The sequence below is a fragment of the Thermobia domestica genome, chromosome 17 (genome assembly GCF_964235325.1).
Source record: "Thermobia domestica chromosome 17, izTheDome1.hap1.1, whole genome shotgun sequence".
NCBI lineage: Eukaryota > Metazoa > Arthropoda > Insecta > Zygentoma > Lepismatidae > Thermobia > Thermobia domestica.
Window position 1 is genome coordinate 94,267,203 of NC_137470.1, and position 1,059,355 is coordinate 95,326,557.

A 1,059,355-nucleotide genomic window follows, 5' to 3' on the forward strand; every position below is an offset into this window, starting at 1 on the left:
TTATCATTTTTCGTTCTTTTATTAACTTTTTGTAAACGACTTAATTTCTTGTAAACTTTAGGGGGTTTCCAAACCCTTCTTGAGGTGCTGCACACACACACACACACATATATATATTATATTATATAAATATAAACAAGCATAGACCTCAATCAAATATTCCCTTCCTTTCTACGAGCCTATAAATCTGATGTTCGTAACAACGTATTTCATTGTTTCACAAAAACTTACAAGTAAGATTTGTTGCTGTTTTCTACAAATGAATAATTAATGCATTTGTAACTTTTAAATTTATTTAAAAATAATAACAACAATTTTTAGTATATTTTTACAATTACAATTTAATGTATATAACAAATTAATATAAAATACTCAAAACAAAGGAAAATATTTTCGTTTTCAGTTACATCAGTTATTCAATATTTGTGTAGTATAAAACGTTTTTCAGTACTGGATTTGCGACTGAGTGCAACAACCGTGCAATTAATGTTGCAAGCCTGTGCGCGTATAAGAGTTGAGCTGGTAACATGGCTGGTTTCTGGGAAAGAAAGAAAAATGGATATTGTAAAACAAATATATGTATATTTAATAATACAAAAATGAAACAAGAAATGAAATGAAATCTTTCAGTTTAATGTCTCACGATTATGCCCCTGAGACTAAGGGAAACGTATGATTGAGGCAAGTGAATGTTGATTGAATGATTGGTGGAATGAGATTATGTAAGGTAACGGAAGTACCCCGAGAAAACCAACGGACAAATGTTGTTCACCACAAACTTACTTGGACGGGGATCGAACTAGGAACCCCACACACCACAGGTAAGCGCTCTACCACTGAGCCACCATCCCCCCAAAATGGGACATAGTGGGTCAGTGATAGAGTGCCCATCTCTGGTGTGAGGGGTCACTTGTTCGATACAAGCCCATGTGAGTTTCTGGTGGATAGTGTTGTGTCAATGGGTTTTCTCGAGTCCCTGTTTCCTCTCACATTTTCATTCCACTAATTATTTTTTAATTAGTCACTTTCATTAATCATCCATTTTCTTTAGTTTGAAAGGCATAGCCATGGCGCATACAGCCAGTGTATCTTTCAGGGTGACCGGAAAGTATTACACCCCAGAAAATTGTTAAATTTTATTAAAGTACATATATACGAGAGAGGCTGAAAAGTTCCTGGCTTTGTTCCCTTAAATTGAATAGACAAATAAAATTGTTGGCATATGAAAGCCTCATATCTTAATAGGTAACTGAGTTAAAAATCAATTGATCCTAATTGTATATCTGTCATTGCAGGTAGAAGGTGAGGCACGAGGAAGTTTCACGTTGTCGGAGCTTAGGACCGTTATAAAGTTCTTATGGCTCCAGAAAAAGTACGCAAAAGAAATTCATATAGAGATGTGTCAAACACTGGGGCAGAAATGTCCTTCATACAGCCGAGTAAAAACCTGGATATTGCTTTTTAAGACTGGTCATTTCACGGTGGAAGAGGAGCCCCTTAGCAGACACCCGTCAACCTCAAAAGACCAGCAAACATGCGATGCTGTCCAAGGTTTGATTCTTGAGGACCATTGAATATCCATTAAAATGATTGTCCAGATATTGGACACCTCCAGGGAGCGAGTTTGTTATATTATTATCAGAATTCTACACATGTGCAAGCTTCCAGTAAAATGGGTGCCGAAACTTGGAGTACGGATCCAAAGAAGGAACTTGTTGAAGAAGTCAAAGCCAGCTTGGCCTATTTTGAAAAGACAAATCACTTTTGGCTAGACTAATGACAAAGGATAAAACTTGGCTTCATATTTCTGATCCCGAAATCAATCAACAGTCAAAGGAGTTGCGCCATAGCGGTTTCCCCCGTTCCAAAAAGTTCTATATCCAGAAATCGACCAAAAATGTCCTGGCGTCCGTTTCTTGGAACAAAGATCGCATTATAATTGTGGACTACCTACCGAATGGCGCTTCTATCACCGGAGAATTGTTACGTTAATCTTCTAGACTTGCTGAAAGAGGCAATTAAGAGGAAACGCCGTGGAAAGCCCACAAAAACATCATGATCTTGCACGATAATGCATCAGTACACAAGTCCAACATTGTTGCTGCCAAATTGGCTACTGTGGGATTCCAACTGGTCCTCTACCCACCTTACTCCCCAGCCCTGTCTCCTTCTGACTATTTCCTATTTCCCAACCTGAAAAAACACCTGAAGGATACCCGTTTTGAGGACATTTCTGGCGTCACACAGGCTGCTGAAAGCTGGTTTGAGGGACAATGATTTTTTTTTTTTTTTTTTTTTGCATAGGCTAGTTTCGTGACTGATTATTGTAATTTCATTTAGTGTAAAAAAGGGTTACTTTGAAAAACTTTAGTCATTAGCCCTAGTTCAAATTAAAATTTCTTTGATGTCTGCAATTCATTTAGAAAATTCAGAGCAAATAAAAAAGAAATGAAACAGTGTAGTTTCAAAATAAATACATGCTTGGAGGTGTTTGCGTTATAATAAAATTTATTACTTAATATTTACCAGTTTATTTTGTAATCACTTCGCTTTTTTATAAGGAGAATAAAATTAGTAAAAATGTACTTTTTTTATCTCTATCGAATATGTGGACAATCAAATTGTTCTGTCAATTTCGTTATTTTAAAACAGTAACACCGGTGCTATATTTAGAATTGTTTTTTTTTTTTTTTTCTGAAACGGGGGCTACATTCAAAATAGTAATCAACCTAGTTACTATTACGTATTACATATCAAATGAAAAAATGTTTAATTTTTTCTGGGGGAAGGGGGATCCTAAGTCTTATAGACCTTCGTAAATACACCTCTGAGTAATTCCTATTATTTCCCCCCACGCATCCTATAATATCCCCCGGGAAAGATTTTTCTGAAAGAAACCCTGCGTAGAACTACATTCATTTTCGTTTTAAAAATGAAATAATGAAGATAAATAAAAAAATATTTTCGACCTAATGTGTTTCTCACAAATTAGCATTCGAAATCCCCTTTTTTTATGTATTAGCGACCAACTTTCATACTCATACAATGCGAACCCAGAATTTTGTTTTCATTTATATATATATATATATATATATATATATATATATATATATATATATATATATATATATATAATTTCTTCGATGTTAGTCAGGACAATTAAGAAAACCTGTATTAATTCACGTTTTATTCTCTTCCTCACTTCATTCTTATTCGTTTGGTCTATACTAAGTACTTAAATATTCACACCTAATCTATATTATTATTATTATTATTATTATTATTATTGTCAACGATTTTCCTGTAGACATTAGTCGTGGTCGCTATACCGTGTTCAAACTATCTACGTTTACTTTGAGGTTGATTTCTTTGCATGCCACCAAAAGAAACCTAAAACAGTTCGGGTAATATCGAAAAGCACAAGTTGTAATTATAACTGCAAAGCAATTTAAAAAATAAATATGATGTATCGCATTAAAAACTACTATTATTATTGTTAATAATCTACTTACTGCTTGAGAATAGTCAAGATGGCACAGCTTGTAAGTCAGTCGTTGCAGTTTGTCTGGGTCCAAACCGACGGTGTTGCACCGAACTTCATACCTCACTGGAACTTTGGTGTCATTTTCACTTCCACTTGTAACCAGGAAAAAGTCGAGCCTGCAAGTTGGAAAATATTATATGATTTCTTTTTAATGCTTAGCATACACATTACTAACAAGAAAATACAACGCTAATAAACAGATGTACAAGTTCTACTTATTTAACTAATATTCAATGTTATTTACTTGTGAGTTGGCAACCTGAAAAAAGAAAATGAAATGAAATTTTTGAGTTTTACGTCCCACGGTTATGCCGGTTAGGCTAAAGGAGACGGTGATGATGAGAGATGAATGAAATGGTGGAATGAAGAAAGTGGGAGGAAACGGGAGAACCCCGATTAAACTCACGCACACGGTGTTTGTCCACCACAAAGTTCACTTGGCGGGAGCAGGGTTTGAACCTGAGACCCCTAGCACCAGAGGTGAACGCTCTACTGAGCCACCGGGGCCACCCCAATCGGAAAAATGAATATGTACAGAATAGAAGTGATGGTTCAAAACAGAACACGTGATACAGAGATCCACGACAAGTAATTGAGTTAGAAATGCACACTAATAATAATGCAGGTGATCTGTAAACCACGGAACTGGACATTAATTGCAAATATTTGTGAAATGTGAGCAGTTATAGCACTCTGGTGATATTACCGTAATTGTGGGACAGGAACCTAATACACTGCGAACAAGGCGAGTTCGCTTTCCATTTCTAGCAGTTAGCCTGCCGAACATCGAAATATTTTTATGATGACCATAAATGTTGTGTGGTAACCTCCAATGGTGTGCAGCACCCTCTATGTTGTGGACTAACTAAAAATTATTACAATTACAAATTTAGTGGAATATTTAAATCACTGTTAAAATCAAATCATTTAATTCATTAAGTCAGCTTCAAGAACATTTGACTACGGTTGTACATTGTCAGACAAGCATTTGTAAAATAATTCAGCGAAAGACTAGTGTTCCTTTTCCATCACGCCACATTCTTTTAGAATGCGTGAACCTTCTGGTTGAATGAATTACAACGTCATTGTCCTCTCCCAACAAAACTACTACACACCTCTCAAGGGTGGTAGTTGTGAACTGACCATACCTCTCATTATGACGTGTGAGGTAGTAGTAAACCAACACCTCTCATTATGACGTGTGAGTTGTCAGTTTTCATCCCATCTACATTTCTTTGTTTAAGTAATTTATAATAATTCATGAGTGAATTACAAGTTAACATCTGAGCTAATTGAACTTACTACCCTCACCGGCACAACTCGTTATTGCAAAATTATTATCTCCCTGTAGCGTTTAATGACAAAGCGCGTTTTATTCTAACAAAGTGATAATGAATTCTGTTTACAGGTAACTCGTAAAAGAAGTATTTTATTAATGTTACCAACCTTCCTGTTTTAGTAACACGACTGTCTACTACTGTTCCTGATCTTGGATTCCTGCCATTCGCGAAGAATCTAGTCTTCTGAGATGGATCTGCGGTTATGTAGGCCAATTTTACATTTTCAGCTCCATGATACATAATACCAAGAAGTTTCTATAAAAGAAAGAAATATTATAAAACAATTTTTATCCAACCATTTACTTACATTTTTAAAATTAACAACTAGTTTACAATTTACTTAAGATTTTTTTTTATTAGCGCTATCATCTGTTACATCTTTCCAAAAATAGAAAAAAAAAAGATCAATAACAAGTTTAAACTTCAATTATTACACTTATTTTAAGACAAATTCATGAAGCCACAATTATCTAATTCTCAAGATAAAATTATTATATAAAGAAAATCAGCTTGGGATACTCAGAATACGCAGTTTCATAATGCTAGAGTTAAAAGCCTGAACAGAGTTGCATGCAACGACATACTATTAATTTAATTATTGCGTTAAAGCTGTAAATTTCATATCGAATAATTTATTTAGTAGGAATAGTTTTCTAATCATAGTGATCAGTTGTGTACAAATTCTGTAATATATCAGTATAATACTAAGCGAATGAAATGTCCACTTTGAAGTCTGGTGGAGACCTCTCCTCAGCAACACAACACAAGGATGAACTAAGATCACGCATCTAACGACACAAACTGAGTACATAAACATCAAATAGACTGATGTACGTACATAGTCAGGAGGTAATGTGTTATTGAACAGGGTCGGGTGAAAGTGCGCTATAGAGGACACACAATTGCTGGTGATTTTCGTTACGAATTGAAACTGGAAAATTCTGCACAGCAAGCTGCAAAAGACATTAACAGTGTATTTGGGTCAGAAATGAACGCACCGTTCGTCGTTGACGACCAAATCAATGTTCGGATGAGCCACTGTGGAAGCTGACCTTCAGAAAAGTATTTGTGTTATTGCAGAGAAGTTAGCCTTAAACCGCACCACTATCCTTGGCAGCTCCGTGCAATCGGTAGGATAAAAATTTGGTCTCATGGATCCCACATGAGTTGACACCGGCGAACAGGAACCGTATGTAGTTCTTTGATTGTAAGGAGGATTCTATGGAGGTATGCATTACTTTGATTGTAAGGAATAATCGGGAAAATTTCCTGTGTCGGATTGCAGCCTCAGATGAAAATGGATCTGTTATAATAATCGTAAATGGTTGGGCCGTGGCCGAAGGCAAGGACGGTTTCCTGATCCACCTCTCCACCCATAGAAGGTGTTGCTGGTAAGGTTTTCTACACTGGGAGTGATCCATCATGTATTTCTCAGGCGAGGTGAAACCATCAATGTAGGTCGTTGCAGTGCTACACTCCGTGAAGGGCACAGGAAACTTTTCCGTGAATATCCAGCAATGTTCAACAGAAATGATGTCCTCAAGTTGCACGACAACGCACATTCACCTTCGCGCTAAGGACGTTGCAGGCTCGTAATGAGTTCAAGTGTAAAACTCGTTCTCACCGCCTGTATTGTTCAGATATATCTCCCCCTGACTAGAACCTCTTCTGGCATCTCGATCACTGCTTGGGAGGGAACACTTTCCGTGGTTGAAGATTTCTTTGCATCGTAGACTCACGAATTTTATCGCCACAGAACCCAATCATTGGCTGAACGATAACAAAAGTGTTTGGTTGCAGACAGCGTCCATTTTGATTAACCAGTACGCTTCATTTTTTTCTGGCATTTGGAAATGACGTAACTGGAGCGAACATTTTATTCGAGCCAACCTAATTAATTATCATTAAGTATCAAATAAATGGTACGAAATTTCGTGCACTACTCTATAAATTTATTAACAATTTTTCTTAATACTAAATAACTCCTGAACTTAATCATTGGCTTGATAAAAATTTAAATATATATTCATCACATCTTCCAAGTGCAAAATTTATACCGTCTTACTTACCCTAACATCAGCTTCTTCCTTCTCGAACTCAAACGTCAACCCTTTATCTGATGTTCCATCTCTATAGAGAAAAATCTTCTTAGGAAAGGTTCCATTTGCTTCAGAATATGCGTTCATAGCAGCTGAAAACGGAAACACAACGTGAGTGCAGGAATCCTTCTACTTGAACTACAGTACAGACAATACAAAACATACAGCTGTACAACAAAAAATTGATTTTAAATTATATATCGAGAATATATTAAAAAATATTGTGAAAATAAAGAAGTAAGATTTAAATTATGATACGATGCAATGCAGTACGCCCATGAAGTCATCTCTTCCCAAAGGAACCAAGAAAATTTGTCTACAAGTTATTTAGAAAAGTAGAATAATCAATTATCGCTAATGGAACAATGATTACCAACCGGACAACCACGTCTTCGGCGAGTATAGTGCAAAACGTAATTATCGGGCCTAGCATAAAAGGTGATTTATCATGTCAAAATTAATCAAATTCTTGTGTCGACGCATGTATATTCCGATTTTTAATTTACAGTGTAAAGTGTTTGTGTAGTGATTTTTAAGTGTTAAAAATATAAATTTTACATATCCTTTCTAAAATATAAAATATATACACATGACAGTCTAAATTTATAATTTAACGTATATAAATATTTAAGTTGTTCTTTCTCTTTTCAGCATATTTAAATTACTGTTATACGGTTCAACAATATTTATGTTGTTGAGCTGTATTGGCACTAGTTGAACAAGTATTTAGCACATATTCCTAAACGTTCTGACTCGAACTCTGTGTTCCAAACCGTGTTGTCCAGCGGCTATATTATTGTGTACCACAGTGTTAAGAAAAACATGTAATATATATGTATACATATAAATAGGCAATATATAATGAGGAAGCAGTTTGAATATTTCTTAAAATTCATAATCCAACAACAAATTTAAAGTGTCTTAACTTCTGCAATGCAAATAACCAGCTATAACTTTTAAAACTAGGAAGGTTCAAAAAATGTGCAAAAACATTAACATAACACAAAAATCATAAATACTACCAAATTCTCTTTCAAGTAATAAATAAATAAATAAATAAATAAATAAATAAATAAAACTAAAACTCTATAAATCAATTTATTCTTCATTAATAATTTCTACACCGGGATTCTGTCAATCAAAGGTTCTGCTCGTCACCATTACCAAAAAGTAAGTGATCATGTATTGTCTAGCCTAGTCTTAAAAATCATACCAGTCCTTCAAATGCTCTGTAATTATTCAATTATATTTCTTATTTTCTAAACATCAAATTATTAAATTCTTGTTCCAAATTATCTCTATGTTGTTGCATTTTATCTTTAAACTTTAAATTCCAGGTTTATAGTTAATTCTAAACTACGTTTTCTGCGCCCCCAAACGTACATTAATTTACATTACTTCTTAAAAAAACAGGATAAATGCCAAAGTCATTCAGTAATTTCATATACAAAAATAATTTGGGGTTTACATTCCAAACAAAAGTCTTTATTTAATATGCCTCCAAAAGGTTTGTAACTGTCTTTTGGATCCCAAAACCAGTCATGTTTAAAATAAATTACAAGCCTATTTTAGGTTTTAGCATGATGGAGTTCGCCGTCTTTGCAAACAGGAATTAAACCCAAGATACCTTACAAAATGGTCAATAACGAACAGGGTTGTTAGGAAACAAACCCAACTAATGTTGTAAAATGTCTTCCAGAGACAAAAAGGAAACAAACCCAAATAGTGTTATAACAGACATCTAAAAATCCCGTTCTCGGCACATAGGAGCCATAAAAATTGCAAGTATGTTGAAATCTGGAATTCGATTATTTTCTGCGATTACCATACTTTCTTTTCACCTCCTGTTGCTCGAATATGAAGTACGCATAAATAAAATAGCATACGAAAGAACATCCGACTTCCCATTTTCCTATCCTCTAGCAACTGGAAAACAAAAATACTTAAACCAACGCTGTTTTAAAAAAGAAATATGATCTTCCCTATTGCTTCTCATTGACTTGTCACTTGCTAGCTTCAAGACGCCTACCAAGAGACACGAAGATCATCCCAACCTTAGTCAAAAGTTGTTGCCGTTGACATTTGTTTTGTATCCTTTTCAAACTTTGATTTTTTCTAAATCCATATATGTTCTGTACCATTCTGCTCGTTCGATTACTGTCATTCAATTCCAACCGTTAAATCTATGATGTCACTGAGAAATTATCCGAGATATTTGTGTAGAAATTTCACTGAAAAGATAATTATTTTCCCCTTCTATCACTCGTTCCTAGCTGTTTTCTACATTTCTTCATCTCGTACTTTCCTAAACGGATTACAATTAATTTAAAATAAAGTACCTCTTACAGGCTAAATTGTATATTTTGTATTAATATAGCATATAATGACGCATTGTGGTCTGGGGGCCAAGAAAATTTTAGGGAATCAAGTCATCCGTTGGCTCCTCGCCTGCTACCCTTGTTCCAATGCGGCTCAGAGGATCCACCAATACTCCGTAAAATGGGGCAAACGTGGTCGGAGCGTGCTGATGAGAAATATGTAGAGTTTTCTCGAAAGATTTTAAGCCCCGTTCTAATGTTTCTGAAAACGCTATTTCAACAAACTATAACGGTTTCCGTAATTCTATACCTCGAGTAGAAGTCAATTCCAAATAATTCAAAATTTTTGTTTGTTTATTACATAATTCACATCATACAGAATTGCCTGTCGAATAGTAGCACTCTGCTATAGTGTCCAGAGATAACCCTATATTAAATGAACTATTCGTATTAGGAAAGATAATTAATAGTTACTTACAGAAAACACATTGAACAAGACCGTCGCACATTTCTTCCTCTCCTCTAAGGGTTATTGTACGAGAGTACCAAGTTGTAAATGTGTCATTCAAAGTTGCCACAACCGCTCCTACTAATATTCCTTTGCGGCTTAAATCGAAGCACGTTTCAAACCCCATTATTAGATGGCCCTGGGAAAAAAGTGAAATAGCCATTTGTAATATAATAGGCTCTTAAACTGGAATATATAATTTTGAAATTTAACCAAATACTATTGCTTAAACATGATCAACACAACATTTCTTAAACTTCTGAAAGGATTCTAGTAAAGCCTGACTAATACATTGTAGATGTTATCATGTGCATACTCTTCACAGTGTTCATACAGCACATGTTCTACATATTTCAGTCTTCTTAAAATGAAAAAAAAATTATTAAAAATATACTAATAAACAAACAAACAAATAAATAAAACTTTGAAGACCTCGTAACCACATTCCTAATGGAAATAGACAAGCTCGTAACTTATTTGACGTTTTTCAGTTATTACTTACAACGTATCAGACAATTTTCCTGTGAATGTAAGTAATGGCATACACGAACGAAATATTCTAAGCTTTAATCCCCCTTCAACAAGAAGCTACCATATTAAATTATATATAAAATTAAAGGGCAGTGAAATGATATGAGACTGGATGCTTGAAGTCCCTCTATGAAACTCTTTGTACGCTACTGAGTGGGAGTAGATTTGAAAGAACTGAAAATACTTATTCTTTAGTATGTACGGTTACCAGATTTCTGGAGACAAAAATACGTCTACTTTTGATTCTACAGAAAATTGTTGAAATAATTTAATTAACGAAAAATTACATACTTTTGTATATCTGTACATAAGTTCAACAATGAAAATAAAACTCTATTGTCACAAAATTAGTATTCTGAAAGTTGAAACAGCTTCACTAATCTGTTATTTAAACACACTTGAAAGAACCTTTTTCTTTCTTCTTTCTAAAGTTGATTGATTGGTTCATTACATGATACATTTGAAAATGTGTTAAGCAGAGAAAGATTAGGGGCAGCAAAGGGGTCACAAATCTATATCCGTGATTGGATTTTCAAGGTGAAGCTACTTGCCCGGGAATCGAAATACATATTTTCTATGAGACTTTTTCACCTCACACACAATTCTTTCCACCATTTGTAAATTTACCCGACAGGCCACTACGATTCTCTCACAGGAACACACAGTCTATTTGGTAAATTTTTACGTGTCTTTAAAGTAAAAGAGTACGAAACTCCTATTATACTTAATGAGTACTTTCGCTATATTGAAGCACACGTTCTATACAAGCTTGTAATTAATCCATTTAAAAAATAACGATTACATTAATGAAATATTTCTTTAAAAAAATAACCAACTAAATTTTCCAAGTTATTTCTTAAATTGATAATTGTTAAAGGAATAGTAATGATTAAAAACCTAATTTTAATTATTATTATTATTATTTTTTATTTTTTTATTTTTATTTTTATTTATTTTTTTTTTTTTTTTGTAAAAACTATGTGAAATGGATAATTTCATGGATTTTTTGTAACTTATTCCAATCACTTGCGGCTTTGTTTATTTTTTTAATTTTCTCTTTTTATTTATTTACTTATTTTTATTTATTTCTTGCCTTTTACTGCACCTATGTTTCTTAAAGGGAATACAGTGACCTAAGCCTGTTTTGAAATCTGGCTTAATATCTTTTTTCCTTAAAGATGAGCAAACAACCAGCGCCTGTAATAGTTTTCATTTGACACAATGTAGTCTCCGTGGTTTAACCGCTGTTTGGTAAAGGAGGCTGCTTGAGACGTGCCATCCGCCCTTTCGTTTCTTTATTTTTTTTTTCTAGTGTAGCGTTCACGTACTTTCCAAATCACTGTTCACTGCAATCTCGTACAGCTACCTCTGGTTCAAGAACAGCAGATGCCACTAGCTAACAAGGGCAGGAAACGCAAGAACTGTGGAAGAAAATGGCGCACTAATACCCCAAGGCTTATCACACAGGAAGTTCAACAAAGCTTATTTACATGTGAACTTTCTCGTGGCTATATGGTAGACACACGCGTCTTCAGCGCAGGAGACCCGAGTTGGATTCCCAGTGGAAGCTCATGTGGTTCAGCTCGCACACTAAGCTGTACACCCACGTCTCATAGAGCTTTAGTAGTGAACGAGATGCTAAATTCTAAATCAACGAACAAATGCGTTGTCATGTATTGTCTAAGTACTCAGCTTACTGGTCCGAGAAAGGAAACAAATAACTTTTCTTATATATTTAGAATAAGTGAAATTCTGTTTTCTCGTGACGTTGAGTCGACTCTTTACTGAATTCAGAAAGTATTACAAATTCTGAATGTCTCATCTATTTAGCTATTAATACTTCTTCCCCAGAGGTCTAGGGAACTTAAGAAACTTGAAGATTATTTAAAGGAAACTGTGGACTTAAGAACTTGAAGATTATTTCTAAATGTATATCTCGCTCCCTGGAATTTTACTAAATATCAATCTTTTTTATTATTATTATTACCAGATATTCAAACAAAGTTAAGTACTTTCAAACTTAGAAAGAATAAAAACTTCATGTCATTGTGATAAATAATTTAACGAGTTCTGAGGTGATAAATACGACATAAATTTAGTATTCCTGATTATTTACTTAGGCAGTCTTACAACAAAACTACTGAGGAGTCCGACAGATGCCTGATAATAGTTCTCGATTCAGTAAACATGGCTTGAAATCCGTAAGAGTACATGAAAATAGTAGGTACATGTACATGAAAATTTCGAATAGTAGATCCCTTCCCAAATCTTAACTATTTACTAACACTTTTTATAAACTACAAGTACAACAAGGAATATTGGAAATCTATAAAATAAAATTATATAAGATTCAAAGGAGGATATTAAAGATAAATCTGAAACTTACCTTCATAGGTACACGTATAGTCCAAGGTATTCCACCCATTTTACATAGAATTTCACGCGCCACTTTTGGAGCTAATTGCTGACGACCGACTGTACTGACAATATCCTCACTGTAGATTATTTGAACAGGAACTGAAACAGATAGAAAATGAAATTAATTACAAACAGAACTACGGTCCTTATTAAAACAAAACTAAGTGAGATGATTTACAGAGAGACTTTTATTATTTATTGATCTAGAAAAGGTTGCATGACGTGCCTGATAAAGGGGATGTTATGTTGCCGAAACTGATAGACAAATATTACTAATATATACATTTGGTGCTTTGATCAGTGTTCTTTTATTAATGTGGATAATGAACAATACTATAATAAACAAGATACAGTATTTCTTCCCTGAAAACTATAAAGTTTTTGCATGTTTCAAAACATGTTAAGGAATAGCATTTAGGTTATTTTTTTCAATAGAATAATACACTACCACCAGGAATAAACTATTACCTTATTCGTGTTATCTTACAAGAAAATAATGCAAAGGTCCAGCTTAATGTGTTGTTCATGAATTAACTCTACAAACACTCATCTTACTCTACTTTCTATTCTGTTATCGATTTATGAAATGATCACCAATAGTCGAATCACCAACCGCTTGATCATCTTATTCGACATTCCGATTGGATCATCGTGTTGATAGAGGAAAAGGCAGAAGGAAAACCAGGAAGAGAACACCAAGGATAGAATATCTAGATGCACTTACGAAGAAGAGACCTTATCAAAATATAAAACAGTTCTCCAAAGGGAGAGAAAAAGTTTTAAAATTTCCATGTTGTCCACCAACCTATGGTTGAAGTAAAAAAAAAAAATAATAATAATAATAATAATAAGAGTTAATCTTCATATAACTTACCCCCTGTGATATTAATGCTCTTCTTATATATGGCGCACAACCTGTCATTTTTGTTTTTGGGAATAACGCACAGCACCATCTCTAAGTTGTAGTTTCGCAAACCGTTGTCGAATTTTAAGACGTACTTCTCAGGTGAGTCCTGCACACAATACTCACTGGAAAGACAAGAGAACAAAGAAAGAATCAATGAAGACTGTCAACAAAGATATACAATTAAACAAAGATATACAAACTTATACAATTAAGCAAAATTTATTTTTAAAAAATTCAAGTTAACTTTAAGTTCTTAAAAATTGTTTACAGTATTACAGTGCAAGTACATTCAGATGAATTTTATTTTACTATTACATACTTTGCTTTAGCTCACAATGGTTGAGGGACATCCTCAAATCTTGCAGCGTTAATTTAACTTATTTCTTAACGTAGTAGAATAATTACATTTTGCATAGCGACTAAAATTGGATGAAAATACAATATTCCACTCTTACTTTCCTATATTTGTAAATATTTATATATTTTTAGGTAAGAATAGTTTTATTTGTACCATACGGACCGTGCTCTCTTTTTTAAAAAAATCTGCAACCTTAATTGGCCTCATTTCCGACATTTACAATGATGAAATTTTGCATAGCTATAGAAGTCAGATTACAATAATATTTTATTGTTACTTTCATTCTAAATTCATCTCCATCGGCATGGGGGTGAGGTTATGAAGGGGATGACTGATAAAATTAATCGAAAACTATCAATACTAATTTCCAATTCTTAGCTTTCGGGATCACTAAAATGAATAGTGACCTCCCCGATACCATTTAAATCCAAGTTCAGCCCCCATCAGCATGAGTGTAAAAAGATGTAAGGGATGGGAAGGAAAGTGTGAAATTACTAAATTTCTATGCTTTTATTTAACTTATAACGGTTGGAAATTGTTCTCAAACCTTGTAACCTTAATTTAACTCATTTCCCACTGTAACGAAATATTACAAAGCGACGGAAGTTAGGTGACAATACAATACTCCATAATTACTTTTATATATTTCTAAATATTTATACATTTCCTAAGTAAGAATAATTTTAGTTTGACTACAATATTTGTCCTAGATTGCCTAATATTCCATGTAGTTTTTCAATACTTTGTTTTAGATTACGATTTTCGATTCTCAAGTTGTTCTGATATTTTGGTTAGTACACTAACAGTATTTTCCAAACACGTGATTTCTTTCTAAAATTCATGAAATTTTGTAGCCATAAACGTTACACTTCGTTCCAGTTTAGTAACTTACTTGCTACACTAGTTTTCTCAAGTATATTTCTTAGTTTCGTATCGGGTCGCTATTTTCCGCTTTGCAATTATCGCACTTTCAACGTTCCCCTTTAGTTCGCAATTTACAAATATTTTCAGCTGGTTTTAACATAGAACACTTTGCATTGAAGTAATTATCGCATCTACCGTACAATAAATCACTTAGAAGCACCTCACAATTCAGACAAGGTTAATACGCATAATGATTACTTCAGTGTTTCCAACGAACTTCCTCAACGGCTGACGACGAAGTGTATACATATATATGAGCGGGTCGGGGAAGCAAAATGACGTCACAGTTTCTGACTTTCGAATAAACTGGAGAAGAAGACAACATTTCGATACAACTCAATGCAATGACACATACCAAACAAGCTTTCCCTGCCATCTGCAGGTACATTTTCGAAATTAAACTACCTACATACTGTTCTGTGGTTCGATCCTTAACCAATTTCATCTAATAGCCCAATTTCATCGGAAGTGGCGTTTACAATTATGTACCCTAAGCTGCTCATATCCAGTCAACCACGCACGCACACAAACAAACAAAAAACACTGAGCACAATTGTAGGGGGTGTTTCCTAATATGCAATGGATTGATTTGTGGATTGTAAGAACACTTAATATATAAAGATCAGGGTTTTCTTTTAATGTTCATATGGTACTATAATAGCAACACATAAGCATTAGGATACTATTAGAAGAACAAGAATAGTGTTAATATTAAAAATATAAGTTTTGTCAAAGTGGTGCTATTTCTTTCTGACGGACTGTATATACGTATATATATATATATATGGTGTAACAGGCGTTTTTGTAATGGATGACTTTCTAAAAAGTAAAATTCCTTCTATATGAGAGCCAATAATTTATTAACACTCCTCGAAAACCAGAAATAATGTTTTGCCATTTTAGAAAAAGTTTTAGATATAGAGTACTTACAATTTCGGCTTATGTAGAAGCAAATTAATTTTGCTCCCTTCAAACTGAACTGAGTTGACAAAGTCTTGTACGTGTTTCTTATATGCTGATGGCGCTATTACCATCCAACAATTAACTTCTTTTCCTATTAGCGCTGTAGTATCTGTAAGAAGTTAAAATATCTTCATTACGATCTTCAATTAAAACAAAACAACAACGTAGGAGAAAATGTAGGAGATACTAAATAGAAACACACTAACTTTCAAGCTAAAAACAACTCGTTGTTAAAAATATAATAACAGAATAACAAGCGGTTAAAGAATAGTAGAAAGAATCAAAGGCGTTTGGCAAGATAGCATAAAGAACACAACAAAGATAAAAACACAGCACGCAAAAATTAACTGCAGACAATTCTCTGCTTGGATCAATATTACTACCATTATTACTTGAAGCTGAGCAGGAAGTAAAACAAGAGAAGGTTACACGAGGTTTAATCTTGGTTTACTATTAGCAAACAGAAGAGAGGTATGCGTGAATTACTAATTTTTAAAATTAGTTAGTTTGAAAGAATGATTTTTAAGGTTATATCAATTAAAGTTACATTCGATCTATGGTGGAGTCAACGGCCAATGATTTTGTGTAAGTTTGTAGTTACTAGGGAGATATAAGAATCGTTATGCCTTGTAGAGGCCAAATTACGGGTACGTGGTTACTTATTGCAAGAGTATATAAGATGGTTAATGTGTTCAGTTGTTGGGAGGAACTCTGGAAAAGAACGTAAACGAAGAGTAATAATGGACGGAAGAGAATAGCCGAGCATTCAATAGGATTATTAGCAAGAATAAGCCAAAGCGATTATGGAAATCAATCAGTACGTGGAACAGCCTATTGCGGCTACCACAGTCCGGCGCAAGATGTATAGTCTGAACATTTACAGTCCGGTTGCATTGATCACTGCCGAAAATTCTTTAGCCTGAAGAAAACGGCTCCGAGAAGAAGCAAAGTGAACCGACTGACTGAAAATGCATAACATGCTTCGATCAGTTCTCTTTCACCTAATTTACAACTTATGTATCTCTCACGCCCAAAGAAGCTTAGGCTCTGAATTGTCTCTCCCACACCGTGAAACACGGTGGAGGCTCTGGATTTCCAGTCGGTCCTGCGTATACAATAGAATGAGCTCAGAATTAGGGTTAACTCTTAAACTTTATTTTTAGAAATTTATCGTATTATTCAAAGATCAGAGATATATCAATCGATCGAACACTTCAAGCTGAACAAAATGACATATTTGAGAGTATTTGCTGTTCTTCACTTTTTATGTCTTGTTCGTTGCCAATCTGATGCTATTGATAGTTTTTATACTGTTCCCATACATTGTTTCTTTATGCCTATATACTGTATATTGTTAAGTAGCAGATCCTCACTATTGATGTTTCATTTCTAGTCTTAGTGCCACACGGTGTACTATCAGTGGCAAATAAATTCCTAACAGTGATACTGTAACCTGAATAGTTCGGCTTCTGTTCGTTTCTTGGTTGTTCCTGTTCGCTAGGGAGCCATGTCGGTTACTGCATAGTTTGAAAACCCAATTTTAAGTAATTGGATAGGGTTTGGATCGAGTTCTCTCATGTTTGGACGACATTTCTGTAAGAGTAAGCTTCGGTTTTTGTTTCTCTCATTTAGTTCGAGAGCCACTTCTACAAGCAGATAGAGTTATACTTTGCCTGTACCTGTAAGAAATGTAGATTTGGGATTCTAACCTCGTACAGAGACCATCAGTGAACGACTCTCTCGAAACGTCGATACCTTAAAGTCACTCTATGCGAATGCCTGTACAAAATATCGGTCACGTTATTTTGTATAAACATTCGCACAGATTAACTTTAAGATATTAACGTTTCGAAAGGGCCGTTCACTGATGTTTTCTCTACAAAATTCGAATCCAAATTGGTTAAGACGTTCATATTTTATACGGTACAGGCTAAGTATAACCCTATCAGCTTATAGAAGTGACTCCCAAAATAACTAGGACAACAAGGAAATGAACCCTACCGTTATAGAAATAGCGTCCGAACATGAGACAGAACGAAAACCGATTCACTTCGGTTATCGGAATGACTTTCCGAACCCATCCTTATATCGAAAATCATAACCGAACTCTTAATTCTGTTATAACGCACACAATCGCAACAGTGAAAGCAAATTCCTAACAGGGACATACATAATTGAGACAGTGACACACATAGTACTTGCATCGTATGGGATCTGGGATTCTTGAAACACATCTATTATCAACTTTTCATTTTTATTTATTTATTTATTTATTTATTATTATTATTTTTATCTGGGGAAATTCTTTTGTTGCTATCAACTTCACGTTTATACAAACTTTAGGTGGTGTAACCAAACGGAAAAGATTATGTAACCATAAGTCAATCCCTTCAAGTGCTTTGTGTGCTCTAGTCGATACAACTCTTTTAGACATTAATTATATAAATAAAAGCTTAAATGTGTGAACATTCAAAAATATTACTTACAATTTGTTGTTCACTAACTTAAATTTACTTAATAATAAACAAATACATATAAACATATGTGTATGTCTGTTTAAGCAATTGGACTCAATCATAAAACAAACGTGCGGCAGAGGGTTAAATTTACCACTAGAATATGCCAATTAAAATGTAATAAACTTTATTAACTTGAATTCTAAAAAAATAAACACATATTTAGCAGTAGCGTCTTCTCTGGGTGTGCAAGTCGTGTGTTAACGCCCAACGAAAAATGAAGAAAAGAGTATTTTAATTTAATTAAACGGATCGTCACAACTTGGGATTTTATATTTTCAACGAGACAGAATTAACTGTTGAAGTGCAAAAGAACAGAGAAGTGCTGTGAAGTCTCCGTCATGTTCTGAGGAGGCAACTCTGCGAGTAAGTTGTTGGCAACGCTTTGGCTGAAGTTTCACTGCTTTAGAAGACTAATATTGTGCATCCGCTTCGTGTTCCTCACCTCGTGCTTGTGTGATCTAAGGCGTTGGTTAGGAAATCAACGTCTTGAGTTTTCTGCTTCTCTCAAGCGTTGCCAAGTCTGTAGATTTATTTGTGGATGTACAGATATTTTATAGCAATACGGAAAACATTTTTTTGGGGGAGAGGGGGTATGATCTACGCACTTTTTTATTGCTAAACATATCATTCAATTCAAAAGTTAATGGTGCAATCGAGTTCTTCCTAAAATACGTGTAAGGAGTACGGTGAAAAGAAACATCATTTTTTTCTCTATTATAGGTTGGCGTAAATAGGACATTATGCAGTGACGATCATGGTTCCTTACTTTCGAAAATTGCGAGAACTTCCAGGTACAGACTATATTCAGGAAATCGATGGGTGGGCAAAGTACAGTCACTATTAAATACTCTTATGCTGAATGCGAATGCCACTAAAATAGTTATGCGTAAATTGAGGTAAATTTATCACAATATTTTAGATCAGTAAAACAATGTGGGTGGGCCCATCTTTGCTCCTGGGAAGAGAGGGTTCTCCCTCTAGTATCGCCTATGGTTGTGAGGGTTAATATATTTTTCCTTTCTTACCAACGCCCTAACATCCACGTCAGGAGACGCTACTGATATTTAGCAAGGGTGGTTGGTTGTAGGTGGGTGGTATATCGTAAAATTACTTAATCTACTTAATATTTGGTATTTTTTACGAAGGCGTAAGCCTCACAGTTCTCCACCATGTCACTTTTTTTAAATCAAAAATTAGTGTTGGATATAGTAGATAATTTAATAGTCTCATGGGAAACAAAGTTTGATCCTGTTAGTATCTGGAACTAAAAGCATACTTTAACGCACATATGATGTGCAAACGAAAGGTTTTCATAACTTGAGGACCGTGATAAAATGAAAAAGCTAATTACTAAATTATTAAATGTATATTTATAATAAACTAAATTGAGTGTGTAATGTGTTGTTTGTGTAGGATGTATGTGAGATATTGTTGTAGGTGTGAGTGTCAGGTTTTAGAATGTTGTAGGTAGGTTCTTGGTTCAAAGGCACATACCTTCACGGCGTGTAGATTTTCTGACAATGGAATAAACGTATTTTGTTTTAGCGTTTTTTTTTCTGTTTTGTTTTTTTTTCTTTTAGAGTAATAAAGTCATAATTCTGTTACAATGAAGAGTACAGTGAAAGTATGAGCTTTTAAAACGGCGTAATATTTTTAATGTATTACTGAACATATCTTTATCGCTCTGAGCTTTTCAGGAAGTAAACTAAAGACTATATCCTATTGGAAAGCGCTGAATTTGTAGGAATACGGTTTTTATAAGTGGGTTTGAAATTTTACACGTGCTCTCACGATTTTTTGATGAAATTTTGATCAACTAAAAGTTTCCTTGACATCATTTATTTTGACATCACACTAAAGTGAAATACTTTTCAATATGTTGTCCGACGATTCTGTTATTATTTAGAAACTAATTATACAATTTCACAATAACGTAAAAAAATAGTTTACGGCACTGACTTACAATACCAGACATTTGTTTATGACATACAAATACACAAGAACAGAAATGAGAGTAATAAAATTTAAAAAAATAAAAAATAAACTAAAATTAGACTTATTGGTATGGTTCGAATAATATTCGTCGAACAGACACCCCTTTGGTGCACATCTTGCTGGGTTCTATTCCAAATGGGAGAGCGCAACAAATTTAATTTGACCATCCATCATAGAAAATATAATCTTGGGTCGTAAAACTTTAAAAAAAATAATCAATTTCACGAACAGACACTATTTACTAGTAGCTGGAATTGTCCAGTCACAGTTCGGCCCAGTAGGACATACGAAATTTTCGCCCATGAATATATCTTCCTGTGGCAATTCTCTGCCTTCTAATTCGAGAAGATTTTCCTCGAGGGTCAGTCTCCATTCGTGTAAGTTTGTCCTTGACTGCAAAGGAAATACATGAACTTATTAACATATTTTCTAATACTATATTTAATATTAAAATAATAAAAATTATGGACTGCTTCCCATCTGCATCTAAACTCTTTTCCATACATTTGATAAGTCTTAGCTTTCTTTGGTAATGGTGTAGACAAAGAGTAAGTAATAAAATTGAAATAGTCTGTTCTTCATCTTAGGTTTAGAAAATAGCAAAACAGAAGTGAAACAGCAAACTTCTATAATAATAATAATAATGATAATAATAATAATAATAATAATAATAATAATAATAATAATAATAATAATAATAATAATAATAATAATAATAATAATAATGAAAAATGAAATGAAATCTTTAAGTTTTACGTCCTACAGTTATACCGGTTAGGCTAAAGAAGACGGTGATGATGAGAAATGAATGAAGTGGTGGAATGGAGAAAGTGGGTGGAAACGGGAGAACCCCGAGAAAACCCACGAGCATGGTGTTTATTCAGATTATTATTATTATTATTATTATTATTATTATTATTATTATTATTATTATTATTATTATTATTATTATTATTATTATTATTATTATTATTATTATTTCAAAGCAGTTTATTAGCAACAACAGCTTGACAATCACTAGTGCGCCAAGAGAATACAAAGTACAGTGGAAACATTCAATCATAATTATAAAATAAGCAGTTTATACATAAAATCATAACACGTGAAATACATCATGATAATGAAGAAAAAAATAAAAGAAACAAGCATGTAGTATCTGTAATTAAAAACAACATTCATAGAGATTACATGCGGAAAAATTACATGCATACATGGTGAAATAACATGCATGAACATATATATACGCATATTAAAAACGAAAATTAAACGCATCCATCCGAAACAAAACTAACTACTTTTAAACAGTTTAAAAAATTGATGATGAACAGCTGAAAATTTAAATTCGAAAAGATCTAAATTAGAACACAATTTATTAGCCGTCTCAATACAGGTATAAATAGAAGATTTGGAAAATATCCGAGTGCAAACAAAAAGAATAAATTTCCTGGTTCTACAATAAGGAACTCTCATGTCCATGCAATAGATTATGTAAAAATTTTAGATCAAACCAACTGCGTCTTTCATTAAGAGTTAGTAAGTTTAAATCCTTGCGTATAGCACTTAAGCTCATATTATCATATTGCTTAAATTTCCATTTTAACCACACAAGAAAATTATGATCATCACCGTCTAGAACACAAATTTACTTTTAAGTTTTTAAATGGTTTTATACGACAGCATACTACTTCTTTCATTGTGTTCATTCTTTTAGCACATTCTTTTCATTTTATGTGTTTGTTTCGAATGCTCCCGAGACCCAAGTAAATGAAACGCTGTACATAAATAATTTAGTATTCATTTATTGTGATAGCGGTGGCGGAAATAAAGGAAACCCAGACCCTCACCCCTACTCGAACACTTTCTCCCAAGTACTCCTTCCTCCCAGTTGTGGTCATGTTGTTACTAACTATAACAATAAAAAACATAGTACAAATTGATAAATACTTTGTGAAATCAAACATTCGAAACACCTTTTTATCGCAATAACAACTACGGATAATCTTAACGTACCAATCTCTAAGTAGGCTACTAGAAACAACTCGTTTACTATAGTGAGTTTTTAGCACGTATTCATTATAAAACACTAGAAAAAATCGTTTACTTTGAGTTTGCAGCATACGTTCGTTGTAAAACTATGACTTTCTTTACATTCTTTTGGCCTGATATCAATATCTATTTGTTGGGCAGATATTACACTTAAAAGAAGAAGACCGGCGAAACGTCGCACGGCTGCTGCTTGAAAACGCCGCCGCGTTGGACCTACGTTTTTTTGAACTTTTTTCCTTATTTTGGTTGTAGAATCACCTCTCCAAATTTTTCGGTCTTGTACCCTTCCACTTCGTAGCCGGGAGCCAAAAATGATTCTGCTAACATAAACTAGTTCCACATTGTTGGCATGTTCAATGTCCAGCTTTTCAGCTATACCTTTCACCTGGGGTTTTGCAATTCCGAGTCACTAAAACAACTTCCTGTGTTTCTAAAACAGGTAATGTTTTCTGTAAACAGTGATTAGAGTGTTCTCTTTGTCACAAATCCGCCAGGAAGAAAAAAAAAAGTTAGTTGTTAAAACGAGATAAAAATAATTTTCTGATAATAGACGACTGTACCGATTAAAATAAATTTATAAGTTTACATCCCAGAGAAAACATTAGATTGTAATAATGAAAACTGGAACGAAACCTAACTGAATTTAAAATGGCGGGCCAAACCATGGCCCAGCATGCCAACACCCAATTTTCGGTAATTGACAATTAAAATAAAGTTTGAAACTGGAAATAAACTTAAGTAAAACTTTTAAAATAAAAATGTGCGTGGAAGCAGAGGAGTTCTTTCATTCCTTCATTCAGCCATCAACCGCAAACATCTTGCCAAACGAACAACAGATCCGAAGTTCTCACAGCAACACTCTTCTGGAAGAAGGGCCATGGGACTGGATGTGGCGTTTGCATTGTAAGTTGTCTCCCAATACTGTCTTTTCACGTTATTCGATAAGCTGTGCATTGGGTAGCATAACCGGTACCTCGTGAGGGGACAATCTTTGTACCACTATGTGTCATGGGCGGTAAACTCACTTGATCTAAAGCAAGATTTCTTAATTGTGTTTTGAACCTAAAGCTGTACTTACGTAGTCATCCAGTCGCTCCCTGAACCTTCCGTAGCGTTCTAGTGCTGTTTCCGGATGAACAACTGTATGCGGTTTGAGAAAGCTCTCCTGCCTATAATTAAATATTATATAATAAGTAAAATTTCTTTATTAAATATTCTATAGAAACTTAATTTACATATAAAATTTATCATACGTATAAAATACAGGGTATATATATATATATATATATATAAACTTTACAACTTTGAAAACTCGTATTGATTTATTTATTTAGCTTACAGACATGGTTTTGGTGTGATTTTGTAGCAAAATGCATTAAGTTTTTTTTTTATCTTATACCTAAAGAGATTCAATGTGGCTTCTATTGGTGATGCGACATACATCCGATCTGAAGTCGATTTCTGGCCAAACCCGCTGCAGCATTCTATCAGTGTCTTAATTCTTGCACCATTTCTAATTTGTATGGTTTGAGATGCAACCGTTTTCTCAACACACGCCAAATTGTTATGTGTGGAACGCTCAGCTATCGAGAAGCATGTCGAGTTGGTTTTGTAGGAATGTTCACAAAACTTTGTCTCACTTGCTCTACAACGTCTTCAGATGAACGGGGACGACCTGAAGGTTTGTTGTGTCTTACCGAACATCCAGTTTCAATGAAACACTTATGCCACTGATAAATAACAGGCTTTCTGGGAGGAACTTTACTATACTTTGTACGAAAATTACGTTGCAGAGTTATCGCAGACTTGGATTCTTCAAACCAAAACACACAGATCGCACGCTCAGGGGCCATTAAAGGCAGCTATCTTTGCTGCAAGTGCCGCTAGCACTTGCGGTGACTTGTTTCTGAACTAATGTACTACGTGAGTCAAAACATGATGTATTTTACTACAAAATGACACCAAAACCATGTCTGTAAGAAAAATGAATAAATCAATATGAGTTTCCAAAGTTGTAAAGTCCTTTATGATACACCCTGTATATTTTATTATATATAAAATTATACTTAATTTGAAACGACTCTAACTTTTAACCTTATAACTGAAAACGCTGGAGTTTTGTACCATGTCAATATCAACAGAAGGACATTGTCATACTCTTCAATACCATCAGGCTAATAGTGTTGCCAACATAAAGTTGTGTTTTTGAACATGTCAGGTTATTAGGAGCAAATCTACATATTAAACAAAAAACACGACACAATACCTGTTATTCAGTGTTGCAAACTAAGGACGCTACAGTTTCACGAACATTGAAAAACAAACAAACTTTCGGGATATTTACAACAATAATAGCGCAAGCGCAGGTCAATGCATGTCCACAGTACCTCAGTGTCGTACAGTATAGTCATGATACGAGATATTTTGAATAAACAGGAACAAAGTTACAACGAATTGAAAATTTTACGCTTTTTTAAAAAATGTTTTATTTCGAAAAACTACTTGTATAAATAGTCACATCCAGGGCCGGCTCTTCCATATGTGCAACACGTATATTTGCACGACGCGGCAAAATCTGTCACAACTATATTATTTAAAATAAATATTTCTTGTTGGAAACATACTTCATGACGATGGTAGTTAAATTTACTAAGCTGACCTATATGAATATTATATTCACAAATCATGTTTAGGTCGCATCAGTTTAAGGTCGTGTGGACAATGCTAAAGCAAATGGTCAAACAAATTCCAGTATAAATTGCTTGATTGTTGTCAAATACAAGAACTCAATTCTCGAACAGTAGCGAATACCAGTCCCACCTGTTCCATTTAGTTAGTTATCACAGTTTTGATTTGTTGAAGGTGGATACAATTTTAATTTTTAACAGACGTAGAAGGAAAATCAGGAAATAAAAGAGCTAGTTGCACCGGAATTGCAAACTGATATATTGAGATTGAAGCTCGATATTGTATTCTATAAAAAGGATTACCAACGTTCCTCTACAGGTGAGTTTGTTTTATCTTTCACTAACAAAATAGATTATTATTTAAAGAAAAACACCAGACACAACTATATTGTATTTGCAGTGTTTTAGCCTTTCTGAGTGCGAGTGGGCTTTCCCTCTCCTTCGTTGTTCATGATGGGATAGCATCTTAAAATCGTGGCTTTTAAGATTTATTCTTTCTGGACAAGGGGGCGGCAAATGGTACCATTGTACGGGGGGGGGGGGGGGCAAATTGCCTAGGATTTGCCCTGCCCACATCTAATCACACGGATGGTTTTGAACAGACGTAAACATTACAGCGTCGTTTACAGAAATTAGATATCTCCAACCGTTCAAGATATAGTCCTACGTAGACATCAAGCGGTTTGAGATACCCAATTGCTGTAAACGGCATTATGATCTTTGTGTCTATTGAAAATCATCTACATCATTAGATGGGATACTTATCTAAGCATTTTGTCAAAAAGAAAAAAAAGTCTCTCGAAAAGCGACATTTTCAATTCTTTGCAACTTTGCTCCTCGTTATTCAAAACACCTCATATCTGATCATAGTAGTTGACACTAAGGTATTTTACATGTTCGTCTCGTTTCGCTCGTTTCACTTGCGTTATTATTGTTGTAGAGATCTCAAAAATGAGGACGTTTGTGACATGAACCTCCTTAGGTCGCAACACTGAACCTCCTTAGTTGGAGTTGTATGTTTTCGGTTAATATGTACATTTGAAGTTGTAATAAGCAACCGTATTATCATTTGAGAAAACAAAACTCTATGTTGGTTTGGCAATACTGTTAGTCTAGTGGTATTACAGAGCATGCCAAACAATGTTCCCCTGGTGATAAATCTATGGTCCAAAATGTCATCGTCTTTTGTCTATTGAAAATTAAATCTTCAAGTTTTACATTCCACGGATTCCGGCTAGGCTAAAGGAAACGGTGAGAAATGAATGAAAATGGTGGAAAGAAGCAAGTGGGAGGAAGCGGGAGAACCCCGCGTAAACCAACCCACATGGTGTTTGTCCACCACAAAGTTCTTTTGGCGCGAGCTTGAATCGAACCAAGGATGCCATGTACAGTCCGCAGCAAAAAACCTGCAACATGCGAATGTAAGTTTATTGTGAAACGACGAAGTCTTTTGCTCCAAAATAAGTGTGCAGGGCAGGACGACGAGGTTTCTCCTGGCGTGATTCGTGCCACTTAGACGTTATGTTGATTCCCAGCACTGTTAGGCGTGATTTCACAATAAACTTACATGCTTATGTTGCAGGTTTTCTGCTGCGGACTGTACCAGAGGTGAACGCTCTACCACTGAGCCACCGAGGCCCTTCTTTTGTCTATTAGTTTGAAAGCTAGAAGGATGTACCAAGAGAAATGGTCCACCCTACAGTGACAATGATAATTTAATGGAAAAATCAGCTTAATTCGTAGCAACCACTCTCTCACCCTTCTAAAGTTGGGAAAACGTTATTATTATTATTATATGATTTTGAGTTTAACTTCGCTTTAAGCGGTGAGGCTATATGAGACGTGGACCTCCAGGCTAACGTGGAATCCGAATCACATGAGCTCCCGCCAGGAATCGAACCCGGGTCCTCCACGCCAAAGGTTATTATTATCACTCAACATATTAAGTACATGATAACTAAATAATAAATGGTACATTAAATGATGAAACTTTCGACTTCCACACATAAACCGATAATGATTTTTGCTTCATATTCAATGCGTGTGCAGGAAAATAAGAGAGTCTGGTTGGTAAGATTTTCACACAAGGTTCACTTTTTGCTTTAGAATGATATTGAACATTAGTACTTTACATAAAACCTTTATGATCTTAAATTCGACATTTAAAGGGCAAAAGGTCCATTATTTAAAAAAAAAAAAGTATTTCGAACAAAACTTCATTTGCTTTTGCACATTCCTAGTCTGAATTAAAAATCACAACCTTCCATTCAAAAAATTCAATTCTCAGCCTAAATATCTCACTCCTGGTGTGTTGACGAACTTACAAATTTCATCATTTAATTGAATGTTGACAATTTAGTTACAATATTATTTAATATTTTGATTAAGTTAACGTTACGCGAACTTTAGAAGAGATGAGTAAGAGGAATTTAACGTATAGTACGTCCGCTATCCTGGTATACAGTTGCTGTCCGATGCCGACACACCGCGGGTGGTGTAGGATGTCACCAAACTCAGTATGGGGGCTTATTTATGGCTGGTCGAAGGAAAGTCAGTGAGGGTGACAGATCTGTTGTTGCCACATTTTCCCTTTTGTGTTATTTCTAGAGGTCTTTTTCTTTAAAAAAAAGAAAAAAAAAAGAAAAACTACATTAAAACATAATACCTAAAAATGTTGTATACGAGGAAACGGTTGCAAAACTGCTAATATATAGAGAAGTGGTTAGCGATTGATAATAATTATCATCCATATTTAAGTATTACGTTTGTCCTACAAATTCCCTAAGTAGGTTTTAAATGAGCACATATGATTCTTTTATTAACTAGTGAATCCGTAATGACTAAGAAACAGGCAATTGGAATTGTGCAGACCAGGAAATAAACCTTCATAATTATAACAAAAGCACAATAACATGAATTCACGCAGATGTTCATTTCTAATTTATATTTCAGCCAAATGCTACTGGAACTTTTTTATTTTATATTTTTTCACTAGTTCCTAGAGTTTTTCCTAGTGTTGCTTTAATTGTGCATCTTTCCTACAAGGCTAATTAAGCGTAATTTATTGTTAGGATATATAGTATTAGACCAGTGTTGATGCCGAGATGAGAAATATCTTTTAAATTCGAGACGAGATTAGAAAAATGACAATTCTCGTCTCATTTTCGAGACTAGAATCGAGACGAGACGATAAATTTCACGAGTCTGGCGGGTAACTCTAGTTTACCCCAGTCTTAGTTCTCAAACTTTGTTTTATTGATCCATGAATCATAACATAAAATCATAAGTTGATAGAATGATTGTACGAACACAGTGTGGAACATTTTTTTTAAAGATACGCAAATCTTACGCCATATACTCAATGATAAATATGGTTTGAGTGTTATATCATTCCCTTCATGAACCTCTTGTTACGCTTAAGAATTCTGGTAACTTTTAGATGAAATTAAGACAAGTAAATGTTGTTTCACAGTTGAAACTATGTAATACTTCCAAACCATCCGATTACAATACTTAAAACTTCGAAGTAGTCGGATACATCTACAACTACTGGATGTAATAGAGGAATAATATCAAAGAAAGAATCTGTTCCTGAGTCCATATATAGAAAACATTTTTCGCTATTCCTTACTGTTTTGTTCAGTGGCGAAATGTTGAAACCAAAAATCGTTAATTTGGATCATTTCCAGTTTGAATAGAGGATTAAAGGAGAGTATAGAATCTACTCTTGGGACGCTGAATAGATTGTACAAGAAGTGCTTCTCAATATCTTTTCCAGTTCTTGCTCCATGAAAACCAGAAATACTATTGAAACCAGAAGTACTATAGATTGAACTACTTCCGGTTTCGATAGTGTTGTAGGTTGTGATTTTATATATATATATATATATATATATATATATATATATATATATATATATATATATATATATAGAGAGAGAGAGAGAGAGAGAGAGAGAGAGAGAGAGAGAGAGATGGTGATCAGAAAAATGGAAACACCTGTAGTTGGCAACACGTCAGATGTATGGGTTGGCAGTGGTGTCGTGGCGCCCACAGCGCCGGACCGCTGGTGGTGGTGTGTTAGGTCGGTCTCCATACTGCGTCAGGTGCAGTGTCCAGTGGCTGCGGCAGACGGAGGTAGTGTAAAATGGGAGACATCTCAGATTTTCAAAGAGGGCAAATTGTTGGTGCGCGGTTATGTGGAGTGAGTGTGACGGCAGTGGCTACTGTGTTAGGTGTGTCGCGTAAGACGGTGTCGAAGGTTATGACGGCCTACACAACACACGGAAAAACCACATCGGGGAAGCGGAACAGTGGGCGGAAGAAAATCATGAGTGAGAGGTCACGCCGGGTATTAAAGCGCATTGTCACGCAGAACCGTCGTGCCACTGCGGAGCAAGTGACGGAGGAGCTCAATCAGCACCTCCCCCACCCTGTTTCGACAATCACAGTCCGCCGCGAATTACATGACACGAACTTACGGGGTCGTGTTGCACGGGCCAAACCGCTCATCAGGGACCATAACGCTTTCGCACGCCGCAAATGGTGCCGCAACTTGGACCGTTGAGGACTGGAAACGTGTGATATGGTCGGATGAGTCATCCTTCACCCTATTCCCAACCACGGGTCGTGTTTATGGGTCGAGAACGCCCAAAGAAGCTTATGATCTGCAGTGTCTCTGCCCAACTGTGAAACATGGCGGCGGCTCCGTGATGCTGTGGGCCGTCATATCATGGTTTTCATTGGGTCCTGTGGTCACACTTAGCGGACAAATCACTGCCAACGATTATGTCGCAATTTTAGGGGACCACTTGCATCCTATGGTCCGGATGTTGTTCCTGGACAATGATGCCATCTTCCAGGATGATAATGCACCCATTCACACAGCTGGCGTAGTTGCAGCGTGGTTTGAGGAACATCGGGATGAAGTTCAACACCTCCCCTGGCCCGCCCAATTCCCAGATCCCAGCATAATTGAACATCTGTGGTCCGTGTTGGAAACACGACTCCGGCGACGATTTCCCCCTCCATCCTCTCTCACAGAACTGGCCGATGCCCTGCACGAGGAATGGTGTAAAATTCCACTTGCTACCATTCACGACCTCTATGCCTCCATCCCACGTCGCATCAAGGCTGTTCTGAAGGCGAAAGGTGGCCCGACACCATATTAATCTGGTAAGTTGCAATTTCGTTCAGGTGTTTCCATTTTTCTGATCACCATCTATATATATATATATACACAGTGTAACCTGTCAACTTGGCCACCTCTCTAAGTTGGCCACCTGCTTATCTTGGCCTAGTTCGTCTTGAACCTGTATTTCCCATAAGCCATTCGTTATTATTACTCTATAAGTTGGCCACCTGTCTATCTTGGAAGTTGGGCACACTGAAGCAATGTTTACCCTATGATGATAATGATATATTTAACTGCGTATCTTGGCCACGCAAAATACAGTTTTGTTATTTTTCTTAACTCTTTAGAATTCCCATATGAAAGGCAGATGTTCTGTATTTGTGACTGGACACAAAGAAGCATAGATTCGCACGATTTGTACTTGGAGGTCAATGGCCAGAACAGTACCCTCATAAAGGGGTGGTGAAGGAAGGTGTGAATAAGAAAAAGCATGTACAGGAATTCAGGACATGGTTGTACGTATTTGTTTACCCTGTCTGTTTTGGTAAAACCATTAGCTATATCAAGTCCTCTCATCAGTGGAGAGCTTTAGTAATTACGGAAAATTCTCAAGGTTAACACTAACCATCTCAATTGTCAACTATTGGCACCTGTCGGCTTGTCAAAAGATAGCGGAGTGTTTGAGATATCAATTCCCTCAAGAATTTCTCAAAACATCTTCTGCTCCGAGGGAAACACTTCTGGCTCATTAACAAGAGGTAGTTAACTAGAATATTAGAATGTGCATATCTCCCAAAAAGAATAAAACAAATACGTCTAGAATGAACCACCATTCAGTAACAACTGAAAAGATGTCATATAAATTGCATATGAATTTCTCAATTTATAACTAAGCTTTTCTTGTTTTCAATCTGAATAATTCAGTGTGCTATATCAATTTCAGTAAACTGCGTACATACGCTTCTATTTCATGGTTGTTTGTGTTATTGTGTTTTCAATCCGAATAATCCAATGTACCAGACTAGTTTTCAGGTAGAGAAAGGTATGCACATATATTAAACATACTATAGTAATATTTTCTAGTACTGTATATCTTAATGATTACTCTATATACATTATTTATAAGTAGCTGTCGTGCCACTGCTTATTAAAATTTTACAATCAAGTAATACTAGAAACCCTATTCTAAAAATACACAAATCACACTTATTTTCTGTAAGTTGGCCACTTTTCGATGGAACCGATGGTGGCCAACATAGACAGGTTTCACTGTATATATATATATATATATATATATATATATATATATATAATACTCCTGAGACCATGAATCGATTGCAGAAAAATGTTCCTCGCTGTCTATTATGTTTTTGTTCTTTGGCGATAAATATTGAAACCCGAAATGATTATTTTTAATTACTTCTGGTTTGAATAGAGGGTTAATGGAGAAGACAGGACCTGTTTCTGGGGTGCTGAATCGATTACAAAATCCGCATCTCGATATCTCCTATTGTTTTGGCTGTGTTAACTGACGACAGGCGAACGGACGGACAAACCCGTTCTTTAAGACTTCCGACACTTATGCATAACATAGTTTGAAAATCTAAAAGAATCAGGTCATAAATTTTGTATGTGAATTTACAAAATGAAACGAAACGAGGACATCTTTTTCGATAATCGAAACTAGAGAAAAAAATCTTCGAGAAGAGAGACGAGATGTGACTTACAAAATTTAGATAAGGAAACCCTATTTCTCGTGTCGACTCGTGAACACCACTATATCAGACGTATTTCTTATTATATTGGTAATAGTATTCGAACTGTGTTACACGATAGGTTTCAGTGTTTATCAAAATTGGAGAGTGCATCTATTACAGTACGTTCCTTAGGTTTTGCTACAGTCAATAATTACTATTTATATAACGCTTATATTCTATTGTTATAGTATTTAATCAGTGTTCAAGGGAGACGTTTATGCTTATTGTGTTACATTGCTCTAGTTTCCAGGAAAATGTTTACTTTATCTGAGTTACGGGAAAGTAATAGAAAAGTGTGTTGTGAATTAAAAAAAAAAAAAAATATGACCGAAAAAAGGAAGAAGGAAAAATAGTCACTGACCATCCCTTTCTTGACAATTTGAAAAGACATAAGGCAACGTCGTACAAGCATTGATGGATCGGTTTTGCCAGCAGGAGAGTTGTCCGCTGACGTTATTTGAGTGCTGTTTTGCGGTTTTTTGGGGAAAGGGACCATGCCTTTGAGTTTCTGAAACTGTATAAGAGGATAGTGAACAGAGTATACATAAGAGTCTTTTTACAATAATATTTTCAATTCGCTTTGAGCGCAGAAAGACACGCTCAAACAAAAACAAAAATTAAAACTTTTTTGAAAATTATTTTGTTGGTACATTCTGAATCCGAATAATAATAATAATAATAATAATAATAATAATAATAATAATAATAATAATAATAATAATAATAATAATAATAATAATAATAATAATAATATTTGGCGTGGGAGATCCGGGTTCGATTCCTGGCGGGAGCTCAAGTCGTTTGGATTCCACGTTAATCAGTAGGTCCCGTCTCATATAGCCTCGCTGCTAAAAGGAACGCTAAGCTCAAAATCATATAATAATAATAACTAAGTTTACACAACTTTAGAAGGATAAGGAAGTGGTTGCTACGAATTACATTTTCATTGTCACTTTAGGGTAGACCCTTTCTCTTGGTACACACTTGTAGCTTTCAAACTAATAGACAAAGGAGGGGCCGCGGTGGCTCAGTGGTAGATCGTTCACCTCTGGTACATGAGGTTCTTGGTTCGATCTCAGCTCGCGCCAAATGAGCTTTGTGGTGGACAAACACCGTGTGCGTTGGTTTTCTCGGGGTTCTCCCGCTTCCTCTCACTTGCTTCTTTGCACCATTTTCATTCATTTCTCATCACCGTTTCCTTTAGCCTAGCCTTCATAACCGCTTGAAGATTTCATTTTTAACAGACAAAAGACGATGAAATTTTGCACTATAGAAATATCACCAGGGGGACATTGTTTGACAAGCTCTGTAATACCACTAGACTAACAGTATTGCCAAACAGTATTGAGTTTTGTTTTCTCAAATGATAATACGGTTGCTTAATACAAACTTCAGATATACATATTAAGCGAAAACATACAACTCTAACTAAGGAGGTTCAGTGTTGCGATCTAAGGAGGCTACTATCACAGAGGAACGGTAAACTCAAAATCAACTTTACTCAATAATAATAATAATAATAATAATAATAATAATAATAATAATAATAATAATAATAATAATAATAATAATAATAATAATAATAATAATAATAATAATAATAATAATAATAATAATAATTATTATTATTATTATTATTATTATTATTATTATTATTATTATTATTATTATTATTATTATTATTATTATTATTATTATTATTATTTTAAAACTGGACTTCCAGTCTAAATCGGCCACCTCCAATGTTCTTGCTAAAGTTCCAGCTTCCACCATTTAAGAATTATTTAAGAGTTTAAGAATTTAATTATTATAAAATTTAATATTTTATCAAAATTCATCAACTGTAAAAAAGGTTTTACAAGTGAAAATACCATTATTAATTTGACACATACGATTTAATATATATATATCATGCTTTTGTTTCAGGACTGGACAATGAAAACCTCTGTTTTTAAGTGGTATCGCATCATACTTTACTACGTGCTACAAAACGACAGAAATGCCATGCTAACCAAAAATTGGATAGCGAAATGCGATACATCTATGGTCATAATTTATTACCGAAGTGACCTATTTTTCGAACAAGAACCTTATATCATAATCTTTTCTTCATGACAGAACGACTCCTTTTCGACTTCACGTATCGTAAAAATTCAATGAGAAACATCCCGATCTTTTTCTTTAAGCACCTTTCAAGTTCTCAACAACATGAAACAATCCACTACGGACTAAGCACTATGCTACTGGAGACTGGTGGTAGAATTGCACTAGACCTTATGCAGTTAATACTACATTCCATCTGGAAATAAGGACCCTCAATGGGCTTTTAATAAGAAACGCTCCAGCCTAATTTTCGGAAACTAGATTATTAGCAAAAACGCCGAGTTTTAATAGTACCTTCATTTCTATCATTCCTACATTGTAATAGCTGTCTCAAACTCTGGTAAGGGGTTCGTCAACGAAACGTTCATTGTTGAAGTGTTCTTCAATCAAGACTACTTCAGTAGAAGGTCAGATATGGCGTGATAGCTAACAAACAAGGCTTTCACATCGAGCACAACCGCTCATTTCTCAGTGAATTTCAACGAGGAAGCATAAAGTGACAAGTTTCTAACCACAAACATGAAAGAACCTTCTGTACAGAAGTTGTTTCAGTTGTACTGAGCCGAAGTAAAAATGTGCATCTGTACTGTGGATGTGCAACTGATCGCCCTGAGATTTCCACGAGGCAAGCAGCAGTATCTCGTCAATCGTGTAGTAGAGCAGCGTGGCCAAGCGTACTCTGATGACGCCGAAACTGAACAATTTCTGGGATGGGTTTATTGTGGCTCTTTTCTAAGTTCACGGCGTCGTACGTCGTAGAAGTGCGCCTTTAGTGAACGTGAACCGGGTTCGACCACGTGGGAGGGCACAAAAGTTTAATTTCATAAATCGTCCTTCTCCTTTAACCTATAGAGCATAAATGAAGAACGTTAAACTAGAAAACCTTCATTTCTTTCTCATACAATTAAGTTGTCTTACCTCATATCTTTGTCATTGTAGAGTAAAATACAAAGTTCTGGAACTAGATAGATGATGTCACATCTCCCGTCATCGTTGCCATCTGGCTTTCTCGAGATCAGCATCGGTTGATTGGGCTCCACAACTAACACTTCGTATTTCTGGAAATAAGAATTTGAATATTTAAAAAACTCAAAACATGGTTAAAATTCTACACAAAATTCAATACAAGACTAATTTCTGAAAGAGGGAGCGGATTTTAATAATAATTCTACATAGAAATACAGTTTCCATCACACAAGACGATCATATTACATACATATGGGGAGAGCAACAATGAAGAAGAAACTATCTTTACCTCATTAAGTTATTTCCGGATTTTTCTGGTGCAACTGAGGAATATTTTCCGAAAAATGTAGAAACAAAGAGTTTGAAATTCAGAGTGATCAGTTAGGAAAATACAATCCATAATGTTCAGCTCACACTATTCCATGTGTCCTTTTTTTACTATTTAAATTACTTATTTCGCTATTTTTTAATATACTGTTAGCTTCAATGAAGAAATCCCCATTCCCGTCTCCCTGGATATACGTAATGTACGTACAAAGCAAGGGAGGAGAAAACGTTGTTGTAAGTTAATATTTCGAAAGGTTCTGTACATCAATGATGTCAGCAATAGGGTTGACGAAAGGAGTAAGAGACATCTCTCATCGAAGAATAACCTCGGTATCCAGAAAATCCTCCCACCTTATTCTAAGGACTCATTTCTATTCATAACAACCATTCTCTTGAGATAATACAGGATGGTTAAAAACAAAACGGACAAGTTCCATGAGGTGATGCTACACACCAAAACAAGAGAAGTTGCAGTTCAAGTTGGGTCCAAATCTGCTTAGTTTAGACATTAGACAAGTGCGAGAATCTCGGCACAGATGTTCTGAGCGTAGGAACTGGTTGGGTTATTAAACAGAAGTCAAACGCCAGTCAGAGGAAAGAAAAACCACAGCAACCGTTGGTGTTACAAATGCGGACGATGGGTCACTGCGAAAGAAACTTCCCAAAGGACGTAAGCCTGTAGTTGCTATTTTTTAATAAATCGAAGTGAGACTGAATATCGCAACTACTGAAACAACGATGTTTCCATCGGATGCAAGAAATTTAGCAGTTGAGATTGTGATCAGAACACACTCCTTTCACAATCTGTTAAACGTAGGAAGATCTCGGTATTGCGTACTGATCTTAGTTATTATCTATGTGATTAATTCCCATGAATTCTATCCCCAATAAATCTTTTTTATCTATGTCATTACCAAGTTTAAGTTCGATGTTTATTCTAATTTTTATACGAATTTGTAACATGATACAGAAGAGTAATGCATCTATTGAGTTTCTCCATTGACAATTGTCGTATTTGGATCTCCACTCCACGTTCGATTCCACATCACACATGATGTTAAATAGTTGCATTGATCACATTGCTGTTTTGAAGTAGACAAACTATGAGATATGATTTTTGCAAACTATAGTCTTCACATTTCCTAAACAAATGCAAACAATTACTCACTTCCCAATAGTAGTCCATAAATGATATCTCATGACCGTTATATTTGAATGTTGAATTTGGAGTAAGATGAAAGGCGACCTCGTCTATGAGATGTATTTTTCCGTCATATAATGTTAAGGCATCTCGACCAACAACTTTATCTTTAAAATGGTGCTGAAAAAGACAATATTAAAGACGATTAACTAAATAGATGTAAACTATTAATTTTATTAGTACGTAAAAACTATAAGTTACGTGAGAATTTGTAGACTGCTTACGTTCACAAAATTATTTATCTCAAATGGATGTCTAATTTACTACTAATGTAGAATTTCGTATGAATAGCTGCTTTCCGACGAAGTTTCAATAACTTGTTCGAATGCAATAAGTTTAATCTTGATCTCGTATAATCACTTAAAGGGTCGATACATTATTTTAAAACAAAAGGCTCTGATAATTGTATGTGAACTAAAAGTCTGCATATTTCCCGTGTTTCTAAAAAAGCATTAGTTACGAACTTAAAGAAAACAAAATCTATTAATCTTTTTATGGATTGAGTCTAATCTGCAAAGGAGGATGGAGATGGTAGAAAATCTCTTCCATTTCCTGAAATTCAATATTCAATTAAGATATATAACAGCTTGAAACGGTTTACTATCCTGCAAAAGAGTAGAATTTACTAGCAAAAACTAGTTTATATATACCTTACATGTTCCATTGCTATGAACTTCCAATCAAACTGATCAACTCTAACATAGTTCCCGGTACTGTATAGAGTGTTACATCATTTCTACGTAATTGATCTGGATTAATATTTGTCGATTCATTCGAAGATTTGACAAAACAACAATTGAAATATCCAATTTTGCTGGTTGACTACACAACGTTACAAATTATTAACCCCTTAACTTACCATTTATTTTTCAGAAATCGATAAAAGTTAAACTATTTTTTATTGATAAAATTTTAATGATCGTTGTCCATGGATGCTATAACTATTGTACTGTTCAACGCTATGCCCAACAAAACTATTTATAGTGCTTCAAAAATAAATAAGCTCAAAATCCCAAATATATTCGTTTGGTCAAAACGTGAATACACAGACTGGAAAATAATTTTTGAAATGAACCTTTCACAGTAAATTACCATTGAAAATTACCATATGTTAAAAACAATACAGAGAAATACAAAGAAAATTAATGGAATTTACAATGCTTTAACCCTTTGACTACCTTTTTTTTTTTAATGTGAACCTTCTTTTATACGTAGGACTCCTTTAATGTGGGATATTCCTGATATCTGTACACAGTTTTGGAAACTAAACATAGTCTCCTGGTCACATCTGACCCGATGGGAGAAAAACATTCATTTTTTTTAGAATTTTCTAAAAACAAATTCCCAACGATGTTTAAATTATTCGCATGGGACACATGTATCCCGTTGGTAGTCAAAGGGTTAAGATAAATAACTTTTAAATGCAGAGAATATTCGTCTTTTCATTGTTGCTGACAGTACTCTGACTTTCTGATCCATTGTACTGTGAGTCTACATCAATACTCAATACTCAATGAGAATACTCTCATTTGTATGCAAAATAGGCAAATAAATAAAATAAAGATTTTTTAAATAATCTAGGAAAGTAAATCAGAGATTAGTAAGAAATATTTTCTTCTTCTCTCCAAATCAACAAACAAAGATAATTTACTGAAAACATTGCGTGATATGTTGATCTATCTGCTATACTCAGAAAAAAATTCATTTAGAAATATCATGTTCGAATAAATCAATTTTACACGAAAAACCTACCTTGTACGCCGTTACATCTCTCCGGTAAGCCTCTAAGAACAATTCATAAATTGTACGAGAGCCTGATCTTTTCTGCACAGTCTCCACACACAACAAGTTTCCGTCATCATTAACAGATGCAGATTCTGATATTCCGGGAAATAAATAAGCGTCCTCTACTTGTATGTATTCGACGTCATACTCGTGGACAAATATTCTGTTTCTAAATCTGAAGCCTATTTTCTCTGCAAATGACCCAATCAAACAATTTAGGTATTGGACCCACTTTTTGGATCTCGAGTCTACCATTCCACTGAACCTCAACTCGATTATAAAGTGTCGTTCATCTTTTTCTATCTTCGAGTATAACAGCTGGTTCTGGAAAAGATAGAACACATACCTAGATAATTATATTTAAAGAAATCTTATTGTGGGCGTAAGAAAATCAGTATAATGTACACTACTTGACAAATCCTAAGGAAAAGTGCAATTTTCGGAATAATTCAGAATACACATTGAGGTAAGAAATGTAACGCAGTACATACCCAATAGAGACAGTGCGCAATTATTCGAATGGAAAATGGTACAGATTGCGAAACATGGAAAAAGAAGAAAACAAGGATATGACGCTCTTTGGAGTATGTCCAAACAGCGACGAAAAATGGATCATCCTTCCAGAAGGACACAGATATAAGTACCCCAGCAAGATGTGTGACCTCCTCAGACACTAATGCACATTCTGCATCTGTAATACTGTCTACTAAACTAGTGAGGAGTCCTTGGGGGATATTGTCCCACTCCTCTCGTAAGGAGTTTGTGAGTTCTTGCTCGGTTCGGGGAGGGGGAGTTCGTTCAGAAATACGTCTGCGAAGGATATCCCAGACATTCTCAATAGGATTAAGGTCCGAAGAGTAAGTAGCCATTGCATACGTGTAATCTAAAGGTAACCAAGAAAGTTCTGTCATTTTTTCACCCACCACCTTCGAACATCGATATATCACCTAAAACGTACCTGGTAGATCTAAAATAGTCCCCATAAGCATCGACGACCTCCTGCCAACGTTCTGAAACGCCACGGATTTCATCGCGCTAGAACTTGGTGGGCCGTGAAGCGAAGAAGGTATCACGTGCACTTTGCATCTTTACTAGGGATTTAAACTGGCGTCCTCTAAGGTGATTTTCCAAGGAATGGAACAGGTGATAATCGGACGGTGCAATGTCCGGGAGTATGGCGGACGCAAAAGTATTTCTCATCCAAGGCGTAGAATGGTGTACTGGGTCATCGTAGCCACATGTGGCTTAGCGTTGTCCTGTAACAGGAGGACCCCTTTGTGATTCAAAGGTGCTGGTTCCAGAGTTTTGAGTTTTTCTTCAATACGGCTCAACTGCTGACAGTACACAGTTGCATTGATGCTCTGACCAGCTGGTGGTAGTTTCCGATGCACGATGCCACGAGCAGTCCACCAAACACACAGAAGGACCTTCTTCTGGTGCAGTGCTGGTTTCGCCTGTTTTGGAACCGGTTCATGGAATGTTAACCAATGATGACGGCACCGTGAAGCTTCGTACAAGACCCATTTCTCGTCAGATGTCAACATCCTGTCCAGAAATGGCTCCTTCCTCAGACGGGACAGCAAAGAAACACAGGTGTCTGCTTGCGTTGCCTTCTGGCCCGGAGTCAAATCATATGGGACCCATCGACCCAAATTGTAGTGCTTCCCAAGTTGATCTAGATGCTGCTGAATGGTTTCTCCACTCACAATGAATTGTTGTCCTAGTTCCTCACATGTTTGGGCACTGTTCGTCTCAATTGCCGCTTGAAGATCTTCATTTTGTACATGTGCTGGTCTTTCGGCACGTGGTGCATCTTCGAGTGTTTCGCCACCTTCCTTAAACTTGTTAAGCCACCGCTGAACTGTCCGATAGTCACGACACCCTCACCAAAGACCTGGCATATCTTCCGCCCCTCTGCAGCTGCGTTTGACCCCAGTTTGAGCTCGTACAGCATACACGCCCTTATGACGCTGTGTGGAGTTTCCATGTTCACTCTGTCCTTACGCAAGTTCAAGGTGTAAGTGAACTGCCACAACCAGGTAGTATGTTGGATATACCCAAAACAACAAAAGACCTTCGCCTTATATCCATTCGCATTCAACTCACGGCGTGACGGCCAACTGAACACGTTCAAGTGTGTCCGATACTTTAGCGGTACTGTGTGGGCGCGCATTGTCTCCATAAATAGGAAGTCCGGACATACTGCACCCCAAACATGAGGAACGTGATTCAGAAAAATCCCTCTGCAACACCGCTGTGATGTCACGCTACCTCGCTCAAAGGTGTGAAGCGGGGCTCTTCCAGCGTGCATAATGCTTGCCCACACGATCACGCCTTGGCCATAGCGATCACGTTCATGAACATTCTGTTGTGCATAACGCCTTCACAGCTCTCTCCGCAGTAACTAGTGGCCAGAATCACTTGTCACAGTGAAACGGGATTCGTCGGAAAACATCACTTTGGACCTCTATTGCTGATCCCAACCAACATGTTCCTGACATCACTGTAATCGTTCGCGACGATGGCGTGATTGAAGTGAGATGCATTTAACAGGCTTCCGTGCATACAAACCAGACTGATTTAAGCGCCGCGAAATGGTTCTAGCAGATACTGGTACTGTAGCGTTTGCGAGGTCTCCAGCTATCTGACGCAGAGTGCGCTGTCTGTTCTTTTTCGCCACAAGGGATACATATCGATCGTCTTGAAGTATGGTCTTCCTTCAACTACCACCAGCATACTTTCACATCGCATTTCCACCTTCCGTGGTTTTTTTCCAATCGCGAGATAACACCTTTTGACACTCCCATTACTGTCGCCACAGTAGTGGCATTTTGACCAGCTTTCAGCCTTCCAACTGCACGTCCACGATCGTACCACTTAAATATTGTCTTGAAGCCATTTTGCACTTAATTATTTCCCCATCACACTGAATTTCATACAACAGTACCACCACCTACGGCGCTATTAAGTCAAACATCTCACTGCATGCACTTTCGAGTAATACAGAGCTTTCGTGCACTGCCTTTTACACAAATAACGGGTCCTGCTCAAGTACGCCTTCTGCATTGCATTTGACTGTAATTGGTCGGCTGCCGGGAATGTTACGTGGTACAGATCAGTTGTTTCTTAGCAATTCTCAAGCAGTGTACATATATTCATATTATTCTCTAGAGAGAACATATAGTCACTAAATACAAACAAAGTGAGTCATCGTTGAAAGGCAGACAGGTGAGAGAAAATGCTAAACTAGAAAGTGACACAAAGCGTTCGGTATTTGTGCCACTTGTCAGTTCTTCTGGAAGTGTGATAGAAAAGCGTAGCTTCCACATGTCAGTTAACTATTTCAACCGAGAAAAAGAGGTAAACATCAGAAGGATGGAAATACGGCTGCAGAAGATACCCATGAACAATTTGTAGAAATATACACATACTAAAGAACATGTAATTATTCTTTTCCAACTCAAAAGAGAATTTACGTATAATACAATACTTTCGTATATTTTCAACAAATACTTAACAGGTAATCCGCACAACAGGCTACTCGTAAAATTCTAACTTTTCAACCATGCAAATGACACAAATCTTAGAATTATCGGTATATGAATATAGTCAGTTTTTCCAGAGGTTCTCATTTTTTTCTATAAGGTGATAAGAGCCGTTATAGATTGAATTTGACTATTCTGAAGTCAATAATTTAACATACGGTATCACAGATGCGAATTTCTTCATTAGAAAAGTAATAGATTAAACAGTGACTCAGCATATTTTGTGTTCTGCCGGTGGACCTAACGAGACAGTCCCAGTTCTGCGAACTAAAACGATGTTACAGTTTACTTACAGCTAGGAAATAATTCATAATATAATTAATTAACGTTGTTCAATAAATCGCAAGCAGTATACGTCAAAATTAATAATTCAAATAATATTTACAGTATTTTTCTAGTGAACTATGCATTTAACGCACAACTTTTGGCGCCTTCCGCCAAGATGTCTTCGACCTTTTCAATATGTAAAAAAAGTAACTTCATAAAACATTTTAATATAGATAAATCATATAAGATAAATTACAGTTGGCGAATAATTGCAAATGATAAGTTACTATCTTCAAAACACAGGAACAAAATATTTGTAATAAACACTGATTTTAAAAGAGTTTCACGCGTATCGTTGCGTATATTCGTATAGAAAAAGTTTACAATTAGTTTAATATTGTAACAAAATAAATACGATATTGATATAGTGGAATCATAATGTTAATTTTATGTAACGTTTTAATCAATGTTAGTTTCGCTTATTTTGGGTTTGTTCACTTCTAATCTATGCCATTATATAAGAGAGTAGAAGTAAGTGACTCATCATCCCCTAGACCATATTACTATAGCGATAAACGTGAAATACGGACGAATACACCTTTTATTACAAAAACAAGGATAAGGAATGATTTTTGGTAATACGGCTATTGTGATAGCCCCTGCAAGTACACTACAAGAAATATGCATAGCTTCCTGACAGCAGATGAAAGCACCAGAGAAATAGCGGAAAGAATTTAGACAAGTTCAAAGAATAACGACATGAAAATCCAGCCATTTTGAATCCTACAGAGTAATTATATTAATCTTAAAATATGATGTACACAAATGTTACCACCAGGTCTGAAAGGTTTAAACGATTTATCAAACATTGTTAGAGTCATCAAATCTAGGAGGCTCAGGTGGGCAGGTCATGGAACCAGGATGGAAGAAAGTAGGAACGCTTTCAAAGTCTTAACTGGAAGACCAATCGGAAAACGATCATTAGGAAGATTTACACGCAGATCGGAGGACAATATTAAAATGGATTTCGCAGAAATAGGAATTCAAAGTAGAAACTGGACCCAGTTGGCTAATGATAGAAGTCAGTGGAGAGCTTTTGTGAACGCGGCATTGAACCTTCGGGATCCATAGGCCATAGAGTTAGTTAGTTATAATGACACTTCCAGGTATAAGGAATTAAAATATTGAGTGAAAGTCAGGGAGGGGAGAAATAACTGAATGGAATGAAATCTGACAGATACAATATCATTTCTGAACAAAGAGCACAAGAAAGTGGAAAGTCAATGAAATTTTTAGAAATGGTCAGAAGGATTATTGTTGTACGTGGAATGCGAAAAACTAACAAATTTATTTCGAGGGGGGGGGGGGAATATCTTGATCCCGATAGCCCTCCATAAATACGATACTGAACAGGGACATTTCTAAAATACTCAAATTTCCCTTTGCTTAAGAAGAAAGTGCCGAATGGAAGACTCGCTTAAGTTGGAGATATGTATAGAAATCGGTATATAGACTTGAAATTAAAAATAAGGAAACTCGTATGCTTATTTTAGTGTTTCTGAGTATTTCTCTCGTAAGAGGAGAAAAGACACAATTTCTATAATACTGTAATTTCACTTTATTTATTCACAAAATGCCGAACATAGGGATTTGCTTAAGTTGGAGATGTGAAATTCGTTATATAAACTTATAAATAAAAATTACAAAATACGTTTTTTAGCGTTATCAAAACTTCCGTTCCTTTTATTCCTCCACAAAGTACGGAATGTAGGAAGAGAAAAGCGTGAAACATGTTTTTCGAAAATTTCGCCCGTCGTGGGTCACTCCTATAATATGTAAATTTTCCTTTATTGAGAATCTGCTCAATGTGAGGATTCACTTAAGTTGAAAACGTGAAATTCGGTATATAAACTGTTAAATAATATATATATATATATATATATATATATATATATATATATATATATATATATATATATATATATATATCTGTTTCACCGTTCTCGAATATTATATCCTTAAGGCTGTAAGAGGCCTAAGACCTATAATATTGAAGTTTACAGTATCTTTATTCACAAAGTGCGAACGTAGAGATTTTTTTTTTTTGAGATAAGAAATTCGGTAAATGAACCCTTTAGGCAAAATAATGGATCATCTGTTTCAGTTTTTGGGAAAATTCCACTTCTAAGGGGGGGGGGGAATTTTTTTAATATCCAAATTTCCATTTCTTTATTGAGGAACAACCATGTGAGGATTCGTTTAAATGAAATGAAATTATTGAGTTTTACGTCCCATGTTAATACCGGCTAGGCTAAAAGAGACGGTGATAATGAGAGATGAATGAAATGGTGGAATGAAGAAAGTGGGAGAAAACGGGAGAACCCCGAGGAAACCCACGCACACTGTGTTTGTCCACCACAAAGTTCACTTGGCAGGGGCTGGGATCAAACCCGGGACCCCTAGCACCAGAGGTGAACGCTCTACCACTGAGCCACTGCGGCCCCTTAGGATTCGTTTAAGTTGGAGACGTGATAGTCGGTATATGAACTCTTAAATAAAAGTAAGGGAATACGTATTTCGGCTTCTGCAAAAATTCCTCTTCTAAAGGAGAGAAAGGAAAGATCAACATTGACAATATTGAAATTTCACTTATTTATTCACAATGTGACGAATGTGGGATTCACTTAAGTTGCTTTGGAAGAAGTCGGACGTGTTTTGTGTGTGTTCCGCACTTATGTAACAAAAGGGGGTCAAAGGGGCACTGCCCTTCTAAACTTTGGTAGGAGATATTGGTGGTGCCGAAAGCGTGTAATGTTTATTCTGCGTAAATTTCCACCCGACTCAACAGTGTTCTTGGGACAGTGCCGAGCTTTCAACAAAATATAAAGTGCTTTCTACTATTATAATCAACGCACATTTTTCCCATTTCTTTTGTCGTCCCTGGTTGTCTAGGGCCGCCTTGGATAAAATAAAAAGCTACGTAATATAACAATCAAGGAGGAATGTAAACATACTTCTTAATCTTTTGTTACTCCTGATTGACTGATTGTGTCGGGATATCTTTGATACAATAAAAGGGAGGTAATACACAGTTAAAGGGCGCCGTAAACATATTAATTATTACTTTCGTTGCTCGTACTTGCCACGTGACGCCTTCGACAGAATAAAAGGAAATAATATTACAATCATGCGGTGTTGTAGATATATTAATTGTTCCTTTTGTCATCTCTGACTGCCTTAGGGCGTCTTTAAGAAAGGAGCTAATATTACAATCAATTGACTTTGTGGATATATTAATTACTCCAGTTGTCACTCCTGTCTCGGAGCGCCTTTGATAAAATAAAAAGAACAAATGTCCATACACATTTCAATCGTTATTCCAGACCTTGATGCTAAGAAAGTTCTTGGGACTGTACTTGACATTGTCGACAACGGGTGAAGCGCTTGTAAATAATAATCTCAACGTTTTGTGTCGATTTATCATTCTTCTTACAGGGTTTCGTGGACAGTGTTACTACGGAATCGCTAATATGTCTAGGGTTCAGAAGGTAGTTCAGGGAAGAATTACAGAATTGCAATCTTTGCCTCTAGACGTTCTCTGTGGGAATTATAGCGTAAATCTCGCAATTCAAAACAGTGCTTGGGTCCAGTCTCCAGGGGTCCTAGTGATATTTTGCATAAAACTAGTTGCTTATAGTTGCAAGATTAAAAACGAAAGTTGCAAGATAGTTACATATTATATTCATAAAAAGTTGCAAAATAGTTGCAAACTGTGCTTACAAAAAGTGGCAAGAACAATGAAATAGGGATCAAAGCATTTTAAACTTAGCAATATATTGTCCATGATATGAAGACCTGCCAAATCCCACACAAATTTTAGTGTTCTTCACTTGTCTTCTTAAAATATGCAGTTATTAGTGCTGACTGTTTACTGGTAATCACCTTCTGTATTTTATCTGTGACTGCTTGTTGATTTCTTTCATCATCTTTAACTGTTGCCATGTTCTTCTCTAAATCTGTTTTAAACCGTTTGTTGGCCTCCGAGAGAAGCTGGTCAGATGTTTTTCGTTTGGACAGTTCAACTTCCTTTGATTCCGCTAACTTCCTTTCCAAGTCAGTTATTGCTGCTTTGGACTTAGCTGCTTCCTTGGTGATTTTTTTTTCTGTTTCGAGTCGCTCGTGCTCCTGCCTTTTCTTTAGTTCCTCTTCTTCCTTTTTTCCCATCACCCTTTCTTCTGAGTCATTCTGATGAGTTCTTGACTTATAGGAAACACTGCTGGGTTGCTTCCATTCTTCTTCATTCCGTCGTACACAAGTCTTGCATTCAACATTCTCTCTCACATGCTGCTTCGTTCTTCAAACAGGACTCTCCTTGAGAAAGAATACCCACGTTCAAGGTCAGAATTTCCATGGGACAGTGTTAAGATGGACTTTACTATGTTCATGACAGTAGGATACTTTGGTGAGCCACTGGGGTTTTTCAGTGAGAAAATATTATCCACAAACGGTCGATTCTCTAATTCTCTTCAATACTGTATTGTTTTTAACTTCAACAGCTTCCACTCATCCAAAAGAACATCAACTGGAACTTTATATGGGATAGATGAAAGAGCAATATCTCTAATGTCACTGTCACTAATTACTTTTTGATATTCCATAGGGTGTACACAACACTGTTTCGGGATGTTCTTTTCGAAGATTTTGCATTTTTCGATCACATGTTTCCCAACTGCCTTTGTAATGCTTCTGACAAGGGAAGCTTCCGAAAATGATAGCTGCAGTGAAAGATGTGGCCTATGCCAATTGAAAAAGCTGTAACAGAGATGAGCATTCCCAAAAAATTAGCTGCCCATAGCAATAGGTTCAAGAAATATAAGGGGTGGAAGTTCGGGAAACAGCAAGGCTGGACAAGGGGGAAAAGTGCAAATTCCACAAAAAAAAAAAAAAAAAAAAAAAAAAAAAAGAAAAGAAAAAGAAAAAGAAAGGGGTCACGGCAAAATACAATGCTGACAAGTGATGTATAGAAAGAGACTTGCCACAATATGGAACAAATGAACGCTACCAGTGGGGTTAACAGTGTTGCCAACTGCAATGAAAAGTACATGTTTTGCAAAGAGCACTATATGAAGTGAGTGCAATATTCAGTGTCAACCTGTCATGTAGAACATAAGATATGACGTGTCTAATCAGTGGTACAATCTAACAAAAGAAAATAGAAAAAACAGAAGTACGAAAAATACGGAAAAAACGGAGTTGGCCATAATGCGCCACATTTGATCAGGGGCTGTACATATTAGAATGAACAAAACAAGAAGCACCGAATATGCAGGAAACCGACGTACCTAGAGGCGAAAAGAAAAATGAGTTCCAAAGTTGGCAAGACTGGCCATGGACATCCAGACAAGTCTAATATAGTTAGGCCACTCGCTTCAGAAAAAGAAAATTCCGGCAACAGGCATCACTCGGAATGCATCAATGTTAGAGTGATTGAGGCAATGTCAAGTCGGGGAACATGAAATGGTTGGGTTGAGCCAACAACCGATAATAGAAGTAAACATTGTGTCATGGTTGGGTCGTATGTGGGAATATACAGGGTGTCCCACCAAACTTTGTGACCTGAAAGATTTGAGAAACGAACAAAAATGTGACGGATCCAGTTGTGCAAGAATGTACCATTGTCAGGGGGTTATAAAAGTCTGTGAGAAGCAAGTGCCCCCAGGATCCCCAACATAGGGCCCCAGGAGCCAACTTCAAATTTTCAAATGGAAACAGGGACCGAGTGTTACCTCTCTCGATGGATCATGGAATGTGCAACAACATATATAGGAAACATTCGCTATATGAAACATGTTTTTCAAAATGGCCGCCACAAATATGTGCTGCCTTAACATGGCATCGAACAATGTGATCTCAAATTGCTGCGAAGCGAAAAGAGATGTTGCAAATCCAATTGCACAGGAATGTACTCATGTCGAGGGCCAAGAGAACTTTGTAAGAAGCAAGTTCTCCAGGGCCCCCATCATAAGGCTCAAGGGGGTCAACCGCAACATTTCAAATGGGAACAGGGGCGAATGATATTTTTCTGGATAGATACAACACCGTCTATAACAAAACATTTGCTATATGAAGCACGGGTTTCAAAATGGCCGCCAAAAATGCACGTTGTTCTTGTCACCCAGCAGATATTTTTGGCGGCCATTTTGAAATCCCATATAGTAAATATTTCTGATATGCGTTGTTGCATATTCCAAGATTTATCGAAAGAAATATAACTCTACCTATGGCGCTATTTGAAATTTTTAAGTTGGCCCCTGGGACCCTATGATGGGGGACTTGGGGGCACTTGCGTCTCACAAAAGTTTGTCGCCCGCTGACATGGGTACATTCCTGCACAACTCGATGTGTCACATTTTTTTCGCTTTGAAACTATTTCAGTCGCAGAGTTAGGTGGGATACTCTGGATATATCATATAGGCGGTGATAGTACTGCAGACAGCAACACACAGCAGATCAAGCCTTTGATTATGTTTGCTTTCTACAGGTGTGGATATGTGATAGAAAGACCACCAAAGGTTCCGACACCTCTAGAGTACTGTTTCGAGACATTCACAGGCGATCATTGTACCATGTGTGACGGATTGACAGTATTCCGCTGTGCTCACTGCAAATGTATCTTCTGTTTCGACCATAGTCTCATCGAACAATTGCACGTACAATGTGGACGAGCATGTACAAATGATGCGAAGGCTAATGCCTGTTGCCGGAATTTCCTTTTTGTGAAGCGAGTGGCCTAACTATATTAGAATTGTCTGCATTTTTATGGCCAGTGCTGCCAACTTTGGAACTCGTTTTTCTTTTCGACTCTAGGTACGTCGGTTTCCTGCATAGTTGGTGCTTTCTTGCTTTGTTCATTCTAGTATGCACAGCTCGTGATTAAATGTGGCGCATTACGGTCAACTTCGTCTTTTCCATATTTTTCGTACTTCTGTTTTTTCTATTTTCTTTTGTTAGATTGTACCACTGATTATACACGTCATATCTTATGTTCTACATGACAGATTGACACTGAATATTGCACTCACTTCATATAGTGCTCTTTGCAAAACATGTACTTTTCATTGCAGTTGGCAAAACTGTTAACCCCACTGGTGGCCTTCATTTGTTTTGTTACCTATTGTGGCAAGTCTCTTTCTATACATCACTTGTCAGTAGAGATGCAAGGGCTCGGAAAAAAACCGGCTTTTTTGGAAAAAAACTAGGTTTTTTCTGCTTTGCTTTTTTGCTTGGGAAATTTTGGGCTTTTTTCAAAATTGTGCTTTAAATCGATAAAGCAGACTTTGTTTCGCTTCTCTATGACACAGAAAGTCATTTAATTAGTGGTTGATGCCGATAATAATATAAAACCTCGAAAGTAAACCATAAATTTCGAAAAGATATTTTAAACAATTTTACTTCAACATTTTTACATTATGAATTCCAAAGGATTAACCAATGTATATAATAAACACATTTTAACCTCCTATATACAAAAGTAAGCAGAGCTGGCAAGAACCATGGTTGTTTCTGAAAATGCCAAAAACCCGCTTTTTTTTGGGGGGGGGCAGTTTAAACCTGGCTTTTTTGGGGTTTAAACCAGGTTTTTTGATTTAGATATTTTGCTTTATGTATTTATATTACATATTCACAGAAATAAGTTTGTTTCGCCTTGGTGTTATTATTCAACAACGGGGTTATGCTGGAAGAGGTCCCATAAGCTTAAAGAAGTCCGGTTAGTAAATTTCTTAAATTGAGAAACTCCCGTCCTAGCCATCGGGAAAATCCCGTCATTCTTTTAAATGTAAAACAATAACAGGAAAATCCTGTAAAATTTAATTTGCATGTAAAATTTAAAGGTCAACGTATTATAATCAGTACGCTAAAACTGAGAGAGACACAATCATAGTCAACGTCTTACGAATAAAATCAGAAAAATAAACACACTGCTGAACAAGACTGCACTTATTTAATATAAAAACACATTTACACGTGACGTTTCGATCTTCTATCCAAGATCCTCATCAGACGTGAGTGTACGTCTGATGAGGATCTTGGATAGAAGATCGAAACGTCACGTGTAAATGTGTTTTTATATTAAATAAGTGCAGTCTTGTTCAGCAGTGTGTTTATTTTTCTAAAACTGAGGTATTAAATTACAAATTTAGTATATAGGTATCATTGAAAGTCCAATCCAAGCTAATGTTGGAAGCTAAGTAGGCAATCGATAAATTTTACCAATTTTAATCAATATATTTAAGCAACCTTCGCTTCTTTATAAAACAACAGGCATGCAGAAATATATAATTTGGTTTCGTTTTGTATGTTTAGGCTTAACATCCTTACGTAATACCGAGGTTATCAAGGAGAAGACTTTCGCTTAAAGTGACATCCGAAAGAGAACTTGGTTTACACATGAAAAAAGGGTTGTGGTTCGACCGAGAATTGAACATGGGACACCTTGATTAAAAGGTGAAAAGGAAATAAGACTAATGCAGATGGTTTGACATGTGAAACGTCACCATGAAGTTCACACGATTCGCATTTTTGTTCTTTTAATTTTTTTTTTAGTTTAAACCAGTTATTTTTTTTAAAAAAAAAAGCTGGTGTAAACGAGCCAACCCTAAGAGTAAAAACTTCTTTCAAAAAATACACAAATAACTAGCAAAATTGTGTGTAGTATTTTTACTTCAAAATATTCCATACCCTCTTTTTGAAACAAAATAAAATTAAAATAGAACATAAGAGAAATACTTAGATTTGTATGATACAATTAAAGGCTGCACATGGTTCTGTATATTCTTGAAATTCTACAGTCAAGTTTTTTATAACCCCCATCAAGGGCGCCCATCAGGGGGGTTAAGGGGGCGCTTGCCCCCCCTAGAGGAAAATGTACTTCAGAATATTGAAAATCCAATAGGATTTTTACATTAGTTACAGCAAAATTTGAAACTATTTTTGAAACGTCGCTTATACTTGCCCCTCCTTGGAAACCACAACATGGGCGCCCTTGACCACCATCACGGTTTACCCAGTCCTCAAGGTTTCTGAATTTTTAACAAGAGGGATTTAACATATCATTACGGAACCAAAAAAAAAAAAAAAAAAAAAGACTACGGAATATATTTAAGTTAAGCTAAATACAACTGCACAACAAACGTGACTGAGTGGTTGGCTTTTGCGCTTCTATCGGGAAGTCCGGGATTCAACCCAGCATTCGACAATTCTGACAAAGCCTTCCTTCATTCCATCTGAGAATGTAGAAATAGTGCGTGTACTGGCCGACTAGGAGTGTAGGAGTTGGCCGACTTCCTTTCTTATTGTTTTTAAATCGTTATTATTACTAATTACCAGCAGTGACGGTTTTGCGAAGGTTAGAGGATCGGTCTTTCGGACTGAAGCCTGTTCTCCAAAGTTGTGGAATGTCTAAAACGAACGAAATATCTATTAGTTATGCCTTTACTCATAAACTTTAAGCTCCCGTCAAATAAAAATTACGAATGTTTAGAAAAACTAAACATTAGTAGTAAGAAAACCCCTCCCAAAACACTTTTTTAAATTGGCCACTGATTCTCAGTATAAAATGATCTTCAAGGTTGTATCCGGAAGATTATTGCTAAACATATAAACGAAACGAAATATTAGTTATGCCTGTACTCATAAACTTCAAGCTGCTCCCAAATAAAATTAGGACTTTTTAGAAAACGAAACAATCAAAGAAACCCCTCCCAAAGTACTTTTCTAAATCCGCTATTGATTATTTGTATAAACTGGTATTCAAGGTTGTATCTGGAAAATTATTGCTAAATCATTGCACAACTACAGTATAACAGAAATGTGGAAATACGGTTTGACGGACATATTGAAAAACGTATGCTTTGACGGATATATAGAAAAACGTAAGTTTAACTTTCGTGCTAGAAGCTGGAGTACTAAGCTCTTAGAAATGAAACACGGATGACAAACTAAAATGATCTAGAGAAGGAAAAAAATGTCCATAACTCAAAAGTTAAAATAAAGTTAAATAACCTGTAAAATTGCCCTCAAATACTACATTCTTCATGTTAGCTTTAATTCGTAAAATATGTGCTCCATCCATCTTGATGGTGAATTACAGAGCTAAATATGGCATTCAGGTCGTGGAAATATTATCTAACTATAGAATATACTATAAGAAAGCTATTTGGATAGAAAAATCATGAAAATGAAAAAAGCCAAAATTTCCAAAATTCTCGGTTTTTTTCCAAAAAAGCCGGCTTTTTATGTGAAAAAAACTATCGATTCAAAAAAGCCGGCTTTTTTGCATCTCTACTTGTCAGCATTGTATTTTGCCGTGCCCCCCTTTTTTTGTGGAATTTGCACTTTTCCCCCTTGTCCAGCCTTGCTGTTTCCCGAACTTCCACCCTTTATATTTCTTGAACCTATTTCTATGGGCAGCTAATTTTTGGGGAATGCTCATCTCTGTTACAGCTCTTTGAATTGGCATAGGTCACATCTTTCACTGCAACTATTATTTTCGGAAGGTTCCCTTGTGAGCCGGCTTTTTTGAATCGACGTTTTTTTTCACATAAAAAGCCGGGTTTTGGGGAAAAAGCGAGAATTTTGGAAATTTTGGCTTTTTTCATTTTCATGATTTTTCCACCTAAATAGCTTTCTTATGGTATACTTTATAGTTAGATAAGATTTGCATGACCTAAATGCCATATTTCGCTCTGGAATTCGCTATCAAGATGGATGGAGCACATGTTTTACGAATTAAAGCTAACATAAAGAAATAGTGTTTGAGGGCAATTTTAGAGGCTTTTTAACTTTTGAATTATCGACATATTTTCTTCTCTGGATCATTTCAGTTTGTCATCAGTGTTTCATTTCTAAGAGCTTAGTACTCTAGCTTTTAGCGCAAAAGTTAAAGTTATCCGTCAAACCGTACTTCCACATTTCTGTTATACTATAGCTGCGCAATGATTTAGCAATAATTTTCCGGATACAACCTTGAATACCATTTTATACAAATAATCAGTAGCGGATTTAGAAAAGTACTTTGGGACGCGTTTCTCTGATTGTTTCGTTTTTCTAAACATCCCTAATTTTTATTTGGGAGAAGCTTGAAGTTTATTAGTAACTAATATTTCCTTTCGTTTATATACTTAGCAATAATCTTCCAGATACAACCTTAAAGATCATTTAATACTGAGAATCAGTGGCGGATTTAGAAAAGTATTTTGAGAGGGCTTTTTCTTACTAATGTTTATTTTTTCTAAAAATTCTTAATTTTTATTTGAGGGAAGCTTAAAGTTTATGATATTTCGTTTGTTTCAAACATTCCGTAATTTTGGGGAACGGGCTTCAGTCCGACAGACCCCACCCCCACCCTAACCTTCGAAAACCGTCACTGCTGGTAATTAGTAATAACAGCGATTTAAAAACTATACGGAAGGAAGTCGGCCAAGGCTCACAGTACACGCACTATTTCTACATTCACAGATGGAATGAACAAGAACTTTTGTCAGAATGGTCGAATGCTGGGTTAGATCCCGGACTTCCCGATAGAAGCGCAAAGCTAACCACTCAGTCATGTTTGGTGTGCAGTTGTGTTTGGCTTAAATATATTCCGTAGTTTTTTTTTTTTTTTTTTTGAAGGAGGGGGGCGAGGGTTCCGTAATGATATGAAGGGTATGAGGCAAGAACACAGTAACCAACAAATTTTCAATTGTTGAATTATGCAGCACCCAATAGAGAGCAACGCATAGTGCTTCGTTTAATCTTGTCCGTTTAATCCTTCATGTATAGTCTTATGTGAAAAATCAGCTTTCCGACTTTGAAAATGAATTATGCAGCAGAAAACCTCTAATTTCTTAAAATAGTAAAATTGTGAGTTACCACTTTCTTGCCACACATCCTTCATATGTTGAATTCCTCTTGCTAAAAATTCAAAAACCTTGAAGACTGGGTAAACCGTGATGGTGGTTATATAAAACTGTAAAATTTCAACAATATATACAAAGCTCTAGATGTGCCGCCTTTAAGTTTATCATATAAATGGAAGTATTTCTCTTGTTTTATTTTAATTTTATTTTGTTTCAAAAAGGGAGTGTGAAATATTTTGAAGTAAAAATACTACATACAATTTTGCTAGTTATTTGTGTATTTTTTTTTTTTAAAGAAAAAGAAGTATTTACTTTCAGGGTTGGCAGGTATACACCAGCTGATTTAAAAAAAAAAAACTGGTTTAAACCAAAGAAACAAAAACAACGAAAAATGCGAATCGTGTGAACTACATGGTGACATTTTCACATATGAAAACATCTGCATTAGTTTTATCTCCTTTTCACCTTTTAATCAAGGTGCCCCATGTTCAATTCTCGGTCCGGATGTCACTTTAAGCGAGTTTTCTCTTTCATAACCTCGGTATTACGTAAGGATGTTAAGCATAAACATACGAAACGAAACCAAATTGTGTATTTCTGCTTGCCTGAATGCCTGTTGTTTTATAAAGAAGCCAAGGTTGCTTAAACATTTTGACAGAAATTGGCAAAATTTATCGACTGCCTACGTAGGTTCCAACATTAGCTTGGATTGGACTTTCAATGATATCTCCAGACAATTTGTAATATAATATTTCAGTTTTAGCGTACTGATTATGATACCTTTAAATTTTACATGCGAAGCAATAACAGGATTTTTCCGTTATTATTTTACATTTAAAGTAATGACGGGCCCGATGACTAAGGCGGGAGTTTCCCAATTTAAGAAGTTTACTGACCGGACTTCTTTAAGCTTATGTAACCGCTTCCAGCATAACCCCGTTGTTGCATAATAAGGCCAAGGCAAAACAAACTTATTTTTGTCAATATGTAACATAAATACATAGAGCAAAATATTTAAACCAAAAACCTGGTTTAAACAAAACAAACAAAAAATAAATAAATAAATAAATAAATAAATAAATAAATAAACGGGTTTTCAACTTTCTCAAAAATAACAGTGGTTCTTGCCAACCATGCTTACTTTTGCATATAAGAGGTTAAAAGAATTTTTATTATATACATTGGTTAATCCTTTGGAATTCATAATGTAAATATGTTAAGAATTAAAATTGTTTGAAATATCTTTTCGAAATTCATGGTTTATTTTCGAGGTTTTATATTATTATCGGCATCACCCACTAATTAAATAAGTTTTTGTGTTATAGAGAAGCGAAACAAAGCTACTTTATCAACTTAAAGCAGAATTTTGAAAAAAGCCCAAAATTTCCTAAGCAAGAAAGCGAAGCAGAAAAAACATTTTCTTTTTAAAAAAAAAACGTTTTTTTCCGAGCCCTTGCATTTCTAGGAAAGTTTCTCACCAAACTTCACTTCCTTCCATGGCAAAATATTTTCAGTACTAAAGACTTCGCCCTTTAATGTGTCAAAGTGTTCTTGAGATTCTGGCTTGGATACCTTACCAACTATCTTCAGAAGAACGTATAAAGCTTGTACAGCATGTATACAAGAGATTTTTTCTTTTTGGAATATAGTTAAGAATGGTGTGAATGAAGATGCACTTTCACATACAAAGGCCATTTCTGCTTTCACAATGGCTCCTTTCTTCAGCATCTTGGAAATCGATACGTAGTTTGAGGTGTTCATCAGGCTGCTTTGCTTTTTCGGAATAAACTGCAGGAAATAATATATATGGCTGGAAACTGTTCCGTAAAACGGTCCACAGAGGGCAATACTGTCAACTAGCGTGAAGGGACATGCTTGATGAAACGATCTCTTGGTGTTCCTGTCTTCTCTTGAATTCTTTCAAAATCTACCCACCGCGATGGTCATCCATGGAAAAAATTGTAAATCATGATGACAAGATTATAGTGATAATCAGCAAATATCTGCAAGCCTTTTCTGAACCCATTATGAATTGTATGAATATTGCAACTGCCAATATCCAGTAACGGAGAGCCAGCACATTTTGTACAAAATCAGATGTGATTCTGAACACTTTCTTGTTGACATTTGGTCCATCACTTCCCAACATAAGGTTATTGGGTGACAAATTGTATAAATCCAGCAATTCACAAATGTACTTATGGATGTATTCACCTTTTGCGTGTCCAATGAAAAATGAGTGCAAGTGGGCAAGTGGCGTACAATAACCTGTTGCAAAGTAGAGCTCCAATAACGAATTCCAAATTGTAGTTCTTTGCGAATTTGTCGTTTCATCATAGAGAAGTGTAAACGAAATATTCTTCAAATCTTCACAAAGTTGTTTGTGAAAAGATGGTCCTAAAGCATCAGTTAACACATGCGATAGTTTAGAATGTTTCAGACAAAAGTTTTTGGGAAAACTCTTTGGATCTGGAAACATGTATCGTATAACATAAGCTATATTATTTCACAATACCGTAGGTAAGTTTTGAGTAACAACATGTAAAGCCCAAACATTTCTGCTTTGGTAGCTGCATGACTCACTAAGCTTAACTGTAATTTGATCGGTGTTAATGCTTCAGTGAAAGGTGGTTGGTTTGGAGACGGCAGACACTGGATTTACCGAATTCGCAGTATCAGTTAAATCAGTACTCACGTAAATCATACTTTCGCTTCCTAAGCATATGCTAGTCGGGCAGATTTTCAACTGCAGCCCACTGAGTTTCTCCTTTGCATCAGAACCATGTGTTGGTGTTGACACATGCTGTGGCACAGTTTGAAATCCTCTACTTCCAATGTTTATTGTTGCACTACAAACGCCACAGAACACTTAAACTATCATCTTGGTTATCAAAGAAGAGTGAAGTGCAGTTTCCTAAAGCATCAGCTTGCTGAAACCAATCATCCAAAGCGCGATACCTCGACTTGGACATTCTGCACCGCTCAAATTACAATCTTTGTACTCAAAAAATACTGGCCTGCAGGGAAACACAACATGGCTCCATTACTGGCTGTTCCAATTAGAAGATTCAACCGTGAAATAAAATAAAAATGGAATGAAATGGAATGAATGGCCTCTGTAAAGCTTGGCAACTTTTAGCATATTATGAAAAGAGTAACAAATAAAGCAATTCACTTAGAAAAAGCAAATTCGTAGATATAACAAGTTGGAAGCAGGTTCTTTCACAGAGCGGACTCACTCCCTTCCAGAACACCAGTGACGAGGGAATGTACACAATAGAGGGAAATTCAAATGTAAGTTTGTTCATGAACAACTTGTGTTCTCGACATGCTTTACAGACAGTTTTACGGCGCTTTCTTTTAAATTTATAGACTATAACACTGGAAAAAGTTGCAAATAGATGCAAAATAATAAAAATAGTTGCATCCATGAAAAAAAAAAATAAAAAGTTGCAAATGGTTGCTTGCTGGGAGCCCTGAGTTTCTTATATGAGACAGTATGCAGTGGACGAACGTTGTTGGTATGTTCATTCGAAGTTCACCAAAAAACGAACCCAGTTCCGCAAATTTCCATCTTGCACGAGGAAAAAGTCTTAACTCCCTTCTTACTATGCCCAACAAAATGGACTTGAGAACAATTCGGTGGCCGCCCTTCTGAATTTGCACGCTCTTATTGTTGAGTATTTGGAGTAGTTGTCAGAAAAAATGACGGAGCCCGAAGTAAAGCAACGAGTCCTGCAGGCTGACTAAAGAAAAACAAGTTTTACTTTGATATATGACTCTGTAAACTAATTTTTCAGCCTTGTGAACGTGTAAGCACAGTTCTTCAGAAACCCACAATAACAGGTTCATTAGCTATTTAACAAAAACACTGAATTATTATTAAACTGAAATAAATCTCCTTATACATTTACACTTACTTTAATTTTTCTCGGAGTACACATGACGGAATAGCCATCAAATATGGCGACACCAATTTCAGTCTCGTGCACAGCCAGCAATTCTCTTTTAACTGGGGGAAAAACCTCTTGTGGATCGAAGTCCACGTGGTACACGTAGATCTTAAAATCTTCATCAGTTTTTATTTTGAAATAATTACAAAGTAAATTTACTTTTTTGCCCGTGTAACCTGAAATAAGAAAAACTTTATAAGAACTTTGGGTTAGTAGGATGGGGAACTTAATGTGAGTTATTTACAACTTGCATAATAATATTTATTATAATAACAGTAATGTAAATAATACACTAGTAATATCACATCTGAAATGACGCACTTTGAAGCACCTTAAATAAGAAAAATCACGTTTCGATGAATGACTTCCATCATCTTGGCAAATAAAACTTAGCTGCTTTCTTGATCACACGCTGAAATATCTTGTTACTTGTAGAAAAATTATAAATATGTACAAAGAAAGGAATCAATTCATGGAATAGTCTTTCATCAATTAGTCTTTGGAATAGTGTTTCTTGTGGGTAACTCTAGTATTTCTTATATCAAAGTTAACGTTTGAACAACACATACTATCTTCTATATGTTTACCATAAATATGATTTTAAATACTGTACAGAACACGTAAGAATGACGTAGAACAAGCCAATGCAGTAACTGACAGTTTTTTTAAAAGATAACCAAAACTATTTCGATTTCGCAAACAGCTTCACTCGTTTCTGGTAATTCAAATCAAGGGCAACTAAATAACGAAAGCGTATCTCTTTGAAGTAATCAACAGATCGAAGTCGAAAGTAATCAGGTATAATGTTAAACTAAACAGCTTTCGAACATTTTGTGGATTAGTTAAGAAGTTTTATGTATTTAAGATTTTGAATGATTTTGTTAAATTTCATGTAAGCAAAAGAGCTTAATAGAAAGAAAAATATCAATTGACTAATTCTTTCTTTACTGCCGTAAAATTTCTTCAACAGAGTTGATGATATTGTCCTATCTTGTGTCCAAGTTCCAAGTATCCAAATTTAATCTTGGATATTTGGTTATTTCTGACAGTTAACGAATACCTGTGAAGACTTTCCACCTCTTTATTGTGTGGTTAGAATCCTGAAGATGTTTTGGTTGTCCAGAAGAGGAAGGTTTGTCACCTTTGATGTCGCTCGTGTAGTCTTTTACTATTGTGAGCATGTTTCCTTTGGGCACGCCAACTAAAAACTCATCGCAGCTACAGTTCGTCTTGTAAACTCCAGAAGTTAACAGTCTTTTCATTGAAATAATTTTTGCACTTTGAACGAGATTTTCAACACTCTTCTGAAATATAATCGCAAAGTTTAAACAAGTTCTTTTTTCTAATTTTTGACCTTTGTGTGTAATGCCGGGCCAAATGAGAAAGTAAATCTATTTTATTCTTGAATAATCGGTACGTCTTATAAAATTTTTATTACTTTTTTCATACTTGATTTTTCCCTTTTTGAAATTAATCTCTCCTAACTCTATAATGGCGTCACATCATTTTAATCTTAGTCTTTCTGTTGAACGTCTTGAATGTCTTCAAGAAGTTTCTTAACACAGACCTTGACTAAGTGGATGTGAGTTGACTTTCCATACGCCAAATAATCATAAGCGTTAGGTTTCTATGAATGGACATCTGGAATTTATTGCTAAATTTTGTAAATATGTAAGCAAAAAAAAAAAAAAAAAAAAAAAAAATGCTACTGTTGGATTCAATTTCACATGTAAACTTTAATTTCTAATGTATGTTGTAAAACAGCAAGGAGCTCATGAAATTTGTATACCCCTTGTGGTATATCAAAAGTAATCATTTACGAACCTGTAGTACTTAATATATATTTATGTTTATATTTTTGTAGAATTTCTGTCTCAAAATGACTCATAACATAGCAAGAAGTGGAGATACTTGACTATCCATAAAAAGCCTTCAGATTGTTTATAAATATTTCTGAATAATAAATAAATAAATAAATAAATAAATAAGTAAAAATATCCACGCATACTTCCAAAATATTGGTAACCTCATCCATTACTAAATCTGGTAATTCATTATCTCTTAGCCAATGTTGAGTACATTGTATGGAGACGTCAATTGAAATAAAATTGAACTTATCAACTGTATCAATTGACGCTAATATAAAGTTCTTTGCGTTCATCAATGAACCTAAGTTAGGAATATAAGCTATTCCTAATTACATATTTAAAGCTTCTTGTGTTTAAGAAAAGACTTTGGTCAACCACATTCCAATTCGATATATTTGAAAATTCCTGTAACATAAGGTTGATATTGACACGAGTGAAATTACAGTTACTTGACTGAGATTTAATTTTTTATCTTTCTTTCTTTTTTCTTTAACGCATGCCAATAAAAGTCTTTTTCTTATTCAATTTTACATACCAACATCACCGATTGTTAGTCATTTTTTACTTTTGAGCGACGAAACGAGAGAAAAGTTTGATGGTCATGAAAGAAAGAAAGGTAAGAAAAACGAGATTTCAACGGATTTACACTTTTATGGATCATAGATACCAAAAAAGTGATCTCTCCGTCCATTTGTCCCTTCGTCTTGATATACATTCGCCTGGAGGCCATACCGATCAACATATCTCAATCAAATTTTAAACTTAAGATTTCTATGTGATTCTCCAGGGAAAATTTCCAATTTTCTTCCTACCTCTACAAATAAGGTTAGTGAGTTTCTTCGTGTCTAAGCGGCTAGCGTACACGCCTTTGGCATGGGAGACACAGGTTCGATTCCCGGCGAAAGCTCATGTCGTTCGGATTCCACGTTAATCATTGGGTCCCGTCTTATAAAACTGTTACAGACGCTGTAAACATCGCTGTTAAACTCAAAACTGAACTCAAATAAGGTTAGTTTACTAAAGGGTAAAAATTAAAAAAATCGGTTTTCTCGAAAACTGATCTAACGATATCCTTTATATTTCATCATTCAATATTTCAATAACAACCCTATACTGTGCTATAAGTCATTTTTTTGAAAAGTCAAAAACGGGTAGTTTATTTCTGGAGTGATTTTTTTCGGACAATTTTCTCAAAAATGATTCAAACGACCTTGTTCATATTTCATAAATAAATTTTATGTTAATAAACTGACAATGTGGATTAATTAATTTGTCCTTAAAACACCTACAATGAGTAATTTATTCTTGAAGTGAGTTTTTTCTCAGACGATTATTCACCTCTGGTACATGGGGTCCTTGGTTCCATCCCAGCTCGTGTCAAGTGAGCTTTATGGTGGACAAATATCGTGTCCGTTGGTTTTCTCGGGGTTCTTCCGTTTCTTCCCACTTTCTTTATTCCACCATTTCACCCACTTTTATCATCATCGTCTGCTTTAGTCTAGCCGACATAACCGTAGGACGTAAAACTTAAAGATTTAATTTAATTTTTTCAGACGATTTTCTCCAGAATGGCTGAAGCAATTTTGTTCATATTTCATAAATAAATACTTTATGATTACTTTTATAGTATTGCCTAAAACACTTGTGGTAGTTTAACCTTGGGGTGAGCTTTAAAAAAAACTGTAAAATGCCACTCATGCGATCTTGTTATTTTATAAACAAATATTTAAGTCATTTATTATGGAAAAATCTACAACGGATAGATTACTTTTGGGAATAAGTTTACTTTGGCCAATGTTTTCCAAACCGCCTTAGAATTGTGTTCGTATTTCACAAGAAAACGTTTCATTGATAACTGCAACACAACATGGTTTAGCTTAAGGAAGTGGAGTAAGAAAGCTTAGTGTGATGGCCCCTATCTTTTATTATTTTTTTAATCAAAAATTAATTTCCTCGGACTTGATTGATATTTTATAATTTTTTCCTAGTTAATGATATCCAGAACATAGGACAATATCGTAAAAATAGTTCTCTGATATAAGTTATGTTGATAAAGTGGTTTGGTCAACTGAAAAAGCTGAAACGAGGCGTTAGATGGTAAAGTGGCGTAAGTCACTCTTCAGACATTTTGAGATATCGAGACTTTTATCAGAATACATATAGAAAAATCGCACATAAAATACAAAGTTCTGTTGCGAATCTTTTATGTTGCTAAGGTACGTTACCAACTCGGAAAGTGCAAAGTGTCAGAATATATACAGAGAGTTCCTGTATTTTCAATGAAATAGCACATAATTGAGGGGTTGGAAGGAAAACTGGTGCTGGTCATTTCTAGATATTGAGATACATATTAAAATAAATACAGGAAACTCTACAAGTATTATAGATTTTTATCCCTATATAAGTAGACGTTTATCTGTGAAGACTCGTTATGTAGGTATAAGTTCATAAGTTTGTAGAATTACCCATTTACTCTAATAAACCCATCAGTATCTAAATTGACGAGTAATATTGACTTAAGACACTTTGCCATCCAAGCTCTTGTGTAACAGAACAGTATGATGACAAAAACAATGCACAGCAGTAAATGAACGTAAAACTATGTCATAAAAAACAAACTGGTAACATCAATGTAAACAGAAACATGAATAAGGAAGGCATACTGGAACATTATGCATCATCATCATCTCCATGCTGGTCACTGTCCTTTAAAGACAAGAAGTAGTGATGATGGATAGGTGGTATAAATGGTAACAAGTCAATTACGTTCTTCTTCTTTAGTTTGCTGATGACTCGAGGCCCTTTGTAAAGTGGTTCTTGTCGAATGTTGTCTGACTTACGCCAATTTGCTATGCAGGGTCATCGTGAATTCGAATTTACGACATTCTTTGTGCTGCCAACTCTTGGCCTATTTTAACTCTGAGATACGCAACTTTGCCATCCAACAAGTTATGGTTTCAAGTTTACGGAAATGATTTAACCTCATTAAAAAAAAAAAAAAAAAAAAAAAAAGTTACGCCAGTTTGCCACCCAACGTCTCAAATCAAGCTATAAACCTAATAGCCGATGGGGGTAGCTGAGCTGTCTAAAGTGTTAAATTTAGGGTTGTTAGGTGAAAATACTATTGGCTGGAAATCCATTTATATATATGAGTTTTTTATTACCTTAAAGTTTGCATATTCAGGTCCTGTCGTTAGAAGGTTCTTTAGAAATTTAACAAGTGCCAGTAAAGTACAACAAAGACAAGAAAATTAATAATAATAATAATAATAATAATAATAATAATAATAATAATAATAATAATAATAATAATAATAATAATAATAATAATAATAATAATAATGTTACAAACACTATTCAATATAATTATTAAATTTTATCCATAACTATATTTTAATTCATTACTCTTCAAATAACTTTCAAAAAACAGCAAATAAATAAATAAATGAATTTTTCTAAAAATTACAATATCTATAAAAATTACAATATAATTCCATCTTTAAAATCGTTGCCAAGCACTAAAGCCAACATGTAAATTCATGCATTAACAAATACTGTATAACAAAACAAATAAATTCATAAGTAAACATCCTTACAATTTCACACAATACAAAAAGTCCATAATCTCAGCTCAAGTCAAAAATCAAAACCACTTTGCTTTAAGAAGTCAAAATAATTACAGAAAAAAAAATCATTAAAAAGCTAGGTCCAACTTAATACTTATATTATATTTCATTACTCATCAATTCTCTACATCCATAATCTAAAGTATATACCTATTTCATACTTATCAATGCATGAACATAAATCAATGCTTAAAAATTTCAATAAACACAACTAAATGTAAAATTACACTCATTAAAAACATTCAAAAAATGCTCATAAATATTAATATACAAATTATCAGCATCTAAATGTCTAAAAAAATTAGTTATTACTATAATTACAATACCTCTCGCGTACGTCCCCTTCTATATAAATCATAAATAACGCATAATAATAATAATAATAATAATAGGAGGAGGTGCTGGTGATAAATTACAATAAAAGAAAACGGAAGAGGAAAGCGAAGGAAACGAATGTTATGGAATGTCAGATTTTCACAATTGCTCAGGGTACTGGGGGTTCTAATTCCAATAACAAAGAAGATAAAGTCATAAAGAATATGAGAGCCACTATTATCAATCACGAACAGAGAATCTTGTAAGATAGTGCAAGTGTTACGACAGAAGAGACGATATAAGGAAAGAAAAGAGACGAACGTTGGGATTAAGATGACCAATTGTGAAATCTTCAAAAATCGTAGATGATTTGCCCAACCAAGATGTTAGAATTTTGAAATCGAGTTTTACTATAGAAGCAAATAAGATCAAAGCAGAAGGCAATGTGAAATTAGTGGGATGGGCTGTAAACAGACTGAGAATAAATTTGTGAAGAGAAACTTCAAAATTACTCAAATGGAGGAAGAAATAATAAAACTGGAGAACGAGTTAATTTCAAGATGAGTTAGGAAAAGAAAATGATACTATTCAGATGTGAAAAGAGTACTATGAAGAAATGAAAGCGAAAGAATATTCTTGAAAAGGTTGGTCCTGATACTGAAATTTTAAAGAAACTTATGGGTAAATGTCGAGCAGTTTTAACTATCACAATGGGAGATGTTAAGCGGAAAATATTTATGTGCAGCACTGTCTCCAAATGAAGAAGAAGACTGTTGATGACAGAAACAACATAAGATTGGTTTTAAGCAGACCGAAAACAGTATGTATTTCTGAATTGTCTGAGTATTGGAAAATCATCGTATATCATGATCTGTAAGTTGCTGTTGAATTAAAGGTGTTGTAAAAATTTTTTTTTCGTATTTATCAGAAGGATGAAGTTTGTTTGTTTTATGAGGAAACCATCATAGGATCTACTCATGGAAAATTTCTTTGGTTTGCTTCAAGCTGGGATGTTACAATTGTACAAAGTTCATAGAATGTACGAGGACGTACGTATAACATAGGTATACCTGACTCTGAAGGAGAGACCGCCAAGTGAACTTTGTGGTGGACAAACACCGTGTGCGTGGGTTTCCTCGGGGTTGTCCCATTTCCTTCCACTTTCTTCATTCCACCATTTCATTCATTTCTCATAATCACCGTCTCCTTTAGCCTAACAAGCACAACCGTGGAATGTAAAACTCAAAGATTTCATTTCATTTTTTTCTGAAGGAGAGACTGTTTCTTTTTAGGAAGAGGTTCGAATTCTAATTTAGTTCTCATCAATCTTCTGCTTGGCTGCAAACTGTGCTTTGAATCAATAAAGGAAAGTTTTGCTGAGGTAACTTCTTTAGAGCCATACCTAACTTCAGTTGTCATAACCTGAATGTTAGCTACACTTTCTTCTTTCTCACCAAACTCTTCCTCCACTAACTCATCTGTATCAAGGCCTTGTAGATAATGAATTATTTGGTTCTTTGAGCTCTAAGACATATTTAGGGAATTTAATCTACAGAGGCAAAACAAAACCAAAGTGAACTACAGCACAGGTCTCAAGTAACATACTTTAGAAGAAACTATTTTTTTAGAAAAGTTTCCTTTTACAAAGCACGATAAAACAGGACACATGACTCTGAAGAAATTAACTAGAGATTTATTTCTATTTTCTCAAAAAAAAAAAAAAAAAAAAAAAAAAAAAAAAAAACTGAAGAATATATACACACAGAGTATGTCAACAGATAAACCAAAACATAATTCAGGTTTCCTACAACATCATGTAACATACTTCTAACTTTAAAATTGGCAATTTTTAAAACTTAACACTAATTTTATAGTCTAGAGCTTACCTTGCTTATCTAAAGGTGAATACCTTTCAACCATTCCAGTATCAGCTGGAGTGTTCATTTTGCGTGAACCTAAAAAGCAGAAAAAATACACTCACTAAACGTTAATTCTTTGATAAATTTACATTTCAATATTGAAATACATCTAACGAAGGAATTATAGATATTAATGAAAGAGGAAACAGCCGATTCTTTAACACACCATATCCTCTATAGATGTGAGTTCAATCACATACAAAGAGTGAAAAATTGACTGACTGGACCAGGGTTTGAAAAAACCCGAGTATTTTTGAAAAAAAAACAGAACCCACCTGGGCCCATATGGGTTTTTTGGGGTTCAATTGGGCTTTTTCGAAATATTTCAATGTCTTTGGGGTAAAAATATTAAAATGTGATTTATATTTCAAGATTGTCATTGTCTCAACTTGCAACAATTCCTTATTCATTGCTGTTTTAGAAGAAAATGGCCACCATTTTGAAATTTTACATTGGATAGCCGAGAAAATCTATATTGCAAATTTAGAATGTCTCGTGCTTCTACCCTCAATATTTGAACTTAGAAATTCGAAAATTGTACCCTGTAAAGTGGATACCCGATATTTTGAAAAATGGCCGCCATTTTGAAATTTTAATTTGGATTGCTTCCAAAATATATATGGCGGATTTAAAGTTTCTGGTGCTTCTACTCGGAAAATTTAAACTTAAAAGACCGAAAATTGCACTTTGTAGCGTACATACCCACTATTTTGGAAAAAAGGCCGCCATTTTGAAATTTTATGTTGGTATGCCACCAAAATCTATACAGGAAATTTTGAATGTCTCGTGCTTGTTCCCTGAAAATTTAAACTTAAAAGCCCGAAAGTTGTACCCTGTAGTGTGTGTGTGTGTGGTACAGGCAGACAAACGAACAAATGTAGATGTAACGTTCGACAAATAAGAATACCAAATACACTATATTAATTTAAACAAAAATATAATTCATATTTTATAAAAATAAATGTTTCAAAATGTCTTATATGAAACAAATATTTTCCAGCGTAAAATAAATGGTTTTATTGTTAAAGTTCACTTCCGATGCTTTCTGCGTTCAATTACGGCAATTTCCCGAGCATTTGTTGCAAGACGATTCTTTCCCGAAAATTAATTTAAAACAATTAACGAAGATATAATTCATATTTTATAAAGTAAATGTTTCAAAATGCCTTAAAATGAAATTAAATATCTTCCAGCGTAAAATAGTCTTATTGTTGAAGTATTCATTTGCGATGCTTTGTGTGTTCAATTGCGGGAATTTCCCGAGCACTTCTTTCACGACGGGTTTTTCCCGAAAACGCAGCTTTCTTTACTGTATATCGAAATTTCCACTAGTACGGAAGTTTGGATTCAGCACTTGAAATAGTAAGCATTACGTAGTGTTCGGAACTCCGAAATTTGACAAGAATTTTTACCATATTGCTGGTGTTGATTCTACAGAATGCTTATTTGAAAAGTAGCAACTAATGACTGAACTTAACTATTGTTGTTGGAAAACCAAATTTTACTGAAGAATACTTGTGTTATCGTCAAACATAGGAAAAAATACTAATAGCTTTACTAATGTATTTAAATATTTACTGGTAGTACTGGTGACTATGGCCTGAAATCCGTCAAACGTATGAAGGATAACGTCCCTCGGCTTCGCCGAGTCGGCGAGCACACTATTCACAGAAAGTATTTTCTAAAATATAAAATTGCATGTTTACTTCAAATAGACTGTAAGCATAATCCATACATTAATTTGTTCTACAATTATCTCAAGCTAAGTTTTTGTTTTTTTAATTCATTCAGTGCATTCAGTACTTTATAATGGTCTTATGTTGAATTTTGTATATCTTAACACGAAAGCATCTAATTTGCTCATAGGAAGCCCAAAATCTGATAAAAATCACTTTCAATGTGGTCACCATAGTTGTACCAATAATATAGTAACAAAAAGCTCAAAAACCCAGGTGGTTTTTTTCAGGTGGGTCCAACCCGAAAAAACCCGGTGGGATTTTTCGGGCTAGGCCCACTTGGGCAAACTCTGGACTGGACCGGGACTCGATTAACTGTATTTCAGGAAAACATTTACGAATATTTCGAATTTGCTTCGAGATACTATGGACATGTGAATACTCATTTAATATTATTATTATTTATTAACAGTCTCAGGCACAGCTGATAAAGCAATTTTACACTAGAAACGTTAATATTATTGTAATTTATTAACAAATACCCAGATGAAGCCATTTTACATTACAGACATTAATGATGTAAGATGAAAAAGAGTTTTGGTAATAGGCCAGGGCCTCAATGTTTGAAGGAACCATTCCACTATTCGCGTGCTAAGTTAGAAAAATCTCAACCAAATCCTACTTAGGATGTTAGGCTGCGAAATCTGAGTGAAGAACCTTGTAATTGCAGAGCAAAATGTCGAAAGCGCTAATATTCACTTAGTTTGGTCTGTATGGTAAGTTAATTTTTATGAAATACACAGAAAGAAAAAAGGATAACATGTGTATAGGGTACACCCATGCTCATTAAATCTTGCGCTTATACTGTAGTTTACAATTTTTCGCAATTATTTACTTTTCCTTCGGCCTTTGGATCAAGTTGAGAAATTAGTAAGTGGAGATGATAGAAAACATTCCTTGTATGAAAACGTTCCCAAAAAATATTAGAACAAAAAACATAAGCAAGAAAACAACATTAAGATTGATGGAGTGAATCCTGGCAATCGTGCTTTCGAGGGACTTTTTAGTAGCGAAAGAAAATTCAGAAATTGCATTCAACGAGCTGGGTAAGGGATGAAAAGGAAGGAGGGAAGAAAGTAAAATATTGAATCTATTGGTTTAAACCTAGTGTCTGGATTGTTTGCCAAACATATATTAAAGATTTCATACATATATATAGAAATAAAAAGTAAAACTCCCTTCTTCAGTCTCAAAGCGACGCGCTACGTCTAGGGAAGCTCAATGTACGGTGTAAACTAGGAAGCTTATTCAACACAGTCAACATGTCGAGTGAGTAGAATAAAAAATTACAAGTTCGCAAAGCATTTTGACACCGAATCGAATCCCATTCCCTCTTCTTTCTTTTATTTTTTCATTCTTTTTATAATAGTAAGATACCTGTAAAATTTTCATATTCATATCAACCGAAACAATATAGTAAAAACTAACTTTTGTTAAGCCTTTCTTTTAATCTACGTATCTACTTAGAAGCAAAGTAATATCGGCAACAGCTAATTTATACTTGCTCCTATCACCTTTTCCCCTTAGTTGCACAGCAGACAGATTCACTTTAAACTGACGTAAACAGAGAAAGAGAGAAACTAAAGCACAGACAAGCAGTAGTCTCACTAGCATAAATTAAATATAAAGGATTGTCGTTATCAAACTTTACTTTTAACTTTTCAGCATGTTAAAAAATATACTTTGTTTATAACTGCATACTAAGCAAGGAGTGCGGTCATACCCACAAGTTTGGCTACGGAGTAAAGGATGAATTTCCAAATAATTAAATAAATGAATAAATTTTATACATTCAGGTGCGTGAAATAGGAGTACTTCAAAGAATAGCATACGCACCCACGCACACGGTGTTTGTCCACCACAAAGTTCACTTGGCGCGAGCTGGGATCAAACCCAGGACCCTACGGACCAGAGGTGAGCGCTCTACGATTGAGCCACCGCGACCCAACAGGAAAATGAAATACTGATATTAAAAGGAAACAAGGAAATGGTGTAAGCAACCTTTCTTTTCTAGCTTGAGAAAACACTAACAATATTTCGTTGAATATCTTTGATCATAGATTATCAACTTATGCGTCGGCGCGTATCTTCTTATTCTACGGCGCGTTCTTTAGACACATCTTCGTATTCACAACATTCCTAACCAAATCGAAACGAAAAATCTGATTTGCCTCTTTGTGGCCAAGCAGGTAAATAGCATGGAGCCGGATTCGATTTCCGGTGGGAGCTAATGTACAAATTGATTCAGAGTTAAGATTTAGATATGACGTCAGCGCAAGAAATTGTGATCAACGAATCAAACCAGAAGTCTAACAAACAGAAACAGTGTTATTAAGGTTGATTATGAAAATATTGTTGCTGCGACTAAAAATGTCCTAGTAACATGTATCACTTCTAAAGCTAAACTTGCAAACTACAATACCATGCTAGTCAGTAATCCTAAGCTAAAGCTACAGATTTTTGCCATGTCTCAACGAAGAATTGGATTTCATGACGGAAGACGTCTGGAGTCTGCGTTGCGAAGTAGTGAACCACACGTTGCATCGTTCGGTCATCAGGCGAGCTCTTCCCTGACAGAAGTGATCGAATACCAGATGTAAGATCTCAGGAGAATACAGTGGGTTAAGAAATGTTTTATATTGCAACTTATGGACAGTCTGTCTCGTGCTTTGAGAGCGTGAATTGAAGTGCACAATGTAAGTGTGCACTGAAGTGAAACTTAGAACAGTGTCGACCATCATTGTCGGTTGCATGTGGACAAGTTTGCAGTGCATTTCACGGAGTTCAACGATATAACGATCCGAAGTAATAGTTTCACTTCAAATAAGAAAGATATGATGCTGTATTAGATTACGATAGCACCAACAAAACCTCCTACGGTTGAAGGGATGGTTATGGAATCTATCCTGGACATCGATCACGATCCAAAAACTGTCCTCATCTTTTGTGATTGTCGTAGCACATCCGTTTTCATCACAAGTGACAATAGAGATAGGAAACTTTTCCGATTATTTCGTACACTCCGATAATTTCACATCTTCAGACGGTGGTTCTTGTTTGCGATGTGAACTCATAAGGCAATTATGAGTCTTACTTTTCCATCTCAACTGTTGCACAGATCCGTCAAACAACTGTCATAGTGTATACATATTTCATCTTAAATAGCACGAATCTTTTCAGAAGGTCTGTTTCTACTGATCCTTAGAATCTGAGGTGGGAGGCAGGAGAGAGGCCTCATTGCATTCACTGATTCTCCGTCACTATTGGGAAAGCCATTGTCTAAGCCGCCGCCGCCGCCGCCACCTGCTCCTCCTCCTCCTGCTGCTGCTGCTACTGCTACTACTACTACTGCTACTACACTAATAATAATAATAATAATAATAATAATAATAATAGGTTGATTACAATATGCATTTATAACTTCTGTCGTAAAAAGCATCACTTCGGATCGTTATAATATTGAATTCCGTGAAATGTACTGTAAATCTGTCCATAAGCAATCAGTTATGATCGTATATATATATATATATATATATATATTTGGTCTAGGAATTAATTCGTGCGGGTGGACAAGAGATGGCGCAACGAACGGAGCGTCCCACAGTTCCGTGTATCCACACATGTGTTGCAAACCCCTGTCATCGCGTATCGTTCGTAGTATAGGGCAGTGGATTAAAGCGTCAACAACACCAGTTTGTAGTTAAGTGAACATGGCGCAATTTGTGCCTGATAAAGTGTTTAGCCTGATAAGGTGTCCTGCTGCATAACTTTAACATGCAGAAAAGTGCGACTGAAAGTTATCGTATTTTGGTGGAAGTGTATGGTGACCATGCTCTAGCTGAGCGAACGTGTCAGAAGTGGTTTGCACGGTTTAGAAGTGGTGATTTCGGCTTGGCAGACCAAGAGCGAGCTGGACAGCCAAAAACATTTCAAGACGAAGAATTGACAGCATTGCTCGAGCAGGATTCGTGTCAAACGCAGGAACAACTTGCAGCAGCATTAGGCGTTGATCAAACAACAGTCTCCAAACGCTTGAAAGCCATGGGAATGATTCAACAGATGTCACATTGGGTTCCACATGAATTGAAAGACAGAGACGTTGAAAGACGAAAAACCATTTGCGAATTGCTGCTTCAACGACAGAGCACGACAAAGGGGTTTCTGCATCGAATTATTACGGGTGATGAGAAGTGGATCTATTACGAGAACCCTAAACGAAAAAAGGCCTGGGTGAAACCAGGTGAACCAGGTCCATCACAACCAAAACGAGATATTCACTGTGCAAAGGTTATGCTGTGCATATGGTGGGATATGAAAGGTGTGGTGTACTATGAGCTGCTGCAACCGGGTGAAACTATGAATGGAGAACGTTATCGACGACAATTAATGCGTTTGAAGCAAGCTCTGGCCAGAACACGACCAGAATGGGAGAACAGACATGATAAACTTATTGTTCAACATGATAACGCTCGCCCACATGTCGCAAAACCGGTCAAAACCTATTTAGAAAATGTCGGATGGGAAGTTTTACCCCACCCGCCGTATTCACCAGACGTTGCTCCTTCGGACTACTACTTGTTCGATTGCATGAACAACGATTTGATTGGACAGCGGTTTACTTCTTCAGAAGATATCGAAACATGGGTCTCTGACTGGATCGCTTCCAAGGATGAGGACTTCTTTCGCCACGGAATCCGTACATTGCCTGACAGATGGGCGAAAGTGGTGGCTAGCGATGGACAATATTTTTCTTAAGGTATTTATGTATTTTGTGTTTGTACTACAGCTTCAATGTGTGCGTACCAACCGCACGAATTAATTCCTAGACCAAATATATATATATATATATATATATATATATATATATATATCTACTGTATATAATACTATATAATATAATACTTATAATACTATATATAAGTTTCACCTCAATGCACGCTTACATTATGCACTTCACTGCATGCTCTGAAAAGTCCATGATCTGCTATATAAAACTTCTTCATCCACCGTATTCTCCTGATAGCTGTCGCAGTAAATTACATCTTTCTGTACTTCGATTCAGTGGTGGATCCAGAAGTGAAAATGCAACTTTTTATGCTATTTCAGCGACACAAGTTTTTTTCTCTCTCTCAATATAGTAGATCAGTGGTTTTCACATCAGTTTATCCCCCACTTTATCACATCCTCTTGCCAGCGACCCCCTTATAATTTCTGGTTTCTAATAAGCTTATATGTGATTTTAATATACCTATTGCGGAGTTCTCATGATATCAGGGTTTGAAAAAAACCAACCAACCTGGGCCCATATGGTTATTTTCGGGTTTAATTGGGTTTCAATGTCTTTGGGGTAAAAGTTTTAAAAATTGTGATTTATATTTCAAGATTGTAATTGTCACAATTTGCAACAGTTTTCTATTCACTGCTGTTTTGAAAAAAAAAAATCACCGCCATTTCGAAATTTTACATTGGATCGCCGAGAAAATCTATACAGAAAATTTAGAATGTCTTGTGCTTCTACCCTCAAAATTTCAACTTAGAAGATCGAAAATTGCGCTCTGTAGCGTGATTATCCGCTATTTTGAAAAAAAAATGTCCGCCATTGTGAAATTTTACGTTGGAATGCCGCCAAAATCTATACTGAAAATTTAGAGTGTCTCGTGCTTGTACCCTGAAAATTTGAACTTAAAAGACCAAAAGTTGTACTCTGTAGTGTGAGGTACAGGCAGACAAACGAATAAATGTAGATCGAGTCATCCCAGGAGCCTCAGTGACGTTCGCCCAATATGAATAACAAATATATTAAATTAAAACAAAGATATAATTTATGTTTTATAAAATACATGTTTCAAAATGTGTTACATGAAATAAGTATTTTCCAGCGAAAAATAAATGGTTTTATTGTTGCAGTTCATTTCCGATACTTTGTACGTTCAATTACGGGAATTTTCCGGCGCTTGCTGCATGATGGTTCTTTCTCCAAAATAAATCTAAAACAATTAAAATCGCTATTAAACCAGTGGTGCTTGGGGTGAAAGAAGTCTTGAATTCATTAGGGAGGTTGGAAGACGCATTTCTTGTGTTTCCGGCAAAGTTCGCTCCACATCTTTTTTAATACAGAGCATATCTGTTTCTATCCAACGTGGTAACGTCTCGTCGGTCCTTGACACCTTACCTCCTGAAAATTAACTGGATGAGGTGTTTATACTCTGATAAGAATAGTTTTATATATATTAGTCCCTGAACAATACTTTTTCTTTGACCTTATATATTTAAACTAAATTTTATTGTTCCATCGCTTCAAGTGAAAATAGTAATACTGCATAGTATTTGTTATAATTTGTGATGTGGAACTGTAATTAGTTTTAATCCATGTATGTGTATTTATGGTTGCGATTATATTACTGTTAGATATCCGACTACATAAATTAACAGAGATATAATTCATATTTTAAAAAGTGATTCTCTTACTAATTACCAGAAAGTCTAGTGTGTGTCCTACATGACAAATCGATACACGCTAGATTTTTTCGTTCACTTGCAAGTTTACATACAAGCACAGGTCCGTCACTGTGCACAAAACACGAATAATGCGTAAAAAGAATATAAATTGAAGTAAAATAAAGATATTAAGACATTGTTGGAGAATAAATTATATTCCGAATGACATACAAGTATGGTAGAAGGAAAACAAGGAAGATAAAGAAAAAAACAAATTAATAGATAGTATTAAGAGTATAATTCGTATGTCAAGGCGAAGGAGTTAAGTAAAGACCATATTGTATGTAAACTAAAATTTGTGATAGTAATGGAAAAAATTACTTAATGCTGAATAGGTTGATTAAGTGATTTTATTACTACTGTGCTAAACATAAGTGCAAGGATCTAAAGTCACATTTTCGTGGATGTTTCACTTTATTTTCATGCAAATAATTTTCCCTCTCTTACTTATCTTTGATCAATTTGGACTTCAAAGTTCCTTCTTTCAGAAACATAAAAAAGTGGAATTCTCTCTTCCATTATAATACTTATAAGTCAATACAAAATATAACGACTGTAAGTTCCATATGGAACTCACGATTTTCGAAACCAGCGGAAACAAATGAACAACAAGTACTGGTGGAAATGTACTGTTTAGCCTATCAATATTGTTGGTAAAGGTAGTGGGACGATAAAGTTAGCTCATAATTCAAGTAAATTAACATTTATTCATAATTTTGATGTAAAATCAATTGGTGTCTAGTAACATTCTAGTTGTCCCCGTTCACCCAATTTTAACTTGCCAGAGACGTCCATGCAAGTGTTGATTCTACTAAATGCTTCTTTGAAGAGTAGCAACAAATAACTGAACTAAACTGTTGTTGGAAAACCAAATTTTACTGAAAAATTCTTGTGTTACTATCAAAGGTAAGAAACACACCATGTTCAGGTATCTTATTAGCTTTCAAGCTTAATTGTATTTCAATATGCAGGTTTTGTTGCATTTGTATTTTTCTGGTATATCACTATGCAGTTCTCATTAGTTTCATATCGTAACTCTTTTATTTAAATTGATTTTTAAACAACTCTGCACCTGTTGAAAATGTTTAGTAGATTTTTTTTGTTCTTAACAGTATGTATAAAAATAAAAATATGTCTATCAGAACAAAATTCAAAATAATAATTAAAAATATTTTCCGGTAAATTATGTTATTTCTTCCGCTCATATTCGCGACCCCCAGGTTGAGAAACCCTGTACTAGACTAATCATCAGCTCACAAAACTGTTGTTAGTACAAAGTAGCTAATACTTCCGAGTTTTACATTGGGTAAACAATTTTACGCTTCATGCATATTCATTCGTTCATACAAGAATGAAGAGATATAAAGCCTCTGTGGCAGATCTAGAAGGGGGAACACGCCCCTCAAGGGAAAAGATAAATCTTTCTTTGTTATTTCGTCAGACGACAAAAGCATTTTTTGTCAATATGTTAGACTAATAGTCTGCTCTCAGCCTATTGTTAGTTCAATTAGGTAATATCCTCAAGTGTAGCAGCGCCTAGTATTTAACGTTACTCGGAACATTCCACCCTTCTGTGAGAGAACGAAGAAATATAAACTTTAAGTGGCCCCGAATGGCAGACCAAGAAGGAGACGTGCATCCCTAAAGGGAAAATACAATTCCTTTTGTGTTTTTTTTTTTCTTTCTTACATGAGACGACATGAGTATTTTCTCTGTCAATATATTAGACTAATATAATTTGCTCTCAGTCTATTTTTACTATGAACTAGTTAACATTTCCAAAGTGTTACAGCGGATAATATTATGCGTCCCCCAATAATCTACCATTCTTTTCTACAAGAAGAAAAACAAACGTTCTGAAAGCGAACATCCAACTTACTGAAATAATATGTAAAAATTATTCGAAATCACTTTTGTGATATAGACCCCGTCATTCCCAGGATCAAAATGAACACAAACTTTCTAGACTGGCCAGATTTACATGTCCCTTTCACGATTTCCATTTTTTGAGGTAAAGTTTAGGCTTCCACTCAAACAACTACTGCTTCGTTATTATTTATCGTAGGATCATGGTTCATACCTCATTTCTTTTTTTCAGAACAGAGCATCCTTTCCAACCGTAACACTCGCTTGTCTGTATTATACGCCAGAAAAGGGAAAATCGGGAGGTTTTCGAAAAAACAATTCAAAATTTTTGCGACCCTCTGGCTAGGGCCTGTGTTCACATAAAACTCTTAAAATTACATAGTTATGTACACAATGTGTGTGCAAAATTTCAATCTGATATCTTGGAAACAAAGGGCAGAAAAAATTTTGAAAATCTGAAGATGACCCATTTATATATATACAGGGTGTTTCAAAACAACGCCGACAACGTTTGCGAGGTGACTCCTGACACCAAGATAAGACAAAAAGTATACACCAAGCTGGGTGCACCAATTCTTACTTTCGGAGTTATAGGCTCCCGAAAACATGAAAAAAAAAGTGAAATTTAGAGGTCCATAGCTCCAAATCCATGGGACCTACAGTAGTCGGGTCAAGACTTTACTTAGGAACCAGTATCCAAGCTCTATCCAAATATCCAAGTTTCAGAATCCTGCGGTACTTCCGCATCAATTCTTATAGAGGTGGTTGGTGAGTACTTGAAATTATATGCCCGTAGCAGAACTCCCTCTATAAAAATTGTCAAGTGAGTACCTTAGGTGAGCGCGAATGCTTTTTCCCTACCCTTCGTTGTTCATGATGGAGTAGCATACTTAAAATCGTAGCTTTTAAGATTTGTTTTTTCTAGAGAAAGGAGGCAGTTGCCTAGGCTCGGCTCTGCCACTACGATGTTCATATCATTGACGAAAATGAGTAATCTGGAAGTGAGTGTACCGTACATATCAGAGACTGTAAGATAATATGAACTGCATACGGAAAGATCCTCGTAACATTAGAAGAAGGACAGAAAGTGATTTTATCTAATCACTATCCAGAAAATGGAATAAGATAATGGAGGATTAATATGTCATCACATTTGCTAGGTGACAGTGGCGTACCGTTAAACAATGCCGGATTGCCTGACATCCCTGCTCACATGAAAAAATACATTATTTTTTATAAATAAAATTGTTTGCTTACAATTAATTTAGCACTATTATTTCTATTAAAATTTCCTGTTCTGGATGCAAGGGCCTCCCGCCTTGCTTGAACAATTGGAAACTGTATGTGCGCGTCACTCAGATGTATATTTTTCTTTCTTGCCTCTTGTATGCCAAGTTCTTTGGGCGTCCAAGAGCTGTTGAAAGCACCGGGGTTTTTGGCAAATATTTTCTGCTAGGATTAGAATGCGCATGTTATAAATATTTATTTATCTACCCCTAAACGTTCCTTACAACCCAAAGTTTGCCTTCGATAGATGATGCCATATTTTAGCATTACCATCTCTATGTATTTTAACTAAACTGAAGTTTTCTGTGCAGAACATACTGCAGAAGCAATAACGACAAGAAAACAGAAATGGCCAATTCAACGCCTTTCTGAAAGATGCTTCTTACACAAATGATAGCATAAAAGTAGTTTTGTGTGTGTTATATTGTATTCATAATTAACCTACATCGCACTTACATTATATACTCTCACGATGTTCTACTGTTTCTGTTTTGATTAGCAATACTGATCGTAGGAGCATAGAAATTGGTGGTATATCTACTTCTATAGTTTTATACTTGTGCTGAGTCTTTCATATGAAGTCAAATGTTGTCTAATCGTTTATCTGTAGTGCGAAGAAACGTACATTTGCAAAGGAGCAGTTCGAGTTAAAAAAAAAGTTTGGTGCAATAGAGTTTTAAAAAATAAGAGACACGTATTTTTTAAAATCTCGATAGGCCGTCTCGTTTAGCTTCTATAGGCGTTTGCTTTTTATGAATCGCAAATGCTGACGTCACACGTGGTCTAGCAAGGAATTCAATGTGAGTCAGCAACTACTCACTTGTGCGCAGCTCATAAACCTAGTGCAGTGGATTTTAAATAGATTGTTTTGGGTTCGTTAGCACTCTTCCTTTGTGCTGAATTCTTGAGGAACGTTTTTGTTAGTTGTTTTCCCTACAGCAGTAGTATTAGAACAGAGAGAGCAGTGATTACATACTGTTGTGCGAAGCAGTTTCTTTCATACATGTTGAGAGTGGCCCCACCCTCCCCCGGAGGGGACCAAAATAATACGTTTATAGAGTAGTACCGTGTGAAGATAATATCTTGCCTTCCGAATACTAAGTGTGCCCCCGGGAACATTTTTTTTTTAAAGAAACACTGGTGCGAAGTAGAAAACACATGTTAGTACAGCACGTGCTGTGTTTTCGGTTGTATTTCTTGTGCGGCTAAAGCCGAAGGATATAAAATATCTTTTTTTACGCTTCCAAGTCGTGAGAAATCACCAGATCGATATAAATTATGGCTCAAGAAAATTAATAAAAAGAAAATTGTGCCAAATAAAAACACTCGTGTTTCTTCCAAACATCTTGAAAAGTCCGACTTCGAGCAGTCATGTTTACTGAAAAAAAGCTAATGCCAGGAGAATCATTTACACGCAAACTGAGAAAGAATGCTGTTCCAAGTATATTATTGAAAGGTTTAGAATCCGAGCCATTGAACAAGTGCCGATGTACGTCCAGTTACCTACGTAAAAAAAAAAAAAAAAAAAAAAAAAAAAAAAAAAGTACAAAACGCAATTGACGGTTGTAGTCAAGACGGGGCATTAGAGGTTAATAGCGACGGTGTCATTCATGATTTTAAAGGTACTGTTTTAGAAATAAATACAAATACAATTACTATACAATGTAATTGGGGAGTGCAATATACCGGATTGTAGAAGGAACCAGTGGCAATAACAGTGTTCCTCAGGACATTGGTTCACCATTTCATTTTTCTGTATCAAGTGACAATGATGACGAAACGGGTGAAGAGAGTTGTTCCGCAGAGAGCAATGTGAATGAAACAAATTTAACCGGTAAAGTATTTTTTGTATTCTGGCAAACTTTAAAGATGTTATTTTATTTTTGCCGCATATGCCACGCTCCTGTACATACTTTCAAGCACAAAATTATAGGGTCATTATTAAAAATGCAACAAAACATGAAAATGAACATACTTATGTTTGGGAATCGGAACCATTATTAAAGAAATGGTATTTAGGTGTTGTAGCAATCTCGTCCATCATCTTTTTAAATAGTATTGGTATCGAAACTGTTAGTTCCTTTTCAAAATGCCGAACTTATGCTTTGTAGAAAAAACTACGTTTTATAATATTACAAAAACTTTTGTGTAGCCCACCATCAGATATTATTTTCTACATGCAAATGACATTTCTAAGTCTGCAATCAATTCTGGAAAAGGAAATATCACTTTAGAAATTGCCACCGTACCACTCATAAATGAAATACTTGGCACTGTGTGTATGGAAGAATGCTCTCACGGTTTCCTTACGTATGACGTCATCACAAAATCTCGCTAACTACTGAACGTATCGAGATCAAACAAATACCATTCCTTTTAGAATTTTCAACCCTACAAAAGGAATAATTTGTAAAAAATGCATTTCTAAGTCGAACTGCTCCTGTAAGTAAAAGACCTAGTTCTGGAAAGTGTTGAGCTTCAACAAGGTATCGTAGTCCTATTTCTATATTTTAGTACATGTCAGCGCTAATGGTACCACAAACAATTCGGATTTTTTAATTAACAACTCTCGTATATCGATTCACTTACGAACAACGCTGCTCTCTGAAACGGAGACGACCTACTACAATGCTTTTCATAAAAGTGACAACTAGTGATCCCTCATGAGCATTTCAGTCTTCGTGATATGACAATTTTTCTTGACTTTCTAAGTACTCTTTAACAAATAAAATGTATTGTTTTGTGTGTATTATGTTTTTAACAAAAGTGTGTCGGATCCAGTGGGAACAATGTGAGCGATCGTCCCTGAAAAGGCTGTCTTTTCATCGTCCTATACAGAGTGTTTCAAAACAACACCGACAACGTTTGGGACGTTATTTCTGACACAAAGATAAGACGAAAAGTATAGACCAACCTGGGTGCATAAATGCTTCCTTTCGGAGTTGTAGGCTGCAGAAAACATGTGAAAATGAACATCAAAGGTCCATAGCTCCAAAACTATGGAACCTACCGTAGTCGCATCAAGACGTCACTTTAATATGTGCTCAATCTAAATATCTAAGTTTCACAATCCTGTGGTACTTTCGCAATAATTTTTACAGAGGTAGTTGGTGAGTACTTCAAATAATATGCCCGTAGGCAAACTGCCTGTATAAAAATTGTTGCATGAGTACCTTAAGGATTCTGAAACATGTATATTTGGATAACGCACATATTAGTTCCTAAGTGAAGTCTTGATACGACTACGGTAGTCCCATAGTTTTGGAGCTATGGACCTTCAAAGTTCATTTTTTCATGTGTTTGGCAACCTATAACTCCGAAAGGAAGCATTTGTGCACTCAGATTGGTCTATACTTTTCGTCTTATCTTGGTGTCAGGAACAACGTCCCAAACGTTGTTGGTGTTGTTTCGAAACACCCTGTATATAAAATAATGTACTACTTTATTCTGATTAGATTAAAAACTCCACATTTCAAGCCTACATTATTTCGTCCAGGAGGCTATCCGTCTCCCCTTCCGGATCCACTAGTGAGAGTCTGAGTGGTGTTTCTGATTTGGGTAATTTCATAAAGGAAGCTGTGAAATATGAATCATCGAAACATTTGCTACACAGTAAACCTTTTACTTGTTGGGAAAAACGTTTTTCTTTAGTCGAAATAATAACCACGGTTCTGTCAAAATAAGAAAATATAAAATGTGAAATTCAAGTGAATAAAACATTAGATATCTCATATAAAAGTCAAATAAGCATAATACTGTATTTCTTTAATGCGTCAATAATAGAATAGAAGAAAGGTTTATGGTTTAGCTTTCACTATTGTTGAGAGGGGTATTTGATTCGATTCCAGCCCACGTGAATTTGTGCACAGAGATTCTCTTGTTGTTCTTTCATTTCCTTCCCCACTATTTCACAATCATTCACTTTAATTAACTACCCGTCTCCTTTAGCCTAAAGTATTTAATCATTGGACGTTAAATTAAAATTGTCAAATCTTTCTTATCTATAAAGGTAACCAAACAAGTTCTGTCGTTCCTTTTCACCAACCTAATTAGAACATCGATATGTCACCTAAGACGTACCTGGAAGATCAAAAATAGTCCCCATAAGCATCGACGACATTCTGTCAACGTTCTGGAAGGTAATGGATTCCATCGCGGCAGAATATGGTAGGCCGTGAAACGAAGAAGATGTCAAAATGATTTTTTTTTAATTTTACGTCCCACCGTTATGCCGGTTAGGCTAATGGAGACCGTGATGATGAGAGATGAATGAAATGGTGGAATGAAGAAAGTGGAAGGAAACGGGAGAACCCCGAGAAAACCCACGCACACGGTGTTTGTCCACCACAAAGTTCACTTGGCAGGAGCAGGTTTTGAACCTGGGACCCCAAGCACCAGAGGTGAACGCTCTACCACTCAGCCACCGCGGCCCCTAAAGAAGAAGATGTCAAGTGCATCTTGCACTTCTACTAAGGATTTGATCTGGCGTCCTCTATGGTGATTCGCAATGGAAAAGATGATAATCGGACAGTGCAATGTCCGGGGATTATGGCGGATGCAATAGTGTTTCCCATCCAATGCGTAGAATGGTGTCCCGGGTAATCCTAGCCACGTGGGGTTTAGCGTTGCCCTGTAACAGGAGGATCCCTTTGCGATTCAAAAGTGCTAGAGTTTTGAGGTTTTTTTTTTTTTTTAACACAGCTCAACGGCTTACAGTACACAGTTGCATTGATGCTCTGACCAGCTGGTAGCAGTTCTCGATGCACGATGAAGTGAGCAGTCCACCAAACACACCGGAGGATATTCTTCTGGTGCATTGCCGGTTTTGGAACCGGTTCATGAGATGCTGACCAATGATGATGGCGCCGTCGAGCTTCGTACAAGACCCACTTCTCATCACATATCAATACCTTGTCCAGAAATGGCTCCTTCCTCAGACGAGACAGCAAAGAAACACAGGTGTCTGCTTGCGTTGCCTTCTGGCCCGGAGTCAAATCATGTGGGACACATCGATCCAACTTGTAGTGCTTCCCAAGTTGATGGAGGTGCTACCGAATGGCTTCTCCACTCACATTGAATTGTAGTCCTAGTTCCTCACATGTCTGGCCACTGTTCGCCTCAATTGCTGCTTGAAGATCTTCATGTTGTATATGTGTTGGTCTTCCGGCACGTGGCGCGCCTTCGAGTGTTTCGACACCGTCCTTGAACTTGCTAAACCACCGCTGCTCTGTCCGCGTAGTCATGACACTCTCACGAAAGGCCTGGCATATTTTCCTCCCCGCTGCAGCGTCGTTTGACCTCAGTTTGAACTCGTACAGTATACACGCTCTTATGATGCTCTATGGAGGTCCCATGTTCTCTCTGTCGTTAACAAGTTCACGGTGTAACTGAACTGCCACAACCAGGTAGTATGCTGGCTATATCCACATTAACAACTTATCTTCGTCTTATCTCCATTCGCATTCAACTCATGGTGTGAGGGTAAATTGAACACAGGCCTCCACAAAAAGCGACAGAACTTTGTTGGTGACCTTTATACATCAGAGACTAACATGTTTCTTCCTTACTCATTTTTCTCCCTCTCTACATTTGATTTACATACAAAGAGAGCAGCATACTGTAACGTTATAAAGTAGACAGTGTTAAATTACTGCTATCTAGGGATGCGCACGAGACGAGTCGAGACAGGATTTTCCTGGCAAAATTCGAGTCGAGACACGGCTTTTCCAATAGAGGAATATACATTTTTCGAGTCGAGACATCACTTTCACAGCACATTTTCGAGACGAGACAGCCACAAATCTTGTCTCGTGCGCATCCCTACTACTATCAAGGGTTCACCTTCTCTTTGGTCAAAGAATGTGTTAAATTATCTCACTATTGATTATTCTCTCTCTCTCTCTCTCTCTCTCAATGATTTAAACAAAATGAACAGCGAGTTGTGGTGCCATACAGCACTTATTTGCAAATGATTGCTATTGAGGGTTCACCTTGTTATAGTCAGATAATAAATGTCAAGTTTCCTCTCTCCTTATTTTCTCTGTCTTTGTATGATTTACACATAAAAAGAACTTATAACCACTTCTATCCTTTAAGCACGTCCAATAAGTGTTACTAACCTTTATCGTAAAGAGGCTGTGCACCACTAGCGCTCTGAGTAATTCCCTGAAGACCGCCGAGTTTGCGGTCATCTTCCTTTAGGTCAGTTTGCGTGGCTCGGCTTCGACCGCGCGAAATTTTTAATATGCTTTCGGCCATTTCAATTTGAAATAATAAATATTTTTATTCTAATCATGTGACATATTGAACGTAATGATGAATTAATTTTTAATACTAAATGCTATCTACAGAGTCGAAAACTATATTTCTACAAGTTTCCAAAATAAGCAACATTTATTTAGAAAATAACTACAAATACAACATACGTAAAATGGAAATCCAAAGTCTTGTACATTAGTGTAAAACACAGTAAAAATATCTGAGACTATTTTATTTCATGTACATCCATTCGATTTTAGTGCAGAGAGTTTATACTGGTATATAATTCCCCCATTCTTTTGTTCTCTAAACAACCTTCCGGCGCTAGAGACCCCGGTTTGATTCCCGTTGTAGAGGAAAATTGGGTGAGTTCCACCTTTCGCTTTCCTCTTTCTTTCTTCAGAAATTAGCTTGACCAAAATCTAATGCACGTGTTCCATCTTTTACGTGAAGTAAGTTTTTCTACTTTCTTCAGAATTACTAAGTGAAAATACTAAATTGCATGGTCAATAACTCACAAACCAGAGCTTCAGTTCACAAGCAGGTCTTGACGAGCTTTCTGGGCATATGCAATATTTCTTTGTGCAGCTTTATTGGTTCTCGAGTTGTTGATCACTAAATTTGTGGTTAGAACTTAATCGAAAATCAATTCAAATCCCCACTCTCATGGCCAATAGCTCGGGAAACAAACATATGCAGCTCAAAATATTTCCAGGTGTTAACCTATCTCAATACTTCATGTTCGGTCTTTTATTTTTAAGCTATCTTAGTGGTTTATTATTGGGCCAAAAGATCCAATATATTTCAATCAAAAATTTTCTTGTAGGCTTTATATTTCGAGAAGTACATATAGTGTAGCCAAACCCAAACTATCATTTAACTTAGTATGATGTGCTTATTCCTCAGAAAACACGAAAACTCAATTTAGGAGCCGTTAAAAAATTGTTGTTGTCCCTGATCCAATTGACCTAAAAGATCCAATATATTTCAACAAAAAAATTTTTGTTGGCCTCACATCTCGAGAAATACACATAGTGTAGCCAAACCCAAACTATTAGTTAATTCAGTTTGATTTGCTTATCTCGTAGAAAATACGAAAACTCGATTTAGGGGCCGTTCAAAAATTTTGTGGGCCTTGATCTAAAAACTAATTATTGGCCCAAAAGATCCAAAATATTTCAACAAAAATATTCTTGTAGTCTTTATATCTGGAGAACTACATATAGTGTAGCCAAACTCAAACTATTAGTTAACTCAGTGTTATGAGCAAAGGTCACAGATAGTTTCCTGGAAGCAGTCATTAGAAGTCATGTAAAATTAATTATTGGCCAAGATCACAATCTTTTGATCCATTTTTTTGATCATTCCCAAAATTCTTGTTACTACCGCATTTGCGCGAATATAGGCCACACCTAAACTTTTGACACGAGATTATAGAAAAAGTAGGGGAGGCTGCTGTACCTACGGCCAGTGCTCATTAATAGTCGTGTGTTGTCGGGAAAGTTCGAGAATTAGTCAGAAAAGATTACGTTCTGGTAAAGTAAAGATGGCGAAGCGCTGTACCTACGGCCACAACACTAAGGCCCGTGAACAAGTAGCAGATGACAATGAAGCAAGAAAGCAAAACCATCCTCGAGGAACAAGGATGAACAGCATTTAGAACCAGCAATAGGAATAAATCAACAAGAGCCTTATATCTCGGAAACCACCATCATGCCTGGAGGTACATCAGTATCCTTGTTGATATCTCCAGAAGTTTTGAGGCCTTTCCCAAGACCCCTCCCCGAAAAATGAATTGGTGGGGGCGACAGAAAGGCAGTTCAACTATTCTGACAAGCTCACAAGAGATTAAGAAACTAGAAAAAAGCCTAACAGGGAAAACAGGGAAAGCTTCTGAAGACAACTTCAAAAGGAGCGCCACCAAAACTAGTAAATAAACAGATGACTGAACGAGCCTTGACATTCACGAGTTGATATCTTAAGAAGCTGCCATAACCAAAAACTGAATGCACTGGACGTCAATCCCATCTCTCATTTTCAGATGGTTTCAGCGATTTCAACTTGGGTTATAAATGAAAATTCTGTTTTCCAGACAAATGTGTGCAATTAACGAGCATAACCCTTGATAACGTTTGCTCAGAGATCTGTTTCCTTTACTACCTGTTTATTAACAGAAATAAAACGTTATTTGTGGCCTATTCTTGACTATTTTTTTCTCCATTTCAACCTGTTCGTGGGTACAAATAATAGGTGGCCATAGGTAAAACGGGCTGTTGTACCTACAGCCAAAAAAGGGGTCTTGGGAAAAGAAAAATAATTCTTATTGAACGACGTTTTGAACTAGACACAAATTTTGTGTATTCAAGAAACCCAAAACTATGTGCCTAAATTTTATATTTTGCGAAGAATGCGTTACAGGGATCAGAAAACACTCAAATCTAAATTTTGTCCGTAGGTACAGCAGCCTCCCTTACGCCTCGAATATATGCCGCACTACTAAATCTACGGGGAAGTTATGTTGCAGCTTTGGATGTGTGTATCAGCCATCCATTCTAAAACACTTCTATAGAAATTACATCATTAACACAGCAACTTCGACGTCAGGGAGCAGTTTGCAACGTGTATCTGTGTTAGAAATGTGCGGTTGGATTTTGGCAACTTGACGGTAATATCGGAAGAACTTGTCATGAAAAGTTTCAAAAGAACTGGATTTTCCAATAATCTTGATGGGATTGAAGATTACCTTCTTTGTTATAGTGACTGAACAGCATTGCGGATAGTGTAGCGAGGGTGAAGGATCAGATGCTGGTGATGCTGAGATGGTGGGAAGCGATTATGCTTGATTTAGCTGGGTACAAACAAGGTGACGCAATTTTGCTAAACAAAGTTGCTTTTTTTCCCTTCAAGAACAGGTACCGTATATAAATATATCGTATATATTATATATACTGTATAACAAAGATACGTATTCCTGTTAATAAAAATATTAAGTGTAAAAGTGTTTCTTGTGCCAATGTAAATTGTTACCGGTGCCCAATGAAGGTCACTTTTGAGAACAAGTTAAGTTTGCCTGCTATTTTCTTCCTAAGTCTTTGATGGTTTACAAAAGTAACTGCAGTAATTTATAATTTTATTAATTTTAACTCACAAGATACGTGTACATGTCATCTTGAAATTTATGATTTATTATCTGAGGGAAAAAAATTCGATTATAAAAAGCACCATGATTTTTCAAGCCAAAATTTAGGAAAAAAGTTGCGGTTTATATTCGCGCAAATACGTTACATAGCAGCAATTATTACCTGAGGACATTCTCCCACACTCCGGTAGCACGAAGAGCACTGGATTACAAAGCCATATTCTTACTTAAGTGTGTCTGCATAAGTTATTAAGTACTGATAACATAAATTATCCTAACGAACTTCTACTTCTGTGATAATTTAAATTTAATTTACTCTACCACAACATTACTTTACTTAAATCAAGACTGTTCATGGGCCCGTGTAGCCGAAATGTTAATCAAGTCTTGCGTGTAACGTACACACGTCTAGCATAAGCACATTCCCCATAAAACTGATACCAGTAAAGTAACGTGAGCCATTGCATTAAAACGGCTCATTGTGAAGTGCTTACCTGTCAATGAAAATTACGGAGGGTGATACTTCATGGAAATACACAATTACAGGGATTACACTAGACAGGTGTTACAGCATATTTCTGATTCCAATACAACCCCTACTTTTATGACAAAAGATTACAGAAAAATGCATCTACAGCACACACTAGGTATATTTTCAGTGTACTTAATATAAAACTACACAAAAAACCGAATCAGATATAGATTTCCTATAGTCTACTTTACTGGAAGGGGTTAGTGAATTTCAGAGCGTTCAATGATAATAATAATAAAAAAAAAAAAAAAAAGGATAGGTGAGAAAGAGGGTAAAGCTGGGGCGTAATGGAAGCTCGTGATTGTTTTTAGCAAAGAAACATTGCACATCACGTGTGGCGAAAGCAAGACTACCCCATATTTTTCAGCACGACATTTCGAAAAAAAAAAAAAAAAAATCACTTTACCATACTACTCCTACCACATTGAATATGGCCTGGTCTTCAGTCCAAATATAAGACAGTAGAAGACACAGAGAAAGGAACAGAACAATGAATGTGTTTATATCCTAATAATGATCTAGATTACGTACAAGTATTCTGGTAAACCAGTTTTCGAAGACGGTTATTCAGTGTACCAAATGCAAGTCTATATTTAGAAAGAAAAAATTCTCTGATACAATGGAAGTACAAAGGCACAAAAGACTACAAACATCACATAAGCATGAATTACAGTACAATACCAATCTTAAACTACAGCTCAACACGTGTAACCTCCTTTTTGGCTATATGGTTAGCGTAACGGACACGCGGGTAAGATTCACGGTGAGAGCTAATGTGGATCGGATTCCATGTTTAGCTACGCATCCACGCCTCAGGCTCGATGCCGAATGGGATGCTAAGGTCAAACCCAATCCAACCACCAATTTACTTATCATTCCCTGTTATTATTTTAATTGTATACGTTTCGATGACTCCACGTCATCATTATCAGTACGAGAACATTGAAGAATTTTTACATTGGTTTGTGGACTCACATAACGTTCTGTATTTTTTCTAAAAAAACACTATTATACTTCGTTAACACGAAAAGAAAAACACCTGTCAATATATTACTCCAATTGAAGAGTTGATGAACACTATCATCACTCACTCCTTGCTTGGCCTCTTGTTTACGTTTAGGTAAAATAATTCGTGGATGAGGAATGAACTATTTGTAGAATTATTATAAAATATTTATACCTGGGGATTCCGAAAGGTAAGAGACATGAAACTTGATATTTAAACTCAAATTCTGCGTAGTTGCAGGTTTTTGATGTGCGAAACCGTAGGCCGAGTAAACACGGGGTCTGGAGGCAAAGTGCACCTTGCAACTAGCCGAATGCTAATATAGCTACAAAAGCAAACATGTAACGTTATATTTTTCAAAAAAAAAAAAAAAAATCCTGACTTTTCCAGGTGCGCAGCAACCATGTTAAACTAACTACCGTACCTGTCCTGTAGACATAGATTCCTCATGCACAATTCTTTTACTAGTGTAAAAAAAAAAAAAAAAAAAAAAAAAAATGGATTTTGACTGGCGCAGGTTTTTTGGTTTATGAAGAATTAGGAGACTTCCATTCTGCACTCTTGAGTTTTTGTTGACGGGTCATATTGAAAATCCCATATCTCATCCATAATAAAGATATTCAGGAGGAAGTTAGAATCCGTATTGTCGGTAGCAATCAGCTCCTTGCAATAATCAACTCGGTTTCTTTGTTGGTTATTTGTTAAAGAATGAAACACAAAATGATCACATTTCCTCTTGTTGAGATATTATTTGCCGCACAATTTCTACATTCACTTCCAACTCCTCAGCAAGGATTCACATTGTGGCATTTAGGTCTTCCGTGATGAGTGTCCTCGCATTCTTTACCAATTTTTAGGTTTTCACTGTCCTTGCTGCACCTGGATGTCCATCGTCTTTAATTGATCCCCATTCCTCGCAGAAACGCCTGTGTCATCCGAATACGCGTACACGGAATAAATAAATGGCCTCATACACTTATTTGTTATTTCAACATATGACAAATCTTCGTAGCAATTTTACCCAGAAGCACACAAAACTTGATATTCGCTTTTTGTTCCATGTTGAACTCATAATACAGCTTAGCAACACCTGTCTACACTGATCACACCCATAAAAGTAACTGCCAGTTAAGAGCAATGAACTTGGTATCAGTTACTAATGAAACATTCCACTTTTAATTGCACCACAGATCGCTTGCACAACAGCGCCACATGTTGAGAAATAAAAAGATCAGTCTTGAATTTGAATTGCCGCACTGTCTAGGTAGCTATAGGTATTAACTTTAGTCAAATGGGTTATGTCGCATGCTAATTCAAAATTTACGGTTAAAATAATATATTACTCTTTGCCCTAACTTAACCCTACTTCACTCGAATCTATCGTACCCTAACCTTGCTTTGATCAACCCTACTCTACTTTACTGTACGCTAAACTAACCCTACTGTATGTTAATTTAACCATACCCTATTCTAAACTTACTAATTAGTCGTGGAAAGGCAGTGTGGAAATGGAACGTATAATTCTACACCATTGCACACGATTTTCTATTCGAAATTGGAGAAATTTACACGCCTCTGTTGTCAAGCTCTAACCTAACCCAACCTAATTTAGTTTTTTTTTAGGACTGCATTTAGTATCACCCGCAAACCCACACATAAGGTAAATATTTTTCATAAAAAATATTGTTTTGCGCTATCGTCGTTTATGAGTGTACCCACCGTCACTGATGTGCCTGCTACCTATGGACGTCTCCTCGCTATCCGTTGGGCCCCCTGCTGCGCGTCTACCCTGACTCGGTTAGATAGCATTTGTGCTTTTAGTGGCCATTTAGCACAAATTGGTTATTGTCTTTTGCATACTAGTTCTTGTCGCGTACGTACACTGAAGTTTTTCAAAAGTCAATCTGCACAGAGGAATGCAAGTCCACACCCACATCGAAGGCTCCGTAGCCGGTACTTGAGTCAGAGTCAGTACCAAACTGATTTGGGAGAGAAACTAAATATCTAATACATAGTTTTTCCTTTCCTCGAAAAGTTTACACGCCCCTTTTTTAAAGATCGAACCTAACCTAACTTAATATAAAATAATTTAGTATATTTCTTACCTAATCTACTACATTTTTCAAGTTTTCGTGTAATCCCGCCATACAGTACTAATGTCCATAAATGTAAGCATGCTCCCCTAAAATAGAATAGTACCGTGGATGAAACATATAGCCAAAACTAGCAATGCCTTCGGTCGCAATTGTAATTTTGATCAGTTATTCTGTTTATTAATTGGCATGGTTTAATGGAGTAAAAGTTAAGTTGAATTTGTCCCTTGGGCTTTCGTTTCAGTTACTTTTTATTTTAAGTCTCACTTTGCATATATGGAGGGTTGTTATGAGACGCATGCTGGATTAATCTATTTGAGAAATAACTGGAATCTATCTCTGTATCCATGTATATTAAGTTTAAGAAAAGCTGTATTCTGTGGTTTAGAAAGTCCTATAATCTTGTTTCTGAGTATCTTTCAGTCATAAACCTACATTATTTTGTTGAAAATAGCCTAGGCAGCATATAATATACTAAAGCATAAAGAAACAGAAGTAGCCTAAGTTTCTTTACTGAACAGACCAGAACTTGGTCTAAATTTGTTTCATAAGCATGTTTTGTAACCTGAAAGTAACCTATAGGCCTATTAAAATCAACTCATAAAAATGTTAGAATAACATTAGTAGCTATTTCCACTTACTTTCTTAGGTATTTTCTCTTAACTCAGCCAAATATTTGTATATCTTTATGTAATAAACACAAAATAACGAAGACTTCTTTATCTCACAGTTGGGCTCCTTCATATATCAATATCACATACAGAAAGTTGGGGACAACAGGTGCCCCATAATTACCGACCCGGTGTCTCAATTACCCTTTCGGTAGGAAATTATGAGACAGCACAAATTTGACATTTACTCATCAACTTATGAGATGACAGGAAACATTTGGCAGCAAATTGCTACTCTATTGATATAATATGCTGCCTAGGTTAAATGCTGAGTAACGTAAGCTGAGTATGTGGAAAAGTTGTGAAATCTTTCTCATGATTACCCTTACTAACCCTAATTTCATAACACTATAAACACTATTCTTCGCTTCGTTGTACTCTTTGTTTCAAATCATTAAATAAGATAACCCTACTTATCGTTTATTCATTACATCCAGTCAAGAATTCTATTTGACTTACAGTAAAATGGCGCCTTCGAGCAAAAGTTACGGCAGATAATTTATTTACATTTTTCTTGTATTTTCAAATTTTTTGTTAACTCCAATATTTTCTAAGAACTACCATATATTAAATTAACTTTTTATTATATTTTGATGCACAAGTAGTGTTAATATCAAATATTTTAAAGATCTTTTAGAATGCTTAACTTACAACTTATCTATCTCTCCCTTCTTCTTATTTGAAGATAAAAAGCTTTTACCTCCTTCTTTACGGAACGCTAAATTGTTAGCCGTCTTGTGCAGAGTCGTTTTGTCGTATGATTAGCGTCATATTAAAGGCCTCAATACTACAAGGACCATATGTTAGTCGAACTCTTTAGGATGGCACTAATCACGCTTCAAAATAACTCTGCATACGGCCTTGACATCTTAACATTTAAGTTCATTAGTTTCATTTTGTTTCCAATAAATTAAAATAATAATATTTCATCTCATCTATTTAAAATTTACAGCAAATTTAACAACTGGTACTATAATTTGTTCAAAAAATCGTAAAATTTGAATATATATATTCATAGTATTTATAAGTTCATATTAGAGGTTTGTACTGTGCAGATAAAGTATATGGGGGGGGGGGCTAAAAGTTCAAAGTTTTTATCACACTCTTTATGGAAAGCTGAATTTCTAAATCTCGTAACATTTATGTTCATTTGCTTTATTCAGCTTTCAATGAATGAAAAACTTTGCTTTATTCAGCTTTCAATTATCAACTACTACCATAATTTTTTCAAAAAATCATAAAACATGAATATTATATTTATTGCGTTTAGAAAGTCGCATTAGATATCTGTGCCATGCGTATTTTTTTTTTTTTTTTAGTTTTCCATCACTGTTCTTAACCAATACCTTAATGGACTCTAGTCTCTTATTTTCATGGTGGACGTCTGAATAGTTACACACAGGTTGATAATATAAGTGCAAATTAAAGCACCATAAAAACAATCAATCATGCGAAAAACACGTATCAACCTGTAATAATTTGTCATTAAAAGCAAGAATTAAGTTAGATGAGTAGGTTAGGTCAAGTCAGTATAATAAGCTTGATTAGTGGAGTAGGTTACCTGAGGTTAATAGAGTGTGTTAGGTTATAGTATACTAGGTCAGTAAGTACCGGTAGGTTAGGAAATGACAGCAGGGTAGTGTCTATACTTGATAATTAGAGTAGGTTAGGTGAGTAGAGTATGTGAGGTTGGTCAATTAGGGTAAATTAGGTTACTAGGGTAGGTTAATTTATGTTTGTATGCATGGGCGCCAATCCTAGGGGGGCCGAGGGGTATCGCCCCCCCAAAGCTCATGTGTGCTCCCTTATTGTATTTAAGAATATAAAATATTTGGAATAATTTGAACGTAATTTGTCTTAAAATCCTCATATATGCCTTCTTCATCTGAATGGGCTCCCCCAAATTCTCAGAGATATCGGCGCCCTTGTTTGTAGAGTAGTTAGGTTAATGCAATAGTTTATATTGGGTTAATAGAGTAGGTTAGATGTAGATAGAAGGGTAGATTATGTTAGTAGAGAAGGTTAGGTCAATCCCTGTATGTTGCATTTACAAGTACCTTAACCCCTTTAGGATTTTTGGTAACTTGCAGTAGCGTACCTAGAATTTTTAAGGGGGCCAAAGAAGGGCCCAAGAAAATTTTGAGGGAGCTATCTCCAATGAATGTATGCATATGTATATGTATACTGTGTGTATGTGTTCAAGGTGAATGTTTTCATCTTTGTTGTTCATGATTTTACTCTTTTACAGTGAAAATTTAAGAATTTACTACCTCGAATAACTAGCATACTACATTAATACAATTGATTTCTAATATAAGTAAGTAGTTATTTAATCATTACGTTTAAATATGTGTGGCTAGTTGCTTTAAGTGGAAGCAGAGAAATACACTTTTACTGATAAAGAAAATAACTTATAGGTTCATGCCTCTACTTAAAAGAGGATCTTTCTGTTCTTGTGGGCAGCAGCAAACTTATCAACTTCTTCAAGATCTAACGACTTAGCAATTTTCTTCAATATAAAGAAATCCTAAGTTTTTCAACCTACCATCAGTCATTGAATTGCACATATGTCTTTAACCTTTTCAACCATGAGAATGGCCTTTCACATGTAGCACTAGAAACTGGTATAGTCAGAGAGATGACATCTAAGGCGGGCTATACACTACGAGATCAATCCTAGGAAATATCTTAGTATTTATCTTCGGAAAAATGTTATGACATCTTGTAGGATATCCTACCCTTTTTGTGCCATACACGTGAAGAGTTTTCCTGTCTGACCGAATGATGTTTATCAACATTGTTAAATAGTTCTATTTAATAAAAGTACAAAGTTGAAGAATTACTATACTAACCACACTGCACATACAACTGATATTAATATCAGGCGCTATATTATTAAATTGGATACCTCTAAAAAAAAAAAGCATAAAAGTCAGAAGGGTGCTGGTATATTTTTGGCGCACCACATTTTAGAAAATTTACAAGTAAAATTTAATACTTTGCATGAAAATTTCTGCAAGCAACATAATTAAATACAAAGTAGTACACCTGTATTTTATGTTTACGACGAATAAAATAGGTGAGAGACAATGTTTAGCAGGAGGGTCCAGTAATGTTTAGCAGGAGGGTCCAGCTAATTTTTCTAAGAAATGTTACAATTTCGGTAGTTTCTATTAACATTAGTTTAGTTCAGGTTGGTTCAGTTTAGTTACGGTTATGTTACGTTGGATTATATTAGTATATGGGCCAAGCACAATTCTCAATAAGTGATAGAATTTCGCTTACTTCTATTAATATTAGGCTTGTTTAAGTTGGTTAATTTCACTGGGTAAGATTTGGTTAGGTTGTGTTAGGTCTAAGTACTTGCATCTTCCATTTCTCCTATAAATTTTGTGTTTTACCTACTTCTGGACCCCTTCTGCGGAACATTTACCTAAGTGAGTGCATATGAAAGATGACCGGTGATACTATTTTCCAACACCGGTGTGTTTCTGCATAGTTTACAGAAGCTATGATTTATGTTTACAAGTGGAGCGCTAATACCACGATACAATGACAAGTGCTATTCAAACTGGTATTATTGCCAAAACCCACTCGTTTTCACTACATTCACTGAGGCGCCTGACTCCTTCGCTCGCACCCCCTGGCTGACGCTCGGGTCCCCGCTTCGCCATGCCCTGACTCGCTTAGATAGCATTCGTACTTTCCAGAGGCCACCTAGCACAACTTTGTTTGCGTTTCTTGCACTATAGTTTTTATACTATATATCCGGACCCCGTATTTGTACGTGATCGTAAAAGAATCCCCAAATCGTGAAAGAATTGTAGTTTATCAACAATTGCTTTTGATGGTCCCCTTGAGAGATTTTATCTATGCTATGTGAGATATTTTCATGTCGGTGAACGCAAATCATTTAGGAAAGAATGAAAAATTATAATTTTTCAACAATTATTTCGAGTGGTACACCTAAAGTAAACCTGCGCGATCAGAAGATACCTCATCAGTTGTTTTCACTTGTTTTATTTTCACTTTCTCTCACCTGATGTCGCTTTAATCGAAATCTTACGAATTTTCTTTCCGAAATAGATCGTGCTCTAAACAAGAGAAATCTAATAGGATCGTTCAGAACATAGGAAATGACATGCGATCTGATGCCATACACGTTGAGATTTGGACTCTAGGACAAATCGTAAGAAGATTTCCCATGATCTATTCTATAGTGTAAAGCAGGCCTAACTTGTAGGTTTCTAAGAATGTGTTTTTCGTAGACAGAAAAGATGAATGAAATTCATCAAGAAATCAACTTTGGTTTTCTCTCTTCTCTGTGTAACTTAATTGTATTTGGGAGGATATTGAGTTCATATTTGAATATTTCCATGTCACTTCCATAATACTAGGCCATAAGCTCCACAATGTTGTAATTTAAAAAGTTAGCCCTTTTTGGATGTAGCGTGGTGATTGATCTAATGATTTTGCTACATATTCAAAGCGTTTTCCGTCTTAGTGATTGCCTTATCAATAGTAGACAGAAAAAATGTCTCTTAGTATATTACCTTTAGAAAATACGATTTCTGCCTCCAATGAAGGAAGAGATTCATCCAAAATGAATTTGTGATATGTGTCTAGTACGTTTCCGCGAGGAACCTCTATAGTCTATCTGTTTCCGGCTCTGGAATTTCAATACTATTTTCTTTGCATATCTCCAAACATTCTTGATAAATTTGTCTGAATGTTGTTCGTTAAAAGTCATATTCTCCAGACCTCATCTTCGACAGCGTTTGAACTAGTGAATGTACAACCTTTCGACAAGAATGAAACCTTTCGACATGTCTACATCTACTTGAGATAAGGTAAAGCTCAAAGTTATAGCATGGCAGCAGACATTTCAAATTTACCAGCACAAAACATTCCTTTTCGTACAGGTCACACTAATTTGCCGGGTGGAATGATGGAAGTAAATAAATATCACAAGCTCCAGATTTGGTTTTATGCCGCATAATAATATAAAAAGTTGTTTGGTAGATATACTGTATTATTATTATTATTAGAAATAATAATAATAATAATAATAATAATAATAATAATAATAATAATAATAATAATAATAATAATAATAATAAAGTAAAAATGTTCTTAAGAGACACGCACACAAACAGGAACTGAACTCTAATAGGACACTGATTTGCCGTCTCAGTCCACTTTAAATTTTAAGTCTTGCTCTTCAAGTTTAAGTTTCACTTTAAATTAAACTGCGAATAATTATTATGTATTATTAATATTTCAGAAAAATGTCCCGATTTCACGCTCTAAATATATGGTAGCCTAATCAGTAACGAAACTAGACATTTGGTACCCAGGGCAAATTTTACGATTACCATCTTCATCTACACTACACCCATAAACACACAGATTAGTTTGCTGGCGCCCGTGACAACTGCCCCAGTTGCAGCATCTTCTTTTGATCTGGTTGTAGTTCAATTATTTTTCGTTACTTTTACCCTTGATCTCTAAAACTGAGTAATGAATGTGCCTTTGAATTATTAAAATAATGAAGTGAACACTCTTTGAAGCAAAAATAGGATTTTTGTTTTGCCTAATATCAAATAGTGTTAGAACAGGCATTTCAATTGGGACTCCTTACACCAAAAGAAGTATATGTGGCCTTTTCCTTTCTTTCGTTTGTTCACCTTCACTAGTTTTTTAGAATTTTACGTGAATTCAAATACACAAACACTTCACACCCACACCGAATGGCCAAAACTCAGCGGTAGAACATCAGTTTAAGATTCAGAAGATGGTGTGATCGATCCCTCGTGGGTAAATATTTCGACTGAACATACTGAATGGAATATTTGTGGACCATCCGACAAACTCCTGATATATCTCTGATTACTAAACATTAGGGATGCGCACGAGACAAGTCCAGACAGGATTTTCCTGACAAAATTCGAGTCGAGACACGGCTCTTCCAATAGAGAAATATACATTTTTCGAGTCGAGATATCACTTTTACAGCACATTTTCGAGACGAGACAGCCATAAATCTTGTCTCGTGCGCATCCCTACTAAACATCAGATAACGGGATGATACAACCTTGTCACGGGAGTAACTACCAATTTTACACAAAATAACATTACTGCCGCGACTAAGTTGTATCACCTCGGTATCTTACCTCATGGTTATTAATCAGGAGATTGTAGCACTGGCTCTGTGATTAACTTCGGAATTTCTCTAGTAGTAGCAGTTTTGGGATTAAGCTACAGTTAAAATTCTTTAAAAGAAAATACTTCTGAGTGATTTATTTATAAAGAATCACTGATTTTTGTTAGCCTCATTTCCCCAGGCTTTACTTAGTAGTATGGGTCCACCAAGCGCTGACTCCGTTTTCCTTGAGATCGCTAGTATCACTTGTTAACATCGCAGCAGAAGGTTTCTACTGAGTTGCCAAAGGCCAAAACCGTTTGGAAACTAGACGTACTAGAGGCAAGTCCAGAAGGTAATCGAGAAGGTGAACTAGTATCATTAGCAAATAGTAGATGTTGGTAGTATTCAATAACTTAATTTTTACGAGCGATTGGGATACGAACAGCAGATAGAATGACAAAAATAATAAAAAAAAACTTCTGCTCTCTTCTTTTACTGTATATTAAACAAGACGGCTTGATATTATTTAATAATAATAATAATAATAATAATAATAATAATAATAATAATAATAATAATAATAACAAGTTGTTTAACGGATGCTATGCATTTGTTCTATATTACTATAATCAATGGAAATTAATTACTTAGTGTACAAAGGCTTCTTTCTTCCAACACAAGTGTAATATTTTACTGCAGTGCATGCTATTTGTAAGTAAGCATCTCTTATTTTAGTATGCCCTTCAACATCGAAGCGAATGAGAATGTCGACTGATTTTGTTTTTTTCTGGTTCTTTGTCGAAAATAAAGAAGATAACCAGATAAGGGACAGAGGTTAAAAGGAGCGGTCAGATACTGAGGTCAGTGCATGCACCTTAAACATTTCGATGAATTAGATCTTGCGTACTACAAACAAAAACGAGCCTGGAGCTTTTACTCGGAACGCAGACTATTCCAACATACGGTATTTTGCAGTTGGTAGCTCTGCTGTCGAAGGATGTTTCAGTAGTATTTTCACTTGTGGCCAAAATCAATTCACCGTTTGTCTACCTATAGCAGTATCACTCTGCGTGGGGCCACTAGGGTGGCTAAGAATTTGAGCAAGGGGGCTTGGCTCCCCAGGCCCTCCCTTGTTTCCGCCACTGAATTTTGTTACCGTGGCGTAGTATCACTTTGACTGCTTATTTAGGTTCTATAACAAATATTTAAGCCGGGTTATTTTTATTGGTCAAGCCAAGGATGGGCTAAAGAACATCCCAGATGCGTTTCGAAACCGGATGGTCAACTAGGCAGCGCCAATTGGGGGCGGAGTGTATGTGTCCCTCTTCTGTTTTTTAAGTCAAATTTCTAACGTTTTCCACGGCTTTAGTTTTCAAGATATCAGACTGAAACTTTGCATACGGATTGTGTATACCTTTGGGTATTTCTCAATTTTTTTGAGATTCCTACAAGAAACCGGGGCCGGGACCGAGGGGCGCAAGTGTTCCGAAAGGGTAATTATTTAGAAAAAATGATTTTTTTTGTTAATTTTTCGATTCATGAACGATACGGACATGTGAGCAGTAGCGTTAAAAAGGGCTCGTTATACTGAAGCAAATGGCGTTTGAACCATGACTCTAGTCCAATGAATCAGTATATTTTTATTCTATATATATATATATATATATATATATATATATATATATATATATATATATATATATAAGTAGAGTCCGACAAAATAATACACACGAAAGGAAAAAGTTAACGGTACATTACGTAATTAAGGTGCTATTATTACATCCTCCTTTAATGGATGTGTGCCGTTAGGTCATTAAGATGTTGATTACGTGACCGTTATGTGGTCTGTTTTGTTTTTGGAAAGTTCATGTCCTCTTTTTGAGTATGAATTCGTGTATGTACACGTTTGTATATTGGATATTTTAAAAATAAAAAATAATGGAAATTTAAATTTGAATTTTAATTGGGACGATTTGAACTAAATGTGAGCATGTGTTAGTTGATTAGAATATTGGTACATATTATGAAACGCTATTCCCTAGCACTCAAAACTTTTTTTTAGCATTAATTTATAGTATGATTAAATTAATAATATTGAATATAGTTACATTATTGAAGTACCTCCATTTGATCTTTGTATTATACAAGACCCCCGTTCGAATCTCGTATTATACAGATGGTTTTGACTAACAGAAACTCACATTGAGATATGTAACTTGAAAAAAAATGAAATCTTTGAGTTTTACGTTTCATGGTGATTGCTTCTATCTTTTAATTATTTCCTTTCCCATGGAAAGTTGTTGTTAATTAGTTATTAGTTAATTAGTTAATTATTAGTTAATTAGTTATAAAAGCTCTTGAAAGAGTATATAGAAAGTGGGAGGAAACTATTTTATGTTTTCGTTTTATAAAAGCTACTGAAAAAGTATATTATGAAAGTTTACATGGTGGAGGCTGGGATTGAACCCGGGACCCTTAGCACCAGAGGTGAACGCTCTATGAGAGAATTACCGCGATCCCCATATGTAACTTGGAGAGAAATAACATTGCGAGATGGGAAAATGGATGCGGATTGAATATTTTTATTTATTTCGTTTATATTCATTTTTATTGATTTTTTCTTGGCTTTTAGTTAACTCCCTTCTTATAGAAGTTTACCATGTTTCTAAGTTACAAATGCAGACACAGTGAAGGGTTCTTCTGTCTTTTAGAGAGGCTATCTGAGAAAAGAACAGTCATTGTTACTTTGCAAAGGATTTGCTTCCGGGTAGGCAAGTATGCACGCCCTCCCCTGCTAGCGTTAGAGAATAGCTGAAATTTAAATGGCGACCAACTTAATTTCCTTTGTATGGTTTGTGTGTGAACTTGCAAATACAAAAGTAAGACCGCTGACACGTTTGGTACACACCACAGATTGGAGACAGACTAATAAAAATAACTTTGTAGCCGTGGTAGGTGAAGAAAAGAGATTGGCGGCGAAGAATACAAAAGAAAAATTGGGGACGTGGTAGGTGAAAATGTTGAAACATGTCCGTATGGTATTTGACAATAGAAAAGAACTTTGATGTTGCGAATGCTGAACACGTGATTACCTTGCGAATATGAAAATACTTTAAATACGGACTATAGGGAGAAATATTTATATAGAGACACCATGCATCTTTTTGAGAAGGACGACCGCTACGAAGTTAACACTGAAGCAATATTCGATATTGAAACAGAAATATGCGAATCATCGTCAGATGAGGAATATGATTTTGATGCAATAGAATCACCGATGCTAACAGTTTCACCAACACCACCATCATCTCCAGTTGTATTATCAAGAACATCACGATTTTGGGCTTTAGATTGTTGTTGTAATCGTGAAAAAGTGGATCGCGAATGTATAAAAAGGCTATTGAAAAATGGAATTTTAACGAAACACTAATATGTGAGGGATGTACGGCAGGATCTAATCATGATTTTGCTCATGACTGTATGGCTGTGCGTCCAGAATTATTGGAAATCCGCGCTTGAAGTATTATAGCAAGTCCTAGTGTTGAAGATGATGTGTTTTATTTGTATGCAAACACGCATATTATCGGACTATTAACAAGAGAAAAATTTTATGATGCCTATGTGGAATTATTAAGTGATACAGACTGTTTACCGGAATTACTAGAGATTTTCATAAGAAAAGACAAACGGAAAGCGAATATTTCAGATTGAAAAATGTATTCGAATAGTGCTAGTGTTTCATGTGTGCTATGTAGTGGTGAAAACATTAATGTGAACTGTGTATTAAAAACTATAAAAGTATACTTACACAACAATAATCCAATGAAATGCATGGAATGCAAGTTAAATCTTCCTCATGAATTTACACATTTTCATAATACTGGAACATTTGCAGTGAAGTATTTATCTCTTGATAAAACTCTTAGTGAACTCTTTGAAGTGCTCGAACAAGAACATAGTAAAATCTCATTTTTATGCTTTATGCATAAAACTTATGATGTTTTAAATAATGCAGAATTTGTTGGACAGATAATTTCGTTTTTTATTTATCATACATATGAAATTTCAGCATGTGTAAATCAGTATATTTTCGATATTCAAGGTTTTAAAATGTCTCATAACGAATTTATCATTCCTGAGTTTTGTTTAACTGCATGCGATGATACTGTAAATTTACATTGCTTGGTAAAATCACCAGTAGAATATAATTTATTATCATTAGGATGTCAAAAACAAATTGACTGGTTAACATTAAATTTACATGGTTTGAAATGGAATAGCAAAACTGGATATACTGTATCATGCATACGAAACCTTGTATATCAATTATGCGCAAAGAATTCAACCTTTTATTGTAAAGGTTTAGAAAAATCTCTTTGGATCAAAAGAATATTTGCATTAGATAATGTCATTGATTTAGAAACAAAACATTGTCCTTCATTAAATGAATTATGTGGAAATACATTTAATGAATATTGTTCTCTTCATACAACTATTGTAAAGAAATCAGGATGTGCATATTGAATGCACAACAGTTGAATTATTGGTGGAAATATGAAAGATCAACAGCATTAACTAATGCATTGTCAAGATTGTAATGTTTTTTAGGAATTGTAAATTAAATACAGGGATGTAAGTTTTAAAAATGTATTGCAAATTAAAAAATTGTATATATGATAAAAAATAAAAAAATTGTAAATATATAATAAAAATTAAAAAAATAAAGAAATATTTGTGTTTTCTTTTTTAAAAAAACTTGTTCACATGTTTATAAACGATATCATCATTCTTTTTCAATTTTTTTGTTAAACATTTTTAAACACTTTTGAAATGATTGAATGCGGATAATATGATGCAAAAAGAATAAGATAAAATAACCGCACAACACAGAATTATCATGTTGATATTGATGATTATTTGTAAAGTACATTTTAGTATTTTTCGACAAAAAGTTTTTTATTCCCTTGGGAATGTCCATAGCAAGACTGTCAAAGTAGAAACTATGTTTTTCCTTATATACTGCAACCCTTTGGGAACCACAGAATCAGATGTATCAAGATTAATCACAAGTGCAGCAGGAGGTTTTACCGTTACAGGAAGTTTGTCAATAGGGTAAATTCCAGTAGCACTTGCACCAGTTACTTTATCACTTAGTAACACTTTTAACAATCCGTCACTATACATGATGAAGAGTATTATTTTTAATTGTAGTAGGTATGTAATTATCACTGTTATTCACATGTAACACATAGTCATACACTTTCACATATTTACTATACAGTAATGCTTCATGAACACTGCACCTATATTGTCCGAAACGATGCTTATTATGTGCACACCGATGAACGTGAAAACTTAATGCAGTATACTTTGGACAGTTTATTTCTTCTAAATTTGTAACTTTTCTTTAAAGAATTTCTTGAAGAAAACACTTTCTATTTATTCCGTATGTGTATATGGTCGTAGTATTTGAACGATATGTTTGAAGTATTTCCTTAAGATGGGAATATTCTACATCGCCTTCGTGCCAGGTAATGCCATACACATTCTCACCTAGATATTTGTTTGTACTTACGATTGGCTCAGCTAACTTATTTAAAGGAAATGGTGGTTTAAAAATCCAATTTTGGAAAAAGGGAACGTCAGGATTTACAATGGCTAGCTCTTTTGCAATAAAGTTTTTTTCGTTATCATGATACGCCGAGAAGTGTACAACAACCCTCATCGTACTCAACTGAATAAATTAGGTGTTATCAGTATAAATATTTCTGTCTTTGTCTACTTGTGCTAAAGAATCGAATTACGCGTACACAATGCATGTAACTGGTTCAGTTAAAATTTCTGAAAATGATACTTTTAAATTTACAGGGGAATCGCGTACGACATCCCACGTGTTATCATCCAAAGTTCCTGTTGGAGATAGAATAAAAGCATACAGAGCATATCCCTTTGGATACTCATCAAGAGTAACAGTATGTGAATAATTTTGATAATATATACCAGTGCCTGAAATCAAAGTATAGTAACTTAGAAGGTATGAATTATTATTAAAATCAGGAGTGAGGGAGTTGGGAGGAAATGATTTTGAGCCGACTTGTAAGTTAACTTTAAAGTTTCGAAATTCAAAGGGATAAAGATGTGATTTCCCATTGAAGGCTGTGTTGGAGATGATACCAATAACCAGGCCTTTAGGAACATTACCCAGAAAAAGATTATCAATGTTGTAAGACTTTACTTGTGCAGGTATAGTATAAGATCTTGTTTCCACTCTCGTCAGAGGTAACTTGGCAGTTTCCGAACACATTCGTGTATTTAATTGCATAGCTAAATCTGCAGCTACACCAATACGTCGTACATGAAGAATAACTTCTTCAAATGCAACTTTATAACTTGTATTTTCAGGAGACATTAAGCAAAAATTATCTTTACTACGATGTAGTTTTACACGCAAACTTACTTTGTTAGGGAGCATACGATATAAACTTACAATATCAGTATGAAGACGTCCATACATTTCAAAAGATTTACTATTTTTCACCTTATTAGCACGTTTTTGAAAACCAGCATTTGTATTATCTAATTTATTAAAATTTTTTGCAGTATCTTTATGCCACATGGCACATGCTAAATGTGTTTGAGAAGCATCATAAGAATAATTTAATAATGTTTCAATGTATGCACGATAAGGATAAAATCCTGATGAAGAACTAATTAATTTATCATTTAACGAAATATCAATTTGACTAAATAAAGAATGTAAGAAATTATTTACGGGTAAAACAGTATCATCATTAGCTAAAGTTGTACCATCAGCTTTAGTAATTTTACAACGTACATAAAGATATAGATATGCAGGATGAATAAATTCCCCTGTTTCTCCCGGAATAACAAATTCAATAGGTCCTTCTGAGGTTAATGTGGAAATAGGACGATATTCAGCATTTGTAGTTGCTTCAATAGCTGTTTTTGTCATTGGTATAGAAAAGAAATCAAATTCATTGGTACAACATTCAAAACTACTTGAATTTAAGGGCGCCATTATGAAAAGATGTCGTGTATATGTTTACGTTTTGTTGGTGGTCCAAACTTTACAATTGCAGGAGCTTTCCTCTTGCGTGACCGTCTCTTACCGTTACCAGTTAGCAACTGCCCAACTTTGTTAATTGCTTTTGTCTTTAAACAATTACCAGCTTCTTTCACGCGCCCACGAACCGATTCTTTAATTAAATGGTCGATTTTCTAATACATTATCCGCAACTTGCATACCGGTTTGTAATGCTTGACGTCCTACAGTTTTTGCACCTTGTTTAAGAAATGGTAAAGCAAAACGAAATAATCCTTTAAAGAAACTACCCATACCATGTCTCCTTTGATAAACAGGTCCTGAAAAATATGGTATTCCACGTCCACGTTGATAAGTAACACGTCTAACTCTCATCTTTTACTATTACTATCATTATTTAGCAAATGCAGGACAGTTTTTAAAATGTAGTGTTACGGTCAGTGTCCCAGAAAGAAATGGCAAATTTCGCCTTGCATGATCTTTTAATAGTATTTCAATTGTGTTAAAACAAAATTTTGCAAGTGGCATATAATGAATATCTTCAAAGGTAATTGTTTGAACTTTTCCGTATTTAATATGAAAGATTGTTGCTATACGTAATAATGGTGCTTTTGTAGCACCTAAAAATTGATATTGTATAATATCTGTATAAAAATTTGATGTGGATATCCGATATCTACGTGTGGTTGTTTGAATCCACGAGATTTTTTAACAAGATCTGATTTTTCAGAAAAACCTAATTGTAAAGCTAATGTAGGCGACAATGTAACTGATTCTACACGTTCATCACATTTAACATGTACAACATTTGAAAAACTAAAACTTATAAAACTCGATATTGCTTTTAATTCTTCTATTAAATGATGAATGGATGAATAATATCCAACAAGAATTTTACTTTTCATAGGAACTTCATTTTTAAATTTGTAGCATATAACATTTTCACCTTCGGTAGCATTGTAACATGTTAATGGAATACGCACTTCACTTTATTCTACATGCCAATCGAATTCTGATAAACGAATATTATTTTTTAATTTATTAATAAAATGTGTTGGACTATTTGTAGGATATACATCTGCACTAGCATTTGAAACTAATGTAATGTTAAAACTATCATCAATATTTTCAGAAATCATTTTCGTTTAAAGTGAAGTGTTAGGTTTGAAGTTCCAAAACGAAACGGTAATTTTAAACCGTGTTCATCTTTTAAGTTTACTTCTATCGTATCAAAATATTTCTTTTCAACTTTAACATAATGCGGTGTGTGAAACACAAAAGATTTTACATGACCGTTTTATACATTATATACACTAAGTTTTCGAACTAATGGACCTATATTTTGTTTTGTTTTACAATATCAATGCAAACACTAATTGTATTGGGAATATTATAATCTAAATCACATGGAAATTTTCCAAGTGCTAATATTAAATCAACATTTTTAACTTTTGTGTATATAACATTTTTAACATCAAGCGTATTTTCATTAATAAATCCAAAAATGTGTTGTAATCCTGGTGTAACACCAATCATACATTGATCTTCTAATTTGAAAGAATGTTTAATAACAATTTTATTTTTATTTTGTAAATAGTGTAACATACGAACATTTTCAGGAATTAATTGTAGAATCGATTCAATGAATAATATCCAGGTGTTATTAGAACATGGTGGCGTTCAACTTTATCATCGATAACATTAGTAATTATAATTTCTTCATTTTCACAAACATTGTAAAAACTTCACGGAATATTAATTTGTGCTAATGCAACAGCCCATTCCCCATCACTTAAATCAATAGGTTGTGCCAATTTAACACGAAATGATGATGTGGTATTATTATCAAAAGGATTGCTACTTGCATTTGAAGGAAGAGTAACGTAAAAGTCGTGTGTAAAGTTCGAATTCATTTTGCAGACTGAATAGAATCTGATCTAATCCACGAATTCATACTTGATGAATATCCTAACCATTTTGCATACATCCAACCATTTTTACGTTTCATTACTTTTTCAATGAGATATGTTTTCTTTGAATTTATAATTACTTTTTGTAATTCTTGTGCATAAAATATTCGTTTAATTTCTTCACCGTTCCAATCTTTTAATTTGTAAGTGACAGGATTTGACTTAATACATTTGTCAACAATAAATACTTCTTGTGACCATTTAGGTAAATATCCTTTTTCTAATACATGTTTATACTTACTAACACGTACATAATCACCCGGACTAAATTTACATGTTATATACTTTTTATTCTTTTTATTTCCGTATAATGTTTCCCACACTTGATTCACATTGGAATCATTTACTTGTGCAGGTGCCATTTTAATACTTGAATGGTATGAATGGTTATAATTTTTTACAATTTGATCTAATACATTAATATAACGATAAGTATTCTTTGCAGTAAAATAACGTTACAATCTTTCTTTTAATTTCCGTATAAAACGTTCTGCTAACGCGCATTTAATTTCGGAATGAACACTATAATGATTAATTTCATATTCTTTAAACAATTGTTTTACATGACGATTATAAAATTCACCGCCTAAATCTGTTTGTACGTTAAACACAGGTAACTTGAAATTTTTTTAAAAAAATTTTGTTATTGCTTTTACCATTTCAGGACCTTTGTTTTTAACGGAACACAATATGCATAGCGTGAAAAAATATTAATAAAACATAATATATATTTATAATTATTATACTTTGTAATATTTTGCATATCTGCTAAATCCATTTGTAATGTTTCATTTGGTGCACTAACATAATACTTTTTACGTTCAAAAACTTTACGAGCTGGTGCATGTAATGTATAAGCATCTTGAGAAGCTAACTAATTAATTTTCCTTTAGATAACTTTGTTTTGCGTTGTAATGTTTGTATACTTGATAAAGTATCAGGATTTGAATAATGATAATATATTTTTGATAATTTTGTCATTTTACATACTATATTCTTTCCAGTGTTTAAATAAATTAGCAACTACTGCAGGACTAGGAGATTTTCTTACTTTACGAATACGTTGTCTACTACTACTACTACTACTACTACTACTATTCACTTTTGATGCCGGTGTGCTAATAGGTGTACCAATAAATTTTTAGGAACATTAATATCTTCTAATATATTTTTAAAGTCATGAATACCTAAAGGATTTCTTGAATATTTTCTTGTACGAACAACATCATTTATTAAATCTATATTATTTGAACCTGGTATTGTTTTTCCATGAATACGTACATTACCAAACTTATCCCACTGAATTTTATCAGAACTTGTCAACTGTTTTAATAATAGATCTGTTTTCCTATGAAGTGTTTTCGGTGCTGATTGTAAAATGTCTGATACAAATGGTAAAATAGAAGTTTTGCTATCTTGTTGGAGCTTGATGATGATGATTATTATTTTTCTTCTTCTTCTTCTTGAATGATAGGTAAAGTAATAGGTTTATGTGAAGAAGATGTATACTGTAAATAACGATGCAAAGCTTGTTGATATAATTTCCACTTTTGTTGTACACTAAGATCACGACGTTTTAAGATGTTATTCATTTCTTCATCTAAACGTGACTGATGTGAATCTATGGATTTAAGATTCGATTGAATTTCATGTACAGCACTTTCAGGAACTAAAATCATTTTACGTAATTCTGACATATTTAACGACTAAAAATACTGCTTCCTACTGCTGCAAGAAGTGGTCCCAAGATTAACGGTAGAAGCGCACCACCTTATTGTAGTAACAACTTCTTCTTTTTATTCAATGCAGTACGCTGCTGAGATAGAGAACGTAAGATCTTTTTATGTCTACGTAAACGTTGCTTCTGACGAGAATTTAAAGGGATGTTTCCTTTAATCGTGTTTTTAGCTACTTGAGATATTGTTCTTATTAAATCTCCTGAAGCATTTTGTAAAATTTGTTTTCGTTTTGTATTCTTGCATTTGCACAGAGCACGGAGCGTGCTGTAGTGTTGTTTCACCTTCAACATCTTGATGCAGACTAAACAAAAATTTCTGTATGCATGTCTTTTACGTTAGCGTACACATACATGATTTCATTCCGAAAAATATTTGTACGTATTCGCAATGCATCGTTTGTTTTTTGTGTCAAGTCAAATAATAAGTAAGTGTGAGGCTCCCGTGTTACTTCTTCGAACACACTCATGACTTCTTTACTATACCGAGGCATAATTTGCCTTGCTAAATTTTAATTTATCACGTGGATTGCATTTGTACTATTGCATTTGTAATTTATCACGTGGATTTTTAAATACTATAATATAATGTGCATTTAAACTAATATCACGTGCATGTTTTTCTTTTGGAAATAAATTTTGAATAATAAATATTACAGTTAACTTTTTATGATGTGCATACTTTGTAAATAAATTAGCAACATCGTCATTAGTTTCTGACATTAAATCATCAAGTATTAATAATGAATTTTCTTTAATTTCAAAATTATTCATGTCAGATATTCCCTCTACTAAACGTATTTTTGCATTTGCATCTAATTTTGATATTACTGCACCATAACACCAAACAATATCATTAAACTTTATACTAAACATTTGATCACGTTCATTAAGTAAACGATTTACAAAACAAGTTTTTACCAGCCCTTGAAAGACCAGCGATTAAAATAGTACAGGGATGTTGAAACTTTAACATCATGTAATCAAATGAATGCATATAATAGAGACTCTGCTTTATATACACACTCACACTCATACATTAAATATTTTCACAATCAATTTTATGAAGGAATTTCCAAGGAAACGAAAGAATACAAAAGCAGAGTTTACACAGTAAACAAAATGGACAAAAATCACTGGGATATAAGATTAAAGCTTGAAATGACTAGTTTATATATTGTTTGCACAGCAAACGAAAATATAAAAATAAATTAGGAATAAAATAAAAATAAATTAGGAATAAATTAAAAAATTAATATTTTTACGGGGGGATTATTGTTCGGGGGGTTCATAGCACGAAAGAGACATTCATACAAGTCACATTCACTCATTCGTGGGTCTATAACCGTAAGGCACACTTGCACGTTTTTGTATTGGTTCATCGTCAGTTATGTCCGGTTCGTCAATACGTTTTCATTTTTTGTTGACCTCACGGTGTGTCTTTGTCTCTTTACAGCTGAAAATATGGAAACCCGGTCTGCGAACGATGCTATTTGTGTTTTCTATTACTGTGGAGTCTAATTGTCCCGACACTAATTTATAGAAACTCTCAAAGTTAATTTTTTGAGAGGTCCTATCATTTAGTGTTATCTCCCTAATTTTGAATATATGCCGAACATTCCCTTGGGCATTTGTTAGCCGCATTGCATAGTTTTTACGGCCTAGACCTATAAAGGTTGTAAACTCCCAACCTTCATGAATTTCATTTGTCAGTTCACCCAAATAGTTTCCGAGCGGTAACAAGGGTTCCTCATCTTTTTTCTGTAGGTACATGATACTGTCAGTGTCACAGTAGATTACTCTGTCAGGTCCTACAGTCGTCAGTAGTTCGTAAAGTCTAAGTCTAGCCCACGAAGTTATAAATGCGGCTAGTATCGCATTGGAAAACTCTAACGGAACGTTTTCATTTTCAATGTCTCTGTACGTGAGAATGAGATGGTCATCATCAATTGGCACAACACTTTGAATCTCATACCTTGCCGTAGTTAAATACCTAAGAAATGTGACCTCATCACTAACGATTATACTCTGTGACATGTCTGCGTTGCCCCCACTTTCCATACAATGAATTGAGGTATAGTTTCGCACATTGCCTCAATCCCGGGTGCATCCTAATATTGTCATAATTTAATCGTATGCCTTCATGGGCATAATATTCATCGATATATTTTTGTTTGTCTTCTTCAGTGGTACAGTAAGAAGGAAAATCAGAGGCTTCCTGTTTCATCTGAAGGAAAGAATTCACATAGGTCCCGAACAGCCCACCTGAATTCCTCTCTTCAGGATCTAAGAGTTCAAATTCCCATATCTCATGTATATCGAATATTTTGTAACCTTTTTAAAGAGCAAGTTGTAACTCTGGAGTGCAAAATGTTCCTGTGAGAGCTACCTCAACGTCACTATGGGTACATTCGTTAGTGTTTTCTTCTTCCATGCATGTGCGGCAAAGACCAAAAAGTAATCGACCTCCCGCAACGTATGGTAAGATCGGAAAATAGAGGTCCTTTGCAGGCAAGATTGTGCATTTTAGTACACCGTGAATACTTTCCACATCTGGAAAGTCCGGCCCCGTGTAAATCTTAGGTGCTTTAGCCTGCATAGGTTTACGCGACATCACCCATGGATAAAGACTAGTTACATCGGCGTAAGAAATTCGCTCATCACTCGCACAATTGACGTAGGAACGAAAGACCTCCGTGCGACCACCGTTGTAACAGTTCTTAGGAATAAGAAAATCAGGCAAATTACTACAACGTTCTTGAACAAACTTTTGCACTTCCTTGTCCGTCTTTACCTTATTGTCCCAAGAATATTCCCATATTTCATATAGGTTTACACCTATACTTTTTAGGTACCTACGGCGCCGCATGGTTTGTTCATATCGTTTTTCCATCGTATTGTACGAGTCTTGAGCATCGTGCAAAACCGCGTCACGGTTAAAGGGAAAGCAAAGCCTACAAGCATGGAAATAACATCCGTAAAAGTCGAAGGCAGCGTTGAGTCCTTCGTGCCATCCATCGAACTTGTACCTACCAATATACTTTTCCCCACCTCTCCTAGCATGCTGGATTTCTATCCCTAATTGGTCTTCCATATACATAAGCCATTGCATAGCTTTCGTACTATACTTGGTCTTATGATGAAATCCCAACGCGAAAATGATAGGAATAATATTTTCCGGTAAGTGCAAGGTACAATATGTCCGCATTGCAAGACTTGCGATGGTAGATGATGTTATGAAACATTGCAAACCCTCCGTTTTCTCTTCGATGATATCTCTAAACTTAATGATCGCTTCTCTTAGAATTCTAACGTCATTCGCACAATAAGCCAGCAATCCCCCTGCAGGTTAAACTCCTCGCCACTTTCCGCACGTTCTTGGTGCCAGGCTTCCAGTTGTTTTCTTTCTTCCGTGCTTCGCGCCTCAGGGTCGTAGTACTCAAGCGGAGGGTAGGGACCGACATAATTGTGATTCTCTTCAGTATTGAACAAGTATGGGAAATCTCCCTTCTTTAAATTTTTACTAAGGCCTAACGTTTTCGGTAATTTGGATAATTTAACGCCAATGAAAAGGAAAGAGTCGCGGAAAAATATACGGTTACCTATGTTGATATTAAAAATCTTTTGACCCTGGATAAGAACACTAGGTACAATATGCTGGTGTTCTATTAGAGTTCTAAGACAGAAAAGACCATCGTAGCGGCTACCATTATGGGCGATTGCCACGACTTTCTGAAAAACAGGACGCTCTACTAACACGTAGTTAATAAAATCCGTCATTGTCTTAAAAGAAAACGAACGATTTCCAATATTGTCACCGCACGTTTTACAAGGCTCATCGATACCTTTCCTTATACATGCATGACAAACATGATGACAACACACCAGTACAACTTTATGTTCCGTTTCACCGCGCTCATTCGGTGCCTTCAACATCGTCTCTACATCATAGGTGATGTACATAAAACTTGTCGTATGAGCAGGTGGCTGTGTCTGAACAAAACATGTATGGTTTGTATCAACTTGTGTGCGACACGTTGAACAAAAATGTTCACCACACATGGGTTCTAATTTTCGCCCCCTCTTATCAAAGATGATACCACAATTGATGCAGAGCTTTACAATATCACATACGGATCTACTCTCTTTATTACGTTTTAAATGGGTTTCAAAACATACACCCTCAGCAAACTCTCTATTGCATGCATTACATTTGATTTTGTTTGCCGTATAATCACGCTCCTGAGTATGTTCGCAAAAAGTACAACGAGTTTTACACTTGTGTTCACGTGACCTTTCATCATAACCTTTCAAGCAATAATAACAATACTTCCGTTTGCTAAGAAAACTTGTAATATTGGGATGGGTTCAAAATGACCAACACTGTTATCTCTTTCACACAGGATAAAAATCTTACTTTCAGCTGGCTCCCCCGCGTAACGTATTATATATTCCCGATTATTCTTTTCAACCTCCTCATAAATCACAATCTGATACTCCGCTTTCAAGTACGATTGAAAAGCCTCAATATTTGAAAAGTCACAACCTCCTTTACATTCAACGTCAACACCTGCCATTTCGCAGAGAACTTCTGCTTTAAGAATCCACATATCATAATCTCTTGTTCTTAAATTACATAAAACTTGCTTACTTAAGGTATATTTTGTTATCCAATATACTATAGCCATGGGGAGGCAATATATATTTTTATTTTCAATTCGAATTAAACGTTTTTCCAAGTAATCCTGGTATTTGCAATATTTTTGAACAGCACTCATTGCATTAGTTCTTCCTTGTCCATGCAAATTCTCCGCTATGTGAAATCTAAAAAGTACTTCTTGCCCCAAAAGGAACACCTCATTCGAATTTAGTACTCGTTCGATTGAAGTGAGGATTGTCCTAGCAGAAAAACTGCCTTTTCTTCTCCATGGAACATACACTGGCTTGTTGTTAGTACTATCACTACTCTCTATGTATAGGCTAATGTAGTCCGTGGGGCGTGCATTGGAGATCACATGTTCCAATGCGAAATCAAATAAGCTTTCAATATAGGCCTCTGGGTTATCGATATTCCGCTCAATACCCACAGGTCTAACAGCAATTTCATGGCCCGTACGATGAAATTTACGAAACATTTGCCTGCTTTCTCTAACAACTTCAAAATTACTATTTCTTTGATTTTGTCCGTCATTATTTTCACTACCACTACTACCATTTATATTACCACTATTAACCCTTTGGGGATCCTATGGTACAATTTGTACCATATGCACTTTTCATGGTACATTGCGTCATTTCTCTTCTATTTGAGCGTTTTCGCCCGGTTTTTTTTGTTTTCCAAGTCCAGAGGCCTTGTAGAAGACATTACGTATGGTTTCAGACCGTCCTGCGTCCCGACATAGGAGGTCATGACGTCATAAGTCAAAAATTTATTTTCTCATTTTCTAAGCCTATGTTCAATATTTTTTGGCGGGCTTATTTTTCTACGTAGAAGATTGAAATTTTGCACAAAAATTCAGTCCACCGAGTAGTATTTACAAGATTTTTTGTTCCGATGTCAGTGCCAAAACAGGGGGGAACCAGAGGGGAAAAGGGGTAAAAATAGGGATTTTTTTACCCCCAAAATCCCGTTTCTCGTCATTTTCCCGCCTCACATACAAGATAGGACCACGTGAGTCATACCGTCTGAAAGACCGTTCTATTCTGAAGAGAATGACGGTAGAATTATTATTCTAGGGTAATTAGGGACGTCTCAGGGATTTTTTGAAAAATTTGCTTCTATATAGGGAAATATGGGGCATTGTCGGTATATATATTTTTGGCGGGCTTATTTTTGAACGTAGAAGATTGAAATTTTGCACAAACATTCAGTCCACCGAGTACTATTTACCAGATTTTTTGTTCCGATGTCAGTGCTAAAACAGGGGGGGAACCAGAGGGGCAAAGGGGTAAAAATAGGGATTTTTTACCTCCAAAACCCCTTTTTTCGTCATTTTCCCGCCAAAAAACATGATAGAACCACGTGAGTCATACCGTCTGAAAGGCCGTTCCATTCTGAAGAGAACGACGGTCGAATTATTATTCTAGGGTAATTAGGGCCGTCTCAGTGAATTTTTATCCAAATATACTTCTGTATAGGGTAAAAGTGGGGCAAAGTAGGGAAATTTTCTCTGGCAGGCCTATTTTTTCACGTAGAAGATTGCACAAACATTCAGTCCAACGAGTAGTATTTACCAGAAGTTTTTTTCCGATTTCTGCGTAAAAACAGGGGGGCCAGAGGGGCAAAAGTTGGAAAAAGGGAAATTTTGCCCCCAAAAATTCCTTTTGTCAGGAATTTCCCGCCTTAGATACATGATGGAGACATATGAATGGTACCGCCTGAAAGACAGTTCTATTCTGAAGAGAATGATTGGCGGATTATAGTCCTAGGGTAATTAGGGATGTCTCAGGAATTTTTTTCCCTGAGATCATAGTGTTTTATGGTACTTTGGGGCACTGTGGGAATTTTTGATAAAAATTCTCCCGCCCTTACTATTCAAGATAGAAACTTGAAATTTGGCCCACACATTCAGTATACTAAGTACTATTTCTCAGATTTTTTTCAGATGGCTACGATCACACAGGGGGGGGTCCAGGGGGGGCAATGTTCGAGAAAAAAATTTTTCCCTCCAAAATTTTCACTTTGACATTTTTTCCCGCTTCTGGTATATGGTATGAGCACGCAAGTGGTATCATTTGAAAGCCAGCTCTATTCTGAAGAGAATGAGGTATGAACCATGATCCTAGGATAAATAGTGACGATACAGTAGCTGCTTGACTGAAAGTCTAAAAAATAGCCCAAAAAGCCAGGATCCCCAAAGGGTTAACACTACTCGTAGTACCACTTGTACTATTGTTGTTTACATTGCCATGTCCAACCATTGGTGGAACACTAGCATATGACGGACCAGGCTGAAGAGAAAAATCATTTGATTCCCATAGTCATGAATATCCTGTACACAGTGTTCAAACGGATTGTATAGAGGATTTTCTCCCTGGACCTGTTGCGTGAGTATAACCACAGCGTTGTCCTCATTTTCAACCAATCTCCTCATTTCTCCTTCAATTGGTATTTCAACGGAATTTAGATTGGCAATCCCATCTGCTTTATCATTTAGAAATGCTAAATCGTCATTATTTAACAATTGTAAATTATTATAACTTTAGTTATGACTTTCTTGAGGGGTCATGACTATGATGTTATTTTCAGATGGGATTATGCATGGTTCCGAAACAAACCGCGAGCCGAAATCAAAAAAGTTTGTAAGCTCAGTATTATTTATCCTATCCACCTGACCTTCCCCACAAGATAATAAATATAAAAGTTTTACTTGAGCCAATTCATAAGTTTCTTTTGTACGAAAAAAACCGTACACAAACAAGTCCAGTACGACCGCACTGGATACACAGTGCGGTAAAAGGAATATATCATTACCTTTAAGAGCACGAAGGGTCCGCAATATGGCGTCGCATCTCACCGATCCCCTATGGCCAAGCCGGTAAAGCTCCATAATGGCCTCCCAAGTGCTAAAGACCCTCGGGTACTCGTTGAGACCGCGCAGCACCTCTTGCAGGTAAATTTCATCAACAAGGTTCATTTCTTCAGTTGGGCAGAAAAAATCCATCTAAAAAATAAAACAAAGAAAAACTATTTTGAGTAATCAACTCCACTTTAATAAAAAGATCAAACAAATACTTTTAAACCAACGGTCACATGATAATATCCTGTAAAAAAGAAAGATTATTCATCTTTAGTTAATTATTGATTTGTAAAAGAAAACAATCAAGTTATTTTATGAAGAAAAAATGTGTAAATATTCACTTTATAGTTAGCTGTAATTTATTCTTTTTTTAAAATATCAAAAAACTCTCTCTCTCTGTTTATGAATATTAATTAAAATCAATTAAAATAAATAAAAAATCATTAAGTGTATATCTTATAAAATACACACCTCTGAAGTCTTAGTTGGTCTTATCAAGTCCACAAAAAAGAAAAAAATGTTATTTCTTCGTCCTTATCAATGGGTAAATAAGGTAACAGGCTCTCCTTAATGCAGCTCCTACTAATGGAATAGTAAGGCTTCCTTGTCTGCAATAGAACAGCCTTCAATAAATATAATGATAATCCAATGTACTTTATTTATTACGATTAAAATAGGTTTAATAATCAGGAAAGCTTCTCTGTGATCTTTAACGCACGCTGACGTAAAAAAAGATAAGCATACACGTCAAATGCAAGTTATATCATATTCTATCAAGTGTTCTCCCACCACCACTACCAGTGACACCTAACGGGAAAATTCTAAATTACACCTTAGTTCACTTCAAGCACATCTGTAGTGCTGACGTATATCATCGCTGCTCCCGAATATCTTTCTGTATTTTAAAGGTAAAGTATGCTATATTTCTTTTCAACCGTAAAAATACTAGTGATAGCAAAACTAACAATAATATAATAATAAAAAATAATTGCAATATTACATTAAATAAGTGGCATGAACCCTTCTCGCACTTGTGTTCTGTCAATAAAATACTTTGTGGGGCATAGCTTCTATCAGTAATCCAGCACACGTTCAATGTATCACAAAACCCTAGGGGGACCTACCTACCTACCAATACATATGGGGGAGGACTCCCATCAGTTGGACATAACCATCATGCTATTACAGTATACGTTTATTACCAAAGCATAAAGACGTTTACCTATCCGGAAAAAGCTAACGGGCAAAAGCCCCTTTTAACTTGGACATAGCCCCCTCTTGCAACATTACAGTGTACAATCAATCTATTTTTAATACTGTTAAATTCTAGGGTGGTGCCTAGCTAGCGGGCAACAGCCCCTCAGTTGGAGGGGACATGCTACGAATAGCCGTACATAATTTCCTTTCGCTCTAATACAATATATGTTTAATCTATTTTTTAATACTGTTAAAATCTAGGGTAAAACCTTGCTAGGGGCAACAGCTCCTCAGTTGGAGGGGACATGCTACGGATAGCCGCACATAATTTCCTTTCGCTGTAATACAATATATGTTTAATCTATTTTTTAATACTGTTAAAATCTAGGGGGAGCTATTTAAAAGGGTCCCATGCTACGAATAAGCATGCATAATTCTCTTTTGCTTCGAGGATACACACGAAGTTTTCAAGATCAAAAGACAGTCTTCAATAACCAATGTATTTATTTAAGGGATGGCCCCACTCGTAAAATTACCATCATCTCTCTTTCTTAACGTTAAAGCTAGTGTGCGCGTCATGGGGCACACGTCTACCACTCCACAAATAAATAACATTCAGTAATATTTACTATTAAAACACAAAAATAAAAAAGCCTTCTCTTAGCAAAACATGTTTTAAAATCTGCATCGCAACTTTATCTAGCTTCAAGTGTTTTTCACAGTAGACCAGTAATAGTACATACCTCTTAAGAAACAAATTTTCACAATCAGAAACGCAATTTTTATATATAAAATTACAACCGCAAAAAAAACAAGTTCCACTGTGTTACGCACCACAATGATTGCAAACGAAATGCACAAAAACAATGGAACAAGTCTCACTGCGTTACGCATTCCAATGAGTGCAATGAAAATACAAAAAAAAACGATGAGACAAGTTTCAATGCGTTAATCATTACGGTTTCTTCTATATGTGCATATAACACTAGACCAGTGGGCTCCCCCTCCCCCCAAACTGAAACTTTTTTCTTTCTTCGAATAATTCATTACTAATCCTTATATAAATGTGTTCAAACATTTGTTTTCCTAAGAGATTATCAAATATAGTAGCAACTGTACTCATATAACATCTAGCGGCAAAATTTTAAATTACATTTTTAATTAATTTCAGAACCGTCTGTAGTGCGGACATATATCGGGTGTAAGTGTTTTCAAAGTGTAAAGTGATCATATTTCGGTACACAATCGGTGTAACAATATACAATAGAGTTAAAATTCGTAACAAATCAGTCAAACACATTGTAATTAAGCACACTATAATTAAGCAAATAAAACTCTACAACTAAATGGTACGTTTTTAGCCCATGGTAAAATCAAAGTGGCGGTTCTTAAGGGAAAAATGCAAGTATATTCATTTACAAATAATTAAAAGGGAATCAGATGTTCATCAATATATTCTTAAGTAAAATATCTCAACTCCCCCAAAAATATGTACTCCTACAATAATAATAATAATAATAATAATAATAATAATAATAATAATAATAATAATAACTTTAGCAATAGAAAATCAAATTACATTTCCACTGGGGAATAACACCCCCGCATGGCACAGTTAATAAACCTCTTGCCTTTATTACAAATGGTCCCGGGTTGAATTCCTGATAGAGCTACAATGCAATTAATTCCGAGTTCAATTTCTCGAAAGCAAGTCGTGTGGTTCGGAAATAATTAGTCACGAAACTTCCATTATAATTAACTGGGTAATAAAGCAACTTTAGAATTAAAAGATCAGATTACATTTCCACTGGGAAATAACACCCCCGCCTGGCACAAATCCTAAACCTCTTGCCTTTATTGCAAATGGTCCCGGGTTCAATTCCTGATAGAGCTACAATGCAATTAATTCCGAGTTCAATTTCTCGAAAGCAAATCGTGGGTACAAATTCTACGTTAAGCTGTAAGTTCTCGTCTCATATACTCACATTGTTAAATTTATGTCATAATAAAATCAAATCAAATCAAGTTTAAACATATAAAAACTTAAATAATTCTCACCTTAAATCAGACTTCGTTCTAACCGTCAAAAATCAAAGACCAAAAAAACTTTAATACAAGTAGCTGTCAATACACGCAACAAATAAACTTCTTCAAACTGCACTCGTGCAGTAGCTAAATAAATAATAAAATTATCTTTGTTTGCGTAAATATTTATAAAGTATTTCAATGTGGTCCCCCGACCATTTCCCAATCTATATCCTATTACAAACATCTTTTCGTCATGTTTCAAAAACAAGAAAAGAAAATATAAACCGTTTTTCTTAATGCTTTTCATTAATTATAGTTGAAGTCAACATGTCCGATAACGTTCAATGTACATAATTTTTCCTTCTTTTCCTTATAAAGCTAGAGGGTCATAACGGGTATCGATCATTATTCATCATGTTTAAAAGTCGAAACGTTCAAAGTTATAAAGTATTCAGTCCTCCAGCAGGAAATCTAAAAATTTTTATTTACAAGTTCATCAACCGAGTTAGACACCTTAACAGTAAATCTACACTGAAAATTATCAACCATGTGTGAATGAACTTTAAAGGAAAGCTAGCATTTTTCCTTATTCCCGACAATCTGATGCCAAATCTCATGTACGGGCTAACACATCGTACGGTTCTCAATTGTTTAGCCAATATACACACTTTCTCAAGTAATTAAAGAAAAGGGGTTACAAGTAAAACTTTCACGTTGCCAAATCAGATATCACCAAAAACACATTCAAGTGTTTGTCCATAACAACTGTGGAGGGAGGAAAAAAGAAATGCTTATACATGTCGCAAACGTTAAGCGTGTGTCTGTCTTCAACGATGTAGATAAGCAAATCAATGTCAATCATGCATAATAAAAGTTGCTTCAGTACACATAAAGGGAAAAGGGGGATGAAAGTAGAAAATTGAATGACACTGTATAGCTATGCAAGTTCACACACAAACCATACAAAGGAAATTAAGTGGGTCGCCACTCAAATTTCAGCTATTCTCTAACGCTAGCAGGGGAGGGCGTGCATACTTCCTACCCGGAAGCAAATCCTTTGCAAAGTAACAATGACTGTTCGTTTCTCAGATAGCCTCTGTGAAAGACAGAAAAACCCTTCACTGTGTCTGCATTTGTAATTTAGAAACATGGTAAACTTCTATAAGAAGGGAGTTAAATAAAAGCCAAGAAAAAATCAATATAAATGAATATAAACGAATATAAATGAATATGAATGAATATAAAAATGAATAAATAAATAAATAAAAATATTTAATCCACATCCATTTTCCCATCTCCGAATGTTATTTCTCTCCAAGTTACATATGGGGATCGCGTTAATTCTCTGATAGACCGTTCACCACTGCTGCTAAGGGTCCCGGGTTCAATCCCAGCCTCCACCAAGTAAACTTTCATAATATACTTTTTCAATAGCTTTTATAAAACGAAAACATAAAATAGTTTCCTCCCACTTTCTATATACTCTTTCAAGAGCTTTTATAACTAATTAACTAATAATTAACTAATTAACTAATAACTAATTAACAACAACTTTCCATGGGAAAGGAAATAATTAAAAGATGGAAGCAATCACCATGAAACGTAAAACTCAAAGATTTCATTTTTTTTCAAGTTACATATTTCAATGTGAGTTTCTGTTAGTCAAAACCATCTGTATAATACGAGATTCGAACGGGGGTCTTGTATAATACAAAGATCAAATGGAGGTACTTCAATAATGTAACTATATTCAATATTATTAATTTAATCATACTATAAATTAATGCTAAAAAAGTTTTGAGTGCTACGAAATAGCGTTTCATAATATGTACCAATATTCTAATCAACTAACACATGCTCACATTTAATTCAAATCGTCCCAATTAAAATTCAAATTTAAATTTCCATTATTTTTTTATTTTTAAAATATCCAATATACAAACGTGTACATACACGAATTCACACTCAAAAAGAGGACACGAACTTTCCAAAAACAAAACATACCACATAACGGTCACGTAGTCAACATCCTAATGACCTAACGGTCCATGTGGCAACACATCCATTAAAGGAGGATGTAATAGCACCTTAATTACGTAATGTACCGTTAACTTTTTCCTTTTGGGTGTACCATTTTGTCGGACTCTACTTATATATATATATATATATATATATATATATATATGTGTGTGTGTGTGTGTGTGTGTGTCTGTGTGTGTGCGTGTGTGTGTGTGTGTGTGTCGTATATACAGAGCTAGGGATGTGCACGGGACAAGATTTGAGGCTGTCTCGACTCGAAAATGTGCTGTAAAAGTGATGTCTCGACTCGAAAAACGTGTATTTTTCTATTGGAAGAACTGTGTCTCGACTCGAAAAACGTGTATTTTTCTATTGGAAGTACTGTGTCTCGACTCGAATTTTTTCAGGAAAATGCTCTCTCGACTCGATTCGTGCGCATCCCTATACAGGGCCTAAATTCAGATTTTCAAAAAAATATTCCGCCCTTTGTTTTCAAGATACAAAATTGAAATTTTGCATACGTATTATGTATATACCAACGTATTTTTTTTTTAAAAAAACTTCAGATACCTACGTGAACCAAGACCCGACGAGCAAAGTGTTTTCGTCGGATTTAAAAAAAATCCGGGTTTCTCCCGAATTTCCGGTCAAGGTGTATGATACGAATATGTGAGTAGTGCCATTGGAAAGGGCCCGTTATACTGAATAAAATGGAGTTTGAGCCATGACTCTAGGTGAAATAGTAATGACACAGTACATTTTTTAAGTATATGCATACATTATATGGAAAAATGGGTCACCTTCAGACTTTCAAAAATTTCTTTCGACTTTAGTTTTCAAGATACAAGATTGAAATTTTGATACGTATCACGAACATAACAACATATTTAAAAAAAATCAGATCCCTACATGAACCCAGGCCCAGGCCAGAAGGGCGTAAAAATTTCGATTTTTTTCGAAAAAGATCCCAATTTTCCCATTCCTGGTGTATAATACGGACAAGCGAGTAACACTGTTGGAAAGTATGGTCCATCCTGAAAAATACAAGGTATGAACCACGATCTTACGATAAATAGTAAGGAAGCAGTAGCTGTTTGAGTAGAAGTCTAAACTTTACCTCAAAAAGTGGAAATCCTAAAAGGGATAATGGAAGATTTCGTACTGATACAAGTTGCCATAGCACTTGTAGTAGTTTCACAGCAGTAATGTTACAATTACGAACATAAAATACATCATTTGTACACTACAGATATACTACGCTAGCGGAAAATAGTATCGAATACAGTTTATAAATGATGTACTCACTTGTTTTAAATCTTAATTCATATGCACTCACTTGTTTTAAACCTTAACACTTGTAACGGTTGCAGACTACTTACCCTTCACTTGTGAACGAAAAATACAACTGTATTACAATGTGCAAAAATTGAGATGCCTTTATTATTATTATTATTATTATTATTATTATTATTATTATTATTATTATTATTATTATTATTATTATTATTATTATTATTATTATTATTATTGAGTTCCAAACGACGCTACGTATAAGTGTCGAAAGTTTTATGGATCGGCTTTGTTCGTCTATTTTCTGTCTGTCAACACTCGACAGGTTTCAGAGCAAAAATGGGTGAATATATTGAAAATCGATTTTTGTAATCGATTCATTGTTGTAAGAATAGGTTTCATCTTTTCTTTTAGTCCTCTACTTATAACCGAAGTGGTTCGAATTAGTGATTGCAACGTTTATGACCATAGAACGATAATGGTAACAGATATCGAGAAGCTCTTGTTTCGCTAATGAATCAGCGTCTCAATACAACGAACTACGAGAATACACAACACTCTACCAAAAGCAGAAGTGGTTCAAAGTTACTATTACTTACGGTTTCAATACTGATTTCCTTGGAGCTAAAACCGTAAAATATATCAAGAAACTACTTTTAGCAATCGATTCAGTGTCCTGAGAATAGGTTACGTCTCCTACATTAACCCTCTATTCAAACCGGAAGTGGTTCAAATTAACAATTTCCGGTTTATATGTTTATTCCTAAAGAACACAAGTGAGGATAGAAAAGAACAAGTGGTTTTCTGCAACCGATTCAGGTGTCAAGAGAACATATCATCACAACCCGCAACAGTCAATCAAAACCAGATGTGGAATTTACTAGTTCTCCCAGTTGCAACAATGATTTTCGTACAGGAAAAACTGTAAGAAATATCAAGAAGCGGTTTATGGAAATCGATTTAGCTTCCCAAGAGTGAACTCCATCTCCTACCTCAACCCCTATTTAAACCAAATTTGGTTGCAACGTTATTCGCCATAGATAGAAAATGGTATTAGAGAGTGAGAAGTAGTTTTCTGGGCCTCAAATATATTTATCATCACAACCCCCGAAGTGGTTGAAATTTATTAATACTTCCGGGCCCGAGAATGATTTCCATATAGAAAAATCTGTAGAAGACATCAAGAAGCGGTTTCTTGTATCTTAGTCTAATCCTTTTTCAAACCGGAAGTGGTATAATCAACCATTTTCGGTTCCATCGTTTATTGTAATAGAACAAAAACGGTAAAAGATACCGACAAGCAGTCTTTTGCAATAGGTTCTACAGGACTAACGGTTTCAATACTAATTTCCAAAGAGCAAAAACGGTAGGCCTAAATGAAGTCGAAAAATGCATTTTTGCAATCGAATCAGCGACCTCCGTGAAGTTTCCCCCCTCCAAAGGAGCGCTAAAGACCTTTTTGTTAGTACTTTATTAGTTATTTTTAGAGCACCAACTCCAAACATTAGTGCTTCAATAGCTTGGACACTACAATATAAAACCTTTGGAGGGATAACTTCATATTAGCCCTCCCAGAAAGCAATAATGATGAATTCTAGTGCAATCGATATTGCATCGTTACTGTTTCTAGAAAACACTAATAGTGTCATTAGTGCTTCACTATAAGTGTAAATATTGCCAATTATATGTCACGATACTTCCACAGGGATTTTTCGTTGGATCAGATTACCGCCAAATTTAAAAGCACTAACGATCTATTCTTGCGAAGCCTTAGTGCTTCTCAGAGTACCAACTCCTAACATTAGTGCTTCATACGGATTCTTTAATTGGGCCAAATTCGTGTGAAACACAAAACTAATGATGACTATATATCAGAGATGGAGTGGGTCAGTGGGTCAAGTGGGTCAAGTTTTCTGAGTGGGTCAGTGGGTCGTGGGTCAACGGCATGTGACCCACTGTGACCCACCACCCACCGTGACCCACTGCGACCCACCACCCACTCTGACCCACCGTGACCCACTGCGACCCACCACCCACCATGACCCACTGCGATCCACAGACTCAGTATGATCTACCGACTCTCTCTGCTGACTGTATGGTATACAGTATCCTCTGAAGACTGGTAAATTTGTCTTCGTTTTACTTTCAAGACCTTCATTTCCCTTCCTTTTCCATTTGTTTCGGTCTACTTACCTGAGGTGAGTATATCTAACCAAGTGAAAAAAGAACTTCAGGCACTTTTGGATATTGATATTTTTAATTGTAATAATAGCAATAGGACTTATACTACTACTTGGATTTCGAGATCTGTGAGTTGTTAGAGGAGCTAACTACTGGAAAAAATACATTTTTGAATGACTGTAATATATAAATTATTATATAAAAAATTGAATGTAACTATGTATCCCTGATCATCATGGTGAAATTGCAAACTCAAATGAAATTACTTTTGGTATATAGTTAGGCCTTAATCCAAATTGGGAGGTTATATTGCTTTCATTATAATACATAATATCCTAAGGAGGTAGTGAGGATCCGAATTCTTGCGAAAAAAATGAATATCTCGCAAGCCGTTAAACTTACGGAGCTGAAATTCAGTGCATTAACTCTTTATTGAAAATAAACAGAATGTGTTCTAGCATTTTTTTTAAATTCTCCTTTATGTGGGGGTGGGCACTTTCTATATAGGGAAAATTGGTAGTGAGTTGGTTTGTAAAAAGGATCGAAAACGATCGATGTTATTTCAGAAAAAAAAATCAGAAAAAAATACAATGCTTGGCTTCATATATCCATTGCTTTCTACTATAATAATTGCTGAAGCTTATGTTTATTATATGGAGCGCTTACAGCACAGGGCAATCAACCCAAAAACTTGTGACTAAAATAGGCATAAAATTTGTACTGTAAGCTTAATTACACAAAATTTTAAGTTTGGATTGTACGCATAATTATATGGAAAATTTTACATTCTTTTTCCTTTACGTTGGTCTACTTACCTTGATTTGAAACTTTCAAAGTTCATCCTTTTTTCCACTGAAAATATTGATAATTCAACAAGGAAATAATTATACTATGATAATTTAAATTCATCGTAATTTGGCACATGGCAAACAGCAGTGTGGTAATTGAAGGAGAAGAAGGAGGGAAATTCCCATTCACCTCTGAACACTTTCCAGGAACCTCATTCCCTTTCGCTTTCTAGACGGGGGAGGGAACTTGGTAATGGCATCAAACCTTCATGTCTAATTTAAAAAATTAAATTTATAAACAAATAAGAAGTCATCAGTTTATCAGGCTTTAATTGATAATTTATTCACAATATTCCCTATCGAAGGCGTCTTAGATGAAGTTTCTGTTCTCCATGAGTCGACATTGCCAACTGACATGGTCGATATGGAAAACGATGTTGTATGATGATAGAGAGATGATACTTGTTGCTGAGTATTTCAAAACTGACCAAGAAAAATCGTTATCAGACTTAAGTCTAACAAGCAGATTTTCGATGAGGAGTTGCAGAAATCGGGTAGAAATATTATCAATTTCCACGACAGTGTCCGAACGGGGATTTCCCCTTTGAATTTACAGATGACTGATATTAGAAATAGACTAAGTGCTCAAACATTGTCTAACTTGTTGATCATCAATGTTAATGGCCCACCGCTAGACAAGCTCAAAGTAGACGAGATATTTATTTCTTGGCTGAAGGATGGACATCATTCCGCTGCGGATGGTTTACCACATAAAAGTTGCCAACAGGAAATAAAAACGATTTCAGATTTGTTTTAAGGTGGAAAATTATGAGTTATAGAAAATGTATACTTGTATTACGAATGGCTTATTTGTGTTATTCAACTTTGTACCTATTTTTTTAGTAAGTATCTTCTTTGCTTTAGATAAACTACTTTGAATCAATATTCATAATAATTGCAATTATGCAGATTTGTAACTTAAATTTAACGTGGTGTTTTAGTGATTACACAAACTACAATTATGAGCATACTTTATGAAGATGCTCTCACATAGTACCCGAGCACCTTTATATACTATGAAAAACTGATTTTTCAAGTCTTTTGTGAGAAAAATACTGTGAACTGAGAAACCATAACCTTTTCCACATTGTAGAGGGGTATTTTCCTGCGAATAGAAGTTTCTTTTGGAATGCGTTCAGAAAGTAACACTTGCAAGAATACTCTCTTAGTACAAGTATATTTTAGGCACACACTAATTTCCCGCCACCTCGGACTGTTTCAATTTCCTCACTGACAAACACTTTACCATTTTATATCATAAAGGTCAGATCCACCGTTATTCTAACAGAATGGTCTTGTTTTATTACAAGTGTAAACTCTATAGTCAGTACGGAAGAGGCCGTGGTTCGTGTTCAGAGTTGATGACGATGGATTTTGATGAGAGAGCCCTGCACGGCCCCGGCGCGCCCGGTTCGGCCCAGCCCGGCCCGACCCGTTTCAAGTAATATCAAACTGGACCGGGCCCTAACCGGGCCGAACCGGGTCGAGCCGGGCCGGCCCGGCTCGGCCCGGATACTCTGAAAAACTGTTCGGAAACTAATGTTGTCAGCCTATTTGTTTTTTTAATGTCCTCCACTAGCTCTATTTTTGCCGTGTTTGTACGGTCTTACTGTCAGCCTATGTTAATCGTAATGTGTTTGGGAATCTGACTCTTTATTCAAGACTGCGATGTACTGGTAATACTATTACTATTACTACTTCTACTACTACTATTACTACTACTACTATTACTACTTCTACTATTACTACTACGACCATTGCTAATACTACTACAAGTGCTACGACTTCGCGTAAGAGTTGACATGTCTGGTGGTACCGAATTTACCTTCTAAGTACAGAATAAAATGGAGAAATGCTAGTTATTATGGCCGGTCTGCGTAGAATGTGAACCGATGCTTGATCTACGAGGGAGAACAGTGGCTCAGTAGAAAAAACACTCACATCTGGTGCTAGAGGTCGTCGGATCAATTCCTGCTCATGCTATGTGAGCTTTGTGGTGGACAAACATCGTGTGCGTGGGAGTTTCTGGGGTGGTCCCGCTTCTTCCCACGTTTTCTTTCCACCCATTCATCCCATCATCATCCATACAGCCGTAGTTACCTAAAGAACGTATGATACAGTCTAGTACTTGACCTAGTAAGTAGAATTTGGTACGCTACCATTGGACCACGGAGGCCAAAACCATGAACTGGCGTGCTCATAAGATCAGTGCAATTTGTAGTAATGTTCAATTAGCAAATCAGATATCGAATAGTGTTACATGTTCATGTATTGTTTATAGTATGATGCTACAAATATAACAAAATATAATGATCAAATAAATCACCAAATCGCCAGGGTCGATTAGGTGTTCCTGGAACGGTGGCTCAGTGGTTGAGCGTTCACCTCTGGTGTATGGGCTCCCTGGTTTGATCCGAGCTCTCACCAAGTGAACTTTGTGGTGGAAAAATACCGTGTGGGGGGTTCGCGGCGTTATTCTGTTTCCTTCCACTTTATTTATTCCACTATTTCATTTATTTCTCATCATCATCATCTCCTTTAGGCTAGTTGGCATAACTTGGAACCACCTACCAAGAAGAATAAACTAATGGATTGGGAAGATAGACATTCAGTCTCTGGTGAATTTGATGATGAAGTAGACATCTACCTCAACATGTCATCACGTGTAAGAGAACTAGATATACTGAAGTGGTGGAAGCAGCAAGAACAAATATTACCAAAATTGTGTAAATTAGCGCGTCAGTATCTCGTCATCACTGCTTCTAGTGCGTCTACTGAAAGAGCTTTCAGTACTCAGGAACGGAGAAGTGCTCTAAACCCTGAGACTGTTGACTCTGTTTCCGTGCTATTCGATGCGTACAAGGACATACAGTAAAGCGATGTTCATTTTGCACTATTGGTTTCTTAGGAAACCTTATATTTTCATTTTCTTAATATCAACTATCCCTTCTATTATATGTGATGTTAAGAGGCATTTTTGATAGCTGATATCTATACATTTTTCATTCAGGGGACTTTTGAGGTATTTTTCGTTCAACAATGATATGTGTGGATTTTGTTTTGATTTACTGCCTCGCATTCCGTCATATAGCTCTGTTATTTTCTTGTTACGAACCGTTCCAGGAACACTTCATCGATCCTGGGGTCTGGGTGATTTATTTGATCATTGTGTTTGTTATTATTATTGTAGCATCGAATTATAAAGAATACAGGAACATGTAATATGATTTGGAATCTGCCGTGCTAACTGAACATTACTACAAATTGCGCTAATCTTATGAACACGCCAGTTCATGGTTTCGGCCTCCGTGGTCTAATGGTAGCGGAACAAATTCTAATTAGTAGGTCAAGGACTTGACTTTCTCATATGTTCTTTAGGCAATTACGGCTCAAGACGTATGTATCATGATGGATGAATTGGTGGAATGAAGACAGTGGACGAAAACGGGCTAATCCAAAAACTCCCACGCTCACGGTGTTTGTCCACCACAAAGCTCACATAATACGAGGAGGGGTCGATCCGACGACCTCTAGCACCAGATGTGAATGCTTTACCTACTGAGCCACCATTGCTCCTCGTCAAGCATCTGTTCGCATTCTACGCAGACTGGCCATAATAACTAGTATTTCTTCGATTTTTTCTGTACTTAGATTATATAGTATGTACCACCAGACATGCCAACTCTGACGCGAAGTCGTAGCAGTTGTAGTAGTAGAAGTAGTAGTAGTAGTAGTAGTAATAGTAATAGTTGTAATTGTATTATTATTATTATTATTATTATTATTAATAATAATAATAATAATAATAATAATAATAATAATAATAATAATAATAATAATAATAATAGCAGTAGTAGTAATAATAAGAGTAGTAGAAGTACAGTACTTTACACTCCTGAATAAAGAGTTAATTTCCCAAACACACTACGATTAACACAGGCTGCCAACATTAGTTTCCGATCCGTCTTTCACAATGTTCGGGCCGAGCCGAGCCCGGCTCGAGCCGGGCACAGGGCTCTGTAAGGTCACAGTAGATGAGAGTGGTTCATGGTGGGTGGTGAGTCACGGTGGGTCAGAGTGGGTCGCCGTGGGTGGTGGGTCAAGTTTTCATTGACCCACGCCAACTCTGCCATATATAGTATAATCGATAGTGCTTCTTAGTGCACCAACTCTCAACATTAGTGCTTCAACACTAACAGCACAAGATGTACTAGGCATGTGCCATTTACGTGTCCCAGCTACTTTTTAGGTACCCGACACTTGGCACATATGACATTCATGTGCAAAGTATGTACTTCAGCTACCTACAGTTTTAGGTACTTGTTACACGTAATTGATATTTGCAACTATGTACCACAAATATAGCATTTATATACCTGGCTCAGTTTCGCACTCTTTAACAGTCATTTGTTTTTACGTCGTCACTTGGGACATATATCTATCATGTTCTAGGCACGTCCTTTAGGTATATACTGTTTCAGATACTCTAAAAGCACAAGATGTGCTACGTATGCGACATTTAGGTGTTTTAAATTCATATCTCACCTTTATACATTTGTTGTTTCTTTTTCTAAGTGATTGTCTACTAGAAGCAACAAACGCATCAACTTTATTAGATGGCAACTGTCATCGATCATTTGAAAGTGAATATGGAAGAACCATGAAATAAAGTAAATTGACACCCATCATTTTGTTATAAAATTACATGGCGAACAGATTTCATCTGATCCCAAACGGTTATCGTCGAATATACGTGGTTAAAGGAGCACTCTGATTAGCCAAATGCAAAAGATCTCAACAATTTATCCCTCTACGAGTGACTTTCTTAATTGCTTCCGTGGCCAAGTTGGAATAGCACGTGGCTAGTGGTGTGAGGATGTGAGGAATCGTGATGTGAGGAATCGCCTCCCGAAGTGGCACGTGGCACGTGGCTAAAAACTTCGGGAGGCGATTCCTCACATCAAAATAATAATAATAATAATAATAATAATAAAACGTTCATATGAACCTGGGGTCAAAAGTGCTTACTTTCGGAGAAAAGGCCGCCGAAAACGGGGGAAAAGGAAATTTAGACCGCTATAGCACCACGAGCGTGAGTGGTAGAGCTAGGGCGGTATGGTCCTCTCAAAGAAACCAAGAAAAGCTCTATGCAAAAATGCTTATTTCACAATCTTGAAATCCTTGTGAGAGGGATTCCTTACAGGTGCGTAGGGATTCTCGGAGAATATGTCAAGGAAAAAGACGTCAAAATAATCGCGAGTGAATAGATTTTCCACCTGACAATCAAAAATCCTGTGTGCTATGTTGAGATCTCAAACAGATATGAAATGGACATCATAATATCCGCTATGTGTGGTTGCATAACCACCAGGTGACCAAACAATGAAGAGGTGGATATGACGTGGAGGAAAGACACGTCGGGAGATGATTCCACAACTGAAAACAAGGAAACAAGCCCATATGAACATAGGTCGACAAAAGCAGCGTGGTCCAGCAGGAACCGGGCCAAAGAGCGCCACACACCGTCGGCGAAGTAGAATATCTCCCGTACAAAGAGAGATACTGACGTCGATCCCAAACAAAAGAATGAAAATCAGACCCAAGGGAAATGATGGTGCAAACCGAATGGCGTAGAGGGAACTGCGCAAGGGAACTCCACACAGAAAGACGGGGATTCACCAAAGCAGACATGGTAGGGGCAATGCAAAGTGACACAGACGTATGTATGATAAAGCGTGACGTAGTGGTTACGTACTAATGGTGGAGTGAGAGGTGTAAAATGGGGATTCCCAAGTGCAACATCGGGGAGCAAGGCAAAGGAACACCGCCGGAAATGGTGTGCGAGAGCAACGGTAATGCAACAAACAGAGTACGCAGACATTGCAGGGTCGAGAATCGCTATAGGCCCGACCGAGTAGGCAACCGAGGTGTGGAGGACATGAACAAAAGTACACATACGTACAGGCAAACATGGACTGTATTTGCAAGAACGGAGACTTGTATCCGTGATGAATAACTATCACACAGAATCAGTGACGGATCCAGGGGGATCGGGCTGATCGCCCCCCCCAAAAAAAAGAGAAAGTTTTCTTATTTTATATATATATATATATATATATATATATATATATATATATATATATATATATATATATAACCCATCCCAGAGTTTGAAGCTCTTAAATCTTTCTCTAGGTAGCAGTATTAGTACCCACCGCCCCCTCAGAAGTCCGTCCTGGATCCGCCCCTGCACAGAATGATACTAAAGGTTACTGAAGTCATATAACAGGCGTACCTGTAGCAATACTAAAGAAGATGTTCAAAATGACCTCCACCACTCTGAACATAGGCAATCATACGTCGTCGCACAGACTGGCTCACACGTCAAAACGTTGCTGACTCATCCCGCAAAGCGTCACAAGAGGCTCGGATTCGTTGTTCCAACGTGTGGACATCAGGTACCGGAGCAGCATAAACAACAGTTATGAGATGCTCTCATAAGCAAACATCCAGAGGGTTTAAATCAGGGGCGTCATTTAGGGGGGAAGAGAGGGGCAATTGCCCCCCCCTGAGTTTAAGATCTATATAGTTTTTGTCAAAACCTGAAATGACACTCCTGAATTAAATCCAGTGACTGGGCAGCCATGACATATGGCCGCCACGGCCGATCCACTTGCCCGAGAATACCCTGTTCAAATGGTCTCGCAGGGGACGACAGAAATTCGCTGGGGCACCATCGCGCATGTACCACATATGTTGTCGTAAGACCAACAGCACATTCTCCAGAAGTTAGGGAAGTATCCCGCGCAAGAAGTCCAGATTGATAGGCCGGGTGAGTCGTTGGGGAAGAACAACTGGTCCAATAAAATGGTCACCCAGAAGCTCTGCCCACACGTTAATACGAAATTGGTGTTGGTGGCGGGCCTGTACCATTCCATGATGACTACCCACAGACCACAGATGACTATTATGGTAATTGTGAATACCATCCCTTCCAAATTGGGCTTCATCGGTGAACAAAATGGAGGTGAGAAACCCAACAATTGTTGCCAGCAAATGGAGAACCTGAGTACAAAATCCAACATGGGACGGAAATTCCCCGGCGATAGACCCTGTACCTGTTGCAAGTGATAGGGTAAAAAGTATTGGCATGCAGGATCGACAACACCCTTTTAGAGTTGACATTATGCCTACGGGCAAGCTCCCTTGAACTTACACTCGAGTCATTGCGCAGATGTCGTAAAATACGTTCTTCGGCATGCATAGTGCGTTCCTCACGTGGTCTTCCCGTGTCATACATGGGGGGGCGGAACGTTCCCGTCGCGCACAAACTACAAAACAGCGCTGCAAACGTTGTATGATTGTCATCGTCTATTCGGATATCGTTTGTTGTATAACCGTGCTGCCTTCAAACCATTCCCATGTGCTTCCCCATACACAAAAACAATCTCAACTTGTTCCTGATTGGTGTAATCCGCCATTGTCACAACACACCAGACTAACACACAACACACGTGATGCACAATACACGACGTAGTGGTTACCTATTTCAGCTGCACGGATGACGTCGACAGACATGGTAGGTCTGCTCTCGGCGATTTATTGTTTGTTCGTTGTGCACTCAGTGTCTCTTCAGTATTAACCCCTTGTGCAACGCAGTGACCTGGACTGGAAATCTGGATCCCTCTCGCGGCAAATCAAGAAAGTACGTATGTAGTGTGTTTTATCCGTATACAAGCTATATAGCGCTTTGTTTGTGACCGTGCAATGTCCTTGAACCGTCCAAGTGTGACTGTCATTTTTCCTTTTTGAAAGCCACGTTGTTCCACCCGCGGTTGCCGAGTCCAGTCGTTCACAATCTTTACGAGTCTATCGCCTCTGTGCGTGCATGCGATTGCTCCCTCTGAAGCAAATCCACCCATGCACAAAGCTTAACGTAAGACTGTGACGACAATCCAGATAAACGATTTCAAGTCTTCAACTAAGCCTTGATTGGTTTGTGACGCACACAATCAGGGCCGTAGGCCGAGCCACGAACTGGGTCTCGGGCTACAGTCCCAAGCTAGCTATAGGAACTTGCGAGGAACGCTTGTTTGTCGTCATACAATACTCACCTTGTGCTCTCCTCCCTGAAAACGTCGAACAGGCCATCACATCTCTAACGTACCTTAATAGTCTCTCACCTCTATTCGCCTCTTTTTGTTCCCACGCCCCCTGAGGGAGATCTCGCCTACGTTGCGCATCGCCACAGTAACTAGAATAGCGCTTACTCTGCTTGTTGCGGTATCGACGCACCAACATACCATGTCCGGCGGTGTTCCTTTGCCTTGCTCCCCGACGCTGCGGTGGGGAATATCCCTCCGAAACTAAGCACTTTTGACCCCAGATTCATATGAACATTTTTTATTTTTATTTTGATGTGAGGAATCACCTCCCGAAGTTTTTCGGTGAAGTTCCCAACCACCCCCTCCCCTAGGTTCTACCTGTCAACATGATAATATAAAATATTTCTAGGACCGAACCTCCTCTATGTTGAAAATTTGATCGAGATCGATCAGGTGGTTCAACTGTTATTAAGTTTTATATATTTTTATGTCTCTTCCTTTATATATATTGTCCGAAGTGCCAAAAAACTAAATTTTTTATTAATTTCCCGGGTAAAAATTGAATTTTAGAAAAAAATTCAAATCAATAATGATCTATTTGTCAGTACGAGTCAATTGACACTTATGTATTTTCAGTCGACGTGTAGTCTGCATTCCCTAAATCTCGATTTTTTATTAATTTCTCGCGTAAAAATTAAATTTTAAGAAAAATTGTCAAATCAATAATTGATCTACTTGTAAATACGAATCGAACGACACTCACATCATAACAATCAACATCTCTTCCACATTGCCCAATTTACCAGAGAGTATTTTTATTGGTTTCCAGGGTAAAAGTTGAATTTTCGGAAAAATGTCATGCCAATTACTGAGCCACTTGTCAATACGAATCGATTAAGACCAACGTTGTTCCAGTTGAAAACTGGTCCCCATTGCTCGAAATCCCGACTTTCGATAATTTTTCAATGTAGAAATTATATTTTCGAAAAATGTCACATCAATAACACTGATCTAATTATCAGTATGAATCGAATGATACACATGATTTTCCAGTCGATGGTTGATCGCTATTGCCCAGATCCTGAAATTTTAATAATTTATCGGTTGAAAATTAAATTTTTTTGGAAAATCTACTTGTCAATACGAATCGAATGACACCAATGTCGTGCTAGTCAACAACTGGACCATACTGCCGCAAAGTCAGAATTTTTATTAGTTTCCGGGGTGAAAATTGAATTTTCGGGAAAATGCCTTTTATTGATCCACTTGTCAATACGAATCAAAGAACATTAAAGTCGTCCCAACCAGCCCACTGCTAGGACCAACCAGCCACTGATATAGGTCTACTTTGCCCAAAACCCTGTACTTTTTATTAATTTCCCGCGCAAAAATTTAATTTTCGGCAAAATATCATACCCATTTCCCAACTAAATATAGATTCTTTGTGAAAACGTCATACCAGGGTCGATCCAGGACGGATTTTGAGGGGGAATAGGTTGTAATAGCTCCACTTAGAGCTATTTTAAGAGCTCCAAACTCTTGGATGGGTTTTATTTATATATAAAATAATAAAGTTTCCTCTTCGGAGGGGGGGGAAGGGGGCGATTGCCCCCTGGACCAGCCTTGCGTCATAAGAATTCTTAATCTACTTGTCAATACAAATCAATTGACACCAATGGCGTCCCAATCAACGATTGGTCCACATTTCCCGAAATCCAGAATTTTTATTAATTTCCTGAGTAAAAATCAAATTTTCAGGAAAATATTTTACTAGCCATTGATCTATTTGTCAATTGTCAATCATTGATCGATTAAAACCAATGTCCTCCCAATTGACATGCGATCCGAATTGCTCTAATCTCGAATTTTTATTAATTTTCGGCGTAAAAATTAAATGTTTGGGAAGTCATACAATTAATGATCTACAAGTTAATAAGAAACGAATGACACCTATCTCGTCCTAGTCAACAACCGACTCGCATTGTCCAAGTCATCCGAAACAGTTTCATCTTTGTGATATCAAAACAAAAATAAATTATATCTTTTTAAGTGAATTTCAACAATGAAGATTGCTTTGTTGTTCTTGTAACGATGGAGTTCCTAATAAACAATAGAGAAATTTATTGAATTATTTTGATGTTTAAATGTGTAATGTGAATTTTCGGTGAGGTGGAGGAGTATTCAGCATTTCGTTCCGATATGTGGGAATATTTTATCAAAATTATTTCTCGCCTAGGCGCTGAGCTTTGGATGAAACTTGGTAATTTCTATATCTTATTATTACTTACAAATTTTCTTCTACTTACTAATTTTCATATAGAGTATTTAGTTAGCTATTTGGTTGTTAACTACCGTACGCAAGAGAGTTCTAAGTATTGAACTCCCATTCTTATATCATGTTAATGTATTTTTGACGTGCATTGCGCCGTCCGTTTTACTTGTGTTATTACTGTTATAGTGCCCCCCGCTCCCAAATTATTGTTTTTCGATGTTTGTGATACCATGGAGTCCTCAGTTTGCAATAGTTCATAACAAGTGTAGAACGGTATTGTAAACTTTCTTTTAATATAGTAAAACACGTCTTCAGCGGAATTGAACAGGATTCGCAAAAACTTCCGTTAAAAATAGGTTACCGGTTAACGAAGGTAGATCTATGCAAAAAAAAAAAAAAGTACATGCATGTAATGGACATACGGAGATAAAATAAGATTGTGTACGTACCTTTGTCAATTTATAGTATTTGTTTCTACTACGAATTAATACACACAAAGAGCTCCCTCGTGGCTAAGCGGTTAGCATACGTGCCTTTGACGTGGGAGACCAGGGTTCGATTCCCGGCGGAGATTACGTTGTTCGGATTCCACGTTAATCAGTAGGTCCTCGTTTCATATAGCCTCGCTGCTGAACGGGACGTTAAACTCAAAATCAACTCAACTCATTAATACACGCAAAACTAACAAAGAATAGACATGCGTTAACTTATTTTTTTCCAATAGTCAAGGAGGGTTTTCTGTAGACACCGATGCTTGTCTGCCCAACTTTTCACAGAGACTTTAGCCTGAGAAACCATGCTAAGTATACCAGAGTCATTTCGACGTACAAGCAGTGTTGGGTAAGTTACTTATAAATATGTTACAAGTTACTTTACTTTCTCTTAAAATGTAACGCGTTACTTGCCCCCCAAAAAAATGAAAATGAAAATGAAATCTTTGAGTTTTACGTCCCACGGATATGCCGGTTAGGCTAAAGGAGACGATGATAATGAGTAATGAATGAAATGGTGGAATGAAGAAAGTGGGAGGAAACGGGAGAACCCCGAGAAAACCCACGCACACGGTGTTTGTCCACCACAAAGTTCACTTGGCGGGGGCTGGGATCGAACCCGCGACCCCAAGCACCAGAGGTGAACGCTCTACCAATGAGCCACCGCGGCCCCTTGCCCCAAAAAAGTAACTGTTACTTTCCTCCTAAAGTAACGTGTTACTAACGCGTTACTTTTAAGTCCAAAGCTTTGAATATGTGAACAAAATCTTATTACTTCAATTTTCCGTACTACTATTACTGGTTTGCACGTCACTATCTGTTTTGCTAAAAATATATCTAACAACTTTTAGGCTGTCTAAAAGCTTTCTAAATGCTGTACTCAGAAACTTGAAATTTTCCGTTAAGAGATTTATTTTGATTTCCGTTGTCCACGTAATACAGTTTCCGTTTATGAAGGGAATTTAACACAATTTACGCTAGTAAATTCATGGGACCGTGAAATATTTCCGTTTAACACAAGTTTCCGTTGTTGATTGCACATAGCGCTCTTACCCTCGGTGCGAGAGGCCCCGGGTTCGATTCCTGGTGTCGCCACTCGGTCGAAAAAGTATAAAAAGATTTTCCAGGCCAGCCATCCTGAATGAGAAAAATGAAATGAAATCTTTGAGTTTTACGTCCCGCGGTTCTGCCGGTTAGGCTAAAGGATACGGTGATAATGAGTAATGAATGAAATGGTGGAATGAAGAAAGTGGGAGGAAACGGGAGAACCCCGAGAAAACCCACGCACACGGTGTTTGTCCACCACAAAGTTCACTTGGCGGGGGCTGGGATCGAACCCGCGACCCCAAGCACCAGAGGTGAACGCTCTACCACTGAGCCACCGCGGCCCCTTGCCCCAAAAAAGTAACTGTTACTTTCCTCCTAAAGTAACGTGTTACTAACGCGTTACTTTTAAGTCCAAAGCTTTGAATATGTGAACAAAATCTTATTACTTCAATTTTCCGTACTACTATTACTGGTTTGCACGTCACTATCTGTTTTGCTAAAAATATATCTAACAACTTTTAGGCTGTCTAAAAGCTTTCTAAATGCTGTACTCAGAAACTTGAAATTTTCCGTTAAGAGATTTATTTTGATTTCCGTTGTCCACGTAATACAGTTTCCGTTTAATGAAGGGAATTTAACACAATTTACGCTAGTAAATTCATGGGACCGTGAAATATTTCCGTTTAACACAAGTTTCCGTTGTTGATTGCACATAGCGCTCTTACCCTCGGTGCGAGAGGCCCCGGGTTCGATTCCTGGTGTCGCCACTCGGTCGAAAAAGTATAAAAAGATTTTCCAGGCCAGCCATCCTGAATGAGAAAAATGAAATGAAATCTTCGAGTTTTACGTCCCGCGGTTCTGGCGGTTAGGCTAAAGGAGACGGTGATGATGAGTAATGAAGGAAATGGTGGAATGAAGAAAGTGGGAGGAAACGGGAGAACCCCGAGAAAACCCACGCACACGATGTTTGTCCACCACAAAGTTCACTTGGCGGGGGCTGGGATCGAACCCGAGACCCCAAGCACCAGAGGTGAACGCTCTACCACTGAGCCACCGCGGCCTCTCCATCCTGAATGAGGTTTTCCTGGGTCTTTTCCTCATTGACACCAGACAAATGCCTGGGCGGTATCTAACTTATAGGTCCCACGCCGCTTCCTTTCTTCTCCAATCTTTTCTTGTTTCTATTTCCCAGATAGTGTGCTCGCCGAGAGACGTCATCCCTCATACGTGACAAACTAAATGACCATAGATGCTGAAAGCCGAGAAATCTAAATCCTAAATCCTAAGTTTCCGTTTGATAAACGGTCCGTTGAAGACAGGTTTCACTGTATATAAATTTGAAATATGTAATAACCTGAGGTAGTGCCATTTAAAGAAATACAATTTTATATTGGGTAGGTAAAATTTTTCATCTGGTGTTGTTGTATAGCATACCAAACAATGTTCCCTTGAGATGTTTGCATGATAAAAATTGCATATACAGATGGTGATCAATAAAGTGGAAACACCTGTAGTTGGCAACATGTCAGATGTATGGGTTGGCAGTGGTGTCGTGGCGCCCGCAGCGCCAGACAGCTGGTGGTGGTGTGTTAGGTCGGTCTCCATACTACGTCAGGCGCAGTGGAACAGCAGTGTCCAGAGGCTGCAGCAGACGGAGGTAGTGTAAAATGGGAGACCTCTCAGATTTTCAAAGAGGGCAAATTGTTGGTGCGCGGTTATGTGGAGTGAGTGTGACGGCAGTGGCTACTGTGTTAGGTGTGTCGCGTGGGACAGTGTTGAAGGTGATGGCGGTCTACACAACACACGGGAAAACCACATCGGGGAAGCGGAACAGTGGGCGGAAGAAAATCATGAGTGAGAGGTCACGCCGGGTATTAAAGCGCATTGTCACGCAGAACCGTCGTGCCACTGCGGAGCAAGTGACGGCGGAACTCAATCAGCATCTCCCCACCCTGTTTCGACAATCACAGTCCGCCGCGAATTACATGACATGAACTTACGGGGTCGTGTTGCACGGGCCAAACCGCTCATCAGGGACCATAACGGTTTCGCACGCCGCAAATGGTGCCGCGACCATGCAACTTGGACCGTTGAGGACTGGAAACGTGTGATATGGTCGGATGAGTCATCCTTCACCCTATTCCCAACCACGGGCTGTGTTTATGTGTGAAGAACGCCCAAAGAAGCTTATGATCTGCAGTGTCTCCGCCCAACGGTGAAACATGGCGGCGGCTCGGTGATGCTGTGGGCCGCCATATCATGGTTTTCATTGGGTCCTGTGGTCACACTTAGCTGAAGAATCACTGCCAACGATTATGTCGCAATTTTAGGAGACCACTTGCATCCTATGGTCCGGATATTGTTCCCGGACAATGACGCCATCTTCCAGGATGATAATGCACCCATTCACACAGCTGGCGTTGTTGCAGCGTGGTTTGAGGAACATCGGGATGAAGTTCAACACCTCCCCTGGCCCGCCCAATTCCCAGATCTCAACATAATTGAACATCTGTGGTCCGTCTTGGAAACACGACTCAGGCGACGATTTCCACCTCCATCCTCTCTCACAGAACTGGCCGATGCTCTGCACGAGGAATGGTGTAAAATTCCATTTGCTACCATTCACGACCTCTATGCCTGCATCCCACGTCGCATTAAGACTGTTCTGAAGGCGAAAGGTGGCCCGACACCATATTAATCTGGTAAGTTGCAATTTCGTTCAGGTGTTTCCAATTTTCTGATCACCATCTGTATATCCGAAACTGATATATTAAAAGAAAGTAGTATGACTCGAAAAATCTTCACGTTTACTTAAGAATGTCTCAAGATTGTCTAAAGATCCTTAATAGGTCCTCCACCAGTAGCATGAAAAATAGAAGAGCGGTACTCCAATTTTCCTGAACTCGGGTAAACGTATTCATTGTCACAGATGCAACAGCAATATTGATACAATTTTTCAGTTCTTTTAGATCTGTTGATAATTCTTAACAACGCTGCTTTTAGTGTACACCCAAACAGCGACGCAAATCTGTCTTCAACATTGGGGGGAAAGGTAATATCGTTCCCATAATATATATACAGGAGGTAGACAAAAAAAATCGAAAAGCACTTCATACAGGACCCGTAAGTTTGGCCCTCCACTGTACAACACGTGTTGCGGTTGCCGATCGTTTTTTTTTTTTTTTGTTTTTTTTGTTTTGTTTTCAATGTGTCATGTGTACCTTCCTCTTCCGTCAGCAGTAACCACCAGTTCACCTGTGAGGGTCATGGTGTGAAAGTGGTGCGGTAAATTGGGCGACCTGACAGACTTCCAAAGAGGCATGATCGTTGGTGCCAGGCTGGTTGGAGATTCATTGGCAACAGTGGCGAACATTGTGGGGGTATCGAAAGGCACTGTGTCCAATGTCACGAGGGCATACACAATTCATGAGCAAACGACGTCTGCAAAGCACAACAGTGGTTGAAAGACAATCCTGTCAGATAGGGACCGGAGGACATTAAAACGGATTGTAGCAGCTAAAAAGAAGACCACTGCAATGAAAATTACGTCTAAACTCAATTCCGGCCTACAGAACCCGGTTTCATCGAAAACAGTGCGACGGGGACTTCATAAAATGAAAATTCTTGGCAGGGCCGCTATCGCCAAACCCCTGGTCACAGCAAAAAAATGCGAAGAGGCGTATCCAGTGGTGCAAGTACCACAAAGCCTGGATTCCTGAGCAGTGGAAACACGTAATGTGGTCCGATGAATCGACCTTCACCTTGTTTCCAACAACTGGTCGTGTTTACGTATGGAGAACACCGTCGCAGGCCTATGATACAGACTGTCTGCTCTCAACTGTAAAGCATGGGGGTGGTTCTGTTACAGTATGGGCAGTGATATCGTGGTTTTCTGCAGATCCCATCATAGTCCTGCATGGAGTGATGAATGTTAAGGCGTATGAGGCCATTTTGGGGGGGGAAGGTCCTACCCATGGTGATGCATCTACCAAGATGATTTGGAACAATGTCACGCTGCAAAAGCGGTGAAATCATGGTTTGAGGAGCATGAAAAGGAGCTATCACACCTCTACTGGGTCCCACAATCACCAGATCTGAACATCATTGAGCCATCGTGATCTGAGTTAGGAAGGCGTGTTCGGTCTCATTACCCTTCACCAGCATCCCTTAAGGAACTGGAGCATGTTTTGGAGGAACAATGGTACAAAATATCACACACCATGATTCAGGAGCTGTATAGTCCATTCCACGTCGGATCCAAGCTGTTTTGAACGCAAAAGGAGGCCCCACACCATACTAAGTATGATTGTCATACATTTGCAAACGTTTTAGGTTTTTTTGTCCAACTCCTATATATATATTTGAGCGATCCAAAGTATTTATGAAGTTGAAAAACAATGCTATGGAGGATCAGGGGAGCAGAGTTGTCTTCAACATTGGGAGGCGAGCAGATTTGAAGCTTATTCTGGGGAGGGGGAGGATGAGACTTATATTACGGTAGATGAATTTGACTTCTGAGATAAACCCTGCAAAACGACACCGCATGTCCATGGCATATCACTCGCTGCGGATTGTCATTGTCGACACAGGCTATGAAGATGCTACATATGGAGCCCGAAGGACAAGGTATGGCATACAAAATATATGTCAAACCTGTCCGTAATAGGGCACACACACATGTTGTAATGATACTAAACACACTGCCAATAACGTGAATAATACTGCCACTAAACACACTGCAAGAAGACGCTAGAAATATTAATTTTAGTGGAAATAATGCTAGTTTAGTCACTATACAACATTTAAAAGGTGCTAAATTTCTATTCTAACAATATAAATGAACCAATTGTTTTTGAAAAAAATATCTTTAAAAATTTCTAGATCAAGCGACAAAGTGCTACATTGGTAACACTGATAACAAGAGACAAACGACAACCGCCTCACATTTCCGCGCATGTGTATACATTTTTGACGTAGTGATCAAAACATAACATACTAGTCTGTCAAAACTAATGAAAACAAGGCAGTAGATCATTTTGACATGCTATAGTTGCTCACATTTTTTATGTTCATGGCGGACATATCCGTAATGGCAAAAATCGACATATTTCCTTATGTCCACCATTAGAAGGCAATTCATTTATACACATTAAAGTATGTACAAATTTGAAGACATGCATTTTTGTGTCGTTTTGAGTCGTTTCGGGCTCTGTGTGTACTTTAGTTCCTCTATCTCTTGGACTACAGTCGTGCGGCTGTTCTGAGTGACAATTCGCTTTAGTGCTCGGCGAGTCTTATCGCTGAGGGTTTCCTTCCGACCTCTGTTCCTCTTTGCCGATGTGTTTTCTCCATGAGTTCTGTAAGCCGTGATTACTTTTAGTCACTATCCCAGCGAGAACCGAACGGCAACAATTTGCGCTTGGAAATCAGGGAGATTTTCCATTTTACACTATCACTGTCTGCTCAGTTCACTGAATATTTCCGCTCTATTTCTTCTCACATAGTACAGAGTTTTCCTAATACATTACCACTCATAGCCCGACGCTGTGGGTGCCGCCTGCCCGTAGCGAACCCACACATCTGATGTGTTAGAGGAAACTTGTTGCGAAAAGGTGGTTTTCAATCTAGAATCAAGAGGGTTTTTTTTTTCAATCGCAGCACCCATGTGGGCTCGACAATGGTATGGCTTGGTGTTAAATAAGAAAGCAGCATTACCAGTTTAGCAGGCTGTTCTTTTAGGCTCTTAAAGTAGCAACAACAATACAGCATTGTTGGGAAACGGATTCAAGCTGTTCCAGATTTCTCCACATAAAAATGTACAAGTTTGCTTTGACATTTTTGCGTACCCTTATTTTCCTTTTGATGTTGGGATTTGGACTATGACAGATTTCAAGTGGAAAATCTATACTTGGTAGTTTTAAAAAAGAGATGGATCAAACCTGCTACTAAAAGTTAATTTGATCAGTAGCGTAACACAAAAATGTCGGCCCCCCGCATGATTATTTTTGGGCCTCCCTTTCCATCTCCATTAACTTCCTACTATATTATGTTCCAGTAGAAGACAATGGTTCATAAATCATAATTAACATAGTGACCATGGAATATAATTAAAATTAATGCTCATCAAAAAAAAAAAAAAAAAGCAGACGAATTGCTGAATGTTCATTTGAAGCGGTGTAATGTTCTAGCATTTTTTTCCTGCAAATATTTCTGTTATATTAGTTACGCCTATTGCTCTTGTTCTCTCACATTGAACACTTAAAATACTGAGACTGGTCAACCGTTCTTGAGACATGGAATAGAATAGAATAGAATAGAATAGAATACTTTATTAGTCATTAGACAACATCTGCGTAAATAATATAATTTTGCAGTTTTAATTTTGAAAAAAGATCTCTCCGCTGCAGAAACACTCACTGGTAAGGTCAAAAATTAACAAAAAAGCTCTGCATACACCGGGAATGCTAAAATCCAAAGTATACTTACATATTAATAGGAGATATGCTAGATCCCGAATTGTTGTTTTCAACTTTATTTCATTGTGTAATACCAACTTGAAATCGCAACAATGTAAGTTATAAAGGTTCTGAACTGAATGTAGTAATAGGGATGCATATTATTTTGCTTATATTTTTGCGCCAAGAAAAGACATTCTGAGTACATTGTACAGTCAATAGCAAAATTATTTTTCCTTAATCCCCGAATGCTAAGATATTTTTTAAACTTATATTACCAGAATGGATAAATTTTCATCCAGAGCATATATTTCCTTTTCTAAATAAATAATATTATTTAGGGAAATGGATATTCCGTATTCAGCTCACTTTTTTGTTGCTTATAGTTTTCGACATTTTCTTCGCGGTGGGCCCCCAAACTCTGCGGGCCCCTTGGTACTGCAGACCCTGCGGGCCCCTCGGTTACGATACTGAATTTGATGCGTAAAAAAGTAAATGATGAGAACTGTGAGCGTTGTAAGTGCACCGTGTAGGGGAGTTGCCAAATTTAGATCGGTTTTGGATCAGACTGCAGGGGGCACGATGGATCAGGGGTAGAGTTCTTACCTCTAGAGCGTGGAGTCCCGGTTCGATCCCCGCCCAAGTATGTTTTGCGGTGGACAACATCGTATTCGTGAGTTTTCTCGGGGAGCTCCCACTTTCTTATTCCAGCAATTCTTTCATTACCATTCATTGATTTAATCATTGTCTCCCTTAGGCTAAAGGATATAAACGTGGGACAAACTGAAATATTTCATTTCATTTCGTTTGGATCAGACTGCGTAATATTGAAAAAAAAAATAGTTATTCGAAGAATAAAAGCAGGTTACGTTGCCCCCAGGGGAGGAAAGACAATGTTTTGAGATAAGTATGTAGTCGAGCGTACTTAGTACAGCTAAGACCTGCCAATAATGTGGGGTGATAATTACCTTTCATCGTGTAATTGTGAGATTGCATCAGTAACGTACAAGATTTAAAATTTGAAATTATCTTAAATTAAGTGTATTGTTTTAGCTTCTATATAATGTGCATGCTTAAAGATTACACTTTAACGTTAATGCTTAGAAATAGGTCTGTCAATCTCAACCAACCAGTTGCCTAAACTGAACGTTTTTTTTTTCCTGGATTGCACCGATGCAAAACTAAAAGATACCTTCTGTTTCTTGACGGACACGTTACATAGCAAATACCCAGCAGCCTGGAAAATTTGTTTTGGATTGATTTAAATTATATATATATATATATATATATATATATATATATATATATATATATATATATATATATATATATATATATATATATATATATATATATATATATATATATATATATTAGGGTGGCAACCAGTTATATGTGAAAATTTCGAAATTTATTTTAACAGAGTCCCACCCCTTAAATTTATTCCTTTTTATTACTTAATCTTGTTTGCAAAATTTCATGAAAGTAATATTTTAATATTTAAAGGTCGCTCAACGTGCTCAGACTTATAGCTACGTTTATGTTACGTAAGCACTACATGCGAACCTCAGCGTGTCTTAACCTTGATCAGCCCAACTTTCTCTTTTTGAGATATAGTTTTCACACTTACAATATATGACCTCCAGATCTATTCACGACGTATTGTAAAGTTTGACGATGATATATTTAGAGATCTCATATATAGGGTGCGTGACGAGTATATAACATTGGGCGCCTGTGAGTATATTATGCAGATCCGTTCCAAAGGCTGTCCGTTACAAAAAAGCCAAAGTTGTGTCGACCAGACAACACCATTACACCAGAGCTGTCTTCAGCACTGGATCGTGCAAAAATGAACGACAGAAATGCCACTCATGTCCTAGCTGCTGCAGCGGAAGCTTTGGGCCACAGCTCACGAGAAATCTGCATTAATAAGGAATTTATTAGAAGAACACGCAGAGAGTACCACAGGGAAATCGCAGGGGAAAATTGTTCGTCTTTTTCATCTGGTGGTCCACTTACAGTGCATTGGGATTAGAAGTTGTTACCTGCTCTTACTTCTAAGGAATCAGTTAATCGCATAGCGGTTCTCGTTTTGGGGAATGGCAAAAAATCTGCGAGTTTTACGTCCCACGGTTATGCCGGTTAGGCTAAAGGAGACGGTGATGATGATTAATGAATGAAATGGTGGAATGAAGAAAGTGGGAGGAAACGGGAGAACACCGAGAAAACCCACGCACACGGTGTTTGTCCACCACAAAGTTCACTTGGCGGGGGCTGGGATCGAACCCGGGACCCCAAGCACCAGAGGTGAACGCTCTACCACTGAGCCACCGCGGCCCCAGGGGGAATGGCAACACGAAACTATTAGGAGTACCTGTTATTCCAAATGGAAGTGGTACTTCCAGTCTGAAGCTGTTCTTAAATTGCTGGAAGATTGGAACTTAACCACATGTGTGTATTTCATCTGCTTTCAACAGCATCTAACACGGGTTCCCAAAATGGAGCTTGTACTCTGCTGGAACAGAAAATACAGAAGAATCTGGTCAGGGTCCCTTGCAGGCGTCATATAATGGAACTAATTATGGCGAGAGTGTTCGACATGGTTTTCGGTGTTTTCATAGGTCCATGCATAAAACTCTTTCAACGTTTCTCTGAGTCATGGAACTCAATTGACAAGCTAAAGTTCGACACCAGAATCCAGAACGAATTTGTCGCAGAGGTTTTGACCCCAGTAAAGTATGAACTGATATCTTTCTTCAAGCAGCAGCTGACGCACTATCAACACAGAGATGATTACAAAGAAATTTTGCAACTTGCTCTCCTGTTGTTGGTGAAGCTCTTCCAGGATCTATGTTCGTGGTGAAGGAGAATCACATTCTATGTTCCTGTGGTGAAATTGAAGATGTATCTTTCCCGGTCACAGTTTCACCTTACATCTCGACTTCAACATATTTGTCGCCGCAGTGTATTTGAAGACATGGTATTCCTCTCCTTTTGCGCTTTCAACTGCAAAGAACCTGAATCTCCTACAAGAATATTAATGCAAAAGTTGCAGAAGCAGTATTGCGCAATTTCTCACGACATCTGTGGTATTTGAGCGAACCACTTATTGGTCTCAGTTTCTTTGATCCTGACGTCCCAGCAGCAGTGAAGAAAGACATGGTTACAGCGTTTTTTAAGGGATGGAAGAGAAGAACTCGTGCGCTTAAGATATGAGGAGACTACGAAGGGTAAAGCCTTTATGACTTCGTTTCCAGGAACACAGAAAGCCTGTTTGAAGCACTGGAGATCACCAAGGACTTTTTTATTAGAAAACCCTGAAACATGGGAAACGAACGATGCTTTCCTTCAGACTTGAGAGTGTGTGAAAGGTCTGCTTATTATAAATGATCTCTCAGAGCAAGGAATTGCATTGATGCAAAACTTCAATGGAAAACTGACCAATCAGGAGGATCAGTCCCAATTTCTTCTCCAAGTTGTAGAGCAGCACAAAAAGAAAATTCTTCACCCCAAGTGAATTCATTCTCAATCAATTCTGTATTTCTGTATTTTTTGCTTGCTGTGTTGAATATACATATATTCGTGAAACATAAATATTACTAAACGATGGTTCCAAGGATATTTTTGAATTTCATAGTATTTATATGTGAAATTTTACATTTTATTGGTTTTAAGTGAATTTATGGATGTGTTGAGCGACCAATATATACACAAAAAAGTTTAGTAGATAGAAAAGGTAAGTATAACTGATGTTCGGTCATTTAGAGGAGCAGACTGTGACACGATCACTACCTAGTAACAGCCATAATAAGAGATAGAGATAATCGTTGAATAAAGGAAATATTCAATGTCTCAAAACGGAGAGTTTTAATTTAAAGAAATTAAAGGAGAGCCAGGTGAGATAAGAATACCAGATTCAAGTTTCGAACAAATTCTAGGTTTTAGAAGGTTCAGAGCGCACTACTGTTGAGGATACTTGGGATAAAAATAAATATAGCATTAAAATTTCAGTAGAAGAAAACCTGGGATACGCGGAAATACGTAGCAACAAACCATGGTTCGACCAGAAATGCACTAAACTAGCAGAGAAGAGAACACAGGCAAAATTGCATTGGCTACAAAATCCAAACAAAATAACTACAGAAAATTTCGTAGACATTAGGCGGAAAACTTCAAAAACGTTCAGAACAAAGAAACACGATTTTCTGAAAGCTAAAATTAAGGAACTTGAAGATAACAGTAAAAACAAAAACATTTGGGACACGTATAAGGGCATCAACGAATTTAAGAAAGGCTATCAACCTCGCGCTTATATATTAAGAAAGCCAACAGAACTGTTCTAACTACACTCACTACACCCAACCGAATAGAAGTAGAAATCGCTAGAGGTCTGCGCGGATACAAAATATCGCATCCGCATCCTTACCGCATCCGCAGCATCTCTATCCGCATCCGCAACATCTCTTTCCGCACCCGCATCCGCAGATAATGAGGTAGCAAATATGTACAACTTACATATTCTATAATACACGTACAAACGAAACAAACGAATCAAACGAAACAATATATCAGTTTCCTCGTGATCAAATACTAACTACGATAAATAAAATGTAATATAAACCGTGCAGATACAAATTAGAAATTAATGAACGATTTATATACTTACCCAAGATGTTCAAATGCAGATATCGGACCAAAATAATCCCACGTAGGTAATATCCCCTCAATTGACTAATTTTAGAGCACGTCACTAAGTTTTTAAATTTCATCATTACTCATAAAAAGGGGCATTTTTTCTAAGCTCAAAGGCCAAATAAAAATATTCGTTATTACGAAATAAAAATTAATCACAGTACCGCAAACACATCCACATATCCCGAACTGACACTAGCACCACTAATTGCACTAAATTAACGAAACTAACAACGCAGTACAATGCATGCTTTCAGGACCAAGCTCCTATGTGGCTAAGCGGTTAGCGTTCGCGCCTTTGGAGTGGGAGACCCGGGTTCAGTTCCCAGCGGGAGCTCATGTGGTTCGGATTCCACGTTAATCAGTAGGTCCTCGTCTCGTATAGTCTCGCTGCTGAACGGGACTTTAAACTCAAAATCAACTCAAGATTTCACGACCACGCTTTTACTGAAACTAGAAGTGAAAATAACTTCGAATACAAATAGGAAGTCTATACCGTTAATTTCGGGAAGAGGCAATAGAGGAAGTTTAGAATTTACTGCTTTTATTTGCAGCCCCCACTCATTGTTGGACACATTTAGGGTAGGAGAAACAACGCATTGGTTGTTCTTTCTTTCTTTACCAGAGGCCTAGAAGATACATACATATACACATACACACAAGAAGAAAGAGAGCGAGAGAAACAATTGCTGTTATAAAACTCCAATCCCTCGGTATGTTCATTGAGGTCCGTGGCACCTCTCCGAAGAGAGAAATCTGTGGGGTCGCAAAGGTGCATTCAGTATCTCTGTACTTCAAAGGAAACAGTGAAGAAGATTTTTTCTTTTTTTAAGAGAGAGGGAGAGAGAAAGATGGGCGTATGATATGATTTGTTTACTATTTCGGTGACCTACGCGCTTCTCAAGTTTGTCACAAAAGGCAAAGATAATTCTGCTGACCAGTTTTCAGTTTATGGAAGGGGATGCGGTGCGGTGCGGATGCGGTGTTTTAAATTAGGGTTTAGTTCCTGACCTCTCAAGCTAGAAAAACTTTATTTGAAGACATTTCTTCCTCTTCAAGGCGAATGGTCTGAAAATTTTCAGCTTTATCAGAGGGGCTTTGGCGGCAATTATTTTTCTTTTTTACAGCAAATAGCGGTACTTGAGGAGTGGCGATGGGGCCTGTCGTTTCTTTCTGTTTAGGTTAGAGATGTCATTCATCTACAAAACGGCTGCTAAAAATATTGAAAACAGCAATAAAAGGATAACTCTCCTGTCATTTTTTTGCCCTTTTGCTGTCAATGAGTCACAAGCTTCAAACACACTTTCATTTTGATTTTAGTAATTTTCAACTGGTCTTAAAACTTTTAATTCAAAACCAACGTTTCTAGTGCTCTTTCCACCATTATCAGAAAATTCACAGCATATTTTTAGGTAGAAAAAATGTAGGAAACATTATCCGCAACTTTATCCGCTATCCGCATAAAAAAGAGATATATATCCGCATCCGCGCAGACCTCTAGAAATCGCTATAAATAAATTAAAGAAACACAAATCTTCGGATGTAGATGAAATTCCGGCTGAGTTAATTTTACCTGGAGATGAAAAATTGTGAAACAAGATACACAAACTTATTCTCCTTATCTTGAACAAGGAGGAATTACCACAAGAATGGAAGGAATCAATAATTGTACCAATTCACAAGAAAGGCGACAAAACGGATTGTAATAGTTATCGAGGTATTCCTCTCCCGCCAACATCCAACAAAACACTCTAAACCAGGTATGTCAAACTCAAGTTATGCATGGGGCGAGCCAAATTAACGACGGGCCTCACCTCAGAGAAAAGTGATACATTATATTTCGATGTTACAAAATTTAATATCGATAACAAAAATTGTAAGTAGTAAAACATCTTACCGGTATTTTTTGTCGAAATGATATACATTTTGACAAATGTAGTAATTATGCTGTCTGCAAACAGTTAAATCGTACGAGCCATGCAAATTTTTATTAATCAGATCATTTTTAAAAAAAAATATTCGAATAGAGATGAAAAAATTACACACAGTCATGAAACAAGAACATATTGTTAAATAGCCAAATGAACAATTACAGAATTATACTTACATTACTGATTTTTCCTTGAGAATTCGCATCTTTTACGGGAAACAAGAGTTTCAATGTCAGCTACATGATTCTGTGAAGATGCTATTTTCAGGATGGAAGACAAACGCTCTGCTGTAAGTCTTGATCTATGAGGAATTTTGCTTGTGTTCATAAGGGGAAATAATTGTTCACAGCGTTAGGTGGGACCAAACATGGCTAGTATTCTCGCAACAAACTGACGCATTGCAGGGTATTGATTTGGCAAGTAAGAAAAGAACTTAGGGATTTATATTTCATTATATTTGTCTTTCAACACAGAATTGCACAGAATTTTAATCATTTCCATTTGGATGCTACTATCTGCCTTCTGAACGTCGAAGGAGAATGGAGCACTAAACAAAGAGAAATCACTCTCACACAATTCGAAATCTTCAAACCTATTCTCAAAGTCATTGATTAATGCCTTTATATGGGAACCATAACGAGTGAAATCATAATCACTGTGAGACTTCTTGAAATCCTGGCAGGTAGGAAAATGAATTAAGTTGCCAGTGCTCATCTGTCCTCCCCAAAGCCTGAGTTTTAATTTAAAGACCTTAATATTGTCATACAGGGAAACTACAACCTGATTTTTTCCTTGCAACTTCAAATTTATATCATTTAAATGCCCTGTTATGTCCACCATAAAGGCCAAATCCTGTACCCAAGTATCATCACAAAGTTTGTCAGGTCATTCGCCTTTCATTTCCAAGAACATGTTAATTTCTTCCAGAAGAAGCCAAAACCGCTTTAAAACACTGTAACATGAAAGCCAACGAGCCTATGCATAGTATGGTAGAATCTCAAATTCACTTCCGATGTCACGAAGTAAAGATGAAAACTGACGTTGATTCAACCTCCGAGAACGAATAAGGTTTACAACTTTTTTTCACAAATTTCAAAACGTGATCCATTCTTATAACTTTTGAACACAAAACTTCTTGATGAATAATGCAGTGGACATGATGAAATTTACTACTTGGAGATTCTTCTTTCTGTTTGGCCAGTAACATAGCAACAAATCCGTTCTGTTTTCCTGTCATGGAAGTAGCCCCGTCTGTTGCTACACACACAAGTTTTGATAATGGAAGATTGTATTTTTCCAAGAGACTAATTACTTCATGAAAGACTAGCAGCGTTCACCCCGCTTCGCTGCGGTCACCCCGGAACGCAATAAACTTTGTTACTTAGATAATTTTTACTTTTTCGCTTTCAAGTGATATGATAAAAACCATTATAACGCCTGTCATTTATGTTAACCCGCCGAGTGACACGGTCATGCGGGTTGCATATAAATACGTTTATTTTTATACCTATGATGAACTAACAAAGGATTTGTACGTAATGGACACCTGAATGGTCAATTATCTCAAGACACTGGTAATTGAAAATTAAAGTGATATGATAAAAACCATCTAGGGTCCAAATCCTAATAACCCCCCAAAAATAAAAGAAATTGGTTCAGCCGTATTAGCGTGATGAGCGGACAAAGGATTTGTACGTTCTCTTTTATATATATAGATGTCCTCGCCGGTTGTTGTATTTTTAAGAGAAACTATGTCCAGTAACTCCTCAGTTATATTTAACTCATTGTCACATGCCCGTAGGGATGCGGACGAGGCGAGTCGAGACAGGATTTTCCTGAAAAAATTCGAGTCGAGACACGGCTCTTCCAATAGAGAAATATACATTTTTCGAGTCGAGACATCACTTTTACAACACATTTTCGAGACGAGACAGCCACAAATCTTGTATCGTGCGGATCCCTACATGCCCGAATGAACGCAGCTAATTGTGCCACACCACAAGTATCTGAACTTTCATCGACTGCAAGGGAATATGACGTGAAACTTTCAACTTTTGAGAACAACTGCTCACTTAAATAAGTAGCAATATCATCAATCCTCTCTCCAACAGTATTTCGCGACAAGGAAATGTTTTTGAAAGTTTGAACTTTATCAGGACATACAATTTCAGCGGTTTTTACAAGACACTCTTTTACAAATTAACTTTCACTAAAACACTTAGAATTCTTTGCTATAAGTTCTGCAATGACGTAACTTGCTTTGAGAACGGCTTCATTGTCCTGTTTCACATTCGTGAACATAGATTGTTGCTTACCCGAGAGCAGCCTTAAAATCGCGCAATTTATCTTCCCTTGATTTCTCTTTATACTGGTCATATTTTGCACTGTATCTCTCGCAATGACGCCTTATATTGTATTCTTTTGGCACGCTTATAGTTTGTCCAAAAATCAAACAAGTAATTTTATCTTTAATTTCGCAACAGAAATAGGCGATATTCCACTTTTCTTGAAAAACACGGGGCTCACATTTTTTAATTTTTTTTATTTTTTATTTTATTTATTTATTTATTTATTTTTGGGTGCTTGAAAGTTTTGATAACGAAATTTACTGTAAAGCACAAGATAATTGTTTGCTTAGGTAAGCAAATGGCCAGTTCAGCGAGGTAGACTTGCACACGTTCGCTACAATTCATATACACTTCGCACTGTGTAAGAAGACACTGAGCTCGGCTACGGCTATGCCGAGACAAAGTAGAAACTCGAATACACATGTGACATTTCACAACCCCCACTGCAAGGGTGGAAATTGGACGAGGCTGTGACGACCAGTCCACTCCTTGTAATTGAAACTATTTTCCTTCTGTAAGGGGGAGACTGAGTGGAGAAATACATCACAGAAGTGCAGCAACAACAATCGGTTTTCTCATTGATGCTAAGAAAAAGTTTTAAAAAAACATTATTTCTTCTTAAAAAGTGCACAACAATCTTTCTCTTTCAGAAAGTAAAACTAAATATGGATTACTGGGAAACTTCGATATGCGAAAAACCTCAAGCAGTGAAATAGGCCAGCGGGCCTCAAATCACGGGCTTCCGGTACACATGCGGCCCGCGGGCCCCATGCTTGACATGCCTCCTCTAAACATTCTACTAAATATTAGCAAGATTAACCCCAAACGCAGATGAAATCATTGGAGATCGTCAGTGAAGACTTAGACGAAATCAATCAACTACCGACCGGATATATACCATTCCCAAATACACGAACCGAAGTGGGAATACGATACCCCGGTACAACAATTATAAAGGTAAGAAAGAAAGTTCTGTCGCTTTTTGTGGAGGTCTGTGTTCAATTGGCCCTCACACCGTGAGTTGAATACGAATGGAGATAAGGTCAGTGGTTGATGTGGGTATATCCAATATACTATCTGGTTGTGCCAGTTCAGTTACACCGTGAACTTGCGTAAGGACAGAGTGAACATGGGACCTCCACAGAGCGTCATAAGAGAGCATATGCAGTACCAGTTTAAACTGGGGTCAAACGCCGCTGCAGCGGGACAGAAGATATGCCAGGCCTTTGGTGAGGGTGTCATGACTACGCGGACACTGCAGCGATGGTTTAACAAGTTTAAGGACGGTCACGAAACATACCACGTGCCGGAAGAACAACACATATAGAAAATGAAGATCTTCAGGCAGCAATTGAGGCAAACAGTGGCCAGACATGTGAGAAACTGGGACTACAATTCAGTGTGAGTGGAGAAACCATTTGACACCACCTCCATCAACATGGAAAGCACAACAAGTTGGGTCGATGGGTCCCATATGATTTGATTCCGGGCCAGAAGACAACGCGAGCAAACACCTATGTTTCTTTGTTGTCTCGTTTGAGGAAGGAGCCATTTCTGGACAGGGTGTTGACATGTGATGAGAAGTGGATCTGGTACAAAGCTCCTCGGCGGCGTCATCATTGGTTAGCATCCTATGAACCGGTTCCAAAACAGCCGAAACGAGCACTGCCCTAAAGAATGTCCTCCTGTATGTTTCGTGAACTGCTCGTGGCATCGTGCATCGGGAACTGTATCAGCTGATCAGAGTATCAATGCAACTGTGTACTGTCAGCAGTTGAGCCGTTTAAAAAAAACTCAGAACTCTGGAGCCAGCACTTCTAAATCGCAAAGGGTCCTCCTGTTACAGGACAACGCTAAGCCCTATATGGCTAGCATGACACAGGACACCATTCTACGCCTTGGATGAGAAACACTATTGAATCCGCCATACTCCCCGGATATAGCACCGTCCGATTATCACCTGTTCCATTTCTTGGAATGTCACTTTAGAGGACGCCACTTCAAATCTCTAGTAGAGGAGCAAAATGCATTTGATACCTTCTTCACTTCACGGCCCACCAAGTTCTATCGCGACGGAATCCATGCCTTCCAGAAAGTCGGCAGGAGGTCGTCGATGCTGATGTGGACTATTTTTGATCTTCCAGGCACGTCTTAGGTGGCATATCGATATTCGAAGGTGGTGGGTGAAAAAGCGACAGAACTTTCTTGGTAACCTTATATTTATTGATTTTAGAGAGGCTTATGAATCAGTTAGGAGAGAAACATCATACAACTTTCTTAACAGAATTTGGAGTACCGAAAACTCTTTTTATATTAATTAAGATACGTTTAAATGAATCCCAAAGTAAAGTCCGGGTAGAGCAATTCTTGTCCACAAGATTTCAGGTTGAGAATGGCCTGAAACAAGGAGATATGTTGTCGCCATTATTATTCAACTTTGTCCTGGGGTATGTTATAAGGAAAATCAAAGATAGCAACCAGGGTCTAGAGCTAAAAGTACTCACCAGGTTATGGCTTATGCCGATGGTGTGAATCTAACAATGGATGATAGGGGAAAATAGAAAGAAGTGCAGAAATCTTATTAAGCGCTTGCAGGGACTTGGGGTTAGAAGTAAATGCACAGAAAACTAAATACATGGAAGTCCGTCAAGATCGTAATACTGCAAGTTATAGATACGTTAAAATATCGAACAATACTTTTGATAAAGTGAATACCTTCAAATATCTAGGATCAAGATTAACAGACCAAAACCATATTCACGAAGAAATTAAATGTTGACTTAAAGCAAGGAATTCGTGTTATCATTCAGTTCAAAACCTTTTGTCGTCGCGAATTCTGTCGAGGAATTTGGAGCTTAAAATATATAAAACGATAATCATGTCGGTTATGCTGCATGGTTGTGAAACATGGTCGCTTGCTCTGAGGGAAGAACGCAGAATAAAAGCGTTTGAGAACAGGATCGTAAGACGAATATTCAGACCCGAAAGAAAAGGAAATGGGGAATTGTGGAAACTTCATAACGAGGAACTACATAAATTATACCCGTTTACTAAACGTTGTTAGAGTCATCATATCTAGGAGGCTTAGGTGGGCAGGTCATATAGCCAGAATGGAAGAAAATAGTGACGCTTTCAAAGTTTTAACTGGAACTCCAATCGGAAAACGACCATTAGAAAAACCTAAGCGCAGATGGGAGGACAATATGAAGATGGATCTCACAGAAATAGGAATACAAAGTAAGAACTGGATCCAGTTGGCTAATGGAGAGCTTTTGGGAATACGGCATTGAACCTCTCGGTTCCATAGGGCATTATATAGCCCGACACCGTAATTTCCACTGTAGTAGGCTTCTCTGAAGAACTGTGAGGGGAATCTTATCCCATTCCCTTGGTACAGCTTTCCAAAGTTCTTCCACAGTTGTCACACGCTGTTTTCCCAAAGCCCGCTTCAGCAATCCAAACCCACAATAGTCCATAGGACTTGCATCTGGAGATTTAACAGGTACCTCATTGAAAGGTATCGCCTCTATATACCACTTGGCTCCGCCATCTACCTGCAGAATGCGAGGGACGATCGTAAGGTATGTGATGAGACCTTGTCAATGTGTATGAGCACCATATTGCCGTCATTTCCGTACATTGTTGGGATCTCATGCTCGTAGATCGGCCGCATAATCTGCTCCTGAAAATACTGCGAATTTATTTTGCAGTTCTTTGCCACCCTACGAATCTTTAGTTTACCTCGGTAACCGTCGCCAGTAACGACCATGAATCCTTTTGGGAAGCATTCTTTACAGACACGGACCCACCTTGTGAAGTTCTTGGCGCCTTTCTCTCGGTACAGGATGGCTCTCGGTTTACCGCAGTCAGAAAGGTAAATCCAAGCTTCATCGAGCGTTACGACGTATATCCACCTTTGTTTTGCCAGATGCCGATCGTACAGCTTCCGGGCGTTACACTTTCGTTCCTTTTGGTGGACATCCGAGAGAAGATGGCCGAGAGCTTTCATGACTTTTTCCAGCTTGAGTTGATGGTGTAACGTCCAGCTCACAGTCCTCAAGGACACGTTAAGACGATTAGCCATACACCTTTGTGTTGGCGGATTTTCTTGCATTGCCATTTTGTGAAGTTTCCGCTGCATGGTGGAGGTGGCCTTGGTGCATTCCCGCTTTCTAGGCAACTTCGTTGGTGATCCAAATGGTGGAGCTTCGTTGCCCTTGTACTTTTTAATAACATTTTTTATTCCCCTTAAACTGATGTTGCAAACATTCTTCTTGCATTGTTTTGTAATGACAGAAACATTAAAGTGGGCATCATAAAGAGCCGCAACGTAGCTTTCCCAAAACCGGCTTAGTTTGGGCGGCATTTTGGTCACAGAGCGGAAACCCACACACTTGGAAAAAATTTAACACAACACTCACAACAATGGTCCTGTTTTGTGCGTTATTGTCATCCGCGCGGAAAAAACAACTCCGTTCCCAGGAAGCCAGTGCCCAACACTGCAGGACGCCACAAGTCAGGTCGGGTGAGTTCATTCTGCCCGGGAGGGGGAAGGAAGGAAATCGGCCAAACGTAGGCTGAACAACCACTGTATATATATATATATATATATATATATATATATATATATACTTTTATACTATCTACCAAATGTCACTGGTCAGTCCGCTAGAACATCGCCGTAAGGAATCCAGAGCAACCTGCACGACGCCAGTCATTTGTTTCGGTGCAGAAGGCATTACATGTGATCGTGCGTCGTGCGAGGAGTCAGTTTGACTGAGAATGGCACACAGACAAGAACTTAGTGAGTTCGATACGGCAGTCATCATCGGCTGTCATATTGCGGGTTTGTCCAATCGTGCCATTAGTGCCCAATTACGCCACCCAAAATCAACGGTGGGTAATGTAAGCCTGAAATGGAAACGTCACGGTGTCACCAGTGTCCCTAAATGGCCAGAAAGACCCAAGAAATTGACGGACAAGGACCGGAGAGTGCTGAAGCGAGTGGTATCCAGCAATCGTCCTCAAACTGCAGCTGACATCCAGCACGATTTTCATATTGAATCGGGCACATCAGTTATACTGAACACTGTCAGGATAGAACTGCATGCACTTGGTTTTCATGGTAGAGCAGCTGTCCACAAGCCACACATCACTCCAACGAACAAAGCCAGGAAGTTGGCATGGTGGTTCATCGAAATTGGACCCTAGACCAATGGAAACATGTGTTACGAAGTGACGAATCACGCTACACGTGTTTCATATGAGATGGTCGGGCGTGGATGTGGCAACAACCCGGGTAACGCTTCTTACCAGACTGTTGTGCCAACAGTGAAATTTGGTGGTGGTGGCGTAATGGTGTGGGGTGCATTTGTTGGTTCGGCCTAGACCCGCTTGTTGTTGTGCCTGGTAACATGACGAGTGCAAATTATCTGGACATTTTAGAGAATTCAGTGCTTACCACATTGTGGAAATTCTTTGGAATGGACCCACGTTACTGTCAAGATGATAATGCCCCTTGCCATAAAACTGCCAATGTTATGTCGTGGTATTACGAGAACAATGTGCAACGACACCAGTGGCCTGCTCAATCGCCTGATTTGTACCCCGTAGAAAATCTGTGAGATGAATTGGAGCTGCGTTTAAGATCCAGACCAACTCGTCCAAATTCATCTGCGGCATTTGGAACCACCTTGCAGGAGGAGTGGGCTGCCATCCTACCTGATACCTATCAGCAACTGGTGGAAGGCCTTCCTCGCAGGATGCATGCTGTGATCCAGGCCAAAGGAGACCCTACCCGATATTAGGTATGTCATGATTTGCTTCATTCCGAAAGTTGTGTGGTGACCGGTGACGTTTTTGGTAGATAGTGTATATTTCGTTTGAATTTCTCTTAATGTATGAGATCCATTATTATCGTACCGTTCGTTTCTATTATCAAAGTATCGTTTTTGAATACCAAAGTAAATAGACGACCTTCATTTGATGTTTAAAATGATCCACTAAAAAGATGTGGTCCAACTTACGAAACTGCTTTCCATAAATAGATTGATGGTATTAGTTTCATATTTTCTGTCATGTAAATTTACCTAGTGACTTTTCCATTGTAAATGTGTACTATCAAACCTGGTATTACTGAGCTTCTTATTTCAATTATTATTTTGTCGCTACAATACTTTATTTGTGGCGAATACGAGAAATATGTGGAACTGGTTCAAACTCGGCAACTTTCCACTGTTTTCCTTTAAAAAATCAATGAAGGACAAATTTTATCGTTAATAGGGAAACTTACTGTTCGGTTATTTGTTGCCGAGGCATAGTTGACCATTTTGCACTGGGCTCACACTCACTTCTTTCAACTGGGATCGTGCTCACTAATCTTAACAAGGCTTGCGCCCACTTCTCTCGATTTGGCACGGGCTCATTTCTCTCAAATGGTCTCTCGCTCACTATTCTCAATTGGGATCGCGCTCACTCGTGCTTGGGTTCAGTTCCCTCAGTTGGGCTTTCGCTCACTCAGGCTTGCGCTCATTTATTTCAAATGGTCTCGCGATCACTTGCGATCAGGCTCACTTCCCTCAGTTGGGCTTGTGGTCACTTCACTCAGTTGGGTCCGCACTCGTTTGCGCTCGCACTGACTTATTTCATTGGGGCTCGAGCTCGCCTTACGTTTGGACACCTTAATGAGCAGATTTATGGCCCATTCGCAGTTGAACGAGGACTCCACCAGGGATCACCTTTTAGTTTTATTTTATACAGTTTAGCTATTATACAGTTTGTACACCTTTAGTGTACAAACTGCATCATTTTTTGCCGGTTCGAGCTTACAATGTCCATATTATTCTTAATTCATCTGCTCCAAACTGAGATAACTAATTTCCCCTGCTTTTCAGGATCTGTTAATTATTATGAAAGTAAACTTTTTCTTTTGTTTTCAATGTCAAGCTGAACAATTTTATCACACACTCTTTACTCTTGTAGATGGTTTTAAGCTTTTTGGTATTCACTGGCGACGAACATTACGAGAAACAGCAGATCATAATTATTCCCAAGTCACAGTTAAGGTAATTTTTCTCCCCTATGAACATAAGATGAGAGACCTTACTTTATATAACCACGTTTATTTTCTTAATGTATATGCCTTGACTTTGGTTTCACTTGGTTAACTTCTCCCTTGTCCGAGAAATATGAGTGTAAAATCACCAGTCATGCACGATATTTTCTCTGGCATAGGCATATACTTAAAGTTGCTCGTCACACTGTTTATGGACCTCTTCCTAGAGAAGGTTTAAAAATATTGAATATTCGGTAGCAATGTAGTAATTTATAGTTACATCATACTTGTGCTTTACTTTGTGTATTTCGTGCTTCAGGCACAGATGTGTTATTGAATGAATGTGTTTTTAATGTTACTTTAAAATTCACCAATCGGTATTCAACCTTGGTCTCAGTTTTACCTGCTTCTTACTAATGTACACTGCTTGCCATTAAAATTACAACACCCAGAAGAAGATGAGATAGAAATTAGGGATGGGCAAAACCGGTTTTCATAACAACCGGAAACCAGTTCCTAGAAAAACCGAAAACCGACATTTCGGTTTTCTCCAAAACCGGTTCGGTTTTTCACTAAAACCGGTTTCAGTCTTCTCCCCAAAACCGGTTCGTTTTTTCACCGAAACCGTTTTCGGTTTTCTCCAGAAACCAGTTCGGTTTTTCACCGAAACCAGTTTCGGTTTTCTCTAAAACCTGTTCGATTTTCACCGAAACTGCTTTCGGTGAAAACTTTTCGAAAACACATGGAACTTTTTCTGTGGAAACGGATTTAGTTTCCGGAGAACTAAGAAATACTATTCTGGTCAGAAATAGAACAAATTTTGCAAAAAAGCCGGAACCGGTTTTGAAGAAAAGCGAAACCGAATCCAATGAAAAACTGAACCGGTTTTGGAGAAAACCGATAACCGGTTTCGGTGAAAAACCGAACCGGTTTTTGAGAAAACCGAAACCTTTTTTTGAAAATTTTCAAAAACCCGATTTTTGTGCCCACCACTAGTAGAAATGCGAAACTTGGAAAACAGAGAGGTACTAATAAGAGTTGTACCCACAGAGGAATCCGCAGCATTGGGTGGCGAGAAAAAATTCCCCAGTCCGACAAACGACGCAGCAAGCAACGGAAATACTTTACTTATTACGTAAAATCCTATTATTGAATTTTATTTTCTAGCCTTTCAAATTGTCTAATATCTTGTACTGTCTTGTGTCTAATAAAATAGCTCATATTTGATTCCAAATAAAGAACATATTAAAAATAAAATTATTAGGGCGAAGGAACACCAACCCCAAGAGGAGCAGTTCGAATTCATAGACGGATTTCTTAAAATTATATATATAATTTTAAAAAATCCATCTATGAATTCGAACTGCTCCTCTTAGGATTGGTGTTCCTTCACCCTAATAATTTTATTTTTAATATGTACGGTAATGTTTAATTTAGTTCCTTGTCGTCCGTGTCACGTCAGAAAGGTCCAGACAAAAGGGCGAGGATAGAAAGGCCCGAGTCAAAACGCCCCGCGATAAAAGGGCCCGATTATAAAGATCTCGTGACGAAAGGATCCCGAGACAAAAGCTGAGATATAGGTTGAAAAGTATAAAAATACCTGTTTGATGAAAAATATTGTGTGGACAATACCTAATTTATTTGTGTCGAAAGAACATACGTGTGGTATATAGGTTAGCGAAATGTATTATCACAGACCAGTAATAACGATACACGTGGACGGAGGAAAAGTAAATGTTGCAGGTAGGTATTAATGCGAAAACTGCGTTGAATGGGTTATGGACATCATGTCAGATACCTTGGATTCAGCCATATTGGACATAACAAAATATTAAAAAAAAAAATAAACGGGGAATATTTGACACATCAATTTAGGCTAGAATCTCACTACAAGTGAATGTGAATTACTTTTATCTATCTTCATTCGTTTAGGAGATAGGATGTGCTACGTTCGACATTTGTCTCTAGTAGGCAAATGTATCTTGAAAGCAATTAATAACGAGACACATGGGCGGTGGAAAGGAAAAGGTTGTAAGTATGTATTGATGCAAAAACTGCATTGAATGAGGGCGTGGAAATCATGGCAGCCATCTTGGATTCCGTCACATTGGGTATCACACAATATTCTTTAAATAGAAAGGAACTGTTTGATACATTAATATTGCTAGGATCTTTCCTGAAACGAAATCTGAACTCACTTTTCACTTATCGCTAATTCTTTACGAGATAGAGTGTGCTATGTTTGACTATAAAAATTGAGATTTATCTCACAGAAGGTTTACTATATAACTGTACACTCCATATTATAGTGAGCTTGGACAAGAAAATATGACATTTACTTACATTTATTTGTTGATTGTCTGACAAAAGGTCACCCGTTAGTAAAGATTAGAAAGTGTATCCTGTACATACAATGAGGGATTCTTGTTGTTTCTTTCACAATGCAATGACGTAAGCCATTCCGAGTGTGTGGTTTGGTGTGATACGCCTTATCCTTAATGTACCTTTGTGGAAAGTATTTTTAGAACGATAGATCGGAAAATTTTGTAGGTCATTCGATCACACCTTGTTTCCCAATCCATCATTATGGAAAAGTTTTATTTCTTATGTAAGCATTGTCGAAAATTCAGTTCATATTGTGGCAGCACTTCGTCTTGTTAGAGCCAAACGTGATCAAAATTACATTTGGAGACTTGATGGCAGGAAGAATCTGTTTACGAAGCGTTATCAAATACTTCTCACCTGTCAGATTGCCGTCAGTGGAAAATGATCAATAATGATATTTCCTATAACATCCTACCCAAACATTCAGTTTATGTGAATACTGGGTATGATGTTTTAACATCCAATGCGGGTTTTCATCGCTCCAATTAGTCCAGCAGTCAGTAACACTTGTGTATGCAAGTCATTGCAGGGAGGAAATTATTGTTTAATTGGTTAATTGGATGCATAAGAAGGATAAAAATCGTGGATGCACACTAATCACCCCACACTATATTCAGGAATGACGTCATTCAAAATGGCTACCTGACATGGGCCAAATAAAACGTCTTATAGGCTTAAAATGAAGTAAATCTACCAGGATTTCCTCCCTGCCATGACTTGGGATTCATGTACATATCAGAGATGGAGTGGGTCAAGTGGGTCAAGTTTTCTGAGTGGGTAAGTGGGACGTGGGTCAACAGCATGTGACCCACTGCAACCCGCCGCCCACCGTGATCCACTGCGACCCACCGACTCAGTCTGACCTACCGACCCACTCTGCTAACAGCATTGTACACAGTATCTTCTGAAGATCGGTAAATTTGTCTGCGTTTTACTTTCAAGACCTTCATTTCCCTTCCTTTTCCATTTGTTTCTGTCTACTTACCTGCGATAAGTATATCTAAGTGAAAAAAAACTTCAGGCACTTTTGGATATTGATATTTGTAATTGTAATAATAGCAATAGGACTTATACTACTACTTGGCTTTCGAGGCCTGTGAATTTTTAGAGGAGCTAACTACTGAAAAAAAAATACATTTTTGAATCACTGTAATACATAAATTATTATATAAAAATGTAATGTATCTATGTGTGCCTGATCATCACGGCCAAATTGCAAACTCAAATGAAATGACTTTTGGTATATAGTTAGGCCTTAATCTAAACTGGGATGTTATATTGTTTTCACTATAATACATATCCTAAGGAGGTAGTGAGGATCCGAATTTTTGCGAAAAAAAAATGAGTATCTTGCAAGCCGTTAAACTTACGGAGCTGAAATTCAGTGCATTAACTCTTTATTGAAAATAAACAGTGTGTGTCCTAGCTTTTTTTTAAATTATTCTTTATGGGGCGGGTGGCACTTTCTTTATATGGAAAATTGGTAGTGAGTTCGTACGTAAAAATGATCGAAAACGATCGATATTAGTTAAGAAAAAAATTCCGGAACAAAAAATACAGTGCTTTGTTTAATATATCCATTGCTTTCTACTATAATAATTGCTGAAGCGTATGTTTATTATATGAAGCATAGCACAGGGCAATCAATCCATAAAGTTGTGAGAAAAATAAACATAAAATTTGTACTGTAAGCTTAATTACACGAAATTTTAAGTTTGGATTGTACGCATAATTATATGGAAAATTTTACACTTTTTTTCCTTTTACGTTGGTGTACTTACCTTGATTTAGAAGTTTCAAATTTCATCCTTTTTTCCACTCAAAACTATCGATATTTCAACAAGGAAATAATTATCCTATGATAATTTAATTGAAATTCATCGTAATTTGGCACATGGCAAACAGCAATGTGGTAATTGAAGGGGAAGAAGGAGGGAAATTCCCATTCACCTCTGAACACTTTCCAGGAACCTCGTTCCCTTTCGCTTTCTAGACGGGGGAGGGAACTTGGTAATGACATCAAACCTTCATGTCTAATTACAAAAATTAAATTTATAAACAAATAAGAAATCATCAGTTTATCAGGCTTTAATTGATAATTTATTCACAAGATTCCCTAACGAAGGCGTGGTAGATGAAGTTTCCGTTCTCCATGAGTCGACATTGCCAACTGACATGGTCGATATGGAAAAGATATCGTATGGTGATAGAGAGGTGATACTTCTTGCTGAGTATTTCAAAACTCACCGAAAAAAAATAATCATCAGACTTAAGTCTAACAAGCAGATTGTCTATGAGGAGTTGCTGGAATCGGATAGAAGTATATTTATTATTAATTTCCACGACACAGTGGGAACGGGGATTTTCCCTTATGAATTTACAGATGACTGATATTAGAAATAGACTAAGTGCTCAAACATTGTCTAACTTCTTGTTCATCAATGTTAATGGCTCACCGCTAGACAAACTTAAAGTAGACGAGGTAGTTATTTCTTGGCTGAAGGATGGACATCATTCCGCTGCGGATGATAAACCATGAAAAAGTTCTGGAGGCCAACAGGAAAGAAACCCGATTTCAGATGTGTTTTAAGGTGGCAAATTACGAGTTACGGAAAATGTATATTTGTATTACTAATGGCTTATTTGTGCTATTCAACTTTGTACCTAATTTTTAATAAGTCTCTTCTTTGTTTTTATAAACAAGAAGGTAAACTACTTTGAATAAATATTCATAATAATTGCAATTATGCATATTTGTAACTTAAATTTAGGCCTACCGGCCAACTCGCTAAATCCGCCACTGCTTATGTTGTATTATAGAGAATTATGCACTAAAATACCTAAAGCCTGATTTTTTTAAATATCAATTTTTAAACAATTTCCCGCGGGTAAACTCCCTTACTCCACTCGACTGAGGTTTTCCACGCCCCCGAAAGGTTGTTATCCAATTATTAGCACTCAAAAATACGCTCTAATGAAAATGCATACATAAGCTCCATCAATTTAATATGCTCTGACACCACACAACAACTGAACACTTAAGCAAAATGACAGATTTTTTATTCCATGAACTATATTTTTTCTCTTCTAAATACCGAACTCAGCTATGTACTTCTTTACCATTGTAGACACAAAAAAGATCCTGGGGCCGCGGTAGCTCAGTGTAGCCGGTGGGTGTAGCCGAGCGGTCTGAGGCGTTAGGCTGATGATCGTGAGCTGAAACCCATTGGGGTTTCGAGTCCCTCTGAAGAGCAAGGGTGGAATTTTAACTGTCCTCGATGCTTCTGTGTTCGTGTTCCTGTCGTGTCTAGTAGTCCTGAGAAGTGGTTAAAATAGAAAAAAATAGTCAGGAAGATTTTTTAAAAATAAAGTGGAAGAGCGTTGACCTCTGGTGCTTGGGGTCCCGGGTTCAATCCCAACCCCCGCCAAGTGAATTTTGTGGTGGACAAACACCGTGTGCGTGGGTTTACTCGGGGTTCTCCCGTTTCCTCCCACTTTCTTCATTCCACCATTTTATTCATTACTCATCATCACCGTCTCCTTTAGCCTAACCGGCATAACTGTGGGACGTAAAACTCAAAAGATTTCATTTCATTTACAAAACTGATCCCGACGAACTCATAACAATACTTTCCGATTTCAGCTTAAACGAGTCGCCTCAATGCACTTCTTTTTGTTTAGATTAGTCCCATCTTTGTAATGTGACCTTTATCTGCAACCAACACAACCAACACGAGTTCTTGTGTAGGAGCAAGGTGTGGACTTCTCTGCAGACACCTCATTTTAAAAACTAAAGATAGGAAAAATATAACAAAAATGTTGGTGTTGCCAACGTAGAAATTATTTCTACGTAAGAAATAAAATCTTTGACGTGCAAAGCAATTCGTCACTTATTGTGTATAAAAATGAACTTATTAAAGGTATATTAGCATCCACTTTCCAGTGACGGTTTGTTTTGATCACTGGAAAACCAGAGGCGGTATGGCATACCACCGAATACCGTCTCACTTCGACCACTATATATATATATATATATATATATATATATATATATATATAGAGAGAGAGAGAGAGAGAGAGAGAGAGAGAGATAAATGATCGAAAATGACCGATATTAGTATTGAATCTATAGTTTTCGGGGTCGCTGAGATAAACAGTTATCTTTCCGATGCTATTTAAATCGATGCCGAAACAAAAACAGCTTATTTCAAGGGTACCAAATACATGAGATATGGAGTTGTGCATTTAATTTATCATTCTAACCCAGCAAAGCGGATAATCGATGCTAGTAAACAAATAAAACTAAGCTGAGTTGCCGAATTCAACAAGCTACGTATCGTTACTATATGCGTTTCCTTACAGCTAGATTTTATCAGTTCTTGTAGCTCAAATAAACGAAAGTAAAATTAAGAGGTAGGGGATTTAGAACTGGCAAGTCATTCCAAGATTTTGGGAACTAAAACTTGTAGAGCAGAGGTAATGAGACCGGGATCGGGGTTGGTTTGTAAATGAAACAAAACAGATATATTTAGAAACAGATTGTGATGTAAAAAAAATAAAAAAAGAGGATAAAAGAAAATAAGGATATATCTGGGAATCTACACAGCACTTACCTGATGTTCTTGGCGATTCTCCAACGATAACTTCTTCGGTGTATTGTCATCCTCTCTGGTACATGTCCTCCATGTAATCTGTGGCTAGATGGCTAGAATATAAGTCTGGCGCGGATGTAGAGGAAAACTAGAGTTTCAGCGATGTTGACCTTAATCAATGCACGGACGCTTTCCTAAATTTAGTGTCATTCTTGACAAATATCCAAAGACATAAAAACAGATAGTACTCTTACTTAACTGGGTAAAATTCGGAATTTAAAACTCAAAATCATGATACGTGCGTCTACGTCTTCGTCGTAGCTTATGTAGCTCGTCGTAGCCTCGTCATCGGAAGCTTAGCACTTGTCACCAATTCCCCCGTGTCCTCATCCTTCCGTCGTTTTTGTTCGGTGGCCTCGGTCATTGTAATCTTAGTTCAATGAATTGCCATACGGATGATGAAATTTCAAAGTATGTAGATTAACGTCAAATGAGGTTATTTTTGGAACATAGAGCGAAGGCGAAAGATGGTCCAATGGTATATTAATCCTATAAGCAGCACTTTCTTTATATATATTCTTTTGAGATTCTAGATTTGATTCAAATCATATTATACCTTCTTTACAATTTGAAACGAAGGTAGAATCTCATCTGGGTTGGCCTATGTCCCTCTTGCACGTGTACAAGACAAAATTATTGAATGTATGAGTCCCTTCTAGAAATTCTATTTAAAAATACGACTAAAATAAAATCTTTTGCACTGTCCATAAATAGCAAATACTTCACTAAAACACGAGAGTTAAATATACTTATTGTTGGTAGCACAGTTTCATATTCGTTAAATGAAATAACAATTCCTACTTAAGACCAAATGAAAGTTAATTGAAATGGAAATTTAGATTTTGTAAGGTAATGTTTCTTGAAAAAGAATCTGTTTTATGAGGGAAAAGAATCATCTTTTGGAATAGCAAAGAGGGGAAGAATAGTAGAGTTTATTTTGATTGTCTTAACTTAGGTGGAATAATAGTAGTTAATTCAGTAATAACTATTAATTTTTCCTTTAAGAAACCTGTTGTATGTCATTAATAGCATATTGATGTGATTTTTCAGGAATTTCTGCACTGGACGTTAAGACTGTAATCATGTATACCTTGCCACTTGCTATATTTATTATAATTTATTTGGTTAAATCTTATTTTGAACTAAGCCCTACATTAAAGCTAGAAGGCTATTTTGATTTGGTTACAGTATCGAAATCACGGGAGAAGGAATGGCAACAATCAAATGACAATATTCAGAGAGAAATGATCCCCGTAATAAATGAACTTGTAAGAGTGAGTTTTTGTTTACAAAGCACTTTGGAAAGAATTGATCAAACAAGAAAGAATGTTTCAGAGCCTTTAGATAATAGTGGAGACTCCGAGAAACCGGAAAAAGCTATTCATGATGAAAGTTCTAATAATGTCCAAAAAAACCTTGAGCAACTAAAATCGACTCTAGATGAGGTTGAAGGTTCTAATAATGTGCATACGGAAGTTGAGCCAGTAAAGTCAAATCTAAATGAGGCTGAAGGTTCTAATAATATGAATACGGAAGTTGAGCAACTAAAATCAAATCTAGATGAGGCTGAAGGTTCTAATAATATGAATACGGAAGTTGAGCAACTAAAATCAAATCTAGATGAGGGTGAAGGTTCTAATAATGTGCATACGGAAGTTGAGTCAGTAAAGTCAAATCTAAATGAGGCTGAAGGTTCTAATAATATGAATACGGAAGTTGAGCAACTAAAATCCACTCTAGATAAGACTGAAAGCTCTAATAATGTGCATACGGAAGTTGAGCCACTAAAATCAAATCTAGATGAGGGTGAAGGTTCTAATAATGTGCATGCGGAAGTTGAGCAACTAAAATCAAATCTAGACGAGGCTGAAAGTTCTAATAATGTGCATACGGATGTTGAGCCAGTAAAGTCAAATCTAAATGAGGTTGAAGGCTCTGATAATGTGCAAGCGAAAGTTGAGCAACAAAAATCAACTCTAGATAAGGCTGAAGGTTCTAATAATGTGCAAACGATGGTCAAGCAACTAAAAGCAACTCTAGAAAAGGCAGAATATGAACGAACACTAGCCAATAATCAGAAGATGGAAATGGAGAAACAATTTGCGAATATCAAAGAGTGGCAAGAACGAGTTGAGAGCATGAAAAACACTTTCGAGACAATGCTAGCAGTAAAAGAGCTCTTGAAGAAAAATATTGTAAAAGAGGAACGTATAAAGCAGTCTCTAATTAACCAAATCAAAAAACAACAACAAGAGACAAATATATTAAGGAATGAGAAGGCGGAGGAGCATTACAGAAGATTACAAATACAAGCCTGGTTGAAACAAACTGCTCAGGAGTCATTGAAAACTTCTAGATCTCTTAATGAAGAACGCAAGAAAATCTTAAGTCTGGAAGAGAAAAACAAATTACTTGAGGAGCAACTACAACAGCAAAAGAATGAAAACGACTCTATTAAGACGCAAGTATTTGCTCTGTGCCAAAAGGTATCTGCGTTTGGTGATCGCAGGGGAAAGGATTCAGATAGTGGTATCTCAACAGATGATAATATAACCTCGGAATAATATAAAATGAACAAGTATGTACACATATACTATTTAAATTTTTTGTGTGTTTGCTCTTTCTACTGTGCTCTCTTTTTTAGCTGCGGGATGTTGAACTGATTATACTTGACATAAATCAATTTGTGATTCCTTTAATCAATTGAGATACAATACGATAAACTTACCCTTAAACTATACTACAAACAAAATGTTTAATAATTGAAATTGGCTGAAATTTCGTTGGTTATGCAGTTTAGCAACATATTTTGTTAAATATCTAATAAACATGTTTGAAGATTGACCAATTTATTAAATCAGTTATATTTCATATTTTATGTCTTACATTTTAAGTAAATATGTGTTGATTTAAGATAAATTTCTTGGGAGGTTCTGAACATACAGCCACTACAAGAATTCTCAATACTTTCATTACAAGATCGATAAAGCAGTCCATCTGGAATATCTATACATGATATTACTTGTGGCGACTCAAACAAGTATCCGGGTAGAAGAAATGAAAAAATATCCCTTTTCTTTTATACTTTACAGCGACGATAGTAAAGAAGCAAATGTAATAATCGTGAAAGGTAAGGTTTGAGATTTCGACGTTTCATATCTCTACATACAAATTTCATATTAAGATCTGTATGTCTGTTTTTCCCTCTCAATGTATTACACTCACCTAGAGGCGTATCAATACCCATTCAACGTATCCAGAGCAAATTATTTAAGGTTGTCATAAGATTCCTCAGGATTTATTTTGAATTTTCTTTTTATCCCGCCCAAAATAAGAACAGTTTACTAAAGGTGAAAAATTCTTAATTTCTTGAAAACAGCTTTAATTATTTTGTTCATATTTTATAAATCAATAATCAATCCTTTAATATGATATGTCATGTCTCCAGAAAAAATCCAGAACGGGTAATTTTTGTTTTGGAGGTAAGTCCATTTCTCAAAAAAGTACTAGGGTGATGTTGTTCATATTCATAAATAAATGTTAAATTAACAAGCCTATAATATGTCTTAAATCATTTCTTCTGACATATCCTGAAAAATCCATATGGAGTAATTTATACTTGAAGTAAGTACTTATATTTTCGGACGATTTTCTCAGAAAAGACTGATACAATTTTCTCTATATTTCACAAATAAATATTTCTATAACAACTAAAGTATGACACTACTTAGCTTTAAAAATAAAAGCGAGAGACCCTTAACTCTTATTCGTTTTTTATTTGCTTCTTTGCTCGAGATTGAATAAACTATTATCTTAGTTCCAGTTTATCGCTTATTGAGAAATATAAAACCAGATAAACACATACTTAAATGATGGTAAAATCAAATTATATTTATATAAAGCCATAAACTACGCAAACTGTATAAGTTTTTAGCTAAAAGAATTTTTCATGAAACTGTCAGATGACCAACCTAAATAATACAGAAAATTCTGTATTAATTTTCTTTACTGTAGGGCTATCATCGCTTATGTGGCAAATTGATACCAAAGTGCATACCTAGGTGTAGGCTATATAATATCTTTTAAGAACATACATATGTGTGCGGAAGAGATGTACAGACTTGCTCAAAAAACTGGCCTCCCATAGTATTCTTACTGGCATCTTCCAGGGGCAAATAAGGGAAGTTGCATAATCAAACGACGCTTTGTCTTCAATATGTTTGAGTGTTTTAAAATTCAATTTTGCTTCCTGTGCAAGTAATGGGACTCTGAAGAAGAAAACTAAATTTTAATATCATGGGTTGGATTTTCTTAGAATTTTCGCATCTGATTAATATTCAAAGTAATTTGTAATTTGTGAAATATATATTCATACCATAAATAATTCCAATATATGCATAATCAAATGTTCATATGTCCTATATGGATATTGAAGAATCACATTAATACGATTGTCATAGTTCATATATTTCATAAAATTATTTTGGAAAAGTGAAATCTCTGTGTATCGTATCCAGAATTTTTTTTCATTATTTTATAATTTCTAACTTACAGTACTTACGAGGAATACAAAGTGTTTCAAAAAGAATGACCTAAATTTAAAAGTCCATGTGTATTGATAAAAACATACTACAAATATGGAATAAATTGCAAAATACTCACAAAAAAGTTTTAGCTATGCTATTACAAATGTTCTGTGTGTCCACCAGCAGCAGCACGAACATGTAGACGATAGCTAAAATGGTGATAAACTTTACACAATGTATCTGCGTTTAGAGTAGTTTAGAGAACAAGCATCCTCTCTTCAAATTGGCGATACCAACGACGAATGTTTTTGGATGCAGGCGGATCAATGCCAAAACGCCGACGAAAAGCACGCTGGACCAAAATCACTGACTTAGTCTTTGCAAATTGCAGCACAGGAAACACTTTTTGTTGAGCGGACACCATCTTACTTCTGATTGACTGCAAACTGAGAAGGTAGATTGACTGACATCTGATGGCGATTTTCTGAAATTCTAGGCAACACCCATTCAAACAAGACTTATTTCCTTGCCAGCACGTCCCATCTTCCGTAATTATTACCGTCCAAAATCAGGTTATAATATTATGTTTCCGTAATTATTACCGTTTTGAAACACGGTAAATATTGTAATTCAGAAAGGTACATGTTTAAGAATCATTCATTTCCAAAAAGCTCTAGTCGTTAACTCCAATAATACTACAGCCCGGTAAAGGTCGTTGTTTACTATATATTAGTGAAACTAAATTGTTAATAAGACTCTTAAAGTTTGTAATATTAAATTTGGAGCAACAGTTTTAAACACATTTCTTTGATATATTACACATTGATCTCTTTTGTATTTTTTAGTTTAACGTCCCACGATTATGCACCGAGGCTAAGGAAGACGATGATAGTGAGATAGATGATTGCAGTGTAATGAAGTGGAAATAAATGAGAGAATCCCAAGAAACTCCCCACGCCGAGCTTTTCCACCATAAATTTCAATTGCCGTGGGCTGGGATCGAACCTGGGATCCAATGCACCAGAGGTGAACGCCTACAACTGAGCCACTGCTGCTCCTTTAACTTTCTCACTGCTATGAGTTTAGCGTAATGGTCTTTGAAGCGCACGACCTGTGGAGCTCATATGGTTCAGATACCACGTTAAACCGTAGATCCACGTTTCAGATACCCTCACTGGAGAACAGGACGCTAAACATTAATCAATCAACCAAACATTATTAGTTAAGAGCGTCTCAGAACTCTAGGATGCTTCTAATTTTCTTCGAAAGCTTTTGAGTGAAGATATATTTTCACAAGAATGTTACACATGATATGTGTATTTCAAGCAAATCGCTTTATTAGTTGCAGTCACTAATCTACCTTGGCTGTCGCTCACTCCTTCTCGGGCCCATTTCCATCAATTGAATTCCTGCTCTCTGGTGTTCGTGCTCATTAATTTTAGTTTGCCTCACGCGCACTCGCGCTTAAACTCACTTCTCTTAATTGGGCTCGCATTCACTCCCGCTTAAATTTATTTTATTTAACAGCACTTAAGAACTCTTTCCCTCTTGCTCGTGCTTTAAACATTCGTTATTTAAAGAAAAACAAAAGAAAACAAAAATAGAGAGCAATATAGTTAAATTTTCGGTTACCATGCTAGAAACAATGAATCACCTCAACTTGATGAGGTATAATGAACCGAAGAAAAGATAAAGGAAATAATGAAATATTACAGAAAAGAAAAAGGCAGGAGGTAAGTTGTGTCTGTAAGAGATAACACAAGGCAGGGGGAAGTATAGGCTATTAATAAACAAAAATAATAAATCCCATTCGGGCTCACTTCTCTCCACTTGGCTAGCGCTACCTAATGTCAATTGAGCTTGTTTATGCCACTCGGGTTCAGTTATCAGCTGTTACGATTTTATTTATTTTTTTTATAAATATATATTTATTAACAACTTTCCACCGTAGTATGAATCATTTTCTGAAAAAATGCATATGGTGTAATTTAGTGTATGGTATGCGTTCTTTTCGCACAATTTTCTCAACCACATTTCATAAATAAACGTATCATTAATAACCTAACAATATGACAACTTGTTCGTCATGCAAACATTCAGAAGGAATAGTTTACTCTTAAGGTGAGCTTTCCCCCGATGATTTTCCCATTAACGCCTCAGGCAATTTTGTTCATACTTCGTAAAGAAATGTTTCATTAATAAACTAACATACAGCATAAATTGTTTATCCCGATAACATACAGAAGGAGTGGTTTTCTCAAAGGTTGATTTTTTTGACAATTTTCTCAGTAATAACTGAGACAAATTTGTTCTAATTTCAGTAAAAATATTTTCTGCAGTAATCTTACAATATGGTATAACTCGCTTGTTCCGAAAAGAAAAATCCAAAAGAGATAGTTTACTTTGACAGTGAAATGTTTTCCGACGATTTGCTTAAAAATTACTCGAGCTACTTGGTGCAGATTTTATAAATAATTTACAATATGGCATAAATCGTTTATCATCAAAATTACAGATAGAATAATTTACCTTTGGGGGTAAGTTTTTTCGATGACCTTCCCAAAAACAACTCATTAGAAGTTTTTTGTTCATATTTCATAAATAAATGTTACATAAATAACCTAACTATATGGTATAATTCCCTCATCCTGAAAATCTAGAAGTGGTATATTATTTTGACGACAGCATTCTAAGTTTTACCCTGCAATTTTCTCAAGAACGACTCAGGCGATTGTGTTCGTATTTCATAAATAAATGTTTTATGAAAACACTAACAATATAGTATAGCTCGTTTGTTCTGAAAAGATCCACAACGGATAGTTTATTCTTGGAGGTGACTTTTTTCCTGATTTTCTCAGAAATTATTCAGACGCTTTTGTTTATAGTTCACATACAATTATATCCTTAATAATTCTAATATATGGCTTAAGTTATTTCTAACGGAAATATTACCAATGAGTACTTTACTTTTAGGCCTAAAGTTTCTTCTAGCAAAGTTTTCCAAAACACATTATTTTATTCGCAATTTCCCAAATAAATGTTTCAATAATAGCTGCAGTCTAACATGAGTCAGTGTAAGAAATTCGAGCGAGAAAGTTCAGTGCGTTTGCACCGTATCCTTTCTCAAATATATTTTTAAATGTTACACCTAACCACAATTGTCCAATTTTTGTGGTCAAATGGTTCAAGTGCATTGGTTCTAGATTTGATTTCCAGTGAGAGCTAGTGTATTTTCGTCCAGGAGATGTGACGCGTCGTTGCAAAGAAAAAAGTGTTTAAATAAACCTAACCAAGCTAATCAATAATACAAAAAAATAATAATACAATGTTACGAAATTATCAAAGAAACGTTGTTAATATTAGGTAGGTGCGACTGAAATGTCCAAACGATGATTGTCAATTCCAGAGGTAAAAAAGTGAAAAATGCAATGCCAGGTTAATCAGTGGCCTCTAGATAAAGCTAATTATCCTAAGAAGTGATTGAGATATCAAAAAATGTTGTAATCGCTGGGAGATATGTTAGGAGAATACAGAGGGTGAGAGAGAGTTTAATACTGCAAATCATGGATAGTCTGCACCTTCGTTTGAGGGCGAGTATTGAAGTCCGTAGGCCTACATAGGTTTGCATTGAAATGAACATTAGAACACAATATCTGTCTAATATTGCTAGGGGCTTACTGACAGGTTTGCAGTGCATTTGACGGGGTTCGATATTGTAACTAGCGAACTCCTAAGCCTTCCCCACTGTATACTGTAAGTTAAATTCGTGCTTAATTAAAACTATGTTTGTTTAAATTTAAAACTGTTGACCGTTATCACCTGTGCATCACTTACAGCAATCCGTCAGTAATTCTTTGTTTTGCCTTTGTTATAGCCCATAAATGTCTTTGTTCATGAGCTCCTTCGTGGCTAAGCGATTAGCGTACGCGCCTTTGGCGTGGGAGACCCGGGTTCGATTCCCAGCGAGAGCTCACGTGATTCGTAGTCCATGTTAATCAGTAGGTCGACGTCTCATATAGCTTCGTTGCTGAACGAGACGTTAAACTCAATGTCTTTGTTCATAAATTTCTTATGAACAAAGTATGGTTTTGCATATACATGGCGTGGACATTAAATTTTGACTTCTACGCCATATGTATCTAATTACATACACACCTATAGAACGAACACAACAAACTTGGAATATCTATATTGCTTGTGTATGGAAAATCACGCGGCGCTGCACGGGAGAGCCATGTGTATGGAATTACATACACATGGCAATCAACGTGTTAAGAAATGTATAATAATAAGAAATAATAATAATAATAATAATAATAATAATAATAATAATAATAATAATAATAATAATAATAATAATAATAATAATAAACAGAAAACGATACGATCACTTACATAATTTACAAATATAAGCTAACATTTATTAAAGCATATAACTGCAATGGAATTAACTCTTTGAGGCACGGGAGCCAGCGTTGCCTTGTACCCCTTGCTGCACGAAAAAAATTTCTTTTGAATTTAAAAAAAAATCATTAAAATTATGCATGTAGACTACCTTAAAACACACAAAATAAATTTAAATTTTTCAGTTAGTAGATGAACGAAAAAAATAATATCAAAGATGGTAAGCACAACTTCCCACCGTGCCTCAAAGAGTTAAGTCGTTTCTCTCTCTCAATGAACGCAAAAGCCCTTAGTGTGCCAAGGCATAGAAGAGAACTTGTGGCACTCACGACTTTGGGGCGGTGTGTGGTCAGAACATCGGATCCCTTTGTTGTTAGTCCTAGCTTTCTAGACGGATGCAGTTATTCCCGGTAGAATATACAAGCAAATAGACTTTTCTATTACTATTAAAATAAATAATTATATTCATTCCCTCAATGTGATACTTGTGGTTGCTTAACCGTATACAGACAGCTGATCCACGGAAGAATCGTTGATAATAATAATAATAATAATAATAATAATAATAATAATAATAATAATAATAATAATAATAATAATAATAATAATAATAATAATAATAATGATAATAATAATAATAATGACAGAAGCTCAACAAATATTCTTGCAAATAAGAGGAAAAAGTTTGCGCCACACTGTTCACTTTGCTGGATACACCAGTGTGCCGCTTTATACCGATTGTGGCACACTGGCTTTTTATTTTTTCCCAACTATTTCAACTGCTCATTCGATTTAGAAATAAGGTTCGCGAGAATTTCATTAAAAAATAATATACTGAGAATTTTATATAGTAGTTTGTTTTATTCGAAATTAATACTTCCTGCAACTGTTTTTTGATTGAAATTAGGCCTATTTGAAATAAAATCTTTAAATTTTACGTCCCACGTTTATGGCGGCTACGCTCAAGGAATTCTCTCTTAGGAATACACTCTTAGGTGGCTACCTGCGGGTCTGGTTCTCTTGATACCAGCTGTACCGGTTAATAATGCAGATTTTGTAACCAAAGAAAACACCATAAGTTTAAGAGCGTTAGCACATGTATTTGGTTCAAAATAATGGCCATCACTAGCCACACATTTCTTGCATCTTTCGGATAATTTGCTGATACAGCCCCAATAGAACTTTGCGTACTTGGAGGCACACTATTCAGATACACACTTTTCCTTTTCTTCATACGGTGTAAAGTGCTGCTTAGAAAGTACGTGTGCCATCGAACGGAACAATTAGTAATCTGAAGGGTCAAGTTCTGGTGAATACGGCAGATGATCTAATATTTCCCAGGCAAGGTCCTTTAACGTGTCGTTAGCACGTTTTGAATTGTGTGATGCTGCGTTATCCTGAAGAAAAATTACCTTGTCGTGTCTTGTTGTCCATTGTGGTCGTTTGACGATCAAAGTGTGGTACAGATTGACTATTTGTTGTCGGTAGCGATCACTGTTAAAGGTTTCACCGGGTTCTACCAGCTAATAATACACTACAATCGTTTGATCCCACCGCACACATAGGATTGTCTTCTTTCCGAACCGATTTGGCCGTACTGTCGATGTCGATGGTTGACCACGGTCAACTCACGCTTTTGTGCGTTGAGGATTTTCAAACTAAATCCACTTCTCATTACCAATCACTATTCGATGTAGAAAGTACTTTTCTTGCTGTCGTCGGACCAAGAGCTCAATGGTGACTTTTCGAGTTTCGATTTTTCTTTCGGTGAGCTGATGTGGCACATATTTCCCTTCCTTTAAAATCTTTCCCATTGCTTTCAAACGACTCAGAAATTGTTTTCTGAGAAACGTTTAATCGTTGTTTCTTAGTCTGACATGCATCTTCATCTAATAATGCTTGCAGTTTTTTGTCTTCAAACTTTTCCGGTTACCTGGCCGTCCATTGTCGTTCACATCAAAATAACCACTTGTAAAGCGTTTAACCCATTCCTGATACGTATCTTGGAATTGAGCATGTTCTCCATACGGTTCCCGGAGTATGCGATACCTTTCAAGAGCACTTTTCTTCAAAATAAAGTAATGAATCAATCCCTCCCGCATATGCCGTTTTTGTTGTCACGAACTTTGCCATGTTTCAGCGTAAACATCTCTATAAAGTTAACACCTTCGCCCCACTTGACATCTGAGGATTTCACGCTTTTTGTCACTGGAACGAAATAGCCCACACAGCACCTCGCATCTAAAACATTCTACTGCAATTTCATCTATTAACAACGATCGGCATTATCAACCGTTATAACTAGTATTCTCATCACAAAACAGCGTCATTATACATAGTATACATATTAGCATTATATTCTATATATATATATATATATATATATATATATATATATATATATATATATATATATATATATATATTTTACAACAAAGCAACACCGAGAAGTGCTATTAAAACGGAATATTCTACAAACTAAATCTTTAATTGATTGTCCATATTTCTTTCTGTACTTTCGCCAGTGTGACAGGCCTACACGATTAATAGAACTAAAAAATGGCAGATGGAATTCCGTTTTCTTCTCAAGCTAAAAGAAGTCGGCATTTTGCTGACACGGTTCTGTCTTTTGAAAGTAAAATTCCCAATTCCGGGCTGATTTTTAACCTTCAATCGATACCCAAACGTTTGCCGAATCTGGACATTTTCTTAGAATAACATTCACGTTTTTTTTCTTTTTTTTCTTTTTTTCTTTTTTTTTTTTTTTGTTCTTTGTTCCTTAGGAACTCACGTCTGATTGTCTGTTCGTAGTGAGTTGCTGTATTTGTATAATATTTGCAGTAATTGAACATGAAATATATTATTTGTAAACATAAAGATCATTACAGTTCAGTAGCGGGCAGTAGTAAACGCGTAAAACTAGAAAGGGAGCGAATTGGTTATTTGTTGATCTGTCCAAACTGCAAACCAAATATTATCCCATACTCTGTATTAGGGGGTTTCTAGATCGAGTGGCTGTTATCTGACTCCCCAGTTTGCCTCACGATGCTAAGCGGACACCGAAAATTTGGGTTACTGAAGCCGAAGATTCAGTCATAAAACAGACCATCTAATCTCAAGAATGTTTTCTTGAGTTACTCTAGCTGTATATATCCGGAGTGTCGTGTAATATGATGATGTTTTTGCAACTTGCGAATGCAGGACGCTTTTCATGAAGTTTCTCCTGCTACTGAACATATCTATCTGCATTAATAGTTAGATTTGACTTGAAACACTCGTGATGATTGATACCTTGACAATCAACCCATATACACAATAAAATCTTTTCCCATGAATGTTTGCTTTCAGGCTTGGTGGGGATGTTGATCCTTATCAAGCCAGTGTATGTTATGGACGATATTTTCGTAGGTAATCCCTTTCTCACTACCTGTTATAATCCTGTCAAAAAAGTGTTATATTTATCCGTGGGAGCAGACTTGTGGAGATTGACACGGGATGTGTTTTCTTCCGTTCACTGAGATTGTGAGGTACTCCGACTCCTACCTTGCTGACTTTCACTATTTCTACAGGTGACGGCAAACAGTTCACTGTGAGGTATTCAAACCTTCTTCTTTATCTCTTGTTGGTTGATGTTAATTTTGCTTTCATATTGCCTTTAAAAAGTTGTTGTTAAAGTCGGAAGGACATCCCGCCCACGGCCCATCCATTAAGGTTTTTTCTTCCGAATGAAATTTGGCAAGCCAAGTTTTAACAGACAGCTTGAACATCAGTTCTTTACAGTATACACTACATATTTTAGGTATTCGCCGTATCACTATTGCTTTGTTTACATTTCCAAAGCATCACATAATGAATATGCATGAATAAAGAATATGAGTCTGTCCGTCTGTCTGTTATTTGTGATTTTTTCAGCTTGGAGCGATTCCATTCGATAGAGCATCAAAAACTATCTGAAAAAGTGATGAAATATTTCGCGTTACTCTTAGCGTTCCCAAGATATTGGCCAAAAAATTGTTGATTTCCAGGGATTTAAGGAGTCATATCTCGGGAACCGTAAGTTATAGAGAGATGACATTGGTATAGATCAATACCTAAGAGGACGGTGAACATTTTGGTACTAAATAGTAACCAGTGGCCACTGGTTTGGACAGTGGCCAGTGGCCACCAGTTAATATCGGTACCAAAATGTTTATCGTCTTCTTTAGCCCACACGGCATAATCGTTGGACGTATAACTCAAAGATTCTTTCAAGTTCCATAAAGATGAGGAGTAGGTAACAAGTTTTTACTGCAGTGTAATCTGGTGATATTCTGTCTTGTATTGAACTGCGCTTCCTGGTTACTATTTCGTACTGGTAAGAATTTCTTTCTTTTGTGTATATCTTTCGGTTGTTAATTCAGCATACAACAACATTATAATGAAGTACGAATAACAATTATTGGTATTGTTTGAGTGAATAGATATGTTTTGACACTCAAACTTTATGTATTGAAGTACATATTGAGTGTTTGGTACACTACAGTGGAGCACCAATACTCAACTGACTGAAGTTTTCTTTATTTTAATGATTATGGTAGTTTACACAATTGTGAGAAAATGTTAATTTCGTAATACATTAACGTATGCATTTCAGCGCACTACTTTCTATTAAAAATGAAAATTTGTTTACCGGAGTGCTGTATTACGGCATATGAAAAAACTGCACTACATCTTGACTTTATTCCTGTCAATATTGACGAGCATTTTATTACTGTGCGATTATTTCTTAAATTGCTACTTACTAAGCTCACGCTTGTTTGCCTTATAAGGTTATAATATTAATATGTTCGTTACTCCAAACGAGAACTCTTGACTGGAAGCGAATTTTTAGAACTGTGATTTTACAATAGACAACTAGAGCCATTATCTTGGTTGAGGACACAGATGGAGTCAATCCGTTAATCTCTCTACGAGTAACGGTGGCCATCCATATCCCGTTCAAAATTTAAACATTTCCTGGCTTCTCTGCAACCTGTACAGTAGCAAAGAAATGTTGGTTGCCTATAAAGAAGGATATGTTCTTTTGCTTGTGTAGTTATCTGGGCCGAGTTCGTTAGCGTAGCCAATCCGTTAACTACTTTATGGGGTAACGGTCTTTAACGGTGGCTACTCATATTCCGTTAAAATTTATAGCATTCTCTGGCTTCTGTGCAACCTATACAGTAGCAATGTTGGTTTCTTATAATAGAAAGATATGTCTTTTTGTGTGTGCAGTTATCTCGGCCGAGTTTTTCAGTGAAGTCAATTCGTTAACAATTTTACGGGTAACGATGCCTTTTACGGTGACTATCCATATCCCATTTTTTAAAAAATGGCCGTTATTTCTTTATTACATCTTTTAGGATTATACTGGGAGTGTTGAAATTTAAAAAAAAAAAAGTAAAGCATCATATCCTACGAGTTATACATTCCAACACAACACATTTGTATATGGGGTTAGTATATGTTTCCGTTGTTCGTTTCATGGCCAGATGATAATGAAAAATAACCATTTTCCAGTCTAAGATGAATCTTTATTGTTTGGAGTATTTTAGGGAGGTTAGTAATAAGTTTGACTGGAATAGTGGTGCACAAAATGTATATTATCATATTATTATTTATTAAAAGCTGAAACACCCCTTTTTCGAATCGGGAAAAAAGGATTATAGAAAATATTTGAATCCCTTTCCCCATTTAGATACACACTTTAATGAGAATTTAATGATAAAAATCGGTAATGTCACCTTCTTTCCATCTCCACCATGCCAATGGGAGACGGTTTTCTACTTTAAACGGCATCAGGAGTATCCTCATCTCATCGACCACAAAAACTATGGATTCGGCACTAATATCAGTCGTTTTTGATTATTTTTGCATCTCCTACTCAATTTTTCGCGTAAATTATGACTCCATTTGCTCCCCTACCTTAGGATATGCATTTTAATCAATTTAACGTCATAAGATCCTTGGGAAGACTAATGTTGATAATCACACCGATTATATATTATTTTTAATTGATCATCAGGCAGAGACTCGTATTCGCTCTTAGACAGTAGAACCTGGATATTTAGATAGAACTTGCACTAGTTCGTATGTAGTTTCTTTACCCGACTACGATTGATCCCATAATTCTCGAGCTATGAAGCTTTAAAGTTTATTTTTCGTCGTTTTCGGTGGCTTATAACTTTAGAAGGACGCAGTTTTCACCCTATATTTACAAGACGTTTTTCTGTTTCTTTCAAGATTTGCTACAAGATTAGTATCATTGCTGTTGCCATTATTTCAGCACCTCATATACCTACTTTTACTCTATCGTTTTGGATTCATTTTTATTACATATTATATTTTTTTACCTTTTTAATTTTATATATCTATTTTTTGTTACAACTTTCGCACCTGATATTGTTTTTCTTTTTGTTACTATAGTTATTGACATGTTTTGTTTTATGACACCACTTCAAGATTTTTTTGTATATAAGTATGTCCTGAGAGCATGTATAAATACTGTGGAAAATGTCAGTATAATTAATTCTAAGCATATTTGAAAATGGGTTCCGTTCCTAACGGTTTGAGTGCTATAGGTTGTGAACTAATGTTGGTCGTATGTTCTTTACTGCCCATCCTGCAGTTATTCTACACACATTTGGATGGAATAGACTTTCCAAAGGTTTGCAGCATGTGAGAACGGTATCTTTGAAAGGGGAGTTATTGAGGGAAATTTAGGAAAATCAAGATTATTTAAGAGCATTATATGGCAACACTGATTCTCTAATTTCTCTCAATAGCTTCCTTTCCAAAGACACCATTCGCACATACTGCACGCTATTGGAAAGCTCAATCCATCATCATTCAAGTGCGCTGTTTCACCTCTGTAGAGTAATCACAGGATGAACACTAAACAACATAAGACCAAAAATGGTTTACAACCTGTAGCACTCAAACCGTTGATAATAGGACTCATGTTCGTATGAACTTTTTGTCAAGCCAGCCTTTCTTTGAGCTTGGCCTTCAAATATAGTTATCTTTTAGTTCCTACGCGATGGGCTACTTGCCCACGGAATTTAGTTCATATCTGGCCAGTAGTTACCGAGGAAGTGACACATATAAGACGAACCGAGCCTGTCCTTGGCTTACTCCGATCACAAAATATAACAATTTTTATTCCCTAGACAATGGGCTACTTACACATCAGATTTACTTTACATCTGGCCAATAGCTACCGGGAAATAAAACGTCATATATATATACACACACACACACATTCACATACACCTGGAGTGAAACTATAAGCTCCAATTTGTTCATGCCGAGAGCTGAAAATAAACAAGCCGAGGTGAACCGATCTCAGAAGATTCGGGCGTGCAAAGCTGTGGAACACAGTCCCTATTGTCGAGCCGAGCCTGTTGCTTCGAAACTTGGCTTCCTTGGCCTCCAAAACTAGCTATCTTTAATGACGACTGGCTACTTGCGTACCTAATGTCATTCAGATCCGGCCAGTAGTTGTCAAGAAATAAAGTACCACATACAAAGCGATTCGAGCCAAACCTGTCCCTCACGCCAAGCCCACCCAGCCAGCAATGGATCATTTTTATTTGTTTGGCCGTGGGTTATTTACCTATCAAATTGTGTTCAGGTCCAGCCAGTAGTTGCCGAGAAGTGAAGTACCACATACATGCACACACACATGCACCTGGAGTAAAACTATAAGCCACCGTATGCTTACACCGGAAGCCAAAATTATGAAAACATGGTAATATATTTATGATAATATTTTCGTATTTTTAATTGTTTTTATAATCCTCACTTTTCAAGATTTTTTTCTTTATTTATTATTTTTCGCTTTCTTGTATTTCTATCAATCTACACGTCCCATTCGCTCTGTCTTCTTCAATAAACTCCATCTAGTGGCCCACGTAGCGTAGTTGCTAACGCTCTCGCATTTGCGGTCGGTTGGTGGCAGATTCGATTCCTCGTGGTTGCACTCGGTCGAAAGGATGTAACAACTTTGCCAGGCCAGCCATCCTGAATGAGGTTTTCCCTCATTCACATCAGATAAATACCAGGATGGTACCTTACTACATATCTCACGCCTTTTCCTACTTCTTGTATTAATTCCTTCCTTCTCCACTCCCCGGAAAGTGTGCTTGTCCATGGACATGAGGGACTGAAGCCCATAAATACTGGTAATGCCCTCGTATGTATAAATAAATGAAACTAAACTCATCTACTTTCAGTCTGGCAACAATATGATGTGAGCACCTGACTATATTTCAGCATGGTGTCCACCTAGACCATTCTCTGCATTTTCTTTGTTCTTATATGTTTTGTTAAACCCCTCCCCTATCTGATAAAACATTTAGAGAAAGTGCTCATAGTAATCGTTTTCCATGTTGTAATCATGTTTTCATGTTTTTCCCCCTCGAGATTCCTTTGTTTCAGCCATATGTTGTACTCATAAGTCTGCTTGTTGTTATTACACCAATTGTAGTTGGGGCCGCGGTGTTTCAGTGGTAGAGTGTTCGTCTCTGGTGCATGGGATCTTTGGTTCGATCCCAGCTAGCGCCAAGTGAACTTTGTGGTGGACAAACACCGTGTGTGTTTCTCGCGGTTCTCCTGTTTCTTCCCACTTTCTTCATTCCACCATTTCATTCATTTCTCATCATCATCGTCTCCTTTAGCCTAGCTGTCATAACTGTGGGACGTATGATTTCATTTCATTTCACCAAATGTAGTTACTCTGCTACTATTCTGGGATTTGACTTAATTTCTGTTCTACTATTACTGCAGCTAGAAGTAGTAAGTAGGGTACACCAAAAATATTTCACTTGTTGAATCTTGTTCGCGCAGAGAGGAATCTAACGCCTGAAATACCAAACAGACTTTTGTAGAGTTTTCCCTAGTAGTTATTTATGTAATCTCGTTTCTACCAACTGTTACTGTTACATTTTTTACTTTCGAGCGACGAAAGGACAGAAAGTTTGGTGATCATCAAAAAAACTGAATTCGAGATTTCAACGGATTTACACGTTTCATGGGTCATACATATCGAACAAGTAATTTTTCAACATCTGTCTGTTCCTTCTGATGTACTTTCACCTAGAGGCCATATTGGTCATTATGTCGAGACCAGATTTTGAACTTAAGGTTTTTGTGTGATTCTCTTTTTTTTTTTTTTTTTTTTTTTCAAATTTTCGTCCTATCCCTAAAAATAACAAGTACGGACCACCACATTAAACTTTCTTGTTCCAATTCCTTAAACTAAACTGTCCGTATGTTGTGCTGCAGTTATTAATGAATTTTGAACACGAACAAAATTCTAAGGCGTTTTCGGGAACCTTCACCGAAAGAAAAGTCTCCAAAAGTACACTACCAATTGTAGATTTTTCTATAAGAAATAACTTAGTTAAGGTACTTGTTTATAAAATAGTAATAAAATACTATGAGTGATTTAAAAAAAAAAAACACCCGAAAAGTAGACTTTCCCTTATGGATTTACAGATGTTCTCATGCAAGTGATTTATTCAGCATTATGAATATGTATTATTGAAATATGACCCGTGTCGTTTTTGAGAAAGTAGTCTGAAAAGAAACTTATCCCCAAGAGCAAACTATCCCTTGTGATCTTTTTTCGTAAGGAATAATTTACTCAATATTATAGAGTTATTATTGACATATTTGTTTATGAATTATCAACAAAATGGCGTGACTCGCTATTGAGAAAATCGTCCGAAATAATACCCAACCCCAAACTCAGGCGCAATCCAACTGTTCTATACTTTGTCGCTGTTACTCCCGGCCTGGCTCAACCTACTTGTTTACTCTTGCTGACCTGCAAGCACATGGAGTTAATGCGGTGTTTTAATTTAACGCACACCTCTGAACTTGCCAATCAGTTACGACTGAACAGCTTTTGCTTAGTGGCGCGACGTGGCAACGGGGGAGTTCTTTTAAGGACATGAAAGTCATCAGCAGCTAACGACAAGCGCGCTGTCTTCTGCTGTAGACAGTAGTTCTACGTGATTGAGAGATGGTTCATACAGCGACACGACTATACAGTAGTTGTGCACTTGTAAAAAAGTTTCCCGAATTTCTTCCAGGTTGATCCCATTTTGAACTTATTTCTATAAAATTACAGGTGTGCATGACTTTAAAAAATACAGACACTGGCACTCTGTGAGATTAGATTTGCATAGTGAATTTCAAGGACTAGTCGTACATTTAAGTTACAAATAAATTTTTACTTAGTAACTGCTATATAATAGTCGAGTGAATTTTGGGATATCATGTAGACAAGCTTACATATTAAGTGTTAGAGAATGGGATAATTTCTGTGGTGTTTCAGGTGAGTTTTCTTTTTTATTATTATTTTTTTTCTATAAATGACAATCAAGTTTTTATTATCAGAAATGCGGGCTGTATATAGATTTGTTTTACCAGGTTTCGGTGGCAGCTACTTCCAGAAGGACATACTTAATTTGGTATACATATGCGAATGTTTGAACTTACCAGAAGTAACAGCGTATTGGCAACAGGTAAGAAAGCTCGGAATTGTTAATAAATGTTCAGAAGCGATTTGTATTATTTATTTTGCAATATGCACTCTCACCTGCAAAATTAATATTCTATACATATTCTTCGTCTGTGATATTCAATGAACTTAAAAAGTTCGTTACTGAATTATCTGTGTGTGTTTACCTGTCTGTTTGTTATGTGCGATTTTTTTACTTTTGATCCCTCCAATCGATAGAGCATCAAAAACTATCTTAGCAAGTGATGGAATTTTTCGCGTCACTCTTACTGTTCTTAAGATATTGGCCCAAAAAGTCCCGATTTCGGGAGATTTAAGGAGCCATATTTCGAGAACAGTAAGTCATAGAGAGACCACATTGGTGTTGATCAATACCTAAGAAGATAATAAACATTTTGGTACAAAATAGTAACCGGTGTCCACTGTCCAAGTGGCCACCGTTCATCAGATATTCCCAACATCTTTGGTTGTACCAAGACGAACTTTTCTCAACTTGACTTTGGCTCTTGTGCCGTACGCAGATCAATCAACTTTCTCTTCAGGATGGTAACAACTATTTCGTTCCTTCTCAGGAAATATTTCGTTACCTCGCATGCCCAACCTTATACCTTAAGAGTCTGGTGCAACTTCTACGCTAGTTCGGGTTTCCACTGGTCACTTAGATTTGTTTCTAGGACAAACTTTTCCGAGCCAATTATAAACTGCTGTTTTCGGATCTATCGGCATCTTGTGCCTATGGAGTCACTCTTGGATGTCGTGCACATGGTGGGAGTACGCAATTGCCTAGGCACGACTGACCCAATTGGACATTCTCACTGCTCTTGGATCTTCAAGGTCGTACTATCTAGACGCAGTCCGCAATATCTTAGGACCCAGAGCTCCGAGCTTGACTCCTGGTAAATCCTTGCTGTCACTCTGCCCGATTTCCTAGCGAAGTTATCCGATCTTGTTGTCTTGGCTAACTTAATACTCTGTTTAATACCAGTTATTGATTCAGTAATTATGCGTCATGAGTTATTGACTAAATAATTATTGTGTCATTAGTAATTGATTCAATAAATACTGAGTCAATAACTAATAACGCACTAATTATTGAATCAGTATTGGTATTGAAAAAATTAATTCTTTTTAAGTTCGTTCTGGCTCTTCGAGCATTCTCAACTGGTTCACTCTCCACTTTAGAGGTACGAACAACCAAGTCCGTATTTATATATTGTTCGCCCCTGTACTCTAAATAATTTGCCGCCCCGCGCACGAAATACCCCCTCCCCCCGAAAACGATAAATATTAAAGTTGAATTCACAGTTTTCGGGATCGGTGAGTTGAATAGTGACAGTTTTAATGCAATTCAACTTCAAGTTCATACTCCACTCCCCAGGGAGGGGGCGAGATTTTAAAAGTAATCGAAAACGACAGATATTAGAGCTAAATTCATTGTTTCGAGGTCGCTGAGTTTAACAGTATCAGTTTTCATGATATTCAAGTTCATCCTCATCCCTTGGGATGGGGTTGGGAGAGTAGACTTTTAAAAATAATCAGATAAGCTACTAATTAGTAACTACTCTAATTAGAGCAAATTAAATACATTAACATATTTCTCGCGCTTGCGTGGGACTCTGTGGGTTGCTAGTTTTAAAATTACTTTATTGTGAATCTTTAAAAAAAAATCCAAAATTTTGCCGCTCCTATATTCTGCCGCCCTGTGCTCGAGCACAGAATAGCACTTTCCTAAATACGGAATGACGAACAACACTTTAATATACCGTGCACCACACACTACACTTGACAGAACACTCGCTGAACCCTTTTCTATTTACGGAAAGCAACAACGCATTAGTCTCGTTGACTCATAATAGGTAGACACACACAACATATTCTGACTACTTCCATCGGAAGGTCTTTGACTCGACCTCATACTACTAATCACTAGTACTATGACTAGTATAGTAGTAATAGTAATAGTAGTAGTAGTCACTCGTAGTAGGAAGTCAGAAGTACTAGTATACTGATTAACAATGTGTCTACCAGCTATTGTTTTCTATCAAAGCTGTAAGGCGATTCTGCATGCTATACACCTATCTCTCACACGTTCGTTGTCTGTTACGGATACTATCTCACGTTTCTATCACATGTTGTGGCAATTTATCCTTTGTTCTCTTCTATCTGCAACCCCATACCCTTACAATGATGCCCCAAAGTTTCTGTATTGGATTTCAGTCTGGAGATTAGGCTGGCCAGTCCAAAACCAAAAATTCAGGGTGTGAATTTAACTATTCCGTAGTAACTCGTGCCTTATGAACGCTGCTATTATCATGCATAAAAGTTATTCTTGGCATTTCTTCAGCAGGATAGGGTCAGCGCACTGATGGCAACATACAGTCCTCAAAAATTTGAACATACTCGTTAGCGTTCATTTTAGATGATACATCAACTAGTCCACCAGCCCCATCTGCACTCATTCATGCCCAAACGCATACAGGGACATGGCCTTGTCTACGTGTTGGCTGAACGTTCTGTGGTAGATATCCTGTGTTATCCTGCCGCCACACTTCCTCCGTCATCTAAACTAAATACTTTCTCATCACTCCAGATTACACGGTTCCAGAACTCTTGCGACTTGTTGATGTCCGCCCTTACGAACTCTAAGTGAGCATGTATATGTGTATTTGTTAGTTTAACCTTCTAAACAGAACAAATAATATGAGTACAGTTACATACAATGTTCTAGTAGTGCATTTTCTAGAGAGAAAAAAGTTTGGTGGACATGTTCTAGAGGGCACAAACCAATGAAGTCCATATCAAATACTGACTATTTTCATGAGTGTATTTATTTATATATTAATCCTTTAAATTCTGATATTTATTATTATTATTATTGAGTTGAGTTCTGTTGATTTTGAGTTTAACGTCCCTTTCAGCAGCGCGGCTATATAAGACAGGGCCTACTGATTAACGTGGAATCCGATCCACATGAGCTCCCGCTGAGAATCGAACCCGGGTCTCCCTCGCCAAAGCCGAGTACTTTATTATTATTATTATTATTATTATTATTATTATTATTATTATTATTATTATTATTATTATTATTATTATTATTATTATTAGCAGTAGTAGTTTAGCTATGTTGCTAATTCTTTATTCGTTGAGATGTGAATTCTACTCATAATATCTATGACAATTGTTAAGAAAAGTTCTAGAGGTGTAGAAAACATTCTTTTCAGCCTGAGAAAGCAGTAGTTTAGTTAGTGCCACAAAAGAAAAAGTTAGAGGGGAAATTTCCCAGGCTTACCCTGTACAAATATATCATTGGTTACATGTATTGAAATGTGAGGTTATAGTTTACTAAGAGTTACTAACATGGTAAAACGTCTTGTAAAGATAAATATTGTTAGACTAATTTATCACAGTTCTAAATAACATAATGTTTCTCTACGTGTTATATTAACTAATAATATTGAACTTATGTTGAATAGTTTACAAAGAATTCAACAAATGTTTCCAGAATTTGTGCATAAATAAATTATTGGTAGTATACAGTGATTTATTTCAAGCCGGGAATCCAGGGAAAGTCCCACCCTCTAGCTTTCCCTTCCCTGGCACTAACTTAGGCACTAACTTAATTACTCCTTTTCCAAACTGGGAAGAATATTTTCCACCTCTCGAGAAATTGTTTTGTATAATACATTTCATAAAATTTATCATCAGTTACAGTAGCTCAGGTGTAAATGATTTTTTTAAGAACATACTGAGATTATCGTTTGAATCTCAACTAATATATAACCAACATACATGCATGCATTAAATTTTAATAATAATATCAAATGTTGAAGGATTTGTATATAATACATATACAATACTCATTAAAATATGCACTATTTGATACGGACTGTTGATCTTCCCCCTGTGGAAAATTCCCAAATAAAACACTGAGCATACATGATATATTCTGTAGCAATTTTTCAATGTAATTGTTTGCGACTTGTCTTCATTATTATGATGGGATCTTCCATTCAAAGCCCAAGGTGCGTTTAATATCAGATCGATGTTTACGTGACGAATGACGACGTCTGTGTCGTAACGAGGGTCGTGGAATTGTGACCTCCCTAGATTTTTCCCAAAATTTCTGGAGCTCCTGATCCATAGATGTTAGCTGTGTAATGAATCTTCCAGTTTGGTCAATCGTCTAGTACAACGCTTCTTCTTCTTCCTATTTTTTTTTCAGTTGCGGAGCACTTTTTCAAGCAAACTTTTCTTCTAGAGCACAAAAAATGTTTAGTTCTATCTGTCTATGTTGTGCAATTTAAAAAAAAAGAAAGAAAGAAAGAAAGCTATTATGTCGATTATGAATAAAATATGAACGCAGTTTTCATTCTTTTATCTTCATTAGAAACAATAGTACAAAATGAGGGACAATATTATTTTTTATTTCATATTGTAATCCTCTTATTTGAAACGTAATATTTTAGTAACGTTATTACTAACAATAGGATATCAGAGAACATTTTTTTTTCTTGATCGAAGTGATCTGCTTTTTAACGAAACAGGGAGGAAGAAATTCATTTTTTGTCATGTTATATTGTTTAGCAGCTAAAAATGATCATTTCCATCACTGCTGCTGAAGTAGGCCCTGAGAATCACTCGTGGGGTCCCATGGAATCTGCGGAGCACAGTTTGGGAAAGACTGCCGTAGTGAATGTAGATTTCAGTTTTAGATTCAAGCACTATTTATACTTTTCTGCACACATTATTCTTATATTTTGACCAAGTAATAGAAATATCAGTTAGGTACTCGTAAATTTGCTTGAGCAGTTGTCAATCCTAACCTCCATAGGAAGAAACCAAGGAATAAACATGAGTTGTTTGTTCTTTCTCTTGTATTGTCATGTTATTGTAACATCAAATCTCCAAGTTTCCAATTTTCGAAAATATAGTTGTCCTCTTCTTACTATCTCGTTTACACATTAACTCCTTATTTTGAACTCAGAATGTTTCGTTAAATATATAAAGATCTAGAGTGTGTAAACACATTTTTAATTTAGAAAACCAGAATTATCAAAATAGAAACAATTTGTCAAATGAACGTTTTCTGTAATGTAAAAGTGAACAAAAAGTAAAAAACTTTTGTTTTCAGTTTCCAAAGTGAAGTTATCTATTATATTCTAATTCTTAAAGAGGGCCATGCTACACAAACATACTCTACGCAAGTTTAATAGTAGTATTCGTATTTTACAAAGCAAACAATAGAAGAAACTTAAAGATATTTTTATTATAAGCTTTCATTCACCATTTGAATTTGTCATGTTCATTAAACGCATATATCGTACATTATCGTAAATTATGCATCAATTTAATATTTTATTCTTTCTTGTAACATCTTGTTCCGTGTTCATCTTTAACACAGTAATTTTAAGAGTTGTCTCATTTTCATATCGCATGTCTCTAATATTGTATATTAATATAATAAACGTGTTCCAAAAATAGTATTAAAACATAATAACATGCCACCTACACAAATATTGAACTGGAAACAAAGGTGGTCTCTAGAAGAGTACATATTATGATTTTATACTATGTTCTTTTGATATTACATTGTTTCTTATCTTTAATTTCCTGCAGCAAGCGTTTGCATCGAAGTACGCTCCATTTCGTTATCACCCGCCCTTGGAAAACATAATCTTCGGGAGAGAGTTTGGTTTTATACTTTGAAACAGCTACAGCGCATTGAATTCGTTCCTCAGTGCATGTATCATCCTCCTCTTCGGTAGAATTTCCTCCATCTTCTGAAAAATACTTATCCCTCTTCTGGAATCTCAACGCCCTGACACTCTTCCGTTTTGAGTTATAAGTGGAGCTGATTTCCTCATTACTCTGACTTGCATGAGGAAGAGGAGCGTATTTATTACAAAAGTTTAAAGCTTTGCGTAGCTGTTCAGCTGACTTAGCATTACGAATAAATGGTGCCCGAAACATAATTGGAGGGATATTTATTTTGCCTTGTTTTATCTTCTCTAAATCCCTTTGGAACTGATTTTGAGTATCAAGAACTTTCTGAAATAAGGAAAATACAAGGGTCAGTATTTTTTTCTAAGTTTCTACATTTTTACTATATTATTTATAGTATATGTAGGACAAAGTAGGAGAAACGCTTCTTATAATCAAGAGTCACACATCCATACCTGAGAAAAGGAAATGAACTGATAACATTTGGATAGTAAAGAAACAACGTCCAAGAATATGTTAGAAATTTAATTACTTCCATTTCGCTGGTAGAATACGTTTTTTATCTTCTGGTGTACTGTTCACTGGCAGAGAAAACGTGTTCCACATTAATTTTCTTACTATTCCCCATTGGGCAAGTTATATGGTGTTCTTAGTGGGTAATAATATGATGATATTGGGGTATGCCGCGGCAAAATATGACTATTACCATCCATTTTATTAATTGTCGGTGAACATTATGTGCTCTATTTATGTCCTAATATTCTGATTCCGTTAATTAAGGAGCATATGGGGAAGCCTCGCTAGCACGCTCGCCAAACAGTTTCAGCATACGCCGTCTTTTTTTGTCTTCATATTATAATGCTTCATGATGCATCGTTTTACATGTGGTAGTAGTGGTATAGAATGTGCCCCCACAAAAAGTATATAATGCGGTTGTATGCTCAAAATATGAATGCTACGACTTGGGGATGAGATGGTATGTTCATTTTTGTGGGGAATCCCAGGAAAATTGGCCCAATAAAGTATAAGTATAAAATCGTTGCTTACTAAAGCATTAATAATTCGAAAAAGTTACACACATCGTTACTTGAAGATATATAATATGTGTGACTTGGCTGTTTAAGAGTGATTTGTAGTAGTTTTATTATATGACTAACGACCACTTCTAATCTACTAAAAGCAAAGCGGCTTACACACACTACTATGCCAAGGCACTGTTAAACACAAAAAATTCATTATCAAATCCGTAGCTGGATGTTGAAAGAAGCGCTGATCTCTCTTGACGCTTCAAACGAATTGAAACGGCCGTACAGCAAATTGTGGCAAAAGTAGTTGCACCAAAGCATGAAAACATATATTTTTCCTATCCCTTAAGTCAAATTTAGTACCATTCCATTAAAAATTAGTTGTCACTACCGAGGTAGTGAGACGACGTTACAAAAATGATATACAAAAGGTAGGACTAAAGAGAATAAAGAGACATAATTTCCCTAATAAGGAGGATTAATGATAGCACAACTCGTAATACACATTTGCAACTGATCACTCCTTCCAAACACCGTAAAAACGAAGAATATAACTTGTTAATATCTATCAACACTTAACACAAATGAAGTATCCGATTGGTTTTGTGTATAAGGCATATTGAATACATGGGACACTGACCAAAATATAAATAACTTTGCTCTTGACATCCTAGCAATTGTGAAATTCTTCGTTCCTTTTGCTAGTTAAAAAAAGATGCAGAACTCACTTGACATTGATTAAACTGATTTGAACTGGATTGAATCATACTGGATTGAATCTATTGACAAAACAGTTACAAAGAAGATAAATTTGAAGGCCCGGCGGAAAACTCGCAATCTTCAACGAGCAGTGAGTGGAGGTTCCTAAATTGAAGAGGGAGTCCTCAGAAATTGATGAATACAGACATAGTTCTATCTCTGAGGTCGCGGAGTGTGTGGAAGATGAATACAAACCAAGGACATCGACTGGAAAACCCCAGTAGCAGAAGAGAATTCAAGTTAGATCAACAGTGCTAAACAGTTATTAATTCGGAGTCTCTCATCGGGCAAGAGCTGCCGTAGCGTTAAGTGTTCTACAAGATGTTGGGATGAAAACTGATACAAATTTTTCCTCTGTAGTTGATAAGTGTAAAGTAAGAAGAGAACAGAGTCATGTTAGAACTAATCTGAAAAGTGAATTCAGACCTCCCTAGGAAAGTTGGGATCTCTTCTTTGATGGACGAAAATATACTTTTGTCATAAAAAAGTTTAATGTCAAGTAATTTCATAAAATTGTGCAAGAAGAACACTATTCTCTTATCCAGAAACCTGGATAAATTTATATTGGACATGTATTTCCTTTCTCGATTATGTGAAATGATATAACTCAAACAATAATTTCTTGCTTGTCTGAACTAACAATATCAATTGAAAAATTAGAAGTAGTAGGGTGTGATAGCACTGTACTTAACACTGGATGGAAGAACGGTGTCATCCTCTGACTAGAAAATCATGTAGGACGCCCGCTATGATAGAGCATCTGGCTCCAGCATTTTATTGAGCTTCTTTCTCGCCACATTTTTCTACATATTGGTGGTCATACTACAAGGCCTAAATCTTTTACTGGGCCAACAGGGCAGCAGCTCTCTTGCTGTGAAAAACTCCTTGTGGTAGATTATGAACCCATAGCTTGTTTGATTCCTGATATAGATAGGAATTTGTTGAGCAAAGACTAACAATATCTGTTGGACATTTCAAAAGCACTTACTTCGGGACATTGTCCAGAAGACTTGACAAACGGGATCCTGGTCCTTTGTCCCATTCCAGATGGCTAACTGCAGCAAACCAAGTCTTGAGATTGTAAGTGAGATCGTCAGATCCATTTGAAAACTTAAAAGAAATGGTTAGGTTCATTTTCAAATCACACATGCCTGTCTGGTTTGTTATAAAAAAGAACCCATATTTTACTGACGGACTAAAACGTGTCTTTGAAGTAATCCAAACAACACGATATTTATCTGACGAATTACTTCAAGTTATTGACTCAGTAATCGAACAAAATGTGTTCTTTGCACACCCAGATAATCTTCTGTTGGCAATGCTAGTTGATGACATAGAACATATTCGGAAGCTTATTTACAGAAGGATCCTAAAAGCAAAACAAATTGCCCGCAGAAAGAAGACTGTTCCAAATTTTTATCACCAAAGATAAACTTCCAGGCTTCCAATTATTTTGAAATAATTAATTGGAATTCTTGTATGTTGTATCCTCCTCCAATTCTGCGCAACCTAAGTGAAGATGATACAAAACCATTCATAAGTCTGACACTACACTTATCAGAGAAATATGAAAGTTTCCCTATCACACCCAGGCTGTGGAAAGGTGTGTCAAACATGTGACAGAGGCCTCGAATAAAGTATGTGGACATGAAGCTAGAGATGGCTATATCCTAGCAACAGTGAAGTCTAGATCAGTCATGCCTCATTTCTCCAAAAAACTCAGACTTTAAATGTGTGTAGATATAAAAAAGAAAGAGTAAATTTACAGCAAGTCAAAAATCTACTGCACGAAAAATATTTTTACATAGTATATTGTAAAATGAAAATAGTTGTAAATAGCACACTCAGCAATTGGATGGTTGGTTGGGTAGGGTGTGGGTGGAACTCGACGTGCAACCACCTTCACGTGGTAAGTTTTGGGTCGTTTTGTTTTAGAAAAAACGAGCGAAGAGTTGCACAGTGAAGATCTCCGAAAATTGTAAAATTTGAGCTTTTTCTCAGACCTTGCGCGAACGGAAGACGTAATATTATTGATCAGAATTTAACTTATTTAGGTTCTTTAAACCTTAGAAAATTTTAAAAAGTTAGAGCTTTTTTATGTTAAAAGTTCAAAGTAATTTTAAAAATTTACAAAAAAAGCGCATTTTTTAAAATTTTCAAATATCTTAAGTGCGATGCGCGAACGGAACATGTTAACCGATTTTAATTTTCTTTATGTCAATTTTTTTCTTATTATAATAGGCAACCTTTTTGCACTAGAGCACTTCGAAGAAAAGAAAAACATTTTTTTCGACCCATCCTAATACACATATCGCTGTAATGATGTCACAGTTAAATTTAATATCGTCGTTTAAGATGTGATGCCTCGTATGTCCAATTTTTGCGATTTTGAGTGTTTGGCATAAACCTGATGAGGAAATAATAACTCGTGTTCTAACAAACCCTCGTGCGTCACAAGACATCGAATGCTGAGAAACAATCGATTACAGCGTTTGCTTGCATTTCCTTGGCAACTTCAGGTGATACCTCGTATGCCATTGAGTTCAATGTATTATAGCCATATATGCTGTGACGACAGCAGCTGTATCAGCGCATTTTTGAAGTATAAAGCACACGCTTTTTCGTCTCCTGAAAACGTAACAAATTGGACATACGAAGTTTCACATCTTGAACAACGATATATTTTTAAGAATAATATGAAATTGCCTTTCTTGTCTCTTTTCTTTATAAACTTACCTAATAATACTTACTAATTATACATATAGCTGAAAGAGAAAATATTTAAAAATTAAATGATTAACACATTTCTGAATTTAGATCAATAGTCGTGGTGTATTAGCACAATGGTGTATTAGCGTACAATTTAGAAATACAGGATGGTGGAATTCTTACCTACGTTTAACATATTGTGGCGCATTTAGAACTTTGGAGAACGTCAGAGATTTTAATCAATACACAACGCTGGAATTCCATTATTGATGAAAATTTAAGCTTTAGAAAGTAGTAGAAATTTTGTGTTCTGCTGACTCGTTTGGCTAGCCAGAACCTTTGTGTAACATGAGGGACTTTCTTGGGGTACACTTTGGTCAAACGGAGGCTGAGAGAGACTGTTCATTTAAAAGAAGGAAGAAAGTTTCAGTGGATACCTGGCAATCTTATGAAATACGCAGCCTACATAAGATAGGTAGAACTTATATGGAGTATGACCCTAACAAGTTTTGTGCAAAAACGTTGGAATTAAGCCATCGGCCTAAAAGCAAATGGGAACAGATGTATTGCAACGAACTGATATTGGGCATTTCATATTAGATAGATAATTATAGCAGCCGAAATCGGTCAAAATTACGAACAACATACATTGATAGTTCATTTGATATTCATAGACAATGAAAAGGAAAGTAATTAAAAAGCCATATTTGGCAAGTTTATGGTGACTAAATTATATATATATATATATGCGGGAAATGACAAACAGTGGCAAGTTTTCCATTTAATGGCAGTAAATTTCCTCAATGAATATTTTTGTAAAATATTAAAATTGTAGTGTTTCATCGTCATAACTTTGAATTAATTTTATTACGTATGGCGAGAACCAAACAGAAACTTAAATCAGTATTATGCTGATTGTGTTGTGAAATAATTTTCAAAGTTTTAATTTATGTATCTTCATGATTCAAACGACTCCTAATTGTGTAAGAAAAAAATGTTTAATAAAATCAAAGGTTCCTTTGATTAAAGTCTGGAAAAGTAACATCTGTTTCACCTCCTTCTTGATTTAATACTAGAGTTCCAAATTGTTAAATTTACAATTCTATTTGACAATTATTTTGTAAAGCGATCACGAAAGCAATATTTAGTTTACAACACGTTTAAAAGGTAAAATGGATTCACGGTAGCTCAGTGATAGAGCACTTCCCCCTGGTGCGTGAAGTCCCTGATTCGATCCCTGTCCACGTAAGTTTGTAGTGGACAACATCGTGTCCGTGGATTTTCTCAGGGTCCCGTTGTCTTGATTGACGTACTGGTAGCGTACCCGTTTGATTCATTGCAGTAGATGTTCCATTATTTCCACGTATGTAGCGGCAATCAATGGACTCAGGAAGAAACTTCCTATGGATGAGATCCTCACAGTCGAAGAACACCACGCGACCCTGGACCCCACCACTCCATACTTTGGCGCTTGCCTTCGAGGTTGTACTTCAGGCACCAGATCTCATCGTCCCTGACGATGGTTTTTCAGGAAATTTGGGTCTCGATTCGCCATGTCGATGAGCTTTCCAGAGGCGTCAAGACGAAGTTTTTCTGGTTGAAAGTGTGGGGCATGAGACGGGAGCAAAGCTTGCGTTTACCCAACTTCTCGGTCACTATGAGGTGGACCCTTTCATGACCAATTCCCACTTCCTACGCTAGCATTCCCACTATCACACGAGGATCCTGGACCAAAAGTTCCTTCACTTTCTGTACGTTGTCCGGGATGAGTGTAGTTGTAAGTCTGCCAGTTTGAGGGGAGTTCTCCACAGTGGCCCGCCCTTCTAGGAAAGAAAAGTGTAAATCACTCATAAACACACTTCAAGGTGGCATACGTTCTTCGTAAAATGTTGTCAGCATTTTAAGAGTCTCTTTCTCTGATTTTCCAAGCTTGAAAGAGAACAGCATATTCGTTCGCTGCTCCATTTTGTTATCCATTTTCGGTTTCGACCGCGCATTACACCTTCACTTTACAATGTGCTGTTTACACACGATAAGCACACACACAGCACCTGGAACTTGTTCAGACATGTCGTGACCTGTCCGGTGTGGGATGTGGCGGTAGCACACTTTTACGACTGCGAGTAGTATAACATCATTCACCGAACGTTCTGGACAGAGATTGTATCATCTTTGATGAGGGTTTATCACGTTAAATAGTTATATAGTTGAGTATAGTTAAGAAAAAACAGGAGTACATTGATGCACTCTTCTAAATTTTTGGGAGGAGTACAATGGTGGACTACTTAAGCTTGAGAATTGTCAAAAAAAGAAAGAAATAAAAATGGTTAGTATTCTCTGGGACCCAAATATACATAACTGTAAATTTGGGTGATTTTGCTTATCTCCATTTATGGGTTAAAAATTGCCAAATTATTCACATTACCATGTGGAAGATTATTGACCTATTTTCTTCTTAGATGAGCCTTTACTACAACATATGGCGATAGAGTGCAGTACAGGGACAATTCTCTTTTCATAAGAAATAGGGACACTGATAATTTTGTAAGGGTGCATTGGCCCCACTTGGGAATTGTGAAAAACAAAATCTGGTGAATGTTCCACAGAACTCGAATATATATATATATATATATATATATATATATATATATATATATATATATATATCTGTAAATTTGGTTCGTACTCCTTGTTTCCAATTATGGGTTCAAAATTATCAGAAATTTTGAAGACTTTTGACCCGTTATATCCTCTTCAATAAAGCTTTGGTGTAATATATGCTTATATAGATAAGTACAAGGGTCAGTTCTCTTTCGTAGGATATGGGTATTTATGTTTTCCTTTTAAAAATTGGGAGGGGTACATTGGCTCACCTCTTAAATTTGAGAATTGTCAAAAAACATAGATTGGTAAATATTTTCTAGAACTGAATAATTCTCTAAACCTAATTGGTCCTACTTTATGGGTAAAAAATTGTAAAAAAAAAAAAGTCAAAATGTAATATTTGACATTTTAGCAGGAATTTTGAATTTTTGACCGGAAAACAGAATTAGAATAAAGCGCAAATTTTGAATCATGTGCTTAATGTTCATTAAGATAGGTTGTAATATATGACTATATGGATTAATACTTGGTACTATTGTGTTTTATTGGGTATGAGTACCTTTAAACATTCTTTTTTTTTAATTCTGGGAGGAGTAGATTTGTACTCTCTTAAATTTAGGAGATGTAAAAGTAAAAATTTGTAATTATTCTCTACGACTTGTATATGTATTTATACATATATATATATACGAGGAGAAGTCAAAAAGTAAAGGGACTTGCAATTTCTCGCACTAGGGTTTAGTAACTCTGCTAGTATCCAGCGCTGAAATAATGTCGTCTGCAACACTTATGTGCAACGTGTCACTCTTACTTAGTCATTAGAGTGTAGCAATCCGCTAAACATGGCAGCTGCATTGTCGATCTGCAACAAGGAGGAAATGAGAGCAGTGATTCGCTTTTTATTTGCAGAAGATGTTAAACCTGCCGAAATTATTCGTCGAATGCAAGTGCAGTATGGTGACAGCTGTTTATCATGAAGCAAGATCTACGAATGGATAGAGCGTTTCAAACATGGAAGAACTTCTTTTTGTGACGAGGAAAGATCGGATAGGCCACCGACGTCAACGACTGAGGACAATTTGAAAGTCGTTAAGGGGATGGTGATGGAAAACAGAGGAATCACAGTGCACGAAATCGCCAATACTTTACATATCAGTCACGGTTGGGCGTATTCCACCTTACACGACAGGCTAAATTTTCGGAAAGTGTATGCAAGATGGGTCCCGAAAGAATTGTCAGCGCAGCATAAGGCACAAAGGTTGATCATCTCTCGTAAACATTTTGCTCCAAGCGATTTTTATACGATTGGACCATTGAAGGAAGCGCTCAGGAGACGATTTGCAACCGATGCAGAAGTCATTGATGCGATGCAAAATTGATTACACCTGGAACCGAAAAATTTTTTCCGACGGAATCAAAGAACTTGTGAAACGTTGGAAAAAGTGCGCTGAAGTGCAGGGAGACTATACAGAAAAATAATATGTGATTCAGTTTTCTATCATTAGAATAAATGTATCTTTTCTCAAGTCCCTTTACTTTTTGACTTCACCTCGCATTAGTTTGAATGGTTTAGGTTGATCCTTTGCATCAACAAATCATTACCGAAATTAAATTTGTGGGATTTTGACCTCACCTAAGATATGAGATTTTATTATGTCGCATGATCATATGAATGAGTATAAGTCATACTGTAAGGTCGTTGATAGAAAGTTATCTTTTATGTAATTTGATTGGTTATTCCCTATCTCTAACTTCAATTTTGTATTTGAAACCCGATTGCCACTGAAATACATCAACAATTTCACACTTTGAGTCTTAGGATTGTAGTTGCGACTCATAGTCGAAGTTATTAGTAGAGAACTTACTCTTGGTGCAATCTTATTTTTTTTATCATTTTCAAATCTTTATTTGAATTTTTAGAAAAGATTTCTAAAGTTTCAAACCTTTTCTTAGTTTGAAAATTTGAACCTTATTATTGTAGTTACGACTCACAGTCTAAGGTCCTTAATGAAAGATTTTAGGACTTGAAACCTGATAGGTAATTACTAAAACTTATTGGTGCAACAAAAAATTAACACTTTTATCCCTAGGGTTTGTAGTCATGACTCAGTCTGTGATCATAGATGTACTTCAATAATTGAAAATCATTTATTTGTTAATCGTGTAGTTGAAAACCGGATAAAGTTTGGCAATTAACCGTGAAATGTTTTTCTTATCACAATATTTTTGCTTCACTGTTTGAGTTTTTTCGAAAGTTTTTTATTTCAAAATTTTGGTTTAAGAACACTTCGTTTGAAAACTTTTAGTTTGAAAATTTTATTTGAAAATTTTACCATAAAAATTTTCTCTTTAAATACTTTAGTTTAAAATTTTTCTTATGAATTAAGTTTTGATCAGATTTTAAATTGTTTTCTTTGAACATCTAAGTTTGAAAAAAAAAATTTTTTTTAATCATTATATGTTTCAGTTTGAAAATTGTTCGTACTTTTTGAAAGGTTTGCAAAGAACATTTTAGTCACCTGTAAACTTTCAGATAGAGAAAAACAAAATTTTCAAACTAAAAAGTACACTTCTGCGTCTTGGATGACAGGTTATCAACAGTCTCCATGAAAACGTTTACAAGAGGTTGAATCCTTTTTAATTGTGAACTCGTGACGTAAAAGCTAGAGTCAATCCTCAGTTTCTTTAGCAGATTTCACAAACATAATGATGTCTAATTTACGGTACTTAATCCGAGGCACAAAAAAATAATGTTTGCACCCACAGTCCTATGTTCACTTTTAAAATAAAGATGCAACTCATCTCTCTTCCTTCAAATGATGTCATTATAAGTTTCTTCGGGGTCCTGCTGTAATTAGTTTGCACTCCCTTGAGTTGACTTCCTGTTAAATTCGTGGCGATTGTTTATTTCAGGTCTATTCTGTTGTACTCAATTCACGGAATGTGTTAAAGTAATGGGTATATTAGTTGACACAGCATTCAAGCAATGCCTTTCGGCTTGATTAAGGTTGTAGCTCAAGGCCAATATGTTAAGGTTTGCCTCTACTGAAATACACAATGACCTTAAAAATGCAGGGCAAAAGATATTTTAGACATATGTGCAATATTTATTCTTAGAATAATAAAATTAGACGCTCAGCGAATCGTGAGTTGAAATGAACATTTGCTTGAAATGCTTGCTAAGCTCTTCTTCCCTTTAAGGCTGTTCATACCAGACTTTATTTTATTTGAGTAAGGGTAATTTCAAGTAGTCTCTTATTCGTAGAGCATAGATAAAATTCTTTTTCTCGGTGAGTTCTGTCACCATGATTAATTTCTCCATAGCTTCAGTGTTCCACAAGTTACATTTCACTAGTTTACATTTCTTCTCTACTTACCACTACTTGAAATGTTTGTGGTAATACTTTGTTTTTATTAGGCGTTACATCAGCCTTGTTGCTATTGAGAGTCAATGATTGTTTACTTTATATTAGCATATTGATACACTATTGATCGGCAAGGGACTATTTGTGGCATTTAAACAATAACAACACTTCTTATTAACTAACGAATTTTGAATAAGTGGAGATGAATTTCTATTGATCTGGTTGTTCAGATTCCTTGCAATTTTAAGATATATTAACCGTGATAATAACACAAAATGTATTAACAAAGCAACTGACTGTTTAGTATGAAAATAATAAGATAGACTACATTCAAATTTTGATTTGATCAGTCACATTAATTTTATTTTTATTTTTTTGCTTTCCTCTTCTTGGAAAAATCGCAGAGACCGTAAAAACCAGCAAGAGATATTATAAAGAAGTATTATTCAAAATTTTCAAGTAATAACCCGTTTCTAAAATTACAAACCCTGTGTCCTAGGCCCACACACTTAATTTCTATGTTGTTCCTCCATAGTGCAGTATTTTGGTCTGTGAATTCCATTCCTGTCAATCATACACGTATGTTCAATTTTCAAAACGCTTCAAAACTAACACGATAGGATAGGGCGATGTTGGACATTATTCTTTCCCTTAGGTGACATTGGGGCCGCGGTGGCTCAGTGGTAGAGCGTTCACTTCTGGTGCATGGGGTTCCGGGTTCAAAGTATGCTCCCGCCAATTGAACTTTGTGGTGGACAAACACCGTTTGCGTGGGTTTCCTCGGGGTTCTCCAGTTTCCTCCTACTTTCTTCATTCCACCATTTCATTCATTTCTCATCGTCGCCGTCTCTTTTATCCTAGCCAGCACAACCGTGAGACGTAAAACTCAAAAATTTCATTTTATTTCATTTTTTTAAGTGACATTAGTTTCGCAAATTTTTGGAGTTCACCCTTGTTCAGCAAACCGTTAAAGGAACATCAACTTGAAGATCCAGGCCTCCGGAACATTATTCACGAAGTGCCACGAGGCCAACGAGAGAATGAATTCTGCATCAAGAATGGAATCTTAATGAAGACCCGTGGCAGACAAGACCATGGTTGGAGTATATTATCCCGAGGAAAATGGTGTATCCTATTATGAAGTATTTTCACAAGATTTAGGGATAGGAATAAGATTTAGGGATAGCAAATTGTACTAAGTCATTTTGGGGTCTAAAATATAATATGTTGAATTATATTCTTTCGCAAATTTGTGCAAATCGTGAAGGAAGTTTCATGGTACCATTCTGGCATAAAAAGGACAAAATTATTCATATATTTGGTCATGTAAACCTTGAAAATAATTAGTTAACATTACTTTGTCACGAGGCACTTTTACCAGGTATCGTTTGTGCTCTCTATTTATACTCAAGTTCAAGTGTTGTTTTTATATTTTTCTCGGTATTATGGAAAACATATTTATGGTAAAGAGTATTACAAATAATACGATTTATATATTATTATTTCTTATCTTCGATTACTTCGGAACACTTTTTTTTGAAAGAACAGAAGAGGGTTGCCTTCTTAATCAACGTGTAAAGAAACATTCTTTTACTTGTTAATAAACTATTTGTTATTTTGCAAAGTTTCTTTATCTAATTCACACGATATATACATTTATTTTGACCCGTGCTGGCCTCAGTCTATTTTTAAAATTACTAGAGGCATTGCACGCTACATCCTTTAACCATAAATTTAGTTTGATAAATAAAACAATATATTTTCGAACTATAACAAGTAGCATTTTTACTGATATGGGAACAGATATATTAAATATTGAGTTCAAAAATTTAATCATGTCAAAAATATTTTAAGCTTAGATTGAGAGCAGCTTATAAGAACAACTAAAAGAAGGACACGGAAAAACGAAACCTTTTTATAGACACGCTTTATCTGTTATTATTCATGCCATTTGACTTCTATTAAACAGCACCCTGCCCAAATCCACGCATATCAAACGTGGCTGAGCGAATCACGTGGAGCTAGCTAGTCATATCTTTTAGAAGAGAAACGGAATCGGGAAACCAAAAACCAAATAACAAGAAATAAAAATAGCATTCCGAAGATTTTGTACGATGCAAGCCAAATACATATTTTACATCGATCTTCTTTAACGGCTAAAATGGTGACATCAATGTCACATAAAATAAACTACCAATAACTCACTCGGATTCACTGTTTTAGGAGGTATCCTACTCCCTGTGTAAGTAAGAAATACACTGGACGATTTCGAAGTGCAGGATTGAACTAACTATTTTTATGGCTTATGAAACCCAAAGTTACCATTTCTCATGCACAAGAGCTCGCCATTGACTTCTGCCCTGCGCCAGCTGAATCCAGTTTCTATTTTGGGTTCCTGTTTCTGCGAGGTATATCTACATATTGTCCTCCCATCTGCACCTAGATCTTCATAATGCTCTCTTTCCGATTGACTTTCCAATTAAAATTTCGAAAGTATAAGGTGAAGAATTATCTGAATATATTTGAACTCTATGGACTGATATAGTGTGACGTTACAGCTCTCTTGTTCCTATGGTGATCGCCATTTTATTTTTTAAACAACAAGTAGCCTAAATACGTAAAGAACCTATATGAAAAGCGTAAACAGTGATAAAACACTTCGGAATTGTAAACATTAGAGTGAAAATGTATTTATGTTTCTTTTCAAATGTTTCTAATCAATGAAACTGAAAGAGACAGAAAAGGTAGTTAGGTAATGAATATGTTAAACACTGTTACGTGCTGACAAGCATTGAAGTCAGCAAGTTCACACGTCTTGTGAAATTTTCCCTCTGATATCGTATATTTTGAGAATTTCTACATTTTCAGGCTAAATTAAATTTTAAAGTGTACTTACCTTGTTCACAATCAGATATTATCTTTAAATAATTCTGGAAAATTTTTGATTCATTAATATAATATCATATATAACATGACATACGTGAACAGGGTTACTGTTTAACAGTTGTTTAAAATACATGCTGAACCATTCATAATTGACTGTTCTATTATTGAACTGTTTCTATTTTTTTTTTTTTTTTTTTTTTACGAAAAACTTGATAGGGAATATAAAAAAAAGGTCTGATCTATATTCACTGATGCTTCGGATTGAAAATTTTCTAAGGTTAGTTTTTTCTTCTTTTTGTAATATTGTAGATATTAATATTGTGCACTCCCATTATAAAGACTGGCATAAGAAGTCTAAATGCTTAAATAACATTAATATTATTCTAAAGTTTTTTTTCTTTTAAATAATGGTATATATTCTTACAGCGTTTTTTGTGCCGACAGTTCATCAATTTGCAATTTAGGAAATTTTCATTGTGAATAATTACTTCTTATTGTGAATTACATGGTAACGGCGCTTACATTAATTATTCGATTTCTACCTTATCACGAAAAGATGTGGCGCTTTTAGAAATAAGTTTCTTAGATGTTACTCTTTCTTTGTGAATTTATTTCACTCGTAAGTTTTCTAAACGCAGCCTTCCATATTCTAATTGTTTAACCTTTTCCACCAACTTTATTAGTCTTTAAAACATTTTATAATTGTAAATAAATTTACAGCCGTTGTCCTTGTTTGTACTAGGCTTTAAAATACACTATTCACTTCACGCGTTTGTATACAAAAAAATATGGCGATCACCATGGTAACGGGAAGGAAATGACGACATCACTGTTTCAGTCTATTAAGATTTCCAAATATTTTGTCAGTAAAGTATTTCTTTTTTTTTCTATTTTTTTTTTACTTCGAGCAAAAATATAACTCAATACTACAAATATCGAAGGTATACATTCTAGCTGGTTCAGTAAGTATTTATTCTTCTGTGTATTTTCGAACTAGAAGAATGCTCTCAAACTGACATTCTTTGAACAGCAACAAATTTAGCATTCATAGTACAGTCCGGGTAGAAAGAAAATATTTTGTACGTACAATTTACATCTGAACTTTACTATATTATTTTCTCGATGGCTGCAAATAACGGTGTAAAATTTCTTGAAGGTTATGCACCAAAGTTCTATGCAAAACTGTCGAGAAAGTTTTGACATTGATTATGTAGAATTGAACTGAAACGACAAACAAGACTTACTTTTTTATAATCATCCAAGTTGACAGAAAATTGCAGGGAAACATTTATAGCAAGTGGGTGGCTAGTGTCCTGAAGAGAAGCAAATTTAACAGGAAAAGACTCCTCTATAGCTTTATGTGCCTGAAAATAAACAAGTAGTTTTAGTACACTATATATTACATAGATAGATATAGATATTCTTAATAGATCGTCCTCTAATTATTCCAAAACATTCAATTAATTAAGAATTGCCTTGTACTTATTACTTATTTTCGGTAGAAAAAAATATTTAATTATAGTTAAATTTTATAGGTTACTGTATGCTTATCAATATATAGAAGTTCGATATACGTGTTTAACCTGCACACAAGCAGAGTTTCACCTAGTGTTATTTAGTGTGAAAATCATACATAGAATGATAATGAAAAGAATTTAAACTTTAAATACTTTCAATTTTACATATGCAGAACACATGAATTATTGTACATATACAGGTGTATGAATAAGGAGCTTATTTCCAACCACCGCCTAAATCACTTTTTTCAATTTTCGGTTTTTGCGCTTTTTTTTTACTTGTTAGAACTATATACACATGCCTGAGTATATAACCACTCAAAACTCGCATAAGTCGTCTTGAAGTTAAATGTAAACAGTCCTAAATATACCTAAGTCATTAAAAATATGTTTTTCCAAACTCCACTTAAGTCACTTCGGTATAATTTCTCTCCTTTGAAAATTTGATACCCATTGTTACCATTTCTATGATTGGTGTTTATTTTTAAATCTGGAAGGAAAATGCATTTACTGTTGAGAGTGTGCTTAAAACATTTGTTATTGTAACAGTTAACAATTAGTAAGAAGGTGCTTTTAAGAGGTGTCATCTCGTGTTTACAAGAAAGTACTATGTTGTTAATAGGACTGTCTGAAACCAACATAACTGTAATGAAAATTGAAAGAGAGTTACTAGAACATGTGAAGGAAGGAAGGGGACGGAAGTGGTCAAGAAATTCAGGAAACTGGGTAAAGAAGAAACAGCAAGTAGGCAGAAATAGTAAAGAAGCTCGTGTACTCTCTACACTGAATTGCCAGTATAATCATAGAGTATTAAATAGTGACATCTTGTACTTTTCAAACCAAATATATGCTAATAAAACAAAGATTGAGAAGGACAACGTCTTGTTGAGGTTTATAAGACAAAATGAGGAAAAGCAAGAACGACCAAGAAAGCAAAATCCTAGAAATTGAATAGTCCTATAGCAAGAAAGAAAATGGTGAGCAAGTTCCAGTTTGTGTGATTTTTTTCTTTTATTAGCCGGTATCTCTGTCGACAGACTGAAGAGCCTGAGGAAATTTAACCAGTCACGTCAAGGAGTTGAACGAAAAGAAAACAGACATGGTTCAAGAATGAAGAAAACAAATGTTTCAATCACAAGCATATGGTGAAGCATATAAAAAATTTAAAACTATAGTGTCACATTATTCAAGGGAAAAAAGTGTGCGTTAATATTTGCCATCTCCATTGAACGTTAGAGAAATGTACATATGTGGAAGAAAGAGCAACGTAACTCTAGGATGAAGTGTTCATACACAAAGTATTACAGAAGTTTCATGAGTAAATTCAATATTGGATTCGGTTCCCCCAAAACAGATGCATGTTCTTTTTGTGTTAGAAAGAGCGCAGAAATTAGCAAAACTACTGACGGAAACTACAAACAAAAACACTAACAATACATGTTACATTGTTTGTAAGCTAAAAAGTTTTACCAAATAATGAAATCAGATGAGCCGTTAACTTTAAAAGGAGTTTTGGACATGCAGCAGAATAAACTTATTGTGGGTGAGGCAGACTATGCCCGCCGGATCTGGTTATACAATCTGGCAATTATTATTCACAATGGTGCACTTGACAAGAACAATATTTTCTTTTATACCTGGACTGAAAAGGATCTTCCAAAAGGATTTAATAAATTGGTGTTTGCATTGTCATAATTTTAAATGCTACTAGAGTAAAAATGTCAGTTCAGGCACTACACTACTTTGAAATTATTGCGGATTCATTCCCTGATCAGGATAAAAATAGAGCAGTGATGACATTTTAATTATATTATGTTCAACAAAATACTTTATTTGATGTGATTCAAGAAATATTCCCAACTAGTAGACACTCATATCTGCCTGCAGATAAACTATTCGTACTAATTGAAAAGGAGTACAGAAAGCACGAAATTTTGAAAGGTCCAGCAGATTACTATCTGATTTTGAACAAATACGGACAAGTAATGAAGTATGGAAAGCATTGGGTATGCAAAGATCTTAAGAAATTTTCCAAAGATGCATTGAAATCACTGATGCCAGTGTGTATACTTAGATACTGTAAAGAATATAAATCTATTGGGCACAGAAATACAGGGCAAAACTTCAGCTCAGCTGCTTTAAGAGGAGCCTTAGAAAAGTCACAAGCTCGAGAAATGAAACAACTTTTCCAAGTGTAAATTGTGTAAGTGATCAAAAGAAAGAAGATGTAAAACCCCTGTTAAAGTTTGTAGAACTCAGTGACGACGACAAAGTTTTCTATGCAGAGGCACTTAATAGGAAAAACACACAGATTGCGAATGAACTGTTATACAAAAATTTTGAAGAGCCTTTCCTATAAAGACTGTGAGTGTCTTTGAAAAAAAAAAAGTTCCATTGTTCGTAGATAACAAAAGCCTAATATTTCTTCTTTGTTGTATTGAGTACGAACTTTGCTCTTACCCAAAACTTTGTAAAATCTGTGTAATCGGTTACTTATGTTTTCGTTCTAATATCCAAAGAAATAATAAAGTACAATACAATAGAATGTAAAAATACACTAAAAACAATAAAAATTAGAAATACACATCTTAAATTCTAAAATAAACACATTTTCATTTAAAAAAGAAAGAAATCATGTTGGTGTTAGTATAGTTTAAATTCTAATATAAGTAATCACACAGTACGAGCAGCAGCAATATTATTATTATTATTATTATTATTATTATTATTATTATTATTATTATTATTATTATTATTATTATTATTATTATTATTATTATTATTATTTATTGATAGCAGTGACCACAGCTTAAGCCATAAATGGTCACAGATATACAAATAAAATACAATGGAGGATTACATCAAAGTAAATACAAAATAAATTAAAAAGAAATGGTACATTAAAATATTTCAATCAGATACAAAATTATATGTCATACATGAATTTAATGAAAGCTTTGATTACAAAGTAAAATTTCAACATTACCTCCATTCGCATATCTATTAAATTGAAAACTGTGATGTAATGTATAACAAAGTAAAATATGATGAACACTAATAAAAATAAACGTACATCAAACGAAAGAGAATTGCAATTTCATAGACAATAGAATAACGGCGAATTTATATATTTACTTTATAACACATTTTAAATGTTTTTTTTAAGTAGAGCAAAATTTTCATTGAATAGATCGATTCTTAGAGATATTTTGTTTATATTCTCTACACTAATAAATAGTGCATTACCAATTAATTTGTTATTATAATATTTGTTATAATAATAATAATAATTTATATCTTATTATACAGTACAATGATAATATATAGTATAATTAGTGTGCAGTAGCTGATTTAAATAAATAACATATGACTTAAGTGGTTTCTGCACGGAAATAAAACTTTATACTGCCATTTAGGCCCAAACCTAAAATCAGACATTTCTTATATTTTTGCATGTTGTTATGTGCATATAAACATAAAAGATATTATTAAAATATTTTACATTAAAAGAAGAATAATAGCAACATATGTTTTTCGCTTCTCTTGTAAAATTACAAAAAAATGACTTACGTGGAATTTGGAAACAAGCTCCTCATATATTGTGAACTTTTATTGTTTTTATTATATATAAAAGTTAGGTTTCACTTTTCTTATGTTATTTAAAATTTTACTTTAAAGTTCATAAAGTATCAGCTCATCCCATAATTAATGTCCTCTTTTCGATGACCGCTGCAATGACGCAATCTGACGAGCGAATTGTGAAGTAGATGGTATGTGCTATATCTGTGTCGTATAGAGCGCTTCATTGTGCCTTATTGTGTAGAAGAAGTACGCTCTACTTCATGTTTTAGAATTGTGTCTTGGGTTTGACCATGGCTACGTCGGAGAACCACATACTGTTTTTCATACTGTATAAATTTCACCAAGGGACATTCAGCCAGCACAGTGACATGAAACAACAATGTTGTGTACGGTCAGAGTGCTATGGATGTGAAGAACTACTAGCGGTGGTTCCAAACGTCTCGGTCTGGAGACATCACCTATATCGATAAGCTACAGTGACAGGGGATCAAAAACGGGTTCTCTATCATAACGTGGGAGGGAGCAGAGGTAATATGCCAAGACAGAACCTCCAGGCCTCCAAAGTGATGTTAAGTGTTTGGTGCGATATCCGTGGGATAATAAATTTTGAACTCTTGGCACGTAACGAGACAAGCAACCTAGTGCCAACAGCTTAAACGCTTACGGGCTAAATAGTTGGAGAAACGTCCTGCTCTGGTTTATCGCAGGCTTATGTTCATCCACGGTGATAATAATTGCCCACAGACGGAAATTAGAACCTCTGATAAGATCGAGGAATGACGTGGCTGGGAGAAAATCCTCGACCCGGCGTTTTCACCAGATTTTCACGAATATACTACTGCCTTTTCGCAGCCTCCAAATTAAACTTTACGGGAAAACATTTCAAAATGAGCATGACATGCGACGAACCGTGACCCAGTTCTTTCAGCTCGTGATTCAACAACTGGTTGACAGGTGGCAGAATGTTGTGGAGTCTAAGGGAGATTATTTTCCTGACTAATGGTAGTGTTCCACAGCTTAAGTGATCGTTCTTTTCATCACGATGTAAAAATACGACATGACTTATGGGATACTGAAATAGCATTAAAGGGTACAAATGAAAGAAAGGAACATAAAGTATTTCATTATAGTACCCACTTAACTCAGGTGAAGTCTGTAGGTCATTTAGACTATACACAGATCCTTGAAACAACGACTGAAAATTAAATCTTAAATAAAATTTGGTTGATTGATTGATTTTGAGTTTAGCGTCCCTTTCAGCAACGAGGCTATAAGAGACGTGGACCTACTGATTAACATGGAATCCGAACCACATGAGCTCACGCCGGGAATCGAACCGGCACTCCCACGCCAAAGGCGCGTACGCTAACCGCTGAGCCACGAGAGAGCTCTTAAATAATATTTGGTTAGTACAGAAACATAAAGGGTGTTTCAAAACAACAACGACAACGTTTAGGAGGTGATTTCTGACACCAAAATAAGACGAAAAGTATAGACCAACCTGGGTACACAAATGCTTCCTATCGGAGTTATAGGCTGCCGAAAACGTGAAAAAATGAACTTTAAAGTTCCATGCCTCCACAACTATGGGGTCTACCGTATTCGGGTCAGGACTTCACACAGAAACTAGTATGTGCACTATCCAAAAATACATGTTTCAGAATAGTAAGGTACTCACCCAACAATTTTTATACAGGCAGTGTTACGGGCATATAATTTGAAGTACTCACCAACTACCTCTATAAAACTTGTTGCGGAAGTACCGCAGAATTCTGAAACATAGATATTTTAATAGGGCACTCTAGTTTCTAAATAAAGTCTTGGCCATACTACGGTAACTCCCATAGTATTTGAGCTATGGGTCTTTCAAGTTCATTTTTTTTTCTTGTTTTCGGCAGCCTGTAACTCCGAAAGGGAGCATTTGTGCATCCAGGTTGGTCTATAGTTTTCGTCTTATCTTGATGCCAGCAATCACCTCCCAAACATTGTTGGTGTTGTTTCGAAACACCCTGTGTGATATATTGGTAATCACTAATTTGAAATCTGGTTTATCTTACATATGTGAACAATTTTTGGTTCATACCACACTAAAATAAATACATTAAACACCATTAATTCAGTTGACAATTGTTGCAGAAGATGTAAAGAGAGTTAAGAATGGAATATGATCACAATATGAGTCAAGAAAGAGTGTTTCTGTTCAACAGGTAATGCATATTTTCAACTTTTTCATAGTTCGAAGTTCTATGGAAATATTGTTTGTTTGTTTATTTATTTGATGTGTATATCCCGACCAGCGAATGAGTGCAGACATCCAATTTGTAACTAAAATGTAAATAGCAGTGGTACCAACCAGTTTACTTGTAATTAATCTATCACAGTTTCTTGTCCTGTTCGTAATAAACCATTTCATGCACGCGTTCAGTATTGTAATAATAATGATAATAATAATAATAAGCCACAGGTGCACGGTGGCTGAGTGGTAGATTGCTTACTTCTAATTCGTGGGGCCCGTGGTTCGATCCCCGGCCAAGTAAGTTTGTGGTGGACAACATCGTGTCCGTGGATTTTGTCGGGGTACTTCCGTTTCCTCCCACTTTCTCATTCTACCAATTCATCCATCAGTTGCTATGATCATTGTCTCCCTTAGACTAAAGGGCATTCATAGTGAATCAGTCGCTATGCTAATTTGTCAATCTTCCTTTTTGAAACTGGGTTATAACATTTGAAATAAAGTTTTATTTCATGGTTTTATTAAAAAACGGAAAAAGAGTTGAGAGTATACATTTTTTATTGGTTAAGAGTCATCATCATAGGTATTCTACCCTACTGGAGGTCACTAGCGGCAGCTGAGAAGCTTTCTTCCTCCACGGTCATCCGCTAACATCTTTGTCTTCACGTGTGATCTTTCTATTTTTATATCATCCACTAATTGTAGTCTCTTTCGCACCCTCCCTCTCTTTCCCGCCACCATACCCTCTAGGACGTCCCTCATGATACTATTTCTTCTTAGGCAATGTCCCAACCAGTTTCTCTTCCGCTTCTTAACAATATCTAAAAGTGTTCTTTTCTCCCCCACCATTTCTAACACCCTCTCTTTCGTTTTCCGCTCGACCCAACTAATTCTTCCCATTCTTCTCCACATCCACATTTCGAAGGCTTCCAGTCGTTTTTCATCACTTTTACATAACGTCCTCGTTTCCACTCCACAAGTAAGGATGAAAAAAGAGAGTTATTAACAATTTGTATTTCGACTATTCTCGATTGTAGTACGAGTAACTTCAATAATACTTATTAATTCCATCCTTTAATGATTTTTCATGGTTATTCTGTAAGATAGAAAGTTCCATTCAAGATCTTAGTTTATTAGAAGATTGCAGTTTATTGTTAATATTGATTTTATATTGGAATTTGCTTCAGTCAATACACTGACTATTACGCGCTCATGACAGTTTCACTATATGTGACAATATCTGTGATACAGATATGTGTAGTCAGAGAACAAAAACTTGCTTACTTCCATATGGTTAAAGTTAGTTATTCATAAAATGTGAATTATCGCCCAGTCGTAGAAATTTCACAAATTCATAATAGTTCTCCTATAAATGTGTGATATAACGATTAAAAGAAAGATTTAGATGTTTATTCATAATTTCACTTTTGTTATAAAAAGTCAACATTTCTTTAGAATTATATTGTTTATTTCCGATGTAGGTATTGATATTAATCATTATGAATCATAATCATCAAACTCTTTATAATTTCACAAATGCAGTAAGAGAAAAATTAAAAGTTTCTTGTTTCGAAAGAAAGGAACTTACTTTATTCGTTGTTTTATCGTTTTATCAGAGGAGAGGACTTTGTTTTATTCAGAGTGCTCATTCAGGAAGAGACCCAAAAGACTTTTATTTAAGTTTTTATTTGTTCACGTTAAAGTAAATACTAGGGACGGAAAACCTAAAATTATTCTGAGTTAGCAAAATGTTGCTTTGAGTGAAAGTTTATGTTTTGATACATATAGTAGGAATGAGGGAAACCTCATAGTTCCATTTAATTTATTATATACTTGTTAACGACTTTTGAGTAACGACATTTTCGTAATATTTCTGATCAACATTTTGAGTTTAGAAAAGTTTCGTGCTGAAAGAAATATTTTGTTTATCTTGCACTCGTAGCAATGTAAAGCATAAATTGTAAAACATTTAACTGGTTTAGTTAACAATTTCGTCTCGTGAATACATGTCCATAGTATTAGTTGTGAACGAAAATGGCGTATGAGTACTGATAGTCATAATTTGGCGAACAAAAGTATCATATTTTAGGACATGCTCAATATTCGTGGCTGAGCGAAAGTGAAGGCAGTATTAATGTAGAATAAATATTTTCACATACAGGGAAATCTTCGGGATACCAACAGGTGTTAGAGCGATATCTTTGTTATAAGAGATTCTTAATGGAATGGACATTCGTTTAGATACTAGGCACAGTGCAAAAGGCAAGTAAGGCAGCACTTGTGCTCTCGAGATTGATTTTATCCCTCAGTTGTTCTTAAATCCCAAGCCCAGAATGCTAGAAGAGATCAAGAACCTGTACTTCGGTACGTTCATAATGTTGATGCATGAGAATTGTTGAGAGGTCGTTGAGTATCCCTCTTATTTTTTTATTTGTTTGTGTTTAATGCCCATGAATGGCTTCAACGCCCGCGAAGAAGCGTATGTTTGCTTCGTTGTAAGCAAATTGTCATTTCTAAGACAGTGTCGTTTATACCTACCCTGATCCGAACCTTTGAATATGTTCACTAATGATTTGGAAGCGCCCGTGGTTACATAATCACCAATAAGCCATCTTTAATCGACGTGAAACCAGATTTACATTGTTACGGAACATAATATATATATATATATATATATATATTTTAAAAAAAAGGTTATATTGTTTGAAATTAAAGAACACGAAAGAAAGAGAAAAGATTTTCGTTTAGGAAATCAGTTAGAATAATACACTACATTTATATTTTATTATTCTAAAGGAGGGATTTTGACTCTCATAGTATTTTTCATTATTTTGTCATTTTATTGTCATGTCTTTACTTATTATTTAGTGTTTATTAAATTGTTACTTTATTTTTAAAGTATTTGTATACTCGTAGATAAATAATTTAAATAATTTGGGTATTATTTGTGAAACTACTTTTTTTTTTTTTTTTTTTTTTTTTTTTTAGGTTTATTAGCATGAGACATCATTATATGTATTTTAATGTGTTAACGTTCAAAGATGCAAACAAAGGTTAAATTCTTCAATGTGTGGAGACAAATAAAAATAATTTCAATTTAGTTGTTAGTCGGATATTATTGTAAGAAGGTGCATAATCACTCTTCTATCCAACACACTATACATCTCATAACTTTCAGACTTCCGTTACTACCGTTATCGGGCATCAATTTCCGTAATAAACACCCATGCGCTTACACTCCCTCAACATTCAAATGTTTTGTTGTGTTTATTTTATGTGTCTATGATATTGATTCATTTCACATTACTTTTTTTTGTTATTATGTATAAAATTTACGTAATATGTTTATTGAAAAAGATTAGAAGATTTATCGAAACGTATGCAGGTGAGGGAAACCAATAGTTTGCGTGAAAAGTAAAAAAGAAAGAAAAAGGACTTTGAAATAGACTTCTGTTTTAATAAAGAAGACGAATATAAACATAAGATAAAACTTTATTAATAATGGCTTTACAACGAAAAAAAAAATGGCCGTAAGTCATACAGAGTGAAATAACTACAAATCAGATTGGTGCAGCGACAAAATTATGTGCAGCTTCCGAAATCGTGATAGTGCATGTAATACGATTTAGCATATACAGTACAACTTCGATATAGCGTCACCCCCACAGTGAATTCTAGTGCATCGATTTTGTATATACACAGGGTGTTCCAAGATTCAATGACTTCTCAAGTAACACTTATATACCTTTCAACGGTCAGGATTCTCATCGAAATTTTCATCTGGACAAATTTCTTGTTCCTGATGGGCCTCATGGACGAGATCATCATTTTGGACACTCAGAATAAAGAAAAAACTAATTCAAAGTTCTTTGGACACTACATTTTTGGTCGACTGTACCTGGACTATCTTTCGTCGCCGTCAACCCGGCACCGAACGATGAGGTAACTTCTTGAAATACACAGTTAGAACAATAGAGAGACAGTTTCTATTTGTGAGAAAGTTTTTCTTTCCCATGAAGTAAGTTTGCTATTCAGGTCATAGCAAAAGGAAATAATAATAAAAATATTTAAAATTATACGAGCTCGTTCTAAAGGTTGTTCATGTTTGCATAATGTTAATTTAATGTTTTCCTTGTGTAGTAAAGCGTATGTGTCACATTTTCATTCATTGCATCTAATTTTCTAATATAGCAATCTTCAATTTTAATCATCGCATTTTATTCTTACACTACACCAATTTTGCATGATATCAGAGAACGGTGGAGTCATAGATATTGTAGTCTAATTTATAATTTTTTTTTTTTTTTTTTTTTTTTTTTTTTTTTTTTTTTTTGCGTTGGATATTATCTTTCTCCTTTTGGAATTGTAGTCTACGAAGGGACAGGAATACTCATGGGAATGCCACCTTCATTCGTGATCGGCTAGAATGTTGAGACAATAAGGTGAAGAGAGAGAGAGATTAATCTGGTTTCTTATTTATGCCGTGTTTACTTTCCAGATTACACGAAGGACCAGAAATGGGCGGTAGACTTTTACATATTTGTTAGTCTTTTTAATCTACGTTTTTCTTATACATTGATTTGTGTCTTTAACAAATGGTAATTCCTATCGTAACTTCTCAAATATTTTTTAAATGTTTAATGTTATTCTTCTTTGACTTTTAAAAATAAATATTAACATTTATATCATGTTTTCTTAATAACCAATTCAAAAGACACTTAATATTCATAAAAGCCTTTCTACTTACCTAAAGTTAGCAAAAGATTAAAAACAACTTTTCAAACTCATACAGGGGCAGAGGTGGCTCAGTAGTAGAGCGTTCACCTCTGATGCATGGGGTTCTTGGTTCGATCCCAGATTGTGCTAAGTGAACTTTGTGGTGGACAAACACCGTATGCGTAGGTTTTCCCGGGGTTCTTGCGTTTCATCCCACTTTCTTCATTCCACCAATTCATTCATTTCTCAACATCACCGTCTCCTTTAGCCTAGCCTGCATAAACGTGGGACGTAAAACTGAAGATTTCATTTTCTCAAATTCATACTCAAGTGTTTCTTTCGTGTATAGTAAGAGTAATCGTTTTTGATCTGTAAAGTGGTGGTATAATAAATAAGCATCGTCATAATATTTTGAATATTTTTATTTCTAAAACTAACTTCTAATGCATCTTACACCAATATTTGACACTTTAATTTGTTTTGAAAAATTTTATCTTATACGTTATAAATATTTTTGAATTTATGTTGCAACTTAAATCTTTCTGCATTATCATACTATGGTTTCTTTATCCTACAAGCACTTGCCTCAGAAGTTATTAGAGTGGAGTCCCGCTAATCCGAACAAATTGGGACCGAACCCTGTTCTGATTACGTAATTGTTCGGATTAACCGAAATAACATTAAATCGCGGTTTGAAGCGAGTGAACGGATCTATTATGTTGTAGTACATATCATATAGTATTTTAAAACCCATTTTCCGACCACAATATATGTACTGTACTGGAAAGTGTTTAAAATGTTGGAAAAAGTTGATGCCTTTATTTTTCCACGTACTGTACGTACAGTAGTTACAAATCTTTGCGTTAGGGGTATTATTATCTTTGTGTAGTTCAATCTACGAGAACATACACCCATTTTCATCCTTTTAGTTATTAATTTCCTAAAACTGCCTATTTTCGCCACAATAAATAAATAAATAAATAAATAAATTATTAGACAAAATGTTATTACACAAGAGCTCCAAACTAGAATATTTTTTTGTCACGACTTTCCAAGCTTTCAGCCCATTCTGCATTTTATTTATTAAGGGCTTCATTTGGAATGCCGAGATTATTTTATTTCCTTCGATGCTCTCCATCTTGGAAGGAAGATGTCCTATTGGAAAAGTTTGACGATACTCTTAAAACTGGACTGGAATCCATCCTCAATTGTTCTCTTGGATACAAGCTTCATTACCAATCAAAATTAGGAGGTCTTGGAATCCGTCGCGCTACAGATATGGCTATTCCGTCTTTTCTTGCGTCTTTCTATGGTGCAAGTCAATTAATTAGCTCTCTTCTTCAATGGGATAACGACGAAATCACCAATCCAGATGTGCTGGACTGCATAGCTAAATGGACAAATTTAGTTAGGTTAGACCCTCCGGCTCTCGAAAATCGTAACAATCAGTCGGCCTGGGACGAGCCCATCGTTAATTACCATGTAGCTTCTTTATTGCAGACTACAAATAACATTGAAGATAAGGCCAGGCTTCTCGCGGTCATGTCCCCTGAAAATGGTGCATGCCTTCAAGCTCTACCATCACCTTCTCTGGGCCTACATCTATCCAATGAGAGCTTCCGAGTATCCGTCTCTCTACGGTTGGAAGCAGATATATGTGAACCACACCACTGCCCCAATTGCAACACCTTAGTAGATAAAAAAAAAAAAAAAAAGATTACACGGGTTGTCGTGCAAAAGTAGCGCCGGCAGACATCTACGTCACTCAAGTGTGAATGATATAATATTAAGAGATTTAATATCTGCGGGGCTCTCAGCAGTGAGGGAACCGAATGGATGTAGCCGCTCAGACGGAAAAAGACCTGATGGTATGACATTAGTACCATGGAAGAAAGGAAAGGCATCAATTTGGGATTTCACGTGTTCAGACACTTATTCCCTCTCCAACCTTCGATATTCCTCAGTACAAAATTGACTCTTAGCTGCTCGAAGAGCAAAAGAAAAAAGGAATAAATATAGTAATCTACTCAATAACTATTGCTTTGTTGCAATAGCAATTGAGTTTAGCGGTTCTTGGGAAGAAGGCGGCTTCAAATTTATAAATGAAATCGGTCACCGTCTATCAATTAAATCAGGAGATACCCAAGCAAAATCTTTCCTGATTCAACGCATTAGCATGGCCATTCAACGTGGGAACGTGTCGGCTATTATGGGAACGTTACCCATCGATAAAGAGCTAGAAGATGTCTTTCTTCTGTGATTGCAGAGCAGGGACGTTTTGAGTAAAAACAAATCATTGGTGCAACAATTTATGTAACAACCGAGCAAGGAGTAGGGAGAGGCAGCTCACAGTCCATAAGTTTATATGAAAAATTACGTCAGAATGCTGTACCGTACGTCAAGACAGTGACATAACATGACCTGTTGAAGCCATTGAAAGCAGAAGATTTAGTACTACCTGCCAAACAGTATGGGAACAAAGGTGTGAATGCGAGCTCTGGTTTCTTGGAAAATGTCTCCGATGATGCTGAACGGGTAGCAATTCGAGGAGTCATGTATGTTTGGAAGCTTTCTGAGGCCAGCAAAGCGAAACAAGAGGCACGTAAAACAAGCAAATAAGAAAGTAGAGACAAAAGAGTTTAAGCGTTCTTGATGTTAGTAAATTTGTAAATCATGAAAAATTTTGTAAAATGTTTCCAATATTATTGTTTTCATAGCCTATCTTTCTACACATATATTGTTAAATTGTCTTGCATTGTTAAATTTATCTACATGCTTGTGTTGAGTTCCTTTTTCTAGTATAAACATTTCTGTAATCTCTTGAATTCTAATCAAATAAATAAATAAAATTTTCCTCCAAGACCTGTTCGGATTAACCGGATGTTCGGATTAAACGTGTTCGGATTACCTGGACTCCACTGTATTCTTTCTTCTATATAAATAATATTTATTGCACAAGAATTACGACAACAATTTTCTTCATTTATGTTATTAAAATATCTTCATTTCCACAATGAAACATTTTGGGGTACGATACCACTTTATCTACGTTATTTTATCATTTAATCTATATCGTGATCATTCACGACAAGCCCTTTATTTATTAAGGGCTTTATTTGGAATGCCGAGATTATTTTATTTCCTTCAATTCAATACATATCGTAATTATATAGATTTACATCTGGATCAGAGCTCATTCCTGGCTAAGCGGTTAGCATACGCGCCTTTGGCATGAGAGTTCCGGGTTCGATTCCCGGTGAGAGTTCATGTGGTTCGGATTCCACGTTAATCAGTAAGTCCACGTCTCATATAGCCTCGCTGCTGATAGGGACGTTAAAGTCAAAATCAACTCATTACATCTGTATCATATGTATATTTCTCGAAATATTTAACTATCTTCCATGTTTAAGGACGAACATTTTATGGATAAACATTATTAAAACTAATAAATTTGTAAGTTGTTTTCAGTTTTGAAATTGGATCTATGAAAGAATGAGCTTCAGCCAACAATTTTAAAGCTTTAACACACCAGATTCGTTAATATATATATTTTCAGGACGAATATTTCTACAATGCCTCTAACACAGGACTTTTTCAACTCGTTTCAATCTTTCTGTCATTTTTGCCTGGCGTTGTTTTGCACAGGATTTGTAAACGCTCTACATACTAAAATCTCAGCAACATCTTCATTTTCCAAATATGTCCATTGTGATCTCTAACTGCAAATAACTCTTGATCTTGATATTCAAATCATCTCATCTTTCTATATTTTTATACAGAAATTTCTCCATTTAAACATTCATTTTTCAGTTTCATTAGTATAGAATCAGTATTGTTTTAAAAAATAAAACATTTATGAGTAATTATCATAAAAATTATTAAACCTATAATTTTTCATTTTTTCATTTTTCAAATTCGCACATTACATTGCTAAAAAGAATAACCTTTACTAACATTTTGAAAACTTTAACACAAAGATGCCAGTGTATGGCTAAATTAAAATCTTGTTTGCAATTATAATTACAAGAGGTTTTCAAGTACAAGATGTCGTATTAATGGTTTAGTTGTAAGAATCAAACACATATTTAACATTGTGTTATCTTTCCAACAACATATCCAATGCGTTCCAATGTTATCTGATTTGTCCAAATTTACAATACCACACTCTCGATCTTTAGATAATTCATCGCTCATAAACACTCCTTTAAAATGCTTTATGTTTAATTTTCTCACCATCCTCTCTATGTCGAAATTGGTTAAAGGTATATTATTCTTTAATTTACCCGTCTTTCTCTAACTTTTCCACGTTTTCCTTCCATTGCTCAGTTATGTCCTTTTTGTTCTTCCAATTCTTGTTTATTCATTTCCGCATCAGTTACAGTTTTAGCTCCTTCTCCTTCTGCTAAAGAACCAACAGCTTCTAACGTTTCGACAGTAGCGGGCATTGCAAAAATACAACCGCAAAATTACCATACGGGTGCTTATGATACATTGCATTATAACTCTTCTATTTGAGCATTTTTGTCCTTTCTTTCAAGTCCAGAGGCATTGTAGAACACGTTACGTATGGTTTCACACCTTCCTGCGTCGAGATATAGGAGGTGATGACTGTCATAACTTAAAACAATATATTTTCTTTTATTAGGCCCATGTTCATTATTTTTTGGCGGGCTTATTTTTGTACCTAGAAGATTGAAATTTTGCACAAACATTCAGTCCACCGAGTGGTATTTATCAGTTTGTTTCAGATCTCTGCGTTAGACAGGAGGGTCCAGAGGGGCAAAAAGGTAAAAAAAAAAAAAAAAAAAAGATAATTTTTACCCAAAAATTCCTTTTTCACTATTTTTACGCCTTAGCTACATGATGGAGACACGTAAATGGTACCGTCTGAAAGGCAATTCTATTCTGAAGAGAATGATGGGCGAACCATGATCCTAGGGTAATTAGGGATGTCTCAGGGAATTTTTACAAAATATCCTTCTGTATAGGGGAATACGGGGTATTGCCGGTATATTTTTTGGCGGGCTTACTTTTGAACCTAGAAGATTTAAATTTTGCACAAACATTTAGTCCACCGAGTAGTATTTATCAGATTATTTTCAGATCTCTGCGTTAAAACAGGGAAGGGGGAGTCTAGAGAGGAAAAAAGTTGAAAAAAGGGATATTTTAACTAAAAATCCCTTTCTTCGGGATTTTCCCGCCTCAGATACATGATGGAGACTTGTGAGTGGTACCGTGTGAAAGGCAGTTCTATTCTGAAGAGAATGATTGGCGGATTATGATCCTAGGGTAGATAGGGATGTCTCAGGAATTTTTTTTACTTGAGATCAGGTTCTTTTACGGTAATCTGGGACATTGTTGGGATTCTTGATACAATTTCTCCCGGCCTTACTATTCAAGTTAGAAGCTTGAAATTTGGTACACACATTTAGTCTACCGAGTAGTATTTATCACATTTTTTGAGATCTATACGTTTACACAGGGCCGTTCTAGAGGGGCCCAAAGCGTGTCATAAAATTCCCCCAAATTTTCCCTTTGACCTCACTTTTCCCTCTCCTGGTGTATGGTATGGGCATGTAGGTGATACAATTTGAAAGCCTACTCTATTCTAAAGAGAATGAGGTATGAACCATGATCCTAGGATAAATAGTGACGATGCAGTAGCTGCTTGACTGAAAGTCTAAAAAATACCCAAAAAACTCAAGATCCTAAAAGGGTTAATTAAACACATTCTATACAGAAAGAGAGAATCTACAAACCCAATTCTGATTTTAATCCTAATCCTAAGCTCACTTTGGCTTTCGTCACTAAAGCAGTTCCTAAATTCCTAAACCGAGTGTTTTTTTCAGCAATTAATGACGCATCCTTAGCAAACATTCTTTCTCCACTTAATGTTCTAATTCTATATCCGCAATATGTCTCGAGATCGTATCTTTATTAACTAAAAAAAACTAACTCTATGGCCTATGGAACCCGGAGGTTCAGTGCCGCGTTCACAAAAGCTCTCCACTGACTTCTATCCTTAGCTAATTGCATCCAGTTTCTACTTTGTATTCCTATCTCTGCGAGATCCATCTTAATATTGTCCTCCCATCTGCGCCTAGGTCTTCCTAATGGTCGTTTTCCTATGGGTCTACCAGTCAAGACTTTGAAAGCGTTTCTACTTTCTTCCATTCTATTACCTGACCAGGATATTAGTGCGGTTTTTCGTGGAGGGCGCTAGTGTTGTGTTTACATCAGTTTCTAGGTAAGCGCGGTGGGACAGGGGAACGGAGAGCGTCACTCTGCAGTGTATCCAACGATTTTCAAAAGTTGCAGTTTACATGTTATAAGTAGCCTAATCTGTTTCGCTTAATAAAGAACGCCATAAATTATATAGTTGTTATTGAATGCAGTAATGGTTATTCCTGCAGTAATGCAGATGTATTGTGGATAATGGCATATGCATGGAAATTAACAATTCAAGAACAAGATAGCACCCAAGTGAATTTCTACCGTGTATTAAGCAGATTATGTAAAAAAAATGATTACGTTTTATTTGATTTCATTATAAAACAGTAGAAACCTGTAAAACTCAGTAATAAGATGTTAATGACTAAAAGATTAATTATGGGTTGGTAGCTTAGATACTTGCGCAATATCTTGTAACTGTAAGTTTAAATCAAGTTAAGGCTCGCGATGCTTGTATTTGTTTTAATGTAGGTCTATCGATTGACAACTAAATTATTTTCTTGAGATGTAGCCAAGAAAGAATTCCGATACGTTTCCACTCGAGAACTGTGGAAGTTCTCTTCGTTGGTCTATTGGCTAGCGCATGTGTCTTTGTTGTACGTGGTTCTGTGAGAGTCCAACAATTAATTTTACAATCTTTCACTTTCATTAATCATCTGTCTCCTCTAGCATAAAGAGCATAATCATGGGACGTTAAACTAAAGAAATTTCATTTCATTTTTTCGATCAATGTAAACCCTTTGGGGGAAAAGGAAGTAAAGAAGAAATTTTTCCTGAATTTTTTAAAGGGCTACGGGATTGGATAGCTTGTCTTTCGGGATTGCCTTGTAAAACCTGATTACGATGCATCTTTCTTTTAGGATTATTATCGTAATCCAGCCTTTTGTTAAATGTGAAATAAAAGTATCGATAACACATCAGCGTATGGGTAATGTAAGCATAAATATCATTGGTTCAATACACAATAAATTCACAACTTTTATTTATGAGTATAGAAATTCCCTTTGAACTCCCTCCAAATTTCTTTCAGACGCTAGGTCTCTTGTGACAAAGAATTAATTCTACTATCTGTTTTCATACACAATATAATTTTGAAACTTGGGAGCCTAGTGTTGTCTTTGTGTCTGTAATACATAATCATTTGTCGATTGACTTCAGAAGACTGAGTTTAGCCCGTGAGCATAAGTTGCATATAGTTCAAACATATCAGATGTACGGTCTTGTTTAACAAATCCTGTGTGCACATATGAAATTCAAAGACAGAGGCAATCAATCGTCTTTAAACAACTGTATTTTTATTTCAGGTGTAAGTACTAAACTGAGCTACGTATAGTTCCAAGAGGGGATCCTTAAAAAAAAAAAAACTGAACTTACGTACCTAACATTGGCACTCATCTTCTTCTTCATGATTTGATGTAAGAAGCGGCCGCATGATTTCCGGCCAATTGTTTCATCGCCGGTATCTTTGAGCAATGAGATGGCAGTGGAAGACAAACTTCGTTCTTCTAACTTGATATTTTGAAAAACTTACGCAAGTGGTTTTGTTACTTAAATACATATCTATTCACTCTAATCAATTTCAAAAGTACCATTAACTTTATAATAACATAATGAATATAAGAGTTACCATGAAAATGTATTTTGTATTTCTTTTTTAATATGAAATTCATTTTTTTTTTCTGAATTTCACTGGAGCTATAAGAAATCAATTGTCAGGCTCCCCACTTTAAATTTTAATCGCTCCCCTACCGCCCCCAATGTAACATTGGGTTTATTTCTTTTAAATATTTTTTTTCAAAATACGGTAGAAATACTGGATTTTTAAATTACCAAACCATGCTAAATAATGACAGGTTAGATATCAGAGAAAGTTATCTTTATCTACCATCTTAACTAGGGGCGGATCCGAATCTCCTTCGGAGGCGGTTAGATTATCAGTTTCTCTGTCACCAGTCTTTTGCAGCACATCCGAAAATGATCTCAATGTAAATTTGTTACTGAAGGTACTGCCAATCAATCGATCACATGGTCCACATTGGTAGCGATTTCGAAGACGCCTTATCTCAAAACTACACAATAAAACTTGCTTTAAACAATGAAAGCGCAGTTGCCAAAGTATAACTTTGATTCACAAAGATGAACTTCGAGGTTTTGTTAACAGATGTTAGGTATTCCTTACACTCTAATGCTACGAAGTTTTCAGTATTCCTTTGTACAACACTGAGGTTAGTTTATTCGCAAGTTATTGCCAAATTAATATGGAGGGGAGGGTGTATGTACTTTTTTTGCAGTCCCTTAAAATGTTCTGAAAATAACTTACATAACTTTTGAAATTGTGTTTGTCTTAACTTGAACATATGCGTGAAGTGGTTTATTATGAACAGGGCAAAAACAACTGTAATAGATTAATTACAAGTAATCCGGTTAGAAACACTGTTGTTTGTATTTTAGTTCCAAACCGGCCGCCCGCACTCGTTCGCTGGTCAGGATATAGCTACATGACCTGCCCACCTAAGCCTCCTAGACTTGACGACCCTAACAATGTTGGGTAAACCGTATAAACTATGTAGTTCCTCGTTATGAAGCTTCCGCCATTCCCCATTCTCGTTCCTCTTGGGTCCGAATATTCTTCTCAGGATCCTGTTCTCAAATACTTTCAGTCTATGTTCTTCCCTCAGAGTAAGCGACCATGTTTCACAACCATACAGAACAACAGGCATGATTATCGTTTTATATATTTTAAGCTTCAAATTCCTCGACAGAATTCGCGACGACAAGAGATTTTGAACCGAATAGTAACACGAATTCCCTGCTTTTAGTCGACATTTAATTTCTTCGTGAATATGATTTTCGTCTGTTAATATTGATCCTAAATATTTGAAAGTATCCACTTTATCAAAAGCATTATTTAATATTTTAACGCCTCCACAATTTGCCGTATTACGGTCAGGACGCACTTCCATGTATCTAGTTTTATCTGCATTTACTTCTAAACCCATGTCCCTGCAAGCGTTTAATAAGATCTCTGCATTTATTTCTACTGTTCTCCTATCATCCCCTATTAAATTTACATGATCAGCATATGCCATAGCCTGGTGAATGCCGTTCAACGCTAGGCCCTGGTTGCTATTTTTGATTTTCCTTATGGCGTATTCCAGCACAAAGTTAAATAATAATGGCGACAACGCATCTCCTTGTTTCAGGCCATTTTCGACGTGTAGGCTCGTGGACAAAAATTTTCCTACCCGGACTTTACTTTGGGATTCACTTAAACATATCTTAATTAATCTAATTAGCTTTCTCGGTATTCCAAGCTCTGTAAGAACGTTGTATAATGTTTCTCCCCTAACCGAGTCGTAAGCCTTTCTAAAATCAAGAAATAGTTGATGTACCGGGGTATTGTATTCCCACTTCTTTTCGAGTATTTGGCGAATGGTATCGTATCTTTATTATCTCTGATATATTATCGTTTTCCAGTGTTCTGGATTATTACCTTCATCTCCTCTTTCTAATCGTTCTTGTAGTTTAGTACCTGGCAGAAAGCCTTTAAGTTTCCCTTAACTCTGGAGTGTATCTCAATAAATCATGAGAGGTTGTTAAACTCTTCACTACCACACCCTTCGCCGGTCAAACCCTTCACCGTTCAGTCTCTGAGACGCTCCATATTAGACTGACCATTATATTTAATTTTTTCTAACGCAGGAGCTCGCTTGCGGATTATCCAATCCTAACCGCTATTACTATTGTGTTCGCTCATTAGCTGAGTTCCCTCTGAAAGTCTCCGAATATAGGTGATAAGTTACGCTCTAAGAACTTTCACGCAACAAGGTATGTATTGCCTTGTTCCTTTAAAATATGACAGATTCCCAAAGGTTGGCCACAAGAACTGAATACTGGAGTATGTAATTCAAATGGAAGTTTATTAAACAAATCGTTTTCTAATCCTTTATCTTATTTCTCGTTTTTCCAAAATCTTGGTGCTAATATGTTCAATATCTTTATAAAATAACCTATACTTTTGGATTCTTTGGAATAAATTGTGAGAGTTTAAAATTGATTATGTCTATTATATCCACTTTCTCGTTGTAAATAATATTATTACCAGCTTTTTCTTCTCCACCAATAATAACCAATCTATCAATTTTTGGCATCCACCCAGATATATTCCTTTAGAAATTCCATGTATTGTTTTATACCTTTACCCGTCTTTTGTTTTCTTGAAGTTCATTTTCTTTTCTATTTCATCCTAAATAGGTTTAATGTACGTATCATATTCAAGACCGAAATTCGATTTAACTCCTTTAGTTCATGAATCATTGTTTTCACATATAGCTTTTGTAAATAACACAGTATTATATATTTATAGCTTTATTCGTTTTCTTTTGTAAAAACTTCAAATTCATTATTATTCTCACGCGTCATTTTGGTTAACCCTCGCACTACCTAAATATTTTTTGTAGCTTGGACTAACAATGAGGGTATTTTGTTCCCACCCCTTAAGATTAAATATATATCTCGCAAAAGAAACTAATTAGAAACTCTCACAAAAATCACAGGGATTGAAGTGAACAGTACAGAGGATGAGACTAACAGCGATTTATTATGCTGCAATCTACAATGAGAAAAATCCGTTCTCTGAACAGCGGTATATTGTACAAATATACGAAATTCTCTTGCTTACTACAGAAATCAGTATGGAGCATACAGGGTGAACGATACCCGTATGCTACATAGGCACTGCCCTTAGGTGTTACATCATGCCGTTCCAGGATATCTGATATCTAACAGTCTTCCTTATATTACATACATATATGTATGTTATCTTCGTCAGCTCTATGTTATATACGTCCATTTGTATGTGAGATCCAGACGGCCTATACTGTTTCATATGGAAAGTACGTACAGATGGAACATTTTATACAGAAAGTATTATAAAACACGCGTTTTCAGTTATACGTCTGCTGTACGTTAAGTCCAAAAACTACAGGATTTACAAATATAACATACGATTTTACGTACGCCACATACATTTTTTCTCAGTGTACAAGTGACAATTCTAAATGTCAGTCACATCGCCTACCAACCGCCGGGGGGAGGGGGTACTTTGTGCCCACCAACTTAAAATAGCAAATTTTATGAGACACAATAACATTCAATTTTAACTACCGTAAAGTATTCGCTTTAGTTAAACATCTTGAGCAATAACATATTTTCTTACAATTTTTAAAGAAACGATTAGAAGAGTAATTACAAAAAATATACTGAGGTGTGCACAAAGTACTTCCCCGTTGGTAGTCCGAGGGTTAAATCATCTGTTGCCGCAAATACTTTATCATCAACAAATATGTTATCTCTCATTCGCAATTCTTCATTGCCAATTCCATAGTAACCAATTTTTACTTGAAGCTCTTGTAAATTAAAAGTATAATCACAGTTTCACTTAGGTTGATATAAGTACTCGACTTTCCTTTTAGAAATTATAAGTTTGGATTTTATATTTTCTATATCTTGAAATATTCCAAGAAATATTATTTTCTTTGGAAGTGGAGTTTTTTCATCCTTAAATAATTCTCGTTGAAATGTTGTTTCTGATCGTTTATCAGTAATATAAATTTTCTTTTACAACAGTAACAAGTTCTGTTATTAGATTTTATTTTGTTCTGTTAGTTATTTAACCTTATTTCCTAAAGCGTGAATAGCATCTATCATGCTCTGTTCTTGCTTTCACTATTTGTCATAAATTCCTTGTTTTTAACTCTTCCAGTTTTTAAAGGCTTTTAATATGGAATTCTTTTAAATTAATTTTTTTCTCAATTTCATTCTCATTCATTTATTACACTGAGAAAAAAACGTATGTGGCATACGTAAAAACGTAGGTTTTATGTGTAAATCCTGTAGGTTTTGGACTTAACATATGGCAAATGTATAACTGAAAAAGTATATTTTATACGTACTTTCCTTATAAATATTCCAAATAAACGTATTCCATACGAACGAAAGAGCTGTATATAGGCGGTCAGGATCTCACATACAGATGGACGTATGTAACATATAGCTGATGTATGCAGTATACGGAAAACTGTTAGATGTCAGACATCCTGCAACTGCATGATGTAACATCTAAGCGGGAAAAGTAGGTAGCATACAGATAACGTATGCTTTGTAATGATTTCCGTAGTAAACAAAAGGATTCCGTATATTTGTATAATATACCGCCGTCCGGATAACGGATTTTTCTCAGTGTATATATATAGAAAATCTTCCTCACTACATGTAGAAGGTTTACACTTGCACGTTCCATGTTGAAGGTTGACATTCGCACGTCCGATGTTGATATTTGGATGTTGATAAAAAAATTTATGAAAATTACTATAAAAATTTATGTAATATGTTAAATGTTTACAAGATTTTCAAACTTGTTCCTGCTTTTTCCATTGTTCATTTCCCTTGTCATATCAATTGCTATAAAACCACGATCTTTTTTTCCAACTAGTACAACATATCTATTTAAATTTTTCATAAGAAATATCTCCCCAATAACAAAACTACATTAGAAATTAACGTTATCTCTTACTAATTGTGTTCGCACTTTGAATGTGTTTGTGCAACATAAAACAATCTAAATGTCTTCCTCTTGTAAAATACTTTCTAAAGATTTCCTATATAATAAATAAGAAATGGTATCAGAATTGAACAAGAAAACGATATTGAAGTCCTAAGAATTGCTACTTTATAAGATCTAGAGGAAGCTATGGTTGATCTCTACTTCTTCTAATTTGAATACAGGGTCAGTAAAGGAGATTGAACCTCTTCTTTGGACGCTAATCTTTCATAAAGAACAGTTTCTTAATATCCCTCACCACTTTTGGTCTGATACTTCTCAATAGACGAACGGAGGGGCATAGCTGTTCCATAATACTTCCGACACTTATGCTTAACATAATTTGGAAGTCTAGGAATAAACTTTCGGTACTACAATGCACAGCATCACTAATTAATGAACAAAGGACATTCCTTAATATATATGTCGTCTTTCCTATATCTCTAACTTTATGAATGTTTAAAATTATTCTCTGCTGCGCTACTTTCATTTCATTAATTGAAGTTTCTATTTCACTACTTTTAAAAAGTAATTAACAGAATTTATTTTGCGCTATAGCTAATATCTAATGTATGGGCTGTCGGTCACACAATTTAAACAAAATATTATTATTATTATTATTATTATTATTATTATTATTATTATTATTATTATTATTATTATTATTATTATTATTATTATTATTATCTTTCATGTAAAGTATGCACATATTCTGTTGTTTTCAAGAGTGGATGAGGGCCTAGTGAATGCTTTCAAATCGTTAGCTGCAAACCCGTATGCACAAAGTCCTTTACCTGTTGTACATTCCTGTAACCCAATATCTTCAATTTCTTTATATATTTTTTCTTTAAATTTAAAATGTATCAGGAATTTAATGTACATTATCAAATTACAAAACTTTCTATGAAATATATATGATATATGATAAGACATTTTGATTTAATATATGATCGACTTAAAGTAATTCATAATGATCATAAGCTCTTAACAGAATTAATAAAAAAACAAATACTATTAAGAGAAGACGAAATTGTGGCAAAATAACAAGAAATGCTAAAAGAACAAGAAATGATTGCAAAAGAATTCTTTATAATTGTAGTGTTTGCTTCTGTGTGTTTGCTTTACAGGCAGATATAAATAGAACAGGAGAGAATGTTGGTGCTGGAATACTAATTAATTATTTAAATAGAATCAAAAATTTCAAACTTCCAAAATTTTTTACAATATTTGAAGGAGAGGCTTTCGCAATACGACAAGCTCTTTAACTCATTAGAACTCTGAAATTATATCAGTCATGTATATGCTCTGTTGCCTAAGTATACTCCATGCTTTACAACAGACTAATTGGACTATCAAAACTACATGGCTTTTGCTTAATATCAACATTTTGTATAAACAATTACAAGGAAAAGGGTATATAATCAATGTTTCACATACAAAGTCGCACTCAAACATAAAGTTACATGATGAAATTGCGAAATCTTCATGTGACGAAGGTCAACCTGCATTAATCAAGACTTGTCATCTAAATCTCAAAACAATAGTCACTCTACAACAAATTGAATTAATAAATGATTGGAAATCAGCTAATAGACAAGGATCAGCATATATTACTGGAAACCATGGAATATCATACATAACTTGACAAGACATCAAATCATTTTGCTCTACCGATTACTCTTTAATACTCCACTAAGGCCCTCCAAATTATATCAAATAAACAAAATTGAAACTAACCTATGTTGGTGCAAAAGAGATTATAATTTTTGCTTTCGAAAAAAACTGGAAAAGGAAAGAACTATCTATTCGACAAAATTTCTAGCCATTTTGGATATGGACCTTACTCTCTACAAAATCTTTTAGCAACAAACAATTGGAATCTAATTAATATCATTATAGAATTCTTACATCTCAATGAAATTCAATTATTTAAAAAAAGCATATGATAAAGTATTTAGCGAAAACCTATACAAACAAGATTATAATAAAACTTTATTAATTTTAAACTCACTTCAAAATCAATGATTTTTTCAGACCAGTCCGTAAATCCAAATATAATATATATCTATTCAAAGTAGTTACATTTCAATAATTTTAATTTTATACATATCAACAGATGATAATAAAATTAGAGAAGACATTCAATAAACTTATTTCAAGGATTTTACGGAATATCATCGATAAGGACTATCAACTCGAATTAGATTATTGAGCCAGCACCTTCAACATATCCTACGTATAACAATGCAGTGTAATAGGAAATACAACCTTAAGGCTGCCTAAAATCAACTAAAATCCTAGGACTAAGTTTCAGAATTAGAATAAGAATTAGAACAGGAGAGTATGGGAGAAGATAATATACGTTATATTTCTTTTGTGAGACTAAACGTATCGTAAACCAAGTAATATGTAACCATCCCAATAGTTTATCTTAGTGAAAGGATTATGGGCTTAAGCATTGTCAAAGTTTTGTAGTATCATATTATTATTATTATTACTACTTCTACTACTACTACTACTACTACTACTACTACTACTACTACTACTACTAATAATAATAATAATAATAATAATAATAATAATAATAAGAAGAAGAAGAAGAAGAAGAAGAAGAAGACAAAGAAGAGGGTTAGGATTCGAACCAGGGTTAACATATTTTCTTTTTTCAAAATTCTGGTTCAATACCACATTTCTTTTTTAAGATCAATTTGGTGAAAGTTAATTTCGCAGTTTCTTTTCCTCTCTTCCTTGAAAAATCCCTCAAAAGCATAATTACCATGAAACATTCAACAAAGCTTCATCTTTTTATTATATTTTTATTATTTCGTAATATTCCTTGGGAGTATTTCTCTACAGGAATACCTTTCTATAATCTTCATTCACTACTCACTCAACTTTAGCCAGAGGTAAAAGGAAATATGTAATAGATGCAAAAGTTCGTTAACTACAGTAAACACGCAAAATTCTCTGCGTATGGGTGTACATATGTGAAGTTTTGCTACCTCGCAGAAGGCTCCACTCGTATGCAGCCACCCTTCAAGTGCGGACGTGTAGTGAGAGCTAGTCGTATTTTTAATTTGTGCCAAATGAGGAAATAGCATAAGCAGCGAATGTCCTTCAAGTTCTGTTAAAAGTTAGGCGATATCCAAGTAGAGACCTTTTGAAAGATCATGTAGACGTGACGGTGTGATGCCATAAACATCTCACGGATCAAGAAGTGTGAATGACGTCATATCAGTGAATAGTAAACCACGTAAGGTAGAGCCTCAACAAACCGAAATGCAACAGTCATGGTACATGTGGTTTTTAGCTCCTTCTAAAGTAAGCATGCCACTTAAAAGGATCGAATTTGATTCCACACAAGACATTATGAGGAATACGAGCGGCCAACTGAGTACTATTCTTAAAGTGCGTTTCAGAAGCGTTACCAACATTGGCAGGAACGTTCGGTTAAGCGAGTGCATTACAAAGGGGACTTATTTCAAGAAGATAATAATTATTGCATGCTATCTGAATGAATGTATTTTTGCCGACTAAAGGTTTGATATGTATCGAGCACGCCTCATATTTAAACTACTAAGTTTAGTGAGAAGTGGTGTGAACTTTTTTTTTTTTTAAGAGGATGTGTGTATATAATAATAAAATATCTGCACACTGATTACCACCGTAAGGAAAATTGTGTCATCTACAAACCTCAACATTTTCTATTTTTCAATCTTTATCCATCTGACGTGTATAACGTGCAAATAGTTAAGAAAATAATGTGAACACATAAAGACAATGCTACTTGCCTAATTAACAGGGATAGATACCACCATCTACATAATAGCTGTGATTCGTTGTGAAGTGGAGGCAAATACATCATGAATAGTTAAAGAGGAACTTTGTAACACTCTTTGTGCAATGTAGACTTTGTTCTGTCATCAAAGATCTTGGTGTTGTGGACTCTGAGCTCTAGAATTGACTGCATTAGATCAATAATGCTGAGGTTTGAAGTCTAGGGAATGGTCAAGCCGAGGGAGGTATAGGAGTTCAACCCAATGTTCGTGAAACTGCGCCTTTAATCCTTCAGCAAGGTGAGTTTACGAATTATCATATTGGAAAATCGTGTATTTGTAGAAAAAATCAGGATCATAGGATGCACGTCAACACACAAAATGCGCACACAATCAGTGGTATTAATGTATCCCGTGAGATTAATCACATATTTCATTTAATACCAGAAAATTGTGGCCCACCGTATCAGAGAGGCGCTATCTTTCACAGTGGGAAGGAGGCAGTTCAAACAATGGCCTCTTTTGTCATCCACTCTCAGTAAATACTTTCTGCTGTTGAAAATTAGGTGGAAGATGATTATTGGATCATATTACGTGTTTCCAATCATCAGAAGTACAACTTTGTATGTCCTCGTAATCATATTATTTGAGGTAAACAAAAGCTGAATCTATGTTGGCGGTGATCAATGGTTTTCATATTGTGCTGTGACCGCGCAGGGTCAGGTTATGGAATTCGCGTCCGACTGTGATTATCTCAATAAGTTATTTGAGTGCTTATTGAGTTCCACCATCTCCTTCACCACTTTCAGTGTACAGTTATTAGTAATACTCTCAATCAATGTTCAGCGATTTCTGTCATTGAGGTTTAACTTCGGTTCATTATTACTCCTCACTGGTGTTGTTTTGCAATGAGTTCTGTACACCGACATCACCTCTGCCATTGTTACTCGCAATATTCTTAATATACTTGGCATCTTTGACACATGTATAAGCTAACCAAGATGTCTCATATATTGCATCATCACCGTCTGCAACCTCCAATACATATATCGTTCTACCTCGCCACATGTACCACAGGCGATCACCTAAATCATCACTAACAACAGCTAGGCGCTGGTAAGTCAATTCAATATTACCATATAACATGTTTTAGGTTTTTCCATTCTTTTGATAATCATCTGTACATATACAAAAGCTCCTAAGTGATGTTTTTACTTGTAAATGTACATCAATAAACATTCAGTTATAACTACTAACATTTCACATAAAATTAATTACTTATTTCTACATTTGAAAGTGAATAATAAACAAACTCCATAAGATAAAGGCAAGAATTACCTCTGCAGAGAGAAACAAATAATCTCTTACCTCTGCAGTCATAAAAGCAATGTCCTCTTGAAAGTTTTTCGTATGGGAGACTATCAGATTGTTCAGCTCGAGAAACTCCTTCCCCGTTACAGCACTTAACAATGCTATATCAGTCTTCAGTTTTGTCATTTCTTGTCGAACTTCAGAAATCTTCTCTGTTAATAGGAACAAGGCATTGTACTATAGATAACACAAGGAACAACTTCTACATTAGAAAGAAAGCATAAAGTGGCCGTTGAAAGATTTTACAGAACCCAAAGATTAGCCATAGTGAAACATGCTTTTCAAAACAATTAGATCTACTACATAAGTAATAGTTTTGTATGTTGTATTGTATGTATGAGATTATAAAATGACAAATTAAATAAATATTATACCAGGTGCTTCGGATAAAAGTTCCAGTGCTTATAAATGGTTCGGGATGAAAGGATGGAACGATTAGGGCTAAAAGAATGGAACACAAAATAAGATAGGAGAATGTCAAAGAGTGCATCGAATGGAGTGCTCGGCTTGACCCATATGGCCCACTATTATAGGACGCTGGGCCAAAAATTTTAAACGGCAAGGTGTGTAATTTAGTTCAATCATTAGAAAGATAATGTGAAAAGCAAAGATCTTTTGTTGGAAAAAACTTCCCGTGTGGGGCATCGTTTATTTCATATATTTATTATAAATATAATCTATAATACTTGTATGTTAAAATTAGAAGTATTAGTATTCAATGAAGAACTGGAACCATGAAATAAACAAGTTAAATTTATGATGTGAATCATTTATCTTGCAATGTCGTAGTAAATTTTAAACTAATAAATAACCAGTTGAGAATGCTCCAAGAGCATTGCCAGAACGAACTTAAAAAGAATGGAGAGATGGAGAGGTAAGGATAACTGTCATTGTTCCTACATGTAAAACTAGATATTTTTATCCGCACTTTCTTCTGTTTCTCGCAAAAATGAGCAAAATATCATCTCTCTATGACTTACGGTTCCCGAGATATGGCTCCTTAAATCTCCCGAAATCGGAACTATTTTTTGACCAATATCTCGGGAACGGTAAGTCACAGAGTGATGATATTGGCGTTAATCAATACCTAAGGGGATGCTAAAAACTTCATTATCGATATTAACTGGTGGCCACTGTTTACTATTTGGTACCAAAATATTTAGCATCCTCTTAGGTATTGATCAATACCAATATCATCTCTCTATAACTTACGGTTCCCGAGATATGGCTCCTTAAATCTCCAGAAATCGGCCGTTTTCTGGCCAGTCTCGAGAACGGTAAGAGTGACGCGAAAAATTCCATCACTTCCTCAGATAGTTTTTGATACTCCATCGAGTGCAGAGCTCAAACTTAAAAAATCGCAAATAACAGACAGACAGGCACATACATACATACATACATACATACATACATACATACATACATACATACATACATACATACACACACACACACACACACACACAGAGAGAGAGAGAGAGAGAGAGAGAGAGAGAGAGAGAGAGAGAATTCAGTAACGATTTTTTTAAGTTCGTTGAAAATCACTGAAACTTCATACGGATCAGATATCAGCAGGGGAAGATGGTTTGACTTACTTTGTTCCTCCAGATTAACAGTGTTACAAATTCTATACTAAGTCCTATCTTTTCGTCACTAAGTCAGGTTAATACATAAATATTTCAAATCTACATGCTAAACGAAAACTTACAATACCACATTTATTCAGTGTTACAAACTAAGGGCACTGTAGTGTCGCAAACGACCAGATTTTAGAAGTTTCCACAACAATAATAACGCATCTGAGAAGAGTGTAGCAATAAACATCCAAAGCATCTTGGTGTCAAATGTCAACAACAATCATGATGTGTCTTATAGCGAATATATAAGATCGAAGGACTAGAAATTTTACTTCTTTTAAAAGACCTTATATAAAAAGAATTGCTTAGACAAATATCAGATCTAAAAAGTTTTGCGGTTCTCAATAGACGAAAAGTTTTAACGCAGATTACAGTAATTTTATATATCAGCTCATTCCGTAGTTATGACAAACATTACTAAAGTTGGAGGCATTGCTTAGAGTATATAATTGCAAGATATTGTAATTAAAACTGCCAAAAATTTATTGCTGTAATGCTATAGAGACAAAGGAAAGCAACAACCATTTTAAACATTTCTCGAAAAATCTTGTCATTGAAAGAAGTTTAGACATTATGTATTTCATTTCTCCGGAATGGATTGAAATATCAAATTGCTGTATAATATTTTATTATCTTTATGTCAATTGTCAACTATGTATGATACTTAATTAACCTTGTGCCACCAGTGACCCACTTTATTTTTCACTACGTTACATGGGCTATATCATTCAGTTAGCCAAACCCCCGTTGTTCCACTTCAGGCACACTACCCGTTCTCTTGTTGTACGAATTTCGTTCAGTTTTCTTCTCAGGTTTTCGATGTAACACGGTATTGTTCAAGGCAGTTGCTAACGAATAAAACTGGTCTTGGACGTTTGTGGGTTAAAGTGATATTTACCTAACCGCTTATTGGAAATAAAGAACTTTAAAAATGTTAAATTTACACCTACTTTGCAAATTGTTCCTATTCATTTATAATACGATATACACAGAATGTCGGGAAAAGTAACGGAACTTTTTTTTTTACAGATAACCACTAGCTCCATCTATTGATGCAACATATCATCGGAAAGTTGGTTATCTGCACAACGAAACGAGACCACAATCATGAGAAATGATTAACGGAGTGTCAAGTTATAGCAAGAAAATTGAGTGTATTTGGTGACACATCGTCCCAAAAACTCTATGGAGCAAAGAGCCAATATTAAATTTTGTTTCGAGCTAGGTAAAACATTTACACAAACATCGGAAATGATCAAACTAAAATATGGTGATGAATGCTTATATTGTACATGTGTGTTCGAGTGGTATACGCGATTTCGAGACGATAGTGAGTCCCTGGAAGACGACCCAAAGCCAGGCAGACCGAAAAACAAAAATCGTGATGAGTTGATTGAACAAGTGCGTAAAATGATTGCCCACGATGCGAATTCGACTGTGAGATGGATGGCAGATACGACATGATTCACGAAATGTTGACAAAGGATTTAAAGAAACGGAAAGTCTGTGCTCGATTTGTTCCGCACATCTTAACTGAGACCAAAAAATCGCTCGCGTTGAACATTGCAAAGACCTGATTAAAACAGCCGGACAGAACAGAGCATTCGAAGAATCGATTGAAACTGATTGTGAGACTATTGCGACCCGCAAACAAAACGCCAAAGTGCTATGTGGAAATCCACAGGTTCTCCGAAAGCGAAAAAATTGCATTTACAAAAGTCACGTCAGAAAGCAATGTTGATTTGTTTTTACGATTCGAATGGTATTATACTTCGGAAATTCGTTCAGAGGGTCAAACTATTAATGGTAAATATTATCTGGGTGTTATGGAGCATTTGTGGAAACTAATCGTTCGCAAAAGGCCCAGGTATTGAGCGCCAGCCGGTTGGTCTTTATTGCAAAACAAAGCACCACATCACAGAGTCGTTGCAGTTCGTGACTTTTTGGCTAAAAAAAAATAAATCTGTGTGTTTTCACATCCCCTGTATTCGCCTGATTTATCGCCATGTGACTATTTCCTATTCCCAAAATTAAAATTGGCAATGAAAGGAACACTTTATGACAATGTTACACAAGTCCAGTCTGGCGTGACCAGAATCATTGAGGCTATTCCAAAATAGAACATTAAAAACTCCATGCTTGCATTGGTTGAATATGCCCAGCGGTGTATTGATGCGGAAGGGATGTATTTTGAATAAAAAGAACTATAGTTGGTAAAATACCTAATTCGTTTTGTTTGATTTAGAAGGTTCCGTTATTTTCTTGATCAGTGTGTATGTGAAGCGAATACAACACCAAGGCACAGAAAGCGAAACACTTCTATGTAGTGGGAGATGTGACGAATAGATCGAGCAAGTCTGAAGGCTATGACATCAGGAATGTCGCCTTGGCAGCCGTTCAAACACATGTCATTTCAGTTCCACATAAGGCAGCATGGAAGTGATACGCGAAGAACAGTACAGAAATTCAGTTGACTATCTGTCAAAGATCAACGTTCCATGTGTACCCCATCCTCCATATAGCCATGATTTAGTCCCTTTTGATTTCTTTCTTTTTCCAATTTTGAAGAAATGCCTCCGGGGACGGCGTTTTGCATCTTCAGAGGCAGTAGAGAAAGCTGTAGAGGCGATTTTGAAGGATTTGTCCAAAAAAGTCTTCCAACATGTCCTTTATGACTGGCAAAAGTGTTGGGACAATTACGTTGTATGCAATAGGAGATATTTTAAACAGACATCAACATTTGGAGGATTAGTACACGTAATTATGTTTTATTCATTTATGATAATTTTTATAGATCATACCTTATACAGGGTGGCCCATTTAAATCTTTCCACGAAAATATCTTGAAAACGGCTGAACATAAATGAACTGAACAAAAGCTCAAATAAGAAATACCATAGGGCAAATCGAATGGTGATGTCGCGATGCCTCCCAGGGCCGCTCTTCAAGGGAACCCAGCGCCCAACTTTAAAATTTTAAATGGAAACATGGGCCGAGTGATACCTCCTTCGATAGATCCTTAAAAACTAAAACGCGTTGTGGCAAAAGATTTTTCATATCGGTCACCGTATTCAAAATGGTCGCGAAGATATGTTACCTGTATCAGATAAACGTCCAGTAGCACTAATATGAAAACGGTTGAATATAAATGAACCGAACAAAAACTCAAATAGGAAATGCCATGGGGCAAATCAAATGATGATGTCATGGTGCCCCTAGGGCCGCATTTCATGGGGGCCAGGGCCAAACTTTGAAATTTTAAACGAAAATATGGGTCAAGAGATACCTATTTCGATAGATCTTCATACACTAAACAACGTCGTTGCAAAAGATTGTTCATATGGGTCACCGTTTTCAAAATGGCCGCAAAGACATGGTGCCTGTATCAGATAAAACTTCCAGTACCACTAATATGAAAACGTTTGGAGATAGGTCTAAGTGAACAGAATAAAACTCGTGTGGGAAATCACAGAGGGTATTTATCATTCCACGGCTCGAGAATACTGCAAAAAGAAAAGGATTATTAAAGTATAAGTGACATAATGCAAAAGAAGATATCTAATTCTTAGAAAATTATCTTTCAGGTCTCCCTCCTTAAGTGATTGAAGCGGGAATGAATGGTAGAATCTCAAATAAGAACCCCACTTTTATTTGCAATAGGTATGGTTTGTCTGAAACACTAGTGTGTACAAGTGGCTGGTACTGTAATGAATAAAAATAAGGTGAAATTCACTTTCAAGTTTAACACCCATTTATATTGCAAAGTGTGATTGGATGGGAGAAAAGAAGCAACTGAAATGAGAAGCAAAGGTTTTAATAATACATTTTTGGAACTTACAAGTATTTTGCCCGGTGCGTGCAAGATGTTTGGGAGGCATCAGTATGAACCATTTCGTTAGTGAGGATCACAACTGAAATTACCGCTGAAAGTTATTCGGGAAGTAACTATGGACAACATCTCAGTTAAGCTCATATTCCATCAGATGCAAGCAGGCATAGAAGGAAAAGAACCGAACCAATATTGTGCAGATGTTCTAAAATTGCATTGTTCGACAAATTTGTTCTTCATTTCAGTTGATTCATTTTGCACAAATCATTGCCTGCAATTAAATTGGAAGGCACAATTTAACAAGCATTCAGCTACTTTTTCGTATTACAGACATCTCTTATAAAAACACATTTCAGATAATTGTAGATACAATTTGCAAAAACTAAGGTTCTCACTTGCAATTTCACAGTTCCTTCCCTTCCTGCTTCACCCACTTACGGAGAAGGTTGGAATGATGATTTTCTAGGAATTAGATTTCCTCTTTTGCATTATGTCACTTATACTTTAATAATCTTTTTCTTCGTCACATTATTCTCGAGCCGTGGAATGATAAATACTCTCTGTGATTTTCTATACGAGTTTTATTCTGTTCATTTGTCTCCAAACGTTTTCATATTAGTGGTACTGGACGTTTTATCTGATACAGGCACCATTTCTTTGCTGCCATTTTGAAAACGGTGACCCATATGAACAATCTTTTGCAACAACGTTGTTTAGTGTATGAAGATCTACCGAAATAGGTATCACTTGACCCATATTTTCGTTCGAAATTTCTAAGTTGGGCCCTGGGCCCCCATTAAATTCGGACCTGGGGGCACCGCGATAACATCATTTGATTTGCCCCATGGAATTTCCTATTTGAATATTTGTTCGGTTCATTTATGTTCAACTGTTTTCGAGATATATCCGTGGAAAGATTAAAATGGGCCACCTATATATATATATATATATATATATATATATATATATATATATACTTAGAAAATACTTATAATACTAGAAATTAAATAACCTTGTAATTTATCTCCTTCTTCAATGTTCATTTCGACTTGTTTGCGACGTAGTGCAAATTCCTTTTCTGTTTGTGTTATTATCGTGGTGTTTGTAGGACTCTGAAATAAAATAACAAATTAGTTAGTAATATTTTATTATCTATCTGTTATATTATTATCCCTCTACATATAATAAAGTATATATATTTTAACGTGGAATGATACAAGCATATATCACAAAATGAACAAACATATTAGGATAAAATTAAATGAAATCTTTCCGTTTAACGTCCCACGATTATGCACTTTAGACTAAAGGAGACGGATGATTAAGGGACGTGAATGATGATGATAAATCGGTAGAATGAGAATGTAGGAGGAAAGGGGAGCACCCAGAGAAAACCTTCTTGGTCGGAGATCGAAGCAAGGACTCCACACGCCAAAGGTATGCGTCTGTAGGTCCTTTGAGAGCAGAATGAGAAATTAGGCAAACCATGTATTCATTGCAAAACTGAAAAGTCGTTCCTTTCCCCTGCACGTTAATGTAATATGTGCGCTGTGGTGTTGAGAACGCAAAGCAGGCATGTATCTTTACTGGTAACTAGATGTGATGCATGGGTGATACGATATATCAGTATGTGCGAATTACATGCGACAGAGAGCAGATAAGAGTCTGTGCAAAGAAACACAACGTTATATTGACTGTTGGTGAGATAAAGAAGTGATATTGCTTACACGAGAGCATGCCATTCAGTGCAATTATTCACTCATAATGACAATAATGAGTTGCAAAGACAAGCAGATTGTTGTAATTAATCCTACTTAACTTCATACTGCCTTTGACGCAATGCTTCTTTTTGCATACGCTATTTACTCCGCAGGAAAGACACGTATCAAATGCTCTACAAATTGTGCTGGACGACTGGATGAAAAGAGGTGCTGCGTTTCAGCCAGGAAAGTTACAACGTTAGTTCTCGGAAATGACGATGAAAGACAAGAACTGAACGGCATGGATTATTCTCTGGAGGATGTCGTGGAAGAGTGTGTTGTACTCGGAACTGCATCTGAAGGTGATGTCACTTCGAGTAGAAAGGAATCGCAATTACGTATTTTAAAAGAGTAAGAAGAGAAATCCGTCCGTGATTCTGACCATCCCAAATAGAAAGAGGTGAGATCAAAGGATCAGCTTCGGCGATGGGAGAAACATTTTCCTAGCTTCCCAGAAGTCCCAAAGTTTATAAAAGAAAACGTTCAAACTTGGTTCGATGAACTGTATTTTCCTACAACATAACGAGGCTATGAAATGTCGAGTGTGAAAATGCAATGTGAGAACGTTACTCACAATTCCGCAGGAACTAACCTGAAAACTACAACCATTATATATATATATATATATATATATATATATATATATATATATATATATATATATATATATATATATATATATATATATCCAAAATATCATAAAACTACGATCATTGACGCATAATCAATTCTCCTCGTCATGATATCAAGACACCCTTAAATACGCTTGGTTTAATAACAGAAAGACCGGAAAAGTCTCAGATCCCTGAGAATTACTCCATCGACACGACTAGTGTACCAGGAGTTGCTATTTCTGGACACGCTGTGATTCATTATACTTACTGTAAGACGTAGTTGTGCTTACAACATTATTACTGTGAAACCTTTATTGCGTAAAAACAGTACATATAACTACTACTGCTCATAAACTTTTTGTATGCTTGTGTAAAACATTCTCACTAAATCTTGCACGTATACTGTAGTCCATTACATTTTGCACTTCGTACATTGTCTTTCCGCCTTTGGTGAAAGTTGAATGATTAGTAACCCTTTGGGGATACTATGGTACAAATTTGTACAGCGGGGGACACTTCTAAATGGTACACCTTAGCCGTAAATCTCCATATGGCTGTACCATTTAGAAGTGTCCCCCGCTGTACCATACGCATTTTTCATGGTACATTGCGTTATTTCTCTTCTATTTGAGCTTTTTCGTCCGGGTTTTTTTTGTTTTCCAAGTCCAGAGGCCTTGTAGAAGACGCTACGTATGGTTTCAGACCTTCCTGCGTCCAGACATAGGAGGTGATGACGTCATAAGTCAAAAATTTATTTTCTCATTTACTAAGCCTATGTTCAATATTTTTTGGCTGGCTTATTTTTCCACGTAGAAGATTGAAATTTTGCACAAACATTCAGTCCACCGAGTAGTATTCACCAGATTTTTTGTTCCGATGTCAGTGCTAAAACAGGGGGGGAACCAGAGGGGCAAAAGGTTGAAAAAAGGAATATTTTTACCCCCAAAATCCCGTTTTTCGTCATTTTCCCGCCTCACATACATGATGGGGACACGTGAGTCATACCGTCTGAAAGGCAGTTCCATTCTGAAGAGAATGACGGTAGAATCATTGTCCTAGGGTAATTAGGGATGTCCCAGGGATTTTTTGAAAAATATACTTCTATATAGGGAAAAATGGGACATGGTGGGTATATTTTTTTTGGGCGGGCTTACTTTTGCACCTAGAAGATTGAAATTGTGCACAAACATTCAGCCTACCTAGTAGTATTTATCAGATTTTTTCCAGATCTCTGCATTAAAACAGGGGGGCTCCAGAGGGGGAAAAACCGAAAAAAGGGATTTTTAGACCAAAAAATCCCGTTTTCCAGGATTTTTCCGCCTCGCATACATGATGGAGACACGTGAGTCATACCGTCTGAAAGGCAGTTCCATTCTGAAGAGAATGACGGTCGAATTATTATTCTAGGGTAATTAGGGACGTCTCAGTGAATTTTTTTCAAAATATACTTCTGTATAGGGTAACATGGGGAAATTTCTGATTTTTTTCTGGCGGGCTTATTTTTGCACCTAGAAGATTGAAATTGTGCACAAACATTCAGTCCACAGAGTAGTATTTAACAGATTTTTTCAGATTTCTGCGTTAAAACAGGGGGTCCAGAGGTGCTAAAAGTTGAAAAAAGGGAATTTTAGACCAAAAAATCCCTTTTTCTGGAATTTCCCGCCTTAGATACATGATGGAGACATGTGAATGGTACCGCCTGAAATGCAGTTCTATTCAGAAGAGAATATGGGCGACACATGACCCTAGGGTAATTAGGGATATCTCAGGAATTTTTTCCCTGAGATCATAGTGTTTTGTGGTAATTTGGGGCATTGTGGAAAATTTTGATAAAATTTCTCCCTCCCTTACTATTCAAGATAGAAACTTTAAATTTGGCACACACATTCAGTATACCAAGTACTATTTCTCAGATTGTTTTAGATGGCTACGTTCACACAGGGGGGGGTCCAGGGGGGCCAAAGTTCGACAAAAAAAATTCCCTCCGAAATTTTCACTTTGACATTTTTTCCCGCTCCTGGTATATGGTATGAGCATGCAAGTGGTACCATTTGAAAGCCAGCTCTATTCTGAAGAGAATGAGATATGAACCATGATCCTAGGATAAATAGTGACGATACAGTAGCTGCTTGACTGAAAGTCTAAAAAATAGCCCAAAAAGCCAGGATCCGGAAAGGGGTAAATGTAGACTATAGAAACATTCCTTGTATGAACGTGTTTTCAAAAAGGTAAAAATAACATAATTAAGAGCAAAAAATAGTTTAATTGAATGAGTCCTAGCAACTGTGCTTTTGGTGGATTTTTGTAGTAGTGAAGGAAAATTTACAAAATTTCTAGTAAAAACGCTGAGTAAAGAACAGTAGGAAGAGAGGTAAAGGAGTAAAATGTTAAATATATTTGTTAAAACTTAGTGTGTATATTGCCTGATAAATAGATATTAGCTTCTGAAATAAAGATTTCCTACCCAAATATGGAAACAAACAGAAATAGTAGGCTTGAGGCTCAAAGGGGCTCGCTAGGGCTAAAAAAGCTCAATGTATTGCATAAAGTAGGATACTATTTCAAAGGAATCCCCATGAATGAGTGAGAAGAGTGAAAGATCCAAACTTGAAAAGCAATAAGACACTGGATCGAACCACATTCCCTTTTCTTTCCTTCCCTTTTAGACTTCCACACTTTGTTATGGATATGTCTCGGAAGTCTTAAAGAACGACCTTGTTCATCCGTCCTATGTCCGTTCGTCTATTGACAGATATCAGAGAAAAAACGGTAAAAGAAATCGAGAAGCTGATTTTTGCAATTGATTCAAGGTCCCACAGATAAGTTCTATCTCCTGCATTAACCTTTTGTTCAAATCAGAAGTAGTTCAGATTAACCATTTCCGGCTTCCATATTTATCGTTATAGAATGGAAGCGGCATAAGATAACACAAATAGTTTTTTGTAAACGATTCAGTATCTCAGGACAACATATTATGACCATCCACAACATTCTACCAAAACCGGAAAAGCTTTAAACTTACTATTACTTTCGGTTTTAATATTAATTTCCATAAAGCAAAAACCGTAAGAAGTAGTGGGTAAATGTTTGTGTAGTCAGCCCCCAGATAAGTCTGCGACGGTTTTGCGTACTATGCTTTTGCCTATAATAAATGAAGAAGCGTAAAGTTTGTGGTGCATTGAAACAGTTCCAAGAGCTTCCTAGAGATTGAAAGACTAGACGAAGTGATTGCAAGACTTGAAGAATCTTCTATAGGTTGTGTAATGATTAATGTTATATTTTTTAATCAATTCTTTAAAGTCTACACACATCCGTTAGTAATAATTGAAGAGAGTATATACTTCCGAATCTGAGCTCCAGAACTGACCACGTTTATGTTGAAGTCTGGGGATTGTGCAGGCGAATGCAGTTCATCGTTATATGACTTATATGCCTCCATTCCATAACAAATGAGAAATAGTGTATCCGGAGCAAATATCCTCCTACAGTTTAATTCCATCAACGATGTTAGAGGTTATTTGCTCCGGTGTTTGAGCTCCAGAGCTGAATCAAAGTATTTAATAACAGTTCTGAGGTTTGGGTATCGGGCGGGTTTTGAAGAATGTGTTACGTTATCGTCTGTATAGTCATCCCAATGTTAACAATACCACATCTCAGCAATTCTAGCAGTATTAATTGGCGCATTGTGATGATGAAACTTGCATCATTGGCGGGAAGCAACTATACCATATGGTACTGGTAGTCACCTAAAGTGTCGACATAAATACTGGTAGTAATAGAACGTGTGAGCGTATTCACAGCACTCACATAACATGATAAAATTGTGATCCATAGTACTCACATTGTGGCCGCCATGAGTCATGGTAGAGAGAAGGGAATTTGGAGTGTAAGCTTGTTTTCGATTCTTCAATACACACATATTGTCTGTTGTTAGAAACAAAGTTACATACATCTTGTAGCGTGCACGTAGGTGCTTGAGGGGAACATGCACCACGAGGACTACTGGTAGGAAAATTTATTGATTCGTAGTTTATAGAACACTGCTTCTATCACTTGCATTCAAACAAATGAATAGTTTGTTTCACTCTCTCAAGTTTTTCTTTGATCTTAAGGTCTTAATGTAGGCCAGAGGTGACAGATTGACACAAGCGCTTAACAACAAGAAATTTAATTTAGGCGTACTAAATAAGGTGCTTAAGGCACTAACTAAAAGATTAACACAAATTTGGATAACTACGTGTATCCAAACCACCGGATAAAAATATATTATATATATATATATATATCACAATTTAATTCGCTATAACTTACCACAAGGACCTTCAGGCGTAACACAAGAAAATAAGCAAATAGTCTTGAAAAAGACTGTTTATAAGAGGACTTCAAATAGGTCCGTATTCTGAACGAGCCAATCAGCTCTCCAGGTGGAAAGTGATTTAACACCTTCAACTAGACAATAAATTAGATATGGCCCAATAGGCGTAACACATACAAACACACAAGTTGTCTTAAACTACTCTTTACAAGGGGACTGTGATTATGTACAGATTCAATACAAAGTGGGCTATACTAGGCGGCTATTACACAGATGACAGAAATCGTTCAAAGGACGACGGAAGATGCCTTCACTTGAGAATCGAGTGGCTGAAACACAAGCGACGTTCCTAGAAATCTTCTCACAGGACTTCGTACAGGATGAGATAGTCTCTTGGTCATAGGGTCAAAGATGGAAGTGGTGCCAGCGAACAGTAGAGGCGAAGCACTCAACTGGGCGAAGGACAGTTAGTATCTTGTCCCAAAGCTGTTACGCTCAACCCAGTAGGCTTGCAGCTATACGACAACGAAGTCGGAGACGGTAACTCTTGGTGTTAAAGCGAAAGGTATTGGTGATGTTTCGTTATGGAAGTCCAAAAATGTAGGCGACTCCGGAGGTTTGGTGTTATTAAAAATTTATTAAATTGAAGTTTGAGTCCATAGACCAAGATACATGGTAGATATCGTGTCAACTTTTGAGCCCTAAGGAAAGATTAATGGAAGGTAAGTATCAACATAACCTTGTTATTGAATAATAAGGCGTGGCACTAAGAAACACTCAAAGATAAAATTCATTGAAGAGAAATATCGTGGACCCCCAAGTAGTGGAGTTAATAGTGAGTCGCGGTATGAGAGAGATTCTCCATGAAGTAAAATAGGACCTCTCAGAACTTGGGCTTCGTTAGCGACGTGAGTTAACTCCTTTTTACTAAAAACGGAACTTGATATAGTATATGAATATTGGTAACTCTGAAGCACAACACTAAAAAATGTAATGAAATTGTTAGCGGTACGTGACGAATGTTTCAGTCCGCTTTATAAATGACACGCACACAGAATTCACTCAAGTATAAGATGTGGTAAGGTTTGAGAGTCGATGGTTGAGAAAGATTGTTGTACAGCATTATAAGTCGTATCATCGACAAGTCGCAGTTGAGCTTTAAGAAGCTCGAAAAAGAAACTAAATCTACATTGAAAGTGTGATGTTAGTTTTCACCGAACGATGACGGCAGTTGATTAGTAGTGTCTGCGTGTTGACGAGGACACAGAGTCGGCGTCTCACCGTTGACGGATTATTTTCTCCAACGATCAATAGAGATCCAAAAGTTTTAAGGAACCCTTATCTTTTGCAGACGGTACTAGACAGTATCGTGCGAACGAGGGTACTCTCTTCGAGAACTAGGATTGGAGCTTCGGAATTGGTTCACTTTGTTAAATACTAGCTCAGTATACCCATTCTTCGCATGGGGGCTGTATTTGAAAGTCAACGCCTGTGGGAACATCACTATTCATTTCAGCGACAGCAAAAACTATGGATTTAACACTAATATCGGTCATTTTAGGCTATTTTTACATGTCTCAGTATCCCCCCGGTGATCCCCGGCCCGCAGCGAAATAGGGTGAATTTGGAAGTTATTGCGATAAGAGTTTCACCATTGATCTCAGCGACCGCGAAAACTATGAATTCGACTCTAATATCGATCATTTTCTACTCCTGTTACATGTCCAGGTAAACTTCCCCTGAAACTCCCCTGATACGATTTTTTTTAAAAAAAGCTTCGCGTTTGTCTGGGGCCTGGACCAAGGTATCCGTGACCAACATTTGGTAACTCTCGGTCCACTCGTCTGGTCCCAAGGCCACACACAGACAGACACACAAACAAACTCTTTATTTTATTTATATTAGATTATGCGCTGTGCAATTAAGATTCGGCGGTTCTTTGAGAGAGGTACCCATAATTGATATTTTTATACACACCGATAATTTTGTGAGGTTTAAGGGTAGGAACCAAGATTATTAGGAAGACCTTTTATATGTTACATTTTGTTACATTTGTTACATTAAAACAGGAAATCAAAATTTAGTGTGACACGTACATTTGAGTTGAAATTACAAGGAATCATAAGTGTTCATAAATGTCAGACAGTTGTCTGGTCAAGCACTGTAACTGTAGGATATATCAATAACAAATTTTACATACTTTGACAGTTTCACTGAAAGATGTCAAGAACGAAGGGAACAACTTAATTTATGTAATTAAACTTCTGATGCAAGTGGAGAGGAGAAGTAAAATTTAGATTAATACACTTGTTTAGTTTGCTTAGTGAAATAACCTTTAACTTTTACTCAGACATACTGTCATTGCGCTGAAAATATCTTTCCTCTTTTCTATAGTAGCTGTGCAATAAGGAGTTATTTGGACAGAATAGTCTTTCTTTTCTAAAAAGAAATAGCCACAGATAATTTATGGGGACTGGCAGAAAGAAGGAGAGAATATGTGAGTCGTTAGGCTAGTGAGAAGAATATGTGAGATTTGAAGATTTCAACACGCATTACAGCTATCTTACGTTTTGATTGTTAAAGAAATACAACAGCTCGTAATCTGAACAAAAATGAATAAAATTAATATTTAAGGAAGAAGATATTTTAAGAAAGATTTCTTAATCTCTTGTGTTCTTATTAACGGTTACTTAGTGTATGAAGATTGGTATTGAATACTTGGTCGTAATTAGCGAAGCTAATTGTCGGGAGAAAGAAAAAGTGGAGTGAGGCAAACATTTTCTTAAAAATTTGGTGTAGAAATTTCCGACTCACTACAATCTGATTGAACCATGTTATACGTTTTCAATCATCGTCGATTCAGTTTACATGCTCCTAACACTATTTTTGTCGCACTAAAGTGTTATTAACGGTAAATAATGATATGAAGATTGCAACCCGACCGTAAATGTTCTGACTGTGCAAACCACGTTGGATTTCGTTTCACTAGGCTGTTCAAAGTGCTGATTGAGTTAAGCAGTCACTTGTGATGGATTTTCTCCATGGTTCTAGGTAAAAACAATATGAAATGTTCTGCAGTCCGTCACTGTGTTTTCCTTTTCCTTCAATATTACTCTCCACTCATGGTTCGGTGTTCTGTAGGTTCCGATCATCTTGAGTACTGATCCTCAAGACACACTGAACACATTGATCGCATACCTAGATACTTTTGTACCACCAACCAACCTCGCATTCACGATTTATCTTCTGTGAAACTCAGAAAGGTTTAATTTCGCAACATTTCACAACACTTGATGTGATACTCGCCTTACACCGCCTGATGTACTATAGCGGGTGATCTACTATAAAATTAATAACGTCCAGACACTGTACACACACCTTTAGTATCACCATCTTACACGTGTTATGTGTTACGAACTAAAAGTCATAAGGGTTTAAGTGACATTTTGGTCGTTTGCAGTTTGTAATAAATTTTTGACCAGAGAAAGACTATCTTTTATTTGATATTATGGACGCGTGACTGGCTGCAATAAGGAATGTGTCTGTAACCATATTTCATAGCATTTTGTCGGTTTTAATGCCTTATAACGATATATTCTGAAGCTTGTTTAGGCTCATCTGATTCTTTTTTTTTTTTTTACTTAAGCCCTTATGACTATCAATCAAAAACATATAAAGAGATAGCGGCAATTTTCTTACCTTATTGTATTGTTCAATGCATTTCTCGAGAAGCTTCATTTTTCCATAGTTCTTTGGATCTGAAACAAAGTAACTTGTAAATATTCTTAGAAAAGAATATTATTCCCGAAGAAGCTAATATTATACTACTAACAAACCATATGGATTAACAACTGGCTGTGCGAAGAATCATGGAGTACGCTTCTTATAGAGCGAAGTATAAATCCATCTTTGCTGTCATGATGAATGCTACTGACACTACTAACATTGTGATATATAAGATTTTGAGTGTGTTCTTTGTAATAACATATAACTGCGTGCTGAAGAACAGCGATTTATTCCTGGCTTAGTAACAACACTAGAACCTGTTCTCACTGACCACTGGAACTTTTTAAAAGTAATTAATTACAACGAAAGAGAACTATCTCTTTTACGGACATGCACAGTCTTGTTCTCATAGTTTTAATGATCTCTTCAGAATGAAGAGGAATTATCCTCTTTTCGTTCGTTTTAGCACAGAAATACTTCCCATAGTTTGAAAGTAGTACATGTGTGATCCAATAGAGCAGGTAGAATATTCTTTCCCCGTAAAATGTGCCATAAGTCGACTTGATAAACCAGCATCCAGAACAGTTGAGTTGATTTAGTTTAGCGTCCCTTTCAGCAGCGAGGCTATATGAGACGTGGACCTACTGATTAATGTGGAATCCGAACCACATGAGCTCCCGCCGGGAGCATCCAGAACAAATGCATACTGAAATTGGTTTCCTTTCCTTATCCAGAATAGATTTTCAGTATTTTATCGCACAGAGAAAAAATAGGCACGTGGCGTACATAAGAACGTAGATTACATGCATAAATCAAGTAGTTTTTGTATTTAACGTACGACTACCCCGAACCCTAACAGCGCAATAACATAGCAGGCATATGCCTATCATGTTCCCTCAGGTACATAAGAATGTGTCCAGTATGTGCTTTATATACTTCTGAGACAGAAATGACATGCACGGCAAGTGATACTCACAGTCTATGTCCGCCCCTAGCCACATGCCTGACAAGTACCTGGAGAACGTGCCTAGTATGTTCTAGGTATGTTCCACATGCCGTAAGCGTCAATGAACCACATAAAATTCCCCCAAAATATGTTAAATCGCCTATATGCGTAATGTGCTTACATTAAGGTGAATCCAAACAAGACTTTAAACAACTAAAAAAAAAAGGTAAGGTTACCCTATGGTGGGCGTGAACCAAAGACCTTTGGATTACTAACCGCGAGCCCTTCCGACTTGGCCACACAGGCGATAAAGTAAATGTCGCTTGTAGAGGGACAAATTATTGAGGTCTTTTGTATTCGGCTAATTAGAGTGCTCCTTTAACCGCATATATTCGGCTATAACCGTTTGGGATCAGATAAAAACTGCTCACCATGTAATTTTATAACAAATTGATAAGTGTCTATTTACTTTATTTCATGGTTCTTCCATATTCACTTTCAAATGGTCGGCGACAGTTGTCATCTAATAAAGTTGATGCGTTTATTGCTTCTAGTACACAATCACTTAGAAAAAGAAGCAACAAATGCATCAAATGTTGTAGATGAATTTAGAATACCTAAATGGCGAATGCCTAGCACATCTTGTGTGTTAGGGTATCTGAAACAATATGTACACTCCGCATCAAAAAAATTGCGACAGCTAACGCCGTGCAGTTAGGCCACCCAATATACACCTTCTTATCCCATAATAGTGTCAGGTAAAGAGACCCCCTCTCTCTCTCCTCCATTCTTCTCTCTCATCTAAAACGAACTAACAACATGAGCGCAATTCTAATTTCAAACTATACATGTATTAGCTTCGATAAAATGAAATAAAACCGAGACGAAACAAGATTCATAAGTTGATATAGGGAAAAACTGAAACACACACAGTGAAAAGTTGAAGCCAATGGATGTCTATTACACAGAGATTCAAAAATGAAGCACACACAGAGAGAGAGAGAGAGAGAGAGAGAGAAGAAAAAGAAAAGGAGAACAGATAAAACTGTGGAATTCAAACGTAGTAAGAAAAGAACCTAACATTATAAGGTTCCGTTTCCAGAAATCCAACAGTAATATAGAAATAACGTTTTTTTACACATATTATTTCAGAACTATTCGAATACATAGAGGATGATTCAAACATTCATTATGTCACTTTCATAATGGATAGCATACTCAATTTCCAGTAGAACTGTATAACTCCGAGACACATTTAGGATAATGTCAAAAGTTTAACACACATGATTTGTTTACGCGTGGTTCGATTGCAAATTCGGTAGTGTTCATTGAATGTACTGATTCAAAAACACATTCTAATATACCCAGTAGATAGCGTTGGTCATATCCTCCATTTCAGACTACTAATGCAAAGTGAACAAACAAAAAAACGAAAAGAAAAAAAAAAGAAAGAGAAAGAGAAAATTGAAGAATGCTATTTCATGCTAAATTTTTATCAGAAATACCCTATATCAACAGTCCAAGCTCTATCGTAATGAAAAGTTACAAATGTTCGAAAGCAAAAGTTTATGTTCCTCATAGATGTAGTATGTTTCAAATTTCAACGTGAATAAAACACATTGAATTACAGGATGGAAATAAATTCTTTGTCGAACTAGTATAAATAAAATTCTGTTTTCAAATAACCAAAGAGGGTAACATTTTCTAGTCTTCTCCGAAGATTTATCTGTTCCGAACATCCAGCACTGATTTCATCTCTTCTGGATATAACGTAATTTACACAGATAGAATGAACACGTTAAGAGCTTAAACGTACCATCGTGTCAGTCGGATGATGTAGACCACCACTGGGCCGAGAATTGAAATCCGTAGTGACCCGGTAATTCGACTGAGATTCGGTAACCTAGAGGATTAAAAAAAGAGATTTTACTTATTTCTTTGCGTTTAAACATTATTTCTGTCAAAGGTGACCAGGACTGGAGATGTTATCCCCAGAGTACGAAAAACACGACGCCGAAGTTCCTGGTTAATTAGATTCTCCACACCACGTATATCGAGCTCTTGCTCCGTTTTAATTTTGGAACATGAAGTGCGTGTGTGCGTGAGAGAGAGAGGGGAAGAAGTGAAAGATGCAAAGACATGATAGGAAAACGTCAAGAAAGAGAGAGGGAGGGGGACGAATATAAATATGAAACATTCTTATCATTGCAGTGTATGATGTAGAATGCACACACTGTTTACTCAACTTATCACCAGTAATGCCTTGTAAGTTCTCCATCAGAAGATAAATCTCTGTTTGCAGCCATTATTTTATGCGAAAAATCGTACTACCTGATGGGAAATCAAACCGAGATTTTCCATTTGGAAGTCTACCACGCTACCACTACCACTACACTGTAAGTTCTCCATCAGAAGATAAATCTCTGTTTGCAGCCATTATTTTATGCGAAAAATCGTACTACCTGATGGGAAATCAAACCGAGATTTTCCATTTGGAAGTCTACCACGCTACCACTACCACTACACTGTAAGTTCTCCATCAGAAGATAAATCTCTGTTTGCAGCCATTATTTTATGCGAAAAATCGTACTACCTGATGGGAAATCAAACCGAGATTTTCCATTTGGAAGTCTACCACGCTACCACTACACCACCGATTGCTTTAGCCAAACTTTGTTTAACAAATGCTGTACTGTTTCTTTATGAGAACGATAACACGAAAAGTTTATACTGCAGATCAATGATCTATTTGGAATGTTCTGGTAATTCCCTTGCCCTTTCCCAACCAACATTCGTAAATCGTTTCTATCCTGATGCAGGTGTTTGTTTCCACATTCTTATGTATTGCTTGTCCAGTATGATAAGTCGATTCTTCACAATCACTTTGTAAAAAAATAACTTTGGGGTGAACAGGATTTGAACCTATGTTAGATAGCTGTATTATTCATAAGTCCATTACGTTACCCTTACACTATCGGGCAACCTGAAATTACAAGCCAAATATTGCTTACTTTAGCCCTGATCTTTGGAACGAACCAAAGTACACAACGAAATTCATTTATTCGATGGCCTAGAGAGAAATTAATGCCCATCAATAAAGTAAAAACATACAATCCAAGAAAAAATACAGAAATAAAACATATTTTGCAGTAATTTCGCCGTGCAAGTTATTTATACTAGTTCGACATAAAATTTATTTCCATCCTATAATTCAATGTGTTTTGTTCACGTTGAAATTTGAAACATGCTACATCTATGAGGAACATAAACTTTTGCTTTCGAACATTTGTAACAGTTGGACTGTTAATATAGGATATTTCTGATTTTCTCATTCTTCAATTTTCTCTTTCTCTTTCTTTTTTGCTTTTTCTTTTCGTTTTTCTTTGTTCAGTTTGCATTAGTAGTCTGAAATGGAGGATATGACCAACGCTATCTACTGGGTATATTAGAATGTGTTTTTGAATCAGTACGTCCAATGAACACTACCGAATTTGCGGAAACAAATCATGTGTGTTAAACTTTTGACATTATCCTAAATGTGTCTCGGAGTTATACAGTTCTACTGGAAATTAAGTATGCTATCCATTATGAAAGTGACATAATGAATGTTTAAAGCATCCTAGTTTTATCTGTTCTCTTTTTCTTTTTCTTTTCTCTCTCTCTTTCTCTCTCTCTCTGTGCTTCATTTTTGAATCTCTGTGTAATAGACATCCATTGGTTTCAACTTTTCATTGTGTGTTTCAGTTTTTCCCTATATCAACTTATGAATCTTGTTTCGTCTCGATTTTGTTATTTCATTTTATCGAAACTAATACATGTATAGTTTGAAATTAGAATTGCGCTCATGTTGTTAGTTCGTTTTAGTATGGAAGAGAAGAAAGGAGGAGAGAGGGGGGGTCTCCTTACCTGACACTATTATGGGATAAGAAGGTGTATATTGGGTGGCCTAACTGCACGGCGTTAGCTGTCGCAATTTTTTGATGCGGAGTGTTCCTAAAGGACGTACCTAGAACTTGACAGATGTATGTCACACGTGACGAGATAAAACAAATGACTGTTAGAGTGAGAAACTGAACCAGATATATAAATGATATATTTGTGGTACATAGTTGCAAATATTAATCAGGTGTAACAAGTACCTAAAAGAGTAGGTAGCTGAAGTACATACTTAGCACATGAATATCATATGTGTCAAGTGTCAAGTACCTAAAAAGTAGTTGGAACACCTAAATGGCACATGCCTAGCACATCTTGTGCTGTTAGGGAAGCAAACATATAACTGAAAACGTATGTTTAATAATATTTTCAATATAAGTGTTCCATCAATACGCACTTTCCATATGAAAGAAAGAACTGTATATAGACGGTGAGGATCTCACATGTAGATGGGCGTATATAACATATAGCTGACGTATGTAATATACGTATACGTATGTAATACACGGAAGACTGTTATATGTCAGACATCCTGCAACGGCAAGATGTAACATTTAAGCGGGAGAAAGGCAGTACGTAAGTAGCATATGGATAACGTATGCTCGGTACAGATTTCCGTAGTAAACATAAGTATTCTATATATTTGTGCAGTATACCGCTGTCAGGATAACGGATTTTTCTCAGTGTGGGTGCTTTTATTACATTATTTTTACTTTTAGTATGGTCAATATGCAAAGTATGGGAGTTCTGAATGAGAATGATATGTACTGGAGAAGAATATTAGCACACTTGTAGCATACGTATTTTGCAACTCACATAAAAGCCCTTTCCCGGCGATATCATTATTTCTTTAAAGAGGTAGACATTTCCCTTACCTCCTCAGTAATTCGAACACCGAGTACAATATTTCGATAATAGCCTACATTTATATTTATAACTAATGTGATGTACTGAAAAATAAATGTAATATCGTAAAAACTCTGTCTTTTACAAAATTAAGTACGTTCCAATGCGTTTTCGCAGGGAAGAATTTACCATTAATATTACTTTTGGCAGCAATATTTTGTTTTATGAGCTGGCTTTCGTTCCTGTATACATCGAAACAGATGACAGAATGTAACTACAGAAAATTTTACAGTATTTCTTTCACGTGTAATAATATAGTTCTACACTTATGATTTATAAAAAGTTCGCATTAATATACTTCTAAAACAATTATATTATCTCTTTAAATTCTACTTTAGAATTAGTGTGCACTAATTGTACAAAGATAAGATATACATATTAATCGATAAATTTCATTCGACTGAAGCAAGTGACATGCATGAGGATAAGGATAAAGACATACCGAAGATATCTCACGGTTTAGGTCGCGGTCGCTGCCACAATCGTTTCGCAAACACAAATATTCAAATGAGTAAGCACATGCCGAAAATATACGCTACAACACGACCTAGAGGTCGAACGCGATTGTGAATTAGTGTCGCGATTATAAACAACCGAGTTTATTTTTATAAAGGTAACCAAGAAAGTTCTGTAGCTTTTGAGGAGTTCTGCGTTCAATTGGCCCTCACACCGTGAGTTGAATGCGAATGGAGATAAGGGGGAGGTCAGTTGTTGGCGTGGGGATATCCAACATACTACTTTGTTGTGGCAGTTCAGTTACACCGTGAACTAGCGTAAGGACAGAGTGAATATAGGACCTCCATAGAGCGTCATAAGGGCGTGTCTGCTGTACGAGTTCAAATTGGGGTCAAACGCTACTGCAGCGGAGCGGAACATATGCAAGGCTTTTGGTAAGGGTGTCGTGACTATGCGGACAGTGCAGCGGTGGTTTAACAAGTTTAAGGACGGTGACGAAACACTCGAAGACGCACCACGTGCCGGAAGAACAACACACGTAAGAAACGAAGATCTTCAGGCAGCAATTGAGGCGAACAGTTGCCAGACATATGAGGGACTGGAACTACAATTCAGTGTGAGTGGATAAACCCTTCGGCAGCACCTCCATCAACTTGGAAAGGACTACAAGTTGGGCCAGTGTGTCCCACATGATTTGACTCCGGGCCAGAAGCCAACGCGAACAGACACCTGTGTTTCTTTGCTGTCTCGTCTGAGGAAGGAGCCATTTCTGGACAGGATGTTGACATGTGATGAGAAGTGGGTCCTATACTAAGCTTCACAGGGCCGTCATCATTGGTTAGCATCCCATGAACCAATTTCTAAACAGCCCAAACCAGCACTGCACAAGAACAAGGTCCTCCTTTGTGTTTGGTGGGTGCTCGCGGCATCGTGCATCGGGAACTGCTACCAGCTGGTCAGAACATTAATGCAACTATGTACTCTCTGCAGTTAATCTGCGTTCAAGAAAAACTCAAAACTCTGGAGCCAACACTTCTGAATCGCAAAGGGGTTCTCCTGTAAGAGGACAACGCTAAACCCCACATGGCTAGGAGGATCCGGGACACCATTCTACGCCTTGGATGGGAAACACTGGTGCATTGGTCATACTCCCGGACATTGTACCGTCCGATTATCACCTCTTTCAATCCTTGGACAATCAGCTTAGAGGACGCCAGTTTAAATCCCTAGTAGAGGTGCAAAATGCACTTGATACTTTTTTCACTTCACGGAACACCAAGTTCTAGCACGATGGAATCCATGGCCTTCCAGAACGTTAGCAGAAGGTCGTCAATGTTGATGGGGACTACGTTTGATCTTCCAGGTACGTCTTAGGTGACATATCGATGTTCGAAGGTGGTGAGTGAAAAAGCGACAGAACTTTCTTGGTTACCTTTATATCTCCCCAACCCGATAATAATAGAAAACGGATAAAGAATCAGTGAAATAAATAAATGAGGAAAATCAATGTCTGGCGTTACCTTTGTCAATATGAGTGTAACAAATGATTTTTGAAGAGTATTTTCAGCGTTGCCCCTATTACTCTCCAGGACAGCTGAAATATGCCTTCTGGTGTAAACTTGGGCTTAAAGATCGTGCCACCTGCTACTAAACAACTTACCGATCCCGTAAAGTATTAATTCCACAATAATACAAAGTATGTCCGGAAAGTAAGGTCACCAAGACAGCAAGTATGAAAAACATTAATTGCATAATAATACGAAGCGTGTCCAGAAAGTAAGTAATATTCCGAAAAAAATATAAAATAGGTTTATTCAAGCCAAATTTATTTTTATATGAAAGATCACACAAACTACTTTTCTACATAGCTTCCACCAATGTTCAAGCAATTGTCAAAGTGGGTGACCAACTTGTCTAAACCAATCTCAAAGAAACATCCTGCCAGTGTCCGGCAAGTACGGAACGATACTATAAAACTCGGAGAAATCTTCGTCGTGCAATCCAAAACAAAAAGAGAGCAATGCTTAATAAAGGTGTTGTGTTGCTTCATGACAACGTTCGTCCCCACATTGCTGGTGCCACCCAAACGTTAATCCGACAGTTCAGTTGAGAGCAGTTCGACCACCCGCCGTACATCCCAGACATGGCGCCGTCTGATTACCACTTGTTCCTGCACCTGAAGCGCGAGTCCGGTGGTAAGGGCTTTGTAAGTGACAATGACGCAAAAAAAAAAATGCTCTGGAGTTGTGGTTGTCTTCACTGGCGGGATGTTTCTTTGAGGAAGGTTTGGACAAGGTGGTCACCCACTATGAAAAATGTTTGAACTGGTGGAAATTATGTCGAAAAATATGCTAAGCTGTGCTCTTTCGTGTAAAAATAAATCTGGGTTGAACTAACCTGTTTTTATATTTCTTTTTTCAAAACGGTACTTGCTTTGCGAACACGACTCGTAAGAACTATAATACCTGTTGATTAATTCTTTTCAAAATATTGTCCTCTTGTGTCGATATATCTTTGCCATCGGTGTTTTCAACCTGCAAAGGCATTCTCGGAGGTCTGTTTAGGAAGTACGATTAAAGCCATTTTACAAGCTGCTTTCTCGTCGTCAATTCTTGTGTAACGATGTCCTTTCATCGGGAATTCAAACGGAAAAAACAAAAGAAAGCTGCGGGAGTGAAATCGGTACTGTAAGATAGGTGGTGCAGTGTTGCCACGTTAGATTTGACAAGGTAGTTGTCATGATAAAGGCAGTGTGGGCTGGTGCGTTGTCGTGATGAAGTTCCAGTGGCCGCTGATGTCTGGTCTGACGCTCCGGATCCTTGATCTCTTCGAGTTAACGCATGTCCCTTGAGGTGCAAACTCACGGTGAACGATCCCCCTGATGTCAGAAAATACAATGAGCGTGGTCTTGATCTTTATTTTGCTCACTCTAGTATTGTTGGGTAGAGAGGACACCGAGGTGTTCCATTGGGCACTTTTCCTCTTCGGTCATAATGGAATATCCATGTTTCGTTACCCGTGATAGCATTGTCCAAAAATTAAAGATCATTTTCACAGATTTTCAAAATGTTTTGACAAATTTGCACTCAGTGATATATTCGGTTGTCACTGAAACTTCTTAGGACAAGCTTTGTGCACATTTTTCTCACGTAAAAATCCTTGGTTACAATCTTGTGGACGATAGTTTCTGGAGTATTTAACATGCCAGCCATTAAACGACCACTCATTCAACTTTCTGTTTGCAAATGGTCTTTCAGACGTGTCACATTTTTGTCGTTTGAGGAGGTTGACGGGCGTCCAGGGCGGGTTTCGTCGTCGAACTCTTCACAGCCTTCGAAAAACGCCTTGTATCATCTGTGAATTTTCCGTTGTGATAAGCATTCATTCTCGAAGGCTTGTTGAACCATCGGAAAAGTTTCAGGAACAGATTTTCCCAGTTTAATACTAAGGTTGATCGCGCATCTTCATTGCAGTGAACGTTGCATCGCGACTTGTACAAGAGACGAAACAGTGGTTTACGAATTCACCTGTCCTTCGCCACCGAGGGCTCGGAGACAACTAAGTAAGCACTTGGTCGTTACCGGTGGATAGAGCGCCTGCAACATACAACCGCATCACAATAAAATGTATCACATTACTTTCCGGGGAGACCTTGTATGGTCATCTTGGACATGTTATATTTCACTCCCCGCGACGATAAAGATGAAGCCAAAAATTGGACTTGAACGACGTCGGGTGTGTAACTATTCATCTCAGCAAAGATGAAAAGTATGAATTTGACAGTAATATCCATCGGTAACTCTATACTGGCTATATGGTTAGCGCACGCCCCTTTGGCTGATTCGGGTTCGATTCTGGGCGGCATCTCATGTGGTTTGAATCCCACATTAAACTGTAGGCGTGAGTCTCATACAGCCTTCCTGCTGAAAGGAACTCTAATCCACCGATCTGGGCATTTATCCTGACTTTTTATTGATACATTTTCTTTCCTCCAAATCGAACCCCCAAGCCGAAAATCGAAAACAAGGCTATGTACGTGATTAGATCTGGGGAAGATGTATCCTGTACAAAGTTTGGTGGCTGTAGGTAAATAGTTTTTATGTAATAATATGATGACTTACACACACGCAACACACACAATAAAGTAGTCACTCAAGAAAGATTTGCTACCACTGTTTCTTCTGTAATATCTTCTGTAAAAGGTCATTTTAATTTATGCAGATTGGATAACTGTATTCTCTCGTGGCTAAATATATATAACGTATATATCCTTGGTGAGGGTGACCCAGATTCTATTCCCGGTGGAAGCTCATGTGATTTAGATCCCCCGTTAAGTTGTAAGTCCACATCGCACATAACCTTGGTGCTGAAAAGTATAATCTTATCTAACCTGCCAACTAACTTTAAACTACAATAAATATAGTACACTAGACCTATAATAATATAGTATTTAATGTAAGCATTGTATTATCAAAATTAGAAACACCCGCTGAATTTCCAAGGGGGCAAAAGACCGGCAGACAAGGGAACTCGCGAATATAAACGCCTTGATACATTAATACATGATGTAAAATAATTATCATTGAAAACTATTAAAACTTTATTAACTATGGTAAATACGAGCGGCGTCCAATAAATTATCTACCTAGACAGGAAGGAATGCAGAGTGACTAACCTTGTCATCACTGTTTTTTGATGTAGTCCCCATGGAGGTCTATGCATGTCGCCAATTCGTGGACAGCGAAGAAATTCCAGAGAAAAAATAGTCTTTGTCATGGCCCGAAAACCACTGGGAAACAGACTGTCGGACCTCGTTGTCCGACGAAAGACGTTGTCCCCATAAGTGATGGAAGAGGTCTCGGAAGAGGAAATAGTCACTAGGGGTCATGTCCAAACTATAGGGAGGATGGTTCAACACTTGGAAACCACAGCCTGGACCTCCTCAAAGAAGTCCAACAAGTCTTGGGACAGCTGCATCCGGCACTGCTTCTGTGCAGGCTTGAGCATTCTGGAGACCCAACGAGCACAGACCTTTGATATGCCCAAGCGATCACGCAGAATCGTCGGGACTGATCCTTTGGATATGTCACATGCTGCTGCAATCTCGGTGACGTTCATACGGCGATCCTGCAGGACCATGTCCTCAACTTTGCGGCAGATTTCCGTGGTGACTGCATCCGCATGTCTCCCAGAGGGGGTGTCATCCTCAATGGACTTCCGTTCCCACTTGAATTGTTTTGACCAGTATTTGACCTGGAATTCTGATGGTACTGCATCCTGGTACACTTTCACAAATCACTCGTGGATCTCCTTTAGTCCCTTCCCTTCTTTAGTAAGAAAATTGACCGAGCAGTGCTCCAACTTCTGCAAATCCATTGTTCGCGGCGTAACACAAACACTGCTCGTGGCCACTGTATTTCCCGAATGATCTCAAATTGTGCAGCGGGCTTCTCCACAAAGGCCTTGGCGTGCGTGTCAGGCGTCACTATGCTCCGCCCCTCCCTTTCTGTCTAGGTAGATAACTTATTGAACGTCCCTCGTATATTAAATAGTGTAGTCGATAAGTAACTAAATCCAATATGTTTTGACATGTATTTCGAAGAACGGGGCCCCTTTCCAAAATGTAGGGGCGCAATTGCCCCTACTTGTAGCCTACTGCGGACATCCATGAACACAATTGCTGTCAGTAGCCAAATCTCATTTGTAACTCGAACAACTGAACACTCTTTAAGAATCCAGAGAGAGGTTACTGCTTTCCCTTGCCCCAATCCTTGCAGACGGCTATGCAGGGGAGTAAAGAATGGGGAGGTGAATGCAGGAAATTTCATTTCCTCGAGGAAAATTCTCCCTGTCAACCACCTGAAATCATCACTTGTGTTCAGCTTGTCCGTCCAAGACGGCATCTTCACTCTCCACATGTCCTTTGAAAGAAAGAAAGAAAGAAGGAGTTTTGGCAGATCTGCAGATCTCCTTGCCTGTCCCTCCATCATTAGAAAGCTAAGTGTATCAATACTCTACCAAATAATTCATAAGACTCATAAATTGAAGGTTCCTGATGTATAAATACACAATCCATACATTTCCCATTTTCTTACAATTAAACTAGAATAATGTACTTACCGTTTCTGTAGGAAGAAAACTCTATCAATTTCAGATTTTGCACATCAGTATTTTTTTTTCTTCGCACTTTGGTTTATTAAACTTTCATTGAGCGTATACATATATCGAAATTATAGTTCCTTCTCTGAAGTGGGGGCTTAGTAGTTCAGTGAAGGGCAACTGGCCCCTAGTGCAAGGGGTCCCTGGTTCGATGCGAGGCTATGAGAATTTGTGAGCTAAGCATCATGTTCGTTAGCTCTTTCCGCATTCTCCCATTTCCTTCCAAAGATAGCGTGGGTCAATGAAAACTTGACCCAAGACTCACTGACCCACCACCCACAATGATCCACGACCCACTGGACCCACGACTCACCGTGACACACTGACTTCAACCCATCATGGTTCACCACCCACCGTGACCCACTCTGACCCACCACAGCCATGCCCTTCTCTGACTCACCATGACCCCCTCCGACCCATGATCCGCGCCCTCCTCTCCACTGACTAAAGAAAATGAAAAATGAAATCTTTGAGTTTTACGTCCCACGGTTATGCCGGTTTGGCTAATGGAGACGGTGATGATGAATAATGAATGAAATGATGGAATGAAGAAAGTGGGAGGAAACGGGAGAACCCCGAGAAAACCCACGAACACGGTGTTTGTCCACCACAAGGTTCACTTGGCGGGGGCGGGGATCGAACCCGGGACCCCAAGCACCAGAGGTGAGCGCTCTACCACTGAGCCACCGCGGGAAAAATAGTAATATGTTTCGTTAGTCAGTCACTTTTTACTATTACTAAGCGCTTCTTGATATTGGTCATTTTCGATTATTTTTATATATCTCCTTTTCTCCCCATGTTGTGGGGCACGGCATCGGAAGTGTCATTGTTCATCTCAGCAACTCCGAAAACTGAATTCGACACTGATATTGGTCATCTTGATTATATATATATATATATATATATATATATATATATATATATATATATATATATATATATATATATACAGATAGATAGATAGATAGATATAGATATAGATATATATCCCCTTCCTTCCCACAATTTTTGCGGGGTTCAACTTGGGTTTAAATGGCATCAGAATTGTCACTGTTCATCTCAGCGACCTCAAAAACTCTAGATTCGACACTAATATCGGTCATTTTCGATCATTTGTAAATGTCCTTCCCATCCTTTAAGTTACATCGTCAAAGTGATATGAGAAAGATCATCTCATGTTCGAACTTGATCTAGGTTGGAAACAAGGGCGTCATTTAGGGAGAGCAGGAGGGAGCAATTCCCCCCTCCAAGAGTTTGAGGAATACATAAACATTAATAGATCGTTTACTAATATACTAGTACGAAACGTGAAAGTCCTATGTCTGTGGTGCTCTTGCCAGCCTCAAGCGAAGTCTGAAATGACACCCCTGGTTGGAAATTTGATCGAGATCGGTCCGGTGGTTCAAGAATTATTAAGTTCTATTTGTTTTTATATATCTCCCCCTTCTATCTCCCTCCCCTAAGTTCTACCACCAAAGTGAAATGATAAAAACATCTCAGGTCCGAACCTTCTCTATGTTAAAAATTTGATCGAGATCGGTCATGTGGTTCAAGAGTGAAGTCACATAGACAGTCACTCTCATTTTTATTTTTTACATATATCTCCGCCTCCCCCTCTCTTACGATGCACCGTCAAAGTTAAATGATAAAAAATATCCAAGCCCGAACGTCATCTATGTTGAAAATTTGATCGAGATCGGTTGGGCGGTTCAAGAGTTATTAAGTTTTATTTATTTTTTTATATATTTGTCCCCTTCCTCCACCACCTCTAAAGTCTACCGTCAAAGTGATATGATAAAAGCCACCCGAGATCCGAACTTCATCCATATTGAAAATTTGATTAAGATCTACCCTGTGGTTAAAGTGTGATGAAGTCACAAAGGCGGTCACTTTTATTTTTATTCTTTTTACAGGTCCGAACCTTATCTATGTTGAAAGTTTGATCGAGATCGGTCGGGTGGTTAAAGAGTTACTAAGCTTTATTTATTTTTTATAGATTTCTCCCCTCCCAAACCCCTCTCCTAGGTTCTACAGTTAAAGTGATATGGCAGAAACCACCTCATATCTGAACCTCATCTATGTTGAAAATTTGGTTAAGATCGGTCTGGTGGTTTAAATGTGATGAAGTCACAAAGACCTCACTTTTATTCTTACTTTTTTCACATATATCTCCTTCCTCCCCCTCCCCTTCGTTGCATTGTAAAAGTGAAATTTAGAAAACATTTCAGGCCCGAACCTTATCTAGGTTGAAAGTTTGATCGAGATCGGTCGGGTCGTTCAAGAGTTGTTTTTTATATATTTCCCCTACTCCCCTCCCCCTCCCCTAAGATCTACTGTCAAAATGAAATAACAGAAAACTTCCCAGGTTTGAACTTCATATATGCTGAAAATTTGATTGAGATCGATCAGGTGGTTCAAAAGTAAGTAATTCACGAACATAGTCACATTTATTTTTATATTTATTGATTTTTGTATATCTCCCCCTCCATCCCCTTCCCTACGTTGCTCCGTCAAAGTGAAATGATAAAAATCGTCCCAGTTACGAACCTCATCTACATTGAAAATTTTATCAAGATCGGTCGGGTAGTCCAAGAGTTATTAAGTTTTATTTATTTTTTCTATGTCCCCCTCATCCCCCTCCCCTAAGTTGTACCATCAAAGTAAATAGCTGAAAGCACTCCCAGGCCAGAGCCGCATCTACGTTGAAAATTTGATCGAGATCGGGCGGCGGTTCAAGAGATTAAGAGTCACAAACATAATCACTTTCAATTTTATAATATAGATTAATAATAATAATAATAATAATAATAATAATAATAATAATAATAATAATAATAATAATAATAATAAATTTATTCTAAAACATTTATATACTCTGCGTTATATAAATATCTCTGATAATTTGGCTATTTGTATAAGCTGGCCTGCTATTTAACATTTCTTTTTCTTATATAACATGTGTTTTCCCTTAAAATTTGTATTACTAAGTACTCTGTGGGCTATCCATCAATCAAACTTGAAACTTGGTCACAATGCAGTATCATTATTCTTATAATATTAGTGTTAAGTCATGTACAGGATGGCCACAAAGATCCGTTACCCTTGAAGAAAAAGTAACATAAACCACTCAACTTACGTAAATAACTACACGTAAAGAACTGAGTGACATGAACAACAATGCTTTCGAGAAGTTTTATTGAGATAGGAAACATTAAGTGTCCAAAGAATCAGTCTGTCGACCGTCATTCTAATGGCAAAAGATAATACGCCGCCAGGTTCAGTGCGACATCTTGCGGGACATTGCACGTGTAACATGAGTGAAGGCTTCTTTCACAGCTTCTGCCAGTTCGGCAGTGATATCGTAATGGTTTTGTGAAACGATGCCATTTATGAACCAAGGACTCCATGCACCAATGGCAATGTGAAATGAAATGAAATCTTTAAGTTTAACGTCCCACGGATATGCCGGTTAGGCTAAAGGAGACGGTGATAATGAGAAATGAGTGAAATGGTGGAATGAAGAAAGTGGGAGGAAACGGGAGAACCCCGAGAAAACCCACTGGCACGGTGTTTGTCCACCACAAAGTCCACACGACGCGAGCTGGGATCGAACCAGGGTCCCCAAGCACCGGAGGTGAAAGCTCTACCACAGGTGAGATCGGGGTTCGTGTGATGGCCGGGCAAGTGGTGCGGGCGGACTACTACAACCAATCCAACGCCCAAGAAAGACTTCCGTAAGATACACGCGTACGGCGAGGGCATAATGGGCAGGTGCTCCATCATGATGAAACCTACATTAGCATTTATTAAGGGGTAATTGGAAACTTACATTAGTATTTATCAGGGATAACGGGACATTGTGGCCACCCTGTAAGTTTGAACCTACATGATTACATTTCTTCGAAACTCTCTCAGAACTATTTTTTTTCTGCAATTGTATCTCTCGGAAGGTCATAAAACCAAAATAAAAGGAGTATATATTGTCAATTGAGAATATATTTATAGTGAAATAAAATCTTTAAGTTTAACGTCCCACGAATATGCCGTGTACGCTAAAGGAGATGGTGATGATGAGAAATGAATGAAATGGTGGAATGAAGAAAGTGAGAGGAAACGGGAGAAATCCGGGAAACCCACGCACACGGTGTTTGTCTACTTGGCGCGAGCTGGGATCGGACCAAGGACTCCATGCACCAAAGGTGAACGCTCTACCACTGAGGCACCGCGGCCCCTATATTTCCAAAGAGTACAGTGGTAGTGTTTATTGGTTTTATGTCTCTTGCCGCCCAGTATATTAAAAGGTTAGGGGCATTTTGACTTCCCGTTCATATTCTAAATTGCAAGATAATTGGTAGTTTATAGCTCATGGATTTGGTCAAGTATTAGAATTATTTTCTTTGTGGAGGGGAAGCTTGCAGCAAATGTAATACAAGTAGATACAAACTGCAAAGTATTAGAAACAAAGAGGAATAAAGTAACAGGTCAAGTCGTACTGCAATCAGCTGCTCGCTAGTCAGCTCACATTAGCAAATCAAAAGTAGCTGTTAGCAAATTAACGAAAGGTAAATTTTGATGTTTCGCTACTAACGTGTAAGACGGGTGAAATAATAGAAAACCTGCGGACATTTCCCGGAAAGGCTGACATACCTGAACCTACCGTGATAGGTGGACGGAAGAAAAGAATGACAAGTACATAGTACGTTGTAGCTAATTAGCATAACGAAATTACAACGTTTAGATTGTATCTATAATTTTACTATATAATATCATCACACTATAAAATGCAAACTAATATACAATGTGAAATGAAATGAAATCTTTAAGTTTAACGTCCCACGGTTATGCCGGTTAGGCTAAAGGAGACGGTGATAATGAGAAATGAGTGAAATGGTGGAATGAAGAAAGTGGGAGGAAACGGGAGAACCCCGAGAAAACCCACTGGCACGGTGTTTGTCCACCACAAAGTCCACACGACACGAGCTGGGATCGAACCAGGGTCCCCAAGCACCGGAGGTGAAAGCTCTACCACTGAGCCACCTCGTCCCTAAATAATATATAATGTGAATGAATATGTAAGACTAGGGACACGGTGGCTCAACGACATAGCGCTCATATTCTTACCTCTTATTCAAAGGGTCGCGGTGGCTCAGTGGTAGAGCGTTCACGTCTGGTGTGTGGAGTCCTTGGTTTTATGCCAGCTCATGCCAAGTGAGCTTTCTGGTGGACAAACACCGAGTGCGTGGGTTTCTCGGGGTTCTTCCGTTTCCTCCCACGTGGCTAAGCGGTTAGCGTACGCGCCTCTGGCGTGGGAGACCCGGGTTCGATTCCCGACGGGAGCTCATGTGGTTCAGATTCCACGTTAATCAGTAGGTCCACGTCTCATATAACCTCGCTTCTGAAAGGGACATTAAACTTAAAACCAACTCAACTCCGTTTCCTCCCACGTTCTTCATTTCGCAATTTCATTCATTTCTCATCATCACCGTCTCCTCTACCCTAGCTGGCATAATCGTCGGATGTAAAACTTAAAAATTTCATTTCGTTACCTCTTATTCTTACCTCTGGCTCAGGGACCTCTGGTTGTGTAATGCGGGAATCACCTTAAGTATGTTGTTTTCAATAGAACCGAAGTTATTCAATGTACGTGGGTTTCGTTTTAAACCCTTTGTATGTCATGTTCAGCTGCCTTATTGCCTACATAGTTGTTCCCAGCGCTTCAACAATTATCTTTATTATTAATGTTGGTTAGCATACGGGCCTTTGGCGTGGGAGACCCGGGTTTAATTCCCGGCAGGGGCTCATGTGGTTTGGATTCCACGTTAAGCTTTAGGTACATGTCCCATATAACCTCGCTGTTGAAAGGGACGGTAAACTGAAAATCAAATATAATTAGTATTAATGTTATTAAGTGTTCTCAAACTTACCTAGCTTTGAAAACGTGGAAGATTCAGCATCAGTTTCCAAATCGAAATAGGTATCCTCCAAGAACCCACCAAAACAATCGTCACCAGCACCGCAACGTCCAATGGCTATGTCTTCCAGCTGAAAGCGTTTACTTTTAGAAGCAGTGTCTCCCTTTCCATCCAGTAGCACCAAATCAGCCATTTTCGATTTCTTCATTTCGAAAGCTTTTGAAAGGTTTTTCGTTGTTTCATTTCCGAAATCATTATTTTCATTCCCTAATTCTATTTTATGCTCATCATTAACTTCATCGTTGTTGGATTCTGTAGCTTGCTTTCCTCTTTCTTCATTATTACAAAAAATATTACCGGAAACAGTCTCCATTTTGTCCTTTTGTCTAGTTAAAGTGCTTTATACGTAAACAGGCAAGGAAGTTAATTCAAAATAAGATAATAAAATTCTCGTTTAATCATTTATCAGTTTCAATAGATATAGTTTAATTGTTGATATATTGTTGAATTGTTAAATTATTTATTATTATGTCTTTATTTACACATTGTTGGACATGAGGAAAATTGGCAGTTACTGCAGAATTTATTTTATATATATATATATATATATATATATATATATATATATATATATATATATATATATATATATATATATATATATATATATATATATATGTATGTATGTATGTATAGGGTGTCCCATAACTCCATTTACATAGGCCATTTCGGTAACTATTGAAGATACGAAAAAATTATAAGAGAGCAATGTTGTTGGAAAGTATGTGTTTTCAATCTAAAATGTTGAAATTTTCGGAATTGGGCCAACCATTTGGGCTCTACACTGGTAGAGTGTCCAATAGTAAAGAAAAATGCAAACTTGCCACGTCTTTGTTGGACAACAATGAAGGTAAGTGCGTGTGGTTTGAAGTATCCTAAACCAAGGAGAATAGAAGGGACGGCAAAAATGAAGGATATGAAGAAGGATCATACGCAATGTTAATCCAAGACAGTGGCGTCACCATCACAAGGGGAGGGGCAGGTACGAGAAAAAAATTGAATTTATTCACGGCAAACTGATATTAATTGCTTAGTGATGAGACAAGAGGACAATTGAATAACATTAGAAAGGGCCTAAGTGCCAAAACACAAAAACCAGAGTAAAGTCGATAAACATGAGTTATCGCAATACAAGTTAAAAGGATACTACGACCATATGAGTGCTTCTAAATAGAAGCAACAACTTTTAAGCTATGAACTCCTTACAAACGTATTCTGCTTGGTACTAAGAAAACTTTAAACCATACAATTCAATTCTACTTATTGCGGCAATTAGATTCTGTCTGATCATTCAATTGTTGTCTCGTCTTGAAACAGAAGCGCCAGTATCGTCACATTTCCAGACGAGTTCAAACGAAACAGACTACTTATCTCGTACCAACCACTGGTGTAGGGGTAGTGTTTCTGCCTGCCACATGGCATTTGGGTAAGTCGAACTTGGCACGAAACCTCCTCCGACGGGCCATACTGACTAAGGTTTCTCCTGGTATCCTCAGTTCCCCCAGGTACATGCCGGGATGGTCCCTTCTCTCAGCTCAGTGCCGCTTCCATTTCCAGTTCTAGACTCACCTACCTGTTGGAAAATCCTTTAACAGATAAAACAATGCTTCAGCTGTGCTCAGCGTAGATCTTGGAATTTATGGCCATCTTTGTGTGCACAAATTGCCATACAATGTCGCAAACTGGCCTAGCCCGTTGCAGAATCTCAGTGGTAGTAGCAGCGCAGGCCTAGCAAATATTGTGTTGTAGAGCAGCAATTGTACGCTGGAGATCCCTGTAAATAACGGAGTTTACATGGCCCCATAAAAAAGAAATGAAATGAAATTTTTGAGTTTTACGTCCCACGGTTATGCCGGTTAGGCTAAAGGAGACGGTGATGATGTGAGATGAATGAAATGGTGGAATGAAGTAAGTGGGAGGAAATGGGAGAACCCCGAGAAAACCTACGCACAGAAAAAGAATTAAGTCGTGTCAAATCAGACGCTCTAGGTGACCATTCCACCATACCTCGACGACCGATCCGATATTCACTAACTGCTGCATCCAACCATTGTCGAACATCGACACTGAAGTGCGGTGGCACACCATTGTGTTGGCAGTAAACGTGTTGGCGGTTTGCGAGAGGCAAGTTGTCCAAATAAGGTTCCAGTATTGCTTCTAGCAGGTTTTGATAGGTTTCACCTGTTAATCTCCCCTCTAGGAACACAGGACCCACTACAACATAACCGTGAATTGCACACCACACATTTATACGAGGGTCAACTTTATTATGAGAAACTTCGGAAACATGGGGGTTGCTGTCTGTGCAATACACGTAGTTATGTCTGTTAACAGTTCCATTAAGATTAAATATATGGCCTCGTCGGAAAACATGATGTTAGCCGCAAGGTTGGGTTGTTTATGTTGTGTGTGTGTAAACCATTCACAGAATTAATGTCGTCGCACAGTGGTCGGAAACTGGGAAAAAGCGGTCAAAAATCGATTTTGTCAACATAACCGCCTTTGAAATCGGTATTGATATTTGATTATAAGTATCTCTCCTGCTTCCAAACCCGAAGTTTTAGGACATAGGAATATTTTTGCTGTCTATGAAATGCATGTAAACATGAACAAAAAAAGAGCAGTAAAATCAGTTAAAAAAAATGGATCAAGCAATATGATATGTTTTAACCATTTATATAGTTTCTGAGGTCGATGAAAGTGGTTAAATGGTACATTGGACTGAAATACTGTGTGTTTAATTAAGAGTTTTACTTGTTATCTATTGTCATATCATTTATATGATAGTTTTGTTGATTGTTACCGAAAAGTCACATATACACTGATGTTAGTAGCTCTGCAGTCTAAGCTTATTCTTGCTTATCTGCAAAATTGAGTTTATTGAGTTGACCATGAGTAGTAGAAAGGTTGAGCATTGGAAGTAGCTGCAGCCAAGTGCAGCTGGAGGACTCATCCTATCTAGCTGCAAATGCGTGATGAGTAATGTTGTTATGATCGCAATCGAGATCCGATATCTGTGCCTTACAAAGGGAAAAGACTTTCCGCCTTATGCAGAGTCGTTTTGACAAATGATTAGCGTCATGCTAAACGCCCGGCTTCTGCAGGAAGCATATGTAAGTCGAACGCTTTAGTATGGCACTAATCACGCGTCAGAAGGACTCTGCATATGGCCCATATTGTCTTGTACGTAATTAGGATTGTAGCGAAAGCCTCATACATATTGCAGTGATAAACTATCAGTCATGTGAAGCTGCCATATTACACGTCACTGCAGTAGTATATAGGAAGATTCTATACTGAATACTTTGATCTCACCGAAACAACGTTATCCTAAACTAAATTATATTCCGTAAGTATTAGTGTTTCTTCAAAGATGGTGTCAATGCAAGTGCAAAACCACGAACTTGCAGAAGTATTAAGTACATCCAAAGTTCGTGATGTAAATGTTTTGGTTAAATATGTTTTAACATAGTTTAAATTGTCCCAAAAGTGGGAAGCATCGTTGGGTGAGAATTTAAGAAAAACAGTACTGCCACAATTCAATAAAAAGTGGACTAAATGTCATCATGTAGAATCAAGGTTTTTGAATAACAATGATAGTTTGCTACATGATTGTCATTTTGAATGGTCACCTCCAAAAGAAGACATCCCTCCTTTTGTTGATGATCAAACAAGTTCAAAACGTGGTCGGCCACAAAAAGAGTTTACGTCCATTTCTGAATGTTCCAAACGAAGAAAAGCTCATTTGCTTACAGAAAAATATTCAATCAGTGAACTACAATGCGCTATAGAATATAATCTGCATATGTCAGGCAAGAAACCAATTGCAGATGCCATTAATAAATCTATGACTGCAATGGATGAATTAGTTGATAGTGAAGACATGGAAACACAGACCTCTACAACGTTGTCTAAGGAGGAAGAGGTACTTTTGGACCACCCTGTATATATAACTGCACGTATTGCAGCAGGGGTTCATCGATCCACTTTCGTAGTAGTTGCAATCGATCTAGAAAGAATAATTACGTACAGAAGGATAGACAGACGTCCTTCAACTTCCATTGTTTCGGAATAAACTGTTTTTGTCCGCTTTCTCCCAGTTTCCGACCACTGTGCGTCGGTCGGCATCATCTCCGTGCTACTCCTACGCGAAATGTAACTTGAAGCATGGGCGCCCGAGCTCCCCCCCCCCTGGCTCACGAAAAGGTATTAAATTTCTTAAGATTTTCTTAAAACAAATACAAAATACCAAACGTAATATAGCAACCAGGGAGTTGAGACCCCTTAGAAAATTTTCTTCAGGCGTTTATGCCTTGAAGGGATGAAAATTATGCTTGCGCAGAATTCTTTGGCCAGACATTCGGCTAGTATTACTCTCTTAGGCCACCTTTCGTATCGACCGCGTTGGACTGCACGTAACTTTAGCCAGAATGTCAACAAGTGTGCCATCGTCGGTTTCAAATTGCGGTCTGCCAGAGCGAGGTCGGTCCCAGGCACTGATAGTATCCTTGAAGCGTGTCAATAACTTTCCAATTATTGTATGTGATGAAAATGGGAGCTGTGGATGGCCGTGACGAAACTGTTCCACAGCCGCACGTATATTCAAACCGGATGCGTGAAGAACCATTTCCGCTTTGTTTGCAGGTGAATACATTGTCACTCTTCTTCATCCTGCTAAAGGGAGGAAACTCTGTGGGATATGGGCCGCCACCAAACTCAAATGGTGACTTAACACGTACCATTGGGTCCGGGATGAGATACGGGAGTATCTCGACGTGTGCGTGGTACCTCTACACGACAAGGCGGTTGCCAGTTGAACGATAAAGGTAGGCAGGGCCGGGATTGAACAAGCCCCCTCGGGCATAGCCTGGGGCCCCGGATTTGGGTTGGACTCTGCCGTGCTGTGGTAATACCGTGGGATTCGGTACCATGCGGGAGCTAATCCTAGGTATCTGGGTAACGGTGAGCGTATGGGGGAGGTGAGCTTACCTTGAAACGCTCGGGCACCATGCCTGCAAAGCATGGTAGGACTGACTCGCTAGCAGTCTGCCTCAACCAGTAGGTTTACTGGTAGGCACTGAGGACTTTGGTCTGGCCGCGCAGTGGGCGTATCCCACTCCATCAGAGAATGGGAGTTACATCGCTTCGGCGAGTCAGAATTAGGGGACAAATTCTGACGGTGCACTTCGTGCACGAGAATACGTAGCGTATTGAGGAACTACGGGCGGGGTGCCTTACATTCTTGCGGAACCCATCCATTAAATAGACCAAACATTTGCGGGCATGCTCACCATGCATGCAACTAAGCGTGGCATAGTAGACCACTAGCGAACAATGTCACTCTCCTTCATAGACTCGGAGACGTACGGACGCCAATTCACCACACAATTTGAATGCAGCACACACTTGAACACACAAAAGCACAAACAGAACAAAACCGGAAGTGAGAGATGAGTGGCGTGTTGCCCATGCTTGATTACGTGAGACACTGCCACTTGGGCAAAATATGCATATCATGGCCCTATGCACATTTTAAAAAATTGCTCAGAGACGCTTTTTGCAAATTTGACGTTTTCCTTCCTTCCTGCATCTATCTACCTTCAACGGAATTCCCGTCAAATAACGCACATTCGAATAGTTACTGTGTCCCAATTCAGGCATTTCCTTTTTCTTTCTTCATTTATTTCATTTCGACTATTTCCAAGTTCCTATACAGTTCGCCGTAGCTGAGTCGGTAACGCGTCTGACTACGATTCAGACTATACAGGCGGTCATGGTTGAAACCTCGGTCAGGATATTGGTTCATTTTTAAGCGCTCTTGTGTCTGACGACACTGACAAGGGAACCTTCCGAAAATGATAGCTGCAGTGAAAGGTGTGACCTATGCCAATTGAAAGACCTGTAACAGAGATGAGCATTCCCTAAAAATTAGCTGCCCATAGCAATAGGCTCAAGAAATATAAGGGGTGAAAGTTCGGGAAACAGCAAGGTTGGACAAAGGGGAAAAGTGCAAATTCCACAAAAAAGAGGGGGGCACGGCAAAATACAATGCTGACAAGTGATGTATAGAAAGAGACTTGCCACAATATGTTAACAAATGAAGGCCATCAGTGGGGTTAACAGTGTTGCCAACTGCAATGAAAAGTGCATGTTTTGCAAAGAGCACTATATGAAGTGAGTGCAATATTCAGTGTCAACCTGTCATGTAGAACATGAGATATGGCGGATCTAATCAGTGGTACAATCTAACAAAAGAAAATAGAAAAAAACAGAAGTACGAAAAATACGGAAAAAACGGAGTTGGCCATAATGCGCCACATTTGATCACGGGCTGTACATATTAGAATGAACAAAACAAGAAGCACCGAATATGCAGGAAACCGACGTACCTAGAGTCGAAAAGAAAAATGAGTTCCAAAGTTGGCAAGACTGGCCATGGACATCCAGACAAGTCTAATATAGTTAGGCCACTCGCTTCAGAAAAAGAAAATTCCGGCAACAGGCATCACTCGGAAGGCATCAATGTTAGAGTGATTGAGGCAATGTCAAGTCGGGGAACATGAAATGGTTGGGTTGAGCCAACAACCAATAATAGAAGTAGTGAACATTATGTCATGGTTGGGTCGTGTGTGGGAATATACAGGGTGTCCCACCAAACTTAGTGACCTGAAAGATTTGCGAAACGAACAAAAATGTGACGGATCCAGTTGTCCAGGAATGTACCAATGTCAGGGGGTGATAAAAGTCTGTGAGAAGCAAGTGCGCACAGGATTCCCAACATAGGGCCCCAGGAGCCAACTTCAAATTTTCAAGTGGAAACAGGGACCGAGTGTTACCTCTCTCGATTGATCATGGAATGTGCAACAACATATATAGGAAACATTTGCTATATGAAACATGTTTTTCAAAATGGCCGCCACAAATATGTGCTGTCTTAACATATCATCGAACAATGTGATCTCGAAATGCTGCGAAGCGAAAAGAGATGTAGCAAATCCAATTGCACAGGAATGTACTCATGTCGAGGGCCAAGAGAACTTTGTAAGAAGCAAGTCCCCCAGGGCCCTCATCATAAAGCTCAAGGGGGTTAACCGCAACATTTCAAATGGGAACAGGGGCGGATGATATTTCTCTGGATAGATACAACACCGTCTATAAAAAAAAAAAAACATTTGCTATATGAAGCACGGGTTTCAAAATGGCAGCCAAAAATGCACGTTGTTCTTGTCACCCAGCAGATATTTTTGGCGGCCATTTTGAAATCCCATATAGTAAATATTTCTGATATGCGTTGTTGCATATTCCAAGATTTATCGAAAGAAATATAACTCTACCGATGGTGCTATTTGAAATTTTTAAGTTGGCCCCTGGGACCCTATGATGGGGGACTTGGGGGCACTTGCGTCTCACAAAAGTTTGTTGCCCGCTGACATGGGTACATTCCTGCACAACTGTATGTGTCACATTTTTTTCGCTTTGAAACTATTTCAGTCGCAGAGTTAGGCGGGATACTCTGGATATATCATATAGGCGGTGATAGTACTGCAGACAGCAACACACAGCAGATCAAGCCTTTGATTATGTTTGCTTTCTACAGGTGTGGATATGTGATAGAAAGACCACCAAAGGTTCCGACACCTCTAGAGTACTGTTTCGAGACATTCACAGGCGATCATTGTACCATGTGTGACGGATTGACAGTATTCCGCTGTGGTCACTGCAAATGTATCTTCTGTTTGGACCATAGTCTCATCGAACAATTGCACGTACAATGTGGACGAGCATGTTCAAATGATGCGAAGGCTAATGGCTGTTGCCGGAAATTCCTTTTTGTGAAGCGAGTGGCCTAACTATATTAGAATTGTCTGGATTTTCATGGCCAGTCTTCCCAACTTTGGAACTCGTTCTTTTCGACTCTAGGTACGACGGTTTCCTGCATAGTTGGTGCTTTCTTGTTTTGTTCATTCTAATATGCACAGCTCGTGATTAAATGTGGCGCATTATGGCCAACTTCGTCTTTTCCATATTTTTCGTACTTCTGTTTTTTCTATTTTCTTTTGTTAGATTGTACCACTGATTATACACGTCATATCTTATGTTCTACATGACAGATTGACACTGAATATTGCACTCACTTCATAGAGTGCTCTTTGCAAAACATGTACTTTTCATTGCAGTTGGCAACACTGTTAACCCCACTGGCGGCCTTCATTTGTTCCATATTGTGGCAAGTCTCTTTCTATACATCACTTGTCAGCATTGTATTTTGCCGTGCCCCCTTTTTTTGTGGAATTTGCACTTTTCCCCCTTGTCCAGTTTTGCTGTTTCCCGAACTTCCACCCTTTATATTTCTTGAACCTATTTCTATGGGCAGCTAATTTTTTGGGAATGCTCATCTCTGTTACAGCTCTTTCAATTGGCATAGGTCACATCTTTCACTGCAACTATCATTTTCGGAAGGTTCCCTTGTGAGATGAATTCAACCTCCTATTAAATTGCTTAACAGTGTTTTTTGAACCACTGCTCTTTTTATGTTCTTTCATTTATTTAACAAGTAGATGATGAGCACTTGCATTCTCTTGATGTCATTCATTTGCCAAGGAACAAGGATGGTATGCCATTGTCGCCCATCAGACGAATGCTGGATTGGTACATCTCAAACAGCTGGCTTCTACATTTTTTAATTCCTTTGCAATTACATAAGCAATATTGCTCATGAGACCATAACGTTTTTGTGCCTTGTCTCGTTTCGAAACCTCATACACGACACTAGACATAGTAGACAATCATTCAATGAAATGAGATAAGGCAACAATTTTACGAGCCGAGACGAGACCTACAAATGAATAATGATGCAACTTTATTTATTTATTTATTTATTCAAGGAAATAACACAGGGAGAGTTTGGGCCTATACTCTAAGGCCACATCTACCCTTTAGGTGAGTCTAGGACTGGAAATGGAAGCGACCCTGGCCTGAAAGAAGGAACCATCCCGGCATTTACCCAGGGGAACTGAGGATACCAGGAGAAACCTTAGTATGGCCCGTCGGAGGAGGTTTCGTGCCAAGTTCGACCTATCCAAATGCCATGTGGCAGACAGGCACGCTACCCCTACATCAGTGGTTGGGGACGAGATACTTAATCTGTCTCGTTTGAACTCGTCTGGAAACGTGACGATTTCTGTTTCAAGACGAGATAACATTTGAATAATCAGACAGAATCTAATTGCCGCAATAAGTAGAATTGAATTGTATGGTTTAAAATTCTCTTAGTACCAAGCAGAATACGTTTGTAAGGAGTTTATAGCTTAAAAGTTGATGTTTCTGTTTTAAAGCACTCACATGGTTGCAGTACCCGCTTAACATGTATTGCGATAACTCATGTTTATCGACTTTTCTCTGGTTTTGGAGTTGGCATTTAGGCCCTTTCTAATTTTATTCAATTGTCCTCTTATCTCGTCTCGTTGACATCACTAAGCAATTAATACCAGTTTGCCGTGATTAAATTCAATTTTCGTACCTGTTCCTCCCTTGTAATGGTGGCGCCACTGTCTTGGATTGACGTTGCGTGTGATCCCTCTTCATATTCTTCGTTGTGCCCTTCCCTTCTTTTCTCCTTTGTCCAGGATACTTCAAATTACACACTCTTTCCTTCATTGTTATCCAACAAAGGCGTGGCAACGTTGCATTTTTCTTTACCATTGGACGCTATACCAGTGTAGAGCCCAAATGGTTGGTCCAATTCCGAAAATTCCAACATTTTAGATGGAAAACACATACTTTCCAACAGCATTGCTCTCTTGTCATTTTTTCGTATCTACAATAGTTACCGAGATGGCCTATGTAAACGGACTTATGGGACACCCTATATATTAGTAGTTTTGCCATATTCTCAATGAATATGCTAAAATATGCCTATTTTGAATTTTACAATATAACACTTTTGAGATATTAGAATTTTTAAGGTAAATTTTAGACTTTTAGTCAAGCAGAAACTGCATCATCACTATTTACCCTAGGTTTAGGGTTTGTACCTTTTTCTCTTTAGAATGAAGCAACCTTTCAGAAAGTGTCATTCGCGTGTATGTATCATATACATGAAAAGGGTAATTTGAGGAAAAATCGGATTTTTTCTGAAAAAAAAATCCTTTTTTAAAAGTCTAGTTCTCTCTGGACCGGCCCTGTGTTAACGTACAGGTTAAAAGTTACTTGAAAAGTACTACGTGGTGTGCACAATGCGTGTACAAAATATCAATCTGATATCTTGATACCTAAAGATGGGAAAATATTCCTTAGGTATAAAAAAATATATTAGATGATGCAGAAAACTAAGGAGGGAAATATTTTCCCTTATAAATAGAACATTAGACAAAGCAGAAATTTTACTTACTTTATGATGAGTGTTTGCAACTCCTGCCAGCAGACCCCGGTCATTTAACAAATCTATAGGAGCGTGACATTCACTGCACATGTATATGATCCTTTTAATCTTTATCCTTCTGTTATAGCAATATTTGTAATTCCTTTGCTTTCCAGGTCTCACAATCGCATGCCGAGCAACATCACGGATATGACTCTTTGATGTGCTGGAGACATACGATCGTGACGGATCAGCACGCACAGCCTTCCCAAATCCAGAAACAGTTCCACTAGAAGTTCCCAGATCTTATCATGGGACTTCTTCATCCCACTGCTCATTACGAAGCAGTTGACGATCACCAACACGTCGAGCAAGTGAAAGAAGAATATGGTTGCCAATATGATTGTTCTCCCCTTCATAGCAACTGTTGTGGCCATTTGACTAGCTTTGTTGACATATCTCATACAGCTATTATAATCCAAAACTATATGGGGATTAGAACAGTTGCCATGCTGATCTCGGAAATTCCCAGAGTCTAGTGGAACATGTATGTTGGACAGCATGTGCAGTTCGCGGCACAGAAAATGTTACAAAACGTCCAAATTACAAACGAACTCTCGCGCCGTGTGCTTATGAACTCGGTAACACACGTCCCGAGCGACCATTTGCTACTCGTATTCAATCCAACTCGTCCTCCTCTTCTTGTCTAAAACCGTCTCTTTCATTCGTTTGTTCTGAAATCCTTTGTAGACCCCGAATAAAAATGTCACAAAAGATTCCCATAGTTTCATAAACGCCTTTACTTGCGTTCTTTTCCTTCTTCAAAGACTACATATTGCCTCAAGCTAGGAAATTGCTCCTTGTGAAATCTATGAAAATTGTCAATCTCGGCAGTATGTTTTGTGCTTCCCAAAGTCTATAATGCGGGCGCAGAGCTATAAAAAATACTGACAGAAATGAGTATTATTCAATGATCAATTTCATTTTGTTTCTAGTCCGGCCGTCAAACCCCTGATTTTGAGTGTACCGTGCATTCACGTTTGCGTAAAATATTTTCACGTTTTCATAATTTTTTAACCCTGCCAAGTAATATTAAGAAGGGTGTCGCCCTAACACCCTTGGGCAATTTGTATTTATATAAAACACATTAATATAAAATGGCTGCCGCCATTAACGGAATTTCTAGTTTCATTAATCTCTCTTCAACTTTTTGTTCTATCACATGAATATAGCTGTGTATACCTATGTTTTAATGGTCAAAAAATACTTTGAGCAGTTTAACATTGTTGTTGAGTCCATATTTAATAATGTAAAATTTATGTATGTACAAAAAGCTACCACCATTAACGGAATTTCTATTTTCATTTATATCTCTCCAAGATCTTGTTCTATCATAGAAATATAGGTGTCTACACCTATATTTTAATGGTCAAAGAATACTTTGAGCAATGTGCCATTGTTGTTGAGTCCATAATGTAAAATTTATGTATGTACAAAAAGCTACCACCATTAACGGAATTTCTATTTTCACTTATATCTCTCCAAGATCTTGTTCTATCATAGAAATATAGGTGTCTACACCTATATTTTAATGGTCAAAGAATACTTTGAGCAGTGTACCATTGTTATTGAGTCCATATTTAATAATGTAAAATTTACGTATATACAGAAAATTTAAAAAAAAATATATTAACCATAGGAAATACAGTATGCGTGGGACGAGAAAACATTAATTTTCCAGTAAGAAAAAATATTTCTATAGACAATCATTTTAGGACACACCCTTATCTAGATGTAGAGACTTTGATTTCGAATTTATAAAACGGATAGTAACTGAGCACGATACCCTAGAATTTGCTAGATTTAATACATGATTGTGCCGCCAGCAAGGACAAGACTCTCTAACAGCCACAAGGGCCATATATACCACCTTAATAGATATGGATCCTGCAGATCTCGACACCATGTTCACAGCAATAGTTGAGGACATACGACTTACCAATATGTGTGGACAAAAAGTGACTATATTCACAAACGACCAGCAACTGTACAAGTTGGCTGTGCACATCAGCTGGTTTTACCCCAAACGGTTTTCAACTTTCATTCCAAAACTTGGGGGAATGCACAGACTAATGATCTTTATTGGTTGCGTTGGATGTCTGGACATGAAATGGACTCGAAGATATTTTGAAGGCAGCATTTGGAAGTGTTCCAAAAATGCTATCTGGTAATATGTTCCCATAGAATTTCAGAGCTCTTCAATTGATTGTTGAAGAAGTTTAGAGGCCTATTTTTCTTGCGGTAAATTCAAAGGAAGAGCTTATATTAAAAAAAAAGCATCAAGCATCTTTACATCCAAACTATGGTGTGGAAAATTTAGTAAACTCTGTTTTTTTTTTTTTTTGTATTTTTTTTTCATTATGATGGTGTTTGTGAGAGCTGAACGTGAAAGTGAATGGCCACTACACCTGTGGGCAGTAAAGCAAATGCTGCTGTATTTCTTTTCTGCTGGTCATCACAATTATACAGGGTACGGTTTGTATTATTTGTAGTCAATGCAAAAATATCATGGTGATGTACTAATGAAATTAATGGAAGGGGAGCACGTCGTCCACCACAAGGAAGGGCTGTGGAACGGCATCTGGTCTGACATGTATATCAAAACGACATTTACGAGATACGGTAAAGGATCCCGTGGAATCATCGGAATGACAATGAAACCAGAAAGTATGAAGACGTGGGCACACAGCATGCGCATTTTTAGTCGTATTTTGCAAGATCTATCCGACTTGACCAACGACAGTCAGAGAGATGAAGTCACTACTCACAAAAAAGAGAAACCAGCAAGGATTCGAGCAGATAGAATTGACAGAGAGAAACTCAGGAGTAAGCTAGAAACGTTTATTGATCCGTTTGACACGAAGGACCATTCCCAATCTCTTACCAACGTACTCACTGGCAGAATCGTGTCAGGAAAAGTGAATATTCACAATGCGTTGAATATTGGAATGGATCAAATGGTTTAATATTCACCTTCTTGGCAGGCAGGTTTCTCCATACCAAAGAAATTTATAACGACGACTATTAACAGGAAGTCCATATGCTTTGGAACTACAGATGTATGTGATGCCACGTTGAACTGCTCTCGTGTCCCTGTATTACAAGGGCCAAGAGACATCAATTTTCAACCTATCCTCAAACATGAACTTGCCCCGGTACCAATTGCCATGTTTGATGACTACCGGGAGATGAGAATAACAAAGGCGAAATCACTCATGATGAATCAGCTAAAAGTTGATGCATCTGCAAGAGTAATCCTCAGATCAGAAGATACAATGATTGATGGAAGTGCTATACTGTGGGTAGTAGACTGTCCGAACAATGGAACTGTTCATGACTATTCCAGTAACGTATGTGAATACGTGTTTCAGAAGACAAGGTTCTCTAATGTGTATTTGGTATTCGATAGATACTGCAACTACAGCATTAAGAGTGGCACACGATTGGCCCGAGCTGGCCAGTTTGGTAGCAGGAGGCAAAAGCCGAGTTTGAGAACATCACTTTCATCCCGGAAAATGTACTTACTGTCACTGAAAACAAGATATAACTGACAGAGTTAATTATCCAGCAACTTCTAACTGATGTTCATATCAGAAATGGACTATAAATTGGTCATAACTGGAAAGGACCTCACTCCAAAGAGATAGCACACAGAACTGATTTGCGGAAAACATACGAAGAAGCAGGTGTGATCATAGTGCAGCAAGTAGTGAGGATTGCCCAAAAGGGAGGAGAGGCAGTTACGTGCGACCATACCGATGTGTTCATACTTCTCATGTGCTTCCTTCTCACGCTTAAACTGTCGGGAGTGTTAACTATAGAAAACAGTGGGACTATCAGGACCGTTATCGACGTTGGTGCACGCGTAGTAAAAGATAAGGCATTTCTTCCAGATATTCCAGGTGCACATGCTCTCTCAGGGTGGGACACGGTTGCCCAGTGTTTTGGCATCGAAAAGGGAGTGCACTGCAGCAACAAACTCAAGCTACTTGGAAAATTTCATGCAAATATCGGTAATGATGTAAAAGAAACTTAGTATTTCATGTTCGTTTCTACGAAAGCAAAAGGAGAGAAAATATATCTGATGTACTAGTTGATGCGTGGATGGCAAAGATATCAAGGCGAAAGACTACGTCATCTCCTGATTTGAAAAGTCTCTCATCTACAACGGGAGTGTTCGAGTTAAATGTGCGTAGAGCACACATTCAAACTGTCATATGGATGTCAGGGTGCGAATTTTAGCCTCCCAAGTTTGATCCCCCTTTGTATGGCTGGAAACGTGAAGATGCGTCGAAATCTCTTGTTCTTGTGCTACTGCTATCAAACACTGCTTTGGCATCTCCAGAAGTGTTTGATATGATTCATTGTCGTTGTTCATCTGATGAACCATTCTTAACAGCTTGTTGTCGCTGCAATGCAGCTAAACTGTCATGTACTGTGTTTTATCTCCGTCATGACGAAGCACGGTGTAATAACGAAAAAAAAAATAAATAAATAAAACAATCGCTGCTGCAAATACAAACGTAAACGAAGAGGAGACCGAATATTTTATTCATGACTTGTAGACTCTTTTTGCTCGCAGCGACTGTGAAAATGAAAGTGTTGTTTAGTTTCATACACAAGTGTTCAGGTCAGTGCTAAAGACCACATAATTCGTTCAATGCTTTCAGGAAGCCAAGGATATTTTTTTTACAGAAACTATATATATATATACTTTTAAAACATATTCTTCAACACTTTTAAAATGTTTAAAGCAACTTGTGATCAATAAAAAACCTTGAGTGTTACACAGCGCTAAGTTTCTGGTAGGATAATAACTTTGAGGTGTATGCACAAAATTTGATTTATCAGTAATAGCAGCACTTAGTTTCCATAGTAACCCTTTCGAATCCAATGACGACAAGACAACGTCGTGAAGTACTACAGACAATTAGTATCAAACATTAGCTGCTTACTTGTACCAAAGCCTGTAGTTTACATCAAAACCTAACCTACGCACCAGTGAAACCTGTTTTTTTTTTTTTTTTTTTTTTTACTTGCACAGAGAATTGAGAAATTTTTTTTTATAACGACGTCATTATATAGGATATCAAAATAATAAATGGCATGATCATTACCAATATCTCAATGTACATTGGAGTACCGTGCTTTCACCCAGGGTCCCAAACGTCGAAAAAGGGATTTTTTTTAGAGTAATTTTCCGATTTTTTACTAAATTTCCCTTTTCTCGTACGTTGTAAGAGTATGATCTTTATAGCATTTGAAAGACTGCATTATTTTAAAGAGAATGACATATGAACCATAGAATTCTAATGAATTGTGTTGAAGCAGTAGATACTTGAAAAGAAAAGTCCTAAAAATTGCTTAACGTCGTTGGATTCGAAAGGGTTAATGGGTATTATGCAAAATGCCTAAGGGTGTAAGAGCGACACCCTTCCTAATATTGTTTAGGAGGATGTAAAGGACATGAAAATTCAAAAATATTTTATGCGTACGCACATGCACGGTACCATGGACTGACTGCAAGCAAAGGTTCAGGGGCATCATTTGGGCAGGACAGGAGGTGTAATTCCCCCCTCCATTGAGTGTGAGGGAGGAACACATATTGAGTCATCAAATATATACTAAAACACTGATATAAAAAGTAAAACTGTTATGTAGACGGAGAATCCTCCTCCCCCCAAAACAAAATCTAAAATGACACTGCTTTTAATAAAAAGCCGATCGAGTTACGATAGCGCATTGCCTAGAGCGCTAACATTTGGTTTCAGGATCGAAGGTTTGATCCCAAGTGATGTCCGATCATAGTGGACGGCATGGAGAGAGACAGAGAGAGAGAGAGAGAGAGAGAGATTCAAACATGAAGACAAAGGGATTTACATATGCAAGTTTAGAATTGGAGAAAAAAATGATCGGACAGTATCCGTATTATGACGAAATTTGTGATTTTGGGAAACAAAAGGAAGTTTCCGAACTGTGAGGATCACATCAAGCAATTATCGAATTAAGGTAAAGAACTCTTTTTAGAGCATCAGATGATTGCAAAGGGAGAGAAAGATCTTAAGATCTGAGGAATTAAGAATTTTAAAAATCTTCAGCATCTGAGACGGGTTTCGAACCACGAACTCTTAGCTATCGAACCATGATTTTATCCATTCAGCCACGGAGAACTCTACGCAGTCATTCGTATACTTGTCCTTTAGCTACGTTGAGAAACTAATAGAATGGAATATTCCAAAAGATGACTCGGTGGGGGCTGTAAAAGTTTGTTACTAGTGTGTTGAGTTCTATATATGATAGAACTGTCTGATAACGAAGTATCAAATACTCAGATATAAATCATCTTTTGCGAAGCTCTAGTGGAAAATGAAAGAAATCGTCCAAACATGTTAGACTTTTGAAAAGCACAAGTTAAAAAAGCAATATAAAACCTAATAAGAGTATCACTTGGATGCGAACATATAACTTTAAAAAACAGCGTGTTTACGTCATTGTGTATAGATGAATGGCTAGTGTAAGGGACATCTACGTAAACGGTCCTAGCTTCGAATCCAGACCGTTCTTATTGTTTTTCTTGTTTTAGCTACGCTCATATCGTGCATTCCAAAAGTTCAATTTTGAATTAAACGTAGTCGCAGTTAGTTTGAGCCGAAATTACTTTCAAATATGAGAATTGTTATTACATAATTTGCTTTAATTTGTGGTGTTTCAACTTTAATATTAAATCTTACAACCTTAATTTACAAACAAAGTTGGAAGTTCTCTTGTCCAAAAAAAAAAAAAAAAAAAAAATCGAATTTATTATTGGAAATATTTTTTGTGTGTTTCATCATATGTTTTCCTTTATCTTTTCATGGTATTTCAGCATATTCATTTGCATTTGCAAGCGCATATCATAGTAATATGAACAAAATTTTATTGGTATAGCATATTATGGGAAAAAGAAAAATCCATGTATATTTTATTATTTATTTCATCGAAAGATACGTATTATGTAAATGTTTTAATGAAAATCAGTGAAGCGCATATAAACTTGTAGCAAATGATGAAATGAAAAATGAAGAAAGAACTTTATACAAAAGAGCTCCTCCTCGTTTTTGGTTTTATCGACGATAAGCCCCAGCGTTTTCCTTTTTGTCGTCATCAAATAGAAGTTCTTTCCTGATGAAGCTGTTACCTGGCGAAAGTTTTCAATATGCTTTTACTTGGTCATACTGAATGTGGATGCGTTGTTGGAATGGTGATCCTGTATGGAAATGAAACACGATACACTGTTCTTGAACACTTACTCCCATTTCTTAGTGCGCCCTCAGCCCGCCGAGCGCCACTATAACTGATCTGGTTTAGACTAATAATTTTATTTCATCTACCGACGTGGAAAATCAGTGAACTTAACTGTTTCTCTATAAAGTATTTATATGGATTGTTTTATGATAGTGTTCTGTTTTTCTATTAAACTGCCACCTTGTGACAAAAGCTAAATTAAAGCAGAAGAAAAAGAGAGACGAGAGCTACTCCAAAGTTTTAGTATAAATGTGTGCATGTGTGTGGCAACTGACGTATGTTCCAAAAATGATGAAGCGTCTTTGATTACTAAAGTGGCGTGGGAAACTAACAGTATCTTTCCCAAAAACGATTCGTCTATACTTGTTAAATAAGAATTAGTTAAGACCAATTTTAAAAGTGATATACATATTTAATAATGGCAGTCAATTCATAATGTTATACTAAAAACTAATGTTTGCCATATGATGTCGTATATAGTGCCGCACCCAACGATAATCTACGAAAAACTGACATGTGGCAAGACTTCACAAAAATTAGCGCACTATTGCGCCACTTGGAGTTTTCGAGGAAGGACACGTATCAAGAATTGTCCTAAAGAACGAAAGTTCCTTCCAGCATGGGAGTTAGGCATTAACAAAACTGGTGTCTTCCGATTAACGAGTGAAAGATACTCTAGAAAGTGAAAGTGATAATAGCTAATTATAAAATGTACCGTGTTCCATAATTACTGAGTGCGTTGTCTCCAGAAAGACAAAAACTGGGACAAATTACGTAATCCAAAACACTATAGTAAGTTTGTTAATATTCCATCTGTATAAATTCATTGAATTACCTCTTTATTCAATAAATAAGTGGAAGGAAGCAGTGTTTTAATTTAAATCATGTTATGTAAGAAATAGCTTCCAAACTAACTATGGAAGCTAGTAACAAGCGTGAGTGGATAAGAATGGGTAAGCACATTGCCTGTTCTCTTCTAGCTAATCACTAAACCGTCTAGCGATTGTTGAGTCCCTTATCATAGCATTATTTGTGTTAGGTTTACTCCCTAGGATATCATCACGGAGTGAGGACCCGGCTAATTATTAAGAAGGTGAGGTAAAGGGTGGCTTCTAGCTGATGTTCTCTGAGTCATGACGACAAGCCCTTAACTGATAAATTATTTTCCTATGTATGGTGTAACAAAAAGGATAATGACTATCGAGTAATTTGTGGTTGTTCCGAGTGGTGTGCTTTAAAAATGTCTATGTCACACATCATTCTTTCACAAGTGACGAACACTAGAATTTAAAAAAAAAAATTAAAAAAAAAAAAGGATCTTAGCACAGTACTGGTGAACCTGACTTTACAGCAATATTTTCATATGCAGTTTTCGCCTACTAAAATCAATATTTTGAAATTTATGTTAATGGGAAGCTTTATACTATATTAAAGACACTACTGATTGGATGGGTTCTTACCCTGCTGATAATACGAAGATTTATGCTTCAAGAGGCGACAAAACATGTTGGTCACCTTGTTAAATATGTACCATGCTATGATGACATTTTGCTTTGAGTAATACTACCTGTGTAATGCAACCCACAGAATTGCTAATGTCTATTATCTCCAGAAATCATATCACTATACAAAAATAAATATGTCAATATTATCTTTCTGTTTCTAGAATCAAACTAGTTCTTGCTTACCTTACCAACTGGCGCTACAACTCTTTGAGAGCCTTGGCCTCCCTTAACGATGTGCCTCCATGCTTTTCTATCCTTGTCGATCTCCCACCATCTCTTCACTTTTAATCGTTTTAGGTCTTCCGTTACGTCGTCTATCCACCTTGTCATTGGTCTTCCTTTCTTTCTTACAGAATATATTTGCTCTTTCATTATTTTCCTTTGTATTCTCGATTCTGGCATTCTCTATACGTGGCCTAGCCATCTTATTCCTTGAGATTTAATACACTTTACAATATCTTCATTTTCTAATATACTGTTTACTTCTTCATTGCTCCTTATTCTCCATATATCATCTTCTTTCACTGGGCCGTATATCTTGCGTATTATTCTTCTTCTGCCTTGCTCATGACCAGGGCCGTGCCGTGGGGGGGAGCGGGGTGACGGCCCCGGGCGCCGAAGTAAGGAGGCGAAAAAATAAGGAGAAAGAGAGACAAAAGAAAGGAAAAAATACTTGGAATATATGTATGGGGGCGCCGTCGTATACTCTCGCCCCGGGCGCTGATTTCCACGGCACGGCCCTGGTCATAACAAATATTTCTGCTCCGTACGTTACGATTGACCTGATTAATGTTCTGTAGATGGTAACCTTGGTTTTCCTGTTTATGAGTTTGCTTCTGATTAGTTGCATATTAGCGTAGTAAGCCTTGTTTCCCATGTTTATCCTTTCTCTTATCGTTAATTCCTTTTTGTTTTGTTCGTTGACTGAAATACCTAAATATTTAAACGAGCTTACTCTTCCGAATTCTTTCCCATGTATAACTATGCTTTTCTTCTTAAATTTCTCTGGTTTCCTAGTGACAATCATGTATTTTGTTTTGTTGACGTTTGTTTCTAATCCAAGTTTATTTGCTTCTTCTTCTAATCTTTGATATGTTTCCGTCAGATCTTTTTCTGTTTTAGCCACTATTGAAATATCATCTGCGTATGTGCATATCTGGGTGCTTTTGGTGAAAATTGAGCCTCTTTTGTCTACTTCCTGTACAGCTGCGTGCAGTGCTATAATAAAGAGGTGGTGGATAGCCCGTCTCCTTGCTTGACACCTTTGTAATACTGAAATTCTCGACTTACAACATTTCCTATTCTTACTTTAGCGCTTGTTTGGCGCATTATCATTTGTGTTAAATTAATCAGCTTATTGGGAATGCCCATTTGCTGCATCACCTTAATGATTTGGTTTCTATTTACACTTTCAAAGGCTCTGCGATAGTCAACAAATAGAATTATAAGGTCAAGTCCGTATTCGTAGTGTTTTTCTATAATTTGCTGTAGAACGAATAGCTGATCAGTCGTGCCTCTTCCAGGTCTAAATCCACACTGGTATTCTCCGATTATTGTTTCTGTGTACTTTTTCATTCTTTTGTTAATAATGTTCGTTAATATTTTGTACACCGTGCTCAGTAACATTATCGGCCTGTAATTGCTGCATTCTGTGCGGTCTCCTTTCTTGTGTATTGGGCAAATAATTCCTCCTTGCCAATCCTTAAGCATTCGTTTTTCTTCCCAGATGCGCTTAAGGAGTACATGAATTTCTCTCTTCATTGTAATGCCTGCCATCTTTAATAATAGAATAATAAAGATGGCAGAATAGAATTAATAATCTCATCTTCGCCTGGGGCCTTATTGTTCTTCATTTGGTTTAAGATTGTTTCCATTTCTTCATATGTTGGCTGCTTTTCTGTGACGTCCCTTGTATTCTTCCCTATGTTTGCAGTGGGTGTGAGTTCCAGTTCTTGTGTCTCTTCCTTTCCGAATTGTTCCTGGTAATATTCAGCCCACCTTTCTAGTATGCTGTGTGTATCTCCTAATAATTCTCCATTTTTGTCTTTGTAGCCAATTTCTTTGGGATCATAGCCTTTATTTATCTTTTTGATGGCTGCGTACATTTTACTTGTCTCGTTCTTTTGTTCGCTCAGATTATTTATCTCCATTATCTGCTCCATAATCATCTCCTTTTTTTTCTGCATGTGTTGTTGGCTATTCTTCTCTTCTCTTTATAGTTATCAACGTTTCCTCTTGTTTCCTTTTGTAGCATTTTCATCATTGCCTCATTTTTCTCTTTTATCGCCCTCTCGCACTCTTCATCGAACCATCTGTTTCCCTTTATAGTCTGTATCTGTTCCCCTATTATTTCTTTAGTCGATTTCTTCAGAGTTCCTTTAATTTTTCCCCGATGTGTATGTATTGTTTCTCTTTCCGTTTCCGTCCATCCTTCTATTTCTTGCTTTATACTTTCTTGATATCGTTGTCTATTTTCTGTTTTTTCCAGTTCTTTTGTGTTCCATTTTGTTCTATCAAGTCTATTTCTCGTATGTGTTCTTCTTATCTTTTCTCGTAGCTTTACTTTCAATGGAAAGTGATGGGAACCACAGTTTGTTCCTCTAGAGTTTTTGACGTCTATTACTGCTGATGCGTTTCTTTGACAGATCAGTGCATAGTCAATTTGGCTGACTGAGTTCCCACTTGGATTCTTCCAGGTTCCTAGATGTATACATTTACGTCGAAAGCCTGTACTTTTTATTATAAATTTCCGTCCGATTGCCAGCTGGCATATCACCATTACTGTTACTTTCTTCGTGTATTGTATGTTTTCCACTTACTCATTTTATGCTATCGTTCTCACCTATCTGGGCATTGAAATCTCTCATGATTGTCTGTATGCCGTATTTAGGTGTTCTGTCCAGAGCTGCTTCTAACTTGTCGTAGAATTTTTCCTTTTCATAGTCTTCCTTCTTTTCTGTCGGGGTGTGGACTGTTAAAATAGTTATGTTTCTCCATTTACCTTTTAATCTGAGTGAACTGATTCTTTCGTTGATTGGTTTATATTGGTGGACGCTTCCTCTCACTTCTTTTCAAACGATGAATCCTGTTCCGTATTGGCCAGTTCTTTGCTCCGTTCCACAGTAGAACATTGTGAAGTCTTTATCCTCTATTTTTCCTGTGCCTTGCCATCTTATTCTTGTAAGGCCGCCAGATCAGCCTAATATGGGCTACCGAAGTATCTGTCGTATCTGTCGCGTAGACAATCTTTATTTCAAGATGTTTCCCTTAGTGGTAACCGCTATGCATGACGTCCAAAGTGGAATACTGATATCATACCAACAACAGTGTATTCAGATACCACGCCTATGCGATTTGGGGAATTCCCGATTTTTAAGGTGTTAAGTTTACCAAACTTCTTTATATACTCTGTATTTCCCCTGTCCATGTATCCATCTGTTTGTTTGTCAGAGGAAAAAATCTCAAAAACTATTTGATTTAGTCAAATGTAGAGGGTCGAAAGTTAAAAATTGAGTTCGTTTTTTAGAACTAATATTCAACCTGGAAATGTTACAAATAAAAAATTTCCGGTTTATACGTTAATCACTACAGATTAAACGCAGTTATAGATAGAGAAAACGTGTTTGCTGCAATCAATTAAGTGTCTCAAGAATTAATTTCACCTCCATCCTTAACTCTCTACCAAAACCGAAAGTGTAGAAATTCACTATAACTTCTGGTTTCAATATTGACCTACCTAGAAGATAAACTATACGAAATAGCAAGAAGAGGATTCTTCGAATCGATTTAGCGTTCTAAGAATAGATAAGATCTTTTTTCTTAAACCCCATATTCAAATCGGAAGTGGCACACTTCAACCACTTCTCTTTTCAACGTAGATTATCATAGAATCAGAAGCGATTTTCTCTAGTGAATTGAGTGTTTCAAGAATATATTTAATCTCCAAAATAATATTTCTATTGAAATCGCAAGTGACTTCGACTACCTACTGATAAAGTTCAAAATGAAAAGCTTCTATGTGTGAACTCAAAATGTATTAAAACTTCCCTACATTTTTCTTTATGTGGCAATATAGACATGATTACTTTTCCTAAAGGAAATTAGGTCAGATGGACATGACTCACTTTTTCAATTCCAAAAGTCATTCATTGTCTAATTTAAACCCGTTGTTGGGAAAGTCCTACTATAAAAGGATTCAAATACCATTTTTTCTGGACAGGGTGATGTTTTGTGAAGAATTTTGATATCATTAATAGTGCGTTTAAAGTAAATGCTTCGATAACCCAGACACATCAGATACCCCTTCTTTCGTATGCCTAATTTTTGTGTCGATATATCTTTCTATCATACTTGTGTGTGTTTGCTCTCAAACGCACGTTACTTCATAAATTCCTGAGTGTACTTCGTGCTTACGAAATGACTTTCAAATTTTGTTAGGCGCTTTTGTAACTTTCTGATTGCTTTGAGTGATATGCGTAATCCGTATTTTCGCGTAATCATCTGTAATTTGTACGACAATCTAGACCATAATGGGAAGAAAACTCAATTCTAATGCTATATTTCTCCATTTTTTAACGTATTCTTAGCGTAATAACGCTCCATTTAACGTAATAACTACTTTTACCTCTAAATTGTGCCCAACATTTGGATAAATTTATTCTTGATGGTGTACAAATTAGTGTCGCAACAGGAAAATGCTAGTAGACGATTAGAAGTATACAATATAGGGGCACAAATTGGTTATCCTAGGAATATATTATAAAAATGGAACAACAAAAGCACCATAAATTTTCACAAAAGGCAAAGAGGAAAACAATACAAATCCGCACCACAACAACTGAGTTTCCTTCCCATTATGGACAAGGTTGTCACAAATTACAGAAGGTGTAACAAAATTACGTATTCCAGGTATCACTCAAAACATCTAGAAATTTAGAACAGCATCTAAAGCTCGTCTATGTGGCAACAAATATTCATGTTCCATACACCATGAAGCTAGCTCGTTATTTATCCTATTTATAAAAGACAAATATGTCAGTGCATCAATAATAGTAACACTGCATAGTCATTCATAGTAGTAAACTGTCACGCTAATAGATGTCGCAAACGGCACTGCACTGCCTAGTGGCAATGGGTGTCGCTAGCGTGCAGAAAATTTGCGAATTTAAAACTATGATGATGATTTCATTGCAACTGCATTGTTTAATTCAGAATAGGACAAGGGCGATAATGTATTTAATACAATATATTGTGACGATGTAACTGCCGACATAAACCGTAATGTCTCAGTTTAACTATTTCAAAGTGGATGGTGAAGGTACTCAACATAAACGTGCTTTACGGAAGTTGGTACAAAAAAAAAAAAAAAAAAAAAAAGTTAAATGTAAACCATCAGAGCTCTAAATTAAGCATTATTTTAATCTAAAGTATACAGCGGCCAAATGGCTTGGGCACAACAACTAAGAAAAAGCGAGCACTAATCGCCGAGGAATATTAGAAATAGTTGCCATTGTACTGCTGCACATGCTAACTTGTACTCACAGAAAAAGAGATGTAATACATACGGAGATACATTCAGACAAATTCTCGAGCATAATACAGCAGTGATTACGATTTAATTTACGTAATACGTATATACAGGGTGTTATGGGAATAGGCCGACAAACTTCGCATACGTTGAGTTGAGTTGAACTTGAGTTTAGTGTCCCTTTCATGAGCGAAGCTATATGGTATGGACCTACTGATTAACGTGAAATCCGAACCACATGAGCTCCCGCCGGGAATCGAACCCGGGTCTCGACGCCAAAGACGCGCATGCTAACCGTTTAGCCACGAAGGAGCTCTAACTTCGCATGTGTCTTCAATACAAGAACACAGTTGATTTACGACTTTTGTCGAAAACCCCTAATTACGGAGATGGACGGATGTATTTAAGATAATTAGCGGAATTGCTCGTAAAGTGGATACGCTGAAGAAAATAACCGCAGAAGAACTTCTACTTGTATTGAGTTTCTGAACACGTGTGCAGAGTTTGTCGGTTATTTTCTTCAGTGTAATCACTTTACGACCAATTCCGCTAATTACCGTAAATTAGCCTTTTCTCCGTAATTATGCGATTACGACTAAGGTCGTAGATGAAATTTTCTCTTGTTTTAAAGGTCCTGGACACGTATGCAAAGTTTGTTAGTTTATTTCCCGGAACACTCTCTATGTTGAAACAATATTATATAGCCGTGATATAGTCAATAATTTCCTTAGATTCGTACACGCATGCTTTTGACCAGAAAAAGCAAATCCTTAAAAATATATAGAAAAGATTTGAACGCATGCCAAAAATATATATATCTGCTAACGGAGAGATCTTACTGATTGCACCATGAAGGCACATTCTTTTTTCTTTTTCTTTTTTTTTTTTCTATTCTTACCTTGGTTCTCGCGCCCTCTCCACAGGCTTAGATCATCTGTCATGTAGTATATGCGAATGTTTTTTTTTTTCTTTCTTATTATTTCTCATGACTGCTCTATACGAGTCAATTATACATTTGTTAGTGGCAACTGCAGACGGTCTGTTCTTACATATTCTGCATGTTGCTCTATGTGCCAAAGTGCAGAGAAAAATAATTTCGCTGTAAGCAGGTCTGAGGATTTAGAAGGTCTGAGGATCTTTAGGATTTAAACTCTGGAATTCTGTCCAGGTTTCTGTGACCAGTGGCGTACAAAGCCTTGTAAATGTCGCTAGAGAGTTTTGCAAATTGAAGTAAGTAGCCTTTTTTAATTTTCTTTCGTTCTTTACTAAGTAGGGTTGCCAACTGGTCAGTTTTTCACTGGCCAACTGGCCAGAAATATTGCTGTTATTTTGATTAAAGCCGGTGACCAGTACAAACTTCTTACCAGCACATTTATGGCTTTTTTTTAATGTATCTAGTTCGAAGTATAGATTTAAAAAGTTACTTTTATTCTGTAAATCCAAAATTGTCACCTTTCACCATCTATCAACGATTAATATACTTTGTTCATCTGTTTAGATAATTTTAAAGTGATGACAGTGACTGTGTCAGGAAAAATTTGAAACCTACTTGTAAGGAATTTTATACATTTATTAAGAGTGAAAAAGGACTTATTAAAGCAATTTTTCCTGTAGTTGAAGTATAAGTTTGAAGAATAAATTTCATTTTCCAAATCCAAAATTGTCACGTAAATATACTTTTGTTCATCTGTTTCAATAATTTTAAAGAAGTGGCAGTTACTGGTAAATACAATAAAATGATCAATGCCGATTTCAGTTTCTCATTTATAGCACAATGTATCTATTAAGCTTATCAGTGAATGTACTAAGGATATGCAGAATACAAGTGCTAATGCACTTTCGTTCATGATAGTACATTTCCTTTCCATGGATGGGTCCCAACAGAGGTACTTCACACTTAGACCTATATCATAGGGAATTTTGAAGAGGTATCAGTTCTTTTATTTTCTAGAGTTGGCAACTCTATTAATAAGGCTTTAACATAAGGTTGTTATTTAGATAATACTTAAATAAAACCACACATTTGTTTTGAAATGTATTTACATTTCTGTGAAAACATTCTATACATATTTTGCATCCCATTTTTATATATTTACAAGCAATCATTAAATCATCACAGGCATTAACTAGTAACATTTAAATACTCTTCTTAAAGAGTTGGTTGTTCCTTTTTTATTTTTAAACTAGAAAATACATATATTCAATATCCGAAGTCTTCCAACTTTTTCATTCTGAAATTAACCTATATTGGACCTTATATTTCACTTCATACTCAAAACTTCTATTTCATTCTATATATGAAACAAAAAGAAAAATACATTGGAATCTTTAATTTGCAGATACGAGCTAATAATGTAGATTACAAAAAATCGAAAAACAAAAATAACTAACATTTGATATGCACTAGTTTAAGTATACCGTGATATATTTCATGTAAGATAACTGTAAGTAACTTTGAGAGTTCTGTGTTTATATAATGATTTAAGACTAGAAATTGTTACAGGCTTCTTTCTTGTCTCTAGAAAACCTGTAATTTACTCAGTGGTGCCCACCCCCCCTTATGTCTATGACGCACCCCCCCAATTGTCTATCCGTAGGTGTTCTTCCATGAAAAAAATCTTCTTTTCGATTAATTTTACCCCCCCTCATCAAACATATTTATATAGATTTTAACCCCCGCCAAATATTTCAATGACGCAGTTTGCGTCATAGCCCCCCCTTGTGGGCACCCCTGATTTACTTTTTAAATCGTTGTTGAATCTGGAGTAAAGTTACAAAACTCTTAGAAAACATAAGAGGTTTGCATGTTATGTTCAGTCACGTTCAAAACTATTGCCATCTTCATTAACATGTTACTTATTCTATATGCGTATCCTTATTTAGGCTTACAAAATTCAATGGTATTATGTGTTATCTTTCATAAATGTTTATTACGAGCTTCGAGCTACTTTATCATACATAAGAGCTGGGTTAAAATTCTACTTAAACATATTTGATGATTGCAGTACTTTTAAACGTGACTTACATTTATATTTGCTATCGTTTACCGAGTTTTGTACTAACTGTTCTTTTATAGCATCATTAAAGACCAATATACCAGCAAGTTTATCCAGGACAAAAACATATCCATATAGGAAAAAAGTAGAGAATATCACCATTTAACTGTAATGCAGTTTTCTTTATGGGTGCTTGATTTTTTCCCCAAAATCTGATTTATTGTGTACATGTCTACATACGTAATACTTGATTTAGGAAACTCAGTAGGTCAAAAGCTAACTTTCTCTCTTTTATACATATTCAAATAAGTTTAAATCATAATGTAATATGTACGACGGAATCATATGGATAAAAAATACTCAGCATAATCAACTCATAAATTTCCGAACCAAACAATTAATATATTTTGAACATTTATGGCAGCAAAACAATCCCTTACCTTTGTGAACCTACACAGAAAATACTTGTTATCTCAAGATAGTTCACTGTAATGATCAATATTCCTTCTGATGATATGAACGGAAAGGTTCAGTGGAATCATATGGAAAAATAAAGTGCAGAAATGTGGAGATAATATCTCTGTTTTCAATACTTCTTAAATCAGTAACGATTTATACTCCAAAACATGATCATATGCTTTATCTAATAACAGTAATACAAATTTCTAATTTTTAATATATAGTACAAAGGTTATAACTTATTATTTAATAAATTACATGCCATTGAACATATTATTACTTATTTACGCATTAAACATATCGTAGTGAAAAAATATAATTAACCGCTTATTTTGAAATATACAACAAATAGTACGCACTCAGTGTTGACCATTAGCCAATTACTTCCAAGAAAATCTACATTTTCCTTGCGAAAAAAAAAATATAACTTTATTCTTACTTTTCAAATGCTACTTTAAGAAATACTGATAAAACTGGGATTACCAATATTTACATGTTACACTTTTTGTACTAACCTCAAACTGGTAATGTGCATGAGCAAACTTCACTTTTGATGAAGTGTTTGGTCTCCTCAGTACAACTCTCAGTGACAGACCCAAAATCCCACTTCTTTTAGAATTATACACAAGTATCTTTTTCCTTAAGACTGTTGAGTTCTTGCATCATCTTTTCCCAAGCCCATTGATTTATATGGGGAGGAATTTTTTCTTACTTTCAAAATAAGAGGATTAGAATTTACTGGTTTCTTTCTCGTATCTACATACAATACCGCTAAAAAGTTTTCGAACACCCTGGATTTTTGTAAGCATCCACTGTGAACATATTAATTTGACAGGAGAACTTTACCACCCTCTGTCAAAGGTACTCATGCCTAAAGCATAGAACTTGACAGCTGAATCGAAATTTGACAGGTACTGCGGATGATATGTCAAATTATAATTCTTAAAACTGAAGTCAAAAAAGGAAATTTCGTATAGACATTACATAGAATAAACAAGACTGTGGAAGGTGAGGCAACATATTAGTTTTGCTTGGAAAGTGTAGACATAGAGGGTAATGCAGTACAGAAATTTTAAAGAAAAAGTAGTTTTTCAAATTTTGGAGTTCTTTATAGCTTGTTGATATGCTAACGTTTAGGAAACCAAAAATATCATGCTTTGAAAAATGTTTACGACGGTCAATATACATCCTTTTCTGGTCAACTGTTGCTTAGTGGAAGCGTATATGTAATATTCGTGTTACTATTTCAACGAGCAACAATCGAGCATACAAAACCATCGTAAACACTTTGCAAAGAATGGTATTTTTGGCTTTTTACACGTTAGCATATCAACAAGCTATAAAGAACTGCAAAATTTGTAAAACTACTTTTTCTTTAAAATTTTTGCATTCACCCTCTATGTCTACACTTTCAATCGAAACTAATATATTCCTTCACCTTCTACACTTTTGTTTCTACTATCCAATATGTATGTCACATTGTCTTTTTTGGTTTCAATTTTAAAAATTATAATTTGACATCATCTGAAGTACGTCTCAGACCTTGATTCAGTTGTCATCAAATTGTCTGCTATAGGAAGGAGTACCTCTGATACATAGCAGCAAAGTTCTCGTGCTAAAATAATATGGTCACAGTAGTTGCTTACAAAAATCTAGGATGTTCCAAAACTTTTGAGCGGTAATGTATATGTTTGATACTTTGTGGAAATGAAATGCCATTTTCCATGATTTTAGTATTTATAAGTCAAACTTAATTTAAGGACATTACAAATTCATTTTCACAAAGCAAAATAGATTTAAATAGTCTCGAACAAGATATCATTAAAACCTCAAGAGTTTAAAATTACCAAGGAAAGAAGGAATATTTTCCCAGGGCTGAAAAAACAAGATGGTGCAGGTATCCTATAGCCTCAAAATAAAATTACATTATTTTTATCTTCGTCCAGTAAGTTCTATGCTCCTTTTTTTTATTTTAATGATACTAATGTAAGCCAGGCGCGGACCCAGAAATTTCTCTTGAGTGGGGAAGTTCAAAGTAGAAGAATTAGGAGAGGATTCAGACCGGATTGGCACTCCTTGAGTGCAGCCTGGCGAAGAAAAAACATAAAAAATAGAACTTAAAACCAGTTACGAAGATTTGGAGGACGATTCTGCACCCGGTGGACCCTCCCCGTGGGTGCTCCCTCGATATAAGCAATGATCTATAATACGCATAAGCAGATAAATTCAATTCTGAGAATGAAGTTTAAAGTGAATATTTACATAGGTTTTAGTGCATAGGTTGTTGCCCACCGAGTAAGCGCAGGTTAGTGGTAAGTACTCTTGCATTGCAATATGGAGGCACCATCGTTGAACACGACGACCGATCATTCTGAGTGAGGTTTCCCAAGTTCTTTACTCAGTTCCGCCAGGAGAAGGCCAGGAAGGCATCTATAAATATAGCCTCTGGATAACTTCATTTCCGGTTATTGTTCTCGTTGCTGATTATCAAAAATTCCATTGTAAATTGGCCTCGTAGGCTGTATCTGAAAGTGTCTTTGATAAATAAAGAATACTAGCTGAACCTGCGCTCCTACACAGCGCATCATTCACATATGCGCATGAATCTCCTTTTCATTCCTCACAGCTTCTGTACATGTACCTTTGTAGACACAAGTAAAAGACGTCTTGATAAAAGTCGGCAAGGAATACCATAAAGGAAAGATTTTCTCGATTATTTTTTCAATATCTCGCACCGTTTGCAAGATTTGAGCCTACTTCCGGTTGGAGTTTTTAATTCATGTTTGATCAGTGGTTTCTTTCTTCTTGCATGCAGTATGTAATAAGCAAATACATTACACACACAATTCATTATAATGTCAGTCATATATGGTGTTCATTGAGCAAAACGTTCCAAACAATAAAGATTTATCTTAGCCTCGAGAAATGATTATCCTTCGTTTTTTATCATCATTTGGTCATGAAACAAACGCATGAGAGACATACAAACCCTGTATACAAATATGTTGTGTTGCAATGTATAACTCTCAGGATATGATGCTTTACTTTTTTAAAAAATTTCAACACTTCCAGTGTACCCCCTAAAAATGTAATAAAGAAATAACGGCAACGTTTTTTTTTTTAAATATTCAAACAGGGCCGTACCGTGGGGGGGCGAGCGGGGCAACGGCCCCGGGCGCCGAAGTAAGGGGGGACGAAAAATTTGGGAGAAAAAAGGAAAAAAGATAGGAAAAATTGCTTGGAATATATGTATGGGGGTCGCCGTCGTATACTCTCGCCCCGGGCGCTGATTTTCCACGGCACAGCCCTGTATTCAATTAAAACTGAACAATCTTCACAAAATTTGGAATCGATCAGCGAAAACGGCCGTTTCTAGCACTTGTGGTTTTCGAGATCTCATTGTCGAAAAGATTGGAGATAAACATATGAACCTAGCATTTTAATATATAGATAGAAAAACTTAATTATTGTCAGTATAATTAGGATTTTTAAATACTTTAAAAAAAAAACTGAAGTAGCATAATAAGAGTGAAACCAACAGAATATAACGAATATGGCGTAGCTGAAGGGCATTAATTTAACTACTTATTTCAATAAATAATATGTTTTAAATACAATGTTCTTGTGACTCTTACTTAAGTACTTAGGTTCCTTAACAGTTACCTGCACATATATGCATGCAAGCAGAAGATGAATATTGAAAATTGACATTAGATAAATATTTTTTTTATTAATTTGCGAAATTTCTTTAAAATTAAAGAATATATTTATCTTGATATTTTAAGGTTAAAGCATGCACTGGCAGGATAACGAAGCATACAAAATTACCAACAAGTATACATGCTTTCATGCAAACCATAATATGAGGAACCGGATCCCAAGGCAAATAATATACTGAAAATGAAATATGGTACAGTAAATATACTGCTTTGAAATACAGCTTTCACAAATTCTCAAAACAATAAAGATATGTCTTTTTTATTTATTTATTTACTAGTTGAAATGCCCGTTCTTTGTACAAGCGAATAGATTTATTGAAAATAATTGAACTCTCTACCTCCATAGGACACGCCCTTTAATTAATGTGGCATAATAAAAACCCTTAAAGAAGGTACGAATTATGTTCCAAAATTCATTTCAAACGCGTAAGTTGTATGCAGTGATGCTATCACAACCAACAGACATCATCGACTCAAATGTGGAGAACCCGGCGGGAGCTCATGTGGTTCGGATTCCACGTTAATCAGTAGGTCCACGTCTCATATAGCCTCGCTGCTGAAAAGGGACGTTAAACTCCAAATCAACTCAACTCAAATGTGGAGAACTCAACATCGTTTCCTTTAGCCTAACCGACATAACCGTGGGACCAGGGGCGGTGGGTTGTCATGCTGCTACTTTTAAGGGCTCCAAATTTTGGGATGAGTTTTATTTATATATATAAAATTAGAAAATTTCTTCTTCTGGGGATGAGGAATCGCCCCGATCACCCCCCCTTGATCCGCCCCTGTGTGGGACGTAAAATTAACGGTTTTATTTCATTTTTCAAATGTGGGGGGAAAAAATATAGAAACTGGTCTTTCCCTTTCCTTGAAACTGGAATTTTGGAAAATGTTGGGTTACATATCGGCTTATTTGCAATGAGAAGATTATATAGCGAGTTTCATTTTTTTTTTTTTTTTTTTTGAACTTTCAATCACCTTAAGATATTCCCTTTAATCAAACACTGATTGAAACCCAGCTGGAGGCAAGTACTATGATCCAAGTTTATCTCAAAATTTTCAGTTGTTTTCGAGACGAAAATCTTCAATGACTCTGGGTCACATGCCCACTTATTTTTAATGATAAGCTTAATTGCCTAACTTACGGATTCAGTAGTGCTATATTCTGCATGACCGCTTGTGCATGTCAAAGGTCTGTGCTCGATGGGTCCCCAGAATGCTCACGAATGCAAAGAAGCAGATCCAAATGCAGCTGTCCCAAGACTTGTTGAACTCCTTTGAGGAGGATCAGGACAAGTTCCTGGCTGTGAGTTCCAAGTGTTCAATCATCCTCCCTATAGTTTGGACATGGCCCCTAGTGATTATTTTCTCTTCCGAGACCTGAAGAAACACATGCGGTGACGTTTTTCGTCGGACAACGAGGTCCAACACGCTGTTTCCCAGTAGTTTGCAGGCCATGACAAAGATTACCTTTTCTCTGAGATTTCTTCACTACCCACAACGTGGAGACGGTGCATAGACCTCATGGGGTCTACATCGAAAAACAGTGATGATCAGGTGAGCCTATTTGCATTCGTTCCTTCTAGGTAATAACTTATTGGACGCTCCTCGTACCTATAGTAAATGACCTGGGCGATGGTAAGTCAGACACTTCTACTTGTTTTTATATAATAGATTAGCAGATACTGGACCTTTTCTTTTCTGAACATAATTCACTGTATTTTATGGTACTGATAGAGCTACAAACTACAACATGACACTAAGTCTCAAGTCAAAATATGGATGCAAATTAAATCGGGTTAACCATTTACCTACATGCATTGCTCATGAAATGCAAATTACATTGAATCAAACTTTGAAATATTATTGTATGTATGAGGGAAAAAAAAACTGCAATGCTTGCATGATGGCTGTTTACTAACTTAATACAGATTAAATAATGTTAAGAAGATGTATGTCTTAATGGGTTGCATACCTCTCAGGCGTTTGTTTCCTGGCCAAATGATAATGAAAAACGAAGAATAACCATTTCTTCACTCTAACAGTAACTTGAATCTTTATTGTTTGGAGTGTTTTGTCCAATGAACACCATATATCACTGACATTATAATTAATTATGTAATGTATTTGCTTATTACATACTGCATGCAAGAAGAAAAAAAAACACTGATCATACATGAAATAGAAACTTCAACCGGAAGTAGGCTCAAATCTTGCAAACGGTGCGAGATATTGAAAAAGTAATCGACAAAATCTCCCCTTTTTGGTATCTCTTGCCAATAAGACGTCTTTCACTTGTGTCTGTAAAGGGACATGTACAGATGTGAGGAATAACAAGGAGATTCATGCTCATACGTGAATGATGCGCTGTGTAGAGAGCGCAGGTTCAGCTAGTATATCTTAAAATGCTAGGCTTGTATGTTTGTCTGCAATCCTTTCGACAATGAGATCTCGAAAACCACAAGGGCTAGAAACATACCGTTTCCACTGATCGATTGCAAATTTTGTGCAGATTATTCAGTTCTAATTGAATATTTGAAAAACGTAGTCGTTATTTCTTTATTATGTGTTTTAGGGTTACACTGGAAGTGTTGAATTTTTTTTTAAAAAAGTATAAAAGCATCAAATCCTATAAGTTATACATTGAAACACCACATAGTTGTATACAGGAATACTATATCTCTCAGGTGTTTGTTTCATGACGAAATAATAATGAAAAACGGAGGATAACAATTTCTCCAGTCTAAGATGAATTTTTATTGTTTGGAGTGTTTTGCTCAATGTACAACATATATCATTGACATTATAATTAATTCAGTGTGTAATGTATATTTGCTTATTACATACTGCACGCAAGAAGAAAGAAATTACTGATCATACATGAATTAGAAACTCCAACCGGATTTAATCTCGCAAACGGTACGAGATAATAAAAAAAAAATAATAGAAAAGAATCTCCCCTTTATGATAACCCTTGCCAATTTTTATCAAGACGTCTTTCACTTGTGTCTGTAAAGGGACATGTACAGATGTTGTGAGAAATGACAAGGAGATTCTTGCTCATATCTGAATAATACGCTGTGTAGAGAGCGCAAGTTCAGCTAGTATATATATAAAACGGACAAGATGTTCTCTATTACAAAATTACATGGCTGGGATTATACCAGGGATCCTTCGCACTAGAAAATAAAGTTCTCTTACTGAGCAACCATACTCCCCCGTCTCCCAGCATCTGATCAAAGGAACCAGTTTACTTCTTTATATTCACGTTATGTAAAAATGTGTATGTAATGTATTGCAAAGATTAATAATTAATATGTAACTCGAAAATATCGAGTTTTATAGTAAGTAAAAATAATCTAATTATTCCGAGTATTTTAAGTTTCCTTTTTCAAATATACCGTTTTGAAAAATAAGGAAAACGAGTAAAACAATGAGTCAAAATACATTGTCATTCTACTTACATATTTCTGTAATTCCTGAATTTATATAGTTCCAAGCTTTCGACTCTCTCCTGCAGTCTTGGTCACGGAGGTTAAAAACAGGAAGAAAAAGAATAGAAACGTCAAAGAATAAAAAGGGACGGATTTACCAAGGAAAGAGTTGTGTTGTACAAACAACACGTTGTCCAATACGTCAGCGATCTTCAGATGAAGTGAAGCAAACTAAACTATGACGGAATCAATATGCGCCTTTTCTGTTCCTTGTTGGGAGCTTTGCCAACTCATGTTATTTTTTATTGTCATACCAATGCTGTGAAAATTTTGTAGTTACCGCCTCCCATTTATGACTCAATTATCTCTTGTCTAAATTTAATTTTGTTTTTTTTAAAATGAATAAATTAATTTTCAAAACCAGTCTCTACTTCACTTCTAGCTTCAAATAAAATTTTTTAATCTTCTACCCTGTGTTGCGTTTCTTTTAAATGTTTCGATAAACCTGACACTGGATTTTTTGCTTTTGAATGCCAAATGTGTTTCTTTACTTAAACAATTTTTTTTTTGTTTTGTTTTGCGCATATAACTCTTTTGGCAACTGCATTTTATTTCGTAAATACCCCAGTTTTCATTGGGATCCGTGTAATAACTCTTAAATTGGGTGATTTTTTTCCCTAAAGTTTTGGGGGTTTTAAGGCTGTGCAAAAACCATATTGTGTATAGATTCTATTGAATGCGGTTTTCAATCTGGTAAAAATAGGCAATCCAATCCATTTTTTATCCTTTAAGTCGGTTTCAGGTTTATCGGAACTTAAATTCCTTTTAACCTGATTATACCAATAATTTAATAATGAAGCTGGGTACCCATTCAAACTACCCAGTTTCATCAGGTGTTCAATCTCGGTTTGTAAATCTGCTTTTAAGGAAGTGAGACGTATGACACGCAAAAAAAAAAAAAAAAAAAAAAAAATCTTCCAAATGTTTGCTTTGGTACCTGCTGAATGTGTAGCTTTGTAATGACTGTACTGTGTACCTGCTGTTGACTTGTGGTAGACACTGATGATGGATTTGTTGTTATGCCTTCTTACATTAAAATATACTGGACTAACAAGAATGCTTAAATTTAACATACACAAAGCACAAAATTAATATGTTACACTTCTTTCTAACTCTGATAGATGGCAGAACATGATGAAGATTGAAAACCACGTTCAAACCTAATATTTAAGCCATAGAAGCTAGCTTTCTAACACATAGCTGTTCCCCCGTCAACACGATAGCGGCCGCAATGTTGGCGCTAAATTCCGCAGCCGTCACTGTCACGATTGTAGCAGTGAGAAAGTTAAAAGAAAAATTAACAACAAAGTGTTCTAGTTATATTGTGCATGGAAACAAATTTAAAAATTACCGCCGTTTGAAAAGTAAACAAATTATTAATTCTGTAAGTATGAAGGTACAATATGTAGGAGGATGCTGACGTCAAGTAGTCCTGTTTAACATGTGTTACAAATTATGTTGTTCCTGATTTCATACTACCATTCTCTGATATGTATTAAAATATACGCGACAGATTTATAAAGTATTAAAATATATTGATCATAAGAATTATATGCGATAAGTATTACTATTATATGCGATACAGAATGTACGAACATTTTGCTGATTTTTCTAAATACGGTAAGAAGTTATATTTATTTATTTATTTATCTGTTCAAATCAATCTCTTATGATATATACTGCCAGAATGCAGGTAGGTTTCGCCAGGCCGCTTTAATTATATCCATGGTCATTTCTGCGCACCCATATTCAAACAGAAGTTATGAACTAGTGTATTCGTATTCTTTTCTGATCCTTCAAATCATAGTTATTTATGAATGTACGATATGCATTAAGGTGGTAGCGATGCACACAACCGACAGCCAACGAAACTAATTTAAAAGGAACAGAACGTGCCAAATTACTTGTATACATCAAGAGAGGGTCCCCGCTTGTCTAGTAGGTAGTGCGCACGCCTTTGATACATGTGGTCCTGGGTTAGGTTTCCAGTGGAAGACCATTGAAGGCATCGTGGTTGTTCGGAATCAGTCTTAAACTACGGATTAATGTCTCATATAGCCCTGTTGCTGAAAGGAGACCTAAACTTTAATAAACGAAAACAGCGAGAGGAGTAATATCATGTTACAATATATATATACATTTTTAATATTGCACTCTATCACATACACTCAAAAACCCATTTGCAGTTCAGCTCCGGGGACTACTACTGAACAGATACTTGTGCATGTTGGTCTGATTAAAAAAAAAAAAAAAATCCTTTCTATCATCATCACTGTTAACATATTTCTTGAGAGGAGCGATATTAATGATATTTTACTATTATTAATTATTTTAAGTTTTCTTAGTAATAGTAGCCTAATACAATTTCAAGTGAACCCTCTAGCTGGCGAATTTTGACACAAGAAACTAATTTTAGATTTTAGAAAAATATTGCAACTTTGTAATAAACAATAAGGGAATATATTGCATCTTCCCTTTATAAAACATTTTACATAGTATTTACAACAAAAAAATTATTAAATAATTTTCTACAGCGGACTTTCCATCATCAGCTCTCTTCAACTTTCATTCACTCAATTTGCATTCATTCATACTCTTTCTCTACTATTTACATCATTTTCTGAAGATTATTGTCCAACTGATAATACAAAAGATTTCTTTATGATAAACTTTTAAGTGGAATTAAAGAAGTCTCCACAGTTCAAGCTGGTACTTATATAAAGTGCCTGACACTCGATACCATAAGGAATATAAGACAATATACAGAAGCTTATAGACAGTTGTGATGCTCTTGTTTTCATTTTTGTCAATATCTTATGTTTACTCCAGAAAGATCATATTCCCATATCACGCTCCTCACGTACTTCAATCGGTTCAAGCTTGTGCATACAGTGTTTAATATTAAAAAAATATTCTGGTTGAAAAAAAAAGAACACCAGATAAAACAACTCTACAAACCTTACAAAATCCGAATTCAACGATTATATTTAATTGTAAATTATGTAACAATCAATTAGCATATATTCACTTATTATGTGCACTTCCATAATAAAGGGCAAAAAAATATCATGACATCTATCTTTTATATATAAACAAGTGTGTATATGTGCGTACTGTCAAAAATAGCCAGTTTATATAAATTAAATAATACCTGGTATCTAAAATGTTTAATTGACTATGTTGATTTAAATTTGGAGGAGTTAGTTCAGATATTATAGGAGAATATATATTACAAAGGAAGGTATACTCAACAGCTTACTGGTATAATGAGATAGATTTAACTACTTATGTCTTATTTCTAGATGTACTAAATGAAGAGCCCTATACAAGACATGAAAGAGGGCTATTCAAATCCTAGGAAAGGAAAAAAAGAGCATCTCAAAAAGGACTCAAACCAAACCATTATTAAATCGATGTGAACTATAATACAACAGACGGAACAGTTTAATGATATTGTGAAGATAAATGAAAGCAAAATGGGTTGATTGTTTGAAGATAAATGTCCCTTTTCATCACGGAGGCTATATAAGATGGCTTCTACTGTTAATGTAGCATGTGAATCACTACTCAGGTTTGTATTAGAGGTAAGTGCTCTCTCTGGAAATGAACGTCAAATTGAACAGAAGCCTTACCTTTGTACCCGTAAATATTATAATATTGATTGTTTTCTAGCAAATTGTTTCTATTTTGAAACATCTTCTAATACTTTAAGTAATTGTTAATAAAAAGCATTAATTTCCACATTTGATCAGCAAAGAGTGAGGAAAGGAGCATACAAAATGGAAAAGCATTTTTGTTTCCGAATTGGGTAATTAGAGATGAGGCACCATTATTCTCCCTAATTGATGACAAAATTCTACTGATAGTAGTAGTATGAATTTCTACACTTAAATGACAATAACATTATGAACAAAAGTTGCAAAGAAAGAAGAAAAATATATTAACATTGCCTGAATAGATGTAACATGTAAATTTATTAATACGGGATAATAGCAGGGATATAATGGAGCGTATACGAGAGTATACGGCGTATACCCACCTAAATTTTTCATAGCCCAGCGTATACTTACCTTAAATTTACGAAAGAATGAGCGTATATTGGTATGCGTATACGCCTAGTAGACGTGCGTATACGCTTTACTGTTTTAAACGATCGAGCGTATACCTGCCAAAAGTTCTAGCATTACATCACTGGATAATAGTGATAATTTGGCTCGTTATTGTAGAAGCATTTGTGTAAGAATAGTGAGGCTAAACAAGCATTCAACAGGAAAAGAGGACTGCTAACATCAGGAAATGTGTCGTTGGACGTTCGAAAACAATTTATTAAGATTCTGGTGTGCACCATGGTGCTTTACCGATCAGAGATGTGGAGATTAAAACAAGCTGAAATATCCAAGCTGGAAGCATTTGAAATATGGTATTTGCGCAGAGTGCTGCGCATATCATGGCCAGAAAGGAAAAGGAATGAAGACGTATTAAAGGAAGCTAATGAAGGACGACTGATCATAAAGTTAATAGGAAAAAGAAGAAACAGCATGCTTGGCCATCTCATTCGACATTCCGACTGGATCACCGTGTTGATAGAGGGAAAGGCAGGAAGAAGACCGAGAATAGAATACCTACATGCAGTTACGAAGAAGAGATCTTACCAAAGTTTAAAACAGCTCTCCCAAGGGAGAGAAATGTTTTAAAATTTCCATGTTGCCCACCAACCTATGGTTGAGGTTAGAAAGAAGATGATTGTAGGAGATTAGTTGAAGATGAACATCTACACAGTTTGCAAGCATGTAAAAAAGGATTATTAGTGTAGTCAAGAAGTTCATGGATATTTATGAAACTATTAATGCAGCAAGCCTGTCATAATGTATGAATTTTCTGACAGCTGACTAGTAGCACACACTTACATTGAAATGGAAACGGAAACCAAATCTTTAGTTAAACACTCCATGGTTATGACCTTCATGCCAAAGGAGATGCATGATAAATGCAAGTAAATTATTGTAGAAGAATTCATATAATGAAAATATTGGAGGAAACACGAGAATATTGATAAAACTCACAGACTGATGTTGTCTACCACAAGACCACATGATTTTTGATTGAAACAAAGTTCTGTTGCACCAAAAGTGAGCGATCTAGCATTAAGCTGCCACCCAGATATGTATCTGACCATCTTTAAATCTGACATGGTTTGTATCAGATGCCTAAAAACTGTGACAAAACTACAAAGGCAACAGTTAGATTAACTTCTGAAAACATGGTATTTTGCTGCTGTAATATTAAATATTTTCAATGCACTGGCTCCAAAAGCAACAGATGACATCATTAAATTTCACTCAATATTAGTGAGTTTAATACTTCTCAACGTCATATAATGTTCTCACTTATAAAGAAATGTGGTATATATATTCTAAACACGAGAGAGATTCTCCTAGAAAATTTTATTTTCTCTCCAACTTCAATTGTAGAACCTTGTAAATTTCACAATGTGAAACATCCCCAAGACCGATGTTGTAATATATTCATGCACTTAAAAAACTAATGATTCATTTCTAGATTATGGTAGTAAGACATCTAATCGTATCCAGAGTAAGGTATCTAGAATGAATCTTTTAGCGATATTCTAAACATTGTCGAAAGAAACAAGTAAATAATAAATCAAGTTGAATAGTTGGAATAAGATTGCTGTAGAAAGAGATCGCTATGGTTGAACGGCTACGATACATATAGTAGTTTTCTATGAATAGCTAACAAGAATATTCACAGCATAACCAAATTTTACCTCAATACAAAGCATGTCGAAAGGTCCACGTACTATAGAAGTGCCATGCATTTTACTTTAATACTTTCCTTGTGAGAACCTCGTAGGTCTAGAAAGCTCCCGATAGGCTGGTTATCGATGGAGAGACGCTGCGCGCTGACCACACGCTCGTCGCTTCGCTGGACGTAGTTCCACCAATCTCTAACAGATGGCGTGGAGAGGCTCAAGCCCACAATCGGGCCGTTACGTTCAGTTTTTTGTTTTTATGTTAAACAAAAAACTTAACGTAACGATCGTTTCATACAGTGGTTTCAAATATAAAAGTCAAACAATGGAATATTTTACATGATATATAACAAGAAGTAGTCTCCATAAACATGGAAAGCAGAGTAGTGGTATGAGCGGAGGAGTACAGTAATGTTAACCTTAGTTTCTTATATATTCAGGACAATGATCCATCCATACCAAGTGAAGATCCTTCTTCATTTAGTTGTCTGAAGATAAAACCGTTTCCCGGCACACATAACCTTGCGTCCTATGAAAGTTTTATATAAATAAGTTGTGGTTACATTCAATTACCGATCAACGCAAAGTAATTATACAGCCATCTGAATTCATACCGGATATGAAAACCCATAACAAATTATTGGATTAGTCCTAAGACCAACGCTTCACAGGCAAAACAAAAAATATTTCCTTTTTCAATAATGACTCGAACCTAGATGGAAACTGATTATCATCCTTAGAATAAACATTCTTCAGTAGAGGTGCAATATTATCAAATAATAGGAATGAAGCAATTGTATAAGTTGTGCATCAACCAAGAGAGGGGAAAACACTAGAAGAGAACTAGTCAGAAGACTATTCATATGAATTGAATTTTAACACCTGAAGAGTCAATGAAATGTCAAGAGAGTAGAAGAAGTGAGATAGATATGAAGGAATTTATCATGGATATATCATTAGGGAAAATCCGAAGTTTCGGATTCAGAGACACGAGATGATCGTCCGGTAATGTAATAAAAGGTAGTCAGTAACAACTTGACTTACAGTTGAGCTAGTGAACAAAAAATATATAAGAGAGAAAGCGAGACAAGGAGGAGGAGGAGGAGGATAAATATTGATGGAATAGGAGTCTTTTGCTAGTAGTGGATGCAAAATGCCATGGAGGTTGTCAGATGTCCTATTAGAAAAAAAAAAGTGATACAGTGTGTTTTTGTCGTAGTGAAGATTAATTATTGATATCATTTCACACACATACACACACGCACAAAGTAATTTTCATATAGAACTAGCTCATAATGAATGAAATGAAAAATTAAACTAGTTGAGAATGCTCCAACAGCATTGCCATAACGAACTTAAAAAGAATGGAGAGACGGAACGGGAAGAATAACTGTCATTGCTCCTAGATGTAAAACTAAATTTTTTTATCCGTACCTTCTTTTTATAGCAAAAATTAGCAAAATGTCGTCTCTCTATGACTTACAGTTCTCGAGATATGGCTGCTTAAATATCCAGAAATTCGAACTTTTTGACCAATATCTGGGAAACGGTGGCCAGTTGGCCAGTGGCCACCGGTTACTATTTGGTACCAAAATATTTACCATCCTCTCAGGTATTGATCAACATCATTACTCTACAACTTATGGTTTCCGAGCTGTCTTAAAAATCTAGAAATTGGCCATTTTTGGCCAATATCAGGGGAACGGTAAGTCATAGAGAGATTATATTGATGTTAATCAATACCTAAGAATGTGGTAAACGTTTTGGTACCGATACTAATTGGTGGCCACTGGCCAACTGACCATTGGCCAAACCAGTGGCCATTAATTACTATTTGTACCAAAATATTTACCATCCTTTTAGATATTGATCAAGACCAATATAATCTCTCTATGACTTGCGGTTCCCGAAATATGGCTCCTTAAATCTCTGGAAATCGGCCATTTTTTGGCCAATATCTCGAGAACGGTAAGAGTGATGCGATTTAATTATTTTCTCTGGTGGTTTTTGATGCTCTATCGAATGCAGGGTTCAAAATTGAAAAAATCGCAAATAACAGACAGACGGACACACAGACACACAGACATAGAGAATTCAGTAACGAACTTTTTAAGTTGGTTGAAAAGTGTGAATGATAACATTATGGACAAATTAGACTGATGAACAAAGTAAATCAATTAAAACAGAACTTGGAACGTTTTGGCTAACTGAAGAAACTAAAGAAATATGAGGAGAAAATGGAAAGATTGCACATTACACTGCAATATGAACGTAATCGGCAGCAGACTAACCAAAGAGTTGAGGGACAAAAGTGTTGTTTTGCTTGGCGTAGTACATTAGAAATTGTGTCAAGTAGATAAAATCAAGCAATATGGATACATTTACTTAATGCTTGAAATAAGAAGTAGCCAAGTTGTATGGTGGACGCTAATTATGTATCATACCCGAGATTCCACCATCTGGACGCCGAAGTGTATTTGGTAACTTAATCGGCATACAGGAAAGAAAGGACCATGTTACACTAGTACCATCGGCGTAATTTGAAAGCTCCCCACGCGTAGAACAGAAAAAACTCCAACTGCTTGCAGATAATTAGCGCCTCAACTAGCACATGTGACATTGCCCAACAGTTGGTGAAGCCACCAGACAGTGACCAATATTGCATACCTGTTGTTATTCAAAACTACGCAATATAGAGAGGAATATTTTTTCTTAGGATTTACAGAAACACACTGAAATTTCACTTGAAGTTCATAAAGAATTAAATAGGGAATTTGAAAACAGTGATAATATCACCACAGAGCAATAGACCATTTTGGAAAACTAAGTAAAGCACTTAATTTATAAGTATATGATAAAATAAACTAACTAGAGGAGGACGAGAAGGAAGTGCAAGATTGCACACGCTTGTTACAATCCGAATCTCTATTCCGGCGGACTGCTCAGTAGTTGAACGATAAACATGTTTTCTTGCTTGCCTAAACTTCGTCATCATGACATTAGTGTCGCTCGAATATTTAGTCAATGTGTATTAACCCTGTCTACATTGCACCAGCACCGTCGTCGGATAGAGACCACAGGAAATCTAGAGGGCTTCAAATGCAAAAGAGGGAGACAGGCAATTCGTGACTCAAAGCACGTCAGGTTCCAGACGCGTTGGTTAACCATAAAATAGTGGATTTGATCGTCCAAGAAGACAGCATTTACCAATATTGCTGCTTTCTTGCCTGACGATTTTCCATGACTTACGAGTTCTATCAATTATATTAAAGACGAAAATAAATTTCAAAAGTTTCCTTCAACATGTCTTTCTACGAGGAATGCGCTATTCACTTAATATAGTAGTCCTGCAATCAGAATGCCTATTTCTGAGCTTCGGAAATCCATACACGACAATAAGCAATGTCATCAAGTGCGTTAATAATAAAATGTTTGAGCTGGTAACATCAGTACTAGAATTACTGGACTTTTTTCTAAGCATCCAACATTTGGAGTGTAGTGTGTACATCCGAGATGTACTTCCTATGTCTCTCGAGAACGCACATAATAAGTTAAGCGACTGCAAATTAACAGAACGCAATCTTATAGCTCAGCAGCAAGATGCGCAGTCAGATGTCAATTTGGATAATGATAGATTGGGCAAGTTAAACTCATCTTTTGGCCAGAAAAATCATCAAATATCATCCCTTTGGACTGTAATTAATGATTTTTTTTTCTACAAGAAAATCATAAATCATCCAGATTTAATTGCAACTCATGAAGTTGCTGATGACACTATTAGTGAACTGCAGTTGTAACATACCTAAGACGCTTATGAACGCTGTATTATAGAACTTAGACATGGGTGTAAAACATTTTAGCCTAATCAGCTGTATTTGATGTGCATTTGTTTGTTTGTTCTCTGGCATGAACACGTTTCTCGGGATAGTATCAAGAATGAATAGATAGTAACGAGTTTGCCAGTTTTTTTTTTTTTTTTTTTTTTGTCTGATATTTAAACAGCTGTTTTTTCAATCATTAACATTATTCAGTATTTTTTAGTGAAATGGTTGTGCCTCACTTGAACTTCATTATTTCTCTATTTTTCCAACATCTCTGTTAATTTATTCCGTAGCATTACTTTCTTATCTTTATTTGGGTTCTCAAGTACTCTTCTTAGGAGTCAAATTTGTATGTTCTCATACCCTACAGTGTATGTTTTCAACTTCTAACCATTCTTAACGAAAATTCTTGATGTATACCTAAATGTACAAAGTATGATCAGAAGGTGAAACCTGTATCAAGACTTCACCATCTCTCCCTCTCTCTCTGAAAAAAACCTACAATCTGTAATGCAGTATCTTTTACTCTAATCTCGATAACATGAAATTTGTCCTTAGTCTGGTTAGCATTGTCATAGGCGGACAAAAGTTAGGAGCTCTTTAGTTAGGAGCGCTTTATAATTGAATTTTTCATCACTTGTTACGTTACTTCATAGTTACTCAAAATTAGTGCAACATTTGAAACATGGTTACATTCTTTTGTCATCAAATGATACATTTCAATTTTGGTTCAACTATTCGTGGAAGTTGAAGTTACGACAAACATATTTATTAACATTATGTTTGAACTAGTCACAGATGAAAATTTCCAACAAAAAATCAAACACTGTAAAAATTTATTGTCCGATTTTTAGTAAGGTTTGTAGAAGGAAAATACTATCTTTTATTACTTCTCAACATACTCTATATATAAAAAACGGACACATTAATTTTAATTTAATTAAATTAAGAACTGATTTACTTCCTACATGGATTTAGTTTAACACATATTCGAACTTAAGGATACCTAAGGTATTAAACTATAACTTCCATGTTCATTTTTTTCTCTCTCTGAGTACAACTGTAAAAATAGTAGATCAACACAAATATTGTGTTGAGACAATCAGTATAAATTAGCAGTTTTGTTGTCAGAAAAAAGTAATAATATTAAAGGCCAACTAGACGGAAACATACTTCTTGTCAGAATTGGTTATGAAGTACGTGAGAAGCGTAACGCCAATTATTGAATTTAATTGCTTATAGTATACACAAGAAAAATATCACACACACACACAAATACATTTTTTGGCACTTTCGCCAACTATAAACCTAAAAAAAATCTATGTATCTATTACATTATAACTCTGTTATTCTTTAATATAACGGAATGGTAGTATATATTACATTGTATTTTCTAAAAAAATAAACTAACAATCTAATAAAAACTCAAGTAACTATAATACACAAAGTTTTCTCATGAACTATTTCGGAAAAATACAACATAGAATAAACAACAAAATAATACAACAAACATAAGAAACAATAGATTTCAAACTATTAGCTTTGAAACTAATTTATCATTATCTCATGCTATACCAGCAAGGTAATTAAGATATTGACAGCGCTTCTGAGAATATTTCTATTTGTGTACAATATACTCAGTGAGTTGATGTTGAGTCAAATTGTGTATTTCAAGTTCCAATTGCATTTATACACTCATTGCAGTCAAAGAGCAAAGTACAAACATTTTTTAAAGTCATCTACAACATTCTCTTTCTGTTATGAATGACCCGCTGTTATATCTGGAATACCGTGTAGTTGACTACGTTTATTTTTTCAATCTCTCTCTCTCTCTCTCAAAAACAACACACACACACATATATATATATATATCCACAGGAACACATACAAACTTGTATACTCATGTATTGGCTTCAAAATGTCTTCCCACTAAGAAACTACTACATGATAAGCAAACAAACTTTAATTCTGTGTAACATTTACAATAAAACTTAAAATTAAACCTGAATATTAAAATAACACAGATAATTTCCTAACGTGTGAAGGTTACATTGTTTTAAATAATTTCGTATTAACATTTCTAAACATGAGATAATGTTCACTGATTATAATTATTATTGTTAAAAGAAACATTTTTCAAAAATAAATAAATAATCAAATCCATTAATTCAGGAATATTTCTTGCCTTACTTCAAATTCATTTAAATTAAAACAATAAGCTACTGTATTGATATATCCATTTAAGCTTAAGTTAAAGAAGTATAATCTTTCAGATTCTTTTACTTTTACTGCATATTAAAACAGTTCGATTTTTTTTTCGAATGGTTATTTTGTTTATTCATCGCTAGAACCTGATTACTAGAAGATCATTATAAGTACACAAAAATTTATTAATATAAACAGAATAACTGGTATCTGTTAAGCATTCTTAAAGTCTCGTACTGTAAAAAGTTGTAAAACAAAACTGGTTAGCACATGATTTGCGGTTTTGTACCATACACACAACACAAATTACAAGGAAATGCCATTGGACCTTGAATATTTTCAGTACTTACTATATGAAGGGCATTAACCATTCAAAGCAATAACTTACCAGTGTCATATGATAATTTCACATTCTTAAATGTCAACGAACAATTTGAAGTACGTGAATTGCTTTTCAAGCACTAAAACAACTTTTCATTTTTGTCCTTTTCTCTGCACTCATCACTTATTTCTTATTTTCCTATGTGCCAAATTGTCACAGCCTAGTAACTTCCGACGTATCGGATTTCCTTGGTAACGGTTTATCAGTCTGACTAGCTTTGTCGGTTTGGTTCTTGTGACCTGAATTAGAGCTGCATATATTTGGATTGGAGGCACCCGACGGCCCAGGACGAGGAAAAAAAAGATTGTCCGTCGATTTCCTAGGAACAAAATGCGTTTTCTCGTTGACTGGTGAGGTAGCATCCAAACAATCACAACTGAGACTCGAGTCAGATAACGTAGGATCTGAATATTTCGGCAGTCCCAACAAACTCTCCGTGGATTTTGGTGTTATTCTACTCGGATAACTGGAGACATGATGAGGATTGTAGAACATATGCGCTTGTTTCTTAATGTTCTCTCTGTAGTCGTAATGCTTCTGTGAAGAACTTTTATAGCTTTTGTGGACGGACTTTCCTTTGGGTGTTGCCGTGTCCAGATATCCATAACCAAATCCGTACCCACCGAAGGCTTTTGTTGTCAAGTTATCCCATGACTTGGGTTTCACCGAAGTGTAAGATGCTGGAAGAGGCTGCTGCGATGTCATGTATTGACGTTCTGTTGTTCCTTTCTGGTGAGAGGAAGATGACCGCTTGGTAGATTTCGACCGTTGCCTTCCATGAGGAGGTCCCATCCCAGTGTCCGAGAGAGCTGAAAAGTTCATACCACCTTCATTGTCCCAGTACAAAGTATCAGTACTGATAGAGGTAGTGTAAGAAGCTGTAGTGTCTTCTAAGCTACTGTCTCTACCTGTGCTGAGGTCACTTGAGGTGCATGAGTGAAGGCTGCAGTGACTAGCTGGAGTGCCAAAATACCGGCTACGCTGATAAGAGGGCTGTGAAATGATCGGATGAACAGGGCTTGTGGGGGGGATTCGATTTCCTTTCTCCTTCCAAGCTAAAAGAATCAAACAAAAAAATTAATTGCAACTACACAAGCATAGAAGGAAATGGCTGCTTTAACCCCTTTACTAAAGATTTCTTAAGTAATTTTCGAAACGCGAAAAGAATTTTAAAATGTTAAGTATCTATTTCTGAAGGAAATTCGATAGTAACAGAGCAACGAAATAAGAAAGATCACACACACATATATATATATATATATATAATTACAAAAATAGTTAATAAAGTAATATCTGCGTAATAGGTTAGAGGTCCGAAATTAAAGGCCAATCATTATGTTTTGAAAATATATATATATAAGATCATTTATAGAATATATGTCATTTTGGGTATTATCAATTTTGTTCTTGTTAATTATAATACTAGTAACTGGAAAATCAAGAGATCATTTATAATTCTTAACGGTACGTTTGTTTATATTTGTACTGTTGAGAACAATGTTCATTGTGTTTTAGTTTTATCATATTATTATTTCTCATAATTAATTTTGCAATTCACGGTAATTACAAGAGAAATTTAACATAAATATTTATGAATTCAAATAATAAACTGCTAAGTAGTTTTAAGCAAGTGATATGTAATTTAGTGATTTAATCTTAACTAAATTTACACCCTTGAATTTATGAAAATGAATTTCGTCGCAGAACATTAATAGATGATTTCCCTTTTAGTAACTTTTTATTAGTGAATTTATAATATCAACTTACTTAATTATTTATGAACACCATTTTCCTTTAGTTTTTAATGAATTTTTCAAAAATTTGACATTTTGAGACCTGAAGATATTTTATGTTGATTAATATTTCTTGTCTTCGCTTTTATTTATTAATAATTCTGCATGTATTTTAATGATATTAAATATGACTAAATTTTTAAATGACAGTTTGAGAGCATTTACCAGGCTCACAAGAACAAAAAAACAAGTATGGTCTTTGATTCACTCTTGTTTAGCTCATGAAAAACTGTGTGAAAGATCTTGTTTAAGTTAAACAAATTTAGATAGTACCTATAATAAGAAATAAGAAAACCTTTAAAAGGACTACGAATTTTTTAATATATTATATATAGAGCTAAGAAAATGTTACACATATTTTCAGTTTTTCTGATCTTGAAAATAGACAGTACATTCTCATATGACATGAATTTTCTTTATAGTTCTTTATAATAATAACGTTATCTTCATTGTTTTATTCACCATATATTAATAACTAAAATTCAGTAATAAATTTATTAAAAAGAATAACAGTAGTTGTTAGAATCGTGAAAAAGCCGATTATCTACTTTTGTCTAGTGAAGGGGTTAACGATTTTAATGGTGGCAAAAGGTCAGGATGCTAAGCTCTTCATTCAAAATGAAAGGTAAGTGCCTTGGGTTGATGTATTGGGTTATTATAAAAAAAATATAAACGTCAAAAAAGCATTTAAAATAGCTACAGGAGATTGGAAAGGCTAAGAGAAAGCAAACGTAAACAGGCCACATAAAGATACACATTTTCTTTCAACTTACTTGACTGGACCTCAGAATTACAAACCATTTTTAGTATTAGAGCTCACATAGATAGATTTAATTCAGTCTAAAGTTGTAGATTAACTTTTGTTAGGGTGGCCAAATATTGAAAATTGAATAAAGAGCAATTTGTAATTTTCTTGACTAAAAGAGGATTAAAAATGGAACACTTGTGGTGCACAAAATAATATGGTAAACGCTATATATTAAGCGAATTTTGTCCTTTATAATTTGTTATGAACTATTACCAAGAGGAAATTGTGTTTTAAAAAAGCAGTTACTTAAAAATGGAACATATACATAGCAATGCGTCGATAACATATTTCTTTTCTTCTAAATGAGTTGAGTTGATTTTGAGTTTAACGTTCCGTTCAGCAGCGAGGCTATATGAGACGTGGACCTACTGATTAACGTGGAATCCAAACCACATGAGCTCCCGCCGGGAATTGAACCCGGGTCTACCACGCCAAAGGCGCGTACGCTAACCGCTTAGCCACGAAGGAGCTCTTTTCTTCTAAATGAATATTCAATGATGTCGATGGGAAGCAATACTTTTACTGAACACCTTTTCAAATTGCACTATTCTTTCTCATTTCTTCCGCTATTCTCTCTCTTCATAGTTGGTTCATTTAAATTAAAATAAGTGGGAGACGGAGGTTCAGTGGCACAGCGCTTACCTCTGATGCGTGGGATCTCTCGTTCGATTTCCGGTGAAGTAAGTTTGTGGTCAAGGCCAGTGCAATGGCATCATTTGCCGTCCCCCCTCTCTCCAGAAAGAATAAACCTTAAAAGCAACGATTTTAAGTATGCTACCCCATCATGAACAACGAGGGAAGAAGAGTACTCGCACTCAAAAGGGCCTAAACACTACAAACACAATCTCTCTGTGTTTGCTTTTCATCTTTAAATATTACATGTAATCTGCTGTGTTAATGAAAGATAAAGCAAACACATATGCAGAGGAAAGGTTGTAATCCTTTTTGCAGAATTCAATATCGAGTTTCAATCTCAACATATCAGTTAGCAATCACAGTGCAACTAGCTATTTTTTCTTTATTTCATGATTTTCCTTCTACGTCTGTTAAAAATAAAAAAAAGAAACTTGTTTCCACCTTCAATCATAAGGAGCTTGTTGGTGATAAAGACAAGACTATCAAAACTGTGATGAGTGAATGGAACAGGTGTTGGCTACTATTCGAGAATTGAGTTTTAGTATTTGACAACAATCAAGCAATTCATGCTGGAAATTGTTTGACCATTTGCTTTATCACTGTCCATGTGACCATACACAAATGCAACGTAAACATGATATATGAATGTAGTATTCAAATAGGTCAGCTTACTAAATTTCACTACCATCTTCATGAAGTCTGTTTCCAACAAGAAATATTTATTTTAAATAATATGACAGATTTTGCCTCCCCGTGCAAATACACGTATTGCACATATGGAAAAGCCGACCCTGTTTGCGATGGACAACATCGTGTCCGAGACTTTTCTCGGGGGTTCTCCCGTTTCATTCCACATTCTCATTCCACCAATTCTTTTATCATCATTTAGTTGCCTTAATCATCATCTTCCTTAGCCTAAAGGGCATAATCGTTGGACATAAAACTGAAAGATTTTATTTTAAATAAAAATAAAATGTTACCAAACCAAACACTTATTATCACTAACCTGTGTTACAGTTTCAATAATATACAATTAATTGCGTTCATCAGACAAATGAAGGTAATGATATCCTCCCGAAACTGTAACACAGACTAGTCAGAATAGGTGTTTGCTTTGGTCACATTTTATTTTTATTTAAGTTGTAAAAGTTCCAAAGCTAGAATGAGCAACATTTAGGTTTATTCACATGTATCCCTCTTCCAGGTTTTTGATCTCTCAATTTCGTCCCAATCTTCTTTCCTACCTCCATGAAAATTACCTACTTCATGTAGTTAAAAGCTTTTCCTGAATCAATGAACATTATACATGCTATACATGCTTCCTTCTATCTGTCCAGGAAGCTTTCATCTATTACTCGATTGCAATCTAATGGCATCTTTTAGTGCCTTTTCCTTCCAAAGTCAGTGGTATTCTTTTCTTTAATCTTATTTCTTTATATCTCCACATAATTCTCCAATATTCAAAGCTAGTACATAAGAATTCATAGAATTTAAGAATCTATGGAATATAAATATAGCCATGTAATAAAAGAACTCTTTATAGGACAGTTGCATTAACATCCCTAACAAGTGACAGAAATATATGATGGACCTTATAGGAGTTCAAGAAGCTAAATGGGAAAGAAAGGGAGCAGTGCAAACCTGAAATTTTACATTTTCTTGGGGAAGGAAATAAGTGCCACCAACTAGGAACAAGGTTTTTTGTCCACAAGCGAAATATTAGCAATTAAAAGTGCTGAATTTGTTAATGATAAACTTTCTTTTATTACCTTCAGGATCGGTGGTGCGATATTATTCTTCTAAATGTACATTCACCAACACACGAGAATGACGATATAAAGGACAGTTTTCACGATAAAACATGTATTTGACCAACCCGTGATACCACATGAAAATTCTATTATGGGATCTCAATGCAGGGAAATAGGATAGGACGAGAGGATATTTTCAAACCGACCCCGGTACATCATCCGTTTATTAATTTTAGAAAGGCTTACGACTCTGTTAGAACAGAAACATTATACAACGTTCTTACACAACTTGGAATACCGAGAAAGCTAATTAGATTAAGATATGTTTAAATGAATCCCAAAGTAAAGTCCGGGTAGGAAAATTTTTGTCCATGAGCTTTCACGTCGAAAATGGCCTGAAACGAGGACATGCATTGTCGCCATTATTATGCAACTTTGTTCTGGAATAAGCTATAAAGAAAATCAAAGATAGCAACCAGGGCCTAGAATTGAACAGTATTCACCACGTTATGGCATATGCTGATGATGTAAATTTAATAGGGGATGATAGGAGAACAATAGAAAGAAATGCAGAGATCTTATTAAACACTTGCAGGGACATGGGTTTAGAAGTAAATGCAAAGAAAACTAAATACATGGAAGTGCGTCGGGACCGTAATACGGCAAATTATGGATGCGCTAAAATATTAAATAATACTTTTGAAAAAGTGGATACTTTGAAATATCTAGGATCAATATTAACAGACGAAAATCATATTCACGAAGAAATTAAATGTCGACTAAAAGCAGGAAATTCGTGTTATTATTCAGTTCAAAATCTGTTTTTGTCGCGAATTTTGTCGAGGAATTTGAAGCTTAAAATATATAAAACGATAATAATGCCTGTTGTTCTGTATGATTGCGAAACATGGTCTCTTACTTTGAGGGAGAACATAGACTGAAAGTATTTGAGAACAAGACCCTGAGACGAATATTCGGACCCAAGAGGAACGGAAATGGGGAATGGCGGAAACTTCATAACGAGAAACTACATAATCTATACGGTTTACCAAACATTGTTACGGGTCATCATATCTAGGAGGCTTAGGTGGGCAGGTTATGTAGCTAGGATGGAAGAAAGTAGAAATGCTTTCAAAATCTTAACTGGAAGACCAATTGGAAAACGATCATTAGAAGACCTAGACGCAGATGGGAGGACAATATTAACATGGATCTCGCAGAGATAGAAAAACAAAGTAGAAACTGAATCAAGTTGGCTAAGGATAGGAGTCAGTGGAGAGCTTTTGTGAACGCTGCATTGAACCTCAGGGTTCCATAGGTCATAGAGTTAATTAGTTTTTATAGGAAACGAAAGTCTGCATAAGGAAAAGAATGACAACGGAGTCAGACTCGTCAACTTTTCAACATCCAAAAACCTTACCGTGCAGAGCAGAAAATTTCCGCATGGCGACGTTTATGTACAGGGTGTAAAGGTACGGCAAAATTTTAGGGATGTATTCTTTATGGGTAGACAAGAAAAAAAGTTCATATGACCATATGTCGGGAAATGCATCGTTACAGAGTTACGGTCATTGAGCCGCCTGACAGTGTGAAATAGTCACATTTTGGTCGCTCCTTAACGTGAATCCATTTAAACCTCAAAAGCTCAGCCCCTGATTAAGCTGGGAATATAGTTTTGGTATCAATGTGTTTCTGAAGGATGATGCTTTCGGTCGATATATATTTGATGTATGTCGGGAGGAACCACGGTGGACGTGGAGGGTAATTACTTTTTTCCATCAGGATTTGGGGGATGGCATTCCTTCTCCCTTGGGGGTACACTCATAAAAATTGGTATGTGAAGCAATTAAGTAGTCCACTATATGGTAATACCCTGTGTGTGTACTTGTTGCATATATGGGGGCAGGAGGAGGAGGGCAAAATTGGCCAATTTTTTGAGTCTCAGTTTTTGACGTAAATTAAATTTATTTTCAGGACGGCTCCATATAAGACTTCTACGAATATCGCTGGAATTGTACAAATGTTATCTTGCTGAAATTTGTGTTCCATATGCTTTCCAACGATGTATTAATCATGGCTCTGTGATAATTAGAGGGGTCACCAGGGACCCCAACGTGAAAGTCTAAGATTCCGTTCAAATCACTGGCAGGCGTTTGAAGGTTAATTTCCCGAATGTTAAAGTGCAGCAATACTGCAAATAGAAATGTGACAAAAGCACAACTACATTTGCTTGTCAGAAGCAAAATTCGGAAGAAAAGCTCATCATGCATCCGACTTACAACCACGAACACAAAATGTTGTGTGTCATCAGAGCCAAAAGTCAATGCACATGTTTCCTCCCCCATATAAGCAACAAGTACATATACAGGGTATTACCATACAGTGGACTATTTCATTGCTTCACATACCAATTTTTGTGAGTATACCCCCAAGGGAGAAGAAATGCCATCCTCCAAATCCTGATGAAAAGAAAAACGTAGTTACCCTTCTCCGTCCCCCGGATACTTCCCCACATAGATCAAATACATATCGTCCGAAAGCTTCATCTTTCAGAAACACAATATACTTGATACCAAAATTATATTCCTAGCTTAACTAGGGGGTGAGTTATTGAGGTTTAAGTTGAGTCACATTGAGGGACCACCAGAATGTCACCGTCAGGCAGCTCAATGGGCGTAACTCTACAACGATGCATTTCCCGACATAAGATCATATGAACTTTTTTTGCTTGTCTACCCATAAGGAATCCATCTCTAAAATTTTGCCGTACCTTTTTGTTACACCCTGTACATACTTGGACCTAATCACATGGAAAAACACAATCAAATTTATCACCTTTTAGTAGATCGAAGAAGATACTCTAGCATAATTGATCTGCGGTCGTTTAAAGGAAGTGACTATGACATTGGCTACTACCTGGTAGCAGCGATAATGAGAGCGAGTTTATCGTTGAAAGAAGAAAACTTTCAACATCTGATATTCAGTCCAAATCTTTTGTCTTCGTGAATTCTGTCAGAAAATTTGAAGCTTGAAATATATAAAACAATAATTATGGCTGTTGTAATGTATGTTCGAATTCTGTTTGGGTTAGTAGGTAACTACGATGATGTTGGTCTATCTAGGGCTTGGTATGAGATATTTGTAACGAGGAAGAAACCGTTCCCGGTGAACACTATTGTTCAATATATATATATATTGGTGACATATGGTTGAACGAGGTATATGTAATGGTGTCGTGAATTGAACCAGAATATTTTAAATGGTTATGTAAAATAATGGCTGAGCGTGTATGTCGCTAACCAGTAAAGGTAGTTCATGATTTATTCTTTGTTACCTGAATAAAAACTCATCACAATGACGGCCCGCTATAAGTGCAAACCATCAAATTCCCATCCAAATGAAAATCGAACCCAGACATGTCCTCACATCCAGACCATACACTAACCCTTTAACGTTATAGTATGAGTAAATATATATTTGTAAATTTGTAGTGGGTTGTTGGCAGCTTAGCTAGGTAGTGAAATACAGTGGAAGAACTCTTTAATTAATAATAATAATTGAAGTGGGGTTATTTAAGCGCCTTCTCGAAATTAATTACATTTGATACGACAGTCTATAAGAAAAAATTCTAAGAAAATACTATATCAGTTGCTAAGTGGCTTTATGTACTGTATTGCTAGTTTCATGAAAGTTGATATGTTTTGAAGAAAATAAGGATGACAAAAGAAGACTAGGATTTCTTTAAACCAAAGAAATTGAAACAGAGTTGTGAGATTACGGAGGTGTAAAGACAATGAGGGATGAGATGATTATTCTTATTAACTTTAAAACATATGAACTGTTATGTCTACACAATACTTAAATGTCACTGCTTATTCAAGAGATATAATATATAGACAGTCATCAGAATAATGGAAATGCCTGACGAAAATTCAACTTATCTGATTAATACGGCGTGAGACCTCTGTTATCAGGTAGAACAGCGCTGATTCGTTGTGGAATGGATTCATATAACTCAGGAATGGTTTACAAAGGAATATATCATTTCTCATGCAATGGAGCACTCAGTTACGTTAACGAGGATACAGAAGGATATCTGCTTGGAAGTTAACTCCAGAAATGATAACAGGTGTTTAATAATGTTAAGATCTAAGGATTGGGGAAGTCAAAGGAAGCATTGTAGTTCATCTGGATATACAAGAAACCACACCTCAACACCTCCAGCAGTGTGAACTGCTGCATTTCCATCTTGGAAAATCGCATCATTTGCCGAGAACAATACCTGGACTATATGATGCACCTTGTCACTTAAAATGTTTACATAACCACTGCTTGTAACGCGTCCTGCCAGAGTGATCACAGTACCCACAAAATACCAGGAAGCTGTGACCCACAGCATCATAGAACCGCCGTCGCGCTGCATGGTAGGAATGGGACAGTTCGGAACATCCGGCATACATAAACGTCACCTGTTTTTAGAAATAAGGTGAAACAAGACTCACGTATCATGTTACGCATTTCCGATCATTGCGACAACTTGGCCCCTTTGAAAGTTACAGAGATTTTCCATTTTGTATCAGCACTATCTACTCGCTTCAACACGTGCCTCTGTTCACCCCACCTGATGCATTATATAGATGAGTTAACATCACTAACAATGGCCACAAGCTGCACGGATATCCACAGTTTTACTACTTTACATTTTACGATCTACGATGTTTCCATTCTTTTGATAAATATCTGTATTTGTCTTTCCTATTACTTTATTTGTTCTATATGCATAAGTACTTTTATCTTTGACCAACATCATTTCGTATACAAGATATTCGAAAGGAACACGTTTCCTTGTTTCTTCCGTCAAAGATACCGTGAATATTACGTTTTATGATACTATAGCGAGTCTTCAAACTTTCTAACATTAGTAACATGACCCACAAGTGCTAAGTTATATCCTAAAACACAGTACGTGTAAATGTGTTTTTATATTAAATAAGTGCAGTCTTGTTCAGCAGTGTGTTTATTTTTCTGATTTTATTCGCAAGACGTTGACTATGATTGTGTGTCAGTTTCAAATTTCCATGTTAGTGCCTTCACCATGTTTCTTAACAATTTAACAAAATTGGGTCTTGATATGCATTTACGTTACAAATAAAAATCTAATTTTCAATACCCATTCTCTCATGATAAAATGGAGTAATATCAAATAACATACCTTGCGTTAGGTGATATGAAGCAAGGAATGAGGGAGAGGACGAAGGAGGTTACAGTAGAACGGTATCAAAAGAGAAAAATAGTACGTGAAGACAAGAAGGTTATCTGAAGACAGTGGTACATGGAAGCTTCTCAGTTGTCGCGGAAAGTGACCTATCAATAGTGGCAGAATAAATTAACTCTATGGCCTATTGAACGCAGAGGTTCAATGCCGCGTTCAGAAAAAGCTCTCCATTAACTTCTATACTTAGCCAGCTGGATCCAGTTTCTACTTTGTATTCCTATTTCTGCAAGATCCATCTTAACATTATCCTCCAGTTGCGCCTAGGTCTTCCTAATGGTCGTTTTCCAATTGGATTTCCAGTTATAACTTTGAACGCACTCCTACTTTCTTCCATCCTGGCTACATGACCTACTCACCTAAGTCTCCTAGATTTGATGACCCCTAACATTTTTTGGCAAACTATATAAATTCTGTATTTCCTCGTTCTGAAGTTTCCACCATTCACCATTACCGTTCCTCTTGGGTCCGAATGTTCGTCTCAGGATCTTGTTCTCAAACACTTTCAGTCTGCGTTCTTCCCTCAAAGTAAGCGATCATGTTTCGCAACCATACAGCACAACAGGCATGATTATCGTTTTATATATTTTAAGCTTCAAATTCTTCGACAGAATCCGCGACGACCAAAGGTTTTTAACTGAATAATAACACGAATTCCCTGCATTAAGTTGACATTTAATTTCTTCGTAAATATGGTTTTGGTCTGTAATAATATCAGAATACCTACGGTAATGGTATCTTATACAAAGAATATAAGCCAAACTTGTAATCTGCCAATTTTTTCAATACTCAATATCCCTCCCATTTTGGTGTTTCTCAGCAGATTGCAACATTTTTTCTATTGCACAGTAGTAAAGTTTCGTGGTAATTTGACGAAGAAAGAATATAGTAGCGAGTAAGAATGGAAATTTACAACAAGTAAAGTATTTGAACCCTTTCCCAAATTACCATCTTCTCCTCTATCACAGAAGTAGAAATCATATGCTTAACTCGTATTCTAAAATTGACAATTACAAGAATCTATTGGAAAATTATCCTGATAAAATGTTCAAACACTTTAGAAAAGATAGAAGTGTCATCTATTTGTCTTTTCACTAGATCTTACTGTGCAATAAAATTAACTCCAAAAATTTACTTCATCAAACACGTGTCTAGTAAACAAATCTGTCCTTGCAAAACAAAATTTTGTTTGATGAAAAAAAAAAAAAGGTAAATGTTTTCAGCGCGGCAGCCATTAGAAGAGTGTATATAATTCATCACTGGAAATTGGGAGTAACTTAGATATATTTTCTATGAGTGAGCAATAATTTCATATTATAAATATGAAGCTTAAGGATTAATTTGCTTATTTTGCAATATGTTATGATTACTAAGTAATTATTTAATAAAGTTCACATACACAAATTTCGTTGAACTGTAAAACAAGTGCGCAAATAACCGTATTTTTATAAACTGCTTAAGATTTAATTTAATGTTAGAATCTGAGTATGTAATTTATGAGCAGATTTTTATAGAATAAGCTTAACGATTTATTTGACGATTCCTTAAATAAATATTATTTATCATCAAGAAAGTATTACGAACAGGACACTCCGAAAATAATTATTGGACTACAATGTGTCTGACGTGAAAAATCTTGTAAAGCATTTCCACAAGGCATGCCGGAATCTACTGTCCTTATGATCAATTAAACAAAAAAAGGCAGTTGAACACGTTATCACTTTATTTAAAAGAACCACCACTATATATTGATAATGTAATTATTCTTTTCCGGATGAATTAGGAAGAAAGATTAATTTCCAGTACCATAGGTATACGTCAACCTTCGTCTTTTTTTTTTTTTTTTTTTTTCAATATCAAAAGATTCAACATACTTCAGGCAAAAAATTTCTTGTAGGTCTTACATCTGCAGAACCACAGTGCAGCCAAACCCGAACTATCACTTAACTCAGTAAGATGTGCTTATTCCGTAGAAAATACGGAAACTCTAATTAGGATCCGTTCAAAAATTTTGTGGCCCCTCCTCCAAAAACTAATTCTTGGCCAAGATCGCAATCCTTTGATCACTTTTTTTTTTTTATATATATATATATATAATCATTCCTAAAATTCTTGTTTTTGTTACTTTACCTTTTCACCTGTCTCAGCTGGCCTAACTAATTAGGTACAGCATTTTATCTTTTTCTCTTTAACAAAGTTTCATAAAGGTCAATTTTACTGTGTTTAAAAGATTTAAACTTCATCTGATATTCACCTAATTGCATTTTGTCACAAAAAAAAAAAAAAAAAAAAAATCAATAGATCCAGTCAAGTATTAAGTTCAAAAACTAGAAAAAATCGTTCATTTGATAGCATTCAGAACTAAAAGCATCTATAGTGGGCTGTCTGTTACCACTATAGTATTCAACATTGGACTACATTTGAATGGTAAATAACAGAGAGAGCCATTAAACGGTAGGAAGGAAGTTTGATGCTATGCTGAAACACATTCCAAAGAACGTTAGTTATGAACAACAATGGACAGCAAAGAAATAGGAAAGTTCTGTATTCAAATACGAATAGTTTGCAGGATGGTTCTTTCGACCTTGCCTTGAATGACTTAAATGTCTCTCTTTAATATAATTTTGATACCTATATAAAATGATATCGAATTATATGAAGCTATGTTGTGTAAAAGCAGAGGATATCACCACATAAAATACGTAAAGTGCGTTCGTTGCAATGTATTCTGGTCTACGATATGGGTTTGCTGTTTCTCTTGCTTACCAAACTAATCTAACATGATAGTTTGCTGATGGAGTGTAAGTTAACCAGTCTCTCAAATAGTCTATCAAGTAAAGATCTAATAATTCATACAAATTTAAAGACGATATATTGCAGAACAGTGTTGGATAGGGAGTTATGTGTAAAAGAGCCTATCCGGTTGCAATGGAACAGACTGGGGGAGATGGCTGAAATTCAGCTCAAATGTAGAAGAGACTATGCAGATTCTAATTCTAAAAGCAAATTGTCCTAAAATGGATGGAACATGAAGCATGAATATTAAAGTCAATGGCAAGTAAAATAAAATAAAATAAAATAGAGTAGTCCAGATATCTCAAAAACTATAATGAGATCGCTAATTGAAAGCTTATTGCAAAGACATAATGAAGGGCTTAAAAATGATGTATAGTACGTAAGGTAAATATGAATAGAACATTGTCAAAAGTCAAGTTGTTCGAGTAAAATTAATAATAATGATAAAGAATATGCATCTTCTTCGAATTACCCAGGATGCTCCATGCGAAGGTTAAGTGCTTGATATATATATATGTAATCACATCTGGATTTGGAATCTCCAGACACGATTTAGCACGCAACGTGACTTCTGACCTGATCATGTGACACAGTCTTGTCCTTATAGCAAACCGGATAGGCTCTTTACCACAGAATTGAGTGTTTTGGCAAAAGGGTGAGTTGAGAAACCTCAAACGAAGGAATGACTATGATTAATGAAAAACAAATAAGAAACAAATGCCAGTTTTCTTACTATCTAACAAACCCATCTCTTTCGTAAAGTAATGCCGTAACGCTATATCAAACAATTTCTTAGTCGTTCCATTTTAAATGTACATTTTTCTTATTTTTCGTGCTTAGTACGAATAAACTCTAAAAACAATGTTAATCTTTTCTCTTTTAAGGATGACTTGCTGTAACATGTTTCTAAACTTTTCAGAATCATTTTGGTGGAATTTGTTGAACCTTCTGAATGATATCAATGAAGGCTACTGCAATGTAACCAAATAAAAGATTTGAAAAAGTAACAAAGTAACAGAAATGTTCATTTAAAAAAGTAACTATTTACATTCTCAGAACTAAAGCATGGTAGTCTTGTAATCTGTATAAATTTTTGGATGAAGAATTACGATTTTGTTCTATCAGCATACTTGAATTCATTTCATGATCTACTGTTACTACTAAATCTATACAGAATTATATTTTTTATTTTTAATTTAAAGAAGTCTTACATATTGCGCGTACTTCTTTCAATAATATCTCGTATACTTCATTTTTAATACAACTATAAGTAAAATTGAAATAAAATGTAAGTTCGCATGTATATTATATTGCAAATTGAAGTATTCATTACATTACGGCATGTTGTTAAAAAAGCACCGATGGTTGTGGCGATAGACTAAGAAAGATATCCAGAACTGAAGTCAAATGATGCAGCAAGTTGTAAAACAACAAATATACAAGGTGTTTCAAAACAACACCGACAACGTTTGGCAGGTGAATCCTGACACCAAGATGAGACAAAAAGTATAGGCTAACCTGGGTGCACAAATGCTTCGTTTCGGAGTTACAGGCTGCCGAAAACAAAGAAAATTAACTTTAAAGGTTCATAGCTCCAATGTTAAAGAACTTACCGTAGTCGGGTCAAAACTTTATTTAGTAACTAGTATGTGTCCTATCCAAATATCCATGTTTCAAAATCTTGCGGTACTTCCGCAACAATTTTTATAGACGTAGTTGGTGAGTATTTCAAATTATATGCCCGAGCCAAAGTGCCTCTATAAAAATTGTTGCGTGAGTACCTTAGAATTCTGAAACATGAATTTTTTAAAAATAGCGCACATATTAATTCCTAAGTAGTCTTCACCCGACTACGGTAGGTCCCGTAGTTTTGGAGCTATGGACCTTTAAAGTTCAGTTTTCCATGTTTTCGGCAGTCTATAACTCCGAAAGGAAGCATTTGTGCACCCAGGTTAGCCTATACTTTTCGTCTTATCTTAGTGTCAGGAATCACCTCCCAAACGTTGTCGGAGTTGTTTTGAAACATCCTGTATATTTCCTAGGCAGAAGATGGATCTATGATCTATATGAATTATAGGGCGAAGAAGCTCAGACCACTCAATAACCAGCCAGCAAGATGGAAAGGAAATTAAGAATTACATGTAATCTAAATATGTAATTAATGAATAAATGAAAGGAAATGTGTTTATTTAAAATGGAAACTAATCGTAAAGAAACATAAAGCAACTAACATTTATTAAAAATGTCCTCTGCATTTTCTGCAATTATATTGTTCTCCATTCTTGCTGATGTAATTTAAAAAATTACATAAAATAAATTAACTCAATCCAATACTTTAGTTTGGTTTTGTATCTTTTTGATAACTTAAACTCTCTCTTTTTTCATCTTATATAGGTAAAACAACCATCCTGTGAATGAATACATGCTAAGGTACATTATTACATATTAAAGTTAGTCAATCCAATGATAAATAGCCTTGTCAGTAGTAGTTAAACACTGGGTGAACATGTAGATACTACAAAAGATAATACCTGTAAAGATCTTTCAGCTAAACATGGAACAATATAATTTATTAGTATTTATAGAAAATATGAAAACAACAAAGACATGATTCTGAAAAAGAAAGTGAGCATAATTAAGTATATGTTGCTAACAGACATTAAAAATGAGAACACATTCACCAATTAATTCAATAAAAAGAAGGAAATAACTTCAACAGCAGGAGCTTTCGCTCGGAGGTATCAAAAATATTCATTCCTTTGTAATTTTAAATGATGTTCTTAATGAATATTTCAGATCATTTGAACAATTTAGATTATTACATGTCTTAATATCTTACAAAGCACGTCACATACAAGAAAGACAACGAATTTCCTTTCTTCTCACTGACCAAAAGCGTTGCCCCAAATTTAACTTTCGCAGGGTGTGGGTGGAGGACTGAACTTGAAGCATTTCTAGGTTAAGTAAAGAAACTTCGTATATGTAATTCTGTACATATAAGATATCATTTCCTATGCTATTATTATTACTGAACTTTCATATGAATAAATCGTTCATTTACGTAAGTAAGAAAAATATTCAGTCACATGATGCTTATTTTAGCATAAATATTAAGATTTGCAACAAGAGCTACAAATTTGCCTTACAACTCTCAACTGAAAATATCCACAGAACACTATGGATATTAAAATAAAGTTACTGATTCTGACAACAGACTAATTACTATTAGACTTAATCTCGACTCTGTACTTAATAAACATTAGTTTGCTGCCGATTTGGAGGAATTCAAATGTCTTAAAAAAAAAAAAAAAAAACTTGACTACACTAGAGCTGGTTAAAAATAATCCGTTGTTTAAAACATTAAATGGGCCACAGTGGCACAGTGGTAGAGCGTTCACCTCTGGTGCGTAGGATTTCTGGTTCGATTCTAGCTCGCGCCAAGTAGGCTTTGTGGTGGACAAACACCATGTTCGTGGGTTTTCCTGAGGTTCTCTTGTTTCCTCTCACTTTCTTCATTCTACCGTTTCATTCATTTCTCGCCATCACCGTCTCCTTTAGCCTACACATTATACCGGTTCATTTTCAAAATTAAAAATAATGTGGTTCGCGAAACTCTGATAATTATTTTTGAAGAAACAAAAGCCACCTATCTTACCACATCGCAATCCAATTCGAACAAGGTTATCCATTTTCTTATGAGTAATCTTATATATTTTTTCCTCCTTTTATTTCCCATACTCTCTAAGTCATACCTTAACCTTACATATCTCTTATTTATTCATTCATCTATTACTTATTCATCTCTTATTGTAGCATATATTTTCTCCTAGAATCTGTTTCAGAACTTTTCAGTCGTGTTTCTTGCGAGTTGAATTATCTCCTTCTTTGTTTTTAAAACAAAATAAAATAAAATCTTTGCAAACAAATACATATTTTACCTTTGTCTGTGCATCAGAAAATAAGTGTTAATATAATACATTCCCAGCATATTAGCTCATTATGCTTAACATAAATTTGAAACTAGTACTAGTACAAGACTCTTCAACATAAAATACATCACATAGTAACAGAAGAAAATACTTTAAATAACTCTGGCAGTAACTGTCTGTAAGTAACTCTCTAATTTAATTCGTTTTCCATTTGGGTATGCTAGAAGAAACAACATATCCAATTATGAACACAATAGTAATTTTAAGTCATGCTAGAAATAATAAAAGAAATTGGTGATCCATGAAATCATTTGCGCTTTATATTTTTTAAGTAATTCAAGTATGTGTCAAGTGAGATGAAGACACATTAACAGCCTGACATACTACAAATAAAAAATACAATTTTTCCTTTGCTTGTTTTTCATAAGTGAAAGGAAATAATGAAATGCAACTTACCACAATTATATATAATTATTCTACAACAGAAAATATGAACCCGAAGAATTTCCATAGAAATTACAGTGTTGGCAGAATAACATATCCCCCAAAATCTAAGTTAAGACAGCGACAAGAGGAACGAGCACAACTGCATTTGATTACGTATCTATTTTTTAAATAATATTATTATTTAATAACTGTATGTTAAAACTATTTTGTTTATTACAAACAAAGTACAACTATTATTTAAAAAGTAGTTCACAGGACTCCAAAACAACATGTTACGTAATCAAGTGCAGTTGAGTTCATTCCTCTAGTCGCTGCCTTAACTTAGATTTTGGAGGAAATGTTATTCTGGCAATACTGTAACTTCTATGGATGGCAACACTGAAAATTCTTCAGGTTCATATTTTCAGTTGTAGAATAACATTATGTATGATGGTGGTAAGTTGCATTCCATTATCTCCTTTCACTTATAAGAAACAAGCAAAACAAAAATTGTAAATGTATTATTCTTGGTAAGTCAGGCTGTTAAGACAATACAATGTTTGTAAATTTTTGAAGTCTAGGGCGGAAACGGACAGGAAAACGACTTCGAGTTAAGACATACAATAAACTCAAAGTTATTTCCATCCATTGTACCACCGAAATGGTAAAGAGTTATACTTGTTTTCGCAAATGTATTTTATAGCTCACTAAGATAAATCAATTAAGCATCGTCGTGTTAAAACTTTCATGTTGTATACACACACACGCACACAACAGTTTCCTCAAATATCCAGTTTTAAGAGTTAGCTAGAATGTTCAATTTGAGAGCTTACGGATTATTTTTTCTACATTCAAACATGCATGGAATTGTACAATTTTCCAAGTTCTTGCCAGTATCGTCAGAAGCATTTTATGTTATACATATGACGAAGGATAAGCTGAGTACTATATTCTACCAGCAGTTGGGTATGCTATTAATAAATTTCCGACGTTCAGATATTAAGTCAGTTCATGATAGACCATACCTAGGAATTACTTAAGAAATTATTTTTCGTGTACGGAAAGGTAATTGTATTAAAATAAATAAATATAAAACTGTGTTAGATGCATTAAGTAATATGTTTTCCAGATATTAGTTTGAGAGAATGTTGGAGGTAAAACTTTATTTATTTATTTATTTATGCTATTTCATTTATTTCCACCGCTTTAAGCTTCACTACCTCTGATGAGTACTTAATAAAAAATATAAAACATTTTAGTACTGACTCGTTGCATAATATCACAACTTACAAAATTATTGTGTTATATCATGTAACATCGTGTTAACTTACATGCCACAATAACTCACAGAAGAAATTACACCTTAAAATTCTATTTTAGAAGCTATGCAATATGAAAAACTGCGAAAATAATTCTAATATACTATTCATAAGTGTTATACACTAAATGGTTAAAAAGTATTTAGACATTCCCCACGTCAAACGAGTAAATTTTTTCTTAGAGATACGAGTGATATGCACACTGCAATATCTAATCAGGAGAAAGATACACAGAACAAATAAAATGATAGACAGTGCAGGGTTAAGTGTAGCGTTCCTGATTATGTTTACAGCATCAGTTCTGAACAGCAAAACACTCAAAATAACTCATTTGAAGTGACGAATTCAGGTATCAACTTTTTCGCTGTAATAGACGTGTGAGAATATGGCGTCTCTCAGGATAATGTTTGCTGAAAGTGCATCATGTCAACTATGAAATAAAGTGGAGATGGAATTCTAGCGTGGGATTGCTTCTTCTCGTGTAGATCATATTATTGGTTGATGCTTATGACATAGTTACAGCAGAGATATGCTGTAACATTCTAGGTAATGAAATATTTCAAACGAGGTGGAATTTTATGCTATAAACAATTGTTAGTTCAACGACGATACAAAATAGTTAGTACGCAATGGTATTTGGAAGTGACCAGTATTTGACACAGCAAAACTTTAAACTGAATCCTATCGAACACTTGTGAGATGAATTAGAATGAAGGTTCACGGTCAGGCCAATGCATCCCATATCTGTGACCCTTTTAGTTGATACAGTGTGCAAAGGATTTGTAGTCTTCCTCCAACTTGAGGAAAGTTGACGTCATAAAGTGGCTGTCGTGACAGAGCATGTCTAGAGTTCAAAAAGTACTCATATCTCAGAGCACTCCAGAGGGTACATAACATAGGATGCATCATTTGTTGATACTAATGAAAAATATATACATATAATTCTTAAATATTGGCGTTCTTCGTACTTACGAAATACTATGAACTTATTTAAAGAAATATGAATGTTGAGAGTGGTACTATATTCTCCCATCATATTTCTAAATCCATGACTTAAGAAGCAAATAATTCACCACCATAGAAACGAAACTTCGTCATTGGGTTCTATTCCGTGCAATATAAATTGTCATGATGGTTATTCACCTTCCTATGACCTTGATTTACATTATTCATGTATTTTCTTCTTGTTCTAGTTAAAAGTCCCTTTCCCACAGGTTTTCCAACAAGAGCTCTACACAAGATATTTGAAAGCTACCTGAACAAATTGTAAGGGGTAAGAGAGGGCACCAAAATGAACATTTACTGTCATAAATACTGCGTTTAACCGCTGGTGACGAAAACAGATGGGTAACGTGAAATCAAAGCCAGGCCACATGCAATGTAACAAACCTTTTATTTAGTCCTATTTTTACAGATGCTCAAACAAGCGACCACTAACAGAATCGCGGAAACGCTTCATTTAAATAATGATAGATGGCACTGGGGAAGTGAGGCGATAATCGCTGGCAGTGGCGTGAGGCGTTAATGTCAGCTAGGAACTTCTGCAGCATGCATCAATACACTAATGTGAGCATGCAGACATCCATCAGATGTGTGAGGCAGCACACGACAATGGAGCTGCTCAATGTTTGAAGGAGAACACTTCCTGAACAAACAACTGACGAATTACCACAGATTCAAACGTGTCCGGCGGCAGCTTTGTGAAAGTGGATTCTTTGATACTAGCAGACGGGATAAGAACCGGCCACTAATGACCAGAGTTCCTCGAGTGAAGAAAATGTTTTAGATGCTGTTGAAAAATATTCACTCACAACCACGAGAGTTACGCCCATAGCCTGAGTCTGAAACATTTACTCGTATGCGAGATTCTGCATTACGACAGAATGCACCCATTCTATTTACAGCGAGTGCAGAATTTGAGAGTGGAAGATTATTCTCACCGTGAACACTTCATCCGTTGTCATTTGCAAGAGACTGCCATACAGCCTGACTTCCCTTTATACATATTACTTACAGATAAACCTACATTCATACGGAAGAGTCTGTTCAGCAGTAGCAATGCTTATGATTCAGTGCTGGAAATCCACATGATACATGACCACATGCCTACCAATAAAGATTCTCGATCAAAGTGTGGTCAGAGATGGTGCACGATTATTAGATTAGTTTGTACATACTTCCTCGTCGCTTGAACAGGCAAACCTATGGTATCTTACTACAAGAGACCTTACCCGAATTGCTGGCAAATATTCCTGAGTTTATTCCCCAACAAATCTCCTTTCGTCATGATAGTGCACCTTCACACTGATGTCGGAACTAACCTATCCGTATTGCTGAATTGATCGAAGAGGTCTTGTTCCCTGACAACCACAATCATCTGATCTGTCATGTTTGGATTTCTTTATGTGGGGGCACCTGAAGAGCACCAGGTGCAATGCCCCCATTAACTTCGAGCAAGATGTCGTCGACAGACTCACTGCTATAGCTGGGGAAGTTCAAGACATACTAACTGTTTTGAACATGTACGGGTACACATGCGCCGAAGATTTGAAGCTTGTGTTTGTATTGATGGCCGCTTTTAAAGCACCTGTTACAAAAACAGAACGAAACAAAAAGTTTATTATATCGTCCGTGGCTTGTCTTTCATTTCACTCTTCCCATTTGTGTTCGCTACTAGCAGTTAAACGTGGCATTTCTGGACCCAAAGTCTATGGCAATAAATTCTTATATCAGTTATTTTATTTGGTGGCCTGTATCCCTTCTCACAATTTGACCAGATAGCTTCCGAGTACCCTTTATATATAAATATAAATATCCGTACACGTATTTCCAAAGTAATCAGAGTCTATTTTGTCTTAAATATGTCAATGCGACGTATACCTAGTGCGCAGTCTCTCAGTGTTACTTTCTTCATTTATCTGTTTTTTTTTCTCTCTGTATCTCTTTTTTCATCAAATATTTTTCTCAATATATAGTTTTCATTTTGCGTCGCCTTATACACTGCTATCTTAAAAATCTTTTTTTTTAAAATATTTATATTGCATACTTCTACATAAATAGAATATAGAAGGCTAGCTTTTCTGTTGTAAGTACTATGAAACAGTACTAATAGTTTTGTGAAGTAGAAACTTTTATCAGGTATTCCACCACATAATAAACTTGAAAATAAGCAGAAAAATGTTAGGACTTAATTTTACAACTATACAATTTACAAAAGGCATCAGGAAAATTTAAATATTTCCTATATAAACTATCCTCATCTAGTTTGAAAATGGTATGAAATTCATTCATGGTATTATATGTCTTTGTATCAGAAGAAATATGACATTTTTATTTCTTTGCAAAGAATAGTATGAAATTTCGAGCGAATCTTCACTCTCCGAAACAAATATTAGGAAAAAAAGATAAATATAACAACGAAGATCCTCAGAGTATAGTCAAAAAAACATATTTTTTTTTTACTCTTCTACAAATAACTATGGTAGGTAAATAATAGATTACACAAGTCCTTGAAGTACCAAAAATAAATGAAACTAACGTTATTAAAAGAAAAATAATTTGAATTTGATATTTCAAATACGTAAGAATTGTCATTCCGAAAATAACTTTTGAATATAACTGTGTGACATTACTTCAACATTTTGTATGAATTGACCTGACAGTAAAAGCTGTTTTAGTCAACAAGACGAATTTATTGATATTATGTAAAATAAAAGGGAAACATAATGTAAGAAATAATTCGCATCATAAAATCACCTTTGAAGATATAATTCAACTTTAGTTCCTGAAATATATCTTTTTATAAAGCACTCTACTAAATACACTGGTGTCCAAAACTTAAGCATAATGAATATTCAAGGGCATAGGATAGAAATAACATAAATGAATCGCACCAAAGATAGTCACCATACTACTAAATCAAGACACCATACTATACTCTACACGGAGCAGGCAACCACACCAGAACTCATGTACCACAAGAACCATGCCAGTGGGCTGCACAACGCAAACGAAAAAATGGACCAGAACTTATATACCACAAAAACACTGTCAGACGCATTAGTGGGTTAAGATGGGATATAGTTACCCCTAATAGCCACACATGTCTGGCACCGACGCTCCATGTTGAAGATTACCTTGTTTAGAAACTCTTGGGTAGCTGACTTCACTCCTCATGAAGAGAAGTGTAGAGCTCCCCGTGTGTTCTGGCGGGCACCTATCGGCATCCAACATGTCTTTCTAGTCTCTTCCAAGCATGTTTAATCGGATTTAGGCCGGAAAATTGCGCTGGCTACTCGTTGCATTGGACATTATCCGTAGCTAGGTAGTCGTCCACTAGGCTATTACGATGAGAATGGGCATTTTCAACCATAAGAAGAAACGGTAGGCCGACTGTGCCCCGAAAAGTTGCACATAGGTATGTAGACCCTCGTCTCTGTACTTCTAGCCAGTGCTGAATCCTACACCGAAGATGTTCAGGTCTGTATGGCCATCACCATAATGCCTGTGCAGACCACTACGTCACTACCTTCATACCGATAATTTTCCACAATATTCATGGAATGAAAGGGGACTCTTTGTTTGCGTCCGATCGGTGTACGATTGGAATCGCTCTGGGAACTGTATCGGCATTCATCTGGGAACAGCACGTGGCTTCATTCATTGTGTCCACCAGCGTTCCTGACACCACTGTAATTGGATTCTTTTGTGCAGTGGAACCACGGTGGAACGCATGTTGCTGGTCTTGAGCATACAGACCACTAGCACCCAGTCTCCGGTACACAGTTTAGCGACACACTATCATCCCTGAAGCGGTTGAAAATGGCAATTGTCCTGTAGGCATAGTTCAATTGCGACGTGCTGTTACAGTCAGATATCTGTCCTGTTGTGGGGTTGCCAACATGTGGATGGCCTGACATATCTTGTGTCATTAAACTGTCTCCACAAAATGAACATGATACTTTGTGGCACATTGTTGGCTTGTGCTACTGTTGCCTGTGTGCCACCTTTTTCCAAGTGTCCGATAATGTGACCCTTGGTAAACGCATTCAAATGACGTCTTCGTGTCATATTCCTGCTGCCTATTGCCACATTGAACTCGGTAGTACTCTCCACTCACTAAAGTAGACTTATACAGAATGCGTGCATTTCGGTTTCAAGCATTAGTGTTCAATTCTTCCCATATAGGACCAGGCTGACGCTTGCTACTGCTACTTCAATGAGCGTCACAAGGAATACGCGGAATCCACCAGATTTCCCGCCTTTACATGAGACTTCTCGCATTGCTCAAGTTTTGGACACCAGTGTACTAAGATTAATGCTTTTTCTTTAGTATTAAATTATGGTATTAAGTAATGACGTGCATGTATTAATGTTAGTAGTAGAGAAATTAGCATGATATATGATGAGTATATGAATGTAATGATATATTTTTTATTTTTAATTATAGTTTTATTTCGAAGCACGTTTTTCGTATTATTTCGTGAGAGCGAGACATGAAAATATTCTTTTTTACCTTTAGAATCATGATGAGAACTAGATTTAGATGACTTATGTTCTTTTGATTTGTGTTCACCGTGACGAGATCTCCTCTTACTGGAAGGCACGCATCTAGGATCACAGCAAGGACTTGCTAGGTCATATGCTTCTAGGCTCGAACTGTCTTTGTTTTTCACGCAGGGATTACATGAGTGAGTTTTATCATATTCCTGATATTTGGTAGATTTCGTGGCAACTGAGGAACTTGCCGTTTGATAATATCCCTTAACGACATTATGGATATCACAGGCTTTTCTTCGGGCATGAGACCAGTCAAAGTATTCAGCACCACTCGGCATATACGCTCGATATCGTTGCTCATGTTCGTAAGTTCTTGGTGGTCTCGCAACATCCTCGGTTGAAAAGGTTGATCTGCATAATTCTTGATTCCAGGCACCCATACTTTGTGAATAGTCCACGTTTCCTCCTTTCTTTCGAGCTGGTAGACTATGACTCTTCCACTTGCCTTGAAGGAGTTCCTGCTCTTTGCGACACAATCGTTCTAATTCATTCATCTTTCCTTGTAGCATTCTTTGTAATTGGATATATCTCATGTGCAGCTCAACCTGAAAATAGATATTTTGATTTACACATGATATGAAACAATGCACAATCATTCAATTCGTAAAATGATAATTAGTAACTAAAAAAAGAGTATATGGGTAATAATAATAATAATAATAATAATAATAATAATAATAATAATAATAATAATAATAATAATAATAATAATATTAATAATAATAATAATAATAATAATAATAATAATAATAATAATAATATAACGTGATCATAATAGAATATATTAAAGCACTGTCTTAGTCTCTTGGGCTGATTTTAAAAGATCTATTCAAATTAAGAAAGTAATTATAACATATTAAATGTTAAATGATTTCAGTAATATTTGAGCTGTCTATGCACTGGCTAAAATTGTTATAGCGAGAAAGTTTTCTTTCTTGTAATTTATTGACTCTCGCTTTCTTAAACAACAACAACAAAAAAAGTTCTGTATCATGGTCTACTCTTTAATATCCGTAATCGTATTCGACTTGCTTGGTAAATCATTTAAATAGTTTCCTAACCATGATTAATGTATTAGCTGTAAATTTCTGAACACTGGCCAAAGAAGAGTTCTGTTCAACTATCATTTGTTTCCACTTAATTTAGTCATGTGAATTTTTTTTGGTACTTATTCTGCAAATTTTCGTTTATTTCTTTACAGCTAAATTCCTCCACCACTAAAATATCCGGAAATCTATTAACACCAAAATATAAGACAAAAATGCATTTTGTACTGTGCATTTTTAGTACGTAATGATGACTCACTTTTCATATCTCAACTGTACAAAGATATACTTTACATAATTCTTATTCCATACACAGGGCTCATTTCTATGGATTTTTCAGTTAATATCATATTCGCATTTGGTACTATCTTTTCGGGTTTGATTTTCGCAGAAGACAAAAGGAGTTTCACAAGTGACACACAATATACGAGGGATGTACTATAATGATTTACACTTTTATCTCTTCAGACATATTCACACAGGTTACACAGCAACTGATGTGGCCACCTTCTCAATATAATCTCCACGCACCCATGTTTAGACAGCTTATTCAAGTTCATGAGTATCTACAAACCAACGACCACGCGGAGGTTTTTTCATTGCCCCGAACAAGTGGTAATCTCTGACAGCCAAGTCCGGAGAGTAGGAAGGGTGTGACAGCACTGCAAACCCTAGTTGATCAATGCCAGCAGTGGTTTCATGCCTATGTGAAGAGGTGCATTATCATGTTGCAGAAGCACTCCTTTGACTCACTTTCCTGGCCACTTCCTTTGAATGGCACAACGTAAGCGTCTGACGGTCCCCACATAAGCTGCACGGTTAATCTTGGCTTCACCTTCCAGCTAGTCGATCAGGATAATGCCTTTTGTGTCCCAGAACACTGTACTTATATGCTTTCCAACTGAAAGTATTATTCGAAATTTCTTCGGCGGTGGATTGTCATTTTACACTGCATTGACTAATGCTTCGTCCTAGGTTCATGGTAATGGAGACAGGTGTCATCACCAGTCACAAGCCTAGACATGACATCTTCGGAGTCATGATCATGGCGTCGCTAAATTTCCGTGCACGCGTTCACACGGCATTGTTTTTGTTCTGTAGACAAGAGTTTTGAGCCTATCTTGCACTGTAAGCGGTTGTGCACTGATGTTCGCCCTCAAAACAGCTCTGATAAAATGTGGAATGGAAACTCGCTTTCCTTATGTTCAATTTCCACGATTATGCTCTTTAAGCTAAGGGAGACGATTATTAAAGCAAGTGAATGATGATGGAAGAATTAGTGGAACGAGAAAGTTGATAAAAGGGGAGTATCTTGAGAAAACCCAAGGACACGATGTTGTCTACCACAAACTTACTTGGCCGAGGATCGAACTAAGGACCTCAACATTCCAGAGGTAGGCGCTCTACCATTGAGCCATCGTTCCCTCCTGGACGAGGAATGGAGTCATAGAGATAGTGAATTGTAGCAAATGGAACATTACGCCATTCTGCGTGCAGTGCACCAATCAGTTCCGGGAGAGAGGATTGAGGCGGAAATTTGTGCCGGATTTGTCTCTCCAAAACGGGCCATAGATGTTTAATTATGTTCAGGTCCGGGTAGTGGGCGCGTCAGGAAAGATTTCAGCTTCATCCCAATGTTCTTTAAACCACGTCGCAAGTTCTACAGCTGCATGAATACACGTATTATCATCCTGGAATACAGTTTCATCGTCCGGAAGCAACACGTGGATCATGTCATGCACTCGGTCCCCTAACATGGAGACACAATCACGGGTAGTGACGCGACCGTTTAATGTCAGCACAGGACTCACTAAAAACCAAGATATTGCAGCCCACAGCATCATAGAGCTGTTTCATGGTTGAGCGAAGACACTGCGGATATACGCTTCTTTGGACGTACACCACACAGAAACACGATACGTGGTTTGAAATAAGATGAACTATGACTCATTCAACTATAATGCACGTTTCCAGTCATCAGCGATCTGTGTTGCACGTTCATAGCACCATTAGCGTCGTGCTAAGCGTTATTAGCGGTTTTCGCCCTTCAACCCAACCCCGTATGTCAAATAACTCTGAGCAGACGTGGTTTGTGGCTGTAGACACAGGCTGTAGGGGATGCTGCTTTTCCTCCGTCATTTGCACCGCAGTAACACGACAGTTTTAGTGACAATTCGCTTCAATGCTTGTTGGGACCTGTCACTGGAAGTTTTTCTTTCTACCCACTGCTCCTCTTTGCCGATGTGGATTGTCTTGAGTTTTGTAAACCATCATCACCTTGGACACTGTCTCTCGGAACGCACTCGACACACTTGCCACCTTCGTCACACTCGCAACACATAACCAGAGTTGCCCTCTTTGGAAATCAGAAAGGAAGCCCATTTTACTTATCACAGTCTTCTCAGTTCATTGCACACTGTCGTTCTACTTCTTCTCACGTAATACGGATTTTGCACTAACATACCACCATTAGCAGCTCGGCGCTGCGACATATATGTTATTACTTCTAACCTGATCCTCAAACAGTAGCAGATGGTGCTCTATTGAATTGGCAGTCTAACCACAAAATGCTACTTTCTTTTTTGAGCGTACTTCCTTTACTATTACTACTTCCTTGATACTTTTAATAAACAATAAGTTTGCCTTTTTGATATTCTAAAAAAAGTGTATATGTAATAAACAATGTGTCTTACTGAAAGTGTGAAGTGAAATACGTGTGCATATGTAATTGCCCTAAATCCAGATCATTCGTTTCTGTCCATCTCGTTTCGATAACTCTATGTCGAGCAGGAAGGAAGAGAAGCGAAATATAAATCTACAAATATAAATGTACTCATTTGTCTTATATCAACATTTAAAAATCTTCGCATTTATTTATTTATTTTTATATATATATACTGAATTTCAAGTATGGCATATGTTGATGTGCTACACATTTTATGTTCTTTTCATGTGACAAGAAGAGAATGGATACTTAAAGATGCTCTGCAGCGAGTTCCATGGTTGTCAATTGCACACTCACCCACATATGCCTCCAGTCGCTAAGTTTAGAACCGGTCTCGCAGGTTCGAAGGCGAAGTGAAACGGAACATTTGACGACTTCATTCACAGCCAGCACATTCAACCTTACGCTTCGTTGAGCTTGCAATAGAAATATTGGTAAAATCCCTGCCACAAACTCACTAGTCTTAAACACAGGTTTCCTAAGTTTAGTTTATAAACACTGAAACATTTAGTCTAGTGATGCTTTAGTAGCACTAGAAGTTAAACTAAAGCACCAGCCCAAGTGTCAAAACGTACAACTACCATTGTTAAACCTAAATTACGTAAATCTAGGTACTACTCTCTTTTTCCTTAAACACACACACACACATTTTATATATATATATATACAGATAGGGTGACCAGACGTACTGATTTTCGCAGTACTGTTTTTCAAAGAGCTGTCCTGCGTGTTAAGGAAGACGCCTAGAAAATCGAGGAATGTCCGTGTTTTTAAAAATGTTCTGCGAAATGTTCTGAGTTATTTGCAACATTTTAATCCTTCATTCTTCATTCACAACATTTTGAATCGCAGGCACTCTTTTCTTAAGTGATGAACCATTGTGTTTTTGAACACTCCTCAAAAGATTAGGAAGGAGAACAATCAACAAACCATTGTTTTACAATACATTGCTTTTACTAAGAAGGCCTTGTTAGATGTCGGTAAAGCAGGAAAGGTTTCTTCTTAGAGTTACGATAGTGATGATAACCAAGTTAAGTAGTTCCTTCTTGCCAGTCTAAACCTCGTTCCTTACAATTATCCCACACTCCGAAAAGTGATTTAAAAAAGTCCTTAGCCCTACACGAAGTTTCACAGTACGTTCATAAAAATAAGCCACTCTGTCATGAATCAAAGCATTCGGAGTCGTGTTGAATTCCTTCAATACTTTTGTTCAGTATTTTTCTTTTTTAACAAAAATGACTAACTTAGGTTAACGTTAAATGAAATAAGGACGCAATAAACCATCATATATAAATGAAATAAGGATATGCGTATTGTCTATGCAGTAAACTATCATATACTATTATATTTGTGTCCTACTTTTCGCTTATCAGAATCTGGTCACCGTATATACAGGATGTCTCAAAAGTCCCCTAACATAGGGTAACTCTGTTATTATCAGAAAATGAAATGAAATGAAATCTTTGAGTTTTACGTCCCACGGTTATGTCGGTTAGGCTAAAGGAGACGGTGATGATGAGTAATGAATGAAATGGTGGAATGAAGGAAGTGGGAGGAAACGGGACAGCCCCGAGGAAACCCACGCACACGGCGTTTGTCCACCACAAAGTTCACTTGACCGGGGCTGGAATCGAACCCAGGACCCCAAGCGCCAGAGGTGAGCGTTCTACCACTGAGCCACCGCGGCCCCCTGTTATTATCAGAGTTACAACAAAATGTAAGAGGGGAAACCGTCTCCAAATATGATGTTTTAATCTAAAGTGAAGGATTTTTTAAAATCGGATAAGCAGTTTGAGCTGTACACTCTTTATGCGCCTAATGTTAAAAAAATGCAACGCCATTTACCTGGACCCAAAACACAAGTGAATAAAGTGACTGTTTGAAATGGAGGCTGGTCATCGACACGTTAGCACAAAAGACAGTAACTTCATTCACTTATGTTGTGGGTCCAGGTAAATGGCAACGTTGCATTTTCATTTAACATTGGGCGCATAAAGAGTATACAGCCCAAACGGTTCGTCCGATTTACAAAATTCCTTCACTTTAGATTGGAAACATCATATTTGGAGACGGTTTCCCCTCTTACATTTTGTTGTAACTGATGATAACAGTTACCCTATGTCAAAGGGAATTTTCTGAAATATTCAAGTTTGGCTCAGCTCACCTACAAAATCTTTCAATTTAGATTAACTTAAACGTTGTGAGTTTTTTGGATCTAAAGATCCAATATCAAAAATTTTCTTGTAGGCTTTTTATCTGGAGAACTACATATAGTGTAGCCTAGCCCTCAGTATGACGTGTTTGTTCCGTAGAAAATACGAAAACTCCATTTAGGGGCCATTCAAAAATTTTGTGACCCTTGATACAAAAACTAATTATTGGCCAAGATTGCAGTCTTTTATTTATTTATTTATTTATTTATTTATTTTTATTTTATTTTTTTTTTGCATTCCTAAAATTCTTGTTATATCATCGTCTTCTGTACCTGAGGCGGACTTGAGGATAAAGTGGACTCAGTTCCAATCTTCGGCAAAGTAATTTCCAATTGCACTATATGATCTGCATGGTACAGGTCGTATTGCTGATGGTAGATTTAGGTAACCAAGGATTTTATTGTTTGTTTTCTTATTCAACCAGCTATGTTACAAACACGAAAATAATGACCACTGTAATGATTAGGTTGTTGACCCCAAGCCATTGGAATATGAAAAGTACGAAAAACTATTCTCTACAGTAGAGTTTTTCTACACAAGCTGCAAACATTTGTGGATCCAACGTTTTATCCAGACCTATCACCTTCATTTTGAAATATGATAAATATGAATACTTGAGAAATGAGTATGTGTAACTTACTGAAGCCGAACATTCTCCATCATCACATTCATATCAGGACCCTTTGTTCTGAATTTTGTCCCCTAGGTCGGGGTTTCTTACCATGATTTCCTATTTTTGTAAAAAAAAGATCTAGAAGCTTTTGGATAATCTAATATTTATTTTATGAAAATATACACGTAGAAATACATAATACACTCTATGGAAGCCATTTGTACACTTCTATATATTTTTCTTTGTATTATATAATTGATGCTTTTTTGCATAGAAAGATGAAGTCCGACGAACAATACAAAAAAATGATTGGATGATTTTAGTTGCATTTTGTCAGTATGAGAGTCTGTGTAATGCTAAGTGACAAGCAATAATTTACAAAGTATTTCCAAGATGCAAAGTTGTTAGTACTTTCATTTAAGACCAAGGACAGACCCTTTCCGTTTTTCCAATTTTCGTCAATTACATTTTTCGGTAAATTCTTTCTGTTCTTCGAAACTGTCCCGAAATCATTCATGTCATGTCCCCAAAATTTATAAAAGAAAGAGTAGTATAAAATCGACCTATATATATCACGTCTCTTTTCCAAATAATCACTAGATAAAATGATTCTACTAGGTTAGGTACATTTCCTAAGAAACATGTGTATGTCTTGTTTTTGTTTCGTGTATATCATGTTTCAGCATGAGATAGAACACACAACTTTAGACCACATTTGTTTCGTCTATTGTATTTATCCTGAAAGAAAAGGGGCAGCAAAATGGAGAAATTCCTTCATCAATACATTGCCTACAGTACAATCAAAATTTGCTCTATACCGGCAGCACTGCGAATATTTTTTTTTTCTTTTTTTTTTCTAGCACTAAGATGATCAATTTTTAACTCAGAAGTCGAAAGATGCCAGCAAATATTCATGAGGCATTGAAACTAACGGAATAAAAATAATCACGCCCAGGTGGTGCGGGAAGAGTCTTGTGTGTTATACCATCTTTTCTTCTTATATTATATATATATATATATATATATATATATATATATATATATATATATATATATATATATATATATATTATTACATATTCTGCCTTTTGGCAGGTCCTGGGACTAATGAGTTTTTTTCTTTTTCTCTTGATTTTAATTTTGGGCCTGGAAATGTTTCCTCCACGTTTCTCGATTTTCAGCTTCCTCTTCTAAGTCCCAATATTTTCTTCTATTTTTCAAATCATCGATCAGTTGTATTCTTCTTCCTACTTCTCGCTTTTCTTCCATTCTTCCTTCTATGGAGGTATGAAGAAGACATTTTCTTCGCAAGATGTGTCCAATTTAATTGGCTTTCTTACAAAGGATGGTGGCTAGAAGCGTCCTCTGCTCTCCTGTCCGTTTAAAATATCTTCGTTTGTTATTTTCTTTGCCCATTTTATCTTCTCTCTCTTCCTCTAACACCATATTTCGTAGATCTCTAAATATTTTCTTCCCTAACTTCCGTAATATCCAAGTCTCTGGACAACACAGTCAAATGCTCCATATATATCACGTGACCAATTTCTTCCTTAGTCCAATATTAAGGCTGCTAGTTAAGAGTGATCTTTTCTTGTTGAATGCTTCTTTGGCTATGGTAATTCTCGACCTGATCTCTTTAGTGCAGTATGCGTCTTTTTCGTCAAAATACTTATCAGATATTTGAAATGGTCGACCTCTTCAAGTACTCTTTGTTCTACTCTGACCCGTAAGGCGCATTTCTACGGGATATTCTCATGACTTTAGACTTTTCGATGTCGATTTCCATTCCATATAGATTTCCAGTGTCAACTATTTTGTCAATAATCTCCTGTAGCCCTTCTTCGGTTCTAGCTATAATAACCGTATCATCCGAATACATAATCTTGTTAATGATCTGTCCTCCAATCTTGAAATCTCCAATTCACACTATAACTAAATTATCAACTAATCGCTGAGCAAAGCAGACCAACATTAGTTATAAGAGTACATAGGTTGTGCAAAATATAGTGTCAATTGTTCTCACTTCACAGTGCTGTGTCTCAGCACTACAAGAGTTCCATAGGTGACAAAGGAATATGAGGCAATAAAGTGTGGTGAGTGGTAACCACTCTGCGTTTATAGTGATCTTTATTATGAATTAATTTTGAGAATATTCATTTTATTTTATGCATTGGACTTAAAAAAAGTGAATTTCGTTTCATTTCTGCGTTTCCTTTCATTTTACGTTACAATGCACTCTTTATTCACATTTCAACCTCATCAGTGGGAACTATTGTGATAACGTACATTCACATACCTTTCTCATACGTCATGATAATGCTGCAGCCAATGAGAGTACATGTGCAGACGAAATGAATAAAAATTCACATGTTATGAGAAGTCTGAAACTTCATTTTACGCGTGGGTTCTAGACCCATGGGCAAGGCTTCGTCAGGAAAGCGGGAAGAAGTGAGAGCATTCTGCAAGACGGTGGAATACTGAAAGGAACTGCATTGTGCTAGCTACTAAATTCTTTTTTATTTTAATATTTTTATTCATTCATTCTTTTTCAACTTTTTGTTAACTAAGAACAAATAGAGTAAGTAACTGTTATAAGCTTCTCAAATACAATCAATTGAACTGAGGATGCATTTTATTTAATAATTTGCTCGGTGTTCGTGTGCATACTCCGCCTATTAGAGGTTTCTTTATATTATGCTCCCTATAATAGAATCAAATTGCTGAAGTATATTGTTTTTAAGGTAACTCCTATATTGTGGTTGTTGCGGTTGTTCGAACAAAACTTCGTTTTGTATGAATCACATCACAACTTGCATGGTAACAGCATTTGTGTGAGGATAGTTTTGTATGCAATCAGGTTGTTTTTGGCGAAGCTGTCAATGCACGGGCGCTGGACGGATTCCAAGTTCGATTCTCGAGCTTGATTATTACATTGGCATCCTTTGCTATCCGCAGTAATCATAATATGTTGTTAAATCAAAGGCAGGAGTGGCGTAAAGTAGAGGAAGAAAGTGGAAGCACAATAATAATATGTTTCAGAAAAACGAAGAAAACGTGATGGATCAATATTAATGTGGCACGTAGGCGTAGTGCATAGCAAGACCTTCAGGGACTTCGTGGCGATGTCTTCACTAAAATAAAAGAAACACTTTACGGGAAGTAAAGAAGCCATCTTCCGCGCCATATGACGGTCCTTGAAGGACATCGACAAACATTGACGCGCTGACGGTGTACATCGCCTTCCATAAGTGTGGCAGAGGATGATAGAGATGTAAGGCGATCACATTGAAAGAATGTAACAGATATTGTTCTGTGCATAAGGCGGGTACGAATTATTGCCATGTTGCCATTACGTTTTATCCAATGCTTGTAATATCGTGTAACAGTTTCGCCAACTAAACACTTGGCTTCATCAGACACTATGATCTACATGAGATATAATAGAAGATTAAATACTACTAGACAGCTAATGTCTTCCTGTAACCTGATTGGTAGCTGACAGCCAATCACCTTACGGTATACACGAACAAACCAAAACACACAAAAACTGTTCAATCCCTGCTGAGACTGTATAAACAAATCCTCAGTAATGAAGAAATCACTAACTACGCTGAATTTACAAAACCAAATTAACAAATAAATTTGTCTCTTAAGGTTTATTGATAACTTCCAGTTCATCACTTTGTCATCTTTAATTTCAATGAATCTTGCCTCTTTTCATCTTCTGCTCATCTTTCTGTCCATTTTGACTTACTTTCACTTCATTCCAATTAATTGCACTACCCGTGTCCCTTATGTGTAATCCATCCATCAGGTAAAGTAGTATTCCATACGTTGTGATACCACAAGGTAAATTTCTTAGTTTCGATGAACATTTTTCATAAAATGAGGCTCAGTTTAAAAGAATGTTTTATTCTCGATGTGGTAGTCCGGAAAAAGCTATTGAGGAATGATTCGTTTATTCTAGTTATCTACATTCGCGTCACAAATTGTTCACAAATGAATTAAGATAGCTGTTTCTAGTCAACATATTAACATTTCCTACGCAACAATATAAGCTTTGAAAGAAAGGTCAGTAGCTTTTTTTTTCTATACAAGACTGAACCTGATTTTTCACTCTAATAAATTTTGATTTGTATTGAAGAAGTTTTAAGCTCTCAACAATTAGTTGTGATTACCCTCAAACGAGTTTTGTACACATAAAAAACTACAGCTGTCGCTAATGCTAATAACGAAAGGGTATCCATGCTTGGACAAATTTATAATTGCACTTTTTGTAATAATTTGAGAACGATGAATCCAGTCAAACTATTTTTAACCATCGTCATTGGGATCACAAGAAAATGACCTCAAAGTGAAAAGTTTAAACTAATCCTCATGCTAATCGTACAAGTAACCAAGGTTGGATAAATATTTAATTGTGTTACTTATCGTAACTAGCTGGAATATCCATTTTTGCACGGGAATAACAGTATTTAGATAATATTTTATAATCACCGTACCCGTTTAAGTACACATTTCAATGAAAATTTAATGACAAGGATCCACAAAATATTACTTTAGGATAATTTTTGAACTCCTCTATTCTCTTAGGATGCAATCTTTAATTAAAGTGACATAATAAAAGCCTAGTTTAAGCTAGTTATTATGTTTCAAGCTTCATTTCAAACGGTTCAGACATTTTATTGTGATACGATCACAAATAGTAGACAACGTTGATTTTGATGTGATGAAAAATATAGATATTTCCCCCTCGTATTTTTTTACTTAAATTTTCAACCCCTCTACCTCCTTAGGATACTCCCCCTTTCGTCAAAGTAACATGATAAATAGACAGCTCGACATGCTGTTCCAAGATTCATTTGAAACTGTTTAAACGTTTCCACGTAATATGATCACAACAACAGGCAAGTTCACTTTCAACGTCAAGAAAGAAATTATAGAGAATACCTCCTCCCCTCCAAATCGACATTTTATTTTTTAAATAAAAACTCCGAGACACGGGTCTTTATTTTTAATGCATATTTTATATACCGAGTTTCATCTTCCTCACTTGACGGGCTCGAAAAATACTCAAATTATCGCATAAATTATCACTCCCACTTCTCGTTAGGATACGCTTTCTAACCCAGTTTGAGGTAGTGATTTAACTATATCCAAATATTTATATCAAACAGTTCAGTCGCTTTCCCTCGATCCGATCACCCACAAGATCAATTTCATTTTTATGTATTAGATTTGAGAACGCTGTAAACAACGGAACTATTTTTAAACCCCAAATGATCTCAAAGTTGGGATATTTATTTACGAGGATCATTCAAAAAGTAAGTTGCACTACTTCAGAAAATAAAGCAGGATAGAAATTTTACAGCAACTTTATTTGTATCGTAAAGTTCCATTTACAATCTACTTTTCAACATAATTACCTTCGTTAGTTAAGTATTTTGTAGAGGCATGGTACAAGTTTTTCTACGCCTTCTGCAAAGAAATCCCGTCTATTGCCCGTTAACCATTCTTGGCCTGCAGCTTTATCTTCGTCATCCCAGTGGTATCGTCGCTGTGAAACTTCGTCTTTCATGGGATTAAACACATGGAAGTCATACAGTGAAAGGTCTGGGCTATAAGGAGGGTGATGATCTTCCCTCGCGCTCAGCATCGTCAATATATGTACTTCCGTTCTCAAACATGTTGCACTACTTCGCGATAGCTTGACATGACATTGCATTTTCACCATACAGTTCATGCTACTAATGATAAATATCAGTGCAGTTACACCTTTGCGCCCACAAAAAACGAATCATTGCAAGCATTTTCAATTTGGACGCTATTTGCAGCTGTCGAGATTTGTTTACGACTGATTATCAGAACACCTCCACTTGCCTAATGTAAGCCGCTACGTCACACGATACATCCACATGTCTGCAGTGTTGTCACACACTTCCATCAAAATAGCTTTTCACCGAAAATATTTACGAAGAAGTGCAACTTTCTGACTGAGCCACGTATATTCCAATTTTGAAGTAATTTTTCTCTTAACCCCATGAACGCAATTCTATTCAACTTCCTCAAATTAACATAAAAAGATGCAACTAGAAATTTATCCCAAGCATTGGCACTTTTATTATTGGCGTGAATGACATTTCTTCAGCTTACTGTTAGAATGACTAACGTTGTAAAACACTGTTTAGAAAAGTCTAACTTCTTGTATTGCACCAAAATAAAGTATTTTCTTTTAGCCAGGTTTCGGGAAAACGCAGTTTTAAGACGGAGGAAGGAGAAGTCACTCCTCATTTTTGACACATTTCAGCTGCAAGCAGTGAGAATTATAAGCCTCGAAAAGCATAAATTGGCATACTATATTGATTAAAATAGATTTTTTTTTAACGACAGTTACCGTGGAATATATATATATATATATATTAATCCTGAGGGTAACTTCAAATATCTTCATTCCCTCACTTTCAACTGATTTTAATCGCAAGCAGTGAAGGTGATTTCAAGCCAAGCACACACACAGCCACGAAGCCACATTGCATCAAAATTAGATACATTTTGTAAAGATAATTGTGGAGTAGACAGACACACGAATGTCGCAGAAGCTTGCTGCTATCTTTTCAATAAATGCATTGCTTTTACTGCTAGTATTGTATTTTGTGATGCGTGGTATTTTTGCAGTTGGGAACAGCCGGAAAGAGAAAGTCTCAGTCAATTTTGTTATGCGTCAAAAGAGGATATTTTGGCGCAACTATCGTCAACATTCTGAAAGTAGTAGACAATAACTCCTTCTTCCCTGAATTTCCCACCCTTCCTCAACCACTCTCCCTCTACTTCAATGCATGCATTTCTTTCTAAGCCCTTCATTTTCCTCCAGAGTTTCCAAGTCAGCTCTACAAGTTTTCTTTCATACTTGTTACAGACGCGAGTAATAGAAAAAGTTTAGACTTCTTCTGTTTGCCAGAAAAGCGTACACCTTTAGCCGGGAAAGAGGTCTTATCTATACAACAACCTTAAATGAAGAAAAGTTTTATTCTACAACTGGCACAGAATTAGTATTTTTAAATTTCGTTTACGTATTGTAATGTGCTTCTGTTTAATATAGCGTAACGTTTTCTTCCACTTTTAGCAATAAAACAAGCGATTTTCTTACTAAATTTGGACAAAACGGTTAATTAATTATTAAATACTATTGTGCATAATGTAACTAAAATTTATCGTAGTAACGTGTAAATCAACTGTATGAATGATGTAAATTACCTCAAGATATATAATAGTTATATGATTCATAATTGAGAGCAACTTTTTTTTTTTTTTTTTTTTTTTTTTTTTTTTTTGTGGCCGCCATAATCAGAGGTTTAGTTCTATGAATATCTCCATAAAATTCTTCGTTCAGAAACACATCATGATGATATCCATAAATTCAGCATTTGCAGTGTTTCAAAATATCTGGGAAAATTTTCTTCGTCTGGACCTTTTTTGAGCGTTCAGAAAATCGTCATGAGAATAAAACCTACAAATTCAAATTTTTCGCTAAGAACTTCGCACTGCGTAAGCACAAAAATAAACAAACAACAAAAAGAGAATATGTTTACTACGTTATGATATGAATTACTTCTACAGAAAATATTTGAGAGAAGAAATGGACTGTAAAATATACGGTAAAACTGAACGCTAATTATTTATTAGTTATGGATTATGTAAACTACACTCATAAGCGCCGGTGTCTGACAATTGGCGTACAAATCACAGGTTGTGAATTTATGTGATGCTGGCTAATTTTATTGACACTATATTTTCATGCCGTTGATATAATCTTCGCACAAAGTGATCTTTCACAAATATAATGCATAGCACAAGTAGGTAACTCTATTTAATAGAATAGAGCTGAGTATAGGTATTATTTAATATGACACTACCACTGGTAGGATTCGAACTCAAAACCATTTGTTCCAAACTTCAAGGTTATACTGCTGAGCTGCTATAACTTATTGCTTTTTGACCTCCTTCGTGGCTATGTGGATAGCGTACGTGGCTTTGGCGCAGAACACCCGAGTTGGATTCCCAGCGGAAGGTCATGTGATTCGAATCCCACGTTAAGCTGTAGGTTCATGTCTCCTATATCTTCGCTACTTGAACAGAATGCTAAACTTGAATCCAAACTTATTGCTTTTCTAACTTCTAGCACAAGATAATACAATCATACTGTACAGTAGATCAAGAAAGTTCCTTGACACTGACGACATTTATATGTTTTCATATTAGAAGTGGTTGCTTAGTATATCTAAAATCCGTGAAATTTTAACGTATTCTCTCTCGTTGTTGAGTTTCCTTATCCAATCAAAGTTGTGAAGATTTCATATAGAGTGGGTAATTAAACACATAAAATAAACGCACTAAAACTCATGATTGAAGGAAACATAAGCTTTATATACTGTAAGTTATGATTAATATCTTTCTGCTTTTAGAGGCAGTGCAGAGCTACAGATGATGGTAGTAGAACTTCAACTTTTGGGTAAAATTTGGGTGACTACATTTACCATCTCCTCACTTTCTCTTTCTATTTCCAATATTGATAAACTGAACTTGTAAAATTGAGTATAAGCTAGATGAATAACGCTCAAAAGGAGAATGAGGAGAACATATTCCCAGACTTTGAAACCCTGCAAAACTCTTAGTAAGAAAATTGAATTTATGGGTGTCATCATGACGTCTTTTGGAACGAAGAATTTTTAGGTATTCATAGAAGTAAATCTCTGATTGTGGCAGCCACAAAGGAAGTGTAAGATATAACATTTGTCCTTAGTTATGAATCATGTAGCTATTATTTCTCCTGAGGTAATTCAGATCGTTTAAGTGATTTATACATCATTGGAATGAGTTTTAATTATATTATGTACTTTGTAATTATTCTTTTGTTCAAATTTAATAATAAATCGCTTATTTATTTGTTAGAAGTGGAAGAAAATATTACACTATATGTAAATAAAAGTACATTGCAGTATATAAACATAATTTAAAAATACTAATTATATATCACTTGTATAGTTATGTACAACTTGTTTTCATTTACATAAATTAAAAGTTAGAAATACAATTTAAGTTAATTTCTTACAAAGCAGAGGAATGATGCATCTTTTAGAAGAAAATACGAACAAACAGGTGAATTTAGAAGCTTACATAGTGAGAAATTTCACAACAGCTATAAGTCATCGACTACTATACAGCAAATACAATGATGGGACATGTTGTGAGCAAGGGGAATGCATTTGTATTATACACAATTGTCAAGAGGTTTAGGAAAAGAAGGATTTTGAACAGACTAAGATGTTAGGAGATTAATATTATATAAAATAAGATTTTATATGGGTGGTTAATAACCCCAACTGGTTGTTCGCTGCAGAGGATAGTATTTAATGGAGATGTGTTGCTTCTGTTGCGCTGAACCTTACGACATAATTTTAATTCTTTCGTTATGAAGAGGGAGAGAACTCCACAACACTCGTCTAAAAACATTAACTGTTGTCATTATAACGACAGGAACATATGTGGAATTTACGAGAAAGATATATATAAAAGACAAACATACAGAATTTTGCAGTTGTCATATTAATATTGATAAAACAACATAGTAGTGTACTATTTTCTTATAAAATGATTCACTCCACAAAATAATGAAATCCTATTTTGCAAATACAGTGAAACCTCTCTAAACCGGACACCCGTGGGGAATCAAAAATTATCCGCTATGGAGAGGTGTCCGCCTTACAGAGGTTTCAATATCTTCTTACGTAAATTAGTAATCAAGGTGATACATAATTAGAAAACAATATTTTTGCATGAATCGTGTACTTACGAATATTACCAAATGTTACGATACCTGGATTATCCTCCGCCATCCAATACTCTATGTCCGAGGCACAACATTGAAATAAGATGCTATGGTTCTCTGTACTTTACATTTATCACTACTTACTACGTTTTCAGGATGTTACTTTAATTTGTGGGTTAATTGCAGTCCAGAAGTGTCTTTTTTGAGACAATATGAGTACCCGCGGGGGAAAAAAAATACCAAACTTATCTTCTGCTTGGTTCGAGATTTCAGAGGGACAGTAGCATAACATTCATTCCAAATGGCGGGCAACTGTCAATCACTTTTGTGTCTAAAACAGCTTGTGTGGGAGTGGGATGCAAGCAAAGAACATGAGAGTGTTGATAAACACACAGAGATGCATAATCTGAGTTGCTGAGCAGACATTTGAGGAAGCTAAATGTCACATTGCTTCCTTGATGACACATATATAAATTACTAAAATGAATTTTTACTATACATTTAACTTGTTTCTAGAGAAAGTGTCCGTAATACGGAGGTAAATAATACCCATAAGACTGTCCGTGTTCGTACTAGAGAGTGTCCGCTTTAGAGAGATTTGCCATTGTTTTTTCCTATTGCAGTGTTTGGAGATTACAAAATATGTCCGTTACGGGAGGTGTCCGCTTTATAGAGGTGTCCGTTAGTAGATGTTTCATTGTACTTATGTACTTATCTACTTTATTTTTGTTGATGAGTATACTTTAGAAACAAACGAAAAAGAGTTATAATTTTGTTTATGTAAAATATAAATGTGTTATATTTTAGAATCCATAGTTCTGACATATTTCATAATTTATTTCTTCCAGTCGTGTTAAAGAAAACTAACCATATACTTTCGTTTTAAATATTGCATTTATGGTATTTAATACCTCGACTGGAAATAAAGATTTCAGTTGGTCAAAGAAGATCAAAATCTGCTTAACTCCGCCTACGGATAAGAATTATAAGACTTTTCAAACGGAGATGAGTGATGGAATATGTATATGCCCAAGTAACTGTCGAGCATAGTTTTTTTTTTCTTCGTGTGTGTGTCACCATCATGTAGTCTATTGTTATTTATATTTTTAGGTTAACCTAATGTAACGTAATGGAGTGTTGATAAATGATAATATTGTTGTATGTATGGATTATGTGTTGTCATATGTGTGTTTCATTCATATTGATTTAAAAACAGAAAAATTGAAAACATCCAAGGACAGAAAATGGATGTGTTTTAGACGTATTTCTTTCCCGCTCCTGACAATCTTTATAATCTTACTTAGAAATGTTCCCTCTCGTTTTCTGCATTTTACAACTTACTAGAAAAAGAAATAAAGGTAAAGACAGGTAGTTATTTAACTCAGTTATCCCGATGTAGTAAAGTTATTCGCGTATTTTTCACATCGGATATTGCTTTCTCGTTATTTTAATTGTTTATAAATCTTTCTCTGGTCTGAAAAGGGATCGAATAGCTGTTTCCTTGAATGCCTTTGAGCTTTTACCCTGAATGTCTATCATTAGCTTTTACGCTAATTCCTCCAAAGTCTACAGCGAAATCGATGTGAACGCTGATTAGACAGAATTGATTGAGTATGGACAATGAGATGACGGAAAGGAAGTTTGTGGAGCTTGATTTTCAGAACTATTAGAGGTAGACAGGATCTTTCGCTTTCTCTCCTCGAATCGTAACATTCGCAACGCAAGTGATAAACTCGAACCAAGAGAGAGAGAGAGAGAGAGAGAGAGAGAGAGAGAGAGAGAGAGAGAGAGAGAGAGAGAGAAGAAAGAAAGAAAGAAAGAGAGAGTGTGTGTGTGTGTGTGTGTGTGTGTGTGTGTGTGTGCGAGAGAGAGAGAGAGAGAAAGAGAGAGTGAGAGAGAGAGAAAGAGTGAGTGAGTGAGTGAAAAAATGAAATGAAATCTTTGAGTTTTACGTCCCACGGTTATGCCGGTTAGGCTAAAGGAGACGGTGATGATGAGTGATGAATGAAAATGGTGGAATGAAGAAAGTGGGAGGAAACGGGAGAACCCCGAGAAAACCCACGAACACGGTGTTTGTCCACCACAAAGTTCACTTGGCGAGGGCTGGGATCGAACCCGGGACCCCAAGCACCAGAGGTGAACGCTCTACCACTGAGCCACCGCGGCCCCGAGTGAGTGAGTGAGTGTGTGTGTGTGTGTGTGTGTGTGTGTGAGAGAGAGAGAGAGAGAGAGAGAGAGGACAATGAGGAGAAAAACCTGACTTACTGTACACCAGGGCAACTTAGAAACAATATACTTCAATAGTTTTAAAGAGAAACATTTATAAAAGTAATTCCTACTCCAAATTCAATCATATTTCAGATATTTTGATCCGGCAACTCTGATTAACCGTTCATCACCAATGCTATTCAACACTGGCTAGTATCAAATTATCTCTGTATATTTTCGAGTAAATTCCTACCTTATCTTAGTAGCATGTAAATCTTTCACTCTATCCCCTCCTTATTCAACCAGTAGATAGATTCAGGAAAAGTTTGGAAATTAGGAATATATCCAAACGAATCAAATTTTGAAGTTTTAGTATGGTCTCGTATTCTGAATGTTTTATTACGAACTTCGAAATAAACAAGTTATTTCTGGGTTTCAATTTTAAAAGTTGACCCTGTTAATCCATAAGGAGGACAATGTGAGAACGCATTACCAGGAATCCGCTGTATGGTGTTTTTAAGAGCGTACTATATTTTTGCATCTTTGTTTATCCTAAATATCTGTAAATGAATAAAATTAACATTATTGTTATTATGAACCCAGAAGCTACATCTTGAGACTACCAGCTTTTCTGTCAGTTCTACGATATATTCTAATATTATATTCGTAATCATTACTGTTTTCTAAGTATGCTGTCGTCACTAACAGATTGAAGCAGCGTATTCACAAAATGTCTATGCACATGGCCTGACGATAGTGTTTATGGCTTGATGTAAGAATTTTCCTTTTAATACTTGACGAACAATTGTAGTTAACTTCTTTCTGTTCTTGCTTCTTCCTTTCATCACAGCTTTCAGACATACATCAAAATAGTTTTTGTTTTCCTCAACGTCCAACTTCTTTTCCTTTTCAATCTTAAAATAGTTTTTCTCTATGTCACTATTTCTAAGAATTTCACCTTGTTTTCTCCGCCTACCTAGTTAATTTTATTAGTTTTTTTTTTTAACCTTATTCAGATTTCGAAGGCTTTCACTAGGTATTGTTCCATCACTTTTTCGTATTGTACTTCCCATGCAGTATACTACTACTTCAAAAATGACTGAGTAGTGTTTACCTTAATTTCTTCTTCAAGAACTCACAAATTACGCTTTTCTTCCCCTTAAATTACGAGGGAAAGTCAAAAAGTAAGGGGACTTGCAATTCCTCGCACTAGGGTTTGGTAACACTGCTAGTATCCAGCGTTGAATTAGTGTCGTCTGCAACATTTCTATACAACGTGTCACTCTTATTTCCGCGTTAGTCGTTGGAGTGTAGCAGACCACTAAACATGGCAGCTCCATTGTCGATCTGCACCAAGGAAGAAATGAGGGCAGTGATTCGCTTTTTGTTTGCGGAAAGTGTTAAACCTACGGAAATTATTCGTCGAATGCAAGCGCAGTATAGTGATAGCTGTTTATAGCGAAGCATAAGGCACAAAGGTTGGACGTCTCTTGTAATCATTTGGCCCGTTATCGTCGCGAGGGAGATGGATTTTTACAGCAAATCGTTACTGTAGATGAAACCTGAGTACATAATCACGAACCGGAAAAGTAAGGCTGGAAACCCTCATCATCATCAGAAGTTAAGAAATTTAAAGGCAACCATCAGCTAGTAATTGATGCGGTGCAAAATTGGTTACAGGTGCAACCGTAAAACTTCTTTTTTTTTTTCGTCGGAATCAAAAACCTTGTGATACGTTGGGAAAAGTGCGTTGAAGTGCAGGGAGATTATGTAGAAAAATAATGTTTCAGTTTTCTATTATTAGAATAAATGTACCTTTTCTCAAACGTTCCTTTACTTTTTGACTTCTCTTCGTAGTTTTTCCAAATTTCTATCTTTGATTTTGTTAAATTCCATATTTTATCTTTACTAGCAAAGATAGCTAATTACGGCAAACTATTGTAAATAGTTTGATCGGAAATATTTGATTAACTACAATGTTTAAGAAACATACCTTTCTAACACAGTCTTCGAAAAGCACCACCATTCTCATACGTGAATCACAATTCTTTATAAAATTGACTAATGTTTTGTGATCTGCTTTCTCCATATCATGTCCATTGATGGACAGTATCACATCACCTGTGAACATAAATGAAAGAAACTGATCATAATATGATACAGAACAAACAAACAAACAAACAAAAAGGACATTAAAACGAGCAAGCTAAACCAAGTTTGTCTCGAAACTTTAATGTTGGTATAAATTCACACACACACATTCACTATACAGGATGTTTCAAAACAACACTAACAACGTTTGGGAGGTGATTCCTAACACCAAGATAAGTATAGACTAACCTGGGTGTACAAGTGCTTCCTTACGAAGTTATAGGCTGCCGAAAACATGAAAAAATGAACTTTAAAGGCCCATAGCTCCAAAATGATGGGACCTACCGTTGTCGAGTCAAGACTTCACTTAGGAACTGATATGTGCACTATCAAAAAATAAACGTTTCAGAATCCTAAAGTACTCATGCAACAATTTTTTATAGAGGCAGTTCGGCTACGAGCATATAATTTGAAGTAGTCACCAACTACGTTAGAAAGACTGTGTTAGAAAGGAAGCATTTGTTCACCGAGGTTGGTCTATGCTTTTCGTCTTATTTTGGTGTCAGGAATCACCTCCCAAACGTTGTTGGTGTTGTTTTGAAACACCCTGTATAGATGTGTCAAAATATATTACTTAGTAAAGATTTATTAGACTTTTCGATGCAGAACAAGCAAACATATTCCAGACAGAAAAAAAAGAAAGAAAATGGATAAGACAACGAGTCTATACATACATGGATATTCATTTTATTTTTCGTTGTACTTTGTACTGCTTTATTAATTTTTTCTTTGATTTAAAGACGTAAAAGAGAAGCACACATTTATCCATTTGTTGATCAAATAAGAGCTTAAGTCAAATTAAGGACTTTTTGCTAATTATATTTAGTTTTAACTTAATCTTCCAAAAAGAAAGTAACAAAATTAGGTTTCGTATTTTACTTAACAGAGTTTAGAGTTAATACATTCCAAGAATTTGCAGTGCCACTAAAACCGTACAAATTCACTGTTTGTCAAGAAGCACTATAGAGAAACAATAGAAGGTAAGAAATGTTTTCAAACCGACACCACCGAAGTACGCACGCATTTTTCGAGACCAATTCCAAGGAACAGAAGACCGTGAACTGAGGCACAAGCTTCGCTTTCGCGTTTCGGACCCAGTGTTTTCCGACTGTTATAATCATGCTATTCAGTATAACAGAGACTTAGCAAATTACTCTGCGAATACAAAACCCCAACTCAACTGACTGAAGTGCAATGAACAAGATATTCGAACTAATAGTTTCTAAGTTCGATTTCAAGGACAAGACCTTGATTACGATGCTACAAGTCGCCGACAAAGAAAGAAAGAAAATGAAATGAAAGTTTTAAGTCCCACGGTTATGCAGGCTAGGCTAAAGGAGACGGTGATGATGAGAAATGAATGAAATGAAGAAAGTGGGAGGAAACGGGAGAACCCTGAGAAAACTCACGCAGACGGTTTGTCCACCACAAGGCTTCCTTGGTGCGAACTGGGATCGAACCACGGACCCCATACACCAGAGATGAACGCTCTACTACTAAACCACCGCGGCCCCTGAAAGAAAGAAATAGTTAATCTCCCTGTTATGTCGACAAGATAGAGAAGATGAAGCTGTCCATCCTATCAAGTAAAGGAAACTGTTCTTTTCATAGGCAAACATTAGGCAGAATTGAAGACAGCCAATCAATTACGCGAGTGATGGTATATTTTTATGTGCCATGTGTGTTTTGGTGGTTGTAGTAAACTGGATAATTCAACTCCTACAACATCGTTCAGGACAACTTCCGGAAACAATAGCATGTGCAAAATTAATGCTATTGATCTCTTAAAATTGTAGCTACTGCTGTTGGCTTTATATCTATGAAGCATGTTGACTCTTGAGCTTAGAAGATTAGAAACTTTTAATTCACTTATTAGAATGGAAACCCTTTTACTCTTTTCGACGAGCATATAAATATTAGTCACGCTTAGTGTTGTAAAATTTCCGGAAATTTTGAACCCGCTGGTAAAAAACAGTTTTTTCCGGTTTCTTTCCGGAAAAATTGAAAAAACTGGGAAAATAACAAAAATCTTTGTATTAGGTTAGTTTTACTAGTAATGGGACCTTTTTTTTCGCACGCGTGAAAAATGCAAGTTGAGAAATTTCAATATAGCGAATATTAAAAAAAAAAAAAAAAATTGAAAATAATAATATTGTAATTATTCTTGAAAATTAATAGTCTGCACTCTTTTCCTTTATGTGCCTTTTAGTCGTTTACACCTGGATGTTCATTAATTACAGAACTTTTACAATTTCATACACGTCTACCATCATGAAGCGTTTCTGTTTTGCAACAAATGAATGAATAAGGACTCTTGAATGAAACTGAGTCCTTAATGTGCTCTTTGATCTGGTGAAATTTTGTTAATTTTAACCAAATTATTTCTTAAAAGAAAGAGCAGTAGGCAAATTTTTCTATTACTCATGCACTTAAATATATAATTACTATCATTTAATATTCAAATACAGAATTTACTATAAACTTTAAGTACAAAATTTTGTAAGTAAACAAATACCTGTTTTCTACTGCGACAAATTATCTATATATATAAAAATGAAAGTGAATATATTTGTAATTTAAAAACTCTAGAACCACCATACTGATCTCAATAAAACTTTTCAACATGGATCAATTTAGGGCCTGGGTTGAATTTTAGCGTTTCCCTTTGAAGGTGCAACTTGGAGGAAGGAAGTGCGAATATATATTGAAAATTACCGATCTTGGTGTCGAACCCATAGTTTTCGGGGTTGCTAAGATGAACAGAGGCATTTCCGATGAAGCTTAAATTCAAATTCAGCTCTGCAACTTGGGGGAAGGGGAGGTATATAAAAAAATGGAAAATAGCCGATATCAGTATCGAATCCATAGTTTTCGGGGACGCTGAGGTGAACAGTGACATTTCCGATGCGGTTTAAATCCAAATTCATCCCCGTAACTAGGGGGAGAGGAGATATATAAATATGATCGTAAATGACCGATATTAGTGTCGAGTCCATAGTTTTTAGGGTCGCTGAAATGAACAGTAACACTTTCGATGCCGTTTAAATCCAAATTCATCCTCGTAACTTGGAGGCGCGGAGAGGTGCCTGATATTAGTGTCGAATCCATGGTTTTAGGGGTTCTGAGATAAACATTAACACTTCCGAAGCTGTTTAAATCCAGATTCAGCCTCATTAGTACTAGTAAAGGGGGAGGGTGACATATAAAAGTAATTGAAAATGACTGATACTAGTGTCGAATTCATAGTTTTTGGGGTTCCTAAGTTCATTGGTGACAGTTTTGGTGCCCTTTATACCCAAAATGGAACGTATTATCCCCGTGCGAAGAACGGGTATTCTGCTAGTCTTTAATGATAACGAACGGAAGTTACTCATGTTAAATTTATTAATATATTTGTCGCTGCTCAAATTTACGCACTTGTACGGCGTATGTGTGTATATTTAAGTAAGATCATCTCTCTTTTTGAGTTGTTCGAAAAATATACAAATAATAAAGAGGGATTTTTATCAGAAATAAGAAAAGTAAAAAGTAAAATTAAAAGCTGTTGCTTTAAGTATTTTTCCTGCTAGCGAAATACATTGTATACATTCTGCAGACACGTTACAGCAAATAAAATTAGCATCAGGCGAAGAAATAGTTTTTAAATTATATTTTCCTGGTTTTGCCAATATTTCCGAACGAAAGATTTTTTCTAATGGGTTCAAAATTTCCGGAAATTTTATACAGCACAAGGAATATACGTATCTCCATAAAATATATATTTGATTTTAACACACTGGTTATAACTGAAATGATTCTGGCCCTGTTATTTTAACACTTCCCTGCCATAAAACAGTAACTTTCTAATATTACTTAAGATAATTTAAATATGTCTATATTAATTAATCTAACTAGGATTATATTTTAGTATCTTTTGTAGCCATAACTCCATTCTATCACGGTGCTTACTTTAAAGGAGTGGTGCAAATATATTTGTTGCCACAAATTTCTCTATTCTAGTAGAAGAAATATAACTACTCACTGGTCTTAACTGTAAACTAGTAAATATAAAATAGTTTTCATTTTAAAAGCATAACGTAGTAAAATATTCGAAAATTTCAATTTTTCCCAATTTTTCCGTTTTTTTTTTTTCAAGCTCGGAAAAGAAACGGTAAAAAACTGGTTTTCTACACAAAATTTCCGGTTTTTTTTTCAGGCCTTTACAACATTAGTCACGCTATCCAAATTTACACTTTGTGATTTGATTTATTTACAAATAACTGATTGCATAAACTGGTTATTAGTAACAAAGCCACACACACACACACACACACAAAAAAAAAAAAAAAAAAAAAACTGAAGTTCTCTGCACCGGACCCTAAGGTATGATTTAACGTATTTTGTTACACAGAATCCAAATTTCGAGACCCCAGGACGATCGATCGTGTCAATTTTTTTTATGGGCGAAAAACTTAAGCGATATTAGATAGGGAGGATACATGTAACAAAGTCATATAAAAAACGAAAGTTGTGTACAGCGTACCCCAGGATATGGATTCGATGTATTTTGGTACACAGAATCCAAATTTTGAAACCCCAGGACGATTGAAAATGAAATGAAATCTTTGAGTTTTACGTCCCACGGTTATGCCGGTTAGGCTAAAGGAGACGGTGATGATCAGTAATGAGTGAAATGGTGGAATGAAGAAAGTGGGAGGAAACGGGAGAACCCCGAGAAAACCCACGCACACGGTGTTTTTCCACCACAAAGTTCACTTGGCGGGGGCTAGGATCGAACCCGAGACCCCTAGCACCATAGGTGAACGCTCTACCACTGAGCCACCGCGGCCCTACCCAGGACGATTGAGTATGTCAATTTAGTTTTATGGGCGAAAAACGTATGTGCTCTATTACGTACCAAAATTCGCACCAAAATTCGCTGAAGTTTATCGCCCATAAATAAAAATGGACACAGTTGAATCGTCTTGGGGTTTCGAAATCTGGATTCTGTGTAACCAAATACATCGAATCCATACCCTGGGGTCCACTGCATAGAACTTTTTAAATTTTTTTTTATGGTTGTCTTATGTGTATTCTTCCTATGAAAAATCGCTAGTTTGTTGCCCATAAAAAATGGACACGGTCGATTGTCTTGGGGTTTCGAAATTTGGACTCTACATAACAAAATACATCGAATCCATATTCTGGGGTCTGGTGCACAGAACTTTTACTTATTTATTTATTCATTTGTGTGTGCGTGTGTGTTTGTTTGTTTGTTATCTTTAGGACGCCGATTTTCGATACTTTTGACAGAACGAGGAAGTCACGGATTCGTGGGTGACTTGCTTTTGTAGGACACAAAATGAAGTGAACATACATACAAGCAAACCATTTATCTTGAAACACCCTTTACACCTGACATTGAAATCTTAAACCATACGAACATCGACAGAGACATTGTTTGACATAATCTGCAATACCACCAGATTAACAATGTTACGAACCCATTATAAAGTGAAAATGAAATGAAATCGTTGAGTTTTACGTCCCACGGTTATGCCAGTTAGGCTAAAGGAGATGATGATGATGGGTAATGAATGAAACGGTGGAATGAAGAAAGTGGGAGGAAACGGGAGAGCCACGAGTTAACCCGCGCACACGGTGTTTGTTCACCACAAAGTTCACTTGGCGAGGGCTTGGATCAAACCCAGGACCCCAAGCACCAGAGGTGAACTCTCTACCACTGAGCCACCGCGGCCCCTATTACCACATTTATTATTCAGTGTTACAAACTAAAGATGATACAGTATCATAAATATATTTTCGGAAACAAATTTTGGAGGTCTGTGAGGGAGGGGAGAATGCGTGGTAAATACCTTACAGTTGAATACTATGATCATGATATGAGTATTTCGAATGAATAGGAGAAGTTATAGAAAGACTAAAAATTTGACTTTTCTAAAAAGGTTTTGTTTCAAAAAACTGCTTAAATAACAATAACATCCAATCAGATAAATGGTTTTCAATGATTGTAAAGATCATAATGTCGTTTCCACAGTCTGATATCTCATACCATTCCGAGATATAATAAACATTGGTAAGTTGTGATATGTACAATTCCTTTGTTACTTATGTTAGAAGTAACAATAGGTGAGAAAGAAGTATAGTGATAGTGAAAAAAAATGAATTCGAGATTTCAACGGATTTACACATTTCATGACCTTTTTCTACCAAAAAAGTAATTTTTAGATGTTCATTCGTCCTTCCCAATCTAACGTGTTCAGTCGGGGGGCAGAAGTCATAACGAATCCGCACTAAATTTTAAACTTAAGATTCTCTAGGAGAGTTTCTATCGAATTTTTTTCCTACCCCAAAAATAAGGTTATTGAAGAGTCAAAAAATTGTAGAAAATGGGTCTGACGATCTTATTTATACTTCATACAGCAATATTGCATTAACTACTTTATACTGTGGTAAAAGTCATTTTATGGTGAAAATATGGGAGTGGTAATTTATACACGGCGCGGTGGTGAGCTCTTTTCGCACGATTCTCTCAAAACTTATAGTGATCTTTATTATGAACTAATTTTGAGGATATTTATTTTATTTTATGCATTGGACTTAAAGAAGTGCACTTCGTTTCATTTCTTCGTTCGTTTTCTTTTATTTTACATTATAATCCACTCTTTGTTCACATTTGAACCTCACCCGTTGGAACTATTCTGATAACATATTCTAACATACCTTTTTTATACGTCATGATAATGCTCCAGTCAATGAGAATACGTGTGCAGACGAAATAAATAAAAATTCGTATGTTATGAGGAGTTTGAGACTTCATTTTACCCTTGGGTTCTAGACTCATGGTCGGGGTTTCCTCATGGAAACAGGAAGAAAGAGAAACCATTCTACAACATGGCGGTATAACACACAGACCTGCGTTGTGTATCGTGTTCAATTGCTCTGTTATTAATTTTTTTCATTCATTTTTTAAAACTTTTCTGTAAGTATGTAGAAAGCTAAGAATATGAATAATACAAATATAGTAAATTAGACGATGTGTGTATTTGATTCAGATGTTTCCTCTATACATGTTACGTACATAGTTCGCCGTAGTAGGTTTTGTCTATAATTGCTTAATCCAGAACATCTAACATAGTGGTTTACTGCGGTTGTTTGTGGTGAGGTCGGAACAAAACTTCCGTTTTGTTTGAATCGCATCACAATTTGGGGGAAAAACAGCATTTGTGTACAGATAGCTTTGTATGCATTCAAGTTGACATCAGCAAAGCTGTCAATGCACGGGTGCTGAAGGGATTCCAAGTTCGGTTCCGGAGCTTGGTTATCACGTTGGTTTCTTTTTCTATCCGTAGTAATCATTATAAACTGATTCTCATGGTTCTGTTTATCTTTTATAAGTATATATTTAATTAATCATTTGACTAGAAGCGGCTTGTGAGGGAAGTCACATGTAATAATTAAAGTTTTATTGCTTCAAACTAAGGAAAGAAAACTTACCAGACGTGGTAATTCTTGTATACAACAACAAGCACATCAGGTAACTTCTCTTCTTTTAGGTCGAAGCAAAAGACTAAATTTTGCCGATGTGACTTCCATCACAAGCTGCCTCTGAACCTGACAAGATGGTATATCTGATTTGTTCTGAACAAATCTCGTTGGGTTCATATTTCATAAATAAACATTTAATTAATAACTATAATGCTGACTAAATTATTTCTTACGATGATATCACAATGGATAGTTTACTCTTCGGAGTGAGTGCTTTTTTTGTCTGAAAGTTTTCACAAATACGATTCATGCGAGTTTGTTGATATATGGCAAACAAATATTTGATTAATATCCCTAACAAATGGTATATGTAATTTCCCATGAAAAATCCAAAAAGAATAGCTTACTTCTGAGGGTGAATTTTCTTCGGGTAAAGTTTATCGAAAATGTCTTATAATTTAGTTCGTATTTCCCAAGTAAATGGTTAGTTAGATCTGCAGCACATGATTTAGTGTAAGGAATACTGGTCAGTACCTTTTATTTATTTTTCTTCAATTCGTATAAAAATACAACAAATTTCCACTCCATTTACTAATTTCAATTGTGGGAAATTCAATAGCTACAACCCATCTATTCTGTATCGAATATATACAACGGCCAAACCACTCGTAAACACACTTCAAAGGACACTGCTTGATCTTCATAAACCTGTTCCAGCGTATCATGGGTTTCTTTCGGTGCTTTGCCAAGCTTAAAACAAAACCTCAAATTTATCCTTTGTTCATTCATTTTACTATCATCAGTTTGGAAACGGACACGCTAACATTCACTTGGTATAACGCGTCTCACACAGACCACAGTTGACTCACAACTGAACAACGGTGGGTCCACAATGGCGGCACCTGTCGCTACTCGTGTGCAGTGTTTCGTTGCGCCAGTGTTGCTAGGTCGAGCACAGTGACTTCAATCATCGAACTTTATTGTCAGAGGTTGTATTTGTTTTCAGAGAACGCATGGCTAGGAATTGAATTGTGTCAAGAATGAGGGTATGAATTTATACACCCTCTACATTCAGTCATTATCAACTGGATACTCTGAAATGCATTTCTACTCGTTGTATTCGCAGTAAACCATACACAAGAGCAAACCTAGCTATAATAGAACATAGAAGACAGTAATTATTGGTAAACAATGCGTTGTCGTAGATTTTTAGATTCACTGCTCTACCTTCATGAGTAGCCTACTCAGACACAAGTTTTATTCCATCCCACCTATCTCATTTCCTCTCCATTTTCGCACAACCCATTCACCCTGTCCTGTTTATAATCCTCATTCCTTGGCCAGTATGAAATGGATGTTCCAGACTTCGAATTTTATGTACGTAATCAAGCACCTTCCTACTTTACCACTCATGATTTCCATATCAAAGAGGCTGAGTGAATCTTAAATCTGCAGTGAAAACAAGATATAAGAAAACAAAATTACCAGCCCACATCTGGGATCGAACTCGGATCTTCTAGTTGATAGGCAAACGTCATACTGACTGTGCTGCTGCACCTCCTTTCAAGACGTAAGGTGTATGTTTTCTTAAAGGTAAAAGAAATTACTTCTGTTCGTGGGAATGGCAATTTGTGAACTGCAAGGTGAATAAAGCGGCGGTCCTTGCTCTATTTCCATTTCAGTTACCATTTAAATAAATAAAAAAAAAAAAAAAAAAAAATCTTGAACAGTAAGTTTAAGGGAGTTCAACATTCTAAGTGAGGTTGAAACTAAAATTAAGGCATTAATAAATGTTTTGGAACATTTCTCAGATTCATGGTATCATGTCAAAAATTCTGGAATGTCTTTAAAAGCAATTTTGAATATAAATCATACATATTGGTTTATGTATTTACTGTAGTTACTTAAAGTTCAATGATGTGATAATTTATAATAGTTACGCAGAAACTATTATAGACATATAAATATATTGGAAAATAGTGATTGTGACTTCGGAATTGTTATTTAGTATAAACTTGGGAAGAAGTTTTTTTTTTTTTTCCCACACAGGTAGAATTTTAAATATTTTGTCTAGTTATGTTTTATTGATAATGCGACTATATCATATCTCAGAGATTTAAATAACGCAATGGCATAATAGCTTTTAATAGTGATAAAATAAGAATGTAAGTTAGTCCATAATAGCTACAGCAATTTTATATTTAAAAATCTAAAAAAGTAGTAAACGAAGCAAGCAAGGTATTGGTATTACTACTAGTATACGGATTCATGTGTTACTTTAGGGGGGTCGCAGTGGCTCAGTGGTAGAGCGTTCACATCCGGTGCTTGGGATCCCTGGTTCGATGCCAGCTCGCGCCGTATGGACTTTGTGGTGGACAAACACCGTGCTCGTGGGTTTTCTCGGGGTTCTCCCGTTTCTTATGACTTTCTTTATTCCACCATTTCATTCACATCTCATCATCATCGTCTCCTTTAGCCTAACCGGCATAACTGTGGGACGTAAAACTTAAAGATTTAATTTCACTTTCATGTGTTACTTTCTTAATATTGGTATTTTTACAAGTAGCCCTGATCGTTTTAGAAAAAGCCTCTTCATGTTCATATATATATATATAATCGCAAACAGGCTTTATCCTTAAGGGCATTATAACCCATTGGATGAAGTATTTGGCGAAAGTATTTTTCAGTCGCCAATTTGGATATCTCCCTATTTGTGTAAACGGTATTTACCAAGACTTACTTTCAGTAAATCTCAACATGTAAAATATTGACGACCAATGTCAAATTTTAAACTTTAAGTTAATTTCAGTGCTTTGTCAAAAATTTATGTAGAGATTTTTGACAGTGGCTACCAATCGCAGTATACTTTATATAGTGTTATTAAAATGGTGGACCAGAGTTCTTGAAAATATTCCCATAACTGAAAAAACTCTTTAGTCTCTACGACCGCCTATGTGACACTTTAGTTTTTCAACTCTTATCAAAATAGTAAATTGTACAACTATTTTGGTGCGTCTTTCATTTGTCTCCAGATCTGGTACCATAGTAGACGATGAGTTGCAACATTAATTAGTGGTGTCGTCTAGTGTGTGCAAATGGAAAAGCAATGCTATAAAATTATGTATATGTGTGAGTGAGTTTAAAAAGTAACGCTAAATATCCTTATAAAGACGACAGAAGGTAAAATTCCCAAAGAAAATAAATTCTAAAATCTAAGTGCGAAAAACGAAGAAAACTAATACTGTTCTCTATTAATACTCAACCGATAATTGTGTATTTTATTATACGATATTGATAAAGCGTGTCACATGTTTATGTTTTTCTTTTCAGTAATTATACTGAATATGATTATTATACTTTTCGGCAGTGGTCGAAGTGAGACGGTATGCGGTGGTATGCCATACCGCCTCTGGTTTTACTGTGATGAAGGCATACCACCTCTGTTTTTTCAGTGATCAAGACATACCGTCACTGGAGAGTAGATACTAAATATCTTTAATAAATCCATTTTTATGCTTAAACAAAAACAAACTATTTGCTGAGCAAAACAATATATTCACATAAAAAACTACATACGTGTTACAGTTTCGCCAACTAACATTTTGGCTTCATCAGACACTATCTGAGATAGACATTTTGGCTTCATCAGACACACAGACAGAGATAGTGTCTGATGAAGCCAAAATGTTAGTTGGCGAAACTGTAACACGTATGTAGTTTTTTATGTGAATATATTGTTTTGCTCAGCAATTAGTTTGTTTTTGTTTAAGTATATACAAAGCAAAGCTTCTACTTATGGAAAATATTACATTTTTATGCACAGTAATTGATGAATAGCTTTGAACTTAAAAAGATTTTATTTTTTATATAGAAATAATTTCTGAGTTGATAACACAACATTTTTGTTATTTTTCCTATCTTTTGTTTTTAAAATAAGGCGTCATCAAAGACGTTCATCTAGCTTATATTTTGATGTGTCATATTGAATTCTTTCTTTCCTGTGTGTGTCTTCTTGCCTTTGTGCATGTAAATATCGTGTTTAGAGCATGGATGAATTTAGGTGTTGTCTACTGTGGAGGTGGATCTTCAGGGGATTGGAATACCCGTCAGTCGAGTAGGGGCCCGGGAGTTTTTCCGCAGGAAATTGTTAATATAAAAACTCGGTTTCTGAGCATTTACGTTTATAATGCCCTGTAATACAAGATACGGGGACATTTTTAAAATTTTTTCCAGGAAGTTGTTGGCGAAAGACCAAGGTCTCTTCATGCCCCGCCCCGTATCTACAGAGAAGCTCTTAATCATTATGTAAATAGAAATGCAATCTTTTAGCCAACATACCCTCATTGTATTTCAACATTTAGATAGCCGGTATGTCGAGTCGAAATCGTAATAAAGCATACCGCCTCTGCTTTTTTTCCACTTCGAACACTGCTTTTCGGAACATGTTTTTCCCAACGACCTAGGCAATATATGAAGGAGAATGCGCCGTTCTGAGATAGACAAGACACAGTAGGAGACAATGTGAGTGTGTGTGTGTTAGAACTTGGGCGAATGTTATCTAATAATTCTTTTAAGTGAATTATGAACCGATAACAGAAAAAAACTACGACTGCCAGTTTTTAGTGAATTAAAATGTAATATTTTTATTGATTAAACAATATAAAACCTTCGCATAAACTATCCACGTTCTGTCGTTCTCTCGTGTTGTGTACTAATAGGGGCAAAAGACAAAACACGAAGAAAATAAGATGTGATATGTTTTTCTAATGTAAAAGAACAAATTGTGTGTAGTGCGCTTCTATTAAGTATTTAGTTATAAGGCACATTTAAGTAAGATAGTGCAGTTTTATATTGCAAATCATATTTCCGTAGTATAGAACTACATGGGGCTACGACACTCTCCCGACCTCTGACAGGGGTACGTCGGAAAGTTGCGACATGTGTAAATAAACTTTGTGGTTGTCTCCACGTATACGTCTTACCGTCCGCGACAAATAATACAGCACTTGTATTAATTGGCGAGAACGGGCGGATAGAAGCTGGAGGGTCCTGTTTGGACACTACTGTAAAATTACCTTGATAAGCAATTTAGCGAACGGGATTCGGTTTTCTCCCTCAACCTTTTATTATGAATATTCCTGTTATAAACAATATAACACTAAGTACTATAATTATGGTCCTAAGACCAGGCAGCCAAGGAAAAGATTCCCATAAAGCTTCAGGCAAATTGTGTGGAGGTGGGTTAGGGTTCTCTGGGCTCCAGGCAAGCAAAGAGAAGCTGCAGTTCCGCAAAGCTCTATACAAGCTAGGCGGGTAGGAAATATCACAAAGCTCCACGCAAACTAGGTGGTTACGATTAGGATTCTCTCAGAGCTCCATGGAAGCTAAGAGAGTGGTTGAGTTCTCACAAAGCTCCAGGCAAGCTAGGAGGCTTGGGTTAGGGTTAAATCAATAAGAGCTCCAGGCAAGTTAAGAGAGAATTGACCAGCCGAAACTGATGTCGATTAAGGCTCTGAGAAACGGTGGCGCTGTTTTTCCTGTTCTGTCACATGATTAAATGATGCTGAGGATTTGTTTCATGTAGTAATTATAGAAGAAGAACACGTGGTTTTGTTTATAAATAAAAATCACGTGCTGGTGTACAAAAATATAAACCACGTGTGGGATATTACAATATTGAATGCTAGGCTCTAACAGGTGCCTTTCTGAACATAAATGAAACTGCAGTAAAAGCTGTATATGGAAATGGAATAAACAAATATTTTTCTGCAACCATTTCTTAGAGAACTTCGGTAAACGGTATTGGGAAAAGACGCGATCGCGAACCGACCAACTAACCTAACAGATGGTTTGCCCTTCACAAAGATTAAGTCTGTTGCTCTAATAATAGACTAAATCACAGGAATGCAGATTGTTGCAAATATTTCTTGCACTGAACTTTACAGTATGAAAATCACGGAGTGCGATATGCGCACAGCCAACCACTATTTGTAATATCGTAAAAAAACTATAAGAGTGCTTTCCGTATTATATATATTTTAAAATATGTTGTATATTTGATACCATTACATTAAGAACCGCTGTGTTCATTTCCAGTTTTATGACTGGTCTGTATTTATACAAGTTTTCTTTCAGTTAACAGCTAATGATATTACAAAGAGTATTTGTATTATTTACACGTATTTAGACAAATTGCCCAAAGATAGTATCATGTTTCTATCCATCTTTCACCTGGAGTTGGAAAAGAGAAAAGGGAAGAAGAAGAAGAAAGCACTAGAAAAGCTGTTGTATGTGTGAATGTGTGTGTGTGATGGACATATAAGGGAATTGAAAAGAAAAATTACATGGTTTCTGTAAGTCACGGTTCCAACGAAACGTGTGTGGGAGTTTATTATTCTCGAAACCAAAAACTATTAGTGTTATTTACTTTTCGAAAAGTGCACTATAATACGAATTGTAAATGATAACAAAAAAATTAGTGTCGTAAAGTATTAATAAATTATAATGTCAATACATTAATTACTTTTCTCCTTTAAAAGGAGAGAAGATTAATTTTACGATCGGAAGTTTTAAAAACAAATGAACAATGAGAATGATGACTTGGGCATTGTGCGATGAGTAATGATGCGAACAGGATATAATGTACAGTTCATAAGCAAATATCAGATTAAATCCTCATATACAAGCAGTCATAGACAAGAAGTCCTGGATTCCATAGTTAATAATAATAGTCGTAAACGAAGAAATACTGTTTCGTTGTTACGAGTGCACTGAATAACGTTTGTTTGCAAGTATTACGGACTCCATGCGTTTTGGAGACGCTAATAACATTTTAATCACCACGGCATGAAGGGAAAACGACGAAAATTATAAAATACAGTTAAGACATAAAGTGTTATGTTTATCCTTGTAGTAAATTATGTAGTGCTTCAGTTTGTTGTTATGATTAATAAATATGGCGATAAACACATTTTAATCGACACCCAAGTAAGGGTATTGTAGATGCAAAGTGTTTGTATGGAGAAAAGATGATATGAATTCACTTCACCTTATCTCATCTCTCTACAATGTAGGTTAGTCGTTGGTTATGTCACTTCCAGTGCCTTGGATCTACAGTGTTGGGTCCTTCCATTTCATACGAATAGACTAGTGTTGCTTTAGTTCGCATATCATTCCAGCATCCAGGTACGAAATTTTTCCAGACCTGGTTGGAGGTGCATTACTGGGTGGAGTATAGCTGGCTGTATTGATGTTGGGCTTGAAGAAGGTCATAAAGACGGAGAAAACTTAAGTACTGTGACATATGGGGCCCTTACACAGAGCAATCCCAGAATCGTAATATGTGGCTTGCCCAAACAAACAGGGGGACCAATCACAAATAATATTGAATCATTAATATTATTCCTTGTGGGTGAGGTAATCAGGATTGGTCGATTCAATATAGAAATGTTTATTCAGTGTTGTATTAATAAATATTTCCAAGATATCATCATTGTCTGAACTAATTAAAAATTTAAACAACAAATATTAAAAATGAACCTCAGTATAAAATTGAGTTGATTTTGAGTTTAACGTCCCGTTCAGCAGCGAGGCAATATGAGACGTGGACCTACTGATTAACGTAAAATCCAAACCACATGAGCTCCCACCGAGAATCGAACCCGGGTCTCCCACGCGAAAGGCGTGTACGCTAACCGACTCAGTATAAAATTGTGACACATATATATATATATATCTATATATGTGTGTGTGTGTGTGTGTGTGTGTGTGTCACAATTTTATATTATGCAACAGGAGATGTATTATGTCAGAACTTGAAAATGATTTAGGTGCACATAGAGAATGCAACCAGTATCGTAGAAAAGCTATTTCACCATTAGGTAGAGAGATACTACCTAATGGTGAAGTGCACAATATAGTTACCCAAAAATGTATGTTTGAAAAGAAAATAAGTTGTTAGTTGAAAGTAAATCTACTAGAAGGAACATATAAGGTGTAAATTTAGAATAGGCCAATCAAAAACATTTCAAAATACAGTCATGTAGAATGCAAAAGTTAACACGACAGTGACACGACTTGTAAACGAACGTTACTTAGTGTGCACATAATAACGAAACAGTATTTCTTCGTTTAAGACTATTATATGAACTATTAAATCAAGATGACTGTATATGAGGATTTAACCTGATATTACTTTATTAACGGTACATTATATTCTATCCACGTCACCACTCATCGCACAAAGGACAAATCTTTTCATGTGTCTTTTACATCATTCTCATTCTTCACCCGTTTCTACAACTTCCGACCGTAAAATTAATATTACAATGTACAACGTTATTCGCAGGAAATAATATTAAATGTTACAATGTGTGATATAAAATATTCGAACAATTGCAATTGCGAGACCATTTCGATGTCAAAATAGAATGAATTATTTTATTCCACAGACAATAGAGCGTGCATATATTTTCATAGAGACAGCCCGATTAGTTAATTTGAAGCTCTACTTTCAGAAATAGTGAAAATAGCATTTTAATCTATATTATAAAATTGAAAGTGACTATGTTCGTGACTCTTAATCTCTTGAACCACTCGGCCGATCTTGATCAAATTTTTAACTTAGATGAGGTTCTGGCCTGGGAGTCTTTTGTTTATTCACTTTGACAGTAGACCTTAGGTGAGGGGGAGAAGGATATATATATATATATATATATATATATATATATATATATATATATATATATATTATATATATATAAATTAATAAAACTTAATAACTCTTAACCACCTGACCGTTCTCGAATAAATTTTCAACATAGATGAGGTTCGGACTTGGGATGTTTTTACCATATCACTTTGACGGTGCAACTTAGAGGAGGAGGAGGAGAAGTGACATGTAGAAATTTTCCAAAATGACCGATGTTAGTGTCCAGTCTATAGTTTTCGGGGTCACTGAGATGAACTTCCGATGCTGTTTAAATCCAAATTCAGCCTCGCAACTCGGGAGAGGAGGGGTAGACATATATAATCATTGAAAATGACCGATATTAGTGCCGAATTCATAGTTTTCGGGGTCACTATGATGAACAGTGACACTTCCGATGCCGTTTAAATTCAAATCCAGGCACGCAATATGGGAGAGGGAGGGGGAGAAATAAAAAAATGATTGAAAATGACCGATATCAGAGAGCGCTTTAGTAAGAGTAAAAAAAAATGACTGACTAACGGAACATATTGCTATTTTTTCTTAGTTTAACCCAACGAAGGGTGATTGATGCTCTTAATATTATAAAATAGTGTTTCAGTACATAGTCATTAATAGACGAAAAGATATCTCGTGCGAATCCTAACACAGGTCAAGTAGACGCGCGTCCTTACAGGTGAAATTGAAATATGTATCAGGAATAAAATTTATAGTGAAGTCTTTTCCGGTTAATTCGAGTGAAATTTAATTTAAATAAATTTAACGTGAGAAGCTAAGTCGGCTATAGATTGCACGTAATTAGATCGGACATTCTGCCCAAGAGTCTGAGGATTTCAATTTTGGTAATCGATCTATGTCTCTTTGGAATTCATCAAACACTGATTACTGGAATTCATCATTTGGCGGCGGTAGAGTTTCCCTGCTGAGTGCACATTTGAAACGTTAACATTACGAAAACAAATTACTTGTTTAAAACTGCCATTAGTTAATTCACGGCGAAAATATACTTAGATTTTGGAAGGTGTTTCAATTAAATAATTACCGTTCAATTAACTTTCTTTTGCCTTGCCTCTTTCTTAAGTTTATTAAGAACTAGCAGAATATGGCAGTTCATCGAAAGGGGAAAATACGTTTCATTTTGCGGCATCGGAAGATTCACTATTCATCTCAGCGATCTCGAAAACTATATATTCGACACTATATATCGGTCATTTTCAATAACTTTTACGTATCTCCCTCTTCCCCTCCCCTAAGTTGCACCGTCAAAGTGAAGTCATAAAAATCATCCCAGGCCTGAACCACGTGTGTCAAGTTAGCATACACACATTTAACCAACACGACAAAAAGTATACAATCGTTAGTGCTACGTTAGTGCTGGTTAGTGCCAGCTTCCCAACGTTAGTGCTGCTATACTTACGAAATAGAGCGACTTTTTTGTTGTATACCAACTTGACGTCAAGTTAGCATACGCATATTCAAAAATTAAAGCACTAACGAAAGTAACTATATCAATCGTTAGTGCTAGCTTCCCAACGTTAGTGCTGCTACATCTAAAAAATAGAGCGACTTTCATGCTGTATGCCATTTTGACGTCAAGTTCGCAGACGCAAAAACAAAAAATAAAGCACTAATGGAAGTAACTATGCCAATCGTTAGTGCTACGTTAGTGCTGGCTTGTGCTAGCTTCCAAGGGTTAGTGCTGCTATACTTAAAAAATAGAGCGACTTCTTAGCAAACGTAACTACTAACGGGATACGACTCTCTCTGACTAGAATGCTTCTTTTTTGTAGGTGAAATATTAAAAAATAACAATTTCATTACTTTGTTAGAAATTATCATTTCATTTATTAAATGTAATTGTTGAAACAATTTTTTATAGTATAATCTTATTCCTAGCAAATTTCTAATGTTAATTACGTATTTAAAATTATGACACAGTTATGTCAAAGTTGACAATACTAGTATCACGATATAAATGAATTAAGTTGGCCCAGAGAAAGGCGATACTTTTAGCGCAAAATCAGTATTTTTTTAAAATTAAAATATCTTTTTTGTTTGCTTTATTAATGGTGGACCTATTTACCGATCTATCTAACGTAAGGCTTGCATATTTTTTTCGTATTGGTGTGAAGGGAACACTGAAACATCCTGATGCGATAATTTGGAGAACGACGATCAGAAATCTAAACCTTATTTTTCTCTTTATCTGACAACTTTTAATAGCAACGTGACTGTGTGATGCTTTTATTTTAATGCTTACAACTTGTTTTCAGCACAATACAATACGGCAAGTTTCAAAAGTTACGGGACGCGTTCCATATTGATTTACACTTTTTTTCTTTTTTCTTTCAAGGCCCACCATTGAGCTCGTCATTACATTGGAATTAAGTAGTACTGAGGTCTGCCTTCGGGTGAAAGAACAATACAGAGACTTCCTGGAAACTACAGCACATTTCACCAACATCTGTAGGTACGTGAGTGGACAACATGGAAGGTGATCAGCTGGACAAAGTGGTGGGAATGGGGTGTACAGACTGCGAAAATTCACAGGCGATTGGTGGCCGTGTGTGGAGAGTGCTAACCATCACTCAAAACCGTATACAACTGGGTGGATAGCTGGAAAAGTGCCCGCACATCAACGGAGAAGGAAACCAATTGTGGAAGGAAAGTGACTGTGACAACACCAGTGAACATTTCAAAAGTGGAGCGGCTTATTGATGGCAACAGATGCATCACGTTTACGGAACTGGAGGTGGCCACATGACTTGCCAAAATCACTCTGGACCGCATAGTGCACGAGATCTTAAAATTGGTAAGGTGTCTGTGAGGTGGGTTTCCAAATCACTGAATGCAGCACAAAGACAACAGCGCAAGGACAACAGAGCAGTGATCTTACGCAACGCTACAGCCAGACTCCAGAAGGGTTCACGTCCAAATTCTTTACTGGCGACGAGACTTGGCTGCACTACCATGAGCCAAAAACCAAATACCAATGAATGACAGTGAAAACACATAGGCAACCCTACTCCAAAAATGTTCCGTACACAGTCCTCCGTAGGGAAATGCATGGCTACAGTCGTCTGGGACAAGGATGGAATCATCCTCATTGACTGGCTGCACCTCGGGACCACCATCAAAAGCGAGTCATATATGACAACGATTCGGAGTTTGTACTGTGCAATTCAGAGAAAACTACTAGGGAAATGGGCAAAAGATGTGCTCCTGCAACACGACAACGCTCGTCCCCACACGAGTCGGTCAACAACGACTGCCATTATTGAGTTGGGGTTTCAGGTGCTACCACACCCACATTATTCTCCTTGACTTGGCTCTTCTGATTACCACCTATTCGGGGCATTGAAGAAACCGCTGCTTGGACATCATTTCGACGACTTCCAGGAACTGCAAGACGCTGTCCGGAAGTGGATGCGACAGATTCCGAAAAAGTATTGGCAGAGAGCCCAGAGAAGTTCCTACATTGGTGGCGCAAGTGTGTAGTTCTTAATGGAGACTATGTTGAGAAAGTTAATGTATCTGCGTGGGCATAAAGATTCTTATAAGTGTAAAAGAAAAAGTGTAAAGCAATATGAAACGCTCCTCGTAAATGAGCCAATCAATTTTAAAGCGTCTCTTGTCCATTTCTCTAAAAATCCTTTTTTTTTAATGTTTTTTGATTTGCCAATACTTCAAATGATTTATCCCATTTAATGTGTTGTCAAATAATCCAATAATTATTTGACATTTTACAAAACTAATTTAGCTTAATTGCAGGTGTAGAAATTAAGGTGATTGAAACAGTCAGATGCTCCCTTCAGCGTCAAGAAGATGCCGATTCCTCAGAAAGAACAAAGGATTCCCACACAGCAGGATTGAGCTCAAGCACAGAATTATTGGCGATCCCAAAAGATCCTTATCAACGGATTTAAGAGCTTTGTAAATGAGAGATGAGAAAAAGGAGTTCACGGTACTTTTGTCAATTACCTCGAAAGAATGCTTTACAACTTAAACATTCGTTGCAGGTGTTGATTGACCAACCAACGTCAGAGCTGTGTGAAGAAACAGTGCTATGTATTCTCGTGTCGGAAGTATCACAGAAGATAAATTTTTGGTTCCGCTTTCAATACACAAATATTAATGCGAAGAAAAAAATCACCCCACTGTGCATTATTTTTAATAAATACTTATCTGAAACTAATGTCATATTGATATACTAAAAGTCTCGGAAGCTAGCACTAACCAGCACTAACGTAGCACTAACGATTGGTATAGTTACTTTCGTTAATGCTTTAATTTTTGAATATGCGTATGCTAACTTGACGTCAAGTTGGTATACAACAAAAAAGTCGCTCTATTTTTAAAGTATAGCAGCACTAACGTTGGGAAGATAGCACTAACCAGCACTAACGAAGCACTAACGATTGGTATAGTTACTTTCGATAGTGCTTTAGTTTTTGAATATGCGTATGCTAACTTGACGTCAAGTTGGCATACAACAATAAAGTCGTTCTATTGTTTTAAGTATAGCAGCATTAACATTGGGAAGCTGGCACTAACCACCACTAACGTAGCACTAACGATTGTATAGTTTTGGTCGTGTTGGCTAAATGTGTGTATGCTAACTTGACACACGTGCCTGAACCTTATTTATGTTGAAACTTTGATGGAGATCGGTCGGATGGTTCAAGATGTATGAAGTTACATAATCATTTTCATTTTCATTTTCATTTATATATATATATATATATATATATATATATATATATATATATATATATAGATAGATAGATAGATAGATAGATAGATATAGATAGATATAGATATAGATAGATAGATAGATAGATATAGATATAGATATAGATAGATAGATATAGATAATGTTTCCTATTGGCTTAGCTAATTGCTCTAATAGAAGATTAGTTAATTGTTATAATTAGAGACCGGATGTTTAGGCACTAAAAACCTGGAAAATAGGCAGGCAAATAGGCACTTAAAATTTAAAAAATAGGCAGTAAAATAGGCACTAAAATGTAACTCGAAACAATGAAGATAAATACTCAATACCATTAAAAAATAGATTCAAGTCATAGATAATGTTCAAAGAATATAGAAACATACTTGTTTGTTAAATAATATCTTCTTTTACTGTATATACAAAAACGAGGCATGTTATACATTGCACATACTGGGTGAATCTGAAAGATGTGCACATACTTAGGGAGGTGGTTCGTGACATGAAAAGACAAAAAGTGCTGTTGCATGTTGTCGAATTCTGCGTCGTGTTCGAGTGACAGGGGTGCCAAATTGGAGTCGAAATCGAATCCTGACAATTGGAACGGGACATAAAGGTGCGCACATACTTCAGATGATGATTCGTGAAATTCAAGAGGACTTTTATCTTTTCATGTCACGAATCACCTCCCGAAGTATGTGAACATCTTTGAAGTTCATCCTGTATACATATTGTAACGTACCACGAGCTTGTGTTTAAATCACATAACATAAGTAAATATGTGTGCATTATGTTACGTAAATTATATATTTTCCCAATGAAGGCTTATTTTGAAGAAAATGCATAGAATAGGCAATATTAGGCACTAAAGCAATTATTTAGGCCATAAGGGTCGAAATAGGCAAAATAGGCAAAATAGGCAAAATAAAATTGGCTTAAATCGAAACTATAATCCCCCATATAAACTTTAAAACGTTATTTTTGATCATATCTTTAATATTAAAGAATAGGCATTTTGCCTAACATCCGGTCTCTAGTTATAATAGAGGAAGTACGTTAATTATCTCTAAATAGTGTTAACTCTGAGAAGCTGTTGATCAGATTCTTTTGGCCTCTTGTTATACGAATTTCTGTTTGAACCCTGTAATTCTGCAAACTGAGCTCTTCAGTTGAAGTATCTTATTTAAGAAATTCTTTTCGCCTGAGCATTTTTCTTTTGTACTTTCATTTTTCTCTATCTTCTATTTTCTCTTTAGTATAATAATGTTTTTCGGAAAATGAAAAACAATAAAAAAAAAATCATGGAATATTTACCATTAGCTGAACCTAGAATCAAAAGGACATAGCAGCTCGTGTAAGCCAGATTATTAATCAACGTGATAGAGAATAGGCCGACGAAATAACAGTAACTATATTAAAGATCTATGTAAAATCTATTACTATTTCTTGACTTTCTGTTACTAGGTTTCTAGTTATTTTTACGTGCTTTACAGACCAGTTAAAATATCATTGAAATTATCCAATACTTTTTCTTTAAACAGTGTGGCACTGAGGAACAGCACTTAAGGAAAAAAAGAAGTGATATCAGATAGTAAAAGCTTCCCATTTCCATGATTATTAGATCGTTGTTTACATTATACAAATGTACTGTTTCTCTGTGTATCGTACATAAATGATCATTGTATGGTTTGATCTAATTCCAATTATACTAGTATTCAATGACAGTATTGGTAACGTCAAAGAAACTGACACACAATTTGTTTATTTAATCATATTCCCATACGTAAGAAATTCACAAAGTATATACTAGAATTTATTATATATTTAAGTTTCCTTTGTTGCTGAATTCGTTACTATACTGCTTATCTTTGATGCTATATATAATGCTCTTCCTTCACTTGACTTTTGTGAAAGGAAATCAACATTAGGAGGTCAGTATATATCGTACACGTTCGACGAAACGATCAGATTTAGACCAAAGTTAAAATGGGGGTAGAACTTTACGAACTTATTCCACACATGGTGTGCAAGCTTTTGGTTCCTGAGTTTTGACTTTTAAAGTTGGGGTTGGATTTAGTGAAAGGATATTATATATGGTATTCTATCGACGATGCCGATCCGATCTTGGCAAAATGTGTCATTGGGATAATGATATGCATGCTATTGGTTCTGGAGTTATTGACAGTGGAATTTGGGTCTGGAATTAGCGAAACGAGAAAATTTCATTAAATCTTGATCAATGAAATCTATCCGATCTTTACCAAACTTTGCATGGTGGTGGACATAGGCGAGCTTTTGCACATTTGAACATAGCATGAAATATTACTGTGTACTGATCTTTATTTTCCGAGTTATTGTCCATAAAAGATGGATTTGGTCTTAGTGAAATGAAGAAATTTCACAAAAATGCGATTTAGGAACTCATCCGAGTTTGGCCAAAATTGGGATAGTGATAGAGCTATACGAGCTTAGTAAATATATAAAACAGTGTTGTATTCAGACCTTTGGTCCCTGAATTATTAGTCACCGAATTTAAGGTTTGGACTTGTTTGAGTTTAAACTGCAAGTTTAATGGCAAATAACTCAAGAATCTAAGCCTACACAGCATGATATTTCACACGCACATTAAGCTTCTAACGGTCTACCACCATTTCAATTTTGGTTAAGTTGAAATCTTTAGATTCCGAGTTATTGGGCACCAAATTTCGAGCTTGGACTTAAGGAACCTTCTACGAGAAGTAAGTGCAGTGGGTATTTATGATGAAAATTTGTTAAAAATCAATGAAATACACTTTATTTCCACCAGAAGGAAATTTATTAATCTTGCTTATTTTTCAATGTCTTATCTCAATCTTTTATAAACCTCAACACTCGTCAAGAATAATTCTACTCTCTCTATTACACTTATTGTCCTCGTTATTACTTTTCTTCCTGATTCTCTCTGTGGACTTTGTTCCAGCTCTGAATAATTCTGCGTCATCATAGGAAAGAAAAAATGTTCTTGCACGATGGACTGTTCTGCTACTTACTTTCCCAAAAGCCATATTTGAGCCCTTTATGTATATTCTACTCGTATTTTCATATTTTGTTAAACTGTTCAGTCAGTTTTTCTTAAGTAACACATTCTACATTCTTATTACATTTCTGAGCATTGAGCATCTATAGTCTTTAAATCCCGTCACATCTATGGGATGACATCCCTCAGTGATCACACTACTCGGGGAGGTGGGGTAGGAAGGAAGCGGCCTGAGACTTTTATGTTAGGATCCATACCGACATTTGCCTGCTGTGAATGAGGAAAATCTGGGAAAAACCTCACTCAGGGTGGCTGGCCTGAAAAGACTTCCACACCTTCCCGACCGAAAGTCGTCACCGGGAATCGAACCCAGAGCTGCTTTCATTAAGACCTTCACATTCATACTTTTTATCCTGTATCTGATCAGATTACTTAATAAAGTTTAAGTGACCTTGATCTTTCTTGTACAGGGTGGACATAAAGTCTCTCCCTGATAACAAACATTAATAACAAGAAAACAAACAATGATAGAAGCATGCGGTCTGAAAACATCACTTCTATGATACTTCAAGATTTCGCCACAGTCTGTGCTGCCATCTACTGCAGCTGACCGCAGCGCGACAGTCATTTATTTAAAAATGGCGTCAGCACGCAGAAAGCGAAGTGTCTGTTTGGTATCATGAAACAAAATCTCCCGTCAGAGTTCAGCGAACACTCAGCAGAGAGTATGGACAGCCACCAGATGTTAAGAGCATAAAGGAATGGTATAGCAAGGTTATTGCAACAGGATGTGTTTTAGATCGTGATAGAAGCGGTAGACAGAGTGTTAGTGAGGAACGTGTGGAAACTGTTCGTGTTGTTTTAACCCAAAGCCCACGGAAATGCTGTGGGTTATGTTAAAGACAGGATTTACGCAACACCTGTCCGTGATATTGCAACACTCAAAAATAGGATAAGGGACGCAATAGATACAATGACTCCTGAAATGTTGAGTAACACATGGATGGAAATCGAATATTGCATGAATGTCTTGAGGGCAACTAATGGAGTACATGTTGAAATTCTCTAAATCAGATAAAAACTTTTTTTAAATTTTCCTATTATTTGCCGCAAACCGCATGCTTCTATCATTCTTAGTTTTCTTATTATTAATGTTTGATATCAGGAGGAGACTTTATGTTCACCCTGTATTTGTTTGTAGGAACGAACACGTTTATCATATTGTTTAATATCCTGATTATATTGTTGCTCAATCATATTATGTACAAAACATCTCTACGATCCCGAGATTTTTGACTGACATATTTTTCCTTATTCTTCAGCACTGCAATTCTCTTTCACGGACTTGCTTGTTGATAGTTCTCATCCAGCAAAATCGTATCACGACTCCCAATTTGGCTTGACCTAGTTTGCAGAAAGAAGCTCAAGTAATTAAAACTGAAACGGTTACATTTTTGAAAGAGTAAAACAGAGGAAAACCAATTATTAAAGGCTGGTGCTTAAAAATATTAGAAGCAAAGATATTTCTATTTCATCGGCTGGTAAAGACGAAGAAGAAAAAAAAATAAGTGGATAATTATAAATGAAGGTTACATGAAGAAAGAAGATGAGTTACTTAGTGATCCGGATTATGCGAGACTCATACAAATTATCTTTTGTAATGCATAAACAAGAGTAACATTAATCTACAAACGTACTGTACCAACATAAGTGTAAAGAAGAAAAATTTTACAATATGGAGTACAGCCAAGAACATGTAAACTACCGGAAATGCGCAAAAGCAATAAAGCTCTTGGACTTGTTTTGAATGTCGTAATTAGCTCTACGATATTTGATATAGCCAAATATTGAAATGCTTCCTTACACAGGACAAACTGAAAATAATAAAAAAATCATTAACACCTTGAAGACAATCGGAACAAACCTAAAAGATAAGTAAGTGAGTTTTCATATGACTCTTTTATTTACGAGGGTCCCACTACAGGACACTCTGGAAAGATTAAGGAAAAACTTTCTGAAGCAATAACATTTGTCTTTCGTCGTATGTTAATGTGTACATATTTATTTTAGTACAACGGTCAATTTTATGAACAGACCGATGGGATAGTAATGGGACTACTCTTTCGTCAGTGCTAACACACTTGCACACACATACTTTATATATATACGAGGTGTATCCAAAAAGTATCGAACCTTATTTTTCCCGCGTAAACCAATGAAGCGCGGGAGATTTTCTTAATTATAAATATAAAGGAGACACTCATGCGGAGTCGTGATTTTTTCCCTGCCCTCACGAAAGCGTCACTGGCTGGCAGTCGGCCAACGAGTGAAAACGTGTAGTGAGCAGTGATATTGCAGCAAATTTTGTTTCTGCAAAATTCCGAAAACTGCGTTGCAGAAGTGTTTCCAACAATGGTGGGACCGCTGGGAAAAGGTGTGCATTACCAAGAAGACTACTTTGAGGTTTCGGATTTCAAAATCAATGTATTTTTGACAACCGAAGGTTCGATACCTTTTGAACACACCTCGTATATATCAGATTAACAAAACGTTTATATATATATATATATATATACTAGCAGCGTTCACCCCGCTTCGCTGCGGTCACCCCGGAACGCAATAAACTTTGTTACTTAGATAATTTTTACTTTTTCGCTTTCAAGTGATTTATAGCGCCTGTCAGTTATGTTAACCCGCCGAGTCACAGGGTCATGCGGGTTGCATATAAATACGTTTATTTTTATACCTATGATGAACTAATAACAAAGGATTTGTACGTATGGACACCTGAATGGTCAATTATCTCAAGACACTGGTAATTGAAAATTAAAGTGATATGATAAAAACCATCTAGGGTCCACATCCTAACAACCCCCCAAAAATGAAAGAAATCGGTTCAGCCGTATTAGCGTGATGAGCGGACAAAGGATTTTTTTTACGTATTGACACCTGATTGGTCAATTATCTCAAGACACTGGTAATTGAAAATTAAAGTGATATGATAAAAACCATCTAGGGTCCAAATCCTAACAACCCCCCAAAAATGAAAGAAATCGGTTCAGCCGTATTAGCGTGATGAGCGGACAAAGGATTTTGTGCGTTCTCTTTTATATATATATATATATATATATATATATATATATATATATATATATATATATATATATATAACAAAATTTTCAATAAAATATGTGTTGTGTCCATCGTTGTTCTATTTATTTTAACTGATGTTTCGAAGGCAATTAACTGCCTTTATCATCAGAGTTGAAGTAATTTAGGAAATTGTTGTGCAATCATTGAGGTATAATTTTAATTGTTACAACTTTATACTTGAATATGTAACAATCAAATATACAACTTATAGTTTAACTCAAATGTATAATTTTAAGTTTCTTTTATTATTATTATTATTACTATTATTATTATTATTTCTTCCCAATTTTTGCTATAGTAAGATTTACCAAATTTCACTTAATTTCAAACGTTCCTCTCTATTCAAGGTGCTACCCCGCAATTATATTTCTATTGCTTCTCTTAATAACATCCTTTTTTTATCCGAGAGTGGATCTATATTTAACAGACTCATTTCCAAACAAAATTTACTTCTAGTGCATGTTGTGCTAACGCTGCCTTTTTCGGCTGATTTAATCATGTATCTTGTATGCTTCTTACATCTGGTCTTTATTGTACATTCCGTTTGTCCAATGTATGCTAGGCCACATTCATGGGGCTAGGCCACAGTAATGGAAATGTAAAATCTGGGCTCAGGAGTGAAAAGAGTGGAAATGAAAATAGTGGAAAGCTGAGACAAGCCAATGAAAACATTGATGACCTAAGAACAAAATACTGTACACATTCTAATATGATATATGAATATCCATTATATGAGTTATATCGTGCGTCTGTGTAGTAGCTAATCTCCAGTATTCAACTTAAGTAAACAGATAACTCAATATATGAATTAAGGTGTGTTAAAAATACTTCCAAGTGCATTGATATAAATTTTGTAGGCTATGAATACTTTAATGTTTTTCGTGGACATATTCATTACATATTTCAAGAAATTGTGCATACCTTCACCAATGATTAAGAGCTGTTTGACTAATAATGACTCAGGTTAAATTTTCGTCTATAATCCGAAATAGCTATATAATTTACTTTCGCTTGATACCTCATTTGATTCAGAGCAGCTGAGGTGAATGGTTAATGTTCTTGATCCGTACTACCGCTCCAATCCCAGATTCGGTCATCTACACTGGTATATATATATAATATTTTTCAATTTCTGAGGTTAATAATGCAACATAACTTGAAAAACACATATCACATACAAATATTCTCTTCACTTACATTGTTAATACTTTTGGAGAGCGTTAGGAACATTTAGTACAGTTAACTAATAATGGTTATACTAATGGAAGGCGGAAACAACCGATTTCTTTTCTACACACTAGATCCTCTATAGGTGCGAATTCTATAACACACAAAGAGAGAAAAAGTGATTGACTGACCGCGACTCGAATATGGGACCTCCAGCATACCGTGCTGATGCGTTAATCACTACGCCACTCAGTCCGTTTCCCAAGATTGTCTAATCACATCAGGGGTCTGTGGTACAACCCACGTGGTCTGAGAGGAGAGAACCGACCTCGAGAGTGAGTGAATGTTCTACGAAGCGGACTGGGGGCGTAGTGATTAACGCATCGGCACGGTATGCTGGAGGTCTCAGGTTCAAGTCTCGGTCCAGTCAATCACTTATTCACGCTTTGTGTGTTATAATAATGGTTAGCTAGTTGATTAGTATCTAGCACCTCGTTTTGCAGCAAAGCTAAATGAGACGTGAGCCTACAGCTTAACGTGGGATCTTAACCAAATGAGCTCCCAAAGAGAATCGAACCCAGATCTTTTGCATCAAAGATCTGTACGCTAACCATATAGACACAAGGGAGTTCAATTTCTTAAGTAATAAAAATGTAGTATATCAGAAAATGTATTTTACAACCACTGCTATAAATTGCTCCAAGTATTTCAATAACTTTAAGAGTCTTATTAATAATTTATTTTCACTAACACTGTCAGGAACAACATTTTCAGAGCTTTGGTATTTATGAATTTAACAATTCTGGCTCTATGGAGAATATGATTCTTAAACTAGTATCTTCCTGAATTTCAATGTATGTGTAGGTTAGGAGAATATATGAAATAGTTATTTTATTTCTACGCATACATACGGTACACGGAGACTTTCCAAAAAGAATTATATGTAATATATGAATTATAAGAATTGGAATAATTTAACTCTTCTATATCTATATATGACATATGAACAGCTTGATATATTTATATATTGAAATTATTTATACGAATATATTTCGTAAATTATTGTTAACATTAATGAAAAGTATAAATTTAAAAGAAAATCAGGCGTACGTTATTTCAGATATTAGTCTTCTTTTCCAGAGTTCCATTACATGGACAGCAAACAAGATTAAACCTTAAAACAGTCGAATATATTAGAGAAACGCTGTTTGCGTATGCAACCTTCCTTATTTACCCCTGGAAGATTGTACCATGGGTAGTCAGTTTATATTGAATAGGACTGTATATCAATAGACTGTATAAGACTCTGTAGGTTACAGTAATGCCTTACCAGGTTTTAACCCCAAAAGTTAATAAAATGGGGAAACCAAACCTACAGAGGCACATGCTCCGGTCCTCTACCATGTCAATTTTTTAAATTTGGCTATTTCCAAAATTTAAGGGAAACCAATCAAATTGCACCAAAGATAAATTTCCACGAATTATCTTAGACTATATTCCTTAAGGTTCAAGTGTGATATTGTGAAACAGATGCGGAGATCAATCAATCTGATTGCACCAATGACCTTAGCCTATGAGTTTTAAAGTTTCGAAAGTATTAAGATGATATATTAGATGAACATCCTCAAATTTTAATTTTGGTAGTTTTTTTAGCCACGGAAGGACACAAATTAGACAATCCAAATTGACAGAATGTATATACCGGAATCCTAGAGAAAAAATTGCGAATTTTTATTTATTTAATTTTTTTATTTATTTTATCATTTTTTTTCTACTCCAAAGTTTAAGGTTAGGCCAAATATACTCGTCCCGAAGTTTGAGAAGAGTGTCTGAAAGTACTCATGACCAACGAAAGACAATGGGATCCTGTATGTATCCATATCATCATATGTTACAATCTTCTTAGTGAACATTAAGCACAACATTCACAATCTTCGCGCCATGTTAATTTAATTTTCCCGTCAAATTTTGAAATTCCCGTCAAACATAAAGTGTTTCTTTTGACAACATATTTTTGACAATTTTGTACCCATGAAAAGAGCAAGTATGACGAACAAAATTTACAGGAGTACATTGGAGTGCTAGAGAACATTTTTCGAATATTTATTTTCGGACAATTCTGAAATTTAAGAGGTGGGGGAATGTACCCATCCCAAAATATTGAATGGAGAGCATCAATACACCAATGCCCTATGAAATAGAAATGACCCTTGTAAATTATTCATTGTAGCTTTGGAAAATTCAATATTACTAATAAAACTCCAACTGACCAAAGCAGTATATATATTTTAAGTTTATACAGGGTGGCCCATTTTAATCTTTACACGGAAATATCTCGAAAACGGTTGAACATAAATGAACCAAAGAAAAACTGAAATAGAAAATGTCATGGGGCACAACAATTGGTGTTGTCGCGGTGCCTCCCAGGGCTGCTCTTCTTGGGGGCCCGAGACTCAACTTTAAAATTTTAAATGGAAACATGGGGCGAGTGATACCTCGTTCAAAAAAATCTTTAAAAACTGAAAAGCTTTCTGGCAAAAGATTTTTCATAACGGTCACCGTATTCAAAATGGCCGCTAGGACATGGTGCCTGTATCAGATAAAACGTCCAGTACCCTAACATGAAAACGTTTGAACAGAAATGAACCGAACAAAAACTCAAATAGAAAATGTCATGGGGCACAACGATTGGTGTTGTCACGGTGCCTCCCAGGGCCGCCCTTTATGTGGGCCCGGGGCTCAACATTAAAATTTTAAATGGAAACAAGGGACAAGTGATACATCGTTCGACAAATCTTTAAAAACTAAAAAGCGTTATGGCAAAAGATTTTTTATATGAGTTACCGTTTTCAAAATGACCATCAAGATATGGTGTCTGTATCAGATAAAACTTCCAGTACCACTGATATGAAAGCGGTTAAAGATAAATGAACAGAACAAAAATTCGAATAGGAAATCACAGAAAGTATTTATCATTCCACGGTTAGAGAATAACGCAACGGAGAAAAAGATTATTAAAGTATAATTGACATAATGCAAAAGATGAAATGTAGTTCTTAGAAAATCATCTTTCCTTCCGTAAGTGGATGAAGCGGGAATGAATGGTAAAATCTCAAAGGAGAACCCCACTTTTACTTGCAATAGGTATGGTTTGTCTGAAACACTTGTATGTACAAGTGACTGGTACTGTAATGAATAAAAATAAGGTGAAATTCAAGTTTAACACCCATTTGTGTTGCAAAGTGTGATTGGATGAGATAAAAGAAGCAACTGAAATGAGAAGGAAAGGTTTTAATAATACATTTTTGGAACTTGCATACATTTTTTTTTGTTTGGTTCATTTATGTTCAACCGTTTTCATATTAGTGGTATTGGACGTTTTGTCTGATACAGTCAACTTATCTTGGCGGCTATTTTTTATACGGTGACCGATATAAAAAATCTTTTGCTACAACACTTATTAGTTTTTAAAGATCTATCGAACGAGATATCACTCGCACCTTGTTTCTATTTAAAATTTTAAAGTTGGGCCCCGGGCCCCCATGAAGAGCGGCCCTGGGTGGCATCGCGACATCATAATTCGATTTGCCCCATGGTATTTCCTATTTGAGTTCTTGTTTGGTTAATTTATGTTCAATCAGTTTTGAGATATTTCCGTGGAAAGATCAAAATGGGTCACCCTGTATATTTGTGTTACAGTTTCGACTATGTAACAATCTTCCTCAGACACATTATGAGGTAGGCTATTTGGATATTTCCCTCATAATGTGTCTGAGGAAGGTTATGTTACATAGCCGAAACTGTAACGCAAATATATAATCTTAATATATATATATATATATATATATATATACTGCTTTGGTCAGTTGGAGTTTTGTTAGTAATGTGGAAATGACCCTTGTAGTCATCTACATAAGCACATAGTACCACAGAGCTGCATCAAGGAGTATAGAATAAAAAAAAAAAAATCCAACTTTTGAATTTTTGACATTTTTTACTCATAAAAAAGAACAAGAGCAGCCCAAATTTAAAATATATAAATTTGCGTCCTAGAGAGCGTTTACCAAATTTTGTTTTATGACATTTCCCATACTTATAGTATAGTTCTAGGTATCCTTTTCACAATTTTAGGGAGAGGGTGTCAATGTACCCATGAGCTATGAAAGAGTGGACCCCAATATTCAACTATATAACCATAGAACGTGATAAAGCCTCATCAAAGAGGACAAAATAGATCAACCCCTCCTATTTTAATTTTTGGCAGTTTTTTTAATCCATAAAGGGGAACAAGATGTACCAGCCAATCATACCCCAGTTCTATAGTAGCGTACCAAAATTTTAGTTTTGGTAATTTCCAAAATTTTAGAACGGTCCTGTACATCTCTCACGAAATTTAAGGGATTGGGCGAACGTACACATTGCCAAAATTTAGAGGGGGTGATCCTTTGCAGCCTTACCTCATAGCCCATAGACCACGCTCATAGCCCCTAAGTTAGGGACCCAGAGGAACAAAAATAAGACCAGATACTACTGTCTTGAGTACTATGTGGTTATAGAGTGTAAGATGTAAGGTCGTAGAAAATTATTGCCTGTATAATTGTTACTGAAGTTAAAAAAAAAAGAAAAAGAAAAATGAAACACTATTGAATTTATGCAATTCTCTTGTTTTGGTTCATTCCCATGATCTCCAATTTATAAGTTAGGTTTACAAATAATTACACACTGAATAAAATATTTTCTTTAAAAAAAACAGGTTTTGTTTAAAATACAACATGGAAAATAAAAACAAATTGTATTAAAGAGTAAAAATTGTAGTGTTTTGAGGAAAATTTTAAACATTTTGTTGTGCATGACTAAAGCGAGAAGCATGGGGAGCGCTGTGATATACTAATAAAAAAGAGAATATTATGTTATAATATCGTTAGATTTGAAAAATTTATCAAGTGATTGTATATCAAAGCCCACGCTTTTCTTTTTTATCTTGCATAATAGTTTTGTATTGTAAAAAAGTAAGTGTTTAGAATTTTTTTTTTTTTTTTTAGATTTTTGTATGATTTGTGTTACTTTTTCTGATTTTGTTTAAAGAATATCTTTTAAATTAACTTTTTTCTTTTACTTTTTAATACGATTTGTTTTATTTTGTTCGTTAATTGAAGATTCGCCGTAGAAAACAATGTAAGTGCAATCTTGAATTGTTTCAATGATTTTAACTTTTTAATACGTTTATGCCTTAGTTAGATTTTCATACCTCGTTATATGCTATGTTGTACAGTATGCGGCAAAACAAACAGTACTGAAATCACGTCGTTGACATTTATTTATTTATTGTACAACATAATGAAACATAAGAAAGGTTGTCAAATGGATGTTAACTAAAAGTTACTCAACACATATTGTAAATTTACAAGGAATCATTCCTGTACACCATGTGTTCAAAATGTTGAACATTATGTCGCACATATTCTTCATAGCTGTCCTGTAGATCGATGAACATATTAGAGAATACGGTTTGCTGGAATGACAAAGCAAATGACCGAATCTTTTCTCTTAACTCCGGTATAGTGGTAGGAAGTTATCTGTTCGGAAAATCGCTTCCTTCAGCATATAGTCCAGGATCTGACAATGGTTCTGTAGGAAAGTTTGAGTATGGAGGAATTTTCTTTAGAAATGTTTAGTAGGTATCTTACTAATTATTTTTTACTTGGGTGGACATCCGACGTCTGGTCCGTTTTCCGGCTATGACGTCAGCGGCTGCTTAATCACAGAAATGTTTATACATCGACTAATATTGGACTGATTAACATGTAATTTCCTTTTCTTTTTTCAGGGTTGCTTAGCAGGGGTCCTAGTGCGTATGTTTCTTACTAATGAATACATTCGACGCATTTCCCTGGGATGACGTCATCCAAGATGGCAGCTGATTAATCAAAAAAATGTTCGTATCTCCGCTAATATTGGACTGATTAACATGCAATTTCGTTTTTTTTTTTTTTCAGTATTGCTTAGCAAGGATCCTAGTAAGTTTTTTTCTTACTAAGGTGAACATCCTACACATTCCCTGCGATGGCGTCATAAAATATGGCGGCCGCTGAATTACAAAAATGTTCATACTTCTGGTAATATTTTACTGAAATTAACACAGAATTTCGTTATAATTTTTCATTATCGTTAAACAAATATTCTTGTAGTTGTAATTTAGGTGGTCATCCGACAAATTTTCCACATATCACATCATCTAAGATGGCGGCTGGTCAATCACAGAAATCTTTATATCTTTGGTAATATTTGATTAATCACATTGTATTTTGGTTAGTAGTTTAGACATTTTGACGAAGCGAATATCTCTAAAGTCACAATTCCACCATAATTCTAACATAATTCCAATTGAGCTACAAATATATTATTTAAATAGTATTTAAAATATACTAAACCATTTCTTAAAATTGGATTAAATATTTAATCATACTTAAACTATATTAACATTCAACATTTACATACAAAATAACACATACATCCGTTCCTCTTATTAATATCGAGAACTAAAAAATCCAACTCAGTTTTTAATCCAGTAAACTATGTGCTCAATCAAATCCTTTTAGCTAAAATATGTTTCAACATAATAATTAATTAATAAGTATTTAGTGAATAATAATGAAATAATTACAAACAGCTGCGTTCATTCTGATATTATAAATATTATTAACATATGTCAATACCCTTTCCTACAAAAAATTCCGTTTATAATATGAGGTGTATGAGAAGTTTTGAATTATAGTAGATATATGATAAACAAATCAATGTAATATACAATGAACGTCATCACCACCTTTTTAAGATTTAATCTAAAAAGAATTTTAGATGTTGAATCCGACTCCTTACACTCCTACACTTGCAAAAGGAACATGTTACCGTATTTTTTTCCAAACCCATGAGGAATTTGTAGATGTCAAACAAATACATGTCCCAATAAAAATCATTAGAATACTGCCGTAAGTTTTGTTTTGGCATCAAGCAAGTCTTCTGTCACTTCGAAACCAAAATCACCAGGGTCTAAGTGAACAACTCTGTCATCAATACAGTCCGTTCAAAGTGATCTTAATAAGAATCCTATAACACTCTTGCTTCAAGGTGACAAGTCGTTAACGTCTACATTTTTTCCATGATGATACTAACAAGATGTGCAATGGGATCCTTTCTTCAGTAGCTGTACTAAGTATTCTTCTGCAGTTTTAAGTCTTTTCTCTACATCATTCCAGTCAGGCGGCAGTCCAAAATTGCCCAAATATATGCTCGATGCAGAATGAGTAACTGGTTTCTTTGTACCGAACTTACTAGTGTACTAAATGGCTGGAAGCAGTTTGTACAGGTCTTCTCACATTTTTCGGTAAACGGCACCAACCGGCAGAAGTTGTGTGGAATCACCAACTCCAGTGTGCATCCACATTTCTTGTAAAGTAATTTGATGAAGAGTAGGCCAATGAAACAATGCTAATACAATTATGTTAGTGTCAGCACTAATGAGAACAATTTTGGTGAACTCACATTGGGATGCATACTTGGAATGAATCATCATTCTAAAATCAGCTTCTTCTAATAATAAGCAATTTATTTCTGGATGATTAACTTGCATTCCATTTTACACAGATCTACAGTTGAATATAATCTAACCTTCACTACTACAGACGGCACTATTGGTAGCAATGGCGCTTGAAGAAAGACATAAATTATTTCGCAATAAACTCTTGTATAATAGCAGTTTGTAGTGGCTTTGGAGTTGGAGGCTATATCTATAACAGAAGCTCTATTTTGCCTTCGCATTCTCTCGTGGTTTTTTTTTTTTTTTTTTTTTTTTTTTTTTTTTTTTTTACAATTTGTGGTAGCTGCCGAACACACAATGGACCCTTCCACAGTTCTTCGTGATGTTCTGAATATGCATATGTAAAGTAACAAGAAGCTACTTCACCACAAGTTTTCTTGTCAGTTTTCATCACTTTCCAGATATAATTCATAACATCCACAATGTGACAAGTTTTCTGATCCTTCTGGAACATGAGACGATCATTGGTGATGCTCAAAGATGTTTCGAGCTCTTCCAATAACGTACTCTTTCCGTAGCTTTCTCATAAACCCTTCTTCATTGAAGAGTAGAGAATTATTAGACAGATCATACTTGAGAAATTCTTGCGTGTTATATCCACGAGCTTGACCAACCTGTATCATCCTATAGGCAAAACTGACTTATTTCTCTTGCTTTTTCCTGTACTTGATGCTACGTAACTATGAAATAATACTAGCATTAATTTGTGAATAGTATTGGAGACCATTCTTGTTTTCTCTTCACATAGTGTCTTACCCAACGTAGAATAGGCCTCATTAACTATTTGGGAAACGTTAAGATTTTTTCTTTTACATATTGTGGAACTAGTGTTTTCGTTAGGACACATTTCAAACAGATTACCTTTCTGCAAAATGTATTGAAACATTGAAGTTACCTTTTCATCTACGCTCTGTATCTGTTTTTTTTCGGGGGGGGGGGGGGGATCATGGTGAACATTTAACTCTTCGACAAAAGATCTACAATATTTAATGACATAATTCTTGGAAAATGGGTCGAATGTCCAGCTAAGTTAACAGCACCGTCACATACTAAGTTTCCCTTTTAAAAAATGAAACAAACTTTCATGATGATCAGTCAAATATTACCAGAGATATGAAGATTTCTGTGATTGAGCAGGCGACATCTTGGATGATGTGATATGTGGAAAATTTGTCGAATGACCACCTAAATTACAACTACAAGAATATTTGTTTAGCGATAATGAAAAATTATAACGAAATTCTGTTAATTTCAGTAAAATATTACCAGAAGTATGAACATTTTTGTAATTGAGCAGCCGCCATCTTGGATGATGTCATCGCAGAGAATGTGTAGGATGTTCACCTTAGTAAGAAAAAAACTTACTAGGATCCTTGCTAAGCAATACTGAAAAAAAAAAAAACGAAATTGCATGTTAATCAGTCCAATATTAGCGGAGATACGAACATTTTTTTGATTAATCAGCTGCCATCTTGGATGACGTCATCCCAGGGAAATGCGTCGAATGTATTCATTAGTAAGAAACATACGTACTAGGACCCCTGCTAAGCAACCCTGAAAGAAAAAAAGGAAATAACATGTTAATCAGTCCAATATTAGTCGATATATAAACATTTCTGTGATTAAGCAGCCTCCATCTTTGATGGCGTCATAGCCAGAAAACGTACCAGATGTCGGATGTCCACCCAAGTAAGACACCTACTAAACATTTCTGAAGAAAAATTCTCCATACTCAAACTTTCCTACAGAACCACAGCTAGATCCAGGACTAATACCCCGTATGTAGGCATCTGGAGTCATGAGGTGAGGGGATTGAAAAGGATATGGAAATCCCGTTCTACAGCAAATCAAGCGATGTCCAAACTCCTGTGAGCAGAAGGGTAAGTGACTCACTTGCAGTGTGGGAAATAGCTCAGTCTTGCTTCATCCATTGTTGTTATAACGACAGAGTTTTCGTGCGGTAAAATCTGCACAAATTATGCATGACAGGGTCAATAATCAACTGCCGATTGATGTGGCGATCAAAGTACACATGGGCTTTCATCACTGAACCATATGTTACTGATGAAATCTAAATTTTCATATGCCACAGTTAACACTCCAGAGCAATACAGTAGACGTCCACGCTAATCTCCTGCAGTGAGACGCTGCCCCACACCGTATGAGCGGAAATATTGCTCGACAATAAGTACCTCCTCCTCTGTTGTGAGTAACATTATCTTCTCACCAACTGCACACTACGCTAGTCCACACACAACTGAGCACACACATGGCACTCACAGCTCATACCACATACCATCTGAGCGCCATCCGTACGTGAATTTCAGTACTGTTTGTTTTGCCGCATACTGTATTTCTAAGCAACAGTATTTTCTATTTTGTGACGCTTTACAATTTACTATCTTTTGTCTCTATTGTTACAGTAACTATAGTTTTTGGCACTTACATTGTTTTCCATAGCGCGTCTTCAATTTTTTAAAAGAAAGTATGATTAAAAAACTTTTTATTTGATTTTTTTCAAATGTGTTTTGAAAAATAGTGCAGAAATCTGAAATTTTGTTCGAACTTGCTAGACAATCTCGTTTTAGTGAAGAGTAAAGCTGATTGCATATGAAGAGCTTGGTATCGATGTTTAAAAATCAAACAAGAGGTCTAACTTTAAAATATATATACAATAAAAGGAATAATGGAATATTGCATTGTCACTGGACTTTTGTCGTTGTGAAAAATTTCATCGGGAAAGGACAACTTTGATGACTTATAACTTGGGAAAGAAGATCTGCAAAGAAAGAAATTTCACATTCGCACTAAACAAGTTAACGTCTTCTACTATGCTGTTTATGGAGATCAGCTGAGTTCACCTAAGATCATGCAACATATACTATACTTCTGACTCATTTTCTAACCAGTTGAGAATGCTCCAAGAGCATTGCTAGAACGAACTTAAAAAGAATTAATTTTTCTTATTAACTTCTGCAGCCTTTATACAAATTGTTCTATGTACTTTATTATTATACGCATTAAACAATTTTTGTAATATATCTATCCATTTTTAATTTCCTTGACTACGACATTTTTCCCACATGTTTTGGTTAAGAGTTCTGTTAAAACGATCTACGATATGTTGTTTTACGAAGACACATGCTCAAAATTGGAAAATTCGCAAAATATCATCTATGACTTATGGTTCCTGAGATACGCCTCCTCAAATCTCCCGAAATACGAATCTTTTTGGTCAATATCTGGGAACAGTGGCCATTTGGCCAGTGGCCCCGGTTACCATTTGGCAACAAAATGTCCACCATTCTGTTAAGCATTGATCAACACCAATATCATCTCTCTATAACTTATGGTTCCGGAGATATGGCTCCTTAAATCTCCGAAATCGGAACGTTTTGGCCAGATATCGGAACATTTTGGAACGGTTAGGGTGACGCTAAAAATTTCATCACTTTCTCAGATAGGTTTTGATGCTCTATCGAATGGGGGGCTCAAAATTTAAAAAATTAAAATAACAGACACACACACAAAGACATCGAGAATTCAGTAACGAACTTTTTAAGTTCATTGAAAATATCAAATAAAAGGGAAAATATTGTTACTGCAAAAAACATGCCGATAAAAAGGGGGCAGACTTTTGAAACGGGTGGAATCAAGTATTAACGTACTGCATATACTAGCATTCTACATCTTTCCCTGCCGCCTTATTGATGGATTGTAGCAAACGTCCTCTTCAGTACTGAAGCTATATGAGACAGGGCTCTTTATCTTAGCGTGGAATCCAAACCACATAAATTCCTATGGGGACTCAAACCCAAACCTCATCTTCTCCTGTACTGAAGGCGCGTATGCTAATTATATAGTCACAGAGGCCCTCATCCGCTTTATTTTTCAAATCACCAACAGTGATTTCTAAGACTGAGGATCCGCCGGGTACAGAAACATGGAAAAACAGCCCAAAGTGCCAACGTTTGTACATTAGAAGCGTTTTGTTACATATTTCCGAGAAGATTGACCATGTTTTACAGTTATATTTTTATCATTGTATGGAACTGATAACATTTACGTATAAATTGGTGTCTAGGTTCCATTAGTCTTGAGGCTAAATAATAGAACATATGGGGCCTTATGCAGAGTCCTTTTGACGTATGATTAACGTCATACTAGAGGCCTGACTACTGCAGGAAAGATATTTTAGTCGAACTCTTTAGTATGGCACTAATGACGCGTCAGAACGACTCTGCATAAGGTAGATAATTTCTAAATTAAGTATCATGGAATTAATGACCATTCTCTTACAGTTTTTCAAGTGCATTATAAACTTGAAATATCATCTTAATAGACAGCATTGAAATCTTTAGTAATTGGAAAATAAGAAACTGCTAAAATGGAGATTATACTTTTATCATACCTTCTCTCATCCCAGCACGAAAAGCAGGTCCATCATAATCTACGTAGTCCACGTACGTGATCACCTCTATCTCTTGTTCCTTTTTATAATGTATACCGTAGCTCTGAAACAAAAGAATAAGAAAATGTTTAATGCACAGATCCTTATAAAACTGCATAGGTAAGTAATCTTTAAATTACAGTTTTCATAACCATGACTGCTACGAACGAAATTCCAAAGCCCTATACCGAAGAATTGTTACGTAACAACGCAATCAGCATCAGCTGCAAGTTAAACATGAAACTAAGCCGTCAATTTTATAGACGGGTTAATGTATATATATTTGGTATTAACACTATCTGTATTGTTCACAAGATTCAACAACCATTGAATGACAAAGATGGGATAAAAATAACAAATGTTTCATAAGCAGGCCAGCAGCACTTTTTATACTTATATTTATCACACACATAAACACACACATAAATACATAATACATAATATCCGGACCTTAAAGGCAGAGGGGAGTAAGTAATTTTTTTCTGAAAATGAGTTACTGCCAGATTTGAAACGCGTGTTCTGATATCTCTTATTCTTAGAAAGCTTGTAGTTGTATTATGAATACTTTATCAAATAGCAATAATAAAATTGGATATAAGTCCGAAGGCACTTAAAGGCAAAAAGAAAGTAAGTCTCTGTTTTCTGTCTCTCCTGAAAATTTAATAAAAATGACTTACTCCTCTCTGCCTTTAAGGTCCGGATATTTTATATATATGTATGTATGTATGTATGTGTGAAAATTGTAGAAACCGGAACTTGAGTGAAGTGAAAATCTGTCTGTAACGGAAACTTCGAAATCCTGGCAGTTATTATGATAATTTATTTATAAATATTTTGTATAGAACAGAAACACCCCTATAACCCGAAACCGAAAAGAAAAGGTAATCTCCAGGAGCTTTCATAGCTTGTATAATGAAACCTTTGTTTCACAAATCCAAGTCAGTAAGATGTTTCTGTATCTTTTACCGTGTATTTGTCTTATTCGGAGATTAAGAGATCAACATAGAAATGTCGCTTGATAGCAAATGTGGTTCCTCCTCTGCTTCTCCTTGTTTCTAAATAGCGCATCACAGGACACTGTCAGAAAGCATTCCTTCTGTCGCTTTTTTTCATAATGCTCTTTGTTTTACTGCAGGATAAGAAACCCTGTAGCAACGTGATTCACTGATTATTTTAGTTGTACCCATTTTTCTACTTGCAGTTGTTTTTAATTCTCCAACTTGTCCTGGACATGAGAACTTTAAAACAGACGCAGCCTTGAACACTGGAACCCACAACTCTTTCTATCGATAGTTTACCAAAATCTGAGACTCTTTAAATTTTCCTTTGGCCTGTGTACATTCACTAATTTTATCCCAAGCATAAATATCTAGAGCATTATGGATGAAAACCTGTCAACATTAAAACACAAACAAACAAACAAACACAGATATATATATATATATATATATATATATATATATATATATATATATATATATATATATATATATATATATATATATATATATATCGGGTGTTGCAAAATAAGTGTTACAACTCTTGGGAGGTGACTCCTGCCACTGAAACAAGAAAAAAAGTTCTCTTCAACTTTCTGCTATCGGACATAGTTTCAGATCTACAAGGTGCCGAAACCGTGGGAAAATGACTTTCGGACGCCAATAGTTCGGAAACTATCCAACATAAAGAGGGCGGGTAAAAAATTCACTGAAGAAGTCATACCTGCTCTATTGAATTTTGCATGTTTCACAATCCTACCGTGCACACGCAAGGGATTCCCCAAAGGAACGTAGGGAGTCCCGGATAATCTGCCAAATGAAACTTGGTCTAAATGGATATGAATTGATAGGTTTTCTACCAGGTAACAATAATTCGTTTGTCTTAAGTCGATATCTGGAACAAATACAAAATGGCGGACACCTTTAAGCACGTTGTGTGTGGTTGCATAATCGCCAGGTACGGATGCTGGCCAACAATGACGTTCTGAGTATTAATTGTAGCGAATTTGTACTCAAATGCTCTAGAAAGACATCTGGAGTGTCGGTAGAGCATAACAGACGAAGCAGGGTGATTCACATGTGTGGAAACACTTAACGAAAAATGCCAAGAAATGAACTCATACTCAGTAAACGTGAATTCAAAGTGTCGGAAATGTAAGGATTAGCGTCAAAAACATGAAAGCCATTGCCAATTTACCAATAATATTCCCTCAAACCGATGCAATATGATGTGCATGATTGCATACCAATAAGGATGGAACAACTGAGGCCAAGTTCAAATTGTGCAATGGACTCAGTAAGAAACTGGGTAAACTAAATGAATGTCACTAGTGGGATCGCATGATCGATATTGAAATGTGGCCAATGTGTGTTGATATCAACATGTAGCTAATGGACAAATGTCAACATGTCCCACTACTGCCGGGACATCGTCCCACGTGGGAAAAATAGGAAAATAACTACTCGGGTCTTGAATCTGATGCCGTGGGCTCCCAGTAGGATTGGAAACTGCGACCACGCGAGCAAAAGCGAGCGCTCTAGCCCTGAGGTTCGAAGGAGCCTCACTTTCTCTGTATTCGTTTCTTTGAGGAGTACCCATTTTGTTTGGCAAGCCCTCTTGTACAGCCTCCAGACATACTTGTGTGTTTCATTTTGTTACTCTTACTGCACAGTTGTAAACAATCAGAGCTTTAAGACGTTTCTTCCTATTTCTCATGTCGTTTTATTTTCCATATGTATGGTGTTCCTGCTGTAGTGTTAAATGTGCCAAATCGGCTCATTTTCGTCTTTGTCTCGGCATGTGCACTGTGTGTAAGATACGAATTTCTAGAGATATTTTCCTATATTTCGAGTACGTCATATGTCTCAGAAGACGTGGGACATGATATATATTTGTTATTTTCACGCTCTATCAGAATTTGAACCATGCATTAAGAGATTTCTTTTCATATGTGTCGACTGTGGGACAATGTCCTAAACAAAGAGGGACATTGATACAATCGTGTTCTAGTTACGTTCTACCAAAAGGTGCAGCAATGTGTAATAGCAGAATGTAATAGCAGAATGTACAACGTTATTTTCCTAGTTTTCGCACGTGAGATGGTGTCCCAGCAGTAGTGGGACATGTTGACATTTGTCCATTAGCTACATGTTGATATCAACACACACATTGGCACATTTCAATATCGATCATGCGATCCCTCTAGTGACATTCATTTAGTTTACCCAGTTTCTTACTGAGTCCATTGCACAATTTGAACTTGGCCTCAGTTGTTGCATCCTTATTGGTATGCAATCATGCACATCATATTGCATCGGTTTGAGGGAATATTATTGGTGAATTGGCAATGGCTTTCATGTTTTTGACGCTAATCCTTACATTTCCGACGCTTTGAATTCACGTTTACTGAGTATGAGTGCATTTCTTGGCATTTTTCGTTAAGTGTTTCCACACATGTGAATCACCCTGCTTCGTCTGTTATGCTCTACCGACACTCCAGATATCTTTCTGGAGGATTTAAGTACAAATTCGCTACAATTAATACTCAGAACGTCACTGTTGGCCAGCATCCGTACCTGGCGATTATGCAACCACACACAACGTGCTTAAAGGTGTCCGCCATTTTGTATTTGTTCCAGATATCGACTTAAGACAAACGAATTATTGTTACCTGGTAGAAAACCTATCAATTCATATCCATTTAGACCAAGTTTCATTTGGCAGATTATCCGGGACTCCCTACGTTCCTTTGGGGAATCCCTTGCGCGTGCACGGTAGGATTGTGAAACATGCAAAATTCAATAGAGCAGGTATGACTTCTTCAGTGAATTTTTTACCCGCCCTCTTTATGTTGGATAGTTTCCGAACTATTGGCTTCCGAAAGTCATTTTCCCACGGTTTCGGCACCTTGTAGATCTGAAACTATGTCCGATAGCAGAAAGTTGAAGAGAACTTTTTTTCTTGTTTCAGTGGCAGGAGTCACCTCCCAAGAGTTGTAACACTTATTTTGCAACACCCGATATATATATATATATATATATATATATATATATATATATATATATATACACAAACAAACAAACAAACACATAGATATAGGTTATGAAAGTTATTTAATAAAATTTTTCAGTGTTTTGTGTTTGAGATGAGTATTAAGTGTGCTGTTTTCTTTTTCCTGTGCGCTATAGAGACAATGCCTAAAAAACATGTAACTGTTACTTTAGACTATAAAGCAAAAGATTGATGCCAGGAAAGGACAAAATTTTAGTTAAAAAATCATGTGTCGTTTTGTCAAAAAAAAAAAAAAAAAAACGGTTAGACACAAGGACAAAATACTGAAATGATAGATGAAAGGGAATGATAACGTGAAACGAGTCGGAAAAGTAGCAGACAGTGAGAAAATTACTGTGTTCATATGCAAATGATTTGTAAGTGCTCCATTGAGAAACTTTGCCCATTTCCGGTCGTGCGTGTCTCACAAGCTCGATCTCTTTCGATTTGAAAACCCTGGAGAAGACTGATCCAAAGCGTCGTCTCTGCTTGTACAGTTTTATGTCCAGGCATAACGTCGTGTGAAAAGAAGCTCTTGGTAAGTAAAAACATGTCGATTCGATTATTATTGTTAACATCATTATTATGCAATAAACCCTAAGTGGAACAATAACAGCTTGTGGGATAAGGATACCATGTCATGATAGTACAAAACAATTAAGCTTAAATTCTATCGTATATAACTTTACAAAATAAAATTATTCCAAACGAGATTTATAATAATTATTCAGATAAAGCTTTACAAAAGAAAATGAAAAATCAAATATCAGTGGAAGACACATTAAGAATTTCAAAGAATAGAAGTATCCAAAATATTATGACGATGCTATTTTAATAAACAAAGAAATTACAGATGAAAACCCATCAAGCTTACAACATGTGGAAGAAACACTTGTAGATGAGTTTGAGAAGGTGTATTTACATTTTTGAGAACTTTACAAAGGTAGAAAGGACTTTATAAACATGAAGTGTGTTATGTTGGTTATTAAGAAAACAACAGATTTTGATGGTGAATTTAGAATATCCGAGAAGAGTAACACTATAATGAAAATGTTATTCAAGAAATTAGGCAATTCAAGTAATATCAACACTGGTAAAGAACAATTAAAACTACTAAAGAATTTTAATGATGTTGTTAAGAAGTAATTGATAAACATAAAACAGAAATCTATTACACACATCCAACTTTTACAACTCGTCAAGCCTTTAAACCTGATATAAATAGTCTATACTACAAAATAAAATGAAATCTTTCAGTCTAATGTCTCACGATTATGCCCATTAGGCTAAGGAAGACAATGATTAAGGCAAGTGAATGATGATGGAAAAATTGGAGGAACGACAATATGGGAGGAAACTGCTGTACCTGGAGAAAACTCACGGACAGAATGTTGCCTACCAAAAATTTACATGGCCAGGGGTTGAACCAGGGACATCACGAACCAGATGTAAGCGCTTCACCACTGAGCCCCCGTGCCCGTGTTATACAAGTTCAAGTTATCATAGTTCACGTTTTTTTTTTTATATATATAAACAAGAAGAATTATTAATATCGGCAATGGTATCCGATCTAAAAGTTGCTGGAAGAGAACAACTTGCATCAACTGAAGATAATATTAAAAATATAATTATAAGTGATAGAAAAAGATCTGAAGATGTTTTAAAATTATTACAAGACACGTATATAAAGAAGGACGAGTTTGATATTTTAACTGTCGGATTAACATTTTTAAGAATGAATATAGAGAAGTAAATAATATTATGAATCAATATATAGAAGAAATTATAAAATAAATATTATATAATCATTCTAATTAACGTGAAAGTTAATGTTTCAGAGTTTAATAGATATAATCATTTTAAATTATGGCTTTCTAAAGGTAAATTATAGATTTTCAGTCAAACAGCAACAGGATCATTACTATTTAACCTAAATCATGGTTTGTATACTTCATTGTCTTCAGAATGAAACAGCCTTTTAAACAGTAATATTCAAATTTCCCTATTATGTCCCCGAGGCCAGAAATTTGAGAGAAATTGGAATTTTTCTGATTTTTTTCAAATTTTAATCCCTTCTGTACCTCCCTGTGTTAACGCACAGATTTCAAAATCAACTGAAAAATATTAATGGGTGTACTAAATGTGTGTACAAAATTTCAAGCTTCTATCTTGAATAGTAAGGGCGGGAAAAATATTTACCAGTGAGTTAAGAATGTCCCCAATGCCCAGATGACCCGAATGTAATATAAACATTTTCTGAGACACCCCTTTTATCCTAGGATCATGGTTCGTACATCATTCTCTTTAGAATAGATTAGATTAGATTAGATTTATTAATCATTCTCTGGACCATGTTACATGTACATTTGTACAAAATGGTATAGAACTCGTCAGTACATAATTTCAATACAATATTTAAAACAAATACAATGCTCTTGTGTTCAACAACTTGTGAAAATAGATATAGGTTAAACGAATTAATTACTATTTTAATTACTGTATATTTGTATTTACCATCTTAACTATATATAAAACTACATGAACTGATATAAATCTAGTATATACAATTGGAATATAATTACTTTTGGAAGTTTCAAAGTTTGCTGCTAAAATATTCATTTACAGTATAAAATGTGTTTTCTAATAGTAGTTTGCGCACTGAGTTCACAAAGAAACTCTTTCCATGACTATTTTTTATGTACTCAGGTAGTTTATTATACAACTTTACACCCATATAGATGTGTGATTTTCCGTATGCAGATGTTCTATGATACACAGTGGATAAGTTATCTTTTCCACGTGTAAGATAGTTGTGAGTATCACCATCTCTTTTAATATTATCTAAATGATCCCAGGTAAATTCCAGAAGTTCAAATATGTATAAAGAACGAACTGTTATCATATTCAATGATTCAAAAAGTTTCGGTGATTTAGTAATGATTCTTAAGACACATTTTTGTTGTTTAAATATATTCTGAAGCTTCGGCGAAGACCCCCAGAACAAAATTCCGTATTTAATATGGAAAAAGAATATGGTATAGTACAGGGACAGAATTGATTGCAGATTAAGTATTGGGACTAGAGTTCGTATTATGTACATAATCTGGGCTAATTTTTTGCTTAGTTTCTCTACGTGTTCTTGCCATGAAAATTATCATTCAGATACATACCTAAAATTTTACAGTATTAGTAAATGTACATATTTCATTATTCAATGATATCTGTGGCATTTGGTGTGATATTCTGTGAGATAAAAGGTAGAAAACACACTTTGTTTTATCTGCATTTAGTTTTAATTTATTTGAAGAAAACCAATGCGTAAGTTGGGATGTTGTAAGATCAATGGTGAACGACAGTATTTGTTATTATTGAGATTATACTTTCAAATCCACCGACACACAGAATAATAGATTTAGGCGACGAAATGTTAGATGTTATTAACCAAATTTTTAAAAACTAAATATAATGATGAGTATCTTATACAAATATATTAAGATAGAGAGATGATAAAGTGTCAGATAAATGGTCCGAGTTTGATTACTCGCATAATAGTTGTATATATAAAAGTAATGTAATGTAATTCAACGTGTTTAGCTTTTTTGTGCATTTACATATAAATTATAAAAAAAATGGTTTTGAAAAGTAAGAAAGATGATCTATTAATTTGTTTCATAGAAAAAAAAATGAAGTTGTGGGAAAACTATTATAAAATTGTGAACAAATGTTACCTATATATATAGTAAAATATAGAAGGGTGTTGAGACTTAATGTATGAGCAATTTAAACTTCAGAATAATGTTAAAATACTAGAGGCGCTAACAGAAAAATACTATTGTTCAAGTAAAAATAATTATTGTTAATACAAAGATATATACCAGAATTAAATTGGAATAGTAAAAATAAAAATGAATCCGACAATAACAGAGACAGTCATGACGAGGTAGATCCTTAGCTGTATATATTTAAAAATCAAATAATTCTTAATAACATATTTGTGAGTATGAAGGGTATGGGAATGAAACGCTCAAAATTTTTATATAATAATTAAAATATGAATTTCATTAATCGTAGTGTTAAGAGAGAGATGGAAAATAGAAATAAAACGATTAAAGTAGAAAACAAGAAGATGAGTAAAAATGTTAAGAATAAAAGTATGAAATATTAAATGAGATCACACGATCAAAAGAGAAAACAGTAATATGAAAGTTTTAATAACTATACGGTAATTGAATTGAAAAATGTTATGTAAAGAAAAGAGGATATGAGATTATTCCCAATCAAGAAAACCTGAACTAATTGACTGTATTAAACATGAACTAAAACAATTACAAAAAGACAAATATAACAAATAAAAGTTGTTAAAACTTTCCCAATTAAAGGAATTTTAGAAAAATAAAAGCCAGAGAGAATTTAACTAAAATTTAAATCAAAATAAATATAATTTAAGAATAGACTGTAAACATCTAGAATACAAAATGTTGGAGGATATAAAGATCCTACTAAATGTTTAAATGCGAAAGGTAGAGTTCCTAAAAATTAACGTAGTTTCGAACTTTTTAATGTGCTTAAAGTAAATATATTATTTGTTTGCACATTTAAACAGGAAATAAAATAGAAAAACACAACCTTAAAACAACAAATGAAATAACTTTTGAATTACAGACTTAAATGAATTTTACAAAGACGCTGTAATTAAAATCAAAATAGAAATAGAAACATTTCAAGACAGGGGATCGAAATGGACGTTGCATGCTATAGATTTGTTTTCAATTAAGAACTAATAAATACATTCCAATATTGGTCTTCTTAATCAGAACTACTCAATATAATTTAGAAAAGCCTGTGCTAATGTTAAGAACAAAGATTAAAGAATGTTTCTTATGGTCAAACATATCTGCGTTGTATCCTGTTAATAAAGATGAACAAAGAATTCCTAAATATGGACATTATGAGGATAAGATTGAAAATGTCATTAAAGACATTCCTATTCCTTTTTGAATCTATATTATAAAATTGAAAGTGGCTATGTTTGTAACTCTTAATCTCTTCAACCACCAAATCGATCTCAATCAAACTTTTAACGTAGATGCAGTTTTGGCCTGGAAGTGTTTTTAGCTATTCACTTAGACAGTTGAACTTAGGGGGGGGGGGGGAAATAGAAAAAAAATAAATAAAACATAATAACTCTTGAGCCACCCAACCGATCTTGATCAAATTTTCCATGTAGTTGATGTTCGGAACTGGCATGATTTTTATCATTTCAATTTGACGGAGCAACGTAGGGAAGGGGGGAGGGGAAGATGTACAAAAATCAATAAATATAAAAATAAAAGTGACTATGTTCGTAAATTAATAACTCTTGAGTCACCCGATCGATCTCAATGAAATTTTCAACATATATGAAGTTTGAACCTGGGAAGTTTTTTATCATTTCATTTTGACAGTAGATCTTAGGGGAGGGGTAGAGGAGAAATATATATGAAAACGAATAAAACTTAACAACTCTTGAACAACCCAACCGATCTCGATCAAATTTTCAACATAGATAAGGTTCAAGCCTGGGATGTTTTCTTCATTTCACTTTTACAGTGCAACGAAGGGGAGGGGGAGGAGGTAGATATATGTAAAAAAAAAAAAGTAAAAATAATAGTGACTGTCTTTGTGATTTTATCACGCTTAAACCACCCGACCGATCTTAATCAAATTTTTAATATGGATGAGGTTCGGACCTGGGATGGTTTTTATTATATCAATTTGGCAGTAGAACTTAGGGGGGGGAGGAGAGGGGGCAGATATATAAAAATAAATAAAACTTAATAACTCTTGAACCACCCGACCAATCTCAATCAAATTTTCAACATAGATGACGTTCGGGCTTTGGATAATTGTTATTATTTAAATTTGATGGTGCAACGTAGGCAAGGGAGAGGGGGAGGCGGATATATATGTAGAAAAAAATTAAACTAACTGTCCTTGTGACTTCACTCTTGAACCACTTGACCGATCTGAATCAAATTTTGAACATAGATCAGGTTCGGGCCTGGGATGGTATTTATCTATTCACTTTGACGATAAAACTTAGGGGAGGGAAAGGAGGGGGAGATATATATAAAAGTAATTAAAACTTAATTACTGTTCAACCATAGGACCGATCTCGATCAAATTTTCAACCTAGATGAAGTACGAACATGGGATAATTTTTGTCATATCACTTTGACGATGTAACTTAAAGGAGGGGGAAAGACATTTACAAATGATCGAAAATGACCGATATTAGTATCGAATCTATAGTTTTTGAGGTCGCTGAGATGAACAATGACAATTCTGATGCCTTTTAAATCCAAATTCAGCCTCGAAAATTGTGGAAGGGGAGAGGATATATATCATCGAAAATGACCAATATCAAGAAGCGCTTAGTAATAGTAAAACGTGACTGACTAACGAAACATATTACTATTTTCTCTTAATTTAACCCAGCCAAGCGGGTAATTGATGCTAGTTATAGATAAGTTTGAAAATAGAAAGGATATGTGTATTGCTGTATTTGGCTCTGGTAAGAAATTTTCAATTTTTCCACTATGAATTGCAAGAGAAAAAAGAAAATCATATTCGTCTGTTATATTTTAAAGACAAAAGGAATAGTCATTATTGTTGGATTAAAACAATTAACTACAAATTAACACACGAGATTTTTATGTGAAAGATGGCGGCAAAACATTTTGAATCAGAATTAGTAAAGAACATGAAAAATATTATGGATTATAATTCTGCTGCATAAATAATATTACCAAAAGAATGGAATACAATTCTTAAATTTATTCATCACAAACGCTCTTTAAGATTTCCACTTACAACAATTGCACTTTGAATCGATATAAAAGCAAATTAATACATCTCACAACCTGATCCAAGAATATTTTATTCAATTGCATATCAAGCACACAAACTGAACAATTTCACTTATTACGTTAAAAGTACTTTCAGGTTCTTATGAAACCGAACTTGTTTAATATAGAGGTGATGAAGTGAATGTATTTATAGAAAAATTAAAAGAAGCGATTCAAATTCAAACAATTGAGAATGCTCGAAGAGTCACTTTTTAGAATTCATTTTGAATCAATAACTAATGACGCAATAATTACTGAATCAAAAACTGGTATTGTTATTGTATCAATATTGGTATTGATCAACAGCAATATCATCTCTCTATGACTTACGTTTTCCGAGATATGGCTCCTTAAATCTCCTGGAATCGGAACTTTTTTTTGGCCAATACCTTGGAAACGGTCAGAGTGACGAAAAATTCCATCACTTATTTGAGATAGTTTTTGATACTCTATGAATAGAGGGCTCAAAATTGAATCATCAACATCAATATCATCTCTCTATGACTTACGGTTTCCGAGATATGGCTCCTTAAATCTCCTGGAATCGGAACATTTTTTTGGCCAATACCTTGGAAACGGTCAGTGACGAAAAATTCCATCACTTATTTGAAATAGTTTTTGATGATCTATGAATAGAGGGCTCAGAATTGAAAAAAATGCAACTAAGAGGCTGACAGACACACACACACAGACATAGAGAATACAGTAACGAACTTTTTAAGTTCGTTGAACATTTATGATAGTATAAACCTATGGATTTCTTTACAGAAGAAGAAAAATATATTTAAATCTGCTGAAAATTATCATATTTGTAAAGATCATTTGATAAAATTCCACGCTATTAGACAAGAAAAAAAAGAGTTTTAAGATTTTAATTAAGTATTAAAAAATTGAAGGAGGATTAGAGCATTTAAATGTATATAGAAAAAGAAAATGCTGATATAGATTATGTAGATGAATTATTAATACAAATAAGAGAAAACAGTGTAAAAGATTTATTTGGTAAATGTAGGAAAGAATTAGTTAAAACTCACAGTAATAAACAATTGTGAAAAAAAAATTACTGATCTATTAACAGGACAATTTTGGAGCAGCTCATTCGTATTGCAGTTTAAATATACAAACCCGATATTTATTTCAGTGCTTATGTACAATTTATCAGAATACAAAACTGATTTTTCATTAAAAGTTCAGCTGATGGATTATAAAAGAAAAAATAGATATAATATCTAACACAGAAGAAAAATACATTACATTCTCAAAGACAATAAAATACAATGATAAAAAAATAAAGATCAATTCAGTTAAGATTAATCGAATCGTGTATTTGTTTTTCAAGAAGTTTAGCAGAATTAGCGCATAATTTAAAACCAGGACAATTAAGAGAAACATTGAAATACTTTCCTACAAAAGTAATTAATTTGATAAAAACAATGATTCAATTGAAAAGTTAGAAGAAACTGTTCCATTATCCAGAGACAAATTAAAAAGATTAACAGTAGAAGAAATAGAAGATGACGATTATAATCATCATATAGAAATCTGTAAAGCAGTCAACTTTTTAAAAAAAATGAGAAAATACAATTTTACAACAGATGTTCTTCAGTTAACAGACATTATTGAAAATTTTATACATACGGCTCTTAAAGCATCTAAATCAGATCCAGCATAGTGTTTCACGCGTCCAGGATTTCTTGGGGTGCGATGTTAAAAATTACAAAAATTGGAATTGTTAATATTTTGACAAAGTACTCTAAACAATATTATATATATATATATATATATATATATATATATATATATATATATATATATATATATATAAAAGGAGGAATATACGTGTTCAAGTTGATGTGCTGTAGCAAATATTAAGTATTTATAAAATTGCAGTCCTACTGAAAAGTTCATACATAATGTACACTTCTCCAAATATATAATTGCGTGCCTGAACTTTTCTAACAGGGAACCTTTACAAAGTGTTACACTCCGATTTTCATGAAATTTTGTAGGCAGAAAGAAACCTAAAATGACCGAATACGAGTATTTTCTTTTGTGCCGAAAAAAGGCTTAAGGGAACAAAAGCTACATCCAAAATTGTTTCTAACCATTGCTGAAATCCAATAAAAACATAAGCACTTGAAATGACACTTCGTACTCAAATAGGAGACATAGAATAGACATAGGAGACATAGAAGAACGCCACTATTCACCTTAGCAACCCCGAAAACTACAAATTGGACACTAACTTCGGTCGTTTTTGTTTAATTTACATGTCACCAATCAATTTTTTTAAAAAGATATTACAATGATTCACATTCCTTGATAGAATACGCATTTTAATCAGTTTAATATCATAATCATCGGGAGGCCTAACAAGGTACATTCGCGAAGTGTCCCTTCGGGATTCCTGTAAAATTGATTCAAATGCAAAGTTCTCCGTGGTCCAATGTGTATTGTACTAATTTTAGCGGCCCATACCAGTAATCTGCATATTTATGGACCTTCGTATATTTGGAATTCAATCATACACTACTATAACGCTCGGACACAAAATTGCTTTTAGTTTCTTTATATGTAACTGAATATGAATGTGGGCATATGCGAAACAAATTTGATCAAGTACTGCTTGTCTGACACATGATACCCATCCCGTCCACCATTTTGGATCTGCCATATTGGATTCAACTTTCGTTTTTTTTTCAAATGGGAATAGGTGCAAATGTTACATCAAATTCATGTACAATTTTCTCCGAAATTCACTCGTGTAGTGAATTTTACCGTAGCTTGTAACGTTTGAAAAGTATTGCATATTAAATCCCTGCAGGAATCAGATGGAGAATTAGGAATGTCATTCGGAAGCGTTCGTTACATTGTGCACGACATTCTACAGTACCAGAAAGTTTGTTCCGATGAGTTCCACGCAATCTGTCTAACAACACAAGGAGAAGCGCATGGGGACAAGACTGCAACTTTTGGAACGGTTCTCCACAGAAGGGAACTATTTTCTTCACAGCATTGTCACGAGTGACAAAAAATTGATTCGCCATTACACCCTCAGCAGTAAGCAGTCATCAATGGAGTGGAAACACCTCTTCTTTCTAAAGACAAAGAAGTTTAAGGTGACACCATCTGCCGAGAAGGTGGTGGCCACAGTGTTTTGGGACAGCTGGTGTTATACTCGTGGAGTTTTTGGAAAGAGGGCGCACAGTGACCGCTGACCGATACCGTGAGACCTTGACACGATTGCGCGAAGCAATCAGGAGGAAGCGACCAGAACTTCTCACCGAGGACGTCCTCTCCCTTCACGACAACGCGCACCCGCATACAACCAGAAGACCACCACGCTGTTGAAGCAGTTTCGCTGGGACACCATCAACTAACCTCCCTACAGTCCGGATCTCGCTACAAGCGACATTCACCTGTTCCCGCACTTTAAGGGGCACCAAGGGAGCCGTCGCTTTGCTTCAGATGAGGTGAAACACTTCGTGACAACGTGGTTGAACACACAAGGACAGTATTTGTACCAGAAGGGAATCTTCAAACTCATCCCACAATGCGACAAGTGCCTCAGCCGATATGGAGACTGTATCGAAAAGTAACCTAATGTATGTATTATCTGTTCGCCGAATTGTTTGTATGAAATAATACACACATTTCACTGCAGGCTTTGTAACCTTACTTTCTGATCACCCTTCGTATTTGAGTATGAACAATTGCTAAACTATGTAAGGTTAGGGATACCAAAAACCACTCGCTCACCCATTATTTAACCGTATATGTAAATATATCTACTTACCCCTATATATGACTTACTGTAATTAATTTGAAAACATCTGACAATAGTATCATTTTATTCAAACACTGTAATAAGTTTTTAGGAAGGCGAATTTTATTCCAAAAATATTAAGTAGGGCGAATTCATTTTCTTCCTTCACGATTTCGCACCCTGGAAATATACTTCTCTTCATGTATGTACACTACGCTACCAGCTACGAAGGAATAAACCCTGCAGTTTAATCACTTGAAGATAACACGAAGCAGATCCCTTTGTGTCAGCCAAGCACATTAAAAATGCGGTAACTCGTTAAATGCTTGAGATTTAGGCCTACACTCTCCGTACGTTTGCTAAAATAACCGTGATAGGCATTGTATTATGAGTATCGTTTAAATTATACAGGAGAACTAGTAATCTCTACCCAAGCAAATCATGGGGCAATTTATAATAATCTACTTTATATTTGGCTCGTATCTGCACGTAACTTGAATTTCGCTTTAAAGTAACTGTAGACTATCTTGCTCTGTGAAATATGATGCCAATCCGATGTTTATGAAAATTTTGAAATGAAATTTGAGAACAAGTCACAAGTTCTTATAAATCTTCAAGATGTGTAAAACACTTTTCGATCTGTCAAATAGTTTATACACACTGTTCCCTCAATATTGTAATTCGTTTGCATGTCATAGTTGGTACGTCTGGTCCCTGGTTCCACTTCCGGTGGGGCCGAATGATTTGGAACCTACGTTAAACCGTAGGTCTCGTCTTTATATAGATGGGGGCACGGTGGCTCAGTGGTAGAGCGTTCACCTTCGGTGCTTGGGGTCCCTGGTTCGATCCCAGCTCGCACCGTGTGGGCTTTATGGTGGACAAACACCGTACTCGTGGGTTTTCTCGGGTTCTCCCGTTTCCTCCCACTTTCTTCATTCCACCATTTTACTCATCTCTCATTATCACCGCCCCCTTTAGCTTAACCGACATAACCATGGGAAGTAAAACTTAAAGATTTAATTTTCGTCTCTATATAGTATCAATGCGAAAAAACGCAAAATAACAAATATCTAACCATGCCAAAGTTTGGAGCAGCCAGATCAAATTTTTTGAGAGTTCTACACGCAAGAGATTACATTAAACGTTACTATATTCATGATCACTCAAACTTAATTTTCATCATCACAATTCTATCGTCAACAACAACAGTACGTATATCTTACTTCGGAACAAAATAATAAATCGTTTGGCATCGCCTATTAAGCACTGAAAAAATAAAAAAAATCCTTCTATGGATCCTAACTGCTGCTGTTTGGACAAGCAGTATGTTGCCTTAATCATCAGATCATGACCACGCTACCCTGAAAGTGGGTGTCATTGATGTCTCTACAAGCAATTTTTAATCTATCCCACTACTTCTGATCGGCTAGGACGTTTTTCTTTGTTTCATAGATTTTCCGCATCTGCTTCATGTTGTAGCCACCTATCTTTACTAACCATAATTTGTGTTTACAACTTCTATCCCTCTTAAGCATGTGCTTCACATATTCCCTCTCAGCACCAAACTACAAATTTGACTGATTTACTGTAATTCTCATATTCTCCACAGCAGTCGTTGCAAGAATGCCAGACGCAGAAACAGGTGTACACTTATTTGTTTGATAGATAGCATACTAAAACTACACCATTTTTGCATACAACCTTAACAAAAGTCATTCATAATGTTATCCATGAGCATGGGCGACGATTAGAGGGGTAAAGGGGGGCATTTGCCCCCTCTACTTTTTTGAAGTGACCCACTAATGTATATATTATTTCATTTGGAAATATAAAGTTACTGTATGTATTACTGGTTCATAAAATAAATGATGCCATATATTTTCCATTGCGTGAGTATGTATTGGTTGTCTTCCCGTGGATTTAAGAAAGCTGCAGTAATTGTGTTTTAATTGCCACGGAAAATGGCCCAAAAATTAACCTATTGGAGCGCAATTTTAAGCGTATTTTGATTTCTTCTTACAAGGGCTCGATATGTTAGTCAGCAGCTTTGAAACTAATTGAGATAATACTTCGCAAAAAAAAGAAAAAAGAACAAAGAAAAAGAAAAGAAAAATGGTTCCAAGTTATTCTTTAATTGTACAAAAATTAATTGTACCTCAATTAATACACAACGTTTCCACAGTTGCCAAATTTAAAAAAAATCTGTAAATTCCCTTCTCTTAAGTAAAGATAAGGATACTGGTAGCACATGAGACATCTTCGTTTTACCAGATTATTAATAACCCACATATGAACACACAACCAATAGGTAACCTATGTTAATTTGTACTGCTTATATATTCATACTTCTAGGTTTCTCCATGGTATTTTGTTTCCTCTATTTGTATATTATTTTCAATTTTTGTTTTTGAAGTGTTCAACTATTTTTTATTTACTTAAGTACTATATTCTTTTTTATGTGGTTAAATATTTTTCTTTTGTAATTGTTAATATTTTCTATGTATTGGTGCTTTTTTTTAATGTATGCACGTGGTTAAGTGCTCGGAGAAGGCTGCAGAGCCTTAACTTCGCCACGTAAAAGAAGTCATAAATAAATAAAGAAATAAAAATTAGCAGTTCCTAAAATGTGGTTTATTCTTTCTAATAGTAAGGAATATTGATTAAAAAGAGAGTAATAAGAAACAATTTCTACCTTTTCCATTGTGAATTCAACATAATTCTAGGTTTTAGGATTATTTTGTATAGCTGGAGACTGAAGTGATTCTAAGTATTGTTGAGTTTTGGTGTATTCCAAGAAAGTGAAAATTGCACCTAATGACAACGAATATTTTACGGGAAGCTGCAGAGTATTTCGTTAAATGTCGTAGCATATGCTTGTAGAATTTACGTCTTTCTAAGAGTAATAACACACATTTAATAGCATGTGTTGAATTAAAAATATAAGTTGTTCATTAATCCCCAGTTTCAATATGACTCTTGCAAAACAAGCCTTATCATTCATTACTATGATTAATATTATCCTTTCTATTTATTTGTTTTTGCAAATTTGTTATTAAACAATCTGATCACACAATTTTCCAGACAGGATTTTAAGATGTTCATGAGCAAGGAGTCAAATCTCTTCTTACACTTTCGTTGTTTAAGAGTACAAAGGTCTAGTACCTACTTGTGTTGCTCTTGTCAATTTACTTAATAAAATGTGAAATACGATATACGGTATTTTAACTGAAAAAGATAGTATCCTATTGGCTATGCAACCTTTTGACAAACTAAGTGTTAGCATCAACCAGGGAAACTAAAATTGATATACAAATATTCAGATCATGTCTTGCCTCCCACTTTTAACGTCCAATCGCCGCCACTGTCTATGTATTGAATAGAACCATGATACAACCCTCATATTAGGCTTGTTCTGCAGCTAAAGGAAAATTATTTTTAATTAAAAATATTAAATATTGCAGTTTTAATTTCGAGTATCGTGAATTGATCTTCAATACTGCTGGCTGGCTTGATTAAATTAAATGAAATCTTTAATATATTTTGCCACGGCTGTCTCCTTTACGCTAGAGGAGATGGATATAAATCATAATGAACGATTATGATGGATTTAGTGAAATGAGAATGTGGGAGGAAACTGGAGAAATATGAAGAAACCAACGGAAACAATGTTGTCCAGCAGAAATTCATACGGTCTGGAGCCAGGTACCAAGGTAAGCGTTACACCGCTGAGCCACGTTGCCGCCTATGCTGAGTTGTCATATTCATCCTTGACAGTAACGCGATTTAAGCTTCACAGTAATCTATAATGAAGGAACTCCTTTATCCTTTCTCGTAGATACGAGTAAGATAAGTATTATAACGAGTAATTGGAGGTACAATTTCGTTTATCTTTTTAAGTCCTCGTTAGAAATGTACACATCAAATCATGCCCTCTTGACAACCAAAGGATGGATTCATCCGCTGAATATCATACATTAATTACTAACTAATCGAAGTTGGTTGTGTAATTAAGTAATGTTGTTTACGCCTGGCATACTGACAACATTGTGCTGATATGACACATCAAGGTCCAAAATTAATTGACTCAGAAGGGATACTGACAATCATCCATACTTCCTGCAGTTTTCACAGCCATTATCTAGAAAGCTGTAGTTTATAGCTATATTTAGTACACTGAAAAATTCAACAGACAAACATATACAGTTTTGGCGACATATTTTTGATTACAAATGAGAATACTGATTCTGCTTGTAAGATGTGAAAAGAGGAACATATATATTGTGTAAACATTGAAAAATCACTGGTAGCAAGTTAGCAAGTTCCAATGCTTTGTTAACCTCTTTTATATCAATGTTAAACATTAGCCTTTTACAAGCTAATGATCAGCTACAATATTAATCTTTCCCTTCCCATTATTTTATCACATTAAACAGTAAACATTTTCTTCTCAAAGTATTGTTGTAACCAGTCGTATTTCCACTTAGTTCACATTCTTCGTTATTATTCTTTTCCCATAATTATCCGAACACTTCATTGTTTTTTTTTCTTCTGCACAGAAAATCATCTTCACTTTTCTTCGTATACATCTTACGATAGTTGCTAGTAAATTTCATCATCTCTTCTTAGTGCTCATGTATAGCATTATACTAGATGCAATACCTTTGATATTGAGGGCACAGTGGCTAAGTGGTACACCATCCACTTTTGGTATGAGATGTGTTGGGTTGGATCCCAGGCTGAGAGAGTTTGTGGTCGACAACATCGTGCCAGTGAGTTTCTTCGGGGTTCTCTCATTGTCTCCTACATACTTATTCCACCAAATCTTCCATAACCAGTAACTTTCAATGATCACCTGTCTTTGTGAGCCTAAAGGGCATAATCGCGCGACATTAAATATGTTATTTCATCATCTACTTTTGTATACATTTGATGCATTTTTCTTATTTTGTGTACAAGGCTAACAAGTTGCACTTCCCGTCTTCATAAATGGTTGTTTTGGTATTCTTGTTCTCGCGAACATTTTTCATTCATACTTTATACCTTACCTGTCAGTATATTAAGGTGTTGCCGAAAAGTATACAGCAGAAATGTCGTTACGAAACAGTACTTAAAATAAAATCAGCATTAGCGACGGGAGAGCCGGGTGCGATTCCCGGTGGGAGCTCATATGGTTCAGAATTCACATTAAGCTGCAGGTCCACGTCTCATATAGCATCGGTGCTGAAAGGGGCGGATACACTCCAATTCAACGAACTAACCGACAGTATTACCGAAACAGCAAAGCATAGAACACTGACGATGAAAATAGCGAATCTCCAATAGAAAAGAGGATAATATATTACAATGAAAGCGAGCAGCAACGAGGTAATATACAACTCCGTCACTGTTATCCACTGCTTTTTGTTTTGAATCAGAACTACGAGAGGCTGTTACTGTGGCCAGTGACAGGTATAACCGGTAAAAGCTATGTCGCATGGATTACAGGCCACCCGTTTTACTGTTATAAAAATCTATTTTATGAACTGCTTATAGAATTGATGTAACAAATTTAATATTTGAAGATTAACAGGCCTCTGCATAATCAAAATTGTCTAGACGTTAGCTTGACAAATCACATAATTCAAACAAGGAACAGTATACCCAGGATGTAAGAGTTGCTGATATCAAATCGTTCATTAAGATAACATTCAAAGAATAAAGAAAAGCTTTCATTGTTGTTTCGTCCTCTTAATTAAAAAGTTACTGATGATAGATTTCATTCTTTGTTTAAACCAGTTGTTTCCTACTCTGTGCTTTGTGACGTCATGGGTTTGTTTTCTGCATCTTTAGCAAACCAAATAAATGTCAAAAAACAGTAAACGACAAACTTGACATTGATAACAGGAATAGTGACAAGAAAACAAGAACATTGATAACGTAGTCTATGATGTTTCTGCAGATAGACCTGTCATGTATCCGTCGCCACTTGTCCACTGCCAACAGTTTCCTCCCGCCTCACTAACTCTGTTCCTTTGTTCTATCCACTTCCCTGTGTCGCCGCTCTGAGTGTAAGCCTACACAGTTAAAAAAGGCTGTGTTCATTCAATACAATGACCTTGGCCCTAGTAGTTTTCCATTTTGATACACGCCTGGTTTTACTTCAACTCCTTCGGATTTCAAAATAAATTGTTAAAATGGTAGTCGTTAAGTGAATTGCGTAACATGGTCTTTATAATTTCACACCAAAAACAAGTTGAAGAACATCATACACAGATGAGAACGCTTTTACTCATGTAAATTGTGGCAATAAATTCATATTCCCAGAGAAGTATTTTCCTGAAAGAACACAGAAAATATAATACGTGATTTGTTACTTGGTATAAATCCAAATTAAACTGCTCTCTGAGTAAGACGATACGTTTATTGTAAAAATATTAACGTGTAAAAGTTTGATAAATACTATATGATGAAGCCGTTACAAGTTTATATATATATATATATATATAATAAACAAACATATTGTTTTGCTCAGCGAGTAGTCTAATTTGGATTTGAATCTGCTAAAGCAAAGCTCGTACAATGGAAAATACTACAGTTGGTATAAATGTCAAACATACCATACCGTACACCTTTGGCCGTATCCAAAATACAGAAATTCCCAATGTCAGTTACTTATATTAGATATTTATGATATTCTTGAAAGCCTATGTGCATGCTTAAAAGCACAGTATAATGCATGGGCATCATATAGAAGATTTTGAGGTGACTGCAGGGGCGGATCCAGGGGGAGCGATCGGGGCGATCCCTCCCCCTGAAGAGGAAACTTTCTTATTTTATATATAAATAAAACACATCCCAGAGTTTGGAGCTCTTAAAAGTAGCTCTAAGTAGCAGTATTACAACCCACCGCCCTTCTCCCCAAGAAGTCCGTCCTGGATCCGCTCCTGGGTGACTATGATACCTTTCTAAGTCATTCTTCTTAGCACATGAAATGTTTTACTGAACATTGACGAGTAATACAATTATTAGTATTTCGATGGCTTCCGTTCAGTATGCTAACTCGAGTGTTATAATAACACATTGTGTATGTATAGAAAGACCACCGTTGTCCTGTTCCTATTTACGCATTAATTTGCTCAATCACCTAGTTCAATAATACTGTCGCGATATTATCTTTGCACCGTTCAACACTGGCTCAGCATCGAACTGGTAACACACGGCGTGTATTAATCGCAACACTGCATTCCTGTAGTTGAAATAACACGCTTAATTGGTAGTCACCATGACTTTTCACTGTGTAAGGAAGTGCTTCAGCATTATAGAAGAATATTGTAAACGATCTTCCCCATTTAAAAGTTCAACAACTCACGTTTATATGTTTAAAATGACCCGCAACTGAATGCCACTTAGAGTAACAGTCAATCAAGATGGCAGGAAACAAAGACAGGAGAGAATTTTGTATTCTCGAATGTCATGTAAAACAGTCTGTACAGAATATACAGTGAAGGTTCAGTGAGGTTTCGGGACGAATTTAAGTTAGATCCACAAAGCGGATACTCAATTCGAAAGTAGTAGACAATATAAAGAAAATGAGTATGTCTACAAGAGAAAATCAACGGGAGTTGTTGAAAAAACAGTTGATCTTATGTGTACGATTTTCGCCAGAAGCTCACGAAAATCAAATGTTCGTGTAAGCAAAGAATTGAACTTTCAACAGGCTATCTGAAAACATTTGAAATTTCACCCACATCGACTGAAATTATTGCAGGCGCTTAAAGCTACTGACAATGATAAATGATTTAAGCGTCGTGATGCAAAACCTTATAAAAAGAGATGGTTTAATTAAGACTGTTGTATTTAATGATGAAGCTACCTTCCATCTTTCGGGGAAAGTAAACGAACAAAATGGGAGGATATGAGCTTTAAAAAATCCCCATGGTTATGAAGAACATATCCCTGATTCCCCCTAGGTGGACGTATTTTGTACAGTCACATGCAAAAATTGCATGGATCTATGTTTCTCGAGGAGGACACTGTAAACTAATTTCGTGCCTTCACATTATACAAATATGGTTTTTCTTGCAGCTGGAGGAGATCAAAAATTTTATTTTCCAGCAGGCCGGGGCACCTCCACATTCACACCAGGATGCCAGGAGGAAACTCAACAAAAGGTTACAAAATAAATGTATAAGACGAGCTAATCATAAGGGTCAAGTTCTGTTTCGTTGCCTCCCCCAGTCGCCAGATATAATCCCGTGTGACCTTTTCTCATGAGGTTATGTTAAAAACCAACCGTATCAGCCATCGCTACCTAAGAATTTCCATCAACTTCCAGTACGCATTCAAGAAGCAGTTGCATCTATTCACTCTGAGATGTTGAAGAAAATGAAATGAAATATTTGAGTTTTACGTCCCGCGGTTATGCCGGTTAGGCTAAAGGAGGCGGTGATGATGAGTAATGAATGAAATGGTGGAATGAAGAAAGTGGGAGGAAACGGGAGAACCCTGAGAAAACCCACGCACACGGTGTTTGTCCACCACAAAGTTCACTTGGCGGGGGCTGGGATTGAACCCGGGACCCCAAGTGAGATGTTGAAGAGAATTTGGGAAGAATTCGACTATTGGATTAATGTGTGTCGAACTAGAAAAGTTACTCATAGCTTTTTTGTCAATGTATCTTAAAAGAAACTTTTTGAGTTTTTCTTTCATTAAATGTAACTTGCATGTCATTGTTAACAAAGAAACATGACCTACTAACTTTGAATCGGGAAGATAATTTACAATAGCTATCCACATTGACCCGTTAGAAATGATTGGTTTAACTTTTAAAATTATTAAATACAAGAAAACTGTAGACTTTCACTCAGACAACTGTTTGTACCCACAATACCAGAGATTTGTGCTCGGTACATCATTGTCTTTAAGATAAATTAGAAACTCGATTGACACCAATCATACCTCTGGCGATTATAATTCGAAAGAAATTCTGGATTTTTTGGATTTCTTTTAATTTGTGTGCCCTTAGGGAGGTATCAGGCTGAAAAGTATCTCAGAAAATATTACATTTCTTTGGCTAGATATCTGCCAAATTTTGTTGAAATATAATTAGTAAGTATGATATTTCAAATGCGAATTTGAAAAAAAAAAAAACTCAAGAAGTTGCTGCAGTACCCTAGTCACCTTAGATTTATCACTCGAAGGTTGCTGTCTTTAAAACAAATTGGGCTTTTGCACAAAATCATACAAATGTATCACGGGTTCATATATTTGGGAGAAATTGAGAAAAACTTCTGAAAGTTTTCGTAGAAGTCATATTTTCAACGAACTTAAGAAGTTTGTTACTGAATTCTCTCTGTATATGTGTCTGTCTGTTATTAGCTATTTTTTTTTTATTTTGAGCCCTCTGTTCGATAGACCATCAAAAACTCTCTGAGAAGGTGGGGAAATTTTTCGTGTCTCTTACCATTCCCGAGATATTGGCCAAAAATGCCCGATTTTTGGAGATTTAAGAAGCCATATCTCGGCAACTATAAGTCATAGAAAAATGATACTGCTGTTGATCAACACCTAAGAGGATGGTGAACATTTTGGTATCAAACAGTAACCGGTGGCCGCTGTCTAACTGGCTATTAGTTTGACCAGTGGCCACCACTTAATATGAGTACCAAATGTTTACCATCCTCTTAGGTATTGACTAACACCAATATCACCTCTCTCTGACTTACCGTTCCCGTGATATTGGCCAAGAAATAGTTCCGATTTTGGGAGATTTAAGGAGCCATATCTCGGGAACCGTAAGTCATAGAGAGTTCATGTTGGTGTTGATCAATACCTAAGAGGATGGTGAAAATTTTGGTGCCAAACAGTAACCGGTGGCCACTGACAAACTGGCCACCATTCCTCAGATGTTGGCTAAAAAACTCGAATTTCGAGAGATTTGAGGAGCCATATCTCGGGAAGTGTAAGTCATAGAGAGAAGATATTTATCGAATTTTTGGAAGAAACAGAAAAAGTGCGGATAAAAAGATTTACTTTTACATGTAGGTACAATTACAGTTATTCTTCCCGCTCCGTGTCTCCATTATTTTTAAGTTCCTTTCTAACAATGATTTTTGAGCATTCTCAACTGGTTACTTTTGGACACCTTTGTCAGCTACCTGCACGACTAGCACCTCGAAAAAAATACTACGTGTACTATTCTAGACTTTCTAGACTTTGCCAACTTTCGCTGAAACACTTATTAGGTATGAGATTAAAAAGCATTCGGAAACTGCATTGCAACATTCTGAAAAACAATAATAATAGTAATAATAAAAATAATTATTAAGCAACTTCTCGTAACCTAATTATTCTGTATGCATCCTTTGTATGGCATTGCCTTTGGAATGGAGTAGGATTCCGCATATCATACGCATGTGTCACGATATATAAGTTTTTCTTAAAAAAACGGAAATTTTACCGAAAGTTTTCTGTAAAAGTATTTTTCTTCCTTTAGTTCGAATACTTTTATTGGAGCCCGAGATTGAAGTGCTTGCAAAAAATATATTTTCGAAAAGAAGCAAAAAATTAAAACTTTATGTCCTAAGCTGTATTTACCATCTTTTGTTGATGTGCAGTTAGAAGGTATGAAGATACTGACTACAAAGTAGGCCAAAAATTAATTTTTGGCGCTGGTATGACTGCAAGATAAAGGGGAAGGAAGAGAAACAGAAAGAGAGAAAATTATATTTAGAGGATAAGTCAGAAATCCCTTTTTATCCTTTATAAAATGAGAGTGAGTGTATATAGCGGGAATTGGTGGTTGTAGGGTCATATCAGGCCGAGAAGGTTAGTGCATTTCAGGTAAACGGCTGCCATTTTGAATCTCATTCAAAAAGTGTAAATGGGAAGGCGGTCATGGTGCAATCAGATTTACCAATCCCAAGATCGCCCAAAGAGATTACCAAAGAGAAATCCAATGGTGCAATCAGATTTAACACATTTGTAATAACTATGAACTTATAATCACATAAATCTCAGATTACCTCTTGCAAAATGTGTTCAACGTGCTGTCCATTTTGCACTATGCAATGTTTGCAGACGTGTCTCCCAAGCTGTGTGAACACGGAGCTACGTCTCAGGTGTGAGTTGTGCACATGCATCCTGTACCTGTTGCTCCAAATGATGTAGATCCCTAATATTTTCGCCGTATATTACTGCTTTCAGGTAAAAGTTCAATGGTGATAAATCAGGTATCTGGCCGGTCATTCCACAGGTCCACATCGACCAATCCATCGACCAGGAAATTGTTTATCCAAATGCTGACGAACTGCAGTCCATAATGAAGTGGCGACCCATCATGTTGGTAAAACAAGGGAAAGCTGCCATCCGGGGCCGAAACTGAACGAACAATGTCTTGTTCTAACATGTCCTAGTAACGCTCTGCAGTTCAGGTGCCAGGGATAACAAATGGGCCAACTTTACTTGTCACCCAGATCACTGCCAACACTATATTTTTTCCAGCATCAACCGTTTTTCCCGAATCTGTCCAATTGAGGTTATCTGGAAACCTGCAGCGTAGATTTTGCTTGTTCTTTCACATATAACACAAAACTTTACTTCATCGACGTGTAAAATTTGCATTGCAAGGCTGGATTTCTGCTCCAATTCTTCCATTGCCCACTCACAAAATTTCACTCTCGATCTTGGTCATTCTAAGATTTTGCTACAGCTGCACCTTGTAAGGACCGGATACCACTTTTGATTCTGTAACACGCTGCAAATGGAGATTTGGCTGGCGTGGAATCCCCGTTATTCGGCATGTGCTGCGTTGTGTCTGTCCACAAACGACACTAGCACTGCCGTCAGTGGTAATTCTGAGCCTACCTGATCATGACCTGTCCTCGATTGTACCTGTCTTTTCGAACTTGGTCAGTAACTGTAACACTGCAACATGTGAAACTGGAGCATGTTGAGGATGTTTTTAATTGAAATCACGAGCTACAGCACGGGCACTTCTATTATTCCGTATATTGACGATCGTGATGCGGTCAGCTTTGGCTAATGGCATGGTTCAGTACCTGGAAATTTGAGTTGCACGTGATTACAACTTAAAAGTTATTACAGTTACTGTATGTTAAATCTAATTACACCATTGAGTTTTTTTTTAATTCTAGCTCTATTACATGTACCACATGACCCCTTTCTTATTTATTTTTTTTTAGCGAGATTCAAAATGGCAGAGAGCAAAGTGGCGGGCGTTCACCTGACACCCATCATAAGATTCCCCTCGGATTAACGTGTTCCTACAATTGCCAATTCTGGATATGTACATTCGCTTTCATTTTAAAAGGAGTGGTAAGGAACTTTTGACTCACCATATATACCTATCTATTATCTATATTATATATATATATATATATATATATATATATATATATATATATATAGATAGATAGATAGATAGATAGATAGATAGATAGATAGATAGACTGGTGAAACTTCTCGCATTGCCACGCCCACAAATACGTAGCTCCGATTACTTGCATTACGGTTATAAATAGGCAGGATCTGTGGCTGCAAGGCGAAGTAGTCGTGAGAAGAGGAAATTCAGAAGCTCGGAACTTACACGTGTTCGGATGAGGGCAGATTGTTGGTGTTCCACGATAGGGCACTCTATTTTAAGGATTGCGAATCAACTTGGGTTCTCGCGTAGCACAGTTGCAAAGGTGTGTCGAGATTATGCAAATTCATGGAAGATATCCAGGAACTGGTCATAGTGCAAAGGTCAGTGCGCCCTTAGTGAACGTGTACGACGCCAGTTAATCCGTATCGTACGAACCAGTAGGGGCCAGATCTTATCGCAAATCACATTCCAGCTAAATAAGGGATCCATCCGAAATGTTAATGCACGGACAGTTCAATGTTCCCTGCATCGCCTTGGGCTTAGGAGCCGCAGGTCAAACTGAGTGTCTCTACTTACAGGCCGCCATCGGGCTCGAAGGCACAGTGATTGGACCATGGCACAGTGGAAGAGGGTAGTCTGGAGTGACGATTCCCGATCCCGATTGTATCGTACTAATGGAAGGTTTCGAATTTGGTGACAACAGCATGTACCCATTTATCCCGCATGCCAGGTATAGTGCAAGGTGATAGGGCATCCATAATGGCCTAGGATATCTTCAGTTGTCCAAATTGGAACCGTTAGTATGCGTAACAGAATACCTTAAGGCCGACCAATATGTAGACATCCTAGGGGATTACGTACCTCATTTATGACCATGATTAATGCCAATGGGTCAGTAATTTTCTAGCAAGACAACTGTCCACCCACAGATTCCAGACAATCTCAGAGTGATTCGAGGAACATTCTACCGGTCCCCAGTTAATGTAGTGCCCACCTCCTGCAGTACAGATTTCAATTTAGCGGGACTTTAATGGGACACAAGAAAAGGGATTATGGAGCAGTCTCCAAGGTGAACATGAGAAAGCTGTGGCCACTGTGGAGGATGCATGGTTTGCAATTTCTTCAGGTGACGTCCAGATGCTGCTGGAGTTATTACTTCACTGTAGTTCTTAAGGTAAAAGGGACTTGGTTTATGTCATTATACTCCAAAACCTTTTTTTTTAGACAACTCCATTATGACTCAATGTGTGCACCTGTGGTCATCCTGGACACATCCCAACGAAACTCTATTTCCTGCCAAACAGCAGCCAGCATTTCCGGGGGTAACGTCCTCGAAGGCTATTGTGATGCGATGTTTCAGTTCATTATCAGGTAGAAGAGTGGTATAAACCTTATCTTTCACAAACCCGCACAGAAAGTAGTCAAGTGGCGTGTAATGTGGAGACCGTGGCGGCCAGGCAATTGATCCACCATGACTTATCTGGGAAATGCTGATCAAGAAATTTCCGTAAATCTATTTTTAGTGCGGCGGGGAGCCATCTTGTAGCCACCATAAGCGGCCATCGTGGTCATCTTCATTTAACTGTGGAACAAGGAAGTTCTGGAGCATAACAAGAGAGGCGATGCCAGTGATGGTGCTCTCAGCAAAGAAGAATGATCCATACACCTTTGCTCTGGAAACAGCGCAAAACACATTCACTTTGGGGCTGTCACGAACCAGTTCCATGTGCGCATTTGGATTTTCCGTGCCCCAATTGTACGACAATTGTGTGTGTTGACTCGGTCGGAAAGGTGAAAAGTTGATTCGTCACTGAATACTACATTGTTTAAGAATGACTCATCACCACTAATGCGATCCAACATGATAACACAGAATTCATGTCTTATATGTCTATTCGCTTCACTCAATGCTTGAACCAAGGACAGTCTGTATGGCTTCATGGACAAACGTCTACGCAATACATGCCAAACAGTGGCCTGAGGGATACCAGTTTCTTGTGATGCACGTCGCGTAGATTTTCGAGAATTGCGGACAAAACTCTCCTTACTGCTTCCACCACATCATCAGTCACGGGTGAGCACCCTGGAGCCATTGTGTGTCGTACAGAACAACTTGTTTCAACAAATGTCTGATGCCATTTGTACACTGTTTGTCTGCTGGGTATTGTGTGCAAACCTTACGCTGTACACTCGTTGCTGACTTCGTTTCTTCAAACCAAAACATACAATTAGCTCTTTCCGCACCAGTGAAAGTCTCCATTTTCAACGACTGACTGGTGGCATTGTATGGTCAACTCTGTAACTACTCACTACATGAGTCGAACTTGAAGTGTTTTGCAGTATAATGACATAAACCAAGCATGTATGCGATTCCAATAAAGAATTATAACTGATTGAGGTTGTAAACCCTATAAAGAATCGCCCTGTACATATAATCTGTGTATGTGTATGTAAATGGTACAGCATATCCTTATAAGGAAGACGGGTGGCAAAAAAGCACTAAGAAAGTAAGTTCTCCACTGAAGCTGATTACCAGCCACTAAAAATTTCAACCACCACCATTATATAATTAACTGATTTTAAAAGGTTACTTATTTCGAAAACATGAGGATTTTTAGAGCTAACATTTATTAACTTCAATTTTATAATTGAATTTGACTCAGAAATGAATTTATCTTTCGCAAAGTCACTAAAACAACGAAATGAAATTTTTAGTTTTACGTTTCACGTTGCACATTTTAGGCTAAAGAAGCGAGATGAAATAATGAAAGTGAATGTTTATGAAGTAACTGGTGGAATGATAATGAGGAAAGAAATGGGGAAAAACAGAGAACACTTCCACTAGAGACAAGACGACTTCTAGTTATTCAAAAGGAATAAAAGAAAAAAAAAAGAGATGCGTGGCAACCTTTACCTTTTACATGAAGTGTGAGTGAATCTTCACGATAGTGACATCTGATAAAACAGGAATACAAACACTGTGGCAAAATCGTGGCAAACGACACCAAAATCGAGTTGTGGCAAACACCAAAATAGAATTGTGGCAAACAACACGCCACCAATCTCCAAAGGTATGTTTTATACGGCAACAATAAAGTTTATATATATATATATATATATATATATATATATATATATATATATATATATATATATATATATATATATATAAAGTTTATTGTTGCAGTAGCCATGTCTCCAGAGCACGCCTTACAAAGTGCAGCGCTTATCAATGAGGACTTAGAGATATTTAGCGATCGGCGCTTCTCCAATTCCTTGAAAATAAACGCAAGTAAATGCATATTTACAGTCATGGGAACAAGAGAAAATCTTAGAAAATTGGAAACTGAACAAATTAGTATTTCCCTTCGAGACACGCCGTCAGATTAATCACCTTCAGTAAAAGAATCTCGGATTAATACTAGATGATGAGCTGAACTGGAAGCGACATACAGTATATCTACTGTATCTAATAAATCAATATCAATTTTGCGATTATTATATAAATATAATGATTTTCTAAATGAGAACAAAAAAAAACTGTATTTAGTGAACACGCTTATTTTTCCACTATTCGACTATTGAGATTCTGTATATGGACCAGCCATTACTAAATCCTTAGCAATATCAATTCAAAAAGTTCAAATGCCTGCATAAGATTTCTCTATAACCAGCGAAAATGTTAACATATACTGCCCTTACTAAATCAAAACAATATTCTAACAATGTCAAGGAAGCGTTTGTTGCATCTGTACTGCCAGATACATAAGGTCATACACAATAATGGGCCCCTTTATCTTAAAAGTAAGCTGACGTTCCGAAATGAAATCCACACATACCAAACAAAACGTTCCCGTACACTTGACATCCCGCGGCACACATTAACAAAAGCAGCGAAATCTTCCTCTATTTCAGCTGTGAGAGCCTGGAATTCATTACCTCCCGACATAATCGAGTGCAAAGTATTCTTGGCCTTCAAACGGAGGATAAATGATCATCTTTTATATCACCAGAAACTTAGCTCGAGTACCTACACCTTAGACTGCAGCAAATAAACCAATTTTGTGTGCATATTGTAGTATAGAGGACAAGTATTACTGTATCTAAACAACTATTATATTGTTACTTCATATTAGTTTTATATATATATAATTAGTTTGTAGACAACCAAACGCTATTTGCTTACTATCGTTATATATGTACGGGTAAAATATCTTTATATATATTCCATGTAACATTCCTAATTTTACTTTTGTTAGGTTAAGTGGTACAGCAGCCTACGGCTGAACCTCGCTTCATGAATAAAGGCATTTTTCAATCAATCAATCAATATATAGTTATAGGCCAACAAGGACAAAAGTCCAGTATCTTATGATAGCCAATCTTGTGGCCAGACTAGTTTAAACTTGTTTTATTTATGCTTTTAAATATATCATAAGTGAGAAGGCCATAGTTGATTGACGTGTATTTTCAACGAACTTAAAAAGTTCGTTACTGAATTCTCTATGTCTGTGTGTGTCTGTCTGTCTGTCCGCTATTTACGATTTTTTCAATTTTGAACCCTGCATTTGATAGAGCATCAAAAACTATCAGAGAAAGTAATTACATTTTTCGGGTCACTCTTACGGTTTCCGAGATATTGGTCAAAAATGGCCGATTTCCATAGATTTAAGGAGCAATATCTCCCGAACCGTAAGTCATAGAGAGAACATATTGATGTTGGTCAATATCTAAAAGGATGGTAAATGTTTTGGTACTAAATAGTAACCGGTGGCCACCGTCCAACTGGCCACTGGTTTAGTCAATGGCCAGTTAGCCAGTGGCCACCAATAATTATCGGTACCAAAATGTTTATCATTCTCTTATGTATTGATTTACACCAATACCATCTCACTATGACTTATCGTTCCAGTGATATTGGCCAAAAATGGCCAATTTCTAAATATTTAACGAGCCATGGATCGAGAACCATAAGTTGTAGAGAGATTATATTGGTGTTGATCAATGCGTAAGAGGATGGTGAACATCTTGGTACCAAATAGCAACCGGTGACCACTAATTAAATGTCCACTGGCCAGGTGGCAACCTTTCCCCAGATATTGGTCAAAAAGTTCGAATTTCTAGATATTTAAGCAGCCATATCTCGAGAAGTGTAAGTCATAGAGAGATAATATTTTACTAATTTTTGCGAGAGAGAGAAGGTGCGGATAAAAAGATTTACTTTTACATGTAGGAACAATGAAGTTATCTTTCCCGCTTCATTTCTCTATTCTTTTTAAGTTCGTTCTGGCAATGCTCTTGGAGCATTCTCAACTGGTTAATTACTGTGAAATGAATCATAAGTATTAAGGAAATACAAAGTTTAAAAGTAATAAAAAAATAGTTTAATTTATTGAAATAATGATCGTGATGAATTTGAGATATTACTAAAGTAATTTTAATCGAACTCGGACTGCAATATTTAATTTATATATATATATAATGCTGCAACACATTCTTTCCGTATAAATGTAATGACGTCAGTTACAGTTATAGTATATACGTATACAATCTATTCGTGTACGAATGAATGAGAATGTAGCATCATTACAAGAAGCATTGTTGCATTGCATACGTCCTGTACGTGTGTTTGCTACGTTCATTACTCAGACAGCATCAACACTGTACGTATGGCCCTTACATACAATTAGGGTAAAGACATACCGAAGATACCTCGCGATCGAGGTCGAGGTTTAAGTTGCGGTCGCTATCTCGATACTGGAACAAACACATGGATTCAAACGGGTAAGCGGATGCCGAGGATGTAAGCTTAGAGATGCAAAAAGCCGGCTTTTTTGAATCGATGGTTTTTTCACATAAAAAGACGGCTTTTTTGGGAAAAAAACGAGAATTTTGGAAACTTTGGCTTTTTTCATTTTCATGATTTTTCTATCTAAATAGCTTTCTTATAGTATATTCTATACTTAGATAAGAATTCCATGACTAAATGCCATATTTCGCTCTAAAATTCACCATCAAGATGGATGGAGCACATGTTTTACGAATTAAAGCTAAAATGAAGAATGTAGTATTTGAGGGCAATTTTAGAGGCTATTTAACTTTATTTTAACTTTTGAGTTATCGATATTTTTTCTTCTCGATATCATTTCAGTTTGTCGTCTGTTTCATTTCTAAGAGCTTAGTACTCTAGCTTCTAACGCAGAAGTTAAACTTACGTTTTTCTATATATCCGTCAAAGCGTACGTTTTTAAATATATCCGTCTAACCGTACTTCCACATTTCTGTTATATGTAGCTGTGCAACGATTTATCAATAATTTTCCGGATACAACCTTGAATACTAATTTATACAAATAATCAGTAGCGGATTTAGAAACGTACTTTGGGACGGGTTTCTCTGATTGTTTCATTTTCTAAAATCTCCTTATTTTATTTGGGAGGAGCTTGAAGTTTATGAGTACAGGCATAACTAATACTGTATTTCGTTTCGTTTATATATTTAGCGATAATCTTCCGGATACAACCTTGAAGATCATTTTATACTGAGAATCAGTGGCGGATTTAGAAAAGTATTTTGGGAGGGTTTTTTTCTTACTAATGTTTAGTTTTTCTAAACATTCGTAATTTTTATTTGACGGCAGCTTAAAGTTTATGAGTAAAGGCACAACTAATAGATATTTCGTTTGTTTTAGACATTCCGTAATTTTGGGGAACAGGCTTCAGTCCGAAAGACCGCCCCCCTAACCCTCGCAAAACCGTCACTGCTGGTAATTAGTAATAATAACGATTTAAAAACAATAAGAAATGAAGTCAGCCAACTCACAGTACACGCACTATTTCAACTTCATAGATGGAAAGAAGAAAAGTTTTGTCAGAATGGTCGAATGCTGAGTTGAATTCCGGACTTCTCGATAGAAGCGCAAAAGCTCCAGTCAATCATGTTTGTTGTGCAGTTGTATTTATCTTAACTTAAATATATTCCGTAGTCCTTCTTTTGTGTGTGTTGGTGGGGTGGGGAGAGTTCCATAATGATATGAAGGGTGTGAGCCAAGAACATGGTAACTAACAAATTTTCAATTGCTGAGTTACGCAGCATCAGATAGGCAGCAACGCATACCGCTTTGTTTAATCCCTCATGTATAGACTTATGTGAAAAATCAGCTTTCCGACTTTCAAAATGGATTGTGCAGCAGAAAATTTCTAATTTCTTAAAATAGTAAAATTATGGGTTACCATGTTCTTATCTCACACCCTTCATGTTCAATCCCTCTTGTTAAAAATACAGAAAACTTGAGGACTGAATAAACCGTGATGGTGCTTATATAAAACTGTAGAATTTCAAGAATATACAAAACCAAAAGCTCTAGGTGTACAGCCTTTAAGTGTATCATATAAATGTAAGTATTTTTCTTATGTTTTATTTTAATTTTATTTTGTTTCAAAAAGAGGGTATGGAATATTTTGAAGTAAAAATACTACATAGAATTTTGCTACTTATTTGAGTATTTTTTTAAAAGAAGTATTTACTTTTAGGGTTGGCTGGTTTACACCAGCTGTTTTTCTTCTTTTTTTTAAATAAACAACTGGTTTAAACCGAAAAAAAATAAAAGGTACGAAAAATGCGAATCGTGTGAACTTCATGGTGACGTTTCCATACATCAAACCATCTGCATTAGTTTTATTTCCTTTTCACCTTTTAATCAAGGTGTCCCATGTTTAATTCTCGGTCGAACCGCCAACCCTTCTTTCATGCGTAAACAAAGTAGCGGTTTGGATGTCACTTTAAGCGAAAGTCTTCTCCTTGATAACCTTGGTACTACGTAAGGATGTTAAGCCTGAACATACGAAACGAAACTAAATTGTATATTTCTGCATGCCTGAATGCCTGTTTTATAAAGAAGCCAAGGTTGCTTAAATATACTGATATAAATTGACAAAATTTATCGATTGCCTACGTAGCTTCCAACATTAGCTTGGATTGTACTTTCAATGATATGTACGTACTAAATTTGTAATTTAATACCTCAGCTTTAGCGTACTGATTATGATACGTTGACCTTTAAATTTTACATGCAAAGCAATAACAGGATGTTATTGTTTTACATTTAAAGTAATGACGGGATTTTCCCGATGGCTAGGGCGGGAGTTTCTCAATTTAAGAAATTTACTGACCGGACTTCTTTAAGCTTATGTGACCTCTTCCAGCATAACCCCGTTGTTGCATAATAACACCAAGGCGAAACAAACTTATTTCTGTCAATATGTAATATAAATACATAAAGCAAAATATGTAAACCCAAAAAAACCTGGTTTAAACTAAAAAAGCCTAGTTTAAACTCCCCCCAAAAAACGGGTTTTTGACATTTTCAAAAACAACCATGGCTCTTGCCAACCCTGCTTACTTTTGTATGTAGGAGGTTAAAAAATTCTTATTATATACATTGGTTAATCCTTTGGAATTTATAATGTAAATATGTTGAGAAGTAAAACTGTTTGAAATATCTTTTCGAAATTCACGTTTTATTTTCGAGGTTTTATATTGTTATCGCCATCAACCACTAATTAAATGACTTTTTGTGTTGTAGAGAAGCGAAAAAAAATCTGGTTTATCAATTTAAAGCAGAATTTAAAAAAAAAGCCCAAAATTTCCCAAGCAAAAAAGCGAAGCAGAAAAAACCGAGTTTTTTTTCCAAAAAAGCCGGTTTTTTTCCGAGCCCTTGCATCTCTATGCAAGCTACATCGCGACCTAGAGGTCGACCGCGAGGATGAATTTGTGGTCGCGATGATAAACAACCAAGTTTGTTTTTACATCGATGTTGAGCGGAAGCATCGCTGTGGCTCGTGTTCTCATTGGTTCTCCATGAAACGCTGCAGGGAATAAAGTCTTCATTTGTTTGGAATTTCGTCTATGCTCGAGAGGTTTTTCTGCACTATTAAATTTGATTATGAGAGACATATTAATAGAACTAGTGAGGAATGTTCCAGCAATATGAGATAAGAAACACAAACAACATCATAATAGACACATTTTAAATAGACAATAGAAGAAAATAGCAACTGAAATGGGAATGTCAGATGAGTTATTCATATTTATTTGAGATTTATACTGAAGCTTATTATTATATAAGACAGTGGCGGTTAAAGTGAGGGAGCTTTCGGACTGAAGTTCGTAAATTGTTGAATTTCTAAAGAAAAATAAAAGCTACTGTTAATCATATCTATGCTTAAAAAGTCCCCCCCCCCAATTCCGAGATTCATAGAAAAGTGTTTCTTCTAAATTCGTTACTAATATAAGGTAAAGAAAAACTTGTAAATACAGACACGTATCCCTAGGGAGGAAACGTCGAATAATAGAATTGTATTGACGAAACTTCATTTGCTGAAGTTAATACCCCCTCTACCTCGAAACCTAGATTTTTAATTGTAAGTGTGCTGGGAAATGATTTCCCACCGGAGTGCTGAAAGAGGGTATTTGTTCACAGGAAATTAAAAAAAAAATTTTGTTTTACTGAAAGAGATGGATAAGAGATGAGACAAATATCTTTGCGAAACAAGAGACAAGACTGGTATTTCTCATATCTCGTCTTTCGTGCAACCCTATTTCTAAACTGTTTGGTTCTTTCAATTTCAAAATGTGGTTTTGCAGTGATTTTTATGCACCGACGGAATAATCTCACTCGAGTCACAGTAATGTTTCTCGTCAAACTGAGAACTTACAGCGAGGGTGCAACCTCCTCGCTATGTGCGCCCTTCATCCATCGCGACCTAGACATCGAGGTAGTGACCGTGACTTAAACCCCGACCTTGATCGCAAAAAATCTTCGGTATGTCTTTACCTTTAGATACATAGTGCATACTTTACCTATGAATTATACAGATTTTTCATATGTCGCACACGACTTGTCTGTATACAGCATACAAAATAATTAATACAAGCACGCGATGTTAAAAGAGGATTTTACACATCATGGAATCTCCTTCGAATTATAAGATAAATAGCGTGTGTCCACTCCCTGATTTGAACTGATTGTACAATGAAACCTTTTTGCAATATATTTGTAGCTAAGGTGTCAGAAGGTGTAGTAACTCAAAATATTTTTGTTTCTTCCCTACGGATTGTAACATTTACCCATTTTTCCGCTAGAGGGTAGTAAATTCAAGATGGCGCTCTTCAAACAGCAACGCAGCTGGTGTGTGTAAACTCCACACAACGAAGAGTGTTGTGACTGCTCAACGTACGTTCAGGCACAAATTTGATGTGGAATCACCTTCGAACAAGTCAATTTTGAAGTGGTACAAGGATTTCGTTGAAGAAGGGTGCATCTGTGACAAGTGGAAAGGGAACTATGACCGACCAACAGTCTCTGCTGTTGTTGTTGATCGTATGACGGAAACCTTTCTCCTAGATGCTTGCCGTGTGACAGGTGGGGCACACATTGAATGCCTGTAATGAACATATATCACACGAAACTTTATGAGCTGTAACACGTCTACCCCAAAAATTAACACAATATTCCCCAAGATTTTCATTTTATAACCAAATAAAATCGAGGAACGTTTTTGTGGACACACTGTATATACCGCCTCATGTAGAGTTCTTTTGATGTATGATTAATGTCAAGGCCTGACTACTGCAGGAAACTCTTCAGTATGCCGCTAATCACGCGTCAGAATGACTCTGCATAAGACCCATTGTAACTGTTACTGAGAATTTGTGTTAGTTTTATTGTTATTATTATTGCAACGAGCAAAGTTTTACGCGGTATAGATCTATTTGACATTTATAGCAAGGAACGAACAACGTATTAAATTTCCCGTAATCCTTGATAAAAATAGTGTTGTAAGGTTATGCATTTTCTGGCATTTACGTGAGTAGAAGTGCTGCCATCTGTCCTTGTTATGCGCACTAGGAATATAGTGTGAACTGTAACGCGATAACTGATGAAACGATACCGATACCAGTTAATTATTTGCACTTGAATAATATGACACAGGTGATAACTACAACAGGCAATGGGAAAAATACAGTAGGCCTATGTGATTCAGTGGGATAAACTCACCTTGTTGTAATTTATTTAGATGACCTCACACGTGACGAAAGAAAGTATGTGCTGTACACAAGGCGTTCAGGGTGCCAGGCCCGTATCCACGGGGGGCTAGCCCCCCTAAATTTTCACTGCCCCCCTAAAATTTTCACGGTAGGATTGCAAAGGAACTATAATATGATGAACTATAATATGGTTGAGTTGCCTCCCCTAAATTCTACCGCCCCCTTACATTTTTGGGCTGGCTGCCGGCCTGCAGGGTGTCACATATAGATGGCCTATGTAAGATATGCCTGACATATGTAACATATGGGAGACCGTTAATGTCAGATACATTGCAGCGGTTTGATGTAACATGCAAGCAGGAAACAGGCAGTACGTATGTAGCATAAGGTAACGTATGCTCTATACAAATTTATTTAGTAAACATACATATTCTGTATATTCCTCAAATATACCACTCTATATAACTGATTTATATCAATGTGTCTTACATGGAATTTTTTTTCCTAGAAATCGTTAATCTGATTGAAAGGGTTTAGTTTGATAAGAGAATTTCATAACTTAACGTTTCCTGAAGATTTATGAATAAGTAACGACGACATACAAGTTAGAACACTTGAAATGTGAAAAAGTTTAAATCAATGATTAAATTATGTGAAAAAAAAAAACGAGTCGTTAATTTATTTTTCGCTATATAAAACTATACTTTGTATTTAATGAAAATAGAGTCATTTGGATGATTCCTTCTTCCATCTCTAACAGATCCCAGTCTATATTTTATGTTAGGACTTCCACTACATTTAGCTTTAATATAATTGTTTCCATATTTCCTTCGTCTTTCTTGGGACTGTCTGAGAACCAACTGAATAGCGTCTGGAACTAGAAGGAGAGAGCAATCACATAAAGAGCTCGACGGGCACCAATATATAGTCATAAAACTGCCTTTCCTAACCATTCAGAAGACTTCGACGCAACACAAAGCCATTTAAAATTGAACTGAGTCACAGAGAAAGCAGAGAGAGAGAGAGAGAGAGAGAGCGAGAGAGAGAGAGAGAGAGAGAGAGAGTCGGAACATTAAAAGCAGCTGCATTCGAACAATTAGTGTATATTATTGAAAGATTAGAATCAAGGGATCAGAATAGTAACTACAAGCTCAACTTCATACTCATGGGCTCCCAAGTTCGATTCTGGCTAAGCTGCGAGTGGACAGAAACACAGTTCTTGCAGAAGAGCAAATAATTTTCTTTTTCTTCTTCTTCTTCTTCTTCTTCTTCTTGACTATAGACCAATGCATTAAGAGCCTGACATACTAAAAATAATACAAAATTTACCATTTTTCTTTTGCTTGTTTTTCGTAAGTAAAAGGAGATAATGAAATGCAACTTACCAGAATCATACATAATGTTATTCTACAACAGAAAATATGAACCTGAAGAATTTTTAGTGTTGTCGTCCATAGAAATTACAGTGTTGCCAGAACAACGTTTTCCCCAAAATCTAAGTTAAGCGATCAGAGGAACGAGCTTGACTGCATTTGATTACGTTTTATATTGTCTTGGTGTCTTGTGAACTACTTTTTAAATAACTTTATTATTTAATTTTAATAATTGCATGTTAAAACTATTTTGTTTATTACAAACTAATACAACTATTATTTAAAAAGTAGTTCACGGGATTCCAAAACAACATAATACGTAATCAAATGCAGTTGAGTTCATTCCTCTAGTCGCTGCCTTAACTTAGATTTTGGGGGAAATGTTATTCTGGCAACACTGTAATTTCTATGGATAGCTACACTCAAAATTCTTCAGGCTCATATTTTCTGTTGTAGAATAACATTGTTTATGATTGTGGTAAGTTGCATTTCACTTTCACTTATGCAGTGGTGCCCCCCCCTCATGTCCATGACGCACCCCCCCCTCAATTGTCTATCCGTAAGTGTTCTTCCATGAAAAAAAAATCTTTTCGATTAATTTTTACACACCCTCAAACATATTTATATATATTTTTTTAACCCCCCCAAATATTTCAATGACGCAGTTTGCGTCATAGCCCCCCCCTTGTGGGCACCCCTGACTTATGAAAAACAAGCAAAAGAAAAATGGGAAATTTTATATTATTTTTAGTAAGTCAGGTCTTGAGGGTCATTTTTGCTTTCTAGCGCATTGATTAACATGGATAATTATTATTCTTTCTTTGAAATGAACTTGATTTTAATTTCTTCTTCCAGACTGTTTGGATGCCCCTTACTTCCTTATGGCATGGTCTTAATATTTAATAATCAAACGTAATTGTTGATTAGTAAATATTAACTAGTTGTTCCGCCAAAGATTTCGTCCCGCTATGCAATACACGGTACGTTAAAATTGTGCTTAACCAAGAACACTTAAATTCTTCACATTTAACAAAGAGCATGGACAAAATTCCAAATCCTCCTACGATAGCATAGGCAGAGCTATGGGGGCATTGTCCCCCAACTTTTGAAAAAAAAATAAAATTGCCACCTGTAAGATCTTTCAATTCTCATTTGTATTTACTGTGCCCCCAGGAGACAATTCCTAACTCCGCCCGTGTATAGTAGGGAAACCGTGTTAGATTTGCATGCAGATGTATCGTTCTAAAAACTGCTAGAATTTAAATGTTACAGCTAGAAATTAAGCCTTTATTAATATTATAGATGTCCTGACAATTTTGGCGTCAAGTTAGCCAGGATACACTCCCAAAATCTTGGACTTTGATAACCTTAGTATACATATCAATCTGCTACGTTTATGCTGAAGACTGCTCGAATTTGAAACTTATTCATCAGTATATAACGCTGTTATGGCGACGCCCATGATACAAAGCATTTGAGATTCCTCTGATATTGCCCTGTGAAAAATCAAAATATTTAATGGAATCACCCGAAGATGCATATAGTGCATACAATTTTCATTTGAAGCAGTGTGTGATCTCTTTATCTATCTATATAAATAAAATTGAAAGTAACTATGTTTGTGACTTAATAACTCTTGAACCATCCGACTGATCTCGATCAAATTTTCAATATTGATGAGATTCGGGTCTGAGATAGCTTTTATCATTTCGCTTGTACGGTGTAACTTAGGGGAGGGGAGGCATATATATAAGTATTCTCCCTTCCGGCAGGTCCTAGGACTAGGCCTAATGAGGATTTTTTTCAATTTTAGATTTGGGCCTGGAAATGTTTCTTATATATGATTGAAAATGGCAGATATTAGTGTGGAATCCATAGTTTTCGGTGTCGCTGAGACGAACAGTGACACTTCCGATACCGTTTAAATCCAAATTCAGCTCACAATAATAATATTTAATTTTTATTTATATACGTTACTTACTTTTCCCCTTTCTCATATTTTCTTTGTTTCTATCGACTTAGATTTTTCTATCGATTAAAATTCTTATTTTAATCCAGCGAAGCGGACAATTGACGCTAGAATTATACAAAAAAGAAGTGGAAATAACAATTTTACTTGATCAGTAATTCCGAGAACAAAAAGTGGGAATAACAAAATATGTCAAATACTTTTTCTTGAAAACTATGGTTTTGTTTGTATTTAACTTTTGTTTAATTATACTGCAGAATGTACAGTGATTGAAAATTTAAAAAAATAGTGAACGAATCCTTATTATAAAAGAAAACACATCAGTATGTAGGGCCTACTGTACGTAACCCCAACTCGTTATAATTAAATTTTTGCTAACAGGTATTGCTATAAGTCTGCCTGCCTCATGCCAGTAGATGACGGTAGAATGCAGGCAATTTGCAAATTTCAAACTGTTGTGACGATACAAAGGGCCGAAGGCTTGGGCGCAGCAACTCGTTACATTGCAATTACATTACAGGAAAGGAATATATGCCTTTTGTAATCAAGTTACCAAACATTGGAATATATTTTTTTAAAGGAAACCACAGGAAGAAAATATCTGGGCATGTATGCTACAGGATAAGGTTGTCTAATATAGCTTAATAATTGCTTTGAAGCACACACACACTTAAAAAAACTGGTAATCGGTTTGAAAGGAAAATAAACTGTAGGATGATCAATGGTATACGGTAATAGGTATCGGTTAATATCCGCACAATTTGATCATTGCTAAATGGTTAGGGTTTTCATTGTGGATAAGCTATTTGGAATCCGTTAGGAGTGAGTATACGTGATTTGTATCAAATGTTAAGCTGTGTTCTAGGCCACGTATTATACAGCCTCACTGCTGAAAAGGGACGTAGATAAAAATGAACTAAAATAATAATATCCGTAATCAGAATAATATCAGTAATAATCTTATTCTCAATTACAGAATATCTATTATTAGTCATACTATCGATTATTTCGATGTTGCCAATCAGTATAAATTTAAATACAATATGCATATTCAACTATCTTATGAGATCACTGAAAAGCTAAAAGTCCTTGGTTGTTCAGAGTGTTTTTATTTATTTACTGTAGTTTTTATTCGAAGTTTAAAAAGATTTGTGGAGAAGTTACAATTAATTCAATGATAGGTAGAAAAGACAGAAACAAAAAAATGTTATGAGGAAAAATAAATTGATTCTGCACAGTTAGTTATATAAGGAAAACCTATATTTTGCCAGGAGATAGTGGAGGTAAGATGGAAGCCACACTGCCTCGTTGAATTGCTCTAGTCTTTATTTAAGGCTAGAAAATTGTTATAACTACGTTTTAGGAATATAAGGAGTAACTACACTCTGTATTGTTTGATTGTTTGCCGCAGGCAGATTCTAGCATGTTTACCTAGTGAAGCTAATCATAGTAATTAAGGTAGTAGAGCAGGTTAGGCTAGCTAGCTTTTTTCTCTTCAGACTGAAAGAGTAGATGATGAACTGGGACATTAGGTAGCTGGAATGAAGAGCTAGATTGAGAATTCTAATTCGAATATCACTATCTAGGTTTAGTTAGTTTATATTGCGATGTTTATGTGGGTAGAAACAACGACAGTCCGGGATTTAGCCCTTCACCTAATTTATTTTACAAAATACTACACAATAGTCTTTGTATCTACAAAGTGAATATCTTAGATCTCCCTTACGACCAGAGACGTGAAGAGGGGAAATATATTATACGGGAATCCCTTTAGCTCATAGCAGCCTCCAGGGCGTCTTGCAGCGACTTCAGGATACGGTACTTTTTGGTAACCTCTTTAGCTCATTTCAGCCCCCAGGGATTTTAGGAAAGGTAGTACTCCTTCGTCCAGGGTGACCTCAGGAGCAGGTGTACTGGTAGGTTAAGTGATCAGTGGTCAACTAATACTTCTGTCCTTTTTGGGTCCATTTTTATACGTCATTTCTGGGTGTCTCGTTCCTCTTCGGTTCCCGTCGAGCTGTTTTCGTGTCCTCCTGGTTTTATGTGTATCATCTGCTGTACTGATATTTGTAAACAATAGCATGTGTTGCGTGAATAACACGTACTCGCACTGAAAGGTGGGGATCCTTACAATATTAAAATTTCCATAGCCCAATATTCAAATGTTTGATCAACACATTCTTCAAATATCCTTTATCTGAATATGTAAACAAACAAATTAATCGAATATTGTTCAAACAATTAATTAAAAGCTGTGACAATTGTCGAACAATTACTAAATAACAAATATTCAAATAACAAAAATCATTCGGACAACTATTCGAATAATGTTAGCAATGCAAGTTCAACCCCTTTAACACTAGAACGGCGGCTGGGTCATTTTTGACCCATTTCAAACTTTACGTGTTAACAACTTTTCTATTTTCTTACGAATCGCATCGAACTTTTGTGACTTTTACTCATTCTCTTGAAGAAATATTTGTACTAAGTATCACTCTTATCCACACTTTGCCTTTTGAAATAACAAACAATTATACTAGAACGGCGGCATGGGTCAATTTTGACCCACCTCTTTTGTTAGTGATATTTTGTTGAATTGTAGCAACACTACTGGCTAGCGTCTTTATTTTGCGACCGTCCTTTCTCATAATACTCTCCCATTTCACCTCGTGTTCAAGACCAGCTTCTCAGCAATTTTGTCAGTTTAGCTGGAGTTAGTATTACTTTAGAAAGTCTGTTGATTAGGAAAATCTCATTATTTTCGGACTGATGTGCTATTTCAAATACTCATTATGAGCAAGAATCTGATGACACTGGATGAAATACTTGCAAGTTTCAATGACATAAGTGAGGCCGGGTCTGACGCTGAATGCCTTAATATTTCTTCAGATGAAGAGTACCTGCCGAATAATAACGAATATGATGATTCGGATGAAATATTGAAAGAGGAAGAAATAAGCACAGAAAACCATACTTCTGCAAATAAGTATGGTTTTCTGTTGGTAAGACTATTATTATTATTATTATTATTATTATTATTATTATTATTATTATTATTATTATTATTATTATTATTATTAAACACAAATTATATGTCTTACATCGTAACAAAATATTCATAATATTTTCAATCATTTTAACAAAAAATTTGCAAACAATTTGCATTGAAATATATAGCTAGTGTCTTTGTTTTTTTGGTATCACTATGTTGAAATGTTTCATGGGAAGACGTTTATAGCACAAATAAATACTAATAAAATTACCCACTATTGGATGAGGCCTCTCCCCGGAGGGAGAACTTGGTCTACTGCGCCCACGCTGACCAGACGGATTGGGACAAGGTTCCTATATACCAGACGGGTTGCGAGAAGAAAGCCGAAGCTCTCACTGTGATCGCCACTATATGACCGCCCCGCTGGTCTAGTGGTGAACGTGGCTGACTACAATTGAGGGATCCCCAGTTCAATTTCCGGCGCTGCCAAGAATTCTTTGACTACTAGCCTGTGGAGTAATCAGAAATTTCAAAGCTACCGAAACAAAAATTTTAGAGGTCTAAATGGGAGACAACGAACTTTCTCTTATGTTTGGATAAATTATGTTTCAACCAAAGAAGTAGAATCTCTAAAGGAGTTTTTCGAAAGAAGAGGTAGTTTACCAACTTTTCATGTCAGAGCTTTCATGATTAGAACCTAGCAAATCTTACCTATGCTATTTTAGCTATTTTAGGTTATGTCAGGTTAAGTTTCCACAAATTCTAAATAGAAGAGAGAAGTTATAGAAACGCATAGATGGCTATTACAACCATATTAGTAAAATATTTTTTTGTGTAATACGTCACGTTTTTATTTGTGAACAATGTTTTTGTATGACACTTAGCCTTGTAGAGGGGTGACTGAACTTTGTTCTGTGTAAGACTGCAAGTTTAGATGTGTGTAGATTAGGTTAGTTTAGTTCAGTTAGGTCATGCGCTTGAACAAATTATCTAAGAATAATAACTATCTAGGAATTAGAATGCTATATAACATTACTATATAATAAACTGACATTGTATATAATACATAAAATATTATCATTCTAATAATATTGTATTCATAAAAATAGCATGTTTCTTAAATTTGTATTATTGGCAAAAAAACACATTTATCAATAAATATTAAGCTAGAGTTCAAAGAAGTTTTTTTGTTTTATTGAATGAAAGTTACGTTTTATTATGCAATAAATATTAGTGGTTTAGTATACAAATATTTAATAAAAATGGAATGGGTCATTTTTGACCCACTCCCGCCGTTCTAGGGAGTATCAAAAACCCCGCCGTTCTAGTGTTAAACCGAAAACTAAATTTTCGAAATCACTAACGTACAGCTAAGTATGGCATCCGAACTATATGTGCTTCCATTGGGAATCGAATCCGGTCTTCCGTGATGAAGGTACGTACGCTAACCACATAGCCACATGGGAGCTTATTACGAGCTATCTGTATTGAGTAGTGTGCATAGAAGTCCATATTGTATGCAATCTGTGCCAATATTGTCTGTGTTCTAACGCTAACCATATAGCCAAGAAGGAGCTATCTCAACCAAAGCCATGAAATCTTTATTCCCAATAAATTGTACTGATATTCAAGCACTGAACATTTTCATTTTACTTTTAAGATTCGCGCTGAATGCATTTACCATTGCATTCAGAATACTAACGATCAGAATACCAAGGAAAGAATACTAACAATCTAGCTTCTTATAAGATGAATTTTTAATATCCTTTTATTAATAATGGAGTGTGAAACGTTTGCACGTGGTTTACTGTTTTCTTGTAGTATTTGTTACTTTGGATGTTTAGACGTATCGTTCGTTGCCCTGGATTGATCAATACAAGAACAAGGTTGCCAGGCAAATCTTACTTTCATCTGAAAAACACTTCAAAACTTGCACAGTTCAAAACGTATTATTTCTTCGTCGCAAGTATTGTAAAATATGTGAAAATATTACATACAATATACAATTGAGGAGTTTCAGTCGAATGTAAACTCCAATTGCACAACTGTGTACTCTAAGTATGTGAAAGTTAACACTTTGAAAGCCGGCGTGTTTGTTTTAAAAGTTACTTAGAAAACCAGCCATTTTTGGTATTTTTCAATAAAGAATTTAAAAATATTCTACAGGTTAATATGTGTGTTTATCACACCACATGAAAGATCAGTGCTTCCTCTACATTCACAAACAAACATTACAAGCATACATGTGTCATAAGGCGAGCTATAATGGTTTATCTTGGATATGATTTTCGATATAGGAAAAAAGTCCGTACCTAGCCTTGGTATGATAAACACGGAAACATTCTGGCATGCAGAGACCCACATCATAATCAGGACACATCCATGTCGAGTTCTTTTGCTTCCGTTTGCCATCATATACCTTTCCTACATCAGAACGGACCTTACAATATCTAGTAGGTCTCTTTTTTCCGTAGCGGGAACCTTCTTTGCAAAATGTCTCCCGGTCAATCTGTTGGTTCCAGTTGAGATTTGAGGAACTCGTTGAGCTTCGACACATGCTTTTTCACTCAAAGCTTCCCCCACTTTCTGCAGAAAGTCTGCTAAATGCACATTGTTCTTCTCTTCTAGTTTTCTTGTATAGTATCCATGCATTTGCTCATGACATATTGAACAATTGGAAGAATAGTTTCTTCCACCACTTCAGTTGCTTCCGATTGAAGGGGTAATACGCCACTAATTGATCACTTTTGTCCGCACCAACTTTGTTTATATTGTAGTCTAACACTACGTTCGGTTTTATCTTCCCTACAGGCTCGTTCTTTGATTTTACGGTAACTTCAGTGGATGTAGCTTGATGTTTAGTTGAAAGCATCAAGACATCCCTTGTGTCTTTCCATTTCACACACAAAAGATGATCTTTACGCTGAAACACCATATCACCTTATTGTTCTCCCTTCCTGCCTACAAAGGACTTCATTTTTTGCCGACCAGGGTATAGCAGCATGCAGAGGTATCCCTACAGATTCTGCAAAATCATCTTGCACGTCTCTGGCATGCAATAAGGAATCCTATATAATAACATTTGCTTGCACGTCCATAGCACGTGCATGGCCAGCTTGGCCAAAATACCGTGCACGTGCTATGCACGCGCATGGCTTTCAATGTGTTAAATTGCTTTTTGCCCACCGGTGTCCCCAAGGGAATGCTTTGGTGGGTCGTAGATCAGACTCACTCATCCTCATGAAATGTATATATCATGATATAATTTAAAAGAAATATTTTATTGAGCTGTTGCAATATTAATGTATAGTATGCTCACAAGATATTCAATATTACCTACGTAAAACTATATAGACTATATCATACGTTCTCTTCTTAAATCAACGAATTTGTCGTTGTTTTCCTTAGAAAACAGAAATAATTTAAAAGTTAGCAAATTAAGCTGCTTTCGTGACTTCTTTAAAAATTCATTTCTTTTGTCCAGCCAACTGGTGTCCTCCGTTGTTTGTAAAAGGCAAACACAATACACATTTCACCTAAAACAAATTAATACAAACTGTTCATGGCATCACTTTCCTCCTATATCATTCCCATCATCCATATTCCCAGAACATAAAATTCGTATACGACTCTAAGCGCTTCGACGATGGTAATTTCAAATGGCTTTAATTTTGACGCACAGTGGTAAGTTTTTGTTACCTTCCGAGACAAAATTATTTTATGTTTTCAAGGTGTTCATATCAACTTTGTTGATAAACAAATGTATACGTTGCACAGTAATATGTATTTTTAAGTGTCGTTTTTTTCCCTCTGCCTCGTTGCGTTTAGGATATCAGACAGATTGGTTAAAAAAAATACACAAATAATATCATCTTAGACGTAAATGATTTATTAAATACACTAATTTCCAATTTTATCTACAAAGAAACGAATAGCTCATTAGAATTGCTATTTACAGGGAAAATCAAATTTATAAAACGATAAATGTAAAGCTTAACTCATTCAGCACCGCTATATGACGAAACCACAATCGAAAGTTTTATCAAACAGGTGTTCTTTATCGTTTGCCAGAACAATTGTCTATAAAAAATATAACACTTTTAGGAGATGGAGTATACAAACGACCTAGAGACATTGTGTTACCATAGAGTAGAAACAAGCCTCTACACAATAAAAAAATAAAATAAAAAAATAAAATTGTGATGTTAAAACAACTCCATGAGATTATACTTACGTGTGTTATTTTAATACTCTTGTACCCATATCTGAAGTATCTCATAACTGACAGGAAAAAATGTATGTATATTTTCTCCTACGAGCAAAACTTTATGAAGAATATTTGACATTTATACCAAGTAACATGCAATGCAAATTTCCTGTGATCTTTCACGAAAACAGTGTTGACAGCGTATGAATTTTCTGACAATATATACGTAACTAGCAGTTCTACTATCTTATGTGCAATGTGTTCATTATACAAATGAAAACAAAAGATGAATGCATTGCTACTTATGTTAACGCTTTCAGAAAATTCATACACTCACAACACCATTTTAAGAAAAAAGAAATGCCAATTACAATTAGGAAATATATTCCTGGGCTTTCAGAATCTATGGACATGTTAGCCCGTCACACATATGAGGGATGACGTCTCTCGGCGATCACGTTGCTCAAGGAATTGACGAGGAAGAAAGGAACGAAAAAGGAAGGAAGAGACTTGGACAATTTTTTAGGTACCATCCTGGCAGGGCTGGATTAACACATCTGGAGGCCCGGAGCTAGAAAAAATATGTGGAACCTGCTGACTTCACTTAGTGCATTTCTGTGGAAGTACGTAGTAAATTTAAGGGAATGTGTTTCATATTTTTGGTCATATTTTATCTTATGATTATTACTGTATCTTGTATTTTTCTTTTTAGACAGACAGTTGAGATTTTGATCAGAGTGGAGGCCGCCGTTCGCCTGAAGGCCCGGAGCTACAGCTCCCCTAAGCCCCTCCCTTAATCCGGCCCTGCATCTCGGCAAGTTGCCTGTGAGGAAATCCCAGGCAAATATCATTCACGATGGCTGGCCCGAAAAACCGTTTATACTCTCCCGACCGAGTGTCCCCATCGGAAATAGAACCCGAGACTGCTAGTACCAAAGGCGAGAGCGTGAGGAACTACGCTACGCAGAGTCACTTATAAATGTGAAATATACGGCGTAAAGTTCTGCTTTTGGAAAACAAAAGAAGCTAATACAAATTCTCAGTGTCACTTATGAGATACTTCTAATATGGGTCCAAGGGTATTTAGTCTATGCGCCAGACAAGATTTAAGTATAAATTGGAGTTACCACATTTCCTTCGAACCACAATTTAATTTATGACTGAGTAACACCAAAAATTCATGGTCATCTCGAAACGGTAGATTTTCAACATGGCATTGAGTCAAAGATGGGGCTCTAGTCTATTCATAAAACTGGCAATATCTCAGCTCTTAATTACACAAATTTAGAGCTCACCTTTTAAATGAAACTTTGTTATATTTGCATCAAATTTTATTATTATTATTATTATTATTGATGTATCTTTAATGGTTTGTAAAGAAAACAAACAGAAAATGAATTTCGCTTTCTTTTAAGTTTCATGTAATCTATAATATCCGTACCAAGCACAAATTTTGTAAAAAAAAAAAAAAAAAACCTTTATATAAAAAAGAAAGCGAAATTAATGTGCTCTCGTTTGATGCAATTCTCAATATTCTAACTGCAACACACCCGGAAATATATGGATTTGAACACTGAGAGGCGTGGACGCTAGCATAGGCTATTCAATGTAAATAATTCATTCTGAGGCAGACTATTTTAATACACAATCGCACATCGCTTGTGCGTCGTGTAACAGCCAGACAGCAGTAACACTTTATAACTGATATATGTTGCAAAATAGTTATGAAATATATGAAATCAAAATTTTACAAATTATTATTGCTTTCGAAGTCCATTTAAACCGTTCAAAGCAAGCTAATGGGTTACTTTCGTCTTTCTGGATGTTTACATACATTCGGTGGAGTTATTATTGACTTAATTCAAGCTTATAGGGAGGTAATTAGTTATCATGTCTTTCTTTACAGGAAATGAACCCATGGTTTTGCTTTAATCGAAATATAAACTACGCTAGGTACTTGTCAGTTCATTTGGCTGAGAAGTCCCCATTGAAAAATACGAATCCTTCCATTTTTTAATTTTTTTTTTCTTGCTTCGTGAGTTTTCTGTCCAGTTTAAATGAAATCAATTTGCAAGAATTCCAGTTGATCAGACTGTAAAGATATGCAGACAGGAGGCGAGACAAAATCATTCAGTTTAAATCTTCGAGCAGTCAGTAAATACTATTTAACTGCAGAATATGGAGATTAAACACGTGCAAAAATGCGAGAAATTGTAAAAGTCATTCCTAACATGATATACTACCATCCGGATCTCCAGAGGACTCGTATTTCTAAAAACAAGGAACAAGTCTCGGCCTTAGTTGAGCTTTTACAAAATGAGTGAACCAATTCTTCTGAGAAAAATTCTTTGATTATTAGGTACATTTCGGTAGGCTTAGAAGCGCCGACGGAGGTTCGAAATTGACAAGACAGAGAGCGGAGAAAGCTTGCAAAGACTTCAAACATAATCGTTTGGAAAAGAATGGATTTCTTTGATGCTTTTTAAAAATTCAGTCGCAAACTTTCAAAAATAACAGAGATAAAGTATAGAACAACCAACAAAGAATTAATTTTAAAAGCGGATAGAAATATTTTTGGAAGTATGATTTTGATAGCTGAAAACCAAAACCTAAATACGGAGATTCCAGGGCCTAATGCTGTCAAATGGAGTGAGAGGAAGTGGGTACGGTCAATCCCAAAGCAGACTGACGCTGAGGTGTTTGCTGCTCCTCCTTTTAAACCTGATCTTCGGGTCCCTCATTGAATCTTCGGCACTGGCGCTACTGTACATGACGTGTTCTTTTATCGGTGGCATATAAAATCAGGTAAAGCTTAGTTTGCTTCTTCTGACAGGTAGCAGGTGGCTGGCAGGCGTCACATGGCTGGGCACATTAAATATATTTTAGTCGAAGAGTATTTAAGAATACCTTTTATAATAGGTACGGTTATCATCATAAGCCAAGTAAATAAATTTTCGTCCTCTATTGATTTTTTCCTGAAACTCAATGACACTAGATAGCCTATACACAGTACGTATTAAACCAAACTCATCCGATCTGGATAAAACTTGGCATGGTGTTTGTTAGATCATGACCTGGTATACAAGCTTGTGAAATATTATGCTGCTGTTTCCCGAGTTATGAGAATACGGTGTGCGGACTTTGGTGTGAGTAAAATTTTCGCAAAGCAATTTTGATAAGGTTTTTCTTTTTTTATATAAAAAAAACAATGATGGCCGACTTTTACGCAATTGCAGAATTTCCGCAGAAGTGGTACAATTCTACAGTATATACAGTTAGTAAAAAAGTACTCATGTCTCATGCACAAGAATGCTGGTTAGTGAGCTTCAGGTTGAATACATCGTATTTGTAACGGTGAGAGGAGTTCTCACTTATTTATCTCATCATCATTACACAAAATGCACAAGGCACTACGTTAGAAGTTCAATTTATGGTATAGGTAAGTGCCAGTAATTCTAGTTGGATAAAACCGACTCTACCTCGGATAATGAGAAGCTCGGATTATAGGAAAAGAAGATAACTCTTTAAATTTTAAAAATTTTGTACACGTGCAGTTTATTGCAAATAAAATATTTTGCATTTATTTCTACACCAACTTATTATTACGGCTAATTCATAACATAGCTTTATATCACTATTTAGGAAAAACTTGTACTGTTTTTAACTGTTTACTGAATCATACGGAATTGCTCAGATCAGAAATGTTCAATTTTGTTCCTATTTCGACACCAGTCTTCTACGGCTAATTCACTAACATATTCTTTAGGAATATTTTCTTGTTGTTTAACCTCAATCTAATTTTCTGACTGCTTGTAATATTGTTAATACAGGAACATACTTCCTTTTATTTTTAGCCTCATTCTTTAATCAAATACTCGGATTAAACCTTACTGTAACACAAAACAAAAATGGAGCATAGGTCTCTCACAAGGGAACATTCCGATTTGGTGAATTCAATAGCTGAAAATGGTTGCCAGCACTGGATTTGGCACCAAAAGAAACAAGGAAAAAGAGGGTGTTTAGTGGCAGACCGTATACAGGGTGGGAGATAAGTAAGAGGAAGGTGCGAAGATAGAACGGAGAAAATGTCTAGAGGTGCCATGTTATTTTGAAACGAGTAGAGGGATTGAGGTCAAACGTTGGATATGAGGAATGGATATGAATCATGGGGGACATATGAAAAGCCGTCATGTTGGATTTAGCGCAAGAATAATATACAGGAAAGGGGTCATGTGACACATGGCACTTGACGCCACCGTCTATTGAAATCAATAATGGCCAATACAGTTTGAAACCTCTGTAACAGGAGGTGTTCAACGCTATGGCAATGTAGCAACTGTCGTAAAGGTGACGTGAATGAGGAACAACCATAAACGTGAATGAGGCTACTTTCCATCCAACAAACGTCCCAATCCTCCCAATATTCGTTCCCATGTTGGTAAAAGTACAAATATGACCAAGGACAACCTGAAAGAGTTCATGACTGATTTTTTCTGGCCTTATATCGAGCAGATAAAACTGCTGCTCCTCGCTGATTCATGGAGAACCAATAAAGATGAAGAGTTGGTGCAGAAACCGGATAATGTTGAACTTACCCGACTCCTTATCCCTGTGGAGGCAACTATAATCCACCAAGAGGTAGTCTAACAACACCTCGAGGTTCGTACAAACGAAGTTGAGAAAATGTGGTGAGGAACTATTTATGTAATGACAGGTGACGTTAGAATTGATAATTCGATAAGTGTATCTCCATTTTATAATCATAACGCACAGATCTATTTCTCTCTTAGAAAACGCAGACACTTAAAATGTTTCACGGAGTTTATAAACACAGTGTAGACATTACCGAATTACTATTATTATTGTTGACTTTTTTCGAGATCCTATGAATTATATAGTCGATCATAAACTTCAGTTGAAACAACTTCCCCAAATCACCCTAGTGAAACTTAATAAATTTAACATTTAGTTAAATTGCACAGAATCATTTGAAAACTGCGACTAAGAAAATTTACATCACTAAATGGCTGCTAATTCCGAACAACAATTCTTGTTGATACGACTGTGTTTGGCCTTTGCACCACTTTATAGAATGACAACTGTAAGAACATGAAGCTCTAATGTATGTATCAACGAAATGTCTAGTACCATTTACGGAATTTCGTTTCCCCATCCCTTCCATCGCATTGTGCGTTAATGGACAAATCACTTACACATTTGACATTTTGACGTCTTTGAAATTTGGTAATGGAAGTTTAATTTGTTGAGACAAAAGATATGCAGATTGTATTGCGTAGTTCTATTTTTAGAAAAGACGTTTTCAGTAGCAGTTTCATTGTAAGGGAGTAATATAAACAGTACAAGCTTGTAATTCGGTTCCTGCATTTAACGAGTTAGTTTATCTGTCTATGGAAAGCAGGTCCTTTATGAGGCAGAAACTTTGAGTTTTCTACAGTTGAATAAACGACAAGATACACTTTGTAAAAGGATAGAAACAAAAAGATGGAAGAGTTCAAATAGCATTTCAAAGTGTCATGTAGGTGGTTGGGCTTCAAGCTATTCACTTCTGGCGCTCCATATACAAAGCTGTTGAATTATTCAAGACAACTTACGAAGTAGCAATCGATCAAAGGAGCGCCATGGGCCAACGAGAAGACACTGATAAGTTGATGCAAAATACAGAAACGTTCTACTGTTCTCCCATTCAAGTTTTGCAAATTCAAATAAATCACGTATTCCCTTTCCCCAGGCGCCTACTTTTTTCTCAGATTTGTTTATGAAGTTTCGTTCAGACGAATTTCTTAACCAGACTTCGACAAGGAAAGTAATAGTTTCCTTGAAATATACATCGTGAGGTTCATACTTTTCTACGGATAAGAACTTTCATAGTTATAATTATTTTCCGACGACAACGACTCTTCGAAGGCCAAAAGAATCAGTTTAGTGTTTAAACCATACCAAGTTAATAAGCAAATATACTGAAAAGAGCTTGTTTTCAAGGAATCAGTTTCATTAGGTTCAGGTAAATCTAGCTTCACTAAGTGTAAGAAAAATATCTAGTCAAGTGTTCGGTAGCAGCAGCAGAAGGAAATTTAAAACCTTTTAAAATAAATAAATAAATAGTAAGTTGTTACAAAGTTCCAAATACAAAGTTCCAGACAAATTCATGGTTCGCATTGCTATATTTCCAATATTTTAGGTTTCAGTATTATATCACTGGTATCTATAACGATTCAAAAATGTGCAAGCAATTCAAAACATATTCCACAAAATGTATTGTTTAACAATATCAGAGCCACTAGTGGGATCTAGGGTCAAGTACTTGTACCAAATGTACGAACAGACATATTACATATTCTAGACTGAATTTGTAACAAATTTTTATTAATGTACAGTTAATTAGTAGGTATGTCACCACCAGCATCATAGATATTCTGTCATTACTGGTACTTGCCGCAACTGGCGTGTGAGAAGCTTTCATGCTCTACGGTCTTCCGCTAGCCTCTTCATCCTTACGTACAATTTTTCAGTTTTGATACCGTCCATCAATTGTTGCCTTCTTCCCTCTTCCCTGCTACCATACTTTCTAGCACGCTCCTCATGATACAGTTCTTTCTTAGCCAATGTCCAAACCAGTTTTCCTTCCTCTTCTCAATAATATCTAAATTTTTGTTTCCCCACCGTTTCTAACACCCTCTCATTTGTTTCGCGCTCGACCCAGCTAATTTTCTCCATTCTTCTCCACACATACATTTCGAAAAGTTCCAATCATCCTTCATCCTCTTTGTGTAATGTCTGTTTCTGTCCCTTACAATACAGTATTCCACATGAAGTATTTTATGAGCCTTTTCTCAAATCTTTATTCAAGGTTCCGCAAAATAGACTTTTCTTCCTTCTAAATCATCCTTTCACCATTGCTATTTTTTGCTTTCATTTTACGTTTTCACTTCATATTGTCACTAATAATGATACTCATGTATCGAAAATTAGTCACCTGTTCTATTTTCTCTCCTCCAACTTCTATATTTGAGACCGATCGCTTCGTTCCAATCACCATGGCTTTTGTCTTCTAACATTTATTTTCATCCAATAGACTTCACAGCCTTTCCTTAAGTTTTGCAATATCTTATTGACTTTCTTTTCGATTCCACAACAAGCGCCATATTATCTGCAAACCCTATACACACCTGACCATCCTACTTCCTACCGAAATGCCGTTCTCATTATATAGGCTCTTTTACACTATCTGTTCTAGATAGATACTAAAATTTAATAATGTTGACAAGAGACCCTGTCCGATTCCCCTTCCAATTACGCTTTCCTTTGTCATTTCTTCCTTTATTCTAACACTTATTTTTTGGCACATATACAAGTTTCTTATGAGTTTCCAATCTTTCCGTTCCTATCTAGAAAAGATTCCTTTAATATATTAAGATCTTTTGATATAAAAAACACTTAAAAAGCTTCTACTCGTATCCTAATTACTGTAGGTTCAGTGCTCGTACATCATTAATCTTTAGAATAATGTAGGCTTACAAATGACATTAGACGCAAGTGTAACGATCCATATATTCAGTAAACCATTTTGGGAAGAATTCTCGACATTTTTCTTAAAAAAAAAAAAAAACAAAAAAAAACTATATTTTTAATTTGCGTGCTTCTACCGGAGCCCCAAGATCAGATAGGCCTACTTATACAAAATATATATCCTGAAAATTTTAATAAATCTTACGTTATAATACCTAACTATATTTATTAAGTTATATTCAAATATAATTAATAAAATTATAGGTTTTCAAACCAAGAACAATAACTTTTGAAGAATATGACTTTTGAAAGAGAGATGAACAAGGGAGACTGGAGGTGAGAAAAACGAAGACAGACAGAGTACATTTTTAGATGAAAATATAAACTTCTTAATAAAGTAGAGGTGCTCAGCGCTTCCGAAAACTTAACTCCTAAGGAGAAGAAAGAGAAGAGGGGAAGTTGTATAATAGTTTTCTCAATATTTAAAAATGATATCAACATTGTCTCTCTCACTACCACGGGAAAACTTTTGAATTGTACCAGGTGAATTTTATAAAGTAGTTAGCATTTATTGTAATTCATGTACGTATTTTAAAGAGGAGAAAAGAGGTTCAAGTATATCTTTCAAATATTTTGTATAAATATATTTTTCTCGTGAAAAGAACAGAGATTTCAGCTAGTCTTTCTATAATGCTTTCTGATCAAGGGTATACGTTAGAGAAAGTTACAATTTTGTTTAGAAAATACGTATGTTCAAAAGTACGTTTTATAGTCGAGATGTATTTTATAATATTTTAACCCTTTAAAGATTTATGGTAACTTTTGTTACCAAGGTGTAGTATTGTCTTTGACGGCTTATTTAGGTCCTGTAACAGGTATTTAAGCCAGTATTTTTATTGGTCAAGTGAAGCATGCATCAAAGAACACTCCAGATGTGTTTTGGAACCGGATGGTCAACTTGGCGACGCCAAATGGGGGCGGAGAGGTGAGACTTTTTTCTTAAGGCAAATTTTTAAAAGTACGCCCTTACGCCCTTAGTTTCCAAGATATCAGATTGAAATTTTGCATACTGATTGAGTGTACCTTTGAGTATTTCTATTTTTTTCTGAAATTCCTACGTGAACCCGGGCCCGAGGGGGTAATGTTTTCAGAAAAGTTTGAGTTTTCTCGAATTTCCCGGTTCAGAAATATATGGACATGTGAGTGGTATTGTTGGTAAGGGTGCGTTATACTGAAGAAAATGGCGTTTAATCCATGACTGTAGGACAAAGAGGAATGATGCAGTAAATTTATCCTTCAGACTTTCAAAAAATTTTGCAACCTTAATTTGCAAGATTGAAATTTTTCACAGGCACTCTACACATAATTACGTATTTTTCAGAAGATTTTCAGATCGCTACGTAAACCCAGGCCCGGGTCAGCGGGACAAAAATTTTGAAAACAAATCGAAAAAACTCCCGTTTTTTCCAAATTTTGCCGTTTTTGGTATATAATACGGACAAGCGTATGGTACCGTTGGAAAGGATGCTCTATTCTATATATATATATATATATATATATATATATAAACTAGGTATGAACCATTATCCTACGATACATATTAAGGAAGCAATAGCTGTTTTACTGAAAGTCTAAAATTTACCTCAAAAAGTGGAAATCCTAAAAGGGATACAAACTTTCTTATTGCAATATTTGACAAATATATTAGTGAAAAAATATTTATACCAAAGTATCTTCTTTGATCTAGTGGTAGAAAAATGAATTTCGTCACAGTTTGGCGTTTATTAGTTTTATTATTTCGTGAGTTTTCAAATGCATTTCCCTTACATTTCTTTAGTTTTCCAGTTTTCGTTCCTTATTTTTATTTTTTTCTATTTTACCTTTTTCTTTCTTTCTTTTTTTCTTCTATTTATTTTGTTGATGGTATGATTTCAATCACATTTCTAAACAAGATTGCCAGACAGAACGCTCCTTAAAATGCCATCACTGAAAATATACCACATACAAAATTTCAAATAAATGAACCGAAAATTCAGAGCATGATGTATTCTTCTTCTTCTTCTTCTTCTTTTTTTTTGGAAAAAGATCCGCTGCCCACCTCTGCCGTCAGAAGCTATTAGCCCATCGCCCAATAATAGGATGTAAATTATTTACCAAGAAATAAGAGTGTATCACAGAAGCATAGGGATTATTGAAAAATGAGTAATCTAAAAATGATATTGTGTGCATTCAGTTCAATTTTCCTTTTTGTTTGAAGATGATGATAGAGGCCAATGGAAACTTATTATATGAACAACTTTCAAAGATGTGAAGGAAAGGATTCAACTAAGTATTCAGAAAACTGAATCGATTTCGGACAACCCTTCTCCCGCTCACCCGCCAGTTTGATCGATACTGCATTTTCACCCTACGAAACGGGTTGATCTGAAAGGTTCGTGACCGGTTAGACCCGTTTAGGGCATACAGATGAAAAAGTTGTTTGAAAAATTTTTCGGTTTCTTCAAATATACAAAACTCAAAATGGATATGAATTTTCGTGCTTTATACAATATGTGTTAACCATTTCTAGAAGCTCAAGCAGAAATTTGAGGTGCATTTCATCGAGTTCAACAATTTAATGAAACCCAGTAATATTTTCACCTGGACGAAGAGACATATGATGAATTATCCCAATCACAGATCACCATATACTGTAAGCAACAAAACTTTCTGCAAGCTTTGGAAACCGTCGTGGACATTGATCGCAATCCAATCATTATCCTGACAGGTTACCATTGTCATAACAAATCAATTTTTCATCTGAAGTGGCAAGAATGCGATGCAGGAAATCTCGGTTACTCTGTATAACCGGAGAGATGCACAACTTCAGATGACAATCTCAGGCTTTCCAATACTAATGAAAAGCATATAGGAAATCACGATGAAAAAACTATAGGAGGTTTCGTGAAGCTGTGAAAAAGGAACATTTCAATTATCCAATAGGTAGAAATAAGAAAATCACATGGAAATTACACCAATTGTTAGATGAACATACCTTCTACTCAGTGTTGGGAAGTAACGTAACGCAAGTAACGCGTTACTTGTAACGCGTTACTTTTTAAGTAACGTTTCCTAGTAACGCGTTACATCTTTTCCAAAGTAACTGTAACGGTAACGCGTTACAAATTTTTAAGTAACGTACCTAGTTTGCGTTACTTTTTCCGCGTTACATTTCGGATGAGTAACTACAATATATGTATATTTTATTCGGAAACAAATGTTTCTTTCCTGTAAGTGAATTTCTCAGAATGAAACAATCGAGCATGAATTACGTATGTCAGTGACCGACAGTCATAGACACACAGAGAAGCAGATAAGTATGTAGTGCCACTTGCTGTTTTTTTTAAAGATGAGGACAGCCTTAGGGAAATCACGTGTACTGATTGCAAGCACCTGGAAGATTTTGTCGTAGATTTTGACAGCTCCAAATCAATACATTCAGTGAGTGAACTAGGAGTGCAATGATACCGGTAGTCTATTTTACTTTGATTGGTGTTGTTTTTATAAAGATGGAGAACGAAAATATTTTACTGTTCGAACATTTGAAAGAATACTTTTTCTTAAGAGCTGAGGATGATGGTGGACAGAATTTAAAAGTAAACTGTCTGAAGTGCCCTGGCGGAAAATATTTATCAACAACTAGGGTGCCATAATTAACGATTTACAGTAAGGGGTTAATATGAATAAACTGTATTCTGATGAGCAGGCCTACTTTATTACTAGAAAATAGTTTGCTGATGGTATGTAATATTGGAGTTCTTTCAGATCAGTTTGCTTATCATAGAGTCCCGTTGATTATAGAGCAGTGTAATGTTTCTCTATATTCTGTGTTTTTAATTTTACAACATTGTTATTATTATATAATTAGTTTAGCAGAATAATAATAAGCAACAATTTTTTCTAACGCATAGAGATGAGCACGAGTTAACTTAAAACTCGACTCGACTCGAATTCAAGTCGAGTTTAGAGTCAAATCAAGGGTAATATCCTCGAGTCGAGTTCCGAGCCGATTCAGTTTTCCCGTCGAGTTTCGAGTCCAGTCGAGTTTGATAAATGGCTCCTTTGTTTTAATCGTCTTGAAATCATGGCCTGATTACACTGGAAAACGAAAGCCATGAGAAATGTAAGCTAAACAGTAAAATGAAATACTTTTAGTGTTGCTCACGAGAGGGGACACTGCTCGCATCTCGTCTCGTCTCGATAGCGGGACCACATGAGATTTTTTTATAACAAGCTCAGCTCGGCTCGGTTCAACTGAGAAGATGGCTCATGCCAGCTCACTTGGGGTGAACCATAGGCTCGAGTTAGCTCGGTAGGGATGAGCCATTTGCTCGGTTCGGCTCAACTGAGCCAAGGGCTCTAGCCGAGTCGGTTGGGTGAGCTGTTGGTTCGGCTCACTTCTCGATTCGGTTCGATAGTGAATGAGCTGTGAGCCGAGTTTCTCGAGTCGTTGACAATTCTAAACTCGGGCTGAGCAGTTTTGAAGATATTTGGCCAGTGCCCTATAACGTTTAACAGTGTTTGGCTCGAGTCCGAATACTCAACCTAGACCCTGAACCCAAATTCAGAAGCTCGTGAACAATGTCCTTGACTCCTAGACTTCACGACTACCGAGGTTGGTAATCAATTAGTTTTTTAGTATTCAAATACAAACCGCCCATCTTTCATTTTTTATACAGTGTTGTTATGATTAATTAATACTACTACTACTACTACTAATAATAATAATAAAAGTTGTAGTAGTAGCAGTGTCGTTGATAATAATTATACTGTCTATGTAATATACTTGAAGAAGTACTCGAAACTGCACACCGGATTTGGCTCGAGTCGACTCGAAACTCGACCCCAATTAGAGTCGAGTTAGAGGAAATTTTTCGAGCCTAGTTCTCGGTTCGAGCTCAAAGATGTCTGTTTCTAGTCGAATCAAGTTTCAAAGAAAACTCGCTCGAACTTGGACGTGTCCATCTCTACGAGTAACGCAGTATGGCATTTTATCAATGTTACATTATATTGAAATGTTCATATGTCAAGTAAAAATTTGTCCTTGCATTTACATAAAGCGATTCAGAACGTGCAATAATAATAATAATAATAATAATAATAATAATAATAATAATAATAATAATAGCGGTAGTAATAGTAGTACGGAAAATTGAAGTCATATTTTTTTTCACATTTTTAAAGTCTCGGACCTAAAAGTAACGCGTTAGTAACGCGTTACTTTCGAAGTAAAGTAACAGTTACTTTTTGGGGGCAAGTAACGCGTTACTAACGCGTTACATTTTAAGAGAAAGTAAAGTAACTTGTAACGCGTTACATTTTTACAAGTAACTTACCCAACACTGCTTCTACTCTAAATATAACTAAATGGGTAATTATCTCGTTGCAAAATTTTATACGAGTTTCTTAGTACAGAAAATGCAGAAATGACAATGAAATACTGAAAACGCTACGAAGACGACGCAGAAATACAGTTGCACCCTTCCTGGAAGAATTATCTGAAATGTAAAATAAAATCTAAAATGCGAACATTCTGCAGTTGGCGCGCGGGGTGTAACATATTCTACAATTATTAGCCTACAGTTAGTGCAAAAAGTACTGATACACCTAAATAAATTGTTTGTAAGTCTTTAAAATCCCCACTCCATAGAACTTTTTAATGAATACGACGAAACTAGTTTATTTTTTGTTCCATTTTGTAGGTGTATGAATACTTTTTGCGCTAACTGTATATTGTTTGGTGTAATTATCTTTAGACAATAAACAGGAAAGGACGAAACACAGAAAAGTCTCCATTCAACCACCCTACTGTGAAGACAAAGGGCCCTCCTACCACCCACACCTCATTTCCTTACGTTATTTTCACAAGTGGAAGTAGCAATGCAAGAAAAATATAGGTGGTTTCGTTAAAATGTAGGAAATATAGGAGTTTATAGGAAGAGACGCAAATATATAGGAAAAATAGGAAATACAGGAGCATTGGAAAGCTTGCAATCTTTGTTGGCCGGTATCAACTTACGTTGTACGCACACGATTACCACTTTCTAACCTTACTGATTGAAAGGAGCCACCGATCAACAATGGTACAGTGTATGCCAAGCTCGTTTGTAACGGAACGAACGCTTTCGCAAAGTCCGATTCGACAGTGCTCCTAATGAGCTCATCCGAACATGGTGATCTGTGCCTACCATGTTCATTTTGCAAAGCTGCGTCATCGGAACAAACTATGAAAAACAAACGGAGAACGGAATGGTTATTCGCCATTTCTAGTACAAATGCATGGTTAATGTCTTTCGCAGTTTATTGTAGCGAATGTTCGACTTTGAACTCGTAAAGAAAAATCACTAGCAATGGAAACAACCAGAAAAATGCAATTCGTCAGATTAATATGGTACTAACACTCTTTCATGCTACGTGGAATGGAAAATGAAATTGTTAAGTTTTACGTCCCACGGTTATGCCGGCTAGGCTAAAGGAGACGGTGATGATGAGAAATGAATGAAATGGTGGAATGAATAAAGTGGGAGCAAATGGAAGAACCCCGACAAAACCCACGCACATGGTGTTTGTCCACCAGACGTGGAATGGAATCATAGAGGTTTGTATTGATAGACAAAATAGATATAAGAGAAAAGGTTGTATACCAATACACGCTTTCTCCTTATATCTATTCTGTTTATCAATATAAAACTTGGTACACACATTTCTTATACCCCATAGCATTTTTCAAGATACATTTGGTTTGTGTGCTTTTACCCCGGGGTCACAGCAGAGGGATCCAAAGTTGATGGGAGGGATTTGTGGAGGGAATTTTCCCGACATTCTTCCAATTTTTTCTGTTCAAGTATGTTATGGGGCCCAATACATAGCACCTCTGGAGAGCTTGTTTAATGGTGAAGTGAATGAACTATAAACCATAACTTTCCAATGGACAGTGTTGACGCAATAGCTATTTCACTGCGAGTCTACAATTTTCTTTATACTAACAGGGTTAATGGGCCCCAGGAACTTACTCCGTTATCCATGGCATCTAATTTTTTGTGCGTGAACATCTTTTTGTTATGTTTATCGAATGGAATAGGTTTGATTCAGATGTTCGGATGACACGTTCGTGTCCGTTCCTTATGAGTAAATTCCATTGGAACATCTTCAGCTTTTCTTAGATGAAGGTTCAGGCCACAGAAAAACGGAAGTCACCGGACCATGCCTCAGTAAGTTATAATAACAAAATAAGCATTAGAGTCAAAGTAGTCCCTTGATTGTTTAAACATGTTGGATTTTATGACATGATCACAGATAAACAAAGGATTGACAAAATAAAATAATAATAGTAAATAAAAATGCACCCTTCTTTCCAGTGTTGGGAAGTAACGTAACGCAAGTAACGCGTTACTTGTAACGCGTTACTTTTTAAGTAACATTTCCTAGTAACGCGTTATATTTTTCCCAAAGTAACTGTAACGGTAACGCGTTACAAATTTTTAAGTAATGTACCTACTTTGCGTTACTTTTTTCGCGTTACATTTCGGATGAGTAACCACAATATATGTATATTTTTTTTCGGAAACAAATGTTTCTTTCCTGTAAGTGAATTTCTCAGAATGAAACAATCGAGCATGAACTACGTATGTCAGTGACCGACAGTCACAGACACACAGAGAAACAGATAAGCAGTGTTGGGAAGTAACGTAACGCAAGTAACGCGTTACTTGTAACGCGTTACTTTTTAAGTAACGTTTCCTAGTAACGCGTTACATTTTTTCCAAAGTAACTGTAACGGTAACGCGTTACAAATTTTTAAGTAACGTACCTAGTTTGCGTTACTTTTTTCGCGTTACATTTCGGATGAGCAACTATAATATATGTATATTATTTTTCGGAAACAAAACGTTTCTTTCCTTAAGTTAATTTCTCGGAATGGAGCAATGGAGCATGAACGATGTCACTGACCGACAGTCAGTCACCGGCACTCAAAGAATCAGATAAGATCATAGTACCACTTGCTGTTTTTGGAAGATGAGAACAGTCAGGGAAATCACGTGTACTGATTGCAAGCACCTGGAAAGTTTTGTCATAGATTTTGACAGCTCCAATCCATTTACTGAGTGAACTACGAGTGCAATTGTACCGATAGTCTATTTTACTTTGATTGGTTGTTTTTATAAAGATGGAGAACGAAAATATCTTACCGTTCGAACATTTGAAAGATACTTCTTCTTAAAAGCTCAAGATGATGGTGGACAGAATTTAAAAGTAAAGTGGTGCCCCGACGGGAAATTTTGTCAACAACTAGGGTGCCATAATTTAACGATATAGAGTAAGGGGTTAATATGAATAAACAGTATTCTGATGAGCAGGCTTACTTTATTACTATAAAATAGTTTGTTGTTGGTTTGTAATATTGGAGTTCTTTCAGATCAGTTTGCGGATCCTAGAGTCCCGTGGATTATAGAGTTTGGAACAACTAGCTTTAAAAAGCATTATCGATTTTAGAATTACTGGCAAGTTTTGATTCACCTTCAGTTAATGTGTTCTCATTTTATTAGTTGTAGTGTAATGTTTCTCAATATTCTGTATTTTCAATATTACATAACAACATTGTTATTATTATATAATTAGTTTAGCAAAATAATAATAAGCAATCATTTTTTCTAACGCATATTGATGGGCAAGTCGAGCTAAAACTCGACTCAGATTCAAGTCGAGTTTTGAGTTGAGTCGAAGGTAATATTGTCGAGTCTAGTTCCGAGCCGACTCACTGTTTTTGGCGCCTAGTTTCGAGTCGAGTTGAGTTTGATAAGTGGTTCGCTCGTTTTAACTCGTTTTGAAATCATGGCCTGATTACACTGGAAAGCGAAAGCCATGAGAAATGTAAGCTAAGCAGTAATATGGAATACTTTTAGTGTTGCTCACGAGGGGGGACACTGCTCGCATCTCTTCTCGTCTCAATATCAAGACCACAATAAATTATTTTATAACAAGCTCAGCTAGGCTCGGCTCAACTGAGCCGATGGCTCGAGCCGGCTTGCTTCGGGTGAACCATCGGCTCGAGCTGGCTTGGTTGGGATGAGCCATTTGCTGGTTCGGCTCATCTGGACCGAAGGCTCTAGCCGACTCGGTTGGGTGAGCTGTTGACTCGGCTCACTTCTCGGTTCGGGTCGATAGTGAATGAGCTGTGAGCCGAGCTGCTCAAGTCATTGACAATTCTAAACCTGGGCCGAGCAGTTTTGAAGATCTTTGGCCAGTGCCCTATAACTTTTAAAAAAATTTTTCTCGAGCCCGAATACTCAATCTAGACCCTCAACCCAAATTCAGAAGCTCGTGAACGATGTCTTTGACTCCTAGACTTCACGACTACCGAGGTTGGCAATCAAATAGCTTTTTAGTATTCAAATAGAAACCGCCTACCTTTCATGTTTAAACACAGTGTTGTTATAATAATAATAATAACAATAATAATAATAATAATAATAATAATAATAATAATAATAATAATAATAATAATAATAATTGTAGTAGTAGTAGTAGTAGTAGTAGTAGTAGTAGTAGTAGTAGTATCATTGATAACCTATATTGTCTATGCAAGATACTTGAAGAGAGTACTCGAAACTACACACCAGATTTGGCTCGATTCCACTTGAAACTCGACCCGAATTCGAGTCGAGTTGGAGGAAATTTTTCGAGCCGAGTTCTCGAGTCGAGCTCAAAGGTGTCTGTTTCTACTCGAATCGAGTTTCAAAGAAAACTCGCCCATCCTAGAGTGACCAGATTCTAACAAACGAAAAGTAGAACACAAGTATAACAGTATGTGGTAGTTTACTGCGTCGGCAATACGCATATCCTTATTTCATTTAATGTTAATCAACATTTTATTAAAAAGAAGAAGCACTGAACTAAATATTCCAGGAATTCAACACAACTCCAAATGCTTTGACGAATGACAAAATGGTTTATTATTATGTACATACAGTGAAACTTCGTGTTGGGCTAAAAAAATATTTTCGAAGCGTGGTATTATTTTAAGAAATGAGAGAAAATTTAGTCCGGCACAAGGGAACTTCTACAGGTACTTAACTTGATCATCACTAAAATAAGTTGAAAAATAAACTTTTCCTATCTTACCGATATCTCAACAAGCCCTTCTCAGTAAAAGCAATGTATTGTAAAAAAAAAAAAAAGGTTTGTTGATTGTTCTCCATCCCTAATCTTTTGAGGAGTGTTAAAAAAACAGCGGCTCATCATTCAGGAAAAGAGTGCATTTGATTCAAAATGTTGTGAATAAAGAGTGAAACATTAAGATATTGCAAATAAATTAACTCTGGACATTTCGCAGAACATTTAAAAGAATAATATTTCTCGATTTTCTAGGCGTCTTCGCAACACGCAGGACAGCTCTTTGAAAAACAGTACTATACTGCGAAAATCAGTACGTCTGATCACCGTAGCCCATCCCTATGAGTAACGCAGTATGGCATTTTAGTCAATGTTACATTATATGAAAATATTCATATAGCTGTCAAGTAAAAATTTACATAAAGCAATTCAGAACGTGCAATAATAATAATAATAATAATAATAATAATAATAATAATAATAATAAAATAGCGGTAGTAATAGTAGTACGGAAAATTGAAGTAATAAGATTTTTTCACATATTCAAAGTTTCGGACCTAAAAGTAACGCGTTAGTAACGCGTTACTTTCGAAGTAAAGTAACAGTTACTTTTTTGGGGCAAGTAATGCGTTACTAACGCGTTACATTTTATGAGAAAGTAAAGTAACTTGTAACGCGTTACATTTTTACAAGTAACTTACCCAACACTGCAGATAAGTTCGTAGTGCCACTTGCTGGTTTTTGAAGATGAGGACAGCCTTAGGGAAATCACGTGTACTGATTGCAAGCACCTGGAAGATTTTGTCGTAGATTTTGACAGCTCAAAATCAATACATTCAGTGAGTGAACTAGGAGTGCAATGATACCGGTAGTCTATTTTACTTTGATTGGTGTTGTTTTTATAAAGATGGAGAACGAAAATATTTTACCGTTCGAACATTTGAAAGAATACTTTTTTCTTAAGATTTGAGGATGATGGTGGACAGAATTTAGAAGTAAAGTGTCTGAAGTGCCCCGGCGGATAATATTTATCAACAACTAGGGTGCCATAATTAAAGATTTACAGTAAGATGTTAATATGAATAAACTGTGTTCTGATGAGCAGGCCTACTTTATTACTAGAAAATAGTTTGCTGATGGTATGTAATATTGCAGTCCTTTCAGATCAGTTTGCTTATCCTAGAGTCCCGTTGATTAGAGAGTACTGTAATGTTTCTCTATATACGTTATTTTTAATTTTACATAACAACATTGTAATTATTATATAATTAGTTTAACAGAATATTTTTTCTATTTTTTCTAACGTATAGGGATGAGCACGAGTCAAGCTAAAACTCGACTCGACTCGACTCGAATTCAAGTCGAGTTCTTGGGTCGAGCTCAAAGATGTCTGTTTCTAGTCGAATCGAGTGTCAAAGAAAACTCGCTCGGACTCGCTCGAGTCCATCCCTACGAGTAACGCAGTATGGCATATTATCAATGTTACATTATATGAAAATGTTCATATATCAAGTAAATCTTTGTCCTTGCATTCACATAAAGCGATTCAGAACGTGCATTAATAATAATAATAATAATAATAATAATAATAATAATAATAATAGCGGTAGTAATAGTACTACGGAAAATTGAAGTCATATTTTTTTCACATTTTTAAAGTTTCGGACCTAAAAGTAACGCGTTAGTAACGCGTTACTTTCGAAGTAAAGTAACAGTTACTTTTTGGGGGCAAGTAACGCGTTACTAACGCGTTACATTTTAAGAGAAAGTAAAGTAACTTGTAACGCGTTACATTTTTACAAGTAACTTACCCAACACTGCTTCTTTCAAAAAACGCATAGCCAGTGTTCCTGTATCCCAGTGGAACACTGAATTACAGTCACTCAGGAATGTTGTATATTTTCTGATTCTCTCATGGAACAAAAACGTTGCCTTCTGTAATCGATTTCAGAAGAGAAGCGTTCATGATACATAGGATACATTCAGCGCAGCAGGAATGCTGGGCTTACAATATCTCGACTGAGCACTGTAAAATGTAGTCTGCATGACGTACGAAGTCCTAATCTTACCACTTGCTTTTAAATGACAAATAATATATTAACTCTGGTTCTGTTAACAAACCTCTCATTGAAAAGTCGAAAGAACAATTGAAAGAAATTCAATTTTAAAAACTACTTCTGTCGCTGGTATGCGTGAAGAACTGAATATGAGTTTCACAATTCCATCTATGCAACTTCCACTGGATCTGTATATACTAAGGACATAAGTTGTCTTTTAGCATATAAAACAGTTTACATCAGGTTTGATTTATGACAGCTCTTGCTATTTTAGAGGAAGAACAATGTACAGATGTCATTTAAATGAATCTATTAAAATGCTGTGACCAGAATTTACGCAATAAGCCATTGCAAAAAGAAATAGAAAAGCAATTTTTTTTTGGAGAGAGCAATATTCAAGAGATATATATTAACACTCAGTTCAGTAGTGCAGCTTCGTCGCTGCCAACAAAATAGAAATGAAATGAAATCAAACATTTCAGTTTAACGTTCCATGATTATGCTCTTTAGGTTAAGGGAGATGATGGTTAATGCAAGGGAATGATGATGAAAGAATTGATGGAATCAAAAAGTGGGAGGAAACGGGAGTACCCTGAGAAAACCCACGGACATAATCTTGTCCACCACAAACTTACTTGGACGGGAATCGAATCAGAGACTCCACGCACCAGAAGCAAGCGCTGTGCGACTGAGCCACCGTGCCCCCCAAGAGAAAGAAAAGCCGGAAGTATTATATAAAGTTTTCTCTTTAATTGATTGGTTACTGTTATTTTGAGGAAGCATTATAGTATTTTAAGAGGTAGTAAAAATTCTTCTTCTTCCATTAAATTTGTTATTAGATTTCCATCTCATCCAGTTTAAAATTGTTATATTTATGAAAAACAACTATTTAATGAACTATTTTCAGAATTACAAGATCAAAGCGAAAATAGATCGGAAACATTTCATGCAGAGTCTGGTATTTGAAAATTATCCAAAGGAATGTGTCGACAATATTTTCACATAAGACCTGTTATCATTATAACTTAACTCTTTAAAAAATGTAATAATAATAATACACTCATATTATCATAACAGCGTTACTAGTGTAGAAGGCCGATGTCCTTCTCCATCATCTGCATATCGAAATGCAGATGAGGGGCACATTTGCATATTGATATGTAAATATAATGAATTTTGTGGTATAATTAATTGCTTAACATTAGCATATTCTATGCATATTATTTTAATATTATGAGTAATGAAGTGTGAAACATCGAGCATAGTACGTAAATATTAATACAATATTGTATTTATTTCATTTGTGTTTATTTCATTTATAGGCATTATATAGTGTATTAAATAGTTGCATCTAATTACTGCGTCGTTGCATAATGTATAGCTTACAGGGGATGATGGAAGATATGATATTAAAAGCATAGATGAAGGATTAATTAAATAGGAAATGAGCAGATTCCATGGGAATCATACATGAAAGTTCAGAACGCTGGAAGAGAGCTAGTGCTGAGAGAAGTTTTTTTTTTTTTCCCGACTTGCTGTCGCCTAGACTTCAAGATGTGACGTCCTTCACAACTCACCATGGAAAGAAATAACCAGTATAGGAACTAAATAAGTATCTTTATACACAGGAAGTAGCCTACGGACTTCCTTGGTGGAACTACACTGAAGTTGATACAGTGTGTTGAAACACAGCGTTCGTATTGTTTCAAAAGCCATAAACTTTTTCGCTTCTACATGCGAAATTTTAGTTTTCTATAGGTGTGATTTCCAATGCAGCGAGCTCAAGCGTCACTTCCTCCCCCCTTCTCACCAAAGACCAGTAAACCTGGCTAGCGAGTCTTTAGTTAGTTCCCGAAATGCAACACCAATTTGAAAATGTATACTCTGATTTGACTTATTTTCTATGTTTAATATTAATATTTACGTACTAAGCTAAACACGTTCTTGGAAATACCGCATAAAATTCTGATTTATTTTATCATCGTGTTTCCCTTATCGAACAAGACACTTGGATCTTGTATTTGGTAAAAGTAAATAATTAACAAAGATGTTTCCTCAATCTCTCTCCAAGCAAACATGGCTGCATTAGTAGCAGACAGTTTTGAAAGACAGCCACAGGAATTGGGTGTACTGCTGCTTCTGAGAGAGATGACAGTTCATGAATTTTATATATATGTATTCTGTGTATATTTTTCTTTAATTTTATGTATAATAACCAATGTTTCTCATATTAGTTTGTGTATAACAAGTGAAGAAAAACAAAATTTGTGTTAAAAACTCTCATAGCTTCTGCTGCGAGCAAAAGCTTCAGTGTTGACCGTCCTTGGTGTAGGGGCAGCACATGTAAGCAGGGTCAAGGTGAAGTTGGCTACGGAAGGTAGCTGAACAAGTGCAGTGGCAAATCGCACCACCCAGAATATCGCTTCAAGGCAGGGAATCTTTTGTCAAAGGTTGCTTGAGGAAGCGAGTTTCTTCGTTTCCTTGTTTTTGGTAAAGACATATACTCGTTTTCATGAGAGAACGGGGGTAGTTCAAGTTAGAATCGAGAGGCGACAAGATATAGTTTTTCGGTTAGAAGGAAGTCACCTGACTTCTCTTACAGAGAGTTTGATACCCGGGACAAGGTGTGAACAAATTCCGGTTCCCCTGGATGGTCCTGTGAACAACTGTATACGCGAGTGTGTAGAACTCAGTTTTTCAACATGAAGTTACAATCAATTCACAGAATGTGTGAGCCCTACACATATCTGTAGTTAATACGTATCAGTGGTGATTATTAAATCTAGTGAAAAAAAATGAAAGTTAACTTTTACGTTCAGTGAATCTTCACTCATTCTCTGAGTGCTACGGACACTCAATAGAGACTATTTGTTTTGAATCTCTTCAAACATCCCATTTTTAATATGGGAAAGCCTAGCTCTTCCAATATGGGAGAAATATATAACTTAAGATATCTCAAGTAGAGATATTAAACATAGGCCGGTAACGCCTTTATGCCGTGCCTGTCCTTGGACATTTAGAACAAGGCTCCAAGCAATTATTTTGCTTGTTGATAGGAGCTACTAAAAGTTCCCTCATAGAACATCAGTAATCCAGTGTACCATATCTTATACAGAACTTTTCCCTTTTCGGTGGAATGAGAATCCAGAAGGACACTGTGACATTCAACCTAGAACTTGTGAACGTCGAGTGAATATCTGAACAGTGAATCAGTATATTAAATTTGTTTATTTTATCTTCTATTTGTTTTGTTTATCTACGCAGGTATTTAAATATGTTTTAAATTTTAAATATGTCTCTCCTCTATAAACTGTTAGAGACCAGAAACTCATGAATATGAGGAGATAAAAGAAAGCTATATATATATATATCTATAATTTTTTTTATTTTAAAGGTCAGACAGACCTTTCTAACTTCAGGTTCATCCTACGTTATTTTTTTTTTTAGAAAAGGAAATTGTGTTAAATATATCACATATCAAGTGTATCAATATATATTAAAGTGTGTGTGTGTGGTAGTGCACTACGTAAAGGTGATAAATAAATAGTGTATCGAAGTGTGGATATCAACACATCTATCAGATTTCTGTTCCTGTTTCCTATGTGGAAAATAAAACTACCATCTCTTACCAGAATCAATGTCTACTCAATTTGCTGTAGGGTGAGTACCTGTGCTAATGATATGTTTGTTTTCAGGAGTGTGATTCAAGGAGGCATTTTCCCCTTGTTTGTGTATGTATGACCACCTCTCTGTATGGGGGCTCAGAGAGAGTATTTTGACCAAGGAACCATATAACAGTCATGAGATAGTGAGATCACATACAGGCTGCTACCTGTAAATTTTAATTTTAGAATTTTTTTTTAACCTTATTTGAAAGTTCAAACTGACTCACTATTGTAGCATCTTTGAGCATGGCTGTTATGCAGATGGCCCTGAGATCTGCTGTTCCACAAAACTAAATAATATTGCTCTACCGACTTCATAAGGGAGTGGCGGCCCCTTACAGGAGAGTACCTTATCTCCAAGAGGGAATAGATCTTTTTCTCAAGTTTGGTAATTTGCATTCTATGCAAATATTTCAGTTAATTTGAATATTCCCAGCCACTCCACTACTTATGTTATTTTATTTTTTTTTGTGTTGGTGTTCTTAGGTGACCATAGTTTCGGCTCTGGCTACCTGGCACCTCACAATAAACGTGGCGCCCAGCGTGGGGCACGATACTTCACGCTTTTGCGCCAAAAACTTGGCGCCATCAGCGTAAAGGGCATGAAGTATATTTTATATACTCGCTGGTCAACATACAGTCTGTAGTAAAATTTTCGGTATATGTTTTGTTTCTCTTCCCGAAAAATTTCCAAGAACGTAGGTGTCTTGTGTGTTGAAATTTATTTGTGTCTTGAATATTTTTGATTACCATATCTGTGTTTTAGAGAATTCAGTTTTTTTAGAACTTTGGGGGGAAGAAACCTTGTAATTCCGTTTGTTTTTGTAAATGGTCGTAACGCGAGCACAGGCTCGAAGATTAGGAAATATGGACACAGATTTAGTATTTGAAGAGTTCGCTCAGAGAGCTGGGGAGCTCTCAGAGGAGAATAGTGTTGTTGACGCGCAGAGCGCTAGCGAGCGTCCAGTCAGCGTTGTGGGAGACGCTGATGCGGTGGATACGGTTCCGCCAGTCCCTGGTAGGGAAACGGAAGTACCATTGCGGGAGGAAAGGGAGGTAACCACGGAAATTGCAGAACGATGTGTTAGCCCAACCTTTAATGCATGTAGCTCTAAGGGAAACGGAAGTAATGAAAATTTAGCCGCCATGCTAAGTGAACTTTTTCAGGGATTAGAGAGAAAGTTAGAAGCAAAACTTGAAGAGAATAGTAGAAGCTTAAAGGAAGATTTGAAATCGGAACTGGAAGAAAGTAATAGGAAATTAGGAGAAAGTTCAAAGGGCCTGGAAAAGTTAGAAAAGAAATTAGAAGAAAGCTCCAGGGGCCTAGAGAAATTAGATAAAAGTCTTGAACAAGTTCATAATGAAACTAGGCAGAATAGTGTAAGACTTGAACAGGCCATCGAGTCAGTCAATGCTCGTCTTGAAGTTCGTTTAGATTCGATGACGTCAAGACTTGAGCAGAGTGAGCGGGAATTGACAGAGCGACTTGAAATCACTACAGAAGAGCTGAGGGGGGAGATTGAAGGCGCTCGGGAAGATCTCAATTCACGTGTCACTGAAACAACTAGAAGATTAGAGGAGAATTACTCAGAGCTTTCTGAAAATGTTAAACAGGTCTCGTCTCGTGTCGAACAGACCACACTTACTCTAAATAATCAGGTCAGGCGAGTGGAAGTGAGTTTCGCTTCCCAACTAGCCAGGATCCGGGGGGAACTAGAGCAGGAAACGCCACTCGATGAGATCAGGTCGGAATGTAACGGTAGCATCCAACAGATGCAAGACACCGTTCAAGACGTGTGTGCACAACTTGAGAAGAAAATGGAGGAGTGGAAGAACTCCATACAAAAGGAGACGAGCGAGGTGATTGAGGGGAGACTCGCAAGCATCTCTGTCTCCAGTGCACCAGAACGCCCTAAGTCACCAAACGACATCTCGAGTCGCGATCTGCCTGGTTCTCAACCTGGGAACCTCGCTACTTCCCACGAGACAGATCCTGTCCCGTCGACGTCTCGCTCATGTAATCATGAGACGAGACAGCATCTCGCAACTGCATTTGGTCTCATACACAGGGACGTCACCTTACCTGTGTATGCTGGACACGAATCTGAAACCGAAACCTATAACTTCCTACAAGATCTCGACCGGTACTTTGAGGTCACTGGAGTACCGGAGGAGATGAGGCTCAGCTTCATACCTCGAGCAATTCGGAATACTTGTTATCAGTGGTTTCAAGTCAACCGGAACAAAATCCACACCTATGAAGATTTTGTACAAAATTTTAAGCAGTGTTACCTTAGCGAAGAGCGGCTGGCTAACCTAAGGGCGACTATTCTCACCTCCCACTTCGACAATCGTGTACACAAATCCCCCGCAGAGTATCTGCTGGATTTGTTACACAAGAATAGTATATTAGAGCCAAGAATGTCTGATGCAACATTACTTAAGGTACTTCCGCGGCATTTCCCGAACTGGCTATTTAGGGCGATAGTCTCGTCTCGCCCTAAGACCATAGCAGAACTTTTAAATCTGGTACAGGAACTGCAGTCGTCGATGACGAATCGCGACCAGTTTTACCAGAGCAACCAGAGGAAAGGGGTCAACATGCTCCAAGTGATCGTGGAAAATGAAGACAATAACCCCTCTGGCCATAGTGGTAAGCACGCTGCTCGTAAGAAAAACAGAACTAGAGAAAACCAGCGTCCTTACCAGAGACAGAGACATCCAAACACGAATCAAAACAACCACCAGCGATCCCCGCCTCGCCACCAGAGCAGCGGAAGTGGGTCGTCTGGCTGGTCACGTGGGGGAACTCCCACTCCTCTCACAACAACAACATTCGTGGAGCCCGCGGTAGGAGGGGTGGAATGCGCAACACGGATAGACCACAAGGAAATTCCTTCCGTCACGAGGACGAGGAAATCCAGCTGTTGGAACGTTATGACCGTGCGCCTCCTCCTACCAGCCAAAACCAAAACAATACCAGGAGTAACCAATCCTCTTCTTCTGCTCCCAGAGAATGAGGATTGTCCGCATGTGCTTGGAACAACGGTAAGATGGAAATGGAGAAAACGAGTACATCTGAGTTGTCAAATTTAAATTCCAAGTATGTGCGAAATATAGAAGAGAACGTAGAAAATATACACTTATATGAAAATTCATGTGAAACCGCAGTTAAAGAAATTTTTGAAAATGTAGAAGAAAAGGAAGAAGGAAATTGTAAAATTTGTTTAGAAATTAAGGCAAAGAAGCATTTCAGCGAAGGCATGTTAGAAAATAAGATAACTTTGTTGAGTAGGAACGGAGAACACATCAATTTAGATAGGGCTGTATATGAAGAGGCCAATGGCATTTTTAAGAATTTATTTGATTCAAGTAATGAGGAACTACCTAGTAATAACGTCATCTCACTGCCAGAGATTAATGTACTTTTGTTTGGAAAGGAAGTTAATTCTTTATTAGATACAGGGGCTACTTGCTCCGCCATTTCAAAAGAAATTTGGGACTCCGTCTCAAATAGCCACCCCACACCCGCATTTTTGAGTGCTAAGAATATACGGGTTACGTCTGCTTTTGGAAGTAAATCAGCGACGATCATAGGCCAAACGCTGTTAGTCATTCAGATACATGGGAAGGAATTTCATACGCTAGGCATTATTATTTCGGGTCTGAACAGATCTTTTATTTTAGGTTCCAACTTCTTTACAGAATCTCGTGCCGTGTTAGACTATGACACCGGCCTTCTACATCTCAAACATCCTCATGATGTAGAAGTGAAGTTTAGATCAGTAGATTGCGAGACTGAGGATCTAGTAGTTCGTTGTTTAGAATTGAATGGAGAGTGCGAGAAACCTTATAGTTTTATAGAGGAAGTAGATACTGTTGAGTGTAATTTTTCCCCGTCAGACGAAAGACGGAAGGCCATACGGGTTAGCGCACAGAATGAGCATAAGACCTGCAGAGAAAAGGCCGCTCGTGCCCCGAACTTGGATGATGGTAGATTCCCAAGTGCCCAAGAAATGGCAGTTCATGTATTCCCACCAGAAGAGTGGATGAAAGTGAACACACGTGCCTCCCATTCAGATATAGAGGAGTTTGTCTCGAACTACTCAGATCTCTCAACCTCCCAAAGAGAGAGTTTGAAAGCTGTTCTTTTAAAGCACCAGGCGCTTTTTGATGTCAAGCCAGGTTGCATAGCTAACTACGAGCATGAGATTGGAGTAACGGACGAACGTCCCATCAAAACTAAATTGTATCCTTACCCAAAGAAATTCAGGAATTTAGTATCGAATGAAATTTCGCGTTGGGAGGCCTGGGGTGTGATCAAGAAAATGCCTACAGCATACATAAACCCTCTGGTAGTGACGCCGAAGAGTGACGGACGCATTCGAGTTTGTATTGATGGAAGAGCTCTGGCCAAAATTTCTGGGGATCTCTCCGACAGACCTATGCCACCCCTATCTGTTCTCCAAGACATCTGCGACAACTCTTGGTTCAGCTGCGTCGATGCAACTGAGATGTTTTTGCAGATAAAAGTGAAAGAAAGTGACCAGAAATATCTTGGGTTCCTACATGAAGGCATTTCGTATGTTTTTCAAAAACTACCGTTTGGGACAAAACAGAGCCTTGCTTCTTGCGTTAGAGCATTAGATATGCTGATTGTATCAGAAGCTAGAGAGTACTGTGGCGCTTATGTTGACGATTTAATTTTAGCCGACAGGAGCTTCGATGATCACTTAGTACACCTCGACAGAGTGTTGGGTTTACTCACTGCGGGTGGCCTAACTCTCAGGCTGAAAAAGTGCAATTTCGCCAGAAAATCATTGAACATACTTGGTTTCCATCTTTCGCAATCCGGTATCGGCAAAGATCCGGCGAAAGTGAAGGCGGTGTTAGATTTTAGGACACCACGGAACGTAAAGGAACTGTGTTCCTCATTCAACTAACTGCAATCTTATAGATGCTCCAGCATGAAAACTCGGAAGTTCTCCATCCGTTGTTCCAACTACCACCCAAAGAAGAAGAAATAGAGGTGAAACAGATCACACATATAGCATCACTTAACCGGATTTGACAACCTGTGTATATAGTGTTAGTGTTAGTGTATATTTCAGTGAACTAGTGTATTAGTGTATGTATGGGAAACTATGTCATTTATGTTTACGTAACTTAGGGAACACTGAATTCTCAATATTTAGCTTTGTATATTGATATTTCATTTATTATGGTTACTGTGTGTTTAACTTTGATTTTTTTTTAACCTTGGATGTATTGTGTACCTATAATATTTCAGGAACGAAAATGTGCCCTCCGTATGATCTACGTCCTGTACTAGAAAGTACAGCACCTAGAATCATAGGGGGGAAATTACTGTAGAAGGCCGATGTCCTTCTCCATCATCTGCATATCGAAATGCAGATGAGGGGCACATTTGCATATTGATATGTAAATATAATGAATTTTGTGGTATAATTAATTGCTTAACATTAGCATATTCTATGCATATTATTTTAATATTATGAGTAATGAAGTGTGAAACACCGAGCATAGTACGTAAATATTAATACAATATTGTATTATATTGTATTTATTTCATTTGTGTTTATTTCATTTATAGGCATTATATAGTGTATTAAATAGTTGCATCTAATTACTGCGTCGTTGCATAATGTATAGCTTACAGGGGATGATGGAAGATATGATATTAAAAGCATAGATGAAGGATTAATTAAATAGGAAATGAGCAGATTCCATGGGAATCATACATGAAAGTTCAGAACGCTGGAAGAGAGCTAGTGCTGAGAGAAGTTTTTTTTTCTTTCCCGACTTGCTGTCGCCTAGACTTCAAGATGTGACGTCCTTCACAACTCACCATGGAAAGAAATAACCAGTATAGGAACTAAATAAGTATCTTTATACACAGGAAGTAGCCTACGGACTTCCTTGGTGGAACTACACTGAAGTTGATACAGTGTGTTGAAACACAGCGTTCGTATTGTTTCAAAAGCCATGAACTTTTTCGCTTCTACATGCGAAATTTTAGTTTTCTATAGGTGTGATTTCCAATGCAGCGAGCTCAAGCGTCACTTCCTCCCCCCTTCTCACCAAAGACCAGTAAACCTGGCTAGCGAGTCTTTAGTTAGTTCCCGAAATGCAACACCAATTTGAAAATGTATACTCTGATTTGACTTATTTTCTATGTTTAATATTAATATTTACGTACTAAGCTAAACACGTTCTTGGAAATACCGCATAAAATTCTGATTTATTTTATCATCGTGTTTCCCTTATCGAACAAGACACTTGGATCTTGTATTTGGTAAAAGTAAATAATTAACAAAGATGTTTCCTCAATCTCTCTCCAAGCAAACATGGCTGCATTAGTAGCAGACAGTTTTGAAAGACAGCCACAGGAATTGGGTGTACTGCTGCTTCTGAGAGAGATGACAGTTCATGAATTTTATATATATGTATTCTGTGTATATTTTTCTTTAATTTTATGTATAATAACCAATGTTTCTCATATTAGTTTGTGTATAACAAGTGAAGAAAAACAAAATTTGTGTTAAACACTCTCATAGCTTCTGCTGCGAGCAAAAGCTTCAGTGTTGACCGTCCTTGGTGTAGGGGCAGCACATGTCAGCAGGGTCAAGGTGAAGTTGGCTACGGAAGGTAGCTGAACAAGTGCAGTGGCAAATCGCACCACCCAGAATATCGCTTCAAGGCAGGGAATCTTTTGTCAAAGGTTGCTTGAGGAAGCGAGTTTCTTCGTTTCCTTGTTTTTGGTAAAGACATATACTCGTTTTCATGAGAGAACGGGGGTAGTTCAAGTTAGAATCGAGAGGCGACAAGATATAGTTTTTCGGTTAGAAGGAAGTCACCTGACTTCTCTTACAGAGAGTTTGATACCCGGGACAAGGTGTGAACAAATTCCGGTTCCCCTGGATGGTCCTGTGAACAACTGTATACGCGAGTGTGTAGAACTCAGTTTTTCAACATGAAGTTACAATCAATTCACAGAATGTGTGAGCCCTACACATATCTGTAGTTAATACGTATCAGTGGTGATTATTAAATCTAGTGAAAAAAAATGAAAGTTAACTTTTACGTTCAGTGAATCTTCACTCATTCTCTGAGTGCTACGGACACTCAATAGAGACTATTTGTTTTGAATCTCTTCAAACATCCCATTTTTAATATGGGAAAGCCTAGCTCTTCCAATATGGGAGAAATATATAACTTAAGATATCTCAAGTAGAGATATTAAACATAGGCCGGTAACGCCTTTATGCCGTGCCTGTCCTTGGACATTTAGAACAAGGCTCCAAGCAATTATTTTGCTTGTTGATAGGAGCTACTAAAAGTTCCCTCATAGAACATCAGTAATCCAGTGTACCATATCTTATACAGAACTTTTCCCTTTTCGGTGGAATGAGAATCCAGAAGGACACTGTGACATTCAACCTAGAACTTGTGAACGTCGAGTGAATATCTGAACAGTGAATCAGTATATTAAATTTGTTTATTTTATCTTCTATTTGTTTTGTTTATCTACGCAGGTATTTAAATATGTTTTAAATTTTAAATATGTCTCTCCTCTATAAACTGTTAGAGACCAGAAACTCATGAATATGAGGAGATAAAAGAAAGCTATATATATATATCTATAATTTTTTTTATTTTAAAGGTCAGACAGACCTTTCTAACTTCAGGTTCATCCTACGTTATTTTTTTTTTTAGAAAAGGAAATTGTGTTAAATATATCACATATCAAGTGTATCAATATATATTAAAGTGTGTGTGTGTGGTAGTGCACTACGTAAAGGTGATAAATAAATAGTGTATCGAAGTGTGGATATCAACACATCTATCAGATTTCTGTTCCTGTTTCCTATGTGGAAAATAAAACTACCATCTCTTACCAGAATCAATGTCTACTCAATTTGCTGTAGGGTGAGTACCTGTGCTAATGATATGTTTGTTTTCAGGAGTGTGATTCAAGGAGGCATTTTCCCCTTGTTTGTGTATGTATGACCACCTCTCTGTATGGGGGCTCAGAGAGAGTATTTTGACCAAGGAACCATATAACAGTCATGAGATAGTGAGATCACATACAGGCTGCTACCTGTAAATTTTAATTTTAGAATTTTTTTTTTAACCTTATTTGAAAGTTCAAACTGACTCACTATTGTAGCATCTTTGAGCATGGCTGTTATGCAGATGGCCCTGAGATCTGCTGTTCCACAAAACTAAATAATATTGCTCTACCGACTTCATAAGGGAGTGGCGGCCCCTTACAGGAGAGTACCTTATCTCCAAGAGGGAATAGATCTTTTTCTCAAGTTTGGTAATTTGCATTCTATGCAAATATTTCAGTTAATTTGAATATTCCCAGCCACTCCACTACTTATGTTATTTTATTTTTTTTTGTGTTGGTGTTCTTAGGTGACCATAGTTTCGGCTCTGGCTACCTGGCACCTCACACTAGATGTAGGTAATTCACGAGAGCTATATAATTTTGTATAGTCGCTACCAAAACAAAACGCAGCCTAACTATATATTGTATCATTAACTTCAATACAAATACTCTGTATAAATAATTCAGTTAATTCAGTGTGTATACTTGCAACTTTAAATTTTTTTTCTTTCTTTTGCAGCAAACAATACTCAAATTGACACTCATTTCAAAGTTTCAGAGAAAAGAAAGTATACAGAAATTCTAAAAGAAATTATCTACCTCCCTAAGACCCAATTTTATACGATAATCCCGTCATCATCTTGCTATTCCTACCCTTGCGAAAAGTCAGCAAACGAAAAAGGAACCTAAAAGAACTCGTATCATTTTTTAAAAATTATAAGAAGCGCGTTTCGTTTCACAGTTGTGAAACTTCGGTCGAGTTCCAAACGATGCGAATTTAATATTATATATATAAAAGTGAGTATGTTTGTGACTTACTAACTCTTTATATATATATAATTAAAATGCTACAAAAACTATAAAAACGCCGAAACTCCAACCTCTAACTTTGGATTTCAAATCTTTAACTTACGGTATTTTGCGATTTCACGTTTAACAAAGACAATACTTTAAAGCATGTACTAGGTATACTTTAAATAAATTATTATTTAAATACATATTTTTTTTTATAGGGGGGCCCATTCATAAGAAATATATGTAACAATAAAAATGCATATGAACATACATATTCATAAAAATACATGGGGCCCACATGAGTTTGGTGGGGACGGGCCCCCCCATGATCGGCGCCCTTGACGACAGTCGTTGTGTAATAAATGTTCTTGTCGCTTCGTGTCTACATCTGTTAACAGTGTGCGAATTGCAAAGGAGGGGGAAATCCCCTTTGCTAATACTGGATGCTGCTATAACCAAAGAAGATTTCCTCCTCATTCCCCTTGTAATTCTCACACTGTCAACAGATGTAAACACGAAGCTTCAAGAACGTGTTTTACACAACGAATGCAGTAACAATCATATTTACGGAAGAGATTAAATTTTGTTCCTAGTTAACATGGAACATCAAAAGAATTTACAAGTGATTGAAAATTTCTATTGTTTTATTCATTATAAACATATAGTGAATTAATATTTTACTTACAACTAGCAGCGTTCACCCCGCTTCGCTGGGGTCACCCCGGAACGCAATAAACCTTGTTAATTAGATAATTTTTACTTTTTCGCTTTCAATTGATATGATAAAAACCATAGAAGATTGCAGTAAATGTTAACATTATATCGCCTGTCATTTATGTTAACCCGCCGAGTGACACGGTCATGTGGGTTGCATATAAATACGTTTATTTTTACCTATGATGAACTAACAAAGGATTTGTACGTTATGGACACTTGAATGGTCAATTATCTCAAGACACTGGTAATTGAAAATTAAAGTGATATGATGAAAACCATCTAGAGTCCAAATCATAATAACCCCCCAAAAATGAAAGAAATTGGTTCAGCCATATTAGCGTGATGAGGGAACAAAGGATTTGTGCGTTCTCTTTTATATATATAGATTACAAATGCGTACTTTATTGGTTGAAGCAAAAAGCAAGAAAAAAAATTTGCCTCCAACGAGAATCGAACCCGCGACCCTTTGCACTTGAGTCGCTGATTCTTCTCACTCTGCCACGCCGTCACTTGATAAGTTTGCGCGTCGTCAAATATATGCGTCGACTAGAAAACTTTAAGACGGTTTTTCTCCGTCATTTTTGTCCATTGCGCTCTCCCAGTTTGTAATATTAACTCTTTAAATGTGCACTACCACCTCGCCAAAAAAAAAAAAAAAAAAAAAAAAAAAAACCCTGAAGTTCACTTACCAAAGTGTGCCTTCTCCTTGTAAGATGAATCTTTACTTTTGGGATGTTTTGCGCCATGAACAGCATATATCACGGACATTATAATTAATTGTGTAATGTATTTGCTTCTTACATACTGCATGCAAGAAGAAAGAAAACACTGGTCATACATGAATTAGAAACTCCAACCGGAAGTAGGGTCAAATCTTGCAAACGGTGCGAGATATTGAAAAAAGTAATCGACAAAATCTCCCCTTTATGGTATCTATTGCCAATTTTTATCAAGACGTGTTTCACTTGTGTCTGTAAAGGGACATGTACAGATGTGAGGAATAACAAGGAGATTCATGCTCATATGTGAATGATGCGTTGTGTAGAGAGCACAGGTTCAGCTAGTATATCTAAAAAAAAAAAAAAAAAAGAAAAAAAAATGAAAATGAAAATGACCTATATTAGTGTCGAGTCCATAGTTTTCGGAGTCACTGAGACGAACTGTGGCACTTCCGATGCCGTTTAAATCCAAATTCAGCCATTATTAGTACTTTATGGCAGGAATGAAACATATTATCCGCATGCGAAGAACAGGCATTCTACTATTAATCTATAACTTCGGTTACAGCACAGGGATAATGTGAGAGATAAAAGCTGCTCATCTGACGCTGAATGCGTATCAGGAACAATTTCTTCCTATGTCTTACATTTACTATTATATAGAACTCAACGTAAAAACCGTTCTCACTACTGCCGGTTTCAGTAGAAAAATAAAACAGATCAAATCCATTTTTCGGATACGGAATTAATGTAAAAATGCGCTTCTCGCCTTTTATGCCCGTTTTTGCTCTATGGGAATCAACATTAAAACCAAAAGTAATAGTAAAATTTCTGCAATTTTGGTTCCAATAGAGGAGTAAAATAGCAGCCTGTAACTATCCTTGCAGTACTGAATCATATCGGAAACCTACTTCTCGCTATATATTACCGTTTTTCACTACGATGATAAGCGCTGAAAGAGGAAACTATAAATGTGTACTACTTCTGATTGCAATAGATAGATAAATTCGAAGATGGAACCATTCTTACAGTATTCAATACTTAAAAATTGCTTTTATCTATTATTATTATTTGGACTATTGTGATAAGTGTTAAAACGGAAAATTATAGATTTTCCCCAGTTCCGGTCGACATTGCAGAGGAAGGGTAGAAATGGAAGTTTTTGTTGGGACTCTCAATTCGCTTTTCGATATTTCTTGTTTTTGCTCTATGGAGATTAATATTAAGATCAGAAGTAGTAAATTAGTACAATTTCCGGTCTTAGTAGAGAGATACAGGGGAAGAAGGAATACTTTCTTAGGACACTGAATAGATTCCTCCGAAAAATATTTATTGCTATTTCATATTATATATATATATATATATATATATATATATATATATATATATATATATATATATATATATATATATATATATATATGCAACGAAAAGGTACGGAAAAATTTCAGGGGTGAATTCCTTATGAGTAGATAAGCAGAAAAGTTCATATGACATATGTTGGGAAAAACATCGTTACGGAGTTAAGGCCACCTGACGGTGTAAAATAATCACATTCTAGTCGCCCTTTAATGTGGCTCAATTTAAATCTCAATAATGCAGCTCCTGGTTAAGGCAGAAAGATAATTTTGGTATCTATGTATTCCTGAAGAACGACCCTTTCCGACGATATGTATTTTATGTATGCGGGGGTACCACGTCGGATGAGAGAGGGTAATTAGGTGTTTCTTTGTTTTTTGCATCCGCCCTAGCTTAATTAAGGGCGGAGTTATTGAGGCTTAAATTTAGTCACGTTAAGGGGTGACCAGAACGTGACTCTTTTTACCATCAGACGGCTCAATGGCCGTAACTCTGTAACGATGCATTTCCCGACATATGGTCATATGAACTTTTTTGCTTGTCTACTCATAAGGAATCCACCCTTTAAATTTTGACGTACCTTTTTGTTACACATTATATATATTAAGCCTATTCTGTCGTCCTTATGATTATATATGTATACACACACACACACACATTATATATCATAAGGGCGACACAATAGGCTTAATGTCCAGTTACAGTATCCTGTACATAATAATAACAAACATATTTGATACTATTAAACATATACAATCTTTAAGTATGAGAAAGTGTTTGAATAGGAACCAGATTCCCTTTCGCCCAACCTATCGACTAGAGCAGCGTTTCCCAACCGGTGTGCCGCGAATGGGCCGCTGGTGTGCCGCGAGGAAATCGAAACAAATTATTAACTTTATAGGAACCAAATTGCAAGACATAGGGAAAAAATGTATATTTGTATTTCACATTACTATGAACCTCTACTATAAATCTACAATTTTAAGTTTCATACTGTGTTACTTTTCTGTACATTTTTAATGTTAAAAAACGTATTTATCATTGTCATGACCATTATTGCTTCTTTATTCTTGCAGACTATTTCGTAACTTGAAATTTTAACATATCATTCAATAAATTCAACAAAGTAAACATGCATACAAATTACCTACATTGTGTTTTTTAAAAGTATATTTATTTATTTGTTCGTTATATAGTGATCTTCACTTTTAGTTAAAGGTTAGATACAGTTTTCGAAAGAGAAAGTGGATTTTTAAAAACCCGAGTCCTATATTTCATTGCAATTGTTTTTTATTTTAAAATTAGAATGAAAAATAAGCATAATGATTTACCACGGGTAAAAATCAGTGATCGAGCACCACGATATTTTATAGTATCAATAATAATAGTAATATATATTATATATATATTATATAATAGTATTATATATATATATATATATATATATATATATATATATATATATATATATATATATATATATTACTATATATGGGTGTGCCGCGAGAATTCAAGTTACACTTGTAGTGTGCCGCAAGTTGAAAAAGGTTGGGAAACGCTGGACTAGAGGCTCTTCACCTTGGAGGCCTGATGTGGATATGAGTATGATTGGGCGTGACACTTCCACGTGCCCTTCGCTCGGATTTTCAAGGTCCATCGGGACTCTCTTCACACCGCTGCAACTGGGGTGCCCTTCGCGTTCTATTCTCTATCTCCATGCGAAATGCTTCCAGGGAATGAACGCTCAAACAGAAAAGAAAACTGTTCCCAGATCTCCCGACAGCATCTCCGAGTCCCGTTAGGTTACCCTAACAAACCTGTGAGGATCCGTAAAATACGGTTCCACTGCTCGGTACTTGAATAGGAACTAGATTCCCGTTCGCCCAATCTATCGAGTAGAGGCTCTTCACCTTGGAGATCTTCTGCGGGTATGGATACGATCGGGTGCGACACCTCCACCTCCTCCGCTCTTCAAGGTCCATTGGGACTCTCTGGACATACTGAATATATCTACTACATGAAATTAAAACATTTCATTATGTGAAGCACAGATTCTCCAGAAAGAATTATGTAATATGTTAGTTCTTACTTTCATACAGCAGAATATTCTCCTATATGCTATTCTAGTTCTCTCTTTTCGAACACGCAGGAACACTTTTGAAACTAATTTTGGGCAGTCAATTTTATGTTTAACTACTTACGTAAGAACAACAGATCAAATACCAATCTCTTTTTTCTAGTATCTAAAAATTAAAATTAGTTACTAACTCTACATGATACATACACTTTGAATAGATATAAGTTTTTTTTTGACTCATTGCTTGCAAGAAGTTCCAAGAATTATACTGGGTCCTTTGTATTGCTTCAGAGTAGGTCTATCGAACAGCATTTGGTGTGCAAACAGTATTCTAATTTTGACCACACATACAGGAAACAAAGCGTTATGAATGTTAATTCTTTACAAAAAAAAAAAAAAAAAAAAAAACTATTTTTGTTCTACGGCGACCAACACTGAAACAGGAACTGGTTTATTTCTAACACTTTTGGTTTTAGTAGTGCTATTGGAGGGTATAATATTTCACTAGCACACACAATAGATTCAAAAAAAACCGCTAGTCGCTATCTATTAATGTTTTTGTTCTATGGCAAAAAAAGTTAAAACTGGAAGTATTTATATTTTTCAACTTCTGGTTTTAGTACGCTAATGCGGTAGTGAGCTGCTGAATAGATTCTAAGAAAACCGCTTGTCACTGTCTATTACCGGTTTTGCTGTATAGCAATTGACGTTGAAACCGATAACGGTTGATTTGTTAGATTTTGAGATAGCTTGTAGACACAAAGTGAAGTTGCAAACATTATGTAATTTAATATTAATGGCTTCTAATTGCCATAATATTGGTATCTGAGACGTTACTAAAATCACATGGTAATGATATACAGGGTGTTTCGAAAGAACACCATCAACGTCTGGGAGGTAATTCCTGACACCGAGATAAGACAAAAAGTATAGACCATCCTGGGTGCACAATTGCTTCCTTTCGGTTATAGGCTGCCGAAAACATGAAAAAAAGGAAATTTAACGGCCCCCGTACTTCCAAAACTATGATAGCTACCGTAGTCGGGTGAAGACTTCATTTAGGAACTAGTACGTGCCCTATCCAAATATCATCAGAACCCTACGGTACATCCGTAACAAGTTTTATAGAGGGAGTTGGAGAGTACTTCAAATTATAGACCTTAGCTAAACTCCCTCTATAAAAATTGCTTCGTGAGTACCTTAAGATTCTGAAACAATTATTTTTGGATAGGGCACGTATTACTTCATAAGTGAAGTCCTGACCCGAGTACGGTAGGTCCTATAGTTTTGGAGCTATGGGCGTTTAAAGTTCATTTTTTCATGTTTTCGGCAGCCTATAACTCCGAAAAGCATTTGTGCACCCAGGACTGTCTATACCTTTTGTCTTACCTTGGTGTCAGGAATCACCTGCCAAACGTGGTCGGTGTTGTTTTCAAACACCCTTATATGCATAAAAAGATCACCGTCAAGCTGTTCTTCCTTCCGTATTCCTTTCTTCATTCACCTAGTTCTTAAGCACAGCTCGTGTGTCAAATTGTAACATAGAGCCTGTGCTATCCGCAATATCAAACCACTGGTCTTGAAATAACTGCCACACGCAAAAATGATAGTGGCACTGTTAAAATTGTGTTAGCACCATTATTTTTTCTTGTGTATCGCCTCCAGGTGAATTTTCATAATGAGGAGGAACAGGCATCTAGAAATCTCGTTTTACGGTATGTAGTGTCTATAAAAATGTTTAATTCGTTGAAATGTCAGTTTTTTCTCGCGACCACCGTAGTTTCTTTTTCCTATCGTCGTCCGAAAGTATTTTGTAATAAGAATTTTGGACCATTCTATAGCGTTGTATCCTTTGTTTTTGTGACCAATTAGAAACAGACGTTAATGACGTAAAGAGATATGAGATCTGACGTCAGGGACTTTTTAAAAAAGGAAAGAAAGAAAAGAAAAAGAAACTCATACCTACTTATGTGGAAGGAAGATTGGGATCTTTCTCTGAGTACGGAGAACTTATTTCGTAAACTCCACTGTAGTATTATTTACCACCTTAAAACACAAGTTCCATAAAGTAGCAAAGTTTTTCTTTTTAATGTTTTGATTCTCATGAAGAACGTATGAGGTAAGTCCTTCTCTTCCCTATTATACGCTTTTTATTACATTTACTCAGTTGTTTATTATTTTCTGTGATTGTCATGCGTTTGGAATTCAATGACTACAATCAAGAAAATTGTTATGCTATACAATACAGCACACACGATGTGAAGAAGTAAAACCGTGTGCGGACGACCCATAGTCGTTTCGGTGCTATGACCAAAAATGTCCATACAGATACATCACGTAAAGACTACCTGACCAACACAATGCATTCATGACACGGTTGCTGAAGAAGCAAATATTTCCTGCCATTTTAGATGCGTTTAAATTACTTAGTTTTCCGCTATATTAGCAGCTTAGAAAGAATATGTATTGAGGCTGAAATCTATATTTATTCTAGGAGCAAAAACGGATATGATTTAAATAATATGTTTAAAATAGCCTATGTAATGTCCGTAATTTGTAAACATGTCTGTAATTCGCATTTTCTGTTTATCACTATTATATTGGTTTATATTGGCCTAATCACGGTTTATATTTATCCAACGATGTCTAAATTTCAGTATTTGCAAATCGCGAAAAATAGAATTGTATGGACCGAGAAACCACTTTTTTTTTATTTATTTACTTCATTTTTGTCGCATGTGAAGAAGTATACACTGGAAACAATCCGTGCAGATAACTGATATGAGACTGAAACATCAGAATCGCTTAAATAACTTCACGAAAAAATGGTTTAAAATATATATAACAATAAAGAATGGTGTGATTTGTTTAGCAGATGATTAACGTTTATGTTGTCAGGTGATATCTAATAAACCGAATAATGGAATATATTCGAAGTACACAGAAAAATATGGTGTTTCAATTGACATGTTAGATGATTAGTTATATGCAGCTCTAGAAGTAAGCTGTAAACAAAAGTTTTCTCCTCTACCTGTTGAGAGATCAGATGTTTCCACAACATTATTCCATACTAATTCATATTTTGTTGCATTCATGATTTATTGATGTAACTTCATTGATGCTAGAGATGTGGAAGCCCGTTAAGCAACTATACATATGTTCAATAACGATGGAACTAAAGAAATGAATTCCAGATAGTTGTATCAAGTTGTCTAAAACATATTGAGGCTTTGGAGATCAAAATTGAGAATACATTTATTGTAATTTGAAGATAATATGAAGCCGCGTATGCACCATTTTAGTCGATGGTATGACATTTTCCGCCAATATCATAATAGCGTCGCTATAGGACTTGGGTTTTCTGGTCAAAATATTGTGACGCGTGGTTTCCACACACCTCGTTTGAAACTAACTCAACACCATTCAGGGAGCTCTGCAGAGACCCTACAAGTAATAGTCTGACAGTAAGATGTTTGGGCTATACGGTGAGTGTATTGAAACCTCCCAGCCAAGTTCTCCCAATCTCTGACAGGTCGCTAAAGATGCATTCTGTCTGGTTTTGTCAGGGTGGCATGCAACTCCCTTTCTGTTGACCAGTTCCGGGAGTTATTTGTCAATTGATAGGTGCACTCGCGCAAATTTTCGACAGTATGGGATCGAATCTATCGTTCTATCTGGCAGCAGCAGCTTGTGATCCATGACACCCTTCCAATCCGACAAAACGCACAGCATAACCTTTTTGGGCATCAGTTTCGGATTTGAACCAGACCCTGGGGCTCCTTGTCATTTCGATCACAATCTTATCTGCATATTGTTGTTGTAGCTTACTTACTTTCATCACTCGTGATCAACCGCTTCAGAAATGACTCGATTTCATTATGTTTCAGTAGAGATTCGCAGATAGGAATTTGATCGAGTAAATGATTTTGAGTCAGATCATGTAGCACTTAATATCGGGATTCTTATTTAGGCTAGCTTTCTCCAAATTGTTTAACACTGGTTGGTGATGGACATTAGGGTCAATGGCAATGTTGTGACTGCATATAAGTTGGTCATGCTCGACTATTATTCACATTTGCTGTGACTGGTCGGAGTTTCTTGGACATCAACAGTTCCAGAACCAAAGCAATTGAACCATCTTTCGACTGTCGCTTTTCATAACATACCTTGCCCATAAACTTCTTCACGGGCCTGTGCAGCATTTGCACCTTTTCCACAATTCAATTGTAAAATATAGTGCTGTTTTGCAGAAATTTCACTTAACTTCACAGGGTAATGCCTTATGTCTAATTACAAGAATTTTAACATTTTTTAGACGTCTACTAGCTTGAACTGTCAACTATCAAATCACATTAGCACCCGCAGCAACTCATGTGTTCTGAGTTTTGAGACGCAAAAGACATCTCGTGCGTGAAAAGCTCAATAGTTTTAGAGTAATCGTGAGTGTAAATTTTTATTTTTTTAATACATGAAAGAATATTACTTTCGACAATAGAAATACAGCTTATGATAAGAATGTTCACAAAACACAGATTGTTTTGAAATTTGTCAACCAGTCTTTAAGGAAAAAGAGTTCATCTGGAATTTTAGTGACATGGTTGATTTGAATAAAGCGGAAATATGACACAGAAATGCATAGATGTGAATGCACAAAGACCTTATCAATTATACAGATACGCCGCTAGTGCACAAAGCAATTTTATCTTGAACACAATAGTTCTCAGGCTAACAACCAGGTAAACTGAACGTCATCCGACGTTTGGAGAACTGACTATATTGTGCTAATTTTCAGAATATGTTATGAGAGAAACTAATAAAATATAAATAAATAAATAAAATAATGTCGGTTTGACTGTCCTGGATTGTTGTCTGAAATGCTACTTTGTCCAGTGTTTAGTGTTTATGTGTGTGTGTGTGTGTGTTGGGGTAAGGCAAGTAGGTTAAGGATTCGGGGATAATGAGTGAAGTTTTAGGGTGTAGAGTGGCACATTTGCTGAGGCAGCCCTTGTAGAATTGGTATGGTTCTTCTCTGTGGCTTCTTTGTGTAGCTGTTGGCTACTCATGGAGATGAGTGCTGCATCGTTCTTGTAGGATACGCTTGCAGAAAGTTTTTTTTTTTTTTTTTAAATACCAGTTATGATTTTCCTCATGATTTCTGTGTTCGGAATACTTTCATTGTCTGGTTTAATGTGATCCTCGTAGAATTCAGACGTGTTAAGACTGCAAGCGAATTTCTTCGTTATAGAGGCTGTGTGTTCTGAGAGTGTGGTTAGTTTATTCTTTCTGTAGATGTTTCCAGTTGTTTTATTTCTCCGAGTTTGCTAGTCGTAGTTTTCTCTAGGAATTTTATATTGTCCTCTATGCGGCGCTCCGTTGGTATATGGACATTTTGTATGTACGAGTTTTAATTTCGCTGGACGTATGTGCGTTCTGAATAGTGAATTAATGATGTTTATCGTTTACTGCTTTAGTCTTGTTACATAGTCGTTTAGGTTTTCTGTGTAGTTTAGGCTTTATTCTAGGTATGTGACAGGTTTACTGAAATGAACGTAGAAATTGCCGACTCCTAAAGCTTTTTGGATTGTCCTTCTTGTTCTCTTGGTGTTCGAATGCATAACGATCAGCTGCGCTTTATTGGAGTTGACTTCGTGCTGCCATTCTTCAAATCATTTGCTGAAATTAGCACTTCGTTTCTGTAGTCTGCTGGGTGCTTTTGGGTATGATCATTAAGCGGTATCGTCCCCATACAATCCTAGCTTGAAGGTTCTGACATGTATGGGCGTTTCATTCACATAAATTGAGCGCAGTAACGGTGACAGTGTTGATCCTTGCAGTATCCCTCGTCTTTGTTTCTCGTTCGTATAGAAACTAATACACCCATCGTATAAGAATGGATGACATGTTCATTACCATGAGCTTCTACACAGGAGCCCTTCATGCCATGTTGTATCAAATGTACTCGTGATGTCAAAGAGTATGACACCTATTCTGTGTTTTTTCATGAAGGTTTGTTGTGTGTCCTGTTTGATTCTTAGCGCTTGGTATGCTTAGGACGAAAGCGTGCTTGGCTTGGGGCGAGCTGTTTACTATCTTTGAAGTACGCATGTAGTCTTGTTACTAGAATATTCTCTATTACTTTGATGGTGGTGGTAAGTGTAATGGGTCAGTAGCTCTCAGAATCCGTGCAGTTTTTCCCAGACTTCGGTAGGAGAATAATATGGGTTTTTTTGCCCAGTTGGCCGGTATGTGTGGTGTAGATTTTCATAAGATACATTTTTTCCTATAACTATTTTCCTCGAAAAATTTATAATTTTCAAGATAATTGCCAGAAACTATAGAATTCATCCCATGAAACAAAAAGTGTTCAAATTATGGGCTCTTGTCAGGATATACTGAAGAGGACAAAAATAAAAGTCTCAACAAAAATTCAGCTTGATGGGACTTTTAAGATCAAAGTGTACTTTTAGTGGGTTATATTTATTTCAAGACTAATTTAAAGAATATTTTTTGTTGCCAAATGAAAACGAAATCTAAGTTTTACGTCCCACATTTATGCCGGCTAGGCTAAAGGAGACAGTGATAATGAGAAATGAATGAAAATGGAGGAATTAAGAAAGTGGGAAGAAACGGAAGAACCCCGAGAAAACCCACGCACACGGTGTTTGTCCACCACAAGCTCACTTGGCGCGATCTGGGATCAAACCAAGGACCCCATGCATAAGAGGTGAGTGTTTGTTGCCAAGTAGTACCTCTCATTTCGGGCAAGTCCGAACGCCATATTCCAGCAAGACAATCCTGCTGTATGCACATTGCAATGTGCAAGCCTTTGCCTGGTAAAGACAAGCCCTGCTGCTACATTGTGTTCACGATCGTCTGGTCACTGAACATATCGTCACATGAGAGCCAGAGTAACGTAACTCCATTTTTGTAGGTTTACCGGCGAGAGGACAAAAATATTATTTTCTTAGAAAGATGTGTTTCTTAATAAGATGGTAATTGAGATAGACAACACAACAGATGATCGACAAGGAGAACAGATGGCGTTACATTCCATTTACATCAAGTGGACTTTCAAAATTATGTCCAAACATGAAGAAAGCTAAAACCACATTTTTGGAGTTCTGTTCCTCTGGTTCTCATGCGACGATATGTGCTACGTGGTTGACCGGTATCTTGTTCGGTATGGTTCGGCAGTTGACTCGCGTACAAGCAACGTTGCATGAGATTTCTCAAGAACATATCCATGTTTTCTTGATTTCATGTCACTACGTGTAGAAGATCGGGTTGCAGCACGTGGAGACTTTACACTATACTGATTTATAATGTGTTGCATACTTCTAAAGTTCTAATAATTTTCGTATGACCATATAACAAATCTGTAACATAAATTTCATCCCACTCACTCGTGTATGTCTTGGTGTTGGAATCTTCACTAGAGGATGGTAAGAAACTATTTGAACAAACTTCGGGAGCTGATTTCCGACACCGAAACCAGCAAAAAAAAAAAAAAAAAAAAAAAAAGTCCTCTGTAACTTTGGTCTGTGAGGAATAGTTTCGGCGAAATAAGGTGCCGAAAGCGTGGAGATATGAACTTCAGAGGGCTGTAATTCAAAAACAACGCAACGTAGAGAGTGCAGTTTAGAACATGACACTCGAAGTCATACCTGCTCAATTGAAAAAATTATTTTTCAAATCTCCGCAACATGTGTGCGAGGGATTACCCAAAGAAACATAGGGATTACTTGCTAGGTTATAGGGAAACTACAAGAAACCCATGAGAGCGAGAGCTTTGGAGAGTTCTGAGGTGACAGTTTGACAACAATGATAGGTTTTCTTTTAATTTTATTTTCAAATTTGGATTTATAACTCACATGGACATTTTTCCTTCCCTTTAATTACAAAGACTAACTCCAGACACTTCAGTATTTCCAACTGGAGAGCTAATACCAACTAACATTATGAACAGATGAACCGTAGCTGAGTGAGAAAAGTAATTTTGGTTTGCCAAATTAAGTTGGTGTTTATTGCATCACAGATAACGAACATTTTTTTACTTCGTTATTCTTCTCTTTTGTCTGTCATATTTCTGTAGGAAATGCAGTTATCCCCATCTTCTTTTACACACACATTACGAATAATATCATTTGCAGCTAAAATATGTTCTCGGTTTTATATGAGGTCATTACTAGTTTTTTTTTTTAATTTTCTTCATGGCCTGTTTTTCGATACTTTTTTTTCATCATAAGTTTTCTCTAAGCGCGTTCATTACTAACCCTGATAAGTTAATGCAATTATGTGTGTCACTTTCATCTTTAGCAGGGGGAAAACAGAATTTTTAGTCTGTAGTAGAGTTGTAGACTGCTGAAAAGATTTAAATTCTAAAATCATTGGTCATTACTAGAGCTGTACGCAGATGCAGCTATATTTTTAGTTCCTGTGTGGATGTCGGATAAAAATGCGGATATTCCTGCAAAGACAAGAATTTTTGTAATTATTCTTCTAGGTGTTATTAATTATTTACATTTTGCAATAAAATGTGATTACTCTTTCGAAACAAATAACCGTCAGAATAAAATTGAGTTACCTTCTTCTTTTCTGCTTTTACAGGCAATAATAAATATGACGTGATAATCTGATTTTATGAAGGTTTGAGTGAGGTGGCTTACTCTTCTTTCTGGAGTTTTTAAAATATGATTTTATAATATTTTCATTTTACGTTAGCGACCTGAGTCTTATGAGTAAGAAGGGAGGGAGGGAGGGGGAGGGAGAGAGAGAGAGAGAGAGAGAGAGGGAGAGAGGGAGAGAGAGAGAAATAATATGGTCTGACATTAATTGACATATATTGTATTACCAGATTGACAATTTTCTGGTCAGAAATATGAATTCGAGGTTGTTTTTTTTAAGTAAGTAGGTTATTTTCCAGTTTTTTGTTTGCATGGATTTTATTGCGTTTTTTTTCACGGTGGTTAACTTACAATAGGAAGAGGTAGTATTGAAAGTTTACCTTGAATTTTATTGATATTATACCATAGGAGTGTTTGAAATTATAAAGGAGGAAATTATAAAGAAGATGGAGAATGTCCCATTTTCAGACAAGAAAGATAGCAAGATATCTTCTTTCAACATTCGACAATAAAGGAGTCACAATACTGGTCTCCCACAGAGCACACCACACCACCACTCTTCCAGGAATACCAACAGATGCGTCACACCACTGAGGATGTGTCCGACCAATAGCGAACATTCTGTTTGTTCACCTTACCAGAAACGTAAAAGTTGGCCTGATCTATGAATAAGACGTCGTAGGTGAAACAGAGATTTTTGCGTATTTGCTCTGTTGCTCATTCTGCGAATTCCAAACGCCGATCGGAATGATGCACTGATGCACTTGTAGCTTGTGGGAGTGCCATTTATGCAGAGACAAAACACGCATGTTGGATGTGCGACTAACACCACTTTTCTGGAAAAAACGACAATTGCTTCGTTTTGAACTCTGGCTAAATACTGCCAACACAGCTATTGACGTTGCTTCGTCAGTCGCCGTGCATGGCTTGCCTGATTTTCGTTTGTTGGCCAAGGACCCTGTTTCCTCGAATTTCTTGATCAACTTGCTTATTATTGTATGGTTAATTGGTGCCCTATCTCGGTGATGGTTGCTAAAACATCAGCGAAGACTCTTGTACTTCTCTCTATTGATATTAAAATGACCTTAATGCGTTTTCCTGCATCAAAGCCATGTTATCTTAGTAAACTTAAACGATACCAAGAAAGAAAAAAAGAGAGTTAACTTTGTTATGGCAAGAAAACAGCAAAATAAAAAAAGCGCTGACTTTATGAGAAAATTTCAGAAGATTTAGGATTTAGATTTCTGGGCTTTCGGCATCTAAGGCCATTTAGCCCTTCACGTTTTGAGGGATGACGTCCCTCGGCGAATACACAACCCGGGGAAAGGGAAGGAAGAAAGGATTGGGGAAGGAAGGAATCGGCCTGGAACCTATAAGTTAGATACCACCTCGGCATTTCCTGGTGTGAATGAGGAAAATCTCATTCATGGTGGCTGGCCTGAAAAAGCGTTTTACACTTTTTCGACCGAGTGTCCCCACCGGGAATCGAATCCGGGACCGCTAAAATTTCAGAAGAGAACAAGGTATCGGAATATATGGTTTCAATTTAAGAAAATAAAAGTGAATACAAAATGTCCGTTGACATCACATGTACTAAAAGGCTCCCTCCTCACCTGTACTACTAACCTACAATGTTGCTTTAGCAATTCTTTTAAAATCCTGCCTTTTATTTGGATGTTTCCGCACTTTTGGACCACTCTGTACTTGATTTTGCACTGTATTTTAGCTCTCTCTCTTTTAATTATATATATTTCTTTTAATTCCTTTGTACTTTTCTGTTCATGTTCTATCATGCCTTTAAATAACCATTTCATCCTGCTTTAAGTTTGTTCACTGATCATGATATACTGTTTACCTCAGTCTTTCCAACACAAATTCTGTACCTATTTTGCCACATCCCACATCATTGCAAACGTGATTTATCATATTTCTGTCTGTTGTTTCCGAGATGCTGTGATCTTTTCTTACGGGGAAAATACATACATATATTAAAAAACGCGAGATAGTATTTTGGAAGGTCGTTTGGATGCTAAATATGTTTTTCTATTTCATCTTCCAGCGAAAATACTCCTCCTGGGATAATAAAGCACAGACATAAATAAGAGCGTGTATTCATTATCAAAACGCATGGGTTCCCACACCTCAGGAACACATGAAATATTGCTCAAATGTTAGGGGAGTTAGAAACCAGAGAAACTGGAATATGCTTTAGAGACAAACTTTATGGTTAGTCAGAAGTTCGATAGTGCAGAAGCTCACATAATGATATAAAAGAACGAAAACTGCCACAACAACAAAGAACCATTATCCATCAGTTAGTCTTGCAATGTCAAATATTCATAATTAGATTTGACGGTAGTCAAATAAGTTTGTACAACAGCAATAAAAACCGAAACAACAGTAATCTTGAAAACATCTGCATGTAGTTGTTTCTTAACTTTGGATTAGTTGAGGAAGAGAAAATTATAATTATTAGCTTTATGAATGATGAAAACAACGTAGAATGAAGGGAAGTTTGTAAATATCGAGAAACAATACAGGGTTTTCATAAAGTCTGGACGGAATTAATTCGCTTATAATTTACATAAAAAGGCTCATATTAAAATCAAATAAAGTGCAAACGGTAGCGGAAGGATTAAATTTTTACCTGTAATCTGCACCAGCTCAGTTCATTCACCGCCACATCTCCAACTGGGCGCCATTTACGTCCACACATTCTGTGGGCTGTTGATGATGTTTTCCCTTACCCTGCTCACTGTTGCAGGCGATGTTGGCGGCCTCCCACTTCGAGGACGGTCCAGGACGCTTCCTGTCTCCAAGAACTTAGCATGCCACTTTCGGATTGCACTCTCAGTCGGTGCCGGCTTTTTGAACTCTTTGGTGAACTTTCGACACACCAGTTGGTGATTTTAGCTCTGCGTACCACAGAACACATTGCGCTTTCTCTTTCACCGACGCCATCTTTGATACGGTAAAAAAAATAGTCTTCTCAGAGGAGTTTTTCATTTATTTATTTCTTTAAAAGACACACACACCAATACAGCTTACAACTTACTTTTAACAGTCAACATTGAAACAACAATGAAAACAACAATGGATGGAATTTGGTAAGAAACTGACCCTTGCCCTCCCTCTCTCTCTCTCTCTCAACGTGTTCAGAGTTGCCGCTTATCTAACAGTGTTGCCAACTAAAAATTTAATCCTTCCGCTACCGTTTGCACTTTATTTGATTTCATTATGAGCATTTTTATGAAAATTATAAGCAAATTAAATCCGTCCAGACTTTATGAAAATCCTGTATTGGAGAAAACTAAAAGAAGAAACGAAATAGATAGAGTACTTCTTAAGAATAAACTGCATTTTTAGGAATATGATGGGAGTGGAGCAACAAGAGAAGATTGCAGTTGACGGATTACATTATAGCAGTTCATTTCTATGTCAATACTAAGAGGTTAGCAGAATACTGTGGTACATGCAAATAATTTGAAAATGGTAACTAACCAGTGATATAAAAATAATAATCATAAAATAATAATAAACTTTACTGTGAGTGCTGAGAACAACTTATAAGTGGAAATATGGCCCTTCTAAAATATTAAATAGTACTCTATCCTGAATCCTATTATCGTATGACTTGTTCATTTGATTTAATTAAAGAATGTTGCTTAACTCCACTAACTTTTATCCTTTTTTCTTGCCGTGAAAATTGTCAGAGGTTACAGTACCTGTTCCCAGTCAATTCCTCCTGCACGAAAACCTAATATTAGAAAATTACCATTTTTTTGTAACAAGTAAGAACTTAACCAGTGACAACTATCTATAAAATTCTTTAACGGTAATGTAGGAGGAAAATAATGTAAACATATTAAAAATGGTTCGTTGTCCGGGCATAAATGTTTATTGTCATAACGTCTAGACTATTGTCAGGGAATTTCATCAACGTGTTGGAGTATTTTTTTTTATTATTTAGTCTACCCATTAGTTTTATTTACTGGTGATCAGGAACGTAATGGGGCGTATACTGGAGTATACGGCGTATATAATCTACAATTTTTATAGTCCAGCGTATACTTACCTTAAATTTACGAAAGAATGATCCTATGTTGGTGTGCGTAAACGCCAATTAGTCTTGCGTATACGCTATAATTTTGAAAACGATCGAGCGTATACCTACCAACAATTCTAGCATTACACACTGCTGGTGACATATTTCTGTCCTTTGTAATGATATTATATCTATCAGATAATTGCATGAAATGTTTGTTTCTTTAAACCATGTTTTAGTGATACAATACAAATCATAGTCTTCACAATTCATTTCATTTGTAAATGAATATTTCTCTCCATTAAAACCATTTATGTTATAATACAAGTGCAAGTTGATCATGTTTTTGCTTATGTTACTTTAATAATAATAATAATAATAATAATAATAATAATAATAATAATAATAATAATAATAATAATAATAATAATAAAAGATAAACGTCTCAGTCTGTTCGTCACATTAATTCCTAATACTAAACAGTAACGCTAATACATGTCGCTGCCTGAGCTATTGTTTGTTATTCAGTTATTTAAATAAACACTGGTTAAATAAACTTTGGTGGTTACTAAAGTTAGTTTTATCGAACTGTGGACTTAATAATCAATTGTGTACATAGGATACGATTTCCAATATGGAGGAATAAAATTGTAGTTTGTTGTGGTGTGATTCGGCATTTTAAAACTTATTTTTCGTATACGCTATCCGCAAATTATGCAGTAGCTTTCGTAGCAAACTTTGTTCAAATATCTTCTATTCGTAAAGCTATGTAAAGAAATAGTGTCGAACAAAGACTACGAACATATTTAGACACTGAATATATGCACTTTTGTATATTTTAGTCTTAAAACAGGTGTCTTATTCTATTATTTTTCTTACAATATTGCAAAGCGTTAAAGAAAATCTACACTAAAATCTGCAAATGTGAATACACGAGATAATATTATTTTAGCATTTACACAAGATAATGTTAGTTATCAAAGTACAGTCTGATTCTAGAATATAAAATTATACTGTATTGAATACTAGGTAGAATGTCAGTTCTGCGTCTGAAGATTAGCTTTACGGAAAATATTTCAAATTCGTATTTGAACCCCCTTTTTTTCTTTCTTAGAATGAATATTTGAATCAAAATGAAAGTATCAAATTCCAAGTTGACGGAAGTCCTAACTTTTTTGAAAAATGTATTTCAAGCGGTATCTCGTTATTCCTCAGTTCCCATGCACTTAATCCCTTTGAATATATTTGGAAACATTTGCGATTGCTTCGTTTCCTTTGTATGCAACTCAGGCCACCATCGAATGAGCATGTTGCATAACACAGTTACATAGTAGTTGTAAGAAGGCAATGAATGCTACGATACTATTATGATTTAACTCCGACAGATGTTTACTTAAGGGGGTTATGTGGATGCAAAATATCGCATCCGCAACATTGTTATCCATGTCTGCATCTGCAACATCTCTATGCACATCTGCACATAAGAAGTTAACGCATATACAGCTAACTTGTTCTGAAAATTATTCTGAAAATAATTATAATATACAAAATAATCTCTAATAAAATTATTTTAAATATATCACTTATTGTTTTTTGAATCCTATGATACTAATGAAATTCAAGCTCGACATTCAATAGGATTCCTTCCGTTTCTAAACAACTATGATAAGTAAAATGCAATAAGATCCATGCAAAACAAATTACAAAAATCAATGAGAAACAATACAAGCTTACTTAAGGTTCTCTCAAATATAGATTTCTGATAAGGAAATTGCCAAGTTGTAATGTAATTAAAACAATTTCAGAGTACATCACTTTTTTTATTTATTTCATCACTTGTAATGCACATGTCTTTGCTCAGGACGCAAAGGTGCATTGAAGTAAAAAGATATTCAAGAAAGCAGAATAAATCAGCTTTCATAAACACATAAAACTACATTAACATTTTGCACGTATGATAAAGTCTTAAAGAAAAAGAGAAAATTGGTTTGACTCACGCAGAAAAAATCGACCTTCATTGATTTTAGCTTCACTTTATTTTGACTATACAATGCAACAAATAGCTACTAATCAACACAATTTTCATAAGCGTAAATGGTACTATTCCCCAACTAGAGATGCATTTGGGTGAACAATTTATAATGAATTAAAATGGACTTCAATACAGTATGCATTCCTATCGTTTAAATTGTTGCCGTGTCTTGCGGGTATTTTATGTTGTGAAGGGTAGGGGTAAGGATAGACGTTGATGTGCAAAACGTATGTAAACAACCCTGTCTACAGGAATGTTCAATCTCAGAATAAATTACGACATTTTCTATTAATTATTTATAAATTTCCAGTAGCCAAATGCGAAATAATGAATTATTAATTTAGGTCGGTGGAGCCAAAGATTAAACTGCTTACTTAATTAACACTTCTGCTTGCGTGAGGTCCACATCTATTGTTTGATTACCCCTTTCAGACTTTCCTTGATACGTAGACTTACTCATATGATAATCTACCATCTTAATATTAAAGAGATTTGTATGAATTAATAAATTAATCTCGCAACAACTTTTAGAGATCACAAGTGCTCCTGAAAGAAACAGTCAACATCAAAATCGGTCCTAACTATCACACGAAGAATACTGTTAGACGAAAATGGTAACTGCACGTACTGTATACCAAAACACTTCTATTTGACAGCACACTTATATCATCTACATCACAATATAACTATATACACTGAATAGATATACTGCCGTTAATGAAATTAGTAATTATTTTCTTTCCAGACATTTTCACTGAAAAGTTAGCTTAAAATTATTATTTATCTGAAAATAATTATTATATTTACATACAGATGGTGATCAGAAAATTGGAAACACCTGTAGTTGGCAACACGTCAGATGTATGGGTTGGCATTGGTGTCATGGCGCCCGCAGTGCCGGACCGCTGGTGGTGGTGTGTTAGGTCGGTCTCCATACTACGTCAGGCGCAGTGGAACAGCAGTGTCCAGTGGCTGCAGCAGACGGAGGTAGTGTAAAATGGGAAACCTCTCAGATTTTCAAAGAGGGCAAATTGTTGGTGCGCGGTTATGTGGAGTGTGTGTGACGGCAGTGGCTACTGTGTTAGGTGTGTCGCGTGGGACAGTGTCGAAGGTGATGACGGCCTACACAACACACGGGAAAACCACATCGGGGAAGCGAAACAGTGGGCGGAAGAAAATCATGAGTGACAGGTCACGCCGGGTATTAAAGCGCATTGTCACGCAGAACCGTCGTGCCACTGCGGAGCAAGTGACGGAGGAACTCAATCAGCACCTCCCCCACACTGTTTCGACAATCACAGTCCGCCGCGAATTACATGACATGAACTTACGGGGTCGTGTTGCACCGGCCAAACCGCTCATCAGGGACCATAACGCTTTCGCACGCCGCAAATGGTGCCGCGACCATGCAACTTGGACCGTTGAGGACTGGAAACGTGTGATAGGGTCGGATGAATCATCCTTCACCCTATTCCCAACCACGGGCCGTGTTTATGTGTGGAGAACGCCCAAAGAAGCTTTATGATATGCAGTGTCTCCGCCCAACTGTGAAACATGGCGGCGGCTCGGTGATGCTGTGGGCCGCCATATCATGGTTTCATTGGGTCCTGTGGTCACACTTAGCGGACGAATCACTGCCAACGATTATGTCGAAATTTTAGGAGACACTTGCATCCTATGGTCCGGATGTTGTTCCCGGACAATGACGCCATCTTCCAGGATGATAATGCACCCATTCACACAGCTGGCTTTGTTGCAGCGTGGTTTGAGGAACATCGGGATGAAGTTCAACACCTCGTCTGGCCCGCCCAATCCCCAGATCTCAACATAATTGAACATCTGGGGTCCGTCTTGGAAACACGACTCCAGCGACGATTTCCATCTCCATCCTCTCTCACAGAACTGGCCGATGCCCTGCACGAGGAATGGTGTAAAATTCCACTTGCTACCATTCACGACCTCTATGCCTGCATCCCACGTCGCATCAAGGCTGTTCTGAAGACGAAAGATGGCCCGACATCATATTAATCTGGTAAGTTGCAATTTCGTTCAGGTGTTTCCATTTTTCTGATCACCATCTGTATCTCTGGCTTCTTCTAGATTCACATTAACACCACTTCACTTGTATATCTGTCCGTTACTCCACCTGGATAATGCTGCAAGGTATTGCATCAAACCACTAAATAAGACGAGTAAAATTTTCTTCACAATTGTTACATTATTATAAAGAAGTGTCAACGTTATAATAAAGTTCTTCCTGCCTTAGTTGTATGTTTTTTTATACTCCTGTTCTTTTATTAGAATCATATCACTATTTATAATCACTAGTCACAGATTATCCACATTCTGTAAATAATATATTGAAGTAGGCTTTAATTTGTAGATACTGTAGATTGTTGCGCTAAAGAGATCCACTTATTATGTGAGTTTATCATGAAAATTAGAAATACTAAGTTTTACTCGGATAGTTAGTTGACACTGACTATAATAAATTTAAACTTTACATTTAAACTTAAATACATAATTTTAAACTTTAGTGTTCTGTATACATTTTTGTATTGTCACCATGACGTATAGAGATGCAAAGTTTTATTTAACAACCCTTTATGTTTCTTAGCACAAATAGCTGTTTTGGGGAAAATAATACATGACTAACTATGACGAAAAAGAATTTGACTTCATTTTTTGGGGGGGGGGGTTCAAAAGATCCAATATATTTTAGGCAATTTTTTTTGTACGCCCCATATCTGGAGAACTACATATAACATAAGCAAACCAAAACTATTACTTAACTCAGTATGACGTGCTAATTTCGTAAAAAAAAAAAACGAAAACTCGATTTAGGGGCCGCTCAAAAATTTTGTGACCCGTGATCCAATATATTTCATTCAATCAAAAAAATTTTTTTTGCATGCCCCATATCTAGAGAACTACATACAGTGTAGCCAAACCAAAACTATCACTTAACTCAGTATGATGTGCTTATTCCGTAAAAACAAACAACAACAAAAAAAAAAAAAAAAAAAACGAAAACTCGATTTAGGGACTGTTCAAAAATTTTGTGGCCTCTGATCCAAAAACTAATTATTGGCGAATATCGCAATCTTTGGATCCATTTTTTGGATCATTCCTAAATGTTTTTTTTATACTCCATAGTCGAATTGGTAAATCACTACCGTCAAATGGGGTGAATAGAAACACATTTTTGGCTATATGAGAATATAAGTCTGGTAATGTTAAAGATTTCGCGTATCAGATTATTCCAAAAGAAAGGTCTTAATATGCTAATGAATTTCAGTAAACGCCATATTAATTTATCAACTCCACTTTTCTTCACCTTGATTTTTCTTAATGTTTCTATTCACCCCTACCCATGGGGTGAATAGAAACAATTACTTTATTTTCATTGTTGTTTCTTTTATACTATTAAAAAGGTAAAAAAGAAACAGCGTATTTGTTGAAACGAACGATTTATTTGATACCTGCAAGATATTAGTTCAATAAGACCAGTATTACATAAGTTACAAACTTATAAAACAATACAATGCACAATATAGGTATAAACGACCATATAGTTTTGATGATATTTGAATAAGATTTAAACCACTGAAATCATCAGGGAAACTTATCATGAGTTGAGTTGATTTTGAGGTTTACGTCCCGTTCAGCAGCGAGGCTATATGAGACGTGGACCTACTGATTAACGTAGAATCAGAACTACATGAGCTCCCTCCGGGAATCGAACCCGGGTCTCCCACGCCAAAGGCGCGTACGCTAACCGCTTAGTCACGAAGGGGCCCGAAAGTTATCATATAATTAAAGTGTGCTGACGAACTCCTAATAAAACCCAACAGTTTCGTTCTGAAAATTTCATTGTTTATGTGCTCTCTTATAAAACACTCCCACATATGCATTATGTTCCCATTTTTGCACTTGGGTGCTGAATAGTCTCATCGAGTTTTAGCTTCTCATTTTACCACAGCAAAATCACCAGCTTTAGAAAACCATCATCTAGTTCGTGATCGTCTGGAATGTTGTCTTCTGGAGTGTTGTCTTTCTCCTCTTCCGACAATACAAAGGTAGGTTGAGTTTCGTTGTGATTTGATGAAAATGTATCATTTTCAGAAAACAAACCAAAACTCTTACCAGAAACATCTATTCGTACTCTCTTCTACCCTTATTTAATTTTTTCATCTTCTCTCATGCTCCTGAGAAGATCCATAAGGGAACGGTTTACAGTCTGAGATGACTTTTGCTGTTCTGTTTCTTCTCGTTCATTGTCTTTTTTTTTGGCAACATCCTCAGTTTTTGGTCTCGACAAAGGGGAAAAATTCCACACTTTTCAAATCCAGCCCTGATATTTTCCTTCTTCAGTTTCACACTTTTTTTTTTTCAGAAGACTTGGAAATTTGTTCTTAGAGATGGTTGATACATTCCTATCAGGTCCTTTTTTCTGCTCCTCAAGAATTTTCCACTCCTTGAGGAATTTCAAGAATTTTCGAGGAAGTGTTTCTATTCACCCCACTAATTAAAAATCATAACAATAACCCAGTAAAGTTAAATTTTGATTAAAAATAATTTACAAAAGGAAAACTTTTACTATGAACGTCAGTAAATGAAACAACAAACTACAAAATAGGCATATGCTCAAATGCAACAAATATGAAAATGTCATACTTACCAAGAAAGTTTAAGGAGCGCTAAAATACCGTGTAAGATTTCAGTAACACATTAATGCTACTGCCGTCTACCTCAGTGTTCCCAACTCAGTAAAACATTTTGTCTCTGCCCTGGACACTTTAGCCGTATAAGACTATGTTAAGAAATTTCAGTTTTCTTGATTAATTTATCGTCCAGATAAATCCAAAACTAATCTGGGAGTTTTGTTTCTATTCACCCCCATGTTTCTATTCACCCCATTTGACGGTATTTACTCCCATAAATAAGGTTGACGTAGAGAGGTTCTTAGACTGAGAATAAGACTATGAACCCTCTTTACGGAACATATTAAATAAATAAAAAATTGTGGGTCTCAATAATAAATTGGAGAAAGACTCGCAAAATACTCTCGACAACGAACTGACTCAAAACTGGAGAAAGATTAGAGAAAGACCGACTGTACTACCACTTTTCTCTTGCTTTTGACAACTACTGAGTACCTTGAAAAACGGAAGCTCGCTCCCTGCATTATCACTTTGCAAATAGGTCAGAGCCGTCTGTCTGTATCTGCGAAGTAACTATTTTCTTCTCTGAGCTTTACTTCTATATATAACTATCATGAATGTTTCCTTTAATGTCTTCATAACAATGAAATGTCAGTTAATTTCAACGACTTGACAAACTACAAACTTGTAAGTTCAGTTTTATACGTTACACACCTTTCACACTTTCTGTTTTATTCTCTAATATGTATTCACATTTTATTTGTAGTAATCTATCATGTGAATGCGAGGCAAGGGTAGGCGAGGCGAGTACCTGCTCAAAGCATGGCTTAGTTTTGTTTCTACAAATATTCTTACAAATTCTTATCGATATATAAAACTAGGTTACATGTATGAAATACTTGAATACAATTATATACTCTAATTTTACTGCGGCGGGAGCTCATGTGGTTCGGAATCACGTTAATCAGTAGGTCCCGTCTCACATAGCCTCGCTGCTGAAAGAGACGTTAAACTGAAAATCAACTCAACTCCAACTCTAATTTTACTATGCATTTCAATTAAATATGGAGTTGTCATTCTCTAATAACTCTAAAAAACAGTATATTTCCTCGATGGCTGGTGGATGGTTGGTTGCTTTCTCAGGTATGTTTGAAAACTCTACCCACCGTTGTCAGAATTATCTCTGTAATTCTTTAAAAATAGAACGGCTAAAAGAAAAGGCTTTTCAAAACTATTATCGAAGGATGGTACCGTAATGAGACACAAAATACAATTTCCACGACACTTTTCCGTGAGCATTAGTGTTACTATCAAGTATAAAGTAATTAATAATAATATTTTAAATACTACATCTTGTATCCTTGTCTCAAAACCTAATAAGGTTTTCCTAGTTCCACTGCACCAGCAGGGCCTAACAGACACTAACCCTTTAAAATGTGCGAAAATCTTGGTTGAGAAAGGAATTTAGCACTTATTACTTTTGTTGTACCTCGAACGGAGATGTGCAGTTTCAACAACAGTTGAACTTCATGCTTACTGTCGCCTTTATTACAGGTTTCTATCTTTTAAGGATAACCTCTGTTTCCCTTTCAGTCTTTAAGTATCTCGGATTTCTTCATAAAATTGCCATTCTTAGCTCCTGGTTTGCAAGTCAGATTTGGTAATTTCTTACTCTGTCTTGGTCATTGACCTTTGCTTTTAGTCTTCCTAGTCAGCTTCGCTGTTTACGGCAAAGATGTTTCGAAATTTCTCAAGATGATTTCTTGATAGAATAGGAAATACAACACTTATTAAATATTATTAATCAAATAGTGGTAAACTATTCTTATATATGAACCTACCTACTCGAATTATAAAATCTCTTATAATTATATTCAAATTAAATAAGGGTGCGGTGACTCAGTGGTAGAGCGTTTACCTCCGGTGCTTGGGGTCCCTGGTTCGATCCCAGCTCGCGCCGTGTGGACTTTGTGGAGGACAAACATCAAACACCGTGCTCGTGGGTTTTCTCCAAGTTCTCCCGTTTCTTCCCACTTTCTTCATTCCACCATTTCACTTATTTCTCATTATCACCGTCTCCCTTAGCCTAACCGGCATAATCGTGGGACGTTAGACTTAAAGATTTCATTTTTTTTTTCAAACTGAATATGCTTATTAGATGCTCAAATGTGCTAGTTTAAATATTGAATGAGAATTTAATATTGAAATGGAAAAATTGAAGTACGCACATCTGCAAGTAACAATATCTTAACTGATTCATTGAATGACTCTCAACCATAATGATTCGGCATGTCAGGGCCGTGCCGTGGGGGGAGGGGGAGTGGAGCGACGGCCCCGGGTGCCGAAGTAAGGGGGCGACAAATTCGGGAGAAAAGAGAGAGAAAAAATTGCTTGGAATATATGTATGGGGACGCCGTCGTATACTCTCGCCCCGGGCGCTGATTTTCCACGGCACGGCCCTGCGGCATGCAAAGCAAGAAAATCAGAGTCTACCATTATGTTAAATTCAATGAAGATCAGAAGTTTTATCGATCGAATTTTAATAAAATTTCTTGATTCGACTAAACCCAAATACCAGCTTTTATGGCCAACGACACTTGGGATCCAAACGTTTGCGAGTTTTCAAATGCACACTAAATTTATGGAGATCTACCACCATAACGTATTTTCTGAAGATTGAAAGAATTTTACTTACTGCTTCATACTGATTTGTTTTTACAAGAAAAAATGTTGGTCATAAACTCAAGAACCAATGGTGTACATGCTATGATATGTATGCTTACTAAGCACATCAAGGTCTACCACGAAACCGAATTTGGTCATGATTGAATGAGTTTAATCGATCACGTTTGATAAATATATACTGCTCTTGTGATTGATTTTGTTTAGGAAAAAATAAAAGACGTAAAGTGAAAAGAAATCCAACGAAACAATACTGTTGGCAATTATATGTCTTAAAAGGGTAATGACCATTTTAATACAAGAAGTCAATAGTGCTTCGAAGAATGACAACATAAATTATTCTTTTTTCTACCTTTTCCAGATATATTTATGATTTTATTGTGGATGGCGGATGAAATAGCGGATGCAAGTGAAAAGAGTAATTCACGTTGTTTGGGGAAACACAATGAAAACTGGAAAAGGAAGTTCAACCTTTTCATGCAATGCAATGAGTCATACCGAACAATCTTCTTCTATCATTCGCAAATACATTTCCGATTTAAACTACTACTATTCTGTGGTTCGATCGCAGCCCATTCCACCTAGCAAGTCAGTTTCATCAGAAGTGGCGCTTACGTTACAGTTCCCCGAGTTACTCATTTATGATTGTGCAAGATTAAGGGCCTAATTTTTGACACCAATTAGAAGACTATGAAAGAAAATTTCAAAAAAAAAGAAAGAAAAAGAAATGAGTAGTCTATAGATGGATAATAGATAAACAAAATAAAAATTACATCCATAGACTTAACTCATAGTAAAATGATTTACTAATAAACGTTATACAAGGATTTCCAACTATCTTCCCAGGACTACTTATTAAAACGATTGTACAGTAAGAAAGCATAATTTTCTTTAAATTTTAACGCTAAAAAGTTATCCATTATTTTAGCCAGCAGCTTAAGCACAGGCGATTTTTAAAGAATTTTGGCAGGTAATAGTAGACAAAATTTATATTATTATTTTCGTGCTCCTAACATTCCTTTCTCCTCTACTCCAACGTGCCGTTATTCACAGTGTTACAATGAAACAAAATGTTATGTTCATGGCTATCTCCTGTGTTCTGAGTTATTCGGTAAGCGAAAACATAAATATTATAAATACGGTACAAACAAGAAGTCAATAGTCAATAGTTGTCAGTTGTTAGAAATATTATTATGAGAGCTACGCACAAGGGTATTACGAAACGAAACTGGTATTAATAGTAAGTGACAGAAGAATATTAATAAGCTTATGTCTGAAATCAAGTGTATCATCATCCCTCGACAAGGGTAAAATATGCATGAAACATAGACTCGCAATTACAACAGCCGATACCAACTTCGCCAGAGTATTTCCATTATCCTGCAGCCTGATACAATGCCTAATGGGTGAAAAGGAGAACAATAATGGAAAGAAAAATTAGTATTAATATTTCTTCCATGCATAAAAAGCTAAAGATTTTGACAATTATAAAATAGAATAGTCATAGACAGCAGTAATATTGTATTACTCTCGTCTTAGGTTTTTTTTTTTACTAATGAATTTCGAACTCAAGACATTTAAAATAGGAGGGTTATACCTATGTAATTTGTATTTTTATTTCAACAATTTATAAACCATTAAGGCAGAAGCGAAGTAACCTTGACGCATGATCAACATCTGATAATACAATTTTTTATTGTCCTAACATGTCCTCTTTTATCCTTTTTTAAACAAATGCTTTTAACTGTGTTCTTATATTCACTGTTTTTTTAGGACTTTTTCATTGTTTTGTCCTCCACCCACTTAATGTTCTCCATACGCACAACGAAAAAAATAAATTTTCTCTGTCAACTCATTGAACTTCACTTTAAGCTAACCGTTTTCAAACAAGTTCTGTAAGCGTGAAGTACTTTATTGGAAAAGAAATATGTTTCTTATGAAAACACTTAGATGTATTTGGATCAACAAATGGTTATAGAAGTCATTCCGAACTGTCTTGTACGACGTCGGAGCATACTTCCGCGACAGACAAACGACGAAGAGAAAAAGCGGAGCAAACAAAGCGAGAGGAAGCCACGTGACTTATAAAGCCAGCAGACGCCAATTGTCCAACGAGGTCAGTCGTGTTGTGAACAGTGTAATAATGAAGTGGAGGCGTCAAAGGAAGAGCAAAGAGGTGTTGCTCGTTTTCTGACGGCGGAAAGAGTAGGGGGAACGGACATTCATCGAAGAATGTCACAAGTGTACGGTGAACACTGCATGTCCCTTGCAAGGGTCAAGGAGTGGCACAAGCGCTTCAGGGAAGGAAGGGTGTCGGTAGCCGATGATGCACGATTTGGAACACCACACCGCATTACCGATGACATCGTCCAGCTGATTGGTGCACTCGTTACCCAAGACCGCAGAGTTACAGTAAATGTCACAGCCGCCGAGGTCAACTTGAGCGTCGGAAGTGTACACACCATCATGACGGAAATACTGAACTCGCGCAAAGTGTGCGCGCAATGGGTGCCCCACAATCTTCAACCACAACAGGAAGCATGTCGGATGGTCCACTGTCTTGATCATCTACAGCGTTATGCCAGGAGAGGGAATGAGTTCCTAGCACGAGTAGTGGCTGGAGATGAGTTTTGGTGTCACCACTTCGAACTAGAATCGAAACGGGAAAGTCTCCAGAGGAAGCACCCAAGGTCAGCATCATCAAAAGAATCCAAGGCCATCCACGTAGGTGCAAAAAACGTTATGCTGACGCTCTTCTTTGACCAAGCCGACCTTCTCCTAATAACTTCCTGCAGCACGGAACAACAGTGAATGCCCAGTAGGGTGGAGCGTTTTGCACTTCTGTTGGAAATTCGATGACGGCTAGTGCGGAATAGGTGCCATTAGTGGCACCGACCTTACTGATTTATTTTATTTTTTGCACAACCCCTTACCCTGACCCAACGGGCTTAAAGTTTTTTAAGTGTTTGGTTATGCAACACGCACAACACCAATGACAGAAAAGCTACTTGTGGTCGTTTTTTAGAGTTACCTGATGGCTATAATACAATCATTTTATTAAAAGAAACTTGTAGCAATGCCAGTAAATAATTTTAAAATGTTTATGAGTCAAAGTACAGCCATATTAGCTCAGTTGTTGGAATTGATGTCCAGATTTTGTTTGGAATGCCACGTTAACGATGATTATAGGCATAGCTCTTGAATAACTCGATTTGCTTTTGGCAACTCTTTGCTTGTTATGTACACCGACAGCAAATCCCATCCAGCGGCAGGCTACACAACTTCGTGGTTGCTTACTTTGGCCATGCTCTTCGAGCGTCGTCGCAACGTCCGGCTCCGCCCAGAAGATTCGAGCACCTCCCGCTCGCCTCGCTGGCTCCAGAACCTACGCCGACGTTTCTATAATATTCTCACTCGAAGTTCGGCGGTGGTATAAATATTGCGTACTTCGGCCAACCAATCCAACAGGCCGGTTTATTGCAGCGTAAGCTTTAACAGTTTTAGTTCGCTACTGTTTCTGTTAAGACAGAGTGTTACTGCATTGTACCTAAAGTTAGTCTTCTTAGTGCGATGCGATTCAGAGACATTTTGCATACTTTGGTTTCCAAGTTCAGAAGCAATGGAAAGCAAGATGAAGAAAGAGCCTCATAGCAGAACAACGCGGGAAAGTGTGAAACGAGGCTAATTTGGCACTCCAAGTGAAATGAGTGAAGTGCAGTTACCCACGTACGCTGACGTTGTGCGACATTACCATTGGTTTCGAAGTGGTTTAAGTGATGACGAAAGTATAACTAAATTACCAGTGACAGACATTTGTAAACTAGTTGTTCAAAGAGTTGTACACATTTGGCGTAAAGCAATCATTCCTGTGGTTTCAGAAAAGAGAGTTTTTAAAATACTGAAAACATTTTATAATAAGTGTCGCACCAAGGAAAAACATTCAGTCGACAAGGACAAGAAGCAACACTTCGTGCAGGTTTTGTTGCACACGCGGAAAAGTCTCTTTTTGATATTGTGTCTTGCAAATGCAAAACCGCCGAAGATTGCAACTGTGAGAGGACACGCAAGATTCCAAAACGATAATTCAAGTTTCTTTTGGACCAGAGAACATCACGGAAAATGAGCATTGGTAACAGTGACGTCCGAACAAGCAAATCTTTGTCAAAGATGTTTTCCCGTAAAGTGAGCAGATTTAAGGTGCAGACAACCAAGAAAGACGCTGGAAGTGTTGAAGCAAGTCCATCAACTAGTGGGATTAGGCATTGGTTTCGAAGCTGTTGAATCGGGAAGCACGTCGGGATCTGACTTCGAAGCGCGACCAAGAAGGAAACATAGCCTAAAGCGCATCTGTCTTCAAAATACAGCAGAGGCAGCGTTTAGAACTGGAGCTTCAGACAGACAGGTTGCTTTGATCGCTTCTGCCGTACTTCAGGACGCGAGACTCATAACGCCAAAGGACAAAAATGTTGTTGTTGACATATCTAAGGTACGAAGAGGAAAATATAAACTGGGTGAGAATATACAGACAGAGAAGGCTCACCTAGGCCGGGCGATTATAAGTATCTACTTCGGCGGAAAAAATGACGCAACTCTTGTGCGAGAAAAAATTAACGGCAAACTACGAAGACGAGAGGTCACAGAAAAGCATATCACAGTTCTATCGGAGCCCGGTTCAGAATACTTGGGTCATGCCACACCTAAGTCAGGCACAGGCAAGGATATTGCCGACTCCATATTAGAGCTTTTAAAGAAGAACCGGTACGACGTGTCAAGTCTTGAGGCAGTCGGCAGCGATGGTGAAGCTATGAACATAGCATGGGATAACAGCGTGATAAGTCAGATACAAAGATCCCTAGGAAAGGAGCTGCAGCATCTAATTTGCCTTCTTCATACCAATGAGTTGCCATTTCGACACCTGGTTTCCGAATTGGATGATGGGACGACCCGACCCAATGCTTTTTCCGGCCCCATCGAAAAGAAATTAAAGGATTGTGAACGTTCACCGATCATCTCCTTTACATCCATTCTCGTTGAATGAGTGTCTGAAATGGAAAAAACAGATGGTTTAAGCAGTGATCAGAATTCTCTCTTTGAAATTTGTAAGGCTGTTGCTACAGGAATGTGTACTACCGATCTAGCAAACAGAAAACCAGGACCATTATCACATTCACGATGGCTTACATTGGCCTGTAGGATGCTTCGCCACTACATCAGTACTGATAAACCTAGTTCAAATTTGTGTTTACTTTGCCAGTACATTGTTAAAGTATACGCTCCCGTCTGGTTTTCAATACGGCGAAATCCTTCGTGCGAAATGGGCGCCATGCATCTGTTTAGCATAGTTAAGCTATCACATGTTCTGCCAGAAAATCTACAACACATGGTTCATTATGTTCTACAAACAAACGGATACTACGCTCATCATGAAAACCTGCTGACAGCAGATGAAAATCTGCATTTCGAACGTTAGGTTGGAGAAGGATAAAAAAAAGTACCGCAGCCAGAACACTCCGAGATCAAGCCGCCCACGTGACTTCATTGTTCCGAAATTAAACTTTACAGCTGAAAATTACTACAACATGATTAATTGGCCTAAATATCTAACAGTCACATGAAACATAACGGATCAGCAGATTGAAGAAAACATCCGAATTTCAGCTACTCTAACAACAACATTCCCTTGCCATAATCAAACTGTGGAACGCACAGTGAAGCTGGTGTCCGAGGCAGCGTCGAAAAGTGCAGCCAGAACGCAAGAGAGATCTACGTTAGAGCCAAACTGAAGTCTTGAACAAGAATGCCTCGGTTCGAGACCAAGAAGAACTATGTGATCTAAGGTCAAATGTCAACGTATGCCTAGTGTGTGGATGGGTGGGCGGAACTCGATGTGCAACCACCTTCCCGTGGCCTATAATCATCGTTAACGTGGCATTCCAAACAAAATCTGGACATTAATTCCAACAACTGAGCTAATATGGCTGTACTCTGACTCATAAACATTTTAAAATTATTTACTGGCATTGCTACAAGTTTCTTTTAATAAAATAATTGTATTATAGCCATCAGGTAACTCTGAAAACGACCACAAGTAGCTTTTCTGTCATTGGTGTTGTGCGTGTTGCATAACCAAACACTTAAAAAACTTAAAGTCCGCTGGGGCAGGGTAAGGAGTTGGCCAAAAAAGATATAAAAAATCAGTAAGGTCGGTGCCACTAATGGCACCTATTCCGCACTAGCCGTCATCGAATTTCCAACAAAAGTGCAAAACGCTCCACCTTAATGCCCAGTGTTACGTGCAAATGTTGACCAACCTTCTCCAAGCGATCAAATCGAAACGACCAGACAAGCTCACCCGTGGGGTCATTTTGCTCCTTGACAATGCCCGACATCATACGGCCAACACAGTCAGGGCAGTCGTGCAGAAATTCAAGTGGGAGGTTCTTGGTCACCTTCCATACAGTCTAGACCTTTTCCTGAGACTACTCCATTTTTGGTCCCCTTAAAAAGGCTCTGAGGGGGCAAACTATTCACCTCGGACGACGATGTCCAGCAGTACGTTCGGGACTGGTTTCCAACGCAGCCCAGGGAATTTTACGAGACAGTCATTCACCACCTCGTGTCGCAGTGGGACAAGTGCCTCAACTTGTCACAGTGGGACAAGTGCAATACTTCTAACATACAAGTAAGAGTTTCTGTTCCTTGGCCTCTGCCTCGTTTCTTTCTGAACATTCTTTGTAGTTTGCCTTCTACCACTGTCTTTCTCAACATGTTTCCCGTCTTCTGCTCCTCATTTACACCATGTGGTTTACTGAGAATTTGTATTTTATATATCCTGCATAATGAGCTCGAGCTGAATACAATGGTGATCATTCGGGCCTGGATATTTATGTGCTAAAAAACTGTAAAATATTTTTATGCGCTAAAAATGAAAAAATATTTGCTAAAAATTAGAATAAATATATTTAACAAAAAATAACAAGGAAACGGATCGGAAAACACCCAACGTAAGAAAAATAAATACATGTGCCCACAAATAGATCCTTTTCATCAGATGTCGAAATTCCACAGGCATTGCAGTGAATGACTAACGTCTTTTCCAAATTGTCAATCGTAAAGTCATGCCTACTGTCACGAAATAATGTCTTAAATTGAGAAAAGGAACGTTCTACGTATATTATACCATATTAACCTCACGTATTTTAAAAGTAACATATCACGAATAATTCACACCATCAATTCACTTGTATTTTGGCCTTCCAATACTTCGGATATTTCACAGGGTTTTATAACCAATGTTTTTTCAAATAATTCCTTATTTTTTACTTATGATTTCAGCTTTCGAAGCAGAAAGAACATTCAGCTTTCTTTCAATGCACTGAACTTCTTGTACTTCTTTAACCGAAGTACACAATAAATCCCCTGTAGTTTCTAGTTTCTTTATAGAGTGAGTGAAGAAACCGAAATTGACAGATATGAAAGCAAAGTCACATTTCAAGCCACTGTCATTTACTAAATTTTGAACAATTTCAATGGATAAAGTATCGCCTGGGATTAGTTTAGTTACTACAGATACAAATGTTTCAAAATTCTTCACATAACATAGTACTACATTAAGGCAGGTACTCCACCGTGTAATTACTTGTGTTGAAGAGAGCTAAAGATCGGAATTTGTTTCTTCGAAAAGTTAAATTCTAGTTGGCGATTTTACGGTTTTTTTTTTTTTTTTTTTGCCATTTGACAAGAGCTTGTTCACTTTAGTACAAAGCGCTCCTTTAGAAGTTCTTTGTTTGGCGCAAGTTACCCCAACGTTGATCAACAGAATTTGACAACGCTGTTTCTGTAGGTGGGAAATTACTTATAAATACGATGGATAAATTTATGTAGCCTATTCTTTTCCCTATGTTAATTTCTTTCAAGAGAAATTTTTAAAAAATCGTTGTGAAATTTAGAATAAAATAACGGAAAATTATTTAAAATATGAATTTATTACCAAAATGTCCAAAATATTTATTTACACAACTTTTTTCATTAAATATGTATTTTTATGTGAAATAAGATTTGCAATTTACACTTGCAAACTCCTAATTGAGATAATAAACTTTGTTTTGGGCTTGTATGTGTGGGGGAAAAATATGTTTTACATACCAATCCGGGCCTTAGTGATCATATTATCTTACGCATGCTGTACTCTTACAGTATCATTTTTCAGTTACATCTTAAGTCAGTTAAAGTTACTTTTCCAAATTTTGTCTGATTTCCCTTCGCATTTCACTTCGTGTATGTCTAACTTGGCTGCAATTGTACGAACAGTTTTCCAAGGGTTCGCTTTTACGGCATTCCTGAGGAGTTCATCAGATCACGCTGTTGTTCGGCGACCGCAGAGCTCACTTTTCAATGTAAGTAATCATACGAAATTTTGCAAACCAGCAGCGTATGTTGCGTTGATTCACTCCTCATGGCACTTGATTTTTTTCGCGCCTAGATCTGCAGAATATCTCAGTTTGAATCCGTAAAGGAAATCATTCGCAATCGTATGTTATTTATGGAACATTTTTACAAGTTCCTGTTCAACAACATTGCGTCTTGACTTACTCGTAAAACCAACCTGTTTTCTGAACATGTACAGCGTTTGTAACGGCGTAAGCGCGACTTCGATCCATATACTGGTTGTGTTACAGAATGGGTTTCCCCTGAGACATAAAATCGCGTATTTCAAAAGGAAAACCCAATATATACTGCATATATTAAATCTTCCAGGGTAGGGTATTGGTATAAGCCATATTAACGTTTGTAAGAGACGTAAGGAGATAAGAGGTAAGTTTTGTTTCCACAATATTCTCGACAACAGCATTAGCAATTTCATACATCCATATCAATCTACCTATCAGAGTGTTACACAAAAATTTCTCACAATATTTTGGGAATAGATTCCTCATATCAAAATAGGAAAAAAAGTTTACATGGACCTGTGGTCGGAAGTCCATAGTTTCGTAGTTATAGGGTGCCAAAAACGTGAAAAAAAGAACTTTAAAACGTCTATAGTTCCACTACTATAGGAGCGATCGTATTCGGGTCAAAACATCACTGAGGAACTAGTATGTGAACTATCCAAATATCCGTCTTTCAAAATCTTCGGTATTTGCACAATCATTTTTAGATAGGCTGTTTGGGAGTACTTGATCACTCTCCACCTACCTCTCTAAAAATTGGTGTGCAAATACTGGAGCATTCTTAAACATGGATATTTGCATAGTATACATACCAGTTCCGCAGTGTTGTCTTTATCCGACTACAATAGGTCCCATAGTAGTGGAGCTACGAACTTTTAAATAGAGATGCAAAAAAGCCGGCTTTTTTGAATCGATGGTTTTTTTCACATAAAAAGCCGGCTTTTTTGGAAAAAAAACGAGAATTTTGGAAATTTTGGCTTTTTTCAACTTCATGATTTTTCTATCTAAATAGCTTTCTTATAGTATATTCTATAGTTAGATAAGAATTCCATGACCTGAATGTGATATTTCGCTCTGAAATTCACCATCAAGATGGATGGAGCACATGTTTTACGAATTAAAGCTAACATGAAGAATGTAGTATTTGAGGGTAATTTTAGAGGCTATTTAACTTTATTTTAACTTTTGAGTTATCGACATCTTTTTTCTTCTCTAGTTTGTCATCCGTGTTTCATTTCTAAGAGCTTTTAGTACTCTAGCTTCTAGCGCAAAAGTTAAACTTGCCCGTTTTTCTATTTATCCGTCAAAGCGTACGTTTTTCAATATATCCGTCAAACCGTACTTCCACATTTCTGTTATACTGTAGCTGTGAAGTGATTTAGCAATAATTTTCCGGACACAACCTTGAATACCAATTTATACAAATAATCAGTAGCGGATTTAGAAAAGTACTTTAGGAGGGTTTTTTCTGATTGTTCGTTTCCTAAAAAGTCCTAATTTTATTTGGGAAGTGCTTGAAGTTTATGAGTACAGGCATGAATAATATTTCGTTTCGTTTATATGTTTAGCAATAATCTTCCGGATACAACTTTAAAAATCATTTTATATTGAGAATCAGTGGCGGATTTAGAAAAGTATTTTGGGAAGGGTTTCTTACTAATGTTTAGTTTTTTTAAACATTCGTAATTTTTATTTGACGGGAGCTTAAAGTTTATGAGTAAAGCCATAAATAATAGATATTTCGTTTGTTGCAGACATTCCGTAACTTTGGGGAACGGGCTTCAGTCCGAAAGACCGCTCCCCTAATCTTCGCAAAACCGTCACTGCTGGTAATTAGTAATAATAACGATTTAAAAACAATAAAAAAGGAAGTCGCCCAACTCACAGTACACGCACTATTTCTACATTCACAGATGGAATGGAGAAAAGCTTTGTCAGAATGGTCGAATGCTGGTTGAATCCCGGACTTCCCGATAGAAGCTCAAAAGCTAATAACTCAGTCATGTTTGTTGTGCAGTTGTATTTAGCTTAACTTAAATATATTCCGTAGTCTTTTTTTTTGTGGGGGGGGGGGGGGAGTTCCGTAATGATATGTTGAATCCCTCTTGTTAAAAATTCAGAAAACTTGAGGATTGGGTAAACTGTGATGGTGGTTCTATAAAACTTAACTGTAGAATTTCAAGAATATACAGAACCAAAAGCTCTAGATGTGCAGCCTTTAAGTGTATCATATAAATCTAAGTATTTCTCTTATGTTTTATTTTAATTTTATTTTGTTTCAAAAAGAGGGTATGGAATATTTTGAAGTAAAAATACTACATACTATTTTGCTAGTTATTTGTGTATTCTTTAAAAAGAAGTGTTTACTTTTAGGGTTGGCTGATTTACACCAACTTTTTTTTTAATAACTGGTTTAAACCACAAAGATAAAAAGAATGAAAAATGCGAATCGTGTGAACTTCATGGTAACGTTTCCAGATATCAAACCACCTGCAATAGTGATTTTATTTCCCTTTCACCTTTTAATCAAGGTGTCCCATGTTCAATTCTCGGTCGAACCACAAACCTTCTTTCATGCGTAACCCAAGTAGCGGTTCGGATGTCAGTTTAAGCGAAAGTATTCTCCTTGATAACCTCGGTATTTCGTAAGGATGTTAAGCCTAAATATACGAAACAAACCAAATTGTATATATCTGCATGCCTAAATGCGTGTTGTTTTATAAAGAAGCCAATATTGCTTAAATATATTGATAGAAATTGGCAAAATTTATCGATTGCCTACGTAGCTTCCACCATTAGCTTGGATTGGACTTTCAATGATATCTACGTACCGGTACTAAATTTGTAATTTAATACCTCAGTTTTAGCGTACTTATTATGGTACGTTGACCTTTAAATTTTACATGCAAAGCAATAACAGGATTTTCCCGTTATTGTCTTACATTTCAAGTAATGACGGGATTTTCCCAATGGCTAGGGCGGGAGATTCTCAACTTAAGAAATTTACTGACCGCACTTCTTTAAGCTTATGGGAGTTCTTCCGGCATAACCCCGCTGTTGCATAATAACATCAAGGCGAAACAAACTTAGGCTATTTCTGTGGATATGTAATATAAATACATAAAGCAAAAAATCTAAATAAAAAAAACCTGGTTTAAACCAAAAAAGCCTGGTTTAAACATCCCCCAAAAAACGGGTTTTTGGCATATTCAAAAACAACCACGGTTCTTGCCAACTCTGCTTACTTTTGTATATAGGAGGTTAAAAAATTCTTATTATATACATTGGTTAATCCTGTAGAATTCATAATGTAAATATGTTGAAGAAAAATTGTTTGAAATATTTTTTCGAAATTCATAGTTTATTTTCGATGTTTTATATTATTATCAGCATCAACCACTAATTAAATGATTTTTTGTGTTATAGAGAAGCGATACAAAGTCTGTTTTATCAATTTAAAGCAGTATTTTGAAAAAAGCCCAAAATTTCCGAAGCAAAAAAGCAAAGCAGAAAAAACCGAGTTTTTTTCCAAAAAAGCCGTTTTTTTTCCGAGCCCTTGCATCTCTACTTTTAAAGTTCACTTGTTTCACGTTTTCGGCACCCTATAAGTTCGAAACTATCCACTTTTGAGCACAGATCAATATGAACTTTTTTCTTATTTTGATGTGAGGAATCTGTTTTATATATATATATATATTACACTTAATAAATATTTCATTATGACAATTTCCTCACAAAAAATATATCACTAGTCAATGATCTGATGGATTTTCTTTTACGAAACTATTCGGAAACGTAAATAATTCATAAATAAAAATTTCAGTAACAATTCTTTAGTATAATATGGTTCATGATTTAATTCAGAAGATGGGATGAGAGAGTTTGTAGTGGTAAACCGTAAGTTTTAAATAAATTTTATGTTATGTAATGCAACCAGTGAGACAAAGAATTTATCACTCAGCAGTAGAAGTAAAGTAACCATATAACCTACAAAATGCTGTCCTCATATATTTATATAATAATTTCATGTACTACTAATGCATTATCAATTAAATTATTACCTAGCCAAGCACAGAAAACTATTACACACGACGTTTGAAGTATATACTAAAAATTACGGTGTCCACATACTGCACTGCGTCTTATGTTCCATACCTAAACAGTATTTTATACTATCTGAATTCATTATTTCTTTGTCTCCTTCTCCCAACTCTGCTTTTGTGAGGTATATACTAACAAAAGAATATTCATTTCTGCTACAGATTGTACTGAGTCTCCTTCAGTACATCAGTATACAATATACTTCGAACCACCGTACTTGTTGCTGTTGTTTTGCTACTGGCCTATATAGCTAGCAATATCTATACTAAATATTTAAAAGAAAATGTAATATCTAGTTTTTTAAAAATAAAAACAGTGAAATTTTGGTTATCAAAACATTAGATGTCTATAAAAATATGTGTATAGTACATGTACTATACATCATGTGAATGAAATAAATTACTACGTCAACTAATTCTTCCACCAGAAATTGGTTTTGACAAAACTGAAAAATTCATGTAATAGAATCACACTTGTCACAAGTAAATTGTAATTAAATGAATCTTCTCTCATCAGTGATATCAATATAAAATTGTGAAGAAAATTGATAAAGCCTATATAGAATTCCACTTTCGCCTTGATCTTATTTTAAGATAAAGTCTGATTTTTGTGTCTAAAAATATAAATCATGTAGATAGTGAGAAGATAGAGATGCCCATTTTACCATAGTTAGGTTCACATGAGGAAGAAAGGGAGAAGAACAGTATACAATATTAATCCGATTGCATTGAAACAAACTGTTCTTAAGACAAATTTTCTTAATATTGTCGATTAGGACTTGTTAAAATTCTTTTCTCTTGATGGAGACGAAACATACACAGAACAACTAATCATTTTCTACCGTCAGGAACTCATGAGCCTACTATTTATCATGACTACTATTTGAAATACCGGGCTCCAATTTGAGAAACTTTATGAAAATGTCTCGTACATACAACTTTACGATTAATGGTTCTATAATAGCAACGAAATACACAGCGTAAAACACCTGATTAAATGAACATCCCTCGAAAATATTGAATCAACTACTACAAAAATGCTTTACAAGGGCTGATTCCATTGCAGTCAAACTACTTAAGGCAAGAAGAACTACAAATATTTCTTAAGAAAAAAATAATGTTAATCTGCTTAATGCGACAGACAAAGTAAAATTCTTAAGGAACGGGAAGAATCGGTAATACTGCCTATATACTACAAAATGAACTGCAAAATAACGAGGAAAATTGACGCTGTCATCGTACTACAATATGTGGTTTGACAAACATTCTTATACCATAGTTAATTCCGTATGAAGGTGAAAAAATCAGAGTTCATAAGCATGAAGGAATTAACAGATGAGATTAACCCTCGGAATGCCAAGTTCCTTTAGTTTCGCGAAAACCCAGTGGGGTACATTTTGTACCCCAACTTATTTTTTACTTTAATATTGGGGGGAAAAGAATTAAGATTATTCTTTTGTTTGGGTCCACAGCTTTTATTGATAATATCGATAAATTCAAACAATATGATACAATATTTTGAAAAACAAAAAGAGAATTAAGATTACTATTATAACAGGAGATTTTTTTAAATAAATAAATGCATGGATCTAGAAAAGTAAACTCCAAGAAACAAAAATGCAAAAGACTGAAGCGAATATTCATTTATATTAAATTTTGTAAAGTTCTCAAATGTTTGTGTTACTGGTGAACAACATTTACTAATATCACAAAGAATAGAGCTATCTGTTTTAATAATAATAATAATAATAATAATAATAATAATAATAATAATAATAATAATAATAATAATAATAATTCTACATGGAAGTTCATAGGGTACATGTTGGACCCCAGTAGTATAAATTTCCAGTTATTTCAATAATTAATTATATTCACTGGAGCTTTCCTGTAGAAAATGCAGAAGGGGCAAAAATATTCAGCTAGAAAAAGAACAGCCAAAATCGAAGAAAAATACAGGAAACAGAAGCAAATTTGAAAGTGTGGGGTACAAAATGTACCCTCATTGGGCTTCCGAGACGACAGCTTAGTACCGGACCAGGTACTCTACATCAGACAGAATAAACAAATTGGGAATATGATGGTATGTTTCAAATAATTATTTCTTAAAGGGAGAAATTATACGAAGTCCTGGAATAATTAGGAATCCCATAGAATGCTGTAATGTTGTGAAGTTCTACATGTGAAATATAGACTCGAAAGGAATTCAATGTAAGAAAAATAATGTCAGTTCTCCAGATGAATTGGTGATATATATATATATATATATATATATATATATATATATATATATATAAAACTGCCTATGGTAGCAGAAGAAAAGTGCCGAAAACCAACATCATATTTTATATTTACACCATAGCGGATTGAAACTTAAGGTCCAGAATGAAATTATATCGGGATCTTGTCAAGAAACGTGTTTATTCTGTCAAAATATATACTAATTTATAAAACAGAGTGCCTGTTGACATAAAGAGACCTATTAGTTTGTATGACACTTTTAGAAAGCAGGCCCAAAACCGACATATCTGACAAGTAAGACACCTACTGAATGTTATCACAAAAATAAAGGAATGAAAATATATCCCTTGACACACTTCATTACGTATCTTATTATTTTATCTACAAATTTTCCACGTTTTTCCAAATAGTTGGCCTAATACTTGTAAAATGCAGGCAATAAACAATATTAGTCTACGTAATCCAATCAAGGAACACAAATAATTGCTACCCCAAAATTCACGTCATGGAATGTAGGAAGAATCGAAATAACTGAAATAATTTATGCAACTTGATTACATTGATATTAATAATATAATATTTAATAAATAATATTCTAGGCTACCACCAGTAGACCACAAAATACGCCACTGACTGATCGTATTCTTCACAGTTCCTGTCTTGTGAACAGAATCGTTTACAAAATGTGCATTCCGTAGCTTATCTCTGTGCACTGGACACTAATTGCTCATTGGATGATGAGCAGTTGTATGTTCTTCCAAAGTGTAGCTGCTTCTTTGTTCTTCAAGTAGTTAACCTGACGGTCCATTTGTATGGCTAAATTAACTTCCGTAGCCATTTTGCATCCATATTGCCGAACAATAATAATAATAATAATAATAATAATATAATAATAATAATAATAATAATAATAATAATAATAATAATAATAATAATAATAATAATAATAATAACCTGAATAATAAAATTTGCTGATGAAAAGTAATGGACATAGTGGGATCTGAATCCAGGTTTATGGCTTGGCAATTTCGTGCGTTTTCACTACGTCACAAACTTTTCAAGCAAAGCTAACAATATAAACTGATAAATAGGGAAGTTATACGCTTGCGTTTCATAATTGACCTTATAATTTATCGAAATCGAACTAATATTTCTAAACTTCTTGATACATTTCAAGGAATTCTAAAATTTCATCCGCAATCTATTTTCCTTTTAAAGTAGAAGCTAGGCTGCAGAACCAACCTCAAAACCTCCACCACAACTCATTGAACGTTTTAATATATTTTCCTTATGGAGAAAGGTCTATGTGACCTGTTTGGATTTCAAGGAAAGAATGATGAGTAATTCATTGTTACTCACCTAAAGATCTCTTCATACAGACCTATTAGTATCTCATCTAGTCTAACATGAAATATTTTTAGCTAGCTAACAGTTTTCGTGCGACATTAAGTGACGGATTGGCGTAGATAGGTGATTCCCACATTAAACTCCTACCGACAAGGCCCGAATTAAATCCCGTCAGCTTCGAACTTTTTAAAAAATGCTTCCATTTCATTTAGAATTCATACTCAATGTGATAAGCAAGGTCTTCTGTGGAGAAGGAAAGGAGTATTCGAATGAGGAGAATGAAGGGCAATTGAAAGAGGTCAATGAATGGAAACGGATTTACAAATTTATTTCCGTCAATTGTTCTGGATTTGTTTTCAGTTTATTTCAAAAATTTTCTAACATGTATAATCAGTGCTTTCTTTTTTTACACATGCAGTGTGTAATGAAATAATACACGCACAACGAGTTAAAACGTACAATATAAATTCATGTTAATATGACGAAGTTGTTCGTGCATCATAACAGTAAGTGCTCGTTTCAGTCTTCCCAAACGTAGAATTTCTTGTGTGTTTGGCTGCATACCTGTCCAGGCGTTCGGAAGCAAAACAGAAAGTGATGGACATCACCTAATGGAATTATAAATCTCAGGGAACCAGATGCTTATGTAAGTGACTACTTTCAGTAGCCCCACAAGGATATATTGATACATTTCCATAAAATAGTTTGGTCAAATTAAGAAAAACACATTCTCAGATACAATATTAAGCATAGAACTCCCACCTGTAAAGTGAATCCATAGGATCCATTCTTCTTCTCTACGATGATGGTCCTACGTCGCCGATCCTCTTCTGGTTTAGTGACAATCACTCGGTCTGGTTTTACTCTTTCCAGAATCTGAGACTGAAAAGATAAATAAAAACATAGTTGAGAATGGAAGTACACGTGTTTGCAAAACAGTAAAATTGAAATTATGTGTATACGTTAAGTGAGGGAGAAGCAATTGAACTAATCAGTATACAAAGTCTTCGCAAAATAACAAGGTTTAAAATAAGTTTTTTTTTTTCCTGTCATGATACAAAGAGACAGAGATTCGAAATGAAATTCAAATTCAATAATTAAACTAAAACTAACTTTTATGGTGTCCAGTTGTTCTTACTTGTGCAATGAGGGACTTTTCACTTTTTTCATGTTTCAGCGTTGTCAAAAAAAAAAAAAAAAAAAAAAAACTTTCCTGATCTAATATTCTCCGAGCGTTTTTAGATCGCATTCAGCAAATCCTTTTCAAATATTCTGGCAAGGAAAGCAAAATATAAACTAAACATTTCCAATGATTATGCTACTTTTTGCCAGTAAATGTGCATAATTCTACATGTTTATGAATGTTATATGCTTGTTGTCTTCCACTTTCCCCTTTCTATCGCCAGGATTCATTTTCTACTCTACTTTCGTACAGTATTAAAATAATACCAGGTGCATCATAATTTATATTTCACATATGTAATATCTTAATTTGGTATATGGACATATTTTAGTGGATCCTCAAAGAAATTACTTACATCAACGATTCTCTGCCTATTAGTTGCGACCTACTGGTGGGTCACAATGAACTGTTCGGAAACTTTACAAGTTTTCTTAACGGAATAAATCCTTATATTAAGCTTGACAATTTTCTTACATATCGTTCAGAGGTATAAATTCTAACATTTTCGATGATGAAGCACTAAATAACAGTAGGACTTCATGTTTGAAGAGATATATTAAGGCCCTTTACTTCAGGCGAAAGACAACTATACAAAGAGATTTAACGAACTTTCAGACAATGGCGAATCTAGGCCAGGGCTGGGGTCCTAGGCCCCCAGTTTTTCGGGTGACAAAAATAATTTAAGCTGTTTATATATTTTTGAAATTTCATAGTAAACTCATGTTATACCTGTTATAGTCTATCTGCTGAGTGCCCCCTCCCAGTTTTTACCTTCTAGATCCGCCACTGCTTTCAGGTAAACAAGTTCAGTTAGTAGTTGTTGAGCAAGCATACTCAGCCTATGCAAGAAGAAAGAAAGTTAAAAAAAAGTAGAACATGGAACCCTAAGAGTAACACTCATTACGACGTATGAAAATATTTGACATTAAATTTCATCGTCTGGATAATTTCAGGAATAATAGTGGTTGAAATGTTTTAGTTTTGTAAAGTTTAAAATCTTTTGCAATAGGTTCCAGTTTTGTGAAGGTTGAGAAGCTTTGGTCTACATCAGTAGTTCTCAAAGAGGGGTTCGTGGAACCTAGCCAGGGGGTCCGGGACGCCCAAAAATTGAAAGGTCTTGTAATAAAATAGAACTCACAGATGTTAAACTGTTATTTTTTTCAGTTACTAAAAAGAAATTAATAAGAAATTATACATACGTTTGCAAATTTAAATGTACTACTTTACTAAATTTCTGCCCTGAAGCCGGTCAACAGTTATATAGGACTACTTCAAGTGAGAGAAATTCCTTTTTTAGGGCACTTTTTCAAAAGCAGTTGTAGGGGTCTAAATTAACTGTACGGCGCCTCGGAATTTCATGGATTTCATCTTCAAGTGGCAGATAGCTTTCACCAGTACCACCAATTCCAGATTTTTTTTTTAAAATAAAGAAGTAAATGTTAGTCATTCCTATGCTTATAAACATCAACCCCCCAATTATGGGACTTTTTTTTAAAAAAGATGAGAAACCCCTCCCAAAATATTTTTCAAGATCCGCCACTGCGGGTAACCCTAGACTCAAATTGGTTTGCGTGTGTGCTGTGAGTATAAAGTATTGTCTAAAGAGGCATTGCAACATTTGATGCCTTTCCGTAACACTTACTTATGTGACCAAATCTTTTCTGGTCTTTGCAGTATTAAAACTTTAAAGCGAAATATTCTTAATGTGGAATCGGACCTAAGATTGATGGTCACAAAAATTATTCCAAATTTCAATGCAATTATGAAAAATAAAAAACAAAGAATTTCATTCCTTACATTAGTGACCCTACATTTGAGAAAGTTGTTTATCAAGTGGACTTCCTTAAAAATAAAAGAAAAAAAAGATTGATTTTCAATCTTGAAAGTTACTGTATTTTCAATTGAAATTTATCTTTACTAGAAAACAATCATGTATCTTTAGAATAAATTACTTATTGCATTACTTTTCTTGATCTTTTTCTTGTCAGTGGTAATTCTAATTAGTATATTTTAATACCATGTGAAATTTCAGATAGCATTGCAAGGGGTCCCCAGATCACTTCCCGAATGAACAGGAGGTCCACGCTATCGGAAAGTTTAGAACCACTAGTCTACATGAACAAGAGTCAAAAGCTATACAAGACTGAGCCGTAAGTCTTGCAATATTCTGGTACGGAACACACCTGTATTCATTATATTACAATGAAAGCAGGTGAACATAAAAAGTATAGCCACTCGTGATGGACTGTCTTCTTTGCCTCTAAGGACAAGACGTGGTATTGACGTGGAATGTAGGAACTGGCAGGAAGGTGGCTCCGGTCAGTCACTAGGGTCATTCCATGTCAACTCACCTAGAGGAATGTGCTTCAATGTCTCAGATTGTCTTCAAATTTTTTTTCATACATAAATACCAATGAAATTATGCTCAATTAATTTTTTCCGATTTTTTGGATGAGAAATGAGCCGGGGAGAAATTGTTGGAAATGTGAATTTGGCGCCAATTTCACATTCCGGCACTCACGTCAGCACTATGGAACTAAAATTATCATAACTTTCTTATTTTTCAAGCTATTGGGCTCATCCAGATGTCAAATGAAAGCTTAATTTTATCTCTTTCAGTAGATCTTAAGAAATTTTGCAAAAGGTTACACTGTCAAACATTAATGGGCATACACAACAAAATTTAGGGTTTTTTACAAATTGTGCCATTGCTCAAAAGTTACAACTATGAAGCTTTTGAAATTTTTTGTTTTGTAAATTCATCTTAACACGTATATGGTATGGTTTAAAAATAAGGTAAGCAGGGTGTCTTTTGTATTTTTGTAATTATTTTTTGGTATTTTACATGTACGGAAATATACAGTTTTAGGTTTTGTTACATATTGTGTCATTGCTCGAAAGTTACAACTATGAAATTTTTGAAACTTCTTTTATATATAGAATCATAGCACATACATGATATGGTTACACTTTTGGTATTTTTGTAATTATTATTTTTGTACCTCAGACTGCAATTAATGAATCGCTCTGGGCCTTCTATATTCTATTGGCCAGAAAATGAAGACTTTTGTTGGGTATCTTTTTAAAATATCTTCTGGAAAGTTCCTGTCCGATTTCTTACAAGGTAATCAGCCCGGACTTACGAAATTGAAAGCAAAATTTCAAAAGGCGACATATCATCAGTAAAAACAATGAGCTGTGAAATATAGGACACAATATTTTGTGTGTAAAACTGTGTAATTCTGAGAAGTATTAAGGGTATGTATGTTTATTGCTTTCACCTATGTACACTCATGTCCAAAATGATTGTCGGATATCTATAAGTGTCTTCTTGTAAGAATATAATTTGATAATGATTTTGCAGGGTACTTTTAACACTGATACTATGTGTATTTGTGGTAAATTTTATAGGAAAAGAATTATAAATACGAAAATTAGAATGAGTAAAACAAAATGTTGCTAAATGAACAAGAAATATTTATTTTCGTTTTATTGTTTTTATTTACTGTTCTTTTAACATGAAATTTGCAACATACATGTCTTTGCCAATTATACACATACTAGCATTATAAGAAATACCGGGTGAATTCGTTATCAAATTATATTCCTACAACAACATATTTATAGACATGCGACAATAATTTTGGACATGACTGTATATTAGTCTATTATTTCTTATTTTTGTTGATAGGTTTTGTCATAATCACTCAACTTATATTGCTAGGTCTACATTTTCCATTCATAAAATCACAAAATTATTATAAGAAAAGGACAACCTTTTTGTTATTTAACCATACCAATTCAATGCAAACTAATCCTATAAAAAGTTACAAAAGCTTGATGTTGTAAGCAGTGGTACAATTGGGAAAAAAGAAAGGCATAATTAAAGTACAAAAAATAATAATATTATGGTAATACCAAAACTACACATTCCAAACTACACTTCCTGTAATAAACTCCTATTAAAAGAGTTAAATTTTTAATTTCATGTAACATGTTTTCTATTGTTCTACATACGTTATACGCCATTAAGGTACTTAGGATATGCATTGCCCCGTCCGGCTCAGTTGTGTTATTACTGTTACAGAGGCCTTTAAAATTTGTGATTTTTTATATTGTATAGTGCCTTTAATTTGGAACACTGAATTATAAATCTGGCATTGCAAGTTTTTGTTTAAATTTATGTAGATTTGAAATACGTAATAACTGACATACTGCCTTTGAAAAAACTCTACGCTGGGTTGACAACCCTGTTAATAACCTGGTTGTGTTGCAGTATGTGACAAACAATGTCCCCTGTCAGTATTTGCATGGTAGAAAATTTCAACGTTTTGTACCTATTAGATTAAAAGCTATAAGGGCGTGCCAAGATAAATGGTCCACCCTATGTTACATATTACTTGTGAAGCATTTATCCATACATTATATAATATGTAACATATATTGTGTTATATATACACACAACGAATGTATCAAAACTCCGAGTTCATAGATCAACTCCGATATAATACATGGATATATAATATGATATGGATGGGTGATCAGGTGTTTTCAAACAAAGCTCTACATTAAAATTAATCTTCCAGAAATAGGCTTATATGACTCCTCACATAGTCTCCCAATTCTTGACTCCACATCGGTATATCATAATAATTTATCACTTGTAAGCGAAGATAAAGTTAGCTGTAGTACATTTTGACTTCATCGTATAAAATTCATAATAAATCTAAAAGAAATTTGGGTGAATGCAGAAGAAAGTATTAACCATGATTCTCATATCAGCTTTAATTAAAGCAACTAGTTACTTGGTCCAGTAGCAAACTTCTGAGCTGAAAACAGAAAATTTCGGTATATCCCTCGCTGTCTTGGTCTCTGATCTTTCATCCGACTGCAGGATATTCAAGGAAGATGAATTGTTTTTTCTGAGATAACTGCAACGGCTGAGAAAGACAGAGGCTCCAGCACGAAGGGATCGAAGCAGACAAAGAGAATAAATGAGAAACAAAGGGACAGAAATCACAAAAATAAAAGGCAAGTAAGCGACCGAGGAGTCTCTCGTACTAAATATTTCACTAGGACAACTACGGCAAAAATAAAATAATGTTGCATTCCTTTTTCAATTGACGATTCTCGCATTTTAAAGAGCTAAAAGCTATCACGAAAACTATTTACTAACTCGTGACATAGTTAATTTCACTTCTTTATTTTCGAATAGGTTAAATGCAAGCACTAGAGATGTGAAATATCAGAAAAATATATATCATATTCCACAAAGTTTGGACCATTTTCAACGAACTTACAAAGTTCGTTACTGAATTCTCTATGTCTGTTTGTTTGTATGCCTGTCTGTCTGTTATTTGCGAATTTTTTTTTCAATTTTGAGCGCTCCATTCGATAGAGCATAAAAACTGTTTGAGAAAGTGATGGAATTTTTCGCGTCACTCTTACCATTCCCGAGATATTGGACAAAAAATAGCTCCGATTTCGAGAGATTTATGGAGCCTATCTCGGGAACCGGAAGTCATAGAGAGATCATACTGGTATTGATCAATACCTAAGAGGATGGTGAACATTTTGGTACCAAATAGTAACCGGTGGCCACCGACCAACTGCTCACTGTTCCCCAGATATTGGCCAAAGAAGTTCGAATTTCGGGAGATTTAAGGAGCCATATCTCGGGAACCGTAAGTCATAGAGAAACGATATTTTGCAAATTTTGCGAGAAACAGAAGGGCGGATAAAATGATTTACTTTTACATGTAGGAAAAATCACCGCTATCCTTCCCACTCCATCTCTATTCTTTTTAAGTTCGTTCTGGCAATGCTCTTGGGGCATTCTCAACTGGTTTCATTATAATGAGGGCCGGCTCTGTTATATGTGCAACACGTGCTTTCGCACAGGGCGGCAAAATCCGTCGTAAGTATATTATTTAAAATAAATATTTCTTATTGGAAACAGACTTCATGATGATGGTAGTTACATTTACTAAGCTGACCTATTTTGAATACTACATTTTAGGTCGCTTTACTTGAAGGTAACATGGACAGTGCTAAGGCAAATAGTCAAACAAATCCTAGCATGAATTTCTTGATTGTTGACAGATACGAGAACTCAATTCTCGAATAGTAGCGAACATCTGTTCCATTAGTTAGGTATTACAGTTTTGATATGAAAAGTTGTCTTGTCTTTATCACAAACAAGTTGTTTTCGTTGAAGGTAGAATAAAGTTTCTTGTTTTTTTTTAACAAATATACAAGGAAAATCAAAAAATAAAGATAAAAGAGCTCGTTGCACTGGAATTGCAAACTGACATACTGAGATTGAAGCTCGATATTGAATTACATGAAAATTATTACCATCTTTCCTATGTGTTTGCCTGCGAGACTGTATCGAGACACAACGAGATTGTGTTTGCAGTGTTGGGCCTTTCTGAGTGCGAGTGCTATTTCCATCTCCTTCGTTGTTCATGATAGGATAGCATACTTAAAATCGTGGCTTTTAAGATTTGTTATTTCTGGAGAAACGGAGAAGGCAAATGATGCCATTCCATGGGCGGCAAATTGCCTAGAACAGGCCCTGGTTATAGTGGAATGTATTTGTTTTCAACATGAATCCATCCTTTTATTAGTAACTGATTTTCACTCCACGCAGTAAGGCCAATTGGGAAGACCCAAAGAAATTATACACTATATTGCATTAAAATCGAATAACTGTGGTAAACGTCGCAGAAAAATGTTATTTAATTAAGGAAATCTTAAAGTTTCAGAGATTTAATTCCCCTTTATCCGCTTTCTCTTCTCTGGCTTCTAGGGCGGATCCAGGATGGACTTCTGGGGGCAGCGGTGGGTTGTACTACTGGTACTTAGAGCTACTTTTAAGAGCTCCAAACTCTGCGATGGGTTTTGTTTATATGTAAAATAAGAAAGCTTCCTCTTCTGGGGGGATCTGGATCCGCCCCTGCTGGCTTCAATAGCAATCATTAGAGATAATTGCAGTACCTTTAAGTGTCGAAAAATATTTAGTGTTGACCACAAAACGACAAATTTCTTATCTGGTCTCGACTTTTAACTTGAGAACTAGGGGAGAATTACATGTTCAAATTCGAGATGAGATGTATTTCTTGTCTAGTTTTCGAAGTGAGAATCGAAACGAACCATGAAATTTCTCGTTTCGTGGACAACACTACTTACTTACAAATCTCAGATTTCAAACACTGCTTTTAGCGTTACATGATTTATGCAAAAAGAGCGTAAGAACATTTATAAAAAATTAGAGATCTGCAAGTCATTACAAAATAAACATAGTAAAATTATATACAGCGTGAAACATTTACCTTGATATGCCTTTGTAACAAACTAAAAAAAAAAAAAAAATACAGAATGCTGAAACTTTGTACCATGCAAACATCATCATGCATGTTCGACATACTCCTTAGTACCACAAGATTAACAGTGTTGCCAACCAAATGCAAAGTTCTTTTTTAAAAAAATTATACTACGTCAGGTTGTTACATATTTCAATTCTACATGTACAACGAAAACTACAATTTCATTCTCATTATGTATTGTTGCAAACTAAGGACGCTACAGTATCGTAAACATCTAAAAGCAGCCAAATTTCGGAGGGTTCTACAACAGTAATTCCACTACTACCGCCACCATACGGCGTATTTCGAACAAGTAGACGCAAAGTTGTAACAAGAAACCGAAACTTTGACTTCTTTCTCAAAAGACTTTATTCCGATAAAGTGAATAGATAAGTATCACATCTAATTACGCATATGGTTTCAAAAGACACAGATTATAAAACCGTTTACGGCAGTTTGTAATCTCATACCATTCCGGAAATATGAAAAAATGGTTAAATTTGATATATTGCTTAAAATGGTTTAAGGGATCTTTTTAAAACACTTTCTAATTTAGTTTGGTTCTATGATATTCCAACAACACTTTTTGGTAGATATACAGTAATTCCAAGTTGTCCAAATTACATAATTTAAGCAGTGGTGCAAACTATAACGACCACTAAATGAGTATTACTATGAAAAACACCAGTTTGTAATTAGCTTAATGTTTGTTTTGCATATGTTATATCGTTATAACCCTTAGTCCGTATATTTATATAATCTATGTTACTGTTTTATCAAAATCCATCTTAACACTTTATTTAGATATTATCTTTTTTATTGTAGTACGTAATAAATTAAACATTTACATACTTTTAAATATTGTACATGTATATATCACAAGATGGATTCTCTATACATTATATGCTTTTATTCGTTGCTATGACGACTTACAAAGCATATCATATCACCAGGGCCCGGATTTTGTTGACAAGTCAACTTTTCTCTGTTACGCATAAGACAAGGCATATTCTATAAGTAAAAAAGTTTGTAAACAGAACGCTGCAGCCTAGCTGTTGCGCACCTAATCCTACATTTCCCCACTCCCTTCTCCGCGACGATGATGTTTTGCAGTGTTGCAATCTGCAAGGAGAGGAATGGTCTGAGGATTTTCTACGACATTTGAAAAAATGAAATCTTTGAGTTTTACGTCCCACGGTTATGCCGGTTAGGCTAAAGAAGACGGTGATAATGAATAATGAATGAAATGGTGGAATGAAGAAAGTGGGAGGAAACGGGAGAACCAAGAGAAAACCCACGCACACGGTGTTTGTCCACCACAAAGTTCACTTGGCGGGGGCTGGGATCGAACCCGGGACCCTAAGCACCAGAGGTGAACGCTCTACCACTGAGCCACCGCGGCCCCCTCTACGATATTTGAGTGTAAATGCTGTATATTGACTGTGCCAGTTCGTACCAATGAAAAAATAATAACAGAAAGAGAAATTTTCCTTTCAGAAGGCGTGAAGGGATCGCCCCGTCGGAAAGCGTCACTGCTTACAGTGTATCCATGAGGTAGTCTGCACGGGCCCGGCCCGTGAATTAATAATATGAGGCCCGACCCGAGTAAGAAATATGTTTTAGCATTTAGGCAAGACCCTATATGATAATCAAATGAGCCCGAAATAAGCCCGAATTACAAAAACTTAACAATTAAGGCAAAATTGTATTTTTTATTTGCAACAATTAGATGTTTAATTTTGCAGTTTAAAAGTTTTCATGATTCAGAGACAACAAGGAAATAAAGGTTATCCTTTACATTTAGTTAACTATGAATTCTCTTTAAACAAAAGTCATTATATAAATTCTCATATAATATAAACTGACATTGTCTTGAAGAAAAAACCAAGACACGTTGTTCCCAATGCTCTTGTTCCTTTAATTCAGTGTAAGAAGCAGTATTTTCACTCAGACAAGCTAAGCATATTTATTTCTGTTACTTTTAGTTTTTTTTTCTCTATTACACAGCTTTTCTCTCAATTGCACAGTGATTTTAAGTGTGGGCATCTTAAGTTACAAATTTAGGTGTGCGTTAAAAGTTCTCCAGAAAATATCGTTGTATTATGCTCGGAAAGGTCCCGAGAAATATGATTGTTTATTTAAAAATTTACGGCCCGGACCCGGCCCTAGGCCCGAGCTCGTGCAGACCTCTACCATGAGGTTGCTTACCTACTAAAAAAGTAAGATTCGGACTTCAAACATTTTAGCAGGTGATATTTGTTGTAACAGAAGTTTGCTGAGTTAGTATCACTGGAACTTTCAAAGCCAGACAAGTGGATGGAAGAGTAGTGGGGAGGATGGCGGAATACGAAGTGCTCCGCAGCGATCTGCGCATCTTGGTTTGAAACTTGTCGAGTTATAATAAAAACGTTATCCATCAACACTAGGTTCTAAAAAATATATATTTTTAGGGTCAACTTTTGGTCACTTTTTGCCGTTTTGAAGTTTCAGGTCAGTTTTTAATATTTTAAGGTAAATTTTAGGTAACTTATGGTCTTTTTATTCTTTTTCTTCTACATAAGGAAATTTTAAAATGAACACTGTTTACGGATGTGAAAAAGACGAAGTTAAATAATCTCTTTTCATGCTTCCTGACTATTCGGGTGGAAAAACTGCATTCTTAACAAACTAATAAAAACTAAGCTGTAGCTGGTTGACGAAAGGTGGAGGTTGGTAGGTGGCCGAATGGATAGTTTTGGGTTGTTGACCACAAAGGATGTGATCACATGAATAAGTAAAAATGAATTAAAAGGCGTACAAAGATTTTAAACAGGGTTTTTATCTATTATTCTCATGTAGTCTACACTTGCGAACTTTTATTGTTTAAGAGTGCTTCCTAGTTTCAACTCGGGAGTGAATTGACGCTTTCAGTACGTACAATGTCGTACAATGGACTGATCAACGAACATAAATGATCAATGGACTGCAACTAACTGAAACAAAACTTTTTGAATATGAGTGACAAACGTTAATTAAAATCCAATGGATATTTAAAAAATGTCAATGTTTTACGAATTAAACATTTAAGAAAACACAAGTTTTAAGGTCAGTTTTTGTGAATTTTAGGGGCATTTTACAGGAATTTTAATGTCATTTTATAGGTCACTTTCTAGAAAATTTTAGGTAAACAAGATCCGGGCCCTGCATATCACTATCACAAGAGAACATCAATCATAATAACAAAAAAGAAATTACATCTATTTCTCTCTATCTTTTCTTCTTCTTCCTTTTGAACAGCTTGTGCATATTTTAAAAGCACATTTTGCCCGTAAATACAAGTTATTATATAAAAATTACACAATACCGTTACAAAACTTTACCAGTATTTTCCATATCTCTAGAACATCTTGAGATATCAAGTTCATGTAATCGGCACTGTGATCTCCTCAACCACAGAGAGTTATCTATGGAACTGGATGAGTAGTCATACTGTGATTTACTATATTTGCTACTATATCGTTACTATATTTGTTTTCTATATTGTAAGGAGCGTATTTGATGTTCTGAGTTGACTGAAGACGCAAGTAGACTTGCAAGACTGGTCAATATGTGTCTTTATTTCCTTTTCCTTCTTTTTACCGCTGACGTTGAAATTGAAGAATTATAAGTATACAATTTCCGCATGGTTATTTTGGTATTCATTTATCAACAGTGACAAGACTCCACTGCCAGCAAGATATAACTACCGAAGCACTAATACGCTAAATCAATGGACTCGGACTTCGGATTCAGGTTCAGATCCTGATTCAATTTCGGATCTAGATGCAGGTTCAAAATCCGCATCTTCCAATTTAACGAGTTCCTGATTTGGCTATCCCTAATAATAGTTACATATCACTTTCAATGTAAGAGAAAATTCTCCTCGCACATTTAGTATGTGCTTCAATACTTATCTTTACTGGCCGCGCAATGCATGGACATCAAATGTGTTAGCTTCCAAATATCAAGAAATAGATTCTTAACCATCAAATTGTATAAATAACACAATGGTAAATCTCACAATTTACTACACTGCTTCAGTAAGGGGGTAGAACTGGGTACCCTTCCTGAAGGTGAATGAACGTTTCTCTCGCCTCCTAAGTGGCTGAGAGTATTAATGATCATAAAGCCTAAATATTGAAGGAAACAGATTTCCGGTACTTTTGGGTCAAATAAACTGAAATTTAATGTTTTCCGTGGGTTTTATGCCAACTGACGGTGTTTAGCACGTATTTCTTATGAAAAAGTAACCAGATTCAGTTATTTTTTCAATAATACCATGCACTGGGAGCATACTTATGCTGTATGTAACGTAATGGGATTGTACTTATATATTGCAATTGAAGAAACTAATTACGAATTATTCTTGCACTTCACTTTATCTTTTCTGCGAAATCGCCTTGTACTTCATTTACCCTTCATTTACTTTAGAAACACACAATGTATTAATAACATTATAATAAAAGCTTATATTTGAAAAAGTAATAACTATTTTTTTATTTATTCAAGCCATAGGTAAAATCTATAACGAAATAAATGTGTAAAACATGTCATAAAAGCTTGGGCGCACCGCGCATTTTGCCCAGTTGGACGGCGGGCTAGTCCACTCCTGGCCTACTGACAATTTTTGCGTTGGCATCATAAAGTTATCCAGGAAGCTTCGATACTTTAATACCAGTTTATTCATATTCTACTGATTTATTTAAAGTACAACGTTGTAGTTCTTTTTTTCTTTTAATCAGAAGTTCATATCCCTGGAAATATATCTAGATACTAATCAGCAAAGAGCTAATAACGCCATCGGGTTCAGTGGAAACAAAACTTTACTGCTGCCCTGCGTGATGATGATATTGTCAATAGTAAACAAAAATGATATAGAGTTCCTGTCCCCATTTCACTTCAATACAAATGCTGTTGCATATCTTAAACACAATCAATAATTAAAACACACTTTATTTAAAAGTATCTATGCACAGTATTTAAAATTCTGTGCATATTTGACCTGTAGCATTTATAGCTTCGTATTCATTGAAGAATTGGGATTTGTAGAGAATCGGGAGTTCTGCTGGATAAAGATAAATTGCCGGGTATTTGTTATGGAGATGGGGAGTATAAAGAACCCTTTTACTCACCTATCCCTGACTGATTTTAACTGCAAGTGCCGGAATGATTTGAAACATCTGAATAAAATATGTAGTATATTTTGTGAAAATCGAATAACTGTACGTAGGTATATTATTTTCTTTTCATATTATGTATAAGGGGAAACTTGTAACAAGAAACGGATCTCACCCTCTCTCACGGATTTCAAGGGTTATTTATAAAGCTGAAGGAATGTACCTACCAAGTCTCATTCAGATCACGTGGGTTTTAGGAGTTACAGGTATTATGCAACAGACAAATATATGAACACAGAAATGACATTTGAATACAATGGTAGAAGCTCGCTTACGCTCGAATAAGTAATATCATAAAAGAAATACACACTAACAATCGTAGAAATTATTTGATTTCCGCGTAATAAGACCAGGGGTGGACTGGCCATAATCAAGTACCGGCCCGGTGGCCGCTGCGCCCTCCTCACATCAATGCCTTTACGCCCTCCTCGGGAGGGCTAAGACCCGTCTTAGCCTCGAGAAGGCGCAGTTTCTTCTCTGAACACATTAATAATTTTAAGAATTCTTACATCATCTTTAAGAATTTTACCATTTATCGCGTTGCTTTCAATTTAATATTCACACATTCCGTATCTTCGTTAATAGTACTATCTAGGTATTGAAAAATACGCATCTATTCTACTTTCTTGCTGAGACGTCTAGAATTGTCCCAGGCTCAATCATCTCAGCCATTATTGCTTTAATGTTATTCATATTTATTTTTATATTATTTTTAGACCTTTTCTCATGATTTCTGGTATCATGCTAATTTTTGATTCAGAGTTCGCAGTAACAACTGACTCATTTGAAACTAAACACATTCGTCCTTTCACCTTCAATAGTCAACGTGTTCTCCTAATCAAACTGCCCTTCGCTACTCTCCTCGAAGGTAATCATTGTCACCACTCTATATCATTTCTTGTATTCAAATTTTTCATGTTTGGTTCATATGTAATTTCTTCCGAATTCTTGATCTTTTATTCCAAGCTTCTTTAGTATCTTCATTCAAATTACCAGGGTAAAACAGTTAAAACCCCCTACAAAATCGACGAAAACTCCATATGCTTAGTTTGTCTAAAAAGCGTTCGTCTACTTTACTCGACGAAAGCTAATTGCATCGTTGAGCTATGTCCCCCATTATCCTAAATCAAAACTGTTCAACTTCGTTGTTTTTCGTCCATAGACACACTTTTATATTTAGTGTTGTCCACGAGACGAGAGAGACGAGAAATAAGATTTTTTCGTTTTTTTTTTCGAATTCTCTTTTCTCGATTCTCGAAGAATTCTTACTCGTCTCGATTCTCGGAACCCCTTTCCTCGTCTGTTTCGAATTTTGTTAAATCTTGTTTTGTAAATTTACGTACAAAATGTACTCCCTCATTTTCCTCTCAATTTCATCTAGAAGTTGTGAAAATTCTCCCACGTCACGAGAACTCCACAAAGGGTGTTATGTAAGAACATTTAAGCAAAATTTATTATTGGAATATATTGTGTAATGACTTGCGGATCTCTGAACATTGGTGAACGCTCTTCGTTGTGTTCATACATTCGCTTTATCAATTTATATTGTAATGTCCCACGCGATGTTGTGTATAAACAACTCTTCACGCTAATGTTTACAAAACCACCACATGGTTTTGCAAGAGGATTCTACACACCAGATGGATCCACTATCACCTGCAGACGACGGACTTCTGGCACCTCCCACGAAGCAGACGACGACGACGAAGCAGAAGCGCCACCACCGTCTGAGGACCTCTATAAATTTGATGGATGACGAGAAAACCTGTACCAGTTCTCTGGTGCCCCTCCTATTGTTTGCTTCGGAACATTAGGAGTAACCTAACCCCAGGCCTCTAGTCTCATTCGGAACTACGCCTTTCCTATCTCCTAGCCTAGCCTGCATCGGCGCTTTGTTGGGAATCCCAACCTCAGCCGCTTAGCCTGTTTAGGGGCTCTGTTTTCACCTAACCAACCCACTGCTTGCTGTTGATTTTAATTTAGCGTCCGTTTCAGCAGCGAGGCTGTATGAGACGTGGACCTACTGATTAACGTGGAATCCGAACCGCATGAATTCCTGCCGGGAATCGAACCCGGGTCTCCCACGCCAAAGGCGCGTAAGCTAATTGCTTAGCCACGAGGGAGCTCAACCCACTGCTTGCATCGGAGCTTTGAGTCCCTAACGGCACTCTGTTTAGCCTGCTTCGGGCCTCTGTAGAGATTCTGTCTGCGACCTCTCGGTCAAGGACTACCTATATCTAACCCTGCAAACTTAGAGAAATTATCTGTATAGTATTATTGTAAAATACTTTTATAGTGGAATTTTTATAATAAAAGCCGGTAGCGGGAGTCGATTCCGGACGCTTTATCAGCAACCTATATAAAACAAAATTTTACAATATTTATTATGCTATGAATCATATAACGATAAAACAGTGTTTGAGAGCTAACACGGGAGGTTCCCACATGTTGTCGCTAAAATCTGATTGCCACACAGCTCATCTGATAGAGCATCATGAGAAATGAACATGAGTAAAATTTAAGGTGCTATCGACCAAAAGGATAGGAGTTACGGGGCTTCAAAATTTGAATATCCTAAAAATTATATAAGGGAATTATGTACGTTTAAAGTAAATATCTTGAAAACAGTTAAAGCAATCGAAACAAATGTTGCACAATATAATGAGAACAAAATGTCCGATCGAAAACCACAAACAATGTTGCCATAGATGAAGCAGTGTTTCCAACTCAGCATAAAATATTTTATTTGAAATTGCATCATATACAAATGTGCACAGATTTAAAATGCACTATTATCACTAAACATAACATTGAAGTGTAGTGGTACAGTGTTGCACACTATTGGAGCTACGTGTGCTGAAAATGTACAATGGAGAAGTCTGATACGTGGCAACAGATGGTAATAAAAGAATATGGGTCTCATACTATGAATTTAGTTCAAATGCATAACACAGATAATACGTATGACATAGCAAAATGTCACAAAATATTGATATATTTGAAAAACGAAATTGCATGATGCTATTTTTATGTCCTGTGTCAGCTGCGAAGCTATATAGGAGTGTAAAGTGGGATCTGAATCACTATGAAAGAAAAAGATAACGATGGAATGTAAGGTGAAAAGTACAACAAAAACATGTCCGAGGCCTGAGATGCCTAATATGTCGGTTGTCTAGCCTTCTAGACCACACGGATATCCTGGTCGACTAAAAACGAAATGAGGTAGTAATAAAATATTTTCAATGTGAATATGGTAATATTACAGTGTACAAACATAATCATGTGGTATGTAGGAGAGGAAATAAAAGAATATGTCACTCAACGCGAAAGACAGAAACCAAGAAATTACTCTTCCAAATATTGATAAGATAATCGAGAACCAGTTTACAGAATTAGAAAACACGTATTTTTTTCCTCGCGTGTATCATTTTGTTTTCGCTAGTTGGCTACAGAAGTATAATGCAAAATCCTCACTTGTTTCTAATGCATTCCTTTATTACCCTTTGTTGCCACATATCAGACTTCTCTATTGTACATTTTCAGTACATGTAGCTCCAATAGTATGCAACACTGGACCACTACACTTCACAGTTATGTTTAGTGATAATAGTGCATTTTAAATCTGTGCACACTTATGTATATGGTGCTATTTCAAATAAAATATTATGCTGAGTTGGCAACACTGCTTCATCTAAGGCATCACTATTTGTGGTATTCTATAGGACATTTCGTTCTCATTATATTGTGCAACTTTTGTTTTAATTCCTTTACCGGTTTTCAAGATATTTATTTTAAATGTACATAATTTCATGATATAATTTTTTGGATATTCAAATTTTGAAGCCCCGTAGCTACTATCCTTCTGGTCCATAGCAGAGCCTTGCACGTGCCGGGCGCGCCCGGTTCGGCCCGGTGCCCGACCCGACCCGTTTCAAGTAATATCAAACTGGACCGGGCCCTAACCGGGCCGGGCACATTTCGGGCCGAATCGGGCCGAACCGGGCCGGGCACATTTCGGGCGGAATCGGGCCGAACCGGGCCGAGCACATATCGGCCCGGATACTCTGAAAGACGGTTCGGAAACTAATGTTGTCAGCCTATTTGTTTTTTTAATGTCCTCCACTACCTCTATTTTTGCCGTGTTTGTGCGGTCTTACTGTCAGCCTATGTTAATCGTAATGTGTTTGGGAAACTGACTCTTTATTCAAGACTGCGATGTACTGGTAATACTATTACTAATACTACTTCTACTACTACTATTACTACTTTTACTATTACTACTACGACCACTGCTAATACTACTACAAGTGCTACGACTTCGCGTCAGAGTTGACATGTCTGGTGGTACCGAATTTACCTTCTAAGTACAGAATAAAATTGAGAAATGCTAGTTATTATGGCCGGTCTGCGTAGAATGTGAACCGATGCTTGATCTACGAGGGAGAATAGTGGCTCAATAGAAAAAACACACACATCTGGTGCTAGAGGTCGTCGGATCAATCCCTGCTCATGCTATGTGAGCTTTGTTGTGGACAAATATCGTGTGCATGGGAGTTTCTGGGGTGGTCCCGCTTCCTCCCACTGTTTTCTTTCCACCAATTCATCCCATCATCATCCATTCAGCCTGAGCGGTAGTTACCTAAAGAACGTATGATAAAGTCAAGTACTTGACCTAGTAAGTAAAATTTGGTACGCTACCATTGGACCACGGAGGGCAAAACCATAAACTTGCGTGCTCATAAGATCAGTGCAATTTGTAGTACTGTTCAATTAGCAAGGCAAATATCGAATGGTGTTACATGTTTATGTATTGTTTATAGTATGATGCTACAAATATAACAAAATATAATGATCAAATAAATCACCAAATCGCCAGGGTCGATTAGGTGTTCCTGGAACGGTGGCTCAGCGGTTGAGCGTTCACCTCTGGTGTATGGGGTCCCTGGTTTGATCCTAGCTCTCGCCAAGTGAACTTTGTGGTGGACAAACACCGTGTGGGGGGTTCGCGGCGTTCTCCTGTTTCTTTATACTTTATTTAATCTACTATTTCATTTATTTCTCACCATCGTCTCCTTTAGGCTAGTTGGCATAACTTGGAACCACCTACCAAGAAGAATAAACTAATGGATTGGGAAGATAGACATTCAGTCTCTGGTGAATTTGATGATGAAGTAGACATCTACCTCAACATGTCATCATGTGTAAGAGAACTAGATATACTGCAGTGGTGGAAGCAACAAGAACAAACATTACCAAAATTGTGTAAATTAACGCGTCAGTATCTCGTCATCCCTGCTTCTAGTGCGTCTACTGAAAGAGATTTTAGTACTCAGGAACGGAGAAATGCTCTAAAGCCTGAAACTGTTGAATCTGTTTCCGGGCTATTCGATGCGTACAAGGACATACAGTAAAGCGATGTTCATTTTGCACTATTGGTTTCTTAGGAAACCTTATATTTTCATTTTCTTAATATCAACTATCCCTTCTATTATATGTGATGTTAAGAGGCATTTTTGATAGCTGATATCTATACATTTTTCATTCAGGGGACTTTTGAGGTATTTTTTGATCAACAATGATATGTGTGGATTTTGTTTTGATTTACTGCCTCGCATTCCGTCATATAGCTCTGTTATTTACTTGTTACGCACCGTTCCAGGAACACTTCATCGATCCTGGGGTCTGGGTGATTTATTTGATCATTGTTTTTTGTTATTATTATTGTAGCATCGAATTATAAAGAATACAGGAACATGTAATATGATTTGGAATCTGCCGTGCTAATTGAACATTACTACAAATTGCGCTAATCTTATGAACACGCCAGTTCATGGTTTCGGTCTCCGTGGTCTAATGGTAGCGGAACAAATTCTAATTAGTAGGTCAAGGACTTGACTTTCTCATATGTTCTTTAGGCAATTACGGCTCAAGACGTATGGATGATGATGGATGAATTGGTGGAATGAAGACAGTGGACGAAAACGGGCTAATCCAAAAACTCCCACGCTCACGATGTTTGTCCACCACAAAGCTCACATAACACGAGGAGGGATCGATCCGACGACCTCTAGCACCAGATGTGAATGCATTCTACTGGCCAGACTACGCAGACTGGCCATAATAACTAGTATTTCTTCGATTTTTTCTGTACTTAGATTGTAAAGTATGTACCACCAGACATGTCAACTCTGACGCTCGTAGCAGTTATAGTAGTAGAAGTAATAATAATAATAATAATAATAATAATAATAATAATAATAATAATAATAATAATAATAATAATAGCAGTAGCAGTAGTAGTAGTAATAAGAGTAGTAGAAGTACAGTACTTTACAGTCTTGAATAAAGAGTTAATTTCCCAAACACAAACACATTACGATTAACATAGGCTGCCAACATTAGTTTCCGATCCGTCTTTCACAGTGTTCGGGCCGAGTCGGGCCGGCCCGGCTCGTCCCGATTTGTGCCCGGCCCGTTTCGGCCCGGCTCGGCCCGAAATGTGCCCGGCCCGGTTAGAGCCCGGCTCGAGATTCGGGCCGGGCCGGGTCGAGCCGGGCACAGAATTCAGATCCATTCGGGTCGGGCCGGGCCGTCTTCGGGTCTGGGTTTGCAGGGCTCTGGTCCATAGCATCTTAAATTTTACTCATGTTCATTTCTCATGATGCTCTATCAGATGTGCTATGCGGCAATCAGATTTTAGCGACAACTTGTGGGACCCTCCCATGTAAGACTTGGGTGAGTAGTGATGGCCACAAGACTCGAGACATTTCTCCTCTAGACGCAATTCTCATCTTGAAAACGAGACGAGAATTGTCACGTTTCTCGTCTCATCTAGAATTTTAGATGCACTGCTCGTCTCATGGGCAACACTATTTATCTTTAAATTTCAATTTTCGGGGTGTGAAACGTGAAACTAAGATACTGGTGGAAACGCATTTTAGTTCACTCCGTACACATCGCTCATTCAAACGAAATACGCATACCGGTCACCCTAAACTGCAAGTTGATTGTAGTGTCTGTAGAGTAGATGTGCTAGCAGTACTCAGGAAACGAGACGATCATAATTAAGTGTGATTACATTGTATGTATGCAATCCCATTGCAACGCGAGCGAACGCCTACTATACATGTAAGTGTCTCCGAGCGTAGCCTTATACTGAGACAATGGTAGGACCGGTGGTCGATCCGTTGAACTGCCGCTAATGTGGGTAATGACCATCGGTGAGCCATTAATGGTATACATGATGAAAGACGGAGGATTCTCATAGCAAACGTGCTCCTGCGACGTACTGAAAAACTACTGGAAAAAAAGGATCTTTCGAACCGCTCTAACTCGAAGGACGGCAACTGCCAGTGCAGTCAAGAGCTACCACGGTTCCCAAACACGAACGCTAAATAATCGTTTGTTGAAGATTGATGAACCAGCTCGAGTTCCAGAGCTCCTTTTTCAGGATTACTCCTGGCACCTGTTCATCACTAAGAATGTTTCCAGTGATATCGGGAGAGACTGCAATGACAAGGAGAATGGAGAATGATGGTATTCAGCGATGAGAGTAGTTTCCATTTTCGGCACAGTGACGGTCGTCTGCTCGTATGTAAACTTGCAAGTGAGCGGGAAATTACAGTGCGTTTGCATTTGACATAAAGGACCCACAGTTGACCTTCTGGTATTTTGTGTGATTGGGAAGTTTAGTATAAGCTACACATTCACCTTCGTTCAGAAAAATAGCACTAGTATGTCGTACCTTCGTAGTGTTGTCAATCCTACCCTCCGAGCTTATGTAGACACTTATTTCCAGCAGCATAACAGGTGTCTTTATACCGTCAGGTGAACCCAAGATAATTACCTGGAACATGCCTTCTACCCTGGTTTACTAGACCCCGGGACTAAGGACATGGACACCACCCGGGCTTTGCAACGACCAACGCCCGGAAAAACATACAGTAAGTCTAAAAGGTGTCTGCTCAGAGTAGTTATAAGTACTATTAAGGAGTACTGTGTATTTTTGAACACACTGTATAACATTCAGGATATTTCATGGGTGCCATGTTGGGAATAATACTATCTACCGTCACTTTCCTCTTGTGTACAACTTTGAGCAAAGCCTGTGAATTCCTACTCGGTGTTCTTAAACTCATTTCCACTAGTGAAGCCTATGGTTCTAATGTATTTTGATTTTTTAGACTTTCAAACTATGCTATGCATAAGTATGGGAAGTCTTATAGAACTGCTTTGTCCGTCTGTGGACAGGTATCAGAGCAAACAACGGTAAGAGATATCGAGATGCGGTTTCTTGCAATTGATTCAGGCTCCTAAGGATATGTTTCATCTCCTTCATTAACTCTTTATTCAAACCGAAATTGGTTCAAATTAGTCATTGCCGGTTTCAAAGTTTGTCTCCATAGAACGAAAACAGTAACAGACAATGAGAAGCGTTTTCTTTTTTCGCGAACGATTTAACACCTCAAGGTAATGTATCATGGCTATCCTGAAAACTCGACCAACAGTGCAACTGGTTCAAATTTAATTATACTTCCGGTTTCAATACTGATTTTCACAGAACAAAACGGTAAGATACATCGCAATGCGGTTCTCTGCAATCGACCCACTGTTCCAACAATAGGTTTTAGTTTTATTAATCCTGTATTCAAACCAGAAGTGTTTCAAATTAGCCATTTCAACACTTATCGCAATATAAGAAAGGTAGTAATAGACAGCGCCAAGCAGTTTTCTGTAATCGATTCAATTTCTCAAAAGAACATATCGTCATAATCCACAAAACACTACCAAAATCGGAAATGGTTTAAATTTACTAGTGCTTCCAGTTTCAATACTGATTTTAAACACAGAAAACAGTAAGAAGTGTGGAGATGCAATTATTTCTAATTGATTCAGCGTCCCAAGAATAGGTTCCAAGTCCTCTATTCAAACTGGAAGTAATTCAAATTAACCATTTCCGGTTTCAATATTTATCGTCATAGAACAAGAATGGTATTAGATAGCAACAAGTTGATTTCTACAAACGATTTAGAAGCTCAAGAGATTATACCATCGAAACCAGCAACAATATACTAAAATCGGATGTGGATGAAATTTATTATTTCCGGTTTCATGCTGATTTCGTTAGAACAAAACCGGTAAGAGGTATCAAGTTTTTTTTTTCAATTTATTCATCCTACCCAGAAAAGATTCTGCCTTCTCCATTAAACCTCTATTCTAACCGGAAATGGTTCAAATCAACGATTTCGAGTTTCAACATCTATCGCCATAAAACGAAAATGGTAAATATAGCGAGAAGTGTTTTTCTGCAACCGGGTTAGGGTGTCAAGAGAACCTGCCATCACAACCCACAATACTCTACCAAAATCCGAACTGGTTGAAATTTACTATTACTTCCGATTTCAACACTAATTTACGTAGATTAAAAACAAAAACGATGTAGTTTCTCGGAATCAATTCAGGTTCTCATGACTAAGTTCCATCTGCTTCCTTAACCATCTATTCAATTGGGCAGTGATTCAAATTAAAGATTTCCGGCTTCAAACTTTATCGTTATAAAACAAAAACAGTAAGACATAGCGAGTAATGGCTTTTTGATACGGATTGAGCATCCGAGGAATAGATTCTGTTTCTGATCTTGTTAATTCATTGCAGACAGTAGTTATATATGTACTACATCAAGTTTGAGTATTGAGTTTGAGTACGGTTTGGAAGTCTCCTGTAGTTTCCAACTGTGAAACGAAAATCACTTGTTCTTATCTCCCTGTAAGAAGTCTTATTTTGACGACTCTCTTCATTTAATTACATATTCTGAATATTTCTTTTCCTCTTTCGCCTATATTCTTAAACTCAGTAAGTGATATATTATTTACCTTTGTTCTTTATTTCGCTATATATCTTTGAACTTGCCTCTCAGCATCGCAATTCCTTTATCATTTTCGTTTACTTCGTTTATTTCGTTTTCCGTTGTAATGCCTAAAATACACGGTTTATTTTTGCTGGCTTTCTTTCCATCCTCATTACGTTGCAGTTTGCTCAACGAAAGCTCCTTTTCGTCTTTAGATCTTACGTTTATATTCTGTAACAGTAGTTCTTCTGTGCTATCTTTGTATTTCCAAGGAATATACCTCTATATATGAGGTGTGATTGGAAAGTTTTAAGACAGGTGGCACCACTGTTCAAGAAGAGTAGATGTAATTGCTAGTTAGCGTGGCTTGGTGTGACTTTGATAGGTGCTGCAAGAATCACTGCGATATATTTGTTCAATACAGCGTAGCAACCTGTTGAATGAGGGCGTATGTGTTTGTGCCGTAACAGATTGCTCAAAAATTCATGAAAAACTGGAACAACGCGCTTGTGTCAAATTTTGTTTTAAAACCGATAAATCTGCTTCGAAGACTTACGAACTCTCAAAAACAGCTTTTGGAGATAAATGTCTGAGCCGGCCAAAGGTGTCTGTCTGGTTTAACCTTTTTGAAAATGGTCGCGACTCGGTCGAAATGACCCCCGGTCCAGCAGGCCTTTCACTTCAAAAACCAAGGAAAACATTATGAAAGTTTGCGATTTAGTGCGCTCGGACCTATTTACAATTAGGGAGATGACTGACGATCGAATTTAAATTTCTATGTCGTTCAGTCAATCTTAACTCACGATTTGAACATCCATCGAGTGTCCGCGAAATTCATTCTAAAATTGTTGTCACACGAAAAGACAATACGACTTGAAGTGTCCCAAGACCTGCTTAGTAGGGCCAAAACTGACCAGAATTGTTAAATAGGGCAATAACACGTGATGAAACATGGGTTTATGGGTACGACACAGAAACAAAGGCCCAATCTTCTCAGTGAAAGAGCCCAGATTCACCACAACGGGAGAAAGTGCGACATAGTCGGTCGAATGTTGGTGTTTTTCCTATTTCGATTCTACGGATATCGTGCATCATGAGTTTGCCCGTAGGGGGCAGACATTTAACCACAAATACTACAAAAGTGTCCATCAGTGTTTGCGCTAAAATTTGCGACGGCTAAAGGTCTGGCTTCTGGAAAGACAAGAATTAGGTCCTCCACCACGACAACACATCGGCGCATTGTGCGTTATCGATTCATGAATATGTGGCCAAATTCAACATTTCTGTGCTTCTGCAGCCCCCCTTATCTTCTTATTTGGCCCCTGCCTACTTCTGTGTGTTTTCTAAATTAAAATTGTCACTGAAAGGGAATATATTTGACTCAATTGAAAACATTCAGGCAAATATGGAGAGAGTTCGTCACACTCTTCCGAATGTTAATTTTCAGGAATGCTTCAAGAAATGGAAACACCGTTGAAATCAGTGTGTTCAGGCAGCAGGGGAGTACTTTGAAGGAGATCCATTGCAATAGCCTGTAAGTACTACCACTTTTTAAATTACAAGCCCAGTTTTAAAACACACCTCGTACATTATTTAAATATCTCTTATTTTTAATTCTATTCGTCACCTTTACGATTATTGTAAATGTCCTTGTCTTTGTAGATGTAACTTCATAATTCGAATATCAACTTTCTATACATTGTTTTCGCTTCTGCTGTGTTCGGCGACGCAACTACGCTAGTTCTCGCCCGGGGCAAGAACGCGTCTTAGCGCTTCCTGTCCAACCAAACCAAAACACTTCCCTAAATATCTGCCCAATCTTTCGCCCTCCCAAGCCGGCGCCCGGGGCGCAAACCCCGTTTACCCCCCTAGTTACGTCACTGCCTGTATTCTTTCGTCATGGAAACTAGTCATTGGTTGACCGATGACTCCAGCCGACACATGTTGGACATTTCAATCGCACCAACTTAATACTTAACAACAGATGTAATATTACCTTTTCTGTGTGTTTTTTTTTACTTCATCCATATAGATCTAAATAGTTTTGGCATACACAATATATTGGGGGACGGGTGCCCCCTGTCCCTCCGGCAGAAACGACCGTGACTTTGGCCGACAGCAATCGCGCAAATGTACGAGATATTCGCATGCATAGAATTAGGGATGGCCAGAAAGTTCCGGTTCCGGAGGAACCGGTTCCTAATCTCGAAGATCCGGTTCCTAAGATCCGGTTCCAGAGCCGGATCTTAGGTACCGGTTCCACACCTGGATCCAAAAACCCGGTTCCAGAACAGGATCTTAGGAACCGGTTCCAGACCTGTATCCGAAGAACCGGTTCCAGACCTGGATCTAAAAAATCGGTTCCAGACATGGATCCGAAAAACCAGTTCCGGAACCGGATCTTCTAAAACCGGATCCGTTCAAACCCGAAAACCGGTTCCACCAGGAACCGGTTCTGGCCATTACTACATAGAATCTCTTTATGGTAGCATGGTATAAAATACATTTTTAAAAATCCAATTTCAATCAATTACATTTCTTGATTTTCCCATGTATAAGTATGGCCCAACGTTATTCATTCTGCATTCGTTCTCCAACAATAAAAGCTTACCATTACTCTACTGGTCCAGTCTATACAGTTTTTAAATTCTACACGCACTTTGATATTTGCCATCTTATAATAAAGCGTACAACAATGTTTAATATTTTAAAACTGACAATGACTAACATAGCAACGAAGAAAATAGATTGTTGATGACACATACACCTATCAGCTAGTTAAATTTAATATATTACGGAAGTTTCGAAATTAGTTGGATAAATGTATGAAGCAATCAAAATATATCAGTTTGGAATGATTATAATAAATTTTCCTAAAATGTATGAAACATTCAATATGTAGAAATACTATTTTAATATGATTCTTATCAGCATAAAAAAACATGAGATATTTTATCCGTGATGTAACATTGAAGAAATTCTGCTTGTAAGCTAGGAAAGCAATGGAAGAGGAGGCAAAACAAAAGCAGTCGGAACTCGGCGAAACGACAATACAATCTTGTGAACAAGTTGAGACGCTTATTTCTTATTTGTTTATGATTTCCGGATTTGTGTTTCTGATGTACACAATTGTCACTGAAGACATGCTACCAGGATGTGATCCTAACAGATACAAAATCTTTGGGTTTATTGTGGCCTGCCTCTTAATTGGATCGTTTGCTTTTTCTGCATATTGCTGTCCATGTTTTCGTTGGATTATCAAACCTTTAATGATGGGACTGGTTGCGATGTTCATAGCTTATAAGTTGTTCACCTCTATAGTGCGTTACTGTCGTGGTGAAAGAAATTGATTTGTTCTAGAAATATCAAATCTGATTTTAAGGTCAAAAGTTACTGAAATCCTCTTCATGTCTTTGCTCATTTAATTGGCTTGCAAGCATTATGCTTCATAAAACTACTACAAAGTCATGGATATAGATGTATGGACTGGATACAAGTAAATAATGTAAATTGAAATGTTTAATTTAAAGTATTTAATGAAGTATCAGTTTCTTTTAGCATTTACTAAACTCAGTGATAAATGTCTAGAAGTATTCCTCTTGGTTAAAAAATAAACATTAAAAAGAATTACAAAGTACTCAAACAAACAAACAAGCCAAAGCAATCAATTAGTTTCCAATGAACCCAATCTAGCAGAGAGTTTCTTTCAAGTAATACAGTAGTAAACATTTCCTCGTTAGGCCACCATACACTATAGGAAATCTCCTAGGAAATCTCTTACAATTTTTCACAGTCAAAATCTCAACGTGTCAGATCCCATGTCATTTTCTGTTCTGAACGATCCTATGAGATTTCTCTTGTATAGAGCACGCTCTATTTCGGAAAGAAAATTCGTAAGATTTCGGTTTAAGCGACCTCAGGTGAGAGAAAGTCAAAACAAATTTGTTTTCTCCCCGCCAGCCGTATGTGGGTAAAAGAGCAAAAATACTCGACAAAATGGAGAGTGATGTAGGGACTGATGAGATATATTTTGCTAATTTATATTTGTTTTTTATGCTTTTTAGAGGTGTGTAATTTAACAATGCAGCATCTGGTATCAATATCAGTAGGATGTGCAGTGTAGTTACATGTAGGGCACAAAAGGGTAGGATTTCGCACGAGACATGTTAACATTTTTCCTAAGTTATTTCCTAGGACTTATAAGGCCTTATGCAGAGTCGTTCTGACGCGTGATTAGAGCCATACTAAAGAGTTCGACTAACATATGTTCCTGTAGTGATCAAGCCTTTAGTATGACGCTAATCATACGCCAAAACGACTCTGCATAAGGCCCATAGTGTATAGCAGGCCTTAGTTCTTTATTAGTGTTTATCCAAGAAAGAAAACAATAGTACCGGCCCGAGAGTGTCATATACTCTTTTCATAATTCAGAAGGTTCTGGTCCAATATTCTATCAGATAACATAGATTTCCCTTCATTTCAACGAATTCCTGTTAAAATAGACCACGGTACTTCTAAAGAGTTACGAATACATTCTTCTCATATTCTTTTCGGCTAACTATAACAAAATCTTGTAACATATCAAACCTAGAACATAAGATCACATAACTTGGGCATTAGCCAGTGGTGGATCTATAAGGTAGTGGTTCTCAAAGTGGGGTCCGTGGACCCCTGGGAGTCCGCGGAACCTAGCCAGGGGGTCCGCGATGCCTAAATATTGAAATTTGTTGTAATAAAATGGAACTCACAGCTGTACTTACGTTTGTAAATTTAATGTTTTCCTACTTTACTAAATTTCTGCCTGTGAGTATGAAGAGTTATCTAAAAATACATTGTAACATTTGATGCCTTTCCCTACCAATTACTTATGTGAACAGACCTTTTCTGCTCTTTCCAGCATTAAAATCTTAAAGTGAAATCGTCTTAAAGTGGAATAGGACCTAAGATTGATGGTTACGAAACTTATTACAGATGCATTTATGAAAAAACAGAAATAATTTAATTTCTCACATTAGTGACCCCACATTTGGGAATACTTTTATCAACTGGATTACTTAAAAAAAAAAAAGACATTGATTTTCAGTCTTGAAAGTTACTGTATTTTAAGCTGAAATTTCGTTCACTAGGAAACAATTATGTATCACTTTCCAACACATCCACTTTCTATATCGATTTTCAGCATTATTGGTTGGTAAATATTAATGAGCTACTATACACTCTGAAGCGGAGACATAAGGGGCACTTTCCCTTCGAAAGAAGGCTCATTCTACTAATAACCGAAAAAGTTGTATAAAAATTATAAATATGACTGTGATTGTTACATGGTTGATATTGTTTGCTGGTGTTCTACAACTATTCACAGATGGAGCTACCATGCATGTGCCATGCACATGACGTTGGAAAATAGCTACACAACATGGCGGCAACCTCTCCAAGATTACTTCAAGCTTCAACAGCAACGTGTCATTAGGTTTCTGTTGGACCGACATCGCAGCATGAGTGTTCAATACAATGAAAATTTTATGAGTTTAATCTGTTTCTCCAGTTACAATATGATGCCTAACCCATGAGTCCCGAACCTGTGGGCCCAAGGAGGCCAGGGCCCTCCTTAAGTTTGCTTCAGCCGATTTATTTCTACAAACATTCCCATTAATGTCTTTTAGATTATATCTGGAAAATTTGAATGTCCCTTCCTACCCTAAATTATACAGAAATCGGCCTCACTGACCTGTCAGTTTCATGACTACCTAAAAGATCCTTACACATAACAACACCTCTTTTCTTTCTTTTCCGGTGCAAATGTTTCAGAGCTCATCTAGCATATACCCTGCTGAACTTTAGTACGGTATGTCATAAACAATATGCTGTGCTGATCCTACACTTAATTCCATCTGTGAAGCAATTTCAAAGATAGAAATGTCTTCCTTAGCTTAACCTTTCTACGCCCGCCAGGGATTTGAACGAAATCGTAGACTCTCACGTTGGGGGCCCTGGTGAGCCTCCTAATTACCACAGAGTCATGATTTATAAATCGATGAAAAGCTTATAAAACACAAATTCTAACAAGGTAACATTTGTGCAATTCCCGTCCTATTCGTAGAAGAAAAAGAAGAAAAAAGTGTCCTAAAATATAAAAAAATAGCATTTGAGTGAACCTGGCAACACTTGCAGTCACTCTACGCTGACAAAAATATAGAAATTGTAGCTATTACTGGAACACAAAGCAACATAAAAATTAAGAACGAAATTCCAAAAAGAAAAAAAAAAGTATATCATTTTCGAAGGGCTGTTGCAGACCTGCTCGTTGATGGCTCTGGTGACCCCTAATTGTCACAGAGTCATGACTTGTACACCGTTGGAAATCTTATGAAACTTATTCCAACGAGATAACATTTTTGCAATTTCAAGCCTATTCGTAGAAAAAGAAGAAAAAAGTCCTAAAAATATGAAAAAAAAAAGAATTTGAGAGGCTCTGCCAACACTTGCAGTCACCCTACGCTGACAAAATGATGTTAATGTGTAGACAACACACTTGTGACAATAATATAAAAATAGTAGCTATTGCTGCAATACAAAGCGAGATAAAAATTCAGAACGAAACTCATAGCAAAAAAAAGAAAGAAAGAAAAGAAAAGAAAGAATAAAAAGAAAAAAGAAAGAAAAAGAAAAAAGATATACGTATTTAGCACTATTGGGGACTGGATCTGTCGATAGCAGTCTGGAACGTAGAGCGGGAGATTGCAGCTAGTACAAAACATCCAGGTTATCTTTATGAACATTTTTACCCTCACAAACTCGACAGGGTCTACGGCTGTCTGAGTTTGGTTGGAATGTGTTCAAAGATGTCCCTGGATGGATCGTTTCTAGCTATGGATCCGCGCCCTAAGACAAAGTTGCGAACGGTTAACCCCTCTCTCCCAAGCGCCACCAATCCACGCACGACTTGCTCCGAGAACTCCGAATGTGCTGATACAGCGTTGGGACATATTACGAGTGTGTTCACCATAATGACATGCAGAGATTCAACTTTCTGGTTCTTCTTGCTGCCGAGTACGAATTGGCCATCCGATCCATTGATAAACATATACCACATGCAAGTTGTAGCCCTGAAGTACATCAGGCTTTTGTGCATCTTCATCTGTAGATTGGAATGTCCCGATTTGTTGTGCAGGGTGCATATTTGTAAGAACGTTTATCCTTCCGCCGTACTGCGGTAAAATCACCTCAAACGTATATATCCACATCATCTTTTTTTCAACCTGTTAGAAGAATGGTTACGTGGCACGTTCTTACGTCGAGGTGTAACCGTACCGCAGCAATAAATATTCAAGAGCTTTACTTCATTAATCAATTTAGGAGAATGAAAAACTGGAAGATTAGAAGACTGGAATTGAACACAAACACGTGGACAAACTTCGGGAGGTGATTTCTGAGATCAAACAAGAGAAAAAAGTCTTTTTGCACTCTATCTATTTCAGCCCCGATTTCTAGATACAGGGTTGCCAACTTGGAATCCAAAATCGACTGCAAAAACGAATACACTAACTATAACTCTCTGACTAGCTTTTTTACAGATTCCATGCTCATGCTCATGTTCATGCAAAAGCGTTGGAGTCCGGTTTGAAATCTCCTTTGCCGTCTTTCAGTAATGCAGACTAGCGCCTGGACCTAAGTAGGTGCAGAGAAACTGCTTTCGAGTACTGTACCGGGTGTCCCAGAAATAGTGACTCACCTGTTGCTAGGTGCTGTAGGTTAGGCTGTATGATTGATGATGTTGTTTGTTTGTTTCTTGTGATACCTATGTTGCAAGAGAGGGATGATTTTGACACATTGTGGTGGCAGCAAGACGGTGCTCCACCACACTTTCCCCGGATTGTCCATGACTTTTCGAATAACACCTTCCCGGGGCGAAGGATTGGTCTCAGGAAGCAGTGGAGTGGCCGCCACGGCCACCAGACCTCACACCTCCCGACTTCTTCCTATGGGGACAATTGAAGGACAGGGTATGTGCAAGACCCATAAACAGTGTTGCGGAATCGACGGCGCGTTCAGATGTGCCTAGATGCGTGCAAAAATGTGCGTCTCCGAATGCAGGCATGCATCGATGTTAATGGTCGACAGGTGGACCCCCAAATGGAGAATAGGGGAGTACTGTAAAGCACTTGATTTTTACATCATTCCTCTGTACTACAATTTTGTTTCATGCCATTCTTGTTTATAAAAAAATGTACTGATCACTCAAAAGATGAGTCACTACTGTTGGTACACCCTGTATTTGGGCAATATCCTAACGCGATAGTGAAGACGGCAGGCTGTTTCCATTTACACGTACTTAGCTTCCTCCCTAGTGTAGATGTTGTTGCCTTAATGAAAGCAGAAGGAACGAACTTGCTTCCGATTTAGCAGTAACGACTCGGATATATTGGTCATTTCAGTTTGTTACTTCGCTCCATGTAAGGAATTCACGTTACTTTTACTATGTACTGCAGTTCATTATAAACCGTTCCTTCCTAACGTAAGACCCACCAGTACATAAACTGATGTACGGTTTCTATCTTGTTTCACCCAAGGCTTCCGTCTCTACATATTGTGTAAATTCCTTTACGAAAGTCCCTTTTTGATCTTTGACGTGGTATGTTTCCAGGCTGCAACGCTGTATTCTCTGCTTCATATGTTGCATACACTCATTAGTGAATACTTGGACTCCTAATAATATGAAATATGCAAACCAAACTCGATATACCAGGATGGCAACCGTGACAATCTGACGGCATAACTTGTTCTTCCCTAATCCCCAGCATACTGGTATACTTTACTTTCTGACAACCAACTTTTCTGATAATGTTTCGCTTCTGATTCATACTGAAGTATTTTCGTGTATTCCCATTGAACGCCATTGCTAGTTGGACACTGTATCTGAAAACCGAAGTTGAAATCGAGAAATTGCAAGAGGACTGTCTCTCTTGTTTTGATCTCAGAAATCACCTCCCGAAGTTTATAACGACCTTTTCTTTCCACCCTATATATATATATATATAGGGTGGAAATATAAAATGAAATATGAAATATGAAATATAAACAAAATTGGTGAGTTTTGAGAAAAACGTCCAGAAAGAATTCACCGCCATTAATAAATTACTACTACTAGATACTCCCAGAAAATGGCATATACCACAGTATGGGTTTGTCAATGCAATATTCGTGTATGAAATTAAAGAAAATTGTTAGTACTTTCCATTAATCAACCAATTATCGTTATTTTGGGACAGGGATAAAATTCGAGAAACTCTTAGAGAATTTTAAGTTTTAATTTGATGCAGATTCGTTGAGCAATATGATTTCCAGGCGAGTGAAGTTGGATTATTACGGACGAACTGATATTCAAAAAATAATTTTTTCGGTATGTGGAGGCCATAAAACGTGCAAATCGGTTGGAATCTCGAATTCCTTCCTTTTTCTTCCACAGTCACCATACATTTTATACCGTTTCTCGAAAGTAATATGGGACTGTGTGCGTATCACATGGAGCATGTTTCTTGTTCCCTCAACTTCAAATTAAAAAGAGTGGAAGGAGCAACAAAATGTTCATCTGAAAGCATGAAATGCTTTACCTAAATGCCTCTATTGAAATAGGAGCGATGATTTTGCATCACCTATTGTATTATTACTTCCGTTACTAGTCTGACACGAAATATTTCAACTAGTTAAAAGTTCTTGTGCAACGCCACGTAAGTGATCGGTATAGGTAAGTGGTTACCGCATTGGATATCTACCCAGCTGGTCCGGGTTTGAATTCCGGAAGGTCGGAATTTTTTAACGGTTTGGGTAAAAAACCTCGCGGCGACAACCTCGCGGACCAAAACGTCGCCTGGCCAAAACCTTGCCTCCCAAAACCTCGCGGCCCAAAATCTCGCCGGGCCGAAACCTCGCCTGGCCAAAACCTCGCCACCCAAAACTTCGCGGGACAAAATCTCGCCTGGCCAAAACCCCGCCTGACCAAAACGTCGCGGGGCCAAAACCTCGCGGACCAAAATCTCGCCGGGCCAAAACCTCGCCTTGCCAAAACCTCGCGCCCCAAAATATCGCCATACCCAAAATCTCGCCTGACAGAAATGTAAATGTTCCAACAGATGATAAGGATGACGGTATAAAAGACGCTGTTTCAGAAGAAGTATCACGGGTATTTGACCAAGTCCCGCGATACCATATGAAAATTCTATTTCTGTATTAGAGGATTTCAATGTGAAGGTAGGGCGACAGGATGTTTCTAACTGGTTATAGGGAAAGAAAGTCTGCATAAGGAAAGTAATAACTAACGGGGTTACTTTCGTGAACTTTGGAACATCCAAAAACTTAAAATTTTAACAAAAATATAACAACATTTATGAAAGTATGAAAGAATATATGAGTTTTTACGACGTCCCTTGATTATGTCCTGTAGGTTAAAGGAGACGTAAATGACCAGGATGAAGGAAATGATCGAATAAAGAAAGTGGGAGAAAACGGGAATAACCCGAGAAAGCCCACGCACACTGTTTTGTTTCATCTTTTTATTATTATTATTATTATTATTATTATTATTATTATTATTATTATTATTATTATTTGTAATGTGGAATTGCATATTAAGAAATTCATTGGCTAAATTTTAAAGAAAAGTTTCATTCGCGGCGAGGTTTTGGCCACGTGATGTTTTGGGTGGCGAGGTTTTGGCCCGGCGAGATTTTGGCAACGCGAGGTTTTGGGTGGCGAGGTTTTGGGTGGCGAGGTTTTGGGTGGCGAGGTTTTGGGCGGTGAGGTTTTGACCACGCGAGGTTTTGGCCCGACGAGATTTTGTCCCGCGAGGTTTTGGGCGGCGAGGTTTTGGGCGGCGAGGTTTTGGCCACGCGAGGTTTTGGCCCGGCGAGATTTTGTCCCGCGAGGTTTTGGCCGGCGAGGTTTCAGCCGCGAGATTTTGTCCGTATCCCTTTTTTAACATATTTCAATTTCAATTTCAATCCATACTCAGTGTGATATGTAAGATCTCCTCTGAGGAAGGAGAGAGATGTTAACGTTTTCCATCAATTACTTTAAAAGTTAAAGTGCGCTCCAACATAAATTGTTTGGGAAAAATCTTTAAGCGTAACATTCCACGATTATGCCTGTTATGCTAAGGAGGACGCAAGTGAATGGTGATGGAATAATTGGTGGAATGATAAAGTGGGATGAAACGGGAGTACCCCAAGAAAACGCACAAGCATGATGTTGTCTACCACAAACTTAATTGGCCGGGGATCGAACCATGGATACCACGCACAAGAGGTAAATGTTCTACCACTGAGCCACCGTGTCCCGCATATAAATTGTTTGGTTATGGCAGGAAATTAACTGACTTTTCTCTCTCCTCGGAGAAATTCTAGTCATACGACGTTGTACAGTAGTTCGGTTTCTGTATAATGAAAACAGTGAAAATTGAAAAGTTTACAACCTAAAGGTAATTTTAGAATGCGCATACTTTGTGTGTAATGTGTACGTGCAGAATAAGGTACCTCGAGCTCTGGGACATAAAAATAAGACACCTTTATTCTCCACCCTTTTTGTTTTCGACAAAACACTAAAAGAAGTTTGTCATCGAATAACAGAAAATACAAAAAAACAAACTTGTATCATCCCTAATTCTTCTTTACTCTCGATTGTATAAAAGTATTCTGCGACACTGCGCATTTTCTATTATCAACAGATCCACTAAGACAGTAAGATCACGTGATAATAAACAGCTGCTGAAGACAGATGTACTGTCAGTAGCGAACTCGAAGGAAATGAAACAAACGCAAAGAAAAACGGCGAAAGAAAATTAACTGTGAAAATAGTCCGGGTTCATCCAAGAATAAAGAACTTGGCATCAAAAGCACGCAAAGAGAATGGCCACGTGAAATGAATTGGAACATTTTTCTTCACTATTTGCCATAAACTAATGACAAAATCTGGCCACGTTGAGAGCAATTTTGCTCGTTGCATTTGGGTCTTTCATTCCCATAGAAGGCTACATTGGTGCCAAATACGAAGTACAGTATATTGATCACATCTTGCTTTCTTTCTAATTTGAAAATTTATTTGAAAGATAACTACTGTCTGTGTTAAGACGAAACTCTAGATGTTGCTCTCTATTGTTGTCGCTATGTTTACACATACAACGTCTTTGATGTTCAAGGCACAAGCTACAATATTTGTGGCATGTTGCATACAATAAAAACACCTTTTCAATACATTGTATAAAACTATTTGTGCTATGGTAACAAAGATACGAAAAACAAAGTGTAGGCTAATATTCATGCAGATTTCTATACATTATTAAATATTTTAGAATACTTAATAATACGTAAGACCTTTGTAAGAACAAGACTTGCATCGTAAGTTCTACCCTATAGAAATGGCTTTTAGTCTTCAAACCTTTGCAGTATAGTATAAGCAACTTCCGTTTCTACAATCTATTCCAAATTTAACTTGAATGGATTGCATAGTATTTCATCTATCATAGCAAATGCTTCGAACTGAAACAATATCTAGAACTACTACGTAAGCTGACAGGTTTCCATACAAACGATTATGAAGTGTTCAATAATTTCAGCACATGCAAACTAGCCCATTTGCACAACGTTTTGTGAAGGAAATTCAACGTTTCCGCAGTACATTACATTTCCCATACGATTATACTTGAACCTGCAGTTGCACATCCGAATTTAATATTGGGTCTTTATAGGGAAATTTAGTACTGTTTGAAGTGGATTCATTGTATCAAAAGCAGATTTTAATTTCATTATTATCCCATTCTAGAAATGGTGAATAACATATCACTCTCGGAGACAATATTGGATCCCCGAATAGCAAAATTAACTAACCAACTAACTCTATGGCCTATGGAACCCGTAGGTTCAATGCCGCGTTCACAAAAACTCTCCACTGACTTCTATCCTTAGTCAACTGGATCTAGTTTCTATTTTGTATTCCTATTTCTGCTAGATCCATCTTAATTTTGTCCTCCCATCTGCGCCTAGGTCTTCCTAATGGTCGTTTCCCCATTGGTCTTTCAGTTAGTGATGAGCAAATGCAAGACTAAGATCAAGACAACCCTTGCACATCCAGTCTTGGTCCTAGTCTTGCACTGGAACTCTTGGTCTTGCTCTTCCTTGCAAGAGTCTTGCAAGTCTTGCTTGTAAGAAATCTTATGCTTTAATAGGCAAATGTTACACTGGATATAAGGGATAATATGTTCTATAATGCGCCAATAGTAACGGAAATACAATGTATGTTTCTAAATATAATATAGTTTACCTTCGTGTAAGTGATGATAGTGTATGACCCTTATGTTTTTTGTTGTTTTTTTTAATGGGTGCTCACGCTTCACTACTTTTAAGATAAATCACAACGTTTCGTACTCTTTTTATATTTTTTAAAAGATCCAATACTCCACTGGTTTCCAAACTGGGGAGGCTACCGTTGACACATATGAAAGAAAATCAAGACGGCACAAATTACTGAAATACCATGAATTCCAAAATTATTTTTACACTCTAAAGGCATTTTTTCTCTCTTTTCAACCACGATTAGCTAATCGTTGTATTGAACAAACTTCCAATTAAATATTGAAAGTTTGTTTTACTGATTCCAATATGTACTCTATGGGACAGAAACATGGACATTACACAAAAGTGATGGAAAAATGCAGGCTTTCCAAATGTGGGCATGGAGAAAAAAAAGGAGAGAATTAGCTGTGTTGAACGGAAAACGAATGAGGTATTACAAATAGTAGCAGTAGTGGAGAAAAGAAGAATATTAGACGTAATTAGGAGGAGGAAAAGGAACTGGTTGGGACATTGACTGAGGAGGAACTGTATTATAAGGGAGTGCTAGGGGGTACGGTGGAAGGATAGGGAGGGAGGAGGCGAAGGAGACTGTAGTAGAAATAAGGTATTAAAACAGGAAATTGCTACATAAAGACGAAAAGACTAGCTGAGGACCACCGTACATCGAAGCTTCTCAATTGTAGCAGGTAACCTGTCAATAATGGCAGAATAGCTACGATGATGATCATGATATTAATGATATGTTTAGCAATATTGGCCAAAAAAGAGAAAAAAATTAAAATATTAATGATATAATCAAACCTCTTAATAGTTTAGAATAATTTGAGTGAAAACTGAAAACGACTAAACTGTCTATATTTTTTGTGTAAACTCAATTTATATAAATACTTTTGACTTACATTAGAAATACAAAATAACTGGATCAAACTCCAAGATATTTCAAATAACTACAAAATCACTCTCACTTGTGAATATTGATTATTTATTGTTGTATAATGTTATGTTTCTCAATCCTCGATGTGCCGTATACCTAAGGAGGCTAAAAGTTATATTGATAAACAATTATTAAACGTATAATCATCCACCCATGAAACCAAACTTGCGGTACATGCACTAATTTTTTGTCAATGTCATGAAAATGTTATTTATATTAATTTTATGAGCACACACTAAAAATTTCCAACGGATGCTTGAACCTCGGAGCCTAGGCCATACCCATGTAGTCGGCACCTATGGTGTACGGAATTACCGATGTTCATTACTACATTTCTCTCTAGCTTTGGAAGAACACCACTAATATGTTTTGAAATGAAACAAAGTATTTAGTTTAACGTCTCATGATTATGCACCGAGGCTAAGGGAGGCAGTGATGATGAGAAATGAATGAAATGGTAGAATGAAGAAAGTAGGAGGTAACGGGAAAACTCCGAGAAGACCCACGCGCCCGGTGTTTGTCCACCAAAGAAAGCTCATATGGCGCAAGTTGGGATCGAACCAGGGACTCCATGCTCCAGAGGTAAACGCTTTACCATTGAGCCACCACAGCCACAACATATTTTAGTTTACTCTTCGTTTATCCGCATCTTATGGACACAAATATTCTTCGTATGATTTCCCAAAATCCAATCATGGACTATCGTAAATGAATCAAATGATGACCAAAGGAAATCAGACACTGAAGTTCTTATATCTTGTAACAATTCATAGAATTAAACACCGTGCGCGTGGGTTTTCTCGGGGTTCTCCCGTTTCCTCCCACTTTCTTCATTCCACCATTTCATTCATCTCTCATCATCACCGTCTTCTTTAGCCTAACCGGCATAATCGTGGGACGTAAAACTCAAAAATTTCATTTCATTTCAATTCATAGAATTATGCTCTCGGTCGTCTTCTAAACACAGGAATGCATCGTAATTCAGCACCAATGACACATTTCTTTGTGTGCAATAAGCTTTGATTAGAATGACACTTGTGTGGCTTGAAAACGAGTAAACTACAGAAAACGCGACAACCGATTCAGAAAACGACATACTGTAGCTATATGTTTCAAGGGCAGATCGACTCACATGGATTGCATAGCTACTGGACATCCTTGCTGCAGTGCATTTTTACTGCAGCCAAGAAATTCAAGTGAAAGATGTAATGATTTTTCTAGGGATGGTACCGAGACCGAGACGGACTTTTATATACCGAGACAAGACCGAGACAGACCTCTATAAATCGAGACGAGACCGAGACGAGACTTAGGTCAGTCTCGAAAGTCTCGGTCTCGTCTCGAATATTAATATTAATAGATACTAAAATTGCCTTCACTCAAAATTTCTTTCGTTGCTGTGTTAGATAAGATAAGAACAGTTGACTGATGTACAGTGGCGTTTTTAGGGGGTAGTTATCGGGCTCAAACCCCTCCCGACATAAATTTGTGATCATTTTTTGCATTGCACGTACAACGCAAATGTTTCTTACTCGTTTCTCAAGCCTCTCCCAAAACAAAATCCACTGCTGATGCAAATAGAATTCTCTCTATCTCTCTATTATATATATATATATATATATATATATATATATATATATATATATATATATATATATATGGTCGCGGTGCCCCCCCCCCCCAGGGCCGCCCTGCATAGGTCCCCGGGCCCCAACTTTAATTTTAAATGGAAGCAAGGGGTGAGTGGTACCTCGTTCGATAGATCTTTAAAAACTAAAAAGCGTTGTGGCAAAAAATCTTTCATATCGGGCACTGTATTCAAAATGGCCGCCAAGACATGTCTCTATCAGATACAGTAAAACGTGCAGTACCACTAATATGAAAACGGTTGAACATAAATGAACTGAACAAAAACTCAAATAGAAAATGTCATGTGGCACATCGATTGATATTGTCGCGGAGGCTTCCAGAGCCACCTTTCATGGGCGCCCAGGGCGCAACTTCAAAATTGTAAATGGAAACATGGGGTGAGTGATATCTCGTTCGATATATCTTTAAAAAACTAAAGAGTGCTTTTGCAAAAGATTGTTCATATGGGTCACCGTTTTCAAAATTACCACCAAGACATAGTACCTGCATAAGATAAAACGTCCAGTATCACTAATATGAAAACATCAGAACAAATATTCGAATAGGAAATCACAGAGGGTATTTATAATTCTATAGCTCGGGAATGTTGCAACAGTTGAAAAGATGATTAGAGTGAAAGTGTCATAATGGAAAGGAAGAAATCTAACTCTTAGAAAATTATCACTCCAACCTCACTCCGTGAGTGAGTGAAGCGGGAAGGATCGGTGAAATTGGAAATGAGAGCCTTAGTTTTTGTAAATTGTATCTACGAAACAAAGTTATTTGAAATGTATTTTTATAAGGGATAAATGTCTCTGTAATGGGATAAAGTCAATGAAGAGCTAAGAATAGAAGTCAATGGAGAGATTTGTGAACGCGGCATTGAACCTCCGGGTTCCATAGAACATAGAGTTAGTTAGTTAATGGGACAAAGTATGTAAAATTCTTGTTAAATGGTATCTTCCATTTTGATTGCAGGCAATGGTTTGATGCAAAAATGAATCAACTGAAATGCGAAACAAATTTGTCTTACAATGCAATTTTAGAACAATGTTTACAAACGTTGGTTTTGTTCAACAGTCGTCTGCATGATATTGGTTCGCTTCTTTTCCTTGTATGTCTTCTTGCATGTGATAGACTATGAGTTTCACTGAGATGTCCACAGTTACATTCCGAATAACTTTCAACGGTAATTTCAGTTGTGATCCTTTGTAACGAAACGGTACATACTGATGCAGATATGTCTCAAAAATCTTGCACGCATTGCGTTAAATTATCAGGGGCGGGCAAAATGTTGTTAAACTTGAGTTTCACCTTATTTTTATTCACCTTATTTCAGTTTATTTTTATTCATTATAGTACCAGTCATTTGTACACACAAGTGTTTCAGACAAACCATATCTATTGCAAATAAAAGTGAGGTTCTCATTTGAAATTTTACCATTCATTCCCGCTTCACCTACTTACGGACAGAGATCGGAAAGATAATTTTCTATCATTTACTCTTTTGCATCATATCAATTACGCTTTCATAATCCTTTTCTCCGTTGCATTATACTCCAGCCGTGAAATGATAAATACCCTCTGTGCTTTCCTATACGAGTTTTATTCTGTTCATTTATCTCCAACTATTTTCATATTAGGGGTCTAGTGGTACTGGACGTTTTATGTGATATAGGCACCATGTCTTGGCGGCCATCTTGAATACGGTGACCGATATGAAAAATCTTTTGCCACAACGCTTTTTACTTTTTAAAGATCTATGGAACGAGGTATTACTCACCCCATGTTTCCATTTAAAATTTTAAAGTTTGGCCCTGGGACCCCATGAACGGCGGCCCCGGGAGGCGCCGCGATAACACCATCCGGTGTGTCCCATGGCATTTCCTATTTGAGTTTTTGTTCGGTTCATTTATGTTCAACCGTTTTCGAGATATCTCCGTGGAAAGATTAAAATGGATCATCCTGTATATATATATATACAGCCGCGGACCCAGTAAGTGTATACCTGAGCGTTAAGAGCGGCTATAGTCCCTATAGCCCTCCCCTAGGATCTGCGATATATATATATATATATATATATATATATATATATATATATATATATATATATATATATATATATATATATAAATGCTGAAATTTTGTACCAAGTTGGGAAATTCTTCTAAATACTCTGCAATACCACTAGATAAACAAGCAATGTTGCTAAAGCAAAATAAAGTTGTATTTTCTCAAATTGCACTACGTAAAATATTACATATTTCTAATTTAGTTATTTAACAAAACCACAATAGCCCATACATTATTTAGTGTAACAAAGGACAACACAGTATCACTAACATCAACATTTTGGAAATCTCTAATAACTCAAATGGCATAGCCGGTGTAATGCGCATCAACTGTATCTTAGCGTCAAATACTATGATCATGGAATAATATATTTCGAATGAATGAAGGAACAAAGTTACAAGAAACGGAAAATTTAAATGTTTCTAAAGACTTTACTTCGAAAACGCGCTGACATATCACGTCTCATCATGCAGATGCTTCCAAAAGACTTAAATGCTTATAATGCCATTTATAACAATTGCTATTTCAAATCATTTCAGAGATCCAAACACATTGGTAGTGATTGTATACTGCTTAAAATGACATATTTGTATTAAATTTTTATAATGATTATTGCTTTCCTTTGCTCCTATAACATTACAACAATAGTTTTTGGTGGTTTTAATTACAAGTCGCAGTTACATTATTTTAAGCACTGTTGCCCACTTAAATATATTGCTAAATATTATTCTAAATATGTGCAAATAACGTAGATAAACTGCAAAATATTTTAGAATTACTCGTAATTTGTATTATGGTGCAAGAATGCTTTCAAGAGACGACGTTTTTCATAGTCATAGCTACTTATAATGTTAATGTTTAAGTCTTCGTTCCAGCAATACATGTAAATGCAACTTGTAACTCAATTTAAATGTAACTGATAAATTTTCAGTAACACTAGTTGTTCCCCCTAAGCCTTAGGCCTGGTGTACACTTTATATTAAGACCGTGCTTAATTAAAAGTTCTAATTACACCCTAATTACATTTCACTTGTTTTAGTTTGACCACCGACCACCTCAAACTCGATCCATACCATATAGCTATATACAATTATTCAAGGACTTACAGTTAGTAATACACAGTATTCATTATTGTTTTGTTTTGTTTTAGTTTGACGTCCCACAGTTTTGCTAGGGCGGCCAAAGGAGACGTGGAGCTAATGATTATAGTGGAATCCGAACCACTTGGGTCGTTCAACTTTACCCCTACCGGAAATCGAACTCGGGACCAAGTGAACCGAAATCAAGCGTGCTAGCCGCTAGACCAAATGGGGGTCCTCACATTGTGTTGATTTAAATCATTCAGTCAGTGTTGCCAGATTCGAAGATTAAAAAGTAGCGTGTCTGTGCTCCGAAAGTACCGAATTCGAACTATTTGTAGCCCAAATATATAGAAATGAATACTGATGGTGCCAATGAAATAATTTAATATGAGCTGGAAGATGTGCTGCACGTATTGCAAGAAGAAATTATGATCGACGGACGGAAACAATTCTAGAGTGGATATCACGAGACAAAAAGAGTCTAGGAAACTTCCGCATACAAGAAGGTGTGACGAAATCAAGCACCACTGAGAAGTAAATTTAACCTGGAAAAGAATTGCCCAAGTTAGATAGTTGTTGGAGAAGACTTGAAAAGACGTTCATCCAGCAATGGATTGATAATAGTTGATTATGATGATGGTGATTATTTTATTATATCTGGACCTCGGACGTAAACTAAACCAAGTCATAATTTCGTAATTTTAGAGAAGCGAAAAACCGGTTTCTCAACTAAGACCTATAGTACTGTTTTTGAAACTTACTAAGTAGTTACAAAGTAGTAAGATGCTTTCAGACTTACATTATTACACCACTAGAAAGAACATAGTCTATTAAAAAAAGTATTGTTAACTCAATTTCGACCAAAAATTGACTTAGCATAGTCTACCTCTAAAGTCATGTAAATATATAACTTTTACTAGGTAAGGTAGGGTAAAAATGGATCCAAAATTTAATGAAAATCATAGAGCGAAAAAAGTATTTTTGACTATTCAATCCATCATGTTGCAGCAAAACTACGAAAATTAATACAAAAGAAAACTAGAAAGTTAAGAATCACTTGTTTTGGCGAATGAGAAAAAATAGATACAGATAACTCGAATTACCTATATACTTATATAATATGTATGTCCATGTTTCGCAAGTAATTTTCAATCAATATAAAATTTCAACGTAATGAACGCACGATTAGTTTTCTCGAATAAAGATCACATGCACCGTTGAGAGCTCAGGAATAAGCTTAATCTATGTTGGAGCACTGGATATATGCTTATGCAATACAATACGACCTTATGAACTTGTATAAGAAACGGAATGCACTTAAAATGAGACGCGAACTATGCGAAACATCGGACTTTGAATCTAACTTGTTTTGTGATCCAACTCGAGACCTCACATAGCAAAGATGAGTGTAGTAGCTCCCACCACAAGGTTCAGGACGTTCGTGTTATAAAGTGTCAATTAAACACGGAGATGTGAAACGGTAATAAAGCATTTCATCAATTTGAAACAAAATACGTATATTGTAGTAATAATTTACCCTATTTGTTAAGATAATGGGCGTTATATTCTGTTTTTAAAATGACAGTCAATGCAGAATGTATTAAATAATAAATGAGAAATTGTAAAATTTTAATTTCGGTACGATTTAATAGACCTACATTCGTGCTGCTATGTGTTGCGTTATCCGTTAGGAGGTATTGAACAATTCTGATTCAAAGGAAGGAAATGAACTACTGTATAGTACTGGTGTTAATAGAGTTTAATTGTATAGGCAGTACTGAGGCTATATGAGACAAAGTCTATTGCTGAAAGTGAAATATGTGTTACTATTAGGGTCTAGGGTTTAGGGTGATATACCCACTAATCATTGAACCTGGAATACAGACATGGAAAGCATTAGCACTAGCAACTTAGCTATGAAGAGGTACACCATATCATAATTCTAAGTCAAAGTGAAAGGAAAAAATAAACGGAAACGACATACTATACGAGAATAATACTTTCACTATTTTAATTTCACACTATTTATTTCGAGACTTTCGAGACGAGACCGAGACTTGGTACTCGAGACCGAGATCGAGACAAGCATCTGTTGACCGAGACGAGACCGAGACCGTTATTTATCAACTGAGACGAGGACGAGACCGAGACTGTACAAAGTCTCGTCTCGTCTCGATACCATCCCTAGATTTTTCACACTTTCTTCCTACATTTTATATAAAAAAATCAAGTAGTACCGGTACTTGTGCAAGACTCTTGCGCAAGAGTCTTGGTCTTGCATCGGGATTCCTGGTCTTGGTCTTGCATACAAGACTTTTGCACGAACTGCAAGACCAAAACTCTTGCACTCATCACTACTTCCAGTTAAGACTTTGAAAGCGTTCCCACTTTCTTCCATTCTGGTTACATGACCTGCTCACCTGAGCCTCCTAGACTTGATGACCCTACCAATATTTGGTAAACCGTATAAATTATGTAGTTCTTCGTTATAAAGTTTCCGCCATTTCCATTCCTCTTCGATCCGAATATTCGTCTCCAAAATAGTAAAGGGAATAATTTTTCTTATGGATGTAGATTATTATTATTATTCCCTCAATGAAAAAGCAATTTACCTCGGTGACCACTGCAAAAATTTGATTTATGGTGCCTGTAGACTCTTCTACGTGACGCCAAAATTTATCTTCCCAACGACTATAATGATTTTCGTAATGATTTTGTATCCACTTTCCGATATAAGAAAGTGATCTGTTTAAGTCCTGACGTTCTGAAAACTAACTTAGTGGTGTCTGAAGATGGAATATGTTCGGAGTGCATATACATTTTGTCTTGTATTTTCATCTAACGATTACCATATAATTATTGTAACTGAATGTCATTTTCTTGATACACCAGAAGAAACAGACATTTCCCATCGCAAAGTACATAGGAAAAACGATATTCTCAGGTTATCGTTTGAGAAAATTGTCCGAAAAGAACTGACCCAAACAATAAATTAGAACTCGTAGATTTTTCTGAGAAAAATATTTATATCCTTTTTAATGAAATCTTGAGATATATATATAACTTGTTCAAGCCCTTTTCGAGAAAAGCTTTTTTTTATACTTTCGACAAATAAACTATCCTTATATGTGGGAGTAGAAAGAAAATTCGACACCGTAGAAAATCTTTTAAATCAAGACGAACGGAGAGAAATTTAAGAATCACTTTTCAATGGACTTGAAAAGTTCGTTACTGAATTCTCTGTCTGTGTGTCTGTCTGTTATTTGCGAATTTTTCAATTTTGAGCCCTCCATTCGATAGAACATCAAAAACTATCTGGAAGAGCTGATGGAATTTTTTCGCGTCACTCTTACCGTTCCCGAGATATTGGCCAAAAAATTTCCGATTTCGGGAGGTTTAAGGAGCCATATCTTTTGAACGGTAAGTCATAGAGAGATGATATTTTACATTTTTTTAAATTTTGAGTCCTCCATTTTAAGCAAGTGTCTTCGTAAAACAACAACATCGTAGAAAGTTTTAACATAACTCTTAAAGAAAACAAGTGGAAAAGATTAGTACTCAAGGAAATTATAAATGGATAGATATATTACAAGAATTGTTTAATGAGTATAAGAATGAAGTACATAGAACAATTCTATATATTAATAGCGGTGTCTATGAACAAAAAACTTCAGATTCAAACTGAAAGTGACTATGTTCATGACTCTTAATCTCTTGGACCACCCAACCGATCTCGATCAAATTTTTGAGGTAGATGCAGTTCTGACCTGGGAGTGTTTTTAGCTATTTACTTTGACGGGAGAACTTAGGGGAGGGGGAATTATAAGAAAATAAATAAAACTTAATAACTCTTGAACCAAACGACCAATCTCGATCAAATTTTCAACACAGATGACGCTCGTGCCTGGGATGGATTTTATTATTTCAGTTTGACGGAGCAACGTAGGGGTTTGGGGAGGAGGGGGAGATAAACAAAAATCAATAAATATAAAAATAAAAGTCATTATGTTCGTGAGTTAACAACTCTTGAACCACCCGATCGGTCTCAATCAAATTTTCAACATAGATGAAGTTCGAATCTAATTTTTTTTATTATTTCACTTTGATGGTACAACTTAGAGGAGGGTAAATATATGAAAATGAATAAAACTAAACTCATGAACCATCCGACCGACCTCGATCAAACTTTCAACATAGATAAAGTTCGGACCAGAGATGTTTTCGTCCTTTTACTTTGACGGCACAATGTAGGGGAGGAGAAGGGGTAACATATATGTTTAAAAAATAACAATAAAAATGACTGTCTTTGTGACTTCATCACGCTTAAACCACCGAACCGATCTTAATCAAATTATCAACATAGATGAGGTTTGGACCTGCAGTAGTTTTTATAATATATTTTTGGTGATAGAACTTAGCTTAGGAGGAGGGGAAGGGAAAGATATATAAAAATAAATAGAACTTAACTCTTGAACCACCCAACCGATCTTCATCAAATTTTCAACATACATGGCATTCGGGCCTGGGATAATTTTCATCGTGTCGTGCCCTGCAACATGGGGAGGGAGAGGGATATATATAAAAATCACCGAAAATGACCAATATCAAAGAACGCTTTGGTAATAGTAGAAACGAACATATTACTATTTTGTCTTAATTTAACCCAGTGAAATCGGGGTGCGTCATAGATTCGAGGACGTCTTATATTCGAGGAATTATCGAGAAATTCTTAATTAAAGATATTATTAACGTGTTATTAAAACTACCTAGGTACTTTGCTAGCCATAAATATTTTCAATTTTATATCATATTCAATCATTCAGACAAAAATTGCGGATTTGCTAATTGATATAAAGCCTGTAGAAGTTAATAAGAAAAAAATATTTTTAAGTTCATTCTGGGAATGCTCTTAGAGCATTCTCAACTGGGTTGTTATGTAAGGGTTATGGTACATAAACCCGTTGAAATTTCGAGTTCGATTTTCTTTCCACGATCACTATTTTTCCTCCTCTACTATCGTCGCTCGAAAGCTCCCCGAAACTTTATGCGTCTTTACTAACCGTAATATATTTCAGAATTACAGATTAAGAAAATTGTCTTAGTTTAAATGAGTAGTGGAAATTGTGGTAAGGACAACTTCTGCTACTTCAATCGAAAGCAGTACCGAACTAGTTGACTAAAGTCTTTTTAATTAAAAGATACCTTTTGTTTATCTCTTTTAGTAAAGATTTGTTTTAAATTTAACACACTTAAATAGTGTATCCAAATATTTAGTTAAACTTGACTTTAGGAAAATAAACAAAATGCTTCTGTTTAGGATTACGACAGATAATTTTGTCGTGGAACGCAGAATGACACTCACAGTACGTCAATATTTATTTGGGAACTTGGCATGAATGGGCAAGCAGCCCACTGGCACCTTGCCTTCTGCATAACAGGGAAGCCCCTTCACAAGGCTCTCATGTGATTGTTGTGAGAAGGAAACTACGTGTATTATGATCAACAACTTCACAATCTGCCAGGCTCGTACACCCAAACCTGTAGTCAAGAGTATGTTGAGGGTCTAGTTGTTACCATTATTATTAATTTAAAACGTTCTGTCTTATAAATTAAGTAGAACGCACGTGATGATACTTTACAACTTCAGCATTATGTGGAATTCGTTAGTCAAAATATACAGTATTAAAATTATTCTGGAATTGCAGTTCAACTTACAATCTACTAAAATACAAGAATTTCTATCCCTGAACTTCAGACATTGTATTCATTTGCAATGATTACTATTTTTCACAAGTCATAAACTATGTTGTTACATGAATGCCGATCATTCTAGCTTTGGAATTATTTTGCCTTAATTAATACTAATATCTGACCAAAGCAAATCACTTTTAATAAATACTGGTGTTGCATATGTATCATCGCCGAAACTACAACACTATTATTGACAAAGAAATGATTAGCTTTGGCCACATTTTAATTTTAATTAAGACAAAAAATGTTGTCACAATATACAGTGAAATCTCTATTTAGTGATCACCGCTAGTTTCACTGACAACTAGCTGTTCAGAGCTATATTAGTTAGCGACGTAGCCAAGGGGGAGGAGCGAAGAACATGTCCCTAAAATTTTAGTTAAGGACAAAAGTGGAAAAGGGGAGGATTTAGGATTTAGATTTCTGGGCTTTCGGCATCTATAGCCATGTTAACCCCTCACGTATGAGGGATGACGTCCCTCGGCGATCACATTATATAAGGAAAGAGAAGGAAGGATTTGGGAAGGAAGGAAGCGGCCTGGGACATGTATGTTAGGTACAGTCCGCAGCAAAAAAACCTGCAACATGAGCATGTAAGTTTATTGTGAAACGACGAAGTTTTTTGCTTCAAAATAAGTGTGCGAGGGAGGACGCCAAGGTTTCTCCTAGCATGATTCGTGCCACTTAGACGTTATGTTGATTCCCTGCGCTGTTAGGCGTAGTTTCACAATAAACTTACATGCTCATGTTGCAGTTTTTTTTTTTGCTGCGGATTGTACCATCCAGGCATTTGCCTGGTGTGAATGAGGAAAACCTAAGAAAACCTCATACAGCATGGTTGGCCTGAAAAAGCTTTTTACACTTTTTCGACCGAGTGTCCCCACCGGAAATCGAACCCGGGACCGCTCGTACCAAAGGCGAGAGGAAAGTGGAAAGGGGTTAAAAAAACTGAGGAAAGAGAAAAGAAGGATAATAGAACACAAAACAATAATCCTAACCAAATCTACTATCAGATTTATTATTATGAAAGTAGAGTGGAATTTAATACCCTTAGGACGAGTTTCTTCAAACTAGATTAAGCTGTTACTCTGGAATAAATAGGTACTTAATCAGGAGTAGGACACAGTTATGTTTTTTGGCGTGATTACTCTGAGTAAATCGAATACTCTAGGAACAACATTTACTCCGCTAAATTTGGACAAGTAAGTGCAAAGTCCGCGAGTAAAATGTGAATTCCTGCAAAACACGTTTATGTGGGGAGATTGAGACAGTCAGTGTTTGCTAATAATTCGAGTAAAGACATGTTTATGGTGGAATTCTGCGAGCAATATGAATCAGGGAAAGAGCACATTTGTTTGAGGATTACAATGATGCTGAATTTGTATTGTTTTCGGTTGAATAAAGATAGTAACCTGTACCTACTCAGCATCATTTAAAATAAGTTAGAATTTTCTTCTGACATGTAATTTATTCCTTGTTTTCTTTGGTGCTATTTTGTTGTAGTAATAGGGAATCTATACAGTAATTCAATATTTTTCTTTTAACAGAGCTATATATTTAAGTTTGAATCGTGAATGTAGAATGATGATTACTGAGTTATTCACTTCCAAATATTGTACACTCATGTCCAAAATGATTGTTGCATATTTATAACTGTCTTTTTGTGGAAATATAATTAGAGTAATTTTGCAGGGTACTCCTAATATTGTTACTGTGTGTGTAATCGGAAAACGTATATTTGTGGTAAATTTCACAGGAAAAGAATTATAAATACGAAAATTAGAATGAGTAAAACAAAATATTGCTAAATGGACAAGGAAGATTTTTTTTCATTATATTGTTCTTATTTACTGCTCTTTTGACATGAAATTTACCACATACATGTCTTTGCCGATTATACACATACTAACATTATAAGAAATACCGGGCGAAATCGTTATCAAATTATATTCCTACAAAATATTTATAGACATGCGACAATAATTTTGCACATGTCTGTACATTGTAATACTTAAAGAGGACTGCTTAGGAAAGCATCTCACATTAAGAATTGACTTGTACACAATTTTTAAGAAATGTACCAGACGAGGTTGTATTTTTAATGTTGAATGGATTGAACGCTAAGTACTTGGGTGGATGTTTGATTTTAAACAATGAGTGCAAGTATAATCCAATGTGAGGTGCTTTGCTAAGAAGTTTCTCTCCATAGAAATTACCAAACCTAATATTTGGAAGTAAATAATACGGTAACTAATAAAATCCAAGATCACAAACATTTTCAGTGGTATTCAGAAACGTGTTTTTGGGTGACAAGTGGCGCGCCGTACTAACCGAGTGACAAACACGTTATTATTTATATTGGTACAGTAGAGCGTCGATTATCTGAACGTCGGTCAACCGAACGACCGCTTAACCGAACTGTGTACTCGCTCGCACCTGTTACTCTCCCACCCTACCGTCCATCATCCCCCTCACTCCCAAACCAAGTTTCCCACAGTAGTCGCCGCACTGAGCCACCGCTGGCGGAACATTGCTTCTAATGGGGCCTTCATAAGGCGCTGCTGACCGGCCAAGCCGCCAGTCGCTGTGTTTCAACAATCAGCACACTTCTGTCGGTTTGGCACTGGCTGTAGAAGTAGCGGCAGTATCAAGCTGTTCACAGCAACAGCTGCGCCAGCTTAGAGTTGAGGCGTGCCGCTCCGCGCATGGCAAATAAACATGTACAGTTCGATTATCCGAACAAACCAGTTTTCCGAACACCCATGTCCCCCAATTACTGTACTTCGGATAATCGACGCTCTACTGTACTCAGAAACGAATTTCGTGTGCTAGTAATCTCAATAGTTTAAACAAGAGGGCGGCGTAGTTTTCAGGTTTTACGAGTTTTTCTGTATCTGGAATGCTTTTGGTGATATTTTCAAAACTTGTTCTAAACTAGCAAAAGCAATTCTTGAGAGTGAAATTTATTCCCCACCGAGTGAGGGATAAACAAACGAAAAGACCAAATTTATCAAGCAATTCCCCGGAAGAGTACTTCAGCAGATCAGTCTTTGTGTCGTATTTAGATGATTTTATCTGCGGTATTAAAACAAGATTTTGCCATTACAAGGAAGGGTTATGTTCTCTAGAAATACTCCAAGACACGCTGAGGAAGGAAGACAAAGATTTTGTAACAGTTCAGAATTGTTGGACTGATCTTGCTTCAGAATTTGGCCTCAAAGCTGAGTATAGTAGGTGGTAGGCCCATGAAACAAATAGCAGCATGAACCAAAAATATCTAGCGAAACACTATGAATGTACTCGATTCCTGTAATCCAGCCTTTATTCCAAATTTGCCTGTTACATCGTGTCGGTGCAGAGACCATTTTCTTCAATGAAAATAATCAAATCCTATCTCTCAAACAGAATTGTGGAAGTAGCTTACAGGACTTGTGCTCCTATCAATCCACTCCCACCTGTCACCTTATGTTGAGAAGGTGATTGATATTACGGCCGCTAGCGCACACAGGAAATTGCTCTTGCAAATGAACAAATTTCATTGAGTTGAGTTGATTTTGAGTTTATCGTCCCGTTCAGCAGCGAGGCTATATGAGACGTGGACCTACTGATTAACGTGGAATCCGAACCACATGAGCTCCCGCCGGGAATCGAACCCGGGTCTCCCGCGCCAAAGGCGCGTATGCTAACCGCTTAGCCACGGAGGAGCTCCACAAATTTCATTGTTTTGTAGTAATTGTAAAAGAGAAATTAGAGGTTCATTTTTTTAAATCAATAGGATGTTAACAAATTGAAATATAATGAATTTGGGTGTGTGTGCTTTCCAGTCGCAATGTGCAGACCTACATACTTTAAAAGAAGTTCATGAAGTAGAAACCTAGAAAGATATTCCTGTTTTTGTCCGTTCCCGAAATGATATTCTGGCTACGTGCCTGTTAGTAGCTTAGTACATAAATGTTCATTTTACTTCGACCTCACTCGCCCTCGCCCTCGCAGTGGCAGTTAGCTCTCGCCCTCGTTCACCCTCACCCTCGTGCTGCAAACTTGTCCTCGCCCTCGCGCACCCTCGCCCTCGCGAAGGAAGTTGTCCATCACCCTCGCCCTCGCAGTGAAAGTTGGCCCTCACCCTCGTTCACCCTCGCCCTCGTGATGGGAGTTGTCCATCGCCCTTGCCTTCTTGCTGGAAACTTATCCTTGCCCTCACGCACCCTCGCCCTCGCGAAGGGAGTTGTTCATCACCCTCGCCTTCACAGTGAAAGTTGGCTCTTGCCCTCGTTCACCCTCGCCCTCGCTAGGATGGTTGTCCATCGCACTCCTCCCGTACTGGAAACTTCTCCTCGCCCTCGCGAAGGGAGTACTCCATTGCCTTCGCTCGCCCTGGTCCTCATATCATTGAGGGCGAGGTTATTTGAGGGTGAGGAAGCCCTCGCGACCATGAGATCCTCAATTTTCCAGCCTATTTGCTGAATTATTTCCTTAACATACGTCCTAAATAAAGAAAACTAAACATACCATCGTATAATTTACTACGGATCACCTAAAATGGAACAAATCATTGACTACTCTACGCTTAATATTACCATGAATATGTTCAGATAAAATATGAATTTCCTTTACATCTCTCGGTGCAAACTGGTGTTGCCCATGAGACGAGACGAGACGAAAAATACGGTTTATCACCTCGTTTCATAAATTTTATAGGTCTCGTCTCGTTTCAATTCTCGGAAACTTCTTTATTGTCTCGATTCTCGAAGTCTACTTCTCGTCTCGTTCTGTAAATTTACGTACAAAATGTATTCCTTTATCTAGAAGTTCTCAGAATCCTTCTGCGTCATGAAAGTTGTAAGAAGGGTGTATCTAACAACATTTAAATTATATATATTATTGGAACATATTGTGATTTGAGTATCTTTAAAAGCTCATAAATAGTGTTTGAGACCTAAAACTTGAGTGAACTTGTGTTGCTCACTTGATTCGAAATAAATCCAAGAAATGCGTATTGGTTGGTGAGTAAGTAATATTGTCTATTGTCTAATAATAATAAAAAAGATAAGAACATGTGTCCAACCGAACTTTATTTCTACTGCAAAAATAAACAAATTAAGAAATTATCATATTTAATGTATTTTAGCAAGACAATATGTCTTCGAACACATAATTAAAAGTAGAGGCTGCTCCTGAGGGAAGTCATAAAATTAAAAATTTAAAGCTTTCTTGCTTCAAAGTAAGGGGGGGGAAAGTAATCTAATGGACTTAGAAGGGCAGGACTCGTTTGGGAACACTATTGCGGGACTCGAGGTTCCCAACTAACCTGCATATATATTGCATATGAAGGTTAAGGGGAAAAAGAAGGAATGTCACAAAACTACATTTTCGAGAAAACGGCGTTTTAACATTGAAAACCGTGTAAAAAGAATAGGATTATTAAATCTTGCGCCTTTTTTACATGGACATTTTTACATCTAGGCATGCATGGCATATACAGTCAAATAGTACCAAGAGTCGCCAACAGATAGGACAAAGCACCCGAAAAAGCACATACATGGACATTCCTTGTTTTTTCCCCTTACCCTTCAATTGCCCCAACACACACACACACACACACTTTTATATATATATATATATATATATATATATATATATATATATATATATATATATATATATATATGTGTGTGTGTGTGTGTGTGTGTGGGTGTGTGTGTGTGCGTGTATGTGTCTGAGTATATAAAACTTGGTTTTGGTTGGGAGAAGATAAAAAAAAAACAAAGAAATCGCACCGAGGCTATACCATCCGGGTGTTGTATCATATCACTTAATATCTATTTTTACAGCTGAAGTTGGAAACGTAAAGAAATAAACTAGTACTCAATTAACTTCAGAACATATTGCTTGGTTCCAGAAACTTAATACTAGTGCTGTTGAATTTTTGTGAAATTTGCGGTTTTCGGTTTTTGAGAAAACCGGTTTTCTGAAAACCGAAACCGCAAATGCGGTTTTCAAAACCGAAACCGCAAACGCGGTTTTCAAAACCGAAACCGCAAACGCGGTTTTCAAAACCGAAACCGCAAATGCGGTTTTCAAAACCGAAACCGCAAATGCGGTTTTCAAAACGGAAACCGCAAAAGCGGTTTTCAAAACCGAAACCGCAAAAGCGGTTTTCAAAACCGAAACCGCAAATGCGGTTTTCAAAACGGAAACCAATGTTTTTAATTACACCTTTTAAGAATTGTGAAAGCATCTATCGATCGAGACAATTGTATTGATTTATGTCTGTGATTCAACTTTTTTTTATTTGCTCCCGTTTCCTCCCACTTTCTTACGGTTTAGAACTCCGTAAGTACTGATGTGAACTTATGTGTTACAAATACTGACCTGGGATCATTTGCACTTTTTTTTAGTTACTTCTTTGATGACACTTCCAAGGTACTTTTCGGTTGCAGGGAAGCAAACTGGACCCCACCTGATTTTTATATATTTTGTAAAGTAGAGCACGAGGAACACGAATCTTAAGAAATTTTGACATTCCGACTTCCCGAACTCGAGATACTAGAACTTATACAGTAGTTTTACATAGTATGTATAAAATTAACGAAGAAAGTTCTGTCGCTTTTTGACCTATCACCTTAGAACATCGATATGTCACCTAAGACCAGGGGTGTAGCCAGCAGGTTTCTGTAGGAGGGGCCCGTCGTTTTTGAAGGGGGGAGCTACAATCTAAAAAAAAAATGTGTTACAGCTAGTGTTTTTGAAGCCTGAAAAAAACTGGAAAATTTTGGTTTCCTTCCGGAAAACTAAAAACACTGTTTTAGCTTATTATTATTATTATTATTATTATTATTATTATTATTATTATTATTATTAATAGTAATTTTATAAATTATATTACAGATAGTTTGTATTATGTTTAACCAAGAACTACTGCCCCCGACCAAACATTATACCTTTGTGCATAACTATTTCAATACACAGAACCGATCTGTATAGGTAAACAAGAAAGTTCTATCGCTTTCTCACCCACCACCTCCGGACATTCATGTGTCACCTAACACGTATCTGGAAGATCAAGAATAGATCGACAACCTTCTGCAAACGTTCTGGAAGGCCATTTATCCCATCGCGGTAGAGGTTGGTGTTCCGTGAAGTGAAGAAGTTATCAAGTGCATTTTGCACCTCTACTTGGGATTTGAGCTGGCATCCTTTAAAGTGATTGTCCAAGGAAGGGAACAGATGATAATCGGACGGTGCAATGTCCAGGGAGTATGGCGGATGCAATAGTGTTTCCTATCCAAGGCGTAAAATGGTGTCCCGGGTCATCCTAGCCACGAGGGGCTTAGCGTTATCCTGTAACATAAGGACCCCTTTGGGATTCAGAAGTGCTGGCTCCAGAGTTTTGAGTTTCTCTTGAACACGGCTCAACTGCTGACAGTACACAGTTGGATTGATGCGATGACCAGCTGGTAGCAGTTCCCGATGCACGATGCCACGAGCAGTTCATCAACACACAGGAGGACTTTCTCCTGGTGTAGTACTGGTTTCGGCTGTCTTGGAACCGTTTATGGGATGCTAACCAATTATGACGGCGCCGTGGAACTTCGTACAGGACCCATTTCTCATCACATGACAACACCTTGTCCATAAATGGCTCCTTCCTCAGACGAGACAGCAAAGAAACACAGGTGTCTGCTTGCGTTGCCTTTTGACCCGGAATCAAGTTATGTGGGACCCATCGACCCAACTTCTAGTGTTTCCTCAGTTGATGAAGGTGCTGCTGAATGGTTTCGCCACTCACACTGAATTGTCCCCATGCCGTAAGCGTCGGTGGACCACAAATGGGCAATTAGCTACATCACGCCAAACATTGGCGGCGCCGCAGCGACGATCCCCGGTGGCCCCTCTACCGTTTTGAAAATTATGCCACCAGCGGCAGAGATGCGACAAAACGCCAATGAACCACAAAATTACTCCCCAAAAATGTTAAACGGCTATATGTGTGATTTAGTTACATTAAGGTGAGTCTAAAAAACACTTTTAAAAAGTACCAAAAAATTACCCCGAAGGGGACTCAAACCACCAACCTTATGATTACTAGGCAAGTGTTCTTCCTACTTCGCTACGATGGCGATGAAGGAAACGTCGCTTGTAAAGGGATAAATCGTTAAGATCTTTTTAATTTGGTCAATCACAGTGCTCCTTTAACCGTGTATATTCGACGATAACTGTTTGGAATTAGATAAAATGTGTTCGCCATGTAATTTTGTAACAAAATGACGCGTGTCTATTTACTTTATTTCATAGTTCTCGCATACTCACTTTCTAATGATCGACGACAGTTGTAATCTAAATTCATACAATTATCGCACTTATCTCAAGATTTTTCACGTCATGATGTTGAGGCAGAGGTTATTCTTGACCCTCGGAGCTCACTTTAGGAACAATTCGTCAGCAAAAAATAATATATAATAATAACCGCATGCACATGACTGGCGACAGTTCGTGTTGGTCCCTTCACGATTCTCCGAGAAGAATCTAAGAAGTGCGGACCAAGACGAAGTTCTCGCTGGTCGCTGCTACGCGGTGGTACTTCAACACCCCGACGCGAGATATATGTTTCGACTCGACGAAACCCGGCCGCCAGTTAGGGCCAACTATCGCAGACCTACGCAAAAAGCGACAGAACTTTCTTGGTTAATTTTATACATAAGGCTGATTTTCTTTGAAATTGCACTTAATTTATTTTAAGATTTTCTGAAAAAAAATGTTTATTTATTATTCGTGACTAAAAAGACGTAATTATTTTATTAACAGCTATATCTCACTTCCTGTTTTACAAGAAATAGCATTTTAAAAAGCGAATGAAATCCAAACTGAAAAACTGAATAAAAACGTTGCTTTTCACCAAATTTTCCATCTGATAAAAAGTTTTCTTGAACCACTAATTACAGCATATAAATAATATAATGTACTTACGATTTAGTATAGTACCATTGTTTTATGATAGAATTTATAGTGGGGGGCGCGGTGGCTCAGGGGTCCCTGGTTCGATCCCAGCTCGCGCCGTGTGGACTTTGTGGTGGACAAACACCCTGCTCATGGGTTTTCTCGGGGTTCCGTTTCCTCCCACTTTCTTCATTCCACCATTTCATTCATTTCTCATAATCACCGTCTCCTTTGGCCTAGGGCATAGGCGTGGGACGTTAAACTCAAAGATGTCATTTCATTTCATAGAATTTATAGTACCTTGTCAAAACGTTTGTCTTCAAACTGTCAAATACAAATCGCCGTAAATTGTGTAATCTACTGTCACAAAAAGTATACCATACTATTTTCGGATCGCTATAAGGAAGAAATACCATACTATTTTGTGATCGGTATGGTAAAATACTATTTTTCCGTACTATTTTACCGTAAATCATTAATTATATGTAAACATCGTTATTTTTAAATGACTGAAGCGAAGTAATCTCACGATGATGTTTTAACATCTGGTCATTAGGGGGGCCAGGAAATCATTTGGGGAGCCTGGCACCGATGGGCCCCCCGTGGCTACACCCCTGCCTAAGACGTACCTGGAAGATCAAAAATAGTACCCATCAGTATCAACGACCTTCTGAAAAATGTTCGGGATGGGCATGGATTCCTTCGCGGTAGAACTTGGTTTGCCGTGAAGCAAAGAAGGTATCAAGTGCATTTTGCACCTTTACTACGGAGTTGAACTTTAGTTCTCTAATGTGAGTGTCCAAGAAATGGTTCAGGGATAATCGGACGGTGCGCTGTCCAGGGAGTATGGCGGTTGCAATAGTGTTTCCCATTTAAGGCGTAGGATGGTGTCCCGGGTCACTATAATCATGTGGGGCTTAGCCCTTAGCGTAACGGGAGAACCCCTTAGCGATTGAGAAGTGCTGGCTCCAGGGTTTTGAGTTTTTCTTGAACACGGCTCAACTGCTGACAGTAGACAGTTGCATTAATGTTCTGCTCTGACCAGCCGGTAGCAGTTCCCGATGCACGATGTCGCGAGCAGTCCACCAAACACACAGCAGGACTTTCTACTGCATTACTGGTTTCAGCTGTTTTGGAACAAGTTCATGGGATTTTAACGAATGATGACGACGCCATGAAGCTTCTCATCACATGTCAACATCCTGTCCAGAAATGGCTTCTTCCTCAGACGAGACAGCAAAAAAACACAGGTGTCTGCACGCGTAGTCTTCTGGCCCGGAGTTAATTCATGTGGGACCAATAGACTCAAATTGTAGTGTTTCCCAAGTTGATGGAGGTGCTGCCGGATGGTTTCTCCACTCACATTGAATGTTAGCCCTAGTTCCTCACAGGTCTCTCCACTGTTCGCCTCAATTGCTACCTGAAGATCTTCATTTTGTAAATGTGTTGGTCTTCCGGCACGTGGTGCGTCTTTCGTGAGTGTTTTGTCACCGTCCTTAAATTTTCTAAACCACCCTTGCACTGTCTGCGTAATCACGACACCCTCACGAAAGGCCTGAGATATCTTCCGCCCCACTGCAGTGGCGTTTGATCCAAGTTTGAACTCGTACAGCATACACACCCTTATGACGCTCTGTGGAGGTTCCATATTCACTCTGTCCTTACACAAGTTCACGTTGTAACTGAACTGCCACAAGCAGGTAGAATGTTGGATATGCCCACACCAACATCTGACCTTCGCCTTTTCTCCATTCACATTCAACTCACGGTGTAAGGATCAATTGAACACAGACCTCCACAAAAAGCGACAGAACTTTCTTGGTTACCCTTATATATCTCACAGGACATAATATGTTTCGTATAGAGAATATATCTATATTAAACTTAGTTTTAATATCTCGAGCTCCGGAAGTCGGAATGTCAAAACTCCAGATTCGTGTTCCTCGTGATCTAGTTTACAAAATATATAAAAATCAGGTGGGGTCCACTTTGCTTCCCTGCAGCCTACTTTTCAAACGAAACTAAGTTTTCCAGAGTGTACATTTTGCTTCAAACTGAGTTCTGCCCTGGCTAACATACGTAAATTCGCTTCTATAAGTGTCGTTAAAGTTACACTTGAAATTGTCGTTCGGCATTCTTGTAGCTTATGAAGGCATGAATAATTCAAGTATGTTTGTCACAACATCTACAAAAGAATATTCATTCGTATAGAACCTCCAATACATTACATTAAAAACACATGAATTACACAAAGAAAACTATTGTGCATTAGAGCAGATCTCTTATTAGCGAATGGCCCTACACCCGCGCACTGCTCAGATAGCTCACAGCCTGAGCCTGAGCGCAATTCCAAATTTAACTCAATCGCGATTAAGATTGTCAAAGGTGTAGCGGTTTACGTTGAATATACCAACACTTTATTCACTAAGTCGTCTTAGATATTTCTCCAATCCCAAAAAGCAGGTGGTTTTTCGTGATTAAGATAGCGAGGGACGAATATAGAACCTGACAATCGGGTGGTACCCTCAAAAATCGGGTAATATGACAACACTAAGCTAAATAGAAAATAAGGTATATCCCTATTTAAGATCACTACACCTGCAACTCATGAAATTCAATTTGAAATCTCATCCACTTAGACTGAGATCTTTTATATTATCATTACTCTTTAACTTTGTTTCTAAATAGTACTGCCACTCTTTCTTTTGTTAACAAAAAAACACCACCTCCCTTTCTTAGAAAAAAGAAAAGAAAAAAATTTAGATCGCAATTCACAATTTTATTGTTGATTTGTTGCCACTCCGATAAATGTGAATATTGTGGTTTTGCATGTGTTGACTGGTTTCTTATCGCAAGTCCCAGACACCTGCAATAGTTCATACGTGAAGGGAACACCGATCATATTTTATTCTATATCTTTTAACTTCCCAATAACGATAGCCGTGCCTCTTTGTGAGAAACTGCAACTTATCTTTTTTATTCTGCCAATTGTAAAAGAATACTAAACAAGAATTTCCCTACACGTTAAGACATTTTAAGAAAAAATATCTTCTTTCACCTCTGCAAATTTTGAGCATTTTTTCCCTACGCCGGGGAAAATTTCCCTCCATCTGGCAACTGAGAGCCGAAGATGGGAAAGATTCTTTGCTGTTTCCTCGTCGTTACTTGATATCAGTGCTGTCGAATTTTTGTGACTTCTGCAGTTTTCGGTTTTTGAGAAAATCGGTTTTCAGAAACCGAAACCGCAAATGCGGTTTTCAGAAACCGAAACCGCAAATGCGGTTTTCAGAAACCGAAACCGCAAAAGCGGTTTTCAAAACCGAAACCGCAAATGCGGTTTTGAAAACCGAAACCGCAAATGCGGTTTTCAAAACCGACATTTCGGTTTTATGAAATTTCACTTTTTTCAAAAACCGGTTTTCGGTTTTTTCAAAAACCGATTTCGACAGCACTACTTAATACAAACTATTCATTTAATAATTATGCGCTACCCCGAGCGCAAGCGAGCACGAGCCAAACTGAGAGAACTGAGCCCGAGCACGAGCCCAGTTCAAAGAAATGTGCCCGAGCCCGAGTGAATGCGAGCCCAGTTGAGAGAAGTGGGGGCGAACCCAATACAAACTGGCCATCTATGAAAAAAAGTCATTCCGTCAAGTCTTTTTAAATCTGACTCTTTAAACATGACGGTGTAGACACTTTTTATCCAAAAAGTCTCTACCATAGGCAGCGTAACAATGAGGCACACTTGCTTCTAAACGTCGAGCTATTTCTATCCGGAAACATTCATGAGAAACATGCAAATATTATATTTATTTGCATTATTATTTTTTAATAATTACGTGGAAGTGCACAAGAGAAATTGTCTACTGCAATTAAATGAAAGGAAGAATATGCCCAATCTATAATCTTGCTATGACATCAACTTTTCATCTAGGGGACATGGCAAATTTTATTTTAAATATTATATTCCTCCAAAAATGGCCAAACACCAAATTCAAAATAGTTATTGTTAAGGAAGCTTGTCCTCCTCCCTCGCGTGCCCTCGTTCTCGCGAAGGAAATTGCTCCTCACCCTCGCCATCGCAGTGGAAGTTGATCCTCGCCTTCGTACACTCTCGCCCTCGCAGTGACAGTTGGTCCTCGCCCTCGTTCACCCTCGCCATCGTGAAGGGAGTTGTACATCGTCCTCGCGCAACATCGCCCTCGTGTTGGGAATTTCTCCTCGCCCTCGCGTACCCTCGGCATCGCTGTCGAAACTTGTCCGTGCCTTCGTTCACCCCCGCCCTCGCAGTGACAGTTGGCTCTCGCCCTCGTTCACCCTCGCCCTCACAGTGACATTTGGCCCTCGCGAAGGTAGTTATCCATCGCCCTCGCTCGCCCTCGCGTTGGGAATTTATCCTCGCCCTCGCGTTGGGAATTTATCCTCGCCCTCGCGCACCTTTGCTCTCGCGTCATTATGGAGAGGGAATTTGAGGGTGAGAACGCCCTCGAGAGGGTTACCCTCGCGAGGGTGAACATCTCTGGCTTAGTAGGGGTTGACATTTCTTTTTCGTTATTTTTTTATTAAATTTAGTACCGTACCGTTCTAAAGGAAACAAAACACTCGCAGTACAGTAATGTGAATGTGTACAGGTCTCTAGGAAGAAAAGTTTCGAATCAAAACTTTAACATATTTAGTTCTCTTACAACTACAATAGACTCTCTTACTGTTCCTGTTGGTTCAGTGACTAGCACACATTTCTTTTCCTCATAGGGTCCAGGGTTCGATTCCTTGTGCGAAAGCCTTGAGACTTTGACACAACTCTTGAAAGTTAGGGTGGTTCGCATTCCACTTAAATATGCAATTTGATGTCTTAAATAGCCTTGGCAGTGGTGGATCTAGGCCAAGGCCGGGGGACTAGGCCCTCCCAGGCTTTTCAGTGACAAAATAATTTAAGCTATTATTTATATATTTTTGAAAGTTTATATATACCTATCATAGTCTGGGTACTGGCTGCCTCCCCCCAGTTTTTACCTTCTAGATCCGCCACTGAGCCTTGGTGTTGAAAAGGGACGCTAAACTACAACTAACCATAACATGTTTTAGACTATCTGGAATATACTGTTTACAATGAAGGAACGAATTGTAAACTGTCATTGCTTCCTACATTTTCATGAGTTTACCTTCTCGAATGTGTTTATAAACTTTGAAGTGATGAATACATGTCCTATCACCATACTTCATTACTTTTCAGTTTTACGCAATTGCTCTACAGTTTCCATTGCCTTCTTCCTCAATGTGGAGTAAGTGAGCTGATTTCTCTTCACTCTCCTCATTACCCTCATCTGATTTTTTTTAAAGGGAAGAGAATTATATTACAGTATTCTCAGGATTCAATTTAGGAAACTTTTTACACTATACCTGTAATATGACTTCAGTTTTCCCAGTGGTTAGACTGAAAGATGATCACTGAACAGGTGCTTAGAATACACTAAGGATATGAGATTTCGTATCGGTTCCTATAGCAATGCTCATTAACAGGAATAGTTGCTTCAAAGGAGTGGTCTATGTGTGAAGTTTCTCTGTATTTAATTTTTGAGGATTGGGCAGAGATGGTAGAAAATTCTCTCAGTCTACTAATCCGAGAACAATTTGGTTGCTCAGATTACACAATTTATGATATAATAGTAACAGCCCACGTAAGTATTATAATTATCTTCACAGTAATACCTATTGTATACCTGGAGATTTCTGTAATTGGCTAGCAACATTAATATAAGGAGCCCCATGATATAACACTTATTCATCTTAATTATGTAAGATTTTGACCCTCATTTTTAACTCTACTATTAACTGAAAGAATTGTAGAAACTGGAGCAGTAACTGGACGAATAGTTGTTCTCTTACTTTCTAGAGCTGTTGCCAATCCAGATGCCTAAGTGGACCAATTTTGTGATTACACTTTGTAGTTGTATCTTCAATTTTAATTGTAGTCAGGATCCCACACTCCCAGAAATAAAATTTTCGTAGCTCGACACACATTTGTACATTTTCCAACGATAATTTCCAACGAATCAACAAAGTAGGAAAAGGAAAAAGAGTGGAAGGAAGTGGACTTTAATGTTTTAGGGATAATTTATGATATCCGTTATAATCCTATCATTTGTGATTTGCGTGCATGATATCTTTTTCATTTGTACAGACGTTGATATTCGTACATACTTCACAGCAGCAACGGTAATTATTGCTATCTGTAAAAAGATGAAGGTATTTCTATCGATTGTATTGTTTACACATACCACCAGGAAAGGGTCCGAATGGGGCACTTGAGTTGCCGGACGACATGTATCAGACATGAAAGAAGGTGTGAAACTATGTTCTTGTGCAAATTTATAGCGGCTGATGGCAACATGGAAAAGCAGGACAGCCGGAAGAAATATGGCCAGCAAAAGAGAAAGCTAAGGAATCTACCGTTCTACGCGTGAATGGCTACAGAAATTAAGGTCAAGTGCTTAGTAGTAGATGCATGATAAGATCTGCTACATCTGTACTTAACATCACGACCGCCATATTGAGTGACCATCTTGAATTTGGATTCACAATGTAAACGAGAAAGTGGGTCATGTGGCATATGAAATAGCACTGACATTTTCTCAGGAATTCATTGGTATTAACCATTTTGTGGTAACTTTATTGGGAGTTGAGAAGTAACATGCAAGAAAGTCGTGAGAGGATATTTGAACAAACTGCGGAATAATCTGTCGGAATAATGTTGGCACATGTTACACATCTACAAAAAGATTACAAAGAGCATTTGCACGTGCAAAGAGCTGGTAATATTGTAGCATAAAAGATGGATAGTTGTTGTCACGTTAAAACACCTGACACAAAGGAGGGTTGAGGATTACAGGTACAATTATTACCGTGGTTCTTCTCAAAGGAAGTCAAAAATATCATCACATAAGCAAGTATAATGATAAAAATACAGAAGGACAGTTGATGTGAACAGTGTCTATAAGAGTGTGATGAAAACACAAGAGCTGTTCTCACCTGACACGCTATCATCTATGTCTAACTGATATTCTTCGGCTACTGTATCAATATTCACTAATAACTACATTTTTGATCTTCTGTACAGGGATTATTGTAGCACGTCCTAAACTCAAGCACTAATAATGACACAACAACCTGGGGATTCATGTTCATGCCCACAAGAAGAAATAATTTTTTCGTATGATGAATTAGAATATACCTTTTCATTTTCTAGCACTTCCTCAACAGTGGCTCACCGACCAACGGCACATTTACCTTCCTACCAACCATTCTATCTTACTTGACTACATTGATAACGCAGATACTAGCTAATGACCTTTCTCGCGTATTTTCTGTCTGCAAACTGGATACAAAGTAGGTGGCACGCGGTCTCTTCTTTCTCTGTCGTCAATGACTATCTTTCTTTTACTCGCAACCATTCTGCATGTAAACACACTTTTCCTTTGGTCAGTATACAAACCAGAGTTCTCCAAGCTCTAGCTTTGCGTCATACTAGTGAGTCTATATCTATATCACACAGTTTATATGCGTCCTTCTCGCATGTTACTTCTCCACTTACAACAGTTACTACAGAATGGTTAACACCAATGTATTCATGGTAAAATTTCAGTGTTATTTCTTATGCCATATGACCCACTTTCTCTTTTATACTGTGAATCCAAATTCAAGATAGCCACTTTCGATATGGCGGCCATGATGTTAATTACGTTTAGCAGATTTTATGCATCTACTACTAAACATTTAGCTTCATTTCTGTAGCCATTCACGCGCAGAACAAGTGATTCCTTAGCTTTCTCTGTTGCTGAGCCTTACGGTCGGCCATATTTCTTCCGGCTCTCCTGCTTTTCCATGTTGCCCTCAGCCGCTATAAATCTGCATATGAACATAGTTTCACACCATCTTTCATATCTGATACATGTCGTTCGGCAACTCGAGTGCATTTTTCGGATCCTTCCCTGGTCAGAACTGTGATTTCTTCACCATTACATAAGCTCTAGATTTCATTTCACTATCCAGTGTTGGAGGATTACTGAAATAATATTGGCTAATTCATTATTAGATACTATTGTACTCCACAATGCTTACTATGCAATAGCTCATTTTCACTTCGTATTATCAACAAGAGCTCTATTTCTTATTACAGCAGGTATCTATATATTAAAATGCAAGGTTTATATGTTTGTAGTCAAGAAAAGTTTATATTTTTGTGGACGTTTATACATTTGTAGCCAATTCTTTTGACAATGATATCTCGGAAACCACAAGATCTAGAAAGATGCCATTTTCACTGATCGCTTGCAAATTTTGTATAGATTGTTGTTTTAATTGAATATTTAAAAATGACCGTTATTTCTTTATTACATTTTTAGGGTTACACTGGAAATATTGAAATTTTAAAAAGTAAAACATCATATCCTACGAGTTACACATTCCAACATCACACATTTGTATATGGGGTTAGTATATCTCTCCGGTGTTTGTTTCATGGCCAAACGATAAAGAAATGCGAAGGATAACCATTTATTCAGTCTACGATGAATCTTTACTGTTTCGAGTGTTTTGCCCAATGAACATCATATATCACTAACATTGTCTAATGTATTTGCTTATTATAATTGTGTGTCTAATGTATTTGCTTATTACATACTGCAGACAAGAAGAAAACACTGATCATACATGAATTGGAAACTCCATCCGGAAGTGGGCTCAAATCTTGCAAACGGTGTGAGATATTGATAAAATAATCGAAAAAAATCGCCCCTTTATGATAGACCTTGCCGATTTTTATCAAGACGTCTTTCACTTGTGTCTGTAAAGGGACATGTACAGATGTTGTGAGGAACGACAAGAATAATAATGCTCATATGTGAATGATGCGCTGTGTAGAGAGCGCAGGTTCAGCTATTTATTTATTAATTTTCTCCATTTACAGATACCAGTGTAAGTCCAACACAACTATATCTTTATTTTTTAATAATATTTCTAGGTGTAAAATATATTTTTTCACATCTCTTAGGACTTAGTGATATCTCATACTCAAACTAGTTGATCCTTCAAAAGTCTCTCTCCAGCTAAGAATAGCTGTGCTGAATTACATTACTAATATATTTCTAAAATAATAGATACGTTCATTGGGCCTATTCTCTAAATGTAAGATCTCTAATGTAAGATTCTCTAATGTTTGAAATTGCTACCCGAAAACAATTAGGATGACAAGATACACTATATCCCGTTACACAGCAACAAGTTCCTTCCATGGTCATACCATCTTAACTGTAACCGTCATTACAGTCTTAGTAGGATACCACTTCTTCCAAATACCTATATGAATAGGAACTTGTTAGAGGACCGAAGACCAGAAACAATTTGAAACATTCAACCAGCCATTACTTTAATATTCGTTGTTTTACTTTTCTTCTGACTTTAGATGAAATCCAAAACCCGGCAGGTATCTGGTCCATACGCATGAGCACTGAGATTTTTCAAGATAATTTGATTTCTACGTAATACTAACCAATAAAATAGAAAATAACTCCTTTCGCCTTCTAGATGTATAGAGGAGGCTCTAGCTTACATTGAGCATGCAAAATTTTACTGGAGCTAATGTTTTTTCTATCCCATTCCTCATAAGATGGTGATGTTAGAAAGAGATTATATGTTTCTAGGTGGTGCAAAACCAAGATGGCGGCCAAAATCCAATATGGCTACTATGCCGTTCGATAGAATTGTAGACTTTCATTTAAGTAGACACTGCTGCTGTATTAATTATCTTACAATTATGTTTCACACATGCTTTCCTTCAGTCTTAAACGTGCTTTCAAGTGGTACTACTCGTGTTACACTATGACGTAAGAGAGAGGAGCTGTGAGGGAATTTCAACAAAAATTCCCTTTGAAATTTCCCTTTTCACGAATTTCGCGACCCATAGCTCAGCTCTCCTTGTAGTCATTATAAATCCAAATACTTAGAAAAATATAATACTTAATGTATGAGAAATTCACTAACTTTCGCTTCATTCGGAGCAATGTGTGGGAAGAAAATATTATTATTTCAAGTTCCTCCTATTTGTAATTTTGTCATTTTCACTGTAAGGAAGCAGATTTTTTTAAATTATCTAATGGTGCATTACTTTACCAGAGCCAATGTTCCTTAGGTTGTATTTCCTATGGCATGGTAATGTTAGAAATCGACGACGTCATTTTCGAAAATAGAGTAAATCCAAGATGGAGGTCAAAATTTAATATTACTAGTACGAAGATGAATATTTCATGAAAATTGAAAATACATTGAGAGTTTTTGAAAAACAACTCTTTAAAATTAGAGAATAGAGTACAAATCGATACAGCTACACAATAACCTTTCAGCTGACAACACAGATGAAAGAAAACTCAAGGAACTCTAACAAAAAATGTCTAAATGTATGTGCAGAAATGTATATAAAGAATAAATGCAATTTCAGTTTGTGAAGAAATACTAGTTCTCACTTAAGCCTCACAACCGCTCGTGATTCAGAGTAATCACCAAGTCTGGTTATTATGGTTTGACAAATTCACGAACTGTTTCTGAATTTTTAAACAAAATACCACATTTATCGGTTGTCAACGTTTCCACATTGTTCTACATTATAAGTACAAAATGTACAAATCTGAGTGGTACACTTTCGGCATTTGCAAGGCTACACAAGACCAGGCGGACTCGAACTTCCTGTCATAAGTGTAGGTTGAAGCCCATACATATAACTTTTAGATAATCCATAGAGGGTTGAATCCCGAGTGGGAATAATCGGTGTTAAAGCATTTCAACACAAGGATGTCTGGTACACTGCACGCAAAATGTTTTACAGAAAACATTGTGAGGTGGCTGATAGCTTAGATTATTAATCCATCACTGACGTCTTTTTCATAAGTTCTTGAAACCGAGAGTCGTCATTACTGGTTCCTTTCTTCTTCCGAATTGCCACATAAAGCATTTCAAGTTGTAGTACATCCGCTGGGGTTGGAATAGCATGTCCCTCAAGAGATTTGAGCGGCTTTAAAGCTGCATCGCGCATCTTCTTTAATATTTTAAATGCAATTACTTTTATTCCAATCCTGCCGTTCCAAACCCACAACCAGTAAAACTGTGGAAAGATGGAATTATATCACACACACACACACACACACACACACACACACACACACACACACACATTACCCAACGCTTCAGAAGCTCAACGTATGGCTCGATCTTGTCGTTTTGCTGTGCCGTAAGTCATCCACATGGCTTGACATCCAGGCCTTCAAAAGTTTTGCCACATGTGGATACCGAGAATAAATACGTTAGTGTCAGGACTGTATACGATTACTGACATGTTATTATTGTTAGAACCCTGGATAGCATGATGCGCATGTAAATATATCCTGGTGTCAGCATCTACATGTTTGTTTTCTAATTCCGGGACAGGGTCCATGCTGATTTTGTTGTATTCCATATACCACTGATCACTAATTTTTGTCCATCTTGGAGATATTATTTTCAGTAGATAGCCTCCATAGTCACAGTATGCATTAAATTCGGAAACTTTCTGAAGTGAATATACTAAGCGCAATGCCGTCATATATGTGAACTATATTTTATTAGTAGGAACTTTTAAGTCTGCTTCTTCTCTCGTTCTGTACATAGTTTCTATTGCTATTGCATTCACTAACGATGGCTTGCTTGCTTTTCTCATTACGTCAAACCCATCAAATAAAGCTGGAAGGTATTATTTGAACAATCCCTTAAAGGAGTAATTTCGCTCTGAAGCTGAGAAGTGTATTCCTAAATGTTTGCAATGTTTTCTCAGTCACTACATTAATGACTTTAGATCTGGGAGAAATAGCATGACTTTTAGTGAAGGTGTATAGTTTTGTTCTTTCGATGGGATCGTGCTAGCTTTTAATTGGATTAATGGGTCTCTACTCTCTGAATTCTCCATGCTATTTCTCCCATTCTTTTCCAGATTTAACAACAACAACAAAAAAAATCAGTTTCAGAGTTAAACGACGAAAGCTCAATGGGATTTGCACTCATATCTCTTTCAAATTCGTCTTTTACAGGTGCTTCGAGCACCTGATCACGTTTCTTGTCTGACTCTTCTCATAATTCACACTTGAAGTACTTTCTGAGATACTGATTGTGATATAAGACATCAGCAGCAAATATGGATTTAGTATTTTCATACAAACTTAATCCGATAAATAAACGATCTTTTTCACGTCTACAGCATTCAAAAGCTTCTGAGCCATTCCTTCTTCGCATGTTCTATACAAAGTTCTTTCTTTCTTCTTTCTCTTGCTGGCAGAAGATATACTTCTTCCTATCCGTTCCAACACTCCTTATCCGTGCACCTTTTCTATCTGCAATAAGATTATTACTCGCTCGAGGTTGTTCGATGAGTCCCTCTGTAGTTGCCGTTCTCTTTGTGTTTACTATTGTCTTCACTGGCAAACAAACAAAAACACTGCCTGTGCCACACTAATACAAGTTGAGCACCTGCTTCTTCTCTGCTAAAAATACTCTGAAGGTATGCATCCTGTCGTCGTTCTGCTGCAACTTGGAGTTTGCTGAAACTCGTAGCCTTTGGATCGGTGACTAATTGTCCGTTTCACGTATGACAAATGATGCAAGGATAGCTATCTGATACTTTCTGCCTCTTGGAACGCTGCATAATTTCAGATGTTGTACTTACTTTGCAATGGTAGAAATTTCAAATCTGGGAAGAGAAAGAAACATAACATCAGCAACTAGTAGAAACCACAAATTATGCCAAATGAAAAAAGAACATCAGTAATATTTTGTATACGCTTTATACAGAAGGACCTAGTTTGCACTGAGTAATCAATGCAAGTTCAATTCAATTAAGTTTATAGTTTCTGTCCTCCGAGACAAAAACAAACTAAACACTTCTACAGCTAACTTGTTTTACCAAGTCGTTGTAGTAATATTACATTTTAAACGCTATCTTGAATTTGCACTATCTTCGAACATGACATCACCATGGCATAGGAAATACAACCTAAGGAACATTGGCTCTGGTAAAGTAATGCACCATTAGGTAATTTTGTAAAAATTCTGCTTCCTTACAGTGGAAATGACAAAATTACAAATAGAAGGAACTTGAAATAATAATATTTTCTTCCCACACATTGCTCCGAATGAAGCGAGAGTTGGTGAATTTGTCATCCATTAAGTGTTATATTTTTCTAATTATTTGGATTTATAATGACTACAAGGAGAGCTGAGCTATTGGTCGCGAAATTCGTGAAAAGGAAAATTTCAGAGGGAATTTTTGTTGAAATTCCCTTACAGCTTCTCTCTCTTACGTCATAGTGTAACACGAGTAGTGCCACTTAAAAGTCGGTTTAAAACTGAAGGAAACCATATGCAAATTATAATTGTAAGATAATTAATACAGCAGCAGTGTCTATTTAAATGAAAGTCTACAATTCTATCGAACGGCATAGTAGCCATATTGGATTTTGCACCACTTAGGAACATGACATCATCGCTTTCTAACATCACCATCATAGGAGGAACAGGATAGAAGAAACATTAGCTCCGGTAAAATTTTGCATGCTCAATGTAAGCTAGCGCCTGGTCTGGTAGATAGTTGAATGATTTTAAAACGAGAGTAGCGTCAGTGGAAAGTGTGGAAGTGTTGCTACCCCAAAAGCTATAAAAAATATGCATTAATCTTAATATTATTATTCAAAATTGATTCATGTAAAACTTCGTTACTCTGAAGTAGCACGATAAGCTGTAGCACTTCTTCGTAAAGTCGTCAGGGCCCTCAGTTTAAGTAACTTCACAAGTGTCCCATACTAGGTCGTCTGAAAGAAAACAACCATTTCTCCATATATTCTTGAATGTGAATTTGTTATGTCTAAACTCGTGACCCCAGCGCTACGAGCCAGAGACTCGTTCTCATTTGGGCTCGCACTCAATGAAAGTGATCCCAAATGAAACTAATAAGAGCGAGTCCGATCTCCAAGTAGATTAGTAAGCGAGTATACTGAGGGTAGTGAAATCAAGTCCTAAAGACGTTAGAGAGTGTGAGCTTCAAACGGTTAGTAAGCAAGAGTCTAAGTAAGCGCGATGCCCATTGATGATAGTGAGTGCAAGCCTGAGTGAACTAGATCCCCAGCAAGGTTAGTGACTGCGAGCCATACTGAGAGTAGTGAGACCAAAAACCCAAGTGAATGCAAGCCCGAAAGACGTTAGTAAGCGCGAATCCCGTTGACAGTAGCAAGCTCGAGCGCCGGTGAGTAGGAGCATCATTGTGATGAAAAAGACCAAGCTCCAGCAAGCATGAACCCCAACGACAATAATGAGCCGAAGCTTAGGTGAACACAAGCCCCATTCACAAACAGTTTGATCTATTGATAAAAGTGCAGTATTTACTAGGGATGGCCAGAACCGGTTCCTAGTGGAACCGGTTTTCGGGTCTGAACGGATCCGGTTCTAGAAGATCCGGTTTTTCGGATCCAGGTCTGGAACCGGTTTTTCGGATCCAGGTCTAGAACCGGTTCTTCGGATCCAGGTCTGGAACCGGTTCTTCGGATCCAGGTCTGGAACCGGTTCTGAAACAGAACCGGTTCCGCTGAAACCGAAACTTTGTGACCATCCCTACGCTAAACCCGAGCTGCTGGCAAGCTGTGAACAGTATACTAGATGAAATGGTGGAAGCGATAGACAGGCGCCCAGGCGGCGGCAGCTTGTCTCTTTGGCTAAATAAAGTGGGTAACTGGCAAACTCATTGGTTAAACAGGCAAACTGGCCAACTCATTTGGCTAAACACTCACTGGTGGACCAAATTTTTTTTTCTGGGGGCACAAGCGGGTCTGGGCGAGGAAGGCACAAGCGCATGGTCCTCTTTGCATTATTTTTGAAGGTGATCTTTATGCCTCCTTTACGGGTCTTTGGGGGCTTTCGGATCCAGGTCTGGAACCGGTTCCTCAGATCCGGTTCTGGAACCGGGTTTTCAGATCCAGATCTGGAACCGAGTTTTCGGATCCAGGTCCGGAACCGGTTCCAGAACCGGTTCTGAAAACCGGATCTCCAAGAACCGGTTCCGCCGGAACCGGAACTTTGTGGCCATCCCTAGTATTTACCGAACATCTCGTGCTGAGAGAATGTTATCAATAGTTTTGAACATTTTCACAAAGCGATCTGCAGTCACCCAGGTGACAGCTTTTAGAGTTATGGAGTACACCAAGTTTCTGTGATCATTTTGTATATAAGTTTTGGATGTTGTTTTATGAGGTGCATCGTGCTAAAACAACAGAATCCTGAATCTTCTAATAAATAAATATGTTATTATAAAAGCCAGATGACAATATGCCAAGTTGCTACACTCTATGCTACAAATACACCGATCGTGTAATTTCTAAGGAACTCTAATTGATTTTGATAATAAAAGAAGAAAGAAGCAGCTTCGTTTATACTTTGCTTTATGTCTCTAAGGTAAAGGGTTCTACTATGAAAGTAAAACCTAAACGCTTCTTTTATTTATATCCAAGACATCGTATTCCCACCCGTGTATGAACCTAAGAACATGTGAACAGAAAGCAAGAGCGCTAGCAACGAAGCTACAAGGAAGACTAAGAAATGGGTCTAATATATTAAAATAGTAAAAGAGAAACTACTGGAAACATTCCGATACACAACGTTATATTATTTATAATCTACTTGGAATATTAGACTCATTATTTTCTTTGAAAGCTACTATTTACACAAAACGTACACAAAGCTTCAATTTGAATTGCTTAAAACTGCTGCGCAGTGGGTTTAGCTATAAATAGTTTGGAAACGAGAGTCAACTCGAAGAAGCAACCGTGCCACGGTGTTAATTCAGGGATAAGAACAGTGCTGTTGCAGGGTAGTGAAGTGCATAATCAGATGAAATGCTCCCCTGACTTTCATCCTGAGAAGCTGCATTGGATAGATTTTCTCTTTTTAGGTTTCTAAATTTCAGAAAATATCCTTCAAGCGTTAACACAAGTTAGCTATGAACATCTGAAATTGTGTGTGTTTAAACTTTTGTTATTCTCTTCTCCCGTCCTTTCTCCTCTAGTTTCAGTAAGAGTTCTTTTCTTTCGAGAAAAGTGAAGGAGGTAAAATAAAAAAGAAATTCTTACCCTGTAGCGAAAATGTATATTAACCGTTAACAGAATGATACTGTTGTAGAGAAAAGAAAACAGAAAAATATCTCAAGCATCACCATTTGCTTCCGATTAAGTAAAAATAATATAATCAAATTGATTTGTGCATTTGTGTATTTATTTAATATTATTTGTTTCTTAAGCATGCCGCATGTGATGTTTGCTCTGCACAATGCGTCCAATTTGTTCAGTAACATTTAATTCAATTATTCCTGTATATATGCTGGCCTTAAATCATCGGTACAAAGTAAACATAGTGCCATACTCTCTCTCTCTCTCTCTCTCTCTCTCTCTCTCTCTCTATATATATATATATATATATATATATATATATATATATGAGGGGTGCCCACAAGGGGGGGCTATGACGCAAAGTGCGTCATTGAAATATTTGGGGGGGGTTAAAAATCTGTATAAATATGTTTTAGGGAATGTAAAAATTAATCGAAAAGATGTTTTTATGGAAGAACACCTACGGGTAGACAATTGGGGGGGGGGGGGTGCGTCATGGACATAAGGGGGGTGGGCACCACTGTCTATATATATATATATGCAGGGTGTGTCAAAAGTCCCTTACCAACCAAATTAAAATCCAAATGGATGTACTTTCAGCAAATTTGATGTGTAGGTGAACTTGAGGGTTAGCGGGATACTTTCTGGCGTAGGTTACGCGGACGACCGCCATCTTGGTGCCGCCATCTTGAATTTAACTCTTTTATTACAAACGCTACGTGGATCATGTGATACATGACCATAGGCTAGAATTTCACCAGAAAACCGAATCTGAAAACAAAATGCATTTATCTTTATGTGGTAAACAGTTATCCACAATTGAAGTTGTGAATTTGACTGCGTTTCTTTTGTGTTGCAGGTTGTGAATCATGCCGTTAACGAGAGACGAACGCATCCAGATCATCAAAATATGGGGCGGGAGGAGTGCCCGCGCAGTGGCTGCTGATTTCAATGCGCGTCATCCACAACGAACACCGGCATCGCATGTTGCAGTGGCACGGTTATTGACCAAATTCGAGGAAACGAGAACAGTTGTGGATAGACCCTGTAGTGGACAGCCAAGGACAGCCACGGACGAAGAAACAGCTACTGCCGTGCTGGCCTCCTTCTCTCGAAGTCGCCGCAGCGAAGCACACGTCGTTTAGCAATGCAGTGTGCCGTGAGTCACAGTTCAGTGTACAGGGTGCTCCAAAGTTATAAGTGGCATCCATATAAGATGCACCTGCAGCAACATTTGTCGGAGGACTATCCCGATCGTCGCGTCCAGTTTTGCGAGTGGGCTATTGAGCAATTGAGGGTAAATCCGCAGTTCGCTATGCAGATACTTTTTTCGGATGAAGCCCATTTCTACGTGAATGGTGAGGTCAATAGGCAAAACATGCGCTATTGGTCCAGTGACAACCCCGCTTGGACAGATCCCTCGAAAATGACCGGTGCAGGGAAAACTATGGTATGGGCAGGCATATGGGGAACAAAGATCGTCGGTCCGTTTTTCACTCCAGGAACGTTAAATGCAGACCGATACCTCGCGTTGTTGCAGGAAAACATAATGCCGGCTCTGATGTCCGAGGATGGTACCTTTCCCAGGTTCTTCCAACAAAATGGTGCACCTCCCTATTATGGCATCCAGGTGCGTCAGTTCCTGGATGAACAATTCCCTGGGACGTGGATTGGTCGACGTGGACCAGTGGAATGGCCTGCCCGATCACCAGACTTAACCTCCCTTGACTTATATCTGTGGGGACATGTGAAGGCTATGGTGTATGCTGTGAAAATTCGTGATGTTCGCCATCTGGAACAACGTATCATGGCTGCCTGTGAACAAATATCCCCAGAAACCTTAATACGTGTCCATAGCAATTGGGAGAAGGTCTGAACACTTGCATTGCCCAGCACGGACAACATGTTGAGCACATTATGTAATACGAAAGTCACACCTGCAATTGTGGATAACTGTTTACCGCATAAAGATAAATACATTTTGACTTCAGATTCGGTTTTCTGGTGAAATTCTAGCCTATGGTCATGCATCACATGACCCGCGTAGCGTTTGTAATAAAAAAGTTAAATTCAAGATGGCGGCCGTCCGCGTAACGTACGCCAGAAAGTGTCCCCGTAACCCTCAAGTTCACCTACAACATCAAATTCGCTGAAAGTACATCCATTTGGATTTTAGCAGGATTGAAGCCCATTTCATCCAGTGTAAACTTGCGTCAAGGGCACCCCTATTCCCCCCTTGAATCCGCGCCTATATATATATAATGCCACTTTAATTCATAACATATTCTTTCCAATGTAGAAAATAAAATTTCAAGCACTGCCTAATCCGTTTTGGCACACTGATAACAAATTTTGGACTTACGGCAGCGAAAACCATCCAAAACCTGCCTCACAACTCCCTAAAGAGAAAGATCTTCCTTTGGGGTTATTCTCTGTTAAATTCAAGTCTACTAACCAAAATATTCGAGTGTATAGTTAATTATGTTACCATTAATTTTAGAAATAAAAATATATCATTCTTATTCTCAAAAATCGAAGAGACTAGTTTCTTATATTTAATCAATCCAGAATTGGAAGAAACTCTCCCTTCCAACACACTTTAAAATGAACTAAATACAGGGTAAGTTTTGATAAAGGTTTCGCACACGAAAGAAAAAAAATTCTATTTTACGTTGATGTAGTGAATTAACATAGAACGAAGTAGACAGAGTTAAGAGGATCAAATTTGATTTTCTTTTCCTGATATCGACCAGTTTTAGAGGTCATAATATTTAAGATTAGCAGTTCTATTTAGCTTCACTTCACATATGAAGTAATACAGTTACAAACCATTCATATTATTTGACGCAACCAGAAAATCAAGTTACATACTACATAATGCATTGCAACCCTATAAAGTATATAAGAGACAGAATCTACTTAAAAGGAGATCCGAACTATGTAAGTTATCTGAGATTGAATTTAACCCATTTGAGGATTCACACAGTAAACAAAAGTGGTGTAGCAATTATACTCTCAAGAACTGAAGTAACCATAAACAAGTTGCAGAAGTGTGTGGTATAAAATATCTATTAAACTTCAGAAAGGTTTGCAATAAACGTATGTGTCTGTCTCAGTTTGGAGTTTTTCTCATGAAAGCATACATAAAATTTAGAGGAAAACAAACTGTTACACTTCAATCTCCGACGTGCAATGTTCAATGTTATATAAGCTTAAACTAACTCCGTCCTTGTATAAAAAGGACTCACAAGGAAAGGTCATGAACTGGCTTCGCAAAGATCCGAACGAGACAACTGTGTTTGCATTTGATATAACTAGAGGAATCCCAAAGTTATACGTGCCACCAGTCGGGATATCGTGAGTTAGAACATATTTTATAACGTAAAAGCTATTAGCTGGCAGAATAGTTTGAACCGAGTCATTTGTTATGCAAATCTCTCGTACGACAGTGCACAGGGTGCTCTGAAAGCGTCTTCATGTGTTTCTGTACAGGCTCTAATTTATAACAGTTAGACGTTCAACTCCATACGTCTCTGAGAAGAGTAAGACATTTTGTAGCGTGTTCTACCTTTGAATCCTGTTAGTTCCTATTTGGGAATCGGCAGTTTTCTAACGATAGATTAGTTTCAGCGTTGGCTTGGAAATACCAACAAGGCCGACTGTTTACCCACTTGACTGTTTGGAACACAGAGTTTGGATCAGAATGTTTGGGCAATATACGCTAAAGACAGAGTCTAATTGTACCACGAGTGCCGATACTGCTAAATAACAAATATTGTTGAGCTCTATGAGGAATGCTGAAATGGGAAGAACAAGTTAAATATTATGCCTTACAACATAAATTTATATTATGTTATATGTAATTATATGATTTTGAAATGATACGTAAAGCTTGTATTTTTATAATTTAATTCACACTATTTTAAGTTATAAATTGGAATATTATATATATTTTGGCATATGAATTTGATTGACGTAACAAAATATTTCACGTAATAGATCCAAATATTACTTATCTTAAATCACTCGCGGGAGACGCGGGTCACCGATTGAGTCACTGTTCCACTATCCCTTACGATTTTACTTTTACAAATAACATTTAGATGAATTTTCTGAGTTTCTTCGCATTCTAAATGATGTACTCTTGCTCTTCGGAAAGAGATTACTTCTTTGGCGTACCACTTTATGTCGTAACATATACTTTTGTTTCATTATTCCTTTTTGTGACTGGATAAACTAAATATTATTGATGATGGGGTCATTTTTTTAAAATTAGAACACTAGTCGTATATAACAATTTGACGTTGATAGTTTCAGCACCTACTTGGAAGGCGTAATCCACAAGCTACATCATGCACTGACTGTTAGTCGCACAGCAACTGCAGATCGACTGAATCTTGTTTCTACATAGGATTACCAGATTTGTAAAATCAGAAAGGAGGATACTTTGACTTTAAAAAATCACTAAAAAAATTACTTTTACTGAAACTTAAGTTTGCTTCCAGATTACTTCAAACAGCACATTTTAAAGAAAAAGAAAAAATAATATAGAAATTAATACATTATAGTACAAATAGTACAATATGCATAACGATTACCTTTTGCACTTTTCGGTCAAAAGTGCATGGGAATTCATTTTCCCACAGTTCAGAATAATTGCAAGCTCTCTACGGCATGTTGTTGAATTCTTTCCGTTTATATTCGATTTCTTGAGCGCTATATGGCAAAGTTGACTTATCTTCTTTCTTTGTCGTTATTAAGAAATAGGACTAAAATTATATTCTGGATCACAGTTCATAGATGCACTTGAGTGACAATTGCGGGTTTTCAGATCAAAGCCGAACTGTTTACGTAAATTAATCGTCAGTCAATATCTTATACGAACAAATGACAATCGATATTATTTCAATGTTCCCACTATTGTTTTCAAAAATATACATTGGGTTCACCATATACAGCACTGTACTGTCCCGCGATCAAGAATTAAATAAAGTAATGGTACTAATACTTATTTATCCTATCTCCATTCTGGCAATATTTTATGCATCTTGAAACTTTGTTGACCTGTTTTATTAATTGGCCTCCAACCCCAAAAAGGAGGACAAAAGTGCGTCCAGCTTGGGTACAAAGCCGGACATCAATTTTTATGTCCAAAAGCCGGACGTCTGGCAACCCTATTTCTATAGCATGTCTTGTCATGCTTTTACCAAAAGGAAGTTTCCGATTTTACTGACAATGCAAACTGAATACCTGAATTTCTGATGTGATTGTTAACCCGAGAAAGCCCATGCTAATTTTACCCTTGAAAGGCCCAGGGGGTGCCTCTGAGGCTCCCTGCTGCATATACAAGCTACCTGAACTCACAGCGACTATTTGTATTTTCCGTCATTAATAGGAAAGGCTAGTTACTACTCTGCTATGAAATCATATGTCAATAGTAATAAATAATGAACAGTATCAAATAATTAGAAAAGTACATAATTCAATAGGAGCCTGAGAGGCACCCCTTTGGCCTTTACGTTAGTATAAAAAATAACGCTATTTTTTCTGAGGTAAAGTAAAAGAATGCTTAGGAAACGCAATCAGACGGTGTATTTCAGAGAGACAGAAGAATTCTACAGCGCAGGACACGGGATGAAATATCTTTTAAGAATAATGGCATTAAAAATTGACCAGGGTGCCTCCGAGGCACCCCTTGGGCCTTTACATCAATATAAAGAATAACCCTATTTTTTTCTGAAGTAAAATAAGAAAACGTATGAACAATTCAATCAGGGGGCATATTCCAAAGAGATAGAAGAATTCTAGAGCGGAAGACACGCGACGAAACATCTACCTTAATTTTAATTCCCATCTAACTGATTTTGCTGCTAATTTAGCCTATGATTTAAGTGAGAAAGTGAACGCCTTCTTTAAATTTCTAACGCTAGTTATATTTTTTCACACATTTTGTACGCGTAAGAGTCTACAAAATGTTCTAGTGATAAAATTTCTGAAAATATGAACTTACAATTCTCTAATTTGATGCGATTACGCTTTTGTTGCAGATAGTTGTCACCAGCTTTTGCGCTATCATATACACTTATTACACTTCATGTAATATTAATCCGATGTTGACACTTTGTTGTCTCGTGGCTGTAGGGTTAGCATACGACCTGCGTTTGATTCCTGTTAATAGCTTATGTGCTTCGGATTTCACGTTAAGCTGTAGGCTGATATAACGTCGGTGGTGAGATGGATGTTGAACTCCAAACAAACCGACTAACCGACCTCGACGCTAGGGATGCGCACGAATCGAGTCGAGATTTAAGCCTGTCTCGATTCGTCTCGAGAAAATGTTGTCTCGACTCGTGTCTCGACTCGAAAATATTTCTGTCTCGACTCGTCTCGAAATTCGAATCGAGACAAAATATAAGAGTTAAAATATACGCACACATCAGTCAGAACATTGTGACTACCTACATAATTGTCAGTATATCCACCTTTGGCACGAGTTAACAACGGTGACGCGTCTTGGCATGGTCGCAATGATCCTTAGTAGGTCGCTGGAGAGAGTTGGCACTACATGTGGATACATACGTCACGTTCAATCACATCCCAAATCACTTTATCGCAATAGTTTTATACAAACTAGATATAGGCTACGGATAATAGTTTTATACAAACTAGATAATCAAATATTATTATTATTATACTTGAAGTACAATCAAATACCACCACATCAATTATTAGTTTTCATTAACTGAACTGGGCTAAAATTAAATCTTGATCTCGAAAAATTAAATATTGAGTTAATGAGTTGTGTACCTTTCTAAAGTAATAAATGCTGGAATTGGTTTCAAGGCTTTTTCTGAGTGAATACTTTCTGCAAATTAATATTAAAAATTATAAAAAGATTTTCGAGACATTCGAGTCGAGTCGAGACTTTTATGAGCAGTCTCGTCTCGACTCGAAAATTCGAATCGAGAAATACGTTTATTACGACTCGTCTCGAATTTTACAAAGTGTGTCTCGAGTCGTGCGCATCCCTACTCGACACCTGAATATCTCTTCTGAATGTCATGTAAATGAAATGTTATGTATGTAAATATTATACAATATAACAGAGAGAGATGCAGAATTTCATCCAGTACGTGTTGAAATGCCCCAGTTCACTTCAATATAATAATAATAATAATAATAATAATAATAATAATAATAATAATAATAATAATAATACTATTATTGCAGCAGTAATGGTATAAATTTAAATCCATTGAAAGAATAATAATTTATGTTGACGTCAATTATGATCATTTGTAATCTCTATTGAAATATTGTTTCGCGTAGAAACATAATCCAGTGCCAGATGACTAGGAATGTGCAGAGATGAGGCGTGTCTCAGAAACGAGACGAAATTCGTAGAATGGCACTATTTCTATTCAGATAAAACGAGGTGCAATGTTTAAGCAATTCTGCTATGTATAGCATAATGACATAATTCGAAGACACTATCCCCTTAATTCTTTCGAGATAAAACAGTTGTCCATCTGACTTGGGGAAAAATAAGTAAAATTATTAAATAACAATAATGAGATATCTGTCATTTTCTAACAAAAGAAGAAAATTTCACATTAATCTCATCAAAATATGCACTCCTAGTTTTGTCAAATGGGTATTGGTAATATTTTCTCCCCTCTGAGCGAACATTGTTAATAATAGAATGAAAAAAGTACAACATAACTTGCTATGAATAAAATTAATCCTTATAATCAATTAAAAATATTTTATACCTCACAACCATTAATCAAGAGATAGATTGTTTATTTGTTAAATTCGTTATTCCCAATCTTACATTCTAAAATTACAGTTCAAACACTTTTCACGTGCACTGCCTTTGGAATCTTTAGGAAAGGTAAAGAAGAAAAAAGGGAAGAATTAGGGAAAAGAACTGTAAATTGGACCACTTTCTCTGCATCCGTTGCTATAGCAACGAACAGCATCACTGAAGGTCAATACTGCAAGGAGGGGTAAACGCTGAAATTCTCTTGCTATGCTTTAGCAAAGTAAGCGTAGGCGAGGCTCTTCAGCGGTAAAAAAATTGTCACTTTATTTTTTTAAAAGCGTTCAAGTACAGACAGTTCTCATTAGTATTATTGGAAAGCTTTTAGAAGGAAAACTGCTCGTAGTCTCTCTCAAAATGAAACCACATTTTCCAGTTTTCTATTTTCTTTGTAGCCTTTCTTATAATTCGTAGTGGAAACGCATTTGAATACACCGACAATATTATTGTCAACAACATGACAATTAAGTCTCATTAAATATTCAATTCATATTAAATATCTAACCAGAAAATATAGCCTATTTTTACATTACCAGAGTCTCGTTGTACACTAATATTGGATGCAAATAGAAGAGCTACATGTGTACAGGGTGTTACATGTGCCACCACATCAAAATAAGTACAAAAGTTCATATGGGCCCGTGCTCAAAAGTAGATACTTTCGGAATTATAGGGTACTGAAAACTTGAAAGAAGGGAAAGTTAAAAGTTCATAACTCCACTACTATGGGACCTATCGTAGTCGGATCAAAACATCACTGAGGAACTAGTATAAATATCCATGTTTAAGAATGCTCCAGTACTTGTGCGTCAATTTTTAGAGTGTGATCAACATGGCCCGGATCTTGTTGACCTAAAATTTTCTAGAAAGCGACCTATAAAATGACACTAAAATTCCTGTAGAATGCCTCTAAAATTCACAAAAATTGACATTAAAACTTGCGTTTTCTTAAATGTTTATTTCGTAAAACACTGACATTTTTCAAATATCCACTGGATTTTAATTAACGTTTGACACTCATATTCAAAAAGTTTTGTTTCAGTTAGTTGCAGTCTATTGATCATTTATATCCGTTGATCAGTCCATTGTACGGCATTGTAAGTATTGAAAGCGTCAATTCACTCCCGAGTTGAAACTAGGAAGCACTCTTAAACAATAAAAGTTCGCAAGTGTAGACTACATGAGAATAATAGATAAAAACCCTGTTTAAAATCTTTGTACACCTTCTAATTCATTTTTAGTTATTCATGTGATCACATCCTTTGTGGTCAACAACCCAAAACTATCTGTTTGGACACCTAGCAACCCCCACCTTTCGTTAACCAGTTACAGTTTAGTTTTCATTAGCTTGTTAAGAATGCAGTTTTTCCACCCCCAATAGTCAGGAAGCAAGAAAAGAGATTATTCAACTTCGTCTTTTTCACAATTGTAAACCGTGTTCATTTAAAGATTTCCTTATGTGGAAGAAAAAGAATAAAAAGACCATATGTGACCTAAAAGTTACCTTAAAATATTAAAAAATGACCTGAAATTTCAAAACGGCAAAAAGTGACCAAAAGTTGACCCTAAAAATATGTATATTTAGAACCTAGAGTTGATGGATAAAGTTTTTATTAGAATTTGCCTTGTCTTATTCGTAACAGAAAAAAGTTGATTTGTCAACAAAATCCGCGCCCTGGTGATCAAGTGCTTCCAAACAGCCTTTCAAAAACTAATTGTGCAAGTACTGAGGGTTCTAAAAGATGGGTATTTGGATAGTTCACATACTATTCCTCAGTGATCTCTTGACCCGACTACGATAGGTCCCATAGTAGTGGAGCTTTGAACTTTTCAAGTTCACTTACTTCAAATTTTTGGTACCCCATAACTCCGAAAGTATCCATTTTGATCACAAGTCCATAAGAACTTTTTTTTTCTTATTTTGATGTGAGGTATCTATTCGCAAAATATTCTCACACATTTATGTAACACCCTGTATAAGATTTCATATGTGACCTAACTTTTGTTACGGAACCTGAACCTCATATTAACTAATGTTAGAAAATGTGATAAAGGATCAGACAAAAATAATTGCTTGGAAGACAAATACAACGATGACTGAAATGAAGAAGTTTGTGTTAATTATAGAAGTACATGAGAAGGAAATGGAATCAGTGATATTTTTCCCCAAAATAGTATAGTTTTAGTAAAAATATATAAAAAAGCAAGAAAGGAATAGCTACAAAAGCTTTGAGGAAGAACATCAATCTTTACGTCTTTGGACAAGCGTAATAATAATAATAATAAAAAACTCATGTTTCGTATATAGTATTTGTGAAGTTCACCGAGTAGAAGCACTGACAATACGAGAAATCGAAGAAGAAGTATGATCGTTCAAAATGCTGATATCCAGAAGATGAAGATTATTGTAGAAGTACAGTAAGAAGACTAAGGCATTTTTGAAAACTAGGAAAACCAAGTCATTGAGATTAACAAAATGGGCATTCCTTGAGGCAAAAATATTCAAAGTTACGTCATAAAAGTGACTGGTGATAGGGAAAGAGGGAGGGAAGAAAACACTGTAATTGATGAGTGTTAAGGAAGTAAGGGTAAGGGATATTTTAACTTCTCAACTTGTGGGGCAAGTAGTGTTAGTACATTGAATCATAATGATGGTTGACTGAGTTTAGTGTTGCATTCAGCAGTGAGACTACATGAAATATCTGAACCACACGAGCATCACTGAGAATGGAATCCGAATTTTCCGCGCCAAGGGGCGTACAGTAATCATATAGCCACGAGGGAGTCCAATAATGATGGTGAATCAAAGGGAAATTAAATGGGTATAGTAGCTTACAAAGAAAACTTCCCTACTGCAACGTATTTAGATACTCTGAAAGGTCAGTTTAGCAGAGGCCTTGAAATGTGATTTTTTCAATGTTTTAGCTGCTAATGGACATAAATAACAAAATTATAGGGTTACCAAGATTATAACAAAATTTGTAGAAATTAAAATAGCTACAACTTCATGTAAGCTATCTTCCAGAAACTTAATATAGTAAATACTATACACGCTATCTAGAAGCATTATTCATAATGTCAGAAGAAATGCAGTGTTGACTACTTGGTCAAATTTATTTTTATACTGCAAAAGTCAAGTTATTACATATTCAGAAAGACTACACAATGGTGAGCAATATACGTATGCCTTACAGAAAGCAATATTGCAAACTTGCCGAATCTCTGGAAGCTTTCATGAGCACGGAATTTACTCATGACACCTGTCTAAGGCTATTACGCGGTAAAGACAATTTAACCTTTATTCCGAGGACACTTGTGTATGCCGAGGACTTTTGAATTCTGAAAACTTTTGTAGACTTACAAGATCTTTGCAGAAACTTTTCTAAGACTTTATTTTTATAATGAAAGGTGGTGAGTTAAATCCTGGTTTCGTTATTTAAGACTCCACCAACAAAGCATTGCAATATGTATCTTTAACATTTAATAGAAACGATAATCATTGGTTAATGAAAATGAAAATTATTGTCTTAGCACAGTTTCACTGATGTAATGGCTAGCACATGCCTTTGTTGCACGTGATCCCGGATTCGATTACAGGTGGGAGAGCACTGAACGCGCCACAGTGTTTTAGATTCCACCTCAAATTATAGATCCATATCTTATACAGCCTCCGGACTAAGAGAAGGTAAACTTCAATAGACAAACAAACAATGCTGCTTTCGTGCAATAATGGAACAGGAAGCGACAATTTATCGTTTAGAAGAAAAGTTGCAAAATGTATTCATGGATTGGTGCCCATCAGAAAGCTGCAGCAGAGAGGGATTCTAGCCCTCCTTTTCTAATATATTCGTTGCATCATTACATAGATGCTATTTACAGACTTCGCTCTTAAAGTTTAAATTGTGCCTATATTTTTCTTCTAAATTAAGCTTTTTCATAAATTAATTATGCTTTTAATAAAATAATTATATAGCTTTTTCATAATTAAATTTATAGTTTTACGTGCCATGATATGCTCCCTAGGCTAGAGGAGTCGGATGGCAGACAAATTTAATGCTTATGGAATAATTGGTGGAATAATAATATGGTTGGAAAACGGGAGAACCTCGAGAAAACCCACAGACACGGTGCTGTCAACCACAAAGTTTCGTGGACGGTGATGAGACAAGGAACGTTCGTGCCATAGGTGAGCGTTCTATCACTATACCACCCTTGTATTACTGTACATATATTCCACATCCAAGTTAAATTCAGTTCTCTGTTGCAACAGTATCGGAGATAAAAATGTAACTTAAAAAAAAGAAAACCGAAAATTATTAGGCCCAGTACTAATAATTTTTCTTTACAAAATATAAAATAACGTTTTGTATAAGGGTACCACACGTCCCGCTTTAGTATAGACAATTTTCTCTTTATGGTCATAGTCCCCATTATTTCAACTCAAAACGGGACGCGCCAATGTTCCTGTTTTTCCTAAAGAATCGGTTATTTGACTTTACATTTTCTCCTCAACCATACGTTGGTGGCCAGCATGGAAATTTTAGAACTTTTCTCTCCCTTTGGAGAGCTGTTTTAATAAGGTATTTTCTTCGTAACTGCATCTAGATATTCTATCACTGGTCTTCCTCTTCCTGGCTTTCCTTCTGCCTTTCCCTCTATCAACATGGTGATCCAATCGCAGTGCCGAATAAGACGGCCAAGCATGCTGTTTTTTTTACATGCTCATTGTTATTTTTCCTTACTAAAGATAAGAGCCCTATACAGAGTAATTGTTATCGTTATATTAAGAGCTTACGAACGTGTGAGCCTAACTTCCGTATTTAGAAACACGTTAGTCACGTTAACAACGGTTTGTATCGAAGAAGGCCAGCCACGATATCTCAGCAGGGTTGTAAAAACACTTTAGAAGAAATCAATGCAGAAGACTTAAGGCCTATTTCAATATTACCTGCCCTATCTAAAGCTCTTGAATATATTGTAAGTGATCAAATATGTGAGCACCTTCGAACTTATAACCTTTTAGACACTTTTCAATCCGGGTTTCGTAAACATTGCAGCACTTCTACAGCCCTTACTAGTATTACTGATGATATACGTTCTGCTTTGGACAAGAGAGAGATAACCATACTTACCTTACTGGATTATAGCAAAGCATTCCAGTCAGTAAACCATGACATTTTGCTACAGAAACTTGTACAAAAATTTCGTTTCTCTACTTCAGCTGCTAAGTGGGTCCAAAATTACTTATGCGACCGAAAACAGTATGTGGTGGTTGCCAACTTAGTTTCTGGTCAGCGTGACCTTCCTTGTGGGGTTCCTCAAGGTAGTGTTTTAGGGCCTCTTCTTTTCTGCCTTTATATTAATGACTTAGCACAATCTCTAAAACACTGTAAGTATCACATGTATGCGGACGATGTTCAATTGTATCTATCTTCTTCACCAAAGCAAATAGATACTTGTATAACAAAGATGAACGAAGACTTGAGTAATTTGGCTAAATGGTCAGCAAATAATTGTTTGATTATAAATCCAGTCAAATCAAAGTCAATTTTAATTACTTCCAAACGTGCAACGACGTTAATAGATGCTTCACTTGTTCCCAATATAACTTTAGAAGGCGTAAATATTCCCTTCTCTTCCTCTGTGAAAAATCTTGGCGTCATACTTAACAAATATTTAACTTGGTCCGATCAAATTAACGCATCATGCAAGAAGGCTTTTGGAATTCTTCATTCTCTCAGCAAATTAAAAAACTTTTTACCAACACAGTTGAAAAAAACTCTTGTTCAAACCCTAGTGGTACCACATTTGGAGTACTGTGACACCGCCTTAACTGACGCTGATATACATTTACAAAAGCGTTTGCAGCGAGTACAAAATGCTTGTATACGTTTTATTTTTAACTTAAAATTCTCAAATCATGTTACGCCATTCTTTGAAAAGCTGCAATGGCTGAAGATGCAGCAACGGCGAAAATTGCACTCGTTGGTACTGCTGTATAAAACACTTACTTTTACAGAACCTTCCTATCTTCTAAAACATCTTAATTTTTTAAGCGATTTCCATGAGAGGGATACAAGATCACGTTTTAATAGCCAACTTGCAATTCCTATTCATAGATCAACTTATTCCTCCAAATCATTTATAATTTCGACGTGTCGTGATTGGAATACTTTGCCAACCTCGGTACGTGAGTCAAAATCTTTAGCATCTTTTAAAAGAGCAGTTTATAACTTATTGTTATCGAAGCAGGGTTGAATGGACACAGAGACAAAAGAGCCAATAGAGAAGCTTGTCATAAAGATATGAAACCCAATACTTATTACATATTATAACATGTATGTACTTTCGTGTAGCAGTATATTATATTTGTGTGTGTGTTTGTGTGTGTGTGTTTGTGTGTGTGTGTGTGTGTGTGTGTTCAAGTGACAGTCTGTTTCTTGTGTTTTTTTTTTACTTTCTAACTTTTTTTTCTTTTGCTATTGTTAGCTATATCCTTTGATTTTTCAATTTTGTGTCATGTTTAGGTGGTAGATAAGGCTACATATAGCCTTAACCTCGACATGTAAAATGAGTCAAAATAAATAAATAAATAAAAATGTAAGAAAAACACCTATTCTCTCTTACATTGATTTCTCCAATTGCCTTTCCACAATCTTGCGGAAAAGTCGTGGCTGGCCTCAAAGCCGGCTCTACCATATGTACAACACATGCATTTGCACGGGGTGGTAAGTTTCGATGAGCACCAAAATCTGTCATAACTATATTATTTAAAATAAATATTTCTTGTTGGTAAAATAAACGCTTGCAGGGATATGAGTTTAGAAGTAAATGCAGAGAAAACTAAATACATAGAAGTTCGTCGGGATTGTAATACGGCAAATTATGGATGCATTAAAATATCAAATAATACTTTTGATAAAGTGGATACTTTCAAATATCTAGGATCAATATTAACAGACAAAAACCATATTCACGAAGAAATTAAATGTCCACTAAAAGCAGAGAATTCGTATTATTATTCTTTCAAAATTCAGTATTATTATTATTCAGTGTTTCCAAACAACACTGAAAACTTTTGGGAGGTGATTCCTGACACCAAAATAGGACAAAATGTATAGACCAACGTGGATGCACAAATGTTTCCTTCCGGAGTCATAGGCTGCCGAAAACATGAAAAAATGAACTTTAAAGTTCGATAGCTCCGTATACTATACTATAGGACCTACCGTAGTCGGGCGAAGACTTCATTTAGGAACTAGTATGTGTTCTATTCGCTATAGAAATTTTAAAATCCTGCGTTATTTCCGAAATAACTTTTTGAGAGGTAATTGGTGAGTACTTCGAATTATATACCAGTAGCAAACTCCCTCTATATAAATTGTTGCGTGAGTACCGCAGGATTCTGAAACATGGATATTTGAATAGGACACATACTAGTTCCTAAGTAAAGTCTTGACCCGACTACAGTAGGTCAAGTAGTATTAGAGCCATGGACATTTAAAGTTCATTTTTTACGTTTTCGGCAGCATATAACTCCGAAAGGAAGCATTTATGCACCCAAGTTGGTCTATACCTTTTGTCTTGTCTTGGTATCAGGAATCACCTCGCAAACGTTGATGGTGTTGTTTTGAAACATCCTGTAAAAAATGACAATCGTGCCTGTTGTTCTGTATAGTTGCGAAACATGGTCGCTTACTCTGAGGGAAGAATGTAGACAGCGCATTTGCGAACAAGATCCTGCGACGAATATTCGGACCCAAGAGAAACGGGAATGGGGAATGTCGGAAACTTCATAACGAGGAACTGCATAATTTATACAGTTTACCAAACATTGCTAGGGTAATCAAATCTAAGAGGCTCAGGTGGGTAGGCCATTTAACCAGAATGGAAGAAACTAGGAACGCTTTCGAAGTTTTAACTGGAAGATCAATTCGAAAACGACCATTAGGAAGACCTAGGTACAGATGAGAGGACAATATTAAGATGGATCTCGGAGAAATGGGAATACAAAGTACAAACTGGATCCCGTTGACTAAAGATAGAAGTCTGTGGAGAGCTTTTGTGGACGCGGCATTGAACCTTCTGGTTCCATAGGCTATAAAGTTGGTTAGTTATTTATTTCTTGTTGGAAACAGACTTCACGATGATTTTAGTTAAATTTACTTAGCTGACCTCGTAAATCATGTTTAGGCCGCATTAGTTAAAGGTCACATGGGTAGTGCTAAAGCAAATTGTCAAACAAATCCCAGATGAATTGCTTGATTGTTGTCGAATACAAGAACTCATTTCTCCAATAGCGAACACCTGTTCCATTTAATTAGTTATCATAGTTTTAATACAAAAACTAGTGTTGTCTTTGTCACAAACAGGTTCCTTATCAATAAAGTGGAAACAAATTTTTTAAATTTTTTTTTAAAGAGATGCAGAAGGAAAATCAAAAATAAAGATAAAACAGCTAGTTGCACTGGAATTGCAAACTGATATGCTGAGATTCAAGCTCGATATTGAATTCTATAAAAAGGATTAGCACTTTTCCTTGGCAGGTGTGTGCTTTATCTTTCACTAACATACATACACAACGATATTGTATTTATAGTGTTTAATCCTTTCTGAATGCTCCTTCCCTCCCCTTCGTTATTCATGATGCGGTACAATACTTGAAATCGTGGCTTTTAAGACTTATTCCTTTTGGGGAAAGGATGGGGGTGACAAATAATGCCATTGCACGAGGCCGCAAATTGCATAGGGCCGGCCCTGGCTGGCCTCCTTCGATACAAGTCGTTGTTTACTTCAATAACGTGTTTCTAAATACCGAGGTTGACATCACGCATTAGTCAAGCTCTTAATACAACGATAAAAAATAACCCTGCGTAGGGTCCATAGTGTGGATTGGTAACACGTTTAATTTAAATCGTGACATATACACACGATATCAAAAATCATTAAAGTATGTTTTAAAGTGATATACAATAACTACAGTACTCTGTAGTGATGATTAAAAAAAATCAGAAAAAGTAATTGTTTAATATAGAGGGTGTTACAAAAGTGACACAATATTTCGGGAACAGATTCCTCACATCAAAATAATAATAAAAATTTCACATTGACCTCTGCTCAAAAGTGAATAGTTTCGTGGTTATAGGGTGCCGAAAACGTACAATAATGAACTTTAAAGGCCCATAGTTCCACTACTGTAAGAACGATCGTAGTCGGGTCAAGGCATCACTGAGGAATTAGTATGTGCACCAGGGGCGGATCCAGGACCGACTTCTGGGGGGGGCGGTGGGTTGTCATACTACTACTTTTAAGGGCTCCAAACTTTGGGATGGGTTTTATTTTTATTTATATATATAAAATAAGAAAGCCTCCTCTTCTGGGTGGAGGCGATCGCCCCGATCGCCCTCCCTGGATCCCCCCTGATGTGCTCTATCCAAATATCCATCTTTCAGAATCTTCGGTATTTACACAATCATTTTTAGAGAGGTTGTTTGGGAGTACTTGATCACTCTCCACCTATGGAACTATGCACTTCCGACCACAGGTCCATATCATTTTTAATAATAATAATGGGCCATATGCAGAGTTCTTCTGACGTATGATTAGTGCCATACTAAAGCGTTCGACTTACATATGCTTCCTGCAGAATTCGGGCGTTTAGCATCACGCTAATCATTTGTCAAAACGATTCTGCATAAGGCGGAATAATAATAATAATAATAATAATAATATCAAGGAATTGCCTAAGAGTCGTTAAGAGAAATATAGGACAGGGATTTATTTATGATAGGACATTGATTGCCACGAATTAAGGGGGGTACGTGGTTCAGTGGTAGAGCGCTTAGTTCTGGTGCGTGGGATCCCTGACTCAATCCGTGGCCAAGTAAGTTTGTGGTGGACAACAACGTGTCCGTGGGTTTCCTTGAGGTACCCCTGTTTCCTCCCACATTCTCATTCCATCATAATTCACTTGCGTTCATCATCCGTCTCCCTTTAGTCTAAAGGGCATAATTGTGGCACGTTGAACTGAAAGCTTATGCAGGATCTAATCCAGTACGTCACGGCCCACTTCAACCTTTCCTCTTGTAGGCAAAGTTCTAAAAATAATGTATTTTCCGATTGCACCCTCTGAAAATATGGTAACCTTAATTTTATATTATTATTATATGAAGTTATAATTTAGATGCAGAACTTCAAGTAATACTATTATAATGTATCAGTCTTAGTAATATTGCTAAGTTCACACACGCAAAAAGCAAAGAAAATTGATGATAGACTGCTTGCGTAAAGGTCCAAGAATTGTTACTAACGTCATAGTTTTGATGTAGTTAGTTGATATCATCTAATACAAAGTAGAAGCTCAAGGTTGTAAGCATATCTTTCATTACACACACAATTAAGGTCATCATTAAGTTCACAAAACATGAAATATTTTCCCAGATGTAACAACAGGAAAGTGATTAAACAATACCTTTCGTGAGAGTATTTACTTTCAGTTTCTTTTTATTATGGCGGAAAGAAACCATACCTCCGAGAACAAAATAACATCAAAAACATGTTTATGCCTGCTACATTATCGAATTGTTTTCTGTATTTAGTAAATCGTATAAGGTACAAAATAACCAACAAGTAACTAGGAATAAACTATTTTCATTCTGCTTTTTGGAAATATTTCAACTACCCAAAAGAGTATATTTAGAAAATGGATAAATAGAGAGTTTAAATAAGGCTACCAGACGTCTCTATTTAGTCAGGACAGCCCGTTCTTTTTTGTCCTACTCCCGACCTTTGGTCAAATAAAACTTCAACCTTTTGTCAGTGAAATATTAATTTATAAACTGTGAACAAAATCACATGAGTCGTTTCTGAGAAAATCGCCCGAAAAATAATTACCCGCAAGAATAAATCACCCTCTTTAGATATTGTCAGGACAAATGATTAGTATTAGAAATTAGATTTCTGGGCTTTCGGTATCTAAGGCCATTTAGCCCATATATGTATATGAAGGAAGACGTCCCTCGGCGAGAACACTATCCGGGGAAAGGGAAGGAAGGAAGCGGCCTGCGACCATTAAGTAAGGTACCATCCCAGCATTCACCTGGTGTGAATAAGGGAAACCTAGGAAAAACCTCACTGAAGATGGCTGGCCTGAAAAAGCGGTTACACTTTGTTGACCGAGTGTCAGGACAAATGAGTTACGCCACATTATTAGTGTGTTAACGAGATATCTATGACATATGAACAAACCACACAGTCGTTGTGAAAATTCTCCGAAGAAATCTTACCCTTAAGAGTAAACTGCCCCTTCTCGATTTTTCCCAGAGAAATTAATTATATACATTAAGAAGTTGTTACTGAAATATTGGTATGTAAAATATAAATAAAATCGTTATAGCCGTTTTTGAGAAAATTGATTTAAAAAAAAAAAATCATCCTTCAGTTTAAACTACCTTCATATTTTGGCGTAGGAAGAAAATCCGAAAATCCCGCCTGAAAAATCACACGAATATCTTAAGTTTAAAATTTGGTTCAGATACGTTGAGCGGTATGGCCTCTAGGCGAGTGTACATCAGGATGAACGGACAAACTGATGTCGAAAAATCACTTTTTGCAGTATCTATATAGGCCATGAAAGGTTTAAATCCACTGAAATCTCGAATTCAATTTCTTTTTTCACAATCACCACACTTTCCTCTCTGTTTTCGTCGTTCGAGAGTAAAAAAGGAATTCTGGATACTTGTTCAACTGTTCCTTAGTGTGCTCATTCCGGCGTATATAAACTCGTTTCTAGGCGAACGTAGGCCACATAGTCGAACATATCCAGGTCAAATTTTAAATCGACCGTTTATGAAAAAAAAATCTAAGTTTTCGAGCTTTCTTCTTAGCCCCGATAATAAGGGGTAAATTACTAGACAGTGACAATACAAATTTTTCGTTTTCTTAAAAGACAACTATAACGATTTGTTTATATTTCATAAATCAATATTCTATTAACATTTCTGTAATTTAAGTTGAAACTGAAAAATGAAATCTTTGAGTTTTACGTCCCACGTTTATGCCGGCTAGGCTAAAGGAGACGGTGATGATGAGAGATGAATGAAATGGTGGAATGAAGAAAGTGAGAGGAAACGGGAGAACCACGAGGAAACCCACGCACACGGTGTTTGTCCACCACAAAGTTCACTTGGCACGCTGATGATATAACTCGACTCTCCAGGAAAAGTCCAGAAGGAATGACTCATTCCTGGGAGTAATTTCTTTTTGGACGATTTCTACCGAAAACAACTTGGGTGATTTTTTCATACTTCATTAAAAAAAAATATTTCATTAAGAACCCTACAATATGGCGTAAGTAGTTCATCATCTAAGGCGATTTTTTTCGTACTTCAGAAGCGTATGTCTTAATAATAATAATACAATGCGACGTATGTTATTTTCATTTAAAAATTCACGAAGAATAGTTTACTTCTGGGTGAGAGTTTTCTCGGACAATTTTCTGAAAAACAACTAAGGGGATTTTGTTCACACGCCATGAATACATATTGCTATTTTCGCAACAAATGACCTATTGCGCTCTATCTATCCCAATTAGTGACCTATCTTGTATTTGTCTTGGTTGTGAATATGGACCACTTGATTTGTATATGGGTGCAACTTGGACCGTTTCGACATTTTATATCATGGTGATTCACAACATTGTCGTTAACACACACACCCTCAGAAAAAAGTCAAATCTATCTGTGAAGGTGAAATGTGTCATTTTATGAATGGGAACAGTGCTATTAAAAGGATAATCATTGTATTATACGTATAATTGCAGCTGAGCAATCTCCATTACAGTATCTTTATGACCAACACTCGATGCAAACATCTAGCCAAGGCAGCAAGTGTAGTGAAGAAATTGTTAGCTGATGGAAGTTATTAGGCAAAACGTGTCAATGGGCAGCATAAAGAACACAGGGGTCCCAGGTTTGATAAGAGCACGCGCTAAGTAGATTTTGTGATAGGCAAACACCGTGGATGTGGGTCTTCTCGAGGATCTTCCGTTTCATCCCACTTTCTTTATTCCACCGTTTCATTCACGCTTTCATTTTACACGGCATAACCGTAGGACACGTACAGCTGAAAGATTTTATTCATTTGATTTCATAAATGGCATAGAGGACAAATGCGAAAGTAAGCCATGTTAAATATGCCAATCATTGTCAAAGACAGATCGTAATATCGTATAACAATTTCATTAACACTCCTATTGAATGTGCCGTGTTTGGTCCCGACATCTGCGAAAGGTCAGCAGTTGGTACTCAATTTTCCAATGTGGTGAATGTATATGAAAAATACCATAAACTCTTAAAAGATATTTATTTATATAATGTTATATTTCTCGTCTTGACTAAAAATTAATTTCTCAGATTTCGATCATGGTTCATGGGCGGTAGGTCACGAAGAGGACAGTAATACCTACATACGAGGGGTCATCCAAAAATAATAACTAGTATGTAGTGCAACGATTATAGTTTAAAGTTATATTTATTTTTTTTACATACTTTCCCTACAAGTCAATATACTTAGTCTGTCTTTTTCTAAACCGCGAATACCTTAGAAAAAATCTTTGCTTTGATCCTTTCAAAGTACTACCACAACGGCCATCACCAAGCTATCAATCTTCAAATTTCTTGCCCCTGAGATTTCCCTTGAGCTAGGGAAAGAGGTAAAAGCTACTGGGGGTAAATTTGGAGTGGACCGTTCGAGCAATTCGAAGCCTACTTTTCCTATGGTAAGCACTGCAACTTAAGCTTTTTGTACGTGTACGTTGTGCTCTCTGGCTAATATTCTCCGAATCTAAAAGGCGGACACCTTTTTTTATGTTCAGTTCTTTGGTCAGAATCAGCTGAGTGCTACCGTATGAGATCCACATGACCTCACCTAAATGTCTGATGGTCAATCTTTGGTCTGCTAGAACACCATCTTGGACTTTTTTGACGTTCCTCGGTAAGGTACGTCAAAGGGCGACCTTCATGATATCGCGTTCCGTGGGCGTTCTGCCCAGCTTAAACTCATCGCATCATAGTCGAAGTGTCGTACATGCAGGAGCAGAGTTCCCCAGTCATCTATCGCAGACATTCTTTTGAAGCAAAACTAATTAATGACAGATCTTACTTCGTTGTTCCTAACTTCCATGTCAACACCTTGATTACTCCCCAAAATTACCTACTTTATATACAATTATCGTCACTTTTGGATTACTTCTTGTATCTAATTTACAACATCACAATCCGGTGGACGTCTCTTCCTGTGAAAAAGTACGGAAAGGATACTCCTGAGGATTTGAATTTTTCGGAAGATTTTCGGAGTACAGTGTATCCACCATTGTATTTACAGGAAATAATAGTGCAGAGATGTACAGAAGAAGATGGTATATGGGTACGATATAGAAGAGTTGAGTATTTTCGCTTTACAGATGATATGTCTCTGATTGCAGAATGGACGTTTTCACCGATTTTCTTTATTATTCTACAAAAAAAAAAGTAATTTAGAGCCAGCTTATTACGTGAATCCCTTTTTCTTTCGGTCATGTGTTGATTGTAACTGGTCAAAATTTGCGATTAAATTTCAGTCTCTTACTCAGCGCTTAAAACAATGACCACCGTGTTTGTACAGCCACCAGCGAAAGTATACTCCCCCTAATTACTCTAATTCCATTACGTGGGGTCCAGGTCATTTGCAGTTCTGAAAACGCCTGGACAGATGCAACCCAACTTACACGAAACATTTCTCGGCACTAGGAGCAGCTGGTAGAACTGATCCTCGTATGTGTGCAGATAAGATTGTAAAAATAGGTGACTAACGAAACAGTTCTCCATTCTGAGATGAATCTCTATGATTTGGATCGTGTTGTCCAATGAACATCACATATTAATCTCAATATTGATGTCTATGTGATGTATTATTTCATTATATACTGTATGTTCAAAGAAAAAAAAACACTGGGTACGCATGAATCAGAAAATGCTTGAAAGTAGCTGAAAATATCAAATCTAGAAAAACTGCTGGAAATAAGTTTGTAAATCCTTGTTTCCATTAACAGATCTTCCCCAATATTCCTCATTCCAACAGCTGTTTCTTTCTGGAGAGGAGAATCATTTCGCTTGCCACACTGAGTATGCAATGAAGTTGACATTGAAGCAATTGAAAAAGTTTGAACCTTGCCGGGATTTGAACCCGGGTTCGCCGAATAGAAGTTCAATACGCTAACCACTTACCTACCGCTTCACTTCAAATTCCACCCACATTACTAGGCAGTTAAAATCGTTGTATGTAAGACTATACACAAGATACTAATGCTCGTATAAGAAGAAGTTCTTTATGTGAGTGTCACAATGACTTACCCGATATTTCCCTCTTTAACTCAAAAACAAGTTATATAGGCATTTGTCAATGACGAAAATATCAATGTCAATGAATGCGTGGGTTTAATCGGGGTTCTCTCGTTTCCTCATACTTTATTCATTCCACCATTTCATTTATTTCTCATAATCATCGTCTCCTTTAGCCTAGCCGGCCAATTAAAAGAATGAAAGCAGAGTTCTTCCAAAAATCACTTTTTCAAAGACGTGACAAACTTCTTGTAAAAGTTAAATAACAATATCTGAGGTTTAGTAGTTGTCTCAATTTTAGAAGTAGTTAATATTAATTTAAAACTTTACTCTGTTGGAATTTATATGGAAAAGTGGCAAATTTGAAAGTATTCTTGTATTAACATTTTTTTTTTCAATAATGGATATCATTAATACAAATGTTATTTATTTCAGAACTATTTCAGCTTTCTTTGGATTGTAAAAGCCAATGGCTTCAGTTTCAGGGTGTTTACATTGAGGAGTACTCTGATTCACCAAATTAAAAAGACTTCAACGATTTATTTCTCTATATGCGGCATCTCCTTCATTCCCTCCGTGGCGCAGTGGGAAGAAAACCCGCCTACTTATCAAAAGGTTGGTGGTTCCCGCATACTCCGGAGTACCTTTTTTTTAGTGTTTTCTAGATTCTCTTTAATGTAAACAAATCACGCATAAAGACGATTCAACATATTTGGGTGAGTAATTTTGTAGTTCATTGGCGTTTCGACGCGCCTCTGCCGCTGGTGGTATAATTTTCAAAACGGAAGTAGGGCTACAGCGTAACGTCGCTGCAGGGCATCCAATTTTTGCCCGGAGGTCGCTAGTTGTCTATCGCTAGTCCACCGATTCTTTCGGCATGAGGTAGCTTGAGTTTCAGGTTGTTTACAAGTTATCTTTTTCTACATTTTCACAACAACAAAACATCCATAAAAATAACGTTATAAACAGAAAATATTTATAAAAAATACGTTTGAGAGCGCGGGCCACACATCACGTCTTCGCGGGCCAACGGTTAGATATTATGATTTCCCCAATATCGAGTACACAGGATAAAATGTTGAACTCGACAATCTGCAATGTATATTATTGGCTCGTGAAATAATATAATTGAAAAGAAATGTGGAAGGATTAGGGAACACATGGAGAAGACTTTCTTCTAAAATAATATGTGGGAGAATTAGAAGTCAGTTACTTCAACGCCTTTCTCCACACCAACTAGTAGTAGGCATTCAACATAGGGCTGAAGTTGCAGCACATGCTGCATGTATGTATTATTCCCACCCTCATCAAAAGCCTAAAGCCTTCCTAAAGATTGATTTTAAAAATGCCTTTAACGAAATAGACCGGAATGCAATGCTCACTGCCGTTAAGGACAATTTTCCATCCATTTATCCTTACGTAATCCAGAGTTATGCTCAAGTCAGTTATTTATTATACGGCACATACATTATCTTATCCCAAAGAGGAGTTCAGCAAGGAGACCCTTTAGGTCCTGCATTATTTACCTTAACGCTACAACCAATCGTCAACACTATAAATACATATCTAAATATATGGTGATTGGACGATGGCACTATAGCTGGAGACCCGAATACCATACTAAATACATTAAATGATATCGATACAAAGGCATCTTTAATAGGCCTCCAACTGAACTACTCGAAATGTGAGATTAGTTTACTGGAAACACCTCCAGAACAGACAAATATATTTTTCACCATATTTAATGAGGCGGCTCCAGGCATTCAATTAATGATGCCTTCAAGCGCTTTTGTTTTGGGTTCTGCCCTTTTCTTCTGAAGCAAGGAAAGCTTTATTAATTGTGAAGATTGCCAAGCTGGAGAATTATTTCCAACGATTGTCATCAATGTCGGCACACTCCGCTTTTATTTATTAAGAACTTCTTTTACCATGTAAAGGCTGCTGTATTTTCTACGATGTTCACCATCTTGGAGAGAAGATCTACTTGAACGTTAAGATAACTCCATCAAATCTGGATTGGAATCCATCATTGTTTTCTTCCTCACAATGCATGGCTACAGGCTTCTCTTTCGATCTGTTTTGGAGGATTAGGCATCCGACGAGCCTTAGATACGGCTATTTCCGCCTTCTTGGCATCATTCTATGTTCCAAGTGCCTAATCGAATCGCTTCTCCAACACGATATAATTTCTCACGGAATTACTGAAGGAATTCTCAACAACTTTGTCAATTTTAGTAGGCTTAGAATTATAAGAAATCAACCCCAGATCAAAACAAATCACATGGGATATGCCTATCATTAAATCACACCTCTCCTTTTTACTCCAGTCGGCAGACAACTTAGAAGACAAAGCTAGACTAATCTCTGCTTCCTTCTTAGAAGCAGGTGCTTGGCTCAAAGCCCTGCCTTCGCCCACGCTCGGCCTTCACCTAAGTAATGAATGCTTCCGAATAGCCATTGCGTTACGACTAGGGGCAGATATATGTGAAGACCACAAATGTCAAGCATGTAAGGGCGAAGTAAGTAAAAAAGTTTACATGGCCTTTCATGTTCCAAAAGCGCAGGTAGACATTCTCGCCACTCAAATGTTAATGACATTATGAGACCACTAATCTCAGCCGGCATCCCTACAACAAGAAAACCCATTGGGTGTAGCAGAACATATGGAAAAAAACAGATGGATGATTGTTACCGTGGAAGAGAGGTAAAGAGCTAATTTGGGACTTTGCATGTTCAGATACGTTCGCTCCTTCCAATCTCCCCTTTCCTTCGATTCATGCGGAAAATATAGCCAGCCAAAATTAAACGGAAAAAAGGAGAAAATACAGTAATCTTGCGGAGAAATATCATTTTGTAACTATCACTATTGAATCCAGTGGCGCATGGGGCAGAGAAAGTATTAACTTTATAAAAGAAATAGGTAGACGGATCACGCAGTTATCTGGCGATGACAGAACAATCACCTTCCTTATACAAAGAATAAGTATGGCAGTTCTAAGAGGAAATGTCGCCTCAATACAGGATACCATACCCAAAGGCAGAGAACTAGAAGAAGTATTCCTACTGTAAGAATATGTTTATTCCATTATGTTTTTATTTAATGCTACCATTTTATGTCCATTCAAATATTTTCCATTTGTTTGTTTTTCATTTTGTTTTGCTGCTTTCATCATTGTAAAAGTTATAGGGTTTGCTAGATTTACCTATTGTGTTGTTAAGCTTAGACTAAAAATATTGTGGACAAAATATGTGTAAAATTTCGTATTTCAGTCATTACGCTTTCAAATTAAAAAGAAATACCCAAAGATATATGAGTCTCCTTTAGCCTAGCCGGCTGAATCATGAGACGTAAAACAAAGATTTCATTTCCGAAGAGATACATTTAAACTGTAGTTTCACGTAACATTTAGTCTCGATGCTCAAGCAGGGCGTTAAATTTCCTCATATCTAAATTCTACTATAACATCCACTTATTCTACTTCTATCACTCATTTTCAACAATTTACTTTGACAATTTACATTTGAATTCCCTTGACTGTTGTTTCTACATAACACTTTCTATTTTATTATGGTAGAAACAAGAGTTTTACAACATTGAAACTGTAAAAGTGTGCACTTTGCTGAAGACACGTTCCATTACCAAGTTTTCCCCACTATTAAACAATTATATATTTGAGTATTGGGATAAGCAATGGTTTCGTATCCCGTTGTTCTTTGTTCGATTCTGGTGTAATTAAATGAAATTTTTATCATTTGTGATATTGATACTTCCAATGTAAGATAACATGGAAAATATTCAGTTTCTCTCGGTCGTAGTGTTGAAATGACTTCAGTGTACTTACAATAGAAAAGGGAACCGCGAAAAACAACTACAAGATGATGTCAGCCGTATCAACCTTAATTCGTACTGTCTGGGAACGTAACGTTTAGCGAACAATACCTGAGGCATATTGTTAGTATGGGTAAAAAATACGACTGATAAAAAAACTTTTTTGTTTCCCACCAATTCCTTGTAAGTTTCTAATACTTCTTCTACTACTGCTAGAAAAATTAATGTTCTAAGCAATTCTTCATTTCAGATACGTTCCATAGCTATAAAAAGACTTGAAATGCCATCAAAAACTTCATAAAATATAACATATGTAGCCAAGTCTCGACATTCCAATAATAATAGCAATAACAATAATGATAATAATAATACAGAAATAACATAATTACAATACGAATTATGTAAACAATACCTAACAATAAAGAAAAAATAGTTGCCACGAAGGGATTTGAACCCGGGTCTCTGTCATACGATTTCCATACTTTAACAATCTACTACTGCAAATTCCTCAAAGATAAGAAGATAAACTAGTAGTTACGGAAGATTAAAATAGTACTTTCTATTTCTACACATGTTTGTACAATTTAAAGAACGAGAAAATAATGTCTGTCCATTTTTCTTCTTTGGAAATTACAAGTTAAGGTGAGCAAAGAAATTAATGTTAATCGGGACCATCGTTAAGAACGATGAGGTAGCCTCAACTTTAGGAACGTTTCGTGATATCTTTCTCAGTGATGAAGGTCTATATGACTTGTTTCTGAGTTAAGCCTTTCACTACCAATTTTTTTCGGAGTGACAAACAATATATGGTTACTTTAAGTTGTTTTCAAACGTATAAATATAAAAATGATCCGCCGTTTCATTTTTAGACGTGGGAAGGGTGTTACATATGGTACATACGAACGATCATGCAAGAAGTAGAACGACCTCTGCAACTCACTTGTCAATTTGTGGTATATTCTGTAATGCCGTTGTCACAGCTCCTTGTATATTTTCAACATTGTCAAAAAGTCGTCCTTTTAATGGTAACTTCAGTCTAGTGAACAGAAAATAGTCACAGGTGGACATATCTGAAGAATAGGGGTATGCTGCAGCGCACACACTTGTTTTATGGCCAAATATTCCTAACCAAGTACTGCCCGGTGAGCGAGTGCATTGTCATGGATAAGGAATCAATTATCTGGTGCTAATTATTCCGGCAGACCACGATGAATTATCTTCATGAAACGATCCAAAACGCTTAAATAAAACTTGGCATTTGCTATGTGACTTTCTGGTATAAATTCATGATGAATAATACCCTTACTCTCATTTAAAAAACACAGGAGCATTGCGTTGTCTTCACATTCGGCTTCTAAAGTCGGTTTCTTGCCTTTTGGAGATCCTGGGGACTTCCATTCGACACTGACATTTAGTAGCTGGATCATAACGATAACACCAACATTCGTCCTCCGCAACAATGGTAATTAGGAAATTTTTATTTCTAGGGGCCTTTTCCAATATGTATAGTTCATTAACACCCTGTATATATATATATATATATGAGAGAGAGAGAGAGAGAGAGAGAGAGATAAATACAGTGTGTCTCAAAAGTCCCCTGACATAGGGTACCTGTTATTATCAGTTACAACAAAATGTAAGAGGGGAAACCGTCTCCAAATATGATGTTTTGAATCTAAAGTAAGGAATTTTGTAAATCGGACGAGCCGTTTGGGCTGTATACACTTTATGCGCCCAATGTTAAGTGAAAATGCAACGTTGCCATTTACTTGGACCCATAACATAAGTGAATGAAGTTACTGTCTTTTACACTAACGTGTAGATGGCCAGACCCAATTTCAAACATGCCCCCATTCACCATAATCTTACAAAATGTCTCCACCTCCAGCCCCTCTATTAATGGCAACGTTGCACTTTCATTTAACATTGGGCATATAAAGAGTGTACAGCCCAAACGGCTCGTGCGGTTTATTTATTTATTTAATTTATTTACTTTAGATTGAAAACATCATAGTTGGAGACGGTTTCCCCTTTTACATTTTGTTGTAACTCTGATATTAACAGAGTTACCCTATGTCAGGGGACTTTTGAGATGCCCTGCACATATATTAGAGAGAGAGAGAGAGAGAGAGAGAGAGAGATTGGATACTATTGTACAAGAACGAGACAACCTACATGAAGTTGAATGTGAAAAATCTGCGAAGTTGAACATTACAGTCTCCAGAAGTAAATAACTTCGAACATGTTTACGTCTTTAATCCATTTGTGATGCTGAATTTCTTCTACCAACATACAACTGATCAAATATACTATAATCTGTAGTTTCATTGTATACGACATTCTGGCAACTATTTAGTTTTCCTTCATGTTCTATTTTCTTTCTCATCAGCATGTCGGCCAACAGGAGCTGTTCGTGAATGACTTTATAGTCATGGCATGAAAACATGAATTTGTGACCCTCTTCAGCACATTGTTAATCCTGTAGTTATGACATTGTTCTGAATATTTTAGTCAATTGTGGGGGCAATTTCTTTCTTACTTTTCGTTACTGGTAAGCCGAAATGTAAAAAGACGTAAAACAAAACGTATTTCCAATGTATAACATCTGAACAACATACAATAATCCAACTCATCAGCTGACTCATAACTACAGTAAGCCTACTGCTACAAGACAAAACCATACATAAAGATTTAAAGATTTTGAAACAATCTAAATAAACATAATGCTACAACATAAAAAATAAATAAATTAACACCACAACATACTAAATAATTGCAGATTATTAATATAGGCTGTGTAAGTTCCATTATTTTATGTACTGTACACTCCTAATTTTCTTTCAAGTATGAAATCGTGTGGTCGGGCACTCAGAAACTTATTACTCCAACCAATAACAAAACAGTTTCGAATAATTTCTAACAGTCAAATTGTACATATAAAACCAAAAATAATGTGAATTACGCTTAGAAAATAATTTGAAGACTTCTATTGGACAAGGTAATAGTAAAAAATAGCTGAACTATAGTTGTTTTCTACAGAATGAACATACTATAAGCTTAACATGCTATAAGCTTATATTGTAAATCTTCAACTTGTCTTTTTAATGTTTAATTTGGTCATTGGTGTATCCTAGAGCATGAAAAGTACCTTTCCCAAGTACCACTGTATAAACTAAATCAGAACTATTGACATGAAATAGGTTTGCTTGAAACATATAACAATAGTTTCTGGAGAGAGTCTTTAACTTCTATAAGTGAAATTAGGATAAACTATTTTAAATCAATCATATAACTGAGTAGATTTCAAATTATTAGCGATACTTGAATTATTAAATGGAAATATGTTGTCCTCGTACTTCGGAAGTTGTTAATCTTCTATCTATTATTACTGTAACAGCCGTGGCACTGGAGTCATATACAAAACTTTCAGGATAAAAATTGTATTGGTTAATTAAATATTACGAGTCATTTCCAGCGTTAAACTAAGTGTTTCTACTAATAAGATGTTATCAGTTTTGGAGTATGTTACAGAAATATTAAAAATAAAATTCCCTAACAACCATGATATTATGAATTTAACATATTATATCCGATGAGATGGTCAGACAACTAACATAGTATTTAATAATAATGTGAAGACTAAAGACAAAAAGTAACAAATCAGAAATAATCTTAAATATGTGATGATATTTACTGAAATTACCAAATCAGCGAAGAGCTATCATAAATTTCAGGCATCTTAGTGGGACCAAACTTTTGAAAATAGTGACTTTTCAGCAACCAATTTAGAATGACAATTCAATGCGATGAATAATGAAAAGAAAGGTGAAGCTCTTCAAATTTACTTACATCTTGAAAATACCACTCTTGACAATAACAACAAGGATCACACATACCTGTAAAAAAAAGAGATTTTGTTTTAGCATACATTTATTTGGTGATGTTAATTAAAATAGGAGCGTTACACTTGATATGCAACACCTACCAACAACTAGATTTTGTCGTTACACACGTTTTAAACAACGTAATGATTAAAAATTAACTATTTTCAAAAGTAATATAAAACAAGGAATCTGAAAATTCAATTAATTAAGTTATATCATAGAAACCTACAAGGCTCTAAGAAATACGTTAACTAGCTTCTACGCTAAACTTTGTAAATACTATATACATTATTCGGTACGTTTTCTGTTACATGACATTTACTGAAAAACTATATTGTAAACTTCTGCTTGTGGAGGTGTTTGGTAGAGCAAATTACAGTCCAAATTGCTTCCTCACTGTCGGTTTTTGTTACAAAACCCAGTACATAACCAGTATATTACAGAACATTACTATAGTGTAAGTTCTCTAACATTGGGTTAATAGAAGAGTCACTCAAAGCCCGAGCAGTCTAGAGCAGGATCTCCATAGAAGTCTGAAGCAAGCTAGGTGGAGTGGATTTTTAATGTCTCCAATGCTCCAATAAATCAGTGAGGGGTTTAAGCTTCACAGAACTCCGAGAAACCTAGGCGACTGGGGTTAGGATGCCCAACAGAGCACCGAGGATGCTAAGAGGGCAGATAAGAAGCCTAGAGTTCCGAAGCAAACTAGAGGCTTTGGGATAGTTATCTTCTAGGATCGTTATGGCCAGTCGCAGACTGATGACTTTTCGTTTCGTTTCGTTTCGTTTGTATTGGTGGTTTTGAGTGAACGAAGTTCCGGTCAAATGTCCTTGCCTTCCATTTCCTTTTGAATTTTTGAATTAGCTTTTGATTGCAAGCATGTTGTGGTTGGAGGACTGCAACTGTCATAGGCCCTCTTATTTTATTTGGCTTTTGCTGTTATTTCATGGCGGGCGCGGCATCCTGTAGACTCGTCGTGGGTCTCCCGTGCCTATGTTTGTCACAAACTGGTTGTCATATTGTGCTTCTGTATGCCAGAATCGTCTGGATAGGATTTCCTTTGTTTCTCGGTGGAGCGGTAGTTTCAAGTCTTCATGGGTTTAGGCTATTCGCGTGTCTCGTGAGTGACCCCTTATAGCAAGTGCTGCTGGGTTTTGGATTATCTGAAGTGTTTGATGGTGAGCTTCGGCTGCATGCTCCCATGTCGGGTGTGCATACAGTATCGTCGGTCTTATGAAGGTTGAGTTAGATGTTTCTTCGAACTGCGGTCTCAGGAGGATTGGTAGGAACCATCGTACTTTTTGTGCTGCTCTGTCGGCTTTGTTGGAGATGTGCTTAGCGAAAGTGAGTTTGCTGTCCAGAGTTACCCCCAGGTATTTTGTTTCGTTTTGGAGAGTGAGCGGGTTGCCTGACCAGGTTAGATGGTAGTTCTTATTCTTTGTTTTTCTTGTGAAGTCATCCAAGGTTGTCTTCGTAGGGTTGATTTTGGTTTTCCATCTTCGTGTCCACTTTTCCAGCAGATTTGTGTGTCGTTGCATGGCGACTTCTATGGTAGCGATGGTTGTGGTTGCTAGCAAAAATCGCCGTGTCATCCGCACCATTGTGGAGTTGGTAGTGGTTATATCTGCTGTGAAGAGTGAGTGCAACAGTCGCGATAAGCATGACCCCTGTGGCACTCCTGTTTCAATCGGTCTTGAATCTGATATGTGTCCTAGGTGCGAGTCTCTGACTTCTTCCGGTAAGGTAACTGTATAAGTCTGACTTGGTATGTTGGGAAGCCGCCTGATGGAGCTTGTGAAGAAGTCCCTGGTGCCACACCCTGTCGAAGGCCTTCTCGATATCTAGGAATAGTCCTAGGGTGTAGCCGCCGTCGTTGAATTGGTGTGTAATACGATCCACGACGCGGACTAGCTGGAATGTTGTGCTATGTCCTGGTCGGAATCCAAATTGGTGAGATGGCAGCAGAGTCTGCGTTGGATAACTCTCTCTACCACCTTGCTAAGGTGAGAGAGGAGACTGTCCGGGTGGTAGTTTTTCAACTCCGTTCAGATTCCTTTAGCCTTCGGGATCATCTTGAGGCAGGCTTCCTTCCATTCAGCTGGGATGTGGCTATGTTGTAGTATTGCAGTAATCCGGGTCAAGAGGACGATGGCTCTTCTTGGTGCTTTCTTTAGAGCTTGTGGTGGCATTCTGTCTGGGCCCGCAGATCGGTGGTTGTGCAGTTTCCGGATGGTTTGCTGGATCTCTCGTTGGGTTGCCAAGTTTTCTTGTGGAAAAGGTGCATCGTCTTGGATGGTGCGTATACTCTGGACTGCCTCTTCCGTCACAGCATCCGGGGGGTGGTGTTCTCCTTGAAGGTTTCCTGGAGGTGATCAGTGAAGAGCGTGACTTGGGCTTCTGGCTCGTGTACTAAGCCCTGTGGGCTGCGGAGTGATTGGATGCGTGGTGGTGCTTGCGGTCTGGCCAGGTTACGTAGTAACTTCCAGTATTCCGGTGACGGTACATCCATTGCGAGGTGTTTGGTGTTCCATTCGTTGGATGCTACGCGGTTCAATCTGTTTTTGACTCAAGGAGTTCCACAGAGTCTTGTACTGCGGATGTCTTGTTATTTGCCACTTTCGCCTTGCCCATCGCTTCATTTGGATCAATGCGGTGGTGCGAAGATTCTCTGGCTTCTTCGTGTCCGTGGCCTGCTGCTCCCTTGTTGCACGGCGATATGCCACCTTGATGGATGTGGTGAGATGTTGGACTGCTGCGTCGATGTCTTCCGGTGTGTTGGGTGGTAGTCTTGGATCGACCAACTCGGCTGCTTGGCGGGTATACTCGTTCCAATCTGTTTCAAACCTTCTTGGAAATCGGCGAACCGGAACGTGATGTCTTGTTGCCACAGTGAACATGACCGGGGATGTGGTCTGACTGTAGGCCATTGAGTACGGTGGGTCTCTCTAGGATTGCTGTGTAGGCCGATAGGGTCATATCCAAAACGTCCGGGACCCATCGGTTTCTTGGGAAGAACGTCTGTTCCGGAGGTGCAGCAGGTAGGAGATCAATCTGCCGTAGAGCAGTGTGGAGTATGCGCCCATTTACATTTGAGGTTCTTGGATTCCATGCCGGGTGCTTACAGTTGAGGTCTCCTGCTATAATCACACGGTGTCCCAGTCGTCGGAGAAGTTGAAGGTCTGGTGGATGAATTCTGGCGTCTGGTGGTTTGTATGCTGCTACTATGTGTAGCGGTCCGTCTGGAGAGTAAAGCGTGATGGCGGTCTCTTCGATGGATTGCATTGCTGGTAGTGGCAGTCTGTCGTGGGCGATCTGGTTTTTCACCAGGATCGCCGTGCCCCCTTTCTCCTGTCTAGACAATCCGTCCGATGAATGGTGTAGTTTCTGATTCTGAAACTGTGCTGGAGTTTCAGGAAGGTTTCGCTTAGCAGAGCCACATCCACGTTTTCCCTCTGAAGAAAATCGGTGAATTCTGCTTGTTGCCTGCTCACGCTTTCTCAGTTCCAGCAGGCCACTCGGATGTCTCGGTTTATTCTTGAGTTAGTTTGCGCCATCATCTAGTAATCTAGCTGGAACTTCTAGGATGGTGGTGAATTTGATGATTTGGTCTTTGGCGTCTTTGATCTTTTTGAGCCCTGCCTTCAGCTTCTCCAAGAAGATCTTGCGGTTATATAGGTGCTTCAGGTGAGACGGTGGCGCTGTTGTTCCCTTGTCGTCATGTGACCAGTGGTGTCGTGGTTTCTCTGTTGTCTGCAGCCCTAATAATCCATAGTAAGATGCACATGGTTGATGCTTGTAAATATAACACGTTCAATGTTTGTAAACACAACCATACAGAATATTACAATATATACACTTATGATTGGGCTGTACACTCTTTATGCGCACAATGTTACATGAAAATGCAACGTTGCCATTTACCTGGACCCACAACGTAAGTGAATGAAGTTACTGTCTTTTACGCTAACATGTCGATGGCCAGCCCCCATTTCAAACAGCAACTTCATTCACTTATGTTGTGGGTTCAGGTAAATGGCAACGTTGCATTTTCATTTTAAAATTGGGCGCATAAAGAGTGTACAGCCCAAACGGATCGTCCGATTTAAAAAATTCCTTCTCTTTAGATTGAATCCATCACATTTGGAGACTGCTTTTTCTCTTATATTTTGTTGTAACTCTGATAACAGAGCTACCCTATGTCAGGGCACTTTTGAGATACCGTGTGCAATATTCTTTATTTTATATGGGGTAAAGGATATCTTCTTCAAAATAATTCGTGTCTGTCCGTCAAGCTCCTAATAATTCATAGTAAGGGTAATAGTTGTCGCTCTGTGCGGTGGCTCCCACCTCCTACCAGACACCAAGGGACAGTGCTAGTTGGGAGACAGTTTGATGTTTCAAAAATTTGATGATTTAATTCCAAGTTAAAAACTGCATTGTTTCAATTTAGTTACTTCAAAATAGAACAAGGGTCATGAACGCCCCAATATGTTATTCTTTCTTGTTAATGCCATTTACAGTTTACATTCCATGTTATGTATTTATTTGTCCTCAATTGTGTCATTCTGCAGAGGTGGTTCTAATAATTCATCGCTTTATGTATTTATATTGTCACAGTTAAACCCGTAAGTACTCGCGCCCTTTCTGTGACACTAGTACTCAAGCGGGGGTACAGTAGACCCCCAAATTGATATGTTTTATTACAATAAAAATATATTTTTTTAAAATAATTAAGACAATGTGGAGTAACTCTAGACATGTTTTTAAAAGTATTTGCTGCAATCAGATTTTTTGAACTCGATTTGAGACAGTTTTAATATATTTTCATCAGAACTTCTGGCTAGCAACACAAAAGTTACCTGGTTGGGGTTTGTGAACACCCCGCGCGAGTACTTAAGGGTTTAAATACATGTATATATTGCATTTTACTTGGAATTCGAACTACCTATATTACGGAATATTTATTACTGTGTAAATTTTTATCCATGATTTCTTGCATTGAAAAAATAATATATGGACACTGGTTAAAAAAGTACTAGTTAATATAACAAAATATTGCAATATATTGAAGCAGTATGCGGTAGACACTTATGGCTATAAAAAAATATGTTTCAGCAGAAATAACAATTATTATTGGCAAGGAACGAAACACTTTTTAGTGCCACAAAAGTTCGCTTTTGCCAATTTTCTCGGACACTACGCATCAGAAATATTATTCAGCAGGCTATTGTTCAGATCGATGTGTTCTATCGATTGGTGTATGTTTTATCTTTGGACAATATTTTAATGAAATAGAGATTAAAATTTAAATGTTAATCCTGCTCATCAAAGATTAGGTCTTCTACTCTCTTCTGCCAAATATTAACGTAAGTGACAATTCTTCTCTTATCCTAGAATATGGATAAGAATCTATTTGTGATTTTTCAAATAGGAAATGTTCAAGATTCTTAATATGTAATAGGAAATGTCTCCCATTTAGGTCTCACCATTGTCTTGATGTGTCTAAATCAAGTACTTCCTATCAATTTACGTTTTATATTGTTTTTATATAATCAATAAATTATTGTAGCAATTTAATTATTCTAGTATCTTTTCGTCGCATCACTTGCATTTGCTTAGTGAAGTTTCCTATACTTAAAACTAAAGGTGTAAATTATGAAGTAGTGGCAGGCATTTTGGAAAACCTATGCTCTCTCCAAGAAAATTTCTTTACATTTATGTATTTATTAGTGGTATTAGTAGTAACAGAATTCTATAATTACACCTCTTTTAACTATACCACCTTTTAAGTACACTACACTAGTGTTATAAGGTAGGTCTTCGTGATGGTATATTTCAGATCACTTTTACTGTAATACTTGGCGTGATTTTTATTCAGGATTAATTTTTAGGCTTAAAAATAATTGGCTTATATCATTTTTTTTTTCGAAAATTACGCAAGAGCCCTTACACTGACGCATATAATTTTCTTCAGCTCAATAATTGATTGGGTAATTTTGTGTTTGTTAAATGTTCATAATGTCCTAAAATTGATAATCTCATTCTCAACGTGCAATCACATTGTGTTACATGTCTTTAACGCACCACGAAATAACACATACTATATTACTGATGCTCTGTGCGTAATCCTTTCTTCGTGGAATACCACATGAGTTCATTTCCTGATTTTCACACTCCTGTGCAATTTTGTTCCTCTTCTCAATTATTGCCGTTTCTCACATTGTTTTTTAGTATGTTATCATTAGAAATTCCACCTATCAACAGTACATGGCTCGTTCTCCGTTCGATCCTACACACATTATTCATAACTTTTGCATATGAGAGTACGGAAGATCACTGTATACATCATACGCGTTTCTTTTGTTTAATTTCAGGCCTTTCTTTATGGACGAACAGGAAACTTTCTGGAAAATATAACTAACTAACTAATTTTATGCCTATGGAACCCAGAGGTTCAATGCAGCATTAACAAAAGCTCTCCACTGACTTCTATTCTTAGCCAACTGGACCAGTTTCAACTTTGTATTAATATTTCTGCGAGAATGTAAATCGAATTATTTATTTAAGAGTGGAGAGATTTCTGGAAAATGAAATATAGCTGGAAAATATAAATCGAGAATTACAAATTCCAGATTTACTTAATATACCTATTTAGTTGTGCAACAGTGGAGTTGATACTTGATCGGATATTTTTCCTGAAGAGGGGATATTCTCGGGAAAATATTCAAGTACGAAACTGCAATTTAAACAACTGTCCAATATGGTTATGCAATTCTGTCATGTAATGAATGAAACTTTCGACCTTTCTTTAGGATCAAAAATTTTTCTTGAGAAATTAACGGATTGTTTTCTACGAAAGCTTTCATCTTAACATTACTAGTTTTACTATTATTTCCCTCAAGTTAAAGAAAAATATATAATAATCGAAGAAATGACACCACCTCCAAAAATCATATGATGTTAACCAACAAGGAAACCGATAGAGGGGATCAAGTACTCAAACTTGAAACATGCGTGTTACAGGTGACGCACTTCAATAAGAGATCGCTACATTGTATAAAGAGGCATCTTAGGCAGTAATTAATATTTAACAAAGAAGTAAACCTTTATTAAATTTGAACATGAATATGTATTAAATGATTATCTCTCCTACCGCATGGAAACATCTTATAATTATCTTAATTTGACCTTCAACCGAAGCAATAAGTTGCAGTACTAAACATAAAAAAATATTAAGAAGAGAGTACCATAATTTTAGAATAAGTGGACTATGAATAACTTAATTATCAATAAGTACCCTGTTTACGAAGACTCATGACTATAAATTTAGAGCAAATGTACTCATGAAGATTATAAGTGGTACTTAAAGCCCTTGTGAGGAAAAAGTCGATTTTATCTTGGTGTTTCCTGTCTCTGCATCAATGCCTCTCTTCTGCAACCATCATGATGCTACCGGCAGCTGCAGAATTGAGGACACTTTGCTCCCAGGGCACGCGTCAACTAGAACCCATCGATTTGTCCCTCAGTAGGAATTAAAGAGGATAACACTGATTGTGATTACGGAAAGAGAAAGGGAGGAAAACAGACCATCCATAGTAAAGAAGGTTGGAGCTCTGATTTATGAAAAAGCAAAGTGAAAGTAGACGAGCTACTCACGCAGCATAATGAATGATCTTCTAGAAGTTATTGAGCGAAATCTGAATTAGGTTTCGTTTCATGATCTAGGGCAGTGTATTTCAGGATGCCTTTCCGAGACAAATTCTCAACAAAATTACGGTTCAAAATTTATTTGCGATAGACAAGGGTTTACGCATCAATGCAATCATTTATACTTTTTTTTTTAACTCATGAGCAGCCATGCTTTTAAATCACAAATTAATAGCAAGCAATGGTAGTTGGGTCTCTACTAGCTTACAACACTTTGCTTCTTGTTAACACTTTTTTGTGTGTATAACGTGTTACTTATATTTATGAGTAAAAGTAATTCAGTGATACTGGATAGTTGCTCAAGTGTCTTTTTCTCAAGTGTCCCGAAGAAGGACATTTCCTACAGTGTTTACCTTTCTTCTTTATCTCATGATCATTAACCAAAAGAGAAAGGACAACTTCTGCATTCTTAACTAATACCACAAAGCAGAGGAGAGGTATACCTGTGCTCACTAAATCTTGCGTGTATACAGCAGTTCACGACTTTTAGCATTTATTACATTTTTCATTCCGTCTTTGGTTAAAGTTAAGTGGTTAGTAAGTGGAGATGATAGAAAGCATTTCTTATATTAAAATGTCTCCAAAACATATTAAAAATATCAAAATGTAAGCGAAAAACCAAAATTAAACTCAATTGAGTGAATTCTTCAAATCGTACTTTCGAGGGATTTTTCCACTAGTGAAACGAGATTCACAAGTTTCCAGTAAAGGAGCTGCATAAGGAAAGAAAAGGGGGAAAGAAGTAAAATGTTGACTCCATTGGTATAAATCTAATGATCAGAATGTCTGCCAAATATTATTAGCTTCTGTAATCTACATTACGTACTCGAATAAAGAAACAAACAGAAAAAAAAACATCTGAGATTCGAAGCGGAGCGTTACGGTTAGGAGAGTTTAATGCTTGGTATGAAGTACAAAGTTCTTTCAAAGGAGTTCCCTCTGGATGAATGAGTAAAGTAAGGGACTACAAAATATTAAAGTATTATGATACCGGATCGATTTCCATTTTTTTTATTTGTTTTAGAATAGTAGAATATCCGTAAGATATTAATAAGAACTAAGAAAACTACTTTCGTTAAGTTCTTTGTTTAATCTACTCAGAACCATAGTATTATCGGTAATGGCTCTTGTATACTTGCTCCCCTACATCTTCCCTTTCGTTGCAAAGCAAACAGATCATATCGAAATCAGGTAAACAGAGAAAGAGGAAATGTGAGGCATAGCCGTGTTTCAGTCTCACTACCATGAATGAAATATATTATACTAGCAGCGTTCACCCCGCTTCGCTGCGGTCACCCCGGAACGCAATAAACTTTGTTACTTAGATAATTTTTACTTTTTCGCTTTCAAATTGCAGTAAATGTTAACATTATAGCGCCTGTCATTTATGTTAACCCGCCGAGTGACACGGTCATGCGGGTTGCATATAAATACGTTTATTTTTACCTATGATGAACTAACAAAGGATTTGTACGTATGGACACTTGAATGGTCAATTATCTCAAGACACTGGTAATTAAAAATTAAAGTGATATGATAAAAACCATCTAGGGTCCAAATCCTAATAACCCCCCAAAAATAAAAGAAATTGGTTCAGCCGTATTAGCGTGATGAGGGAACAAAGGATTTGTACGTTCTCTTTTATAATATAGATAGAGTGGTCCAAAAGTGTGGAAACACCCAAATAAAATCCAAATCGTTCAGAATTGGGGAAAAAAGGGAAAAGTGATTATAACAGACGAAAGGAAAATCTTTTGAGAGATATGGCATCATCGGCCGGCATCTTGAAATTGCGGGAACTTTATTAAATGGGAATCCTACCGTGTGATACATCAAATGGGACCGTTTTTTTTTTCTCAGAAATCCAATGGTGAAATGTTTTTGGCTCTACGACCAACCGTTGCAAAGTTTTAACCGATTATCTTTAGTTTCAGGTGGCGTAACACGGAATGACACTAACAAGGGATGAGCGGATAGAGATTGTGTTGATCTCAGGAGAGCGTAGCAGTAGACAGATCGCAGACGATTTCAACGCTTGTCACCCAGAACGGAAGCCCATTTCCCATAGTGCAGTGTACAAAGTTATAGCGAAATTTAAGGAAACCGGGTCGGTGGAAAACAAACCAAAAACAGGCAGGCCTTGCACAGCGACGGACGAAGCTACATCCACTGCTGTGTTGGCATCATTCGCGAAAAGTCCCATTCGCAGTACCCGTCGCCTAGCCCAAGAATAAGGTGTATCCTGTAGGTCCATCCTGCGAATCATATCTGTGCATAAGCGGCACACACATACAAGATACAGATATTCTAACAACATCTAACCGAAGATGATCCAGACCACCGAGTCGAATTCTGTGATTGGGCCGCGGAACAAATCAGGCAGAATCCTTGCTTTGCATATCCCGTGCTATTCTCGGACGAGGTCAGTTTTTTGTCAGGCGAGGTGAACAATCAAAATCATCCATATTGGTATGACAACAATTCACACTGGTACGAAGATTCTCGGGTCGTTTACTGTGACAAACTGATGGTTTGGTGCGGTGTGGGGGGTATCCGTGTGGTGGGTCCATTCTTCATCGAGGGCAATTGAAATGCAATTACTTACCTTGAGGAAGAGATCCTGCAGTCCGTCGCATTAGTGTGTGTTCGTGAGTACCTCAATAAGCAATTCCCACAGAAATGGGTAGGCCGGCGAGGACCCGTGGAATCGCCACCGCGTTCCCCAGACCTCACTCCATTGGAATTTTTCTGTGGAGATACATGAAATCCCCTGTGTATGCTACCAAGATCACAGACATTAACCACCTTCAACGCAGGATTATTGGCCATTTCTGATTACATGCTGGGCAGGGTAATGAGTGACTGGCAGCAGCGGATACATTTAATGATTGTTCAGGAGGGACGAAAAATTGCTGTAACTTTGGTCAGTGGGCCACACATTGCCCGTAATGTTATCTGCAGGTATGTGCAGAAAATCGGCTAAAAATTTGCAACGGTTGGTCGTAAAGCCAAAGAATATTACATCAATAGATTTCTGGAAAAATTTCAGTCCTGTTTGATGTATTACGCGGTAGGATTCCCAATTTAGAAATATCCCGCCATTTCAAGTTGGTGGCCGACGGTGCCATGGGTCTCAAGAAATTTTTCCCCTTGTCTGTTATTCTTTCTCTCTCTCTCTCTCTTTTTTATTTTTTTTCCTAATTCTGAACGGTTTGGATTTTATTTGGGTGTTTCCACACTTTTGGAGCGACCTGTACGTATGAACCTATACGTTTAGGCGTGAAATACAAGTACTTAGAGAGAATAGCATACGTACGAACCAAAACCATACCATTCTAAAACAACTAAGAGAGTGAAACAATGATATTAAAAGATTACAACGAAAAGGGGTAGGCAACCTTTTTTCTCTAGCATGAGAAAACACTAACAATATTTTTTTTTTGGGGGGGGGGTTACGGATTATCAACTTATAAGTCGATGTGTATTCTTACTTTAAACATATTTTTAAAGTTCACTCATAATCACAATATTTCTAACCAAATCAATTCGAAAAATCCTATAAACCCCTTTTACGGTCAAGTGGCTAAAGCGCATGGTCCCGAAGTCGACTCGCGGTGGGAGCTAATATACTTAGATTTATCGTTAAGTATTGGATATCATCTCGGCGAAAAACAAAAAAAAATGTTAAAGGAACCAAACTAAAATAGTCAAACAAACAAAAACAATGTTGCAAAAGTAGGTTATCAAAATAGGGCTGGTGCGAGTGAAATGTCATTCACATGTATCACTTTGAAAGTTGAGGAAAAAACTGAAAACTACAACACCATGTCAGTGAGTAGTCTCAGACTAAAGCTACACATTTTGTCCTGCTTCAACCAACGATTGAATTACATGGTGAGATTGATTTGGAGTCTGCAATGCGAAGTAGTTGCACAGTGCGCTCAACAGATAGGTTCTTCCCTGACAAAAAGTGATCGAAATAACGAAGGACTTAAATTGGTGGGGGAGATGTCAGAAGAATACAGTGGGTGAAGAAGGATTTTGTACTGCAGATCACGGACACACAGTCCTTTCCTTTGAGGGTGTGAACTGAAGTGTATAATGTAACTATGCTTTAAAGCGAAACTTTAATCATCAACGATTATTACTGTTTCCTTGCGGAAGATTTCCAGTGCATTTTATGGAGTTCAGGATTGTAACGATCTACAGTAATGGTTTCATTTCGAATGTGAAAGACATTTTGCTACCATAGATTACGATAGTAGCAACAAAACTATCTGCAATTGGAGGGATGGTTGTGGAATCTATCCTGAAGGTTGATTACGATCCGAAAACTATCCTGACCTTCTACGACTGTCGTAGCAGGTTTATTTTCATCAAGAGTTAAACACAAACACGAAATATTTCCAGTTAGTCCGTACACTCGAGGAATTTTACAACTTCAGACAGTGGTCCAACTCATTTGGCAATCATGGATCCTATTTTCTCATCTTATCTGTTGAAAGATCCGTCAAATCGTTGTTGTGGTATATAGTTATTTTGTCTTCAATAACAGGAATATTTCTCAATGGTTCGTTTCTGTTGTTCCTCAGGATCTATGGCAGGAGGCGTCAAACCGACCATCTTGCTATTGACTAGTAGCAGTGGATCTCAGTTTTCAATGTTATGTCACTAGCACGAAAGTTTATACACCAGCGGCGTATGGTGATTCATTCACTACTACTAGAAGAAATCCACTCTTGAGGTTTCTTATAGGAACTCCTAAAGGAAAATCACTCAGAATTGAAAGGTTTCCATCCAGCGTTTTGCAATTAGTGTGCACATCGAGGTAAAAGATGTGACGCAAACTTTTACCTATACTAAGAAATTAACTGTGTATTTGTTATTACTATTATTTTATCTCAGCTACTGTGTTTCACATAGTTGTACAGTATTTCATCCTCTGAATTTGTTTGTTTTCTTTAACAATATTTCAGTCGATTGCTGAAACCAAACAGAAATAAATAACTTTCATGACTGTTGCACTATTCGTTTCGGAAAAAAGTAAAGGGAATCAATTGTAAGATCCTTGGAGGCGCGGTGGCTAGTAATAGAGCATTCATCTCTGGTGCTCGAGGTCATTGAGTCGATTTCTAGCGAGGAGAATTTGTTGCCGACATCATCGTGTCCGTAGAGTTTTCTCAGAGTTCTCCCCTTCACATATTCTTATTCCACCAACTATTTATTAATTATTGACTTATGTTATTCATAATCAATAATCGTGGAACGTAACACTAGCAACTTGTCTTCATGTTTCACTTCATGAAGTGTCCGAACTTACCGTCAAGCTGTCCGCATATTGGCCAGAAAATGGCCAGCAACCAAGACACAGAGAGGTGGGAGACGATCGGGAGAGAAACGCTACCACGTGCTTCAGTGAATACATGATACGAGGCTTTCTTGTATAGCTTGCAGTACTGAACCTTGCCTCGAATGTCCTGTCCTCAGGTCAACATATAGCCGGCCTGAATTCCCATGTAAATAAAGTGATTTGATATGAAATAGCTTCCCATGCTTTTATTATTCATGCATAAATTGCTTTTTTTTTCAAGTGTAAGTTTTCGGAAAACTGAATTATTTATTTTACTTTTTAGTACGACTCGTTTTATTTTATTTATTATTATCATTTTAAGGAGACAGCATGTTCTGAAAAATATTCTATTTATTTACTTTTTAGTACGATGCTTTATTTTGTTTAACTTTTAAAAAAATCATTTGAGAAAAACTTTTTAAATTTCAATTTTACGAAAACTACTGAAAATCTGAAATTTTGTTCGAATTTGTCAATATTAACTGTAGTACTAGATAATCCCGCTATACTCACAAGCGACCATTCCGATTTGGTGAATTCAACTGCGGAAAATGATTGCTAGCACTGGATTCAGCATCGAAAGAAACAGGGAAAATTAGGGTATTTAGTGCAGACCCAGTGGTGCTATACAGCCGGTTTGCACCGCTTCGTTAGAACCGGTTGTTAAAATATTTCGAGTTCGTAGAACCGTTTGTTATACCAAGTCATAAACTCTCTCACACACATACAGGCAGCTGAAAGTAAGAGCTTGTTGGATACAAATTTTTCACAGCCAAAAACAAATGACCTATTAAAAAAAAAAAAAAAAAAAAAAACTGCTTCGCTCTGTACATATCAGATTACTGGCGGAGCGGCGAAACGGTAAATTTTATTTTATCTTTGCTTTTAGAAATTCTTTATGGGGTGAAACATATGATCTCTCAGAACAAGGTATAAGCGTTTATTCCTAATATATCAGGAATGAGAACTAGGGTTATATGAGTGACGTAGTTAGGGTTATTTATATTTTAAACATATACCTATCGTCAATTACCAATCCATTGCTGGATGAAGGTCTTTTCAATAGTTTTTGACAACCAACTAGGGCCTTGGACAATTCGTTTTCAATATATTCGCAGTGCAATAAATTCGTCACACCACCTTGTATTAGGATGCTGTATATGTCGCTGTTTGTCACTTGTGATGTTTTTCTCTACCTTGTATGATTTGTTTCCTAAGAGAATCATATATATCTACCTATCCATCTATTATCTCTCTCTCTCTTTCTCTCATATATATATATATATATATATATATATATATATATATATATATATGAGAGAGAGAGGAAGAAAGAGAGACCCGGTTGTAAAAAAAATAGAATAGCACCACTGGGCAGACCGTATACAGGGTGATATATATATATATATATATGAGGGCAAAGTGCGTAGATAGAACGTAGAAATTGTCTAGAAACACAATATTTATTTTGAAACGAGTAGAGGGATTGAGGTCAAATGTTGGATATGAGGAATGCATGTAGAGCTCCACTGAATAGGCGTAATGTGAACAATGTTTTAACTGCCAATTGTATGTAACTGGTTGTGAGAAGAGTCACCAGTATTACAACCGGTACGTTTTGTTGGAGGGGTCATTAATATATCGGAACGCTCAATGGAATAAATGTCTTTGTGCAAAGTACCACATCAGCATTCATCCAGTGGAACTACTTCCCATTACGTTACACGATGCAAGAAGTATTCTTCTTGATGTTCCAGGATTTGATTCTATCTCTTTCTACCCCTCATGCATACAACGTGCTCACGGACCGTACTACAGGATCTCTAGTTCCTCATTCACGTCACTTTTACGATAGTATTGACACATTGCCAAAACGTGGAACGCCTCCCGTTACAGGTCTCAAACTGTATTGGCCACTATTAATTTCAATAGACGGTGTGGATCAAGAGCCACATGTCACATGATCCCTATCCCGTATATTCTTCTTGCATTAATTCCAACATGGCGGGTTTTCAGATGTCCTCCATGATTCACATTACGCCTATGCAGTGGAGCTCTACATGCATTTCTCATATCTAACATTTGACCTCAATCCCTCAACTAGTTTCAAAATTAACATGATATTTCTAGACATTTTCTATAAGTAAAAAAGTTTGTAAACAGAACGCTGCAGCCTAGCTGTTGCGCACCTAATCCTACATTTCCCCACTCCCTTCTCCGCGACGATGATGTTTTGCAGTGTTGCAATCTGCAGGGAGCGGAATGGTCTGAGGATTTTCTACAACATTTGAGTGTAAATGCTGTATATTGACTGTGCCAGTTCGTACCAATGAAAAAATAATAACAACAAGAGAAATTTTCCTTTCAGAAGGCGTGAAGGGATCGCCCCGTCGGAAAGCGTCACTGCTTACAGTGTATCCATGAGGTAGTCTGCACGGGCCCGGCCCGTGAATTAATAATATGAGGCCCGACCCGAGTTAGAAATATGTTTTAGCATTTTGGCCCGACCCCATGTGATAATCAAATGAGCCCGAAATAAGCCCGAATTACAAAAACTTAACAATTAAGGCAAAATTGTATTTTTTATTTGCAACAATTAGATGTTTAATTTTGCAGTTAAAAAGCTTTCATGATTCAGAGAACAAGGAAATAAAGGTTATCCTGTACATTTAGTTTACTATGAATTAAAAAAAAAGTTATATAAATTCTCATATAATATAAACTGACATTGTCTTGAAGAAAAAACCAAGACACATTGTTCCCAATGCTCTTGTTCTTTTAATTCAGTGTAAGAAGCAGTATTTTCACTCAGACAAGCTAAGCATATTTATTTCTGTTACTTTAGTTTTTTTCTCCATTACACAGCTTTTCTTTCAATTGCACAGTGATTTTAAGTGTGGGCGTCTTAAGTTACAAATTTAGGTCTGCGTTAAAAGCTCTTTAGAAAATATCGTTGTATTATGCCCGAAAAGGTCCCGAGAAATATGATTGTTTATTTAAAAATTTACGGCCCGGGCCCGGCCCTAGGCCCGAGCTCGTGCAAACCTCTACCATGAGGTTGCTAACCTACTAAAAAAAAAGTAAGATTCGGACTTTAAACATTTTAGCAGGTGATATTTGTTGTAACATAAGTTTGCTGAGTTAGTATCACTGGAACTTTCAAAGCCAGACCAGTGGATGGAAGAGTAGTGGGGAGGATGGCGGAATACGAAGTGCTCCGCAGCGTTCTGCGCATCTTGGTTTGAAACTTGTCGAGTTATAGTTCTATCTTCGCACTTTGCCGTCATTTATCTCCCACCCTGTATTCGGTCCGCCACTAAACACCCTCTTTTTCTCTATTTCTTTTGGTGCTGAATCCAGTGCTAGCAACCACTTTCAGCAATTGAATTCACCAAATCAGAATGGTCCCTTGTCAGGAGCAAAACATATAGTACAGGAATATTATATGACTTTGAAAGCATTCCTAATTTCTTTCATTCTGGTTACATGACTTGCCCACCTGAGCCTCCTATACTTCACAACCCTAAGAATGTGTGGTAAACGGTGTAAATTATGCAATTACTCATTATGAATTTTCCGCCAATCCCCATTACTGTGCGTCTTCAGTCTGAATATTCGTCTCAGGATTTTATTCCAAAATACCTTCCGTCTGCGTTCTTCCCTCACAGTAAGCGACCACGTTTCAGAACCATACAGCACGGACAGGCAAGTTTCTTGATAAAAATAGAAGGCGCGGTGGCTCAGCGGTACAGCGTTCACCTCCGGTGCTTGGGGTCCCTGGTTCGATCCCAGCTCGCGCCGTGTGGACTTTGTGGTGGACAAACACCATGCTCGTGGGTTTTCTCGGGGTTCTTCCGTCTCCTCCCACATGATCACCGTCTCCTTTAGCCTAACTGGCATAACCGTGCGACGTAAAGTCAATAAAAATATGAAACTCACTTGCATGTTTAAAAATTATCACAGGAGTTCAGTATGTGGACATGTGGATGGTGTGTGTGTGTGTGTGTGTGTGTGTGTGTGTGTGTGTGCCCCTCTTTCTTTCTTTCTTTCTTTCTTTCTTTCTCTCTCTCTCTCTGTGTCGAAGGAATAGCTGTAAGAAACTAATATTACACTTTAGATTTGGTGTCGTACTTTTTTTTCGTAAGATATATATGGAAACAAATATGATTCTAGACCAGAAGTATAGTTGTTTTAGATCTTTCTTCTATTAATAAAATAAAAAATAGGTTTACAACTGAAACTACAGTAAATAAACACTGAAACGAACGTATTGTTTTTCTAACGTTTGACAAGCGGAATTTGCTTGTTCGATTGTCTGTTTCACCCTAATTGTCGTAAACCTTGTTCGATTTTAATAAAACTTGACATACATCATCCTAAATTTTTCGATATAACCTTATATTTTGACATTGTAAGAATCCATCAAGAGTAAGGGAGTAAAAGAAAAAAAAACATTATGTTGCAAGTTTTGACATATAAAAAAGAAAAACATTTTATGGCATAAACTACGTAAACATTATTCGAGTTCGATTAAACATATTGCATATTCTTTTTAGGGTATATCTCACGTTAAGTATAGTTTGTGGTGGACAAACATCGTATGTATGTATATGTCCGTTTGCCTATTCGACGTAAAAGTCACGTTTTTTATTATCATTATTATGTTCAATTTTAATGAAGGTCGGCTTGTTGTTTCCACCAATCATTCAAAGTAGTCTTATTGTTTGGGATTATATTACCAAGAATGAGGGAGGTAAAGATCGGTAATATCGACTCTATGTTGAAAGTTTGCACATACAGTGTATATGCAAAGCAAATTTGCAGTATAAACTACGTGAAAATTATTTCATCTTCATAAAACATTGTGTATGTTTTTCTCTAAGTCATCCTAAACATCCGAGTTTGCTGCGATTGAAATCGGTACAGGAAAGCGCATAAAAAGAGGAAGTTTCCCGAAATTCGAAACTTTATTTAAGTAATATAATTTTCCTCGACAATTTTAACCAAAAGGACTCAATTTTGATGTAATATGGCGTATATGTTCTTTAAGCCTTCCCAATAATTCCCACTAAGTGGAGTTACAGAGACACAAAAATTTAAGTCTGAATTTTTGCTACCTACCCTGCTATTTTAAATAGTGTTCCGCGATAGCGTCTTTAAATATTATTTAATTCTTAAACAATATGGCATGTACAGTACTTCCGGTTTATCTAGAATCGTCAGTTCTTGGGGCTAATCAGTTTAGAATAAGCAGGGAACCCCTCCCCCTCTCTCGATTAAATAAACTCATATTTCTCGGCAACTTTCGTTAAAATAATAAATTTTAGTGCAATATGCCATATATTGTTTCTGGAGCTTCGCTGTCATCCTCACTTATGGAGTTTGAAAACAGAAACAAAGGTGTGAATTTAATCTGCCTCTCCGGATTCAAAAAATAGGTTTCATGATGACCTCCGTATATAAAAAATAAGTTTTATTTTGGTGCAATATTTCTGAGACTTCCCAATCATCTCTGCTGCTTGGAGCCGTAATTGGTCAATAATGGAGTAAATTTCATCCGTTCTTCATGTAACAAGAAATATTTCGTGAAAATTAGAATTTTGTGAAACACACGTGTACTTTTTAAAATTACAGCTGTTTTTTGGAGTTGAAATTAGTCAGAGGAAAAACGGGTGAATTTATTTTATGAAAGTGTTGATGATAACTTTACTCCAAAGTTCCCGATTTTCATGAAATATTGGGTATAATTTCTTTTGAAGCTTAGTTCGACCTATATCTTATGGCTGGTGTTATGCAAGAATAACGGGGCAATTTAAGATTATCCTGTACTTCAAGAACAAAATCTTTCGTTTTTTTCTTGTTTCATGAAGCAATATGTGTATTTTTTTGGAAGGTTAAGAATTACTGTTGTTGGTAAGAATTGAAATCGATAAAGAGAAAAGCGATATACATGAAAAACTCGCTCGCTTTTTCAATGCATAGCACTAATGATATAAAACTTACTTTTGTGAAGAAATAAAATACGTAATTCTAGCACCAACTAAAAGTTGAACATTAATTAGGAAGAGATTAAAATTAAAATTGAATTTTGTCAAGACAGATTAAAGTATGTAACCCTAGATTGAAAGTTCCGTCAGGAGCTCATGTGGTTCGAATTCCACGTCAATCAGTAGGTCCCGTCTCATATAGCCTCTCTACTGAAACGGACGTTAAACAAACTCAAAATCAAATCGAAATCTAGCTTGAAAGGTCTCCGTGCATTAGTTTAAGGAAAATAAAATCAAAGTTGAATTTAATTAAAAATAAAATATGGAGACATTTAACTCACTTTCAGATGTCTTTTAGGCATTAATTGCAAACAAAGTTCTTTATTATTTATTAAAAAAGGAAATATTAAGAAAAGGCAAACTTTTTAAAATAAAAAAAATTCAAGAATTCTGTGAAGTTACCTAGACGATTCTATAACATCACCCAACGATTAAGTATGCTGGTTGCAAGATTCGAGCATATAGCTGTGTGTTGGAAATTGTTCCAGGGTCCCATTACATGCGCCTGGAGAATTTCTTCGTTACGGTCTCACGGTAGCAAACAACTACTTGTTGATTGAGCCACCACTGAGCGCTAGAGACCAAGAGGAAAACAATATTACCTCAGACATTCTTTGAAATGAGTACCTTATCTCTGTTTTAGCTCCAAAGAAATTTTCCCATTTTATAGACGAAATTCTGGCATGCATTATGACAATGGAATATTAGTCTGTCTGTGAAAATGTAAACAGAATACGAAGGAATGAAAAAATAGTTAGATCCTATCCACGTGATGCTACTATTAGATCTTTCAATATCTTGGAGAAAGAAGTTATGTCCGCTATTTAATCAAAGTACATTTAATAAACTAACGTTAATATTGAATAGAAAGACAGTATACTTATAATGTAAACAATTCTTTTTAATTCTGGAACTTTGTATTCTATTTTGAAAGTAGGTGTGAGATGCGAAAGGAATGTAACTTTTAGTGTAACATTTTATGATTATGATATTCGGGAAAGGAAGACAATGAGTAATAATAAACTTAGAAATAGTTCTTACAACGATGAAGTGGCAGAAACTGAAGTATATTCTGTCTTAGAGTTCGGTGCGGGAGACCCGGGTTCGATTCCTGGTGGGAGTTCATTTGATTCGGATCCTACGTTAGTTGTAGGTCCTTATCCCATATAGTCTCGATGCTGAAAGGGATACCAAACTCCCAACCAATTAGTCTTAGAGCTCGCAAGATTGAGGGAGATTGATTGATTTGAGATCCGTAAAGGGTTACAATTAATTTAAAACCCTCGCACAGAGTAATTTCCAAGTAAATCCAAAAATACATTAAAGTCGCAAGTTTGGGCTATAGGAGTTCAACGCTTGCTTAACCATTGTGGCCCACAATCAAACGTCGGAGTTCTAGCTTCCAGAATGGTGCTTCTAAGTTCCTAACATACGTTAGAAAAACCCTTAGATATTCAAAAATTGTAATAATAATAATAATAATAATAATAATAATAATAATAATAATAATAATAATAATAATAATAATAATAATAATAATAATAATAATAATGATTATGATAATGATAATGATGATGATGATGATGATGAAGCAGAAAAACTTTTCTTTTAAAATATTAATTGCATAAATGTTTAAAAGCCTTGAACTAGAAAGCAAGTTACTGAACGAAGCAACTTTTATTATAAAATAATAACTGTGACCGTTTCGCCGACTAACAACCCATTGGCTTCATCTGACACTGACAGTGTCTTATGAAGTCAATATGTTTAGTTAGTTGGACAACCTGTCACACAGTTATTATTTTAAAATAAACGTTGCTTCCTTCAGTAACTTGTTTTTCTAGTTTAAGTTATTTAAGATATCAAAGCTAAAATGAACTAATTACTTTAAAAGTCAGATTTTGAAAAGAAATATGTAAAAATAATTAAGACACATAATAGAACTCATCTGGATTTTGAAACCACATTCTGATTGAGTAGGCTCCTACGTCATTTTTAAAATTATCGTAAAAGTAGTCGAAATGTTCCTTCTTGAACTGAAAGAATGTGATCGTGTAAAAAAATCTTTGCGAAATATTTAAACCTGTTTCACTCAATAGGATATACATTTCAATCAACGTGAAATGATAAAAACTCAAGTCAATCCAGTGCCAACTATGTTCAAGAATTCTTTAGAGCAGTAGAAATGTTTGCAATCTTTGATCATTTTATAAAATATAAAATGCGAAACTAAGATACTGTAGTCTTTGCCCTCCAGAAGCGATTTTTTTTAACGATGGAACAAGTGGTCACATTTTTAATAAGAAGATTAATATTGGGTTTCATCTTCCCATGATGAGGTGTTCGTGAGATTATTTTACTTTTGTGTATATTTTTAATCCTCCTTCCCACTTATGATACGCATTGTAGTAAAAGTAACATGACGAAAACTCGTCCCGAGCTAAGCATTAACAATGTTCGAAAATTCATTCCAAACTTTCACAAGAATGAAAATAACATTTTAGCCATCTACCGCCGGGAATTGACCCCATAACTACATTCACCATGAGCACAGTTAGGAATTGTCTGCGGGGCAGATCTTTTGGTCTGTCTTGGATCTGTGGAATACTTCCTAGCCGTGAGTGGAGTTATTATGAATAATTCATTTTTGATCATTTTCTTACTGTTATTTAGTTGTATTTACTACAACTGACCTTCTTTCATTGGTAGGTGGCCATCTTATAGGTTGTATTTTTATTTGTCAAAAAGTTCGGGAGGACAATGCCATTCTATGGCCCCCACAGCTCCTCCCATGACATGCACCAAAGGTGCATCCGTAGTCGCTCCCCATTATATGGCGGAATTACGTCATCTCTGGGTCTTCTTGGGTCAAAACCGGCTCATGGATTTGACTGCTGGTCACAAAATTTGTAAGCAGTTCGATCACTGCTTTTCAATACCAAGTATAATATAACGTTGGTTGCAGCCATGCAATCATGTAAGAACTGACTAGTCAGATACCTAAAATGGATATCCAAAAATGGATATCTAGAAGGGCTCTGCAGATTATTTTGTTCATAATGAAGAACAAATGGTTGTGTGTAACAACAACAGTCCTGTAAAAGCTTCAAAAATACTCAGAAACTTCAAAAAATAAACTTTGATGCTGGCATATCTAACAAAAATAGGTTATAACAAGCGAAGTAAATTATCATATTTTAGGTATTATCAATCTACATTTCTTCATGAAACAGTGACATTATTTGTTTTCTCTTAAATATTGTATATGCAAATGAAAAAAAGGTTTATGAGTTTTGACCTAAAATTCAATAAGTAGTAATAATGTAATTACTTGCAGTTATGTTGATTTATAAACAACTCGGGAAAGAGGTGGTAATTCAGGCAGGCACTCCCTGGAATAATCGCTACTTTAGTAAATTTTAATGACAATATTATTGCCACAAGACATCACACTTCTGTTAAGTTCCTCAAGGTCTAAAATTCATAATATACATACGTATATTTCAGATTCTGTCGAGAATCGAATTCAAGATGTATATTTCAAGGTAAAATATACATATCAATTAAAAAATCTCGTGTTTCAGCATATCATTATCATCATAGGTATTCTGTCATTAGTGGCAGGCCACTTAACGCAACTGACAAGGAAAGCTATCCAACTCCTCGACGAGTATCGCATTCAAACTTGCACAAGTGGAAGGACATATTAAAAGATGGAAATACGCTTACTCCTACGATTCGCAACGACAGGAAGTAGAATGATCTTCACCTATAGCACCTGAAAGTTATGTACTCTAGTCATACATGCCAGAATATGATACACTGGAATTTGTTTTCTCACGAAGACAAATATTGCTAACTCAACATGATAACAGTCGGTGGTGATTGGAATCTCTAGTACGTCATCGGTGTTAATCGATGTCAAATGGAACACGATACGCGATCGTAAGTTTCAAACGAACACGTTTACCCGGTGGAGGAAAGGGACACGCTGAAAGCACAACGCAAAAATGGCTTGCAATTATATTATTATTATTATTATTATTATTATTATTAGTAGTAGTAGTAGTAGTAGTAGTAGTAGTAGTAGTAGTAGTAGTAGTAGTAGTAGTAGTAGTAGTAGTAGTAGTAGTAGTAGTATGATGAGTAAAAATAATAATGAAGAAAAAGAAAACAATTATATTGTTGGGCTCGTTAAGTAACGAAAGACTTCGACCCGTATTGAGTGTGCTGTAACACTGTTATAAAGGTTTTAAAATCCACAAACAATCATACCCCAGGCGGGATTCAAAGTCGGGACAATTGAGTCGCTGGCTTGACGCCTCAACCCATGCGGACACGAAGTCGGCAAGAAGAAGAAATAGCATAGGACAGGGTTTCTCAACCTAGGGATCGCGAAGATAAACGAAAGAGATAAACATAATTAGAATCTGATACCGAAAAATATTTTTAAATATTATTTTGAATTTTGTTCTCATAGGCAATGTTTACACACTGGCAGGAATAATAAAAAATTGGTCTACTAAACATTGTCAATAGGTGCAAAGTTGGTTTAAAATCAATTTAAATGAAAGATGTATGATATGAAACTAATGAGAACTGCATATTGAAATATCAGAAGAATGCAAACGCACATTATTATTTTTTATCATATGACCAAAAATTAAGGGAGTTATGAAGTTCTAAAAATTTTCAAATGTCCTCCATTTTGATACAATATGACGGAATGGATTCGATATTTGTAATATGAATGAACTGACCAAATTTCTTTTTAATCCATTCGCTTTTAGGGAAGTTACTGTATCCAGTATATACAAAAAATGGATTCTACTATTATAGAAGTAGATGCATATAGTTAGATCTTCGTAATAGGTTAATTAAATAGGATCGCTGGCAAGAGGATGTGATAATATAGGGGTCGTGATCGGAAGTAAGTTGAGAACCACAGGTATGGGATTATTATTATTATTATTATTATTTGTCATCTTTTTCGTCTTATTACCGACCTCATGTTGGTGGTGGTTGAGGCGTCAAGCCAGCGACTCAAGGGTCCCGACTTCGAATCTCGCCTGGGGAATGGTTGGTTGTAGATTTTAAAACCTTTATAGCAGTGGCACAGGACACTCAAGACGGGTCGAAATCCTTCGTTACTTAACGGGCCTAACAATATATTTGTTTTCTTCTTCTTCTTCATTATTATTATTTTTACTCATCATACTGCTCATATTAATAAACAAACTACTACCACTACTACTACTACCACCACTAATAATAATAATAATAATAATAATTGAATGCCAAATTAGCGTGATGCTTTCAGCGTGTGTCTTTTCTCAACCGGGTAAACGTGTTCGTTTGGAACTTACAATCGCATATCGTGTTCCATTTGACATCGATTAGCATAATGACGTATCAGAGGTCCCAATCACCACCTACTGTTATGTTGAGTTAGCAATATTTGTCTTCGTAAGAAAACAAATTCCAGTGTATCATATTCTGGCATGTATGACTAGAGTACATAACTTTCAGGGGCTATGGGGGAAGATCATTCTACTTCCTGTTCGAGGATGTTGCGAATCGTAGGAGTAAGCATATTTCAATCTTTCAATATGTCCTTCCACTTGTGCAAGTTTGAATGCGATACCCGTCGAGGAGTTGGATAGCTTTCCTTGTGAGAAGCTTTCACGTTTGATGGTCTTTAACTGACCTCTTCGTCTTCAGGTACGATTTCTCTATTTTGATATCGTCCATCAATTGTAGCCACCTTCGCCCTCTCTCTCTTTTTCCTGCTACAACATCCTCTAGCACATCTCTCGTGGTACATTTCCTTCTCAGACAATGTCCCAATCGGTTTCTTTTCCTCTTTTTCAATAATATCTAAAAGTATTCTTTTTTTCATCATTTCTAACACACTTTCATTCGTTTTCCACACAAACCAACAAATTCTCTCCAGCCTCTTCCACTTTTACATTTCGAAAGCTTCCAGTTGCTTTTCATCATTTTGCATAAAATCGATGTTTCTGCCCCATACAGTACAATACTCAACATTATACATGTTGAGTCTTTTCTCAACCCTTTATTCAAGGACCCACAAAATAGATTTTCCTTCCTCCTGAAGGCTTCTTTTGCATTCCTATCCTTGTTTTTATTTCACGTTTGCACTTCATATTAACACTAATAATATCACCCTGGTATCGAAAACTAGTCACCTGTTCTATTTTCTTCCCTCCTACTTCTATATTTGACATCGACAGCTTCGTTTCAATCACCATTGTTTTTGTCTCTCTAACGTTTATTTTCATATCATATTCGTCACAGTCCTTTCTCAAGTTTTCAATCATCTTATTGATTTTCTCTTCAGATTCGGCTACAAGTGTCATATCATCTGCAAACCATATACACATAATAATTCTACCTCTTATTGAAATGTCGTACTCATTAGGTAGGCTCTTTTTCAGTATCTCTTCCAGATAAATATTAAATAATGTTGGCGAGGGACAGCATCCCTGTAGATCTTTCCTTCTAATTACACTCTCCTCTGTCATTTTTCCCCTATTCTAACACTTACTTGTTGGTTCATATATAAATTTCTTACGAGTCTTCGATCTTTCCATTTCAACTCAACCTTCTTTAGAGCTCCGAACAATAATTCCCAATTCGCATGGTCAAAAGCCACTTCTACATGAATAAATACTACATATCTTTCCATTTTTGTATAAAATTTTCATTGATTACCCATAATAATCCATTTTCACCTCTTGTGTCCTTATCTCTCCTGATCCCGAACTATTCCTCCTGAACTTATTCATCTGTTCTTCCATACAACCTTCTGTTCAGTATTGGAAGCACTATCTTTGCTTCATGAGATATGAGACTAATAGTTCTATAATTCTCACATCTCTCTGGGTTCGGTTTCTTAGCCATCGGTATCATGATCATCTTCAAGAAATCTTTTGCCCCTCTCCTGTTTCACGTATTTCACTGGAGAGTTGGAGCAATTTATTCTTGCCCTTGTCTCTCATATTCTTAATGAATTCGATTAGTATGTTATATATTTCGAACACCTTTCCATTCCTAATCTTGGATATAGCATTTTCAAACTCATCCTAGAGAATACTGAATTCTTAATCGTTTTTGTGTACTTCATTTTATACCTCAACATCCAGGCCACACGGTCTATCCCTACTCCCATACAAGTCCTCAACATATTCTTTCCATCTTCCTATGATTTAACTTCTCTTGCTGACTATCTTCCGATTCTTATTTTATACTCTCATCGTAATATCCTCTTTTTTCCTCCGAAGTTTCATACATTTCACCTCCTTGTATATTTCCTCATATTTCCGAACTCTAGTTCTTTTATGTTCTCATATTTTCTTTTGTAAAGCTCTTTCCTGTTCTGTCTGTCTACCTTCGTAACTCGTTGTTTAACTTCCTGTATATCTTTCTGTCTTCATCTGTATTAATCTGTTTCCACGCCCTCCTTTCTTTCACTTTCACCAACATCTGTTGTGTAACCCATGCTTTCTTAGCTATTTTGTGTTCGCGGTTACCTACTACTTCTGCAGCCTACTGTATGCGAAGTTTAATATGCTCCCACCGTCTGTTACTACATCGAGTATTTTTGTTCAAATGTTTCAATGAAAAGATTTCTTACTTTCTTGTTTTTCACCTTTTCAGTATTCAAATTATTGCTGCCTACTTTTCTTCTGTCTACATTTTTCGTTTGAATATCCACTTCGGCCAGCACAAGGTTATGATCAGAGAAATTGTCGGCCCCAGGAAGGGTATTCGAGATCTTCAAGCTATTCCGATACCTGGCCTGATACTAGTGTATTTAATATCTTCGGCCGTCTATTGAGGATTTCCATGTATATCTTCTTTTCTTGTGCTGACTGAACCAATTATTCCCTATTACTAGTGAATTGTGTCTACAGAAAGTCCTTACTGTAGTAAGGTAGAATTCCCTATTCCTCCTCTCAGCATATAAGGAAGAATATTTTTGCTAACTTCCAATATGTTGCATGTACTTTGCACTTTATTTTAGTATAAACCATTGCTTCATGTACAAAGTGGCACAAAAGTCGTCACTACAGTGTCAGATGCTCGCATGTTAGCAAATAGTTGTTGTTTTCATGTATTAATCAATTGATTTTCACTCTTCACAGATCCAAGATATACGTGGATAAGCCATTGACCGCTATACTCTGCAGGAACGCGGAATAATTGTGTCAATGTTTGAGTAACAACGAATTGGTGATTTTGGCTCAGCGTGAATTTCATCGTCGATTTCCTGGGCGTGCGTCACCAACTGGCCAAACACACGTCTAGCCGCACGCCCCGAATGAACTGGCTCAACATGGGACAGCAGAAGAAGTGGTCGGCTCCGTAGCGTCCGCTCGGCCGACAATATTGCTGCTGTAGCTGCAGATGTTCAAAAGGATACTCAAACATCATCCAGACGACGGTCATCAACAGACGGTTGTTACAACAAATTCAGTGCAAGAGTCACAGATATTCCCATACAAAGTGTAAACATCAAAACAGTTATTGCCTGCACACCGGCATGCACGTCTGCAGTTTAGCCAAGCTCTCCTAAACGTCAGCCAAGAAAATGAAGATATAGTACTACATATCATAAGCGAGGAAGCGCATTTTCACCTCTACAGATGTATGAATAAGCACAATTTTTATTTCTGAGGCACCCGCGTGTAATCCACTAGAAGCCATTGAATTTTCTCAAAATAAGGAGAAAAATATCATTGGCTGCTATATCTTTAAGACGGTATTGTCAACACTGTGATTCTGACTAGTACAAGTTACAGAACCATGATGAATGACTTCTTGCTGCCTCAAAATGTTGAATTAGGCTTGACAAATACATGGTTCCAGCAGGGCGGTGCGACCGCACACACAGCACGAGCAACAACGGACATTCTGAAGTAAGTACTTTCTGGCCACTCAACCCCTTTCTGCATGATTTATTTTCTTTTAGCGAAAAAAAGTAATCAGTATTGGAAATCCTCATATGGGAACTTGAAAAGTGAATTAAAACTTGAATTTTAAATTTTTCCAACGAGAAATAAGTTAGTGCCATATATGACACACCTACAACTTACAAAGAACATGCCAGATGACACCAAAATATCTTATTCATACATGTCAATATCTCACACAGCAGACAAAACAGTCATTTGATGCCTTTGATAAATCACAGAAAAGCTAAAGTGGAAAAATGGTATGTGCCATATATGGCACGGCATGCGGTAAGGGGTTAATTTAATATTTCGCTTTGGTGGTTTGAATTGGCCCGCGAGATCACCCAAGTGAATACTACAGATTTCTTTCTTTGTTTTTTTTTTTTTTCCTAAGTCAAGGGTGTCTACAAGAACAAGCCCCAGACTTTGGCGGCCATAAAGAAGAATATCCAACAACAAGTAGATAATGTTTTGCTAAACGTTTTAAAGAAAGTAACGGAAAATGTTGTGAAAAGAGTCTGACTTTGTATGAACTCTGATGGTGCCCAATCGGCCAATACTATCCTGTCGACTTAATGACACAAAATGTAGTCTTAAATGTAATCAAATGACAATCGATTTTTCTTTTTTCATTTTCAAAGTTACAAAATAGAATGGGTACTTTTGCGCCACCCTGCAGTCTATATCACAGAATTGTTCATAATGTTCGTCACATTATTCTCGACATTTTCAAGAATAAATATATTCATTTTTCCGATCTGTTTATGTTATGAAACGTATTGGCATAGTGACATTTTGAACTATTCTCCCTGCTTTGTTTAGAATTGAGTGCTATTTCTAAAGAAAAATAATTAACTATATTTAGCTCCAGAAAGAAAGATGATGGAAGCCGATATCCTGGCCACACATCAAATATCCGAAATTCATCTCATCGATAATAGCTGTTTATAGACTATACAGGAAGAAAACTTAATTTTCAGCTGTAAACCCATTTCATTTGTAATAATAGAAAAGTTTAGAACGGTCTTTGTGCTTGTAAAATCCTATTTCATCCTCTTTACTTTAAGCTGCAGAAAGCCAAATCACAACTAAAATTATAATCATTATTTTCTTTTTGCTGCTGCACTACCTGGTCAATGAAAAAACAAAAGAAAGACTCATATCGAACACAAGTCGAGCAGGTGCTAAAGAATATGAATTTAATGAGTCACGGAACAAAACGTAGCAGGGCTTCTGTACTTTGAAAATATATGGCCAATAGCCATAAGTTGTGGAAAAACGTAGTTTTCTTTTCTTTCTTTTTTATTAAGTTTTATGATATATCTATAGCGTCTTCCATGAACTGCGAATAGAAAGGCAATACTTTCTCGATTTTGTTACGGATTGTGATCTTTTAAAGCTGTAAACATTTAATTAAATTGCGAGGTGGTAGGATACATATGCGCATTGATTTCATTTTCATAGTAAAGATCAAAAGACACTATCCCTTGAAAAGCACGTATTTTTATGCTGAAATATAGTATACACTCTATCTCCTGTGGGACATAGATTTTTCAAGTGTTGTGAAACGAGCCCAACTGTGAGGAGGTGGTCGTATTAAGAAATGACAGACTGTTGATTAGGGTAACCAAAAATATTTTGACCAAAAAGGCATGAGAACAGTATACAGGGTGTTTCAAAACAACACCGACAACGTTTGGGAGGTGATTCCTGACACCAAGAAGACAAAAACCATAAATCAATATGGGTGCACAAATGATTCCTTTCGGAGTAATAGGCTGCCGAAAACATGAAAAAATGAAATTTAAAGGCCCATAGCTGCAAAACAATAGGACCTACCGTAGTCGCTTCAAGACTTCACTTAGGGACTAGTATGTGCCCTATCCAAATATCCAAGTTTCAGAATACTGCGGTACTTCTGCAACAATTTTTATAGAGGTAGTTGGTGACTACTTCAAATCAGGGGCGGATCCAGGACCGACTTCTGGGGGGGCGGTGGGTTGTCATACAGCTACTTTTAAGGGCTCCAAACTTAGGGATGGGTTTTATTTATATATGTAAAATAAGAAAGTCGCCTCTTCTGGGGGGCTATCGCCCCGATCGCCCCCCTGTTTCAAATGATATGCCCGTAGCCAAACTCCTTTTATGAAAATTGTTGCGTGGGTACCTTAGGATTCTGAAACATGGATTTTTGGATAGGACACATATTAGTTCCTAAGTGAAGTCTTGACCCGACTATGGTAGGTCCCATAGTTTTGGATCTATGAACCTTTAAAGTTCATTTTCTCATGTTTTCGACAGCCTAAAATTCCAAAAGAAAACATTTTTGCAACCAGGTTGGTCTATACCTTTTGTCTTATTTGGTGTTAGTAATCACCTCCCAAACGTTGTTCGAGTTGTTTTGAAACACCCTGTATAATCTAATTCATTCATTGTGTCTCTTGATAGAAAGAAATCTACTGTTAGTGGTTCCTGTATTACATAGTCATGAAAGCGACACAGAGCATGACCACTTGATACAAGCGATAAGCTAGCAATCTTCGCTCCTCTATTGGCAACCGCGCGCTTTGGATTCAAGAGGTTCCGGGTTATTCGATTGGGAAAGGTTGAAAAAATTTGAACGCATTCTGGTGGTTCTGATTTCACTTTAAAATATAAGTCCACGTCTCGTATAGCTTCGGTTCTGAAAGAGACGCTAACCGACAATCTAACTAAGAAACGATAAACTGACATTCGCATAGCAGATTCTATTTCTTTCAGTCTTAACATTGGAATACACACACAAAAATGCTAACGTGAATACACACGTGGGGTGCCGGAGCACCCCATTTAATTAAATATACTAAAAGCAATAATAGTCGAACTTTAACAAATCTATATCACTTTATCTCATACATGAATTGAGAATAGAAATATCCTTGCATTTTCAAAACATACAGTTACTTTTTACTGCATCAAATTCATACTCCGCTTTTTTGCTCAGCACAAAGTTATCTTGTACTTGGTACAAAAATATCTGGTCGTATTCACAGTCGTTCTGACGCGTGACTAGCGCCATACTAAAGTGTTCGACTAACATGTGTTTCATGCAGTAGTCAGGCCTTTAACATGACGCTAATCACAAGCGAAAATGACTTTGCATAAGGGCCAATTTGCTTTTTGTTCTTGTTCCTGCCTCAGGACACATTCGACATCCTGCTTGCTTCAGAAGACCAGGTGTTGAACCACGTATAAATGAAGGTTGGTCTTCAATACTAAGAATATTTTTGATGCCAGTAGACAAATCCGTAGGAAGATTCAACTTTAGGCGCTCCTTCATGCGAGATAGGAAAATGCATCCCCAGTTCCTTGAGAAACTCCTTCCATAAGATTTCCTATATTTTATCATCATTATTGAAGAACAGAAGCATTGCGTTAACACCAGCCTGATTCACCAAACCATAAAGAAAATTCAGAGATGATCGACGCGTTTTTCTGCAGACCTATATATGTGAAATAACTGATCGAAACGGGCAGTATATCCTTTGTTTCGTTGTAGTGGTATAGTGCAGTGGTTCTCAAACTTGTTGTTACTGTTGTTACTCACATTAAATAATAAAGTATTTTTTGGCCCACCTACTTTTATTCAAATACACATAACATTCTACGTACTGGTTGTGTATTTCAAAGCAATTCCATTTCGTAAATAATATCTAATTGCAGTTCGTTCAATAACAGTCCATATGGCTGATTAACATGAAATTTATTTACGAGTGTTGTGAACACACTGAGCGACCATGAAAGTTACAAAGTAGAACTCGATGCTTAAATTTTAAGAAATCGAAATTCAGTTAGTTTCTTTTATGTCTATCGTAAATATCTTATTTTCAAACTAAATTGTAATGAAAATTTATGAATATAGTGACCATGTCGGTACGAGAATATCAGTCGGTGACGATCGAGCTAGTGTAACGTAAATTTCTTTCTCAATATCTGTATCGTATGAAATTGTACGCATGCGCAAAGAGAGTCAAAGTGTTTCCATTAGTGATGGGCACAAAAACCGGTTTTTCGGTTTTCGGTTTTTGAAAAAAACTGTTTTCGCCAAAACTGGTATTCGTGGAAACCGGTTATCGGTTTTCTTCAAAACTCGGTTCGGTTTTCTCCAAAACCAGTTTCCGCTTTTCCAAAACTGATTCTATTTCTGACCAGAATAGTGCTTCGTTGTTCTCCGGAAACAGATTCCGTTTTCACAGAAATAGTTTTATGTATTTTCCAAAACAGTTTTCACCGAAACCAGTTTCGGTAAAAACCGAGCCGGTTTTTTGAGAAAACCGAAACCGGTTTTGATTTCAATTTTTCTAGAAACCAGTTTCCGGTTTTTTTTAAAAATCGGTTTTGCCCATCCCTAGTTTTCATAGCAAGGTAGCACAAAGCTAATACTACTCCCTACAATGCCCCACCCCCTGACAGATTTTGATTCACCCACCCTCCATCCTGACCTAGAATCTCTACTGTACAACAGGCCAGGGCTCTGAGTAACCATTTACTCTTCATCTTATTAACAAACCGTTTCAACGTTTATTTTCTTAATAGTAATTCACAACATATGTTTCTGCAACACAAAATTTTCATAGTTAAAAACTTCTCGCAAACCACCAAAAAACAACCCGCGAACCACACTTTGAGAAACACTTGTTTAGTGTGTTCAGTACAAAGTCTGTAAACTTACTTCAACCTGCTTATTTCCGCCATCAGAGAATATCACAAACACACGTAAAGTACTTAAAAGATTTTCGACAACACTGGATTTCACAAACGTAAATACAACAAATATGGGGTGCTGCAGAAACCCACCTCTTATTTATCTCCTGTTCTAAAACGAAAGAAGAAAGGGCTTCACAACTACTACCGAAATTGTCATTATCTAAAATGAAAATATACAGAAGTACCAGCGTCACAGTGAAGTTAAGTATAACAACTAGGGTGCTCCAGCACCCCAGTGTGTACATATTCCTATGATAAGATGTTCGAATTATTTCCTTACCTGAGTTAGAGCTGCTTCGTGGCTAAGCAATTAGTGTACACGCTTTTGGCGTGGGAGACCCGGGTTCGATTCCCGGCAGGAACTCATGTGGTTCGGATTCCATGTTAATCAGTAGATCCCATCTCATATAGCTTCGCCGCTGAAAGGCACTCAAAATCACCTCAACCGACCTGAGTGAGGCTGCATGAATGAAATGTGAATCCAAATTTCTGTTAAGAGAACTCACTTTTTGGTATCACTAAAAGTGATTAATAATAACTTTGGACTTTTGAATGTTTTGCCAAAACAGTATGATGTAACGATTACGTGTTGTTTGCCACGATGTAGCTTGTCACGGTATTGTCCTCTCTGATTTATGTCATAATCCTGAAGATTTATACAAAATCGACTCGTAAGTTGAGGGTTGCCAGATGACTATATTATAACAATCAAATCTGTTATGTTTATACAAAGAATACATGCAATACGTACAAACAGTCCCAAACACGTTGGGTTACTGCTCCTATTCCGTAACCGTAGTTCTTGGTATTCATTAAACATTTCTCTTCAAAATCATTTTAGGAATGTTTTAGTTTATTCTCAAAATTTAAATTATATCTGAATTTTCCATTTCTGACTTTGAACGTAAGCCATTTTAGTGGATTTATGTTCTTAGTCTGACATTAGACAGCACTCGATTGCTTATTAATTGATGTTTTGGCCCTTTTAGGATTTCCACTTTTTGAGGTAAATTTTAGACTTTCAGTCAAACAGCTACAGCTTCAGCTTCTTTACTATTTATCGTGGGATCAGGGTTTACACCTTTTTTTTTTTAAGAATAGAGTACTACGGTACTTTCGGTACTTCGGTACTACGGTACTACGGTACTTTCCAACGGTACTACTCGCTTGTCCATATTATACACCAGAAATGGGAAAGTAGGGAGATTTTTTAAAAAAGTCAGAATTTTTCTGCCCCTCTGGCCCGGGTTTGGGTTCATGTAGGGATCTGATTAATTTTTGAAGATAGTTATGTACACAACACGTGTGCAAAATTTCAGTCTTGTATTTTGAAAACTAAAAGCGGAAAACATTTTTGAAAGTCTGAAAGTGACCCATTTTTTATCCGATTCATACATTTTTTAAAATTTAGTGCATTATAAATGTCTGACCTAGAGTCATGGTTCAAACGCCATTTTCTTCAGTGTAACAGGCCAATTTTAACGAGATCAATCACATGTCCGTATCATACATTTGAACCGGAAAATTCGGTGAAAACCGCATTTTTTTCTGAAAAATCACCCTCAGGAATTAGTTGCGCCCCGCGGGCTCGGGCCCGGGTTCACGTAGGGATCTCAAAAAAACAGAGATACTCAAAAGGTCTGCACAATCCGTATGCAAGGTTTCAATCTGATATCTTGAAAATTAAAGGCGCGAAAAAGTTTCGAAACTTGCCCTAAGGAAAGAATTCACAGCCCCTTCGTCCCCCTTGGAGCCTCCAAGTTGACCATCTGGTTCCAAAACGCATCTGAGGTGTTCTTTATTCCATCCTGGACTTGACGAATAAAAATGCCGGCTTAACATGTATTCTTAACAAGCAGAACATTATGTAATAGGCGATGATATTAATAAATTCGTTAAAAGAGAAAATACAATTATAGGGTTATCAATTTACTAAGATACTGTGATATTAATCATGTTTTGTGTTCATTTATTTGGAGCTTAATGTTCTCTTTCAGCAGCGAGTCTAGTGAGACCTCTCTTATTTCAAAGGCGAGAACATTTGCACTTGTCCCAGGGAATCAAAAACAAAAGTGCCTGGCAACCCTTCCTTTCACTCTTAACCCCTTTCTGCATGATTTTTTTTTAGCGAAAAAAATAATCAGTATTGGGAATCCTCATATGGGAACTTGAAAAATGAATTAAAACTTTAAATTTCAGATTTTTCACTTAATTCCGACGAGAAATACATGCTAAATGACACCAAAATCTTTTATACACGTCAATATCTCACACAGAAGACAAAACAGTCATTTGATGCTTTTGATAAATTACAAAAAAGCTAAAATAAAAAAAGGGTATGTGCCATATATGGTACGGCATGCGGTAAGGGGTTAAGTGTGTGTGTATATCCACGATAATCAGGTCTGATAAGATCGGAATGCAAAGACTGTTTCAAAATCGTGGCAAACAACACAAAAATCGAGTCGTGGCAAACAACACGCCACTGATGTAACAGAAAAAATATATAAAATAACGATTTTGACCAGAAAAAAGATTACAGACTCTTGAATACTATTAAAAAGAGTACATCTGATCATTCTACTATTGGTTAAGGTTGTGCGAAATATTGGGATTCCGCATTATGAATGCAACGTGTACCATATCGCTGGCCAGAACCTTTCATAGCTACAAAGATATCACACTATTTATAACAATATACTAGTTAACTGCATATTTATTTATATTTCTGAACATCTAATGGTCATAAGCACGTCACGTCTGAAGGATGACATCCCTGAACGAAAACGAAGAAAAAACCTCAATCAGGATGACTGGAAGAAATTTCATTGGCCTGGAAAAGCTGTTACAGCATTTCGATCGAGTGTCCCCACCCGAAGTCGAAGCAAAGACCGCTCGTACCAAAGGTGAGAGCGCTAGCGACACGTTACGCGGAGCTAGAGTTAAACTCGAAGATGTTATCTTTCTATCATTGGAAATACTTAGACAAAGCACTATTTTTGTGTTTATTATATACCGGTACATTAATAAGAAACTACATCCAATCCATTCTAACAACTGCTACCTATTTAGACTACAGTACAATACTATATAAAGTACTGTAGGTATATGCAGATGTGTTAAGTAAGCCCCAGTTCCGGCTGTGTGCCAATTGACGCTAGTAAATATCGTGGGACTCTGCTTGCACCTGGTGTTTCAGAACAACTCGCGTCACAAGCAGGAGACAAGCGGGATATTTTGTAACAAAATGACAGTGCCAGTTACGTAAACACGTCACGTAACAATGTGTACAATCGCACAATACATAAATACATAATGATTTCAAGTCTTCAACGGAAGTATCATGAAATTCTTTGCTTGGAAGTCGTTTGATGTAGTAACTACTGTTTGGTTCATAACAAGAAAGTGCAGCAAAATGAACGATGACCTCTCTTTGTTTCAGTAGTCAGCGTGCTTAACTTTGGTGCACGAGGTCCTCGCCTCGAGTTCCGATTGGTGCTCATCGAACGACTACAGCGCTTCAGATTCAACTTTAAACCATAAATAGGAGGCAACGATCAGTGTTCTACATTCAATAGTTCATCCAAGTAACGTATTCCCAAATAGTGACGAGGTACAGTAAACGATAATAATAATAATTAATAATGATGATCCTTTACACTATAAAATTTGGAGAATGTTTCGTCATTTTTAATTGGGCACTTTCATTGTCTCACTCTTTACCAATTTTAATGTCATTTTAATGTCATACAAAAATTTCTAATGGTTATGAATAAAAAAAACCGTGATTCTGAACTGAGTCCATCTACTTAGTCTGTCATATATTTCTGTCATATGACACATTCTACCGATATTACCTACATTTTGGCTGAGAATAAGATGTTCGTAGTCGCCTGTACAGTACAGAAAACATACATTCAGTTCTCTTTATCATACTACGAAGTAATTCAAAAACACGAATTGACTCTCATACAGTTTAATTAGTTGCTAATGAATCGCCTACTAGAAACAACACCTGCTGTGGGCAATGGTGCTGAAGGAACCTTCAAACCATTATGGCCTAACTCCCACTAGAAGCATTACCGATTCGGTGATACCAATGCGTGGGAAAAATCCCATTTCGTGGGATTTTTTGACTAATTATTCGGAATGGGATAAAGGATATTTTGTGGAAATTGAGAACATATCAGCACCTTGGAAGAGAAAGGGCAAACCCTGAAATAATGGTGTTGGGAAATCAAGGTGAAAGTTTAACAAGTACATTAAGATAGCAATGGCGAATCTTTGTTTATCTTGAAACTGTGAGAATACTAAGGAGCGAATCAGGGCAAAACGCGGTATATGTGTCCAGACCTGCTCGGTGCGAGGAAAAAGCAAAAAAGGAGGTGATTCCTGACACCAAAATAAGACAAAAAGTAGAGACCAACCTGGGTGCACAAATACTTCCTTTCGGAGTTATAGGCTGCCGAAAACATGAAAAAATGAATTTTAAAGGTCCATAGCTTCAAAACTGTGGAACATACCGTAGTCGGAGCAAGATTTCTCGTAGGAACTAGTATGTTCCCTATCCAAATATTCAAGTTTCAGAATCCTGTGGTACTTCCGCAACAATTTTTATAGAGGTAGTTGGAGAGTACTTAAAATTATATGGCTGTAGCCAAACTCCCTCTATAAAAGTTGCTTCGTGAGTACCTTAGGATTCTGAAACATGGATTTTTGGACAGAGTATATATTAGTTTCTAGGTGAAGTCTTGACCCGACTACGGTATGTCCCATAGTTTTGGAGTTATAGACCTCTAAATTTCATTTTTCTTTCATGCTTTTGGCAGCCTATAATTCCGAAAGGAAGTATTTGTGCACCCAGGTTGGTCTGTACTTTTTGTCTTATCTTGGTGTCAGGAATCACCTCCCAAACGTTTTCGGTGCTGTTTGAAACCCTCTGTATACATACACACACACACACATTATATATATATATATATATATATATATATATATATATATATATATATATATATAAAATCCCTTCCACAAAATTCTCTACGAGCAAGAAGCAGACAAAGAGAGTCAGCAATAAGCGTGTCAGTGGTGTGAACTCTTAGTCTGAAGTTCACTCTTTGTTATTGACAAAGTCGATACTAGTTAGAAACAACTATCACATTTCACTTAAACATCAAGCACCAAGAAAGGAAATTTCTGCTCTAGTATTTGAAGAAAGGTGAAAACAAAACAATGAACCAATGACAGAAAGAATGTAAGATATCAAACGAGAAACAATTCATTTCCAAACGTTCCATATGAAATGTATGGAGAACAATGTGATATCATTCGGCTCAGTGTAAGGAAATGATTCAAGGGAGTCACTGCACTTCTAACAACATAACAAAATATACTTGTTCTCGACTAAGGAAAATAGTTATTTACGAACTATTCTATATACGTACAAGATCAAAATTTACTGATAATTCATTCTGAAATGGAAAAAAAGAAAAGAAAAACATGTCATATTGACATTTAATTTCTATATTATTATTATTAATAATAATAATAATAATAATAATAATAATAATAATAATAATAATAATAATAATAATACAAGGAGGGAAATTCAGATGAACAAGGGGATTTTGTTGTATCTTGAGATAGGACTTGATAAGTTTTAGGTTCCCATCACTATACCGATCTGCCCATTCTTAAAACCATCTTCAATTACGAAGAGTGAACTTTGCAGATAGTCCATATATAATAACAGTACTTTCTCATTGTTAAAGTGAATTATTTTGACAATATTAACAAACGTTCATTATGCCCAGGTTGCAGAGAAAAAGAAATTACTTATAGGGCCCATACACGGTCCACGGTTTGTGCAAACAAGGCTGTTCGTGCAAACAGTTTGATCGTGTATGGTGCTGTATGAAACGTTTGTGCAAACATTATCCACATCGAACTCGTTCGAAAATTGTTTACATGAACATGATGTTTGCGCAATCACGTGGACCGTCTATGGGCATGTTTGTGCAAACACGAGGTATTTTTCCGAGTAGGAGGCCTAGTGTACAAACGCTTATTTCTTGCGCAGTGGCGTCAATGAATAGGATTCCAGAATTCTGGCGAGAGTTCATTGAACTTTATCGAAATTTACCTGAACTGTGGAAGGTAAAGAATGAAGATTATAAAAACAGGAATCTTCAAAATGCGGCTATAGATGTTTCTATAATATTTGCCCAAGTGTCTGGGGTGTAATGGTTGTTTCAAATTTTAGACCTCGTACATGTCTCCGCACACAAGATAGCGCAAAGTGGCAAACAACCTCTGCTCGGGAGATATCACATCTCTGATATTTGTATCCAGTTTTCGAATAAGTGGTAAAACCATCTCCAATATTTCATCAAATATAATTGAATCCATTCGTAAATAAGTCCAAAGTCGAACTTATCTCAAGATCGGCTATTATATTTTGATGACTAAACCAGACCGTTTCTTGAACCACTCTTTCATCCACACCCTCTTCTTCCTTTTTGGTTTCACGGGTCTTTCCCCTTCCAAAGCACAAGCAATTACTATCGCTAAACAAGCTTCTTCAGTGGACATGTTTACGCGATCAAACTAAAAATTGAACTGAAGTTTGTGCAAACAGTTGAATCGTGTATGGCCGAGTGTTGGCGCAAACACAGTGTTTGCAAAAACATGATGTTTGCACAAACCATGGATCGTCTATAGGCCCCTTTAGAGTGTAGTTCTTAGAAAGTTGATAAAAGAAGATTGAAATGTAGTAGATAATCATCATAGGTATTCTGGCATTATTGGCAGGTCACTTGCTGCAACTGAGAAGCTTCCATGCTCCACGGTCTTCCGCTAACCTCTTCGCCTTTACGTACAATTTTTCTGTTTTAATATCGTCCATTAATCGTAGTCTCCTTCGCCCCCTCCCTGTCTTTCCCACCACCATACCCTCTAGCACGTCCTTCAATATACTGCACCTTTTTAGCCAATGTCCCAACTAGTTTCTCTCCCTCTTCTTAATAATATTTAAAATTGTTCTTTTCTCACCTACTATTTCTAACACCGTCTCATTCGTTTTCCGCTCGACCCAGCTAATTCGCTCCATTCTTCTCCAAACTCAGGTTTCGAAAGCTTCCAGTCGTTTCTCATCATTTTTGCGTAATGTCCATGTTTCTGACCCATACAGTACAATATGTACTCCACACGAAGCATTTTATGAGTCTTTTTCTCAACTCTTTACTCAAGGACCCACAAAACAGTATTTTCTTTCTCCTGAAAGCTACTTTCGCCATTCCTATCCTTGCTTTTATTTCACGTTCACATTTCGTATCATTACTAATAATAATACCCAGGTAACGAAAACTAGTCAGGTGTTCTATTTTCTTCCCCCTACTTCTATATTTGACACCGACCGCTTCGTTCCAGTCACCATGACTTTTGTCTTTCTAACATTTATTTTCATCCCATATTCTTCACAGCTCTTTCTCAAGTTTTCTATCATCTTATTCATTTTGTCTTCAGATTCTGCAATAAGCGCCATATTACCTGCAAACCGTATACACGTAATCATTCTACCTCTACTATACTCGCCGCGACCTTATCCTGATAGCCGAGATACGCAACTTCAATTCGGGTGACTCCGCGCATGTTACATAGTTCTTCACGTTACACACGTAAAACATTACTTAGGAGATCAATTCAAAGAGCTAATTGAGTTCAAGTATATAAAAATGCTAATACAGACACAATATTTAAAATAAAAGGCATTAGATTTATTAGTAACGGGTTATGAAAATGACGTCACGACTCAGAATCGGAAAGAGAGAAGGAAAGAAAGAAGTGAAAAGCCGGCAGCTAAGATGCGAGTCTCTTGCAAGTGTTGCAAGATTATAAACTTGAAAAATCTTATATCAAAAACAGAAGACCAGTAAAATTAGTTAATTGATCAATGTTAGAAATCGTCCACAATGGATAGGAAATGGTTTGATATTTTTATATGATATATAAATTAAATAGAGTTCCGTAAGAAACTTCTATGCCTGCTAATAAATGAAACAAAAGAAAGAACGGGACTCACATGTAACCTGCAACTTTTGTGCAGAGAGTAACACTGCTCTGCCAAATATCGTCTTCGCGCGTGCGTTTGTGTGGGTACGTGGGTGTAGTGAAACTGAAACCATGGAGAATGTTAAGCGCGAAATTAAAATCATGAATGAATGCGAATTATCTTCTCAGTGTTATCGCAAACACGAGGAAGGGAAACCTCTTTAAAGTCAAGCAAAGTAAATTGTCAACAATGTGTACTCTCGACTAACAGAAAAATATGCAGACAAAACTGTTGAAGAAATTGTTGATATGATTGTTGCCGGTTCGCAGCTGGTTTACTCATTGCTAACGTAGAGTTGCTGTGCTTTAAGGGGAAAAAAAATCGTATTTTTAATTTATTGTGTGGGAGGGTGGCTGCTTGTGTGTTTCTGTTTATGATTGACCTTTTCCAGGTAGATATATGAGAGTAACTTCGTTTCTTATCCTTTCTTACCTTAATCAATTGAAATGAATAATCAAAATAGTTTTCATGCTCTCGAGTTTTAATTGTGAGGATTGCAAATACATCACATGCGAATTTCCAATATATTTATTACTATTGTCGTGTCTTCATGAATTATTATAAACAAATAAACCAAGAAACATTTTTCGTAGCGGCAGGAAAAGAACGAGAAATCACCGCTCCGCGCATATCAGCTGAGACCCAGAGCAGCGCCAGTTGAAACCCTGGCGAATGAGAACCCAACCAAAAAAAACACACACACATACAAAGGCTTCCCTGCGAAAAGGTTCGCGCGCCAACATGTACTAATGCGCTTGTGATTCGGCTCTCAAGTTAACATTGCGTTTAGTATAGGCAGGTTCTTTTTCACTCTCTTCTAGATACTTATTAAATAATGTAGGCAAGAGACAGGATCCCTGTCGAACTCCTCTTGCAATTGCACTCTCCTCTGTGTTTTCCTCCTTTTTCCAACACTTACTTGTTGATTCATATACAGTGATTAGCAGAATTATTCGGACAGTTCTAATGAAATACATGTAACGGATTGTAGCTCCGAAATGAAAACATTTTGTACACAACAATACATAAGAGAAAAGGAGCTGTATGTCTATATCTGAAAAAGACAATGAAGCGTGCAGTTGCTGTCAACAGTACGGATATAAGTAATCATAATGAAAACCATGCCTAAATTTTTCGCAACAAAATTATTCGGACACTACATCTGAGAATGACGCCAGTACTGCGGAAGATGGCGCTAGTGTTGAGGGTTGTGTTAGGCACTGCAGTCATTATCGGGGCAGTAAGATACAACAATTGTTGTCAACACGAAGAATGGATCGAAAAGGAAAGAACATGACATTTGAACAGCGGCAATTAGCAATTTTTCATAGAAAAGGAAAAAGTTGCAGAAAAATTGCAGAGATGATGCAAATTAAAAAAGTACAGTATGTGATATTATCAAGCGATACAAGGTTGAAGATTGAGTTGATTTAGTCCCTAAAACGGGACATTCAAGGACATTTTCGGAAACAGGAATCCGCAATAGTCCGGAGAGTGAAAAAGGATCTACGAATAAGTGCTCTGAAAATCACTGCCGAGGTTAGAGAAGAAATGGTGCCCGACGTGAGTGCCGATACAATTAGAAGGGTGCTGGGAAGAGCTAATTTTCATGGCTACATAGGACGCAGAAAGCCGTATATCAACAAAACAAACCGCAGGAAAAGACTGGCTTTAGCGAGAGCATATCAGTATATGGGTGTCAACTGGTGGAACCACGTGATTTTTTCTGATGAAAGCAAGTTCAATATCTTCTGTTCTGTGGGAATGTAATGGTGTGGAGAAGACCCAATGCAAGCTAGAGGAACAAAATCTGCAGCCGTCAGTAAAATACGGAGGAAGAACTGTAATGGTATGGGGCTGCACGTCAGCCGTTGGAGTAGGTGAGCTGGTGTTCATCGAACAGTCAATCGTCAAACACCTCTATCTGCAAAATCTCAAAGATAATTTGAAGAAGAGCACAGAAAAAATGGGGTATTAGATACATTCAAATTCTACCAAGACAACGATCCGAAACACACAGCTCATACTGTACAACTGTGGTTACTATACAACTGCCCAAAGGTACTCCATCCGACTCCACAGTTCTCAGATATGAATCCCATTTAACATTTGTGGGATAAACTAGAGAAACAAGTTCAGAAAACATCCATAACCTCAAAGGCACATCTGAACAATGTGCTTCGTCAAGAATGGGCCAAGATACACTCGCAGACTTGCGAACAGTATGCCAAATGACTACGCTCAGTTTTTAAGCACAAAGGACTGCTTACGAGCTATTGACTTTTCTTTATTTTATTATTTTTTTTTATTTTCTCGATTAGTGGGATTTCTGTTCTGGTGTCCGAATAATTTTGCAACACCCGAATTCGCATTGTGTTTGTTTTGATTTCCGTACTTTACATTGTTTGCTATTTTATTTTTGAAGTGTAAAATTGCTTGTGTTTGTTGGATGTCAGAGAAAATAATAAATTATTTACATTTGCTTTCTCTTTTAAATAAACCGAAACTTTTGTTCAAACACTGCAGTGTCCGAATAAGGCTGGGTTGCCATGTTGCCAAAATCTCGTAGTTGTCATTTAAAAAAATCTTGTAACCCCATCTTTCTATTTTCTATTTACACATTACAACTTTCTGAAAGCAAGAAAGATATCTCCACTCATGCAGCACTGCACTCTAGTGGACAAATAGTGAACCTTCTCAGTAAAAACGTGTATTTTGGGGCGTTTCCTTTCCCCGTTCAAAACAATCCGTTGTTTCGGAAGCAGCCAAACTGTTGTTTTCTTTGTCAGTGGGAGGGCGATAGCAGGTAGTAAGCAAGACGACCCAGAAAGGAACATCATTTGTCTCCTTGCAAGATGAAAAAATTGTTGCATGCCCATTTCAAGATTATGTTTACATGGAGAAATTTTGTAGGGTTGCAAAATTTTTTAAATGTCAGTTACAAGATTCTTGCAGCATGGCAACTTAGCTTTAGATTTTTTAAATACATTCTTATGGAAAATCCCTATATATGTCATCACTTTTGCTGTAAGTTTCTTAAAAATAGGTCAAATTTGATTACGCTCTACTTAAACGCGATCAATATCAAATTGAACACCACGTTGAGTGCTACGCTTGAGTCCGATTAATAACTGTGGATACATCGTGAGAACATATTTGACGTGGCCACTTTTGATTGAGTACTACAAAGACAACTTTCAATCTCCAGGACAGTCAGTTTACTTTTAATTCAAGTCTGTGGCAATATTTGACGTCGGAAGTTAATCTTGATGATAAACAACAAGGAAGGGGAAATGTGATATGTGGGCTGAGGAGATGATTGACATAATCCAATAATCGATCAAGCTCAACTCTTCTTTATTTCCAGTGATTGCTAAAGAATGTCTGGTGGTTTTGTCAATATCTAACGTTCTTTGTTTACTTTCGATTTTATCCTTAGTTCTTGCTCTTGTAACGGTGGCTGAGAATCTGCATCAAACAGGTAATAAAGTGGAGAATTCATGGGGTTGAAAGCTCACAAAATCCATATTTCGTGGATACAGTTTATGTGTCTTTCTTTTTCAAAGAACTTAAAAAGTTCGTTACTGAATTCTCTCTGTCTGTGTATGTGTTACTTGCGAATTTTTCAATTTTGAGCCCTCCGTTCTATAGAGCATCAAAATCTATCTGAGAAAGTGATGAAATTTTTCGCGTTATTCTTGCCGTTCCCGAGATATTGGCCAAAACAGTAGCCAAATATTGAGAGATTTAAGAAGCCATCTCTCTCGAACCGTAAGTCATAGAGAGATGATATTTTGCGAACATTTTTCAATTTTGAGTCCTCCATTTTGAGCATGTCTCTTCGTAAAACAATAAATCTCAGAACGTTTTAACAGAACTTTTAAACAAAACACGTAGAAAAAATAATGTGTATAATAATAAAGTACATAGAGCAATTGGTATAAAGCATGTAGAGGTTAATAAGAAAAATTAACTCTTTTCAAGTTCATTCTGGCAATGCTCTTGGAGCATTCTCAACCGGTTTTATTACTGATTTCGACGTTCAAATAAGGTTTGTAATCAGGGCCGGTTCTAGACATTTCTTAATTGTAAGCAAACAATATTTAGGCGCACCCATCTAAATGATAATAGAAGAGTAGAAAATTGTAATGGACAAAACTTCTTCAAATAATCGTGGCCAGTGGCCAGTTGGACAGTGGCCACCGGTTACTGTTTGATACCAAAATATTTACCATTGTTTTAAATAATGATCTACACCAGTATGATCTCTCTATGGCTTACGGTTCCCGAGATATGGCTCCTTAAATCTCTTAAAATCGGCCATTTTTTGGTGAATATCTCAGGAACGATAAGAGTGACGCGAAAAATTTAACCACTTTTTCTGATAGTTTTTTATGTTCTATCGAAAGTAGGCTTCAAAGTTGAAAAAATCGCACATAACAGACAGACAGACAGACAGACGGACAGACACACAGACATAGAGAATTCAGTAACGAACTTTTTAAGTTCGTTGATAATTTTAATTCAGATAATGGGCCACATGAATAGTCCCAAAAGCATTTTCAATGCAGTTAGATTACTATGTTTAAACATTTCGATTACGAAGGTTCGACACTCAAGTACATTATTAACAGTGCAGTAACAAATGTGCGTAATTAAAATGAATAAAAAGCGTGTCAAACCAAGAATTAGCATGTAGAAGATACGAAGACGGTGGCGAAGGAGTGAACAAAAGGAACTGATTGCAGAATATGATTCTTGCCAACAATTGGGCAAACGCAAGAATCTTTGTAGGAACTTCCAATACAATTTAAAATGACCTAAGCAGTTTTATTGCTAATGTAATGTTTGACAAATTAGGGCGTGAAATTTTGATAAAATAACAGGCGTAGCAAGCAAGTAGTAATTTTTGAGCACTGTATGTAACAATGGTGGTGGAAGAAAGATTGCTATGATTTACAGATGTTACTGGAAATCGATCAGCTGGGGCTTTGGATGAGCACACGTAAAAAAGGAAATACATGCTTGACGTCCAACGAATACGCAATTTAGCCAAACTGATAATTAATCACAGTAAATGATTATGAAAGAGCTGGTGGAATGGGAATCTGGGAGGAAACAGGAAAATGCCAAGAAAACCCACACACATGATGATGTCTATTAGTACTAATGAATGCTAAGAAAAATCTTTGATTTCTTTTTAGTTTAAAGTGCCACGGTTATGCCCTTTAGGCTAAGGGAGACGGGTGATTAATGAAAGTGAGTGATTGTGAAATTAAGTTTTGTGTACTTTCCCACCTGCAATCGAACTTGGAACGACGTCAACCAAAAGCACACGCGTTAACCACTACGCCAGCGGGGAAAGCTTATATTACCTTAGTGTTTGTTCTCTTGACGAATTTGTTGTCATTTATGACCTGCACTCCGGCCACAAACAACAACACACGCAAAAGAAATTTATGCATCACATGCGCGCGCGTGTGTGTATAAACAAACGACACACACATACACACACACACAGAGATAAACTGGTCATAATGGTAGCGTTAATCATCATCAGAGACCGGATCTTTACGCAATAAAAGCTTGGAAAATAGGCAGGCAAATAGGCACTTAAATTTTAAAAATTAGGCAGTTAAATATATACTATAATGTAATTGGAAATAAAGATAAATACTTAATACAATTAAAAAATACATTCAAGCCACAGATGGTGTTCAAAGAGTATATAAACATACTGGTGGTTAATATATTACTTTCTTTTACTATATTGTATATATATATATATATATATATATATATATATATATATATATATATATATATATATATATATATATGTGTGTGTGTGTGTGTGTGTAGGGTATATAGGGTGACGTAATTCAATGCATTCCTTGCAAGGGAATATTCTACAAGTACTTTCAAACATTTTCACCTATACGAATCTTGAGTCATGCGAGCAGGGTTGCTGTGCAACTGAAGAAACAAAATCTTGAAACTCTTATCGTGTTGTGGTGGTAACAATGGCCAGACGCAAAAAATGTCTTCTACTCGCCTTGTTAAGACAGAGAGCAATAAATAAATTTTAAAAGAAACAAGAAAACAAGAGAAACATATGTTTTTTTTCTTTTTAAGAGAAGTGGTACCTTGAAAGAGATTTTTCTATACTGTTTCTACAATTGATAGACTTGAGCAAAATAGCGGCATGGTTCTGGATATTGCAAATACCATCCCGATATTTACCTGTTGTGACTGGGGAAACCAGGATAAAGTCCTTTCGGGATAGTCGGTGGTTGAGATCTGTCCGAGAACCCCAAGTCAACACTGAACCTCTGAACCCAAGGCTGGTCTGTTGGTATTATATTATTATTATTATTATTATTATTATAGTATTTCAGGTTTATTCATTTGTTTTAAGCGTTCCGACTATTGGCTCAAGTCTCTTTAAAGCACTGTTCTAGTCCCTGAATTCAAAGGACTATTCAAGAAATTACAACCATAGAAGTATTAAGATAATTATAAAATATATAAAACACGGTATATTTATCAAATGTCACATAATGGATTCTCTCTTGTTTTGCTAAGGTACATTACTGTATTATTACTAAAATCCGGGTTACGAATTTATATGTAACAATATATAGGCCTATATATATATATATATATATATATATATATATATATATATATATATATATATATATATATATATATATATATATATAGCAACATAGTTCATAAATATATAGAAAAAGCCTGTAAAATATGTAATATTGTTGAAATATTTGATAGTACATATTTCAATTTTGGGGTACCAGAAATTTATAAAATTAGAAGCTCGTTTGCCCAGCGTTACCCGCACATTTATCTCAATCTTCTATTGCATAGAAAAAAAAAAGTAATTTGTATTGATTTGGACTCTTTTTTATCAACGATCTTTGGATTCGACACTTCGGTAGTATCGGTCGTTTTCGATTATTATTACATGTCTTTTCCCACATATTGTATGTAACAAGTTCGGTTAAAAGCACTCGAGGTGTCCTAGGCTAGAACATAAAAACATATATAAATACACAAACACACGCATATGTATATGTAAAACACACACACATACAAATTATTGCAACCACTCTCTACTCTTTCCTGGCAACACTTGCTCCCTCCTCCAACACCCAAGCGGCAAATAGCCGCCTATATGTAAAGAGATCCATTGCTTGCAATGTCTCGCTTGGTTATACGCGGCAATCTGCCGCGCCGCTTTCTAGCAGGAAGAGGCGGCTGTTTCTCCTCGCCGCGAAAATTTCCGGCAACCGCCGCGCATATATGAAAAGCTTCATTGCTTGCAATGTGTTTCTACCCTGCGGGGTAATTCGCCGCCGCCGCGCACGGCAGTTCGCCGCCAAATGGGAAAGGGTTGTAACTCTGCACCGTTGCTGTGTTAAAGGTCCAGGGTTGAAAAAAAAACACCTTTAAAAAAAGAACGTCTTTCATGTTTAAAACATGTTTTTGTGTTTAAAAAGTTTTTAACGTTTAAAATGTTTATTTTGTTTAAAACAATAATCTAAATAGGCACACACACACACACACACACATTATATATATATATAACATTTTTACACGCTCACATGTATTGCTGGCCATCTATATTGAACCACTAGATCAAATTTCGAGAACTTTCCTAATCTCGGTCCGTCCAAATGTTCAATTCCGGAGAAAGAAGTCGGGATTTTTCAGATCTCCGTCCACGGAATATGTAGTTTAGTTTTCTCGTGTTACGTTCTACTGGTCGTCAGCATTCTTAGTTTTAAACGTCCATTGACGCAACTTCTGTCTCAGGAATTTAAACCTCAATGGCTCAGCCCCTAATTAATGTAGGAAGATGATTTGGTACCAAAATATTCCTGAGGGATGAAGCTTTCCGCCAGTATGCATTTTATGTATGTAGGGGTACGTATGTACGGCCGAGAGAGGGAGGATGAAGTTCGTTTTTTTTTTAATTTTTCATCATTTTTTTCATCAGATATTGGAGACCATTCCTCCACCTTTGTGGTACATCCATAAAAATTGATATGTGAAGCAATCAAGTAGTCCCCTACATGATAGTAACCTGTATATGTACTTGTTGTTTATAGAGGAAGAGGGGGTCAAATTTGGCTAATTTACATTTATTTTCATGACAGTTCCATATAAGACAAGATAAGATATATTTCACTGAAGTGGTCTAGAAGCATAATTATTGTTCGTATACATGATGTTTGCAGCAAAAATGATTTTCATACGGACGTGGTACTATGGTGGAGGAGGGGAGAGAATGTCTAATTCAATGAATGTTTTTCTGCGCATAACATTTTTTTTTTAATTTCCTACATAAAATGAATTCATTACGAAATGACAGCTATGGCATCCATTTCTTATATTATTGTCACAAGTATGTGGCCTACACATTAGCATCATTTTGTCAGCGTAGGGTGACTGCAAGGGTTGTCAGGGCCCCGCAAAGTCAATATGTTCATATTTTTAATGAATTTTTATGTCAGTTCTTTTGCTACAGATAAGGTGGGAATTTCACGAATGTTACCTTGTTGGAATCCGTGGTCTATACACTTTCCAACGGTGTATAAATTATAACTCTGTGATAATTAGAGGGGTCACCAGAGCCCCGAAGACACTAATCATTGTTAGCTATCCATGTTGCAGACAGAGATGTATCTTGAAAACTGTTTAGTTAAAATATGTCATTTGCTCCTTGTAGGCTAGTCACTGCTCTTTTCTATGAATTGTATTGTATTTGTCAGAGTATTTCTTCTAGCTTATAATGTGAGAACTGTTCATTATTATGGAAATAATAGTGACCAAAAAATACTGAAGTTTTGAATTTGTGAATTTGGATCTTATAATAGTGTATAATGTGTTTAACATCCATTATTCTTGGAAATTAAGAAATGTTCAAATACTTCACCTGAATTTCTATTGGTTTAGTTATACGCAAATTGATGTGCAGAATTTCGTTCAGTAATTGGTATTATAATAAGAATATAAATCTGCTTGTAATTTACTCCATGCACAAATCCTGCGAAGGATGGGTTGTTTGTTAGAAAATTAAATTAGCTTCTTCAATCTGATATTTTAGTTGTTTTAAACATGTCAACCACCATCGGAAAAAAAAAAAACGTTTAAAACAATTTGTTTCAATCGTTTAAAACAAACTGACTAAAACACAACAATAGTTTTAAACACTTATTATAAACATTTCGTTTTAAACATATCAACCCTGTAAAAGTCCCAATGTGAAATAAGATGTAGTGGTCCAGAATCCATTACTGCACCTCAGAAAGCAGAGTTACAACACCGCTGATGTACTTGCTCCTAGGAAATGACTGGGAAGAGGCGGAATGAAGATGGTGTGCGGTCAAGAGAAAACGCGAACTATGACGGATTTCAAACCCAGGTTCGTGCATCTGTCTAGCCAACATTCGAACAGTGAACGGGAGGTTGTTTTCCAGTACGCGGACACCTTTTGTCAGCATGCCACGATCTGCTTCTATTTTTCACAAGCTTTTGTTAGTGCTACAGTGCTAAATGTGTTATATTGTTATGATATTTCAAGGTTTGCATTTTTAACTTTGTAGAAAGCTTATAATTAGGTTGTCATTGTTGCAATTCGTGCAGCAATGATTGTAATTTTGCTTTGAGTTATTAAAGCGAGGTACTCGATTGCTATTTATTTATTTATTTATGAAAGGGAATGACTGAAGGAAGGGTTCGGACCTCCAACTCTGGGGTCATATCGGTCTTTTAGGTAGGGCTAGGATTTGGGAAGGAACTGGCATTGGCCTTCTAGAAGGTACCATTTCTGCCTTCGCTTAGTGGAAGTGAAGAAAACTAGGGAGAACCTAGTCAAACCAATGACAGCGTGGCTATGTGCCACCACCAAAGAAAATCGTGTTCAACCCTGAGCGACCAAAGTGATGATTATTTTATTTGGGATCAGTATGGGGTGTTACTACTTGCTTTCCAGATAACGGGTACCACAATTACCAGGACATACTATGTCTCACTGCTGCGTGCATTGCGGCATTCTGTGAAATCACAGAACATGGCATATTGACAAAAAGTGTCCCCCTCCTGGAAAAGAATGCACTTGTTCACTGTTCAAATGTTGAACAGACAGGTGCACGACCCTGGGTATGAAATCCATCATAGTTCGCGTTTCTCTTGACCGCACACCATCTTCATTCCACCTCCTCCCAACCATGCAGCCATTTCCTAGGAGCAAGTATTTCTGCGATGATGAGAAGCTGCTTTCTGAGATGCAGTAATAGATTTCGGAGAATTATACCTTGCTTCACGTTCGGACCTATAACACAACAACGATGCAGAGTTACGAGCTGTGCATTGCCACAACACCTACACAGGTATGCAGAATTGCACGTGTAAAATTTCATCGCTCTACGATATGTGAAAGTGAGTCAGGGTAAAACTTACTTACACACCTCTTGTTAGCCGCCAAAGTTCAAAGAAATCACACATGTACAAATTACTCAGAAACTATTGATTAGCGACCCCAGTTCATATATATGAAAATGTTCCAAAATACTTGTAGAAGGTCCCTTTGCAAGGAACGTATCGAATTACGTCACCCGACAAACTTTAAGAGGCGATTCCTCACATCAAAATAAGACAAATGTTCATATGAATCTATGGCGAAAAGTGCATAGTTTCAGAGGAGAGGGGCTGTCCAAAATCACGAAAAACCCAAATTTCAAGAGGTCCTATTTCAAATGCAAGACACTGTGGATGGTGGTCCTTATCAGCGTAAAGAAAGTCATACATACGCAGTCCAAAAAGGCACATTTCATTAATGTTCAAGAGTATACAGAGTATTCCCTGCAGGGCGAACTTCCCAGACATTCCATCAACCGAATTTTGAGATATGCTCTGATTTTATGATTGGTCCAAAGTAGGTAAACGATAAGTCTTGATAGCAATGAGCATGAAATCCTTTGGCGCGATGTTGGAAGTGTTAAGGATCGTCACGAGCATGGTCTCTCGTGTTCGGAAAACGCATGTTGCAGTGTTTTCTTTTACGTTTATTAATGAAGAAAACGTAAAATATACATGACGAAATATATCGCATCACATGTTATTCTTAACACAAGGAAACATGGAGCTTCCGATTCCTAAGATTTCCAACTTTCCACCGAAGCACTGGATATCCATTATTGTCAAGGCTTACCTCCTGCCTACTTTGGACCCCCTTGAAAACAGGGTATATCTGAGAGCATATCTGAGAATTACACCCCGTAAAGAATACCCTGTACACCTATTGAAAACTGATGAAATATGCACTTTTGGATTATGTATGCATGGCTTCCCTTACGCCGAAAAGGACCACTAGGCACAACTTCTGGAACTTGAAATAGGACCTGTCGAAATTTAACTTTTTTGCGATTTTGGACAGCCCTAGCTCTGAAACTATGCACTTTTCGCCATAGATCCATACGAACTGTTTTTTCTTAATTTGGTGTGAGGAATCGCCTCTTACAGTTTGTCGGTATAGTTCACTAACACCCTATATATATATATATATATATATATATATATATATATATATATATATAGACAGATAGATAGATAGATAGATAGATAGATAGATAGATATGAAGATTAACATATATTCCATATGTATTTGATAAATACATTCTCTACAGCACTTTATCAGTACACATAGTAGTCCAAAATTTTACATCACTACATACAGCACTTATCTAAGAAGAGGCAGTATTCTTTCTTGAAATACTAAATTATAGACCCTATATTTTTCCCCAATAAAGTTTTATTTTGAGGAAAATGCACAGAATAGGCAACATTAGGCACTAAAGCAATTATTTTGGCTTAAATTGAAACTATAACCTCCTATATAAACTTTAAAACGTTATTTTTGATCATAACTTTAATATTAAAGAAGAGGCATTTTGCCTAACATCCGGTTTCTAGTCATCATCATCACAAACAAGTGTTCTGCCGTTATCGGCAGGTCACTTGTCGCAACTGAGAAATTTCCATGCTCCACGGTCTTCCGCTAACCTCTTTGTCTTCATGTACGAATTTTGTTTTGATACCGTCCATTAATTGTTGTCTCCTTCGTCCTCTTCCTTTCTTCCCTGCCACCATACCATCTAACACGTCCGTCATGATAGTTTTAACGTTAGTAGCTCCGTGAAATTTGGAAAACTCGGCACCGGTATACTTGATAACTATTCTGACATTTCAATGAATACATCGATGAAGATGTTACTGAAATAAACCCAGTATTTGTTGCTGTTGTTGTTGTTTTGTAATTCGACAGCTGAACAAAACATGCATATGTTACTTTTTTCTTATATTCGTATACATTAGTTAATGGAGTAGGTGAAATATTAACAGATTAACCAAGTGAAAGATACAAAGGACACCTTACTAATTTTGTTTTATTCTTTTTAAAGAAGTAACTTAATTTTCAAGAACAAAGCAGTTTCGTTCTCAATGTCAAGAACCCAAAGCGCTATGACTAAAATCAAAGTTGTAGTTTTACGGAAATATCACACGGCAGGGACATTACGAGATTGAACAGAAAAGACGGATACTGTTTTGAGTTGAAAATTCATTTTGAGATACCTCGCCTCCTATAGCTATTATTATTGGTCGGTTAAGTTTAAAGCCCTTTTCAGTATTAAAAATATATGAAGTATGGACCTACAGCATAACGTGAAATTCAAACCAGACGAGGTCCCACCGCGCATCCAACACTCGTTTCCCACGTAGTCACTATGTATTATTATTATTATTATTATTATTATTATTATTATTATTATTATTATTATTATTTTCTATATATCAAAATGCTAGGTTTATATGTTTGTCTCCAGTCTTTTCCACAATGAGATCTCGAAAACCAAAAGTGCTGGAAACGTGCCGTTTTCACTGGTCGATTCTATTTTTTTTTTTTTTTTTTTTTTTTGTAGATTGTCCAGTTCTAATTGAGTATTTTTTTTTTAAAAAACATAGCCGTTATTTCTTCATTACTTTTTTTTTAAAAGATACACTGGAAGTGTTGAAATTTTATAAAAGTAAAGCATCATATCCTACGAGTGATACATTCCAACATCACATAGGTGTACACAGGGCTTGTATAACTCAGACTTTTGTTTCATAGGCAAATGATGATGAAAAACGAAGGATAACCATTTTCTCCCGTTTAACAAGGAGGGTGTCCGAAGTGTAAATCTCAGATTTCAAAAATGTCTGTGCAGATCGTTAGGGGGGGGGGCTCATGGAAAAAAGATCGGCACAACAAATTTCGGTGGAGCCCCAAATTTGAGTGGGCAGTGCCCTATTTGCGATTTTCGGCTTTCGTAGTAAAAATCGGCCTTTTGATTTGAAAATTGACTTATTGTTCTGGATAATCGTTGTCATTCGTCTTCGTTTGCGTAAAGATACTTCAATAGACATTTCCTTTTTGAGCAAAGGTTGTAATCTCATCATCTCTAAGACACCATCGTGTGGAACTTGTCTTCAATATACCACATACCAAAAATTTCAAAAAAAAATATTTCTTCGTTGCGGAGATACAACGCTTCAAACAATGGAAAAATGAGCTGCTTACGTCACGGCAACACTGACAAGGGGTTTTGGTGGCGTGACGTCACAGGTCCGTATCGCTCTGAGAGTTGCATTGGAAGCTTCTGGGAAGTTTTTCATATTACAGTTTCTTACTGCAAACTACAAATAAATTTAGTAGAATAGTGAAAGGAAAAATGACAAAATAAGTAATACACTTACTCTATATAAACGTAACGTGTTAATAAGACGTAGTTTTCTAGTTTGAAGTACATTAATGGGCATTTGTAATGTTCTATCATTACAAATATTTTAAATACTTATACACTTAAGCAGGATTACTTTACTATTGTATTACCCCAAAAACATTATATCAGTTCATGCGCAGATTGAGAATATCTAGGCCATCATATTATATCTTTTCTTTATTTTGAAGATTTGTCAAATCTCCATGCTATTATAGCCTACTACGGCAACAAATAAGCACTTCCTGCACCAAAAAGCTCTTAATCCCTTTTAAAATATTCATATCCTATTACATCATTTCATTTTTCTACTATTTACTCTGCATATTAGCAATTGGTCACTCCACACCATTGCCACAACTATTCTTATCTTAATTCTACAGGGATTGTATTATACAGCGCTTTACTTTCTTACTATATTTCTACAGGGGAAATGCTATTGCGGTGGTTTGAAGCTGAAGAAAGCTGTAGCGAATAAAGGCAGACAGATGATTAGGCTGCCGAAAGACTATCATAAACAAAATAAGTGATCGAGAATTTTTCTTGTGACCTAGGTGCCGGTTCTCAAACCTAGGCACCATAATAATACAATTTCATACATGGATCTTCATAATTTTATTTTTGATTTAACTTATTTAGGAGCCAGACTCCTATTTCCAATCGCCTTGACTACCTGGCCTCCAGGACTTTTCGAACCTGAAAACGAAGAATATTGACAGAAATTTATTGTGTTACTTATGTTGTTAATTTGAAACTTCAGCTTTTTCTTTTCAATAACTTCACACGAAATAGTGTTCTAAGTATACAAACATAAGTTTATTTACATTCTTTCTCCCCTTCAGATAGGCCCATATCCATGGGAGGCTGCCACCCCCCTAAATTTTTACTGCCCCCTAAAATTTTCAAGGAGGCTTGCAAATAAACTATAATATGGTTGGATTACTCCCCTAAATTCTACCGGGTCCCCCTTCATATTTTGTGTGTCTACAAGCCTGCCCTCTGTTCTGAGATGATTAATGTTTGGTATATAATGGTACATTTCCAAAAGATTATATCGTGAAAGTATTGTGTTTTGTGTTCTCAGGTTCACAAGAAAAAAAATCATACAAGCAAACATTTGAAGATTTCAGCCTTTAATAAGTTTCTTCCAGCAGATTGGTTTCTCTTATATTGTTTCACTCACTGGAACAGAATACTGTGTTCATTACTCGTCATGACATATCACATTCATTATCAAAGGACACAGTGGATCAATTGTGGAGCGCTCACCTCTAGTGTGAAAGGTACCTGGTTCAAATTCAATCCATATGAATTTGTGGTGGACAACATCGTGTGCGTGGGTTTTCTCGCGATTCAGACGTTTCCTTCTACATGACCATTCCACAGATTATTTTATCATCATTCTCCCTCGTTAATCATCCGTCTTCCTTTGCCTACAGGACATATTCGCGGAACACAAAAGTAGAAATTTCATTTTATTTTATTCAGTAATAAACCACTGTATTTAGTTTATTATTATTACTGTGAGACCACATTTGTTTATTTGTCGGTTTAAATGTTAACTCATGTGCTCAAAACACTTCAGCCAATTTGTAAATGTTCACATGGACTAATATAAACAATTTACGAGTATGTTCCGTGGGCTAAAGAAAACTACAGTAAGCGCGAAGATATTATGATGAAATATTGCTAATGTGTAAAGTAGTTCGATAATAGCACTGGTAAATTATCAGTATGCTCATGAACATAATTATCATCGTAAGTTTGTGCGTCCTTGTGTTGAATTCAATAAAGAATTTAGATTATTTTACTTGAAGCAATGTTCCTTCATGTATTAATTCCTTGAGCTTCCTCCTGAGCGCATAACTATCGAATCCACGATGAACTTGCATATAAGAAATAAGCACTCTACTATCAAATAACTATGCTTTTATAATGTTGATTTTTTTTTCTTAAGGATGAATAAAGTTCGCTTCGTAAGGTCGGTCGGTGACCGAAACATGAGAATATTAATTAATTTCTTACCTCAGGCTGCAAACAAGGTCAATAATATAGCAAATTAGTACACTTCAACTTTGTCCTAAGATATTCAAGTATATTCAAGTAATTGGTAATAAATACATAAATAGCTTGCTTTTTAAATAATCTTAAATTCTATTACTTTTCTTATTCTTTGTGTTATTAGCAACGTAGTACACATTTGAAAAACATGCATCGTATCTTTCGCTAAGCCGTTTCCCTAGTGAGCGGCGCAGACCTTTTCCCCTGTACCGACCTGTGACGTACAAACATAGTGGTCGTTTTAAGCGCACGAGTAGCAGACCGGAATTCAATCGCTTTCGACTGCTTAGAATCATCGCATGAGCGAAAGGAAGTGTTCTCCGTAATCAGCTAGATCCTAAGTTTTTCTTTTTATCAATAAAAAAAATCAGTGGAAATGCATTGTGGGTCAGGGATCTCTGTGTGGGGGGGCGGTCCCCCTCACAAGTGTGATACATGTTCCCCCTTCATTTTGACGAGCTGAATTCAAATATGTCATTAATAGTACTTTGTAGAGCACATGTGCGGCACAGGTCTTTATTTAGTTTCTGGGATACTAAATTCAGGGCCGTGCCGTGGGGGGGGGGGGGGGCGAACGCGGCGACGGCCCCGGGCGCCGAAGTAAGGGGCGAAAAAAATAAGGAGAAAAAAGTAAAAAATAGGAAAAATTACTTGGAATATATGTATGGAGGCGCCGTCGTATACTCTCGCTCCGGGCGCTGATTTTCCACGGTGGCACTGACTAAATCACAAGTTGAAAGAGAACTGAAGGGTTTGCAATAGGAATTTGGCGGAATCCGTGCTTACTTTATGGATTGTATGTTTTACAGAAATGAAACGCTCATCCGGAATTAGTAGCAAGTACGATACCACAATGTAGTTGATGTCATATTCACTTTAAATTGTGTTAATATTTGATATTTTGTAATTAACGATTAGCAATTATGTACCTGCAGAACCTTTTGATACGTATACTAGAAAGCCTGTTAAGTGACTTCGTGACTAATAGAAATAGTGTAGGGAACATAACTAAGAAACAAAATACGAAAGAAAACTACTGAGACGTCAGCTAATCCAATGACTTTGGATTACCCAGAGTGCGGGAGCGAGGACCCCTCTCCACTTGCTTACCCAACTACTGCTTCAACGAAGCCTCTCTGACCATAACCAATGCATAAACTAATTTAGACATGGACAAACTTTATGCATGCAGGGCCGGCGCGGGGGGGGGGTCGAGCCGTGCCACCGCCCAGTGCTGCAAGTCTAATGGGCCGCAAAATTTAAAAAAGAAAGAATACTATCAAAATATAATGATTCGTAATAGGCCCACAAATGGAACATAAAACTGTATTTACCTGAGAATGTAATTGAACTTACTTCACTCACATTCAGGAAATCACTTACTAAGAAAATTCACAGCATTTCCCCTCATTTTCAATTATCGAACTACTAGCCACAGGTATCTCGTTCAATACTTCCCTTGCAGCGGCGAAGATTTTCATCTAGGGTGGATAAGATTTTCAAGGTGTCTTTTATATTTTTTCCTATTCAGCAATGTTCTAACGCTCCACTCCAAATATGCAAAAGGTACACTTCCACTTGAGACAGGTCGTTAGCCTACAGAAATCTAGAGACATTTACGTTCTAGCAGCAAGTTTTTAACTAATTTACAAATTGGTTGAAAACTCATTGGTTTCGTACCGGTAACAGACACCGCTGGCCTAGGACTGACGGAAGTACTAATAATAAACATATAAAGAAAATGAACATTCCTATCGAAGACATGAGGGGCCAAGGATCTGACAATGGTTCCAATATGAAAGGCAAACATTCAGGTATTCAGAAGAGAATTTTAGAAATATATTCCCGAGCCTTCTATGTTCCTTGCAGTAGTCATTCATTAAACCTTGTTAACGATGCAGCCACAGCACCTCAGTATGCCGTTTCAGTTTTTGTATAGTTCAACGTTGGGCCATTAAGCACCACAAGGTGGGAGAGCCGAATTGATGCTCTGACTCAACTTACGTGTTAGATATCAAATAGGGAAGGTTTATGATGCCTTACTTCTAATAAGTAACGACAATAGTTCAGATAGAATGGTCACCCATGATGCTCTGTGTATAGCAAACCAGCTACGTGGCTACTTTCCTTTGCTCACTCGTTATCTGGTATGACTTTTTACTCCACATAAACATAGTAAGCCAAAGTCTCCAAAGCATTGATTGTCATGTGCTGGATGCAGTCGGGTTTCTTGAAAATGTATTTGAGTACTTTGAGAGGAGCAGAAATGGTGCAAAGTTTCAATCTTAGTTGATGCGATGGAGTTGGCATCAGTATTAGATATGGATGATCAACGGATAGGAAATACAGTGCAAGCTCTAAGTCGAAAGAAGAGACAGTTTCAGTACGAGGCAGAGGATGAAGTTATTGAAGATCCACAAATAAAATACAAGATAGATTTTTGTTACGAAGTTCTACACGTGATTGTGTTAGCTTTAAGAGAAAGGTTTGAGCAACTTAAACATCACAGCGAGTATTTCGATTTTCTTTACGATATAACGCTTTTTGGCTCGCGATAGCAGCTGCATTTACATGTTTTAACCGAATGAAACCAAACTGCATGATACTCGTGAGAGGCAGAAAAACGCCCCGTTTCATGAGTCAAATTAATGTAGGGCTTGGGGACTATGCCCCCCAACATTCCATGTTAATATTTAATTTTCTCTTTTGACTTCATTTCTTAACAGAATGAAACCAAATTTACAGAGGATTAGTATGGGTTAGAAATTTGGTTTCTTTTGAAGATAATCCAAATCGGCGGCGGTGGGATAGGGATGTTTCTACGTCTACTTAATCCTCCTAAATATTGTATATTTAACTTATATTATCGGTTACACTTCTTCACCGAATCAAACCAAACTTTGTGCAAAAATTGTATTGGGCAGAAATTATGTTCCTTTCGAAGATAACCAAAACCAGTGCAGAGCCGCGGAGCTATGCTCTCCAAAATATATCTTATCATTAACGTGGCTGCATTCCTTAACCAAGTCAACTTGATATCCTCACTGCAATTAATGTTTGTGCTGTATTGCCATTGCGAGTGAAAAATCAAATGCCAGTGCTAATATTTGCTTAAATCTAAACAGACAGGGAAACAAGAATTTACTTGTTTTTTGTGCAAAGTAGTAATTTTCCGTTTATTTGTATGTGGTTATTAGATGTAAGTTGAGCCACATAACTCAGCCCACTAAAACAAAAGGCTCCATTCTGTCATTTCACTACACAAACCTACATATTCTGTTGAGGTAGTATCAACACTTCCCTATTTCTTTGGATTTGCTTAAGTATTATAATATCCATTATTAGGTGCACTATTTATGACTTAGAACCTTTTTAAATTGATTTCATAAGCAAAACTGAATAATGGTATAAGACGTAACCTTTAGCCTAAATTTAATGAAAACATCAACACCTTTAGATATGAGTTTGCATCAAACCAATAACAAGAACCTCTCCATTTCATGTCGGAGATGTCACGTCTTTGCGTAAAGCTCTTTAATACAAAAAGATTATCAATTTAATAATAACATGAAAGAGATTGATCGCGTGCTTTTTTTACTTGGATATTAAAATAGAATACTACAAAAGAATAAGTCCAAGTGTTAAATTTTTTAAAACCAACTGATTAACTTAAAATAACACAAACACATACAACGCACACACAGAGAAAAATGAACAATAACTATCTTGTTTAGAAATATGCCTATTAGCACTGAGTTTTCAACTAAAAATGTATGATGCATTGAAGTTCATGACACTGCTATTTAGGAACGAGCTTTTTTATTCATGGAAAGAAAATCAGTTGTTTCGCATGTTCTTCACTATGAGCATCAGTTACGATATTGCATCCACAACTAAATACTCTTTCCGATAGAACGCTGGTACCTACACAAATACTTACGAGCCAGAAGAGTTAATTTTGGAAAGCCACTGTCATGAGATTTCCTCCAGTGAAGGAGGTTTTCTTCCATATCTGTAGGCAGTGGTGCTATTCTAATTTTTTAACAACTGGTTATATATATGAGAAAGAGACAGTAGATGGATAGATAGAAATATCTCTCCTCCTCTCTCTTAGGAAACAAATCATACAAAATAGACAAATGCAAATTTTTCACTGGATACCACAAGTGACAAGTAGAGACCTACACAGCAACCTAATATAAGGTGTTGTGATGAAATTAGATAGCACTGCGAATATCTTGGAAACGAATTATCCAAAATAGATGCTTGTCAAGAAGTATTGGAAACACCTTAACCCAGCAATGGATCAACAATTGTTGATAATAGTATGTATGCGTTTCAAATGTAAATAACCCTCACCACTGCACTCATGTGATCCCAGTTTTCATTCTTGATATCTAACAAGCCCATTTAAAATTAAGAAAAAAATGCTTACACCTTATTCTGAGAGATCATATATCTAACCCTGTAGTTGTAAGAATTTCTAAGAACAGAGCTAAACAAACTGAGACTTGCTCGTTCCTGTGTATAACTGGGTAAAATTTATTTTTATGTCTCGGTATAACAAACGGTTTAGCAAACTCGAAATATATTAACAACCGGTTCTAGCGAACCGGTGCGAACCGGCTGAATAGCACCACTGTCCGTAGATGGCACTGAAAGATATGCATCGATTTCCTGTTGCAGTAAGGCATCAAATGTTTAGCACAAAAGAGAAACGGGGATTCCCCGATTTTGCTTTTGTTGATCGGGTACGTCATTTGTCCGTATCTGAAATGAAATGAAATTTTTGAGTTTTACGTCCCACGGTTATGCCGGTTAGGCTAAAGGAGACTGTGATAATGAGAAATGAATGAAAATGGTGAAATGAGGAAAGTGTAAGGAAACGGGAGAACCCCGAGGAAACCCACGCAACGGTGTTTGTCCACCACAAAGTTCACTTGGCGGGAGCAGGGTTTGAACCCAGGACCTCATGCACCGGAGGTGAACGCTCTACCAGTGAGCCACAGCGGCCCCTATCGTCTATATCTGGATCAAGTATTGTTTGTGCGTGAACTTAAAATACATCGCACGCACGTGTTATGTTACAGAAAGAACTTCTCTCTCTCTCTCTCAAACGCATACCGCCACACGTGTACATTCACAAATGCACAAACATGAAATAAACACCTATACACAAATAAAACAAGCATATTCTATGTCACCCTGTGGAGCTCCTTCGTGGCTAAGCGGTTAGCGTACGCGCCTTTGGCGCGGGAGACCCGGATTCGATTCCCGGCGGAAGCTCATGTGGTTCGGATTCCACGTTAATCAGTAGGTCCACGTCTCATATAGCCTCGCTGCTGAACGGGACGTAAAACTCAAAATCAATCAATCAATCAATCTATGTCACCCTGTTTCACTCTCATTATTTCCGCAATGATGACCAATATGATAGCTGGGAAAGACAATTAAATGAATATTTTTATTAACTTTTTCTGAGGAAAGAGTGGTGGATTACAAGAAACACAAGTCTGTTTTCTCTGACTAACAAGTATTCTGAGACCAGATTGAAACGTTTTGAGGCCAGATTGTCTATATCAACATGAATATTCAAGACCAATCAATATGTTGAATATCCATATTTGATGTTGTCGATACCCATATTGAATGTTGTCGATATATCAGAAAAATATCGAATGTCGATATCGAAATTTCGATATCGCACAGCCCTAGAGAATGCAGGTTCAACTAGTTATTATTATGTTGCCTGGAAATATAATGTAACTCGCTTACACAAACTAATTGGAATCCAGGGAGCACACTGTAAAAAGTGAGGTGTTGAAACAACACTAGATGACTACCGCTTTAGCGTGTTACTTGTGTGTTAATTCAGCACCAAGCGCATCGCCTTCTGAGCATTTTAATATGAGCAAAGTTTTGCGAAATATATTTAGCATTTGTGCCAAGTAACGAATAATGTTCTATGTTTCCTGCTATCGATTACAATAATATTGTAAACCTGTGAATCGTCTGACAACAGTTACATAAGCAACAGTTCTGCCATCTTCTGTTCATACGTGCTAAGACAGAAGAATAACAAATAAACAAAATAGATGGAAGCATTGCTATCTGTGTAAATGTTGTCAGAGGATTCACAGGTTAACAACAATATTACTGTGACCAACTACAGAAAACATAGAATGTTAGTAGTCACTTACCATAAATACGAAATGTATTTCGCAAAGCTTTACTCATACCAAACAGTAAAAAACGATGCAAATACTCACAGCAAGTAACAAGGTATTTTTGATATGCTCTGAAGGCGATGTGTTGGTGTCAAATTGACACACAAGTAACACGCTAAATTGGAAGTCATTTGTATTGTTTCAACACCTCATTTTTTGCTGTGCAGATAAAGTGACTAGGACAATCTTTTTATTTGTTAGAATCAATAGCAGAAATGTAATCTATGAAAAATATGACCGCTGGAAAAGGAGGAGTCCATGATTGAAGTGTCGTCCTTCCCGATAATATCGCTGATAAAATCTTGTTAAATCGCACAACCCATCTAATGAGTAATAAATCCAGGCTTTCAAAACTCTCACAATTAGGCTTTTTTAACACTTTCTCTTCGTACACCTGTTTAACTAATCTAATTATGCATTCCGGGATGCTTCTCACGGTCTTCTCTGTGAATGTCCACCATTTGTTCAACAGAGATCTATTCTCATTATTGATTCAAACCCTCTAAATGAGTTCAAATGGACGGATTTCACTCTCTCCCTCTTTTTTAATTCTAAACCAATTCACTGTTACGTCAAATTTATAGAACGAGAGAAAACCAAAAAAAGTACTCATACTTTTTTGTTATCTTGATAGAGAACGAAAAGTCCATTCGTTTGAATAAGAGTTCTTTGAAAATAACTAAAATTCGAAGAGTTCATTTAAAAGAGCTCCATAAAATTTACGAGCAAAATGAGCGAAAATAGAATGCAATTGCCAGAGCTTCCTATGAGATTATGACGACAAACTGTAAGATTATAAGATTATTTTTTAAAAAAATCTCGCTAATACAGTATAACTCCAATTATTCGAATCAATAGGGACCGGACCACATTCGGATAATTGGATTTTTCCAAGAAAAAAATCTATTTTAATTAATTATACTGTCTATTTTAATTATAAAAATCTATTACTGTGTGTATGTTGAGAAGGGGAGAAAAAAAACTATTTATAAAGAAAAAGTGCTTTCAATTAATTAAATGAAAAGGCAAAATTTGTACATGTTAAGCGTACTTACAAGTGCTGTACATACTGTACTAATCCTTATCAACAGAAGGGGTATTATGGCTTCCCGTAGAGTTCGCACAGTTAAGCACAGTAACACAGTCTTTACTAACTTTATGTCCTGGAACTAGATACTAAAATGGTTTTAGGCAGAGCTTTCTAAACAAGACCGGGTTCATCGGCATTGTACAAATACTCAGAACCGTAGGAGTCTCCTACAACTTTAATTTTTTCAATAAAATCTTCTGCAGCTTTGGAGTCTGCTGATAACTTCTCGTGACTTAAATCTAATTCAGAGACACCGTGCCTGGATTAAACATTTCTTAGTCAGCCATTACTTGCTTTAAATGATGAACAACCAAGCTTCAGAGATAAAGTCTTAGCTTTCTCACAAAGAATCGGGCCCGAAATTCGGTTTCCCATAGAACATTGCTGCAAAAACCACTTTGAAAGCGGCATCTTCTAAATCTTTGTTGCTGCCTTCATTGATTTTCTTGAAAAACTTCCGTCTTCGGTTTCAAGTACTTACACGAAGTTTAGAGGTGTAGGTTTGTTTCTTTTAATGTCTAAAATCGTTGATTGTCCTACACCGTACATCTCAGCAAATTGTTTACCCTTAACTCCTTTACCTGATTGCTCTATAATTTTTAGTTTACTCGCTAACGATAACACAACACGTTTCCGTTTAGAAGACATGCTGAACGACGAAACGCACTCACAAACAAAACAACGCATCGACGCGAAAGAGTACCGTCACAGTAGCACGTCAACGACGTCATCCTTTCTTTAGCTTGGCCTAGAGCTCTAGGAGATACTTATCAAAAAAACCTCTAGTTTGGTTCGGAACTCTAGGCTTCCCATCTGCTCTCTTTACTTGCTCGGAGCCCTGTTGGGCATCCTAACCTCAGTCGCCTAGCTTGCTCGGAGTTCTATAACTCTTAACCCCCTCACTGTTTGCACGGAGCACTGGGGATCCTAAAATCCACTCCACCTTGTTTGCTTCGGAGCTCTGTGGAGATCCTGCTCTAGGCTGCTCAAGCCTTGGGTCACCTCTCTTTACCCAGTATTGGAGAATTTATATTGTAGTAATACTTTTGTAATATATTGTTTATAGTGGATATTGTAATAAAAACCCGTAGTGAGAAAACGATTCCGGACTCTAATTTCCTCTATCTATTCTCTTACCAACACCTGTGCAAACAAAACTTTACAATATTTTCTTCCTTTCGTTATTTTTATAAAAGAAGTCATTAAAGTATTTCTCATAAGATACATATTGCCTTTTATCGTCCATAATTATATGTATGATCACGCATAACTTCCAAATTGGTGAACTGATTTTCATCTTCTTTCTTCTGTTTAAAAGGGTTTGCTTTTGTAGTAATTCCATATAAATTTCATTTGGGCCTGATGATAGTCTTTGGAACTAAACTACGAAATTCCTTAACGAATATCGGTGTTAATGAATTTAATGCTCACGCGTAACTCCAACACAAATGTACCGATTTTGATTATTCCTTTTTCAGTTTTAAAAGGACTCATAGGTTTCTTGGAGTTAGACCATGAAAATTTTCTACAAATGATATTGTTAATACCATGTGAATTTTCACGTATCATTCTGTAAAACTAGACCAACCAATTTATAAATCACTATAGAAAAGAGAGATTTCCCTTACTTAAATTGGTATAAATTTTATATCAAGAAAAGATGAGACATTGCTATTTTGGCAGACGTCGTCATGTGCCAGCCGTCGAGATGAAGTGATACTGGCTAGATTGCGTGTCGGACATTTTCATGTCACACATTCATATTTAATGAATGACAGTATCTCTCCGTATTATAAAGATTGTATCTTCTCACTGAGTATTCAGCAGATTCTAATACAATGTCCAGATTCCTCAGAAAACGTTCAGGATTAACTAATTGTATCAGTCAGGTCTTGGAGAATAGTCAAGTTTTAGAGAATGCGTTCTAATATTTGTTCTGACAATTGCAACAGTTCAAGTTTTCTGAGGTCTCTGTTTTCATATTATTCTTTTACGTCTTGCTCTTACTGTCATTTTTTGAATTTTTCCTCTTATATACACACAGTAAATATATACTTCTTTTGAATTTCTTTTAGTCATTTCTTGATCCCTGTTTTAAGTTTTGAAGATTGTTTTGTTTTAATCTCTTATGTTGTAGACCTCAATTATGTACACACTTTTAGAAGTTTTATTTGAAATATTAAATGTATAGCATGTGTTGGACATTGGCCTTATCGTGATGGAGTTGAATAGCCTTCCTGTTGAAATCTCCATTATGTCACAAAAAATTAACCAATCATTTCAGATTCAAATATTTCGGTTTAAAAATAATGCAGCACGGCAACTGATAATGTTTTGAGATTTAATTTGATTTATAATAGACATATAAATCACAGATAGGGCAGGGTGGCTCAGTGATAGAGCGTTCACCAATGGTGCGCGGGATACCCTGGTTCGATTTCCGCTCACGCTAAGAACTTTGTGGTGGACAAACACCGTGCTCGTGGGTTTTCTCGGGGCTCTCCGTTTCCTCCCACTTTCTTCTTTCTATCATTTCATTCATTTCTCATCACCACCGTCTCTTTTAGCCTAGCCGGCATAACCGTGGGACGTAAAACTGAAAGATTTCCCTTCATTTCGTAAACCCCAGATATTTAAAAATTATTAAACAACAGAATTTCTGATTATTTCAGTTTCAATTTGGTCATCAGAATCAAAATATTTAATATATGAACAAAATTCAACGCAAAAGTAATTAATGTTTCAATTTTTATATAGTTCTTCACTACGAAAGTCCATGTGGAGAACAGTCACTAGTTGCAGTTCGACCAGTTAGAACAAAGTAGAGCGCCTGCCCTTTTGATCCACAGTGTTCAGAATTCGATTTCCAGGAGAGTGTTTGAATGTATTACGGTGATTTGGATTCCACCTTAAATTCAGGTCCCTTTGTCGTATAGCATCGATGCTTAAAAGAGGTGTTAAAGTTCAATCAACAAACAACCAAAAAGGAAGTTGTTATTATATATACATTCCTGAAAATGATACATTCGAGATTTTATAAACAAACCTAACTGGCCGGTTTTTGCCCAGCAATAGCTTACGTTAATAGTAATCATTATATATAATGTTTTCTGTAAGTCTAGACATATAAATTATATGTAACCGTTAGTTTCTGATTCAGAAATTTTGTTGATACGAGTTTGAACTCAATGAATTTCAATCCGTCTCCGTTAGCCTAAAGGGCATAATTGTGGGACGTTAAACTGAAATATTTCATTTCTTTCAATGAACTTCAATAATCTACTATCATGGTCCTCAGTTCAGCTGTTTACAAACAAAAAAAAAAAAAATCTTCTGCGACATTGAACTCGCCTTTCCATATTCCCATCCCTTCACAGTGGACTTTTCAAGCTTAATTTCAATGAATGAGATGTTAAATATTCTATTTATTATTTCCGTTTATCATTTTGACCTCTTGAGAACATGTAGAAACTGTTAATTCCTCATACGTAGGAATACAAATTTCAAAAAGATAAAATTGCGATCGACATTTTGTCCGCGTCCTCGCGAGAAATAAAACTTTAATACACACAATATTTCTATTTATCGAGTTTGGTGAAAGTGACTGAGTTGGCACCAGTTATACTTTATACTTCGTTATTTTGAGACTGAGTTGTAACAAAAGCGGGAAATAGTTATCTATGTGTATGTGTTTGCAGAATAAAGGCTCACATGGTTAAAAGGGGGTTACCGTGGCACCGTATTCTTCAACATGTTTGCGTTTAAAATGTAGATTTCGATTAGCTCTGTCCAATGGCACTACCATTTAATTTCTAGAACCGACCGTTCCAAAGCCAAATTAGGAGTCAAAAATAAAAAGTGGAACAATTCGAGCAATGCAGACCAGTGACCGACAAGGACGAGATGAGTCATTTGATTTGTATCCACACGTACATGAATAATTGATATACCGGTACAATTTTCCCGAAAATTAACGTACGTCCGGGATTTTGAGCAATGTGGAGCAGTGACCGACTGCGACAAAATGGGTGTCATTCGATTAGTATTCACACATTATACGAATAACTGATATGCCATTTATCCGAAAATTCAATTTTGATCCGGAAAAATTAACGAAAGTTCACGATTCAAAATTCCAGATTTTCGTTAATTTTCGGGGTCAAAGTAAAATTTTCGCAAAAACGATATATCAATTATTCATGTACGCGTAAATATGAATCGAATGACATCCATTTCGTCCCAGTCTGAATTGCCCAAATGGTTACATTTCCTATTTGGGACCTCTAATTTGTCTTTGAAGCGGTCAGTTCTGGAAATAAAAAGTGGTGCCACTACACAGAACTCATCGAATTTGACATTTTAAACCCAAAAAGGTTGAAAAATACGGGACAACGGTAACTCCCTTTTAACCGGTTCACATTTATAAAGTACTAAGATCAATTACCCGCTTCGCTGGATTAAATTTATTTTTTTAAAAACCAGCTTTTAGTATTACTAAAGCTCTTTCTCTCTCTCTCTCTCTATATATATATATATTATATATATATATATATACCCCTCTCCCAAGTAGCATGGCTGAATTTGGATTTAAACGGCATTATCTCAGTGGCCTCAAAAACTACGTATTTGGAACCAATATCTGTCATATTCGATCATTTCTATGTATGAAAGTTAAGTGAAGATGCCCCATCTAAATCTTATTGCGAGTAAATTGCTGGAACGCACGAATCATTCCATGATTGCTCGCTTTGTAAACGATGGTCTTAAAGTGTTGTAACCGGGAGGAGTTCAGGAAGAAAAAGTCCTTGTACTCTATACAGACACTGCAGCGTACATGTTAAAAGCGGCTAGAGCCCTTACAGTTTTTTACCCTCACTTAATTCAATTCAGCTGTATGGCCCATGCTCTTCAGCGTGTTGCTGAAGAGGTGAGAGACAACTTTTGCGAAGAAAATCAACTAGTTTCTTCCACGAAGAAACTGTTTGTTAAGGCGCCACAATGTGTTAAAGTTTACAGAGATCAACTGCCAGACGTACCACTTCCTCCGGCGCCTGTGCTAACGCGATGGGGCACTTGTATGCAGGCAATATATTTCTACAATGAACATTTTGTAAAAATTAAGCCTGTTGTTCATTCATTTCCATCGGAGTCTGCTGTGTCAGTTGGCATTGCTCAGAAACTGTTTAGTGACTCAAAAGTAGCGTGTGATATCGCATACATAGACAGCAATTTTGGTTGGCTACCTACAAGCATTAAAAAGCTAGAGACTGTTGGGTGGCCTCTTCCGGAATCCATGGAAATCATAGAGGATGCAAAGAGACTGCTGCAAGGTGTGTGTGGAGATGTAGGAGAAAAAGTTCGAAAGAAACTAAATGCAGTGCTGGAGGCTGTGTATGAGATTCTCAGTAATGAAACAAGAACCCCCTCTGAAGATATTTCCCCCAACTACATCCCCCTGTTGAAATACGCTCCTGTTACCTCATGTGATGTGATGTGGAGAGATCATTCTCTGCATACAAGAATATTTTATCCGATCGCCGACAAAATTTTACTTCTGATCATTTGGAAATATACCTTCTAACCCATTGTGCAACAACACACAGTTGAATTGCAGGCACATATTTTGTGAGTACTTTATTTCAAATTAAAAATGTTCAATAGTGGAAATATTCTTCAATCTTAGTTCAGCTGGTATTGTTTAAAAGGTATTGGACTGCTTTTCCCTTCATGAAATAAATATATATAAAACTATACATTTCGTCTTAAGTTGCTTTTAGTATTTACATTTGTATATTGGGTATAATTCATTTCAAGATTGGGCGGTGGTGACGGATGCGCATTTAGTGTAAAAGGTTCTAGATTTGAAACGGGACCACACCACATGAGATTTTTGACGTGCAAATGCCGTATGCATTGTTTTTCTCGGGGCTTTCCTGTTTCTGTCTGGCCGATTCACATCTTCCTTCATTCGCGTCTGATTTTTATTATCCTGCAATCAGTCACGTCAGTGACGTATGGTTGTCTCAGCTATTCCAGCATTTCACTTCATTGGGGAACTTGCATTAAGCAGGATAAAGTGTAGTAGATTCTCTTTTTTATTTTCATAATTTGTTTAAATATTGCATACTTACACGCGTGTTAATATTACGTTTTCATAAATATGTAACATATGTAATATTACAGTTTCTTATATAATCTTACATATTTCTTACATTTTAAGCGATTTATGTTACATATTCATGTACATATTTAGGGGTTGATATTACATAAAAATCCGGACTCTAATGATAAACATGCAAGGTCCAAACCTCATCTATGTTGAAAATTTGATCGAGATTGGTCGGGTGGTTTTAGAGTGATGAAGCCACAAAGACAATCGCTTTTATTTTAATTTTTTGTATATATCTCCCTCCTCCCTTACGTTGCACCGTCAAAGTGAAATGAAGAAAACATTCCAGGCACGAACCTTACCTATGTTGAAAGTTTGATCGAGATCGGTCAGGGGGCTCAAGAGTTATTAAGTTTTGTTCATTTTCATATATTCCCCCTCCTCCTCTCCCCCGTCAAAGTGAAATGATAAAAAACTTTCCAGGTTCAAACTTCACTTATACTATGTTGAAAATCTGACGGAGATCAGTAAAGTGGTTCAAGAGTCATTAACTCACAAGCATAGTTAATTTTATTTTTATATTTATTTTTGTAATCTCCCCCTCCCCTACCTTGACCTGTCAAAGTGAAATTATAAAAACACTCCCAGGCTCAAACCTCATGAATGTTGAAAATTTGACCGAGATCGGTTGGGTGGTTCAACAGATTAGGAGTCACATAGTCACTTTCAATTTTATAATATAGATAGAATAGTCTTTTGCGTTCTCTCACACGGTTTTGGGATACAAATACAACGCAATTTCCACTCTATCCCGTACGGTTAAAACTGACTCTTGATTGGACAGATCACGGCAGTACGCAATTAACCAACCAAGCATAATATTTCTTAATGTTGGACTGTCATACGTTATGGCTATTGGCCACTCTGCTGCTTGAAGAACGTCGACCAGAGACACACGGTGGTGGTTTCGTCTGATGAATGATATAGTAGACTGAGAACAAGGAATTCAGGTATTTGAAGCCTAAAATATATAAAACGATAATCATGCCTGTTGGTTGTAGGGTTGCGAAACATGGTCGCTTACTCTGAGGGAATAACACAGACAGAAAGTATCTGACAAAATTCCGAGACGACTGTTCGGACCCAAAAGGAACGGAAATAGGGAATGGCGAAAACTTCATAATGAGGAACTACATAATTTATACAGTTTACGAAACACTGTTAGGGTATCCAAGTCTAGAAAGCTCAGGTGGGCAGGTCACGTAGCTATGAAGATAACCAGGAAAGTTCTGTTGCATTTTCACCCACCACCTTCAAACATCGATGTCACCAAATACGTACCTGGAAGATCAAAAAAGAGTCCCCATCTTCATCGACGACCTTCTGCCAACGTTCTGGAAGGCCGTGGATTCCATCGCGGTAGAACTTGGTGGGCCGTGAAGCGAGGAAGGTATCAAGTGCATTTTGCACGTCTACTACGGATTTGAACTGGCGTCCTCTAAGGTGTCAAACGAATAGAACAGGTGATAATCGGACAGTGCCATGCCCGGGGAGTATAGCGTATGCAATAATGATTACCATCCAAGGCGTAGAATAGTGTCCCAGGTCATCCTAACCACGTGGACTTAGCGTTATCCTGTAACAGGAGGATCCCTTTGCGATTCAGAAGTGCTGGCTCCAGAGTTTTGAGCTTTTCTTGAGCACGGCTCAACTGCTGGCAGTACAAAGTTGCATTGATGCTCTGACCAGTTGGTAATAGTTCCCGATGCACGATACCTCGAGCAGTCCACCAATCACACAGGAGGGCCTTCTGGTGCAGTGCTGGTTTCGGCCGTCTTGGAACTGGTTCACGGGATGCTAACCAATGATGACGGCGCCATTGAGCTTCGTACAGGACTTACTTCTCATCACATGTCAACACCCTGTCCAGAAATGGGCCCTTCCTCAGACGAGACAGCAAAAAAAAAAAAAAGTGTCTGCTCGCGTTGCCTTCTAGCCCGGAGTCAAATCATATGAGACCCATCAACCCAACTTGTAGTGGTCCCCAAATTGACGGACGTGCTGCCTAATAGTTTCTCCATTCACACTGAATTGTAGTCCCAGTTTCTCACATGTCTGGCCCACTGTTCGCCTCAATTGGTGCCTGAAGATTTTCATTTTGTACATGTGTTGGTCTTCTGGCACGTGGTGCGTCTTCAACTGTTTCGTTACCGTCCTTAAACTTCTTAAAGTACCCCTGTACTGTCTGTGTAGTCACGACACCCCCACCGAGGGCTGGAACAGCGTTTGACCCCAGTTTGAACTCGTACAGCATACACGCCCTTATGACGCTCTGTGGAGGTTCAATGTTCACTCTGTCCTTACGCAAGTTCAAGATATAACTGAACTGCCACAACCAGGTAGCATGTTGGATATACCCACACCAACTGACCCTCGCCTTATCACCATTCGTATTCAACTCATGGTGTGAGAGCCAATGGAACACAGACCTCCACAAAAAGCGTCAGCACTTTCTTGGTTACCTTCATAGAATGGAAGAAATCATAAACGCTTTCAAATATTTGACTGGAAATCCAATGGGAAAATGATCATTAGGGAGATCCAGGTGCATATGGGAGGACAATATTAAGACGGATCTCCCAGAGACAGGAATACAAAGTAGAAACTGGATCCAGTTGACTAAGGAAAAATCTATGGAAAGCTTTTCTGATCGCGGCATTGAGTTTCCGAGTTCCATAGGGCATAGTGTTAATTTAGCTGCAAGAATATAGTACAATTTACATTTCTTTAAAAAAAATACGATACTCATCATGGGAACTCATTAGTAATACGTAGTTATCTTGGCCTCATTAGAAAGTTTACAAGTTTGTGAATAAAAATATCATCTGGGATTTGTAAAAACCCATTTGCTAATTACATTGTAGCCGTCATCAAGGAATGTCATACCAGCACGTCTAATTAACAGCTGTTTCATGAAGCACATTGATTTTGAAAGACTACAGTAACAAAATATTGATAGGACCGCAACTGAATTAGCGTTATCATGTTGCGTAGTTAGGAAAAAAGAAAGAAATTGTATCAAAACATAGCACTTACGAAATAAATTCAGGGTTACGAAACTACGATATATATATACAGGGTGCGGCAGCGTTAATAGCGTAATCTGACTTGCGTAGTACAATGACGTACTGCATGAATGCGCGCCAGCTCGTGCCGCATTCGTGTACTAATGAGCTGCCATTTCGAGTGTAACAGTGATATGGAGCGGTGGAGTGCACAGCATCGTGCCTTTGCTGTTGAAAGTTATTTCAAGAATAACGACTCTGTTATTGCTACTCAGCATCTTTTTTGGCAACATTTCAACTTGGGACATCATGGGAAAGTTCCAGATGGACGGACCATTGTGAGGTGGGTACGTGCATTTCGAACAACAGGTTCTGTTTGCAATGGTAAACGGGAAGAACTGTGCGGACACCAGAAACCGTGGAAAATGTTCGTGCTGCAATATTGCGTAGCCCAAAAAGATCTGCTCGTCGTCATTCGCAAACTGTGCATATTCTCCGATCGATCATTCAGGAGAATATTGCACGAAGATCTCCATTTTCACCCATATAAGCTGCAGATTGTTCAGGAAATTAGGCCTCGCGATTGGGTTTCACGAGAAACATTTTGCTTAACCATGCGTGATCTCCTTCGCCAAAATCCACAAATGTTGCACACCATCTTGATGTCAGATGAAGCTCATTTCGAGTTATGTAGTTCAGTGAATAAACAGAATATGCGTTATTGGAGTGATGTAAACCCGAATGAACTGCACATCAAGCCCTTGCACAGTTCTCATGTCACAGTGTGGTGCGGAGTTGTTTCCTTTGGGATTATTGGCCCTTACTTCTTTGAGGATGACAGCGGTGTGGCTGTAACTGTCACCAGTGAACGCTAACTAAAGATGCTGCAAGACTTCGTTTTTCCCCAATTGGGTAGGCCGATGTGGATGTGGAACAATTATGGTTTCAACAAGACGGAGCGACCTCGCATACAGCCAGAATTTGCATGGATTTCTTGCGACAGACATTTCCAGGTAGAGTAATTTCCCGTTTTGGTGACATTTCCTGGCCGCCTCGCTCACCTGATCTTTCATGTGCAGACTTTTTCCTTTGGGGCTACCTGAAGCAAGAAGTTTTCCGAACACGTGCCACCATTCCTGAGTTGAAGGATCGCATCAGAACTGCCGTCGGCAATGTTCCAGGGAATATGTTACGTCGAGTTATGGAAAGCTTCCAACGCCGCCTAGATGAATGTGTTGTGCAGAGGGGGCATCATTTGACAGGAGTCATATTCAAAAAGTAATCCACGCAATCAACAATGACTTACACATTAGTAAATGGCATACCTTTAACTATTAATTGACATAAGAGGTAATAAATAAATTACAGTTACTGCCTGATCGTTTGTCTTTAATATCCTACTATGAACGCTGCCGCACCCTATATAAGTTGGTCCAAATAAAAGGCAGAATTTAAAAGGATTGCGAAAGTAACAGTATAGTATATTAATACAGGTGGGGGAACTTTTAGGACATGTGAAGTCGATGACCAGAATCTTGAAATCCGCCATTTTAGATTCACTTTCATTTTCTTAAATGGAAACGATATGTTATGATCCTTTCTTCTAATCTAAAATTTTTATTTGCTGCCTTTTGTTTGGATATTTCCACACGTTTGGACCACCGTGTATACCCTAGGTATTATTCATGCTGATCTTTGATATATGTGATGATCTTTGAAATAAGAAAGCGTTATTTCTATTTGTGTTTTGTAGTTTAATATGCTTATAGTTCTTGCATGAATGTAATTATAAATCAAAGTATATCTATGAACATTATTATCTGAAAAGAGTCGAGAAAGTGTAAAAGAAGTGTAGTGTTAACAATGTTTTGAAAGTATGATCTTTTAAACTATAAAATAGCGTTATATATAGTATTTTGTCGAGATTACAGTTTAATTCAGTACGATGGGTTAGGTCGTGGCACTTATTTTCTAATGGAAATAGTAGGATATTAAAACGAAAGTCTGGGAGAGGGAAAAACAAGTTACCGTCATCTTATTCACTGAAAACCCAAACGTGACCAAACATTACTACCAACCATTATTCATTTTTTCCCAAACTTGTAAAATGATTTGGAATGCACTATTTGTTATCGTAGTGCGCGAGGTGATTGGGAGTACTACACTAATTTCTTTCTCTCGTTATAAGACTGCAGTTTGATGAAGGTTTTATTACTTTAGGAGAAATTGATAGAATTATAAATTGAAATGGAAGATAATTTTCCCTTACATACCAACGATCTCAAAATCTTTCATTTGGGACTGATAGATGATTGAAATGAATATTTGTAATAACATGTGGTTAAGTGGAATCTAAAGATGATTTATATATATAGTATACGGCAAAACAAACAGTACTGAAATTCGCGTACGGGTGGCGCGCAGGTACAATTTAGTATTACCTTTCAGCGCCACATGCGTGCTTAATTGTTCGTGGACTAGCGCTGTGTATAGTTAGCACGAAGATAATGTTACAACGGAGGAGAAAGTATTTATTGTTGAGCACTGTTTCCGCTAGTACGGTGTGGGGCAGCATCTCACTACAAGAGATGAGCGCGTCCGTCTACTGTATTGCTCTGGAGCTATGGCATATGAAGATGAAGATTTCATCAGCAACATATGGTTCAGTGATGAAAGCCAGGTGTACCTTGATCGCTACTCAATCGACAGCTGATTATTGATCCATTCTTGCATGACTCGGGCGGTTTTGCCGCACCAAAAATCTGTCGTTAGTACAACAATGGATGCAGCAAGATGGGACTACTGCCCACACTGCAACTGAGTGACTTATACTTGTGCCCACAAGAATTTGGACATCGCTTGATTTCCTGTGGAACGGATTTTGCATATCCTCTCCACTCCCTTGATCTCACGGCTCCAGGTGCCTACATATGGGGTATGGTAAAGGAAGCAATTTTCCGAACAGATAGCCCCCTACCACTATACCGGAGTTAAGAGAGAACATTTGGTCATTTGTTTTGTCGTTCCAGCAACCAGTGTTTAGTAACATGTTCACTTATCTACAAGACCGCTGTGAAGAATGAGTGCGATGTAATGGTCAACATTTTGAACACATGATGTACAGGCACGATAACTTTTAAATTTACAATATATGTTGAGTACCATTTAGTTCACATCCGATTGACATTTCTAATTCATTATTTTGTACAATAAATAAATAAACAAATAAGTGTAAATGATATGATTTCACTACTGTTTGTTTTGCCGTATACTGTATTAGGTAGTATAAAACTTATTGAGCCTCTTGCACACGAGATGGTGTTAGTTTCACTAAACTAACGTTATATGGGTTGCAACGAGACAAGACCTAAAGTCATTTGACACCTGGCAGTAGAAGCTAGCAGATATGCAAAAAGTGTTGAAATTCTTATAACCGGATGTAAGATATTGCGCTACGAATTTGAGTGAACTTAGCAGAAAACTGCGCTACATTTTACAATTTTATTTCAATCAAGATGCAATGCTCTGCTGGCCCGAAAAAAATGTTTTTTTTTGTTTATATATATATATATATATATAGATAAGATACGTTCAAAAGCTTCAGTCAAAAGATGGTTCAGTCTCTCTCGTTTTAGAAATTTCGATGTTCTTGCAGTGGGCTACCAATCATAGATGAAATGGATGAGATTCCGTTGCGCAAAAGTCGAACAAGACCGGCATGCTGGCAATCATGACCAGAGCCGTAGCTAGAAATTTTGACGCCCAGGCCGAATTCGGCGCCCCCTACACTCACCACACCAAGCTCCTCTTTCCCTTAATTAACCCAATGTTCTCGGGATTGCTGCCAGAGTGAGTGTTGCTGTGCTGAGCTTTCGTTACCATACAGCGGCAACATCACATGTCTCTGAAGATGTTGCCGCTGTATGTTAACGAAAGCTCAGCACAGCAACACTCACTCTGGCAGCAATCCCGAGAACATTGGATTAATAGTAGACGCCAGCAAAGCTTCAAGATCGTATTCTCTTTCCCTTTTTATTTATAAGAAAAACAGCAGCTATTGTTATACTACACTGAATTTTTATTAAGCTGCTTCGACAGACCATTATACAGCCAAAACCGATCATTATGTATTCTTTATCAAATAAGAGCTGTTTTCAAGATGCGTATTATGGACTTTTTGTTAAACTTGACAAAAATATCTTTGGTTGTACGCAAAAACACTTGAACTGTTACGGAAATTTACAATACAACTATTTGTAAAGTTTCATAGTGCAGTCTTGTTCAGCAGTGTGTTTATTTTTCTATTAGAAACCATATACTTTTAAAATGTTCAAAAAAGGTGACAGCATTAATTTCCATTAATAAACTTTTGTAATTTTATTCTGTATGTGACCATACAAATAGCATTTTAATATTCTGTATGTGACCATACAAATAGCATTTTAATTTAGATTCTTTTAATATCAGCAATTAAACGGATTGAACTTGTTAATAGACTCTCTTTTATTACTTTCAGTGGTGTGATACTATTGTTTTAAATGTATATACCCCAACAGAATATAAGGATGACGATATAAAAGAAACATTTTAAGAAGAAGTATCACGGGTATTCGACAAGTCCCGCTATACCATATGAAAATTCTATTAGAGGATTTCAATGCGAAGGTAGGGCGACAGGATGTTTTCAGACCGGTTATAGAGAAAGAAAGCCTGCATAGCGAAAGTAAGGGCAACGGGGTTTGTTTCGTGAACTTTGGAACATCCAAAAACCATATAGTGAAGAGTACAAAATTCCCACATCGCGACGTTCATAAATACACATGGACCTCACCAGATGGAAGAACATACAATCAAATTGATCACGTTTCAGTAGATAGAAGAAAGTCTAGCATAATTGATATTCACTCGTTCAGAGGACCCGAACAATAATAAAGGGAGAATGAGATTATCATTGAATAAAGAGAATATCCAACATCTGAAAACCAAGAGGTTTAGTTTAAAGAAATTAGAGGAGAACCAGGCGAGAGGGGAATACCAGATTGAAGTGTAATAAATTATCGTTTTTAGGTTTCGAGAGCTCTAATATTGAGAATACTTGGGTTCAAATTAGGGATAACATTACAATTTCAGCGATTCGGAATGTACTACTATGGAGGATACTTGGATTGCAATTAGAGACAGCATTATAATTTCAGCAAAAGAAAACTTAGGACACGCGGAAATACGTAGGAATAAACCATGGTTCGACCAGGAATGCATTTAACTAGCGGAGAAGAGAAAGCAGGCAAAATTACGTTGGCTACAAAATCCGAATGAAACAAGTCCACAAAATTTAGTAGACATCAGGTGAAAAACTTCCAAAACTTTTAGAACAAAGAAACACAATTTTATGAAAGCTAAAATTACGGAACTTGAAGATAATAGTAAAAATAAAAACATTCGGGACATGTATAAGAGGATCAACGAATTTAAGAAAGGCTATCAACCTCGTGCCTATATATTAAAGAAAGCTGACGGAACAGTTCTCACTGACAAAGACTGCATCTTAAATAGATGGAAAGATTTCTTTGACGAATTGCTTAACATGCAGCCAAAAACTAATGTGCGTAGAGAAAGAGAAATACACATGGCAGAACCGTATATCCCAGAACCTAACCGAATAGAAGTATAAATCGCTATAAAGAAATTAAACACAAATCTCCGGGTGTAGACGAAATTCTGGCTGAGATAATTTTAGCTGGAGGCGAAAAATTGTGGAACAAGATACACAAGCTCATTCTCCTTATCTGGAATAAGGAAGAATTGCCACAAGAGTGGAAAGAAACAATCATTGTTCCAATTCACAAGAAAAGCGACAAAACTGACTGTAATAATTATCGAGGCATTTCTCTTCTGTCAACATCCAATAAAATACTTTCAAATATTCTATTAGCAAGATTGACCCCATACGCAGATGAAATTATTGGAGATTATCAGTGCGGATTTAGACGAAATCGATCAAATATCGACCAGATATTAACCATTCGACAAACACTCGAAAAGAAGTAGGAATATAATACCCCGGTACACCAACTATTTATTGATTTTGGAAAGGTTTACGACTCGGTTAGAGGAGAAGCATTGTACATTCTTACAGAATTTGGATTACCGAAAAAGCTACTTAGATTAATCAAGATATGTTTAAATGAATCCCAAAGTCCGGTAGGAAAATTTTTGTCCACGAGCTTTCACGTCGAAAATGGCCTGAAACAAGGAGATGCGTTGTCGCCATTATTACTCAACTTTGTTCTGGAATACGCTATCAGGAAAATCAAAGACAGCAACCAGGGCCTCGAGTTGAATGGGGTTCACCAGGTTATGGCATATGCTGATGATGTATATTTAATAGAACAATAGAAAGAAATGCAGAGATCTTACTAAATGCTTGCAGGGACATGGGTTTAGAAGTAAGTGCAGAGAAAACTAAATACATGGAAGTGCGTCGGGATCGTAATATGGCAAATTATGGATGCGTTAAAATATCGAATAATACTTTTGACAAAGTGGATTCTTTCAAATATCTAGGATCAATATTACCAGATGAAAACCATATTCACGAAGAAACTAAATGTCGACTAAAAGCAGGGAATTCGTTTTATTATTCAGTTCAAAGTCTCTTATCGTCGCGAATTCTGTCGAGGAAATTGAAGCTTAAAATATATAAAACGATAATTATGCATGTTGTTCTGTATGGTTGCGAAACATGGTCGCTTACTCGGAAGGAAGAACATAGATTGAAAGTATTTGAGAACAAAATCCTGAGACGATTATTCGGACCCAAGAGAAATGGGAATGGGGAATGGCGGAAACTTCATAACGAGGAACTAAATAATTTATACGGTTTACTCAACATTGTTAGGGTCATCAAGTCCAGGAGGCTCAGGGGGGCAGATCATGCAGCCAGGATGGAAGAAAGTAGGAACGCTTTCAAAATTTTTACCTGGAAGACCAACCAGAAAACGACCATTAGGAAGACCTAGGCGCAGATGGGATTACAATATTAAGATGGATCTCGCAGAAATAGGAATACAAAGTAGAAACTGGATCCAGTTGGCCAAGGATAGAAGTCAATGGAGAGCTTTTCTGAACGCGGCATTGAACCTCCGGATTCCATAGGCTATAGAGTTAGTTAGTTTTAATTATAATTTCAGCAAAAGAAAAATTGGAACACGCGAAAATACATAGGAACAAATCATTGTTCGACCAGGAATGCACCAAGCTAATGGAGAAGGGAAAATATGCGAATATATATAACTACACTAAATTTCGTTGATTTCAGACGGGAAACTTCCAAAATGTTTAGAAGAGAAAGATGAGATTTCATGACTAAATTAATGAACTTGAAGATAATAGTAAAATAAAAAATCAATACATGTTCAAGAGCATCAACGAATTTAAGAAAGGTATCAACCTCGCGCGTATATATTAAATAAAGATAACAGAACAGTTCTTACTGATACAAATAGCATCTTGAACAGGTGGAAATATTTCTTTGACGATTTGCTTAACACATAACCAAAAAGTAATGTTCATGGGGAAAGGGAAATGCACAGAAGAACCATAAATTTCAGAACCTAGCCGAACAGAAGTACAAATTGCAATAAATAAATTAAAGAAAAACAAATCTCCGGGTGTAGACGAAATTCTGGCTAAGTTAATTTTAGTTAGAGGGGAAAATTGTGAAACAAGATACACAAACTCATTTTCCTTATCTGGAACAACGAGGAATTACCACAGAAGTTTAAAGAATGAATCATTGTTCCAATTCACAAGAAACGCGCTAAAGCGGATTGTAATAATTTTTGAGGCATTTCTCTTGTGTCAACATCCTATAAAATCCTCTCAAACATTTTATTAACAAGACTGATCCCATACGCGACTGAAATTATTGGACGAAACCAATCGCTATGGACCACATATTTACCAATCGACAAATGCTCGAAAAGAAATTGGAATGCAATACTCCGGTACATCAATTATTTATTGATTTTGGAAAGGTTTACGATTCTATTAGGAGATAAATATTAGGGTCTATACAACATTCCTCAGAATTTGGAATACCAAGAAAAGCTAGTTAGATTAATTAAGGTGTGTTTAAATGAATCCAAAAGTAAAGTTCGAGTAGGAAAATTATTGTCCACGAGCTTCATTGTCGAGAATAGTCTGAAGCAAGGAGATGCGTTTTCGAGATTATTCAACTTTGTCATACTTTCATACTTTCATTCTCGCCATCGTGATTAATCGGATTGCGTAGAAAAGTGTGATTAACTTTGCAAACTTATCACCATCACAACGCTGAACACGTATTCAGACTTGGACCGTTTCCGATTTTGAAAACGCTCCTGCGTACACTATAAGTCATTGCTCGACACCTTGTATATCACATCGTCATTAACAAATCGAATATAATAACTTTCTTTAAGTAATAAGTAAAAACTTGAGACTCTTAGGGTAGGGGCACGCTGAAGATACCTCCCGATCGAGCTCGAGCTTTAAGTCGCGGTCGCTACCTCGATGTCTAGGTCGCGATGGATGAAGGGCGCACATAGCGAGGGGGTTGCACCCTCGCTGTTAAGTTGTCAGTTTAAGGAGAAACATTGCTGTGACACATGTGAAATTATTCCGTCAGTGACAAAAACCACTGCGAAACCACATTCTGAAATTGAAAGGACCAAACAGTTTATAAATAGAGAAGGACGCCAGACGAGATATGAGAAATGCCAAAGTCTCGTCTCTTGTTTCGCAAAAATATTTGAGTCTCATATCTTGTTCATCTCTATTAATATTCTAAATCAAAGACTTTTACATTTTATTCAGTTTTCTGTGAAGAAATGCCCTCTTTTAGCACTCAGGTGAGAAATCGTTTCCCAGTAAAATTTAATAAATAAATTAATCAGGTATGTCTTCAGGTTTCGAGGTGGAGGGGGTATTAACTGCAGCAAATTAAGTTTCGGCACTGCAATTCCATTATTCGACTTTTCCTCCCTATGGATACGTTGCTGTCCTTACAGGTATTTCTTTACCTTATATCAATAACGAATTTAGAAGAAACTCTTTTTATTCTCGGAAATGGGGAGGGGACGTGGAGTTTTTAAACATATTCTCTTTCCAGCCTTAGAAAAAAAGTAGATGTAAACAAACCCACCTGACTACCAGTGGGTCGATGACTAGTGATTGGTTGTTGGTCTCACTGCACTAGTATCCTTCCGCAATAAAATCCCTACTAAAATATTAATTTGAATAAAAATATCTGAATTTATCCTTTATTTTGTGATAAGAAACGCAGTAAATGTAATATTTAACAACAGACGTAGCTTTATTTCAACCTCATCCGTATTTGGACATATAGTATTTACTGCGCATGCGTATGCGTTCGCTCGCCGACCCTACTCATTTGAAAATGTAGAATGCAGTTTCATATTGACGATGAGTGACAATAATCCATATTCGTCTCATGCTATAAAATACAAAAGAGGACAACAGGAACAAAGACAATCTCGTTTATATAACGCTTTAAGAGAATGCATATTTCCAACATTAGTCAGTGTCAGTGCGTTTATTATTTACCAACCAACCGTAGCCTTACACTTTGCAAATTATGCGACATTAAGCTAGCAGACGATTTTGCTGTTCACGTCTCTCACTGCCGAAGCACGTGTGAGCCGCGGAGCAATACATTTCGCTTTGTTTACTTCAACTTTGTTCTAAGGCTGGAAAGACTATAGATATGATTAACAGTAGATCTTTTTTTTTTTTAAAAAAAAAAAAAAAGATACAATTTATGGACTTCAACCCGAAAACCCCCTCCCTGTGACCGCCATTGCCTTATATAATACTAAGCTACAGTATAATTTTCAAATAAATAACTTATCTGACATTCCCATTTCAGTTGCTATTTTCTTCCATTCTCTATTTAAAACGTGCCGATTATGATGTTGTTTGTGTTTCTTATTCCATATTGCTGGAACATTCCTCATTATTTCTATTAACATGTCTTTCATAATCAAATATAATATTCCAGCAAAAGCTATCGAGCATAGACACACACAATCCTCTGCAGACGAAATTCTAAACAAATGAAGACTTTATTCCGTGTAACGCTTCAGGGAGAGCCAATGAGAACACGGGCCACAGCGATGCTTCCGCTGAACATCGATGTAAAAACGAACTCAGTTGTTCATCATCGCGGTCGACCTTTAGGTCGCGATGTAGCGTACATCTTCGGCATGCGCTTACTTATTTGAATATATGGGTTTGTACCAGTATCGAGGGTACGACCGCGACTTAAACCTCGACATCGATCGCGAGGTATCTTCGGCATGTCCCTACCCTAAAGGAAATGTTTGGGTTGCAAGCGGAGCGGGCAAGAAAACTTTTAACAAGTGTATTTCTTTGCAAACTGATAACAATATTGATTTAATAAGACGCTAATTCTTTTAGGGAGCTGCGTCATTGACTCTTTTCCGATATTTTTCTTTCTTCTTCCTCGTTCGGCGCCCCTTTTCTATCAGCGCCTGGGACAACCGCCCCGCTGGCCCTCCCCCCTGTAGCTACAGCTCTGATCATGACATCGCCAAGGACCTAAACATCCATAATCTAATAGTATTACACCACTTGGGAGAAAGCCGACAGCAAAGAGGAGTTCTACCTTTGGGTGTCACATGATCTTACTTCTTTAAAAAACATTTACTCGATTTAATTTCTATCTGCGAATCTACACTGAAACAACAAACCCAAGCCATGTCTGTAGCAGTTGCTTATGAGTGAGGAAAGGTGAGTAACCTATCAACAATAACGTGCGAGAAATATAATGATCGAAGCGAAGATAAGCAGAACCGGTTTTAGGCAATTTGCAACCCATGCAATGGCATCATTTGCCGCTCCCCATTTTTCCAGAAAGAACAAGTCTTAAAAGACATGATTTTAAGTATGTTACCCCATCATAAACAACAAAGGGGAGGACAAATGCACTCGCACTCAGAAAGGCCTAAACACTACAAATACAATCTCGCTTCTCTTCTTTAAACAATGCTCTATTACGTTAGTGAAAGTTACAGCAAACACACTTGAGGAAAGATGGTATTCGTTTTTGTATTTTAGAATTTAATATCGAGCTTCAATCTCAATATATGTTTACAATTCCAGTGCAACTAGCTCTTTTATCTTTATTACTCCATTTTCCTTCTACGTCTGTTATTTTTTTTATGTTTCCATCTTCGATGATAAGGAACTTGTTTGAGACAAAGACAAGACTAATTTTCATATCAAAACTGTGATAATTAACTAATTGAAACAGGTGTTCGATAATTGAGTTCTTGTATTTGACAATTAATAATTCATGTTGGGATTTGTTTGGCCGTTTGCTTTAGCACTGTCCATACTACCTTAAACTACTGTGACCTAAACATGATTTATGAATGTAGTATTCAAATAAGGTCAGCTTAGTAAATTTAACAACCATCATCATGAAGTCTGTTTCCAACAAGAAATATTTATTCTAAATAATATATTTATGACAGATTTTCCTGCTCCTCCCGTTACAGATATGGTAGAGCCAGCCCCGAGGATAAGCTCTCCATTCTCTGTTAAAGCCAACACTGACGCTCAGGAAGTTTATGTTACGTGTTTGGTGGGAATAGAACGGCATAATGCATCACGAACTGCTGCTCCCGACGAGAATGATAGACTCAACTTGTACTGCCGACAATTAGCACCAGCGCGCCTAGCAGTTGGAAAGAAACGAGAGGAACTGGTCAACAGAAAGGATGTTGTGCTCCACGTTAACAACGCCTCACCGTATACATCTTTAACGACCCGTCAGAAATTGCAAGAACTTGGCTGGGAGACGTTTTGCGTCTACCGTATACCCCGGATCTATCATCCTCAAACTATCATCTGAAACTATCATTTTCGGTCTCTGTAGAACTCTCTGAATAGTGTTAAGTTAGTTTCAGAAGAGGTCTGTGACAACCATGTCACTTTCTTTTTTTTTTAACCAGAAACCAGAGAAGTTCTATAGTAACGGGATCATAAGGTTACCGGAAAAATGGCAGAAGTTTATGAAAGAAAATTGTGTATATGTAATCTCTTAATGTTATTTTCAAATTACTATAATTGCATTCTCAATGTTGATCTCCAAACGCTCAATACTTCTTATACAACTGTACATAAAGAGGAGGGAGGAAAGTCAACACATGAAGCTGATCCTAACACACACAAAGTTTGTTTAATGAAGCACTGGAATACAAGTGTCATATATTTTGGAATTATTTTGACTAACAGTTCGTCCTGTACCTATTTGTGTGTCACTATGTTATTCTAGAATGTTGCAACAACTACTGTATTGCTTTAAGTAAGGTCATTTAAGGACATTTCGACACGTTAAGGAACAACTCGACACTGTTCTGAAAGTTACGTTAATTTTATTCTGCAAAAGCCATAATCCTTCAGTAATCCTTGCCCTACCTATAAAATACAACATCTTCCCCTTAAATGCAGTATTTGCAAATGCAAGAACACATAAACGGAATGGTGCGGATCAGTAGATTTTGGAAGTTTTGAGGGAGATGTCGACACTGCATAAACAATGAAATCCTTCACATCTTTGAAAACACTGTCCTTTACAACAAAATAGAACGCAATTAGATGTAAGATTTCTACTATCTACATATGACTTATTTGCAAACTTTCCTGCGATTCATTACAACCTGAGTTGAAATACAGTAACACTGAACCAATGTAAGCTCGTTAATAACAAACTTTGTTTTCAACCCGTTTTGCAACATATTGCTTTCAATATTTCACTACGCATAATAACCAATAATTGAAAATCACAATTTAACACAATCATTTTTGGAATCCAAAGAAAGAATCCAACAGAGGCTGATTTCTCCCAACTGAAACGGACTTTCTCATAGTCTCCTTTCACATTATTTTGCCAGGGTTCCTACGAACAAAGTTGCCATAACTTGAAATTGTTTTTCAAACTGCGGAAGAAACATACACTAAGGATAGGCAATTTTGAACATTGTAGTGGGAGACATTTCTATACCAGCATTAGATTCTTTCTTTAATACATCAGGATCTTTGACACATGTATTGTGCTCATCTAAAACCAAAGGTACTTTACGATTAGGCTTATACCGGGACTAAATGACCCAGAAGCTGAGAAATCGTGTTTGTTATGTAACCTAAACCTATTATATATACACTAAGACAGTAGCGTAGCCAGGATGTGTGTTTGGGGGGGGGCAAGTGCTGTTATAGGTACATATAGAAAAATTACAAACAAAAAGATATATGAACATAAATATATATAAAAAATTACAAACATCAAAGTACCAAAGTACATTGTCGGACCTTGTGAACGTCACATTATCTGTGTTATAAGATGATTTGCATATTCAAATTTTTCGTGAAATTATGAATAATATTTCAATTTAATTAGGAATTTGCATATAAAGAATTTTGAGATTTAAATAATTACCAGCGGGAGCATATAACTTTTATTAATATTTCTATGTATATTTATGGTTATTGTGTAATGTAAATGAATAGTAATGAACAACAGGGCAGGACTTAAGTGAGAAGCAATGAGAATTTGATATTACTTAATATTAACGTATAAGAAGATAGCGAATTTTGTATTTTGATATGCTAGTTTGCATGGATAGAGGCAGAGAAAGCTTCGCAGAAAAAAAAAACTCAAAGAAAGCAGGTGTACTTAACGGAGCGTAGGACACCCAAGTTGAGAAGATTTTTGAAATCAATATAACCATCCGAATAAGGATAGAAAATCTATGAGATTCAGATTTTGCTTAGATGTATTGCTAGTTGAATTTCTTAGTGTTGTTATAGGGAGTAGCATACACTATCACTACCGAGACACAAATCCTGCGGATACAATACTTGAAAAAATCATAAAATTTTTAGCATGTCTACGAGAGAAATCCGAATACAAAGAGGTGTTATTTTTTTTAAACACGCCCATTTTTAGCGTGTTCGACTTGCGAAGCGTCGTTTTGCCAACGGAACTTTCTCAGAGAAAGAAAAGTTGACTATTTTAAAATTATTGACGAGTCCACTTGAACTAGAGGGGAAGCCGTCTAGAACGTTGTTTGTAATGGTTCCATGACATCCGCTAGATGTCTCTGTAAAAATATAGTTATCGTCTGCACCACTGATATGATTTGAATGATAATATGTGTTATGTTATGTAAATAAACTTTCTGGGTGCTCCCGTAGTATTAGACATATGTAGTTCGATATATATATATTTTGTTTTGTCAAATTGGCTTGTACTAATACCAGTTTAGGCCTAGTTTGTGGTTGTGGAAGGTATGCAGGGAGACGAACACATACCGTTGTTTTTTTTTTTTAAATATAACCGAGAAGGCAATACTGTTGCAAAGGAAAAGCGACCTTCCAATCAGTAATATTATGTTGTTTATCATGTGTCAGGCTACTTCAGCCTTATCTAAAGTCATTTTAATTTGTTTGCATTCTGCATAGTTCATTTAATTTGTTTAATTAACACCATTAATTTGTTCAGAAACCAAATCCTTCAATGCATCCGTTTTTTGCAATTCATCATATTCAATGTCACTTGTTCAAGCAGCTCCTGGTGTCGCCGATAGATGGTGTCACCTGACAAAGGTGTTTAAGTAAACATGTCAAGTGACAGAGTTTAAATAATGTAGGTGTTTGTGTTAATATTTCTCGTAATTACGACACAGTGTGTGTGCGTAACAGATACTAAATTGAAGCTTGATTATTAAGCAAGTTAACAAACATAGTGACAGACAACGATGCCATTGAAGTGATAGACAAAGTGGAAAAGAACATGAACAAGTGTGTTTTTTTTAAGTTATTTAGGTCACTGGAAACTCGCAAGTGAGGGATGCACCCTCACCCCTATTCCAGTGGAGCGGGCTACTTTGGTTCGGCCCAACCCAGCAGTTGAAAGAAACAATGAAACTGCAAAGGAATATAACAGTACTCGGGACAACCAAAGAGTTAGTTATTGATAAATCGCGAGACAGTGCAGATCAAGGCACTGCAAGTCGAAATAGTGTTGACCGTCAGCTATTTGGTACTCTTATCATTCAGAGATGTGTGTACAAGAATAGTGCGTGAGTTACACACTGATATTCTGTGCGTGTGTGCTGTAGAATGGGCAATCATAGATAGTTTACTTTCAGTATTTCCTCGTTTTTCTCCGGACTAACATTCTTGTGGTGGATTGGGAGAGTAGGAGATACCGATTATATATATATTTAAAAGTGTGTTTTCACAAAAGTGATATGAGACAAAGTGCGACATATATCACAATTTACTAGTGAGAAGAGACAAAGCTTTACATCATATTTCGTAAAGTGCTTCGCACCAGTGTCAATTTTGTGCCATGTCTACGTCACACGCTATATCACTTGTTCACGCTACTAACAGTGAAATCGAAAGCGAGTAACATTCTTAGTGAAGAAAAAGCATTGCCGTGTTCTGTAGGAAATCTCCAATGCTATCATATAGTATAGTTTAATTAAAACCCATTAAATACAAGAACTGAGCTAGTTTTGCTTGTATTAAGTAGGCGGGTTTTGTGCAAGAGAACGTCATGAGAACTTTCGTCAAATAACAAATGTATTTTATAGTTGTATCACACCAAGGACTACCCAGTTGAACCGCCTCTGATGTCTACTGAAATTCCATGGCAGAGGAAACCTGACAGTTAGCAGAACCTAGGAAGAGGATGGTCCACAACTTTGGAAGAAACTCGACCCGGAAGCGCATTCAATCGTGAAACTAGAGACACTTCAAGAAAGAAGAGTGCGGCGTGATGAAAACAAAAGTGCACAAACAGTATTAATTGAGAGCTCAAAGTGTGAGAAAGAAATATTAAAAGAAATATTTTTTTTCTTTTCTTTTGCTCAGGTCTCTTAGCAAGACCACGCGCGCGAGTGCTTTTTGTAAATATAATCTCTGTGTGCTCTGGAATTACGGAAGTGGTGCATTAAAGCAGGATTACCACTGGAATGTTGACTTCTTTTATTGTTGCAGTTGGCCGCAAGGTAATGTGTTACCCTTTTTGTCTTTCTTGTTTGCTTTTCAGGCCAGAAGCTGGGTCTATCAATGGATCGTAATTGCGATGAGCATATTGTGGGTATCTTTCGCATACAGGATGGGTGTTAAAACCATATTAACCTGTAAATTAGAGTGTCATGCTTAGCAGGAATCTTATTTACTTTTTTTCAAAATTTTAACTTTTATTCATTCTAAGACTCTACCGACTGACTAAATTCACTAAATTAACTTTGTGGCAGGAGGTTACAGTAATTTAAAGTAAATATCAGTTTAAATATTAAGATTCCTACCGCATTTGCATTTTTGCATATTAATTATTTAAGTAATTTATTCAGATTATGCAAACTCACAGTCCTCCGCTCACAAAGAACTTGGCGCCCAGCGTGGGGCACGACACACACACCATCCTGGATGTTTGTTTTGTTTTTAGAGATGTCCCTTGCTAAATTTTGCTTTTAATAGTAAATTGTGGCAAGAGAATTAAAGTAAAGTCTTGTTTTCTTTTTCATTTTATGGTCAGTAAAGAATGTTGCCACAAGAAATGAAAGATACCCAACGTTTTTACGATATTTAGTGCAAGCCAGACGCGGGTACCAGTAGATGTGTTTTTCTTTCAGGTTGTCGCGCTGCCATCCAGAAAGTTTATTATTTCTGTGTGTATTATTGTTGTGTTATATGCATTTATTTTGTTGAAGTGTATTGCCAATTTTTAAACCTTTTTGGAGGGGAATAACATTTAGCGAATCAAGTTTAGGCATATTAGAGAACCTAGTTACTTATTTAGAGTTCATAATCACTTGACGGTAGTAACGCGAAGTCAAGCTAGAGCGATGGAAGGCTTTGTAGGCGACAACATTATTGACGATCAATTTGCGCAAATAATGGAATTTCCATCGGAGTCTCAGGACACCGGAAGCGATTCAGTAGGAAATGTAAACACCTCTCTCCAGGAAGTAGTTCCGCCTGGAGAAGGTACAGTTGGTAATGAGAGGGCTAATGAATCGGAGCAGGTTAGGGAACCGGTTCCTAGCACCTCAGCGCAAGTCACATCTGTACCTGACCCGTGTCTCGCGTCATTATTTAGCATGTTGAGAGAAATAGCAGGCAAGTTAGAAAATCAAGAAAAGAAGCAGGATAAATCACTTCTAGACATTTCGAATAAGCTTGATTAACAAGAAAAGAAGTTAGAGAGTCAAGAAAAGAAGCAGGATAAATCACTTCTAGAGATTGCGAATAAGCTTGAGAATCAAGAAAAGATTCATGAAAAGTCACTTTTAGAAATTTCAAGTAAATTAGAAACCCAAGAAAAGACGCATCAGAGAACCTTTTCGGAATTAGCAAGTAGGCAGGAGAACGCTAGCAGAACCATGCTAGATAAGTTGGAGGCTGTTGAAAAACAGATCACTGACAGTTTCCGGCGTGAAATGATGCAAAACGTGACAGAGCTAGAAGCAAGGATCGATTCCTCAGCGGAAGCTCTGGAATCCAAGATAACAGCATCCTGCCAGGAACTAAAATCATCAGTTGAGGCAACAGAGAATAAAATTAATGAATTAGAGGCTCACACTGAAAGCAGGATAGGCGAGATATCTGAGGTCCTTGGTTCGGATCTCGCTCAGGTCTCTCGAGATGTCAACCATTTACGTGGTGACATGGAGAGAGTGGGGGAAAATGTAGCCGCCGTTTCTACAGAAATTGACAGAGTAAAAGCTACAGTAGATAGTTCGGTGGGCCACTTACAATCTAAGTTGCGTAGAGCAGAACTGAGATGGGAGGAACAGCTGGAACTGTTAAAGGAGTCGGTGCGAGAAAACAGTTCCAGTTGTCAAAACACAGCTTCTGTCTCGCATGAGAGAATCGAAACGCCGGTCGCTGGACCGAGCCATGCGGGACAGTTCCCTGAGCTTCCCAGGCGTGAGAACTCAGACGAGCAGGCTGCCCCTCCCCCTCCAAACATAAACAACATCAGCAGTAGCAATAGTAGTGTTGCGAATTGCCAGGTAGCGTCAGCCTTAGGGCTAATACATCGAGATCTGTCACTTCCTGTTTTTACAGGAGTTGAATCAGAAATACAGGCCCATAATTTTCTAGTAGAGCTAGATAATTACTTCGATTTAACGGGTGTACCAGAAGAGAGACGGTTGGCCTTCTCCTCCCACTGCTTCCGTGGCATCTCACGCCAGTGGATGCAGGTGACTTTGAAGAAATGCGCTAATTACCAAGATCTCGTTAGACATTTCAAGAACGCCTATCTTAGCGAGGAGAAACTTGCTAATCTCCGTGCCTCTATTTTGACGTCACGCTTCGAGACACGGGGAAGCAAGAAGCCGACAGAATACTTGTTGGAATTACTGCATACCAACAGTATTCTCGACCCCCCGTTACCGCCCCAGGTACTTTTGCGAGTTCTTCCACGGCAATTGCCATTCTCCATCTATAGATGTATTGTGTCATCTAAACCTCGATCTATAGATGAATTGTTGAACATTGTTGGTGAGCTGCAGTCCACCTATCAGCCACCAAGTAACAACAACAATAGGAGGGGAATAAATTCACTTACTGTAGAGGAAGAAGAAGAAGATGTAGGACGATCTTCCCCTCCCCCACGAAACAGTAGGCCGAGTAACCCCACCAGAGACAGGAGGTTCCACAGGGACAATGGGCCTTATTATAATAGGGGTTCACGAAGAGGCAATGGAACCAGAAATAACAATAATAGTGGCAATTGGCGTTCGAGAAATTCCAATGGTCAGGAGCGTGACACTGGAGATTCTCGAACGAGAAATCAGGGAAATCGAGGACAACGACGTGGAAGGAATAGGGGTCGTGCACAAACTCGTAATAATAATAATAGAAATAGTGACTATGCTGCGGAGGTTAATGAGCTCCGAGTTCATAACGATAGGACTGAACAGTCCACGAGACAAGTCTCGTCTCGTGGGAATTCACGTTCGAATAGCCCTGGAACTAGTCAACGCCACTGAGAACTGTCCGCATGTTCTCAGAGCGGTGACTTGAATACTGGAGTACTGAATATTCAGGATAAACCGGCGAAAAGTATTTCTGAGGATATGCGTAATTGTGTTATTGCATGCAACAATGTTGTAGAAGAAGAAAAAGAAGAAAGTAGTGAGACATTTGTAAAGACTTTAGAGACACTTGAGAATGGGGATTGTGAAACCTGTAGACGTATAATCAGCACGACACATTTCGATCGTGAAGGAAATAACGACATTCGTCAGCCCGAAATTATGCTTTTACAGAGAAATGGGGACAAAATTAAAATAAACAAAGAGTTGTTTGACGAGACGAATGCGATGTTTAGGAACCTTTGAGATAGTTCGACCGAAAAGCTACCCAATAACAATTTAGTAACACTTCCGGAGGTAGAAGTAGGTCTATTTAATAGCAAAATTCTGGCATTATTGGACAGTGGCGCGAGCATCTCGGCTATCTCATTGCAATGTTGGGAAGAAATACGTAAGCGAGACCCCCCACCAGCGTTCATTAAGTCAGCGAACATTAGAGTCAGTTCAGCGTTCGGTCGCGCCGTCGCTTCGATCATCGGCCAAGTATTGTTAGAATTAGTGATTGCAGAAAAGGAGTACTATACTTCAGCAATAGTAGTGAAAGGGCTGAACCGTGAACTCATTTTGGGTTCACAGTTCTTTGTAGAAAGTAGAGCGATCCTAGATTATGAGAGAAACGTCCTTTCGCTTAACCATCCCCACCATATAGAAGTTTCTTTTCGAGACATCGAAATAGAGGAAGAAGACCTTTTCATAAGAAAATTATCCTGGGAGTTCGAAGAGGATGTGGTTGATTGTGAGAATCCCACACTTAGTAGTATGTGCGTGTCGAGGAGAGGACCGCTGACTACAGAGCAGTTCGAGCGAGCGTCAGCAGGCGGAGGCCACCAGGGAGAGTTGGCTACCCTGCGCAGCCAGTTGGACGATGGGAAGTTCCCAACTGCAGCCGAACTTGCAAACGTCGTTTACTCGCCACAGGAATGGGCGAAGGTTCGAACCCAGGCTACCCCAGAAGAAATTAGAGATCATGTCGAAAAGTATACTGATTTGAGTGGGGAGGAAAAGCAAAAGTTGTACGGCGTGCTCTACAAACATCGAAGCATATTTGACGAGAAGCCCGGTACCATTAGGGATTACCAGCATTCCATTGAGGTGACCGATGATCGACCCATGAAGACAAGGATGTATCCTTATCCTCTGCGACACCGAACGGCTGTATCTAACACCATTAATCGTTGGTTGACGTGGGGTATAATCAAGAAGCATCCCACTTCTTATCTAAGTCCACTCGTGATTGTGCCGAAAAAGAATGGGACCTTGAGAACTTGTTTGGATGCGAGAAAGCTCGGTGCTATTACGCGCGCAGAATTCGACCAGCCAATCCCTGCACTGTGCACACTGCAAGACTTATGTGAACGGCGTTGGTTCTCTAGTTTAGATGCAGTGGATTCTTTCATGCAAATTCTAGTTGAGGAAAACAGCCAGAAATATTTAGGTTTCCTTCACGACGGAATTACGTATGTATTCAAGAAGCTTCCCTTTGGGACCAAGCAGAGCTTAGCTTCATGTGTGCGTGCGATCAACTCCATTCTCGGGGATGAGTGTCGTGAATTTTGTGGCCATTATGTTGATGATGTAACCATATCGTCATTTTCTTTTGATGAGCATCTATGCCATCTTGATATTGTGTTAAGGAAGTTGAAAGTAGGTGGCCTAACTTTAAGATTGAAAAAGTGCCAATTTGCCCGCCGGAGAATTTCCATTCTTGGCTATGACCTCTCCCCTGCTGGAATTGAGAAGTCGCAGGAGAAACTGGAGAAGGTCATGGAATTTCGCAAACCGAGAAACGTGAAAGAATTGAGAAGTTTTATTGGGTACTGTCAATTCTATAGAATATTCAGTACACAGTATTCAGAAATTTTATACCCATTGTTTCAGTTGTTAAAGAAGGGAGTGAAATATCAATGGTTGCCTTGTCACGACGTAGCGTTTCAAAGGATACGCGAAGTCTTCAGAGAGAAAGTAGTGCTGAAGAAGCCGCTCCCTGACAAACAACTTATTTTGGAATGTGACGCTTCCGATGTAAGTTGTTCGTCGCATCTTTATCAACTGGACGACAATGGCGAGGTCCGTGTAATAGGAATGACGTCACGCATCTTTAATGCAGCAGAACGTAACTATGGAATTTCAGAGAAAGAGATGGCTGGTGTAATTGATGGCGTGTGTAAGTTTAAACACTATTTGGTAGGCAATTTCTTCAAAATTCGCAGCGACCATCAATCGATACGTTTTCTGCTGTTATGTAGGCTTACGTCACAGCGTCTGATGCGTTGGGTACTAACTTTGAATATGTTGACATTCGAATTTGAGTATGTAAAGTCTAAGGACAATTTAAGCGACTACCATTCCAGGTACCCACCAAATACAGGAGTTCAATTCGATAAGGCAAAGAAATTGGTATTGAATGAATCTCTGATGACAATACTGACCCACATTCCGAGTCAGTTAAGGGAACTTATTGCAGTGTTGCCAGAGCTGCAAACTTCTGACCCTGTATTTGGCGACGTCAAGAGAAAGCTGCAGAACCAGGAAAACTCAGGGAAAACAGCCAGCGAGAACCACCAGTACTTGCTCTCAAATGGACGGCTATGTAAACGTGACCGTTCCGGTCTACGGATTTGCATACCGGAAGTGCTTGTGCAGCCATTGTTGGAATATTACCACAATGAGAGAGGACATCTGTCTGCTAGCAAGCTTGTGCCAATGTTAACTGAATATTTTGTTTGGCCGAAGATGAGGAATGCCATAAAGAAATTCTCAGCTTCCTGTGGTCTGTGTCAGAAAGCATCCCCCCCTCACATGTATCGTTCGGGACCACTGAACCCTGTTTTAGTGCGTCGCCCTGGGTACATGGTTTGTCTGGACTGGTTGGGGCCTCTCCCTGTGGGGGTAGGCAACGTGTCATACATCCTTGTATGCGTGGATGCTTTCTCCAAGTTGATTGGACTCTATGCGTGCAGAAGGGCCACCACAGACACAGCGTTAAAGAAGCTGAAGGAGTTCCTGAAACTGTGTCCGTCTGCTGAGGTCATCTTGACAGACAATGGGACACAGTTTTCGAGTGCGAAGTGGAAGAAGGAACTCTCGGACTTAAACCTTAAGCCCATCTATAGTACTCCGTACTATCCCCAAGGAAACATGGCTGAGGTGGGTGTAAAATCGACAGTGAGAATGTTACGAAAATTGTGCCATGACAAGCAGAGGGAATGGCCCAAACATCTTGAGAAAATTGAAAAGTGTCTCAACTCAAGCGTACATCTGTCGACTGGTCTAAGTCCATTTCAAGTGCACCTGGGAGAATCACCGTCGAAAGAACTGGCGAGATTATTTGAGATCCCAGAAGTAGAGAGACACAAATCGTTGAAATATTACGTTGAGCTAGCAGCAAGTAATCTGAAGAAGTCAGCACAGCGAAGAAAGAAGGCCTTCGATAAACGTCGCGAGCCAGCGCGTTTCGAGGTTGGAGATTTGGTACTGGTGAGAGCTTTTCCCAAATCTGACGCTTTCTCTGGCATTACCAAGAAGATGATGCTCCTTTACACGGGACCTTACGTGACACTCTCCACTGCGCAGAATAATGTCTGCACGCTCGGTGATCCTGAGACTAAGGAAGTATTAATGAAGAGAAACGTGTTCCACCTGAAGAAATACGTTCAGCGTGAAGCCACGCCTCCTCAGGACACAGCTGACCTGATGACGTAGGAAAGGCAGGAAATAAACACAGCACGTCATACAGGATGGAGAGCTGAAGAAGAAAGAATCTCTCCCAGACGCACCTCTTTACGTCTGGCCTCCAAGAGAGTAGTTGCGCGGAGTGTAATACAACAGCTGAATCAGGATATTACAAGAGAGATGAATTTTGTATAGAATTATGATGATAAAGTGATTATGACATGTTAGGGATTATTATTTGTTTGTTATTAGTGCTTAGTCTACCATTTTATTATTACTATGATATATTGATGTATTTAGGGAAATCTTGTATAAAGTTAATATATACGGAATATGTATGTGATTTACGTAAAGTAGATTAGTACAACTTCTGAGAAAATGCAACGATTAAGCGATTAACGGTTGCATTTTCTTAAGAGGGGAATAAATGTGAACGTCACATTATCTGTGTTATAAGATGATTTGCATATTCAAATTTTTCGTGAAATTATGAATAATATTTCAATTTAATTAGGAATTTGCATATAAAGAATTTTGAGATTTAAATAATTACCAGCGGGAGCATATAACTTTTATTAATATTTCTATGTATATTTATGGTTATTGTGTAATGTAAATGAATAGTAATGAACAACAGGGCAGGACTTAAGTGAGAAGCAATGAGAATTTGATATTACTTAATATTAACGTATAAGAAGATAGCGAATTTTGTATTTTGATATGCTAGTTTGCATGGATAGAGGCAGAGAAAGCTTCGCAGAAAAAAAAAACTCAAAGAAAGCAGGTGTACTTAACGGAGCGTAGGACACCCAAGTTGAGAAGATTTTTGAAATCAATATAACCATCCGAATAAGGATAGAAAATCTATGAGATTCAGATTTTGCTTAGATGTATTGCTAGTTGAATTTCTTAGTGTTGTTATAGGGAGTAGCATACACTATCACTACCGAGACAAATCCTGCGGATACAATACTTGAAAAAATCATAAAATTTTTAGCATGTCTACGAGAGAAATCCGAATACAAAGAGGTGTTATTTTTTTTAAACACGCCCATTTTTAGCGTGTTCGACTTGCGAAGCGTCGTTTTGCCAACGGAACTTTCTCAGAGAAAGAAAAGTTGACTATTTTAAAATTATTGACGAGTCCACTTGAACTAGAGGGGAAGCCGTCTAGAACGTTGTTTGTAATGGTTCCATGACATCCGCTAGATGTCTCTGTAAAAATATAGTTATCGTCTGCACCACTGATATGATTTGAATGATAATATGTGTTATGTTATGTAAATAAACTTTCTGGGTGCTCCCGTAGTATTAGACATATGTAGTTCGATATATATATATTTTGTTTTGTCAAATTGGCTTGTACTAATACCAGTTTAGGCCTAGTTTGTGGTTGTGGAAGGTATGCAGGGAGACGAACACATACCGTTGTTTTTTTTTTTTTAAATATAACCGAGAAGGCAATACTGTTGCAAAGGAAAAGCGACCTTCCAATCAGTAATATTATGTTGTTTATCATGTGTCAGGCTACTTCAGCCTTATCTAAAGTCATTTTAATTTGTTTGCATTCTGCATAGTTCATTTAATTTGTTTAATTAACACCATTAATTTGTTCAGAAACCAAATCCTTCAATGCATCCGTTTTTTGCAATTCATCATATTCAATGTCACTTGTTCAAGCAGCTCCTGGTGTCGCCGATAGATGGTGTCACCTGACAAAGGTGTTTAAGTAAACATGTCAAGTGACAGAGTTTAAATAATGTTGGTGTTTGTGTTAATATTTCTCGTAATTACGACACAGTGTGTGTGCGTAACAGATACTAAATTGAAGCTTGATTATTAAGCAAGTTAACAAACATAGTGACAGACAACGATGCCATTGAAGTGATAGACAAAGTGGAAAAGAACATGAACAAGTGTGTTTTTTTTAAGTTATTTAGGTCACTGGAAACTCGCAAGTGAGGGATGCACCCTCACCCCTATTCCAGTGGAGCGGGCTACTTTGGTTCGGCCCAACCCAGCAGTTGAAAGAAACAATGAAACTGCAAAGGAATATAACAGTACTCGGGACAACCAAAGAGTTAGTTATTGATAAATCGCGAGACAGTGCAGATCAAGGCACTGCAAGTCGAAATAGTGTTGACCGTCAGCTATTTGGTACTCTTATCATTCAGAGATGTGTGTACAAGAATAGTGCGTGAGTTACACACTGATATTCTGTGCGTGTGTGCTGTAGAATGGGCAATCATAGATAGTTTACTTTCAGTATTTCCTCGTTTTTCTCCGGACTAACATTCTTGTGGTGGATTGGGAGAGTAGGAGATACCGATTATATATATTTAAAAGTGTGTTTTCACAAAAGTGATATGAGACAAAGTGCGACATATATCACAATTTACTAGTGAGAAGAGACAAAGCTTTACATCATATTTCGTAAAGTGCTTCGCACCAGTGTCAATTTTGTGCCATGTCTACGTCACACGCTATATCACTTGTTCACGCTACTAACAGTGAAATCGAAAGCGAGTAACATTCTTAGTGAAGAAAAAGCATTGCCGTGTTCTGTAGGAAATCTCCAATGCTATCATATAGTATAGTTTAATTAAAACCCATTAAATACAAGAACTGAGCTAGTTTTGCTTGTATTAAGTAGGCGGGTTTTGTGCAAGAGAACGTCATGAGAACTTTCGTCAAATAACAAATGTATTTTATAGTTGTATCACACCAAGGACTACCCAGTTGAACCGCCTCTGATGTCTACTGAAATTCCATGGCAGAGGAAACCTGACGGTTAGCAGAACCTAGGAAGAGGATGGTCCACAACTTTGGAAGAAACTCGACCCGGAAGCGCATTCAATCGTGAAACTAGAGACACTTCAAGAAAGAAGAGTGCGGCGTGATGAAAACAAAAGTGCACAAACAGTATTAATTGAGAGCTCAAAGTGTGAGAAAGAAATATTAAAAGAAATATTTTTTTTTCTTTTCTTTTGCTCAGGTCTCTTAGCAAGACCACGCGCGCGAGTGCTTTTTGTAAATATAATCTCTGTGTGCTCTGAAATTACGGAAGTGGTGCATTAAAGCAGGATTACCACTGGAATGTTGACTTCTTTTATTGTTGCAGTTGGCCGCAAGGTAATGTGTTACCCTTTTTGTCTTTCTTGTTTGCTTTTCAGGCCAGAAGCTGGGTCTATCAATGGATCGTAATTGCGATGAGCATATTGTGGGTATCTTTCGCATACAGGATGGGTGTTAAAACCATATTAACCTGTAAATTAGAGTGTCATGCTTAGCAGGAATCTTATTTACTTTTTTTCAAAATTTTAACTTTTATTCATTCTAAGACTCTACCGACTGACTAAATTCACTAAATTAACTTTGTGGCAGGAGGTTACAGTAATTTAAAGTAAATATCAGTTTAAATATTAAGATTCCTCCCGCATTTGCATTTTTGCATATTAATGATTTTAGTAATTTATTCAGATTATGCAAACTCACAGTCCTCCGCTCACAACCTCTTGGGGAGGGGGGCCCCTCCGGCCCCCCCCCCTTCCCTACGCCACTGCACTAAGATGAACCAGACAGTGGTCCTTCTGTCTGGTGACTTTCTTTATAACAAAGGAACTACATGTCGAAATTTCCCTACAATTTACTGTCGATTTATCCCCTAAATGCATTGATCAACAAAAGCTGTAATGAGTTGTCACTGTAACAAGTAGTGTGTGTCAGCCTGACACACATGCACACAGAGGGTATACTTTATCGTAATACCAATCCTTTGCCTCCTTTCATCAACATACGTATGTTACCGCTATACCTTATTTTTTGACTTACTGAAACTTATAACATGAATATTTTTTTAAAATAAAGCTTTATATACCTATTTTAGAGCTTTCTGCTTCCTCTGCAACAGGCAAAATTAACTTCTCTGCATATGCAACTTGTCACCGAGAATTGACGCCACTAACCTTACACACTGAATGTTTCTTCTCGCGTGGGTCTATCATCACTAGATTTGCAAGACCTTAAAAGTGTCGAAATCTCCTGAGTGTCGCCATCTCCCTAAATGACGAATTAAAAAAAAAAACTTGTGATATTAGCCAATATAATCGATCATTAATTAGGGTTGTCACTAATTAAAAATAGTGTTACTTCTTAATCGTTGCAGAAGCAATGTAACATATCTGACGGAATATATATATATATATATATATATATATATATATATATATATATATATATATATATATATATATATATATATGCAGGGTGCTGGAAAAGTCCCGGAACGGCCCAATATCTCGAAATATACAAATCAGCAAAACAAAACAAAACACGTTTTACATATTTTTTTAAAAAAAGTTATCCAATGATACCAGAATCAACCCTTTATCGCCATCCCCTTCGGGGGTACGGGGGTAACTTTAAAATTTTAAATGGGAACCCCCATTTTTTATTGTATATTTTGTTTTTTCAGACAAAGTGACGGTGATTTCACCCAGAATTGAAAACAGTGGCATCACGGATGGGGCTTGAATCGACACACAAGAAAGGAGGGGTACCAACACATTATGGAAACGCGATTTGTTAGTTCCGTAGTTCGTAGCCATATAGTGAGTGTACTGGACTGCGGACGTAGAGGTTGTGAGTTCGGTTCCCGCCCAGAGTAAAGTTTTTATTGTATTTTTTCTACTGAAATAATGAATTCATACATTTTAACTTTGCTAAAAATAATATAGTTCTCCAGAATTTATTAACTTGTAAGAAATACAAGTTGCTACAAAAATGGTGATTTTGTTGTAAATAACCCTATGAACTCTACTCCTAATAACCCTACTATTAAGAACCACTTCATAAAGTTAGTTTGCAAAACAATTATCAAAATTTGTGTTGAATTTAACTTAAATAAAGTACTAATTGAAGCTAAAACGTATGGAATTATTATTTGGGAAGTAACAAAACATGTTGCCTTGAGCGGGGATCAAACTCCGGACCTTAAAGGGAAGCACGTTGACCGTGTGGCCACAGGAAATAACACTGTCAATTTCAGTTCTCACGCTTATAGCGAGCGACTTGTGTCCTATGCATGTAGTAGAAGGCAGTCCAATTGGTCCGACTTCAATTTGCTTGCAGAGTTTAAACTGCATACATCTTTTGTTGAGAGAAAAGGTCGGCTTTGTACTTTGCTGTCAAATCCATAGGTAAATTAGCCTTTATCAATTTATTAGGTCTGTTTTGAGTTGTTTGTTTAGATCCACCGTTAATTATTCGGCAATCTCTCTTTCGGAAAGAGAAAGAATAACTATCCTTATGATAAGGAGATATGGAGATAGACTACGATCATAGCAGGAAGTTGCAGATTTATTGAGTGACACTCATGCAGAACAACAACCTATCTCAAAATCAACTGTATTTCGGACAGTGACTCGTTTTGAACGAACGGGTTCGGTTAAAGTCGAATCAAGATCTGGAAGATCTCAAACTGCGACAAATGATGAAAAGTTATTGGAAGTGTTACTACATTTTCAAAACAATTGTCATACATCGACCAGGAAAGTAACCTAACATGTAGCAATAAGTGAACGTTCAGTTCGTAACGTAAGTTGCAAAAATATCATCCTTATACAATTGAATTAGTACAAGAACTTGCAGAGCATGACTTTGATCGTAGACTTGAATTTTGCGACATTTTGATGCAACGGTATGTTAATGATAGTTTTTTTTCTGGACTTGTTTCACTGATGAAGCTACATTTGAGTTAAATGGTTCTGTCAATAGGCATAAGTATTGGTCTGATACAAATCCTAACTGGATGAGAGATTCTCATAGCCAGTATCAGCAGAAATTCAACGTTTGGGCAGGACTTCTGTGTAATCGTATTGTTGGGCTACTTTTTATTGACGGAAATTTGAATGGTGCAAGGTATTTCAATATGTTACAGGACACAATAATACCTGCAGTACAAAAAATCGTTGGAAATGCATTTGACCGTGTATGGTTTCAACACGATGGACCTTCACCGCACTATAAGCTTGCTGTACGAAATTTGCTAAATAATATTTTCCCTCGAAGATGGATTGGTCGAAGGGGTACAATAGAGTGGCCACCAAGATCACCTGATTTAACATCTCTTGACTTCTTTTATTGGGATTTTTAAAAAGTAAGGTTTACGAGACCAAACCGGAAAATATTGCCGACCTGAAAGAGAGAATACGCAATCTTTCAAAATCGATAACACCAGAGGTACTGGAAACTGCTTCGCAAGAAGTGTATTTTCGGTTACCAAAATGCCAAGAGCGGGCAGGTGGCTAATTTGAAAATTTTCGGACAATTTTTTTCATGTTTCAGTGTTTGTGAGAGGCGAGGGAACTCACGTTAATCAAGCATCCCGATTTGTGAGAGGGGAGGAGACTCACGTTAATTAAGCACCCCGATTTGTGAGAGCGAGGGAACTCACGTTATTCAAGCACCCGAAAGTGGCAGATAGATACTACGTACAAGTTGTCGGACAAATAGATTATTTTTAACAAAGTTAAAATGTATGAATTCATTATTTGTGTACAAAAAATACACACAAAACTTTTTACTCTGCGCGGGAATCGAACTCACGACCTCTAACGCCGCAGTCCAGCACGCTAAGTGTATGGCCACGGAGTACGAGACTGAAGAGTCGCATGTTCATAATGTATTGGTACCTCTCCTTTCTTGTGTGTCGATTCAAGACCCATCCGGGAAGCCACTGTTTTAAATTCTGTCATTTTGTCAGAAGAATCAGAATATGCAATGAAAAATGGGGGTTCCCAGTTACCCCCGAATGGGGTGACGGTAGGGTGTTGATTCTGGTATCGTTGGATAACTTTATTAAAAATATATAAAACGTATTTTGTTGTGTTTTGCTGATCTGTATATTTCGAGAGATATTGGAACGTTGCGGGACTTTTCCCGCACCATGTATATATATGCGCATTTTGTGTGAAAAGGGCGCCGTTTTCTGTGGCTGTGCTTACACACACATATCCAAATTACTGAAAGCAAATCTCAATCTCCCTGCCGTTAACAATATGGATAACTTTGTTTTCGTTATCCTGTAAGTTTGTACAGCAAATGTAAACCGGCATTATTAATAGTCATGTTGCAGGTCAGTGGTATATCGTGTTAAACCGTCCCCTTGATCGTGATATACTATTATGTAAAAATAAACATTTACCATATTAATGTTATGTATACAAATGCCTGAAATTATATCAACTTATGAGATTCAACCCCCTCTTGAACTTAGGGCAAGAATTGGCGAATTTCTACTTAGGCACGGGTCATGGTGGCTCAGTGATAGAGCGTTCGTCTCTGGTGCATGGGGTCCCTGGTTCGATCCCAGCTCACGCTAAGTGAACTTTGTGGTGGACAAACACCTTGTGCGTGGGTTTCCTCGGGATTCTCCAGTTTCATCCCACTTTCTTCATTCCACAATCTCATTCATTTCTCATCACCGTCTCCTTTAGCCTAGTCGGCATAACCCAGGGACGTATAACTCAAATATTTCATTTCATTTCATTTTTACTTACGCCACTGCTTCAAGTAAAGCTGTTAACGTAATACTAGGGTTGCCCATGAGACTACAGAGAATTTTCGTGACGGAATAGGCCAATGCTTGCCTCGTAGGCAGCACTAAGTAGTACCTTATGAATTGTACTGTCAGTGTTGCAACAATAACATATACAGTAGCTACTAGCTAATGCGTGCGCTTTCCTTGCGCGTGGCGTTGGGCGCGATTCCCAAATGGGATTTTCGTTGCACACAAACACTAGAACCCATCTCGTACAATCCATTTTGACCAGTAATATACAGCTGTGATAATTTACAAATATAGGAAAAATATTTTGGAGAAAGAAATTGCAAAGTTATTAAGTGACATTTATTTGTGAATTATACAAGCGTTCAGTAGAACATGTCACCCCTCTTACAACTCACGCTTATTTTTTATTTATTTTCATAATTTGATATAAAAGGAAAGAAAAAAATATAAACTCATTTTCTGACATAACACTTTTGCGACCATTGCTATAAGAAAGAATGTCAGTTCATTGTGCGCCCATTGAGGGAAACATCGCTCGAGTGTACAAATTAGGCAATTGAGATGCATCGGAACATCACACATTTCACGTGGTTTTAGATTTCATTGCATCCAAGTCTCCGGTGTATGTCATTGATTTCTAACCAGTCCCATCTGGCAACACTGGCCATGCTCCTCAGTGTTGCTATGGTTACCGACTGCTATAAAAGCTCACACAGGGTGGGTGGGTACTGAATGCGGAATTTCCCTATGATCTGCAACAGAGATGTGACACAGACAATCAAGAACAGAAAAAGTAATAGATGCGTCGAACTGATCAAATTAGGGCAGTCATTTGTTGAATGGATTCAAAGAGAATATGTGGTTACTGTTACGTATCAACTTCAAGAAAGCTATCTAGAACCATATTGTCACTCTATATATGCTATAGGCTACTATAGGAGGTTCCGTGATGTATTCAACTAACATGAATTAAGTACATAAAACTCTCAAAAATGTTCATCGCCGTAGAAACAAAATCTTCCCATCGAATCATATTCTGTACCAAAGCCAGTCTATTCAGGATCGACTTGTTACCGATTTCTCGGAAATCCTGCTTTTTATTATCTTCTAACTTTTTTCCTCTGGTCAAAGAGTTCCGAAGATTTCACAAGTATCAAATTCGATACAGCTCATAAGGGTTTCTTAGGTCAGTGACATGTCTCTTCCACCTTAGATCTTTAGATTTTATTATCTGCGTGATATCCAACTAACTACTGCAAAGTTCTGCGTTGTGCAGCTTACTCCCATTCACTCCTTTGTTCGTCTTCTTATAGCAATTATTAATTTCTGCAAGACTTTGATTACAAAAATCTTCACTATAACCAATGTTCTCTGCGTAAATGAACAACTGTCATATCCTTACAATACAAAACGCAGAATTACGACTTTATAGTATTTTCTTCCCTTTGAATTTCATACAAAAGATACCGTATCAGAAAAAAATCGGCAGTGGCCTTCATTTCTCATCATCTGATATAGATAATACCCTCTAGGCTGTCCACGTACGAGAGTAGGCCTAGTTGTAAAATATGATCGTGTGGTATTGACCCCAAGAGTGAAACTATATGGCTGGTCTAGAGGCGAACTGAGTATCATAAAGGTTAGCGCGCTCCTACGGTAAACCGGAGAGCCGGATTCGATACCAGGCTTAGCCGCACTTTCTCAAACTTTCAATGTTCTTGTGTATTCATATATTTTTATTTTAAATTATTCGATAACTCAACAACATCACACATCATATTTATGTCAAGAAATATAATATTTAACTTTACGTTACAATATTTACATAGTTAATAGGTGAAAACACTATGGTTAGTTTGAAACCTACAATAAATTAGCATAATGTGTTCGTACTGCAATCTCAGTAATGACATAAAACCTTATCTGTAATAAGAAAAGAGCACCATGTTTAGTGCTGTCCACGAAATGAGAATTTTTTCGTCTTTTCTCGATTCTCGACTCTAAAACCAGATGAGAAACATGCGAATTCTCGTCTAGTTTTCATGACGAGAAATGTCTTAATTCTCATAGGCAACACTAGTTCATGAAGTTCTAGAGCTCAAACACTGTTTACGTGTTACGTGACTCATAGTATAAAAGCTCTAAATTGAGAAAGTGATTCAACGAAAACAATGAAGTCTATTTATCAACTTTAAAGATACACAATTCGTTACATTATAAACATTAATAATAAACATGGTTTAAATCTTCTTATATCACATCTTGCGTAGGTCTCTCGTAACGTGGAAACATTCTGCTAACTTGTAGATGAAATTGAGACAAGTGCGTTTCGTTTCACAGTTGTACAACTACATAGAATTTCCAATTTATGCGAATTCCATATTGAAACAGACCTAAAACTTCCGTCTGTAATAGAGAGATGGACAGGAGATGACACCTGTTAAGTAGAACATTTCTACCTCATCTGGTGTTAGTAAATAGATGCATGGGAAGAATGAATGTTTTGTTAACAAGCTGGATCGATTGCAAGGAACCGTTTTCACTACATGTTTCCGTTTTTCTTCTACGGTGATAAAGCTTAACAAACTGGAAATAGACGACTCTACTACTTCTGGTTTGAATAGAGGGTTAACGGTTGGACATAATCTATTCAGAAAAAAAACTGCTTCTCAATATCTGTTACTGCTTTTGCTCGGTTGAGATCAACATTGATAACGAAAGCACAAGTTGATCTTTATCACTTCGAATTTCAGTATAGTAATACGGCTAGGATATATATTTTCTTAACGCTGAATCAATCTCTAAAAACCACCTAACGTTACGTATTACCGTTTTTGCTCTATGTCAACGAATGTTGAAACCGGAAATGATTTATTTGCACAGCTTTTGGTTTAAATGTAAGATCAAAGGAGGAGATGGAATCTATTCTTGGGATACTTCATACACAATGCTTGGGATTGTTCATACACAATGGAAATCAAGATTGAAGTCGAAAGTACTAGTAAATTTGTATTACTTCCGGTTTTAGTAGGATGTTCTGGGTAGATATGGTATCTTTTCTTGAGACGATGAATCGATCTAGGAAAAACTTTGTCGATATATATTACCATTTTTGTCCTATGGTGATCAATATTGAAACCAGAAACGGTTGGTTTCTACCACTTCCAGTTTTAGAAGAGTAATACTAGTCGAGATTGAATTCTTTCTTGAGACGTTGAGTCGATTGAAAAGATCAGGTTATCACTATCTACTATAGCTTTTGTTCTATGGAATTTAACGTTTAAACCGAAAATGGTTGATATCCACCATCACTTCCAATTACAATAGAGAATTAATGGAGGTGTAGGAACCTCTTTTAGGACACTGAATCGATTCTAGAAAACCATTTCTCGGTGTATAGAACCGTCGTTTTCCTGTATGTAAATCAATACTGAAAACTAGAAGTACTACTAGGTTTCGATCACTTACGGATTAATTAGCGCTAGAGTGTTACGTGTGCTTATGCTAGTCTTTCTGAGACACTGAATTAATTAAAGAAAAACACGCTTATCGCTAACTATACCGTTTTTGTTCTTCTGTGGTCAACGTTGAAACCGGAAACTGTTCGCTTGTACCCCTTCCGTTTTCAATAGATGGTTAACGGAGGAAATGGAACCTATTCTTGGTATGCTGAATCGATGCCAAAGAAACCATTTCTCGATCTCTCTTACCGTTTTTGCCTTGCTTTAACACCTGGCGAAGATAGATGGTGAGACAGACGGACGGACATAAGCCGTTCTCTAACACTTCTGGCACACAGTATAGTTTGGATGTCCAAAAAGTCAGTGCATAAATTTTGTATTGAAATTTACAAAACGAGACGAGACGAGGAAGACAAGCTTTTTGAGAATCAAGACGAGACTTCTGCAAAAGTTGCGAGAGCAGAACCATAATATAAAGAAACGCCATATCCAATCACGTAAATTGTTCTCAATAGACATAATGATGATAATCTCATTTAGACCTACAGCAATTTGATGTCTTAAAACCGTTCCGGACATATAATGAACACTTGCAACAGCGAATATAATTGCAAAAACTTATTGGAAGTTGAACTATCCAAAACCGTTGTTGTAAAGCTAGAGAAGCTCATGAAAGCAACAATCATTATAATAAGTTCACACAAATACGTAATTTAGATGAGGTTCGGACTTGGGATGAGTTTTGTTATTTCACTTTGACGGTGCAACGTAGGAGAGGGAAGAGGGAAATATTTAAAAATGATCGAAAATGGCCGATGTTACTGTCAAATCTATAGTTTTCGGGGTCGTTGAGATGAACAGTGACACTTCCGATGCTATTTGAATCCAAATTCAGCCCAATAATGAGGAAAAAGAGGGGCAGACATACAAAAATGGTTTAGAATGACGGAAAGTTAGTGTCGATTTCGGGGTCGCTGAGACGAACAGTAGTAATACTTTCGTTGTAGTCCAGGATGTGACTATGGTTCTGTAGGAAAGTTTGAGTATAGAGAATTTTTCTTCAGAAATCGTTAGTAGGTGTCTTACTAATTATTTTTTTACTTGGGTGGACATCTGACATCTGGTACATTTTCTGGATATGACATCATCAAATATGGCGGCTAGTTAATGACAAAAATGTTCATATCTTGACTAATATTAACCTGATTAATATGTAATTTCGTCGTTTGGTTTCAGGATTGCTTAGCAGGGGTCCTAGTACTTATCTTTGTCCTAAGGTGAACACCCAATATTTCTCTGGGCTGGCGCCATCCGAGATCGCGGCTGCTTAATCACAAAAATGTTCATATCTCGACTAATATTGGACTGATTAACATGCAATTTAGTTCTTTCCACAAGATTTACTTAGCAGGGGTCTTAGTAAGTACTTTACTTACTAAAGTGAACATCCGACACATTTCTCTGGGATGACGTCATCCAAGATGGCAGCTGCTCAATTACAAGAATATTCATACTTCTATTAATATTTTACTGAAATTAACCAGAATTTTGTTATAATTTTTCATTCCTGTTAAACAAATGTTGTTGTAACTAGTTTCAATTTAGGTGGTCATCCGACAAATTCTCCACGTATGATATTATACTCTATTCAATTAAAGAAATCTTTGTATCGCTGGGAATATTGGGCTAATCAATACGAATTTTCGTTAGTGCAGTAGGACGTCGATAATCCGAACGTAAAAAATCAGAAAAATGTCAAAAAATCCGAACGCGGTTCTTAGAAGATTATTACATTTTGTCTTAGTGCCAGCGATAAACAAACAATAGGGTTGTCCTTCGGCGTTGTGTGAAGTCAGTGTTTTTACAAAAGCTTATTCGTATGTAATTGTTTATCATATATATTTTTATTTTCCCTTAGGCCTATACAAGTTAAGTTTTAAGTGTGAGTTACAAGAACACTGTAATTCAGTGTACGAGCAGGTTCTTCAGAAACATTAAATGTAAGTAGCCTTACGTACGGTACTGTGATTACTGTACGTATTATATAACCATTGTATCGATAAAAGAGCATACCGTACAGTATATTTAAGCGTAAATGGCATTTTCTTGGTCATTTTCGAAAATTCGAACAATTTGAAAATCTGAAGTACCTTTGGTCCCAATTAATTCGGATTTTCGACTTCCTACTGTATATTGTAATTACTATTGGCGAAGCGAATACCTCTAAAGTCGCAATTCACTTTAATTCTAACAGTTTCAGATGAGTGCTATTTCTTAAAATTGCATTTAATATTTTACCATATTTAAACTATATGTACATTAATATTCAGCAGAGATATTCACAACAACGCATACATCCGTTCCTCTTTATAATATCGAGAACTAAAAATCCAACTAATTTTTTAATCTAGTAAACTATGTGCTCTATCAAATCCTTTTAACTGAAATATGTTTTCACACAATAAATAATTTATAAAGTAATAAACTAATAAACAGTGGCGTTCATTCTGATTTTATAAACATTATTAACATGAATAGCCTTCCCTAAAAAATAATCGGTTTACAATATGAGGTGCATCAGAAGTTTTAATTTATACTATATGAAAAGCGGAATGTAATATGCTACAAGGAATACCTCTTTTAAGATTTTATCAGAAGATATTACCAGCTTTTTAAGATTTTATCTTAAAAGGATTTTTTACAAATTGAACGTGATTCCTTTACAATTGCAGAAAGGATCATGTTACCTTATTTTTCTTATAAATGCATGAGAATTTTGTACATGTCAAACCAGGACGTATCCTAATAAACTCATTAGGATACTGCTGTAAGTTTGGTTTTGACACCAAACAATCTTCTGTCACTTCAAAACCAAAATCACAAGGCTTGAAGTGGACAATTGTATCATTAATACAATATCGTTGATGATATGTTTAAAAGTAAGATCTTAATAAGTCTCTCAATACTCTTGCTTGTAGGCGGCAAGCCGTCAATGTCGACTTTTTTCTATGATAATACTGACAAACCCTGAATTCACCTATAGACTGCAATGGGATCGTTTCTTCAATACCTGTACTAAGTATTTTTCTGCAGCTTTGAGGCTTTTTTCTTCATCATCCCAGTCAGACATGACTACAAAATTTTCTAAATATATGTTCGATGCAGAACTAATAGCTGCTTTCTTCGTAACGAACTTACTACGACCCTGACAGTGCATGGATAGCTGGTCGCAATTTGCACATGTCTTCTCTCATTTTAAGGTAAATGGTATGAACAGGCAAAAGTCGTATCGAATTAACAATTCCACTACGCACCCACATTTCTTGTAAACCAATTCGATGAAGAGTAGACCAATGAAACAATGCTAATACCAACATGTCAGTCTCAACACTAATTAGAACAATTTTTGGTAAACCCACAGTAAGATACATACTTAGAATGAATCATCATTCTAAAGTCAGATTCCTGTACTAATAAGCAATTTAATTATTTATGGATGATTAACTTGCATTCCATTTTTCACAGATGTACAGTTAAATGTTATCTCATCGCCAGCGAAGCACTAAATGAGTTGGTAGCACATGGTTCTTCAATCAAAAAAGGTATATATTTTTGCAATTAACTCTCGTAATAGCAGTTTGTACCTTGAAGATCCTCAGAAACAATTGAGTTATACGAAAAATGGAATGCTGCCAGAGATGGAAGCTATATCTATAACATAAGCACTATTTTGCCTTTGCATTCTTTCGTGTTCTTTTGGTGGTAGTGTTAGTCAAACACACAACCAACCCTTCCACAGTTCTTTGTGGTGCTCTGAATATATGTAAAATAAGCAGCAGCTACTTAATCAAAAGTTTTTTTTGTCAGTTTACATCACCTTCCAGGTAGAATTCATAACATCCACAAAGTTTTCCTTTCTCCATTTGGAACAGGACATCATTATTGCTGATATTGAAAAATGTTTCTAGTTCTTTCAATAACGCTCCTTTCTGTTGCTTTCTCATAAACCCTTCTTCATCGATGAGTAGAGAATTATTTAAACATACAAGTGAAATCACATGTACGAGTAGAATCATTATCTTGTAATTAAAATTGGCTTTTAGAAACTCCCCAGCTCTTGGACACTCACTTATTCTATATTTGTCGTAAACACAATTATGTGATTTTTTGGTTGAAAATAATACACAAATGGTGTCGCTTACAAGTCTCACCTTGAGGACTGCGGTGACGTGTTTGTTTCTTTGAGGATTTCCAAACATTGTCCTTTCTACTTGGTAAAGAAGTAGTTTCCACAGTCTCACTTGTTAATCTTTCCTTCTCCCTTTCAAGCTGCAAAAGTGTCTTCCTATGAGTGTACTGTTTATAACATGCATTATTCAGATTATGGTAAAATATTGTTTCCACATTTATAGAGCACAAAGTTTAGCAACAATGTCATTTCGCATTTGAGCAGCTGGCATGACATGTTCTCTGCCATTTTGTGTAGTTAATACACTATGGTCAATTACGTTGCATATGATGCATGAAATTTCACTATACTTTGGAACTCTCGACAATTTTATGACATCCATATTTTCATTTCAAAAGCCTGAGGGAAAAGGAAAAAGAAACTTAACATATAAATTAGGACACTTGAAGTCATTTATAGATTTACACTTACAACTGCTAGAGATACGAAAAAATAATGTAGTGTAACAGCCGCCATATTTGATAACATCATGCCTGGAAAATGTGTTGAATGTCCACCCAAGTTAAAAGTACTTACTACATCACCTACTAAATTTACCTTTTAAAAACGAAGAAAAAACTTTTATGTTGATTAGTCATCGATATGAAGCTTTCTGTGACCGAATAGCCGCCATCTTGGACGATGTTACATGTGGAAAATTTGTCGGATGACCACCTAAATTGAAACTAGTTACAAGTTCATTTGTTTAACAAAAATGAAAAATTAAAGCGAAATTGTGTTAATTTCACAGATGTATGAAAATTTTTGTAATTAAGCAGCCGCCATCTTGAATGACGTCATACCAGAGATGATGTATGATGTTTAGTAAGAAAAATACTTACTAGGACCCCTGCTAGTAAATCTTGAGAAAAGAACTAAATTGCGTGTTAATCAGTCCAATATTAGTCGAGATATGGACATTTTTGTGATTAAGCAGCCGCCATCTTGGATGACGTAATCCCAGAGAAATATCGAGGGTTCCGCTTAGTAAAAGGAGAAGTAATATGACCTCTGCTAAGCAATCCTGAATGAAAAGAACGAAACTACATGTTAATCAGTCCGATCTTAGCCTAGATATGAACATTTTTGTGATTAACTAGCCGCCATATTTGATGACGTCACACCCGGAAAACGTGTCAGATGTCCACCCAAGTAAAAAAAATAATTAGTAAGACACCTACTAACGATTTCTGAAGAAAAATTCTCCATACTCAAACTTTCCTACAGAACCATAGCTAGACCCAGGACTATTGTCATTTAAATCCAAACTCTGCCGCCATTACAATTTATGTCCAAAATGAAACGTATTCTGCCAGTACCTCATAAAAACGTTTACCAAGACATGTTGGTAAATATAAGTATTTCCTGGCGGGAACTGGTAAAAGAGTATTAATACATATTGACTTATATATTAATATACTAGGTAAAATGTCCCTTCTTTGCACGGGGAGGATACATTTGTGGGAAGCATTTGAACCACCTTCTCCCTCTTTTTAGTATATGCATTTCAATGAAAGTTTAATGATAAAACCCGTGATATATTATACTTTTGGCATAAATTTTGAATGCTCTACCCCTTAGGATACCACTTTTAATCAAAGGGACCTCATAAAAATTCCAGCTTGAAGTAGATACCGTGTTCAAAAATAATTTAAAAGTTAAAACTGGTCAAGTGTTTTCCCGCCCCTATGGATGCCACACTAATCTTCGTCATTTTAAACCTTTTATTGTTTTATTCTTCTCACCCAATGTCGATGAGAGCTAATCTTTGAGTTAAACTCCATCTGGAGTATCACTGTTCATTACAAGAACCCTGAAAACTATCGATTCGATACTAATATCGTTCGTTTCCAATTATTTCACATGTTGTTCCTCCTTACCTCCATTAGGGTGGGAATAGGGGCGTATCACTCCCACTGTATTTTTCCAAATTGTAAGTCATACGCATACCAACTTTGGTTGAAATTTCTCCAGGCGTTCGAAAGTTATGCTGGAACATATACTTACTCATCGATCACATCTCAATATTTCCTTTATATACAGGGTGAGTCAAAAGTTCCTTATTATCCTTTATAAAATGAAAGCGAGTGTAGACAGTCGAAATTGGTAATTTTAGATCACGTTAGGCCAAAGGGGAACCTTTATGGTGCGTATCAGGTGAATTGCCGCCATCTTCCTGTCCGCTATTTTGAACTTCGCTCAAAAATTTTAAATGGGAAGGGAGTGATGTGATATATGAAACAGGAGTAGAATTTTAGGAAAAACTTAATAGTGTAATCAGATTTAACATAACTATATATAATCACAAGGAACTCATATTTATATCTCATTTCCAAGTGCTGAACCATGTCATTAGCCAACGCCGACCTCATCGAGATGGTCAAGATATGGGATGGTAGAAGTTCCCATGCTGTAGTTCGTGATCTCAATGAAAGGCATCCTCAACATGCTCCAGTTTCGCACCTTGCAGTGGCACAGTCACTGATCAAGTTCAAAGAGACAGGCACAATCGAGGACAGACCACGATCAGGTAGGGCCAGAACTGCCACTGACAAAGGCACAGCTACAGCAGTTCTCGCACCGTTTGTTAAGTCTCCACAACGCAGCATACGCCGATTATAACTGGAATGTTGCGTCCGCTAAAGCTCCAGGAGTACTGCGTCTGCTGAATCCCCATTTGCAGGGTTTTATAGATGCACAAGTGGCATCCTTATAAGCTGCAGCTGCAGGAACATCTTGCTGAGGATGTCCCAGATCGAAGAGTGCAATTTTGTGAATAGGCAAGACCTAAACTTTGCAATGCAAATTTTACACACTGATGAAGCAATATTTTATTTTACAGAAGAGGTAAACAAAAACAAAATCCACGCTACTAGTTTCCAGATAACCCCAAGTGCAAGATCCGTGTAAGATGGTTAGTGCAGAGAAAATTTTGTGGACAGGGATGTGGGGGGACACGTATCTTTGGCCCATTTGGTATCCCTGGCACCTCATCTTGGACATGCTAGAACAACTAATTGTTCCTTCTGTGTCGATCCCGGAAAAGCAGCTTTACCTTATTTTACCAACATGATGGAGCGATACTTCATTATGGACTGCAGATTCGTCAGTATCTGGATGAACAATTTTCAGGTCGTGGTCTAGTGGAATGACCTGCCAGACCACCTGATTTATCACCATTGGACTTTTACCTATGGGATCACCTAAAAGCAATGGTAAATAGCAAAAAGATTAGGGATCTGTATCATTTGAAGCAACAAATACAGGATGCATGTCCAAAACCATACCTGAGATACTCATACAGCTTGGGAGACTCGTCTGCAAGCATGCATAGCGCAACACGGTCAGCACATTGAATACATTTTGTAAGAGAAAATCTTAGTTTCATGTGATAACTTCATAGATATTACAGTTATATTAAACCCGGTTAGATCATTCAGTTTCTCATAAAATTCTGGTCATATATCACATGACTCCCTTCCCATTTAAACTTTCTGACAGGGATTCGACATGGCGTACAGCAAGATGGCATTCGTTCACCTGACACAAACAGAATAAAGGTTCCCCTCGGCCTAACGTTCCCTAAAATTACCAGTTCCAGCTATCTACACTCGTTTTCATTTTATACAGGGTAGTAATGGACTTTTGACTCACCCTGTACATAAAAATGGATAGAAAGTGTTTCAGCATAACTCTGGAATGTTTGGAACAATTTTAACCAAACTTGCTACACGTATTACAACCTGAAAAAGAGTACTGTTGGGATAGGAATCCTCTACCACACCCATGGGAAGAGTGGGGTGGGAACGAGTTATACAAATGTTCGAAGATGACCGATATTAGTGTCGAATCCATAGTTTTCGAAGTGCATGAGCTGATTGGTGACAGTTGCTCTTAAGTCCAATATTAACCCCCCAGTGACGGTAAGAACCCTAGCACACCTATAGAGAGGAGTAGGAGAGGTGACATAAAAATGATCGAAAACGGTCGGTACTATTCAGGGTCGCTGAGATGGAGAGTGACACTCCAGATACCATTTATAACCAAATTTAGTCCTCATTAGTACTCTTGAGAGGGGAATGGTGTTAGTGTAAAAATAATTGAAAATTACCTATAATAGTGTCGAACCCATAGCTTTTGGGATCCCTATGTTGATTCGTGATAATTTCGACGCCTTTAAGTCCAAGCTCAGCCCTCAGTGGGAATATGACTCTTGTAGCACACCTAGGGAGAATTAGAGTCGGAGGCATATAAAAACGATTGAAAGTGGCCGATATTACTGTCGAACCCATAGTTTTCAATGTTGCTTAGATAAATAATGAATCTCCAGATGCCGTTTTAAGTCCAAATTCAGCCTCCATTAGTACCCTGGAAATGATGAAATGCTGACATGTAAAAATAATAGAAAACAGCTGCTAGCTGCTATTAGTAGCAAATTCACGGTTTTCTGAGTCCCAAAGTTGATCTGTGACAGTTCTGTAGCCCTTTAAGTCCAACTTCAGCTCCCAGTAGGGTTGGAACCCCTAGTACTCCAAGGGGAAGTGGGAGGGGGATATGACAATAATAAAAAATATCGATATTAATCTCGAATCTATAATTTCGGGGGTCACTGAGGTGAATCATGGCAGGTTGTAGTATTGAATGCAACCAAGCTTTGGACTAATCCCAGAAATGTCCTGGGTGCGTGTGTGCACAGGACAAATGGGTTTCTGAAAAATATTGAAGGTATATTTGGAAAGACTTTCTCTTTCGCGTTACGTATTTAAATCAAAGTGCAATGAAGAGCTCAGCTCAACTGAAGTGCTAAATATGTTGAGAAATGGATTTCAGACGATGCAGCAGTTATTCTTGTGGAAAATTAAAAACTCCTTACCCCCTTAGAAAATGCACTTCATTCAAAGTGAAACGATTCAAATATAGCTCAACACCAGTGACAAACATGTTCAAAAATTCATTTAAAATGAACAGGCCGTTCCCTCACTGGTTATTTTATTAATACCATCAATAAAATGGGGTTAATATTAACTTGATCCCTTCCCCACTAAATTTTAAAAAATGCTAGATCACGTTAAGGTAAAAGGACTGTGAGATACCCTATTTTTCGTGTACATTTTTATGCCCTGTCTAATGAAACACATTTTAATTAAAGAGACACGAGTAAAACAGCCCGAACAAGGTATTAACTACGTGCAGAAATTTACTTCGAACGGTTCAGTTGTTTTTCTCGTAATGATGACATAGACAACCAAATTGAAAAAAATGGAAATTACCCCCCTACTCCACTTAAAAACGGAATTTTTGAAAATTCTAGGGCACGTGAAAGACGTAATTAGTACGGAGTTTATACACCAAACTTCATGCTAGTAAGATGAGGAGCTCGTGAGATACTGTACAGTAGTCGTACACTTTTACTCCCTTTCCCTCTTGGGATGCGGTTTATAATGAAAAATGACGATAAATATCCGCTAATATGATGCAAAAAAATCTAAGGATAGTTTTATATATTTTCAGTAATATCGTCCTTTTGCTGAAATATTGCAGTGTAGTATCTCAAAAAATCAATCTTTGAGTTAACACCATCCCCAAATTCCCCTTTAGAAGCTCGGGGGTGCGGTGGCTCAGTGATTGAGCGTTCACCTCCGGTGCTTGGGATCCCTGGTTCGATTCCAACTCGCGCCGTGTGGACTTTGTGGTGGACAAACATCGTGCTCGTGGGTTTTCTCGGGGTTCTCCCGTTTCCTTCCAATTTCTTCATTCCACCATTTCATTCATTTCTCATAATCACCGTCTCCTTTAGTCTAACCGGCATAACCGTGGGACGTAAAACTTAAAAATTTCATTTCCTTTAAGAGCTCTATAATTCTCTTTAATAGCCGTATCTAAATTCCTAAATATAATGTGTAATAAGCAGTTTGATGTTCGTATCTCAATTGCAGAAAATTATTTTTTTCTCGAACTGCCGTAACTCAAGATACGGCAGTTTGCAAGAAAAATTAAGGTAAGTTTCTATTGTTTACACAAGAGTTGCATCTCAAACGATTTTCTATTTTTTTGTGCACCTTAATGCGTAATTTGTTTTAATATGCGGTGTGATAAACTGAAAACTGAAATAACACTGAAACTGAACACCTTTGGTTTCGTTTTAGATTGGCAGACTGAGCTGAATGCAATTGAATAAACAAAGTAGACGTGAAGAATAAAAAGCAACTGATGTACTATTGAAGTAGTCTGATGGAACACAGAATATTGTTTCTTCCCTACACGTTGTGTATGTCAACTTAAATGAAACTGTAATTTTAAAAAAAGAATAGGTGTGAAAATGTTTTATAGTGGACGTTGGTACAGCGATATAGTATTAGACAGAAGAAGACTGTTTCTGGTGATGGTTCCAGCTCAGACGAAATCACTTTATCTAAAAAAAATAAATAAATAAATAAATAAAATAAAAAGCAAACGATAAAGAAAGTGATTGTAAAAACAAACGAAAATCTAAAGCCTCGAAATATTCCAATACCAATGATTATGATAAGGAAGAGAGCAAAGTTACTTTAGTCACCGACAACACAGATACAGATCCTACGTTTTCAGTGTTTTGCGAAGTAGGAAAGTGCGTCAACGATGGCTTTAAACTGTGCACGGAATGTAACAGACTTGTGTGTAACAAACACTTTAAAGAGTGTACAAATCATGGTCGGGAAAAAATACGGACAAAAAAAAAAGAGAGAAACAAAACAATAGCATTACCAACCCTCAAGTCAACCCACAACTAGTCAACCTGCATGTCAGCCTTCATGTAGACAAGGTATGGATGGAATGATTCCGCTAACGAGTTACCAGGTGCTAACCAGCAAACATGTGAAGTAACAAAGTGTTTTGCACAAGTATTTAGTTCTTGACATCGCTGTCTAATACTTCTTTGTTATAACCATTTCCTAGAGGAAGTTGACGAGTGCAATGATCATGGGAAGTCCAACAATAAGCCTACTTCTGTTGAAAAAAACATCAGTGAGCTACAAGGGCCAGAATTTTTGCAAGTGAAGGCGTTGAAAAGGAAGAACGGACAATTCTATAAGAAATGTACAAAAGAAAGGTAGCCAAAGAAAGAAGAAACAAAGGTCTAGAATATAAAAGTCCGATGACGGGAAAAGGAGTTCCAGCCAAAATATTGAACGAATGCTGTGATTGTCTTCCATACAAGAAGGGACGTCGCATGTATGAAAATATAGAAGAAGAAACAAAAAAAAAGTGTCAATTTTATGAACTTTGCAATATTTCTGCGCAAAGAGATTTTGTAGCTAGATATGTGGAAAGTGTACAAGACATTTACTTACTATTTAACCGTATAAAGCACTAAAATCAAAGTATGCAAAAAGAGGTTTTTAAATACGCTAAGCATTTTTGATCGCTTCGTAAGAACTTTAGGGAAAGTAACAGAATGCGGAATAATAGAGCCGAAAAAGCGTGGAAGGAGAATTGTTAAAACACGAGAAGGAGGTGGCTCAGTGGTAGAGCATTCACCTCCGGTGCTTGGGGTCCCTGCTTCGATCCCAGCTCGCGCCGTGTGGACTTTGTGGTGGACAAACACCGTGCTCGTGAGTTTTCTCGGGGTTATCCCGTTTCCTCCCAGTTTCTTCATTCCACCATTTCATTCATTTCCCGTCATCGCCGTCTCCTTTAGTCTAACCGGCATAATCGTGGGACGTAAAACTTAAAGATTTCATTTCATTTTTTTCAAACAAAGGGACGATATATTACAAACCGTTAAGCCGTTTTACCGTGCTGAGACAGACATCATCAATGTAAATGCGTAGAAAAATGTAAAAATTGTGTCCTTCTCCCCCTTAAAAGTGGAATTTTCAAACACACTGGAATGTGTATATTCCTTTTAATAATGAGTTTACACACTGAATTTCATCTTCCCCATATGAGGAGCTCGTCAAACACTTAATTTTTGGACTACATTTTCAACCACTTCTTTCATTTTAATATCCTTCCTTTTTTTAAGGGTACGTATCAACAAATTCGGTCTATTCCGGACTGCGATCTTTTCGATATAATTACTTAAAATTTGTCAAGCTACAGTGTGAATTTGTATAACTGACAAATAAACATTATATATATACAGCGGCGGATCCAGGATATGATCAAGGGAGGGGCTATGCCATAGTTTGCCGCTATATCCAGTTTAAAGCAGGATTGAAGCCCATTTTATCCAGTGTATACCTGAGCGTCGAGGGAGCCCCTACAGCCCCTCTTGGATCCGCGCCTGTAATATTATATTATATATATATCGTTTTGTTTCTAAAAATAAAGGTGCTGGTACGCTAGACCTCAGGAGCATAACGGTAAAAAATGCATACCTTTCAGGGTATTAACAATAATAGTAATAATATCCAGTACTCTTATAGCTTTATTTATCTCATGAATACCGCCCTCAACTTTTCATCTCTCATGGCCATTGAAATTCATCGACAGACACATATGTTGGGATTATTTTGTTGTGGGAGGTCAGTCTTTTCAGAAAAAAAAAATGATCGGTTCAGAGCCTTTATAGTTTATACTACCATGCGAAAAAGGAGTGAAAGAAAGGAAGACACAAGGATGTACCAGCGAGCGAGAGACAGAAGGGCCCGAATATTTCTAGTTCCTGAGTACAATTAACTGACTTCAAGAAGGAACAAAGATTCGCAACTCTTTCTCTAAAAAGAAAAAAAAGGAAAGGAAAACAATAAAATCTCTGATTTTCAATAAAACTATGCTGTATCGTCTTCCAATAAAACTTTATACTTACAATTTGGTATTTTTGAAGTATCTCGTCTACTCGTTTTTAAGACAGAAGAGGAAATATTGTTCTCATTAAAAACTGCTGGTACGCCGTACCGTTTCGTACCGCCAGAAATGTATAAGATTGCCACCAATACTAAAAATTGCAGGATAATATATCTAAATTTTCGAAAGTGTAGAAAACACTGACCATATTTGATCAAGACAAAATCAACGGAAACCGAACAGATTCAATAACAAACCAAGTCACATTTCTTTGTCTTGTTGACTAGAATCATGACAAATCTTACTGCCAGGACCCAATTTTTAAAAATAAAATGTCCCTTGTTAATATCAATTAATGTAGCACGAGCTCATTTAATTTTATCATGTTTGAAAGCAATACGGAGAAAAGTGATTTTACATTCTCGTGTTGTTGGCAGTCTGAACCTCATTTTAGTAGACGAGACCTCTTCTTTTAATAAGAGCTATGACAAAAGTGCTTACTGAAAACGGCAGCCTCGGCGCGCCCTCAGTAATTTTAGTCCACACTGAGTATCTTCCTGCATATTAAGCGAAATGAAGGAAGACGATACAGCATGCCCACAACCCTTTATTTCAGCTCCATAAAGAACCAATGTTCCAATCCCACGATGAAGCGTGTTGGAAGAGAAGAGGCCAAACCCTTGTGTAATGCAATGGAGCTCTCAGCTGAAGGAACATTGGTAATTTGTCTTTCGTTCTCTAGGGGACAATTTCCATTTAGAAGTATCTTTATTTGACGAGGAAGAAGACATGAAAAGAAAGGGTTTTTCCCCTGCATGCAGAAAAAATATACGTTTCAAAGAGTTTACTAACTCTGTTTTCCCTTTCCCAATAGATTATCATTAGATGGAACTCTATTGTGGGAACTGAGGATCTATTACACGAAGTATAGATAAAAGTTTTTGTTTGTACTCTGCTAAAAGAAATGAAATCCCATTTATGCCAATTCCCAATAGCACAAATGTTAATGAAACTTGCAAGCAATAATCCTCTTTACGGTACATCACACAAAGTTCTTTGCCACAAGGGAACTTTTCTGGTCACACCTTTGACCACCAGGATTATAAGCTAAGCTTTTTCACTTAACTTAATGATAGGAGTTACAGAATGGAGCAACCATTTAAGAATTAAAGATGAAGAATTTTGGGTCCATTTCCTAGACTCTTTTTGAATATAATTAGACAAGGCACAAACTACTTCCAAAGTACAAGGAGCTGCTGAAATGTTCGTACCCAAATCCAGAAGGAGTGCACAGTTATTTTACAGTTATTTTACCTATTCCCCCTGAAGTTCAATACACTTCATTCCAGGGTACTCCAATTTTTGCAGACCAGTTTTTAAAAAATCTGAAGATTGTCCCTCTTACAATTGCTCCGTAGCACTAATCACCTCCTTAACCCAAGTGGCGTCCATCCATCCTTGTTTGAGTTCAGAGAGTAAGTAATAATCTAACAGAGCTAGATACTGAAACCCTAGGCCATGCGATGTCACTATATTTGTGTGCTCGATGGGCAGGAGCATTGCCCCGAAAGGTATTATGTATATACTGAAACTTTTTCATGAATGTGTCTAATTCAGTTACTTGTTTACTTATTTTAGCTCTATTTTGAAAACAATATATTTAAATAAACAAAAATATATTGCTTTATATTTTTTTTTTCAAAATTTTCGTGTGTTCATATTTAACACCATTATTTAGTTATTCATTCAATTTTTGTCTCAAAATATTTCCATTCAATAAATAATTAAATATATTCTTAATATAGGAAACAATAAAAATAAACAAGAAAAGCTAAATAATAGAATTAATAAAGCAATATCTAATAATATTGGAAATAGTAAAATTTTTATGTATGCTAATACATATTAGGTTCATAATGTACTTGGTGGATAAGCATACAAAGTCATTCTGGAGAAATATTTTGTAAAAACTTAACTAGCAAACCTGCTTAAATAAAACAAATTTCGGCTAAACTGCTTCAGATGGCGGCCCCGGATAAGACCCACATGAATCTGTTTTCAGCGTTGTATTACAACTTATCTGTACTTATTTTCGTATATCTTACCTACAATTACCCCTGTTTCATTTCCGACCTTCACTATTCACTATTAATCACAAATATCTCTTATTTTCATGCGTCTTTTGCTCTTTCCTACGTCCGTATGCAAAAGTATGCCTAGGTAGTTTTATTGTGAAAAATTAATACCTTGGAACTGTTAAGTGTTGTAAACTACACATTAATGACAAACAATGGTGCAACGGAAAATCACCGTACAGTGATGACCCTCCTAACGTTTGTTACTCTCATTATCATGTTTTGTCTGATTCTGGTCATTTATCCGTAAATTTTGTACTCTGTGTCCGCAATCTGCGACAGATAACCCCAAATTTCATTTCTACAATCTTGGATAACAGGAAATTATCGTCAAGAAATTCCTCGTATAAAATATTTAAAAATAATCATCTTCTTAATATGTGACTGTTGGTTGCCCCATAATGCTAATCCTCGCATGAGCTGAGTTATGCGTATGCAAATGTTGTCTCAACTCGTACACAGCCTTTTATTAACGAATGTTCATTATACAGAAATGCGTAGCAATTAGAAAATGTGATCGATAGAAAAATGAATGAGATGTACCAGACATCTTGATAAAATGTTAATTAACCCAAATATTGTGAAAGAAAATAATTATTAGGCACTTAACATACTCAAAATCTTTATCTCTCGAATAAATTGTTTCAGATACACAAGTAATCGATGGAATATTTACAAGTAATACGGTTCTTTTATTTTTAATCTTAATGGTCTGCAAAATAAATTCAAAGTATTGACGTCAGAAAAAAATAGTGATCTTATATAAACACTATTTAAAATATATAGTCACTGCATAGATGTTCATAGGCTATTCTCATTGATTTCAATCAGCATACTAGTCGTACTAAAAATAATTCTCATTAACAATCCTTACGTATTCATATGTATATACGGCAATACGTGGTAAGATAGATGTAACAAAGTACAAAAAACACGTCTCCATGACGTGAATATCATTCCTACACCATAAAGTGCATGTTTTATCGAGTATCTCAATATTCATTTCTGAAAAGTATATTCTTCCATATTCATAGCTCCAACATGTGCTTACGAGAAAATGCATTATGTCTATCAAATGTCTCATGGACCCTTGGATTTTGTTATTGACTGAAATAAAAATATTGTGACCTTCACCGAAAAGTTTTATTGCAGAAATAACTGACTTACAGCGGTTTTGTGCTATTTTGAAGCGTTTGTTTCAAAAGTTTGTATTATTACATGTAGTAAACTGTAATAAAATGATTGATTAAAAAATTAAATACTTTTAATTTCCTCTTCCGAATCCTGAAGACAAATTTTATTAATTTTTCTTTCCAATTCTTAAAAAAAGGTCATTAAAAATCTCCAAACAATATCACTTATCTTTTCTATCATGTGTTGTAGATATTTGAAACATAACAAAAAAAAAATTGTTACATATCAAATTGGAATATTTACAAAATACGTGACAAAAAAATTTAGAAATCACTATTAATGTGTCATTACACATATAAATGAAAGTTTTCTTAATACTAAATATACATATATTACTTAAAAATTTTGCAAATACATTGATGATATATAATGCGTACAAGATACATGAAAAACCACGTGAAAAATATTCCTCAATTTACTAAAATATATATGCAACATTCAAATATTATAGATGTGGATTAGTAATTTTTAGTAAAAATTACAAATAAGATTAATGGACATGGGAAATAATTTCGCGCTAAAATATTACAACTTATTGGCATATGTATGATCTCTAGCCTAATATTTGACGTATTTATTCTAAATGGTTCTCTGTAACAAAATATTTAAATTAGTAAGTGGAAAAGAGGACAAAAACGTGTCATCTTGGAATATTTCCTATGCTCTGCATTCACAATTGATTGTAGTGAACAGACAGGATTGAAAAACAAAATAGCCATGGAGCATTAATACAGTCCATTTGAAATTTATAGCAACCTAGCTAGCAAATCTTGCTATGATCTGACACCCTTCCTACGTAAGGTGGCTAGACATGGAATCCGAAACCTCCCCATTAGCCATATTAAATACTTTTCCGTGGTGGAATAATAAGTTTTTTCTTTAGGAACCACATTAATAAAGAAAAGGACACAAGAAATTTATCCATAGTGGTTTAGTGTGCGATACAGAAATTGTTGGTAAAAATCAACCCAGCTGAGAAAGAATATATTTGTTCGACATATAAAAATAATAAATTTGCTCCAATATTGTTGCCTCCTCCTACGCACATATCCCTGAAAAGTCCGGGCGTCTATAATTCTAAGGATTACCTCTAAAACTGAAACACTGACGATAAAGAAAACGTACATATATACATGTCGCATTCACAAGTCTAGATCGAGTTCATAATCATCAAATCGGTTGGTTTCTTTCTACCTATAGTACGGAAGGTATAACGTCGTTGGCTTCCCGCGAAAAGTTGTAGCAACGTTTATGGGGAGTGACAGCTTGGTTACTCGTGGCTTGCTGAGCGCAGTAAACGGTTGGTGGCGATTGGGTACCCTCTTACCACACCCCCAGTGACGAGGAGGTCCAAGCGCGGGAAGCCAACGACGTTATACTTTTTGAACTATAGGTAGAATAGATAAATAGTATGAAGTCTTTTCTTTGAAACTGGTATCCAAATTTCTCAAAACTGCTGAAATAAAATTTATTAGTTTCTAGCACTGAACTCGAAAGTACTACAAAATTCCACTACTTCCGGTTTAGGTAGTGTTGAGGGTTGTGACGATACGTTCTCTTAAGACTGTCTTGATTACGGAAAACCGTTTGTCGCTATTACCGTTTTATTTCTATTCCAATAAACGGTGAAATTCGAAATGGTAACTTTGAACCACTTTCGGTTTAAACAGAGGACTGACGGAGGAGACGGCAACTATTCTTGGGACGCTGAATCGACTGACAAACACCTTCTCGATATCTTTTATTATGCTTACCTTATGGAGTAAGAGTAAGCCATTAAATGGGTGTGCTAACAACAAAGCCTATTTGTACCAGCTCAAGACCATAATTAAAATCGAGAAAGAAAAGGTCTGAGAAAATTAAAACGTTAAATAACCCGATCACACCGAAACAAGCGTAAAATGATATAAAAATATCATAGCATATAGAAGAAAGTAAAAGGATCTACTCAGTCGGACCACATATACAAAGTAAAAGGGAATGCTAGTTAAAACAATGACAGGTCCTTTGCCGGGGCTGCTCATCGAGAGGCATAAGATGGCTCTACTACTCTAGGTTGTCAAGTACACACATCATATTGCAATACAGGTACATCCATGGACTCCACAAGGGAGCGTATGGCCTGCCCCTAACAATTAAATGAATAGTTTGTATTAAGTTTCCGGACATAAGCAAATATTTTCTGAATTTAATGCTGTTGTAGTCAGGGGCGGATCCAAGACGGACTTTTGGGGGAGCGGTGAGTTGTAATACTGCTACTTAGAGCTACTTTTAAGAACTCCAAACTCTAGGATGGGTTTTATTTATATATAAAATTAAAAAAGCTTCTCTTCTGAACTTTAAATGTCCATAGCTCCAAACCTATGAGGCCTACCGCAATCGGGTCAAGACTTCACTTAGGTACTAATACGTGTTCTATCCAAAAATACATGTTGCAGAATCCTAAGGTACTCACGGAACAATTTTTATGAAAGCAGTTTGGCTACGGGCATATAATCTGAAGTACTCACCAACTGTCTCTATAAAAATTGTTGCGGAAGTACCGCATTATTCTGACACATGGATATTTGGATAGAGCACATACTAGTTCCTAAATAAAGTCTTAACCCGACCCGGCTAGGTGTCATAGTGTTGGAGCTATGGACCTTTAAATTTCATTTTTTCATGTTTTCGGCAGCCTATAACTCCGAAAGGAAGCATTTGTGCACCCAAGTTGGTCTATCCTTTTTGTTTTATCTTGGTGTCAGGAATCACATCCCAAATGTTGTCGGTGCTGTTTTGAAACACCCTGTATAGTACGGAAGGTATAACGTCGTTGGCATCCCGCGAAAAGTTGTAGTGACGTTTGTGGACAGTGGCCAGCTTGGTTACTCGTGGCTCGCTGAGCGCAGTAGACGGTTGGTGGTGATTGGCTACCCTCTTAACACACCCCCAGTGACGAGCAGGTCCAAGCGCGGAAAGCCAACAACGTTATATCTTCTGAATTTCAGCACCTCACCATTAAAGATGAACGTAAAGGAAGGGAATCAATATTGGAAACGGAAGCACTGGAAAATTTCAATCACTTCTGATTTGGGTAGAGTGTTGTGGGTTATAACGACATAAACTCTTGACACGCTAAATGAACTGAAGAGAGTCGCTTTCGTTCTTTATTACAGTTTTCGTTTTATGACGACAAATGAAACCAGAAATGGTTGATTAGAACCACCTCCGGTTTGAATAGAGGGTTAATAGAGGAGATGGAAAGTATTCTTGGGACGCTGAATCTCCTGAAGAAAAAAACAGTTGTAGATATATCTTGCCGCTATTGCTCTGATACTCCAGGGCATGAATTCGATATATTTTGGTACACAGAATCCAAATTTCGAAACCCCAGGTTAATTGACCGTATGAATTTTGTTTTATGGGCGAGAAGCATGTGCTGTCTTACGCAACAAAATTCGCATCAAAATTGGCTGGTTTTTTTTTTTCTCATAAAAAAATGACACGGTTGATTGTCTTAGGGTTTCGAAATTTGGATTCTGCATAACAAAATACATCGAATCCATACCCTGGGGTCCGGTATACACAACTTTTATTTTGTGTGTCTGTGTAATTAGAACCGTGTACATAAAACTCTAACCTCCGTCTGATTAATATGATTCTCCATTATGATAACGCCCAGACGATGGGTAACAGGAAAGATGTAGTGTTATCTTTTTATTATTATTATTATTATTATTAATTATTATCATAAACGTATTTTGAAGCGAACACTGTATGTATGGTTCACACTTGTGCTAACACACCTCTTTTGTTCAACCCTCACTTTCAAGCTGAACAGTGTAATTTTGAATTCGTACGTAAGGCCCGCTATACACTACGAGATAAATCCTAGGAAATATCTTAGGATTTATCTTCGGAAAAAAATGTTCTGACATATCTCGTAGGAATTCCTACCGTTTTGTGCCATACACGTGAGTTTTCCTGTCTGACCGAATGAGGTTTTTCAATATTATGAAATACTTCTATTTAATAAAAGTACAAAATTGATGAATTCCTATGCTAACTACACTGCACATCCTATAATATTAATACCAGGCGCTATGTTGTTAAATTGGATACCTACAAAAAAAAAAAAAAAAAAAAATCAGAAGGGTGCTGGTGTACTTTTGGAGCACCACATTTTAGGAGATTTATATGTAAAATTCAATATTTTGCATGAAAAGACATATTTATAAAGAACAAATTTCTGCAAACAATAGAATTAAATACAAAGTAATACACCTATATTTTACGTTTATAAGTGTAGGTTTACTAGTGTAAAATCATTATGTTTTACGACGAATAGATTAAGTGAGGGACAATGTTTAGTAAAACAGGTCCCGCTATTTTTTTTTCTAAGAAATGTTACAATTTCGGTAGTTTCTGTTCACATTAGTTTAGGTTACTTAAGGTTGTTACAGTTTGGTTAGATTAGATTAGTCTAGGGTTCCAGCACAATTTTCAAAAAATGATAAAATTCGGTTTTTTCTATTAATATTAGGTTAGTTTACTTTCATTAGGTTAGGTTGTGTTAGGTCTAATTATTTGCATCTTCCATTTCTCCTGTAAATTTTGTATGTTTTACGTTCTCCTGGACCACTTCTGTGAAACATTTACCTAAGTGAGTGCATACAAAAGATGACCGGTGATACTATTTTCCACCGCCGGTGTATTTCTGTACAGTTTCAGAAGCTCTAATTTATGTTCACAAGTGGAGCGCTACTGGCATGATACCTTGACAAGTGCTATTCAAACTCGTATCATTGCCAAAGCCAACGCGTTTTCACTACCTTCGCTGCCGCGCCTGCTTCCTTCGGACACACCCCTCGCTAACGCTCGGACCCCAGCTTCGCCCTGCACTGATTCTGTTAGGTAGCATTCGTGCTTTTCAGTGGCCACTCAGCACAAGTTGGTTTGTGGTTTTTGCACTATAGTTTTTATACTACACATCCGGACGCCGTATTTATAAGAAATCGTAAAAGAATTATAGTTTTTCAATAATTGCTTTTGATGGTCCCCTTCAATTTTATTTATGCCATGAGAGAGATTTTCATAACGCTCAGCGCAAATCACTTGGGAAATAAGAAAATGAGTTACAAATTATAATTTTTCAACAATTATTTCGTGTGGTGCACCAAAAGTAAATCTGCACGATCAAAAGATAAATTAGCAAAACATACCGCATCAGTTGTTTGTTTTCGCTTGTTTTCTTTTTACGTTCTCTCACCTGATGTCGTTTAAATCGAAATCTTACGAATTTTCTTTTCGAAATAGAGCGTGCTCTATACAAGAGAAATCTCGTAGGGAATGGCATGCGATCTGATACCATACACATTGAGATTTTGACTCTAGGACAAATCGTAAGAGACTTCCTAGGATCTATCCTATAGTGTATAGTTGGCCTAATACGCATAAGCAACAATAACCCTTCAATGCATTGATCTACAGCAATTGTATAACTTCAGGAAACTCAGAAACTTTCACCATACGTACTTACACGGGAGAACCTAGGACATTTTTCCCGGAGGGAATGATATTTTTTCCAGAACATATCGTTTTCTTAGAGTATTGTTCTCTCTCTCATATTATAATCAAATATTTTGAATGCCTTTTTTTCGTATTTTGCGAAGAAGAGATGTATCTTTCAATCCTCTCCCGTACGTTCGCCCCTATGCACATTCATGTCGAAAATGATTGTCGCATATCTATAACTGTCTTCTTGTAAGAATATAATTTGATAATGATTTTGCAGGGTACTTTAATACTGATACTATGTGTATAATCAGGAAATTATATTTGTGGTAAATTTCATAGGAAAAGAAAATGAAATGAAATCTTTGAGTTTTACGTCCTACGGATATGCCGGTTAGGCTAAAGGAGACGGTCATAGGAAAAGAACTATAAATACGAAAATTAGGATGAGTAAAACTAAATGTTGCTAAATGGACAAGAAATGTTTTCTTTTCGTTATATTGTTCTTATCTACAGCTCTTTTGGCATGAAATTGACCACATACATGTCTTTGCCGATTATACACATACTAACATTATAAGAAATACCGGGCGTATTCTTTATCAAATTATATTCCTACAACAACATATTTATAGACATGCGACCATAATTTTAGACATGAGTGTACTTGTATGCTTAAGAGTGACAGTTTCTTGTTTGCACTACCTGACTTACGATAAATCAAAAATCTGCTATTAAATTAAACCAATCCAAACCATAATATGCAATTAAAAACGTAGCATGTGCTCCCCAATATTTAAAAGCTAGTGACTGCAATGGTCGTATATGTATGTACACTCATCTCCAAAATTATTGTCGCATGTCTATAAATACGTTGTTGTAAGAATATAATTTCATAACGAATTCGCCTGGTATTTCTTATAATGTTAGTATGTGTATAATCGGCAAAGACATGTATGTGGCAAATTTCATGTCAAAAGAACAGTAAATAAGAACAATAAAACGAAAATAAAATTTTCTTTTCCACTTAGCAACAGTTTGTTTTACTCATTCTATTTTTCGTATTTATAATAATTTTCCTATGAATTTTACTACAAACATAAATTTCTCAATTATATACACAGTACCAGTTTTAAAAGTGCCCTGCAAAATTATCAAATTATATTCTTACAAGAAGACAGTTCTAGATATGCGAGAATCATTTTGGACATGAGTGTACGTATATCGGGGAAATATTACTAATCTACTCCAAGTTCTACGCTCCACGTTTAAGAGCCGCCCCTGACAATAGATTCAACCCTGGTAAAGGAAAATTTTGTTGACATTGATATTTTTAAGAAGGTGTTGTCCACTGAAATATTTTATCTACAGCTAAATGTTTTGCCTGTGTGAATGAAGCCATTTGCTGAGATTTCATGTCAAAAAGTTGATCATCAAGAACGTCAATAGGTCAATATGCTTTCGTGCTGCTGCCGTACAGATCAGTGAATGACTCAGAACAAGTGACTTATAGCATTAATAAAAATGAGCAGATAACACGCAACAAAACACGGTGCATGTCACGACAACAGTGGAGAGGGAAAACGTGAAATGTCACAAGCGTCCTGCAGTTAACAAGAGGATAGAAGTGGAAGTGGAAGCTCAGTTTGTTAACAGCCGTTATGATGAAAAACGGAAAACAATATGAAACTTCATTTTGTTACTTCCAATATGATGAAAATTAGTGAAAATGAATACACCTCTTTCAATATTTCAAAATTGTGCTAGTAGACCAACATTTAAATGTTTCCTTTTCATCTAAGCTAGTTTATATGACTACATTTTTTTTTTAATTATATTAAGATTTTATATACCAGGATATTATCATAGTCTGAACTAAATCGTTCCTTGCAGTGGAGAGGGCAGGATGACTGACCATGCTTGAGCCTATGTTTTCTTAAAGTACAGTGATAAAGAAAATACACTGTGCGTTTGTGATTCCCGATGTTGACGATTTATATATATTCAGGGCCGGATCCAGAATTTTCTGACGGGGTGCACCAATAACTATCAGTACATTTTAATTAAATTTGACTTTTTAAAAATGCCTTTAGTCCCCTGTGGTGTGAATGAGGAATTGCTCTGGAAATGCTTAGTTTCTGGTCTCGGGAATCGAACCGACGACTTTCCAAGTGCAAAGCCAACGCTTTACCTACTAAGCCACGGCCACTTTGCATCGACATAATTTCCAGTACATAATTAATTTGCTGCTTTAGACCAGGAATTTGTTTAATCATGAAGATTTGGAATATGATGAATATTTATATCGTACAGAATCCTTATGAAAGTGTTGCTATTTTCACTGCTAATTTTTCATTTTAGATAGTGTATATTTAAAACAAAGAGGAGTGCACGTGCACCCTCTAAATCCGGTACCGTATATACAGGGTGTTTCAAAACAACAACAACGTTTGGGAGGTGATTCCTGACACCAAGATAAGACAAAAAAGTATTCACCAACCTGGGCGCACAAATGCTTCCTTTCACAGTTATAGGTTGCCGAAAACATGAAAAAAATGAAATTTGAAGGCCCATAGCTCCAAAACTATGGGACCTACTGTAGTCGGCTAAAGACTTCACTTAGGAACTAATACGTGCGCTTTCCAAAAATATGTTTCAGGATCCTGAGGTAGTTCCTTAATTTTTATAGAGGGAGTAGGGCTACGGACATATAATTTGAAGTACTCACCAACTACCTCTATAAAAATTATTATGGAAGTACTGGAGGAGTCTGAAACATTGGTATTTGAATAGGGCACATACTAGTATAGTGGACTATTTATATTGATACGCTCTTGTAACTTTTAAACTAATAGGTATATAACGCTGAAATTTTGTACCATGCAAACATCGACAGAGGCACATTGACATGCTCTGTGATACCACCTACTTAACAGTGTTGCCAAAGCATAAATTTCTATCTTTTTTCAAATGGCACTACGTGAGCTTATTACGTACTTCAAATCTACATGTACACGGAATACTTACCATACCATGTCAGAAGATGTGGAACTAAGTACACTTTTAAATAATTGTATATGAAGAATTGGATCATGATGTAAACAATTTGTTATACAATCATGTGTGTGAATTCGTCTTATGCGCTGACAACGGCTTCACTTAAATAACAAATTCATTACGGAGAGGTGGCACAGACATATATCTTTCTTCCTAAATTATGAATTTTTTTAGGAACTTCTGGAACACGGACTTGGGAAAGTTTTATTACTGAATGTGGTTTTACGCAGTCCACGAGCTTTTAGATTATCCATCTGAGCAAAGATCCTGATATAAAATGTAACGTAGTTTTAAAGATGGCGTCCAGTGGCACTCAGAAAATAAACGACCCAAGACCTATGTCCATCGTCATCATGGACACAATTTTTAAATTCAGTATTCTGCGTTTAAAAGACAAGTTTTAAAATATAGCAAAGATACTGTAGACTGATAACTTTTGTAAGTGAAACTGTATTCGCTAAACTTCATTACCGGTGACACAGTGAATGACCGGCGTAGCTTACAAAGGACTAGTAAGGGAGTACTAGCCCATTATTACTTCGTTTTCACAGTGACCAACCACTATCGATCAAGACTATCAGGATTTGAGATAGCACGAAATGGAATCATGATTTAACAGATATGCGTCGTTCGTGCTAGGCTTTTTCCAGTGTATAAGAGAATTTATTAACAGACTCTTAAATTCACTATCTAAATTAAACTCTAATAAAATGTTTGATTTATGAGATTTAATTGTTGTATCTCTCTCTACACACCCCACAATAAATGTTAGAACTAGTAAATGGAGGAAAACTGTGGTTCTCGATTCCAGATCTATAGATGAAATGTACTATTAAGCGTTTTAGGAGCTGCAACCCATATATCAACATGGTGCAACCTTGTTGTGCGTGGCTTACACCCACTGTTCGATCCCAGAAAAAAGAAAACATTTCTACAAGTGCTAAAGTTAGTTGTTTTTGCTCTGTATAATTATATGAGGGTTACACACGTATCTAATCAATTTTTCAACATAATTGTAGAATCTTGTGATGCCTGTGCTTTTGTTTCAGCTCTGAGATCATTTCGAGATGGGGGTAGAAAATTTTAAACACAAACCTGCCCACCATTGGTTGATGACTGACTAATTTTAAGGTAACTGTGATTTTAGCATAATGTACAGAATTAGGAAAATAATAAAGCTTGTGTTTAGAAAACATAACTTATTTTCTCATTTTTTTAAAACATTGAACCCAGCACCAAATAATATTTTAATTATTTTAGCAGGATGTTCCACTATTTTATTGAATGTTAGATATTGCGCCCATAAAAAATGAAATCTTTAAGTTTTACGTCTCACAGTTACCCCAGCTGGCTAAAGGAGATGGTAATGATGAGAAATGAATGAAATGGTGGAATGAAGAAAATGGGGGGAAACGTGAGAACCCCAAGAAAATCCACGCGTACGGTGTTTGTCCACCACAAAGTTTGCTTGGCGCGAGTTAAGATTTAACCAAGGACCCCATGCACAGAAATGAACGTTCTACCACTGAGCCACCACGGCCCCAGCCCATAAAAGGAGCACAGTGTGTTAAAAACCTAGGATCGTTACAATGTGTATATATAGTGTATATAGGTTAACGCAGTAGTCCTCAATCTAATTCCTATCACGACCCCCATTTTATCACACCCTCTTGCCAGTGACACCCTTATAATTTCTGGTTTGTAATAAGCTTGTGTGGGATTTTTAACATACCTATTGCGGAGATCTCACGATATCCATCTATTTCTATAATAGTAGAATCCATTTCTTGTACACGGTGGATACAGTAACTTTCCTAAAAGCGAATGGATTAATACCAAATTTGGTCAGTTCATTCATATTACATCGAATCCGATCCGTCATACTGTTTCAAAATGAATACCATTGACCAGAGTAATTTTTTTCCATGGTAAGCATTAAAACAAAGCAATAAATCTCTTATCAGTTGAAAATGACTTTATAATGTGCGTCACGAAAACTGAACCGGACATTGCCGCACTAGTGAAATTACACCAGGCTCAGGTATCTTATTAGCTTTTAATTTTAATTGTATTTCAACATGCTGGTTTTGTTGCATTCGTATTTTTCTGGTATTTCAATATGCAATTGTCATTAGTTTCATATCGTACCTCTTTCATTTAAATTGATTTTTAAACAACTCTGCAACTGTTGAAAACGTTCAGTAGACCTATTTTTTGTTGTTCAGTATGTATAAAAATAAAAATATGCCTATCAGAACAAAATTCAAAATAATATTTAAAAATATTTTCCGGCATTAGATTCTAATTATATTTTTCTCTTCCGCTTATCTTCGCGACCAACATAAAACTCTCTCACGGCCCCACTAGGGGTCGCGACCCCCAGGTTGAGAAACCCTAGGTTAAGGAATATTTTGTTAATTTTATTTCATTTCAATATCACTTAGATGTAGATTTAAGAATTGATTTTAAGCAAGAAATAATTCTCTCTTACAATTGACTATAACAGCTTTGTGCTGAATTTAGCTACATCAATAATCAATCGTACGTTCTTTGTCTGTTCACTGATAAGGCATAGCACTAAGAAAACGAAGAAATGATAGGAAAATGAAGCAAACAAACATAACAAATCAGCTGAAATATTTCATGTCTTCATGACATGCAATCAGGGTTGGCAAAAACCATGGTTTTTATTGAAAACAAAAAACAAAAAAACGGTTTTTTGTTTAAACCAGTTGTTTTTTGGTTTAAATAATTTGGTCTATGTATTTATATCACATATGGACAGAAATAAGCTTATTTCGCCTTGGTGTTAGTATGCAACAACCGGGTTATTCTGGAAGGGGTCACATAAGCTTAAAGCGGAATCCAAACCCCTTCTCGGCTTACATCCAAGAGAAATTGTCCTCCATTTGAACTCGAAACCAGGACTAACTGGCCACAAATGCGATACGTCTACCGACTCACTCACGAAGGATTCCTGATAAAAATACGTTGGACTAATCTTTACTTATTTGTTAATATAAACGTGAACAGTCATTTCAGAAGGACAAAAAGGTAACAATTGCACAAGCTGAACCATTATACAGAATTACATATAGATAATTTCAAAGTACTACAGAGTACAAAAGAACTAATTTAGTCCAAGTCAGTTCACTACGACTTTTATTAGTCCAAGTTAACCCTTAGTTGGTAACATCCAAAAAATAAGCTATAACAGTAATATCCGCCTCAGAGACGGTCACACACAATTGAGACGTTTGAAGCCAAAGTGGTGTAAGTCAGTTTCCAATAAGGTTTAGTTACACCCAGAGAATTCATTTTACGTAACAAAATCCATTAACTGAATAGTGAAGCACGTCTTAATTCACTTGTGTATGTACCCATGAGTTCAATACAACATGCGTCACCGCTGAGAATCTATTTGTAAGCATATATCTTGTAGAATTTTATCAACACATATTTGTATCTCAATAGAATATGCCTTCTGACAATTAGAAATGATCTTATTAAAACACACTGATGCTGGAGGATTCCTTCTTTTCCTTCGTTCACGAGAATCTGTATCATCAAACTTAAGAGCCGCCAACAAAACTTTACATCTTTTCAGAGACATAGTTCCACGAAAAGCATGAAGTCCAGTGCAATCAGTTGAAAAAAGTGACACCAAGTTTTCAAGCACTGATTTGAAAATCTTAGCGTGAAATAATTAAAATCTATTTCTGGGTTGCTGACATGACCTGTTGTGGATAAATGATCTTGTTCAGGAACATACGAATCATCGGATCTGTAATCATAATCAGTTTCTGATTACAGCCATCTGTAATTGTTCTATAGCCATTTGTAGTATAGCCCTACTCCTTTGTGGTATACCTTTTCTACTTGACATCTTAAAATATTGATTTTCGAAACGAAAGAAAATACACAAATATTAATAGTTGTCAGTATAAAGTAATATCCGTCTCTTAGACGGACAAAATATATTACCTTTACAGTAATATCAGCTTGCGAGACGGCGTAGAATAACTTTATACACTTCAAAGTTTGCAACGATGAGCTAGACACGCGACTACCGGCACAAAACATCATAGTCAACCCACAACTAAAGCATAGGTGAACTATCAGATTAAACCGTGAATATGCGTACCAACTCTGAACAAAAAATATCGTGTATCCGCCTGGGAGACGGATATTACCAACTAAGGGTTAAAGAAATGTAACGACTTACTTTGCATATCTGTAAGAAAAATGAATAAAGATACGAATTATTTGATTCCACTTTGGCTCTGACCAGGGTTTGAAAAAACCCGGGTATTTTTTAAAAAAACCAACCCACCTGGGCCCATGTGGGTTTTTTCGGGTGTTTTCGGGTTTAATTGTTTTTTTTTCGAAATAATTCAATCTCTTGGGGTAAAAATGTTAAAATATGATTTACATTTTATGAGTGTCATTGTCACAACTTGCAACAACTTTCTGTTCACTGCTGTTTTGAAAAATTGCCGACATTTTGAAATTTTATATTGGATCGCCGAAAAATCTATACAGCAAATTTAGAAGGTCTTGTGCGTCTACCACAGGGCCGCGGTGGCTCAGTGGTAGAGCGTTCACCTCTTGTGCTTGGGGTCCCGGGTTCGATCCCAGCCCCCGCCAAGTGAACTTTGTGGTGGACAAACACCGTGTGCGTGGGTTTTCTCGGGGTTCTCCCGTTTCCTCCCACTTTCTTCATTCCACCATTTCATTCATTACTCATCATCACCGTCTCCTTTAGACTAACCGGCATAACCGTGGGACGTAAAACTCAAAAATTTCATTTCATTTTCGTGTTTTGTGCTTCTACCCTCAAAATATCAACTTAAAAAGTCCGAAAATTGCACCTTGTAGCATGGATACCCGCTATTTTGAAAAATGGCCGCCATTTTGAATTTTATGCCGCCAAAATATATACAGCTAATTTAGTCTCTCGTGCTTCTACTTTGAAAATTTCAACTTGAAAGACCTAAAATTGCGCTTTGTAGCGTGGATATCAGCAGCGGCGCAAATTTGTCTTCAACATTGGGGGACGGGTAAGACGGTATATATATATATATATATGCGATGTACAAAATATTTATGAAGGCGAAAAACAATGCTGGGAGGATTACCCATGTCGGTCCCGGCGTCCTCCACAGGGGACATAAAATATGACGACATTATTATTGCTTTATAACTTTAAAATCCGACTGGCAAGATTGAAACCTGTTTACAAGGGATGATCCAAATATGATCATTCGCTGTAAACAGTTTTACAATGTTGCCAGTCTGATTTTAAAGTTGTAAAGTAATAATAATATCGTCATATTTTATGTCCACTGTGTGGGACTCCGGGACAACATGGGTAGGGGAGCAGAGTTGTCTTCAACATTGGGAGGCGGTCAGATTTGATGCTTATTCTGGGAGGTATCCATTTCATCTCACTTTCCTTTGTGACAGTTGGACAAAAATCATCACATTTCTTCCTAAAAGACACATTTCCAATCGGATTATTGAGGGGGACAGCTCCAAGGTTGTAAGAGATATGTCCCCATCATCCCCCCGAGATTTTCGCCAGTGGATATCAGCTATTTTTAAAAAAAAATAGTGCGCCATTTTGTAATTTTACGTTGGTATGCTGCCAAAATCTAAACAGAAAATTTAGATTGTCTCTGGTTTGTATCCTGAAAATTTAAAAGACCGAAAGTTGAACACTGTGTGGTAAAAGCAGACAAACGAACAAATGTAGATCGAGTCATCCTAGGAGCGTCAGTGACGTTCGCCAAATATGAATACCTACCTAATAGCTATATTAATTTAAAACAAAGACATAATTCATCAAAATGTCTTAAATATTTTTCAACGTAAAATAAATGGTCTTATTGTTAAAGTTCACTTTCGATGCTTTGTGCATTCAATTACGGGAATTACCCGAGCACTTGTTGCAAGACCGTTCTTTTCCGAAAATTAATTTAAAACAGTTAACAAAGATAGGCCTATAATTCATACTTTATTGAGCTGAGCGAGCGAAGCTCTAATACTCGGGTTAGCCGTTTGGTTGTCCGCGAACTCCTCCTAGACCGTTTGGCCGATCTCAACCAAACTTAGCACGCTGATAGAGTATGTCGTGCTGAGTGAGAACATAGGTTGAAAACAAAAATCCGATGTACCATCGAGGAATAATCACCGAAAAACGCTTCCATAGACTTAACATGGGGAAAAAGTTTTCACGTGATTTTTTTGTCAACAATTAAAATCTGCGCGTTATTTTCAAAAATTCCGGCGAAGCCCTTTTATTTTTTTAGCGTAAAAATTTACAGTTTTAATCACAATTTAAAAACAAATTAACGATTTTTTAAACTTTTTTTAGCCGGAACAAAAGGTCAAGACGAAGAATTGTGCGATTGTTATGAAAAATACTGATTGTTTTAAAAAGTCACAATAAACTGATTACGTTGCTTAAGCTCGCTCAGCTCATTTCATTGCAATCGAGTATATCCATTGCATTCCTAGTAAGGTAAATGTTTCAAAATGTCTAAAATGAAATGAAATATCCTCCAGCGTAAAATAAATAGTTTTATTGTTGAAGTACTCACTTCCGATGCCTTGTGGGTTCAATTGCGGGAATTTCCCGAAACTTCTTTCACGACAGATTTTCCTTGAAAGTGCAACTTGCTTTACTATACATTGAAACTTCCATTAATTGAGCTGAGCGAGCGAAGCTCTAATACTCGGGTTAGCCGTTTGGTTGTCCGCGAACTCCTCCTAGACCGTTTGGCCGATCTCAACCAATCTTAGCACGCTGATAGAGTATGTCGTGCTGAGTGACAACATAGGTCGAAATCAAAAATCCGATGTACCATCGAGGAATAATGACCGAAAAACGCTTCCTCCTAGACCGTTTGGCCGATCTCAACCAAACTTAGCACGCTGATAGAGTATGTCGTGCTAAGTGAGAACATAGGTCGAAATCAAAAATCCGATGTACCATCGAGGAATAATCACCGAAAAACGCTTCCATAGACTTAACATGGGGAAAAAGTTTTCACGTGATTTTTTTGTCAACAATTAAAATCTGCGCGTGATTTTCAAAAATTCCGGCGAAGCCCTTTAATTTTTTTAGCGTAAAAATTTACAATTTTAATCACAATTTAAAAACAAATTAACGATTTTTTAAACTTTTTTAGCCGGAACAAAAGGTAAAGACGAAGAATTGTGCGATTGTTATGAAAAATACTGATTGTTTTAAAAAGTCACAATAAACTGATTACGTTGCTTAAGCTCGCTCAGCTCATTTCATTGCAATCGAGTATATCCATTGCATTCCTAGTACTAAAATTTGAATTCAGCACTTAAAATAGTAAGCGTTACGTAGTCTTGGAAGCTCCGAGCATTAAGCTTCTTAATTTTGACAAGAATTTTTACGCTATTGCTGGTGTTGATTCTGCAGAATGCTTATTTGAAGGGTAGCAACAAATGACTGAACTTAACTGTTGTTGTTGGAAAACCAAATTTTACTGAATACTTTTGTTACCATCAAAGGTAAGAAATAATACTAATAGTTTTACTAAAGTATTTACATATTTACTGTTAGTACCGGCACCTATGACCTTAAACCCGTCAACGTATGAGGGATAACGTCCCTCGGCGGTGCCGAGTCAGGAAACATACTATTCATGGAAAGTATTTTCTAAAATATACAATCGCTTACTTTACTTCAAATAGGCTATAAGCATAATCCACACATTAATTTGTTCTACAATTATCTCAAGCTATGGTGAGGGTTTATTTATTTATTCATTCATTCAGTGCATTTAGAGCTTTATAAAGGTCTTATGTTGAATATTGTTGTCTATCTTAACATGAAAGCATATAATTCGCCCAAAGAAAATTTAAAATATGATAAAAATAACTTTCAATGTGATCACTTTAGTTGTACCAATAATACACTAACAAAAACGTCAAAAACCCAGGTGGGTTTTAAGATGAGTTTTTTCAGGTGGGTCCAACCCGAAAAAAACCCGGTTTTTTTTCGGGCTGGGCCCATTTGGGCAAACCCTGGCTCTGACCCATTTATACATAAATAGTTACCAAAGATTCTTATGATTTCAATAATTGCCTCTCGTGGGGTTTGTATGACCCCCCTCCCAGAAAAGTACGGCATTTCGATGTATTTTATCAATAGTAAACAAAATTAAAACGAAACAATGTTTAGAATTTCCCTTTGGTTGCATAACAATAATAACAAACTATTAAAAAAATCACAAAAACAACATCCATAAAGTTACATAAATAAAGGTTGCTTTTGTAATATAATCTCTTTGAGTAAAGAATGGGGAATTTTGGTCTGAATTTAGTACGAATAATATATGGGGGTGAAACGTGATAACCCACAAATGTGTGTTCATCAAGATTTTGCGAATAGTTACACTTTTACGAACATTTTTTCGTTTTTTGGTTTAAACCAGTTGCTTTTTTGAAAAAAAAAAAAAAAAAAACAGCTGGTTTAAACCACCTTGGTTTAAACCAGCCGACCCTGCATGCAACATAAAGCGGAAAAAGAAAACTTGCTTAATTTTAAAACAACACATAGAACAAAGTTAAGAAATATAACAACTAGGTCATGAAGGTAGATTTAACCATTTTAAGGTATTAGTTCATTAAATTACAAATAGAATATTTTTAACTAGCAATAATTTTACTTTCATTCTGATCTAATTTGATTTGAGTTTCAGTTTAGCGTCCTTTTAAGCAGCGAGGCTATATGAGACGGACATACAGCCTAATGTTTAATCCAAAACATGTAGCTCCCGCCGGGAATCGAACCCAGGTTCCCCACGCCAACAATTTAACTAAATGTCATAAATGCAATACGAAGCTTATGAATAACATAAACTTATCTTTTGAGTTTTGATTTGAACAGTGAGTTGAGCCACTGGTTAGCTCCCAAAGCTCCATCGAGATTACAATAAATCCTAATATCTTCATTTTTGAAAATCAAAATATAAGGAAACCGGAACAAGCAGGATGTGACATTAGTAATAGTCATTAGTTGAATACTGAACATTTTACAGAAATTAAAACGTGGACAAGTTAAGCAAATATTTTCACACAGAATGCTAGTTAGGAAAGAAGCAAGCATTTTTTTTTTAACAAACATAAAATTAAGAACTCAACAAGCCATTTCGATGATTTTGCTGAGATACATTTATTTATATAAACAGTCAGTCTTCGACGATAAACTTAGCGAGACGTCGCTGAAGTAAAGTGCCCATAAGGGATTAAAAACTTATTTTGATCATTCGTAAAGCATCTAAGTTTTTTATTGTAGATTTAATAATATGATTTCCATCAAATTAGCCAGTATCTATGAAAATACAAAATTAATACTTGGCAAACAAATTATTTATATTTAAGGATTATTCCTTCAAGCATTAGAATAAAGTATTAGGACAATTTACTATTACACTATTTCATAATATAATAAATGCAAATTTTAAGCAAGTACTCACGTATTGCAGATTTTTATAAAATTCGACAGTGAATTCTAGATGTAGACAATTACTTACCTAAAAAGAGAGGAAAATAATTACAAAATTAGGCAAGAATAATGGAAGGATTTTACTATATTATAGCTTACTAGATATTTATTTCTCTAAATGTATGACATTCTATGCAGTAATATACTAGTGCAGAATATATGAATAAACGAATATATGAGAATATTAATTATTGAATATAAAGGTGCATGCAATTTTGATTTATTAGTGGTAGAGCGTTCACCTCCGGAGCATGGGGTCCTCGGTTCGATCCCTGCTCGCGCCACGTGAACTTTGTGGTGGACAAACACCATGTGCGTGGGTTTTGTTATGGTTCTCCCGTTTCCTCCCACTTTCTTCATTCCACCATTTTCCTTAATTTTTCATCATCACCGGCTCCTTTAGCCTAGCCGGAATCACCGTGGGACGTAAAACTTAAAGATTTCATTTCAATTTTCAATTTTGGTATAAGAATGAATAACTGCATAAAGATACTAATACAATATTAAGATAATAACTGCGTATAGTCACAAATATAGACACCTAAGTAAGAATTAGGACTGCTCAAAAAATGCCATAGCTATGCGTCAGTAACAAAACAAAGAAAGAGAGAAAATAAAATAATTAAAAAGTACATATTTTTGGTTAAAAAACAATTCTAACACGGGAGGGCCCCACAAGTTGTCGCTAAAATCTGATTGCCACATAGCACATCTGATAGAACATCATGAGAAATGAACATGAGCAAAATTTAAGGTGCTATGGACCAGAAGGGTAGGAGCTAGAGCGCTTCAAAATTGAATATCCAAAAAATTGTATCATGGAATTATGTACGTTTAAAGTAAATATCTTGAAAACCGTTAAAGCAATCAAGACAACTGTGGTAATAGCGCATTTTAAATCTGTGCACACTTGTATATGATGCTATTTCAAATAAAATATTTTATGCTGAGTTGGCAACACTGCTTTACCTATGGCAACACTGTTTATGGTTTTCGATAAAGCAATTTGTTCTCATTATATTCTGCAAGATTGTTTTGATTGCTTTAACGGTTTTCAAGGTATTTACTTTAAACGTACATGATAGCATGATGTCGGATATTCAAATTTTGAATCTCCATAGCTCCTACCCTTCTGGTCCATAGCACCTTAAATTTTGCTCATGTTCATTTCTCATGATGTTCTATCAGATGTGCTATATGGCAATCAGATTTTAGCGACAACTTGTGGGACCCTCCCGTGTAAGAATTTTATGGTATTCCCAAATACCCACACAGGTAATTAAAATACAATTTGTTCCAGTCTAACGCAAAGTCCCGACTTGGGATATCATATCAAAACTGGATTTTAATAATATTAATATATACGAATAGATTTTGACGATTTTTAAATTATTTTTCATGGTTTCTTCTAAAATGTGTACTTTGTTGAATAATGAGAATATTTTATACAAGAATAGACTAAGCGTGCCAATACTAAATTATATATATATATATATATATATATATATATATATATATATATATATATTGACGAGTAATTTTCTAGAATAGACTATGAGGTATCTCAACTATGACACATTCAATGATACTATGATAGATCCATTAGTAGATTACAACTATGACGAGTACTCGAATATGACTATTCAATCTATTTCTTTACATTTAAACCAAATAATGGATTGAAATAGTAATTATTTTATAGAAAAATAGATCAAAATAGGAATCAAACAGATAATATTCCATCTTATTTATACCGATAAGGGTTTTTTCATGTATGTTTGCACCCTAAACACAATTTAAGTTATAAACTATTATTTTATCACTAGACATTAGTAAATAATTAGTTATTTATATAACAGTAATCATTAGGTTAAGACAGATCAAATATGGTACTTATGTGATACTATTTTAAATAAAATTACATTGCAATAAGTGAATTCATATTGCATAATCAATCTGTTATATGGGAATGTATTTAACTATTTATCTATTATCTAATAGTATATGTACACTCATGTCCAAAATTATTGTCACATACCTATAACTGTCTTCCTGTAAGAATATAATTTGATAATGAGTTTGCAGGGTACTTTTAATACTGATACTGTGCGTATAATCGGGAAACATACATTTGTGGTAAATTTCATAGGAAAAGAATTATAAATACGAAAATTAGAACGAGTAAAACAAAATGTTGCTAAATGGACAAGAAAGTTTTATTTTCGTTTTGTTGTTCTTATTTACTGTTCTTTTTACGTGAAATTTTCCACATACATATCTTTGCCGATTATACACATACTAATATTATAAGAAATACCGGGCGAATTCGTTATCAAATTATACTCCTACAACAACATATTTACAGATATGCGACAATAATTTTGGACATGAGTGTACCTTAATCTATAAATTACGATGGTGAATAGAAACTCAATTTGTTTGTTGACAGGGGACAGAGTACTTAAAATAACACCATACTTTACTCATTTTCAAATTTTCTGTATACTTACACATTTTTAACATTTGAATATTAAACGCAACACATATTTTGCATATTACAATAATAACACCTACACTCTCTCCTATGCATTAGATAGAGCATTCGTGTTATTCAGTTATCTGTCACTATCTGCAGATTTATCCGATACAGTGAAGAGAAATTCGGTACATAAGACAATTAATTTATTTCTCACACGAACTGAAAAGGAAATATTACTATCTTCTACTGTATTGGAATAATACTACAAAACTTCACGTACCCAACTAACGTTCTGGGATTTTCCCCTGTATACTAGATTATAAGTCCAGACGAACGATGCAATGACAAGGTTGAAGGAAACGAAAGGACTCTGAGAAATGCATACAACGTTTATACTCTATGAGGCCAATTGGCCACACGGTAGTGGTGTAGCTAGAAAGAGCTATGGGATCTTGAATCTTCAGTACCGATCTTACATACGACGTAGGCCTACATGAGATACAAACCATACAAGCTTCCACTAGGAATCGAACCGGGCTGCATTAGTCTTTGGCCTAGGCCAGTGACTCTCAATTATTTCGTCACGCTGGTGCGATACATTGGTGCGTCACGCTGTCCTGTAAGGTGTGTCGCGAAATTTTAGAATATAAAGATCATGAAGAATTTACTAATAATTAGTTAAAATTGAGACAGACTGTACCAATCAACACCTCCAGCGGTATCAATAATGCTCAGTGCTATACAGAGTCATTATAAAAACTAATTGGCAGGGTTGTTTTGTTTAAAACAAAATGTTTAAAACAAATGATTAAAACTTGTTTTAAACAATTGATTTAGTTTAAAACAAATTTTATATGCGTTTTAAATATTTTGTTTTAAACACGTGTATTTTTAAGGCTTGTTTTAAGCATATGTTTATTTTTATTTTTATTTTTGTAAAATCTGCCAGTGAAAGCAAATTACCAAAAAGTGATCCCGTTCAGAAGCCTATTTTGTTCCCGTACAGTGTTGCCACACTTGGTACAATTATCAAATTCAGCCCTTTTTGTCATTCATCGTTCCGTTGGTACCACGCTGGCATTTTCAGCCCCTTTCGTGAAAAAAAGTTGGTACAATTCTATCCAATTCAGCACCATTTAACAGATACTTGGCACATTTTCAAAAGTGCAGTAAGACTTTTCCTACATCTCATGATTGATTGATTGATTTGTTCCTCGTTTTATATATATTTTTTTCATATATGGCCATAATACCGTTTCGGTCTATTGGTCACTTTGAAATAGAGGAGCGTTTGATTTCCTTAAAATACATATCGAAGATGATAACTGTTCTCCCTTTTAATTTGTGGCCTCTGTTATACTTCCTACGTGTGAAAAAAGTTTCATCTACTTCCACAATTGTTTGGGGTCTTCCTATTAGGATGTTTTTAAAAAGTAATTTTTAAAAAGAGCAATTTCTTGATTTTGACTCTTGTAAAAAGGGGGCGGAGTGTTCTAGAACTTTCCTTCTTTTAGTTTCGTATTATAGGGCCATGTATTACACTGTGATGAAATAATGAATTCAGCCCTTTTTTTTGTTTTAATTTGGTACTATTTTTCAGCCCATTCCAGAGCTAGGACTGTGACAACACTGTTCCCGTGTGAATGTTTTGATTTCTCGTGGCTACTGCAGGTCGATTTGTGATTTACAATTTATTTCGTCTCTTTTTCCCTTGTTTTTTCTTTATCTTCTATTGTATTGACTACTTGTAGAAATGATGTTAAACAATAAATAAAAGAATTATCATTGAAACAAGTTTTTGTGTTCTATTCAGAAAACAAAGGGCTCTTTACTAAATTGCGGTTTTGAAATTAAAATATCGCAGGCATTCGTTAATACATGCATTACATGTTGGGTTCTCAGTCTTCGTACAACTTGGAATCGTTTAACATGAGTTTTACGGGAAGAAAAAAGGACACCATTTCGAGTAAACCGAAGAAACTAATTTTATACGTTTCGAACAAACTTGGGTTGCAGGAAAAATTTGGCTCCAACTTAGAGTTTTGTGAAAATATTTTTTGATATGGGTCGTTCAGAGCACAAGGATCCAAGTCCATTTTCAAGAAGATTCATTTTTGCTCAGCAAACATAGTATCTTCGTAGCAAAGAGTCCGAAATAAATAAACCAAAAACCACGTGAAAAGGTGTAGTGTGGGCTAGAGTTTCATAGGACAACCACTAGACAAGGGCGTTTCTAGAACGGGGGAACAGGAGGGCTAATTTTCCCCTCAATGCTCATAAATTTAAGATATTGCGTACGCTGCAACGTGAGAAAGATTAACAAGTCAAGCTCCAAATGTCATTGTCAGTGATGCATAATTACATTAAATAAATGCAAGGTGTGTCAAAAAGAATACACCGAAGGAAAATGTCATATATTCACAACCACGAATCCGAAAAGAAAGAAAGAAAATTACGTGACAAGGTGCAATCTACAGTTTTATTAAGAGGGGCGTCCGTTTAGAGGTCATCTGCCTTCCTACCGCCTACCCTGAATATCAAATTTTGGGACAGTAATGCAGATTTAGAAACCTTTTGCTGAGCAAAGTCCAACATAAAAAAATGAAGTCCTTACACAGAATAAATACGGAGTTTGATAAGTTAAAATCCATTTCCATTGGCCGCAAGGAGCCCGTCACGTAGATGAGGGATGACGTCCCTCGGCGAGCACACTATCTAAGAAAGGGAAGAAAGAAAGGATTGAGGAAGGAAGGAAGCGGCCTGGGACCATTATATTAGGTATCATCCCGGTATTTTGCTGGTGTGAATGAGGAAAACCCAAGAAAAACCCCACTCAAGATGGCTGACCTGAAAAAGCTGTTATACATCGACTGAGTGTCTCCACCGGGAATCGAAGCCGGAATCGTTCGCACCAAAGGCGAGAGCGTCAGCGACTACTCCACTATTATAGAGTGAGTAACAAATATCTCAAAATGATATTTTTTAAATGATTGATGAAGGTTAGTGTTCCTATTAAGCACCAAAGTTATATAGGACATGGACCTAGAGTTTAGGGTGTGATTCAAATCGCTGCAATGCATTCAAATTTCAATGCTCTTTCACAGAGACTCGATCCTGGAACCCCGAGAACAAACGACGTGAACTAAAGTCTGTTCCAGGCAACCTAATAGGAAACTCCCCTACCTCCCACTACTTACCACTGCAAAAGGGGAAAGCTAGTCGTTGACCTTCACAGAAAGGGAAGCTTTTCTAATAAACAGAATCGTGTAAACTCTAAATTCGTAAGCCAATTCGCTCGCACCTGATGTTGAGAAAGCACTGCTGTTCCTTTTAGCTATCAACCGCGAGTAACAATTACTGTTTCTAATTTTTGTCTTGTTGAAAAGTATTGCAAATTATTTATGTACTAATGTTTCCCCTCACTGTAAAATATTTTATTGTCTTAACAAATATCGAAAACATTAAAATCAATAAGAGCTCAATCTGCCCAATTTTGTATGAATGTGGAAGTTGATCCCTAAAACGAATACAAGAACGGGAACTGCGGAGTTTCGAAAATAAATTGTTGATAAAAATATTTGGAGCAAAAGAGGCATACATTCAGGTAAATTAAGACGCTATACAAGCTTTTATTTCACAACAACTACAGGTCACCAAGTATTATAGAAATAGTAAAGTTAATACGTAGGCTTATAAGATAAGCATGACATGTTCCTTGTATGGGAAATACGCACCAAGTCACCGAGTCCTCTTCTAAAAGCCTAGGAGAAGCTGGGCGAATAGGCTTCCGGACAATATAAAGCAGGATATTTGAAGGATTGTTGATAAACATGGTACATTGACTTTTCTCAGGTTAAAATGTAATGGAAATGTTTGTTTCTGCTACGATGAGCCCTTGAGCTCTTTAAGCCAAAGTGTGCGTTATTTTTGTATTATTGAACGAACTCGTATTTATCGTTACTCTTTCTTTCTTGTAAATAATCAACTCTTGTTACGTTAGACTATCCTGCACGTCTGGGGTCGCGGTGGCTCAATGGTAGAGCTTTCACCTGTGGTGCACGGGGCCCCTGGTTCGATCCCAGCTCACACGAACGATGTTGTGCACAAACACCGCGTGCGTGGGTTTCCTCGGGAACCTCCCTTTCCTTTCACTTTCTTCATTCCACCATTTCTTTCATTTCTCATCATCACCGTCTCCTTTAGCCAAGCCGGCATAGCATTTCATTTTATATTCTGCACGCCATAACCAGTGATGAATTCAGGGGGTATCCCTGGGGAATTCCCCCCGAGAAAAATTCATTCATCCCGGAGAAACTTAGTTTCAATCACAAAATGTAGAAATTACTTCACTCATCTCCCAGAGGAGTTCGCATTCCCACCAGGTGAAAGAGTCTGAATTCAACACTGTTCATAGCCGTCTCTCTCTACAAGTTAATTACTGCAAATGATTAGGCCTATTCCTATTAATGGAGACCGATAATATTTCTAAGAGAATAAAAAGGCATCTTTCCCTCTTCTGCCAGAGATCTTGTTCTTTTTAATGTAAGAAGAACTGTTAATAAGAGAGAAAACAATAAGTTCTTTTTTTTTAGCATGTCAGGTTCTACTGTTATCATCTTAACGCTCAGATAATTTACTCATAAGTATTGTACTTCGTTTTTGATTTTATACAGTGTACGTGGGTTTTTTTCGGGTTCTCCCGTTTCCTCCCACTTTCTTCATTCCACCATTTCATTCATTTTTCATCATCACCGTCTCCTTTGGCCTAGCCAGCATAATCGTGGAACGTAAAACTTATAAAGATTTCATTTTCGGATTTAGATTTCATATTATTATGAAATTATTGTATTAATAAGAAAATACAAATTCAATTACCAACCCTGCCATTCCAACATTATGTAACAAGCCCGAATGCCAAAAAGAAGGAAATTAACAATACAACTGTTCAGTAAAATTTCTGTTATAATAACACGTGTTACCTCACTAATGCAGGCAAATGCAATTGTTTTAAAATACGTAGTGTTATTATGAAAGTTGTAATTTATTATTTAGACATATTTAGATAAACTCTATACCTCCGTGTGCGGGGGCTGATGGTGGAAGACGGAACACAAACATTCACCTGTACTTGAGCGGGGTGGTGGTGGGGGGAAACTTCTTCTTTTTCCTATCAGCTTACGTGAAACAGATTATAGTCTCAGACAGCGGGAAGGGTAAAAGTGACCCTTTCGTTATTATAACTGTTATATCTTTCATTTGCATTATATACATGTCTCAAAAATTATATTTGGCTTACATCTAAATTGCATATGTAATTTGCAATTGAATTATTCACATTTAAAAAAATACTTTTGATAATGAAAGAAACCCAATGTTTTTATGCATTATTTTCTACTATTGCACTCATGACATAATAGTCACTAAAACAGTTAATGTTTCGGATATAGTCTTGCCTTTCCAAACTATGTCAATTTTGATTTCAGGACATAACTCTTACCAATAGAACACATTTCAACAATAGTAAGGATTACATTAAAAAGTATTTTATAGATGCAATACAATGAAGTAGAAATGTCAAATACAATGTTATTATTTGTGAACAAAACAATATATTTTTACATCAAAAACTAAATACTTGTGACAGTTTCACCAACTAACTCTGGCTTCGTCAGACACTATGACCTTCATCACATAGTGTCTGATAAAGCCAGAGTTAGTTGGCGAAACTGTCACAAGTATTTAGTATTTGATGTAAAAATATGTTGTTTTGTTCAACAAATAATAAGTTTGTATTTAATTATATATAAAGCAAAGCTTCTGTTTATGGAAAATAGAAAAGTTAGTATTATTTTCTAAAGTTTTACTATTTATTTAATTCTATTTTAGCGTTTTTGTAGGAGTGCAGACGAATCTGCTGTAAGCAAACAAACTAGGAAAACACTATAGAAAAAAGCATAAAATGTTCGACAATTCTGAATATGATTTCGTTTAATATGCTTTGCTACTCAAATTATCGTGAATATTACAGTTCTAAGATTAATATTTTCTTGTACGTACCATTCGAGAGAAAAGAATGGATTCACGTTGACGCTTTGAAGATTGGAACCCACATAAAAAAGAAGCTAGTTCTAAATGAATCCAACGTATCTTCACTCGCAAAGATTTTACCGGAGACTTTGAAGTAAAATTTCTTTTAACACAACACAAATACGACGCCATGACCACTCTTAGTAATGTAAGCCCGTAAAGTGTTATTACACTATTAACTCAAGACTGTCAGAGAGCGACTTCGTGCACTTTTTGACGCTTGCTTGAAAATCATCCGCTGGAATAGGAAAGCCCCTGACTCACACATTAACTGCGACAGAAAGGCGCCTCACAAGCTGTCAACCCCTTTAAAACTCTGCCGCATGACGTAGTCATCTCAAACGCAATAACGGAAAATAATTAATTGATTCGAGTTCTTGGTCAAATTCACTCTAAACTGAAATATTTACATTCAGAATCCTTTCCTAAATTCTCAACGTCACGAAACTATCATTACTAATAATACTACACAGAAATAGAAAACTAGTCGCTTGTTCTATTTTATCCCTTCCTACTTCTATACTTGACACCGACTCTTACGTTCCAATCACCACTGTTTTTGTCTTTCTAACATTTATTTTCATCCCATATTCTTCACAGCCTTTCCTCAAATTTTCGAACACCTTATTGACTATATATATATATATATATATATATATATATATATATATATATATATATATATATATATATAAGGTGTCTCAAAAGTCCCATGACATAGGGTAATTCTGTTATTATCAGAGTACAACAAAATGTAAGAGGGAAAATAGTCTCCAAATATGATGTTTTCAATCTAAAGTGTTTTTTTTTTTTTAATCGGACTAGCAGTTTGGGCTGCACACTCTATATGCGCCCAACGATAAACGAAAATGCAACGTTGCTATTTATCTGGACCCACAGCATAAGTGAATGAAGTTACTGTTTGAAATAGGGGCTGGCCATCAACACGTCAGCCTAAAAGACAGTAACGCTGACCTTTCTCAACCCTTAATTGTAGTCATTGAACCGAAGCACTATACGAGGATACTGTTTGTTACAAGGCAGAGCACCCTTAAAGATATTTCGTTCTATTGTAATGATACCACCTAATCCATAAGCAACACGTGCAGTTGACTTCCTTTTGTTTGTTGATCCATTTCCATTTCAAAGACATATTTGTCGATGATATTCTCTAGCAAGGTCACAGAAAGATTGTTGGGAGAGGAATGAGAGTGTCTGTTATATTTGTGTTTTGTGCATATGGTGAGATTATGGAAAGAATGCTGCTGTCTTTAGTTGTACTGCCGTAATGTTTTAATAAAACATGTATTCAAAAGCTGTTTCCCTACATTTTATCTTATATTCGTAAAATCTCACTTTTTCCTTCCTAAAAAAAGAAACTTTCATAAATCTTCCTGTGCCGCGGTAAATTGTCCTCAAACTAACATCACTTGTGAGTGTGGCACTGGCGCCAACTGATGTACGAGTCCCTTTTAACTGTAAAAGGAAGTTTGATACCAAAGATTCGACTTTATTATTTTTTGATGTATTTTCTCTTTCTCTCAGTCTGTACAATATTTATTTGAAGCTATTTGGAGAACTTCTCATCATAACACTTTCTCTAATAATTATTCATATTTAAAACACAAAATTAATTTTCTAGTTTGGCGCCCTCTTCACTTGGCGCCTTCTGCGAACACCGGCCCTGCTCACATACTAGTTCATAAGTGAAGTATTTACCCGACTACGGTAGCTTCCATAGTTTTAGAGCTATGGACCCATAAAGTTCTTTTTCTTGTTTTGAGCAGCCTATAACTCTGAAAGGAAGCATTTGTGCACTTAAGTTGGTTTATACTCTTTGTCTTATCTTGGTGTCAACGGCAACGTTCTCTCTTGTTTGTGATTGCATTACAAAGAAAGTGGATCAACAGTTCTAAATCATTTTGAATACGTACCTGCTAGTGCTGTTCACATTTCATGACATTTTCGGTTTTTGAGAAATCAAATATTTGAAATCGATTTTCAGTTTCAAAAACAGAAATACATTTTTCGGCTTTTCAAATCAAACATCTTATAAAAATCTAGCTAAATTGAATTTCGGTTTTGAAATAAAATATTTTTAAAAATACTTTTACAAATAAAGACGCTCGAATCAAGGGGAACGGTATTTTGATTCCTTCCATTTCATTAAGATTACAATTATCCTAATCTTTGAAATATTCCCAATATAACCAGTGCATGAGTTCAATGCAAATGGAGACAAGGTTAAGGTCAGTTGTTGGTGTGGGTATACTACTTTGTTGTGGCGGTTGAGTTACACCGTGAACTTGCGTAAGGACAGTGAACATGGACCTCTACAGATTGGGATCAAACGCTGCTGCAGCGGGGCAGAAGATATGCCAGGCCTTTGGTGAGGGTGTCATGACCACGCGGACAGTGCAGCGGTTGTTTAACAAGTTTAAGGACGATGACGAAACACTCGAAGCTGCCCACGTGCCGGAAGACCAAGCCATGTACAAAATGAAGATCTTCAAGCAGCAATTGAGGCGAAGAGTGGCCAGACATGTGAGAAACTGGGACTACAATTCAGTATGAGTAGAGAAACCATTCGGCAGCACCTCCAACTTGGGAAGCACTACAAGTTGGGTCAATGGGTCCCACATGATTTGATTCCGGGCCAGAAGGCAACGCGAACAGACACCTGTGTTTCTTTGCTGTCTCGTCTGAGGAAGGAAACCTTTCTGGACAGGGTGTTGACATGTGAAGAGAAGTCGGTCCTGTACGAAGCTCCACGGTGCCATCGTCATTGGTTAGCATCCCAAGAACGATACCAAAACAGCCAAAACCAGCATTGGACCAGAAGAAGGTAATCCAGTGTATTTGGTGGACTGCTCGCGGCATCGTGCATTGGGAAATGCCACCAGCTGGTCAGAGCAACAATGTAGTGTCAGCAGTTGAGCCGCGCTCAGAAAAAAACTCAAAACTCTGGAGCCAGCACTTCGGAATCGCAAAGGGTTCCTCCTGTTATAGGACTACGAGAAGTTCCACGTGGCTAGAATGACCCGGGACACTATTCTATGCCTTAGATGGGAAACACTATTGCATCCGCCATACTTCCCGGACATTGTACCGCCCGATTTTCACCTGTTTCATTTCTTGGAGATCATCTTTGAGGATGCCAGTTCAAATCCCTACTAGAGGTACACCCAACCACAAAAGTGTCTCCCCCCTAAGTGCTCTAATTCCATTACTTGGGGTCCAGGTAATTTGCAGTTGTGAGAACACCTAGATAGATGCAACCCAACTTACACAACTTTTCTCGACATTGACAGCAGTTGGTAGCACTGAGTCAAGTCTGTATGGAAGTAAAATTGTGAGTAGATGACGCAAGAAACATTTCTCCATTCTGAGATCAATCTCTCTGGTTCAGAGAGTGTTGTCCAATGATGTTAATCTCAATACTGTTGTGTATGTAATGCATTATTTCATTATATACTGTGATTCAAAGAAATAAAAACACTGAACACACATGAATCAGAAAATGCTTGAAAGTATATGAAAATATCAAATCTAGAACAACTGCTAGGAATAAACTTGTAAATCACTGTCTCCATTGACAGACCTTCTCCAATTCTCCTTATTCAAACATCTTTTTCTTTCTAGGGAAGAAAAGATCTTGCTTGTCACACTGAGTATGCATTGAAATTGAAATTGAAACAGAAACACTTGAAAAAGTTTCAACCTGGATGGGATTCGAACCCGGGTCTACCGAATAGAAGTTGAATGCGCTAACCACTAACCTACCGCGCCACTTAACCTATACGTATGGCTTTGAGATTTTTCAATATTGTCCCCTTAATAATTTTGTCATGTATGGAATGGGCCCAGGGAGTAACTAACGGAACCGCAGACGTTGCCGTGCGGGAGGGCTTACAGGCTACGTGTGGCCCATAAAGATTGAGAAAGTTGGAAAGAGGGGGCCCAATAATTAGAAAAACAACTTTTTCTAGGGGGCCCAAATAAGCTTATTAATCCCCCCAAGAAAAGAATCTAAGTTACGGTGCTGGTCATCGGTTGCAGGGATGGTCCCGATTTATATTACATTTCGTCTTTACCATAACATCTAATTTCCAAACAAGAAAAGACGGCAGAAATTATTTTCACATTCTTTGAATTGTATGACATAGACAATTCTATGTTTATGTTCCATAACTACTAGTTTATTTTCTTATATTCATATGAGGAGTTTGTGGCATATTGAGCCGGTGGCACTAGCCGAGTGATCTCGGGAGTTCGGCTTCTGATCATGAGGCTCAATCCACTAGGGGTTCGAATTCCTCTAAAGAGCAAGGTCGGAATTTTAACTGTCCTCAGTATTTCTGTGTTCGTGTTCCTGTAGTGTTTGGTATGCGTCAAAAGGACATGAGGTGCCAGTAGCGAACAATACTCCAGTTGGGTAATTTGTTTAAAAACAATTGTGAAAGCAGGAAACCCCCATTGCAGCTACTTGGGTTCAAATTCCGCCGTGGTAATTAGTAATTTTTCCCAATGGGAAGATAATGTTTATGTAATTGGTATTGTAATTATGTTATTCCTTTATTATTATTATTATTATTATTATTATTATTATTATTATTATTATTATTACCACAATGGAAAGAAAAAGTAACATAGTCGAAGGTATTCATAGGAACAGAAAAGATATAGAGTATGTCAGATGTTTCTTAAGTTTACACATGAACGCAATAATATTATTACGTTTATGGATTTACATATATAATTATCATTTTATGACAACAAGAAATGGAATATAAAGATTTGTTAGCTGATAACAGTAATGCATTTTGTTTCGCCCTTCTTCTAAATAGAAAGGTGAGGTGACATCTTAAATAGGATCATTCCCGTGACTAGCGATCCCTACTGTAATTTCGATCACTATTTGCAATTTGTGCACAGCTAGGAACAATTCCTTGGAACTCATTTTTGGCCCATACTACAGCAGTAAGGACGTGTTTAGCCCTTATGTGTTCACCAATTCTTGTCCAAACACGTTACTTGCCAGACAGTTACGAAGGTTGATACAGATGACGCAATTTTGTGTTGTTGGCATTTCACCTGTAAAGGAAGTTGTCTCAACTCTTAGACCCAGAGAAACTGAATATTTTTCATATTACTATACATCAGAAGTATCAGTTTTGTAGATTATAAAAATGTCCTGAATTGCCACATCCGGAATCGAACTCGCGTTCCCAACATTATGAAACTAACGCTTAAGCCACTACTCTAAGACATCACTGTTCTGGGAGGAAACAAATGGAACTGCAGTGAATTCAGTATTAACATACTTTTACGATTCCAGAGTAATAATGATGAAACTTTCTGATTTCAGTCGTGATAAAATAGTAAAGTATTATGCAGAAAGAATAGTCCAGAGAACTCAACTTTAAATTGAAAACTCATATGTACGGAGGCGCTACCGTATGCTCTCTTCTCGGGTCCTGATTTTTCACGGCACGGCATTGGAAAGATATTTGGTGTTTCAGGGCACTGGATTATTTTTTTAAAGTTAAGTAATTTAACGAACCTTCCTCAGTACCTTGTTTCCTGTTTTGACGCGGTTTCCTCACTTTTACAGTTTTCCCACTAACTCTGTAAGAACAGGGAAAAACACAGAAACATGGAGGACAGTAAAATCACAAATACTATTCGCGCGTAAAGGTGTCCAAACTCATGAGGTCGGCGCTCACGAGGTCGGAACTCACGCTCACTCGACCTCAACCTCACGAAGTGTGCGTGAGGCTCAGTGAGCGTGAGGTTAGAATGATGATGTGAGCGTGAGGAAAAGCTGGTAATGTGAGGGTGAGGCTGAGTGAGCGTGAGGGCAGACTGGTGATTTAAGCATGAGGTCAGACAGGTGAGATGAGCGTAAGGTCGAAATGAGTTTCTGAGCGTGAGGTTGAGTGAGGTTAGGTCAGACTGATGATGTGAGCGTGAGGCCGAGTGAGTGTGAGGTCGAAATAAGTTTGTGAGAGTGACGTTGAGTGAGGTTGGATCAAAGTAGACACTTGGCTCTTCCAATAGCAGGGGGAAGTATATTGAAATTCGAAAAGACTGTTGATTTTGTTCTCTACACAAAAGCTTCTTTTTCTCTATCTGAAGATAACACCTGCTGTGAAACGACCATATGTACGTAACGAGGGAGTATCTTTGGTCCGCTACCTTTTTTTCATTGGCCAACTTGGGATAAAAGTTTTAGTGTCTTTGTGATCAAGTATTTCTTAGAAGGAAGTAGAAAATATCATGGAATGTCTTGATGTTTTCTCAGGCACACTGGAGTGTTTGGCCTCGAAATCCGGTCAAGAATATTCATCATTTAGTATCACAAAATAACCGATTAAAGTAAATTGTTTTGTATTTCCCTACATGTTTAAAGATACACTACCGAGAAAAACTGGTTTGAATATTTTCCTTTGTACCTTTAACTATAGTTTTCTCGTGATTTCGTTTGCCACTGTTTAATAGGGATTTTGTAGGCTAAGTCAGTGTTTTATTTACGAATTTTCTAGAGGGGAGGGGAAACTTGAATCTTGGGCTAGCAGTTAACCACATAAGAATTGCAGCCCGCCTTCGGCCGCGGGGAACCCATCTCTCCAACGACTTGGGCGCAATTTCCTCCCGAATATACTATTCGCCCCCAAAACAAAGTGCTTATATTCTTAGCAAGATTCCCCCTCCCCAATGAGTTTCCACACTGGTTGTTTGCATGTCGAATACATTGGAGGCTACCGTAATTAATAGTCCTTGTCCATTCTTTCTAAACAGGATCAGTCTATACAGTATTTTCTTCCACCTTCCGTCATAATTTTATCCTTTCAAGCCACAAAAAATACATTCATTCACCTTCATAGTTGCCGTTCTTAAAAGGAAAATTATAGTATAAGTAAAAGTGCGATTCTGTCATTTTGAAAGAAAATATGCCCTCCCCGCCAAAAAATGTCTAACGGGTGCAACCAACGCCCTAAAACCAGCCTGTGGGCACCTCTGCCTGCTCCAAATAGAAAATAGAATTTACATATTTTCTGGGAAAGTATTTGGGACATATTATTACATCTTAATAAGTATATAGAATTTCATATACACCGACTATTTACTTGGAAATAAAATTCACAAAGTTAGCAAGTAATTTTTTGGTATAAACATAACTACACAGAACAGCCATAAATAAATGTTTTGTATTACTAGGGTAAATGTGCCAGTCCTCGACCACTTAACTAATTTTCGTATAATCCTTAATCATTGTTCAGAGAGCGAAACAACTTAGGAGGATGCAACTAGCTCACGTGTGTTCCTAAATATATATTTAATCTATATTTTATCAAAAGAGGAGATAACTTATACCATTTATGTAATCTTAGTCGGACAAACACCGATGATTGATTTATTTTTAGTGTTCGACCAGGGCCGGATTTAATGTTTTGCCGCCCTAGGCCCAAAAGCGTTTGGCGTTCCCCTCCCCCCGTCGATGAACAAAATTTTAACAATACAAAATAATCTTATAGAAAAAACTTATTTTATAAATATATTCGTTTTTGTACAAATTTTAATGCATTTTCACTTTGTATCCTGTAAACAAAGATTTGAATTGTTACAAATTCATTTTTTTAAAGTAAATTTACAGAGAAAGATTAATTTGAGTTTTACAATACGAGCTAGTTCAATAATACAAGAAATTCGTTTCGAATTTTCAACTGTACGTAATAGTTTTAATATTGAAACTACCGAGTGTGTCTTTAAAATGACCAGAATAACTGTTTGGACTGTTGAAATTTATCTAGATAGATTGGTAAGGTGGCAGATGTCGAGGTCACATGCGAAAGAGAACTTAGGGATGGGGCGAAACGTATCATACGGACCGGCCTCTATGCAAATGTCTACTGCAAGTATAAGGTTAACTTCAACCAATGATTCAAGCCATGCAAAATCAATTATTTCTTGGAGAGCTTCATTTTTACTTTTATATTATTATTATTATTATTATTATTATTATTATTATTATTATTATTATTATTATTATTATTATTGAACTTTAACTTTTTTGGGGGACGCGGTGGCTCAGTGGTAGAGCGTTCACCTCTGGTGCGTAGGGACCGGGTTCGATCCCAGCCCCCACCAGGTGGACTTCGTGGTGGACAAACATCGTGTGCGTGGGTTCTCTCAGGGTTCTCCCGTTTCCTCCCACTATTTCATCCATTATTTCATTATCACCCACTCCTTTGGCTTAAGCGGCGTAATCGAGGGACGTTAAACCCAAAGATTCCATTTAAAATGAAGGGTTACGAGAGATGACAACTATTCTTAGATGCCTAACCAGATTCCAAACGTACTTCTCGCTAGTTCTTACCTTTTTGCAATATGTATTGAATCCGCAAGTTGTAATGTACTTCTATCATTTCCGATTTCTGTGGAACGATAAGGATGGTAACTGAATGCATTCTTGGGATGTTTAATTAATTGAAAAAAAAACGCTTATCTCTATTACAGTTTTTACTTTATAGTGATCACGTTAGAACCGGACCTGGTTGATTTCTGCCATTTTCAGTTTGAATAGAAGGTTAAGAGTGAATGTGAGAACTTTTCTTAGAAAATTAAATCGATCTTTTTTATATATAGTTTTTGATCTATGTAGATCACTACTGACACTGAAAGCTGTAGTAAATTTATATCACTCATTCCGATTTTAGTACATTGTTAAAGATGGAGATGAAAGGTCTTCTTGGGACGCTGGATCAATTGCAAGAAACCATGTCTCGCTCTATGTTACTGTCTTTGCTCTATAGTAATCAATGTTAAACCGAAAATGGCTAATTTCTACCTCTACCCATGGGTAAATCATGTTCATTAACGAACTTTTCGAAATAATTATTTTAGCTGTCGATCCCAGGAGACGGAATTCAATAATTCACTTGCATTTAGTAGTTCGCGTGTGAAGCAAAAGTCGTACAGGCGTACGAACTAATATTACAATACTGTATATCCCACTTGGGTGATCCTGATAAATCGACGTGTGTTTGTGATATTTGGTTGTATTAGGTAGTAATCCTGTAGAACAGAGAACGTTGAAGTATTGAAAGTCTAGGTCGTGTTATATGAATAGTTTTCGTTATGTTGAGAAAGTGGTATCGGCATACCTTGATATTGAAAACAACATCGAAAACTATCCAAATACTGAAACCTATCGAAAATCGACATCGAAAAATCCCGACATTTCAAACTATCGATCGATACATCGAAATATCGCAAGTCCTACCTACGACCCTGTGCACCAAAGGTGCGCGTGCTAGCCAATAGGCTAGCAGGAAGAGCTGTGCCCAAAGTCACGAAATCGGCACTCACGAGTTCGGAACTCACGCTCACTCGACCTCAACCTCATGAAGTGTGCGTGAGGTTGAGTGAGTGTGAGGTCAGACTAGTGAGGTGAACGTGAGGTTAAGTGAGCGTGAGGTCAGACTGGTGATGTGGGCGTGAGGTTAGAATGATGTGAGCGTGAGGTCAGACTGGTGATATCAGCGTGAGGTCAGACTGCTGATGGGAGCGTGAGGTTGAGTGAGCATGAATTCAGAGTGGTGATGTGAGCGTGAGGTTGAGTGAGCGTGAGGTCAGACTGGCTATGTGAGTGTGAGATTGTGTGAGCGACTAATGATGCGAGCGTGAGGTCCAGTGAGCGTGAGGTCGAAATGAGTTTGTAAGCGTGAGGTTGAGTGAGGTTAGGTCAAAATGGTCACCTCTGTTTTCGCATTCTTCCCTTGCCTGAAGTAAACAATAAAATATGGCGAGCATGCAATTTTTGGTCTCCCATTTTCTATGTAGTGATAAATCCAGAGTTGGAGTGGGTCAGTGGGTCAAATGGATCGAGTTTCCTGAGTGTGTCAGTGGGTCGTGTGTCAACAGCATGTGACCCACTGCGACCCATCATCCACCGTGACCCATCACTGACTATGGCGCACTCTGACCCACCGACCCTCTCTGCTCACTGCAGTGTACAAAGCATCTTCTGACGCGACAAAACGCTAATGAACCACAAGATTGCTCCCCTAAAATATGTCAAATCGCCTATGTGTGTCATTTGTTTATATTAAGGTGTCTAAAAACACTAAAAAAAAGTACCAAAAAAGTACCCCGGGGGTGCTCGAACCACCAACCCTATCATTACTGGGCGGGTGTTTTTCCGACTTCGCCACGGTTGCGATGAAAGAGACGTCGCTTGTAAAAGATAAATCGCTGAGATCTTTTTAATTTGGTCAATCACAATGCTTCTTTAACCTTGTATATGAGAGAATAACTGTTTGGGATAAGATAAAATGGAAAATGAAATGAAAATGAAATCTTTGAGTTTTACGTCCCCCGGTTATGCCGGTTAGGCTAAAGGAGACGGTGATGATAAGTAATGAATGAAATGGTGGAATGAAGAAAGTGGGAGGAAACGGGAGAACCCCGAGAAAACCCACGCACGCGATGTTTGTCCACCACAAGGTTCACTTGGCGGGGGCTGGGATCGAACCCGGGACCCCAAGCACCAGAGGTGAACGCTCTACCACTGAGCCACCGCGGCCCATAAGATAAAATGGGTTCGCCACGTAATTTTATAACAAAATGACGTGAGCCTATTTACTTTATTTCATAGTCCTCCCATACTCACTTTCTAATGATCGACGACAGTTGCCATCTAAATTCTTACAATTATCGCACTCAAGATTTTTCACTTCATGATGTTGAGGCAAAGGTTATTCTTGACCCCCGGAGCTCACTTTAGGATCAATTCGTTAGAAAAAAATAATACGTAATAATAACCGCATACACATAACTGGCGATAGTTCGTGTTGGTCCCTTCGTGATTCTCCGCGACGAATCGAAGGAGCGCGGACCAAAACGAAGTCGTCGCTGCTACGCGGTGGTAATTTCAACACCCTGACGCGAGATATCTGATTCGACTCGACGAAACCCTGCCGCCAGTGGGACATTAGCGGCAATCCTTCGACTCGTCGCTATATTGACGATCGACGTTTACCCGCAAGTGGGCCACTAGGTGTTGGCGATGTTTACGGCATGGGGTAGGTCCATGTTTCATATAGTCTCGCTGCTGAAAGGGACGTTAAACTCAAAATCAACTCAAATCAACTCAACAAAAAATACAGCGCGTCGCATCATATATCCATAAATACTTACCATGCGCTTTATAATACTTGCTGAAGCTTGTTTATTATATGGAGTGCTTAGAGCGCAGGGCAATCATTGCATGAAGTTGTAAGAAAAATAGACATAAAATTTCTAAGGTAAGCTTTATTATGTTGGTCTACGTACCTTGATTTGAGACTTTCAAATTTCATCCGTTTTTCCAATGAAAACTATTGATAATTCAACAAGGAAATAATTAGACTATGATAATTTTATTGAAATTTGTCGTAATTTTCCCATGACAAACACTTTACCATTTTATATCGTAAAGGTCAGATCCATCGTTATTGTAACAGAGCGGTGCTCGAGGGATTGACCGTAGGAATTCAAACTCCGATTAGTTAGAATTATACAACCTGGTTTTATTACAAGCATAAACTCTTTATTCGGTAGAAAAGAGGACGTGGATCGTGTGTCAGAGTTGATGACGATGTGTTTTGGTGAGTCAGTGGTTCATGGTGGATGGTGGGTCGGAGTGGATCATGGTTTGTAGTGGGTCAGAGTGGGTGAGGTGGGTGGTGGGTCAAGTTTTCATTGACCCACGCCATCTCTGATCAAATCTGTAAAACCAAACTAAAGAGCAATACTACTACACAAAACACTCAAGATCTTAGCTATTCATGACAAACTATTGCATTATCCGAATAACTCTAATATATCCACAAACCATCATTTGTTATATTTTACCGAAATACGTCATGACTTTTCTGACAACCTGATACTTTAAATGTTGTTAATACGCAAAGTTCATTGATCTCATCACTTATTCTCTTATAATCATCACAACCCTTAGGGTACTTCCCGTAGATATAGAAAGGTGAAATGTATTATACGGGCTTGGTGTAGCGTGCAAGTAAACAAATGACAAGCAACACGATAATATTTCCCTCCCTCCAAACCCCCTAAAGTGAATTGTGTTGATTATTCAACAAAACGACTTGAATTCCAATCAGAAAATCCATAAATTATAAAATATGCAGCCAAGTCTCGACTTTGTAATAATAATAATAATAATAATAATAATAATAATAATAATAATAATAATAATAATAATAATAATAATAATAATAATAATAATAATAATAATAATAATAATAATAATAATAAAGGAATAACCTATTTACAAAATCAATTACGTAAACAATACCTTCCAATTAAGAAAAAAATGATTGCCATGACGCACGGCCGTAACTTGTGGGGGGCAGGGGGGCACTGACCCCCAAGGAAGCTCCACGCCATTCGAAGGGTTCCCATTTTAAGACAAAATTGTCTTACTCCATATACGATACGAAAATGAAATAAGTGAAGTATCAAACAGGTTCACTACAATACATAAACAGAACAACACACAAAATGTAAATAAAACAATAATGAGTCGTGAGCCCATTTCAGCAAAAAAAAATCTATTAGGGGCACTAGAAAGAATGTATATTCGTATATTATTGTCAGATTTGTCAATATTGTTTCCTTAATTTGTCGTGTATGGAACGGACCCAGAGGCGTAAATAACGACCCCGCAGACCTTGGTGTGCGGGAGATTCCAAGAATTTCAAATATCCTCTGATCTTATTGGCCTATGCAGATAGGACATCAAGGGTCATGACCTACATTTAGCGGAAATTAAGGCCACCTGCTGTCAGCCCTCGTGACCGAGCGTTCCAAGGCAACGTTCTAGTAATGAAAATAGTTTTTGGCTTGGGTTCAAACTAGTGCTGTTGAATTTTTGTGACATTTGCGGTTTTCGGTTTTTGAGAAAACCGGTTTTCTGAAAACCGAAAACCGCAAATGCGGTTTTCAAAACCGAAACCGCAAAAGCGGTTTTCAAAACCGAAATCGCAAATGCGGTTCTCAAAACCGAAACCGCAAAAGCGGTTTTCAAAACCGAAACCGCAAAAGCGGTTTTCAAAACCGAAACCGCAAATGCTGTTTTCAAAACCGAAACCAATGTTTTTAATTACACCTTTTAACAATTGTGAAAGCATCTATCGATCGAGACAATTGTATTGATTTATGTCTGTTTCAACTTTTTTTTATTTGCTCCCGTTTCCTCCCACTTTCTTACGGTTTAGAACTCCGTAAGTACTGATGTGAACTTGTGTGTTACAAATACTGACCTGGGATCATTTGCACTTTTTTTTTTAGTTACTTCTTTGATGACACTTCCAAGGTACTTTTCGGTTGCAGGGAAGCAAACTGGACCCCACCTGATTTTTATATATTTTGTAAAGTAGAGCACGAGGAACACGAATCTTAAGGAATTTTGACATTCCGACTTCCCGAACTCGTGATACTACAACTTATACAGTAGTTTTACATAGTATGTATAAAACTAACGAAGAAAGTTCTGTCGCTTTTTGACCTATCACCTTAGAACATCGATATGTCACCTAAGACCAGGGGTGTAGCCAGCAGGTTTCTGTAGGAGGGGCCCATCGTTTTTGAAGGGGGGCAGCTACAATCTAAAAAAAAATGTGTTACAGATAGTGTTTTTGAAGCCTGAAAAAAACTGGAAAATTTTGGTTTCCTTCCGGAAAACTAAAAACACTGTTTTAGCTTATTATTATTATTATTATTATTATTATTATTATTATTATTATTATTATTATTATTATTAATAATAATAATAATAGTAATTTCATAAATTATATTACAGATAGTTTGTATTATGTTTAACCAAGAACTACTGCCCCCGACCAAACATTATACCTTTGTGCATAACTATTTCAATACACAGAACCGATCTATATACACTGAGAAAAATCCATTATCCGGACAGCGGTATATTGTACAAATACAAGGATTCGTTATGTTTACTAAGGAAATCTGTACGGAGCGTACTTTATCCATATACTACATAGGTACTGCCTTTTACCCGCTTAGATATTACATCATGTCTCTGCAGGATGTCTGATATCTAACAATCTTCTGTATTTTACATACGTATACGTATGTTAAATACTTCAGCTATACGTTATATACGTCCATCTGTGTGTAAGATCCAGACCGCCTATAGACACTCTTTCTTTCGCCATGGCTGACGTCATTGAACTACCGTCTTTTGCTTGCGAAACGAGGTTGTTTACAAACGGAACAGAAGAGAGGAAGGAAACCTGGGAAGCCTGGGTAAGTACAATAGTTAACTATTACTTTAGTTAAATATTCCCATTAATTATATATTCTTTTAGTGTAACTTGCTTTAATATAGTACTAAGTAAGTAATGTAGTTTATGACTACAATTCTTACTATTGTAACTCATTAATGATTGAGGCGAATGGAATGGGTGAATCTGAATTTTGAAAAAACTTTGAATATTAATGTTTTGAAACATATTATGTTTCAAGGTAGCAAAATGAATGTTATGTGTTTATTCATTCCATTTTATATGTGACGATTTATTACTTGGTGCAGATTTACTACAGGACTGCTTAACATAATTGCTAATAAACCGTTTTCAGCGCGGAAATTTCCTTGTGTAGTGAAGATTTAGGATTTAGATTTCTGGGCTTTCGGCATCAATGGCCTTGTTACCCCATATGAGGGATGACTTTCCTCGGCGAGTACACTATCCGGGGAAAGGAAGGGAAGAAAGGATTGGGGAAGGAAGAAAACGGCCTGGGACCTATATGTTAGGTACCACTCCGGCATTTGCCTGCTGTGAATGAGGAAAACCCAAGGAAACCTCATTCAGGATGGCTGGACTTAAAATCTTTTGATACTTTTTCGACCGAGTTCTCCCCCGGGATCGAACCCGGAACCGTTCGCACCGAAGGCGAGAGCGCTAGCGACTACCCTACGCGGGGCCACTTGTGTAGTCTAGAAAACTCATTTTTACTAGGATATTTGCATTTTTTTTTTTTTTTTTTTTTTGCTTTTAGTTTAACGCCCCATGATTGTACATCAATGTAAGAGAGAAGGTGACAATGAGATACATGATAACGGTGGAATCAAGAAAATGTAAGGAAACTGGAAAGTCTTAAGAATAACCACACCTACAGTGTTCACCAAAAGGCTATTTGTCGGGAGCAGGAATCGAACCAGGGACCTAACGCGTCAGAGGTAAGCGCTCTACTACAAAGCTTTCTTTTGTTTAAAGAACTTGTTTACATTGAAATATATATATTTTACGAAGATACTAACATATTTTACAGCCTCACTGAAATTAAAAAAAAAAAAGTAGTCAGGGAGAGTTTACTTGTCAGATTTTTATTTTTTAATTTAATTTAATTTTATTTTTATTTATTTTTGCTTTGTTATGTTCCCTAGTTAATTAATGTTTGGGTTACTGAAAATTAAAACCTTTTTAGTATTATTGTTATGTCATCACTTTGGAACCAAAAAAGTTAGATTTTTTTTTCTTGTGTTTTCATATAGGAAGTTGGTAAGTTTGTGCCTTAGCATTGGTTTGGTTTCTTGAACGTAATTGAAGGTCATGTTGAGTTGAGTCTTGGCGGGTTTAGAGTTCGTGAAGTGTCAGGCACTGCTTGTGCCCCTGTCTTCTGTCTGTGATGTTTCCTGGCTTTGGGCTGTGAGGTATTTATGTTGAGGAGTACCAACGCAGGCCGCGTGATATACAGGTAGCTTCAACAGCTACGAGTGCCAGATGTTCATCTTTCGTTACGGCGTGACTAATGCAGTATAGTACTAGGTTCAAATTCTATGGGTGGTAAAAATGGTCGTGGTGTGGTAAGAAATACAACATAATTGTTATTAGTTTATTAGTGTTTCTTCATAGTATAGTTTCACTATTTCTAGAAGGAATTAAGTATTAACGAAGTAATAAATAAGCAAAAGCACACTTTGATTGGCGTTAACTATTTCTCATACTCCATTGAGAATGTTTTGATCCTCAGTTGCGCAAACATCCAGTGTGCGTTTTTTTGTTTGCTTACACTGCCTTATAGATGAGCTACCTCGTGGCTAAGTGGTTAGTGAACACGCCTTTGGCGTGGGACACCCGGGTTCGATTCCCGGCCGGGGGCCGCGGTGGCTCAGTGGTAGAAGGTTCACCTCTGGTGCTTGGGGTCCCGGGTTCGATCCCAGCCCCGCCAAGTGAACCTTGTGGTGGACAAACACCGTGTGCGTGGGTTTTCTCGGGGTTCTCCCGTTTCCTCCCACTTTCTTCATTCCACTATTTAATTCATTACTCATCACCGTCTCCATTAGCCTAACCATCATAACCGTAGGACATAAAACTCAAAGATTTCATTTCATTTTTTCGATTCCCGGCCGGAGCTTAAGTGGTTCGGATTCCACGTTAATCTGTAGGTCCACGTCTCATACAGCCTTGCTGCTGAAAGGAACGTTAAAATCAAATCAGCACTGTTTTACAGATGCAATTGTTCGATTCCGAGTTCGAATGAAGCTTTTTACGGGCAGGGGGCGACTTTTATATATACAATCCAAGGATTTTAGTTATTAGTCAGTGATGCAATATATAGACCTATATATATTACAAAATTGAAAGTGACTATGTTTGTGACTCTTAATCTCTTAAGAGCTGCGGTGGCTCAGTGGTAGAGCGTTCACCTCCGGTACTTGGGGTCCCGGGTTCGATCCCAGCCCCCGTCAAATGAACTTTGTGATGGACAAACACCTTGTGCGTGGGTTTCCTCGGGGTTCTCCCGTTTCCTTCCACTTTCTTCATTCCACCTTTCATTCATTGCTTATCATCAGCGTCTCCTTTAGCCTAACCGGCATAACTGTGGGACGTAAAACTCAAAGGTTTCATTTCATTTTTTCTTAATCTCTTTGGAATCTTGTACTTAGGTTCACAGCGGAAGCGACGAAATAACTCGACTCATCCATTGTAGCTCTCTTCGCAACCAGTTTCCAAAATGTTGGCAATAAGTTTGCGAAACGGGATATGACGACTCCAATTTTGGGTGAAAAGTCGCTATAAAAAATAATAGAGAAATTCATTGTCTATAAGCATTGTTTTAAAGTTGTAGATGTAAACTAAACAATATGTTCTACTCACTGGCGCAAATCCGTGGGGGGGGGATGACGGATACATGTCCCCTCCAATCTTGGAACTGAGGGGGACTTCTCCCCAATAATCCGATTTGAAATGTGTTTTTTGGGAGAAATTTGATTATTTTTGTCCGATTGCTACAAAGGAACGTGAGATAAAATAGATGTCCCCCAGAATAAGCCTCAAATCTGCAGCCTCCCAACGCTGAAGACAACTCTGATCCTCCACAACATTGTTTTTCAACTTCATAAGTATTTTGGACATCGTCAAAAAAAAGTATGGTAACGGTCTTACCCCCCCCCCCCTCCCAATGTTGAAGACAGATTTGCGCCGCTGGTTCTACTCACATCTTTGTAAATAGGGCGCAACCAATCCTTTAATTCAGGGATCATTTTTTTGTAAAAGAAAAAGTGCAGAATAATTAAAAGACCCCAAAGGACAAATATAACAAACATCTTCTTCGCCTTTATTCACGCAATCTATAGCTAATCTTGTTGCTATCGGTAATGATGTATTACGTGTGTTTCTCAACGGAAACTCTGCGAACTAAAGGACATCAAGTTTGTAGTTGTTCTTCGTTAGAGGGCAAGGGTAACATAACAATGCAGGATTGTGGGGCAGTGAGTATGCTGTATTTCCAAACTCTTCATCAGTTGCGCTGATTAAAACAAACAAACAGAAAAAAAGAACGTAAAAACTGTTTTGAACTAATAATGCTTCTCTACAGATGAACATTTTGTTTGGAGCAGAAAGTCGCTAAATGTGTAAGTAGGTAAATCGTCATTTAAAAATCACCCAAAAAAGTCTCCAATCGGAAAAAAATATTTTTTGTCGCTATCGTAGGGCGACCATACGTCCCGTTTTGACCGGGACAGTCCCGTTTTAGTGGCGTGTCCCGGCCGTCCCGTCAGTAGATGGAAAAAGTAGTATTCGTCCCGTTCTATGTAAATGAAAGAAGTAAATAACAAACCCAGTATCTTTACTCCTTTTAAAAGTATTAATAATTAATAATAACAAAGAGGCAAAAATTGAACTGAAATTCCCTATATTAAACATACTCTATAGTTCGCAGTACTGCTCGAAAGGCAGCAGAGGTTTTAGCAGTTGGTTGTGTGTTGAACAAATTTCAACGTGTCTTTCCTTTTTCATAAGTACTCGCTCTGTAACAAAGAGAGAGAGGAGGAAATCTGATATCAAGGCACTGATAAGAACAAAGGTAGATCTAAAAGTCTAGGGTTGCAAGAACCTGTCCCGTTTTTAACTGAAAATTTTATGGTCAACCTACGCTATCGTTGAGGTCGAATTCCCCTTATTTAGCGACTTTACCCAAAATTGGCAACATTGACCCCCACCGAACAACCAGGGTTGAATTCAGGGGGTAGCCCGGGGGGAATCTCCCCCCCCCCGAAGAAAATTCATTCCCCCCCGGAGAAACTCCCAAAATTTCAGTCACAAAATGTAGAAATTACTTCACCCAATTATTTGCTTTTCTGTCCGTGTACGTGCAGACGAAATCCGATCTCTCAATATACATATAAATGACGCAGACCCATTCTATATAAATGTTAACATGTAACATCTAAGATAGAATACCAAATAGTGAATAAAACTTGTATTTCTTAACGCTATGACTGAGTTTGGCAGAACATGAAATTGTTAACTGTTGAAGAAAGGTTTGTATTTTAGTAGGTACTATACTCTCGCCCTATATTATATATTAGTAGGTAGCACTAGCACAGGTTGAGATACGAAAGGAAAGATAGGGAAGATCTTTCGATCATTCCATATAATCTCTCATGTCAGCAGACTTCAGTTCTTGAAAATATACAGTTCCTACATTATTTGAAATAGGGCGCCTAAATCCCATTTCTCGCATCGGAAGTAACAGACGTAAATGTGTTTTACGATTGTTAAAGTAAACACATCTTTCTTTAATTAAAAATAATTCAGTTAAAGGGTGAGATTCAGTGGGCGTCATTTAGAGGGATCAGGGAGGAACAGTTATCCCTCCTTGATTAGAGACTTATATAGAATTTATCAATATGATAATAGTATATAAGTGAAAGATTGCTATTGAAGGTGGCCAAGATCCTGCTCAGTGCCGTTCCATGGGGGAGGGGCAAGCGGGGCGACGGCCCCGGGCGCCGAAGTAAGGGGTGAAAAATTCGGGAGGGAAAAAGAAAAAAGAAGGAAAGAAAAACAGAGGAATGAAATACATGTGGACATATATAAAATGAAAGGAAAAAAGTAATGAAAAGTGCTCAAAATCAAGGAAAAGCAGGGTTTACTTTTTAAAATTTTCCCACCTTTGGCGGCTGGTCTGTCGACCTCACTCATATATACGGGGATGCCGTCGTATACTCTCGCGCCAAGCGCTGATTTTCCACGACACGGCACTAATCCTACTGAAGATTTCGTCAACTAAACTATTGATGTATATGCAGTGAAGAAACCAAGGCTAATATGTTTGATTTAGAATCAGAAGTGTGAGAAAGAATGATAACTTTTTATTAAGATATTCCTAAGTATGTTTGTTTTAGGAGAAAAAATATTTCAGTTAATTTAAATCTTTTTAAAAATTTTTACATTAGTAACAAACAGTAATTACTGAATATAGGAAATAATAAAAATAGTTACTGTAAATAGCAGTTAAAGTTTAGTGTAAACTATTTTTGCCAGTCTTTATTTAATGTTTTAGATGAAATCAAACGATTGTTTTCTTAAAATTATAATCTCATTGAATATTTATCAGCAATTAGTCTCAATATTAGGTAAGATGTGTATGTGAATGGAATTGTTAAATATGCTGCTTTCCTGAAAAAAAATACAGAAAAATAACCCTCCCCCGAGCAGTTGACATTCCCCCCCGGGTGTAAATGTCTGAATTCAACACTGCGAACAACACCCCGTTATCTTTAGCCTAGCCAGCATAATAGTGGGACGTAAAACTTAAAGATTTCATTTCGAACAACACTCCCAGAAACCTATTGTTATACCATTCCCAAAACACCCTTTTGTACAGTTCTCCCTATTCGAAAAAAAAATTGTAAATAGCAGTGTTCATATATAAATATGGAACTCAATTTCCCTGAATTTTCCAGGTTTTCCAGGTATTAATTTTGCAATTTCCAGGTCTAGTGGAAGAAACTAATAGTACGAGAACACATAAATTTTAAGAATACTATATTTATATATTTGAGAATGGCCACCCTTCTCCCCAATGAACGATTGCAATTAAATATTGAGTCACAAGAAAATAAATAATTAAAATAAATAAAATTTAAGTTGAAAAATATGAAGTTGAGAAACCTACTAAGGGAATTATATAATACTTTTGTTCCATACTTGAATACATTCAAAATATACAAAAATATTGGCTTGGGGAAGAAAAAAGGGCCCGCGAGATTTTAACTGATTCTTATAGTACTCGACAACAGAAATAAATTACTGAAAGAATTTTCAAAATCGGCGCAGGTAAACATGCAGAAAATCGCATTTTCATGTACCGGTTCAAAATGGGGAAGAAAAGACGACCGCGAGATTTTAATTGATTCTTGTACACGACGAGAGAAATCGATTAGTGAAGGAATTTTCAAAATCGGCGCAGGCAAACATGGAGAAAATGGCATTTTCATGTACCCGTTCAAAATGGGGAAGGAAAAAGGTTCCGCGAGATTTTAACTGATTCTTGTAGTACTCGTCGAGAGAAATCGATTAGTGAAGGAATTTTCAAAATCGGCGCAGGCAAACATAGAGAAAATCTCATTTTCATTTTCCGGTTCAAAGTGGGGAAGAAAAAGGGGCCGCAAGATTTTAACTGATTCTTGTAATACTCGACGAGAGAAATCGACTAGTGAAGGAATTGTCAAAATCGGCGCAGGCAAGCATGAAGAAAATGGCATTTTCATGTATCAGTTCAAAATGGGGAAGAAAAAAGGGCCCGCGAGATTTTAACTGTTTCTTGTAGTACTCGACGAGAGAAATCGATTAGTGAAGGAATTTTCAAAATCGGCGCAGGCAAACATGGAGAAAATGGCATTTTCATGTACCGGTTCAAAATGGAGAAGGAAAAAGGTTCCGCGAGATTTTAACTGATTCTTGTAGTACTCGTCGAGAGAAATCGATTAGTGAAGGAATTTTCAAAATCGGCGCAGGCAAACATAGAGAAAATCGCATTTTCATGTACCAGTTCAAAATGGGGAATGAAAAAGAACCGCGAGATTTTAACTGATTCTTGTAGTACTCGACGAGAGAAATTGACTAGTGAAGAATTGTCAAAATCGGCGCAGGCAAGCATGAAGAAAATGGCATTTTCATGTATCAGTTCAAAATGGGGAAGAAAAAAGGGCCCGCGAGATTTTAACTGTTTCTTGTAGTACTCGACGAGAGAAATCGATTAGTGAAGGAATTTTCAAAATCGGCGCAGGCAAACATGGAGAAAATGGCATTTTCATGTACCGGTTCAAAATAGGGAAGGAAAAAGGGCCCGCGAGATTTTAACTGATTCTTGTAGTACTCGACGACAGAAATAGATTACTGAAAGAATTTTCAAAATCGGCACAGGCAAACATGAAGAAAATCGCATTTTCAGGTACCGGTTCAAAATGGGAAGAAAAAAGGACCGCGAGATTTTAACTGATTCTTGTAGTACTCGACGAGAGAAATCGACTAGTGAAGAATTGTCAAAATCGGCGCAGGCAAGCATGAAGAAAATCGCATTTTCATGTATCAGTTCAAAATGGGGAAGAAAAAAGGGCCCGCGAGATTTTAACTGTTTCTTGTAGTACTCGACGAGAGAAATCGATTAGTGAAGGAATTTTCAAAATCGGCGCAGGCAAACATGGAGAAAATGGCATTTTCATGTACCGGTTCAAAATGGGGAAGGAAAAAGGTTCCGCGAGTTTGAACCGCTACGATGTATGTTCACGAATGTCCCCGTCTTCTCAAATTTAGTTAATTACTGTGACACTGAAACATGTGACACAGAGTCACATTGTGGATGACTGCAATCGGCAACCACTGCACATATACTCCTCCCGCCCCACAGTTTGATTATTTCGATCCATTCCTCACGTGCTAACGGCATGGTTCAACATCTGCAAGAAAGAGGTAAATGTAACGTTCAATTGGCAATAGCTTTTCACCAAATTAAGCTGCATGAAATCTGATTGCATATTTGACATACTGAGAAAATTCTAGTCCGTGGCCATATGTATCACATATCCCATCAATTCATAAAAATTTTGAACACAAAATTACGGTCGTCCGTGTGACGTACTCCCAAAAGGCCTAATGTGTATCACCCACCTCACATTCAATGAAACCACATCCGTGTAGAATTAAGAAAGGAACCTCTTATGATGTATACAGGATGTCTCAAACGTTCCCTGACATAGGGTAACTCTGTTATTATCAGAGTTACGACAAAATGTAAGAGGAAAAACATCTCGAAATATGACGTTTTCAATCTAAAGTGAACACTTTTTTAAAAAATCGGACAAGATGAATGTGCTGTATACTCTTTATGCACCCAATTTTAAATGAAAATGCAACGTTGTCATTTACCTGGACCCACGACATAAGTGAATGAAGTTACTGTTTGAAACGAGGGCTGGCCATCGACATGTTAGCGTAAAAGACAGTAACTTCACTCACTTCTGTTGTGGGTCCAGGTAAATGGCAACGTTGCATTTTCATTTCACATTGGGCGCATAGAGAGTGTACAGCGCAAACGGGTCATCCGATTTTAAAAATTCCTTCACTTTAGATTGAAAACATCATAATTGGATATGCTTTTCCCTCTTACATTCTGTTGTAACTCTGATAATAACAGAGTTACCCTATGTCAGGGGACTTTTGAGACACCCTGTATACCTTATTTAATGTATGTTTGATGTCACTATAACTGTAGTATAATTTAGTTTGTTTAAATTTACAATTTAATACAAGTAGATTCGGATTTACATGCGTAGGATTTTGTATGCATCTAACTAATGAATTCTTTTATTTTTATGCTTAACTTAGTGACTTGGCTTTGGACTGCAACTGATTATTGTAACCCATTATTGCTTGAGAAGAAACAAGATATCCGAATCTTCATTTGGAGAAATCAAAGGTCTATTGGAAAGCTGGGGATTACAATCATTAATTTCTACATTTCAAGGTGCGTAGTAAATTATATATTGTGTTTATTGTTAAATTACTATTATTGGGTTTAGAATCAATGAAGCACTTCATGATATTTTATGGGGATCAAGATGGGTGCCGGATAGATAAGTATTTGAGCGTCAGGCTCTTATTTCTTTTCAATTTAATATTTAATCAATGATTATTTTTCTCCCTCATTATTCCACCAAATCGTATTCCAAGATCATATATCCATTTTTGTTCGATATATCCATATTTTTGATCTCTTTCATATTTCTATATTTTCGATTTTTGATATTGTTTATATTTCGATATTGCTGTATTTTTCGATATTTCGAACAAGTTTCGATAGTTTGTCGACATCGATTATCTATATCTAAATTCGGATATCCCAAAGCCCTATCGAGCACCCTCCGAAATGAAGTTTTTGGCTATGGACCTGATTAGGGATGCGCACGAGACAAGACGAGACAATTTTTGTTACGAAATTCGAGACAAGATAGAGCTTTTCCAATAGAAACGGATCCAGTTTTCGAGACGAGACAACTTTCGCGGCACCTTTTCGAGAGGAGACAACCTCAAATCTTTTCTCTTGCGCATCCCTAGACTTGATCATGAGTTATCAAAAAAAAAAAAATGTTAATGAGAAATAACATGTAAATACAATATAGGTAGCTAAAACATTTTTGTTTTCATTCTTCAGTAATGCATTGTTATTAATCTCAGGGGGGGCGGTGGCTCAGTGGTAGAGCGTTCACCTCCGGTGCTTGGGGTCCCTGGTTCGATCCCAACTCGCGCCGTGTGGACTTTGTGGTGGACAAACACCTTGCTCGTGGGTTTTCTCGGGGTTCTCCCGTTTCCTCCCACTTTGTTCATTCCACCATTTCACTCATTTCTCATTATCACCGTCTCCTTATCCTAACCGGCATAACCGTGGGACGTTAAACTTAAAGATTTCATTTTTTATTAATCTCAGCATTTTATAGTGTATTCTTAAGCTTAAGGTGATGTATAATTAAATTTTGAATTCAGTTAACTTATTTTGTTTCTCAGATTGTTTTTAAAATGTATGTACAATTGTTTATGTTCATTCTCGAGAGTTTAAAGTGACGTATAGTTATTAAACATAGTATTTAATATTGTACTCTTAACGTGGAAGTGATATACAGTTAACTTTTGTATTCAGTTAACATTTTTCTTTCTGAAATTGCTTTAAAAAGTATGTAAAAACGTTTTTATTTTCTTTCTTGAGTGCTAAAAGTGATGCAAAGTTATTAAGCTTACTACTTTATATTGTATTCTCAACCCTAAACTGATACACAGTGCGTTTTTGAATAAATTGTCAAGTTATTTGAGTGATGAACACTGGTAGAAAATCCTGACTACTACTGGAACATTTTGATTTTAAGGTGACGACTACTGGTGCAAGGATTTTAAAATATTGTTTTTCCTTCAAGGGCTACTCCTTTTTGAATTCTGACTACATGGTCACTATAGGAAGGATCAGTGAGTCTTTCCAACTATGGTACAGCTCCGACAGATTCACGATGCTCAGAGAAGAGACAAAATAGTATGTTTTCAAACTTAAAGTGAGAACCACTGGCGTTTTTACCTTGCTATGCAAAAGTAAGTGAGTACTCCAATGGGGTTCCAATGCGGTACCTAATTTTTGCATTTTAGATATATGGAAATACATGTCTCTAAAATGTAAAGAACTGATTTTTTTTAGGGGGGGGAATAAACTATAGGTATGTGGGGCTTGCATACTTGACGCTACAATTCGGAAATTGAATTAAAATATGACTAACGGCTATCAAGATGTTGTCAAATAAAGGGAGGACCAACACAGTTAAGGGGTTTTCGTGTTAGATGCTAAAATTTCCGAAATCGGTCATGGAAAGTTAATAAACACCAGTAGCAATTTCATCTTAAAGTAATTAGATATCTTCATGGGGTGTTAGAACATCATGGAGTCTACCAAAATTAAATTTTAAAAGCTTTTGAAAATATAATCTGACATTTGTAAACAGTATTTGAAATATGTATTTACCCAAAACTTCCAGCTAGTACATCTAACATCTGGAGAAACACTGTGAAATAAAAGCTTGAAATTTCGGAAACAATTATTGGTCGCAACAAAATTAAATAAGATGGTACTTCTATGGGTTAAATCAGTACCTCAGTACAATTTCGATCGAAAGATTAGTTCAGTCCTAGGTTTTCTTCAGGCAATTCCAAGGGTTCATCGAGCTGTGCAAAAGAATGAAAATTCGCTGTCAATATCTAAGATAGTAAATAAGATACAAGGAATTATATATTTTATGACGTGAAAATAGAGATCTTTATGGATTTGTACTTTTGGGTCTTTCCTAAAAGAAAAAAATTCAGAAAACTACTGTATATACCTTAATAGACAATTCAGTGGGCGGGGACACAGTAGCTTAGTGGTAGGGTATTTAACTAATCTTTTTTTTTTTGCAGAAACTATTGGAGTATTCACTTAACCCATAGAAATACGATCATACTTAACTCCCTATTTAATTTTAAAATTAAATAAAAGGAAATATTTCAGTGTAGCGACCCACGATTATGCATTTTAGTCTCAGGGAGATTATGATTAAAGCAAGTGAATGTTGTTGACAGAATTGATGGAATGCAAAGGTGGGAGGAGAGTACCCCGAGAAAACCCACGAATACGATGTCCACTACAAACTGACTTGGCCGTGGATCGAACCAAGAACCCAATACACCAGAGGTAAGCACTCTACCACTAAGCCACTGTGCCCCCGCCCATTTAATTGTCTATTAAGGTATATACGGTTGTTTTCTGAAATTTCTTCTTCTTACAGCAAATACTCAAAAGTACAAATCCATGTGGGTCTCTATTTTTACGACGTCATAAAATACATAATTCCTTATATCTCGCTTGCTATATTAGATATTGACAAAAAATGTTCACTTTATTTCAGAGCCCGATGAACGCTTGGAATTGTCCAAAGAAAATTTAGAGCTGAATTAATCTTTCGATCGAAATTGTACTGACGAGTCTGAGGTTCTCACTTAACCCATATAAGTACCATCTTATTTAACTTTTGTTAGGATCAATAATTGTTTTCTGAAATTTCAAGATCTAATACGCTTTTATTGTATGGTGTCTCTCTAGCTGCTAGATGTACTAGCTGGAACTTTTAGGTAAATACATATTTCTAATACTCTTTACAAATGTCAAAATATATTTTACAAAACTTTTAAAATTTAATCTTGGTAGACCCCATGATGTTCTTAAACTCCATGGAAATACCTAATTATTTTAAGATGAAATTGCTACTGATGCTTATTAACTTTACATGACCGGTTTCGGAAATTTTACCACCTAACACGAAAACCCCATAACTATATGGATCCTCCCTTTATTTGACAATATCTTGATAGTCATATTTTAATTAATTTTCTAAATTGTACTGTCTAATATGCAAGCTCCACGTACCTATGGTGTCGCTTTTTATTTCACCATATTTCGGTAACTGTTAGGCGTACCGACTTGCGGTTTCGGTAAACACACACCTCTAACGTTCTTTAAAACGTTATTAAGACATATTTTAGAATATTTAGAAATGAGAGTTCTGGGAATATCATGGTACCCGAAAACCCCCATCAGGGCGTGTGTGTAGTGTATTTAATTGAAACTACTTTTGAGGTTGTTGTAAGCCCTCGTAATTACGTTTCCGAAACTGCACCATCTAGTACGCAAACTCCACAGTTCTGTAGTGTCGCTCTTTATTTTCCCATATCTCGATATCCATAAGGCTTACCGAGTTGAGGTTTTCGGTAAACAGATGTCAGTTCCTTACATTTTAGAGACATATATTTTCATATATCTAAAAAATACAGACATTAGGTACCCCATGGTAGCCCGAACACCATTGAGGTACCCACTTACTTTTGAATGGTAATACATTTTGAGTTGTTGTTCAGCATCAATAAACACTTCATAGTTTTTCTACGTGCAACCCAAAAGTCCATACCTGACCGAACAGATTTTGTCCATTTAATCTCAAAAATGTTAAGATACTTTGTATTGTTAAGTACAACCAAATTAAGCACACTGAATATAACATTTTAAATATTTTCTGATTTTTGTTGCAGGTATTTCGTGCATCAAACCAGGATTCTGCTTGAAAGACAGTCAAAAGAAGCAGTGTAGGTTGTGGTTAAAAGTACGCCCTTTCTGAAGACAGACTCAGTTGTACTTACATTATTTTGTACGAATATATAACCCTAATAAAGATACTGTACTACAAATTATTTCTTTCTTCCATAAATTATAATAAAATATTATCTCTGTTTAAAGAAAATGATTGTTAATGTTAAGTCATTTTAATTCTTTTTCTCTGTAATAAGAACATTATCCCTAGCAATATTTTTTTATCTTTGTGCTATTGCGATTGGATGAAGTAAAATTCTATACGAAGCACTATTATTTCAGACATGCATTAATAACTAATGTATTGTTCTGTATGTAAGACAATGTGTATACTGAACATGTCTAGCGAAGGTGTTGTTTTAATACAGAATCTATAACTCAGCTTTTCAGTAGTCAACTTTATTGGGAATCCGAAGAAAGAAGTTAAAAAAAAAAAAAAAAATGTTGGACTTACCAGCGTGTGTGTGTGTTCGAATTCTGGACTAATCCAAATTATCCAGAGAAATCATTATATATTTCTTTGTTGCTATTTCAGATGTATCCTTTATCCAAGTCGTATGAAACGGAGACTTCATACATCGCTATACTTTGTATGAACTATGTTCCGTATTTACTTAATCACTTTGTAACTTTCTCTAGTGTTGACAAGGCCGCAGGTGTCAATCGAATAGTTTAGTGTTTCACTCATGTCACCTTGTGACTAAGGTACGTCCTGTCGGTATATATATGGTACTGGGTTCAATTAGCGATAAAATACATTTTTAGCGTTAAACAAATGCAAAAATCTACACGAAATGAGATACCGTGATCTCTGACTTACGGATAACACCAAGCAACTAATGGTACTGAGTGTGATTCAGTTTACTAATTACTATTTGGCTAAAATCAGTGTTCCTTTATCTATAGTTCTTTTCGTGCTTTGAATTGCAAAGTTTGAAATAACCGTTTTAAATTATTGTGTATATATATCTTCCGAGTAATTCTGAGAATCATTGCTCTTTCTTTAAGCAATGTATGAGACTGTTAAATTGCTCTTTCCTTAAAATGTTGCACTAAGAAGGATGCATCCAGGAAAGTCCAAATTTGCAGAATGTCTATAGCAGGGAAGAATAAATATGTTTAGTCGATGGCTGCACAACGCCTCCGCTGTCACCACGTTGTCACACAGCGAATACAGCGAACGTTTAAGAGTATTCTGCACTTACTATTAGGTATCGGCCTGGGAACTTTGGCGCATCTACCCAGTCTCCTTCTTGGTGTTTCATTTTTAATGGCGAGTACTGAGTAGGAATAATATTGTAAGCGAATGCGTTTCCGGCTGACACCACACTTTTAATTATTGCGACATTAAAAAAAAAAAAAAAAACTGTTAATTAAAATGTACAGAGAAGTTATTTCTGGAAAATTCTATTCAGGCCTCTTGTGGTAACAACTGCACTTTAGTAGAAGATACTATTAAGGAAAATAATGAGGTAAAATAATCTTTATATCGTACAAGCAATGGATGATAACAGCTTAATAAATGATTGTACGTAAATCTTGTTTGAGTTTGAATATAGGATTGTATAAGGCTGTGCATTTTGCATTATTATTGAGGTGCTGCAACTAACTAACTGCAAACCATATGATAAATTCTTACAGTAATATATCACATATTGATTTACTCTGTATGGAAACGAAAATAGTTTAATATATGGTTAACCTCCTTTGTGCCAGGGGCGGATCCAGAGGGGGGCGATCGGGGCGATCGCCCCCCCCCCACAAGAGGAAACTTTCTTATTTTATATATAAATAAACCCATCCATAACAAGTTTGGAGCTCTTAAAAGTAGCAGTATTACCGCCGACCACCCCCCCAGAAGTCCGTCCTGGATCCGCCCCTGCTTTGTGCCCATAATTTTAAAATTAACGCTTGTGTCACTTTTCAACACTTGACTTTGCAGTAGCTTTCCAACGAATTAGCAGGAAGCCCAAACTTATAGGACACCCTGCAGGTAAATACATTTCTTTGGACAGTTTCACTGCTCCAAACTAAGATTTGAAAAGTGTAGTATTGTTAATTTTATTATTATTGGCACAAAGGAGATCAACCATATTTTAAGCTATTTTTGTTTTCATACAGAGTAAAACAATATTTGACAACATTACAGTAAGAATGTATCATGCACTTTGCAGTATGTTGCAGCACTTTAATAATGGTGCACTATACGTACACTCTAGATCCTGCATATGTCCGATCCATACATTACAAGAAGGCAATACGTATTCGATACAGGTAAAATCTGTATATTTCATATGGACAACCTATTAGCTATATACATCCAATCTATACATTACATATGGCCAACCTGTACGCGACATACGTATAATCTATATGCTGCATGCAGACAGTCTGTAAGCTACATATATGCACTCTGTATGGTGCATACGGATATTCTGTATGCTGTATCTGGACAAGCTGTGTGCGACATAAGGAAAATCTGTATAATACATACGTACAATACGTATACTGTATCTAGTCGTACGTATGGGGCACAAGTACAATATAGATGCTGTCTCGGGGTTGAACGCAAGAAACATACGTACAGAACGTATATTGCATACTTCTTGAAATCATGCTCCGTCCTGATAGTCAGTGTATGTCGTCATTATTAACCCACATGCTACATACGACCCTGACGTCACAAAGCTAGATATTACCTCCGTATATACTTGTTACTGCAGATAACGTCACACGAATGACGTCATTGCACTTGTGCAGACAGTACGTATAATACATACTTTTTCAGCTATACGTTTGCTGCAGGATGTTATATACGGTTGTACGTTAAGTCCAGAAACTACAGGAATTACGAATGTAACCTACGTTTTTAAGTATGCCACCTACATTTTTTTTTCTCAGTGTAGGTAAACAAGAAAGTTCTATCGCTTTCTCACTCACCACCTCCGGACATTCATACACTGAGAGAAAAAAATGTAGGTGGCATACTTAAAAACGTAGGTTACATTCGTAATTCCTGTAGTTTCTGGACTTAACGTACAACCGTATATAACATCCTGCAGCAAACGTATAGCTGAAGAAGTATGTATTATACAAACTGTTTGCATAAGTGCAATGACGTCATTCGTATGACGTCATCTTCAGTAACAAGTATATACGGAGGTGATATCTAGCTTTGTGACGTCAGGATCGTATGTAGCATGTGGGTTAATAATGACGACACACACTGACTATCAGGACGGAGCATAATTTCAAGAAGTATGCAATATACGTTCTGTACGTGTGTTTCTTGCGTTCAACCCCGAGACAGCATCTATATTGTACTTGTGCCCCGTACGTACGACTAGATACAGTATACGTATTATACGTATGTATTATACAGATTTTCCTTATGTCGCACACAGCTTGTCCCGATACAGCATACAGAATATCCGTATGCACCATACAGATTGCACATATGTAGCTTACAGACTGTCTGCATGCAGCATATAGATTATACGTATGTCGCGTACAGGTTGGCCATATGTAATGTATAGATTGGATGTATGTAGCTTATAGATTGTCCATATGAAATATACGGATTTTACCTGTATCGCATACGTATTGCCTTGTTGTAATATATGAATTGGACATATTCAGGATCTAGATTGTACGTATAGTGCACCATTATTGAAGTGCTGCAACATACTGAGGAATGCATGATACATTCTTACTGTAATGTTGACACATATTGTTTTTCTCTGTATGGAAACAAAAATAGCTTAAAATATGGTTGATCTCCATTGTGCCAATAATAATAAAATTAACAATGCTACACTTTTCAAATCTTAGTTTAGAGCAGTGAAACTGTCCAAAGAAATGTATTAACCTGCAGGGTGTCCTGTAAGTTTGGGCTTCCTGCTAATTCGTTGGAAAGCTACTGCAAAGCCAAGTGTTGAAAAGTGACACAAGCGTTAATTTTAAAATTATGGGCACAAAGAAGGTTAACCATATGTTAAACTATTTTCGTTTTCATACAGAGTAAATCAATATGTGATATATTACTGTAAGAATTTATCATATGGTTTGCAGTTAGTTGCAGCACTTCAATAATAATGCAAAATGCACAGTCATATACAATCCTATATTCAAACTCAAACCACAAGAGGCCTGAATAGAATTTTCCAGAAGTAACTTCTGTGTACATTTTAATTAACAGTTTTTTTTAATGTCGTAATAATTAAAAGTATGCTGATAGCCGAAAACGTGTTCGCTCACAAGATGATTCCTACTCAGTACTCGCCATTAAAAATGAAACACCAAGGAGGAGACTGGGTGGCTGCACCAAAGTTCCCAGGCCGATACATAATAGTAAGTGCAGAATATTCTTAAACGTCCGCTGTATTCGCTGTGTGACAACGTGGTGACAGCGGAGGCGTTGTGCAGCCATCGACTAAACATATTTATCCTTCCCTGCTCTAGACATTCTGCAAATTTGGACTTTCCTGGATGCATCCTTCTTAGTGCAACATTTTAAGTAACGAGCAGTTTAACAGTCTCATACATTGCTTAAAGAAAGAGCAATGATTCTCAGAATTACTCGGAAGATATATATATACAATAATTTAAAACGGTTATTTCAATCTTTGCAATTCAGAGCACGAAAAAAAGTATAGCTAAAGGAACACTGATTTTAGCCAGATTGTAACTAGTAAACTCAATCACACTCAGTACCATTAGTTGCTTGGTGTTATCCGTAAGTCAGAGATCATGGTATCTCATTTCGTGTAAATTTTTGCATTTGTTTAATGCTAAAAATGTATTTTATCGCTAATTGAACCCAGTACCATATATATACCGACAGGACCTACCTTAGTCACAAGGTGACATGAGTGATACACTAAACTATTCGATTAACACCTGCGGTCTTGTCAACACTAGATAAAGTTACAAAGTGATCAAGTAAATACGGAACATAGTTCATACAAAGTATAGCGATGTATGAAGTCTGCGTTTCATATGACTTGGATAAAGGATACATCTGAAATAGCAACAAAGAATTATATAATGTTTTCTCTGGATAATTTGGATTAGTCCAGAATTCGAACACGTATACGTTGGTAAGTCCAACTTTTTTCTTTCTTTCTTTCTTCGGATTCCCAATAAAACAACACCTTCGCTAGACATGTTCAGTATACACATTGCCTTACATACAGAACAATACATTAGTTATTAATGCATGTCTGAAATAATAGTGCTTCGTATAGAATTTTACTTCATCCAATCGTAATAGCACAAAGATAAAAAATATTGCGAGGGATAATGTTCTTATTACATAGAAAAAGAGTTGAAATGACTTAACACTAACAAACATTTTCTTTAAACAGAGATAATATTTTATTCTAATTTATGGGAGAAAGAAATAATTTGTAGTACAGTATCTTTATTAGGGTTATATATTCGTACAAAAGAATGTAAATACAATTGGGTCTGTCTTCAGAAAGGACGTACTTTTAGCCACAACCTACACTGCTTCTTTTCACTGTCTTCCAAGCAGAATCCTGGTTTTGTTTTGATGCACGAAATACCTGAAACAAAAATCAGAAAACATTTAAAATATTAAATTCAGTGTGCTTAACTTGGTTGTACTTAACAATACAAAGTATCTTAACATTTTTGAGATTAAATGGACAAAATCTATTCGGTCGGGTATGGACTTTTGGGTTGCACGTAGAAAAACTATGAAGTGTTTATTGATGCTGAACAACTCAAAATGTATTACTATTCAAAAGTAAGTGGGTACCCCAATGGTGTTTGGGATACCATGGGGTACCTAATGTCTGTATTTTTTTTAAGATATGTGGAAATGTATGTCTCTAAAATGTAAGGAACTGACATTTGTTTACCTAAAACCTCAACTCGGTAAGCCTTAGGGATATTGAGATATGGGAAAATAAAGAGCGACACCATAGAAGTGTGGGGTTTGCGTACTAGGTGGTGCAGTTTCGGAAACGTAAATACGAGGCCTTACAACACCTCAAAAGTAGTTTCAATTAAATACACTACACACACGCCCTGATGGGGGTTTTCGGGTACCATGATATTCGCAGAACTCTCATTTCTAAATATTCTAAAATATGTCTTAATAACGTTTTAAAGAACGTTAGAAGTGTGTGTTTACCGAAACCGCAAGTCGGTACGCCTAACAGTTACCGAAATATGGTGAAATAAAAAGCGACACCATAGGTACGTGGAGCTTGCATATTAGACAGTACAATTTAGAAAATTAATTAAAATATGACTGTCAAGATATTGTCAAATAAAGGGAGGATCCATATAGTTATGGGGTTTTCGTGTTAGGTGGTAGAATTTCCGAAACCGGTCATGGAAAGTTAATAAGCATCAGTAGCAATTTCATCTCAAAATAATTAGGTATTTCCATGGAGTTTAAGAACATGATGGGGTCTACCAAGATTAAATTTTAAAAGCTTTGTAAAATATATTTTGACATTTGTAAAGAGTATTAGAAATATGTATTTACCTAAAACTTCCAGCTAGTACATCTAGCAGCTAGAGAGACACCATACAATAAAAGCGTATTAGATCTTGAAATTTCAGAAAACAATTATTGGTCCTAACAAAAGTTAAATAAGATGGTACTTATATGGGTTAAGTGAGTACCTCAGACTCGTCAGTACAATTTCAATCGAAAGATTAATTCAGCTCTAAATTTTCTTTGGACAATTCCAAGCGTTCATCGGGCTCTGAAATAAAGTGAACATTTTTTGTCAATATCTAATATAGCAAGCGAGATATAAGGAATTATGCATTTTATGACGTCGTAAAAATAGAGACCCACATGGATTTGTACTTTTGAGTATTTGCTGTAAGAAGAAGAAATTTCAGAAAACAACCGTATATACCTTAATAGACAATTAAATGGGCGGGGGCATGGTGGCTTAGTGGTAAAGTGCTTACTTCTGGTGTATTGGGTTCTTGGTTCGATCCACGGTCAAGTCAGTTTGTAGTGCACATCGTATTCGTGGGTTTTCTCGGGGTACTCTCTTTCCTCCCCCCTTTGCATTCCATCAATTCTGTCAACAACTTTCACTTGCTTTAATCATAATCTCCCTGAGACTAAAATGCATAATCGTGGGTCGCTACATTGAAATATTTCCTTTTATTTAATTTTAAAATTAAATAGGGAGTTAAGTATGATCGTATCTCTACGGGTTAAGTGAATACTCCAATAGTTTCTGCAAAAAAGATTAGTTAAATACCCTATCACTAAGCTACTGTGTCCCCGCCCACTGAATTGTCTATTAAGGTATATACAGTAGTTTTCTGAATTTTTTTTCTTATAGGAAAGACCCAAAAGTACAAATCCGTAAAGATCTCTATTTTTACGTCATAAAATATGTAATTCCTTATATCTTGGTTACTATCTTAGATATTGACAGCGAATTTTCATTCTTTTGCACAGCTCGATGAACCCTTGGAATTGCCTGAAGAAAACTTAGGACTGAACTAATCTTTCGATCGAAATTGTACTGAGGTACTCATTTAACCCATAGAAGTACCATCTTATTTAATTTTGTTGCCACCAATAATTGTTTCCGAAATTTCAAGATCTCGTACGCTTTTATTTCACAGTGTTTCTCCAGATGTTAGATGTACTAGCTGGAAGTTTTGGGTAAACACATATTTCGAATACTGTTTACAAATGTCAGATTATATTTTCAAAAGCTTTTAAAATTTAATTTTGGTAGACTCCATGATGTTCTAATACTCCATGAAGATATCTAATTACTTTAAGATGAAATTGCTACTGGTGTTTATTAACTTTCCATGACCGATTTCGGAAATTTTAGCATCTAACACGAAAACCCCTTAACTGTGTTGGTCCTCCCTTTATTTGACAACATCTTGATAGCCGTTAGTCATATTTTAATTCAATTTCCGAATTGTAGCGTCAAGTATGCAAGCCCCACATACCTATAGTTTATTTTCCCATACCTCGGTATCCATAAGGCTTACCGAGTTGCAGTTTTCAGTTAAAAAAAAAAATCAGTTCTTTACATTTTAGAGACAGGTATTTCCATATATCTAAAACGCAGAAATTAAGTACCGCATTGGAACCCCATTGGAGTACTCACTTACTTTTGCATAGCAGGGTAAAAACGCCAGTGGTTCTCACTTTAAGGTTGAAAACATACTATTTTGTCTCTTCTTTGAGCATCGTGAATCTGTCGGAGCTGTACCATAGTTGGAAAGACTCACTGATCCTTCCTATAATGACCCTGTAGTTAGAATTAAAAAAGGAGTAGCTGTTGGAGGAAAAACAATATTTTAAAATCCTTGCACCAGTAGTCGTCACCTTAAAATCAAAATGTTCCAGTAGTAGTCAGGATTTTCTACCAGTGTTCGTCACTCAAATAACTTGACATAAATTATTCAAAAACGCACTGTGTATCAGTTTAGGGTTAAGAATACAATATAAAGTAGTAAGCTTAATAACTTTGCATCCCTTTTAGCACTCAAGAAATAAAATAAAAACGTTTTTACATACTTTTTAAAGCAATTTCAGAGAGAAAAATGTTAACTGAATTCAAAAGTTAACTGTATATCACTTCCACGTTAAGAGTACAATATTAAATACTATGTTTAATAACTATACGTCACTTTAAACTCTCAAGAATGAAAATAAACGTTTGTACATACATTTTAAAAACAATCTGAGAAACAAAATAAGTTAACTGAATTCAAAATTTAATTATACATCACCTTAAGCTTGAGAATACACTATAGAATACAGAGATTAATAAAAAATGAAATCTTTAAGTTTAACGTCCCACGCTTATGCCGGTTAGGCTAAAGGAGACGGTGATAATGAGAAATGAGTGAAATGGTGGAATGAAGAAAGTGGGAGGAAACGGGAGAACCCCGAGAAAACCCACGAGCACGGTGTTTGTCCACTACAAAGTGCACACGGCGCGAGTTAGGATCGAACTAGGGACCCCAAGCACCGGAGGTGAACACTACCACTGAGCCACCGCGCCCCCCTGAGATTAATAATAATGCATTACTGAAGAATGAAAACAAAAATGTTTTAGCTACCTATATTGTATTTACATGTTACCGGTATTTCTCATTAACTTTTTTTTTTTTTGATACCTCATGATCAAGTGTAGGGATGCGCAAGAGAAAAGATTTGAGATTGTCTCCTCTCGAAAAGGTGCCGCGAAAGTTATGTCTCGTCTCGAAAACTGGATCCGTTTGTATTGGAAGAGCTCTATCTCGTCTCGAATTTCGTAACAAAAATTCTGTCTCGTCTCGTGCGCATCCCTAATCAGGTCCATAGCCAAAAACTTCATTTCGGAGGGGGTTCGATAGGGCTTTGGGATATCCGAATTTAGATATAGATAATCGATATCGACAAACTATCGAAACTTGTTCGAAATATCGAAAAATACAGCAATATCGAAATATAAACAATATCAAAAATCGAAAATATAGAAATATGAAACAGATCAAAAATATGGATATGTCGATCAAAAATGGATATATGATCTTGGAATACGATTTGGTGGAATAATGAGGGAGAAAAATAATCATTGATTAAATATTAAATTGAAAAGAAATAAGAGCCTGACGCTCAAATACTTATCTATCCGGCACCCATCTTGATCCCCATAAAATATCATGAAGTGCTTGATTGATTCTAAACCCAATAATAGTAATAGTAATTTAACAATAAACAGAATATATAATTTACGCACCTTGAAATGTAGAAATTAATGATTGTAATCCCCAGCTTTCCAATAGACGTTTGATTTCTCCAAATGAAGATTCGGATATCTTGTTTCTTCTCAAGCAATAATGGGTTACAATAATCAGTTGCAGTCCAAAGCCAAGTCACTAAGTTAAGCATGAAAATAAAGAATTCATTAGTTAGATGCATACAAAATCCTACGCATATAAATCCGAATCTACTTGTATTAAATTGTAAATTTAAACAAACTAAATTATACTACTTTGGAAAGCGTCTCCAAATATAATGTTTTCATTCTAAAGTGAAGGAATTTTTAAAATCGGATGACCCGTTTGCGCTGTACACTCGCTATGCGTCCAATGTGAAATGAAAATGCAACATTGCCCTTTACCTGGACCCACAACGTAAGTGAGTAAAGTTACTGTCTTTTACGCTAACATGTCGATGGCCAGCCCCCGTTTCAAACAGTAATCACTTATGTTGTGGGTCCAGGTAAATGACAACGTTGCATTTTCATTTAAAATTGGGTGCATAAAGAGTATACAGCACAAACATCTCGTCCGATTTTTTTAAAAAGTGTTCACTTTTGATTGAAAACGTCATATTTCGAGATGTTTTTCCTCTTACATTTTGTTGTAACTCTGATAATAACAGAGTTCCCTATGTCAGGGAACGTTTGAGACATCCTGTATACATCATAAGAAGTTCCTTTCTAAATTCTACACGGATGTGGTTTCATTGAATGTGAGGTGGGTGATACACATTAGGCCTTTTGGGAGTACGTCACACGGTCGACCGTAATTTTGTGATCAAAATTTTTATGAACTGATGGGATATGTGATACATATGGCCATGGGCTAGAATTTTCTCAGTATGTCAAATATGCAATCAGATTTCATGCAGCTTAATTTGGTGAAAAGCTATTGCCAATTGAACGTTACATTTACCTCTTTCTTGCAGATGTTGAACCATGCCGTTAGCACGTGAGAAATGGATCGAAATAATCAAACTGCGGGGCGGGAGGAGTATATGTGCAGTGATTGCCGATTGCAGAGTCATCCACAATGTGACTCTGTGTCACATGTTTCAGTGTCACAGTAATTAACTAAATTTGAGAAGACGGGGACATTCGTGAACATACATCGTAGCGGTTCAAACTCGCGGAACCTTTTTCCTTCCCCATTTTGAACCGGTACATGAAAATGCCATTTTCTCCATGTTTGCCTGCGCCGATTTTGAAAATTCCTTCACTAGTCGATTTCTCTCGTCGAGTACTACAAGAATCAGTTAAAATCTCGCGGGCCCTTTTTCCTTCCCCATTTTGAACTGATACATGAAAATGCGATTTTCTTCATGCTTGCCTGCGCCGATTTTGACAATTCTTCACTAGTCGATTTCTCTCGACGAGTATTACAAGAATCAGTTAAAATCTTGCGGTTCTTTTTCATTCCCCATTTTGAACCGGAACATAAAAATGAGATTTTCTCCATGTTTGCCTGCGCCGATTTTGAAAATTCCTTCACTAGTCGATTTCTCTCGTCGAGTACTACAAGAATCAGTTAAAATCTTGCGGCCCTTTTTTCTTCCTCATTTTGAACCGGAACATGAAAATGAGATTTTTTCTATGTTTGCCTGCGCCGATTTTGAAAATTCCTTCACTAATCGATTTCTCTCGACGAGTACTACAAAAATCAGTTAAAATCTCGCGGGCCCTTTTTTCTTCCCCATTTTGAACTGGTACATGAAAATGCGATTTTCTTCATGCTTGCCTGCGCCGATTTTGACAATTCCTTCACTAGTCGATTTCTCTCGTCGAGTACTACAAGAATCAGTTAAAATCTCGCGGGCTCTTTTTTCTTCCCCATTTTGAACTGGTACATGAAAATGCGATTTTCTTCATGCTTGCCTGCGCCGATTTTGACAATTCCTTCACTAGTCGATTTCTCTCGTCGAGTATTACAAGAATCAGTTAAAATCTTGCGGCCCTTTTTTCTTCCTCATTTTGAACCGGAACATGAAAATGAGATTTTTTCTATGTTTGCCTGCGCCGATTTTGAAAATTCCTTCACTAATCGATTTCTCTCGACGAGTACTACAAGAATCAGTTAAAATCTCGCGGGCCCTTTATTCTTCCCCATTTTGAACCGGTACATGAAAATGCGATTTTCTGCATGTTTACCTGCGCCGATTTTGAAAATTCTTTCAGTAATTTATTTCTGTCGTCGAGTACTATAAGAATCAGTTAAAATTTCGCGGGCCCTTTTTTCCTCCCCAAGCCAATATTTTTGTATATTTTGAATGTATTCAATTATGGAACAAAAGTATTATATAATTCCCTTAGTAGATTTCTCAACTTAATATTTTTCAACTTAAATTTTATTTATTTTAATTATTTATTTTCTTGTGACTCAATATTTAATTGCAATCGTTCATTGGGGAGAAGGGTGGCCATTCTCAAATATATAAATATAGTATTCTTAAAATTTATGTGTTCTCGTACTATTAGTTTCTTCCACTAGACCTGGAAATTGCAAAATTAATACCTGGAAAACCTGGAAAATTCAGGGAATTTGACTTCCGTATTTATGTATGAACACTGCTATTTACAATTTTTTTTTTCTAATAGGGAGAACTGTACAAAAGGGTGTTTTGGGAATGGTATAACAATAGGTTTCTGGGAGTGTTGTTCGAAATGAAATCTTTAAGTTTTACGTCCCGCTATTATTCTGGCTAGGCTAAAGATAACGGGGTGTTGTTCGGTGGGGGTCAATGTTGCCAATTTTGGGTAAAGTCGCTAAATAAGGGGAATTCGACCTCAAAGATAGCGTAGGTTGACCATAAAATTTTTCAGTTAAAAACGGGACAGGTTCTTGCAACCCTAGACTTTTAGATCTACCTTTGTTCTTATCAGTGCCTTGATATCAGATTTCCTCCTCTCTCTCTTTGTTACAGAGCGAGTACTTATGAAAAAGGAAAGACACGTTGAAATTTGTTCAACACACAACCAACTGCTAAAACCGCTGCTGCCTTTCGAGCAGTACTGCGAACTATAGAGTATGTTTAATATAGGGAATTTCAGTTCAATTTTTGCCTCTTTGTTATTATTAATTATTAATACTTTTAAAAGGAGTAAAGATACTGGGTTTGTTATTTACTTCTTTCATTTACATAAAACGGGACGAATACTACTTTTTTCCATCTACTGACGGGACGGCCGGGACACGCCCCTAAAACGGGACTGTCCAGGTCAAAACGGGACGTATGGTCGCCCTACGATAGCGACAAAAAATATTTTTTCCGATTGGAGACTTTTTTGGGTGATTTTTAAATGACGATTTACCTACTTACACATTTAGCGACTTTTTGCTCCAAACAAAATGTTCATCTGTAGAGAAGCATTATTAGTTCAAAACAGTTTTACGTTCTTTTTTTCTGTTTGTTTGTTTTAATCAGCGCAACTGATGAAGAGTTTGGAAATACAGCATACTCACTGCCCCACAATCCTGCATTGTTATGTTACCCTTGCCCTCTAACGAAGAACAACTACAAACTTGATGTCCTTTAGTTCGCAGAGTTTCCGTTGAGAAACACACGTAATACATCATTACCGATAGCAACAAGATTAGCTATAGATGCGTGAATGAAGGCGAAGATGATGTTTGTTATATTTGTCCTTTGGGGTCTTTTAATTATTCTGAACTTTTTCTTTTACAAAAAAAATTGCTTAACGTAAGTACTGTAGTGTTAATTATTTCGGAACTATTTTGACCACAATATGAACAAAAGTACCCGAAACAACCTGAAATGATCCCTGAATTAAAGGATTGGTTGCGCCCTGTTTACAAAGATGTGAGTAGAACCAGCGGCGCAAATCTGTCTTCAACATTGGGGGGGGGGGGGGGTAAGACCATTACCATACTTTTTTTGGCGATGTCCAAAATACTTATGAAGTTGAAAAACAATGTTGTGGAGGATCAGAGTTGTCTTCAGCGTTGGGAGGCTGCAGATTTGAGGCTTATTCTGGGGGACATCTATTTTATCTCACGTTCCTTTGTAGCAATCGGACAAAAATAATCAAATTTCTCCCAAAAAACACATTTCAAATCGGATTATTGGGGAGAAGTCCCCCTCAGTTCCAAGATTGGAGGGGACATGTATCCGTCATCCCCCCCCCCCGGATTTGCGCCAGTGAGTAGAACATATTGTTTAGTTTACATCTACAACTTTAAAACAATGCTTATAGACAATGAATTTCTCGATTATTTTTTATAGCGACTTTTCACCCAAAATTGGAGTCGTCATCTCTCGTTTCGCAAACTTATTGCCAACATTTTGGAAACTGGTTGCGAAGAGAGCTACAATGGATGAGTCGAGTTATTTCGTCGCTTCCGCTGTGAACCTAAGTACAAGATTCCAAAGAGATTAAGAAAAAATGAAATGAAACCTTTGAGCTTTACGTCCCACAGTTATGCCGGTTAGGCTAAAGGAGACGCTGATGATGAGCAATGAATGAAATGGTGGAATGAAGAAAGTGGAAGGAAACGGGAGAACCCCGAGGAAACCCACGCACACGGTGTTTGTCCATCACAAAGTTCATTTGGCGGGGGCTGGGATCGAACCCGGGACCCCAAGTGCCGGAGGTGAACGCTCTACCACTGAGCCACCGCAGCTCTTAAGAGATCAAGAGTCACAAACATAGTCACTTTCAATTTTGTAATATATATGTGTCTATATATTGCATCACTAACTGATAACTAAAATCCTTGGATTGTATATATAAAAGTCGCCCCCTGCCCGTAAAAAGCTTCATTCGAACTCGGAATCGAACAATTGCATCTGTAAAACAGTGCTGAGTTGATTTTAACGTTCCTTTCAGCAGCAAGGCTGTATGAGACGTGGACCTACAGATTAACGTGGAATCCGAACCACATAAGCTCCGGCCGGGAATCGAAAAAATGAAATGAAACCTTTGAGTTTTATGTCCCACGGTTATGCCGGTTAGGCTAATGGAGACGGTGATGAGTAATGAATTAAATGGTGGAATGAAGAAAGTGGGAGGAAACGGGAGAACCCCGAGCAAACCCACGCGCACGGTGTTTGTCCACCACAAGGTTCACTTGGCGGGGCTGGGATCGAACCCGGGACCCCAAGCACCAGAGGTGAACCTTCTACCACTGAGCCACCGCGGCCCCCAGCCAAAAATCGAACCCGGGTGTCCCACGCCAAAGGCGTGTTCACTAACCACTTACCCACGAGGGAGCTCATCTGTAAGGCAGTGTAAGCAAACAAAAAAACGCACACTGGATGTTTGCGCAACTGAGGATCAAAACATTCTCAATGGAGCATGAGAAATAGTTAACGCCAATCAAAGTGTGCTTTTGCTTATTCATTACTTCGTTAATACTTAATTCGGTAATAGTATACATGAGAACCCCCTGTCTTCCGTGAGCGAGGATACTTCATATTATATATTTATACGTTACCAAATTAAATCACTGCGTTGTCTTCACTATATGTGCTTAACATTCTATGTTTACTTTCTAGAATACATTTTGTTGATTTCGATTCAAAAAATGTTAAATATTTTTAAATTTATATCATGATGCAGACCAAAATCCTTGTTGCATATAATGTAATGCGCTATAGCATATAAAGTACAAGGGCAAATAGGTGCGTTCTTCTTTATTTTCGTATCAGTGGATAAGTAAATGAAAGTGGGCTTGTTACCCCCTTTCTAAGTTCGTAGATACTCAATGAATAATCCCTAAAAGTATGAGCGTCCAGCTTCTTCTGGAACTCAGACGGTCTTACGTATACTATATCCCTTAATTCCTTCTAGAAATAGTGAAACTATACTATGAAGAAACACTAATAAACTAATAACAATTACGTTGTATTTCTTACCACACCACGAGAGTAGTATACCATTTTTACCACCCATAGAATTTGAACCTAGTACTATACTGCATTAGTCACGCCGTAACGAAAGATGAAATTCAAACACCTGGCACTCGTAGCTGTTGAAGCTGTGTTGTAGCTACCTGTATATCACGCGGCCTGCGTTGGTACTCCTCAACATAAATACCTCACAGCCCAAAGCCAGGAAATATCACAGACAGAAGACAGGGGCACAAGCAGTGTCTGACACTTCACGAACTCAAACCCGCCAAGACTCAACTCAACATGACCTTCAATTACGTTCTAGAAACCAAACCAATGCTAAGGCATAAACTTACCAACTTCCTATATGAAAACACAAGAAAAAAAATCTAACTTTTTTGGTTCCAAAGTGATGACATAACAATAATGCTAAAAAGGTTTTAATTTTCAGTAACCCAAACATTAATTGACTAGGGAACATAACAAAGCAAAAATAAATAAAAATAAAAATAAATTAAATTAAAAAATAAAAATCTGACAAGTAAACTCTTCCTGACTACTTTTTTTTTTAAATTTCAGTGAGGCTGTAAAATATGTCAATATCTTCGTAAAATATATATATTTCAATGTAAACAAGTTCTTTAAACAAAAGAAAGCTTTGTAGTAGAGCGCTTACCTCTGACGCGTTAGGTCCCTGGTTCGATTCCTGCTCCCGACAAATAGGCTTTTGGTGAACACTGTAGGTGTGGTTATTCTTAAGACTTTCCAGTTTCCTTACATTTTCTTGATTCCACCATTATCATGTATCTCATTGTCACCTTCTCTCTTACATTGATGTACAATCATGGGGCGTTAAACTAAAAGCAAAAAAAAAAATCTTGCAAATATCCTAGTAAAAATGAGTTTTCTAGACTACAAAAGTGGCCCCGCGTAGGGTAGTCGCTAGCGCTCTCGCCTTCGGTGCGAACGGTTCCAGGTTCGATCCCGGGGGAGAACTCGGTCGAAAAAGTATCAAAAGATTTTAAGTCCAGCCATCCTGAATGAGGTTTCCTTGGGTTTTCCTCGTTCACAGCAAGCAAATGCCGGAGTGGTACCTAACATATAGGTCCCAGGCCGTTTTCTTTCTTCCCCAATCCTTTCTTCCCTTCCTTTCCCCGGATAGTGTACTCACCGAGGAAAGTCATCCCCCATATGTGACGGAATAACAAGGCCATTGATGTCGAAAGCCCAGAAATCTAAATCCTAAATCTTCACTACACAAGGAAATTTTCGCGCTGAAAACGGTTTATTAGCAATTATGTTAAGCAGTCCTGTAGTAAATCTGCACCAAGTAATAAATCGTCACATATAAAACGGAATGAATAAACACATAACATTCATTTTGCTACCTTGAAACGTAAAATGTTTCAAAACATTAATATTCAAAGATTTCTCAAAATTCAGATTCACCCATTCCATTCTCCTCAATCATTAACAAGTTATAATAGTAAGAATTGTCATAAACTACATTACTTAGTTAGTACTATATTAAAGCAAGTTACACTAAAAGAATATATAATTAATGGAATATTTAACTAAAATAATAGTTAACTATTGTACTTACCCAGGCTTTTGTTTCCTTCCTCTCTTCTTTTCCGTTTGTAAACAACCTCGTTTCGCAAGCAAAAGACGGTAGGTCAATGACGTCAGCCATGGCGAAAGAAAGAGTGTCTATAGGCGGTCAGGATCTCACACACAGATGGACGTATATAATATATAGCTGACGTATGAAACATACGTATACGTATGTAATATACAGAAGATTGTTAGATGTCAGATATCCTGCAGCAGCATAATGTAACATCTAAGCGGGTAAAAGGCAATACCTGTGTAGCATATGGATAAAGTACGCTCCGTACAGATTTCCTTAGTAAACATAACGAATCCTTGTATTTGTACAATATACCGCTGTCCGGATAATGGATTTTTCTCAGTGTATGTCACCTAACACGTATCTGGAAGATCAAGAATAGATCGACAACCTTCTGCAAACGTTCTGGAAGGCCATTTATTCCATCGCGGTAGAGGTTGGTGTTCCGTGAAGTGAAGAAGTTATCAAGTGCATTTTGCACGTCTACTTGGGATTTGAGCTGGCATCCTTTAAAGTGCTTGTCCAAGGAAGGGAACAGATGATAATCGGACGCTGCAATGTCCAGGGAGTATGGCGGATGCAATAGTGTTTCCTATCCAAGGCGTAAAATGGTGTCCCGGGTCATCCTAGCCACGAAGGGCTTAGCGTTGTCCTGTAACATAAGGACCCCTTTGGGAGTTTTGAGTTTCTCTTGAACACGGCTCAACTGCTGACAGTACACAGTTGGATTGATGCGATGACCAGCTGGTAGCAGTTCCCGATGCACGATGCCACGAGCAGTTCATCAACACACAGGAGGACTTTCTTCTGGTGTAGTACTGGTTTCGGCTGTCTTGGAACCGTTCATGGGATGCTAACCAATTATGACAGCGCCGTGGAACTTCGTACAGGACCCATTTCTCATCACATGACAACACCTTGTCCAGAAATGGCTCCTTCCTCAGACGAGACAGCAAAGAAACACAGGTGTCTGCTTGCGTTGCCTTTTGACCCGGAATCAAGTTATGTGGGACCCATCGACCCAACTTCTAGTGTTTCCTCAGTTGAAGGTGCTGCTGAATGGTTTGGCCACTCACACTGAATTGTTCCCATACCGTAAGCGTCGGTGGACCACAAATGGGCAATTAGCGACATCACGCCAAACATTGGCGGCGCCGCAGCGACGATCCCCGGTGGCCCCTCTAGCGTTTTGAAAATTATGCCACCAGCGGCAGAGATGCGACAAAACGCCAATGAACCACAAAATTACTCCCCCAAAATGTTAAATCGGCTATATGTGTGATTTAGTTACATTAAGGTGAGTCTAAAAAACACTTTTAAAAAGTACCAAAAAATTACCCCGAAGGGGACTCAAACCACCAACCTTATGATTACTAGGCAAGTGTTCTTCCTACTTCGCTACGATGGCGATGAAGGAAACGTTGCTTGTAAAGGGATAAATCGTTAAGATCTTTTTAATTCGGTCAATCACAGTGCTCCTTTAACCGTGTATATTCGACGATAACTGTTTGGAATTAGATAAAATGTGTTCGCCATGTAATTTTGTAACAAAATGACGCGTGTCTATTTACTTTATTTCATAGTTCTCACATACTCACTTTCTAATGATCGACGACAGTTGTCATCTAAATTCATACAATTATCGCACTTATCTCAAGATTTTTTACGTCATGATGTTGAGGCAGAGGTTATTCTTGACCCTCGGAGCTCACTTTAGGAACAATTCGTCAGCAAAAAATAATATATAATAATAACCGCATGCACATGACTGGCGACAGTTCGTGTTGGTCCCTTCACGATTCTCCGCGAAGAATCTGAGAAGTGCGGACCAAGACGAAGTTCTCGCTGGTCGCTGCTACGCGGTAGTACTTCAACACCCCGACGCGAGATATATATGTTTCGACTCGACGAAACCCGGCCGCCAGTTAGGGCCAACTTTCGTAGACCTACGCAAATAGCGACAGAACTTTCTTGGTTACTTTTATACATAAGACTGATTTTCTTTGAAATTGCACTTAATTTATTTTAAGATTTTCTGAAAAAATGTTTATTTATTATTCGTGACTAAAAAGACATAATTATTTTATTAACAGCTATATCTCACTTCCTGTTTTACACGAATTATCATTTTAAAAAGCGAATGAAATCCAAACTGAAAAACTGAATAAAAACGTTGCTTTTCACCAAATTTTCCATCTGATAAAAAGTTTTCTTGAAACACTAATTACAGCATATAAATAATATAATGTACTTACGATTTAGTATAGTACCATTGCTTTATGATAGAATTTATAGTGGAGGGCGCGGTGGCTCAGTGGTAGAGCGTTCACCTCCGGTGCTTGGGGTCCCTGGTTCGATCCCAGCTCGCGCCGTGTGGACTTTGTGGTGGACAAACAACCGTGCTCATGGGTTTTCTCGGGGTTCCGTTTCCTCCCAGTTTCTTCATTCCACCATTTCATTCATTTCTCATAATCACCGTCTCCTTTGGCCTAACCGGCATAGGCGTGGGACGTTAAACTCAAAGATTTCATTTCATTTCATAGAATTTATAGTACCTTGTCAAAACGTTTTCTTCAAACTGTCAAATACAAATCGCCGTAAATTGTGTAAACTACTGTCACAAAAAGTATACCATATTATTTTCGGATCGCTATAAGGAAGAAATACCATACTATTTTGTGATCGGTATGGTAAAATACTATTTTTCCATACTATTTTACCATAGTAAGACTATTCATGGCTTTGGATTAATTGTTAAAACTATTTTACCGTAAATTATTAATTATATGTAAACATTGTTATTTTTAAATGACTGAAGCGAAGTAATCTCACGATGATGTTTTAACAACTGGTCATTAGGGGGGGCCAGGAAATCATTTTGGGGGCCTGGCCCCGTGGCTACACCCCTGCCTAAGACGTACCTGGAAGATCAAAAATAGTACCCATCAGTATCAACGGACCTTATGAAAACGTTCGGGATGGGCATGGATTCCTTCGCGGTAGAACTTGGTTTGCCGTGAAGGAAAGAAGGTATCAAGTGCATTTTGCACCTTTACTACGGAGTTGGACTTTAGTTCTCTAATGTGAGTGTCCAAGAAATGGTTCAGGGATAATTGGACGGTGCATTGTCCAGGGAGTATGGCGGTTGCAATAGTGTTTCCCATTTAAGGCGTAGCATGGTCTCCCGGCTCACTCTAATCATGTGGGGCTTAGTGTTGTCCCGTAACGGGAGAACCCCTTAGCGATTGAGAAGTGCTGGCTCCAGGGTTTTGAGTTTCTCTTGAACACGGCTCAACTGCTGACAGTAGACAGTTGCATTAATGTTCTGCTCTGACCAGCCGGTAGCAGTTCCCGATTTTTCTCCAATCCCAAAAAGCGGGTGGTTTTTCGTGATTAAGATAGCGAGGGACGAATATAGAACCTGACAATCGGGTGGTACCTGCAAAAATCGGGTAATATGACAACACTAAGCTAAATAGAAAATAAGGTATATCCCTATTTAAGATCACTACACCTGCAACCCATGAAATCCAATTTGAAATCTCATCCACTTAGACTGAGATCTTTTATATTATCATTACTCTTTCTTTTGTTAACAAAAAAATACCTCCCTTTCTTAAAAAAAAGAAAAGAAAAAAATTTAGATCGCAATACACAATTTTATTGTTGATTTGTTGCCACTCCGATAAATGTGAATGTTGTGGTTTTGCATGTGTTGACTGATTTCTTATCGCAAGTCCCAGACACCTGCAATAGTTCATACGTGAAGGGAACACCGATCATATTTTATTCTATATCTTTTTACTTCCCAATAACGATAGCCGTGCCTCTTTGTGAGAAACTGCAACTTATTTTTTTTTATTCTGCCAATTGTAAAAGAATACTAAACAAGAATTTCCCTACACGTTAAGACATTTTAAGAAAAATATCTTTCACCTCTGCAAATTTTGAGCATTTTTTTCCCTACGTCGGGGGAAATTTCCCTCCATCTGGCAACTGTGAGCCGAAGATGGGAAAGATTCTTTGCTGTTTCCTCGTCGTTACTTGATAATAGTGCTCTCGAATTTTTGTGACTTCTGCAGTTTTCGGTTTTTGAGAAAATCGGTTTTCAAAACCGAAACCACAGATGCGGTTTTCAAAACCGAAACCGCAAAAGCGGTTTTCAAAACCGAAACCGCAAATGCGGTTTTCAAAACTGAAACCGCAAATGCGGTTTTCAAAACCGACATTTCGGTTTTATGAAATTTCACTTTTTTCAAAAACCGGTTTTCGGTTTTTTCAAAAACCGATTTCGACAGCACTAGTTCAAACCTTGCCCAAGAATTTTTAAATTTTCATAACACTTTTTTCATTAAAATAAGCTTGCAGTTTTACTATACGGATCCATAGTAATAATAATAATAATAATAATAATAATAATAATAATAATAATAATAATAATAGCAGAAGTAGTAGGAGTAGTGGTTGTAGTAGTAATAGTAGTAGGAACTGGTTAGAAGCCCCGCAGGGGTTGATTAGGTTCTGTTCTCTTGCTCAAATTTTTCTGTACATTTTACATGACCAACTTCAAACAGCGCGCGAACACAAACTCTTGGGATCGGCGTAAATGCTGCCGGCTCTTCTTATTTGAAAATTAGAAGTTACGATGAGGAAGAATAGTAGTAATGTAAATCGGGAGCAATTAAAAACGATGAGGTAGCCTCAACTTGAAGAACGTTTCGTGATATTTTCCTCATTAACGGAGGTCTATATAACTTGCTTTTGAGTTAAAAAAGGAAATCTCGAGTAAGTCATTGTGACACTCATAAGGAACGTCTTCTCATACGAGCATAAGTAGTTTGCATAGTCTTACATGCAACGATTTTAACTAGCTAAAAGTTTAGATAAATGGTTAAGTGACGCGGTAGGTAAGTGGTTAGCGTATTGAACTTCTGTTCGGCGTGCCCGGGTCCTAATCCCGGCCAGGTTTAAACTTTTTCAAATGTTTCAATTTCAATTTAAATACATACTCAGTGTGACAAGAAAGATCTCTCCTCCAGAAAGAAAATGATGTTGGAAGGAAGAGAATTGGAGAAGGTCTCCAATGGAGTCAATCATTTACAAACTTATTTCCAGCAGTTGTTCTAGATTTTATATTTTCAGCTACTCTCAAGCATTTCCTGATAAATGCGTGGCCAATATTTTTATTTTTCTAAACATACAGTATATAAAGAAAAAATACATTACATACACAGCAATATTGAGATTATTATATGGTGTTCTTTAGTAACACGATCCGAACCATAGAGATTCATCTTAGAATGGAGAGCTGTTTCGATAGTCACCTACTTTACAATTTTGCCTACACAAATACCTGGATCAGAACTACCAACTGCTGTCAGTGCCGAGAAAAGTTACGTGTAAATTGGGTTGCATCTGTCTAGGCGTTCTCACAACTGCAAATGACCTGGACACCAAGTAATGGAATTAGAACTCTTAAGGGGGAGATACTCTTGTGGTTGGGTTTACAAAATAAACTTTATACCTTCTTCACTTCATGGCCCACCGAGTCCTGCCACGATGAAATCCATGGCCTTCCAGAACGTTGGCAGAAGGTCGTCCATGCTGATGGGGACTATTTTTGATCTTCCAGGCAGAGGTAAAAGTGTGGGGGAACGCGAGGGACGCCGTCCCCCCAGTTCCTAAAAAATACAATAGGCGAAGATAGGCAGGGGGAACGGCGTGACGTCATGCCGCTACCTACCGTCCCCCCACCTTTTCAGATCCACTTTTACCTCTGCTTCCAGGTACGTCTTATGTTATATATCGATGTTCGATTGGTGGTGGATGAAAAAGCGACAGAACTTTCTTGGTTATCTTTATAAAAAAAAAACTACATGTACAATCTCACTATGAAAGATGTCTGTATGAAAATTAAATGGAAAGAAGTTTCGAAATATATTATTCTGGAGTATATGGCTAATTTCGAGCTCAGCATAATATATTCAACGACGTAGTAAATATCTTCGTTGCTCCGGCTCAGGAAGATACTTTTGCCCCCCGCTCCCAGTAAGTAAATTGGACACAGCAGAGAAGGATATTTGTACCCTTCCCAATCTCAGAGTTGTTTTAAAGAATAACAATTGAAACTTTGTCTTTTCAAAACATGGCAACGGACCCCATTGAACTGATTTATATATGTGGTTCCCCGATTGGTTCCACAGGGTTTTCTTTCCTCGGAACTTCTAGCTCTCTTCTTCTGAGAGCCATGAATGGGTAACACCGTTAAAAAACAAGTGAATCTACTAGTTCTTTCGATTTAAACAAAGATGTATTACACACAATTTATTATCGTATATTGATAATCATCTTCGATGTTATTCCAGTGACGTTTTTGCTATTTTGCATTTAAAGCCAAGAATAAACTTTAAACTGGGTACTTGGATGATATTGCGTATCGTATATTTCTGTGTACAAAAACCTAGACTGTCTTCTAGAGACTAAGCGTATGGCTATTCGAGAATACGCTTTTGATGCGTTACCCCCCGCAGCGAACGCGACCTAGGTGGCTATTCGGTCGTTTTATTTCTTATAACGGTTAACGGACATACAGTTATTGTCAAAACTCTAAACATACTATTAATTTTTCAGAACACCCGTCCAAAACAAAGGCATATATCCGCATAGAACCTAGTTTCTTGGACTTGTTCTGTAAAATAAAGATCATTGCTCACATGAAGAAATTAAAACATAAGACCCTGTTTACACTGAAACAAATTTATTCAGTACTTTTGCGTTCAATGAAATGAACACCCTTAGCATTATTAAGAGCTTTACAAATTCCATGTATTTGTTTAATTAATTTATTCAACTTTGCGAAACTATTAATTTATTCAACTGGCTCTAAAGAGCCTTCCAAAGACCACTATTGGCATCTATTAAAAGACTGTCCTGTCAAGTTCATCTTATAAGAGATCCATGGGTAACAAACCCGGTGACTCTGGTGACTATTACATTTGTTGGTGATATTTGCATCTTCTTTGCATTAGAGATAATTACTGCATAGCCTGGAAGAATGTGCTGGGATGGTAATTCTGTTGTAGTACAAAGTAACTGCCCTAGATTCGCGTCCCTGATCGAATTCCATGCATCAGTTAAACGTTGCCGAACTCATACTTGTCCATTATTCCACTTGATAGTCTGAAAAGCATCCCCAGATAGCGACGCTACCTTTTCCGTGCTTTGCTGTACATATTAGACGGTCGGGATGAAAGCGCTCTTCAGGACGACAATTATAAACATCTAGCGTTGGAAGGCGAAAAGTTGGAATTAAGATTCTTCGATCCAGGTCTCTCTTCCATTGTTCATTGTTCCAGTCTCTATTTTATTTGATTTATTACCCTGAAGTATTTTTGTGATGTTTTCTGCTCGAATGAATGATTTCTTTACCGCAATTCTACCCCGAACATCATAGATCTGGAGGCGCTGGGCCGCTGTCGTATTTGATACCGAATGAATAACCACTGGAACACGTGCTTTGACTGTTAGCTTGCCTTAAGCATTTAATAGTATTTGCATGTTCTTTACACTATTGAACTGGTTTGCGTGAATGAAAACAGGCCTACCGCTCAATGGTGACAAAACCATTGCGCAACTATCTCGTCACTGTCGCCTATAGTCAGCAACTTCACGAAGACAAACCGGTTTTGTTGCTACACCCCCCACTTACTGGCGACGCCGACAGAAAAGTTGCCGGCCATTTGATATCACAATTTGGAAGGATTGGACACAGTACGATGAACTTCGAAGAATGTGCTATTGCTTGTGTGTTAATGCTGAATTTAAAAAGAAAAAATAGAAGAAAAAGAAATACTGGATGCATCCTATATACAGTGAGAGATTGCTGAAAGGAAAACTTTACATTCTATATAGTGATTTACGCAATTATCCCCGAAACTAAATATTTTGAAGAGATTAACAATGACGGCGGAAGAGAGGCTCAGACGACATATGTAATAGGGATAGCCAAAATTATCCGGATTCCGGAAAATTTATTTTCAGAAATCGGAAATTTCACTTTCCGGATTTCGGAAAATTTCCGCAACAGCAAATTTCGGAATTCGGAAAATCCGGAATTTAGAAAAACGAATTTTAAAAACCCGGAATTCGAAAAATCCGGATTTTTCCGAAATCAATTAAATTCCGGATCTTTTTCCGAAAGCCGGATTTTTTCGAATTCCGGAATTTTTCCGATTTTACTTTCCGCAAAGTAAAAGTTCCGGAATTGACCATCCCTAATATATAACAACGTTTTCTAAAAGTTCCTTGCAATTTTCAGAAGTAAAGGGTCATGGGTTCCCAGAAAATTATCCTATTTACGCCAATGCTATCGAACTTTTGAAGGTATAATGAATAAGTGACAAAAAGTAACAGCATTGTAAATAACTATATTACGAACGGGAACAATTATTCGAATGAAAAAATAATAATAGAGTCAATCCACTCTAAGTGATCAAGCATGTGCCGCTCGATCACCTCCAAAAAATTTAATTTCTTCATGAATGTTTATATCAGGGTACTTCAGAACCACAATTAATTATTTTTTTTAAACATCTCGTGGCGACGCAGCTTCTGCCGCCATTTTGCATTTTCTCGATTTCAGGCGTTTACGTTGTTTTGAATATCTCAGCATGTCTCTCTCCCAGCAAATTGAAAATTACTGGGCGTGTCCAACTTGTGCAGAGCTAAAACTTTGTCCTCTTAACATTTTTGCCTAAAATCATTTGCAAGGGATGAAATCAGGTGGGAGCTCATGTGGTTCGGATTCCACGTTAATCAGTAGGTCCATGTCTCATATAGCCTCGCTGCTGAACGTGACGTTAAACTCAATCAAATCAACTCAGCACAACCACACATTATAAACTAATAGTGACAAGTGTATGCCACATGAAGGGTGGTTTGTGATGGCATAATTATATATATATATATATATATATATATATATATATATATATATATATATATATATATATATATACAGGATGGTAGGTAACTCCACCGACAAACTTTGGGAGGTGATTCCTTATATGAAATGAAAGAAAAAGTTCTAATAAACATGGAACAAAAAACGTCTCCTTTCAGAGTTATGAACCGCCGAAAATTCGAAAATCCACGTTTCGAAACGCTCTGCCTTAGAAACTACAGGAACGATTCCAAGCGGTTTAAGGAATTACAAAGGAACTAGTACGCGCTCTATCTAAATATCTATGTTCTACCGTGGTCCGTTATCGGCGAAACGAAGCGTAAAAAGGAAGTTGACGTATAGGGATATTCCTTTAAGTACTAATGGCACATTCATTTCGCCGATAACGGAGGATGGTAAAATATGGATATTTAGATAGATCGCATACTAGTTTCTGTGTAATTTCTTAAACCGCTTGGGAGAGTTCCTATAGTTTCTAAGGCAGGGCGTTTCGAAACATGATTTTTCGGCAGTTCATAACTCTGAAAGGAGACGTTTTTTGCCCCATGTTTATTAGAACTTTTTTCTTTCATTTCATATAAGGAATCACCTCCTAAAGTTTGTCGGTGGAGTTACCTACCACCCTGTATATTATATATATATATATATATATATATATATATATATATATATATATATATATATATATATACGTGTGTGTGTGTGATGGCTGGCCGTATATGGGTGAATTCATCCTCCCTAGAGGAAATATTAAATTCGCATACTGATTCTCCTTCATTTTTTAAGTACTCGGACATTATGTCAAACAGCTGAACTTCCAACGAGTGCTTCAGCTTTTTTTTTCTCTCTCTCTCTCTTTTGTGTATGTATGTGTGTGTGTGTGTGTGTGTGTGTTTCAGTCCAACAGTAACTAGTTCAGTTTAAATCAGTAGTTCCTGAACTTTGTGTGCTACTTCACAGGTTTGAATAGACACCATGAGTTATTTAATAATGTAATTACTAACTTATAATTAATACAGGGTGAGTCAAAAGTCCTTGGACACCTGCATAAGTTTGAAAATCGACGGGAAAAGTAAAAATTGATGATGGGAACAGAGGTTTGATGATGAGGGGCCGCAACTTTTGCAGTGTGTCATTCATGGCCGCCATTTTGAAAACAACCATTTTGGATTCAAGTCATTTTTTTAGAATGGGAAGGGGGTGTATGACACATCAAATAACACTAGCTTGAGCTCAGGAATTTAGTGGTGTAATTTGTTGTGTTTTATCTTGTACAGTTTAGATGTTATTAATGTTCAAAAGTGGGAAACTAATTTGATACTGAATGCTACATGTTCTACGTGTTGTCCATCCCATGCAATGCACAACTGTAGTCGCCGCAACCACTCTGACTGCACACGGAGGAGAATGTCTCCTCAAATTTGGTCACAGGCTTGTTGGATGTGTTCCTCCAGGTGTCTCAAATCACGGATTGTCTCTGAATACACTATCTGCTTAAGATGTCACCATAGATAAAAATCAAGGGGCGTTAAGTCAGGGGATCTGGGCGGCCACTCCACGGGACCACGGTGACCAATCCACTTCCCTGGCAGTTGTTCATCCAACCATTCACGGACACCAAGTCCATAGTGTGGAGGGGCTCCATCGTGCTGAAAATAAAATGGGGAAATGCCGTCAGCGTTCAGTGTGGCAGGGAACACAAGGTCCTGCAGCAGTATCAGATACTGTGGTGCAGTTAAGGTGTTGTAAATTAAAAATGGCCCAATGATGCGGGTGTCCCATATGCCACACCACACCATCACCTTTGTTGGACTATGTTCTCAACTAGGGTCAACCCAGTTCGGATTTGCGTCACACCAGTATCGACAATTATGTCGATTAACCTCCCCGTTCAAAGTGAAATACGCCTCGTCGCTGAACAGTATGCCCTTGGCAAACGCAGGATCCAGTTCGTGTTGTTCAGTAGCCCACATGCAGAGCTCCAACCGGCGATCAGGGTCATCCTCGTTCAGTTTATGTTGCATGTGCAGCTTGTAAGCATGCCACTGATTGGCGTGCAATATCCGTGCTAGGGACACACGACGGGTACTTCTTTTAGGACTTCTCACAAACGACGCAACAACCGCCGTTGCAGTTTCCTCATTGGTGGCAGTCTTTGGTCGCCCACTACGTGCCCTATCTTGAACAGAGTCCGTCTCCCGGAATTTGGTGATCACGTGAGCCACCGTGCTGTGCGATACCGGTTCTCTGTCTGGATGCCGTCTGCTGTAGTCAGCTGCTATTGTTCGGTAGCTGCGTTTCTCTGATATAAGGATGATTTCGACCTTCTGCTCACGTGTCAGACCCATTTTATATCACCTGGAACAAAGAGAGAACTAGGTTAGTATCAAGGTAATTTCCCACCTTTGAACATTAATAACTTCTAAACTGTACAAGATAGAAAAAAAAAACAAATTACACCACTAAAGTCCTGAGCTCAAGCTAATGTTATTTAATGTGTCATACACCCAGCTTCCCATTTAAAAAATGACTTGAATCTAAAATGGCGGATTTCAAGATGGCGGCCATGAATGACATACACTGCAAAAGTTGCGGCCCCTCATCATCAAACCTCTGTTCCCATCATCACTTTTTACTTTTCCCGTCGATTTTCAAACTTATGCAGGTGTCCAAGGACTTTTGACTCACCCTGTATTTTTGACACAAACAATTTGTTAGTTATAATTAGTGTTTGCTTATTTTTAAGATTTAAACCATATTATACAACTCATATAATACACTAGAACGACGCCGGTATTCTTGATACATTGACTAGCGACTCTGCAGAAAGATCGAATATGCTGAGAAAATGATCTATTTGCTTTCTAGGTTGCCACCAAAGAAATAGTCTGCAGTCTTGACGAATCTTTTTCCGAAGAGCTGGTGCCAAATATTGAATTAGTTGCATCTGTGGACAGTGTTTTACAGATCCAAAAAGATTGTAATGTGACTAGGCCTGTGGGTGTACCAAGGGGGACATTTACCCCAGACCCCGCGCTATATGGGTCCAACCAGGTAGAGAAATTTGATTGACTGAGGTTTAAGGGGAACGTCAGTCCCATAGGAAGATATATGCTAGTTACGAAAAGTAACAATTTTCTCTTTCTGATTCATTCTTGCAAATAAAAATATTTAGAGATTAACTAAATTTCTAAGTCACTTTTACAAGTGTTACGATTAATATTGCGAATCGTACTCATAATGTGAACATAGGCTGCGTTAAAGTTAACTATGATGTACATTCAACTTAAACATTAACAATGAGAAAGTTCGTTAGAAAATTCATGTGTACTACATAACTATTTGTAGATTACTGAACTCTAAATCTGGTTGTCCTATACTCTTAAAACAGAACACAGCATATAAGAAGGTTTCCGCAAATGAATTCACCAGTAACTTAATATGTTACGTTAAGACTGGAATGATAGGTCCAATCATTGTCACACCTAATGAAACAATGCTGGTTATTTCTCTTATATGACACTTATTCAAATATCATAAGTAGCCTATTGCATTCTCCTCACCATTTTTATTACAAATGCATCTGGGGAACGCAGTTTTCAATGCTAATAATAACAGTAAATACCTAAGAACGTACGCAAAGCAGCAACGCTGGAATAGACTGACTGATTTCTATCCAACGTGAAATAATAAAGAAATTCACAAATATGAATTAGTGTAAAATTTACTTTAAAAAGAAGAAGAAAACTACGGCGAGAAGTTCCTTTCTTTTGAAATGGGTTCCCTTGGGTCAAATAAATAGTATCGTGTGATTATAAAACCAGAAATAGGTGTAATGGAAACAATTAATCGATTTTTAGAAATCCGCTATAAGCGTAAAATTAAATATTTTGAGGCCCTATTCATACTATTAACTGACAACTTATTGTGAAGTTCATTTTCTTTTCCTTTTTCTTGAACCAGTGGATAGCGTTACATATTTTAAAAAAATAAATTACGAAATTGAGTCTTAGTATTAAAACCAAAAAGTCCGGGTAGGAAAATTTTTGTTCACGAGCTTTCACGTCGAGATGTCGAGAATGGCCTGAAACAAGAAGATGCGTTGTCGCCATTATTATTCAATTTTGTTCTAGAATAAGCTATAAAGAAAATCAAAGATAGCAACCAGGACCTATAGTTGAATGGTGTTCACCAGGTTATGAAGTATGCTGATGATGTAAATTTAATAGAGGATGATAGAACAATAGAAAGAAATGCAGAAGTCTTATTAAACGCTTGCAGGGACATGGGTTTAGAAGTAAATGCAGAGAAAACTAAATACATAGAAGTTCGTCGGGATCGTAATACGGCAAACTATGGACGCGTTAAAATATCAAATACTTTTGATAAAGTGGATAATTTCAAATATCTAGAATCAATATTAACAGACAAAAACCATATTCACGAAGACATTAAATATCGACTAAAAGTAGGGAATTCGTTTTATTATTCAGTTCAAAATCTCTTGTCGTCGCGAATTCTGTCGAGGAATTTGAAGCTTAAAATATATAAAATGATAAACATGCCTGTTGTTCTATATGGTTGCGAAACATGGTCACTTACTCGGAAGGAAGAACATAGCCTGAAAGTATTTGAGAACAAGATCTTGAGACGAACATTCGAATCCAAGAGAAATGGGAATGGGGGATGGCGGAATTAAGGAGGAACTACATAATTTATACCGTTTACCAAACATTGTTAGGGTCATCAAGTCTAGAAGGCTCAGGTGGGCAGGTCATGTAGTCAGTATGGATGAAAGTAGGTACGCTTTCAGTCTTAACTGGAAGACCAACCGGAAAACGACCATTAGGAAGACCTAAGCGCATATGGGAGGGTAATATTAAGATGGATCTCGCAAAAATAGGAATACAAAGTAGAAACTGGATCCAATTGGCTAAGGATAGAAGTAAGTAGAGAGCTTTTATGAACGCTGCATTAAACTTCCGGGTTCCATAGACTATAAAGTTAGTTAGTGGTAGATCTAAAGCTTCGGGCTGCAATAGAGGGACACGGTAGAACCTGTGCATCACATTCTGAATCCATACGAAAGAATTTTTTTCTATTACAGTTTTTGGAACAACATAATCAGAACTAAAATTAGAAGTTATATAGATTTCTGAAGCTTCCAATTTTCCTATAAGGAACGGAAATATAACATATTCCTACGATACTCAAGATTGAGTCCATAACTCCATATATACATTTTGTATAATTCGAATTGATATGATGCCATGTAGAAGATACCGAATGCTGTTTAGAATGTACCAATTACTACATTGTAGTGTTATGGAGTGGATATTATTATTATTATTATTATTATTATTAATTATAATTATTACTGTCCCTTTGTATTAAATATTCAGCTAAATATCACTGTTTTATATTGATAGTTCAAGCTGGTACAAAAAAAATATTCATTATAGCTACAGAATTCTCACATTTCTCACTGGCCCTACAATTTACTTTTGCTTCAAGCGCCGTAAATCAACAGAAACGCCCTGTGGGTAGGAATAACCAAGAAACTACGGGCGAAAATCATAGCTGTTATTGAGTACACTACAAGAAGGATATGATCCCCCCCCCCCAAAAGAAAATCATCTTTATGTGTGTCAATCGTCGAGGAACCATGCAACTTCTAACGCTACTGTGTGAAATTGAGTTGAATATTTCCAGAAGTGTCAGACGTTCATTGATGATGAACTCTGCTCCTGTGTACCTTCAACAATAGTGACCCAGAAAACATTGATGTCATCCATGACATGGTATCGCAGAATCAAAGACCTTTGATGTATTATAGACGCTATTGGCATTTCGTATACGAGGTTATTACACCTTTTGTTGAAATAATGAACACACACATCTGTGGCAAAGCATGAGGAAAATGTTGACGAGACAGGTTTCCAAAAGTCTGAATGCCGAACATAGTCGGCAGTGAGTTCAGTGTTTGCTTCCAGGTATACTTCTTCCTCTCTCCCCTCGGAGTTGAAACACATCCCTGTGCCAGAGCTAAGACATATCAAATAGTGTCGAAGTGTGACCTCAACTCATTGTCATTTCTCTTCGGACAAACTTTTCTATAGGAAAACGTGAGTGAGTGCTCGCTTGAGCATATCATTTATCTTTATAAAAAGGATACAAGCAGGTTTTAGTAAACTTAATAATTTAGGATATAACTTACATAAACCACTTTGAATCTGAGACAAAACAGGTTCGAAAGCGTTAGAAAACACATATCATCTCCACTCACAAATACTCACGTGAGATTGTTCGGGGCAAAGTGATGGCGGGTATCTTACGGAACCCTGAGAACATTATTATGATAGAATCTCTAGCAAACAGTGATATGTGACTGAAATATATTATTGAAAGCTTTTACGAAGTTTAAGTGAAAAAATAAAATGTGAGATCGCCTTGGGAAGAAGTCTACAATCATTCTCATGCACTAAGATAACGTTTCAGGGTGTAATAACAAACTACAAAGAAATAGAATGTCTCGCCAAATTTAGTACCTTCAAACCTTATTTCTGTTCTCTAGCATGCTACTACTACTAATAATAATAATAATACACTACGTTCTAGTAGTAATGACATTAGATGGTAGTGATTTCTTGAACACTACAACTCCAGATCGCCTGTTGCTATATCTGATGTACACATTAAGCCTTTCCACTTCAATATGAATGTTTAATTTTAAACTTTAGTTGTTTCTCTGATTATTTCCTGCTAAGGTGACTAGAATAAAATATTTTCGATAACGGCATGTCTTTTTGTATCTTTTGATCGGAAGCGCATTTCGTGCATTACAGCGATAAAACAGTTTTGCCACTAGAGTGTCATCTCTCAAGAACACAAAAGGACTTTTCAGATAAAGGTTGTATATTTGTGTGCTTTCCATCTGAATCTGCAATCACAACCGCGGGGTCCTATTTCAAATTTCCAAATTGCCCCCTCTGTCTCACTAAGGTGTATCCAGGTGTTTTCATTTGCACACACACACTTTAGGGATCAAACATATTTGACCCATATATTTTTGTTTAATTTCATGCCCAGATGCGTATTTCTCGAAATATTCCATTGTCCCGACATTTCTGTTGCGTTGCTCGGTAAAACAGAGATTTTGCGATTACAGTGCAATCTATCGAGCAAACAAACAAATATGCTCTAGATAAAAGTTACGTATTTTTGTATCTAGCATCTGAATCTACACTAAAACCAGGGGGGTCCCATTTAAATTTTTCAAGTTTCCTTCCTCTGCTTCCCTTAGGGGGCGCCAAGGAGCATTGATTTGCACATAGTTAAATAGAAATCGAACAAATATTTGACACGTATTTTGTTTTTTCATGCTCGGACGTGTATTTCTCGAGATATTTTCCTGTCCCGATCTTTCTGCTGCATTACTCAATAAAACATTTTTCGCGATTGCAGTGCCATCTGTAAGAATACACAAAAATGTTTCCATTAAAGTTACGTATTTTTGTGTGTAGCATTTGAATCTGCACTAAAAACAGGGGAGTCCCATTTAAACTTTTCAAGTTGCCCCCTTCTGCCCCCCTTAGGGGACACCCGGGTGAATTAATTGTTCCACCCTGAAATAGAATTTAAAAATTTATTTGCCACGTGTTTTTGTATTTCATGATACGTGTATTTCTCGAGATATTCCACCGTCCCGATCTTTTTGTGACACCCTGGATATATATATATATATATATATATATATATATATATATATATATATATATATATATATATATATGTGTGTGTGTGTGTGTGTGTGTGTTTGTGTATGTGTGTGTGTGTCTATGTATGTATATAAGGTTTTACGCCTGTGTGACTTCTTACTATTGAGGAAGTAAGAAATTTGTTAATCATCCTTATCAAATACATATACTATAAAAGTGTATGGCTAGAATAACTAGTTACAAAATATAAATAAATAGAGTCACACATTGTGATTCGAACCAGGTACAAAAGTATTGGATCTTCACAAAAAAAAAAAGAAAAGAAAACTTGACACGCGTGGCTATCGAAAAACTACAAAGCTTTCTTTCAGTTGTATTGATAGATAACGAACATCTTAGAAACTCTTCTTTTTTTAACGATTTTTATGATCGGAAAATGTGTTTTATCTACAAGTAAGTTTCCTACAATTCCAAAGGTACTATTTTGTTCTAAAAATATCATTACATTAAGTAACAAAAGAGAAGCTGAGCATTTCAAGGGACGAACTGAGAGTTGTGATTGGAAGTCCCGTTATTGTTTTCTTAATGACTTCCTCTTATTACTTTGAATTCGTGGTTGCCAAACTGACAATTTTTAGGGATTTAGAAAAACTCAGGCGCGCAAGTATATTTTGGAGAAGAGTATATTTAAGTAGGTTAAAGAGATGATCGTAACTCAACAGCCTTTTCTTTCTTTTTTCCTCCGTCGCCTTCTCGAAAATGAGAAAATCACGTTTCGCTTTTTTTCCCCCCTCATCCGCTTGCTACTCCTTCTGACTACAGTGTGTAACAGCTGTTAAGATTTAGCATTGGAAACACTAATTTAAGCAGTTCATAGAGGATGTGATCATAGTATATCTCGTTTGATTTATCTGTGCGTGCGGCGAAGTTGCGAACGAATTTCCTTGCTTACAAATGACGTCAGCTGCATGACAGTGTTGCAGATGTTCTGGCTTTACACGAGATTTCTTACATATACAGTTTTTCAACGAAATTAAAAGGATATGCTGAAGCATATCAAATTTAATGGAAGCAGTCGTACCCAAATTTTAAGTCATTCTGCGCTGAATACATAAAACTATTTAACATGGGATCAAACACTAAAGCTTGTAGATGGCTATAAACTTAATTTTATCATATCCAAATACAAAATGAAATAGTTCAACGTCCCACAGTTATGCCCTTTAGGCTAAGGGAGACGGATGATTTTGGAATGATGATGATGGAATGACGGTAAGTAAATGATGATGGAATAATTTGTGGAATGAGAATGTGGAAAGAAACTGGAGTACATGAGGAAACTTACGAACACGATGTTGTCCACCGCGAGGTTACTTGGCTAGGATTGAACCAACGACCCCCCGTTCCAGAGGTAAACGCTCTACCACTGAATCACCGTCACCACAGCATCCAGCTAACAAATAAATTTTATTGTTTTTAGTTTCATTAATAATCATACGGGTTTGAGATACTGATAAAATTCATTAACAGATAAAAAGAAGTAATCAACTGCCTGGTGCTAGAATCAATAATGAGCTATACAGTAGCTAGCCAGATGTAGCACGTTCAACATGGTGATGCGTAATCAGAGCATCAGTTATTAGATGTAATTATTTCTGACCTTCTGAATTCGGATTCGCTACTGCTTAACGAATGTAGTTCCCCAATAGTCTTATGATGATGGTAAAATGAAATGAAATATTCCAGTTTTACGACCCACGATTATACTTTGGAGCTCAGGAAGGTGTTCCAAATGAAATATGTGATGGAATGAAGAAAGTGGAAGGAAACGCGAGAAAACGAGAAAACTCATGTAATGGTGGTTGTCCAACATAAGGCCCACGTGGCGGTGGCTGGGATCAAACCACGTACCCTCACGCAGCAGAGGGGAGCGCTCTACCACTAAATTACCGCGGCCCCTCATAATGATAGGTCAACCCCACAAAATGTTAGTGGTACAATTGAGAGTAGAACAAGAGATTGCACACTACGAATTCGGTGTGCTAACAATTCAGCTAACGAGGTCAACAAATTGAAAGAAGAAACGTAAATGATCTGTTCTCTTTTGATGTCCTTACTCGCATCCCCAGATGGTACATTTTGATGGTTATGCTGAGGAGAAGGATCCTCTGCGTCCAAAAGAAGAGAATTCTGTATATAACCAATTGCTTTAGTAAACGCAATATGAGTACACTTTTCCCTTCTTTATCCACAGAGTTCTAACGCCTCACATGTAGTTCTTCTAATGTCGGAATGGGTTACTTTGTGTGACGATTTTTTCGCTTCCATTTTCCACTTCAAATCACAATAATTACTTTAACAATATTGTAATACAACACACGAAGAAACAGACCATGTGAATTGATTTTTAGTGCTCGTATGTTCTGGCCACCCTTTAAAATAATGCAGAAAAGCATTCATACCTCCTCTTCAACAACTCTTTCAATCAACAACTGCATATAAACATAGAGCAGTGCTTCCAGAAAACAAACGCACGAACTCGTCAGAAAATTAATACCATGGGCGCCCGAGGAACATTTTGTAGGCAGGCTCAAATCCCTGGTTGCTATATTACGTTTGGTATTTTTTATTTATATTAAGAAAATCTTAAGCAATTTAATACATTTCCGTATTCGTATTTAAATGTAATGCTGTATTTACTTCATAATTCACATCATTGCTCGTACCTTTTTTGATACTCGGTGTATCAAAGGAAGATAATGTGCAGTTTATTGTGGTGGATCTTACGATTGTCGTTGGATAACAATTACGTTTGAAAATTAATATATATGTTATTACATTTGAAATGAGGCCTTTAATACGGAAAGTGCTTCTTGTAGTATAAGAGAAATTGTATGAATATAAGGAGGGACAGATCCTGTAAACACTTTCCAAACAGTTATCATTTGTCATCGTTGTGCTTTAGGAATTTCTTAATTACTTTTCCACGTATATTCAATAGTTTGAGTGTCGTTTTTATTCGGTTGCGTGTTTATTGCCTGATGGTCTATTGAAATATAAACTTTTGTTTTCAGTTACCAGCGACATGTAACGGCAAATAATTAAAAGTCTTCAAACAGTGCATATAAAATTTTATTCTTCATTAAGTAAGAGCGTGATCCTTAATTATACTTCACGCACAATGAGTGTTGATGGAAAGAAAATTAATTATACACTGCAGTCTCTCTAATTAACTATTACTAATATTTTATATTTTCAAAACTCATTATAAAACTAACATACAGAATACCTTCCCTATATAGTTTTCTGGTTTGGTTCTGGAAACACTAGGTTTGTTTCCTGATAGTAGCTTAAGTGTTTATAACATCTATATATTAGCCCTAAGTTCGTTATATTATAATTCCTGGAACTTATTAAAACGTAATTTACTCATTAAATGTTCAATAACAACACTCAAGATAAAATACATTTAAAACTTGTGTATTTTCCGAAGCTTTTCTGCATTTTCCTTTTTATTTTCCACAAAATTCCTTCTTTATAACTGAGAACACATCCACTATTAATAGCTTCTTTACATATTGTATCAGAACTGTGTAGAAAACATGTTTATATATATATATATATATATATATATATATATATATATATATATATATATATATATATATATATATGTCTGGCCACAAAAGTTAACAAGTTAAATGTTCAGGTCTGGCCATAAAGAAAAACGATATCATACGATACGGACTGTTGTCTACATCAACATATACATATTTATAAATGTTATCGTTGTATGTTCATGTAAAACTGTAAGCCTCTTGTCTCATGTAGCCTCAATACTGAGAAAAATGGTAAACATCAGACAAACTTTTTTTAAAGTAACAGTATCATATTAATGTGCATAAAATGAAAATATGAAAAACTTTCTTCATACACGTAGACGTTCAGAATATTACCCACTACACTTGCCCATGTTTCAAATAAAGGCACCTGATTTCACTGATCCAATTCGGTATTTACTTCATTCAGCTATATTTTCATGAACAAGTGTAGACTCTTATCCGATCAATTGATCTTTTACAAGCATTATGCCATTTCCACCCGTAGACGAGGATGGCGATTGTTTTCAAAAGGGGCTTGGCTCTTCAAAATACATGAGAAGACATACTAGACTTGCTTACTATCAGTATTTAATATATTTGAATTAGTTCATGCAAAAAGGACTTCAGTCACCAAAATTGCGAAATTGAGTTAACGGATTCTTGTTCCTATAGGGTACACCTATGTTTCTATGGATAAACGGTTTTATTTTCATTGGTTTAATATTTTATAAACAGACATAAACTTTGATTATTCTACACAGAATGGGCTTGAATCACTAACTGAAGCCCTTTCTGTATAGAGAATTTCGATTAATGTAATTTCTATTTACATGGAAAACATGCATAGACGCAAATTGCAAGATCCGAAAAGAGGACATGATCGGGAAAACGAGGATGCATGGTATTCCTAACATATTATAATGTTCTTAGATTAATAACATCTCAATTGAGAAGTTTGATGCAATAAGGGCGTAAGTCTGAAATATGCAGTTGGAGAAAAGCGATGTTGATTTTTTTTTTTTTTTTTTTTTTTACATAAAACAATGTAGTATGCAGCATTTTATTCCGATATTGAATTAAAATGTTAGCAGGAGGCTAAACAAGCATGGCTAAAGCCACTTATGCGTTTGATGCAAAAAGGGCGTAAACTCGCTTACGCCCTTATCACATCAAACTCCTCAATTAACTTACCTAATCTAAAGTTAACTGCAGTTGTCTTCTTATAAAGAGAACTTTGATAAAATCTTTGCAAGTCAAACCATTAACAGTCTAGTGACACAATCATTCAAAATGTGCAAAGATGAACAACAAAAACTAACATTGCCACCATCTGCAGCTTATCCCGCCGGAAAAGTTCCTATCCAGAGTGACAAAATCTATGACGTTAGGAAACTTATGACCAATGTTCCCGATTAGCACAAACACTTCTATGAATTGATCATGAATTGGCCTATAGTTCAGCAGATCGAGCCAAAATTCAAAGATGATTGATAGTGTTATTTTTTCTATTATTTGAAAAGAACAAACCTTAACACAATATGCAATACATTGTGATTAGAAAATAAATGTAGTCAATGAACATATCTTTGTTTCCATTTGCAGTTACGTTTTTTATACCTGCTATAGATTTTTAACTGGGCAAGAAACGTCTTAAAATAGTTTTGTGTTACCAAAGAGCAACAAAATAATAAGAAAATAAAATTACATGCATACTGGGCTTCGTCTATAAATTATATGCAAGAAAGGCTTCAGTCCACAGCGGAATGACTGTTGTTACCATGGCAATGAGCAAATAAATAAATAAATAAATAAATGATTTTGCTATACAGCGTTCGATTAATGTAACTTTTATCTACCGTTCGAATAATGTAACTTTGCAGATCACGGGTTACTTTGCACAAAATATGAAAAGTTTCACAGTCCTCTGTCGGCAAAACCATGAACTGTAAAAAAGTAGTTTCAACTGCCACCGTAAGGTAGAACATCTAACTGTATTTTGGCTATAATGTTGGTGGTCAACATAAGTTCTAATTACCGGGAGGGTTCGTTGTTGTAGAGGTATGGAAAGCAGTCATTGTAAAGATCGACAAAATTTGAAAGATAACACGTACAAGAATTTCCGTCAAAATTAAGTCAGTTTCATAGAATACTACTGTGTATAATGGGACTTCGAAGCAATAGTTGAAATTGAAGTGTGAAGCGTTTTAAGGTCATGAAAAAAAAACAGAGAAGGCGGTTTCAGCCTCTACTCGGGGTTACTTTGCACCGGTCCAAAATACCGCTTAGATAGGAAATTATTACTACTGGAACCTTGTGCATTATAAATTATGTAAATTTGCTATTTAGGTAGATGCCGGAATGGATTTCCTGTTGAAAAATAAATTATGAACAATGGCGGATCCAGAAAAGTACTCTGGGAGAGGCTTCACTCACAGAAGTTTCGTTTCTTTTAAAAATCACTAGATTTTTTGGGGTCGTGGTCACAGTGGACGACATTGAGAGAAATTCAAATATGGAGACAGAAAGGGATGATTTGCATTTGCAACTTTAGACTTGGAGAAAAAATGATCGTACAGCATCCATATTATGAAGAAAATTGTGATTTTGTGAAACAGAAGGAAAGTTGCCGAACTGGAGGATCACATTAGGCAGTTGTCGTATTAAGACGGAGAACTCTTTTTAGAGTATCAGATGATTGCGAAGGGAGAGAAAGATCTTAAGATCTGGGTTATTAAGAATTTAAAAATCTTCAGCTTCCGAGACGGATTTCGAACCACAAACCTTTTAGCTATCGAACCGTGACTATCTATTCAGCCACAGAGAATTCTATGCAGTCATTCATATACTTTTCCTTGCGCTACGTTGAAAGCTAATAGAATGGGATATTCCAAAATTGGCTCGGTGGGTACGCCTTTCAGATGGGACGTAGACCTCTTGTAGCTCAGTTACAGGGTGCATAATGAACTCACTTTTGTTCAGGAACACTTCTCAAGGCAGTAAAAGTTTGTTACTACTGTGTTAATTAAGTTGTATTTGATAGAACCGTCTCATAAAGTAGTGCCAAATGCGTCATTGTCTATTAGATGAATTGCTGGTATAAGATACTCCTATGTGGATGGTTCTAGGTTCGAATCCCGACCGTTCTTACTGCATTTTTTCTTTTAGCTACGCTTATACTGTGCATTCCAGAAGTTCAATTTTGAATTAAATGTAGTCGCAGCTAGTTTAAGCCGAAATTATTTTCAAATAAGATATTTGTTATTACATGCTTTTCTTTAACTTCCGATGTTTCAACTTTGATATTAAACCTTACAACCTTAATGTAACTAATTTCCTTACGTCATATCATGATGAACGTTTGCACATCGACGAAGTCGATCAGTAATACAAAAGTCCATTGTTACTGTAATGGTTAGTTATAATTACCTATAGTTTATGTTCCATATTACTTCTTAGTTATCTATTTATATTTTATTCTATGTTCTATATTTTTATTTACATGGTATGTCTTATAGATTTGAAGAGAAGCTTTTGACAATTCAGAGCAGCAGGGACACACAGAATATAGGCCTTGTCGGTCCAGAACCCCGGCCCCCTACATCACTACTATTCTGTAAATTTTACCTACTTTTAGAGAAAATGTTAGACATTTTAGAACAGTATGTTCTCATATTGAATTTGAAAACTATGAATTGGACACTAATACCGTTCGTATTTGACTACTTTTACACGTTACCTTTCCCCTTAATTAGGAGATGGTTTCAGTGTCTCGCCCCCACAACTACGGAGGAATTTCGAACAACTTAACTATACTTATAAATTACCATCTGAAAAACAACTGTGTGGGTGATCTTTTTCGGAGAGGAATTCATTGACTACTTTTTCCATATCATTGACTACTTTTTTTCGCTTTCCCTGCTGAAGATTGCCAAAGAGCTCAACTTCATCTGCTCCACTATGCTATGAATATAGATTTTAATGGCGATACACTACCGGTGAATTCGTCATTCGTGGCCCAAATGCACTGTTAATTATATTTGCGGTTTGCTGTGCTGATGTTATAAGTTTCAGTTCGTAAAGAAAATCACTTGCAATTGTGTGTTCTTCATGGTGCACTTTCATATGACTCTGCTCAACAAAGCAGCACTACCTCCAGACTGGTTACCCCAACCTCTTTACTGGACGGTACTGACAAGGGAACCTTCCGAAAATGATAGTTGCAGTGAAAGATGTGGCCTATGCCAATTGAAAGAGCTGTAACAGAGATGAGCATTCCCAAAAAATTAGCTGCCCATAGCAATAGGTTCAAGAAATATAAGGGGTGGAAGTTCGGGAATTAGCAAGGTTGGACAAGGGGAAAAGTGCAAATTCCGCAAAAAAGGGGGGCACGGCAAAATACAATGCTGACAGGTGATGTATAGAAAGAGACTTGCCACAATAGGGAACAAATGAAGGCCACCAGTGGGGTTAACAGTGTTGCCAACTGCAATGAAAAGAACATGTTTTGCAAAGAGCATTATAGGAAGTGAGTGCAATATTCAGTGTCAACCTGTCATGTAGAACGTAAGATATGGCGTGTATAATCAGTGGTACAATCTAAGAAAAGAGAATAGAAAAAACAGAAGTACGAAAAATACGGAAAAGACGAAGTTGGCGATAATGCGCCACATTTGATCACGAGCTGTGCATATTAGAATGCACAAAACAAGAAAGCACCAACTATGCAGGAAACCGACGTATCTAGAGTCGAAAAGAAAAACGAGTTCCAAAGTTGGCAACACTGGCCATGAACATGCAGGCAAGTCTAATATAGTTAGGCCACTCGCTTCACAAAAACAAAATTCCGGCAACAGGCATCACTCGGAATGCATCAATGCTAGAGTGATTAAAGCAATGTCAAGTCGGGGAACATGAAATTGTTGGGTTGAGCCAACAACCGATAATAGAAGTAGTGAACATTATGTTATGGTTGGGTCGTATGTGGGAATATACAGGGTGTCCCACCAAACTTTGTGACCTGAAAGATTTGCGAAACGAACAAACATGTGACGGATCCAGTTGTGCAGGAATGTACCAATGTCAGGAGGTGATAAAAGTCTGTGAGAAGCAAGTGCCCCAGGATCCCCATCATAGGGCCCCAGGAGCCAACTTCAAACTTTCAAATGGCAACAGGGACCGAGTGGTACCTCTCTCGATAGATCATGGAATGTGCAACAACACCTATAGGAAACATTTGCTATATGAAGCATGTTTTTCAAAATGGCCGCCACAAATATATGTTGTGTCTTAACATGGCATCGAACATTGTGATCTCAAATTGTTATGAAGAGAAAAGAGATGTTGCAAATCCAATTGCACAATAATGTACTCATGTCGAGGGCCAAGAAAACTGTAAGGAACAAGTCCCCCAGGTCCCCCATCATAAGGGTCGAGAGTCAACTGCAACATTTCAAATGGGAACAGGGAGCGGATGATATTTCTCTGGATAGATACAACATCGCCTATAAGAAACATTTGCTATATGAAGCACGGGTTTCAAAATGGCCGCCAAAAATGCACGTTGTTCTTGTCACCAAGCAGATATTTTTGGCGGCCATTTTGAAATCCCATATAGTAAATATTTCTGATATGCGTTGTTGCATATTCCAAGATTTATCGAAAGAAATATAACTCGACCGATGGTGCTATTTGAAATTTTGAAGTTGGCCTCTTGGACCCTATGATGGAGGACTTGAGGGCACTTGCGTCTCACAGAGGTTTGTCGCCCGCTGACATGGATTCATTCCTGCACAACTGGATGTGTCGCATTTTTCACTTTGAAATTATTTCAGTCGGAGAATTAGGTGGGACACTGGATATATCATATAGGCGGTGATAGTACTGCAGACAGCAACACACAGCAGATCAAGCCTTTGATTATGTTTGTTTTCTACATGTGTGGATGTGTGATAGAAAGACCATCAAAGGTTCCTACACCTCTAGAGTACTGTTTCGAGACATTCACAGGCGATCATTGTACCATGTGGCCTAATTATATTAGACTTGCCTACATGTTCATGGCCAGTGTTGCCAACTTTGGAACTCGTTTTTCTTTTCGACTCTAGGTACATCGGTTTCCTGCATAGTTGGTGCTTTCTTGTTTTGTGCATTCTAATATGCACAGCTCGTGATCAAATGTGGCGCATTATGGCCAACTTCGTCTTTTCCGTATTTTTCGTACTTCTGTTTCTTCATTTTCTTTTGTTAGATTGTACCACTGATTATACACGCCATATTTTATGTTCTACATGACAGGTTGACACTGAATATTGTACTCATTTCATATAGTGTTCTTTGCAAAACATGTACTTTACATTGCAGTTGGCAACACTGTTAACCCCACTGGTGGCCTTCATTTGTTCCTTATTGTGGCAAGTCTCTTTCTATACATCACTTGTCAGCATTGTATTTTGCCATGCCCCCCCTTTCTTGCGGAATTTGCACTTCCCCCTTGTCCAACCTTGCTGTTTCCCGAATTTCCACCCCTTATATTTTTTGAACCTATTGCTATGGGCAGCTAATTTTTTTGGGAATGCTTATCTCTGTTACAGCTCTTTCGATTGGCATAGGCCACATCTTTCACTGCAACTATCATTTTCGGAAGGTTCCCTTGTGAGTTTGTAACGTTAGACATGTAATCTTGGTCCTTCCCTGTGTCGTATTGCTAAAGTGAGTTTCCAACCAATAGCAAAACAGACATTTATTCGTACCAACCTAACAATAAAAGAAAAAATCTTTCACTTTAACCAACGATTACGCCCGTTAGGATAAAATAAACGGATGATTCAGACGAGTGAATGATGGAAGACTTGATGGAATTAGGCTGTAAGAGGAACCGGGAGTACCCTTTAGAAACCCACGAACTGGATGGTATCCACCACAAACTTACTTAGTAGAGGATCGAACCAGGGACTCCATGCCCCAGAGCGCTCTACCGCTAAGGCACCGTGCCCCTCATAATAGAAAAAAAACATATTAAATTAAACCAACTTAATATGGGATATATCGTCCAGGTCACAAGATTGATGTTTTTGGTGACTCGTTTTCAACACTGACATGAATGCTCGCTCCATACAAGTATTCTGTATTACACAGGCAGAAGGCAAACTAAATTCTAACGTTGCAACTACTCTGAGTAGATTGTAAGAAAGTCAAGCACTGTCTAAGCTTTCCACGTAATTATTAGTCCATACTGACTAATAATCCACTGCGTTACTATTAAATGCCGAAAAGTGATGAGATAGCAGTGAATTCATTACTTTGCTGTTGCATAAAAATGTCTAAATTTGATCTATTTTTCTTACTTTTTTTCTAATGTAGCTATTATTTATACCCATAAAAATGCAATACCAAACAAATGGACTTCCTACGGATCGTTTATTGGTGTATTCTACAACCTGTGATTTTACATTACCACTATCAACGTCCATCTCACGTTCCAATAAAACTTTCTTTGTTTAGGTCATTCATTACTAAGTTGAAGCAATTCCTCAGATTGAAGATCAAGTATTCAGGTTAGATTAAATATTTAAAACTAGTTAGGTAGCCATGTACGTAGCTAAAGGGGGGAGGGGCACCGGCCTTCCAAAATCTTGGCTTGGCCCCATCAAATATTTATTTAAAATGATATGTTACAACTTGTTTTCATCCGACAATAAATGAAAATTTATCCACAGTAAACTGAAATTATTCATACTTCTAAGAAAATGTTATTTTTTAAATCCATGTATAGGCTATTTCTTAAATGTTAAGTGAACAGTAATAAGAGTATAAGATCAGTAACTTTGGGGGCTGGTCGTCATCTTCGTTAACATTGCAAGGTTCTTCCAACCCTTAGAGTGATTCCAGCCTTATAGTCGCCTTGAGGTTCTAAGGGCTAAAAATCAATGGAAATGCACTTTTTGTAACCGACTAAGACAAAACTGAAAAGTAGATTCAAATCAGAGGCTAGGAGGATTTTAATTGTTTTACGAGAATGTATTGAATGTAGATTTACTTTCTCATTTTTATCATGTTCAACAACGACTCTGGTAAAACAGTGAATAGAATATATCAACTATTTAGAACCCTATCTGTGTTGACAACACTGCGACTGAGCGGGAAAGAGTCTGCAAATTATCGGGAGTACAATAGTGTATATATATATATATATATATATATATATATATATATATATATATATATATATATATATATATATATATATATATACAGGGTGTTAATGAACTATACCGACAAACTTTAAGAGGTGATTACTTACTTCAAAATAAGAGAAAAAGTTCATATGGATCTATGGTGAAAAGTGCATAGTTTCAAAGCTAGGGCTGTCCAAAATCGCGAAAAAAGCCAAATTTCAAGAGGCCCTATATCGAATTCGAGACTGTGGATGGTGGTTCTTATCAGCGTAAAGAAAGCCACGGATGAATAATCCTAAAGTGCATATTTCATCAATTGTCAAGAGGTGTAGATTGTATTCCCTACAGGGTGTAATTCTCAGATGTGTTTTCAATAGAGTTTTCAGACATATCCTGATTCCAAGAAGGGTTGAAAGGAGGTAAAAGATAAACTTTGACAACAATGAACATCCAGTGCTTCGGAGGGGAATTGGAAGTGTTAGGAACCGGCAGCTCTATGTTTCTTTGTGTTCGGAATAATCACCTCTTAAAGTTTGTCGGTATAGTTCATTAACACACTGCATATATGGGTTATTCCATTTGCAAATATGGTCCCCCCAAACTCAGTACTCTTGCTACGTCCCTGTAGGTAGCAACTGAAGATTTGTGTTAAAAGCTGTGTGATTTATATAAAAAAGAAGTGTTATGCAATGCTTTGACCGAGGGAGATTATGTCCAGAACTAGGGGGAAGAGATTACGTCAAAAGGATAATTGACTGGACTGATGTCATGGAGCACAGGAACCTTGCTGATAGCAATTACCTTGGCAAAAGAAGAAAAAGTAAATAGGAAATGTTTATATGAGTATATTGGACTAGTAAAGCAGACAGGTAGGTAGGATTGTAGTTTAGTTCAGTGTTGCCAGATTGGGCTACAAGTAGCGGATTGGGTGACTTTTTAAGTGCCCTCGTTACCAAAATTTCAAATTGAGCGACACGATACTTTTTGGGTTACTTTTAATTATCTAGAGATAACTTTTAAGAATACGCTACTTCATTATTTTCATATGTAAAACCACAAATTATTAGTTTTATATAATATAACAAAGGTTTCGTATTCATAGCTCCCACATAAAATAAAATAGCAAATGAATTAGAGATGTGAGTAATAACAGTGAAAAAAGCACACTGTAAACGTTGTAAAGTGTATTTTGAGCCCACAAAACTGACTTAAGCAAACATATCTCCTTGGAAATCAGAAAGGTCATCTATTTTATACTATCACCGTCTACCCAGTTCATTGCAGACTGCAGTTCTACTGACTCTGACATAGCATGGAGTTCGCCCTAACACACTAACGACAACAGCCTGAAACTGCAGTCGCCGCCTAAGGGTACGAACATGCCAAAGAGACATCGAGGTCGAGGTTTAACTCGCGGTCACACCCTCGATATTGGCACAAACACATGGATTTGTGCGCATGCCAAAGATGTACGCTACATCGCGGCCTAGAGGTCGACCGCGACGCGATGATAAACAACCGAGTTTGTTTTTACATCGTGTTCAGCAGAAGCATCGCTGTGGCTCGTGTTTTCATTGGTTCTCCCTGAAGTACTGCATGGAATAAAGTCTTCATTTGTTTCGAATTTCGTTTCCAAAGGATTGTGTCTATGCTCGAGAGGTTTTGCTGCACTATTAAATTTGAGTATGAAAGACATATTAACAGAAGTAGTGAAGAATGTTCCAGCAATATGGGATTAGAGGCAAAAACAACATCATAATAGGCACGTTTTAAATAGAGAATGGAAGAAAATAGCAACTGAAATGGGAATGTCAGGTAAGTTATTCATATTTATTTGAGAATTATACTGTAGCTTATTATTGTATAAGGCAGTGGCGGTTACAGGGACGGAGCTTTCAGGATGAATTCCGTAAGTTGTGGAATTTCTAAAGAAAAAAAGGAGTTACTGTTAATCATATCCGTGTTTAAAAACTACACGCCCCCCCCCCCCCCCCCGCAATTCCGAAATTAATAAAAAAAAAGCGTTTGTTCTAAATTCATTACTGATATAAGGTAAATAAATACCTATAAAGACAGGCACATATCCATAGGGAGGAAACGTCGAACAATGGAATTGCAGTGACGAAACTTCATTTGCTGAAGTTAATACCCCCCACACCTGAAAACCTGAAGATATTCCTGATTTTTTTTTTTTTTTTTAATTTTACTGGGAAATGGTTTCTCGCGTGACTGCTGAAAGAGGGCATTATTTTACAGAAAATCAACAAAATGTAAAAGTCTTTGATTTATTGATAGAGATGTACGAGAGACGAGACTCAAATATTTTTGCGGAACAAGAGAGGAGACTTTAGCATTTCTCGTGTCTTGTCTCTCGTCTATCCCTATTTATGAACTGTTTGGTCGTTTCAATTTCAAAATGTCGTTTTGCAGTAATTTTTACGCAATAATTTCACATGCGCCACAGTAATGTTTCTCCTCAAACTGAGAACTTACAGCGAGGGTGCGACCTCTTCGCCATGTGCGCCCTTTCATCCATCGCGACCTAGACATCGAGGTAGGGACCGCGACTTAACCTTGATCTCGATGTCTCTTCGGTATGTCTTTACCCTAACCGTTGCCAATCTGGATATAACGTATTTACAACCATGTGTTTCCAGTAAATCGATTAGTAGAAGCTGATAGATGCAAAAGAAAAGAAAAAGAATTCTTTTTTATGTTCGGACTAAAAATAGTTCAAATCCGCTACTTTTCGAGCACAACCTCGTTACTTTTTAATCCTGGGAAGTGATAACACTGGTTTGGTCACCATTTCAGCACCGAGGCTATATAGAAAATAGATCTACAGCTTAACAAAGGATCCGATTTACATGAGCGCCCACCGGAAATTAACCCAGTCTCCTGCGCCGAATGACATGGCCAAAAAGCTAATAATAAAGCATATTTAATGCTACTAAATGCAATGTCAAACAAATGGACTTAATAAGACTTTTTAAATATTGGAAAAGAATAATGCAAAGTTGTGATTACTAAAATCTGTATATGTCTTTTACTAAAATGTAATGAATTACAAGAATAACATTCATTTTTATAGATATTGCCTCAGCCTGAAAATAACGTTTTAGCATAAAAAAAAACTTTCTCTATTCATAGTTTTCATAGTATAACACCGAAACAAATCTTAAGTCATACAAAGTAAATAGAATTCTAGGCAAATATAAGGTTACAAGTACAGCAAATAATTTGTTCATACATTCTCTTGAAGTTTACATTGATAATGGAACGTCACTAACTATCTGAAGTACAGTCTTGATATTAGAAGAATGGACAACAGTCTAAAACACACCTCTTATGGAATCATTTATAACATTTCGTACACTGCACCTAGTAACCACTTTAATGCTGCTGTACCGTAGTACAAAGGCGTAAACATGCTCCTGAATAGTCTTTAGTTTCCACGGCTTGAGACTGCCTTTCCTTTGAGGAACTTCCTTTATTTACTTAATGTTCTTTGACATTTTATTTTCGTGCTACTTGAGTGCAATTCGATGTTTAGTGTTGTGTCGTTTTAATCTATTCAGCAAAGTCGTAGTGGCCTTGTTCACCTTTTTAATTTCACAATTATACTCAAAGAAAGTTAGTAACCGTCTACCAGCAGAACACGAATAGCTTGTTTCTAAAATTCGAGGTGTGCTTTTGTGATGTTAGATAACTCTTGCATCGCAACACCTCTTACATCGCACAACGAAGTAGACACTTAGTTGTTGTTCTTTGATATAGTAAGTCCTTGTATGGCAAGCTTCAGTGTTTGTGAAAGATACAACTTCCTGAGTTACATCTGTACTGCAATGTAGTTTTGAAGGTAAAAATTCAGATTCTAGAATGTTTTGTGGGTTTACTGGAAATATCCCAAGAAGCTTCAAATCCAAGTACAGCATAGGAAACCGTTGCTGCTCTCATCCAGGCTTTTATAAAAAGATTTACAAAAGTGTATTTAGATATTGCCTTTGTTGTTTGAGAATGCAACCAGAGACGACAATTCTCGTTGTAAAATAGCTTTAGTAGGCTCAAAAACGCAATGTCAAACGGCTAAACTTAATGTGCTCTACGTGGTGGCATAGTATGTCTATATCTAATTTCCACGCTTTATCAAGTATTGAAAAGTTCGTGCAGTGTAATCAATCACTGTCTAGAATTACAAGAATGCGGCCCTGGGGCTAGAGGAGTCCAAGATGATCTATAAACTTTGAAGACACTTCACACGTCATATACAAGGAATCAGACATTTCAACAACAGATCCCGAAAGCTTTCCGTTCACATATTCTTCCTTTCTACGTTAACCTTTCGTAATGACAAAAGGAGGAATATAGTTGCCAGAGGCACTTGCACACGCCAAAACACTTACAGTTTTCCCTCGTTCCACATTTCTTTGATCATATACGGATTTATTCCCTTATCTCCATAACACTCTCCTAGTTTATGGACTAATTGTAAACCTATTTCGTCACAAATTTAAAACGTGTCCTGGTTTATCTTACAAATTATTCTTTTCATAACTTCCGAAGTCTTAAAAAAATATACTACTATACCTTTTTTAGGCCTACAGCTCTAGCAAATGATAACTCTTGAACTCTCTGCGTATTCATTGATGGATGTCGGCTTTACAAGCTATAAATCGAATCATATTCAACAATTTCCTACTTCTTCCTAAAACAATATTCAATTTAGTTTTTATCAGCATAAGGAAATGCTATCCTACCTAAGTTGGTGAGACCTAATCCTACGGCATCTAATTTTAGAATTCTTTCTACAAACCGCCTCTTTCGCTTTTCTGACAGTGAGAACGTTCAATAACCCCCGAACTTCTTATTAATGAGCCCATCTACTTTAGAAACCCTTTCTCGTAACCTGTTTCTAGAGACATCAAATCCTCTAGCTGCAGATGATGGTGGCATTCTGTTTCGAGCAGACTCAACGGCACTTGTAATATTTCGCAATTAGCAACTGCACGTAACAGTTTTATGTTGATAATTGCGTATCATTTTCCTCCAATGATAAACGTAAAACAATGGTAAGTTAATTTGAACTAATTAGCTTTGATATAATACGTTCTACGAATTGCAAACTTACAAAAGTGTCGAACTGCCCAACACTGACTGTTGCAATCATCCTGAAATGTCGTGACCACTGGTAGCCAAACTTTATCATACAGAAACACTGCAACAACAAAAAACACCTGCCATTCTCGAGCAATTAGAGCGCCATCTTACGTGACGCATTATTTCTTCCTTTCTCTCTTATCAAGAAAGTAAACGCTTAGCTACATGCAACCTGTAAACAGTATATTTTTGGTAGTAATGTGTATATCTAATACAATAATGACAATACACCTTGATTAGGTGCACATTCTAGCTAATGTATTCACTGAAATATAGAAACTAATGCAAAAATTTGAACATTCCTCTAACGTCATCCATAGCTAAAGGATAACATGCAGGAAGAAATTACCAATTCTTCTTTTAAGTTTGTTCTCCTGTCAGTAACAATCATATTATACTTGGAGAAGAATCCCACGGCATCAACACTCGAGAGTGGCAACCATATTGAACGTAACGAGCTGACAGCAAAAGATCTGTCGTTAACTTTTAAACTGTTTAACAATGATACATGTCAACTTCCTTATCCTCATTGTTGAGAATTCAATAACCTTACTTTTAAATTCACGGTGAGCAACCAGCAGATCATGAATATTTTCACCACAAAACACAATCAAGGATTTAAACAACAGTTAAGTTTTGTTGATGCCTACATCTCTCTGAAGTGAAAAAGTTTCTGGATCAAATAACTCGCAGAGTTTTTAACGTAAACGCAACGCTTTTTTTTAAGTTAAATAATATTGGAAATGCGATTTTTTGGTTATTATTAGCAATAATTAACACGAATTCCATTTTTTAAATTCACATTTATCGCAAGAAATGTGGAATTTTGCAAAAATTCGCGGTAGTATAAACGTGATTTCTGACAAACGAAAAGTTTGTTTCCTGAAACATATACGCATTTTTTTTAAACGTTTCGCACATACTGCATTAACGAAAAAGTTTCGTCTCTCCTCATCTGACAAACACGCATATCTAATACGATAATAACTATAAAAAGGATGAGCTGCTTTTACAACTTACAACACACTCGGGCGCCTGTAAGTCTACTAACTTCATTTGTCTTGTCTGTTTTGAGAATTAAGTGAGGCATAGGGTTGAAAGCTTAGAAATGTCGGAATTCCCCAAATGTCAGGACCACCCCAAAGGACCTTAGTCATGTAATAGAATTTAGATTGTAGTTATTTACGTTTCCTTGAAAATATATACAACAGTTTGAGAAAAACTGAAAGGTACGGGCCATCACACTAAAAATTCTAGCTCCAATTTCTTAAACTGAATCACGTTACGCTGCAGTTATAACTGAAACATTCATTAGTGAAATACGCACAAAATTGTATGCGTTCTCGAGAGAAACTTTGACCGACGAAAACTCGTCCTCAAAAGTAAACTTCCTCTTGTGGATGTTTTCGTAAGTAATGATTTACGCAACATTATAATTTATGAAATATTTAATGAATAAGGTTATTAATGAAATATTTCTCAAATATTAAGAAAATCGTCTGAGTCGGTAAAAATAAAACACCAGAAAAGGAACTAATCCCAGTAAACTACCCCCTTGTTGACTGCTTCATGAGAAAATGACATAATCCATTGTGATGTTGTTAACACTCGTCCAACGAAGATGGGGTCATGTTTGACCCATAAATGTTTTATTTTCACTTTTTTTTAAACATATTTCTTCTTCCTTTCTCCGGCCATCGGCCTAGGTATGTTTCTTTTAACCTACGTACCATGCAGTAACACTTCTATTACTCTAGCATTCTTTATTTGTCAACCACTAATAAACAATTTTTTGTCTTGGTCTTCAACGACCCGGTCTTCGCTGTTTACGTGAAGGATATTTTATTTGTCCTGTCTACCTCACACCGTCCGAGTTGTTGCCACTTTTCTCACTCTGCATGATCACTTCTATCTACTCTTTGCTTATTCCCTTAGCATGCTCCAGCATGTCAGCAGTGTTGCCAGGTGGCAAAAAATTCCCACAAAACGGGAAATTCATATCAATGGCGGGAATGCGGGATACTTTCTTCCAAACACATAGGATATGAGATAATTTTCTTCAAAATATGTACCAATGGAAACGTATGGTAATATATATGCATATCTGGGTGTGTTTGTGTGCGTTATATATTTGCGGGAAACATTGAATCATATTGGAAAATTTCATGCCTACGGACGGGAAATTTCTCTTCATGAACGTGTAACACTGCCTGTCAGAGTAAATATCAAACATTTTAGTCCAGTTTCACTCATGTAAACGAAGAATGTAAAGAAACTGTGCACGTCTGTTCTCTGTGCGGTGATAATGTCCGAGCCAAAGTATTTGAAAGCTTCAGACGATATATTTCGTGAACAGATTAGACAGCAAAAAGAAAGTGCTGGAGCTATCGTAGTCTGGGTTCTAGCTGCCCCCTCCCCATTTTTACCTTCTAGATCTGCCACTGAAGACCAATATGCTCATCACTAATATCAAGCTTTAAATTAATTGGAAATCTAGTAATAATACCTTGTTTTTCTTTAAAAAAATCAAAATACTGACGGGTCAAAAATGACCCTGTGTTCGTCGGATACATTATTTCTAGTATCTTTCCTGGGCGAGTGTTAATGAAACATTTATTTAAGAAACGTGAACATAATCGACTGAGACGTTCTTAAGAAAATTGCCTGAACAAAATTCACCCTCCAGAGTAAACTATCCCTTGTAAATTTTCAGGAAAAATGAAATTTGCTACAATATGAGGTTATTAATGAAATATTTATTTATTGACTATGAAAAAATCTCCTGAGTCGGTTTAAAGAAAAGCGCTCGAGGAAAAAGCGAGAATAAAATACGATAAGTTATTTTTGTCATATTGTTAGGTTAGTAATGAAATATATATTTATTTATTATGAGCAAAATATCATCAATCATTTTCGAGAAAATCACCCGGAAAAACTCATTCACTTCCGAAAGTAAATTACCCCTTGTGTAATTTTTATGGATAAATGATTTATGTCAGATTGTGAGGTTAATAATGAAATAATTACTTTTGAAATATTAAGGAATTCGCCTGTGTCTCCTTTGAGAAAATGTGCCGGTAAGAACTCACCTCCAAGAGTCAATATCCCCATGTGAATATTCTTAGGAAATTATTTATGCCATATTGTCAGATTACTAACGAAATATTGATTTTGAAGTATGAACAACATCGCTTGAGTCGTTTTCAAAAAAAAAAAAAAAAATCGTTCTGAAAAAACTTGGCCCTTCAAGATTTTCCAGGAGGAATACCTATAGAAAAATACTACAGTATAGGTTTCTTAATGAAATATTTATGTACAGAATTTGAACAAAATCATTTCAGGAGATTTCGAGAAAATCGCAATTTTCGATTCACCCTTCAGTACACTACCTTTAATTTTGTGGTAGGAAAAAATTCAAGAAACATCCTTAGGAAATCTTACAAAAATCCTGAGTTCAAAAGTTGATGAGGATACGTTAAATGGTTACTGAACTAATTTAAATAGGGACGGATGGACCAACAGACATATGTAAAATCAATCTTCCGGTACGTAGGAGCCATAAAATGTGTAAATCCGTTGAAATCTCGAATTCGATTATTTTCATGGTTATCGTACTTTCTTCTCTCCTATCGTCGATCGAAATTAAAAACTGATCTAAATAAAGTGGTTCCATAAAGAACACAACTTTTTTAAATGACCGTCATTTATGTTATAGTAAGTTGGCAGCACTGAACATTAGGCCTACATGATATTCATTTATTGTCTTTGTGGTTATGAAATGAAATGAAATCTTTAAGTTTTACGTCCCATGGTTATGCCGGTTAGGCTAAAGGAGACGGTGATGAGGAATGAATGAAATGGTGGAATGAAGAATGTGGGAGGAAACGGGAGAACGCCGTGAAAACCCACGAGCACGGTGTTTGTCCACCACAAAGTCCACACGGCGCGAGCTGGGATCGAACCAGGGACCCCAAGCACCGGAGGTGAAAGCTCAATCACAGAGCCACCGCTCCCCCCTCTTTGTGGTTATAGTATTCGCGGCGACTCGTGAAGCTTGACCTAGATCTACCGATTTCACCACCCAATAGAACGCGGGGGTGTGTTACGGCCGTCAACCCCCACCCATCAGATTTTGTCAGTGTCTTCTCTCGCGCTACACGGAAAACATCTCCAGAGAGTACAGTGTTGTCGGATTGGCGCCAAGTTCCTTTCTGTTAATTGCTTTTTTATTGCGTTATATTTTTGTTGTTACTATTCGTGTTATTGTTATCATTTTAGAATAATTGTTACACTGGTTAGTGTTGTGGGGTGTTATTATTGGTAATTTTTAAATGCTTTTATAATTATATTTATTTACTATGTCTTCAAAGTTTGGCAACATTGTTGGTGAATTTCAGCTGTTTGACGTTTCCCCAAGTGTGCGCTCGGGAGGCGGCTCCACGAATTGTACCGAAGTTTTCCGATGAATCGGAGCTCAAGTGAAATATTTATATGATTGGTTTAGAGCCCAAGCTTCACGACTGGGCGCGAGTACTATAGTAGCCACGGAGCACCGAATAGCGCAGCGTTTCCCAACCTTTTTCAACTTGCGGCACACTGCGGGTGTTACTTGGATTCTCGCGGCACACTTATAGATATTATTATTTGTAAATATAAAACACAGTGGTATGTTTTCTGTGATTATTGATCTCCTCACAAAGGAGAAAGCTAGATCACTGGTTTTCCCCCGCGGTAAATCAGTATGCTTATTTTTCATTCTAATTTAAAAATAGAAAACAATTGCAATGAAATATTGGACTCAGATTTTTAAAATGCGCTTTCTTTTTAAAAACTGTATCCAACCTTAGATCACTAAATAACGAACAAACAAACAAAACTCTTATAGCTACTTTTAAAACACAAATGTAAGTAATTTGTCGAAAGAATTGAATGATATTTTAAATTTTCAAGTTACGAAATAGTCTGCAACAATAAAGAAGCACTAATGGTCATAACAATGATAAATACTTTTTACAACATTAGAAATGTATACAACAGTAACCCGGTATGAAACTTAAAATTGTAGATTCATAGTAGAGGTTCATAGTAATGTTAAATATAAATATAAAATTTGCCCTACGTTTTGCAATTTGATTGCTATAAAATTAATAATTTTGTTTCGATTCCTCGCGGCACACCAGCAGCCCATTCACGGCACACCGGTTGGGAATAGGGATGGCCAGAACCGGTTCCTGGTGGAACCGGTTTTCGGGTCTGGACGGATCCGGTTCTAGAAGATCCGGTTCCGGAACCGGTTTTTCGGATCCAGGTCTGGAACCGGTTCTTCAGATCCAGGTCTAGAACCAGTTCTTCGGATCCAAGTCTGGAACCGGATCCGGAACCGGTTCTGAAAACCTGATCTCCAAGAACCGGTTCCTCGTGGAACCGAAACTTTGTGACGATCCCTACGCTAAACTCGAGCTGCTGGCAGGCTGTGAACAGTATGCTAGATGAAATGGTGGAAGCGACAGGCAGGCGCCCAGGCGGCGGCAGCTTGTCTCATTTCGCTAAATAAACTGGGTAACTAACAAACTCATTGGCTAAACAGGCAAACTGGCCAACTCATTTGGCTAAACACCCACTGGTGGACCAAAATTTTTTTCTGGGGGCACAAGCGCATGGTCCTCTTTGCATTTGTTTTGAAGCTGAACTTTGTGCCTCCTTTACGGGTCTTTGGGGGCTTTCGGATCCAAGTCTGGAACCGGGTTTTCAGATCCAGATCTGGAATCGGTTCTTAAGATCCGGTTCTGTAACCGGGTTTTCGGATCCTGGTCTGGAACCGGTTCCTAAGATCCGGTTCTGGATCCGGGTTTTCGGATCCAGTCCAGAACCGGTTCTGAAAACCAGATCTCCGAGAACCGGTTCTTCGCGGAACCGGTTCTGTCGGAACCGGAACTTTGTGGCCATCCCTAGTTGGGAAACGCTGGAATAGCGCATGATCCTCATATCTTTTCTGTACGGGTAGGAATGGAGCTCTTCACGACGGAAGAGCGTGTTGTCGTAGCGAAAACTTATTACAAATGTGGTAAATGTTGTGCAGAGAAGAGCGTGTTGTCGTAGCGAAAACTTATTACAAATGTGGTAAATGTTGTGCAGAGGCTGTTCGCAAATTCCGTGGATTGTTGGTCATCATCATCATAGTCGACTTTTTCGGTGCATTACGTCGAACAAACATTCTACGGAATTTGAAAACAGCCTCTGCACAACATTCATCACATTTGTAATAAGTTTTCAATAAAACAAAACGCTGTTCCGTGGTGAAGCGCTCCATTCCTTTCCGTACAGGAAACATAAGAGGATCATGCGCTATTCGGCACTCCGTGACTACTAATCAAAAGACAACAGATGAAAACGTTCACTGCTGCCGACTTTGCAGAACATAAATGGCAGTGATTTCAAAGGTTGCCTTCTTTATGGAACACCCTTTACCTAAAAAGCAATAAAGCAACCTTCGTCAAGCCAAAGAGCTGGCTTCGATTCGTGAGGTCTTATGAAGCGTGAGGTCTTCGGCTAGCTGAGTACTTTGCCCCAAGACCCTCGCACCTCTCATATCTCTTATCTTAAGGGATTTCCAGACATAGTCATCTTATTATAACACTTGGAAATCCAACTCTTCTTTTGTTCCCTTCTAACATCAAAAAACGATTAAACACGTCTTTAATTAACATGTCTCTACTTTTAAGGGATTTCGGGGGCGCAGTGGCTCAGTGGTAGAGCGTTTACCTCTGGTGCTTGGGGTCCCGGGTTCGATCCCAGCCCCCGCCAAGTGAACTTTGTGGTGGACAAACACCGTGTGCGTGGGTTTTCTCGGGGTTCTTCCGTTTCCTCCCACTTTCTTCATTTCACTCATTTCTCATCATCACCGTCTCCTTTAGCCTAACCGGCATAATCGTGGGACGTAAAACTTAAAGATTTCATTTCATTTTTTTTCTTAAGAGATTTCAAGATACGACAATCTTATTTTCAACTGTATTTTTATTTTCCCCGCATTTTTATTCTATTCTAAAAGAAACATCAAAATAAACTGAGACACGTATTTACTTCATCAATGCCGAAAAGGAACTTTTCTTTTATACAGAGTGCCCAATATGCAATGCAACCCGAAGTTTGGGATAATAGAACTTTTGAACCTGAAGTGATACACAAATAATGGTTATACCAAAATGAAGCCTTGTTCATGCATATATTTTTAAACCAGAAAGCAACGATTGAAGTACACTAGAAACCACGCAGTGTTATCAGATGTAACCGAAAGTGTAAATCATTTTTTTTGCAAAACATGTAAATTGACTCATAACTCATACGTATGGATGTCCTGTCATTAATTTTCAGTTTGTTTAGTTGGAGTAGCTTGGAAATTATGGAGCAGGAAAAAGTTTTTTTCATTTCTACCCATAATTAATCGTATGAGACCTCTGTAAGGGGACCTAAGGAAATCGTAGTTTTCATAAATTAACACTAAATTCGCAATCCTGCTGATATTCCAATGCATCAAAAGGTGTGTTTAGGATCTGTCTACATTATGCAATTCCCAAAAACAATGCAAAGAAATTTTGAAATTATCATGATAAAACTTTTCCTTACACATGGTTATAGCTTATTTTTGCATGTCTTGTGTTGCGTTACGGTCAGCAATATTTGAAAAGTCTGGTAGGGATTAGCCCCTAGAAATAAATACAAATACGACCGAGAGAGGGATAGCTAGCAGAACAGGAAAGAAATATAAACTAGCAATTCAGTAGGAATTTAAAACTACTTCGCTCAAGTTACACTGTCATTGATGCTCAAGTAAGTAATAAACAGAGAATAAATAGCTTTTTATTACAAGCGTGAGAAAAAACAGTGTAACACGATCCTAATGTAGTACATTCTCCCTCTGCGAGCACAATTATTAACAAGGAACTTCCTTCTCCAAGTCCATTTTTATTTAGAAGCAACCTTGAACTGAAGGAAAAAGTAACTGCTATTTTGTAAGATATTCATTTGTTTTATAGTTTTTTTTTTTGGCACATGGGAGCAGAATTGTAAATTAAACTATCTCTGAAAATATGCTACCGCATAGCCGATCGGTTAGCGCGTGCACCTGTGGTGTGTATGGTAGATCAGGTGGGATTTGTAGTAGAATTTCCAGTTGATCCACCACTATGAGGCAAGTGTAAAAAGACTTCTGTTAAAGGTGGTGAAACAACGGAGACGTGTGCCGTAGTTTTGATTATAGATAACCTAATGAAAAGCCGTTCAGGCTAGTTATAAACCTTCATGGTGAAATCCACGTTCTTTGAGTTTACCAAATTTTTGAGTCAGCGGGGAGGACGACTAAATATTTTATTTCCATAGCCAAATCCTTTTTGCTGCAACAAAACAGCTTACTGGAACACAAACACAAAACGACTGGAAAGTGGACTATCCACTGAACAATTAAATCACGCTCACAACTAAATCTACACATTTTACACATGTGATAGATTATTATATCTCTGTTCTGTGAAGATAAGAAGATTCTGTTCGGGATTTTCTTGAATCATGGCCTGCTCGCAAATTGCACTGGAATTAAATTCCAGAGTGATTCAAAAATTAACATAAATATTAAGACTATTCATGGCTTTGGATTAATTGTTTTAACAAAAGAGACACTGACCAAAGCTTAAAATTTTACTTTATTTTAAATTATAATTTGTAACTGTAATTATTATTTGTGTGTTGAATTTAAACTCTGTTATAACAACATTTATATATATGTCTGTATTTTCATTAATTTCGATCGTGTCTGAAGAAGGATATGCTAGATATCCGAAACAGTTACAAATTATAATTTAAAATAAAGTAAAATTTTAAGCTTTGGTCAGTGTCTCTTTTGTTAAAATAAATATTAAATAGTACAGAAGGTCCAGGCATTAAAGCAACACCTCTCTACCTTAGTTAGCCGATTAAATATTAATAAATATCGTCGATTACATATTTATATTAAATTAGTATCGATTACCCGCTTCGTTGGGTTAAAAAATTTAAATGCACATCTCCTTATCTCATGTATTTGGTACCCAAGAAATATGCTGTCTTTTTAGTTGCACGGATTTAAACGGCATCGGAAGTATCACTGTTCATCTCAGTGACCCCGAAAGCTATGGAAAAAATGAATTGAGATGAAATGAAATCCTTTAGTTTTACGTCCAACGGTTATGCCGGTTACGCTAAAGGAGACACTCATGATGAGAAATGAATGAAATGATGGAATGAAGAAAGTGGGAGGAAACGGGAGAACCCTGCGGAAATCCACGCACATGGTGTTTGTCAACCACAAAGTTAACTTGGCGCGAGTTGGGATCGAACCGAAAACTATGGTTTCGACACTATTATCGGTCAATTTCGATCATTTTTACATATCTTCCCCTCCACCAAATTGCGTGGCTGAATTTGGATTTAAACGGCATCGGAGGTGTCACTGTTCATCTCAGTGACCCTGAAAACCATTGATTCGACACTAATATCGGTCCTTTTCGATCATTTTAAATGTCTCTCCCCTTCCCTTAAGTTGCATCGTCAAAGTGATACCATAAATAAAAACCATCTTAGGTCCGAACCTCATCTGTGTTGAAAATTTCATCGAGATCGGTCGGGTGCTTCAAGAGATTAAGAGTCACAAACATAGTCACTTTCAATTCTATAATATAAACTAGCCTTCATGGCTTGTTGAGAGCTCCGCCCCCAGACCCTCGCGTTGGCTCGGCCTGCGGCCTCGCACCTCTTAGGCCCACAATTTTATGAAATTTCAAGTTTCTTTTCGTATTTCAACCATCTAAAAGATAAGATTTTATGTCACAAGAAAACGCCCATTTAAATAACATGGGAATTCTCTTCATTCTCCCTTTAGACCCTTTACAAACTAAAAATATTCACTTTTGGCAATTTTTCTTTGGGTTAGTCCCGGATAGCTACAATTAGGCCAAATTTCAACTTTCCACATCAACCGAAGTACCCCTTTATTTTGTGTCAGTCCATTTAGTTTTAGTATATATAGTTAGGATTTAAAATGCGATTAAATATTAAATAAAGAACTCAATACGTAATTAGCAGATTTGCTTATATCGTAGTGGGAGCAAATAGACATATATTGAATGATGGACATCCAGAGTTAGGAAAGCACTTAAGAACATCTTGTAGCACATGGTGTCTCAGTACTAACTGATCACCTGTAGTGCGAAGATTCCTTGGTTCGACTCCATATCATGTGAGTATGTAGTGGACAACATCGTGTCCGTGATTTTATGGAAGTTCTCTGCTTTCTCCCAGATTCTCATACCACCAATTCTTTCATACTCTTTCACTTTCATTAATCATCCGTCTCCTTTAGGCTACAGCATGTAAGACGTAAATCTACAGATTTCATTTCATTTCAGATCTTGTTGCGAGAATGCTACTACTAGTTTCAAGATCGTCGGTCAAAACGATTACTATAATTGCGTACAGACTCAGTGTGTGTAGGTGACAGTCTGCCTGCAACTTCAGAACGATACCAATGTACGCTTAGAGTACAATTAAGTGATTTCGATCGTAGTAGCATACTGGGACCCCAAGATGCTAGATTTTAATTCCACAGAAGTTCCGCTTGCGAGGATCGTAGTGTACCAGTGATGCACATGATGGGAGAAAGAAGTTTCCCACAAATAGACCCCAGTGCAATCGCTACGCATCGTTACAGACGAGTCGCCCCAACTGAGGAAACAGTCAGTGTAACTGGGGTCTTGGTATACTCCCCTTGACTTGACCGCACGAACACTAAATAATCGATTGCTCAAAGCAGGTTTACCTTCTTAGACACTCCTTGCTCTACTATCCCTGACCTCTGCTTATAACCGAAAACAGCATTGGTAGTGTCGGCAGATATAGTAGTGAAGAGGTGGATTGTGGGCGGCGATATTGAGGAATTAGGGTCATTTCTAGTGGACTGTACATTCATGACCTCGTTAATTCTGTCTCTAACTTCATCTGGGCACTTTCCATTTGCAATCAAAATAATACACATCATACGGCCAGAGAATCCCAAAATGTTATACTTTGTATACGAGGTATGGCAATTAAATAACAAGACTGGTGTCATAAATGTGATATATTGCAAAGAAAGTTACAATTGATTGTTATCCCCTTCAATATACTCCCCTCCCCTATCTATAGACCGCTGCATACATGCCTTCCATTGTTCAAAGCAATGCTGTAGGTCATCAGATGTCACACTGTTCAACAACTCTGCCGTTTTTCGATTCACCTCTTCCACAGACTGAAAATGTGTTCCCTTCAAAGCACTTCTCACTTTTGGGAATAGCTAGAAGTCACAGGGAGCCAGGTCTGGGGAATACGGAGGATGATCGAGCACAGGTCGAGCGCTTGGCTGCTAAAAACTGCTTCACAGAAAGGGCATTATGGGCAGGCGCATTGTCTTGGTGGAGGATCCATGCATCGTTCTTCCACAAATCCGGTCTCTTCTTCCTTATTCTTTCCTTCAGCTTGATTAGGACTTCTTTGTAGTAGGTCTGATTCACCGTTTGACCCTGAGGCACCCATTCAGTCATGATGATACCCCTGATATCCAAAAAAAAACGATTGGAATTGCCTTCACTCTCGACTTGCTCATTCGTGCTTTTTTCATTCTTGGTGATGTGGGAGTCTTCCAGTGCATGGATTGACGCTTAGTCTCGGAGTCATACTGGAAAATCCATATTTCATCACATGTGATGACACGTGTTAGCAAGTCTGGTCCTGCTTTGAGTCGTTCCATGACGTCACAGCAAATGGTCTTTCGAATGTCTTTCTGTTCCTGAGAGAGGTTTTTCCGGGACAATTTTTGCACAAAATTTTGTCGTGTTTAAATTGTCATGCAAAATTTCTCTTACTGTCTCTTTGTTAATGTTCGTCATGTCTGCGATCACCCGAATGCTCTGACGTCTTGTCTTTCCGCACAAGTTCATTAATTTTTTGAACATTTTCGTCCGTTCTTGAACTCAAAGGGAGGCCGGGTCGTTCATCATCTTCAACCTCCTCTTTACCTTCTGAAAACCGTTTGTGCCATTCGAAAACTCGCGCACGTGACACAGCATTATCATCATACACCTCTTTTAACATTGCACAACATTCCGTTGTTTTTTTTTCTTTTTTATTTCACCAGAAATATGATGTTATTGCGCTGCTCAACTTTACTGTTCACCACGATTTCGGCACTACTACAGAACACTCTCCTCTTCATGCAAGCCTGCAAAAAAAGAAAAGCTTTCAGAATCATGAAACAAACAGTGACTGCTCATGAAGGTTCAAAATCAACAACAAATCATTAGCTACCTTCCCCCACGATCCTGAGTGACAGCAGGTCGCGGTCTCGTTATTTATTTGCCACACCTCATACACCTATCCTGGTCTGATAGATCTCAGGTCCTAATCCATGTCAACCACAGTGAAAACATTCGGCCACCTACCAGATCCGGCAAAGATCAACACCCAAATTCGCACAGATCAAAAGTGGTTGTCAGGGTTGCAAACTTTTCTTAAGAAAAAATTGAGACGGGACAATCATTGTTGGAGCCCCCCCTCCCTCCATGAAGACTACACGTACTGCGAGTCGTTGAAAATAATGTAAATGATCAGCTGAATAACACGAACCTGAATGGATGAGGCACCTTAGTATATTTTCTTATTTTCCCACCCACTGTTTATTACTAGGTATAAGATATATATGCAACAAATTCAAACCAAAACAACTGCAGTTATTGAATATAAACAAAGTTTATACAGAAAATTATATATATTTTTTAATCACATATGAGTGAATAACATTAAGGAATTACCGACAAAAAGTATTAATAAAATCAAGTCGGACTCTTTGGTTATCACCATACAAAGTTTCTGCCCCAGTAAAATATTAATTAACTTTGAAAATCGATAAATCAGGACAATATGCGTCTCGATGAGTGTCCGATCGGGACGCGGGACAAACAAGTCAGAAATCGGTACAGTCTCGACACTCTCGGGACGGCTGGCAACCCTGTGTAAGACTAAGATCGCATAACCCAGAAACACTCAACTCAGCACGCGACGGCCTCTTGCTCGAACAGCTATGTGCATCTATACGTTCTTTCAAGGTGAGTAGGCATACTGTAGATTCCCAAATACATTTTATAACATATCCAGAATGTCTCATGAGCGCCAGAATGTAAGGACGTTCGAATTGTGATAGCGATTCCGGAATATCCATAATTCCAGAATTCTTCGGAATTCTGTAACTTCGAAATTCCGAAAACTCGGAATCCCGTATTTCCGTGATTTTGAAATTTCCATAACTCGGAATCCCGTAATTCCGTAATTTCGCGAATTCGAAATTACGTGATTTCGAAATTCCAAAATGTTGGACTAAAGTTTTGAATCTCCAGATTTCCGACCTTCCGAAATGCTGGATTAAGTTTCGAGATTCCAGAGGGACTAAAGTATAAATTCTGTTCCGAAACGAAGATTTTCATTCCGAAACCTGGAGCACCTTACTCAAGACATTCAGTGTTTATGTTCGAGTTCCGCAAAAACAACACCAGCAACAAATAAATCTTGCATTGTAGCTTACGTATATCAATAAACAGTAAAATAATTGCTCTTTCTTTCTTTCTTTCTTTGTGCCTCTTCTCACCGCCGATGAAGATTTTCAAATATTACATATACGTGTGCTAGAAAGAAAGAAAGAATGAATGAATGTTTTATTTTTCTGCAGTGTCTGCTGGTATGAAAAAAAGAATGTATAAAAATAGTGTATAAAAATAATGTATAAATAGTGTATAATGTAGAACTTTATATAGATATTCTCTGTGGAACCCTCGCTCTCAACGGTATTTCTTTTCTAAATATGAAAGACAAAACTAAACACACACACACACACATATATATATATATATATAAAACCTCTGTCTAGAAAGTTCAGTGAATGACGTCATACTGCTCACGATCGTATGAGTGCGCTACCGCCGCATCCCGCCCTGGATAGGTCACGACATTTCTGAACAAGTTTGCGTGCGGCGGTACTGCGAGTGTGCTTAACGTATGTAAGCAGCACTTTGTAGAGTGAAAGTGTAGTGCCCGATCAAAACCAAAAACAGATAACAAGTTGGAGCAACGAACGAATATGTGGTTCTGTTTCTAACTGGGAAAATCAGCAAAAGAGACCCATGAAATGTTGATAACAGCTTACGAAGAACCTTATGTCACCTTGAAGTGTGTTTATAGTGGTTTACACGTTTACAAGAAGGGCGGAACACCATGGAAGACGCTCCTCGAATGTCCAGTCTGCAACTACACGGATCCCGGACACCGTACAGAAAGTAAAGGAACTTTCCGTCCAGGATTGTAGTGTGATAGAGCGAATGATGAGGAGGAAGTGGGAATTGGTCGCAAGACGGCCGAACTCATAGTACCCCAAGATTTGGGTAAACGCGAGCTTTGCTTCCGTCTCGTGCCCTACACTTGCACGATGGAACAAATGCAATTTTGGCTTGATGCCAGTGGAGACTTCATCGACATGGCGGATTAAGACCCAAGTTTCCTGAAAACTATTGTCACGAGCGATAAGATCTGGCGGCTGAGGCACGACGGCGAGGGTAAGTGTCAAAGTATGAAGTGGTGGCGTCCAGTGCCGCCAAAAAGCAAAACGGTGCGATGTAAGAACCCGCATCAAGATAATTTTCGTGTTGTTCCTCGACTCTGAGAGTCTCATCCATAAAGAATTCCTCCCCGAAGGCACCACGTTAAATGCCGCTACGTACATGAAAATATTGAAATGTCTGCTGCAGAGGATCTAGCAGGTACGCCCCAAGCACGTCAAGCAAGGCGAAATGATCATGCTCCGCCACAATGCCCGGCCAGATACTGCCCTTCTGATACAGCAGTTCCTGGCCAACAGGGGAGTTGTCTCACTCAATCACCCACCCTACTCCCTAGACCTGTCTCCCCGGAACTTTGTCTCATTTGTCAAATTGAAATAAACCCTGAAGGACCAGAGGTTTCCGGACATCCAACGTAATGTTACGACCAGCCTGAAGGCCATCTCTCGAGATGAGTATGCCAGGAGTTTCCAGGACTTGTAGTCATTCCCAGAACTGCATTACCATCAACGGGGATTACTTCAAAGGACAGTAACTGTTGATTCAAGTAATACAACAATCCATTAGAAATACACACACATTCCCCAAACTTTCTGGACAGAGGTTCATTTTATATATATATATATATATATATATATATATATATATATATATATATATATATATATATATATATATATATACAGACTGTTCCATAATTCGTGGTATTTTCTACAGCGCTGGGAGAAGATGAAGTTTATATACTATTAATGTAAAATTTGGCACTCTTATTGAGAAATATCTGAATTTTTCGAATTTCTAAAGAAAATAAGAGAAAATTGCTGTTTAGCCCCCCTTTTAGGGGTGTAAACACGAAAGTTCATTTTCCTTATGGGAGATTCAATGTTAAATTTTAGAAGCAGTTTTCTCCAATAATTATTCGTGAAGATTTTGGATCAAATGAGTTGTATTTGTTACAAAATGCAAAAACACTCATTCACAAAGCTAGTAAAGCCGTCTCAAATATTATTTTGCGAAGGTCCCCCTTTTGGGGGGCAAAGGACGTAAAAAGGTGGTAGGTGATATGTTACCAAAATCCCAAAATTTATTTTCGGAATGCCAGTAAGCGTGAGATTAATCACAAATGTCACAGAATTAATGCTCCAATGTCCTTACTTGTAAGAGTGACTGATAATGGGGCTACAGCCCCCTTTCAAAAATAAAAAAATCACCATAAATATCCTTAGTAGGAACATACGAGAAGAAGGTATTTTTGTTAATTAATGTGAAATTTGGCGTCATTGTATCAAATGAGTATGCGTTTTTCAAATCTGGAATGTTATTTTGATAACGCACCGCCTTAGAGGGGCACAGGAGGCGAAGCAATCAATGATGGATCTTTATAAAATTTCAAAATTTTGTTCCGGAAATGCCAGTGAGCGTCAGATTTTTCACCACTGTCATAGAATTAATATTCTAATGCTCCTTGCATGTGCCAGTGACTTATATGGGGCTATAGCTCCCTCTCAAAAAATCACCAAAAATATCCTTAGTAGTGACATACGAGAAGAAGTTATTTTTTTAAATTAATGTAAAATTAGGCGTCATTGTATCAAAAGAGTATGCGTTTATCAAATCTGAAATGTTATTTTGATAACGCACCGCCTTAGGGGGGCACAGGGGGCGAAACGTAAAATGATGGATGTTTATAAAAATTTCAAATTTTATTCTGGAAGTGTGAATGAGTATTAGATTAATCGCAAATGACACAGAATTAATATTCCGATGCTCCTTGCATGTGTCAGTGATTGATGTGGTGCTACAGCCACCTTCCACAAATCACCAAAAATCACGATAAATATCCTTAACAGGGACATACCAGAAGAAGCTTTTTTTTATTGGTCGATTAATGTGAAATTTGGCGTTATTGTAATAAAAAGTTCTGTATTTTCCAAATCTGAAATGTTATTTTGGTAACAGGGGATAAAGGGCACGGTTGGTAATTTTTGGCTTTGGAGGGCACAGGGGCCGAAGTATAAAAATTCCAAATTTTATTTTGGTAGTGCCAATGAGCATGAAATTAATTGCAAGGCGCACAGAATTAATGCTTCTATGCTATTTCCATGTACAATCCGCAGCAAAAAACCTGCAACATGAGCATGTAAGTTTATTTGTGAAACTACGACTAACAGCCCAGGGAATCAACATAACGTCTAAGTGGCATGAATCACGCCAGGAGAAACCTCGGCGTCCTCCCCTGCACACTTATTTTGGAGCAAAAGACTTCATCGTTTCACAATAAACATATATGCTCATGTTGCGGGTTTTTTGCTGCAGACTGTACCAGTGACTGATATTAGGCTACAATCCCCTTTCATAAAACAATATAAATTCATGATGAATGTCCTTATACGCAAGGACGTACTGGCAGAAGATAAATATTTTTCATTATTAAAGTGAAATTTGGCATTATTGTCAAAAAATGTTTGTTTAGAAAAAGAGCTAAAGAGACAATATGATAATGGTCATGTGTTTATCTCTTTTAGTAGCGTCAACTCAAAATTTGATTGGCCTAACTGGAGTTTCAATGTAAAATGCGGAAAGCAGTTTGCTCTATATTTATACGAATTTTGCTGTAAATTAGCAGTTTTAGGTAGAAAATACGATACCATTCCTCTTCTTCCTCCCCTCTCATCTATGATGGTACATGCGTTTCTAGTTTTATTACGCCAAACCTCCAAATTGGGGGAAATAGGCAGTAAGAAAAATTCAAACTTTTCGTTATTTCCCGTGAGCGTCAAAATATTTAGAAATATACCAAAATTAATGCTTAGAAGCTACCTCCATGTGCCAGCGACCACTTTAGTGATTGAATTCCCCCTTCCCGGTCCCAAAATCATTTAAAGAACCACACCACTTTGTTTTATTATCTTCCATGCTTCTCTCTGGCCTATTCAGAATGCATGCTAAGAGATGTGTGTTTAAGAAGCACTGGAACACGTCCGAATCATTTGTTGGCGTCCCATTGTAAGTTGATTTTAAGCAATGTCAACAAACTTTTGTTTATAAAACACCCTCTAATTCCTGACTTAACTTCTTGTTCATATATGCTGACAACAGTTTCAGACCTTTTCTTATCGCAATACACCAACGATTTACGAGTTAACGTGTTGACAGTTCAATAGGATTTCGTGTCTGTAATCAACACCTGGGTTAGATTGACTTCTTCAGAAATGGACATTACATAGTAGGTGAATCTCGGGGATAGACTGGCTTGATCATTTGATAATTACTTGTCGTTTCCAGTATACTTTAAGAGTGCATTCATACTGTAGTGTCCTTCGATCATGCAGTCTTTAACTCAGGATCAGCGTGCTAATGTAATTGAATGGTACATTTTATCAGAAAAATCTGCAAGAGCAACAAGATCCCGTATAGTTACAGAACACGGATTAAAAGTACACGATATGCAAATTCACCGTTTGTACAAACAGTTCAGCAGCAATTGTTTTCACACTGCCCATCTTGCATCTAGAAAAAGCACAGGAAGATCTCCAAGTGTATCTACAGAAGAAACAAAAAGACAGGTGTTGTTATCTGTTACTAGTTCACCGCGGAAATCCCTTGCTCGTCGAAGCTCAGGCTTAAATATTAAGAAAACTACGCTACAAAGAATTTTAAGAAACTTGAAGGTAAAACCATACAAGGTCCGAATGGTTTCTGAATTGTGTGCAAGTGATTATGGTGATCGTGTTTATTTCTGTAACTGGTTTATCGAGAAGTTAAATGAAAACCTTATGTTCTTATTTCAAGTGATGTTTTCCGATGAAGCAAAATTCTTCTTAAATGGTTCTGTGTCCTCATCACATGCAAGATATTGGTCATCGATACAGCCGAAGGTGAGATCAGAGGTGTCAATGGACAAACGAGGAATAATGGTTTGGTGTGGTATAACTGCGACTGAGGTGATAGGACTTTTCTTTTTTGATGAAAATGTAACAATGTCATCATACCAAAAGCTACTAAGAGAAAAAGTATTTGCTGAACTTGATCGTTTAAATTTAGGTCAAAGTGATGAATTATGGTTTATACAAGATGGAGCGCCAGCGCTTCGCTCAAATACGACTATAAATCTTTTGAGAGAGAAATTTGGGGAACGGATTATTTCTATGGGGTCAAGTGTCGAACAGCCACCAAGAAGTCCGGATCTTACACCATGCGATTTTTTCTTCTGGGGATTCCTAAATCAAATTTTCTACCAAAAATCATGTAACAGTGTAGGGGACTTGAAACAGAGGATTGTCCACAGTATAGAGATGATCACTCCAGATATGTTGGAGAAGGTGTTCATAGTTTCTTTAGCAAATCGCATTAATTTATGTCTTGCTCGTTCAGGAGGGCATGCCGAATAAAAGTAAGTTGATTTAATGGGTTTTACACTTAGGTTGATGATCTTTTTAAACAATTAGTGATAGCAGAACCAAAAAGAGTTGTTTTCAACAAAGAATAATTTCCAGCAACTGATTCTTATTCCTCGGGAAATATTTGTTTCTATTACAACTGTGTGTCCGTGTGTATTACGTCTGCAGTACATACGAGTAAGTTGTTATATGGAAAGTTGGATAATACGGTTATTGTGTAAAAAGTAATGAAAATACATGCTTTTTCTTTTTACGAATAAACCAAACAATATTGAAACTTAAAGCTCACTTTTAATTTTTAAGATCTTACTTTTCATTAAGATTTTTTTTTTTTTTTTGGTTCCCGCTACGTTTTCCATTGTCATTTTGTGTTCTATTTCGAGATGGTTCTGCTTAAGTGTGTAGAAAATACGTAGGTGATTTGTGTGTGAGATTTTCTGCTATAAAAACAGCCCTAATTGATTTTTAAAAATATAAAATTCTTTGATTATATTCCAGTGACACCATAACAACAAAGCTATATGCATAATCAGTTACACTGATAGAAGTTATTCATTTACAGTAATTTCCAGGTTTTTTTTTTTTTTTTTTTTTTTTTGCAATAATGACAACATACATATTAATTATGACATATTTATTGTGAATTTTTGTGATTTTTGGAAGGGGGCTGTAGCCCATATAAGTCACTGGGACATGCAAAGAGCATCAGAATATTAATTCTGTGTCATTTGTGACTAATCTCATGCTCATTAGCATTTTCAAAATAAAATTTGGAATTTTCATAAAGAGCCACAATCTTATGCTTCGCCCCCTTTGCCGCTAAAGGTGGTGCGTTATCAAAATTATACCGAATTAAAAAAAACGCCAGCGCCAAATTTCACATTACTTGATTTAAAAAAAATAGCTTCTTCCGGTGTGTCCCTGTTAAGGATATTTATCGTGATTTGTGGAAGGGGGCTGTAGCCCCACATCAATCACTGGCACATGCAAGGAGCATCGGAATCTTAATTCTGTGTCATTTGTGATTAATGTGATACTCATTCACAATTCCAGAATAAAATTTGGATTTTTTAAATAAAGATTCAAATGCTTATGCTGCGCGCCCTGTGCCCTCCTAATCCGGTGTCACAAAAATAACATTCTATATTTCAAAAACGCGTACCTTTTTACTAAGATAACAAATTATTTTACATTAATTTGACAAGAAATAATGGTTTCTCGGATGTCCCTGCTAAAATAATTATGGCTAATTTTTTGTGATTTTTTGGAAGGGGCTGTAGTCCCATATCAATCACTGGCACATGCAAAAAACATCGGAATATTAATTCTGCGAAATTTATGATTAATCTGATGCTCACTGGCATTTCCAGAATAAAATTTGGAATTTTTATAAACATCCATCATTTTATGTTTCACCGCCTGTGCCCCCTAAGGTGGTGCGGTACCAAAGTAACATCCCATATTAAAAGACACATACCTTTTTAGCACAAAAACACCAAACTTAACTTAATTGAATTTTTAAAAAAATAGTTTCTTCCGGTATGTTCCTGCTAAGGATATTTAAGGTGAATTTTTAATATGATTTTTGGAAGGGAGGCTGTAGACCCATATCAGTAACTGACACATGCAAGGAGCATCGGAATATTAATTCTGTGACATTTGTGCTTAATCTGACCCTCACTGGCATTTCCGGAACAAAATTTGGAATTTTTATAAAGGTCTATCATCTGATGCTTCGCCCCCTGTGCCCCCCTAAGGCAGTAATTACTAAAATAACATTTCAGATGTGAAAAACACATAACTTTGTGCTACAACGACGCCAAATTACACATTAATTGACAAAAAGTACCTTCTTTCCGTATGTCACTACTAAGGATATTTTTGGTGATTTTTTGAGAGGGGGCTATAGCCCCATATAAGTCACTGGCACATGCAAGGAGCATTAGAATATTAATTCTGTGACAGTGGTGAAAAATCTGACGCTCACTGGCATTTCCGGAACAAAATTTTGAATTTTTATAAAGATCCATCATCGAGCGCTTCGCCCCCTGTGCCCCCCTAAGGCGGTGCGTTCTCAAAATAATATTCCAGATTTGAAAAACGCATACTCCTTTGATACAATCACGCCAAATTTCACATTAATTAACAAAAATACCTTCTTCTCGTATGTTCCTACTAAGGATATTTATGGTGATTTTTTTTTATTTTTGAAAGGGGGCTGTAGCCCCATTATCAGTCACTCTTACATGTAAGGACATTGGAGCATTAATTCTGTGACATTTGTGATTAATCTCACACTTACTGGCATTCCGAAAATAAATTTTGGGATTTTGGTAACATATCACCCACCAACTTTTTACGCCCCTTGCCCCCCAAAAGGGGGACCTTCGCAAAATAATATTTGAGACGGCTTTACTAGCTTTGTGAATGAGTGTTTTTGCATTTTGTAGCAAATACAACTCATTTGTTCCAAAATCTTCACGAATAATTATTAGAGAAAACTGCTTCTAAAATTTAACATTGAATCTCCCATAAGGAAAATGAACTTTCGTGTTTACACCCCTAAAAGGGGGGTAAACAGCAATTTTCTTTTATTTTCTTTAGAAATTCGAAAAATTCAGATATTTCTCAATAAGAGTGCCAAATTTTACATTAATAGTATATAAACTTCATCTTCTCCCAGCGCTGTAGAAAACAACACGAATTATGGAACAGTCTGTATATATATATATATATATATATATATATATATATATATATATATATATATATATATATATATATATATATATATATATATATATATATAAGATAATGGAAGAACTACTAACCTATGTTTTACTATCAAGGCGTTAGCGTTCTACTCCGATAGAAAGTAAGTTTATTTGAAGTAAGTGAACCACACACACATGCAGACACGTATTCAGAAATTCGTTTGGAGAGGGAGAGGTTCTGGATCATCTTGCTGGAGATGCTTGTAGTAGAAATTTCGCAAATTCTAAAAGGAGACGTCACATCTTCTGTGGCTCAGGGTGGTGTTAAGGTAATAATAAGAATTAATGCTTTTGAGCCGGAAAATAAGTAGAGTACAAAAATTGACGGTTGTAAAGAAGAGAAAAAGTTCCAATGAAACCGATTCTCAGCTCCACTAACGATAACTTGAACTACTACAGTATATGAAACCACAGAACCAGTGGTCGAAGTGCGGTGGTATGCCATACCGTCTCTGGTTTTTCAGTAATGAGAACATACCGTCTCTGGTTTTTCAGTGATCAAGACAATATTTAAATAGCTGGTATGTTGAGTCAAAATCATAATAAAACATACCACCTCTGCTTTTTTCCCCACTTCGAACACTGCAAAGAACTGTGATTTTTCAATGGATTGTTTTATCAAAGTGACTAGATCCGAATTATATACAATATAATGAGGAAAATATACTCAAGTAACAGTTGTTAGCAGGCCCGTAGCCAAAACATTAAATTAAAAGGGTCAATATCATCTTTTGGGGGAGGGCCAACTTAAGTTCACCTTATATTCACTCATTAACACATACCAACTAACAACTGAAAGTTCCATGGGACTCAGCTTTTAAAGGTCTACTGATGCTCCTTTCTCTTATGTACTGTCGCCTAGAAAATTGTTTCTCATTTTGCAATTACAAATTGTTCGATAAACGTCATTGGAACTATCCGAATGATTCCAGTAGCACTGTGGTATAGTTTGCACCACATTTACAAACTCTTAGCAAAGATTCGGGTTGATTGCTTCATTGTATTTTTCTCTGGAATGAGTACTCATCAAGGAAAATAATGTCTTAGAAAAGCCATCACAAAAGCAAATAAATAATATGGTTGGAATTGTCTCTGCATCAACTATTTCCCAGTATAAATACTTGGACAATAAAATAAATCAGATGAACAAGTACTGCATGATTGTGCAAATGAGAACTTCTGGGAATTAAAGGATAGTAAAAAAAAAAGAAAAAGAAAAAAAGAAAAAAGAAAACCTGTACAGAAGAAAATTTAGAAGCGTCTTAATTAATTACCATGCATTATGAGCGCACGGAAAATAACGTACATACCCGTAACGAAAAGCTGAGAATCGTTGCGTCACTCTCTTCCGGAAGTAAAAATTTCCCGTCTTTTTTCTTCTCTCCCACATATCATGTGAAGGTCATCTCAGAACCTTGGGAGCTCTGCAATTGAGAGCAGGTAAAGTTTTCTCAGCAGAACGACGTGCTGGGTCAGGTGTTGCACAGTTCACATAACACTTTTCCTCTTTACATTTTTCAAAACAGTTGCTACATAAACTAGCAATAACATTACGCAAGAGCTCGACAAGTTTTCGCTGTACGTTTTAAAATAACAGCTCAGAGAAGAGATTTACGTTCAGCTGAAATCGTTCCAAATATTTGTGGCTATAAAACATCATTTTGTACAGAGATGCAAGTTGTAACGTGCTTTCCTTATAATCGGAAAATCTAGGTTCGATTTTCGGTGCTACTTTATTTTCCCTTGTGTCCTTCCATCGCCCCAGCAATGTCAGAACTGTATTTCGTTACGTGGTATGGATAATACACACAGTATATCCAACAAATCAAAACAGGAACGCGCGGTCCCGATTCGATCGACAACAGGGACGTATGTTCTTAGTATTCCGCATTAAACTATATATATATCTTGCCACATAATAATAATTACCTTATCAGCCAACTAACCAAAGCCACGGGCAAAACAGACGTTAAGTTTAGATACAATTTCAACCACGCTTTGCTGCTTAGATCAGTGGCGGCTAATGTTAGTGTTGCAGCGTTGCGCAACGACCAAAGTATTTCAAGAAAAAAATATTATTAGCAATAGTAGTAAAGAACAGAAAAAATACTTTCTAATACTCCCATATATACTTTAAATAACATATTTTTTTTTTACTTCTTTAACTGTCCGTTTCATTAATCCGTTTTAAAAAGCAAAAAATAATCCGTCACAGAGTCTCTAATTTATATTGTGTCGCAGCGAGCATGCAACGACCAGATTCCTTCAGCGCGGGAATTGGAGCAAATGTTAAGTCTCCTTTCCCCTATCTCAGAAGTTAAAGGGTCTGGTCGTTGCAGTGCTTCTGCAACACAGCACGGTTTCGAGTGAACGAGGTTTTCGCGCTAAATAAGATTTTTAAATTTTATTTCACTAGCAGTTAACAAATGGAATTTGTTTTTATGCATTCATATTTTTATATTACGGTACTAATACTGAAGTAAATCAATATAATGTCAATTAAAAAAAAGTGATAGCAGAATTACAAAATAAAAAAGAAAATATATAGTAGAGCAGAAATCAAATGAAAGTAGATCCGCATTTACGAGTTAATTCTTAGCTTATATAGATAATAAAAATTTCTTCTACAGTAATTTGTGAACCAAATATTAATAAGTCAATATGCAGAATCCCCCCCCTCTCTGTGGATAGTATTTTAGTATATACATATTTCTTTTATAAAATAAGTATATTTTATACTCTTGATAGAAAGAACTGTATGGTGGGGAACGCCACATTGAATTTGGCAATGCTCAGAGGCGTAGCCACAAGAGAGTCCACCGGTTTTGGACCTCCCCAAAATTTTGAAACTCTACTAGCATTTGTAGACTTTCTTAACGAACTATACTTGTTTAACAGAGAAATGATTGATGTAAGCTAAATATTTTATTTTACGCCTCATCATGTACTCTTTCTTTTCTTATAGAAATAATCGTTCTATCATTTTTTTTCTAAAAATATAGGTGACAGTAATTAAGAATTACTTATCTTTTCGGGTACAGTAAAAGACAGGTTCGTTATTACGTAGACGTATTGGACCTTCCTCAAATACTTTGGACCCCTCCCAGCTAACATGTTGTTCCTATATCTGGCGGGTTTCAATGTTGCTTTCCAGAACGTTGATAAACATTGTCTCGCCTCATGTGGAAGTATATTGTGTTCATCGTGCATTGCGTAACAACCAAGACGGATGATTTGGAATGTAGTTCTTTTTTCTTTTACGCAGGTGTGTGTGTGTTGATATATGAATAGGGTTGCCAACTCTGTAAAATAAAAAGAACCGAACTTCCTCAAAATTCTCTGTGATATAGGTCTCAGCGTGAAGTATCTCTGTTCGGACCTATCCATGGAAAGGAAATGTACTATCGTGAACGAAAGTGCATTAACACATATATTCTGTATGTCCTTAGAACATTCACTAATAACCTTAATAGATACATTGTGCTATAAATGAGAAACTGAAATTGATCAATCGGCATTGATCAATTTATTGTATTTACCAGTAACTACCATTCCTTTAAAATTATCGAAACAGATGAACAAAAGTATAATAATCTTTACGTGACAATTTTGGATTTGGAAAATGAAATTCACTCTTTAAACATATAGTCTCTACTTCAACTATAGGGAATTGCTTTAAGAAGTCCTTTTCCACTCTTAATAAATGTATAAAATTCCTTGAAAGTAAATTCAAATTTTCCCTGATACAGTCCCTGTCATCTCTCTAAAATTTTCTAAACAGGTGAACAAAATATATTAACCGTTGATACATGGTGAAAGGTAACAGTTTTGAGTTTACAGAATGACAGCTACTTTTCCATATCTATACTTCGAACTAGATTCAAATTTAAAAAAAAAACAGTTATAAAAGGGCTGGTGAGAAGTTTGTACCCGTCACCGGCTTTAATCAAAATAACATCAATTTTTCCGGCCAGGCCAATGAAAACCCGGCCAGTTTACAGCCCTATGTATGAACATGTGACATTCGCAATTCATATACTAGTATCTCTTTTGTATCAGCTGTTTTGGTTATTAGTTATTAGATTTAATTTTATTGTGTGTGCTTTAATTCTGTACATAACCTACAAATTCTGAATGAATTGCATATCATGACTTCTGTAAATAACTTACAAAAAAATTACCCAGCTTTTAACTGAGGAAAACTCACAATTAAGGCTTAGACAAAACAAGCGAAGTGCAATTTAGGAGAATGTTCGAAAAAAAAAAAAACGGTTTAAGTTTACAGGACACCTTATGGCAGTAATGTTGTATGCACTAGGTACATTTCCACAATTTATTTGAAATTTTCCTAGCTAAATTGTGAATAAAGCGTGTTCAATGTACATTTTTTAATAACATTAATATCTGCTACGAACTCTCTTCAGTCTACACTGAAGAGGAATTTGGATCACTGTCAGGGACTGAGTTTGCTAGAATGAATTGTTCACAAAAATCTAGAAAAAATATTTAGTGAATCTACAAAGCTTCTGCACTTAATATTAACTGTACCTATGGCGTCAGTAAAAGAAGAATAGTTCTTTTTCACATCAAAAAGAATTGACACTTTCAAGAAATTGAATGTCCCAAGAAAGGTTATCACCATTGGTTATGCTTTCCATCGAAAAAGACCTAACAATAAGAATACTAGAGTTCAACCAGCATGTATTAGGCATATTTGTTCCAATCAAAGAGAGAAGAATGAACTTACTAATTAAATAAGGTGATTAATCGGATTAAATGTTCTCCATTTTTTATTTTTTAAAAACAGATTTTTATTTAATTTAATATGTCGCATAGCATTTGCATCTAAATTTATGCTGATTAGTCAATGAGTCCACTTTATATCTTCTGTCTCCGCTCGTTCGTACTGCAACACCCGAAACCACAAACCACCGGCCGCCACTGGCTTAGATTGCGCTTTATCGTAGCAGTATTCGATCCAATGACGGGTCTTGAGGGAAGTCACAGAGGTAAAATTTAAACTTTTATAGTTTCAAAAAGGAAGAAACCACATCTAAATGTTTTCTTGCATACAAAACTTGGTACAAGTAAACTATGTTCCCTTTGTCTGAAATCATAAAACTAATTTTTCCCAACGTGACATCCCTCAGGAATCGCCACTGTTCTATCACTAAGAATCCAACGGATTTTCCTGTGAAATTATTAACTAATGCACTATATTGGTTGTACACGGTAGCTTCTTCGGCAGCAGTAAGCACCAGAGCCGTGCCGTGGAAAATCAGCATCCGGGGCGAGAGTACACGATAGTGCCCCCATACAAATGAATGAGATTGACAGATCAGCCGCGAAGCGCCACCATGGTTGGCGTGAAGCGTTATAAATTTTCAAAAATAAACCCTGCTTTTCCTTGATTTTGAGCACTTTTTATTACTTTTCCCTTCCATTTTATATATTATACTGTCGCCCCGCTCGCCTCCCCCACGGCACTGGTAAGTACGAACCAAATTCTTACATTTATAGTGTACAAATACGAGTTTAATTACGTATCTCTAAAAAATATATGTGGTGGTGGTGTGGAGTAGTTACTGTTTCCTATTGATTAGAAAATATGAAATCTACACTACTTGATTATTAGACAATGTGCAAATAATGGTAATGACCAAGGTAATTTCCTTCTACACAGAATGGTCAGTGTAATTTAAGTTATAAAACGAGTAATGTAAATACAATTGAAATCCTCAACGAAATATATTTCTAGTTCCGAGAAAAACTACCTACGTAGGTAGTATAAATCTGTAACAGAACATACGAGCTTGATCAGAAGTACGAAAGAAAGTATCTGTTAAAACGCGGCAACTTGAATTAAATATATGGGAAATGGATGCAGGTGAAACACATTTGCTAATTTCAAGTGTTCTGCAGGAAATCAGAAAAAAAAAGGCTCAGAATTTACAAGTTTGGGAGTGTTCTAAACTTTAATATACTTTCATTAAAAAAAAAAAAAAACTTATAAAACTGAAAACAACTAACTTTCAAAACAACAGTTAGTTAAATTGCGATTTATTCTTCGAACAAAAAACTATCGTGGTAATCTTCCTTAACTCTAGCAATTTTAACCCGAGCAATCGAATTTTAGCATCCAGATTCGTTTTTTCATTATTATTATTATTATTATTATTAACCTATTATAATGAATCAACATTTCTTATGTACCATAAACAACACAGCAGGATAATGTATAAGAAAGAGACAGCTCACAAAAGTTGCTGCCTATTAAGGACAGCAGTAACATCATACAACATACCCAACTCTCGACCAGTGAGTGGCTTTTATTGACTGAGGTCACGATCGGTAAAAATTGAGATTATATTGCTAAGAGCTAAGGTACAAAAACTTAACATTATAGCGATAAAATGTTAGGGCCTTATGCAAAGTTGTTCTGACGCGTGATTAGTGCCCTACTAAAGAGTTCGACTAACATACGTTTCCTGCAGCAGTGAGCCTTTAGTATGACGCTAATCATACGTCAAAACGACTCTTCATAAGGCGGTTAGTGTTTACTATCTATTTCAACTTCGTATTAGTGACAAGTGTATCGAAATTAGAAGAATGCCAGACCAATTTTTAAGGAGCAGGTCATTTCATTCCTTGTTCCACTGGGCACATACAGTCAACAGCAAATGTGTCTCCCCTAACTCCATTAGGTCGAGCCCGTATTTTTTCTGGTATCACAAATGCCTGGACGAATGCAACCCAACTTACACCTAATATTTCATCCCGGAGACTGTGAAGTACTGAATAGGCTTTTGCCATGCAGTGCAGCTGGTGCAGAAAGAAATTTCTCCATTTTAATATTTATATCTCTATCGTGTGGAGCGTAGTGTGTAATAAGTTACGTATCAATAATATTATTATAAGTCGTTGTATCATGTACTATTTCACTACATATTCCACTACATGTGAGAATAAAAGAACACACACTGATCATACATGGGTTAGAAAATAGTAAAAATTAACTAAAAATATCAATTCTGGAATAACTGAAAGAAATCAGTTTGTAAATCTTTGTCTCCATTTATGGACCTACATTAATTCCCTGTCATTCGAAAATTTCTTTCCTTTTCAACAGAAGATCTTGCTTATCACACTGATCATAAATTACAATTGAAATTCAAGCATGCTAAAAGTTCGGATCTCTGGGGATTCGAACTCTAACGCGCCGTTCACTTGCTTGATGTTGCACAAAAACTTAGTTAATGAAAAGCCTTTCATGTAAGGAAAACGAGCTACTAAGGCCTGTGTGAAGAGATGACCATTAGTTGAGTTAATTTATTTACTTCATCAGATTTTACTGTTTAGTTAATTGTTATTCTAATTCTATTATTGCTTTATTATTATTAACAATCACTGCAACTCCACAATTTCACATATCCAACCTGCTTCACAGCAGTTATTGTGACATAAAAGAAAATGTCACTTGTGCGAAAAATACATTTATAGATCGCAAAAAATGTTGACTTTTAGTTATTCGCTGCAAATTTGGTTGTATCTGATTGTAAATAATTCCTAGTGTGGAAGGGAAAACCATTTTACACAAAAATTCAAGTAGCGTACGAAATAGTCGAGCGGTTTGGGTGAATAGATTTTTAATCGTGTGTTCGCGTATTCAAATCCAGGAGTGGGTCACCTTCTTCTAATTCACCCAGAGCCTTAGAGCATTTCCTTGAATAACCCCTTGAAAACTTCTTTCCTTTCCAATTCGATTGAGAAACAATGTTATGCGAGTTGTTCATGTAAAATAACGTAATTAAAAACAAGCTATTAAGTGTACTACTCTCTCAAGCGCGGGAGATCAGGATCTATTTTCAATATAAGCTATTATATCGGATCCCACGTTGAGTTGTGTGTCACCTTCCACATAGATTAACCGATGAAAGGGATACTAAACTGACTAACCAATTATTACCCTGTGATTCGAAACATAAAAACATTACACAAGGTCTTCTTAGCCATTATAAATTATATCGTATATTTTTATATGATAGGTTAGTATCTTCATTATTCAATTTAAAAAGTACGTACTAATAAAGCTTTATACTTCACTTTTATTTTTATTTTTCAACCCTGGAGGCATTGCAGAACACGTTACGTATCTTTTTATGCTTCTCTCCATCGAGACATAAGATGTGATGACGTCATTCCTTGAAACAAAGGAATTCTTTGTTAGGCCTATTTTTATTACTTTTTTGGCACGCTTACTTTTGCACCTAAAAGATTGAAATTTTGCACAAAAATTCACTGCATCCCTTAGTATTTTTCAGATTTGCCTTACATGTCTGCTTTCAAACAATTGATGTTTTCAAACAATTCGAGACTCACGAACAGTTCGTGTGTTTCAAACTCGTCGAATGTTTCTAATATTTCGAATGTCTTGAATACTTCGAGTGCCTTGAACATTTCGAGTCTCGAACACCTCGAGTCTCGAAAGTTCGATAATTCGATAAAATAAAATTCTTTATTGACAAAACGGTTTTGAAATTTTATCGAAATGTTATCGATTACTCGATTATCGGAACAGCCCTAGATGGGAAATAACTCTCGGATAACATAACTTCACTGAAAGAAAAATACCTAAGAAAGTCAGGAGAGATATGAGAGACATGATCCGTCTTAAAATTTGAATGTGAATATAAATATGCTTAAGAGTAGTCTTTATTTAATATTCTTACTGCATCCATTTTTAGCAGTCCTTTCCTTAATTTAATCTTCTTCATTATTTTCTTAATAATTTTCTCAATTCTTTCCTTATAGTGTTTAATTTCTTTCCATATATATAGGGTGGCCCATTTTAATCTTTCCACGGAAATATCTCGAAAACGATTGAACATAAATGAACTAAACAAAAACTCAAATAGAAAATACTATTGGGTAAATCGAATGGTAATGCCGCGACGCCACCCAGGGCTGCTCTTCAAGGGGGCCCAACTTTACAATTTTAAATGGAAACATGGGGCGGCTGACACCTCATTCGATAGATCTTTAAAAACTAAAAAGCGATGTGGCAAACTATTTTTCATATCGGTCACCGTATTCAAAATGGTCGCGTAGATATTTTACCTGTATCAGATTAGCGTCCAGTACCACGAATATGAAAACGGTTGAACATTAGTGAACCAAACGAAAACTCACATAGAAAAGCCATGTGGCAAATCGAATGATGTTGTCGCGGTGCCCCCCAAGGCCGCCTTTTATGGAGGCCCAGGCCCAACTTAGAAATTTTAAACGAAAATATGGGTCAACTGATACCTCATTCGATAGATCTTCATACACTAAACAGCGTTGTGGCAAAAAAAAAAAAAAAAAAAAAGTTGATATGGGTCACCGTTTTCAAATGGCCGCCAAGACATGTGCCTTTATCAGACAAAACGTCCAGTACCACTAATATGAAAACGTTTCGAGATAAATGAACAGGATAAATCTCGTACAGGAAATCACAGAGGGTGTTTATCATTCTACGCCTCGAGAATAATCCAACGGAGAAAAAGATTATTCAAGTATAAGTGACATAATGCTAAAGAGGAAATCTAATTGTTAGAGAATTAGATCTCCCTCCGTAAGTGGGTGAAGTGGGAATGAATGGTAAAATCTCAAATGAGAACCCCACTTTTACTTGCAATAAGTATGGTTTGTCTGAAACACTTGGGTGCACAAGCAGTGGCGTAGGGAAGGGAGGCAGAGTGGCCGCCCCCCCAGAGAGATCTGACAATGTACTTTGGTACTTTGATGTTTGTAATTTTTTTTGTATATTTTTATGTTTATATATTTTTTTGGTAATTTTTCAATATGTACCTATAACAGCATTTGGGCCCCCACAAACACACATCCTGGCTACGCTACTGTGTACAAGTGACTGGTACTGCAATGAACCAATATTGTGCAGACAGCTTTTGAGCAAATCCAACGTTTGTAACATTGTTCTAAAATTGCATTGTTCAACAAATTGGTTTCACATTTCAGTTTATTCATTTCTGCACAAATCATTGCCTGCAATCAAAATGGAAGATACCATGTAGCAAGAATTTCACCTACTTTTTTCCATTAGAGACATCTATCTCTTATAAGAACACATTTCAGATAATTTTGTTGTGTAGATACAATTTGCAAAAGCTAAGGTTCTCATTTGCAATTTTACCATTCCTTCCCGTCCCCCTTCACCCACTAATGGAGGACGTTGGAATGATCATTTTCTAAGAATTAGATTTCATCCTTCGCATTATGGCACTTTTACTCTAAACATTTTCTCCTCTGTTGCATCATTTTCGAGCCGTGAAATGATAAATATCCTCTGTGATTTCCTATAGGAATTTTATTCTGTTCATCCGTCATCATCTTCAATCGTTTTCATAGCAGTGGTACTGGACGATTTATTAGGTACAGGCACCATGTTTTGGCGGCCATTTTGAAAACGGTGACCCATATGGACAATCTTTTGCCACAACGCTGTTTAGTGTACGAAGATCTATCGAACGGGTATCACATGATTCATATTTTCGTTTAAAATTTCTAAGTTGGGCCTGGGCCTACATGAAAGGCGGCCCTGAAGGGCACCGCGACATCATTCGATTTGTCCCATAGCTTCCCTTTATTTTTTTCTATGAGTTTTTGTTTGGTTCATTTATGTTCAACCGTTTTCATATTAGTGGTACAGACGTTTATCTCATACAGGTAAAATATTTTGGCGGCCATTTTGAATACGGTGACCGATATGAAAAATCTTTTCCCACGTCGCTTTTTAGTTTTTTAAAGATCTATCGAACGAAGTGTCAGTCGCTCCAAGTTTCTATTTAAAATTTTAAAGTTGGGCCCCGGGCCCCCTTGAACAGATGTCCTGGGGGTCACCGCGACATCACCATTCGATTTGTCGCATGGTATTTCCTAATTGAGTTTTTGTTCAGTTCATTAATGTTCAACTGTTTTCGAGATATTTCTGTGGAAAGATTAAAATGGGCCACCCTATATATATATATATATATATATATATATATATATATATATATATATATATATATATATATATATATATTTCTTAATTCTCTTATAACTTTTTCAATTCTTTTCACATTTATGTTAGTGTTTACACGAAAGTTACACATATTCCAACGTTATCTCTTCCGAACCATTTTCTCCTGGGTCATTTTTCCGCACCCTGTCTGAGGAACCACTAGGTACAACACGTGATTTCGCCTGCAATGTGTCGACGACAACCTCACCAAGGACTTCACATTAGAGAACCTTTACAGGCCGAGGTTATACGCTTCTTTCAGATCTCACACGCCACATTTCATAAGTAAAATGCCCTCTCATGTTTTCCGCCATGTTCATGCCTCCTTCTGGGAACGACAGGCTCAATTGCTTCTTTAGCCTGCACATTTGCTTGACATTTATCCATCGAACATGTGTGGTGTGCAATTGGTCGGCACTTTATTTGTCACGGTGTCCCAGTGGGCAATGGCAATATCTTGTGGAATCACACACAAGCTGATTGACAGGCAATTATTCAAGACCAGATCCAACATGTGTGTGAATCGATGCAACGGTGTATAGAGGTTCTAATTGCACTATGTGAATTTATATCAGAGCCAAAGATAGAGTGGGTCTGTGGGTCAACAGGACGTGACCCACCACCCACTGTGACTCACTACGGTGCTTTGTAGACATGACAAACACTATACCATCTTATATGATGAAAGTCAGATCCATAAGTATTGTAACAGAGCGGTGCTTGAGGGATTAACGGTAGAAATTCAAGCTCCGATTAGTAATAATTTCACATTTTCTTTTATTACAAAGTGTATACTCTTTGATCAGTTGAGAGGGGGGCGTGGAGTTGATGACAGTGACTTCCGGTGGGTGGTGGGTCAGTGGGTCATGGGACAAGTTTTCATTGGCTCACGCAATCTTTGATCAGGTCAAGATTATAGTTGCTGAAGTATTATAATTTTTACAGAGCAGTAAATACATACAAATTAGAAATATAAGTAAATTCTAAGCGTATTAATATTTTTGTTTGATTTTTTATTTTTTATTTTATTTTATTTATTAGCTTATTTATTTATTTATTTTTGGTCTGAATTCACTTTACTTTGATTCAGTTTCAATATGTTCAGTGCTGCACCTGAAGCATCTACTAACCTGCATTTGTGATAATCGCCATGTAGATATATGGTAACACTGGATGTTAGAGGTAAAAGGTTTTAGAGAAACTTCTTTGTGATGTTGACAATAGAAAAAGAATGTTTTGAGTCTCTAGCGTGTCTTGTCGATGAAAGTCGGTTCACGTGATACTCGTGTTTCTTTTTTACCGATCACGTAAATTGATTCCTGCCAACGCTATTCCTATACAACCGTTTAGTCTCTATTCACTTCTGAAGTAAACTTGTCTACTCCTTCCAATTATTCATAGAACAGCCAATAACTGTATAAATTTGTTCAGTTACTGATCAATTCGTCTTTGAAGAAACTGTCAGCTTTTCAGATCAAGAAACAATACCAATACTGACGAGCTACATTTTCCTTCTGTGGCAGGTAAAAACAAGCACAAGACGATAAATACAACGAGACTGAAAGACCAGAAATACATTGTCACTGCCTTTATTCATCGTTAATACTCAAATACATTCATTTCTGTATCTTAAGCAGGGTCTACCCTTGGCAATTTGCCAACCCGTGCAATGGCATCATTTTTTACCCCCTCTTTCTCCAGAAGGAACAAATCTTAAAAGCCGCGATTTTAAGTATGCTACCCCATAATGAACAACGAAGGAGAGGGAAGACCTAAACTCGCACTCAGAAAGTCCTAAACACTACAAATACATTCTCGTTATGTGTGTTTTTCTTTTCTTTAAATAATAATCTATTATGATAGTGAAAGATAAAGCAAACACACTGCAGAAGAACGATGGTTATCCGTTTTATAGAACTAAATATCGAGCTTAAATCTTAATATATCAGTTTGTAATACCAGTCTAACTAGCTGTTATATCTTCATTTCTTGATTTTCTTTCTACATCTGTTATTTAAAAAAATATTTTTCTACACTAATGATAAGGAACTTGATTGTGACAAAGACAAGACTACTTTTCGCATCAACACTGTGATAACTAACCTAATGGAACAGCTATTCGCTACTGCCCGAGTATTGAGTTCTTGTATTGGATAACAATCAAGAAATTCATGCCGGGACTTGTTTGACCATTTGCTTTAGGACTGTCTAATGACCTTAAATTAATGCGACCAAAACACACTGGCGCAAATTGCGGGGGAATGAGGGGAATATGTCCCCTCTAATCTTGTAACTTGGGGAACTGTCCCCCCAATAGTCCGATTTGAAATGTGTTTTTGGGGGAGATATGTGATGATTTGTGTCCGACTTCCACAAAAGAAAGTGAGATGAAATTGATGTCCCTTGCTGGATAATATACAACAGGTTCACCTCAGAAATCAGATTCTTCTACCGTAATATCATTCTCATCCCCCCCCCCCCCAAGAATAAGCCTCAAATCAGCCCGCCTCCCAATGTTGAAGACAAATCTGCTCCCCTGATCCTCCACAGCATTGTTTTCAACTTTCTAAATATTTTGAACATCGCTTAAAAAAAATATGGGAATGGTCTTACCTTTCTTCTCCCCCTCCCCCTCCGCCAATGTTGAAGACAGATTTGCGCCGACGGCTAAACATGATTTATAAATGTAGTATTCAAAAAGATCAGCTTAGTAAACTTAACTACCATAACCATGAAGTCTGTTCCCAACAAGAAATATTTATTTTAAATTAATATGTTATAACAGGCTTTGCCGCCCCGTACAAATGTCTGTGTTGCACATATGGTAGAGCTAGGTACAGCTGACCCTGATCTTAAGACGCTCCATCTTATCTAAACCAGTTTAAAACAATGGATATGTAGGTTTTTCTTACAAGGAAACAAAGTAATGAAATCCTGATTTCGGTAACAAAATTATTTTTCTTAATACATTGAAAAAACCCTCTGGATAACGGACACGGATGAATATCATTAATTGACCATAACCGAGATATTTCCGCTACAGGGACGTTACCAAAGTCTAGGTTACCCACAGCTCATGCTGTAATTGTATGCAGTAAATACCTTATTTATAAATAGAATTCTGATTTTTGCATATTTGTATTTTGTTTCCAAATACGATACAATATATTATCCTAATAGGATACGATATATTATCTTAATATTTGGTCTAGGAATTAATTCGTGCGGGTGGACAAGAGATGGCGCAACGAACGGAGCGTCCCACAGTTCCGTGTATCCACACATGTGTTGCAAACCCCTGTCATCGCGTATCGTTCGTAGTATAGGGCAGTGGATTAAAGCGTCAACAACACCAGTTTGTAGTTAAGTGAACATGGCGCAATTTGTGCCTGATAAAGTGTTTTTGCGGGGTGTCCTGCTGCATTACTTTAACATGCAGAAAAGTGCGACTGAAAGTCATCGTATTTTGGTGGAAGTGTATGGTGACCATGCTCTAGCTGAGCGAACGTGTCAGAAGTGGTTTGCACGGTTTAGAAGTGGTGATTTCGGCTTGGCAGACCAAGAGCGAGCTGGACAGCCAAAAACATTTCAAGACGAAGAATTGACAGCATTGCTCGAGCAGGATTCGTGTCAAACGCAGGAACAACTTGCAGCAGCATTAGGCGTTGATCAAACAACAGTCTCCAAACGCTTGAAAGCCATGGGAATGATTCAAAAGATGTCACATTGGGTTCCACATGAATTGAAAGACAGAGACGTTGAAAGACGAAAAACCATTTGCGAATTGCTGCTTGAACGACAGAGCAGAAAGGGGTTTCTGCATCGAATTATTACGGGTGATGAGAAGTGGATCCATTACAAGAACCCTAAACGAAAAAAGGCCTGGGTGAAACCAGGTGAACCAGGTCCATCACAACCAAAACGAGATATTCACTGTGCAAAGGTTATGCTGTGCATATGGTGGGATATGAAAGGTGTGGTGTACTATGAGCTGCTGCAACCGGGTGAAACTATGAATGGAGAACGTTATCGACGACAATTAATGCGTTTGAAGCAAGCTCTGGCCAGAACACGACCAGAATGGGAGAACAGACATGATAAACTTATTGTTCAACATGATAACGCTCGCCCACATGTCGCAAAACCGGTCAAAACCTATTTAGAAAATGTCGGATGGGAAGTTTTACCCCACCCACCGTATTCACCAGACGTTGCTCCTTCGGACTACTACTTGTTCGATTGCATGAACAACGATTTGATTGGACAGCGGTATACTTCTTCAGAAGATAACGAAACATGGGTCTCTGACTGGATCGCTTCCAAGGATGAGGACTTCTTTCGCCACGGAATCCGTACATTGCCTGATAGATGGGCGAAAGTGGTGGCTAGCGATGGACAATATTTTTCTTAAGGTATTTATGTATTTTGTGTTTGTACTACAGCTTCAATGTGTGCGTACCAACCGCACGAATTAATTCCTAGACCAAATAGGTATGCGATACAGCTGGTCTGCAGCTAGAGCAACCTTCTAATGCATATTTGGAAAGTTAGTGCATATTTCTACCCATTATTGCATACGAATACATTAACACTTTAACCAAAACATGAGTTCCAGAAACGTTATGAGAAACACTAGGTCTCAGACACCTATAAGGCAATCTTTTATTATATTTGCTTTGAAATACATTTAAGTTTATATATATATATATATATATATATATATATATATATATATATATATATATATATATATATGAAAGTATAAAATAAAAGAGCCAAATAAAGTTTCAACTTTCACGAGCAACAAAGGGTGAAACCATTGTGTTTTAGAATTTACCACTGGGTCTCAGAGAAACATGTTTTGGTTGAAGTGTTATGTAACACAGTTAGTACATTTATCCCTTTGTAATATTTTCATTAAAGAAAAAATATTTCCATACTAAATACCAAAATTGAAAAAAACTAAATTCTATAAATATGGGGAAAATACTGCCTGTATGCTTAGGTTCCCTCTCCACCAATTTGGGGACACGGTGGCTCAGTGGTAAAGCGTTCTCCTCTGGTGCATGTGGTCCTTCGTTCAATCCCAGTTTCCTCATTCAATAATCCTGATTTTGTGTACAGAATCAGATAAAGCGAATATTTGTAGTTTTGCCAGACCCCTTCGTGACGCTTTACGTAAATAATATGTAACTAGCTGAACCTGCGCTCTCTACACAGTGCATCATTCGCATATGAGCATAAATCTCCTTCTCATTCCTCACAACATATGTACATGTCCCTTTACAGACTCAAGTGAAAGACGTCTTGATTTTTAAAAAAGTCGGCAAGGGGTATTATAAAGGGGAGATTTTTTCGATAATTTTTTCTCAATATCTCGCACCGTTTGCAAGATTTGAGCCTACTTCCGGTTGGAGTTTCTAATTCATGTATCATCAGTGTTTTCTTTCTTCTTGCATGCAGTATGTAATAAGCAAATACATTACATATACAATTAATTATAATGTCAGTTATATATGATGTTCATTGGCAAAACACTCAAAAAATAAAGATTTATCTTAGACTCGAGAAATGGCTATCGTTCCTTTTTCATTATTATTTGGCCATGAAACATACGCCTGAGAGATATACAACCCCAATATACAACAATGTGGTGCTGGAATGTATAACGCGTAGGATATGATGCTTTTTTAAAAAATTCAGCCTTTTTTTAAATATTCATTTAGAACTGGACAATCTACAAAATTTCCAATCGATCAGTGAAAACGTCATCTTTCTATAGCCTGTAGTTTCCGAGATCTCATTGTCGAAAGGATTGGCCACAAACATATAAATATCCTCAACTTATAGTTTAAAAGAACTCGGAAGATGGAAGCACAACTCACATGCATTGATTTTAGAGAAGGCTTATTAAAATACAAAGGCTTTGAACAATAATTTCATATAATAAACTTTATCAAAAAATATAGTTAATTAATTTAGACTATTTAAACTTCAAATACTTAAAATGTTTGTTTCTGTTAAACGTGAAAGCACAAATAACCGTAAATGAAAGATTTGGAAGCCTAAGTTATAGATTGGAGCTCAGGCACTCATAATTGGTATTGTAGCATTTTAATAGATAGATTAGTACCAGTATATCATACAATTTGGTTCCCAGAGGTATATCTCGGATCGTACTCCACGTGGGCTACGAGTATAATCGCAGTACTACCTTCATCCCTGGGTATGGAAAAACCCATCGGAGTAATTCTGAAATCATCAGTAGTTGGTGCATTTGAACTAGCCTTTCACGTGTTCAAAAATAATGTGTATTTAATAAACAGGGAGGGGGCGGGTGGAACCTGCGATGCCACCTGTCAAAAGTTAACTGGCATTTATGTATTTGAAACAAGTAGGTTTCGTTTCACAGCGTGAAACTAAGGTAGACTTTCAAACTATGTGAATTCAATACTCGAACTTGAAGTAGTGTATCTACAAGTACTGGATGCAATAGATTAATAAGATCAAAGATAGAACCTGTTCCCCGGAAGCTGAATCTATATCAATAAGCCATTATTCGCTATCTCCTATTGCTTTTTTTTAATAAATATCAATATTGAAACCGGATGTGTATCACTTTAGTTCTAACAGAGTAATAAAAATATAGCTGAAAGATATTGATACGGTACTAAATCCAAATTAAAAAACTGCTTCTCGGTATGTACTTCCGTTCTATTCATTATGTATTCAGTGTTGTAAACGGAAATGGTAAACTCTCACCACTTCCAATTTGACATACAGACAATAGTACAGCCAGAGAAATTTCATCCTTGAGACGCTTAACTGTCAAAAAACCGCTTTTTGATACCTCTTACCGTTTCTATTCTATGGAAATGATTATTGAAACTGGAAAAACTAGTAAATTTCAAAATCCCTCGATCTTCGCAGATTGTTGCAGGTGGTGTTTGTATGTTTTCTTGAGACGCTGAATCAATTTTAAAAAAAAACGAACGCTTCCCGCTCTCTTAGTGTTTTTTTATATACAGGGTATTTCAAAACACCACCGATAATGTTTGTGAGGTGATACCTGACACCAAGATAAGACAAAGAGTATAGATCAACCTGGGTGCACAAATGTTTCCTTTTGGAGTGATAGGCTGCCGAAAACTAAAAAAAAAATGAATTCTAAAGGTCCATAGCTACAATACTATGCGGCCTACCGTAGTCGGGTCAAGAATTTATTTAGGAACTAGTATGTGCCTTATCCAAATCCAATGTTTCAGAATCCTGCGGCACGTCCGCAACAGTTTCTATAAAGGTAGTTGGTGAGTACTTCAAATTATATGCCTGTAGCCAAACTTCCTCTATAAAAATTGTCGCATGAGTGCCTAGGATTCTGAAACAAGTATTTTTGGATAGGGCACATATTAGTTCCTAAGTGAAGTCTTGATCCGAGTACGGTAGGTCCCATAGTTTTGGAGCTATGAACCCACGAAGTTCATTTTTTCAAGTTCTCGGCAGCCTGTCACTCCCGAAGGAAACATCTGTGCACCCTGGTTGGTCTATACTCTTTGTCTTATCTTGGTGTCAGGAATCACCTCCCAAGCGTTGTCGATGTTGGTTTGAAAGACCCTGTATATGTAACGTTATCATACACGCTGACTATATGGGTACTCTGAGTATCACGCACCCACTGAATTCTTGTGTTAGAATTAATTTCGAAATTATACTTTCATACCATGAAAGAAATTACGCCATCTAATGTGGCCTTTAGCAATGAATATGATCTGTCTTATTTCATGATGAATTTTAAAACTGTCAACAAACTTAAATAACAATCAATCAAACAAATTCTTTTCCATAGTTCTCATATAGCCTCGCTGTTGAACGGGATGTTAAAATCAAATCAAACTCTTTTCCATAGTTCTGTGCGCTATAGTAGTAAAAATTTTAAATTATTGTAATCTTGAAGAATCATTTCTATAAATAACAGGGTGATACGGTACCGTTATTTAGTGTTTTTCAAATATGTAAAAAGTGTTTACAGTAATTGAGTCTATATAAATCACAAGATACAGTAGTTGGTTCATTTTCAGTTTTCACTCAAGTTATTCTCAAATGTTTTAGATGTATGACTGTAGTCATACTAATATGAGATATGGTCAAAAAATAGGGTGAGTAATTTTATTAGAAACAAAGTAATAAGCTTACATGGAATTTGATTTAATCTTCTATTTAATCTCCTTCAACATACCGTCCTTGGCTAGCAATGAACTTATCTCAACGTTGACTCCATGACTGGAAGCATTTCTGGAAGGCTTGTATTGAAAGGGCGTTCAAATGCTCTGTTGTGGCCTTCTCAATGTGAAGAATGGTGTCCAAACGTTTTCTTTTAGGCAAAGTTTTAATGTTTGGAAAGAGCCAGAAGTTACACGATGTTTTATCTGGAGAGCACAGCGAATGTGGGGAGACAGATTCCTTTTTTTGGGGGGGAGGGCAAAACCTCGCGGATCAAAAGCAAGGTGTGACACCGGCGCGCTTTCGTGGTAAAAAAGGAAGCCTTTTGCTCACTTAATCAGCAGATTAAATGCTTATCACGGACCCATAGGAGATTTAGTTCTTCGGAAAGCTCTCGAATAGTCATTCGCCTGTTTGAACAAGTGATTTATGTTACTTTCTGCAAGTTTTGATCTGTTTTTGACGTCGAAGGACGTCTCGATTATTGCTCGTTTTCAACCGACTTCTTGCCGCTTTTGAATCGCTCGTACCACTTGTAAACAGTCTTCCATGCCACCGCTTCATTGCCATACACTAATTTTGACATTTCTTGAGCTTTTTTGGCACTTTAGAGACATTCTTAACACGTCCTCACTTTTCTGCTTCTGGAAACCAACTAACATGTCACAACTCGTTCAAACTCGACACTGACAGTACCAAATGTTTAGGACACCGAGCTTACTATAATCTGTTTCACATAACTTGATAGGAAAAAGAAGTTTTCCCCCCACCACGCTCAAGTACAGGTGAATGTTGGTGTTCCGCCTTCCATTCGGGGTTGATAGCCAAAAGGAACAGCAGTGCTTTCTGAACATCAGGTGCGAGCGAATTGACGTACGAATTTAGAGTTTACACGATTCTGTTTATTAGAAAAGCTACCCTCACTGTGAAGGTTAACAACTTGCTTTCCCCTTTTGCAGTTGTAAGTAGTGGGAGGTAGAGGAGTTTACTATCAGGTTGCCTGAAACAGGCTTTAGCTGAAATGGATAAAACATCGATAGATAACACTGCAATTACATTCACCGTACCTTTCAATCATATTTTGTATGTTTATTTATGTTTTGTTTTGGTCAATATTGCTGAACTCATTTGAAATGGAACAACAAAATCTCAGTGTTTTAGTTTTGACCAACACAAAGGTACCCATGGTAAACAAAAACATTTTAAAAATATGATGCATTTGAAAAAATGAAAGTAAGTCAATAGTTCATTTTATTTCAGTAACTCGTCATTTTTTCATGGTCTTTCATGCTCCACCAGTGAGTCCCCTTCCCCCCTCTCCCAGTCTGGGAATTACTGGCTTCATTAGATCTGTTTAAAAAATAGCAAACAAAACGTTCTATTTTATCATCTTGTAAGTACCGACGCGTGAGCACCCATTGAAAAATTAAAAGACAACGGCTATATAATGAACACATTTACATTCTTATGGGTAGTTGTAACAAACTAACAGAAAAATGAAATTAATCCTAATTTGTGGGGCAAGGACTAAAATTCGGTTAGTTTCCATACCACAGTATTTGTCAGCTCTTCCCTCACGAAACTTAGTATTTCTGTATGTTGTAAAAAGTCAAATAAATGTGAAATATTTCTGAATGCATTAAATACCTTGACACAAAGTGAGAAGTATGCTTAAGATTAATCCATGTGGGAAGAGGTCAAAGTCCATTTGTTACTTTGACATCAATTTGGTGAATAATCTTCCCAAGGAATTCAAAATAGACTTCAATCTCGTACTATGACACTTCCCGTTATTTAGATTTTCTCTGTATATTGTGGATGTTCTACATCTTGGTTCGGTAAATGGTTGTCAATGCAAATTAAACAGACCGAGGTCTATATAAGTACTAAGTTTGGTCAAGATTGGAGTAGTTCGGCGATTGCTTATGATTAGAGCAACCCACATGGTGCTTTATTTTTTGTTCAATTATGTTTTATTTTTTTTTTCAAATTATCTTTTAATTTCAATCATTGTTTTACATTAATCGTGTATAATGTATAATATTTACTATACATTAAATATTCTAAATATCTTGATCTATTTATTAATATTTTGTGCAAGCAATTTCTTTCTTATTTAATGAACTTTCTACTTAATGCACTGTAAGAGATATGCTTTACTCGAGTCAGTTTTTTCTATTACTTGTGTGCACCTTAGAGGTGAATATATACAGATTAGAAAAGTAAAAGATGCCACCAAAAAGCACAGAAAATGCTCAAGTTCGAGGTACACATAACAATATAGTATGGAGTTCTTGTGTACTATTCATTGTTGGCGAAAAATCTTCTTCTTTTCCTTTTTTCTTTTCTTCACATCAAAGGATTACACCGAAAAGTTTAGAGAAATAAAAATAAGCTTTTCATCGTTGCATTGTAACGTTATTAATGATTTTGCATTGTAAATATTGGTTTTAAAAAAATATTAATACAGTACGTTAAACTTGCATAAATCACATAGAAATAATAGGGTCATTCTGACCCTTATGAAACGAGTTATAGGACTAAATTGACAATTAGCTAAGGGGTAAAAATTACATTAATTCCGATGAATGTAAAGAGTTTTTATCGTCGCAACTACCATCAAAGCAGCTACTAGTAAAAATTCATAAAAGTGAAATTCTATCCATTGTAAGCCTATTTTGTGGGTTTGAAAGTTGTTTCTATCGTATGGCAGAGCAGAACAGATACAGATTTCTCGAAAACAAAAGTAAAGAAAATATTTAGACTCAAGAACAGAAAAACGGGTGAATGAAGTTAAATACTACGGAAGGAGCTTCACTAATCGAAAAACAGAAATAAATTCTTGCATAACGTTCGTCCTTCATGTTTTGCAGGCTAAATGAGACACCTAAACGCCATCAAGTTAAGCAGATCGACACTCCTAGGACATGATGATGCAGGTGCGGAAAATACGCGCGTAAATACGTCTATACACTTCCAGTTGGGAAACTTGTACGAAAGAAACCTCTGAGATGACCCAGAGAGATGCAAATGATACTAATCGTGAATAGATTGGCTTAGCACTTGTTTCGGCAGCCATGAACTTTTGAGTTTCTTATGTCATAACCTAAACAACAAATAAAGACAAAAACATCCACTAATAATTTGTTATCGCATTTGTTTTTTTTTCCCTGGCAACTGCTTTTTCTGTTCTGTTTCTTTTTTCTTTCTCCTTAACCAGACGATAATTTTTTCAGTTATCATTATTTTGAAACTATTATCACTTGTTACATACAAGTCTGTGACATTAACTACGTCAATTGAAGAAGGCAGCATAGGAAAACACATAGAAGTCCCGGAGCAAACACTATAGTACAAAAGGAAATAAAATGCAGAATACAGCATTAAATACACTGAGAAAAAAATTGTAGGTGGCATACTTAAAAACATAGGTTACATACGTAATTCCTGTAGTTTTTGGACAACGTACAGAAGCGTATAACTGAAAACGCATGTTTTATAATACTTTCTGTATAAGTGTTCCATCTATACGTACTTTCCGTATGAAACAATGTAGGCGGTCAGGATCTCACATACAAATGGACGTATATAACATATAGCTGACAAAGGCAACATAAGTATATGCATGTGATATACGGAAAACTGTTAGATGTCAGACATCCTACAACGGCATGATGTAACATCTAAGGGCAGTGCCTATGTAGCATACGGATAACGTATGCTCCGTAGTGATTTCTATAGTAAGCAAGAGGATACCGTATATTTGTGCAATATACCGCTGTCCGAAGAATGGATTTTTCTCTGTGTATGTTTCATTTATATATAGTTATAATAATACCAATAACATTCAAATAACACAACTCTTTAAACAATCTCGCTCATAACTAAACAGTTAAAATTCCTGGCTTTGGCGAACGATATCGCCTTCGATTTCCGGTTTCTTGTGATTCATATTCACTATAAATTGTAGTGCGCATCTTACACAGCACGAAGGCAAGAAACAACGCATATTTCCTTTATAAAAAAAATGTTTCTTGAATTTTCATTGAACTGTTTATTATCCTCACACTTACAGTAAATTACATGCGCAATGTACACTTCAATTGCAACATTTCAAACTTAAACGTGGGCCAGAGAGATCCGCTGCCTCTTCTCATTTGTGGAGGACATGATTCTCTAACTCATTTATTTACAAAACGGGGAAAGTTTATAGGAGCAGACGAGGTGCTGAATTCACTACCTTATCAACGTAAGACATTCTTGCAGACGCACCTGAATTACTATACACCGTACATATAAAAAGCATACTAACCACTACATAACAAAATCAGATCACAAACGTTGGCATTTAGTAACATGAGGCTAATTGCTTCAATTCTATTTCTTAATGGAAACTCATGACTCTCGTGGAGGGATCTCGTGGCTATACGCTCAGCATACGCGCCTTTGGGACAGGAAACTCGGATTCGATTTTTGGGAGGAAGACATGTGGTTCGGATTCCACTTAAGCTGTAGGTCCACGTCTCATACAGCCTTGCTGTTGAGAAGTATGCTGCTGCATTTTCAGAGCCTTCGTTCCATATCGGTTTGGGTTTTAGTTTGAGATGTTCGATATCACATACCGACTTTGTGATATGACGTCAGTGACGCAAATTCTGTCTTGGGATCATTTATCCTCGGCAATTTTTACAGAACCACCATGATCTTAACGCATAATATGCGTTCCAGTCCGCAAGTTGGAGGAAGACTGATAGAGGATGAAGTCCAAGGGCTAGTATTTTTGTCACTACCTTCCATATGGGTCACTCCGTATGATGTGATCCAATAAAAAAAAATGGTCCCTTGGCCATTTTTATTTTTATATATACTTATTGCCAAAAACATTCCCAGTACAAAACTTAATAGAAAAAAGTAATAACTCCAGTCCGTTTGTCAGTAAAGGCCATTTTTGTTGAGCACCGCGTGCCAATTAGCAACTTGGCTGACGTTAGCATAAACTAATATATCTTAGGACTCGATTATTGAAAATCCCAGCAACATTTTCTTCAACAACTTCTGTTCCTTAATTCTGTCTATTAGCATGAAAAGTCTTCTTAATTGAATCCTAATAGACGAAAATTATTCCCTAAATTTAGTACGCCTATCGATACTTAACAAACTCTACTTTTTAAAACTGAAGCTTATAATGAATGGTTGAAATATTAAAGATGACTTTTTATTACAATTACATATGAAACTATACTCTATAGCTGAAGAAACAACACATACGTGCTTCCTACAATTTTTAAGATTTTTTAAAACTTTTAAATACAATTTTTGAGAAGCATGATGCATGATGTCTCTGGCGGGACATGGAATAAAAATCTAATAACGGTATATCCCTGTCTACCCTCGTCTCATGGGTAACACCAGACAACAAATGTCCTCTGCAGAATTACATTTTTCAATTCCCTTCAACACAGCTCTATGTAACTATGGTCTCAGAAATCAAAACGGTAAAGAGAGAAATTGGACTAAGTTCCATGAATGTTTCAGTTATCTATATGAAACTACTATTCTTTCATACAGATGCCACCAAAATTCACGAGAGCGGGATCACACGTTAAATTATAGCCGCATGTCTCATCTAACATCAAGATTGTGGAGGACCTTCTGCAGCATTTATTTTTTCAAATGAAGAATGTTTGGAATGGTAAACATGTTGCAGTACAAAGCAGGGGCGGATCCAGGACCGACTTCTGGGGGAAGGGGCGGTGGGTTGTCATACTGCAACTTTTATGGGCTCTAAACTTTGGGATGGGTTTTATTTATATATATATATAAAATAAGAAAGTTTCATCTTCTGGGGGAGCGATCGCCCCGATCGCACCCCCCTGGATCCGCCCCTGGTACAAAGTTGCTGTTCCAAATTCGCGTTCCTGATCGAATTACATGCGTCATTTAAACGTTGTGAAACACGTTTTTATGATTATTCCATTAATCTAAACAAAATTATTAACTTGATACTCTGTAAAGCATTCTAGAACAGTGACACTAGTTCCTCTCTGGCTTTCTGTAGATATCACACGGTCGGGAAGAAAGAGCCCTTCGGAACGACGACTCTCAAACTTCTAGCGTTGGAAGGCGAAAAGTTAGAATTCAGATTCGTCAGTCCAGAAGATCCTCTTCCAGTGTTCCAGTCTTCATTTTATCTTGAGCTCCTTCATGGCTAAGCGGTTAGCGTACGCGCCTTTGGCTTGGGAGACCCAGGTTAGATTCCCGGGTCATGGTTCGGGATTCCACGTTGATCAGTAGGTTCCGTCTCATATAGCCTCACTGCTGAAAGCGACGTTAATCTTAAAATCAACTCTATTTGATTTTATATTTTCGCAATGTTTTCTGCTTGAAGGAATGGTTTCTTTACCGCAATCCTACCACCAAATTCAAAGATCGAAAGTGCTGACCACCGTTTTATTTGACATCGACTGGAAAAGACTCTCCCATAGTTCTATTGGAACTTGCGAAGCGGTTAACGTTTATTCCATTTGCGTGTTATTTCAGCGAATTGTCCTTCAAACAAATTATTTTTGGACGATGAGTGCATTTCCATGTAATATTTACACCATTAATCCAATGTTCTCGGGATTGCTGCCAGAGTGAATGTTGCTGTGCTGAGCTTTCATTACCATACAGCGGTAACAGCTTCAGAGCTCTTCAGAGCAATAGCTTTGAAGATGTTACCGCTGTATGGTAACGAAAGCTCAGCACAGCAACACTCACTCTGGCAGCAATGCCGAGAACATTGGATTAATAGTAGACACCAGCGAAACTTCAAGATCATCGTGAATATTTACATCAGTTTGTGACTATCTTTCAAGAGCCCGACGCACTGTTTGCCAGATTCCTGTACGATTTTTTTTTCAGAAAATGACTCCTTTTCTCTCAAAACAACCACTTGAACATGTGCTTCGACTCTTAGTTAACATTTTCTGTTCCAAACTTTATAGTATTTGCATGTTCTTCACAATATTCGACTGGTTCACGGGAATGAAAACAGTAAAATCGCATGTCGCAGATTTGCATCTTATATTCCTCACATTACACAACTGAATACCGCATGCACAACTGTTAAAGTGAAGAGACAACTGCTGACAAGGGTTCAAACGCACACTACTAGGATTCGTTGAAACTACAATATATATTTAAAAAATGCAACTGCATAACATTGTAAATAAAACTGAATTTTTTAAAGTGCAATTGAAGGCAACCTAAATTTTTTGGTGTTGCTAAATTTCTGGGCTTGAAATGAAAATATGAAGCCCCATTTAAACTACAATTTATTATAACTGAATTTACAAGAATATGAAAATAAATTTTTAAAACTGAAATATACAGTGGGTCGCTTGTTACAGGAGACATATTTATAATGATGAATGACTTTTTTTATGCATGCCAGATGGCCGAGTTTTACTGAAGCTCTTCCCCAAAGTGGAGGAGGGATACTAAAGGAAAAGAGAGGGTACTTATAAGGTAAACGTTTTAAACTTTATCGTAGTTATTGGTGATTTGATTTAAAGTGTATGTTTTGTTGATGTGAATTGTTATGTTCCATGTGTCTTGCCTGTGCTTTTTATATATTTTTTTTAATTTTGTGACGTATTACGCAGAAAAATCCAAAAAATTATTTTTTCAATAAATGTGCTGCTATTTTGTTGGGGGGGAGTTTATACGTTAGTTACCAGTTTTTTTTTTTTTTTTTTTGCGAACAGTAGATTAGATTATAGATGAACATATTGAGGTTAGCTATGTGTTATGTTATAGCTTGTTGTGGGAAAGTTTATTTTTTAGTTTACACAACCTTGGTTTTAGGTTATTTTTACTTTTGGATGCTTTGACTATTTTTTCACCTTCCGCGTACCAAATATTTGCACTGAAAAATATTATTTTAATTGTTTATTTTGTTTTATGTTAATAAAAAACTTTATGCACTATTGATAATTTACTTATTATATAATAAAACGATGCACAATCAGATAAGGAGTGACGTTAGGTGTCTGTTCATTAGTTATCTGTTTATGGTCAAGCAGCTTTTATCAATCAATTTGTCTCGATGTCAACAAAACTATGGATTTTCGGATCTTTATACGAACAACGTTGTTTATTTTCAAAGTCGAGTTCAAGAAACATTGCTTTGTATGCACAAAGTGTCTTCTATTTGGAAAATTCTGAAAAATCCCATAGTGTACTCAGACTTTTGACAACGACTGTATCTCGTAACACGGGGAAAATGTGATACCTTTCATAAGAGCAGGAAGGTTAGTAGCACTGGGGATTAGCGCACCAAAAATGCAGGAAGTGAATACTATTTAAATCCCTTGACTTAAAAATATTGAATGCTTTCATGCAAGGTGTTGGAGAGTATATACTGTGTGTAGTGCAACTGACGGAAAATTTCATAATATTGACACTTAATGTTTACGTTACTTCTATGTTATTCTCTTAGTTAGATGTATATTCTATAGGTAAGTTCCTTAGTCATAAGTATTTCTTGTAAAGAATTGCATCTTGCCAGTAAGTGTCTCACATGGTCTGCTTCCTACAGCAGACTTCCTCAAGCGCTGCCTCGCGGAAAATAAATCTTACGTTATCCAGAAGGATTATATGTATGTGGACTTTAAGTGACACATTTTACTTTTACCACGAAGGTTTTATTTTAACTTAAAATCGATTTCAAAACAAATTACAGCAGTGAACCCTAGCAACAATCCTCAATTCTAACGTAAGGACGTCCAGAAATGTGTGTCGTGAGTCAAGAAAGGTTGGCAGCATTAGCGCTCAAATCGGCTATCAAAATATAACAATCAATATTAGGCAGAAAATTGATCTCAATACATTCAAGAACGTTTCGGCGGCATTTTACAAAGTCTAGGAATCATGCACACAATACACCAAATACTCTTAATATTTAAAATACCGTACTCTGCACAAAATATGAAAATAATTTCACAGTCCTCTGACGGTAAAATCATGAACTGTAAAGAGAAAGTTTCAACTGTCGCCGTAAGATTGAACATCTAAGTGTATTTTGGGTTTGGTTATAATGTTGGCGGTTGACAGTTCTAATTACCCGGAGGGTTTGTCGTTGTAGAGGTGTAGAAAGCAGTCACTGTAAAGGCCGACAAAATTTGAAAGGTATCACTTACAACAATTTTCGTCAAGGTAATTCAGTTTCGTTGAATACAGTGGGAATCTGGAGCAATAGCTGAAACTGAAATGTAAAAAAAATTAACGTCACACAAAAAATAAATCTGGGAGAAAGCGGTCTCAACCTCTAACCAAGGTTAGTTTGCACTGGTCCAAAGTAACTCCTTGTATATGAAATTATTCCTACCGGTACCTCCTGCCTCCTAGTTTTAGGTACATTTCCTATTTAGGTAGATGCCACAGTGAATTTCTTGTTGGAAAATAAATTACTTTTGGGGGAGGCTTGAAGCTTATATGCACAGGAATGACTAACATTAGATTTTTTTTAAAAAATCCTGCAATTTAGGTAGGTTTCAGCCTGAAAGCTCCAAACCCTAGAAAACCTCCATTTATTACCCTATAAATCCTCCACTGATATTTTTGGACATAAAGAGCAACCAAGGCAAAGCAGTTTACAGGGAATTTTCTTGTTCCTGAGGTGTTATTTTTGTGGGACATGTGCTAAACTATTTGAATGTAGTTCCTGTGCCGGTACCAGAAACTAGAGATGCAAGGGCTCGGAAAAAAAACGGCTTTTTTGGAAAAAAACTCGGTTTTTTCTGCTTTGCTTTTTTGCTTCGGAAATTTTGGGCTTTTTTCAAAATACTGCTTTAAATTGATAAAACAGACTTTGTATCGCTTCTCTATAACACAAAAAATCATTTAATTAGTGGTTGATGCTAATAATAATATAAAACATCGAAAATGAACTATGAATTTCGAAAAAATATTTCAAACAATTTTTCTTCAACATATTTACATTATGAATTCCACAGGATTAACCAATGTATATAATAAGAATTTTTTAACCTCCTATATACAAAAGTAAGCAGAGTTGGCAAGAACCGTGGTTGTTTTTGAAAATGCCAAAAATCCGTTTTTTGGGGGATGTTTAAACCAGGCTTTTTTGACTTAGATTTTTTGCTTTATGTATTTATATTACATATTCACAGAAATAGCCTAAGTTTGTTTCGCCTTGATGTTATTATGCAACAGCGGGGTTATGCTGGAAGAACTCCCATAAGCTTAAGTTGAGAATCTCCCGCCCTAGCCATTGGGAAAATCCCGTCATTACTTGAAATGTAAGACAATAACGGGAAAATCCTGTTATTGCTTTGCATGTAAAATTTAAAGGTCAACGTACCATAATCAGTACGCTAAAACTGAGGTATTAAATTACAAATTTAGTACCGGTACGTAGATATCATTGAAAGTCCAATCCAAGCTAATGTTGGAAGCTACGTAGGCAATCGATAAATTTTGCCAATTTCTATCAATATATTTAAGCAATCTTGGCTTCTTTATAAAACAACACGCATTTAGGCATGTAGAAATATACAATTTGGTTTGTTTCGTATATTTAGGCTTAACATCCTTACGAAATGCCGAGGTTATCAAGGAGAAGACTTTCGCTTAAACTGACATCCGAACCGCTACTTGGGTTACGCATGAAAGAAGGATTGTGGTTCGACCGAGAATTGAACATAGGACACCTTGATTAAAAGGTGAAAGGGAAATAAAACTATTGCAGGTGGTTTGATATCTGGAAACGTTACCATGAAGTTCACACGATTCGCATTTTTCATTCTTTTCATTTTTGTGGTTTAAACCAGTTATTAAAAAAAAAAAAAGTTGGTGTAAATCAGCCAACCCTAAAAGTAAACACTTCTTTTTAAAGAATACACAAATAACTAGCAAAATAGTATGTAGTATTTTTACTTCAAAATATTCCATACCCTCTTTTCGAAACAAAATAAAATTAAAATAAAACATAAGAGAAATACTTAGATTTATATGATACACTTAAAGGCTGCACATCTAGAGCTTTTGGTTCTGTATATTCTTGAAATTCTACACTTAAGTTTTATAGAACCACCATCACAGTTTACCCAATCCTCAAGTTTTCTGAATTTTTAACAAGAGGGATTCAACATATCATTACGGAACACTCCCCCCCCCCAAAAAAAAAGACTACGGAATATATTTAAGTTAAGCTAAATACAACTGCACAACAAACATGACTGAGTGATTAGCTTTTGCGCTTCTATCGGGAAGTCCGGGATTCAACCAGCATTCGACCATTCTGACAAAGCTTTTCTTCATTCCATCTGTGAATGTAGAAATAGTGCGTGTACTGTGAGTTGGGCGACTTCCTTTTTTATTGTTTTTAAATCGTTATTATTACTAATTACCAGCAGTGACGGTTTTGCGAAGGTTAGGGGGGCGGTCTTTCGGACTGAAGCCCGTTCCCCAAAGTTACGGAATGTCTGCAACAAACGAAATATCTATTACTTATGCCTTTACTCATAAACTTTAAGCTCCCGTCAAATAAAAATTACGAATGTTTAAAAAAACTAAACATTAGTAAGAAACCCTTCCCAAAATACTTTTCTAAATCCGCCACTGATTCTCAGTATAAAATTATTTTTAAAGTTGTATCCGGAAGATTATTGCTAAGCATATAAACGAAACGAAATATTAGTTATGCCTGTACTCAAACTTCAAGCACTTCCCAAATAAAATTAGGACTTTTTAGGAAACGAAACAATCAGAAAAAACCCTCCTAAAGTACTTTTCTAAATCCGCTACTGATTATTTGTATAAATTGGTATTCAAGGTTGTGTCCGGAAAATTATTGCTAAATCACTTCACAGCTACAGTATAACAGAAATGTGGAAGTACGGTTTGACGGATATATTGAAAAACGTACGCTTTGACGGATAAATAGAAAAACGGGCAAGTTTAACTTTTGCGCTAGAAGCTAGAGTACTAAAAGCTCTTAGAAATGAAACACGGATGACAAACTAGAGAAGAAAAAAGATGTCGATAACTCAAAAGTTAAAATAAAGTTAAATAGCCTCTAAAATTACCCTCAAATACTACATTCTTCATGTTAGCTTTAATTCGTAAAACATGTGCTCCATCCATCTTGATGGTGAATTTCAGAGCGAAATATCACATTCAGGTCATGGAATTCTTATCTAACTATAGAATATACTATAAGAAAGCTATTTAGATAGAAAAATCATGAAGTTGAAAAAAGCCAAAATTTCCAAAATTCTCGTTTTTTTCCCAAAAAAGCCGGCTTTTTATGTGAAAAAAAACCATCGATTCAAAAAAGCCGGCTTTTTTGCATCTCTACCAGAAACTACATAATTTTCTTTACAAATAACGGTAACTCGTGCTAAGTAGGTGATACCAGTACTATCATTCTAATATCAATATTTGTAGACTGCATGCAGTCTTTTGTAGGAAGTGAAATGTATAAATACAGAAGGGAAAACATTGCACATAAACATCATGTTCGTATGTTGAATATACTTTTTGTATGTGGTGCAAAGTACCCTCACCTATGGATTTACTTTGCACCAAAGTTTAAATTTCAAATAACTATGGTCATTCTGAATGTTTAATAATGCATTTACACGATTTTCCTTATATAGGGTGTTTCAAAACAACACCGACAACGTTTGGCAGGCGATTCCTGACTTCAAGATAAGACAAAAAGTATAAACCAACCTGGGTGCACAAATGCTTCCTTTCAGAGCAATAGGCCGCCGAAAACTTTAATAAAAAAAATGACCTTTAAAGGCCCATAGCACCAAAACTATGGGACCTACCGTAGTCGGGTCAAGACCACTTAGGAACTAGTATGTACACTAACCAAAAATACATATTACAGAACACTAAGGTACTTACACAACACCTTTTATAGAGGGAGTTTGGCTACGGGCATATAGTTTGAAGTTCTCACCAACTACGTTCATAAAAATTGTTGCGGAAGTACCGCATGATCCTGAAACTTGAATATTTGGATAGGGCACATACTAGTTCCTAAGTGAAGTCTTGACCCGACTACAGAAGGTCCTGTAGTTTGGTAGCTATGGGCAGGGTGCGAATTGGCGGGGGGGATGCCAGGGATTTCCCCCCCTGACAAAAATCTTTCCCACCCTGGAGAAGAAAAATTTTATCCCTGGTAGGGATAACTTTTTCCCCCTCTGGAGTATTTTTAAGTGGACATAAAGATAAGTAGGTCTACTTTGCGTAGCTAACCTAAATATTACTTGAGTGAAAATTTATGAAAGATTTCACATCTCAACTGTTTTGTACTTGTTAGTGTATATATATATATGGGGGGAGGACTGCTTGCGCGCATATGGGTGAAATTCATCCCCCCCTGGGAAAATTTTTCAATTCGCACACTGGCTATGGGCCTTTAAAGTTATTTTTTCATGTTTTCGGTAGTCTATAACTCCGAAAGGAAGCATTTGTGCACCCAAGTTGGTCTACACTTTTTGTCTTATCTTGGTCTCAGGAATCAGCTCCCAAACGTTGTCGGTGTTGTTTTGAAACACCCTGTATATCTAGCTATTATGGGACATACGCAGAGTCGTTTTTACGTATGATTAGTGCCATACTAAACAGTTTGGCTACTATATCTCTCCTGCCGTAGTCAGGACTTTAGTATAACGCCAACCATACGTGAAAACAACTCTGCATAAGGTGGTGTATGATTATAAATACATTGTGAGTAATTAGATCAAAATGTCTAAAGTGAGAGGCATCAAGGACGCCCGCAGGAATCCTTTCAAATGGTGAAAAAGAATGACTCACAAATGCAGTTCTAAATATATAAATACACATACACACACACACACACACACAGACACACACCACCTTAATGCACACACGTAATACTTCGTTTAAAACCAGTGTTCGAGGTGTAAAAAAAAGCAGAGGCAGTGTACCTTACGCAGAGTCGTTTTAGTGTATGATTAGCGTCATACTAAAGGCCTGACTACTGCAGGAAACATATGTTAGTCGAACTCTTTAGTATTGCACGAATCAAGCGTCAAAACGACTCTGCATAAGACCCAGTATGTTTTATTTCGATTTTAACTCAACATACCTGTTATATGTTGTACAAAATGGCTAGAAACCATTGGAAAGTTTCTCTGTAGTTACGAGAGGAAGAACATGGAGTGACTTTGATCCTCTGTCAACAACTCTTTTTTTTTCTTTCTTTGAAAACTTCCTTATGTTGTATTATAGAGAATTATACACGAAAATGCCCAAAAACCAAGTTTTTATATTAACAATTTCCTGTGGGCTAACTGCCGGACTCCCACTCGACTAACAAGGAAAGCTATCCAACTCCTCGACGAGTATCGCATTGAAACTTGCACAAGTGGAAGAACATATTGAAAGATAGAAATATGCTTAATCTTACGATTCGCAACATCGTTGAACTGGAAGTAGAATTATCGTTCCCCCATAGCCCCTGAAAGTTATGTACTCTGGTCATACATGTCAGAATGTGATTCACTGGAACATGTTTTCTCACGAAGACGAATATTGCAAACTCAAGATGATGATAGTCGGTGGTGATTGTGATCTCTAGTACGTCATTGATGCGAATCGATGTCAAATGGAACACGATACGATACACCGATAGTAAGTTCCAAAGAACACGTTTACCCGGTAGAGAAATGAAACACGCTGAAACCACAATTCAAAAATTGCTTTCTACGGTTATTATTATTGTTATTAGTACGACTATTATTATTATTATTTGTAGTAGTAGTAGTAATAGTATGATTAGTATTATTAATATGAGGAGTATGATGAGTAAAAATAATAATAATGAAATAAAGACCACAAATGTATTGTTGGAACCGTTCAGTAACGAAGGACTTCGGTCCGTCTTGAGTGTCCTCTGACACTGCTATAAGGGATTTAGAACCCACAGACAACCATACCCCACCCGGGATTCGAAGTCGGGATCTTTGAGTCGTTGGCTTGACGCCTCAACCCACACGAACACGAGATCTGCAAAAAGAAGAAATAGTATTGGGCAGGGTTTCTCAACCTGGGAGTCGCGGAGATAAGCGAAAGAGATAAATATAATTAGAAACTAATTCGGAAAATATTTTTTAAATAATTATTATTTTTAATTTTGTTCTGACAGACAATTTTTATTTGTATACATACTGGCAAAAACAACAAAAATTGGTCTATTAAACATTTTCAACCGGTGCAGAGTTGGTTAAAAATCAATTTAAATGAAAGAGGTACGATTCGATATCTGTAGTATGAATGAACTGACCAAATTTGGAATTAATCCATTCGCTTTTAGGGAAGTTACCGTATCCACTATATACAAGAAATGGATTCTACTATTATAGAAATAGATGTGTATATAGTGAGATCTCCGCAATAGGTATATTAAAAATCCGAACACAAGCTTATTACAAGCCAGAAATTATAAGTGGGTCACTGTCAAGAGGATGTGATAAAATGGGGATAGTGATAGAAATTAAGTTAACAACCACTGGTACACGATTATTGTTATTATTATTATTTCTTTGTCGTTTTCTTCGCCTTATTGCCGACATCATGTTCGTGTTGGTTGAGGCGTCAAGCCAGCGACTCAAGGGTCCCAACTTCGAGTCCAGGCTGGTTGTTTGTGGATTTTAAAATCTTTATAGCAGTGCTAGAGGACACTCAAGACGGACCGAAGTAATTTTATTTAGTACTTAACGGGCCCAACAATATAGCCTATTTGTTGTCGTCTTCTCATTATTATTATTATTTTTATTCATCATACTGCTCATATTAATAATGCTAATTATACTACTACTACTACTACTACTAATAATAATAATAATAATAATAATAATAATTTTTGCGTTGTGGTTTCAGCGTGTTTCATTTCTCCACCGGATAAACGTGTTCGTTTGGAACTTACTATCGGTGTATCGTATCGTGTTCCATTTGACATCGATTCGCATCAATGACGTACTAGAGATCCCAATCACCACCGAGTATCATCATCTTGAGTTTGCAATATTTGTCTTCGTCAGAAAACAGGTTCCAATGTACCACATTCTAGCATGTATGACCAGGGTACATAACTTTCAGGGGCTATGGGGGAACGATCATTCTACTTCCGGTTCAACAATGTTGCGAATCGTAAGATTAAGCATATTTCCATCTTTGAGTATATCCTTATACTTGTTCAAGTTTCAATGCGATATCCGTCGAAGAGTTGGATAGCTTTCCTTGTATTCCAAACTCTCAGAAGATCCGCTTCCACAGCACACAACCCCTAACTTTGCCCATGCTCAAAACACTGCATTTATATGCACTAAGGCAAGAAGACAGACATATGCATAAGAAAGAAACAATTCAATATGGCACTTCTAAATATAAACAAGATTAACTTCTTTGAAGACACCTCATTTTAAAAACAAAAGGGAAGGAAAAGATAATAAAGATGTCGGTGTTGTCAACTTAGAAATTATTCCTACATAAGAAATAAAATATTTTTGAGGCAAAGCTATTCGTCAGTTATTGTGTATAAAAATGGATCTATTCAAGATACTACTTTCCAGTGACGGTATGTCTTGATCACGGAAAAACAAGAGGCGGTATGGCATACTACCGCATACCGTCACACTTTGACCACTGTTATACTATAGTATTTCATATAAATATTGTATGAAATTGTTTATGAGTAAGCAAATCTAATATGTATTGCCAAGTACTTCGAAGAATTATCCCCAGGGCTAGACAATTGCCCCACCCTGCGGGCGGACGATCCTATGAGATATACACGAAGATTGTAGATACACTAGTTTAGTCTAGGAATACCAATCAGAGAAAAGCCTGCAGGTAGGGCAAAATCAGACGGAAGGATAAAGACAACATCCGACTGTGATGGATTATAGTAATTGAGAAAAGCTTAATTTAACCCTCGGACTACCAACAGGAGGATACTTTGTGCCCACCGCAGAATATTTTTTGTAATCACTCTTCTAATCGCATCCTTAAAATTGTTAGAAAATATGTTATTGCTTAACATGTTTATCTAAAGCGAATACCTTGCGGTGGTTCAAACTGAACGTTAGTGTGTCTCACGAAATTTTCTATTTTAAGTTGGTGGGCACAAAGTACCCCAGTTGGTAGGAGATGTGACTGATATTTAGTAGTGTCACTTTTATATGGGAGTATAATAAATAACTGTGTCCAGCGTTTTCTGAATTTGGCGGTTCCTCATCCCGTGTACTGTTCATTTTGAGAGATTCGAATTAGTATGTCTCATAAATTTGCTATTCTAAGTTGGTGGGCACAAAATATCCCCCCTCCCGTTGGTAGGTGGTGTGACTGACATTTAGAAGTGTGACTCCTAAATGGCAGCATAATAAATAGCTGTTAGTTTTATCCTTTGTACTGTTCACTCAATCTCTGTAGATTTTGTGAGAGTTTCTAATATGTTTCTTTTGCGAGATATATATATTTAATCTTAACAGGTGGGCATAAGTGGTCCCATTGGCAGTACGCATTACAAAAAATAGGTGGTGCGAGGGTTAAACAGAATAATGTCTAATAGAAGGTTTTTGCTTTTTCTGCGTTGAACCTCAGGTTTGTTAAGGGTACTCATCACCTTCGTTCTCATTCTAATAAAACAAAAACGGAGACTATAAAAGAAATATAATGAAAAGTACGGGCCACTGCACTAAACTCTCTCACTCCTATTCCTTAAATTATATAATGTTTGAATACCACTCATTTTAGCTTTGGATCTTCTTGTATAAATTAACAAATTCTGACCAAAGCATATATCAACTAATAAATAATAGCGTTACAGTTTCGGCAAATTAACTTTGCCTTCATCAGATAATGCATCTGAAATGAAACATTTTCTTGTAAAATACGATCCAAAATATAAGGCGTATCTGGAAAACTTTCCCCAAGAAAACTAATTTATCATCATAAGAAATAACTTACGTCATATATAAAGATTGTTAGTGACATATTTGTTTATAAAATACCATGAGTCATATTTTACAAAATTTTATATATATGCCACTTTTGAGAAAAATCATCCAAAAAGAACTTACTGCCAAGAATAAACTACCTGTTCTCGATTCTTTCCAGAGAAATTTCTTGTATCACAGTATGAGGTTTTTATTGAGAAATTGATTTATGAAATACCTGGTATAAACTAAATTGTTAAAGCTGTTTTCGAGAAAATTGCCATTTTTCACCTTCACCCTTCAGTTAACTACCCTTATTTTCAGTGGTAGAAGGAAAATTCGAAAAATCCCTCTGGTGAATCATTTAAAAACGTTAAATGAAATAAAATCTTTAAGTTCTACGTCCCAGGGTTATGCCGGCTAGGGTAAAAAAGACGGTAATGATGAAAAATGAATGAAGAAAGTGGGAGAAAACGAGAGCACCTCGAGAAAAACCACGCACACGGCGTTTGTCCACAACAAAGCTCACTTGCCACGAGCTGGGATTGAACTAAGAACTCCATGCACCAGAGGTCAACGCTCTACCACTGAGCCACCATGGCCCCTTAGTCTCCATACGCTGAACAGTATGGCCTCTAGACGAGACTATACATCAGAACGGACAGGTCATTTTTTTTTTTAATGTTTGCGGTATCTATGGGTCATGAAACTTGTAAATCCGTTGGAATCTAGAAATCAATTTGTTTCATGATCACCTTAGTTTGTTATCCCCTTTCATTGACCGGAAGTAAAAAACTACCCTACTCAGAAGTAGGTATTATATACTTAGCAGAAAAGTTCTAGTATTATTATTCGGTAACTGGAATATTAAAAATCATAACAAACAAGCGGGGGCGTAGCGATTCTGTCAGTCAGATCAGAGATTCCCGACCGGTGTATCGGGACACACTGATGTGCCTCGCAGCCCTATGTGGCGTGTAGCAAAACTAGAATTTAAGATGTGAGGCAGGGTTCTAGAACAGTGGTTCACATCCACTGACTTCTAATAAAGGAATTAATCAACCTGGCTACTAACTCGCATTCACTCGCTATCCTCCGTTTGGCATTACCATATGAATTGAATATTGAGCTTTGATAAAGAAAGGCTACTAACTCACCTTCACGTATGTGTGCAGACCAGCATTATAGAACCTTTCCAAGAATTAATATTGTCTCATCTAAAAAAGCCCTCTTAGATTTTATACGAGACATTGTTTTTCACCATGAAGCCATTAATAATGCGAACCAGCATTTTTGAAACAAGCTGTACCTCTGCTCCACTGCATTCAATTCTACTCGCGGATACTTAGATATCAAATAGTAAATTACGGTCTTATACTATGATAATCTATATATATTACCAATAGGTCTAATTAAAAATACAACAAATCTGCTGCGATATCGCGAGGGTTCTGTGAAGTGCATCCTCAGTCAATAGAGTTGGAAAACACAGACCAGCACCGATTTCAGACTTCCTCCTGGGAGGTCTTTTGATACACGGAGTAAGAAGTGCGAAAATACTACTGGTAACCCACATTCAACAAGAACGGAGATACGGCACTAGGGAAAGATTTCGTATCTCCAAGGTGGAATTTCCCCCCACCGGGCCACCTCCTGAAATTATTACCGAGTTTGATGCTTATGTGTACAAGAAAATTAAAAGTTATGGAGTAAATACATTATTTAATTTACAATCGTGTTTTTTTTAAACATATCTATCACATATTTAATCGTGAGATCTCATTTCCATTCCAAGTGTAGTATCATAGCTGTTAGCATACGGTCTTTTATTTCATTTTATTTATTTACCTTTTATAATTAGTTGCACACTAAGCTCACTTTCGTGATCAGTTGTGTTTGCTCTGTTTTGTAATATTGCGTATTGTTCCTAAGTTAAAAAAAAAAAAAAAAGATTGCTATACCAACTGCATCTAACAAAGAGACAAAAGAAAATAAAGAAACTCATGAAATGTTTGGTCCTTTAGCCCTCTGACGTCTGTATCTACTACATACTGAATCACTAGAATAATCACTAATGAGAGACAAAGCATGTTTGAACATTATGCCAACCTATTTTATGCTTATTTGGAAATTCTACTCTCAGAGCATAAAATATACCTAATCAGTACTTTTCATAAAGAAATGACTCGAATTGATTCATCCCAACCAATATTCCTTTCCCAGTGTAATTCTACATCTTTTACCGAAACACTATAAGCTTTCACCCTTTTCTCACGTCGGCTCGGCTCTCTGCACTGAAGTGCCTGGGTTCAATTTTAGATCACAGGCAGATACTACTATAGTTACGACTGCTACTGTCAACATTTTAATTATGCATTAAATTCCTATAAATCAAGTTTAATAATTCGTTTGCTCATGCGTTTACGACCGAAATTAATTAATGTAACGGAATCATGGCAAAACGACCATTATTATCTATTTCCGTGCTCCTATGGTATATTCGAATATTTCTACATACCTGCGCTTGTTCTATGTCGCTTGAACTCGATTGCTGTTGTTGTTGTTGTTGTTGCTGTTGTTGTTGATGTGATTGTTGTTTGGATCTCTTTCCATGGGCTCTTGGTATTTTATCACCTAACTTCGGGGAATTCATTCCGATTACGATACATCCGGGGCAAAAATAAGGGACGGGTATCCACTGTCACACTCGAAACACGATAATCACCCACATAATAATTTACTTGATATCTTATCTCCTAAACTGGTATGCAACACACATTCACCATTATAACACGCGATCCTAGCCTTCCGAACCGCGTTTGCTTCTGCTGGGCGAACAACTAATCGGCGCAAGAGTAGAAATCCGCAAAGCCCACACTAGCGCCGGGTTTTGCTACTGCCGCCGTTCAGCATCGGAGCAGCTGATCGGTAAAACCAGCTGTTACTGCCGGAGTCAACTGACATTATATAGTCTCGTCGGTAAAAGCAGCGAGAAAAGGAAGAAAACAACAGAAAGAACAATGTTATTTAAAGTAATTATACATGAAATAAAATAATTGCTTATCTTTATCGAAAACAATGTTAATAGTATTCATGAGTTCTACCACGTAGTAGCAGAAATCGTCACACCTGAAACATGGCAGCACTTTACAAACTGCGGAAGTTGCTAGAGCTGCGCATTCAATTAACACGTCTTAAGCTTAATAAACCTGTGGTGATGTGCTGGAAATAGGCATATATTTATTTCTTATTGACCAGGAAATGAAAAATCAGAATTTAACTTACAATTCCTTAAGTTATATTTTGACTAAGAGTTTCTAACTACATCACACTTCTTAATTCCGCTATAAGTGGCCGTAATGGTTCTCTACTTGGACACTCATATCACAAGCACAGCGTTGTGAGTTCGATACCAGGTCGCGTGATGTAAGAACAAAATTTGTTCATCGAAACTTACAGTTTTTAATTTTTAAATACCCAAAAATCAAATAATTTACATCTTCTGACTATTAACAAAAGGAATAATGAATGAAACTGGTGGCTACATTTACATAGTCAAAGTCAGAGGCTCCGGAACCGGGGGGCAGTTGCCCCTCCTGAAATTTTCAGAGAGGCAAGATTCACCTTTCCCCCCTACTTTCAGACTGTAAAAACATCACACAACACTGATTATAAGAACTAAATTTTGCTTTTTATGTTAATGTGAAAAAAATCTCTATTCCAGATTCATGTTTCTCTTTGAAACAAGGGACCGGGCACTTTATCTGGCCACATGTTAGACAGAAAGAGTTAGGAAAAATAATTGAAAATTTTCTTTATTTCCATTGGTGTATATTCTCAAAACACTGTAAATTCTTTTAAAAAATGTTGTTTAAGTAATCATAAGTCTGCAATATGAAACGAGTCGTCGAGTGAGATTTTAAAATTTAAAAAAAAATATAACAGTTTAAATGAGTAACAGGACATTTAGGGCCTAAATACAATTTCCATAAAGTTAAATTAATGTTCTTACAAACAATATGCAGAGTGCAGTAAGTTTTATAGTGAGGAGGAAAAATGTATGAGGTAGGATTAATAATTCAGAGCATATGAAAAATGTGAACTCCATTCTCATCCCGTTCGTTTAACACTTTCACTACCATTTTTTCGTAGTGAGAAACATTATCATGGCTACTTTAAGATGTTTTCAAACATATAAATATATATATAAAAAACATTTTCCGCCGATTCGTTTTTCGACATGGGAAGGGTGGGACATTATGTATCCCACTGATATTTTTACGTGGGACCTATATGTACCGGTAGTAGTGACATGAATGATCATCTTGTATTTTCAATTATGATACGTATATTATATATATATATATATATATATATATATATATATATATATATATATATATATATATATATATATATATATATATATATAAAACAAATGGGTCGTACTTATGATTACAAATATTTTACATTTCGGCATCCTTTTCCAAATGACAGTACATGCAACCACTGCTTTATTACTAGCACATTGTTCCTCAATTTCATTGTTTACGTTCACTTCCACTACTGTCTATTTGATAATGTTTATAACAATTCTGTGAAGCATTAGCAGGCTTCTCTTTACTAGTGGAACATCGATTCATAGCAATAACATGCGGTAAATTACCACGGATCCTCTGAGAATGTATCGTGGGACACATATGTCCCAGTGGTAGTGAAAGGGTTAAGATATGAGTGCAGAAACAGAACACCTGTTTCAACTCTCCTTTCAGACCAAGTTCATAAACAAGAATAAGGAAGACAGTCACTGCTTATAATAACTAGTAGTCTTAGATATTTAGCTCGCAGTGGTCAAGCAATCAGTGGACATTTGCATAGTACGTATAATTTGATGTAACTCCTGGCTGAAAGAAAAATGGATGTGCCTGTTATCAATCAATGGATTAATCGACGGGATAACTGGCTTAGTGCTGATTGAAAGAATGAATTTTAAAGATTATGGGACATGGAATATAGAGAGACTTACAAGGGACATCACCCAATTGTCCGGCTCCGATTTCTATGAAATTTTTATTGCTGATAGAGGACATGTATTCATTACTTGTAATGACAGAAATTTTTGCCATGGTGCATGTTTTCTATTTTTTTTAATAATTTTTAAATGTTGTGATGTGGTTAATAGAGATTACTGAAGAAGTCCCATATTACCCTTTGTAAACGGAGTGTTAATGAAGGAACAACCATGTAGATACATATAGGGCATAGGGAGAAGTTGTATGGTACGTATGATCTTGACGGCAGCCATCTTGAAATCCGCCATTTTGAATTAAGGCCAAGACTTTTAAATGGGAATAGGGTAATATGATACATAATTTCGGGCTAGAATTTAATCAGGAAGACAATGGTGAAGTTAGTTTTAAGATGCGCCCATTTGGGGAGAAGTTACAGGCATACTAATTGTTTATACTTACTATGTGCATAAGTCTCTTACCTCCGCTTCTAACCCGCATATTAATGATAATAAGTGGATAAAGGTTTCGGTAATACATATTATGGCTAGAGGGAAGTGAAACGATAAGGGTATCATTGACGGCAGCCATCTTGAAATCCACCATTTTGAATTAAAGTGAAGTTTTGAAAAATGAAAACCATAGCATGTGGCACCTAATTTTAATAGTAAATTTTCGCCAAAAGCCAATGGTATGATTATTTTTGTTCTATAGTTAACTAGCACGAATTTATGACTCTCCTAATGTGCACGAAAAGTCCATTATTCGATCCTTCAAATTGGCAACACTCCTAATTTTCACCGCATGTTTTAAGATTCCAACTGGCACTTTGCAATTGTTGCCATGGCTCATGTTTTCTTAATTTATTACATTTTTTAAGAGTTGCGATTTGTTATGAATAGTGTTGGGATAAGCATCCAGCAATCTTTCTGAATTTTGAAGACTTGCCATGTAATTATTAATTTCTTAGGCAGTGTAATCATTTATTTTAACCCAGAGTACATGAGGAACCTATGGACCTATGTGACGTAAAGAAATACAAATAAAATTATAACAAATTGGTGTTACACGAACTCAAAATTATCATGAAATGTAGCCTACATGTTGCGCAAACGACAAACAGTATTTTTTTTAAATAAATACAACTTTAAAGCAACAGCAGCATTGATAGAAAATATCAAAGAGACATAATATGACTGTTCCCAACACTGTTTCTACCGTGAACAAAATATGAAAACAGGTAACTTGTTTTTAAAGAGGTATAACTTAATCGAGCTCCAGATCAATACTGATTATAAATCTTACAAACATAAACCATCGACAACAATCGCTAGAAAACGAATGACTTATTTGTCTGACTAGCTAAAATTTTGCCATAGAAAATAAATAAATATACAATAAACAAATAAATATAAAACAAAACAAAGGACCATTGATTTGCACAACAATCATATTTCGTTTTCCTTTTTGAAGTGAATTTTCATTTGATTTCTCATCTCATCTACTATCCATTACAAGCTACGTCTTCGGTGTTACCTGAATGCAAAGTTGGAGTTCTTTCGATGTGTGACGATTCATGTTAGTAAACGAGTTTTTGAAGGGCAGGTATAGGAAATAAATAATTACATTGTCTAGGAAATTAATAATTACATGGCAAGTCTTCAAAATTCAGAAAGATTCCTGGATGCTTATCCCAACACTATTCATGAACTGACAAATCGCACCTATTAAAATATGTAATAAATTGAGAAAACATGAGCCATGGCAACAATTGCAAAGTGCCAGTTGGAATCTTAAAACATGCGGTGAAAATTAGGAGTGTTGCCAATTTGAAGGATCGAATAATGGACGTTTCGTGCACATTAGGAGAGTCATAAATTCATACTAGTTAACTACAGAACAAAAATAATCATACCATTGGCTTTTGGTGAAAATTTACTATTAAAATTAGGTGCCACATGCTATGATTTTCATTTTTCAAAACTTCACTTTAATTCAAAATGGCGGATTTCAAGGTGGCTGCCGTTAATGATACCCTTATCGTATCACTTCCCTCTAGCCATAATATGTATTACCGAAACCTTTATCCACTTATTATCATTAATATGCGGGTTAGAAGCGGAGGTAAGAGACTTACGCACATAGTAAGTATAAACAATTAGTATGCCTGTAACTTTTCCCCAAATGGGCGCATCTTAAAACTAACTTCACCATTGTCTTCCTGATTAAATTCTAGCCCGAAATTATGTATCATATTACCCTATTCCCATTTAAAAGTCTTGGCCTTAATTCAAAATGGCGGATTTCAAGATGGCTGCCGTCAAGATCATACGTACCATACAACTTCTCCCTATGCCCTATACGTATCTACATGGTTGCTCTTTCATTAACACTTCGTTTACAAAGGGTAATAAGGGACTTCTGCAGTAATTTCTATTAACCACATCACAATCTTTAAAAATTATTAAAAAATAGAAAACATGCACCATGGCAAAAATTTCTGTCATCACAAGTAACGAATATATGTCCTCTATCAGCAATAAAAATTCCATAGAAATCGGAGCCGGACAATTGGGTGATGTCCCTTGTTAGTAGCAGAAGTTAAAGAGTCTCCATTTTATGCAATCATAGCCGACTGCACGATTGATATTTCAAAGAAAGAATAGTGTCTCTGTGTGAGCTGTATTGACTCTTCATTCATCAAACCCAACAAAATATTTATGGGAATGATCACCCCACATGGCACAAACAGAATTCACGATCAAAGCTATTCTAACGAAACTTAACATGAATACAGAAAATATACGCGAATAGTGTCATGATGGTGCAGCTATTATGTCAGGACGAGTGAATGGTGTGCAGAAGATAATTTCGACTCAACATCCGAAAGCTGTATACATTCATTGCAATAATCATGCATTTGATCTTCCATTGCAGGAAGTAGCACGAAAATGCGAATCTTTGTGTGACGTACGGGCCATAGTGAAAGACGTTTGAAACATCAACCTGGATTCTGCAAAACGATAGACAACATACGCCGACATTGTTCTTGGACCCTGTAAAACTATCAACGAAAGTAATCTTAGACATTTGCTGCCTCTTTGTCCTACTCGCTGCTGTGTTAGACGAAAATCTCTAATCAGATTTCAATCTACTACAAACGAATTCAAATCACGTTAAAAAAAATCACCAGTAATACAAGTGGTTCAAATGATGATCAAAAAGTAATTCTAAAAGGGTATTTGAAAAGAATGAACAAATTCGGAATGATATTTTTCTGATAGTCAGTATACGTGCTTTTGTACCTTGCGGACAACTGGGAAAAGTGCTTCAAAATTCTGAAGCTTCTGCTTCTGGAGCTAAAAGAGCAGCAGCAGTTCTATCTAGAGGATACTCTGAGAAACCTACGAACGGACAGTTTATTTGAAAACATCTATAAGGAAGCAAAGGAAAATGCAGACAGACTATACTTTAAATTGCCCACTTCATCAAGATCAAAAGAACACCAATTAGGTTGCAGCAGACTGATAATCCTTCTATAGCACCTACCCTAGAATCAGACCTTCCAAAAATGTACTTCGAAATCATTGACTATTTGTTGAATGAAGTGCAGTGTTATTTCAATCAGCCAGGCCTCAAACAACTCATAAAACTCTAGAAACTGCTTTGTGAAGGAGCTATATGTGCTGGTGGGCCTCTCTCCAGAGATTATTTGAAGCAGGAATTGGGAGTTCATACGTCGGCTTTTAACCTGGATAGATTATGAGCTCAGCTCAGGCTGCTTCCACCTATTTTGATGACGACGAACACCAGAATATTAAAACCTATTAGTGCTGAAACCCCAACTGTTCGCAGTCTTCTCGACCAAGTTGTTCGTCTAGGAACTTTCGTTCTCACTATGCCAGTTTCTTGAGCATTTGCGAAAAATCATTCAGCTATTTGCGTCGTCTAAAGACATATTTGAGGACGTCCATGACACAGGAAAGATTGGCTCATCTGTTATTGTTGCATATATGTAGCGACCAGACTTAAACACCATTGCAAGAGAATTCATATCAAAAGCAAGCGAAAGAAAAGATACTTTTGGTCAATTTTGATAAGAAATAAATGTAGAATTACGTAAGTGAAAATGTTATGCGTTAAAGAGCCAATTATTTAAATTACAAAATAGCACATAAATTTCAATATAAAGTTGAATTATTCCTTATTAATTGTGTCGTACTTTATTAGTGTGAAGTGAAGTGAATATAATGTGATTAAGAAGAGAGGTGAATGTAATAACAAACTGGATATACTGAAGTAAGTGTAGTAAAAATACAAATAACTGGATAATTAGTGTAATTGAATTTTCTATCTAAATTTTATGAAGTCTTTAGTGAAAAAAATATATTTTTTCCATCTCCGGCACTAAGTCAAGTAAGTAGAAAAAATATATTTTCTTATATTTTACTTGATTATGTACCCTGTTTTATAATGTTCAAGTTACTTTCTACTACAAAGTGCTACAAAGTTTGTAGTTCTAAATAGCAATTTCTAATATTACAGTGTACTGCAACACTAGAGCTGGATTTTTAAAAATATTATTTTAATTTCCTCATTTCCAAGTGATTTAAGTAGCTTTAAGATTCCTTAATAGTGTCCATGTGACCACGTCCAATACAGTTAAAAATATGTACCAGTATATAAAATGGTAAAAATTGTACTTACAAACAGTCATTGTGAGCAGTACAAATTTTACAATTTTATATGTTTTTAATTCTGATTTCAGTGGTTGAAAATTTCTTCACCAGACAAAAATACAGCACAAAACTAACACGGGATTAATTAATCTAAAAATGTAAACTAAGATGGTTCTCAGATGGAAATTCCACTCTCATGAAACTCTTTACAGCTTCATTATATTATTATTATTATTATTATTATTATTATTATTATTATTATTATTATTATTATTATCCAATCAGATCAAATTATTGTTACATTACAAACAAATATTTGTATTATCTTTCCTATGTTACATTCCCGTGTCTATTTTCAAGACAGCTGTTTGACCCCCCAGCTGAAAAATACTTCCGGCGCCACTGGTCAAAGTGCAAATTTTACAGCGGTGGGCTTAGTCGGTAAGGCATCTACCTATTAATCGGACAACACGGTTAACTCCCGGTGGGATGTGGAAATTGTATTCTGGTTCTATCCTTCTCCAATAAGTCTCAGAGGTTTGCTCAGCCTCTCAGGGTACATGAGGCATCCTAGGAGAAGTGGTGTTATTCTAATTCTTTAACAACCGGTTCTGTATATATACGCATATAATTTTTATATATATATATATATATATATATATATATATATATATATATATATATATATATATATATATATATATATATATATATAGAGAGAGAGAGAGAGAGAGAGAGAGAGAGAGAGAGAGACCTACACAGCATCCTAATAGAAGGTAGTGTGACGAAATTAGATAGCACTGCGAATAGCTTGAAAACGAATTATCCAAGACAGATGGTTGTCAAAAGTATTGGAAATATCTTAATCCAGCAATGTATCGACAATTGTTGATAATGGAATGTATGCGTTTCAAATATAAATATCCCTCGCCACTACACTCATGTGATCAATTCTCATTCTTGATATCTGAGCATTTGAGATTAAGAAATGAACACTTATACCTTGTTCTGAGAGATCATATGTTTAACCCTGTAGCGGTAAGAATTTATAAAAACAAAAGTAATTAAACTAAAATTTACTGTTCCTGCACACAGCTGGGTAAAATCTACTGTTATGTCTGGGTATAACAAACGGTTCTGCGAACTCAAAATATTTTAACAACCGGTTCTAGCGAACCGGTGCGAACCGGCTGAATAGCATCACTGCCTAGGAGGTATATAAGGCTAAGCATACATAAGAAACACGGTCAATGCTGTTTCATTAGTATGTTCTCCAAATTGCTATAGGAAGAGAAACTTCTGTTTTAACGTATGGAATCATTTTTAGACTTCCTTATTATGCTATGCATAAGTAATATAAGTCTTAATGCGATGCGATCCATAATTCTGATTTCTGTAATGCGATCCATACACTACGCTTGAATTTACGTCTGTAAGCTAAGGAAAGCAGTCAATTTCTAGTTTTTCTATCGAAAATGAAATGCGTTTCTGGTTTTACGTTCCATGTTTATAACCTTTAGGCTAAACGAGAGGGATGATTAATAAAAATGAACTATCCGGAAACAATTGATAGAACGAAAATGTGGGAGGAAAGGGAAACCCCGTGAATACTGTGATCTTCACCACAAGCTTGTGTGCTGAAAATCGAACTAGAAACCCTCGCACCAAAGACGAACGCTCCACCACTGAGACACAGTGTCCCCCAGTATTTCTATTGTTTGAATACGATGAGTGTTTCAAAGACCATGCTTATAAATACAGTACCATAATTCTGTTATTCGGGAAACGAATAAAGGAAAAACACAAAAGAGATACAAATATGGAGAAGAAAATTAATTTTAGAGTTGGACACTGCAGATGCTATCATCGATTCAATAAGATGTGTGAGAAGTGACATCAATTCATAGAAAGCCTATCCGAATGGACAGAAATTTGGTTCACATTACACAACAATCAAAATACAAACTGATCAACTATTAACGAACCCTAAAGTTCACCATCGCAGAAATAAAAGCTTGTTTCGTGTGCAATCAACCCCTGCCACGTCATTGGATCCAGTAAAAATGAATGATACAATGAACAATGAATGAACATCTTTACTCAAAGTAGATCGTAAGGTAATTGAGGATCAGGTAAATTTTTGCAGATGGTAACAACTGCTACTTGTCATCAAGGTTTGTTGGTGTAATGCCTTTAAAAAATAGTAGAATTTTTAAACTCACATAAACACAGGTCATCAAGAGTTGAATTGACTTTGAGTTGAACGTACCTTCTCAGCAGCGAGGCTATATGAGACGTGAACCTACTGATTAACATGAAATCCGAACCACATGAGCTGCCATCGGGAATCGAACACAAGTGATCAAGAAAATTTGCCACTTTTAATCATATGTACCTGCTATTAACGCACAGGAAAATTCAAGAATATTACTCTTTTACTTCAGAGCATGAAGAATAAGCATATCTCTAAACTTACTTTGCAAATGTCTTGTTAGTATAAATCCTAATCCGTGATTAAAAGTTATAGGAATTATCTATAAATGTTCTACGTTTTATTTATTTCTGTACAAAGTGCTTGAAAGACAAGATTATATATAATTTAGTCATTTTTAACTGGATTTTTAATGTCCCCAGATTTTATTCTTAACTATGTCACTGCAGTTTTCTTTTCATAAACTTTTCAAAACACTACGTCTGATTTAGGGTAAATTACCTGCTATTGCGTCTGGCTGCAGGGATACATAAAGGTAGTAATTTATTATTATTATTGGAATCAGTGTTAATATGCAATTTGTCATATAGTACAACTCCCTCCTTTTTACAGAAAAAATGTAATTTTAAAACTAAAAACGTCAACAGCTTCTTCAACATGTATTAAAATTACCTTGTAGTCTCCTACGACGCACTGAAAATGAAATCCTTTAGTTTAACGTCCTACGATTATGCCTTTTAGCCTAAGGGAGACGGATGGTTAAGGGAAGTGAAAGACGATGGAAGAATCGGTGGAGTGAGAATGTGGGAGCAAACGGGAGTAATCCGAGAAAATCCAGAAACATGATATTGTCCACTACAAAATTACCTGCTCGAGGATCGAACCAAGGAACCCACGCACTAAAGGTAAGCGCTCTACCACTTGCCACAGTGGCCCGTGTAAAGTCTACATTTAATTGTTCACACTAATGGTAGATTTATGAAATGAAATGAAATGAAATCTCTAAGTTTCACGACTCTCGCTAAAACTGGCTAGTACATGGTGATGATGAAAAATGAATGAAATGGTGGAATAAAGAAAGTGGAATGAACGGGAGAACCCCTAGAAAACCCACGCACATGGTGTTTGTCCACCACAAAGTCCACCTGGTCCAAGCTGGAATCAACCCAGAGACCCCATATACCAGATGTGAGTGCTCTACCACTAAGCCACCGCGGCCCTGTCAGTTTTATGAAACATTCTCCACTCTGTCACATGAGTAACAATTGTAACGGAGTTGACGAAATTGTTAAATACAATGGTACTTACATATTAATTAATATGATTGATTCAATATATTAATATATAGTCAATTATATATTATTAATAGTCAATATATCAAATTATGTCAATTTTACACAGTAAAAATTATTTTCAATTTATTTACATTCCCACGCAGGCTTGTACTTTTGAAAATCTGCGCATTTTTCATGATTGGTTTTCGAATGTGATAGATACTTCATGCTTTCTTCCACACATTTGTCATAATCTCACATATCAATCAAAAGTTCAAAACTATTTCCTACTTTGAGAACAATTGAAGACTTCGGGGCAAAAACCCGTAAAGTCCAAAAAGTGAAAGTGTAAATGAGGTAGCTTCACAAGCGTTTCTCGTCGTCCGATTTTCTTCAAACTTAGCACATATATAGTAGGCCGAAACTGAATCGACACGCATTTTTTTTGTTTCTTTTGGAAAATAGGTTAAGGGGGCAAAAGACCCCTTTTCAAAAAAAGGGTCCCCTTGACTAAAACGGCCACATTAAAGAAACAAAACTCTCTTGATGAAAAGATGACTTCAAAGTAGGAAATACGGATTTTGTCATTTTTGCGAGAAAAGAGTTTCAGGGGGCAATAGCTACCTTCGAAATGACAAAGGACCTTGCACAATCCTTACGAAAATTAGATTTCGGTGGAATTGCTTGAAATCGTGATATGTTGTAGATATTGTGTACCTGAGAAAAAGTCTCAATGAGCACAACCGAAAATCACTGACCGTTTGACCACTACAGGGTCACTTATCTGAAAACAGCCGAAGTTATCGATATTCTGGATTTCGTTAAAAATGACTGAAACCGTGACATGTTGTATATTTTTTGATCCTGAGAAAAAGTCTTAACGGACATAACACCAATCACTTACCGTTTGGCTACTACAGGGCCACTTTTTTCAAAGCAGCCGAAGATAGTGATATTCTGGATTTCGATGAAAATGACTGAAACTGTGATATGTTGTAGATATTGTGATCCTGAGAAAAAGTCTCAACAGGCACAGTCACCAATCACTGACCATTTGCCCACTACAGGGCCACTTCTTTGAAAGCGGCCGAAGATTGTGATATTCTGGATTTTGATGAAAATGACTGAAACTTTGATATGTTGTAGATATTATGATCCTGAGAAAAAGTATCAATAGGCACAGCCGCTAATCACTGACCGTGTTTGGTCACTACAGGGCCACATTTTTTTAAAACAGCGGAAGGTAACGGTATTCTGAATTTCGGTAAAAATGAATGAAAGCGTTATGTGTTGTAGATATTGTGATCCTGAGAAAAAGTCTCAATTTGTACAACCATCCATCACTGACCGTTTGGCCACTATAGGGCCACATTTTTACAGAACGGATGGGGATTTCAAGAAAATCGTAGACCTTTACGTTGGCGGCCTTGTTAGAGGAAGTTCGGGTATTATGGAAAACCCTTTTTCTTTCGCTTGCAACTCAGTTAAGAACTGCACATTGAAACAAAAAGGAAAACAAATATACTCCTTACATATTTGGCTTTATTTATACGTATCTTTATAAAGAAGTTTCAGTACAAGGGTGGGCAAAACTTATAATTTGGAAAAAAAAAAACACTTTAAAGGGTAATATGAAATAATCGGGTAATATGGAATACAAATGCTATATAGAAAAGAAATGAGTTTTCTGTTGAATATACAATGAATACAGTGACAATATATAAAAATTCTGAATTTCAAGCCATAACTGAATATGATTACTTTCAAAAGTCACAAATATAATACTCTGCTTCAGGATCGGCACAGTCATTGTGTGCACACATTAAACACTTTGAACGCTGGACCCAAGGTCATCCCTTGTATCATCAGAAATTTTGCTGTAATATAAAATATGCTTAGCATTGTTGTCATCATAAATGTATGTTTAATTGCCCAATACCGATAGATATTTTTGTAATCGAAATACGGAATAACATGCTTTTCTTGCGGGTAATCCATATTGCCCTCCACGCCAAGTTGGAAACAAAAGAAAACAAATTCGAAGGCTTATAGGATAATGGCGCTTATCAAACTACCACTCTGTATATCCAACGTCATAGTAAACAAAGAATTGTTGTTCTATTACATTCCAATACGAAAATACAGGTTGTAAAACACTTACCTGTAAAAGTTTTCAGGCATAAGAAATCAGATTTTCACGTCTACCAACACAACGAATGTCACAATCACAAGGAGACTGACTGTAGAGCATATGGGAATGTAAGGTAGTAGTTTTTTTCCTCTCCGCTTCGAAGCAACACATCACAGGTGAGATAATGAGGTATTCCATATTACTCGAGTATTTCATAATACCTGAATTTCCTCTACGTCTTGTAATTGTCACAGAAACATGAACTATACCTCGTTGTAAATGTTATGCAACGCAGATTTCAACGAGCTAACTTTTGTGCCCCTCGTCTCAAACTCGTAGTAGAAGAAGAAGACGAAATTTTGAAGAAGATAAGCAAATTTTTTTTTTGTTTTTGAAAATTTGTCAAAAGCTGGCAACTCTGTTACTTGTCGTACGCAGGAAGAAGTATTTTCACGTGTACGCCAGACATTGGGTACACTCTTGTAAAAAATTGAAGGACGGAAGTTCAATACCAAGTGAGAAAAAATTCTGAATGTGTTTCCTACGAGAATCACCCTGTATGGGCGACCAGGGCAAGAGTGAACACACTTTGTAAATCGAAGAATTGCGGTGCAATTGTGACAGCGAAAAAGCAATATATCTTTGATGTGAAAGCCTGTTATCTCTACTAACATATACACTTTAATTGCGACAAAACAAGCAGAGGATACAGAGTAATATCCTATGACAAAGGAAAAATTTTCTACTCTTGCCCCATGTGGCAGGGTCGAATAAAAACATAGAAGCGTAGACATAAACGCCAAAAAACACGTTGAATCATACATGTATATGTACTGGTTATATGGAACTAAAGGAGGTTATAAAATACCAAATAGATTAGTGTCAAATGACACTGCCAACAAAAGTTACGGTGCTATATCATACACATTCTAATTACAAAATATGAAAATAGGAGAAATCAGTTCGTCAACATCCGTCACGAATCACAAAAAACTTACGTGCGGTGCTACATACTAACACAGTGGTCACACACGTACATAGACTTCCTGGGCCTTATGCAGAGTGTTTTGATGCGTGATTAGTGGCATACTAAAGAATTCAACTAACATATGTTCCCTGCAGTAGTCAGGCTTTTAGTATGACGCTAATCATAACGTCAAAACGACTCTGCATAAGGCGGCCTTTGTTTAAAATTGGAACACTGTTCGTGAGACCAGCCGTTGCATATGATACAGTAAATCTACATTTCACCGTTTGGGGTATCTGAAAAACAATTCCCCACAGAATTGGCAGAGAGTATCCATGTCGTCCGGTACAAGTATATTTCACTGATGAGTGATGCTTTGTGATTGGGTGGATGACTTTGATGCGTATTGCTTATTTGCTGATCCTAGTTTCTTTTGTGTTCCCGCGCAACATTGCCTGTCGACATTCCCGCACTTCTCCGTAAATAGTGTTTTCACTCTTTCCCCGGCTTTCACTCTTGCCCTGGTTACCCATACATATTTTTCGAAATATTTTGGTCTACCTGACGTCCCTAATTGGCACAGAGATATAAAACATACCTCGTTTAAAAGACTATGAGACACAGATTCCAACGAGGTAACTTTTGAGTCCCTCGTGCCGAACCCGTAGAAGAAGAAGAAGAAGAAATTCAAAAAATTGAAATAAAAATACATTTCCGAGTGTTTCGAAGTTGGCAACACTGTTATTTGTCGTGCGCAAGAATGGCCATACACAGGGCAGAAGGTAAACCCACGCGCAGCCTCTTCGTTCGCGTGACGTCACCTTCAACACCAAATCACTGACCCTTGCCCTCTCAGTTGACAGGTTGCTAAGTTGTATTTTTGTTGATTTTCTACGTTTTCTTCGTTTTCAATGACATTTTCTATGTGTAAATATTATTGTATATATTGTACTGTACATATTGTATAAATAGAACTCATCTGTATTTGTTACATTGACTTTGAAAGCTTTAACAATGACCTCACGCGTTGTGTACGACTGTAAAATGAACACATGAAATAGAAAAGTTTGTGAAGAGAATGTCAAGTTCGATTCATTTACAAAGCAGGAGGATTGTAAATTGTAAATAGCAATTGTAAAAGCAATTGTAAAAGAATAAGGGCGTAATTTTATCATCTGCGGTTGGGCCAAGAAGTCTGTAGTTCCACAGCCTGCTTATGCCAGTCATAGTTTTATGAACGTTACCAAATGAATGAATATACTATATACAGTAACACAACGTGTTTTTGCTAATACCACTTTAAATACTGCTTTTGTAGTAATATTTTTGGCATTAATTTGCTTATTGTGCATCGCCCTGTATAAAAGAACAAGTTCTGACTGATTGATTGATCAACGGTCAGGCCATACCGCTTACGTTCGAAACTTGAAATTTAGATAGGGCATAGGTCCCATAAATAATAATAATGATAATAATGATAATAATAATAATAATAATAATAATAATAATAATAATAATAATAATAATAATAATAATAATAATAATAATCCGAAGGGGAATGGAAGAAAGAGGAGTGGAAATTATTATCTTAAAATCTCCATATCCTGGAATCTTTGAACGTTAAATACATGAAGTTTGGTATATGAACTTCTCATTTAAAATAATTATACATATCTTTTAGTGTTTTGTGATATTTGGCCTGGGTGGGAAAAAAAGAAGTGGGGATGAGAAAGGGGTGGGAATTAGAATTATTATAATAAGATGTCCATATCTCGGAATCTCTTAAGCTTAGAGACATGAAATTCCATATTTGGACTTTTCATTTAAAATAACTAGATATGTATGTAAGCGTTTTTTGATATTTGCCCTAGAAGGGAACAAACCAGGGTAAAGTTACAATTGTTATAATCGGAAAGCCATATCTCGAAATCCCTTCAAGTTATTGGCGTGAAAATTTGTGTTTATGTTTTTAATTTAAAATAATTAAATTTAAAACAATTAAAGACATGTTTCTGCGTTTTTTAATGTTTCCTTAGAAAAAAGAAAAAAAAAGAGGTTGGAGTTGTAATTGGTAAAATAAAATGGCCATATCCCGAAATCCCTTAAGAGTAGAAACATTTATTTAATTATATATTTCAGCGTTTTTTAAAAAATATTACCGTTAAAAGGGAAAAGAGAGGGGAAGAAAAATTACTGGTTGCAATTGTTATAATAAGATAGCCATATCTCAAAATCTCTTAAGATTAGAGAACTTAGGGATATAAGAAGTGAGAGGCCGTGGGAAAAGCAAATGCAGGGGTCTAGAGGCGAAGTTCCTGGCTAACCAAAGGCTAGTTATTCAATAAATAATATGCATGAGCTAGACTTTACATACCGATTTCTGGGTATTGGTTTTTGAAGTATTAAGTTAATCACGTAAGTTTAATTCATATGTGCTTATTTTCTAATATTCAGTAGTGATTTATAAGAGAGTATTTTGGAATGAAAATTTATATTTAGATTCATATTATTTTTCATCATTTATGTCAACTTTATTTTTTTATCAGGGTAATAGAAGATAATTTATTAAAATATTTTCGTAGCTGTAGCTTTTGTTATGCAATAATTTCATTCTTAAGCAACTCCCTTTAATATGCTACATGTTTCATTTTTTTTTTAATAATCTTATTATTTCTAAAATTATTTTAGATCAAGCAGGGAAAAGAAAGAAATATAATCCATTCTTTTCCGTTTATTTCAGCTGTTATTTGTTCCTTTCATTTTGATGAAGAATCAAATTACAAAAGTATGCAGGAAAAATTGCTCTTGACAAGGAAATTAAGATAATTTAGAAAACATTTTTTTTCTTATATCAGAGGCATGGGTTCAAGCAACGACCATCCGGAGTCTCTAGGATTTAAGTACAGACTAAGAGGATATATAGTGGAAAGAATTCTGCCGTTATATTTACCCACGGTAAAAAAAAAAAAAAGAAAGAAGTCAATTTATTGAAGAATCTTCTACGCAGCATGAAACAGTAAGATCTGCATTAATTGAATATATATATATATATATATATATATATATATATATATATATATATATATATATATACTTGAAAAAATCCGTACTGCAAGTGCATGATGAATTATATACAACAGTGCAACTGTTGATGTTTATTTTATCAGAAGATGAAAAGGAAAATAAAGGTCAAATGTGTTCATTAAATATGCATGACCTTGAAGAACAAAGTCTTGAATTTATAGCTGGGCGGGTAGGTTTCAAATTTAAAATCAAATATTCACAGCTCCCTGTCAAAGAACCTCTTCAGAGACTGCAATACAACTGGACACAATTAATTTCAAATGGAGGAGTGACATTTCTATCAAAGGAGCGTCTAGACACAGTCAGAGTAGCTAACAAATATTGTCTTGAATATCATAGAGAATTCATCCGCAAAGGAGAGTATCATTAGAAAATTAACGGTATCATGAAAAATGAATTTGATAATAAGTGTGAACCGAAAGTTTTAACATATTTTATCCGGCTTAAAACATGCATAATAATAAATGAACTAAACAAGCAACTGAAAAGTTCTTCCTCCAAAAGAATATTTTACAGGAAAATGGAGAAAGTGGTGAAGCGAGAGAATTAAGAGGTCAGTAAAAAAATTCTGATTGGCAAATACAAGTGGATTAGGTCTACTGGGGATACCATTTAAGGAAAAAAAAAAACACCACAGACGATACTTCAGAGGTTGTCGGGTAACTTGTATATATAGAGAGGTGAAAGTTTGATTCTTTCTTGAAATACTTATTTATCCTACTTTCATTCTATGGGCATTTTTTAAAAATAAAATATATTCCCATGCCGGAATAAAATTCCAGTAATATAATACACATCTAAATTAGGAATAGCAAATAAACATCTTAAAGTCACGGCAGCATGCAGACGACAGCGCGACTCCTATCCCGAGCGTGTGTCGAAGGTGACGTCATTGCGCGAGTAGGACGCAAACGCGTTCGCTGATGAACTTACCTTGTCTTATTTCTACCACGACACAGGGTATCATTAGTTAGGATGTTTATTTATCTTTATTTATATCACTTTTTATGCTTGTAGCTCCTTTGGAGGGAGAGTCTCCCTTCCCCAAATGCTGAGGGGGACGGGGAACTAGTACGTCCAACTTCTCCCCCTGCCCTTTCGCTGCTGGACTCCCGATGTAGACGAAATGCACACCGTTGGAAAGTTTGATTCTTCCTAGAGAGATAGACACCTAAGTCATCTCTTTAGGGTAATTAGGAGCGAAGTGATGGAGGCTTAAACTGCTGGCTCAACCCTTGAGCCGTCCGTACTGTAAAGGTTAAATGAGCAAAAGGTAACGGTATTCTGGATTTCGGTGTTATTGCTTGAAACTGTGATGTGTTGCTGACCGTTTGGCCACTAAGAGGCCACTTTTTTGAAAACAGTAGAAGGTAACTGTATTCTGAATTTCGGTGGAATTACTTGAAGCCATAATATGTTGTTAATATTAGATCCTCAGAAAAAGTTTCAATGGGCACAACCACCCATCACTGACTGTTTGACCACTTAAGGACCACGATTTTTGACAACAGCAGAAGGTAGGTCTGGATTTCGGTGGAATTGGTTGAAACCGTGATATATATTGTCGATATTGTGATCCTAAGGAAACGTCTCAATGGACACAACCACCAATCACTGACCATTTGGCAACTACAGGACCACATTTCTTAAAACAGCAGAAGGTAAGGATATTCTGGATTTTTTGGTAGAATTGTATGAAGCCACAAAAAGTCCTATCCAAAAACCCAAAAAAGGGATGGGGAGAGTAGCAGCTAACATCATTTAAGCATATACAACATTCCGATGTTCATCTTGAGGGACAAAGGAAAACCCTGAAAAGCACTAGACAATTTTTCTCAGGATCACGACATCTACAACTTATCACAGTTTCATTCATTTACATCATAATCAGAAATATCGTTATACCCGGCTATTTTCAAAAATCTGGACCTGTAGTGGCCATACGGTCAACAACTGATGGTTGTGTCCATTACGACTTTTTCTCACGATGAGAAGATCTACAACATATCACAAATTTACTCATTCTTACAGAAATCCAGAACATCGTTCTACTTGGCTGTTTCCAAGAAAGTAACCCTGTGGTGACCAAACGATTAGTGACCTGTGGTTGTGTTCATTAAGACTTTTCTCAGGATGACAATATCTACAACATATCACGGTTTCTGTCATTTTGACCGAAATCCAGCATATCACTATCTTCGGCTCGGCTGCTTTCAAAAAAGTGGCCTCGTACTGGCCAAACGGTCAGTAATTGGTGGTTTTGCACATTAACACATTTTCTCAGTATCACAATATCTATTTCTACAACATATCGCAGTTTCAAGCAATTCCACCGAAATTCAGAATACCGTTACTTTCTTCTTTTTAAAAAAATAAAAAAGATAGAAAAAGCTCTGCAGTGGTCAAACGGTCAGTTATAGATGGTTGTACAAATTCAAACTTTTACTCAGGTTCACAATATCTACAACACATCACGGTTTCATTCATTTTTACCGAAATCCAGAATACCGTTACCTTCCGCTGTTTTCAAAAATGGGGCCCTGTAGTGGCCAAACGGTCAGTGATTGGTGGCTGTGCATATTGAGACTTCTTCTCAGGATCACAATATCTACAACATATCAGTTTCAGCCATTTTCATCGAAATCCAGAATATCGTTATCTTCGGCTGTTTTCAAAAGTGTGGCCCTGTAGTGGCCAAACGGTCAGTGATTTTTGGTTGTGCCCATTGAGACTTTTTCTCAGGTACACAATATCTACAACATATCACGATTTCAAGCAATTCAACCGAAATCTAATTTCCGTAAGGATTGTGCAAGGTCCGTTGTCATTTCGAAGGGAGCCATTGCCCCTTGAAACTCTTTTCTCGCGAAAACGACAAAACCCATATTTCCTACTTTGAAGTCATCTTTACATCGGGAGAGTTTCGTTTTTTTAATGTGGCCCTTTTAGTCAAGGGGACCTTTTTTGGAAAGGGGCCTTTTGCCCCTTTAACATATTTTCCGAAAGAAACAAAAAAAATAACAGTGTCGATTTATTTTCGGTCTAGTATATAAGTGCTAAGTTTGAAGAAAATAGGATGACGAGAAACCCTTGTGAAGCTACGTCCTTTACACTCACTTTTTGAACTTTACGGGTTTTTGTCCCAAATTCTTCAATTCCTATTGTTTTATTCATGCTTGAATGTTTTGCTCTTAATTTGATCACGCTGTACTGAGCAGTTGTATTGTTTATGTGAAATTCGACGGATGATTTTCTATGGAAATTAACATTCCAAATTGAAGACATCATTTGAAGTCAATTTACAGTACACATACGCTTTGCGGAAAATTATGCATAAAAACTCACTAGTGAACCCCAAACTATACGCTTCGGTACACCTAGGCAGCAAGTCATCCTTCATAACTTTGTTCTATTTGGGAGGATTTCAAGGAAAAAATGTTTCGAAAGTCATAAAAAGATACAAAATAAATTAGGATGTTGTTAAATTTACCTTGGTCCCTCCACTTACAACTTTCGATTGAAAACCAAAATCAATCGTTTGATATGAGTTTTTTGTTGATTATTTTGAAGAAACAACAGTTTGTTTCCAAAAACATAAGGAGTGTTTACAAAAGAAACGGATTATGCTACTTCACACTGGCCCCGTTTCAAGTTTCGATTCAAAATCGACGCTAATCGTTTGTTTTTCCTTTGTTATTGATTGTTTTGAAGAGAAAATCATTTGTTTCGGAAAATAGATGGAGAGATTCACGAAATAAATTTTGGATGTGATCAAATTCACTCTGATCCCTTTACTTACAAATGTCTCTCAAATTTCAATTTCGATTCAAAATCCAACTCAATCATTTGTTTTTCGTTCATTATCGATTGTTCTGAAGAAGAAGTCGTTTGTTTCGAAAAACGTACTTAGATATTTACCAACTAAAGTTGGGATTAGCTAACTTCATCCTGGTCTCTTAAATTTCAATTTCGTTTCAATATTCAAGTCAATTGTTTGTTTTCCGTTGGTTTTAATAGAGTTTAGGATGGGAACGTAATGTATTTGAAAAAAATAAATGAAATCTTTGAAAATGAAATGAAATCTTTAAGTTTTACGTTTCACGGTTATGCCGGTTAGGCTAAAGGAGACGGTGATGATGAGAGATGAGTGAAATGGTGGAATGAAGAAAGTGGGAGGAAACGGGAGAACCCCGAGAAAACCCACGAGCACGATGTTTGTCCACCACAAAGTTCACTTGGCCGGGGGTTGGGATCGAACCCGGGACCCCAAGCACCAGAGGTGAACGCTCTACCACTGAGCCACCGCGCCCCCATGAAATCTTTGAGTTTTACGTACCACGTTTATGCCGGCTAGGGTAAAGGAGACGGTGATAATGAGAAATGAATGAAATGGTGGAATGAAGAAAGTGGGAGGAAACGGGAGAACCCCGAGAAAACCCACGAGCACGATGTTTGTCCACCACAAAGTTCACTTGGCCGGGGGTTGGGATCGAACCCGGGACCCCAAGCACCAGAGGTGAACGCTCTACCACTGAGCCACCGCGCCCCCATGAAATCTTTGAGTTTTACGTACCACGTTTATGCCGGCTAGGGTAAAGGAGACGGTGATAATGAGAAATGAATGAAATGGTGGAATGAAGAAAGTGGGAGGAAACGGGAGAACCCCGAGGAAACCCACTACACGGTGTTTATTCACCACAAAGTTCACTTGGCGGGAGCAGGGTTTGAACCCGATGACCCCATGCACGAGAGGAGAATGGTAATGTAGATGAACTCCATAACAACTTCCGGTTTCGAAATATATATACGTGAATCAAAAACGATAACAGATTGCGAGTATTAGATTTTGGAATCGATTAAGCGTATTGAACATAATAGCCATCTTCTCTCTCAATCCTCTGTTCAAACTGGAAGTGACAGAAATCAATCACTTCCGGTTTTAACATTGATTGCCATAGAATGAAAACTGTAATAAGTAGGCAGCGAGAAGTGGTTTCCTGTAATCAATTAAGCGTTCCAAAATATATTTCCCTCCACTGGAACCTCTTTGCTAAGTCCGAAAGCAGAAACCAAACACTTGCGAATTTAACATTGAATGATATAGAGTAAAAACGGTAATAAATAGAAGTAGATTCCCGCAATCGATTAAATATCATCATTTCCATCCTGAAGTATGTACTAAAACTGGAAGTGCAAGAAATCCACCACGACTTCAGGTCTCAATACTGCTCTACATACAGCAAAAACGATTAGAGTCCGGTTTCAATGTTGATCGTCATAGAGTGAAAACGTTAGTATAAAGCACAAAGCGGTTTCTGCAATCAATTAAGCATCCCAAGAATATATTCCGTCTCTACTCTAGCACATCTACGAAAACCGGAAGTGATATAAATCTACTACCACTTATGATTTCAATAATAATTGAGAAAATATTATGCCATAAAAAACAAACTCACTACCTAGTGTACAGGTGACATGGTTATTTGTTGAATTACAAAGGGAGGATGAAGCATTATTTTTTATTCAATTTTTGTTCGTTTCAAATATTATTACTCTCTTTCTTCTCAATTTGTAATATATAAAGCAATTATAAATCATTGCGTTATTATCCAGTCTGTATTCGTTGTGGTGTTTCAATTCTAATTTTCAAAGTTTTAAAGAAAATAACGGAATATTGGATTATTATTGAATCTGTATTCGTCTCAAGTATTATTCTTACTATTATTGGTCTTTTCCTTTTTAATTTTTTAAAGCAATAAAATGTATTGTAAACAATCGTAAAATATGTGCTCCTTTCAAATATTATTCTGTTCTTCGGCGTACGCAAGTTGCAAGATATGCAAACATAAGCATTTATCCTCTCTCTCTCTCTCTCTCTCCATATATATATATATATATATATATATATATATATATATATATATATATATATATATATATATATATATATATATATACTTGAAATTGAAGGAACCTGGAAGCCTGAACCTCCTTGACGAACTTCTTTGTACTATACTGATTGTGTTCCTCTTCCAATTTTTAACCGTTTTCTGCTTTTAATAAAATTTGGAAGTGTAGGTCAAGCGTGAGGATAATCAACTTTATTATCAAAATATCTTTAACGCTTTCCGATTTTTCTTCAAAATAATCAATAACGAACGATCGAGTTTGGTTTCGAATCGAAATTTCAAATTTGAAAGACCACTGTGAAATTGGCTCATCCAACTTTATTCTGTAAATGACTCTTAATATTTTTCGAAACAAATCATTTTCTCTTCAAACCAATCAATAAGCAACGAAAAACAAACGATTGGCTTGAGTTTTGAATCGAAATTTAAAAGTAGAATAAGCAGCGTGAAGTTAGCCACCAAATGTATTCTGTATATATCTTTCTGTTTGTCGATTTTTCTCTTCAAAACAACAAACGAGAAACAAACCACCTTCATCATCTTTATTTCGTAAATACATCCTTCTGTTTATCGAAACAAACTATTTTCTTTAACCCTAGAAAGGTAAACTACGTAAATTTTACGTATACGAGTTGGAAACACTGATGTGACGTAGCAGGAACTGTGTGTAGAAATACAAACCTCTAGATATGCTATCGCGGGTTCGTTGGCTTGAAGTTCCGACGTTAATTACTTCGGTAGGTGTTATGTTGACTGTGCCAAACGATTGAGTGTAGAACCTTATACGTAAATTTGGCGTATGTTTACCTTTGAACGTAAAATCTTATGCGTAAGTTTAGCGTGTGTTTACCTTTAGTGTTAGTTTCCTTGCACGCATTTTTTACGTATGTTTACCATCAATGGACTATTGTCATTCGTAAATATTTAATTATTATTACAAAAATGGACGAGTGTGGTGCAATAAATAGCGAGGAAGCTATTTTACGATACTAGAGGAACCTCAGATTCAGACATGGAGGAAGATAACGCTGAATTTGATGTGAAATCAGAAGAAGAAGCAGATGACTCCGACAAAGATCCAGATTACTACCCCAGTGAAAATGATATCGAACAACATTTTGTGTCAGGAATTCGAACTATTGAATGTGAAACCTCAAATCCAACCAAAGAAGCGGAAAGTTTCCACATGTAGTAAAAACGAAAATAGCAGTCTCGCCACGCATTCAAGAGAGGGATCTGGATAAAATCAGACAGAGAGAGCAGTATATTTTAGAGATGAGGAGGCAAATGAACTTCCATTTGATGAAAGGCAAGTGAAAATTAGTGGTGTTAGTGAATTGCTAGGAAAGAATGGTCCCTGGAACACAAATCCAATGACAGATTCAAGTGGGAAGATCCCAAGAAGGAACACTGCTATAACTGCAATAAGCCAGTATGTGGTGAACATCATATCAAAATGTGTTATAACTGTGGGTGATTTGCGAACCAATCTGACATATAATGTGAAAGAACTATTCAATATGAATTCAATATTTCCTAATAAAAATAATCAGTGATACATCTAGACTTTCTCAGAGTTTGTTCTTAAGTGTTAATAATGTTTATTTTGCTATCTTTCTATGTACTTCTAAAAGATTTAGGATAATAGCAGCGCCGTAACTTAGATTTTTTTTTTTTTGGGGGGGGGGCGGGGGCAAGCATTAATATGTGTATTTGGGCCCCCTAGAAAAAGTTGTTTTTCTAATTCTTGTGCCCCCTCTCTTTCCATTTTCTCTTACTCTTTATGGGCCCCTGGAGCCTGTGGGCCCTCCCACATGGTAAGATCTGCGGGGCCGTTACTTACGCCCCTGGGCCCATTCCATACATGAAAATTAATTAAGGTGACAATATTGAAAAATCTCAAAGCCATACGAATAAATATTATTTCTAGGGCCCCTAATAGTAAATATTTGTTTACTGAAATGGGCTCACGACTCATTTTTGTTTTATTTACCTTTTGTCTGTTGTTTTGTTTATGTAATGTAGCGAACCTGTTTGATGCTTCGTTTATAATTTCATGTTCGTACCATATATGAAGTTAGCAATTTTTTTCTTAAAATGGGGCCTCTGAAACATCGGGGAGCTTCCCTAGGTTGCAGTTGTCACCCCTGCCCCCACAAATTACGGCCCCGGATAATAGTTGTGCTGTAATACTATCTAAACAATAAAACTTCAATTTTGGAACCTTGAGCAAACCAACAATAAGAGTTTCTATATGAATCGTATATTTATAGATCATTGTTTAGTGTGTACGTAAATATTACGTATGTTTACCTTTAATGGGTTGATAGTGAAGTTTGCCTTTCTAGGGTTAAAATACTCACCAACATACCCATATCAAACGATTGATCTAGTAAAGGAACCAAAGTGAATTTGGCCTCATCCGAAATTCATTTTGTAAATCTCTCTTTCTGTTTTTTGAAACAAACTATTTTCTCTTCAAAACAATCAATAAAAATATGAAAAACAAACGATTGGCTTTGGGTCTGGATTAGGGTTGCCAACTCTGGAAAATAAAAAACCGGCATCCCCCAAAATTCCTTATGATATAGGTCTAAGTGTGAAGTATCTCTGTTCGGACCAGGGAAGGCAGGAGGGGGCAATTGCCCCCCCCCTCCGAAGAGTTTGAGAAATACGTTTACTTTAATCGATTGTCTACTAATATACTAGTACAAAACGTGAAAGTCTTATGTCGGTGGTGCATTTGCCCTCCTTCAAGCGAGGTCTGAAATGATGCCCGTGGTTCGGACCCATCCATGGGAAGGAAATGTACTATCGTGAACAAAAGTGCATTAGCACCTGTATTCTGCATAATCCTTTGTACATTCACTAATAATCTTAATAGAGACATTGTGCTATAAATGAGAAATTGCAATCGATATTAATCATTTTATTGTATTTATCAGTAATTGCCACTTATTTAAAATCATCGAAACAGATGAACAAAAGCATATTAATCTTTATGTGACAATTTTGAACTTGGAAAATTAAATTTATTCTTTAAACTTATACTTCAATGACAGGAAATTCCTTTAAGAAGTCATTTTTCACTCTCAATAAATGTATAAAATTCCTTACAAGTCAATTTCAAATTTTCCCTGATATAGTCCATATCATCTCTTTAAAACTGTCTATACAGATGAATAAAATATATTAACATTTGATGGATGGTGAAAGGTGACAGTTTTCGATTTACAGAATGAAAATTACTTTTTAAATCTATACTTCGAACTACATACATATTTGAAAAACCGGTCATAAACGGGTTTGTAAGAAGTTTGACCGGTCACCGGCTTTAATCAAAATAACAGCAATATATCCGGCCAGGCCGGTGAAAAACCGGCCAGTTGGCAACCCTAGTCTGAATCGAAATTTGAAAATGTGGGGGCAGTGAAAGTGTAAGTATCTTTTTTTATTTAATTTTCGAAACAAACTATTTTTTATTCATGAGAATGAATAACAAATTAAAAAAACAAACGATTGGCTTGGATTTTTAATTGAAATTGAAATTTGAGGGACCAAAATGAAGTTAGGTTCATCCCAACTTTAGTTTGTAAATATATAAGTATGTTTTTCGAAACAAACGATTTTTCTTCAAAACAATCAATACCAAACGAACAACAAAGGACTGACTTAGATTTCGAATTGAAATTTGTGAGTGCGGGGCCATGGTGAAGTTGGTCCTCCGAGTTTATTTTGTAAGTATCTCCTAAAGCTTTCCGAAACAAATTATTTTTTTCTTCAAAACAATCAATAACAAACGAGAAACAAACGATTGACTTCGGTTTCCAATGACAATTTGAAAGTGGGGGCACTATGTAGTTTGCCTCCAAGTTTATTTTGTAATTATCTCCTGAAGTTTTGCGAAACAAACATTTTTTCTTAAAAGCAAACAATAACAAACGAAAAACAAACGATTCATTTTGGTTTCTTGTCGAAATTTGAAAGTTGAAGGAGCGGGGCGGAAACTTTACACATGTCATCTTAAACTTTGTACTTGTTATCGATCGTTATTTTACTCTCGAAGTAAAAGAATACCTCTACTTCTTCCACTAGGTGATATCCTTTTTCGATCTTCATTTTTCTTGTTTGTTTTCCAACGCATCTCATAACTTTTATTTCGCAATCGTTAATCTTCATGCTGAATTTGCTTGCTAAGTAGCTGTTTCATATCGTTTAGGCCTGTCCCTAATTTTTTCTCACTGTATGCCAACATTACGATATCATCCGTATTTTCTGCACATGAACAGTTATTCCTATGCTACGAAAGTCCTTGATTTCTTTTAGTGCTTCTTCAATATATAGATTAAACAAAATTGGTGACAATGACAATTTTTGTTTAACTCTTTCCTGAATTGTTGCTTCTTCTCTCTCTTCTTCTACCTCAATTATTGCTTTCTGTTCTTTGTAAGAATATATATTATTCTTCGTTCCTTGTGGTTTATTCCTGCTTCATTCAGAATTTTGGACATTTTGTTCCATTCTACAGTATTGAACGATTTTTGCAGACCCACAAGTGATATGTAAGTTGTTCTTCCCACTCGAATTCTTTCTCCTAGCAATCCTCTTAATGTAAGTATTGATTCGCTTCTTCCTGTTTTCTTTCTCAATCCAAATTGGTCGTCTGTTAGTACTTCTATCTTCGATTCCAATCTTCTATAGATTACATTTTTAAAGATTTTTGAAGCATGGATAAGGTAGCTTATCGTTCGGTGATTCTTGCATTTAACAGCAGCTACTGTTTTTGGTATTGTCACTATCTTGCTGGTCTCAAAGTCCGCAGGCACCTGCTCTACTTCAAAAATGTTATTAATTAATTTATACAATCTGCCCTGAAGTAGGAATACTTTCAAAGTCTTAACTAGAAGACCAATCGGAAAGCAACCATTAAGAAGACCTATGCACAGATGGGAGGACAATATTAAGATGGATCTCGCAGAAATAGGAATACAAAGTAGAAACTGGATCCAGTTGGCTAAGGATAGAAGTTAGTGGAGTGCTTTTCTGAATGCGGCATTGAGCCTCCGGATTCCATAGGCCATAGAGTTAGTTAGTCCTGATTTTTCTGTCCCGCACATCGTAAGATTTCTGCTGGTATCTCATCTACACATGGAGCTTTTCATGTTTTAGGTCCTGTAATGCTTTGTCATAATTGGATTTGAGATGAAGATTCTTCTTGCCTCTTCTTCTACTTCTTCCGTGTTTTCTAGTTCTTCTAATTACTTGTCGCTTCCATAGAGCCCTTCTAAATACTTTTATTTTTTCACTTCATTTTCAGCTTCAGTCATGGATCTTACATCTTTATATTTCCGTAAATTGGTCTTACAAATACTACAAGTTATAACGGAAGGAACTGACAATCGAACAAGACAGACGGCAATATTTTTATATCTGTTTGAAGCTCCTAACTTTGAGGTTAATAATTTATTTTATTTTTTGTGTAATTTTGATGTTTTGTTACACATCAGTAACAACCCCAATTTTCCGCACTTTTGAAACTAAAGCGAAGATAACATATAATCTGTAACTTAATGTAACAAACGTCGGAAGGTGATCCTTGGCAATGAGATAAGTAAAACAGGGTCTCATGAACATTTGGGCATATTGGGAGAGTTAGCGAAAGCCGAAAATATGGGAACAGTAAGTTCGAAGCGGTAGATATCGAAAACCAATAAGCTTAGAGATGGTAGTCTAGAAAGTCTAGAGAGGTAGTTGGTGTTCACTACGTAGTTGTTCGGTCTACACACACAAGTGGCGATTGTGTTCAAAACGCTGCAGTGTAGGAGTGCGGTCACTGTGCTGCGAATCTTGAATAGGACAAGTGACAGTGCCACACTAAAATATGGTGCGTTATTCAAACCACCAACAGGTTAACGTGCTATTCATGTACAGTCGTGCAGATAGCAATGGGCGTGAAACAGCTTAACTCTATCAAGAGCGTCCCAGCGGTCTCTGATTCAATTCTCGGTGGAGGCACTCGGTCGAAAAAGCGTGAAACGCTTTTTCAGGTTTTCCTGGGTTTTCCTCATTCCCACCAGGCAAATGCCAGGATGGTACCTAACTTATAGGTCCCAGGCAGCTTCCCTCCCTCTCCAATCCTTTCTTCCTTCCCTTTCCTCGGATAGTGTGCTCGCCGAGGGACGTCATCCCTCATACGTGACGGGCTAAATGGCCTTAGCTGTCGACAGCCCAGAAATCGAAATCCTAATCGTCATCTATCAAGAGCGTTTTCTTAACAGACGCCAATCATCATACAGAATGTTTGCAGCAATTTATCGGCGTGTGTGTGAAACAGGTACCGTACTATCTGCCCATCTTGATGCTTGGCGACCCCGTCGTGTACGAACATCTGTTATGGACGAACGCGTGTTAAAAGCTGTGAATAATGAGCCAAGTACAAGTACGAGGGAACTTTGTCGTGAAATGCATGTTAGTCATATGACTCTATGCCATACGTTACATGAAAATGTCTTGTACTCTTACCACCTGCAAAGGGTGCAAAGGCTAACAGAAGCAGATTCTCAACCACGTGGAGCATTCTGCTAGTGGTTCATTCGACAGACCACTACCATCATTCTGTTTCAGGCAACAGAACTGTTCACTGACAAGGCCACGTTTGGAAAGGAAGATAGCGTCAACATGCATAACACACATGTAGACAGATGCACACCTCCATCGTACGGTTGTCACTTATCATCAATACCAATTTGAACTCAGTGTATGAAATGAAATGAAAATGAAATCTTTAAGTTTTACGTCCCACGATTATGCCGGTTATGCTAAAGGAAACGGTGATGATGAGAAATGAGTGAAAGGGTGGAATGAGGAAAGCGGGAGGAAACGGGTGAACCCCGAGAAAACCCACGAACGAGGTGTTTGTCCACCACAAAGTTCACACGGCTCGAGCTGGGATCGAACCAGGGACTCAAAACACCGGAGGTGAACCCTCTACCACTGAGCCAACGCGTCCCAATTTGAACTCAGTGTATGATGTGATCGGGCGATACCCCAAAGACTAAAAAGACCACAATATTTGATCTTGCAGGATACACTGCCCGAATTACTAGAAAATTTCCCCTGGCGATTCACCGCAACATGTGGTACGTGCATGATGGGGCTCCCGTGCACTTCATTGTAAATACCCGCTAGTAATTGAACAACAACTTCACAAGACATTGGATCGGGTATGGCGCTTTAGTGTATTGGCATATCCGGTCTCCGTACAACGATAATGTGTATTTGTACGTTCTTTTCAGTACTTTTTCCTATTTAGGGGTAAAGGTGCTGTTTAAAAGGACATAAGCTGCTGAAAGAAGAACAAGAAAAAATATATAGAACTAATTTTAATAGTTGTTATTGCATCGACAAATTTTCTTGTTTTGGTTGCTATGAGTACCTGTTTATGTTGTTGATAGACTAAGATATAATGTAACGTAAGACCATTTTGTATGAAGTTGATGTTCATTATTTTAAGGTGTCGTATTTGCTATTTATTGCACAATATATATATTCTAAAGTGTATAATCGTGGTGTGTGACTTATTTTAATCTTATGAACTTTATAAATACTAACTATTTAATATTTGGAACTGGGGAATGTAACGAAGAATAACGTTACATCCGGACTTGAATCCATTGCATTTCTATCTGTGGGGACACATGAAAAGTGCCGTCTATGGTACTCCTCTCAAAGCTGTCAACGACTTGGAACAGGACTGTCCAACTGTTCACCATGACCGCAGATTCGCCAATTCATAATCTGGCGTTGTCATGCATGCATTGATCTTCATGGCGGACAATTTGAACACATCTTGAGATGTCCCCGACGAACGTACGTTTCTCTCGTATGTACTACCATGAGCAAAATAAATGACGCGTCTCTTTATTTTGAAGTTTTTTGAAAATATCTCCGTTTTCTTTATATGTTCAAAATTTCGGAAGGTTTCCCCAGCAGGACAGGTTAATAACAAACCCGTTTTTAATATTTGTGTTAGATATTAGCTTAAAATAAAGAAATTAGAAGCAAAAAACATTAAATCGACAGAAATCTCGAGAATTACCAACTCTGCTAAAGTGGGAAATTTTCAAGAACGCGAGGGAATTCTGCAGTTCAACACGAAGCAGCGACATCTATGTCATTGAGAGAAGCGTGGATTAGATCTACAAACGAAAATTTTAACGAAATATTTCTAGTATGTCTTATTATATGCATTATCAGCGAACTCCAAATATATGAATCTATGCTAAGTATTAACGTATAGATAGTGCAAATAGTGGAAATTACCTATGGAAAAAGACGAATTGTTAGCCCAATCGTAATGAAAAATCGTCTTTACTGTAGAACAGGTTCAGCTTACGTAAGAGAGCAAATAGCTCAGTTAGGTAAAGCAACGAGTTTGTATACCGAAGGTAGACGGTTCGAATCCCGTGGAAGTACTGTTGTCTTTTTTATCACTAAGGTTATTTTATTTATTTTTTATTTGGGAAAGAATCAAATTGTAACATATGTGTAAAACTCATGACGATACCAAAAAAAAGAAAAAAAAGAAAATATCGTCGCATTTGCATTAGTGTCTCTAATTTTTGTTTGCAAACAGATTCGTAATTATTTCCCCTGTACTCACTGATGCATAACGAATGTTTTCCAGTAAATGTTAATTCTAATTTGGAGAATTTTATAGTTTCACAATGTTTCTCACTACATACTCTTCTATCTACGTGTTTGGATATTTTGATAACAGATTTCCCTATTAAATGTTTAATTTTCTCTATAAATATTTGTCTTAAATTAAAATTGTTTTGAATTTACTACATAAGCAAAGTTGCCCGAAGGAGGGGAGCTCAAGTAATAGATATTCTACGTAAAAGCAACCTATTGTAGAATGATGATGCTTCTTACCTTCAGCACATAATCTTAACGTTAGAGAGTCAGAGAGAGAAAAATCCTGGTTTTTCCTCCTCTATGACCACCCATCTTAAACCTCTACATATCATTGTTCGTCTCACATAATTTCGGCTCTCCAAAGACATTCATATTTATTATTATTATTATTATTATTATTATTATTATTATTATTATTATTATTATTATTATTATTATTATTATTATTATTATTATTATTATTATTATTATTAATGAATATGCCACCCTTACATAATGTTGTAACTTTACACATCTTAGTTTAAAGTGCTTTCTTTAGTAATAATTTGAGCAACCACGTCACAAAATTTAAAATGTATGAGGGGGCACGACGTTTTATTTCCCCTCCTCTCTTTTCAGCACCCTCCAACAGAAGGTATATAATTTCTGAGAAGCAGGGCAGACAAAATGAATAAGAAATACATTTAGAGCATCCTTTCCTCCTTCGTGAATGTAATATCACGTAGCATTTTTTATTCTACTGAAGACGACCCTAGGCCGTTATGGTTAGGTAACAAAAAAAATACCTAATATATTTATAGCGCCCCTTAACTGTAATATTACCTCTTCTTTATTTGTTCGAGGCTTCCTTACACAACCAAGGGTGATAAAAAGAATAGGAAAAGTGTCTAAAGATTACAAAAGACTTTATATTTTGTCAGAAACAAGGCAGTATATACACAATATTGCTTTCGTTAACAAGTGTTTCACCCTTGAGTCCTTATAAAATTATGCAGAATAACTTTTGCCGATCATTGTTCTAGAGGGATTTGTCCAGGATGGTTTGGTGTCGAGCTAATAACGATAAGTATATTTATTTACATCACTGTTAAAGAAATAGCAAACTTTCTGAAAGGAACTTACTTAGGAAACAGATCTTTCTTCTACTTAGCCAGAGCCCACTCTGAAAAATTGCATCTGGCATTCTGAGTGAAAGTTCTATGGGACTATTAGAAAAATATATTCCCGTTTTCACGCTGATGGTAGAATTTCTTAAACAGTTATTGAATTACGTTCGAAGGGTAGGCCTAAATAGCGGCCCCGCAACAATGTGGCGTGGGGACCGCACAAGCTGCAAGGCCAAAAAATATATAGAAAGTACGCAGGGGCGGAGCAGGCCAAATTTTCACACGGGCAAAGTGACTTTTTGGCGCCCTTCCCCTAGTAGTAGCCTATATTTTACATTTTATCATAGTGTTTTTAATAGTTTAAACCAGGAGCGTCATTTCAGATTTTGCTTTGGGGGGGGGGCAAGACCTCTTGATATAAGTAAAATTTCGCGTTTTTCGCTGATTTACTACTATTCTGATGATAAAATCTATATACATCTCAAACTCACGGGGGGCAAATGCCCCTCCCTGCCCTCCCTAAATGACGCCCCTGTTTTAAACCCATTTTCAAAAAGAAATCCATTACCTAGGAAAAGTTCACAAAGAATATGGCCCGCTATAAACAATACCAACTCCACCCCCCCTGGTCTAGTGGCTAGCACGCCTGCCTTCTGTGGTACCGGGTCCAATTCCCGGTGGATTACTGTTGAACGATAAAAGTGGTTCGGATTCCACTATAATTAGTATCCACATCTCCCTTGCCCATTAAGGCATAACCGTGGAACGCTAAACTCAAGCAAACAAACAAACAATACTTAATTCCCGGCACTCTTTATTCTACATGCCATCTCTCAATTTTTCGATACAGCCCCCTTAGTACTATGAAACTCTCTTCTTCCATAGTGAAATGGAAAAAGATCATATAATTGCCACTACTTTACAAGAATATAAACCAAAAACGTCAGTAGAAAGCACATTATAAAATTTACTTTTTGAGGCTCGTTTTGGTGCCCCTCTTTCTCTGGCGCCCCGGGCAGTCGCCCGGCCCTTAGTCCGCCCTTGAAAGTACGGACGCATAACTAAGGACTGCGGAGGAGAGGTTAACCTTCATGTTATGCCACTGGTTTGACGTGTTTGAAATGTTCAGTAAGTGATCAGTTGGTGAAATAATTTCGACGGTTACTGATGTTTAAAGTTTAGCTAAGACAAAGCTACCTAATCAAATACATTTGATATCGCGATGTCACAATTTGATTTTCCTCACATAAAAAAGATAAAAACAATAGTAATAAAAACCCTTACTCGTACTGGGCTCCTAACTAACTAACAACCTAATTCTTACAGGCTAGTTGCTCTGACCAACTGAGTTTCGATTTCTTACGCGAAAGAAGCCTGTTATATTAAGAGGCATGCTTTTCATTATCAAAACTGTTCGAAGTAATACGAACATGGCTTAAGAACAGGGACGGAACTGAATTACCACTCGATTGACCTTGAGGGCAAATCACCAAAGCGTAGCTATAAACTTAAGTTCAGCATGCATTTCTCTGGAGTTGTGTTCAGTATTCCTATCTGCCAGTCATGCTTGTTCGTAGGAGTAATATGTTACAAACCTAACCTTTCGATAGAGCACAATGACAGAGAATCAAAATTAATGAATTCTTGCCCTTGTGAACTTGTGATACCACCATGTGCAATAAAACTGTCGCGTCTTCTGAAGTGATATTTTATCGAAAATAACTCGTTTTCCTTTATATATCCGAAGTTTTTGAGGGTTTCAAAATGAGGAAACGTTACTGATAAACAAGGACGCATTTAGGGGTGGGTCCAGGTGGTCCGGACTCCCCTCTGAAATCCCAACTTCTCTCTAAATTTAGCCTAAATTTAAGGATTATCTTTTAAATTTTATTATAATTTATCCTAATATTGAAGTCGGACTTCTCCCGAAATAAATTACTGCATACGTGCCTGCTGACAATTTTCAATATATTCCTTAAATAAGTAAAATAACTAAATTAGGAGCAAAAAGCTTCAACACGGGCTAACTTTTGTCCACTGCCAATATTGTTAGAAGGGATATTAATAGCAAAAACTGCTAGGCAATGCTGAACCTTGGAACTTCACTCCGAACAGCAAGCTTATTATTGAGAACTACATATGAAACATTTTATCAAAACTTATCTAGCTTTTACCTGGCATGAAATTATTATATACACCAAAATTCACTCTCCTAAAATGTGTATCTAAACATTGCTCTACGTATCTGCGAAGCAATGAAAATTATTTATCGAAATATGTGAGCAGGGAATTCTAACAGCCAGCCATTTTATTTAAATCGTAGTAAACCCTGTAACCGGGCGTTAACGTGAAGACAAAGCTTGGTCCATTGGTAAAGTGTTGGAAGAATATAAACTCAATGTTCGTAGGTTCGAATCTATCCACTCACCATAAAATTTTGTTCTTATGTGTAACGATGAAATAAGAAAGAAAAAATGTATAACCGTTAAGACAAAACTTCAACCAAGTCTGAAGAGAACAATACTAAAATAGTAATACAATGACGTCAACCAGAAATTATTTCATGTAGCGTTTGGACGAAATTACAGCTGTTAACAATTGCAGAAATAAAAACAGGCTGTAATGCAGTCTAGACTTCTGAATGCATTTACTTCCTGAAAACTTCCGTCTCGTCATTGGTATGCCGTTAATCATTGTAAAACCTTTCAATTGGAAGTGAAATGACACAAACTAAAACAGTTTTAAATCAATAAATGTCTATGTGTAAAAGTAGGTGTCTTTTATCTGTAGTTCTGAGTTCCTTTTACTTTGAAGTGACAAATGAGAGAAGAAAGTATGGTGTTCGAAAAAAAAATCAAATTTGAGATTTCAACGAATTTACACGTATTATAGCCCCTAACACCGAAAAAGTTATTTTTCGATACATGTCCATCAGTTCGTCCGTCCGTTCGCTATACTTTTCTGTGCACTCGCCTAGAAGCCATACCTGAAGCCATACCTCGCCTAGAAGCCATACTTGAACATACCGTAAATTAGTTGAAAAATTTACGGTATGTTCAACTTATCTGCATCAAATTTAAGTTTAAGATTTTCATAGTATTTCCTATAGTTTTTTTTTATTTCCCTCCTACTCCCAAAACAAGGGTAGTTTCCTGTACGATGAAAATAAAAAAAAGATATTTTCTCATAACTGGCTCTAACGATCTTGTTTTCTTTCTTTTTTTATAAATCAATATTTAATTAGCAACCCTATTTTGTGGTATAAGGCATTTATCTGAGAAAAATCTACAAGGGGTAGTTTATACTAAGGGGGTGAGTTTTTTCTCAGTGATTTTCTCAAAATGGACAAATGTTTTCGTTCATATTTCATAAATAAAGATTTCATTAATTACTTATCAATATGGCAAAACTCGTTTGTTCTGAAAAAATATGCGAGGGGTAGTTTACTCTTGGGGGTGTTTTTCCTCCACGGTTTTCTCAAAAATGAGTCAAGCAATTTTGTTCGTACTCAGAAATAAATATTTCATTAAACACCTAGTAATATGGAATAACTCGCTTATCCTGAAAGAATCCTCAAGAGATAGTTTATTCGGGGAGTTATTTTTCCCTCACGATTTTCTCAAAAATTACTCGGACAATTTTATTGATAATTCATAAATAAGTATTTCATTAATAACCCTATATTTTAGTATAAGTCATTTCTATGAAAAACAATTACAACGGATAGTTTATTTTTGGGGTCAAGGTTTTTTCCCCGACAATTTTCTCGAACGACATGCGATTTTGTTCAAATTTCGCAAATAAATATTTCATTAATAACCAAAAGTATATCTTAACTCATTGTTCGAAACAATTCACAAGAGGTAGGTTACTCTTGACGTGTTCTTTTTGAACGACTTTCCCAAAGTGACTCATTTGATTTTTTTCATATTTCATAAACAATGATTGCATTAATTGGTCTATTAATGCAATCATTGTTTATGAAATATGAAAAAAATAATTAATTGGTCTATTGCATTATATGTCTAATGAAAATGTGCTCAAAGTGTGAGTTAGTTTTGTAGTATGGATTTTCTTCAATCGAAGTTTTTTATTCGATAATCTGACATTCGATGTATTTGAATAATACGATAATTTTATTTGTATTATCCAAATACACACTTCAGTAACAACTGCGGCCTAACACAGTTAAGAAATTGAATTGAAAAAGTTTAGTGCGGTGGCCCTGTAATTGAATATTTTTTGAGAAACTCCCTAGCTTTTTGTGGTAAACTCAGGCTTTTCTTTTTCGAGCGACAAAAGAGAGAAGAAAATATAGTGATTGTGAAGATAATATCAAATTCAGATTTCAACGGATTTACATGTTTCATGGCGTCTACATACCGAAAATGTGACTTTTCGACACCCGTCTTTCCGGTCCGTCCGCTCGGCACACTTTTATATGCACTCGCCTAGAGGCCATACCGTTCAACTTATCTACACCAAATTTTAAACTTAGGGTTTACTTAGTATTCTTACAGGAGCTTTTCCATTTTTTCCTACCACCTAAAATAAGTGTGGTTTACAAACAGCCGAAAATCGAAAAACGCTATTTTCTCAAAAATGGTTTTAACAATTTTGTTTATTTTTCATTAATCAATATTTAATTAACAACCCTATATTGCAGTATCAGATATTTCTCTTAGAAAAATTTACGAGGGGTAGTTTATTCTTGGAGGTGACTTTTTCTCGACGATTTTCTCAGAAAAGACCCTGGCGAATTTTGTACACACTTCATAAATAAATATTTGACCTTACAACATAGTATAAGTCAATTGACCTGAAAAATATGTGAGTAGTAGTTTATTCTTGGACTTGAATTTATTCCCAGTGAGTTTCTCAAACACGACCAGTTGGCAACCCTGTATCTCGACAACGAAGCTGAATTCGAAAACTGCAAGAGGACCATTTGTCTCCTTTTGATGTCACGAATCACCTCCCGAAGTTTGTGGACATCTTTCAGGTTCACCCTTAATGAAGCTTCTTTTCGAAAAGTTAACTATTAACTTTAGGCATTGTTTATCTTTTTTTAAATCACAAATGTCGTTATTAATTTTAAGGCAGAGAACTACTTCTGAGAGAATAGATCTTGAAAAATAATTTTAAAACTTAGACTTTTGTTTTCGAGACATTCCAGACAAGACGAGACATTTTACAAGCTATCTCGTGTCCAAAACATTTGCCTCGTATAATCTTGGATGTCACAAAGCGCGTCTTGTCCCTTTCTCGAGACATATCTTATCTCGTGCGCATTCGTTAACACTTGGGAAGGATTATCTTTCTACTCAAAGCATTGTTTTTATAATGGTTGCAATTTTATGATAATTGCTGTCCACATAAATTACAGTCCTTTCAGTTGAATTAATTTTTATTATTATTATTATTATTATTGAAATTGCAATATCTAGTTTAACGTTGGACGATTATGCACCTACACTAAGGGAGAATGATGATGAATGAAATGGTGAAATGAAGAAAGTGGGAGGAAAATGGAAAATCTCAAGAGAACACATACCCATGCACACGGTATTTGTCCACCTCAAATTTCACTTGGCACGAAGTAGAATCGAGCCACGGACCCCCTGCACCAAAGGTCCCTGCAATGCTTTATTATTATTATTATTATTATTATTAATAATAATAATAATAATAATAATAATAATAATAATAATAATAATAATAATAATAATAATAATAATAATAATAATAATTGAAGCGAGCTTAACGAGTTTCAACCGTACGACTCAACCAACGTTTGGGTGCCTGTTCGTTCGTCTGCTCCTCTCATAAAAGACATTTCATTTTAATGAAACTAGTAAGTGCCTTCTTTTAGCTCTGCGAAGTAACTATTGCTTGGAATATGAATCTGCAAAACATAAGAGGTAAAATTAACCAAATGGTGCAAGTTTCCACTTATATATACAAAACAATTTTGCAATATCAACTACGTGAATCTTGTCCCATAAAGAAGCCGAAACCCCTACACAGAAGAGCCCTCCGAGATTTGATCATTGTCCACACGGACTGAAATTGTCATTTGAAGCCAAGACTTTAATATGAAGCCAATAATTTCTTTAAAATAGACGGAAAATTCGGAAGTTATAAGCATTTTCATATTTTTGCCTTTTCCCATAAGGGAGCCGTAGCCCCCTATATTGAAGACCCCCCCGGAGATTTGATCATTGTCCACTCGGACTGAGTTTGTCATTTGGAACCAACACTTTAATACGAAGCAAAATATTTCTTTAAAATAGACGAAAAATTCGAAAGTTATAAACATGTTAATAATTTTGCCTTTTCTCATAAGGGGGCCGTATTAGCCTACACTGAAGAGCCCCACGAGATTTGATCATTGACCACTTGGACTGAAATTCTCATTTGACACCAAAACTTTAATATGAATCCAAAAATTAAACTTTTACATCAATTTAAACTGACTGGGTTCCAGTTTCCCCCACTATTGTTTAGTTTAGTTAACTGGTAATTTGTGACAGCTTCACATCATCAAAAGAATGTTTCACTTCCCCTCCCCTCCCCCAGGAGTTCGTGCTGGATCCACCACTGGAATCAATAGACACTCTTCCTATTCTTTTTGTCACCCTTGATTGTGTAGGGGCTCCCTCGTACAAATAAAGAAGCGGTAATATTACAATCAAGGGGCACTATATATTAGGTATTTTTTTAGTTACCTACCCCTAACCGCACAGGGCCATCTTTCGTAGAATAAAAAATATGACGTGATATTCCAATCATGAAAGGGGAGAGGATGCTGTAAATATATTTCTTATTCATTTTGCCTGTCCTGCTTATCAAAAATTACTTTCTGTTGGAAAGCTACTGAAATGAGAGGGGCAAAATAAAAAGTCGTACCCCCTCCTACATGGTTGCTCAAATAAGTACTAAAGAAAGCATTTTAAACTAAGATATTTAAGACTTAAACTAGGAAACTAAGATATCCTACATTATGTAAGGATTGCATATTCAGGATTATTATTATTTTTATTATTATTATTATTATTATTATTATTATTATTATTATTATTATTATTATTATTGTTATTGTTATTATTATTATTATTATTGTTATTATTATTATTATTATTATTATTATTATTATTATTATTATTATTATTATTATTATTATTATTATTATTATTTGAATGTTTTTGGAGCACCGAAATTTTGTGAGACGAACAATGATATGTAGAGGTTTAAGATGGGTGGTCATAGAGGAGGACAAACCAGGATTTTTCTCTGTCTGACTCTCTAACGTAAAGATTATGTGCTGAAGGTAAGAAGCATCATCATTCTACAATAGGTTGCTTTTACGTAGAATATCAATTACTTGAGTTCTCCTCCTTCGGTCTACTTACCTTATGTAGTAAATTCAAAACAATTTCAATTCAATACAAATACATTGTAAAACTTTTTCGTAATTAAACATCTAGGGAAAATTAAACATTTAATAGGGAAATCTGTTATCAAAATATCCAAACACGTAGATAGAAGACTATCTAGTGAGAAATATTGTGAAACTTTATAAAATTCTCCAAATTAGAATTAACATTTACTGGGAAACATTCGTTATGCGCCAGCGAGCATATGGTGAGCAGTGAGCACAGGGGAAATAATTACGAAACTGTTTTCAAACAAAATTAGGGACGCTAATGCAAGTGCGACAACAGCATTTTTTCTTTTTTTGGTATCGTCATGAGTTTTACACATACGTTACAATTTGATTCTTTCCCAAAAAAAAGAATTAAAAAAATAATCGTAGTGTAGTGATAAAAATGATAACGGCACTTCCACGGGATCGAACCCGCTACCTTCAGCATACAGACTCGTTGCTTTACCTAACTGAGCTATTTGCTTCTTCATGTGAACTGAGCCTGTTCCGGTAAGACGATGTTTCATTACGATCGTCCTACCAATTCGTCCTTTTCCATAGATAATTTCCACTACTTGCTCTATCTTTATGTTAATACTTAGCATAGATTCATATATTTGGAGTTTGCAGATAATGCACATAATAAGACATACTAGAAATATTCGTTAAAAGTTTAGTTTGTAGATTTAATCCACATTTCTCTCAATGACATAGATGTCGCTGCTTCGTGTTGAAATGCAGAATTCCCTCGTGTTCTTGAAAATTTCCCACTTTAGCAGAGTTGGTAATTCTCGAGATTTCTGTCGATTTAATGTTTTTTGCTTCTAATTTCTTTATTTTAAGCTAATATCTAACACAAATATTTAAAACGGACTTGTTATTAACCTGTCCTGCTGGGGAAACCTTCCGAAATTTCGAACATATAAAGAAAACGGAGATATTTTGAAAAAACTTCAAAATAAAGAGACGCGTAATTTATTTTGCTCATGGTAGTACATCGATATCTACCACTTCGAGCTTACCATTCCCACGCTAATTCTGTTAATATACTCATTATGCTATATATTCATAGGTATCTTTGAGTTTTCTTATTGTCACGGATCATTTCCCGGCAATTTATATATATATATATATATATATATATATATATATATATATATATATAGCCGGATTTAGGGGGCATGCAAAGGCGCACGTGCACCCTACTACCTAAAGTGAGAAGCTAGCAGTGAGTTTTACAAAATAAATAGTTTAAGTCAATTTTCTGAAGGTCGAAGGAAAAGAATTCATCGAGACCAGACACTTAGCATTTCCAAAGGAATTCCTCATTCACATCATAGATGCCTAAAGGCATTTAAAAAACTCAAATTTAATTGAAATGTACTGGTAGCTATTGGTGCCCCCCTCAGAGAATCCTGGATCCTGACATGTATATATATACATATATCTATATATAACCACGTAATTATTTAGTTCTTAGGAAATAACACTGAGTGGAATAGTTTGTGTTCTTGGTATTTCTTCCATTCCGAAAGAATGTCTTCAATTCGATTATTGGCTTAGAGAGAAATCTAAGCAAAGACGAAGAGTAGCTTAAAAACACTGGTTATTTTACTGAGTAGTGTTTTGTGTTCTCTTGAAAATTACAAGATATAATATTTTTCTTTCATTTCTGAAGTATTTTGGAAAAGAAAATTTCTGAAGTCACATATTGCTACAAAAGCAATTGTGTTACATTGTTTTATTACTGCTAGATTTTTCACGCAAATAAGTTCGATGCAATTACGCTTGTTATGTTGCAGGTAGGTGATGCAAGCTTTTGCGCTATCGTATGCACTTAATATACTTGGTGTATTATTCACTCTATGTCGACACTGGGATGCGTCGTGATTATATGGTTAGCATACGACACGCGTTTGATGCTCGGTAATAGCTTATGTGGTTTAATTCCACGTTCACCTGTAGGCTGACGCCTGATATAACGTCAGTGGTAAGAAGGGCCAAACAAACTGCCTAACTGACCTCGATAACCGAATACTCCAGTAAACGAAATACATATAAAATAAATACATATTATACGGTATATCAATGGTAAACACAAAACTACACGCAGAGCATGTTCAAGCGTCCAAGATTATTACGATATATTAAATAATAATAATAATAATAATAATAATAATAATAATAATAATAATAATAATAATAATAATAATAATAATAATAATAATACAGGAATAGTACTTGTTGCAGCAGTAATGGTATAAATTTAAGTCTATTGAATGAACTGTAATTTATGTTGATATCAATTATGTTAATTTGTAATAATTATTGAAATAACGTTTCAAGTGGATATAAATTCCAATCACATGTTTTCTTGGGATCCCGAGAGAGCCCCGAAGCAAGTTAAGCCAGGTAGAAGGGAAGTCAACAATCCCGTCGCAAACTAGACTCTTTGAGGTTGGGATGTCCTAGTGCTCTAGGCAAGCAAGAGGAGGGCAGATCAATCGAAGACTGCTGTCTGTCCACTGAATGCTCTCCAATATATAGGCGTTCCGTCCGCTGGATGATCTCCAATATATAGGCGTTGCGTCCGTTGTATGCTCTCCAATATAGTAGGAATGGCCAGAACCGGCTCCTAGTGGAACCGGTTTTCGGATCTCAACAGATCCGGTTCTAGAAGATTCGGTTCCGGAACCGGTTTTTCGGATCCAGGTCTGGAACCGGCTTTTCGGATCCAGGTCTGGAACAGGTTTTTCGAATCCAGGTCTGAAACGAATTCCGGAACCGGTTCTGAAAATCGGATCACCAAGACCCTGTTCCTCGCGGAAGCGGTTTCGCCGGAACCGGAACTTTGTGGCCATCCCTAATCTAAACCACGAGCTGCTGGTAGGCTGTGCGTAAACAGTGTGCTAGATGAACTGGTGGAAGCGACAGACAGGCGCCCAGGCGAAGGCCGCTTGTCTCATTTGGCTAAACAAACTGGGTAACTGGGAAATTCATTGCTAAACAGGCAAACTGGCAAATTCATTTGGCTAAACACCCACTGGTGGACCAAAAACTTTTTTCTGAAGGGCCACAAGCGGGTCTGGGAGGGGAGGGCTCAAGCGCGTGGTCCTCTTTAAAGTGTTTTGAAGGTGAACTTTGTGCCTCCCTTACTGGTCTTTGGGGGCATTCGGATCCAGGTCTAGAACCGGTTCCTAAGATCCAGTTCTCGAACCGGATTTTCGAATCCAGGTCTGGAACCAGTTCCTCAGATCCAGTTCTGGAACTGGGTTTTCGGACCCAGGTCTGCAACCAGTTCCTAATATCCGCTTCTGGAACCAGGTTTTTAGATCCAGGTCTCGAACCGGTTCCTAAGATCCAGGTCTGAACCGAGTTTTCGGATCCAGGACTGGAACCAGTTCAGAAAACGGTTCTGAAAACCGGATCTCCAAGAACCAGTTTCTCCACCGGAACGGGAATTTTGTGGCCATCCTTGTTATATAGGCGTTCCGGGCGGTAGTGACGCTGGCGCTCCCATGTAGTCATGTGACTTGTAGGTGGTGTTGGTGGTCCGTCGTCTACTTCTTGTAGTAATCCCACTCCAACGTAACGAGGTGTGCAACTCCAACGTAAATACATGTGGTTGATATTTACAAAATGTAGCGATTTCCAATACGCTACACTATTTTTATTACATATATATATAAAATTATTCGGTTGTTTAATATTGTTACTGTTAAATGAATTATTACTGCTTAAAAAGGGCGGAGAAAGAAATTGATTAATGTTTTTAAAAAAATGGATTGTAATATGTAGGAAAGGAAATCGTCTTGGTGTTTCTTTCTTTTGCAATCATTTCTTACAAAAGCTTTCCGTTAGCTGTGTGTTTGAATGACGTAGTACGGGAAGACTGGAATATGCGAGCGACACGCCCCCTTTTTGTGGCTTCGGTTGCCTCGTGCTAGCTATGCCTTGTCACTTGGTTTTAAGAAAGTGTAATACAGTGAAACCTGTCTATATTGGCCACCATCGGTTCCATCGAAAAGTGGCCAACTTAGACAGGTGGCCAACTTACAGAAAATAAGTATGATTTGTGTACTATTAGAATAGGATTTCTAGTATTACTTGATTGTAAAATTTTAATAAGCAGTGGCACGACAGCTACTTATAAATAATGTATATAGAGTAATCATAAAAATATACCGTACTAGAAGATATTTCTATAGTATGCAAGAGCGCCGATTTCTCTGTAAATTTGGGGGGGCATTCAGATGCAGAAGATATATATATCAAGATTTTACGACAAATTGCACTCAAATTATACCAAATATTGTATACTCATAAATAAAATAGGGACCACATGAGCTTTGGGAGGCCCGGTCCCCCTCGGTCCCCCCAGGATCGGCGCTCTTGATAGTATGTTTAATATGTATGCATACCTTTCTCTTCCTGAAAACTAGTCTGATACATTGGATTATTCGGATTGAAAACATAATAACACAAACAACCATGAAATAAAAGTGTATGTACGCAGTTTATTGAAATTGTTATTATAGCACACTGAGTTATTAAGATTGAAAACAAGAAAAGCTAAGTTATACATTGAGAATTTCATATGCAATTTATATGACTTCTTTTCAGTTGTTACTGAATGGTGGTTCATTCTAGACATATTTGCTTTATTCTTTATGGCAGATATGCACATTCTAATATTGTAGTGAAATACCTCTTGTTAATGAGCTAGAAGTGTTTCCCTCGGAGCAAAAGATGTTTTGAGAAAATCTTGTGAGAATTCATATCTCAAAAACTCCGTTATCTTCTGACAAGCCGACAGGTGCCAATAGTTGACAATTGAGATGGTTAGTTTTAATCTTGAGAATTTTCCTGAATTACTAAAGCTCCCCACTGATGAGAGGAGTTTATATAGCTAATGGTTTTACCAAAAGACAAGGTAAACAAATACGTACAACCATTTCCTGAATTCCTGTACGTGCTTTTTTTTTATTCACATCTTCCTTCACCACCCTTTTATGAGGGTAGTGTTCTGGCCATCGACCTCCAAGAACAAATCGTGCGAATATATGCTTCTTTGTGTCCAGTCACAAATACAGAACATCTGCCTCTCATATGCGAATTCGAAAGAGTTAAGAATAACAACAAAACTGTATTTTTCGTGACCAAGATACGCAGGTAAATTTATCATTATCATCATAGAGTAAACATTGCTTCAGTATGGCCAACTTCCAAGATAGACAGGTGGCCAACTTACAGAGTAGTAAGTAACGAATGTCTTATGGGAAAATGCAGGTTCAAGACGAACTAGGCCAAGATAAGCAGGTGGCCAACTTAGAGAGGTGGCCAAATTGACAGGTTTTACTGTACACGGAACCAGTGGAAGATTTGCACATATAGCATATTATGGTTGAAGTCGGTCCTTTCGTGTTATAATTCTCTTTCCTTGTCAGTGCAGAAATTCAATATAAAGAATACCGTGAATCAATTCAGTGACGGTTGAGTGTTTTTTGTAAATAATGTATGAAGAAGTAACTTAACGTCAGTTTGCTAGAGTTTGATAAGCAAGATTGTTAGGCTATGTAGACTGTCTCAATTTAATTGAAGTTGTATTAGGATTCTTCTTATTCCGTCTTGTTTAGAGAATTTAACAAAGTTTACAATTAAAACGTGAGGTTAATTTTTTGTACAAAAGAGTTACGACAAAATTAGAATATTTTTTTAAAAAAAGGGAGCTTGTTAAAGATTTAGTAATCTCTAAACAACTTTTTCTACTTCTAAGGTTGTAAAAATTGGAATTAAAATACGTAGTGGAATGATAGAATTAGTACGTAGAAGAGTGGCTAAATATGTTAGTGGGTGTAAATTGAATGAAGTAGTTTTCGCTAAGAGTGGTGGTTAAAGAGGTTAAAACTAAGTTAATAAGCAGGATATTTCCAATTGAATAAATTTAATGAGACTATATAGGGAGTTCTAAGAGAACTAGGGAAATAAAATCCAGGACCAGTTGGATCGAATGGAGGCAGAAAATTAAGTTAAATTTAGACTTAATAAAGGAAATTATTTAATTGTTAAATTAACGCAGTAAGATTATACAGGGCGTTTAAAATTAATAAGCACTGAAATAATTCAATTTATTGCTAAATCGTGTTGCACCATAGTAGAAGAAAGAGAGGGTCTTAGAATGTGGAGCTAGCAGATGATTGGAGCGTTTGGGGTAAAAAAAATCTTTCTTTTCCATTTCTAATTTTCAAAATGTGAAGTGGTAAGTATTTAAGAATTTTATTTTTCTATTACTTAGAAACAGTAGAAATAGTTACTGGGTGTTGAATGCACACGTTAAATTAAAATAACTATTAATTAAATTATATAATGAATATCTTTTGAGCCAAAATTCTCCAAATAGATTCCATTTAACGTTAATAAATTTGTAACGAAGAAAGGGTGTTCGCAATTTAAGCTTATATTTCTCTATTGGTCTCTAAAAGTGTGGTTGTATAGGCTAAATTAAATTGATTTAAATACAGTGAATTCCATTTCTGATACTATACTAAAATCTTCGAAAGAATAGTAATCGTTAGCTATAAATTGTTATTGTTTGTCTACATTTAATTGCATATAGTACCTTAAATCTCAAAATTTGAAATAAAACTGTCCCAAAAATTTAATTTATTTGTTTAATTGCTATGTTCTTGCATTCACCAACCAGTTTTTTTAATTGTATGAACGAGAGTGAGTGGAGTGCTATAAGTTTAAATATTTGATTTTCCATTTTTTAGTTTTGGAGAGGTTTTGAGTTACTCTGCTGCTGTATATTTTCACTGGTTCAGGGTCACTCGCGATTACTGTTTTTTTTGTTTTTTTTTTTTTTGCTTTTTTCTCTAATTATTTTTCTCCAGTCAAATAGTGTTTGCGATACCGAAAAGTGACGCTTCGATTAAACCAAGTCAATATTTTTTCTTTGATGAAGTTCAGGTTGATTACCTATGAGAGTTTTTTAAAATTGAGACGCTATTTCAATTTCGAACCAGCGGCTATATGGGATTATAAGTTGGATCACTCGAGATACTTATTAATATTTCAGTGAAGTACTCAATGCTACAACATTAAATTAAAACCTAGTCCGTTGTTGACGTTTTGGAGGTTGGGCTATTGTAATTAGTCATAATAATAGTCCTACTGAATGCAACGTAATAATAAGCATTACTTATTTTAGAATTTTTAGAATAGATGAAATTACTGTTATTTAGTGTAAGGATAGACTGAATTGAATCCCTTTAAGGTAGTCCGCGGTAGATTTAAAATTTGAAGAAACCTCGACAAGTGAGTGACTTCATCAGTGAAAACTGGGGCCGATTGCTAAATTGTAATGCAATAAAGAAATGAAACCCAATTTTGTTACGACTTGATTTGTATTATATAATTTATTGTATTTTGTGAACATTTTAGAATGCTTGTGTGAGTGAATAAAAGTTGGTTAGCTTGATAGTATTGGAAATATTAATATTGGTAGTAGTACAAATAATTCTTAATCTTACTATTTCTTGCATTTCGTTGATTTTTTAAAAATTGTGAAAAATTAGAGATGCCATTTTCCGACAACTGGCGAAAGAAATTATCTGAGTTTAGAATTGGACCTGTTTTCTGAAATACAATTTGTTAGTGGTGAATGTAGTCCTGGACGGAGCAATGTTGAAGTGGTTCAGCAAAATGCAAATGGAACAGTTGAAAATACTGATCAAACGCGTTTTTCTACGGACTTTGTACAATTTGATAATTTGTTGTCTAATAGTTTGGAGGTACCGTCTCCTAATTTACGCAGTAAACAGTTATCACATTTTGTGAGTAAAAAAGAAGAAAGTGACTCGGATTCCGATAGTAATAATGACCCTAAAGCTCAATCAAAATATTTCAGTGACACTATTAATGAATTTTGAGATTCGGTTAAATATGTAAATCCTAGATTGGTCTCCCAGCCAAATTTCTCAGAAAGGTATGGTTCCCACAAGGGAATTTCGAACTTAGAAACTGAAGTTACGAAATTCCTAGTCATCTGTGTTATGGGTTTGATGAATATGATAAAAGATTGAGTTGCAATATGGAATCGGAAAATAAGGTTAGGAAAGTTGGTCGAACAAGTTCCATAAATGAAAAAATGAAAAATGAAATAAATGGGAGGATTCATCGAATATTCGGGGTGAAACATCCCAGAATCTAAAAAATTCAGTGATCTGTTATTTAATGCCAGAGAGGGTAAAAATAAAACTTATACGCAGCCTTGTTGTACAATTTCAGAAAATTCACTAGATCCTATGATTAATAAATATGTCTTTGGGAAAATAAGTACTAATGTTGATTCAAAACTTATTGATTGTACAACCAATTGATGGAACTGATAGTTATAGGGTTTTTGACATGATGGTAATATTGAATGATATAGTTGTGAATTTCAAATATCACCTGCGAATGTTGTTATACTTAGTGTCGGTCAAGACTTCGGGTATGTTATATGCTGAAATTATGGAGGGATTAGCACAGAATAAGTCTCGGGAAGATCTTAGGCAAACGATTAGGGGTAGATTCATATCGATGACAATGCGTGGTCACCTTATTGCTACCAGAGTATTTCTTCATATGAAACAGTCGGAGAATGTAATTGAATATATTGATTCTGTTTACAACTCAGCTAAAGTTCTTGGGTTTAGTGATAGTGAAAAGAATATTGTAAATCTGTTATTGCATGGGATTAACCCAGAATATAGGAAAATGTTCAGGAAATGAAGGGTATGGTAGAGAACTTCGATAGATATAAGCATTCTAAAAGAGAGTATGAAAACTTAACTTTGTTTAAAGGGAGAAATGTTAGGTCTTGCCTTGTCACTAAGGGAGATTATAATTATATGGGTTCATTACTTAAGAAAACCGGACTTTCAGGTAATTCTATTGAAACGTCGCGTGTTGAAGAAATTTCTAGGAAATTCAAAGATGTACAACTTGGTAATTCAAAATTTAAAACTGGCAAATCAAATGATAATAAGCATTTTAATCCGAAACCAATTGTAACTTCTACCTTTTCTGGAAAAGAATAAGAATTATTCGACGAAAGACGGGAGATTTAATAATAAAGGAAGCTCTACATCTCTCAGTCATGGCAATTCGGGGGGAAACGGAGGGCGTTTAAGACTGAATACACCTATGACAGATAAGAAACTAGAGGTTCGGGCAAGTGTGGATGACAGTTCGGCTACCTTTGTCCTAGCAATAATAGCAGGATTTACTGTATCGTGTTGTATAGACTCTGGAAGGACAATCAACCTTATTAGTTCTCGTTTAGTTTCATCGTTGGATGAATCTCAATATAGTTGTAGGAAAACATTCAATTTAGATCAACTGTATAATGTGTTCTAGTAGAACTGAACTTCGCATGGTTACTGTGGAATTAAATTTTGGTGCATTGCGGTTCGACGTAAGCCTCTTCGAAATTGCTGATATTCCGTATGATGTTATTTTGGAAACGTCTTTTTTTAAATCAACTAGGGCTATCTAGATGTGTCTAGGAACAGAATTTGTTTTAGAGACAATAATAGATATCTGATATTGCGTAAGATGTCATCATTGACTGAGTTTTTTGAAAATGATAGGAAGCATATACTAGGAGAGAAACATAATCGAAGAGGAAGAAACTTACCGGAAAAGAAACCAGATCGTGCTGACAGAAAACCTGTATATATTTACCTAACTGAAAATAAGAACCGGATTCTACAAAAATGTAAGAGGCAGGTAGATGTATCTGTTCAGTGTAAATTGGATTCTGCTTCAGCATTTTAGAATGTGAGATCACTTCTGGCAACTAGCTTAGATGAGAGTTATCGAGATGCTTGTTGGATGATGGGGAGCGCTGTAAATCAAGGAAATAAGGGTGTCGACCGTATAGATCCAGCTAATAGGAATGAAGACCAGTGGTCTGTGTCTTTGAAAGAAGAGTTTTCTCATCGTTTTGCTCAACTTAAAAAGCACTTAGGAATGAGTAGTTCCAGTGACATTGTAATTGGTGAAGAGCAGACGGAGGAAGAATTGCCGAGGGATAAAAAGGAAAGATCATCGAATATGGTTGAATCCAGTGGTTAAAACTTCAATGGACGAAGTGAATTTTGGACTGATTCGGAAATTTTGGAATTTGTTCAATCTTTAAAGCCTTTCTACCCGATGTTGTGACTAAGAGAGTGAGGTGTTATAAAAATTTTTAGTGTAAGCTTTATCTTAGAGAATCTGGTTATATTAAGAATAAGCCTTTTCCCATTCCCCGGGAAAAGCGTCAGATATTTGAAAATGTAATAAAAGAACTTGTTGCTCAAGATGTTTTAGAGGAAGTAGATCATTCTAATTTTGGTAGCTCGTGTTTCCTGGTTAGAAATCGTGATGGTTCGCACAGATTAGTTGCAAATTACGTTAAACTTAACACTATGTTATCTGACTATCTGTATCCCACTTCATACATGGAAGAATGCTTGGGAAACCTTGCGGGATGTTCTTATATGTCAATCTGTGATTTATGGAAAGCTTATTTCCAAATCGAGGTTGAAAAACAGAAGAGGGACTTGACTACTATCGTCACACTCATTGGAACTTATCAATATAAGAAATTGCCTGCAGGTATAAAACTTGGGTCAAGCATTCTGGATCGTTGTATGGAAGATATGCTTGGAGATTTAGAAGACCATGGTATATTAATTTACTTTGATGACATTTTAATTGCAAATCGTACGAAAGAAGAGCATATGAAAGCCATAACTTTGGTGCTTGATCGCCTTAGGGAAAATGGTCTCTCTCTCTCTCGCCAGAGAAATCCTTTTTTCGAAAAAGAATTAAATATATTGGATTTAATGTAGATGGTGCGAACATAACTATGGACCCCAAAAGGATTGAAGCCATTTTAAATTTACCAGCACCGAGGACCCGTAAGGGAGTTCAGCGTTTTTGTGGAATTTTAACTTTCTAATCTCGTTTCGCACTTGGGTTAAAGGAACTAGCTCCTCCTATTTCAGAATTGAGGACAACTAAAAAGAAGTTTGTGTGTGGTGAAGCCCAGCAATTTCCGTTCGAAGAAATTAAAAGACTTTTTGCAGAAGAGTTAGTTCTAAAATTTTCAGACCTTAATAAACGGTTCGAGATTCATGTTGATGGCTCAAGTCGAGGATTAGGAACGGTAATTTCTCAAAGAGATGATAATAATGAACTTCGTCCAGTTGGATTTTTAGTAAGAGACTGAGTGAAGCTGATAGACATCGTTCTATATATGAGCTTGAGTTTTTAAGGTTAGTAAATACCATTGTCGGATTTAAACATTATCTGTTTAAAGAGTTTGACCTCTATACAGACAACAAAGCCTTGAGTTGGATAATCATTAACTCCAATAGGTTATTAAAATATGGCTCTTTAACAGAACAGTTGTCTTAATTTTCATTTAAGATCCAAAATTTAAAAACAAACGAAAATAAGATCGCGGACTTTTTGCCCAGAAAGTATGACTTTGCTCAAGAAAAATCCGAGAGGAAAGATTTCGTTCTTGTTAACCTTTGGAAATTACCATTTTTGAGTGAACTTTTGACTGAGTTGCAGTGTAAGGGCCCAGAACTAAGCAATTACATTAATAGGATCGAATATTGCGGGTATGAAAATTAGAAGTGGATTCCCGTTGAAGAAAATTAAAGCCAAAAAGAATGAGTGGAAGATCATCGTTCCAAATCCAAAGGACCTTCAAAGGAACCTAATGGAGTACTATCACCTTCAGTACCTCACGGGAGAGCACTCTGGGATATACAAGACGGTGAAAAGATTATGAAACGATTTACATGGACTGGGATAGTAGATTATATCAAGGTGTACGTGAAATCTTGTCCAGAGTACCAGAAACCAAACCATCGAATTCCAAAAAAAATGGGTCTCTTGGTTCAAGTGTTGTTACTAGGATTAATTCGAACTGGATGGTGAAATGTTTAGGACCTCTTCCGGCTTCCAATGGATTTTCTTATTTGTTAATAGTGATCGATGACTGTAGATTTTTTATGAAGGAAAGACTGGGAAAATTGTCATCTAAGATAATCAATGATAAATTATATCATTTATTCACAAGTTATGGATTCATTGAATCCCTGTCAAGTGACAATGCATCCCTTTTTACGTCCGATTACTTTCAATGTTTGTATAATTTGGGAATTCGTCACATTAAACTTAGCCCTTACCACCAGGATCCGAACGTGGCAGAAAGTTATATCAAGACTCTAAAATTCTCCATGAAATCATATTTTGCTGAATAGTAAAACCAGTGGGGTGGTGTAATACGAGATCTTCAATTTAACCTTAATATGTGTGAACATGAAGCTATGCGTGCAGTCCCTTCAGTATCATTTTGGGAAGAATTATTAATAGACTCTTGAAATTAAATGGAAAGTTATGGACGTTGATTTTTGTGGAGAAAGTTCAGAGGACGTGTGGAAGAATGTCTTGGAAAATATGCTAAAAAGCTGGGAGAAAAGGAGGAAATTATTTGAACAAACAAGAAGAGAAGTAAATTTGGACGTTGGGAACTTTGTATTAGTAAAAAATCATGGAAAGGCTTCATTGAAAGATACCAAATCGTTAATGTACCAATGGGTTGGTCCATTTAAAATAGTCAAGTTTGACTCCAAATTCTTTGTTGTTAGAAGATGTAAGCGATATATCAAAGGTTAAACGTAGTCATGTTATTGATGTTAAGAAATTCTTTCCACGTAGAAATTGATTTATATCTTAAGCCTGAACAACGTCAATATTTCACGCATTGCAGTTCAACCTTCAAAACAACACAAACGTAATTACTGATAATAGTAGAATAGATATTAGATTAAGTTAGGATGGGTATTAGATTAAGAATTAGTTGGTAGAATTAAGTTAGAAATGTTAAATAATGTTTTCAGATCATTCATATCCATATTCATCTCATCTTTCATAAATCATTTTCAGGGTGCTAATCATTAATTGTTGTAATTGCCTGTATTATAAATTCTGTTTTTGTATAATTATAGGAAGATCTGTTGATGTACTAAATTTAATGTAAACAGTTGTTTAACTACTTATACTATTAAGATTAGAAATTCTTGATCAGATATTGACTTTCGCCAATGAAATTCCAGGATTCAAACATGGCTCACATTATTTGGAATCGATTCATATTCATGAATGATGAACGAAGAATGTTATAAATTCACCTAAAGATCTAAAAGTAGAATAAAAATTAAATGGTTTGTTACATAATTGTGAAATGTTTCTCGGCAAAGATCTAAGTGCGGAAAAGAAAATTAGAATAAAAGGTTAAATAATGAATTAAAAAGATGTTCTAAATAATGAAAGACTATTCCATTGTTCCAGTTATGTGAATTTAATATTTAAAAAATTGGTAAAGTTTTTTATATATTTTCGGGGCAGTGGTGTTTGTAGCGATTGCCAATAGGGTACACTATTTTTATTATATATATATATATATATATATATATATATATATATATATATATATATATATATATATAAACTTATTGAGTTGAGCTCCTTCGTGGCTAAGCGGTTAGCGTACTCGCCTTTGGCGTGGGAGACCCGGGTTCGATTCATGTGGTTCGGATTCCACGTTAATCAGTAGGTCCACGTCTCATATAGCCTCGCTGCTGAACGGGACGTTAAACTCAAAATCAACTCAACTCAACTCAAACTTATTGAGTTGTTAAATATTGTTACTGTTAAATGAATTATTACGGCTTAAAGGGCAGAGAAAGAAATTGATTAATGTATTTTTTAAAAAAAGGAATGTAATATGTAGAAAACAAATTCGTTTTTGCTTTTCTTTCGTTTCATCTATTTTTTTTGTAAAAGCTTGAAGTTGTAAGCGAGACACCTTTTCTTTCCGTTAGCTGTGTGTTTGAATGACGTAGCACAGGAAGACGGAAATACGTGAAAGACACGCCCCCTTTTTGTGGCTTCGGTTGACTCGTGCTAGCTAAGCCTTGTCACTTGATTTTAAGAAAGTGTAATACACGGAACCAATGAAAGATTTGTACATACAGCAGATTATGGTTAAAGTCGGTCCTTTCGTATTATAATTCTCTTTCCTTGTCAGTGCAGAAATTCAATATAAAGAATACCGTGAATCAATTCAATGACGGTTGAGTGTTTTTTGTAAATAATGTATGAAGAAGTAACTTAACGTCAGTTTGCTAGAGTTTGATAGGCAAGATTGTTAGGCTATGTAGACTGTCTCAATTTAATTGAAGTTGTATTAGGACTCTTCTTATTCCGTCTTGTTTAGAGAATTTAACAAAGTTTACAATTAAAACGTGAGATTAATTTTTTGTACAAAAGAGTTACGACAAAATTAGAATATTTTTTTAAAAAAAGGGAGCTTGTTAAAGATTTAGTAAACTCTAAACAACTTTTTCTACTTCTAAGGTTGTAAAAATTGGAATTAAACTACGTACTGGAATGATAGAACTAGTACGTAGAAGAGTGGCTAAATATGTTAGTGGGTGTAAATTGAATGAAGTAGTTTTCGCTAAGAGTGGTGGTTAAAGAGGTTAAAACTAAGTTAATAAGCAGGATATTTCCAATTGAATAAATTTAATGAGACTATATAGGGAGTTCTAAGAGGACTAGGGAAATAAAATCCAGGATCTGTTGGATCGAATGGAGGCAGAAAATTACGTTAAATTTAGGCTTAATAAAGGAAATTATTTAATTGTTAAGTTAACGCAGTAAGATTATACAGGGCGTTTAAAATTAATAAACACTGAAATAATTCAATTTATTGCTAAATCGTGTTGCACCATAGAAGAAGAGAGAGAGGGTCTTAGCCAAGGATGATTGGAGCCTTGGGAGTAAAAAATCTTTTCTATTTCTAAATTTCAAAATTTGAAGTGGTAAGTAATTAAGAATTTTATTTTGGTATTACTTAGAAACAGTAGAAATAGTTACTGAGTGCTGAATGCACACGTTAAAATAAAACTTAACTATGAACTCCTTTAGTGTGGGTGGCGAGTTAATTCGTATCTTCAAAACGCACCTACCGTGTGGATGGCGTATATATAAGCTTTCATTTTGCTTTGTCTATTTTGCATTGCGTATGGCGAATATACTTGCCCATAGTATGAGTAATGTTATCCCGACAATATTTAGCGAGTTTGCGCTCAGCTGGTTTCAATTGTTACTTAATTAAAAGAATAAGAGGAAAAAGAAAGAAATTAAAATAGAGTTTGAGCTGCGTCAAATACAGTTTTCATTCTTTGTTTTGTTTGAGAGCAGACAGCACAGTAATGGGTTCAAAACGATATTTCAACGATGCTGACATCGAGGAAGAGTTATTAATTAGTGATGTAAGTGATTTTGAAACAGATTTAGAATCAACATTCAAAGCTCTCAAAAAACTACACTTTTTACAGCGGTTCGCATCTAAAAATTACGCACTGAAGGGGTTAATTAAATTATATACTAAATATCTCTTGAGCCAAAATTCTCCACATCGATTCCATTTAACGTTAATAAATTTGTAACGAAGAAAGGGTATTTGAAATTTAAGCTTATATTTCTCTATTGTCCTTTAAAAGTTTGGTTGTACAGGCCAAATTAAACTGATTTAAATACAGTGAACTCCATTTCTGATACTATACTAAAATGTTTGAAAGAATAGTAATCGTTAGCTATAAATTGTTATTGTTTGTCTACATTTAATTGTATATTGTACCTTAAATCTCAAAATTTGAAGCTAAGTAAAGCTATCCTAAAATATAATTTATCTGTTTAATTGCTATGTGTTGTAGACACCAGAGTCTTACCCCCTTTTTTGTCTAGTTTGGCCCCCTTACGGGCCCTCATCCTTCTTTGTTCTTTCTTTTAATACATTTCATCATTTTGGCATTACTCATACACTTGCCAACCACATGTCTGTCATGCGCTGGATTGCTTATGCATTTAAACTATCAAACAATGTGACTATAACCTATCATAAAGGGAGCATGTAATTTTCCATCAAAGGGAACCACGTTAATATCAAACCCAAATCGCATGACAGCTCCAAAGTTCATGGTAACTTCAGTAATTGCAAAGCAGAGAAGGAACTAGAACAATTACAGAAAACTTGTGTCAAGTCATGGATGTGCACTCAAAGCGGTCTACGTCACATCTTGGCAATACAGTCCCCCTATATAAACGCACTACGCCCTTATATTGGGTCAGTCTCGTGTCGTAGACATCAGCTAAGTATTCTGCGTATTGGGGCCGCCGTCGCCGCCGCCTCCACTGCCAGTCATCATTATCTATAGGTGCTGCCAGTATCACTGAGGTTGTATTGTTCACTTTCCATTCTTAATTCTTTCTGAACTGAGCAAGTATCGTCTTCTCCATTGCCACATACATACTCTGTGTTCAAGATGTGTTCGCAGCCCGCTTTGGGATTCTACTAAGATTTGTAACTGTTGAACATTTTACCTATCTTACCTTATTTTTAGTATTTGGGAGAACTGTATTCTGTTTAGACTACAATAAACTAGTAGTAGCAGAGGACAATTGTGTTCCTCAGTCATTTCATAGAAAATTATTCGAAACCCTTCTTCGAAGAGTTACCCGTAGCAGAGGCCGGACGCTCGGCACATCCTACAGACGCCCCTGCTACAACAAATCAAACTGGTAGCAACGATTGGAATTTTCTCACTGAATTGGCTGAATTGGACAATACACAACCTAGCAAAATTAGTGGGTGCTAAGTAGGCGTGGCCGGTATACAGGCGGCCCCCAATCTAACTGTTATAAATTGTTTACTAGACTGAACCAGTAACTAGCCTACAGTGGCATACTATACCAAAATATACAGGCACAGGAAGGAACATTAGACCTTTATTCTAACTGTGCGAACACCCTATATATGTGTGTGGCATATTTAATTCTCTATGAGAAGATCTTTCTGAAGCAAGTCAGTGTTAAGTGTGGTGAAAATTTAGTGTTTATTCTTTTAAGTGTATTTTTGTAAAAGCAAAATATTCAGTGAATAGTTAATTTCAAGTGTAACAAAATATATAAAATATATCTCCTTTGGTAACGTCCTCATTTCATCTGACGTTATGTGTGTGAGAATATAATAAACTAGAAGCTAAAGGTCAACCTCGAAGTGAGAACACCAGATAAGAGTCACACTTTTCTTCTTCTATCATTGATTTCTCGCCAACTTATGGGCAAAGATCAAGCTAGTTCACCTTTGACTTTCGTGATCTGGCAATTAAAGATAAATTAATTCTTGGCAAATTACTTTCCAGAAAATTCTTTTACAATTAGTTTAAAGAATAAGTGTTAACGAGAGAAGTGGATCTTGTGTAGTTGTAAGTAACCAACATTTTAATTGAGCATGCAATTCTCAATTCTCTTTAGTATAACTAATTTAATACAGTGGTTTAATTCTAGTGAATTATATATCCGTGTGGCGATCCTCCTCTGAAATTTCATTTCATAATTTTTGTTTCTATATTTGTCTCTTTTCATTAAAATGTCACAAGCTAGTGAATCAGACAATGAAATAGATCAGTATTGTACAATCTTAAATTGATTCCTGAGGCATTTTCAGGCGATAAACGGAAACTAAATAAGTTTCTTGAAAATGTAAATGCTGCTTTTTCATCGGTAGCCCCAAATCAGCATACAAAACTTTTAAAATTTGTAAAAGCGCGCATAACTGGCGATGCTAAGCCTAAGATTTTAGTAAGAGCAAGCGCTGAGACATGGACTGACGTGAAACGCATCCTAGAAAATAATTATTCAGTTAGGAGGACTCTTGATTTCCATGCCTGTCAGCTTTTCAATGCTCGACAAGCCACAAATGAAGGCACTGATGCCTGGGGGTCACGGGTTGACACCCTTCAATCAGAATTAAAAGAAAGAGCTAGTCGCGTTTGTTCTGACGAAGAATTAGTGGGAGCCATGTCCCTTATTGAGCACTTAGCTAAAGCAAGTTTATACAAGGTTTAAAAAACGACCGTATTCAAACTATAGCTAAAAGTAAGAGTAATGATCAAACAAAAGTTAGGTAAGGCAGTGGAAATTGCCCTGGAAGAAGAAAGCAACCTTCTTTCACAGAGAGAAAAACATAGAGAGGCCCCCGTTCGATCTTCAAATTTTAAGAAAAAACTTTCTTCTTCCAAGCCATCTTCCACTGTAGTCTGTACCAACTGTAATAAAAGGGGGCATTCGGAGCAAACCTGCTTTTTCAAAAACAAGCCGGCACAAATTAAAGCCGTTTCCGCGGAAGCATTTAAAGGAAATAAATCTAGTAAAAAGGGTAGGCGCAACCCTTCAGGAGTTCTACGGACAGGCAACCAGCCGTCGAACCCAAAAATAGGGCAGGAGCGATGCTCATGCCGGCGTTGCAACGCACATATGCATAGTAATTGTGAATGCACACAGTGCACTCACAGGAATCGTAACACTGCAATAACGCACACACACTGCAAAAATACCAGCCAGAGTGCACCCGACTGCAGTGTGCATACCAGTTTTTGTCCGGACATAGGGAAATTACATATAAACCATAGTAATATCAGAAGTACAAATCAGGAAAACATTTAATTTTGGAGCCAAAAATGCAGCCGCTTGGTCCCACAACGTGTAAAGGTTGCACAAAATTTCAAGATTACTCCTGGGACTCAGACTTGGGTAAGGTCAACAAGAACATACAGAATTATTTTCAAATATGCATTAAGGAGCTAGGCACCGAAGTAGCCCTATTACCGGATACAGGGGTTCAAATCATCCTCCTTAAAGCGCAAGCCCTGACTTCCGACTTCTTAGATTTAGCTAAACAAGATCGAATGACCAATATCCAAGGGTTAGACGGAACAGTTCACAACACTTTAGGTTGTATCACCCTCACGTTACACATAGATTCACAAGACTTTAAACATAAATTTCACACTATATCTGACTATTACCCCTCCTTGTGTAGGAATTTTAGGCATGCATTTTTTTTCAAATCATAGTTGCAGTATATCTTATTTCAAACACGAACAACCCCTTGGTAGTACAAAAGTAAAAATAACGGTACCAGCGAGAAGTGAATATCTTGCAGTTTTGCCCACTTCAAGCCAAGGTACCTGCATAATTCCAAAAAGGATATTAGCTACTAATCTGTACTTGGGAGAAGCTCTCACTCAAGAACAGACAACAAATTTGTGGCCTGTTTGCTAAATACTGACGAAAAAGATATTACAATAGAACTCGAGCCTATACCATTAGAACCTGTTAGCGAATTAGCTCATACTATTCATACACTAAACCAACATCTTATAAATTCACAAAAAACAAACGTGTCAGCCCAAAATCGAAAACAAATCTTGAAACAAGAATTAAGATTAGATCATTTGAGTGCTGCTGAGAAAGAATCGTTATTACATTTATTGGAAAATTATATTGATATTTTTTTCTTGCCTGGCGATAAGCTTACTACTACTTCAACCATTGAACATGCAATTAGATTATTACCAGAACATGAACACACGATAATAACACAAAAAGCTATAGGTTACCTGAAGTACATAAGAAAGAAATCACAAAACAGATAAAACAACTTTTAGATCAGGATATTATTCAACCCAGTCGAAGCCCTTGGAATTTCCCTTTATTGGTCATTCCCAAAAAACTAGATGCAAGTGGTAAACCCCGTTATAGGGTCGTGGCGGACCTACGCAAATTAAATTCTATCATGGTAGGGGACAGTTATCCCCTTCCCAATATCGTAGAGATATTAGAGCAACTAGGGAAAGCAAAATATTTCTCCACAATCGACCTAGCCCAAGGCTATCTACAAGTAAATTTGCGTGAAGAGGACAGACCCAAAACTGCGTTTACCACTGCTGACACCATTACGAATTTCGACGTATGATTTTTCGATTAGAGGGTGGTCCTTCAACCTTCCAACGACTCACCAATACTGTGTTGGCTGGCCTGCAGAGCCTGAAATGTTGTTTATCTTGATGACATTATTGTACACAGTCATGACCTTTTCTCCCACCTGTCACGACTTAGAGAAGTATTTGATAGGTTAAGAGAACAATCTCAAAATTCAACCTTCTAAATCTGAATTTTTGATATCCGAAATAGTATATTTAGGCCATATCCTATCAGAAAAAAGTGTACGGCCTGATCCATGTTTAGTTGAGAAAATTACGGAGTATCCAGTACCAAAGACAACAAAACAAGTTCAGCGTTTCCTTGTTTTATGTACCTTCTACCATCGCTATGTAGAAAATTTTAGTAACATCGCCAAGCCTTTACACGAATTAACCAGAAAAGGAAAAGCCTTTAAATGGAACGAACCTGAACAACAAGCTTTTGAAACACTTAAACAGAAGCTTACATCATACCCAGTTCTTAGATATCCTGATTTTACTAAACCTTTTTTAAGTACAGACGCAAGTTCAGTAGCCATTGGAGCTACCCTTGCGCAGGGCGAACCCGAACAAGAATATCCTATAGCATATGCATCAGAGTTTTAAATTCTGCAGATCATAGGTACAGTACAACGGAAAAGGAATGTTTGGCCATAGTATGGGCGTGTAGAACTTTTCGGCCACACCTTTTAGGTAGGAAATTCACAATATTCAATGATCACAAACCTCTCTCTTGGATCTTCAATGTCAAAGGTCCCAGTTCGAGATTGTTGAAATGGAGACTTAAACTTGAGTAATTTGACTATGAAATTAAATACCGCCCTTGAAGGCAAAATTTGCCGGCAGATGTCCTCAGCCGAGCTTATACTGTACAACAACTAAACGTAGAGGAAACTAACAAACCACAGACAAAAACTTTGACGGAACAATTTAAACTACAAATTTTGAAGGAATTTCATAGCATCCCGATTGCAGGACATCAAGGACGGGATCGTACCTCACGCAAAATTAAACAACACTTACTACTAAATAACTATTCGTTAAATGATTGGCCTACCTTACGAACAGAAGTAGAACAATATATCAAAAATGTGAATTATGTCAGAAAAACAAAATAACTCATAATAAAACAAAAATGCCCTTAGTAGTAACTGATACTCCACTAAAACCTTTTGACAAATGTCTCATGGATATAGTGGGGCCCCTAACCCCCACACTTAATCAAAATAAATACTATTAACCTTTCAGGATGACCTCACGAAATATATAGTAGCTATACCCATAGCACAGCAGGATGCTGATACTATTAGTAGAGCATTTGTAGAACACATTGTATTACGTTACGGTATCCCTTCCATATTACTTACAGACAGAGGGAGTAGTTTTATTAGTGACCTATTCCGACGAGTTGTAAACTCTTACGTATAGAAAGAATATACTCAACCTCTTATCATCCTCAATCCCATGGATCCATAGAAAAAATGCACCAGAGCTTAGTTGCCATACTTTGACACTATGTCTCTGAAACGCAAACTGATTGGGACACTTGGTTACCATACGCAGTCTTTCCATTAAATACATCCCCGCACACAACTACTTCGTTTTCACCTCACGAATTGTTGTTCGGAAGACCTTCTATTCCGGGAGTTCTACAGCAAAAACCGATAGAACAAAATTACAATTATGAGGATTACGTTAAGGTTCTGAAAGATAAAATGCAGACTATGTATGACATAGCCCGACGTAACCTAAGACAATCTAAGGAAAAAAGTAAGAAACATTACGACAAAATAGTTACCAAACCCTTGTTTGCACCCGGTGACTTAGTATTACTTTACGACGACACGGTTCGCCGTGGACGATCGAATAAGTTATCCTCTTATTGGATAGGCCCTTATAAATTAATTAGAATGGACGGAGTTATCTGTATAATTCAGACCAAACGTAATACTACGCTTAAGGTTCATGCAAACAGACTGAAACATTACTACTAGACTGTATCGACTTTCTAGAATATGGTATTGTTTTTTTCTTTAGAGATTGTCAGTATGTTCTTGTTGATACTCTTAAGTATGGGTCTCGTCACACCCGTATCAATTGCGATTCAAGCGAGAATGGAGCATTTCCAAGACAGTCCAGTTACGAGTATCAAAGATTAACCCAACTTTTCAACACCGAATGGAAACTCGTAACATACGTAAATATATCTCGGCTAGATTTAAATTTCCAAAAGGTTTTTCAATATATCCAATCTACTCAATATCTATGTCAACATAAATTGGTAAGAAACAACAAAAACAGTTGTACCACTACTTTAGAAAATGGGATAAATCAAAAACTAAAATTCATTCGTGAATCACAAGTGTTAATTCGGCAAATAACCGAAGCTAAACCAACAGAACGTACAAAGCGTGGCTTTTTTAATTTTATTGGTACTTTGAGCAAGACCCTGTTCGGAACACTGGATGCCGAGGATGCTGAATACTACACTAGTCAAATAAACAAATTAGAACAAGAACAAATTGATTTTTTAAAATTAGCTAAGGGACAAATGTTAGTAGTTAAGAGTACATTGCAAACTATTAATGGTACTATTTCGGTCGTAGAAGAAAATGAAAAACAATTAAACCAATCAATTCACTACATGCTTGATGAATTAAACAAACGAGATAAACGAATATCTCACGCTTATCTCACATTGGAGATGCGTGTGCTCTTGAATGAAAATATCCAAAAGATCGATAAACTTTTAAGAGATCTCAGACAAGATTATGAAATGATACTCCAAGCTATAATAAACGCTCAAAAGGGTATACTTCACCTGCATATTATTAGTCCTGGACAAGCATTTGCCCATTTCCAGGCATCCGCACCCAGTTTTCCCCAAGGTCTTACACTTCCCTTTGCTCCTTCAGTTTCATATGGTTATTTACTTCAAAAGGTGATGACATTGAATGCATTTATATATAATAATGTCCTAGGATATGTAATAAGCAGGGCCCGGATCTTGTTGACCTAAAATTTTCTAGAAAGTGACCTATAAAATGACACTAAAATTTCTGTAAAATGCCCCTAAAATTCACAAAAATTGACCTTAAAACTTGTGTTTTCTTAAATGTTTATTTCGTAAAACATTGACATTTTTTAAATATCCATTGGATTTTAATTAACGTTTGTCACTCATATTCAAAAAGTTTTGTTTCAGTTAGTTGCAGTCCATTGATCATTTATGTTCGTTGATCAGTCCATTGTACGACATTGTACGTACTGAAAGCGTCAATTAACTCCCGAGTTGAAACTAGGAAGCACTCTCAAACAATAAAAGTTCGGAAGTGTAGACTACATGAGAATAACACTGCTCAACAAGAAATTGTTTATCTTAATGTTTTTACATTTACCGAATGATTTTGACGTGCTAATTACGAATCTGGTATTAGTTTTCCTCAAATGTCGATTGTTTGGAAGGAATTTATAAAATCGTCTTTGTTCAAGAACGCCATTTTAGAGGAAGAATTTCAGCCTTTACTTCGGCTGTCCATATATGGCAACACAGAACAAACTCTTGTGGATTAATTAGCAAGTTCCGTTTCGTAACATGTGTGTTTTACGATTACAAATTTTGAATACAGCATTTATTTTGAATGAAATAACTGTCTAGAAAAATATAATTTCTTATTTTTCCCCTTACTTTTACAAAAAATATTAACTTTTACTTAAGTAAAGTCAGTAAATTTCTATATGACCACTTGGATAGCCAACTGCATACAATATTGAGTAACTATAGTGATAACTATATTATATCAGTGGCATTTGATTTAATTTCACTAGTTGCTGTGTGGAAGATAAAATGTCTACAGACTCAATTTGTTATGTTGGTGGATTTTACATAAGCTCCAAACAACTTAAACATGACATTGTGCTTGGAACAACGTTCTTTGTTGCATATGAAGCTTACTTTCGAGTGCCCGTAGTTGATCAAGACAAACATTGGGCTCCTCATATGTGTTGCGGTAGTTGCCGCTCTACATTAGAAGGTTGGTTACGGGGAACCAGAAAGTGTATGCCATTTGCTATTCCTCGAAATTGGAGAGAGCCTACTAATCACCATAATGACTGCTACTTCTGTTCAGTTGACGTGACACACTATAAAAACAGAAAGAATAGGGGGGATAGAATACCCCAGTTTACCTTCATCCATTGCTCCAGTTTCACACAATGACGAACTTCCTGTACCCAAACCACCAGAGATATTGTCATCTGAAGGAGAACCAGAGGAATCTTCCGATCTTGATATTAGCTTTTCGCATGAAACCAACAAAAAGGAACCACATTTGCTTAATCAGCAAGAACTTGATGACTTGATAAGAGATTTAGATCTTCCAAAATCAACGGCAGAACTTCTTGCTTCACGTTTAAATGAGTAGAATTTTCTCCTTCCAACATGCAAAATATCAAAATATAGGAAAAGGCATAAGACTTTTTCACAATTCTTCAAAATGGAAGGAAGTTTGTGTTATTGTCATGACGTTAGTGGTCTATTTGAAACTATCGGTTTCCCACATCAACCAGAGGAGTGGCGTCTTCATAGACAGTTCATCTAGAAGTTTGAAGGCAGTTTCTTCACAATGAAAATGTGTGAATCATTCTGTACCTGTTGCACACTCAGTCCACATGAAGGAAGACTACGAAAACGTGAAATTATTGTTGGAAAAGATTGAGTACCAAAAATATAAATGGGATATTTGTGGAGCTTTTAAGATGATCGGTTTTCTTCCAGGTTTGCAAAGTGGCAATACTAAATATTCGTTTTCTTTGCCTTTGGGATAGCAGAGATACTGACCGTCACTCAAAGTGTGGCCAGAAAGGAAACATTTACTTCCTGGCACTCACAATGTCATACATGAACCTTTAGTTGAAAAAGGAAAGATCTTACTACCACCACTCCACATAAAATTAGGACTTGTAAAACAGTTTCTGCAGCTCTTTCTTACATGAAACAAATGTTTCCACTGTTAACTTACGCAAAATCAAAACTGGCGTATTTACTGATCCACAGATACGTGTGACGCTTCAGTCTGAAGAACTTCTGAATAGAATGACTCGAGAGGAAAGAAGTGCTTGGGAAGCTTTTAGGGCAGTAGTGCAAGATTTTCTATGCAAAAATAGGAGTGAAAATTATAGGAAGTTAATAGATTCTTTGATTGACCTATATCGCAATTTGGGTTGTGGAATATTGTTGAAATTGCATTTTTTGTTTTCCCATCTTGATTTTTTCCATCCGAATTTACCAGATGTGAGTGAAGAACATGGTTAACGCTTTCATTAAGACATTGAACAAATGGAAAGAAGATACCAAGGGTGCTGGGATACCGCGATAATGGGAGATTACATTTGGACATCGATTTTTGATGACAAATCAGCTTCGCACAATCGAAGAAGCAAGCGTGCTCATGTTTAAAATGTTCTGCATTATGTGCTTGTAGTGAAAGTGGATATATTTATGCTGTTTTTTTTTTAAATTTTGTACGCTGTGTTCGTACTCCATAGTGACTAAGTTAATTCTGCATAATTTCTTCAGTGAAGCATATTGTAAGATAGTAATTAGCTCTAAATTTCCCGATAAAAATCAAAACCGGGCCAAAACTGTGGCTTATATAAACTAGCCATTTAATATTTACTTCTTCTGCGTACGAAAAGTGTTAGAAATGTAATATATTTTAGTTGAAAATAGAGGTTAGGAACTATTACACGGAAATTAAAACTGACTTTTTCCATTTTTCTTTGTCAAGTTCCAGTTGATTTCATAATCAAATTTCTAATTTTGTCTCCAACATTTTGTGTCATCTCGTGAATACCAATTTAAAACTTACAGAATCGATTTCTGATCAAAAAGATATGTGATGTAATTTGACTAACTGTACAAACAGTGTCGCCAACTTCAGAAATAAAAAATACTTAATTTTGAGGAAAAATTAAGAATTTTCTCAAAATTTGTTGAATAAATTTTCTTTTGCATGTAATATTGCAAATAAACTTACACAGTTTAAAAGACTGCTCCTTTACTTATACTCCCTTACCGGAAAGCAAGGCATAACCGGTTGTGTTAGGGCAAATGGTTTCTTAGTTATTACGCTTTAACGAAAAATAGAGGAAAAATTCAACTAATTACCCGATTTCTAAGGGTTAAAGATGAATTTTAAGGCGATTTTTGACATTTCGGGAAAACGAATGTTATGCACGTTATTAGTACCACCCAACGATATTAAAAAAAAGAAAAGAAATCAGATAAACATAAAGTTGGTCAAAATTTGTTACCCAGTGTAATAGATGTTTAAAATCTTTGCACGCCTTCTAATTCATTTTTAGTTATTCATGTGATCACTTGATACACGAAGTTGATCCTTTGTGGTCAACAACCCAAAACTATCCATTCGGCTACCTACCCACCTCCACCTTTCGTCAACCAGCTACAGCTTAGTTTTCATTAGTTTGTTAAGAATGCAGTTTATTCCACCCGAATAGTCAGGAAGCATGAAAAGAGATTATTTAACTTCGTCTTTTTCACATCCGTAAACAGTGTTCATTTTAAGATTTCCTTATGTAGAAGAAAAAGAATAAAAAGACCATAAGTTACCTAAAATTTACCTTAAAATATTAAAAACTGACCTGGAACTTCAAAACGGCAAAAGTGACCAAAAGTTGACCCTAAAAATATATATTTTTAGAACCTCGAGTTGATGGATAATGTTTTTATTAGAATATGCCTTGTCTTATGCGTAACAGAGAAAAGTTGACTTGTCAACAAAATCCGGGCCCTGGTAGGACATCTAAAATTCGATACTTATCAATTGTTACCCCTTCCGATTAAGATTAGGAATTCAACTTCTCGATTTCTTTTTATTCAACCAGAAAAAATTCCTAATTGTGGATATAACGAAACAATATTATGCTAAATTAGATGTAAGTAGTTTATTACATGCTTTACCTTTTGTAAGCAATTAAACAATGAATGGTACATATGTAAGCAAATCTTCCCCATTTTATCAACACACGTTCATGATGAGTGTGAAATTAAATTATTGCAATATCTAAGAGATATACCATCGGATTGTAACGGACGCATTGCAGTATTAGAACAAACCTTGTGGACTCAATTAAGGAACAATCAATGGCTGTTTGTAGCGCCACAACCAAATAAATTAACAATACTTTGTTCACATCAGGAACCTTATGACCTTATTATTACAGGCATAGGTAAAATTACTCTTAATCCAAATTGCAAAGGGTATGGATTACGAACATTAATACAATCTCATAGTGGTTATCAAGTGAATGCAGCAAACAAAAATCTTATCCCCAAATTAAATATTTCATTTGACTGTTGCGAGATTCACGGTGAAACTTTCTCTACTGATGAAATTTCTTTAAATATTCCATTAAAGCATGTAATAAACAACTTAGATGAACTTAAGCTGGCTTCGCATAAAATCGATGATATCGATAATGCAATTACTGAACAAGAGTGGATACTGTATCATTCCAAACGCTTTTCACAATTATCAATTTATGCATATATTGGTGCAATTATTATACTCTTATTGATATTATTATATTGTTGTAAAAGGAGCCAATGTCTTAAATGGATTTCGAAAACTTGTACTGATGATAACTGCATGAAAACAATTTGTTTTAAACTAACTATCATTAACTAGCAGCGTTCACCCCGCTTCGCTGCGGTCACCCCGGAACGCAATAAACTTTGTTACTTAGATAATTTTTACTCTTTCGCTTTCAAATTGCAGTAAATGTTAAAATTATAGCGCCTGTCATTTATGTTAACCCGCCGAGTCACATGGTCATGCGGGTTGCATATAAATACGTTTATTTTTACCTATGATGAACTAATAACAAAGGATTTGTACGTATGGACACTTGAATGGTCAATTATCTCAAGACACTGGTAATTAAAAATTAAAGTGATATGATAAAAACCATCTAGGGTCCAAATCCTAATAACCCCCCAAAAATGAAAGAAATTGGTTCAGCCGTATTAGCGTGATGAGTTCACAAAGGATTTGTGCGTTCTCTTTTATATATATAGATAAAATTCGTTCTAGCAAAGCAAGTTATGATGTAGCCTCGGTAAAAATGTCTGAACTGACACGTGGCCAAACTAGCTTACATGAACTAGAGGATTTGCCACCCGTCAAGACTAAAAAATGTGGACCGACTCTGAAAAGTCGTTAATTATGTACAACTTGTTTTGTATTTCTATACTAAGGTACTTAGTAAAAATGATCCACTTCTCTCCCATTCGAATTCCGATAACATGGTGATAGTGACCACGCTTAATCACTTAAGTATCTTTGTGGTTTGTATCAACATCATATGGGCAGCTTCAACTATATGTGCCCATTTACTTTCAGACTTGTACTCTGGACTAGTTTCTTCTGTTGCTTTGCTATTACTTGTATGACGAATTGCTCCCCCTCTCCTTTTTTAGAAGGGAGGTGTTGTAGACACCAGGGGCGGATCCAGGACGGACTTCTAGGGGGGCGGTGGGTTATAATACTGCTATTTAGAACTAGTTTTAAGAGCGTCAAAAAATAAACTATATATTTAGGCCTATATATAAAATTAAAAAGTTTCCTCTTCTGGGGGAGGGCATCGCCCCGATCGCCCCCCCTTGGATCCACCCCTGGTAGACACCAGGGTCTTACCCCCTTTTTTCTCTTATTTGGCCCCCTTACGGGCCCTCATCCTCCTTTGTTCTTTCTTTTAATACATTTCATCATTTTGGCATTACTCATACACTTGCCAATCACATGTCTGTCATGCGCTGACGCTTATCAATTTAAACTATCAAACAATGTGACTATAAGCTATCGTAAAGGGAGCATGTAATTTTCCATCAAAGGGAACCACGTTAATATCAAACCCAAATCGCATGACAGCTCCAAAGTTCATGGTAACTTCAGTAATTGCAAAGCAGAGAAGGAACTAGAACAATTACAAAAAACTTGTGTCAAGTCATGGATGTGCACTCAAAGCGGTCTACGTCACATCTTGGCAATACAGTCCCCCTATATAAACGCACTACGCCCTTATATTGGGTCAGTCTCGTGTCGTAGACATCAGCTAAGTATTCTGCGTATTGGGGCCGCCGTCGCCGCCGCCTCCACTGCCAGTCATCATTATCTATAGGCGCTGCCAGTATCACTGAGGTTGTATTGTTCACTTTCCATTCTTAATTCTTTCTGAACTGAGCAAGTATCGTCTTCTCCATTGCCACATACATACTCTGTGTTCAAGATGTGTTCGCAGCCCGCTTTGGGATTCTACTAAGATTTGTAACTGTTGAACATTTTACCTATCTTACCTTATTCTTAGTATTTGGGAGAACTGTATTCTGTTTAGACTACAATAAACTAGTAGTAGCAGAGGACAATTGTGTTCTTCAGTCATTTCATAGAAAATTATTCGAAACCCTTCTTCGAAGATTTACCCGTAGCAGAGGCCGGACGCTCGGCACATCCTACAGACGCAACTGCTACAACATATGTTCTTGCAATCATCAACCATTTTTTTTAATTGTATGAACGAGAGAGAGTAGAGTGCTATCGGATTAACTATTTGCCTTTCCATTTTCTTTTAGTTTTAGGAGATTTTCAGGTACGCTGCTACTGTAAATGTTCACTGGTTCAGAGTCACTCGCGATTACTGTTTTTTTTTTTTTTTTTTTTTTGGCTTTTTTCTGTAATTACTTTTCTCAGGCCATATAGTTATTGCGATACCGAAAAGTGACGCTTCGATTAAACTAAGTCAATATTTTTTTCTTTGATGGAGACCAGGTTGATTGCCTATGAAACTTTTTTTTAAATTGAGATGCTATTTCAATTCCGAACCAGCGGCTATATGGGATTATAAATTGGATCAGTCGAGATACTTATTAATGTTTCAGTGAAGTACTCAATGGTACAAAACAGGAGCACCTGTCATTGTTTACAAACAGAAGCATGGTACATCACACTATATTACTTCGATTAGACAGGTAAGTTTCTAGTGTACAACATCATGTCCGTGGATTTTCTCGGGGTACTTCCGTTTCCTTCACTTTCTCATTCCACCAATTATTCCACTATCATTCATTTGCTTTAACCACCGTCTCCGTTATCCTAACAGACACAATCATGGAACGTTAAAATGAAAGATTTATTTTTTATTATTCTGATTAAAGGGCACATCCTAATGAAAGTATTTTAGAGGCGGTTCAAAATCTCATCCAAAATTACAGTGTCTCGAGCTTGCTAAGTTAGGAAGATGAAATCGGTATATAAACTCCTCGTTACAAATAAGGGGACACGTCATTCCCAGATTTAAAACTTTCAGGTTTAAAAGGAGAAGAATAATTTCTTTCTTCACATTTAAATAGATGTTGCCTGTTATTTGTGACCATGTCACACGCTAAACCGTTTGAAATGAGTTTTTGAACATAATTACTACCTACTTCAAACTCAGATTTTATTATGTATCTTTGCTTAACACTTTTAAGATTTTTAGCTTTTGAGGAAAATTTTAGACTTTCACTCAAACAGCTACTCCTTCCTTACTATTTATCGTACGATCATGGTGCATAACTCGTTTTTTTTTTTTTTTTTTTTTTTTTTTTTAGCATAGAGCATACTTTCCAACGGTATTACTCGCTTGTCCGTATTATACACCAGAAACAGGAAAATCGGAATAAAGACAGTAATTTTTCGAATTTGTTTTCGAAAATTTTGCGCCCCTCCGACCCGGGCCTGGTTTCATGTAGTGATCTAGTTTTTCTATAAAAATACGTTGTTATGTACACAATACGTGTGCAAAATTTCAATCTTGCATCTTGAAAACTAAGGTTGGGAGAAATTTTTGAAGGTCTGAAGGTGACCCAAGTTTTTCATATATATATATATATATATATATATATATATATATATATATATATATATATATATATATATATATATATATCAACACAGACAACTTGGGAGACGGGGAGGAAGATATCGGGGGGAGGGGAGAGAAATTTAAAAATGATCGAATATGACCAATATTAGTGCTGAATCCACATTTTTTGGGGGTCGCTGAGATGAACGGTGACATTTTCGATGCCATGGCTCGCAACATGGGGAGGGGGAAATATATATATATATAAATGATCGAAAATGACCAATATTAGTGTCGAATCCATGGTTTTCGGGGTCGCCGAGATGACCTGTTTCCGATGTTTAAATCGATGCCATTAAAAACAAAACAGCATATTACACCGGTATTAAACACATGAGTTGTTTACACTAAACACGGAGTTGTGCGTTTAAATTTTTAATTCAACCCAGCGAAGCGGGTAATATATGCTAGTATATATATATATATATATATATATATATATATATATATATATATATCAAAAATGTACTGCGTTATTACTATTTGACCTAGAGTCATGGTTTAAACACCATTTTCTTCAGTATAAAGAGTCCTTTCGAAAGGTATCACTCACATGTCCGTATCATACACCTAAACCGAAAAATTCGAGAAAACCTTTTTTTTTTTTTTTTTTTTTGTAATTCGCACCAAAATACACTGCCCGTCTGGCCCGGGCCTGGAATCTGATCCTTCTTTTAGAAAATACGTTATTATGTATATAATACGTGTACAAAATTTCAATCTTGTATCTTGAAAGCAAAGGGCGGAAAAAACTGTTGAAGTTCTGAAGTTAGGCAATATATATATATATACGCATAATATAAAAATTTACTGCATAATTACTATTTCGCCTAGCGTAATTGTTCAAACGTGATTTTCTTTAGTATAACGACCTCTTTCCAACGGTACCACTCACATGTCCGTATCGTATCGAACCGGAAAAATCGGAAAAAGCAGGAAATTTTTCTGAAAAAAAAATCACCCCTCGGGACACTTGTGCGCCTCGAGCCCGGCTCCGTTTCACATGGTGATCCAGGGGTGTAGTCAGCAGGTTTGTGTTGGGGGGCCCGTCGTTTTTGAGGGGGGGCCAGCTACAATGTACAAAGCCAAAAAAAAAGTGTTGCTGCTAGTGTTTTTGAGGTCTGAAAGAAAGGCAAACTTTGGTTTTCTTCTGGAACAATAAAAACACTATTTTAGCTTATTATTATTATTATTATTATTATTATTATTATTATTATTATTATTATTATTATTATTATTTTCATAAATTATATTCAAGATAGTTTTTATTATGCTTAATCAAGAACTACTGTATGGGAAACAATATTGCAACCACTATATTCCCCGTGTGTTGCACCGTCCGATTATAACCTGTTGCATTCTTTGAACAATAACCTTAGAGGATGCCAGTTCAAATCCTTAGTAAAAGTCCAAAATGCACCTGATACTTTCTTCGTTTCACGGCCCACCAAGTTCTACCGCGATGGATTCCATGGCCTTCCAGAACGTTTTCAGAAGGTCGTCGATGCTGATGGGGACTGTTTTTGATCTTCCAGGTTAGGTGACATATCAATGTTCGAAGCTGGTGGGTGAAAAAGCAACAAAACTTTTCTTGGTTACCTTTATATTTAAATTTAAGACCTTGTATACAGAACCTATCTACACAAGATTGATTTTCTTTGAAATTTTACTTAATTTTTTATGGTTTCCTGACAAAAATGTTTATTATTCGTGACTAAAAAAACATAATTATTTTATTACACTGAGTAGAAATAAAAGAGAGAGCGAATGAAATCCAAATTGAATAAAAGCATTGTTTCTCACCAAATTTTCCACCCTCTATGTCTTTAAAACACTTGTTAAACATATAAAAATATACTGTACTTACAAATCAGTTTAATACCTTTGTTTTATAGTTGTATTTGTCGTACCTTGTTAAAACGTTTGTCTTCAAACTGTCAAATATAAATCGCAGTAAATTGTGTAATCTGATGTCCCAAAAAAAGTATCCTATTTTTCGATCGGTATAAGGAAGATATACTATACTATTTTTCGATCGGTATGGAAAAAAACAATATTTCTTCATACTATTTTACCATAAATTATTAATTGTCAATAAACTTTGTTACTTTTAAATGAATCAAGCGAGATGGTCATGATGTTTTAAAAGCTGGTCATTTGGAGGGGGCAGGAAACCATTTGGGGGGGCCCGGCCCCGATGGGCCCCCCCTTGGCTACACCCCTGTGGTGATCTCAAAAAAGTTGAGAAATACCCAGAGGTACACACAATCCATGCAAAGTTTCAATCTAGTATCTTGAAAACTAAAGGCGTGATTTTTTTTTTTTAATTTGCCTTAAGAAAGAAAAAAGTTATGATCCTTCGCCCCCACTTGGCGCCGCTAATTTGACCATCTCAGCGACTTCAAAAACTATAGATTCGACACTAATATCGGTCATTTTCGATCATTTGTAAATGCCTTTCCCCTTCTTTAAGTTACATCGCCAAAGTGATATGACAAAAATCATCTCATCTCCGAACTTCATCTAGGTTGAACATTTGATCTAGATCGGTCCGGTGGTTCAAGAGTTAAAAGTTTTATTTATTTTTATGTATCGCTCCCTCCTACCTTCACCCCTAAGTTCTATCGTCAAAGTGAATAGATAAATACCATCCCAAGCCTGAACCTCATCTATGTTGAAAATTTTATCGAGATCGGTCAGGTGGTTCAAGAATGAAGTCACATACACAGTCACTTCCATTTTTTTTTTTACATATATATATATGACTCCCCTCCCGCTCTCCTACGTTGCACCGTCATTGTTAAATGATAAAAATTATCCCAATCCCGAACGTCATCTATGTTGAAAGATTGATCGAGATCGGTCGGGTGGTTCGATAGTTCTTAAGTTTTATTTATTTTTATAGATGTCTCCCTTCCCCTCCCCTCTCCTATGTTCTACAGTTAAAGCGATATGACAAAAACCGCTTTATATCTGAACATCATCTATGTTGAAAATTTGGTTAAGATCGGTCTGGTGGTTTAGACGTGATGAAGTCACAAAGACAGTCACTTTTATTTTTACTTTTTTGACATATATATCTCCTCTCTCCCTCTCCCCTTCGTTGCATTGTAAAAGTGAAATGAAGAAAACATCTCAGGCCCGAACCTTATCTATGTTGAAAGTTTGATTGAGTTCGGTCAAGTGGTTCAAGAGTTATTAAGTTTTATTTTTTTTTCTAGTTCCCCCTCTCGCTCCCCCAACCCTAAGTTGTATCGTCAAAATAAATAGCTAAAAAACACTTCCAGGCCAGAACCGCATCTACGTTGAAAATTTGATCGCGATCGGTCGGGCAATTCAAGAGATTAAGAGTCACAAACATAGTTACTTTCAATTTTATAATATAGATTATTCTCAATTCTTTCCACATTATATCGTTATAATCGCTTAAAAAGCCGGGTATCATCCTTAATGAGAACTGAATAAAATTCTTCTCTATTCCCAACTTATCATCAGTTTCGAAACCGGTTTGTATTAAATATGGTGCTTCAGATTTAGAAATTTTTAACGTTCAATAAAAGTTGAAGTTGTTCTAGGGAATTCAGTTTTATCTATAACAACTCCATGCTTTTAATTTCTATTTGTAAGAATAATGGGAAAAAATATCTAAGTTTTATATTCACTGAATGTTGTTCCTGCCTATGCACCTGCAACTTCAAATTTCATGTAAGAACCTGCTTTTTGAGGATGAATAAACGCATAACAAACTTCCATATTATAATCTATGTCTCTACTACGTTCATTCAATTAGTCGTCTGTTCGGTGGAAAACTTTGCTGTTCATAACTCTGAATACTGTAAATCCTATCCATTTATTGTAGACAAAATTCTTGTTTGTAGAAGCGCAATTGTAGTTACCCCACCAAAATTAATCAAATTAGCACCCTTATCTAATATTTTTAATTAAACTTCATTAATCTTGTCTCTAGTTACAGGAAAAATTAAGGATAAAAAGGTTTGTATAAAATAATATATTTAAGCTTTGCAACTGTTGTAAATGACTATAATTTCCGTTTCTCTGAGCGCATAATCACCGTTTTTAACAAACAACCCTGTGAATATTTGTTGTGTCGAAAGAGTGAAATCTTGATAATTTGTCTTTAATATGTACTTTGTTCTTGTCTAACACTTGTCCATACTGAAAACCAAGAACACCTATATTTTGTGTTGATATATATTTATTTCCTGTTTCCACTTCTACTATTTTTAAACAATTTTCTGATACTGTAATGTTTATATATTGAGATTATAAATAATCGACAAGACCCTTTAAACTGTATTGAGCTTCTAGAACAACAATTTCTCTATCACCATATTGAAATCAATTTCATATTTCTCTAATGTTGGAGGTCAAGTATGCAGAAAAACGATCAAATATATATTCAAATAACCGACCAAACCTGTATTAACTAATTCATAGCGAAATCTTTTCTTTTATACTGAATTTTTCACAATTTTAAAACCTTACTCATCTTCTTTATCTAACAGATAAACGAGTTTTATTTGTATTCAGATATTCCAAGAGAGGAAGTAATAAAATTAATAGAAGACATCATTCTAAAATTAGAATACAATTCAAAAAAGAAAAAGAAAAAATACGACTTGTTAAATATCCTTATTATAGCTTAATCACTTCATCAGTATTATTATCTACAACAACTGGTTTTATTATTGTATTTATACCTGTCACTGTTTATTCAATTATAACGTCTTTAAGCTACAGGAAGTGTGATGATAACCAGTTTACCAGCTAAATTTAACATTACTAAGAAAAAGGATAATTATAAAACTAGATGTTAATTGTATTAAATCCTTTAAGGAACAATTGGAAGTGATAAAATTAAATGCAGGTAAATAAAACTGAAGACATGGTGAAGAAAATTGAAGAAGTACTTAAAGTATTTTCTTTATAACAAATCAGTAAACTTAAAAAGAGACTGGTAATTGTGTAGACAAGACAATTACAATAATAATAATAATAATAATAATAATAATAATAATAATAATAATAATAATAATAATAATAATAATAATAATAATAATAATAATATAAAAAGAGAAATAGGGAGTAATAGGGAGAAATTGATGTAACATTCATTTTTGGATTGTGTATGCGTGACTTCCTTTACGTTGATAAGGACCACCATCCACAGTTTCTAGAAGTCGAAAATAGGGCCTGTTGAAATTTAGCTTTTTCGCGATTTTGGACAGCCCTAGCTCTGTAACTATGCACTTTTTGAAATAGGCCCATAGGAACTTTTTCTCTTATTTTGATATCTTGAGGAATCACCTATTACAGCTGGTCGTTATACTTCATTAATACCCTATATATTTAATGGTCCCGAAATCCACGGGAACTTTGAGAGCAGCTGAAGTTAAGCATGCAAGTCTCACGTTTGTTATTATGAATACTCTATCTGATATTGCAAAGTAAAAAGGTGTACCAATCTATTAAGATGAATATACAAAGTAGTGGTGACAATGCTGGTAATCGCGTTGAGGAAATTAATACTTCATCAGAATCCATATCTACTATCCATTTCATAAAGATAGGCCCCTGGCTTCGCGGTGCTGCCGTGACGTCCAGTCAAAACTTATATTTCATTGTTGTACCTCGTTGGAATTGCTGGAATGTTGTCTTTTCAATACTTAAGACATAAAAATTTTCTCTGTACTATGTAGTGAGAAAAAAATAAAAATTAATGAAAAAGTGCGTATTTTTTCGTACTTTTTTGGTAGATCAATGTTTATAGAGCTATATCTCAGAAAAGAGATCAGGTGAAATAATTTTCTGTATACAATATGTAGATGCATCCATTAACTGTAAGTTGTGAAAAGTTCAATTTTCATCACTTGATATTTTTTGTGTAATTAAAACAAATGTACAACGCTCTGATCTCCTTTACCATTGTAGGTAGAGAAACGTACAAAACACTGTTCGAAAATTTGGAAGTCTAGTGTTCCAAATATTTGGAATTATTAACAAAAAAGGGTTTAGTTGGTAGAGTATTTATTTTTTTAATAAAAATGTTTACTTCAACATATTCTCTGCGTTAAGCGGTGAGCCATGTTGCAGCCAATCTTTAAATTCCCCGCGCTTATATGAAGAAACAGCATACAGTAAATGGAAGTGCGACAACGCTGTCGTGCACTGTTGTCGCGTTCAGGAAGCTTGTAGCGCGAGGCCTACTTCTTAAGAATGTAATAGGAAAAAGTATTTATTATAACCTTTCACAACATCATACAAATATTAATGCATGTACACTCATGTCCAAAATTATTGTCGCATGTCGATAAATATGTTATTGTAGGAATATAATTTGATAACGAATTCGCCTGGTATTTCTTATAATGTTAGTATGTGTATAATCGGCAAACATATGTAGGCTATGTGGCAAATTTCATGTCAAAAGAGCAGTAAATAAGAACAATAAAACGAAACTAAAATTTTCTTATCCATTTAGCAACATTTTGTTTTACTCATGCTAATTTTCGTATTCTTTTATTATGAAATTTATTACAAATATACATTTCCCGACTCTACATATAGTACCAGTATTAAAAGTACCGTGCAAAATCATTATCAAATTATATTCTTACAAGAAGACAGTTATAGATATGCGACAATAATTTTGGACATGAGTGTACACATCTCAATGTAATCGAAATAAAACGTTAAAGTAACACATCCAAAAACTCATCTCTTAATCTGTTTACTTCATTCACTTTCGTCATGGCTTTGTTGACTCATCGCTGCTCCTGCTATCTTCCCTAATATTTATAAACAATGGCTCCATTTCTACCTCAATATCTATCAGTATACACACTCTCCAACTTACGAACATGTTAAAGGTTAAAAAGAAATGTACTGTAGCCTTGGCAATCATGTGTTCACCCAAGTTCTGCGATCAATTCCCCTGTCGAATGCAACACAGAATGAGTCCTTTGTTTTCTTTCAACGAAAGTAAACAATGCAATGAGTAGGTGACGATTGCTGTATTTGCTCTAATCACGTTGCACTGATTAAGTCTTCAACACTTCCCTTCGGTTTGTAGGCGTCAAAAACTTACACACACACATCATATGGGTTCATTGCAATGAGATGGACGAATGGGCATTTATATTTTCGTGAGTATATCTTGTGCTTTTTGATTGAAAAAAAATGGATATTCCTTCACGAGCGGCTGTATTACAAAAAGAAGAGGCAAAATGTTTAGCGATAATGAAATTGCAGAACTGATGAATGACTCCGACTCAGACGGTTATGAGTTAGTAATTAATAGTAAGGACATTGATTATTCTGTGCTCAGTGGCGTATCCGGGAGTGAACAAGATAGAAACTCTGTTTCAAGTAAACCTGAGGCTGCGCCGGAAAAAAAAAAAAACGTCATTCCTATTCAAAGGCAGATTCTAATATAGCTTGGAGCTCTTAGATCTGAAAACAGATTTTCTGTGAAGTGTAAACTCAATATTACATATCAACTAAGGTTGTAACTTTGTGCGTGTTTTTGTTTCTGTGCAAGTGTATTTTGCACTGCGTGCAATAAGTGAAAAACTGACAAAAAGCAACAAATTTTGGAGGACCATCACATGCAAATCCAAACAAGATAAGAGTTTGTTTTTCTAATTTTGAACACTTGGTACATTTACTGTATATCCTGTTAATTTCTAAGAAATTGGTTTAAAATCTGTGGAGACATTACATTTTAAAAATATCTAAAAAGTGCCGGACAGTGTGCGTGACAAGCTTAAATACCCGTCCGGCTAAGAGTGTATATGCGCCAGGAAAATGTGGCAACGTAGCACTCCGTATAAACTGCGATAGCGAAGGGCGCAAAGCAGAGAAAATCATAATGTCATATTTGTGATTGTTTATCTTTTAAAACAAGTTAAATCAGTTTGGTTGAAAAAGCTACTTTAAGATCTTTCTAAAAGTTTTTTTTCAGATTGTTAATACACCGCAGCAATTCAGAGATAATGATGTCTCACTTTTTACTGAATAACAAGAAAATTACTACGTGTTGAGTAATAAAATTTTCAGAACTTACAGGCAATAGATGCACCTACATATCGTGCACAGGAAATTATTTCATGTTATTTCCTTTCCGAGATATAGTCCTATAAACATTGATTTACCAAAAAAGTACGAAAAAATACGCATTTTTTCATTAATTTCTATTTTTTTCTCACTATACAGTACAAAGAAAATTTGTATGTGTTAAGTATTGAAAAGACAACGTTCCAACAATTCCAACGAGGTACGACAATGCAGTATAAGTTTTGACTGGATGTCACGGCAGCACCGCGAAGTCAGGGGCCTATCTTTATGAAATGGATAGTAGTTTGGCTGTTATTATTAGACAGCTAGGACAATCGATGACACAGATAACACAGCAAGTAACTAATCATGTGGACGCTCGAATTGTATTAATAATAATAATAATAATAATAATAATAATAATAATAATAATAATAATAATATAAAAAGAGAAATAGGGAGTTATTACCTGATGATATATTATATCCTATCATAGGCCCATCTAGATGTGGTAATTCTTTTTTCTTATTCAACTTTGTATTACAACCAGGCTGGTTAATCAACAATTATTTTTGTATATATTTCAAGAGTATGAATCAATCTTAATATCAACAATTGTAAAAATAATTTTAAAAACTAGAATTGAAATTTGAAGACCCCATAGCTACATTTTCTACCTAGTAATGATTCACTTGTTTCTATTGAAGAATGTGAAAATTACTCAATTGTCTTTGATAATTTTATATCAGAAAATCAAAACAACATTTGAGATTATTTTACAAGAGGAACACAAAAAGTTATATTGTGTTAATCTTGCACAACCACATTCTAAACTAACAACGCAACTAGTAAGAGATAATATTAATTTCTTGCGCATATTTCGTCAAGATGATACTAATCTTAAACATGTATATAATGAGTTTGTTGGACGAGATATGTGTTACGATAAATTTAAAGAGATATGGTCTGCTTGCTGGAAAGGTGATTTTGATTTTACAACAGTTGATGACAGAAGATGAACAGTGGATATATAGGAACAAGATTAAAAATTTCATAAAGAATTAACATATGGATTTAATTTTTAAACAAATAATTTCAAATCTAATTCAGTCCGGAAGACGGGATTTTATGACAAGGAAAATAAAAATGGAAAGTACAGGAACAAGATTGGGACTTTTATAAACATTTAACATATGGTTTAAATCTTAATGATAACTTTATAACGATAATATGTATATGTTACTATGGAATATGGTCTGTAAAGTATGATATCATTTTCTTTTATGGCCAGGTCTGCCTATTTATGTTATTTAGTTTTTGACAGACATAAATATCTGTTTTACATAATTAGTTTAGAACATAAAAGATACGCCATTGTGAATGAGTGTGTATTCGTTTAAAAAGAAGTTATTTTGTAAAAATTAAAAAAAGTAAATGTTAAGGTATTTTCAAAAACTACATAAATTCGCGTATATCGGATTCTGTGTTATGTCATTTTGAACAGTTAGGGCCTAATTAGTGGATTACGTTTAAGTAATGCTTTAGTACATCAAAACGAGCTTAAGGGCGTATATATATAACGAAGTGTGAATGAAAAATAAACGTTATATACAGGGTGTTAATGAACTATACCGACAAACTGTAAGAGGAAAATCCTCACATAAAATAAGTCAAAAACTTGCTATGGACGTGTGGGGAAAAGTGCATGGTTTCAGAGCTACGGCTGTCCAAATTCGCGAAAAAGCCACATTTCAAAAGGCCCTATTTCGAATTGGAGAAATCGTGTAGTGGTAGTCTTTATTAGCGTAAAGCAAGTCACGCATACACAATCCAAAAATGCATATTTCATTAATGTTCAATGGGTGTGCAGATTATTCCCTGCAAGGTGAAATTCCCAGACATGTCATCAACCGAATTTTGAGATATGCTCTGACTTTATGATTGGTCCAAAGTAGGCAAACGATAAGACTTGACAGCAGTGAACATAGAATTCTTTGGCGTGTCGGAAGTGTTAAGGATTGTGAACAGCACGGTCTCTTGTACTCAGGGAAAAAAAGAAAAAAAAAACATGCTGTGGGTTTTTTCTTTTTTTTTTCACGCTTATGAGTGAAGAAAATGTGAAATATACCGTAACGAAATACATCGCATTACACGTTATTCCGAACACGATAAAGCATGGAACTGCCAGTTCCTCACACTTTTAACTTCCCTCCGAAGCACCGGATGTCGATTGTTGTCAAGGCTTACCTCCTGCCCAATTTGGACTCTCCTTGAAATCAAGGTATATCTGGAAACTCTATTGACAGCATATTTGAGAAATATACCCTGTATAGAAAACCCTGCACACCCACTGAAAATTAATGTAACATTCATTTTTTGATTCTGTATGCGTGACTTCCTTTACGTTGATAAGGACCACCATCCACAGTTTCTAGAAGTCGAAAATAGGGCCTGTTGAAATTTAGCTTTTTCGCGATTTTGGACAGCTCTAGCTGTGAGGTCCATAGGAACTTTTTCTCTTATTTTGATATCTTGAGGACCTATTACAGCTTGTCTGTATAGTTCATTAATACCCTATATATTTAATGGTCCCGAAATCCACGGGACTTTGAGAGTACTGGTAGCTGAAGTTAAGCACGCAAGTCTTACGTTTGTTATTATGAATACTCTATCTAATATTGCAAAGTAAAAAGGTGTACCAATCTATCAAGATGGATATACAAAGTAATGGTGACAATGCTGGTAATCGCGTTGAGGAAATTAATACTTTATCATCAGAATCCATGTCTAGTTTGGCTGTTATTATTAGACAGCTAGGACAATCCATGACACAGATAACACAGCAAGTAACAAATCATGTGAACGCTCGTATTGAACCTATGACTCATCAAGTAATAGAACAGATAACTTAGTACGTAACAGATCGTGTGGACGCTCGAATTGAACAATTAAATACGAGATTAGAAAGAACGGATTCCAAAATGGAATTGATACTTCAAAAGTTTGAGGCTATGGAAAGTACAGTTAACATGGTGAAAATTCAAGCCAATGATAATTCGAATTAAATTAGGAAGCTGCAAGAAGTTCAAGAAGGAAAAACTTGAAACGCAGGATGGTAACCATATTCCAGGGGTTAACGTAACAGATTTTCCATCTCAGCCACCTGAAATTCAACTACGTAAAGAGGATCGTCACCAGACAGTATACGTACCTACCACTGAAGAATCTATGTCTAATTCTGACAGTGAAGGCGAAGGAAGAAGATTTATACCAAATGTGGCTCCTGGCCTTCATGCGCAGATGAATATCCCGACTCGTGTAAAATACGATAAAGGGAGGTATTCTAGGTTTAATTTTAAATTTAGCGAGGTTAGGTTCATGACTAAATTTATCAGTAGATCAGACGATATATCGACAGCCGTTTTCCTAGAAAAATTTGAACGAGAGTGTGATTTAATCGGTATGTCTAGGTCATAATTTTTGAAAATAATGCCATATATTTTGCTACCACCCTGTTCTACTTGGTATGATGCTGTAAAGACTAAATTACAAGGGTATACAGATTTCGAAATTACTTTAGTACCTAATTTTGAAAATGATTTTATGCTAGCTAATTGAGATGCACAAATCGGAAATAAGCGTTATGATCCTAAGACCGATAAAAGTGTGACTGGTTTTGTAATTTCCGCCTTCAATGACTTAAAATTGCTGAATCGCGTATAATAGCACCCATAAGAATGTTATTACCTTTTAGATTGCAACAAATATTCTTGTCATCTCAATGCGTTAATTTTAACCATTTGGTGGTAATTGTTCAGAATTACGAAAGCCAAATACTGACACAGGATTATAACAACAAAACTAGACCTAACCCAGTTGCTATTCATAATGTTAGTATCAAAAGGGATAATGATCACAATACAAGAGGTAATTTTAGTTTTGTGTGTAATGATAATAAGAACAATCGATCTAAAAGTCGAAATCATGCATACAGAAATGTTTGAGATAATGTGCATCAAAATAATGAATGTCACAGTAAGCAAAATTCTAATCAAGAACGTGCTATTAATAATTTTAGAGTCAGTAGAAATATCACGAGTAATGACGTACAGAAAAACCATGCATGGTATAGTATACGAAATTCGAGGCAAGAATGCGCTGTGCAAATGTAACATAATCCTGCAATTTAGTAAAAATACCTGATGTTAGATGTGGCTGCAGTGGGACGAATTAAATCCACGTCAGTAACCTGTTTCCTGATTACAAGAATAATTGTATATATTTTATAATAATACTTTAAATTTTTCAGTCATTTTTACTGAAAATAAACCCTAATCTAAGATTTCAGATCATGCTGACAAATACCAGTTTAATCTGATTCGTTATTCTTATTGAACATTACATAATAATGTTAGAAGTGTTTATTTGATAATAATTTTGTTTTTGGGTTATATGTTTAATGTCGCTCAAATGAAAGTATCTTTCGTTTACTTTATGTTCACTCTAATTTATGTACGTAATTATTACTAATCTACTAAAAAATGTAAGAAAAACCTTTTATATGATAATAATTTAATTACTAAGCTATATATTTAATGCACCCGAACGAAAGCATTAATATAATTAGCTACTACGTAGAACTATTAGAGATATATATACTAACCAAGGAAATTTAGAGAGGACCAATTAATTACCACAAAGTTTAATGTTATTTCGTAATGCGCTTTCAGGTGTATGAATAGTTAAAAATATATGAATACATAATAATATAATGAATAAATCAGTGATTCTCAAATTTGTTGTTACCGCGACCCATATTAAATATTAAAATGTATTCTGTGACCCACCTACTTTTTATCAAATACACATTGTCGTTCTACGTAATTGTGGTTTATTCTGTAATTCATATTTCTAGTTTTTTTTTTTTTTTTCATAGAAAGGTAAAACAGAGGTAACACGCAGTGTTCTATTCCGTGAGAAATTTTCACTTATCCATTCTCTTTCCTCCTAACCCAGCATCTCTACTGACTGTACAAGAGGGCAGGGCTCTGAGTAACCACTTACTCTTCACCTCATTAACAAACGCTTCCAATTTTCAATTTGTGAATGGTACTTACTTTACAATATATGTTTCTGCATCAAAATAAAATTTTAATAATTAAAAGGAAAAACTTCTCGCGACCCACCAAAAAACGGCCCGCGACCCACACTTTGAGAAACACTGGAATAAATAATTGTAAGGGATAAATGAAAGATGAAATGTGACTATGTAATTATGTTCAACGAACTTAAAAAGTTCGTTACTGAATTCTCTATGTCTGTGTGTCTGTCTGTCCACCCGTCTGTCTGTGTGTCTGTTGTTTGCGATTTCTTCAGTTTTGAACCCTGCATTTGATAGAGCATCAAAAACTATCAGAGAAAGTGATTAAATTTTTCGCGTCACTCTTACCGTTCCCGAGATACTGGCCAAAAAATGGCTGATTTCCAGAGATGTATGGACCCATATCTCGGGAATCGTAAGTCATAGAGAGACCATATTGGTGTCGATCAATATCTAAAAGGATGGTAAATATTTTGGTACCAAATAGTAACCGCTGGCCACTGTCCAACTGGTCATTGGTTTAACCAATGGTCAGTTGGATAGTGGCCATCAATTATTATCAGTACCAAAATGTTTTCCATCCTCTTAGATATTGATTAACACCAATATTATCTCTCCATGACTTACCGCTCCTGTTATATTGGCCAAAAAATGGTCAATGTTTAGATATTTAACGAACCATAGCTCGGGAACCGTAAGTTGTAGAAAGATGATACTGATGTTGATCAATATCTAAGAGGATGGTAAATATTTTGGTACCAAATAGTAACCGATGGCCACTGTTCAATTGGCCACTGGTTTGGCCAATGGCCAGTTATCCAGTGGCCACCAGTTACTATCGGTACAAAATTTTTACCATCCTCTTAGGTATTGATTAACACCAATATCATCTCTATATGACTTACCGTTCCCGTCATATTGGCCAATTTCTAGATATTTAACAAGAAATAGCTCGGGAACCATAAGTTGTAGAGAGATGGTATTGGTGTTGATCAATACCTAAGAGGATGGTGAACATTTTGGTACCAAATAGTAACCGGTGGCCACTGATCAACTGTCTACTGGCCAATTGGTCACCATTCCTCAGATATTGGCCAAAAAAGTTGGAATTTCTAGATATTTAAGCAGCCAAATCTCGAGAACTGCAAATAATAGAGAAATGATATTTTGCTAATTTTTGCGAGAAAGAAAAGAAGGTGTGGATAAAAAGATTTACTTTTACGTTTAGGAACAATGACAGTTATCTTCCTGCTCCATCTCTCCATTCTTTTTAAGTTCGTTCTGGCAATGCTCTTGCAGCATTCACAACTAGTTTTATATGAATCCAATTCGGAAAATAAATGTAGTTTATAGCAAATTGTATTAATAAGCATATTTTGGTCCAGGGTCCTTTGTTAATTTGTACGAGGTCAATCAAATTAACAAACAATTCCCGTTTGTTTGGAGGCCATTTATATAACAAATGATGTCATTTTCTTTCATAGCCAGATCTGCCTATTTATGTTATTTAGTTTTGGCCAGACATAAGTATCTATGCTTTATATAATTAGTTTTGAACAAAAGATACGCTATTGTGAATGAGTGTATATTCGTTTAAGAAGTTATTTTGTAACAATTAAGAAGGTAGTGAATTACGTTTAAGTAATTCTTTAGTACATCGAAACGAACTTAGGGCATATATATAACGAAATGTGAATGAAAAATAAACGTTATAACTTCCATAAAATTTTTGATCAACGTTCGAACGTCTAACATCCAAAGATTTAACGTTCAACATGAAACGTTCAAACGTCCAAAGGTCAACGTCTGACGAACAATCGTCAACGTTCAACGTCCAATGTTCAAACGTCAACTTCTAAATTTCAAATGTTTAACGTTCAAATATTTAAAGTTCGAAGATTTTCTATAAATTAATAAGTAAGAAAATTAGAAGAATATAAAATTAAGAGACTTCCTTATTAAAGGTTTCAAACTTGCAAGAAAGAAAAATAAGGAATATGTAACAAGTACAAAGGACAAGGACAGTGTGTAATAGATACTGTTCAAGCTTTAGGAAATGAAATTAAAACAGTAACATAACTAAACAAAAATCAAATAACAGAACTTGTTCCTGTTGTAAAACAAATTTTTTGCTATCCTAGAACATTGTCAGAAACAACATTTGAGCGGGAATTATTTAAAGATTAAAAACTTCACCTGGAAGGAAAATGACGTTTTCTCAAGTAGAGGGTTTCCAATTCAATTTCTCTCCAAACTATTAAAAAATAGGAAGTTAAAGACCATGCTTACAATTTCTAAAAGGATAGCTGAGTACTTACATCAACTAAAGCAAGAAATTGATCTATTTGCTTTACGAGAGATTCGAAGAAAAATTTGTTACTATACAATTGACGATGAGGAAGTACGAACGGAAGGTAATAGCATATTTGTTAATGATAAAGCGTTTGCAGCAACAGATGGTAAATGTAATTAACAACCAAAATAATGCATCAGAGTAATAATGAATTTGAAATTGTCAAAGAAGACCAACAAACCTACAAGCATATAATAGTACTCACAAACGCTATGCATCGAAACAATGATCCATCAACTAAAAGAGTTAAATCAAGATTTGTCTTTAAACATGCTACGCACCACCATAAGCAAAAAAATTTTCACATATACTGTAACTTCTACATTTTCGTTAATAATTCGGTTTTCTTTAGATATTACTTTTTTTTTTTGTGCTTTTCTTAACAAAGCAGTGTAGTAGTGAATCATTATTTACGATTTTTGAGAAAAAATAAAGCAAAATAAGAAAATTACAAGCAAAAAAGAAAAGAACTTTATCCTTATGTAACAATAGTCAGTCAAATAATTAAGCGAAGAATATTCCGGGGGAAATTAAAGGGAAAACTCCACACAGTCCACAGGTATTACGAACAGTCACAAAGATGCGAAATTTAAAGACAGAACTACGTATTTCTGCGATTAACATATCATTCACACTCAACGCACAGTTCCAATTAAAAAAAAAATCAATATCATCAGCTGAAATTACTGAAAACGGCAGAAAATGGCTATTTAAAACTCCAAGTGTGAACCTGCACTTGCAGCGATTCTATTAGCAATTTTACAACGCATTCGCTCGTAAATTGCCTCCGTGGCCATGCGGGTTTAGTAATGGTTTTGAAAGTCTAGAATCAAAGGGCGGCAGTTCGACTCTGACTGTGGAAGTTTTTATTTTTTTCAATATAGGGAAACTTTTTAAATACAAAGTTTTATTTTGAAGTGTTTCGAAAAATAAAATCAGATGAACTCTCATGTTTCAAACTTCAGTCACACTTATTTGTCATGTCCGTCATTTATATACGAAGATGCTATAAATGAGGAACATTAACACTATTATAATGAGAACAGATTTCTGAGTTGAATACCAACCTGAAACCACACGTCTGAAAGGACGTTCCTGATACATATACCTATATACAGGTTTACATCGCGGTTGATACGAATACTTTCAAAATAATGTTTATGGTCGCCAATAAACGGAGTAAATATTTTTAAACACTCATTCTAATATTTGCATGCACTCTATAGCAATGACGACAAATAATAAAGTTTGTAGATTACGATTGTTGCTTAACGTTTGCATATGGTGTTCTCAACTTTTAATGTCCAATCCCCCACTACTCTCTTGTTCCCGCCTGAATTCTGGTAGTGACAACTCATTTCAGCCGACATACAGTTTTCAGCCAAAATAGTTCTCTTCACTTTATATTACGTCACTGATTAATTGGATATAATTATAATTAATAAAACTGCATTACATAAATATTATTGACACCGTTTATATTTTCACTTTTACTGGCAATAGTTTAGAATTTTCGCCTTATATTAACAGTTTTTGGATTAGAGTATATAATTAAACGGAAGTTAAACTAATACGAAAATGTTCTGCTCGCTCCTTTTGTTTTTCAATTATAGCTGAACAATGTAGTTAAAATATTGCTTGCTTTAACTTCTCTTTCCACATGCACCATCTTTTTCTATTTATTGCTTGTTTTCTAATTCGTTCTTCACCCACCATAGGGAATCACTGATGCTAGCAGAAATTAGTTACAAAGCAGAGAGAGAGTTCGCAGTGTGGCCAAATCCTTTCTTCAGGCAGTAAATCCACCACAACGTTTCCTCATCCTTTGAAATAATTTCAGAAGTAAATCGAAGTAAATCGCACTGTTACAAATGGCATGCAAAGATAACAGTGGACTTCTGTTGTAACTAAATAAAAGCCTCTAGGAATCCTAGACCACCATTTTCAATATACAGCATTTAAACAAACATATCACTGAGTTTTACTGCAAGTAATGACTCATAGCTAACTCATTGAACATGAAGGGAATAAGAATTGAAAGTTCAGCTTTCGTAAAATCACTGAAAATAGTCGTTTGAACACATAGTTCTACCTTCTTCTATATACTTCGTTCATGGAAACAAGTTTGAAAGATCCATCTTGAAAGTCTGTTAGCACTTTCGCCATATTCTTCTTCAGATAAAACTGGCATCCACATTGTCGTATTTCACGAAACGATTACACGCGCAATGGTTTGAACGTTTAAACCTAGAAGACTTTCAGTTTTCGATTCACTTCTTTCACAACATTGGTTAAATTTACTTAAAAACACAACTATATTTCAGTATAATGAATGAAAATATATTGAAAAAAAAAAAAAAAAAAACATTAATAAAATGTATTATTTATACAAATGAACGATTACGTTTGGTAGCAGGTATGCATTGTGTTATCAAATATTACTATACATTTCTCATTGACTATTAGCGAATTAAACAAAAATGTTAAATTAAACCGTTAAACATTTCCTTATTTATTTAATAATAAAACAATATCAATTCACATAATAGCGTTACTCGAAACTTTCAAATACTTATATTCGTTCTTTTGAACCTAATTTTTTTTCTTTCAACCTGAAACGATGTTTAACCTCACTAAGAATCTCACAAACAGAATGTATTCGTTAAAGTACTAGTGATACATATTGGCTTCAAAAATATAATAAATATTCTCTAACCTAAATAAAATTACATAAATAAATATGCTTAAGTCTCAATTTTTAGTTTACAAACTAAAAGTATTAAGTAACTATTTTTACGTGACTAAAAACATGTCTAAGATTCTACAGTTGTGCAAGTTTCAAAGTTAACATCTATTTAGTAATAATGTTCATTAGTTTAAATGAGATTGACATAATAAAACATTGAAAACTACATACCATTATCATTTTGGCACTAAACATCGATTCACGATTATTGTTACGTAATATTCAAGACATTCATTTAGTACCACTTAAACACATCAAAACATTTAAAAAATACTAGTTAAATTTTCATAATAAAATTATAAAAACACTTCATTACTAGACCAGAATGTTTATAAATACATTTCTTCCACGAGTTATGGCAAGAAACAAACCAGATGGAATAAGCTTTATCACACGATCTACATAATGTGTGTGTCGATTCTATTACATTTAAAAGTCAAACTCCCTGTTCTGTATCCCTGAATACTATACTCCTACTGAACGACGACAATATCTGTAGAGAGACAGATTCATAATAATAATAATAATAATAATAATAATAATAATAATAATAATAATAATAATAATAATAATAATAATAATAATAATAATAATAATACCTTGGTGGCCAGTTCTGACCATCGTGACGAGCGAGTACTCGGTCCAGAAATTTCTCATGAAGCAAAGCAATGGAGAGAACTGGCACGTAGCACCATCTTGTTGGAACCACATGAGTTCAGTATCAATTCCCTGGAAATGTGGGCACAAAAACCAGGTAATCATATTGCGGTACCATTTACTATTAACTGTAACGGTATTTCCATCCTGATGTTGAAAGAATTAAGCTTCTATCACTCTACCAATCCAAAATCCACACTACACAGTAACTCGCTGTGAATGAAATTATGTCTCTTTGATTTCTCGAAGATTTTCTGTCGCCGAAATGCGACAGTTTTGTTTGTTAACAACACCGTTCAGACAAAATGTGCTTCGTCGCTAAACATTATGTTTCTTGCAAAATCTTCATCCACCCGTTGCATTCCAGAGCCCATTTGGTAAAGTTTCTCCTTTGAAAATGATAACTGGTTTCAGTTCCTGAGTTAGCTGAATTTTATACGCATGCATGTGCAGATTTGCGTGAGAATACGATACAAAAAACCTTTTGAAATATTCACTTGTGAAAGACACCAAACAGACTTCTTACGACTTGCAATAATACTGTCCCGCACAATAGCGATATTTTATTTAACAGAACGGCTGGATCAAGAATGTGGTAATTTAATATCTGCTCTCGAGTCTATGTCTTCAAATTTCTTTATGAATCAGCGAATTGTTGTTTCGTTAAGTGCATTTTTACGTTCAAAGATTACACCAAGTTTTCTAACCGTTTGCGCATAACACAAACTCGATAACGCCAGGTCAAATCAAACTCGACATTCTTAAATCCAAACATTTGTCTGCTGTAAACATGTAAAATGTTTCCACTTTCTAAACAATATAGCGTCACTTTGGCATATTAAATCTAGCGTTCTTGCTGGGACACTCTTTAGTACCATCTGGGTGTTGGCTTCTACTAAGCGTGAGGTGCAACACCAAATATCTTTTTCCACATATTATAACAAGCTAGCAGAAACAACAGAATCGCATGAGCGGAAAAAAATATATAATTTTTATTTGAATTTCTGTAGTGGCAGTTAGCAAACTAGGACTACAATTTTGATCACTTTCTTCCTCATCAGAAAAACTTTAAATCCAACTGGACTACGTTTATTATATCTTTTTTCTTATCACGAATACAGTTTGACAATCTGATATGAGTACACTACTACAACTTAAGTTACTAACACTACCTTCCTCTCTGTTATGCGCACTTTTCGCACAGGGTAAAATTAGTTTGCGTGTTGAAAACGCATTTGAGATGTAGAACCCATTGGATTTGAACTTGCGAATGGAAGCCGTAAAGGTCTAATTTGCTTGACCACAGAAATTCTCAAAATTTTGTTTCATAGGCATATGGCCACCATTAGGAAATATACTGTTGCCAACATAGTTATCAATAGAATGATTGCTATTTTCAAGCATCGAGCTCTGACTAGACTTAATAACATTGTCTCGACAATTATGATTGAAGCCACAAGTGTGATCGCTTTTTTGTTGCGAGTTTTCACTGTATTTCTTCAAGTTTTTACCTATATGTCATCTAAAAGAGCCTTTCCGTTTCCGTTTTTCCTTTGTAAATGAATTAGCCTGAATTAGATTCAGGAATGTTTTCAGAAAAATTGTTACAATTCTGTGGTACCGTGCATAAAACCCATAACCTACAAAATTTTGAACATGGAGATAATGATACCCCTGCATTGCAATATCTTTAACAGATCATCGCTTCCATCGTTAATATTGCATATGCAGTAATATAAGAGCAACAGAGATAGTATCATGGTCTATAAATCTTTAATAAAGAAATCTCCATGCATTTAGACTTGATTTTCTGTGAACTTGTTGTGTGTGGGTTATGGGTTTCACGCATGGTGCCACAGAATTATTATTATTATTTATTTATTTCCGTTTTTTCTTCTACATCATTGCTTTCAACTGATACTCAATTGATGATCAGAAACTTGTGATTATTTTCTTTCTTATAATTTCTAGGAGTAGCTTCATGTTTCTGTATAACAGTTAAAACTGATGATAATGTGATTTGTGCGCTTGTACCTGTTTACTTTCTAGCGCTTGTTTAAACTGCATTTCGAAATCTTGATATGTTTAAAAGGAACTACAATTATTTTCAGAACAATTTAATATGGATCCGGTTAAAAAAAAAAAATTATTATTTCCAAATATTGACATTCAGGGACTTTAATAAATGACGCTTTCTTTACGAAGTTACTTAAAAAAGAAGTAATTTCACTTTTATGAACCAAAAAAAAAAAAAAAAAATAGAACGAGTCGAGATCCCCAACTTAAGAGCTACTTTGTTTTTAACTTTCACCTTTCTCTTTTCACGAAATGGGCGTGACAAATAACAATCAGTACTATTTTTAGAACAATTAGATTCGCAATCACTGACACTGAACAAATCGCTGACAGATAACGGTTTATCTACATCTTTATTTTCAAATTCAGATTCTTTTCCTCTTTTGACTTTTGATTCCCAAGAAATGTAATTTGCATGTGCAGAAAGTTTTTACTTGCTTTTGGATAACCAATCTTTCAAATTTCAAAATCCTTATTTAACTGCGTCAAATTTCTCATTCGATTCAACTTTAACATTTTCAGAGAATTTTTGTACTCTACATGTAGCTCCGCGTGGAACTATGCTAACCTCTTTTACACTTTAATAATGTTCTATCAATTCCTCCAATTGAGAATTAACTTTACAAATACTCTTATCATATTCATTTTGCATTTGTGCAATCCATGCAGCTTGCTCCTAAACAATCTACTTTTTGACATATTTCTATCATCTTAGTCTCATGACCGTCTACTGTTTTTTTTTTTTTTTTTTTTTTTTTTACATTTTCAAATTCACTATTGTACGAGGGCATGCTTATAATTTTTGCCTCCTATTTCTTTATTTTCTCAGATACTTTCAGAAATCGTTGAATGAGGGTAGCAATGTGACTGATGGTGTACCAAGTTTGAGACCAGTGTTACGATATTCTGGGAAGCTACAGGTGTAAACATGTCAGCATGTTTGGATATACGGTTTAAACAGTGGGCAGGGATAGAGTTTCTCACAGCAGAGGGTGTTCCACCTCTTGACATTCATCGTCGAATGGCGCAGCATGTGTTGAGGTGAGTACAGTGAAGCGTTGGGCCCTAAAGGCAAAGAACGCAGATTCGGGCGCCTCATCACTGAACGATGAACTCCATACAGGAAGACAAGTGAGTGCGACAGATGATCATCACAAACAACGTGCTGATGAATTGATTCGTCAGAATCGAAGAATCATACAGCAGGAACTGTCCAATACCCTTGGCATCTCACGCGAAAGGGTGGCTGGTACACATTATTCAATGTTTAGGGTACCGCAAGGTGTGTGCACGTTGGGTGAGTCGTCTGTTGACAGAAGAGGTTTCACACTTGTCAACAACTTTTGTAGCGGTACGAGGCTGAAGGTGATGGTGCATTTCTGCGGAGAATTCTCACAGGGGATGAGTCGTATGCCCATCATTATGACCCTGAAAACAAAAGACAATTAATGGAATTTCGCCACAGTGGATCTTCAAAACACAAAAAGCCAAAACAGTGCCATTAGCAGGAAAGGTGCCATCCTGATAGTATTCTTGGATAGCCGAGGTGTTGTTCATTGTGAATTCTTGCACGACAGGGAAAGTGTAAACACTGAATCGTATGTGGCAACACCGAGAAGATTAAGGGCACGTGTCAACAGGGTTCGACAGGGAGTGGATGTCCTCCTACACCATGACAATGCAACGCCACACACAAGCCACACGAGTACAGCTGCTCTTGAAACCATTCACTGTGCTATCCAACCCACCTTGCATAGAACTGATTTTGCCCCCTAGTGATTTTTTTTTTTTCAGAATTGAAGAAACATTTGGAAGGCACATATTACACCTGTGATGCAGAAGTTGAGACTGCTGTTCACTCGTGGTTACGCTCACATGATTCTGAGTTCTACGCCGACGGAATGAAACTATTTGTTTATCGCTGGCGCAAATGCATTGTAGTAAATGGTGACTATGTGGAAAAATGAGTACACAATCTTGTAGAGTACATACTTGGTACTGTGATTTGTAGATTTTTTTATGACCTTGGGAGCAAAAATTATCAGCATCCCATCGTATTTATTTATCTGAGACTGTAAATAAGTAGTATGCTTTTCAAAATTTTCGTTACAATATTAACTCACTAATTTAATTTTTTAATCTAAATCAGTACGTACTCTTTCTTACAATTATATCTATGGTATTTTCTTAATTTTCATTCAGATATGCATTTAATGTTTCTAAATATTCCTATCCGCGCGTTTAATTTTTCCGAATTTACATTTAGACGCATGTTTAAGTCATGAATTGCCTACAGTAATGTTTGTAACGATAGTTCCTCATTAACAACCATTTTGATTACTACTAACAATAGACTAAAGAAAATCACTGCAACATCACCCTCGGAACTTAAGTATACTTTACACTAACAGTTCAAGGTGCATTTCCTACAAATTCGTCTTCCACTACTGTTCTTAGGAAGCTACCCACCAATAATTTATTATAATCCCTTGTAAAGCAGCGATCTCCTATGCAGTGTTTTGCTAACGCGTTGTCCTTTGTTCGGCCGCCATTCTATAACAGTTTAGTCCTTGTACTATGACTATTTTGTTGTTCAAAATACTTTCCCCGCTTCCTTGGAAATGTTATGTTACGTTCAAGTTACTGGTTTCCACATCTTGTTCTATTACCAATTACTTTAGAATGCCTCTCTCTATATATAGTCACTGTAAGGAAATAATAAACTGCGCGGTCAAGATTCGTAACAGAACGGTGAGAACGAACGAACAATAAGAAACATACCTTGGGCGTGGCGGGTAACAAAGGGAAGCAATGACAGTTGCATCGCCTGTTTCCACAAAGCACTCCTTACAAACTAAATACTTATGTAATCGTTGTTCGAGTAAAAACATAGTTTAACATTCATTTATTTATTACTAATAATGCGGATATTTAATGTTAACACTATCACACTTAACAAGTAATATAATTTTGTAATAGAATAATGTGTAGTCATCCTTCAATGTAAAACACATTGGGCTTACAAAATTCGTATCAAACTTGACAAGAATAATCACAAAATAATACTTGTGGTCACCAATAAAGAGAGTACGTATTTTTAAAGAGTCATTCTAGTATTTTTATGCAGTTTATAGCAATGATGGCAATGTAATAAAGTTTGTAGATTACAATTGTTGTTTAGCGTTTGCACATAGTGTCCCGAACTTTCAATATTCAATCTCTCATTACTCTCTTGTTCAAGACTGAACTCTGGCAGTAACAACTCATCTCCGCCGACTTACAGTTTTCGGCCAAAATACTCTTGTTCACTTTTTATTACGTCACTGATTAACTGGATATAAACACGATTAATAAAACTGGACCACAAAAATATTGCTGGAAATGTTTATATTGTCACTTTTAGTGGCAAATTTAAGAATTTTCACCTTATATTAACACAATTTTTGGATTAGAATATATCAAGTTAAAATTATGAACGGAAGTTAAACTAATAAGAGAATCTTCTGTTTTGCTCCTTTTGTTTTTCAATTATAGTTGAATCGGTAGTTAAAATATTGTTTGTTTTAACTTCTCTTTCCATACATACCTCATTGTCACTTGTTTTTCAATTCGTTCTGCACCTACCAGAGGAAATCGCTATGCTAGCAGAAGCTAATTAGAAGGCAGTGAGTTTGCAGGCAGTTTGCTAAATCTTTTCCTTCAGGCAACAAATCCACCAATTCATTGAAATAATTCCAGAGGTAAATCGCAAACTTCAAATGAAGTGCGAAGGGAATATGGACTTTCGTTGTAACTAAATGAAAGTTTCTAAGAATCCTGAGTCATCATCTTCAATATACAGAAACTGAACAAAGATATTACTGAGTCTTATTCCAAATGATAACTCGTAGCTAACTCATTGAAAACACGGAGAATAAAGTTTGAAAACTCAACTTTCATTACATCTCTAAAAGTAGTCGTTTGTACACATGATTGCAGATTCTTCTGTATACTCCGTTCATAGAAACACACATCTACACGTCTCGAAAGTGTTCGAACACACGTTCGAAATACACATCTTGAAAGTGTGTTAGGACTTTCGCTAAATGATTCTTCAGATAAAAGTGTCCAACACACCAGACCATATGACGAATTATGCCCTAAATTTTAAATAACCCACACTCCTTCTAAATTTCAAGAGGGATAACCAACTCTGGACAAAGATACCCTTCAAAGTCAAATGCAAATATATAACCATTAACTTTCATCCTGTCCGAAATTTGACACGTTGGCCCTGGTAAATTTTTTGCTGTTTTGGCGCCTTCAACATGAATCCGTATTATGGTCTCTTCATGTACTAATCTTTTCATGGGATGCCAGGGACAACAATTACTTCACCAAACACTACCTAATCCTCTCATCTGATTCCGATTTATAAAATATATTCACCCAGTACTAAAGCAATTCCTATAGTTCTTAAACAGCAAGTGCCCAGTCAAATGTACCTGGTCGTTGTCCAACTATAGTTGCTTTCCTTGATGTTGAATCACACTTGAGACTGGAAGTCTCGAGATTGACATATACATCACACCTGCCGACAGAATGCAATACCTCAACTTAAAGAGCAGCCATCCTTACCAGTTCAATTTCTAATCCAATTATCAGAGTTTGTTTTACCATTGAACTCATTCACATTTAAAAATAACTATTATCTTCAAGTCAACCATACTACCAAGGCGAATCCATATAAAGCACATAGTCTCTCAATAACTGGCTCAAGATACTCTCGTCAGCACCTTCCAATCGGAAATCTCCCCCCACAACTTAACCACTAATAATTCAGTTGAGAAAATTTAAAAAGTAATAATGATGATAAACTCGTTAGTGTAAATCCCACTTCTATTTCAAACATCCCTATTAAATACAATCTCAGCAGAAGCGAATAGGTCTTGCAAATCCTATACTTATCAGCTCATCCAACTGGAAACACCTTCCCAACCTGCCCTAAATTACACCCTCATCGTGAAAACTAGTTCACTAAAACACCATCTACATCCAAAGAAAATGCCAGAAACACAAATGCAAATCCTATACTCGATTCGATACCAGTTTGATCCTCGAACATCCCATGACAACGCTTACTTTTCCCTACTACGTTAGTTTCGATTATATTTCAACCCCATTTACATGCCTGTGCAATCTTGAATATGGGGGGGGGGATCTAACTCTACTTTTGGCCCGCGTCAATAATCGCCGATGTCTGTGAAACGTCCAAGTTATCCCTCAACCTGAACACAAATCACAGAACCCATCACAATATTGTATTAGGCTATATCTTCCGCATAGTATTCTCAAAAGCCTTCCCTTAGATTCTTCCGTGTCCCTCAAAAGGAGATGGTAACGATCATTTTACTACACTCAAGTCTGTTTCCCATACATATTTTATCTTTATACATTTCTCTGTAGATGCTTTTCATTTCATTCTGTATTTCTTATTATTTCATTTTTTATTCGTATCTTTTAACTATTTTTTTTTAAACTTTGCTAATTTTTTTAAACAATTATATAAATTTGTCGCGTCAGAAACATATAACAATTTGTAAATAATTACACAAATTTGTTTCTCTCTACACTATTGTTACTAGTCAACCCGTCCCATTAATTTTATTAGTGTAGTTAGGTGTTATGGTTCTTAGTTGTGAATAACACTTTTCGGCTGTTTGGGAGAGATTTAGTACTAACTGTAACACTAACTTCTAACTTTACTATACTCTTGATAATGAAATATTTTTAATGGATGATTGGAGATAAATAAAAGGCTTACGCTTTTATTTGTGTGATAGTTTTAATGACATTAATTTAATACATTGACTGTGTATTTGTGTACTATTTACGTTCTGGAAGAAGAATTATGTAAGACAGGTGTTATAAGTACACATACTTCGTATTCAACTTCATGTTCAAGTTTTATAACCCGGTTACTTAGGTAGAAAGTCAGCTTAAGTCTCGATAAATGAGTAATACATTTTTTTGGCTTAGTTTTTAAAGATGGCTCTACCTTAAAGTAGAGCTTCATTGATTTGAGGCTTTGTAAAACTAATTCATTCCTTAGTCGTACCAGTGGTGAACATTTTTGTTACTGATATATGATTTAAGTTTCAAGAGTGTTTATAAAACGAACACTTTTACTGATTTAGTATTTGAATGACAATTATAAAATTTAGTCACTAATTGTGCCAGTTTAAGATCTTATAAGGTTTTATACTCGGACGTTTGCTGAGGCTGTCAGCCTAAGTGCTCGTGGTTATGACGTATAGCCTTGTGCTTCTAAACGATCGACTCATAAATTCGGATATATGAATATAATCGAATTTCGAAAGTAAATGGACTCCATTGTGTAAGTTGAAAGAACATCAGCACATAGAGCAAAATTAGAGATGAGAGTATAATAAGTTTTGACATTTTACAACGAATTTCTAGACATAGAATTATGTACAACAACATTTTTTGAAATTAAAAATATTAAAATTGAAAAATCAAATTACAACTTGAACAAATTATATAAATTGGTCGGTTACATCCGAAAATCCAAGCATCTCCCTTATGCTGAGCTATAGATACTATTGAAGAAAGAATTGAATTGTATATTATTGTATATCCAACTCAAAAAAATTGACATTATTGTAAATTACTCATTAATTTCGTGTGTTTACGAGACATATAAAAGAAGTGACATAGTCTAATCTAGAGAAATATTTGGCAAAATTGAATGCTGAAAGGATGAATTTGTACCTTTGTCTGTGAATTGTTCTATACACTGCTGATACGCTAAAACGCAAACAGACTTCTCGTCTACATACCCGAGAAGTTCAGGACAAAGTATATTTTTTAATACCTAGACATTTGGGCACAACCTCAGCCAAAATCCTGATATATATATTTAAAAAAAATACAAGATTAAAATAAATAATAATTTTAATAAGCAATAAAAAGCCCATGTCACGAGTCATAAGATGATAACAAAACACAAACATTAATCAAATAAAAACTCTCATATTTTGTAATTATAACGGTTATCAGTGTTCCTTACTCGTTATTCTAACAAACTAACTTACTTACTTACTAGCACACATACAAACACACACACACACACACATATATATATATATATATATATATATATATATATATATATATATATATATATATATACCAATTAAAATTAGAAATAAAGTTGCGCCCAAACACAGATACACCTCAGTGTATACTTCTCAGATACCGTAAGACGGGGTTACATTGCACAAAATATGAAAAGTGTGTCAGTGTCCTCTGTCCGCAAAACCCTGAACAGTAAAGAGGAAGTTTCAATTGCCACCGTAAGATAGAACATCTAACTGTATTTTGGCTATAATGTAGGCTGCTAACATCAGTTCTAATTAGCCTGAGGGTTTTATGTTGTAGAAGTATGGAAAGCAGTCATTGTAAAGGCCAACAAATTTTGAAAGATATCACCTACAAGAATTTCCGTCAAAGTTAAGTCGGTTTCGTAGAATACTACTGTGTATAATGGGACTTTGATGCGATAATTGAAATTGAAATGTTTCAGTCATGAAAAAGTAAAGTTGGGAGAAGATGGTTTCAGCCTCTAATCGGGGTTACTTTGCACAAGTCCAAAATATCCCTTACATAGGAAATTATTCATACTGGAACCTCCTGCATTTTAAATTTAGGTAGAAGCCGGAATGAATTTCTTGTTAGAAAATAAATTATGAACAGTGGTGGATCCACAAAAATAGTTTGAGAGAGGCTTCACTCACAAAGGCTTCGCATTTTTAGAAATCACTAGGCTTTTTTGGGGGGGGGGAGGGACTCGAAGCTTATACACATAGGAATGGCTAACATTAGATTTCTTTAAAAAGAAATCATGCAATTTGGGTGGGCTTCAGCCTGAAAGTCCCAAACCTTGTAAATCTTCCACTGATTACGGTTGGGATGATATTCTTGGACATAATGAATAACCAAGGCAAATTAATTCACGAGGATTTTTTTTCTGTTTCTGAGTTGGCATTTTTGTGGAACATGCTAAACTATCAGAATGTAGTTCCTGTGCTGGTACCAGAAAATATAATATTTTCTTTACAAATATTGGTAATTCACATTAAGTATCGATATCGGTACCATCATTTCAATTTCAATATTTGTAGACTCCATGTAGTTTTGTGTAGAAAGTGAAATGTATAAATACTGAAGGGAAAACATTGCACAGAAATGTTATGTTCGTATGTTGAACATACTTTTTTGTATGTTGTGCAAAGTATCCTCACCTATGGGGTAACGTTGCACCAAAGTTTACATTTCAATAACTATGGTCATACTGAATGTTTACTAATGAACATGCACTAATCTTTTCCTTATATATCTAGCTATAATATGTTTAAAACACAGTGTTCTAAATCATTACGTTTGTAAGTTACATGTGATTTTCTTTAAAATTGCTTAAATCTTGTGCAAAGTAACAACGTCTTACGGTATATATATATATAATCAACAATTCACAGAGATAAACAGGAATTTATTAATTCAGCATTTAATTTCATTAAACATTTCCCTACATTAAACTATATTTTATTTTATGCCTCTCGAAAGCACATCAACTTATTTATTTACTAGCTGAAATGTAAGTTCTCCACACGGGAAGAATGGGTTCATGGAATATATTTCAACTCTCCTTCCCCTCCAGGATACACATTTCAACGAAAGTGGAGTGAGAGTGATTCATCCGTCCTTTTGCCGAGAGTTTGAGCCACATAAATTGATTTATATTTTTATTTATTTCTATACCAGAGTGCGAAACAGAGAAAGTAGAGATCATAGTTTGTCAGGTGAGGCATTCCGTTATGATCCCACTAAAAAGTATAACAAACATAAACACGTTGTCATTGGTAAAATGGATCAAGTCTGCACGTTCTGTTGTGCCAAGAAATTCAATAGAGAATCACCAGGAGTGTTGCAAGAATGAAAAAATTCGACTAACACCATTGGAAATGCCTCCCCCAGAATTATTTCATTACATGACTGCAGAAACTCTGGAATAATTCCATTTCATACACTGTTCACTAAGTTTTACCTTTAGCAATTTACTTTCACTTGTTGCGTTTTAAACATATCACTTGCATACAATTAACTGTCTAGTAATTTCATTTTTCCTTGATCCGATCCTATATTTTAAAAGTTTCCCTTTAATATATTTAATTTCCAATTTATAGAGAGTAATTCATTTCCTATAAACGTATTTTTCTTATGTGAAGAACGGGCATTTTAGGTACTTTGTGATCATTCTGAAACCATCATTGTTTTTCAATGATGTCTGTAGACATTTTATCTTCTTCTTTTAAACAAACTTGTAAATAAATGTAATGGCTCAGACTCCGGTCCATCGTTGGCTGTTAACTTTCTTTGGTGCAATTTGAGCGCACTGGTGCCAAAGAGCATTAAGTAATTTGAAGATGAAACTGACATGTATTTAACTTTTTGTCTGGCTCCCATCATCTAGACATAACTCCACTTTCAAAACATTAAATAGGTTGTGTGAGGGAATGATTTTGAAAGGAGTTACATTGGCTTTAAATAATAGTCTCAACTGGGATCTTTTTAGGAATGTTATTGTGACGAGATTCATTACGACTACTGTTTTACATTCACTAATCAGTGAAAGAATTTACAGAAAGCAGGGGTTATCCGAACTTGTTAATGATTATGTGAAATCTATTATGATTTCGATGAATGTTTTAAATCTTGGATTAGAAGAAAGACAGTTGGTAGGATTCATTCTCAACGGAATGAATCCGAATCAAAGATTTCGTATGTTAAATTATTATTTTCCATCAAGTAGACAAGAACTTTTAGATATAGCTGAACAGTATGTAGTGCATAACAGGGAGCAGTTGGAATATAATAGATTAATGAGGAGCAATAAAGGTAAAGATAAAATTTCTTGTTCAAACATTGGTGCTTCGATGTTAAAGAACGATCAGTGTAATGGTTATCAGAATCCCCAGATTACGAATGTAAAATCGGGTCAATTGAAGAATATTTCTAGGATTTCGGTTACTTCAGGATTTTCCGAAAATAATAAAAAGGATCGATTTGTTCCTCCAATTAATAACAAAAATAACAGCGTCCCTCCGCAATGGAAGGAGTAGTGGCAACGTTTGTCGTCGGAAAAATAAATAACATTTTGACTAATATCTGCATTGATGGGGGATCAAGTTTTAACTTAGTAATCAGGGATTTGGTGAAACGTTGTGGAGTGGAACAACATGTTCGCAAGATTGAAGAGAGAACTACCAACTCGCCATCGGGATGAAGAGGTGACGATGATTATAAATTTGTCCGGATTTTTCCAGTCTGTGATATTTCGGGTTACAGATAATTTGCCTTGCGAATGTTTGCTTGGTATGCTGTATCTTCGTTCTACGTCAGCTGTAGTGGACTATGATAAGAACCTATTATTATTGTGTGATGGGAAGAAGCGAGTGTGCTTGAACTATCGCAGAGATTTTGTGGATTCATTACGTAAGGGATTGAAGTCTGGTGAGCTTGTCGGTCAGCGAAGATGGTCTGGTGATAAATTTCGATGTAAGAACTTGGATTCGAACTCATCATCAGGGTTAGCTTCTATTTTTATTAGGGCTGACTCATATTCATTCGGACTCTTTGAGAAAGGTGTTCAGTGTGATCTCGATCTACAGCAAATTGAAAATCAGCTTTTGACCATCAGTGCTCCTAATACCTCGCAGCTTCTTGGGTTGCGGAACTTAATCGATGGAGATTTGTCGAGAGACTTTAATTATGTGGGTAATCAGATTCGGAAGATGGATGAAGAACAGATGTGTCCCGAAATCACTTGTAAAAACCATTAGATGTTGGATAGTGGGCAAGACCTACTACAGTGTAGATCTTCTGTGGTTTTAGCTATGGTCTCTACGAATGTGGGTTATATTGAAGAGATTAACAACTCTAAGTATAAATTGTTGGTCGACGATAGTCATCGGTCTGGATCAGGTTCAAACCATCTTAAAGTGGATCCAAATGTGAATCAACTGAAAGGTTCGAGAAAGAAGTCGAAGAAGAAGACGAAGAAAAATAAAAAGATTTCCAATGAAAAACAGACTGAGTGTGATTCTGGAGCTGAGGTTCCAATTGAAAATAAGAACGTAGTGCCATTTCTCTCAGCTGATTCAAAAATAGTGAACAATTTACCTTCGAGTTCTTCTGAGGCTTCAGACGTAGATGTTGAACAATCGGAAAAATTCCACGAGTTATTGAATAAAAATAAAAAGTATATATCGGATATTTATGGAGAATCTGAAAATGAAAATCGATTCCAACAGGCGAAAAACCGAGAAAATATACAGGTCGAAAAATCAGCTAGGGAATCGTGGAGTTATCGAAATCCAGAAATAGATTCTTTCATTGATTCGATTAGGGAACAATATTCCGATGTCATAACGAATAGAGTCGGATGCATTAAAGATTTTGTAGGCAGAATTTATCTATTTGAGAACAAGCCTTTTAAAAAAAATCCGTTCCCGGTACCAAAAAATAAAGAAAGGGAATTTGAAGAACAAATTCAAGAATTGATTAAACAGGGAATTCTTATTGAAGTAGACCACTCAAACTATGCCAGTAGCTGTTTTCTTGTTAAAAATAAAAACAACAGTTTTAGAATTGTTGGAAACTACGTGAAAGCTAACGAGTTAATAGTCAATGATCCCTTTCCGTCACCAAACATCGAAGAATGTTTGGCTGGACTGTCTGGTAAGAAATTCTACACGAAAATTGATCTCAAAAAAGCATACTTTCAAATTATTTTGGATCACAGCTCACGTGACATCACGACAATCGTTACTCCGAAGGGTTTGTTTCAATATACTAGAGTCCCAGTTGGAATTAAAACGGGGAGTAATATTTTAAATCGTGTGATGCACAAAATACTCGGTGATTTGGAGGGGGAAGGTGTTAGATCATATTTCGACGATGTATTGATCTTTTCTGATACAGAGGAAGAGCATAAGGCTACTATCAAAAAGGTACTTCAGAGATTTAGAGGATACAATGTAACTATATCTCCGGACAAGTGCATGTTTTTTCAAACTAAGATTAATTACTTAGGGTACATTATATCCGGAAATCAAATGGAAATCGACCCGGCTAGGGTATATACCATCAAAAATATTCCACCTCCGCGGAACAGGAGAGGTCTCATGAAGATCTTGGGTTTTTTTTAGCTATTATGCTAAATTTGCTCCTGAGTTCCAGGAGTTAATGGGACCTCTTAGCGAATTGAAATCACCAAAGAATAAATTTGTCTGGAGTCCAGAACATCAACGGATTTTAGACAAATTGAAAGAGATTTTGGTGGAAAATGTTGTTTTGAAGACCTCAGATTTAAATAAGCGTTTCGTTTTTCAAGTAGATGGATCAGGGAAGAGCATAGCTGCTTGTCTGTCCCAAGAAAATAGCAACGGGCAGATTCAACCCGTTTGTTTTTTCAATAAAAAATTTTCAGAAGCAGACAAACATAGGAGTATTTATGAAATTGAATTCATAAGTCTTGTTAAGGCTATGGCTCGACTTAAACATTATTTGTTCGGAGAGTTCGATGTCCTGACTGATAACAAGGCCCTTACCTGCATTCTAAGTAATTCAAAAAGACTATTGAAGTACGGTTCTTTTGTAGAGACATTATGTCAGTTTTCATTTAAAATCAAACATGTTAGGTCATCCGACAATGTTATAGCTGACAAGAGTATATGACCCGTTTGAATTCAATATAATAGATGGTCCTTAGGGTTTAGTGGCTTTCGATAGCAACCTTCGATTTGGACACAGATGGAAAGTACCTCTGATTCAAGAATCCATAGATCTTCAAAGAGAAAATCCTGAATTAAAGTCGATTATCGATAGATTGGAAAATGGCGACAATATTCCAGGATATATTCTAAATAAAAAGATATTAATGAAAAGAACGAATTCAGTTCACAATCCATTTAAGATTATTATCCCCAAAGCATTGCGAAGAGTCCAGATTGAATATTATCATGATGATAAGCTCATTTGTGGCTATTCTGGGGCTTATCGGACTCTTAAGAAGCTAATGAACGTTTTACTTGGGGAAATATGAAGTTACAGAATATGTCCGTTGTTGCCATAGATGCCAGCTTTCCAAAGAGAAAAATCGAAAGAAAATGGGATTGCTTATTTCAGAGTATAACAAACGAATCGGATCTCACTGGTATTTTGATATCATCGGTGTTCTGCCTAATTCCAGGGGATTCAAATACATCCTGATCGGGGTTGACAATGCTAGCCGCTTTGTCGTGCTAGAAAAATTGCGATCTTTATCTTCAGCCTCGATCGTGGACAAGATGTCGGATATCTTCAGCCAACTGGGATATCCAGAAGCGATTTCAACAGATAATGCTTCTATTTTTGTTTCAGAATTCTTTAAAAAATTCTTGTTCGGCCTGGGGATACTACACATTAATCTTAGTCCTTATCACCCTGAAGGAAACGCTGCTGAACGGTTTATTAAAACGTTGAAATCCTCTATAAGAGCGTACTTCTCTGATAAACAACATTTGTGGGCATCCCTGATACCAGAACTCCAATACACCTTAAATATTAGTGAGCATGCCGGTCTTAAGATGTGCCCAATCGAGATATTCTTTGGACGTCCCTCTTACACCCCTCTGGAAAATCGATGGGACATCACAGATTCTGATATTGCCGGTAATTCCACCAGTAATTTATGGCTAGAGGACATCAAGAACATGGAGAAGAGCTGGATCAGGAGAAAGATACTCATGATGCAGAGAGGACGAGAAGTTGTGTTCAGCATAGGTGATAAAGTGTTCATTCGTACTCATATTAAATCCTCATTAAAGGATAAGGTTGCAAGATCGTTAAGTGATAAATGGCAAGGCCCATTTATTGTCAGGAGGTTCTTAACGCCAAATACTGTTTTAATATAGGATGAGAATGACAGTCCTGATTCATACAAACGGAGCCATGTCTCTGAATTAAAAGTTTACCAGGTACCCAGAAACTAAGTTTATCTAAATAAAATGCTGGAAGAGGGAATAGAAAATTCGTCTTATTATTATTATAATTTGTCTGAATTAAATAAAGGAATGAATTGTAAATAGGTGTTTTAGTAGTCTAATTACGGCCGTAATTACCATAATTTTTGTTTAAATTCATTTGAAGTATTTATATAGAATGTGTAGTTTTTGTATTTGTGTATTAATTGAAATCTATTCTTTGAAAATTTATTCTGAATTTTCATGCTAAATCTTGTAAATAATTTTTATTGTATATATTATGTATATGGTCTAATAATTGTTTTTCTATATTTATAGATTATCCATTAGTCAAAATTCTGGGAGCAGAATTTTTCTTAAAAGGGCCGGAGATTTGTAACGGTCTATGTTTCGTCCGGAATGAGGCCCACGAAAATGGACTCGTCACAAGCAGGAATGAAAAAATTTGGAAGAAAAATAATGTATATTATGATAATTTATTCAATGGTAATATTAAGGGTCACTATGAATCACTATTCAATATCATTTTTTGGTTCAAGTTGTTAATAAAAAAAAGAAAACTAAAATTTAAAAAAGAATAAAGTGAAAAGTAATTTTTATCATAGATGAGTTGAAAAGTCTGCTGGAGAAATGAAAAAGCTTTCGCGAAGGGGGCGGGGTTAACGCTTCACCGAAGCAACAAGTCAACCTAGGATTCTTACCTTGCTGACTTGCTGCTCATTTTTCAATCGGGAAGGTTTTTCTATCGTGGAGGAAATTGGTCTTCGTTTTGTTCGTTGTGTAGTTACTAAGTGCATGGGCGGCGATTAGAGGGAGCAAGAGGTGGCAGTTGTCCCCCCACTTTTTTTTGAAGTAACCACTTAACTCTTTTAAATTATATCATATATTTTTCGGTAATAGGCTAGAATCTTCATTATTCGATTTAAAAAAGTACCAAAAAAGCTTTTTACTTTGTTTTTTACTCAAGACTGGAGGCATTATAGAACACGTTACATGTGCTTCCACGCCTTTTGCGTCGAGACGTAGTGTGATGACGTCATAACTAAAAAATATTTTTTGTTATGACTTTTTTATTACTTTTTGCAAAGCTTACTTTTGTACCTAGGAGACTGAAATTTTGCACACACATTTAGTACACACCTTAGTATTTTTGAGATTTGTTTCAGATCTCTGCCTTAAAAAAGGGGGGTACAGAGGGGCAGAAAAGTACAAAGAAGGAATATTTTTAAACAAATAATCCATTTTTTCATGATTTTCCCACCTCAGGTACATGATGGAGACATGTGAGTGGTACCGTTTGAAAGTGTGTTCTATTCTGAAGGGAGTGATGTTTAAACAATGACCATAGGATAAATAGTGATGTCTCAGGAAAATTTTATATTACATCCGGGTCATCTGGGCCATTGTGGGAATGTTCTTAGCTCATTGGTAAACATTTTCCCGCACTTAGTTTTCAAGAGAAGCTTGAAATATTTATACACATTTAGTACACCTCTTCGTAGTTTTCAGTTGATTTTGAGATCTGTGCATTAACAAAGGGGATCCAAAGGGGTTCAAAGTTTAAAAAAAAATCAGAAAAAAATCCAGATTTCCCTCAAAATGTTCCACCTTAGGGACATGATAGGAAAACGTAAATGAAACCATTAGAAAGGTTGTTCTATTATGAAGAGAATGAGGTACTAACCATGATTCTAGGATAAAAAGGGATGATGCTGTAGCTGATTGACTGAAATTCAATAATTTACCTTTAAAAAGCAATAATTTAAAATGGTTAATGTATATAGTTTCATTTGGAAATGTAAAGTTTTTGCATATATTACTGGTTCATAGAAAAAATGGTACCATATAATATTTGTCGTTGCGTAAGTGTGTATTGGTTATTTGTCTTCCCGTGGAGTTAAGACAGCTACAGGAATTGCGTTTTAATTGCAATTTAAAGGAATGAATATTACAATTGCGTCGTAGCATATGCTTGTAGTATTTACTGTCTTTCATTTTCTAAGAGTAATAGCATACATTTAATGGCAAGAGTGGAATTAAAAATGTAAGTTTTTCATTAATCCCCAATTTCAATATAACTTCTACAAAACAAGCCTCATTATTCATTAGTATGATTAATAATATCCTTTCTATTTATTTGTTTTACAAATATGTTATTAAATAATCTGATCACAATAGTTCAGACATAATTTTAAGATGTTCATGAGCAAGGAATCAAGGGTTAGTACATATGCGCGTTGCTCTTGTCAATTTACTTAATTAAATATGAAGCACCATATACGGTATTTTAACTGGAAAAGATAGTATCCTATTAGTTATACAACTTTTCGTCAAACACAGTGTTAGGAACACTAACATTGATATACACATATTCAGATCATATCTTGCCCCCCCCCCCACTTGTAACGTCCAATCGCCGCCACTGACAAAGTGTAATATTGGAGCGACGTGAAAATCTTTTTGTTGTTTGCCAGTGTAATGAAAAAGAAAGTGGTCAGTGAGACTGGAAATGTTATATTTTGTCTTCGTGCTACTCATAATAGCTGCTTTTAGTGGTTTGTCAAACGGGCATTTTTATTCTCTTTTCTGAGGCAGCCAGTTACGAAAAGTTGTAGCGCGAATGAGAGCTCACCTTAAGGGTGATAAAAAGTGGTTGAAATTGCTTGCACAGTTTGTAGTTTGTGTTCTTACTTGCCTTTCCAGCAATATTTCTTTTCTGTGCAACGATTTTGTGCCCCGTGAAGACAGTGAAGTGAAGGCTCTGTTGTGCTGTGTGAGCGCCCATTTTGATCACATAGATTCTGATTCCTTTTGGCCTTCTGGTTGTTTGGTTTTAAAATACCGAATAGAATACCATTCGTTCCAGTATTACTTTTGTTTGGGAACGAAGGCGCAAAAGGGATTGATCAAAGAAATTCAAAAATAAAAGTACTGGCAGTGACCGACCAATCTGATTTTGTCTTATGTCCAAAAAGGGCTCAGACGTAAATCCAATTACCGGACAAGGAGCAGTCTCGAAATTTGAAGGTAAATTGCGAGATCGAAACAACAAGAGGTGAGTGTGATATTTTGCTTATTTATTGAGTAGTATGTGTGTCACGTTTAGTTTGATGTTTGTCCGGTTGTGACTTGGAATCTCAAACCTGGTCGAATTGCTTTTGCAATTTCTGTTTCTTTTCCCAATTCACGTGCCATTCCGATTTTTCTTATTTAAATGCAATTTGGAGAGTTGAGTAGAGCTGAGCTTTAAAGTCACGAAATTTGATTTAACTATTGATTTCCAATATTTCCAATCCTGGCAGCCTTTTTTACAGCTTGCAGTGTTATTTAACGTATATATATATTTTTTCTTGATCATAATTGATAGAAAATTTACAAATTACTTTCATTTCCTCCAGCATTCGAATTCCACTATTGACGAGTTTATAGAATGAATTTAGTAGTTAATGATAGAATCGATTAATAAGTGTTTGAACGTATTTTGAGTCAAAATTATTTTTCAATTTCTCCAACATTCTAATTCCACTATTTGAAATTATAAAGATTGAAAGAGGCAATTTAAATATTTGTGAAATTTATTATGAATGAGAATTTTGGATGTACAAACTAATCTTGAGAAAGAATTACTAGAGAAATGTTCATTGAACGATTAGTGATTTCAGAATTATATACAGAGTGTTCGAAAGGTGAGGTATCCAATTAGTAGCGCGCTTAAAATGTTTGGTTTAACTAATTGTATGGCTACTTTTCTTTGAGAAGATTCACATCATTTCTGAATTTAGACTAATATTACTCCAGGATTTGACTTAACTTTGGAGAAAATTTTTCAAGAAAAATTTATGTGAGAAATAATCACTTGCTTGAAGCTGAAAGGATTTTCATATATAGTTTGTTAATTTCCTTCTGAATTAAATTCAATTTCAAATCTGAAGTTATCTATCTATACTTTTTATTTTTTTTATAATATATACTGACTATATTTTTCATAGTTATTATTGCCTTGTGTTACTTGTGTATTTGCACTATTCTAACGTAATATTGCAAATACACAACCGCAATTTCGTTATATCAAATAAATTGTTATTAAAATTGAACTATTGGTGTTCGTTATTTGTTATATTTATAAATATTTTTCTGAGTGTATATATTTTCCTTATGTATTGGAAATATTGGAATGAACATTTGGTACTACGCGAATGTAATGATTGTTGACCAATTTCGTCTTCCCCTACAAGTCCCTTCTGCCAGGTGTTAGTTGGTTGGACTCGGATTAACAAATATTATTATTATTATTATTATTATTCAGTTTGATAATAATAGTTCTTGGTCTGGGATCGATCTCGCGATACTAGGTGGAAAGGGACGGTTACAGTTGAGAAGAACCTGAGCATAATGATAATGATACCTGTAAACTTTAATAAAAATAACCCCGTATTCTTAATGTGCACCTTCCTAGTGGTGCACATTCTAGAACATTTTCGAACCTATAGGAAAATAATATAACATGCTGGCACATTCTACAACAATTTCGAACATTCTGGAACATTCTAGAACATCCTGGAACATTCTAGAATGTTCTAGAGCATCCTGAAAATTCTAGAACATTCTCGAGCCTTTGGGAAACTTCTATAACGGTCTGTAACATTTCTCAAGATTGTTAGTAATTCTAGAACATTCTGGAATATTCGATCAATAATGATTTGTGTAGAAAGAAAAGTAACATTGAAATTGAAAATAAAGAAATGCACGCATTGTCGTTAAAAATTATAACTTCTTTTTAGCACAGTAACACCGTTGCTAGGGTGTTTTCTCCCTCTAGGACCCCTGCTGGTCTAAACCGAAACCTTCTTCATGGATGGGAGATACAGGGCTACAATACCATATAACTCCTATAGGGCTCCGGGTCTTGATTTTGGAGCCTTTGTGGCACGCACGGACAAACCACACTTACTTTTATTATGTATATTGATTTATTGAACAAGTTCCCAGATACAGTATAATTTTGCCATTTTACAGAGGGAAATGTTAATAAGGAAAAAAAAAGAGAGAAAAAATAAATATCAACAATAATAATACCAATAATATCAACAAACAGTGCAAAAACAATATTATTTGGCCAGCATGCGTTTAATTGATCTGTCAAATATCGGGTAACTCGAAAAAGTGTCCACATCAGTTGTTAGATGATTATAATAGTTCGGTATTCTACGAAAAAGATACCTCAGTATATTGCAAACCTAGGGCAGGCAAGACGGAATAGGTGGGTATGCCTAGTTTTGCGGGAAGAGACACGTAAGGATAGTTGTTGAAGTAGGGTTTCTGATCTTAGGTTCCCATTAACTATCTTATGAAGAAATTTCAGGTCAGAGTTATTTCTGCGTACTTCCGGAAACTGAATATTAACATGTCACAAAAGTTCCTCCTTAGCTAATATTCGAAGTGCGGGAACACGAAAGCGTACTATAGCAATAAAGAAATTTACAGTAATATCCATAGTTCAACATTATCTTGCCCCACCTGAAACAACATCTGCTTTCAAACTTACAACACTATCACGTGACTGCTTTCCAAAATAATGCTCATCTGAACTATTCAGGGTTGCTATTTGGTTATCAATGTATTGCGAGCGGTGATAATAATTAGAAATAACGTAAGTAAAAGGCTAATGTCACTATTAATATATGTCTATTTCTAGTGACAAGAAGATTTTTGCTCCGAGTATTTTTAAAATTCTTTTTAAGCATTTTTACCTATCCACAATTTCGTTCCTATAGTTTAAATCCTTTCCGAACTATGCCTAGGCTGAAGATGAAGACAATGTTCTTCGAAAGTACTTCCTAGTGATGTGGTTTGTTTCTTGCGGTGACTAATAGCCTTTTACTTACGTTATTTCTTGCTATTTGGTTCTTCAATTTCTCTTTCTTTTTAGTCTCCCTTTCTTCTATCTGATAGAAGCAACTAACGAAAGCGCTTATAGTTGTTAGTAATGAATGTTAATGTTTTAATTGTTTTCTGATGATATAAGGTTGTCTAAAAAGTATTAAGCCTTTGAAGGTGAACGTTGACAATGCATTTATTGTTATTTGAAAATAGCATTATGGAACCACATATGCACCATTTTGTTTGATGGCCTTCTGCCATTTATCCGGCAAGACCATAGTCTCGTCGTTATAAAACTTCTGTGATATCTGAGAAAAAATGGTGTTTTCACAGGCCTCGTTTGAAATGAACTAAGCACCATTTAGAGAGCTCTGCAGAGATCCATACAAAAGATAGTGTGACGGTGCGAGGTACGGGCTATACGGTGACTGTATTGAAACCTCCCAGCCAAGTTCTCCCAATTTGTGAGGAGTCGTTAAAGATGTATGCGTTCTGGCGTTGTCAGCATTGTATACGACACCCTTTCTGTTGACCAGTTCTGGCCGTTTGTTTTGAATTGCTAGATGCACTCGACAGTGTCGACATGCTAATTGTTGACAGTGTAAGTCTGATTAGGAAAGATTGCGAGGTGTTACTCTGACTTCATATTGGGTGATATCAATAAAAATAAGTAACTACTCCTGAGAAGTCCTGCTCGAGAATCGGAGTAACTACAGCTGGAGTAATCTCCTCCCCCAATTTCGTATCAATAAAACAAGCCACTACTCAGGTCTAGACTGCTCCAGATTTAAGAACGTTCACTCGCGTTTCTCTGCGCGTGGCAGTGAGTCGTATCAATAAAAGAAGTGATTACTCATTTCTCCCATCCGTCGCGCGGTCACTTCGTTGTCTTTAACCTATGGCGTATTATCCTAAACGCCATGGAACGGGCAAGTAGCAACGACAGCTTCAATCAAAGAACATGTGTGGATGTTATAAAAGAGTTTCCAGTGGTACTTTCAAAGTCACAGTTACCAGAAAGTAAACGAAGAAAAGCCGAAGCTTCGAAGGCAATTACAGTGAAATGCAACGAAATATCAAATATATCGACGACTAAGACACAAATCCAAAAGAGAATCTTTAATATTCGATCGAGAATAAAAAAAGAAAGAAAAAACGGGAAACAAGAAAGTAACACTGAAACCATGGGAACGAACCTATTGGAGCTGATGGACGTTGATTCGAATCCAGCAATATCAAGATTAACACGACAAGTGCACATCACGTGTTGTCCAAGGTCTTTGTAGATTGTTTGGCTTTAAGAACGAAATCAGACACTTGGCCCCTTTGTTTCCTTTTAAAAAGTCAAGCCAGTCACTTCATAAAGCCGTCCATCTGATTGCGTTTTCCACACCATACGTGTCCCATTTCGCCTTGGCATAAAAAAATACATTCTCATGTATACATCCTTCCTATCAACGTTGGGTTGAGTTGATTTCGAGTTTAACGTCCTTTTCAGTGGCGAGGCTATATGAGACTGGACCCACTGATTACCGCGGAATCCGAACCACATGAACTCCCGCTGGGAATCGAACGCGGGTCTCCCATGCCAAAGGCATGTACGCTAACCGCTTAGCCACGAATGAGCTCTTCCTATTAGTGTATTCGTCTTCAAAATACTATGTTTCTTTATTGCCACGTGTGTATAGTCAAGTGCTACGATAGCACCCGGAAATGTATATTGTTCTTGCCACTCTGCCTTTGCTGTTTGCATATAACGCACACTTTCGGATTTTCAGATTTCGCAATAATCGCATCCATTACACTTGTAGTAGTCATACACAGTACCTTGAGCCACACCATAATCCCCTGGCATTCCGACCTGGAATCCCGGATCACTCACATAACGCAAGAAAACCCGCATCTTTTCCTCATTACGTAGTGCACCACCCGAATTTCGGTTGATTCTACTAAAAAAAAAAAAATGTTGTGCTAATCACTCTACATTTTCTTTCATGAACTTTTTTTTTTTTTTTTTTGTAATCTCCATTTGCAACATTTCTATGCAGTTTACAAGTTTTTCTATGTAGCAAAACAATCATATACTCTGCCATATTTCGCACGGAGTCACCTATTTAGCTTGCTCCACAAATTTGGAGAAGTTACTATCATCACAGAGGAGTCTTTGATTTTTATTGATATCAAACATGGAGTAGTTACTCGGCTCGAGAATAGAGGTGTGGTTACTTCAAAAGGGCGGGGCTTCTCCGAGGTCAGCCGAGACGAGTAGTGCTGAGTTCTCTTTTTATTGATACCAATTGCAAGTAACTACTACAAAATTGGGAATAATGAGTAACTTCTCCGTTTTATTGCTATCACCCATTGATATATCGATACCATGCTCAATCGACTCGTTTCCACATATGAAACAATTACGCAAACGGAGATATCCTCGATCGGAAGTGTGTTCGAATATCGAGCGTTCAAATTTCAAAATTGAACAGATTTTGGGAGTAGTTTGAAGTTACCACTTTTTGAGATATACGCTTCATTTTTGGCATCGGGGGGTTTTCTTGGGTATCCAACACAGTGGTGAGGTAAACAGATACGCAGTTTGCAAGATAAGAGCATTTATTGGGAAGGGAGTGAAGGGTAATGGGATCTTACAATTTTCAAATTGCTTCCGTTTGGCACATAGTATCGATATGCTAATAAAATGTATTTGCTACCCCGACTGCTATAATTCGACTGTATTGTCATTCAAATATCACTTTCCTGTGTGTCCACTTTCAAACTGCACAATGACATTTGTCTCCGAAACTCTTTACCAAGCGTGCGAAACTCAATGAAGAATGTTATGGTATATGACATATTAAAATGCCGTCTTTCAAAGAGACCAACTGGGTTCGGAGTCTCGTTCACGTTAGTTCCGCGGCCAAGCGTTTCGGAAGCAAATGTCATTGTTAAATTTGGACACACAAGAAAGTGTCATTTAAATGACAATAGAGTCGAATAGGGTTGGCAAATACATGATTAATCTTGTGATAATCTATATTATGATGTTCTTTCCCTTCTGTAGGTAGGAATGAGACCAATATTTTCTTAAAAGGCTTTGTCATCATTGTGTTGTTTTGCCCAGATCAGCTGTCTAACAAAAATTTTGCACTGGGGCGCACAACATAGTATCATATGTGGAAAACAACAAATTAGTTTATTGTTAAAAAGAAGTTAATCCAAATAAATTATCCACCACAGGCTGGCATTAACAGTGAATACAAATATCAGTTTACATCACCGGCATTCCATTTGTAGTCAATCTCGTGGAATTGGCGCTTCAAACTAATTGCGCTGCGCCAGAGCTGTCGGGTGTGGAACTATCCTGAGCGTTACTCCGAACCCTGTCGGGCTGTTCTTATGCATTGCGGAAGACGGTGTTTCAATAGATTATCGTTTGCCATGTTTTTTAGTTTTCAGCGAATTGAAATGCCGATTATAGGAAAATATTGGTCAAACTTCAGGGAATATTTGAAGATATACAGCGACAAGATAGACCGAAAAACTAAAACAGAAAATGATTAGCGGGAATGTATGCTCAAAGCTATGGAAAAGGTGGATTTTATTCCGGAGGAAACCGATGTTTGCTTACATTGTTGCTAGCCGATTGTTTGTTGTTTGGCCACATTCATAGCCGATTATTGTAAAATATTCCCTGAAGTTCGGTCATTATTTTCCAACAATCACCATTAAAATCCGTTGACAAATTATTAAAAGAAATGCTAGCCATGATATATTGAAATACCGTCTTTCAAAGAGGCCAACTGGGTTCGGAGTCTCGTTCACGTTAGTTCCGCGGCCAAGCGTTTCGGAGGCAAATGTCATTGTTAAATTTGGACACACAAGAAAGTGTCATTTGAATGACAATAGAGTCGAACAGGGTTGGCAAATACATTTTATCAGGCTATCGACCCAATGTGCTAAGCAGAAGGCAATTTGCAAGCTGTAAAACACCATTACAATTTACCACCTCCATAATAAGATCCCTTATCTTGCAAAATGCGTACGGTTTGACCTCACCACTGTCCTGGGCAGCCAAGAACCCCCCTCCCTCCCTCCCGATACCGAAACTGAGACATGTATCTCAAAAGATAGTTACTTCAAACCTTTTGCAAAATCTGTTCAATTTTGAACTTTGAGCGCTCGTAATTCGAATGTTTCCGATCGAAGATTTCTCCGTTTGCGTAATAGTTTCATATGTAAAAACGAGTCGATTGATCATAGTATCAATACGAAGTCAGAGTAATACCTCGCGAACTTTTCCTAGTGAGTCTATCGTTCTACCCAGCAGCGGCAGCGAGTGAAGCACGATGCCCTTCAAATCCCACCAAACGCACAGCATAATCTTTCTGAGTATCAGTGTGGGCTTTGTTACAGATTCTGGACCTTCTTCTCGCTTCTACCACGATCTATTTCGCGAATTGTTGTCTACGTCATCCACTTTTCACCATTCGTGAACAACTGCTTCAGAAATGGTTCCATCTCGTTACGTTTCAGTAGATATTCGGATGATTGAGTAAATGTTTTAAAGTCAGATCATGTGGCATTCAAAGCGTCTATTTTGTGGCCATCTTCTAATACTGTTTGGTGATGGATCTTTAGGTCACTGGCAATGTCATGACAACTTACATGACAGTCATGTTCGACTTTTGCCAGAATATTATCAACTTTAGCTGTGATTAGTCGCCCATTGCGAGCTGCATCTTGGACATCGAAACTTCCGGAACGAAAGTGACTGGACTATCTTTTGCCTTTTGCTTTTGATAACGTACTTGGCCCATAAGAAGCATAATATTTTCATGGAAGAAACCAACTAGCTTGAACTGTGAGCTGTCAAATGACGTTAGAGCTGATCCATTGCGACTCATTTAAACAGGAACTCTTTAAACAAAATACAACTTACCTGGTTAATATGACGTTTAACTACCCTTAATCTGCAGTACAGCTTGTACTTATCAATCGTTTCTATATGAATGATCAGTCTCCATGCACTGCAGTACTCAGTTGTGTCACCGAGATGAAAGAGGAAATCCGCACCGGACTAGCTCTTCTAAAAGTCACTACAAATACTCAATGATGTTCAAGTCGGATATTGGGCAAACTAGCGATAAATCTATAATTGCTACTTAAGAGTGAATAATACAACTTCCTCCGTAAGCAGAAATCAACAAGTTATATTTGTGCTTCCATGTTGATAAAAGGACACGGAGATGATATTTTGACCCATTAACACATTGACCGCCATGTGAGCCATATATGACTCAGAATGAAATGGTCCTTGAGGCTACGTGAGCCATATATGGCTCACGGTAATTTGGTCAAAGCCTCGTGAGCCACCCGCGGCTTACGCGTTGTCTTTTAGATATTTTTAGAAACCCTGATTCATGTAAGCAGATTTTGTGCATGGGAGATGACAAATTAAATCTTGAATGTTAATGCTTATTCCTTAGCTTTCCAAAAGTCCGTACTTGGTTACACTGAGAACAGTTCAAAAGCGAAACTTAATTGCTTAGTTTTCTAGAATGAATTCTGCACTTATTCGACTTGGGAGATATATTGAACTGAAATAAGCACAATGCTGCCCCATTGTCTGCTGGATGGAGTGATTGACATAGGTGACAACGTACAAGGTATCCTGACCGATCCTAAGTTGTACATAGGCAATTCTATAAATATTTATTTTACATATCTGTATATAAGAGGGACGAGAGATGTGATTTTACGTGAAGATCTTGGTATGAAGGAATATTTCATGCACATTTTCTTCCTTTCACATACTTTTTTATTTATGCGTTAGTCAAGTCATGACAGAACCCACAATTCTTCCCCAAAATAGAATAAATTCAGAATTCAGTACTTGGCTTCATTGAGAACTGTTCAAAAACAACGATCAACTTGGTGTTATTCAGCAGGCTGTTGCTTGGTTACGTATTTCTGTGCAAGGTGGTTTGATGTTTGCATGTTCTTTACAGAATAATTAACTTTTTGTTTGAATTATATTGTTGTTCGTTATTTGTGTTCCACCGGTGGCTCACGGGGCCTAAGGTAAATGTCTTGGGATCCGTGAGCCACATATGCCTCACGAACTTTCTGGCGACGGAATGTAATAAAAATATTTTTCTACTATTTTTTACTATCATAGAAGCCAGTAGAAAGCAATTAGCACAAAATTTACTAGTAGCCTCCAGTGACCATATTACAAGTATTTGTAGGCGCCCTAGGTACAAGTCGAAATTCGACTTGGGCATCAATGTGTTTAATTCATGTGTAAAGAAATGCAAGTGAGACAACGGTAAGCACTCAATCTCTAGGACATAGCACAAGGCACTTAGACGAGATTTCATCGTCTCTGTGCTCACCTGGTAAGTCAGATTCTAACCTGTAGCTCAACAGTTTGATCTAAATCAAAGGTCAATATTTTATAAAATATACGATCAGTACTTAAACACTACCTGCTGTTTGTTAATGTTTCTTACGTATGATGAAAGCAAAAATGACAGTGCAACCACTCGTATTCAGTTTATTGACGTAGGTGTACAATATATGTTTTCTGGAAAATATTATTTACTTTTGTCGTGTAATAATGATTTACAACATTCTTTTCCTGCAATATTGATGTGTAGGTAATGTAAAAGATTGACATCTTGAATAATAACAAGGGGAATAAAACTCTACCATAATATAGTGGTGAGAGAATCTATGCAATTAAAACTCAGCAGTCACACACTTAATTATCTGACTGAGCTTAGCATAATGAAGGGCAATAACTAAATAAGTGACTCTTGAAATCCAATAAACCTACGGTAGTATACAGGGTTTGTCTCAAAAGTTCCTGGAATGATTTTTTTAAAATGATTTATTCAATATTAGTTTACAATTTTTCACAATCTTTACAATACCAGTTTACAATCTTTTCAGAACTTTTCAAGGTATTCTCCCTCTGCTTCGATGCACCGTTGCCAACGCTTCACCCAATCATCCTCAGTTAAAATGCGATGAACGATTGTTTTGAATATTTCACACTCCTCTGCAATCATACGCACACTTAATCGTCGGTCATTGTCCAAAACTTGACGCACTTTTTGCACCAAGTCGTCTGTTTGTGATGTCGACGGATGTACCGAACGGACGTCGTCGTTGACGGACTCTCGACCTTCCCGAAACCGCTTGTACCACATGAAAGTTTGGCTTTTTTTTTTTCGTCGCTCCGTCACTGCAGGCTTTCCGAAGCATTTCGAGTGTCTCCGCCCCGTTTTTACCCAGTTTCATACAAAATTTGATTCCATAACGCTGCTCCAAAAACTGCTCCATTTTTTGCTCGACGAGGCTGCAGTAAATAGCTCTGCGCGGAGCGTGACCCTGCCTCAACAACTGCCCTCAGGCGACTAATACCGGTCTCGTTTCCAAGCTTAGATCCCCCACCAACTTTTCCGCCTCGTCAAGCAGCGTTCCCAACTACAAAATAACATTCCGGGAAGTTCTGGGACAAACCCTGTATAAATAAAAGAGGCAATTTAAAGTAAATGAATAAAATATGGAAATTTTCCTCCACCATAATATATGAGATTTATTTAGTAATCTGTCATGTCGAAATGAATATGTAGAAATACAAGTCACATTGTTTACATACATGAATTTAGCCTGAAAAATACGGGAGACATTATCCACAAGCAAGGAAGCATGCATGGCTTGAAGTTCTGAACAGTGATACAAAACAATAAGAGATATGTAAAACACTTACTACTTCGGATCCTTTTCCATTCCTGCTAACTAAACCAAGTCGTTACTCAAATTCAATTTGTATCCGAACAGAATAATAAAAAGAATACATAGTCTCCTGCTATTCTAATTAAGAATCAAAGTCCTGCATAGAAACGTTGGTCACCAAGGAATAGCATAAACAATTAGGAAATTTTGAGTTTACTTTGCACGTAGTCAATATTAATTTTGGCTTAGGCTGACCATTTTAGAATGCAAGATCCCTTTCTAGCTGATATTTTTGTATTCACAGCAGGTTTCAGTTTGTACTTTAGTGTCAAATATTGATCTTCTCTCTTATTTTTGAATGAGAAATAGATAAACATAGTACTTTGTCAATCACATTTACGTATCGTTCTTAGTATCTGACATTCATATCTTCTGCTTTAACCTCGGCCTTTGGTACAGTCCGCGGCATAAAATTTGTTACAAAAATTCTAAGTCCAAATTAATAACAAACTCTTGCCCAGTTTTCTTATGCATTCCCGCAATACATGTATCAATCGATTAGTTGCTTCTAGTATTTATTCCAACTCCTCCCCGTCCTCCACCTCTCCTTGTCTAAAGCAGTGTGTGTGACGTAGTACACTCTTTCCATTCAGCTGAAAAAGAAACAGGAATCAAGTTTACAACGTTATAGCTTTAAAACAGTCTTTTCCATTCGTTTGTTCTGAAATATTTTTAAGAGCCTAAATTAAAGGAAAGTCACACAATCTTCCCAGAGCTTCATAAATATCTTTAGTTTCATTCTTTTCTTTCTTTAAAAATTATAAATTATCATCTGAAACACAACAGTACGGGTGATCTTTTTCGCAGAGGAATTCGTTAACTACTGTTTCAATATCAATGTATTGGCTTTTTTTGCTGTCCATGCTGAAGATTGCCAAGATCTGCACTATTGTGCAATGAATATAGGTTTTAGTGGTTTAATTTACTGAATACTCGCTTAGATGTTGCTCTCGTCACAGAAAAAGTGATATAGTTATAAAAGAAAAATGAAATGAAATATCTAATTTTTATGTCCCACGATTATGCCGACTATGCTAATGGAGAGAGTAATGGTGAGAAATAAATGAAATTGTTTAATGAAAAAAGTGGGAGGAAACGGGAGAAATCCGAGGACACTCATGCACACGGTGTTTGTCCATACTAAAGTCCGGCGTGAGCTGGGATCGAACCAAGGACCCCATGCACCATAGGTAAAGTTATAAAAGAATAGGCGTCTAAACAAATACGGAACACTACTATCAATGAGAGATATATATAAGATTAGATTTTTAGTTATTTCATTCTAAGTTAAAATTTCAATCAATCTTGTTCTTCATTACTGTTCGAAAACTTAAAGTTGTTGCTGCAAGGACGTGATAAATCTTTTCAGTAGACTTCGCAGTCCCCTCCACAGCTTCTTTTTCATGTAAGGCTAAAGTAGTCTCATTTTAGACATCGAGGAAAATTAGTGGAATTACGAATTTTCAATGGGCCCCGTTTTACTCTGGGCTCCCTCAACGCACTGCCGTTAGTTACGTCACTGTTCAGGATGCATGATGCAGCTTCTGCTTTTAGGAATACTTTCTAAGGCAGTACGAGTTTTTTTTAACTGCTGTGTGAATTAAGTTGTATTTGCTAGAAGTGTCGGTTAAAGGAAACTAAAGATCCTACACTCAAACACAAATAATCTCTTTCGAAACTCTAATGGAAAACGAAACGAATCGTCCTAAACATGTTACGCTTTTGAAGAGAAAAAGAGCAAAGCAGTAGTTGCACATACGCTTAATGGTGTTTCTTGGATACAAATTTATAACTTACAAAAGTCATGTTCACGTCATGGTTTGATAGATGAAGGGTTAGTAAAAGGAATTCTTACGCTGATGGTCGTGGGTTCGAATCTCTGCTCTTCTTGTTACTTTTTTCTCTTAGCTACACTTAGTTTGTGCATTCCAAACCTCGAAGTTTGGCTTGGTTTATTTATGAAAGCAGGTAGAGAATTAATTGTAGTCGAAATTAGTTTCAAATATGAGATTATAATTACATATTTTGTCTTTAACTTATTACGTATCAATTTTTATATCAAATTTTAAAGTCCTTATTTAATTCATCTTCCGGTGTAATACAATGAACATTTGCAGAGCGACGTCAGTCGGACGAAAGTACTATATTCCATTGTTACTCTAATATACCTAGGCATTTGTTCATATATTTATAAATTGTTTACTAGTAAAAACTTATGGCGGTCCACATTATGTGTCATATAATAGACCGTACGAAGGCGGACATAGCAGAGGGCGTATTGCAAATATCCCTGGTGATAAAAAGTAGGGGTCTTCTTCACTAGATTCGAACCACTGTTACAGGCGGTTTTGGTTTACATAGCAAGCATAATACCACTCGTCCACCAAGTCTCGCACGTTAGCCTCTTTATTAATGCAGAACATACTGAGACACTTACATTCACTGGTGTCGCGTAATGTATTTCATAAAATTTTGTTAATAAGTGGGTCGAATTAGGTAGCCCTCAAGAGGGCTGATGGTGTTGTGGGCGATCATTTATTAATAGTGTGTATAGTCCCCTTGGGACTCGATTACAGCTGCCATACGCCGCGGCATTGAATCCACCAGGCGAGAGATATAGCGTTGGGTGCAACAGATCGACCACGCATCTTCAACACGCTCCCAAAGATCATTAGATGTTCGTGGAGGATTGTTCGACCAGGTTTCCCGCAATGTTCTTGCAACAGAGGCCCACATATTTTCATTAGGGTTCAGATCTGCTCCATGAGGAACCCAGTCAACTATTTCGACATCAGGTTGCCTCTGCAACCATGTCTGAACCACATTTGAATTATGTATCGAGCTATTGTCCTGTTGCAAATATAATATGCCGTCACCTACATGAGCTTTTATTTCCGGAAGCGTTTCATCCAGATGTTCCACATACTTGTGGGCGTTTAGGCGACCAGAAATCCTGTAGATTCCTCCGAAATTTGCAGCCTTGCATATCCATGCCCAACAGTGGACAGTTACATGTCCCATTCGACCAGAACGGGAAACGTATTCAGAGGCATACCTTTTTCCAGGGGGGGCGGTAAACACGCTTCGGCCCGAAGTTTGCACTGGGAAATATTTTTTCGTCTGTAAAACGACCTCGTCCCACAGACGTGCAATATTTAACTGTGCAAACGCCAGACGGTCAACCATGTGGTCTTCTGTTAGTCGCTCCTTAACAGCTGCCCTGTATGATCTCAAACCAAAGGATTTGAGTCTACGACGCACAGTCGTAACATCGCCTGGGAAATTGGTTTCCTCTCGTAACTGTCGGGCAGACATGAAGAGGTGCTCACGGCATTGGGCAATTACACTCTGGTCTTCTTCGGCAGAGGAAACTCTTTGTCGCCCACTTCCTCTTTTACGTCTTACATCTCCTGTTTCCTCATATCTCCTCCACCACCTCCGTGCTGTAGCACGGTTAACGCCATATCTCGCGCCTGCCTCGCTATAGTTCATGCCCGCATGCTCAATTAAAGCAATCACGCTGCTTTTAACAGAAGCTTCGTAGTGAGCCATTTTCACACCAGAAGCAAAATGATTGCTTTGCTTAGGTGTTTGAACGGAACGTACTTCATGTGACGTCACGTAACAAGGCGGAGTTTCCTCTCATTGCTGTAGACGATATCGTACGCCCTCTGCTGGGTGTTTCGTGACGGAAAAAGTGCTTTTAAGCAGTTCATGGCGACCGCTTTGAAATCAAATGTAAAGTATGAGAATTAAATGTGTCATATCTGTAGTTTGGTGTAGAGACAAAACAAAATTGGAAACCAAAGGTTTAAGAAAAACTCAGATTATTAATATAAAACAAGTCAAAGATTATTAACTTGTATTATCATACAAGAAATGCGAGAATTTTGAAACAAAGAAAAATAACTTAGAAATTTGCAACTGAAGACAAAAAAAACTAACTTAAACACACTAAAGGGTATGAGTAGGGGGATAAATGGGGACGTCAGCAATGAGGCTATATGTCCCTGTCTCGATTAACGTGAGGGATGGATTTTACCATTTCACTTTGACGGAATAACGTAGAGGATGGAGAGGAGGGGGAAGATACATAACAGCTATAAATATAAAAATAAAAGTGACAATGTTCGGTGGTGCATAACTTTTGAACTGCCCGATCGTTCTCAATCACATTTTGAACATAGATGAAATTCGAACCTGGGAAGCTTTTTGTTATTTCATTTTGATATTAGAACTTGCGGAAGAGGAGGGGAGGGTAAATATATGAAAATGAATAAAACTTAATAACTCTTGAACAATCCGACTGATCCCAATCAATCAAACATTCAATATAGATAAGGTTCGGACCTAGGATGTTTTCATTTTTTGCCTTGACGGCACAATGTAGGGGAGGGGAAGGGGGGACTATGTAAAAAAATAAAAATAAAAATGCTGTCTTGGTGACTTCATCACGCTTAAACCACCGAACTGATCTTAATCAAATTATCAACATAGATGAGGTTCGGACCTGGGGTGGTTTTTATCATATCCCTTTGATGGTAGAACGTAGGGCAGGAGGAGGGGAGGGGAGATATCTATAAAAATGAATAAAACTTAACAACTCTTGAACCACCTGACCAATCTCGATCTAATTTTCAACATAGACGACGTTCGGGCCTAGAAACTTTTGTTTTAATATTTTCATTTTGACGGTAGAACATAGGAGAGGATAAGAGAAGGGAAGATTAATATATAAAAATAAATAGAACAACTCTTGAACCATCCAACAGATTTCGATCAAATTTTCAACGTACATGACATTCGGGCCTGGGATAATGTTTGTCATACCGTGCTCCCAACATGGAGAGGGGAGAGGGATACATAAAATCATCGAAAATGACCAATATCAAAGAGTGCTTTAGTAATAGTAAAACCATAACATATTACTATTTTTCTTTAATTTAGCCCAGCGAAATTGGGGTGCGACTTAGATTCGAGGACGTCTTAAGTTCGAGTAGTTATCGAGAAATAATTAAAGATATTAACGTGTTATTGAATTACTTTGCTAATAATAATAATAATAATAATAATAATAATAACTATTATTATTATTAGTAGTAGTAGTAGTAGTAGTGTTAGTATTATTATTGAAGATTTGATCATTCAAATATTGAAAGATCAAAATATTCAAATACCTTAAGACAATTAAACGTGTGTCATCGCCGACTAATGATCACCAAAAATTCTAAATTTAAACAAAATATTCACAAATGGTTCCGACTTGAGAACCTCCAGATTATTAGCTAGCGCCTTGAGCACAGATCCACGCTCTATATGCGCTAAATGGTATGTTTTAGTATGTTTAAATTAGATTTCCTTGCCTCCAGTTACAAAATTCTAAGTTAGTATTTTTCGTTCTTTCAAAATTTCTTTCGATTTTTTTTAATCATATAAGTCAATAATCTTTGGCATAGTTTATATTAATAACGTGGTTTTTCTTAAACCTTTCGTTCGCTATTTGGTTTCTTCTCCACACCAAACTACAGATATGATACGTTTAATTCTCATACTTGTCATTTGGTTTCAAAGCAGTCACCATTATCTGGTAAAGCAATTTTGTTCGCCACGATTCATGAGTTTTGTAACAAAACACGTCAAGAAATGAGTTAAATGAAGGCTGCAAGAGTTTATATCAAAGTTGAGTATTGTGAGCTAGTGACAAGCATGTAATAACGTCTCGTATTAGAAAATAATGTTAACTACTTTTAATTCACTAACTGGTATTAGATTTAATTCAAGCTTAAGGAATTGGAATGAACAAACTCAGTGTAGCTTAAAGAAACAAAACGTAAGAAGAACGGACGAGATTCGAACCCTGGACCACCAGTACAAAAATCCTGTTCACTAACCCCTCACCTAAGAAGCCATCAACTTCTATAAGTTTTAAATTTGCAAGCAAATGATACCATTATACGTTTGTGCAATCAATGTTTTGCTGTTTTCCTCTTCAAGAACGTAACATGTTTACGACGATTCGTTTCGTTTTCCATTAGAGCTTCTAGAGAGATGATTTGTGTTTGAGTATAGGATCTTTTGTTTCCTTTAACCGACAGTTCTAGCAAATACAACTCAATTGAAACAGCTGAAAAAAAACTAGTACTGTCTTAGAAAGTATTCCTAAAAGGGAGAAACTCCATCGTGCACCCTGAACAGTGACGGGAGTGCGTTGAGCGAGGCCAACAGCAAAATGTGGTCCATTGAAGATTCGTAACTCAACTTTGAAGGGTTTTAATTAATTTCACACTTTTTCCTCAATGTCTAAAATGTAACTACTTAGCCTTAGATGAAAACGAAGATGTGAAGGAGCTATAGACTGTGAAGTCTACCGAAAAGATTTATCACGTCCTTGCAGCAACTATTTCCAGCAAAAGGGAATAAGTACATCAGACCTAAGTTTTCAGAAACGCTAAAAAAACCTTCCCGAGGCGTATTTGTATTTGTTTCAACACGTGTATAACTGATTAATTTTAGCAAAAGAACTGATAAACTCTAAGACAAGAAGAAGAATCTTGTATTGTAGCACTGCAATTGGTGAGAAAAGCTTAAAAGTGGAAAAAACTATTTTTATGTACTTATTCCCTTTTTCCAATCAGTGGTTCAATTATGAGCCTATATTTTTGAGGTGTTAAAAATAATAATAAGAAGAAGAAAACTTATTCACTGGTAGGTTACGCTGGACTCTTAATTGTGTATATGGAATAATGGAACGTGGGGTTATACAGAGGATTTTGGATTTCTGTTGGCGATCAATTAATCTTTACCCTAGTAGGGAATACTGGTTGGTCCGGATTTCGAACAGTAATGACGATCAAGATTGATTGAAATTTCAACTTAGAATGAAATAAATAAAAATCTAATCTTATATATATCTCTCATTGATAGTAGTGTTCCGTATTTGTTTAGACGCCTATTCTTTTATAACTTTACCTATGGTGCATGGAGTTGTTGGTTAGATCCCAGCTCGCGCTGAATGAACTTTATTATGGACAAACACTGTGTGCATGAGTTTTCTCGGGTTTCTCCAGTTTCCTCCCACTTTCTTTATTGAACGATTTCATTCGTTTCTCAACATCACTGTCTCCATTAGTGTAGTCGGCATAACGTGGGACGTAAAACTTAAATATTTCATTTCATTTTTCTTTTATAACTATATCACTTTTTCTGTGACGAGAGCAACATCTAAGCGAGTATTCAGTAAATTAAACCACTAAAACCTATATTCATTGCACAATAGTGCAGATGAAGATTTGCCCTTTGGCAATCTTCAGCATGCAGAGCAGAAAAAGCCAATACATTGATATTGAAACAGTAGTTAACGAATTCCTCTGCGAAAAAGATCACCCGTACTGTTGTGTTTCAGATGATAATTTAAAATTATACTTAGTTGGTTGAAATTTCTCCATAGTTGTGGGGGCGAGATACTGAAAAAGTCCCTACCAAGAGGTGAAGGTGACATGTAAAAGTAGTCAAATACGAACGAAATTAGTGTCGAATTCATATGCAAAGATGAAAAGTGACACTGTGGATGCTCGTAAGTCCAAAATAAGCCTTGGTTGGCTTCGAGTTGACAATGGGAGGGTGACAGGAATAAAGAATCGAAAATATCCTATATTTGTGTCGAATGGATAGTTTTCGGGATCACTGACATCAAAGGTGATATTTCAGATGTGTATATGTCCACGGTTGGCCATATTGAAATGGGGTCATAGGGAGAACCAGTAAATACTTCAGAACAGTTCCTTTTTGGTGCGTTTCAAGACACTGAGAGTGAAAAGTGATAATGCACAAATCACATTCTGAATTATCCGAGATTGACTTCTGGGGAAGTGTCGTTGCTCCAGGGAGGCATTACTAACTGATCACTCCCTAAAATCGTCACTGTTTTGCAGGGCCGTAGACAGAAATTTATTTCAGCGATCGAAAGCTTGACAGGAATTTATTTCAGCGATTGAGGGCATATTTTACTAAAATGTCTATCATCCAGGGGCGGATCCAGGATGATTGTTTGGGAGGGGCGGTCGTTCGAAGTCAAATCAAGGTAAGAGCAGATTGCAAAAAAAGAAAAGAAAAAAGAAAGAAAGAAAAGAAAAAAATAGAAAATGAGAAAGAGCTCTTCTGTAGAATTAACTTTCTTAAAAAAGTAAGGCCTATCTACTTTAGGTTTTAATTTACGTTTATAATACAAAGATGAAAAATACTTAGGATATGTTTTATTTTTAAAATAAAAAGTATAAAAAGTTCCCTATTCTGGGGGATGCGATCACCCCAAACACACTCCCCTGGATCCGCCCCTGCTATCACCATCTATAAAATTAGATATATATACAAACAAAAAAGTGATTTCGTGGGGGCAAAAGCTCTGGATTGCCAAGGCCTGCATCCTGTCCCTGCTGCTCTGAATTGTCAAAAGCTCCTCTTCAAAGGTAAGACATAAAATGTAAATAATAAACGTGTAACATAGAATACAATATAAATAGAAAATATGTTATAATTAAGAAATAGAAAATAATTATAAAATAAATTTGAAGGACAATTTAAAAAAAAAAATTAATAATACTTGAAAGTAAAATATACTTTTAAAACAATTTTGCATTTATGCAGGGCTACAAACAAGTGAGGAGTGCCATGTAAATTTAGTAACAAATATAATATTGGAAAATTATTTCGAATTAAACTAGCTGTGACTACATTACTTCAAACTTGAACCTGTGGAATATACAGTATGAGCGTAGCTCAAATAAAATAATCAATAAGAATGGTCTTGATTGGAAGCTCGGACCATCCACGTAAAAGTAACTTACATTAACCATTCACCTAACAGACAATGACGCACAGGGCTTGGCACTACTTTATCAGATGGTTCTATCAAATGTTACTTAATTAAAACAATAGTAACAAATTTTAAAGCTTTAAAAAGTGTCCTGAAGAAGAGGGAGTTCATTTTGCACATTGTAACTAAGTTACAAGAGGTTTACGTCCTAACTGAACGGCGCATCTACCGAGTCAACTTTTGGAATATCCCCTTAAGGTAGCTTTCAACGCAGCTAAAGGAAACGTATGTGAACGAGTAATAGAATCCTCCGTAGCAGAATGGATAAAGTCATGGCTCGATGACCACAAGGTTCGTGGTTCGAAACCCGTCGCCGAAATCAGATTTTTTAAAATCTTAATTCCTCAGTTCTGAAGATCTTTCTCTCCTTTCGTAATCATCTGATGCTCTAAAAAGAGTTCTCCACATTAATTCGACAACTGCCTAATGTGATCCTCGCAGTTCGAAAACTTGCCTTCTTATCTTTCACAAAATCAGAATTTTCGTCATAATACGAATGCTGTCCGATCATTTTTTCCCCCAATTCTAAATCTGTGTATACAAATCATCCCTCTCTGTCTCCATACTTGAATCCCTCTCTCTCTCTCAATGTCACCCAGGAAGTTATATGGCTTGAGATCAAACCTTCGACTCTTGAAACCAAATGTAAGCTCTTTAGCAATGTGCTATCGTAGCTCTATAGGTTTGTTGTTAAAACCAGTGTCTTTTAGACTTTATTAGGGGGGGAGGGGGGAAGGAAGAGATTCTCCGGCGACATAAGATTTTCACTTTTTATTAGTGTATTACTATACATTTGATCAAAAAATACGTATTTATGAAGCTCAAGAGAGGGGGAATTACACCCTCCTGTCCTGCCCAAATGACGCCCCTGAAACATTTACTTGCACTTACTGAAAAGAAATTAAATGAATCATTGAATAAAACTCGTTTCTGTCCGTAGATATTTTAGAGCTCTTGGCAATTTCCATAGATTTCTTAGGGAGCATCTTACTAGCTTTCACTCTTTAAAGAAAGAAAAGAATGAAACTAAAGATATTTATGAAGCTCTGGGAAGATTGTGTGACTTTCCTTTAATTTAGGCTCTTAAAAAATATTTCAGAGCAAACGAATGGAAAAGACTGTTTTAAAGCTATAACGTTGTAAACTTGATTCCTGTTTCTTTTTCAGCTGAATGGAAAGAGTGTACTACGTCACACACACTGCTTTAGACAAGGAGAGGTGGAGGACGGGGAGGAGTTGGAATAAATACTAGAAGCAACTAATCGATTGATACATGTATTGCGGGAATGCATAAGAAAACTGGGCAAGAGTTTGTTATTAATTTGGACTTAGAATTTTTGTAACAAATTTTATGCCGCGGACTGTACACTCATGTCCAAAATGATTGTCGCATATCTATAATTGTCTTCTTGTAAGAATATAATTTGATAATAATTTTGCAGGGTACTTTTAATACTGATACTGTGTGTATAATCGGGAAATGTATATTTGTGCAAAATTTCATAGGAAAAGAATTATAAATACGAAAATTAGAATGAGTAAAACGAAATGTTGCTAAGTGGACAAGAAAGTTTTATTTTCTTTTTATTGTTCTTATTTACTGCTCTTTTGACATGAAATTTTCCACATACATGTCTTTGCCGATTATACACATACTAACATTATAAGTAATACCGGACAAATTCGTTATCAAATTATATTTCTACAACTACACATTTATAGACATGCGACAATAATTTTGTACATGAGTGTACGTCTTCAAATTGTAAGTAAATTGACATGCATAGTTGATTCGATAATTACGCAGTTTTATGGGTGTTAAGGATACATTGCAACTGGGATGCTATTATTTACTTATGCATATTTTTTAATCAGTGAACTTTATATTTTACGCATATTTTTAATGGGATGCTATTATCTGCGTATTCATATTTTAATCACTATGTTACATTTCATTTTGGTTTATGACAAATCAGTATTCTCCTTCCAATTTGAAAAATATCACAATCCTATTGGGTGTATTAAGAAATTACCTCAATGCACAGTGGGCCATATGCATAATCTGACAGGAAAAATTAGTACTCCCCCTATACATGCAATATATGGTCACTATACCTGTAAAACTATTACTCGGTGCTATGAGTGAACACAATATATTCAAAACAACTGAAAAACGATGAGTAAGAGAGAAGTAATGAACTAAAAGCTAAAAGATAAAAAAGACAAAAATAAACACGCCAAAGAGAATAATAATGTACTTCACCTGCAAAGATTGGAGAAAGAAATCTAATCTTCTTCCAGAGGGCTAGAACTTATTACTGTCTTCGTAGTCGCCGTCTGCATAGCTATTATTATTATTTATTATCATCGACGTCATCGTCACCATCATCAAAATTATCGCTATCCCGATCTTAGCCGTCTTACTTCACCTTCCTGAGATGTTGCACATTTAATAGCAGGTTCTGCAACTTTCTGACATCAAGGGGGGGGGGGGGTGCGCTTTTGTTTCGAAAAGGAGATTTACTGTATTTGAAACGATAGGATCGGACCTGAGGAGAAGCATGTGCAATACATCGCGATTGTTCTCTTTTCTAGAAGTTTTTCATGCATGAACTGCCCTATCTGCTCTAATGTACTTATGTGTTGCTTTTTGAGCTTCCTCGGAATAGCATTTCGATAGGCAACATGGTTGATTCAATAATTCTTCCTCCATGAACAAAAATCGACTTTGAAGAAGCATGGATATAGACTAAGATACAGTTCGGTAGTTTCTAATGTGAAAGCATAAAATATTTCTACATTAATTGGAAACCTACATGATATATTTCGCATATTATACCAAATTGCCGAACCAGTTCTTCATTAATTCCTGTAATCTCAGCGGATTGTGCTTATCTTGGATGAAACGCTGTGCTGTGTTTTCATCATTACAATTTCCTACTCCTCCAGGTTTAGGATCTACAATTAACCCCATTTTCATTCGGAACCCTTGAATAATTTTCTCTTTCCATGCAGAGAATTTGACTTTGTCTTCTGGATCCCTAACCTGCCATTTTTGAATATCCAACCAATAAGATATATGAATTAGGCATTCGAAATTCGGATCCAAGCATGTAAGGGGGAGATTCCAAATCCATATCTGCTAATATCTATTGCTTTTGTTCGTAATTCAATATTGTTCATATTCTTAGGAGCAGATCCATCCATCCATCCCCACACACCCACACCCACCCACCCACACACACACACATACATATACATATTATATATATATATATATATAGCACGTTTGAGAGGAAGTTTCTGTGACAGAGTTGCACATCTTTCCATCCATTGTGAACACAAGTTCAGGGATAACATTTCTTCCTTCTTCTGAAGTAGTACAATAGTAGACTTTAAATTACGTACTTACGTTTTCGTTAACGTACCTCAGTTCAGTTGTCTCTTTTTGGTATAATAATTTAATGGGTCGACACAGTCTAGACGACAATGCTCTGGAATTTTGCCACAAAATTGCTTTTCAACCTCCCCATCTGATGTTGAATAAAACTAAGTGAACGAAGAAGTAGCAAATATATCTTAGTCACTACATACACTGTTCGACTGATCTTCCGTTTGAACTTTCTGCTTATATACACTATGACAACTTCTTCCATCGCAACCCCACTTACACACTAATTTGATTGTCTCCATCTCTGATGCACTGTTTAATAACATCTTCCCGTAACGTCACAATGTACTCAATTGTCTGATCTACTATTGCTTCTAAATGAACTTCGGCTGACATGTCAGTTACTATAATATTCTCTTCTCTGGGATAACAATTTAATTTTGCTTCCCACACCCAATAAATGGAGGATATTTGTCCCAATGGTGTACTGTCTTTTTGATAAATTTTTATCTACAGTAAGTGTCACAGTTTTATCCGGCGAATAACAGTTTGGATAGAGTTTTGGCGAATAATAAGCCTTTTTGTGTTTCGTTGTTCTCTTAGGTGTCGTTTGAGTGATTTATCCTAATACAACTGTGGCATCTCTTTTTCCATCAGCTTTCAATAACCTTTGGGTAGCCAACACCAGCTCTTGCCCAGAATGCTTTGTAACAAGTGGCTGTACAAGGTTTTTGTCCGACTTCATTGCTGAATCTTCGAAGGACTTTACTAGGTCTGCCTGATTTGCTTGTCGGAGGCCTATGCTCTTGGTTTCGAGAGATCGTTTTGAAAGCACTAAACACTTTGTCAGAGAACTTAGTATGTCCTTCCAACCAGTCATTATATATGGATAAAAATCTATTAGTCGTTCTATTACACAGCTTCCAACGCTTCTCGAAATCATCTTTGAAAGCACTTAAAGTCTGCGAAGAACATCGGCAGAAAGGTTTTCCATTCCATATTTGTTCGTAACATAATTATAAAGTGCTTCGTTTGATGGTTTAGAACTCAACACCTCGTACAGGTCCTTGCGCGTCACGACGAGCATGTCCGGCTCGAAACACCTACCTTTGAAAAGAAGATAGACATAAAAATCGGACAAGAACAGGCAGTAGATCACAACTGTATTTCGAACTACATATATCAAACTACACCATGACGGAAAATCTCGATACAGACATGGACGTACGTTGTTAAATGTCAATTTGAGTTTCCAATAGTAGTTCTTTACTACGTAATTACTTCTACTCTCGAGAGATACTTCTACAGAAAAGTAACATAAACTAATCAAACAGCAAGTACATATCTATAATTAAACCACAAACATTACGTTCATACCACTCCAATTCAGCAATAAAGCAGATAATAATAATAATAATCAAAAAAATCTATCGACTTTGACGTGCTGCTACCATCATTACAGGCTGTATTCTCTGTTCACTGATACACAGTAAGAAACCTTGGTTATCACTTAGAAACAACTGTTATTCGAATGTAGATTAGAGATAGTTGCAAAAACTACTTTTTTTTTTTTTTTTTTTTCATTCAGATTCTGCTTCTAGCCCACAGTGCAATGGTAGTTCCTGATCTTGCTTTATCACATCTTGATCATATAACAAAGGAATCCTTACTACTCGTCTCCCACACAAATCTTTATCTCACTACACAACACTAACACAAGATACTTTGGATGTTCAAATGTCCAGTGTTACTAGCTCATACAGATTGCGTGTTGTAGTACATGGACGTTTCCACTATTTTGATAAAGAACTAACTGCATTATCGTATCAAGTATGGTCACACCGCTTTTGGACGAACCTCTCTCCAAATTCTTACGCAATTTCTTTCCGTGTTACTGTGGAGTTATTCTTGATTCCACATTTCACCTTATATGAGGACGTTTGTTTAGCCCCTTCTCACCTCTTCATATCCAGTTGAGGATTGCTTTTGTTCATTGATGATGATATCTTCCAGATGGTTATCAAAATAACTAACACACACAGTCTGCAACACGCAAGGTGTGTAGTGATCGCCTGTGGTACCACTGACGAATGAATTGAGCGGGTAGACGGTAATAATGCAAAATAAGAGATTTTTATAAGTTTCAAAGACAGAAGCAAAATTGTGGCTGCGTGAACAGTTACCACAAGTGTATTTAAGCTACCCAAGATACGTGTGGTAGAGGTGTCGCGAAGAAAGTGTCCAAAGTTTATGTTTGACGGACATCCACAGAAGCTTATGCTTCGAACAGTCTTCTCCCTACCGTCAAACATGACGGCGGCCCTGTAATGGTGTGGACTGATATTTCCTGGTATTTAGGATATATTAGGACGCATTACTGCCCTTATTATGTGGACAATGATCTTTTAGGTGACATTATCCTATGGACCAGATACTGTTTACGGCCAGTGACGCAATTTCCAAACTGACAATGCTGCAATTTGCCCTACTAAAGCTACTGGCACGTGGTTTCACTAGCAACACCTCTCATGGACCGTCTAATACCCGGATCTCGACAATGTAGTCAAATCTGGATCTCAGATTCCGAAGCAGATTTCTTTCTCCATCCCCGCTGACGTAACTGAGTCTTGCACTGCGGAAGGAATTGTGAAATATTCCTCTGGAAACCATTCAGGAGTTAAACGCTTGCATTCCACGACGAATGAGCGCTCCTCTAGAAGCTAATGGCAGTTCAGGTGAGTTGCATTTTCTTTCGATGTTTTCATTATTTTGATATTCCATCATAAATATCTACCCTGTAAAGTCGCATCTTCGATTTCTCTGGAAAACGCCATGAAGTTCCTTTGGTACGGAGTCAATCAGCATTAGTGATATTTGAAGGCAAATAGGACAATTAATATTATGAGAATAGAATACCTAAATTATAATTGGGGAGATTTATTGCTATATAATCTACCATGAAAAAACCTAAAGGAAAAATTATCGAGCATAAAAAATGGATAGTAGCAAGGTAGAGAAGACTAAGTATCATACTTAGTTTTTTAGGAAATTACTGGTAATGGTGTGAGGTTTCATCTGGCAAATTAGACCAGCCGTCCTGCTAATTAGACACAATTAGATGTAATTTAGTCTGCCAAATGAATTTCTGTGATTTTTTTTTTCTGAAGGACCACAGTAGACCAAACAATAATGGTGTATTCTGTCATTTTCCTACGTTCATACATACGAAATAATCTATTAGGGAAAGCAGATTACAAAAAGACAATTAAATTATTATCCCAGTACTTCTGCTAAAACGTTATGATTTGAAAATCTACTCTAGAAGATAACAACTATTTTCCAACAGGGTGTCTACTAAATGTTCATTTTCAAATTCCAGGTTTTATCAAGGTTTATTTTTCCTTTTTTTCCAGGTCTATTCAGTAGAGTGACATTTATTGTAACACGTATAAGTTAATGCAATTTTATATAGTTCTTAACAAAAACTGGTTATAATTAGAGAATGCATATGGCAAGTGATAATTTCTTTGTGACAAGATGAAAAGAAAAAATTGACTGAAATGTAGGTTTTCAAAACATTTTACACAAGAAAATGTTTAAAATTTCCCCTACCAGAAGGCCGGTTGAGAAAAATGTGCAGTGGTTTTAAATATCCTAATGTAGGAATACTATACAGGGGTGAACCTTAATTAAACCGACAAACTTTGGGAAATGATTCTCGGCACCCAAACAAGAAAAAAAAAATCCTCTTTAACTTTTCTCCAGGGCGCATAGTTTCCGAGCTAAAAGGTGCCGAAAGTGTGGAAAAATGAACTTCCGACGCCTATATTTTCAAAATTATCTAAAGTAGAGAGTGCTGCTTAAAATCTCACAAACGAAATCATATGTTCAGAACAGATAAGACTTCCTTAAAGAGATATTAAGCTGCACTCTCTACGTTGGATAGGTTTGGAAATATAGGCCTCGGAAGTTCATTTTGCACACTTTCGGCACCTTGCAGCTCCAAAACTATGTACCGTGGAGAAAAGTTACAGGAATTTTTTTCTTGTCTCGGGCTCGGAAATTATCTCCCGAAGTTTATCGGTTTAGTTAAGGTTCACCCTGTATAATAGTAAATTTCCGTCAAAAACATTACTTCAAATAAACTAATATTATAGTAGTAACACGTGAGTGTTGATGAATAATGACAAAAATGGCGGAAAAAAGCTTACTCACCGCTAAGTTATGGGATAAAATACAAGAGTATTTTACTACAAGCACTCCCCTTTAAAGTACTCTTGTGGTACTGTGCGGTACTGGTCTTGTGGTACTGGTAGTACTTAGCGGTGAGTAAGCTATTTTCCCGCCATTTTTGTCAAACTAGTATTAGTTTAGAAGTAAAAAGAAAATGATCATATATATTTCAAATTCTTAACGCAAAGTAGTCCATATTGTTAAACGTTACTGCACATTCTTCTTGGATGGGTACTGGCCATCAGTTATATTTTATTTAAAAATTTATTGTAACATGGAAGTTTAAAAACTGAAAATGTTATGGAACCACGCACATTATATGAACAACTATAGAAAACAACTTTCACAGTGAACAGTTTTTGACATTTAACTTCTACATTTTTTTTAAAACTTTTCGCCTGTTGTTCTAACACATCTACTTCTGCTTCGGCGTCAGTTAGTATTCTTTTCTTCTTTAATTCCAACTCTTTTATTTTCTTCTTAATATCTTTCTTTTCTCGAGCTGCTCTGTCTTCTTTTTCATCGCGGTCTTTCAGATATTCATTTCTTCTGCTTGATGCATTCCTCACATACTGGATCATACTCTTTGTGATATTCATATTACGTATGTCACCAGCAACACGCACAGCATCCAACACGCTTCTCTGGGCAATCAAGCACTCCTCTAGGAGATTTTCAACAATGCACTCTTTGTTAATGGAGAAACTCCTTTCCATTGCTGCGTTGCTATGGAAAAGTACACATATCTTATGCATGAATGTTCTAAACGCATTGGGGACACCTTCTTTACTTAACAAATCACGGAGAAAAACGTCTAATCTGTCATTTTTTAACTGAAATTTGACAGTTTTCGTGCTGTGTCTTGGTCTGAACAAAATTTTAAATATTCCCGTTTCACCATATCAACATTTACAGGTGTTATTTGCTCCTTCTCGACAAATGTCTCCAGGGCGAGTGTGATACGTGAGTCACGAACGGTTTCGTTTGTCAAAGTTTCTGGAGACAAGCAATTTGCGGCTCTTGTTACACTGTATTTTAAAGGACATTTTAGCATAAGTTTTTTACACAGTTCTTGCAAGAATCTCCTGCATTCTTTCTTAAAGTTCAATATATCAACATCCTTCACTTTTTTAAGCGATGTAACCGCAGAAAATCCAACATCAACTAGATTAAGTAGTTTTAAGATGTCGTTATCAAAAACATCTATTGAGGTCACTGTTTTGAAGTTATAGCTACTTTTAAGACATCATCTTTCACGAAGCGGCTTAAACTACGAATCAACGTGTTTAGGTCATTCCATAGAAACGGTAGTAATGGACCGTCTGTCTGGTACTTAGTGAGGAATTCTTCTAGTTCTACAGATACGGACTGAAGGAACCCTAATCTAGCAGGCAACAGTACATCAAGAGATGTGGGCTTTTACTTTAGAGAAGTTTGATGTTTCAGGAGGTTTTGTTTTCACTGCATCAACATAAACTTTTAAGGCAGGAATCATAGTTATGGCACGGTTGATAACTTTAGAATTCTCCACCCACCTAATAGAAAAAAATTTAAGAGGGAAAGCTGCTGTTCCAGATGCTGCCGTGAAACATGCTCTTCTTGAAGGGAAGTCCTTGAATAAATAGTACAACGCTCTCAAAAACTCTGTCACATTCCAACCAGCTTTGGTATGCGCAGTCTTAAAAGCCCCATTAACAATATGTAAAGAGCATGTTCCTGTCTCCAAAAGCTGTAGACCTTCGCCATTTTCTTCACTCAGACAGGCCTTTAAATCACTCAGAAATTTCAAATTAACGTTGGGGCCGTCAGGAGAAACCTGGAGTAACTTACAAAAATCGAGACCCTTGTCCTTGAAAGTATTTATAAATGCACTTAACAAATCCTGGGCAGTAACATGTCCGAGGAATACTGATGTTAAATAACGTGTTAAAACTTTATTTTCGTCACTGTGCCAGAAACGAACTAACGAACGAACGAAGTCCATTTGATTTTTCTGTGAGAGTGTTTAGGCTTTCGTCAAACGATACTGCAAAAAATTCACGATGTTGTAGTTCACGAAGTAACATCTGTTGAAAATATGGATCCAATCCAAAAGTGATGACATAACCTATTTTGTCTTTGTATAACTGCATATTTTTTAGCCACTTCACACTCAGGAAACATTTAACGAAACAAATCCGTTGCACTCACTTGGCTTCTGGCCGTTGCATGACTTGTACCTTTGTGTAATGTCCAGATTATTTCTGCTTTCGTCACTT

The 1,059,355-nt window shown here is 36.4% G+C and overlaps 4 protein-coding genes across 9 annotated transcripts; 1 reads left to right on the plus strand and 3 right to left on the minus strand.

The window, feature by feature from the left end:
• Nucleotides 1–323: 323 nt before the first annotated feature.
• LOC145673899 (piwi-like protein Siwi) lies at nt 324–148,204 on the minus strand. Of its 5 annotated transcripts, none has more exons than XM_081743704.1 (16): nt 147,945–148,201; nt 65,791–65,859; nt 58,063–58,271; nt 38,398–38,754; nt 36,613–36,765; nt 35,070–35,209; nt 23,549–23,639; nt 20,667–20,817; nt 15,878–16,019; nt 13,633–13,787; nt 12,727–12,857; nt 9,780–9,948; nt 6,954–7,075; nt 4,991–5,139; nt 3,513–3,660; nt 324–538 (listed from the first exon to the last, which is right to left on the minus strand). In XM_081743704.1, the coding sequence occupies exons 1-16, from the start codon at nt 148,048–148,050 to the stop codon at nt 413–415; spliced, it is 2,418 nt and encodes an 805-aa protein (XP_081599830.1). In that variant the 5' UTR covers nt 148,051–148,201; the 3' UTR covers nt 324–412. The 5 variants fall into 5 exon arrangements, with proteins under 5 accessions (XP_081599830.1, XP_081599831.1, XP_081599833.1 ...); XM_081743705.1 differs by lacking the exon at nt 147,945–148,201 and adding an exon at nt 91,561–91,592; XM_081743707.1 differs by lacking the exon at nt 147,945–148,201 and adding an exon at nt 90,251–90,398.
• LOC145673900 (uncharacterized) lies at nt 135,134–169,134 on the plus strand. The gene is made up of 2 exons (XM_081743709.1): nt 135,134–135,270; nt 167,391–169,134. The coding sequence occupies exons 1-2, from the start codon at nt 135,210–135,212 to the stop codon at nt 168,902–168,904; spliced, it is 1,575 nt and encodes a 524-aa protein (XP_081599835.1). The 5' UTR covers nt 135,134–135,209; the 3' UTR covers nt 168,905–169,134.
• Nucleotides 169,135–191,072: 21,938 nt separating this feature from the next.
• Nucleotides 191,073–269,578, minus strand: LOC145673904 (uncharacterized). Its single transcript, XM_081743713.1, has 6 exons — nt 269,121–269,578; nt 250,767–250,825; nt 241,391–241,490; nt 234,910–235,064; nt 206,130–206,249; nt 191,073–191,864 (listed from the first exon to the last, which is right to left on the minus strand). The coding sequence occupies exons 1-6, from the start codon at nt 269,479–269,481 to the stop codon at nt 191,385–191,387; spliced, it is 1,275 nt and encodes a 424-aa protein (XP_081599839.1). The 5' UTR covers nt 269,482–269,578; the 3' UTR covers nt 191,073–191,384.
• Nucleotides 269,579–298,929: 29,351 nt separating this feature from the next.
• ssp6 (PDZ domain-containing short spindle 6) lies at nt 298,930–921,326 on the minus strand. 2 transcript variants are annotated; one of them, XM_081743712.1, is made up of 6 exons: nt 920,921–921,326; nt 526,935–527,054; nt 402,090–402,192; nt 361,664–361,791; nt 340,996–341,584; nt 298,930–317,559 (listed from the first exon to the last, which is right to left on the minus strand). In XM_081743712.1, exons 1-6 carry the CDS (start codon nt 921,053–921,055, stop codon nt 316,904–316,906), a joined length of 1,731 nt encoding a protein of 576 aa, XP_081599838.1. In that variant the 5' UTR covers nt 921,056–921,326; the 3' UTR covers nt 298,930–316,903. The 2 variants fall into 2 exon arrangements, with proteins under 2 accessions (XP_081599838.1, XP_081599837.1); XM_081743711.1 differs by having other exon boundaries at nt 298,930–317,805.
• Between the last annotated feature and the right edge of the window lie 138,029 nt (nt 921,327–1,059,355).

What these genes read in the sequence shown, in the direction of transcription:
- ssp6 (XM_081743711.1), bottom strand. Translation starts at nt 921,055, where the DNA reads ATGAATTCCCCGAAGTTAGGTGATAAAATACCAAGAGCCCATGGAAAG. An exon ending in GCGACATAGAACAAGCGCAG is followed by an intron (nt 527,055 to 920,920) that starts GTATGTAGAAAT and finishes TTATCTTTTCAG; the next exon opens with TCTCAGATTCTGGAAAGAGT. An exon ending in TCGAAGACTGTGTTAGAAAG is followed by an intron (nt 341,585 to 361,663) that starts GTATGTTTCTTA and finishes ATCTATTTTCAG; the next exon opens with GTTGAGCTGCACATGAGATA.
- LOC145673899 (XM_081743704.1), bottom strand. Translation starts at nt 148,050, where the DNA reads ATGATGAAATTTAAAAACTTAGTGACGTGCTCTAAAATTAGTCAATTG. An exon ending in TTATGGACTACTATTGGGAA is followed by an intron (nt 35,210 to 36,612) that starts GTGAGTAATTGT and finishes TCTTATTTCCAG; the next exon opens with AAATACGAAGTGTTAGTTGT. An exon ending in CTATACGTGTACCTATGAAG is followed by an intron (nt 9,949 to 12,726) that starts GTAAGTTTCAGA and finishes CTTTTTTCCCAG; the next exon opens with GGCCATCTAATAATGGGGTT.
- LOC145673904 (XM_081743713.1), bottom strand. Translation starts at nt 269,481, where the DNA reads ATGGAGACTGTTTCCGGTAATATTTTTTGTAATAATGAAGAAAGAGGA. An exon ending in AGAAGGAGATAAATTACAAG is followed by an intron (nt 235,065 to 241,390) that starts GTTATTTAATTT and finishes TCCTATTAACAG; the next exon opens with AGAAGATTTCTGAAGTTCGA. An exon ending in ACTTGGATGATTATAAAAAA is followed by an intron (nt 191,865 to 206,129) that starts GTAAGTCTTGTT and finishes TCCTTATTTCAG; the next exon opens with AAAGTTCTTGATACTCAAAA.
- LOC145673900 (XM_081743709.1), top strand. Translation starts at nt 135,210, where the DNA reads ATGTGGGAATATTTTATCAAAATTATTTCTCGCCTAGGCGCTGAGCTT. An exon ending in TGAGCTTTGGATGAAACTTG is followed by an intron (nt 135,271 to 167,390) that starts GTAATTTCTATA and finishes GTGATTTTTCAG; the next exon opens with GAATTTCTGCACTGGACGTT.